The 1,143,345-nt window shown below is 45.4% G+C and overlaps 29 protein-coding genes, 1 non-coding gene and 3 pseudogenes across 62 annotated transcripts; 15 read left to right on the plus strand and 18 right to left on the minus strand.

Moving 5' to 3' along the window:
- Positions 1-2,020: 2,020 nt before the first annotated feature.
- On the minus strand, positions 2,021-98,391 carry Rad54l2 (RAD54 like 2). The gene is made up of 22 exons (XM_057768740.1): positions 98,213-98,391; positions 56,004-56,193; positions 30,353-30,551; positions 27,750-27,889; positions 27,000-27,116; positions 26,371-26,597; positions 25,287-25,469; positions 24,879-25,012; positions 23,126-23,322; positions 20,514-20,856; positions 19,589-19,766; positions 18,494-18,745; positions 18,171-18,289; positions 16,432-16,550; positions 13,951-14,050; positions 12,849-13,054; positions 12,289-12,461; positions 10,774-10,970; positions 8,255-8,454; positions 6,671-6,760; positions 5,535-5,627; positions 2,021-3,586 (listed from the first exon to the last, which is right to left on the minus strand). Exons 2-22 carry the CDS (start codon positions 56,137-56,139, stop codon positions 2,592-2,594), a joined length of 4,398 nt encoding a protein of 1,465 aa, XP_057624723.1. The 5' UTR covers positions 56,140-56,193; positions 98,213-98,391; the 3' UTR covers positions 2,021-2,591.
- A 55,182-nt stretch (positions 98,392-153,573) lies between these two features.
- Positions 153,574-222,106, plus strand: Dcaf1 (DDB1 and CUL4 associated factor 1). Of its 2 annotated transcripts, none has more exons than XM_057768710.1 (24): positions 153,574-153,713; positions 160,011-160,128; positions 163,891-163,967; positions 168,363-168,436; positions 169,651-169,764; positions 170,659-170,796; positions 173,062-173,571; positions 174,278-174,379; positions 178,242-178,400; positions 179,876-180,055; positions 181,556-181,765; positions 188,279-188,448; positions 190,176-190,300; positions 196,065-197,328; positions 197,830-198,028; positions 198,812-198,894; positions 199,432-199,516; positions 203,424-203,657; positions 204,067-204,160; positions 204,830-204,934; positions 205,364-205,437; positions 205,925-206,026; positions 216,099-216,351; positions 221,147-222,106. In XM_057768710.1, the coding sequence occupies exons 2-24, from the start codon at positions 160,019-160,021 to the stop codon at positions 221,203-221,205; spliced, it is 4,521 nt and encodes a 1,506-aa protein (XP_057624693.1). In that variant the 5' UTR covers positions 153,574-153,713; positions 160,011-160,018; the 3' UTR covers positions 221,206-222,106. The 2 variants fall into 2 exon arrangements, with proteins under 2 accessions (XP_057624693.1, XP_057624694.1); XM_057768711.1 differs by having other exon boundaries at positions 221,150-222,106.
- Positions 222,087-228,875, minus strand: Rbm15b (RNA binding motif protein 15B). Its single transcript, XM_057768712.1, has one exon. It carries the CDS (start codon positions 227,999-228,001, stop codon positions 225,335-225,337), a length of 2,667 nt encoding a protein of 888 aa, XP_057624695.1. The 5' UTR covers positions 228,002-228,875; the 3' UTR covers positions 222,087-225,334.
- A 754-nt stretch (positions 228,876-229,629) lies between these two features.
- On the minus strand, positions 229,630-232,756 carry Manf (mesencephalic astrocyte derived neurotrophic factor). The gene is made up of 4 exons (XM_057768713.1): positions 232,635-232,756; positions 231,870-231,997; positions 230,985-231,126; positions 229,630-230,070 (listed from the first exon to the last, which is right to left on the minus strand). The coding sequence occupies exons 1-4, from the start codon at positions 232,717-232,719 to the stop codon at positions 229,886-229,888; spliced, it is 540 nt and encodes a 179-aa protein (XP_057624696.1). The 5' UTR covers positions 232,720-232,756; the 3' UTR covers positions 229,630-229,885.
- A 920-nt stretch (positions 232,757-233,676) lies between these two features.
- Positions 233,677-634,858, minus strand: Dock3 (dedicator of cytokinesis 3). Of its 5 annotated transcripts, none has more exons than XM_057766540.1 (54): positions 634,500-634,858; positions 574,856-574,939; positions 550,624-550,664; positions 516,610-516,665; positions 472,175-472,271; positions 444,556-444,704; positions 429,990-430,074; positions 415,782-415,823; positions 414,226-414,380; positions 404,478-404,559; positions 399,048-399,108; positions 397,683-397,830; positions 374,639-374,727; positions 373,928-374,053; positions 362,200-362,324; positions 360,527-360,689; positions 359,792-359,898; positions 359,061-359,232; positions 358,592-358,689; positions 357,111-357,194; positions 355,475-355,575; positions 351,748-351,829; positions 339,850-340,020; positions 335,607-335,799; positions 329,787-329,914; positions 326,873-327,019; positions 323,879-323,977; positions 309,822-309,916; positions 307,626-307,701; positions 307,145-307,245; positions 306,829-306,887; positions 303,482-303,630; positions 296,443-296,528; positions 293,938-293,964; positions 293,725-293,820; positions 290,125-290,185; positions 289,899-289,992; positions 280,899-281,047; positions 279,432-279,518; positions 277,446-277,550; positions 259,403-259,544; positions 257,945-258,111; positions 257,729-257,815; positions 257,119-257,298; positions 256,051-256,134; positions 255,812-255,928; positions 252,707-252,828; positions 251,275-251,398; positions 250,605-250,686; positions 242,629-242,729; positions 241,569-241,656; positions 238,083-238,205; positions 237,496-237,578; positions 233,677-236,716 (listed from the first exon to the last, which is right to left on the minus strand). In XM_057766540.1, the coding sequence occupies exons 1-54, from the start codon at positions 634,534-634,536 to the stop codon at positions 236,207-236,209; spliced, it is 6,117 nt and encodes a 2,038-aa protein (XP_057622523.1). In that variant the 5' UTR covers positions 634,537-634,858; the 3' UTR covers positions 233,677-236,206. The 5 variants fall into 5 exon arrangements, with proteins under 5 accessions (XP_057622523.1, XP_057622522.1, XP_057622521.1 ...); XM_057766539.1 differs by having other exon boundaries at positions 242,629-242,747; XM_057766538.1 differs by having other exon boundaries at positions 250,605-250,752; positions 634,500-634,857.
- Positions 262,844-263,216, minus strand: LOC130872510 (ubiquitin-conjugating enzyme E2 variant 1-like). The gene has a single exon (XM_057766543.1). The coding sequence runs from the start codon at positions 263,207-263,209 to the stop codon at positions 262,844-262,846; it is 366 nt and encodes a 121-aa protein (XP_057622526.1). The 5' UTR covers positions 263,210-263,216.
- Positions 381,439-382,094, plus strand: LOC130872507 (translationally-controlled tumor protein-like). Its single transcript, XM_057766542.1, has one exon. It carries the CDS (start codon positions 381,439-381,441, stop codon positions 381,940-381,942), a length of 504 nt encoding a protein of 167 aa, XP_057622525.1. The 3' UTR covers positions 381,943-382,094.
- LOC130872511 (RING finger protein 11-like) lies at positions 481,386-481,833 on the minus strand (annotated as a pseudogene).
- LOC130874076 (U6 spliceosomal RNA) lies at positions 513,463-513,568 on the minus strand. The gene has a single exon (XR_009057114.1). It is a non-coding gene; the product is annotated as a U6 spliceosomal RNA (small nuclear RNA).
- LOC130872508 (40S ribosomal protein S12-like) lies at positions 562,578-562,971 on the minus strand (annotated as a pseudogene).
- Positions 634,859-657,264: 22,406 nt separating the features above from the next.
- On the minus strand, positions 657,265-690,644 carry Mapkapk3 (MAPK activated protein kinase 3). The gene is made up of 11 exons (XM_057768928.1): positions 690,461-690,644; positions 689,925-690,201; positions 665,698-665,837; positions 664,506-664,570; positions 663,968-664,047; positions 662,165-662,288; positions 660,937-661,012; positions 660,504-660,628; positions 659,583-659,668; positions 659,231-659,311; positions 657,265-658,551 (listed from the first exon to the last, which is right to left on the minus strand). Exons 2-11 carry the CDS (start codon positions 690,147-690,149, stop codon positions 658,399-658,401), a joined length of 1,155 nt encoding a protein of 384 aa, XP_057624911.1. The 5' UTR covers positions 690,150-690,201; positions 690,461-690,644; the 3' UTR covers positions 657,265-658,398.
- A 5,182-nt stretch (positions 690,645-695,826) lies between these two features.
- Positions 695,827-696,648, minus strand: LOC130873581 (40S ribosomal protein SA-like; annotated as a pseudogene).
- A 3,430-nt stretch (positions 696,649-700,078) lies between these two features.
- Positions 700,079-705,236, plus strand: Cish (cytokine inducible SH2 containing protein). The gene is made up of 3 exons (XM_057767849.1): positions 700,079-700,393; positions 703,220-703,440; positions 703,664-705,236. Exons 1-3 carry the CDS (start codon positions 700,374-700,376, stop codon positions 704,194-704,196), a joined length of 774 nt encoding a protein of 257 aa, XP_057623832.1. The 5' UTR covers positions 700,079-700,373; the 3' UTR covers positions 704,197-705,236.
- Positions 705,237-728,564: 23,328 nt separating this feature from the next.
- Positions 728,565-743,593, minus strand: Hemk1 (HemK methyltransferase family member 1). 6 transcript variants are annotated; one of them, XR_009057016.1, is made up of 12 exons: positions 743,560-743,582; positions 742,251-742,635; positions 741,865-741,956; positions 741,460-741,553; positions 733,462-733,596; positions 732,857-732,921; positions 732,523-732,740; positions 731,197-731,305; positions 730,382-730,477; positions 730,127-730,240; positions 729,076-730,014; positions 728,565-728,952 (listed from the first exon to the last, which is right to left on the minus strand). XR_009057016.1 is itself a non-coding variant. In XM_057767992.1 (11 exons), the coding sequence occupies exons 2-11, from the start codon at positions 742,479-742,481 to the stop codon at positions 729,978-729,980; spliced, it is 1,191 nt and encodes a 396-aa protein (XP_057623975.1). In that variant the 5' UTR covers positions 742,482-742,635; positions 743,556-743,593; the 3' UTR covers positions 728,565-729,977. The 6 variants fall into 6 exon arrangements, 5 of the variants coding, with proteins under 5 accessions (XP_057623975.1, XP_057623976.1, XP_057623973.1 ...); XM_057767992.1 differs by having other exon boundaries at positions 728,565-730,014; positions 743,556-743,593; XM_057767993.1 differs by having other exon boundaries at positions 728,565-730,014; positions 732,523-732,572.
- A 3,022-nt stretch (positions 743,594-746,615) lies between these two features.
- C4H3orf18 (chromosome 4 C3orf18 homolog) lies at positions 746,616-756,910 on the plus strand. Its single transcript, XM_057766205.1, has 5 exons — positions 746,616-746,830; positions 748,304-748,680; positions 751,781-751,806; positions 752,393-752,540; positions 753,470-756,910. Exons 2-5 carry the CDS (start codon positions 748,447-748,449, stop codon positions 753,548-753,550), a joined length of 489 nt encoding a protein of 162 aa, XP_057622188.1. The 5' UTR covers positions 746,616-746,830; positions 748,304-748,446; the 3' UTR covers positions 753,551-756,910.
- A 47,819-nt stretch (positions 756,911-804,729) lies between these two features.
- On the plus strand, positions 804,730-932,205 carry Cacna2d2 (calcium voltage-gated channel auxiliary subunit alpha2delta 2). 10 transcript variants are annotated; one of them, XR_009056978.1, is made up of 39 exons: positions 804,730-805,196; positions 829,230-829,311; positions 868,454-868,570; positions 901,053-901,112; positions 908,901-908,945; positions 911,983-912,124; positions 914,895-915,026; positions 915,189-915,246; positions 915,902-915,952; positions 916,060-916,159; positions 916,297-916,455; positions 916,694-916,801; positions 916,901-916,979; positions 917,497-917,546; positions 917,717-917,806; positions 918,009-918,080; positions 918,297-918,371; positions 919,611-919,685; positions 919,766-919,837; positions 920,053-920,124; positions 920,231-920,292; positions 920,994-921,070; positions 922,183-922,203; positions 925,136-925,196; positions 927,084-927,181; positions 927,394-927,484; positions 927,601-927,663; positions 927,811-927,914; positions 928,115-928,213; positions 928,302-928,390; positions 928,588-928,638; positions 928,854-928,925; positions 929,027-929,179; positions 929,330-929,382; positions 929,470-929,525; positions 929,646-929,809; positions 929,933-930,042; positions 930,138-930,220; positions 930,307-930,445. XR_009056978.1 is itself a non-coding variant. In XM_057766529.1 (39 exons), exons 1-39 carry the CDS (start codon positions 804,982-804,984, stop codon positions 930,448-930,450), a joined length of 3,474 nt encoding a protein of 1,157 aa, XP_057622512.1. In that variant the 5' UTR covers positions 804,731-804,981; the 3' UTR covers positions 930,451-932,205. The 10 variants fall into 10 exon arrangements, 8 of the variants coding, with proteins under 8 accessions (XP_057622512.1, XP_057622514.1, XP_057622513.1 ...); XR_009056977.1 differs by having other exon boundaries at positions 929,933-930,041; positions 930,131-930,220; XM_057766529.1 differs by having other exon boundaries at positions 804,731-805,196; positions 929,683-929,809; positions 929,933-930,041; positions 930,131-930,220; positions 930,307-932,205.
- A 4,879-nt stretch (positions 932,206-937,084) lies between these two features.
- Positions 937,085-941,634, plus strand: Tmem115 (transmembrane protein 115). The gene is made up of 2 exons (XM_057767415.1): positions 937,085-938,431; positions 940,778-941,634. Exons 1-2 carry the CDS (start codon positions 937,581-937,583, stop codon positions 940,980-940,982), a joined length of 1,056 nt encoding a protein of 351 aa, XP_057623398.1. The 5' UTR covers positions 937,085-937,580; the 3' UTR covers positions 940,983-941,634.
- Positions 941,635-942,576: 942 nt separating this feature from the next.
- LOC130873882 (transmembrane reductase CYB561D2) lies at positions 942,577-945,149 on the minus strand. Its single transcript, XM_057768906.1, has 4 exons — positions 945,038-945,149; positions 944,486-944,639; positions 944,007-944,044; positions 942,577-943,361 (listed from the first exon to the last, which is right to left on the minus strand). The coding sequence occupies exons 2-4, from the start codon at positions 944,610-944,612 to the stop codon at positions 942,858-942,860; spliced, it is 669 nt and encodes a 222-aa protein (XP_057624889.1). The 5' UTR covers positions 944,613-944,639; positions 945,038-945,149; the 3' UTR covers positions 942,577-942,857.
- Nprl2 (NPR2 like, GATOR1 complex subunit) lies at positions 945,038-948,870 on the plus strand. The gene is made up of 12 exons (XM_057768905.1): positions 945,038-945,139; positions 945,315-945,462; positions 945,945-946,036; positions 946,114-946,282; positions 946,428-946,536; positions 946,916-947,052; positions 947,152-947,249; positions 947,354-947,390; positions 947,502-947,595; positions 947,670-947,787; positions 948,025-948,167; positions 948,252-948,870. Exons 2-12 carry the CDS (start codon positions 945,385-945,387, stop codon positions 948,317-948,319), a joined length of 1,143 nt encoding a protein of 380 aa, XP_057624888.1. The 5' UTR covers positions 945,038-945,139; positions 945,315-945,384; the 3' UTR covers positions 948,320-948,870.
- A 2,294-nt stretch (positions 948,871-951,164) lies between these two features.
- On the plus strand, positions 951,165-956,118 carry Zmynd10 (zinc finger MYND-type containing 10). Its single transcript, XM_057767017.1, has 12 exons — positions 951,165-951,359; positions 951,619-951,727; positions 953,336-953,452; positions 953,543-953,596; positions 953,714-953,851; positions 953,947-954,035; positions 954,127-954,227; positions 954,512-954,684; positions 954,916-955,041; positions 955,124-955,245; positions 955,366-955,491; positions 955,586-956,118. The coding sequence occupies exons 1-12, from the start codon at positions 951,268-951,270 to the stop codon at positions 955,659-955,661; spliced, it is 1,323 nt and encodes a 440-aa protein (XP_057623000.1). The 5' UTR covers positions 951,165-951,267; the 3' UTR covers positions 955,662-956,118.
- Positions 956,119-956,143: 25 nt separating this feature from the next.
- Positions 956,144-966,261, plus strand: Rassf1 (Ras association domain family member 1). Of its 3 annotated transcripts, XM_057767019.1 has the most exons (6): positions 956,144-956,508; positions 958,393-958,499; positions 961,753-961,857; positions 962,077-962,374; positions 962,497-962,612; positions 965,408-966,261. In XM_057767019.1, the coding sequence occupies exons 1-6, from the start codon at positions 956,259-956,261 to the stop codon at positions 965,552-965,554; spliced, it is 1,023 nt and encodes a 340-aa protein (XP_057623002.1). In that variant the 5' UTR covers positions 956,144-956,258; the 3' UTR covers positions 965,555-966,261. The 3 variants fall into 3 exon arrangements, with proteins under 3 accessions (XP_057623002.1, XP_057623001.1, XP_057623003.1); XM_057767018.1 differs by lacking the exons at positions 956,144-956,508; positions 958,393-958,499 and adding an exon at positions 958,741-959,195; XM_057767020.1 differs by lacking the exons at positions 956,144-956,508; positions 958,393-958,499 and adding an exon at positions 961,070-961,089.
- Positions 966,262-967,232: 971 nt separating this feature from the next.
- Positions 967,233-970,005, plus strand: Tusc2 (tumor suppressor 2, mitochondrial calcium regulator). The gene is made up of 3 exons (XM_057767893.1): positions 967,233-967,513; positions 968,536-968,656; positions 968,783-970,005. Exons 1-3 carry the CDS (start codon positions 967,368-967,370, stop codon positions 968,846-968,848), a joined length of 333 nt encoding a protein of 110 aa, XP_057623876.1. The 5' UTR covers positions 967,233-967,367; the 3' UTR covers positions 968,849-970,005.
- A 1,998-nt stretch (positions 970,006-972,003) lies between these two features.
- Hyal2 (hyaluronidase 2) lies at positions 972,004-976,853 on the plus strand. 2 transcript variants are annotated; one of them, XM_057766222.1, is made up of 5 exons: positions 972,004-972,114; positions 973,083-973,333; positions 974,181-975,147; positions 975,577-975,666; positions 976,138-976,853. In XM_057766222.1, exons 3-5 carry the CDS (start codon positions 974,227-974,229, stop codon positions 976,537-976,539), a joined length of 1,413 nt encoding a protein of 470 aa, XP_057622205.1. In that variant the 5' UTR covers positions 972,004-972,114; positions 973,083-973,333; positions 974,181-974,226; the 3' UTR covers positions 976,540-976,853. The 2 variants fall into 2 exon arrangements, with proteins under 2 accessions (XP_057622205.1, XP_057622206.1); XM_057766223.1 differs by lacking the exon at positions 973,083-973,333.
- Positions 976,854-980,625: 3,772 nt separating this feature from the next.
- Hyal1 (hyaluronidase 1) lies at positions 980,626-984,743 on the plus strand. Of its 3 annotated transcripts, none has more exons than XM_057767703.1 (5): positions 980,626-980,753; positions 981,215-982,138; positions 982,559-982,648; positions 982,810-983,116; positions 984,565-984,743. In XM_057767703.1, exons 1-5 carry the CDS (start codon positions 980,694-980,696, stop codon positions 984,741-984,743), a joined length of 1,560 nt encoding a protein of 519 aa, XP_057623686.1. In that variant the 5' UTR covers positions 980,626-980,693. The 3 variants fall into 3 exon arrangements, with proteins under 3 accessions (XP_057623686.1, XP_057623687.1, XP_057623689.1); XM_057767704.1 differs by having other exon boundaries at positions 981,572-982,138; XM_057767706.1 differs by lacking the exon at positions 980,626-980,753 and having other exon boundaries at positions 981,781-981,811; positions 981,894-982,138.
- Naa80 (N-alpha-acetyltransferase 80, NatH catalytic subunit) lies at positions 984,686-987,667 on the plus strand. The gene is made up of 2 exons (XM_057767709.1): positions 984,686-984,746; positions 986,483-987,667. Coding segments are annotated over exons 1-2 (1,002 nt in total). The 5' UTR covers positions 984,686-984,744; the 3' UTR covers positions 987,483-987,667.
- A 663-nt stretch (positions 987,668-988,330) lies between these two features.
- Hyal3 (hyaluronidase 3) lies at positions 988,331-990,695 on the plus strand. 2 transcript variants are annotated; one of them, XM_057767707.1, is made up of 3 exons: positions 988,331-989,221; positions 989,759-989,848; positions 989,968-990,695. In XM_057767707.1, exons 1-3 carry the CDS (start codon positions 988,331-988,333, stop codon positions 990,235-990,237), a joined length of 1,251 nt encoding a protein of 416 aa, XP_057623690.1. In that variant the 3' UTR covers positions 990,238-990,695. The 2 variants fall into 2 exon arrangements, with proteins under 2 accessions (XP_057623690.1, XP_057623691.1); XM_057767708.1 differs by lacking the exon at positions 989,759-989,848.
- Positions 990,696-991,070: 375 nt separating this feature from the next.
- Ifrd2 (interferon related developmental regulator 2) lies at positions 991,071-996,037 on the plus strand. The gene is made up of 12 exons (XM_057767561.1): positions 991,071-991,309; positions 993,043-993,162; positions 993,250-993,334; positions 993,461-993,585; positions 993,668-993,825; positions 993,976-994,026; positions 994,115-994,293; positions 994,376-994,481; positions 994,721-994,858; positions 995,098-995,226; positions 995,301-995,396; positions 995,521-996,037. Exons 1-12 carry the CDS (start codon positions 991,252-991,254, stop codon positions 995,599-995,601), a joined length of 1,326 nt encoding a protein of 441 aa, XP_057623544.1. The 5' UTR covers positions 991,071-991,251; the 3' UTR covers positions 995,602-996,037.
- A 62-nt stretch (positions 996,038-996,099) lies between these two features.
- On the minus strand, positions 996,100-1,000,340 carry Lsmem2 (leucine rich single-pass membrane protein 2). Of its 2 annotated transcripts, XM_057768697.1 has the most exons (4): positions 1,000,241-1,000,340; positions 997,086-997,196; positions 996,829-997,014; positions 996,100-996,676 (listed from the first exon to the last, which is right to left on the minus strand). In XM_057768697.1, exons 1-4 carry the CDS (start codon positions 1,000,260-1,000,262, stop codon positions 996,543-996,545), a joined length of 453 nt encoding a protein of 150 aa, XP_057624680.1. In that variant the 5' UTR covers positions 1,000,263-1,000,340; the 3' UTR covers positions 996,100-996,542. The 2 variants fall into 2 exon arrangements, with proteins under 2 accessions (XP_057624680.1, XP_057624679.1); XM_057768696.1 differs by having other exon boundaries at positions 996,612-997,014.
- Positions 1,000,341-1,001,324: 984 nt separating this feature from the next.
- Positions 1,001,325-1,013,591, minus strand: Sema3b (semaphorin 3B). 5 transcript variants are annotated; one of them, XM_057768652.1, is made up of 20 exons: positions 1,013,377-1,013,591; positions 1,011,388-1,011,449; positions 1,011,106-1,011,230; positions 1,009,454-1,009,640; positions 1,008,541-1,008,698; positions 1,008,319-1,008,381; positions 1,007,821-1,007,940; positions 1,007,647-1,007,740; positions 1,007,340-1,007,459; positions 1,006,442-1,006,587; positions 1,006,234-1,006,345; positions 1,006,059-1,006,128; positions 1,005,833-1,005,977; positions 1,005,317-1,005,536; positions 1,004,267-1,004,358; positions 1,004,144-1,004,185; positions 1,003,768-1,003,925; positions 1,003,610-1,003,665; positions 1,003,383-1,003,522; positions 1,001,325-1,003,014 (listed from the first exon to the last, which is right to left on the minus strand). In XM_057768652.1, the coding sequence occupies exons 4-20, from the start codon at positions 1,009,560-1,009,562 to the stop codon at positions 1,002,592-1,002,594; spliced, it is 2,268 nt and encodes a 755-aa protein (XP_057624635.1). In that variant the 5' UTR covers positions 1,009,563-1,009,640; positions 1,011,106-1,011,230; positions 1,011,388-1,011,449; positions 1,013,377-1,013,591; the 3' UTR covers positions 1,001,325-1,002,591. The 5 variants fall into 5 exon arrangements, with proteins under 5 accessions (XP_057624635.1, XP_057624632.1, XP_057624634.1 ...); XM_057768649.1 differs by lacking the exon at positions 1,011,106-1,011,230; XM_057768651.1 differs by lacking the exons at positions 1,011,106-1,011,230; positions 1,013,377-1,013,591 and adding an exon at positions 1,011,527-1,011,605.
- An 8,122-nt stretch (positions 1,013,592-1,021,713) lies between these two features.
- Positions 1,021,714-1,042,628, minus strand: Gnai2 (G protein subunit alpha i2). The gene is made up of 9 exons (XM_057767026.1): positions 1,042,372-1,042,628; positions 1,027,632-1,027,674; positions 1,027,311-1,027,452; positions 1,026,962-1,027,122; positions 1,024,480-1,024,608; positions 1,023,996-1,024,125; positions 1,023,753-1,023,906; positions 1,023,208-1,023,421; positions 1,021,714-1,022,713 (listed from the first exon to the last, which is right to left on the minus strand). The coding sequence occupies exons 1-8, from the start codon at positions 1,042,487-1,042,489 to the stop codon at positions 1,023,231-1,023,233; spliced, it is 1,068 nt and encodes a 355-aa protein (XP_057623009.1). The 5' UTR covers positions 1,042,490-1,042,628; the 3' UTR covers positions 1,021,714-1,022,713; positions 1,023,208-1,023,230.
- A 16,787-nt stretch (positions 1,042,629-1,059,415) lies between these two features.
- Positions 1,059,416-1,074,675, minus strand: Slc38a3 (solute carrier family 38 member 3). Of its 2 annotated transcripts, none has more exons than XM_057767182.1 (16): positions 1,074,581-1,074,675; positions 1,066,883-1,067,034; positions 1,066,701-1,066,779; positions 1,066,447-1,066,562; positions 1,065,834-1,065,907; positions 1,065,650-1,065,742; positions 1,065,481-1,065,562; positions 1,064,420-1,064,502; positions 1,064,281-1,064,339; positions 1,063,927-1,064,091; positions 1,063,763-1,063,842; positions 1,063,087-1,063,187; positions 1,062,750-1,062,874; positions 1,062,520-1,062,664; positions 1,060,382-1,060,485; positions 1,059,416-1,060,292 (listed from the first exon to the last, which is right to left on the minus strand). In XM_057767182.1, the coding sequence occupies exons 2-16, from the start codon at positions 1,066,981-1,066,983 to the stop codon at positions 1,060,188-1,060,190; spliced, it is 1,512 nt and encodes a 503-aa protein (XP_057623165.1). In that variant the 5' UTR covers positions 1,066,984-1,067,034; positions 1,074,581-1,074,675; the 3' UTR covers positions 1,059,416-1,060,187. The 2 variants fall into 2 exon arrangements, with proteins under 2 accessions (XP_057623165.1, XP_057623166.1); XM_057767183.1 differs by having other exon boundaries at positions 1,066,883-1,067,006; positions 1,074,581-1,074,648.
- Positions 1,074,676-1,083,892: 9,217 nt separating this feature from the next.
- On the minus strand, positions 1,083,893-1,087,046 carry Gnat1 (G protein subunit alpha transducin 1). Its single transcript, XM_057767259.1, has 8 exons — positions 1,086,941-1,087,046; positions 1,085,654-1,085,696; positions 1,085,426-1,085,567; positions 1,085,183-1,085,340; positions 1,084,873-1,085,001; positions 1,084,532-1,084,661; positions 1,084,195-1,084,348; positions 1,083,893-1,084,083 (listed from the first exon to the last, which is right to left on the minus strand). The coding sequence occupies exons 1-8, from the start codon at positions 1,087,044-1,087,046 to the stop codon at positions 1,083,893-1,083,895; spliced, it is 1,053 nt and encodes a 350-aa protein (XP_057623242.1).
- A 2,027-nt stretch (positions 1,087,047-1,089,073) lies between these two features.
- On the minus strand, positions 1,089,074-1,117,462 carry Sema3f (semaphorin 3F). Of its 2 annotated transcripts, XM_057768039.1 has the most exons (19): positions 1,116,904-1,117,462; positions 1,112,943-1,113,102; positions 1,100,545-1,100,705; positions 1,100,378-1,100,440; positions 1,100,156-1,100,275; positions 1,099,311-1,099,403; positions 1,097,512-1,097,605; positions 1,096,155-1,096,274; positions 1,095,826-1,095,965; positions 1,095,607-1,095,721; positions 1,095,402-1,095,471; positions 1,095,117-1,095,261; positions 1,093,041-1,093,263; positions 1,092,398-1,092,486; positions 1,092,226-1,092,267; positions 1,091,886-1,092,043; positions 1,091,631-1,091,698; positions 1,091,202-1,091,335; positions 1,089,074-1,090,376 (listed from the first exon to the last, which is right to left on the minus strand). In XM_057768039.1, exons 2-19 carry the CDS (start codon positions 1,113,055-1,113,057, stop codon positions 1,089,966-1,089,968), a joined length of 2,361 nt encoding a protein of 786 aa, XP_057624022.1. In that variant the 5' UTR covers positions 1,113,058-1,113,102; positions 1,116,904-1,117,462; the 3' UTR covers positions 1,089,074-1,089,965. The 2 variants fall into 2 exon arrangements, with proteins under 2 accessions (XP_057624022.1, XP_057624023.1); XM_057768040.1 differs by lacking the exon at positions 1,099,311-1,099,403.
- Between the last annotated feature and the right edge of the window lie 25,883 nt (positions 1,117,463-1,143,345).

Here is a 1,143,345-nt window from a genome sequence, read left to right on the forward strand (position 1 = left end):
GATTTCTAGTGATTTCCTATTTGTGAACACAGAAACACCCACTTCCCTGGCTGGCAAGGAATACACACAGACATACAAGTCTGGGAGCTCAGTGTTCCAAGGTTTGAGAGGCACCCATGTAATAAACACAGACACACTTGACACAGACACATGCAACCTCTGGGAGCTCAATGTTCCAAGGTCTGAGAGGCATCCATGTACCCACACACAAAGACATAAACACAGACACACTTGGCACACACACACACACAGCCCCTCTGGGAGCTCAGTGTTCCAAGGTCTGAGAGGCATCTATGTAATACACACACAGACATAAACACAGACACAGTTAACACACACAACTCTGGGAGCTCAGTGTTCCAGAGGCATTGATGTAACCCAAGTTCTATGTGTGTTCTTCAAATTATAGAGATCAGGACTAGCTCGCTCCCACTGCACCAGCTTCAACCTAAGAGCCCACTCCAATTAAAATGCCTCAACTATCTATTTTTGGGCTACATTTCAGAGAAAGCACTGATTGGAACTGCTATTTTAAGTTATTAAAATAATTTGCATAGCTAAATTGTAGATCTAAGGCTTCTATGAGTAGAAGAGTTCAGTGTCTGACAGGGTGCGTATGAAAACAGAAAGGTCCACTTTTGGTGTTCTGGACAGTACATACACAACATACAACATACCCCATCATCATCTCCCTGTCTCTCTGAGAAAACCCCAGTATCTGACTTAAAGCTCCCTCCTCCCCCAACAATGGAAGCCACTACTCAAGAGTTGCAGGTTAAGATGCATATTGGACTAAGAGGCAGATTTAGCAGTTGCCCAATCAGGTTGGAGCCAAGGAAAGGTGGGAAAGTCGGGCACCACCATGTGTGCTATTTATCACAAAGAACTGCCTGGAAATATTCGGGGGCAGGGGAGCTATAGGACACAGTACACACCAAGAAACAGCCAGTGTTTATGTTTAAGCACTAGAAACTCCTGCCCTCACATTTAGAACAGAGAGGGAGACCAGAATAAGTCATGTGTTCTTTAAAAACAAAAGCAAGACAATGGAAGGGCTTCCCCATGACCCTTCAGAGATGGAGACGACAGAAGCCAGGCCCACACTGACCACCTGATATGCTGGGGAAGCCAAGACAATTCCCAACTGGAAATCAATAGTCCATTACCTCAACCCGGCAGCTACCTATCCAGTTTCACTATTCAGCAGAGAGAACTGGCCTGTAAAATCATCATAGAAGATAACAGTTCAAACGTGGAGGTTACTTACTTCCCAGTAGCAAAGTCCATGATCCCAAGTTTCAATTTCTGTGGAATGAGTCTCACCACCCCCAATTAGCCAGTCTCAGGGCACCCTGATTTTCCTGAGAGGCTACTTCCCCACAATACAGTTGCTTTAACTCTTGGTTAATTCTAATTCTCATCCCCTGCTTAATTAATTCACCATCCATCTGAAACTCTCTCTTTTTTTTTTTTTCCCACCAGCAGCTAGGGGGTCTGGAATATCTTAGAACTTCCTTTACTATCGCCTATCTTTCTTATAGCCTCCCCCTACCACCCTTGCCCCCAAATGAAAATAATAAATAATTGCCCATAAGAAATAAATTAACATGGAGCTCTCTAACAGGGAGGGAGAGAGAAGGGCTTGGATCTGCCCTGGTGAAGCATGTCTTTTCTAACCACGACATAACTCAACCTCACTGCAGTGCGTGTCTAGCCTGTATAGAAAGAGACATCTACTCAGAGATGACCACCGGGGAGAGTAGGAGACTGGAAATGCTCCCTTTCTCATGATTGCCCCTCAACTTAAACACATGTGACTCTGAAAACTAGGGCCTTGAGTTAGCGTGGCCTTCTTTGCCTGTCTGGAAGGAAATGATGCCCACGGCTCTTCTCCCGGACTCAAGTGATGTTCAAGTGAGTAGCCTAAACCACCACACTCTGATCTACACTTTAAAAAAGAAAAAGTTCATTTCTTTACCTTACTTTTCCCCTCCCTCCCCTCCCACCTTGATCCATTCTGCTACATACATATGTGTGTAGTCTCTCTCTCTCTCTCTCACATACACACACACACACACACACACACACACACACCTGTTCTGCTTCCTTCCTACCCCCTAAAACGATACCACTTCACATGGAATCTCAGTCTGTTTCCCATGCCCGCCCTCATCTTCCTCATTCTCCCACCCCCAGGCCAAACTAAGACACTCAGTAAGGCAGCTAGCTCTCTTGGGAGAGATGTTCCCAAAGGCAAAAAGGGATATGAGCTCTTCTACACTCAGATGGGCAAATGAGCAGACAGCATAAGCAAGGCAGGAAGGAAGAGGCAGGTTGCTCTACCCCTCCATCCCTGTTTTCGGTCCCTGATTTCCCACTATTGCAGCTCTGCTGGGGTTTCTGGGTTTTTTCTTTTCTTTTTCATCTTCTAATAAACAGCAATAGAGCCCTGCCATAATGGCCAACCACTCTTCTTTGTCTTCTTTTCCCTCCTGCCAAGTACCCTATTTTTAGAAAGACCAGGTTCCCTGCCTTCCAGTTTGGTGGGCAACCTGCTAGGGCCCCAAGTGAGGTGGGAAAGGGCTTCCTAGCTATTTCCCAGTGACCTCTATCACATCATCATCTTTATCCTCATCATCATTGGAGCTGAACCCCACCTCGGCAACCTCATGGGAGTCAAATGGAGGCACCTGGGACCGGAGAAGGCCACCAGCTGGGTAGCCTGCATGTGGGGACATATATCCTGGGTAGACAGACATGCCCCGAGAAAGGTTGCTGGGCAAGACAGGGGAAGGAAAAGGCGCAAACATCCTCGGCTCGGACAGGAGTGGCTGTGAGAATGGGAGTGAATAGCTGGGTAGTATCCCTGGCACAGAGGGGTTGAGCATGAAGGAGGGGTTGCTGGCAGTGACTGAGGTAGCCGTGGAAGAGGAACTGACAGGGCCTGCTGGCACCAGAGGGTCAGTAGTCACTGGAAACACCAGGCGGGCATCTGCCAGCAAATTGGACAGCTGGTAGTAGGAGGGGGTATTGCCCATAAATAGGGAATTCTCCCCAGCCTGGGAGGTGAAGGGGGTGGTGAGGTTATGATTTAAGGAGACGGGTGGCATGGCAAACCCGCCAGAGACTGGATACCCGTGTTCATAGGGCTGCACGGGGGCTGGCAGATGGCCCTTCCTGGACCGCCGACGGACTGACTCCTGGGTGGCAGATGGAGTGGCCAACTTTCGCTTGTGGCCCCTTAAGTCCAGCACTGGGTGCCTGCCACCACTGGGCTGGCCAGTCACCAAGAGGGAACTATTGAGGCAATGACCCCCAAGGCATGGCTCAGTTCCAAGAGCTGTCCCAGGAATGGTGCTACTGTCCATAAGTTGGGCTGGGGGGCCAGGCAGGGCGGTACTGATGTTGGGGGAGTTCTGGCGGGATTCCCGAGCAGCGGCCACATCTGCATACTGCTGAAGCTCACTGATGATTTCTGGGCTGTCAGGAGAGACGGGCCTGGCCAGCCCCTCAGGGTCAGGGGCTTTGGGTGATGAGGCACTGTGTCTGCCATTGCTTGTGGATGCAAGAGAAGGCCCCTGGGAACCTGGAGAGAAAACACAGGTAAATGAAACCAGAATGGAAAGGGAAAAACAATTCTATGAAGAATAAATCTTGTAATGTGGTCCCCAAATTCTCACTGTTTGATATTTAAATGTCATCCAGTCAACTTTCTCTAGTCTCAAAGACAGAAATCTTTTGATTCCAGAAACAAGTTGTGATGGTTAATACTGACGATCAACTTGACCACGATCAAGAAAAAACCTAGGAGACAGACTTCTGGGCATGTCTGTGCGAGTTTCTAGATTAAGCTAACTGAGTCAGGGAGACCCATCTTAAGTGAGCAGCAGCGTCACTCCATGGGAAGGAGAAGGAAGTGAGCTGAGCACTCCTGTTTGTTATTGTGTCCTCACTGTGCACGTAGGTGAGAAGCTGCCTCAACTTCTGTGGCCATGACTTCCTTCTGAACTGTATTCCCTTGAACTTTAGCCAAACTAAACCTTTCCTCCTTTAAGTTTCTTCTTGCCAAGTATTCTCTCATAGCAACAACAACAACAACAACAAAATTAATGTGCAAGTCTACCCAGGAAAGGACATGTAACCTTCCTGCACCTTCCTCTGTCTGAACAACTCTACAAATGAATCCTATGAAATACTGGGAAAATCTTCCCCTTTCTGGAGACAAGGTCTCATTGTGTATAGCTGCCTGACCTGTAACTTACTATGTAGACCAGGCTGGTCTCAAACTCACAGAGATCTGCCTGCCTCTGCTTCTGAATGTTGGGTTTAAAGATGTGAACCACCATTCCCAGCTACAAATTTCTCTTAAAACTAACTAGTCAGATTTTTTCTGGGAGCAACAGTTATTGACCAAGGGATAAAAAGATATAAATGAAGTTAAAATACAGCCTATCCAATTTAAGACAGAACAAAAATCTAGCCATGAAGAGCAATTTGGAAAACTAGGAAACTTGGATAAAAGTTGAATGTTATATAAGATTATGAATTAGTGTTAATTTTTTAGTTCTTTTATTTTAGTTCTTTTATGATGTTGTAGCTAGGATGTAAATGCTTTTTTTTTTTTTTTTTTTTTTTTTTTTTTTTTAATTTTGAGACAGGGTTTCTCTGTGTAACAGCCTGGCTGTCCTGGAACTCACTTTGTAGATCAGGCTAGCCTCAAACTCATAGAGATCCACCTGCCTCTACCTCCCACGTGCTGGGATTAAAGGTGTGCAACACCACCACCCAGAGAATGTCCTTAATCTTAAGAGATGTATATTGAAGTGTTTATGGATAAAATAGCATGGTATATTCAACTTACAAATAATTCATATAATAGGAAGGCAAGGAAAGACAGGAGATTAATGGGAAATTAATAATCCTTGGATCTTGGTGCAGGGAATATAGACGCTCCCTTCTTCTAGTCCACAAGTGAAGAACAGAAGCTAGGGACAGTCTAGCTCTCCTATCTCAGTGGTAGGATGATACAAGAAAACCACTTCTGTTGAGGTGAACTTGGCAATGTTGAGAGTCCTCAACATTGTTCATGTGCCATGGATACACCCTTGACCAAAAATTCTACTTCTAGGAGTGTGTCCCATAAATACACTCACAAGCCAGTACTAATAACCTAAGTGTAAATCAGCAGTAAACTTTCACCAAGGCATGTCTAGAACAAAAGATAAGAAGTGAGCTATCACTGGTGAGTGAAAGCAATAAAGTATGGTATATTAACATTTGTTTTTAAAATGCAAAGAAAAACTATCCACTTAAAATGCACACAATTATGTTTGTATGCACACACAAAAAATTTTACCATGTATCGAAAAGGAGGATTGGGAAGAGGAAAGAAAAACTTATTTTTCATCACCTATCCCTTTTTTCATGCTCTAAATTACAAATCTTATATACGTTATTTATTTAGGAAGTACATTAATTATAAATAAACCAAATAAATGTTGTATAGGTCAATAGAAAGTAAAAGGCAACCACACCTGAGGCAGCCATCCGACCATCTTCAGGGGCCTTTGGTTTGCCAGTTGCCCGGACAGCAAAGATCCGTCCGTCACTGGTGCGAATGTATGTCCCTAAGAGATATGAGACAAACTGTTAGGATCCTGCATTAACTATAGCCAACCCTGAGAAACTCCAGGCATCATGGGCTGGGAAGTGCCTATAAAATTAGATCTCATTCCTGTCCCACAAGACACCCACAATAAGGACAGGATAACTGAAGTCTAGATTCAAAACGACTCATTTTTTTTTCTGTAAATATTGATTGCTAAATCTACCACATTAACATCTAGAGAAGAATACAGGTAATCACTCCAGAAAGTAACAATCAATGGGAGACGTGCACAGGACCTGTGAAAAGCAAGCTTTGTGCTCTCGGGCACTCTAGCCCAGAGTCTCTTCTTGGTCTGGAGAATGGACTGTTAGGCTTCAGTGTCCTCTATTGCTTGGCTGGGTTATTCAAGACCTGTAGTCTATTTCTACAAGGCACTAAACCACCTTGATTGGTTTTTGTTTTGTTTTTTTGACATAAGGTCTCACTACATAGCTCTGGCTTTCCTTGAATTCATTATATATAGACCAGGCTGGTCTCGAACTCACAGAGATCTGCCTGCCTCTGCCTCCAGGGTGCTGGGATTAAAGGTGTGCGCCCATCATCATATTGGACTTTTAAAAATTATCACACTAAAAATTCTGTTGTGCAATACACAATTAGTATCTGCACTAATTCATGTGCAGCATATATTTCCTAGCTTGGAACCACCACCCTGGCTCAAAGAAATTGTATATAAATGACACAGCGGCACACGCTGCCTACAACCTGCTCTACAACTCTTTCCCTCAGTTTTGCTCTCTTTATAGCTATGCACATTCACTCCAAGATTTCCCATAAAAACAAAAGATACAGAAACATGGGAACCCCAATTTCTTCTTTTAAGTTACTGACAGAAACCCTCCAAGTTCAATGTCAGCTCATAGAAATGCCATGTTCTCACGTTTCTCCCAACTGTGACGCTCTTATGGGATGATTCCTATGCCCTCTCTAGATTAAACCTAAGTGTTAATTCTGATTCTCAGCTTAGTACTCTCAGAAAAAGGCCCTTGACTAGGCTCTCACCTTTCGTCCCCCGGATGATATGGATGCTCTCACCAGCATTGATTCTTGCTTGAACATCTGTGGAGCTGTTGAGTCCAGGAATAACAATATCTAATGAAAAACAGACCCTGCATTTAGAGGACACGGGGCTTGACTGAAGAAAAGAAAGGAAACTAAAGTCTCACATCCATCCCACGTCCAAACTAGCAGTGCCCTACAGCCTTTCTACAGCGCCAGACCCAGGAAGTCAAGCACGTAGAGCCTTTCACAACCACCCATCAAAGAACACTACTGAAAACCAAAGCTCCTTAGAAAGCTGCTTGTCCTTCCGATAAATTTCCTTCGTTTTAACTAAAAATTCATAGGATTTTTAGTTTAGAAAAAAAATCAGTTTGAACGGCTGTTTCTATTTTTCTTGATTCTGAAATATTTGTGTGTATTTGTCCCACTTCATTTTTAGGCTCCAAAAGCGCTCTGTCTGATCTTTCTTGCTGGCATGCATTACCCACAACTGGAAAAGAGTATTTTCAAGATTCAATTGAGAAGTAAGATTGACAGGGATTTTATTCAGTTTATTTCACAATTGTTAATAAATGTCATATATTGGTTTTATTCTCAGAAAAACCAAAATGTTTTCATCAAAATGTGTATAACATGGATACTTCTAAATAATAAGTGAAGAGGAAAATCATGCTTTCCTTCCCAGTCACTATGAATCTCAGAACTGACATTGGGGCTTGGCTGAAACACACAGTTCCCTCCATTGCTCCTTGTCCCACCATGCCCAATCTACAGCAAACTGACACAGAAAAGAAGCATCCTAACAGTTCAGTTCTCCTAACACTGTAAGCTGTGCCCTTTATACCCATTTGGCCCTGTGTTTAGGCAGGGCTCAGCACACTCATATCTCTGAAAGCCTTTGAAACCCAAAATGATATTCCAGTAACATTTCAAGAGTCCCTGTGGTATCCATAGAATTTTACTCACTACCATTCTAAAACAACAAAGCAACAACAACAAAAACCCAAACCTTATATTAAGATATTTAACCAGAATACAAAATCTTCAAGATCAGGGACCTTCATTTTTACCTATAATGCCAAATATGGTAAGGTCTATACAAAAGGTGTTTATTGAATACCTCCTGGATAACAGCATCAAGTTACAAAAGACAACACTGAGCCAGTAGATTGCTCAATGAATAAAAGTGCTTTATCGTTAAACCTGACAACCTGAGCTTGACTGTTACCCACATGAGCATTCTGGCACTCACATGAACACAAAATAAATGGCTAGGAGCACCTGCTGCTATTGTAGAGGACCCAGATTTGATTCCTAGCCACCCACACAGCAACTCATAACTGTCTGTAATCTCAGTTCCAGGGGATTCAACATTCTCTTCTGATCTCTGCAGGCACCAGGTGCACATGGGTACATTTACATACACACAAGCAAAACACCCATACACATAAATAAAACTTTAATATTCAGAAAAAAAAAGAAGAGCTAATTTAAAAAGACATGATAGATAGACAGACAGACAGACAGACAGACAGACAGACAGACAGAAACAATATCCCAGAACAGAAAGTAGAAATTCCCAACCTGTCGTGGTAACCACTTTCTGCACAAGGACTCCTGCCCGCTGCAAGTAGTTGATGGGAAAGTTCATAGATGGATTTGTGCTGGAGGCAGAGCTTACACTGCCACCGAGTGGGACATGCCGGGGCATCATGGGGATGGGGGTGGACTGTACAGGACGAACACTGGCCACAGGCTTTTCATCACCCTTCAGTGTTGGTTGCCTGCAGGGTAAAAAAAAAAAAAAAGGCACATTTTCAGAGTTGGACAGAACAGCCACTGAGCTACTATAAACTGCCATGCCCTTCACCCTTAACTATTGCTGAGAACAGCATCAGAAGAACATGCAGACTCTAATTAATTCTAAAGAAGCCTAGAGGTCATTTCCAGAGATAAGTAGTCAGATGTTAGTGGAGTGAAGCCTTTCAGAAATAGAAGGTATATCTGCTTCTCTAGAAATTGGACTATCTACATCAGGAACTAGATCTAAAGGGAAGATTAGATGTTACAAAAATATAAAAAGGAAAGGCAGGCTCATGGTACCATTTAAGTTGAAATCTGAATGGCAAAATTTATCCTGACTCAACTCACCTATGTGATGCTGTATGTGCAGGTGATCATCAGGGATCACCTATCCCCACTTCATGCATCATTTCTCACTCTCTGATTCTCTCTCAAACCTCAAACTTCAGTAAGTTATGCAGATGCCCCTCTCTACTCCAAATTACTTTCCATGATGCTCCTCCTGGCTCCTAGCTGTGTCAGTCTCCATAATGTCTCTCTGGTTATGACCACCACACAAAAGCAGTAGCAACCAAAGCCCTTGCCCAAAGCCAGACTTCTTTATGATGGTACTATAGCCAGAGAGAGAGCTGGCTGTGCATCTCTTTCTAACAAAATATCACCTAGGGTCACTAGTGCATTCTTCCTAGTTCACCTTTCTGTTGGTGTGAGGAGCTGCGGTGGGCTGTGTTTTTGTCGGCCCAGCTTAGCGGCGGGCCACTTTCTGCCACCCGGCTCCCGGACGGCTAGTTTTTACCCGAAATAATTACACGAAACTATATTCTTTTGAACACTGTCTGGTCCATTAGTTTTAGCCTCTTATTGGCTAGCTCTTACATATTGATCTAACCCACTTTTAATATTTTGTGTAGCACCATGAGCTGGCTTACCAGGAAAGATCTTAACCTGTGTCTGTCTGGAGTGGGAGAATCATGGCGACTGTCTGACTCGGCTTTTTTTTTCCCCAGCATTTTGTTCTGTTTACTCCACCCACCTAAGGGTTGGCCTATCAAATGGGCCTAGGCAGTTTCTTTATTAATTAACCAATGAAAGCAACAGATTAGAAAGAAATCACTCCCACATCACCTTTCACCTGGATGGTACATGACAAAGATATTACTCCTGATTTGAGATCAAGATTTCCCTCTCTACACCTGCATGTATGCCTGTTGCCCCTGCTGTCGTGTACCCCACCCCTTGTCTTCTTCCCATCGTCACTACTTAATATACTCCTGGCTAGCCTTAAACTCACCAAGGATAACCTTAAATTTCTCCTCCTGCCTCTACATTCTGAGTGCTGGGATTACAGGCATGCACCTCCGTATTTGCTTTTCTGATAGCATGTGAAGAAATTTCCTTTTGCTAAGCTTTTAAAAATTCATTATACTGCCCTTCCTTCTTTTGTTTCTTCAGTGTGCGCACGCGTTTCTTCTCTTCCCCTCTTTCTCTCTTTCTCTTCTCCCTCTCTCTCTCACTCTCTGCCTCTCTCCCCCAATAAAATGTTTTATGCCAAAAAAAAAAAAGAAAAAAAAAATTCATTATACTTGTTGACATTCCTATCTAAAGACATTTGATCATCCTGTACTTTTTCCTACACTTGATTTGGAATGGGTCTATTGATTCTTTGAACTTAAATGCACTCTGCCAGGCCATGTGTGAATGCTTTGCACATAGTAAATTGTCAATAAACAATGAAGGAAAAAATTATTCAGCATGCATGTATTTGGTGTGTGTGGATGCATGCTTGCCAAGGCATGTGTGTGGAAGTAAGAGGACAGCTCTATGTAGAATCAATTTTCTCCTTCCTCTTACGTGTAGGTTCTAGGAATTGAACTCAGGTCCTCAGGCTTGCAAAGAGAGTATTCTCTCTGCTGAACATCTCATCAACCCTACTTGTCAATAAGCTTCCTGAAGTCTTTATCTTTGGTCTTGATGCATGAGGAAGACACCCTCTGGGGTTGGCATATACATTCCCATGTGACTTAAAGTTTGCCCCATAAAACAACCGTTTTATACCATTCTACCAGAAGGGTTCTGCTGAGTGGCAAAATCAGTAGCTCATTTCTCCAGCCAAGGTCATCAAAACGAGAGCCATTTAGAACATGTGGGCTGCTGAGTGGCTTTGACACCTGACACTAGAGCAGGACCTTCTTTGCATAGCAGCCCAAGAGCAGGCTGTATGTTCTCCCTTTAGGCGAACAGGAACTGAATGAAAGGAATTGGGTCTAGACCAGCCAGACTCTCTTCCTTCAGCAACTCACCAGTTCCTCTGACTGAAGGCAGGGATGCTGGTCAGGCTCTGGTCACTGGCAGGGTAATACTGCGCATACGATGGGCGAGTATACGGTACTGATGTACGCTTGTCCTCCTCATAGCTTTTCTTTGCTGCTTTCTTCTCAGCTTTGGTCAGCTTGTGATCCTTTCGGTTGAGGAGCAATGATTCGTGCTCAAAAGGCTCCTGGAGACATAGAACGTTTGGGTTTAATTACCAGTCTTTGTTTTTTTTTTAAAAAAAATATTTATTTATTTATTTATTATGTATACAATATTCTGTCTGTGTGTCTGCCTATAGGCCAGAAGAGGGCATCAGATCTCATTTCAGATGGTTGTGAGCCACCATGTGGTTGCTGGGAATTGAACTCAGGACCTTTGGAAGAGCAGTCAATCCTCTTAACCGCTGAGCCGTCTCTCCAGCCCTCCAATTACCAGCCTTTGTGCAAATACAACTGATGTACAGTGAGTCTTATTTTGGAACCAAAAAGAGGTTGGCTGTCTCCAACACTGGCAAAAAGCGTTATAGGCAAGCAGGTTCTGTCAAGAGTCTAGTTCATGGACTAGTGAGCTATATCCTGGTGACATGATTTCAATTTCCAGAATACACATACAGGGAGAAAGAGAATCAACTCTACAAAATTTACAAAATTGTTCTTACTTCCACACGCATATGTAAACACACACACACACTTTCCAAAATTCAAAAGGAGGCTGGAGAGATGACTTGTGGTTAAGAGTAAGAGTACACAGTACTCTTGCAGAGAACCCAAATTCAGTACCCAGTACCCATGTTGGGTAGCTCACAACCTCCTCTAACTCCAGCTCTATCCAGGAGATTCAACACCTCTGGTCTCCACAGGCACCTGCACTCACATGCATATACTCACGAAGATATACACATATACACAACTAAAGTAAAAATAAATCTTAAAAAAATAAATAAATAGGGGCTGGAGAGAAGGCTCAGCAGTTAAGAACATTAACTGCTCTTCCAGAGGACCCAGGTTTAATTCCCAGCACCTACATGGCAGCTCACAATTGTCTGTAACTCCAGTTCCAGGGAACCCAATACCCTCACACAGACATACATGTAGACAAAACACCAATACACATGGAATAAAATCAATAAATAATTTAAAGATAAATACACATTACATAAATAAAAAATAAGTATAGTCCACAGCTCTAACCTAGTATCAGTTGCAAATGCCCAAGTTCATACTCCCTACCAAAAGAATAGAGAGTTCAGAGAATTCATCTGCATTCAGAACTTCCTCCTCCTTCTGTCAGGGAGATTCACAGTGATCAGATTATTGGAATGACTGACTAAGCTCAACACTCCAAAGACTAGACAAGGTGTGGAGGTAAGTAGGGTCAGCAAAAGAATCACTTTAGTACAGTGTGTGCATGAACCACTGCTTCAGAAGGAAGCAGGTTTGCCAAACAAGTCTTCACTGACTGAGTCCGCCATACCAAGGACGTCATGTATATCAGGTACTTACCTTGGTGATGAGGTGAGGGTACTTCAGACAGGCAAGCTGCAAGACTGACTCCTTGATCCCCTTTATATCCAAAGACGTCTGGGGAGCTGGCTCCTTCTCAACAAAGTGCAGCAGGTTTTCCACTTCCTTCCTGGTGAAGTTCAGCATTGGGTTTAGGTCATCCACTACCCGGTCTAGAAGAAAAAGATAAGAACAAAGTCAGCACACGTCAAAGAAGACTGAACACACCACTAGCTACATAGGTCTGCAGAGAGAAAGTGGCTCAACTGACAATAAGGAAGTCTTTCACACACAAAAGTCAAACAGGCTGAGGGCCCTGGTGCAATGGACAAATCACAGAAGAGAAAACTACTGACTCCCCTTATTAAACTTACTTTTCCCAATATGAGGACAATCTCCTTCGTGACCTGAACTAGAATGATACGGGAGGATCTTCTGGCATTCTATGATCTAAAGTCTATTTGTATTCCCATGCCCTGACCCTCCCCCACACCCTTGATCGCTTATAGGATAGCAGCTAGTATAGAAACATATCTGGAATAGCCTGGAAAATCGCCCACCTGACATGCCCTGCTTGGAAATCTGCCGGTCATAGATCTTCTTTTCAAGAGTATAATCAGCCACAAGGCGATAGATGTGACAGGGCTTTTTCTGGCCATAACGGTATACCCGACATACTGCCTGAGCATCGTGGCAAGGGTTCCAGGAAGCATCAAATACCACCACTCTGTTGGCACCAATCAGATTCACACCCAAGCATCCGGCCCTTGAAGACATAAACCAACAACCATAGTCTTAAAGGTGGTTTTCTAGTAAGCTTTGCCTTCTGTGACTCCTACCCCAACATTCCTCTTAAGCAAAATAAATTCAAGAATTTTGTTGACCTGACAAACACTATGCTTGTTCCTCAAGCGTTGAAAAGTGTGCCCTTCAGTCCAATACAACAGTGTCTACAGCTCCATCCCTCTGTAAAAGGTAAAGCACCACACAGCAGCTCCAGAGCGCTGTCCCTTATTAAGAAGAAATGTCTGTACACAAAATGTTTCCAGTGTTTTTACTTTAATACCCAAGGGGGATGAAAGACTCATATCGACTGGGAATTCCAATACATGGCATCACAGGCAGGAAGATCAGGAGCTAAAGAAAACCAGCAGGGCTACATGAGATCTTATTTCAAATGAAAAAGAATCTATACGCTGTTAAACACTGTTAGTAGAAATCAACAGAACCATTAGCATACTAGTCGTGAACCAAAAACATCAACCTTTTACAGTCACACTACACTTTCAAGTTATTTTGGTTTGTTTTGTTTTGAGGCAGCACTCACTGACAGAAGTCAGGCTGGCCTGACTAATAATCCTTCTGTTTCCTGGTTGCTGAGATTGGGCACTTTTAAAAGCATCTTTATTTACATTATATTACATTATCTAATGTAACAAAGAACTCCTTACCATAAAACGCTCCTGAGAGAAAATCAAATCACGACAACCACTTGTGAAGATCTCAGAGAGCTGTACAACCCCCTCACGACACCTTCACAACAACTTTTCCTGGGGTCCCCAATTAAAGACCAAGCAGATCTCTTCTCTTACTTAGATGAGACTTTGAGGTACCTGCCCAGGTGGCAAATTACACAATCACCCCCTTACAGACTCCACTTACCTTGTGGAAAGAAGAAACAGCCAGGTGGTGAGGTTGCTGGGATCATTGAACTGATTAATGAGCCGCTCTCTCTCAAAGGCAGGGGTGCTACCATCTAGCCCTAGGAAGAAAAACAAACAAACAAAAATGAATAGATGAGGGCAGAGAAATTCAGCAAAACCACTGCACGAATGTTTGTTTTTTAATTATGTATTTTAAATTATATATGTTTCTGTGTGTAGGTATGCTTGTGTGCCCGCGTGCGCGCGCGTGCATGCACACAGGTACAGGTGCCTGAAGAGGCCACAGGCATTAGATTCCCTAGGAGCTGGAGCTATAGATATTTGTGACCTGCTTAACATGGACGGTAAGATCTGAATTCTGGTCCTCTGTAAGAGCAAGCAGCATGAGCTCTTAGCCACTCAGCCATCTCTGCAACCCTGCAAATGTTTTTTAAAACAAAACAAAACATCTACCCACTGGGCAAACCATGGGTCTATGATGAAGCCTAGACATCAGCACTGTGAAAGTATAATCAAGTAACCCTCACATGTAACACAAAACTATAAAATACAGCTGGGTGGTGGTGGCGCGTGCCTTTAATCCCAGTATTTGGGAGATGGAAGCACGTGGATCTGTGAGTTTAAGGTCAGCCTGCCTGTCTACATAGAGAAACCCTATCTCAAAAACAAACAAACAAAAAAACCAACCAAACAAAATCAACAAACCAAAACAACAACAACAAGAAACCTATAAAGCATGTTTTTCTCCTCTAGTGAATTCTAAGGACAGTATCTCCAGACTTAAGCGTGCACAAGACTCATCTAGGAACTTAGAAAAGACTGACTCACCCAGTGTGTGCAGGAACACCAAGGATTTCTTATTTTAATAAGGACAACATTCTTCCACCACTCCTCTTCCTTGAGAGTTTTGTTCTTTTTAAACACTTTTTAAATAGTCCAGGCTAGCTTTCATCTCACAATCATCTTACCTCAGCCTCTAAATGCTGTGTTTATAGGTTATATGCTACCAGACACAACAAGACACCAGCTTTTCATTTTCTTATTTTTTAATTTATTTATTATGTATACAATATTCTGTCTACATGTATGCCTGCAGGCCAGAAGAGGGCACCAGACCTCATTACAGATGGTTGTGAGCCACCATGTGGTTGCTGGGAATTGAACTCAGGACCTTTGGAAGAACAGGCAATGCTCTTAACCACTGAGCCATCTCTCCAGCCCTCATTTTCTTATTTTTAAGCTCTTGATGTTAAGAACTTGCAAACGGAAGGAAGGAAGGAAGGAAAGAAGGAAGGAAGGAAGGAAGGAAGGAAGGAAGGAAGGAAGGAAGGAAGGAAGGAAGGAAGGAAGGAAGGAGAAAGAAAAAGACTTGAAGCAATGCCACTCATTAAGAATAAAAAGACAAAAGTTCACAAGTGGAAGAAATCACTGTCACTTAGAAAGCAGCATAAGAGAAAAGGTGGCAACATTTGTTAAATTGGGGAAAGGACAAATCAAGGATATCAGATACCAGCCAGGGAACTGAATTACTACTGTTATAGGAAACAGACATTTTAGTTGCCTAGTATTAGTGTCTTCAATCAGGACCCCAACTTACTTTCCAACCTGAGTTTTGTAATACTGAAGCACAGCTGACCACTGTCTCATTGGACAATCCTATAGAAAACACAAGCTATGAACCTTCATTTCTCTAAATCATTTCTTAGGCCAGTGGTTCTCAAAGGGTTATTCCTCCACTCTCCTACCCCCAGGGAACAGTCTGGCAATGACTGGAGGCATTTTTAGTTCTCAAAATTGAAGATGCTACTGACATCTAGTTGGAAAAAAATACAGATATTACTGAATATCCTACAACACACAGGTTAGACACCTATAGCCAAAGTCTAGGTCAAATGCTAACAAGGTAGATCAATATTTCTCAACTTTCATTTTTTATTACTACTTACTTTTAGACACTTTTTCTCAACCATACCATATCTTTCATGAAATATTAAAATTACAGATAGAAGGTATACATGATTATGTGTACCTATAAATTACACATCTGAAAAAAGTTTTTTTCTCCCACATACAAACTCCCAAACTTTTCATCTCCTTGGGGGTATTTAGCTCCCCCACAGAGAAAGTGTGATCTAGGTTTGTGCTCACTCTGACCTGGATAGTCACTAGGTCAAGTAGTTCTAAACTTTCAAACTCTTCCCATTTTCCACCTAAGGCTCCTCTAGCCACCCCCACACAGTGACTCTGCCCTTTTTAGAACCCAGTTTTGAGACAGGCATGGTCACACATGTCTGTAATCCAGCCCAGTAGTGGTTCTTTCTTAGAAGCTACCTTTCAGTAACGCCCCATTTCTTGGCTAATCACATATTTCTATACACTTGAAAAAGAATGGAGTTGGACAAGAGAAAAAAAGAGAGAAAGAGGAAGCCCTTAAATAGATCTTGGTAAGACTCCAGAAACAATGCAACAGTAAACTCACGGAAGTAGCTGACATTTCGAACCCACTTCTGTGTTCCTTGCCCTTCAGCACCAGGCAGACAGGGCACGTCTCGTTTCCCTAGGAACTCCTCGATGAGAGCCAAGGTAGAAAGGCTCTGGCTGAAAGAGAAAAAGTCATTCAGATGGCTCCCAAAACCAAGGACTCTTGCCCTTAACACTCGCTTGCAACCTTCTAAGTGGAGCTCCCACAACCTACTCTCTGTAAGATGAAGCTGCACCAAGAACAACCAAGGATACTATCCTTAACTCATAACGGGAGCCATTATCTATATACTTATTACCACCAACCCATAAAAACAAAACAAAACAGAAAACCAACCAACCAACCAACCAAACAAACAAAACCATTATTTCTATGATTTCTTAATCTCTCCATTGAAAATTCTGGGGTTCAGCCGTATTTGATAGTGCAAATCCAACACTACATGAGATGCAAATTAGTCTAACTGTGGGTCACAGGCAATCTTAAGCATCTTACTATGAAGATGGATCCATTTGACTGTTTTCAAAACCTTCAGAGAGCTGGGTTCTTGAAATGCAGTATGTAAAAATCAGGGAACAAGTCTGAAACCGATTGTCACAGTGGAAGCCCTCAACTGGCTCCCAAATCAGGTCCTAGGGTCACAATGTGGTCAGAAACAATCCACTGTATGCCTGTTTCCTTGTATATGGTCAGGTTTTGATGAGACTCAAAGCCTCAGCCAAACCTAGAGTGTGACTATAGTGCATATCACATCACTTACTTGGCCTTATAGTAAAAACCTTATTTTAAAAAGGAGGAAGGGGAATAAAAGGGTCAGCAAGTGTGCTCTATAAAAGGCAAAACAGCAAACATTTTAGGTTTTGTAGACACATCTAGCCTTTTAGCAGGTTTGCCTTTTGTTTTGTTTTGTTTGAGACAGGGTTTCTCGCATAGCCCTGGTTGTCCTGGAACTCACAGAGATCCACCTAGCTCTTGTCTCCTAGGTGCTGGGATTAAAAACCACCACACCCGACTAACCAAATATACTCGTTATTTTTTGTATTTCTTTCTATAGACTGAAGTGTAAAAATTAGTTGGGCTTGGTAATTTCATCTTCAAGGAAGGAACACAAATTCAAGGCCAGCCTAGGCTTTGGAGTAAATTCCAGCCCAGTCCAGGGACCTCAGTAAAAAGACTCTGTATCAAAATTTTAAAAAGTAATGTCAGGGGTGGTGGCACAACCCTATAGCTCCACCATTCAGCAAGGAATCAAACACTCAAACCAGCCTGGCTTTATGAACCCTGTCTCAAAAACCTAAACAGAGCTGATAAGACAGTTCAGCAGGTAAAGGCATTTGTTGTCAAGTCTAATCTCAATGCTAGAGTGCTTGCCTAATATGCATGAGGTCCCATGTTCAACTCCCAGCACCACAAATTTAAAGTAAAATAAAAATTTTAAACATAAATGAATAAACAAATACACAAATAAATGTTAAAAAAATAAATAAAAACTAGCCAGGTTTGGTCTGGGCCACAGTCTGAAGGACTAGAATATCCAGAATATGATTTCTAATGTTAACGTAAAACAAACAAACAAACAAAAACCTGGGTGCTGAGATGCAAGAAAGCTCTACCTCCAAGTGCTTGGTTACAGAGCACTGGAAAAGGCAAGGTGCAGCTATGAGGCTAGATGGTTTCACTGCATAGATGCTGTATTCATCCTTCCTGTAGACACCAAGCCTCAATTCTCTTCTTACCTAAACACAAGGATCTTGTCCCCAAGTTTCACACTTTCTTCAATCAGATGGAAAAGCAGTACCATCTTGGGAGAGTTTTCTAAGACTCCAGTCTGGTAGTTAGTCAGAAGATCCTTGGCCTGCAAAAAAGAGAATTGGAGCAGGTCCGAGGCTGGATGAGTAGAATAAAGTCCCCCTGTAAGGCAGTGGCCACTGACTACCTTCAGCATTTTCTGCACAGGACAGCAGTGTAGTGTGCTGTGCACACTATTCTTTCCCCAGATTGGTCATGACCGTCCCTCCTCAAAAGCAGTTTATGGCTATGAAGACTCTGCTTGACTCACCCATTCATATGTAACAATGTTATTGCCTCGCTCCTGAAAAGGGTTAAAGCCAACTCCCTGTAGGAACTTGCTATTGGTTGTTTCTCCCATGGAGGAAGCCAGGGTGCTATCTTCTCCCTTGACTTTTGTGCCCTGTGGTGGGCAACGGGCACTGGTCCCTGCTGAGCCAAGCTCTTCCACATCTAGGTCCTGCTCATTGGCTAGGTTTTCCTTCTGAAGGGCTTCATATAGAACATCAGGATGGTTCCAGATCTAAAGTTAAACAAAGGAAGAAAGAGTAGACCAGAGAACATTCCAAGGGTATCCCAAGGAGTATGGAAACATGCTCAAATAAACAGCTGCTACAACTCACATTACATACCCAAAATTAATGTACCCCCAAATCATTCATAGTCAAAGAACTTGCAATTTCACTGCTGGCTCTGATGACCATGACACGTGAATAGGAAATGCCAGTGTGCTTGGTGTATAATCAAAAAGTCTGTGTCACGAGTATTTCATTTTTAAACAGGGAAAGAATGTTTTGTTTTCATTGTATGGCTACATTCAATTACTTTACAAAACAAAATTAACCCTCCCTATGAAAAAAAAGGTATCTGACTAATATGTGATTTCAGGAACAGTTCCCAGAAAAAGTTCAGAATTCCTGGCAAAGGAGAAAGAATGCCATAACCCATGGCACTATCACAAGAGCACTTTCACTTTTGTTTTTTGGCTTTGGTCAGGACAGCGGCTACAAAAGCAGTATTTTTAAAGCCATGTGTCATGATACTTGCTTATAATCCACACACTTGGAAGCCTGAGGCAAGAGGATTGCCAAGAGTTTAAGGTCAATCAGATAATATGGCAAGACCCTGTCTCAAAAAACAAACAAAAGAGATACTCTGAAATCCCCTCCATTGCCAGGTATGGTGGCACATACCAGTAATCCCCACATTCAGGAGGCTGAGTCAGAAGATATTCATAGATAACCTTAACTATGTAGTGATACTCCAAATAAGATTGAAAAACATCACCTGACCTCAGAGAAACATCTTCAGCATCATGTGTACCCTTACTTAGCTCTGATCCATCTTCCCTGAGGCCTCCACTCACCTTGCAGCACACACAGAAAGCCTTCAGAGGATTCAGCCCCAACCAGCCACTGCTACCACAGTCCCGGAAACGGTCCATGAATTGTGTGTACAAATCTCGCTGGATCTGAGAAAGCCGCACCAGGATCACATTCTCTTCTTTGGCAGGGAGGTGAATCTTCAATACAGTATGGCCTCTCCTACAGAGGCACAAAGATCAGAAGTGGCCTATAGGAGGCACAGCCAAGAACTGTGGCCGGGATGGGTCAGCACAGGATAAAAACAAAGTCTTACACTCTTGCCACCCATCTTCTAGAAATCTCTCAACATGCAATGCATCCCTGTGTTAGAGAAGGGTGGTTCAGACAAAGTAACCTGTCCCAAGTCATAACTAACTGGGTAATTAAGGCCAAAGGAACTCTAGATTCACGCCCCAACTCAAGGACGCCTCTCTGACCTTTTTCCATATCTGTCATCCTACCAGGAGGAAATGAAGAGCTAGCTGTTTTAGGGCTGCCCTACCCATCATAGACTTGTGAGGCTGAAACAGGTAAAGCAATACCCTAGAATCATATTTATCCTTTTATCAAAGTCAGCAGAATGCTGGTTCATTTTTATTTATTTGTTATTTAAAAGGTTAAAAAAGGTATTTTTAGCAACTTTAGATAACAATGGCATGAGCTTGCTATGTAGCCCAGGCTGGCCTCAAACTCACCTACCTCATCTTCCTGAGTGCCAGGAAGATATTCATTCAACAAAGGCAACTTTTGAGTGAAGTACTTATAGGCCAAACTTTCACAGACTAGAAACGGCACATCCATCATCTGTCAGTTATTTAGTTTTATTGCTGGTCCACTACGAAGGGCCCTCCAGTGGTAACATTTCCCCTTCATAATAGCTTTGGCATGTCCTCTATCCCTCTAAAGATTCAGAAAACAAACTCTTACCTCTGCACAAAGCCCTCCAGGAGGCTGTGCAAAACATGGCTCCGGTAGCGCATGAGGCGGACATCCTGAGGTGTGCTGTCAATACATTGCCCGTTCAGGATAGGGCGTTCAAACATGTTGCTGAACTCCTGACGAGTACCAAGGAAATCTGGGCGCACAAAGTCCACCATGCACCAGTACTCAATGAGGTTGTTCTGTAGAGGGTACCCAGTCAGCACTACCCGCCGACGAGAACGTATATTCTTCAGAGCCTGTGAGGTGCTGGCTTGGCAATTTTTGATGCGGTGGCCCTCGTCACAGATCACCACATCAGGACCAGGGCGGCATAAGGCCTTCTCAAACTCTAAGGAGGGAAGAGGATCCGGAATCAGAGGGTGAGAGGGTCTGCTCTTAGTCAATAATATGAGAAGTAGGGGAGAACCCTGGAAGAGACAGAAGAAATGAAGGAAGCAGGGAAGCAAGAGTCAGCCCCCATTGGTAAAAGGGAACCAGCCGGACAAGCTCCTACGTGTTTAATGTGATGCTAACCTGGCCACTGACTCTTGCATTTATATCTTCTTATCCTCATTCTTCACTTTATTTTACTTATTCACTTTAAATCTTTTTTTCAAGCTAAAAGTAAAAATTACTTGCAATCCTGGGTCTCAAATCTACTGGACAACAGAGAGGGGGTTGTCACAAATTGTGAGCCTAGGATTAAAAATATGTCATGGGCTCTCACCATCCAACATTTTGGATCCTTCTAAAGGCTAGATGACAGGAGCTAGGGCAAAGTCTTCTCACAGTTATTCACCAGTCCCTGCTAAATGGCATATTCACCCCAGCTCTATCTACCACAGAAGGAAACCTAGATCAGACATAATCTCACAGAATGAAGACTTATAAAATAAATGGCTTCAAAATCCTTAAAATTTTTCAATGGGCAAAGACTCCTTAAAAAATAGAATAGATCCAGGACAGGCTCCAAAGGTACAGAGAAACCCTGTCTCAAAAAAACAAAACAGCTGGGCGGTAGTGGCGCACGCCTTTAATCCCAGCACTCGGGAGGCAGAGGCAGGCGGATCTCTGTGAGTTCGAGGCCAGCCTGGTCTACAAGAGCTAGTTCCAGGACAGGCTCCAAAGCTACAGAGAAACCTTGTCTCGAAAAACTAAAAAAACAAACAAACAAAAAAAAAAGCAAAAACAAACAAAGAAAAACAAAAAAATTGAATAGATATCCATCTATCAGTACATCACTCATCCTCATCAGAGATGCTTCTCCTCATAGAGGGCAATTAACATGAGGACCCACAATGGGTTAGCACAAAGAGAATAAGAAACTGTAGTGTGCTCATCCATAATTAGAATGCACATATTGCATGCACACACAAAGGTCTTTGTGGAAGAGAGGGCAGAAGGACTGTAAGAGGCAGAGGTAGTGGACAACTTCAAAGAGTCAGTGTCTTCTGGACACAAGAGTGCAGCTGGACACAGGACTCCTGGTTATCGCAGCAGCACGCACAAAACCTGAGCAAGTTCATGCCAGGAACAATCCCAGCATAGAGAGGAATGTTGGGCAGGAATCCCAACACTAGCTGAGGAGCTATTGGTATTCAGTAGCTGCTGAGCAACATAAACTGAATTTGAGTTTCTGGGATAGAAAACTCAAAGTAGGCCGGGTAGGGATGTGAGGGCTGAGAAGGCAGGTCTGGGAGGAGTTAAAGGAGGCTGAATATGACCAAAATACATTGTATAAAATTCTCAAAGAATTAGCAAAAAATTATTTTTTAAGGTTTAATTTTATTAGATGTATTCATTTTATTTTATTTATGTGTGTTTGTATGGATGCCTGTCTGTGTACCATGTGCACACTTGGGGCCTGTAGAGGTCAGAAGAGGGCATCTGATCCCCTAGAACTAGAGTTGAAGATGGCTGTGAACCACCATATAGGTGCTGGGAACAACCCGGATCCTCTGCTCTTAACCACTGAAACATCTCTACAGATGATGATGATGATGATAATAATAATAATAATAATAATAATAATAATAATAATAATAATAATAATTAGTCAAAGATAGAACTATGAGTAGCAACAAAGATCATTACTTTTTATAAATTCACAAATATTACTCTTCTGCCTTTATATTAGCCTTAGAGGATTTTTTGTTTGTTTCTTTTGTTTTATTTGTTTTGAGACAGGGTCTCAATGTGTAGCTTCAGCTGGCTTGGAACTCACTATGTAGAAAGGACAGCCTCAAACTCACAGAGATGTGCCTGTCCCTGCTTCTCAAGGGCTGGGATTTAAAGATGTACACCATCATGTCCCACCCTTAAATGAATAATATAAACCATTTAGGTTTTCTTAATACTTTCCTATAACATCTCTATGAAGTGGTAACAGCAGTAGTTACTTTCCCAACTGTCTTGCAAGTCAAATAGAGACACAAAGACGGGAGAGTCCCCTGAGCCTGAGTGTGGCTTGCAGAAATATAGCTCTTTCTGAAAGGTGCTGGAGGTGGGCCCACCCAGCTTCCTGGTTTATGCTAACAACTCACTTCACACCTAACTGGTACTTTCGGCCAATTCTGCCCTGACATACCAGAGGAGTGTTTCCAGGAAAAGCCACCCACCTCTGCGGAACTCCTGCTGTCGATCTTCTTCATCCAGATCAATAATGACAGGGTGAGAGCGTTTCTTGGTTTTCTTGGGTCTACCTGTGGCAAAGGACTTCTTCAGAGTGAGCAGCCTGTACATTTCATACCCCATCAGCAGCACTCCACCCTCTGAAACCCAATCAGCCGTCACTTTAGCACGGGATGCCACCGTCCTGTAGAAGTGAGAAGAGAGAACTCTGAGCTATGAATTGTCCCATAAAGTGGCTTTTAGTTTTCAAGAAAGGTGAACAGGAAGAACGCACTGCTATTTCTGTTGTTATTCAGAAAGAATTCTTTAACCAAAGCTGAACTAACTTATATCTGGAATGCTTTATTGCCAAAGATTTCATCGGGCAGCAAGCACAAGTTGGACTAGCTACTCAAGGACTTTCCTAGTATCCCAGAAATACTAATTCATACTGGAATGGATTGTTGATGATAGCTAAACAGCGAGAATCAATAATTTAATGGAAGAAAGCAAAAGAACATGCTAAGTCCCTGCATATATACCTACTATCACAAAGCAACATTCTAGAGAGCATTTCAAGTAATTATCATGGCAAGCACAAGTCACAGGAAGAAGGGCAACACTTCACTTAATCTGACCAGGCTCCATTGATTAAAAATGAGAGAAGTACAAAGTACAAAGGCAAAGGCAATGGAAAACCAAAGGCCCTTGCCAGTAACCCCACTCAAACACCTGAGCCCTCTCAGTGATGCACTAATTACATTGAACTAATAGTTCTGAAATCCAAGGAAGCAGAGCGGGAGACCAAGCACCTGTTGGCTCATTCAGAGTCTCCTCATTCACTTGGGTATGTCCAAATCACAAAAAACAGGGAAGTCTGCCTATTTAAATTGTCTGTGCCAGTGAGACGAAAGGAAAGCATGAATAGCTGACTTGGACCAAAAAGTCACTTTAGAATTTTGGAAATCAAGTTAACTTCAGATAATAGAAATAGTAATTCTATTTAAATGTAAAACAAAGCCGGGCGGTGGTGGCGCACGCCTTTAATCCCAGCACTTGGGAGGCAGAGGCAGGCGGATCTCTGTGAGTTCGAGACCAGCCTGGTCTACAGAGCTAGTTCCAGGACAAGCTCCAAAACCACAGAGAAACCCTGTCTCGAAAAACCAAAAAAAAAAAAAAAAAAAATGTAAAACAAAACCAAAGTGTGAGCTTTTTAAAGTTTTGGAAGTTGTACTATTATAGGTCAACTATAAACCAGTGCTTCAAAGCATTCGAAGTTCACTGTGTCATGTTGAATATAACTACAATACACACCAGAAAATGTGACTAGGCTGCAGATATTTTATGTCAGAAAAGCGTTCCAGAGCAAAACAAAAAAATTTCAAACTTCCCAGGCAATATAACTCTGAGTTTACAGAAAAGCTCTGTGTGTGTGTTAGCGGTAAGGAGGTATGCAAGAACAGAAAAGGTAAACATCAAGAATCAAAAAGAATGTGCACCCAGGCGGTGGTGGTGCACACCTTTAATTCCAGCACTAGGGAGGCAGAGGCAGGTAGATCTCTGTAAGTTTGAGTCCAGTCTGGTCTACAGAGCAAGCTTCAGGACAGCTAGGACTACACAGAGAAACCCCGTCTCAATGAATGATTGAATGAACGAACAAACGAATGAAAATAAAGAATGTGGGGAGACAAGAGACATATTTTAGTAGTCCCAGAGAAGTGTAAAAGGAATAAGACAGAGAAGACAGGATAGGCCACCTACTTGTGCTCATCATTCAAGATATGAACCTTGAAGAACCGTGGCTGGACTTCTTCAGGCTTGTTGTCAGCTGGGAGAGCTTCAGGAGCTGGGAGCCACATGTTGAACTCTGCCAGCCAATTCTGAAGAGTATTAACCTATGACAAGCCCAAAAGAGTTGGCTTTTATCTTTTACACTTTTATTTATTTATTGTATGTACATGTGGAGGCCAGAGGGCAGCCTGCAGGAGTTAATCCTCTCTTGCCACTATGTAAATACCCAGAATTAAACTCAGGTCATCTTCACTTTCACCCACTAAACAAAGATGCTTCCTCACCCCCCACCACACACACACTATGCACAAGCACACAAGTTTTAAGGAATAAGTTGAAAGGCGAGTTCAACAAGCATGTTAGTACCCAGAGACGTACCGGCACAATGGCAAGGACTGTTTTGGCTGGCGTGTGACGGAAGAGGACATCAATGAAGGAGATCACTTGCAGAGTTTTCCCAAGACCCATGCTATGGGCCAGGATACAGCCAAAGCCACTACTGGTCTTAAACCTCTCTAAAGACTCTACTAGGTTATCATATAGGAACCGGATCCCACCAATCTGACAAGAGACAAACCAGATGAATGTCAGAAACATTACCAGAGACCATGGCTATATATACAATCTTCCTCACTTAGGAATAGTCACTAAATAAACATGCAAGTGTACCCTGACTGGTCTATAGAAATTTCTCTGTCACCTTGACTGGAAAACACACAAAACTGCATTAACCTTGTATAATGTTCTGTATGAGTTAAAGAGTCTTCAATATCAAGTACTGACAAGGTCTTTCATTCAACCTGGCTGCTCTGAGCTTGAGAGGGTGCCTCCTCTACGTACCCCAATAATTCCTGCTGTGGGAAGTCCTGAAAATGAGTCAGTCTCAGACTGTGTGGATGTTCACTCACTGGTACTAATTGCAGGCACTAGATCAATACAAACAATAATGCTCTCAATTTTCAGAAATTCCCTGATATCTTACTTTTATGTGTCTTCTGAATCTATACCTCCCAAGCTTCTCTTTGCTGCTCCAAGAGAAGCAAGATGGTGGTCAAGTAACTTTTTGAGTATTTATTCCATTTTGTGTGTATGTGTGTACCTGGGTACATGTATGTGTACCATATGCATACAGGATCCCATGGATGTCAAGAGGCATCAGATCCCTTGGAACAGGAGTTATAGAACCTGTATGAGAGTGTTGGGAACCAAACTAGAGTTCTTTGCAAGAGCAATGCATGTTCCTAACAGCTGACCATCCCTCGGGCCCCCAGTGATTTCTACACGACAGGTCAACCTGAGACATGTCTCTTTCCTCTCCCCACTGTACTCATATTCAAAGATCAAGGGCTTTCAACAGCTACTCTAGGGATCCAACAAGTATTTTACAGCCTATAACACTAATAACCAACAGCAGGCAATGTTTGCAGCAAAGAAAAGAGAGCAGGATCAACACTGGCTGTACCTGATGAGGTTTCACTGCCCGTGCCAACTGTGGGGCCAGGAAGACATTCTCCTCCTCTGGAGGGTGATTTAGGTTGACAAGGACCCGCCCAAGAGCATCATGCTGGTTTAAGGCATCATTCACATGGGTGCCACCCTTCTCCTCTTCCTCATCCTCCTCGCTGACAGACTCACTGCTGTCCACGATGTGCAGAGTATCCTCCTCTCCAGAACTCAGTTCAATCACCTCTGAGACAGAAAAATGACATAAAAATTCAAGGAACAGGGTACTGCTGGTTGTCAGAGCAAAAGGTCAAAGACTTAGCTAAAACTTGTTAGCACTTACAAAACAAATGTTCTTAAAGCTTTTTTCTTTCAGGACAAGTTAGGCTAAGGTGACACGCTAAAGGTAAAGCCAAACCAAATGAATAAAGACTGAATTTTTCAAAAGTATAGTCAAAGTCAGGCATAGTGGTACACTTAATCCCAGCACTCAGAAGGCTAAGAGACACGAGGATTACTATGAGCTTCAGATCAGGCTACAGTGTAAGACCTGGTCTCACATGCCCACACACATCAAGAAAAAGAAAAAGTAAAGATGAACATTGGCCAGAAGGAAGTGGACAAGATGCCCCTCTGGCCTGATCTTACCATCTCGACTGCTTTTTTCATCCTCACTGCCACTGCTACTGTCCAAACAAATAACTTCCTGGGCCAAGACCCGAGGAGGGAGTTGTGGACCATCATTTGCTCGTAAGACAATTTCCTCTAGAAAAGAAATATGGAAGGAAATACATTTAGGGCCACTGAGATGGTTCAGCAGGTAAAGGTGCTTGCTGCCAAGCCTGTAGACTTGTAATCACCAGGACCCACCCAACAGATGGAGAAGACTGATTTTTCAAGTTGTCCTCTAGCTTCTACACATGTGCCATGACTCACAAATGTGCCTCTAGACACACAGACAGACAGACACCCCCCATTTAGCTCAAACATATTTCCCTGAGTCATCATCAGTAAGCACCCTCCTCTGCTGCTGTAATGGGGATTGGCCATTGACAATAGCAGAGAAAGCTTAAAAAAAAAAAAAAATTCGCAGTCTTATTTCCAAGTTCCCTTCTCTGTTGGGTGTCATGATGTGCCATCTATCCATGTGACCAATCCTCATCTCTTGGCATGCTAAAATCTAAAGCTATAGGGAAAACAAGAAGCCTACATAAAATTAATTTGAGTATGTTTTAATCTATTTTCACTTTCTAAATGATAGCTCTTCTTACTGTGTACTCTCAAGAGGCAAAGGGGCTGCAGAATTCCTGAGAGACCACAATCCAGGCCTGGCCACTCTGCAAGCTGAGGCCTTTTCTCCCAGAACGCATGGTCATTTCTAGCACAAAGCTTGCTTACCAGGTAGGAACTCCAAAGGGACAGTAGGAATGGGGGCTGCGTATTCTTTCCTCTGTTGCTCCAGGCGCTTTCTTCTTTCCAATTCCTCCTGTTGTGCTGCTTTGGTAACGGGCTCCAATTGATCCTCCCGGAGAAGCTTTCTAAACATGAAAAAGAGACGACCCTAGGGTTATCTTACAATTTGGACAAAGTAGTGGCAAACTAAAGAAGGAAATACCATTCCTGATTTCCCTTCAAACAAGAGAACTGAGGAAAAGGGAAGCAAAGTCTCACCTATGCACTTTTTATACAAGGAGCAAGTTTATACAAGGAGTTTTTTAAAGGTGAAGGAGGGTAGGACGGGTGCCAGAGAGACTTTAAGTTCAAATGGCCCTGTGCTAACATATGTTACTTATTATTTGACTTCTTCACAGAGGACACTGCACACGAAAGACCGAGAGTAGGGGACTAGGGAGCTGACTCAGCAGGTAAGAACACTTATTGTGCAAACATGAGGACCTGAGTTAGGGTACCCAGCAGCCACCTAAAAAGCTGGTTTAGCCATAGGTACAAAAAGGCATAGAACATACAAGAAGGTGGGATAGGACTGCCTGGGCTTGCTGGACAATTGTCTGGGATTTCTTCTGCACTGTTTGAAAAACATCAAGCACCAGGTGTAGTGAGAGACTCTGTTTCAAGGGTATAAAATAGAGAGTAACAGAGGAAGCTAATGAATGTCCTCCTCTGCCCCCCATACACACTCTCACACACAGGTACATACACACATACAAAACACACACATACACACACACACAAATAAATGAAAAGACCAAGAGTAATAAAAATACTATTTTTAGTATGGCTGACAAAGTTGAACCAGCATTAAAAATAAAGTTACGTCAACAATGGTGGCACATGCCTTTAATTCTGGCCCTTAGGAGGCAGAGGCAGGTGGATCTTCTGTGAGGAGCTAATCTGGCCCACACCAGGTTAGACAGAGAAAACTGTGTGTGTGTGTGCGCGCGCGCCTAGTAATTAGGAGAGCTTGCTCTGTAAACATAAAGACTTGAGTTCAAGGCTGGGCAGTGGTGGCACACGTCTTTAATCCCAGCACTGGGGAGGCAGAGGCAAGTGGATCTCTGTGAGTTAGCCTGGCCTACAAAGTGAATTGTGGGACAGTCGGAGCTGTTATACAGAGAAACCCTGTCTTGTGAGAAAAAGATTTGAGTTCAAATTCTCAGCATGTATGTAAAAGACCAGGTAAGGCTGAATATGCTTATAATTCTACTACTGGGGGGCAGTGACAGGGTAATCCCAAGAGCTTCTGGACAAAATGAGCTTCCAATTCAGTGAAAAACCCTGTCTTAAGACATAAGGTAGAAAGCAAGAAGAAAACACTTTGATGTCCTGCTGTGGCCTCCACACATTCAAGTGCATGCACTGTGCCATAAACATACAACACATGGGGTGTACACGCATGCACACGTGTGCGCACACATAAACACTCAAATTTAAAGTTGTCAGACAAGTGGGTTAATAGGGATTCTGTATTATTATTTTCTGAGCTTAGAATAATACTTTCAAGTTTCCATTATGTGCTTTGAAAACTGTGGAGCTATGCCAGGCATGGTGGCTCACACTTGTAATTCCAGCACTTGACAGGCTTCTGTACAAAGATTACCAAAAGTTCAAAGCTAGGGACCACTCAGTGTGTTCCAGGGCAGCCTGAGCTATTTATTGAGTTAGAACTTGTCTCAAACAAACAAGTGAAGAACAACAAAAAAACTAACAAAAGAGGGGAAATGTTATTTATCTCCTTTAGTAGAACAAGTTGTTATTTGGCAGAAGGAAAGGTTGTTGAGATTGGCACAGTTAAGAAAGTTCATTTTTGGTTATCTTTTAGGTCAAGGAAAAAGTCCCATTCTTGGTCAGTCCCCTATCACCTGAAATTGAATTCTAAAAAGACAATAGCTCAGTTTTGTTGAGAGTTTTATATTGTTGATATCTGTTTATTGATTTTTTTTTTTTTTGGTTTTTCGAGACAGGGTTTCTCTGTGGTTTTGGAGCCTGTCCTGGAACTAGCTCTTGTAGACCAGGCTGGTCTCGAACTCACAGAGATCCACCTGCCTCTGCCTCCCAAGTGCTGGGATTAAAGGCGTGCGCCACCACCGCCCGGCTCTGTTTATTGATTTGTTTTAAACTTCATGTTTTGAGGCATAGGAAACATAAAGACAAGTCTAAGTAAGATGATCCTACCATCATTGAGCTACCACCCAAGCCCTCTCAATGGTCTAGGCACCTATCTTCCCGACATTCTGTGCAGTTCAACACAGTGGGTTCTAAACTTCACCTTCATTACTGGGTTTTTGTGGTAGTGGTGGTTGTTTTGAGACAGGGTCTCCTTATATAATCTATGCTGGTCTGGAATGCATGATTCTCTTGCTTCAACCTTTTGAGAGCTGGTATGACAGGCATGTGTCACCAGATATGCCATCTTTACTATTAATGAAGGTTCCCAGTTGGACTCTTGTCTCTGCTGGAGAGAGGACATTCTTGCCCAAGTTAGTCTTTCTGCTATTTCTAGTCTATTCCCTTCCATTTTCCTTACCCAGAACACAGCTCACCGTATGTTTCTTCTCATATGAGAGGGCTTCTGAGCTCTCTTCTTTTTGGGGTCTTCGGATGCTAGGATCTTGCCTTGGTGCCTAAGCTGCTCTGAAGGCTCAGACTGAGATGAGGTAGTTGAAGTGCACCGCGGCGGCCGCTGCCCATCTTCCCCCAGCTGGGCATGCTCAGTGCCACACATGCCTTCCAGGGATGGGTCTGGAAAAAAAAAGGGGGGGGGGAATAGTTTATTGGGGGTTGAGGTGGAGGGAGAGTGGATGATTTCGATGCCAGCCATCCCCAGGTTCGAATTTCAACCCAGCAACTTATTAGAAGATAACCCAAAGCAGAATTTCTCTGAATGTCTGTAGATGTACCTATAAAATGAAGACAGTGATATGCATTTCCAGGGCTATATGAGAACTAGATACTATGTGCACTTAGACCTAATCCTGACCAGAGAGGAGCACATAACAAATGACAACATCCATTTAGCAATGTAATAGAGTTAGGAGACCTCCTAGTCTGAAAATGCTCAGAGCATGTTGGGTATGACAGTGCAGGCCTATACTCCCAGAATTTGAAAGTTTGAGGCAACTCATACTTACTACTCTTTCAGTGCTTGTTCAACTTGTCAGCCACGTAGTTAAGATTTACAAATAGCAAGCTCTGTGCTAAATATACAAGAGATAGTTTTAAGACTCTCTTCAAATGATATTGTGTTCTATTAAGAGATGGGTCATGCTGGGCGGTGGTGGCGCACACCTTTAATCCCAGCACTCGGTGGCAGAGGCAGGCGGATCTCTGTGAGTTCAAGGCCAGCCTGGTCTACAAGAGCTAGTTCCGGGACAGGCACCAAAGCTACAGAGAAACCCTGTCTCGAAAACAAAACAAAACAACAACAACAACAAAAAAGAGATGGGTCATATATACCAAGTCACAACACAGTACCATGTACCGAATATTACAGAAGGGATAAGTCACCAAGTGGGTGCTAGGAACTGAACTAGGTTCAATGTAAGGGCAGCAAATGTTCTCTCCAGCCCTAAAATAAGTTTTGTTTTTTGTTTTGAAAGACACTTATGCGGCGTTTCTCAGACTGATTCTTGACCTCCTGGTGAAAGTAATAAAACAGAATGAAAAGTAGTTTACACAGAAAAACTGTGTCAATTTGCCCTGCTGTTCTATATAGAACAGCTTAGGAGGTTAGATTTATCAAAGAAGATCATATGTGTCCCTTCATGCTTGAAACTGTGTCCTTGGACCCATGACACTGTATCTCAAAGTAAACCCTGTGCCAATTTACCATCTTACATGTTAACAATAAGCAGAATTATCTCAGAGGAGGAATGCAGTCAAAGCAGACCACCAAGCCTTTAGCTGCTCTCCCAAATCTGTACTCTCCAGCCTCTATTTCAAACAGCACAGGAGAAAAGCCAGGCAATTGTTTGCTACTAGAAGAACCAACTATCTTTCAGCCAAGAATAGTGGTGCACACATTTAATCCCAGCACTCAGAAGACATAAGTAGACAAATCTCTTAAGTTCGAAGCCAGCCTGGTCTACATTGTACATTCAAGGATAGCCAGAGCTAGAGAGAGAGAGACACTGTCTACAAACAAACAAACAAACAAACAAACTTTTCTTTAGCACCCTTCCTCTCAAAAACAGATGCACAGCATTTTCAAATTTGCCCAACTTGCTGCCCTAAATTCTTATCTGCTAAAAGAGAGTGCCATCAACTTCACCTCTTTCCCCAACCCCCAAATAAACAGCTGCTTAGATAGCAGATCCTCTAGAAGGAGGATAGCCATTGCAGAGAGGCTACAGAGGTGGCTTACTGGGACAGAGTAGATAGAAACAGCTTAGCCTACTACACTTGCAGATGAGCTGGGATACTTCAACTTAGTGTTTTTGCTAGTTCTCTGGCCCTGCTTGTACAATGGCCTTGTTGTTTTCTCACTGAGCTATACCGCAAGCCTGGATAATGACCTTTGTTGCTCTTCAAATCTTACATGTTTTGTTTCTATTTCACAAGCAAATTTATTGAGTAACTACTTGGAGGAACAATTGGAAGCAAGGTTAAAAAGTAGGCAGTCAGGACAGAGTCCGCACAGAGGGCAGGTCTGCAAGGTCAAGCCCAGGAGCTGAAATTGATCTGCTTGCTGGGCAGTGAGAACTTAGTGCCAACTGTTGTTATTTCCTTGTTCTAGCTGTCTTGCTTCCTCACAGAGTGGGCTGTTCTGGGAAGGAGAAAGCACAAACTGCTAGTCTTTCAGAATTAGAAACAAATTTACTATCAGATATCCATTCCAAGTTATGAGGCCTATTACTACTGTCTGGCAGGGGACTGAGTGTAACAATAGCAATTTTGAAAGTATCAGACATTAGTCAGTTGTGAGAGACCTATAATCAAACAAGAAGGTAAAGAGCCTTTTGTTCTGTCACATAACAAATGCAATTATTATCTGCATAGCTTAAAAGTCAATGGCTATTATCACCTTGAGTAAGATCATAGGTTCAGACCTGGGCATAAATACCCATGAACTTTCTGCTTCACCTGAATGCCCTTGAACTTTCCCTTTCACACCAGCCAGCTATGAGTAGCAATCACAAGTTATATAAACAAAGAACACTTGCATAAGCTTGGGAATGAGTTATAAATACCACCACCACAAATTTTAATTGGCAAGCCTATGGCTTGGGCGGGGAGGGCAAAACAGGACACACCACATTTCGTTGGGTGAGTGCACAATTACATATACTTCCAGGGCCCACCCTTTAGCTGATCTAGCTCTTCTTCTGCACCAGAGAGGTCAGTGGCCTCTAAGTCTCAGCATGTTTCTATAATCTCCTATGATAAAATGCACATACCAGGGCCTGGTGTGGGAGCACACACTATGTAATTCCGGCACTTGGAAGGTTGAGTCATGACGACAGAGAGAAAGTGAAGACATCCTGGGCTACATAGATCCTTCCTCAAGAAACAAACAAAAATTCTACATATAGTTCTGATGGAAGCTCCACCCCAGCCCTGGCATCCATATACCCAAAGAGCCTGGAATGTTCTGGTGGAAGCTCCACCTCAATCCCCCTCCAAACCCTGCTTCATCTCAGAAAGTCTGCCATAGGCGGCTCCTCCTGGGAGAGGCCCAGGACCACACATCCCTGCTACTTCAGACTATTTAAGACCCAGTTCATAGATCTGCTAAGTGTGCTCTCATGTTCTCTTTTCCTGCCTTCCTGAGAGTCACCTGGGGTACACTGCTTTGCATTGCCCTGATTATTAAATCTGGATTTATTAATTCGATTTGATTTGGCTTATTGTGGCGGCGGCAGTGGAGGAACCCAGCACCCGGGGATCCAATACTTAACAGTAAGAAACTAAAATTTCCTTACTTTATTTTACTTTTAACCCCGTGTTTATGTGTGTGAGGGTGTGCTATATTCATGTGGGTGCCTGCAGAGGCTAGGTGTCAGTTCCCTAGGGTGGCAGGCAGTTGTGAGCCACCTGATGTGTGTGATGGGAACAAAACCCAGGTCTTCTGCAAGAGAGTTAGTGCTCCCAACTAATGCATCTCCCCAGCCCCAGGAGCTACGATTTAAAAAAAAAAAATTGAAAGCTGGAATTATATATATGTAATCCCAGCAGTGGAAGGCAGAAGAGGCTTGCATGGTACCAAATCTCAGGCCAATCTGGTCCACGTGGTGAATTCCAAGTCAGTCAGAGGAATATAGTCAGCCCTTGTCAACAGGGTAAAAAACAAGAAAAGTTATAATGTTAAGGATGGAAGATTTGAAGATAAATGCCAGAGTGGCTGGATACTCAAAGAGATGGAAGCAGAATTCTTATCACTGTGTTTACTGTCTCTTTCTAAATTCCATAGATTAAAAAATAATTTTTATTTTAAATTTTATATTTAACTTTTGCAGTGCCAGGAGTTGAAATTACAATCCTAGGCATGTTAGGCAAGTACTCTGTTGCTGACCTATAAGCAGGTGTTGATTTTAAAGTCTTAAGAAGAAATACAATTAAATGAACACTAAATTCTAAACAACTTATGTGTCAATTTCCCCCACCTTTTTGTGTTGGGTTAGCTGTCTATAAATATTTCTTTTTGTGTTGTGTTTTGTTTTTCGAGACAGGATTTCTCTGTGTATCAGCCCTGGCTGTCCTGGAACTAGCTCTTAGACCAGGCAGGCCTCTGATCTCTCAGAGAGATCAGTCTGCCTCTGCCTCCTGAGTGCTGGGACTAAAGGTGTTCGCCACCACGCCCAGCAATATTTCTTTTTAAAATTTTGGAGTGAGTGGGTGAGTGAGTGTGTGTGTGTGTGTGTGTGTGTGTGTGTGTGTGTGTGTGTATACACTCATGCACAAGCACACATGTATGTGTGGAGGTTGCAGGGCAATTTGTGGGAGTTTGCTCTCTTCTTCCAACATATGGATTCTGGAAATCAAATTGGCTGTCAAGCTTAACAGTAAGTACATTCCTCTACTGACCACCTCACTGGCCCGATATATAAACACTTTGTTGACAGAGAGCATGCAGTTGCCATTTGCATGGCACATTGTAAGCAAATAACAGAATGCTATTTTCCTGCTGCTGGGCATAGTCTAACTTTTTACTTGCATCTACAGTAGTGTAAGTGTCTGTGTATGGTTTCCCTTTTCCATCTATTTATTTTTATCATAATCCATTACTACTGGAGTAATAAGCAGTGCTTTAATGTTCAGGGATCTGCAAATATTTTCAGTAGTCAATCAGACAATAAACACTTTAGATTTTTACAAGCAATAAGGTCTCTATCACAGATATTTAACTTTATCATTGCATCTCAAAAAAAACCCACACATAAACAAAGGAGGGAAAGAGTTCCAGTAAAACTTTACTTAAAAAATTTAAGCAAAGCCAGGCGGTGGTGGCGCACGCCTTTAATCCCAGCACTCGGGAGGCAGAGGCAGGCGGATCTCTGGGAGTTTGAGGCCAGCCTGGTCTACAAGAGCTAGTTCCGGGACAGGCACCAAAGCTACAGAGAAACCCTGTCTCGAAACCCCCCCCCCCAAAAAAAAAATTTAAGCAAAAACATTTGGAAAAGAAGCAAAGTTGGAGATTTATACCTTCTCAAAACTTAGCACAAGGCTGCAACAGTCAAACCATGAGGTACTAGCAACAAAGTGCACATGTAGAATAATGGAATAAAAAGTGAAGTAACCTCTCATAAAATATGATCAAGTTGCTTTTTTTTTTTTTGCAAAGCTTCTGCTGCTTTATTTAATTTCATTTTAGAGAGCAATCATAGGCAATTTTAAGCAAGATAGCACACAAAAATATGTCCATTTAAAATTATCTACATTGGGTCACAGTTACTAAAACAAGTAGATAATACTCATATCATCCAGATAAATGTATATATTTCCTTAAAAACTATTTTGTGTGTAAAGAGATTATGTACATCTCATTGATTCATGAATGCATTGAATGAGTCAACTCATTTCTAAGTCAACTATAACTTTTTTGTCCTGGTTAGAATGCCACAATAGAGGATTATTATTGCAGCAAAAATCCAGATACCCAGAGCTACACAAAGAAACCCTCTCTTGAAAAAAACTAAACAAAAGAACTTGGAGTGTTAAAAAATAAAAAGAACACAAAGTTAGGAGAACGTGGCAGTATGGGGGTAGATCTAGGAAGAGTTAGAAGTAGGAGCAGGGGGCCAATTCCTTCCTGTTGAATGGGCCTTAAAGAGTCTAATTAGACAGCTGTTGGTTACCTCAAGATAAAAGTGCCACTATTACATCATTGTGGCTATTGTGCTCGTCCAGTTATTGTTGTGGGTTATAGGCTTTTGCAGCTGGGCAAGACAACAGATTGACCATTTGTCTCGGCAGCTTGCATAGCACTATCTGATACTCTGAGACCTGCTTCTCGGGGAGCAGGTTTCCAGGTCATTTCCAGCTCAACTCCTCTAAAGTTTGTGGTCTTTCTTACCCATTGACTTTCCATCATGAATGAAGAAGAGGCTTATAAGGCTCCACCACTCCCTGTAGAATTATAGATAGTTCATTGTTGCTGAGGGTTGGGAGGGGGTATATTTCTTAGTGACATAGCCACTAACTAATAAGTTATCCTTGCTAAGTAAAAAATTCCAACCATGCTTATGCAATCAACTCTACTTAAATGTAGTGGGACATACACCAAACAAGGCATGAAAAGATGAGGGAGTAATGTAGGGAAGAAGGGACTTGGTAGTGGCAGGGTGAGAAGATTTAAGAGAATAATGTGAGGAATAGGATCAAAGTATATTATATACATAAGAAATTGTGGAAACATAAACAAAAAAGAGAGATCTAGAGAGATGGTTCAATGTTTAAGAGCATGTGCCCTAGAAGAACTGGATTCAATTACCAGAACCCACAGAGTGGCATACAACCATCCATAACTCCAGTTTTCAGAAGGATGCTCTCTTCTGACCTCTGTAGGCACCAGGCACACTCATGATACATACACATAAAACTCACGCACATGAAATTAATAAATCTTGAAAAAAATCTAAAAGAGAAAGGCAGACAAGGGCAGGGAAGAGACCACAACATGGTGGTGAACACGTTTATAAGCCCAGTATTTGAGGGGTGAACTCATTAATATATCAGGAATTCAAGACCAACATCAGGTCCATAGTGAGTTGGGGACCCACCTGAGCTATGAGACATCCTCCACAAAAGAAATAGAAAAGACCTACTAATTTTCTCTCCTTAACCAGAAAGTCCAGTACAAGAATATGTATTCACCTTGATTTCTTCCTTTCCATCTACAAGGCCACACATAACAACCCTCATCACACATGACAAAAGGGGAATTACACAGCCCAGAGAACACTGTAGTGCCAGGTCATCCCTAAAAGGGGCACCCACTTATTCAGAACCAAGAGAAGCACCTGCTGAATGAGCAATGCTAACTTGCTGACATAGCAACAACAGGATGGTTTCCTTAGCAATTTTACTTCTATGGGTCACTTGTCTCTTTGATAGGTTTGTAGAAAGGAATGGGCTAGGACTCTGAATAGGAAGTCAAAGGCAGTAGAATATTTTTGATTACTTCTACAAGTATGAACAATCTAAACATAGAGGGGAAAAAATGGAAGATGTTGGAGTTTGAATCAGAATGGCCCACATAGGATCATATATTTGAATGCTTAGTCAGCAGGAAGTGGAACTGTTTGAAAAGATTAGAAGGATTAGAAGATGTTGGAAAAGGTGTGGCCTTATTGGAAGAGGTATATCATTGGGCTGGGCTTTGAGGTTTCAAAAGCCCATGCCAGCATCAGTCTCTCCCTCTCCCCTCATTCTCTGCCAGCCTGTGGATCAGGATTCAAATCTCTCAACTACTTCACTAGAGTCACATTCATGCTGTCATACTCCCTGCCATGATGATAATGAACTAATCTCGAAAACTGTAAGCAAGCCCCCAATTAAATGCTTTCTTTTATAAGAGTTGCCTTGGTTATGATGTCTGTTCACAGCAATACAACAGTGACTAAGACAGAAGACTTACATACATTATTCCTAGAAATTTTATAATCACGAAAGAGTCAATATATGTCTACCTACCATTAAATACCATAATTAATAAAATAGTTCCCTACCCTGTAGTTGCCTGTTGTTTTAAAGCCAGAGAGAAGTATCAGGGTTAGATCTGGGGCAAAGCCATGTCAATTCTCAATCCACTCAGGCTGCCTGCTTTTGAAAACTCTAGTTGGTAGCCTCCTTGGGGTGGGGGTGGGGGGACATACGGAGGACAGACCTCCTCCCGGCACCTCAAGTGAACTCTGGAGCCAACAATGAGAGGGTCAAATGTGACCAGGGCACAAAGGGTACAAATCTTTGCATGATACAAACACCACTAAATCCCATACAATGGTGGTCACAACACACCAGAAAAAACTGCCCTTTCAAGAGAGAAGGGACAAGGAGAAACCCAAACAGCTCACCTGCTTCCTTTAAAAGATGATCAGATACTTCCTTTTAAAGTGTTAAACTTCTAAATCTGTTCTGTGTGCTTGTTTAACCAGCACAGCAAGAGTAAAACTATCTATCCTAATGTCTTAGTCAGGGTTTCTATTGCTGTGAAGAGACACCATGACCATGACAACTCATATAAAGGAAAACGTTTACTTGAGGAGGTTCACTTACAGTTTCAGAGGTTCAGTCCATTATCATTATGATAGGAAGCTTGGTGGCATATAAGCAGAAGTGGTGCTGCAGGAGTAGCTAAGACCTACATCTTGCAGGCAGCAGGAAGTCGACTGAGACACTGAGCAGTATCCCGAGCATAGGAAACCTCAAAGCCCGCCCCTACAGTGACACACTTCTTCCAACATGGATATACCTACTCCAACAGAACCACACCTCCTAACAGTACCACTCCCTGTGAGTTTATGGGGCCAATTACATTCAAACTACTACAACTAGTAACCTGAAGTGATGGAGAAAAAGCCAACAGAAGTCCCATTTACTTCCCCTCTTACTGGTGAACATACTGGAGCACAAAGCTACAAAGTGCACAAAAGCTCTCACAAAACTTCCAGAAGAACTTTGTAGTCCAGAAAAGGCAGAGGACAAAGCCTGGAGTTCCAGGAGCAGATGTGGGGACAGACACAGATTCTGGGAAAGCAAAGGAGGCCAGTAAGAGGAAAAGAGCTCTGTAAAACCCCAGATTAACATGTACAGTACAAGGTGTAAATTCTTATATGAAAATTATTCAAGTGTAATTAAAAAGTTTAAATGATTCTTTCACATCCTTAATCATACTAAGAATTTCTGATTTAGGAACAGAAAATAAGGCAGATTGAAAAGGAAATGCTTTGAAAGGCAAAACTAAATAATTAGCCTCTATACTCTAGCCTAAAGAGAGCAATATCTGAAGTTATAAGCCTTAACAAAATGATAAACTCATTATCATGAGCTTTTTCAACTATTTCATTACTTAAAAGCCTAAATGTTGACTCTGTTAATGGAAAGAGCTACAGAGTTAAATTTTAATCAGAGAAAGACAGGAGAAGTTCTTTCAGACTGGTCATATTAAAAAGAAAATAAGTCTTAGATACAGGCCTGTTGCCCCAGTATTTGGAAAGTGGCTGAAGGATTAGAAGAGTTCAAGGTCATTTTGGTGGTTTGAATGAGAATGGACCCTATAGGCTCACCTGTTTGAATGCTTGGTTCCCAGTTAGTGTAACTGTTTGGGAAGGATTAGGAGGTATGGCCTTTTTAAATAAGTGTGACCTTGTTGGAGGAAATGTGTCACTAGCTATAGGCCTTGAAGCCAGGCTCAGTCTCTCTGCCTGCCTGAAGATGAGGATATAAACTTTCCGTGCCATGCCCACCACGCCTGCTGTCATGGTTTCTGCCATGATGATCATGGACTAAATGTCTGAAACTGAAAGCAATCCCCAATTAAATGCTGCTTTTTTGAAGAGCATGGTGTCTCTTTACAGCAATAGAACAGTAACAAAGGCAATCATCTTCTGTTAGTTCAAAGCCAACCTCAACTACATGGAACTCTAAAAGGAGGAGAGGAGAAAAACGTCAGGAAGGAGGAAGAGGAATTGCAGCAGCTACTAACTTGGGCTACACAGCAAGACTGTCTCAAAAACATAAAAAAAAAAGATACCAAGACTGACAGTATATGCCTGGAGTTCCAGCACTTGCAGGGGCAGGGGAGCACAGGAGATCAAGGCTAACCTCTCTGCTCCATATCAAGTTTAAGGCCAACCTGGGCCACATGAGACACTACCTATAAAAAGAAGAAAAAGAAAAAGAAAAAAAAAGGAAGGAAGGAAAACAGAAAAGGGTGGAGCAGGTAGCTTTGTGTTTGGGGGGAATCAAGTGGTAGAGAATATTTATATTATGTATAAAGAAAAGACATATAGCTACATATAAAAAATATCTACAAATCAATAGGAAACGTGGGAAAAAAAGTTCTCAAAAGTCAAAATGGTCATAGCATGTAAGGAGCTCAACATCTTAAATAATTTGAGAAATGTAAATACAGTTCACAATCTAAAACTTCCTCTCCCTAATTATTGGGAAAGAGTGTTAAATGTCCTACTAAGTCATTCTAAACAATGGGGTCAATGTCTGGCATACTTTTCTGATGCAACTTTGAAAAACAATCTTTTGCCCCTGGCATCCCCAAACACTTTGCCACTTTGTGTCTCCAGCCTGGCAGAGGAAGGGAAGACAGGAACTGGTATCTAAATTGGCACTGCTTCATCTCAAACAGGGAGGCTGCCATAAATTCTGACTTTTGCTATTTTATATTTGATCTAAACCAAAAGGCTAAGAAGTTATGACTAATGCTATTCTGAAAAATAAGTCCAACAATAAATAGTCAAGCATTCCCAGGAAAAAGTGGTACAGCTTCCTAGTGAGTGGGAAGTGGGTGCAGGACAAACTCAGAAGAGTATGAAACTGTAATTTAGCTGGGAGCGGTTAGGCTAGCCACTAATCCCTTCACTAAAGGAGCGGAGGCGGGTAGATCTTTATCTCTAGGGTCAAGGCCAGCCTGGTCTTCATAGATAGTTCCAGACCAAAAAGAGCTACAGAGACCCTATTGCAAAACAAACAAAAATAGAAACTGTAATTTAATGAATGCTACTGGCCATCTACTGAGATGCCAATATGCTGAAACTCACGTAGCAAAAAAAGCAATGAGGAAGTTGATGACACCTTCCATTTGGTCATAGTACCTAACTGCTTCCCCAGGCTCACCTACATCACCTTTTGTGGTTCTTTTCTTCCTAAAACAATGCTCATCCTTCCCGATCTTCATACACAAAAACAAAAGATTCAGAGTTTGGGTTCCAGAGTTTTCATTTTGTGGTCTGGAACTAAAAAGTTTATCAAGGACTTGCCCAAGATCACAGGAACTTAGAACATGGTTGTCTTGCAGAAGCATGTTCCTGCTACTATTCAGCCTCTGTATTCTACAGTGAAGGCAATTCAAGGCCATAGACACAGCCGGGATCAAGGCAGCACATGCCACTGTCCCAGTCATTGCTGAATCATCAGGTTTTTTCCCACCCCGATCATTTCTATTGTCATAAAGCTAAAGACTAAAACTTAACTAACTGAAAAGGACAAAAACAACAGCAAACTAACCTTCCTTGTTGGGAATGGTGGCCCATACACTACACTAGCACTACAGAGGCAGGGAGTTTCGGGCCAATTTAAGTACTAGCAATAATATAAATAAAACATTAAACCAGAAAAAAATCTGTTAGTCATAACTCTCCCTTCATTACTGACTTGTTTTTTGTGCTTTTATATAGTAAAAGTTCCTAGCTATCCAGTCTTAGTTGGGACTGGTAGCATAAGCCTGTAATCCTAGCTAATCAGGGAAGCTAAGGATTCAAAGTTCAAGACCAGCCTGGGTAACTGTGAGATGTTGTCACTGGTTTTTTAAAAAAAAAAAGAAGAAGAAAGAAAAATTAATTAATTTCTTAAAAGTAAGGAAAGTATTAGGTGTAATGATTCAGCCACACAACATGGCTGACACTTCTGGGTTCCAGGACCATTCTTCTGCGGACAAGTTCACATGCATGAGCTCCGTCATCTGTGTATGATGTAGCCATGTCAACCATGCACTAGGTAGCTTTTAAAAAACATGCCATCCCCCCCATTTGTGCACACCAACCTTCACCAGGCCTGTACACCCCCTGCCAATAAACTCCTAACGGGTTTATTGCGTGTTCTGTGTTTCCTTCTCACTAGCGCCAGGTAATTTCATTAGTGCCGTGAGACTTGGGAGGCTCTCCCGCCCTGAGCCCCTCTCCTGGGACTGGGATCCATAACCAGGTATTTTTTTCCACAACAACCACATGTTCCATCTGCCTGAGGGCAACCTCTACGCACACCACCGGCTTCAATTGATGAGTTTCCCCATTCCAAGGAATTGACTGACCATTGGGCTCCTGGAAATCGTCTGGTGTTCCTAGAAACGAGGGAACAGCCCCCAACCATGGCCTTCATGGCTACGGTTGAGCCCTTTGATGACATTCATCTCTGGATTGCTTCCCTTAGCTGAAATCGTGTTTGAACGACCCGGGGTCAGTCCTCCCATGACTGGGGGCCCAGGGTTCCTTGGATTTTTCTTTCTCTTTTGTTTCTTTTTCTTTTCTTTTCCTTTGGACCACTCATCAGTGGTCCCTGAGAGACCGCTCGGTCTCTAGCCTCTCTGGCTTCCCAGCGCCTGGACTGGAGCCAATCAGACTTTAACACCACACCTGTAGATAGAAGATGCTCTTCTACAAGCCCTGCGGTGTTCGCCGCTGTCATACTCTGCCTGTAAAGGGGAGACGCCCCCCTATAAGCCTTCTAGTGCCACCATTTTCACAATTTCAGCTATGGGTAGCAAGCCATCCAAGATCATCAATCCAACCTCCCCCTTGGGATGCCTTTTAGAGGCCCTAAAATCCCAGGCCTTAATGCCCTATTTAGAGATTCTCACACTTGTTCATCTAATGCTACCTTTAGTCCCGATGTTCTACAGGAAATTTCTAACTACTACTGTCAGCGCACAGGCAGATGGAAGGAGTTTCCTCATATCCAAGTCTTTTACTGTCTACGCTCTAAGTCCCAGTCTTACAATTTCACCTTTAAAAAAAAAAAAAAAACAATTTCACCTTTCATGATATCCATATGATCCTATCTAATAACCTACTTCCTGAAGAACACAGGCGAGTTTGGGAGCAGGCCAGACTACATGCAGACGAGGTTCACCAAACACATGCATCGCCCACTCTCCCACCTCCTGAGGCAGAGGTGGTCCCAAAGCGGGAACCACGCTGGGATTATAACACCCCAAGTAGAATTTTAGTTAGTGACCAGATTTTGACTTGCCTTTTGGCAGGTCTCCGTAAGGCTGCCCTCAAGCCAGTCAACTATAGTAAGCTCTCAGAGCTCATTCAAGATACAAAGGAAAATCCTTCTGCATTTTTGGAATGCCTCACTAAAGCTCTGTTACAATATACTAACTTAGATCCAGAAACCATGGAAGGCAGACAGTTACGACTCATTTTTTTTTCTCAGTGCTACCCTGACATTAAGGCTAAACTTAGACATTTGGAGAAAAGAACCTTGACCCTGCAGGCAGAAGTCTTAGAGTTGGCTTTTAAGGTGTACCATGCAAGAAATGAGAAGGCCCGCAATCATCACTGTCATGTGCTAGCCATGACCATCTGACCCAATCAGTGCTGTCCATGCTGCTCCCTTGCCCCTGGGGCTCAAGAACCATCAGGCCCATGTTTCAAATGTGGTAGAACTGGTCACTGGGCCCAAGCATGCCCTAATCCTCATCTTGGTCCTGCAAGACCTTGTGCAAGATGCCATAGGGAAAGACACTGGGCAGTCGATTGTCCTCATGTACATCATGGCATGGAAACAGCAAATCCAGAAAATTCCCAAGTTGACCTAGGTCTGGCCATGGATGAGTGAGGCTGCCTGGGCTCCTTTGACCCGATCACAACTGTCATCTGTAACAGGGAACCACGGGTAAACATCACTGTATCAGGATGGCCCACCCATCTCCTTTCTCTTGGACACCAGAGTAACATACTCGGTACTGAGGAAATTCTGGGGGTCTACCTCTCCTTCTAGTTTCCCTATTGTTGGGGTAGGGAGACAGCCTTATCTACCTCAGCAGACCCCACCACTTAACTGTGTTTTTAGGGATATTTATCTCACTCATTCATTTTTAGTCATGTCGACTTTCCCAGTACCTCTTATGGGAAGACATTTTTTAGGAAAAGTAGGAGCTTCCATTTCATTTGCTCCATCCATTCACCTTACCCCAGACTTGCCAACAGCTCCCCTCCTCCTCTTTCTAGGCTCCCAACCTCCCAGCTCCAATGTGTCTTTTCCTCTACCAGCCTCTCAGGTGAACCCCCAGTCTGGGACACCCAAAACCCCTCTGTTGCTAAACACCATTTCCCCATCATTATCCAATTACAAGATCCTACTAAGTACATTACCCAAGCTCAGTACCCCCTCTCTCTCCAGAGCCTTAGGGGACTTAAGTCTAATCTCTGACCTTCTAAGAAAAAAGCTACTTTGCCTCACCTTTTCTCCCTTTAACACCCCTATACTTGCTGTTAAAAAACCTAATGAGCCTGGTTCAAGACTCATTAACTCCACAGTGGTTCCTCTTCATCCTGTAGTCCCTAATCCTTATTTACTTCTTTCCACTATTCCCCCCAGGAACCTCCCACTTCTCAGTTCTGGATCTTTTTTTAAAAAAAAATCATTTATTTAATCTTATTTTATGTTCATTGGTGTGAAGGTATCATATCAGATCCCCTGAAACTGGAGTTACAGACAGGTTCAATCTGCCAAGTGGGTGCTGGGAATTGAATCCTGGTCTTCTCAAAGAGCAGCCAGTAATCTTAACCACTAAAGCCATCTCTCCAGCCCCCTCAGTTCGAAATCTTAAGGATGATTTTTTTTTTCTCTATCCTCTCAGCTCCCAATCTCAAAATATCTTTGCCTTCACCGAGCTGACCAAGCAGCTAGAACAGCAGCATTCCGGAGCCCAAACCTATCTCAGTCACCTCAGGGGGTTCATACAGTACAACACACATTCTCACAGACACCCCGACACTTGGCAAATTCTGTCCTATCTACATTAGCTCTTTCGTCCTAATAGCAAAGCTCTGTTTCATTTTGTCAAGACTCACCTCCAACGCACCCCTGAAGACTTACAGTTCTTAAAAGCTATCACTGCCTCTTGTAAAATCTGTCAAAAGTCAGATCCCAAGACCACATATCGTAGCTTCCCTTTTCCCACCCATCAGGCCAGGGCTCCCTTCCAGGAACTGACTGGCAGCTGGATTTTACTCATATGCCCACAGTCAGATGAGAATATCTCCTGGTTTTGGTGGACATCATGTCTGGGTGGACTGAAGCATTTCCCACCACTAACAAGAGGGCCCAGATGGTTTCCAATGTTCTTCTCTGAGAAATCAGCCCCCAAGTTTGGAATCCCAACCTCTCTTCAGTCGGATAATGGCTCAGAATTTACCTCCCAGATCTCTCAATTTTTTTTTTTTTTTTTTGGTTTTTCGAGACAGGGTTTCTCTGTGGCTTTGGAGCCTGTCCTGGAACTAGCTCTGTAGACCAGGCTGGTCTCGAACTCACAGAGATCCGCCTGCCTCTGCCTCCCGAGTGCTGGGATTAAAGGCGTGCGCCACCATCGCCCGGCAGATCTCTCAAATTTTATCTAAGGCTTTTAACATTCCCTGGCATTTTCATATCCCATACCATCCTCAGTCTTCAGGGAAGGTAGAATGAACTAACCATTCCTTTAAAAATGTTCTTGTCGAGATGTCACAGGAACTTCACCTTGACTGGGTAAAACTTTTGCCTCTGGCCCTTCTTAGGCTTAGGACTCTCCCCAAAAGCCCCCCTTTCCATCTTGCCCTTTGAACTCATGTGTGGGCGGCCAACTTTAACCCCCTCTCACCCCAAACCTCTCCCCTTCCTGATCCCCTGCTTACTCCGCTGTTATCCCATCTTCACTCCCTATTATGGGATTTTACCGACCACTGGTTACCTCAACCGTGTGCCAATTCATGTCCACTGCCAATTAAAATAGGAGATCAGGTACTATTCTCTCCCCTAGACCAATGCCCCTCATCCCTTTCCCCTAAATGGCAGGGCCCTTTTAAAGTAATTCTTGTAACTCCCACAGTTGCCAAGCTCGAGGGGCTCTCTCATTGGATCCACCTGTCTCACCCTTAACTGTTTACTCATCCAGCTCAAGATACCCCTAGTATATATACAGTTACTCAAACAGGGCTCTGCTCCCTGTTCTCTTAAGTCCCAGACAAATAATTTCATCACCATCCTCAACCCTCCTGTGCCAAAAACTTCATATATTCTCCCTCTTCCTCTTTCTCCTATCTGCTTTACCAACTTCTCTATATCTCCACAATGTCATATTTAAATTTCCAGATTAACCACCCAGTTGTTATTACAGGGACCATCATTAAATAAAGAGCTAGAGGTATAAGGATTGCCAAGAGCCCAGGTGGTAAGAAATAATGAGCTTGGGGACATTTACAGCCCCAGACTCCAAAAACTCACAAAACAGACTTTAACATAACAGGTTTATCACTGACTGCAGCAGTGTCTTCTGGATATTAAGGTAATATACCATGATGCTAAAGAGAAGAAATGCCTTAAGATTTGCTTCAAGAGCCGGGCGATGGTGGCGCATGCCTTTAATCCCAGCACTCGGGAGGCAGAGGCAGGCGGATCTCTGTGAGTTCAAGACCAGCCTGGTCTACAGAGCTAGTTCCAGGACAGGCTCCAAAGCCACAGAGAAACCCTGTCTCGAAAAGCCAAAAAAAAAAAAAAGAAAAAGAAAAAGAAAGAAAGAAAGAAAGAAAGAAAGAAAGAAAGAAAGAAAGAAAGAAAGAAGATTTGCTTCAGGTAAAACATCAAGGGGTCTAATAATTCCCCTTTCTAATAATTCCTCCTTCTTTTCCTCCCTCTTCCCACCGTCTTCCATTCCAACACTTATCATCATAATCATAAGCTTTTAATATGTCTAAAATTTATTTCTTTTCAAACATTTTTTCATAAGCTCCAAGGAGCCAATTGGACCTATCTAAATGGACCACCAGACTCGCCTAGAATAAGTATCACTTAATTCTTTCCTCATCATTCCTGGTCTTGGGAACCCCTGGGAAATTTCCTCCTCCACCCCCGTCCAAAAAACAAAAACAAAAGCAAACAAACAAAAAACCCAAAAAACTCTATCTACCATCTTGGGACTCTCCTCCCTTAATCACCAGGATCTAAAATTTTTTCCAGGCATAATTTTCTGCCTTTCCAGCATCTTGTGAGGTCTAAGCTGCCAGGCAGCCAGTTCCACAGAGCCCAGAAAAAAATCACAAAAGTAATCAGCCACCCCAGGACGAGGTCAAGCATCTCAACTCTCCGACAGCCCACAAAATCAGCAAAAAGCAGTCTCAAGAGACCTGACGACGCCCACAAAATCAGCAGGAAGCAGTCACAAGAGACCTTATGATGTCCCATTCCCATCCATTAAAAACCCCAAACTCTCCAGATTTTTGCCCCATTTCCACCCATTAAAGACCCCAAACTCCCAAATTTTTATAATAAACAAAAGGGCAGAATGTAATGATTCAGCCACACAACATGGCTGACACTTCCGGGTTCCAGGGCCATGCATGTGCAGACAAGCCCTCAAGCAGAAGTATCTAGTGGCCCCGGGAATCTTAAAAGACCCCACATGACCCACGTATAGCATGGTTGCATCATCTATGTATGATAAAGCTGCGTGAGCCCTTGTGTACATGTGTGAACTCTGTCATCTGCGTATGATGTAGTCATGTCAACCCCCTGTGCTCATGTGCTAGGCAGCTTTTAAAAGCTGGACGTGCTATCTCCCCCCCCCACCCTCTCTGCACACCGACCTTTATCAAGCCTGCACCCACCCCCCCATAAATCCATAAGCGGGTTTGTTGCATGTTCCGTGTTCTACTAGGGATGTAGCTCAGTGGTAGAGTTCTTGCCTAGTGTTAAAGATGCCCTGGATCCAATCCTCAATAACACACAAAGATATGGACACACAGAAAGTTCTTTAGGGGGTCTCCAATTCCTATCCACCTGGTATCTATGCATCTATCACTGCCCTAGACTGTTTATCAAGACATTAAGGGTCATCTCAGCACTTGGGAAGTCAAACCAGAAGGATTTTTCAAGGCCATCTTTAGGCTAGCTACCATAGTGGGTTCTAGGCTAGCAAGGCTACGAAGTGAGACCCTGACTTTAAAGTGGGGGTGGGGGGGTGGGGAGGATTGGAGACATGGCTTGGTGGTTAAGAGAACTGGCTGCTCTTCCAGAGGACTGGGGTTCAATTCCTAGCACTCACACAGTGGATTATAACTGTAACTCCGGCTCCAGGGTATCTGGTGCCCTCTTCTGGCTACAAACTCTCTTCTCTGAAAGGATTTGTTACTTGGCTTCCACAGCACTTTTCTGTGGATTCCTTTACCTTAGTAGTCATTTCTTCCTGCTGTTCTTTCTCTAGCCTCCTCTAAAGGTTGATGTACCAAAGCTTGATTTTTCACACTATTTCTCTTATTCTTCAGATGAACTCATCTTAAAAATGTAATCTAAACTCAGCTACTACTCATGCTTTAATCTCTAGAGTTCCCCCAACTTCAACCATCTAACTGCTTTCCAGACATCTCAACTGAGAGGTGCAAGCCACATTAAATTTAACGTTTATAAAAGTAACCTCCTTTGTGCCCTCATTTGTTTCTGCCCCTACCAACACTCCAAACTTTCCAAAGACCACACATGGAATCTTCCAGCAGTTTTTCAGTCAAGATTTTTGGAATTCATCTTAATTTCATACACAAAATCTACACCCATTGGATAAAAAAAGAGAGAGGAAGGAAGGAAGGAAGGAAGGAAGGAAGGAAGGAAGGAAGGAAGGAAGGAAGGAAGGAAGGAAGGAAGGAAGGAAGGAAGGAAGGAAGATTAAGAATCCTGGGTGCTCTTCCTGAGGACCTGCGTTTGATTCCCAGCACCCACGTGGCAGCTCACATTAGTCTGTGGCTCCAGTTCTGGGGCATCTGGTGCCCTCTTCTGGCCTTCTAGGGTACCAGGAAAGTACATGGTACACAGATACACACGCACCCCCCTAGGGTGAAGGTAGGAGTTCACAGGGTCTCACTATCTAGTCAAGCTGGCCTCCAGATTCTTGAGGCTCAACCTCCTTGGTGATGTGGGAGTCCCCTCTGAATGCTGTGGATGTTTTCTTACCATTGGTTAATAAAGAAGCTACTTGGGGCCCATGTCAGGGCAGAATAAAGCCAGACAGAAAATCTGAACAGAGATACAGAGAGAAAGTAGGTGGAGTCCAGGAGATGTCAAGTAGCTGCCGAAGGAGACAGATGTCTTGAACCTTACCAGTAAACCACAAGCCTCATGGTAAAATATAAAATAATAGGAATGTGTTAATTTAAGAGGAAGGTTAGCTAGAAATATGCATAAGCTATTGGCCAAACAGTGTTGTAATTAATATAGTTTTTGTGTGATTATTCCACTCAGGGCGGCCAGAAAAGAGCAGTCTCCACTTACACCTTAGTATTGGAAGGAATTACGTGTAATAAAACCAAACCCACTCATCCTGATTTTGGTTAAAACTCTTGAAGTCCCCTATATCTTTTATGCTCTCAGCTACTTGGAGAGCATGACCTTTCCTGTAGACTGCTGGTGTAAATTGACATGGTGAAAATTCAGTTAAAAGTCTAATATTACTAACCCATGAGACCAAACAAACTGTGAGTGTTGAAGGAGAGAGGGCCTGCTTTTGGTCCCGGCCGCCCAGCTAGCTTACACCCAAAATAATCACACAGAAACTGTATTCATTTAAACACTGCCTGACCCATTATCTCTAGCCTCTTATTGGCTAACTCTCACATCTTGATTTAACCCATTTCTGTTCATCTGTGTATCACCACGAGGTCGTGGCTTACCGGGAAAGATTCAGCACGTCTGATTCTGGCAGCTCCATGGAGGTTCTCTGACTCTGCTTTCTTCCTCCCAGAATTTAGTTCTGTCTTCTCTACCTACCTAAGTTCTGCCCTATCAAGCCAAGCAGTTTCTTTATTGATTAACCAGTGAAAGCAACACATAAATAGTAGGACCTCCTACACCATTTCTGCTTTGCTGTTTAAAAAGGAAAGGAAGGCTTTAAGATAGTAAAATTACATATAACAAAACAGTTAATTAATTCAAGCAAGAATTAGTTACAATATTTATATCTATTTTATCTTTTATCATAACAAAGGAAAACTATAACTATCTATTCTTCAACTCCATCAAAGACTCCAGAAGGATATAATATTACCTAAGTAAATGAGAAGTAAGCAACTTACAAAACTCTAGAAATGATAAAGACATCTCACTGCCTGTACAGTCACCCAAAGTTCTTCTCTACTATTGGGGCATCCATCTTCAGCCTACAGGCCAATAGTATCCAGCAGACTTTTCCATGAAGCAGGCAATTTCAAAGACAGTTCAGTCACTTTCTTCTGTATCCTGCAGAAAGTCTCACAGACTCTTTCATGAAGCAGGAACCCCAAAGGATCTCACCTTTAGGCAAGTTCAGCAGTCAGCTCTCTGTGGGTACTGCATGTCCAGTGAACCAGTCCAGGCAAGAGCAGTTTCTTGCCCAAATGGCTAGCAAACTCCATAAGGAGTCTCTTCAATGCCCATTTTCCTCTTGAAGTAGCTGGTACTCCCAGGAGCAGATGTGTCTCATTGTCATAAAAGTCCTAAGTTATTAAAACATTTTAAATGCCACATTCTGTAGTCTTTGAAAGATATGAAGAATGCCTGCCTATCTAACTGAAATATATCTCTATATATCTAGAAAATCTAACATGACTAAAAGCTTGACTATTAGCAATGATTATCCATTAACAACCTATATTTCTTAATTATACATTACATTTTTAAATGAACTACACAATCACAATACCTTAATCAAGAGCAGAAATATACATATAGCAAGATTGACCTTAAATTTATATCAATAAAGCTAAATCCATACCAATGCAAATTATTCATATCTATATCATGTGGGGGCTAGCAAGATGGCTCAGCTGATAAAGGTGCTTGCTACCAAAACTGACCACCTGAATCCAATCCCTGGGACACACATAGTAGAAAAAGAGAACCAACTCTTACAAGCAGTACTCTGGCCTGTACACATATCTGTAGCACAAGTATACACACACACACACACACAAAATGGGAGCAGGAGGATAAATTCAATTAACCCAGGATTCTAGCTCTTGTGTGATGACGAATCTTAGTGACCAACTTGATACACCTAGGAAGAGAGAACCTCAATTTGAGGAATTGCCTCCATTAGACTGGCCTCTGGATATGTCTAAGGGACATTTTCTTCTTCTTTCTTGTTTTATATTTTTGTTTTGGTTTGGGTTTTTTGGAGACAGGGTTTCTCTGTGTAGGACTAGCTGTCCAGAAACTCGCTTTGTAGACCAGGCTGGCTTCAAACTCACTGAGATCTGACTGCCTCTGCCTCCTGATTGCTGGGGAAAAGTCATGTGCCACCACTGTCCGGCTGAAACATTTTCTGGTTACTAAATAATATAAGTAGGCCATCCCCAGGCAGGTGCACCCGGGCTGTATAACAAAAGTAGGCAAACTTAAGCCTGGGAGAAAGCCAGCATTTCTCCATAAAGCACCTGCCTGGCTTCCCTCACGGATGGACTGTGAATTGGAAGTTTAAGCCAAATAAACCCTTCACTGCCTTTTTGGTTGCTATGGTCATGGTGTTTTATCACAGCAGCCAGAGCACCTTGCCCATCTCATCTCAGGCTATTCTGTCCTCTGATGTGTAACTGTCTCACTACACTCCAGCCACAATGGACTCTTTGTTATTGATTCTAAATCAAATTTATTCCTGAGGCCTTTCCTTGATTTTCTGGCCTAGAACACTCCATACCTGAAGTTTCCAATTTCAAAGAGAACAAACAGAAGGAGCCATAGGAAAAGCAAAACACAAACTTCCTAAAAAGGATCAGAAGCCCAAAGGCTGAGGAGATTAACTTTCTCTATTCAGTAATCTAAAATGAAGAGGCTCAGCCTCAGGCCAAAGTTAAAAGACTATTTTGACTATGAGGCAGCTCCCAGAAGGAACTAAGCATGCTATATCTAGGTTCAATGATAGAACTTCAATATCTTAGCAGGGCGGGTGGTGGTGCAAGCCTTTAGTCCCAGGCAGAGAGGAAGGCGGATCTCTCAGTTCAAGGCCAGTCTGGTCTACTGAGCAAGTACCAGGACAGTCAAGGCCACACTAAGAAACTCTGCCTCTAAATAAATAAATAAATTCCGGTATCTTGATATGTCATGTAAAATAGATAAGAATAAAATAAAAGGCTAAAGATATGGTTTAGTTAGTACTTGCCTAGTATTGCCACAGTCCTGAGTTCAAACTCTAGCACCCCATTCTCTCCCCAAAAAACCAGAACAAAATATTCTAAAAAGATGCATCCCAGATTTCTCAAATTTTTCTAAGTGAATCCTAAAAAAATACTAAATATTCTCTTCTGTAAGAGATCATAGGGCAACATAAAAAGCACATAAGCCCTGATGCAAAATTTTATAGAAATGTATTATTTTATATTTTTAGAAATAGGTTTTCATAATGTAGCCCTAGCTAGCCTTTAATTCAGATCATTCTGCCTCTGCCTCCTGAGTGCTGGAATTAAAGATATATTTAAAAAATTAAAGATAAAATTTTTTTTTCATTTTGTGTACATGTGTTGCATACAGTGCTCACACCAGCCAGAAGAGGGTGAAACATTCCACAGGAACTAGAATTAGATAGTTGTGAGCTGTCATGTGGATGCTGGGAACCAAGCAAGCTCAGGTTCTCTGAAAAAGTAGCCAGCTAAGAGAAGGTAGAGTCAGGCAGATGCCAGGGGCTCAATACCCAGTCTATACAAAATGATGGATGGCAGACACATGCCTAGAAGATACAAGGCCTGATTCCATCCCTAGTACAAGAAAAACGGAGCAAGAAAAAAGGAAAAATCATAACATTAAAATTACACCACCCTTAAACAAAGCATAGTAAAATTCTTGCCACTTCTAAATAAATAACTGTACTGTCTTCAAAGGCATGCAATTTTTTTAGTAAAAAATGTGATATCTTTGGGAAATTGGTTCCAAGACCCTCTGCAGGTAACAGAACCAGCAGGTACTCAAGCCCCATGTGTAAAATGCCATAGTAAAGCTATGTACAACGGAAAACAGCTATAATCCAGTCCCTCAAGAAGTTGAAGCAGGAGGATATCAAGTTGGAGGCCAGACTGAAATTCATAGAGACCTTGCCTCAAAAGGAAGAGAGGGAAGAGAGGGAAGAGGAGGGGAGGGGAGGGGAGGGGAGGGGAGGGGAGGAGGAGGAGAGGAGAAGGAGAAGGAGGAGGAGGAGGAGGAGGAGGGGAGGAGGAGGAGAAGGAGGAGGAGGAGGAGGAGAAGGAGAGAGGAAGGGAAAGGGAAGGAGGGAGGGAGGGGGACCTTGCAATATACCATGAAGCTAGTAGGGAAAACATGTGTATATATGCATGGCACTATTAGCAGCATCTGAAGTCCATCCATCTAAACTTGACAGGATTTCTAAGGATGATTAAAAATATCAGGAACCCAGATGATAAAAATCAGAAAATGATGCAGATACCTAGGGATTCTAAGGTTAAATTGGAGCAAAAGATTTGGACTGTATAAAGAAGGGAAAATGGATTCTGAACCACACAGCAGGAGTTAGGACAGATGAGAATGAGGCTGGGAAAATGTGACTGGTGCAGAAAGAGGACTGCTGTTCATGATCCTAGAATCTGAATGACGAGCACACTTCCCTAGACACCTTCAAAACCTAGTGAAGGTTGAATGTACCATTCAGTTTCATGAAGTAGTGAATTAGTAATCACCAAAAGCTCTTCCTCCATGGGTGTTACAGGTCACAAAAGGCCAGAAATAATTGAGAAGGCCTAGGACTGGCTAGATAACCTAACCTTAGACAACCATTTGTGGAAGGCTAGAAAAGATGAGACAGTGCTTGCTTATCAAGCATGAGGAGTTGGATTTGAAGCCCAGGACCCATGAAAAAACCACACCTGGCAATATTCACCTGTAATTTCAGGGCAGGGGAGGCAGAGACAGTAGGATCCAAGGGCTTACGGGCCAGTTTGTCTGGCTCAATCAATGAGAGATCTGTCTCAGAAAGAAGGTGGAGAGAACTAAAGATATCCAATATCAACTTCTAGCCTCCACGTGCACACACATGAGTACACACAAACACATACATACAGGTGTACACGCACATTGAAAAAGTTTCACCAGCTGTTGTGGTACCTTTAATTCCATTCAGGAGGCGAGCCTGGTCTACAAAGTGAGTTCTAGAACTGCAAAGGTTATATATCTTAAAGAATGAATAAAGAAAGAGAGAGAGGGAGGGAGGGAGGGAGGGAGGGAGGGAGGGAGGGAGGGAGGGAGGGAGGGAGGGAGGGAGGGAGGGAGAGTTTGAGATTCATTCACTGGTCCAGTGGCACAGTCCTGTTATTCCATGTACTTGGGAGAATTTAAGTTTAAGGTCTGCCTGGGCTATAGACCAAGTTCTGTGTGAGCCTAGCAACTTAATGAGACCTTGTCTGGAAACATAAAATACAGAAAACGGTAGGTATATAGCTCAGTGATTGAATACTTTCTACCAGGCACAATTGGGTTCAATTTTCAGTGCCACAAAAGAAAAGGAAAGAAAAGTTTCTATGCTATTTCAAAAAACAGATGTTAGCTTGGTGCACCTGAGGATTGCCAGTTTGAGGCCAGCCTGAGCTAAAAAGTAAGACTGTCAAAAAAAAAAAAAAAAAAAAGAAAGAAAGAAAGAAAGAAAGAAAGAAAGAAAGAAAGAAAGAAAGAGAAAGAGAGAGAGAGAGATAAGAGTCAAAGGAAGCAGGGCACTAGGGAACTTAACAACAGGAGGAATCTAGAGAGAGCCTATCAGCTTTGGAGATAAAGTCATCTTTTAGTTGAAGCAATTTACAGTTGCAAGTGAACAGTGCTGCAGATGATCGACCTTCTGGGGATGTCAACCTATTTTGAGAATCTCTATCCTGACAATTTCCTTCATGTACGAACATGCAAGTAGAATTTTAATTGTGGTTTCAGGTCATCAGTGGTTATCACTACACCTAAGAGTTTACACTTCAGGTTGCAGACTCACACAAGGACTCTACCATGACCTCCATCACTTGGGCAAGTATACTCACTCTAAAATCTCGGGATTTGAGTCTACCTTTCTGTCAAGATGGGCAGTGATAGCACACATCTTTAATCTCAGTACTTGGGAGCCAGAGGCAGCCTGGTCTACTTAGTGAGTTCTGGGACAGCCAAGGCTACACAGAGAAATCCTACCTCAAAAAACAAACAACAACAACAAAAAAAAAACCAAAGCAAACAAACAAAAAAAAAACAAACAAAAATGACAAACTAAATTCTCATCTTTCCACCATTAAATAAGGTTTACTTTGAAGAACAATCATCCATTTCCTGAGAATGAATACAGAAGTTCTGTGGCTGGGATCTCAGCCATGTCTTCTAGAACAAAGGCATAATAGCATATTCCTACGATCTCAGCACTTGGAAGACTGAGACAAGAAGATTACAGTACATTCATGGTTAGCCTGGCTTACAGTGAGTTCCAGGCCAGCCTCAGTTATACAGAGCAAGATCTTGTTTCAACAGCTCCCACTCTCTCCCTGCCAAAAAAAAAAACCAACTAGAAATACCACATTCTTCCATTAAAAATGTCACAGAAGCCAGGCGGTGTTGGCACACGCCTTTAATCCCAGCACTTGGGAGGCAGAGGCAGGCGGATCTCCATGAGTTCGAGGCAATTCTCGTCTATAAGAGCTAGCTCCAGGACAGGCTCCAAAAAGCTAGAGAAACCCTGTCTCGAAAAACCAAAAAAAAAAAAAAAAAAAGAAAAAAAAGTCACAGAAAAGGGTAAAGGGTATGGTAATCCTTGTTATCAATAGAGGTACTCACCATCCAGCAGGTCTTCCTCGTCATCCCTGTCATGCTCCTCCACTGCCACTTCCTCCTCCTCCTCCTCTTCCGCATCCTCCAGCTCCACGTCCGGGTCCAGGTCTGGATCGCTCCCTGAGGCGGATTCGTCTGACATGGCTCCCAGAAGTCCTCAGTGGGCATTACCGACTCATGGTCCACTGTAGGGGTCCTAAGAGGAGAACAAGAGGCATCAATCAAAATCACAAGGTCTCATTCATAAGTACAAATCATCCCAAAGAAAAGACACTGAGGGTGAATTCCCCTGGGCTTGTTAAAGCAAGGCAAACTAACCAAATCTGAATCTGAATCTTCTCTATGAGTATATTTTGATACTCATAGATACATATATAGATGTGTATATATATACATATATATATACACACACACACACATATAGATACTTGATACATATTTTGCTGCTTTTGCCCAGTTCAAGCACATCAGGGGCTGCTTTGACAAGAAAGTAACAGCCACAAGATAAAAACTGAATGTCTTAAAATTCCCTTGATCACTCCTTCCTTTTACCCCTTTCAGTTTCCTGAAAGCCGTCTCCTGTGCTTACACCTGCACATCTACACATACGTGTGTATTTATTTCTAATCCCAGGCACTACTCTAGGTACAGCAGGAGGAAAAAGAATATAGGGAGTGTGCAGAGCAGGGGTGTGCCAGGAGGAGCTGTTACTTCACACTGGGTGTCAAGGCAGTTCTCACTAAGCAGAGACTAAAAGATTCACAGAAGCCACGCAGACACCTGGAAGAGTGAATTTCAGGCAGAGTAAGCATCAGAGGCCAAACCCTGAATCAAAGGAACTGAGTATTCTTAGAGGATAAGGAAAGGGCCCTGTGTGGAATAGGGCAGGACACAGCCATGCAACACCACACGAAAGACATTTGACTCTCCAACTGAATCAAGATCTGGACCTAGTGAGAAGTTGACTGTTTATACTGTCGCTTTACCCAAGCTTGTAGGAAGCCTCATGTGTAAGGTCTCAGGGGCCATGCCCGCTTTTAGGCTCTTCTCTACATATTGGCCTAGTTTCAACCACATCTTTCAAAAGCTTTGCAAAGTGCCCTCAACTTCTGGAATCACACTTCTCTTCTGAATTCCATTAGCCATACTAAACACTGTGAGCCTCCACTGAAGGGTTCATACAGGCTACCTCATGATGCACAGTAAACCTCCAGGCAGGCATGCAAATAGGTCTATGGGAACCATCTACATTGTGGGAATTCATCTGTGCACACTTCCTGCCTCACTGTCAGTCTGCTATATCATATACATACAGCAGACCTATTCCTCTCTTCTCCACTTCCCTCTCCTCCTCCTCCTCCTCCTCCTCCTCCTCCTCCTCCTCCTCCTCCTCCTCCTCCTCCTCCTCATGTTTTCATTTCGCTTTGTTTTTTGTTTGTTTTTTGTTTTTGTTTTTCGAGACAGGGTTTCTCTGTGTAGTCCTGGCTGTCCTGGAACAGGATGGCTTCAAACTCACAGAGATCCACCTACCTCTGCCTCTGGAATGCTGGGATTAAAGGCATGCTCCACTACTGCCCGGCTTCTCTTCCTTTTTTGTTTAGGGTGGCTAGTGGCTTTTTTGAATTAGGGTCTTTGGTAGCACAGGCTGGCCTTCAACTGGCTATGTAGCCAAAGCTATCCTTGAACTCCAGATCCTCACCTCTTCACTTCCCAAATCCAAGGATTATAAGAATGAACCACCACAACTGGCTTTAGAGAAAATTTCTAATTAGTATGCATCTTTAGGTACCCAGATGCCTGTTATTCTAGGAAGTAAGATTTATACACTAGAGTAACAATCACAGTAACAAGGAATAGACTTCTACACATCCTCAGATAACAAACCTGCTTCAAAACCTCAGTTTAAAAAAAAAGAAAAAGAAAAAGAAAAGGCTGGGTGTGTTAGTGCATGCCTTTTATCCCAGCACTCATGCAAAGGCAGGTGGACCTAGGCAAGTTCCAGGAAAGCCTGGAATAGAGTGACTGTCTAAATACAAAAACAAAAACAAAACACCACAACCTCAGCCCTCAAGGTCCTGACAGAAACAATATTCTACTACGACAAACGCTCTTAGACATGAGACACCAATCCAGACCCTACTTAGATGATTTTCAAACAGGAGACTGCCAGCCATGGTGGCATATAACTGCAATCCTGGCAGAGACAGGGGGATCACTGCAAATTTGAGTCCAGCTGATCTACATAGCAAGTTCCAGAAAAGTAAAAGTTTTGTGGCAAGACCCTGTGTCACCACTGTCATTATCCTCGTCATCACGAGCAACAGAACAGCAACAGCAAAAGAACAGAGGACACTTTAAAACAGAGCCAAGGTGGAGGAGCAGAGAGGAAAGATGGATAACGAGTATCACAGATCAGTAGGCTAATTAAAGTTCACAATTCAGCATAGGTTTTATTTCAAAAAAATAAATAAGTAAGTAAAGGGATTTCAAAGGTTCCCAATACAAAAGAGATAATTTTTAAAGAATGGGAAAAGCTAACTCCCATATTTGATCATCACATATCGTATAATACATTAAATTATCACACTGCCCATAAGTATGTACAATTATTATGTGTAGCTCTTTTAAAATTAAAAATGGTACTCAGACCATCAGATGGATAGATGAATAAAAAGTGACTGAATTCTCAGAGAATACCAAGTTTTTCTTTTATCCATTCTTCCATAGCCCACTAAATTTATGTTAGTGATAACACGATAAACATTATTCCTAGCTCTTTAGAACCACATCACTGTGGGGCTATGTTGGCTCACATCTTTAATCCCAGCACTCGGGAGGCAGAGGCAGGTGGATCTCTGTGAGTTTGAGGCCAGCCTGGTCTACAGAGTGAGTTCCAGGACAGTCTACAAAGATACAGAGAAATCCTGTCTTGAAAAAATGAAAAAAGGGCCACATCAACTACTAAAGAAGTACTATTACGGATTTTCAAAAAGGCCCAAACAGGGAACTGAGCAATGGCTCAGTTAGTCACAAGTACCCGAGTTTGAGTGCCAGAACCCTTGATTTTAAACAAACCAAACAAACAACAATGCCAAACATGGTGGTACACCATGTTTGTAATCTCTGTGCTGAGGAGGCCAAGACAGACAGGTCCCTGCTCTAGTCAGCTCAGCCTATTGGTGAGTTTCATTCCAGTGAGAGACATTGTCTCAAAACAAAAAGTGGATAATACTTGAGAAACAACACCCAAGGTTGATCCTCTGGCCTACAATAGTGTGCACACCACACGTATACAACACACACACACACACACGTACACACATAGGCGCACACAAGTGCACACATGCATGCTCTTATGGTCTTTGTTCACAGAGCAGAGCATTCTTAGAAGCCCACATTGAAATCCAAGGACTAAATACAGATGTATATACGATCACTGTAGTAGCCCATACAATTTAAAAAATGGACAGTAATGGTAGCACATGATCCTGTCTTTTTTTGTTTGTTTGTTTTTTGTTTTGTTTTTCGAGACAGGATTTCTCTGTAGCTTTGATGCCTGTCCTGGAACTAGCTCTTGTAGACCAGGCTGGCCTCGAACTCCCAGAGATCCACCTGCCTCTGCCTCCCGAGTGCTGGGATTAAAGGTGTGCACCACCACCGCCTGGTATGATCCTGTCTTTAAGTGAAAGAAATCCTTCTACTAGACAGGAGTAATACCAGAATTTAGGAAGATGAGACAAAAGAATTGCTAATTCAAAACCAGCTAGGATACACAACAAAATCCTGAGTTAGAAAGCGCATCCTTTTCACTGCATGACCTTATTAACTCTGGAGATTTTTTTTTTTTTTTTTTTTTTTTTTTTGGTTTTTCGAGACAGGGTTTCTCTGTAGCTTTGATGCCTGTCCCGGAACTAGCTCTTGTAGACCAGGCTGGCCTCGAACTCCCAGAGATTCACCTGCCTCTGCCTCCCGAGTGCTGGGATTAAAGGCGTGCGCCACCACCGCCCGGCAACTCTGGAGATTTTTGAATAATTAAATTTTCGCAAATGACCTCATAGCAATTTCATAACAAGTGCATCTGACTTCATTAAAAATATAAATACTACATACACACACATACAATACATATACACACAAAATATAAATATAATCCTGAATTTAATAACTCACAAGGGAGCATGAAAACATTCAGTTTATAGAGCAATACCCTCTGAAAACCCGTTAGCCAAAGAATTTATATAATTCAAAGATAAGAGTTTAGTGCATGTAATCTGTCCAATCGGCTGGAAATCCACTAGAGATCACTGAAGTTACTTCAAAACCTTTCCATACAGAATAATGACACTGATCACTCCAAATGTGGACTTCAAACTCCGACTAAGCTTAAATGCCTTTTGAGAGAACGTCAGTTACTTAAGAGTACACTAAGATACAATCAAAGCAGCAACAGAACTAAACTGATACACCTGACATATTTTACTTGGATATAGAATGAGACTTTTGGGCAATTTGGGACTTAAGACAACATAAGAAAGAAGAGCAAATAACCTCATTCAAGACTCCCAGCAGTGGGGCCATGGCAGACAGCTAACTCTCTAAAGGCCCTGCAGTGAAACAGGACCTGAGGAATTGGCACCACACGCAGCAGAAACACGTCAGTCAAGAATTCTGCACTCCAGTAGCCACAGCTCTGCAGGTAAGTAGCTGCATGACATCATGGAGGTCAGTTTTCCTTTGGTTTTAACCATCCTTCTTATTCCAGCCAAGGAAAGAGATGAACCTCAGTCAGTTTTCAAGATCTTTTCCTAATTCAAAACAGCAGTTCCTAAAGAGGCTTTAGAGTCTCCTTTGAGTCAGCCACAAGGTCAAAATCATAGTTTATAAAGTCATTCAGAGTGTAAAACACACCAGTGAATTTTTACATGATAGAATACAAAAAATTCCTTGACCCCTTCAAATTCCATACTGTAGCTAACTTTTTTTTCCAAACAACTTTATTTTACATTTCAACTCCAGTTCCCTCTCCCTCCCATCCTCCTGCTTCCCCTACCTTATCCCCACCCCACTCCCCATCCACACCTCAAGAGAGGGTGGGGCCTCCTATGGGGAGTCAACAAAGTCTGTCACATCACTTGAAGGAGGATCAAGGCCCTCACCCCTGTATCTAGACTGAGCAAGGTATCCCTTCATAGGGAATGGGCTCCAAAGAGCCAGTTCATGCACTAGGGATAAACACGGGTTCTACTGACAGGGGCCCCACAAACTGCCCATGTCACACAACTGTCACCCACATTCAGTGGGCCCAGTTCAGGCTTATGCAGGTTCTCCCACTGTCAGTCCGGAGTCAGTGAGCTCCCACTTGCTCGTAAACTGTTTCTGTGGGTTTCCCCATCACGGTCTTGGTCCCTTTGCTCATAATATCGCTCCTCCCTCTCTATGACTGGACTCCAGGAGTTCAGCCCAGTGCTTAGCTGTGGATCTCTGCATCTGTTTCTATCCTTTACTGGATGAAGGTTCTTTGATGATAATTAAGGTAGTGGTCAATCTGATTACAGGGGAAGGGCAGTTTAGGTGCCCTCTTCACTACTGCTTAGATTCTGAGCTGGGGTCATCCTTGTGGATTCCCTAGTGCCTGGTTTCTCGCTAACCCCATAATGGCTCCCTCTTTCAAGGTATCTTTCATTGTTTACCCTCTCATTCACCCAATTGAACCTTCCTGATACCTCATGTTCTCCTTCCCACTCCCCTTTTCCAGAGCCTTTTCTACTCCCCTGCAAGTCCCCTCCCCCTACACTGCCATTTTACTAAGGAGATCTTGCCTACTTCCCCTTCCAGGGGACAGGGGATCCATGTATGTCCCTCTTAGGGTTCTCTTTGTTTCTTGTCTTCTCTGGGGTTGTGGACTGGAGGCCGATTATCCTATGTTTTATGTGTAATACTCACTTATGAGTGAGTACATAATAGATCTGCATCTATCCCCATGTACAAAACACAAGTCTAAATGAATCAAAGACCTCAACATAAATCCAGCCACACTAACCTCATAGAAGAGAAAGTGGGAAATAACCTTGAACACATCGGCACAGGAGGCCACTTCCTGAATAGAACACCAGTAGCACAGACACTGAGAGGAACAATTAATAAATGGAACCTCCTAAAACTGAGAAGCTTTTGTAAGGCAAAGGACACGGTCAATAAAACAAAACGGCAGCCTAAAGAATGGGAAAAGAGCCGGGCAGTGGTGGAGCACGCCTTTAATCCCAGCACTTGGGAGGCAGAGGCAGGCGGATCTCTGTGAGTTCGAGACCAGCCTGGTCTACAAGAGCTAGTTCCAGAACAGACTCCAAAACCACAGAGAAACCCTGTCTCGAAAAAACCAAAAAAGAAAAAAAAAAAAAAAAAGAATGGGAAAAGATTTTCACCAAGCCCACATTGGACAGAGGGTTGATCTCCAAAATATACAAAGAACACAAAAAACTAGATATCAAAATATCAATCCAGTTTTAAAATGGAGTACAGATCTAAACAGAATTCTCAACAGAGGAACCTCAAATGGCTGAAAGGCACTTAAGGAACTGCTCAACATCCTTAGTCATCAGGGAAATGCAAATCAAAACAACTCTGAGATACCATCTTACACCTGTCAGAATGGATAAGATCAAAAACACTTATGACAACTTATGCTGGAGAGGTTGTGGTGGGACTGTAAATACCCACCGTGGAAATCAGTATTGGTGTGGGACAATGGTCTGTATTCTGTCAATTATATTTTAAGAAAACGAAGATTGGTCAGTAGCCAGGCAGGAAGTATAGGTGGGTCAATGAGAACTTCTGGGAAAAAGGAAGCAGATTCTGCAGTTCTGACCTGGCCACAAAAGAAGCAAGATGTAACTGCCTCACTGAAAAAGGTACTGAGCCATGTGGCTAACACAGACAAAAACAATGGGCTAATATACATTATAAGAGTTAATACAAAGCCTGAGCTAATGGGCCAATCAGTTTATAGTTAATGTAGACCTCTGTGTGACTTCTTTGGGACCTAACGACTGTGGGAACCAGGCAGGACAGAAATCCCAAAAACAAGTATGGTGGTTTCTCTGAAAATTGGGAATCACTCTACCCCAAGATTCAGCAATACCACTCTTGGGCAATAACCCAAAGGATGCTCAATCACACCACAAGGACATGTGCTCAACTATGTTCATAGCAGCATTATTTGTAATAGCCAGAACTTGGAAACAACCTAGAAGCCCCTCACTCAAAAAAACAGATAAAGAAAATGTGGTACATTTTACACGATGGAGTACTACTCAGTAGTAAAAAACAACAACATTTTGAAATTTGCAGGCAAATGGCTGTAACTAGGAAAACCCATGTTGTAGTTATTCTTTAAGAAACCACTACTTGCAAGCTGGTACAGCCCCTTTGGATGTCAGTGTGGCAATTTCTCAGAAAATTAGGAAACAACCTTCCTCAAGACCCAGTAATACAACATTTGGATATATATCCAAAGGATGCTCAATTGTGCCACAAGGACATGTGCTCAACTATGTTCATAGCAGCATTGTTTGTCATAGCCAGAACCTGGAAATAACCTAAGTGCCCCTCGACCGAAGAATGGATAAGGAAAATGTGGTATATTTGCAAAATGGAGTACTACACAACAGAAATAATGACATCTTGAATTTTGCTGGAAAATGGATAGAGCTAGAAAACATTATTTTGAGTAAGGTAACCAGACACAGAAAGACAATTATCATATGTACTCACACATAAGTTGTTTTTAAACATAAAGCAAAGAAAACCAGCCTACAAACCACAATCCCAGAGAACTTAGATAACAATGAGGACACTAAGAGAGACTTACAAAGATCTAATCTACATGGGAAGTAGAAAAAGACAAGATCTCCTGAGTAAATTGGGAGCTTGGGGACCTTGGGGGAGGGCTGAAGGGGAGGGGAGAAGCAAGGAGGGGAGCAGAGAAAAATGTAGAGCTCAATAAAAATCAATAAAAAAAAAGAAACCACTACTTGTCAGAATTGTGGCAAAGTATCAAAAAATAAACATAATGATGTGAGAAGTCTATTAAAAAAAACTCCTCCCTCTCCAAGTTTGTTTCCATGGAGCCTAGACTTCACCGAGGTCAAATGTCAACAACAAAGCATTAGACACAGAAGAACTAGGAATTCAGTGGTCTCTATTTAGTCAGGCACTTTCAAATGTATAAAATGATTATACTCTAATTTTTTGTTTGTTTGGTTTCTGAAAAGTAACTTTTCACTTAAACTGTTATTTATGGGTTGGAAGTATTTTTGAATGAACAGCAGCATAAAACTCTGGAAAGCCACTAGGATAACCAATCGAAGACGCATTTTGTTCTCCACAGAATCGTGGCCACAGGGAAAGTGTGAGTGCACAAGCATGAGGAGGTGTGTGTGTGAAGACTGAAATCTTCTCACACTGGGGGTGTGGTGACACACACCTTGAGCTCTAGCACTCTGGAGGCAGAGGCAGACAGATCTTCATGAGTTGAAGCCAGCCTGGTCTACAGAGTGAGTTCCACAACAGTCATGGCTACATAGTGAGACACTGTCTCAAAACAAAATCTTAATACCTATATACACATTAAAACACCAGGTCAGCCAGGCATAGATCTCACACTCATAACCTCTGCTCTTGGCAGGCTGACACAGGAAGATGGCTTAGAATACACATGAGTTTGAAGCCAGCCTAAGTTATGGAGGAAGTCTCCATCTTAAAAACCTCAACCCCCTGTGACTCCAGTTTCAGGAGGTCTAACGCTATCTTTTGGCTTTCATGGGCATCCTACATGCATATGGTGCACATAGATACACACAGGCCAGGTAATAATTCCCATATGTTGTAGAATATTAATTTATGATATGTTACATTTGTTTATGCTGTAGAATATTTGTTTAATGGTGCAAAGATGTGCTGCATTCTTTTATGTTGCATTTGTTTAACTCTGTGAAGCTGTGCTACTGTGCCTATCTAAACCACCTGATTGGTCTAATAAAGAGCTAAATGGCCAATAGCAAGGCAGGAAAAAGGATAGGAGGGGCTGACAGGCAAAGAGACTAAATAGGAGGAGAAAAAGAGGGACTGGGAAAGCAAGAGAGATCAAGGAGCAAGAAAATCAGGACACTAGGGGCCAGTCGCCCAGCCGCACAGCCAGTCACAGAGTTAGAGTGAAAGTAAGATACAGAAGTAAGAAAAGAAAAAAGGCCAGAGGCAAAAGAAAGATGGGATAATTTAAATTAAAAAAAAAAAAGCGCTCTAGGAAAAAGCCAAGCTAAGGCCAGGCATTTATAAGAAAAAATAAGCCTCCGTGTGATTTATTTGGGAGCTGGGTGGCGGACCCCCCAAAGAACAAAGAGTTAAGAAAAAATTACCAACTACACCCATAAAATAAAATAAATCTAAAAATGACTGCCAATAGGGAGTCTATACAAATCCTTTAGTAACAAATGAAAATCATTGATTTCTGATTGATGCTAATCACATAAAACATTAATTAAAAATTACTGTATGGATATATGTGAGTCTGGATGTACGTATGCGCACTACTTGAGTGCTTGGTTACAATAGAAGCCAGAAGAGGGTGTTGGATGCCCTGGAACTGAAGTTACAGATATGAGCTGCAATATGAGTTTTGAGAACTAACTAAACTCGGGTCCTTTACAAGAACAGCAAATGCTTTTAACAACTAAGCCATCTTTCCAGCCTCTTCATAAATTTTTGTATTTGCTTTTTGTTTTGTTTGTTTGTTTTTTGAGACAAGGTTTCACTCTGCAGCCCTGGCTGTCCCAGAACTCACTCTGTAGACCAGGCTGTCCTGGAACTCACAGAATTCCGCCCACCTCTTCCTCCCAAGTGCTAGGATTAAAGGCATGTGTCACTACCTTCCAGCTTTATAATTTCTTTAAACAGTCTCACTGTGCTGCCCTGGAGCTCCTGAAACTTACTTTATAGACCAGGCTGGCTTTGAACTCAGATCACTTGGTCTGCCTTCCAAGTGCTGGGATTAAAGGCAGGTGTCACCATACAATCCCCCACCTCCCTGCTCAGAATAATTATTTTTAATAATCACTACATCTGTATAGTATACAAGTTGTTTCTGTTAATATTTTTTTATTGTGATACAGTTTCAAGTACTCCAGGCTAATCTCAGGATTACTATATAGCTGAGGACGGCCTTGAATTACTGATTCTCTTGCCCCTACGTCCTAAAAGCTGGGAATACAGACATGTGCCACCATTCCAGCTAAATTGTTATATACTGCTTAATTTTTGTTTTCTTAGTTGATCTACCACACATTTTCTTCTTCAAATTTGTTTTAAGACAAGGTATCACTCTGTAGTCCAGCATAGCCTACAATTCACTATGTACCCCATTCTATCCTTAAATTTACAGCAATCCTCCTGCTTCAGCCTCCAGACTCCCAAGTGCTGGGATTAAAGGAGTAAGTTCTATTCTAACATAAACCCTTTCCTCCCAAAGGAAAGGGACTTGTATGTCAAGAGAAAGTCAAGATCGGAATGCATTACTGAAAGACAAGGGTCCAGGGACTAACTGCAAACACATCACCATGTATGGCACTCCCTCAAGAACTATTTCAAACTAGAGGAAACAAGTATGGTATGGAATCTAGGGTTAGATACTGGACCTAGAAGAAATAGTTACAAAATATCAATATGGAGGCTTTTGAGATGGCTCAGTAGGTAAAAGCAATTGTTTTACAAGTCTTAACACCCGAGTTCCATCCCTACAACCTATAAATAAAGAGTCAGATGTGGTGGTGCACATCGTAATCTAGCACTCCTCAGTGAGATGGGAAGAAGAGACAGGAGAATCACCTAGAAGCTTGGTGGCCAGCTAGCTAGGCTACAGAAGACAATGAGACCCCACCTCAACAAGGTAAGGGAACCAACTCCCAGTAGTTGTCTTCTGACTTCTACATATGTGTTGTGATATGTGTGTGTGTGTGCGCGCACACACACATACACCTAACAAGCTTTTTAAAGCATCAGTATAGGGGAAACTAATGCAACTGAGTAAAAGCTGCGAGTTAGTTAACAGCATTATATCAATATTAAACTTCTGGACTTTTGGGAATAGACCTCAATAAAACAGTGACCTTAAAGCTGAGTGTGGTTCACACACCTTTAATCTCCAGTGCAGGGGAGGCAGAAGTAGGTGAATCTCTGAGTTCAAGGCCAGTCTTATCTACGAGCAAGTTCCAGGACCTCCAGAGCTACACAATGAAACCCTGCCTCAAGAGAAACCAAAACAAAAAAACAAACCTTAGGAAACAAGGGATAGGAGTAGTTAGTAGTAAAACAAACAGCCCCCACTCCTTTTTTAAGACAGGTTCTCACTATGTAGTCCAGGCTGATCTCAAACAGGCAATCCTCCTGCCTCAGTGTCCCAAGTGCTAAAATCATCACCCACCACAAGCAAAACAATGTCTCAAAGAAATTGAACATTGTGATTCACAGCTGCAGTCCCAGCACTCAGGAGGCTAAGACAAGTGAACTGCTACTCTGATGCTAGACTAAGCTAGTCAGGAAGTTTCAGGCCAGCAAGACCCTGTCTCAAAAACAAATCAACAAAAAATTGAAAATGAAGGCAGTAAGGAAGTATTTTTCTGTTTTCTTAGTTTTCCAAAGGTTTAAATAGTTAAACAAGCATAAATATATCTTATGTCAAGGTACAGATCTGAAATATCACCTAGTCTCCATTGTTGAGTATAACAATCGGAAGCACTTCCTTTCCTTCAGACTTTCATCATTTGGGGGTTAAAAAGGTTAATTAAGTCTCCCAGTGTCCCCAAACATGAACAGGCTATCCTCTGGCTAAGAGATGGGTCTATTTCTCTTCCCCTGAGCCCAGCAGGAATTAGACAAGAGTCTCACTTGGGCTGTCTCCGAAAGGCTCTAGGCATGATCATCAACATAAACAAATGGCTTCCCACAAGCAGACAGAAATTGGATTTATCAGCTTCCTCTCTTCTCTGTATAGATGTGACCCAGATCTAAGCAGTCTTCTAAAGAGACTTACATAATTTACCTAGATTACAAAATTCCACTATTATTTTATGGCCAAAGTTTATCTAATCCATGCTCTCCTTCGCTCTCTTACATGCATTAACCTAGTCTCTTTCTTCTTAATGCCTACCCCCAGCAACATACAACCAAAATCACAGAAACCTGCCCTGTAAGCCTATCTCTGATCTAATAATAGACATAAATACTGAAGAAACCAGTGAGAGACTATCTATAAAATGTTTGAAAGAAAATGACTCTGCCTAATGTTAACATAACAAAGAAGGAAGAAGGCTGCGGGGAAAGTACTGCAGGATGAACAAAACCTTCTCTGTAAATCTCAGAAGGAAAAGGAGCTGCAGACTCAGTTTGGAGACAGGCCACAGGTCTAGTGAGATAGCTCAGTGGATAAAAGGCTAAGCCCAACAGCCTGACTTTGATGCTTGGGATTCACATTGCCGAAAGAGATAACTAACTCCCACAAGTTGTCTTCCAACCTTCACTAACAGGCACACACACTTGGGTATGCACATACTAAATAAATAAATAATGTGATCCTTAAAAAAAAAAGGTTTATTTTAAAGAGTCATTCATTGCCAGGTGTTGTGACAAACACCTTTAACCTTAACACTCAGGAGGCAGAGGCAGGTAGATCTTTGTGGCTCTTTGAGATCTTTGAGGCTAGTCTGATCTAAATAGCTCCAGGATAGTAAGAGCTACACAAGAAGACCCTGTCTCAGAGAGAGACGCAGTGCGGGAAATGCTGTGCGATAATGCTCTTGTACACCGTAAAGATTTGTCACTCGTATTGGCTTAATAAAAGGCCGACTGGTCAGTAGCCAGGCAGGAAATATAGGCAGGGTAAAGGAGAATTCTGAGAAGAGGAAAGGCAGAGACACAGTCGCCAGCCAGAGGCAGAGGAAGCAAAATGAGAATGCTTACTGAGAAAAGGTACCAAGGCATGTGGCTAAACACAGATAAGAATTATGGGTTAATTTAAGTTGTAAGAGCTAGTTAGTAACAAGCCTGAGCAATAGGCCAACCAGTTTATAATTAATATAAGCCTCTGTGTGTTTATTTGAGACTGAACAGCTGCAGGACTGGGCGGGACAGAAATTTACAGGGAAATTTATCAAAAAATCATCTTTTGTATGTAGCCACATAGCAAGTCATGTGAATCCCATCTCTCTTTGGGTAGAGAACATAGAGATAAAGTCAAACTTAATTGGGTCAAATGAGAAGAATAAAGTTCAAAAAAGTTCACAAAAGACAGTTGTAAGAAGAACAAAAGTTGAAATAAAATATTTTGAGGTGTGTGTGTGTGTATATGTATATATTATATATATATATTATATATAATATATATAATATAATATATACATACATATATATATATATATATCGTACACATATTGGTTTTTCAAGACAGTGTTTGTGTAACAGCCCTAGCTGCCCTAGAACTAGCTCTGTAGACCAGGCTGACCTTGAACTCACAGAAATTTCCGTGCCTCTGCCTCCCAAGAGCAGGGACCACTGCCTGGCTTAGAAAATATTTTGAAGAAAAGGGTATCTGGTAGCTGGGGCTAGTAATGTAGCTAAATTGGCAAAATGCTGGCTTAGCACACACAAGGCTCTGGGTTTAATCTTAGCACCACATAAAACGGGGGACAGTAGCACACACCTGCAGGTCATCTTCAGCAACAGAGAATTCAAGGCCAGCCTATGCTACATGAAAGCCTGCCTCAAAAAAATAAAAACTAAAAATCTTGGTACTAACTGTAAACCTGACCAAAAAAAATCTAATGATTGAGTCACTTCCCTGAAAAAACCAAAACAAAAAGAACATGGCTAGGGAAGCTGTACGGGTGATAATCTACTACTGTTGTTTTGCTAAACAGACATGTCAAACTGCTTCTAAATATTTATATTTATAGCCATAAAAAAGTGCTGCTCTCAGGCTTTGCAGTAGGCATCAGGCAATGCAGAGGCCAACACCTGGCCAACACTGAAAAGGTGAATGTTGAATGCTCAGCTCTTAAAAGAATATCTGTCACCCTCTCCACGGCTCAGGGGACACAGAAGAAGAAACAGAAATATGTGAGCTGGAGAGGAGAGCTGTGCAATGCTGGCTTCTGGAAATGCCCTGACCATCGCACTCAGGAACCCACAGCAACTGTGGCCACCTGCACAAGATGAGGGCCTGTCAACACTCCATCACAAATAAGAAAGGAGATCAGGAGGCCCCACCCTCCCTGGGAAGCTACTGGCGACAGTTAATGGTTTTGGGGAAGGGAGGATCATTTTCTTCAGTGGTCTAACCACTGGTGAGGTGCCCATGCTCCAGCAAATAACCTCAACCAATGCTCATGGAAGCAATCCTAAACCCACCAAATCACAAAATCCAAAGAAAACAAAAAAATCATGAAATACGAGCGGGGGAGGGGGGCAGCTGGAATAGGGAAGGGAGAAGAGAGGGCATGGGCCATGAATATGATCAAAATACATTGTATTAAAAAGGGGGATAGCATGGGATCAGTCAGTACTGTACTTGTCTGTCACACAAGCGCCAGAGACTGCAGTCTGACCCCTTAGCACCCTCATAAAAAGCCAGGTGCAGCAGTACACACCTGCAATCCCAGTACTGGGGAAGCAGAGACAGGACAATCTCTAGAGATTGCTTGGCAGCCAATCTAGCCAAATGGTCAGGTTCCAGTTTCATTGAGAAACTATGTCAATATCTAAGATGAATATTAACCTTCATCAGGCGATGAAAGGAGACAGAGACAGAGACCCACATTGGAGCACCGGACTGAAATCTCAAGGTCCAAATCAGGAGAAGAAAGAGAGAGAGCACAAGCAAGGAACTCAGGAACGCGAGGGGTGCACCCACACACTGAGACAATGGGGATGTTCTATCGGGAACTCACCAAGGCCAGCTGGCTCGGGTCTGAAAAAGCATGGGATAAAACCGGACTCGCTGAACACAGGGGACAATGAGGACTACTGAGAACTCAAGCACAATGGCAATGGGTTTTTGATCCTACTGCACACACTGGCTTTGTGGGAGCCTAGGCAGTTTGGATGATCACCTTACTAGACCTGGATGGAAGTGGGTGGTCCTTGGACTTCCCACAGGGCAGGGAACCCTGATTACTCTTTGGGCTGACGAGGGAGGGGGAGTTGATTGGGGGAGGGGGAGGGAAATGGGCGGTGGCGGGGAGGAGGCAGAAATCAGAAAGAAAGAAAGAAAGAAAGAAAGAAAGAAAGAAAGAAAGAAAGAAAAAGAAAGAAAGAAAGAAAGAAAGAAAGAGCGAGCAACTGATTGAGGGAGACACCCAATGTCTATCTCCATCATATGCACTGACGACCCCACATACATTAACACACATGAACCCATGCAACACATACACACCAAAAGAAAAAGGAAGGACGAAGGGCTAAGTGGCTGACAGTTATTTTGGAAAAAGAATGATGAAAAGGGAAGAAAAAAAGGCTATCAATTTATTCAGTTCAGTGTGTCGGGCACTAGGAGACAGGTACAGATACTTGCTTGTAGAACAAGAAGCAAAGAATCTGCGTCTCCAAAGCAGAAGGAATCAACAAAAATGTCATTGGGGCCATAAAGCAGCCAACATCATTATAATAAGGACTCTCTGAATGTGGCGGACAATGAGAGCTGACGAGAGGCCAAGGAGAATGGCACGGGAACTTTCATCTGGCGATGGATCGAGAGAGAGACAGAGACCCAATTTGGAGCAACGGTCTGAGCTCTTAAGGTCCAAATGAGGAGCAGAAGGAGGGAGAACATGAGCAAGGAAATCAGGACCACGAGGCGTGCATCCACCCACTGTGACAGTGGAACTGATCTATTGGGAGCTCTCCAAGGCCAGCTGGACTGGGACTGAATAAGCATGGGTTGAAACTGGACTCTCTGAACATGGCGGACAATGAAGGCTGATGAGAAGCCAAGGACAATGGCACTAGGTTTTGATCCTAATACATGAACTGGCTTTGTGGGAGCTTAGCCTGTTTGGATGCTCACCTTCCTGGACCTAGATAGAAGTGGGAGGACCTTGGTCTTCCTGTAGGGCAGGGAATTTGGACTGCTCTTCAGTATCGAGAGGGAGGGGGAATGGACTGGGGGGAGGAGAAGAGGAGTGGGGATAGGGGGAGGGGAGCGGGGGGAGGGGGCAATATGTGGGAGGAGGGGGAGGGAAATGGGAAACGGGGAGCAGTTGGAAATTTTAATTAAAAAAGAATAAAAAAAAGAGAAAAAAAAATATCACATCTAATCATAATATAAAATCATATCCTTAACAGAAAAATGAAAGACAATACTATTGCTTCACTAGGGGACTTATAATTGACTCTCTTCCCTCTTAGACTAAACAACCTGCCCAAATATGCTCACACTCTCATCTGGTGCCTGGTACCCAAGGATACACATCCATCCTCGTACAGTTTAAAACGCCATCTAGCAGGGCATGGTGGCACAAAGCTGCAATCTGAGCATTTAGGAGGGTAAGGCAGTAGAATCAAGTTTAAGTTTAGCCTAGACTACATAGCAAGACCGTATCTTTAAAAAAAAAAAAAGTTCTAGTTCCTCGATACAGTGTGTGCCCTTTGAAGCCCTAGATTCAACTCCTAGCCTACCACAGTAAAATCTGGTTGAGAGTAAAGGCACGTGCCTACAATTCTAGCATGGGGATGACTGAAACAGGAGGATGGACAGCCTAAGATACACAAAAAGATGATGTCAAGTAAAACAGCAACAACACAGAAAGAGTACCCTGAAGCTTCGGGTGAATTGAATTGAAACTGACTGAAATCCCAGACTTATCAGTGTTCACTGTACCAGCCTACAACAATTAGCAACATATATGCGACAACAGTCCGGGCTAAGAACACTGGCTGCTCTTCCAGGACTGGGTCTCAGCTCCCAGGATCCACGTGGCAGCTCACAACTGTCTGTAACTCCAATTCCAGGGGACCTGACACCCATGGCAAAAGATCAATGCACATTAAAAAAGAAAAAAGTAAAACTTCCCTTTCCAAAAGCAATAACTATAGCTCTTTAAGATTATGTATATATATATATGTATATATATATATACACACACAAATAGATAGATAGATAGATAGATAGATAGATAGATAGATAGATAGATAGATAGATAGATAGATAGATAGAGATATATGATTTAGAAAGATGTTCAGGGAGCTGGAGAGATGTCTCAATGTTTAAGAGCACTGGGTACTCTTCTAGAGGACCTGGGTTCAATTCCCAGTACCTGTGTGGCAGCTAACTACCATCAGGTAGAAACCTCCATACCAGTGCACATGAAATAAAGTTAAAAAAGTAATTTAAAAAAAAAAAAAGATGCTTAAAAAAAAAAGACAATGAAGTTTAAGAATCAAGAGTAAGGCCAGAGAGATGGCTCCGTGAGTGAAGGCACCTGCCACCATGTTTGAAGACCTGAGTTTGACCCCCAAGACCCAAACAGTAGGAAAGAGCCAACTCCTAAGAGGTCTTCTGACTTCCACATGTATGTAGGCACACATGCACCCACAAACAACCACACACACAATGTAATTTTTTTAAGTCAAGAGTATAAATGAAACACTAGATACAACTTCCAAATCCTAAGGACAGACTCCAGGTCTGCTTTGGAACAAGAAGCTAACGAGGTACCATCTCTGGTCCTCAGCCAGCAAACCGTCATCAAACATTCTTGTGACCTCTTCTCAAGTATACGTTTTCCCAGCACTGCAGTCAAATTGAAAATGTTTATCCAAAACTTAGAAGGGGACTGGAGAAGGCAGGGTGACTCCCGCTCTCCGCAGCACGCAAGAATGAGGAGTTACTCTAACTCGCAGTTACAACAGCGAGGCTGAACAAAAGGTCTGGCTAAGTCAACAGTGACAGCTAACAGCAGAAACCCAGGGATAGTGACCAGCAAAATGGCTAGGTAGGAAAAGGTCAGGCTGGCTAACCAGAGAGCCCAAAGGACACACCTGGCTGCACCTCCCCAGCACTTCAACTACAAGAGAATGCCACCAGGCCCAATTCTTCAACAAGGGTGCAAGGGACTCAATTCACAACCTCATACTTGCACAGTAAACACTTCGCCACATGAACTACCTCCCTAGCTTCTGAACTTCACCATTTTTGTAGTAAATAAAACATAGGCATCATAAAAATAGGCATGTTAAGAATTATTATAGACAGTCTGATAGCATGTAACTGTAATCTCTGCATCTGAGGGCAGAATAGAGACAAGAGAATCAGGTGTTCAAGGTCAACTGGTTCCTCTGCTGAGAACGTCTCGGTGGAAGGACATGGTGAACCACAACTGTCCATGGCAGCCTGAAAACAGCAAAAGTACAAACAGGAAAAGGACAAGCAAGATACAATCTCCTGCAATCCACTCCTTGCACCTAAGTCCTAATAATCAGTGGGGGTTCACACCTTTAGTCCCAGCCCTCAAGAGGCAGAAGCAGGCAAATCTCCAAGTTAAAGGACAGCCTGGTCTACAGAGCAAGTTCCAGGAAAAACCCTGACTTGAAAAACAAAACAAGCCGGGCGGTGGTGGCGCACGCCTTTAATCCCAGCACTCGGGAGGCAGAGGCAGGCGGATCTCTGTGAGTTCTAGGCCAGCCTGGTCTACAAAGGAGTTCCAGGACAGGCTCCAAAGCTACAGAGAAACCCTGTCTCGAAAAACCACAAAAAAAAAAAAAAAAAAAAAGAACACAGCGCCTGTGTATACTTCACAAAGCATTCATTGCAGATCATTTAAGGAATAGTAACAGAACCAAAACTGGGCTACATGAAACTGCCCTAAAGTGAGAAAACGGCCAGCAACACGGCTGTCTTAGCTATTTTCCACAATGTTGTGATAAACTCCTCTGACAAAAGCAACTGAAGCGAGGATGGGCTGATTTTAGCTCCCAGTTCTAGGGTACAGCCCATCATTGCTGGAAATCCTAGCAGCAGGCTCCAAGCTCCTGGCTACAATGCTTTCCCTGGCAGAAAGCAGAAAATAATGAATGCATGAATGCATTTTTCCTGTTTTCACCTCTTACATGGTCTGGATCCTCTATCTTGAGCATGGCACCATCCACAGTTGGCATACCTTGCCACCTCAGTTAACAGAACCAAGCTAATTTTCTATAAGCACATCCAGAGATCCTTCTCCCAGGTGATCTGATAAAGATTCTGTCAAGTTGACATTTAAAAGTAATCATCACAATGGCTCAGCCAGTAAAGGTACTCACCCACCTGGCACCCTGAGTTCGATCCCCTGAAGCCAAGAATCTGTGTCGTGTGTATTATGTCCATATACACACATGCATGTGCACACACACGCGCTTTTAAAAAATTAAATAATAAAAAGAATTTGGTATGGCTCATTCAATTAGGTTATTCAGTGACTCGTACTTCACTTTAACTTCAGCAGGCAAGACAAACCTCATGAGGCACACAAAGAAAACTACCAATATCTAAAACAGATCACTCTACCAAAAAGGCATTTGACTTATTTAGGAAAAGTATATCTGACTATACAAAATACAATAGTACAAACTTTAAGGTTTTCAAGACTATTTTTAACATATAACATATATGAGGATCGGCAGAAAATAAGAATTAATACTTAAAATCAAACTTAAATAAAAAAAATACATATGAACAGGGAGTAAAGATATGAAGGAAATGCATCCAAAAATAAATCATTTTTTATCTCTGGTTGGTAGTTTTACCTAAAAAAAGTTAGTATCTTCTTTATTCTTTTGTTAGATGTCTTCAATCCCAGCACTAGAGGAGTAGAGAGAGGCAGGATGACCATTAGCAGAAATAAAGAGTTCAGAGCCCCTACCCCAGGGCTAAGGAGAGAGACACTATCTCCAAAAACAACTTTGGGGTGGTTAGATCTCTTTGTCTCTTCACCGTGTCCACAGAGAATAAATTACCTTCTTTTTCCTTTTACTAAAAAAGCCAACAATCAAGAAACAAAAAATTTTAGAGGTGTTGCAGAAATGGTGCAATGGTTAAGAGCACTGGCTGAGGAGCCTCAGGTTTGGCTCGCAGCTCCCACATGACAGCACACAACACCTGTGACTCCAGTCCCAGGGAGGCCTCTTCTGGCCTCCAACGGCACCAGGAACACACATATACACATAAATTTTTTAATATTAAAGAAAAAATCCAGTTGGGCAGTGGTGGCCTTGTTGGAGGAAATGTGTCACTGTGGAGGTGAGCTCTGAGGTCTCATATATGATCAAGCCACGCCCAGTGTCTCTGACCACTTCCTGTTGCCTGTGAGTCATGATGTAAGAACTCTCAGCTCCTTCTCTAGCATCGTGTCTGCCCGTAGGCTGCCTTGCTTCCCACCATGACGATAAGGGACTAAATCTCTGAACTGTAAGAGAATCACCACAATGAAAAGTTTTCCTTTCTAAGAGTTTGCTGTGGTCATGATGTCTCTTCACAGCAATAGAAACCCTAAGACAATTATAGTTTTATATAAACATTCTTCTAGATACATAAAGAGAAAGTAATTCCAGAAGAATTTAGTATTCAAAAATTAAACTGGTATTGTTTGCTGCTTGGATCAATACAGTAATTTTACGAACATTCCAATCTGTAAACTGTTCCTACTGATTCTCCCCTTCATCATTTCTAGTAGGTCAATATTTCTCTATGAGTCAGTAATTCTCTATAGCCCTCAATTATTTTATTTTTTTCCTATAGAATAATAACCAATCACACCATGAACTAGCCATATAAACAATTTCCAGTCAGTACCAAAGAATTTATTATATTTACCTATAATCTTAACACTTGGGAGGTATAGACAAGAGATTCAAGAGCTTAAGGCCAGACAAAGCTATATATTGAATTGGCATCCAGCCTCAGCTACACTAGACCCTGTCTCAAGAAAATAGCCAGGATTGTGGCCAACACTTTTAATCTCAGCACTTGAGAAGCAGAGGCAGGAAGATCTCTGTAAATTCAAGGCCAGCACAGTCTACATAGCAAGGCCACCAAAGACTACATAGAGACCCTGTCTCAATAAATAAATAATCTCAATATTTAAATTATTTCTGTCTGTCCATTCCTCTTTTCTTTGGTCAAATACATACTAAACCTAAGTAAACTGAAATGTGAGATGTAATGTGATATAATCAGAGCATACAGTGGCGGCGCATGCCTACAACCTCTATTCTCAAAAGCAGAGGCAAGTGGATCATTTAGAGTCTGAAGCCAGCCTAGTCTACAATGGGAGGTCCAAGCCAGCCAGAACTACATAGAAAAGCTATCCCTCCTTCCCCCACCCAAAAAGTTACCGGCACTTCTGTACTGTGGGGTACAAAAAGGAAGTCTTGGTATCCATGGGTTTAATGATAATCTGGTTCAGGAAACAATACAAGGCTGTATTTATTAAGTACTTAAATGAATGATAGAGATCCCATCTGCACCGGAGTTCAGTGAAAGAAGCATCAGAATCTGAGGTTTTGATACTGGTTAGCATTCCTGCAAGAGATAGACTTGGAGACAACCTTTAAAGCATGGAAAAATTAAATTATACAAGTGGGCTGGGCGGTGGTGGCGCACGCCTTTAATCCCAGCACTAGGGAGGCAGAGGCAGGCGGATCTCTGTGAGTTCGAGGCCAGCCTGGTCTACAAGAGCTAGTTCCAGGACAGGAACCAAAAGCTACGGAGAAAGCCTGTCTCAAAAATCTAAATAAATAAATAAATAAATAAATAAATAAATAAATAAATAAATAAATAAATAAATATACAAGTGACAGGAAAAGAGAAAACTCCATATAGAAACCATCACTTAGATATAAAATTGCTGGAAATACAAAGTTTTCTGGAATGGCAGATAAAATTACTCAAGAATATAAATATTACACATCTATTATTAACTAGTAATGGTTAACACAGAAAATATACCGATGAGTGGATCCTGGCCACAGAATGACTGGAGCCCTCCCAAGAATGGCCCAGTCAGCTGATACAGATATGAAAGCGTAAGCTATGTAAGTACAGCAGTAACAGAAAATACTACAGTTCTTCTGTCAACTGATGGGATAGAGGAATAAAATGCAGATTATCTACAGAAAATATTGCATTCTTCAGGGATAAAAAGAATAAAGTGCCAGGCATCATGGAGGCTTAGCCTGTAATCCCAGCACTCAGCAGAAGATTCTGACTGTACATATCCTGTGCAGTTGCTAAGGAGTCTGAGCTTTGTCTTGAACAAGGACTGGCAAATGTGCAGCACTTAGTTCCACCTGTCTGTCTCTGGCAGATTCAACCACTATGCACTGAGCTCTGAAGCTCAGAGTATCCTCCCATAACTGTATACACAAAATCCTCCCTACGATTTGCTCCTTCTGAAATCACAGAAGGATCTCAAACAGGCAAGTGGCTTCACGTGAATTTTCAATTAAAAACAAAACTGATGGCTGTGCAAAAGCAGGGAAATTAGGCAGAAAGCTGTGTGGCCATCTGGGCACTAAGTGATGAGACCTTGAACTACAATAATGGTAATGAGAAGGGCAAAAAGAGTATCAAAGATTAAGGAAGTGAAACCAGAAGATCTAAATGGTAAGGGGCCCTACGAGTCTTGCTCATCACTAAATTCCAGCATCCACATTCCTGGAATATAGCAAGGGTTCCATAAATACTCATCAAAATGTCAAGAGCCTTATCATACATTCTTCCACTGACTGTTCACAATGCCAGCATGGAAGTACTATTGTCATTCCACAGAAAAAGAATCTATGGTTTAAAGAGGTTAAGTGACTTGCCCCAAACATAGACAGATAGGGCAGAGTAGAATGTAATTCTGATAGACTTCCAACTCCCAAACCTAAACTTTTTCTGTGACCCTGGCTTCCAACTTGAACAATCTGGTAACAATATTGCTGACACTGAAATGACAATAAAAGCAACTAAAAATAGACCAGGGTCAGAGATTTGGGTGTTCTCACTGTATAAGGGGTGGTATATGGTGAAAAGAAGAGTCAGGAGCGAGCTAACCCAGGAAGAGTGAAGAAATGGAGTCTGCACGGAAAGTCACAGAGCAAAGCAGAGAATGAGGCCAGAGTGTGTTTACAAGGAAGGTGTCAGCAAGCTGAGCATGCACAAAAGGGTCAAACTCCACAGAAATGAGCACGTCAGATGGGAGAGTCACTGGAAGTGGCAACATGCAGGAATGGGGTTCACTGAAAACATAGATCCCATTACTACTAATAATGAATGTTATATCTATTGTTTTTGTATCCTTCAACCCTCAAAAATTTTTATATGTATAAGTATAGGTGCCTATAGGAGTTTAAGTGTACTCCCTCTATGAAGGCATCCAAAGAAGCGAGAGGGCATTAGATACTCATGGAATTGGAAGTTACAGGAGGTTGTGGACCACCTGATAAAGGTGCTGGACAATGAACCCAGGTCCTCTGCAAGAGTACCAAGTATTTTTGTTTTTGTTTTTTTTTTTCGAGACAGGGTTTCTCTGTAGCTTTCGAGCCTATCCTGGAACTAGCTCTTGTTGACCAGGCTGGCCTCGAACTCACAGAGATCCGCCTGCCTCTGCCTCCCAAGTGCTGGAATTAAAGGTGTGCACCACCACCACCTGGCCCAACACTCACACTTTTACACTGAACCTTTAATATCTAAATGTGTATGGAGATGGAACATTTGGGAGGTAACTGGATCACAAAGGTACAAGCCTTCATTAAACGAAGTGGTACTTTAAAAGAAACATGGAGGGATGATCTCTCTTCTACTGCTCAAGGGTACAGTAAGAAGGGAGCACCTGAACATCAGAGTGAGAACAGATACCAGGGACCAAATCACCCAGCATTCCCACTCTGGAAAACCACCCTCCAGAGTTTGAGAATAAATGTGTTTAACTAACTGATGGCATTTTGTTTGACCAGCCAGAACTAAGATACTGACATCTCCCAAGTAACTAAAAACTGTTTTGTGCTTATTTCCTCATCTCTGACACAGAAATAAGCCAGGGATGGTGACACATGCCTATAGTCCTAACACCTAGGAGGCTGAGAAAGGAAGATAGTCTGGCTAGCCTGGATTTGTAAAGCAAAACCTTATCTCAAAAGACCAAAATAATTTTTTAAAGGAAAGGAAGGAAGAAGGATGGGGGCGGGGAGGACTACTATCATGGCCATCTTCTATTAGTTACTGTGAGGACCTCTTTCAGTTTGAAGATGCTCACCACGTGTGGTGGCCATTCGGTTGTCAACTTGACTACATCTGGAATGAACTAAAGCCCAAGCAGCCAGACACACCTGTGAGAGATTTTTTTTAAATTAAATCACTTGACATTCAAAGACCCACTTTTAATCCTCATCTTCTGAGGTGGGAAAATCCACTTTTAATCCAGGCCACACACTCTGCTGGCAGCCTATATAAAGGTCCCAGAAGAAGGAAATGTGCCCTCTCTCTGCCTGCTTGTTCTCAATCTCACTGGCAAGTCCATTCCTTCACTGACATTACAGCTACTTCTTTGGGATTCCAGTGTTATATACTAAAGACCAGCTGAGACATCCAGCCTCATGAACTGAACAACTACTGGATTCTTTGAACTTCTGTTAGTTTACAATCATCGTTGGACTAGCTGGACCACACTAAGCCTTTCTAGTAAGCCCCTTTTCTTCCTCCACCCCATGAGGATCCCACAGAAACCTCCTGTCCACAATATTTGGGCATAGTATTATATATGTTCCTGTTAGGTATTGTTATGTTTATCTACATGCCCTGTCTGAGGAGTTTTCATGTGGCCTAGGATGCCCTGAACTTCATAGGCAATGGAAAATAAACCTGAATTCCTGATCCTCCTGCCTTCAACTCCCAAGCTTCATATCCAATCTTACATTCCATGTTTTCTCTTACCTAATGTTGTAATAAGAGCAGTGGGCTAAGTTCCTAGCACCTGGCCGCCCGCATGCCTAGCTTTATACCCGAAATATTTACACGGAAACTATATTCTTTTAATCATTGCCTGGCCCATTAGTTCCAGCCTCTTATTGGCTAGCTCTTACATATTGATCTAACCCATTTCTAATATTCTGTGTAATACCACGAGCTGGCTTACCAGGAAAGATCTTAACCTGCGTCTGTCTGGAGTGGGAGAATCATGGCGACTCACTGACTCGACTTCTTTCTCCCAGCACTCTGTTCTGTTCACTCCACCCACCTAACGGTTGGCCTATCAAATGGGCCTAGGCAGTTTATTAATTAACCAATAAAAGCAACAGATTAATACAAGACCCACCTCCATTAACCTAAGAACTTTTCTATTGCTTCCTCTTTTGCACTTGTACATTCTAGAGCTCTTTGCTTAGTCCCTTTCTGATATAAGAGAACAGAAGGATGCCACTGTGTGGGCATCTGTCTGGTAAAAGCTCCTATTAGACACTCCTGCTGAAGACACTTTGTGTCATATGACTAGAGTCCTCATTGCCAGCCATTAAAGGCTCTCACACTAAGTTACCTTCAGTGGCTCTGGACTAATAAAACAGAAGGGAAAGCTTCAGAAAATGCAAAGGAGTCAGTCAGGGCTGAAGAGATGACTCAGAGATTAAAAGCACTGACTGGTTCTCCCAGAGGCTCTGAGTTTAATTCTCAGCAACCACATGGTGGCCCACAGCCGTCTGTAATGAGACCTGGTGCCCTCTTCTGGCATTCAGCGATACCTGCGGGCAGAACACTGTATACATAATAAATAAATCTTAAAAGAAAATGCAAGAGTCTTCCTGAGGTTGGGTGAACACAGAAAGTATTCTTTTCCCTCATCACTGAAGGGCACTATCTGATATATAACTTATAAAAAAATATTATCTTAAGAAGTTTCCAAAGCACAGCTGACATTTGCTTAGAAATTTCCAGTTGTAAGAGCTGGAGAGGGGTGGAGCACGCCTCTAATCCCAGCACTCAGGAGGCAGAGGCAGACAAATCTCTGAGAGTTTGAAGCAAATCTGGTCTACAGCATGAGTTGTAGATTATCTCACAAAAATAAAAGACAAGGGGCTAGAGAGATGGCTCAGCAGTTAAGAGCACTGGATGTTCTTCCAGAGGAACAGGGTTCAATTCCCAACACCCACACGGCAGCTCACTGCTGTCTTTAAGCCCAGTTCCAGGGGACCTAGTACCATCATACAGACATATATGCAGGCAAAACATCAATGTACATAAAATTAAAAAAAAAATAATCAGGCAGTGGTAGTGTAAACCTTTAAAACCAGTACTAGGGCCAGGCAGTGGCGGCACTCGCCTTTAATCCCAGCACTTGAGAGGCAGAAACAGGTGGATCTCTGTAAATTCAAGGCCAACCTGGTCTACAAATCGAGTTCCAGGACAGCCAGAGTTGTTACACAGAGAAACCCTATCTCAAAAAACCAAAAGGAAAAAAAATGGTTAAGAAGTTGAAAAAGGCCAGGTGGTGGTGGCGCACGCCTTTAATCCCAGCACTCGGGAGGCAGAGGCAGGCGGATCTCTGGGAGTTTGAGGCCAGCCTGGTCTACAAAGAGCTAGTTCCGGGACAGGCACCAAAGCTACAGAGAAGCCCTGTCTCAAAAAACCCAAAAAAAAAAAAAAGTTGAAAAAGGAGATGCTTTGGGTGAGATATAATTCATTCAATTTTGTTTTATGTGCATTGGTGAGGGTGTCAGATCCCCTTGAACTGGAGTTTCAGACACTTGTGAGCTGTTAGGTGGGTGCTGGGAATTGAACTCTGCTCCTCTAAAGAACAGTCGGTGCTCTTAACCACTGAATCATCTCTCCAGCCCCCAATTAATGATTTCTTAGGAAGGATATGTTGTAATAATATATTGTTTTAATTTAAAGACTTGTTCCAAAAGAAAATCTGATACAAGCTAAAGTATGTCACAAAAAGGGTTGTGAGCTGGATGGTGGTGGTGCACACCATTAATCCCAGCAGTTGGGAGGCAGAGGTAGGCGAATTTCTGTGAGTTCAAGGCCAGCCTGGTCTACAAGAGCTAGTTCCAGGACAAACAAGGCTGTCTTGATAAACCAAAGAGAGAGAGAGAGACAGAGAGAGAGAGAGAGACAGACAGACAGACAGACAGACAGACAGACAGACAGACAGACTGGGGGCGGGGGGTATGAAGAGGGCTAGGGAGATGGCTCAGAAGAGCACTTGTTGCTTTTGTAGAGGACCCATGTTTGATTCCCAGAACCCATGTGGAAGGCTGCAATTATCTTTGGGGATCTGACTGCCTCTTCTGTATTCCTAGGGCACCAGGCATACACACGGCACACAGACATACATGCAAGCAAAAAACCCATACAAATAAAAAGTATGTTTTTTAAAAGATTTATAGAGGATGAAATTTAAAAATTGGTGTATGATTACATTGACGGTATGTTTTTGGTGTTTGTTTGTTTGGGGGTTTTGTGTTTATTTTTTGAGATAAGGTCCCACTATGTAGCTGTGATGGCTAACCTTGGTTGTCAACTTGACAACAACTGTAATCAGCTAAACCCAAGCAGCTGGGCACAGGAAGAAAGGATTTTATTGACTGGATCATTTGAAATCATGGCCCTAATCTGGGTCATGCCTTCCAGTAGCAATCTACATAAAAGGCCAGGGAAGAAGGATTTTGTTTGCTCTTGCTGGCAAGTACATCTACACTTTTCTGGAGGCATTCCTTCCCTGGGATTAGAACCAGCAGTTCTCTAGGACTTCCCTGGGATTCCAGCACCAGACTTGCTAAACCATCCAGTCTTATAGACTGGACAACTATGGAATCCTTAGCTTTTCCTTCCATCACTGTTGGACTACTGGGACCACAGCCTATAAGCCACTCATACAAATGCTCTTTTAATTTATACATACACAGACATATATAAACACACACGCTCATTCTTATCAGCTCTCTTCTTTCAGAGAACCCCGACTAATACAACAGTGTTGGAACTTACTATGTGTTCCAGAGAAAAGGACTGGATCAGGAACATATGGTTAGAAATAGAGACGACTTATTGAGAAAGGGTCTCTGAGCTAAGAGAGGTGTCACGTGATTTTAATTCCAGCACTTGGAAGGCAGAGGCAGGTGGATTTCTGTGAATTCAAGGCCAGCCTGGTTTATAGAACAAGTTCCAGGACAGCCAGCTCTGTTACATAGAGAAGTCGTGTCTTGAAAAACCACAAAATAAACTTTAAAAAATAATTTAAAGAAGTAAAAAAATCTACTTCATCTTTCTCTTGCTTCATCTGTAAAGTGGGAATGTCTGCCTCTGGGTTATTGGGAGAAGATAGAGTAAAAACATAAAATATATGAACAAAAATTGTTTTTTGTAGTAAGAAGACTGCTTGTTCGCATGTTATTTTCCCAGCTGTCCAGACTCCCAAAATAATCACACAGAAACCATATCATTTAAATCACTGCTTGGCCCACTAGCTCTAGCTTCTTATTTGCTAACTCTTACATCTTGAATTAACCCATCTCCATTATTTTATATTTTACCATGAGACTCATGGCCTACCGGCAAGGTTTCACCATGTCTGTCTCTGATGGCTCCATGGCTTCTCTCTGACTCTACCTCCTTTCTCCCAGCATTCAGTTTGGTTTTCCCTGCCTATCTCTATTCTGCTCTGTGCAGGCCCAAGACAGTTTCCCTTTTTTTTTTTTTTTTTGGATTTTCGAGACAGGGTTTCTCCATAGCTTTTTGGTTCCTGTCCTGGAACTAGCTCTTGTAGACCAGGCTGGCCTCAAATTCACAGAGATCCGCCTGCCTCTGCCTCCTGAGTGCTGGGATTAAAGGCATGCGCCACCACCGCCCAGCTTGACAGTTTCCTTATTAAACAGTGATATTCACAGCATACAGAGGGGAATCCTACATCACCTCCCACTTTTTTTTTTTTTTTTTTTTTTTTTTTTGGTTTTTCGAGACAGGGTTTCTCTGTGGCTTTGGAGCCTGTCCTGGAACTAGCTCTGTAGACCAGGCTGGTCTCGAACTCACAGAGATCCGCCTGCCTCTGCCTCCCGAGTGCTGGGATTAAAGGCGTGCGCCACCACCGCCCGGCTTCCCACTTTCTTTTTAAATAAAAAGCAAGGTTTTAATTTTAACATAGCAAAATTACATATAACAAGACAGGTATCAAGCAAGAATTATAGTTACAATATTTATATCTATTTTATCTTTTATCATAATTCACAAAAACTACATATAATTTCTATCTATCCTTCAACTCCATCAAAGACTCCAGAAGGATATAATATTACCTAAGTAAACAGGAAGTACATTGTAAGCAACTTCCAAAACTCTAGAATTAACAGAGACATCTTGCTGCCTGGACAGTCACCCAAAGTTCTTCTATATCGTTGGGACATCTATCTTCAGCCTACAGGCTCATAGTATCCAATAGACTTTTCCATGAAGCAGGAAATGTCAAAGACAGTTTGCCTACATTGGCAGTTGTCAGACACTTTTTTCTGTCTCCTGCAGAATGTCTGGCAGACTCTTTCATGAAACAAGAACCCTGAAGGATGGTCTCACCTTTAGGCTAGTTCGGCAGTCATCTCTCTGCGGGTCCTGCATGCCCAGTTCACACAGCAGTTTTTTACGTATTTTTTGTTTTGGTTCTAACTCTGAATGCCACAATCCCTTGCTATACAATTTTTCCGTATTTATTTATTTATCTATTTATTTATTTCAGCATACACTTATTCATTCATTCATTATTTATTTGTTTATTTATTTGTTGGGGCATGCATATATGGTCAGATCATGTAGGTTTCAGGGATCAAATTCAAGTCATCAGACTCAGTGGCAAACAACCCTTACCAGCCAAGCCATCTCACTGGCCCATAAAGTATAACATAGTTGGATGTGGTAGTTCATGCCTATAATCTCAGTTCTTAGGAGGTATCTTGTTAGGGTTTCTATTGCTGTGAAGGGACACCATGACCATAGTAACTCCTATAAGGAAAACATTTAATTGGGGATGGTTTACAGTTTCAGAGGTTTAATCCATTATTATCATGGTAGGGAGCACTACAGCATGCACGAAGACATGGCACTGACTACATATTGATCAGAAGGCAGCAGGAAGCGAACTATCTGTCACACTGAGCAAAGCTTGAGCAAAAGAGACCTCACAGCCTGCCCCCACAGTAACACACTTCCTCCAACAAGGCCACAACTTCTTCAACAAGGCCACACTTCCTAATAATGCCATTCCCTTTGAGATTATGGGGCCGATTACATTCAAACTACCACAAAGGTTAAGGCCAGAGGATTTCCAGGATAGCCTTGGCTATAGAATGAGACAACACATAACAAACGAAAAGGACACATATATGAGCCATACTTAACATAGGAAAGCAAGGACTTTCTGTAATTACTTATCAGGGCTTCCATGAAACCATGAGTGAGTGTCAGCACTGTCAGTGTGTTTGTGAGAGCTGAACTCTTCTATGTTTTTATTGCTTCCAACTTAGACTAAAACAGCTTCTCAAAACTGCAACGTAACTCAAACACCTTCAGTTTAACAGCTGCTGTCGAGTTGGAGTACCTTCTCCTCTGCCTCACTTTTCCTCTGTATATCATATCCATTTCTTTTTTTTTTTTTTTTTTTGGTTTTTCGAGACAGGGTTTCTCTGTAGCTTTGGAGACTGTCCTGGAACTCCCTTTGTAGACCAGGCTGGCCTCGAACTCACAGAGATCCGCCTGCCTCTGCCTCCCAAGTGCTGGGATTAAAGGCGTGCGCCACCACCGCCCGGCTTATCATATCCATTTCTGCGCTAATGCTAACTGCAGTTATTTTTTTTCATGTTTTCTTTTTCTTCAGTCTGGTATGCTTATTACCTGCATGAAAACAGTAGCTGCATTACTGAAGCTTCAATACGTTTAGTAACACCTTTCTGAAGGATTTCTATATGATATGATCACCCACAAAAAAGCCGGGCGGTGGTGGCGCACGCCTTTAATCCCAGCACTTGGGAGGCAGAGGCAGGCGGATCTCTGTGAGTTCGAGACCAGCCTGGTCTACAAGAGCTAGTTCCAGGACAGGCTCCAAAGCTACAGAGAAACCCTGTCTCGAAAAACCAAAAAAAAAAAAAAAAAAAAAAAATTACATCACAGTCATTTCTTTGGGGGAGGGGTTCTTTGAGACAGGGCTTCTCTGTGTAGCCCTGGCTGTCCTAGAACTCTCTATATAGACCAGGCTGGCCCTGAACTCAGAAATCTGTCTGCCTCTGCTGGGATTAAAAACATGCCACCACACCCAGCAAATCACAGTAATTTAAGTGCTATTGTGTATTTCACTACTGAGAACTAAGAGTATCTTATAGTAAGACATGCTTTTAATCTCAACATTCAGAAAGTATTTGGAGCCGGGCGGTGGTGGTGCACACCTTTAATCCCAGCACTCGGGAGGCAGAGACAGGCGGATCTTTGTGAGTTCGAGGCCAGCCTGGTCTACAAGAGCTAGTTCCAGGACAGGCTCCATAGCTACAGAGAAACCCTGTCTCGAAAAACCAAAAAAAAAAAAAAAAAAAAAACAGAAAGTATTTGGAAGGTGGAGGTAGGCAGATTTCTGTGAGTTTAAGGGCTAGCCTAGTTAACCTAGAGAAAGATTCCTGGCCAGCTCAAGGCTACAAATGAGAGCCTGTCTCCAAAAACAAACAAACCAAACAACCAAACAACAAACAAACTAGTGAGGCTAGGGCCATGGGTCAGCTGGTAAAGTTTCTATTGCTAAGCCTGACAACTTGAGTTTGATTCCCAGAAAACACATGCTGGAACACAGTGGAAGAAGAAATTAACTCCCTTGAGTTTTCCTCATCTCCACACATGACAGACAGACAGACAGACAGGTAGATAAGTAGATAGATAGATAGATAGATAGATAGATAGATAGATAGATAGATAGATAGATAGACAGAGAGACAGATAAGCAGACAGACAGATGATAGGGAAACAGAGACAGATAACTTTTTTAATAATCAAGAGAGTAGAGGCACAATATACTTTTGTATCTTGTAGGTACTAAGACATCTTAAACAGAACATATCAGTTTCAGCACTGATCTGAGCAAAGAACTGGTACAAATAGTTCCAAAGTCACTGAATCCAAAACCCCAAATAAAGCTTAGTAAAATAATCATCTTTCCTGAGTGTAGAGTCAAAGAGCCTATCGAGGCCTCCAGAAAGCCCACCAGCTAGCACAAGTCACAACATCCTGCTGTTGAATTCATTTCCCACTCCCAAGTAGGTGGCAACTTCAGCTTCATAGCAGGTGCCTGGAGCTGGTGTACAAACTAAAGAGTCACTTTTTACACATGAGGGCAAAATGCCTAGAGCAATAAAGAGCCAGTGGAAGAGCTAAACAATACCAATGAAGAACTGCCGCATTTGCTACCAAAGAAATCTAAGATCCAAAAAGAGCAAGTAACAGTCCCCAGCTGCCAAACCCACGAACGCTGTCAGGTTTGATAGCACATGCCATTATTTCCAGCACCTGTAAGGCTGAAGCAGCGGGGACCGCAAAAAAAAAAAAAAAAAAAAAAAAAAAAAAAAAAAAAGTTCAAACACAGCCTGGGCTGCACAGCAAGACTCTGTCTTAAAGAAGAAGGTATGGAATAAACACTATTTTCCTAGCAAAGCGATACCTTTAGTAACCTAGAATGAAAAAGCAAAGCACTGCTGCAGTCCATGAAGATCAGGTACATCCTCAAAGTCAGGACCTTCATCATACCGCTACATAAAATAATGTCAGATCAGTCATAAGCACAGGTCGTTAACTCCTCACTCAACAAACATTTGCTAAGTAGCTACTCTTTGCCAGTAATGGTTAGGTACTGGGAAATAAAGGTAAACAAAACTAGGTGTTGTGACACTCATCTGCAATCCCAGCACTAGGGAGACTAAGGTAGGAAAATCACAAGTTCCCTACAAGTTGTCCACTGACTTCCACATGTCAATTGACCTATATGTGCGCATACACACACACAGAGAAAATAATAAACATATTTTTAAAAAGATAAAAAGGAAATAAAAGTTAAAAATCTTGTCCTTGGGCTAAAGAGATGGCTCAGTGATTAATACCACCTGCTACTCCCGAAGAGGACCCAGTTTTGGTTCCCAACACTTACATCAGATGGCTCACAACCACCTGTTAAATCCCAGTTACAGGGGATCTGATGCCGCCGTCCAGCCTCTGAGGGCAACAGCCATACATGTGGTATACACACATATATGCAAATATACACACATGTATATAAATTTTAAAAACATATTAAATCTCTTTTATAAGTCCTATCCTTGAGTAGTTTGAAATCTAGTTCAATAATTCATAAACACCAAAACTGAACAAATCAGTATGGCTATTAGTCAAGCACCCCAAATTGCAACGCATCCAAAGGAGGGATAGCCATCTATTGGGAGCTTTCATTAGGTGCAGATAATAGGAAAATAAATAACAAATGAAAATGAAAACAGGGCTGGGAATGAAATCCAGGGGTAGAATATTTGTCCTGACATGCAAGAGAACCTGAGTTCAACTCCTCAGAAGTTGTGGGTATATGGAAAGAGGCCACACACTAAAATGAAGCACGTTGGGGTATTCACAGGGTTACCTATAACTTAAAATATTTCAGCATTTGTACAATATTAGGTCAAGCAGAGAACTGGTATGAATAGCTTCATAATTACTGAATTCAAGTTCTCAATAAAGTTTGGTCAAATAATCTTATTTCCTGAATATGGTGAGAATGAATTCAGGCAGGCCTCTAAAAAGTCTGTCAGACCCAAAACCATTTATAACCTTATAACTTGGCCTCATGTATAAAGCAATTACAGAAGAAAAGATATAAAAAGGTAAGGGGGCAAGTAGAAATCTTTTAAAAGGCTGCATCTGAGACATGTGAGATGCTTACAATATTTCCAGGCCACTAAGACATTATTTTCTCTTAATTGGAACTGAAGACTTCTCCAAAATGAAGGGAAGATTTCACTAATGTAAGTCTGCAAAGGATTTAAGGGTTGCTTATTTCAAATCACTCTGGTCATGCCTTAATTTTCCCTTGAATATTAGTGGAATTTTGTTTTTCACTAGGGAGGTAGAGGTATGCAGATCTTTGAGTTTAAGGCCAGTTTGGTGTACAGAGTGAGTTCCAGAACAGCCAACTACACAAAGAAACCCTGTCTTGTAAAACCAAAAATAAATAAATAAACTGAATAATTCTCTAGCAAGCCTTTGTTGTATGTCTGAGACTGGGTGGTGGTGGCACACACCTTTAATCCCAGCACTTGGGAGGCAGAGGCAGGCAGTGAGTTCAAAGCCAGCCTAATCTACAGAGTTCCAGGACAGCCAAAGCTAAAAAAATGACCAAGGGCTGGGAAGAAGCTAGGTGGTTAAGAGCATATGCTGAGCACTCACATCAGGTAGCTCACAACTGCCTGTAACTCCAGCCCCAGATGACCTGATACCCCTCTGTCCTTCTACACACACACACACACACACACACACACACACACACAAATGACGAAAATTAAACAAAATAAAATGTCTGAACAGAGTGCTAGATTCTATCAAAGGCGCCCCAATTAGATGACAAATCTCTCCAGCATGTGGAGGCTTCCACACAGAAAGACAGAAGCCAGGTTCCCTGAGGCCAACAAAAGAAAGTGTTTTGTCAATGGGAATGTTCACTGTTCCCAAACAAAGACATGCCACAGAAATTGCGAGAGAAAAAAAACCTATGGATGTTGATAATGACCTTGGACTTTCTATATGCATTCTTACTTACCAGTACTAGAAATAGATAATCTCAACAGTTCCTCTCACCTGAGCACCAGCAGATGCACACTGGACAGATATTGCCTTCCACACCAGACCAGGCAAGTGAACCCCTCACTTCTACACAGCACCTAGCTACTTAGAATAGCAGTTCCTGAGTCAAGGTGCAGGGGCTCACACTTGCAACTCAATATTCAAGAAGCTGAAACAAGTGAACTGTTACAAGTTCAAAGGCAGTCTAGGCTATAGTGTGAACCTGCCTCAAAAAGAAGAGGAGGAAGAGGAAGGAGGGGTGAGATGGAAGCAGCCCCTATATAGTAATACACACTAACTTTTATTAATAGCCAGCACTGATCGTCTATAAAGTACTTATGCAACATCTCCACTTCTCACTACAACCTCTAAAGGTCAAGAGTAAAGTGATAGATGTACAAACATGAAGACATGATTTTTATCACCAGAACCCACATATAAAGCCTAGGTATGGTATCGTGTGATTATAATCCCAAAACTGGGGAGGCAGAAAAAAGTGGATCCCCAAGACTTTCTAGCCACCAACTTATCCTACTTAAGGAAGGTCAAGGTCAGTGAAAGACCCTTTCTCCAAAAACAAGGTGGACCTCTGACTTCCACACCCACACATACACACATGAACATGCATACATATATAGATGTACACACACAACTTGCCCAGGGTCAAAGGCAAGAAATAGTCTGGTGGTGCATACATGTAATCCCAACACTTAGAAGGCTAAAGCAGGAGAATGGCAAGTTCAAGGTCAGCCAGGGTTACATAGTAAGACCTATCTCAAGAACAAATGAACAAAAAAGCAAGCAAGAAGCAAAAGAAAGGCTGAAAGTTCATAGGATAAAAAGGTAGATTATTGAATCTACTTTCAAACTAAGCAACTATAGTCTTAAATATTTTATGTTGGTATGGATTTTTGTATATTGATACAAATCTAAAGTTATTTTGTTAAACTGTATGTTTCTACTTTTAAGATATTTTGTATATTTATACAAATTTAAGGTTATTGTCCTTATACTGCACATTTGTTTCTGTTTTTACTTCAGGTATTAGCTATACATCTCATACATATATAGCTTGTCTACTTACGCAATGTTAAGTTTTAGTCCTTAAAAGCTATGCTGGATAATAAAGAAATACCAGTTAATAGTCACCTGTATCTATCAAACTTATAGTCATGTTAATTAGATTTTCTAGGTATACAGAGATATATTTCAGATAGATAATCTTCAAACACTTAAAGATCTACAAAATATGGAATGTAAAATGTTTTAATAACTTAGACTTTTCTCAACATAAGATGTGTCTGCTCTTGACAGCACTAATCTACTTCTAAAGAGGATGATGGGCATCAAAGAAACTCCATATAAAGTTTTCTTTCTTTGTGGCATAAGCTAGCCATTACGGAAAGAAACTGCTCTTGCGTCGATGGCTGACAGCATGTTACCCAAACTGGACAAGCAGGACACAAAGAAAGGCAACTATTGAACTTTGCCACAGCAAGGTAGGACAGTCCTTCAAAATCCTGCTTCTGAAAAAAAATAAAAATCTATCAGATATTCTAGGCTTGTGGGCCAAGTATGGATGCCCCAATGCTTCAGAGGAACCCTGGATGACTGTCCAGGCAGTCAGCTATTTCTGTCATTTCTCACATTTTTTGGAAGTCACTTGCTTGCACTTCCTGCATACTCAAGTAATATTATTTCCTTCCTTCTCAGGTCTTTGATGGGGTTGAAGATGAGACAGTTACAATTACATTTCTCCTGAATCTTGGCAAAAACCATATTAGGTACAAAACTCTGACCTCTTTGGGAGAGGACAACTAATGGAGTATCTCTATAAATTTGCCAATTACTTATGGGTTGGACATTGAGAATGTATTTCTTACTTGATAATTGTTCTTGTTGTGGTTTCATTTTTGTTATTACCTTTCCTTTCTACTTGGACAAAACTTAATAATAATTCTTATCGTATACAGCTTTACAATGTTAGAGTTAAAATCTTTTCTTCTTAAGAGACAAAAAAGGGCCTGGCGGTGGTGGCACATGCCTTTAATCCCAGCACTCGGGAGGCAGAGGCAGGAGGATTTCTGTGAGTTCGAGGCCAACTTGGCCTACAAGAGCTAGTTCCAGAACAGGCTCCAAAGCTACAGAGAAACCCTGGAAACCCTGTCTCGAAAAACAAAACAAAAAAACGAGAGAGAGAGAGAGAGAGGGAGAGAGAGAGAGAGAAATGTTACAGGAATTGTCACCAGTCCGCTAACCAACTGAGAGGACCATTTTGGTCTAAGATTCAGGGTTTTCATTGGTGATGGACGAACCTAGGACATGGCAGCCCTTTTTGAGTGAGGACTGAGCAGCAAGGGGAGGTGGGGGGGGGGCTGGAGAGTAAGGGTTGGGGGATGAATGAGCAGTAGCTTGTGGCTCAGTTCAGGTTCCCTATTCTTTAATATTTGTCCACGGATTTTTGTTTGTTAATAAACAGTAAAGAAATGATTTTACAGGGAATGCAACCTGGTTTTGTAGTGTACTGCTTGCCATATATAATGCTCTGGGTTTGATCCCCAGTACAACATAAACCAGGTATGGTATCTTAGCACTCAAAAAAAAAAAAAAAATATTAGCACTCAAGAGGTGAAGGTAGGAAGATCAGTAGTATAAGGTCATAGTAACTACACAAGAGTTCAAAACAACAAAAGCAACAAAGGAGAATGACTCTAAAGACTATGTTCTTTCCACTGTAAGAGGCAATCTAAAGAAACTGAAAAGTCTACATGTGGCACATGCCTCATATTCCAGCATTTGTGGAGACAGAAGCATCAGAGTTACAGGCAGTCCTGGGTTACATTGGACCCTGTCTCAAAAGCAACAAAAAAGAAAGAAATATCTCTAAACTTAAATGAAGTTGAGTCACTCAAGTAGTCAAAAATACTTCAAGTATTCATCTTGCCTTCAAAGCAATGTATGAACCAGTTTCACTTTCTTTGACCAAGTAAGCCCAGACAAAAAGAAAATCTCAGTGCTATCTAAAATAATTTATAATCTAAGTATCTTGATTTTAAATTTATTTTTCTTTTATTTTCTTTTTTTATTTCTTTTTTTGGTTTTTCAAGACAAGGTTTCTCTGTAGTGTTGAAGCCTGTCCTGGAACTAGCTCTAGGAGACCAGACAGGCCTTGACCTCACAGATATATGCCTGCCTCCCGAGTGCTGGGATTAAAGGCGTGCACCACCACTGCCCGGCCTACAATTTATTTTTCAACAAGACACAAAAACAGAAGACAGTAAAGAAAGAATTTTTAGTAGAATGAATGTTATCTAAGGAAAAACTTGTGTTTACTCTATACTTTATACAAGAAAAGTTAAGAGATGGGGCCTTACCTCCATCTTATTTCTGTTACTACAGGGGACAGCACTCCAAGCCATTAATATAGAGAATAAGCAAAGCCTTAATTCTCCCAAAACCAGAGTATAAAGGAGAGAGTGATGATTTCTTCAAAAACCTAGACATATATATTATTTGTAAATCATTGCTCACTCAAGCACGCAGAAACAAAATATTTTACCCTGTGTTTTCCCCCTTAACAGGTATATTTAAATAAAATAGCACAATCCCATACCAGTATGAACATATGCTAATCTTTTTGCATGAAGACAAGCAATTATTATTACTTAAAATCAATGTACTAAAAATACTTAAGCCGCACCGTAGTGGTACACAACTTTAATCATCGCACTTGGGAGGCAGAGGCAGGAAGATCTCTGAGTTCAAGGCCAGCCTGGTCTACAGAGTGAGTTTCAGGACGGCCAGGTCTACATAAAGATACTCTATCTGGGGGGACTAGGAAGACTTAACTGTTCTACTTAATAAAACCTTGCTATACCTGAGTCACTTCTTCGTAACTATAAACTAGCACTATTAGAATGTCAAAAGATACCACTTTAAGAGCTGCCTAACACAATTAACTGGCATAGGGAAGCAAATCATAGTTTATACATTAAACTTACAGAGTGTGAACCTATCAACACAACACTGGGAGGCTGAGGACTGCCTGAGTTCATGGTTGGGCTGAAGTCTGGGCTACACAGTGAGTTCTAGGCTGAGCTAGAGTTTGAGATTCTGTCTCAAAAACAACCCATGGCTGGGCATAGTGGCACAGCACATGCCTTTAATCCCAGCACATAGAGGCAGAGGCAGGTGGACTTTTATGAATTTGAGATTACCTTGATATACATAATGAATTCCAAGCCAGTCAGAGTTACATAGTGAGACACTGTCTCAAAAAGGAATTTTAAAAGGAATTCTGAGCTAGGCAGTGGTGGCACACACCTTTAATCCCAGCACCTGGGAGGCAAAGGCCAGCCTGGTCTACAGAGTGTTACAGGATAGCCGGGGCTACACAGAGAAACCTTGTCCAAAACAAAACAAAAACAACAACTACAAAAGAATTCCAGGTTGGAAAGATAGCTCAGGAATTAAGAGTATTGCACCTGCAGAGGACCTAAGTTTGATTCCTAGCATCCACATTACAATTCACACCTGCCTATAACTCTAGCTGCTGGAAGACTAACACCTCTCAACCTCCACAGACACCTTGACATACATACATGTGCATACCCACATATACATAAAATACAATAATAGTAACAAATATTTTTTAAAAAAACTTGCCAGACAGTGGTGGCACGTGACTTTAATCCCAGCACTTGAGAGACAGAGGCAAGAAAAAGAGAAAAAAAACTTTTAGAATCTCTGAGTTCAAGGCCAGCCTGGTCTACAGAGCAAGTTCCAGAACAGCCAGGGCTACACAGCAAAACCCAGCCGAGAGAGAGAGAGAGAGAGAGAGAGAGAGAGAGAGAGAGAGAGAGAGAGAGAGAGAGAGAGAGAGAGAGAGAAACATTTTTAAATTGATATTTATTGAGCTTTACTCCTGAGTAAATTGGGAGTATGGGGACCTTGCAGGAGAATTAAAGGGGGGGGAGGGGAGAGACAAGGAGGGGAGCAGAGAGAAAAAGCTTTTTTAACAGAAATTCTTTTTTTTTCCAAGACAGGATTTCTCTGTGTAGCCTGGCTGTCCTGGAACTCACTCTGTAATCAAGCTGCCCTCAAACTCAGAGATCTGCCTGCCTCTGCCTTCCAAGTTCTGGGATTGAAGGCATGTGCTACCACAATGGAGCAACAGAAATTATTCAACAAAAGTTATTAGGAAAAAACTAAGAAATTACTTAAGTGGTTTTTTGTTTGTTTTTTGTTTTTGGCAGAGAGGTTCAAGACAGGGTTTCTGTGTGTAGCTTTGGTGCCAGTCCTGTAACTAGTTCTTGTAAATCATGCTGGCCTTGAACTCACAAGATCAGCCAGCCTCGGTCTCTGGAGTGCTGGGATTAAAGGCTTACACCACCACTCCCAGGCCAAAAAAAAAAAAAAAAAATCTTAAAGAAAAAAAAGTCCCTAGAATTAGAACTATCAGTATAGGTACACAACTACTTCACTTATCACTTGACAATACTAGCCTGCAAATAGGCAATACATCCTATATACTTTAGATAAATTGAGATGGCATGTTGATTCTGATATGGCTTTGTTCATATTGCTTTCCCTTTTTCGAGACAGGGTTTCTCTGTGGTTTTGGAGCCTGTCCTGGAACTAGCTCTTGTAGACCAGGCTGGTCTCGAACTCACAGAGATCCGCCTGCCTCTGCCTCCCGAGTGCTGGGATTAAAGGCGTGCGCCACCACCGCCCGGCTTCCCTTTAAAATATATAGACAACACTCCAACTTTTACCTGAAGAGTACATACAAAGTTCTAGTGCACAGCTGGAAGACTCAGCTGGGGTTTACACAGACATAGACTGTAACATGGAAACAGAACGCACAGATCAAAAGCACGAAGACAGCATTTTAGTGAAGATAATGTCCTGTGAGAGTTAGCAAGGATGCTGAAATGGTGATGGCAAAGATTTAACAGATTGAAAAAAATTTTAACAGATTGAATGTAATCACTTCATGGCAGTAAGAGATAATAAAATTTCTAAAGAGCTTTGAACAGCAGAAACGATAAGACTTTTTCACATCCTTCTCTTTAGTTACATATACTAAATAATGGAAAATAAATCAGTGAAGTCTTTTAAATTATCTTGGATTTATAAGAGTGGTACCAAAAGCTCTAAGACTTACAATATTATTATTGGGTTTAAGTTTCTCTGTCATTACAAACAATAGCCACAGTGCTAAAAACAAAATATGAGTCACAATTCAAAACAGAGGGGAAAGGGGGAAAAATGAACAGAGAAAGCTTTGGGCTCAAATACCACTAAGAAATTCCTTACTTTAATGACTGCCAGCGACAGCCACCACTTTGACTTTGGAGTAAGAAGGAAAGGTCCACACTGTCCTCTCCTCTGGAACAAATTCATTAACCACCCCCCCCAACACCCACTCTAGCCTCAAAGTCCAGGCACCAATACAGTCAGCCACATCCGCCTGCGAGAGCAGGATTCTAACAGATCTGAGTCACCCACTCCCCCGCAGTAAGAGGTCATCCTCTCTATCAGAAAGCCCACTCTGCAAAGTGCTCTTGTTCTACACCCAGATCGCCATGACCCACATAAGGCCAAGTCCTCCACCCCAGCAGTTACCGGCTGTATTCTTCCCTCCCCAGCTCACAACACAACTCATATCGGCCTCATCCTAACCCAAGGCAGCCAACACTACTCCTATGACAAGTTTCCTATCAGAGAACCACTTTTAACTCGGGTACATCTGAGTCGCGAAGGACCCCATCCAGCTCTTTGCTCAACTCTTTTGTGCGCAACTAAGCTCCAGCCTTTCCAGGAACTAGTCACCAATGACTTCAGAGAAGCTAAACTCTCCAAGCCCAGTCTAATAAATTCCCACACCTCCCGAGGGGGTATGGAGGAGACGCGCCCCTATGTGCTTTAGGGACCAAGCCACAGAGGCCCCTAAAATTCGAATTGCAACCACTCTCCTCAAACCACGCCACGATATGGTCAGCTTCTAGGGAGCCGGTATCAAGCATCAAAAGCGCACAGCAACTGTAGTTAAGTCCCGGTAAATACGACTCCCTTCATTGACTACGAAATCCCCAAATATCAAGCCACTGAAGCCCCGGGTGGATGCCAAGACCCCCGCCAAGCGTTCAGTCACTGGAGTTTCCCAGGTCGGACTCAGCTCCTCCAAGGCCCAAGCCGCCAGGAGTAGCTGGCTGCCCCAGGCTTCTGCACGCCGGGGACCCTAGCCGCGTCCCCATTGTTGCGGGTCCCCAGCGGCCCCGGCAGGGAGTAAGCGGACCGTAGGGACTCTCACCTCCCGTGCCACGGATCCGGGCCGCACCGGACCGGGCTGGGCCGAAGGACCTCGCGTTCCGCCGCGCTCGCCTGGACGGTGTCTGCGGTGGGGGGGGAGCCGGAGCTGCGGCTGAGGCGGGAAGCAGCCAGCCAGGCCCGGGCGCCGCGGGCTGGCTCTGGCCGAGGGTCGGTCTTCTCCGGCGGCGGCGCTCTCAGTCTCCGCTCGCGGTCCGCACCAGAAAGCTTCCCCTCCCGTCCCTCTCACCCAGACACCCGGACGGGAACACGAGCCACCCGCAGCAAAGTTCCGCTGTGAGTCCTGTTGTTCTTTCCCTGCGGCGAAGGGATACTAAACAGCCCTTCTTGCCTGAACAAGGTGCCTGAATAAGGTGCGTTTGCTACAGAGGACCTGTTCGGGAATAAGTTAGATGCAGAAAAATCCCAGGCCAGAACCTGTTTGGAAGTGCTAGGTTCAACTGAATGGATTTGCATTCATTAGCCACCAAAACCACACATTAATCAGTACAATTGAGCCTGAGCTACTTTCCTCAATTTTGGGATAATGTCAAAACTTACCGGGGATGAGATGAGGCGGATCTAAGACTACATTGGCGATAAGCTCGTTACTGTCGAGAGTCAATGCTACCACGATTGTCGCCTCCAAAAGAAGTTAAATTGATGTAAGCCATGTAATACTTGTTCTTTCGCCCTTCATCCCTACTTACCTCCTCATCTCAGATTTTCTGTTGGCCAAAGCTGTCTACGAATTATCTAGAAGAGTAGCAGAGTCGGGGGTTAGGGGACTGGCTGCGGATGGGGGCTTTTTGTTGTTGTTGTTGTTGTTTTAAATCACTGACTCCAACACAGATTAAAATGACTGGATTTTCTCCCTGGATTTGGAGATCGTTAGATTGTACTCCACCACTTTCCTAAGAGCTGTATTGTTGTCTTTCTCACTACATTCCCTTGTCTCTTTCTTCTCCCCTCAAGAAGTGAATATGGGTGAGAGATGAAGATATTGGGTAAATGGGAGTAATTTTTTTTTTAGTTTTATTTTGTTTTCCTCATGAAATTAATAGTATAAAAATTCTCATCTCAACTGCATCTCCCTTCTGGACTTTCACACCTCTACATATCAGATATGGCTATTTTCAGAACATATTAAGTTATCAAAATTCAAGTGTGCTTTCCCAAACTATCTTTGGGAATTTAGATATGCCGCAGATACTCCCAAAAAAGGTAACACAAATTTGACATAGTCTCTATTTTCCATTCTTACTCAACAGCTTGACTTCTGAAACTGATACTCTTCGCCTTGTCAATTCTTCAGAAAGCCTCTAAGTGTCAGTCATTTGCACCTGAAGTTTTTTAATCACTGTGTAATACACATAAATTTCCATTTGGATTATCTTTCTGAAAATTGAAAATGTGTTCTGATGTCTAAAGTTCAACCCGGGCAGTGGTGGTGTACGCCTTTAATCACACCACTCAGGGGGCAGAGGCAGATGGATCTCTGCGAGTTTGAGACCAGCATGATCTGCAAGAGCTAGATCCAGGACAGATAGGGCTGGTACACAGAGAAATCCTGTCTTGAAAAACAAAAAGAGTTGAAAAGGCTTAAAAACTGAGCATATTACACACCTGAACGAGGTAGGGAGATTGTCACAAGTTTGAGACCAACCTAGTTTACACAGTAAGTACTAGACCAGTCAGGGCTACATGGTAAGACTATCTCCTTTCTTTCTTTCTTTTCTTTCTTTCTTTCTTTCTTTCTTTCTTTCTTTCTTTCTTCCTTCCTTCCTTCCTTCCTTTCTTCCTTCCTTCCTTCCTTCGTTCCTCTCTCTCTCTCTCTCTCTCTCTCTCTCTATTTATTTATTTATTTGTGTTTTGTTTGTCTGTTTTGATTTTGGTTTCTCAAGGCAGGGTTTCTCTGTGCAGCTCTGCGGCCTGTCCTGGAACTCGCTCTGTGCTCTTCTTTTGCGTTTTCGCTGTTTTCCCCCATTGTGCTTTTAAATCTCAACCAGGACATAAACGGCTTCACAGGACTACTGCCAGTCCCCCCTCTCTCTCATAAAATACAAAGAAGAAGAAAATGGAAACAGGTGTCATATTATTTGTAGTTCTGATTAAAAAATAAGCAAGGGTATTCCCTAAGGTGACCATGGTTGAACCTGAGTCAAAAGAGTAGAAGTATCAATTGAATTTTTAGAAGTAGACTTTAGAAAAAAGAAGAGGCAAGCAAGATGGCTTCATGGTTAAAGTGCTTGCCGTGCAAGCCTGATGACCTAGTTCATCCCCAGAACACACAAAGCAGACTCCAATCCACGGCATCTGACTACCACATGTACATGCATGCCCTCCACATCACACATATTCATATAATAATAATACATAATAAAAGAGAAATTGTGTTTGTTAGGTATATTTCTTAAGATGAGCCTCTCCGCAGATGCAAATAATTCCAATTAGACCAAATTAGACCAAATAAAAGATGCCCACATTTAATGCAGCAAAGGGGAGAGAGAAGGGGAGACTATGCAAAACCCGGAAACACATGCTCCTTTTCTGGAAATAGCCTGTGGGAGTGGTCCTGACCCTCCCTGGGGAGGAATTACTGCTTGATGGGCTTTCCCAGAGGTGGAGTCCAGACCAAGGCAACTCCCAGGGGAGGGGGCTGGGGTAACTCTTCAAACCAAATAATGTTGTCAATGACTTTAAAAGTTATTTACTGGTGCCAGGCGGTGGTGGCTCACACCTTTAATCCCAGCACTTGGGAGGCAGAGGCAGGCGGATCTCTTGTGAGTTCGAGACCAGCCTGGTCTACAAGAGCTAGTTCCAGGACAGGCTCCAAAACCACAGAGAAACCCTGTCTTGAAAAACCAAAAAAAAAAAAAAAAAAAAAAAAAAAAGTTATTTACTGGAGATGTACACAAGTGGGGTCCAAAGGACTGTGAACTCTTGTGGGAGTGGGTTTTCTCTTTTTTGCCATGTGGGTGCTAGGGTTCAAACTCAGGTCATTAGGCTCTGGGTGGTGGTGGCACATGCCTTTAATCCCAGCGCTCTTGGGAGGCAGAGGCAGGCTGATCTCTCTGACTTTGAGGTCAGCCTGGTCTACAAAGAGAGTTCCAGGTCAGACTCTAAAGCTACACAGAGAAACCCTGTTTCAAACACCCCCCTCCAAAAAAGATCAAATTACAGTAAACCCATCTTTCCTTAATGAAAATTCCCAAAGTTTGCAACCAGTCTATTGGTGTGCAAATTATCTTGTAGCTTTGATTAAAAAATGGTGATGAGGTTTTAAGTAGTTTCTAACAACATTTTTTTGTTTAATATATACAAATTTTCTTTTGTTAAAAAATATTTTTATTTGCAGGTTTATAGCCAGGTGGTGGTGGTGCACGCCTTTAATCCCAGCAACTCTTGGAAGGCAGAAGCAGGCAGATCTTTGTAAGTTCAAGGCCAGCATGTTCTAAAAGAGCTAGTTCCAGAATAGGCTCCAAAGCTACAGAGAAACCCTGTCTCGAAAAAACAAAAAAAAATTATTTTTATTTGCAGGTTTATGTTTGGGATATTATATATCTTGTGTGTTACAGTGTATGTAGAAACTAGAGGAAGGTGTTGGATTTGCAGGTGGCTGTGAGTCATCTGACATGGGTGCTAGGATTCAAACTCAGTCCTCAACAAGATCAGCATATGCTCTTAACCACGGTGTCATCTCTATAACCCCAAAGATTTCAAATCTAGAGGAAGAAATGTACATTCAAATCTGGGAGGACACTCTCTCCAAGGGGAAAGCCGGACATAGCAGTGCATGTTGTAATCCCAGCACATGAAAGATGGAAGAAGTAGGATAATGAGCACAAAGTCATTCTTGGCTCTATGACCAGAGAAGAACCTCTAAGCATCATATTATAGCTAATATGCCAAGGGCACAGGACAACGAAAGAATGTTGAGACGTAAGAGAAGTCTGAAGTTACTTACAAAGCATTACATACAAGGAAAGCATGAACTGATGTATTTCAAGCCCCCAAACAAATCAGCTGTCATCCAAATTATTATATGCAGCAGAGAGATATCTTTTAAAACTAAAAGAGGAAGGCTATAGAGGTGGCTCAGTGGTTAAAAGCACTTGCTGTTTCTCTAGAGGACTAGAGTTCGGATCTTAGCACCCACATTGGGTGGCTCACTACTATCTATAACTCTAGGTCTGGAGGACCCAACTCTTTTTTCTAGCAAAGCATTGTGACTCCTTTCTTTAATCCCAGCACTTGGGAGGCAGAGGCAGGCAGATCTCTGTGAGTTTGGCCTGGTCTACCAAATGAGTTCCAGGACAGGTTCCAAAGCTACAAAGAAACTCTGTCTTGAAGACAAACAAACAAACAAAAAGATGGGGAACACTTTTAATTTCAGCACTCAGGAGGCAGAGGCAGGCAGATTTCTGTGAGTTCAAGGCCAACCTGATCTACAAAGTGAGTTCCAGGATAGCCAGGGCTAGCTATATAGGGAAACCCTATTTTGACAAAACAAATAAATAAGTAAATAAACAAATTAATAACAACAACAACAACAACAATAATAATATCTGTGCTGGCCGGGTGGTGGTGGCGCACACCTTTAATCCCAGCACTTGGGAGGCAGAGGCAGGCGGATCTCTGTGAGTTCGAGACCAGCCTAATCTACAAGAGCTAGTTCCAGGACAGGCTCCAAAACCACAGAGAAACCCTGTCTCGAAAAACCAAAAATAATAATAATAATATCTGTACTGGGAATGGTGGTACTTGCATGAAATCCCAGCACTTGGTAAACAAAGACAGGAGGACTGAGAATTCAAAATGGTCATCAGTAGCATCCTGAGTTCCAGGCCAGTTACATGAGACCTGTCATAAACAACAATGCTACTACCGACAATTTAAGAGAAAACATATAGCAACCATAAATAAATTCACACCAAATTCTAACCTCCTAGAACGAATATTGCTATACATAAAGGGGGAAAGTCAATTCAGGTACAGGAATTGAAGGTGATTTCAACAACCAATCATCAGGACACCGTCCAAACACTGCGCCTTAAACATCAACACAGAAACTTCAGGACCTGAGCAAGTGCCTCTATTTCATCTTCTCAGGAGTTCAGAGGCTGAGATCGGAGGACTATTCCAAGTTCAAAACTAAGAAGGAAACAGATTTCAAAGTTAAACACTGTCTTGAAAAAAAATGAGTTGACATTACAGAACTGTGAAAAGAGACCACAGAAGAAAAACTTAACATTGGATTTAGCAATCTAATAAGGAAAGCACAAGCAATAAAAGGAAAAAAAGATAAGTTGGATTTCATCAAAATTAAAAACTTGTGTATATCAAATGGCTCTATTAATAAAGAAATGTCAACCTATGGGATGGGAAAGATTTTTGCAAATCTTATATCATGATAAGGCATTGATTGATCCTTATCCTAGCACCTGGTGGGTAGAGGCAGTGTTAATCCCACCAGTGAGAATAAGACCACTACCCCAGTTTTTGAGCCAATTTAGAAGCAGGTTTTATTCAGTACTAGCCAAGACAATGGACACTGGACAGAACAATGGACACTGGACAGGTCCATACCTGGGATTCTCAGAGAATGGCCATGAACTTTCCTACTTTTACAACTGAATTTCAGTTTCAGTTCTCTGAGAGGAGCAGACAGCTGTCTCTCCCAACAAAGGGCCATTCATCAAAGATCACCCTTGCATTCAGGGACAAGGGAGAGTATACAAACAAAGCCTGAGTCAGCCTTACACTATCTCAAGGACAGTTCCTGAAACCCCTTGAAACTTACCCAAGGATGTCCAAAGATAAAACCCTAGCAAATTAAAAGTATACTAAGGTAACTGCTGCTTGCTTAACCAATTAGGTTCGAGATAACCCAACTGTCCCTGAAATTCTCCTAGCTGTGCTTTGTAACTGAAGGTTTCTCTCCTGCCTGCTGGTTCACTAATGACCACTCTGAGACTTAATATTAATTACAAACTGTTTGGCCTATTATCTCAGGCTTATTATTAATTAACTCTTACATCTTAAATTAACCCATCCTATTAATCTATGTGTTGTCACACAGCTGTGGCATTAACCCACATTTTCCTTCCCTGGAGGCTGCTGGCATCTCCCAGACTCCACTTTCCTTTTCCCTTTATCTTTGCTTGGATTTCCCACCTGGTTCTATTGTGCCTAGCTATTGGCCAAATCAGCTTCTTTATTAACCAATGATAATAAAACATATTCACGGCATACAGAAATGCATCCCACATTATCTCCCCTTTTCTGTCTAATTAAAAAGGAAGGGTTTAACTTTAACATCGAAAAATTGCATATAACAAAACAGCTATCAAGCAAGAATTGCATTTATAATATTTAGTCTAAGCTGGACAGTGGTCACACACACCTTTAATATCAGCATTTGGGAGGCAGAGGCAGGTGGATCACTGTGAGTTCAAGACCAGCCTGGTCTACAAAGCAAGTTCCAGAACAGCCAGGACTGTTACAAAGAGAAACCCTGTCTCAAAAAAAAAATTAGTCTATATGTGTTTGACAAAATTAAAGAAAATAACCTATCATCTATTCTATATTTGTGAGTCTAGAGTTTCATATTTAATTAATTTTAATCATAACTTATAGGAAGAGTGCCCGCTTGTTCTTCCCGGCTGCCTGGCTAGCTTAGCCCCGAAATAACCACACAGAAACTGCTTGGCCCATTAGCTCTAGTTTCTTGTTGGCTAACTCTTACATCTTAATTTAATTCATTTCTATTAATCTGTATATCACCACGAGGTTGTGGCCTACCAGCAAAGTTCCAGCATGTCTGACTTTGGCGGCAGCTCCATGGTGTCTCTCTGACTCTGCCTCCTTTCTCCCAGCATGCCACTTAGTTTTCCCCACCTAGCTCTGTTCCCCTACAGCTCTGCTATAGGCCCAAAGCAGTTCCTTTATTAACCAATGAAAACAACTCTTAACAGAGAAACCCTGTCTCGAAAAACCAAAAAAAAAAAAAACAAAACAAAAAAAAACGAAAACAACTCTTAGACAGAAGGACCTCCTACACCAATAACTAAGGAAAATTATACTTATAATTTAATTATTATACTATAATATAAATATAATTATTAATTATAACTATCTCGTCTTCAACTCCATCAAAGACCCGAGAAGGATATACTATTACCTAAGTAAACAGAAAGTGCATTGTAAGCAACTTCCAAAACTCTAGAAATGGCATAGATATCTGGCTATCTATGTTCATCTGGCTATATATGTTCAGTTTATACAGCATACAAGCAAGAGCACTTTCTCCTCCAACTGGCTAGCCTTGTCACATTGAAAGTAAACTCCATAAGGAGTTTCTTCCATGTCTGTCATCCTCTTGAAGTAATTGATGATACCAGGAGCAGATATGTCTCACTGTTGAAAAAAGTCTAAGTTCGTAAAGCATTTTAAATGCCATATTCTGTAGGTCTTTGAAGTGTTTGAAGATTACCTATCCCTCTAATATGTCTATGCATATCTACAAAACCTGACTAACGTGTCTACAAGTGTTACTATTATAGATGACTATTAATTTTTATCTTTAACTATACATTACATTTTTAAATGTGTTGCATAAACATAATACCTTAAACAAGAGTAAAAATAATGCATAACAAAATAAAAATCACCTCAACTTTGTATTAATAGACTAAAATCCATACCTATGTGTAGGCCCATATTCTACATGGTATGGAGGCCAGAATATCAGGCCATAGTTTGCACCTGCCACACAGGAGGGGGTCACCTCCCTAACAAAGGGTGAGGATGTTGTTCTGCTCCTTCTTTGTAATTTGGAGGATGCCTGAAAAGAGATGTTAATTCAGCCCATGTGACAGAGCTAGCATACAGAGCAGGAAGATAGGGAAATGTGAAAAAATGGGCATTGAAAGATGTGGTCAAAGGTGTGGACGTGACCAGAGACATTTGCCTGTTTACCTAGGAAACAGAATGCTAATGAATTTCCCCCTCAGTTTATGTTTTGGTATATAAGGCTGATCAGAGAATAAATGAGGAATTTCAGGATGTGAACTCAGGATTTCATGAGGGATCATTGTGAATCTCCCTTTTGATAAAGCTATGTGAGTTGTGTCTTTATTCCCATGCCTCCCTTCTGGTCTGGAGAAATAATTTAGGGTCCAGGCTGGCACTGGACCCTGACACCTATGCAAAGTATTTTGAGATAAACATTTTTGGGGGTTAAAGGAGATTCAATAGTCTACCTTTTTTTTCATCATTTCTACAACCCATCCCCCTTTTTCTTTAGAAAGAGATTGACTATGACCTTTAATCATTTATAATCAACCCCCTTTAAATAAAAACAAACATTTGTAAACAGTATTTTGGGAATTTGGGTGTAGTTTTTTTATACTGCTTCCTGCTGTTTGGAGGCACTGGTAATGTTATGGGGATTCTGAGAAAATTTGGAATTATTGTTAAATCTTGGCTGTAGTAGTCTGTGAGGCTGTATCATTGCCTTGAAGTTGTTTGGAATGTTGGATCACCTGGGAATCATTGGAGGCCTCTCAGGGAGTCTTGCTGAATCAAACCATATTAGACTCCAAATCCACAGTTTTTCATCTTCTGTGAAAACAAAATCATAACCTCTTTTCCAAAGCATCATATCCTTAGACCAAAAATTTGAAGTCATGATACCTCTATGTTGGTTTAACTTAGCAGCCCCTACAATCAAATGTCTCTCTGTAGTTAGCTCATTAACAGTCAAAAAATTCAAAGAAAACACAATAGTATACATAATCCATACTTTCTGTGTATTTCCCATTTTACGTGGCTTATTATATTACTCTTTTATATTACTCTATTTTCCTTTTAAGACTCTCAGTTATTATCTTTAAATTATTCTTGTAATCCATGACTCTGTCTATCCTTTATCCTCTCTCTCCCAAGTTATGCATATTTATCAAACACATTATGACCCACTTAGAGGGCTTTTTGTCTGAATCTGTCTTTATGGTGTGTCTGTAATCATTTTCTGACCAGGAGAGTTTTTAAAATGCTAAGTGGGCACGAATAGGACAAAGCCTAAGCTTTAGTTGCTGACTCCACCCCATTGGCTTTTCAACATGGAAGAGGTACGCAGGAGAGTCGAGCATTCCTCCCCAACTCTGCGAAGCAGCACTAAACAGCTTGCAGCTGTGCTGTGGCTCTCGAGCTCACACCTGTACTCTCAAGTCTACATGCACTGACTGGGAGCCTCTTACCACAACCTTGTAAGAGACTGCTGAAACTTGCCATACAGCTCAGCCCATGGCATTTGGTGGTCAGCTCCATCTCTTGGGCAGTTGTCTGGAGATGCCTCTATGTGATATGGCCAGCATGAGAGACTAGGAAGCCCAGTGTGTCTTGTTTCTTTGTGCTTAGAACCTTTTAAAAGCTTCTTTAGGTTTTTTATGGATCCATGCCAGTCAGTGGGCACCATTTGTAACTGTAAGTTTCTCTCCTGCTCACTAGTTCATGAATAACCAGTCTGAAGCTTAATATTAATTTCAAACTGTTTGACCTATTATCTCAGGCTTATTATTAACTAGCTCTTTTTTTAAAAAATTTATTTATTTATTATGTATGCAATATTTTGTCTGTGTGTATGCCTGCAGGCCAGCAGAGGGCACCAGACCCCCTTACAGATGGTTGTGAGCCATCATGTGGTTGCTGGGAATTGAACTCAGGACCTTTGGAAGAGCAGGCAATGCTCTTAACCTCTGAGCCATTTCTCCAGCCCTATTAACTAGCTCTTATAGCTTAAATTAACCCATCCTATTAATCTATGTGTTGCCACATAGCTGTGGCACATCTTGCTTCCCTAGTGGCTGGGGCATCTTCAAGACTCTGCCTTCCATTTTTCTTTATCTTTGCTTAGATTTCCCACCTAGTTCTAGTCTTCCTGGTTATTGGCCAAATAAGCTTCTGAATTAACCAGAGGTAATACAGGGCATCTCACATCAGTGCTTAAAAGGAGCCTACAAGTTCCTCTCAGGGCCGTTGCCACTTCATACAGGTGTTCAACACCTGCATGCTGGTATGGTAATAAACATTGTTTGTTCTTGCATAATATTTGAATCTGGGGTCTTCTTTCAGAGTTTTCTTTTTTTAAATTTATTTATTATGTATACAATATTCTGTCTGTGTGTACGCCTACAGGCCAGAAGAGGGCACCAGACTCCATTACAGATGGTTGTGAGCCACCATGTGGTTGCTGGGAATTGAACTCAGGACCTTTGGAAGAGTAGGCAATGCTCTTAACCTCTGAGCCATCTCTCCAGCCCCCAGAGTTTTCTTGGACCCTTTACAGAACCACATTACTCAAGTCCTTATAAAGACAAACTCCACAAGACTATGCACTTCCTTTGTCCAGTGAAGGACAGCATACATCCTGATGTATTTCCCGCCCATGTACCTCCTACCTATGTGTGATCAAGCATACTCTGTGCAGTTGGGGCAACCAACTTGTATATAGAGGTGAAACCATGTGGCTTGTTATCTTTTTCTGTTTTTCAAGACACGGTTTCTCTGTATAACAGCTGACTGTCCTGAAACTTGCTTTGTAGACCAGGCTGGCTTCAAACCCACAGAGATCACCTGCCTCTGCCTCCTGAGGGCTGGGATTAAAGGTGTGTGTCTGTGTCACCAGATGCTGCTTCTTATCTAACGTGAACAGCCCCCAGCATTCCAGGAAGTTATCTGTCCTTGGGTAAGTGATAATTACAGGTTAGAGGCATTTTTGTTTTATAGATCTCTTATGCACAGTAATTTAAATTTAAAAAGATAACTTTAGGCCTCACACAGGAGAATCCTAAATTCAAGGTCATCTTTAGGTATATCACAAGTTGGAGGACAGCCAGGGATACTGTGATAGCCTGTTTCAAACAAATAAACAAGCAAGCAAGCAAACAAACAAACATAGCATTAGCAAGGCAAGGCATGGTGACATACACCTGACACCTAGAGTCTTAGCATGTAAGAGGCTCAGGCAGGAGGATGCTAAGATTTTGAGGCCAGCCTGGTCTACATAACAAGTTGAAGAGCTAAACTATATTAGAACACAGAGTGAGACCCAGTCTCAAACAACAGTAAATTAAATCAAAAGAAAACCTTCTTGAGCTCAAACCTGAAATTTTAACTAGTTTATTGTTATAAGTAAAATTAACCTTTCGAATACTTTTTAGTTATACTTCTAAATATCTTATTCCATACCTAAAAGTGTATGAAATCTATCGATGGCAGGTTTATAGCATCTAATATTGAAATTAAAAGAGTACTTAATGTGAAGTTTAGGTTGCTAAATGTATTTGCAGGTCTATTTAGTTCACATAAAATGTAGCCAACCTCTGCACTCTTAAGACAATTGCACAATCTGTGTAGGGCTGGCTGGACCGCCCCAGACTCAGCTGCATGTCTGCAATTATTTTGCTTACAACACCTTATTCTTAGTAGAATTTTTTCTGCTCTGGATGGGACCAGCTGGGTCAATCTCAATACCCTGAAAGTCTGGTACAGGATTGTTTCCAATCAGCATGTATTGCAGGGGATCTTTAGGTTCCTCAACCTACCCATATTCTTTAAGGGATTCCATTTCAGTCAACAGACTCTGGGGATTTGTTATACAAAGAAGAAGTCACATAGCCCCTAAGGCTCCTGGATGAGACAAGCATATAAGTATAATTATATATATTTAAAAAAAAAACCTTAACTATTATGAGCACAGAACTATCAGCGGGAATTCAAGGGAGGAAATACTTCACTCATATCAAGTCTGGGCATGCTGGCATATACCTGCAATCGTAGCACTCAGGATGCTAAGACAGGAGGATTGAAATTTTAAGGACAGCCCTAGCTACACAGTGTAAGAAATATCAAGCAGATGTCTTTTCTACCAAATACTATATAACTTGGGTTTAGGACAAGGAAGTATGATCTTTTTATCTTCTCCACCTTGTAAGATGTTTATGCAGATGTTTAAAGGTGCTTGGCCTTTGTTTACACAAAGACCCACTTTTCCATTCCAGGAATTTGATGGTCTCCTGGAAGCAATGATCCCTTCTCCATTCTCCCTTTGGTGTAGTGGACCAATTATTTTCTGACAATCAAATAAGATTGTGAAGTTGGATTCCAGCCCATGAGGAAAAGACACAGCCACCACCTCCTGTGTTGGCGTGTTTGCTCTTCTTTATTCCTTTTTTTGTCTGTTTGATACAGGGTCTTACTATACAGTCCAGACTAGCCTAGAACGCATCATGATACCCCTGCCTTTGTCTCCAGACTTCTGAAATTACAGTTTTAGATCCCTGTGTCTGGCTCCATCCTCCTCTATATAAACCAATCCACCCATTCAGGGGTAAGGCAGCGAGAGCGTGATAGAGCAATGTGTCTTTAGTTCAGTCTCTGGTAAGGATGCGTACAAGCAACTATGAGGTTACCTCATATTCAAGCCATAACACTGCATATGGGATGGCGTAAAAATGGTATGTGAAATGGATTTGCTGCGAGTCCCCAGCAGTGGACAGTGGGAGCAGCCAGTCCTAAGCAGGGACTGTGCACATGAGACTACACGGCAGGAAGGTGGCTGGTCCCCGGCAAGCCATGTGAGCGGTGGTGGATGGGAAACACAGAGATAGACACACCATTCAGAGTAAAGTTAGATATTTATTAGGAGAGAGAGAGAGAGAGAGAGAGAGAGAGAGAGGAGAGAGGAGAGAGGAGAGAGAGGAGAGAGAGGAAAGAGAGGAGAGAGAGGAGAGAGATAGAAGTGGAGGAAGCGGAGAAGTGGGGAGAGAGGCAGAAGCTACCTCTCCGAGAGGAAAGTGGAAATGAGAGCTAGCTCAGGCTGGAAGCTGAAGATCAGCCTGCCTCAGCGGATGGGGGAGGGAGTGGGCGTGGCTAGTCTCTTAAAGAGGCAGAACAATCATTACAGTATGTACCCAATGCCTTTCAGATGTCTGAGTACAGAACCTTGATCCTGACAGAGATCAGTGGTTGTTTCCAGAGGCCTGGTTTGCAATATCGCCGGTTAAGCCCTGACGCTGAGCTAGTGACAAAGCCTCTGATGCTTCAGCATACTGAGATAAAGGCCTGATTTTCTGGATTCCCCTCCCATGGGTAGCAGCTGAGAGGAAACATGGGTCAGAGAGTACAACAAAACAAAAGCCAGCTAGGTGCAGTGGTACATACCAGTAATCCTAGGTACTTGGCAGGCTGAGATAGGATTGCTTGAGCCTAAGGGTTCTAGACCAGCCTAGGCAAGAACTCTCTCTCTCTCTCTCTCCTTTGAAAGGGGTTCTTACTATATAGTCCCAGCTGGCAGCAAACTCATCCTCCTGCATATCTCAGTCTCCTGAGGGCTGAAATTATGGATGAAACAATGTCTGATGTTATCTTGTTTCATGTTTTTGTTTGAGACAGGGATTCTCTACATTATCCTGGCTGTCCTGGAACTCACTATGTAGAGCAGACCCATCTCAGACTCACAGAGATCCACCCATGTCTCCCTCTCAAGTGCTGAGATTAAAAGCACACACCACCACTCCATCCTGTTTTTTTTTTAAGATTTATTTATCTATTATGTATTCAGTGTTCTGTCTGCGTGTATGCATGTGTGCCAGAAAAGTACACCAGATCTCATCATAGAGGGTAGTGAGTCACCACCATGTGGGTGCTGAGAGTTGAACTCAGGACCTCTGGAAAAGGAGCCAGTGCTCTTAACCTCTGAGCCATCTCTCCAGTGGATTTGCTTTTTGAGACACGGTATCAGGTATCTCAGCCTGGCATCTAACTGACAAACTCTTGAGGGTGACCTTGGGTTTCTGATCCTCCTTGCCTCCACGTCCTGGGCCTGAGACTGTAGTTGTTAGCATTCAGGCATTAAGCTTACCTGCCCTTGGGACCTAACAGAATATATCACCAATGACAACCAAACCTACTCCCCACGGTGCAGGAGCTTACTAACATTTCAGGCGTTGTGCTATCCTACCCCCAGGGTCATCAGCTGTAACCATGAAAAGCACCCCCTGGGCATACATGTTACCAATTTTCAGGCAGATACCTGGCCAGTCCAGAGTCCTCTGGCTGCTTTGTGACATGTTAATCTGCGTGCTTGCGCTAAACCCACTTTAAAAGCAAAGTCTATCCGGTCCCCCTTCTCTTTCCCACTGCTCTTTTGAAGAGCCAGGCAGGCAGGTAGGCCTTTGTGTCTCTCCAGCTCCCCCTTCTCCCCCCCCACCCACAAAACCTCCAGTGTGAGAGCTTGCTGTATGGTGCGATTCATCCTCACAGTTGCTAGACTCCAACAGGCATATACCACCACACAGCATACAGTTTATGCAGGGCTGGGGATCAGACCCAGGGCCTTGCACGGAATATGAATGCCTTCATCCCAAGATAAAGTATCTTTCGTTTTTTTTCTAAAACAAAACAACAACAACAAAATCCTCATCTGGCCCAAATTAGGCACTTCCTATCTGTTATTTCTAGGGGCCCAGGTCCCCACAGATTCAGTAAGTCCATAGCCCTAGCACAACTCCCAAGCAGCCTAGCTCTGGGTTCAGAGTCAGGGAGAGACACACCCTGAAAATGGGACCAGAGCCATGAAGAGACACTTTGTCCCCAAACCTAGAGTCAGAGAAATGACCCCATACCCAGAAACTAGGACCAAAAGAACACACAAAGCCCCTGGATTCATGACATACCAAAGATATTTGTCTTGGCCCCAAAATTAGGGCTAAAAAGGTAAAAAGAATGAGAAAAAGAAAAACACTTTGGCCCCAGAAAAGGAGACATCTCTGCCTCCCCCCCCCCCACACTCAAAACCAGCCAATTCCCGAGCAGAGAAAATGGACCAATCAGAGCCTCAGGCAGTTATTGGCAGTTGGGAATTTCCCTCAGGAAAGCCCATTACATCATCAGAGGGCTACCAATCCCAAGCCTGGGAGTATGCAATTCCCCCTCACACCACTAGGGGAGCAGTCAATCACAAGTCCTGAGGCTTGGGATCCCCTGAGCCTCTGCCCTATATAAACCTCCGATTTTTCCTCTGCTCTGGGTCTCTCGTGGGGCTGCAGCTGCTGTCCTCATCACTGCTGCTGTTGTCGTTGCTGCTGGCTTTTGGCTGATGGAGGGACCCGAGTTAACTCGTGAATAAAGACTGTTTTTGCATCGGGGTCAGTCTTGTGGTGGTGGCTTAGGTTCTGGAATTTGGGTATAAAAGTTTCATATGATCTATGAAAATTCATGGGTTGGGGTCTTATCACTGTATTTATTCATATAAATAGCTGTTTTAATTTCATAGCAGAATTCAACAGAGTGTATCATTCTTTGCTCTCACACATACGATGCCTCTCCCTTTTTTTATTTATTTATTTATTTATTTATTTATTTATTTATTTATTTATTTTTTTTGTTTTTCGAGACAGGGTTTCTCTGTGGTTTTGGAGCCTGTCCTGGAACTAGCTCTTGTAGACCAGGCTGGTCTCGAACTCACAGAGATCCACCTGCCTCTGCCTTCCGAGTGCTGGGATTAAAGGCGTGCGCCACCACCGCCCGGCACCTCTCCCATTTTTAACATCCTGGACAATAATAGTACATTTGTATCAACTTATATTTTGTTTTCTATAGTTCTAGATCAAACATTGGGAATCAAGCTTGATAAGCAAGCATCCTACCACTGAACTCCTAGCCTTTGTATTATTGGGGGAAATTTTAATTACAATCTTCAGTTTTTATTTTGTATGTATACTTCTCTACACATGCTTGAGAGCCAAAGTTACATTTTAAGTTTTCATTTCTATGCCATAGATATCAATGAAACAAAAATACCTTTGATCTGCAAGCTCCTTGCCCAAAGATGGGTAGTTCCTGAAATGCTGGAGGCTATAATTTATATGAGATAGCAAGCCATGGGTTTTTTACTCCCCTAAACAAGTTTGTCTGACCCATCTGCACCAGATGTGCTGACCACAGGTGGGCAGGAGGTCCACCAGCAGGAAACATGTCAGAATATAGGATTGCCCCGAATGGATGTAGGCTGGAGGTACGTCAGGATATATGTTTGCCCATGATTGGACCTGATGGAAAATCCAATGACTTACATAGGTTTTCTTTCTTAAGCTGCGGCAAACTGTGACTTGGGACCATTTCCTGAGAACCTGGGTATAGACCTGGTAAGAGCGATCCACCTGTCTAGTATTTGATTAAAGCTTCCTTCAAATTTAGCTTTAAACTGTGGTAGTGGTATTATTATCGACTGATGGGATTAACATTTTCTGGAGGCCCCAGCGAGATTCAAACTACCCACCCAAATTCTAAAGCTGGACCTTCACTCTGGAATTCCAGGCCTGAGGAGCTGCTTCAAGAGGCATGTACCTTGAGATGTTAACGACTCCAAGACTGCCTTTAGTTCACAGACTATTGGAGTGAACTTCCAGGCTGAGAAATGCAGCAAGCATCTACAGAGGCCTCCTGGTGAATCATAGTCTGATTTTGTTTTGTGGGATCCCTGTCTGGGATATGGTGGAGGTTTGACAGGGCCCAAATATTCTCCTGCCCAGAACATATGACAAGATGTTGTCCACCGTCTGATTCTGGTACTGGTTCTGGTTGGAAAGTTTTGTTTCCCCAAGGAAAGTTTTGTTTGTCTTGTTGGAAAGTTTTGTCTGTTTCTCGGGAGAGGTGTGTCTCCCTGTTTAGTTGGAAAGCTTTGCCCTTTCACAAAATGCCAGTGCCATGTGACCGTCACCAGAAGCACCAGCCACAGTGAAATGGAGCAGGCTGATACCTAAAAGGCAGCCTATGTGTATCCTGCCGAGAGTGGACCCAAAGAGGATCTAAAACTCTTGAGAAAACCAAAAGGATTGTGACTGAATCCCATATATTAAGCTTTGAATTCTTTTCACTGTTGGAGCTTGGTTTTGCCTTATGCAGATTGTGGCTGTGCCCTGTTTTTCTTTCTTTCTTTTTTTTTTTTTTTTTTTTTTTTTTTTTTGGTTTTTCGAGACAGGGTTTCTCTGTGGCTTTGGAGCCTGTCCTGGAACTAGCTCTGTAGACCAGGCTGATCTCGAACTCACAGAGATCCGCCTGCCTCTGCCTCCCAAGCTGGGATTAAAGGCGTGTGCCACCACCGCCTGGCTCTGTTTTCTCTTTCTTTTTTTTTTTCTTTTTTTTTTTTTTTTTTTATTTTTCGAGACAGTGTTTCTCTGTAGCTTTGGAGCCTGTCCTGGAACTCCCTTTGTAGACCAGGCTGGCCTCGAACTCACAGAGATCCGCCTGCCTCTGCCTCCCGAGTGCTGGGATTAAAGGCGTGCGCCACAAAAGGTACTTTACTTTTGTTATTGCAGGTGCCCACAGTTGACTAATTTTAAACTTTTTTAAGAGGAAATTTTAGAGTATTACAAAAAATTTTAAAAATAGATATTTTAAGGGGCAAGTTTTAAAATATAAATATATTTCAATATAAAATAAATATATTTAAAAGATAAAAATATTTTTAAGGCTATGGGGCACTTTATGTTTTATATTAATATTTGAACTTAAAGATAGCTAAAAGGCTAAAAATTAAGATCTCATCTATGAGTACCAAGTACTAAACACTAGAAATTGGGATATTCTTATTTTGTGATGCAGCAAGACAAATGCCTAAGCAGTCTGGCAAAGGCCTTGAAGTACCTTCTCAAGATTTAACTCTCATCCCTTTGGGGGTTGAAAGACCTTTTTACAGGGGTAGCCTAGGACCACCTGCCTGTTTGATTAAAATTAAGATTCATAACAGTGGCAAAATTGCAGCTGCGAAATAGCAACAGGAAAGATTTTGTGGTTGGGTGTGTCGCCACAACATGGGAACTATATCGAAGGGTTGAAGCATTGGGAAAGTTGGGAACCACTGGTGTCTATTAACTTGTCTAGGGCAATGCTAGTCTCTAGGCTTTCCCAGTCCCTGTTCACAAGTCCTACCCCAGCAAGTCCTAGTCTTATGAAAGCTAATAAGTTATTGTAAACAGCCGGTTGGTGGTGCACACCTTTAATCCCAGCATTCGGGAGACAGAGGCAGAGGCAGGCAGATATCGGTGAGTTCGAGGCCAGCCTGGTCTACAAGAGCTAGTTCCAGGACAGGCACCAAAGCTACAGAGAAACCTTGTCTCGGAAAAAACCAAAAAAAAAAAAAAAAAGAAAAAGAAAAAGAAAAAAGTTATTGTAAACTGTTAAGGATAATTAAGGAAAACCCGACTATATCCAGCACGTGGCCTGACAACATGACTGGAGAAGTCACACAGTCAACATCACTGCAGTTGACTCCTGGGCTGCTTCTCAGGCTCTCACAACTGTCAGCTGTCGCTTGTGCTCGTGGCGACTCCATAAAGTGGGTTCAACAAATTCCCTGAGCTGGAGTGGTAAATGTGGCTCCCACCCATCCCCACTAGCACGAGGCTAGATTCTCAGGGAACCTAGGGGGACAGAGCCAGTGACCAGAGTGTAGGAGCCCACTCCTGGATATAGGGGATCCTTAAGGCCAACGAAAAGTCAGAAGAAACAGAAGACAGGATAGAATCGGGAGGTCTGTCTGATCATGCTGAAGCAGCCAAACGGCCCAGAGTTTATTTCAGGACTTGCTTATATACAAAAACAGAACAAAGCACAACACAGACCATCAGTATCTAACCACAAGGCCATTCCTGTCCTTGAGTGAGCAACCTCCTCTCCAACACGTGCTTGCTGCTTGGAAGCAGCCTCACTTTCTATCTTGATGCTCCTGAGGTTTGTTGTCAGCAGAATACTGTCTACTAGATAGAGTGTTCTTTTATCATGGGCTAAATCAGAAGTCTCTCATAGCCTTCAAGGTTATAAAAAAAATTAGAGCAGGCAAACTTGAACTCAAATGACATCTTTAAGCCAGAAATTACTCCGGATGGAAACTGAGTCACACGTGGGCTCCCACATCAGAGACACACAGCAGAGGGCCTAGCTGCCACCTAACAGTTTATGTTTTGGCTTACATTGTCAGAGAACACTAGAGACTTGGAAGAGAGAGAAAGAGAGAGAGAGAGAGAGAGAGAGAGAGAGAGAGAGAGAGAGAGAGAGAGAGAGAGAGAAACAAGATCCAGGCAGAGAAAACCTCTGAACAGGTTACAATGTGCTTTGAAATGTGCTTAGGTACTAAAGAAAGAAAAAGATTTTAGACAGTCATAAAAATCAACCAATCAATGGTTTAAAAATAGTAAAATAAATTCTTTAAATAGTAAAGTAATTAAAAAACCAAGCCACATAAGGATGTGAAATACACAGGCACCTGGATCCTGTGTGTTGCTTTGTTGACTGAAATGTTTTTTAAATGTTGATGAGCAAATGGCAGTTGCTGAGAGACACTGGATTGTGGAAGAAACTGCTGAAATAAACCAGCCCATATACTTTAGGGATACCTTGGCTTCAGAATGGAAGTCAGGAAATGGGTTGCATTAGAAGAGATGTTGTACTTTGTTTCCACAGGAAATTAAAAGCTATGGATTCCTTCAAAATTAATAAAGATCAGACTGATTTGACCAGGGGAGACCTCCTGAGGATCTTGGGTACAGACTTAAGGGAGAAATGCAGGAAAGACTACAGGACAGGTGACATGTATGCTGATCTCTCTGCAAGGGAACAGCTCTGAGACTGAATAAGACATAGTAAATCTTGTTGGCTAGAGAGTCCTCATAATAGTTTGGTTATACAGTCCAAACAGACTTATAAAGTGGTCATATGTCTTTTACCTACTCAAACATCAAACAAATCATCATCAGCCGACTTATGCACACCACACATTCCATACTTGTATCAATATGGATATATATGTTACCTTTAAAAGTTTATATGCTTTTGGAACAAAAGAAACAGACATGAATAAAGACAAGTAGTTCAAGTGATCCAGCTTCTCTGAATGCCTCGATGACAGTTTCCTCAAAAACCTACATCCAGAGCAATCTCAAAGTTGCTGCTATCCGAGATGATCCTGCCTCACAAACTACTCCAGCCAACACTTCAGATAAGCTCTACACTTTCCCATCACACAGAGACTAAATTAAAAAATTATACAGCTAGCTCTCCAGGACTTGACCATCATCCCAATTTTCTAAGGGTCCCCTAGAGATGTGGTTGCCCCCAGACAATAAGAAGCAGTCTAGAGAATGTGATGCCCACATTTCCAAGAGGTGGAGTGGTGGGTTTCTGCTCATTTGGTGGATGTTTGTCATTGTTTAGGGGGCTTGGTTGAAAGTTGTTAATGGTCATGGTCAGGGCGGAAACTAAACAAAGGAGGTGAGATCCAGGGATCTTTTTTATTTAAAGCAGGGGGTGGGATATAGCAAATAGTAGATTAAGGAATCTAGTTTTAAAATAAAAATGATATAATAAAAGGATAGATTATTGAATATACCTTTAAACTAAAAGAATAATTACTAGTCTCAAATATTTCATACTGGTATGAATTTTTGTATAGTGATACACATTTAAGATTCTTTTTGTTATACTGTATATATGTTTCTACTCTTGTTTAAGGTATTATACCTATGCAGCTCACTTAATGACGTTGTTTGTTTGGTTTGGTTTTTCAAGACAGGGTTTCTCTGTGTATTTTTGATTGTCCTGGAACTCACTTGGTAGATCAGGTAGACTCCAACTCACAGAGACTCATCTGCCTCTGCCTCCCAAGTGCTGGGATTAGAGGTGTGCACCACCACACTGGCGATGCAGCTTATTTAAATCTATAATGTATAATTAAGAAAAACAGGTTTGTTGTTAGTCATATATAATATTCTATAATAATAAAGCATATGTTAGGTATGTTTTCAAGGGTAAGACTAGATTTGTTTAGCTTAGATATACTTAAATAATGGCTCTCAAACTTGTCAGAGATCTGATGAATATGCCATTTAAAATGTCTAATGAGAAAAGCTTACTACAACAGAGACTCCCATCTTCTCCTATCTTCTAGCGTTGATCCCAAGGTCTCCAAAGAAGATGACAGGGCACCATGTCTTCACCTGGATTGTGGTAATGCTAACCACTGGACAAGAATGCCCCCATGCAGCACCTGCTGCCAGGACACTGACCAAATGTGGATAAGCAGGACACTGAAGAGTTGATTGCCCCATTTTGCCTAGACAAAGTAAGGTCAGTCTCTCCCAGGTTCCTCCTCTACAGGAAAGTCGCTCACCTTCTGGGTCTGGTAGCTGAAGATTGATGCTGTCCTGGCAATTCTGTTCCCAAATGCCACAGCCTGGGATGACTGTCTAGGTAATGGACTAGTCTCTGTCATTTGAATTGACACTTAGACCATTTGGGTTATAGTTTGTTGCTACACTTTATCTTTCTCAGATCTTTGATGGTATTGACTGGCTAGGATAGCTATAACTTTGTCAGCTTAGCAACAGCAGGCAACCAAATTCTTCGCCAAGGCTGCAGTCGGCTTCTTAGCTCACTTCATATGTAAAAATTTGGCATACTTTTTCTAGAACTACTAGGTATCCTGTTGAAAAAATGCAGACAGGTTTGCGTTGCTAACAGGTTCATATTAAAAGATAAAGAGGGGGGCTGGAGAGATGGCTCAGAGGATAAGAGCACTGGCTGCTCTTCCAGAGGTCCTGAGTTCAATTCCCAGCAACCACATGGTGGCTCACAACCATCTGTAATAAGATTTGGTGCCCTCTTCTGGCCCACAGGGATACATGCAGGCAGAATATTGTATAAATAATAAATAAATAAATAAACCTTTTTTTAAAAAAATAAAGATAAAAGATAAAGAGGTTCTAGCTGTAACTTCCCACTAAAAGAACATGATGCTTCTGGTAAATGATTGAATGGAAAGAAAAGGGTTAAAGTCTATGTAAGTTCTACAGGGCTAAGATACATGAAGGCCTGAGCATGTGAAAGCTTAAGGAAGTTTTCAGGGTCTCAGAAAATAATTGAAGATATAAATGCAAGTTTTAAAGGTATAAGTAAGTGATTTAGAATATGTGAAAGTGGAAAATGTTTCAGATTTCTTTCCCCTTCTATGCTATTGCTACACTAAGATTTCAAAAGTTCAGAGTTCTAACATTGCTCAATGGAGTTCTGATAAGCTGGTAGAGCAGTGACTGCTCACTGTCTATAGATCTAGTTCCAGGACAGCGAGGGCTGTTACAGAGAAGCCCTGTCTAGGAAAACAAAACAAAACAAAACAAAAATTCCTTTCAGTTCCTAAATTTTAGCTCTGTCCCTAGTCTTAGCAGACTTCTACTTGACTGACAGACACATCGAAGCATTAGCTATTTTCTACTTGCTCCAACCAACTGCAAGCCCTTGACCTGCTGAAAGCTGATGTGGAGCAGTCCAGCCGATGTGAATACTCCTGGACTCTTCAGCTGGGTCCATGAGCCAGATGCTTCTGATGAACGCCCCATTGCCTGAATTCCCTCTTTGTCTTTGACTACCATTCCAACCTTCCTGGATCCTGACAACAATGTCCTAGTTTTTGTAAGAAGTTGTTACTGAAAAGAGTACATTGCCCCTTGTCCCCCAACAGGCTGGAATGTTAGATCAAAAGGAAACTCCCTGGCATAGGGGACAAAATAGCCACCTTTAGTGCCTATTGGCATACCAGGAAAGGTTCCTGTTAAAACCAAATAGACCCAGATCTAACAACAGGTAGATTCATTAGCTGAAACAGTTCCATAGTATGATAGGGCACGCAACCTTCTCTATTTAAAACAGAGAGGTTACTGTATAGCTTTAAGAGAAAATTGTTATTTGTACACAAACTACTCAGGAATCATTATAAATAATCTGGCTGTACCTATAAAATTATTACAAAAAAGGGGATTTATATGAAGTGAATAACTGGTCCCCCTTCTCATTTCCAGGTTCCTTCTAAATAGTAACTTTGCTGTCAGCCATCACAGGGCCTTTGGCCATTCTGCTTCTGCTGATTACTGTTGACTTTTGCATCACTGATGCATTAACTAAACGGTAATTCCTGTCCAGGTACCATTAAGCTGATGTTTATTAGATCCCAGTATAAATGGATACCATCCGAGAGCCAAAGATTTGACTCAGGATATATGAGAGTCAAAGTTACATTTTAAGTTTTAATTTCTATGCCTTAGAGTTCCATGAAACAAAAATGCCCTGATTTGTAAACTCCTTGCCCAAGGACAGACAGTTCCTGAAATGCTGGAGGCTATTGTTTATGTGAGATAACCAGTCACATGTTTTTCACTCCCCTAAAGTTTGTTTGACCCATCTGCACCAGATGTGCTTAATCACATCTGGGCAAGAGGTTCACAAGCTGAAAACACATCCGGATAAAGGATTGCTGCTGACTGGATGCAGACTGGGGGTACGTCAGGATGTATGCTTGCCCCCGACTGGACCTGTGAGAAATTCAATGAATTATGAGTTTTCCTTCTTGAGCTGCTGCAAACTGTGACTCTGGGCCATTTCCTGAGAACCTGGGTATGGACCTGGCCAGAGCGGTCCACCTGTCCAGTATTTAATTAAAGCGTGCTTCAAATTTAGCTTTAAATTGTGGTAGTGGTCTCATTCTCTATCAGTGGGATTAACATGTGACAGAGCAAGCTGGTGAAGATAAGAGGACAAATTGTAGATCAGTTGGTTGTGGTGATGCACACTTTGATGCCAGCACTCAGAAGGCAGAAGGATGCAGATCGCGGACTTCTAGGCCAGTCTGGTCTACAAAGTAAGAGAACTGTTATACAGGAAAAAAAAACCTGTCTAGAAAAACAAAACAAAGAGGACAAATTGTGGGGATTGTTTCTGTCATTCCCACATTAGGGTTCCAGGGATCAAAATCAGGTCACTGGGCTTAGCCAAATGTACTGTTGTGTTGGATCCTCTGGCTTGCCCCTGCACGATCCAGGAAGCCTGCTCCTACTCTCTTTCTCCAAGCCCAGCCTGCTCAGAGAGTCTCTAAACAAAGGAAAGGCACCAGAAGTCCCATTCTGCATTTTTGGTGGTTATTGCCACTTCCGTGTCTATCATGGCAAGATTTGACAGTCCTGCTTATCCATTTTTGGATACCATATACCTTGTCAGTGATTGAAGCATGGGACGTTCCTTGACCAAAGGCCAGTTTTGCCAAGAAGAAAACAAGCTCCAAGTGGAGTGTCTTTGGTGCTCAACATTCTCTCAGGAATAGATTGGTGATGCCAGGAGCAATTGTGTCTCACTTCAACAGAACCCTAAGTTATTTAAATTCCATATTCTACAGCTCTTTGTATTGGTTGAAGATTGCCTATCTATGCAGAATATAATCTATATGTATCTAAAGAACCTAATTAATCTAATTATAAGTATGATAAACATAGATGACTATTGATATATAATTCTTAATATCTATATAACTTAAAGACTAAGATGTCATATTAGAATATTATACAATAAACAACTGTCAGTAAATGAGGACGATGACCTCAAAATGTAAACAATGTATAATTATCTTGATCAGAGGTAGAAATGTACATTGCAATATGATAAATATGTCCTAAAATTGTATCAATATACAAAAATGTTTTAAACAGATGTAGAAGCATGTACAAATACAATATGACAAAATAACTTTGCCTAGGTATATAAATATAGTGGACAAAAATAGGAACATATTCAATATAATTTAAGTTTGTATCAATATGCAAGAATCTATACCAATGGAAATTGCTTATAAATAATAGCTCACAAGTATTCAGTCTATTACTCACTATTATTATTAATGTGAATAAGCTCACACTGATCTATTACCCCATCTAATTCCCCCCCCTTTTTTTTCAAAGAGATCCCTGAACCTACAAAATTTTCCCCCAACCCCCCAACCCTATACCAATTATAATCAACCCCTAAATGAATGTCCCTAGCCCTGAGGACAAACTTTGTTGGGAGAGGGGACGTCATCTTCTAGAATTACTTCCAACTGTCACAGGGGCGATGCTCTTTCTATGGGATCCTGTGAAAGTAGAATGATGGTTAAGTTCCAAGATTACTGTCTGGTATAATTGCAAATAATCTCTGAGTATTCGGTAGGGTTTTTCTGAGGTTCCTATTTGAAGTTCTAGCCAGATGGTTGTAAAAAAGTGCACCATTTCAGATAACCAAGTTGGAACCATCTTGAGCAGCTGGTAGCCAAAATAGGTCTTATAGTAACACTATCAGCATCATGACGTCATATCAACCAGGTAGAGTTGTTGTGGGGCCCCATCTTCTTCCTGGAAACTTCAAAGATTACTGCAGGAAATTTTGTTGTTCATTGTGGAAAACTTAAACATTACTTATATCAACATATATATATATACTCAATAAAAGGTATAATAGAGACAAAATAGATATGAAGAAAAGTAAAATATTTTCTAAGTTCCTTTTTCTTTCTGTCCCATACCAGACAGCTCAACACGAGACAGAAACTCTGAATTTTTCTTTTAACAAATTCTTGGATGTAAAGAAGAACAGAGAGCCATTGTCCAACTTCAAAATCAGCTCTATATATTCATATATATATAAATATATATGTTTAAATGTATGTGTATAAGTTACCTGATGTCATAAATCGTATTCTTTTTTCTTGATGATCTTTAGAGGATAGTTGTTTTTCCATCTGTTAGCATTCAAACATCCAGGGTCTCTTGAATTTTTGAAGATGAGTATTTTCCTCGAAGACAAGAACAGAACCCTGCCCCAACCCTATGTGCTTTCCTTACCACCTGTATGCTTGTCACCATTGTGGATGGGCTGTCATTTTTCTTTTTCAAGAGGTTTCTCCTTTTCAAGCCAAATCTTTATTAAATTTGATGGTATCCATACTTTTTATTCTCTTGTGGAAACAAGAGCAAAACCCCTTCCCCAATGCAGCACATCTCCTGGCTTCCATTGTGAGGTAAACACATCCTTGAAATAAACTGACTGATTTAACTCAGAAGACTTTTCTATTATCCAGTGTCTCTATGCTGTTGTTGTCCCTTTCTCGTTAGCGTTAAGAAAATTCAAGGTTAATATAGCATTATGTAATCTATTTCTGGGGGTATTTTCCACCCCTTTCTGTTTGTTTAACATATCCTTTATAGTTCGATTTGATCTTTCTATAACTGCCTGTCCTGTAGGATTGTGTGGTATATCTGTAATGTGTTTAATATTATAGTAAGCAAAAAACTGTTTCATTTTCTTAGAGACATATGCTGGACCATTATCTGTTTTTATTTGTGCAGATATACCCAAGATGACCGTAACTTATAATAAATGTGTGATTACTGAATGAGCTTTTTCTGAACTTAAAGCAGTTGCCCATTAAAAACCTGAATAAGTGTCAATGGTGTGGTATATATATTTTAATTTTCCAAATTCTTCAAAGTGGAACACATCCATCTGCCAGATTTCATTCCTTTGAGTACCCTTTAGGTTAGTTTCTACAAGTAGTGGTGTTTGGTTATAGAAAGAGCAAGTAGGACATCTTTTTATAATATCCTTAGCTTATTGTCATGTAATAGAAAACTCTTTCTTTAAACCTTTGCTATTGACATGATGTTTTCTATGAAATTCTGAGGCCTGCAACACACTTCCAATGAATAATTGATCAATTTCTGCATTACCTTGTGCTAGAGGACCCTGCAGACCCGTATGGGATCAGATGTGTGTTATGTATATGGGACAAAGCCTATTCCTGATTATGTCTTGTACCTGGATAAATAATGAAGTCAATTCTGTATCATCTGGTATAAATTCAGCAGTTTCAATATGCAAGACAACTCTTTCTGCATATTGTGAATCAGTAACTATATTAAGAGGTTCTTTAAAATCCCTTAGCACCAGGGCTGGAGAGATGGCTCAGAGGTTAAGAGCATTGCCTGCTCTTCCAAAGGTCCTGAGTTCAATTCCCAGCAACCACATGGTGGCTCACAACCATCTGTAATGGGGTCTGGTGCCCTCTGCTGGCCTGCAGGCACACATGCAGACAGAATATTGTATACATAATAAATAAATATAAAAAAAAAATCCCTTAGCACCATGAGAATAGCATATAAATTCTGCCTTCTGGACAAAATTATAAGGGCTTTGTTCCACCTTACATAATTTGTCTGATTTGTAACCTGCTTTCCCATTTATTTGCATCAGTATTAATGTACAGGCTCTAGTTATTGGAGCATCACATACAATTCGGGAAAGAACTCAAGAAGTTCTCTTTATAAGGTTAAGTCTATCACTTTGTGGATAATTGCTATTAATTTCTCCCAAAACATTAGCACAGGCTCTTTGCCATGGTTCATTGTCTTTACATAATTTTTTTATTTCATCAGTAGTGAAAGGCACTATATTCTCTGCTAATTGATGAAGTCTCAATTTACTTTTTATAATTAATTCAGAGATTTTTTCACATAAGTTTTTAATTTTTACTTGGTTTATGTGGCAAAAAGATCCATTATAAGATAACATCATCCCTCTGCATTAAAATTTCTGTAGGAGAAATTCTAGAAGGCAATATGACTAGAATACAATTAAGATTTGGATTCACCTTATCCACATGTGCCTCCTGTAATTTCTCCTCAACAATTGTCAATTCCTTTTCTGCTTCAGCTGTTAATTCTCTGGGACTATTCAAATCTTTATCACCGTCTAAGATTTTGTTTAAATGAATTTTTAGATCGGATGTTATCCCAACAGCCTGTCTGTGGCCCGCCAAGACTCGACCAGCGATGAATTGAAGACCACCGACACAGGATCCTTCTCTATCGCGCTTTATTGAAGTGCACTCGGTTACAGTTGACTGGTGGAAGTAGGGGGCCCCGAATGGCGGAAAGCGGCTGAATATATACAGGGAGAATGGGCGTGTTCAGAACCAAAGAGACGTGGCCGCATGGGATTGGAAGCAGCTGTTGCTGGGCAGATCAGGAGCAAGATCAGGCGGTAGAGACGTTGGTCTAACACGCCAAAACACACTTGTTCATCAGGCTCTCGGCGCCATCTTGTAATGGCGGCGATAGTTCGCCACATCTCCCCCTTTTTTGTTTGATTAGAGAAAGAGACCTCCAGTCATGGCTGAAATTAGAGGGTTCCCCCCTGGGCAAAAATGATAATCTCTGTTTTTCCAGGGACGGGAAAATTAGTCAGAGGAAACCCGTCTGCACGGAACCATGATTTCCAGGGTGGCTCACCCTGTGCACTCTATGGTGCAAGCCACCCGGGTAAGGCAAGCCGTTCTTCCGAGTGCAATGGGCAACAGGACCCGTCGGGTGCAAAGACACGGCTTAAGTCTCTTTAAACATAGTGAGCCAAGCTTGGGGGGATGTGCCAGCCTCAAGTGCAGTGAGTGCTCGGACAATTGCTATCTTCTCCCTTTTGCGTGCTCTCATCATCTTTATAATCAAGAACAGTGCCACCATCAACCCTGCACACATCAGCACACCAATCACACCAACCCCAGCCCACTCTTTAATATAAGAGAAGGTAGTAACCAGCCAGTCCGTAAACTCTCCAAGTGTAATCACTTCTGCTTTGGTAGCATTTAAACTTAAAATTTTCAAGCTTAAATTGGATTGTAATTGCTCAAACTCCAAGCTCCAATTACCTTTCAAGTAATTGGATAATCATTTTGATTCATTAAATGATGCAAAATAAGGAGTAACACATAAGTATTCTTTGCGTAAAACACAACTCATAGCCATAACATCAAACATCTTATATAAATTTTCTTCCACTAAATCTATCCTCTTATTAAGTAATAAAATTCCTGAAGCCAAATGCTTATTTATAGCTTCTTGTTGTATCAGGGCTTCTGAGGTTTTCTGCACTACTTCATTAATGGTATTTGCTACATGTACCTGGTTGGCCATAGCTACCCCAGCTGTAACAGCCGCAGCTGCGGAAACAGCAATAGCTGCTACGATAGCTGCTGTGATACCGAAATCTCGCTTTTGCCGAATCAGGGACAAAACAGAAAATTCATTTGGGTCTGCCTTCACTGGTACCCACACAAAGGTAGGCACCTTCGCTAGCAGGCCGGTTGTGTGCCGAAAGGACCAGCATTGAGATAATACACAAGAAGTCTTTGAGCAGTTAAGCTGCTTGTCGGTAGAGTGATTGCTTAAAATCCATAAAAACGGGGCATCCACACAAACTGGATTTTTTGATTTGGAAATATTAGCCACCCCTTCACTCTCTTGGATTAACAACTTGGACCCATTTAACACTCCTGAACTATTTGTTAATATCCACTTGGAAGTGTTAAATAAAATAAAAGGTGACAGATCCACAAAACCTCCATAATTATTGGAATAAATCCAAGGTGAGGTAAGCAGACCCCTTTTTAATCCTTGTTTCGTTGACTTTGGTAGCTCTTTCCAAAGCCACCAGCCCGGAGAAGATGGTTTGGGCTTGTCAAAGCGAGGGACACAATTTAAAAATGTAGGTGGCCATTGAAAATTTACCCTACGCTCACAGCGAGGTAAGGGTAGGCTGTAATTATGGGTATTGTCTTTTGTCCCGTCGGAATTACCTGTCTGAACAACAAATGGAAGGGCAGCGGTAACATTTAACGTATAGGTGGTAACATTAAAAACAGTCTGGTTGCTTATATCACCTGAGCCACTTGACTTGCCCCCATTCGCCTGCTTAAGAGTCTGAAATATGGCATCAAGCATCCACGATTCGTGAATGCCATTTAAAGGATCTAAATAACTAGCAAACATCTTAAAGTCTAACATCAAACAAGAGGGAAGGGAGGCGCTACTATTACTAGTCAGGCAAAGGGTTCCCTGTAAATCATAGCTGGTTGCATTATAAGCTTCTTCTCTATAATCTACTTGTTGGCAGGACAAATCAAAAAGGCAATCTTTTATATACAAATGGGGCAAGATTCTAGAAACATTAGTAACCGGCATGGGAATGGGCCAGGTGCGGGTAACTGCCCAAAAATAATTGTCTTGGCTATTAACAGTCATCAGAAGGGGAGCAAGGGCGAGTATGATGTTCAGGGTCAGACGGTGCTTCCTCGAGAGTTGGCTCGTCATCCTGGGGCTGTCCGGCGTCTTCTTTGTCTGCCACTGTTCTGGTTAACCTCGAAGGCACCCACACCGGATCGGGCCGCTCCTGAGGAAAAACACAAACAGCTCCCCTGGATCTCTGTATTACAGGATCCGGTCCATGCCATTTGTTATCTAACACATCTTTCCATTTTACATATTCTGTGAATGTTATAATGTGGCCAGCATGTCTATCTGCCGGTGAACGGCCATGATTATCCAAGATTAAAAAATTCAAGGTAAAGAGGGCTAGTGATAAACGATCCTTGGGAGAGGCAGAGCCCTCAATACCCCCCTTTTGTTTTTGTAGCATCTCTTTGAGGGTTCGATTTGCACGTTCAACAATCCCTTGCCCTTGAGGGTTGTAGGGCAGCCCAGTGAGATGAGCTACTTGCATTTGAGCGCAAAAGGATCTGAAGCCCTGGGCCACATAGGCAGGACCATTATCTGTTTTTAAGGTCATAGGCTTTCCCCAAGCTGCCCAGGCCTCTAGACAGTGGGTTTTTACATTTCTCACTTTCTCACCCGTTAAGGCGGAAGCATGAATGACACCTGAATAGGTGTCCACAGAAACATGCACCCATTTCTGTTTGCCAAACTCAGGAACGTGGGTTACGTCCATTTGCCACAAGGTTAGGGGTTTCAATCCCCGAGGGTTAACCCCGGTGTGAGGCGGGTGATGAAACATCACACATGTCTGGCAGGATTTGACTATGTCTCTGGCTTGGTTCCTAGTGATATTAAAGCGGAGGCGTAACATCTCGGCAGGTACATGAAAATTGTGATGGAAGGATTGGGCTTGGAGTACTGGGTCGTATAATAGCAGTCCAAGCTGTTCTCTTGTAAGAGCATCCACCGTGGCATTAGCACCAGCGAGTGGTCCAGGCAAGCCTGAATGTGCCCTTATGTGACCAATATAGAACGGCGTGTCTCTTTTATAAATACACTGTTGTACTTGATAAAGGACTGCCGCAATCATACTTTGTTCTTTAATATGTGATGTAGCCTCCAAGTGTCGAACCGCATTAACAACATAGGAGGAATCTGATAACAAATTAAATGAGCATGAATGAAAAGCCTTGAAAACTTCCAAAACGACCAAACATTCAGTCACCTGGGGGGCTCCAGGGCGAAATTGTAACTGCACTGGCTCGCTCCCCATAACTTGATAAACTCCTAATCCTGTTTTTGATCCATCTGTAAAAATATGCAGTGCACCTGAAATCGGTGTTTGAGAGGTAATAATAGGAAAATATATAATATTATGGCACAAAAATTGTAACAATTTGTCTTGGGGATAATGATTATCTATCAAATTTGAATAAGCTGTAACAAGAATGGCCCAACTATCTATTGTACCAGCAAGGACCTCTACCTGCTCTTTTGTATAGGGTATGATCAATTTATCTGGCGCATACCCAAAGGTAGAAATTGAAAACTTCAGCCCCAATAAGGCCAGAGAGGCAACAGCTTCAGGGTAATAAGTTAAAGTTTTTTGGCCTTGAGAATGGCTATGTATCCACCATACCGGAGCATCTTGCCAAAACACCCCCGTGGGGCTACCAGAAGTGTGAAGTATACAAAACGTTAATGGGCGCAAAGGATCAATGCGCATCACTTGTACTTTCTGAATTGCGGCCTCAACCAATTTGAGGGCTTCGCGTCCTTCTGCCGTTAAACTCCTTGGTGAATTAAGATCAGGATTACCTTCCAAAATCCTAAATAATGGTTTTAATTCTTCCCTCGTCATAGGGAGATATCCGCGCAACCAATTAATATCTCCTAAAAGCTTTTGAAAATCATTAAGGGTCTTTAGGTGTTGTGTGCCTATCTTAATTTTTTGTGGCCTGATTGTCTGTAATTCAATCTTAGATCCTAAAAATTCCACCGTTTCAGTCTTTTGCACCTTTTCTGGAGCTATATAAAGTCCTTTCTCTCCCAGGGCTGCCTCCAAGGCAATTAAGGCCTGATCTAACTTAACCTTCTCTGGGCTCGCCAGTAAGATATCATCCATGTAATGAATTATTCTTACATCAGGAAAACTCCTCCTAACAGGGGTAAGGGCCGCATCCACAAAGAGCTGGCACATAGTAGGACTATTTGCCATGCCCTGAGGCAGGACCCGCCATTGGTATCGTTTGTCGGGTTCCTCATGATTTAATGAAGGAATAGTAAAGGCAAAGCGCTCTTTATCAACTGGATGCAAGGGGATGGAGAAAAAACAATCAACAATATCGATGGCATATACGTGCCATCCTTTAGGTAAAGCTGAAAGCACAGGAAGGCCTCTTTGAATCGGGCCCATTAAGGACATTTGTGCATTAATGGCTCTCAAATCATGCAATAAGCGCCATTTTCCTGATTTCTTCTTTATAACAAATATGGGAGCATTCCATGGCGACGTGGACGGCTCTATATGTCCTAGTTGTAATTGTTCTCTCACCAACTGCCATGCCGCATGGAGTTTTTCCTGAGAGAGGGGCCACTGGGGTATCCATACGGGCTTATCAGTCTTCCATGGAATTTTTATATAATCTTCAGTGGCCCCTAAGAAAAACCCAAACCCTTTCTATCATGTTTTCCCTCTGGGATAACAGGCTCAGGCCTACCTTGTAAATTACAGCCTAAACCTGCTCTGGGCATATATCCCTGCTTACTCATAAGTTCTTGGCTAGTACTTGAGTAACTTCCCTCATTGGTTAACATAAGTTTTAGTTGCTTTTGTACATCTCTTCCCCACAAGTTTAATGGCAGATCTAGTACGAAAGGTTGAAAAAATCCTTCTTGGCCATCCACATTCCATTTTAAGCTCTTCGCACTCATGTCAGGTGTGTTCTGATATCCTAGCCCTGGGAGTGTTTGTGAAGCCTTTTGCAATGGCCAGCTCTTAGGCCAAAACTGACGGCTCATAACGCTCCTATCTGCCCCTGTATCTATCAGCCCTGTAAAGGACTTCCCTTCTATTTTTAATGTACACATCGGCCGATCGTTCAACTCCAAGGAAAGGCAGGCCATATCTACTCCGGAAGACCCGAACCCTCTGTCTCCTCTCTCCGCGGTATGGGCCGGAAAGCGCTCATGCATGGATGGCACGACTATCATCTGAGCTATTCGATCTCCCGGAGCTATAGAGACAATTCCAAAAGGAGAGTGACACATGATCTTAATGGTCCCTTGATAATCTGGGTCAATAACTCCTGGGAGTACCAGCAGCCCTCTCATTGTACTAGAGGATCTACCGATAACAATTCCCACTGAATCTTTTGGAAGCGGTCCCTTCATGTCAGTGGGGATCGCTTGTACTCCCATACTTTGAGTTAAAACCAACCCGGAGGTGGCACGGAGGTCCATCCCTGCGGAGCCTGATGTGGCTCGTCGGGCGATTTGGGAGGATCCATGTTCCCCTCCTGTATTGCCCCATAGATTTTGGGGCCCTGGGGTCGAGGGCCCCTCTGCATGTCTTTTGACCTGGGAACATATGGGTTGTTTATGGGTTGACCATTAATATCTTTTGTTGACCTGCATTCATTGGCCCAGTGTTTCCCTTTCTTACACCTAGGACAGGTGCCCGGTTGTCTGCCCGCCGGTGGGCCATTGCTTGAGCTCCCTTTGTTTGGACAATCACGTTTCAAATGTCCCTGCCTACCACAGGCAAAACAGCCATTCTGGCGGCTCTTTTGTTTTGTGGCGGCTATCATGGCACGGGCTAGCCCTTCGTTTGTCAATGGGCCTCCAATCTCACGACAGGCCTTTAGCCAGGCATCTAGCCCTTTTCCCTTCCAGGGAGTAATGGCCCTTTGGCAATCTTTTGTACATTGTTCATACACTAACTGCTGCACCAGCGGCATGGCTTCCTGGGCGTCACCAAAAATTTTTCCCGCTGCTTCCACCATTCTAGCTACAAAATCTGAGAATGGCTCATTTGGGCCTTGTATTATCTTAGTCAGATTTCCTGACACTTCTCCTCTTTTTGGGATCATTTTCCATGCCCTTTTATAAATATCATGGATTTGTTGATAAACCTGAACTGGATAAGCTGTCTGGTTCACGGCCCATTGGCCTTGACCCAGAAGCATGTCAGCATTCCATGGCGCTGTATTTTGTGCTTGAGCGTTGACTCTAGCCTGCGCATGGGCTGCCTCTGTCACCACAGATCTATAATCTAGGTATTGCCCGGTGGTCAAGCAAGCTCGCGCTATCTCCCACCAATCATTGGGTGTTAATGCTGAATTCAATATCCTGTCCAATAAGGTTATGGTATACTGTGCGTTGGGTCCCCAAGTCCGGGAGGCCTCGACTAAGTCTTTCAGCTGTTTATATGGAATTGGTTCATGATACCTCCGCTGGTCCTGATCCTCAAAAACAGGAAACGCCATAGACGGGATTGGGGTAAGTTCAGCTAGATATCGAAGAGTATTTCGAGAGAGTCTATGAGCTCCCCCTGCCGTACCACGCTTGTTCCGACCTGGGTATGGCGGTGGAGCATAGCTAGGCTGTGGTTCATATCGGCCCTCCTCATATCTAGCTGCCTCTTCCTCCAGCTCCTCCTCCTCCCACTCAGTTAGTTCCTCATCTCCCTCTAGTCCTTCATCCTCATGTAAGTTCATGGTGGCAAATTCATCTAAAAATTCATCGAGGGGTGGGTAGAGGGGTGCACTTGGCACAGGTCTCTCACCCTCCTCCCCTTTTGCTCCCTGATCGGGATTTCCTTTTTTCTCTATCCCATGATCGGGGTCCCTTTTTTTTCTTACTGGGTTTCTCCTTCTCTCCCAGTTTGGATCCATTTCTTTTGCTATCCTCATCTCCCTTCATTGAGCTTAACTCTGAGAGGCTATCCTGATGCTCTGTCAACGCGCGTCGCCCTCTTTTCACATGCTCCATATGCTTGCCTTCTTTTAAACAAGCACGAATTAATTTCCAGAGCGGGATTGTACCTGCTCTAAGTTGATGTCTTTCCTCTGCCTTGTCGAGGTCCTTCCCCAGTTTCTCCCAACAAGGGATATTTAAGTCCCCTGACACTACGAACCACGGCGCCTGTTGGTCAATGTCTTTTAATATGGTTTTTATAGTGCCATCAGAGACCTTCAATCCCCGTTCTTTCAATAAAGCTTGTATTGGGCTGACAAAGTCAGGCGTCCGACCCTTGCTGCTGTCCGAGCCCATCACCTTCCTTCTTTACGAGAGTCTTACGATGGGACTGAAATACCGCGTTGTCTACCCCGGATTTTACTTTCAGTTTGACAGGCAGCAGAGGCACTCCTCTCCGGGACGATCACACCGCAAGCACAGGCAGCAGAAAAAAATTACCAACCCAAAGACTACCGCAGCGATGCCAAACCACACAGGCTCAACCCCCCCCACCAGCAAGCTCGACATACCTGAGGATACTTTACCGACGTCGACCACTTCGCGTGTAGAGTTCTGAATCCTCTTCGGCCCCCTACGGTGTCCGCCGAAGTTCCCGGGTTTCGGCACCAGCTGTGGCCCGCCAAGACTTGACCAGCGATGAATTGAAGACCACCGACACAGGATCCTTCTCTATCGCGCTTTATTGAAGTGCACTCGGTTACAGTTGACTGGTGGAAGTAGGGGGCCCCGAATGGCGGAAAGCGGCTGAATATATACAGGGAGAATGGGCGTGTTCAGAACCAAAGAGACGTGGCCGCATGGGATTGGAAGCAGCTGTTGCTGGGCAGATCAGGAGCAAGATCAGGCGGTAGAGACGTTGGTCTAACACGCCAAAACACACTTGTTCATCAGGCTCTCGGCGCCATCTTGTAATGGCGGCGATAGTTCGCCACACCAGTCATAGACTGGAAATGTCTCCTAACAATCTTGAAAGTCATTAAGAGTCTGCAACCATTCTCTTCTAATTTGTGCCTTTTGTGTCCTAATTTTCTGCAAACCTATTTTATAACCTAGATAATTGACAGAATCTCCTCTTCATATTTTTTCAGGAGCAATTTGTAATCCCCATTTTGCAAAACTTTCTTTACTTCTTTAAACGTTCTTTCTAAAGTGTCTATGTTTGAATCAGATACCAAAATGTCATCCATGTAATGGTAAATTATAGACTTAGGAAATTGCTAACGTATTATTTCCAATAGCTGGCTTACAAAGTATTGAATCAGAGTGGGGCTATTGAGCTTTTTTTTCTTTGTGGGAGGACAGTCCATTGATATCTCCTAGTAGACTGAGAATTATTATAAGTAGGCACTGTGAAGGCAAATTTTTGTCTATCCTTTTCTTGTAAAGGTATAGTGAAGAAACAATCTTTCAAACCAATAACTGTAAGAGGCTAATCTTGTGGTAATAGAGAGGAATTCCAGATTGTAGATGGCCCATAGGTTGAATTACCTTATTGACAGCTCTTAGATCTGTCACCATTTTACCAGATTTCATTTTTACAACAAACACAGGAGAATTCCAAGGGCTTGTCGATTCTTCAATATGGTGAGCATCTAGTTGCTCTTGTACCAGCTGTACTAAAGCCTGCAACTTTTCTTTAGCTAGAGACCACTATTGGTTTTTCAGTTAATCAGTTTAAATGTAGGGCTGATGGTATCTCTAAAGGTTTGCTAGTTGCTTTATGTTCTTGTACAGCCTGAATAGCTGGTGACCTTTGCGTACAGTACTTTATAATATCCTTCCCAGAATTATGAGTTCCTGGGTCTGCAGGAATGTTAATCTGGGTATTCCATTGCTGCCGTAGGTCATGAACCCATACATTTACTGCAATATTAGCAACATATGGCCTCAGCTACCCTCTTTGACCTTCTAGTCCAATGCAGTCAACCCATCTCATGTTTTGTTTAACTTGAGATATGGTTCCAATTCCTAGTAATTGAACATCTGCCTCTTGAAAAGGCCAATTTGGATGCCAACATTCTGGAGTAATGATACTCACATCCACACCTGTGTCTATCAAGCCAATAATTACAATGCCATTTATACACACTCTTAGCTTTGGCGTTTGATCATTTATAGAAGTCTGCCAGAATATACGTTTCCTATTTCTTATTATAATTTTTTTACTTATCCTCCATGTTTATGCCATCATTTAGAACAGTATGGTCTTTTACAGAAGGCTCTGGATTTTTTAATTTTCCTGGTGAAACATGTCCTCTGCAGTGACTAGGAATGACTGGGCCACTTTTGGCTTGGGGACCTACAAGAGGCCCCTCAAGGAATTCCCCTATGGTATCAGGTTGCCTTGTCTGTCTTTTGTTGATCTGCATTCATTGGTCCAATGTCAGCTTTTGCCACGCCTTTTAAATATACCTGAAGCCTGAGTCCTCCTATTCTTGCCATTCCCAGAGGAGATATTATTCCTAGGAATTCCTTATCTATAATCCCTTCTCAGATGTACTATTCTACCACAATTAAAACATTTGGCATGTTGATGTCTCCTCATTCCTTTGGAAGTTGTTTCTTTTACCCAAGATTCATTATTATAATCAAATGTCTCAGTGTCCATTTTATACAGGATCCATTCATCCACTGGTGCTGACCTAACCTTTAAAGGCCCAAGTATCTTTTTGCATTCTAAGTCAGCATTTTCAAAAGCCAGAGATTCAATAAGTACTCATCTAGCATCTGGGTCTGTTACTCCTATTTGTACAGCCTTAGTTAATCTTTGTAAAAAAGTCATTAAAGGGCCGGGTGGTGGTGGCACACCCCTTTAATCCCAGCACTCGGGAGGCAGAGGCAGGTGGATCTCTGTGAGTTCGAGACCAGCCTGGTCTAAAAGAGCTAGTTCCAGGACAGGCTCCAAAACCACAGAGAAACCCTGTCTCGAAAAACAAAACAAAAAACAAACAAACAAAAAAGGAGCTTGAACTTGTAGGTCAGCATAAATGCCAAGAATTTGATCTTGGGATGTCTCAAGGCCTTTTGCTTTTCCCTGTTGTTTCAATTTTTTGCCCCTTCCCTAAAATAACATTTACACAACTGGGGCCCATCATCCAGGACTGCTGAAACTAACTGAATCCAGTCATGTGATGTTGCCTTGATGATAGAAGCTCAAATCTTTATCATCTCCCTAACAAATGTGGAATGTAAGCCATAAGTTATTACTGCCTGCTTAATTTCTTTTAGATCATTCCTTCTTATAGGTATCCTTCTATCTTCTTTGGATCCTTTTGGGTCTTTGGAACTTGATGCTGTGTCAGAGTAGATTACATAAATAGTATAAGACGCCATGCCCCAGTGGGTGGTTTACTTAAAGGCTATTAACTGTAGGGTTCCTACAGCACCCTCTCCCTTTCCCTCCCACCTCTCCTTGCACGGCTCAGGGTCAAGTTCACTCTGGACTCTCCCAGTTGTCTCTGCCTCTGGCTATGCTTTCCCTTTTGTATACAAAGAACTTTCTCCTTCACCACACCTAGGAGCAGTTGTGTCATTTTCCTTTTGATTTCCTTTTTTCCATTTAGGTTATATAATATATTTGAGGTCAGCTTGGATACATGAGACCTTATCTAAATTTTTTTTCTTTAAAAATCAATGAACTTGCAGTCAGGTAGTGGTGGCACATGCCTTCAATCCCAGCACTTATAGGCATTAGAATTCTGTGAGTTCTAAACTGGCCTGGTCAGTGCTAGTTTCAGGATAGCTATGGCCGTTACAAAGAGAAACTCTGTCTCAAAAAAAAAAATGAACTTGCATTTCTTCCTTTCTTCTTCCTTCCTTCCTTCCTTCCTTTCTTCCTTTCCATCCTTCCTTTCTCTCTTTCCTTCTTTCTTCTTTTTTATTTATTTCAAGAGAGGGTCTCGTCATGTAGTTCTGGCTGTCCTGGAACTCATTATGTAGAGCTGACTAGCGTTGAACTCACAGGAGATCCACCTGCTTCTACCATTGTCTCACAAGTGCTGGGATTAAAGGCTTACACCACTACATCTGGCTAGCCCTCTGTTTAAAGGAAGGTGTCTTTCCTTTGGAAAGGAGTTTCAGTTCCTGGATTGTGGACCTTTGGAGGTGAGGCCAGTAGTGTACACAATGTGCTACATCCTTCCTACCTCAAGGTACAAAGGGTATGTGCTGACCCTGAGAATCATGAGAGAGAGAACAGTTCCACTATTTTTGAGCCAAATTTGAAACAAGCTTTAAGTCAGGAAGATGGACTCTAGCCAGGGTCATTCCAGAGTTCCCAGGAATGGTGACTAGTTAGATTTTGTAGATGCTTATAAAGCCATGCTATAAATCTACTGTCTTTCCCATCAGGTTCATTCAGGGGCAAGCTTACATCTCAACATATTTCCTACCCACCTACCTCCCACCCACATGTCATCAAACATATCCGGTGCAGATTGTAGACAGAAGTTTCTGCCCACTTGGTCTCATAGCTGTTCAGTCCCAAAGAAACACAGAGGTTTATATTAATTATAAAATGTGTGGCCTATTAATTCAGGCTTATTATTAACTAGCTCTTACAACTTAAATTAACCCAAAATTCTTGTCTATGTTTAACCACATGGCTTGGTACCTTTTCTCAGTAAGGCATTCTCATCTTGCTTCCTCTGTATCTGGCTGGTGATTGACTCTGCCTTTTCTCTTCCCAGAATTCTTTTTATTTTATTTTATTTATTTATTTTGGTTTTTTAAGACAGGGTTTCTCTGTGGCTTTGGAGCCTGTCCTGGAACTAGCTCTGTAGACCAGGCTGGTCTCAAACTCACAGAGATCCGCCTGCCTCTGCCTCCCAAGTGCTGGGATTAAAGGCGTGCGCCACCACCGCCCGGCCCCAGAATTCTTTTAGTCTTATCACCCCTCCTATACTTTCTGCCTGGCTACTGGCCAATCAGCATTTTGTTAAACCAATACAAGTCACAAATATTTACAGTATACAAAAGTTTTATCCCATAGCATTTCCCCCTTTTCTTTTCAAAACAAGAACCCTGAATCTTTTTTGTTTAGCTTTTTTCCTGAAAATTATTCATAACAACTTGCAACCAATATTCCTAAACAAAGATAAACACCCATAATCCATTTTTGGGAATATGGGCATAGTTTTCTTGGCTACTTCCTGCTGATTGGGGGCACTGATAATTTATGGACCAAAGAAATTTTAGGATTATAGTCAAATCCTGACTGGAGTATTCTGTGAGGCTGGATCATCTCAGCCAGCAATATTGAAACTGTTCTGAATGTAGCACTCAGAGGAAACTGCAATAGAGGTCCTCTGAAATGTTGGATCATCTGGGCCATTTGCTCCTATCAGAGATTTTTTTCAGGGGGTCTTCCTTGATTAAACCTTATTTTTCTTATCCAATAATGAATCCACAGCCTCTCATTTCCTGTGGAAACAAAAGCAAAACCTCTTTTCCAAAGCTACATAACTTTTGACTTAAATATTGAATTCAAGGTGTTTTCAAAATATATAAATTGGATTAATCCAGCAGTATTCATAATAAAATGTCTTTTAGCAGATGTTGCTCCTTCCTCAGCAGTCAAACAATTTATTATGCATAGACTGGACCAAAAAAGATAAAACTTCCTCTCCCAGGACTTGACAATTAACCTAAATTTTTTTCATGATTCCCTAAAGATATCTTCACCCCCTCCTCCAGACAGCAGAAAGTAAATTTAAGAATATGATGCCCATATTCCCAAGAGATGGGGTGGGTAGATTTTGGTCGTTTAATGGATTATGAATATTTGTCATTGTTTAGAGGGGTTGGTTACAAGTTATTATTGGTAATGGTCAGCAAAAAAAAAAACTAAAAAATGAAATTAGATTCAAGGTTTTTGTGTTGACAAAAAAGGGGATATAAATATGATAGGATAAAAGGATAGATTATTGATAAACAGAGGATATAGATATAACAAGATAAAAAGGTAGATTATTGAATCTACTTTTAGAAAGCAACTACTAGGAGCTGGAGTCTAGACTAGATATTGTTGGTGTATTTATTGCCTGTATATATTGTATATAGCCATTGTACTTATTGTATATAGTTTTTCTTTTATTAGTCATAGCCTTTTTTATTTTAGACAAAAAGGGGAAATGTAGTGATGTTTCATTTTTATTTTAATAAATAAAGCTTGTCTGAAGATCAGAGAGTAAAACAGCCATCCTTGTGAGCCTTACAGACCAGGCAGTGGTGACACACACCTTTAATCCCAGTAGATTAATTTGCCATAGAAATCAGGTGGGCTATAATAGTGCAAACCTTTAATTCCAGCACTAGAGAGGAAAATACTCTCAGACATAGTCTCATTCTGAGATTCCTAGAGGCAGGATCGCCATTTCAGACTGAGGTCGAAGTAGGAGCCAGTCCTGGCTGTTTAGCTTTTCTGACCTTCAGGTTAAACCCCAATATCTGTCTCTGGGTTTTTATTAATCATGCTACATTTGGCTTTTATTAATCACGTTACATTTTATTAATCATGCTACAGATGGCCCCAGTCCTTAACTTGGTCTTGTTCTTAATTGTCTTAACTGCAAGCAAAACTCTCAACCTGTAAGTTATGTATTTTCCTATTTTTGTCTACCATTAACTTGTAAGGCATATTGTTCTTGTTCCTGCTTTGTTCTTACAGATGGTGCTAGGTATAGAGCAGTGGCTCCTAAACCCTAAATTCAAACATACTTTTATTCACTTAAATTTTTATTTTATTTTTATTTATGTTTATGCATCAGTCTTGTCTATGGGTACCAATGGAGACCAGAAGGCGGCACAGGGTCCCCTGGGACTTTGTTTCAATTGGTTGTGAACTGCCTGGTGTGAGTTTCTCTATCCTCTATCATTTTGTTGTTATTGTTGTTGTTTTGAGACAGGGTTTCTCTGCGTTTCTGTGTAGTCCTAGCTGTCTTGGAACTCACTCTGTAGACCAGGTTGGCCTTGAGATCTACCTGACTCTGTCTGCCTCCCAAGTGCTGGGATTAAAGGCTTATAGCACCGCTGCCCAGTTTATCAGTTTATTTTTAAAGCATGGTTTTTTATCAGTGACTCTCAACATGACCTACATATAAACTGTGACCTCCACAGCAGTGACTGCCTTTTTCACACTTTAGAGAATTGAGTGTTCTCTTTCATCTTTTTTTTTTTTTTTTTTTTTTTTTGGTTTTTCAAGATAGGTTTCCTCTGTAGCTTTGCAGACTGTTCTAGAACTCGCTCTGTAGACCAGGTTGGCCTCGAACTCACGGAGATCCACCTGCCTCTGCCTCCTGAGTGCTGGGATTAAATGCGTGCACCACCACCACCTGGCAAGTGTTCTCTTCCATCCTTGTTTTCTCCTCTGATTGACTCTTCAGGAAGTGAGTATATTTAGGAGTCAGTGGGCACCATTTCTACTGCCATTCTTTTCCTTTAGTAGTCTAGAATGCAGCAAAAGAACTCCAAGTCTATTCAGGTTTCTTCATCTTTCTTCCCTTCTTTCATTCCCAGGGTCTCATGTAGTTCAGACTGTCCTCCCTTTTATTTCTTTCATTCAAGCCTGAACTTGAACTTCTGATTCTACTGCCTACATCTTCTAAGTGCTGGGATTATAAGCATATGCTATCAACTCCAGCAGGGATGTTTTTCAGTGTAGCTGAACATGGCAGCCCATGCTTGCCCAGGAAGCAGACAAAACAAATTGATGATCGTGATGGATTTTTGTTTTTGTAGACAGGGTTTCTCTGTGTAACAGCCCTAGCTGTCCTAGAACTAGCTCTGTAGACCAGCTGGCCTCGAACTCACAGAGATCTGCCTGCCTCTGCCTCCTGAGTGCTGGGATTAGAGGCATGAACCAACACTGCCAGGCTGTAGATGGTTTTCATTAAAGGGATAATGTGGTTCTGGGTCAAAGGTTTAAACTCCCCTTTCCCATGGAATTAAATACCAGTAATCAGGACCCTCATATGTATTCAGTCGAAGAAAGAGTCCCCCAAAGGATTCTGAAGTGACAGCCTCACAGATAAGGACCCAAACCCCAAGCTCCCAGAAGTTACCGTTAAATCTGAGAAATTGTCTTCAACCCAGGTCTCCTCTGACAGATCCCTCACCCACTTCAAACTGAGGTTGGTCCAGTGAGTTCTTTCAGGTGCTACACTCTCTTTGGTCAAAGGCTGTTTTCCAAATCCTCCCTTTCTTTAAGCCATACCTAATTAGTTCCTGTTTGTCCTGGTCCTTGGCCACATATAGAGGGAGTCAGCTTTGTGACTTCACAAGAATCTCTTGTGACAAATCTGAACCTAGAGAATCAGGAGCTGGGCAGAAGGAGCTTCCCTCAGGAACATCATGTGACTTTTCATAGCACTACACCCCCACCTACTAGGGAATGAAGACGAGCTGTCCCTACGGTAAGAGCCCAGGATACCCTCTAGCAATGTCTCTCCTCAATGGTTTTGGCTTCCAGACCCAAGCTGTATTTGGCAATATATCAGGAATCTAGGTTCATAATCCAGACTTATGGAGAGACAGGAGGTGATTCTTCTGGGTGATGGTGGTGTCCAAATGGGGCAGAGGAGGAAGGGGGAGAGCAGGTAAGACTGGGTTCTTCTCATCAGACGTTGCTATTCTTCTGAAATGAAAGAACTAAGCTCTGCCTAACTAGTTCCCAGAGTATTTCCCAATGAGTCAGACCAAGGAGTCTGCATTCTGTAGAAATCTTATAGCTATAAACTAATAGGCTTTCTGCTCCCCTCCACACACAAATAATAAGTTTCTCGGCCAACACAGTAAGCCAGATCGAGTTGAATTGAAAAAGTATAATTGCAGTATATTTGAACAGAGCAACTCCTGGGCAGCTTCTCTGGTCCCAGAGACAAAGAGCAAAGAAGTCACACCCTTGAACCAAAGCAGGGAGACTTTATAGGTCATATGTTGTAATAGGAGCGGCGGGCTATGCTCCTGGCACCCGGCCGCCCGCATGACTAGCTTTATACCCGAAATAATTACACGGAAACTGTATTCTTTTGAACACTGCCTGGCCCATTAGTTCCAGCCTCTTATTGGCTAGCTCTTACATATTGATCTAACCCATTTCTAATATTCTGTGTAGCACCACGAGCTGGCTTACCAGGAAAGATCTTAACCTGCGTCTGTCTGGAGTGGGAGAATCATGGCGACTGCCTGACTCGGCTTCTTTCTCCCAACATTCTGTTCTGTTTACTCCACCCACCTAAGGGTTGGCCTATCAAATGGGCCTAGGCAGTTTCTTTATTAATTAACCAATGAAAGCAATAGATTAGAAAGAAATCACTCCCACATCAGTCATAGGCAAGGGATGATGACTTATTCATCACAAACTGGTTTTGTGCCCAAGTATGGTCAAAATCTGATCAATTGGGTGATTAGACGGGGATTAGGTGGGGATCAGGGGAGGATGCTGAAAATTGTCTCCAAGTATGCAGACTGGGCTTTTTGGCACCTTCCCTTTGTTCAGAGACTCTCTGAACAGGTGGGGTTTGGAGAGGGGGGGGGCAGGGAATGGAGCTTTACAGATCTTGCAGTAGCGAGCTGGAGATTCCAACAGAACATAAAACATATTTGTCAATAATCCAAAGTCTTCTGGGATCTTGAAGGCAAGACTAGTGTTGGCTGTTTGATGTCAATTCTACTTCTAGTTCCTCTAAAAGAAACCCGAGTCTGAAGAAGCTGGGAATGCCAGGCAATGGTGGCGCATGCCTTTAATCCCAACACTTGGGAGGCAGAGGCAGGGGGAATCTCTGAGTGCAAGGCCAGCCTGGACTACAGAGCAAATTACAGGACAGCCAGGGCTGCACAGAGAAACCTTGTCTCAAAAAAACAAAACAAAACAAAACAAAATAAACCAAAAACCACTCTCCCAAACCTGCACTTGTAGCATGGCCTCTGGGATGGGCAAAGCTCTTGCAGTCAGAAGTGATAGACCCATTGGGGGATCAAATGAGATGGAATGGGGATGGGAGGAGGGCCTGGAGGACATTTGGCCCCCTTCATGCTTAAGTTCCTGTCTTGTGTTGGGCAACCACACTGTGAAAAATGGTGCATGTTATATTATCTCTGACCACCTATTTGGCCTCTTTTCTGATTACATCAGCACTGTTCTGCCAGCAAATCCCAGAGAGGTGGTAAGTGTGCTCTGGGCAAGGGTTTGAAAAATAGACAGCTCAACAGGAAGGTAGTATGAATGGGTTGGTTTGTGAAAAGAGTGAACATGTCTAGTTTCACATCCAAGAGACCCCTTGGCCTTTACTATATCCTTCAACTTAGATTAGATGTATGACTTTGAATGGTGAGAAAGACTGGAGAAAGTCTTTTTTCTTCTGCTGAATCTATGACTTTCAGCTCTCTGCTGGGACAAAGAATGGAGAAACAGATCAGGTGTGATTTCTCGGTTTTTTTTTTTTTTTTTTTTCGAGACAGGTTTTTCTTTAGCTTTGGAGCCTGTCCTGGGACTTGCTCTGTAGACCAGGCTGGCCTTAAACTCAAAGAAATCTGCCTGCCTCTGTCTCACAGGTGCTAGGGTTAAAGGCGTGTGCCGTCACTGCCTGGATATTTATTTTGTTTTTCGAGACAGGGTTTCTCAGTAGTTATGGAGCCAGTCCTGGAACTGACTCTGTAGACCAATGAAGCTGAATGCGTCCATTGAAGGAAATCATGAGTCAAATAATCCCAAGATAACTCCAAAAGAATATTCTAAGATTATTCTTTATTGTAAAGGGAAAACTCACAGAACAGGAATGGGGATCCAGCCTCAAGGTGTGGAACATGAGAGAGAGAAAAAGAGAGAGAGAGAGAGAGAGAGAGAGAGAGAGAGAGAGAGAGAGAGAGAGAGAGAGACCACTTTCCACTTTCTCTGGGTACCCAAAAGTCATGCCCCAACCTTGTCCAGCCTCAAAGGTCATTGGCTGAAGGAGGTTCCCCATCACCTCCCCTTTTGTCTAAATAAGAGAGTTCCAAATCCAATACAAAATTATATACACTAGGAACAGATATCAATGATAAAATTAGAATTATAACCAGCATAAAGAATATTAAGCAAGGAACATATGCTAAATGTTTTAATAAACATTCTATTTTAAGGAGTCTATGTCTTGTATGGGAAATGGCTTGGCTAGACCTTAAGAGGAAGGTAACTACGACTATCTAATCTTTAACCCCATCAAAGAGCTGAGAAGGGAGATATTACTTGAATAGGCAGGAAGCGCAATCAAGCAGCTTCTTAAATGTGCAGTAAAAGACAGAGACAACTGGCTACCTGAGCAATCACCCAAAGTCTCATTTCAATGTTGAAGCAGCCAACTTTGGCTAAGGCCTAGAGTAACTGAGAGACCATTTTCAGAGGCAGGAAAATTTTTAGAACCATCTTATCCTGTCTTGGCAAGGTTTGGCATCTTTTTTCTTGTATCCTGCTTGTCCAGTCTGGACACCATGGACTTTGTCAGTGTTGAGGCATGGGAAGTTTCTTGCCCAAAGGCCAGTTATACCCAAAAGAAAACAAACTCCAAGTGGAGTGTCTTTGGTGCTCAACATTCTCTCAGGAATAGATCGGTGCTGCCAGGAGCAATCGTTTCTTATGTCAATAGAACCCTAAATTATTTAAATGTCATGTTCTACAGATCTTTGAAGTGGTTGGAGATTACATATCTATGTAGAATACAATCTCTATGTATCCAAATAACATAATTACTCTGACTGTAAGTGTAACAAACATGAATGACTATTGACCTATTATACTTAATATCTTTATAACTTAAAGACTAAGACTTCATATCAGATTTAAACAATCTTTAAACAACTGTGCAGTAAATGAGGACAATGACCTCAAAATGTAAACAATGTATATGTATCTTGATCAGAGGTAGAAATATATAATGCAATATGATAAATATATCTGAAAAATTGTATCAATATACAAAATGTCTTAAACAGAGGAAGAAAGATACATACATACAATCTGACAAAATAGCCTTGCATAGGTGTATAAATATTGTCAACAGAAATAGGAGCATATTCAATATAACAGACAAAACTTGAACTTATATCAATATATAAAAATCTATACCAATGCAAATTGTCCATAAATAGTAGCTCACAAGTATTTACTCTATTTCTCACCATTATTATTATTAGTGTAAGTAAGTTCACACTAATCTACCTATTATGCCATTCAATTTTCCCTCCTATTTTTTTTAGTGAGATCTCTGGGCCTACATAATTTCCACCCCAACCCCCAATTAATAATCAACCCCTAAAAGGTGTCCCTAACCCTGGGGACAAACCCTTTTGGGAGAGAGGACGTCATCTTCTAGAATTGCTTCCAGCTGTCATGGGGGCAATGTTCTTTCTATGGGATTTTGTAAAAGTAAAATGATGGTTAAGTTTCAAGATTACTGTCTTTTATAATTGCAAATGGTCTCTGAGTATTCTGTAGGGTTTTTCTAAAGTTCTTTTTTGGAGTTCTGGTTAGAACATTGTAATAAGGTGCACCATTTCAGAAGTTGGCACCCAAAACCGGTCTTACAGCAGCGCTATCAGCATCATGACATCATTATCAACCAAGTGGAATCATTGTTGTGGGGCCCCATCTTCTTCCTGGAAAGCTCAAAGATTAGTGCAGGAAAATCTACTGTTCATTGTGGAAAACTTAAACATTATAATATAGACATATATTCAACAAAAGATATAATAAAGACAAAAAAGGGAATGGTGAAAAGGAAATTTTTTCCTAAATTCTTTCTTCTTTCTGTCCTATACCAGATGGCTCCTGACATGAGAGAGAATCTGATTTTTTCTTTTAACAACATGCTTGGATTTAGAGAAGGATAGCCATTGTCCAACTCCAAAGCCAGCTCTCTCTCTCTCTCTCTCTCTCTCTCTCTCTCTCTCTCTCTTTCTCTCCATATATATATATATATATATATATATATATATATATATATATATGATTTTTTAGATCATCTGTCCTCATAAGCCGTATTCCATTTTGCTTGGTGATTCTTTGTGGATAGTTAATTTTTCCTCTTTAGGCATCCAAACATTCAAGGTCTCTTGACTTTTTGAAGATGTGTACTTTTCTGTGAAGACAAGAATAGAACCCTGCCCCAACCCTTATGAGGTTTCCTTCCCACCTTTATGTGTGTCACCTCTGTGGATGAGCTGTCATTTCTCTCTCAGGAGGTTTTTCTTTATCAAACTGAATCTTTACTAATTTTGATGGTATCCATAGTTTTTCTTCTCCTGTGAAAACAAGAGCAAAACCCCTTTCACAACACAGTACATCTTCTGGTTTCCATTGTGAGGTCAACACATTCTTGAAATACACTGGCTGATTTAATTCAGAAGTTTTCTTCCTATTATCCAATGTCTCTATGCTGCCATTATTCTTTTCTTGCTAGCATTAAGAAAATTCAAGGTTCGTAAAGCATTATGCAATCTATTTCTGGGGGTATTTTCCATCCCTTTCTGTTTGTTTAGCATATTCTTTATAGTTCAATTTGATCTTTCTATAACTGCCTGACCTATAGGATTGTTTGGTATACCTGTAATATGCTTTATATTATAATAAGCAAAAAACTGTTTCATTTTCTTAGATACATATGCTAGACCATTGTCTGTCTTTATTTGTGGAGAAATACCCATGATGGCCATAACTTCTAATAAATGCGTGTTTACTGAATCAGCCTTTTCCAATCTCAAGGCTGTTGCCCATTATAAAGTCAAGTGTCAATGGTGTGGTATACATATTTTAATTTTCCAAATTCTTTAAAGTGGAATACATCCATCTGCTAGATTTTGTTCCTTTGTGTACCCTTTGGGTTACTCCCTGCAGGTAACTATATTTGGTTATAGAAAGAGCAAGTGGAACATCTCTTTATAATCTCCTTAGCTTGTTGCCAAATAATAGGAAACTCTTTCTTTAAACCTTTGCTATTAACATGATGTTTTCTATGAAATTCTGAGGCCTTCAGCACATTTCCGATGAAAAGGAAATTTTTTTCCTAAATCTTTCTTCTTTCTGTCCCATACCAGATGGCTCCTGACATGAGACAGAATCTGCTAGGTCTATACCTGCTAGTTTATGAAATCTCAATTTTCCTTTTATAATAATTCAGAGACCTTTTCCACATAAGTTTTTAATTTCTTACTTGGTTTATGTGGTAAAAAAAATCCATTTTAAGATAATATTTTCCCTCTGCATTAAAGTTCCTGTAGGGGAAATTCTGGAAGACAATATGACTAGACTATAATTAAGATTTGGATTCACCCTATCCACATGTGCCTCCTGTAATTTTTCTTCAATGATCAACAATTCCTTTCCTGCCTCAGCTGCTAATTCTCTGGGACTATTTAAGTCTTTGTCACCATCTAAAGTTTTGTTTAAATGAACTATTAAGTCAGGTGTTAATTTCCTGGTGGGACATGTCTTCCACAGAGACTGGGAATGACTGGACCATGTTTGACCTGGGGGCCTGCAAGAGGCCCCCAAGGAGTTTCTCATTGTTATCAGGTTGTCTTGTCTATCTTTTGTCAATCTACATTCATCAGTCCAATGTCAGCCTTTGCCATGCTTCCTATATATACCAGAAGTCTGAGTCCTCCTATTCTTGCCAATCTAGAGGTGACATTATTCCTAGGAATTTCTTGTCTACAATCTCTTCTCAGATGTCCTATTCTACCACAATTAAAACATTTTGCATTTTGGTGTCTCCCCACACCACTGGAAATTGCTTCTCCTACTCAAGCCCCAGTACTACAGTCAAATGTCTCAACATTCATTGTATGCAGGATCCATTCATCAGTTGGTGCTGATTTGACCTTTAAAGGCCCAATGATCTTTTTGCATTCTAAGTTGGCATTTTCAAAAGTCAAAGATTCAATAAGTACACATCTAGCTCCTGGGTCTGTTACTCCTACTTTTATGGCCTTGGTTAATCTTAATAAAAAGTCCTTAAAGGGTCCTCTCTGGCTCTGTTTAACCCTAATATATGATTCAGTTCTCTTTCTTAGTTCCTGAATCCTGTCCCAAGCTGCTTGCTATATAGGCACCAGGTGCATGCATCTTAGAGAGCCTGGTCCTGAGGATCGTTGTAATGACCCTCACTAAGAATTTGATGTTGGGAAGCCTCAAATCCTTTTGCTTTTCCCTGTTCTAAAATTTTTGCCTCTTCTTGTAATGGGAGCTGCTGGCTGCGTTTCTGCCGCCCCAGCTCCTGGTCCGCCTGGCTAGCTTATGCCCCAAAATAACAACACACAAACTGTATTCTTTTAAACACTGCTTGACCCATTAGCTCTAGCCCCTACTGGCTAATTCTCATATCCCGATCAACCCATCTCTAATAATCTGTGTAGCACCAGTCTTACCGGGAAAGATTCAGCATGTCTGACTGGTGGCTTGCTTCATAGCATCTGGCTCTGGAGAGGAGAGCATGGCGTCGGTCTCTCAGAGGAGCTGCCCTGCATCTGAGCTCACTTCCTCTTCCTCCTAGCATTCTGTTCTGCCTACTCCACCCACCTATGTTCTAACCTATGAGGGCCAAGCAGTTTCTTTATTTTTTAACCAATGACCTTCCTCCATCATCTTCTCTCCAATAACACTTCCAGAACTGCTGAGGTCTATCTTCTAGGATCACTGAGATTAATTGAAGCCAAGCATGTGGGGTTGCCTTATTGCTTGAAGCCCATGTTTTCACCATTTCCCTAACAAATGGCGAATGTAGCCATAAGCTACGATTGCTTGTTTAATTTCTTTTAGAGTGCTCATACATATCGGTTTCCATGTATATTCTTTGACTACTTTAGGGTGCTTTGTGCCACATGGTCTTTCTGAGGAAATTACTGGATAAGCAGTTAAACCTCTGGGTAAGTCGTCCCAGGGTCTGGCACTTACTGATGAGGCTGAATCCTGTCCTTGTACCTTCTGTCCCTGCTCATCAGTTTCAACAAATTCCTCAATCTTTTTAAATCTTCTTACTACTGCCTTTTGTAAAGTCTGAATCTCCTGTCCAGTGTTCTGTTTTAATGCTCTCATTGATAATTCTAAACTATGAAATTTCTCCAGTAAAGATAACATCTCATCCTTGGACATAATTTTGATGGTATGCATATTACCTTCCTGGAAGTGATATCTTATTCATTCATCTATCATAACTTTTCAATAGATTCCAATTATTAAATTCAACAGCATGAATTCTTTCAGATGTCTCTGCACCCTTAGACATTGACTGGATTTTGTCTGTCAAATTGATGTTATCCCCCTCCAAAGTGTTAATTTTTCCTACTAGCTGTTCATTATTAGTCTGTAAAGACTGTATCATTTCTAAAAGTGCCTCATTCTTGGCTCTGTTATCAAACCATTTTCTTAACGACATAATATGAAAAACAAAACTAATCATAGAACCAAATAAAGGGATGCATAAGTAAAATCACATAAGCCTTGCTGAATACCATTTATAGTATAGGCAAAATAATTATTGAACTCTTGGATAGTTATGTTATCAGTGATTTTTGTGGTTTTTCACATCTTTCCTGTCGTAAAGCAATTACAGTGAATTGGAATAGGTGCAAGAATCATTATCAGCCACAGGTGTCGCAGTTGCAGCCACATGGCCAAGAGATGCAAGCAATGGCAGACAATCCAGGTTTGGTTTTTTGCATGTTAGATAATGAAAAATACACTTTGTTTAACAAATCAAGAGCAGTTATTAAGGTGATCGAAGCGATTCCAATAGTTGGTCACCAGGATAAAGAGTAAACCCAAAGCTTTCTGTCAGTGCCAGTCATGGACTGTGCGCGCTGCAGGGATCACTGGCTGGAGAGGCAGTGGCATCTTCGAGATGGGATCGATTAAAAGGGACAAATCAGAGGAGTGGCATGTGCATTGCCTGCCACCAGCGGGGAACGTGCACTGAGCAGGGCGTCCAGGAGAGAGTGAGTGTGGACTGGGCCCCACATTGGGTTGCCAGATAAAGCTGAACACGTCCAATGAGGGAAATTGCGAGTCAAATAATCCTGAGATACTGAGATAATTCCAAGAGTATTCTAAGATTATTCTTTATTGTAAGGGAAAAGTTCACGGAACAGGAACCGGGGTTCAGCCTCAAGGTGTGGATCGCGGGGGGGGGGGGGGGGAGGAGAGAAAGAGAACTGGGAGGGCCAACAGCTTTCTCTGGGTACCCAAAAGTCATTACCTAACCTGGTGCTGGGACTAAAGGCATGCACCCCACCACCTGACTCTGCTTCGAATTCTTGATCCTCTTGCCTTAGCCTCAGTGTTCAGATTACTGGCAGGTGCCACCATGCTAGTTTTCACTTGTTTCTTACCATTTTTCAGAAAACTAAAGTGAGGCTCGAGGAAGAATCAAAATGGGAGTCCTTGGAGGTCTGTGGTTGAGTAATGGTTCTGACACAGGACTGTCAGATAAAATGTAAGATGATCAGCTCAATTTGAATTTCAGGAAAACTAATTATTTGCTATTATTATTCTCCTCAATAACTATGTAGGGCCTTCCTCTCTGGCTGAGGCCTAGGGAGCTGGGAGCTGGGTAGAGATGGAGGTCACTGTCTTGTTTCCTTCTGACCTCTACGAAACTGTTTTGAACTCATCAGATAAGGTAGGGGATTAAACGATTATCTTTGCAGGTCTTCAGTTTATTTCTCTGTAAAATGAGGTGGTGCACACAGATGTGATTAGGCAGGAGTTAGAACTCTGCACACATTTTTTTTTTGGTGGGGGGCGGATAGGGTAGTGATCATCCTATTTATTTTTTGGAGGAGTGTTGGAGCTTGCTGGCTAGGTCAATTAGTGAACGACTGAGTTTTCCTTTTTGCTGAGGCGGGGATCCCCAGAGCCTGGTAGTGCTACCGTTCTCAGTAACTTCTGCGACACTCATAGTTTAGTTTTTCCTGTTAACAGGAGAGCATAAGGGGATGTGAGGCTTTTCTTCTAGCCCCAGTGAGTTCTGGAAGAAAGCAGGAGGTAGTGCGTGGCACCAGGGGAGAAACACCTGAGGCACTTGGAGAGAAGTAATTCTAGGAGTTGGAGCTTGAGGCCCAGAGAATTTAATACTGTGGATTTTCCTACAAATAATGAGCATGCTTGGGACAGAGAGAAGTAGATTATGTCTAAGGCTGTGACCCTTGATCCTGGGGACAGAGCTGGGGCTCCTCTTGTCTGTTCTGATTCTGAGGAACTCTGTATGTTTCCTCCCCCTTTCAGTTGGGGGCCTCCTTCTCTTCTTTGATTCTTTCTTTCTTTCTCTTTCTTCCTTTTTTTTTTTTTTTTTTTTTTTTTTTTTTGACAGCTTTGGAGCCTGTTGTGGTGCTAGCTCTGTAGCCCAGGCTGGCCTTGCATTCACAGAAATCTGCTTGCCTCCCTCCCAAGTGTCACCCCATTGCTCCTCTCAGCATGGGAGTCTTGCAGGCATGTATGTGTGTGTTTACATGCTTTTCACAGTGGGGGACGGAGAGCTGCAGGAGTTATAGGGTAGAGATTTTGGTATATTCTTGGAGACAAAGTCTCATGTGTCTTAGGTTTGCCTCAAATTTGCTAGGTAGCCAAGGATGATCTTCACTTCTGATCCCTGTCTCTCCACTCAAAGTACTAGGGTTGTAGGTATGCACTGCCATCACCTGCTTAGAGGGAGTTGCCCCTAACCCAGTGTCCCAGACCTTATCTTCCCCCAAATCTCTCCTTGATACCCCTTAGGACCACCCCCCCCCACTGGATTCCCAAAGTGGAGCAGTGCCATCTGGTGACAGAATGAGGCAGTAACTCCCCCTTTGATAAAGTGGACTTCAGGTTCCCACAAAGGCTCCTATAGAGTTGACCACAGGCAGAGGTAAAGTAGCCAAGCACTTAGGGAAGCTACCTAGAGGATCGATCCCTATACATTTTGGGATCATAGCCCAGAGAGGTACAATGCAGGAAAGCTGTCTGAAGTAGTATTGTAGGTATTGTGAACTCCATTTTTTTTTTTTGTGATAGAAATTTAGCTGAGCAAAGTGGCACATGCCTTTAATCCCAGCACTTGAAAGGCAGAAGCAAATGGATCTGTGTTATTTTGTGATCAGAGCTGGTCTACTTAGGGAGGTCCAATTCAGCCACAGTTACATAGTGAGATCCTGTCATGAAAAAAAAAAGGATACAAAGGAAAAAAAAGAAATTAAAATTTATGTGTATGACTGTTTTGTTCATATGTATGTTGGGTGTACCACACACATGCATAATGCCCAGAGACCAGAAGGCATCTATCTGATCCCCTGGAACTGCCATGTGGTTGCTTGGAAACAATTCCTAGTCTTCTGGAAGAGGAGGCAGTGCTTTTAAGTGCTGAACCATCTCTCCAGCCCCCACATCTCTATATTTTTTGTTTGTTTTGTTATTGCAGACAGGGTCTCTCTATTATGCAGCCCTGGCTGTTCTGGAACTCACTCCGTAGACTAGGCTAGCCTAGAACTCACATGTGTGACCACTACCCGGTGGATAGTGGCCTAACAATTATAGAATATGGTCATAGCAATAGGCTCACAGTGTCTTATAATTTCCATGTGAAAGTATTGGCTGTGAGAACTCTATGGAAACACACAGAACATACTAAGAATTCCAAGAGCAATAATGGGTTGCATCAGGCTTGATGTCTGGGGAGGTCTTGTCAAGATTCTGCTTAACTGTGGAGTTTGTTTCATGCCCTCACATAGGATCTGTGGGACAAAGATTGTTCCTCCTGATGCTTCTTCACTTTGTCTGGTGATATTAGGCAAGTCATTTACTCTGGCTGTCAATTCCTCAACTCTAAAATTAAGAAATTGAATTAGATAGATAATCTCTGTGGTTAGTCCAATTTTCGCTGAAGGGCTTTTAAAAAAATATTCTGCCTCACATATAATACGATGCTTTTTTGATTCTTGCCGAATGTTTGGAACAGAAAGACAAAGGAAAACTCGTTAGTTTTTTCTTATTGAGTGATGTAATTTCTGATAAATTTATGCGAAATGCATTCTTGGACCCTGGCATATTCTACGGCTTATGTGCCAATCATAGTACTAATGAATCTTTTCGATGACACAGTATTGACAAAGTTATCAGGCAGTTGTAGCCAGTCGGGCTTTAGAAAGATCGATTCCTTCCTTCACTTTTCTCTTCCGCTTTTGGAAGCAGCCAATAAATACACAGCAATTCACGTTTACTAGAGAAAACTACGAATCCCAAAAGCCAATGCGCTGGGCAGGCGCTTGCTGGTATTTCTCCCCCCCACCCGCCCCGAAACACGGAACTTCATTTCCCAGGAGCGCTTTGATGTTCCTCAGCTCGCGCCGACGTTCCCCCCCCCCCATTCGCGAGCCTCGCGCCAAGTTTGCGCGCGCGCACAGCACGTAGCATACGAGTGACGCATAATATGTGGGCCGCTCAGGAGCCGTGGTCGCGCTGTGTGTGTGAGTGAGGGAGAGTGAGTGCGGGACCAGAGGCGGCGTGTGTGAACTGTGGCTGCTGGAGGTGTCGGGGGAGAAGCGGCGGAGCCGCCCGCGAAGGTAAGCGGGGTGAGGAAGGAGCCGGCTCTCTGGGAGGGCGCGAGGAGAGCGAGCGCGCGGCCGGCTGGGCGGGAGAGTGGGCGCCTCGCTGGGGGAGGGGCGGCACCTGCTTCGGCTGCCGGCGGCGAGGGGGCGGGCGGGACCACCCGGGAGGCCGGGCCTGGGGCCTGACAGGACTTTCCCGTTTCCGATCCCCGGCCCGGGGGCGGGGCCTCCCGGTTCTTCCTTCAGTCTTCCAAAGAAGCTTCCTTTAGAGTAACTCTTTCGGCCGGAGCGGGGGGCAGGGATGCGCTCGCCTCTACCTGCAGGCGGTGCTCTTTCAATTTCTCTGGCCACCTCCCGCTCTCCGTTCCTCACGGGCCGAGGGGCTCCCTCTTCCCTGCCGCACGATGGACCCCCTTCCCGGACTGTGTCTCCGCCTCCTGCCTCAGTCACCTGGGCGGGCTTTCCCCTGCTTCGGCTTCGTGCCACCTCCCACTGCACCCGCCCGGCACTGGGCCCGGGCTAGGGGGTGGAGCTCTCCGGGAACCCCTCCCACTTCGACGGAGCGGCGGAGTGTGGGGAGGCGGTGGGGGAGGTAGGTGTGCGGGTGCGGGTGCGGGGACGCCTTGAGGATTGCCTGCTGAGCTTCGCGGGAGCTTGTGCCCACGGCCTCTGGTTTTTCTGTCGGGCCTTCAGGGGCGTTTGCCATACTCTCTCCTGTTTCTAGAAGGTGTCGCTCTGTCTCCTCATGCTGCAGTGCTAGCTCTCTGGTTTTTCCATTTTTTGAGGAATTAACTCTTCTAGAGTGTGTAGTAGTAAATGACTTTTGAGTTACTGACTTCGACTCGTTTTTTGTCTTCCTCGTGTTGCTTTTTTTTTGGTCTTTCTGAACTCGCTCTGTAGACCAGGGTGGCCTCAACCTCAGATTCTCCTGCCTCTGCCTCCCGAGAGCTGGAATTAAGGGCGTGCACACTCTTTCCGGCGAAGCCTTTTAACTAGTCTGCATGTTTTAATTATTAATTTATTGTAGCACTATCTTCCTGTTGTTAATGTGTAGCGTGAGAGGTTCATTGGTAGCGTCACCTGAAGGCTTTTTTCCCTCTTGGGTTTCCTGGTGTTTACCTTTAAGGCTTTTATAAGTGTATGCGTTCTCACTTCAGAAGTCGATATAGTATATTTCTTCCAGGTGTCAAGATTTGTGTTTGTATATAGCAGTTTTCCATTAACCATTTTTGAGTGGGGATATATTTTTGAGGAATTTCTTACGTATTTCTTGAGTATAGTACTTTACTGTTACATTATCGTTGTTCAGTTGTTAAATTTGATAAAATATAATAAAACGAACTCCGTATTAAATTGAAGTGATTGGAGTTGGTTTTTTTTTACCACTGCGTTTTTGTAAAGCAGGTAGTAATGGACAGTAATAAAGTTATATATGATCACATGTCATAGTCTTAAGTTTTTGCTTGAAGCTGTAAATTCTGAATTCCCTCCTTTCTCCTTCTGGTGTTGGGGATTGACCCAGGGCCTCTCTTTTTCCTCCCTTAAGGGCTTTGGATTTGATTCTCTATGTAGCCCAGTCTGGCCCCAGACTTGTGAATGCACCTCCTTCATTTTTTTTAAGTGATGTGTGATACAGGTATGTAGCAGAATCTCGGATTGGATAGGCCTGCCTGCTGCCTGCCTGCCCCCCCTCCATCCCCTCCAGCTCCAGCCCCCCCCCCCTTCTTCTTCTAGTAATTGGGCTTTAGGGCATCAGTAACAGGCTCTACCATTTAGTTACACTTCTCCTTTTAAGTAAGGGTTGCAACTTTTCTAAATGAGTGCTCTCTCCCACCTTTTCTCTCTACCCCAGGACCTATTTTATATTTTAACACAGACTTTTATCTTAGATATGGGGACAGTTTTTTGCTGAATCAGCCATTCCGTATAGTGTAGTAGAAGAGGACCTATTTTGTTGTTTAATTTGAAAGTTACAGAATGATGGGGAAATGGCAGAGTGGAGAAAGCATTTACCCTACACACAGTTACTCGCCATGATAACTTATCTATGTCTTGGGTATTCTTTTCATTTCAGAGGTTTATACCTGAACATTTAAATTCACAGCTGGCAATTCTGCACAGTTTTTCACTTTGATTTTTGTATTTAACAATTTATTTGAGCTGGGTGGTAGTGGCACACACCTTTAAACCCAGCTCTCTGGGAGTCAAGGCAGGCGGATCTCTGTAAGTTCAAGAACAGCCTGATCTACAGAGAGAATTCCAGGAGAGCCAGGGTTACACAGAAAAGCCCTATCTCAAAAACAAGCAAAATGGATATTTGAGAATCAGTCAAAATTGGTTTGACCAAAAAGTTAGTTCAGTTCCAACATTTTGTTTTATTTTATTTTTTGATGATGATAGTTTTGGGGATGGATGGAACCCAGGGACACTCCCCCCGCCCCATGTCTTTGTGTAACAGCCCTGCCTGTCCTGGACTTGTCTTTGTAGACTGGTCTGGTCTATAAGGTCATAGAGATCCTCCTGTCTCTGCTTCCTGAATGCATTTGTTTTTTGAGAGAGAATCTTAATCCCCCCCCTCAAAAAAACCCTTTCAGAGGAGAAGCTAAATTGATTACCTTTTGTTTCAACAGTTAACTGCTTTGCTGTGTATGTTCTGTATTCTTTTCCCCTGTCTTTATTTTGTGGAATTACTTGAGGTTGTAGGCACATCACCTCTAAATTTTTTGGCACACATTTTTTTCTTTTTTTTTTTTATCTTCAAGACAGGGTTTCTCTGTTTAGCCCTGGTTGTCCAGGAACTTGCTCTGTACACCAGGCTGACCTTGAACTCAGAGATCAGCCTTCCTCTGCCTAAGGAGTGCAAAAGGCCTGTACTAGCACAGTTGGCTGGCTATTCTTATGACTCAGGAATTTCCACGTGCGTAAATACATACTTTAAGCATATTTATTTATATTCTCTAATAGAGGTAGAATTATCTTTCGCCCCTCACAACTGTTTTTATTTAATAGAAAGGAAATTGAGCGTTTTTTTTTTTGTTTTTTTGTTTTTTTTTTTTTAAATTTGATGTTTAGAGAAGCTAAGTAACGGGAATTCACAGACTGTCACGGAATGTCAGCAGTGCTGGGATTTGGGTCCTTTTAAACTGTAAATCTGTTTCTGACATGTGCCAGTTTCGTGGTCATGGGGAATCTCTCCAGCATGTAAGTATATTACTTAGCTCAATATGTTAGGCTGGATATTCCTTCTTTGGTGACCATTGGTTGTACCATCATTAGATGTGTCATAGTTTTTGCATGATATTTAGAAAAAACTTTGTGGTGGCTTATGTTTTTAAGTACTTGGTAGGCAGAGGAAGGGGGATCTTTTTATGAGTTCAAGGCCAATGTGATCTATATAGAGAGTTCTGGGCTAGCTAGGGCTGCAAAGACTCCCTCGAAAACACAGAAAAACAGGGTGAATTAAATGATCCATTCTCAGTCTATTATGTCAAAATAAATGGTAATACCGTGTAAATTTTACATTAATAAAGCCTCTTTGTTCCTGGCTGTCCTGGAACTCACTCTGTAGACCAGACTGGCCTTCAACTCAGATCTGCCTGCCTCTGCTGGAATTTAAGACATGCACCACCGCTAGGCTGGCTTTTTAAATATATACTACAGTTCAGTCCCAGGATTTTATAATGACATGCAAATGCTCTAGCCACTGTCCTGGATCTGCATCCCTTGTGTGTGTTTTTAAGTTGAATTCTAAAATTTTATTGTTTTAATGTCCTTGAATTCCCCTTCATTACAATTCCTTTTTTTTTTTCTTCTCTCAAGACAGGGTTTCTCTGTGTAGCCTTAGCTGTCCTGGAACTCGCTCTGTAGACCAGGCTCAAACTCAAGAGATCTGCTTGCCTCTCCTTCTCAAGTGCTGGGATTAAAGGCATGTGCCATGACTACCTACCTACATTTTACTTTTTATATTTTTGGTTTTTCGAGACAGGGTTTCTCTGTGTAGCTTTGGAGCCTGTCTTGGCATTTGTTCTGTAGACCATGCTGGTCTTGAACTCACAGAGATCCGCCTGCCTATGTCTCCCGACTGCTGGGATTAAAGGCATGTGCTACCACTGCCTGTGTTACTTTCTTGTTCTTTTTTTTTTTTTTTTTTTTTTTTTTTCCGAGACAGGGTTTCTCTATGGCTTTGGAGCCTGTCCTGGAACTAGCTCTGTAGACCAGGCTGGTCTCGAACTCACAAAGATCCATCTGCCTCTGCCTCCCGAGTGCTGGGATTAAAGGCGTGCGCCACCACCGCCCGGCTACTTTCTTGTTCTTTAAAAACATTTTTTTCTTTAAATTGTACTAATATGTGGAGGAAACTTAAAAATAGAATGTTAATGTGGTAGGTGTGGTGGTGCACACTTTTAATCCCAGTACTCAGATGACTGAAGCTAATAGTCATGAATTTGAGTTCAAGCCCAGTAACACTCTGTCTGGAAAGAAAGGAAGAAAGGAAGAAAGAAGAAAGAAAGGAAAGAAAGAAAGAAAAAAGAAAGAAAGAAAGAAAGAAAGAAAGAAAAGAAAGAAAGAAGAAAGAAACAAAGAAAGGAAGAAGAAAGAAACATGGACAACATGGGTGTCTTAGGGTCTCCATTGCCGTGAAGGGACACTATGACCACGACAACTTGTTTAAAGGAAAGCATTTAATTGGGATGACTTATAGTTTCATAGGTTTAGTTCATTATTATCATTGAAGTATGGAAGCGTGCTGCCAGACATGGTGCTGGAGAAGAAACAGAGTTTTACATCTTGATCCCTGGGCAGCGGAAGAAGTAGTCTGTGTTCACATTGGATGTAGCTTGAGGATAGGAGACCTCCACAGTGACAAACTTCCTCCAACAAGGGCACACCTCCTAATAGTGCCACTCCCTATGATCTTATGTGGGCCAATTACATTCAGATTACCACAATGGGTTGTCCTAGTGTGGCAGGCCTAAAGACCCAGGACTCAAAGCCAAACTAGGAATATCCAAGGTTCAGGGTTTACCTGGATGATGGTGAGTTTAAGGACAATTTGGGCCACTAGACCACTCAAAAAAAAAAAAAAAAAAAACCCAAAAAACTAACAAAACAAAACAAGAAAACCCACAAAAAGTTCCAACTAAAAGTAAGTGAAAGTAACTGTATGTTCTAGAAGGTTGATTGCTTAAGGGTATTCCTCATTCCTTCATAAGTTTTGGTTTGGTTTGGTTTGTTTTTTTGAGTTTTTGAGACACTTTTTTTTTTAAAATGTAGCCCTAACTGTCCTGGACTCGCTCTGTAGACCAGGCTGGCCTCGTACTCACAGAGACCTGCCTGTCTCTGCCTTCCGAATGCTGGGATTAAAGGTGTGCACCACCACCACCCAGCAGCTTGTTCTTTTTGAGACAGGGTTCCCCCCCACCCCCCCAGTTCTGATTGTCCTGGAACTCAAACTCACAGAGATGTTCTTGAATTTGCCTTTCAAGTACTAGGATAAAAGGCATAGTGAGGTTTTTTAATTATTTTTTTTTTATTTTTAACCTCTATTGAAAATATGGAAAAAAACCAAAAGGGGCTAGACTGTTCTCATGTGGTAGAGCACTTGTCTAAGATGCATGAAGCTCAGTTCAATCCTCAGTACTATTAAACCTCTGTGGTTGTTATATATCTCTAATCCTAGCTCTTGGGATGGAGAAGCAGAAGGATCAGAAAATCAAAGTCATTCTTGGGTATGAAGTGAATTCAAAACTAGTCTAGGGCCTGGTGGTGCTGGCATATGCCTTTAATTCCAGCACTCAGGAGGCTGAGGCAGGTGAATCTCTAAATTCGATGCCAGCCTAGTCTACAAAGCGTGTTCCAGGACAGGCTCCAAAGCTATAGAGAAACCCTGTCTTGAAAAAAAAACAAACAGATCTAGCCTAAGATACATACCCTGCCTATAAAAAAAAAATTGTAAGCCTGGTGTGATGGCTACATAGTGAGTTCTAAATCAGTAGAGCTACTAGTGAGAGCCGCCCCATACCCGAAGATTGTAAATTTATAACCCAGTGGTATTTAGTAGATTCACTATTGATTGTAGCTATCACCTATTTAATTTTAGTCCCCCCCCCCCCATTTTGGAGACAGGGTCTCTCTGTATTGCATTAGCTGGAGTAAAACTCAATGTGTAGACCAGGCTGGCCTCAGACTAACAAGTGAGCCGTCTCCCCAGTCCAATTTATCCCTTACGTTGACACTTTTCTTCTTTGTGGGAACTTTCAGGTATGTTTGTTTTGTTCATTTCTTACTTTCTTACTGTTTTGACTTCTTTAGGCCAAACCATGACTACAGTAGTGGTTCATGTGGACTCCAAAGCTGAGCTCACTACCCTGCTGGAGCAGTGGGAAAAGGACCATGGCAGTGGGCAGGATATGGTACCTATCCTTACCAGGTAAGAATAATTTGTTATTTTCTACACAAAACTTACCTTTCAAAAAAATAGGTGTGTTGGTGTTAGCATTATGACTGAGCAGTTAAGAACATTTGTTATTCTTATAGAGTTTGGTTCCCTTCTTATAGAGTTTGGTTCCCAACACCCATATTGGGTTGCTCACAACCACCAATAATCCTGGGGATTCAGCTTCTTTTTCTGGCCTCATGTGCACATATCCTCACACAGACACACATAATTTTTTTTTTGTTTGTTTTTTTGAGACAGGGTTTCTCTGTGGCTTTGGTGCCCGTCCCGGAACTAGCTCTTGTAGACCAGGCTGGCCTCGAACTCCCAGAGATCCACCTGCCTCTGCCTCCCGAGTGCTGGGATTAAAGGCGTGCACCACCACCGCCCGGCTACACACGTAATTTTTCAAAAGTGGGAAATTTAGCTGGACTTGGTGGCACATGTGTTAGACGGGTGGAACTCTATTAATTGAGGTTAGCCTGGTCTACATCTTGTTTCTAGGATATCCAAGAGACCCATATCGTGGAAGGAAGAGAACTCACTCTTGGTGGTTGCTCTTTGACTTCTACATATGCTCTGTCATGGTGTGTTTGTACATATATGCATGCATACACATGTACAAAGGGAAAACTAAGAAAAGGTGAGGAATTTGCTTTTATATAGCTAATCTATGTAGGCAAGTTTGACTTGGGAGATGTATAGCATACTGTTAGAGTTATCATTATAATAAAGGATTAATAAACTCCATCTTATAATCTATATAAAAAATGTCTTTAAACTGTGATAGTGGCGCATGCCTGTAATGCTAGCACTTGGCAGGCAGAGTTAGGCAGATCTCAGTGAGTTCAAGGCTAGCCTGGTCTACAAAGCCAGTTCCGGGACAGCCAGGATTGTTACACAGAGATACCCTGTCTCGTCTCAAAAAACCAAAAAAAACTAAAAGAAAAAAAAGAAAAAGAAAAACAAAAAAGACCAGAATGTCAGACTTGTTTTAGGATGCTCAAATAATTTTCTTGTTTTCATCAGGTTTGTATGAATAGTAAGGCATAGTGGCATATACTTTTGATGTTATTGTTTGGCAAGCAGAGATTAGTATCATGAGTTTGAGGTCATTCTCGGCTTCATAAGGAGTTAGAGCCTACCCTGAACTAAATCAGATTTTGCCACAAAAGAATAAGTAAAAGGGAGGAGGGCTAGGGAAGACAGCTTAGTTACTAAAGTACTTGTTTTTGCAAGTGTGAGTTTGATACTCAGAACCAAGTGTTTAAAACAAAAAAAAGTTAGACATGGATTATGCACATTTGTAATCCCAGATCTGGGAAGGATGAGCAAGGAATTTCTCTGAGACTTGCTGATCTGCCTTCCTATCCTGTTTGGTGAGTTCCAGTCTGTAGGGATATAGCCCCACCCATTGGGGGCGTGTTCGCCTTGGGCTAATGTTTACTGATAAATCTGCCGGGCGTGATCCCAGCAGCCCCTTTTTCTCTGCTTTTCCTGTTCTCCGCGGAAACCTGTGGTCCTGTAAGTCTATTTCCTTATTAAAGCTGTATATATTTTTATAATCTGTCTATATTCATTTACGTCGCCACATTTGGCGCCCAACGTGGGGCTATTTTGCCCCCGACCCGGCACAGGGGGGGCGCAAGCTCCATCTTTCCCAGCTTTTGCGAGCAAGTTAGTTACCGGAGCTCAGGAAGTGCGATTGGGCGAGCATAGCCTGCTAGCTTTTACAGTGCGCTCCCTGCTCGCTTTCCCTTCCCCCATTCCAGGCCACGATACAGTCACAGAGCAGCCACCCCCACGGAGCAGTTAATCGCTCCCTGATTCTTCCAAACCCTCACCGCCTAAATTAACAAAAGCACCTACGGTTTTAAAGCAAAAGCCGCCAACCCCTTCCCTTGTCAGGCAGTACAATAATTTTTGTTTTGAGTTAATTGTTTCAGACCGCCTCTGGCTTAGACCACATGGACTCAGGTACATTTCTTTCGCCACCACTGATGGAGGAAGGTCATTTGTCAATAAACAAACTGCCTTGGCCCATTTGATAGGCCATCCCTTAGGTGGGTGGAGTAGACAAAATAAAATGGTGGGAGGAAGAGGAAGTGAGCTCAGATGCAGGGCAGCTCCTCTGAGAGACAGATGCCATGCTCTCCTCTCCAGAGCAGACATGATGGACGTAGGCTAGAATCTTCCCGGTAAGCACACCTTGGGGTGCTACACACATGAATAAAAATGGGCCAAGCAGTGTTTAAAAGAATACAGTTTATGTGTCATTATTTTGGGACATAAGCTAGCCAGGCGACCATGAGCTGGGGCGGCAAGAACACAGCCCACAGCCCCCACTACACCAGTCTAGTGAGAGACCTTGCCTCAAAGAAAAACCTTATGGACTGCATTCCTGAGGAATGATACTTGGGATTGTCTTTTGGCCTCCGCATACATGTACATGTACACAAAAGAACCAAAAAGAGTTCATGAATAAAAAGAAGTTTGTTATTACAACATGGATGCTTTTCTAGAAGGATCCTGGCATAATAAGACTTTATATAATTTTTATGTAAAATTCTATAGAGTAGGTGAAACTAATCGCTAGTAATCAAAAGCAGAAGAGTGGCTACTAGGGCTGTGGTGGAGGCCTAGATGGTGGAAGGCTAACAAAACAGAATGTGAAATGGCCCTGAAGTAGGAGCTTGGGTTCTGTGAGTAGCATTGAGGGTCAAATGTTGGAACTTTAATAAAAGAAAGTAGAAGAAGCATTCAAAATTGGTAGAAGCTATATAATTGCAGGCCATAGTAGTATTGAATTAATTCAAGGAATATAGTTAGTCCCTGGAGCCGGAGACTGAAATGTGTTAAATAAAGCAGAGAAGTCGGAACCAAGAACTGCAAAATGGGTATTAGAAGTAGTTCCCATAGTTAATGGTAGGGGTCTTTTTAAGGATAACAGTTGTCAAGATTTCGAGATGATTGGAATCAGAAGATGTATGGTAGGGTTACAGGAATTACTGGATGAGGAGAAGGAATTTTTTTAAAGCCCAGATGCTTTGAACTTTGTGTATATCTCAGGGTGGCTTCAAACTTGAAATTCAACCTTCTGATTGCTATGAGAACAGGCGTGTGCTAGACCGTGTCTATCTGAAAATGAAGATTTTAATGGTGATTTGTTGACTTTAGATTTCTGAGGTGGTAGTAGTGTTGTTTTGTGATGCACAGAAGTTTGGAGAAGATTGAGAGTAGAAATTATGTTATGAGGTGATTAGATTTTGTTATTCCTCAGAAAAATCATGTTTTCCTAACTGTTTCGCACCATGACTATTGATTGATTAATGCACATTTTTTTGAATTTTACTTTTGCTTTTTTTTCTAACGTGGTCTGACTATGTGGCCCTGATTGGCCTGATGATGCTCATTGAATGATTGCCCTTGGATTTAAAAGAAGGCCTTCTGCCTAAGCCTCCTGAGTGTTGGGATTTTGTTTGTGTACTATTATGCCTGACATTTTTAAAAAATATTTACTTATTTACTTATGTATACAATATTCTATCTGCATGTATGCCTGCAGGTAAGAGGAGGGCACCAGACCTCATTGCAGATGGTTGCGAGCCATGTGGTTGCTGGGAATTGGTTCCTGCAAAGGAATCAGGACCTTTGGAAGAGCAGGCAATGCTCTTAACCTCTGAGCCATCTCTCCAGCCCCTATGCCTGACATTTTTTGTATGCTTGTTCAGAGTTGACTCTTTCCTTTTTTGCTAGGATGTCAGAATTAATTGAAAAAGAAACTGAAGAATATCGTAAAGGAGATCCAGACCCATTTGATGATCGACATCCTGGTAAGATGTATATACTCTTATGTCTTAGACTTTTTTATTTTGTATTTCTTTTGAAAAAGGGTCTTGTTGTGCTGTTCAGACAGGTCCAAAATTCATGAGTAGCTGAGATAACAGTCATGCTCCACTGTGCCCATGTGTTTTTTTTTTTTTTTTTACATAAGAAAATTATTGGGCTTTGCAGATGACTTGGCAGGTAAAAGTGCCTGCTGTAGCCTGACAGGCTGTGTTCTGTTTGATGTTGGAGCTCATGGATAGGTAAAGGAGGGAACCTCTCAAGACTGTTATCTAACTTCTGTACATTTGCAGTGGTCTACTATGGCATGTTCATATATACGTAGACATCACACATCATACCCCACCAACACATAGGTAGTAGTAAAACACAATGAAGAAGAAAATTGCTTATAGTATCTTTCAATTGAAATAACATCCTCTGAGGTAAATTCCCCGCACCCCCCTGAAAGGATTTTCTGTGTAGCCTGGCTATCCTGGAACTTACTCTATAGACCAGGTTCTCCTTGAACTCACAGGAATCTGCCTGTTTCTTCCTTCCTGAGTGCTGGGATTCAAGGTATATGCTACCACTGCCTGGCTCTCTGTTGTAAATTTTAAGTTTTTATGTTTTTGCCGGGCATGGTAGCACAAATTTTAATCCCAGGCACTTGGGAAGCAGAAGCCATGGATTTCTGTGAGTTTGAGACCAGCCCGACTTTAATGTAGTGAGTTCCAGGATAGCCAGGAGCCAGGGTTACATAGTGAGACCCTCTCCCCCCCAAATTATTTGTTACTCTGTTTCTTTTTTTTTTCTTTTTTTCTTTTTTCTTTTTTCTTTTTTTTTTCTTTTTTTGGTTTTTTCGAGTCAGGGTTTCTCTGTGGTTTTGGAGCCTGACCTGGAACTAGCTCTTGTAGACCAGGCTGGTCTCAAACTCACAGAGATCTACCTGCCTCTGCCTCCCGAGTGCTGGGATTAAAGGCGTGCGCCACCACCGCCTGGCTTGTTACTCTGTTTCTCAAGGTGAGATAAGGAAAAACATTCTAGTAAAATTGTAGTATTTGTGATAAGTCAGGCATGGTGGCACACTCCTTTAATTCTAGTATTCCGGGGGGTGGAGGCAGACAGATCTTTGTGAGTTCAAGGCCAGTCTAGTCTATAAAGCAAGTTCCAGGACAGCCAGGACTCTGTTATACAGAGAAATCCTGTCTTGACAAAAAAACCACAAAAAGAGAAAAGAATATTTTTAATGGTTGTAGATCAGTTTCAGGATCTGAGTGCTGGACTGAAAGGTGTGTTGTGACAACGTAAATGAATGCAGACAGATTATAAAAATATATACAGCTTTAATAGGGAAATAGACTTACAGGACCACAGGTTCCCAGGAAGAACAGGAAAAGCAGAGAAAAAAGGGTTGCTGGGATCACGCCCGGCAGATTTATCAGTAAACATTAGCCCAAGGCGAACACGCCCCCAATGGGTGGGGCTTATCCCTACATCTCCCCCTTTTGTTTAAATAAGATAGAACTAAACCAAATACAACTATATACAATAATAACAAATAATAAATATAGCAAACAATATTGAGAACAAAAGTTTTGCTAAACATTTTATCTCAAGGAGTCTAAATAACAGAGAGTAACTACAATTATATAATCTTTAACTCCGTCAAAGATCTGAGAAGGGAATAAATATTACTTAACAAACGAGAGATATCCAAAATGTGCAACAATTGACAGAGACAACTGACTACCTGGGCAATCACCCAAAGTCTCGTTTGCAATGTTGAGTCAACCAACTTTGGCTAAGGCCTAACATAACTGACATACCATTCTTAGAACTATCCTACCCTGTCTTGGCAGGATAAGACAATCCTGTTTCATCCACTTAGGGATATTCTGTATCTTTGTCAGAAGTTGAGGTATGGGCTTTTCTTAACCCAAAGGCCAGTTCTGCGAAGAAGACAAGCTCCCAGTGGAGTGTCTTTGGTGCTCAACGTTCTCTCGGGAGTAGAGTGGCGTTGCCAGGAGTAATTGTGTCTCGTTGGCACAGAAATTTTAGGTTAGATTAAAGGCCATTTTTTACAGCTCTTCGAAGAGGCTGAAGATCATACTATCTATACTAAATATAATCTCTATGTAACTAAAAGACCTGATTAACCTAAAAATAAATATGACAAACATATAATTCTCAATACCTATCTAACTTGAAGACTAAAAGAATAAACAACTGTGCAATATATGAAGACAATGATCTTCAACTGTAAACAATGTCATAGTATCAGAGGTAGAAATGTACATTGTAATATGGTAGATGTATCAATACAATATAGACAAAGTTATAAGCATACTCATACAAAAATAGAGGTAGGAACACTCACATTTAATATTCAATATATCAATATACAAGAAACAGTACCAATACAATTTTCTATAAATAGTAATTCACAAATACCAATTATCCCATAAAACCAGTTAATCCCCTTTTTTTTTTTTTTTGGTTTTTCGAGACAGGGTTTCTCTGTGGTTTTGGAGCCTGTCCTGGAACTAGCTCTTGTAGACCAGGCTGTGGTCTCGAACTCACAGAGATCCGCCTGCCTCTGCCTCCCAAGTGCTGGGATTAAAGGCATGCGCCACCACCGCCCGGCTCTTTTTTTTTTTTTTTGAAAATACCCCTAAGTCCATAAAAATATCACCCCATCCCCTCAACCCTAAACCAACCACTAAAAGATGTCCCTATTCTGTTGGGAGAGGGGATGTCGTCCTCTAAGATTGCTTCTAGCTGACATGGGGGCGACGTTCTTTGTAGGGGGTCCTGTGAAAGCAAATGATGGTAAAATTTCCAATTTAACCTTTGACCTAAGAAAATTGTAACCAGTCTCAGAGCGTTTTGAGAAGGTCCGGCCAGAGTGTTGTCAAAAATGTGCACCATTCGAAATTGTCTCGTGTAGTTGGTACCAGAAAACAGGTGTAATATTAGCACTTTAAAAAAAAAAAAATTCATGACGTCATAAAAACCAGATTGAGTTGATGTCATGGGGCCCCATCTTCATTCTGGAAACTTTAACGATTACTGTAGGAAAATCTGTTGGTTGTTATGGGAAATTTAAACATTAACAACAAGGACATATACTGACATATAAAGAAAGACACAGATATGAGGAAAGGCAAAGAAAGTTTAAGACATATATATATAAAAAAATTAATACTTACAGAACATGTCCCTCCATCAGTTTGCTATATTAAAGTTAAAGCCTTCCTTTTTTTTTGTTTAAACAAAAAAAAGGGAAATGATGGAAGAAGGTCATTGGTTAAAAATAAAGAAACTGCTTGGCCCTCATAGGTTAGAACATAGGTGGGTGGAGTAAACAACAGAATGCTGGGAGGAAGAGGAAGTGAGCTCAGACTCGACAGCTCTGCTCTCTGGAGCAGACGCCATGCTCCCCTCTCCCGGGCAGATACAGGGCAGCTTGGTACCTTTTCTCAGTATGGCATGCCCATCTTATTCTCTCTGCACCTGTTGCTAATTTTCTCACTCTGCCTTTCTTCATCCCAGTCTCCTAAGTTTGATCGTCCTGCCTAACTTTTTCCTGCTTTGCTGTAGGCCATTCAGCTTCTTTTTTAACCACTGAGACTATTACATACTCAGTGTACAGTATGTATGTTCACATATATGTTAGTATGTGAGTGCACTTTTTTGTATGTGTGCATGTGGAGGTCTCCGAGTCACCTTAAGATGTTGTTCTCAGGAGCCATCCATCTGGTTCTTAGACAGGGTCTTTCGCTGGGGACCTGGGACTCCCAGTTTGGCTAGGATGACTGATGTAGGAACCATTCTGTCTCTACCTTCCAATTGCTGGATTTCAAGTGTGCACCATCATGCTTGGTTTTATATGTGAATTTTAGGGATCAAATTCAGGTTCTCATGTTTGCATGGTAAGTACTTTAGTGACTAATCTGTCTACCCAGCCCCTAGAGAATGATCTTTTTTTCTTTTTGTTGTTGTTGTTGTTTTTGTTTTTTTTGTTTTTTGTTTTTTCAGTGCGGGGTTTCTCTAGCTTTGGAGCCTGTCCTGGAACTAGCTCTTGTAGACCAGGCTGGCCTTGAACTCACAGAGATCTACCTTCCTCTGCCTCCCGAGCGCTAGGTGTAAATCAAGGGTAACCTCATAGAGCTCTGCCTGCCTCTGCCTACCAAGTGCTGGTATTAAAGGTGTGTGCCGCCATGTCTAACCCTAAAAAAATATTTCTTATTAAATTTGCTCACAGAAATCTTCTCTTTATTTCTGTTTATTTTTGCTGACAGTTTACTAGTCATATTTATAAGAACCCAGATGTTATTTTGTAGGTCTAATTTATTTGACAGGATTACCTAATCTGTTGTGTCTCTCTCTTCCTGTGGTAGGTCGAGCCGATCCAGAGTGTATGCTGGGCCACTTGCTGAGAATACTTTTCAAGAATGACGACTTCATGAATGCAGTACGTTTGCCTTTGCTTTCATCCAGAAGTTATCATCAGAAGATAGATAATCATATACTTGTTTATTTAATAGTTTCCTGTCACCTAAAACTTTGTTAAAATTGAGAGAAGAGTGGTTAGAATTTTCTTTTAAATTTGGTTATCGAAAAAGTAATCAAACTGCTTTTTCAACAAAGTTCTGTTTGTGATGAAATTGTTTTCTGTTTGGTTGTACTTTGGTTAGTGTGAACTATTGGTAAACGCTCTCAAGGCATCACTGCTTATTCTTTGGCAGGACTCTTTTGATTTAGGAATGTAAAATGTTCTTTTGGATTCCTCAATGGAAAAGTAAAGGTGATATACATAGTATAATTCTGCACTAAAGCTGTTTGTGCTTTGGTATGTGAGTGGCTAGGAAGGTGCCTTTTGTCTGTTGTGAAGAGTAAATGAGAGTGAGAGAGACAGTGTGTGTGTGTATACACACATATCCATACTTCTCTCACAGTCACTGAAAGCAGCAGTAGCTCAGGAAATCATGGATGTTAGTAGTTAGAGGTAGAAAATGAGGGGACCAGTGTGATGGTTTATGTATGTAAGCAATCCTAGCACTTGGCAGGCTGAGGGAGGAGAAAGATTTGAGTTTGAGGTCAGATTGAGCTACGTTAAGACCCTTTTTCAAAATAACCCTCTCCCCCAAAAGCTATGGGGATATATACAATCCAATCCAATCAAATAAAGGAAGTTGTTAAACTTATTATAAAGGAAGTTTAATAAATAAGTTTAATAAACTTATTATAAAGGAAGTTTAATAAATAAGTTTAATAAACTTATTAAACTTTTTAAATTTGATTGTATTGATTCCAGAACAAATAGTATTCCTTTATAGCTGTCTTAAAAATTGCAGTTATTGCTGGGCGGTGGTGACGCACACCTTTAAATCCTAGCACTTGGGAGGCAGACAGGTAGAGTTCGAGATCTTTGTGAGTTTGAGGCCAGCTTGGTCTACAGAGTGAGTTCCAGAGTTCTATGATAGGCAGAGAAACCCTGTCTCAAAAAAAAAAAGACTGCAATTATTAATACTTGTGGATTATACAAGTTGATGAGATTCATTTTAATACACACACACACACACACACATATATATATATACCCACACATATATAGTACATTGATCCTGTCTACCCACCTTTTACTCCTCATCCCTCCCTTTGTTTTCCTTTCCTCTTTGTTTCCAGCTGGTGAATGCATATGTGATGACAAGTAGAGAGCCCCCTTTAAATACTGCAGCTTGCAGACTGCTGCTGGACATCATGCCAGGTCTAGAAACTGCGGTTGTCTTTCAAGAAAAGGTACTTGATAGAAGAAAATCATTGTGTTTTTGAATCAAGTGGATCGAATTATTGTATTTGTACTTGTTACTACAGTAATTGTTAATTTTTTCCTATTCAAGTATCAATGTATACTCTAGATAAACAAAAAAAATTCTAAAAACAGTTATTTGCATTGGGGTATACAACTGTTACCTCAGCATGGGGATGGTTGAGATAGGAGGATCAAGAGCTCAAAGTCGTATGTTTGCTAATTTGGTGTTCAAGGCCACCCTGGTCTACATAAAATTCTATCTCCCAAAACAAAAAAAAAGTATTCTATTTGGATAGCTACCTGCTATATCGGTGAAATAGTATTTTTCAGAATCTTAAGGTCATGTTTTAAACAGTATATTATAGTCTCATTTAAATTTTTGCTCTTTTTCCTTCTTTGTGGTAATGGAGAGTAAACCTAGTTATTTTTATTAACAACACTGGAATATAGTTTTTAAAGGTGTGTGTGTGTGTGTTTACATGTGGAGGCATAGGCCTGTACATACACTTAGAGACCTGAAGAGAGTATCAGGTGGTCTGCTATATTACTGTCCACCTGTTCCTTTGAGGCAATCTTTCCTTAAATTAGAGGTTCACATTTTCTCTGCTGGACTGGAAGCCAGGGTGCCCCAGTAGTATTCTTTTTCTTTACTCCTTTGGAGTTAGTTATTTGTGGGATACTGGTTCTGTGGGTGCTGGGATCTGAACCTGGGTCTTCATGATTGTGCAACAAGCTCCCTCTAATGACTGAACCATCTCTAGTCCATCACTGAAATATTCATTAGCTTTTTTTTTTGTCATGGTATAGAAACCTTGGCTTTTAATTTAAGTTATGAAAATAGGTCTTTTATGAATTATACTCTTTCTCATCCTTTGCTATAGGAAGGAATTGTTGAAAATCTTTTCAAATGGGCCCGAGAGGCTGATCAGCCACTGAGGACATACTCTACTGGACTGTTAGGAGGTGCTATGGAAAATCAAGATATTGCTGCCAACTACAGAGATGAAAATTCACAACTGGTAAAGACCATCTTAGAATTGTTGCACACTTGCTGCCTGAATCTGAATAGGTGTATTCTATCAAAACATATACTAGAACATAGTTATAGCAGTACATTAAGATTTCTTTCCATAGTAAAGAGTTTTGATTTTACTTTTCTTTTTTTACATTTAAACTTTTTAAAAAATCTTGTCAAGGATCATGACATATAAATCATTCCCTATGTCTTGTTCTCATTTTTCTTCTTAAATTTTATGCTTTGAAGATTTTGAAACATGTAGCAAATTGGAAAGAATTTTAGTGAATATATGAATCTGTACCAGTTGAATGGATTATTAACATTTTTATTGGACTCATTATTGTTTGTTTACTTATCTACCTTCCATTTACCCACTATTCTAAATTTTAAAAGAAATGCAATTCAGATTGAAATCCAGATACACCCTCCCTTTTATTTTTATTGTTGTTTTTATTTTTGCTTTTTGAGAAAAGGTTTTTTGTAACTTTGTAACCTATTCTGGAATTTGCTCTGTAGACCAAGCTGGCCTTGGACTCACAGAGATCCTCCTGCATCTGCCTTTCCAGTGCTGGAATTAAAGGTGTGCACTATCACCACCTGGACACAAACTCTTTTTAGCGTAGTTTCATTCTTTATTGCTTTACTATTCCTTCCTCTTTATTTTTTGTTTTTTTTGTTGTTTGTTTGTTTGTATATTTTCTTTCTGCTTGCTTCAGACTTATAGCAGTTCTTTTCCTTCAGTACCCCAAGTGATGAAGTTATAGGCATGTACCACTGCACTCAAGTAAACATAGAACCAGGTTTTAGTATTGGCTCTAAAAATAAGTACTAGAAGGTTTAAAAAGGCAGACTTGGAAATTAGATTATGTAGTTGCTAGTGATATACAATGTATAGTCAGTCAGTTTTTGAAATCTTTAGTTTTGATTTTCAAAGTTAATTAAAAGTTTAGCTTCTGCTTTTTTAAGTGTGATGCATAGCCTAGTCTACCTTGGCCCAAAATGGTATGTTTTATGTGCAGATCTTCTGGTTTGGGTTTTCTAGGAAAAAACCTCAGACATACATTTTTTTTTTTTTTTTTTTTGGTTTTTCGAGACAGGGTTTCTCTGTGGTTTTGGAGCCTGTCCTGGAACTAGCTCTTGTAGACCAGGATGGTCTCGAACTCACAGAGATTCGCCTGCCTCTGCCTCCCAAGTGCTGGGATTAAAGGCGTGCGCCACCACCGCCCGGCTCAGACATACATTTTAAAATACACCTTTTTATTGTTTGTTTGTTTTTTTGAAACAGGGTTTCTCTGTGTAACAGCTCTGGCTGTCCTGTAGTGTTCTCTATAGATCAGGCTGGCCTCGAATTCAGAGATCCACCTGCCTCCTGAGTGCTGGCATTAAAGGCGTGGTCCACTATACCCAGCTTAAAATAGACTTTTAGTCCTAACTTCTTTCACCAAATTTTAGCAATCAAATCAATATATTTATCAAATCTTTACTATTCCCCGGCGTTGGGTTAACTGCATGAGTATTGAGTTCTCTCTCCTTTTTTAAAAAAGGTTTATTTATTTATTATGTATACAGTGTTCTGTCTGCTTGTGTGCCTGTAGGCCAGAAGAGGGCACCAGATCTCGTTACAGATGGTTGTGAGCAGGGAATTGAACTCAGTACCTTTGGAAGAGCAGCCAATGCTCTTAACCACTGAGCCATCTCTCCAGTCCCACGTATTGAGTTTTAACAGGAAATAGTAATATATTAATGAGCTGTTTGTGGTGGTATATGCCTATAAATCTTAGCATTTGAAAGGCAAAGAAAGAGTGAAACTCTACCTCATAAAATAAGCCAAAAGAAAAGAATTATTTAATAAGAATCATGAGTCGGGGGCTGGAGAGATGGCTCAGCGGTTAAGAGCATGGCCTGCTCTTCCAAAGGTCCTGAGTTCAATTCCCAGCAACCACATGGTGGCTCACAACCATCTGTAAAGAGGTCTGGCGCCCTCTTCTGGCCTGCAGGCATACACTCAGACAGAATATTGTATACATAATAAATAAATAAATATAAAAAAAAAAAAAAAGAATCATGAGTCGGGCGATGGTGGCACACACCTCTAAACCTCAGAGGCAGAGGCAGGTGGATCTCTTGTGAGTTTGAGGCTAGCCTGGTCTATAGAGTGACAGCCAGAGATACACAGAGAAACCCTCTCCTGAAAAACCAAAAGAAAAATATCATGTTCATAAAATTCAGAATAAATAACTTCTTTTACTCAAATATTTGTTGCTAGGTGGCAATAGTGCTTCGAAGACTGAGAGAGCTACAACTTCAGGAAGTGGCTTTGCGGCAGGAAAATAAGCGTCCTAGTCCACGAAAGCTTTCATCCGAACCACTTTTGCCTCTAGATGAGGAAGCTGTAGATATGGACTATGGTGACATGGCTGTAGATGTTGTGGATGGAGAGCAAGAAACTTCTAGAGATATGGAGATCTCCTTCCGTCTTGATTCAAGTCACAAGACCAGTAGTAGAGTGAACTCAGCAACTAAGCCTGAGGAAGGAGGATTGAAGAAGAACAAGTCTGCAAAGCATGGTGACAGGGAGAACTTTAGGAAGGCCAAGCAGAAGTTGGGTTTCTCATCTTCTGACCCAGATCGTGTGTTTGTTGAGCTGTCTAATAGCAGCTGGTCAGAAATGTCTCCCTGGGTGATTGGCACCAATTACACCCTCTATCCTATGACTCCTGCTATTGAGCAGCGACTTATTCTCCAGTATCTGACCCCTCTAGGAGAGTATCAGGAGGTAAGTTAATAGGATAAGTTATTATTTTGGGACTATTATGTGGCTATTATATTTGTCTAGGACATTTTATGGGTGTATCTTACCCACTGATACACTCTTAACTCCATTCCAGAAAGGTCTTTATCTCATTAAGGTCTTAATGCAGGTCATTCCTGATAAAGGTTAGCTTGATATAAGTTTATTCATGTAAACATATGGTATGTGAATATATGTCTTAGGGTTTCTGTTGCCACAGCAACTCATATAAAAGAAAACATTTAATTGAGGCTGGCTTACAGTTTCAGAGGTTTAGTATATTATCCTCATGACAGGAAGCATGGTGGCATGCAGGCAGACATGGTGCTAGAGAAGAAGTTCAGAGTTCTACATCTGGGTTGACAGGCAGAATGATGCGAACTGGTTTGAGATTCTGAGACCTCAGAGCACCCCCACCCCCAGTGACACATTTTTATAACAAAGTCACACCTCCTAAGTGTCACTCCCTATGGACCAAGTATTCAAACACATGGGTCTGGGCCCATTTCTATTCAAACCACCACCACATATGAACATATTCTTCATGAGGGGTGTGTGATTGTTTTCTTTTTTTTAAATTTTCTCTTAATTTTCTTTTTATATATTCATTTCTTTAATAGTCTTCATTCATAAAATACAGGGAATGTGAAAAAGCCACAATTTAATTCTTATTTTTTGGTTCTCATTTCAGTTACTTCCTATATTCATGCAACTTGGATCACGAGAATTGATGATGTTTTATATTGATCTGAAACAGACTAATGATGTCTTGCTTACTTTTGAGGCACTCAAGGTAAAGTTTGCAAAAATACTAGTTTTTGTTATTACTTGATGTTTATGAAGCTCATGTTAAAGGCCGTTAGTACAGCAGTACTGGCCAGCCCTAAATGATCTCTCAGTACTTGAAAATAGAGTGTCTCCGAAGAACTGAAGTCTCATTTATTTACTTTTGAGACAGGGTCTCAGTCTGTGGCACAGGTTAGCATGGAACTCATTATGTCTAGACCAAGTTGGCCTCAAACTTACAGCAGTTGCTTGTCTCAGCCTCTTTGGTGTTGGGATTACATTTGCCTGGCTTTACATTTTAAATTTTAGTTATTTTGATTAAGTTAACCTTCATGTCACCAGTGTGCACCAAACAGTAGTACAGCCATATATTGTTGAAGTAGAATTGAAATGAATAAGTTTTTCTTTTAGTCCCTAGACATTTTAAGTTTGGAAGAGATCAGACAGAATTGGAGTAATATATAGGAGTGGGGTTTGTGTTTGTGTGTTTCTGTCTGTCATTCTGTCTGTTTCTATCTGTGTCTGTTTAAAGAGTGTACTGAGTACCTTGAACAGTGAAATGGGACTGGAGGTTGGAGCTGTGTCCAGTGGCCCAGAAATACTACATTCAGTTACAACACTGGTTTTGAACAAGATGCTATTGGATAGTGACTTTGGATGGATGATTGCTTACTCTCTTTGGAATTGCAATGGGTATTATCATCCATCTGTTCCTTTAAAAAGTTATAAAAGGGACAAAAGAATGAAATATCTATGAACAAGGAAAAACTTAAAAATCCTTCTTTAGAAACAAAATTGGAGCTGGAGAGATGGCTCAGCAGTTAAAATACCAAGTTTGGTTTCCAGAACCCCTATTTGACAACTTATAACTGCTTGTAACTCCAGCTCCAGGATATCTGTTGGGCACCTACATACTATTTTACGTACATATCCCCTCCCCCCGTCCCCGCCCGACACACACAAAGAAATTCTGGTGTATCATTTTGTCCTAAAGGATGATTCAAGTTATGTAAGAGAAAGAACAGAAAGGAACATTCTGATAGAAACAAAATGGGCTAAAAGACAATTGTGGCTGGTTATAGTGGTGCATACCCTTAATCTCAGTACTCAGGAGGCAGAGGCTGGCAAATCTCTGAGTTTGAGGCCAGTCTGGTCTACAGAGCAAGTTCCAGGCCCAGACTATTAAAACAGAAAGAAAATAGACTGCTGACAGGGTGAGGTGAAGAGGATTTGTAGGTGGTGAGGACTCAAGTAAAACTAGGTTTCTTGATACATATTAAGCTTGCTTATTCTGTTTTACCACCTTTTGTGATGGCGAATTATCATGGTATGATAGCGGCATTATGAGAAAACCATCCATGTGGCATGAGTTACTGGGAATGGGTATCTAGTTTAGCTGCTTCTTGAGGGAAGAATTGGGGGAAGAATAGTAGAGGTCTCTATGAGAAGCAAAGGATAATGAAGGAAAGGAATTGGATTTTAGTAAGGGTTAGTTGAGCTCTAGGTGTTAAGAACTTCTGAATGCTGGGCGGTGGTGGCGCATGCCTTTAATCCCAGCACTCAAGAGGCGGAGGCAGGAGGATCTCTGTGAGTTCGAGGCCAGCTTGGTCTACAAGAGCTAGTTCCAGGACAGGCACCCAAAACTACAGAGAAACCTTGTCTCGAAAATCCAAAAAAAAACAAAAAAAACAAAAAAAAAAACTTCTGAATGGGGTAGATAGATACCTGTTAAGGTGCCATTGACTTTTATCTCTTTAAGTATGTAATTGCAAACTTGTATTGTCTGTTGTGGAAACAGGAGGGGGAGCTCTAGCCCTCCTGAGGCCCTGTCGTTGAGGCTCCTGGGTTCAGAAATATGAAGAACATCCCACTTTTGTTGGATACTTTGTCCTTAAAATTGTGCAGGTCATCCCACCCTGGGAGACTAGTAGGATTCGAGCAGGAAATTAACAAAACTTAAACGTTAGAATTTTAACTGGGTGTTGTGCTGCATTATTGTAACCCCAGATGTGAGGAGGTGGTGGGTTCATGGCTAGTAGGATACCCTATCTAGGGCCAGTGAGATGGCTCAGCAAGTTAGGGCCAAGCCTGATGACCAGAGTTTGATCTCTGGAAACCACATGGTGGAAGGAGAAAACCAGTTCTTGCAAGTCAAGTTGTTCTCTGACCTCCACATGTAGCACCATAGCTACTCATAGAATAAATAAATCTAATAAAATGTTTAATTCTGAGACAGGGTTTCTTTGTGTAACTGGTTGTCCTGGAACTTGCTTTGTAGACCAGACTGGACTCAAACTCATAGAGATCCACCTGCCTCTGCCTCCCGAGGGCTGGTATTAAAAGCATGTGCCACCACAGATTGGCCAAAGATTTAATTTTTAAAATTGCATTCTGATACATCAGAACAACAAAAACTCTGCCACTTTTGATTCTTTGCTTAAGGTTCTTTGGGATTCTGTAATGCCAGCACTTGAGAAGTGGAGACCAGCTTGGGATACAGAGTGAAACCTTGTCTCAGGAAGTTTTTTTTTTTTTTTTTTTTTAATTGGGGATATATTGAAAATAAATGTAAAAGAAAAATTTCTGGACTTCATAAAGTCAGTGACTGAACTTGAATTAGAATACTGAGCTGATTATATATGAAGAATTAAATTGTCAAGGTTAGCAAAAGTCTACTCAGGAAACATATGAAAAAATGATTGTAAAATTGTGCCATTGCTTTCAGCCAGGTTTATTATTTTCACCCTTTGTGTTTGTGGGTACTAGGAATTAATTTAGGGCCTTGAGAATGCTATGCAAACACTCTACAGTAATCTGCTTCCTCCAGCTCTTTTAACTTTCTGTTTTGAGACATGGTCTCACAACTTCTTGGCCTCGAAGTTGTAGTTCTCCTGTCTTAGCCCACTAAGGTACTAAGATTATAGGCATACCTGCTTCATGTATCTTGCTTTTTGTTTGTTTGTTTGTTTGTTTGTTTGTTTGTTTTTTTTTTTTTTTAGTGGAAGAAGGACTTATTTTGGCTTACAGTTTGAAGGGATAAAATATAATCAGTCCATCATGTAGGGAAGGCAAAACAGCTCCATGGTAGCAGAAATGTATAGCTGGTCTTTTCATCTCCTCACATCTTTTTTTTTTGTTTTGTTTTTTCGAGACAGGGTTTCTCTGTGGCTTTGGAGTCTGTCCTGGAACTAGCTCTGTAGACCAGGCTGGCCTTGAACTCACAGAGATCCGCCTGCCTCCTGAGTGCTGGAATTAAAGGGTGCGCCACCACCACTCGGCATCATCTCCTCACATCTTGGCAAAAGAAGAAGTAGAGGGTCTTTTTTTTTTTTTTTGGTAGAAAAAGAAAACAGGTTTATTTATTTCGTATCTTATAAGGGTGGGCAATAACAATAGTACTGCAGATAGCCCATTTCATGTTTTTAACCTGTTGCAAAGGGTATAGCTCACTGGTATAGCTCATGTTTAGAAGGTACCCAGGTTCTATTCCTACCCTGCTTCCCTCTCCCATGGGTCCTGGAAAGTTGAATACCTTTCTGTATTAGGAAGGAAAAGTGGATGCTGTAGAATTTTAAGCCATTCTTTTTCTTTCCCTTCTGTTTCTTTTCTTTTCTTTTTTTTTTTTTTTGAGACAGGGTTTCTGCCTCTCTAGTTCTGGGATTAAAGGTGTGTGCCACCACTGCCTGACCCGGCCTCCTTTCTGTTTCCTTTCTCCTATCTTTTCTTTTTCCCTTCTCCTTTCTCTTTACTCTTTTTTTTTTTTTTGAGATGGTGGTTTTGTACTTATGACTTTATAGAAGCTAATATTATGTTAAGAGATTTGTGATGTTTTTGGTTATTCTACTGTAACATGTGTCCTTACTGTTTAGCACCTAGCATCTCTCCTGCTCCATAACAAATTTGCCACAGAATTTGTTGCACATGGTGGAGTACAGAAATTATTGGAAATTCCTCGTCCTTCTATGGCTGCAACTGGTGTATCCATGTGCTTGTATTACCTGTCCTACAACCAGGATGCTATGGAAAGAGTAAGTCTAGTCCATTCAGGTGATGAGAATGGGTTTGATGGGGACCATCTCTTTAAAACAGCACATTCACAGATGAACGTTTGGATAAGAAGAAAGGAACAGTTGAAAAAATGAAATTTTTATGAAAGACTTGAGGAATGTGAATGTATACCTTCATAAAGCATTCTAATGTAAAATGTAAAATTATTTAGGTAATTTTGACTCTGCTGAGAAAGTACAGGACAGATGTTCCACAAGCTTTATTTGCTTTCTTTGATTTCTATGGCGTCATGACTAGTAGCCAGGTACTTTTCATTTGTGTCTCAGTAGAATTGTATTATATTTTAAAGTCAGTTTATTATATAAACAGGTGATGCTTTATGTATGTTAAATAATTTGTGATGGAGATAGTAAACTAATTTCAGCTGTTCTCATTCTTAGTTTGAGTCTTGTTTTTCCATTAAGTCTTTCATGTTAGTGATCGTTTTTAAAAGTGAGTGGGTTGTACATTTGAAAAGTGATAGTTTCTCAGGGTATCTCTAGGAGGTGGCTTACCGTTTCTGTACAAGGATCATTTTTTTTTTTTTTTGAGACAGGGTTTTTCTGTGTAATAGTCCTAGCTGTCCTGGAACTAGCTCTTGTAGACCAGGCTGGCCTCGAACTTACAGAGATCTGCCTGCCTCTGCTTCTTGAGTGCTGGGATTGAAGGCATGTGCCACCATCACCCGACTCCGGTTGACTTTTTAAGTTAAGCTGATGATTGTCTTGAGTGTTGTCTTTGTCTTTGTTCATTTATTAAGATAACTGTAATAATTAAAATTTTACGTTTTGTGAATATTAAACTATTTGTATGCACAAAGCTAATTATGGCTAAAATATAGAAAAAAGTACCAAGCAAACCTTGGGGATGTTTTATAATTTGTTGTTTAATTCATAGACGGTATAGACCTGTATGCGTCAGTGGAGCAGCAGACACTACATTTGTACACTCAGACATTTATAAGAATGTCTTTGCTGGGCATGGTGGCACATGACTTTGATCCTTGTACTTGGGAGACAGAGGCAGGTGGATCTCTGTGAGTTTGAGGCCATCCTGGCCTATGTAGTGAGTTCCAGGCCAGCTAGGGCCACAAAGTGAGACTATTTCAAAAGAAAACAAAACAAAAACAAAACAAAAGAAAAAAAAAACAGTCCTTAACTTCTGTGTCTTCATGATTGTTAAGCAAGATGTTAATACTTCATGCCCCGAGTCATTTAGAAGCATTAAATGATAAATTTTTTTTGGCTCTTGGTAAAATATAGGTTGTACTTAATTTAGGTAGTTTTCTGGTTTGGAATGGATTATGTTCTAGACCTGACTTAGAATGATCACTGTTTTCTATAAACATCTCTACCTACACTGGTGAATTTTTCATCCCTTTTAAAGAAACCTTTGCTTCAAATGTTAAAAAATAGATTTTATTTATTTATTTACTTTTTTTTTTTTTTTTTTGCAGGTTTGCATGCATCCCCACAATGTTCTATCTGATGTGGTGAATTATACCCTGTGGTTAATGGAATGTTCTCATGCTTCAGGATGCTGCCATGCTACAATGTTTTTCTCAATTTGCTTCTCGTTTCGGGCTGTCTTGGAGCTCTTTGACCGTTATGATGGTCTTCGTCGCCTGGTGAACTTGGTGAGGTTCTTCCACTAGCTTTTCAGTTAGCTATAGGGGTCCTCTTTGTTTTGGCTATCCTGAAAGGCATCATGTAGAAGAGAGAAAATTTCCTTCTGGTAGTTTGAATCAAGGTTTCATGTAGCCCAATCTGTCCTTAACTTGCTGTATAGCCAAGAAGGACTTTGAATTACCATCTCTCCTGTCTCTTATTTCTCAGTGCTGGAATCAAAGATATGTATCATTGCACCTAGTTGGGTGCATTTCTGATTGGCATTTTGGGCTTTGATTGTATGTATATATATTTATGAGTTTTTTCTTTCTGTCTTTTCTCTGGTTTTTTTTTTTTTTTTTTTGGTACTGAGGATTGAACCCAAGGTGCCATACATATTTACTATACCGTTAAACTGCAGCACCCAGCCCTGTTCTCTGTCTCTGGTGGTTGGAGTTTACTATGCCATTGTAGCCTTTATGTATGTATGTATTTACCCAGTAATTTTGTAGGAGGGTTGCTGTGATAACCTTAATTTTTCCTCTTTTTTTTTTTCTTTTTGCTTTTTTTTTTTTTTTTTTTTTTTGCTTTTGTGAGAAAAGGTCTCACTATGTAGCCTTGTTTGGAACCAGGCTAAGCTTACTATACCATTGTAGCCTACCTGCCTTTCTGTATGTATGTATATATGTATGTATGTATGTATGTATGTATGTATGTATGTATTTTTATATTTATGTATGTATTTATTTACCCAGTAATTTTGTAGGAGCGTTGCTATGATAACCTTAATTTTTTTCTTACCTTTTTTTTTTTTTTTTTGCTTTTGTGAGAAAAGGTCTCCCTATGTAGCCTTGTTTGGAACTCCTTTTGTAACCATGCTGACATTGAACTTCTATTGATTTTTCTGGCTCTGCTTCTCAAGTGCTGGGAGCTGGATTGCTATTGTGGTTAATTTTGACCTTTTCAAATGACAACAACTTTAGACTGGTATATCTTTGTTTTCCTTTTTTTGTTAATTTTTAAAAAGATTTTATTTCATGTGCGTTTGTGTTTTGTTTGCATTCATGTCTGCGTGAGGGTGTTGGATTCCCTGGAACTGATGTCACAGACAGTTGTGAGCTGCCATGTGGTACTAGGAATTGAACCCAGCTCCACTGGAAGATTAGCCAGTGTTCTTAACCACTGAGCCATCTCTCCAACCTCTCTTTTTTTAAAATTTTAAGGCAATTTCTCTGTAGTTCAAGTTAGCTTTGAATATTCTTTGGAACTTAGTATTTTCATGCCTCAGTCTCTCAAGTGTTGTAGTACAAGAATACACTACCATACTGCATCTTCTCTGTATATTTTAATATGATTAGAAGCTCCCATTTTTCTTTCATATGATTGTTAGCATGTTGTATATATGGATAGACTTGTCAGTATTGTTGAATGTAAATATTTACCAAAATCTCTTTTGTTATCTTTTTACTTTTCTCTTCTGTGTGCTCTTTCCCCATCTCCTTTGCAATCTTATACCTGTTTACTAATAGATCAGTACTTTGGAGATTTTAAATTTGGAAGACCAGGGTGCACTTTTGAGTGATGATGAAATATTTGCTAGCCGCCAAACAGGCAAACATACCTGCATGGCTCTGCGCAAGTATTTTGAGGCTCACCTGGCCATTAAATTGGAACAAGTCAAGCAGTCACTGCAGAGGACTGAGGGTGGTATTCTTGTTCACCCTCAACCTCCATACAAGGTAAGAGAATAGTCATTTATTTGTTTAATTTTATTTTTGAGGCATTATGTTTTAGAGTTATTATTGCTATGATGAAAAAGTATGACCAACACAACTTTGGGAAGAGAGTTTTATTGGCTTACGGTTCATATCACTGTTCATCATCAAAGGAAGTCAGGGCAGCAACTCAAATGGCAGGAACCTGAAGGCAGGAGCTGATGCAGAGACTATTGAAGAATGCTGCTTACTGGCTAATGTCTGGAAATTGGTTCGTGGACAAAGATTCTCTTTTGCTACAATATAATTGTAGTTTTTATCTATTTGAGAAATTTTCTGCTTATACAGATGAGACATATGGTAGACTTCTGTTTTATGCCTGGAAACACCATGAATGATTAGCCAGTACCAAAGGTCCATATGAGTCATGCCACCATAAAAATCAGTTTGCCTTTGCTGCCTGTTACAGGTTAGGCCATTATGGACATTGCTTTATCTTTGTTGCCCATTATGATAACTATAGTCACCTTACTTTTGGCACTTCAGTGCTGCCACCTGGCCCCTGCTACTTTGAGGCTCAATTTAACCTGCATTTAATTCATCCAGCTGAGTAACAGCATCTCCAACCCTAAGGTGTGGTATAAGGAAAAGAGTGACAACAGAGCTCTACAAATGGAGTAGTGCCCCCTCACTATTTTGCATCTCTTAGTATTAGTGAAGAGCATGTCTTCTGGGCCTTCCAATATGGAGGATTAGGTTTTAGACAGTGTATCTACTCTAGCATTGCAATTTTCTTGAGCCTTTAAATCTCTTCATATGTTGGAAGAGGCCACTTTTTGGTTCCCGGCTGTTCAGCCCCAAAATAATCTCACAGAAACTGTGTTATTTAAATCACTGCTTCACCCATTAGTTAACTCTTACATATTAATTTAACCCATCTCCATTAATCTGTGTATCTCCATGTGGCTGTGGCTTACTGGGTAAAGTTACCAGCATCTGTGTCTGGCAGTGCTATATGGCTTCCCTCTGACCTGTCTCCTTTCTCCCAGCATTCAGTTTATCTACGCCTATCTACCCTATCAGGCCAAACCAGTTTCTTTATTAACCAATGTTTAGATGAAAAGGAAGGTTTTAACTTTAACATAGTATATCAAGCAAGAATTACAGTTACAATATTTATATCTACTTTATCTTTTATCATATCTAAGGAAAACTATAAGTATAACCATTTATTCTTCAACTCCATCAGAGACTCCAGAAGGATATAATATTACCTAAATAAACAGGAAATGCATTGTAAGCAACTTCCAAAACTCTAGAAATGATAGAGACATTCTGCTGCCTGGATGGTCACTCAAAGTTCTTCTGTATTGTTGGGGCATCCATCTTTAGCCTATGGGCCCATAGTATCCAGCAGACTTTTCCATGAAACGGGAAATTTTAAAGACAGTTCCGTCTATATTGGCAGTTTGTCAGTCACTTTCTTCTGTGTACTACAGAATGTCTGGCAGACTCTTTCATGAAGCAGGAACCCCAAAGGACCATGTCACCTTTAGGCAAGTTCAGCAGTCATTTCTCTGTGGGTCCTGCATGTCCAGTTCATCAAGCAGTACAGGCAAGAGCTGTCTCCTGCCCAAATGACCAATAAACTCCATAAGGAGCCTCTTCAGTGCCTATCTTCCTCTTGAAGTAATTGGTGCTGCCAGGAACTGATGTGTCTCATTGTCATGAAAAGTTTGAAATGCTTAAAACATTTTAAATGCCATATTCTATAGTCTTGGAAAGGTTTGAAGAATGCCTATCCATCTGAAATACATGTCTGTCCATCTAGAAAATCTAACATGACTACAAGCTTGACTATTATAGATGATTATCTATTAACCTATATTTCTTAATTATACATTATATTTTTAAATGAGCTGCACACACAATACCTTAATCAAGCAGAAACATAATAAAACTGACCTTAAATTTGTATCAGTAAACCAAAATCCATATCAATGCAAATCTCTATAGCATATCCCCCTTTAAATGTAAACAAACATTTACAGACAATATTTGGGGATATGGGCATAGTTGTCTCCAAACTACTTCCTGCTTTTTGTTGGCCGAAGTAATTTTTGGGGGTGTTCATAGCAACCTTTTGGGGTGTCTTAGTACATCAAACCACATTAGTCTGGAAGAGATCCACAGGTTCTCATCCTCTGGAAACAAAAGAACAACCTCTTTACCAAAGCAACATATCCTTTGACTCAAATTTTGAAATCAAGATACCTTTAAAGTATATATGTTGGTTTTGCTTAGGAGCTCATACAATGAAATGTCTCTCTGTACTTAGCTCCTTCAGAGTCAAAAAATTCATAGAAAACACAATATACATAATCTAGACTCTGTGCTTATTATTTTTTACTCTATTACTTTTTAATTATTTTATTATCTTTATACCCCTTTTAATCTATGACTGTCTATACTCTTTAAAGTCTTTACCTTTTTTTTTTTTTTTTAAAACCATTTACTTCTCTTTTTCTTTTCTCTCCCAAGCCTACATACATTTATCCAACAATGTGGCTCATTTAGAGGTCTTTTTTTTTTTATCTGAATCTGTCTTTATTGTGTATCTGTAATTATTTTCTGACCAGAAGTGCTTCTTAAAATGCTAAGTCCTTCTTACAAACTTTAGTGGCACCATTGCTAGGGGAAATACCGCACTGCCTCCTTGCCCTGCCAAGTCCAGCATGGTAGAGCTGTTTGCTACCTCTGAGAGCCTTGCTCACAGCCCCATTTTTATGCACACAGCCAGTCTATATTGCCATTAGGCAAGTTGTAGCACTCTGTTCACAAACCTCATTTAAATGCTTGTCCTCCTGAAAGAGCCAGAGGTTGCATTGGCAGCATGACCCAGAAAGCTGGCATTTCAAAATGTCACGGCTTTTTTTCTGCTACCACTGAATCAGGAAGACCCCTCTTAAAGGAGCTGCTACTTACTCTGTTCTCTTGTGTCTAGGATTCCTTTTTAAACTTTCTCAGATTTTAAGTGGATTTAATTAGCCACGTTGGTGCCAGTTTGTTGTTATGAGGCCATTAGTTTGTTTCCCTACTGCCCAGCTCAGACTAGAAATAACCACACAGAAACTGTATTATTTAAATCACTGCATAGCCCATTAGCTCTAGCTACTTATTGGCTAATTCTTACATATTAATTTAACCCATCTTCATTAATCTGTGTATCTCCATGTAGCTGTTACTTACCAGGTAAAGTTCCCAGCATCTGTCTCTGGCAAGACTATATGGTTTCTCTCTGACCTGTCTCCTTTCTCCTAGCATTCAGTTTGGTTTTCCCCGCCTATCTACCCTGTCAGGCCAAACCAGTTTCTCTATTAACCAATGGCATTCACAGCATACAGAGGGCAATCTTACACTTCATAGTCACTAAGCCAGGGGATATTAGGCATCACCAACTCCTTTTTAATAGGCTATCTTTGGACTGATGCTTCAGCCAACCATTTAAATATACTTTTGTTATCTTTTGTTCGTTTTGTTATGTTTTTGTTTTTTTAACACAGGATTTCTTTGTGTGACTGTCCTGGAACTAGCTCTATAGATCAGGCTGACCTTGAACTCACAAAGCTTTGCCTGCTTCTGCCTCGTTGGTGCTGAGATTGAAGGCGTGCTTCACCACTGCCCAGCATTTTGTCACCTTTTTAAACTTTGAACTTTTCATATTAAACCCACACAAGTAAACTCAGCCCAATTTAGTTTTATGTTCATTCCACAACTTTAAAATCTATTTACACACATACTCCCCAGACTTCTACTTGAACGAATTAGCAAACTCATTGAGCTCTTTAGTAGTTTAGTGTACTTCCTCATGGACTATACTTTCTGTCTCCAGTCTACGAGCTTGCTTAGCTTTTAGTCTGGGTATAGTCTAGAGGCAACTATTGGTGGACTCTGAGGGACATCAGTACTGGCATCTTCTTCAGGGTAAGTCACTGCTGGTTTAGCAGACAACAAAGTGTTAATTTCCTTAGTAAAAGTAGGAAATGGCAAGTAGGGTTCAAAGTTTTCAGCTTCAATAGGGTCCTCCTGTATTAATTTTCAGGGAATTAATTCTCTTTGTAATTCAGCCAGTCAAATAATAAGTGCTTTTGTTTGACTTTCTAAACTTAAGCTTTGTAGCTTCTGGAGAGATTTCCTTCCAGGGCACACTAGAAACCTTTAGTGTGTACATCTGGAGCTGGTCAGTTTCATCATATTGCTGTCCTTCACTGTATTCTTTCATGCTAGAAGTTAGTTATTATTACCATGGAGCTTATTCTTATCCTTTGCCAGTTTATCCAGAGATGCTAGGAACAACCAGCTTTTATCATCATTTTTCTTATTTTTCCACAAACTGTCAAAAGTCTTGTTTTTGTTTTTGTCTTCTCTGTGTTGTCCTGGCTGTTCTGGAACTAGCTCTGTGAACCAGTCTGGCCTTGAACTCACAGATCTACTTGCCTCTGCTTCCAGAATATTGGAACTAAAGACATGCCCCACCACTGCCCAACTTCAACGGTTTACTTACGTAGAGTCACCAAATCCATTGCTTCTCAGAATAGGTGAATAATTAAATGCATTTGTCTCCTTAAGTTTGTAAACTAGGTCACACTATGGGCTTTTAATACACTCCAAGCTGCCGGGCGGTGGTGGCGCACGCCTTTAATCCCAGCACTCGGGAGGCAGAGGCAGGCGGATCTCTGGGAGTTCGAGGCCAGCCTGGTCCACAAGAGCTAGTTCCAGGACAGGCACCAAAGCTACAGAGAAACCCTGTCTCGAAAAACCAAAAACAACAACAACAAAAAAACCAAATAATACTCTCCAAGCTTCTAGGAGAGGCTTCAGTAACTGGAGGGGCTACAATAACAGTAGGCAATGGCAAATTGGAAAGCCTGTTCCAGATTCTTAAAAAAATCATCCTTGGGGAAAAAAAATCATCCTTGGCTGGGCGGTGGTGGTGCACACCCATAATCCCAGCACTCAGGAGGCATAGGGAGATGGATTGCTTTGCTCTGCTCTATTGAGTTTCAGGACAGCCAGGGATATACAAGGGAAATCCTGTCTCGGAAAACTAAAACCCAAACAAAAACAACATAAAACCCCATCATTTTACTTCTGTTGCTCTGGAACCACTTCTGGTACCAAATCTTTGATCAGGGTTCTCAGGAAGAATAGAATTTATAGAATGAACTCACACACACTCACACACGCGCACAAACTTATTAGACTGGCTTAACAGTCTGGTCCAGCTCATCCAACAATGTCTATATACCAATATAATTTCAAAAATTCCAGTAGTCCATGAAGTTGGATGTCTCAGGTGGTCTTCAGTATATGACAGATTCCTGAAGAAGTAGACTATAATGCTAGTAAGGAATGGTCTTGGCCAGAGAGAGCAAGAGCTAGCAGGCAAAGAGCAAAAGCTTCCTTTTTCCATGTACTTTATATAGGCTGCCAGCAGAAAGTGTGGCCTAGATTAAAGGTGGATCTTATCATCCTAACTGAACTAAAGGTGTATCTTCCAACCTTAAAAGATCTGTATTAAAAGTGGGTCTTCCCACTTAATTGTTTTAATGAAGAAAAAAAATCTCTCATAGGTTTGCTAGGCTGATTGGATTTTTGTTAATTCCAGATGTAGTTAAGTTGACAACCAAGAAAGACTACACAAGGTCTCTGTTAGTAAACCAGACTGGCCTAGAACTCAGAGAACTATTAGCCTCTGCCTTCTACGCACTGGGCCATTTCTGAGTGCCTTCTAAGTGTACCACCATAGCCAGTTTCTATTCTTTTATTTCTTGTTTCTGTGTTGGGGATCAAAAACGGGGTCTCATACATGTCAGATTAGTGTTGTAAAACTTAACTACATCCTGACCTAGAACACAGTCTTAAAAATTAATACAACTTGCAGCAGTTCCAGGTTTGAAATCACATCTGAGACCAATGCCATGTCTGTAGGACATACAGTTTTGCATTTTACCTTCCCTATAAGAAAGCAGAACAATTAAAAGTGGAGGTAATAGACGAATTTCAAAGACCTTTTTGTTCCCACTTATAAGTCACTGCTATTTTGGCGCTAAACTAGAACTAAAGGCACTCAAGAGTAAAACTGCTTGCTTTCGTGAAAACTGCAGAATTCTGTTTGGGAAAGGATGTGTCCGTAACTAGCTAGCTCTCTGTCATTTTGGAACTTATTTGATCAATTTGGGATCAAGATGAATGTCTGCATGTTTCAAAAATTGCAAGTTGAAGAGATACCTGTTTCTTGATGCTACTTTCTTAGCTTTCTTAAGTATGCATAAATCAACCTTGTGTTATTTTTTTTTAATATGTGTGCCAATCACAAATAAAGTATTAATCGTTATGTAGCATTGTTTTACATATGGACTGGTGACTCAGGAATTGTGGAAATTGAAAGCTTTTATTAAAATCTTTGGGCAAACATTGAGAAAGTAGTAGATAGATGATGCAATTTTGTATTGTAATACATACCTCTCCTTATAGGCATGCTCATACACTCATGAGCAGATTGTGGAAATGATGGAGTTTTTGATAGAATATGGCCCAGCTCAGCTGTATTGGGAACCTGCTGAAGTCTTCCTCAAGCTTTCGTGTGTGCAGCTCTTGCTACAGCTTATTTCCATTGCCTGCAATTGGAAGACCTATTACGCAAGGTGGGACTAGAAATTTCGCATGAAGTTCAGTATTTACATAGTACATGTTTAACAAGTTTTTGTTGAGGTGAAGTTTTAAACTAGACTCTGTGACAGAAGTATATTAAGTATGAAAGTGTTTTTTGTTGTTGTTGTGTGGTGGTGGCACATGTCTTTGGTTCCGTCACTTGAAAGGCAGAGGCAGGCAGATCTCTCAGTTCCAGGCAAGCCTACTGTACAGAGTGAGTTCCAGGACAGCTAGGGCTACACAGAGAACCCCCCCCCCAAAAAAAAACAACCAAAAGTAATAGCCCCAAGTATGATTTTTATTATTTAATTTTTTATACTTTACCGCCTTTTCTTTTTATGTGTGTATGTGGTTGTGTGAGCTTATGTATCTCACATATAGGATCTTGAGCAGAAGAGGGCATCAAAACCCCTGGAATTTGGAGTCAGACGGTTGTGAAATGCCTTGTAGGTGCTGGGAATTTAACCCATGTCTTCTGAAAGAACAACCAGTGCTTTTATCTCCTGGTCTATCTTCCAGCCTCATTATTTTATATTTTGAGACAGAATCTCACTATGCAGCCCTGCCTGGCCTGGAACTCAGTGAGGTCCGTCTGCCTCTGCTTCCCGAGTGATGGGAATAAAAGGTGTGTGCTATGATGCCCAACTATAATGTGATTTTTTTCAAAAAATATTTTTTACTTATGTAGACACCCCCCCCCCCCCCCCCCCCCCGGTGTGTGTGTGCTAGTTAGAGACAGCATACAGGTATTGATTCTCTCCTTTCACCATGTGAGTCCCAGGGATAATACTGTGAGTCAGGTTTGATAGCAAGTGACTATCTGCTGATCTGTCTCCATGGCTTCAAAGGTGTGATTTTGGCTTTAAAAGTATTTATTTACTTAATAACCCAGGACTCCAGCACCAAATCGGGAATGCAGAGACATTGGACCTTTTGCTTGCTTCCATGCTTCCTTCATCCATCGATCGATCGATCGATCGATCTATCTATCTATCTATCTATCTATCTATCTATCTATCTATCTATCTATGTATCTATGTATCTATGTATCTATCATCTGTCTATCATCTATCCATCTATCATTTATCAATCTGTCCATCTATCTATCTATCTATCTATCTATCTATCTATCTATCTATCTATCTATCTATCTATCATCTATCTCCTGAGGCAGGGTTTCTCTGTGCAGCCCTGCCTGTCCTGGAACTCATTCTGTAGACCAGGTTGGCATTGAACCCAGAGATCTGCCTGCATCCCAAAGATTTGCCTGCATTTGTTTCCTGAGTGCTGGGATTAAAGGCATGTTTCACCGTTGCCTGACCTGAAATCTTAAACAAACAAACAGACAAAACAAAAAAAACCCAAAACCTGTTTTGGGCAAGGGAGATGGCTCAGTGGGAAAAGAAATTGCCTCCAAGCCTTGTGACCTATGTTTGATCTCTGGGACCAACATGATAGAACGAGAAATCCAAGTTGTCTTCTGACTATACACACTATGACACACACGAATCAGTAAATGTAATTACAATCATATCTCATTTCCATATTTTTAGTGTCTAGTATATTCTCTGTCTTAAATATTTTTTTAAAAAATAAGTATTTTAGAACATTTCAAAATATCTCGTTTTTTTTAAATTCTTTTTTTAGTAATTATATTGTAGTTCCCCTTTGACTAGTTCTTTATTTATTTATTTATTTGTTTATTTATTTATTTGACTAGGAATGACACTGTGCGCTTTGCTTTGGATGTCTTGGCTATTCTCACTGTGGTGCCAAAAATCCAGCTCCAATTGGCAGAGTCAGTGGATGTACTGGACGAGGCTGGCTCTACTGTGTCCACTGTAGGTAGGTTGGACCATGTTACTACGCTAGTCTTCATGAGTGTATGCAGGTGCATGCATGCATGTGAAGGCCAAGAGACAGCATAAGGTGTTATTCTTTAGGGAATCATGATGTTTCTTTTTGATATCTGGAATTCACCAGGTAGGTTAGGCTGGATGGCCAGTGAGCCTTGGGGATGTATTTTCTTCTTTTTTCCCAGTACTAGGATATAAGTATATACTACTATTCCTGATTGTTATATTAGTTTTTGGTAGGTTCTAGGGTTTATACTTAAGCCCTGTGATGGTAAGACAGACATTTTACAGACTACGCTATCTCTCAAGCCTGCGCCTTACCAATTTTCTTGTGTGATAATTTGTCTTTGCTCTTTCTGTCAAATTTGTAACCTAATTTTAGGGTGTTAGAATATAACAATAATTTTTAATGTGTGGGTCAAACGACCCTTTCATAGGAGTTGCATATCAGATATCCTGCATATCAGATAATTTACATTATGGTTCACAGCAGTAGCAAAATTAGTTACGAAGTAGCAACAAAAATAATTTTATGGTTGGGGTTACTACAATATGAAGAATTGTTTTTAAGGGTCGCAGCATTTGGAAGGTTGAGAACCACTAGAATAGAAGGTTGTGGAAGAAGGTTTCTTGTCTGTCAGCTGTAATTGATACCACACAGTTCATATAGTGAGAGTCATGTTAATACACTTAGGATTTCTGGATGGGTCAGATATTTCTATACTAGGATGTGCACTTCCCAGAACTTTACCTTTACAATGATTAATAAGTTAGGACAAACAATAAAAAGTTTGGTCTTTGATCGTTAATAGAAGTCTGCCAAAATATACGTTTACTCTGTCCTGCTGGGTTTTTTGACTTATCCTCCATGTGTAATTCATCATTTAGACCAGTAATATTTTTTACAGCAGAAATTGGAGCTTTTAATTTTCTTGGTGAGGCACGTTCTCCACTGTGACTGGGAATGACTGGGCCACTGTTGGCTTGGGGGCCTGCGAGAGGCCCCTCAAGGAGTTTCCCAACGGTATCGGGTTGCCTTGTCTGTCTGTTGTGGACCTGCATTCGTTGGACCAATGTCGGCCTTTACCGCATCTCCTACATATACCTGAAGGCCGAGGTCCTATTTTTGTCATTCCCAGAAGGGATATTAGTCCTAGAAATCCTTTGCCTGCAATCCCTTTTCAGATGTCCTAATTTACCACAATTAAAACACCTGGCATTTTGATGTCTCCTCATTGCTTTGGAAATCGCTTCTCCTACCCAAGATTCATCATTATAGCTAAACGTCTCAACATTCATTGTATGCTGAATCCATTCATCCGTAGGTGCTGATCTAAACTTTAAAGGCCCAATTATCTTTTTGCATTCTATGTTTGCATTCTCAAAAGCTAGAGATTCAAAAAGTAGTCGTCTAGCTTCTGGGTTGGTTACCCCTATGTCCAGAGCCTTAATTAATCTTTGCAAAAAGTCAATAAAGGATTCTCTCTGTCCCTGCCTAATTCTGGTATATGATTCAACCCTTTTTGCTGGATCTTGTAGCCTATTCCAAGCATTTAAAGCTGCTTGGTGACATAGACACAGTACTTCATCATCATAAAGAGCTTGGACCTGTGGATCAGCATATTCTCCTGCACCAAGAATTTGATCTTGGGAAACCTCCACACCTTTTGCTCTTCCTTGCTGTTCCATATGTTTGGATTCTTCTCTAAAATAGATTCCAAACATCAAGGAAGGTCCATTATCTAAAACTGCAGACACTAACTGATGGAAATCGTGGGGGGTAGCTCTAGCATTAGAAGCCCAAGTCCTTATCATTTCCTTAACATATGCGGAGTGCAAGCCAAAGGTAACAATAGCTTGCTTAATTTCTTTTAGATCATTCATTGCTGTTGGCATCCATCTAGCTTCTCTGACTCCCTTTGAGTCTTTAGAAGTTGACGCTTTGTCAGAATGAATTACAGGATATGTTGCTAAAACCCTGGGTAAGCCAGTTCTAATAGCTGGTGGTGGCATCGTATCCTGTCCTTGTGCCTTCTTACTCTGTTCACCAGCTCCAATAATTTCTTCAATCATTTCAAGTCTTTTTATTATTGTCTCTTTTGAATCCTGAATCTCCTGACCTGCATGAGTTTCTAGTAAAGATTGTATGGTTCTTAGGAGTGCCATATTCTTCCTAAATGATAGAATATTCAAAAGAATACTGAAACCTAGTAACCAGTAAATTAAGTTATCCCCATAGTCATATAAACCTTGCATGATATAACCCATTGTTTTGGTAACCAAAACAGTAAAATTCGTGTTGGAAACGAAAACTGCCATATTACCTATTATCCAGCAGGTAGCGCTGTTGCCAAGTCGCGACGAAAACGGGGTCCTGTTTCAGTGTCCACCTAGTATTTGTTAAAAACTGGGAAATGCAAGTTGCTCAACAAAGTAAATGTAATTAAATCAATTCTGTACACGGAACCATAAACCCAGAATCCAGGGGTAGAGAAGATTAACCCGGAAGCCGTGTATGCCTCCATGTGACAGAGTTGTTCCAAGGGCTTGCAGTTTTCGGCAACTGGTAACCGTGTACTCTGGTTCGCGCCGCTTAAGAGCTGCGCTTGCAAGGGAGATTTGAAAACGACTCAGAAAAGAGCAAACCACGCGGGCAGAGACTACGCGGGCTTGTGTAGTTTAAATCCACGTAGGGAGGCAAATGATAGGCTGCGTGGGGACTTGAAGTCAATCTTAGGTGTCTAAAGGGAAAATATAAAGAACTGCAGCAAGAAAAGCCACTGCGGAATGATTTATGTTAAACTGCTGGCTCCATGCACAAGGCACAGGCCGCAAGGCACAGGCCGCGGCCGAACTGGCGGCAGGCAGCCGAGCGGGGGGAAAGGAGGGGTCCTAAAACCAAACGTTGGGTGCCAGATGAAGGCGTAAGTCATAAACAATCCCACACCAGTCTGGAATTATGATTAATAGGGTGGTATTTATTTAAAGGGGAAAAAACTTACAGATCACCGTCCCAGACAACAGCCCTCTGCTCAATTAGGAAGAAGTCTAGTCGCCAGAACCAGAGCAGGAAGTAAAGAGAGAGTGAGGAGGGAAGCAGCCACTTTTTTAAAGGGAAAGAGACTACGCCCCAATGGGCTGGTATCTCAGCGGCTATTGGCTGGAGGAGTGGAAGGACCTCCCACAACACTTGAGTACTTAGAATCATAAGGAGAAAGCTTGTGTTTGGAAAAACGTTGTTGCTGGGTGGTGGTGGTGCATACTATTGTTTCCTGCCCTAGAGGCAGTCTAGTCTATAACAGCAAGATCTAGGACAGAAGGGCTACACAAAGAAACGGTATCTCGAAAAATAACAATAGAAAACTCATAATATTAAGAGCAGGCTGTTGAGGTGAATGATGACAGACTGTGGTTCTTCAGGTATAGTACTCTGGGAAAGAAGAACACGCGTGCACGCGTGCGTGCGTATGTACACACACACACACACACACACACACACACACACACACACACACACAGTTTTTGGGTTTTTGAGACATGGTTTCTCTGTCTAGCCCTGGCTGTCCTGTAACTCACTCTAGACCAGGTAGCCTAGGACTCAGAGATCTGCCTGCCCCTGCCTCCCGAGGACTGGGATTAAAGGTATGTGCCACCACCACCTGGTTTAATAGTGAATAATGTTCCTATTGCTGTGAGACTTGCTCAGCTAAGGGCTTTTTGCTTTCCTGCAAAGGTTTTAGTTCATTTCCACTATTTTTGTCCCTTTTACCTTGGAAACACTGTACACAAACTTTGATAGCTTTCACACTTCATATAACCCCTCTAATAACTATACAAGAGATATCGTACATGAGATATTCAGGTACAGAACATGTAGCAAACCAATTGTGCTTTTTTGTTGTTTTGGAGGATGTGTGTGTTAGAGACAGGGTTTCAGGTATCCCAGACTAGTCTCTTAATTTACTATGTACCCGGGGATGACCCTGAACTCCTGATCTTTCTACCTCCACCTGATAAGTATTTTTAAGCAAGTATGTAGGTTTGGGGTGTTAGCTCTCTCCTTTGCTCCTGTTGAGACATGACCTATCTTGTTGCTTTGAGTACATGATCTTCCAACCAGTCTGTTCTCTCGTCTTTGTCTTGTTATCTTGTTGTGGAAATGCTAAATACTGCTATTACAGATTTATTTTTTTTTGGGGGGGGGGGGGGCTGTATGTTTCTCTGTGTAGCAGCCCAGCTGCCCTGGAACTCACTTTGTAGTTCAGGCTTGCCTCCAGCTCACTGAAATCTACCTGAGTCTGCCTCCCAAGTTCTGGGATTACAGGCATGTGTCCCCACCACTTGGTAACATTCAGTTTTTTTTTTTTGTTTTTTTTTTTTTAACATGGGTTCTGGGGATCAAATTCAGATCATCAGGCTTATACAGCAGCCTTCTTACCCTCTGAGTCATCTTCTTGGCTCTTAAAGCTCTATAGAATGGATTTCTTCATGGTGTTTTATATTGTATATTGTAGTCCCTTTCTTATATATGCCTTCCACTTTCCTACTTCCAATCTTCCTGTTCCCTGTTCTTCTTTCATGTCACACTTACACATAGTTAAATTTAGATTCTCCATGTGGGACAAAATTTTTTTTTCTTGCTCCTATCACCCTCATCTGCTCCCTTTTTAAGACCTCTTCCTTCTCTGGGCATGATTGGGTAGGTACACTGTCAGAGCACTTGGGAGACAGAAGCGGGTCAGTCTTTTAGTTTGAGGGTAATGTGGTCTATGTAGTGAGTTCCAGAATAGCCTGGGCTAGGAAGAGAGAGAGAGACTGCCTCAAAGAAAACAAACCCAGAAGACAACCAGTAGGAAAACAAAAGAAAACAGTCATCTCTATTCTCTTTCTTAGGCCTGTTCTAGTCCCTTGCCTTTTTTTGGTGGTGGTTTGTTTTTGAGACAGATTCTCACTCTGTAGCCCAGCCTGGCCTGGAATTTACTGTGTACTCCAGGCTTGCCTTGACTTTGTTTTGTATCTTCCTGCCTCAGCCTTCTGAATATTGGCATCCTAGCACGTGCGGATTTCTTTATTAATTCTAGGGCTGGAGAGATGGCTCAGTGGTTAAGAGCATTGCCTGCTCTTCCAAAGGTCCTGAGTTCAATTCCCAGCAACAACATGGTGGCTCACAACCATCTGTAATGAGGTTTGGTACCCTCTTCTTGTCTGCAGACACACACACAGACAGAATATTAATATTTAATAATAAATATTAAAAAAAACTAAAAAAAAATTTTAATTCTACATTCTGCTTATGGGCTAGTGTATTTAATATGATCTTAAGCTCTACCATTTTCTTTTTTTCTATTAATGTTTTGTATGTGTTCATGCACACAATGTATATGTCCAGTGGAGGTTAGAGGGCAACTTGCTGTAATAAATTTTCTCCTGCAAATGGAGTTCTGAGGATCAAAGTCTGGTCAGCAGGCTTGATGCCAAGCCTTTACCCAATGTCATCTTGCCATCCCTGTCTATTTTCTGCTATATGACATAATTTCATTCTTTTTTATGACTGAGTAAGATTATATTGTGCATAATACCATGTCTTCTTTGTCCATTTGTCTGTTGAGGGACACTTAGACTGATTCCAAAACTTGACTGCTGTTAATAGTTCATAATAAAGATGAATATGTAAAGTGCCCCAATGATATGCCATTTTAGTTCTTCTAGCAATAAGTTTTATGAAGAATAATAAGTTTTTTTTTATGTTATAGGTATCAGCATTATTTTAGGAGTGGCTGAGGGTGAGTTCTTTATCCATGATGCTGAAATTCAGAAGTCAGCACTTCAAATTATCATCAATTGTGTATGTGGCCCAGATAACCGAATATCCAGTATTGGTAAATTTATTTCTGGAACGCCTCGGAGAAAACTGTCTCAGACCCCCAAGAGCAGTGAACATACCCTGGCCAAGATGTGGAATGTGGTTCAGTCCAACAATGGCATCAAGGTGCTTCTGTCCCTATTGTCCATCAAGATGCCCATCACAGATGCAGACCAGATCCGGGCCCTGGCCTGTAAGGCCCTGGTGGGCTTGTCTCGAAGTAGCACTGTTCGACAGATTATCAGCAAATTGCCCCTTTTTAGTAGCTGCCAGATTCAACAGCTGATGAAGGAGCCAGTGCTGCAGGACAAGCGGAGTGACCATGTCAAGTTCTGCAAATATGCTGCTGAGCTCATCGAGCGAGTATCAGGAAAGCCTCTTCTCATTGGCACTGATGTGTCCCTGGCACGACTACAGAAAGCAGATGTTGTTGCCCAGTCAAGGATCTCCTTCCCTGAGAAAGAGCTGCTCCTGTTGATACGAAACCATCTCATTTCTAAAGGGCTTGGAGAGACAGCGACTGTGCTCACGAGAGAGGCTGACTTGCCCATGACTGCTGCCTCACATTCTTCTGCCTTCACCCCAGTAACTGCTGCTGCTTCTCCTGTCTCTCTTCCCCGGACCCCTCGGATTGCCAATGGCATTGCAAGTCGACTGGGCGGCCATGCTGCTGTGGGTGCTTCCGCCCCTTCTGCCCCCCCTGCCCATCCTCCACCACGCCCCCCCCAGGGTTCATTGGCTTTGCCTGGACCATCATATGCAGGCAACTCCCCTTTGATTGGTAGGATCAGTTTTATCAGAGAGAGGCCATCACCGTGCAATGGCAGGAAAATTCGAGTGTTGCGGCAGAAGTCGGACCATGGTGCATACAGTCAGAGCCCCGCCATAAAAAAACAATTGGATAGACATCTTCCTTCCCCACCTACGCTGGACAGTATCATCACAGAGTATCTTAGAGAGCAACATGCTCGCTGCAAGAACCCCGTTGCCACCTGTCCACCCTTTTCTCTCTTTACTCCTCACCAGTGTCCTGAGCCAAAACAGAGGCGACAAGCGCCAATAAACTTTACCTCAAGGCTAAACCGCAGGGCATCATTTCCAAAGTATGGAGGGGTAGATGGCGGATGCTTTGATAGGCACCTTATCTTTAGCAGGTAAGGAGAGGTTCCCCCATGGTCCTTGGAATGATTCTTTTATTTAAATCAGTGTTTGGTCAGTATCATCACTGAGTGATTAGTTAAAATTATTTGTTGGCCTGAATTATCACTGAATGTCATTTTAAATGTGTTTTGTGAAATAATTAAGTCAATTATGGATTTGTTTTAGATTTCTTGGCAGTATTTTGATTTCTTTGCTGTCATCACAACCAGTATGTTTGCTGCTTAACTCACTGTTTCTAGCCGGTACTCAGACTTGCCTTTTGTGCTGGCCAGGTTGTCTTCTGTCTGCTTCTTTACAAATCTTATGTACGCATCATGGGACTTTTTTCATTGAAAATTTTAACTATTGAAGGTCACACTATAATGTTTTTTTGTTAATAAGACTTCACATTTTGAAACAATACTCTTCTCTCATACTGTCTAACACAGTTTGTGTTTGCAGAGTTCCTGGATATTCTTTGTTCTGATTTATGCACTCTTTCTGTTTCTGCTTAGATTTCGTCCTATTTCAGTGTTCCGGGAAGCTAATGAAGATGAAAGTGGCTTTACCTGCTGTGCATTCTCCGCTCGGGAGCGATTTCTGATGCTTGGTACCTGTACAGGGCAGCTGAAGCTCTACAATGTATTTAGTGGACAGGAAGAGGCCAGCTATAACTGTCACAACTCAGCCATCACACACCTTGAACCTTCCAGGGTGAGGGTTCCTTTTTGTTTGCTTTCAATTTGATATGGATTGGGGCACCAGAGTTAAAGGAGTGTCCTCCTCCTCCCTGCCCCTCCAGACAGGGTTTCTCTGTAGCTTTGGTGCCTGTCCTGGAACTCGCTCTGTAGACCCGACTGCCCTTGACCTCACAGACATTGCTTGCCTCTGCCTCCCAAGTGCTGGGAATAAAGGTGTGCGCTACCACTGTCTGACTAAGGAGTCTTATCTTTTATTGGACTTTATTTGAAATGAGCCATTAACTAGAAAGTCTAGTTAATACTGACTCATATCTCAGATTCTTAGATATTTGACCAGCTATTGATAGGAGAGTTTTAGCTGTGTGTAGTGGTCATGGGAAAACTGAGGCAGGATGATCATGAGTTCAGAGCTTAACTTGGGTTACAGAGTAAGTTCTAGGCCATTCCAAGTACATAGACCCTATTTCAACAAAAGAAAAACAAACAATAAAAAAACCCAGGGCAGAAAGATAGGTTAGTGGGTAAAAGTGCTCACCATGCAAATTCTGACTACCTGTTTGTTCCTTGGAACCCATGTAAAGGTAGAAGGAGAAAGCAACTCTACAAAGTTGTCCTCTGACTTCTACATGTATGTCACATGTGCCACCATACCTACATATCATACACACATGCACAATAAATAAACCATAAAAAAGAACCATCTTTAGGCCCCTGGGAATAAATATATTTTTTTTTCTAGTCTGCTGAAGGCACATGTAATTAAGACCTAGTGATTTCTAATTTTGTCCTCTTTTAGGATGGTTCCTTACTTCTGACGTCTGCAACTTGGAGCCAACCTTTGTCTGCACTTTGGGGGATGAAGTCAGTATTTGATATGAAGTATGTATTTATTCGCTTTTACAGCATAGTATCTTGTATTTTGTGTCTTATTTAGCCACTTTGTTTCCCTTGATCAGATATTAAATTACAAGCCTTTTGGGGAAAAGAGTAATAATGTCAAACTGTTGGTACTTTTTTCTTTCTCATTTGAGACTCACATTTAATAAGAATTTGTCTTAGTTTATAACTAATCTTATGATATCTTTATATTCCCATTAAACAGTGGACTGTTTACTTACCCAAAATGGACGTTTATGTACTAGGTTCACATGACAATTGTATTGATTTCTGCAATATTTCAAAAGCATATATCCTGTATTAGCCATTTCTCTAACCAACAAATTCTCATTATTTGGGATCTGTTCAGTGGACTTATAGAGGAATTTTTCTTTTTAATCAATGTATACAATTATTTCTTCTTTGGAAACCAAGGAAAATTAGGTAAGTGTGATTTGTAAGAGGCTGAGAATTTCCTGTTCTTTCAGGTGACTGGAATATGTCCTGACAGTCTTACCTCAGTAATTCTGTTGTTTGTAGGCATTCCTTCACAGAAGATCATTATGTTGAGTTCAGTAAGCACTCTCAGGATCGGGTGATAGGCACAAAAGGAGACATTGCCCATGTAAGTATTTAAGAACCTATTTCTACCAAGCTGATTTTACTCATTTGTTCACACTGAAATCTTCTGGAGGTAATGTGGGAATGTGTGTCCTGTTGGCAGCTAGAAATCACTCAGTTATGTGGGTGTGGTAGTCAATGTCTGTAGTCCCAGTTATTCTAGAGACCAAGACACAGAGATTGCAGATTCAGAGCTGGCCTGAACAATTAGTGAGCCTCTCAAAATAAAATTTAAAGGGCTGGGAGTTGTGTTTGGATTGTACTGATAACTCTTGCCTAACGTGATCTAGAATCAGTCTGTAGAATTCCAAACAACAAAATACCAAAGAACCAAAACACCAAAACAGACCCTCCAGTTAGAATCCAGAAGTAAATGAAGTAGTTGTAAATTATGCAAAGAGCCAGACATGGTTGTGAATACCTGTGCTTTCTCACTTCAGAGGCAAGAGAATGAAGAGTTCAAGTGCAAGGGCAAGCAGTGGTGGCCATACCTTTAATTACTCAGGAGGCAGCCAGGAAGATCTCTGTGAATTCAAGGCCAGCATGGTCTACAACTTGAGTTAACAGGACAGCCAGGGCCACACAGAGAAACCCTGTCTTGGGAGAAAAAAAGGAGTTCAAGGCTAGTACTGACTAGTGAGACTGTGTCCTAAATAGTGAGCTACATGGGGAAAATGTGAAAGGATTGAGTATGAATCTGGAAGCTTGAAAAGATTTTTTTAGTATAGCAGTCTGTCCTTTTTTCTCCTCCCTCCCTCTCTTTCTTTCTTCCTTTTTTTTCCTTTTTCTCAATAGAGCATTTCTTTATGTAGACTTTCCTAGTCTTGAATTTAGAATCCTTCTGCCTCAGCCTACTGAGTTGTAGGTTTATAGGTGTCGGCTAACCACACCCAGCTAAGAACAGATGTTTATTGATTTCTTACCTTGTGTTAGATGAAATATAACCTCTGACTTTAGGGAGCCTTGTTGCAGAGACAATAAATAAAATAAATGTGTTAGGTAGTTAAGAGTTACAGAGCAGGACAGGATAGTGTTTAAGTAGAACCCTAAAGGAAGTGTGACTGTCATGCAGGTAATTGGAGAACTAGGAGATTGGGGAGGTTATAAGGCAGTAAATCACAGAGGATTTCTCCCTTTGGAAACATAAAAGTATATGGAAAATTGTAAAAAAGAAAAAAACATACGTTCGTTACCTGGATTCGTCATTTTAATATTTTGCAGTATTTTCCATGTAAATTACTTTTTAAAAAATCATTTGAAAGGGGGTTATAGACACATTATGAAATTTTTATCTTTTATATTTATCTTCTCACAATAAAGATGCTTTGTTGTATAATAAATTTTAAAATAATTCCCACATAGCTACTATTCGGTTCACACTCAGTTTTCTTAATTGTCCTTGATGAACTTGTTTTCACAGGGGTTTTGTATTTGTTTATTTTTTTAATTTTGGAGTAAGCAGGTTTTTTATTAATTTTTTTCATTTATTTTACATACCAACCGCAGTTTCCCCTACTGCCTCTCTTCCCATTCCCTCCTTCCATCTCCCATCTATCCTCCCATTCATTCCTCCTCTGTTCAGAAAAGGGCAGGCCTCCCATAGTAGTCAACAAAGCATGCCATATTACGGTGAGGCAGAACCAAGCTCCTCCCCCTGCATCAAGGCTGGGCGAGGCATCTCTGCATGGAGAATAGGTTCCAAAAAGACAGCTCATGCCCCAGGGTCAGATCCCACTGCTAAGGGTCATACAAACAGACCAAGTTACCCAACTGTCATCCACATGCAGAGGGCCTAAGTCAGTCCCATGCAGGCTCCCTAACTGCCGGTCTAGAGTCTTATCAGCTTCCCCCAGTTTGGGTCAGCTGTCTCTGGGTTTCTCTGTTGTGATCTTGACACCCCGCCTCCCTTACTCATATAATCCTTAATCCTTCCTCCCTCTTGTCAGCTGTACTCCAGGACCTAGGTCCAGTCTTGGCTATGAATCTCTGCATCTGCTTCCATCAGTTTCTGAATGAATGCTCTCTGTTGACAATTAGGGTAGTCTCCAGTCAGATTATAGGAGAAAGTCTGTTCAGGTACCCTCTCCACTATTGCTAGGAGTCTTAGCTGGGGGTAGATTCCTGGGAGTTTTCCTGGCACTAGTTTTCTCCCTAACCCCAATATGGCCCCCTCTATCAAGATATCTCTTTCATTACTCTCCCCTCCACCCCGCTCCCCACTTGACTAACCTGATCCCTCATTTTCCTCTCTCTCCTCTCCCCCTCCCCACCCCAGTTTTCCCCAACACCCAATTACCCAGGAGCTCTCATCTATTTCCCCTTCCCAGGGATATTCATGTGTCCCTCTTAGGGTCCTCTTTATTACCTAGCTCTTCTTGGGCTGTGAATTATAGCCTGGTTATCTTTTGCTTTACATGGGTTTTTGTTTTTAAACCAGGACCTAGTCAGGATTCATGTAATGCATTTGGGTTATGTCTTACTAATGTTTAAAGCCAAGAATCTTTCCTCCAACTTTCCTGATTTTGAAGAGAGCAGGATGGATATCTTGTCCATGATCTGGGCTTGCTAATGGTGTCAGAGAGGGATCTTTTTGTTTGTTTTTTCGTTTTTTTTTTTTTGAGACAGGGTTTCTCCGTAGCTTTGGAGTCTGTCCTGGAACTCACTCTATAGATCAGGCTGCCTTGAACTCACAGAGATCAACCTGTCTCTGCCTCCTAAAGGTGTGTGCCACCACCACAGGCTGAGGAAGATCTATCTTTTTAAAACTGGAAATATTACAATGTTGGGAAATAGAAAAAGACAAGATCTCCTGAGTAAATTGGGAGCATGGGAGTAAATTGATCAAGATCTCCTGAGTAAATTGAGGCAGGGAGGGAAGCAGAGAAAAATGTAGAGCTCAATATGTGTGTGTGTGTGAGTGTGAGAGTGTGTGTGTGTGTGAGAGTGTGTGTGTGTGAGTGTGAGAGTGTGTGTGTGTGTGTGTGAGAGAGAGAGAGAGAGAGAGAGAGAGAGAGAGAGAGAGAGAGATGTTCCAGGCTAGAGAGAGAGAGAGAGAGAGAGAGAGAGAGAGAGAGATGTTCCAGGCTAGCTAGGGCTCTATAATGAGACCCTCCCTCAAAAAACAGTAGTAATAAAGTAAAAATGAATAAAAAGACAGAACACATCAACTACAGTCAGGAAGTATATTCTATGTTCTGTAAGTTGTATAAGGGTCAAAGCCAGGCAGAATTAATCAATGGAAGAGGAATTGGGGTGTGTTTACTATTGTGGGAAGGTGCTGGAAGGGACCAACAGGGAAACTTGTAGAAAACAAGTAACTTTAGTGTTTGAGGGGTATGTGGGATGTATGTATATTTCTGTATATGTGCATGTATATGTGATTTCTGCTTCTGAATGGGTATATTCAGTATGCGAAAAGTATTGAACAGTTCACTTAAAAAATACTACAATGTCTTAGTTGATTGGAAAAGATCTCATCTGTGCATTGGTTGCAAATTGTAGACTTTAGAACTTTTTGGTGTGATGGAGCTAAAATATACTCTGAAATTTTAAGAAAAAACCAAAAAACTTGAAGTATCTAACTTTGGGTAGTATTTTTGGTTAGTCATTGATCTTTGATGATAACTTCTCAAGTTTAACTTTGGAAACATTTTCTGTTTCTTCAAAACTGAAGAAAAAGTTTTTTTGTTATCTTACATCCTTAATTTGGTTGACTTTTCATTTTCTTGTGGGAAAGGGATTTTTCGAAGCTCAGATGACAGCTGGTGTGCTTTCGAGCATTTCAGTCCAACAGTGTCAGGGCCTTTGTAATTGGGTGTGGGAGCATGGAGAGGCACTTCACAGTCTCTCTTTAAACCTGTCACTGCGTAGATTGGTCTGATTTTTCTCTTCCCGCCCCTTCTTCTCTAAAGATTTATGATATTCAGACTGGCAACAAGCTGTTGACTCTGTTTAACCCAGATCTTGCCAACAACTACAAGAGGAATTGTGCCACCTTTAATCCTACAGATGATCTTGTCTTAAATGATGGCGTCCTCTGGGATGTCCGTTCTGCACAGGCCATCCACAAGTTTGACAAGTTCAACATGAATATCAGTGGTGTTTTCCATCCAAATGGGCTGGAGGTCATCATCAATACAGAGATTGTATCCTTACAAGAGATTGTATATCTTTCCATTTATCACCTGATTTGTTATACAGAACTATTTTGGGCTACTTTACAGAAATCAGTTGCTAGAAGGGGTGAACGAACTGTTACTTTTGGGAGGAAGGGAGTTCATGTAGTTTATATATATGGAATTATTTGTTTATGTATATGGGATTATTTGCAGGAATATCAGTCAGAAATATGTGTTGGCATTGAAGTCTCAGTACTTCACATTTAACTGGAAGAAGTGATACTTGAGAGAATGCATCACGTTAGAGAAGAGCCTTTGGACTAGGGTGCAGCTTAGCTGGCAGAGTGCTTGCTAAGCATGGTGCAGTCCTATTCTAGTAATACAAGATCTCTCAAATTTTGTATAAAATAGTTTCCCTTAACCAGACTCCTCCTAGTGGGACCTTCGAACTTTCCATCTTTTACACACTGTTCCTGCTCTGGATCAATGTCGTGTGGTGTTTAACCATACTGGGACAGTGATGTATGGAGGTAATAAGCCTTTTACTTCATCCTCTTTCTCATATTGTATACTCTCACATAATTTGGTATAATTTTAGAAATACTTTTCACTTTTGAAAATCAATTGAAAATTAAAAGTTAAAAGAAATAGAACAAATGGTCACAAAAGAGAAGATAAAAAATTTGTTGATTAGGATAAAAGGCAACTAATTTTGAAGATAATAAATTTGTATAGAAAGAAATATGTGAGCCCTGCATGGTGGCCCACATCTTTAATCCCAGCACTCAGGAGGTAGAAGCAGGCGGATTTCTGAGTTCCAGGCCAGCTTGGTCTACAAAGTGAGTTTCAGGATAGCCAGGACTTCACAGAGAAACCCTGTCTTGAAAAACAACAACAACAACAACAAAAAGAAATATGCAGAAATTTCCATAATGTTAAATTAAAAGCCATTATATTTGTTTTCTTGGGACATTATAAAACTTCAGCCTCAATACTTACTGAGGGATTGAGAGTATTGTTTGCTGCAGTGGGTTAGATATGGAATGAGGATAGCTGGAGAAGAACTAAGTAGATGGAGAATAAGTTTCTTTGCAATTATACTCACTAAATTTTTGGTTGATCTTTGTAATTTTCTGCACTTGTGGTTCAGTAGTGTCTCTGATTCTTAATGTTTGTTTATTCTCCCTCCCCTCAATCAGCAATGTTGCAGGCAGATGATGAAGATGACTTACTGGAAGAGAGGATGAAAAGCCCTTTTGGGTCGTCCTTCCGAACATTTAATGCAACTGATTATAAGCCTATAGGTAAGCTTGAAAGGGCAGACATTTGATCATTGTTTCCTTCCTGTCTTGGTATCTTTCCTTAAGATCATTCATTTTCCAGGATGGCTTCTTATTGGCAAGTACAAAAATCATAGAAATATCTATGAATATTGACCTTTAAATATTTATTTGTGTGTGTGTGTGTCTGTCTGTCTGTCTATGTGCAGGTATATACATGTGAGTGCAGGTGCCCATAGTGGCCAGAGTCATCAGATCCCCTGGAGTTAGTTATGGGTGGTTGTGAACCATCTAACACGGATGCTGAGGTTTGAATTTGGGTCCTCTGCAAGGATGCACTCCACTGAGCCATCTACTTAGTCCTAAATATTAGCCTTTAATTAATTCCTGGGAACAAAAAGTTTTTTTAGGCCATAGCAGTAACTTAAGTTTCAGTCTCATTCTATTTTTCAGCAACTATTGATGTGAAACGGAATATATTTGACTTGTGTACGGACACCAAAGATTGCTATCTTGCTGTTATTGAGGTAAGGGAGGCTCACAGAGACTCTTTTTTATTGTTCTGGTATTTAAGATAATTTCCAAGTTATATTCAAATATCTTATTTGACCTCAGATGCATCCTAAGGAAAGTAATATTCTTGATGGTATATTACCAATAATGTACTCAATTAATAGGACTTGGGAGATGTACCATCTAAGAGAAACAGTGAAAAAAAAAACCTTTATAAATTCCTAACTTCTGGACTCAAACTGTCCTTCCTTTCTTAGAGTAATCTTTGTGTCTCACAGAGTAAGATAAACCTGTTTTAGGGTAGTGGCTCACAGCTACCACTGCCTCAGCTTTCCCATCCCATCTCTTGTCCTAGGTTTACCATTTTCGGAGTCCTCCAAATAATTGTAGACATTGGAAGCTTTGATATTACAAGGTCAAGGAAAAGGGCACCTGTCAGCTGAGGTATGGATAGTGGCTCTCTGACTCATTGCTTATTTTAGGACGGTTTTTCCATTCCAGAATCAAGGCAGTATGGATGCCCTGAACATGGATACGGTCTGTAGGCTTTATGAAGTGGGCAGGCAGCGACTGGCTGAGGATGAGGATGAAGAGGAGGACCAGGTCAGTGATCTTCAAAATTTCTGTTGAAGCTTTGAGGAGTACATGCTCTGTTTTTTGTTGGAGGGGATTTTAAGATAAATCTTCTACATGTTGCCATATTTGGAACATCTGTTAATGTGTCTGAAACTTACAGAGAATGAAATTTTGTTATTATAAAACATTTTTTAATTTGAATGGATGAATTAAAGCACGCATCTTTACTGAAGACTTTTAAAACAAAAAGGGGATAGGAAGCTACTCTGTCATTAGTACAGGGTTTTTAAACAAGCAAACAAAGGGTGGTATTGTCTGCCTGGTATCTCAATACTCAAGCAGAAAGATTGAGTTCAAGGCCAACCTGAGCTACCTGGTAAGATCACGTCTCCAAAGCACCAGTCTTAAGCCAGAACAACAACAACATAACCTCGTACCTAATGACTGTGTTCCATTTACAATGTACAGCCTAGTGGTCTCTGATTTTACTTCCATGCTTGTTATAGTGTCCATTTTGGGCTTCACAGTAAGCAGCTTCCATAGGGCCAGTGAGATGGCTTATTGGTTAAAACTGCCTGTTGCCAAGTCTGATGATCTGAATTCAATTTCCTGGATTCATGTGGTAGAAGAAAACCAATTTTTTAAAGTTGTCCTCTGACCTCTTCTTGTGCATGGTGGCATGCACACTACCCCTTCGGTAAGTAGGGCAATACAGGAGACAAGCACCTCTCCTAGCCCAGTGCCAGTGTGATCAGGTGGCACTCCTGCTGGAGACGGTGATAGTGAGAGTGGGTGGAGTGAATACGTAAAGATCATTTTGATGGTTTGGAGAAATTTAAACATAAATACAACACAAGTAGGTCGTATTATACCCCACAGTCTTACCTTTACCTTTCTCTTGAGGTGGGGGATTTATGTTGTAGATGTTTGTATGGATTTCTGTTCTGAAGAGCATCTCAAACTTGAGAGCATCAACAGATTTTCCTGATTGCTGGGTTCACAGCCTTCTTTTTACAAGAGTACCCTTTAGTCTACCTCCTTGGTCCTGTCTTTTACAGTATTTGCCTCCGAGTTGAAGGACTAGTGTTTGACTTCCTCTCTCTACAGATGAGAGCCAGTAAAATGACATTTTTCCAGATCTTGAGTTAATTTCTTTTAGTTTTGGTCCTCTGGGACTTTCCAGTCCCCTGGCTGAGCTAAGCCACAGGACGAGAAGAACTGTGCCCTCTCTGTACTCCTGTAGCCCTTGCCCTCCCCACTCGTGTGTTTTGATCATCAGTCTCTGGTCAGGGCTTTTTTTAGTGTCCATTCTAAATAGTGGACTTGACTTTTACAAGAATATTTAAGTCAGTGTTTTTTCTTTCTTCTTCATTCTCTTTTGTGCATGCTGTTTGGAAGGTGGTACTAGAAATTGATTAAACACTAGGCCTTTTATATGCTAAGCACATCCCAGCCCCTCCCCCTTAAACTTGACATAGGATCTAACCAAGTTGCCCATATCTTGTTAAAAAATAATAAAAACCAGCAAAACCAAACCCGAAAGAAAATTTACAAAACAAACAAAAAACAAAATCTGTTTTCTGAGTATAGTGGGCTAAGGACTCATTTTTCTCTAACAGACCTTAGTTCTGACTAAACAAAGGCATTTTGTTGTGCTGCTTTGAAATGCAGGTCTGTATATTACTGTTAGGCTGTATAGGTAGCTCATCCTATGCACATTTGACCCCACTGAGCTGTGCCTTAACTCAGAGTCTGTTTTTGAATACTGTCTGAACTTGAAGGATGATTCAGGACACCTGAGTGAGATACACTGTGTTGAGAAATCTAAAACACACTTCTAGAACCCCATTTGTGTGTTCTTCTTTTCTGCTGCTTTGGGTAGTGTATACTCCAGCATTCTCAGGGGTGATTGGTAGTCCTCAGGAGTTTTTGAATGAAGAAAAAGGGTGCTTGTGAAGTGTAGGGCTGAGATCACTGGGAACAGTCATCATCAGGATCTAGCAGCAGCTTGACCCTGAGGCTTTTTATTTATTTATTTAGTTTTTTGTAGGATGTTCTCCTAGGGAGGGCCAAGTGTCAGTTCTGACTCCCCTTTCCTCTGTCACATAGGTGAATAGTATTTTCTTGAGTGCTATGTTCTGATTTATATACGCTGCTGCTCTTTCTTCAGAACACAGCCTGAAAGTGAAACTCAATTCTCTACGCTTGACTGAATTATTTCTTCTTCTTTCTTTCTCTTCTTTCTTCTTCTTTTTGAGATAGGGTCTTTCTCTGTAGCCTTGGCCAGCTTAGAACTTACTATGTTGACTAGGATGGCCTTGAACTCACAGAGATATACCTGCCTCTGCCTTGACTGCTGGAGTTGAAGACTTGTGGTATATCTGGTGTTTTTCTTTCTTTTTCTTTGTGTGTTTACTTTTTCTTAATTTTGAGATTGAGTCTCTGTAACTCAAGCTGGCTTTTAACCTGTGGCAGTTCTTTGGCAAACTCCTGAATACTAAGATTATAAGTATAAGCTATCATGTCTTGGTTTGGTTTGAGTGGGTTTCATTTTTTCTTTCAATATTATTTATTTATTTATATTTTGACTTTAGATTTTAGGCAGGATCTTAAGTAGCTCAGACTGGTACCAAATTTACTACATAGCCAGGGATCGCCTTGACCTCTTACTGTTTCTTTCCACTTTCCCTTCAGAGTCCCAGGATTATAAGCATTCACTACCAGGCCTGATAAGTTGCTTCCTTTTTTCCTCCTTCCCTTCTTTTGGCCTTGAACTTGACATAGAGCACGACTGATTCTCCTGGCTCTACCCCTGTGCCAGTAATACAGTATAGGTATGAGCTACTGTTGTAGGAGCCTGCTTGTTCATTCCCAGCTGCTCAGCCCAGAAATAACCACACAGAAACTGTATTAATTAAATCACTGTTTGGCCCATTAGCTCTAGCTCTATTGGTTAGCTCTTATACCTTAATTTAACCCATTTTTATTAATCTATATCTCAACCTGGTTGTGGCTTCCCAGCAAGGTTCCAGCATGTCTATTTCTGATGGCAGCTACTATGTTCAGTTTCTTGAAAAGTTTTTCTTAACTTATAAAAATCATTTATTATTGGGCTGGAGAGATGGATCAGAGGTTAAGAGCATTGCCTGCTCTTCCAAAGGTCCTGAGTTCAATTCCCAGCAACTACATGGTGGCTCACAACCATCTGTAATGGGGTCTGTTGCCCTCTTCTGGCCAGCAGGCATACACACAGACAGAATATTGTATACATAATAAATAAATATTTTAAAAAAATAATTTATTATTAATATGTGTGTATTGAGGTAGAGACAGGTATGGTATATATGGGTGTATGTGTGCCACGGGGTGCATATGGAGGTCAGAAAACAACTTTGTGGAATGGTTCTTTCCTTCCACCTTTATCTAGGTTCTGGGGATTGAACTCAGGTCTTTAGGCTTGTATGGACAGTGTCTTCAATTACTGAGTTATCTTGCTGGCTTAGTGCAAGTTTCTTTTTTTTTTCTTATGGTTTTTTAAGACAGGGTTTCTCTATGTAACAGCTCTAGCTGTCCTGGACTTTGCTCTGTAGACCAGGAGGCCTTGAACTCACAGAGATCTACCTCTCTCTGCTTCCTGAGTGTTGGGATTAAAGGTGTGCGCCACCACCATCTGGCAATGCAAGTTTCTTAATAGTGCCATTCTTTTATTCCTGCTTCAGTTTGTTGCTTTAGACACTTTTCATGCTGCCTGTCATGAAATAAGATGAGATTTAGTGGGAGAGAATGGTGGTTCATGCCTGTAATTCTGGCACTTGGGAGGTTGTGGTAGGACAATTGTGTTTGAGACTGGCTTGGTTGTATATTGAGACCCTATCTCCAAAAGCAGTTGAGTGAATGAATTATAAATATTTTATTCTTGCTGAGTAAATAGAGAAGGTGCGATTGTCAAACCATTTATCTGTATATAGTGTAGGTATGCATAGACTTTCTTACTCCCCTATGAGTTTAGTCATTAAAACCATTTATTAGGTCTATCTCAGACTTTCTTTGAGACAGGGTTTCTGTGTAGCCCAGTTGTCCTGGAACTAGTTCTTGTGGACCAGGCTGGCCTCAGACTCCCAGAGATCCACCTGCCTCTGCCTCCTGAGTGCTAGGGTTAAAGGCGTGCGCCATCCCTGCCTGATTTGTCTCAGACTTTTTGGTTGGGATATGTGCCAAATTGAGGTGTATTTTAAATTTCTCATCTAACACCATTATCCCTACCCTCCATATTTTTGAAGTTTAAGGTTGTGGTAGTAAGTAGTCTTCTCTAGGTATCTTCACTTGGCATCAGTAAGGCCTGGTGTTTTGTCCTTTTTTTTTAGATTTATTATGTATACAGTTTTCTGTCTGCATGTATGCCCGTACACCAGAAGAGGGTGCCAGATCTCATTATAGATGATTGTGAGCCACCTTGTGGTTGCTGGGAATTGAACTCAGGACCCTTGGAAGAGTAGCTAGTGCTGGGCCGGGCGGTGGTGGCGCACGCCTTTAATCCCAGCACTTGGGAGGCAGAGGCAGGTGAATCTCTGTGAGTTCGAGACCAGCCTGGTCTACAAGAGCTAGTTCCAGGACAGGCTCCAAAACCACAGAGAAACCCTGTCTCGAAAAATCAAAAAAAAAAAAAAAAAAGAGTAGCTAGTGCTCTTAGCCATTGAACCACTTTCTCCAGCCCTCTGGTGTTTGTCTTTTAAGGTGGAGCTTGAAAGGCAGCTAGGATTGCTCAAGACCCTGTGGGACGTAAAGGGCTCTTCATTGTGTTGTTTTCATTCATGAGTATAGAGGGTAGTGAGAGAGGTAAAGGCACTAAGGATAGGTTGCAGGCTTTGGAAGCAAGGGACCATCATGAAGTAGCACCTTAACCTAAGGTGCTGCATTCCTCTCCCACTCTCCAGGCAGTCTATGTTACAAAAAAGACCAATTCTCTTTCTGTGATTCTGCTTAACTTGTGAATAATTGAGAAAGATACTGGGATGAGCATAGGTTGTTGGTAAGGGCTTCTGAGTTTCTGATTCTGAAGGAAAATAGAGGCTGTCTCTGCAGGGATGCCAGTAGTTAAGTGTCCAGTAGTTAGGTGGACCTTAGCAAGTACCTCTGGTACCTAGTGCAAAAGCTTTCTAGCTTGGAGGGTCTTTGTTGTCGATGCATAGGTGTGTGTCATGGGTCAGTTAGTACTGCTTTCAGATTTCTCAGGATCTAGGCTAATTTCATTGCACACGACTCCCACACTCTGGTTATCCACCACTTGCTGGATTCCAAGTTTGAAAGACATCCATTACTGGATGAATGCTTTGATGTAGAGATGTTTGGGATGGGATAGTATCCTAAGTGCAATATTATTGTGTTGGTTGACATTATTTCTAGACTCTTGTGATAGTCTGATAAATTTACTGTTCTCATTGGATCTCTCCTCACTTCCTTTCTTTATGCCTCCTTGAATTTTTTAAATGCACACATTGGTTTATATGCTTCACCTGATTTTTAAAACTAGACTTTTCATTTTCATATGAATTATTTGCTATTCAAAATTTTGTCCTGGTCTTGCTACCTGCTCTTTGGTCTTCTCAGATGGTTTGGGTGTGTCATGTGGCTTAGAAATGCAAGCACCTGTGACCAACACCTTTGAATTTGCCTTTTCACCTTAGCAAAACAAGCTCAGGGTAATGAGTGGTCAGTTGTCATTTACTAAAATAGTCTGCCATAAAGTACCTATTATATAAGATGGTAGTTATTGGGAAATGAACGATGACCTGAATTCAATCCCCAAAACCATGTGGCAGAAGGAGAGAACAGACTCCCACAGACTCATATATACAAGTAATATGTGAATGAAAAAGTTGCCCTTTACCCTTAGACTTAAATAAGTGTGGATACTTAACAGAAAGAGATGAATTTGTACATAATGTTGATGAATGAAATGTACAGAAGATTTAACCTTGCATGGTTGGTACTGAGGAAGCTACTCTGATAGCAGCAGTGAGCCTGCGAGAGTTAGTACCATTCATTCAAAGCTTGATATCTGTGTTTTTAAAAAATTTAGTCAACTTTGTTGTTGGCTTTTTAGGAAAATTATGAAACCAAAGATTAATAATTGTTCATTATTCCTAGATTTTGAAAAGTCAGTAGTTGAGTTAATTACTGTTAACCTTAAATTTATAAAGAGCACTCTGAACAAGGGAATATATTTTCTTTTTTCCACTGTTTGACTCTGGGACACACTGTCTGCTGTGCTTCCTGTGTGTTCTCTACTGCCCAGCAGCGGATGGTTAGTTTCCAGCATCTGTACCCCTGGCCAGATTAGTTACTCCTGAAAGGGTCTTTCTTTTCTTTCCTTAAAAAGAAAAAAATTGTACTTGAGTTAAATTCTGCTTGTAAGGAAAGACCATGTATTTGACACTGAAGAAACCTGTCGTCTTTTAGGTGTTAAAGAAGTAGAAGTGTGAGGTACGTAGATATGACACATTAAGTGTCGGACAGTAGGATTGCATCTGAATTCATTACATCTTTAACACTATCCTTGTTTTTAGATTAACTGCTCTTAAAGGATGGCCAGAAATTTGGTTTTCTGACTAATTTATTTTGGAAGGAAATAAAGGCTAACAGCCATTTCTCTTGAAAAACAGATATTCAGGAAGAATATTTGAATTATCTATGAACAAATGCTACACACTAAATAAGTACACATGTGAAAATTTTGCACGAATCCTGAAGAACCAGGCAGTTTGGTATATAGCACAGGTGACTAATGGGATTGCCTGGACTCACTTCCATGATTCTGTCCTTGGGAAAGTGAGGTGGGCAGAAAAGTGGAGCTTGAGAGCTGTGAGTCCTTTAGCTGGCATCTTTACATGGTTCTTAATTAGGTGTTCACATCACAATTCTACTTGTGTAAACTTCGTCTAGTAAAAATCTCCTTCCCAGATGTGGCGGTACACGCGTTTAGTCCCAGCACTCAGTTGGATCTCTTGAGTTCCATTGAACTATAGTGACTTCCAGCTCAGCCAGGGCTAGGGCTACATAGTGAGACCTGCCTCAAAAAACAGCAGAAAAACTGACTTACCATTCTGCATCCTTGCTGGAAGTTGGGCAGTGTGTGTTTTGCAAAATTATTTCTCAGATGATTCTGATGGTCACAACGTCATGTAGACCTGATTTAATCTGAACATTTCATTTAATTAGAAATTGAGATTCAGAAAAATTGGCATTTGATAGTTTGCAGTAAATGGCCATTGCTGGTTTTTGCAGTTCTGTATTGTGGGATGTGTCGCAGAGCGTTTGGGATGTTTAGCTTATGAAAGGGAATAGAGCATACAGAGCTGGAGCCCAGTGGGTAGCGGGACGGTGCAGCAGTTGAGGGCAGTACATGGGGAGGGGGAGGTGTTGGAGACCCCAGTTTTTGAGAAATAAGTCAACTAGAAGTAGAGCCAAGGAAGCGAGAGAATTTTAAGTAAATTTCAGATTTTGACCTGTAACTGAGAGAAGAAGGACGAAGGTTGTTAGAAGCAGCCAGAATTTGGTTGTAAAACTATATGAGTTTTTAATTTCTTTATGTGTGAGATGATATATGCAGGCAGAAATAATAAAAAATATGATTAGGGGAACAAAAAACAAGGATCAGGCTAATAATACAGTTTGGAAGCTAACATTTGGCTAGTGACATTTACTGCGAATTTAAATGCCAGTATTACCTGGTGACATTTACTACAGAGGCGCTTGATGGTGACTGTTTAGGTTTTGATACTCTGCACAGTGTTCTGTGCTTATAAAAAGAACAGCACACTCACTTACTGAACATTGTATGAACATTAAGCACTTACCAACAGCTTAAATACATGACTCATACATTAAACAAAGGAAACAAACAGATGTACACTTAAATTTGCCAGGTATGGTGGTGCAGAACTTTAGTTCCAGCATTGGAGAGGCAGAGGCAGGCAGATTTTTGTGAGTTTAAGGTCAGGCTAGTTTACATAGTAAGTTCCAGTACTGCCAGAGCTACATAATGAGACCTTGTCTCAAAAAACCAAAAACAAATACCACTTAAAAACCACCCCACAGTTGCTCTTCATGAGCTTAGTGGAGGCAGCCTCATTCCAGAGACACTGTACACTGTGGAGTGGTACCGGCAGAAGAAGCCAGTTGTCCCTGTGTGAGGTGAAGATTAAGCGAGCAAGTGTTGTAGTGACAGCTGAGTGTCAGGGCAGAGACGGCTTTATTACCTCTTTAGCAGTAGATAGGCAAAAGGCACATGGAACTTGAGTACTAATGAGAAATTGTTAGGTGTGGGGAGCTCAATCTCTTTGCATAAGAAGTGAGCAGCAGTGGAGGAAGTGTGAAGGTATCTGAGGCAGGGATGTGAAAAATACGTCTGTAGGAACAGGCTTTCAATGTGGATTCAGGCCCACAGCAGGAAGCTTGCCAAAGTCACATTTAAGGTCAGAGGCCAAAGGAGAGAGTTTTTGCCTTTGATCTGTCAGGAAGCATTGGGACTTTAGATCATCATGAAATTGACTTGAGATGAATTCAGAGAGAAAAGAGTTTACTTCATCTTGTTCTAAAACTTATTAGTAGCCTTTAAAATGGCCTTGTTCTCAGTTCCTCTAAAGTGTCTTAAATCCTCAGTGAAGACTTAGAACAACAATGGCCAACACTTTACAGTAGATCCAGTGGAAACCTTATTTACATAGACAAGAGAGGGGCTTTCTGAGGGCTTTGACTCCCAGTGATTGCTCTAAATGTTGCTTCCTTAGACTCTGCTTTTGGGTTCAGCACAGGCTTAGATTCTGCTGTAACATTTGGATAGGTCTGTGAGCCTTTGCTCCATGATCCAGGTTTCAAATTTGAATTTTAGACTGGTAAGCTGGGCATACCGACCTGTGTGACACAGCATGTGTCTCACGCACACACGCACACACACACACACACACACACACACACACACACACACACACACTACATCCAGCAGCTTATCAGCGAGTCTCTATGGGTTGGTAAATGGCTGAGTGAGTAATGTGCTTGCCACACAAGTATGAACTTGAGCTTGAACCCCCAGAACCCACACAAAGCTGGTTATGGTAGCAAGCAGTTGTAATCCCAAAAACTTCTATAGTGACGGCGAGGTGAGACAGGAGAATTCCCCAGAAACTTGGAGACCATGCTAGATACTGTGGCTGAAGAACAAGATCCTGACTTAAAAACAAGATGGAAGAGAGGGATCAACACTGGAAGTTATTTTCTGACCTCCACATGTGTACTGTTGTATGTGTGCCCACCTGTACTGACAGCAAAGAACACACACACATCTATGTGTGTTAAAAAGTCTTTAATGGTTGTTCCAAATGATCAGGTCTAGAAGCAAGTTGTTGACAAGTCTGGCTTATATTGTAGCTGTGGTTTTTTATTTTATTTTATTTATTTATTTTTTGAATCCAGGGCCTGTCAACAGTGTGCTTATTTTTTATGTGAGCAGCAGGATATTTATTCTGGGATACCTAGAGGAAATATTTCACTGTTTTTCTGGCACATTATTGATTGATTGATTGCTTTGTAACAGGAAAGAGTAGTTATTTGTATAGTCTTGTGTGCCTCATTTATTGAAACGTTCACATTGAGTGCTTAATAGCTCTACAAGGGATGTGCCCGTTATGTAGGATGGAATACATGAGCGCAGGGCTTTAGGAGCTGGCACTTCAGCAGCTGTGTTCTTTGTTTACTAGAACATGGGACTTCAGATTTCCGTGCACCCTTTTGTTGCAGTGTCTGAGTTAAATTCCCTCACTTTGGTTGATGGAGGAGGCAGAAGAAGGTTATTGGTAGTTTTAGACAGGTTTTCTTTTTCTTTGCATGAGGGCTGTATGACCAGTATTCCCTTGTAGAGGGACCTGTAATCCTTGCTGAGGGGGCTTTCAAATGTCTTGAACATGTGTGCCTGTCCCAGTCGCCATGGATAACAGTTTATTCCTCTGTACACCCCATATTCTCCAGGATAGGAATCACCACATGGCCCATAAGGGTTTAAGCCTTTGTGTTTGTCCTTATGGACTTGATGCTCTCTCACCAGGAAGAGGAAGAGCAGGAGGAAGAGGATGATGATGAAGATGATGACGACACCGATGATCTGGATGAACTCGACACTGACCAGTTGCTGGAGGCAGAACTGGAGGAGGACGACAACAATGAGAACGCAGGAGAGGATGGAGACAACGACTTCTCTCCCTCGGATGAGGAGTTAGCGAACCTTCTAGAGGAGGGAGAGGAGGGGGAAGATGAAGACTCTGATGCAGATGAGGAAGTGGAACTGATCCTGGGCGACAGTAAGTATAGGGCAGAGTTTGGGATGAGCGGGCCAGGACCCTCTTCTTGTATCAACCCAGGCCAGAAGATAGCTGTGCTTGGGTTCTGCTGATTCAGCAGTCTGGTCCCTTGAGGAGCAGCAGTATGGCGTCAGTAACCCCTGTTCTCCTGTTCGACTTTGTACACCATTCCAGCTGGCTCCCACCTCTTTCCTTTTAACCAAAGGCATGTAAACTTTTTCTGTCAGAGCAAACTTACTGCTTTTTTCGCCTCCTGGGTCTTATGGTCTCTAAAGAAACTCAGCTCTGCTGTAATAAGGAGAAAGCAGTCACAGGTCAAACGTATGTTTATGACTGTGTTCTAATAAAACTTATTTACAAAATAGGTATGAGCTTATAGCTTTTGAATTTCTTCTTTAAATGATTGATTGGCCTTAGGAAGGCCAATAGCTGTCAGTAGAGGCTCAGGCTGGAATCAGTGAGAAGCAGTTCCTCCCAGGCTGCTGTGCCTTTGCGCCTGTTGCATACACACTGAGGGCCTTTTGTGGGAGTCCTTTCCAGTCTTCTTTTGGCCTAGTCCCTCTAAAGGCTGAGGTACAAATGCATCTGTTTCGTTCATTCCTACCCATTTCTTGTTCCAAAGTTTGAAGAACAAGCTCTAGCTTGTGTAGTGACCCCACTAGTGGAGTTCTGAAACTGTCTTCTGCCATTGCTAATGAATCCCAAATAAACCAACCAGCAGCTTTAAGACGGGGCAGACGCCACCACCACACTCTGACATATCTCAGCCTTGCTGAGAGTGTCACTGTTGGCAGACTTCTGCCAGCTGTGGTCCTGGTTCTTTGTATTGCTGCCCTGCCTGAGTGAGGAGTGATTCCTGTCTCCTTTAGCCAACATACCCACCATTCTCACAGGCGTGATAGGTATTGTGTCTAATAATGACAGGCACTAATCACAGAGGGATGTTCACATTTAATTAAAATAAAAATTAGCTCTCATTTTCATATGCTCTGCAGCCATATGCTGTTACTGCTGAGCAGCAAGAACACACACATCACTTACTCTGCTGACAGAAGTGTTGTGATGGCCCAGGCCAAGCAAATGCCAAGCTTCTTCCTCAGAGGACCTTATGTTTATGATCATGTTTCCTGGTAGAAGAGGTGGGTGGCAGATTTTAAAGCATACAATAAGATACCCCTGTCATGTGTGCTGTGCCTTCACCATTGATGGAAGTCCATTTTCTTTGGGATAGATCTTTCTCATGTGCTGGTGGTACTGAAGGCAGACAGCTGATTGCCTTAGCAGAGACTTTCAGCAAGTGCTCTTAAGAGTCATTTGAGGAAGTTCTTGGTGGGGTTATCTTCTGTTTATCATATTTAAAGGTGATTCTGTGGGTTAGCTCCCGACCAAGACCTGAGAGCTAGGTAAGAAGGATCCAGAGACATTTTAGGAAAATATCAATAGTGAGATCTTAGAGACAAATCATTCCTCCCTTCAGTTAATGATGCAGGAGGCGGGATCAGTCCACATGTAAGAAAGGGTCACTTCATTTGTTTTTTGTTTTTAAATAAAAAATACTTTAGCAGAACACTTCCAGACAGATTAATCAAAAACTGGTCTTGAAGGAGGGGCTTACTAAGAAGGGCTACAGTACTGTTATTGCTAGTGTCCCATTTTTACTCAAGCCTGTTCTTCCAGGGCCTGCTTTATGTCAAGAGGTGGCTAGATTGCATATTCTAAAGAACTGAATCCCTGTTTTTAACCAGTACAATATCTCCATAGAAAGGGAGGAATATAATCCAGGTAGTGAAAATAAAACTTCTTCCGATCACAGATAAAATAGAGAAACCTTCCCACCCCTACTCTAACCCTGACAACTGCCTTCATTCACAGGGCTGTGTACTTAATCCATGATGGGGGCAGTGAATGAAAGCAGAGAGCCGCTACCAGTGACCGTGTCCCAACAATCCAGATGACACTTCCAGCTTCTGCTCATGCTTTACAACAGTAAATGACACATAGATGTGCTAATGTGCATTTAATCACCAGAGGAGTGAAGATATCTGGGCTTTTTTATTCTGTGATGTTTCTAAACCTCTACCCATTAAATGCAAAGAAAAATGGAAGGAGTCTTGACAGAGCAGCAGGGACACCACATGGTGACAGACGGGTTTAAGTGTTACTTGCGACAAGGAGCCTGTTCCATGCTCCGACTTTTTCTAGGGCTTGGACTTTGCTGTTTTGATAGAACTGTGCACATCCCCACTTCTGGGGACTACTTGCCTTCTAGATACCTTAGCATAGTCCTTGCTTGCTTGCTTGCTTGTATTGAGATGATACATTTTGGTTATGAAAAACACTTTAAGTTCTATATTGGGTCTTAATTCTGACAGGGATAGTTAAAGTTTTAAGTGTTTCTCTGGAAGTGGGCGGTGGGGAGGCGCGTCCTGGGCAGCAGTGACATAGTTAATAATGCACATTGCCCTCAGCTTCTACACTGTGACACCAGGTGCTGGTTCAGCTAAGGATGCCTGGTTTTATGTGGGGCAGCGTGGTCATCCCCAGATCCCCAGTTGGTCCTAGTCACCTAACATAGTGGTACTGTGTGGCTAAGATTGGCCCCAAGTTCCCAGTCCTTTTGCCTTCATCATCCGAGTGCTGGCTTTACAGGCTGTGCCACCACACCCAGCTTCAGGTTTTCCATTCTTAATTTGAATATAAACCCTCTCAATTTGTATTTGGTAACAGTATACCCTCCTTTTGCCATTCTGAAAATTTCTTCTCTCAAAGCAAAGTAATCTGGAAAGTTTTAATTCTGTATGTTATAATAATATTGTCACTATAACCTAGGTATAAATATTGACATATACATGACAAAGTGTGGCTTTTTCTGCTTGGACTCTGGGTTAAGAGACAGAGGTGGCACCTGAAAGCTACCCTGTATTGTTTTAAGGTTGTCCATCGTGGATGTTGCTATTCGTAGTGGCTGTCTGTGGAGCAGACTGATTGTACTAAACTCCTCATAGTATTATTGTTACAAGCTTTATTCTGATTGCCTGGGGGAACTCTTCCTGAACTTATGGAGTCTTTTTAGGGTATAGTAAAAACCATAGAGACCCACACTCTGTGGGCTGACATGTGACTTTGCATAGGCCCTGGGTCCTGCAGGGATACAGCTCCAGATAGAGAACCCTAGTCCATGAGAGAGAGGCATGTTGTCGTCAGGGTCTTTGTGTCTTTGCTTCTGGAGACCCCTTGCTCCCAAGCCTGGATGTTGTAAGGCAACAACAGGTCAAAACACTGGAAAGATTGCCTTTGCCACATACAGTATTCAGAATGGGAGCTCCTGACCAGAGGCTGCGGATTGGGTCACTGCAACATCTGGGGCTGAGAAAAGGCGAAGGCAGGTAGATAAAAGGTGTCCTGTCACCTGACCATTGGCTGCTGTGATCCTCGGGGAGCAGTCCTTAGATGTGATGCGGAGTTAATTATTGGGTTCTTTTTTTTTTTTTTTTTTTTTTTTGCAGTGAGGTAGAGGGATTGAAGCTTCCTAGGGAGGTTCTCAGGGAAGTGGGCCTGGCATTGTTGGCATGCCTATAATGCAAGCCCTGGAGGAGATTCAGTAGGTGTCTGCAGGAGTCTGGTAGAGTCTGGCTCTGAAGGGCTCTTTTCCTATCATTTAGTTTCATTCCTCAATGGATCGTTCTAGAAGTGTTAATAAGTTCATTCCTTGTCTGCACATTAGGGTAGAGCCCTTGGTCTCCATGCTCCTTGTGGCCTTCTTGTTGGTGGATGGTTGGCTCTTCTGTATCTGCATTCCAAGGATTGAGTCTTAGGATCATCTTGTCTTTGTAGGCTCCTGAGGCTTAGAGAAAGGGATTCAGCCTGTTTTTAAAAATAAATTTTAGTGCCAGATGGTGGTGGTGCACGCCTTTAATCCCAGCACTTGTGAATGAGAGGCAGACAGATTTCTGTGGGTTCTAGGGCAACCTGGTCTACAAAGCAAGTTCTGGGACAGCCAGGGCTGCACAGAGAAACGCTGTCTTGAAAAACCAAAACCAAACCTCCCCTGGTAAAAAAACTAATGTGTACATTTAAGGTATCCATCATGAAAGTATAGGATTTATGTGAAAAGGTTACTATAGTGAAGAATGGACATGCCCACCTCCAACCATCACCTGCTTCCTATGGCAAGAACAGCTAAAAAAGAAAAAAAAAATCTTATTAGTCTGATCTATAATGTAATTTCATTGATATGGTCTTTATGTGGTTTGTTAGGTATGGTATTGTTTATCCTTTGTATTTGCTACTTTGAACTGTTGACGTCATTCTTCCTGTCCCCTACTTCCATTCCCCTGGTAACATTTTGTTTTAAAGACTCTTAACTCAGGCTGGCCTAGAACTCACTATAGCTGGTGAGCCTCTTTAGTGCTTCCTCGGGGTAAGGCCAATGATCCTGCCATAAGGAGACAATAGGCCTGGAGCTGAGACCTCTTTGCTCCCCTTAGTCCTGTCCCTTTGCAGCCCAGAGCCCCAGGTGAAGGCTTGAGGACACTTGATCCCTCTGGGGTGTCCCGGGCAGGAAGCAGGGCCTCCAGGTTCAGGTCTTTTGAAAGGCAAGAGGACCAGAGGTCCCAAGGGTGTCCATTGTTGCCAGCAACAGGCATATTCTCTGGAGCCAAGCTCCAAGGAGTTAATTGATGTGTTTTCTACTTTCTGGAAAGTGGTAATTAACCCTGCTCAGGCATAAGTGTGTTGAATGCAGGGTCTCCTACAACCCTAGCACATAATTCTCTCTCCCTTCTCTACCTTTCAGCAGACAGCTCGGACAACTCTGATTTGGAAGATGACATCATCATATCTCTGAATGAGTGATGTGCCATCCCCACTTGGAAGAGAATCTTGGCAGGCGAGAGAAACTGAGTGAATGAATTCAGAACACCTGCCTTTGCTGTCTACCAGGGCTGTCCGTTAAGGAACTGTAGCCCTGCATTCAGAGGACTGGTTTAGACTCTCCCTGACTCTGAGGGCCCTTCTAAAAAACAATAACAACCACAAAAAAAGACTACAGGGACTAGGCCCTAGTTTGCGTCCCCTCCTCCTAGGACGGACATAGCTTTCCTCAAGGGAAAAACAAACACGTCTCTGGGTATTTCACAATATATTTTCTTTGTATAATGTTCTTTACTTAAAGAACAAGAAATAGTTTTTTATAAAACTTTAAAAAGAAAAAAAAAAGCAACAGGCATTTATAACCGAGGGTCTGAACTTATATCCACCAGTCTCCTATCCTGCACTTCATTTTCTTTGGAAGAAAATGATGTCTAAAGAACAATATAGAGGCATTTTTACATACGTATTTAAATGAAGAGGAAAATCGTGGTTTCTTAAATTGATAAGGATTAAGAATATTTTATTATAAATATAATATATGATTTTTTAACCTGTTTTGTTGCCTCATACGCTGTCAAGTTAATTTGTTTTCCTTTGTGCCAGAGCGGGAGTGGAAGGCATGGCCTGCTACTGGGAAAACGCCTAACTCCTACCTTGGTGGCCAGGCAGGCAGTTGTGTAGACCTTGTTTTTGTGGAGTTGAGAGAACTTTAGGGGTATAAATTCACTCCCTCTCTTTCTCTTTGTGATTCAGTTTTTTGAAAGTCTTTTTTTCCTTCCCTTTCTCCCCAATGTGGAAATTACAAATCAAAGGTCTTTTTCTTTAATGTAAAGTGTATTTATTTAAAAAAAAATACAAAATAAACTACAAGTCTGTCTTTGTTTATGGCCTTTCCTTGTTTTCTTTTACTGAGGTGGGGTGTCCTTCACCTCCTCACAGTTCTGGCCAGACCAGGGGACCTAAGGAAGGCAGAGCCCCTCCCACAGCAAGTCTCCCAGGGCAGATAGTAGTTTAGTCACTTGAGCCTGGCCTGAAGTTGCTGGAGGCCTTGTGAGGATAAGGGGCGGGGGGAGGCAGAGGGGATAAGGGAGTGGGGCTGCATCTCTATCACTATGTGTGGGACCTTTAAGGAGCAGTCTGGCCACCCCTAGGTCTTTTTCAGTCCTAGAAGTTGAGGGGTACTTGAGGCTTGGTCACGTTGGGTATGGAGGAAAAACTTCACGGGTCTGAAAGTATCAGGGGCTCATGCTTTGTTTATCCCACCATTTCTTTTCCCACAATAAATATAAAACATTAATTTCTCTCTCTGATTTTGCCAAAATGGTAGCTTCGGTTTCTGTTACATAGGCATTAATTACATAGCCACAGAGACACCTCTCCCTCTACTGAGAGAAGGGTGTATTGGGTATAAAGTAAACAAGCAACAAAAGATGGCAAAAACTCTCCAGGGGTAGGTAGAACCTGCTACACTCAGGAACACAACCTGTCACACTGAAATGGCCTGGACCACAGAGGCACATCCATCCTGTTCCTGTAAAAGCCGAGGCCTCGGCTCCTCGTCTGCTTCATGCCTTGGCATTAACTGGTTAGCTGACAACATCGGTACAAGTCTGATGGCGGCACTGAATGCAGCTGAAGAGAAAGCAGCGAAACTCTGCATCATCACTAATTCAGCTCATCTGCCAGAAGCTCTTGGGAGTACCCACAGGCCTCCCAAGGTGGAGACGGGCACATTTAATAGGAAAGCACAATTCTGGTTGACTTGACAACACTCCCTTAGGAATGTGTTTCACGAGACTAAAAGAAAACATCTACCTTCCTTGTTCTACTAGGGTTCAAAACCTGAGTCACTTAGGAAGACACAGGGTATAAAAACACTACCCATTAAGGGGTTTTGTCTGCTCTGGTTTTTTGCCTTCATGAAACGTCAGCCGCTGGGTACCTGCTGTTGGCTTTCTCTCTGGAGACAATGTCATGACCAGAAAAGGCCTTGGTTACCTGACCCACACCTTCTTTAGTGCTGGCAGGGCTGGCTAGGAGGCCACAGAGGGTTGTGGGTCTTACCAAGAAAATAGTGGTTATCACTGGAGCCAAAGGGTGACCCTTTCCAAACGGGTTGATTAAAGCTGGGGCCGGGGTGTCTTGGTTCTGCCTGGGAAGGGTGCACTTGGGTGATGAAACTTGCTTTGTAGCTAGCTGTTCTATGACATTGTTCAAGATTTCCAAGAAAAACTGCAACAGGCCTTCAAGATGAGGCTTGCTCTGGTTTCTGGCGGTATGACAATTCTGAAGTAGTTTGGGACACCAGGCCTACTGACTTGCTCCAATGAAGGCAGTGACCACAGCTCAAGGATACATTAACACTCTCATTAATGCTTCAGAGCAGTGGTCCTCAACCTTCCTATGCTGTGATCCCTTAGCACAGTTCCTCTTGTGTTGGTGACCCCAACCATAAAATTATTTTCATTGCTACTTCATAACTGTAATTCTGCTACTGTTATGAATTGTAACGTAAATATTTTCTGGTGACACAAGTTTGTCAAAGGGGTTGCGACCCTCTGTTTTAGAGACATGTTTGGTCTCATGAATACCAGCCAAGATCTGGTGAGAAGAAAGTCCCTATTTTACCCAATTTCCAGAGTTTCTGTCCTTGTAGACATACATGAACTCCATAAAACCGCCAAGGTCTATCTCAGAGCCCAGAGGTTACAGGTGGGCCAGAACCAACCCCTAACCAGGACTCCCATTCTCCTAGGCCTGACTGGTTGGGACTTCTCAAGCTGGCACATCCTCAGCCTAGCTGTGATCTGTGGTGACAACTGTTGCCTGATCTAACGTCCTACTTGAGACAGCAAAGGCAGAGCCTAAAACTCCTTGGGCCACTTTCCCCTCCCAGCCTGAGGATGCCTCAATCTGTTTCCTTCTAAGCCCAGCTGATGAGGCTCTGGGCTCTAGCCTATCATTTAGCAACTGTGACTTCTTTCCCACAGAGAATGATCTGTTTCCTTACCTCATTTCTGTGGCTCATCACGGAAAGCTATGTCACTCACCAAGGACACTGTATTCCCTTGCAGCACTGAGTACTGTAGCTGGGAAGTTTGCTGTTGGCCATAAACCTCTAGATTTGACTGTGGCACAGGCTCACTCTACTGACAACCCTGAAAGACCAAAGAAAGCCCCAAATCACAAGCACATTGAAGGGTTAACCAAGCTAGGCTGCTTCTCACCCTGCATCCCACCATTTCCCTCCAGGACCCCTGGGAACCAGGCAGCTGACTGATACTGGAGACCCTAAACTACATAAAGACTAAAGACTGATCCAGAGGGAGCCTGGACAGGTTAAGCACAAGGCTCCTCAGCATCAATATTGCACTGTTCCTCCCCCCAATGCAAGACCACAAAACTGAAAACTACCCTCTCTGTCCAACAAGCTTTAGAATTAGGTACCTTGTCTAACGGCCATAGCTCAAACTGAAGCACTTAAGACAGGGAAAAAACAATAATAAAAACTACCTGTAGTGGTTGGTACAGATCTTAGGCCCAGGCCCTTCCTCTAACTGGCTCTGCTCAGGGTGGTGTAACGGCCCACGTCACACAAGCCTGTTGGCCATTAGGGACCAATGAGTGTGAGCAGGGTCCTGACAGACGAAGAGCTGGGCACCACGAACGTAGCACACTGCTAGAAGCAGTGGTACCAAAAATTGGACATAGGTCATGCACTGAGGGCAGTTTTCCATTTTTTAAGAAAAAACCTGATTAAACCAGGACTATGGTCAGATTAAAAAAAATTCATCCTCTGACAAAGGCTTTACTGACAACTTTCCATACAGTTAGTCAAAAAAATAAAAATAAAAAAGAATAAAAAAATACAGAATACAGCAGATAATAGCTCATACATGGGAAACACAACAGGAGTTTTTTTCTTGTAAAAAAACAACAAAAAAAAGCCCCAGACCCATGAGCTTAGTTTTAGCAGTGGACAGGATGCCACCAAATGAACCAGAACAACCCAGCAGAGAATTCAAACCAAGGGGGTAAGGTAGGTAGAGAAGGGAGCAGATTTTAACATGACTGCTCTGTGACACAAACACAGCGGAAGAGCAGGTGCGGGCTAGGCAGCGTCTCTGACTATAACTATCACCATATGTTCTTCCTCTAGCTTGCCCAGGGTCCGCAGTGCCGACTGCAGGTACTGCTGTGAGAAGTCGCAGGGTGGGAAAGCATAGAGCATGCCCGTGCTGTCTCTGCCCTTAGACCCACCCACTGGCAGGCTGATCACCCCTGCAGCCTGCTTCTGTTTCAAGTAGGAGACCAGGTTCCTGAGAAGCCGCCTCTGTAGGCCTGGTTCCACGGCGGGCACCCCTTCAGTGCCAGGTCCACTGGGGGCTGACTGGATGGCTAGGAGCACTGCGTAGCCGTTGGGGCTCCCCTGCTTGATGCGACGGGTGACCTCGTCCAGCTTGGGCTGGTCCAGTCGAAGGCGCTGGGCAATCTTTAGCTGGGTCAGCTTGCTGCCAGAAGTGTGGTCTTTGAGGAGACCGCTGATAACTCCCTGGTCCCCCTCTAGGATGTGCATAGATGTTGGAAAACAGCTGTTTTTCAAAACTAGAAGCCCATTCCAACCCAGCTGCAGTGTCTGAGCGTACTCGGAAAGAGTCTTTAGCTTTTTGGTCTCGTGTTTTGGCTCTTCAAGAGTCTTGGGCTCTGCCTCAGTGGTCCGATGATTGCGTTCACTCTCTCGAGTCTTTTTTCCATGGGAGGAGTCTGGAGTCTCGTGGTGGTGGTGATGGTGGCCCCTGTCCTCCGCACCATGTCTGCTGTTGCTGAGGGAGTTGCTGCCTGACTCCTTGGTCCCTTCACTGGAGTGGTTTTCCTTTCGGCTACGCTCAGGGGTGCGGTCCGAGCCTCGCTCAGACTGCTGCCCCCCACCCTTGGTCCTGTTCCGTTCCTCATAAGGGGAATGAGTTGCCCTCCCACGGTCACTGGAAAGGCTCCTTCGCTTGCGTCTCTCTTCCCAGGGCTTGGCTATACTCCGGTCCCCATCTCCTCCCCAGCGCTCACCACTCCGGCTGCGCACTGAGCGGCTATAGCCCTCCAGGCTGTTTCTGCGGTCGGAACTTTTACTGAGGCTGGTCCAGTCCCCTTCCAAAAAGGTCCGGTCCCGGTCTGAATAGAGGAGGTGTGGAGGGGTCCTATCCCGCACCCTTAGGTCCGCATCCAGGTTTCGATGCCGGGTATATCCATCAGTGAGCAGCTCATAATGCACAGGGAGAGGGGAGGGCTGGTACTGCTGGGGATAGCGAGTCTCCTCTGCTTTGGCAAAATCCACCCTGAGCCTGCGATCCGGCCCACCCAAGGGAAAGCCCCTCATTTTAGCGCAGGCGGCTTGGGCTGCGTCCAGGCTCTCGTACTGGATGTAGGCAAAGCTATCTCCTTTGACGTGATCGATGGTCCGAATGCTCCCAAAGCGATCAAATTCCCTGGCCAGGGCTGCCAGCGAGGTGTTAGGTCCCAGACCACCCACCCAGAGGCGGGTGGTGGGGTTAGCCTTGCCGTAGCCTATCTTTATGGGGTTTCTGCCAATCACCCGGCCGGACATAGCCACCTTGGCCCTGTGTGCCATGTCCAGGTTCTGAAACTTGAGGAAGGCATAGGCACCACCTTGGCCACGGGCAGGCCTCTTGATGACCACCTCCTCAATGATGCCGTACTTCTCGAAGGCCCGTCGGAGCTCCACCTCAGATACACTGTGGTCCAGGTTCCCGATGAAGAGGTTGCGCGTGGCTCTCTGGTCATCCTCCGGCATCAGGTCCTCCTCGCACACGGCCGGGTAGCCGTAGGGGCGCCCGCGGTCGTCGTACAGCCCGTAGTAGTCCAAAGCCCGCTCCCGAGACAGTCCCACGGCGGCCGCGGCCGCAGCATCCAGGGCGAAGGCTGCCGCGGCGTGCCGAGCGCGGGGCTCCCGCAGGGGCGGGGCGGCTACCGGTGACAGCGAGCGCTGCTTGTACTGGTAGCCTCCGTGCAGCGGCAGGTAGCCCAGGGGGTCGGCGGGCGTGGGGGGCCCCGGGGGCGGCGTGGAGGCGGCGGCGCTGCTGCTGCTACTGCGCCGGCTGCTCCCGCCGCCGCCGCCGCGCAGGTAGACCGGCTCTACCTTGAGCGGCCGGTCGTAGAGCAGCAGCTGCCGGGCCAGGGCGTGCTGCCGGGCCTCGCGCGCGTCCTGTGGGTGCCGGAAGTTCACGTAGGCCACGCGGCCCAGCTCCGGAGTGTGCGACAGGCGCAGGCTGATCTCACCGAAACGCTTGAACTGGTGGAAGAGCCGGTCCTCCAGGTGCTCGGCCGGCAGCGCGGGGCTCAGGCTGCTGATGAGGAGCGTCTTGTATTCCGGAGCCGCCGTGGAGCCGGGACCCGCTGGTTCCGCCCCGGGGGGCGGCGGGGGCGGTGGCAGCGGAGAGGCGCGGGGCGACGAGCCGCCGGCACCGGGGTCCCCCGAGGCCTTGCCGGTGCGTCCTCCGCCTCCGGGCGCGCCCGAGGAGCGCCCGCTGCTCGCTCGGTGATTCGCATCCCCGGCAGCGCGACCGTCGCGATGCCCGCCGCCGCCACTGCCGCGGGGCTTGTCACGAGCCCGCGCTGGAACCGGGTGCTTGGTGCCGCCGGAGGCCTTGTGCACTGCTCGCCGCCCGCCCGCCTCTGCCTCCCGTTCGCGCTCCCGCGGCCGCTTGGCGGACGATGACGAGCCACGCCCGCTCGGGCTGGAGTCTCGCTCGTTCTGCCGCTTCATGGCGCCGGCGCGGCGGGCGGGCGGCCCGCAGGTCCCTCACAGCAGCAGCGGCGGCAGCCCAGGAGGCAGCGCCCCCGGCGCCGCCATCTTGGACAAAAGGACTCGGCGCGGCGGCGGCGGCGGGGCGGGGCGGGAGCGGCGCCGAGGGGCCGGGAGCTGCGTTATCAAGCTGCGCCGGCCGCACCACGTGACTCGGGTGGGCGGGACGAGAGTTTCGCTCGGCGCCTATCACCCGGCTCCGCGGTCCTGCACCACGTGACACCTCGGCAACCGGAGGAGCTGGCCCGACTGCGAGCTCTGGCGCCACTGTGTGGCTGGCTGGGGTTAGGCACCGGCTACTGCGTTGTGCGCGGAGTTCCTCAGGAGCAGGCAGGCCCCACGGGGACTTGGGCTTTGTGCTCTGGGGGGGCTACCCGCGCCGGTGGGTCTGCCAGCTCAGGGCCGTGCCCACTAGAACAGGAATGGCCACTTGACCGGCGGCCTCGGTCCGTGAAGTATCCCCCTCAAACCTGTCACTAGCTTGAAATCCCATTCCCCTCCATGGCGTTTTCTGACTGGGACCAGAGGTGATGTCCTTGTAGGATCCTACACCCTGTCCAGGACCCACATCCCAGGATCTTCTGCATTCAGATTCTTCAGGCACTGTCCTGGCCAGACCCTGAAAACAAAGACTACAGATGCTGGTGAGACCTCCCTGGGTCCAGTGCTGCATTTGCATCCTATAGACAGGAATCTTGGTGCCCCTGGGTCCAACTTTCTGCTGTAGGTTTCTGGGCAGACAGGAGGCTGGAAAGGTAGGTCTGTAGAGCAGGTAATGCCAGAAGTTATCATATCTCGCCATGTTAACATCTTGCTGGTTAATGCTCTGTCTACATCCAGGTGAAATACAGGCAAGAGTACCCAAAGGCCTTTAGGGCTTTATGCTCTCCACGGATGGCTGCTGTTTCCAGGTTAGTTCCTGTAGGATGACAAAGGGTGCACCCAGCTCTCCCCTCCTCCCCCAGGCACAAAGCAATTGGCAGGAAGACAGGTGCAGTGGGCTCCATGGCAGGATGTAAGGCCCGGTGGATGCAAACTGAACTTAGGAACCACACAAGTGAGCTAAGACCAACTCTTTGGAAAACACAACTTCTTTCACACGATGCTTGGGGGCAGCAGGAGCGGTGTCCCCAGTGAGGCACAGTCACAGAGCAACTGAAAACCATACTGCACATAGCTCTCTGGCCCTCTGAACCAATTCCTGCCAAACCTGCCAAACCACAAGTAAGCAAGGGGCCTTGTTCACACCAGACCCAGACCGGAACCCCAGCGAACGGACAGCCAAGTACCAGATGAAGAAATGGAAATGCCAACTCTGACTACCCGCACTAGCGCAGAAAATTCTCTGCTTGTTCTGTATATGCTGACCTAAGACCAGTAATAGGTCCACCTTCAGCTCAGGTGTCAAGCCTAAGTCTTCACCAGGCCGAACGAAGTACACAATACTCTGAAGCCCAGAACTGCCCCCACCCCCAACTTTGGCTGCTCCAAGCTCCCAAGTCCTGTTATGGGTGATTCTGGCACTGGCAGACCAAGGGACCTTTGCAGACTGGAGAGACAAACCAGTAGATTATAGGACTGAATCCTGTTTCAGTTCAACTCTCCAAAGACAGATTTGTTTTTTCCCTTTAATAAAAAATTCCCAGACAAACTTTGAAGTCCTAGAGTAAACCAGCAAAAGAAGGAAGTAAACTCCTCCCCCTGGGAGGAGGGGGCACCACGGAGCCAGCATCATCATTAGGAAAGCTCCAGGCTTCACATCTCATTGTCAGGAGCCTGCTTAAAAAATAAATTACAAAATGTTGTTTGGGGAAGAGACAGGTGAACTGTTTTTCCCTCCGGTGACTATAAATCAGTCCGTGCGCTGGCTGCCTTGGGGGCGTATTTAGGCATCAGTTCGTTTATCTTCCGGATATAGTCAGACTTTTCTGCGCAGCCTTTGCACATCTCCCCCCAGTCGTCCAGGATCTTCTTCAGCTCTTTCACCCGGAGCTTCTTCAGGTCCACTGTGCTCAGGTCGATCTGCTTGTCTGCAGGGAGAGCAGGACAGTAAATGGCGGGGTAGGATGCTGCTCCGTCCTTAGGACGGAGATGTGCGTATACTGTGCCAAGAGGGGACTGGCATTCTTCCCCAGGAGGGTCACCTCAGGCTGTCAGTATCCACTACATGCACTGCCGAGAACCCACATGGTTCCAGTTCCCCTAGGACCTTCTACAAGTCGGCACAGAATGAGTTCCAGGCTGATGACAGAGCAGACACACCCTCTTTCTCCCCATCAAGGTACCAAAGTCAAAGCTTACTCCATAACCCATGACCCAGACAGATCTATGCTAGAACCAACCAGGGTACCAAATTACCACAAGCATAAACCACAAACACAAGGCCCTTGGACACATGAGTTATAATTAACACTGGCATTGTTTAAGCTTCATGGGAGAGGCCTGGCTCGTCTCAAGACTGGGGTTACGTGCAATGAGATGGGCTCGGCCACGGTGATGCTGCGACCCCTATCACTCCTGGGCTGCCGGTCTTAGGGCCATCAGAAGTACAGCCATGACGAGTCTGTTAAACTCAAGTCTCATTACAGCGCTTCTCTGCTCAAAACCTTCTGATGCTTCCAACTTCAGACTGAAAGCCAAATTCCTTACCAAACCCAAGGCCCTACCCCATCTTGTACACCTTATGTATTATATCTTTATATTCTCTGTCTGCACTGTCCCGCTATTAGCTGGCCTCCTTCAAATCCTCCCTCTTTTAAAGTATGCTAACAAGTCACCTTCCCAACTCCTGACCACCACCCAGCTTTGATGTGGAAGTCTCTGAGCCCCGCACAGAGTATCACCCATCATGCTTCAAACCCTCACGATGACGCTTCTGGCTAGAAAGCAAGCCCAGGCGGGCACACAGACATCGCAGGAGGCGCACAGTCCTGGCCACACTCACCGTATTTCAGCTCGCAGATCTGGCTGTCTTTCTTCTTCAGCTTCTCACAGATCTTCTCCACGGGGATATGGTGGGCCAGGGGTTTCGACACCTCATTGATGATCTTGGTGGCTGCATCATCTGTGGCCCCAATGTAGTAGCACTGTAGCAGAAAGGAAAAAGGAACAAAAGTTTTATGTGCATGATGAAGTGCACATGTATGCAGGTGCTGGGGAGGCCAGAAGGCATCGGATTCCCCGGAGCTGGAGTTAGGACTGTTGTGGGTAATGGAGACTAAACGCAGGTCCTCTGCAAGAGCAGGACACTTGCAGAACCACCTCTCCAGCTCAGGTCATTTTGAAAACTCTTGGCCAGGCCGCACGTTTTTCGTGCTTGCCCAGATCTAGTAGTTGTACAGTCTAGGCCTTGATATTTGCTCAGTGCCAGAGTTTCCAAATGAACTGAAGAACCATCAAAGTTCCAATGAGAGACTGCCAGAGAAATTAAAGCTACAAAGGCCAATGCTTTACATTAGGGCTCTTGCCCTTGACTTGGCCCTGGCCACCTTGGGGCACCTAGTTAACTATTCCTGATCCCAAACACACCAAACTCTCTCTGGCCTTTGGGCAGTCACACTGTTTGGATACGCTCTCTCCGCTTCACCGATCCAACCCCTCTCTAACAGCCCTCCCACTCCCCAAACTACCCTAGTCTATTTTCTTCATGGATATACCGCTCACTGCTTTCCATTTGCCTGGCATTTTTCTTTCCGGGCTGTACCAATACTCAGCTCATAGGAGATATTTTATAAGTACAGGCTAAAAATACTTCAGTCTCGCATTAGTTTACAGACATGGCCCATACACGCGAACCAGGGAGAGCCTGGGTGGGTCACCTGAGACTTACCAACCGATTCTCTTTGCCTCTTGCTTCACGACAGAACTTTATAAGTTCTTCTTCAATAGTGGCTGGTGAAAATGTGACATCTCTGTCTTTGAGGTCCTGGTAAAATCTTCCCAGATAAGAAATACAAACTGCAAAAGAGGAAAGAGAGATGCTAAGCAATTACTAGTCCTCATTTCACCAGGGGTAGAAGGAAGAAATGATCATTACTTTCCCATCATTGGTTTTTCTCACGTACTCATAGGTGCAAAGAACTCTTAGGTTGCTGGGGTCCTACTACCCAATGCATGCCGAGAATGAACATTATCCCAGTGACCCACACACAATCTTCCCAGCTCTTTTCAAGTTTAAGCCGAGAGTGGACACGTGTCCTTGAGAGGGAACTCACTGTGACCTCATAAGGGACACACTAAAAGCTGAAGCAAACAATCAAAATGTTCCTTATTCCAAATACAACACCGAACCCGTAAGTGCAGCTTGGCAATCCCAAGAGGCCGTTGCGGCCCACGGAGGTCCCTTCCCGGAACCTCTAAACAGTGATGGGAAAGGACAAAAACTCCTGTGTTGTAGGCTTCCGGCCAAGTTTTCAACGCGACTGAGCCGACGCTTTCCCCTAAACGAGTTGATGTTTCTAGGTCCGGGTAATAATTCCAAGGCCCTTCCTCCAGCGGACCGCGCCAGGATGGGCCCCCGCCCCCGCCCTCTCGGTTCCGTTGGGTTCAGCGCCATCTGCCCTCCCCCCCCGCCCCGCACCTTCTCCCCACGCACCTTCGCAGTCGCCTGGCCGCAGCGCCCGGCTGTCAGGCAGCACGCTCAGGGCCAGCGCTACCGCCAGCCCGCGCGTAGCCCACATCTCCACTGCCTCCTCCACCACCGCCACCACCGCCGCCGCCGCCGCCGCCGCGCGAATGAACCGCACCCGGCGCGGTGCACCGCCTAGGGGGCTGGGACACAAACCGGAGCTTCCCATTGGCGGGTAGTCCCCGCGTCCACCCATATGCCGCATTCTCATTGGTCCACGTGCCCCGGAGCCCAGGACGGCGGCTCCACGCTACCCTTCCTCATTGGCTGGCGGCGTCGGGCCCTAGACAGTTGTCGGTTGCTGATTGAGCCTGGGCGGTCCATAGGAAGCGGCTGGGCGGAAGCTGCACGAGCCACCATATTGGGTAGGGGCAGCGGCTTTGCCTCTTGCGGGGCAGCCTCTGAATCTGGTGACTCGTCCCGAGTACTTCTTGGCTCCACATCCAGTCCCCTCCTGGGCCCCGGACTCGTAGCGCAGGACTTCTGGCGTCAGCAGACACCCAGCAGGACAAGCGGTGCGAGCAAGTATCAAAAGCGGTTCCTTGTTTTGAGCCACCACGTGGATTGGCGGACCAATGAGAGCGTCCACCTTCTTGTGCCGGCTGCCCACACCCCTCCTTATCCTGGGTCGGAACGCAGAACCTCTTAGACGAAAGTCTAGAGGCCTATCAAAAGTCGGCTGCTGTCCTGGACATTTGAGGGCCTTGTCTGCGGTAAAACGAGCCGAGATTTTGGGATAGCCTCCCAGTGGAGGCCATGGATCTCGGGAGATTTTGTGTCCCACTCTTGGAGACGCGCAAATGGGAACTGGAGATGTTACCGCCTGGACTGCCCTGATGCTAAGTGCAAGGTCTTGGCCACTTGCCCTCGAAGGCAGAATATGAAGAGAGGACGGCAAGTACAGAAAGTATCTGGAGCTAAAAGGGCTTGGAGCCCGGCGACAGGGGTTTGAGAGGGGCACTTACGCTCCCATTCAGTGAAATCAGTGGATCAATATCAGGTATTCATCTTTAATTCACATCACAGCAGTCAAGGGAGGGGGGATTCAATTGGCAGGTATTTACATCTAAAATTCACATTACTCGTTGGATGTATAACATGCTACCACAATATATACAGTAAAATACCTTTTGGGACACCGGCACAATTTTTTTCTTTAACTTTTCTGGTACAGGTAAGATCATTTTTAAATCAATTTTTCTTTAGACACGAGTACACAAAGGAAATGGTTAGAAGTTTTCTTGTTTTAAATAAGCACAGAATGCCAGAGGTTAAAAACACATTTATAGGGCTTATTACCAATTAGACATCACACTCTATACATTTTTTGCTCAAATTCCTGTACAAATACACAGCATTCAAATAGGTATTTACAAATATGCTTATAAGAATGAAAATCAGTATTTCACAATCTTTTCAAATGATTCTGATCTCTGGCCTCCCATTTCCCTCACACTGGCTGGTTTTTCAATACAAAGTATTCAGAATAGGTCCATTTCATCCAGTTAGGGAAAATGGAGAGGGACGACACAAATATATTTCATCTTGCATAAAGCAAGGCCAAGGAACTTAACCTTACATTCCCCTCCCTACTTCCTGTGCCACCAAGTGGAGAAGGCAGATGTCTGCACTGGATAGCAGGCTGCCTTCATGGACTGCTGCCTTCCCTAAGAGTCACAACAAAGCTAGACTTTGACCCTCATACCTATGAACCAGATGGTCCAGAAACAAGCTTACCAATGAATCTAGGTTCAGGAGCAGGTGTCAAGGCTACCTGGATTGGCCTACATCCTCCATAGTCTCTGCTCTGCTCTGCCTGAATGATCCTGAGGTATCAGAAAGCCCTATACTCTTGTACCTGGACCCCAACATACTCTGGAGTAAAATGGGCCTTCTATCTTTTCCCTTAGGTTATTTGCTGGCAATTCTATTGAACTTGTTTATAAGAGAAAAAGACCCTGACCATGGATTTTTCGGTTTGGGAAAGAATTGTGGGAAAGGGATGAGTAACTAGGCCCAGAACTTGGCCACCGGAGGCCAGAAGGCCAACAAGATAAAGGGAGTGGGGCAACATACCTGCTCACCAAGGAGAAGGCAGTCTTATGGCCATCACTGATGAGAATGTAAGCAAATGAAAGGAAAACAACTGTCTTGAGATAAGTTATTTTTAAAAGTAACTTAGAAGCACCCTGGTGAAATATACTATACCCCCACCATAATACCAAGAGAAAGATCAGTGCCCTGACACGAAAGAATTTCCTATAAAGTCACCACTGTGCCCTTCCTAACAGACTGGGGAGGTCTGAAAAACTGCCCTTCTGCCCGTCCTGAACCCTGAATGGCGGTCCCTATGGGTTTGGAGTGGAGGGTTCTGTACTTGGCTACTTGGAAGATAACAGTTTTACCTGTGTGGCTCTCTGCTTCCAAAATTAATTTCCTCCCATCAGTTAAAAAAAATTATTTTAATGTTTTATACCCAGGAGCTTGCTGAACCTGACTACACATCCTCAGGGCCTGGAAGCCAGGCTGGGCAGCCAACCCCAAGGCTCAGAGGTAGTGCTGAAAATCCCTGATTCAGGTGCTAAATGGCAGGCATTGGAGCCACCTGTGAAAGCTTATGAGGCATTCTGGCTCCTGCCACACTGGATTTAGCCTCATTCTTACACCAGCTCTTTCTAACACAAGGGAAGGGGCTAACTCCCTGCAGGAGTGATAGCCCTCCTAGCTTCATTTAATTCAAGCCCCAGGGCTGAAGAGATAACCCTTGCAAGTCCATTCGAGCAGGGAGGCTTCTGCAGATCATGAGGTGTTTTGAGTGGAAAGTCCAAAATAAAAGTGATGTATAGTGTCCAAAGTGGGGTAAGAGACAAGGCTGGCCCATGGAATAATGTCCAAAGTGGGGTAAGAGACAAGGCTGGCCCATGGAAGCCTGTCAGTGTGCCCTGGGCATGCAGTTAGGCCAGTCATGTGCCTGACCAGCCCCTCAGTTGCACACTCCTAGATGAAGAGTGGGCACGTGGGCAAGCATTTGTGCAAAACGGCTTGTGGCCCCTTTGTCCACCTGTGACATGTCCATGTGGTCCTTGCAATCCCTGAATGCAACCATGAATTTTTCTGTCCATACAGCAAAGGAAGAGGTCCCTAGTGCAATTTCCATTCTTCGCCATCTCTACCCTGGAAGGAGGGCCTGGGCTCCTCCTCCTGGACTCTGCAATGCTGCAAAGCAATTCTGTCTGTGCAATATCTCCATATAGCTCCATGTGGTCTGGAACTGCAGGAGGAAGAAAGCAACTACTGCATAAAGGAAAACCCAGAAAAATGGGGGGGGGGGGAAGAAATAAAAGAGAAACCACAACCCTTCATGCTGCTGTGGCCTCTGGACATGGCAATACATGAGTTCACGGCAGTAGAACAGAGACTCTGGTGGTTTTCTCCTGAGTGCCAAGCCTCTAGCTCCCTGGGAGGGACTTGCTTTTCAGACCTGGAGTGCCTGGGCAAGCTGCTCATTGAAGATGGTGGTGCAGCTGCCTCTCCGCTCCTCACTGTTCCCCTCGGCCGTGCTCCCAGGCCATGCGGGCCTGTTCCTCCTTGGTGCTCCCAGGAGGCAGTGAGGCCTTTCGGTGCAGGCCCCTTGGCCTCTCAGCCTCCTCCCGCAGTAGCACACCCTCATCATGTTCTAGGGCTGGCAGGCGGGGGTGGTAGGGCTTGGGTGGAAGCGCAGGGGGGTCCATGGGGTCCTGAGGGATGACACACCCTGGGGCTGAGTGGCTTCTGCACGGCTGGGACTTGATGGAGTCAAGGACAGCAGACTCAGAGAGGCTGTAGTGGACAGGGAGGTAGGGCGGCTCAAGGTCGTCATCACCATTCCAGGCCTGGCTTGGCATGGAGTCCATGGTATCTGTTCGAGGTGGGGCCTCTGAGGAGTGCCCAAAGTTACTCTCACTCAAGGAGGACACACCGCTGCTGGCACTGCCAGACAGCGTAGAGTTGCTGCCATCCAGGCCCGATTGGGGGCTTGTAGGGGAGGCTGGGATGGGGTGGAGAGGAGACTGTGCGAAGGAAAGGGTGGGTAAGTTAGAATCCCCCTAGACAGGTGGACTGGCCTGCCATGTGGAGACCTAGAGTCTGCTTATCAACGAATGTTAAAATCTTATCAGCTTCATGTCTGTGTCCTCAGCAATGATTCCCCTTAAGAATCTTCCCCCCAAACCAAGCTAGTGGAGCCCAGAATCACTATTATTTCTGCCCTGCCCTGGCTGCTGGGCACTGATACACCTGGGACCAATTCCCAGGTTGGGTATGGTCTGGGTCATCAGGCAGAAGGAACCCTGCTGGGCCACAGATGAGGTGAGTGTTACTCTGTTGTTAAAATCTGTCACAGACTTGGTCTATTCCCATTTGCAGAAAAATGAAGCTAAGAAGAAGAGTCAAATTTTACTTCTTGAATTTTTTGTAGAACTTTAGTTCCTGATATTTCTCATTTTCAGTTGACACTAATTTTAAAAACTCTTATAAGCCACCACAGGGACATTTAATCAGCTATTGGACTAGTGTGTTGAGAGCCTGTGGTACTGGCAGAGAGCCCCAAGCTTCTCCTACACACACTTGTTGTCATGTGCTGTCCATGAGACCCCTGATCTCCCTGTCCTCATGTTCATTGCAGGATTCATGGGTCACCTGCTGCTCTAGTGTGGCTCTAGTCACCCCCAGCTTCTGCCAGCTTAGGCTCTCAGGACAGAGGAGAGGAGAGGAGAGGCAGGTTCCTCTTGTAGGCCCTCAGGGTGTCTACAGCAGATGAGGCGGTGGGACAGGTGCTTCAGTACATTACCTTGCGCAGGGTCCGGGCAGGGAGGGCTGGGGGGGCATCACCCAGTGGGTGGTGGAAGGCGTCAAAGTGTAGGGAGTAATGACCTGCAAAGAGAACAGAACCGTAGCCTCAGCTGGGGACCCCCTGCACAAGCTGCAGAGCAGCATCACCTTGCTGGGCACTGGGCAGGTGTGGAAAAGTCCCCCAAGAACACCTCAGCATTGAAAGTCATTTTTCTTTACACTGACAGTCTGTAAAATACAGGTCACTGAGGTAAAAGAATCCCATTCTACACAGGAGGTCAGGAGTTTGAGTGCTTCAGAGCCCATGAAGCAGGCTTCAGGCAGAAGTTCTGGTCCACTGGCAGATGATGGCCGACTGGTGAGTGGTACATCTGGCACAGCTGGTTTTGTCGTCTTCAGCCTCCCTGCCTGGGATGGCCTTACTGAGCTAGCTTGCAGGACTCAAAAACCTTATTGGCCCCAATATTCAGCAGGCTCCTTTCTGTGGTGTGGATGTTTTATCCTTGGCTGAGACGACCTAGAAAGCTGCTGATCTAGCCCTTGGTCAGAGTTTGAGACGAGAAACTATTTGGGGGACCCGCTTACCATGCAGCAGGCTTCGGGGAGGCACTGGGGGAGCCAGGATGTGCCCCATGAGGGCAGACAGGAAGGGCTGGGCCTCTTGGGCTCCGCTATCCAGGCTCCAGCTGCTGGGGGCTGCTGGCACCGCTGAAGGGTGGAAAGAGATGGAGTGAACGGAGGTTACTTCTTGAGCTTCCCGCTCGGAGAAGCTGCCCTACAGCCTGAGGCTTCTCTATGTCTGCTCTGTGTAGCCAGCATACAAGAGGCATGTCAGGCCCTACAGCTGAAAATACTAGCCAAGCAAGACACTGTGGCCCAGAGAGATAACTGGCCAGTGATTGAAGCTGCCTCTGAAGAGTAAGCCGATTTCTGAAGAGTGTTCAGGATAAAGCAGATTGAGAGAACATGCAATCAGGAGTAAACACCTGCAGTCTCTGGGATCTGTCAGAAGCAAAACCAGAAGACCACAGGAGAGAACAGGAAAGGCTGAAGAGATCAAGAACATAGCACAGGACACAGAACTCTTCACAAGTCAAGAATTAGGTCAAGGCTCTTGAACTGCCCATGCCCTGTGTGAAAAGCAGGGAGCAGGATAGGAGATGGAGACCGTGTCCTTTGAAAGGCAGCTCCGCTGGTTCTACAGGGAGCCTGTGGTAACATTTACAACACTGACCCATCCCTGTTCTTATGCCTACTGACTGGGTTTAAGAGCAAGACATTTTCTGAGCAAGAAGAGGTATTTAAGGAACCCACTGAAGTCTCAGCCTGGACCCAGGGGAACACACTGCTTCCTGAGAAAGGGAGAGGCTAGAAAGTCCTTGATGCAGAATAGAGCAGGGCCCAGACAAAGCAGCGGTGCCTCAGCGCTGGCTCTTTGGCTGGGGTGACAGTCCTTTGTTAAAGGGGAGAGAAGAGCAGTGGCTAGACCTTCACAATTTGGGGTTTGACTACTCTGCAGGTGCAGGAAAGGAAATGTGAAGCTTGTTTAAAATGGTTCTTTTCAGAGAACCAACGCTAGCAAGAGAAAACATGCCTTTTCTCTGCTGGAGTCTTTTGGAAGGGCAGCCTAGCAGAGTACAGGTGTCTAATATGGTTTTAAACTGTTTTTAAACAGTGGTAGCTAAGGGAGCTCGAGGTATCCAAGGTTTGGGCTTTCATGGCCCAGATACTCAATGGAAAATTCCAAGGCCTGATAGGAGCTGGGATCCTCCAGAAAAAGCTGGAATCTGGCCTTTGAGTAGGAGATGGTCCAAAGTGCTGGGCCCAAGGCATTCCATGGATAGAGGGATGACATCATTTTTCTTCTCTTTGCTCAAGGTCTAGCATGGGCTTACAACACAGCAAGGTAAAACTCCAGCTATAAGGATGCTTAATCTCATGATATATTGATGGCTAATAGCAGGAAGAAGGGGCATCTGAATCTGATGAGTAGCAACTGAGCTGTTACCTGCAGAAAAGAATTCTGAATCTGATAAGCATCAGATGGTTTCCTCAGAAATTCTAAGACCAAGAATAGGCATATCTTCCTCCAGGTTCTCCAAGGTGCAGCAAGGGCTTCTTGGTTCTAAGCATCCAAGTTCTCGTCTCCCAAACAAAAATAACATTTATGATGAAAGCCACAGGTCTCGGAAGTGGCAGCTTAGAGATGATCCTGTGAAGCTTCTTCTCTAAAAAGACCTGACAACCCAAGATCTCAGACATGTCCTTAACTCCCTAAAGAACTGAAGGGGCTGCTAAAATTTACCCCAAAGGTCCAAAGGAAATTGAGGTCAGGGACACTATAGGGGAAGAATGCTAGGAAGGCTGTCATGGCGTACTTAGGATGGTGTCTGAGTGAGTCATTCCATGTCAACCAGAAACCACAAATCTGCAGTGAGGCCAGTGGACCTTTGCCATGTAGTGTGGCCAAGGGAATGATTTATTCTAGGAGAAGAGCAATAACCCTCTGTGTCCTGTCATCTGTCAGCATTAAAAGCTCTACAGAATTGGCCTGAGGGTCCCCAGTGCACAGTCCCTGTCCTGAGGGCAGCCTTGTCTTGCCCAGGTGTGACTGGCAAAAAAAAAAAAAAAAAAAAAAAAAAAGAACCTACAGGTGAGAGGTAAGTTTCTAGGGGGACCTAGGAGTTAGTCTGGCCTGTGTATTACCAATGGAAAATTGCCTAATTTGTTGCCACTAAGCGTTGACCTTGTGGTTTGGATATGGTAGCTCTGGGCTCAGTTTTTGTTCTGAGACACCTGTCCTTCCCCCAGACACCTAGGGTGAGCGTGCCCAGCTCTTTGCTGCAGTGTAGCTTGTGAGGCCTGAGGTTCTTCTGTGACCAGCTGATGTAGCATCCTGGTCTGACCACCAATACTGATTTGAGCTCTGAGCTGTGTGATTTTTGGCTAGTTTTGAGATTGCTCTGCATCTTAGGTGAAGAAAACCATTGTGGATTCTAGCCTTCCAGGCCAAAAAGGCCCATTGTTTTGGGGTCACAGGTACAGGAATCCAAGGAGTCACTTTTTCGGGATGTGCAGCCTTGAGGTTAGGAAGGTATCTTCAGTAGGCCTTTTGTGGTGGAGCATCTGGCACTAATGCCCACTAGGAACCAAGGTTTGGACCCAGTGTTTGAACTCCTTAAAAAGGACACAGAGTTTGTCCTTTACAACAACCAACAGGGGTAACAATGACAGTGGGGACAGCAGACAGCACTTGGTAAGCAGGTGCAATGACAACACAATGAAAGCTTTGAAGGGACATGGTCTGATGGGCTAAGGGGCCATAGCCCATTGGTGGGAAGTGAATATGTACTAAGCACAGCAGATGGAGGCGAGGAGAGAACCATGGGACCAGGTTCTGCTTGACAGACAAGCTCAGCATGGTCCCCATTTAGGTGCTGCTGTGCTAATATTAACTTAGGTGTCTAGGGCTTCAGTCAAGGTTATAGAGGTTGGACACAAGTTCTTACATCAGCTTGCAGAACACAGGGTAACGTGTCACATCCATGCAGCTGCAGCTCTAGGGCGAGTTTCTCAGTGGTATGGTGTAGTACAGGTGGACGTGACTGGACTTCACTGAAGCACACAGAGCTTTCTCTGCACAAACTTAATGTTGGAAATTCGCTGAAGTATATATGTTCTACTCCTTTGGAGCTTTCATTGACCACAGTCCATTCTGAGCTCCAAGAAGTTTCTGAAGCCCCAGATGGACCATCAGGCATACTAAATTCTAGAAGTTATTAGGAAGAACCTAGGAGAGCAGACGCCCACAGCAGCCTGAGTTATAACGAATTACTCAAGGCAGATGGGCCTCTCTGAGGGTGCGCCCTAGAGAGAGGGAAATACAGACAAACAGGATCCAGGCCAGCTGTGGTCTAAACAGTGACCTGAGAAATTGGTCAGCACTACGTCTAGGGAGACAGACATGAACATTTTGGTTGTGGCTCAGACCTGGACAGTGGTACTCAGGAACAAGAGTTAGACACTCAAGATGGGACAAACATGAGAGAGCTCCTAGAGAGAGGAAAATACCTTTTTCAGCCATAGACAGATTGGGATCACTGCAGGGTTTACAGGCTCCAACTACTTGCTGGAACAGGGCCCGCTGGAAGTTTGGTGGCTGAGGGAAGGAGAAAAATATCAAAGAGTGTAAGAGCAGCCAGCTACATCTGGGAGGCAGTGTTATGGACTACAGGTGCCAGGATGTTCTAAGCTCAGATGAGGATATCAAAGCAGTAAGATAGCTCATGCTTGAGATGTGCTGAGAGCTTCACGCAGCCCTGGGAAGGCTGCTACAACAGTCCAGGTGTATTTGGATCTGAGCACTTCATGGACATTTGAGACATCACCCAGGTTGTCATGTGAAGGACATAGGTACTGTCCATTATTCAACTGTCACATGTTTCTGTTTGCCAGGGAGACCACTGACAGAAAGGATTTAAAAACCCTGTTTGCTCCATGAGCGCTGATAGGTCTTAATTCTTGGAAGTCCCCACCCAGATCCAGGTTAGCACTGAGGGGAGAGAAAGGCAGCACCTATACCTGGAGTCTGGCAGGTCCCATTGCTCTTCTGAGCAGCACCCATCAGATCTGCTCCCTGCCTGACAGAGGGGTGCCATTGAGAAACTCCTGGCACTTCGGGTCTAGGACAGTTACTTGGAAGTGACTTTTATGGCTCTGGATAGAAATTCTGGGGCAAACTGCACAGGGCCAACTGTTATTTGTTGGTTCAAGCATGGTGTCTGGAAAACTAAGTGCGGAGGTCAACCCTAGCAGGACACACAGACATCCTCCTACCTGTGTTTACTACAGCCTCCTCAGGATGCAGAGGAATGGGTCTGTGCAGGTCAGAAAGCTGGCTAGAGGTTTAGGAAGCCACCCAAGCAGGTATAGTCCCAGTCGCCAGTCTACTCAAACCTACACTGGATTTCTGGCCCTCAGATTTACTGTCTTGAGGAGTTCAACAGCTTTCTTACAACAGAATGAGGGAGGCATGCAAGACTGTGCATGCAAAGGTTTAGCAGATGCAATGAGGGAGCCCAAGCCAACACACTTGTAGCAGAGGACAGTTAGTCAAGGCGAGGCCTGCTACCTGTCCATTCTCTAGGATGGCTGCTGGATACATGGCACTGCTTGGGCGGTCCCGATGTGCGGGCAACAGCAACATCATTTCCCGGGCATGTCGGTACTTATCTGGCAGAGAGGGAGAGCCTGTAACCAAGTGAGAACAATCACGAACAGATGACAAACCACAGATGGAGGGCTCAGTGGCCAAGCATCCTTAGGACTGGGGACCAGGGTAGGTGTCCCTTGCAGCTAGGGTGAACTCAGCATAACACAGAATGAAGGAGATCTAGTGAACAGACGGTGAAGACTGAATCTGCTATCTTGGCTGAGGAACATTCATTGACAGAGGCCGCCACCATACCCAGAGGCAGAAGGTAAGGAGAGTTGAGGCCTGGTGCGGGGTGCTTAGGGTTTTTGAACCTTGTGTTCTCAGGAAGAAATGTGGTCTGAACAATGGGCTCTTCCAGAGGACCCGGGAGTGGGCCAAGGTCAGCTTGTGATGGAGCCATCACACAAAGACAAGAGACACTTGGAATAACAACCACATAGTTCTGACTTGACATACTGGGTCTACACACACTTACCTTCTCGAAACACCAGTGTTTCTGTTTTCAACTGGCTTCCCACTACCCTTTTGGCATATCCCTTCCAGAAGGTAAGTTCCCACTGACTTGATACTGCCTACCTGTCAGACCTATTACAGCTTTACAGCTAGGATAGCTGGAAGCCTTGGACCCTGTATACAGGTGGTTTGATACTTGCTGGCCCTTGAATGCTCTGGGAGAATGCTCTTGTACTCTGTAAAGATTTGTCACTCATATTGGTTTAATAAAATGCTGATTGACCAGCAGCCAGGCAGGAAGTATGGGGGGGGGCAACCAGACTAGGAGAATTACGGGAAAAGGAAAGGCAGAGACGCAGTTGTCATCCAGAAGCAGAGGAAGTAAGATGAGAATGTGTTACTAAGATAAGGTACCAAGCCACATGGCTAAACATAGATAAAAATTATGGGTTAATTTAAATTGTAAAAGCTAGGTAGTAATATGCCTGAGCAATAGGCCAAACACTTTATAATTAATATAAGCCTATGTATGTTTATTTGGGACCGAATGGATGTGGAACCAGGTGAGTTCAGGGACATGGAACTAACCGAGAAAGCAAGGGACGTAGACCCAGGCGTTTTCCTCCCTTACTGTGTAGCCCTGGCTGTTCTGGAACTTGCTCTGTAGACCAGGCTGGCTTTGAACTCAGAGATCTGCCTGCCTCTGCCTCCCATTGTCCATCTAGACACAGGTTCTTGAGTTGACTTATTTCATGTTATTTTCCTTTTGTTACTTTTCATGTCCTTTTTCTATGAAGCCAGTGCAGTGACTACTGGCTGAGGTGCTATTAAAGCATTGAGGAACTTCCCTCTGTGGTTCTTAAGAGAACTTTTTATAGAAACAGTAAGATACTGCTGGCTTTCCCGTGGTAGGGTAATAGGAACACTTCTGCAAATACACACTATTCATTGTATCAGACAACTGACTAGCCACAGTGCCTCCATGGCAGAGTCATCTCGACTTCAATGTTTCTGGCTGACTCAGCTCTGAGGAGCTGAACAGTAGAGACTAGCTATGGGCTCCAGCTGAGAGGCGAGTCTGCAGATCCCAGAGGGCATCTGAGTCTCTGAAACCCACTGTTTCTGGGGCTCTCCTCTGGGCCTGTGGTACTGGTACTAGAAAAAAAATCTAACAAATCAAAGCAAAACCAGGTCTTCATTCAGCTTACTGCAGGGGTCCTTGAGAAGTCCAGGTGTTCATTTTAGTCCAAAAAGAACATAAATACCAACAATGTAATTTTTCTGCTGTTATTTTTGTAACTTTTTCTACAGCTGTTCTGAGAGAACCTCTGGGCTGGCTTTAGGACTTTTGTAACATCCTTCAATAATAAGGGAATGTGTAAAGTATGGTTACTTAAAAATTTTGAATTTCTTTGTTTTGTAGATATTTATGTTCTATTTTAAAATTTGTGCTTTAAGGCAATCTCAAGAAGATGGCTATGTAGAGAAAAGAAATTTTAAAAAAGCTCCAAATCCCACTGATTTGTCTGTCTTCCCAGATGAGAGACTGTGAATGCCCCTAAGACCTGTGGGCAACCTCTAGACATGACTATCTGCACAGGACAAAAAGAAACATCACTTGGAGATCAGCGCACCTAGAAAACCTGTCTATTCAATACCTATTCCACAGTAGGCATAGGCTGGAATTGCTTCCCTCAGGCCATGTTCTCTCACCTCAGAAAGCATCCTTATGTGCTGGGGCTGCATGAGGAGCGTCATCCTGAAGGTCTGGGGGTTCTGGTGAGGGCTTACATTCAAGTTGTGGCGGTCGCTCGTGTGTCACAACAAAAGAGTAGGTGTACGAATTTCCTTCAATTCAGCTGCCTCACTTCCCTATGCCCTAGGCGTCAGTCCTTGGTGGGACAGAGTGGTGTTAACTTTCACGAATACATTTAAATACTATGAGGGCTTGTCTGTTCATGGAGCTTCTGAACTACTTCAGCTACCTCCAATAATCAATCCGGAAGTTGGGTCCTAGTGCCACTATTTCCCGGGTCTTATCAGCCTTTTGACCGGCAGGGGGAGCCATGGACATAACAAGAATTTCAACTGTTCTTTGTTATTCTCCCTGTTCTCACAGACTTCTAGTTACAAGAACCATAGCAGAGGTTGTCAATGGGTATGCAAAAGAAGAACAATGGTCTGATGACCTAGGAGTGCAGAACGGGATTCTATTCCAGACCATATTCAAAGAAACTTTTCCCTCACTGGTAACAAGGGACATTAAAGAATGAACAGACCCCTCACTGCCTTGTTTATCAAGAGTGCATCCATTGCCACATCTACTTGAAAACATTGGACTTACCCTATGATGTTGTACAGTCCTTTTCAAAACTATTTATTTGGCCGGGTGGTGGTGGCGCACGCCTTTAATCCTAGCACTTGGGAAGCAGAGGCAGGCGGATCTCTTTGAGTTCAAGACCAGCCTGGTCTACAAGAGCTAGTTCCAGGACAGGCTCCAAAACCACAGAGAAACCCTGTCTCGAAAAACCAAAAAAAAAAAAAAAAAAAAAAAAAAAAAACCTATTTATTTTTAAAGCTATTCAACTTCAGTGTGGTGAGTGACAGCATACACATGCCCGGGTGTGAGTGGAGGTCAGAAAGCGACTTCTGGGAGTCAATTCTTTCCTTCTTCCGTGGGTACTGGGGAGTGAACTCAGGCAATGCAGGCCTATGTGACAAATGCTTTTAGCTACTGAGCCATATCACTGGTCCCACGCAGTTTGTCTTCCCCCACATGTTCGGCACTGCCTGACAGGCATCTGGGTGTGCAGCTCTCCAGATGGCTGGTGTAGAGACCACATGAATGATGTACTTGAAAGTGGCTTCCTTTCTTTCAACTGCTTCTGCCCTTCCTATTAGTTCCCTGCTTTGGGCCAAGTTCTATTTAACTATTTTGTTTATTTATACACTTAAAGCCTCAGAGAGGGAAGAGGCTTTTTTCAACTTTCCTCTGTGTAATAGCCTGGAGTTCAGCCATTGTCAGAGTTTGTCTCTAAAATGGCAATCATCAGTGACTTCCGTTCTCAACTCTATGCTCTGCTCCTCGTGAAACATCTTGTTAATTCAGAATTCTAAGACAACTGTTTTAAGATATCTAAGTTTTGAGAACACTTTATACTATGCCACAACAGATAACAAAGACATTAGAAAGAAATAAAGAGATAACCAGGAGAACTTTTTTCCTGTTTCACTCATTAGACAAGAGCCATGCAGTTTCTCCACTGAGCACTCAATAAAAGCTTATGGGGGACCAAATCAGTTACTAGTCACTGTGGCCCGCAGGAATCATGCAGTGAGATTTCAGCTGATAGAGTAGAAGGCTGACCTACTAGAGCAAATGAGTTCTGATGGAGATAAACACAGTTCTCAAGGCGCTGGGCCCGCCACCTTTTGTATATCAGCTAATTCTCACAGGGGATCTCTTGTGAAGCCATCCCTTGGTACAAGATTCAGCAGAGTATGGATTATTGGGCACAATTCTTTCCCATGTACTATTTGGTATATTGGGTCACTCCACCCCGCTCCCATGGAACCTCCGGTGGGAAATTCAGTCACACAGTCAATAACCTTGGTTCTCACAGTCTAATCTCCGCTTTGTTCCCTGAGATATGTTAGAAGCCACCTCCCTGCAGCTATCTTCCATTTGGCAGGACATGCAGTCAGGAAAGGAGTCTCTCATATAGATCACATTTGGGACCTTCAAAGATAAAGGGACGTCCAGGCTCAGAGAATTGCCTTTGGTTTGCGTGTATATAAGCTGGAAACTTTACAGAACAGGAGGACAGCAGGAGAAGAATAAAGAAACTGATGCAGAAAAGTACATAGTGGAGAATTCATTTCGCCCTCCAATCTAAGTCCCGTGTTTGCTAAGTCTTCTTCTGAACCCTGAAGGGGGCACCGAGGCTGGCACTCTGAGGTCCCTGAGAAGTCTGCTACAAGGACAAATGATGGTGTCATGGTTAATCTTATTGTTATTGGATTTAAGATCACCTGAGACAGGATTCTGGGTGCAGAAAGGTGTAAGTGAGAAGGGAAGACCCACTCCATGGACCAGAGACCTAAGTTGCATAAAACAGGGGGAAACCAGTGAGTGTACCAGCTGCCTTATACACCTGCTGCAATACCTTCATACTGTGAGCCAAAACAAACCCTTCCTCGAGTTGCATGCCACGTATTTAGTCATAGCAATGAGAAGAGTAACCAATACAGGCAGTAACAGCTAGCCTGAAATGTCTCTAATAGCAGCCACAGCAGAGAAGAATATCAAGCAGTATCAGTGCTGGAGAGATGGCTCAGTGGTTAATAGCCTGCTACTCTCCAGAAACACTTGAATTTGGTGCCTAGCGCCTCCATCAGACAGCTCACCACAGTCTGTAACTACAGTCCCAGGGAATCTGACACACACATACACACACATTTTAAAAAAGTACCAGAGTAATACTGAATTAAAATATCCATCATTTGTTTATCAATAATCATGAATCTGCAAGAATAACCAGATAAGGTTGGGAGGTGATGAAGTGTGTCTTTAAGGCCAGCCTGTCTAAAGAGTGAATTCCAGTCCTGGATAGGACTACACAAAGAAATATTGTCTTGAAAAAGCAAGAACAAACAAAAAATCAGAAAAAAAGAATAGCCAGAATAAGCCTTAGATATGGTTGAGCACACCTCAGAGACTTCAGGTTAAAGAATACAGCAACGCCTAGATGATATATGGAATCTGTATCTGCAGCTCTAACCAGGACACTTACACAAGATTGGAAATACCAATGTTTAGACATACACAGCTATTTTGTGGACTTTCCTTCCTTTCTATTCCCAGAGCCATCTTTTAGTAGGTCCTTTCATAATACATGGTCCTGTCTCTGTTTGCAGCCTTCATAGATTGTGTTCCCTAAAGTTGGCCCCTCTTGTCTGAATCCCATAGTTCATGTTAGGAAAGTAATATGGGTAGCAGAATGGGCAGACTTTGGGCTGCTGACTGGAAAGACCTGCACCCCACATTCAGCATTCACTTCTTCACTGGACTTACGAACCGTCAAACAGTGCTTTAAATTGAAATCTGTGACTGCTCTGCTGTTACCTTGCTCACTTTCCTCCACTTTACCAGTGTTTTCCCCTAGCTGGCCATTGCATCCATCAGGACACACTTCATTGGTTCTTTCCATCTTGCCTACTGTGGGCCTTACAGGTTTGTATATTTTAGAGAGAATCCTTAAGAATACTGCTTGTTCTTCCAAAGGCCCTGAGTTCAATTCCCAGCAACCACATGGTGGCTCACTGATGAGGGATGTCCTTCTGTATATGTGTTACTTTTATTGGTTAATGAATAAAGCTGTTTATGGCAGGGCAGAATATAGCCAGGCTGGAAGAGATATATAGAGTAGGCAGAGTCAGGAAGATGCCATGTAGCTGTCAAAGGAGAGAAAGATGCCAGCCACCAGCCATAACCTTACTAGTAGGCCACAGCTTCATGGTGATACACAGAATAATAGAAATGGGTTAATTTATGATGTAAGAATTAGCTAGAAATATGCTTAAGCTATTGGCCAAACAGTGTTGTAATTAATGTAGTTTCTGTTTTATTACTCAGGTCTGGACGGCCCTGAAACGAACGAGCAGCCTCCACCTACCGCTCACAGCCATCTACAAGATCTGGTGCCCTCTTGAGGAACAGACCTGGTCAGTCTTCCTCATCAACATAGACCAGGAAACCCAATATGGAAAAGTTCAACGGAACTGCCATACACGGGCTGCCCATGCATGCTTCAGCAATGCCAGGGCGTAAATTTTATTTGTTTTCTTAGTGTTATAAAGCTTGTGTTGTTTTTCTTTGTATATAAAATAATCAGAACAAAAAGAACCTATCCTTCTGAAGCCTAAAATCAACAGTCAGTGATGGGTTGACAGGCTCAGACCACTAAGCATGATAAATATTTCAGAGGGGAATAACTGAGTTTTCTCCTGGGTCATGTCCTTTTACTGAAGGAGAGATGCAATACTAGCTACCAAGTAGCAGCACAGCAGCAAATACTGCCAGAGCACGAATTAAAGTCAGCTGGTGAGCCAAACCCTTAAATATGGGTGCTGAAAAAACAAGCATTCTCTAACACAATGATGGATGGGGTTGCTAGGCAGGGAGACAGTTAACCAACAGCTCCTCAGCAGCCGTCATTTAAGGCATGCAAATATCAATGTTGGAGTCGTCTTTGACAAATGTCATCATCAGTGGCAGGTAATACTCTGGGAGATAGGGAATTAAAAGGAGACAGATTCTTACACGCTATATGGAAAATCTCTATGATGCTTATGACCATTTCCAAGTGCTGGCCTTCCTTCCATGGACAGATTAAAAATAAACAGTACTGGTCCTTCAGTACGTGATGACGATCCACCAACTGGTTGTAACTAAGGTTAGAGCTAAATCAGTGACAAGGGCTCCAAACTGGCCTCAAACAAAGCCAAAAGGAAAATTAACAGCAATATATGCTGTTGTTTATTTATTATTGGCCTAAAGCTAAGAAATCCAGAAGGTAAAATCACTAACAGTAAAATTCAGGTAGTTATTACATCTATCTTGGGTGTGCCCTAAATTCTAGGCTACTCAGAACAACTTTGAGCTAACCACAAGGCTAAACCAAACTCAAACATTTCCTCCTTAGTCCCAAAGGTGGAGCACTGCTTGCGCACTCTAGGCCCAAGTCACTCCCATCAATAAAAACTACACAAGCAGGTCAAGCATGGACACACCTTTAACTCCAGCTTTTGGGAGGCAGAGGCAGGTAGATCTCTGTGATTTTTGAGACAACCAGGTCTACATATTGACTTCCAGGCTAGCTAGGGGTATATAATGAGAATCTATCTCAAAATAAAATCCAAAACAAAAAACATCCCACAACCAAAAAGGCTCTGGATTCTCAGTTTCTCTCTTGTCCTCACCTTGTTTTCCAATGCATTTTTTTACTTTTCGTTCTATTAAAGATATAACTTTCTTTTTCTCTTCTCTTTCCATCTCACTTTTCTGGACAGCTACTCAATCCTAGGTGTATTTCTCCGACACTCTGGGCATGCTCTCTCCCAGTAATCCTACCCCAAGGATTCCCACTCCTCACTGCAGCTTCTATAGATTTACAGTGCTGACCCAACCTGCTTTTTGACTTTCAGGCAGCTGGGGGGAACTCTAGCTTGCTTGCCTGTTATTTTCTCAAACTCCAATAAAATTGCTTTTGATTTTTAAGTCTCCTTTTAAATTCTGTTATCCATCTACGAAAGGGATTCAGTGTCCCTTGGTGACAGCAAGGCCACTCTCAAAGATACAGGCACAGATGAAATGAAGACAAGTGGGATTCATTAAGCTTTCTGTTCTCCTTCAACAAACAGTATCCTGTCATCCTTACCTCGGGTGCTAGAAGGGGCAGAGGTGATCATCTGGGATGGTGCTGAATGAGTGGAACTCAGGCTGGAGGAAGAAGGGCTTGCCTGGGATGAGGACAGAACAGAGACGTTGGTGACTGAGCCCTGGTACCTGGGGTTGTGATATGCAAGCTGTAAAGAAAAAAAAAATCAGCATTCTGAATGATCAGTACTGTAAAGCTGGTACAGAGAGAGCTGGTTTATGCACCCATGACCTGAAGTACCCTAACCAAGTAACTGATACTGTATTCTGGACCCTGCTGGAGGCTGGACTAATTAATGGTAAGCACTATGGACTACCCATAAAACCCACATGGAACAAGACAGTTGTGATGGCTCTATTGTGCTACATATGGAAAAGAATTTGGGACTTAGCCATCAGAACTACCAAGCAGGAGGCTAATTTGGCAGAAGATCTTTGCCATTTTAATCTCTAATATCAGCTAGGTCTGAAGCTAGATTTCCTGCTTGTGAAATAAGGTATGGAAACTAAGACGGGGTGGTATGTAGAAATAAGGCTGCCTGGCTAGCTATTGAAAGGTGTGTTCTGAATCCAGGAACTAGAGAACTTGGTAGAGCTTCCAGACATCAGACCAGACTCCAGAAGGGTGAGTCCTCCAGCCATGCTACCCTGTTCATTCTCACGCTCAGTACCTGCATGTGGTGGTAGAGGTCTTCAGGAGCTTCGCCCATCATCACCATGTTCCCTGTTTCACTAGACGCATGTGAGGACAGAGACGAGGATGAATGGCGGCCTGTGCCCATTAAGTTCATGGGGCTGTGAACAAGAGTAGGAGACAGGGAGGAGTCAGGTAGCAGCTAGGAAAGCATGCTAGGCAGTAGGGACAGTGGACAGATTTGTGAAACAGTGATAGCCAGCCTAAGCCAGCACTGGTTTGGAGGGTTCTATAATCAATGTTCACATCTGTATGAGGCCTGGAGGAATCCTGAGCCCCACTTTGCCACTGGCCTGGAAAGGCTTATGCTAGTACAATCTCTCCTTACAGTTAAATGGATCAGAGCCATTCAGTACGAAGGCACTAGCAGTATATCAGGAGAAATGAGAGAGAGAGAGAGAGAGAGAGAGAGAGAGAGAGAGAGAGAGAGAGAGAGAGAGAGAGAGAGAGAGAGAGAGGATAAATCAGGTCAGGAATCTTACATCCTTCTTCCTATGGAATATCAGTCTGAACAGTGCTAATCTAGCATACACGATTATGAGATCTGCTCTGAGCTCAGGAGTCTTATAGAAACGAAGACACTATCAAAAGAGAGCTGTCAACTCTCTGGGGTTTTTGCCTGTATCTGTGGCTACAAGTTTCCCAATAACTTTCCTCTATCAATACCAGGAGGCCGTTTGTTCAGTTGTTTCTGTTCTCATTTGCTGAGTGGCCACTCTTCTGGGTTGCTGAACATGTTGGAAAAGAAATCTTAGTGAGAGACTCCTTGTACTGGCTTCCTTTCCTAAACCTGGCTTTCCTGTCCTAAAGGCTTTGAGCACTCCCACTTATGCCTGCTCAGGTCAGAACTCTTGAATTTTGAGCAGTCATTACTTGAATGCCCATACCACCAATATTATTAGCTTCCTTAAAAACAATCAACGATTTTCATTCTCTTTAGGCTCATGTCCAAAGGCACATATGAACACTACCGAGCTGGCCCTGCCCCCTTCCATGCTGGAGTCCTGTACCCTGCCTCTTACCTCTATTCACAGGACTGGCTAGGTTTTCTTGTTCACATCATACATGTGCAAGTTCTTTGCCCAGATCTTGTCCCATCACTCTTCTAATGTGGACTCTTTACTGCCTAGCAAACCTTTGTCTGTCCTTCAAGACTTATCCCAATATCCCCTCCCCTGTGTACTCAGAATACCATGTGTGTGCTTCTGTTACATAGGACAGTGATTAATTAGATGCAGGTGAAATGCCACTGACTGACCAGTGTAGGAGCTGCTTGAGGCAAGGCTGGGGCCTAGGTGATAAAAGGGAATGTGAGCACACACAAGTACTCTCTGCAGGTCTTTTTCTCTCATGTTTATCCTTCAGACCTATCTCTCTGGAGGAAACCTTCCACAGCCCTAATGCCATACCTGTGCCTGTGGGTCATCTTGATGTTCTCAGGGCTCATGGGGCTATGGGATGCCAGAACATTTCCCCGTGGGGTGCTGGTGCCTGAACATGCAGGACTTAGCTTATCCAAACCTGGAAACTCCTGTTGAGAAATGAATACTTGTTCATAGAGAGCAACGAACAGACAAGGGGTAGGAGAGATGAGTTGACGGTAAAAATGTAAAACAAATGAACAAACAAAAAAACAGAACCATGTGATATACTTCTGGTTTCTTCTAGACAATCACGTCTTCATTACTAAATATTCCTGCAAGCATACTGCAACCTAGACCAGATGCTATGGAGTCCCAGGTAAAATTCCACTGAGAGACACATCTGGAATAGGCTGAAGTGAATCTGAGTTCATAGGAGAGTGTTAACAGGCTTCCTGACTTCACAGTAAGCAGAACAGAGACTGGGAAGGAGGAGAGGAAGACTTATCAGCTGTCAGTCAGTGCAAACTCTCACATAAAAACTGGTGCTGGGTTTTATTGGATCGCTGAATGGCTCAGCTCTTAGTGACCTGAGTTAAGTTGCCTGTGACACAGCCTCTAGGGAAATAGGAAACAATGTCCTGATGTAAGTAACTGAAAACAGCAGTTCTACCTTTAGCATAATTAAATTCTTACTAAGTATGTAGACTTCTTAGCAGAAACTACTAATCTAATTTCCCACTGGGTGATAGAAAGCATACTGATCTTTGTATCTGTGACAGTGAGGAAATTTTGTTGTTGCTTTTTTTTTTCTTTTTTTGAGATAGGGTTTCTCTGTGTAGCCCTGGCTGTCTGAGAACTCACTATGTAGACCAGGCTGGCCTCAAACTCAGAGATCAGCTTGCCTCTGCCTCTCACGTGCTGGGATTAAAGGTGTGAGTCACCACTACCCTACGACAATGAGGAATTTTTAGAGCATAACTTTATCCAGGTTTTCTCAAGATTTTCATAATATATGATGGACAAAAACTCTTGTCTACAGAATACGTTTCTGAGCTAGACTTAAAGTGGCAGGCACATTTTCCAGGTTCTTCTTCCCAAGCAGGTATAATGTTACAGTGTGTTTCTACAATGTGCACAATAGGGGCCTTCAAGTTTAAGGGCAAGCACTTGGTGCTTTTGTTGCAGTGATCTGACTGCAGAGATGTGGCAGGAAACCCCCTGGTGCCAGGTTCTACACTGTCTGGGCTATGAGATGGTATGGGAACTCTGCATAGAGCAGAGACTACCTATGCTAATAAGGTGGAATCCCCATCAGATTCAGTGATGCTACTCAAGTTCTTTACTAGCCAGTGATCTTAGTTTTAAAGGAAAAATATTTATGTTCTACATAAATTCCATGGAAGGCCATGGGAGAACCCTACAAAGAAGAAGAAATTTTGTAAGTTATAGAAATTTCTCTGCAAAGTGGGCCAGTCTTTAAAACCATAATGAGGGGCTTTTTCTATTTTGCTTTTCATGCTGTCTACTTTTTTTGTTTTTCAAGACAGGGTTTCTCTGTACCTTTGGAGGCTGTCCTGGAACTAGCTCTTGTAGACTGGGCTGGCCTTGAACTCACAGAGATCCACCCGCCTCTGCCTCCCAAGTGGTGGGATTAAAGGCGTGCGCCATCACCCCATGCTGTCCACTCCTGCAATGAATTGGCTGAGGCCTGCACTGGGAATCTGGAGAGACTAGGAGAACTACAACCTGTAGCGCACAAGAACAAAGCAGGCCAGTTCCAAGTGGGACACTCACTGAGTCTTGCCTTTATGTCATCTCTAAAGAGGAAACTTCTCTATGACAGCTATATTTCTTTGTTTCCCTAATACTTATACCTGGTGGCCCTCAGGAAAATAAGAGAGCCTCACAAGTAGCTTGGTGGGTATTTTGGCTCATGGCCACTGAGGTCTGGGAGCCAAGACATTTAACAGAAAGTCAGAAATAATTTAGAGTCAGCCTTGTAATTAAAATTGGATAAGGGTATGTGATATGAATAGGGGTCTGGGCACTCAGTGCTACCTGAATCTCATCTCCAACCAGCCATCATTCTATGCCAAGGAAAACTGATCCTGGAATACAGGTCCTGCCCATGTGCATTAGTTCTTGGGCCAAATCTGCTATGGAAGGTGAAGAGCCAGGTCAAACTTAAGTAGATAATCTGGGGATTGGTATGATACCTGCCTGACACCTTTAACAGAAGTCAGAATGAAAGTACTTGGTGCCAACTACTTTCTTAGATGTGATCCTGGATCATAAGACATTACAAAGGAAATTGAGAAGGGAAAAATAAAGTTAGAGGGGAAGAAAAGGCAAGAAGGAGGGAAGGTAGACAGGGAGAAGGAATGAGAGAAAGGGGGAAGAAAATGGGTAAGGAAAGAAAAGAACAGAGACGACAGGAGGACCAGTTCAGGCCACACATCTATTCTTGAGGTCCTTGGCAAGAAAAATATCTCCAAAGAAATTCCTGTCTATGAGCCCTTTCTGCATGTGGAAAGCTCTAGTAGCACAGAGCCTAGAAAAATGTTCTTTGCCGTGAATCTGACTCTTTCTTTGGGAGTGAACCAATGAGAAGATATTGAGCACCTGGCTTTGGATAAAGTACCCACCACCCCCACCTCCCACCCCTTGTGCCAGGAACAGCTTCTCTCCCACCTTTCCCCACTTCCTTCCTACTTTTTAAAAATTAATTAATTAATTTATTAATTATGCATACAATATTCTGTCTGTGTGTATGTCTGCAGGCCAGAAGAGGGCACCAGACCTCACTACAGATGGTTGTGAGCCACCATGTGGTTGCCGGGAATTGAACTCAGGACCTTTGTTTTTTTTGGTTTTTTTTTTTTGGTTTTTTGAGACAGGGTTTCTCTGTGGCTTTGGAGCCTGTCCTGGAACTAGCTCTTGTAGACCAGGCTGGCCTCGAACTCACAGAGATCCACCTGCCTCTGCCTCCCAAGTGCTGGGATTAAAGGAACTCAGGACCTTTGGAAGAGCAGGCAATGTTCTTAACCACTGAGCCATCTCTCCAGCCCCCTTCCTACTTTTTTTTTTGACTGTGGTATAGGTGTAGAGAAAGTGAAAGTTGCTCTTGTGGGCAGGCATGGACCAGCTTACATGGCACAGACTGGCCCTTGTCATCTGGAACTGATCGATCAGCTTCTTGTGCAGAGGCCGCATTTCTGGATGCACAAACTTCTCGTGGACTGCCAGCCCAACTCCAAGAACATGGACCTATGAGAATTGTCAAATAAGGCCTCTATGTTTATCAGAAAGCAACCTCTGAGAACTGTGTCATTTTGTAGTATGTAACTTTTCCCACTGGTTTTGGACATTCTAAGTCCTACAAGCCATACCTGTTCCTGCATTAGCTCTTTGAGCTGGGCAATCTTCTCAGCATCTCCTGGGTGCTTGGAGATGTAATCTTTATCGAAGAAGGCCTGTAAAAAGAAAGTTCAGGTAATAAAGACCTGTCCCCGTCCTTAAAAGGCAGCCAGGTTGCTTCCTCATAGGTGTCCTTCAGCACCTCCAGCTTGACCTGGTTGAACACCTAACAGTCAGGAATTGTGTATTTTCTGTGCCTGGAAAAGACTAGAGGTGGCCTAATCTGAGGCTGGATGCTAACTCTGCTTTCTCACAAAGCTTGGATGGCATGACTATGCCGGGCAGAGCCGGTATCCTGAGACTGTGCACCTGTGGTGATATTTTATTTGCATTTTAATAAGTAAAGCTTGCCTGAAGATCAGAGAGTAAAACAGTCACACTGATCAGCTGTACAGACTGGACATTGGTGGCACACACCTTTAATCCTAGTAGCCACACTAGTTCGCCATAGAAACCAGGTGGTAGTGACACACGCCTTTAATCCCAGCAGTAGAGAGGAATATAAACTGGGGTGAGACAGGAACTCATTTCTGATCTTCAGGTTGAAGCTCAATATCTGTCTCTGGGTTTTTATTATTTGTGCTACGTGCACCAGTTTCTTAGGTAGCCTGTCTCCATGAAAGACTGGGTTTCTTTTTTTTTCCCTTTGGTTTTCCAAGACAGGGTTTCTCTGTAGCTTTTGGAGCCTGTCCCGAAAATAGCTCTTGTAGACCAGGCTGGCCTCGAACTCATAGAGATCTGCCTGCCTCTGCCTCCCAAGTGCTGGGATTAAAGGTGTGTGCCACCACTGCTCAGCAAGACTGGGTTTCTTAAGGACCCCAGGAAGCTACTTTATAATCAAATGAGTTATCCATCTGACAGAAACTGTGGTGGGGGGAGCCAGAGATATGTGCTACAGAAATAGAGAGTGGCTAAGAGTTTACAACTTTTATCTCAGAACCACCTCGTCCAGAAGAGGGAATAACTTTGGGGAGAGGAGCCTGTGAACTGTATTCTTAGCCAGGCTGACTGGCTGAGTTTGGTCAAGGCCTCCATCTTACCTCCTGGTAGCGTGCAATGCCTCCATTGACAGCTGCATCAATGACACCATTCAGGCACATGCTGAGCAGATTGATGTTGCCATGCACTTGTTTGTGTTGATACTGGCTGATCAGAGCTCGCAGCTCCTGATTCTTATTCTCGACTACTTGGATGGCATTCTCCAGAGGACTCACCTCTACCTGTGGGCACACACACAGAGTCCTCTCAGGCATGAGAACTGCTCCTCATACCCTGAGAACAGAGCGATGATAACCTGTGATGCCAATCCTCCTTCCTGTGGACAAAAGACTTCATAGTGTTTTCGCTTTTCTGAGTTAAGGAAGTACAGAGAATAGTCAAGAGAGTTAGTTCTGCAGTCATGGATTTCTGGCTTCTAGAATATCAGAATTTATTTATTTTTTTCATTTGTAAACTGAAAAATACCTGATGTTTAGGAGTGTCCTGTGGTCTGGATGAGAAGCTGTCAAAGCTTCTGGCATAGGATTGGCCTTAGGGAACTGAGGCCAGGTAGGTGCTAAAGTTTGTTCTTTCTTTAGTCCTTAGAGAAAGCTCCCTACAGATGGGCTGAGGAGTAGCAAGAAAGTTTAAACCTTCTGAGGCATAACTTACCAGTTCCCTCCTTTCCACTTCAAACCACCGAGAAATGCCAGGCAAGCTGTGGGTCAGTGTCAGTGTGGTGCGCTCAATCCACAGGCTCTGCAGGGAGGGCACAGACAAGGGCACAGAGTTAGTCCTGATGGGAGGGTGCAAAGGCGATCGTTCATGAGAAGCAGGGCTTGCCCCAGATTTGCCATATGCACTGCATCCACTTCCTGTACTGTTTACCTTGAATTCATTCTCTTTGTCCTTGGGGCCTTTGTGGAAAGGTCTGTCATACCGGAATTTCCTCACATTGTTGACACGGTAAAAGCTCTTGACACGATCAGGTACTCTATCCATGTGTAGAACATCCACATAATCTGGAATAGGTGTCACTGCATAGATCTGTAAATCTGGACACGAAGTGAAGGAGAAATCTAGACTTGGCAGAGAAAATGACTGAAGTGGCAGCCTCTTGTCCTCTCCTTGATGAAGTGCACACTGCCTTTGTTCCTTCCTGGAAGTTGTGGTGGAGGCAGCAGGATCCGTCAGACCTAAGCAGTTAGACAGACCTCCCTACCTACCCCTTCCCTCCTGCTACAACAGAGAATGTCATGAGCATTCAGCCAAGGTGAGGTAGCAAGTGTCCTGCACTGCCCCTTTAAGAGAGTGATTAAACAAGCAGGATGTGCAATATCCACACCACAGAAATAAGTATCTGGGTCTGCCCATAGTATCTAAATGGATTTTATATAAAACAGTCTTTTGGTTTCCTTTATTTTTGTTTTTTCAGTTATTTCCCTTTTGTTCTTTCATTTATTTATTTATTTATTTATTTATTTTTTGTGGCATTAGGGCTTATGACCAAGGCTTTGGGATGGGAATGATAAGCTTATCCAATAGGCTGTATCTCTAGTCCCTTTTGCATTCTGACCCAGGGTCTCACTAAACTACCCAGGTTAATGTTAAATTCACCCTGTAGCTTTGACATGTCTTAAACTTGGTATCTTACTGGATTACAGGCCTATGTCAACAGGCCTAGTTAAAACAACCTTTCAATTAAAATTATGCTTGAGGTCTTTGTGAAGAGAACACGAATGGTTGTCTACTTGCCGTTTACTCTCTGGAACAAGTTTGCCTCATGATGACGAGCATATAACTTCCAACAAATCTGTGTAAAGTGGACAGTGAGGGGCAGACCAGTGTTTGCACTGAAACTTCCAAATGCCATCAAGTCATAGGCATTCTTTACTTCCTTCTCCTCCATGGCACTCTGCTACGGGCAACTTAACAAAGACAAGGGACAAAAACTGCACAGGAAAGTAGAGCAGGTTGCATCATAGGTGGTAAGCCCATGCCAAGAGCCCTGTTGGGACCATAATTGCCTTATTCAGTGATTGGCTCTGGCCCTGTAGAGTCCAGGGTAGAGACTAAACTCATGAGAGTAACTAGCCTGACTATCAGTCCCTGAAGCTCAGCTTATAACTTATGAGGTCATCCATGGTTAATGGCATGCGACTGCTTCTTAGGAGGACTGAGTGTCTTGCTAAATGTGGGTTTAATGGTAAAGCTACACCTAGATTTGGGATGACAGGTAACCTAAATAAAAATAGAAGGCCAGCCACAAGGTAGAGGAATGGTTGGTGGTGGGACTTACATCTCAGGATCCCGGCCTTTCCCACTCTACCAAGTTTCAAAAGATACACTGAGCATCACACTGTAGGATGGCATCATCAGGATGGTTGGGGTGCTGCATAGCAACGGCCTGTGGGAACTCACTGAGCATCCTCTGCTGGAAGGCTTCCAGCCTCTCGTAGTCATGACCACGGCACACATATTCTTTGTTCTGCCAAAAACATGAAAGTACATTCTATGCCTTGCATGTGCCTGACTCCATTTCTACATAGCAGCAGTTTTCATGCATAAATATACCCTAGGAACCTCCTTTGTTCCTAGGGACAGGTACAGGGCACAGTACTCAGTTCCTGTCTTAAGAGAAATTACAGTTGAGAAGGGACAGGGACAGATGAGGAGATGGTTGTTCTGTGGTGTTGCAGTCCTAGGGAGAATGTATAGGCAGGCATTCAGGAACTTGGGGGAAGGAGGGATACTCTACTTGGGAAAGGTAAAATTTTTTAAAAGCCCTGAAAGGCCCACTTGGTTGGTCTGCTATACAAGAGTGGGAACAAGCAAACTGCATATGGTAACAGCCAAACTACGAGAAAGCACAGATTGAAATAATGTATGTTTGCAGAACTCGTGAGAAGGTGGCTGGGGAGACTAGCAAGTGTGTGTTAAAAAATGAATGCCACGAGTGCTGAAAATTTTAAATTAGGAGTGATCGTGTGTAGCTAAACATTGTTCTACTGATATCTATTACTTATTAAACTTGATAAATCCTTTTGGCAGCAAATTTCTTTGCAAACATGTCAGCAGAAAAAATTTATATCATTCTCTCTATAAGTAGAACAAATGCCAATCTTTCTCTTATTCCTTACCTTTCTTATTCTCAATATACAGTCCAGATTAGCTTTGAACTATAGGTGATCCTCCTGCCCCAGCCTCCTGAATTCAGGGGTTACAGACATGCACACATTTGGTTTGGGTTAGGTCTTAGTTTTTCTCTTTATGGGCTAAAGTTTCCTTGTAAACAAGACACTCTTAACTCCTGTTGCTCTATCTACCTCACAGCTGGTCATGTATGAATAGCCAGAAGCCCCAATCAAATCTACTAGGAGGAGGGCTGGAAAGATGGTTCAATGGTTTAAGAGCTCTCGCTCCACAACCTCAAGGAACAGAGCTCAGATTCTAGTGATGGGGAACTTTAGCCAATCACATTTTGTTTAGGGTGTGTCCCCCTGGAGCCACAGAAAAGCAGATAAAACATCCAGGTGTGTTTGCCTCTTTTTCTTTTGTTTTCTGTGCTCCTGGATCGCTGGAACCCTGGGTTTGTAAGTTTTTTTCTTCTGTTTATTAAAAGCTGAATCTATAATATTAAAAAAGGGGGATTAATTGGTGATGGAATATTGGTATTTGTGAGTTATTGTTTTTAGAAAATTATATTGGTATTGATTCTTGTATATTGATACAAAAGTTAAAGTATATTAAATATTGTATGTGAGTATGCGTTTACCTCTGTTTAAAACATTTGTTATGTATTAATATACATGTTGTATTGATATATATATATACATATATTTACCATGTTACAGTGTACATTTCTACCTCTGATATTATTTATGTAATAATATACATTGTTTACATTTGAAGGTCATTGTCCTCATTTATTGCACAGTTGTTTATTCTCTTAGTCTTCAAGTTAGATAGGTATTGAAAATTACATTATTTATATGTTTGTCATATTTTTTTAAAGATTTATTTATTATGTATACAACATTCTGCCTCCACATGCCAGAGGAGGGCACCAGATCTCTTTACAGATGGTTTGGAACCATCATGTGGTTGCTGGGAATTGAACTCAGGACCTCTGGAAGAGCAGACAGTGCTCTTAACCACTGAGCCATCTCTCCAGCCCTATGTTTGTCATATTTATATTTAGGCTAATAAGGTTCTTTAGATACATAGAGATTATATTTAATATAGATAGTATAATCTTCAACTTCTTTGAAGAGCTGTAAAAAATGGCCTTTAATCTAACCTAGAGTTCCGTGCTAATAAGACACGATCACTCCTGGCAACACTGCTCTACTCCCGAGAGAACGTTGAGCACCAAAGACACTCCACTTGGAGCTTGTCTTCTTCTTCTTCTATTTATTTATTTATTTATTTATTTATTTATTTATTTATTTATTTATATTTTTTTTTACCCTTGCAACACAACAAATTGCCTTCATTTCGGTATGCATCCAATTTTCAACATTTAGTGGTCCTGAACAGAGTGGGGAACATGGCAACGAGCCAGGAGGCCAGGCTCACTGAAAACTTGTGACACGGAGCTCCTCCAGGTCCCTGCCGAGGGTCTGAGGAGCAGCAACACTGAAACCTGAGTCCACAGGGTCAGGGCCTCTGTTCCAGCTGTCAGGCTCTACATTAGACCGGATGGGTGGCCAGGGAGCCCTGTCCAAACCTCTTCAGTTTGTAAAAGCAAAGTGATTATGAGAAAAGGAAGCGACACAGAACCCCATGCGCTTAGGACTCTCCCCATGGCCTTTCTCTAGGTGGAATCACCAAGGACCCTGAGCGCCGGCAGCTTTGTTGCCTTATGACTGCTCTGTTCACCTCGAGACCTGAGCTCAAAGTGCATTGGCTGATGGTGGCAGCAGGGCTGAGGACCCAGCACCCCTTCCCAGGCTGGTGGCAAGTGAATGTGTGGTCCAGAGCTAAGTGAGGGAGGCCAGGCTCTTCCAACCTCATCTGATGGCTTCTGGCCACAGTAAGTGTTGGGTGGTGATGGGCAACAAGGGAATTGAGGAGGGGGAAAGCAGCACCCCTTGATAAAGGTGGGGATACGCAAAGCCCTGAATTCCTCACCCATGGCCAATTTCAGAGGGAGGGGAGGGTTACAATCTAAGCCTTGGCCAAGGGCGGGAGTGGAGGAATGGGGAGATGATGGCTTGGACGGGGCATCACTTAAGACTTAAGGAAGCAGGGGTACAACCAAAGCACCCCAAGCCCAGCAGTAGTCCCACGGCTGCTACCTGAAGCCTTCTCATCTAGTCTAAGGGCCACCACACAGCTGTGGCAGGAGGGTGGGGCAGGCAAAGGCAGACCCAGGCCATGTGTCAGCAGCAGGTGATTGTGTGACGTGTCTGTTCACAGTTGCGTTAGCTGTGCTCACCGCTCTCAAAGGAAATTGATTTCAACACACCTTCTTGATCCCAGAAGTTCAACTAGGCAGCCAGTGGTTACACTTGTCAGAAGATGTTATACAGCACAACTCAGGTATTTCAAATGGACAGAAATTAGTATCAGAACAGTGTCTCAGGATGAAGTCTCAGTGGAGCTTCGTCTCCAGGACTTTGAGGTCTACAAGATGAATCTAGAAAATTCACTCCTGTGGAAAATGAAGACTTAGGTTGGATTGGGGGGGGAGGCCTGGCCTGGTGACTAATTGCTGTAACACTGTCCTTCTGGCGGCTGTGGCAGCTTCATGTTCTCTTTTGACATCATCAGGCGTCAAAGCTCCTACAGGATGACTTTGATGCTGTGGGAATTCTGCCACTTTGCCAGCACTGCTGTGGCCCTTGGGTTCACCACGCCATTTGAACTACTCACGCAGCTCATATTGACTTTTGTTACAAATCTTACAGATGGGGGTGCTTCTGGGTATTTAGGCCCACATTTTATTTTAAGGCCGTATATTCGGTTTTCATAAATTGTTCTTGGAGGCCTAGGCATCATCCCTGTCCATCTTGTAAGTGTCGTGTCTTCGTCGTCCTCTAGACCCCAGCTAACTGTGCCGTCGCCTACTCCTTTCTGGCCTTCTTCCAGCTCTTCCAACAGTCGGAAATTTCGAGGGACTTTTACTCCCGAGCCTGTGGTGGCTGCCATCTTGCGTCGCTGTTGCTCTGCTTGTCTTCTTCTTGACAGAACTGGCCTTTGGGCAAAAAAAAGCCCATACCAACACTACTGACAGAGATACAGAGTGTCCATAAATGGGTAAAAACAGGATTGTCTTATCTTGCCAAGACAGGGTAAGATAGTTCTAAAAGGTTCCTTGCCTTTAAAAATGGTATGTCAGTTATGTTACGCCTTAGCCAAAGTTGGTTGCCTCAACATTGCAAACGAGACTTTGGGTGATTGCCCAGGTAGTCAGTTGTCTCTGTCATTTGTTGCACATTTTGGTAGTTTCTCATTTGTACTTCCTGGTTGCTCAAGTAATATTACTTCCCTTCTCAGATTTTTGATGGAGTTAAAGATTAGATAATTGTAGTTACCCTCTACATTATTTAGACTCCTTGAAAAAAAATGCTTAGTAAAACTTTTGTTATATTTCTTGCTTAATATTGTTTGTTGTTTGTAATTTTATATTTGGTATCTGTTCCTACTGTATATAGTTATATTGGGTTTGGTTTGATCTTGTTTAGACAAAGGGGGAGATGATGGGGAACTTCAGCCAATCACATTCTGTTTAGGGTGTGTCCCCCTGGGGCCACAGAAAAACAGATAAAACATCCAGGTGCGCTTGCCTCTTTCTCTTTTGTTCCCTGCGCTCCTGGACAGGTGGAACCTAGGGTTTGTAAGTTTCCTTTCTTCTGTTTATTAAAAGCTGAATCTATTATATTAAACTGGTCTGGTTAATTCTAAATACCAATCGACCATGCCCCTTCATTCTAGCACTAATGTAACATTTGGGTCCCAAACATAGCTGTAACCGCAGCTCTGAGGTAAGCAGAGACAGGGTAACTACTGGGGTTTGTTGTCTTCCAACCTAGTGGAAAACATGTAAGACCCAGGTTCAGGAGAGATCCTACCTCAAAGGAATAGGGAAAGAGGGATTAAGGAGGACACCTGACATACCTTTTTGGCCTCTATGTGTGTGCACGCATACCAACACACTTACACAGATGCAGACACTCACACAAATAAAAATTTAAAAACCTACGAGTCACACTGCCCACCTAGCTGGCTCACCAGGCCATTTCAGCAAGTCACATCTGACATCAGGATCCCTTTTTGACATGTCTTTGTGAAAAGGGGGGAGATTTAAGGGGAGGTAAAGAAGAAAAGAGAGACAGAAGAAGCGGCATAGCATCCTAAGGATAGCTATTCACTTTGTGGGGCAGAGCTGATCACAGGTAAGGCTTTGGAGGACCTCAACCTATCTTATTCTTATCTCGAGTAAGACTGAGTTACATATGTGGGTGAATCAGAATGGAAAACTATTACCAGTAAAGACTCCAAAGACTGCAGAGCTCAAGTCTTTATATAAAGGTATAACTTCATATATAAGCAGAACATATTTTCCTGTATACTTCACATCATCTTTAGGGTACTTAAAATACCAGGATGTAAGTTTGTTTTTTTTTTTTTTTTTTTTTTTTTGAGACAGGGATTCTCTGTAGCTTTGGGGCCCGTCCTGGAACTAGCTCTTGTAGACCATGCTGGCCTCGAACTCACAGAGATCTGCCTGCCTCTGCCTCCCAAGTGCTGGGATTAAAGGCGTGTACTACCAACACCCGGCCTCAGGATGTAAGTCCTATAAAACTGTTGTTTTACTGTATTATTTAGGGAATGACAACATGGAAAACAAGTTTGTATACATTTGGTACAGGTGACCCCCCCCCAAGTATGTTCTGTCCTTGGTTGGTGGAATCTGCAGAAGTGGAACCCATGGACATAGAGGGCTAACTACATCTTTAAAGCACTGGCTTTGTCATACATATAATCCCCACAAGCACCTGTTCATAAATCAAGTGAAGAGAAACAGGAATTCTCCTAAGAAAGGAGGGCTGGATGTTTTCCTTTCTCCTTGAAGATTAGTAGATAATCATAATTGTGAGGTGGGGGAGGCAAACAACCCAGAGAAACCAAGCTAAGTGAGCTGAAGGGGTGGTGAGGAGTAGCTAAACCTTAGGGGAAGGACCAGGAAGAGGAAGGTACACAAGTGCTGACCTTGAGGCTGGCTGTTGGTTTCTGTCACTTGTACACAAATGCAAGCATCCCAACAAAAAGATCTAGCTGCCACTACTTTGCAGTGTGTCATCTACTTCCACTTGTCACAGAACTGAGCAGCTTAAGGAAGGGAAGATATGAGGTTAAGCCAGGGAACTCTGTATGCTTCAACCAGCTAACAGGTACTACTCTCTATAAGCAGGAGGGATGGGCTGACAAGTGTTACTTCCTAACATTCTTTGTTTTTCTCCCATTACTGCAGACCTTTGCAACCACAGTGAAGAGTCCGAATGAATCTGAGACGTTGTATGTTCTGTGACATGTACATGAGGAGGTGAAAATGAGCCTAAACCTGATAGGGTATTCTTGCTTGGGAGACAGAAACATGAGACAACAGATATGGTTTATTGCCTGCCTCTGCTTCCCGAGTGCTGGGACTAAAGATGTGCACCACCACTGCCTGGCTCCTTTCACCTCTTTTATTGACCTGTAGTTCAACTATTATTTTTTTCTGTTTTTGGAGACAGAGTCTCAAGTAGCTCACATGGGCCTCACAGTCACTATGTACCTAAGGATGACCTTGAACTTTTGATTCTCCTGCCTCCACCTCCCAAGTGCTAGGATTACAAGAGTGCACCATTACATTTGGCTTACCCTGTTACTTATTTTGACAGGGTCTCCCTGTCGAAGAGCCTAGACTGCTCTAGAACTTACTATGTAGCTCAGGTTGGCCTTGCACTTACAATTTGCCTGCCTGAGGTTCCAAGTAAGCATAAATCACCACACCAGATTAGAGGATCTTCTGAAATGCCTGCCCTGAATGGTCATTATATGTTAAGGAAGCCTAGTCAGTCCTCAAAAAATTTCTCTTTGGAACAGACTTGGAACCTTCATATTAAGCAGAAAGAGTTTGGGTTAGGGTTAGGGTTAAGGGTTTAGGGTTAGGGGTTAGGGTTTAGGGTTAGGGTTAGGGGTTAGGGTTAGGGTTTAGGGTTAGGGATTGGGGTTAGGGTTAGGGGTTAGGGTTAGGTGGTTAGGGTTTAGGTTTGTTGGGTGTTGTGGTTAGGGGTTATCATTAGGTATTCGGGTTAGGGTTTGCATTAAGGTTAGGATTAGTAGTTGGGGTTCGGGTTGTGTGTTTAGATTCTGGTTAGGATTAGTGGTTGGGGTTACAGTTACTGTTCAGGTTAGGATTTGAGTTTTTGGTTCGGGTAACTTCTGGTTAGGGGTTAGGGTTCTACTTAGGGTTTAGGGTTATGGTTTATCGTTCATGCTAGGGTTTAGGGGTTTGGGTCAGGGTTTAGGGTTATGGATAAGTTTTTAGGGTTAGCGTTATAATCAGGGATTAGGGTCATGGTCAGGGTTTAGGGGTTATGGTTTATGGTTCAGGTTGTGGTTTAGGGTTAGTGTCTAGTGCTTAGGGTTTAGGGGTTGGGTTAGGGTTGTGTGTATGTGTATGTATATATATATATATACACATATATGTACATATGTACATATATTTACTTTTATCTAAGAATGAGTACTTCCTAGAAAAAGTGAAAGCTGACCTGTTTTACATCTGAAGTATAGATGTCCTGGAATCTGTTAGTATGATGGGTCGCTTCCTGTCTCCAACTCTTAGGGAACCAGCAGACTCTCTTGTTTAATTATATTAAACTTGTTAGTGCTCACTGGTTAAAGCAATTTTCCCAAGGAGATCTTAAATATTTTAAAGGAGTTTAGTGATCTTTCCCATCTGTTGGCTGAAGTGTGTGGATATAGAAATTTACTAAGATACTGGAACTGGGGGCAATCAGAGCAGTTTTAGTGCATTACAGCGCCAGTGCTCATTCAAAGGGACAGCTTTACTTAAGTCATTTGAGAAACACAGCCTAGAGACAGGATAACTACTGGATCATATGGTTTGCACTTGAATAAATAAATAGTCACATACCCACTTTGGCCACAGCCTGACTTCTACACCACTTCCCATGGAAGGTTCAACCCCTTACGCATTCCTCACTTTGTCCCTCATTCCCAGAATTACCAAAGTGAATGCGGATTCCCCAGAAAATGACAGTACGGAATGGAATGGAACTGGACAGAAGTTACTATGGAGAAGAGAAAGCTAGGGAAGAAAACCAGGTGCTGTAAAGGAGACTATAAGCTTGTTTCCTGATGTTGGCATTTTTTTCCCCTGAAGGAAAACTACAGCAGTCTGGACTCTGTGAATTGCTCTGCTGATGACACTATCAAAGATATAAACAGCAACAATTTGGAAAGTCTGCTCTAAGATACTGAAGGTGCTAGGAAATTGCTTTCTAGGGAAAAGTCCCCATGGCAACATAATCTAGGAAGGGTTGATTTCAAAATTTGTATCCTTCTTGAGCAGAACTGATTACAGTCCCTTTCTGTTTGAATCTGTTTGGGTGCTAACACTGCTTATGGGAAATCAGAAGAGACCAATGCTGTGGTTAACTCTGTTGGCATTTTTCCAGGCTCACATTAGTAAGCAGCTATATATGGACTGTAGAAAATGTTGCAGGTGGTGGTTTGGTTCTCTTAGACATGCTTACCAATTGTGCTTGATCCACTATTAGTTTGCTGCAGTTCCTGATACACTGTATTTAGTCTGTGGGACTGGTATAATCCTACCTGGACACCTTCAAATATTTGTCCCTTTAAGAATCCTTTACACCCATTAGATGTTATTGAACACATTTTTCCTACTTTTACTTCATCTCCTGCATCATGAAAAACCAGAAGCAGAAGCCTTTGCTGGGATGTTTCCTGCCTTGCTTATGATCCAAACAATGAAATGGCCATGTACACAGGAGTTGTGTTTTCTCTTAGGAAGCTTCTAGGATTTGTTGAATTTCAAACTCTAACTCTCATGCTAAAAGCTATGAAACCATTGTTTCTGGAACAGATGAGCAGACTTAAGTTATGGTAGATGCAGGACTACCTGCCATATTTCTCAGCTTGCTAACCCTAAACCAATAACATTCAGAAGGAAGCGACAGGAACAATGTTGAGTATCACAGATGGCTGTCAGGACCAGGAACAAGATTTATACATTATGGATTAGTCTCATATTTCATTGGTATTCTCTATAAAGCAGAGTTTAAGATACAAAAGGAAACTGTCTAGGCTGTGACCATATGAGTGGTGGAAGGGTTGCACAGATTGGATGCTCCACTTACTGTGCCTCAATAGACCAACTAAGGAATTTTTTTAACTGTGAAAGATTCTCAAAACATACTAGCTATTCTGAACTATTCCAATTATCTTTCAGCCTACAGAGAAACTTGGTATAGTGATTTAAAAATATATGGAGGCGCTTTCCTACACACGTGCCCCCCCCCCCCCCCAAGCCTGCCTTGTCTGCAAGGTCCTTTGCTGTGGAACAGCTTCCTGCCCTTTCACTAAGGCTACCAACCCAGAGCAGTGAGTCCCTGACTAGAGGGCAGGCCTCAAGGTCCCCGCCAGGGAACGCGGGCCCCTGCTGCTGGGGCTGCAGGGTCTGCTGTGCTCTCCTGGACCCGCTCTGCCTGCCTCCTACTTCCCTTGGTCCCTGGCTCATTGGGGCTACCAGGAGTCCCTGTGTAGGTGCTGAGAAGTTCCATCTGGATGGGTGAGTGTGTGCTATCCTGGGGCGGACTGTCCCGGTAGAGAGCACAAACCCCCATTCACTAAGGCTACCCAACCAGAGCAGTGAGTGCCTGCCTAGCAGGCAGGCCTCAACAAACCCCGAAAGGGAGCGCAGGCACCTCCAGCTTGTTCTGCAGTGTCACCTGTGTTCTACACTACGCCGCCCTACCCCTGCATTCGCCCTTTTTTCCGTGGGTCATTGGACTAGCAGTCATCCCTGTTTTGTTGTTGAGGAGTTCATCTGGAAGGGAACGGTTCCTGCCCCTACACTGAGGAGATACGCCCAGAGAGTTAGTCACAGCAAAGACTGGTCCAAGACACCAGGCCTCTCCTGGCTCCATTTGAAGGAAGAGATGGGCAGGCGCCAATGCAAGAATTCCCCCAACAATTGAAAGGCAATGTGACATCACCAGAATCCAGGAATCCCGAAATAAGAAGTGTACACCCTAATCCAGAAGAATTAGAAGAATTCGACTCAAAAGTGAATTATATGAAAATAATAGAAGACCTTAAACAGGAGGTGAAAAACTGCCATAATCAATTAGAGATTACAAACAAAAAGGTAGAGGAAATGAATAAATCTCTCAAAGATACCCAAGAAAACCAAGAGAAACAAGAAAAAGTAATCAAACAGGTAAGGAAAATGCTTCAAGACTTGAAGAATGAAGTAGAAGTAATAAAGAAAACACAAACCGAGGGAAGGATGGAGATGGAAAATTTGGATAAATGAACAGGAACTACAGAGACAAGTACTACCAACAGATTACAAGAGATAGAAGAAAGAATCTCAGACACTGAAGATACCATAGAGAAAATAAAAACTCTGATAAAAGAAAACAGCATAACCAACAAATTCTCATCACAAAACATTCAGGAAATCTGGGGATATAATAAAAAGACCAAACCTAAGAATAATAGGGATAGAAGAAGGAGAAGAAGTACAGCTCAATGGTCCAGAAAATATATTTAATAAAATTATAGAAGAAAACTTTCCCAACCTTAAGAAAGATATTCCTTTGAAGGTCCAAGAAGCATACAGAACACCAAATCGACTGGATCAAAAAAAAAAAAACATCTCCTCGTCATATAATAATCAAAACACAAAACATACAGAATAAAGAAAGAATATTAAGAGCTGCAAAGGAAAAAGGTCAAGTTACCTATAAAGGTAAACCTATCAGACTTACACCTGATTTCTCTATGGAAACCATGAAAGCCAGAAGGTCCTGGATAGATGTACTGCAGAAACTAAGAGACCATGGATGCAAGCCCAGACTACTATACCCAGTCAAGCTTTCGTTCACTATAAATGGAGAAAACAAAATTTTCCAGGATAAAAACAAATTTAAACAATATGTAGCTACAAATCCAGCCTTACAGAAAGTAATAGAAGGAAAATCACAAACCAAGGAGTCCAACAATGCCCTCAATAACTCAGACATCTAATGACCCTTCACCAGTACAACTTGAAGAAGGAAAACACACAAACTCTACTACAGAAAGAAAGAAAGAAAGAAAGAAAGAAAGAAAGAAAGAAAGAAAGAAAGGAAAAATGACCAGAGTTAACAACCACTGGTCATTAATATCACTTAATATCAATGGACTCAACTCACCTATAAAGAGGCACAGGCTAAGAGATTGGATACGAAAACAGGATCCAACATTCTGCTGCTTACAAGAAACACACCTCAACCACAAAGACAGACATCTACTCAGAGTAAAGGGCTGGGAAAAGGTTTATCAAGCAAATGGACCTATGAAACAAGCAGGTGTGGCCATAATAATTTCTAAGAAAGTTGACTTCAAACTAAAATCAATCAAAAGAGATGGAGAGGGACATTTTTTACTCATAACAGGAACAATTCATCAGGATGAAGTCTCAATCCTGAATATATATGCCCCTAATATAAAAGCACCCACTTATGTAAAAGAAACGTTACTAAAACTCAAGGCAGTCATCAAACCACACACACTAATAGTAGGAGATTTCAATACTCCTCTCTCACCAATGGACAGGTCAATCAGACAGAAACCTAACAGAGAAATAAGAGGATTAAGGGAGGTAATGAATCAAATGGACTTAACAGACATCTATAGAACATTCCACTCAAATAGGAAAGAATATACCTTCTCTGCAGCTCATGGAACCTTCTCGAAAATAGACCACATACTCGGTAACAAAGCAAACTTACACAGTTACAAAAAAATATCGGTAACCACCTGTGTCTTATCAGATCACCATGGATTAAAGTTAGAATTCAACAACAATGCTATCCCCAGAAAGCCTACGAACTCATGGAAACTGGACAGTCAACTACTGAACCACAACTGGATCAAGGAAGAAATAAAGAAAGAAATTAAAGTCTTTCTTGAATTCAATGAAAATGAAGACTCAACATACTCAAACCTATGGGACACTATGAAAGCAGTGCTAAGAGGAAAGTTCATAGCATTAAGTGCCCACTTAAAGAAAACGGAGAAAGAACACATTGGAGACTTAATAGCCCACCTGAAAGCTTTAGAAAAAAAAGAAGCAGACTCACCTAGGAGAAGTAGAAGACTGGAAATAATCAAATTGAGGGCTGAAATCAACAAAATAGAAACACAGAAAACAATCCAAAGAATCAATGAAACAAAAAGCTGGTTCTTGGAGAAAATCAATAAGATTGATAAACCCCTATCCAAACTAATCAAATGGCGGAGAGAGAATATGCAAATTAACAAAATCAGAAACGAAAAGGGAGACATAACCACAGACACAGAGGAAATTCAGAGAATCATTAGATCTTACTACAAAAACCTGTATGCCACAAAATTGGAAAATGTAAAAGAAATGGACACTTTTTTAGATAAGTACCATATACCAAAGTTAAACCAGGACCAGGTGAACAATCTAAATAGACCTGTTAGTCGCGAAGAATTAGAAGATGTTATAAAAAACCTCCCCACCAAAAAAAGCCCAGGTCCAGACGGCTTCAATGCAGAATTCTACCAGAACTTCCAAGAAGACCTAATACCTATACTCCTTAATGCATTTCACAATATAGAAACAGAGAAGTCATTGCCAAATTCCTTTTATGAAGCTGCAGTTACTCTGATACCAAAACCACACAAAGACACAACCAAGAAAGAGAACTACAGGCCAATCTCACTCATGAACATCGACGCAAAAATACTCAATAAAATACTGGCAAACCGAATCCAAGAACACATTAGAAAAATTATCCATTATGATCAAGTAGGCTTCATCCCAGAGATGCAGGGCTGGTTCAACATACGAAAATCTATCAATGTAATCCATCATATAAATAAACTGAAAGAAAAAAACCATATGATCATTTCATTAGATGCTGAAAAAGCATTTGACAAAATTCAACATCCCTTTATGATAAAGGTCTTAGAGAGATTAGGGATACAAGGGTCGTACCTAAGTATAATAAAAGCTATTTATAGCAAGCCGACAGCTAACATCAAATTAAATGGAGAGAAACTCAAAGCTATTCCACTAAAATCAGGAACACGACAAGGTTGTCCACTCTCTCCATACCTCTTTAATATAGTGCTTGAAATTCTAGCAATAGCAATAAGACAACATAAAGGGATCAAAGGGATTCAAATTGGAAAGGAAGAAGTTAAACTTTCATTATTTGCAGCTGATATGATAGTGTACATAAGCGACCCCAAAAACTCCAGCAAAGAACTCCTCCAGCTGATAAACACCTTTAGTAGCGTTGCAGGATACAAGATCAATTCCAAAAAATCAGTTGCCCTCCTATACACAAAGGATAAGGAAACAGAGAGGGAAATCAGAGAAGCATCACCCTTCACGATAGCCACAAATAGCATAAAATACCTTGGGGTAACTCTAACCAAGGAAGTGAAGGATCTATTTGACAAGAACTTTAAGTCTTTGAAGAAAGAAATTGAGGAGGATACCAGAAAATGGAAGGATCTCCCTTGCTCTTGGATTGGGAGGATCAACATAGTAAAAATGGCAATTCTACCAAAGGCAATTTATAGATTCAATGCAATCCCCATTAAAATCCCATCAAAATTCTTCACAGATCTTGAGAGGACAATAATCAACTTTATATGGAGAAACAAAAAACCCAGGATAGCCAAAACAATCTTATATAATAAAGGATCATCTGGAGGCATTACCATTCCTGACTTCAAACTCTATTACAGAGCTTCAGTATTGAAAACAGCTTGGTATTGGCATAAAAACAGAGAAGTCGATCAATGGAACCGAGTAGAAGACCCTGATTTTAACCCACAAACATATGAACACCTGATTTTTGATAAAGGAGCTAAAAGTATTCAATGGAAAAAAGAGAGCATCTTCAACAAATGGTGCTGGCAGAACTGGTTGGCAACCTGTAGAAGAATGAAAATAGATCCATATCTATCGCCATGCACAAAACTCAAGTCCAAATGGATTAAAGACCTCAATATTAGTCTGAACACACTGAACCTGATAGAAGAAAAAGTGGGAAGTACTCTACAACATATGGGTACAGGAGATCACTTCCTACGTTTATCCCCAGCAACACAGACATTAAGGACAACATTGAATAAATGGGACCTCCTGAAACTGAGTAGCTTCTGTAAAGCAAAGGACACTGTCACTAAGACAAAAAGGCAACCCACTGACTGGGAGAAGATCTTCACCAACCCTGCAACAGACAAAGGTCTGAAATCCAAAATATATAAAGAACTCAAGAAACTAGACTTTAAAATGCTAATTAACCCAATAAAAAAATGGGGCACTGAACTGAACAGAGAATTCTCAACAAAAGAAATTCAAATGGCCAAAAGACACTTAAGGTCATGCTCAACCTCCTTGGCGATAAGGGAAATGCAAATTAAAACAAATTTGAGATACCATCTTACACCTGTCAGAATGGCTAAAATCAAAAACACCAATGATAGCCTTTGCTGGAGAAGTTGTAGAGAAAGGGGCACACTCATTCATTGCTGGTGGGAATGCAAACTTGTGCAACCACTTTGGAAATCAGTGTGGCGATTTCTCAGGAAATTTGGGATCAACCTACCCCAAGATCCAGTAATACCACTCTTGGGAATATACCCAAGACATGCCCTATCATATGACAAAAGTATCTGTTCAACTATGTTCATAGCAGCATTGTTTGTAATAGCCAGAACCTGGAAACAACCTAGATGCCCTTCAATGGAGGAATGGATGAAGAAAGTGTGGAATATATACATATTAGAGTACTACTTAGCGGTAAAAAACAATGACTTCTCGAATTTTGCGTGCAAATGGATGGAAATAGAAAACACTATCCTGAGTGAGGTATCCCAGACCCAAAAAGAGGAACATGGGATGTACTCACTCATAATCGGCTTCTAGCCATAAATAAAGGACATTGAGCATATAATTTGTGATCCTAGAGAAGCTAAATAAGAAAGTGAACCCAAAGAAAATCGTATAGTCATCCGCCTGGAGAGGGGAAGTAGACAAGATTGCAGGGCAAAAACTGGTAACTTGCGGGTGAGGTGCATGGGGCAAAGGGGAAATGGGATGAGAAATGTGAGAAGGGGAGGATGGGAGGAGCTTGGGGGATTTGGATGGTTGGGATATAGGAAGGGTGGATACGGGAGCAGCGAAGTATATATCCTAAGGGAGACATCTTAGGGTTGGCAAGAGACTTGACTCTAGAGGGGTTCGCAGGTGTCCAGGGAGATGTCCCCAGCTGGTACCTTGGGCAACTGAGGAGATGGAACCTGAAATGACCCTATCCTATACTGATGAATATCTTACATATCACCTTAGAACCTTCATCTGGCGAGGGATCGAGGTAGAGACAGAGACTCAATTTGGAGCAACGGTCTGAGCTCTTAAGGTCCAAATGAGGAGCAGAAGGAAGGAGAACATGAGCAAGGAAATCAGGACCACGAGGGATGCACCCATCCACTGCGACAGTGGAACTGATTTATTGGGAGCCCACCAAGGCCAGCTGGTCTGGGACTGAATAAGCATGGGTTGAAACTGGACTCTCTGAGCATGGCGGACAATGAAGGCTGATGAGAAGCCAAGGACAATGGCACTAGGTTTCGATCCTAATACATGAACTGGCTTTGTGGGAGCTTAGCTTGTTTAGATGCTCACCTTCCTGGACATAGATAGAAGACCTTCGTCTTCCCGCAGGGCAGGGAATTTGGACTGCTCTTCAGTATCGAGAGGGAGGGGGAATGGTGTGGGGGGAGGAGAAGAGGAGTGAGGATAGGGGGAGGGGAGTGGGGGGAGGGGGCAATATTTGGGAGGAGGGGAGGGAAATGGGAAACGGGGAGCAGGTGGAAATTTTAATAAAAAAGAATAAAAATAAAAATAAAAAAATATATATGGAGGCTTAGACAAGACTGAGGCTCTTTAAAGCCATAAAAATAAGTTTATAAACAAGATGTTATCAAGCTTAATTGAGAAATATTTTTTGAGTAGAATAAGTTCAAGATCTGGGGATACAGCTCAGTTAATAGAGCACTTGCCTCACATGAACAAAGTCTTGGGTTTGGTTTGCATTGCGCAATGTCAGGTTCTCAGCACTCAGGAGGTAGAAGCAGGATGACCAGGAGGAGTTCAAAGGCAGTCTCAGCTACATAACTAGTTCAAAGCCAGGTTGGATATGTGAGACCCTATCTCAAAAATCAAAACCAAACAAAAAGAGGATCAAAGTGTGTCAGAAACTACTTCTGAATGCTGTACTTTCCAAATTCAGGATAGTACTACTAACACCTTAAACTTAAATATTACAGCTGAGATATTAAGTTGCCTGCTGTATTATATATGATATTTAACATAAGTTTTTCCTATTATTCCTTTAACACAACATTTTTTTTCTTTTTTCTTTCTTTTTTTTTTTTTTTGGAGATGAGGTCTGTGTAGTGCAGGCTGGCCTGAAACTTACGATCTTCATGCCTCCATTTTCAAAATGCTGGGTTTACAGTTGTGCGTTATGATTCCTGCCTTAACAATTCTCTTATAATGTGGTTTGTTACTGTAGCATTAAAAAAATTAAACTATATTTGAACAGTAGTTCCAAACTATACATAGCATATGAAGCCTGACCTTGAATGAGTTTCTTATTTATATGCATAACATCATATACTTCAGTGAACTGTAAATAAAGATGAAATTCTGCCTTTTACTTCACAATGGCTTACCTACTATCACCAGATGTATGCACAAGTTATCCTTCTGCACTGTGAGTGTACATTCTAGATCATTAATTTGGACATTTTTCTCCCATTGAAAGAGAGAAGTTGCTGTTGTTATCTTGTGTCATGGAAATGGTTTCTTAGTCTTTTGTAGCTAAATTTAGATCTTAGAACTCTCACAGGGACCTGAGAACTAAGTGTCTGTCAACGACAATTCTTCATCCTGCCTATATGGATTACAGTGCATTCAAAGGAAAAAAAACACACCATTTTAGACAAACACCCAAGAGATTTGCCTACTGTTAAGATCAGGGCTACACTAATGCTATTGGCTAAGATGAGTTACAGTGAAGGTTCCAGGCACTAGAGGCAGAAGTTGGAAAGTACCTATATAGGAGTTTTTAGGCACTAGTCACTTCCTGACACGTTCCTAGTAAACATAGAATAATACTGAGGATTAAGATAGAATTGAAGGTGACCATACTGTTAAATAAGGCAAATATTTTTGATTAACTGATCAGTTCTTTGGAAAGAAGTAGTCAGTAAAATACAGGAAATTGAAAGGCGAATATACAGGTGTTAAGTGAATTACATGTATAATATAAATGTTCTTGTGGGCTATGGAGATAGTTTAGTTGGTACCTGTAGTGCAAGAATGAGGACCTAAGCTTGGATCCCCAGAATCTATGTAAAAAGCTGGTCATGGAGGTATGCACATCTAACCTTAGCACCAGTAATGTGAAGGTTGATAGATTCATGAAGCTCACTGGCCACACAGCCTAATGGGATTAATGAGCTTCAGGCTTTCGAAAGTAAGGTGAAGAAGGTAGAGAAATATCTTAGCAGTTAAGAGCACCTACTGCTTTTGCAGAGGATCTGAGTTAATTTTCTAGCACACACATCAGAAGGTTCACAACTCTCTGTAACTCCAGTCACACAGGGATATAATGACCTCTTCTAGGCTCTGCAGGCACGTGCACTCTTATATATATATACTCTCTCTTTCTCTCCCTCCCCCTCTCTCTTTCTTAAAAATAATACATATATTAACCCCAGTACTCCGGAAGCAGAGACAGGCTGTGAGTTTGAGGCCAGCCTGGTCTACAAGAGCTTCCTTCAGGACAGGCTCCAAAACTACAGAGAAATCCTGTCTTGAAAAACTAAAATAATAATAATAATAATACATATAAAACAATAAAGTGGAAGGTGATAGAGGAAAGACACCTGACATCTACCTCTCACCTTAGTATGCATGTGTGAACATGTGTATATACCAACAAAGGATACACTACCTACCCACCATCAGCACTACCCCCATCACACACACTTAAAATTATTGTGACCACTTGAATGGACTTACCCGAAGAAAGAAAGGAAACTTCCTGCCATAAAAGCCAACCCGGAAGAACTCAGGCTCTAGGCGTTGCTGCTCTATAATATTGTCATAGTAGCTGGCCTCCATTTTCTGTTAACAATAAAGGTGTGGTTGTTATCCAAAGCAAGTTCTCCTAGGCTCAACTAGACATTGTCTGCTAGAGACAGATCATGGTAATTCAATCTAGGAAACAAAGAAGTAAACCCCTAGATACTAGCAGCCTCTCTCCAGAGAACTGCATCATCGGGGAGGAAAGCCCTCCGTCCTTCTTCACTGTCATCTACAAGCCTGCCTATTGCACCCCTGTGAGGTTGCTCTCAATAGTTTCCCTGGGCATGGACCCAGATCCATAGAGATCTGAGGCCTGAACTTGAGAGGTAAATATTTAACATGATTTGACTGACACTTGCTACACCATCTGATCCTTGACTAGGGCTGCTGGGAGCTGTCAACCAGCAACTCTCACTACCACTGCATGCCAGTCCATCTGCATCCACTCTTTTTTTTTTTTTTTAACATACTCGACTTATTGAATTTTTTCCTTTGAATAGCTTCAATCAAGAAAAGATTTCATAAAGTTATTTACAAGTCTAAATTACAATTATGAATATCTACCTTTTTGACAACAGGGTATCATTCTTGAACAACAATACAATTTTAAGAAAATACAAAGATGTGATGTTATTTCTGATATATAAAGTTACTTTTTAAAAAAATCCATGGTCTTAGGGAATTCACAGATCTTAACAGGAAGTAACTTCTATTAATTTCATGTGCACATAATTACTAAATTGTAATACATTAAAAATACATGTAAATGCCCAGATAGTAAAAAGTTAACACCCTATCTTGTTAAAAAGTTCCGAGTAAGTTCTCACTATATTAAACCCTTTTCTTTGATTCATCAAAGCTGCATCTGCATCCACTCTTATTCACTGGAATTAAGATAATATTAACCACAGTTAGGAAGCCTTAATTGCGAACATCACTGATGTTGGTTCCAATTTATGAGATTTTAAATTTGAAAAGATAACTAATATTCATGTCTAACATTACAAAGTCAGCAAGTTTTTCAGTATGGCTATTCTAGCTTCAAATTTAAGCATCTTTAGTCAGTAGCCCTCAAACATCAGCCAAAAAGCTACTTTAGAGAATCCTGTCCAAATTCAAATCTAGACCAGAGATTCTGGTCTTAGCTCAAATGCCTTAGCCAGAGACAGGGGTGTAGTAGATGATACTCTGAAACCACTATTTCTTCTCTGATGATGAAATAAGAACATATTGTGATTTAGAAGATAGCACTGGTAATAATAAAAGACTTTACAAAGACTTTCAAAATCCATGGGACATTTCATGTAATTTTAAATATTTTGCTCTAAAGAGGGGAGCAAGGACAAAGTGCTTAAATAATTACAAGATGTAGTGGGGAAAGTTCTTACAGTATTAGGTGCTGGTGAGCTATAAAAGCATTTGCTGGCAGCACAAGCCTGGTGATCTGGGTGTGCACTCCAGAACCCATGTGAAGATGAAAGGAAAGAATGAACCCCACAAAGCAGTCATCTCACTCCACACATCAAGCATGCCTACCTTATATCATGCACACTCACAAATAATAAATTAAAAATTTTTATATATCACTGAACAAAACAAGTTCATGAAAAACTTCTTCATGAAACTAGGTTGTACACATGCACATATGCATGCACGTGCACTGCGCGCACACACACACACAGAAATCACTATTCTATCATGCCTTCTTTCTCTGAATACAAGTAGCTTTTAGGGTTCAGATAATAAAGCTACCTATCAGGTATGTGTTTTTGTTCTCCAGTCAGACAGTAAGTATCTTAAGGGCAGAAATCTAGTCTCTGTCCATGGTAATAAGCTAAGAGCCTTGGGCATCACTTAAAAATTGATGCCAGAAGCCCAGGAGTCTTTGGTCAGTCATACAGTGGAAGAGACAAAGCTTACCCGAATCCAGCTGAGGCTCTGATAATCATAGAGGCTCTCATACTGACATGCCAGCTCTCTACACAGAGGGATTCCAAACTCCCAGCTCTGGATAAAAGAGAGGAACAGGGCTTCAGCACTTCAAGCATTCTAGGAATGGTTAAATCCACACTGAACATATGAAAGACTAAAATAAAAGGCTAGCTCCAACTCATGTATTAAAAGGAACACGATCTTCAAAACCAATTTATATAGAGTAACACACAACACTGTTGTTTTCTAGCTCATGCAGAGCTTTCTAGTTTTTGCTCAAATGTCTTATCTTCTTGATGTGGGATTCCCCTCTGTATGCTGTGAATACCATTAGTTAATAAAAAATCTGCTTTGGGCCAATTGCAGCACAGAATAGGGCAAGGTGGGCATTCCAAGCAGATAGAGGAGGAGAGAGTAGGCAGAGTCAGGGAGATGCCATGTAGCTGCCGCAAGAGACAGATGCCAGATGCCAGACAGAACCTTACCAGTAGGCCACAACCACGTGGTGATACACAGATTAATAGAAATGGTTAATTTAAGATATAAGAGCTAGCCAGTAGGAAGCATGAGCTAATAGGCCAAACAGTATTATAATAATACAGTTTCTGTGTGGTTACTTCAGGTCTGAGCATCTAGGAAATGAACAAGCAGCCGCTGTCAATAGCTTCTATGCCTCTCTTGACTGCTTTTAGAAGAGGTACTTCTTAGTATATTTTGGTCTGCTGTTTTATGTTATCTCTTAAAAATATATTTACTTTTTTGTTGTATTTATTAGTCTATATTAGAAGATAAACTACATAAGGGAGAAAGCTATGCTTATGTACTTTATTTTCAGATGCTAGAACAATAGCAGGTATGACAGCTATTCAGTACTTCTTTAATAAGTTAATAAAGGGATTATGAACCTTTGAATAGGGATCAATTGAGTTAAGAAAAATTATGGCAATCCGGCAGAAAGGAGCTGGCAAAGATCTGGCAGTAGGCCCAACACTTTTCTTTTATGAAAAGACTATAACTTTAGGCTTCAGATGATCTTTGCCTACTTGGAGAATATATATTGTTCCTGTGATGCAGTTCCTGTTACAGCAAGAGGCCCATCTAACAGGTGCCTGAAGAAGGTTGTAGTGAACTTCATTCTAAGCAACTGTTCATTGTCTTCCTTTTTTTCTTTTTGTGGTGCTGAGGACTGAACCCACCAGGACCCTGTGAAAGCTGGGTAAGTTCTTTACCACTGAACTATACTTTCATCTTCCTCTCAATTATTACTATATTTTCTTTCTCTTTGGTACTTAGAAACATTACTTTACATGATATTTAATTCAGTTTATTCTTCCCAGATTCCAAATACTAATTCAAACTTATACATGATACCTATCACCAACCTCAGCTATTACAAAGATGTCACACAGTACAGCAGAAGTTGAGGGGCTGAAGGTCTTGCTTTCTGACAATTACCTTGCCTTTGTTGAAGTAGTGGATGATCTTCCTACACAGTCCCTCTTTCCGCTGCCACTCAGTCTGGGATGGGTAGTGTAGGAACTCCCGTAGTGGCCTATCTTCCCATTGCAGTAGCTCACAGTAAAGAAGCAGGGTGAATGCAGCCTCTGTAGGGATAGACAGCATAGGGCTCAGGGTTTCCTCTGTGGGCCCAGGAAGAGCTGAGCAAGAGTATCAGAGCAAGGCATGGGTAGCACAAATTAGGAATACTAGATACCAAAGATCAGACTAATGGACTGTCTAAGCTAATAACTCTTGTTTACAGAATGAAGGAGCCAATAATGCTACCAGTACCTGGCTACCTGTTTTGAGTTCCAGATAAAGAATAAAGAAAGGTTCACATATAGAAACCCACTAGTTTAGAAGTTTCTTAAAATATATACAAATATGACAGGAATTTAAATGGAGTAATTATATAATTGGGGAGATGATGCTCCAATTAGACATCTTATGCCACCAAGTAAAACCTCCAGGGCCACAAATGAGTTATATCTTGTTGACTAGTTGGTCAAAGGAGTCCCATAAGACCCCCTAAACATCACAGGCTATTCCCAAGGCTATTGGTTATTTTCCACAACCTGACAGTGAGGCTCTATTGCTGAAGATACTACTTACATCATCAAACGTTGCAGAAATGGAGCTGGAGCCCAACTAGAAGCATCACCCCCTACTGACTAGAATTTGCGTTGCTGGAAGGTATTCTACATATTACCAGAGACAAAAAGTAATCATCAATACCATCCAGTTACAAACCCTGTGCCCAACAATAGCAACCTGCCTGTAAGATATACTGGCGCAATAGTGGCAAGAATTTTAGGGAAGTAACCAACTATTTTTTGATTGGATTTAAGGCCCAGTCCAGGAGACAGAATCCATACCTGATACTACTTAAGTGGCCAAGTATTGAGACTAGACCTGGGAGAAAATCTACAATATTTTTTTCTTCTAAAGAAACATAGCAATAAAATGACTCCTAATGACATTGCAACATCCACAGATCACTCAGTCCTCATTAGAGAAGCTTTTTCTTTCAGTGGATAGTAATTAACACAAACCAACAACTGAACAATATACAGAGAGTGAGATACTTTGGAGGACTCAGCCTTAAACGGGATGTCTTCATCAAACCCCTCCCCTCAAGGCTCAGGGATCCATGTTGAAGAAGAGGTGGAAAGATTATAAGGCCAGAAGTGATGAATGACTTCAAGGAAGCAGGATCTTCCAGACCCAACAGCACTGATGCACATATGAACTTAAGAGACTGTGACAGCAGGCACAGGATATCAATAGGTTCAAACCAGACAAAGTCCCAACTCTCAGAAGGGAAGGTGGACACAAAAGTTCCGTGCCTAACCAAGAAGCATTTGCAATTGATACCTACTGGGAAATGGGAAATTAGTTTTCTAAAATGGCACCTCACTGGGTATATCAACTACACTCCAGCATAGGTCTGATGCCTAGAAGTAGTTGTCCGTGCAAAACAGACTCCATGTTTGGTTTTTAGTGGGGGAGCTTTTTGTTTTGCTAATTTTTGTCTTAAGTTTTTTTGTTTGTACTTTCATTGTTTTTGAGAGGGAGAGATGGAGAGGGAGAAGGAAAGGAGATGGAGAGTGAAGAGAGAGGGATAGAGGGAGAGACAGAGACAGAGAGAGCATGAGTGCATAAATTTGAGTGGGTAGGGAGGTAGGAAGGATCTGGGAGGAATTGGGAGGGGAAAGAATATGATCAAAATATATTTATATGATAGTGTACATAAGCGACCCCAAAAACTCCAGCAAAGAACTTCTTCAGCTGATAAACACCTTTAGTAGCGTTGCAGGATACAAGATCAATTCCAAAAAATCAGTTGCCCTCCTATACACAAAGGATAAGGAAGCAGAGATGGAAATCAGAGAAGCATCACCCTTCACGATAGCCACAAATAGCATAAAATATCTTGGGGTAACCCTAACCAAGGAAGTAAAGGATCTATTTGACAAGAACTTTAAGTCTTTGAAGAAAGAAATTGAGGAGGATACCAGAAAATGGAAGGATCTCCCTTGCTCTTGGATTGGGAGGATCAACATAGTAAAAATGGCAATTCTACCAAGGGCAATTTATAGATTCAATGCAATCCCCATCAAAATCCCATCAAAATTCTTCACAGATCTTGAGAGGACAATAATCAACTTTATATGGAGAAACAAAAAACCCAGGATAGCCAAAACAATCTTATATAATAAAGGATCGTCTGGAGGCATTACCATCCCTGACCTCAAACTCTATTACAGAGCCTCAGTATTGAAAACAGTTTGGTATTGGCATAAAAACAGAGAAGTCGACCAATGGAACCGAGTAGAAGACCCTGATTTTAACCCACAAACTTATGAACACCTAATTTTTGATAAAGGAGCTAAAAGTATTCAATGGAAAAAAGAGAGCATCTTCAACAAATGGTGCTGGCAGAACTGGTTGTCAACGTGTAGAAGAATGAAAATAGATCCATATCTATCACCATGCACAAAACTCAAGTCCAAATGGATTAAAGACCTCAATATTAGTCTGAACACACTGAACCTGATAGAAGAAAAAGTTGGAAGTACTCTACAACATATGGGTACAGGAGATCACTTCCTACGTTTATCCCCAGCAGCACAGACATTAAGGGCAACATTGAATAAATGGGACCTCCTGAAACTGAGTAGCTTCTGTAAAGCAAAGGACACTGTCACTAAGACAAAAAGGCAACCCACTGACTGGGAGAAGATCTTCACCAACCCTGCAACAGACAAAGGTCTGATCACCAAAATATATAAAGAACTCAAGAAACTAAACTTTAAAATGCTAATGAACCCAATAAAAAAAATGGGGCACTGATCTGAACAGAGAATTCTCAACAGAAGAAATTCAAATGGCCAAAAGACACCTAAGGTCATGCTCAACCTCCTTAGCGATAAGGGAAATGCAAATTAAAACAACTTTGAGATACCATCTTACACCTGTCAGAATGGCTAAAACCAAGAACACCAATGATAGCCTTTGCTGGAGAGGTTGTGGAGAAAGAGGCACACTCATTCATTGCTGGTGGGAATGCAAACTTGTGCAACCACTTTGGAAATCAGTGTGGCGATTTCTCAGGAAATTTGGGATCAACCTACCCCAAGATCCAGTAATACCTCTATTGGGAATATACCCAAGAGATGCCCCATCAAATGACAAAAGTATCTGTTCAACTATGTTCATAGCAGCATTGTTTGTAATAGCCAAAACCTGGAAACAACCTAGATGCCCTTCAATGGAGGAATGGATGAAGAAAGTGTGGAATATATACATATTAGAGTACTACTCAGCAGTAAAAAACAATGACTTCTCGAATTTTGCGTGCAAATGGATGGAAATAGAAAACACTATCCTGAGTGAGGTATCCCAGACTCAAAAAGAGGAACATGGGATGTACTCACTCATAATCGGTTTCTAGCCATAAAATAAAAGACATTAAGCATATAATGTGTGATCCTATAGAAGCTAAATAAGAAAGTGAACCCAAAGAAAATCATATAGTCATCCGCATGGAGAGGGGGAAGTAGACAAGATTGCAGGGCAAAAACTGGGAACTTGCGGGTGAGGTGGCATGGGGCAAAGGGGAAATGGGATGAGAAATATGAGAAGGGGAGGATGGGAGGAGCTCGGAGGATTGGGATGGTTGGGATATAGGAAGGATGGATACGGGAGCAGCGAAGTATATATCCTATCTAAGGGAGCCATCTTAGGGTTGGCAAGAGACTTGACTCTTGAGGGGTTCGCAGGTGTCCAGGAATATGTCCCCAGCTGGTACCTTGGGCAACTAAGGAGAGGGAACCTGAAATGACCCTATCCTATACTGATGAATATCTTGCATATCACCTTAGAACCTTCATCTGGCGATGGATCGAGGTAGAGACAGAGTCTCAATTTGGAGCAACGGTCTGAGCTCTTAAGGTCCAAATGAGGAGCAGAAGGAGGGAGAACATGAGCAAAAAATCAGGACCACGAGGGATGCACCCACCCACTGTGACAGTGGAACTGATTTATTGGGAGCCCACCAAGGCCAGCTGGTCTGGGACTGAATAAGCATGGGTTGATTCCGGACTCTCTGAGCATGGCGGTCAATGAAGACTGATGAGAAGCCAAGGACAATGGCACTAGGTTTCGATCCTAATACATGAACTGGCTTTGTGGGAGCTTAGCCTGTTTGGACGCTCACCTTTCTGGACGTAGATAGAAGGACCTTGGTCTTCCCGCAGGGCAGGGAATTTGGACTGCTCTTCAGTATCGAGAGGGAGGGGGAATGGAGTGGGGGGAGGAGAAGAGGAGTGGGGATAGGGGGAGGGAAGTGGGGGGAGGGCAATATTTGGGAGGAGGGGAGGGAAATGGGAAATGGGGAGCAGGTGGAAATTTTAATTAAAAAAGAATAAAAATAAACAAATAAGTAAAAAAAAAATAAAAAAAAATATATATTTATGAAAAAAAGCTTTTTTTTTTATTTAAAAAAAAAAAGAATGGCCCAGCTACTTTAAGGCTATGCACAGTTGTCTTGCTTTGGGTAACACAGACACTTGAGAGTTTTTAGGTTCCTTTCTGTTCATTTTGCTCTGGCTTTCTTTCTAACCTTCTTAGAATTGGTTCTTTTTGGTGAGTACCAAGTCATCAAGACTTCCCCTAACACTCCTTAATCTACTCTTGCCTACTGCTCCAGGAAGTATTCTTTCCTCTTTTATTGTCACTGTTTCTAAAAGGACGAAAGTTATGGAATGTGAGCAGGTATTGACTCTGGGATGAGTTTGGAGCCAGAGACTCTATTCTGGAGGAATTTGCTGATACTGGTCTCAGACTGTAGGCCTAGCAATATTTTATATGTGGAACAGTTAGTGATAGTTGCATAAAAACATAGCATTCTTTGATGTTTAGTGTAAATTACAAGCAATAAGTCATGCTGAATTTCAACCATAGTCCAGAGCCCTGTTAAAGAATTCTTTTTCTTCTTCTGTTTGGTAATTTTAATGGCATTTCCCCACCAGCAAGTTAATAATTCTAGCTTCTGCCCAGATTCCTAGGTCATCCTAAAAAGTGCCCACATGATTATAATTAATCTCATTTCTAATCATCTTGTGATCCATTTCGAGTTTTCACTGATCCACTCTCTGAACTTCTCATTCTTCTCTCTCTATTTGTGCCGTGACACTGGCATCTCCTACCAGGCCCTCTTTATGAAACCTGGAGAACTGCATGAAACCTTCCTCATCCTAATTGTGACAGGTGGTCCCGGATTCTACAAGGAAGCAGGCTGAGTAAGCTAGGGCAAGCAAGCCCACAAGCAGCATCCCATACATGGTCTTTACATCAGCTCCTGCCTCCAAGTTCCTGCCTTGTTTCAGCTCCTGTCCTGACTTCCTTCAAATATGAACAGAAATATGGAAGTGTAAGCCAAATAAACACTTTCCTTCCCAACCTGCTTTTTGATCATGGCGTTTTGTGGCAGTGACAGAAACCCTAAGATCCTTGTCTATATTATTTTTACATGTAACACCTACAGCTACAAAATACCAAGTATAGCACTTCTCTGTTCACATCCATGACTCAGTCTCTTATGTAATAGCCTAGCCCTTGAGTTTAGCAAATGTCTATACTAATACATGGAATTTATTTTTATATTTTAATTAATTATTTATTTTTATGTATATGGATTTAACTTTTTTCTTTATTCTTTGTGTCTTTCACATCATGCATTTCCACCTTATTCATCTCTCTGTCTCTTTGTACCCATCCTCTGCCCCTGCAACCTCGCCCCACAATAAAATAAAATTTAAGAGAACAAAAAAAAGAATCTCATCATGGAATCTGTAGTGTGACACACTGAGTCACAAAGTAAATCCTTTTATCCATACAGCTTTATTTGCTAGTGTTCATTGAAAAGTCATTGGTCTGGTTCGAGGCCTCTGGTTTCTGCTACACTATCAATGCTGGACCCTCATTGGAACTCCTTTTGGCTATTCTGCTGTTGCTTGTGTTGTGGAGGTTCTGTAGTTTTGAGTCTGCAGGACCAGTCCTTTCACATGCCAGCAGATCACAGATGGGGTGATGTTGGAGACCTAGTTCTGTGCCTGGGTGGTTGCAGCTCTGGTCAGTACACCAACTCTCCCTTGTCCTTACCTTGTCCTGCACTGCATGGCTAGTTCACCCTTTGCAGTAATGATCAAGGGGCAGGGCCAGTTCTCCTGCTTTCACCCTTGGGGTTGGTTCTCCCACACCTACATCTTCAGGGTCAGTTCAACTGTGCTGCCCAGGAATAGCTAGGAGTCACTCTCATAAGTGCTGCAGGACCAGGTCTCCCCTTCTTATGACCTCAGTACCAGCATGCATGGATGTTTTCTCTGCATGTGTGTTTGTGAATCACATGTGTGCAGTGCCTGCAGAAGACCAAAGAGTGAGCTAGTGCCCCTGGGGCTGGAGTTACAGATGGTTGTAAGCTATCAAATGAGGGATGGAACCAAACCTGGGTCCTCTGGAAGACCAGGCAGTGCTCTTAACCACTGAGCCATCTCTCCAGCCCAATACAAGGATCTGAAGAAACTCTTTCCTTTCACTATGCTTTTAGAGTTGTTCACAGCATGATTAGTGGGTATAAAACACAGTAGATTTAGTCATGTTATTCAAAGTAATATAATTTCTCTTAAAATATTCACTCACTCATTCATTCATCATCCATCATTCATTCATCTATTTATTTGGTTTTTTGAGACAAGGTTTTTCTGCGTAACAGTCCTGGCTGTCCTGGAACTAGCTCTTGTATACTAGGCTGGCTGCAAACTCACAGAGATCCACCTGCCTCTGCCTCCTGAGGGGTTTGATGAAGACATCCAATTTAAGTCTGAGTCCTCTAAAGCAATATACAGCAAACCGACAGCCAACATCAAATTAAATGGAGAGAAACTCAATGCAATTTCACTAAAATCAGAAACAAGACAAGGGTGTCCACTCTCTCCATATCTATTCAACATAGTTCTTAAAGTTCTGGCTAGAGCAGTAAGACAGCAAAAGTAGATCAAGGGGATTCAAATTGGAAAGGAAGAAGTCAAACTTTTGCTATTTGCAGATGATATGATAGTATACATAAGTGACCCCAAAAACTCTACCAGGGAACTCTTACAACTGATAGAATGGCAGAATACAAGATCAACCAAAAAAAAAAAATCAGTAGTCCTCCTACATACAAATGATAAAGAAGCTGAGAAAGAAATCAGAGAAACATCGCCCTTCACAATAGCCATAAATAACCATCCTGAATGAGGTAACCCAGACCCAGAAAGATGAACATGGTATGTACTCACTCATAAGTGGATACTAGCTGTAAAGCAAAGAATATTGAGCCTATAGTCTATGATCCTAGAGAAGCCAAGTAACAAGGTGAACCCTAAGAAAAACATACATAGATCCACCTGGAAAGGGGAAATAGACAAGACTGCCTGAAAAAAATTAGGAGCATTGGGGTTGAGGGGGGGAGAAGAGAGGGTGGAAGGGGAACAGGAGTGGAAAAGGGGAAGGGAGAGGAGAACTTGAGGGAACGGGATAGTCGAGATGGAGGAAGGACAGAGATGAGAGCAAGGAAAGAGATATCTTGATTGAGGGAACCATTATGGGGTTAGCAAGAAACCTGACTCTAGAAAAATGCCCAGGAATCCACAGGAATGATCCCAGCTAAGACCCTAAGCAATAGAGGAGAGGGTGTCTGAACTGGCCTTGCCCTGTAGTCAGACTGATGATTATCTTAAATATCACCATAGAACCTTCATCCAACAACAGATGGAAACAGAGACAGAGACCCACATCGGAGCACTGGACTGAGCTCCCAAGGTCCAGTTGAAGAGTGGAAGGAGTGAGAATATGAGCAAAGGGGTCAAGACCATGAGGGGTTCATCCACTGAGACAGTTTGCCTGAGCTAATGGGAGCTCACCAACTCCAACTGGACTAGGAATGAATAAACATAGCATCAAACTAGTCCCTCTGAATGTGGTTGACAGTTGTATGGCTGGGGTAGACTGAGGGGCCATTGGCAGTGGCACTGGGATTTGCCTCTACTACATGTACTGGCTTTTTGGAATCCTATTCTCTTTGGATGTATACCTTGCTCAGCATAAATATTGTGGGGGAGGGCCTTGGACTTTCCACAAGGCAAAGTGCCTTACCCTCTCTTAGGATTAGAGGGGGTGGGGTGGGAGGGTGTGTGGAGGGAATGGGAGGAGGGGAGGGAGTGGGAATTTGGATTGGTATTTTTTTAAAGTAATAAAAAAAAAGAAAGAAAAAAACAGCAACAACAAAAAGAACAGAGCTTGGTCACAGGAGAAAAGATGGTTCTTTAGGGGACTATGGTACAAGGGAATCACACAGAACATCCATGCATGCATCCTTCCTCTTCATTCAGAGATGATCTCAGTAAACACATCATGACAGGCACTTTGCATAGACTGTAGACATAAAGGAAAGGCTCACATCTGTCCTGTCAAGAAGATTAATGCTGTCCACACTCTGTATTGGAAGCTCAGTGTAAGAGCTGGCGTGCAGTTGCAGAGGAGTCTGATCTACCAGTGAGCTCTAGAAATTCCAGGATTAAGGAGGTATTCCTTTGCTACGGTCTTGGTTACTTTCAGCTTTGTTAAGACATAAGCAAAGTTATATTTCTGAGGAGTGACAGAACTTCAAATGTTCTGAACCTGCTGCGCAAGCATTTGGAAGTTACTCTTAAGTCCTCAGAGACATGGAGAGGAACAGAGGTGAGTGGAACAGTCCCAGACAGTAGAGGACATGTATGGAGCACATGTCAAGAAGGAGTGAGGGACCCGGCACTGCTGAGATCTGGCAGATGTCATTCTGAAGTCTTTCTCTGTATAGTCCCCATGTCTGTCCTAATGGGAAGACACAGTTCTTTCCTTTCTCTGACTCACCTGTGTAGTTTTCAGCCTGTAAGTGCATGTCACAAAGCTTATGGATGTATCGAATATACATTTCCTCTTTGTTAATCTCAGATTTGTAAAAGTTCTGTAAGAGAATGAAATATATTTAAGATGCAAGAGTCTATCCCCTTTGAAGGTCATTTCCAAGCTCCAGTCAGCCAGCAAAAACCCTGGCTTTGTCATCAGGAGGGAAGGAGGAAGAACTTTGTCCTCTCACCATTAGGTTAACAGTGCAGCCAATCTTCTTGTTCTCTGTTTCTTCTCCTTTCATGCAGTCCCTGAAAGAGAGAACATAGATGTGACCCTGATATGAAGTGATATCTCCTGGGACAATACATAAAACAGCAGCATTACTGGACTATCAGCATGATCAGTTCTGAAAGTAGAATGCCTTTGAACAAGAAGTCCTTCAACAGAAGAAGATTGTATTGTGAGACCGTTCTCAGCTTTGTACCCAATCCTGGGGTTAAAAGATCTCCGTTGAGCTCCTTGTTCTGGTTGCAGAGTATATAGTCCAGATGTATCCTCAAGGTATTAAATGCCCCTTACCAATCTCCTTAGTACAGAGGGATGTGTCTGTAAGGCAGATGGCCAAATTCTCAAGTTCCCAGGGAGGCAGAGAGTTATTCTTAGGGGGCAAGTTTCATATTATGGGAAAATGTGAACTAGAAGCCACACTCTAGTCTAGAATTCATATAAAGTTAAGATATTACTGTCAAAGCTGAGGAGGACTTCTTAGAAGTTTGGCCAGTCTAAAAATAGGACTCACACCAAAGGTTCAAGTCATGCAGGACCACAACTTACTAGAAAAAAATTAAGATTTTATATATAGCTCCTATCTAAATGTCATATATATATTACACACACATATACTGTCAATAACTGTTTAAGTTCTTGGATAAAGGAAAAGATTTTCTTGATTTTGGCATAGTCTCTCCTGCAAGTTCATTTGATTGATCATTATTTACTGTGTACCTGTCAGAGATAAGCAGAGTACCAGAAGAAAGTTTAAGTATCCTGATTCAAGGAGTTGGCTCTTTTCTGTCAAACTGAGTCAGAGAGATGGCAAATGAAGCATACCCAGAAAGCCGGGTGAGCTCTTGGCTTGGGAAAGCCTCTCTGATGGTTTGGAATGGGGAGTTATTCTAAGTAAATGACACAGTGTAAAGAAACCTGAAGGGAAAAGATCAATGAAGAAGAAAATGGATGGTGATCTAGAGCACAACCTTTGAATCAGCTACAACTTGGCTCAACTTTGGCAACAGAACTTTTCACGTGTACTTTTTCATTGATAACTGCAAAAGTACTCCTTCAGGGATGCAAATGAGATTAGAGGCAATGCATACATAACACTAACATGGTAGTTTTTCTTTTTCCTTCCTCCCTTCCTCCCTTCCTCCCTTCCTCCCTTCCTCCCTTCCTTCCTTCCTTCCTCCTCCTCCTCCTCCTCCTCTTCTTCCTCTTTTTTAGTAGATAGAACCACCACAAAAATCATGGTGTTTTTCTTCACGTTCACTAGGAGCAATACTTGGGAGCTGGAAAGCAGTGTGTGAACACTGGGGACTGGAAGGACATGAAAGGGCAAAGACCCGTTCATGTTTGAAGACATGTAAAAGATTGTGTACTTGTTTTACAGAAACCATACTGAGACAAGACATGAAATTAGTTCTGGCCATGAGTTTCATTTGTTTATAGAAGAAAGAAAGAAAGAAAATCAGTCAGTTAAAAGAAGGTCTTTAAGTCTAAGGGACTGATTTTGGGTCTTTCAGATAGATGGTGAATATTAACAACCTTCAGTAAATACTGCAATAAGAGAAAGATATAGCTGAGTGGTAGTGGTGCACACCTTTAATTCCAGCACTCAGGAGGCAGAGGCAGGCAGATCTCTGTGAGTTCCAGGACAGCCTGTTCTACAGAGGGAGTGCCAGGACAAGCTCTCAAGCTACACAGAGAAACCTTGTCTCAAAAACCCCGAGACAGAGGGGGCAGGAGGGAAGAAAGAGAGCAAGCTTTAGCCCACATCTCTTTTCTGTCTGACGGCAGGTACAGGAGAAGGCTGGGACCTGATATGTAAGAAGCCTTTTAGTTTAAAAATGGCTGACAAGGGCTATCTTTGACCTTTTAAGGTGCTAGTAAAATAGGCAGAAGCTTGCACAAACCCTGTGCTACAAAAAAAGAGGGGATGTTTGGGATAGAAATTCCATTTCCATGGTCAAGTCAATGTACTGACATCTGAGTATTCTGAATGGCAGTGCTTTCTTCTTCAGAAGCAACTGGAGAAAGTCTGAGCATCCTATTTCTTAATTCAGGGGTTTGTACATCTGTGGCATTATGGCTTGAGATTGGTTTTATGCCTTTATCATCCTATTTATTCTCATCTTTTTGACTTCCAGAAAATATTCTTAGCAACTATCTAAGTCCTACTGAGATCATAATTAAGACTTTAGAGCAATTCAGCAGTCATGACAGGACTAGAAAAGTAGGCTTTCACAAAACAATTCTAATTCCACATGAATTCTCAGGCTGAACATAACAGAGATCCCAGAATTCACAAACCATTTCCTCTAATCTGTTCCCATGGCTAGGATTAGGGGACAGGAATAGATTTTAACAAGAGAATATAGGTATGAGAAAAAGGGTGTCCCCAGTCCATGGAGAAGCAAATGAAAATTGTCCTTGGTCATATTTTGGTACCAGGTGACATTTCCTCGTTTATCTCCCAATGGCTAAGGAACTACAGCGGCTCCCCAGCTTGCTCTGGAGACAATTTTCTTCCCTTCTTGCTGTGTCTGCTACTCTGAGCTCTGACTTTTCTAGATGGAAGGGCATATGGCAGTTGACTCTGGGATGCCTTTTGGGTACATTCAATCTTGGGGGGGATCTCAAGAAGCTCTAACTTATACCTGAGGAGAGGTATTCTGCTACTGGTCAGACGATCCCTAACAACAACCCATGACACCAGAACAGTTTCCCTATGCTATGACATAGTATAGTGGTTTTTGTTTTTGTTTTGTTTTTTAAAAACATGGTCTTGCTATGCAGGCCAGGGTAGCTTTAAATTCATGCTCTTTCTGCCTCTGCCTCCCCAGTGCTGTGACTATAGCTGTGCACCACCATGCCTAGTTCTCACATTTGTTTATTTTTAAAGACGAGGTCTCACTATATAGGCCTGCCTTGCCTGAAACTCCAATGTAGACCAGACTGGCCTGGAATTCAGAGATTTATCTGCCTCTGCCTCTTGAGTGTTGGGGCGAAAGGCATGTTCCACCATACCTAGCAGGGTTTTATTTTGTTCTTTTGTTTTTGTTTGCTTGTTTTGTTATGTTTTGCTTTTTCAGGGCAGGATTTCTCTGTGTAACAGCCCTAGCTGCCCTGGAACTCATTCTGTAGATCAAGCTGTAGATCCTCCTGCCTCTGCCTCCTGAGTGCTGGGATTAAAGGGGTGCAGTAGCACCACCTGGCTGGCAGTTGCTGTTTTAATACTTATGTATTTTTATGTGTCTGAATGTTTTGCCTGCCTATATGTACATGTATCATGCATATAGCTGGTACTCACAGAAGGCAGAAGTGGGCATTGGATATTGTTTACCTGGAGTTAGAGCTAGGTATAAGTTGTCATGTGGGTGCTGGGAACTGAAAGCAGGCCTTCTGCAAGAGCACCAAGTACTCTTAACTCCTGAGCCATTTTTCCAGTCCCCGGTACACTCTTAAGTTTTCAAGTCAAGTGAATATAAGTTTTCAAGTCAAGTGAATATCCGTGTAGAAGAGAATACTTTATTAGAGGAGAGTTTACAAAGGTTTCAAACTAAGAAAATACCTGTAGTCCAGAAGGCGTTCCATGAGGCGGGTGACTGAGGTAACAAAGGAAATGCCAGTCTCACGCCATGTTTCCTGTTCAACCTTCTCCAGAAGGCTGTTGGAAGAAGAGAACATAATTCATGAGCCTTCCCTGGTGACAACAGTGAGGGCCAAGAACCTGTGGAGGCTGTGAACATCTGGAGACAGGAGACTTGCCACACTGTAGTCTTACCTGGGGTAGGGCCCAAACAGCTGGGTTCTACTCCATGCAGCAGAAAGCAAAGACAAGGATATTATTGAACCGGCAGCAACAAATAAACATATCTCCCATTTCCCTGTTCATGTTCTTAAAGATACCACTGAGGTGGAGGTGAGAGGCATATGCTGTAAGGTCTGTTCTAAGGAACACATGAGCTAAGAGACATGGTGAGATGCATAACTGTGTCTATTGCTCAGAGTCATCTTCAGCAAACACACAAAACTACCTCTTCTCATAAATCAAAGATTCCCACAAGCCTCAGGGACCCAGTATGAGGGACAGAGAACAAATCCAGGAGCTATTCTCTGTCATCACCTTGGTCAAGGGAAGCTTCCAAAAAACACGTGATAAAGACAAAAGCTTAATGGACAGGTCATTTAAAAAATCGGATAGCATCATACTTCTGTCACTCTGAGGCAGCTTTTGGTTTGTCCAAGAATACTCAAACTACCTGGCTTTAAGATAGGCTGACATCCCATATGCGTCTTCCAGGAGGGGATGACCTGCATTGTTTCCTCTTGCTCTAGTAAGGAGCTTAGGTCTGGATCTCACCCCACACAACTCTATCTATGATTCCTTAAGAGCACGTTTCTCTTTCTGCCTTCTGAAGAGTTATCTTGAGTTGGCTGACCAAGGACTGGGGACCAGCCCTGGGGATGCAAACAGCTTGACTGCTGTTACATCTTTTGTCTACATTCACTGCTCCCTGTACAGAACAGATACCTGGGCCAGAGGCTCAGGGAAAGAGAGGCTTTCTGTGATCACGTTGCTCTAGCATTAACTTTTGTGGACTGGAACACTGCACTACTTCCTAACTGTTCCCTGGACAGTGGGAAGAGGAGCTCTATGAGCACACAAGCATGGGAAGTGCTGATTACTACCTTGCTCCTTTAACTGAATCTTTTCTAAATTAGTCTACACACATTTTTATCACCCCAAAACCTACAAACATCACCCCAAGTTAAAACTATGAAAGGCTGCTCCATGGTATCAGTAGGTCTCAGGTCTCAAACTGACTTTAAAAGGGTTTACAAACACAATTTGGAGAGGTAATTGGTTAATTGTGAGCTATTTTTATACTTTTTTCTGTGTAATAAAGTCATTTGCTAGTAGCCAACAAAGAGAATTCAATGTCTTTCTTCCACAACTGGAAACACTTGTTAAAAGAGATATACTGGAAGATGAATACATTTCATCAGACATTTCAAATAAAATCCTTATGACTCATCAAGGAACAAAGCAGACATAGTGACCAGAAAGAATTCCCCTCTTGAAACTGTAGCTGTTGGTCCTCCCTTCAGAAGTGCCTTTTGCTGGTCAGCTGTGCCAGCATTTCCTTGAGCCCAGTCTCACAACTTCTAAGAAGAAGGGGAGGACAATCCCCACGCTGTAGCCCTTGCAAGTGTGTCTTGCATCAAGTCTACAAGTCAACTTGTGAAGTTTTTGAAGTTTAAAATGTTTAAAATTACTGGTAATGCCTATAAATTTTGTTAAATTTGACATTTTGATATGATAAGATTAACAGACTACACACAGAAATTATGTTATGAAACAATTATATTTTAATTAAACGTACTAATTTCCTATGATTAAGTCTATATTATGGATCTGACATAGCCAATGGTACTTTTGCAGTAACTGCTAATATAAATAACTCAGAATCTTAAATAAAAATATCAATACATTTTATACACTGCAAAATTCTAAGTAATGTCTCCTGATGGCCTTTATCAACTTAAAAAAGAAGTTATTAAAATGATAGGTCTGAGAGAATTTTGGTATCATTTGGTATAGCCAGATCATTTTATAAAAAGGAAAATGGCCTAGAGAGTTGTGCGGCTTATTCAATAACCTGGGCAGTGTTTATCAAGCTGCAATATTTCCTAGAAGAGAATGCATGATTTGCCTCCCAGAAATTCCAGAACTGAACCCTAAACTGAATAGTCCCTAGGGCTATTCGTCCGCCAGGATGTAGGGAATGCTATGAAGCTATACAATGGCGTCTTGTAGCAAACCCAGGAGCTGAAATTATTCATGGCTTCATCCATCTTCAGTTAACCGTGACAATCCCTAAGAGTGCTTTCTTTCTTCTTTTTTTGGTTTTGTGTTTTTCGAGACAAGGTTTCTCTGTGTGTAGCCTTGGCTGTCCTGAAACTTGGTCTGCAGACCAGGCTTGACCTCAAACTCACAGAGACCTCTGCCTTCCATGTGCTGGGATTAAAGCCACCAACACCAGGTTAACACCACACCCACACACCCAGAGTGGAGGACTGAACCCAGTACCACTGAGCTAAACCCCCAACCCCACTTGATTTCTTATAGATAGAAAGTGACTACTGCCACCACCAGAGAAAATAACTGGGTCTCTTCTGGCACCCAGCCTCTGAAGTCTATCCAGTGAAGGCCTCGTCTCTACCCTTCACTGGCCTACACTGCCCCTTCTCCCAACATGGGGCTTTTGGGGAAGGAGCAGCTTACAGCAGGCTGAAGAGTTCCCTGTAGCTCTCATCACCTTTCCCTTCTGACACCATGCTGTCCAGCTTGTCAATCAGCTCAGCCTCAACCTAGAAGGAAGCAGAGACTTCATAAGCTCAAATAAGCTCAGAGAGAGAAGGAAAATTTCCAGTCTCATGGCTATGTAAGGAGCATGGAAAACTATTTTTTTATATATATTTTATCATAGTTGCAAGTAAATCCCAGCAAAGACAGGGTCTGGCCCATGTATTAGGAAAAACCTTGTCTTCTGAACCAGAGACTAGACGGCCCAGGGACCTATAGTAAAGCTGTTCTAGCAATAAAATGACTCCTAATGGCATTCTGCTACACTCATAGGTCAGGGTCTTGCTCAGCATCAGTGAAGCTTCCTCCTGTAGCAGACAGGAACAAATATGGAGACCACAGTCAGACATTATACAGAGAGTGAGAGATCTTTGAATCCTCAGCCCTAAATGGATATCTCCATCAAATCCTTCCCCTTGGAGACCAGGGAACTTCTGGAAGAGGATGGAGGACACCAAGAAAACAAGGCTCTCTATCTAAATCAACAGGATCCACGCACATATGAACTCACAGAGACTGAGGCAGCAAGTAGAGCGCCTGCATTGGTCTGTACCATGTTCTCTGCATATATTTTATGGCTTCCAGTTTAGTGTTTTAATGGGACTCCTGATGTGTGAACGAGTGGGTCTCTGATTCTTCTGCCTTCTCTTGGTCTCTCTTTTTCTTCTGTTTGCTTGTCTTGTCCAACTGTAATGTGTTAGTTTTTGTTTTACCTTATTATAGCTTATTTCACCTTATTTTATTGATAAACCTTAGAAACCTATTATTTACTAATAAGAGACAGAATTGGAGTGGGTCCAGATGGGAAGGTAAACCATCGTCAGGATATAGTATGTGAGAAAAAAAAAATCTATTAGCAACAAAAGGAAAATAAACAAACAAACAAACTTGGCACCCTTGCTTAGGAAGGCTTTTCATTCTGACTTATGTATGTAAATGTTTCAGATAACCATTTCCTATCTAAGAGCTAAAGATGAAGACTCAGAAAAAAATATTTCAGATCTAAAAGAGAGAGGCCTTTATAAAATGTTCCTTTTTAAGATACAGTATTTTTATTAATCTTCTGAGAATTTTATATTCACATACAATTTATTTTGATCATAGTCACCTTTCCACTCTGCCCCCTAAGAACTTCTGGATCCATCCCTTAGGTCCCTCCCTTAAATAACCCATTGAACCCAATGTGCTACTCATATATGTATGGATGTGGGGTCATTCTCTGGAGCACAGGTGACCTATCAGGCTACATTTTTTTGTTTTTTGAGGCAGGGTTTCTCTGTGTAGCCTTGGCTGTCCTGCAACTCACTCTGTAGACCAGGATGGCCTCAAACTCAGAATATGCCTGCCCCAGTGCAACATGAATTCTAATTGTTCTTAATAAAAACTCAGAATCAGATAGAGAGGTGAAAACTGAGAGATCAGAGAAGCAGAGTGGCCAGACACTAGAGTTCTTACCTCTACCAATGCTCAGACCAAAAGGACAATCCTGTCCTCAGACTGCATACTCAGACTGACTGCTGCTCAGACTGCAATGAGCTCCTGTCTCTTCTGCCTTATTTTCTTCTCTCCATCCAGTCATGTCACTCCTATCTCCACCTCCCTACTGCTGGGATTAAAGGCATGTGACTCCCAAGTATTGGGATTACAGGTATGAGCCACCACTGCCTGGCCCTGTTTCTCTTTGAGACTGGATCAATCTAGTGTAGCCCAGAGTGGCCTTGAACTCATAAAGATCCAGCAGCCTCTGTCTCCTGAGTGCTGGGATTGAAGGTGTGTGCTACCACTTCTGGCCCCTAGTGGCTTAGCTCTGCACTCTGATCTTCAAGCAAACTTTATTTGTTAAAACACAAACAAAATATCACTACACCTCTGCCTCTGGAATTACAGGAGAATGTGCCCTTCAACCCCACCAGGGCTCTAGGCTACACCCTTAAAGTAAACAGACTCTCCCTTTTCTAGCAGCCATCAACCAATAGTTCCTCAGCTAGGGAGTGCGACTCATAAGCCACTTCCCCTTCCATGTTGGAAAATTGACAGGCTTGATCTTATATTATATAGGTCTTGTGTAGACAACCATTGATGCTGTGAGTTCATGAATGTATCAGGCCTATCATGCCCAGAAGACACTGTTTCATCCCAGTCTTCCCTCATACCGGACTCTTACAATTTTTCTGCAATGCTCCCAAACCTACCTCTCTCTCTCTCTCTCTCTCTCTCTCTCTCTCTCTCTCTCTCTCTCTCTCTCTCTTTCTCTCTCTCAAGACAGAGTTTCTTTGTGTAGCCTTGGTTGTCATAGATCTACTCTGTAGACCAGGGTGGTCTAGAATTCACAGAGATCCATTTGCTTCTGCCTCCTGAGTGCTGGGATTAAAAGTGTGTGCCACCACCACCCAGCTGTTTATATATTTATTAATATTTATAATTTTGTGTGCGATTGGAATTTATAGGTGGAGGTTAGAGAACAACCTGCAAGGAGTCAGTTCTCTCCTTCTACTGTGTAGGGTCCTGGAGACCTTTAGGCTATCTGAGCCATTCTACTGGCTTCAAATATTTCTTGGTTTTAAATATCCATTCAAGCTTTAGTTCCAGCACTTGGGAGTCAGAAGCAGTAATATTTTTGTGAGAGTTCCAGTCCAGCTTGTTCTACAGAGCAAATTCCAGGATAGCCAGGGCTATACAAAGAAACCCTGTCTCGAAAAAGCAGGCAAGCAAGCAAACAAACCAAAATTCACTCAAAGTAATTTACATAGACTATATCTACAGATCAAGAGAATAGGAACACAATTTAGGAATCTAGTAACCCAGTGCAGGGCCCAGTCACGGGGCACTGACAAAAAGTGAAGCTTTTTATCCTGAAAGTTTTTGAAGGAAATATAGCTCATTCAAACTCAAGTAATGTCAACCTCAGTAGAACAAGGGTGAATCATGCAACAAGCTTCTTTCCTTGACTGGAAGACCATAGGATTGAATTATAACTAAAAATAGTCTGATGAGTCTAGAAGCCAACACTTCTCACTCCTAATCCAGAGCCATGTTTAACCCTACTTTAGTGAGGTGGCTACAAACTCCCTATGAAAATGGCCGGATACTAACAATGAATCTCTTTTCATATACAGAGGTAGTTAGTATGGGCTAGAACAGAGCAAAAGCAGGGAGGAAGCCTGCAGCAGTAGAGAAACAAAGGGTACCAATATGCTTCAGTGGTCCATTGGGGTCCAAAATGTTTGTAGACTGGGTCCTAGGTCAGTAGCCTTAATTTCACCGCAGATCTTGTTAAAAATCCAGTATTTAGATCTCTCTAAATCCAAAGGTCTAGAAACTCAGGGTGGGGGTGAAAGTCCACAAATTTGTTATAAGAAGCCTTAGATGTACATTTACCTATTAAAACTTCTGTATCAGGCAACAAAACTAATGACACAAGGCTATGGAGACATTATTTCCGCAGAACTGATAGGGACACTTTGCTCTCCATTTGACAATCATCCTGCGACATAACAAGCTACAGAGTTCTGGATATATACCTTTCCAAATTCAGATCTCCTTATCTGTGACATAGTTGTCATGGTAACATTCCTTTATAGTGTCACTATGTCCTGGCTTTTGGGAAATGCTCAATAATATTAGTTTTTATTGTTATCCTCACAACCCACCATGTGCCAAGAGCCACAGTGAGCTCTGAGAAATAAAATGCACAATCATTCTGGTTCCTGGGGCCCTATCATTTAGTAAGTGGGACAGAGGCAATGGCAACCAGAGTTCAGCATAGTAAGGTTCAGATACAGCTCACACAGAAACACTAGTCTGAATTTTGAGATCTCAACACAGAGCCAAGTTTCAAGAAATAGTGCTATAAAAACTTAATTGTTTTTACTCTTTGTGCTGGTTATATTTCTGCCAACTTTACATGAACTAGAATTATTTGGGAAGTGGGACCTCAAATGAGAAAATGACTCCATCAGATTGGCCTGTAGGCAAATCTTGGGGCCATTTTCTTAAGACTGATGTGGGAAAGTTCACTATATGCAGTGTCATCCCTGATTATCCTAGGCTGTGTAAGAAAGCAAGCTGAGGTCCTTGGTTGTGTAAGAAAGCAAACTGAGCAAGTCCTGGGGGGAAAGCCAGTAAGCAGGACCCCTCCATGATCTCTGATTCAGTTCCTGCCTTGTTTCATTGAGTTCCTACCTTGGCTTCCTCCAGTGATGGACTATGATTAGAATGTGTAAACCAAAACCACTCTTTCCAAGATGCCTCTGATCAATGTATCTTTAGTGCAGCAATAGGAAGCAAACTAAGATACTCTTTGACACAGTGATCCTAGGTTGAGAAATCTACCTAAGAAAATAACAGAGGAGGAGTAAAGTGGTAAAGTGCTTGCTGTGCAAGCATGATGCTCTGAGATCCACTCCAGAACTATGTAAAGAGCTGGGTGAGGTAGAGAACAATGGCAGTTACCGGGGCTTCTTTGCTGGCCAGCTGAGACTATTCAGTGAGCTCCAGGTCAGTGAGATTTCTTACTCTGTCTCTAATCAACCAACCAACCAACCAACCAACTAACCAACCAACCAACCAACCAACCAACCAACCAACCAACCAACCAACCAAGGTATATGGGCTCCTGAAAAATCACATTTGAAATTGACCTCTGGTTTCCACATGGATGTGTGCCCACCTGACATGCATTTACATATACTCACACAAAGGAAAAATGGAATAGATGCTTTTGACAATTTTAACCATAAAAAATTGAAATAAATCTAAGTTATTAAGAACTTGACTAAATACACTATAGTGGAAGAACTCTAAAGATATAGCAGGGTATAGAGGAGCAGTAAGTGACACAGAGGCAGCCATGGCAAGTTGTTGCCAACACTGGAAATTACACAACAATATATTCAACCATTCCCTTTTTGAAAATAGAAATCTATGTGTAGGGTGTAGTCCTAATGGGGACCATTGCTACTCATCTCATATGCTTTTGGTTTTGTTCTAACTCTCTAAAACTTCAGCTAAGGTATAAATCTTACCTTGAGATCTGTAAAAATATTGGGTAAGGTTACAAATCTGAAAAATCTATAACACTGGGGTTGATAGTTAAAAATCTGTACTCAGGTAATCTTAAAGGAACCATATAGTTTGATGCCATTTTGGGATAATCAACCAAGGAGGAAACAACTCCTCCAAGCCATGAAGCCTACACCGATGGCTCCTCCACTATTTTCTATCATAGTATGAACCTCCCACTTGTCAACTTCAACCAGCAGTCCCTTCTCTTTCTTTCCCTCTCTGGTTTCCCTTTCTCCTCAGCGTCAGGCTGCCCACCAAATCAGGGTTGAGTATGTGGTGTTAAAGCAGAGTACTCAACCTTCATGTATAAGGCCTTGCTCTATGCTAACCAACGGGGTATCTAATTTATTACCCAATCATATAACGTTTCTTTTCATGATGTTTATATGATTCTTGCCAACAATCTTCTCACAGAGGAGTGCAGGCTAGTCTGGGACCAGCCTAGGACCCATGTAGAAGAAATCAACCAAGCTGATGACACCCACCCAGAATTACAATACTCCAGGGATCCTAGCTAGGAATAGATTTTTAACTTTCCTCCTGACTGATCTCCAAAAGGCTGCCCTTAAGGGAGTAAATTATAAAAAAAAAAAAATCTAAGAGGTAAAAATAAAAATCTAAGAGGTCATACAGGACAAACACAAAGCCCACCTTACAAAGATCTCTTACAATATACCAATCTGGATCCTGAGACCCCTGATGGGAAGCAATTCTTTATGCCCTACTTCTTATCCCAAAGGTAGGGTCAAACTTAAAAATCTAGAGAGGACCCCTGATTCCACAGACCAAAGATTCTGCCCTGGAAGAGATGAAAAAGTCCAAAACCAAAAATACCTGGTGCTAGCAAAGTCCTTTTGCCTGGCCACAGCAACTGCCGAGGCTTTCTGGTCTCTTTAAAGCCTGCGTGATGTGGGATTCCCCTCTGTATGTTGTGAATATCATTGGTTAATAAAGAAACTGCCTTGGGCCTGCACAGAGAAGAATAGCGGTAGGTGGGGAAAACAAAACTGAAAGCTGATTCTGTTTGCTATAACTCCTTTGTTCATCTCTCCTTCACTGGGGCTTACCACTTATGCCTATTTTCTCTATTTTTGTATGATAATTCCTTCCCTGAAAACAAAAATCATAAAAAACCAGGGTTTATGGTAGAACTTTAAAAACAGTAATTGCTTAATAAGGTATTACAGCTGTACCTCCATGTACTCATTTAGGAATGTACCCCGTGCTGGTGGCTGAACTTTTTTTAATACTTCAACCAGACCATTCTCATAATGGAACAGCTCACAAGCAGGTTGTCAAAAGGAGATCCTCATCCCTGTAACACCAATCAACTTCTAAGACAACTGTCCCCTATGCTTGTCTTTCCTATGATCAAACTAGAGATTACTGCCAATGCTGGCCAGAAACTTAGGGAGGCTCTGAAAAGTCATCTGGTCTGGCTCCAGTCTTACAAATCCCTGGGCCACATGGTAGAGGAAGGACAGCATGATCCCAGGACTCTTTTCTTAGGGAAACTAGGAGAGTTCAGTCTCTATTGTTCTTTTCAACAAGATGTTTATCCCTTTCCTCTAATTCTATTGTTTGCTTATTTGTCTTTGAAAAAAGTTACTGCTATGTAGTCCAGGCATTAGTACTTGCTATGTAGTTCAGGCTGGCCTCAAACTCATAGCAATTTTCCTGTCTCAGTTTCCTGAATGTTAGGATCTGGTCTCTAACTTGATGATGAAAATTTGCATATCAATTGCTACCAGTGAGTCATATATAAACTCTAAAGCAGGATTTAAGATAGTTACTTCCCTATTAGAACCAAGGCCAAGCCATTTGGACTACCTGCCTGATACAACTAGGTTAATTTCAGAGGAGAGGACAACAAACACTGAAGTTATCATTTTACCTGCTTGAAGTTGCCATTTTTCCTCTGTTCCCAGTCCATCATGTCATGAAAGATAGGAATCATGATATTCCGAACTTCTGGCTGTGGGACCAGTGTCACACCCAGAAAAGGACCGATCATTCCCGGAATAAAGTGGATCTTATGTTCACCTGATCAATAAAACCCAACAAATATTACTTCTTTCCTGCTTTGTTTCTTACATGGAAAATACGTAAGTGGGGTCAAGCACATATTACAATTTATAGTGGGGTTAGGAATCTAGGTGCAGTGTTTGCCTAGCATGTGTGAGGTTCTGAGATAGATCTGAATTTCTCAGTACTGAAAAAGTCAAACTAACATATTCCATCTTCAATTGCTCATTTATACTAGAAATTTACAAGGGTAAAAGGTGATTTATTCTATGGTTTTTGAGATACTCCCTCTGCTTTTTAAATTTTTATTTTTAAAATCATTTATCATTTTATTTGATGTATATGAGTGTCTTACTTGAATGTATGTCTGTGTGCCATGTGGGCACCTGGTACCAGATACCAGATGGTATCACCTGGTATCAGGTGCCAGAAAAAGGCATCTGATCCCCTGGGAAACAGAGTTAAAGATGGTTGTGAACCATAATGTTGGTGCTTCGAGTCAAACCTGGGTCCTCTGGAAGAGTAGTCAGTGCTCTTAAGTGCTGTGCCATCCCTCTAGCTCACTCCCTCATCTTTTTAGAGTTTTAAATGAACTGGTCTAGTCAATTTGAAACATGTTCAAAGAGCACAAAATTGCTTTTCAAAAAATTTCCTGTAAAGTTTTATTAACTACCCTAAAGCCTTCAGAGCAAGGAAACAGCTTACATTCTACAGATGAGTGATGTGCTAAGAGTTTCTGTTTAGTAAGGGAGGTCGGCATGTTTCTGCTTCAACACTTTACTTCTAGAAGGCATTTCAATGATCAGGAAGCCCAGTCCAAGGATTAAGCTACCAAATGCCTGAAGTACATGGATCCCTTAAAGGGCCACACCCATGTATGCTAAAAACCCTCTACCTAAGCTGCTAAGAGCTTACTGCATAGCTTCACCACAACAGGCTGGCCTCCTGCCCCTTCTTCACATTGTATTCTTTTGGTAGGAATACATCCACTCTGATCAGATCTGCTCACCTCACAACTTCCTTTATGAAGCCTTCTTATGGGAAGTGAAGTGAGTGATATAGCTTTTCCTCTGGTTGGTCTGTTCTCTAGGGAGTATCCTAGAACCTAGGGCCAGTCCTGAGGACTTTTGTTTGCAGTGGTGGAACAGAAAGAACCAACTTCAGATTTCCGTTTTTAGCCCCCCAGAGACTACAGAGGGAACTGTTTGCTGGTGTAGTAACTGCTACAGTCAAGGAAAGCTAGTTTTGGGGGACCAGAGAGAGACTGTTACTTCCTTCAAAAGCAATGAATGGCTTTGTAAGACAAATTCAACATTTAAAAATATTTGGCAGTATTGGGGGTTGAAACCAGGCTACTATCTTTGTTTCTTTCATTTTGGAAGCTTGTCTATGAAGTAAATGTTAGCTCTAAGATGCACTCTGCATACTCTGATCTTGGTACCTGGTATAGTTGTCAGTCTCTTCTGTTCCTAGGAATTTCAAAGTCAAGTTCAGTATTGAAATATATATCCAAATTCTGTTGTGGGCAGGTATTAAGATGGATAAAGCTAGAAGGACTATTTGGAAACACAACTCTACTGAGGGATGAAGAATCCTATTGCTGTCTTTTTTTTTATTTTATATGCATGGGTGCTTTGTCTGTATGTATGTTAAGAGTACCATATACATGCTTAGTGCCTGCAGTGGTAAGAAGAGGGCATCAAATTCACTGGAAATGAAATTACAGGCGGTTGTGAGTCAACGTGTGGGAGATGGGAATTGAACCCTGGTCCTCAAGAAGAGTAGCCAGTGCTTTTAACCGCGGAGTCATCTCTTTAGTGCCTCCTATTGCTCTTTTACACATTACTTTTTATCTCTAGATCAGGGTGAGGAAAGTTCACAGATGACCTTAAGATTCTATGACCGTCATTCCTATGGCTTAAGAGGCACAAGCTTAGCTTATATTAAATTTCATTGGAAATAACTACTTTTTAAAAAATCTTCCTGACAGAAGACTCATATCTCTCTAGAATTCCGTGTGGCGCAGCTACTCATCTAGGCAACTTGAAGACTCTACCAGAAACACTGATATGACCATTTTAGATTCAAAGTAGTATCTATTAAAGGTGTTCAAAAAAAAAAAAAAAAGCCAAAAGTCAATCTCATCCAAAGGCTCTAACTTTCATCTTTCATGATCTTTCACGTAGGTGGTATCAGACACATGATCTGGATGGATATGTAAATACCCATGGTCCAAAATTTATTTTGATCTTATATTAAAATCAATACTTGTTCTTGTTTTCATTTTTTTTTTGTTTGTTTGGTTTTTTTTTTTTTTTTTTTTTTTTTTTTTTCCGAGACAGGGTTTCTCTGTAGCTTTGGTGCCTGTCCCGGAACTAGCTCTTGTAGACCAGGCTGGCCTCAAACTCCCAGAGATCCGCCTGCCTCTGCCTCCCGAGTGCTGGGATTAAAGGCGTGCGTCACCACCGCCTGGCACTTGTCCTTGTTTTCATGTTGTGCTGTGGGATAATGCTTTTGAACCCTGTAAAGAATTGTCACTCACATTGGTTTAATAAAATGTTGATTGGCCAGGCAGGAATACAGGTGGGGCGACCAGACTAGGAGAATTCTGGGAAGAGGAAAGGCTCAGTCTGCAGTTGCCACCCAGACCCAAAGGAAGCAAGATGAGAATGCTGCACTGATAAAAGGTACCAAGCTATGTAGCTAACATAGACAAAAATTATGGTTTAAGTTTTAAGAGCTAGTTAATAATAAGCCTGAACAATAGGTCAAACAGTTTGTAACTAATATAAGCCTCTGTGCGTTTCTTAGGAACTGAATGGCTGTGGGACTGGGTGGGACAGAAACTTCTGTTGACAAGGCTGTCTCCATGATCTACACTTCTAAGCCTGTAACATGAGTAGTATAGAGGCTCTAACAGCATGGATTCCCAAACTGGAAAAAACGACTGCATCTTCCTTTTACTCCTTAAACTTCTGTTCTTAAAATGGAGTGCACATGTCATACTAGGATCTCTTAGCCAAATTCTCCCTGCCAAGAAGGGCTTTATACACATATGCTACATTACATTATTCATCTGAGGTGCTGTGTTAAAGCTGTGTGAGGATCTTTGGGGTATGAAGTGATATTCAGAAAGCTGTGGAGAATTATTAGTTCTTGTACTTTTTTATTTACCTATGCAGTATATGAAAGAAAGAATCAGTAGAAAAGACCTACCAAGATTCTGCCACATGCTGAACAGTTCATATGCCATCATCACACGCATGTCTCCATACCTGAAAATAGTAACACAGAGCCAACTGTTAATGGAGAGAGACAGGCCTGAAGATTGAATGAGGTCAGAACATCAGCACTGTTATTTCTAATGCTCTTAAAATGTTAAGCCATTTGGTTATTGACTGAACTTTTCATACTTGGCTCCTTGGAAAATCACCCATATGAGAAACTTCTGGACTTCTGAAAGAATCTTTTATAGGAAAATAGTTCCATCTGGGCAAGTAGTAGAGAGACGAACATAAGACATCTGTCTTACTTATCTAGAATCTTCTTCCTCTTGGCTGAAGTAATGATTTCTAGCTGAAGACTTGGCTGGTTTATGAACAGAACTGCCAGGCTAAAATAAGAATTCCACACCTAGAGAGACAGAAAAAGAATTATGTGATTGCCTAAGTCCTTAACCTTGCAGGGGGAAGTAACTAAATACATGCGTGTATCACAGAGTCCATTTTACAATCTTAAATTCTTTTCTTAAGAATTTTTTCCCTTTTAACTATCTGTAAAAATAGGCTTTTCCCAATTTTTGCTTTCTTGATTCTTTCTGAAGCCAACAACAGGCATCTTTATAGATGCCTGGCTCCCAATATTTCTACCAGGGGGGCTCTCAGATCACATTACAATAACCATCAGCCTAGGAATCTATGGTACTATGAATATATTACTAAAGCAAAAAGGGTGAGTATGGACTTTAGTTTTCTAGGGTTATTGTGACAGTGATCCATTTTAGGGGCTCCTACCTTGAAGTCAAAGTCTGTCTCTGTGAAATTCTTGTGCAGGGCAGAGGACAGGTACTGGACAGTAGTGACTATAATACTGCAGTGAGGAAACAAGGCATTGGTAGAATTAAAAGACTAACAGTGGCAGAGCCTAGCATCTGTTGTCTGCTTGTAGGCAAATGTCTTGAAGACAATGTGCTCTTATGTAAGATGTGGCTTTAGAGGAAAGAGAAAATGGATCAACTCTACAGAAAACCAGTTTCAGAGAAATTCCTCTCAGAAGGTAAGATAGCAAAGAATGTCAGTGGGTCACTGGTAACTCTTCTAAGTCTTGTTGTTCTTTAAGATTTCTTCTAGCTCAAAAAGTATTTTTTTTTAAACTGGAGATCTTTGGATAACAACACAGATTATAATCACTTTGTAGGATTTAGAGCATAAGTTTATTATTTTACCAGAGAATAGGAGTTAACAGTGATTAAATAGTTCCTTTTGTCTTGTACTGTCTCACTGGGCTTCAGCCTTTACAATAGAATATCACTAGAACATCAGGCTTAATCTTAGCCTGGAACATGCCAAGAGTAGAAATAGGAAGTTAGTCTGTGAGAATTAAGACCATGAGTTGAGGTGTAAATGAAGGGGAATGTTCTGTTAAGGGAAGGGAAGTTAAAGGCTTTTCTTAAGGAGGCCTTGGCTATGTGCCAAAGAAATTATGCTTAAGAGTGGCCACCTGATCTACCAGATAAGTATAGATGAAAAGAGTGCAAGAATGTAAGGGCATGGGGGACACCCAGAAAACAAGACTCTTTAAACCAACATTTTCAAAGCTCACACATTAACTCACAGAGACTGAGGCAGCATGCACAGGGCCTCCATGGCCTGTAGACCTTACATGGGTCTACACCAGGTCCTGTGCATATATATTATGGATTCCAGTTTAGTGTTTTTAATGGGATTCCTGAGTGTGTGAACAAGTGAGTCTCTGATTCCTGTGCCTTCTTTTGGGCTTTTTTTCTTTTTGATGGTTTTCCTTCTGTTCATCATATTTGACCAACTCTAGTGTAATAGTTTTGTTTTATCTTATTATATTTTATTATTATCTCCTAGAAGCCTGTTCTTTTCAAATGAGAGGCAGAAAGAGAATGAATCGGCATGGGAGGGGAAGTGGGGAGGAACCGAGAGGAGTAGAGGGAGGGGAAAACATAATCATGACACATTATGTGAAAATAACAATCTATTTTCAATAAAAAGAAAAAAGTGACCATATGGGTCTTTATACAGAAGCAAAATAGTATATAAAAGAGACTAGATTTCCAGCAGAGCAGGTGCAAGGGTACGGGTGAAAGAAAGACTACCCCTGCAGGACAGGTTGCAAAAGATAAAGTTTTCTAAGTGTAACTAAGAGATATAAATAAGAAGGATCTAGATAGAAAAACCACTATTTGAGGAAATATATGCCACTTCCTTTCATTCTTTTGTTTTGGAGAAAACATTTGCAGGTTTTACGGAAAAAAGGCCCTATGAAGAGCTCATTTTGAAAAAAAACTCACATTGCTTTGCTAATATACATAACAAGTAAGTTGACTGCATTCTATACAATGCCAACATAAAAGACAGAGCAGTGAAAGAAGGCAGTAGGCTAAATAGTGAAGACCAAGTAATCTACAGTAGACACAGAGAGAATCAACAAACGTCTTACTACACGTATCACTTGTCTAGTTTACCAAGAGGAAGTACAGGTTAGAAATATGAGTGGGGCAGACATGTTAAAACAGTTTTAGCATCCCATCTATATTGCCAAAGCTCTACAGTGCTAAGAGCTTTACAGCCAAAGCTTAGGCGGAGAGTTAGCATTAGGAGGCAAGTACTGTCTGGCAGACAATACAACTCAGATCAGGAGGGGATCTTGGAATGCTGCCTAAAGCTGCAGAGCAACAGAGGCTAATGGCTCTTTCTCAGTATTATATTTCCCATCTTTAACATGTCTTTTTTCTATCCACACTTCTGTAGATTCTGCTTTTTGAATTATCTTTGATTCTTTTCTTTCATTGTCTTTATGGCCAGTGGGCAAATCTTGTGGATTCTATCTCCAAACATATTTCATATTTGTCAACTTCTCTCTTCCTCGTCTTGGTCTTAATCTTCCTCTCACTTACATATACATATTAACCCCCAGCTTGACTTAAAGCTCTATGGATGCCAGTACAGGCCTTTCCTTACTTGCTTGTCAAGAGTCTCATCACCATCCAGTCTCGAGGGAAGACACTCATCTTCATTAGGTTTCTGAACACACAGAAAATCTTCAGCAGAAATTCCTAACCACAGAAGAGAAACAATATAAGAGAATGCTACTCCTGCTGCCCCAGTTCCTCAGGTGGCCCTTTCTGAAATTTCTGCTAGGAGAACATATGGTACTAGGGGGTTAGATTTGGTTCCCTCTCTGAGTTGCTTGTCTCTTACAGGTTATGTGAGAATGAATTCAGGACATTCTTCCAGACTATATGGGAAGAGAGTCAAATTTGGCAGACTCAAGACAGCTTTACATCAACTCTAGATCCACACCTAAATCTTAAAGCAAGCCCAGGGCAGACTAGCACCCTGAGTCCACAGATATCACTCTGCAAGCAAAAGTAGAGTCTCAATCAAGCATTTGATAGTAAGAACATGTTTTTTTGAATATTAGGAACACTTTGATTGTTAAGAAAAACACTTTATGAATGGGAGTGTAAAAATCCAAAAATTCCTGGGGCTGAAGTCGATGGTAGAAGGTATACTTAGCATACCCAACAGCCCGTGTTTAACTCCCAATACCACCCCCAAACAAAACCCTAAAACAAAACAAAGCAAAAACCTGTAATAAATCTGTGTCCATGAAAATAATGAGGTGAATAAGACTAATTAAACAATTCAGTATTACATAATCCAAGGAGAATGTACTATCTAGCTTTGTGAACATGACAGAGTCAGCTGGAAAGAAAGAACCTTAACGTAAGTATTGCTTCCATCAGACTGTCATGTGGGGAGTTTTTTTTTTTAAATTAATGTTTGATGTGGGAGGGGACTATTCAGTTGTGGGTTGTGCCATCTCTGGGCTGGTCTTGGGTTGCTTAAGAAAGCAAACTGAGTAGGCCATGCAGAGTAAGCCATTAAGTGGCGCTTTTCCATGGTCTCCACTTTTAGTTCCTGCCTCCAGATTCCTGTCTCTAGTTTCTGCCTTTGCTTCCCAATGATGGGAATAATGGGAATTAATGTAACCTGTAAGCTAAATAAACTCCCTCCTCTCCTAAGCTGGTTTTAGTTAGAATTTTATCACAGTAACAAAAGCAAACAAGGACAAAAAGTTTAGTAAGGAAAAATGGATTATTCTCAGAAATTACTGAATTTTGTTACATTTCACGTTTCCCGATTTATATTTTCTGTAATGATTGTTCTGTTTCTTTAAGAGACAAGCCATGCCCACTCCCTTCCTACTTTCAGCCTCAGAGCTTTCTCTCTTCCTATCCCCTTTTCCTTTCCCCCTTCTCTCTCTCTCTCTCTCTCTCTCTCTCTCTCTCTCTCTCTCTCTCTCTCTCTCTCTCTCTCTCTCCTCTTCTCCCTTGTTTCCTTCCCCTCCATAATCCACCTAATAAATGTCTAACTTTACTTTGTATGGTATGTTTATCCTTCTCTCTTGCCTGCTGGCAGCAGTCACATAGTCACATGGAGAGCTGCCGCGTGGTCTTGTGTGCTGCCCTGCTCGGGACTGGCTGCTTTTGGGACCCTCGCAGCTTGCAGCAAACCCATCTGCATGGTGTGCCTATCTGTCTGCCCCTTGCCTGCCTGCCGCCCACATGGCTAGCTGCTGGGGACGCCCAGGGGACCAGTCACCTTTGGAGACCTGCTGAGTGGTGTGCCTGGGCCCTGCCTGGGACTGGCTGCTCTCGGGACCGGCAGCAAATCCATTTTATTTTCTCTATTTACTTTAACACTCAACTATAGAACTATAGCATCCACAAAAAACAAAGACACTAGAAGCCACGGGGATAAAATAGTTTTAGAGCCTCTAAATAGCTCATTCTCTAGAGAATTGTTATTATTTGACCTGTTTGGCAGCTCTTTGAACAAGCCTATTGTCCAGGGCTTGTCTTTATTTAATTTAACTCAGAGCTTATCTAGCGATCCCCAGGACATCTGTTGAAAAAAAGTCACATAATTTAACATTCTAGATACATAACACATTCACACTAGTTGGAACAAAAGAGATCTGCCAAAAAGCTTCAAGGAAAATCTGATAATGAAGTATCTATAGGGACCTGTGAAAAGATTTGATATATTCCTTAGATTCTAGAAGGCCACACATGTGCTGGGCTGCTCATACTGCCAGAAAAAAACTCAAGAAGCTCAAATCTCTCCTCTCTGACTGAACATGAGGTTCTGTTCAAACAGAACTCCAAAAACACAGAGCTAAAAAACATGCTGAATTACTAAAGGTGAGCCCAGGATACACACAGAGCCCTTAGCAAAACAGAGAGATCTATTGATTTTGAGAATCTAAGAAAATATCTTTGTATTTGTTACATGATCATCAATTTAACTAATTGGAAACATCTGTGGACATTAGCAATCTAAAATATAGACATTAAAGAATTAGTTCAGGAAAAATAAGTCAGTAATGAAACATTACGGCTGCTGGTGGTTCATGCCTTTAATCCCAGCACTCAAGAGGCAGAGGCAGGTGAATCTCTAAGTTGGAGGCCAGCCTGGTCTACACAGAGAGTTTCAGGATAGCCAGGGTCACACAGAAAAACTCTGCCTCGAAAAAAAAAAAAAAAAAAAAAAACAAAACCAACCAACTACATAAACAAAAAAACAGCAGCAGCAGCAACAAAAACAACAAAAACCCACAACGAACCCTGGGGTGGAAGTAATCTGATTGGCAGAGTTGTCACATTAGATAAAAGTCTAGTTTCTTCCCAGACATGTGGGATGGCACGACGAGAAACAAATCTAAGGTCACAGACAGAAAAGGTAAAGAAAGAATTTCATTCTGATGGCATAGAAAACATTTTCGAAATAATAGTAGCAGAAAAACTGACAGATTTTAGTGATAGAGATGCTAGCCCAGACACAGAACAGACAAGACCAGAAAAGAATGTTCTCTTGTCATATCATAATTAAACTATGAAATATATAGAACAAAGAATACACATTTAACGTAGAGGAGAAACACTGAGCCATCTAGAAAGAAGCATAGTTCTCTTGCTTTAGTATGAAAGTATCAAATCATTTCATCACTGTTTGTTGAGAACTCCTCTTTCTTCATTAAACTGTCTTAGCTTCACCACTAGAAATTAATAGTGTAAATATAAAGATTTATCCCTAAACTCTTTAGCTTAGTTTTACTGATTTATGTAACTATCTTTTTGCACGTATCAATTCTTTCTAAAGACAAAGTCTTACTGTGTGGCCCTGACTGACTCAGCCTTGAACTCACAGAGATCTGCCTGCATCTGCCTCAAGTGCTGGGATTAAAGGACTGTGCCATCATGCCCCAGCTTGCCAGTGTCAATCTTGATTACTTGTTTCTTTGTAGGAAGTTCTGGAGTGGGTAAATGTTAATCTTCTGATATTGTACTTTTTCAGCAATCCCTTTCAATAAAAATTGCATCAGTCTCTGCAAAATGGAAGTGGAATTTTGATAGGGTTTGCATCAAAACTGAAGATTAATTTAGAAAGTATTCCCATGCTAATGTAAAAATTTCTAATCCATAAAAACATACATGAATTACCTTTCCATCTATTTGAGTTTTAATTTCTTTTCCTAATTATTTTATTCATCTTTATATAATACATACATATTTTTATATGTGTGGTATACATATGTGCACACCGGCCTTCTATTTTATAAGATGGGGTCTTTGACTGACTCAGAGAGATTGGCTGGGCAGTGAGTTCTGGGAATGCTTTGTCTCCACTTTCTTACCACCTGGACTATTGGCATAAACCTATACCCAGCTTTATATGTGGGTGTTGGGAATCCAAATTCAGGTTCTCATACTGTGCAATAAGTATTTTGACTGAGCCACTATCTCAGCCCAGAATTATTTTTTCTACTTCAATTTTATCACTCTTCTTAAAATAAAACTAATGAAATACATAAAGTGAACTCTTGTACTTGACACTCATGACAGCTATCATTTGTTGTGGAATAAAATATTTGTTTAACTATGTAAAGATGTGTTGCTGTTCTACCTTGTCTGTATAAGGCACCTGATTGGTCTAATAAACAGCTGAATGGCAAACAGCTAGCAGAGGAGGGATACGCAAGTTGGCAGGCAGAGAAAAAAAGGGGACCAGCTAGCCAGACTAGAGAAAGGAGGAAAGCAGGATGGACAGTATGCAAATGAGGTAAACGAGACTCAGCTGCACACAGACTAATGGAAATGGTTTAAATTTAAAAAGGGGTAGCTAGAAACAAGCCTAAGTTAAGGTTAAGAATTCATAATTAATAGTAAGTCGCTGTGTCATGATTTGGGCTGGCAGTCCAAGAAAGCCTGTTCATCAGCACCAAGATCTCTATATTGTCTTTCCTAAGCATTGTCTAAGAAAACTGTTGGCCTACCTCAATGTTGTTCACATGAGGTACCAAATTGAAAAGGGCGCCTGACACACTGGGGCTAGTATTAGGAAGAAAGATCAAAAAGCATGATATTGGCTGGGCGTGGTGGCACACTCCTTTAATACCAGCACTCAGAGGCAGATGAAGCTCTGTGAGTTTGAGGCCAGCCTGGTGTACAAAGCAGATGCTAGGACAGCCAGGATAGTTACACAGAAAAATCCTGCCTCAAAAAACCACACACACACACACACACGAAGGCGGCTATTCCTTGTCTGTGTTTCGAATGAAGAGTCACCTATTTGTATGCTACTCAGAAAGACTCCCACAGTGAGTTCCCAAAATCCAGAAAACAAGACAATCTTCCTACAAATAATCCTCATCTTTGCTCCTCTTCCTGGAACACACTCTCCTTTCTCTCACACACTTGATAAAGGCCATTCACAGAGGCACTGAAGATGATGACATAGAGTTCCGGGTCCAGTCTTAGTGAGGCTCACAAGGCAATCTGCAGATTAGGGTTCTTGGGTCCCCTTTGCAGTCTCTGACCCTGTCCCCTTATTCCTTCATGGGGTCACAGAGATACGGACTCTGGGAATGGACCCTCTTCTCTAGCACCCCCTCCTTTTTTTTTTTTTTTTTGTCTTCCAAGGCACCTTTTGCTTCTTGGATGCACTTGGCAGGAAATGAGGATGCAGGAATGCCCTGCAAGCCTGGATCAAGGGCTAGCACTTTAGAGGAGGTTGATATCTCCCCATGTTCCTGTTGTGGTCTCCTTCTCAGAATTATTTTTATAAGCAGTTTTCATATTATTTAGTGCTAGTAAATAGAATATGACTGTGTTTTGAAACTCTGCTGAATTTATTTATTCTATTTTTTTATGAAGCAGAGTTGGGACTTATTTTATTACTATTATTACTGCTTTTTTTTTTTTTTTTTTTTTTTTTTTGAGACAAGGTTTCTCTATGGAGCCCTGACTGTCCTGGAATTCACTTTGTAGACTACACTGGCCATGGACTCAGAGATCCCTATGCCTCTGCCTGACAAGTTCTGGGATTAAAGATTTGTGCAACTATGCCTAGTTGGGGCTTATCACAGATATTTTAAGATGGATTTTAAGCATAAAGGTTAATAGAGAGGGGCCCCACGGAAGAAAGCATAAAGTGGGCTTCTCCAAGGAAGGGTCATTGTTTACTTTCGTTAAATGTTGTTGTCATTGGCTACCTTAGAGTTTACAGAATGTAAAGTCATGCTATCTGTAGGTAGACACTTTTACTTTCTTTCTAATTCACATACCCTTTACTGTTTTCCTCACCCCTAGCTACTTCAGGCACGTTCTTCAGCATTAACAACGAATATCAATGACTAAAGCAGTTACTCTTCTGTTATTGAGTATGACACTACCTATGGATTTTTTACGGGTACTCTTTACCAGATCAAACATTGTTTTTTTATTTCTAGTTTGTTGAATAATTTGTTACAGAAAATGGACGTTTATTTTACAAATTTATTTTCTGTCATTAATAGGAAAATCATGTGGGGTTTTTTTTTGCCCTTGATATATCCTTGGATAATGGGATGTTACACTGTTTGACTTCTATGTGTTATGCTAGTCTGACATTCGATCAATGTATTTACTCATATTATGTTGGAGGATTTAGATGTTATACACACACACATGCACATTATGTGTGGGTATGTGTGTGCACATGCAGGTGTGGTGGTATAATGCATTGGGGATTGAACCCAGGACCTCTATACCCCTGAAATAGATGATACCTACCCCTGCTGTCATTTAGCTGAAGACTGTTTTTTGCTTATATTCACAATGGGACATTTCTGATTTTTAACAATGATTTCATAAAATGACCTGGAAAATGTTCTCTTTTTGTGAAAGATTTTGGCATTCAATCTTCTTAAAATTTTTGGTAGAATTATCAAATTATTTAACATTCCTCGTGTATTTTCTTCTTTATATATTGATACCTGTCCAAAAATCTTACCTATTTTTACTTTACTCAAATAGCACTACTCCTGATGAATTGTTCCTGTTATGAGTAAAAAATGTCCCTTTCCATCTCTTCTGATTGATTTTAGTTTGAAGTCAACTTTGTTAGAAATTAGTATGGCCACACCTGCTTGTTTCTTAGGTCCATTTGCTTGATAAACCTTTTCCCAGCCCTTTACTCTGACTAGATGTCTGTCTTTGTGGTTGAGGTGTGTTTCTTGTAAACAGCAGAATGTTGGATCCTGTTTTCGTATCCAATCTCTTAGCCTGTGCCTCTTTATAGGTGAGTTGAGTCCATTGATATTAAGTGATATTAATGACCAGTGGTTGTTAACTCTGGTCATTTTTATTTTCTTTCTTTCTTTTTTTTTTGGTAGTAGAGTTTGTGTGTTTCCCTTCTTCAAGTTGTGCTGGTGAAGGGTCATTAGATGTCTGAGTTATTGTGGGCATTGTTGGACTCCATGGGTTGTGATTTTCCTTCAATTACTTTCTGTAAGGCTGGATTTGTGGCTACGTATTGTTTAAATTTGTTTTTATCCTGGAAAATTTTGTTTTCTCCATTTATAGTGAACGAAAGCTTGGCTGGGTATAGTAGTCTCATAAAGTACTCATAAAACAATACCTAGTGTGCAAAATCTGTGCTTTGGGACCTGCTGTGGGTTACGTTAATAAAAACCTGATTGGCTGATAGCATGGTGAGAAGAGATTGGACAAGACAGCCAGACAGAGGAATGATGGGAGGAGGAAGGGGAGTGAGGAAAGAAAAGCCAGCCAGCCGCTGAGCAAATAAAACATGTAAAGATGAGTCAGCAAGCCATGAGCCACAAGGCAAAGTACACACAGAAATATGGATTAATTTAAATGAAAGGGTTAACTAATAACAAGCCTATGCTATCAACCGAGCATTTATAATTATTATAAGCCTCTGAGTGTTTGAGAGCAGCTGTGGGACAGGAAAACTTGCATCTACAGAGACCTGATGTAATATTAGAAATCTTGAGGACTAGCAAATGAATTATGATGGCTCTTATACTGTATTCAGCTCTGTCATTCAAGTCAATGGAAGGATGTTTATGTAAAGATAAGGAAAGTAGCAATAGAATTCAAGTTGTGAGCCAATCACTACGCTAAATGCATCCACACACATATATTCCTTCAACCCTTACAACACTCTATCGTACAGTGTTTTCATTTTACAGACATAGACAGTAAAACTAAACAAAGTCCAATAGATCTGACCTTTTCTTTTTTTCTATTTTGTTTTTCGAAACAGGGTTTCTCTGTGTAACAGCTCTGGCTGTCCTGGAACTCACTCTGTAGACCAGGCTGACCCGAAACTCACAGAGATCTTTCTGCCTCTGCTTCCTGAGTGCTGGGATTAAAAGTGTGCACCACCACCGCCCTGCTGATCTGCCTTTAAAAAAATATTTATTTGTATATGGGGGAGTGTATGTACCACAGCATGCATGTGAGGGTCAGAGGACAACTTTCTGTAGCTTAAGTCTCTTTGCTCTGAGTCAGGGCCTCTCATTTTTGCTGCTTTGCTATGTACACATATTTCTGACTGATTTTTTCCATCTCCACATCCAATCTCACCATGGGAGTACTAAGATTACGAGTCAGTGCTGCTACATCTGGCTCTTCATATAGGGTTCTACAGATAGAACTAAAGCTATCGTGTGTATATGTGAGTGTGTGTGTGTGTGTGTGTGTGTGTGAGAGAGAGAGAGAGAGAGAGAGAGAGAGAGAGAGAGAGAGAGAGAGATCCCTGCATTCTTACATTGAAAGTGAGATGGCAAGATAGGAGAATCCCTGGAAGGTCATGCGTCAGATACCACAGTGTACACAATGAAAATCAAGGATCGACACTGAAGTTTTCCTATAGTCCACAGGCATACCATGATACATGCATGCTTCCTCCCCACACATATACATATATCTCTTACACACACACATACACACAAATATAAAAAGTATATAAATGATACATAAATAATGCTGTCATAAAAAGCACATGAACAGATTCCTTCCATATTTAATGTGGTACACTGAACATGTTCTCTTAATTATGTATCTCTTCAAATTTTAAAAGTGACAGTCAAGAAAATGAAATACAGGGATTCACAGAGACAAAACAGGAGAGAATACAATAATCAAATGAGCTGAACAAATATGGAAAACTTTAAAAGGAAGAAATCGGGGTTGAAGAGATGGTTTTCTAGTTAAGAGCACTTACTACTCTTCCATAGGATCCAATTCTGTTCCCAGCATCCATGTAGGGCAGCTCACAAAAACCTTCAGTGCCAGCTCCAGGGAATCTAATACCTCTAGTCTTGGAGGGCACCTGTATGCATATGCAAATACTTCCCCTAACACATAATTCAAAATAAAACAAATCTGTCAGGAGATCTTATCTGCTTCCAATTTCCAGGTGGATCTATATATGTTTTTCTTTAGGTTCACCTTATTATTTAGCTTCTCTGGGATAATGAACTATAGGCTCAATGTCCTTTGTTTATGGCTAGTATCCATTAATGAGTGAGTATATACCATATTCATCTTTTTGGGTCTGGGTTATCTCACTCAGGATAGTGTTTTCTAATTCCATCCATTCACATGCAAAATTCAAGATGTCATTGTTTCTTTACCACTGAGTAGTACTCTAAAGTATAGATGTGCCACACTTTCTTTATCCATTCTTCCATTAAGCGACATCTAGGTTGTTTCCAGGTTCTGGTTATTACAAATAATGCTGCTATGAACATAGTTGAACAAATGCTTTTGTAGTATGATTGAGCATCTTTTAAGTATATTCCCAAGAGTGGTATTGCTGGATCCTGAGGTAGGTTTACTCCCAATTTTCTGAGAAACCGCCACACTGATTTCCAAAGTGGTTGCACAAGTTTGCATTCCCACCAGCAACGGATGAGTGTTCCCCTTACTCCACATCCTCTCCAGCATAAGCTATCACTAGTGTTTTTGATCTTAGCTGTGCTGACAGGTGTAAGATAGTATATCAAAGTTATTTTGATTTGCATTTCCCTGATAGCTAAGGAAGATGAACATGTCCTTAAGTATCTTTTGACCATTTGAAATTCTTCTGTTGAGAATTCTCTGTTTAGTTCAGTACCCCCTTTTTAAATTGGGTTATTTATAATTTTAATGTCTAATTTCTTGAATACTTTATATATTTTGGAGATCAGTACTTTATCTGATATGGGGTTGGTGAAGATCTTCTCCCATTCAGTATGTTGCCCTTTTGTCTTACTGTGTCCTTTGCTTTACAGGAGCTTCTCAGTTTCAGGAGGTCCCATTTATTCATTGTTGCCCTTATTGTCTGTGCTATTGGGGTTATACTTAGGAAGTGGTCTCCTGTGCCCATGCATTGAAGGCTACTTCCCACTTTCTCCTCTATCAGGTTCAGTGTGGTCAGATTTATATTGAGGTCTTTGATCCATTTGAACTTGAGTTTTGGGCATGGTGATAGATATGGATCTATTTTCATTCTTCTATAGGTTGACATCCAGATATGTGGGGGGGGGAGAGAAGGAAGCAGAAAAGGGGAAGAGAAGAGGAGAAGGGGAGGGTTGGGGAGAGCTTGAGGGAATGGGACAGTTGAGATGGAGGAAGGACAGATATGAGAGCAAGGAAAGAGATATCTTGATTGAGGGAGCCATTATGGGGTTAGCAAGAAACCTGGCTCTAGAAAAATTCCCAGGAATCCACAAGGATGACCCCAGCTAAGACCCTAAGAAATAGAGGAGAGGGTGTCTGAACTGATCTTACCCTGTAGTCAGACTGATGATTATCTTAAATATCACCATAGAACCTTCATCCAACAACAGATGGGAACTGAGGCAATGATCCACATCGGAGCACTGGACTGAGCTCCTAAGGTCCAGTTAAGAGTGGAAGGAGTGAGAGTATGGGCAAGAAATTCAAGACCATGAGGGGGTCATCCACTGAGACAGTTTTCTTGAGCTAATGGGAGCTAACCAACTCCAACTGGACTGGGAATGAACCAGCATGGGAACAACCAAGCCCCTCTGAAGGGGGTTAACAGCTGGGGCAGACTGAGGGGCCACTGACAGTGACACTGAGATGTGTCTCTACTGCAGATACCGGCTTCATGGGATCCTATTCTCTTTGGATGTAAACCTTGCTCAACCTAGATGTAGTAGGGAGGGCCTTGGACTTTCCACAGGGTGAGGTGCATGGCACTTCCTTAGGGTTAGAGGGGTGGGGGGAGGGTATGTGGAGGGAGAGGGAGGGGACTAGGAGGAGGGGAGGGAGTGGGAATTTGGATTGGTATTTTTTAAGTAATAATACAAAAGAAAGAAAAAAAAAACCAGTAGCCACACTAGTTTGAAATAGAAACCGGGCAGTACACGCCTTTAATCCAGTGTTATGCACCTTTAATCCCAGCACTAGAGAAGAATATGATACATAAGAAGGCAGCTGTCAGACACAGTCTCATTCTGAGATTCATGGAGGCAGGATCACCATTTCAAACTGGGGTACAGTTAAGAGCCCGTGGCTGGCTGTTTTGATTTTCATACCTTAGGTTGAACCCCAATTTCTGTGTCTGGGTTTTTATTAATCGTGTTATGACTAGACACTTTTGTGGGACTTGGGAATGAAGGATAAAAATAGCAAACTAGTTTCAAGTCTCTCTGAATCCCCTCTGCTATCTCACTCATGTCATTAGGTAATTAGTCTTTTCCTATCCCATCAGAAAACCGAGAAATGTTTTCTGGAGTTGGGTGATCACTCAGTATTTGTTTTCAATACAGCAAAAGTCGAAATCTGAGATACCAAAATAAAAACAGGACTTTTTTTGTATAAGCTGATGGCTTATGCCAAAGCAAATTTATTAAGAAGTAATGTGTATTATAGACAGTTTGCAGCAGGGGTGGGGCAGAGTCTGTAGAAAGCTATTATACAATGGGATGGAGCTAATCAAGCAATATTACACAGAAGAAACACAGTATAGCCCAAGGGTGTCATAGGTCAAGCATACAGTGGCCTGGAGACTAATAATTCCAATTTCTTCAGGGGAAAATCCAGGGTCCCAGGAACCCAAACCTTAAGTCCTTTGAGGCCCTGGGCCCAGGCCCAGACTAGGACTTGTCATGCACACACCTGAGCAAGGACACAGAACTCACGTCCTTCCTGTCCCCTCATCAGGGCCTCTAAGAAGCCTTGGGTCAGCCTGGCGCCCAGTGGCACTGTTTGGGAGGGTTAGGAGGTGTGACTGGTTGGAGGAGTATGAAAGTGTGGGCAGGCTCTGAGGTCTCAAAAGCCACATGCTTTTCCCTGCCTACAGTTTGAGATATGAGCTCTCCGCTCACTGCGCCTGTCTTATGTCTGCAGCCTGCTGTCCCCACCAGCAGGATCCTAACCCTTTGCAACTTCAAGCCCAGAGCACACTCTATTCTGTAAGCTGCCTTGGTCATGCTGTAAAAACAGGAATTTAAAGAAAGTTTATATGTTAAACTGGAACACTCGTGGATTCTATTTTTACATATTAATGTCTTTTACTTATCATACAAAATAATGGGTTTCATTATGACATTTTTAAAGATATAGAATACTGAACGTATTCATCACCCTATTACCCCCCCCCATCATTTCCTTCTGGTCATTGTCCCCATTCCAAATTTTATATATATATATATTTTTTAACATTTGTTTCATCATTTATGAGAGACACAATATTTTCGAGTTCAAGAGAACAAATCTACATATTCACAAGTAAGACAAACCCTGTTCATAACTAAGATTTCAAAACAGCAGCACCAGACTTTACTTTTAGATACAAACTGACATTGAGGAATCTTCTCCCTATAGGAAGAAAGTCTTTAATACAAAAGACAGAAAATGTGCCAGGCATGGTGGTAGAATTCCTGTAATCTCAGCTTTCAGGAGGTAGAGATATGAAGATTGCTAGTTTGAAACTAGCCTGCCAGTTTGAGTTCAAGGCCAGCCTCAGCCACATATCAAGATCCCATTCCTTGCAAAAATAAGGCCATGATATAACTCATTGGTAAGGGCAAGCCAAGGAAGGTCTGAGGTTCAATCCCAGAACTACAAAACAAAATAAGCCAGACTGAAACAAAGAAGAGGACATCTTTAAGGAAAAAGAATGACCTCATAGCATCAGAATGCTGTGACAATGAGTCAGGCTGAGAGGAGTGGTGTACTAAGTGACAGCCAGAGTGCAGAAGCCAGAACACAAACAAATATAAACATATTAGAAATGAGGCAATCAAGTTTTGGACAAACAACATGTACAAGAAAGGAAATATAATACATCTCTTGGCTCACCACCAACTCAAACAAAACTAACCAATAATAAATAAAACTGTATAAAGTCTACATCGGAAGAATAGAAGGAAAGGTTGGGCATGTGAGAGAGGAATAATTGAAGAGAAGAAAATAGATAATTAACAATCGCTAAACATTTTCAGTAGAAGCTCCACAAAGAACAGTAAATTAAAAACTAGCGGTTCTTGAAGAGTAGGGATGACTTGCCAAGCTAAATCAAGGAACCATATTTAATATATTATAAACTGTGTGGATAGATATAGTGTTTATAATCGTATAAATATGTTTTTGTAATAAAAATAAACAGTTATAAATGGGAAACGGGGAGCAGTTGGAAATTTTAATTAAAAAAGAATAAAAAAAGAAAAAGAAAAAAAAACAGTTATAAGTGAATGATGTTGGTCTGGTTGAGACTCAGTATCACACATAGGATGAAAACAATCTAGAAGAGGCAAGTCTGTATGTTCTAGCTCTACACCTCAGCTTGAGCATTGCTTGGCCTCTGTTTGGGTTCTGATTGTCTTTTGATTCATTTGACAGGTTATATATGATACCAACCTGCAGAGATCTGTCTGTGGATAGGAGGCAGAATCAGATACCAAAAGGTGATAACTAATATTAAGTGACACAACAGAGTTAGTAAAACTAAGATAAGCAGAAAAATAGTAGGATGGGATGCACTGCTATAAAGTGCAAGTGACTGTTTTGAATAAAAGCAGAACACAGACCTAAAGTCTGCAATAGTCCTTAGCCCAGGTAGGCAGCAGCATGCTATGATGTAGACATAACCCCAGCAGTCGGCGAGCAGCCCGTCCTATGCTCAGCAAGGGTAATGTTCTGTTGTCTGGACTCCAGGCTAATTTCTTTGTGCCATCTCCCCTCAGTACTTCAAATTCAAAGCCTGGCAGCTCAAGGGAGAAGGGGTATACCCTGGCTCTCAGACGTATTTTCCAGAGCTACATTCAAATAAAGAATTGTTGTCAGCATCATCATTAATATTATAGTTATTAAAGCAGTAAACCCTGTCTGTGAAGAACTATGCATAAGAAAGGGAGTATTTTAGATTTCCTGACCCCAGTGTGTTTCAGGTTATTCTCTAATAGAGGCACATGTTCACAAGGCTGCTCTCAGCTAGATAAAAAACTTCAAATGTCAGCCTGGGGTTTAGGGAATGTAGAGGGCACTGCCAGATTTCAGCTTCTGGAGGCCATGTACTTGCTTTAAACTACTGAATCCTATACCCCAGGCGGTAATGGCCACTTGAACACAACCCCCAGACAAGGAGAAGTCTATTGGTAGCTGTGGATGCCGACTTCCTGTGTATAAAGCCAGCACTCTGTTGCCTACCTTGAGTTCATCTTTGCTCTGGAAGTTGTCTAAAAGGTGTTGGTAATGGGTGTCACACATCTGACGGAGCAATGAGAGGAGGCAGGACACATATTCACCCTGGGAACCAATTCAAAACAAAAACAAAAACAAAAACACTTAGCACAGTCAGTCACAGGGGCTTTGCTCTCCAAATCACAGAGGGTAGGAAGAGAAGGGAGGGTTTGAGATGGCCCCAAATGTTCATGGAGAAAGGTGACAATTAAGTTCTTGAAAATACACTTTTTTTTCTAGGAGTGCTTTGGAATTCTAATGAAGCTTCTGCAGCACAGGGTTATTAAAAAGCCTTCACTTATAACATATAGTACTGCAAAGTGAAGTATTATCATTTTTCTACAGCAAAGCCTAGCTAAATAGTCTTTAATCTCCAGATATGGGAGGAGACAGTTCATAGACACAGTCTTATTCTGAGATTCCTGGAGGCAGGATCACCATTTTGGACTGAGGTAGAGGTAAGATCCAGGGGCTGGCTGTTTTGCTTTTCTGGCCTTCAGGTTGAACCCCAACTTTTGTCTCTGGGTTTTTATTATTTGTGCTACATTTGGTGCCCAACATGGGGCTCAAACCAGTGACCCTGGGATTAAGAACCCCATGTTCTACATGTTCTACTGACTGAGCTGGCCAGGCGGGCTAGGGCCCCATGTGCAGCCCTGGTGGGAGTCCCACATGCAGCCCCGGTCTGTGTTGGTGGCTAAAAAGTCTCAGGAAAATGGCTTTTTCGTGAATTTTTACCCCCAAATAAAATCCTAGAGGAGAATATAAGATGGGAGGAGACATCTCATAGACACAGTCTCATTCTGAGATTCCTGGAGACAGATTTGCCATTTTGGGCTGAGGTAGAGGTAAGAGTCAGTGGCTGTTTTGCTTTTCTGACCTTTAGGTTGAACGCCAATTTCTGTCTCTGGGTTTTTATTATTCAAGCTACACATCAGAATACAGTAATCTGTACAGGCTACTTGGAAAAGGAACCTTTCTTTCTCTGAGTTTGGATCATCTGCAGGGAGAGGGCAGACATCCAACAAAGACATTCTGGGGAAGGGCAATTCAGCTGGGAAAATGGGATATAGGTGATCAAAGGAAAGGCAAAAGAATCAAAATTGATCTTTGGGAGGGAACAAGCAATGAACTTCAATGCATGTTTAAGTATGATGTTGAGTCTTTTAAGCCAACCAGGATACATTAAAACAGCACCACCACCAAAACCCCAATGTTTTAAGGTTTCCAAAGACAATGATATGTCAATTACTGGCATGGTTCTTAAAAGGCTGTCTCTTCAGAAAGGAAAAACTATTTTACCTAGATAATTTTCAAGTATTTCTAAATTCATGGACATTTTCAGTAGCCTTTAAACTTATCAAATTCTTTTTAGAGTCCTGAAACTACACATAAATCCATATATGTATATGAACTTCAGTTTTATCTGAAAATGAGCATAAGACATCATAATTAATTTGCTGTAGGGGCCAGATGAGTTTGTGTGGGGGGGACAGCATTGAAGCACAAAATCAAATATATAAAAGGTACCCAACAAATCACAGTTATCATAATCTATAGAAATGGATGGATTCATTAGTAACATCTGTTAAAGACTTAAAGTAGGATCAGATCACCTAGTAAGGGTTGTGTAAGTGTTGATTAAAAGACTGGGCTACCAAGACATGTCAGGGGACAGTTTACCTATAATGAGAGTGCCCTCAACAGGGGCTTCAAACAAAAATCTCATTAAATTTTTCTTATGGGATTTTACATGCTATGATTCTTTCACTGCTCATTTAGGTCACTATTGTTCTAAGCTGAAGTTCTAAATTTCTCTTCAAGACAGCCCATTTAAAAAGAACTGCTTAATACAGTTATCATGTCAGCCCATAAATCTCAAGCTTCTTTCATTGCCACTTGAGTCATGGACATACCCATGACAAATTAAAAGTTCCTCATCTGAAATCTTCAGCATCTAAATTGTTGAAGCTTACTTCAGGTTCCGCTTTAGAACAGATGGACGGTCTGATGTTCAATCCAGACATCTTACTTCTTATAACACAAATGAGTTCCTGATTATGTCTATTCCTAGGAATACTACAGACCTGTTCAATAGACAATGACTATAGTAAAAAAAAAAAAAAAAAGAAGACCAAGTCTTATGTTTTCAACAGGTGCTCGTAATGAAGGAGACACCTTTTCCAGAATGAATGGCCCAAAAACACATGCTCACCATGGCATGCTAGAGTTTGGCTTGTTCCCAGAGATGACTTTTTCAAAGAGAGTTCTGTAATCTCTCATCTGTCAAGTGAAAGAGTTTGTAGAAACTGTTTATCATGTTATCACACAAGGGCTTGAAAATTCACTCTGGATATGGAACTGGGATTGGGTGCCAAGGGTTCTGCCTCTATCCCATCTGAGATGCTTTCCTAGTTTATTTGTCTCCTAATTGTGTTATGTAAAATCACTATTTAGCAATACCATTGATAGTCTACCATATTATAATTTCCTTGATATTATCAATTTAGATACAGATACTATGGACTAAATCAACTAATCTGTAGACCCAAGATAATTATTCTGTCCTATATACTATTATTTAGGAGAACTATAAGTGAGGTTTCCTACAGGGCATGGCCTGCCTATCTTTTATCTTTTATCTTTATTCTTTCCCTACAGTTTTACTGTATCCTACTTCAATCAAAATTTATAGAAAGTGACTTAGCTTAACGGCAAAGACCAACTGAAACTATGGTAAGGAAACCATACAAGAAGCATTCCTTGAATCTTCCTTATGGAAGTATGAAACTAGAGCTTTCAGAGAGGAGGGGAGTAAGACTCAAGAAAGAAGAGGGTGGCATGCTGACAACCATGCAGGGAGGAAACGGAGATGAAAATGGTGAGATGGTGGGACAGGAGTGATGGGAGGAGCCCCAGGTTAGAAAAGAAAGCAAGAACACCTCAGTGTTAGTTACTAACAGTGATCTCGGCTGTGCACTGCGGGCACCGTTGCCCTCTTACCGCCTCCTGAGCATGTGATTTACTCATGATGGTGAGCAGAGTCTGTAAAAGCACATCCAGGAGGCTTTCCACCATCATCTCTACCTCCTCCATGACATCTGCCTCCTGGAGTGAGCAGGGAGAGAGCACACTGTTAGCATTAGGCCAAACAGATGTTCGGGTAGCAGCACTTACTAAGCCACATCAGGAGTGAGCTTTTGACTAGATCTCCAACACTGATCTCTCAGACTCACCAAGATGAAGTGTACAAGGAACCCAGGTTTTGGGAGGAAATGAGGTATGCCTGCCTCTGCTGTCTAGGCATGGTAGCTGAGGTCTTGCCTTTCCTAATGCCACCCACAAATTTCAATCTCAGGCAGACAAATGTTAACATACATGACAGAGATGGATGCCCTGAGTTAAAAGTTCTCTTTGGTTTCCTTAGAAAGCAAGCAAGCCTCTATCAGCACTGTGAGGATGGTAAAGCTGCACCCATGAGTGTGGCAGGGACTTTTTCACTAGTACAGGCATCTTTTTTTTTTTTTTTTAAATGAAGTTCTTTCCTTTCGTTTCTTTTTTCCCCACTGCTCTCAATTTTTGCAAACCTCTTCTATGGCCATTTCTAGCTCCTCAGTCTGTTGCTGTTCCCAGCTCATCTGAAAGTCTCTATTCTCAATCTATCTTTCTCTAACAGCTTTATAAAATAGAACATGCCTTCTCATTACAGGCTACTTTTCAGTTACTAGAATTTTAGAAGAGTTTTTATTACCCTTTCATAAACATCACACATTCATTTCAATTTTTTTAGAATTTGTCTTTCAAAGATATTCCTATTGACCCTTTCTTCAAAATATATTTTAAACTTATTTTGTGTCTGTGTGATGCACATGTATGCACCATTACCACCTCCACCACCACCACCTCCTTCATCATGAGACCAAGTTTTCAACTGAACCTAGAGTTTGCCATTTCATCCAGAATGGCTGACCATCAAGCCTCCTAGATCTTCCTTCCTGTTCCCCCATTCATTCCCTCCCCACAGTGCTGGGTTTATGGACATATGCACCATTATACCAGTTTTTTTTTTTTTCTGTTTTTTTTTTTTTTTTTTTTTGGTTTTTCGAGACAGGGTTTCTCTGTGGTTTTGGAGCCTGTCCTGGAACTAGCTCTTGTAGACCAGGCTGGTCTCGAACTCACAGAGATCCGCCTGTCTCTGCCTCCCGAGTGCTGGGATTAAAGGCGTGCGCCACCACCGCCCGGCTCATTATACCAGTTTTTATGTGGTGCTAGAGATCCAACTTCATGCCTTTGTGCCAGCAAAGCAAGCACTTTAAACATTGAGCCATCTTCCTAGACCTTCAAAAATATTTGTATTACTACTGATCATAATACTTACCTTCTAACCAGTTACCACCATTACACATTTACTGTGTGCCATTCACTGTTTGAGAACCTGACTATACTGAGATGAACTAGAGAGAGAATGTCTCTGACCTCACAGAACTTAAATTTACCTATTCATCAAATATAATTATATTCTGTCCCATTTCACATGAGGAATTAGTTCTGGGGGATAAAGTAACCTTTCCCTTTATCAAAGTGCTTATAACCCCTTTTCCTGTGATAAAGGTTTGAGCAGTTGTAGTCAACTAATTATACTCAGCTCTATATTCCTCCAAATACAACCAAACTACATCTTTCTGGTTTTTCACCGAATTCCATTCTTTCCTTTAAAAAAATCCTTCAATTTATCCCCCCTTTTGTTTTATCAATAAGCTACCTCATACGTGACTTTGGTCTACTGTAGATATTATGTACTTGGTATAGCTTCTGTGAGATCTGGTGGGAAAGAGAGTTGTCAGGTCTTGTCTGGAGCAAAAAGCAAACAACTGGGTCACTACAAGCAGAATAGTCACTTTCTGGTAAGTTGGCCCTCTGTCATTAGATGGTACTTTAATTCAGGACAGTAGAGCTCCTTTTTGGGTTTTTGTCTTTTGCTCCAACAAGGAATGCCTTTGTTTTAGGTGCCTCTTTTGCTCTACCTCAGTAGTCTAGCTTTGTATGTTATCACCTGGACCATGTTCTTTAATTTAAATGCTCTTTGAATTTTATTCTAGGAGCATTGACTTTAAAACACCATATAACAAAATCCATGCTTATTCGCCATTCTATTTATAGTTTTCCCGTCCCCTAATTTTCTATAATATCTATTTCTTCTATTATAAGTATACAAAATAGTATGAAAATAATTCTACTCTCACCCATGCCTTTACTTTTCTCCTACCTCCATCTCTTTCCTTTTACTACATATTTTCTCAAAAAAAAAAAAAAACAGAGAAAAGAAGATGAAAACATTACTAGTTGAAACCTGACTTCTAAAGAATGATTATACATCCCACAGGACTTAGCACTCTGTGGGTAGCATACAGCTATAGCATATCCTGATCTCATCTGGCAAGATGTAAAGGTGCCATGGGTAGAATCAAGCTGTCTGAAAGCTGAAAGAAAAGTCTGAATAAGCAAGCTTCCTCTGCCCTCTAGACTAGGTTTTTCTCCTGATATTTGTACTTATAATTCTAAGAAAACTCACAAGAATCCAGAATTAATAACTGTTGATAGAAACAGAAGATGGAACATGACTGGGCTTTCTGATACAAGGGAAATTATATATCTGTGTTCATTTATAGTAGTATAGCAATTAATAGACCAAGAGTGCATCATATTGAGAATCCCGTGGGCATACACAGACTTCCATTCATTTGGGTACTTTCTTTTCACCAATAAAAGCATGTCTGACTGAGAAGTGAACAAAGTGATCAGTGTGGGTCAGCTCCTGACTACAGTATCATAAGATAAGGGCAGAGACAAGTGTAGACGAGTGTGGGGTCACTACCAGAGAGCTGGTCTTGACGATGGAGAAGATACTGCCCAGAATTCCTGAGCAGATTAGCAGCTCTTTCTGCTGCCTCAGGTGAAGATGAATGTGATGAAGAACCACAGGAAGCAGGATGCGGCGGGATTCTAGGAAAGAAAACAGAGATGAGGTTGTCCGTTGGAGGACAGCTAACTATTGCTAGAAGAAAGCGGCATTGTGGGACTTAAAGGAGATGAGATTAGGAACAGAGTCATAGTAGAGGCTACCCCCTTCTAAAAGTCTAAACATCCTGTGACTAGAAATTATAAGCAATCTTATGGTTCTCTATCTTTTTCTCCTGCATCATTGTTTTAGATTCCTACACTATAGCATTTGATATAAGTAGACGTTTGCTTCCAAATAATATCTTTTTAATGTTAAAGCACCAAATTAAAAGTAGTTAGTTTTAGCTGGGTGGTGGTGGTACTCTCCTTTAATCCCAGCACTCAGGAGGCAGAGGCAGGAGGATCCCTTTGATGTCAGCTTGGTCTATGAAGAGAGTTCTAGGACAGCTAGAGCTGTTACAGAGAAGCCCTGTTTCAAAAAACAAACAAAGAAACAAACAAAAAAATCCCAAACCCCAAACAAACAAAAACCAAAACCTCAAAACAAACAAAAAAGTAGTTTATAGTAAAAAATCCATGTCAATATCACACTTACCATGAACTACAATGACTAGATTTGTAGGCTTACTAGAAATTTCTAACTGCTCCTCTTCATGCCATGACTAAGCAGTCTATCATTCCTGTTCTGGTATGCATTCACCTTGTCAAACGATCTGGCTTGTTAGACTGCTATTGACAATGTTCACAACAACGAATGGAAAAGAAATGTAACCTTAGCCTGCCACAACCTTTGAACTCTTAATGTCTATCCTACTGTACACATTTAAATATCTTCCTTTTTCTTCTTCATGTTACCGGAATAGCACACCATGAAGAGGAAACCATGTTTGGAACCCCTAATTCAGACAGGCTGAATGATATTTAAGCTCCCACAGGCTTGATTTTCCCCTATGTAGAATGGGATGTTAAAGGCCTTTCCTACTAAATAAAATACAAGTGTGAGTATGTTTCTGTTACCCCAAACTTTTGTGTGGCAGTAACTGTGCACCCCTGCACATACTGTCCTACCTGTCCATAATTATTCAGTTGGATTAACAGAACACAAGCTATGGAAAATATAACTTATTATTTACATTAGACCATAGTTCCAATTGAACTTCAGAAATAATTTATTTCATTTTTATTTTATGCATATGGGTGGTTTTTTCTGCATTCCACATATATGCAGTGCCTACAGAGACCAGAAAAGGAGACTTTTCTTTCATTTCCCAGCTGCCCAGATCTGAAATAATCACACAAAACTATATTAATTGCAACACTGCTTGGCCTATTATTAAGGCTTCTTATTAACTAACTCTTACATCTTAAATTAACTCATTTATATTACTCTGTGTATCGTCATGTGGCTGTGGCCTACTGGTTAAGATTCTGTCTGGTGTCTATCTCCTTCGGCAGCTACATGGCATCTCTCTGATTCGACCCCCTCTTTTCTCCTCTATCTCTGCTTGGAATTCCCTCCTTGCTCTATTCTGCACTGTCATAGGCCCAAAGCAGCTTCTTTATTAACCAATGGTAATAAAACATATTCACAGCATACAAAGGGGAATCCTACACCACAGGATACTGGATTTGGTGGGATTGGAATTACAGATGGTTGATGCTGGAAACTGAACCCAGGTCATCTGGAAAAGCTGTCAGAAAACCATCTCTCCAGAAATAAAAAATTAAGTCAAAGATAAATTATATGATATATGACATTTTTATATTGTTTTATCAAATATTTATGATGTATTTAAAAAGAACAGGGTGATAGCTGTTCTACATTTAAAAGGATGTGTGGATAAAAAAGTTAATAGTATATTTTAGATCAAAAGAGAAAAACAGCTGGATTTATAACAAGCAATAGTTGCCTTCAATAAATTATCAGTTTGTTGTTAGAACATGCCAAAGATACCAGATTGGTATGCTCAGAGAATATAAGGATTGGTTATATGACATCACTGGTAAAGAGCATCTATAGCTTAACACTGAATTAGAATAAAATACAATTGAAAATTTGGTGGTGAATTATAAAATCTAATTATATAGTCCAACATTACATGAGTTTTAAGAAACAAATTCTTAAGTGATTGTGTACAGCAGCTGAACACACACAAAAATAACAAATAAAAGATGTCAGTGAGAGCAGTTGGCTGTTTCATTTTCTGTATTTTTGAAAGCCCTTTTTTCAGAAAACACATAAAACAAGAGTTATAAGCAGTGGATTTTAGGAACAGTGTCCAAATCACTGACAAAAGTTTTCAGTCTGGGGCAGAAGAAAGGAGTCCGTCAACGACAGCTACTGGAGAGGTCTGACTTCTTCAATGGCACTGTCGCCGTCACTGCTCTGCACTGGAAGAGCTGGGCTGTAGGCACACCTCCTTAGCTTTCCAAGCATATACAGCATTGAACTAGGAGTTGTTCTTATACTTTGAAGTCAAACTTTAAAAATTAACATGTAAAATTCCAATGATGAAGATCCAGATAGATGTTTTGCTGATGCTTCAGATTTATTCTTGTGCTTGGAGGTTTATTCTAAAACACTGGTATCCTACTTACATGATCAGGCTTATATTCGAATCAGCTGAAAGGTTGAACTTGACCACAAGCAATATAGTTTCAAGGATAAATCCAAAATCTCTTTCTGAAAGGTATCCTAGACTCCTGATTTATCAGTCAGGTTGTGAGGACCTCTAGGGAGTATGAAACACTTTCTGTACACTTCTATCTTTTTAAAAAAAATGGAAAAAAATCTGACTGCTGAGTCAAAGAAATAAGCAAGCACAGGGTTTCCCAGGTTCCCTTTCAGGGTCTTTTTAACTTTCTTGGCTCGTCCTTATATTCTTGGACTGGACCCTTTTCTTTTGTTTTCTCTCCTTCCCCTTTGTACTTCCATCTGACTGCTGCTTTGATAGGATCCCATAGCCAGCACACCGGAGGCCTGGAGACAAAAGGCCTCCTGCTACAAACCTAGTGTTCATGTCTCTATCAAATTCATACATTGAAACCTAATCTCCAATGTAACAGCACAAGAAGTGAGGTATTTTCTAGTGATAAGGTCATGAGGGCCTTATCCTTATGAATTAAATTAGTGCCTCATCTCCCCTTTGAGACAGGGTCTCATTATACAATCTGCCTGGCCTAGAACTTGATATGTAGACCAGAGTGGCTTTCAACGCACAGAGATCTGTTGGTCTCTATGTCCCAACTACTGAGATTAAAAGCATGTACTCCTTAAAACGAGATCTCAGAAAGTGTTCTTGCTCCTCCTGCAAGGTGATAAAACGGAGAAGAGAGATTCCTATGAAACAGGAAGTAGGTTTAACTAGACATCAAGTCTACTGGAACCTTGATCCTGGACTTTCTAATCTTTAAAACTACAAAAATTAAGTATTTGTGCCTCTTTTCTTTTTTGAGACAGCTTTCCATTTAACCCGGGCTGACTTCAAACTTGCTATGGAGTTAAAGATAATCTTTATTTCTTTTTTTAACTTTTTTTTTAATTTAATTTTTATTTAATATTTTAGGATTATTTAACATTTTTTTTTATTGAAAAAAAAATTTTCCGCTTCCTCCCCGCCTCCCATTTCCCTCCCCCTCCTCCCGCCCCTCTTCCCCTCCCCCCACTCCTCTTCTCCTCCCTCTCCAGTCCCAAGAGCAGTCAGGGTTCCCTGCCCTGTGGAAAGTTCAAGGTCCTCCCCCTCCATCCAGGTCTAGGAAGGTGAACATCCAAACTGTCTAGGCTCCCACAAAGCCAGAACATGAAGTAGGATCAAAACCCCGTGCCAACCTCATTAGTGATCAGAGAAATGCAAATCAAAACAACTTTGAGATATCATCTTACACCTGTCAGAATGGCTAAAATCAAAAACACCAAGGATAGCCTTTGCTGGAGAGGTTGTGGAGAAAGGGGTATCCTCATCCATTGCTGGTGGGACTGCAAACTTGTGTAACCACTTTGGGTGAAATCAGTGTGGCGGTTTCTCAGAAAAATGGGATCAACCTACCCCTGGACCCAGCAATACCACTCTTGGGAATATACCCAAGACATGCCCTATCATATGACAAAAGCATTTGTTCAACTATGTTCATAGCAGCATTATTTGTAATAGCCAGAACCTGGAAGCAACCTAGATGTCCTTCAATGGAAGAATGGATGAAGAAAGTGTGGAATATATACACATTAGAGTACTACTCTGCGGTAAAAAACAATGACTTCTCGAATTTTGCATGCAAATGGATGGAAATAGAAAACACTATCCTGAGTGAGGTAACCCAGACCCAAAAAGAAAATCATGGGATGTACTCACTCATAATTGGTTTCTAGCCATGGATAGGGGCCACGGAGTCTATAATTTGTGATCCTAAAGAAGCTAAACAAGAGGGTAAACCCAAGGAAAAACATATAGTTATCCTCCTGGCTATGTGAAATAGACAAGATTGCCGGGCAAAATTTTTTTTTAACTTTTTAAATTTATTCTTTAACTATTTATTTATTCATTCATTTTTTTTGTCATGCATCTCCATCCCATTCATTTCCCCATCCCTTTGAATCCACCCTCTGCCCCTGCAGCCTTCTCCCCACCAAAATAAAATGAAATTTGACAGAAAATTAAAGAAGTAAAAAGAAAAAAAAAAAGAGAAGGAAAAAACAATCTCATCATGGAAGCTGCAGTGTGATCCAGTGAGTCACACAGTAAACGCTTTTATACATCTGTCTTTACTTGCCAGTATATATTGCAAAGAGTCTCGAGACCTCTGGTTTCTTCTACACTATTGATGCTGGGCCCTCACTGAAGCCCCTCTTGTTTATCCTGCTGCTGCCCTGTGCTCGGGAGATCCCGTAGCTTTGGGTCTGCAGAACCATTCCTTTGACTGCTCCAGCAGATCACAGATGGTGATGTTGGGATGGGCCGACTCATGACCCTGACTCTGGACCTGGGTAGCTGCAGCGTTGGTCATCCCACCAGCTTTCCCTTGTCCCCACCACCAAGGTGAGCTCTTATGCACTGCCCTGGCTATTTTACCCCTTGTAGTAATGAACAAGGATGGGGCCAGTTCTCCTTCTTTCAGGTCCCCAGGGTTGGTTCTTCTACACCTACACCTTCTAGACCAGCTCTCCTGTATTGCTCAGGCATGGCTAGGGGCCACTCTCATACGTGCTGCAGCTGATGAGGGTCAGGGCCAGCTCTCCCACTCTTTATGACCTCAGAGCCAGTTTTCCCAAATGCCTCAGGTGTTGATGGGGGGCATGTTTCCCCTGTCTATGCTGCCACATGACAGATAAGAAATGGGACAGTTCTCCCACGCACACAACTTTGGGGCTGCCTCACCTACAACCTTTATTTTCATGTTCTGAAAATAAAGCAAGTGTCCTCATGTCCAGATTTACACACACACACACACACACACACACACACACACACACACACGTATAACATTTTACTGTCACAGCATGAACAGACTAACACAACACCCTAGGAACACGCCCTAAGGTATGGGCTCTTCAAAGCAAATTGTGAAAGAAGCAGTGGGTCTAGGTCTTCGTTGAATTTCTCACCTAGTTTACTAAAATATCTACACTTTAAGGCTCACTGGCTTCTTACATAATGATTGTTAAACTGTTACTTTCATCAATTTTAAACTTGGCTACCACCCTGGAAGGGAAGAAATAAAATATGACTCTTGAATTTACCGGAGAAAGAAAACAGGCGACTGTCCACTGTCCTGGCAATGGACTGCAGCTTCACCACATCCATTGACTGTCCGATGTGCACAGTGCTAGGCATGCTTCCCAGGGTTCCTCTCACAAACTCTGCTACCTCTTGCACGGTAAACATTTGCAGCAACTCGTCAAAGATAGTGGGGAAAGAATTAAGTAGTGCAGCCTGTGGGAGCAAGTAAAGCTGTGGTTAGTTTAAAGTTAGGTTTGTGCTTATCTGGTATGTTCAAAGGTATGTGCTGAAAGAGTTTCAGAAGGCCCTACAGCATCCCTGACTTGAGAGGGTTCTTCCCTGGCCTTTGACTCTACTCTTCCCTATAGCACTCTTGGAGCATAGGGAAAGAAAATCCAAAAATTAAACCAAGAAATTTTACTAGGGCTCAGGCCATTTGAGGCTTTCAAAATTTGCCAAGTATCTGAAGATGAGAGAAGGAAGGACGAAGAGAATTTTGCACAATGTAGCATAAGACAAACAGTTATTTTTCCTCATAGCATAGATTTAAACTTTTAATATTTATGATTAAGCTCTTGACTTCTCAAGTTTAGTTTCCAACTCAAGCCAGAAACCTCTAAGAAAGGGAAAAGTAACTGAAAGTTGAGTGCTTTTAAGCTGTGCCTGCTGGACTCCATCAATAGCAGTAACCCAGCTTTAAGAACTAGACCATTTTCCAGGGATAGTGATGTTCGTATGTAATCATGTCATCTGAAGAATACATAATTTTTTCTCACATGTGATCTCTGGCAGTCTCAAGTATAAATTCAAAAGTATGGGAACATATGTATTCATTTAGTTATAAACTCTCGAGGGCTATTGATAACATTGACTTAGAATTCAGTGACTCTGTTGGCCCAGGAAGCGAGAAAACACATGTGCACATGGATCTGAGCTCTGGAAACAAGATGTGGTCTCTTAAGAAAAATGTAATAACTTATTTTATTGAGGTGGGGAAAGCATGATGGCATTAGTAGTTTTATTTGTTCATTCATTTGAATCACACTTATTTATTTAGTGGGGAGCACATGCTCATATGGAGGGCAGAGGACAGCTTATGGGAGTTGGTTATCTTATTTCAGCATGTGGGACCTGGAGATCAAACTCAGGTCGTCAGGGTTGGCATCATGAGCCTTTACCTGCGGAGCCATCTTGCTGCCTCAATCTGATAATACTGATCCATAATTTTTGAGAGGCAGAACACTATAGGAGAAAAATAATAGATTTTTAAATTAGACACATATGAGTTCAAATTCCAGCTTTAAGCCAGGTGTGGTGTTTCATGTCTGTAATTTTAGCTATTGAAATTTAGGCAGGAGGTTGCAAGTTTAAGACCAGCATGGATAACACAATAAGACTCAATAAAAATAAATAATTAGTTTTATCATTTGTCTGCTATATGCTTGATGAATTGCCATAATCCTTGGTTTTTTCATTTATAAAATGGGTATGACGCTATTATTGGCATATGGAAAAATTGGGTGCATTGTTTTCATCAGAGTTCTAGAACACAACAGGTCTTCAATAAGTGCTATGTGCTTTGTATGCTAATTATCAATTTGTCAAAGTCTAGGATCACCTGGGAGATGGATGCCTTTGAGAGATTATCTTGATTATGTAAACTGATGTGGGAAAACCATCTTTATTGTATGCAGGACTATTCCTTGGGCAGGGGATCCCGAACTGCATAAACAAAGGGGACTGAGCCACAGTATGCATGCACTACTCTCTGCTTCCTGACTAGGGACGGAACGAGGAGCTGTTTTAAGTTCCTGCTGCCTTGACCTCCACTGCGATGAACTGTATGCTGAACTGTGAGCAGAACAAAACACCTTCTTCCTTAAGTTGCTTTTGTGACAATACTTTACCACAGCAGCAAGAAAAGAAGCAAAAATGAGATGGCTCCTATTTTCTTCCTGTATTTATTAAAAGAGCCATGAAGGAAGCTTTTTGTGCTCCTTAGTCTTCTTATACCACTAATCCAAACAAGATTTATGAAGAAAAATAGAAGCGACACTTTAAGAACAGAAGGTAACAGACTACGTTTAACAAGTGAGGTGGAGTTGGGGGAAGACCTTTTTCTTAACTGATTCCTCAAGCAGTAGATAATGGCATAGAGTGAATTTACACCATGGGAAAGCCGGCATTACTGTCTTTTATGTTAAGGCCAGATTAAAGTGTGAAATTCATATGAAATCTGTCTTCAGACTAATAAATATCAAGAAAATAGTTTTACAGCAGTTGAAACTAGTATACACGCATATAGGCAATTCAGATAAAAAGAACAAAATGGGGGGGGGTTAATTATGTCATACTCAGTAAGAACACTGTAGCTGATTTCTTTCCTTAAATGGTGAAATTTCCTACAATTATGCACCAGAACAGAAAGACACACTCTGACAACTTCTGATAGTCATGATTAATGATAAAAGTCTGATTCAACAGCAAATTTTCCAAGAGTTCTGGAATTCATCAAACATATGCTTGGTAGCATAGAACCAAATTTGAACCCTAAACATAATTGAATTGATACTAGGACTACCAGGTCTAAGCTATCTATCCTTATATTTTTCCCAATAACCCAAGGGTACAGCAGATGAAACACACAGTGTTTGACCAGGAACAAAAGCTGGTTCTTCAAGAACAATTTGATAAGTGCATGTATCCATGCCAGGATCACCACTGTTTGTACAAAGCATTGACAAGTACCCAGAAAGCATGTCTACCCTGCTCTGTTAGCTACCTTCAATCACCCTGTAACTCTTTTTGGAGAGAGAAGCTGCATGTATCCTTGGCCCCTATTAGAAAAAACAGATAAACTGGGGAAAGCCAGAGAGAAAAAGCAGTTTCTTATGGCACTTTTAAAGTGAGCTCATAGAAGGAGTTTCCTTAGAGAGACTCTTGAAACCTTGAGGATTCCTTTATAGCATGTAGCTTCCAGATGATCACCTGTTCTTTGGCCAAGAAACCTACAGACAATTAATTGGCATATAGAGACAACATAGAAACAAGACAAATAATAGATTAAAAAACTAAGTTTAGAATAAAGTAGGACAAGGCTTAAACATACAGGCTGACTAATAGCACATGCAGTCATTGAGGGGAGGCATAAAGAAGCTATCTGATCTTTGTTGACAGCTTTTGGCATAACTGGCTTCAAGGAGTCAAAAAACTATAATCCACTAGGTAAGAGCTTACTAATTTGATAAGAGAAAACCACAACCCTTATGTGTATGGAATAATGAATGTTTTATTTATTATAGCACAGGTCTGCCTGGTAAAGGTAACAGATTAGCTGGTTAGGAAATTTTCAAAGGAGAAAGGAAATTTCTTTCTAACACTGATATTTCTGATAGAATCTAGCTCTAATTCTTAGTGCATTCAGTTATTCCTATTAGGTTTCAATTTATCTCATTCTTAACATTTGTAATAGAAAGTTATAATAAAAATTAACTATGAAATAAAATTCCCTATATATTTTAAATATCCTCCATGAATATAATGTTCATAACAATTATAGTATGGTAATTAGCAAACTTGGTCTAAAGAGAGTTCATAATAACAAAGTTCTGCTGCTTTTCTAGTATAAAGACACTAAGCTCTTTCAGACCTCATAGCTGAGGCAAAGTTGGCTTTCCTTTGTTCTACTAAGTATTTACTTGTAATTCACTTCTTTCCCAACACAGAGACTCTTGTCACAGTTTCATCAACTCTAGAAATCAAAGAAACCACCTGCTAAAATGAAGAACCCTAGCAGCAGCAACACCTCCCTCCACAGGAGCTATAGTCCCAGAATGGGACTCTCAATAGTAAGGCATGGATGGAGGAGGCTTTTTTTGGGGGGGGGGGTTCTACCTCTCACGACTAAACTACTTGCTACTAATGAGCGGTTCAGAGAAGAGCGGAAGCCACTGCGTTCAGTTATGTATCCACTGGACACATCCCCAGGCTCTGCTGGTTCCAATCCAACAGTTACACAGATGGCCATGACTAAACTGAATGGGCTACAAAACCAAGCCAAGAGTCAGGAATCTCAGAAAGGGACTGGCCGAGAAGAGCAGAAAGTTAATGAGGGAAAGGAGATCAAAAGGCTTGGGGAAAGAGTAATCAGACGTTATTATACATGAAATTATCAAAGAAGTAATTTAACTCAGGAAATTCCCCAAATAACACAACAACAATAGCATCAAGAAATCCCACACTATTTCCCCACAGTCCACAGACCTGAGTGAAGAGGAGTGTTTCCGAGTTTCTGCTGTCCAGACTCAGCACAAACCGAATGGACTGAAAAAGTTCTTGGATGCTAGACCGGAACTGTTCCTCTTCCATCCCACAGGTGGCTCTTGAATACAGGATTCGTGACTGCACAATGAACTTGAAAAGGTATTCCAGGGCCTAAAAATGTAGGAGGAAAAGGAATGGTGAGACACTGCAGATGGCTAGGAACTCAAGTAACAAGAATGTAAGGACAAAGAAACAGAAAAAAAAAAAATCAGGTGACAGGTGATTCCAGCTATGGATGGGCATTTTATTCCTAAAAATCTTTTCTCAAAATTCCAAACTGTCGCTTTCACTAAGGCTACCAGCCCAGAGCAGTGAGTGCCTGACTAGAGGGCAGGCCTCAAGGTCCCCGCCAGGGAAAGCGGGCCCCTGCTGCTGGGGCTGCAGTCTCTGCTGTGATCTCCTGGACCTGCTCTGCCTGTGCCCTACTTCCCTTTGTCCCTGGCTCATTGGGGCATCCAGGAGTTCCTGTGTAGGTGCCGAGAAGTTTCATCTGGACGGGTCATTGGAATACCACGCATCCATGTTTTGGTGTTGAGGAGTTCATCTGGAAGGGAACGGTTCCTGCCCCTACACTGAGGAGATACACCTAGAGAGTTAGTCACAGCAAAGTCTGGTCCAAGACATCAGGCCTCTCCTGGCTCCATTTGAAGGAAAAGATGGGCAGGCGCCAATGCAAGAATTCCCCCAACAACTTGAAAGGCAACGTGACATCACCAGGATCCAGGAATCCCGAAATGAGAAGTGTACACCCTAATCCAGAAGAATTAGAAGAATTCGACTCAAAAGTGAATTTTATGAAAATAATAGAGGACCTTAAACAGGAGGTGAAAAACTGCCACAACCAATTAGAGATTACAAACAAAAAGGTAGAGGAAATGAATAAATCTCTCAAAGATACCCAAGAAAACCAAGAGAAACAAGAAAAGGTAATCAAACAGGTAAGGGAAACGGTTCAAGACTTGAAGAACGAAGTGGAAGTAATAAAGAAAACACAAACCGAGGGAAGGATGGAGATGGAAAATTTGAATAAACGAACAGGAACTACAGAGACAAGTACCACCAACAGATTACAAGAGATAGAAGAAAGAATCTCAGACACTGAAGATACCATAGAGAAAATAAACACTATCATCAAAGAAAACAGCATAACCAACAAATTCTCATCACAAAACATTCAGGAAATCTGGGACACAATAAAAAGACCAAACCTAAGAATAATAGGGATAGAAGAAGAAGAAGATCTACAGCTCAATGGTCCAGAAAATATATTTAATAAAATTATAGAAGAAAACTTTCCCAACCTTAAGAAAGATATTCCTTTGAAGGTCCAAGAAGCATACAGAACACCAAATCGACTGGATCAAAAAAAAACATCTCCTCGTCATATAATAATCAAAACACAAAACATACAGAATAAAGAAAGAATATTAAGAGCTGCAAAGGAAAAAGGTCAAGTTACCTATAAAGGTAAACCTATCAGACTTACACCTGATTTCTCTATGGAAACCATGAAAGCCAGAAGGTCCTGGATAGATATACTGCAGAAACTACGAGACCATGGATGCAAGCCCAGACTACTATACCCAGCCAAGCTTTCATTCACTATAAATGGAGAAAACAAAATTTTCCAGGATAAAAACAAATTTAAACAATACGTAGCCACAAATCCAGCCCTTCAGAAAGTAATTGAAGGAAAATCACAAACCAAGGAGTCCAACAATGCCCACAATAACTCAGACATCTAATGACCCTTCACCAGCACAACTTGAAGAAGGGAAACACACAAACTCTACTACCAAAAGAAGGAAAGAAAGAAAGAAAGGAAAAATGACCGGAGTTAACAACCACTGGTCATTAATATCACTTAATATCAATGGACTCAACTCACCTATAAAGAGGCACAGGCTAAGAGATTGGATACGAAAACAGGATCCAACATTCTGTTGCTTACAAGAAACACACCTCAACCACAAAGACAGACATCTACTCAAAGTAAAGGGCTGGGAAAAGGTTTATCAAGCAAATGGACCTAAGAAACAAGCAGGTGTGGCCATACTAATTTCTAAGAAAGTTGACTTCAAACTAAAATCAATCAAAAGAGATGGAGATGGACATTTTTTACTCATAACAGGAACAATTCACCAGGATGAAGTCTCAATCCTGAATATCTATGCCCCTAATATAAAAGCACCCACTTATGTAAAAGAAACGTTACTAAAACTCAAGGCAGTCATCAAACCACACACACTAATAGTAGGAGATTTCAACACTCCTCTCTCACCAATGGACAGGTCAATCAGACAGAAACCTAACAGAGAAATAAGAGGATTAAGGGAGGTAATGAATCAAATGGACTTAACAGACATCTATAGAACATTCCACTCAAATAAGAAAGAATATACCTTCTTCTCTGCAGCTCATGGAACCTTCTCGAAAATAGACCACATACTCGGTAACAAAGCAAACTTACACAGTTACAAAAAAATATCGGTAACCACCTGTGTCTTATCAGATCACCATGGATTAAAGTTAGAATTCAACAACAATGCTATCCCCAGAAAGCCTATGAACTCATGGAAATTGGACAGTCAACTACTGAACCACACCTGGATCAAGGAAGAAATAAAGAAAGAAATTAAAGTCTTTCTTGAATTCAATGAAAACGAAGACTCAACATACTCAAACCTATGGGACACTATGAAAGCAGTGCTAAGAGGAAAGTTCATAGCATTAAGTGCCCACATAAAGAAAATGGAGAAAGCACACATTGGAGACCTAATAGCCCACCTTAAAGCTTTAGAAAGAAAAGAAGCAGACTCACCTAGGAGAAGTAGAAGACTGGAAATAATCAAATTGAGGGCTGAAATCAACAAAATAGAAACACAGAAAACAATCCAAAGAATCAATGAAACAAAAAGCTGGTTCTTGGAGAAAATCAATAAGATTGATAAACCCCTATCCAAACTAACCAAACGGCGGAGAGAGAATACGCAAATTAACAAAATCAGAAACGAAAAGGGAGACATAACCACAGACACAGACGAAATTCAGAGAATCATTAGATCTTACTACAAAAACCTGTATGCCACAAAATTGGAAAATGTAAAAGAAATGGACACTTTCTTAGATAAGTACCATATACCAAAGTTAAACCAGGACCAGGTGAACAATCTAAATAGACCTGTTAGTCGCGAAGAATTAGAAGTTGTTATAAAAAACCTTCCCACCAAAAAAAGCCCAGGTCCAGACGGCTTTAATGCAGAATTCTACCAGAACTTCCAAGAAGACCTAATACCTATACTCCTTAATGTATTTCACAATATTGAAACAGAGAAGTCATTGCCAAATTCCTTTTATGAAGCTGAAGTTACTCTGATACCAAAACCACACAAAGACACAACCAAGAAAGAGAACTACAGGCCAATCTCACTCATGAACATCGACGCAAAAATACTCAATAAAATACTGGCAAACCGAATCCAAGAACACATTAGAAAAATTATCCATTATGATCAAGTAGGCTTCATCCCAGAGATGCAGGGCTGGTTCAACATACGAAAATCTATCAATGTAATCCATCATATAAATAATCTGAAAGAAAAAAACCATATGATCATTTCATTAGATGCGGAAAAAGCATTTGACAAAATTCAACATCCCTTTATGATAAAGGTCTTAGAGAGATTAGGAATACAAGGGTCGTTCCTAAATATAATAAAAGCTATTTATAGCAAGCCGTCAGCTAACATCAAATTAAATGGAGAGAAACTCAAAGCTATTCCACTAAAATCAGGAACACGACAAGGTTGTCCACTCTCTCCATACCTCTTTAATATAGTGCTTGAAATTCTAGCAATAGCAATAAGACAACATAAGGGGATCAAAGGGATTCAAATCGGAAAGGAAGAAGTTAAACTTTCATTATTTGCAGACGATATGATAGTGTACATAAGCGACCCCAAAAACTCCAGCAAAGAACTCCTTCAGCTGATAAACACCTTTAGTAGCGTTGCAGGATACAAGATCAATTCCAAAAAATCAGTTGCCCTCCTATACACAAAGGATAAGGAAGCAGAGATGGAAATCAGAGAAGCATCACCCTTCACAATAGCCACAAATAACATAAAATATCTTGGGGTAACCCTAACCAAGGAAGTAAAGGATCTATTTGACAAGAACTTTAAGTCAATGAAGAAAGAAATTGAGGAGGATACCAGAAAATGGAAGGATCTCCCTTGCTCTTGGATAGGGAGGATCAACATAGTAAAAATGGCAATTCTACCAAGGGCAATTTATAGATTCAATGCAATCCCCATTAAAATCCCATCAAAATTCTTCACAGATCTTGAGAGGACAATAATCAACTTTATATGGAAAAACAAAAAACCCAGGATAGCCAAAACAATCTTATATAATAAAGGATCGTCTGGAGGCATTACCATCCCTGACCTCAAACTCTATTACAGAGCCTCAGTATTGAAAACAGCTTGGTATTGGCATAAAAACAGAGAAGTTGATCAATGGAACCGAGTAGAAGACCCTGATTTCAACCCACAAACTTATGAACACCTAATTTTTGATAAAGGAGCTAAAAGTATTCAATGGAAAAAAGAGAGCATCTTCAACAAATGGTGCTGGCAGAACTGGTTGTCAACGTGTAGAAGAATGAAAATAGATCCATATCTATCACCATGCACAAAACTCAAGTCCAAATGGATTAAAGACCTCAATATTAGTCTGAACACACTGAACCTGATAGAAGAAAAAGTTGGAAGTACTCTACAACATATGGGTACAGGAGATCACTTCCTACGTTTATCCCCAGCAGCACAGACATTAAGGGCAACATTGAATAAATGGGACCTCCTGAAACTGAGTAGCTTCTGTAAAGCAAAGGACACTGTCACTAAGACAAAAAGGCAACCCACTGACTGGGAGAAGATCTTCACCAACCCTGCAACAGACAAAGGTCTGATCACCAAAATATATAAAGAACTCAAGAAACTAAACTTTAAAATGCTAATGAACCCAATAAAAAAATGGGGCACTGATCTGAACAGAGAATTCTCAACAGAAGAAATTCAAATGGCCAAAAGACACCTAAGGTCATGCTCAACCTCCTTAGCGATAAGGGAAATGCAAATTAAAACAACTTTGAGATACCATCTTACACCTGTCAGAATGGCTAAAATCAAAAACACCAATGATAGCCTTTGCTGGAGAGGTTGTGGAGAAAGAGGCACACTCATTCATTGCTGGTGGGAATGCAAACTGGTGCAACCACTTTGGAAATCAGTGTGGCGATTTCTCAGGAAATTTGGGATCAACCTACCCCAAGATCCAGTAATACCACTATTGGGAATATACCCAAGAGATGCCACATCAAATGACAAAAGTATCTGTTCAACTATGTTCATAGCAGCATTGTTTGTAATAGCCAAAACCTGGAAACAACCTAGATGCCCTTCAATGGAGGAATGGATGAAGAAAGTGTGGAATATATACATATTAGAGTACTACTCAGCAGTAAAAAACAATGACTTCTCGAATTTTGCGTGCAAATGGATGGAAATAGAAAACACTATCCTGAGTGAGGTATCCCAGACCCAAAAAGAGGAACATGGGATGTACTCACTCATAATCGGTTTCTAGCCATAAATAAAAGACATTAAGCATATAATGTGTGATCCTGTAGAAGTTAAATAAGAAAGTGAACCCAAAGAAAATCATATAGTCATCCGCATGGAGGGGGGGAAGTAGACAAGATTGCAGGGCAAAATCTGGGAACTTGCGGGTGAGGTGGCAGGGGGCAAAGGGGAAATGGGATGAGAAATATGAGAAGGGGAGGATGGGAGGAGCTCGGGGGATTGGGATGGTTGGGATATAGGAAGGATGGATACGGGAGCAGCGAAGTATATATCCTATCTAAGGGAGCCATCTTAGGGTTGGCAAGAGACTTGACTCTAGAGGGGTTCGCAGGTGTCCAGGAATATGTCCCCAGCTGGTACCTTAGGCAACTAAGGAGAGGGAACCTGAAATGACCCTATCCTATACTGATGAATATCTTGCATATCACCTTAGAACCTTCATCTGGCGATGGATCGAGGTAGAGACAGATTCTCAATTTGGAGCAACGGTCTGAGCTCTTAAGGTCCAAATGAGGAGCAGAAGGAGGGAGAACAAGAGCAAAAAATCAGGACCACGAGGGATGCACCCACCCACTGTGACAGTGGAACTGATTTATTAGGAGCCCACCAAGGCCAGCTGGTCTGGGACTGAATAAGCATGGGTTGATTCCGGACTCTCTGAGCATGGCGGTCAATGAAGACTGATGAGAAGCCAAGGACAATGGCACTAGGTTTCAATCCTAATACATGAACTGGCTCTGTGGGAGCTTAGCCTGTTTAGAAGCTCACCTTCCTGGACATAGATAGAAGACCTTCGTCTTCCCGCAGGGCAGAGAATTTGGACTGCTCTTCAGTATCGAGAGGGAGGGGGAATGGTGTGGGGGGAGGAGAAGAGGAGTGGGGATAGGGGGAGGGAAGTGGGGGGAGGGGGCAATATATGGGAGGAGGGGAGGGAAATGGGAAACGGGGAGCAGGTGGAAATTTTAATTAAAAAAGAATAAAAAAAAAAAAAGAAAAAAAAAATTCCAAACTGTCACTAAGCAGAAGCTGTCTGTTTACTGACAGAATTATCAAATATTTTTATAACCATTTTCTAGGATCTGGAATGAAGAGATCGCAGACAGTTATTCAAAGAGTTAAAGAACATTCACAATTTAAAGAAAATTTAGCTGCTGCTTCTTCTTCTTCTTCTTCTTCTTCTTCTTCTTCTTCTTCTTCTTCTTCTTCTTCTTCTTCTTCTTCCTTCTTCTTCGTCTTCTTCTTCGTCCTCTTCTTCTTCCTCCTCCTCCGTTTAAGGACAGAAAATGCAAAACCTCAAAGGCAAGGATATAAGCTTAGCTATTCTTCTTCTTTTTTTTTGGAGGCAGGGTCTTGCTGTGGCCCAGGCTGACCTCAAACTCACTGTCCACCTGCACATCCTCTGGAGTGCTAGGATTAAAGGTATATGCCACCACACCTGATGATTCTACTCTTGAGTTTACTTTAAGAAGGAAAGGGTTTTTAAGGAGTGTCCTGAAACTTTACATTACAGGTGGGGTCTGGGTCTGGGATAGGGACTTCTGCCTTCTTACTGAAGGACAAAGAAGTCTGGAAAAGTAGTCGTAGGTTACACAGCAGTTTGTGTACCTGACACATCTCCTCTCCAGTTCCTTACAGCCATGACATCTGCCATTAACAGTTCAGGAGCAACATAGAAGACAATGTCCTCAAAAATGACTCGAGAGCAGAATGTGATTCTGATGGATCTTTGCAATTTGTGTGATACTTATCAACACAATAATTCTTCTTTAAGAGAATAGATTCAAGCCTCAAGACTGTTTCCTAATTAATTATATTATCTCAGATAATGGAAAGGCAAAAACATTGGATTAAAAAAAATTCATTATTTGCAGATGATATGATAGTGTACACAAGTGACCCCAAAAACTCCAGCAAAGAACTCCTACAGCTGATAAACACCTTTAGTAGCGTGGCAGGATACAAGATCAATTCCAAAAAATCAGTTGCCCTCCTATACACAAAGGATAAGGAAGCAGAGAGGGAAATCAGAGAAGCATCACCCTTCACGATAGCCACAAATAGCATAAAATATCTTGGGGTAACTCTAACCAAGGAAGTGAAGGATCTATTTGACAAGAACTTTAAGTCTTTGAAGAAAGAAATTGAGGAGGATACCAGAAAATGGAAGGATCTCCCTTGCTCTTGAATTGGGAGGATCAACATAGTAAAAATGGCAATTCTACCAAGGGCAATTTATAGATTCAAGAAAATATTTTCTTATCAGCACTGCTCAAATGTTTAGCTATTTGATTTTCAGTCAGAAATGACTATAAGAGATGTTCTAAGAAATATTCACTGGTTTCAGAAGGACAGAATCTAATAGCAAAGTTGCTCACATTTTTCACACATGATGGCTTAGTTCTCTTAAAACAGTGTGCAAGAAACACAGGATTGTGTCAATGAAAGTCCTGTGCAACCTGGACAGAGGAGAGAAAAACAAGCCCACTTTACCATTACCACCTGTTTTTCCCCTTCTCACTCCTGAAAACCAGCTTGCTACCTCTGAGACCCCAAGACAGATTGCAGCAGAAGTAAACGGTACATCTTAGGGAATTTGTTCAAGATTCAAGGAGTTGCTCCTTGAATCTTTTTGGAGAATGTTTGGAGAAAATGAAACATTTAACTGAGGCTAAAGCAGCTACCCTGTCCTTTTCTACTCAACAAATTTGAAAGGAGACTGTGAAAGTTCTTGTAAATTCTGTCTGTCTGTCTGTCTGTCTCTCGTATATACGTGTATGCATACACATCTGTGTGCATGTATAGAGGCTAGAGGAAGACTTCAGGTGTCTGAATTATTATTTTGAGACAATGTCTCTCATAGAATATGAAGGTGGACTGGCAGCAGGCAAGTCCCAGTGGTACTCATCTCTGCCTCCTATAGAGTTGGGGTTACAGGCATGCCTGTGGCCATGCCAGGCTTCTTAGGTACCAGGATTCAAACTCAGGTCCTCATGCTTGCACAGAAGGTGCTCTTGTTTCTCCATTCCCTATTACAACTTTTCTATCACCAAGAAGATACACTGTACCCTTTGCTAAGTGAGTGATATGGCTCAGCAGTGAAAGCATGCTATGTTTATGGAACACTTTGTCAGAGTCATTCTCATATCCCAGTCCACAGATACTTGCTCAGCCATGTTTGTTGCCACTTCTATTCACAATAATTATGGAAGAGAAACAACTTAAAGGTCAGTTAGCTGAAGAATGGATACGAAATGTGGTACAATACACATGGATTCTATTCAGCTGTAAAGAAAAATGAAATAATGAAATTTGCAGGACACACGGATGGAACTAGAAAATCACAGAGTGAGGTAATCCAGACTCAGAAAGACAAACACCACATAATATCTCTCATCTGTGGGATCCCAGTTCTGAGTCATTAGATGTCAGTATGTAACTTAGGAGTAACCACAGAAACCAGGAAAATAAAAAGGAACCATGAGGAGGGATGGCTCAAGAAAAGGAAAAGGTAGCAGGACATGGTGCTAAGGGGGGGAATGGGGAAAAATAGGGAGGGACAGGGAGGAAAGAGAAAAGGTATTTGAGAAAGTCAAACACATTATTTTGTGTTGGCTTAAATATACACACACACACATATGCATGCATGTGAGTATGTGATTGTGTGTATGTTTAATGAAGTTATGCCACGTGGTGGTTTGAATAAGAATGGTCCCCACAGGCTTATATATTTGAATGCTTAGTCATCAGAGAGGGGTACTAATTGAAAGGATCAGAAGGATTAGAAGGTGTGTGTGGCCTTTTTAAAGGAAATATGTAACTGGGGTGGACACTGAGGTTTCAAAAACCCCATGCCATTTCTATCTGGGATGTAATCAACAGCTGTCCATCTGTCTTTCTGTCTCTTTTCTGTAGATCAGGATATAGCTCTCAACTGCTTCTCTAGCACAATGCTTGCCATGCCTGTTTGCCATGCTTCTCACCATGATGATAGTGGACTGTAAATAACCCTCCAATAAATGTTTTCTTTTGAAAGAATTGCCTTGGTCATGGCATCTTCTCATAGCAATAGAAGAGTGACTGCAATATGCCACATAGGGTAATAATGCTTCCCCAACAGTCATAGACTAGCTAATAAAACCTTCAGTACCAAGCATGGGAAATTTCTTTATTATTATTATTATTATTAAAAATTTGCACCTCCTCTCCTCCTCCCATGTCCCTCCCCCATCCCCCCCACTTCCCCTCTCTCTCCCTCTCCAGTCCAAAGAGCAGTCAGGGTTCCCTGCCCTGTGGGAAGTCCAAGGTCCTCCCCCTCCATCCAGGTCCAGGAAGGTGAGCATCCAAACAGAGTAGGCTCCCACAAAGCCAGTACATGAAGTAGGATCAAAACCCAGTGTCATTGTCCTTGGCTTCTCAGTCAGCACCCATTGTCTGCCACGTTCAGAGAGTTCAGTTTGATCACATGCTCCATCAGTCCCAGTTCAGCTGGCCTTGGTGAGCTCCAAGCACGGGAAATTTCCCTTCAAGTTGTTGGTAAAGGAGTCCAAGAGACTCCCAAAACAATATAGGCTATTACTGTTGACCTTGGCTGCCTCTCAGAACTTGAAGATAAGACTCTATTGTTAGAGACAATAGACTTGAAGGAGCCCAGTGCCTTAAATCCCAGTACTTGCAGAGGCAGGCACTATACACTAAATACTTATTCTTACAGTACGTGTAGCTCCCGCCCCTCATAAAAGAAGCTTATTTTGCAACAGATAGAACTATTACCGAAATAATTACATAGTAAAAATGCAAAGAACAACTGTGGGGTGCCCAACTCCAAGTGATACATCTACAATGCAGTCCTTACACCTAAGACTCAGGGAATATCACAGAAGAGGGCAGAAAAATTATAAGAGCCAGAGAATGAGGTGCATGTTGTGAGATAGTGTCTTCTATTGTAGACAGGAAAGATGCAACCATGAAATCTTAGCAATATGGCTTTCTAAACAAGACCTGCATAATGACATGCCAATATGGACGGGTAAATCTTCCAAACTTTCTATAGTACCCTTAAGTAATTAATTAATGAGCTCACACAGAATCTTTTGTATTTAAGTTTTAGGAGATGGGCTAGTCTTATGTATGCTTCTTAGCACCCGGAACAGACAGTAACCATTTAGTGAACATTTGTATGAAGGAGGGAAAAAACCCTTAGATCCTCAGGTATTTAAAGTATGTTCAGAGAGTAAAGGAAAAGTAAAAAGAGAACTGTGACTTAATTCTACCCAGGCTATCTGACACATTGTACTATGTAAGAAAGAAGAACAATACATGACACAGGGCCTATAGTTAGTATAGATGATGTGATATTAAAAGAAGACAGAAAAAGAACAACTTTGATGCTATTCTCTTTTTAATTACTATGTAGAAAGTGTGGAAAACATAATTAAAAGGCAGCTTTTAGGAAAGATAACCCAAGTACAAGATAAGATAGGGACAGATACAGAAAGTCTGGTCTTGCTTTAAGGGTGTTTCCAGAAGACATGAAAGCTTTCTTGAAAACATTTGAAAAAAAAAAGAGGATTTAATTGTTCTTATATGACTCTCTACTGTATGAGAAGAAGTGAATATACTGAAGTTAAATTACAGTGAGGGGAGCTCTCACCATTTGGAGCTACCCAGCAATGAAAAGGAAGCTACATTGTCAGGGAATCTACTCAGGCCAACATTTTGAGGATCGGCCCACAGAAGATTCCAGATTCTTATTAATGTACAGGTTTTAATGTTAGCTTCTTCAAATATCATCATATGATATATCTATCTACTTCTTTCTTATTTACCACAGTCCCAAAACACAATGTTTGGTATCCATCAGTGATTTAATCTTAATTCTAATCAATGTTCTTACCAGTATTAGCTTAGAAGTAGAATCAATATTTGAGTCAGTAGGAAGGCAAACCAATACTATTGGTAAAAATAAGACAGAGGAGGATGGCTAGAATCCATGTTCACTTCTTGCTTCAAGGTAAAATGATCAGGTATAAAGCATAACTGAGGTAGGGAAAGGAGATTACATGGATCACGGCATTCATTCCTGAAAGTAGGTCAGCATACTACAGTTGTCTTGAGCACCATACCAATGACATTACACACAAATGACTGTAGGAATGGCCCCTTCTGGAAGTATGGCAGTTCAGGACATTACCCGCATGGCTTCCTGAATGTGGTCCTGCCGGATCAGTTCTGCTGAGCAGTCCATGTACCACTTCAAACAGCGGATGAGCTCCCTGGAGAAAGAACATTTACAGAATTCCATTTTAATCAAAAGGCAATGAGTCTCAAATTTATATTTAGTCAAATGGAAAATAGCAAAGAACTGTCAAATACGAAATAATATTCTGCTGATGAGCTAAAGTGATGGATCCATCACAGCTGTGGAATTTTCACATTATCTGAGAGCAGACATTCTCTGTCCATAAGGAGCTACAGAATTTTTATCAGTAGTCATAAGCACTCTTTCCCACTCTAGTTTCCCCCCAAACTTAGATTGTATTATGTATTTTTATTTTCTTAAGTTGTAGTATCTCCCGAACATACAACACTAACTAGCACACTGAGTAAAAGTATACTAATGCCACTCCATTCCACACCTCATTTCCCAAGGACCAAGCCACCTCAGAGCAATGAGTTTACTGAGTTAGAAGTATTGCAATGTAAAAGAGCACAGGCTGGTTCGAACTTGTGATCCTCTGTCTCTGCCTCCTTCAGCAAATTCTACCAGCGTGTACCACCACAACCGGCATTATGACACACAATGATGCCTATGCCTTGCCTTTTAGTCTCTAATAGGATGTATCCATGAAATTGTTTTTCTTAACACAACAATTGTACATGAGTGAGCTTGCCCTGAGGTCGTGGCTGTAGGAGAGCTGGCTCTACCCCTTGTCTTCCATGTGGTGATGAGGGTGAGGGAGAGATGCCCCTTCCCCCGTACCCCTTGTCCCCTGTGGCAGGCAAGAAAACTGCCCCTGCCAACTGCAGCACTTAGGACAGCAGGCCCTGTACTTCATCTGGGCAACACAGTAGAGCTGACCCCGATGATGGGTGTGTGGGTGAGCTGGCCCAGAGGACATGAGCATGAGAAATCTGGCCCTGCTCCTTATCTGTCATATGGTGGCATGGGCAAGGGAGAGATGTGCCCCCATTCACACTCCCTAAGGCAGGTGGCAGGTGGGAAAGCTGTCCCTAAGGTCATGAGAGTGAGAGAGCTGGTCCTGCCTCTCACCAGCTATAGCACTCGGTAACACCCTACAACTCACCTAGGCAACATAGGAGATCTGGCCTTAGGGTGTACATATTGGCCAGCCAGACTTGGAAAATGAGAGCAGGAGAACCAGGTTTCCTTTGGCTGCTTAGTTCATAGGGTGAACTGGCTGGGGCAGTGCTGGAGAGTTCACCCTGGTATTGAGGATGCAGGAGAGCCATCTGCTGACCAACCCAGCAACCACCAAGACCCAGGACCAGAGTTATGACCAGAGTTATCCTAGCATCCACCCCATCTGTGATATGCTAGAACACATTGAAGGGGCTGGTCCTGAAGACCCAAAGTTGCAGAATCCCTACAAAGCAATAACAGGATATCCAAGAGGAGCCCCAGGGAGGGCCTAATATCAATGGTGGAGCAGAAACCAGAGACCTCAGAACCAGACCAATGACTCAATGCAATGAACATTTGCAAGTAATGATATGTGGACTAAAGGGTATATTCTGTGACTCACTGAGACACACTACGGCTTCCACAACGAGACTTTTCCTTTTTTTTTTTTTTAAACCTCTTTTCTTTTAAATTTTATTTATTTTTCCTGGTGGTGGGTTACAAAGGTAGAGGGCAGATGGGAAGGGAAAGGGAGATGATTGGTATCAAGATGAATGATGTGAAATGATGTGGGAGTGTCATATATCAATCTGTTGATTTCATTGGTTAAGTAATAAAGAAACTGCTTGGCCCTCATAGGTTAAAACATAGGTGGGTGGAGTAAACAGAAAGGATGCTGGGAGGAAGAGGAAGTGAGCTCAGACTCGACAGCTCTGCTCTCTGGAGCAGACGCCATGCTTGCCTCTCCCCAGCAGATGCGATAAAGCTCCGACCCAGGATGGACGTAGGCTAGAATCTTCCTGGTAAGCGCACCTTGGGGTGCTACACACATGAATAGAAATGGGCCAGGCAGTGTTTAAAAGAATACCGTTTTTGTGTCATTATTTTGGGGCATAAGCTAGCCAGGCAGCCATGAGCCGGGCTGTGGGAAGAGGCCTGTAGCTCCTACTACAGTGAAATACACAAAGAATCAAAAAAGAGTTAAATTGGAAAAGAGAAATTATATGGATACCTACTATTCCATAAGCTAATTAAAAAATAAATTTTAAAAATGAATTTGAATGGAAATGGAAACCTATACAAATGGATGGCAATCCCAGAAGTCATAGGCAATCAAACAAATATCCCACTGATGGATACGACATACCCCCTGTAAGTTGTTGGCCAGGAAGGTACAGAGACCCCAAACAACACAGGCTATAGCCACTGCTCTGTAAACTGGTAAGACCTTATTTCTGAAAATACCACACACCTTGGCTGCAGGACATCAAGCTGGAGCTGAAATGGAAACTCCCTCCCTGCTGACTGTCATGCACAGTGCCAGAAGATGCTATGCAAGTTGCAGAAGTTGGGGACACAAGTCATCAACTGTTTTACCCAGCAGAGGACTTGAAGTGCTATAATGCTAAACTGCCAAACAAGATGTATGCCCACCAGTGTAACAGCATTTTGAGGTTAACCAAGTGCACTCTAATTGAATTGGAGGCCTGTTCCACAAGAAGGAGTTCAATGACTACTACTGTAAGCCTGATTAAAACAGAACCAAAACAAAAACATGGGTGGAGAGGTATTATTATGGCTGTTTTGCTAAAAGGACATGATATCAAACTGCCTCTAAGTATTTACATTTATACCCATACACAAGAGCTACTCTCAATCTTAACCACACAAGCTTCTTTTTGTAAGTGGATGGCACTGAATGCAAAAACTCGCGGCTACTCAAAGTGCTGAGAATAAGTGACTGTTGAGTTCTCATCCCTACACAGGACATCTATATCACCCTCTTTGAGGATCAAGGAACATAAAGGAAGAAAGGGTAAAAAGAATATAAGAGTCAGATGACAACAAGAAGGGCTGTAAAATGTTATCTTCTGGGCATGCCATGACCATTACAATAGTGAACTAATAGCCTCTGCAGTTGCCTGCACTGGGTATGCACAAGACTGGGGCTGTCAACAGTCAGTCAAAGATAGGGGAGGGGTTCATGGGGCCCTACGCCTCCTGGGAAACTACTAGCATTGATGGATGCTGGGCAAAGGGAAGCTATGGGGGTGCTTGGAATCGAGCCTTAGTTCTCTGGCAGAGCACCGAGTGCTCTTAACCAATGAGTCTTCTCTCCAGCTTCCTATTGTTCATTCTTAAAAAGAAAATTCTGATATATGCTACAACATGGTGACTTTGATGACATGGTAAGAGAAACAAGCTACTCTTTTGAGGTACTTAAGAGCAATTGAAATTCAAAGACCAAAGTACAATGTTTTTCAGTAGCTGTGGAGACTGACAAGTATAACTGTTAGATGTTACAGAGTTTTGGTTTGTGAGATAAAAAGAATTTTGGAGATGGATGGAATTCTTGTGATAACTCTATAACAATATGAGTAAATTATTTTAAATCTGAAAATGGTATGATAGCAAATTTTATATTATATATTTTTTAACCACAATTATAAAAGTAACATTTAAAAAGTCAGCTAAATGAATGCTGGCTACAACTGAACTTTTTAAATTTTTGATTTTCTATTCAAATCATATTGTAATAATAACAAATTAAACTTACTTATATGCCAGGGCTCCAGCAAAGTGCTTTTGGATATATGTGTCCATCACAGGTCGGAAGTGGAAATATTTTATGTCTCGAAGCAGGTTAATGATGAACACCTGAGAAGACAGAAAGATGGCCACCATGGTTTAATTAGAGGCCTCAGGAAGATCCCTAGGAGGGAACAGACTCTTGTTCTTCGAGAGCAAACTGTTAGTGTTCCCTATGGGAATTAAACATGAGATTTCCATTATCTATTTTTATGTCTTATTTTTTTCTTTCATTGACTTTCCAATTCACAGCTGTACCTTATCAGCTTGTGCCTATGTTACCTGGAGCCTCTCCATTCACCACAATGATAGAGTCATCAGAGACAGATAATACAATACCCGTGTAAGTGACATAAACACTCAGGTGTTCTACAAAACTTAGAAAAGTGGGCAATTAAAGCCTGTGGAAGGCTGTGCTCTTCCAAAAATGGTCTCATGACTAGGAAGCAATGAAGAAAAGCAAAGCCAGAGAATCATTCTAGCTTTAGCTTCAGTTCTCTATCACTGAGACTGGAGCACCAATTCATCTTGAATAAACAACTCTCCTGTGGGACTGTAGATATTAAACAAAGTGTGCCAAACACTGTTAGCACTCTCAGTTGAGATCAAAGTAAGAGCTGTATGTGCTCTAACTGCTGAGCCTTCTCTCCAGCCCTCAAATCCAATTCTTCAAATTGATCTCAGAGGGATCTGATGGGTAGGCTGGCTGGTTAGTCTTCCTTGGGTAATAATCCTCAGAGCCTTTTTTTTTTTTTTAAATTGAAAACAAGTTTTTGCTAATTCAGTCTAGTAAGTTGATTCCTTTAGATATTTTTGAAGCAAGTAATGGTAATAATTAATGAAGAGCACATGCCCGGCACTTCCTGAATGACCAGGAACTGGAGCTGGATATCCCAGTGCCTAGGGTAGACCCAAACATGACTGGCAAAATAAATAAATGAAATTTTTCCTAATGATGCTCTGCTATATTCATAGATCAGGGTCTAATCCAGTCAACATCAGAGAGGCTGCCTCTATCAGTTGATGGGAATAGATGTAGAGACCTACAGCCAAACATGAGGAGGAGAGAGAACATAGGTCAGAGGTCTCTATCATGTCCCTCCCCTCAGAGCTCAGGGAACCCCCTAAAAGAGGGGGAGGAGGAATTGTGGGAGTCAGAGGGGTTGAGGACACTGGGAGAGCACACCTTCATAATCAACCAAGCAGGGTTCATGAGGCTCAGAGACTGATTTGACAATTGTAAAACCTGTGTGGGTCTGCACTAGGTCCTCTGCATGTATGTTATGGTCGTTGGCCTGGTGTTTTTGGGGGGGGGGACTCTTGACACTGGGAATGGAGGTTTCTCTGACTGTTTTGCCTGCTCTTGGGACCCTTTTCCTCCTACTGGGGTGCCTTTCCCAGTCTTGATGAGAAGGTTTGTGCTTAGTCTTATTGTATCTTCTTGTGCGGTGGTCTGCTGTTTTCTTGGGGAAAACAAGGGAGGGAGAGTGGGTCTGAGGGGGACTGTAGGTAGGGGATTGGGAGAAGTGGAGGGGGGACTGCAATGTATTGTGTGAGACAAGAATAAAAATTTTTTAAAAATCAAAATTTAGGAAATGACTTACCAGAGACTGAAAAACCAAAAGGCCATATTTCTCTGTATTATCGTCCAAAATCACAAAAAGTGTATCTAATATATCCTGCAGAAACTGAAACAATACAAGAACAAAGGGTTCATGAAACTTAAGATTGTTGATACATGGTCAAATTTTCATATAACAATGATTTTTAGCTCCCAGTAAACAACAAAAATCTTGAAAGCATGGCAAAAACCCTCTAGTGGCTGGGCGGTGGTGGTGCACGTCTTTAATCCCAGCACTCAGGAGGCAGAGGTAGGCAGATCTCTGTGAGTTTGAGGCCAGCCTGGTCTAGAAGAGCTAGTTCCAGGACAGGAACCAAAAGTTACGGAGAAACCCTGTCTTGAACCCTCCCCCCAAAAAAAAACCCCAAAAAAATCCTCTAGTACCTGTCTCTACCTAGATAAGGGATAACTAGGTGGACTACTGGGGTTATATATAGCTTAAGGATCTTGCAGAAGACCTATCTAAAGTAGCTCTTCCAATCTGGCAAATGCCAAACTTCTAAGGAAAGAGTGATCACCAAAATATCTCAGGAGAAAGGAAAATGCAGTCAATGAGGACTCTCAATGTGGATAAAAATCTGGCAGTATTATTTGTTGTTAGTTTTATTTTGTTAAGCACATGCCTGTTTTTGAAGTTGCAAAACTAAGGTAGATAACAATGGATGCTTGGAGCATTGAAAAATGAAATCTAATATCTTGTCAATCAAAGCATGTAAATGATACATTTATAACTTATTTCAAAACAATATGAGGTAACTTAGGGTTGTTCCTCCACTTTCTTCAGGAGAGCTTGGTCTACTGTGTAGTATTTCCTGCTGGACTTCTGCATCCGGAAGTGCCTGGTACAATCTCAAGCTAAAACCAACAGGGCAAAGTGCTGCCCAGAAAATTCCTTAAAATACAACTGGAAAAGACTGTGTTTCATTAACTGAGAAATAGCACAAAGATACACAGAGAAAGGATCTATGCTAGAGGGTAAGAAAGAGTTCCTAATATGGACCCCAGGTAAGAAGAAGGTCCACAGGTAACAGCTACATGCGTTAATGGATAGTACTCGAGTGTTTATAATCAAGAGCCCAGGCTCGTGCGTTAGAGAGCTATAAAGTTTGGAAAACGAGAAGGACCTGAAGAAAGAAGAAAACAAAGACAGTCAGACAGCACAGCCACTGGGATTCACTCTGAGAAGATACTTTTTACCACTATTCTTTAATATTATTTCTGTGGGAAGTAAAACAAATCATTAAAATATGGTTTAAATTTAAATGCAATAAACCTTTCCTTGAAAAAAAATAAAGTAGCTAGCAAAGAAACTGGAGAAAACAAAATAAAACAAAAAACCTTAACACTCATCTATTTTGTACTTGGAGAAATGGTCTTAGAGGCTTGCTCGCAGAAATAGCAGGGAAGGTGTTTTGCCCATAGTTTTTCTTCAGACAGTGTGCTTAGACTGAGTGAGAGATATACCTTAACAATTTCTTCCCCACTGACATGCCGCAAGCGCCCGAGGATGTCCATGATCCTATCTGGGAAAGCTTTCCATTTCAGCAGAGCAAGAAGGTCCACTAGAAGACAAACCCAGAAGACAGTGAACCTCATAAAGTTGAGCAAGGCTCAGATTCTTTCAAAGACAAATGAAATCTAGGAAAATAGAACTAGTTGTGACTATAACATATTTAAGTGCCAACAAAAAAAAGCGGGGGGGGGGGGAGCAAAGATGTAACTGTGCACAGTGGATGTGAACCCTAGGAATTACAAAAGCCATGGATAACTTTGTGGGCTATTACTGTTGAGTGATTCTTTCAATTGCAAAAGGAAAAAGAAAAGGTCTTTACTTTGTCATTAAGAAGCAGTCTTGATCTCAACACAGACAAGCAATGTGGAACCAACAACAAAAAACAAAGGAGAGAAGCAATTTGCAGGTACCATTACTTACCGTTCTGTGTGAGTTTGGTAGAAGAAAGTTGTGTAGAAATGAAGAAAGACTCTTTGGTGCTACGCTGGAAGATGAGGCTGGAGGGAATATTAGGACAGCCATTGTAGTCTTCTTTGCAGCAGGGCAGGCCAAGGTACAGGGCATGGTTGTTAAATGTGCTATTCTCATCACACTGTAGGTAAACAGAGAACAGAGAATGTTTCCTAAGCAACTCAATATGCAAAAACCAAGTCCCAGGGAACTTGAGTTCATATTTATAACTTTCTTCCTAAGGTTGGACCTTGGGTTGCAGGTTCTCTTAGAGGACTGCTTTCTGTTCATGATTTTCCTAGAACATGATAGGATGGATCTGTGACCTCTATCTGATATATAAGCAACTTTAGTTAGCAGCTGTGTTGTGGCAACTAACAATACCATGATCTCAAATAGCAAGGCTTAGAACATTTTAGTTAAATTAATAATGGCACAGAAGAGCTGGTAATGGATTTCTCTTTACTGAAGTGAGAGGTGGGAAACAAAGGGCCTACTGGTATTAGCTGTGGGAGAAGGGCCACTAGAAGGGTATTTAGAAAACTAAAGCCTGACCATAGCTGTCCTATTGTCACACACCAGTGTGCTACCTAGAATCCTCTGGCCTGACCAATGAAAACCACTTAAACAAGATTCATACTTGAGAATGGTCAGAGTAGGGTAAAGGAAGGAATGGAGACAAAAGAAAGACAGGTCCATACCTTATACACATAAAGCTCATGAATATCATCTGAGAGTGTGGTGCCATCATCACGCATCAGGGGAGAGAATGCAAAGCCAAAGAGTTTCTTTTCCCCTTTGTCCTTTGCTGCAAGCAGAGCCAATTATTAGAAGTACCCCCGTATTTGTCACCCACACTCTTTTGAACTTAACTTCATTAACTAGGTAGCAACCTGACTACAGGATGATGAGAAACATGCTCGTCTGAATTGCCATGGCTACCATGACCACTGGAGACGCTAACATTTCTGGACTCGATAAAATAGGGAAGGGGGTTTTATATGAGTAGTTCAGTAAGTACAAAAGAAAACATTCCAAATAACAATGGGCATTTCAGGTACCAGGAAAAGCAATATCATATACCAAAGATTTTTTTAAAATTATTTTCATTTGTGTGTGTTTGTACACAAAACCAGAAAAGGGCATCAGATCCCCTGGAGCTGGAGTTACAGATGGTTGTGAGTCATCTGATGTCAGTGCTGGGAAGTGAACTTAGGTCCTCTAAAAGAGTAGGTGGCTCTTAACTGCTGAGCCATCTCTCCAGCCCCAAACCCCATGATTTTGAACCACTGCTTTTACAGTCTAAGACATTGCCTCTGATGACATCCTATTTATATTTATTTCTAGTTCCTAATAACAAGAATCTTCACAAGTTTCCTTCAAGAGCAGAGTTATGTTTTTATCCTCAAGGGAATCGAAAGGAAAGTCTCACTCACTGGAACAATGCCTGAATTCAAAACGTAGATGGGAGCCCCGAAATCTGTCAATGGGAATAGGTAATTTGATAATTTCTCCCCAACGAGGACTATTACTGTGGTAGAGAACAAAGGAGTGATAGGAACTCCTATTTGGTTCTCCAGAACCCAAGCTGATACAGTCCTGGAAAAGAAAAGAAAAGCAAAATAAGAAGTTATTTTCATGGAAGAACTTTAGTTTCTGTCATTAGAATGCTTTATTTTATTCTGTATCAAGATCTTATTTTTGTACCAGATCAAATGATAATACATTTGACTTAAATTCATTATTTTTGGAAGTAATTATATAGACAGTGTAATTATTCCAGGAATGCCCAATCTGAGGTCCATGGATCACATACATCCTAGGATAGCTATGAATGTTTCCCAAAACATTTGTAAAGGACAACATGCCAAAATGTCAAAAGATTAGGCATTCCTGGCAGCAGTCATAATGTTCCTTGTCTTCCTAGGGTCAGAAGTAACCACATAACTGTGACAAGCTGAAAGAAGCTGGTTGGTGCACCTGCATCACCAAGGTAAGTTTTACGTACTTTCTGAGAAAGGAAATAAGAAGTTCCATGAGAGAAGTCAATTATACACAGTATTTTATCAGACCAAAAAGAAATTCTAAATTTTCCTTAATGCTATGTTGAACTATTTTAGGCTACTTTCATTAACTTTTCATAAACAAGATATATCAGATTTAATCTGACTCCAGCTTTGAAACATTACCATGAAGACTTAGCACTGTTCCGACCCTTACCCTGGAAGATGGAATTTTGGGTAACAAAATTAAGAACAGTTCTCTTTCCACACACATTGAAGTGGCTGATAGCTCTGCCTCTCTGGTGCTTCCTTGCATAAGCAATGAGCATGACTACCCAGGGTATTTATTTAATGTTTTACAGTGATACACAAACCACCATTTCATCCCTGTTTAAACATTTTCTTCTATTTCCATCTGCTTTGGGAGACTATTTTAAGTAATTTTGCCTTTTTCCTCTGTACAGTAGAGCTAATGATTCCTGTTCTGACTTCCTCGTGAGGCCTGTAAAAGGCTGATCTGCCAAGTGCACTGGAAATGGAGACTAGCTATTGTTCACCAGGGTCCTCACCATGACAGAACTGAGGAAAACACAGACAAGCTTAAAAAAAAATCAGTTCTCTAGGTCTCCATTTTCAATGAAGAATGACAAAAAATCCTTGTACTACATTGCTAGAAATAATTTCCTAGGTTAAATCTGTTCTTCTCTGTTCTAAAACTTGGTGCTAGCAAGGTGTCTAAATCCTACCCTATTTCAAAGAGCAAAAAGACAAAGGAGGACCTAGTAATCACTACAAAAACCAGGCAGTTTTGTGCTTGGTGGAATAGAAAACAGGTAACATGCAGGGCAGAATTGAAGGAATAGGTATAAATTGGAGTAAGAGGCGTGCAGGTTAGACACTAGGAAGAATGAATGCAAGGGCTATATATGACATTAGGAATCCTTTTCAAACCACACTGTAGTGTTTCCTGGATGAAAAAAGAAGACGGGGGACGACAACACATATGGGGCCATTTGAATTGGGTCCTGCCTAAAGGGAATGATCTTCTGGGCAGACAGGCCATGAAAATACATTAGCTTTCATTCTAAATTACTAACAAGCCTTACCTTTAAGATTTCTCCATCTGCATAGAGTACATACATGGTCACTTCAATATTCTTTTGTACACTCTTTCCCCCTCTTTCAAAATCCCCCTTCTCCAGGGTTAGGTACAAATCATTACGGATATCACCTGTTGAGGGGGAAAAATGGAATGTGTTCATGACCACAGACACCACAAGGCCCTGTTTGCATGGAGGATCAGGCTAGCATTTGAATCCTCAGGGCATTCCAAGCTTGGTTAATAACAATGGACTTTCCGCCAACAAGAGTGCAGCACTATCAGAGGGTTAGTTACATATTCTCTAAGTGTACTCTAAAGGTGTTCACTACAGCTTTCTTAGAGAATCTGATTTGGGCTATTGGTGTTCAGACTGCCCAGTCTCTCTCCCCTCCAAGATGGCTACAGTATAAGACCCTTAAAGAAGGAAGATTTTAAAAATGATTTTAATCATGTCTGTCTTACTATTAGTCTTTTCTCTTTTCCCTAAGAAATTGCTCCTTTTTTTTTCTTCATAGTTTTCTTTTTACAACTCTCAAAACTTTAGAGTCTGAATAAAGGACACATTGCTTCTTTCTGGAAGCTGATGAAAATATGTTTACTACCTAGAGTCATAATGAGAGAAACAACATTTGGTTTTGGTTAGCAAGTAAGCTTCCTGGTTTGGTCAGATATATGTGCATTGCTATCTTTCTTGTATCAATGGTCTCTCCTCTCTAACCCTGAAAGTGTCTTAGGCATCAACTCTGAAGAGGTCTGGCCTGTATGTCAAGGTTTCTTATGAGGTCTTCATGACTCTTCTTTTTCTTCCTCAGGCCACCACCATCCTAGCCCAGGAGCACAGCCTAACAATCATAATTATATGGATACACAGAGTTTTAAATAACTTGGCTCAAATAGAGAAAAGCAGTCCACTGCAAATGTTTTTCAGGAGCCTAGAGAACTTTCTCTAATACTGAAATCCATCCTGTTTCCTTAGACTCTCATGAAGGGAAAAAGAAAATGTGTTCTAAAGATCATACATGATTTTTATCCTATTGCTTATGTGGGCAGGTCGGAAGCTGTCCATTTCTTTTCTTTTTTCTTTTTTTTTTTCCCCCTTTGGTTTTTCGAGACAGGGTTTCTTTGTAGCTTTGGAGCCTGTCCTGGAACTAGCACTTGTAGACCAGGCTGGTCTCGAACTCACAGAGATTCACCTGCCTCTGCCTCCCAAGTGCTGGGATTAAAGGTGTGCGCCACCACCGCCCGGCGAAAGCTGTCCATTTCTGTAGTTGTCTGTGCTTCAAAGTCTGGCCAATTTAGAACCTTCATCTGCTTCCTTTGTTTGGCCTTCCTCACATACGTTAATAGTACTGATATGTACAGGTGTGGTGGGGAAAGGCAGACAGAAAAAGGAAATTCAAATTCACCAGCTTGTCATTGTCTAGTAACAGGCTGAACAAAATTTTCATGAATGTACTGAAAGCCCCTAAAGTCTAAAATTCAAACTTAACTGGGACATTTCCTATTGAATATAGTCATTATAATGGGATGAACCAGAATAGATGAAATGTGAAATATTTAACAACTGAAACTGCCTCTTCTAATAAAAGCATTTTAGTTGCATGTTAGCTTTCCTGTGAAATTGTAATATTTCAGTTTCTAAAATGAATTTTAGCATTAAGTGAATAAATGAACTAAGATAATTTAATGTCTATTTTATTTTATATGTGTGGCATTTTGTCTGCATATCACATGTGTGCCTGCTAGAAGATGGTGTCAAAGCTCTTGGAATTGGAATTTCAGATGGTTGTGAACCATCACGAAGGTGCTAGGAACTGAATACAGATCCTCTGCAAGAACAGCAAGTGCTCTTAACTTCTGAGCTGTCTCTCCAGTCCAATTTTAACATTTAATCTAAAGACTAGGTACTTGGTTTACCCTGGTTTTCATTTTCTGGGAGTTATTTTAGAGATAGTCCATGCAGCTTTTAAAAGCAGCTTTTTTTTGGCTACTTGAAATATTATTCTAATGTATACAAACTTGTCATTTCTATGGATTTATGTGTATGTCAGTAATAAACATACCCTTGAAATGGAATGCTTTCAAACTGTTCTAAGCAATAACATTACAGAATATTGACACAAAACTGGGTATTTTTCTTGTAGACTGTTTATACAAAATTTCATCTGTGTTGCTTTATTAGTGAGCTCATGGTTTTTGAGCAGGATTATTTTAAGGGAAAACACCAGTTTTAAGATAAGCTAGGCATTCCGTTAGTTTTTACTCTTTTTGAAACAGAGTGTCTTAGTGATACCCTTGAAAAGTTTTAACACAATTACTACCCTCCAAGGTACAGACAGAAGCAGCTTGATTTCATCACGTCCCTGGTTGCTATTTATTTAGAGAATAGATCTGCCTAGACCAGAGATAATCTCAGAACAGGTATTAGACTGCCTTATGGGTTGTAATTTTGCAAATTATGTTTCATTTTAAAAACGACACTTTGTGAAGGTTAATGTTACTTGAGGTGATGCCAGGCTTCTTGTCAAAAGGTCCCAGTGGTATCACTAAAATTGCACTGTTCACTAATTGTCCTAGAATTAGGAGAAAAACCTAAAAATCAGTGTGACTAGCCTCAGTGCACCTTATAGTAGTCTCCCAGGGCTCCCCCACTCTTCAATTGTACACATTATATGTTCCCCAAACCCATCACTGGAATCATGCCTCAAGGCTAAGGCACTGTGTTCAGGAATAAATTAACATTTATTGCCAGAAACTACTTTCCATTGAGGGAAGATGACAGGCACTTTGTGATGACGATGGACAAGAGAGAGCTTAAGTACTAGCTTTGAATGCTTGTATAATAGTGTTTGGCTGATTATATTTTAATGACCCAGAAAACATGTTAAAAATGAATTTCTATGGGTGGTAGTGGAGCACACCTTTAATCCCAGAACTTGGGAGGCAGAGGCAGGTGGATCTCTGTGAGTTCGAGGCCAGCCTGGTCTACAAGAGCTAGTTCCAGGACAGTCAATGTTACACAGAAATCCTATCTCGAAAACAACAAAAAGAGTATAAAATAATTGAAAAAAAATGGATTTTTATCATTTACCCATTGGGATTATAGTAGGTCTTATGTACATATATTTACAAAAAGATCATAGGTGATACTGGCATTCTTCCTAGTGATATCGTGGGGGCTTGCTGCCAGGGCAGTGAGAAAGTCTACTTGAGAGTAAAAGCCTGGGCAGCCCTTATGCAGGCAGTCTGGAGAAGTGCTGGGAGGGTGAGGTTTATATACAGAATGTGGTATTGTTGAGAGTTGTCCTGCTAATGAGTTGCCATAATTTAGGAAGGGAGCTGGGAATTCTATACTGCCTCTCTTTGTTGGGTACTCTCAGTTTTCTAATGATAGCAGAGGACTTAATATTTCATATCTCTTAGTGCCTGTATGCCACGCAACAGTGTTTCTTTCCTGGAGATAAACTAACTGGGTTCATTCTTATAAAAATGCCTCAGAATAAACTGTCTCCTCCTCTTTCACAGCTTTTATAAGAACTAGTGCCAGCTGTTGGTATAGCAGCAGGTAATGGGACTAGATACTTAACAGAAGGCAGAGGTAGAGACATTTCCTGTATAGATCTGTCAGTATTTTAGGTATTGTGGGTCAGTTGCATATTATGCTTTCACAATTCTTTATTATGTTAAAAATTCTGGGATAGAAGAATCTAAGTTCAAGACCTATGTATATTACATAGAGAGATACTGTCTCAAAAGACAAAAACAATTTTGACTGGTAATTAGTACAAAAACAGATTTCTGTCTGGATTTTGCTCAGGAGATTATAATTTTTATAGACCTTCACATACACACACATATATACATACACATATATATGAACTTTACACACATATATATATGTGAATACATAAAATTTCTACTAAGTGTTAAAAAAAAATCCAGACTCCTGTGAGTCTACAGAAAGAACTGCTGGAAACAAAGTTTTGAACCTGAAGCCACATTATCTTAAGAACTGGCCTGAATACTTCTTTAGGGTACTACAAAAGAAGAGCTCTGAGAAGGTAACAGTGCTCTTCAGCCACCAGAAACCTTAGCAGGCTGGGGAGCACGCTGACAGTCTAGTCTTCCAAAATGTGTATCTTAGTGACTGAAGAAACACTGCACGCAACACAATAGTTTCATCTAGGAGTAGTCTCTTTATAGATATCAAAACCTCTGAGGTCTAATTTAGATATCAATATTCTGCTAGCAAGATTATCTCTTGTTAGATACTCTAGACTTGCTTGGGAGTTTTGGGTTATATGTTTCCATGGTTCTTTGAATGTGACTGGTCCCATAATCTCATAGGGAGTGGCACTATTAGGAGATGTAGCTTTGTTGGAGTGAGTATGACCTTGCTGGAAGAAGTGTGCAACTGTAGGGGTGGACTTGGAGGTTTCCTATGCTCAGAAAAGGATGTTTGAGGGGCTGGAGAGATGGCTCAGAGGTTAAGAGCATTGCCTGCTCTTCCAAAGGTCCTGAGTTCAATTCCCAGCAACCACATGGTGGCTCACAACCATCTGTAATGGGGTCTGGTGCCCTCTTCTGGCCTGCAGGCATACACACAGACAGAATATTGTAATAAATAAATAAATAAATAAATAAATAAATAAATAAATAAATAAATATTTTTTTAAAAAAGAAAAGGATATTTGACTTCCTGTTGTCGGTCTATCAAGAGGTAAGGAGTCTCAACTCCAGTGCCATGTTTCTTGCCATGATAATAATGGAACTCTGAAACTGTAAGCCAGCCCCCCTCAATTAAATGTTTTCTTTATAGAGTTGTTGTGGTCATGGTGTCTCTTCACAGCAATATAAGGCCTAAGGCAGTATCATATTATTCTGGCCTATCTAGCATTCTATCCTGTAAAAAGTTCTACACATATTTGGGTATACAGTCTGGCTTGTCTTATTTTTACATCCATTCTACATAGATTATTTGAGTTAAAGTAAAGTGGTATTTAATACTCTATCGTTTATACTTTGTTCTAGACAGGACTAGCAAAGGTGTTTGTGGAAATACTTTCTTTCCCTTGAGACTGTGGAAAACAAAAACCGACTTTCTCCTAGAAGACATAGTTGCCTACTTGAGGTGGTGCCAAGTCTTTTTTTTTTGGCAGAAAAAAAGAAGACATATCTTTGTAGCAGCATTTATCAAAACATGGAGATGCCATTCCACATGGCGTTTTGGCATAGGAGTCCAAATTGTATTTGTGGTAGTTCTTACTTTCTTAAGGTAGTGAAGGAAGAAGACTCTTGGACAGACTGCACTAGATTACCCAAAAATGATAGGATCTTTATTATTCTCACATTGTCTTCAGCTATACACTTCTGGATTCTAGCATTACAAAGTCATAAATACCCTCTGTTCTAACAGGATAATAGTATGGGAGAAAAGTGATGTAGTTCTATCTAATGAATCCATTCTTGGGTCAGGAATGTGATGACCTTCTAACTAAGATAGCTTTATTAGTCCTTTCAGAATTTTATACAGTCTGTTTTGACCATATCTACCCCCTTCCCTATCCACCCAATCTTCTGTCTTCTTTTTCCCCCCCTACACCACCTATCAAGTCCAATGTATGCCACCCATAAATTCTTGAATGTGTGGCCCTCTACTGGAGCATGATTTGCCCAAAAGGGACTACATTCTTAAGAAAAAAAAAACTGACTTATATCCCATTCTTTAGAGGTATGGTCGAAGCTTTATTTCCCCACTTAAAGCCCATAAGGCCAAGCATGCCTTGGTCAAGGACTCATTTGATAAAGATTGACTACAGGAACACATTTGTAGTAAATCATTCTATCACTGGTCTTGTGAAAAGCTTTCCCACCAAAGTTCTGTTTCTATGTCCTTGCCCTTCTTATGAGCTATGTCCTAACATAACTAAAGAGAGAACTCTTTGCTTTTCTGATTCTGTGGCTCAGAATGATAACTACCCATTTTTATTTGTTTCGTTTTCTGAGACAGGGTTTCCCTGTGTAGCCCTGGCTGTCCTGGAACTTTCTCTGTAGTCCAGGCTACCCTCAAACTCATGGAAATCCACCTGCCTTTTCCTCCCGAGTACTGGGATTAAAAGCATGCACCACCACCGCCTGGCTATTATTTTTTTATAACTCGAGTAATACAAAATATCTCATTTAAAAGTCCTTTTCTCTATTTACACTTCAAACTTGTGAAGATATTTTTAAAATATTGCAGTATGTACTCAGATTTTAATGAACACCCAAAGAAACATGGTATTTAAGATTAGGCTGGTAGCTTTTCCTTTAGCTTTTGTCAATTACCCAGAAAGGCGAGACTGATGAAGGATTAATAATGTACATGACACCCCACCCAGTATTGCAACATTCCATGAAACAAATGGGGATGAGAACAAAGCAGGCAATAAGCAGTCAGGACACACAAAATCAAGAACTTACACCCAACTATCTTCATCTCTGCATCAGAAAGAAAGGGACGAGAATGAGGGGGACAGCACAGAGAAAAACAAGAACAATTAAGACAAACAGGAAAAGAGAAGAAACATCACTTGTAGGTCAGTGATGAAGCATGCACTTTTTTTTATTAAGGATCAAAGAAAATGACAAGAGTGTATTTACAAGCACAAAGGCAAAACTCAGAGGCCCCATAAGAGGGGTGGCATGCCTGCATAGCATGTGCAAGTCCAGAGCAACCTAGGGATAAACACTGTTTGCCCGAGCTATGACTCAGCAGGGACAAACCACCCATACACAAAGCAGAGTTCTTTTTAAGTCATGGCTCACTCAATCTCCTAAATCTCTCTCTTTTTTTTATTTTGAATTTAGATTTTATTTACTGTTATTATGATTCTGTACACATGTATGATTGTGTATGTGAGTGTGGGTTTATGTATGTGTAGAGGGCAGAGGACAACTTTCAGGAGCCAGTTCCATAGTGGGTTCTGGGGATCAAATTCAGACTTGTACAGCAAGTACTTTTACTTACTATGTCACTTTGCCAGTCCTAAGACATGGCTTTATCATAACATATATTTTAAAATGTGTGTGTGTGTGTGTGTGTGCACATGCACTCATATACTTGTGTCTATGAAACCCAGGTGAGAGAATCAGATCCCCTGAAGCTGGAGTTACAAGTAGTGAGTCATACAATATAGGTGCTGGGAACTGAACCCAGGCTTTCTGCAAGGCAGTGCATGCTCTTACCACTGAGCCATCCCTCAGTCCTAACACATGGTTCTTAAAGGGGTTCCCAGACTAGCACCATTCTTCATAACCTAAGAGTTGGTGAGAAAACCAAACTGTTGGGCCCAAACTCAACTTAGAAACTCTTTGAGGTGGGCACAATAATCTGTTTTTCTATGTCTTGCAAGTAATTCTGATTCATATTAACATTAGAAAACCACTGCTTCAGGGGGAGACATGTTCTAATTAGAACAGCACACTAAGTCATAGGTGGATTTTTATATTAGGATAGAAGATCATTTAACGATTTTAAATACCCTTAGAAATCCAAGACTTTGAAAACAGAATAAAATACTGTACTTGTCACAGAATCACAAAAGAATTCTCTGTATTTCCATTAACCCCAGGAAACAGGCTTTCCAGGAAAGAAATAAAATAAGAAGATATAGGTACTATCACATCACTGCTGGCTTAAGAATGGTGTCTAGAAGGCTATAGTACCTTCGTGAACAGATATTTCAAGCATGTTACACTCTGCTGGCTTCCAGCATTCTTGGGATATCACTGTGGCTAACACTGACCTGTGAGTCACTTGTCCCCTGGAACAGCTGTCCTAATCCAGTCTTTCCCACTCATCATCTTTTAAAATACAGGGAAGGGCTAAGGGTGTGCTTTGGAGTTATTAGCTTTTGTACTGAATAAAAATAATCTTGAAGGATGGAGAAAATAGAGAAATATTGTGAGTAACCAATAAAAAGTTTTAGGAGCTCAGTTTAAAAAATGAAGAGAAAGCTTAGCTGGTAAAGTGCCTGCTGCACAAGCATAAGGACCTAGGTTCAGATCCCTATCATCACATAAAATACCAAGCACAGTGGATGACGTCCCTAACTCCAGCATTAGAGCACAGAGACATGTTTCCCAAAGGTTTGCTTGCCAGCTAATCTAGTCAATTGGTGAGTTCCAGGTTCAATGAGAAGCCTGTCTCAAAAAAAAAAAAAAAAAAAAAAAAGAAAAGAAAAAGAAAGAAAGAAAAAAGATAGTGACAGAAGACACCTGGTGTCAACCTTTGTCTTCTACACACACACACACACGCACACACGCACACACACGCACAAATATAAACCCACAAACACATATAACACCACATACTTACACAAGACAAAGAACAACTATTAGCTAGGTGTGGTAGGGCCAATGTAGTAGCAGCATTTCGGAAGTAGAAGCAAAAGGATCAAGAGTTCAAGGCCAGTCTCATTTATACTCATTTATATAAGGAATTCAAAGCCAACCTATCTCAATCAAGGCTTAAATTCCTGTATCTATTTGTTCTTTTATAATATAACATGGCACTTTCTGTTAGGCATGCCTTTTCATGGTGCCTTAAGGGCAATAGTTCTCAGAATTCCTGTAGTATCACTGTTGCCTTCTGCTCATTACTAATGGCCATGAGTAGAACTAAGTGGCTTAATTAAGGACTCAGCTGTGGCACACAGGCAGTTGTCTCTTGCTTACAGCATACACCTTGTGTGTATATAAACTCTCATAAAAACAATGAAAAGAAGTCAGAAAGACCTTTCTAGAAGTGACATGCTAGATATCTGTGCCTAGAGTCCAGCTTAACTCCTCTATGGTGCTCTAGCAACATGTTTTGACAGAGATCTATCTGGGACAGCCTGACAAAAATAGACCACTCCATATGAGTATCTGGTAGTTTCTGCCAAATGCTGGATCACAGCTTGTGAGTAATTCTAATTTTTCATCATTTACTATAACTCCTCAGACTTAAGTGTTGGTGTGCTCACAATTACCGGCACAGTTTCTTTTCTTGTTCTTGCTTCATGTGTCCATGTGTCAAGAAAATAAAGTTGCAGCTTCTTCTAAGTTGGCCAGCACTGTGAAGCTGAGGAACTGTTACAATCCAGGGGCAATTGTTCTCTTAGAAGAAGGGTGCCCCAGCTTCAGAAGGAGAAATGGCTGTGACTTACCAGACTCTCCAAGGCTTTTGTTCCTACAGTTCCCAAACCAGACTGACCACATGTATGCATGCACACACTCATGAGCTCGCTCTCTCCCTCCCTCCTACCTTCCCTCCACACCTCTCTCTCAAACACACACACACACACACATACACACACACACACACACACACTTTAGCAGAACCTGTAGGTGCAGGATTAACACCCTCTCTGAGGATTGTGAAACCCATTCTGATTATATATTGGAGCACAATATAAGAAGACGATAGTTGTAATGTCAAGGGTTGCCATTTATGTAAAAGGCTCTTTCCTAAGGAAGAGAAAGGATAGAGTATGGGACAGAATATATACAAAATACTGCTTACTTTTAGCTATAATACTCATCACTGCAAAGGCAGACAACCCAGAAGCAGCACTTGTATGTCCTGGCCTCAGGTCTCCAAGAAATGCCCAATGTCATGCCTTGTAGAGAAAATCATCTGGTGATGCTTTAGCTTCTCAGGAAACAGAATACTTCCTTAACCTCAGCTCATCTCACTAATGCCTGACATCACACACTTCTAGTCATTTTCAGTGCAGATAAAAATCTGTTCTAAACCTGTGTGTCAATGCTACAAAGTAAGGGAGAGTACTTGAGCAGAAGGTATTTTCCATACATGAAAGTTTTTTTAAATGTATCTTGCTAATACAATTGTACAAATATATGCATGTGTGGAGGTTAAAGGAAAGTCAGATGTTATTTCTCAGAAGCTGTCCACCTTGGATTTTTTTGAGACAGGGTTTTTCACTGGCATGGAGCTCTGCCAATTCTGCTAGGCTGGTTGGCCAGCAAGCCTCAGAAATCTATTCGTCTTTGCCTCCAAGTGGAGTGCTGAGATTATACCATACACCACTCTACCCAGCTTTTTAAAATGGGTTCTACTTATTGAGCTCAGGTCCTCATGCTTGCAAAGGAAGCACTCAATTGACCAAGCTGTTTTCCAAGACGTTATGTACAATTTTGACTGACCTTTACTTCTTTCTAGATTTTATTTAGTTAGTTCCAATTCCATGAGCTATTACGAAGTTAATGTCCAGATATTATACAAATAATAAACTTAAGAAAAAAGGGATCAAAGGACATATATTATTCCACCACAGTCAGCCCCTAGACATCTAATTTTGAAAAGGTCATTAGATTCATTAGATCAATTTCAGTTAGCCTATATTCTCTTTCTAAAGTCGCATCGCTGCAAAGCTGAGACTGTTGTTTGGGATTTCCTTTCCCTGGTTATAGGGTACAGACAGGGCTGAAGAATGTCATCAGCAAAGTATAGGAGCAGCTTCCAATGGAACACTCACCTGTATGACAGCCAGATGGAGGCCCTTCATAAGCATGAAGTCTCTTAGCACTTAGCAATAAACATAATTGATCTAGTTGGCCTAAATTTGCCATCCAAAGAGCCTCCTGTGTTCATAAGTAGGAAATAAAAGCAGGGCACAGCAGTTTTCTCTGAATACACAGTGTCCACAGGGAGGGACTGAAGGTGACAGAAAATAAATCTGGGCAAACAGAGTAGCTGGAACCCATTGTGTGGGCCTTCTTTATGCTCAAGTCACATTCCCCTTTGGGTGTGTATTGGCAAATATTTCCAATAAGAAGATTTAGTGAAGAACCAGGAAGAACTAAAAAATGATATATAAGGTAGTCACATTTAATCCATCCTGGCCTGGCTCTTCTCAACAAAACAAGCCTTGCTTAGGGGATTAAAACTCAACTGAGAGGGTAGGTCCACCTCTCCTAGAGTCAATTTATCCAGACAACCAGGTATTGCCTGTTCTGAGCTTCCTATCCTTCGTGTCTTCTTGGTTATCCAACTGCCTACCACCAATCTCTACCCAGCCCTTTCACTTCTGAAGCTCTTTCAGCTCCACCCGCAGTTAAGGTACACTTTTCCAGCTCTTCCTCAGCCCACCTAACAGACTAGTATTGGCATAGGAAAACCATACTTGAGAGGCTGCTCATCCCTCCTCTCTGCCCTGGAACTCCACTGAGACAACTGCTGAGAAAATGGCCAGGCAGTACTATTTAGAATGCCTAAATTTATACCATTTGTATGATCTATTTTCTGTTACATTAAAATGTACCTGTCATTCCTATACAAACTGGAGTCTTTGATAGTGAAGAATTTTGATAAATTCTTCCCCTTAAGTGGGAAATCCTTGTGAGGAAATCTTCAGCAAGGGAATGTGATGAAAGAGGTTACAAAAACACATCTCTAGGAAGAAATTTCATGTTGGTTCTCTTATTGCCAGAACTCCACAAAGCCCATACACTGAGCTGTCATACTGCACTGGGGAACATGGTACTGGGGCTTCTGGTGAAGAACAAATGCTTACAAGACTCAAAGGGCTACTGCTGAAAACTACAGTCAGTCACCTGACTTGGGAGGCAGAGACTTTAATAGCTGTATAGCTCACCTGAATAGCTTACCACCTGCTCAAGCAAGGAGCACTAAACTCCATTCCGCTAAGCTATCTCCTTCCCCATCCCCAAGTAGTTCTTCCTACCTGGCATGATAACATCAGGAAATCCCAATTTTCTTGTAATTGCTAATCCTCTATTAAATATCATGGGATTTTCTCTCCGAATTTGTTCCATGTCACCACGAAAAAGCTGTAGGGAAATAATAAGACCTACAAAAAAATAAAACATTTTTTTTTATTCAGAATCACGTAACGACTCTGTGCATTTTACCAGGAAAGACACCAAGTGTGTCTCTTTTCCATTTCTCCTGCCACAGTGCTAGGGATAGAATCTAGAGCTACATGTTGAGCAAACATTTTATCACTAACCTACACCACTGCCCTGATAGTTTTCTTAGAAAACTAATCATTAGTGTCAGGCTTTCTTCAAGATGCAGACATTCACTAGGAGTAGAAAGAGAACTGATACTAATGCTTGTCTTTTTGCTCAAGAAAACAGACTTGACAATGTAACGAACCTTGAAACATTTTGCTCACTGGACTGGAGTTCAAGTTACTTAGCAAAGTGTATAGAGTTCATTATTAAAAAGACCAAATGTATTTTAGTCAGCAAATACTAAAATGGTCTTAAATGACTAGATGTAGAACTAGTACTAGAAAACTCTGAGGAAGGAAACAAATATGAGCAGGAAATTAAACTTTACAAAGCAGTCAATCCACACCAGCCACTGAAGTGCTACCTGACTAGCACATACAAATGCAACACAAAAGTTTCTAGTCAAATAAATACATCACCATGGCTGGCACTGGGGGCGGAGTACTTGGTGCTTGACTTTCGGATGATGTTCTCATGAATCTGGGTCCACTCACTCTCATTGTTACATCTGTAACAGAAGGACAGGTATTATGGCTCACCAGAATTTACAACATTTGGTCTGGTGGCTCAGTGTTGAGCAATGAGTTGGAAGGGAAAAGGATTTCCTACAGAAATGAGTATATGCTTTATAATTAGATAAGGTTCTTCTGCTGTTAAGTATAGAAGACTGATACTGGGAGAAAGAGTAGATATTAAAATGAATCCTTACATATACACATATAACAATGTGAATATTAATACAACACAAATATAACTTTGAAACTTTAAAATTAATCCTTGCTCGTATGCACACACATTGCACATATACCCATGTGTCTATAGCTTTTGGGGGGTGCTAAGGATTAAACCCAAGGCCTTGTTATAAAAACACATTTTCTGCTACTAAGTTACATTACCAGGAATACATATCTCTGAAGTAGAGTTCTTTCTTTTCTAGCGCTGCATGTACATGCATGTGAACACACACACGGGGGGGGGGGGGGGGGGATGTTTCCTGATAGAGAAATGTTTCTCACAACAAATACTACTGTTTAGAAACTGCCATGACATTAGCTTTTTTCTTTACCATATTAATCTTTAATGAGGTATATTTAAGAGTTGAGGTAAAAATCAGCACAGGTATTCAGTAAATGAAATTTCAAACCTGACTGATTAACACTTCAGCTTTTCTGCCATAAACCGTTTATCTGTTTAGTATTACATTTTTTAATTAATTAATTTATTTTACATCCTGACCACAGATTCCTTTCCCCCTTCTCTTCCCAGTCCCCCCCCCTTTCCACTACTCCTCTGTTTCCATTCAGAAAAGGGCAGACCACCCACGGATATCAACAAAACATGGAATATCAAGTTTCAGTAAGACTAAGCACCTCCCCTCATATTAAGGCTGGGTGAGGCAACCCAGCATGAGGAATAGAGTCCCAAAAGCCAGTAAAGGAGTCAGGGACAGGCCCTGTTCCCACTGTAAGGAGTCCTACAAGAAGACCAAGGTACACAACTGCCACCCATATACAGAGGACATAGGTTAGTACCACAAAGTCTCTGAGAGCGCTTATGAGCTCCGGTTAGTTGATTCTGTGGGTTTTCTTGTGGAGTCCATGACCCCACTGGCTCCTATAATGTTTCATCCCGCTCTTCAGCAGGATTCCCAGAGTTTAGCCGAATGTGTGATTGTGGGTCTCTGCATCTGTTTCCAGCAGTTGCTGTCAGTGCTATATTCTTATTACACTTTATTATCAGATGGCTTAGATGTCATTGCCTCCTGAAATGTTAAAAAATATGCTAATAGGTATCCCTTTCTAGCTTGTATTTAAGCTGCAAATATGTCTACTTAAGAAAAAAGGAACCAATGATGTTCTAGTAATTAACATGGAATTTAAGAGCTTATATATGGATCCACACAAATTAGAGGAGTCTCCTCTGAGCAAGTCAAGTCAGAAGCAGCAGCAAGTCCAAGGAACTCAGTAAAACTGATAAAAGAGCAATAACAATGTCACGTTTTACTCTTAATAAAATGAGAATTTAAATAATATTTAGGTTTTTTTAAAGGTCAATCCCACTCCTGCCCTCTTGCCTATAAAGAATTTCCTGTAATTGGAGGTTTCTCTCCCACCCGCCAATTCCTGAACAACCTCTCAGAGGCTTAATACTAATTATCAGTGTTTGGCCAATGGCTCAGGTCTATTATTAGCTAGCTCTTACATTTAAATTAACTCCTTCTTTCTTATCTATGCTTTGTCACGTAGTTTATGACTTGCTACCTTAATTTTTACATGTTTACATGTCTTGTTTCCTTAGCAGATGACTGGCAACCCCACCTTCTTTTCCTGTATCTCTGCTTGGATTTCCCACCTGGTTCTATCCTGCCTTGCCATAGGCCAAAACAGCTTTACTTATCAACTAGTGAGAGTAACACATATTCACAGAAAGACCACCCTACAGCATTTAATGGCACCAACATCCACACAACACCTGAGAAAACTGAATGCATAGAAATGGAGCCACAACTGGGCTTTTGAGTCTCACAGTCTCATTCCAGCAGCAGCACAGAGACATGCCTCCCAACAGCTGCCTGCAAGACAAAGCTGGCCACTAGACACTATTGGTGTGGGAGAATTGTCTGTATTCTGTCAATTGTATTTTAAATAAACGTTGATTGGCTGATAGCCAGGCAGGAAGTGTAGGCGGGAAAACCAGACAGGAAGTAGAAGTGGGGCAATGAGAATAGGAGTATTCTGGGAAGAAGGAAGCTCATCCCGCAGTCCTGTCCAGATCACCAAAGAAGCAGGATGTGACCTGCCCCGCTGAAAAAGGTACTGAGCCATGTGGCTAACATAGATAAGAATAATGGGTCAATATAAGAAGCCCGAACTAATGGGACAATCAATTTATAACTTATGGAGACCTCTGTGTGATTTTCTTCGGGTACTTATTGGCTGTGGGAACTGGGCAGGATAGAAATCTTGACAAGCAGGCCCTCATGTTACACACTATGAGCTAAGATGCATGGCAGGTTTCTGCAGTCTCACATAGGCCTCGGTACAGAGAAGCTAATCAGCTGCACACTGTGTGGCAGATTTAGCTTTGGCTCATATACACAAAAAAGGCTAAAAGATACACAGTAAAAGAGGTCCAGACAGAAAAACCTCTAAACAGGTTCCAAAGCCGGGTGGTGGTGGCACATGCCTTTAATCCCGCACTCGGGAGGCAGAGGCAGGTGAATCTCTGTGAGTTCGAGGCCAGCCTGGTCTACAAGAGCTAGTTCCAGGACAGGAACCAAAAGCTATAGAGAAACCCTGTCTCGAAAATTAAAAAAAAAAAAAGTTCTAATATTTTTAGTGTGCACAGACTTAAGAAAAAATAAAAAGGTTATCAATATTTACAGAATAATTTAAAAAATATAATAAAGCCTTTAAAGAGAGAAATAAGGGCTGTAGAGATGGTTCAATGGTTAAGAACACTAGCTGCTCTTTTAGAGGACCCAGATTCAATTCCCAGCAACTTCATGGCCGCTCACAGCCTCTGTAACTCCAGTTCCAGGGCTTCTGACACTCCCACACAGACACACATGCAGGCAAAACACCAATGGACATAGATAATTATTTAAAGAGAGAGAAATAAAATAAAAAATAAGCCACATAGAGATGGAAAAAATTCAGGGAGTTGGATCCTGCATAGTATTGTATTAATTTTGAATGTTTGAATGCTGACAAGCCAATAACAGCTGCTAAGAGACATGGAATTGAAAGAGAGACTGATAAAATATACCAAACTAAATATTTTTTTAAAATTCTTAACTTGAAACTGCTTGGCCTCATAGGTTAAAACATAGGTGGGAGGAGTAAACAGAACAGAATGCTGGGAGGAAGAAGAAGTGAGCTCAGACGCCATGCTCCCCTCTCCCGGGCAGACGCGATGAAGCAAGCCGCCAGGTCAGACATGCTGAATCTTTCCCGGTAAGACTGGTGCTACACAGATTACTAAAAATGGGTTAGGCAAAATATGAGAATTAGCCCGTAAGAGGCTAGGGCTAGTGGGCCAAGCAGTGTTTAAATGAAAAAAAAAATCTTTAACTTTAAAATAGAAGTCAAAAGACATTTTTGTAAAATGAAATTTAAAAGATGCATTGCTGGGGGAGCAGGAGGAGGGGAGTGGGAACTGGGATTGGTATGTAAAATGAGAAATTATTGGTTTTTTTTTTTAAACGATGCATTGCTTTGGAGAAGCAGTTTTGCTTTTTGCTTTTGTTTCCATAGGAAACAGAGGCTATGGATTCATTACAGGTTATGATGGACCAGGTTTGATAAAGGGAGACCCTCCTAAACACAGGTGATATCTATTAACAAAGGTTATAAGTGGTCCTCCCAGCACTTGGCCACTAGCTCAGATTTTCTCAGGGTCCCCACACAGCACTACCAATCAGCAGGAAGTAGTCTAGAGAACTACGTCCAAAACCCAAAATACTGTTTATAAATGTTTGATTTCATTTAAAGAGAGTTGATTATAAATTGTTGTTAGTCACATCAACCTCTTTCTAAAAAAGGAAAGGGGGATATGATGTAGAAATATGATATAGAAATGTAAGATATAGAAATGATGGAAAAAGGGTAGATTATTGAATCTACTTTTACTCAAAAAATACAACTGTCAATCTCAAAATATTCTACATTGGTATGGATTTTAGTTTACTGATATAAATTTAAGGTCAATTTTGTTATACGGTATGTATATTTCTACTCTTGTTTAAGGTATTATGCTCATGCAGCTCATTTAAATTTGTAATATATAATTAAAAATACAAATTAATAGCTCATCTATAATAGTCAAAATTATAGTCATAATAGTTATGTTTTTTAAGTATACAAAGATATAGATAGGTAATCTTCAAATACTTCAAAGACCTACAGAATATGGCATTTAAAATGTTTTATGAACTTAAGACTTTTCTCTATGGTGAGACGTATCTGTTCCTGGCAGCACCAATTACTTCAAAGACAATAATGGGCATCAAAGAAACTCATTATGGAGTTTGTTTTCAATGTGGCAAGGCTAGTCATTTGGGCAAGAAACTGTTCTTGCCAGGATTGGTTCACAGTATGCTGTATAAACAAGGCATTAAGGAACCAGAGGAAAATGAGCACTAAGCTTTGCCAAAACAAGGCAGAATCTGCAGGACACAAAGGAAAGTAACTGACAAACTTTGCCAATCTAGGTGGGACAGTTTTCAAATTTTCTGCTTCACTAAAAGGTCTGCCAGATACTCTAGGCCTGTAGGGTGAAGATGAATGTCCCGCATTACAGAAGAACTTTGGGTGACTATCCAGGCAGCTAGATGTCTCTGTCATTTCTAGAGTTTTGGAAGTTGCTTGTAATGCACTTCCTGTTTACTAAGAAAACATTATATCCTTTTAGGGTCTTCGATGGACTTGAAGACTAGATATAATTTTCCTTAGTTATGGTAAAAGATAAATCAGATATGAAATTTTATACTCACAAAGATAGGAAAGATGATAGAGTATTTTCTTCAATTTTGCCAAATACAAATAGACTAGCTATTTTAACTGTGAATCTTTTTTCAATTTGGTTTTTTCAAGACAGAATTTCTCTGTAGCTTTGAAGCCTATCTTGAAACTAGCTCTTATAATTGGCCTTGAAATCACAGACAGAGATCTGCCTGCCTCTGCTTCCTGAGTACTGAGATTAAAGGCATGTGCCACCACCACCTAGTTTGTAACTGTAATTCTTACTTTATAACTGTTTGGTTTCATGTAATTTTACTATGTTAAAGTTAAAACCTTCATTTTTGAATAAACAGAAGAAGAAAATGTTGTGGGATGGTCTTTCTGTATGTTATGAGTATGTGTTGCTCTCATTGGTTGATAAAGCTGCTTTGACCTATGGCAAGGCAGAATAGAGCCAGGTGGGAAGTTAAAACAGAGATACAAGTGAAGAATGGCAGAGTTGAGGAGATGCCAGCCAGCTGCTGAGTAAGCAAGAATGTAAAAATTAAGGTAACAAGCTATGAACCATGTGACAAAGCATAGATAAGAAATATGAGTTAAATTAAATATAAGAGCTAACTAATAAGCCTGAGCCATTGGCCAAACATTTATAATAAATATTAAGCTTCTGAGTGGTTATTTGGGAACTGGCAGGTGGGACAGAAACCTTTGATTAGTTTCTTGGTAATCATATAATTCTAGCAAAAGTAAAGAAATTTAGGCTTCAGTTATTTAGAAAAATATGCTATTGTGCAATTCATCTACCAGCTCTGAACAGTAATCTTCCCTGTTCTGTGTGGCTTCCCCCACAACACTTATTATTCTTCTTGAGTTGAAAACCTTAAGCATTTGTTGTCATACAATTGTTATACTAGCCCTAGAGGAAAGTCTGACTAAGCTTATTAAATGTAAATGAGAATATGAAAAGCTTCTAAAGATAGCAGTTGAAGTGCTCTGTGGCTTAGGGGATGGAAAGCTTAATAGGTATGGCTGGATTCTTGACTATATAAAACCTAAAAGTTCCTTCCAAGGGACTTAAGGATTGGGACAAAAGAGACAATAGAGGAAGAGCATAATTCTGTTATATTCTGATGTTTAGTGACTCTGTAAAGGGTAATTCAAAAAGAACTACTACAAATAAATCTCTCAACCTAATAAACATTCCAATAAAACATAGAGATTTGAGTCATCTCCTGAAATTTCCATTTTACACTCTATAATCCTGCCCCAAGTCTTTGTTCATAGTCTTACCAAGTGTAGAAAATAGAATCTGTGAACAAAGAAAAATGCACAGGATCTCAGGATCTTTTACTCATCACCCAGAAGTGGTCATGTGCAGAAGAAAACACCAGTATAAGTGTAATAAAGCAACATCCCATCTAGAAGTATGATGTATCACGTTTTTTTTTTTTTGCATCACAAGTTTTTAAACAAAAAGGATTGTTTAGAGCAATTCACATAAAGTAGTTAAGTAACTAGATTGAATTTTGCTAATGAAATCAGTGCCCTTTGGAATTACTAGCCAAATCAATAAACTTCATGGACTCCCAACTTATAGACTAGCTCAATGAAAAAGTCCCCTAGCCACATAATAACCAAAACACTAAACATGCAAAATAAGGATTAAGAGCTGCCTCCCCCCGCCCCCCAGCACCACTCTGGCTGCACCGCGCTCACTCCACGCTGTCAGGCTAGCGCCACTGTCCCCAGCCGCCACCATGATCATCTACCCGGACATCATGTTCTCCGTTATCTACAAGATCTGGGAGATCGCGGACGGGCTGTGCCTGGAGGTAGAGGGCAATATGGTCAATAGAACAGAGGGTAACATTGATGACTTGCTCATTGGTGGGAATGCTTCCGCTGAAGGCCCAGAGGGCGAAGGTACCGAAAGCACAGTAGTCACTGGTGTTGACATTGTCATGAACCACCACTTACAAGAAACCAGCTTCACAAAAGAGGCCTACAAAAAGTACATCAAAGATTACATGAAATCACTCAAAGGCAAACTTGAAGAACAGAAACCAGAAAGAGTAAAGACTTTTATGACTGGGGCTGCAGAGCAAATTAAGCACATCCTTGCTAATTTCAATAACTACCAGTTTTTTATTGGTGAGAACATGAATCCAGATGGCATGGTTGCTCTCCTGAACTACCGTGAAGATGGCGTGACTCCATACATGATTTTCTTCAAGGATGGCTTAGAGATGGAGAAATGTTAACAAATTGGATCTATCACCTGTCACCATAACCGGCTGCTGCTTCCCATCCATACAATACCAGGACTTAGGACAAATGGAACTGATGTCACCTTGAGCTCTTATTTTGACCATGATTTATCTGGAGTGGAGACATTGTTTTTTTTTATTTTTTCCTTTTTTTTCTTTAAAGAAAAAACATGTCATATAGGTTGTCTAAAAATAAAGTGCATTTAAATTAAAAAAAAAAGATTAAGAGCTGCAATGAAAAAAGGCCAAGTAACATACTAAGAAGGACTTATCAGAATTACACCTGAATTCTCAATGGAAACAATGAAAACCAGAAGGTCCTGGTCAAGCGTTATGCAGACATTAAGACACCACAGATTACTATACCCAGCAAAACTCAATCACCATAGAAGGACAAAACAAGATTTCCATGACAGAACCATATTTAACTAATACCTAATCAAAAAAACCCAGTCCTATACTAAGTGCTAGAAGGAAAACTCCAACCCAAGGAAGTTAGCTATATGGACAAAAACACAAACAATAGAAGATCTCTCAACAGCAAATCCCAAAGAAGAGAAAAACATACACGATAATGTCACCAACATCAAAAACTAAAATAACAGGAACTAGCAAACACTGGTCATTAACATCCCTTAATATAAACAGACTCAACTTACCAATAAAAAAACACAGGTTAACAGATTGGATACAAAAACAGAATCCATCCTTCTGCTGCATATAAGAAACACACCTCAACCTCAAAGGCAGACATCAAGTCAGAGTAAAGGGTTGGAAAAAAATTTCCAATCAAATGGAACTAAGAAACAAGTGGGTATAGCTATCCTAATATCTAACAAAATAGACTTTAAGCTAAAATTATTCAAAAGAGACAAAGAAGGACATTTCATATTTGTCACAGGAAAAACCCATCAAGAGGAAATCTCAATATTGAACATCTCTGCATAAAAGGGCACCATCATATGTAAAAGATTACACTATTTACCACTATTAAAGTTTAAATAACACATTAAAACACACACACTAATAATGGGAGACTTCAATACCCCATTCTCATCACTGGACAGGTCTGCCAGACAGAAATTTAAAAGAGAAATAAGGGAACTAACAGATCTTATGACTCAAATGGACTTAGACATCTATAGAACATTCCATCCAAACATAAAAGAATATACCTTCTCAGCACCTCAAGGAACCTTCTAAAAAAATTGACCATATATTAGGTAACAAAGAAAACCTCAACAGATACAAAACAAAAACAAAACAAAACAAAAACCAACAAAACCTGGAATAACCCCATATATCTTATTGGATCACCATGGCTTAAAAATAGATTTCAACAGCAACCCAATTTCAGAAAGCCCACGAACACATGGAAATTAAACAATGCTCACCTGAATTACGAATGGGTCAAGGAACAAATAAAGAAAGAAATTAAAGACCTCTTAAAATTCAATGAAAATGACCACACAACTTTTCAAATTTATGGGACACAATGAAAGCAGTGTTAAGGGGAGAGTTCATAGCACTAAATGAGTACATAAAGAAGCTAGAAAAAAATCCCACGCTAGTTAGTTAACAGAACACCTGAAAACCCTGGAACAAAAAGAAGCAAACTCATTCAGGAGGACTAGATGGCAGGAAATAATCAAATTGAGAACTGAAATCAACAAAATAGAAAGAAAAAAAACAATATAAAGAATCAATGAGACAAACATTTGGCTCATTGAGAAAATCAACAAAACAGACAAACCTTTAATCTAAACTAACCAAAAGGCAGAGAGAGAATATCCAAATTAACAAATCAGAAATGAAAAGGGGGACATAATAACAGACATGGAAAAAATACAGAATTATGAGGTCATACTTCAAAAACCTGTACTCCACAAAATTAGAAAACTTAAAGGAAATGGACAACTTTCTGGATAAATATCAATTACCAAAAATAAATCAAGACCAGATAAGCAAATTAAATAGACCTATAAATAAATGCTGAAGAAATAGAAATAGTCATCAAAAGTCTTCCCCCACAAAAAGCAGAACCAGATGGTTTCAGCTCAGAATTCTACAGGATTTTCAATAAAGAACTAATACCAATACTCCTCAAATTGTTCCAGAAGGAACATTGCCAAACACTTTTTACAAGGCTACAATTACCCTGATACCCAAAGCACACAAAGACACAACTAACAAAAAGAATTAAAGACCAATCTCCCTCACGAACATTGACACAAAAATGATCAATAAAATACTGGCAAAGTGAATCCAAGAACATATCAGAAACATCATCCACCATGTCATCCCAGAGATGCAGGGATCATTCAACAAATGAAAATCTGTCAATGTAATCCACCAAATAAACAAACTGGAAAAAAAACCCACATGATTATCCCATTAGATGCTAAAAAAGCTTTTGACAAAATACAACACCCTTTCATGATAAAGGTTTAAGAAAGAGCAGGGATACAAGGAATGTATCTAAACATAATAAAAGCAACATACAGCAAGTAAACAGCCAACATCAACCTAAATGGAGAGAAAAATCAAAGTAATCCCACTGAAATTAGGAACAAGACAAGGTTGTCCACTCTCTCCATATCAATTCAATATAGCACTTGACGTTCTAGCTAGAGCAATAAGACAACAAAAAGAGATCAAGGGGATACAAATCAGAAAAAAAGAAGTCAAACTCTCACTATTTCCTCAAGATACAATAGTTTACATAAGTGACTCCAAAAATTCTACCAAGAAACATCTACAACTCATAAACACCTTCAATAATGTAGAAGGATACAAGATTAACTGAGAAAACTCAGTAGCCTTTACACAGATGAGAAATTTGCTGAGAAAGAAATAAGAGAAACATCACCCTTCTAAATGCCACAAATAACATAAAATATCTTGGAGTAACTCTAACCAAACAAGTGGAAAACCTGTATGACAAAAACATTAAGTCTTTGATGAAAGAAATTGAGGAAGACACCAGAAAATGGGAAAGATCTCCCGGGCTCTTGAGTAGGTAGAAGTAACATAGTAAAAACAGCAATCTTAACAAAAGCAATTTACAGATTCAATGCAATGCCCAGAAAAATCCAAGGAAAATTCTTCCCAGACCTCGAAAGGATAATACTAAACTTCTTATGGAAAAACAAAAAAACAGTCTCTTGCCAACCCTCAAATGGTTCCCTTAATTAAGATATATACTTCCCTGCCCCCATAGCCACTCCTCCTCCATCCCAACTGTCCCATTCCCCCAAGCTCTCCCCATCCTCCCCTTCTCACTTCTCTCTCCCCATCCGCCCTTACCCCCAAGCTCTCAATTTTTGCCTGGAAATCTTGTATACTTTCAATATCCAGGAGGATAACTACATGTGTTTTTTTTTTGGGGGGGGGGGTTTCACCTTCCTATTTAGCTTTTCTGGGATCATGAATTATAGGCTCAATGTCCTTTATTTATGGCTAGAATCCACTAATGAGTGAGTACATACCATATTCATCTTTTTGGGTCTGGGTTACCTCACTCAGGATAGTGTTCTCTATTTCCATCCATTTGCATGCAAAATTCAAGATGTCACTGTTTTTTACCGCTGAATAGTACTCTAATGCATATATATTCCACACTTTCTTTATCCATTCTTCCATTGAGGAGCATCTAGGTTGTTTCCAGGTTCTGGCAATTACAAATAATGCTGCTATGGTGTCCAAGGAGATATCCCCAGCTTGTTCCTTGAGCAGCTGAGGAGAGGGCACCTGAACTGGCCCTATGCTATAGCCACTCTGATGAATATCTTGCGTATCACCATAGAACCTTCATCTGGCAATGGATGGAGATAGAGACAGAGACCCACATTGGAGCACTGGACTGAGCTATCAAGGTCCAAATGAGGGGCAAAAGGAAAGAGAACATGAGCAAGGAAGTCAGGGCCACGAGGGGTGCACCCATCCACTGTGACGGTGGGGCCGATCTAATGGGAACTCACCAAGGCCAGCTAGACTGGGACTGATGGAGGATGTGATTAAACCGGACTATCTGAACGTGGCTGACATGGAGGGAGCCAAGGACAATGAGCACTGGGTTTTGATTCTACTCCATGTACTGGCTTTGTGGGATGATGGAGGTGGGTCTTGTGTCTATCTGTTGCTTTCATTGGTTAATTAATAAAGAAAATTGCTTGGCCTGATAGGACAAAAAATTAGGTAGGCGGAGTAGACAGAACAGAATGCTGGGAGAAAGAAGCAGATTCAAGCAGTCGCCATGCCTCTCCTCTCCAAGATGGACACAGGTTAGGATCCTTCCTGGTGGGCCACCACCTCGTGGTGCTACAGAGATTGTTGGAGGTGGGTTAATCAAGATGTGAGAGTTAGCCAGTAAGAGGCTAGAGCTAATGGGCCAAGCAGTGTTTAAAAGAATACAGTTTCTGTGTAATTATTTTGGGCAAAGCTAGCTGGGTGGCGGGAAGCAGCCCGCTGCTCCTCCTCACTACAGTGGGAACCTAGTCTGTTGGGATCCTCACCTTCTTAGACCTGGATGGAGAGGGGAGGACTTGGACTTCCCACAGGGCAGGGAACCCTGATTGCTCTTTGGACTGGAGTGGGAGGGGGAGGGGGAGTGGGGGAAGGGGGAGGGGGTGAAAATTTATAGCATTATCTGTGATAGCCAGAACCTGGAAATAACCTAGATGCTCCTCCCCCGAAGAATGGAAAAAGAAAATATGGCACATTTACACATTAAGTACTACTTAGCATTAAAAAACAATAACATCTTGAATTTTGCATGTAAATGGAGTGAATTAGAAAACACTATCCTGAGGTAACCCAGACCAAAAAGATGAATATGGTATGTACTCACTCATAAGTGGATACTAGCTATAAACTAGATGAAAGCAAGGAGAGAGATATCATGATTGATGGAGTCATTATAGGGTTAGCAGAAACCTGGCTCTAGAGAAATTCACAGGAATCCAAAAGGATGACCCCCAGCTAAGACCCTAACCAATAGAGGAGAGGGTGCCTGAACTGGCCTTGCTCTGTAGTCAGACTGATGAATATCTTAAATATCACCATATAGCCTTCCTCCAGCAAATGATGGAGGCAGAGGCAGAGACCCACATCGGAGCACTGGACTGAGCTCCAAAAGTCCAATTGAGGAGTAGAAGGAAAGAGAATATGAGCAAGGAGGTCAAGACCATGATGGGTTCACCCACCGAAACAGTTTGCCTGGACTAACGAGAGCTCATCAACTCCAGCCAGACTGGGAAGAAACAAACATAGGACCAAACTAGTTCCTCTGAATGTGGTTGACAGTTGCATGGCTGGGGCAGACTGAGGGGTCACTGACAGTGGCACCAGGATTTATCCCTACTGCATGTACTGGCTTTTTGGGATCCTGTTCTCTTTAGATGTATACCTTGCTCAGCCTAGATATAGTAGGGACCTTCCACAAGGTGCCTTAGTCTCTCTGAGGATTAGATGGGGTTGGGGTAGGAGGGTGTGTGAAGGAAATGGGAGGAGGGGAAGGAGTGGGAACTTAGATTTTTTTTAAAAAAAATCTAATAAATAAATAAAAAAGTACTTGCGTAACATTTTATCAACATTAAAATATAAGCTCTTTTCTTAACTAGAAAACTATTGTCTTTAGCATAATCTACTTAAATAAGCAATTTTGTTTTAGCTTTAAAGAACTTAGCATAATTAATGAACTTCATTTGCTCTTAGAATTATATAATTTTCTGCTTTAAAAATATTTTTGAAGGCAGGCAGTGGTGGCACGTGCCTTTAATCCCAACATTCGGAAGGCAGAGGCAGGCAGATCTCTGTGAGTTCAAGGCCACCTTGCTACACAAGATCATCCCCAAAACAAACCCAAGTGGTGGAGCCTCATACCATTAATCCCAGTACTAGGAAGTCACACACCTTTAATTGTAGCACTAGAGGGAATATAAAAATGAGAGGAGAGAGAAATTCTGGCTGCTTAGTCTGCTTAGTATGTAGTAGCCCAGGCTTGGTAAATGTAGGACTTCTCTAGTGACTTGGCTGCTTTGCTTTTCTGGTTTTCAGGTTAAACCCCAATATTCGCCTTTGGGTTTTTATTATTTGTGCTAAATCCCAGACATTTAAAAAATTTCTGAAGCTGGACGTTGATGCTATATGCCCTTAATTCCAGCATCTAGGATGCAGAGGCAGGTAGATCTCTGAGTTCAAGGCCTAGTCTACAGAGTGAGTTCCAGTACAGCCAGGGCTACACAAAGAAATGCTATCTCAAAAAACCAAAACGAACAAAGAACAACAAAAACACCTCAAAACAAAGAACCTCAAAAACTCTGAGCATATTTTTACTTTGCTTTAGAATTATTTTATATATTTACTATTCTAGCTTTTGGTTCATCTACACATCCAAAGATCCCTGATTCCTCTAATTAGAGACTGGTTCTCTATATGTGATCATTGTTATTGGGATATTGTTGCTTCTGGGTCCCTTCAGCTGACAGAACAAGAAAATAAATATGTATACAGATCTGTGTATACAGAGATATTTACAAATATGTCTATATGCAACCATCTGTCTGTGTGTTAAGATAGACAACCTGATGCCTCCAACCTCATTTCCATAACTACATGGATCATTCTAGCCTATATTTTATTGTTATGATTTTGTTTTTTGCGACAGGATCTCATAATGTAGCCCAGGCTGATATATAGCTCAAGATCTTCCTTCCTTTCTTATGCTCTTAAAAGATTACAGGTATGTACCACCATATCTAGTTCAATGAGTTTTGAAAAGAAAATGACTTTAAAATAAAAAGGAAGTCGAGCAGTGGTGGGGCACACCTTTAGTTCCAGCAGAGGCAGGTGGATCTCCATGAGTTCAAGGCTAGCCCGATCTACAAGAGCTAGTTCCAGGGCAGATTCCAAAGCTACAGAGTAACCCTATCTCAAAAAACAAAACAAAACAAACAAACAAGAAAACAAAAAGAAGGGAAAGAGAATACGCACCAAGAATATATTCAGCATTTTAAGCCTCAGAAATATGAGAAGAGACATAAGGAGTAAGTGGTAGGCAGAAAAAAAGGAGTTAAAATGAAAGAGCATCAAATTTGGCAGAAAAAAAAAGAACAAAACTCAAGAACAGACTAACACACTGTGATTAATATCAAAGATATGGGTCTAGAGAAAAGTGAAACAAATTACCAGATTGAAAAAAAAATTTCTACAGACTAGCAACTATGGCTCTCAGTGGGGGCTGATCTTGTTCTAAGGGACATTTGTAATATCTGAAGACAAGTTTCATTGTTATGACTTATACACAAAGACTAACTTCATGAGGACCTACAAGGCAAGTGACAGGTAATAAATATGCTCACTGTGTATTTGAGGATGAGGATATGAGTGACGTTAAGTACAAGCTAAGGATAGAGAAGCTACTCAAATCATTTTACTTAGAGGCTGTAGCTTCATCAGCATATTTTATCCAACCACTAGAATATTTTGTAGGAAAAATTTAAATGTAAGCATTTATTAAATAATCAAATGATTCATGATTATAATGAAACATGATTATGTTATACCCAATCAAATTAATATGTAGAGTATAATTAATGATGTCAGTAGTTTATCTTCACTTATAAGATGCATGAAGAATTTCAGCATCTGCGTACTGCCATGGCAGCCCATTTTATTCATTTACAGGGACAAGCATAGACAATTGGGTAGCACTTCAGCCACTGCATGTTCAGGGGTTAGAGGGATGGAAAACTTTTATTTCTCCACATGAGTGTTCTCCAAGCATTAAGAAGCAACAGGGCATATATGTAGGTTCAACAGGTCATAACATTTTTGGGGTAGCAGCAACCAAAGAAGTAAAATGATGTGGGAAGTCCTTCTGTATATATGTTGCTTTTATTGGTTAATGAATAAAGAAACTGCTTTGAGCCTATAGCAGGACAGAACAGAGCTAGGTGGGGAAAACTAAACTGAATGTTGGGAGAAAGAAGGTGGAGTCAGGAGAAGCCATGTATCCCTCCTAGAGATAGATGCCGGACAGAACCTTGCCAGTAAGCCACAGCCAAGTGCAATACACAGATTAATAGAAATGGGTTAAACTAAGATGTAAGAGCTAGACAATAAAAAGCTAGAGCTAACAGACCAAGCAGTGATTAAATTAATACAGTTTCTGTGTGGTTATTTTGGGACTGAGCAGCTGGGAACAAACAAGCAGCCTTCTACAACAGTGAAAGACCTGTATAACAAGAACTTTAAGTTTTTAAAGAAAGAAATTGAAGAAGATACCAGAAAATGAAAAGATCTCCCATGCTCTTGGATAGGTAGGATCAACATAATAAAAATGGCAATCTTACCAAAAGCAATCTACAGATTTAATACAAACCCCATCAAAAATCCCAACACAATTCTTCACAGACCTTGAAAGAACTATATTCAACTTCATATGAAAAAACAAAAAACCCAGGATGGCCAAAACAACAAAGGAGCCTCCATACGCAACACCATTCCTGACTTAAAGATCTACTATAGAGCTATAATAATGAAAACAGCTTGGTATTGGTGTTAAAACAGACAGATAGACCAATGGAATCAAATCAAAGACCCTGATGTTAATCTACACACCTATGGACACCTGATTTTTGACAAAGAAGTTAAATTATACAATGGAAAAAAGGAAGCATCTTCAACAAATAGTGCCGACATAACTGGATGTTGACATGTAGAAGAATGCAAATAGATTCCTGTCTATCCCCATGCACAAAACTCAAGTCCAAATGGATCAAAGACCTCAAGTAAATCCGACCACACTGAACCTCATGGAAGAGAAAATGGGAAGTGGTTTTCAACACATGGGCACAGGAGAACACTTCCTAAATATAATAGTAACACAGACACTGGGAGCAACAATAAATAAATGAAACCTCCTGAAACTGAGAAGCTTCTGTAAAGCAAAGGACACAGTCAATAAGACAAAAAGGCAGCCTACAGAATGGGAAAATACCTTCGCCAATCTCATATGTGGCAGAGGATTGATCTCCAAAATATACAATGAACTCAAGAAACTATCAAAAATATCAAAATAACTAATAATCCAATTAAAAATGGATTATTATTATCTAAACAGAGAATTCTCAACATAAGAATTGCAAATGGCTGGAAGATACTTAAGGAATTGTTCAACATCTCTTGCCATCAGAAAAATGCAAATCAAAACCACTAATGATAGCTTATGTTAGAGAGAATTGAGAAGTAAGGAGAGCACTTTTTCATTGCTGGCAGGAGTGCAAACTTGTACAACCACTTTGGAAATCAGTATGTCAGTTTCTCAGAAAATTGGGAATCAATCTACCTCAAGATCCAGCAATACCACTTTTGGGCATATACCCAAAAGATGCACAGTCATACCATAAGGACATCTGCTCAACTGTGTTCATAGCAGCATTATTTATAGTAGCCAGAACCTGGACACAACCTAAGTGCCCCTTATCTGAAAAATGAATAAAGAAAATGTGGTACATTTGCACAATGGAGTACTGTTCAGCAGTAAAAAAACAACTGACATCTTGAAATCTGTAGGCAAATGGGTAGAACTAGAAAAAAAAAACCCAACAAAACCTGAGTGAGGTAACCTGGACCTAGAAAGACAAACATGGTCTGTACTCATTCTTTTTGTTTTGTTTTGTTTGTTTGTTTGTTTTGTTTTTTGAGACAGGGTTTCTCTGTAGCCTTGGTGTCTGTCCTGGAACTCACTTAGTAGACCAGCTGGCCTCAAACTCATGGAGATCTGCCTGTCTCTGCCTCCCAAATTCTGGGATTAAAGGCATGCACCACCACAGCCCGGCTGCTTTTTTGTTTTTGTTTTTGTTTTTGTGTTTTGTACTCACTCATAAGTGAATACTAGATGTAAAGCAAAGGGTAACCAGATGTAGTGATATTTCATTTGTATTTAAATAAATAAAGATTGTCTGAAGTTCAGAGTGTAAAACAGATACTCTAATTGCCTTACAGACCAGGCACTGGTGACACACATCTTTAATCCCAGGAACCATGGTCATTTGCCATAGAAACTGGGTGGTAGTGGTGCAGGCCTTTATTCCTAGCACTAAAGAAGAATATAATACAGGAGGAGACAGCTCTCACACAGTCTCATTGTGAGATTCCTGGAGGCAGGATTGCTATTTTGGACTGAGGCAGAGGTAAGAGCCAGTGGCTGGCTATTTTGCCTTTCTAATCTTCAGATTGAACCCCAATTTCTGTCTCGGGGTTTTCAATAATCGTGCTACAACTAGCATATAGTCCATTACCCTGGAGAAGCTAGGTGACAAGGAGGACCCTAAGAGAGACATACATGGATTCCCTTGGGAAGGGGAATTAGACAAGATATCCTGAGAAAATTGGGGGGGAGTTTTGAAGAGGAAGGAGAAGAGAGAAGTGGAGGGAAGAGGAGAATATGAGGGAACAGGATGGTTAAGATGGAAAAAAGACAGAGAGGGAGAACAAGGAAAGAAATATTTTGATCAAGGGAGCCATACTGGAGCTAGCAAGAAAACTGACACTGGGAAAATTCTCAGGAATCCACAAGAATGACCCCAGCTAAGACCCTAAGCAAAAGTGGGGAGTGTGCCTGAACTGGCCTTCCCCTATAATCAGGTTGATGACTACCTTAATTGTCATCATAAAACCAGCAACTGATGGAAGCAGATGCAGAGAGCCAGTTAAGCACTGGGCTGAGCTTCTGGAGACCAGACCAAGAGAGGAGGAGCGATAATATTAGCAAAGGGGTCATGACCATAATGGGAATACCCGCAAAACAGCTGACTTGAGCTGATGAGAGCTCACTGACTCTGGATTGATAGTGGGAGAATCTTCATAGACCTCTGAATGTACATGAGAATTATGTGGCTTGAGGCCATTGGCAATGGGACCAAGATTTATCCCTAGTGCTTGAACTGGATTTTTGGAGCCCATTCATTCTGGAGGGATACCTTGCTCAGCCTAAATAGAGGCAAGGGCCTTAGTCCTGCCTTAAAGTGATATATCAGACTTTGTTGACTCCCCATGGGAAGCCTTACCCTCTCTGAGGAGTGGATGGGAGGACTGGGATCAGGGAAAGGTGGAAGGAACAGGAAGAGGAGAAGAGCCAAAGGAGTGGGAACTGGGATAGGTATGTAAAATAAAAAGATTGTTTTAAAAATGAATTTAATAATAATAATAAAAAGATCTATAAGTTTGCATTTAAAAAAGAAGTACCTATGAAAGGTCAATAACTGCTGCGGTAATTTCCAAAATTAAGAGAATAATATGGTATATATTACCATGCCCATGTTTTTTCAGATAGGGAGAAAAAGAACACGAGTTCAAACATAAGTCTGGGCAGTCCCAAAGGCAGACTAGGAAGAGAGCAGAACAGGCTTACAGAGCCCCACTCTCACATTAGGCTTCAAGGTGATTGTCTGCCCGATGTAAGTCCGTATTCTTATTTTGCCTGCCTCTTTTAATTGTAACTATTAAATTTTGGTCAAGGTTTGACTTAATTGCTTTTAACACTGACTAAAATTTTATGTATTTATCTCTAGGGTGTACTTAATTTTGTTTATTTAGTTGAAGATTTTATGTTAGAAAATAGGCAGTAACCTACATATTTAGGAACATCATCAATACTGCTCATTAGCTCATGATGACTTTTCCTTTAGTGCAAAAGAAGAAAGAGAAAATTATAAGGATAAAAACAAACCAAACCACAAATTCCTGTAAAATTCCCTGAGTAATCATATACAGATTGACCAATCTAATTGATTTTAGATGAGATCTCATGAGACATATCTGTCCTCTATTGTCCAGATGGGAACTGTTTAGACCACAAACACATTTCTATGTCTCAAATAAAAATATATGTTTAAAATCTCATAAGGAATAAACTGTGCAACATAAATATACTGAAACATGAAGATATACAGAATTGTATGAGGCAGGAAAACATTAGTTCTATTTTAAAACTCATAAATGGAGGCTCAGAGAACTTAAGTAATTAAGTCAAGATCATAAAGGATAAAACAGTATCAACAATATTCTCTATGAAATAATACTTATAACCTATTTTTAAACGTATAGGTAGTCTCAGTATAAAAAAATACAATAGTTTGTAGAATTTCAGTTTAAATTCTTCTTTTGGAAGCGCATCTATAACACGAGGAAACTACACATGAACATAATTAATGCATTTTCCATCCTTAAGCTGTTTTCTGTCATTATAGTACGGGGAGATAAGCAGAAGCATAAATAAGAGGAAAAATTACGTGTGTGTGTGTGTGTGTGTATTAGAAATGAATCAATATAAATTCGTGTACTTCTAGGATAACAAGGGGCATAGAAGAACATGGAGAAAGGTTGGAAGTAAGGGTACAAAGATTACAGGAGGCATCTAGGCTTTGCTTTGGTCTGGCAGATTGAGAGGCTCAGTGCACGCATCTAAACAAGGTCCTTAAGAGTAGCTGATAGAAGATACATGGAAGATTACCTCCCCACTTATATTGTGGAGGTGGGAATTAAACCCAAGTCCTTATGCATGAAAGACACGCACCCTATCAACTAAGCTACATCCCAAGCCTTGAAATAAACTTTTTACGAAAAATTTAAACTATTTTACATATTATTCAGGGTTTTTTTTAAATATAGAAACTCTCAGTTCCTTCATCTGTTCTCTTTCTTTCTGTAAAAGAAAGATAACAAAGGCCATAGTGTGTGTCTGATGATGCCACTATTATCTGTTATATCAAACTTATTCATATCTTCTTAAATATAAAATTCTCTCCATACAGATTATCTTCTCTGTTAAGAGATACAAAATAATCTTTGCATTGTTTTAGTAGTCTTTCTGCTTCTAGTAAGTTGACTTTAGGTAAACATTATGTGCATATAAGTCAATGCAATGAGAACTTCATTATGTATTTCACTACAGACTATATGAAATATGAGTATAATTACAACCATGTCTATCAGTAACTCATACCTAGAGTTACTGTAGGTGTTCCTGTAGAGAAAGTAAAAATGTGGTTTTCTTTAACAGTGGAGAAATGGAAGCAGAGGTGATACCCAGTACACTGTCTCTGCCTTTTCCCCAGATAACATGTTCACTTCCTATTGCCTTTGGATCAAGATGGAAATATTCTAGCTCTGGCACCACATCTGTGTGCATGCTGCCTTGCTTTCTGCCATGATGAAAATGGACTAAACCTCTGAACTATAAGTGAGCCACTCCAACTAAATATTTTCCTAAAGAGTTCCCCTGATAATGGTGTCTCTTCACAGCAATACAAACTCCAAGACTACTGTCTTTACAAAAAATATGCATAAAAATTACATGTATTAATAGGGTTCTGTGTAACATATCCATACATGTATACATTGTGTAATGACTAAATAAGGTTAAATATCTATATAGCCAAACTTTAATTTTTGGAAGAGTTGTGGTACTGGAATCAATTACTGATTAAGTCTGTAGGACAGGTTTTCATACTTAGAAAATTCTTTCCTAGCAAAAGTTAAAGCACTATTAGTAGAAACTAATAGTTTTAAGGTTTACAATTTAATTGAACTGACAAACACATCACCTGAAAGGTACTGAAAAATATGGCTTCTGACAGCTGGGTTCAATGAGATGCTATGGATTTAAGTTACTAATCCTGGAAGAAGTCCAAACTGCATGAAAAAAGCAACTTCACAAACCTACATTTGAGAATTTGTTTGAAAGTCTTGTAGCCTAGTCAAGTAGAAAAGCCATCTTACATTTAAACTTTGTCACTCCTTCCAAAGGAAAAACAGCTCTTCTATTCTATAAACACAAACTAACTTTCTTTGGCATTTTAGAACTGACACAGCCTGTAGGAAGGAGCTAAGAAAATACTATGCATGGATCCCACTTCTTGCAAAGTGGAAAACTGGTACTAAAAGCTGTTGTTTTAGAGGCAATTAGGCAAATAAGATGCCTAGCAAGATTTCAGAACTGAAGCAGTGCAAGAAGTTCCTTATCTGCAATGAGATTTTGCACTAAGGCAAGGACTAGCTGCTACACACAGATATACCATCTTTTGTACTATCCTTCATCCCTTTGCCATTGGATAGAATATAATGGAGTAAGATGATGAGAACTATGATCTTGGATTTCTGTTTACGCCTTTTGAAAGGAAAGCATATGAAGACGTAGGTTCTACCACTCATCCAAAAAGAAACTCAGTATTTTTAGAAACTCTGACTCATGTACTAAGGAGGAAGCAAGATAATCTTTTCGCTGTAAATGACTACTTTAAGAAATATCTTCATCCCATCAATTCCACAACTTAACCAAACAGAGGTGAAGAAAAATATTTAATAAATATGTTTGGACTTTTATTTTGAAATTCATTAAATGTACTTGATTAGAGAAAGTCTTGAGTTAAGTGTAATTATAAATTGAATTAATTCCATATTGGAGCCCGACAGAACACATAATGCAGGAAAATATAATACAATATTATGGTAAAACTATATTAACAAAATGATTGACAGTATTTGACTTAATTTGGGAAAATGATACTATGTTAAAGTTAACAGAGAACTTGTTTCTTTAGAAAATTATCAGAAATAGGGCTTTCAGTTAAGAGCACTGGGTATTCTTGCAGAGGACCTGGGTTTGATTCTCAGCACCCATATGGTGGCTTACAAACATTCATAACTCCAATTTCAGGGGCTTCAAAGACCTCTCCTGACTTCTGGAAACACTCAGGCATACTATGGTATACTTATATACACTTAGATAAAACATTAATACATATAATATAAGATAAATATTAACTTTCTTATCAGATATACATTTATTTTAAAAACTCATTAAAGCTGGGCACGGTCACTCATGATTGCAGTCCCAGCGTACAGAAAGCTTAAACAGGAGGATCATCATGAGCTAGAGGCCAGCATGCGACACACAGTGAGTTCTAGGCCAGTTGGGATTACTGACTGTCTCAAAAACTTCTTTATTATTAAAAAAAGCAAAAGCTTGCTAAATTCACCACTAATAATTTTTAAGAACTCTAAATATTTCTGGATTCCCCATAAGCAAAGAGAGATTATACACCAATGTTCTAGTTTCCTTTTTTAATTCCTTTTCTCTTTACTACTGTTGAGTAAGGGCCATGAGGAGATGGAATGAATCTATAAGGCATATCCCCTGGTTGAAGAATACCAAAAATAGCTCCATGCCATGCCATATGTGGTAGCAGAAAAGAACAAGATCTTGGATCCTCAAAACTTTTGGCTTTTCTTCAAATACATTATAACCTGACTCATAATTCTTTTAAGTAAACTGCATTCTTGGCTAGCTTAGCAGCAGTAATTGTTGGATATATACTAAATGTAGAATTTTGTATTTAGGATAAATGAGAAATTATATTGTTAGTTTTTCTGAAAATATCGAATTGGCTTATTCTACAGAGAAAATGACTATTATAGGTATCAACAAGAAATGTCTACTATCAGACTTTACTTTAGGTTAGAAGGTTCCAAATTCAGATATTTTAGTACCTAAGAAATTTATTAAAAATAAAAATTCCTGAGACTTTAAAGCCTTAGATCAAAATCTGCATTTCTACTAACCCTCCTTATACTGAATTATGGTTACTCTATGTTGATAAGGCTTGAGAACCGCTGCTCTCAGGGCATGTTACAAACTATCATTATTCCTGACATGTATTATTACTCACGTGTAAACTTTAAGAACAAAATCTTTTTCTTCTTTTAATTCTGTAAGTGACTGCAGAACATCCAAAATGCTTAGAACCGCACAGCCATACGGCCGCCTGTAGTGCAGGTGAGCAGGACCCTTTTTGGAGTCATTTAGGAGCATTCGACCTTGGGGATCGCAGAAAACACCAATTAGGCAGAGAACATCAACACTCTTCTCTAGTACCTTCTAATTATCAGCCAGTGACACCAGAGCTACAGGTACTAAAAGATTCCCAAAGACGAATAAAGAGCTAAAGTGAGTCATCTAAGGATATCTGTAAGGAAGAACACCAAATCAGTCTCTGGCCAAAGTCCTTTTTCTGTGTCACATTTGGTCAATTAATCCCAACAGTATATTTATTAATCAAATGAAAATAAGAATGACTTGATGAATTTCTTTAAAAAAAAAAAAGTCAGTGAACTGGTAAGATTTGAACTTGATGGCTATACTACTAAGAAAAGTTCAGTATTTTTTACCATATATTCATAGGTATAAAGGTTCTCAACTAGAAGTTCTTCCTCTAACCAAATTCTAATGCCAGAGATGCTGATGAACCATTGTGGGAGTGAGAGAAATCACGAGCTATGGATTGCTGCTTATTCCTCAGAGAGAGCAAGGCTGTGCCAACAGTGATAAAGCTCTTGCAAAAAAATGTGATTTCAACAAATGCTTTATGAAGTAAGGCAAAACAGCTGTTATATTATCAAAGGATTAAACATATTTTTGACAAAATTATACACCATATTCTAGAATTTAAACTATGAAAGAAGACTTATTTCTATCACCCAAACTTGAAATATGTATGGCCAATAAAACAATGGAACAGCAGTGCAAGGTCACTTTCTTCCATCTCAGTTTGAGTAGAAATGAGAAGCTACTTATCTTCTGCACTGGCAACATTAACTCTAATTTTGTGGGAAATGGCACGATTGCATAGTTTTGGAAAGAAACTAAAGCAAAGGACATGTAACACTTGTTCAATTGGCATTCTAGTAACTCTGTAAGAACTCTGGAGGAAAAAAACACATACAGAAGCAGGCAATGTTACAGGAAGAATATTAAAAAAAAAATCAGACCACTTAAAATACAAAATTTGGGCCCGAATTCAAAGAGGGAACAGAAGATCTGAAATGGGGAAAACATGTATTTATTTGCATCAAACCCAGCTACTGCAGCAGCTGAGATTAAAGGCAAAACAAACCAAACCACAGCAAACCAAAAAAAAAAAAGAGGCTAGACTCTAATCCTGAGACAAGAGATAGCAGGAAAGACAAAGTTCAGATGTATACTTTTCCTAAGTTTGACCAGTGTTAATCATGAGAACAGCTAAAGTGAACAGTACCTATTCGGATCACATGGGCCACTATGTATAAATCTCTCTTCATGTCTTTGCTGCTCAGATCCTAAGAAAAGAAAAAGAATAAATAAATCTAGACAAATAATGCACAGAAAATGATGATAAATTTCATTTCATTCAAACTTCATAGCAGTTTGCTTTTAATATATATTAAAGGGGAGAAGGGAGATTAGAGAACATAACATTTAATACATACAATAAGATTTATACAGTGGAGAGGCCCTATTACTGAAAATACTACTTTGTCATTCAACAATGAAAGCCTGAACTGGTGCTCAGCTAGAAGTTTAACCCCTACTGACTACCTCATGATGCTGGAGGAAAAAAGTAATCACCAATATCAACCAGGTACAAAACCTATGACATAAAACAGCAAGAGACAGAATATATCTGCCTGCAAGATATATTGGTACAATAGGGGCACAAATGTTAGGAGTAATAAACTACTTTATGATTGAATTTAAGACACATTTCATGAGATAGATTTCACACCAGACAGTGTTCAAATGACCAGGACCCTGAGACTAGAAAAGTCGTGGACTCTAGGGGGAAAACCTACTATTATTCTACTAAAGGAACACAGCAGTAAAATTATTCCTAATGACATACTGCTATGCGCATAGATCAATGCCTTTCTCAACCCTCATCAGAGAAGTTTCTTCTTGCAGAAGATGGGAACTGACACAGAGACCCACAACTGGACAGTATGCAAAGAATGAGATACTTTGGAGGACTCAGTCCTAACTGGGATGTCTTCATCAAGCCCTTCACCTCAAGGCTCAGGGATCTACGCCAAAGAGAAGAAGGAAAGATTGTAAGAGTCAGGCATGGTAGATGACTCCAAGGAAACAGTATTTTCTAAACACAATAGAAATGACAAAGGCTACAACAATACCTACAAAACCTGCACAGGTTCAAACCATACAAAATCACAGAAGGGGAAGTGGACATGAAGTTTCACTTCGAACTAAGAAACTATTTGTAACTGAAAACTGCTAGAGAAGAGAAAATCAGTTTACTTCAATGGAGTATCCCTGTGTATACAACCACCCTCCAGAGCAGGTCCCATGTCCAGTAGTAGCTGGCCAACACAAAATAGACTCTGTGTGTGTGTAGAGAGAGGATTTTTTTTTGAGAGGGAAAGAATGTGAGTTGGGTAGGTAGCAAGGTTGGGAGGATCTCGAGGATGCCTAGGGGAGGGAAAATATATTAAAAAAAATACATTGCATTAAGACTTTTATTAAAATAAAAACTGTTGAAATATATAATGAAAACTTGAATGTTATATTCCTTTGAAATTTTATTTTATTGATAGTATTCTTCTAGCTCTCATTTAGATCACCTAATAAATCAAGTATCTACAAAAGTTTCAGAATAGAATTCATATTGTTTTCACCCATGGTTATTCTGTCAGCATGCAAAGACATTTTATAATGCAAGAAATAAATGTTCAGTGCAATAAAATGTAGCAAAACATTAAAATCTCATTAATGATGAATACACTAAAATTTTATTCTGTATTAACTTTATATTCATCCCACTGTCCACAAATCATTATTACACACTTGCCACATTTCCTACAAATGAGATTAATTTGGTCTTAGTGAAATCTTGATAAAAGATTTGGTTCTAAATTTAGATGTTTATTGTTATTATCTGTACCAAGTTATAAGACTGAAAATGTTTTATCTTGTTTTTCCATTATTTATGAAAGGGTGCCCGTGTGTTATGTCATGCATATGGAGGTCAGAGGACAACTTTCACAAATCAGTTTTCTCCACCATGTGGGAACTAGAATCAAACTCAGGTCATCAGGCTTGGCAACATAGAGCCATCTTACTGGCCCTAAAATAATTTTATTGGAAAATTTAAAAAGGTTCTTTTAAGTAAACAAATATAACCCCAAATCACAAACTTTCAAGCTGAAAAGTTACAAAAATCTGTTTTAACATATTTACATTTAGAATCCATTGTAAAGTAACACACTTGCTATTTTTTTATTTAGAACATTACACCAGGAATAGTAAAACTTCCATATATATTTCATATATACTATCTATCTATCCATCCATCCATCCATCCATCCATCCATCCATCCGTCTATGAAGTTTCAGACTTGTCATGAGGTTATCCACTTGCAGGTTGCTCTGTCATTACGGTGATTTAGTGGTGCCTGATAGTGTGACCTTTTTTTCATGAGACAGGTTTTCCTATTTTCACTTCTATGAAAGAGTCCATCAGCTCCATTTTCTGTTCATCTTTCATATTTTGCTTGGTTTCACATGCAAGTCTCTTTTAATAAGGACAGAAAAAAAGAGTGGCTATGATTTTGAGTTAGCTCTTAAATGCAGAGTCACCATGTTCCTTGATTTATACCCTTTTATTGGACTACAATTAAGGGGAAGCAAGGAAGTAACCTAAGGTACAAAATGTAAGGAGGCTCTCACTTTTGACATCCTGTGTGTTGCTTATCTTACTCTAGTCCCAGCTCTGTCCTGCTGAGTAACTCTGAAAAAAAAAAAAAAAAAAAAAAAAAAAAAAAAAAAAAAAACCAGGGAAACATTAAAAGGTAATACAGAAAGGTGAAACTATAGTTCTGGATCCTAAATGGTCACAATATATTGCCAGGTTCTTAGAAAATAGCAACAATGAAATAAGTTACAAAAGTTTATTTAAAAAAATAGTATCTCTGGCATCACAAAGATAAACTTTTACATAAAAGTTATCTTTTAATATTGAATGGATGTATTGAACTCCATTTTGTACATTTCTCTAATTTTAAAATGGAATTTTAGGGGATGGAGAGATGGCTCAGTGGAATTTGTAGTTAAGAACTCTGTTCTTTCTAAGAACAGAGTTAAGTTCCCAGCATCTACACAGTGACTTATAAACATAAGAAACTCCAGTTCCAGGGAATTGAATGCTCTCTTCTAATCTCCACAGGCACTAGGCTCACACATGGTGCACATATGTATTGTGTAAAACACCCACACACATAATATAAATCTAAAAGAAGTTTAATAAAAATAAAAATGAAATTTTAAATATTTTCAAGTTAACACTGTAATAAGTTATACAATAGCCAAGTGGTGGTGGTGCATGCGTTTAATCCCAGCACTTGGGAGGCAGAGGCAAATAGATCTCTATGAGTTTGAGGCCAGCTTGGTCTATAGAGTGAGTTTCAAGTTAGCCAGGACTGTTACACATAAAAATCCTGTCTTGGAAAGACAAAAAAAAAAAAAAAAAAAAAAAAAGAAAAAAAAAAGAAAAAAAAAGATATAAATAATAGAAATTGAAAACAAAACATTTTCAAGTATTTTATGCTCATTCTTAAAGTTTATATATTTCCTGAAGGTTTGGTACATTTTCAAATGATATAGTTCCATCTACATAGCTAAACTAGTGTTAGTTAACCTGCACATCAAAATGTCTAGCATCATTATCAACAGTGCTCCAGTGGACTGCCACATAACCAAGAGTATATTAGGCAGTACAAATTGGACTTAATTTTTTAAATGAGGAACAAAGTTGGGAGAGGATGGGAAGGGCATGAATATGGAGGAGTTCAAGAAAGGGGATAAGTATGATAAAAAAATGTACAAAATTCCCAAGGAATTAATAAAAATTTTTATTTAAAACTTTGTAGATACTCCTCCAATAAAGCTGGGAAACTTTAAAAAGTCCAGGGCTGTAGTACAAAGGGAACCACCCAGTAGTACACTAACAGCTTGTGCCTTCCCACTGTGGCAGAAGAGGGGCTCACCATGAGTATTACATACACTTTTATTTACACAGGTGATGCTTCAGCTTTGGCCTCTGGACTCAAATATATAAATAAAGTGCTAAATAAAATTTTGACTTACTATAATTACATTCAAATGTCTTCATAATTAGGTTTATTTTTCAAGAGCATTCATATCTAAGAATTCAATAACTTACTTATACACTTAGCTCTTTCAAATCTAAACAACAGTCACTAACAATTTCTCTTGTTTTAGTAGAAAATAAGGAGGATATCAAGATCTAGAAAAGCCTCTTTCTAACTAAGACATCCTCTTTCTGCTTTAGAAATGACGTCGGTCAGGCACTCTCACTTCAAAGCTCTCTGCTCACATAAATCCCCTTCCCTATAATCTCGATTCTTTCTTCTGTTTGGTGTTGAATAGAGTACACTGTCCCTTCTAGATTAGCCATTTTAATTTAATTCCCTAAATAATTGCCACGGGGCTGTGTTTCCTATTCTTTCTTCTTACATTATCTCCCGAGGTTTCAATGATGAGCTCAGTCATGGACAAAATATTATTTGAGCTTAGCTAGGTTTGAAAACCTTCCTATACAGCTGAAGCATTCTTTTCTACATAGAGAACATTTTCAGTGAGAGCTATTCCACTGAGAGCAGTTTCTTATTCTGTAGTACCATCATCTGACATTTTGACAGATTAAGTTGTAGTAAATGATCTGAAGTCAGGTGAAGAAACATAATTTTAGTTCTCCAATAAAGTCACATATTAGATCTTCAGATAAATACTATTTTCTCTTAAGAGGCATCAAATCAACTTTAAGATAGCTCTCCACCTATCAGCCACGGGCCACATGCAAGGCCAAGAACATTGTGAAACTATCACACCTTCGTAAGCTCACGAGGATTTCTGTTTTGCTCTATTTTGTTTTGCTAGCATCTTGCTTAATCCTCCAGCATCTGCCTCCTAACTAGCTAGTTATAACAGACATAAGCAAACTATGCCTAGCCAATGAATTTGATATATCTTAACTACCACTGAAATAGGTCAAAGCATTCACAAGGATCCAAGAGCTTTAAATTGTGATATATTCTTGTTTTCTTCTTCAATAAATTAATTAAATAAAGGTGGATAGTTGTTACTTAGTAAAAATAAATAAAGCTGATTTGGATAACACAAGGGAATTGTAGAATTATGAGATCTAAGTTTTAATAAGCAGATTTGCCAAGCCTTCTGAGATGAGATGATGGCTTCATGAGTGGAGACCAAGAGCAATAACATAGTTATTTGGAAAAGTGTAAAGTACAGACGAGAGTAGAAAAATTCCTCCATTTGGTATTATAAAGAGGACAGGTTAGTTTACATGAACTTACTAGATGGCTCCTAAACTATAGGTCTGGTGGGTGCCTTGGACATCAGAGATTTTATATGAAATAGCATATAAAATCTACATTAGGTACCTGATTTTTTAAATAAAATTTCAATTAAAGACCACTGCTAACTAAAGGTCTCTACAAGTATTTCATTAAAACTTGATGGAAACATAAATCAGTTCCTATTCTCACCAGTGGAGGTGCGAGATAAGAATAGATGTTTGTTTCCAGAGTGACAATATTCACACAGTAGGCCCTTGATTGAAGTTGGCACACAAAGGGGAAAGAGAATTTGCACATACTGTAAAAAGGGCACACATTCGTTCTATCTTCTCTGGGTTCCTTGGTCCACCATTCTTGTTCAGTCTCACCAGAAACCGTTCACTGAAATGTAGGAGAGAGAGATACAGAAAATGTAATGAAACAAATTAAAAAGACATATACAGAAAAATCCCTAAAAGCTTATGAAACAGCTTATTGTGATAGGCAAGGATTAAAACCACACACACTGGTAAAATACCTTATTTGTTGTGCCAAACAATTTGCAATGCATATATGTTGTTGTTTATTGATTAGTTGTGGCTGTGTTTAGTCTCTCTCAAGTGTGAGTTCCTTGAAAGTAGCAATGAGCTTATACTCCTCCATAAGTCTCCTTGAAGTTGGAGTCCAACTCTACACCTATTGTAGCAAATATAATCTCTAATATGAGCAGATAATTGTAAAAATATGTATAATACTAGACCTAAAAGAAGCTATATTATTCAGTTTATATCTTTCTACATATATAACTCCAGGGAATTATTTGAGGACTTTAACTACTATATACTGTTTTTCAAACTTTACCAAAGTCTTTATAAGAATTTTCCTTCTTGCTGCAATGAGAATTTAACAGACACTAAATATTTTATTCTCAATTCATACAGACCATTCTTGTAGGAAATTACAGACTAAAACACGTCAGAAACAGTATTTGAAATATTTGGAAAAATACTCCCTTGCTCTCTAATCTTCCTATCCCAGCTCAACATCTCCTTCCTGCCCCCCCCCCCCGGGCTCCTTGCCAACTGTAACAGTAACACTAAGCCACAGTGAAAAATCTATGTTATCATAAAGGAAATGTTCTTTATATGCCCAGTTACACTCATTAAATGTCTGTGAGATTAACAAAAGAATGGTATGAAAATATTACACTTAGGATAATAAGATGCACCCTAGCTTTTAATATATTTGTTTGTTCACCAAGTAAATAGAATTTTCTGTGATGCTCTATGTGCTAAACAAACATTGGAATACAAATGTGAACAAGATATATACAAGATACTTTTTAGTCCTTGTAGATACTGAGATGTGCATAACCAAATCTCAAAAGATTTCGGTCAGATATAAAGTTGAGATTCTTCATTTGAAGGAGTAAATGAGAATAAGAACGAGAAGAAGCTTTGATCAGAATCCTAAAGGTACTGAGATTTAAGAAATAGGCAAAAGAAAAACTAAAAACAGAGAAACATAGGGACAAACAACAACACAGAAGAAAAATAAGTACAATGGGATACTGTTTCAGTCAAGGCCATAGGGAATCACCTTAGCTAAGGACAAATTTTAGAATAGCAAGATGAGTCTGGGAGAGCTGCCTCAGTGAAATGGTAGAGAAGAACAGCTGTGTGAGAAGAATGAGGAAGTTCAAACAGCAAATCTGTAACTCTGAAAGGCATGGTGTGAAACAGAAGCGATGTACTTTTAGTTACATGGAGATAAGGAAGGTCTTTGTTAAATGAGAAAATAAATCACATGGGTAAAGTCAAATTACTTTCAATAAAGATATCGAGGTAAAAGTTGAGTGGTGGTAGTGCATGCCTTTAATCCCAGCACTCGGGACACAGAGGCAGGTGGATCTCTGTGAGAGTTCGAGGCCAGCCTGGTCTACAAGAGCTAGTTCCAGTACAAACTCCAAAGCTACAGAGAAACCCTGTCTCAAAAAAACCCAACCAACCAACCAACCAACCAACCAACCAACCAACCAACCAACCAACCAACAAGTCATCAAGGTAATTCAGAGAGATAAGCAGGGAGCTGGACAGGTACTTCAGTGTTTAAGGGCACATGCTGTTTTTTCAGAGGACCTGACTTTGGTTCCCAGCTCTCAGCTCTGCAGGCCAGAAGAGGGCACCAGACCTCATTACAGATGGTTGTGAGCCACCATGTGGTTGCTGGGAATTGAACTCAGGACCTTTGGAAGAGCAGGCAGTGCTCCTAAACGCTGAGCCATCTCTCCAGCCCTGGGCAAGGGTATTTTGAATGCTTAGTAAATGCCAGAAGAATAAGAGGATGTTGTAGCTTGCTTTACGCAGCATCCATATAAAGATGGCTGGCCTAAGGGTTTATATGTGATAATCAAAACAGATAAGTTTCTGAGAACAAGGACATACTCTTAAGACCCAACTAAATAAAAGAGACTATCTATATAGGAAATGTCAGGTGAGTGATGGAATCAAACACTGGCACTCTGGGACTTCTGAAGACTGCTAAATTTGCAGTGGTCCAGTAAAAATACCTGGGTATTGTAACACCACACACACACACACACAAACACATGCACGCATGCACACACACACGCCCCTAGTGGTGTAGAGAAAATACACCAAACAATGATACTCTTTTGTTGTTGCATCGAACCACTTGTTCATCCTGGCTGCCTAGAACCGAAATAATCACACAAAAACTATATTAATTAAATCACTGCTTGGCCCATTAGTTCTAGTTTCTTATTGGCTAACTCTTATATCTTAATTTAACCCATTTCTATCAATCTGTATATCACCACAAGGTCGTGGCTTACCAGCAAAGCTCTGGCTGTCTGACTCTGGCAGCAGCTCCATAGCATCTCCCGACTCTGCCCTTCTTTCTCCCAGCATTCAACCGAAGTTTCCCTGGCTACCTAAGTTCTGCCCTATCAACAAGCCAAGGCAATTTCTTTATTCATTAATGGTAATTGCAGCACATAGAGGGAAATCCCACATCATTTTGTGAATAAGGAAATTCACATACAAGGCAGATGCTTGTTTAACAAGCTTACGGGGGGGGGGGGTGATGGTAAGCAGAAAGTAGAGTGTGGAAATAAGAATTATGTGTAACCTTTAAGATTTCATGAAGTTTGTATTTGGGGGGTTTTTGTGGGTTCTATCACGCATCCTTCACTGTTTTTCCCTTTTGAAATGGGAATGTCTATCCCACCATTGTACTTGAAAGTACGTAACTTTTTCTTAAGTTTATGGCTGGAGAGGCATTTTGTCACAGGATGAATTCTTTTTCAAGTACCACCATATTCTGGTTTACATATTTAGATTATATTTTGGATTTTAGAATTGATGCTGGAACGAAGCAGGATTCTAATGGGACAAAGTAGCTGTATTATATATGTCAGAAAGACACTCATTTGGGGTGACAGGACAAAAGATTATGAACCATATGCTTGTGTCACTCTCAAATTGCATTGAAATTCTAAACCCTAATATATTGGGAGTTCAGAGGTAGTTATTTCATGAAGGTAGAACCCTTAAGAGTGAGGGCTGGAGAGACAGAGGAGTGGTTAAGAACAAAAAGGACCTGAATTCACTTGGCAGCACCCATATGGGGTATCTCACAACTGCCCATGCCCACAATCATACATATATACATAACTAAAATAAATATTTTAAAAATAAATGAGAGTAGTGAGAGGAGAAAGAGGGTAGGTTTCTCTTCCAGTCATATCAAAATATAGAAAGAAGACAGCTAAATATAAACTTGAAAGACTGCTATCACTAAGCACTGGGTCAGCTACCATTTTTACTTGAAATTCTAACTTTTAGAATTGTGAGAAATATAAGCATTTCAGTCTATGACTTTATGTCTGAATTAAGACATAACACTCATCCAATTACTAATAAATAAAGTGCCCATCTTAGAGGTGTGGGAAGCCCTTCTGTCAATGTGTTGCTTTTATTGGTTAAGGAATAAGAAACTGTTTTGGGCCTGCACAGGGAATATAGGTAGGCAGGGAAAGCTAGATTGAATTCTGGGAGAAAAGGGCAGAGTAGAGAGACGCGATGTAGCCCCGCCAAAGACCAGATGCTGGAACTTTAGCCAGTAAGCCACAACCACTTGGTGATACACAGATTAATAGAAATAGGTTAAATTAATATGTAAAAGTTAGCCAATAAAAAGCTAGAGGTAATGGGCCAAGCAGTGATTTGATTAATACAGTTTCCATGTAATTATTTTTTGTTTGCCTTTTGATTTTTAATTTTTTTTGATATTTATTGAGCTTTACATTTTTCTCTGTTCCCCTCTCTGTCTCTCCCACCTCCCTTTTAACCCTAACCCTAGGTCCCCATGCTCCCAATTTACTCAGAAGATCTTGACTTTTTCTGCTTTCTACTTTCCATGGAGATTAAATCTATGCAAGTCTCTCTTAGTGTCCTCAATGTTGTCTAAGTTCTCTGGGATTGTGATTTGTAGGCTGGTTTTCTTTGCTTTATGTTTAAAAATCACATAGGAGTGAGTACATATGATAATTGTCTTTCTGTGTCTGGCTTACCTCACTCAAAATAATGTTTTCTAGCTCCATCCATTTTCCTGCAAAATTCAAGATGTCACTATTTTTTTCTGCTGTGTAGTATTCCATTGTATAAATGTACCACATTTTCCTTACCCATTCTTCAGTTGAGGGGCATTTAGGTTGTTTCCAGGTTCTTGCTATGACAAAAAAAAATGCTGCTATGAACATAGTTGAGCACATGTCCGTGTGGCATGATTGAGCATCCTTTAGATATATGCCCAAAAGTGGTATTACTGAGTCTTGAGGAAGGTTGTTTCCTAATTTTCTGAGAAATCACCACACTGACATCAAAGGGCTTGTACCAGCTTGCATTCCCACCAGCAATGCAGAAGTGTTCCCTTTTTCCCACAACCCCTCCAGCATAAGTTGTCATCAGTGTTTTTGATCTTGGCCATTCTTATGGGTGTAAGATAGAATCTCAGAGTTGTATTGATTTGTATTTCTCTGATGATTAAGGATGTTGAACATTTCCTTAAATTTCTTTCAGCCATTTTAAATTCCTCTCTTGACAGTTCTCTGTTTAGGTCTATCCTCAATTTTTTTATTAGATTATGTGTTCTTTTGGTATCAAATTTCTTGAGTTTTTTTGTATATTTTGGAGATCAGACCTCTGTCTGATGTGGGGTTAATGAAGATCTTTTCCCATTGTATAGGTTGTCATTTTGTCTTATTGACTGTGTCTTTTGTTTTACAGAAGATTTTCAGTTTCAGGAGGTCCCATTTATTAATTGTTTCTCTCAGTGTCTGTGCTGCTGGGGTTATATTTAGGAAGTGGTTCCCTGTGCCAATGCGTTCAAGTGTATTTCCCACTTTCACTTCTGTAAGGTTTAGTGTGGCTGGCTTATGTTTAGGTCTTTGATCCATTTGGACTTGAGTTTTGTGCATAGTGATAGATATGGGTCTATTTTCATTCTTCTACATGTTGATATCCAGTTATGCCAGCACCACTGTGCTTTCTTTTTTCCATCTGATGTTTTTTGCTTCCTTGTCAAAGATCAGGTGTTCAAAGATGTGTGGATTGATATCTGGGTCTTCTATTCATTTCCATTGGTCCTCCTGTCTGTTCTTATGCCAATACCAGGCTGTTTTCAATACTGTAGCTCTGTAGTAGAGTTTGATGTCAGGGATTGTAATGCCTCCATAAGTTCTTTTATTGGACAGGATTGTTATGGCTATCTTGGGGTTTCTGCTTTTCCATATGAAGTTGAGTACCATTCATTCAAGGTCTTTGAAGAATTCTGCTGGGATTTTGTTGGGCATTGTATTGAATCTGTAGATTGCCTTTGCTAAGATTGCCATTTTAACTATGTTAATTTTACCTACCCAAGAGCATGGGAGAGCTTTCTACTTTCTGGTGTCTTCTTCAATTTCTTTCTTCAAAGATTTAAAGTTCTTGCCATACAAGTCTTCCAATTGTTTGGTTAGAGTTACTCCAAGATATTTTAAACTATTTGTGGTTATTGTGAAGGGTGTTGATTCTCTGATTTCTTACCCAGCCCTTTTATCATCTATGTATAGGAGGGCTACTGATTTTTTTTTTTGAGTTAATCTTGTATCCTGCTACATTGCTGAAAGTGTTTATGAGTTGTAGAAGTTCCTTGGTAGAATTTTTGGGATCACTTATGCAACATACGTCATAACATCAACAACATATCATCATATCATCAACAAACAGTGAGAGTTTGACTTCTTTTCTAATTTGTATCTCCTTGATCTCCTTTTGGTGTCTTATTGCTCTAGCTAGGACCTCAAGAACTATATTAAATAGATATGGAGAAAGTGGACAACCTTGTCTTGTTCTTGATTTCAGTGGAATCGCTGGGAGTTTCTATCTAGTTAGGTTGACCTTGGCTGTTGGCTTGCTGTATATTGCCTATATTATGTTTAGGTATGTTCATTGTATCCCTGCTCTCTCCAAGACCTTTATCATGAAGGGATGTTGTATTTTGTCAAAAGTTTTTTTGGCATCTAATGAGATGATCATATGATTTTTATTTTTCAGCTTGCTTATATGGTGGATTACATTGACAGATTGTCATATGCTGAACCATCCCTGCACTTGTGGGATGAAGCCGACTTGATCATGTTGGATGATGGTTCTGATGTGTTCTTGGATTTGATTTACTAGTATTTTATTTAGTATTTTTGCATCAATGTTCATGAGTGAGACTGGTCTGTTATTCTCTTTCTTAATAATGTCTTTCTGTGGTTTGGGTATCAGGGTAATTGTAGCCTCATAAAGAGTTTGGCAATGTTCCTTCTGTTTCTATTGTGTGGAATAATTTGAGGAGGATTGGTATTAGTTCTTCTTTGAAAGTCTTGTAGAATTCTGAGCTGAAACCATCTGATCCTGGGCTTTTTTTGGTGGGGAGACTTTTGATGACTGTTTCTATTTCTTCAGCAGTTATAGGTCTGTTTGATTTGCTTGTCTGGTCTTGATTTAATTTTGTTAAGTGATATTTATCCAGAAAGTTGTCCATTTCCTTTAAGCTTTCCAATTTTGTGGAGTACAGGTTTTCGAAATATGACCTGATAATTCTCTGTATTTCCTTTGTGTCTGTTGTTATGTCGCCCTTTTCATTTCTGATTTTGTTAATTTGTATATTTTCTCTCTGCCTTTTGGTTAGTTTGGATAAAAGTTTGTATATTTTGTTGATTTTTTCGAAGAACCAGCTCTTTGTCTCACTGATTCTTTGTATTGTTTCCTTTGTTTCTATTTTGTTGATTTCAGCTCTCACTTTGATTATTTCCTGCCGTCTAGTTTTCTGAGGTGAATTTGCTTCTTTTGTTTGTAAAGTTTTCAAATGTTCTGTTAATTCACTAGTGTGGGATTTTTCCAGCTTCTTTATGTAGGCATTTAGTGCTATGAACTTTCCTCTTAACACTGCTTTCACTGTGTCCCATAAATTTGGGTATGTTGTGTGGTCATTTTCATTGAATTTTAGGAAGTCTTTAATTTCTTTATTTCTTCCTTGACCCATTGATGATTCAGGTGAGCATTGTTTAATTTCCATGTGTTTGTGGGTTTTCTGGAATTAGTATTTCTGTTGACTTCTAGTTTTATACCATGGTTATCTGATAAGGTACACTGAGTTATTCCAATTTTTTATATTTGTTGAGGTTTATATTTGTTGAGTATGTGGTCAACTTTGAGAAGGTTCCATGAGGTGCCAAGAAGAAGGTATATTCTTTTCTGTTTGGATGGAATATTCTATAGATGTCTGTTAAGTCCATTTGAGTCATAACATCTGTTAGTTCTCATCTCTGTTCATTTTTTGTCTGACTTACCTGTCCAGTGGTGAGAGGGGAGTGTTGAAGTTTCCAACTATTAGTGTGTGGGGTTTAATGTATTATTTAAGCTTTAGAAGTGCTTCTTTCACATATGAAGGTGCCCTTGTATTTGGGGTATAGATGTTCAGTATTGAAATTTCCCCTTGATGGATTTTTCCTGTGACTAATATGAAATGACCTTCTTTGTCTCTTTTGACTGATTTTAGCTTGAAGTCTATTTTGTTGAATATTAGGATAGCTACACCCACTTGTTTCTTAGGTCCATTTGATTGGTATATTTTTCCCCAACCGTTTACTCTGAGACAATGTCTGTCTTTGAGATTGAGATGTGTTTACTGCATGCAGAAGAAGGATGAATTCTGTTTTTGTATCCAATCTGTTAGCCTGTACTTTTTTATAGGTGAGTTGAGTCCCTTTACATTAAGGGATATTAATGGCCAGCGACTGCTATCTCTGTTAATTTAGTTTTCATTGTTGGTGATGCTAATTTGTGCATTTTTTCTTATTTGGGGTTCTGTGTAATTATTTCAGGTCTAAGCTGGTCGGGTGGCTGGGAACCAACAAGTGCCCTCCCTCCTGTATCTTAGTAACCATAGATACTATCAATATTCATATGCCTTGATCAGTAGTGTATCTATTTATAGCTAAATGCAAGCAGTGCTTTCATTTATTTTTTGTCAAAATCAGAGCACTGTGGAGCATACAAACTAACTTTTTACTTCTTTTTATTTTATTTTATTTTGTTTTTGTTTCAAGACAAGGTGTCTCTGTATAACAATTTTGGTTTTGTAGATCAGGCTGGCCTCAAACTCACAGAGATCCACCTGCCTCTGCCTCCTGAGTGCTGAGATTAAAGGCATGCACCAAGACCGCCTGCCAAATTAACTTTTTCTTTCATATGGTTTTAACTTTTATGAAAAAATTTTTGTGTAACATATACTTCTAAAAGTAAATTAAAATAAAAGGACAAAAAAGCTCATTAAAGTACTTCAAAGAAAATTCTCAAGTAATATAAAATATCCCAAGATTTTTTTCTCTTGGCTTCATTTAGTAAATGACCACAGAGAAATGTCTGAATTCTCTAAAATAAATCTTGGCTACAAATGTCACCACATACTATCAGATCTTTGTGCCTGCTAGGTCAAAGTAAGCCTAGGGCCTCCTTAATTTTTCTCTACCCATGAAGTGAGAAAGTAATACAGTAGTTATTTAGGCCAAAACAGTCTACTATGTTTCAATTCATTGTGTTGCCCTTTTTTCAAACCAAAGCAAAAGCGAATGACAATGTTAGCCTTCCTTTCTGCTCAGAAGATACACTCCCTCTTGCAGGGCTACTATAGCACTGTGGACTGAAGCTGCCCTCAGATAAAACACTCACAGACTTTTTCTCTATATGCTCTCTCACACAAAACCAAAACAAGCCAAGACCAAGTGACTTCTGTCCTCTGGGGCTGGGCATCTTTGTTACATTCTCTTTGCCCATATGTTTCTCCTCTGTCTTTTCTCTAGCATTAAACACAATGTATTTTTCTGAGGTAGTGATAGTCAAAACTTACTCTGAGCTTCCAATATGGAATTAGGTATAGAAGAAAAAGAAGTTATTTATAGTTAGTTCTTTTCTGGAATATCCTTCCAAGGATCTCTGTTTAAAGCTTTATGCCCACCTGTTGATATTTCTGGAATGTGATAGGAAACTATAGGAGGTCAGATTTAGCTGGAGGAAGTAAGTGAATGAACCATGCCACTTCAGAGCATACTGAGACTCCAGCTCTTTCTCTGTTTCTTTCTGCTTCCTATTGCCATGTAGTGAGCAGTTTTACTTCGTCCTGTGTCCCCGTTGTGGTCTTCTACCTTACAACAAGCCTAAAAGCAATGAAGACAGCCACCCATGGAATGAAACCGTTGAGTCAGTGACTAAAATAAATATTTCTTCCTTGTAACTTGCCCATCTTAGATATGTTGTCAGAGTGATGGAAAGTTAACACAACATGGGGTGATTTGGATGACTTCAAGTGCTACTGGAACTGGAGCCAAAGTCCAAGCTAATAAGACAAAGCTAGTTTATCTTGTTTAATCACTTTGATACATTTACTCTGAAGGCCAGAGTTGCCTTCAGAGTAAATATAAATATATACCTCAGAAGAACCTCCTAGGACTCTTACCTTATCTGTTTGCCTTCCCTCATGTCATACAGAGAAAAGAAGACATCAGTATCTTCCCCAATGGTATTATAGGTGAAACTCTTTAGGCTGAAGAAGAAATGATGTGGTACTGGCATCCGACAGCTTTCCCCATGGCGTGGGCGCATTGTATCTACCTATTGAGGAAAGTAAAATGTTGTGATTTATATTTTAATTACTCATTATATTTATTATTAAGGAACAAAAAATTACTAAGTCTCATTATACTGACAAATGGGATTATTAAATAGGTAAAACTGAATGTTTTCTCTAGCAATATGGACTACTATAGCAGACTTGTACTGTTAGGTGGTAATAGTAACAATTCCAGATATCATTTTTATCTTTTCCCAAATGAATTCTTTTTAGTTCCTCAGTCTACTTTCTTTTAACTGTTCTTATATAAACTTCCACAGAAGAATGGAGATTGGCCAAAGGTCTTGGACGGCCAAAGCACTTCAGAATGAAAGTGTAACACAATCGAGGTTCTAAGGAGTAAATATGAGCTGAGTATGATAATATACATGCTATGAAAATGTCTTAAAGCCGGGCGGTGGTGGCGCACGCCTTTAATCCCAGCACTCGGGAGGCAGAGGGAGGTGGATCTCTGTGAGTTCGAGGCTAGCCTGGTCTAGAAGAGCTAGTTCCAGGACAGGAACCAAAAAAGCTACAGAGAAACCCTGTCTCGAAAATCCAAAAAAAAGAGAAAGAAAGAAAATGTCTTAAAGAAACCCATTATATCGGCCTGGCTATGGTGGTGCACGCCTTTAATCCCAGCACTCAGGAGGCAGATGCAGATGAATCCCTATGAGTTCAAGGCCAGCCTTGTCTAAAAAAAGAAAGAAAAGAAACCCATTATTTAATATATGTCCTAAAATTTTTAATTACAGTCCCAGTCCAGCTGGCCTTGAAGAGCTCCCAATAGATCAGTTCCACTGTCACAGTGGGTGGGTGCACGCCTCGTGGTCCTGATTTCCTTGCTCATGTTCTCCCTCCTTTTGCTCCTCATTTGGACCTTAAGAGCTCAGACCGTTGCTCCAATTTGGGTCTCTGTCTCTCTCTCGATCTGGACTCTCTGAACATGGCGGACAATGAAGGCTGATGAGAAGCCAAGGACAATGGCACTAGGTTTCGATCCTAATACATGAACTGGCTTTGTGGGAGCTTAGCCTGTTTTGATGCTCACCTTCCTGGGCCTGGATGGAAGTGGGAGGACCTTGGTCTTCCTGTAGGGCAGGGAATTTGGACTGCTCTTCAGTATCGAGAGGGAGGGGGAATGGACTGGGGGGAGGAGAAGAGGAGTGGGGATGGGGGAGGGGAGTGGGGGGAGGGGGCAATGTGTGGGAGGAGGGGAGGGAAATGGGAAACGGGGAGCAGTTGGAAATTTTAATTAAAAAAGAATAAAAAAAAAATTTTAATTACAAAGTGCACCTCCCAGAAGAAAATGGTGTTTGTCATTTCTTGGTGTTTCCACATGTATGATCTTATAAAAGAAAGACTTAAAGGACAAAAGTGTGAGGTTTGAGGAAGACACTTACTTGAGATGTGCTCTGCTGTACACTCTGTCGGCTAGATAAATGCTAAGGAAAGAAAGAAATAGAGAAAGATTTACTCTGTGGTGGAGGAAACTAACTCTTATTAAGTACCTCTCTAACCTAGGCAGTCTACTATGCCTATTATAATCATGATCTCACTTAAATCAGTGTTACTCATATTTTATAGAGACAACTAAAGCTCAAGAGTAAAGGACTGGTTTGCTGAAAGTTACATAAGAAGATGGTAAAGCCCGTATGTAAAGCCCTCTGTACGAAGGCCACATATAGGTGGTTGCCTGTTACCAGACTTCTGATTTGGCAGTCTCTCTCACTTTGTATAATTCTCTTTGCTGATGGATGAAGTTCCTTCAGGCTTTGTACAATGCAGCCCTTTAACAAAATCTCCCAAACATCTTTCTATGTTGTTCCTTATCACTGGCTGAAGTTATAAGATAAAGACTACAATTTAAGTTCTATCACATAGGCTGTGAACCTTTTTTTTTTTTTTGAGTACTTTGAAACAATAAATATCTAACAATATCCACAGTACCTGCTAGACAGTGAAATCAGCATTATTTCTTGGATCAGCTATCCAAAGCTCTATTTTTCTTTTGACAGTAAGTGGTAGGAATTCCAAAAGACATGTGAACAACTTCTAATTAAAGGCTGTGCTTGCTAATCCAGCATCATATTTCCTGTCTTGGAACCTCTGAATAGCTGGGAGGAAGATACAGGAAATAAGAAGGCTTCTGGAAATACAAGGGGTGACTCTTAAGCTCTGGCCCCATGTTGTCTCTGAGGCAACACACAGGGTTTGAGGCTGAAGAGGAATACAAAAGCTTTGAGATGAGGCTGTAAAGGAAGAAGCCCCCTCCTCCCCAGGTGGAACCAGTGGATTCAAATGCAATGCTGGGGTAGGCATCAGGAACTAGAATGTTTGTTCTAGGCTTCCAAGTCCTTTTCAAATTCTTAATATCTTTGAGTACTTAGCCAAGCTTAACATGTATGTCACAGTTCTGAGACAGAAACATTCCAACTGCTTTGCTCAAATGGAATCCAAGCAGGAACTGGAATATGATGTCAGTAAGGAGGGTGAGAGTATGTAAAGGGGCTTCAGCTCCTTCACTGTGGGGGCTCTTCCCCAACACCTAGGCTGTGAAATTTTTTAGAAAACTCAATCTTTCCAATAAAAATTTCCCTCCAATATAAAAGGTAAGAACCTGTTTCGCCAGAACGCTGGTTCAGGTGTGCGTGTGTGCATGTATACATAAAAGAGAGAGGTCAATACTGAGTGTCTTCTTCAGTTGTTCTCCACCTTCATCTGAGACAGGTTAGGGTTCTCTGTCAACTTGACACTTCCCAGCTGGCTAGACCTGCTGACCAGTGAACTTCAGGGATCCCCTAGGAAGTTCTTTTGAGGCTCAAATTACATAGTGGGAATTAGTATTCTATTGTAAGTTAGGAATTTAGGAATTTAATTACAGAAGCTAGTTCTGGTTTTGGATCTTAACTCATGTCTACTATATGGGTATTTTCTCATCTATAAAATTTGGGCTTAAATCAACTTCACAGAAATTTATGTGGGTTAACGCAATACAGTACCAATAATATTATAAAAGGATTAACTCAATATAGTACCTATCATATTAGAAATGGATAATTGCAATTATATCTAATATTCCTATTATTCCTTTAACTGATATTATTCTCACAAGTATATTATGGGGACAAGTCAATCATGCTGAAGAGTAAATCCTGTTCAAGAGCATCATGACGGGCCGGGCGGTGGTGGCGCACGCCTTTAATCCCAGCACTTGGGAGGCAGAGGCAGGTGAATCTCTGTGAGTTCGAGACCAGCCTGGTCTACAAGAGCTAGTTCCAGGACAGGCTCCAAAGCCACAGAGAAACCCTGTCTCGAAAAACCAAAAAAAAAAAAAAAAAAAAAAGAGCATCATGACATCACAAAATCACTAACGATTACTATGTGGTACTAGTAAACTCTTAATAATTGTTTCCACTCTAAAGGTATGCAGCAGAACTCATTCAGTGCTTCATATACCAAGATAAAAATTTCAGTTGAATTACTTCATTTCACTCAAATACATTTAACTATAATAACTAGTTAAAATTAAACATTAAATGTCATACATAATAAACTATGTACATTATTAGCAACATTAGATAATTACAATTGTCTATTAATGTCTGTTCCTGAAACTTTATTTTCCTATGATACATATTAAAGTAATAAAATCAAGTATCTAATAACTGGGTAAATTATTCACAGAATCTATATTCACAAAAGAAAACTTTACATACAAATTAGTTTTTAAAAACTTTAAGGGTTGGAAATATAACTCAATGATAGAGCACTTATCTAACATGCACAAAGTTCTTGGCTTAATTTCAATGAAAAAATAAACTTTACAAAACAAACAGGTTTGAAAAAACCTCCCTCAGCGGCAATCATCACTTGTATCAGGACTTTAATTCATTAATGCTTCCATATTTACTACTTAACTTTAGACTATGAGCTTTCAAGGAAGCAAACTATTATTCTATTTATCTTTTCATTCTAATAGTATAAATATGAAAATAACACTAAGAAATTATGAAATTCATAGACTTCATTACTCCTCCTGCCAATTTTTCTCTGGTTGAGATGTTTCCAGACCTTTACAATTTCTAGTCCATTTAGTCTATCAAATATACCAATATGAAAACAAACCTATGCATCTTTGGACACAGTATTAATAATATAACTGTTTGATGTATACACTTGAGACAGTGTTAACAATTGTGACTCTTGGGGCTGGAGAGATGATTCAGGGTCTAAGAGCTACTCGTCCAGAGGAACCAGGTTTAATTCTCAGCGACTCCATGGTAGCTCATAACTGCCTGCATGTAACTCCAGTTTCAGATGATCTGACACCCTCAACACAGACATGCGGGCAAAAAAACAATACACATAAAATAAAAAATAAATTATATATGTATATCTTAATTTTGATAAATAATACAGTCAAATGACTGGCTCCAGAAATGGTAGAACATTTATATATTAAGATATCAATTACATTTTAAATATAAGGGCCTTATTTTGAAATACATTAATTAGTACTAAAAAACAACAGGAAAAAACCAGGCGGTGGTGGCACAGGCCTTTAATCCCAGCACTTGGGAGACAGAGTCTGGGTGGATCTCTGTGAGTTCAAGGTCAGCCCAGTCTACAGGACAGGCTCCCAAACCATAGAGAAATCCTGTCTTGAAAAACCAAAAACCAGCCCGGCGATGGTGGCGCACGCCTTTAATCCCAGCACTTGGGAGGCAGAGGCATCTCTGTGAGTTCGAGACCAGCCTGGTCTACAGAGCTAGTTCCAGGACAGGCTCCAAAGCCACAGAGAAACCTTGTCTCGAAAACCCAAAAAAAAAAAAAAAAAAAAAAAGAAAAGAAAAGAAAAGAAAAGAAAAGAAAAGAAAAAAGAAAAACCAAAAACCAACCAACCAAGCAAGCAAACAAAAAACCAAAAGAAAAACAGAATTTCAAATTAATACAATGCTGTGTGAAAGGGTAAGAATGAAGTACCTATTACAATGCATTGAGCGACATGCAGAGCATGACACAGTTTGTAACTTCCACATGTATCCAGCTCATAAACATTAACACAATACTTTGCTGTTGCTTTAAAAAAAATGCTTTACTATCTTCTGCAGAACTGACTTTCTATTGTTGACAATGGGTTTAAGTTTGCTGGGGAAAGATGGAAAAGGAAGATACATAAGGGATTTCCTCAAACAATAAAAATTTAAATTCTGTGTATTAAAAGAATTTTAAATGATATATTTTTTCTATTGAAAAAGACAATGCACTAAATGCAACATAAATCATATTTATAAAGGTGTTTCTTAAAGAAAATGTTTGACAAGGAGTACTAAAATTAGAAAGTTTCAGGCTTAGAACCTGGAAACAAACTAGATCCCCTCCAATGAAGAAATGATAAAGAAAATGTGGTACATTAACACAATGGAGTATTGCTCAGTTGTAAAAACCAATGACATAATGAAATCTGCAGGCAAATGGATGGAACTAGAAAAAAAAAATCCTGAGTGAGGAAACCCAGACTAAGAAACATAAACACGCTATTTACTCACTCATAAGTGGATATTAGATGTAAAGCAAAGGATAACCAGACTACAATCCACAGCTCCAGAGAAGCACAGGTAACAAGAAAGACACTAAGAAGGACACATGGGAATTCCTGGGAAGGGGAATTAGATAAAATCTCCTGGGTAATATGTGGAGGGCGGTAAAGGAGAGGAGATGGGAGATGAGAACATGAGGGAACTAGATGGTCGAGGGGAGAGAGGGACAGAGTGGGAGAGCAATGAAAACAGTATCTTGATAGAGAGATAGGGAGAAACCTGGTGCTAGGAAAATTTCCAAGATTCCACAAGAGTGACCCCAGCTAAGACTCCTAGCAATAGTGGAGAGGGAGCCTGAACTGTAATCAGATTGGTGAATATCCCAACTATTATCATAGAGCCTTCATCCAGCAACTGATGGAACCAGAAGCAGTAAGAGGCCAAGTTCTGGAAATCCAATAAAAGAGAAAGGAGGGAATATATGAGCATGGGAAGTCAAGATCATGATGGAGAAATCTATAAGATAGCTGAACCAAACTCCTAGAAACTCATGAACTCTAGACCGACCACAGTTGAGTCTCCATGGGATTGAACTAGATCCTCCATATGTGAGAGACAGTAGTGAAGCTGGGATTATCTGCGTGGCCCCTGGCAGTAGGACCAGAATCTATCCCTGGTGCATGAGCTAGCTTGTTGGAGCCCATTCGCTATGGTGGGATGCCATGCTCAGCCTTAATGTAGTGGGGAGGGGTTTAGTCCTGCCCCAGCTTAATTTGCCAGACTTGGTTCACTCCCAGTGGGAGCCCTTATCCAATGGATGGGCTGGGGGAGGTGAGGGAGGAGCTGGAAGAGGGTTGGGAGGGAGAACTGTGTTTAGAATGTAAAATGAAATTTAAAAAAAAAAATAAAATGGAAGTTTCTGGCTTAGATTTTATAATCTCTAATTTTCTTTAAAGTTTAATGTAAAAGGACTTTCTGAACCCCAGTGATCCTTGATAACTTTTAAGATTTAGTAAAAGCCGGGCGGTGGTGGCGCACGCCTTTAATCCCAGCACTTGGGAGGCAGAGGCAGGCGGATCTCTGTGAGTTCGAGACCAGCCTGGTCTACAAGAGCTAGTGCCAGGACAGGCTCCAAAACCACAGAGAAACCCTGTCTCGAAAAACCAAAAAAAAAAAAAAAAAAAAAAAAAGATTTAGTAAAAATGTATGAATTATTGTCCATTTCCTTTGCATAAAAATTTGTTCTTTTAATTTTTATTATTTGTGTGTATACGTACTTTGTCTGCATGTATGTGTATGCCTTGGTACTTACAGTGAGCAGGAAATGGTGTCAGAACCCCTGGGACTAGTGTTACAGATAGTTGTTATTTGCCATGTGGGTGTTGGATTCAAACCCAGGAAGAACAGCCAAGGATCTTAAATGCTGAGTAGTTTCCCCAGCACCACAAAAGATGTATTTCTTGGGGTGGAGAGAGAGGGAGAGAGAGAATATATATGTATCTTATGTGTATCTACATGCTAATGAATCCAGGTGCTCATGTAGGCCAGAGGAAGGCATGAGATCCTTTGTAACTGGAGTTACAAGCATTTGTGTGCTGCCCAACAAGGGGACGGAGAACAACTAGAACTTCAGCAAGTGCAGTAGAGTATGCCCTCTTACACACTCCAGGCCCACATAACTTATATTTCTATATATGAGCTAACATAAATATCTAAAGTAGTAACTTGTAAACTCTCAATCAGTTTTTCTTCCTTATAGCTAGTTCTTTTTTTGTTGGTTTGTGTTTTTAAGACAAGGTCTTGCCAGGCAGTGGTGGCGCACGCCTTTAATCCCAGCACTCGGGAGGCAGAGGCAGGCGGATCAGCCTGGTCTACAAGAGCTAGTTCCAGGATAGGCTCCAAAACCACAGAGAAACCCTGTCTCGAAAAACCAAAAAAAAAAAAAAAAAAAAAAAAAAGACAACGTCTTGTATATATGTATACTCTATATACTCTGCTTGTCCACCATGCTAGCTTAGAACTCACAAAGAACTGCCTGCCTCTGTCTCAGGAGTGTTGGGATTAAAGGTGTGTGCCATCCCCTATGCCCAGTTTATTATATAGCTGCTTCCTTCAATGTAAAAATAAATGTACAACACAAAAGAAAATAGAATAGAAAATAAAAGTCTTGAATTTAAGCTTTTATGATAAATCAGTATTCTGGCAAAAAATAATAAAAGTAATGCATGTATTTTAAAAGCTAAATATCTTTAAGGCTTATAATAAAAATTACTGTTTTTTTCCCATCTGTGCTGCTTCATAGAGATAAGTAGTTTTAATTCCTTACTGTGTTTTTCTCCAGAACTTATCAAATACTTCTAATTGTTATATTTATACTGTTTTTTCTAATTCCAATTTTAAAATTATCTAATGGCTGTTTATTATAACAGTTTATAAGATTTAAATTCTTGAATACATCTTCCATTCATCTATCTTCCCCTCAAAACTTTTGGTTATGACTATTCATAACAGTCAGATTGCCGAATATCTTAAATGTCACCCAGCAACTCCTGGAAACAGAGGCAGAGACCCTCAATGGAGCACTGGGCTGAGCTCCCAAAGTTCAGTTGAAGAGTGGGAAGAGTGAGAATATGAACAAAGAGGTCAAGACCATAATGGGGACACCCACTCAAACAGTGTACCTGAGCTAATGAGAGCTCACCAACTCCAACCAGACAAGGAAGGAGCCACATCGATACAAACTAGTCCCTCTGAATATGAATGACAGTTGTATGACTGGGGAAGACTGTGGAGCCACTGGAAGTAGCACCAGGATTTATCCCTACTGCTTGTACTGGCCTTATTGGGATGGATACCTTGCTCAGCCTAGACAGAGTAGGGAGGGCACTAGACCTTCCCCAAAGCAATGTGCCTTACCCTCTCTGTGGAATGGATGGGGAGTAGGGAAGGGGAAAAGTGGAGGGGATAGGTGGTGGTGGTGGGAGAGAGAGGGAACTGGGTTTGGTATGTGAAATGAAAAAAGATAATTTGTCTCTATCTCCATCCATCGCTAGATGAAGGTTCTATGGTGATATGCAAGATATTCATCAGTATGGTTATAGGATAGGTTCATTTCAGGTTCCCTATCCTCAGGTGCCCCAAGGAACTAACTGGGGACATTGCCCAACATGGCGGACAATGAGAGCTGACGAGAGGCCAAGGAGAATGGCACAGGGTTTTGATCCTACTTCATGTTCTGGCTTTGTGGGAGCCTAGACAGTTTGGATGGTCACCTTCCTAGACCTGGATGGAGGGAGGTGGACCTTGGACTTTCCACAGGGCAGGGAACCCTGACTGCTCTTGGGACTGGAGAGGGAGGAGAAGAGGAGTGGGGGGAGGGGGAGAGGGGTAGGAGGAGGGGGAGGGAAATGGGAGGCGAAGAGGAAGTGGGAAAAAAATTTTTTTTCAATAAAAAAAAGATAATTTGTTTTCTTTTTAAAAAAATAAAATAAAATTTTAAAATGTAAAAAATATAACCTAAACATTGTTCAAGTTAATTCTTTTTTCATATTTTATCATAGATATATAATTATTTTTCTTTAAATTATGGGCATTCTTTTTTAATTGATTATTATTGAGTTCTACATTTTTCTCTGCTCCCCTCCCTGACACTCCCCTCCCCATCAACCCTCCCCCAAGGTCCCCATGCTCCCAATTCACTCAGGAGATCTTGTCTTTTTCTACTTCCCATGTAGATTAGATCTATGTGTGTCTCTCTTAGGGTCCTCATTGTTGTGTAAGTTCTTTGAGATTGTGATTTGTAGGCTGGTTTTCTTTGTTTTATGTTTAAAAACCACCTATGAGTGACTACATGTGATAACTGTCTTTCTATGTCTGGGTTACCTCACTCAAAATAATGTTTTCTAGCTCCATCCATTTTCCTGCAAAATTCAAGATGTCACTATTTTTTTCTGCTGTGTAGTACTCCATTGTGTAAATGTCCCACATTTTCCTTATCCATTTTTTGGTAGAGGGGCATTGAGGTTGTTTCCAGGTTCTGGTTATGACAAAAAATGCTGCTATGAACATAGTTGAGCACATGTCCTTGTGGCACAATTGAGCATCCTTTAAATGTATACCCAAAAGTGGTATTATTGAGTCTTGAGGAAGGTTGTTTCCTAATTTTCTGAGAAATCGCCACACTGACATCAAAGGGCTTGTACCAGCTTGCATTCCCACCAACAATGCAGAAGTGTTCCCTTTTTCCCACAACCTCTCCGGCATAAGTTATTATCATTATTTTTTTATCTTGGCCATTTTTATAGGTGTAAGATGGAATCTCAGAGTTGTTTTGATTTGCAAATTATGGTCATTCCTAGTTATCAGTCAGAAATTTGTTTTAAGCCTCCTCACAGATAGCAAAACTGTATGGTACAGGCAGGATGGTACAGCCTATATACATTCTGCTCTTAAACTCATCTCTCAACTGCTTAAAATATCAGCTACAATATAAATGTTAAATAATGAGTGTCTCTACCATCCTGTTTAGGAATAGCTTCTTAGTTTATTTATTTGTTTGGTTTTTTTTTTTTTTGTGAACTTGACACAAACTAGAGCTATCTGAAAAGAGGAAACCACAAATAAAAAATAGCCTGTAGGCAAGCCTGTGGAACATTCTCTTAATTAGTGATTGAAGTGAGAAGGCCCATCCCTGTGCAGGTCCTGGGGTGTGTAAGAAAGCAGGTTGAGCCTGCCATGAGGAAATGAGCCAGCAAGCAGCATTCCTGCATGGCCTTTGCTTCAGTTTCTGTCTTAAAGTTCTGAAACACCCAGATAAATCCAGACATATCTAGCTGGAAGAGAAGAGTCAAAAATCTAGGTTAGCCAGTTCGGTGACTCTGTTTCAGGTACTAGCTGAAGATAAAGTTAGATTATAATCTTGAGAAACAGGGAGTTACCCCCTTGTGATTATTACTGGTATTTTCGGAATTTTTCAGTGATCACTGGTATTTTCAGAATTTTCCAATGATGCCCTCCCTACCCCCTTTGGATTACTGGGTTGTGGTTTCTTCCCTTAAATACCCCTTCTCCCAGCTACTCAGGGTCTCTACCCCAGCGTGGGAAATCAGTTTCAGCCCCAGTGCACTGGTCCCTGTCCTGTCAATAAACCTCGTGTGATTGCAGCAAGGATGGTCTCTCGCGAGTTCCTGGGGGGGGTCGTGTTATCCCAAGACTTGAGTGAGAGTCTCCCCTCTCTGGAGGTCTTTCAGTTCCTGCCTTGAGTTTTTGCCTTGACTTCCTTTGATGATGGACTGTTATGTGGAAGGGGAAACAAAACAAACTTCTTTGTCTCCAAATTGCATTGGGTCATGGTGCTTTATCACAGCAGTAGAAATCTTAGCTAAGACACGTTGTTTGGAATAATGACATGTTTAAAACAGACATAATCTTTTGAATATTTTCCAAGTTGATAAAATCCTCAGATGTGGAAGCTACAGATAGGGAGCACCAACTGTCAAGGGTCTTTTCCTATGTACTCCATAGTTCTAGAAAATACCTTTCAATTGCAAGCTCTAAAAAATTAAGGTTATCAGATAATTTAGTTTTTCTTCTACAGATAACCTTCCTGGTTACTTTCTTTTCATCTAATGTGGAGCAGTTCTCAGTAGTTTTTCTGTTAAATACTTGTACAAATGCTACATTGGAACTTTCCTGTACTGGTCACATCACAATTCTTTGTCCATTTCATTTGGGTCAGGTTCCATTTGGGTGACACACAGTGCCTTTGATCTCCTCCTTTCCTTCCCTCCTCCACCCCTTGTCTACTCCTTCATTTTGAAGGAATAATTTATTCTTCAGTATTATTTTGAAAAGGGTCTCCCTCTGTCATGTCTGTTTTTTTCCTTCTGAAAGTCCATTAATCATACTGAGATTGAAACGCTCATCTTTGTAACTTCTCTCTTTTACTTATATTGTCTTACAATTTCTTTTCTATGATTTTAAAACATGTAGGCATATGTGTCTTCATGACTGCAGGTTCCTACGGAGGCCAGAGGCATCAAATATCTGGGAGCTGGAGTTACAAATCACTATTAGCCACCCTGGCAGGTGCCAAGAATAAAAACTGAGTCCTCTGGAAGAGTAGTAAATGCTCTTAACCATTAAGCCACCTACCTTATCCTTTTGCATCTTATTTTGATGCTGTTTTCAAATTCATGTCCTTTTCTACTATAATTATAATTGTTTTGTGGGTGTGCATTGTTTATATCCTATTGCGTCTATTATTGTTGCCTATATATACATGGGACTAGAACTGACCACTTGAGTATGGGCAACCTGTTGAGGGCTCAATTCTCATTTCCTCGATGGTTATCAACTGCCTATAGCTTCTAAAATAGGGGCAGAAGTTTTTGTGTTCTATACCCAACCATGCTGGTATGTTGATTTGTACAGTCTTGTGTAAGTCTTTTATAAGTAATCATAGCTATTGAGAGTTTATGGGGCACTATCCTCCTCAGGTCAAAAAGATATCATTTCAAAGCAGTTCTCTCTGTTCTTTGACTCTTTTTTTTCATGTCCCACTTCCTTTTTTTCATTTCCCCTTCCTTCTACACCATATTTTTTCTAATGACCTTTGTTTTCTTTTGGTTTTGTGAGACAGGATTTCTCTGTGTAGCCCTAGATCTCTTGAGACTCACTCTGTCTAGCAGGGTGGCCTTGAACTCCGAGATCTGCCTACCTCTGCTGGGATTAAAGGTGTGCACTACCTCAGGTGATTTACATTTTTAAAAGCTGTGTGGGTTACTGTACTCTGTACTTGTTCTCTCCATTCTTCTTTGTTGACAAGAATCCCTGTTTTCTGCCGAGTCTTCCATATATTACTTGCTCTTTCTCTAACTTTTATGTAGGAATTTTTGTTCGTTCATGTATGGCTATGTAAAAGTTCTATGTGAGCTCTACTATCATTGGGTTTCATTTAGAAATATTTGGAAAAGAAAGCAATCTTCTTGCTGAGCTACAAATATAGATATTTTTCCTGATGTCTCTACTACAGCTAAACTTTACTCCTGAACCACAGACTTTAAATACAAGTTTTTGGGAAGTTTACACCAAATTTTTAAAAATTAAAAAAAAATATCCAGTACTCTTGGTTCCCCATTGGTACCCCCAAATCTGATTCTTCTATATAGTCAGTCCCCCATTGTACTTTTATCATCTGGGCAGATAAAACACAGGAGTCACTGTTCTTTAATCTAGCTCTTCCCTGTACACACGCATACCAATTCATTCTATCAATAACTCTAACTCTAAAACCTAAGTATATTCAATATTCAACAACTTCTTTCTACTTCCACTGTCCTGGCTCTAGGTTGAACTAATGAACTGAAATGACTTCTTTGTAGTTCTAAACTTGCCATGTCACTATCATATTCTATCAAGCCCCTAATTGGAACCTACAAAGCTCTTCACAATTTGACTCCTGACTCCTTCTTAGCCAAAATTATCAAATGTCTTACACTTCCTGAAACTGCTATTTCCATCTGTTGTGTGTCATTTTGGAAGTTCCTTCCTTACCTTTTCTGGTCCCCAGAATACCAATCTTGATTCTAATAACATCAGCATACACCTTATTTATGCCATGCAGCACATGCAATGGTAGTTACTTATGATCTATCCACTAAGACCTTCAAACATATGTTCACAATAGCTGTAATCAGTCTTATGCTCTCTATAAAAATATTTCATTTTCTTGCAGCTTTCATCATACAGTCTGAATCACTATAAACTCTTAAAAATAAATTTCCTTAGTCTGAAGTTCTCACCTTAAATTTCTACTGTATTTTACATCATTTTTTACTTTATTATCCAGCATGTAAAATATAACTGTGTTTATCAGTCAACCCTATTGATATTTTCATTAAAATGGTTACTTAGATCTAGTGATTTTCTACTTTATGTCCAAAGTATTATACATATTTAGTCATATACAATGTCATAATCCTATAATTATTATATGATTTAGGTACTTTACAGAAATACGTGATCTATTGCTAGAAGTGGTTAAATAACTGTCACACAATTACTAAATAATACAACTGGGGTTTAAGCCTCATTAATTTAATTTAGTATCCTTACTTTAGTCTGAGTTTATAATTCAATATTATAACTAGAAGATGACATTAATTGGAGGTCATTTTTATTTGTTCAGAATGTTTTTTAAATAACTAACATACATCTAAGGATCTATCAGATATTTATAGGCTTTGTCATCCTCAATGTTCATCACAAGAATGGAAACCAGTGTAAGTTAAGAGAACTTGAGTTCCATCAATTTTCTAACTGCTTATAGACCACATATACACACTATGAGGATTATGATTGAGAGCAGGACTCTAAATATGCTTCTTAGCAACATCATGTCTCTAGAAAGATAAGTGTATTATTTCCAGGTTCAATCATTTTTTTTTCAGTCACTGTTTGAACTAACAACTGGCTCTTTGCAACATCAATCATCTTTTTATTATAAAAGGCAAGACAGGGATATATATTATTAACTATTGCAAGTGGCAGAAAAAAAAACAGCAGAGTAGAATTAACAGAGAAGTGACCCCTAGAAAGTATAGTGAGCTCAACATTCCTGCTTTGTATTTCCACTTGGAAAGTATGATGCCAGAGTAAAACTAGTTGTTTCTTAAATACAGAGACAGAAGCAAAAGGACAGTTTAAAAATGTTGCAATCTATCTCAAGATCCAGCAATATTACTCTTGTACATATACCCAAAGGATGCGCACTCATACCACAAGGACATTTGCTCAACAATGCTCATAGCAGCACTGTTCATAATAGCCAGAACCTGGAAACAACATACATGCCCCTCGACTGTAGAAAGGATAAAGAAAATGTGCTACATTTACACAATGGAGTATTACTCAGTTGTAAAAAACAATGACATCATGCAATTTGAAGGCAAATGGATGGAACTAGAAAAAAATCATCCTGAGTGAAGTAACCCAGACCCAGAAAGACAAACACAGTATGTACTCACTCATAAATGAATACTAGATGTAAAGCAAAGGACAACTAGGCTACAATCCACAGTCCCAGAGAAGCTGAGGAACAAGAAAGACCCTAAAAGGAACACATGGCTTGCCCTAGGAAGGGGAAATACATAAGGTCACCTGGATAAACTGGGAGAAGGGTAGAGGGAGAGGATGGAAGATGAAAACATAAGGGAACTGGATGGAGTTGGGGGAGGGACAGAGAAGGAGAACAATGAAAGAGATATCTTGATAGAGGGAGCCATTATGGGGTTAGGGAGAAACCTGGTACCTGGGACACTCGCAGGAATTCACAAGGAAGACCCCAGCTAAGACTCCTAGCAATAGTGGAGAGGGTGCCTGAACTGGCCTTCCCCTGTAAACAGATTGATGACTAACCTAATTATCATCGTAGAACCTTTTCCCAATAACTGATGGATGCAGATGCAGAGATCCACGGCCAAGCACTGGGCCAAGCTCCAGGGGTCCAGTTGAGGAGGGGGAAGAGGAATTACATGAGCGAGGGTAGGGGGGTCAAGATCATGATGGGGAAACCCACAGAGACAAGTGTCCTGAGCTTCTGGGAACTCATGATCTTCTGGACTGATAGCTGGGGAGCCTGCATGAGAACAAACTAGGCCCTATGCATGTGTGTGACAGTTGTGTGGCTTGGTCTGTATGTGAGGCCCCTGGCAGTGAGACCAGGATCTATCCCCGGTGCATGAGCTGGTTTTTTGGAACCCATTCCCTATGTGGTATGCCTTGCTCAGCCTTGATGCAGCAGGGAGGGCTTAGTCCTGCCTCAACTGGATGTGCCAGGCTTTGTTGACTCCTCATGGGCCTTACCCTCTCTGAAAGGTGGGTAGGTGGGTAGGGTGGGGAGGAAGTAGGGGGTAGGAGAAGAGGAGGGAGGGAGAGGAACCAAGGGAGGGGGTAACTGTGGTTGGTATATAAAATGAATAAAAAAAATTAAAATGTTTTAAAAACAAAGGAAAACAAAGGAAAAAATAGCTGTAAAGGAACAATCCATCCCTTGTTAAGACTTCTTACCATTTTATAGAGATCCGAGACACTAATCTGGTCTGAGTCCACTACTTCAAAGTCCTTCCGAGGCACCAAATCCAGGCCCAAATGCCTAATAAAGAGAAAGACCACACTCAGTTGCAAATGCTCAGATTACTCATCTCTCTATGTGGAACTGAAAACCTATGTCTTTCATGATTTTGTAGACAGAGCTTCAAGCACTGCCCTAGAAGGGACACGCTTTTATCTAGCAACATCTAATTGTGTTTTCTTAGGGGCAAATGAATGAAGCTAGGGATTTTAAGACAATTCTAGTTACTAAGCAGTTCTACTGGTAATTACAAAAAGCTTCCATTTAATATGGTTATAATAATACTTAATTTCATTAAGAATACTTTTTATTAGACAAATAAGCCACTTTTATTTCTATATTTCTCACACCATACTAGTATATTTAAGGTTCAATTTTGCATTATTTTCATTACAATGAAAAAAATCAACACATGTCCCATCACCTAGCATGGTGGTGCACACCTTTAATCCCAGCACATAAAGGCAGAATCAGGAAGACTTCTGTGAGTTCAAAGCCAGTTCCAAGACAGCCAGAACTATACAGTGAGATTCTGTCTCAACAAAACAAAACAAAAATCACATCCTAGAAAGGATGATCCCAACTAAGACTTAGCAATGGTGGAGAAGGCGTCTGAACTGGCCATCTACTGTAAGTAAATTGGTAACTTCCCTAATTGCCACCAGAGATACTTTAACCAGTAACTGATGGAAGCAGAGGCAGAGATCCACAGACAAACACTGCACTGAGAGGAGAGGAGGGAGGGAAATTAGTTGGTATATAAAGTAAATGAAAAATAATGTTATTTAAAAATTTAAAAAAGAAATGTGTTTTAGTTTACCTGTATACTGTTTCCAATTTAATACTAACATTGGTAAATCTTAAGATATATAAGCTATAATATCTTTAACATTAGATAGAGGTTTAAGAAATACTACTACTTGCCGGGCGGTGGTGGCGCACGCCTTTAATCCCAGCACTCGGGAGGCAGAGGCAGGCGGATCTCTGTGAGTTCGAGGCCAGCCTGGTCTACAAGAGCTAGTTCCAGGACAGGAACCAAAAACTACGGAGAAACCCTGTCTCGAAAAATAAAAAAATAAAAAATAAAATAAAATAAAAACCTACTACTACTACTTGAGCAACAGAATTTAGAAGATATAATTTTGGATGGGGGAAATAAAAGAAGTGATGTGTTGTAGGAGGCTGTTTGTTTGTTCCTGGCTGCTCAGCCCCTAAATAACCACACATAAACTGTATTAATTAAATCACTGCTTGACCCATTAGCTCTAACTTTTTGTTGGCTAACTCTTACATATTAATTAATTAACCCATTTCTATTAATCTGTGTATCACCACGTGGCTGTGGCTTTCTGGGTGAAGTTCCAGCATCTGTCTCTGGCGGTGCTACATGGCTTCTTCTGACTCTGCCTTTTTTCTCCCAGCATTCAGTTTAGTTTTCCCACCTACCTCTGTTCTGTCCTGCTTTAGGCCCAAAAAGCAGTTTCTTTATTAATCAATGGTAATCACAGCAGCATACATAGTGGAATCCCACAGTGATGGTAATTTTCAGTTGATTGTGTGGTAGCATTAGACAGTGGCAAGAACTCTCTAGACCCCAAATTTTTGGGTTCACTTATCTAACACAATTTATAGTCAATTTGATAGTCCCCTTCTTACTAGCTCTAAACCTGAAGATCAGTGAAGTTAGAGGCTTGTGGGCCTATGAAATGGATTGTGATACTAGACTGGGGAAGATCATATATGAATTTCTTTCTAAAGAAGAGAGCTTACTTATCAGGGTTTCAGAGATGGTTCACATGACCTCAATAAGGTTATGAATAACTATGTCTGGCAAAAGTATTCCATGGGATTTTTCAAAAGAAACAACAACTACTCTAACTAAGCTATAAACCTTCTCATAAAATGTTAGCAAAATTAATTCTGTAAGCTCTTTCAGTACACAAACTCATTTAAAATAACATGAGTTGTGCATCCAAAATATAGGCTTATTTTACCAATAATACATAATTTATTTGTACTGTTTGTTTGTTTTTGTCAACTTGACACAAGTTAGAGTCATTTGGGAAGAGGGAACCTCACTGAGAAAAGGTCTCCATTAAATTGGCCTGTGAGCTAGTGTGTTGGACATCTTCTTGATTAAAATTGATGTGGGAGAGCCTACCTACTGTGAACAGTATCACCCCTGGGCAGGTGGTACTGGGTTTTTTGGAGGGCAGGTTGTGCAGGCCATGAAAAGCAACCCTGTAAGCAGTGTTTTTCACTGATCTCTGCTTTATATCTTGCCTAGAGTTCAAATCTTTACTCCCCTTCAGGATGAACTATAAGCTGAAAGAGGAAATGAACACTTTCTTCCCCAAGCTGCTTTTGATCTTGTGATTTTTATCATGGCATCAGAAAACAAACTAAGGTAAGCTTGTTCATAGCAAAGTATCTGATCTAAAAGTATCAAATTACAAGATGATAGTAAAGTAAAAATGGAAAATCAAAACTATGAGGAAGATAGAAGCAAGCATATTAACAGCATGTTAAAAGCAAGCACTAACAGCAAAATGATTACTATAATTTAGAATGAAAAGAGCACACCAGTATTTATGTTAGAAAACTAGAGTTATAAAATTATCTTTAAAAATATTTTCCAAGTCATTTATATTTTCTAAAGAAACAAAACAGACCTACATGAAAGCAGATTGGTCCGTGTCTATAAATCCTAGTACTCACTGAGGCAATAAGATAAATGAGTTGTAAGCTAGCCTAGGTTACATAATAAGATATGTATCCATGAGGAGAGGAGAACAAATGGAAGGGGAAGCATGGTGGGAGAGAACAAAACATACATTTCATATATATTCTTTAACTACTGGAAGTTTAGAGATGTACAGCTGCTGGGAGCCGATTGAGTGGCTGCCATTACAAGATGGTGCCCCTCGGCACCGCCATTAGGTGCACAAGCAGCTGAACCAGGAAGGGGTTGCCATTATATTAGCCAGAGCACTTGGGCACGCTTAGCCTCAGCATACCCGGTGATGGAGGATCCCGTCACCCATGTCAAGACCCCACTGCCTAGAGGCCTGAGCGGCTTGGGGCAAACCCACCCGCCTTAAAACTGACAATGGCCCTGCTTATTCCTCAAAAGGTTTCCGCGCCTTCTGTGCACAGCTTCAGGTGGAACATTCCACTGGCATACCCTACAATCCCCAAGGTCAGGGGATTGTGGAGAGGGCAAATAGAAGCCTTAAAGGACTCCTACAGAAACAGAAAGGGGGAATAGCGGAGACAGCTTCCCCCAGGAACAGAGTTGCACTGGCACTCTTTACTTTTAACTTTTTGATAGTTGACGGCCGGGGCAGGACAGCTGCTGATCGGCATGCTGCAATGACCCTTGAAGATAAAGGAGAGGCCGTCATGTGGAAGGATGTGTTGAATAACAAATGGTATGGCCCGGATCCTGTCATCAGAAGATCCAAGGGAGCTATTTGTGTTTTCCCGCAGGGTCAAGAGGTGCCTCACTGGGTTCCGTGCCGATTGACAAGAACCATTAAGGATGATTCAATTGCTCCCCAGCCAATGGAGGAAGGCCATGATCCAGTCGAAGATGACGCCGCTGCTGTTCCTGATGATGGTGGCGATGACAATCCGGATTCGAGCGGAGCAGAGATGGGGAATACTGTCTGCCTTCCCTAAGCCGATTCCTGTTTGCCACAATGCCGTGGTTTTCCCCTGCTTTTTTTTACCAACAAGGATTTGGGCCTCCCCATGTTACAGGCTTTTTGGTTCAATGGAACCTTCTTAAAATCTGCTAACGCCCTATAATAAATGGCTCCTCTGCAGGGTTAATGGCAGTTGCTCTGATCTCTCCCCTTTTTGTGTTACTTCAGGGAGGGCAGGCTGGACAGAGCAACTTTAGTTGTGCTACCAATACCACTAATAAGTGCAAAGTGAGTAATGGTACAGGCTATTCTGGGCCTCAATGGGCCCCCGCTAATTTCACTAGAGGCTGCAACAAAAGGTTTTCGGATATAAGGATTGTTTTTTGCATGCTGCATGGGAGAATGTATAGTCTGCCTTTGGCTAATATGCCGTCTCCGAGCTCAAACATCTCGAGATAAGGTTGCGGTTCTACAAGCATTAGCCGCTTTGGAGAATGGCGATTCACCCCAAGTATGGTTAAAAGGCCAGTTGATTTGTTCCTTGCATAGCCTTTGCACTCTCAGGGAGAAATTCTCCATTGCACTGAGGAAGGTATGCATTTTTACTCTGAGTACTGCCTTTGCACCTCCCAGGAGTTTATTCCATTGCACGGGAGAAGGAGTACCAGGAGTTTTGGGCCTCCTTTGATCGGTCCTTGCATCATGAGGTGAGGACCTGAACGGGAGTAAGACCTTCTCACTGGCCTACAGAGAAAAACAGAAAGGGGGAGCTGCTGGGAGCCGATTGAGTGGCTGCCATTACAAGATGGCGCTTGGCCCCGGCCTCGCTTGCTGGACAGCTCCATATTAGGCAATGCAGTGGAACCGTGCCTCTCGTATGCAGTGACGATGATGTGCTTAGGGCCAATCCCGTGGCCAGGAGCATCGGCAGGCGCGCATCGGCCAATCCAGGCACGACTCGTTCCCTTACCCCCTATATAAGCAGCCGCCCTTTGGCGCTCAGGGCCCCTCGCTTCCACTCTCCCTTCAACCAAGAGGCTCCAATAAAGCGTGATTTGGGAAGAATCCTCGTCTGGTGGTCGTCCTTTCCTGCTGGTCAGGGAGTTCGCCGCATACAGCTGTCTCTTGATATCTATCCAAGAGGGATTAGTACTAGAAGCCCTCAAGAATGCCCAAATACAATGATGTTCAAATCTATTACATAATAGAGTTACAATTTGTATATAATACATAAGCATATTCAATACAACTTGATATAATACACAATTTTTCCATATACTTTGTCATCTCTACACCTGTAATATATACAATGTAGATGCTATTTAAATAGCTGTTCTATTGTATTGTTTAGGAAATAATAAGAAAATGTGTAATTTAAGAAAGGTAGGGAAAGAGAGACTGCCTGACTCTTGAAGAAGAACTGCTGCTGACTCTACCTTAACCACTGAAGAACCTGAGAAGTCACTGATACTCTGCTGCCTTTATATGTCCTAAAAGGAAAAAAAAAAGACTGTATCTTTAAATCTTTAATCAGGAATCCTAGCTTAAAATTTACTAAGGGGAAATTTATTGAGTGACACATTTTTGTGTATTCCAAATCAAACTACTGCTTATGGCACTTACTCTAACCACAATTATCTAAATAAAGGACATAAACTAAATCAGAGAGAAAAATATGAAGGAATTGTCATAGGTAAAAATCTTATAGTGGAGGTAGAAAAGAGGGGGGAGGGGAAAATTAGTGAGATTAAGAAAGAAGAAAAGGCAGAGTATAATGGCAGGTATGCACAAACCTAGCACTTGGGATACCAAGATAGAATAATTATAAATTCAAAACCAGGCTAAGTGAGACTTGATATAAGACAAAACAATAACTAGAATTATACATTATAAGTGATTCATTTAAAAATTTTTGACTTTGCAATAAAAATACCAATTTCATTTAACAAAATAATGTACAGAAACATTTGTTTTTAAGAAAGAGTTTCACTGTGTAACAGCCTTGGCTGTTCTGGAATTTACTCTGTAGACCAGGCTGACCTCAAACTCACAGAAATTCACCTGCTTCTGCCTTGCAAGTACTGAGATTAAAGCCATACACCACCACATAATTTTAATTCAACAAAAGTTTAAAAATACTTTCAATGTTATTCAAATCTGAACTTGCCACCTAAAGAATGCAACACATAAAATTCTATAATTTTTTAAAAGAGTGTATGTCATTAAGGCACACTTAGGGTTAATCATGCCATTCTGATTGTTCACAGGTATCATAGTTGAGTAGGATGGTTGGTTACTTCCTTCCTCTGGAAGTTCAATGCAAAAGACAAAACCTGTTACGGAAAATTATAACCAATCAAAATGCAGAGTTGTGGAGCCCAGTCTCAATAGATACATCTACCAGAAAAAAAAAAAAAAAACCTCCCACTTCCCACAGGGCAGGGAACCCTGATTGCTCTTAGGGCTGACGAGGGAGGGGGACTTGATTGGGGGAGGGAAATGGGAGGTGGTGGTGGGGAGGAAGCAGAAATCTTTAATAAATAAATTAATTAATTAAAAAATAATTAAAGATATGCACAAATAGAAAAAAATAAAGGAGGAAAGTAAATGGACTTTATGTAAAAAATGAACATAAAATAGTTTTGGAGCTCTGTGCAAATAGTAATTATGGTTTGATGGAATACACAATCTCCTTATGGGAATGACTTTTGGTAGGAAAGGCTAGACAAGAGAAAAATTTAGAAATTCTGTAATGTTATAGAAGTTATGTTCCTTCAATTCATGTAACTCTGTATATACTCAGATAATTTATCTATGATGTTAGAATTCTGATCTTTTTGATTGAAACTTCATAATTAGTCCTCCACAAAAAAACAAACAAACAAACAAACAAAACAACAAAAAAAAACCCCTCCCACACTTAGGGCTCAGGGAACACCGCAGAAGAGGGAGTAAAGGGATTCTAAGAGCCAAAGGAACAGGACATTTGCTGTGAGATTATGTCTTCTAGTAATGTCAGAAGTTACACCCATAAAATATCACAAACATGACTGCCAAACCATGAACCGACCGAGGCAATAACAATAAAAATGCTAAAGTAGATGGGAGAAAGGCCACACGACTCAACCCTATACAATGAAAAACAGGCAACTAAAGAATGCTGAGCGTGGGAAGAATAATCTCCAGGAAAGAGCACACCAATAGGTCAGGCAATACCAAATGGTCAGCTATGAAAACATACATATGAGTAACATCATACACACTGATCAGGGTGTATTTAGAATAAATATGTATATTAATACACGCACATATATTTCATATATATGCATACAATGACAAGTAATGAAAAATGGTCATGAATTTGAAAGACAGCAAGTAGAAATATATGAGAGGGTTTGGGATGAGGAAAGAAAAGGGAAAAATGATGTGACATAATCTCAGAAATAAAAATAAAACTTATTTTTAAATAAGCAATAAAAACTTTTAAAAATATTTCTCCTTTTGAGTATTTTTCTAAGGCAAAATCAGTTTACTTGTGTCAATTCTGGATTACTGCAATTTTAATTTACCTATTTTATATTTTCTACAGTGATGAATCTAAAGACATAGAAAAAAGTGTTTATGGAAGGTATTGAAAAATTAATAAATTGAAATTAATTACTAGGTGTATTATTTTTAACTCGTTGCACTGAATATAATTATTGGATTTATTCTTTATATAGGATACTTTAGAAGGGAGAATGAACAGTTCACTTGAACACAACTTTGTATTACACACTTCCTAATCGTAGATCCTAAAAATATAAAAACACAATACTGTTGGGCATGGTGGCACACACCTTTAATCACAGTCCTCGAGAGTCTGAAGCAGGTGATCTCAAAGCCTACATAGTGAAAGCCTGTCTAGAAATAAGTTCTGCATTTATTTTAAAATTTAAGAAAAGAACATAGGATGAGAGAGGGGAGAAGGATAGGAAGAAAAGAAGGAGAGGCAATACTAGGAGAAAAATAAAATAAAAACCAAACAATATCTAAACTACAAACACTGGTAACAAGTAACCGAATTTTAAGACTAACACAAACAGGTACAGTCCTCTAAAGGTATGGGTTTTAGGAGTTATCCTAGGTACAAATGCCAGTTCCAGCACTTACTACATGATAGAACACTAAGGAAACCGCTTTTTGGTCATAATTGCCTTACCAGGTAAGACAGCTTTTTGTCTTGGAAGGCCATAGGAGTATTTCATTACAGTAAGTGTTAACAATGGGTCCTCGCACTTGCCAAGGTGCTGCATGACATATACTATCAATAGCTATTATTAATAGCTTATGAATTGATTCTAAAACAAGTTATAATATGTCAGAGCTTATAGGAAAGACATTAGAGTTTAGCATATAACTAAAAATTATGTGAAATAAAATATTAAAATGTCCTCATCAGATACTGACCGTGCTCTACTAAATATGCTACGTGCCAATGTTCTATGACACTTAGATTACAATAGAACACAAAGTGTGGAAATATGCTGGTATACACAAGAATGGTGGATATAGTTTTCTGACTCAACTTTGGGATGGAATAATCTCATTTATATAACTTAATGTCAAAAAACACCTTAACAATAAATCATCTCTTCTTTTTAAATCTTAAGAAATAATTAAAGTTCAAGCAAGAACTAGAGGGAACAGTTCTTCAATTTCTGAGCAAACATTTTAGATTTGACTATTTTCTTGTTTAAATAGAGATCCCCAAACTCAATGAAATAATTACTAATGATATCTTGCTCTACTTACAGATTAGTGCCTAGACCAATTGTCATCAGAGATGTTTCATCTAGCAACTGATAGAATCAGATCCAGAGACTCACAGTCAAACAGTAAGCGGAGCTCAGGGAACCCAGTAGAAGAGGGGAAGGGAGGATTGTAGGAGCCAAAGGGGTCACGGATAGATTGTAGGAACCAGAGGGGTTACGGATAGATTGTAGGAGCCAGAGGGGTCACAGGTAGATTGTAGGAAGACAGAGGGGTCACAGATAGATTGTAGGAGTCAGAGGGGTCACAGATAGATTGTAGGAGCCAGAGGATACCAGAGGATACCAGGAGAGTATAGCCCATAGAATCAACTAAGCAAGGCTCATATGGGCTCACATTGACTGAAGCAGCAATCATGGAGCCTACATGGGTCTCTGCTAGGTCCTCTGCATATACATTGTGGTTGTTTAGCTTGAGAATGTTTTGGGACTCCTAACAGTGTAGCTGGCATTTTCTTTGGGCCACCAACTAGTTCCCAAATAAAGACATGGAGACTTCTTTTTAATTATAAATGCTCAGCCTTATCTTATGCCTGTCCCACTAGCTCTTTTTTTTCTTTTTTTTTAAATTTTTTTTATTGAAAAAAAATTTTCTGCCTCCTCCCTGCCTCCCATTTCCCTCCCCCTCCTCCCGCCCCTCTCCCCCTCCCCCCACTCCTCTTCTCCTCCCTCTCCAGTCCCAGGAGCAGTCAGGGTTCCCTGCCCTGTGGAAAGTCCAAGGTCCTCCACCCTCCATCCAGGTCTAGGAAGGTGAACATCCAAACTGTCTAGGCTCCCACAAAGCCAGAACATGAAGTAGGATCAAAACCCCGTGCCATTGTCCTTGGCCTCTCGTCAGTTCTCATTGTCCTAAGTTCAATCCCAGGACCCACATAGTAGAGGGAGAAAACCAATTCCTATCTCTAGATGTCACAGATAACTCAATGTCTCCAGGTAAAGGAGCTGTTGATTCTACATGGCACTGCTGTGTAAGCCCTGTCAAGCATCACTCTGATCTGACATTTACACACGAATGACAGAATCAGTTTGTTCATCTCAACAAAAGCTGAACCTTCATCTAGCTATGGATGGAGATAGAGACAGATACCCACACTGGAGCACCAGACTGAGCTCCCAAGGTCCTAATGAGGAGCAGAAGGAGGGAGAACATGAACAAGGAAGTCAGGACCACGAGGGGTGCACCCACCCACTGAGACAGTGGGGCTGATCTATTGGGAGCTCACCAAGGCCAGCTGGACTGTGACTGAAAAAGCATGGGATAAAACCGGACTCTCTGAACATGGCGGACAATGAGAACCCACTAGCTCTTTTAACTTAATTTAACCTGTTTCTATTTATCTACATTTTCCCTCAGAGCTTTAAACCTTTCTTTCATTCTGTATGTTCTACTTTTCTGCTTCCTCTGTGTGTCTGACTGGCCCCTGGCATCTTCCTGGCATCCCCCTTTCTTTCTTCCCAGAGCATAAATTCCTCCTCCTATTTACTCTTCCTACCCAGAAGTTCTGCCTATACTTCCTCCCTTGCTATTGACAAATCAGCTTTTTATTAGACCAACCAGGTGCCTTAGGTAGACAAGGTAAAACAGTAACACATCTTCACATAATTAAACTAATGGAACACATCTTTACATAGTTAAACAAATAGTCTGCAACATAAACAAATGCAACACATCCTTACATACTTAAACAAATGCAACTTATCTTTGCAAAGTCAAATAAATATTCCACAACATAACAGTGGGAGCGGGGGCATCTCTTACTCTTTTGCCTGCTCTTGGAACCCTTTTCCTCCTACTGGGTTGCCTTGTCCAAACCCTGATATGAGGTTTGTACCTAGTCATATTACATTTTGTTATACTGTGTTCAGTTGATATCCCTGTGAGGCCTCTTATATTCTGAAGGGAAATGGAGGGGCAGTGAAGGGGGAAGGGATGGAGATTGGGAAGAGCAGAGGGAAGGGAGGCTGTGGTCAGGATGTATTGTATGAATGAAGAATAAATAAAACAACAACAAAATAGAGACAGAACTATAAAATTTTCATTTAGGTTTCTACTTTATTTTCTATTGGGAAAAAGAAGAAAACTGGAGGAAAGAAGGGGTGCATGAAGAAGGAAGATGGAGAACAAGGAAAGAAGGGAAAGAAATGGAACTGTAGGTAGAGATACTTTGTTTGTTTTAACAAATAAAGTTTGTCTGAAAATTAGAGCGCCAAGTTAAGCCACTAGAAGGCAGGGAGTGGAGGCACACACCTTTAATTCCAGGACTCCCAGACAGAGGCAGAGGGATCTCTGTTAGTTCAAAGCCACCCTGGGCTACACAAGATAGAATCTATCTAAAAGAGAAACAGAGCTAACACAAAGGTGATCCCAGCACTTTGGGATTCCAGCCCTAGGTGGGGTGGAGACAGGAGTGATATGGCTGGGTGGACAGGGGACTATAAAGCAGAAGGAGACAAGAGCTCTGCAGTCTGAAGTTTGGTGGAGATTAGTCTGGAGAGATGCAATCTGAGGACAGAATCGCCCCTTTGGTCTGAGCACTAGCAGAGGTAAAAGACAACTTTTTAGTGACTGGTCTCTCCGTTTCTTTGATCTTCAGCATTATTCCCTGACATTAATATCTGACTCGGGGTTTTTATTATTATGACCAACTAGAATTCATGCTACAATTATGTTCCTTTTTTGATTTATTTAAAATTGACATATTACCCTCCTATATAAACATACTTCACTGAGGAAAAGTTAAAAAGATGAAATCGTTTGACAGCTACTGAAAGGTATTTCCAGTGTACTTAGTTTTCTTAAAAAATAATTTGTACTTGTTTCTAAGACATCACTTTAAAATTATTCTCATTAACATTATAAAATATGATTGGTTTGTTTCCTAAGTTTTGCAGTAAAATGATGACTGATTTATCTACTGGTCTTATGGTTGTAGTTAATTTGCAACATAATGAATTGTATAACTATTAGTGGCATCAATTCACGTTCATTTATTATTATTGATATTTTGTTTGTTTTTGTTTTTGAAGCAGGGTCTCTCTCTTTAGTTCTGGCTGTCCTGGAACTCACTCTATAGATCAGGCTGATCTCAGACTCAAAGAGATCCTTCTGTCTCTTCCTCCAGTGTACTGGAATTGAAGTTGTACACCACCACTCTTGGCTACTGCTATTGATTCTTAAAGAAAATGCAATATATAATGTAATTTATAATATAATTAGTGTTTGAGATTGAAGAGGCAAAATCATTACTTATACTGTAACTTCATGTATTTTACTTAGTTTTTTATTGTTTCAAGTCATTACTTTAGAGAACATTATTGATCATTGTACTTGAATTCATGTATACTATAGCATATAACTAGTTTAGTTTATAACGAAGATTACAATGTACAGTTGCAAAACTAGCCAGGATAGTATCCTGTGTTTTCAGAAAAAGTACAACCAATTTAAATTGTGTTTCTCTTATTATTAGTAATAACAATTATCACTCTCAGTTAGATCCATTCAGAACTTATTAGAGTTCGTATTTCCTGATTTACTCTTTTTTTGTTTGTTTGCTTTTCAAGACAGGGTTTCTCTCTGTGGCTCTGGGTGTTCTGGAACTCTCTCTATAGACCAAGCAGGCTGGCCTTGTACTCACAGAGATCCACCTGCCCATGGCCCGCCTCCCAAGTGCTAGAATTAAAGGTGTGTGCCACCACCACCACCCACCATTCCTGATTTACTCATATACTTTACAATTTCTTTCCTCAAGTTTCACCAAAAGAAAAGAAATCAGAGAGAGCTATTCTATCTACAAATGGCTTTAACTGGTCTTGACACTATCAGTGTGACCACTTATAAACCCTGGCTAGTTTATCATTTCCCCTATGGAATCCTAAAGCAACTACTTTATTATCTTCCAGTATTTGATATTATTGATAAAATTTTTGAGGCAAGTGTAATTACTTTCTTTTCTAAGAGAAGTTGTTTTTCTATCTAAAGACCTTAATGAATTTCTCTTCATCCCTAGGATAAACAAATATGTACCTTAAAATGGACTCTTTTAAAACTCCATTTGTAACTTTAAATGTATGGTGAGTCCCTTCTATTGGGAAGCTGCTGATTTTGGACTCGAGGAATTTCTGTTTCTTTATAAATACTATTTCATTGTCCTTGCTCTTTTTCTAGGAATTATATCTGATCTCGAACCTCCCAGGAATTACTCTCTAATAGTAAATATAGTCGCTCATCAGTTTTCCACCTTTTTTGTTTTATTCTCAAGAAAATTAAACACAAAATTTATCTGAATGTTTTATTTTAGAAATCATATATTTCTATTCTACACAATGAGGCTTCTTGATTTTTAAATGCAGGGGAATTTGTTTTGTTGTTAAAGTTTGTAAATGAACTTCTATTCCTCTCAAAGGAGAAGTCGTTTCCCCCCAGGTCTAGGTATTTTTTTAATCCTGGTGTCCCTCTTCCCTGAGAGATAATTTATATAAATATCAGTGAAATTAATTGTTCATTTGTATGTAAAATGCACTGGAAGAAATTTAGGAAGTTTTTGTTTCCAATTAGATAACTGGGAGACTTTCCTTTATGGTAAGAGTGCGGGACCTGGTCATGATACTACAAAACCTTTAAATGCCACAAAACATGAGGTCCCAATTCTTACTCCCGTTGCCCAGTTCTCTGAGGCTCTTGGTTTCAATATTTGCTTACATAAAGGGGAAACAAGTGGCTATTAATTTTTCTCAAGTGATGATTATTCTTCATACAGACTTTCAGACCATTAGCATGACCTTTTAAGGTCCTTCTCATAACCCTGGATTCTGGGAGCTTCAGAGCAGACTTTCTCCAACATCACTAAAGTTCTCTCTGCCTATACTAACTTCTTCTGTCAAATAGCCTACTTCCTACCTTTCAGAAATAGGTTCACATATCTCATTTATTGGAGGGTACCCCTTCCCAATCATTTTCTTTTCTATCATTTCAATAATGCCTTGGTTGGGAAAAGTGAACATAAATATTTAAATATATGTATGTACGTACATACATATATCTGAAGTAGGAAACAACATGGTTGCTTCAAAGTTCAATGAACATGAACAATTACTAAATTTAGGAATAACTTTAATCTCTTTCAACTTATAATGACAAAGTCTCAATTTTTTATTTAAAAAAATTATTTTATATTATGTGTATGTGCATTTTGCATGCATGTATGTCTGTGCACCATGTGCATTTATGGTGTCAAAGAAGCCATAAGTGAGCAGTAGATCTCCTGGAATTGGAGTTGTAGATAGTTGTGAGTCACCACATTAGTACTGGTAATAGAACCTGGGTCTTCTGAGAGAGTAGCCTGTGCTCCTAAGCACACAGCCATGTCCCTGGCCCCCAAATTTTATTTTAAGGGCACAGAAAATCATCACATCCACTGCACAAATGCAGGAATCTTTCTGAATGACAAATGAGTTAAGAATACTCTGAAGTATAAATACTCATTTATAATGATATTTAAACAGGTTCATTGTATGGCTAGAAGATATATTTTAAAACCAGTAACAGAGATGCACACACACAGAGAATACATTTATTTGTTGTGTGTGTATGCATGGAGCTGCCCAAGCAAAAGTCAGAGAACTTCACCATGTGGGATCTGGGGTTCAAACTCAGGTAGAATGGTTTAGTATAAGTATCTTTATCTGATGAGCCATCTTTCCTGACTCCCCCGCCTTTTCCCCTTCAGTATCAGAGAATTTTTTAAAGTATATTTTGATTAGTGAGGTTTAAAATAAAGGAGTTTATCTCCTGGAAACAGCTCAGAGGGTAAACTCCAACCAACTCTTTAACTCTTAACAGAAATAAAATACAGGGTAAGAAAACGTCAAGACTAGAACTAGTGAATGCCCTTTGATAACTGGAAGAAACAATGATACCTATAAAAACTGTACAGAAGATATATTATCTTTGAATCATTAAAGAGAAGCTTACTCAAGTTTAAATTCTATGAGGACTGAGTCACAATAAAACTGAGAGATGTCCAAGTAATAGTCATACTTACTCATTACCCCAGTCCAGTCGTACGGTGATGTGCCGCTTAACCTCCCGCACCTGATCCTGTGTCAGGTGACCAGACAGTAGCTGCCTTCGAAGATCAATAAGTTCATTCATCACATGGCGTAGTTTGTAGAAAAGATCTACTTTGTGTTTCTGAAAGGTATTTTGGTGTGGGTGAAATATAAAAGGGATATGGAAAGGGAATGAGAAGAGAAAGAAAAATAGTTAAACTATGAAAAGTGCTCATTTCCCTGAACTATAAAGGCAATGTAAGAAGAATCTTACTTAGAAACAAAGTTTTGAGTTCCTATTTTCTAAAAAATTGTGCACAATGCTATCTAACAAGGCAGTGTAACTAATCTGGATCATGGAAAAAGCACCCTCTCTATTCAGCCCTGGACTGCTCATCTCAAGTAAATCAAAGTTATTACACTTAATCAGAAAAGTAACTTACACAGAAGCCCAAAGCTGATTTCACAACGGAAATAATAATGCACTTAGCAGCAAGACTTCGACCATCTGGCAACACCTCTAGTTTCATCAGGAGGGATAGTCAAGTTAAAAGAAGGAAGGAGAGAATTAATTGCCCTATTTTGAAGCAACTAAGGTTTCATATAAAGCCAGTCTCAGGAGTGAGATTCCTTTCTTGGATTCTAGGCCTCATCTAGCTTTCTAATTAGCTTCTTTTAAACAATGTGGATCCCTAGAGTAATAGATTTCTACTCCTTTCAGCTTAATAAAGATCCTCACGCTTACAAAAGTTAAGGAGAAACATCATAATGAACTTAATTAAGGGCATTATAGTGTTTATTACCTTGCAAGTAAAAAAAAAAAAACAAAAACAAAACTAAGTACTCACAGTTGGTGCTTCAAAAAAGCATTTTTAGGAACTGAAGTCTTATTTCATTGAAGCAAAACCTTAACTTTTGAATACCTTGATTCTATCTCTTTCAAAGAAAAAAATGATTTTTATATGATTAATGAATAACTTGAGATAAAATAAGTCTATAAAGAATGTTTTTATGAATTGGGTTTTTGGAGTCCATTCTCTTGGTGGGATTTCTTACTCATCTTTGATGCATGAGAGAGGAAGCCTGGTCCTACCTTAACTTCATATGCCAGACTTTGTTGGTACCCCAAGAGAGGCCTTGTCCCCTCTAAGGAGTGGATGTGGGGGGATAGGAGGAAGTGGGGAGGATGGGAGAAACGGAGAGGGAACTGGGGCTGGTATGTAAAGAAAAAAAATTTAAAGAATGCTTTTAATGATTAATAAAAAAATTCCCAGATGCAAATTTTCCCCAAATATTTCTTCTCCATAAAACTTGAATCCATGGGTACAAAGGGGCAACCGTATTCTCACAGATAGGAAAAACCCCTAATATGGGTAATGATGCAGAGAGTTGGAAATGTAATGAAATTACTGAAGTCTTTTCCTTTGATTGCTTCATTCTCAGAGAAATAAAAAGGCAAGATCATCCATGAGAGTGATACAAAAGGATGCTGAGGCTCTATAAGACATGAAACAGTTTCTCAGGAAATGGTAACCTTGAATTAGGGGAGAAAGATAGTTTCAGTTGCTAGGTAGCTCTGAGATTTACATACGATATTTAAAAGTGGGGTTTTTTAAGGTCAAGTATAAGAAAGTGTGCTGACATCAATTCATCTCATGTTTGCATATGCACTATGAGTTATTATTTTTAAAGATTTATTTTTTTACTTCAAGTGTAATGGCTTAACGGTTGTAATCTGCCATGTGGGTGCTAAGAATCAAACATAGGTCTTCTGGAAAAGCAGCCAGTGGTCTTAATTACTAAGTCATCTCTGCAGCCTGTGCGCTAAATTTAAATGCTTGTGTCACACTGCCATGGGTCATGCCAGAGGAACAGTGAGTTGTAGTTGAAGTTCTAGGTGTCAGCCCACCAGAAGGGAATCCTCCGATGGGCTCATCTCGTTTAGGCAAGGACACAGGACTACAAACCCCAGAATGCCTTTTGCTTCTGCTGTGTCTTTACATGTTTGCTGCAGTTTTCTTTCTCTAGTACCTAGCATGGTATGAGTGGATGTGGGGAGATCTCCACTGTCTGTGATATAATGTGTTTATCTCTTGGAAACAGCCCATTCTACTGGGTAAATTTTACCTGTGGATTGTTAAGAAGATGACCCCTCCCCTACGCTGTACTGTATAATTTAAATAGCTTAAGTAAAGTTTTGATGAATAAAAATAAGTACAAGGATGTTTCACAGTCAGGGTCTATGAATCTCACCTAAAAAGTTGTACGATGTGGGATTCCCCTCTGCATGCTATGAATATTCATTATTGTCATTGATTAATAAAGAAGCTGCTTCCGCCTATAGCAGGGCAGAATATAGCCAGGCAGGAAGAGATACATAAAGAGAGTAGGCGGAGTCAGAAAGACACTATGTAGCTGCAGAAAAAGGCAGATGCCATGTGGCTGCCCAAGAAGCAATAGGTAACAAACCACAAGCTTTGTGGTAAAATGCAAAATAATAGAAATGGCTTGATTTAAGATATAAGAGCTACCTAGAAATATGCTTGAGTTGCTGGTCAACCAATGTTGTAATTAATACAGTTTTTGTGTGATTATTTGGGTCTGGGCAGCCAGGAAATGAACAAGCAGTCTCCCCTTACAGTTGCATGGATTATAGTTAAGTTAATGACTAACAATTGAGTCCCAATAGCTCAGTTAGTTTAAATTCTTTTAACATTCATGTTGGGAGATGTGTTTACAGGTCTCAGAGCGCATCATAGCTGAAACAAAGCTTTGAAAATAACAAAGTTAGACTAAGATGTTTTTGTTAAACAACTTTGAGGTTAAAAAAAACCAAGAAGACCACTTAAAGTTTTAATAAGACACAAAGTTGAATGCAAAACTCTTTTAAGGTCAGGGAACAAGAACAAAGCAGCCCAATTATTACTAGCTGACATATTCTTATTGCTAGCTTTTGTTGATGACCAAAAGTAATTCCTTTTACTGGGAACCAAACAAGCAGCCTTCTCCAACAAATTGGTGCCCAACATGGGGCCAACTAAATCCACTTAAAACCTGAGAGAGTTTGAAAAGGAATTCTAGACAAAAAACAAAAAAAACAAAAAAACAAACAAAAAAAAAACATACAGAGTTTAACATAGCTTCTTGCTGTTTGCTGGCAGCATGCAGCAGCTCCTTTAAGAAAGGTTTTCCTGATTCAGTTGTAGCAAAAGAAAAAAAAGTCACGCCACTTTGAAATGCCGGCATTCTGGGCCATCTGCCAGTGCAAACTCTGACTCTTTCAGGCAGGAGGTCCAGCTACAAAGCATTTGAGAGGGTTTTGTGAGCAAACTGCTGCAGTTTGCTTAATGGCAACATAGACTTGCTGTGTGCCTGAGAGTAGGGTGGTTTGCATGACACTCAAAAGTGTGAGCAGCTCTGCCATGCTGAACTAGGTGGGGAAAGCAGAAAGTGCCATATATACCATAGTAATGGCGCAGCATTAAGTTTTTAAAAGCACTTAGCATTTTAAAAAGTACTCTTGGACAGTAAAAAATTACAGATATGCAATAAAGACAAATCCAGATGAGTCATAGTGTTGGAAAAAGGTATACAGGCTTAGAAGTGAGAAGAAAAAGATTAAAGAGAGTCATAAAAGGAAGTTAATGGTTAAAAAAAAGGGTAAAGTCTTTAAAGAGAAAGACTACAGATAGTCATAGAAGAAAAGGAGTAAAGAAAAACAAGCCATGTAAAAATGAAAAATTCAGAGAGTATGGATTTTGTATATTATTGTGTTTTCTTTGAATTTTCTGACTGTAAAGGAGCAAAGTACAGAGAGACATTTCATTGTATGGGATACTAAGCTAAACCAACATGTATATTAAAAAGGTATTGTGAATTTCAAATTTGGGTCTAAGGATATGTTGCTTTGGAAAAGAGGTTCTTCTCTTCTTTCCACAGAGGAAGAGAAACTGTGGATTGCTTCCAGAATGCTGTGGTTTGAAGGAGCATGACCTCCTGAATGGTTGCTGTGAACACCCTCAAAAAATTACTTCACCCAACTGCTGACTGAGATGAACCTAGCACACAGGACACACCATGAAAGACCTGATCAATAGCGCCCTCAAACACCAGAAGCAGTATAGAGAGAACTATGCCCATATTCCCAAATATTGTTTATAATTGTTTACTTACATTTAAAGAGGGATATGATATAGATAAGAATAATTTGCATTGGTATGGATCTTGGTGTTTTGATACAAATTTAAAGTCAATTTTGTTATATGTATATGTATTTCTGATCTTGATTAGGGTATTGTATTCATGTAACTCACTTAAAAATGTAATATATAATTAAGAAATATAGGTTAATAGGTAATAATCAAACTTGTATCCATGTTAGTTAGATTTTCTAGATGTATGGAGATATATTTCCATTTCATAGGTATTCTTCTAATCTTTCAGAGACCAACAGAATATGGCATTTAAAATGTTTTAATAATGTAGTACTTTTCATAACAATGAGACATGTCTGCCCCTGGCAGCACCAAGTACTTTGAGAGGAAGATGGGTATCAAAGAGGCTCCTAATGGAGTTTGCTAGCCATTTGGGCAAGAAACTGCTTTTGCCTGAACTGATTAACTGGACATGAAGGACCCACAGAGAAATGATTGCTGAACTAAGGTGAGACAGTCCTTCAGGGTTCCTGCTTCATGAAAGAATTTGCTAGACATTCTGTAGGACACAGAAGAAACTGACTGAAAAACTGCCAATATAGGTGGGGCTGTCTTTGAAATTTCCTGCTTCATGGAAAAGTCTGCTGGATATTATGGGCCTGTGGACTGAAGAGTGGATGTCCCAATTGTACAGAAGAACTTTAGGTGATTGTCCAGGTAGCAAGATGTCTCTGCCCATTTTAGAGTTTTGGAAATTGCTTACAATGCACTTCCTGTTACTTAGATAATATTATATCATTCTGGAGTCTTTGATAGAGTTGAAGAATTTACAACTATAATTATAGTTTTCCTTAGCTATGATAAAAATAAAGTAGATATAAATATTGTAACTATAATTCTCGTTTGATGCCTGTTTTGTTATATGTATGTTAAAGTTAAAACCTTCTTTTTTGTTTAAACAGAAAGGGTGAAATAGTGTGGGAAGTCCTTCTGTCTATGTGTTGCTTTTATTAGATAATGAATAAAGAAACTGGCTTGGCCTGTTGATAGGGCAGAAGTTAGGTAGGTGGGGAAGACAGAACTGAATGCTAGGAGAAAGAAGGGAGATGCCATGGAGCTGCTGCCATATATAAATGTGCTGAAACTTTGCTGTTAGCCCATGACCTCATGGTGATATACAGATGAATAGAAATGGGTTAAATTAATATGTAAGAGCCAATAAGAAGCTAGAGCTAATGGGCCAAGCAGTGGTTTTTAATAATATAGTTTTTGTGTGATTATTTCGGGTCTAAGCTATCTGAGCGGCCTTGAATCAAACAAGTGGCGTTCTCCAACACATTTATGTCCACAATCTCCTGATATAAAAAGTTATTAATGAACAGTTATGTACCCTAAATATTTAAGTAGAGCTGACCCTTTTTCATATCAAAAATTTCTGTTTATGAGTCCTTTAAGATTTTCTATAAAATTACCTTTCAAGATAAGTAATGAAGTAATTGGCCATTTCTTTGTAACTGAAAATGCTGCCTGCCAGTAAAAGACCTGACAAGAACACCTTGCTTTTCACATGGTTAATCTATAACAAGATGCTTGGGTATGAATGTATGTGGGCTCTTGGCATAATTTGTTTTTTACCTGTAATACATAAAATGTTTAATCATATGAGGAAGATTAAAAACATGTTTTTACCTATAATCATTTACTTGAAAAATGGATTGCAACTGTTTTGACTCTGGGATATAAAAGCCATAAAACAGCATAAGATAGAAGAGAGAGAATAAATAAGAATAAGAATAAAGAAGGAAACCATCAAGAGAGTTTGTGAGTGTCTTTTTCCCTAACTCCTCTCAGATAGAAAAGTTTAGCCACTCAGACTCCGTGGATTCCTGTCAAACTCCTGTGCTGCTGCAGGCTGGTCCTCCAGACAAAATTATCACACCAAAATTCACATGTCAAAATCCTAATCCCTAAGGCAATGTTATCAGAAGGCAGTACCTCTGGGGAGATGATTAAAGTCATAAAGGCAGAACCCAAATAGCATTAGTGTGTGTCCTTATAAGCCTCAATGGAGTTTGTTCATTCCAACACAATGTAAGGATGTAATGGGAAGGTGCCAGTTAAGTGGAAATGGGCTCTCCCATGACAGTAATTCTGTAAATCTTAGACTTCTCATATTCCAGAACCATAAAGAATAAATTTCTTCTTTACATTTTATAGTTTGATATATCAGCTTTAATAAAATAAGAGTATATGTGTATATAATTATATAAATGGGGGGCTGGAGAGATGGCTCAGTGGTTAAGAGCTTTGCCTGCTCTTCCAAAGGTCCTGAGTTCAATTCCCAGCAACCACATGTGTTCACAACCATCTGTAATGAGATTATTTAGTGCCCTCTTCTGGCCTGCAGGGATACATGCAGGCAGAACACTGAATACATAATAAATAAATCTTTTAAAAAATTATGTAAATGGGTATATACATATATAAGCATATATGCACATGTAAAAGATATACAAATGTTTATACATACATAATATCTGTACAAGAATATATTGGTATAGTCTTTAAGAAATTATGTTTCAATAATGAGTTTTCATATTAAAATGTCCAGAGATGATAATATCTACCATGCCCTGTTCTTCTATAACAATGACAGTCCTTTAGGGAAGACAAGAGTGTGTTGATTCTGAGACTTCTTTGAGTAACAGAACATGACATCAGTAAACTAAGTCAATTTTTAGCCCTTAATTAGTTCACTTCTTACTGTCTCTTAGCATACATGAATAAATGAATGAATAAAGTAGTCAAGCTTTTAAAAGCACAAGTTATATGTTGAAATCATAAGTAGGCACCCTACTAACAACTCCTCAATGTGACCCATATTGTATACAGAGCCTTGTCTCATCTTCGGGGACCTATTGCCCACCTTGCAACTATCTGACTGCAACAGAGTGAGAAATTCTAAGAAGAAACAGGCCAGCTAAGCTACTGAGACATTTATCAGTTGTTTGAAATTACTAAGCTGTTGATGTTTTGTTATGTAGGTAACTGGAATACTTTTTAAAAGTATAACTGCTAAACTTTTTATCTAGTAGAAAATCCATTCTCATTTAACTATGCAAAGGTGGAAAAACAAGCCCTAGCCTTTTGTGTAAAAACAAAGTAAGAATGAAATGGATCATAAACTAAAAAGCAGCAGAATGATTGCAATCAATACAGCGTCAATTTATTTTCCAATCCTCTACACTCAACTAAGTGGTTCCCTCTCTCTAGGATCTGTTCCTGCTACACAGGTGCTCTCCTAGCTTATTTTCCTTTAAGCTTTCATCGATAATAATGCCCTTCCTAAAATCTTACCCTACCTGATGTCAGTAAAATACATACTTTGGATTCTCAAGGTAAGCACCTAAAACCACTAACTCAGTAGAAGTTCTGTGTAACCAGAGGTCTTCCAGTACTCTAACTCCTGAATTAAACTAGCCCATAACTACATGTGCCAAAAGTAAAGAAAATGAGATCCCATGGAATAACTGGATGTGTAGTCAGCATAATTAACAAAACAAAAGTAAAAAAATGGATGCAATGATGGACATTGTTAAAAATTTCACAATATTGAGGACAAAGAGATGATCCATAAACTTTCAGGAAGACAAACTGTAAACAAGAGGAACCAGAACAGCACTGGCATGGTATGACAGAAACGACAGCATTGGAATATGGGAAATAAGGAAGACAAGCTTTCAAAGCTCTGCAGGGTCTGCTTTTGTTGTTGTTTTGTCTGAAACAGTGTCACTGAATGTTTGTGCCTGGATGTATTCAAAATCTTATCCTCCTGCCTCAATCTTCTGAGTGCTGGCTAGAATAAATATGTATACCCATACCAAGTTAAAATTCTGTATCTTATTTGTAACAATTTTACATTCATCAAGACTATCAAACAAAGGTAATGGTAGGCTAAATACATTTTAAAATGCAAAATGTTAATTTTTACTTTACATTTTTTTTCAGAAAGCTATTGATTGGTAAAGTGTTTTGCCAAAGGAACAAATAAGTCAAAATCAAGGCAAAAGTAATTTAGCCTCAGAGACAAAGACATTTTTAAGGACATATTAATGTAGAAGGTAGCATGGTTCCATACAGGTTATAACTGAGAAAAAGTTATATTAGTTAAATACCTAATGTATTTGAACATACTCAATGGAAATTTTTATTTCAGATAAGAGGTTAGATTTTACAAAACAAAGTAAAGAATACCAAACAGTCATTAACTATGAAAGGAAGCAAAACTTGAATTCCTTATTTATGAAAATAATTACACAGATATCATAACAGCTTACTATTTACTCAAAAGGGGGTCATATGAAATTTATGAAATAGCAACACTGTAACTACTGAATACTGACTCGAAAGACAGAGATATGGGTTTCTGAACACAGTGCAGGGGGGAAGTAGCACATGTGTAGGTGCATGAGCATTCAGTTTAATTATTGTCATTTACATTAAGACAATCATTAAACAATACTTAAATACTTTTTCTAAAGTTTAGAAAAGACATCCACTAAAGGGATATTTCTAGAAATGTAAAACATTAAAGAAATAGCTTAAAGAGCTAGAAAAAATAAGTATGGGCTAAAAATTAGGAGTGGGAAGAATGGCACTAGAACCTAAATTTAATTAAATGATCAGCATTCCATGGTGTATAAATTTAAAACCTAGATTTACAAACATCTTTGATTGTTTTACAACATAAAACAGAATGACCCCAACTATAAAAAGGCCTTTCTCCATATCCCACCCCAAATGAGTTATTGCAGGACACAAAGTTAAGTAGAGTCGAATACAGCTTTCATTGCTTTTTACCAACTTAAATATTGATAAATGGAACTAGCAAACTTGGCTAAGTACAACAACTCCCTGTCAGAATCAACACAAAAGCTAGACTACTTATATTTCTGGAACACATGATAAATGAAGTGCATTCCATAGCAGTACGTGACCATGGAGAAAGCTTTGTCTCTTAACTACAGCATGCCATTTGTCCACTGAGAGTTTTTACCCTCTGGTGACATTATATATAGAGCAGCAGTGATTGCAGCTACCCTGCCAACCAAGCCCATTTAGGATCTCAGTCATCCTGTAGCAGGAAAAAAAGAAATAAAGAAAAAAAGAAAACAGGCAGAAGGTACATATTTACATCTACTTCTCTAGAAATACAGCAACAGCCATTTCAAACCAGGACTTAATACCAAGGAAACCCAGGAGTTTTCTATTAAAAACACAGTGTTATACTAAATCCTACATTTGGTTTCTCTTAAAGGTCTGTCTTTCTTACTAGAGGGGAAAAAAAACCTGAATACTTTAATGTTAAAAAATTCACTCCTGCACATCCAAAGTGAATTCTTAAGTTCACCATTAACAGTAACATGAAAACATTCCGTGCCTTCATATTGCTGATTATCCATCTAGACTTTTAATTCTTTAACAATATGCCATAGTGCATAAGGGATACTAGATATAGGGTCAAGATTGCTTGGTGCTCTATCTTAATTGACAAAGTGATCTGGGAAAAATTAACTAACTACTTCAATGGTATGCCTTGGTATTTTCATTTGGGGGAAGGAAGGAAAGGGAGAAAAAGGGGGGAGATGAGAATGAATCTATCTGCAACTGTAGTTATTATCACACCTCAGTTTTGTTCTCTCTCCAGTAGACTCTGCTCTGGACCTGGCCTCAAAATATCATCTAGTTTGCTAGCTGAACTTCTAAACAATGACCACCAACCCTTGCCCTTGTGTCTTACTTTTAAGTACTGCAACCTAAAAATAATTCTAAAAATAACACCCAACTGCTAATCATAATCTTGATTTGGATCTTATAGTCCTTTTATATTTTAACTACTTATGGACATAATTTCTTTTTAGTATGGCTCATTTTATCTGTTTTTAAAGAACTGTCATATGTAGAAATTCTGTATCTTCCTGATGAAATGAACCTTTACTTCTGAAGAACGTGCCGCTCTGAATAAGGTAAACAAGTCAGTTACAGTTTTTTATCTTTTAAAGTGAGATACTGATAAAATCTTAGACCTGAACTCAAAAGGCTATCAACAGTCGGATGAACTACAAAGTTTAAAACTATAAATTTAATAATAAAGCATTTTCGGTTATTATGAAAAGTACAAATGGTTATATATAACTATATGTTAATGCAAAAGCACAGCTGTCATTTCCAAGTTTATTTATATGATGGATTACATAGATAGATTTCCGTATGTTGAACCAGCCCTAAATCTCTGGAATGAAGCCTACTTGATCATAATGGATGATTTTTTTTATGTGTTCTTGGATTCGGTTTGCCAGTATTTTATTGAAATTTTTTACATCGATGTTCATGATTGAGATTGGTCTGTAATTGTTTTTCTTGGTTAAGTGTTTGTGCGGTTGTGGTATCAGGGTAACTGAAGCCTCATAAAAAGAGTTTGGCAATGATCCTTCTGTTTCTATTATGTGGAACACTTTGAGGAGTATAATCGGGCCCTGGACTTTTTTTTGGGGGGGGGTATTTTTGATGACAGCTTCTTTTTCCTCGAGACTTATAGGTCTATTTAAATTGCTCACCTGGTCTTGATTTAATTTTGGTATATGGTCAGCAATACCACTCTTGGGAATATACCCAAAAGATGCTCAACCATACTACAAAAGCATTTGTTAAACTATGTTCATAGCAGCTTTATTTATAATAGCCAACCTAGATGCCCCTTAATGGAAGAATGGATAAAGAAAATGTGGCACATCTACACATCAGAGTACTACTCAGTGGTTAAAAAAAAATGACATTATGAACTTTGCACACAAATGAATGAAAGTAGAAAACACTATTCTGGGTGAGATAACCCAGATCCCAAAATATGAATATGTTATGTACTCATTCATTAATGGATATTAGCCATAAACAAAGGATATTGAGCCTTTAGTTCATGATCCTAGAGAAGCTAATTAATAAGGTGAACCAAAGAAAAACATATAGATCCACCTGGAAATTGAAAGCAGACAAGATCGCCTGACAAAATTTGGGAGCATAGGGGTGGGGGAAGAAGGAAGGGGAGAAGGGGAAGAGGAGGGGGAAAGAGAAGGGTTGGGAAGAGCTTGAGGAAATGGGATAGTTGAGATGGAGGAAGGACAGATATGAGAGCAAGGAAAGAGATATTGAAAGAGGGAGCCATTTGGGGGTTAGCAAGAAACCTGGCTCTAGAAAAGTTCCCAGGAATCCACAAGGATGATCCCACCTAAGACCTTAAGCAATGAGGAGAGGGTGCCTGAACTGGCCTTGCCCTGTAGTCAGACTGATATTATCTTAAATGTCACCATAAAACACATAGGCAATAGACCCACATCGGAGCACTAGACTGAGCTCCCAAGGTCCAGTTGAAGAGTGGAAGGAGGAATAGTATGAGCAAGAAAGTCAAGACCACGAGGGGTTCACCCACTGAGACAATTTGCCTGAGCCAATGGGAGCTCACCAACTCCAACTGGACTGGGAGTGAACGAGCATGGGATCAAATTAGTCCCTCTGAATGTGGTTGTCAGTTGGGGCAGATTGAGGGGCCAATGACAATGACACTGGGATTTGTCTCTAGTGCATGTATTGGCTTTATGTAATCCTATTCTCTTTGGATGTATATCTTGCTCAACCTGGATGTAGTGGCGAGGGCCTTGGACTTTTCACAGGGCAGGGTACATTGTCCTCTCTTAAGATTGGAGGGAGTAGGGGAGGGTGTATGGAGGGAGTGGGAGGAGAGGAGGAAATGGGAATTTGGTTGGTATTTTTTAAAGTAATATAATAAAATAATAATAATAATAGAAATTGTGGCTATGTTGGCCTTGTAAAATTACTTTAGACGTATTTCTGTAACCAAAATCTAAAATTAATTATTCACTACTTTACCAAATAAACAAAACCCAAATATCAAAAAAAGAACAGCAACAAAAACAGCAAGTGAGAATTATACAAGAAATTACTTCATTTCTGCTTTCCTTCATCCTTTACTTCCTCCCTTCCCTGTCTCACTCCCCATCCCTATCTCCATCCCTCATTCTATCTTTCTCTAGTGTAACCAAAAGTAGAGACATAAAACTCTCCAAATGAATAAGAGAGCACCCAACAGAATGGGGAAAACTCTTTGCCAACTATACATTAGTATCTAGAATACATAAAGAACTTTAAAGACTAAACATCAAGAAAACAGTCAATTTTTAAAAAATAGGCTATGAATAACATAAAATTATCAAAAGAAGAAAGACAAATAGTCAATCGGCACTTTTTAAAGTACTAAACATCCTTAGCTACAAGGGAAAAAGCAGATTAAAATTACTTTAAGTTTCTATCAGACTGAATAGTCATCATCAGGAATACAAATGTCAATAAATGCTGCTATAGGTGTGGCAAAAAAGGAACTCCTACCACTGCTGATAGGAATGTTAACTAGTACAGTCACTCTGGAAACCAGTCTGGAGGTCTACCCAAAAAACATGGCGGACAATGAAGGCTGATGAGAAGCCAAGGACAATGGCACTAGGTTTCGATCCTAATACATGAACTGGCTTTTTGGGAGCTTAGCCTGTTTGGATGCTCACCTTCCTGGACCTAGATAGAAGTGGGAGGACCTTGGTCTTCCTGTAGGGCAGGGAATTTGGACTACTCTTCAGTATGGAGGGGGAGGGGGAATGGACTGGGGGGAGGAGAAGAAGAGTGGGGATGGGGGAGGGGAGCAGGGGGAGGGGGCAATATGTGGGAGGAGGGGGAGGGAAATGGGAAACGGGGAGCAGTTGGAAATTTTAATTAAAAAAGAATAAAAAAAATGAGAAAAAAAAACTAGAAACAGGATTATTATATGACCCAACTATACCATCATAAGCACAGACTCAAAGAACTTCATATTTTATTACAGATATATTTGTACATCCATCTTCATTACTGCTCTATTCACAAAATCTAGGAAATAGAATCAACCCAGATAGCCATTAACTGACAAATGGATAATGAAAATGTAGTACATATACATTGGACCATCACTCAACAGAAAAGAGAAATAAAATTTGCAAGTAAATGGATGTGATTGGAAGAAAGCACACTTAGTGAGGTCACCTATGCCCCAAAGTCAAACACCACATTTTTCTCTTAGATGCAGATACTATATTCTAATTTTATGTTTTGTGTATTATGCATGGAGTACACATGAAAGTTAGGAAACTAATAATGGGCCAGTGGGCAAGGAGATACATCCAGAATAGAGACACAGTAGTTAGGGGTGAGGTGAACATAGAGAAGGGGAAGTACAGTAATATGGAAATGCAGAGACAGGGGAAGAGTTAACAAAAGTGAAGTGTGCATGAAAAATGAGAACCTATGACCTTACAACCTAAGTGAAAATATTATGAAATAGGATACTAGATATATGTGATAGAAAAGAATGGTGCAATGGATACTTGGAGCTAGAAGTGTAAGTAAGGATGGGGAAGTGGGATAGGAAAATAAGGGACACAGGGTGTTAACTAAAACTAAGGAAATATGACGAAGCTATGAAACTCCACCACCACTTGAGCAATTAAGCATAATTTTTAAAGGGGGGAAATGAACAGAGGTATGGGTGAACAGTATTATTCCCATAAGATATGAGTTATTTAATGAAAATCTCAATGTCATGCACAGGTTATCTCTCAATTAGTGACCACAAAGACACCCTGAACAAGATGGACTTTTGCTTTTGCTCCTGGTTGCTTATCATAAATAGACTGTAAGTCCCTGTTGACGGAAAACACATCACATTTCATTTATAGGAATAAAGAAATCAATCTTGAACAGACCACAAGATTCCCATCCTGCTAGCTAGTTTTTATAGTGCAGAAAGTACTATTCAGTCTGCTGGGGAAAGAAAGAAAAGATATCAATGGTCTGATCCAGCACTCTACCCTGCCAGGCAAAATATGGCCACTTATTTTTCCCACCACTCTCCACCCCCATCCCCACCTAACCAACTGATTTCTTAACTAGATTTGATGCCTGATCCATAGGAGGGATAATAAAAACCCATAGCTAGGATGCCACAAGTCCTAGGACAGAGTAGTTACTGCAGAGACTTACGGGCTAAGAATAAGTGGCTTTGAGTGCTCAGCCACAAATGGAACATTTCTGTCAACCGCCTTCCCCAATGCTCAGGGAAAATCACAGAAGACAAGCAGGAAGAATTTAAGAACTAGAGGATAGGAAAGAGTGCTATGAAATGTTGGCCTCTGGTTATGACGTGGCTGTTGTACGACTCAAGAACTCATAGCACCTGAGTTAAAACACAAGATTTAAGTAAGTTTAAAATTAGAACAAGGATTAGAGGAGGCTCCTGATGCACATCTAGCTGGGAGGTCGACAGTTGACAGCTGCTGAGGGGAAACTCACTTTTCTTTGGGAGAGGGGATGGACACTAGGAGACTGCCCATGTTACAGGGAAGGACCACACACACACATACTGGACTTAGTGGCTTTTTCTCTTTTTAATTTATTTAATTCTTTTTTTAAAAAAAGAAAATAAACTATCTTTTTCCATTATACATACCAATATTAGTTCCCACTTCCTCCCCCGTCCATCCCCTTCACATATTCCCCACCCCACCCCCATCCATTCCTCTGAGAGGGCAAGGCACATTGTTTTGGGGAAAGTCCAAGGCCCTCCCTTCTATATCTAGGCTAAGCAAGGTATCCATTCAAAGAGAATAGGTTCCCAAAAAGCCAGTACAAGCAGTAGGGTTAAATCCTGGTACTACTGCCAATGGCCCCTCAGTCTGCCCCAGCTATCCAACTGTCAACCACATTCAGAGGAACTAGTTTGGACCTATGTTGGTTCCTTCCCAGTTCAGTTGGTGTTGGTGAGCTCCCATTAGCTCAGGTAGACTGTTTCAGTGGGTGTACCCATCATGGTCTTGACATCATTGCTCATATTCTCATTCTTCCCACTCTTCAACTGGACTTGGGAGCTCAGTCCAGTGCTCCACTGTGGGTCTCTGCCTCTGTTTCCATCAGTTGCTGGATGAAGGTTCTATGGTGATATTTAAGATATTCATCAGTCTGACTACAGGGCAAGGCCAATTCAGGCACCCTCTCCTCTACTGCTTATGGTCTTCGCTGGGGTCATCTTTGTAGATTCCTGGTAATTGCTCTAGTGCCAGGTTTATTGCTAACTCCACAAAGGCTCCCTCAATCCAGATATCACTTTACTTGCTCTCATCTCTGTTCTTCCTCCATTCCCTCAAGTTCTCCTCACCCTCCCCCTTTTCTCTTCTCTTCCCCTTCCCACCCTCCCTTCTCCCCCTACTCCTATATTCCTGATTTTGTCAGGTGATCTTGTCTATTTCGACTTTCCAGGTAGCTCTCCATATCTTTTTTTTAGGGTTCACCTTGTTACTTAGCTTCTCTAGGATCATGAACTATAGGCTCAATATCCTTTGTTTATGGCTAGTATTCACTTATGAATCAGTACATACCATATTCATCTTTTTGGGTCTGGACTACCTCACTCCAGATGATGTTTTCTAGTTCCATCAATTTGCATGCAAAATTCACAAACAAACAAAAGATATAAAGTTGGGAATAAAGCTGGAAATAAGTTGGGAGAGATGGAAGAAAGGAGTATGGAGATGGATATTATAAAGATAATATATTATGAAATTTTCAAATATATATTTTTCTAAATATGTATGTATATATATTTTTCTTTGAGAAAAGGCAGGAAATAAACACATGTAGATTTGGTTTTGAGATAAACTTTTCCTTAGCAAACTCTTTTCTCCTCCTCTGGAGTTAAAACTTCACACTATTCTCATCCCCAGCATAAGATTTCACTGTTTTTATTTCTTTAATTTTGGGGAGAATTTAAGAAGAACTTGTATTACTTTTACTCTAGAAGTTTGGCAGAATTCACCTATGAAACTTATTTGCTACTATTCTATTCAGTCTTTCTCTTCCTTCATTATTCAGTCTTGGGAGGTTTTATGTTTCTGGGGATTTAGCTACTTCAATTTTGCCAATTCACTAGCACATAATCATATGTTCTTATTTTTTTATCAGTAGCATTAGATGTAATGCATCTTTCATATATGACATTATCTACTCATATTATAATTTCTGAGAGGTTCTTACTATGGAGTCATAAAGCTGACCTCAGACTCAAGATGATCCTGCCTCAGAGCCCATGTGCTGGATTCCATATAGCAGCATTATGCATGGTCCTGGATTTATTTATATTTATATAGAGACTTCTCTCCTTAGGGTAAATGGCTCATTTTGCCTTTTCAGAATACATCAGTTTCTTGACATGGTTTTTAATTTCCTTTTTGTCTTTTTTTTTCTTTCTGAAGCTGAGGACCGAACCCAGGGCCTACCACTGAACTAAATCCCCAACCCCTTAATTTCCTTTTTGCATATGTTTAAAAACTTTATCAAATTTCATCAATTTTTTTTTTTACAGTCTTGTTTGTTTTAGGCAGGATCACACTAAACAGCCCTTGCTGGCCTGGAACTCCCTACATAGAACAACAGTCTGGCACTGAACTCACAGAAATCCTTCTACGTCTGCCTCCTGAGTGATTAAAGACATATATTATAATGTTCAGCTATTTTTTTCCTGTTGGTTTTCTAATGTCTTTGTTCTACTGCCTCTATATCTGGATTTCATAAACTATGCATATCTAAGATCATGACTATCCCAGATAAAAATGAAAAATGAAAAAAAAACTATGAAAAATACTAAATCACACAGGGAATGACTAAACTGATCTAGCTCAAAGATAAGACAAGCCTAGCTGACATATTAGTTAGAAATCTGTTAGTGCAGAATCTCAACATGAGCCAGACTATGATGAACTAGAAGAGGTGGCAGCTCCTGCAGCTTCTGCCATATCTGATTAGCAGAATATCAGAAAACAGCAAACACTAGAAAACAAGACACCTGGCCACATATGATACATGAACATACATGCTTCAACATGGATTTTTATTCCTTCATTGTGAGGAGTCAAGTGGCCAACATTGAATAATGATTATACACAACGATGGTCAAATGCCACTATGCTGATTTTTTAATCTTTAAAAATTTTATATTTTTAATTTTTAATTATGTATATACAGGAAGGTGTGCACATGAGTGCAGTCCCCAAGGAGGCCAAAAAAAGGCTGCATATCAGATGTCCCTAGAGCTGAAGTTATAGGCGATTGTTAGTAGTCCTGTGTAGACACTGAGAACCAAGTTCTTCTCTGTAAAATCAGTACATGCTCTTAACTGCTGAGCCTTTTCTTTAGCCCTCAAATGCCATTTTTAAACAAGTCTTTTTGGAGTCATTAACAACTTTACCCTCCAAAAAAGAAGAGAACAGCTTTTTGAAATGATTCCATTACATAGTTCAGGCTGCCTTCAACTTCTTGTATAGCTTAGATGGCCTCAAAGTCCTGATTCTCTACAGTGCTGGGGTAATGGGCATGTGCCATCATTCTTTTGGGGGGGGGGATGTTTTGTTTTCTTTTTTCTTTGCAGCTTTAATTGTCCTGGAACTTACTCTGTAGACCAGGCTAGCCTCAAACTCAGAGATTCACCTGCCTCTGCCTCCTGAGTTTTGGGGTTAAAGACATGTACTACCACCATCAGGCTGTGTAATTATTCTTTAAAAATTCTTGGAAATTATTCAAATAAGGCAGCTTGTGTGGTTGATAAAATTAAGAATATTTAGAATTGTAACTGAGGTAAAAATTATTCAATGACCCAAATGCTGTTTCACAAAAGAAACATTACAAATGGTCAATAAAACCAAATCACACAGTAACAAAAGTTTTGAATTTAGAGAAAATGTAACAGAAGGGACACTAGAAATATAGAATACAATTTCACAATAGAGAAATATATTGTAAAAGTGCTGTACTGTATAGAATACCTTTCACATTTCACTCTCCTAACCCTCAGGATTACAAATACATTTGTTTATCAAACAAGTGATAGCTGAATTAGAAGCCACAAGTCATATCATGACATATTTTGAGGGTAACCAAGTACTTCAAAAAATAGATCAAAGAATGCATTTGGTAAAATGGTCAATTTTACTATGTTAATCCTACCTACCATTCCATAAGCATGGGAGATCTTTTTATCTTCTGATATTTCTTCAATTTCTTTCCTCAAAGACTTCAAGTTGTTTTCTTTTCTTTTTTTAAAATTCATCTATCGATTTTACATCCTAGCCTCAGCCTCCCCCATCCTCCCCTTCCAGGCTTCCTTCACATGCCCTATGTAGTTGGTTTTTTTTCTTTTACTCTTGCTCTTTTTGGGGGTTCAGAATCCAGTTTCCAAATAAATACACAGAGACTTATTCTTACTTATGAATGAATGCCCAGCCTTACTTTGGTTGTTTCCAGCCAGCTTTTCTTTAAATTATCCTATCTACCTTTTGCCTCTGGGCTTTTACCTTTCTCTGTTTCCGTATATCTTTCCTTTTTATTCTGTGTCCTCCCCTCCTCCTTCTCCTCCTCTTCTTCTCCTTCCTTTCTCTCTCTGTCTGTCTCTGTCTCTGTCTCTTTCTCTTTGTTCTCTTTGCCTGGCAGCCCCACTTATCTCTCTCCTGCTTAGCTATTAGCCATTCAGCTCTTTATTAGACCAATCAGGTGTTTTAGGCAGGCAAAGTAACACAACGTCACAGAGTTAAACAAATGCAACATAAAAGAATGCCACACGGGGCTGGAGAGATGGCTCAGAGGTTTGAGGTCCTGAGTTCAATTCCCAGCAACCACATGGTGGCTCACAGCCATCTGTAATGAGATCTGGTTGCCTCTTCTGGCATGTGGGCAGACAGAACACTGTATACATAATGAATAAATAAATAAATAAATAAATAAACAAATAAATAAATATATTAAAAAAAGAATGCCACACATATTTGCATCATTAAACAAATATTCCATAGCATACACAGATGTAACACATCTTCAACTAATATTCCATGACACACCCCTATTCCCATCCCCAACCTCCTCCTATTCTGTCTCCATCCAAGAAATGACAGGTTTTCCATGAGTATAAATAAAACATTGGGCATATCAAGTTGCAGTAGAACTAAGCATTTCCCCTTGTATTACAGTTAGGTAGGCAAGGTGACTCAGTATGAGGCATAGGGTCCCAAAAGTCAGTAAAAGAGTCGCAATGAGAAGGCTCACAGAAGCAACTAACCAGAGCCATAGGGGCTTGCAGAGACTGAACTGACAGTCAGGGAGCACACATGGGACTGACCTAGGTCCTCTGCATATATGTTACAGTTTTGTAACTTGGTCCTCTTGTGGGACTCCTAACAGCAGGAACAGAGGTTGTCTCTGACTTGAGATTTTTGGTCAAACAAATAGTTCACTTCCTTGGTTAGTGTTCCCCCAATATATTTTATATTATTTGTGGCTACTATAAAGGGTGTTGTTTCCTTGACTGCTTTCTCAGCCCATTTGTCATTTGCATATAGGAGGGATACTAATTTTTTTTTTTTTTTAGTTTATCTTGTATCCAGCCACTTCACTGAAGGTGTTTATCAGTTGTAGGAATTCCCTGAGAGAATTTTTGGGAACTTCTGGAGGTATCACCACCCCTGATTTCAAGCTGTATTGCAGAGCTATAGTAATAAAAATAAACACATGGTATTGACATAAAAACAGACACATTGATCAATGGAATTAAACCAAAAACCTAAATGTAAATCCACACACCTATGAATACCTGGGTTTTTTTTATAAAGAAGCCAGAAATATGTAATGAAAAAAATAAATCATCTTTAACAAATAGCACTGGTCAAACTGGATAACTGCATGTAGAAGAATATAAGGGGATCCATGTCAATCACCCTATACAAGTACATCCTACTCAAGTCCAAGTGTATCAAAGATTTCAACACAAAACTAGATCCACTGAATCTGAAAGGAAAAAAAAACGGGGAAACAGCCTTGAATGTGTTGGCACAGGAGACAACTTCCTGAATAGAACACTAGTAGCACAGGCACTAACATCAACAATTAGTAAATGGGACTTGGACCTCATGAAACTGAAAAGCTTCTGTAGGACAAAGGACACTTTACATAAGACAAAATGACAGCCTACAAAATGGGAAAAGATATTCACCAACTCCACATCTAACAGAGGGCTAATACCCAAAATATACTAAGAACTCAAGAAACTAGACATCCACAAATCATATATTCCAATCTCAAAATGGGATACAGATCTAAACAGAGAATCCTCAAAAGAGGAATCTCAAATGGCTGAGAAACAAAGAAATGCTCAACATCCTTAGCCAACAAGGAAATGCAAATCAAAACAACTTTGAGATTCCATCTTATGCCTGTCAGAATGGCTAAGATCAATAACACAACTGACAGCTCGTGCTAGCAAAGATGCGGAACAAATGCTATTGTGGAATATTACTTTACCTGGGCAAAGATGTGTTACATTTATTTATACTGTAGAATATCATCTTAACTATGTAAAGGTATGTTATATTTGCTTATGCTGCATTTGTTTAATTATGTAAAAAATGTATTTTTTTTAAACCTTGTCTGCCTAAAGGCATGTGATTGGTCTAATAAGGGAGAGGAGGGATAGACAAGGCTGGCAGGCAGCGAGAATAAGTAGGAAGGGAAATCTAGGCTAGGGAGGAGAGAGAAAAAGAAGAGAGAAAGGGAAGAGGATGAGGGGATAAGAAAGGGAGATGCCTGGAGCCTGCCAAGAAGCTGCCACCCAGTCAGACACAGAATAGGGCATATAGAATGAAAGAAAGGTAAAAAGCCCTGAGGTAAAATGTAGATGAAGAAAAACAGTTTAAGTTATAAGAAGTAGTGGGACAAGTTAAAGCCAAACATTCATAACTAATATTAAGTCTCCATATCTTTATTTGGAAGCTTGTTGGTGCCCAAAAGAAAGCCTGATACAAAGGGAAACACTCCTCCCTTGCTAGTGAGAGTGCAAACTTATATAGCCTCATATGAAAATCAATATGGTGGTTTCTCCTAAAATTGAGTATCATAAAAAACCTCAAGACTCAGCTATCCCATTCCTGGGCATATACCCAAAGACACTCCATCCTAGCACAAGGACATTTGCTCAACTATGTTCACAGCAGCTTTATTCATAATAACCAGAAACTGGAAACAACCTAGATGTCCCTCAACTGAAGACTGGATAAAGAAAATGTGCTACATTTACATAATGGAGTATTACTCACTTGTTAAAATGGTATCATGAAATTTGCAGGCAGATGGATGGAACTAGAAAAAAAAAACTCATCCTGACTGACCCAGACTCAGAAAGACAAACATAGTATGTACTCACTTATAAGTGGATATTAGCTATTAAGTAACTGATAATTATGCTGGAAACCACAGACCCAGAGAGCTAAGTAACAAAGAGGCCTTAAGGGGAGTGGGAATGACACCTGTATCTCCTTGAGAAGAATAGATTTTATGGGGGACTGGGAGCAGGTGGTAATGGGAACAGGAAGAATCAGGCGTGTGGGAGTACTGGAAAAGAAAATTGGAATTCAGGGGCATTGTTGGTGAGGGGGACAATGCGGAAATCTAGTATAATAGAACCCCCCCTGGAATCTTCAATAGTGATCCTAGTGAAGATTCCTAGTAATGGGAGATATGGAACTTGAACTGGTCATCTTTTGTAACAAAGTTTCCGGTGGTGGGGCTGTCAAAGAGAGGGAGGAGGGGTTATATGGGATGGGGGAAGGTGAAGATCATGATGGAGAAGCCCACAGAAGACAGCTGACCCAAGCTAATGGGAACTCATGGACTCTGGACTGACAGCTGAGGAGCCTGCATGGGACAGAACTATACCTCTTCATGCAGGTGACATGTGTGACTTGGTCTGTTTGTGGTGCCCCTGGCAGTGGGACCAGAATTTATCCCTGGTGCAGGAACTGGTTTTTTGGAACCCACTCCCTATAGTGGGATACCTTGCTCAACCTTAATGCAGAGAGGAAGGCTTGGTCCTGCCTCAACTTAATGTGTCAGTCTTTGTTGAGGACCCATGGGAGGCCTTACCTTCCTCTTTGAGGAGTGGATGGTGTGTGGGAGATGGGGAGCAAGAGGAGGGGAGGGAGAAAAGGGAAGGGAGAAAGGGGGAACTGTGGTTGATAAATACAATGAATAAAAATTTTAAAAACCTATCTTCTTCACTACTATATTTCCATTATTTAATGTGCAATTTTAATTTACTGGGTAACTTAGTCCTGCCCCATTCTCATGTCTCCCCATTTGTGGGATTTTGTAAAGTACACAGATTATCCTTTATTGGCAGTCTTCCTGCTATCTTAGATTGTTTGACTGTATTCTTTGCCTTAATCAGAATCAAAATCAGATAATCAGAAATACACCAGTTTTTCTGGGTGGTAAGGAGACTAGAAAGATAAATGAAGACCAGTAAAGGAAATACAGGGTAAAAGGGATGTGCATGGCTTTCTCTGTAAAGCAACATTAACATGAAGATATTTAAAGTCCTACTAAGATAGTTACCACAATACTGGTTTAAAAAAAAAGATGATCTTATGAGTACGAAGAATCCTTCTCTCCGTAGCTATCCTAGTGCTTGCTCAATAAGACCACAGCAAGGTGGTCAGGGAGGCAGGGACATAAACCACCTATAACTTCAGCAACACTGATTTCTCTTTATTGAAGGTGGTATGGCTAATGTTACTGAGTGTTGAATCTAACATCAAAAGCCAGTACTGAAAACTTAGTAAAACATTATTTCTCTTGGGAATCTAGTGAAAGGCAGATTAAATAGAACTTTTTATGATAAGGGAATACAGATCCAATTTTACTGAGTAGGCATATATTCTAGATATAGATTTGTCTTCTTCAATAATCATTCTTCCAGTATCACTATCCATGGACTCACATAATACCTTATCCCCACACTCATGGAATGCATGAATGATTACAACTGATGAAGTAACTGTAGAAGTAAGATTATGTGTGCTGAATTGACTGGTCATTAACTGATCATGAAAGTACATTCTGTTCCACAGAAAAACATAGTATTGGAAAATCAAGGCATCAAGTAGGAATTGACCCAGTCAACATCATTCCAATTGCCTATTTATAGACTTTCAAAATTCTCACCTTAGAAACTTTGAAATTTGTTAGCTTATAGACATTAGTACTGATGAGAAGCCCATGTTTTAAACAAGGGATACAAGAGTTGTTCTTATATCCCAACATTTACAAAGCAGAGGCAGGAAGATCATAAGCTTAGAGTCAAGCAGCACTACTAGTAAGTTCCAGGACAGACTGGGCTAGATAGCAAGACCCTAACTAAATACACACACACACACACACACACACACACACACACACACACACACACATCAACAAAGGATCATATCTTATTAGTCAGAAAAATCCATATAAAATATATAAACACAGCCGGGTGATGGTGGCCACATGGCTTTAATCTCAGCACTTGGGAGGCAGAGGCAGAGGCAGGCAGATCTTTGTGAGTTCAAGGCCAGCCTGGTCTACAAGAGTTAGTTCCAGGACAGGCTCCAAAGCTACAGAGAACCCCTGTCTCAAAATAAAAGAAACAAAAAAATGTATAAACATGATATAACTACATTTCATGAAATTTTTTTTAATTTTTTTAAATTTATTTATTTATTTTCCTTTTTATTCTTTTTTAATTAAAATTTCCACCTGCTCCCCGTTTCCCATTTCCCTCCCCTCCTCCCAAATATTGCCCCCTCCCCCCACTCCTCTCCCCCTATCCCCACTCCTCTTCTCCTCCCCCCACACCATTCCCCCTCCCTCTCGATACTGAAGAGCAGTCCAAATTCTCTGCCCTGCGGGAAGACGAAGGTCTTCTATCTACGTCCAGGAAGGTGAGCGTCTAAACAGGCTAAGCTCCCACAAAGCCAGTTCATGTATTAGGATCGAAACCTAGTGCCATTGTCCTTGGCTTCTCATCTGCCTTCATTGTCTGCCATGCTCAGAGAGTCCAGAATCAACCCATGCTTATTCAGTCCCAGACCAGCTGGCCTTGGTGGGCTCCCAATAAATCAGTTCCACTGTCACAGTGGGTGGGTGCATCCCTCGTGGTCCTGATTTCCTTGCTCATGTTCTCCCTCCTTCTGCTCCTCATTTGGACCTTAAGAGCTCAGACCGTTGCTCCAAATTGAGTCTCTGTCTCTACCTCGATCCATCACCAGATGAAGGTTCTAAGGTGATAGGTAAGCACTGAATTTTACTTAACTGATTTAACAGTAGTCAGAAATACTTCAGCTTCTTAGCATATCTTGCATCGAAATAGTGATGGAAGTAGTTTCAAATTCTAGCATGGACAATGGTGACTCTTTACAATTAAGAATAAAAGTAGTTCTGGGAAACAAAGGCCTTTTCTAGAAATACTGACAATCAGTCATGATTAGATTGTTTTAGGAAAAAAAGGAAAAAAGATAACTTTTGTGTGGCTTCAAATAAGCTCACAGTTTTTAGGGTGTTTGTTTTCAAGACAGGGTTTCGCCATATAGCTCTAGCTGTCCTGGAGCCTAATATGTAGACCAGACTGACCTCAAACTCACAGAGATTCACCTGACTCTGCCTCCAGGATGTCGGAATTAAAGGCGTGTGCCATCACAATTGGCTGACAATTCTGTTCTGACAGAAAAACATAATCATGCATTTTCTACAAGCAAAAGTTCTCAAATAACTTTTTATGTATATATTCTCCAAATAAGCTCCTTACATGAATGAAACTCATTTTATTATGTCCTTGAGATCAGTTCAGATTGCTGAATAGTACCATTCATTAATTTCTTTTATTTTTCTATTGTATCAAAATAAACAAACAAAAAGCTATAAACTCATTTGAAATCACACATAAAGTTATCTTTCTCCTCTTTCAAAAACAACCTAATTATGACTGATCATAAATATTTCTAGACAAGACATTTATTTCTCATTATAAAATATTTGGTGTTGGCTGGGCGGTGGTGGCGCACGCCTTTAATCCCAGGACTTGGGAGGCAGAGGCAGGCAGAACTCTGTGAGTTCGAGACCAGCCTAGTCTACAAGAGCTAGTTCCAGGACAGGCTCCAAAACCACAGAGAAACCCTGTCTCGAAAAGCCAAAAAATATATATATAAAATAAAATTTGGTGTTTTACCAGTTTTGTGCCTAAAAAATATTTTATGAGCATTCACGAATTGGTTTTTATGTAAATTAAATTTTCAATTCTTAGGGCAAATATACAAACCTGGGTCATTTATTAAATCTATGTTTGAAGTTATAAGAAAATATAAAAGTTTTCCAAATCCCTGCATCATTTTACATTTTCATCAGCAATACAGAAGAGAACCTGAGCCACATCTATGCCAAGACTTGGTATTAGCAGTATTTTTTATTTCACTATTCAAAAATAGTTGTGTATTTTACTACAGCCTAGTTTTACATTATTTTAATGGTTAATGACAAAGAAAATATTCGATTACTGGCTATCCACATACACTTCTTAATAAAGTCTCTTTTGTATTTTTTGGTAGTCATACCATTGAATAATTGTATTATTTTCAGCTTAGAGAATGTTTTTAAATACATCTCTTTTTATGGATGTGTGCTTTGAAATTTTTTTCTGGCCTACAGTTTTATCTTTTCCATTTACCATGGTGGTTCACAAAGCAAACATTTTAGGGTTATTGTCCATTCTGTCAAGTTGTTCTTTGTGAGTTACAATTTTGATAACCCTAGCAAGTCCCTTCCCTTCTTTACTCTATCTTCTGGAGTCTTCTGGTACATGATTTATTTGTTCTGTCCAGGAGTCTCTGTTGTAATGCTATTATCAGGAAACAACAACAGAAATATTAGCAAGGATATGGAGAAAAGGTAACTACAGCCAAAACAGTGCTAAAGACAAATGTGCTTACTCCATCTTGCTAGAATTCAAACCTAAAATGGGTTGTGTTCAGCTCATCTTGCTCATAATTCATATTATGCTGCTTATTTCTAATGTATAACTATGCCCATCTTCTTCTCTACTCAGTGTCTAAATGGTTTCACTATTGTTTTTATTTATTTTGAATTTTGTTATCCTTAAAGGCCAAGGTACTGAAAGCCTGGTTCCTTACTGGTGATTCCACTCATTGAGAGTAAAGAGGATCATGAGAAGCTCTGGTTCACTTAATAGATTACCCACTGATTAATAATAGCTAGAGAAATGGGCCTGACTGAAGGAGTAAGTCATGAAAGGAGTGCCTTTGGGTAGTGTATCTTGTTTTCGACACCTTCCAATCTGCTTCTTTTTACCTGTAATCTGCCATTTTCTTCCATTATATTCTTCCTGACAGGATGTATTACTATGCTCAGGCCCAGATGCAATGGAGCAAAGGGGACCATGAACTGAAAGTGCTACAATCTCCCTTTACCAAAATCTGTCTTTCTTTTAAGTTGTCTTGTCACAGAGATGCCAAGCAACTAAGGTAAGTTTCTAATAAATTTTCAGTTAATTGCCAGACTAACAAAGTGCTACATACGATACATTCTACTAAGTAGTGCAAGAAACCATTAATACAATGTCTTGACCTAAACCACTATTAGGATGATAAACAATAAAAGGACATTCTCAAGGTTTTTTAATCATTCAGTAAATACTTGTTTATAAAAGTATATACGAACATGCAACTGATGAAACAGATAAGACTCATGGTTATGGAACTTAAATTCTAATGATCATATCAGGGTAAAGGTGCCACATGTCTTAATATATGAAAAATGTGTTCTGTTTAGGCTCAAAAAAATCAATTTACTACATTCTAACTGATAATCAGAACATTCATTTAGAAACTGGTAGTATTTTTTATTACTTTGAAAAAAATACCAATTCAAATTCCTACTCCCTCCTCTCCTCCCATCCCCTCTACACACCCTCCCACCCAACCCCCCTCTAATCCTAAGAGAGGGTAAGGCACTTTGCCTTGTGGAAAGCCCAAGGCCCTCCCCACTACATCTAGGCTGAGCAAGGCATACATCCAAACAGAATAGGATCCCAAAAAGCCAGTACAAGCAGTAGAGACAAATCCCAGTGCCTCTCAGTGGCTCCTCAGCCTTCCCCAACTGTCAACCACATTCAGAGGGACTAGTTTGATCCTATGCTTGTTCATTCCCAGTCCAGTTGGAGTTGGAGAGCTCCCATTAACTCAGGCAAAGTCCCTCAGTGGATGAACCAACTGGTAATACTTTAAAATTTCAAACTGAGAGACTAGTACCAAGGGCAGACTTTCTCTCTTGGTAAACAGAACTAAAAACTTTACTATTCATTAAATTCACATGAACTACATACCACATACAGCTGTTTCTATAGATAGATTGGCCCATTCCTGTAGAGTTGTGAACTACATACCACATAAAGCTGTTTCCATAGACTGGCCCATTCCTGTAGAGTTGCTGTAACTTCTGTCACAATAGAATCTTCAAGTGGCACCACAGTTTCATACTGCCTAGAAACCAAAATCACCATAGTCACATTATCTTAGATAAAATTTTAGATGGCATCTGAAATTTTTCAATGTCCTAAACTCAAAATTTATAATGATGACAGTATACAATGGTGTAACTGGAATAAATTAATGTAAAAATATTTGGTTTTGTTCTATAATTTCCAATAGCTTTTATAAAAGCTACCTAGAAAACATTGAAGTTTTTGTTTGTTTGTTTTTAGCATCATCTTAAAACATTGTTTTTTTTCTTTAGAAAAACCATAACTCTACAAAACTCTTGCTTAGTGTTGTAGCTTGAATGTAATTAGCCCCCATAATCTCATAAGGAGTGGCATTATTAGGAGGTATGGCTTTGTTGGTGTGGGAATGGCCTTGTTGAAGTGTATCACACTTGGGGTGGGCTTTGAGGTTTCCTATGCTCAGGATAACATCCAGTGCTATTGACTTCCTGATGCCTGCAAGATGTAGGCCTCTCAGATATTGCTCCAGTACCACATCTACTGCCTGCCACCATGTTCCTTACCATGATGATGATGGACTGAATCTCTGAAACTGTAAGCTGTCACCTCAATTAAATGTTTTCCTTATGAGAGTTGCCATGGTCATGGTGTATCTTCACAGCAACAGAAACCTACTAAGATACTACATAATTAAAAAAGAATTTCTGTAATGCAAAGTAGCTCATACCCTATGCTAAAAGATCTGAAAGTATTCAAAGTCCCTAGCACAGTGCTTAGTGATGGCATTCCTCTAATTGAACTAGGCAGATAAGACTGAAGAAGGTGACTTTGCATTCAAATGGGAAGACAGAAATGTAAAGTTTCAAGGAATACACACACAAAATTAAAATGATACAACTGAAGTAATAAAATAACATGCTAATAATCAATACCAAATAAATGAAGTTTTATGAATTTCAGAAAAATAATTTAAAATGATTATGCTAAGAAATTTCAATTACCTAAAATAGAAAACAAGAGTTGGATTTGTGTGGGTGATCCAAATGCCATAAGAGAAGAAGTGAAAGGGTAGACCCATTCACATGAAGGTTACATGCCATCAGATATGTATCTTGCTGAATAGAGGACATTTTCTTACTAGTATAATAGTAGCTTCCTATTATATCTAAAGCTAAAGGACCACGGAGATTATATGATTGTAGTGGGAGCTGTGGGCCTCTTCCCACAGCCCAGCTCATGGCTGCCTGGCTAGCTTTATCCGAAATAACAACACACAAACTGTATTCTTTTAAACACTGCTTGGCCCATTAGCTCTAGCCCTTACTGGCTAATTCTCATATCCTGATCAACCCATCTCTAATAAACTGTGTAGCACCAGTCTTACCGGGAAAGATTCAGCATGTCTGACCTGGCGGCTTGCTTCATCACGTCTGCCCTGGCGATGAGCTGCATGGCGTCTGTCTCTGAGAGGAGCTGCCCTGCATCTGAGCTCACTTCCTCTTCCTCCCAGCATTCTGTTCTGTTTACTCCACCCACCTATGTTCTAACCTATGAGGGCCAAGCAGTTTTTTTATTTTTTAACCAATGACCTTCCTCCATCATATGATCCTGATTGAATGTTGTACCAGGTTATGACATTAATGAATTAAGTTCAAAACTATAGGATGTATTTATCTGACATTTGAGCAAATAATCTTAATTAGAGATTAGGTCCCAAAACTTCTTCTGCAGGAAATGTAAATTAACAGCACTGTGTTCATTCAGGACCTGCAAGGAAGACCTAAATAAGTCAAGCATGGTATGTGCCTGTTAATTCTACTATATATAGGCAATAAGGAAAGTCTGTTTTATTTCAAATTTTAATGATAACTGTAACATAGATTAAAAAAACAAGCAAGTCAATGAAATAAGGGAGCTGATACACAAATGAGAAACTGAGGGACTAGAAGTGTGACTCAGTGGCAGAGTGCTTGTTTAGCACATAAATGGGCCTAAATTTGATCTTCAACACATAAAAAATTAAAATAAGCTCTAGAAGACATGGGAAGGAGAATTAGACAAGATCTCCTGAGAAATTTGGGAGTGTGGGGGAGAGGGACAGAAGGAAGGGCATGAGGGAAGGGGAGAAAGAGGAGGAGAGTATGAGGGAACAGGATGGTTGAGATGGGGGAAGCACAGAGAGGGGAAGCAAGGAAAGTGATATCTTGATTGAAGGAGCTATTATGGGGCTAGCGAGAAACCTGACACTAGGGAAATTCCACAAGAATGACCCCAGCTAAGACCCTAAGCAAAAATGGGGAGTGTAACTGAACTGACCTTCCCCTGCAATCAAGTTAATGACTACCTTAATTGTCATCATAGAACCTTCATCCAGCAACTGATGGAAGCAGATACAGAGATCCACAGTTAAGCACTGGGTTGAGCTTCGGGAGAAAAGTCCAAGAGAGGGAGGAGCAATAATATGAGCAAAGGGGTCATGACCATAATGACCCGCAGAAACAGCTGACCTGAGCTAATGAGAGCAAACTGACTCTTGACTGATAGCAGGGGAACCTGCATAGGGTCAAACTAGGCCCACTGAATGTGGGTGACAGTTGTGTGGGGGCAGTCTGTGGGACCACTGGGAGTGGGACCAGGATTTATCCCTAGTGCTTGAACTGGCATTTTGGAGCCCACTCCTTTTGGAGAGATACCTTGTTCAGCCTCCATATAGGGGGGAGGGCCTTGGTCATGCCTCAAAGCGATGTATCAAAAGACTTTGTTGATTCCCCTTGGGAAGGAAAGCCTTACCCTCTCTGAGGAATGGATGGGGGCTGGGGTGGGGAAAAGTTGAGGGGAGCGGGAGGAGGGGAGGATATGGGAACTGGAATTGGTATGTAAAATGAGAAAATATTTTTTTTTTAAGTTAAGTTTAATAGGCCGGGTGGTGGTGGCGCACACCTTTAATCCTCACACTCAAGAGGCAGAGGCAGGTGGATCTCTGTGAGTTTGAGGCCAGTCTGGTCTACAAGAGCTAGTTCCAGGACAGGCTCCAAAGCTACAGAGAAATCCTGTCTTGAAAAAAAAAATCATAAAAAAGATACACAAAAGACTTGAAGAGAAAGGAAAGACTACCATTAGTCCCTAAATTAAAGAAACTCTAGATCCACCAAAATAAACCTGTTAGAATTAATAAATTAATTTGGAAAGCTTCAAGAGACAAAACCAGCATACCAGTACCATTTTTATAATCAGCATTTAACTGTGCAAAAATAAATTTTGAAAATATCACTTAGACTGGTTGAGAATATAACTTGATGATACAGTATTTTCATAGAGTATGTGAGAGATCTAATGCTTACTAACACAAAATTATATTTTAGTAGCATCAAAAAAAGATATTTAATGAAAATGAACACATTTCTCAAAAAAATACATGAGACAGATAAACAGATACATTCAAAGATATCTAATTCAATAATACAAAAACTTCAATCAAAACCACAATGAGATATCATCTTACACCTTTTAGGAAGTTATATCAAATAGTCAAAAGGTAAGAAGTAATAATAAAGATGTGGAAAAAATAGTGTCCTTTTATACTTACTGGTAGAAATGTAATTAGTTATAGCAATTATGGAAAACAATAGAGAAGTTCTTTAAAAAATAAAAATGAATCACCAGATGACTTAACAATTTGCCTTCTGATATAATCTAAAGGAAATTATATCACTATCTCAAAAAAATATTTAGTCTTCTCAGTCCAGTGACACATTTTTCATAACAGGAAAGATAAAAAATAATGGAAAGTTTGTCAAGTGGCTAATGAAATGGCTCAGTCAGTAAAGTACTTGCCACACAGCATGAAAACCTAAGCTTGATCATAGAACTCAAAAAGCTAGGTGTGGAGTCGTGTGCTTACAATTCCAGCACTGGGGAAGCAGACACAGGTGGATCCAGAGCATGCTGTCCTGTTGGCTTTGCCTAATTGGTGAACCCTTGGTCTCAATGAGAGACCTTGCCTTAAAAAATAAGGTAGACAGCTGCATTGGAATATTCAGGTCTTGCTGTTATAGGAGACCTGGGATAATTCCTAATGATAGTCTGCTATACTCACAGATTGGAGCCTAACCCAACTGTCATCAAAGAGGTTTCATCCAGCAACTAATAGAAACAGATGCAGAGAACCACAGCCACACATTAAGCAGAGCTCTGGGAATCCTATGGAAGAAGGGGAAGAAGGATTATAGGAGCCAATGGTCAAGGACACCACAAGAAAATCTACAGATTCAACTAACCTGGGCTCATAAAGGTTCACAGAGACTAAACCAACAACCAGGGAGCCTGCATGGAACTGACCTAGGCCCTCTGCATATATGTTACAGTAGTTTAACTTGGTCTTCTTGTGGGACTCCTAACAATGGGAGTATGGGCTCTGTTTGCCTGCTTTTAAGATCCTTTTCTCCTACTGGATTGCCTCATGCAGCCTTAATAAAAGAGGAGATGCCTAGGCTCACTGCAATGTGATATACCACGGATGACTGATATCCATGGAAGGCCTGTACTTTTCTACAGAGAAACAGGAGGAAGAGTAGATGGAGGGAGGAAGAGTGGAAGGGGAAGCAACTGGGAGGAAAGAAGAAAGGGAAACTGTGGCTGGGATGTAAAAACAAAATAAATTAATGAATGAGTGAATGAAAGAGTTTGATCTCTAGTCCCACAGTCACACACATGCACATGCATTTTTATATACACAAACACCCACCCCACTCACATACACACACACAGAGAGAGGGGGGGGGGTCAAGAAATGAATAAAGAGAATGTAGTGTATACATATTAACAGAATTTTACTCAGCCATAAAAATAATAATATCCTAACATTTGTGACAACATGCAGGACCTGGAAAATATTGCTAAAAGAATTAAGTCAGAGAAAGATAGACATTACATATACTCATGGCACCAATAAAAGACAAATTAACAAAAGCAAGCACAAAGTTGGTTTACCAAGAATGAAGAAAATGGGGATCTTCGATTATAGGATGAATCCAGAGACATAATGGCTGGCATGGTTACTACAGTTGAAAATAATACTTTATAAACTTCAACTTTGCTGAAAGATTTTTTTAAGTATTCTTTCTTTCTTAGCCACACACAAAGAAATTAATGATGTGATGTGACAGAAATATTATCTTGGTTCTGATAATCATTTCACAATGTACACTTTAAATATACACAGTTACTAGCCATGTGGTGGTGGTGCACACATTTAATCCCACCACTTGTGAGGCAGAGGCAAACCAATCTCTGAGTTCGAGGCCAGCCTGGGCTACAGAGCAAGTTCCAGGACAGGTTTCAAAGTTACACAGAGAAACCCTGTCTCAAAAATAAAAATAAACAAATTAATTAATTAAAAATATATACAGCTATAAATTAATAAAACCTCAAGAAAAATGTCATAGGTTTCATACTAAAGAAAAAAATAATAAAACATAATAAATCTACTTTTCCTGTCAGCACCCAAGCTAGTAAATCCCACATAGCAATCAATCCAACTGTGACTATAGAAGTTCTAAAATTAGAATGTTTTAAGGGTGCTGTGGAAACTGCTTCAGTCAATAGCCTTTAAGATAGCAGCCCACTTTGGGTGTGGTCTCATGTATCATAAAAGCAGACAGGGTCTCATGACTACTGGATTAGGTTCCAGTTCCCTGTGCATGCAGAGGATTGAGGATCGCTACCCTTTCTGTGAGTTTATCCCCTAATAAATAAACCTTTGTTATACTCCATTCCAGGCTACTGTATAACTCTTTTGTATGCCAACAAATTGGCACCCACATGGTCTGAGTCCACACCATTGCCGGGCCGGGCCAAGCCAGGCCAACTCCCCGGGCCCCTGTCAGCAGCCTTCTCCGACCCTAGGTAGCTGAACTACCCCTCTGGTATGCAGAGCTGAGCATGGTTTGGCTCTGCCTAGTCCAACATGGTGGGGTTTTGTTTACCATCAGCTCTGAGAGCCATGTTCTCCTTCCCAGTTACAGGGATGCACCTGTCTCTGTAAGCAATTTGTAACATGCTGTTCACAGACCCCATTTAAGTGCTACATAGCATACCTCCCCCTAAAGAGTAAGAACCATTCATATGTCTCAGCAAGAACCAGTAAGCTGCCTTTTAAAGAAGTCATGCAGCTTTTGTTCCTATGCTGAGTCAGGAAGTCTCCTCTTAAAAGGAGCCACACATCGTCTGGCTGCCAGCGAACAGTCCACCCAAGAAAATGCATCTACCAAGAAGCCATGCTTAACTCTATTCTTTTGTGTCTAGAATTCCTTCCCAAGCTCTCTCAGGTTTTATGTGGATGTAGCTGGCCCACATTGGCACCATTTTGTAATCAGAGACTGCTCATTCATTTCCCGGCTTCCTAGACCCAAATAAACACGCAGAAACTAACAGCACTGCTTGGCCAATGACTTAGGCATATTTCCAGCTCTTATATCTTGAATCAACCCATTTCTATTAATCTGAGTATCACCACGAGCTATTTATTGTCTACTGGCTTATTTTTTTTTTTTTTGTCAGCAAGACATAGTGCTTTCTGATAATAAAAATCAAGGATAAATGTCATACTTAAGAAAATCACTTGATGAAAATGAATAACTAAATGACAATTATGGAAGCTAATTCTATAGACTGTCTTAAGAATGTTGTAGAGATGCATGTGACAGTTGCGTAGCTTGGTCTGTTTGTGGGGCTCCCAGCAGTGGGATCAGGACCTGTCCCTGGCACTTGAGCTGGCTTTTGGGAACTTATTCCCCATGCTGGATTGCCTCACACAGCCTTGATGCAGGGGGAGGAACTTGGTCATGCCTCAACTTGGTGTGCCATGCTTTGTTGACAACCACGGAAGGCTGCCCCCTTTCTGAAGGAGACAGAGAAGTGAATGACGATGGTAGATGGGAGAGAATGGAAGGGTAGAAGGGAGGGGAAACTGTGATTGGTATGTAAAATAAATTTTAAAATTATTAATAAAAAAGGATGTTGCAGTGATAAATAGAGGATTTAAAGAAAAAAGGAGATATTTTTCATCTAAATTTACCTTATAATTAGGTAGATATAAATTAATAAACAGAAATTAAGCAAGATATATGTAACAATTTAACAGAACCTGATAATCTAATTTCAGTATTTTTCAAGTTAATCTCTAAGTCTTTCCATCATAGGGTTCATCAGGAAATTAAGCAACATATGAATGCTTCAAGATGGATGTCAATTAACTACTTATGACATAATTTCTTCTATAAAGCAATTATGAAGAACCTTCAAGAAACTTTTCAATGTAAAAAAGTGTTAGTCAAATACTCAACACAATATAAAAGAATCATTTCTGATTTGTTAGGTGAAGAGCGCTGCTGCACATCATTTTTAACTACAATATCACGGAGCTGAAGGAACAAATCACCTTGAGAACAGAAGGAGAAATAAACACATTTTAAATGGATAAAAAAATTATATCTTTACTAGACCATCTCTACCTCTAAAACTTCAGAAGTTTAGAGACTTGGAGTATTCTTACATTAACTGCAAGAAAAAGGAAAGAAGTTCCTTTGAGATCACAACTATGAAGTCATATGGTTATACAAATCCTGATGCATTGGTGTGCAAAACATGAAACACATTTACTTTTCTTGTCAGTAACCTAGCAAGACTTAACAGACACCTAACAGACTGGATGTGTTTCTGTAACTTCAATAACCTCAGCACTACAGTAACAAGAGATGGAGTATCCTTATTTATGGTTCCAGACAGCGGGGAAAGAAGTTACAGGTAAGAGAATCAAAACTGTTACAGCTGAAAAACTACTTGTTAAGTTTCACATGTTGCCACCTTCATTTTTACATAAGCACGGTGGCATAGTTCAAAGCTCAATTCATCAGAAATATTCGTATTTAAATAAACTTGACTTTCAGTTATTACCATATTAACAACCAAAACAGTAAGACACACAAGGAAGGAGATATCAAATCCACTTTGCTAGCACTGGTTTCCTGACACATTAACTCATTTTTAATAGAAAAGGAATAGTGTATCTCAGTTTGCTTAGGAGCTAGGAGATCACTTTGAATTTTGCATTTCCTAACTGCAAACAGAATACAGCATTTACAACAGGTTATAAATAAGCTGATTTTCAATCATAGAGCCAGCCCCAATGATAATAATACATTATTTTAAAAGACCTAAGTCAATGAATTCGATTTCCAATGGGAAAAAAAAAAGAACCGTGTATACAAGCTTAAAACTTAAGCACAATTAATAAAACTCAAGAGAGAGAAATTGAGGTTCAACCTGAAGATCCAAAAAGCAAAAAAACAGCCAGCCACTGGGTCTTACCTTGACCTCAGTTTTAAATGGTGATCCTGTCTCCCAAAATCTCAGAATGACACTGTGTGTTGAGAGTTGAGAGTTTCCTCCCGTTCTATAATCCTCTGTAGGGCTGGGATTAAAGGTGTGCACCACCATGATTAAAGGCATGCACCTCCTGGTTTCTATGGCAACTAGTGTGGCTACTGAGATTAAAGGTGTGTGTCATGGCTACTGGGATTAAAGATGTGTGTTACCATAATCTGGTGTGTAAGGCTGACCAGTGGGACTGTTTTACTCTCGGCTCTTCAGGCAGTCTTTATTTATTAAAATACAGTTGAAATGCCACTACATAAAACTACCATTTTTTGTGCCAGTGTTATAAAATGTAGCTTTTAATAGAACCTTGACCCAAATGCCAGTAACTTCAGAAAAGAATTTGGATGGAAGAAGAAACATATCTCCTTTAGGAAAAATAACAACTATCTTTTTTTCCAATCTTCAACACACACAATTTAAACATGTACATTTGTTGTAACACTTTACGTAATTCCTATGTAGTGGAGTAAGAACAAGGTCTAATAACAACTATAAACACTGGGTCAAGGCTTTACATAAAAATACCAACCATTCTACTTTCCCCCATAAGTGTCTAAAATATCACATAATTTCCTCAACATCTACAGCCATGCAGGAATTTTTAGGAAACTTCTGTGCATGATCTTAATTCCTAATCCCTGGCCCTCGGGGTTCAGTGAAAAAAGATCAAAACCATTAAAAGTGATGGTTCACTTGAAGTCAAATGTGAGACCCTGGCTCAATTAGTAGCTAAGGATGAAAGCAGTGCTGCATCAACTGGCTCTATCAGGAGGGGCAGGTGAAGGCTCTCATCGACCAGTCATCTATACAGTCCAGCTGATAGATGTGTATGCATGGCAGAAATCGAATTAGGTCCCCATAAACAAAGTCCATCATATAGATCAAACACTCTTGGATCCTTTTTTCTGATCCATCTCTTCCAGGGTCATAAACTCCTTTAGGCAGATGTTGTATAAGCCTATTCTTTGAGCTACTCTAATTTGTTCCTCTTCAAGCACCTGAGTTGATAACCAAATCTGGCTAGGTGTTGGATGAACTTGTTCCTGATTTGGCTCCGTCCCCTCACCAAAGCTAGCCCTGTCGGACTGAGACTCGTGAAGGGGAGAGATGACATCTGAGGTCGGGGATCTGAGGCAGTTCCCCATCTTCCGGGGCTGGGATGTGTGCCTGAGATCTGGGGGAAGAAGAAAGCTGTGACTCAGTCTCTTGCACACTCAGAGGTGAGCTTGCTCAGCACTGCATGGTTGGAGACAGCAGGTCTGGAGCTCAGGAGGTGGCTCCCTGCCGAGGGGCCATTCATAACAGCCCGGGGAAGGGGGAGTAAGGCAAGGATTTTGAAGCATTCTGGTTTTGCTAACAATGGCATAGTCAGCAGCATACCAAAAAAAAAAAATTTTTTTAATAAAGCAAATTTTAGGGTGGGCACAGATCAGAAAAGCACAGGCCCCAAAATGTTTATGTAGTTTTATAATGTCTCACTGTGTCACTCATGGGAACTACCATGCTAAGTATGTCAACCTATAGAAGAATGAAAATAGATCCATATCTATCACCATGCACAAAACTCAAGTCTAAATGGATTAAAGACCTCAATATTAATCTGACCACACTGAACCTGGTAGAAAAGAAAGTGGGAAGTAGTCTACAACACATGGGCACAGGAGACCACTTCCTATGTTGAACCCCAGCAGCACAGACAATAAGAGTAACAATGAATAAATGGGACCTCCTGAAACTGAGAAGCTTCTGTAAAGCAAAGGACACTGTCACTAAGACAAAAAGGCAACCCACTGACTGGGAGAAGATCTTCATCAACCCTGCAACAAACAAAGGTCTGATCTCCAAAATATATAAAGAACTCAAGAAACTAGACTTTAAAATGCTAATTAACCCAATTAAAAAATGGGGCACTGTACTGAACAGAGAATTCTCAACAGAAGAAGTTCAAATGGCCAAAAGACACTTAAGGTCATGCTCAACCTCCTTAGCAATCAGGGAAATGCAAATCAAAACAACTTTGAGATACCATCTTACACCTGTCAGAATGGCTAAAATCAAAAACACCAATGATAGCCTTTGCTGGTGAGGTTGTGGAGAAAGGGGTACACTCATCCATTGCTGGTGGGAATGCAAACTTGTGCAACCACTTGGAAATCAGTGTGGCGGTTTCTCTGAAAATTTGGGATCAACCTACCCCAAGATCCAGCAATACCACTCTTGGGAATATACCCAAGAAATGCCCTATCATACTACAAAAGCATTTGTTCAACTATGTTCACGCAGCATTATTTGTAATAGCCAGAACCTGGGAACAACTTAGATGCCCCTAAATGGAAGAATGGATAAAGAAAGTGTGGAATATATACACATTAGAGTACTACTCAGTGGTAAAAATGACATCTTGAATTTTGTATGCAAATGGATGGAAATAGAAAACACTATCCTGAGTGAGGTAACCCAGACACAAAAAGATGAATATGGTATGTACTCACTCATAAGTGGATTCTAGTCATAAAAAAGGACATTGAGCCTATAATTCGTGATCCTAGAGAAACTAAATAAGAAGGTGAACCCAAAGAAAAACATATAGTTATCCTCCTGGATATTGGAAGTAGACAAGATTGCCAGGCAAAAATTGGGAGCTTGGGGGTAGGGGAGGGATGGGGTAAGGGGAGAGAGAAGGGAGAAGGAGAGGATGGGGTGAGCTTGGGGGAATGGGATGGTTGGGATGGAGGAAGGTGGATATGGGAGCAGGGAAGTAGATATCTTAATTAAAGGAGCCATTTTAGGGTTGGCAATGTTTTCCATTTACTGTGCATGAGTATGTGTGTTCTAAGTGACAGTATATTACCACATGTATATTAGGGTGTCCAAAAGTAGATGGAGGCTTAAGGACAATGTGAAGGGTCCTGCTTTCGCTCTCTACCTTATGCCTTTGAAACAGGGCCTCTTACTGAACCTGTAGCTAGGCTAGCCATCAGAAAACCCAAACAATCCTCGTACCTCTGACTGCCACAGCACTTGGATGACAGACTCACAAAACCACACCCGAAATTTTTACTGGATTCTGGGGATTTGACCTCGAATTTTCATTCATTTAGCAAGCTCTCTTACTCACTGAGTCAAACTTTGCAAATAAACTTCTAAATTAAGCTTTTGGTGATTTTAATAACAAAAATAAAGCAGAGAAAGTCCAAAAGGCCCCGGGTAAATTGCCGTGGACTATGCCAGAGGAGCAGCGAGTTGCAGCTGAAGTTCCAGGTGTCAGCCCAGCAGAAGAGAATCCTCCGCTGGGTCAATCTCGTTTAGGCAAGAACACAGTACTAAAGACCCCCGGATGCCTTTCACTTCTCCTGTGCCTTTTTGTTGCAGCTCTCTTTCTCTGGTATCCAGCATGGTGTGAATGGACAGGGCCGGGGGGGGGGGGGGGATGGAGATCTCCACTGCCTGTAATAGATAGTGTGTTTATCTCTTGGAAACAGCCTGTTCTACTGGGCATTTTTACCTGCAGACTGTCAAGAAGATGACCTCTCCCTAAGATGTACTATCTAATTTGATAATAATGATGATAGAGTTTTGACAAATAAAAATAAATACAAGATTATGTTTCACATCCAGGGTCTATGAGTCTCACCTAAGGGCTGCAAGGATTGCAGCTCAAATTAATGACAAACAATTGAGTCCCAGTAGCCCAGCTAGTTTAAATTTTTTTAACCTTAATATTGGGAAATGTGTTCACAGGTCCTGGACTACAACACAGCTGAAACAATGTTTTGAAAATAATGAAGTTATACTAAGATGTCTTTGTTAAATAACTTTGGGGTGAAAAACTCCAGGAGATAATCTAAAGTTTTAGAAAGGCACATAGTTGAATGTGTGGTATTGAAGGTCCTTCTGTCTATGTGTTGCTTTTATTGTTTAATGAATAAAGAAACTGCTTTGGACCTATACCAGGGCAGAACAGAGTTAGGCATGGAAAACTAAACTGAATGCTGGGAGAAAGAGAACGAAGTGGTGAGATGCCATGGTCCACCAGTTGGAACACTGACAGTAGGTCACGAGCCTCATGGTAAAATATAAAATAATAGAAATGGGTTAATTTAATATGTAAGAGCTTGCTAGGAATACGCTAGAGTCATTGGCAAAGCAGTGTATTAAATAATGTAGTTTCTGTGTGATTATTTTGGGTCTGAGTGGCCGGGAACAAACAAGTGACCTCCGTACTACAAATGTGAAACCCTTTAAGGTCAGGGAACAAGAACAAAGCAGCCCAATTATTACTGGCTGACATACTCTCCTTGCTAGATTTGGTTGATTACCAAAGGTGATGATTAAATGCTTATACCCATTTCGCCCTCAATCTCCTGATACAAAAGAAACTATTAATGAATGGATGTGTACCCTAAAGATTTAAGTAGAGCTGATTCTTTTTCCTATATAAAAGTTTAGGTTTGTAATTCCTTTAAGATTCCTTATAGCATTACCTTTCAAGATAAGTAATAAAGTAATTGGCCCTTTCTTTGTAACTGCAAATGGCTGCCTGACAGTAAAAGATCTGACAAGAACACCTTACTGCCCACATGTTTAATCTGTAACAAGTTGCTTGGATATGAATGTATATGGGTTCTTGGGATAATTTGTTTTTCACCTGTAATACATAAAATTTTTAATCATGTGAGGGAGATAAAAAACATGTTTTTACCTATAATCATTTACTTGAAAAATGGAATGCAACTATTTTGACTCTTATACTGCCAGAAAGATTCTGTAGGGGTATAAAAGTTGTGGAAAAACACAGGAGAGAAGGGGGGAGGAAATAAAGAGAAAGAAAATATAGAAAGGGAGAATAAATAAGGAAACCATCAAGAGAGTTTGTGAGTGCCTTTTTCACTAACCTACCTCAGCTAGAAGAGTTTAGCCTCCTGGATTCCATGAATTCCTATCAAAGCTCTGTGTTGCTGGAGGCTGCCCCCCCCCCCCGACAGCAGTAGTAAATAGTTATAGATAAAAGGACAAGCCTAACAGATAGCCTTCAGTGAACTACTGTGTTACCCAGGGAATTTGCACAACTCAAAATATGCTATGGGATAGTGACATTTAATCAAGTACCATGGAGCAAACCACCAACTAACTACTCAAATGTCTCATTACACTAATGATACATAAACCTTTCTCCTCCAAATATAAGTCTGGTTTGGGAAGCTTTCTAGCTCACCAGGTACAAGACATAATCAGGAACAGGCTTTGTCCGATGTACATAACACACATCCGGTCCCATACAGGTCTGCCTGGTCCTCTAGCACAAGGCAACGCTGAGATTGATCAATTATTGATTGGAAGCGTGTTGCAGGCCTCAGAATTTCATAAAAAGCATCATGTCAATAGTAAAGGCCTAAAGGAAGAATTTTCCATTACATGGCAACAAGCTAAGGACATTATAAAGAGATGTCCTACTTGTTCTTTCTATAATCAAACACCGTTGCCTGCAGGGAGTAACCCAAAGGGTACTAAGAGAAATGAAATCTGGCAGATGGGTGTGTTCCACTTTATGGAATTTGGTAAATTAAAATATGTACACCACACCATGGACACGTATTCAGGTTTTCAATGGGCTACTGCCCTGAGCTCAGAAAAGGCTGATTCAGTAATCACACATCTATTGGAAGTTATGGCCATCATGGGAATACCTGCACAAATAAAGACAGACAATGGTCCAGCATATGTATCTAAGAAAATGAAACGCTTTTTTGCTTATTATAATATAAAACACATTACAGGTATACCACATAATCCCACAGGTCAGGCAGTTATAGAAAGATCAAATCGTACTATAAAGGATATGCTGAACAAACAGAAAGGGACCGAAAATACCTCCAGAAATAGATTACATAATGCTTTATTAACCTTGAATTTTCTTAACGCTAACGAGAAAGGAACGACAGCAGCAGAAAGACACTGGATAATGGAAAAGTCTAATCAGGTTCTTTAGATACATAGATATTATACTCAGTATAGATAGATAATCTTCAACCTCTTCAAAGAGCTGTAGAAAATGGCCTTTAATCTAACTCAGAGTTTTGTGGTAGTGAGACACAATTGCTCCTGGCGACACCGCTCTATTCCCGAGAGAATGTTGAGCACCAAAGACACTCCACCTGGAGCCTTTCTTCTTGGCTGAACTGGCCTTTGGGTAAAGAAATGCCCATACCTCAACCACTGACAGAAATACAGAGTATCTGTGAATGGAAAAAACAGGACTGTCATATCCTGCCAAGACAGGGTAAGATAGTTTTGACAAGGTTCTTGCCTTTGAAAATGGTGTGTCAGTTATGTTAGGCCTTAGCCAAAGTTGGTTGCTTCAATGCTGCAAACGTGACCTTGGGTGATTGCCCAGGTAGCTAGTTGCCTCTGTGATTTGTTGCATGTTTTAGAAGTTGTTTGATTGCACTTCCTAATTACTCAAGTAACATTATTTCCCTTATCAGATCTTCGATGGGGTTGAAGACTATATAAATGTAGTTACTTTCGACTCATGATTTAGCCAAGCTATTTATTATATAAGACCTAAGCTAGTTAGAATAGGATATTTGTACTTATTGTATATAATTTCATAGTAGGATTAGAACTCTCTTACTTAAATAAAAGGGGGAGGTGTTGCAGGAGGTCCTTCTGCTCCTCCAGCCAATAGCCGCAGAGATACCAGCCCATTGGGGCGTGGTATCTTTCCTTTTAAAAAAAGCAGCTACTTCCCTCCTCTCTCTCTTTACTTCCTGCTCCAGTTCCGGCGACTAGACTTCTTCCTAATTGCCTGCGCAGAGGGCTGTTGTCTGGGACGGTGATCTGTAAGTTTATTCCCTTTTAAATAAATACCACCCTATTAATCACAATTACAAACTGGTGTGGGATTGTTTATGACTTGCACCTTCATAGGATAGAGTCATTTCAGGTTCCCTCTCCTCAGTTGCCCAAGGTACCAGCTGGGGACATCTCCCTGGACACCTGCGAACCCCTCTAGAGTCAAGTCTCTTGCCAACCCTAAGATGGCTCCCTTAGTTAGGATATATACTTCGCTGCTCCCATATCCACCCTTCCTATATCCCAACCATCCCAATACCCCGAGCTCCTCCCATCCTCCCCTTCTCACGTTTCTCATCCCATTTCCCCTTTGCCCCATGCCACCTCACCCGCAAGTTCCCAGTTTTTGCCCTGCAATCTTGTCTACTTCCCCTCTCCAGGCGGATGTCTATACGATTTTCTTTGGGTTCACTTTCTTATTTATCTTCTCTAGGATCACAAATTATATGCTCAATGTCCTTTATTTATGGCTAGAAACCGATTATGAGTGAGTACATCCCATGTTCCTCTTTTTGGGTCTGGGATACCTCACTCAGGATAGTGTTTTCTATTTCCATCCATTTGCACGCAAAATTCGAGAAGTCATTGTTTTTTACCGCTGAGTAGTACTCTAATATGTATATATTCCACACTTTCTTCATCCATTCCTCCATTGAAGGACATCTAGGTTGTTTCCAGGTTTTGGCTATTACAAACAATGCTGCTATGAACATAGTTGAACAGATACTTTTGTCATTTGATGGGGCATCTCTTGGGTATATTCCCAATAGTGGTATTACTGGATCTTGGGGTAGGTTGATCCCAAATTTCCTGAGAAATCGCCACACTGATTTCCAAAGTGGTTGCACAAGTTTGCATTCCCACCAGCAATGAATGAGTGTGCCCCTTTCTCCACAACCTCTCCAGCAAAGGCTATCATTGCTGTTTTTGATTTTAGCCATTCTGACAGGTGTAAGATGGTATCTCAAAGTTGTTTTAATTTGCATTTCCCTTATGGCTAAGGAGGTTGAGCATGACCTTAAGTGTCTTTTGGCCATTTGAATTTCTTCTGTTGAGAATTCTCTGTTCAGTTCAGTGCCCCATTTTTTTATTGGGTTAATTAGCATTTTAAAGTCTAGTTTCTTGAGTTCTTTATATATTTTGGAGATCAGACCTTTGTCTGTTGCAGGGTTGGTGAAGATCTTCTCCCAGTCAGTGGGTTGCCTTTTTGTCTTAGTGACAGTGTCCTTTGCTTTACAGAAGCTACTCAGTTTCAGGAGGTCCCATTTATTCAATGTTGTCCTTAATGTCTGTGCTGCTGGGGATAAACGTAGGAAGTGATCTCCTGTACCCATATGTTGTAGAGTACTTCCCACTTTTTCTTCTATCAGGTTCAGTGTGTTCAGACTAATGTTGAGGTCTTTAATCCATTTGGACTTGAGTTTTGTGCATGGTGATAGATATGGATCTATTTTCATTCTTCTACACGTTGACAACCAGTTCTGCCAGCACCATTTGTTGAAGATGCTCTCTTTTTTCCATTGAATACTTTTAGCTCCTTTATCAAAAATCAGGTGTTCATATGTTTGTGGGTTAAAATCAGGGTCTTCTACTCGGTTCCATTGATCGACTTCTCTGTTTTTATGCCAATACCAAGCTGTTTTCAATACTGAGGCTCTGTAATAGAGTTTGAGGTCAGGGATGGTAATGCCTCCAGACGATCCTTTATTATATAAGATTGTTTTGGCTATCCTGGGTTTTTTGTTTCTCCATATAAAGTTGATTAATGTCCTCTCAAGATCTGTGAAGAATTTTGATGGGATTTTAATGGGGATTGCATTGAATCTATAAATTGCCCTTGGTAGAATTGCCATTTTTACTATGTTGATCCTCCCAATACAAGTTTATCCTCACTCTTGCTCCCAAGTTCATCTACCTTGTTGCTTTGGCATTCTTTTGCTTGTATCAGAATCTACTTCTTGAGGATTCCAACACAGAGTGAAGACTCACAGGTCTCTAGAAATTCCCTAGGACTCCAACACCAGATTGGGAACGATGAACATCTAGTCTATATTTTTGTTTTGTTTTTCTGAGACAGGGTTTCTGTGAGTAGCCCTGGCTGTACTGGAACTCACTAGATAGAACAGGCTTGCCTCAAACTCACACATCTGTCTGCTTCTGCCTCCCAAGTGCTGGGATTCAACGTGTGTGCCACCAACTGCCCTTTTACATACTGAACAACTACAACATTGTTTTCCTTTCCCACAGTAAATAGTCATTGTTGAACCACAGATTGTAAGCCACTCTAATAAACCACATATTTTTTTTCATTGCATCAATTCTGTTCCTTTAGAAAACCCCTAACTAGCATGTGTCATGCATTAGTCATGTGCTAGCTAACCCACAAGCATCCAGTGATTCTCCTGTCTTCACCTCTAATCTTCCTAGAGAGGCAAAGGGATTATATATAGATGCTGATGCTGTATTTACAGATTTTACATAGATTCTGGATAGTTTGAACTCAGGTCCTCCTGTTTATATAACAAGTTCTTTTACCCACTATACCTTCTCAATAAATTTGCTATATTACATTTATATAATTCCACAAGTTATATAAAATATAAAATTATAATACTAAAAGCAGTTTTGATATACAATGATTGTTTTAAAAGAAACAAAAAAACTCAACCTTTTAATGAAAAATAAGTTGTTTTAGGGGTGCAAAAATGTTGCTCAGAATTAGTTCCTTGTTAGCACCTACATTTAAAAACCTCTCTCTGGCAAAACAATATAATCCATTAAAGGGATCTTAATACCAAAAAAGGGCCAGCTGTGCCATAGGGGCATAAAGATTGTTTAGAGATGTAGACATCTGAGACTCAACCAGTGCAGGAAGACGTTTTCTCTTAACTATGTTAATTTAGATCCTTTAAAAAAAAAATCACAAATTTCCTATTGCTGTAACATAAGAAACCAGGCAAGACTGACACAATACACAAGATAAACATTTTTGCAAACTGTCATATCTCCCTACTGTTCTTCTCAAAGCCTATTTACCTTTCAGATGTTATTTGTGCTTCCATACATGTTTCTTCCCCCACCCCATGCTCCTCTAAAAAGCCACTTATTCTTCCAGAAGTATCTCTCTGCCCCTTCTGTTCCCCTAATAAAACAGTGTAATGAGCTCTCAAATCTCACTGCTGCTTTGGTTATTCATTTCTTCCATGATGCTCTTGTGCACATAAAATTAAAAATAAATCTCTAAGCTTTTTCTTCTGTTAAAAAAAAAAACACAACTCAGTTGAAATCTTCAAATAGATTAAGAAGAAAGATAGTAAGTAGGTCTTATGGTTGATGAATTATAACATCCAAACGATGATGTAATTTCTATGTGAAATGTCTCCCACAAGCTCATGTATTTATACAGATGCTCTTTAGCTGGTGGCTGTTTCTGAAGGTTGAGGACTCTTTAGAAGATAAAGGAGGAAGTCAGACACTGGAAGCAGGACTTGAGGTTCTATAGTCCAGCTCAATACATATCCTTTTCTCTATTTTCTGACTGTTGAAAAAAAAAATGTGACCAACCACCTCATATTCCTGCAACTAAATAGTTCCCACCACGATGACAGTATCTCTTCTTAAAACTACACATCAAAATAAATCCTTCATTCCTTAAATTGATTCTTGTCAAGTATTTGGTCATAGCAACAAAAGTAACTGATGTATACAAAGGAAAAAACAAGAAATTATGGACAGAACATGTGTTTGGACAAGAAGAATAGACCAAACTTAAGATTAGTAGGCAAAGAAAACACATTTAGTAGAATAAACAGAAAATTCTCTGATCTTGGTAAAGAAAAGAATCTATAGTAGGTACAGAAGGGATGTAAAACTTAAAAATGTATATGCCATAAAAAAAAAAGACTCCATGTGCTCTCCTCTAATCTCAACACCCCGAAGGCAGAGACAGGCAGATCTCTGTGACAGCTTGAGACCAGCCTGGTCTACAAAGGGAGTTCTAGGACAGGCAGGGCTACATAGAGAAGCACTGTCTGGAAAACCCGATAATGACACCAACAATAATAATAAGTAAAAATAAAAGACTCCATTTCACAAAATACTTAAATATTTCCCAGAGTACAAAACAAAGATTAGTGAGGCCCCTCTAAAGAAGAATCAAGGTTCATAAAGACAAGCCCATCAGAAAAACAGCCAACTTCTCAACAGAAATTTTAAAGGCTAAGATGGCATGGATTTTTTTTTTCAGGTTCTACAAGCAAATAACTGCCAATCTAGATGACATCATCTAATTAACTTGTAAAGATAGTACAAAACTACAGGGTAAAAAAAAAAACAAAAAACTAAGTCAGTACTGGGGGAAATACTTAAAAGATCCCACACATAGAAAAGACATAGATATACAGTCACAAAAGCAGGAAGTCAGGACGAGGGGTGCACCCACCCACTGTGACAGTGGAACTGATCTATTGGGAGCCCACCAAGGCCAGCTGGACTGGGACTGAATAAGCATGGGTTGAAACTGGACTCTCTGAACATGGTGGACAATGAAGGCTGATGAGAAGCCAAGGACAATGGCACTAGGTTTCCATCCTAATACATGAACTGGCTTTCTGGGAGCTTAGCCTGTTTGGATGCTCACCTTCCTGGACCTAGATAGAAGTGGGAGGACCTTGTCTTCCCGCAGGGCAGGGAATTTGGACTGCTCTTCAGTATTGAGAGGGAGGGGGAATGGAGTGGGGGGAGGAGAAGAGGAGTGGGGATAGGGGGAGGGGAGTGGTGGGAGGGGGCAATATGTGGGAGGAGGGGGAGGGAAATGGGAAACGGGGAGCATGTGGAAATTTTAATTAAAAAAGAATAAAAATAAATAAATAAACAAAAAATATTAAAAAATAGTCAAATATTCTGTAAAAAAAAAAAGAAAAAAATAAGCCTCATAGGGATATTTAGAGAAGCAAATGTAATTAGAAAAGTATCAAACACTAATAACTCAATAAATTATCCAAACTTATTATAGAAATAAGGGAAGGAAAGAACATGGAATATTTAAAACAATTGGAAGAAAATAAACTAACAAGAATTAATACACATCTTTCAACAATAACCCTGAATGGAAATGGTGTTAATTCTCCAACTAAAAGACACAAGCTTACCAATTAGATTAAAACATAAAAACCGACTGTGTCTGTCAAGATACTGATTTCACCAGCCAAGCCAGGGTAAAAGGGTAGAAAATTATATTCCAAGAAAATGGAATCTGAAAGCAACCAGTAATTGATCCTTGCATCCTTTGAAGCATGTTTCAAGCAAAACCTGGATAACTGAGACAAAGAAGGTCACTACACAGGGATCACAGATTATTTATATTGATCATATAAAAATTCTAAATACACATGCATGAAACAAAACTGCACCTAATTTTATAAAAGAAAAACTGTTGGATATAAAGAAACAGTTGGACCTCCAAGAGACAACAGCCAAAGGAGTGAAGGGAGTAAGAATTGTAGTTGGGATGTAATTGTATGAGAGAATAAAAAAACGTAAAAATAAATTTTAAGATAATTTTTTAAAATTAAAAATAAATAAATGAGTTATTTTTTTAGAAAACACAACTAACCAAACATTAAAAAAGAAAAGGAAATAGATGAGCGTCAATATAAAAATAGATTCATTATCCACTCTCACTGATAAAGTGATCCAAGAAAAAAGTTTTGATTTAGGTCTATTCTATAGACCAAATGGACTTAACAAACATTAACAAACTATCCCATCCAATCATAAAAACAACCAGAAACCTGAAACTTCATTCAAAACAGATGTTTCAGGCCATAAAGCAAATACTAAACTCAAAAACACTAAAATAATTCTGTGTATCTTAACAGATCATAATATATAAAAACCATAAATCAACAACAAGGAAAAATACAGAAAATATGAAAGCATACAACAATTTAAAAATAACTCTGGTAGTTGTTAAAAGTTCCTGCTGTTAGAGGACAGGAACTTAGTTCCCAACATCCAACATTGTACATATCATAGGAGCCTATAACTACAGTTCCAGAGTATCTGACACCCTTTTCTGCCTTCTAAGAGCAGTATACTCACATGCACAACACACACACGTAATTAAAGTTACACAATTGAATGAATAGTAAGTCATTAAAAAAATCAAAGATGAAAAATTTAAATGTATAGAATCCACAATGTCCCAGAATCTATGGGATACAGCTAAAGCAGGTTCTAAAAGGGAATTCTAGCGTTATGGGTACTCAAACACTCACAGATATCAAAAACATCAAAAATAAGCCAAACCAAAAGCCAAAAGAAAGAAAAAATTCAAGGTTATGGGAGAAATTAATAAAATTAGGACTAAAACGATGATATAAAATATTAATGAAATAATTGGTTTTTAAGAAGATAAAAAATTGATAGCCCTTGGTCAAAATAATTAAAAGAATAAAATTACAAATGAAATGGGAGATATTACAACATATACCCCTAAAATCCAAAGGATAGTTAGGGACTATATAGCAAACTTATATCCTACTATAATGGAAAATATAACAGAAATGGATAAATAGCTACAAACATAGGGTCTACCAAAAGACAAACAACTAAGAACCTAAATGAACCAATAATAAGCAATGAAATTAATTAAATAAATAATAATTAAAAGTTTGCTAATAATTAAAATTCATCAAAGAACTAATTAGATACTTTTAAGATAATTTATTTTATGTGTACCGATGTTTTGCCTGCATGTATGCTTGTGCACTGTGGGTGCACAGTGCCTTCAGAATCCAGAAGGCAACACTGGATCCTTTGGAACTGGAGTTAGACATGATGTAACTGTTGGGAATCAAACCTACTCCTCAGGAAAAGCAGCCAGTGCTTTTAACCACTGATAGATCTCTCCAGCTCATAATTTATCAGACTTTAGATAAGAAATAATATCCCCCAAGATCTAGTCCTACTAGGAAAAGGTTAGTAGAAAATGAAAGGGGGGAGGACGTGATTTTCTGTTTCTATAACAAAATATACGCAGGAATGCTATCCAAATGTTAAGACGTGCTTTCCTCAGCAAGAGAAAGATTTGGGATCTTATCATAGCAGGGAATGAGCCTATAGAAAAAGCTTCCCAACTAATGAACATGCACTGAGTTTCGGCCACACATTTGCACTTCACTGATGTCCATTTGTGTGAGAGCATGACCTGACTGTCAGTGTCCTAGAGTATGCAAGGTGCCTTTTGGAATTGTACTGCTTGTGCTGAAAAGCATGTTTCAATTTGGTAAATAAGTTATTTAAATAGGCTATATGAGAATTTTCCTAGGAGAAACTATAAGTTGCCATATTTTTAGTTTGCTTTTAAAATGTTTCTTTTTGTTGCTGTTGTTTTTAATGTTACTAGACCATTAAGCAAACTTTTATCAAAGTCTACATTGTACAGAAATGCATTTCAACTGATTAAAAGTTCAAAATCATTAAAGAGAAATTATAGCACCAAAACTTGCCCTCCTGTAATCACACTAGGATCACTATTCAAACTAGTTTTCTAGGCATTATTCCACAAAATCCTATGCAAATTTCAACATTGGAATTCTTTTTTTATTTACTTATTTCATTTTTTAAAAAAAAACTTTATTTAAAAGGTTTTTTTTTTTCATTTTACATACCAATCACAGTTCCCCCTCTCTCTCCTCATATTGACCCCTTTACACTGTTCCCCTATCCAACACCCCATCCACTCCAGAAAAGGTAAGGCCTCCCATGGGAGTCAACAAAATCTGGCATATCAAGTTGAGTTAGGACCAAGTTCCTCCCCCCTGTATCAAGGCTGAGCAAGGTATCCTTACATAGGGAATGGGCTCCAAAAAGTCAATCCATGGACTGAGGTGATGTGGGATTCTTCTCTGTTATGTTGTGAATACCATTGGTTAATAAAGAAACTGCTTTGGCCCATTGATAGGGCAGAGTAGAACTAGGCGGGAAAAACTAAACTGAATGCTGGGAGAAAGAACACAGAGTCAAGAGAAGCCATGTAGCCTCGCCAGAAACAGACACCAGAATTTTGCCCGGTAAACCACAGCCCTGGGGAAATACACAGATTAATGGAGATGGGTTAACTTAAGGTATGAGTTAGCCAGAAATACCAGAAATACGCTTAAGATATTGGTCAAACAGTACTGCAAATAATATAGTTTCTGTGTGGCTATTTTGGGTCTGAGCAGCTGGGAAAAACAAGCGGCCTCCTACTACACTGTGGATAAATTCTGGTCCCACTGCCAATGGCCCCACAAACTGCCCAAGACACAGAACTATCACCCACATTCAGAGGGCCTAGTTTGGTCCTATGCAGGTTTCCTGATTGTCAGTCCAGAGTCTGTGAACTCCTGCTAGCTTGGGTCAGTTGTCTCTGTGGGTTTCCCCATCATGATCTTAACCCCTTTGCTCGTATAATCCCTCCTTCCTTTCTTCGACTGGACTCTGGGAGCTTAGCCTAGTGCTTAGCTGTGCATCTCTGCATTTGCTTCCATCAGGTACTGGATGAAGGTTCTATGATGACAATTAGGATGGTCATCAATCTGATTACAGGGAAGGCCAGTTAAGACATCCTCTCCACTATTGCTAGGAATCCTTTTAGATTCCTGGGAGTTTCCCTAGCACCAGATTTCTCCATAATCCTATAATGGCTCAATCAAGGTATCTCTTTCCTTGCTCTCCTTCATTTCTTTCCCTCCCTTTGTACAGTCACTTTGGAAACCAGTATGGAAATTTCTCAGAAAACTGGGAACTACTCTACCTCAAGACCTAGCAATACCACTCTTGGGCATATACTCAAAGGATGCACATTCATACCACAAGGACATTTGCTCAACTATGTTCATGCCAACATTACTCATAATAGCCAGAACCTGGAAACAACCCAGAAGCCCCTCACTCAAAGAATAAATAAAGAAAATGTGGTACATTTACGAAATGGAGTATTACTCAGTTGAAAAAAAAAAAAACAAAAAACAAAAAACACCACCACTCTGAGTGAGGTACCACAGACCCATTAGATGTAAAGACAAGGATAACCAGGCTACAATCTTCAACCCCAAGAAGCTAGATAACAAGGAGGATGCTAAGAGAGACATGTATGGATGCCACTCAGAAAGGGAAATAGGTAAGATCTCCTAAGAAAATTGGGAGAAGAGAGGGAAGAGAGGAATTAAGGGGAGGGGAGAAGAGAACATGAACAAACAGAACATTAGGACTCTTAATTCTATAGTTCAAGGCCAGCCTGATCTAAAGAGTTAGTTCCAGGACAGACAAAAAAAAAAATTAATTCTACAAATTTGGAACTTAAGCCAAGAAAATCTACTGGGTTACAAAGTCCAGCTTAAACAAGCACTAGTCCTTCCAATAGCACTTGAAAACATTATGTGCTTTGCTCAGTGCAGAATCAGACTGAAAACGCTGTCTGGAAGCTTCCCTAATGAAGCATTCAATCAACAACAGCATGTTTAAAGTAAAAATATCTTATTTTCTTCTTTTTAAAAATAATTCAGGGCGGTGGCTAGTATATTTGTTAGTATTTAAGCTGCTGCCATCATGGAAACGCAGCAGTACTGTTAGCACAGCCACCAGTCACATCTCCTTGCCCTGCACCTACAATGGTGACACCTGCTGGTTATTATTACACCTATAGCAATTTTCTCAAAAACTGTAACAGAGGTAAGTACACTTGATTAATAAATAAATAAATTTGAATATTGTAAACAAACCCCAAGATAATAGCAGACAATATCACCATCCATGAATTTAATAACCTTTTGTTTCTACTTAGGATGAGATTCTACAAGGCTTATATGGAGTTCCTACTATACCCATTTTTGTGATCATAGGACTTAGCTTTGTTTTTCATATTACAACCTTTAAAAATGGTTTGATAACAGTCAAGAATGAGACACTTTTAGAAATGATAGTCTTTACAGACTAATGAGAAATTAGCTGAAAAATAATACCATTGAAAAGGATAATCTTAATTTGACAGACAAAATTTAATCCATGTCAGAGGGTTATGAAGCCTTACAGAAGGGTACAGAGAGATTATCTGAACAGATTCATACTGTTGAAAGTGACAATCAAAATCTGTTAAAAAGTTATGATAAGTTAACAGATAAAGTATCTCTCCAGGAAAGCAATCTGCACATCATCCAAATAATATATTCAAGGATGGAAAGTATCATTAATGGAAAAATAAAAAATGGAATCACATGTGTAGAATGAGTACCAGAAATTATTTGATTCGATGAAATCATTAGAAATATTCACAGGCCAGGAGATTCAGGCTTTACAAAAGACAGTGGTAAAAAGATTTGAATTGATTGAGGTAAGTATCGGAACTGGTAAGAAAGGAGAGTAGGTAAAAGCAAAGGATTTAGCATCACCGGTACCTCTCAAAGTCAGAGATGACTTACCAAGAGTTTTAGTGACTTATCCTGTTACTATCTCTGGCAAGCCAACAAATATTCAATATCCAAATTGATAAAAGAATGTAAATGAAAACCTATAGGTATGAAAGATCTAAAAGATATTAAGAAGCAGGCAGGCAGGCCCGGGTGGCGGAGGCACCGGCAGTCAGGCCCAGGCGGCGGAGGCACCGGCGGGCAGGCCTAGGCGGCGGAAGCACCGGCGCGCAGGCAGGCCCGGGTGGCAGAGGCCCCGGCAGGCAGGCCCGGGTGGCGGAGGCACCGGCAGGCAGGCCTAGGCGGTGGAAGCACCGGCGCACAGACAGTTCCGGGCGGCGGAGGCACCGGCAGGCAGGCCCTGGTGGCGGAGGCACCAGCAGGCACGCCTAGGCGGCGGAAGCACCGGCGCACAGGCAGGCCCGGGCGGCGGAGGCATCGGCAGGCAGGCCTAGGCGGAAGCACTGGCGCGCAGGCAGGCCCGGGAGGCAGAGGCACCGGCAGGCAGGCCCGGGTGGCGGAGGCACCGACAGGCAGGCCTAGGCGGCTGAAGCACCGGCGCGCAAGCAGGCCCGGGCGGTGGAGGCACCAGCACACAGGCAAGTCCGGGCAGCGGAGGCAACGGCGTGCAGGCAGGCCCGGGTGGCGGAGGCACCGGCAGTCAGGCCCGGCAGGCAGGCCTAGGCGGCGGAAGCACCGGCGCGCAGGCAGGCCCAGGTGGCAGAGGCACCGGCAGGCAGGCCTAGGCGGCGGAAGCACCGGCGCACAGACAGTTCCGGGCGGCGGAGGCACCGGCAGGCAGGCCCGGGCGGCGGAGGCACTGGATGCAGGATAGTGCGGGCAAGAAACAGTGAAGCCTGCACTGAGAGCAAATTGCCCCGCTACAATTAAATCAAACCCAATAGATAGCATCAGTAAGAGGAGATGGGCAGACGCCAAGGCAAGAATTCACCCAACAATCTGAAAAACAACATGAAAACACCAGAACCCAATGATCTTACAACACAAGGACTTGAACACCCTAACACAGGAGAAGAGGAAAAAACTGACTTTTTGAAAGCAATAGAGTCCCTTAAACAACATGTAAAAAACGCCCTCATAGAAATGGATGAGAAGTATAACAAAAAGTTTGAAGAAATGAGTAAATACGTAAATGATACCCTGGAAAGCCAATAAAAAACGATCAAACAGGTAATGGAAACAGTCCAAGAATTGAAAACTGAAATGGAAGCAAGGAAGAAAACACAAACTGAGGACCAGCTGGATATGGCAAATATAGGTCAACGAGCAGAGACTACAGAAACAAGCATAATCAATAGAATACAAGAGATAGAAGAAAGAATCTCAGATTCTGAAGACAACATAGAGAAAATAAACGGACTGATCAAAGAAAACACCAAAACCAACAAATTCTCATCACAAAACATTCAGGAAATATGGGACACAATAAAAAGACCAAACCTAAGAATAATAGGGATAGAAGAAGGAGAAGAGGCACAGCTCAAAGGTCCAGAAAACATTTTTAACAAAATTATGGAAGAAAACTTCCCCAACATAAAGAAAGATATTCCTTTGAATATTAAAGAAGCATACAGAACACCAAACAGACTGGATCAAAAAAAAACGTCCCCTCGCCATATAATAATCAAAACACAAAATATACAGATTAAAGAAAGAATATTAAGAGCTGCAAAGGAAAAAGGCCAAGTAACTTATAAAGGTAAACCGATCAGACTTACACCTGACTTCTCTATGGAAACCATGAAAGCCAGAAGGTCCTGGATAGAGGTACTACAGAAACTAAGAGACCATGGATGCAAACCCAAACTACTATACCCAGCCAAGCTATCGTTCACTATCAATGGAGAAAACAAGACATTCCAGGATAAGAACAAATTTAAACAATACGTTGCCACAATCCAGCCCTACAGAAAGTAATAGAAGGAAAATCACAACCCAAGGAATCCAACATTGCCAACACTGCCTACAATAACCCAGGCATCTAGCGGCCCTTCAACAGCACAACTCAAAGAAGGGAGACACACAAACTCTTCTACCAAAAGCAGTAAGAATAACCGGAGTTAACAACCACTGGTCATTAATATCACTTAATATTAATGGTCTCAATTCACCAATAAAAAGGCACAGGCTAAGAGATTGGATACGAAAACAGGATCCAACAGTCTGCTGTTTGCAAGAAACTCATCTCAACCACAAAGACAGGCATCTACTCAGAGTAAAGGGTTGGGAAAAGGTTTTTCAAGCAAATGGTCCTAAGAAAAAAGCAGGTGTGGCCATACTAATTTCTAACAAAACTGACTTCAAACTAAAATCAATCAGAAGAGATCGACAGGGACACTTTATACTCATAACAGGAACGATTCAGCAGGATGAAATCTCAATCCTGAATATCTATGTCCCTAATATAAAAGCACCCACTTATGTAAAAGAAATATTGCTAAAACTCAAGGCAGACATCAAATCACACACACTAGTAGTAGGAGACTTCAACACACCTCTCTCACCAATGGACAGGTCAATCAGACAGAAAACTAATAGAGAATTAAGAGAATTGTTGGAGGTAATAAATCAAATGGACTTAACAGACATCTATAGAACACTCCACCCAAATAGGAAAGAATACACCTTCTTCTCTGCAGCTCATGGAACCTTCTCGAAAATTGACCACATACTTGGAAACAAAGGAAACCTCCACAGATACAAAAAAATATCAGTGTCCACCTGTGTCTTATCAGATCACCACGGATTAAAGTTAGAAGCCACCAACAAAGCTACCCCCAGAAAGCTGACAAACTCATGGAAACTGAACAGTCAACTACTGAACCACACCTGGGTCAAGGAAGAAATTAAGAAAGAAATTAAAGTCTTCCTTGAATTTAATGAAAACAAAGAGACAACATACTCAAACCTATGGGACACGATGAAAGCAGTGCTAGGAGGAAAGTTCATAGCACTAAGTGCCCACTTAAAGAAAATGGAGAAAGCATACATTGGGGACTTAACAGCACACCTGAAAGCTCTAGAAAAAAAAGAAGCAGACGCGCCCAGGAGGAGTAGAAGACTGGAAATAATCAAACTGAGGGCAGAAATCAAAATAGAAACACAGAAAACAGTCCAAAGAATCAATGAAACAAAAAGTTGGTTCTTGGAGAAAATCAACAAGATTGACAAACCCCTATCCAAACTAATTAAACGACAGAGAGAGAACACGCAAATAAATAAGATCAGAAATGAAAAGGGGGACATAACCACAGACACAGAGGAAATTCAGAGAATCATTAGATCTTACTACAAAAGCCTGTATGCCACAAAACTGGAAAATGCAAAAGAAATGGACACTTTTTTAGATAAGTACCATATACCAAACCTAAACCAAGACCAGGTGAACGATCTAAATAGACCTGTTAGTCGCGAAGAATTAGAAACAGTTATCAAAAATCTCCCTTCCAAAAAAAGCCCAGGGCCAGATGGTTTCAATGCAGAATTCTACCAGAACTTCCAAGAAGAGCTAATACCTATACTCCTTAAGGTATTTCACAATATAGAAACAGAAGAGTCATTGCCAAATTCCTTTTATGAAGCTAAAGTTACCCTGATACCAAAACCACACAAAGACCCAACCAAGAAAGAGAATTACAGGCCTATCTCACTCATGAACATCCACGCAAAAATTCTCAATAAAATACTGGCAAACCGAATCCAAGAACACATTAGAAAAGTTATCCATTATGATCAAGTAGGCTTCATTCCAGAGATGCAGGGCTGGTTCAACATACGCAAATCTATCAATGTAATCAACCATATAAATAAACTGAAAGAAAAAAAACATATGATCATTTCATTAGATGCTGAAAAAGCATTCGACAAAATTCAACACTCCTTTATGATAAAGGTCTTGGAGAGATTAGGGATACAAGGGTCATACCTAAATATAATAAAAGCTATTTACAGCAAGCCGACAGCTAACATTAAATTAAATGGAGAAAAACTCAAAGCCATCCCACTAAAATCAGGAACACGACAAGGATGTCCACTCTCTCCATACCTCTTCAATATAGTGCTTGAAGTTCTAGCAATAGCAATAAGACAACATAAGGGGATCCATATTGGAAAGGAAGAAGTTAAGCTTTCATTATTTGCAGATGATATGATAGTATACATAACCGACCCCAAAAACTCTACCAAAGAACTCCTACAGCTGATAAACACCTTTGGTAATGTGGCAGGATACAAAATCAACTCCAAAAAATCAGTTGCCTTCCTATACACTAAGGATAAGGAAGCAGAGAGGGAAATCAGAGAAGCATCACCTTTCACGATAGCCACAAATAGCATAAAATACCTTGGGGTAACTCTGACCAAGGAAGTGAAAGATCTATTTGGCAAGAACTTTAAGTCTTTGAAGAAAGAAATTGAAGAGGACACCAGAAAATGGAAGGACCTCCCTTGCTCTTGGATTGGGAGGATCAACATAGTAAAAATGGCAATTCTACCAAAAGCAATCTATAGATTCAACGCAATCCCCATCAAAATCCCATCAAAATTCTTCACAGATCTGGAGAAGACAATAATCAACTTTATATGGAAAAACAAAAAACCCAGGATAGTCAAAACAATCTTATACAATAAAGGATTGTCTGGAGGCATTACCATCCCTGACTTCAAACTCTATTACAGAGCTACAGTACTGAAAACGGCTTGGTACTGGCATAAAAACAGAGAAGTCGACCAATGGAATAGAATAGAAGACCCTGACTTTAGCCCACAAACCTATGAACACCTGATTTTCGATAAAGGAGCTAAAAGTATACAATGGAAAAAAGAGAGCATCTTCAACAAATTGTGCTGGCAAAACTGGAAGTCAATCTGTAGAAGAATGAAAATAGATCCATATCTATCACCATGCACAAAACTCAAGTCCAAATGGATTAAAGACCTCAATATCAGTTCAAACACACTGAGCCTGATAGAAGAGAAAGTGGGAAGTACTCTACAACACATGGGCACAGGAGAACACTTCCTACGTATAACCCCAGCAGCACAAACACTAAGGACATCATTGAATAAATGGGACCTCCTGAGACTGAGAAGCTTCTGTAAAGCAAAGGACACTGTCACTAAGACAGAAAGGCAACCCACTGACTGGGAGAAGATCTTCACCAACCCCGCAACTGACAAAGGTCTGATATCCAAAATATACAAAGAACTCAAGAAATTAGACCGTAAAAGGTTAATCAATCCAATTATAAAATGGGGCACTGAGCTGAACAGAGACTTTTCAACAGAAGAAGTTCAAATGGCCAAAAGACACTTAAGATCGTGCTCAACTTCCTTAGCAATCAGGGAAATGCAAATCAAGACAACATTAAGATACCATCTTACACCGGTCAGAATGGCTAAAATCAAAAACACCAATGATAGCCTCTGCTGGAGAGGTTGTGGAGAAAGGGGCACTCTCATCCATTGCTGGTGGGAATGCAAACTTGTGCAACCACTTTGGAAAGCAGTGTGGCGGTTTCTCAGGAAAGTCGGGTTCAACCTACCTCTCGACCCAGCAATACCACTATTGGGAATATACCCAAGAGATGCCCAAACATACAACAAAAGTATATGCTCAACTATGTTCATAGCAGCATTGTTTGTAATAGCCAAAACCTGGAAACAACCTAGATGTCCTTCAATGGAAGAATGGATGAAGAAAGTATGGAATATATACATATTAGAGTACTACTCAGCAGTAAAAAACAATAACTTCTTGAATTTTGCATAGAAATGGATGGAAATTGAAAACACTATCCTGAGTGAGGTAAGCCAGACCCAAAAAGAGGAACATGGGATGTACTCACTCATATTTGGTTTCTAGACATAAATAAAGGACATTGAGACTATAATTCGTGATTCTAGAGAAGCTAAATAAGAAGGTGAACCCAAAGAAATACATATAAGCATCCCCCTGAATATTAACCTTCATCAGGCGATGAAAGAAGACAGAGACAGAGACCAACATTGGAGCACTGGACTGAAGTCTCACGATCCAAAGGAGGAACAGAAGGAGAGTGAGCACGAGCAAGGAACTCAGGACTGCGAGGGGTGCACCCACACACTGAGGCAATGGGGATGTTCTATCGGGAACTCACCAAGGCCAGCTGGCCGGGGACTGAAAAAGCATGGGACAAAACCGGTCTCGCTGAACATAATGGACAATGAGGACTACTGAGAACTGAAGAACAATGGCAATGGGTTCTTGATCCTATTGCACGTAATGGCTTTGTGGGAGCCCAGGTAGTTTGGATGCTCACCTTAATAGACCTGGATGGAGGTGGGTGGTCCTTGGACCTCCCACAGGGCAGAGAAACCTGCTTGCTCTTTGGGCTGAGGAGGAAGGAAGACTTGATTGGGGGAGGGGGAGGGAATGGGAGGTGGTGGCGGGGAAGAGGCAGAAATCTTTAATAATTAAATAAATTAATTAATAATAATAATAAAAAAAGATATTAAGAAGCAATGATATCTTCTGGCATGTATTCACCATTTATAGGGAAACAGTAAAGACATAGGCTTCTAGCAATAAGGCTACTCCACATGACTGACTTCAATTAATCTCAGCGGTTATGGAAGATGAGCAGCAGTTACAATGAAAGTACTATTAAGAGAGAGAAGGCTAAAGCCCTAGAACAGCAAGGAAGGGTCAAAAAATTTGAGGCTTCCCAAGAGCAAATTCTTGGTAAGAGCTATTATGCTGATCCGCAGAGTCAAGATCTTTATAATGAACACATCTTGTCTCTATGCCATACAGCAGACTTAAATGCTTGGGATAGGATTCAAGAAATAGGCAGAATTGTGAATCACATATTAAATTTAAATAAGGCCCTAGAGAACCCTTTAGTGACTTTTTATAAAGATAAACTAAAGCTGAACAAATAGGAGTAACAAATCCATAAGCTAGATGACTACTTATTAAATCTCTGGCTTTTGAAAATGCCAATTTAGAATGCAAAAAGATACTTGGGCAGAGATTATAGTACCTTTTACTAATGATGAAATTTAAAAATTATGGGAATTCAATGAACCCTGACAAAGAGCTTGTACTTTTTAGGAAAGATTAATAACAACTGTTTCAAAAGCGACAAAATTAACCTTATGAAGAGAGTAACTTAGATCCTTCTCTGCACTGTACATGACACACCAATAACTGGAGCCTGCACATTCTATGCTGATGCAAATAAATCAAGAAAGTGAGGTTACAAATCAGAATATTTAGCTGAAGTGGAACAAAGCACTTATAATTCTGTTCAAAAGTCATAATTATATGTTATTCTCAAGGTACTAAGGGATTTTCAAAAACCTCTCAATATCGTTACTGATTCTCAATATGCAGAAAGAGTTGTTTTGCACACTGAAACCTCTGAATTTATACCAGATGATACAGAATTGACTTCATTGTTTATCCAGGTATAAGACATAGGAATAGGCTTTGTCCCATATACATAACACACATCTGATCCCATATGCGTCTTTCAGGTCCTCTAGCAGAAGGTAGTGCAGAAATTGATCAATTATTAATTGGAAATATGCTGAAGGCCTCAGAATTTCATTTAAAAAATCATGTCAATAACAAAGGTTTAAAGAATAAGTTTTCTATTACATGGCAACAAGTTAATAAGATTATAAGGAAATTTTCTACTTGTTCTCTATATAACCAAACACTGTTACCTACAGGGAGTAACTCAAAGGGTACCAAAGAAATAAAATCTGGCAGATGAACGTGTTCCATTTTGTAGAATTTAAAAAATTAATATATGTACAGCACACCACTGACACCTATTCAAGTTTTCAATGGGCAACTGCTTTGAGCTTGGAAAAGGCTGATTCAGTAATCACGCATTTGCTAAAAGTTATGTCTAACATGAGTATACCTACACAAATACAGACAGACAATGGTCCAGCATATGTCTCTAATAAAATGAAACAATTTCTTGCTTATTATAATATAAAGCATATTACAGGTATACAAAATAGTCCTGCAGGTCAGGCAGTTATAGAAAGATCAAGTCTAACTACAAAGGGTATGTTACACAAATAGAAAGGGATGGAAAATACCCCCAGAAATAGACTGCATAATGCTTTATTATATTAACCTTGGATTTTCTTAATGCTAGTAAGAAATGAACAATGGTAGCAGAGAGACATTGGGTAATAGAAAAAAACTTCTGAATTAGATCAGTCAGTGTATTTCATGGATGCATTAACCTCAGAATGGAAACCAGGGGATGTGCTATGTTGGAGAAGGGGTTTCACTCTTGTTTCCACAGGAAAAGAAAAGCTATGGATACCATCAAAATTAATAAAGATTCAGTTTGAATAAAAAGAAACCTCTTGAGAAAGAGAAATAATAGTCATCCACAGAGCTGACAATCATACAGGTGGTAAGGAAACTTATAAGGGTTGGGGCAGGGTTCTGATCTTGTCTTTGCAGGAAAGTACTTATCTTCAAAAAGTCGAGAGACCTTGGATATCTAAATGCCTAAAGAAAAAAAGATAAGTTTTCCAGAAAGAGTAACCAAGAAAAGAGAGATCTGATTTATGGTACCAAATCCTCTGCAGAGTAAAATTTTATTACCTGAACACACACACACACACACACACACACACACACACACACACACACACACACACACATCCATATACTTCTCAGTATAATAATGAGCCTAAATCACCTAAAAAATTAAAGCTGCCTTTGGAGTTGAACAATGGCTATCCTTCTAGAAATTCAAGCATGTTTCTAAAAGAAAACTTCAAGAGTTTCTGTCTCATATCAGGAGCCATCTGGTATGGGACAGAAAGAAGAAAGAATTTAGGAAAAATGTTACTTCCTCCCATTCCTATTTTTGTCTCTATAGTATCTTTCATTGAATATATGCCTATATGAATAATGTTTAAGTTTTCCACAATGAACAATAAATTTTCCTGCAGTAATCTTTAAAGTTTCCAGGAAAAAGATAGGGCCCCACAGCAATGATTCTACCTAGTTGATATGACATCATGATGCTGATAGCACCACTTTAACATCAGTTTTGGGTTACAAGCTGTTCAAGATGATGCACCTTCTTACAAAGTTCTGGCCAGAAGTTAAAATAAAAACTTCAAAAAAAACCCTACTAACTATTCAGAGATGATTTGCAATTATAGCTGACAGTAATCTTGAAACTTAACCATCATTTTAGTTTTTACAGGATACTGTGAAAATAACATTGCCCCCATGACAGCTGGAAGTAATTCTAAAAGATGATGTTCTCTCTCCCAACAAAGTTTTCCTCAGGGTCAGGGACATCTATTAGGGGTTGATTAAAAGAGTAATATAAAGTTGGGGATAGGGGTAGAAACTAAATAGGCTCAGGGATCTTTCCTTTTGAAAAAAGAAAAGAAAGGAATTGGATGGGATAATAGGTAGATTAGTATGAGCTTACTCACACTAATAATAATAGTGAGTAATTGACTAAATACTTGTGAGCTATAATTTATTTATAGACAATTTACATTGGTATAGATTCTTGAATATTGAAACAAATTTAAATTATATTTGTTATATTGAATATAATCCTATTTCTGCTTAAAATATTTGTGCACCTATGCAAAATTATTTTGTCATATTGTATAGATGTTTCTACCTCTGATCAAAATATCAAAAAAGATATTTGTATATTGATGCAATTTGGGGATATATTTATTATATTGCACTATATATTTCTACCTCTGATCAAGATACTTATAACTGTTTACATTTTGAGGTCATTGTCCTCATTTGCTGCACAGTTATTAAAAGATTATTTAATATTTTAATATGAAGCCTTAGTCTTTAAGCTATACAGATATTAAAAATTATAGGTCAATAGTCATCCATGTTTGTCATAATTATGGTTAGACTAATAAGGTTCTTTAAATGCATAGAGACTATATACTGCATAGATAGATAATCTTCAACAACTTCAAAAAACTGTAGAATAGAGCATTCAATTAACTTTGGATTCTGTTGACATGAGACACGATTGTTTCTGGCAGCACCAATCTACTGCTGAAAGAATATTGGGCACTGAAGATGCTCCACTTGGAGCTTGTTTTCTTCTTAACAAAACTGGCCTTTGGGCAAAAAACTGCCCCTGCCTCAACCACTGACAAAATGCATGATGTCTAGACTGGACAAGCAGGATACAAGAAAAGAACTGCCAAACCTTGCCAAAACAGGGTAAAATGGTTTTGAAATTTTTCCTGCCTCTGAAAATGGTCTGTCAATTACTATAGGACTTAGCCAGAGTTGATTGCCCCAAAATTGAAAATGAGGCTTTTGGTGATTGCCCAGGTAGCCAATTGTCTCTGTCATTTATTGCACCTTTTAGAAGTTGCTTGATTGTGCTTCCTGTTTGCACAAGTAATATTATTTCCCTTCTCAGGTCTTTGATGGGGTTGATAGTCATAGTTATTTTCCTCTCTTGACTTAGTCAAGCCATTTCTAATACAAGACTTAGGTACCTTAGGATAGGATAACTATTGAAACATTTAGCATGTGTATATATATATACACACACATATACCCTTTAACTCCCAAATTTACCCTTATCTCCCCGACCCCCAATTTTGTATATTCTTTTAAATTTTTCAATAACCCGTTGACTTCAATTTCTGCTGTTCATATCACTCTGAGTATGGAATTGAAATGCTAGAATCTCTCTTCACTTCCTCTCTAGATACATTAACTCTTTGATTTCAACTAGATCCTTAGCTTTAAATGAACAGAAAACTAGTGACTTCTAACTTTACACAACTTCACACCCAGACAGACAAAGGTCTAATTTACAACTCCATTTAAATATGTAACTCTTCAAATTTAATATATTCAAGACTGCAGTATGTTATATCTTCTTAAAAACATATCCCTTTCCAAACTGCACATTTCCCTGAATGGCGACTACATCCTTAGTTGAAATAGTCACATATTCTTTTTATCTATAATATGTGTGCATGTGCACGCTATTGGGAAATTAGCCAGGAGTGGTGGCAAACACCTTTAATCCCAGCACTCAGAAGGCACAGGCAGGTGGATGTCTGAGAGTGTGAGGCTAGTCTGGTCTACAAAGCAAATTCCAGAACAGTTAACAGTTAGGCTGTTACATGGAGAAACCCTGTCTCAAAAAAAGAAAGAAAGAAAGAAAGAAAGAAAGAGAGAGAGAGAGAGAGAGAGAGAGAGAGAGAGAGAGAGAGAGAGAGAGAAGAATAAGTAAAAGAAAAGAAAAAGAAAATTTCATCAGCTCAAATGACAAAACTGACACAGCACCTTAACACTTTCTATCACCCTGATGAACATCTGCATCTAAGCCAGAGTAGTGTCCTCCAAAACTATTATAATCTTCCTCTATCTTTTTCTCCGATATTTTCCAGTGGTGGGGACTGAACAAGTGATTTTTGCATGCCAAGAAGCCACTTTACTACAAAGTTATATTTAGCCTAGACCAATTCTAAATTTCTATACATATTTTCTTTGTGGTTTCCATGACACTTACATAAGGCATCTTATAAATCTATGCTAAGTTGATATGATGTGCGTGTGTGTGTGAAAGAGAATAGATCATATACATATGTGGGGGGAGTAATGAGCACTTATGAAGGCCAGAAGAAGACCCCAAGTGTCCTCCTCTATCAAGCTCCACCTTTTTCTCTTAAGTCAAGGTTTCTATAAGATTACCAGGCTCCAGCCGGGCGGTGGTGGCACACGCCTTTAATCCCAGCACTCGGGAGGCAGAGGCAGGCGGATCTCTGTGAGTTCGAGACCAGCCTGGTCTACAAGAGCTAGTTCCAGGACAGGCTCCAAAACCACAGAGAAACCCTGTCTCGAAAAACCAAAACCAAAACCAAAAAAAAAAAAAAAAAAAAAAAAAAAAAAAGATTACCAGGCTCCAGAGATCCTCCTGTCTATCCCAGGCAGCATAGGGCTTATAGGTGAATATAACCATGCCAGCTTTTTATATAGGTGCCAGGGATTTGAAGCCAGGGATTCTCATGCTATCTGATGAGCCTTTTCCTCAGTCTGTAAGTTTATAGTTTTAATTGCATAGAAAAATTCTAAAATTGCTTCCCCAATTTTTTCATTGACATCACAACTAGCATCAATCAGCATGTATTCACTGATTCTGCAACTATAATTACTCTTAATAATTGTCTTTTAATTTTATATTAAAACTACAAGTGATTTATATACTACCTTGATAATATTCATGTCATCATATTTATATCTTTGGCTTTACCCATGAATTCTATATTTTCATTTTCTTTTCTGCCATATAGCAAGCACCTTTTTTTGCTACAACTTAAAGAATTCTTCCCTTGTATTTCTTGCTAGGCAAGCCTACTTGTGATAAATTACCTCTGCTACTATTTGTATGGGAAAATATTTCTCTCTATCTTTAAAGGGTCTGTTGAGTGAGGGGAGCAGGCCTGCTTTTCATCCCGCCCGGCTCCCCGCACAACTAGCATTACACCCGAAATAACAACACACAAATTGTATTCATTTAAACACTGCTTGACTCATTAGTTCTAGCCTCTTAATGGCTAATTCTCACATTTTGCCTAACTATATTTAGTAATCTGTGTAGCACCAGTCTTACCGGGAAAGATTCAGCACATCTGGCCTGGCGGCTTTGCTTTATCGCATCTGCCCTGGAGAGGAGAGGCATGAGGACTGCCTCATTTCCTCTTCCTCCCAGCATTCTGTTCTGTTTACTCCACCCACCTATGTTCTAACCTATCAGGCCAAGCAGTTTCTTTATTAATTAACCAATGAAATCGACAGATTGATATATGACACTCCCACATCAAGAGTCATTTTACTGGACACAATATTTTTGCTAAGGAGTTTGTTCCTATTGGTATATGGAACTCATCATTCCATTCCCTTCTGTTCTGAAAAGTCTCTACTGAGAAATCTGCCATATTATATAAAGCTTCTTTGTATACAAGTTCTTTTTTCTTTTGTTGCTTTCAAAATGTTTGTGTATGACTTGTGACAATCAGGTTATAACATGCATTTTTAATTTTTCTCAACAGTGTGCTTTGGGCTCTAATAATTGATGTCCATTTCCCTCCTTAGATTTGGAAAGTCTTCAGTCATTATTTCTTTCAAATTCTTGTCCATCTCTCTCACTTCTCTTTCTGGTAATTCCAGATAGCAATATAATGTCCCCAAAACTTCAAAGGCTCTCTTCTCTTACGCTCTTTGTACCATGCATGGATCATTTCAGGTGATCTACCTCTGAATTCACCAATTATTTCTCTTACTATATCAAGAATGTTATTCTATTGAATATTTCAATTCAGGTGATATTTGTGTTAAGTCCAGAATTTGTGTTAGGTTCCCTTTTACTTTTCCCTTGTTGCTGTGGGATAATGTCCTTAGACATTGTAAAGATTTGTCACTCATATTGGTTTAATAAAATGCTGACTGGCCAGTAGCCAGGCAGGAAGTATAGGTGGGGCAACAAGACTACAAGAATTCCGGGAAGAAGAAAGACAGAGACACAGTCACCAGCCAGACTCAGAAGAAGTAAGATTGAGAATGCCTTACTGAAAAAAGGTACCAAGATGCGTCGCTAAACATAGATAAGAATTATTGGTTAATTTAAGTTCTAAGAGCTAGTTAATAATAAGCCTATGCAATAATCCAAATAGTTTGTAATTAATATAAGCCTCTGTGTGTTTATTTGGGACTGAGCAGCTGTGGCACCAAGCAGGACAAAAATTTTCCATCTACACCTTGTGGTTTCTATTTACTTGTTGATTATGCTGTTGAGACATACTTTAACTTATCTGTATCTATTTTCTTATATTTCACTGTTTTTAAGACATTATTTTAGATTTGTTATCAGGTAATTTACAGAATTTCATTTTTTAGCATCAGTTATAAGATGCCTTATTACCTGACTCTTCATGTTCCTTTTAAATTTGACTTTTTCTATTAGCAAAATGAAAAAAAGCACTGCCTCCCTTGGTGTTTATGGACTGGCTTAAACAGAGAAAGGCTCTCACTAATCAATCCATCCGACAATCTGGGAACCTCTCAAAACTTTTCTATGGGTATGTATTATTCCCCCATTCTTCCTAAGAGTCTCCTTCTAATTGTTCATACCCATAAATAGCCACTGTAAATCATCATCTCTTTTCCTTAGGGCAGTGTATTGAAAAGACCAAGGCACAAGATATATACTCTGCTCTTCTCCCCCACTTTGAGAAAAAAACTCTGATTATATATCCTTCCTCAAACTTGCAGACCTATACTGATCACTGGGAACTGCCCATGCCTTTCTTCTAAAATAGTATAATGCAAGGGTGGGACACTAGATGCCTGTTACACTGCTCTTTACCCCATCTGAAAAGAAGTCTTGATTTTGCACGATTCTTAGTCTTATAGAGCTGTGCAAACTTCAGTATGCTGCCACTCCTTTTTTTTAAGTTGCCTCTGAAAGTTTAAACTATGCAAGTAACTTCAGCAGTTGCAGTAAAATGGGTTAAAATATGTCTCTTGGGCAGTGCCCAGAAATACTAAAGATATTTAGTTTATTCCACTCATTTTACGTTGCTTTAGTGGAACAGATCAACTGATGCAAATTCTGTCTTAGCTATTATGGAGAAAAGGGTGATTCAGAAAAATGAGACTGTTCTCTTTTTTTAATCAAAATATCAGATATATTTATTTTGAAAAGTTCACTATTTACATATGCTTAGACAGTTTGAATAAAAATTAAAGTGTTTGAGATTATATGGCAACATTAAAATCTTGACATACACCAAAAGTTAAATAAATACAGAAATTTTGGAAATTTTTTCTAAGTTCCTTTTGTATCTTTGAGGCAAAATTTTATTATGAGAATATTTTGGGTTTTTTTCTTTTAACTAATTTGCAATTTAGTTTAATTAATGAATTTGTTTGGTTGTCATATAAGTAAGTACTTTTCTATAGTTCCTTCTTACTTATTATTTCTTCTTAATGAAATATTGCCATAGAATACAACCTTCATAGTCCCTGATAAATGGAAAATACCTGAATATCAATAAACAGATTAATAGGTAAGAACTGGGTTTCTGTTGTTGTTGTTTTTTTCTTGGTTTGTTTGTTTGTTTTTTGATTTTTCGAAACAGGGTTTCTCTTTAGCTTTGGAGCCTGTCCTGGAACTAACTCTTGTAGAGTAGGCTGGCCTCGAACTCACAGAGATCTGTCTGCCTCTGCCTCCCGAGTACTAAGATTAAAGGTGTGCACCCCTACCACTGGGCTGAGTGGCTATTTCCTGTTTTGTACTGTATGGGGATCTGCATCATTTTACTGGATTATGTATTACTCATGAAAATCTATTGATGTGTACATGATTGTTAAATCAATGTTTCTGCAAAGGATGAGAGATGGGGTTTATTTTCAAGCTTTTATCTCTTTTAAAATATGAACACTTCATGAATTTGTGTGTCATCCTTGCACAGCAACCATGCTTATCTTTGCATTGTCCAAATTTTACTATTGTGCTGCCAAAGTTATCCACCATCTTGCTGATGCAGGAAAAAACAAAAAACAAAAACAGCCTACCATTGTCTTCCTGGGCTCTGTTCCACCACATGATGACAAAATGAAAATTTCTGAGGAAAAAAAGCCAAAATAAACATAAAGTTCTTCCCATGTACATCTGTTCCTTTGTGGACCATCACCTTTAGAGATCCTTGCCAGAAGAAAACAGAGCCAGCCAGGGCTAGAGAGACCCCATCTCAAAAAAATAAAAAAGCAAAGGAACCTTTAAAGATCCTGTCTATGTCAGCTGTTCTCCAGTGCCTGCAGGCAGTGTTTTTTCCATACTTTATCTCGGTTTTATAACTTCTATTCTTTATAATGACCCTGCTAGATGTCTAGATACAACAGTTAATTCTATGTAGCTTTCTATGATTTATATCCAAAGACCTTTGTGCTATGCTCCCACAGAGAAAGAGTATATCTAACAAATATGACTGTTTCTAGCAAACAGCCCTTCTGCTTTCCCTAAGCAAACAGAATTCAGGTGTGGATTTTTCCGCAGCCAAGTTGACTCCCAAGCCTTCACAGTTATTAAGAATAAGACACAAGGTTCCTGAACTCAAGGTAGGTCACTTATCATGAGGATAGTCTTGCTAGTCTACTCTGAGACACTCTATTTCTGTCACTACATATTCTTTGTAAGTCCTTCCATAACTCACTCCCATGGTCCTTCTGCACAATCTCAGCTCTGTTATAAATTATAATGCTATAGATCAAGAATAACAATTTTATGTTTTGCAACAGACCATTTGAACTTGGAAAATATATTTTTGTAACTTCTAAGATCTATACTTTACCCATTGTAAGTCTAGACACACCTTGTCCTTATATAACTTTTAAATAGTGTTTATATTTTGATAGTCTTTACTTAAAAGTTTGAAGTGTCAGGTTATGTCTTGTAACAGTTGTGTAAATTAGGATTTTCAAGTTTACACACATACATACTAGTGTATGTTCACTTCATTAAAAAGAGGGAAGAATAAAAACTATGACACAGACTCTGGATGTAGCTCAATGGTACAATATTTATCACACCCTAGGATCTGGGTTTACTTCCCAATACACAAAGAAAAATGGAGGGGGCGATAAAGAATTATTTTAATAGTATATTTATACAATATTGTAATTCTTATAATTCCCCAATAACGAATTTTACCTTGGAAGTCAGTCCAGTAACTTACTAATAATTACTACTTCCAAGCCTAACTTCCTGAGCACTAATCTTAAGGCTGAGTACATGAACTTTGATACACAACCCCCTTTGCCAGTTGCAGACATTAGAGAGATAAAGGAAAAAATATGTTTCTTGCTGTTCCTATAAATAATTCTCTACCAATGAAAATTAGGTTTAGCACCCAGTTGTCCTTGGCACTGACAGTCTGTCCTATTGCCACATTACTCATAAACACCACCAGCAGCCCCATTACCTCCCTTTCTCATTGAGCTCCAATGTCTCAAGACCCATTCCCTACAGTTCCTAGGATCCAGTATCCCCATCCTATTGTACTTATCTCAGCCATTTGAGTAGACTAATAGCTGCTGTTATTATTATTTGGTTGATATCAGTATTTCCTCTTTTGTTTTTCACCCTTTATACAAGAGCACAAATAATTTCCTGCATCAGCTTCCACGTCACACGTTCACAATGTATCTATGTCTCCATGACTGCGGACTCCAATGCCTACGCACTCTCCAGTTCAAATCTTTCTTAGTTAAGAAGCAAATACTAACCAAATTTTATAATTTAAATTGAATTTTTAAAAATTAAATAACTTTGTAAGAGGACATGACAACAACAGATACCTTAAAAAACACTCTCAACATGTACAACAACCAGTGTTAGCATTTGCTATGTTTATTTCTCATCCCTTTTCTGTGAAGATTAATTTTTTCTTTTGTTGTTATTATATAAATGTCTTTTAAGATTCCATTCAAATTTATTTTATTTTTTTAAAATAGATGTTTTTTTTTCTCACATTCTGATTACAGTTTTTTCTTCCTTGTACTCTTCCCAATTCTTCACCACCTCCCTCCCATCCAGATTCATACCCTTTCATTCAAAAACAAACAGGCTTTCATTTGTTTGTTTTTTGAGACAAGGCTCTTCTGTAACTTTGGAGCCTGTCCTGGAACTTGGGCTGTAGACTAGGCTGGCCTTGAACTCCCATAGATCTGCTGGACCCTAACTCCTGAATGCTGGGATTAAAGGCCTGTGCCCCCACCGCCCAGTACAAACAGGCTTTTCGTGGAAAACAATAAAATAAAATATAGTAAAACAAGATATAATAAGATAAAACAAAACACATCAGATCTGGACAACACAAACAGAAGAAAATGAGTCCAAGATACAGCACAAGAATCAGAGTGCCACTCATTCATACATTCAGGAATTCCATAAAAACACTTAACTGTGGTAATGCATGTATTTAATTCCAGCACTCTGAGGCAAAAACAGGCAGGTCCTGTGGGTTGAGACTACCCTGGTTTACATAGCAAATTCCAGGCCAGTGACATAGAGAGATATTGTCTCAAAAACAAACAAAAACAAAAATTTTTCTTTTTCAAATGTGTGCTTAATGTGTTCATTTGGCAGAATAATGTTTTTTGTCCACAAGGTATACCTTAAATTTTTAAATCTCTACTTATGAAGATTTTAAGTTTCCTTCACTTTGAGATGAACAGTGAAATGACAAATTCATCTCTAATACCTAGTCTATAAATAATTAATTCTCAAAATCTTACCTAATGTATTTATAAAAGACAATATATTAAACTGCTCTGATAAAATTTAGTTAAAGGTATTTATCCAGAATATGGTTAAAAAATAGAATTTGGGATTCTATATAATAATAAATGAAGATTTATTTTTATATAGAATTATTAGAATTTATATTAGAATTATATAGAAACAGATTTTAAAAATAAAATCCTGTCAATAGTAATTTTTAAACTATGAACCAAGTCACACTTCTGCTGCAACCTCTAATAATTATAAATTAACATTTAGGCTAATTACTCACCCCCTATTACTGACAATTGCCTTCTTCAAATGAATGTAATTTGCAGGAAAAATCCCCTGTAAAACAAACAAAAAGTTCAGTTAACAAAACATAAATTGTAATTAAAAAAGAAAGAGAATGGAAATGTAGTAAATAGTCTATTAAAACAACCACTTTGCCCATGAAGAATACAGAATTGAAGGAAGAGCATTAGGTTGGGATTTGATGACCATATATAACTAGATTGTATCCTCACAAGAAAACTACAGCCATAAACACTTCATAAATAAAATGTTCAATACTTACAAAGTAGGAATAGCCTATCAAGTGACCCACAAGCTACAGTATTATTTACAGGTCATTTGTGTTCAAAATTTACATCAATATCTTATCAATAACTTAGAATTATTCAGCATTGAGTTACAGAAACAATTTTAATACATTCACTAAAATTTAGGTTCATTTAAGAATGCATCAGCTTGGAAGATTTTATAAATAGTTCTTCTTGTACTCCTTTTAAAACTATTTTCATTTAGTAAGAAATACATTTTTATTTTTAAATTATATTTTAAATAACTATGTATGTGTGTGTGCATGCATAACATGCATGGAGGCCAGAGGACAACTTGTGGGAGTCCCTTCTCTCCTTCTGCTATGTGGCTTGAATTCAGGTGGTCAGGTTTGGTGACAGGTATCCTTACCAACACAAAAATATATTATGTTTAAAAAGCCACTTCAGTTTTCGAATCATTTCATTTTATCCTAATAAAATCGCTTCAAATAAAACATGAATGGCCTAAATACTCTCATCCTTTAACCCAGAGTATAATAAATTATAAAGTCCATCAATAACATATAAGGCCATCAGCAACTTAACTATAGTAATTCATTTTATATAATGGCTCATAATAAAAGATAATCTGTACAGTGACGAGGAATATTAAACATGAGAGAATATAAAGACTTACACTACAGAACTACATGCAGAAATAACTAAATGAAGCTCACATATATGATATTTATTATTCAAGAAAAGCTAGGTAGAAAAAATAAAGGCAACTACGTATTAATAAAAAGAAGAATTCATCAGGATGTTATAATGATTGTGAAAAATTCCAATAAATGTAAGGGTTTCCCAATAGCATAAAATAAACACTAAAGCACATTATAAGACAGTGGAAGGCTTCACTGCCTTACTCTGAGCGTTAGGTAGATCCTTGCAACTCAAAACAGTAAAGAAACATCAGCATTAAATAATCATACAATCAATAGATATTATTTACCACATCTAACATAAAAAATACACATTCATCTATGTGGCCTAGGGAACCTTCTCTGATATCTATTTTTGTCTAGATAACAAAAAACTAAATACCCAGTATCTTTAATGAACATAGATTTAAAAATTCTCAACAAAATATTCACAAAGCAAATTTAAGAACATAATATCTTACATCACTGTCAAGCTGGCTTCATCTCTGAGAAGCAAGGTTGGGTTCGACATATGTGAAGTAACAAATGAATTACACCATACAAAAAAGACTTAAGGACAGAAATAACATAATCATCTCAATAGACACAGAAAAGCTAAAGCTGGGCAGTGGTGGTGTGTGCCTTTAATTCCGGCACTCCGGAGGCAGAGGCGGATCTCTATGAGTTCTAGGTCAGCCTGGTCTACAAGAGCAAGTTCCAGGACAGGCTCCAAAGCTACAGAGAAATCCTGTCTCAAAAAACAAAAAACAAGGGGGCTGGAGAGATGGCTCAGTGGTTAAGAGTACTGACTGCTCTTCCAGAGGACCTGGGTTCAATTCCCAGCACCCACATGGCAGCTCACAACTGTCTGAAGATCCAGTTGCAGGGGATCTAACACCTTTGTACCAATGCACATAAAAAATAAAAGTTAAATAAACCATAAAATATTTTAAAAAAACAAAAACAAAAAAAAGATAAAGTCTTTTGACAAAATTCCAGTACCATTTCATGATAAAATCCTCAAAAATGGGACTAGAAGGAAATACCTCAATATAATAATGGCTACATTTGAAAAGCCTATAAGCTAACATTATACTAAATGAAGAAACTGAGAGCATTTCCTCCAAAATGTGAAATAACACAAAGTGGTCCACTCTTAATGTAATGCTCAGAACTTTAGTTAGAGAAATAACAGAAAAAATAAAAGGGATATAAGAAGGACAGGAAGAGGTTAAATCATTCCATCTGTAGATGGCATAATCTAATACTTAAGGGATGCTATGGACACCACCAGAAAACTCATAGCATAAGAAGACAAAAAGCAACATCAAAATCAGTAGTTTTTCTATATATCAATAATAAAGTGGCCAATAAAGAAATTAGGAAAGATAATTCATTTCAATAGCTTTATAAAAAAATAAGGGGACTAGAGCAAAGACTCCTTACTTAAGAGTGCTTTTGCAGATAAATGAAGTTTGGTTCTCTTCATGTCAAGGGACTTATAACCTCCTATAATTTTAGCTTGAGGGAATCTGATGTCCTCCTCTAGGTTCTATGAGCACATAGGCATGTACACATACATAGGCACACAAACATAAATAAAAAGATAAATCTTTATTAAAGGTCAGAATAAACCTCATTGTAAGATTTTAAAAACCTCTACAATGAAAACCTTAAAACATTTAATAATGATATTGATACAGTCACTAGAAAATAAAGGCATGTCATGCTTAGAGACTGACTCAATACCATGAAAAAAATTACTAAAAGAATTCTAAAGATTCAATTCAATCCCCATCAAAATATAAATGAAATTCCTCACTGAATTATATTTTAAAAAGCCTAGACTCATAGAGAACAACAATGACCTCAAAAAGACACAGCATTTCTAAAATAAAAATAAAAAAAACGGAATTTAACAACAACTGATCTCAAGTTAACCAAGAACTACTGGAAAAGAAAGAAAATGCAGAAATAAACCCACACAGCTATGGCCACCTAAGTTTTGACAAGGGTGTTAAAAGCATACATTGGAGTTGGAGAGGGAAGATAGTTTCTTCAACAAACGAGTGTTAGGAAAACCAGATCTCTATATACAGAAGAATGAAGTTAAACCTCCACTATGCATACTGAATATATATATATAGTATATTATAGATATTCAAAATTTAAAAATAGCTTATTATAAAACCTGAAATGCTGAAACTTTTGGAAGAAAATCTAGGGAAATGACTTCAAGATATATTGGTTTTATTTTAAATTCTGGAATGCACAATAGTGGGAAATAAACAACGTGACAAAAGGGATTACATGAAATCTAAAGGCTTCTTCATATTAAATGAAGCCATCTAGAGTGAAGGGCCTGGCTACAGAACAGGAGAAAAATATTTTTCCATTATATCTCAGAAAAGGAGTTAATGTAATATCTAGATATGTATTTTTTAAAAACTACAAAAATCAAGCACCAAAACTAAATCTTCTGATCAATAAATGGACGAATGAACCAAAAAGATAGTTCTCAAAAGAAGAAAATGTGTGGCCAACAGATATTTGAAAAGTGCTTTACTTTACAGCTTTATGCATTATAGAAATACAAACTAAAACTCTTTAAGACTGCATTTTATCCCAGTTAGAATAACTATCACCAAGAAAACAAGAGGCAACAAATGGTGCTGAGGACATAGGAAAATAGAAACCCATATTTACTACTGGCAAAATGTAGACTTGTGCAGTCATTATGAAAATCAGTATTTATGTCTTTCCAAAAACTAAAAATGAAACTAACATATGGTCAAACTATACTACTCCTAGGAATATGCACAAAGGATTATTGAGTCCTACTACAGAGATACTTACACATCTATGTTTACTGATGTACTACTCACTTACTGCTTTGAAGAGGCACCATGACCATGAAAACTCTTATAAAAGAAAACATTTCAATAGGGCTAACAGTTCAGAGGTTTAGTCCATTATCATCATGGTGGGACATGGTGGTATGCAGGCAGACATGGTGTTGGAAATGGAGCTAAGAGTTCTATATCTTTGATCCATAGGCAATAGGAAATAAACTGAAACATGGCGTGGCTTGAGCATATATAAGAACTCAAAGTCCACCCCCACAGCGACACACTTCCTCCAACAACGACACACTAACTCCAACAAAGTCTCTAATAAGTATTGGATCCTGCTTTTTGGGTATCCTCTGCTGATGCAATAAGCCAAACCAAACCAAATTAATAAGATCAGACTTAATTAGCAGAGCAAAGCAACTCCCGGGTAACTCTTGAAAAGGCAGGAGAGAAATCACATGGTAGGCCTAGCAACCAGATTTTAAGTATCCAGTAGGTGTGTCTTGAGCAGCTCTGGGGAAGAGCTGACCCTTGGTGGGCTTTCTGAGGGGCAGGGTCTGGAATGGAAGGAGACCAGAACAGAGATTCCCAACAGCCACACCTCCTAATAGTGCCGATCCCTATGAGTGTATGGAGACCAATTTCATTCAAACTATTACAATCCACTCCCTGGGCCTCATAAACTTTGTAACAATACAATAATGCAAAATGCATTTAGCTCAACTTCAAAAGCCCCTATAGTTTATCATAGTCTCAAAAATGTTTTAAGTACAAAGTTCAAAGTCTCTTCTGAGATTCATGCAATCTCTTAACCATCATTTTATTTAAGATTAAAATCAAAAACAGATCACCTATTTCTAACTTATAATGGCACAGGATATATATTAACATCTTAAAATGTAGGGAAGAGGGCACAGAGAGGAAATACTGGACCAAAGCAAGACCAAAACCCATGTAGGCAAACTCTATACTCTGCATCTCTATATATTATATCAAGACGCTCTTCCAGTCTCCAACCTGATTCAGCTTTATTGACTGCAACATACTTCTTTCTCTTGGACTGTTTTCACTCACTGTTAGCAGTTTTCCTTGGCAGGTACCCCACAGCTCTGGCATCTACAACATTTTGGAGTTTCCAAGGCAATCCAGGCTTCAACTTCACAGCTTCACAAAATAACCTGTCTAGACCTCCATGGACACCCAACACATTCCTGGCCTCGGTGGCTTCCCTTAGTCATAGGGGCAAATTCCGTAACCCCTTTCTTTTATTTCTTAACTCTAAAGCCAGAACAATGTGGTCAAAGCTACCACCATCTCTTGCTTGCTGGGGCTTGAACATGCTCCCCTTGTCCAATTACATCTTCACCAGCTCTCTAGTTTTGATGGTTACCTTCACTGCCTAAGTTTGGCTGTTCTTGAACTTGCTCTGTAGACCAGGCTGGCCTCAAACTGAGAGATCTGCCAGCCTCTACCTTCCAAGTGTTGGGATTAAAGGAGTATAACACCACACCTGCCTCTGAGCTTTTCTTTAATTCTTTTTCACAGGGTGGAAACTTAGCTGGGTGAAATCTTGTCCTGGGATCATCACTCCCTTTAGTCCATTTCTTAATCTGTTTATCTCCTTGAACACAAGATTTGGTTTCATTCCCCTTCCTGGTGCTCCTTTTCACCTCAGCTTGCTCCTTTTCATTATAAATCTTCATTAGACTTAACACTAATAACCACATGACAGAGTCTATACTAGGATATTTTGAGAGTTCCTCTGCCGGCAGAATTAATCCAAAACTCTTTATTTGACCTTAGGCAGACTCTTCAGACAAGGACAAAAAGTGGCCACTGTCTTCATCAAACTATCACAAGAATGATCTCTTGGCAACATACTAAAATATTCTCCTCTGAAACCTCTTGAGCCAGTCCCCAAAAGTTCAAATCATTCTCAGAACCATCTTCCATGTTCCTACTAGTATGGCCCATTAAGCAGTGCTTAAAGTTTTCCACTGTTTTCTAAATCCAAAGTACCAAAGTCCAAATTCCTCCAAACAAAAACATGGTCAGGCCCATCACAGCAACACCCCAGGTCCTGGTACCAAGTTCTGTCTCAGGTTTTCCATTGTTAAGAGACACCATGACCATGGCAACTCTTATAAAGGAAAACATTTAACTGGATGGCTTACAGTTTAGATGTTCAATCCATTATCATCATGGTGAGACATGTTGGTGTGCAGGCAGACATGGTGCTAGAGATGGAGCTAAGAATTCTATATCTTTGATCCATAGTGAACTGAGACACCGTGTGGCTTGAGCACGTATGAGACCTCAAAACCCACCCTCACAGTGGCCTTCCTCTGGCAAGGCCATACCTACTCTAACAAAGCCACACCTCCTAATAGTGTCACTCCCTATGAGCTTATGGGAGCAAAGTACATTCAAACTACTGAAATATCCATAAAAGATGACCAGATAATGAAAATGTGACATATATACGCAATTAAATTTTATTGAGACATAAAGGAAAATGAAATCATGACATGCACAGAAAATAGATGGACCGGGAAATTATATCTTAGTGAAGTATTCTAGAAAGAGAAATATCCTGTTTTTTTATCTCATATGCATAAGACCTGCACAAGCTCAAGCCAGCCAACATTCAGGCATGAATGGGTGTTATAAGGTAGAGGGCCACTTATTCGTCCCAGTCACCCAGCTAGCTTAGAACCAAAATAACCACACAGAAACTGTGTTCATTAAATCACTGCTTGGCCTATTAGCTCTAACATCTTATTGGCTAACTCTTACACCTTGATTTAGCCCATTTCTATTAATCAATGTATCGCCAGACGGCAGTAGCTTACCAGAAAAGATTTGGCATGTCTGATTCTGGTGGATTATGGTGTCTCTCTGACTCTGCTTTCTTCCTCCCAACATTCAGTTTTGTTTTCCACACCTACCTAAGTTCTGCCCTATCAAAAGGCCAAGGCAGTTTCTCTATTCATTAACCAATGAAAGCAAAACATAAACAGAAGGACCTCCTACACCAAGTGGGAGAAGAACTCATGAGGCCCCATTGTTAGCAAAAGAGCTATTGGGAGGGTCATATTTCTTTGGGGTTGTGACTCTGGTAGATTGTCCATATTCTGGTGAGTGGTCTCACATCTATTTGAATGCAAGCAGCAATAACTGGTTCAATGAGTTATTGATCAAAAGAAAAAGAGGAGGAGGAGATGAAGAAGATGGGAAGGTCCAAGAGAGGGGGAAGGGCCAGCTAAGCTGATACTATCAAGATACATAGTACACAGGTAAGAAATTGTCCAAGAATAAATAAAATATTCAAAAAAGTATGTATGAGGAGCCCACAGTGAAGTTCCATTACTTTGTATATTAATCTTTTTTTAAAAAAAAAAAAAAAAAAAGACTAATACAAATAGCCAGGTGTTATGGTACACACCCTTAGTCCCAGCACTTGAAAGGCAGAGGAAGGTGGATATCTGTGAGTTTGAGGCCAGTCTGGTCCACATAGTGAGTTCCAAAACAGCCAGGACTATACAGAAAGATCCTGTCAGAAAGAAAGAAAGAGAGAGAGGGAGAGAGGGAGGGAGGGAGGGAGGGAGGGAGGAGGAGGAGGAGGAGGAAGAGGAGGAGGAGGAGGAGGAGGAGGAGGAGGAGGAGGAGGAGGAGGAGAAGGAGAAGGAGAAGGAGAAGGAGAAGGAGAAGAAGAAGAAGAAGAAGAAGAAGAAGAAGAAGAAGAAGAAGAAGAAGAAGAAGAAGAAGAAGAAGAAGAAGAAAGAAGAAAAACCTAATAAAATAAAAAATAAAGTTAAAAGCCTCTATTCAACAAAGGAAACAGTTACCAGTGAAGAAAGAGGCCACATAATGGAGAAAATCCTTACCAGATAGTCATCTCATATGAGATTAGTAGCAAGAATACATCAAGAACAAAAAACAAAAAACACACATACAAAAAAACAAACCTCAATTTAATCAATAAAGAGGTAAGTAAATTGAGTAAACAGTTCTCAAAAGAAGAAAAACCAAGTACTAGGTGGTGGTGGTATACACCTTTAATCCCAGCACTCTGGGGGCAAAAGCAAGCAGATTTCTGTGAGTTCAGGGCCATCCTGGTCTACAGAGCAAATTCCAAGACAGTGAGGGCTGTTTTATGGAGAAATCAAAAAAAGAAAAAGAAAAGGAGCAGGAGAAAGAGAAAAAGAAGAGGAAGGGCCTGGAAAGATGACTCAACAGTCAAGAACACTTGCTGCTCTTCTAGAGAACCTGGATTCAGTTCCTAACACCCACGTGGCAGATAACAACCATCTGTAACTCCAGTTCAAGGAGATTTGATACTTTCTTCTGACGTCCATGAAGACCAGTCATGCACACAGTGCACATAAATACATGCAAGTACTCATATACACACATAAAAGTAAAATTTTTTCATAAAAAAGAAAAATGGATGAACAATAAAAACATGGAAAAAATGTTTAATATTCTTAGCTATTATTGTGGCTGGTTTTAATGTCAATTGGCCACAAATCAGAATCACCTGAGTAGGGAGTCTCACCTGAAGAACTGTCCTGATTATTTCAGGAAGACTCAACCCAATTGTGAGTTGCAACTTCTGTTAGGTGTCCACCTGACAATGGGTACTTTAGAGAAAGTTCATTCTCTTGCCTTTTGTTCTCTTGGCCTGCCACTGAGTTGATTTGCTCTGTTGTTGTTGTTGCTGCTGCTGCTGCTGCTGCTGCTGCTGCTGCTGCTGCTGCTGCTGCTGCTGCTGCTGCTGCTGCTTCCTTTGCTGAGAGCAGAACCAGCATTTCCAAACTTTCATTATGTAATAGAGATCAGCAGCTTTCTAGGGAATTACCAGAGTCCTAGCACTAGATTAGACTACAGGCATCCCACCTTGTAGACTGAGTGACTACTAGTTGTCATCCCCTTTTTAAAGGGGGTTATTCTGGAACTACTCCAACTACTATGGCACACAGCCTCAAGGACCCAATTCCAGGGTATCAGCATCTGAGGTGTGATTTGGCTGTTGTTACTATTTTAAAGCTTGTTTAATAGATTCCCCATGGGGAAATGCAAATCAAACTTTGGAGCCTCCCTGACTAATAACTTGTGAGGTGGTACCACACACCTGGCACAGAAATTTTCATTTAATAATCCATGTCTTCTGAGGGAAGGGTAATGGGACATACACAGCACTAGGGATCAAGAGCTTTTCTTGCCTAATTTTAATAGAGAAGGCTGAGATGAATCACAAAGAAAGCAACATCAGCAGAGATGGTGGGAAAGCAGCTGTGGAGCTGCTAGCTGCTTTAATAGCCACTTAAGAGGTTGAACCACGAGAGATGCAGGCAACAGCAAAACCTGAATCTCAACACCTAGGTTTACTAACTACAACATCAGCAAAGGCTAAGGATTCCAACTTCCCAGACCTCTGTAAGAGATGTAACCATTGTAAGCTATGCCTGAACAAAGGTTGTAATACTTATTACCATATAGTTAATGGTCCTAGTACCTTAAACAAGAGCTACAAAATTAGGAGAGAGAACCTTCTTGTCTGCTGCTACCGCTCACTACTGACAAATACCAAGGTATATAAAAGTTGCCAGAGGCCATCAAAAGAACTCCTCACCTAAACACAATTTCTACTCAGAGAAAAAGAACCCCAACAAAATGATTCACAGAAAGCACAAAAAGGGTGCTTACAATACAGGCTTAAGGAAATCTTAACAACAAACTACCAATTCCAACAGTGTTTAACTGTAGTCGTGCAGGGATTCTAAATTTTGAGTTCAGTGTGGGTTACATACTGAATCTGAGGCCTGCTTGAGCTAAACAGAAAGACCCTGTCTCAGGAAAGTACAACAATGTACCTCCCACCCCGTACTTTACAGTAGTTAACAATGATAAACTGTTCCACACAATCTTGATTCATTATTCCCCAGTTACACTCACTGTAGTACTGCAGAGTACACTTCAGAAAGCATCTACAAATTCATCAATATGTATCTTTAGTAACAGTTTCTCTTAGAAGTTTTATACTGTGTAATATATGGTTTATGTCCCCTAAGGTTCTTGTGACGAAGGACCTCAGAGTGGCACTACTAGGAGGTAACCAGTTCTTTAGAAAGTAGACCCCCTGACCTGCACAGATCCAAACTAGGCCCACTGAATGTGGGTGACAGTTGTGTGGTTTAGGAAATCTGTGGGGTCACTGGAAGTGGGATCAGGATTTATCCCTAGTGCTTGAACTGGCTTTTTGGAACCCATTCTTTTTGGATGGATACCTTGCTCAGCCTAGATATATATACCCCAACATCTACCCCATCTATGACATGCTGGAACTTGTTAAGGGACTGGTCCTGCAGAACCATAGCAGCAGGATCTCTATGACTTGGGACAACTCCACGATATCTGAGAGGAGTTTTGATGGTGGTCCAGTATTGATGGTGTACCAGAAGTCAGAGGCCTTGAACCTGACAAACAACTCATTACACAATGAACATTTGCAAGTAAAGTTGTTTGGACAAATGGTTCTGCTACATGACACACCACACTTCTCAATGCCACTAAGATGAATGAATAGGTAGGTGATAGAGACTCAGGAAAGACGGAAGAGCAAAGTGAGTTGTTTTGTTTTGTTTGTTTTTTGTTTTGCTTGTTGTTTTCTTTGTCTGTGTTTTGTTTTTGTAGGGCTTTTGTTTTTGCTGTTTGTTTTTTAATTAATATTTTACCTGTATTTTTATTTTTTAATTTTTATTTCCTCTTATATTCTTCTTGGGAGGGACGCTACAATGGTGAAGGGTGATATAGAGGGACTGGGAAGTAGGTGGGATTGGGAGGCATGATGTGAAATTCCAAAAGAATCAACAAAAAATTATGTTCTAAATAAATAAAGAAATAAAAGGAGAGCAACTGTTGGCCAAGAAATCCTTCACTGCCAACTGGTGAAACTGTCCTCTTAGAAGCCTGGCTGTTTCAGACACAATCATTATTGGCTATTCATACCGACTCTACCAGGTGGCAGAGTGGCTTTCCCTGCCCCTGTGGAGCTCCAACAACCAGGCCCTGCCCCCATACTTCTCTAATGGCTGTAATAGCCATTCCCAACACTCTCAGGCCCTACAGAAAAAAATCCCAACAATCTCTGAGTTTGCCCCAAAATCAGGCCACATAACCTCTCTATTTCCAGGTCATTCTGGAAAGCTCTACCCCCAAGAAATGCCATATAAACACTGTCTTCTGTTTAGTTCTCCGCTGCCTCCCACCTGAGCAGAGGCAACCACCCTGCTGGGTTCCTTGCCACCCATAAATATCTTGTGTGAGTGTGATAATGTTGTATGGTATGACTTCTGTAGAATTTTAACTACAACTGCCAGGATACCTTTCCCATCTGAGCAGCTGTACTCACAGTCACTCTGAGGACACTGCAACAAATACAGGGGGCAATACACCCGTAACACACCTCAAGAGTAACCCCTCCAACAGATGCAGGGGTCAGTACACCCATAACACGGATCCAACAGATTCAGGGGCCAGTACACCCATAACACAGATCAAGAATAACCCCTCCAACAGATTCAGGGGCCAGTACACCCATAACACGGATCAAGAATAACCCCTCCAACAGATGCAGGGGGACAGTACACCCATAACACAGATCAAGAATAACCCCTCCAACAGATGCAGGGGGACAGTACACCCATAACACAGATCAAGAGTAACCACTCCAGAGCCCTTGCTTAGAAAGCATTACTCCAGAAGACTTTACAGTCATTTTCGTCATACCATACCAGAGGGAGCACTTCTCTTCGTGGTCCAGCTAAAGGATTCTGATTAGTGTAAATATAATGCTTCATTTACATGAATGGTTACCTTCTCCTGACAATATAAACATACTACCTGGAAGACATCCTCTTGTACTGGCCGTTGTGTTACAAAATTAAGCACATGATAGAAGAGAAAGTGGGAAGTATTCTACAACACATGGGCACAGGAGACCACTTCCTATGTATAACCCCAGCAGCACAGACATTAAGGGCAACACTGAATAAATGGGACCTCCTGAAACTGAGAAGCTTCTGTAAAGCAAAGGACACTGTCACTAAGACAGAAAGGCAACCCACTGACTGGGAGAAGATCTTCACCAACCCCGCAACTGACAAAGGTCTGATCTCCAAAATATATAAAGAACTCAAGAAACTAGACTGTAAAAAACTAATCAACCCAATTATAAAATGGGGCACTGAGCTGAACAGAAAATTCTCAACAGAAGAAGTTCAAATGGCCAAAAGACACTTAAGGTCATGCTCAACTTCCTTAGCGATCAGGGAAATGCAAATCAAGACAACTTTAAGATACCATCTTACACCTGTCAGAATGGCTAAAATCAAAAACACCAATGATAGCCTTTGCTGGAGAGGATGTGGAGTAAGGGGTACACTCATCCATTGCTGGTGGGAATGCAAACTTGTGCAACCACTTTGGAAAGCAGTGTGGCGGTTTCTCAGGAAATTCAGGATCAACCTACCCCAGGATCCAGCAATACCACTCTTGGGAATATACCCAAGAGATGCCCTATCATATGACAAAAGTATCTGTTCAACTATGTTCATAGCAGCATTGACTGTAATAGCCAGAACCTGGAAACAACCTAGATGTCCTTCAATGGAGGAATGGATGAAGAAAGTATGGAATATATACATATTAGAGTACTACTCAGCAGTAAAAAACAATGACTTCTCGAATTTTGCATGCAAATGGATGGAAATAGAAAACACTATCCTGAGTGAGGTAAGCCAGACCCAAAAAGAGGAACATGGGATGTACTCACTCATAATTGGTTTCTAGCCATAAATAAAGGACATTGAGCCTATAATTTGTGATCCTAGAGAAGCTAAATAAGAAGGTAAACCCAAAGAAAAACATATAGTCATCCTCCTAGATATTAACCTTCATCAGGTGATGAAAGGAGACAGAGACAGTGACCCACATTGGAGCAACGGACTGAAATCCCAAGGTCCAAATCAGGAGGAGAGAGAGAACGAGCAAGGAACTCAGGACCGCAAGGGGTGCACTCACATACTGAGACAATGGGGATGATCTATCGGGAACTCACTAAGGCCAGCTGGACTGGGTCTAAAAAAAGCATGGGATAAAACCGGACTCGCTGAACATAGCGGACAATGAGGGCTGCTGAGAAGTCAAGAACAATGGCACTGGGTTTTGATCCTACTGCACGTACTGGCTTTGTGGGAGTCTCGGCAGTTTGGATGCTCACCTTACTAGACCTGGAAGGAGGTGGGAGGTCCTTGGACTTCCCACAGGGCAGGGAACCCTGACTGCTCTTCAGGCTGATGAGGGAGGGGGAGTTGATTGGGGGACAGGGAGGGAAATGGGAGGTGGTGGCGGGGAGGAGGCAGAAATCTTTAATAAATAAATAGATAGATAGATAGATAGATAGATAGATAGATAGATAGATAGATAGATAGATAGATAGATAAAATAAAAGTTTAAATTACAAAAAAAACAAAAACAAAATTAAGCACAGTAAAAAGCTTCTTTCTGATGGAAATTAGATTTTTATCATAAAATGAAGAAAGCCGAACTGTTTAGAGAGAGACAGAGAGAGAAATGGGGTGGTAGCATTGGTGGTGGCAGCAACAATAGCCATAGTAGTGGTGACAGAAATAGAATTCTGGCAAGAAAGTGGCTAAAGAGTTTCAAAGAAAGGTCAGTGGCAGAAATGGTGGTAAACAGGTATCCAGAAGGATAAAGCATAGTAGAAGTGTAGAAATGGTTGTGCAGAGCCAAAGAAGGGATTATGGGCAATGATTACTGGGATACTTCCAGGAACTGCCAGACTCTAGGATGTTGACACCCAATGCCCAAGAGATACAGACTAGCTGCTGTTAGAAGTCATAGGTCTATCACCGAAGACTTTGGGAACTATGACAGCAGCTGATACTGAGTGCTGCTACCACTACCTACTGCTAAAAGCTGAAGACTAGACAGATGGCTCAGTGGTACAGGCATTTGACACCAAGTCTGACAGATAATCTGAGTTCTTTCTAGGACCCATATGGTGGAAGGAGAAAACTGACTCCTACATGTTGTCCTTTGCCCTCCGCATGTGTGACACTGCATGCCTACACACATGCCTTTACACACACACACACACACACACACACACACGCAAATATTTTTTTAAGATGAGGCTTATACTAGCTACCAATTAAGGATCTCTTGTAATCAAAGCCTAGAAAAGCTTGCAACTTTAGCAAAAGACACTGGCCTATAACCTAGCACCATAAGCTACTAGTTCTCAGAATATTGAGATATAAGCATGTCAACTAAGTCCATAAGCCTTTGGCACCCAAAGATTCAGTTGTGTAACTCTAGAAGAGCTACTCATCACATATTAGTGATGTGTGTGTATGTGTGTGTGTGTGTGTATGACTATGTCACAGCACATATAGATGTCAGATGACACAACAGGTATCAGGGGTGTCAGCTTCCACGGTCTGAGACAGGAACTCTCTTGTTCACTGTTGTGTATGTCGATCTTCCAGAAACACTCTTCTTTCACCTCCCATCCCCAGGAGGACCATACGGAGATTACGGACAATGTGTACTACTGCATTTGCTTTTTACGTGGCTTCAGGGATCTAAATTCAGGTCATCAGGCTTGCACAATAAGCACTCTAGCACTTTACCAATGAGCTATATCTCTAGCCACCATTTAAAATCTCTGTATGACTAACAGCCAACTGACAGGCACTACTATCAGTCTTTTACTGTATCTAAGAGAATGTACACTTGAAGAAAAATCTATTAAAGTGCCAAAGCGTTTCGCTTTCATTCAAACTTTATTCAATAATAGAGAATTCAAATGTTGAAATATTAAAGGTCCTTTGTCCAAAATATATACCTTGGAAAACACCATAGAATTCAAAGTGAAAAAATTCTTGATGGAATAAATATGGAAAAATAAACAAAAAGCAAGTCTATATACATATATATGAATATACTTATTTATAACAATAATGATTAAAGAAAAAAGGCCATGAATTTGAGAGGAGGCAGCAAGGACATGGAAGGGGCTGGAAGAAAGGAAGGGAAGTGATGTAATTATGTTTTAATTAAAGATAACAATTTTTAATCTAGGTGTCGTGGTATACTAGCACATACCTTTTAATTTCAGCACTCAGGAGACAGAGGCAAGAAGATCTCTGTGAATTCAAGGTCAGTTTGGTCTATAGAATGAGTTCCAGGACAGCCAGAGCTACACACAAGATACCCTGTCTCAAAAAAAAAAGTCTAAATGAGTCAGACAGTGGTGGCGCATGCCTTTAATCCCATCATGCAGGAGTAAGAGGCAGGCAAATCTCTGCGTTCGAGACCAGCCTGGCCTACAAAGTGAGTTCCAGTACAGCTAAGACTACACAGAGTAACCTTGTCTAGAAAAACTGAAATAATAATAATAATAAAAACAAGTGTAAATGAAAATAAGAGAAAATATAGCTCAATAAAAACAATTTAAAAGTTTAACTTTTTTAAAAAAAAATTTAACTCAAAAAGTTAAACAACTCAAAAACAAAAAGAAGAAAACTCAGAGTAGAAACTACTAAGACATTTACTCTTTAAGTAATTTCTTTATGCACACATTTAAGCCAGGAAGAGATTAATTTTTGAAGGTTATAATTATATTCAATGTACACTCCTGCATTCAAAATTTTGATATTTATCTATTCGTTATTTATTTATAAAAAGTATATTATTAGGAGCTGGAAAAATAACTCAGAGGAAAAATAAAATAAATAAATAAATAACTCAGAGGTTAAGAGCACTGGCTTTTCTAGAGGACCTGGGTTCAATTTGAAAAACCCATATGGCAATTTACAACCATCTGTTTCTCCAATCTCAGGGGATCTAATGCCCTTTTATGGCCTTCACAGGTACCAGGTATGCAAAAGCAAAGACAAAAATGCAATAAAAACATACCTATAAAATATTTTTTTAATTTTAAAGCAGTTACGGATATAATTCAACCCTAAAATCACTTATTCCTAGTGTTTATATGACAGCACGCGGATGGTCAAGAGTGGCTAATTCAGATGTACACAAGATCTTTATACCTTAAGTAAGTATTCATATCAACTTTCTGTAGCAGACTAAAGGTAATGAAATGAAAGATGCATAAACAATGTCTAAATGGAGAAGATTTTGTGGATGATACAATAATGCTGTAAGTCCTACATAAATTTCAGGAACATGTGAAATTTTCTACTCAATATTTCAGCAAATAAAACCAAAGTTGTCTTCTGTCCTACACACACACACACACACACACACACACATTAAAGGAAGGTTAGTACTAGCTTCTTAATACCCTGATTAAATTTGTATTAATCAGCAGTTAAGAATCTTGGGCTGAAGTTGGATACTTGCCTAGCCTGTCTGAGGCCCTAAATTCAATCCCAAGTACCACAAAACAGGAGAAGTCTTGAATTTTATTTGATATGACAGAAATGAAATGTTTACATAATTCGGAGGAATTTTCAGATAATCCCTTTCAAAAGAAATAAATATATAAATCTACATAGAAAACAATGAATGCACAACTCTCACATGCATCATTATATCAGAAGACAAGAAACTGCTTATTGAATGTTTCTAATGTACATTTTAACCACTGAGCATATTACAGGCATGATTCCATGTTTCATTCAGATTGTATATGAACTTTGTTGAAAAACAAAACTGTTTTTAATGTGTTTTGAAAAGGCCTACCAATTCAAACTTAAGATGTGAATATCTATTGCTAGTAAATGCTGTAGCCACCTAACATCTAGAAGAAAGTGGAAATTACCAAAATACACAATCGCAGAAGTACATCTGCATAAAGAAAACAATAAAATCTAATTAGACGCAAAAAAAAAAACTCCTAACACTGCTTAGTGTAATTCCTGCTCCACTAACTGTCAAACTATTTCAAAAACTGAACACAAAGTAGTTCTCTCACAAAATCCAAATAACTATACATAATGAAAAGAATTTAGAAACAGGTGTAAGATTCTGAGCACTTTTTTGTAATTCTAAAATAAATATAGTTACCTTTCTGGAGAAGTCAGTTAAAAAGCTAGAAGACGACTATGCAGAGAAACCTAATTACCATAATTCAATGGTTCAAATGAGAATAGCTAATTCAGGAAGTTTCTATTTGTACATTACATAAAATCATGACCAAATTTCCAAAAGCCAAAATATGAATAAGAACTACTAGAAAACAATGGAAGACTGTAATTTATATGCTATTTATCTTGATATTTGTGGTCTGGGCCACCTTTCTACCTTGATTCCTACTAGTATTTTAATATCAGAGTGAAGCAAGTAGCCATTTAATTAACTGCTTTGTGACTAAAGTTTCAAATTAATAATGCACAATGTATCATTTCAAAAAATTTTTTTAAATTTTTATTGATTCTTTGTGGATTTCACATCATGCATCATCCTGATTCCACTCATCTCCCTGTCCCCTGGCTGCTGCCCTCTGCCCTTGCACCCCCCTCCCCCAAAACAAAATTTAAAAGTAAAACCAAAAACAAATGAATAAACAAACAAAAACCTTGGTATGAAAGCTATAGTGTGGCACAGTGAGTCACACAGTACACCATTTAGTCCATACATGTTAACTTGTAAAGCGTTTATTGAAATAAGTCACTGATTGGTCTGGTTGGAGGCCTCTGGCTTCTACTACACCCTCGATAGTGGGCCCTCACTGGGACTCTTCTTGGACATCCTATTGCTGCCTATATCATGGAGATCCTGTAGTTTTGGATCTGCAGGTCTGGCCCCTTCACATGCTCTAGCAGTCCATAGATGAGGTGGGTGTTAGGAAGGGCTACCTCTTAGTCCTGGTTGTGAACCTGGGTGGTAACTGGGTTGGTCAGCCTGGCAGATTTCCCTCATAGTAACCACCCAGGTGAGCTCTCCAGCACCGCCCTGGCTAGAACATCCAATGTAGCACACAGCAAGGATCAGGGCCATTTCTCTAGCTCTCACACCCACAGGTCCAGTTCACCCACACTCACACCACCAGGTCCAGCTCTATTGCTTTGCCCAGGTGAGGTGCAGGGCCAGCTCTTCCATTCTAAGGCCCCCAAGTCAGCTCTCCTGCCTGTCACAGGTAGCAAGGGATTTGGCGGGGGGGGGGGGGGAGCACATATTTCCTTACTCTTGCCATCCCATGGTGTATGAGGGAGGGAGCAGGGACAGCTCTCCTGCTCTCCCACATACAGGCCCAACTCAACTGAGTCCCCACGAACAGGATCAGTTCTAGAAGGTAGTAACCATCTGCCAAGATGACCAAATGGGTCCCTAGACAACTACAGCTACAGGTAATCTTACAAACATCAAAATAATAATGACCGCACCCCATCAAATCACAGTATCATGACAGATAAAATGGTTATTCATTTAGTTCATGGAATTTTGAAGCATTTTAATATCAATGAACAAATAATTTAAAAAATTATGTTTAGGCCTGGGGAGAAAGCTCAGTAGGTATAAAGTGCTTTACTTGCAAATACAGAGACCTAACTTTGAGCCTTCAAACACACATTAAAAACAGCCCGGTACAGTGGCACATTTGTAATCTCAGAGCTGAAGAGGCTGAACCAAGTGGGTTCTTGGGGTTCTCTTGGCAGTCATCCTCATAGCTAGTTGGAATTTCAGCCAGTTAAAGACTAGGGTAAAGGGCCACCCAGGCCCTGAAACCAGACCTAATGAAAGAAACCCACCCTGGCCCTGAAACCAGAGACAGTGAAAAAAACACTTTAGCTCTGAACCCAGAACCTAAGAAACACACTCTTACTATGAAACCAGAGCCAAAGAAGTATACTTTGGCCCTGGAAAAAGAGCCAGTGAAAGAAATAGGTGCTGCCCCCAAAACTAGAGACAAAAAGCTAAAAAATGCCAGTGAAAGAAAAAGTTTGGCCCTGAAACCAACTCTGCCACCAGCCAACTGAACATGAAACCAACCAATCCCTGAGCAGGAAACCAACCAATCTGACCCTGAACCCAGAGCTAGTGAAAGAAATATAACCTGAATCTGAAACCCAAACCAGTGAAAGAAACACTTTAGCCAAAAACACACACCCTGACCTTGATATCAGAGCAAAGAAACACAATTTTGTCCTAGAACCAGAGCCAGTAAAATAAGTACATATTAGCCTTGAAAATAGAGCATAAAGGTTAAAAAGGGCCAGTGAATGAAACACAGTTTGGCCCTGAAACCACAGCCAACTCTACCCCTGACCAACCAGACCAACCAATCCCGAAGCAGGAAAGCTAATCAATCCTTGAGCAGAAAAATCTCCTTCCTGGGAAGACTCTGCCCCTAAGAAGTCCTAAATAAGCCCCTCTGCCTTTTCAGTTGTGGGCTGTCCTTCACCACTCTGACAGAGGCAGCCACTCTCTCCTGGACTCCTTCCCAAATAAATCATGGGTTTTTTTTTTTCTTTTCTTTTTGGATTTCTCGAGCCAGGGTTTCTCCGTAGCTTTTGGTTCCTGTCCTGGAACTAGCTCTTGTAGACCAGGCTGGACTCGAACTCACAGAGATCCGCCTGCCTCTGCCTCCCAAGTGCTGGCATTAAAGGCGTGCGCCACCACCGCCCGGCATAAATCATGTTCTTAAAACAGTTTAAGGTAAAGTTCTTGGCTGGCATGGAGTGAAAAAAAACCTTTTCTGAGACTTTCCTTGAGGGAACCTGAGCAAAAAATAAAAATAAAAAATAAAATAAAATAACCAGAAGAAACAGTTACATCTGCTGGGAAAATCCCTTAGGGGTGAAGCAGAAAAACTAACTTTTTGCTAGAGCTACATTTCTGCAGGGGTTTCCCCTTTAGCAGAGTGAAGCAGAAAAAGCAACATGTTGGGCCTGAGCGGAGCTGAGCTGAACAGAGTAGAAGAAAAGGATAGCTCTGCTAGGACATTCCCTTAGGGGAACAGAGCAGAGCACAACTGTACTAGCTCTCTCTAGGAGAGGAGCAGGATTGCTACATCCTGTGGGGAGACCATCCCCCACCACACCCCAGCTTCAGGTACCCCCAGACTTTCTGATGAGTCAGGATAGCTTTCCCATCAAAGCTGTCCCTTCCAAGCTCCAGAGCTGTCCCTTCCCAGCTCCAGGTATCACCTGACTTCCCAACAAGTCAGGATCCCTTCCCTCTAGAGCTGTAACACTGGCAAAGACACTATCTCAAAATAAAATAAAAGGTAGACCTAAGAAACAAACCCAAGTTGTTCCTCTGTCATCCAAACAAATGCACACAGAAAAAAAAATGTGTATTTAACATTTTAAAGGTGTCATTATTCACAAGGTGCACAATCATCAAGTAGTAGTGCTGGCAGATGATAAACGGGCTGAGAAAGAAATCATAAAAGCATCACCCTTCACAATAGCCACAAATAGCATAAAATATCTCGGAGTAACTCTAACCAAACAAGTGGAAGACCTGTATGACAACAACTTTAAATCTTTGAAGAAAGAAATTGAAGAAGACACCAGAAAATGGAAAGATCTCCCATGCTCTTGGGTAGGTAGAATTAACATAGAAAAAACTACAATCTTACCAAAAGCAATCTACAGATTCGATGCAATGCCCATCAAAATCCCAGAAAAATTCTTCATAGAGTTCGAAAGAACAATACTCAAGTTCATATGGAAAAGCAAAAAACCCAGGATAGCCAAAACAATCCTGTTCAATAAAGGAACTTCTGGAGGCATCACAATCCCTGACTTCAAACTCTACTACAGAGCTACAGTACTGAAAACAGTCTGGTATTATCATAAAAAACAGACAGGAAGACCAATAGAACTGAATTGAAAACCCAGATATCAATTCACACACCTCAAACACCTGATTTTTGACAGAAAATTAGGAAACAACCTACCTCAAGACCCAGCAATACCACTTTTGAATATATACTCAAAGGATACTCGATCATACCACAAGGACACATGCTCAATTATGTTCATAGCAGCATTTTCCATCACAGCCAGAACCTGGAAACAACCTAAATGCCCCTCAACCAAAAAATGGATAAGAAAAATGTGGTACATTTACACAATGGAGTACTACACAGCAGGCAAATGGAGCTAGAAAACGTCATAACGAGTGAGGTAACCCAGACCAAGAAAGACAAATATCAAAAATATTCATAAATGACTTTTAGACATAAAACAAAGAAAAACCAGCCTACAATTCACAATCCCAGGGAACCTAGACAACAATGAGGACACTAAGAAAGACATACATAGATCTAATCTACATGGGAAGTAAAAAAAGATCTCATGAGTAAATTGGGAGCATAAGGATCATATGAGAGTACAGAAAGAGAGAGGAGAAGAAGGGAGGAAAGGAGAGAAAAATATACAGCTCAATAAAAACAAAAAATTCAAAGAAAACACAATAATAAACATAATTCAGAAAAAAAAGTAGTAGTGCTGGAAGCAAGGCAAAGGGGTTGTAAAGTCTACAAATAATAAGCACAAATAAAAAGCATGTAATATCACTAATTATTGCTTTCCTTTTTTTTTCTGGAGACCGGGTTTTTCTGTAGCTCTGGAGCCTGTCCTAGAACCAGGCTGGCCCTGAACTCACAGAGATTCACTTGTCTCTGCCTCCTAAGTGCTGGGATTAAAGGCATGCACCACTACCACCCAGCTGCCTTCCATTAATATTTAAGATTGCACATTTTTCCAAGTTCTAACTTTGTCAAAATTTAATCAAATCCTTAAATATAGAAGCTATTCTTATATAAGCATTCTTGAGAAAAAAATAAAACCTGTAGTGTTGCAAGTTTAGAAATACATAGGGATATTTGAGAAGTGGTTCTCAATTAAAGACAGTTTGGCCCCATAACATACGTAATTGTACATAGTTTCTGTCCCACCTGGTTTCACAGCCATTCAGTCCCAAAGAAACACACAGAGGCTTATATTAATTATAAACTGCTTGGCATACGAGTTCAGGCTTATGATTAACAAGCTCTTAAAACTTAAATTATTTCAAGACTGCTGGCTGAGATGATCCAGCCAAAAGAATATGCTAGTCAGGACTTGACCATAATCCTAAATGTTCTTTGGGTCCCCATAAGAACATCAGCACCCACAATCGAAAAAACTACACCCACATTTCAAAAAATTGATTATGAATATTTGTCTTTGTTTAGTGCTGGTTACAAGTTGTTATGGACAATGGTCAGGAAAAAGGCTAAACAAAGGAGATTAGATTCAGGGTTTTGTTTTGAAAAGAAAAAAAGAGAACTGCTATGGGATAATGCTCTTGTACACTGTAAAGATTTGTCACTCAATCTGGTTTAATAAAACACTGATTTGCCAGTAGCCAGGAAGAAGTATAGGAGGTGCAACCAGACAAAGAGAATTGTAGGAAGAGAAAAGGCAGAAATGGAGTCACTAGCCAGACAGAGGAGGAAGATGAAATGTCTACTGAGAAAAGGGATCAAGTCACATGGCTAAATATAGACAAATATTATCAGTTAATTTAAGTTGTAAGAGCTAGTTAATAATAAGCCTGAGCTAACAGGTCAAACAGGGACTGAATAGCTGTAGAACCGAATGGGACAGAAACTCCCAGCTCCAGGTAATGTCTTGCATTCTTTTTCAGTCTTTCAACAAGGGGGGAAACAGACAGGGTGGAAGTAATAAGGCTTCTTAAGGAGAAAAGTCATATGTGATGCTAAATATCTCACATTGCATAAGATGGGTTTCTTACTGCAAACAACTGCCCAGACCAAAATGTTATACAGCAAAAATGAAAAAGCCTAGCAGTGCTGAATTAAAATTTGAAGGTACTGTTTTTCCTCTAATAATTACCTTAAAATGTAGTAAAATAAATAAGTCCACTGGCAAACTAATGCCTATCAATAATTTTTTAAACTTCTTTATTGAATCTTTGGGGGGTTCACATCATACACTCCAGTTCTGTTCACCTAGTGGTCTCCCATGAGCCCCTACTCCCATTAGGCTTCCCATGAAAGAAAACAAAACAAGGTAAGCAAGCAGACAAAAGCGAATAAAATAAAATAAAATAAACCAAAACAGAACCACACCAGAAGCAGAAAAATCTCTGCTTCTCCTTCTCTCCTGCCTCTGCATGACTTCATATGTCCTGGTGGAATTGGGGGCTTCAGTGTGTCATGTAGTATACCCCTTTGTCCCATCACCTTGACTAGTAACTTTTTACTTCAAAGACTAACTGGTCTGGTTCAATGCCTCTGGTTTTTTTTTATTATTCTTTTTTAATTAAAATTTCCACCTGCTCCCCGTTTCCCATTTCCCTCCCCTCCTCCCAAATATTGACCCCTCCCCCCACTCCCCTCCCCCTATCCCCACTCCTCTTCTCCTCCCCCTCTCGATACTGAAGAGCAGTCCAAATTCCCTGCCCTGCAGGAAGACGAAGGTCTTCTATCTAGGTCCAGGAAGGTGAGCTTCCAAACAGGCTAAGCTCCCACAAAGCCAGTTCATGTATTAGAATCGAAACCTAGTGCCATTGTCCTTGACTTCTCATCAGCCTTCATTGTCTGCCATGTTCAGAGAGTCCAGTATCAACCCATGCTTATTCAGTCCCAGTCCAGCTGGCCTTGGTGGGCTCCCAATAAATCAGTTCCTGTGTCACAGTGGGTAGGTGCACCCCTCGTGGTCCTGACTTCCTTGCTCATGTTCTCCCTCCTTCTGCTCCTCATTTGGACCTTAAGAGCTCAGACCGTTGCTCCAAATTGAGTCTCTGTCTCTACCTCGATCCATCGACAGATGAAGGTTCTAAGGTGATATGTAAGATATTCATCAGTATAGGATAGGGTCATTTCAGGTTCCCTCTCCTCAGTTGCCCAAGGTACCAGCTGGGGACATCTCCCTGGACACCTGCGAGCCCCTCTAGAGTCAAGTCTCTTGCCAACCCTAAAATGGCTCCCTTAGTTAGGATATATACTTCGCTGCTCCCGTATCCACCCTTCCTATATCCCAACCATCCCAATACCCCGAGCTCCTCCCATCCTCCCCTTCTCACGTTTCTCATCCCATTTCCCCTTTGCCCCATGCCACCTCACCCGCAAGTTCCCAGTTTTTGCCTGGCAATCTTGTCTACTTCCCCTATCCAGGCGGATGACTATACGATTTTCTTTGGGTTCACGTTCTTATTTATCTTCTCTAGGATCACAAGTTATATGCTCAATGTCCTTTATTTATGGCTAGAAACCGATTATGAGTGAGTACATCCCATGTTCCTCTTTTTGGGTCTGGGATACCTCACTCAGGATAGTGTTTTCTATTTCCATCCATTTGCATGCAAAATTCGAGAAGTCATTGTCTTTTACAGCTGAGTAGTACTCTAATATGTATATATTCCACACTTTCTTCATCCATTCCTCCATTGAAGGACATCTAGGTTGTTTCCAGGTTTTGGCTATTACAAACAATGCTGCTATGAACATAGTTGAACAGATACTTTTGTCATATGATAGGGCATCTCTTGGGTATATTCCCAAGAGTGGTATTACTGGATCTTGGGGTAGGTTGATCCCAAATTTCCTGAGAAATCACCACACTGATTTCCAAAGTGGTTGCACAAGTTTACATTCCCACCAGCAATGGATGAGTGTGCCCCTTTCTCCAGAACCCCTCCAGCAAAGGCTATCATTGGTGTTTTTGATTTTAGCCATTCTGACAGGTGTAAGATGGTATCTCAAAGTTGTTTTAATTTGTATTTCCCTTATCACTAAGGAGGTTGAGGATGACCTTAAGTGTCTTTTGGCCATTTGAATTTCTTCTGTTGAGAATTCTCTGTTCAGTTCAGTGCCCCATTTTTTTATTGGGTTAATTAGCATTTTAAAGTCTAGTTTCTTGAGTTCTTTATATATTTTGGAGATCAGACCTTTGTCTGTTGCAGGGTTGGTGAAGATCTTCTCCCAGTCAGTGGGTTGCCTTTTTGTCTTAGTGACAGTGTCCTTTGCTTTACAGAAGCTACTCAGTTTCAGGAGGTCCCATTTATTCAATGTTGTCCTTAATGTCTGTGCTGCTGGGGATAAACGTAGGAAGTGATCTCCTGTACCCATATGTTGTAGAGTACTTCCCACTTTTTCTTCTATCAGGTTCAGTGTGTTCAGACTAATGTTGAGGTCTTTAATCCATTTGGACTTGAGTTTTGTGCATGGCGATAGATATGGATCTATTTTCATTCTTCTACAGGTTGCCAACCAGTTCTGCCAGCACCATTTATTGAAGATGCTCTCTTTTTTCCATTGAATACTTTTAGCTCCTTTATCAAAAATCAGGTGTTCATATGTTTGTGGGTTAAAATCAGGGTCTTCTACTCGGTTCCATTGATCGACTTCTCTGTTTTTATGCCAATACCAAGCTGTTTTCAATACTGAAGCTCTGTAATAGAGTTTGAGGTCAGGGATGGTAGTGCCTCCAGACGATCCTTTATTATATAAGATTGTTTTGGCTATCCTGGGTTTTTTGTTTTTCCATATAAAGTTGATTATTGTCCTCTCAAGATCTGTGAAGAATTTTGATGGGATTTTAATGGGGATTGCATTGAATCTATAAATTGCCCTTGGTAGAATTGCCATTTTTACTATGTTGATCCTCCCAATCCAAGAGCAAGGGAGATCCTTCCATTTTCTGGTATCCTCCTCAATTTCTTTCTTCATAGACTTAAAGTTCTTGTCAAATAGATCCTTCACTTCCTTGGTTAGAGTTACCCCAAGATATTTTATGCTATTTGTGGCTTTCGTGAAGGGTGATGCTTCTCTGATTTCCCTCTCTGCTTCCTTAACCTTTGTGTATAGGAGGGCAACTGATTTTTTGGAATTGATCTTGTATCCTGCCATGCTACTAAAGGTGTTTATCAGCTGTAGGAGTTGTTTGCTGGAGTTGTTGGGGTCGCTTATGTACACTATCATGTCGTCTGCAAATAATGAAAGTTTAACTTCTTCCTTTCCAATTTGAATCCCTTTGATCCCTTTATGTTGTCTTATTGCTATTGCTAGAATTTCAAGCACTATATGAAAGAGGTATGGAGAGAGTGGACAACCTTGTCGTGTTCCTGATTTTAGTGGAATAGCTTTGAGTTTCTCTCCATTTAATTTGATGTTAGCTGTCGGCTTGCTATAAATAGCTTTTATTATACTTAGGTACGACCCTTGTATCCCTAATCTCTCTAAGACCTTTATCATAAAGGGATGTTGAATTTTGTCAAATGCTTTTTCAGCATCTAATGAAATGATCATTTTTCCTTTCTTCCTTCCTTTCTTTCTTTCTTTCTTTCTTTCTTTCTTTCTTTCTTTCTTTTGGTAGTAGAGTTTGTGTGTTTCCCTTCTTCAAGTTGTACTGGTGAAGGGTCATTAGATGTCTGAGTTATTGAGGGCATTGTTGGACTCCTTGGTTTGTGATTTTCCTTCTATTACTTTCTGTAAGGCTGGATTTGTGGCTACGTATTGTTTAAATTTGTTTTTATCCTGGAAAATTTTGTTTTCTCCATTTATAGTGAACGAAAGCTTGACTGGGTATAGTAGTCTGGGCTTGCATCCATGGTCTCTTAGTTTCTGCAGTACATCTATCCAGGACCTTCTGGCTTTCATGGTTTCCATAAAGAAATCAGGTGTAAGTCTGATAGGTTTACCTTTATAGGTAACTTGACCTTTTTCCTTTGCAGCTCTTAATATTCTTTCTTTATTCTGTATGTTTTGTGTTTTGATTATTATATGACGAGGAGATTTTTTTTTTTTTGATCCAGCCGATTCGGTGTTCTGTATGCTTCTTGGACCTTCAAAGGAATATCTTTCTTAAGGTTGGGAAAGTTTTCTTCTATAATTTTATTAAATATATTTTCTGGACCATTGAGCTGTACTTCTTCTCCTTCTTCTATCCCTATTATTCTTAGGTTTGGTCTTTTTATTGTGTCCCAGATTTCCTGAATGTTTTGTGATGACAATTTGTTGGTTATGCTGTTTTCTTTGATCAGTGTTTATTTTCTCTATGGTATCTTCAGTGTCTGAGATTCTTTCTTCTATCTCTTGTAATCTGTTGGTAGTACTTGTCTCTGTAGTTCCTGTTCATTTATCCAGATTTTCCATCTCCATCCTTCCCTCGGTTTGTGTTTTCTTTATTACTTCCACTTCATTCTTCAAGTCTTGAACCGTTTCCCTTACCTGTTTGATTACTTTTTCTTGTTTCTCTTGGTTTTCTTGGGTATCTTTGAGAGATTTATTCATTTCCTCTACCTTATTGTTTGTAATCTCTAATTGATTATGGCAGTTTTTCACCTCCTGTTTAAGGTCCTCTATTATTTTTATATAATTCACTTTTGAGTCGAATTCTTCTAATTCTTCTGGATAAGGGTGTACAATTGTTCTTATTTCGGGATTCCTGGATTCTGGTGATGTCACGTTGCCTTTCAAGTTGTTGGGGGAATTCTTGCATTGGCGCCTGCCCATCTCTTCCTTCAAATGGAGCCAGGAGAGGCCTGGTGTCTTGGACCAGTCTTTGCTGTGACTAACTCTCTGGGTGTATCTCCTCAGTGTAGGGGCAGGAACCGTTCCCTTCCAGATGAACTCCTCAACAACAAAACAGGGACGCCTGATATTCCAATGACCCACGGAAAAAAGGGCGAATGCAGGGGTAGTACGGGGTCGAGTAGAACACAGGCGACACTGCAGTACAAGCTGGAGGTGCCTGTGCTCCCTTTCGGGGGTTGTTGAGGCCTGCCCACTAGGCAGGCACTCACTACTCTGGTTGGGTAGCCTTAGTGTAGGGGGGTTTGTGCTCTCTACCGTGACAGTCCGCCCCAGGATAGCACACACTCACCCGTCCAGATGGAACTTCTCAGCACCTACACAGGGACTCCTGGTAGGCCAATGAGCCAGGGACCAAGGGAAGTAGGAGGCAGGCAGAGCGGGTCCAGGAGAGCACAGCAGACCCTGCAGCCCCAGCAGCAGGGGCCCGCGTTCCCTGGCGGGGACCTTGAGGCCTGCCTCTAGTCAGGGACTCACTGCTCTGGGTTGGTAGCCTTAGTGAAAGGGCAGGAAGCTGTTCCACAGCAAAGGACCTTGCAGACAAGGCAGGCTTGGGGGTGCCTATGGTTTTTTGTATATAATGCTCATTGGGTCTTCCCCAGAGCTCCTCTGGGATCTCCTGTAGCCATCCTGAGTATCATTCCACAGGATGAGTCACTTCGAGAGCTTCAGAAGGTCCCAGATGGAGTAGATGCTAGGGTGGGTCAACCCAAGGCCCAGATGCAGGCCTAGGTGTTAGCCAGACTGGTCAGATCAAGCCACTGGAGTCACCTGCCTTGTGTGCTGGGGAAGAGTAAGCTCCCCTACATACATGCCCTCAGAGTAGGTTCATCCTTGCCTGTGCTGAGGGGTGGGAGCCCTCTCTCCTGGTAGTGGCCAGCAAGAAGCAAAGTCAGTTTTCCCAGAGCAGTGAAGGGCAGGGCCAGGTCAGCATAGTCCTTTGATTTTAAATAAATTTTAATGAAAATAATAATATAATATTATATATGATACTTTTTCAATATAAGAAAAGCATAATACTTCTAATATTAAGCTACCAAAAGGTAAGAAATGTGAACAAAGCCAGACAGTGGTGGCACACACCTTTAATCCCAGCACTTAGAAGGCAGAGGCAGGTGGATCTCTATGAGTTCGAGGCCAGCCTGGTCTAGAAGAGCTAGTTCCAGGACAGGCTCCAAAACTAAAGAGCAACCCTGCCTCAAAAAACCAAAAAGAAAAAGAAATGTAGACAATATTAATTATGAAAGAGTAAGCAGGAATAGGAATATAGCTCAGGAGCTGGGTACTTATCTAGCATATACAATAATACCCTGGCATTCAAATCCCACCCAGTACCATATCCCAATCCACATCTCTGTTAGAAGACTTCTAACCCATCAGAGCCCAGGTCAGCTCCCTGAAAACCAGGTAAGCCGACACCTCACCCTACACTTGCCCTGCCTGTACCTGCACAGCCTGATACCAACCATTTCTCTTCTCCTCCTTACAAAACCCTGGCCCACACTTCTGGTCAAAACCTCCTACCTTGCCGGGCAGTGGTGGCGCACGCCTTTAATCCCAGCACTTGGGAGGCAGAGGCAGGCGGATCTCTGTGAGTTCGAGACCAGCCTGGTCTACAAGAGCTAGGTCCAGGACAGGCTCCAAAACCACAGCAAAACCCTGTCTCAAAAAAAAAAAAAAAAAAAAAAAAAAAAAAAAAAAACCTCCTACCTTACTACAGGTCAGGCCAGCATCCTGAACCCCAAAGGACCCCTGGCCAGATCAGAGACCATGCACATTGCCAGAATTCCAGCACCCAACTTGTGCAGCAATACCCATGCTGGAACAGAGGCCATCCAGGTCATGAGAAGTCAAGACCTAGTGCGGGCAGAAACCCTCTATTCAACAACTGGTCACTCCAACCAAAGGACCAGAGAGGAAATAGAAACCAAGTAACAAAACATCCATTCAACAAAGACAATCCCAAAAATCAGCACCTAGACCTATAATTGCTCCAAATTCAGATGCCTAAATGTCAGTGTAAGAACATAATCAACAGCAGCCAGAGTCCAGCGATCCCACTACAGCAAGCCCTAAATATTCCAACACAGCTGAAGCACAAGAAAACAACCTTAAAACCAAATTTAGAAGATGATAGAGGTCCTTAAAGAGGAAATTAATAAATCCCTTAGAGTTATGAAGAAAAAGACAATCAAAACATTGGAGGAAAATGGGAGCTCACCAACTCCAGCCAAGCTAGGAAGGAACAAGCATAGGACCAAACTTGTTCCTCTGAATGTGGTTGACAATTGCATGGCTGGGGCAGACTAAGGGACCACTAGCAGTGGCACCAGGATTTATCCCTACTGCATGTACCGGCTTTCTGAGATCCTATTCTCTTTGGAGGTATACTTTGCTTGGCCTAGATATAGAAGGGAGGGCCTTGGACCTTCCACAAGACAATGTGCCTTACCCTCTCTGAGGATTGGATGGGAGTTGGGTAGGAGCCTTTGTGGAGGGAATGGGAGGAGAGGAGGGAGTGGGAACTTGGATTCGTATTTTTTTAAAAATCTAATAAATTAAAAATAAAAAAGAATGTCAAGAAAGTTAAGAAAAAAAGCAGTTGAAGGAAACATTAAAACTGTTCAAGGTCTGAAAATGGAAATAAAAGCAATAAAGAAAACACAAACTGGCCAGGCAGTGGTGGTGCACACCTTTAATCCCAGCACTCAAGAGGCAGAGGCAGGCAGATCTCTGTGAGTTCAAGGCCAGCCTGACCTACAAGAGCTAGATCCAGAATAGGTACCAAAGGAGAAATCTTTTCTCAAAAAACAAACAAAAAAGGAAAAGAAATCACAAACTGAAGGAATTCTAGATATGTATAATCTAGGTAAGAGAATAGGAACTACAGCCCAAGCAGAATACAAGGGATGGAAGAGAGAATCTCAGGCATCAAATACACGATAGAAGAAACAGATACTTTGGTCAATAAAAATGTTAAATCTAAAAGATACCTAACACAAAACATCCAGGAAATCTGGGAAACTACAAAAAGATCAAACCTAAGAATGCTAGAAATAGAAGAAGGTTCCAGATTCAAAAGATCAGAAAATAATTTTTAACAAAATCATAAAAGAAATTTTTCCTAGCGTGAAGAAGGAGATGCCTATAAAGGTACAAGAAGCTTACTGAAAATGAAATAGATTGCAGCAGAAAATAAAGTCCCATCACCACGTAATAATCAAAACACTAAACACACAGAACAAAAAAGAGGATATTAAAAGCTGCAAGGGGAAAAGAGAAAGTAACATAAGAAAGTAGACCTATTAGAATTGCACTTGACTTCTCAATGGAGACTCTAAAAGCCAGAGGACCTGTACAGATGTGCTACAGACTCTAAGCAATCACAAATGACAGTTCAGACTACTATACCCAGCAAAACTTTCAATCACCAGAGCTGGAGAAAACAAGACATACCATGATAAAGTTGAATTTGAACAATATCTATCCACAAATCCAGCCCTACAAAAGGTAACAGAAGGAAAACTACAACCCACGTGATTGTAGAAAGTCCTTCTGAATATGTGTTGCTTTTATTGGTTAATAAATAAAGAAGCTCCTTGGGCTTATCACAGGGTAGAACAGAGCTAGGTGGGGAAAACTAAGCTGAATGCTGGGAGAGAGAAGGCAGAGTAAGAGAGGCCATGGAACTGCAGCAGGAGACAAGACACCAGATGCCAGATGAAAATTTACTGGTAGGCCACAGCCACGTGGCGATACACAGATTAATAAAAATGGGTTAATTTAAGATATAAGAGCTAACTAGTAATATGCCTAAGTGATGGGCCAAGCAGTGTTTTAATTAATACAGACTTCTATGTGATTACTTTGGGATCTGGGTGGTCAGGAAACAAATGAACAGCCTCTGACTACACACAGGGAAGTTAACTAACACCCATGAAAACACAGGCAATAAGTAATCTCACGCTAGCATAACCCAAAGAAGAAAACACACACATCACCAACACCAATACCACCTACAAAAAAATACCAGAAAGTAATAATCATTGGTCATAGATATCTCTCAATATCAATGGATTCAGTTCCCCAATAAAAAGACACAGATTAATAGAATGGATGCAAAAACAAGACCTATCCTTCTACATACAAGAAACACATCTCAACATCAAAGACAGACATTACCTCAAACTAAAAGGTTGGAAAAAGATTTTCCAAGCATATGCCCCAAGAAGCAAGTTGGCGTAACTACTATAATATCTAAATGAACTTCAAAAAAATTAATGAAATGAGATAGGGAAGGACATTTCATACTCATCAAAGGAAAAATCCTTAATCATCAGGGAAATACAAATTAAAACAACTTTGAGACTCCATTTTATACCTGTCAGAATGGCTAAGATAAAAAACAGAAGTGATAGATAACTCATGCTAGAGAGGAAAATACTCCTCCATCACTGGTGGGAGTGTAAACTTGTATAGTCACTTTGGATAACAATATGGTAGTTTCTCAGAAAATTGGGAATCAATATACCTCAAAACCCAGCTATCACACTCCTAGGCATACACCCAAAAGACACTATATCCTGTCACAAGGGCACTTGCTCAACTACATTTATAGCCACTTTATTCATATTAGCCAGAAACTAGAAACAATCTAGAAGTCTCTTAACTGAAGATTGGACAAAGAAAATGTGGTACATTTTACATTTTAGTCAGCTGTTAATATGACATAATGAAATTTGCAGGCAAATAAATAGAACTTGAAAAAAAATCCTAAGTGAGGTAGCCCCAACCAAGAAAGACAAAAATGGTATGAACTCACTAATAAGTAGAAATTAACTATAAAGTAAAAGATAATCATGATAAAATCCACAGACCAAGAAAAGGTAAGCAACAAGCAGGGCTTGAGGATGTGGGGGTGGGGTGGAGAGCAAGGATTTCCCTGAGAAGTGGAAATAAAATAGATTTTGAGGGTATACTAGGGTAGGTGGGAATGGGAACAGGAGGATCAAGTTGGGGGTGGATAGAGAAGGAAGAGTACTGGAAGAGACAACTACAAAATGGGGGCATTTCAGGATGAGGTAGGAACCTAGTGCAATGCAAATTCCCAGAAATCTACAAGGGTAATTCTAGCTAAGACTCCTAGCAATAGGGGATATGTAGCCTAAACCGGCCATCTCCTGTAACCAGGCAAGACTGCCAGTGGAGGGACTGGGACACCAACCCAGCCATATAACCTTTGACCTACAATTTGTCCTTCCTACAAGATGTGCTAGGCTAAAAGTGGCACAAAAATTGTGGGAGTGGCCAACCAATGACCAGTACAGCCTGGAACCCATGCCACAAGAAGGAGCCCACCCTGACACTGCCTGAAGTGCCAGGACCCAGAGGATGGATAGCCCAGAGATCTAGGATAAAACAAAACATGACTGTCAAAAAAAAAAGTCAATGTAATGATGCCTAATGATAATCTGCTATACTCATAGATTGGTGCCTAGCCTGTCATCAGAGAGGCTTCACTCAGGAACTGATAGAAATAGCTGATGCAGATACCCACAGTCAAACATTAGGCATTGCTCAGGCAATCCTTCGGAAGAGGAAGAAGGACTGTAGGAGTCAGAGGGTCAAGGACATCGCATGAAAACTCACAGAATCAACTAACCTGGACTCACAGGGGCTCACAGAGAATGAACTGGCAACCAGGGAGTCTGCATGGGACTGACATAGGCCCTCTGCATATATGTGACAGTTGTGTAGCTTGGTCCTCTTGTGGAACTCATAACAGTGGAAACAGGGCTTGTCTCTGACTTCTTTGTGGATTTGGGGGACCCTATTCCTCATACTGGATTTGCCTTGCCTAGCCTTTATACAAGGGGAGGTGCCTAGTCTTACTATAACTTGATATGCCATGTTTGGTTAATATCCCTGGAAGGATTAACCTTTTCTGAATAAAAACTAGGAAAAAAGGGGAGTGAAAAGGGAAAGTTGTATAGAGGGACTGGGAGGAGAGAAGGGAAGGGAAACTGTGGTCAGGATATAACAACAACAGTAACAATAATAATAACAACAAACATTAATAATGTTCCTAATTATAACTGCTAATTAAAATATATCTTATTTCAGTAAGCTAACATTAATTAAAACTGAACACATAAAATCTAATATATAACATCAGTATTCTAAGCATTCTTATTTAAGTTTACATTTAAATGAAATTTTTAATAGCAACCGAAAATGCTTAGTTAAGCATTATTTTCATCTTCCCATTTTGCATCTTAGCAATAAATTCATCTAACTAGACATGCGGTTCCACAGCACTAAAACTATAAATAAATCAATTTAGTTTTTGTCAAATCTTGAAGACAAATGACTTAAAAGTATGAACAGGCTTATATAGCTATAACCACATTTGCACTTTCTGTGATTTTTCTGAAAAATCATTTTAATACTGCTTGAGCATTAGAATATTCTTATACAATTCTGCCAAAAAGATGACTGTAGCTACTATAAAGTATTAAAGATGAACTAGAAAACAGTTGCTATGACTGTTACTAATATACAAGGCAAAATACACACTGAGGAACACAATGATAAATTCTCTATTACCTTCACATTAGGCTTCTTTGTTGAAACTCCTCTGTACCAACCTAAAAAGATATTAAAAATAATATTATTGTCATTCTATAAGAGCTATAATATAGTAATTTTAGAAAAGGCAGATGAAAGTGAAATTTTCCTTACTATGCTTTGGCTTCATTAGGATCTACAATGAAATGCTAGTAGTTTACTCAGAAAGGTTTTTATTTTTATTCAGTTTTGTTTTTATGGCAGGTAAGAAATACAGTGCAGACTGTTTCCTGATTCATTCATTCTCTCATGCAGCATAGACTGTATTATTCACTTGTGTGTTGGTGGTTGTTGTTTCTGTTCAGTCACTAGAGTCAGTATTGCTACTAGTACAGAGATCACTCTTTCCTTTCGGCATTCATATGCAGCAATACAAACAGAAGGTTCAATTACACAACAGAAGTAGAATTTTCAAGCAAGGGAAATTTTATAGCCATCCTTTCTCAATTCTATTATTTTCAGAGTTTTGCTAAAGTTCACTTGCGTCTGATAGGAAACAGCATGTAAAAATATAAACCAAGAAAAGTACTTACAAAAGGAAAATAAAAGTGAGAGTATAAATGACAGCCAATATTAACTGAGAACTTTTGTTATTAATTTTACATATTGCAATTGAGGGCAATTTCCATGTACTAATCTTCATATCTCACGACAGTGCTATGAAAGGGGGAAACCTAATTTTCACACATGAAAACAACAGATTACAAAAGAAGAGAAAATCGGCTTTTGTCAGTAACAACAGCTCAGACAATAAATTTCAATAACTAGTTTCACAAACTGAGTCTCAATTTCTTCATTGATCATTTTAGATAATCTTCAGCACTTGGGAAACAGAGGAAGGCAGATCTCAGTTCCAGGACATCCAAGGCTACACAAAGAAACCTTGTTTCAAAAAACTTTAAAAAAATAAAATAATAATCTTACTATACCTAAGATGAATATATTAAGACATCACATGGCAGAATGAGTCTTTTAAAACCTTGAGAATGAATGAATGAATGAATGAATGAATGAATGAATGAATGAATAAATAAATAAAGGCATGAGAATGCTCTAAAGCTACAGTATTCAAAGCTATGGGGTACTGGGGAAAATAGGCAAACAATCTACTAAACAAAAGATAAAATCCATAAACAGACCCACACAAACTGCAACTGACCCTTGACAAAGAAGCAACGGCAATACAATAGGAAAAAGATATTTTTTCACAAATGGTGCAAAAACAACTGGTATCAACTTGGAAAATAAATATATACATACACACTCAGCCCAGTCCCCAACTCGGGCAGTGACCCCCCCCCTCCTCCACCAGAGGCCAACCCAGTTGTCAGAGGTCTAGGTAGACCATTGATCAGCAGACCTCCCCCACTCTCTCAGTGCCCCTCCCTACCCTATTCCCAATCCATCCTCCCTTCTTTGTCACTAATTCCCAGGCCCCAATTCAGGCAGAGACCTCCTACTCAACCAGAGGCCACACCAGCCACCAAAAGCCCAGGTAGGCCATCCACCCACAAACTCCCTACTCTCTTGGTGTCCCCCACCTTATCCCCAATCCTCCCACTCCTTCTTGTTGCTATGTCCCAGATCCCAACTCAGGCAGAGAGCTCCTGATCCACCAGAGCCCACACTTCTCTGGTCTCAAAAGACCAGAGAAGATACAGAAACTAAGGAATAAAACACCCATCCAACAAAGACAAACCCAGAAATCAGCAACTAGACCTATAATCACTCAAAATCCAGATGCCTAAACGTCAGTGTAAGAACACAATCAACAATAGCCAAGTCATTAGTCAACACCAGAGTCCAGCCATCCCACTACAGCAAGCCCTGAATATTCCAACACAGCTGAAGCACAAGAAAACAACCTTAAAGTCCACCTTTATGTAGATGACAGAGGTTCTTAAAGAGAAAAATTTAAATTCCCTTAAAGATATTGAGGAAAAGACAATCAAAAAATTAGAGGAAATCAATAAATTCCTTAAAGAATGCAAAGAATAAACAAAAAGTTGAAGGAAATGAATAAAACTGTTCAAGACCTGAAAACTAAATACAGGCAATAAAGAAAAGACAAACTGAAGGAATTCTGGAAATGAAAATCTAGGCAAGAGAACAGGAACTACAGAGGCAAGTTTCACCAACAGAATACAAGAGATGGAAGAGAGAATCTCAGGCATTGAAGACACAATAGAAGAAAATGTCAAAGAAAATGTTAAATCTAAAAAACTCCTGTTACAAAACATCCAGAAAGTCTAGGACTCTATGAAAAGACCAAATCTAAGAATAACAGGAATAGAAGAAGAAGTGTCCCAGCACAAGGGCCAAGAAAATATTTTAACACTCGGGAGGCAGAGACAGGCGGATCTTTGTGAGTTCGAGGCCAGCCTGGTCTACAAGAGATAGTTCCAGGACAGGCTCCGTAGCTACAGAGAAACCTTGTCTCGAAAACAAAAAACAAAAACAAACAAACAAACAAAAAAAAAAGGTGATACCTATAAAGGTACAAGCAACTTAAAGAACATCAAATAAATTGGACCAGAAAAGAAATCCCCCTCGCCACATAACAATCAAAACATTTAACATAAAGAACAAAGAAAGAATATTAAAAGTTGCAAGGGGAAAAGAGCAAATAATGTATAAAGGCAAACACGGCTCTGGTAGGCCTTGTCCTTCCCCCATTCCCTCTGCCTTGCTAAACTCCATTAGGTCACATTCCTAAAGGTCTGTTCCCTTATTTGGTCACTTCCTACCCCTAAGGCTGACTACCAAGGTCCAACTATCAAAATACTGAAGTCTAGTAATAAAAAGCCCCCTTTTGGTAACCCTAAATAACCTGTCCAATTAAATACCTCATCCTGACACAGGGTTTCCCCATTTATCTTTATAAACTTATTAGTATTCATGAGAAATAATTGGAATCACATTCTGGGAGAGACATTGGTACTCCATGCTTCTTGACATCACATTACTGACAATAGCTAAGATGAGGAAGCAACTTAAACATCCATCCAAATGACTGCATGCAAAAAAAAAAAAAAGATAAACACATATAATGGAAGATTATTTATCCTTTAAAAGAAAAACCCTTGATCGTAAAACAATACAGATTAATTTTATGGATAATACACTATGCAAAAATAAGTCAGTCACAGAATGACAAATGTTCAATGGTTCTGTTTATATGAGATTCAAAACAGCCAAACTCATAAAAGTAAAAATTAGAAGAGTAGGTATCAAGACAGGGTGGAAAAGGAAGTTGAAGAATTGCTAGTTAACAAGTGTAGTGGTTTAAACAAGAAACATCCCCCATAGGCTTATGTATTTGAACACCTGGTCCACAGTTGGTGGTGGTATTTGGGGAGGTAGTATAGCTTTAATGAAGGTACTATATCACTGTCTCCTCTCTATCCAGAGGCACTCATTTGTCCTTTGAGGGCAAATATCCCTTCCCCCTCCCTGTTCCTTTTCCCTTTTCCCTCATTCTCTATCTCCTGTCTTTGTCTCTTGTTCCCTGCTCTCTGTCCCTCGGGGACAAATAAATCTCTGAGAACTTGGTCTTGGGGTGTTTTGTGCCAATACTGTTCCTTTCATTGATTCCATGACTCATATTTGACCTACAGGATTACCCCTAGCCCAGTTCTTCCATATTCAGACCTTCAGGTACTGGCTTTATCATTCCAATAATGGCTAATCGGCATGTTTTCCCCTGAACGCCTACATTCCTACACTCCTGATTAGCATATTCAATTAAGTTTGCTGTGGTTCACAAGCTTTCCTTTAACTTTTGGTGACTGTACCACTGGAATTCAGAGCATCCCCCTCCAAAAAAAAAAAAAATACCTGCCGACAGTCCTGGATTTCTCCTCAGATAACTGTGTCCTTTCTCTTGATGACAAGTCTGGGTAATAGCCTTTCCTTCCTAAAGGAACTCCTTATTGGCCTATGGAGATTCATGCAGACACCCTGACTCTAGACCTACACTCACCAGAAAACTTACACCCAAATATTAATGGTAGACTTCAGCACCCAACAATAATTCTGGTACCTGAATGTGTATCTGTTTTCTCTTTTGTCTGCTCCAAGCCCTCTATATAACTCCTACATGCTCTGAACTTTCCTACAGTCCACCATTTCATGTCCTATTTAAACCTCCACATAATATAGAAATATTAACTGCCCAGTACTCTATGCCCACCAGCGATGCACCTGCACCCTGGCATAGTTCAGAGTCACAACAGCAAAACAGCAAGAAATTGGAAACAACCTGGATGTCCCTCAACCAAAGAATGGATAAAAAAAAAAATGTAGCACATTTACACAATTAAATATTACTCAGTAGTTTAAAAAATGGCATCATGAAATTTACAGGCAAATGGATGGAACTAGAAAAAAAAATCATTCTGAATGAAGTAACCCAGACCCAGAAAGACAAACATGATATGTACTCACTAAATAATAATCATGCTACAATCCATAGACCCAGAGAGGCTAAGTAACGAGGAGGGCTCTAGGGAGGACACATGAATCTACCTTGGAAGGAGAAATAGAACAGATTTTGTGGCTAGACTGAGGGAGGGACCAGGTATTGGGGAATGGATGGAGGGAGAGAGTACAGGGAGAGAGGACTGGAACTGGAGGACATATGCAGGGCAATGGAAACTCCCTGGAATCTACGAGAATGATCCTAGTGAGGTTCCTAGTAATGGAACATATGGAGCCTTGAACCATCCATCTTCTGTAACCAGGCAAGGCTTTCTAGTGAAGAAACTGGGACTCCAACCTAGCCACAAAACCTTTGACCTACAAGATGTGGTAAGGCCAGCCAGAACTTGTGGGAGTGGCCAACCAATGACTAGTATAATTTGAAGGCCATGTCAACCAATGATGGGTCTAATTTCAGGGCCACAACACAAAAGGCAGTCCATGCCCAGCACTGCCTGCATGACCAAGAACCAGAGGCTAGATAGCCCAGAGACCTACGACAGAACCAAACACAACTGGCAAAAAAAATAAATAAATTTTAAAATAAATAAATAAGATCAATGAAATGATTCCTAATGATATTCAGCTATACTCACTGATCAGTGCCTAGTTCAGACATAAGAAAGGCTGCTTCTGGCAGCTGATGGGAGCAGATGCCGAGATCCACAGCCACACAACAGGCAGAGAGCAAGCCCAGGTTGGAGGTCTCCATCAGGCCCCTCCCCTCAGAACAATGGAAAGGCCACAGATTCAAATAAGCAGGGCTCATGCGAGCTCACAGAGACTTAAGTGGCAATTACGGAACCTGCATGGGTCTTTGCTAATATATATTAGGGTTGTTAATTTGGTGTTTTGAGGGGATTCCTGATAGTGGAATCAGGTGTCTCTGGTTCTTTTGCCTGCTCTCCTTTTCCTCCTAACTGGTTGCCTTGCCCAGCCTTGATGTGAGCGTTTATGCATAGTCTTGCTGTATCTTGTTGTGCCACATTTGGTTGATGTCCCTGGGAGGTTTGCTCTTTTCTGGGGAGAGACAAGAACGGGGTGAATCTGTAGGGAGACTGGAAGTGGGGAGTAGGTAGAAAGAAGTGGAGAGAGTGGAAATTGCATTCAGGATGTACTGTACAAGAGAATAAATTATGAATATATGGATACACACACACACACATGAGAGAAAGACATTCTACCTTCACAAAAATTAACTCAGCTGGATCATACATCTAAACGTAAAGTGCTAACTATAAACTCTCAGACGACATCACAGGAGAAAACTTCAGTAATATTAGGTATGGTGATGATTTTTAGGTGCAAAACCAAAAACATGATTCATGAAATAATAAGTGAACTACACAAAAATCTAAAGTTTCTGCCCTATGAAAGATAATGACAAGAAAGTAATATGGGCCACTGAGTAGGAGGAAATCTTTACAATGATAAAATATCTGATAAAATATCATTACCTCAATTATATATAAAGAATACATACAACTCAACATGAAGAAAATAAATAGCCAACCAGGTGTGGGAAAAGAAAGAGGGAGAGAAGGGGAGGGAGGAAGAAGAAATGATAGTAGCAGAATAAAGGTGAAGAGAGGAAATCAAATTTAAAGATAGGTAAAAAGAGCTAAACATCTTACCAAATAAGATGATAAATGGTAAAATAAAAAGACAGTCATCATCAACTGACTAAGGAGCTGCAAATGAAAACAATAGGATACAACTACACACAGAACCACCTAAAACTGGAATACTGGTAACATAAAACGCTAGGAAGAACATAGTGTTTGTTCATTTATTTATACTACATGAGGAAAACATAAAATACCATGTCCCCTTGCAGTCAAACCTTTTCCCAAAGCCCTGGAAAATACCGATCTAAGTAGCTTTAAAAAAAAAAGTATTATCAGCTGGGGAAGGGGAGGCAAACCTTGGGAGACAGTTAGAGGCCAACCTGGTTTACACAAAGAAACTCTGTTTTAAAAAACAAAAAAGGGGGGGGGGAGTATTATCATCTTCTCAGATTTGACCTCCATGAGGATCATAAGCATCATACTCACTGAACTTCAGTTATCATATTTTCATTTTATTTTATTTATTGGCATGAATTACCTAAAATACTACTGAGGCAGAGTGTACTATTTCCATATATATATATATATATATATATATATATATATATAATATGGTGTGCAGTGATAAAATCTAACCTTTTTTCTCAATTTTTACCTCAATGAATACATTTCAGACCCTTGCAATAACTTTAATTTTCAGATTAACTTTTTTTAAACTTCTAAATATGAGAAAGAATGAACAGTAACTGTCTTTCTGTGTCTAGACTGCTGCATGTAACATGATGTCCTTCCTCCAGCTCTACTCAGTGTATTACCAATGACAGGACTTTGATCCTGCTATTGTAATAATACTCTATCATGTATACAAAACACATTTTCTGTCTCAAATTCATTTTTTGATAGATATCCAGGTTGAATCCTTATTTTAGCTATTATGAATAGTGCAGCAATAAATATGTGTACACATGTACCTCTTTGTTACACTGACTTCATCTCCTTTGGATAGCAACCAAATACAGGAATAAATGAATCATATGGTAATTCTAATTTTATAGCTTTCTGAGGACTCTCCAAACTGTTCTCCATAATAGATGTACTAATTTACACTTCTACCAACAGTACATAAGAGTTGTTTCTTTCTCCATAACATTACCATTTTCTGTTATTTTTGATCTGTTTATAATATCTTCTAATTGGAGTAACACGGCATCTCATTTGTAGTTTTGATCTCGATTTATCTAACAATAATACCGAGCATTTTTCAAATACTTGAGGGCCAATTTTATTTATTTGTTACACCTGTCACCACAACCACAAGTCACATCAAAATTACAACTAAACACACACACCAAAATAAATTTAAAAAAAAACTAAAGATTTCACTTGGAGAAATAACTGTTCTTGTTTCAAGTATTGTTTCTGGTAACTGAACAACCTCTTATATGTAGGTCTTCTTGGCTCAGGTGCTTTACTACATATATGTCATAACATCACTCACAGTCTCCTTCCTCAAAACACTGAAAGAATGAAACATATATAGGGTTCCCACCAGCACAAAGCTCAAAGATTCTACAGGCTGAGGACTTCATGGTGAAATACAGCCTCGGTTGGTCTACATTAGCAGACCTGTCCACTTACATTTTTCCTTTTTAGTAATAGCCATTTTAACAGAGGTATGGTAGCACACTAAAGATCTGATTTCCACTTCCCTGATGATTTGTGATGCTGAGCATTTTTCACATGCTAATATGCCTGGCATCTTTAGTTTTCCTTTGAGAAATTGATATAAGATTCTCCTCTGTATGCTGTGAATATGTTTTATTACCATTGGTTAAACAAGAAAGCTGCTTCAGCCTATGGCAGAACAGAATAAAGTCAGGCAGGAAATTTGAGCAGAGATATACAGAAAGAGTAACTACAGTCAACAAGATACCATGTAGCTACCGAAGGAGACAGACACTGGAATCTTACCAGTAGGTCACAGCCTCGTGGTGATACATAGATTAAACAAAATGGGTTAATTTAAGAGGTAAGAGTTAATAAGAAGCCTGAGCTAATGGGCCATGCAGTGTTGTATTAATATAGTTTTCGTGTGATTATTCAGGTTTAGGCACCCAGGAAATGAATGGGCAGTCTCCCCTTTCAAAATGATGCCCACTGTCTGGGGCATGGATCCACAGAAGACCTTAAAAAAAAAAAGAGGGCTACTAGATCCACAAAAACAGGAGCCAAGCACAGTTTTTTTGGTAACTGCATTTTTTTTCTGCAGATGTTTTTTTAAGAAAAGGATTCCTGACTCAGCATTAGCAGCAAAACTTGCATGTCTTCTTTAAGAGATGGTAGCTCTGGCTCTTTGGGGAAGTCCTGCACTTAAATGGAGTTTGTGGGTAGAGTGCTACAAGTTGCTTAATGGTGACATAGATCTGCTGCGTCCCTGAAGCTAGGGTAATGAGCATGGATTGCAGAGTTGGCAGCAAACATACCTCCGCCATATTGAGAAGGCCAAGAGAGGCAGAGTCAGCATGCAAGGCCCCTGTGACGAAGCTGATTACCATTTTTAAAGCACTCCTGGTCATAAAATGATTATATATACACATTAAGACAGATTCGGATGAAAAAAACCTCTGAATGGGTCACAGTATTGGATAAATATGCATGGGCTTATGTGAGAGAAGAAAGAGTACAGAAAGTTGTAGATTAAAGGAATAAAGATGATTAAATATTAAAAAGTAGTAGAGAAAAATAAGCCACATAAAGCTAAAATATACAGAGAGTTTGGATTATGTATATTATGGTGTTTTCTTTGAATTTTTGACTATGAATAAGCTAAGTATAGAGAGACATTTCACTATACAGTCTGCAAAGCTAAACCAAGATATATATTTTAAAGGCATCTTGACTTCAAAATTTGAGTCTAAGGATATGTTTACTTTGGAAAAGAGGTTCTACTTTTGTTTCCACAGAGGATGGGAACCTGTGGATTTCTTCCAGGCTAATGTGGTTTGATAGAACAAGTTCCCCAAAAAAAACTTTCCATGAACCCTAAAAATACTTTACCCAACAAATAGCAAGAAACAGTTTGAGGAAAACTATGCTTAAATTCCAAAAATGATTGTTAATAAATGTTTATTTTCATTTAAAGGGGGTTGATTGTAAGTGATTAATGGTCACAGTCAATTTGTATAAAAAAAATAAGGGAAATATGATACATACATGAATACTTTGCATCGGTATATATTCCTGCTCTTGTTTAAGGTATTGTGTTTGTATAGCTCACTTTTAAAAAGTAATGTATAATTTAAAATCACAGATTAATATAGTCACCTATAATAGTCAAACTGTAGTCATGTTAGTTAGGTTTTCCAAATGTATAAAGATACATTTCAGATAGATAGGTATTCTTTCTAGATGTATAGAGATATATTTCAAGTGAATAGGTATTCTTCAAAGCTTTCAAAGACATACAGAATACGCCATTTAAACTGTTTTGTTAACTTAGTACTTTTCATGTCAATGAGACACATCTGCTCTTAGCAGCACCAATCTACTTCAAGAGGATGATGGGCATTGAAGAGGCTCCTTATGAAGTTTTTTAGCTATTTAGGCAAGAAACTGCTCTTGCCTGGACTGTTTGATGGCATGCTATATAAACTGGACACACAGGACCCATAGGAAAATGACTGTTGAGCTTGCCTAAAGAAGATGAGACAGTCCTTCAGGGCTCCTGCTCCATAAAAGACTGTGCCAGACATTCTGCAGGACACAGAAGAAAGCAACTGATGAACTTTGTCATTACAAGGCAGAACAGATCTTCAAATTTCCTGCTTCATGGAAAAGTTTGATGGATACTATGGGCCTATAGGCTGAAGATGGATACTCCAACATTAAGAAGAACTTTGGGTGACTGTCTCTGTCAATTCTAAAACTTTGGAAGTTGCTTGCAATGCATTTCCTGTTTACTTAGATAATATATCATTCTGGGATCTTTGAAGACAGATTACCATAGTTTTCTTTAGTTATGATAAAAAATAAATTAGATATGAAAATTGAGACTCACAAAGACAGAATAAATGACAAAGTATTTTTCTTATTTTGCCAAATGTAAATGGAATATTGTAACTGTAATTCTTGCTGGATATGTTTTGTTTTATGTAATTTTACCATATTAAAGTTAAAATCTTCCTTTTTATTTAGACAGAAAAGGGGAGAGAATATGGGATGTCCTTGTGTATGCTGTGAATATATTTTATTATCATTGGTTAATAAAGAAGCTGCTTTGGCCTATCGCAGAGCAAAATATAGCCAGGCTGGTAGAGATAGAGAGAGAGAGTAGTAAGAGTCAAAGAGATACCATGTAGCTGCTGAAGAAGAAAGACACCTAACTGTAGGCCACAGCCTCGTGGTGATACACAGATTAATATAAATAGGTTAATTTAAGATGTAAGAGTTAGTTAGGAATACACTGAATATACTGGCCAAACAGTGTTGCAGTTAATATGGTTTCTGTGTGATTACTCATGTCTGGGTGGCTGGGAAATGAACGAGCAGTCTCCATTTACAATTAAGATATATCACTGCAACAAAATGACAATCACTAGATGTGAAACCAGAAGAGATGAGTATGAAGAGTTTCCATACCTACAAAAAGCAAATGACTCTTTCAATATTAATCAGGAAAGATTTCTTCTCCATAAAACCTGTCCACAACTATCAATAAAGCTTGCACTATTCATATGAATCCCCATATTTGGGTATATTATCTGTATGTATGAACATGTGTGCATGCATGTGTGTGTGTATATGCAATGTGTATTGCACCAATGCATGTGGTCAACCAAAGTGGACACTGGGTGTCTTCTCCAATAACTTTCCACTTACTTTTTTTGAGACAGGGTACCTCACTGAACCTAGAGCTCACCAACTCATCTGAACTGGCTGGCTAGTAAGCTCCACTGATCTATCTATCTCCACCTCTCCAATGATAGGATTACAAGAATGCAGTCCTGTACCCAGATTTAGTTGTGGATTCTAGGGATCCAAGCTCAGGTCTTTATGCTTGCATAGCAAGGGCTTTATTGACTAAGCCATCTCTGAAGCCACACGGTCCCATTTTCACCAGTGAAATATCTTATAATTCTAACCACAGCTCTCATTCGGCTAACTTTTACTTATAACTCATTTTCACATAAAATACTATCTAAAGCTACCCATCTGTTGGCTGTCTTTTTATCAAGGCTTAAAAAGAAACCAGCTAAAACCAAAATGCAAAAAGTAAATCAGAGATATAAGAGACTAAAATAAGCTGAAATGTCTCTTTTGATTTGGTGCCCCAAGCACACACTGGGCTAGTAGGGGGAATAAAATGTTCTTAGTCTATACTGTTTATTATTAAGGGTAGAATTTTTATAAAAAGGCAAAACTAGGTGTCCTCTAAACCAGGTATACAAAAAAATCTTACAACTCCTTCACTGATATAAGAAATAAATAAAACATTTTATGCTGAAAAGAGCCAAGCAAAGAGCTACCACAAAGTAAATGAAAAAAACAAAACAACAACAAAAAAAAAAAACAAAGAAACAAAACCCTAAGGTTGAAATTCCATTTTGAAGGCATAATATCAATGATAATCAGAATGACCCTTAAAATGATTTTAAAGCCTCTCAAATAAATAAAATAACATAACAATGAAAAAAAGGTAGAAGAGGTAACAATAAAGCCAAAAGCTCTAATGTATTAACTGGACCTGTTTTGACTCTTCTATCATTAGTCTAATTTGGAATAGAAACAGCCCTATGCTGTATAAATTTATTCACTCAAATATTATAATTCTAGTAAGAATGGCTGAAAAGTGAAGCATTTTTTTAATGAGCAAAAATATTTATTTATTCATTTCTTGCATTTGAAGTAGTCTTTGATGACATACTTGGCCAGAGATTCTTCACCATAGTCCTTAACTACTACACAACTGTAATTAACCACTTTCCATGGCTTCCCTTTCAATCAATTTTATAGAGGCTTACCCGTTCCCCTAGTCTGTTGCTGTCATCAACTTCAATTAGATTGATTTGGTGCTCACCACAAAGTGCCTCCACCAACCTGACATATGTAGGCTCATCACAATTGGATGTAAGTACACAAAGATGGACTTGGTTCTTGTCTAAGGCTTTAGCAGATTCACAAATGCCATGTGCTAGTCCATTGTGGTAGGGGCGATCTTCAGCACTTCTAGAACAACATTGGCGTCCATTACACTACCAGCAGCAATGCCTTCCTCTGTCATGGTGGTGGATTATGGGTGAGGATAAATCTTGAAGGCATTGAGACTTCACTTCCATGCAATTCAACAGCAGCAGGGGAAGAGCCAAGTGAAGCATTTCTATTTCACTATAAATATTACTAGTTACATTCACTAAAAAAATAATAAATTTAAATACATTTAATAAAACTAAAATTTAATATGTATATTTTAAAAATCTACATTAAATACTAAAAACATAAACTCTTTAAAAAGACTCTACACATGCACTGTGGCACATGTGACCATACACAAATACCACACTATGTTCAAGCACACACAGAGGTACGCACAATAATAAATAATATGAATGTTATGGGTAACCAAACATGATTAAACAGTAAGGTATGAAATCAAACTAAATTTCTGAATATAGACATTAATTCTTTTATACTAGGGGTTTTAAAATTTAATAGTGCAATGGTCACTTTCACTCCACTGTGAAAGAATACCTGACAAAGTAACTTAAGGGTGGATTTATTTTGGCTCATGATTTGAACAGATACAGTCTATTCTAGCAGGCATAAGACAATTGGTCACACTACCTCCAAAGTAAGGTAACAAAGAAAGATGTATGCCAGCATCCAGCTAGTTTCCTCCTTTTTCCCTTTTTAATCCCAGACCCCAACCCATTTAGGCTGAATTTTCTCTCCTCAGCTAAATTGCAGCACTTAAATGCCTTCAAATGCATACCTAGGAATTTCCTAAGTGATAAGATTAACCATCACAAAAAGTTATTTACAGCACACTCTACTTAAGGAATTGGGTCACAAAGAAAAAGAATATTATAGGAAGCTGTTTTAAGTAGAAATAACCATGTTAGGCTAATGAGCAAGAAGCAAACAAAGGGTTTTAGAAGACCTGGACTGACAATACTTTCAAATATAATAAATTCATAGAAATATTCTGAACTGGTCAAATGTCACTAAAGTACAAAAGCAGAAGAACCTGAAAACACTAGGCAATCACCATAGAAGAAAGAAGCATGACAGAGTACAACTGTGATTGCCATCAGTAAATACTCAGGGATTACTAGATGTGGAAAGAGAGAGTTGTGTGGTTTACACTTGTCCTCTTAACTGTGGATTATATTTTACTTCGTTAGTCACACCAAATACTTCAGATATAAATTAAAAGTCACTTCAAATCAAGTTGTAAAAATAAACAGGGTTTGTTTGGTTTATTTCATTTTAACTCTGTTATATTTAAACAAGCAAATAAATAAGAGAAATACAAATAAAGAAGAAAATCTATTTGAAAAAAATGTTCTGAGACTTGGTGTAAATATGAGATTAATTTGTGTGAAAGACATAATTACTTTAAAAACATGCATGAAAAGTAGTAGTGACTTAGCCTTGTGCCACATTCTGTGCTAAAAGTTTTAACATCTATAATCTCAAACATTGATGAATATCACTTGCCTAAATATACATTATTGTTTAGATTGTGAAATGGACTTGCTAGTCACCCAATGCAGGTGAAGCCATATTATGCCAAAGAGGCAAAAAGTACCACTACAATTGCTACTGACAGAGAGATTGCAGAACAATGTGAGCAGTGTTAACTCAAAGAATAAAGCCTCTATACAGACCAGGCCATGTAACAGTCAACAATTAGCAGTCAAACCAGGTGCAAACCAAGCAAGTCATATCAAAAGTACCAAATGTAGCCCAGGGATAGTACCCCTTTGAGAAGTTTCAAGACTTTTATTTCAAAGGTGTAGCATATATTTTTCACTGACAAAGTAAAACAATCCAAACTTATTGATCCTTAACTACTGTAACAAATATCCATGTAGACAGAGATTACAGACAAGCACGTGATATTTACAAAACAAATACAATCTCTTCTTCATCCCATAATTTAAAAGTCTGATTTAAATTTTTGAGAAACTGTCAGGGCTGATAAGATAGCTCAGCAGGTAAAACATTTGCTGCACAAATCTGGTGATCTGAGCTCAATCCTCAGCAGAAGAAAAGAACCAATTCCACATGTTGTCTTCTGACCTCCACCCAGGCACCACGGCACATATGCCTACACATACAGTAATAATAAAAAGGATTTTAGTTTTTTGTCTTTGTTTTTGGGGGGTTTTCTTTTTGTTGTTGTTGTTTCTTTGTGTTTTCAAGACAAGGTTTCTCTGTATAACAGGCCTGGCTGTCCTGAACTCATTTTAATAGACCAGATGGGCCTTGAACTCACAGAGATCTGCCTGCCTCTGCCTCCCAAGTGCTGGGATTAAAGGCCTGTACCACCATGCCCAGCTTAGTTGTTCCTTTGTGAAGGACAGACTGGAGTGACTGCACATTCTTAAAAAAAAAAAAAAAATCATGTAAGAAGCCAACTGTGGATTTGAGGTCAAAAACAAAACCTACAACCTTTAAAAATATATTTTCTTACTTTGGTACATCAATAAAAATATGCATAGCCTTCAAATTCATGGTCTCTTTTCCAATTATATAACTAATAATAGGCAAGAAAGTAAGTGTCAATCACTTATAAAACTAAGCAACTTCTAGCAGAATCCAGTCCCCAAAAGTGGGAACATAATTATTCAAAAGGCTGACTTTGAAAATTATCTTTCCATTATTTTCACTGAAAAGCCTAAAGAATAATCTTGTATATTTATTCACATAATCTAATGCTATTTTAAGTCTTCATTTATGACCTATTACTATAAAAGATGATAATCAGCAAAAACTAAATATGCATTCAAAAACTGAGATTTTTTTTTTTCCAAATGAGTCATTTTCTCTTGAAATTATTCTGGAGAGCCCTAAACAAATTTGAATAATACTGCCGCTGATCAAAGAAGACATTTACAAAATTCAACAATAAAAATGTCTTTAAAAATACATTGTAAGAGCTGGGTAGATGGCTCAGTAGGTAAAGTATTTACCATGCAATCATGAAGTTTACATCCCTGGCACCTAGTAAAATGTTAGGTACAGAAGCATTCATCTGTAATATAAGTGCTGGGGAGGCAGAGACAAGATCTCTGAGCCAGCAAGCTTACCCAAAGTCAGTGGGCTCAGGGTCAGTAAGAGACTATTTCAAAAACAGGTGGAGGAACAACTGAGGAAGATGCCAGATGTCTACTTCTGGCCTCCACATGTATACAATAAATACAAATAAATTTGTGAAATTTCTGGTTCCTTCTCTAATAAACTCCTTTGAAAAAATACAAAAACTTTTAAAAGTACATGAAAAATATGAAAGAACACAAGCACAAATACCACAGAGAGGACTTGAGGCACTACAGTCCATAAGAAAGGAAACTGTATAGGAATGAGCTCCTCCATTCACCCGATATTTTTCTCTGAGGATATCACATTAGAAAATGGTAATCCCACTAATATAATAAGGTTGAAATTTAAGAATACCAAAATAACACAGTCTTCAAGGATAAATTCCTTGAAGAAAGTGAATTACAGTCAATCCAAATTTTTGAATATAATCTATTCCTATGACTACCAGTTTTATAAACTGGTAGCCATGGAAGGGCTCCAGGAAAGCAGCAGATCTGAGGTTTAAGGGCTGGGTAGATCCACTTTAAGAGAAAACAATAACCCAGTGACTTTTCAACAGAAACTGTGCAAATCAAGTATTAATTAAGTAAAATTTATTTTTTATTATTGTTTCTATGGATATGATGTGTGGGTGGATAGATGCATGTGTTTCACAGCATGTGCATGGAGATCAGAGGGCAACTCTGTGCGGTTGGTTCTTTCCTTCTCCCTTTACACGGCTTCCAAGGATTGAATGCAGGTCCTTAGGCTGGCATAAGATGCACTTTTATCCTCTGACCCATCTTGCCAGCCCAATTATGTAAAATCTCTAGAATGTTCAAATATCTATCAAACTAAAATTCTCCACCTAGGGAAAACAATAACAAATTGAAAGGAAGATCACAAAAGCAGAGGCTAAAAAAGAAAGCAGTCAACCTGCACTAAGAAAATGTTTAAGGTAGAAAGAAAATGAGCCTGATAGACTTAGCAAATGAGAAAATAAAGGAAAAGCACTGGATAGGGTTAATGAATGTGAAAACACAAACAGAAGGAAAATATCTGATGAGAGGACTGAGAAGATGGCTCAGTCAGTAAAGCTCTCGCCTCACAAGTGTGAGGACCTGAGTTCAGATACCCAGAACCTATTCAAAAAGTCGTATGTAGTAGTTTGCATCTGCTGTAGTGTAAAAAGGGCCAGTGGAAGAAAATCCTGGCCTGAGAATAGAGCCAAAGAAACACACCCTGCCCCTAATCAATTCACAAATTGAAAACCAAGCAATCCCAGACCACAAAACCAATCAATTCCTAAATACAAAATCCAACTAATCTCTGAGTTTGTCACAAGCTCAGGAACTGAGAACCTACCAATCCTCAACCCTGCAAATCTTCACCTTGTAAAGCTCCACCCCTAAGAAATCCTATATAAGCCCTGTTCAGTTTAGGGCTGCCCTTTTCCACACTGCCAGAGGTAGCCACTCTCCTGGATTCCTCCCTCCCAATAAATCTCCTGAGGTCTATGGTAACAACTTTCTTTTGCTGGAAACAACTTTCTTTGGCTGGAGTGGAGCAGAGTAGAGATGTAACAACTTTCAATGGAGCAGAGCCAGGCTGCAACAGTTCTTGCCATTGCTGAAGCAAAAGGTTACACTCCAGGGAAGCTGAGCAGAGCTGTAACATGTCTCTGGAGCAGAGCAGAGCTGTGACAACCTCATGGGGGAAATCCTCCTCTGCTCATGCAGATCTGTTACACTTGCACTACGGAAACCTTTCTCAGAGCAAGGACTTTAACACTTTGCTGGGTCATCAGAACAGAGTTGTAACACTTCTGTTGCAGCTATCCCTTCAGATACCTATCCCTTCAAAGCTGTAAGTAATTCTTGGCTTCCAGCTACCAGGATACCTTTCCCTTCGGAAATGTAACACTTACTGGTATTCCTTGGCTTCTGACTGCCAGAATGCCTTCCCCTTTGAAGCTGTAGGTAATCCTTGGACTCTGACTACCAGGATACCTTTTCCTTTAGAGATATTAACACTTACAACACTGGCAAGATGTGAAGCAGAGAAAGATGGATACCTGAGAGCTTAAGTCCTGGTTATATAACAAAGCTCTGGATACCAAAGAACCAATACCAGAGGTTGTTCTCTGACACCCACATGTATGCCACATACATGTAAGTAAGCAAATACATAAATAAGAGCAATATAAAATATGGGGGCAATTTAATTTAATCACTATAACTGTTATATATTGTTTGACAGTATAAAAGCATAAAGTACATGTTTTACACTCTAAAGCCAACATACATATTTTACATTCTAAGGCAAATGTTCCAAACTTTTGGCAGTGTTACATAGTGTTGTCATCAACAAATGTATTGGGCCATATTCATTAGACATTCTGAGTGACAAGTACAGGACACAGGCTGCAGGTTGGATATACCTGCAAAGGTTGCTGGAGGAGAGGAGTCACTTTCTTCAGTTGTATAACTACCCACTAATAAAATACTCAAGTAAATAACCTTCACTCATGTTTGTGCAAGGTAGGAGACTCAGTAGACTGATAAACCACACACACATACACACACACACACACACACACACACGGGCGGACAGACGGACATACAGGCAGATGGACGGATGAATAGATGTGAAAGTAGAAGGGGTTTTGCTGGGAAGCGGATTTTCAGCAAAAGGAGAGGAGAAAAAAGAGGAAAGGAGTTGAAAGTGACTAAAATTCATAGGAATGTGTAAAACTGCCAAAGGATAAAAACTTAAAATTAAAAAAAAATCTCAAAACTTCTATCACAGCAAGAGAAAGACAGCCACAAAATGAGATACATTTCATCCTCAATCCCAGTACTTGTGACAAAAATTTCCTATGCCTTTTGAGGATATGCTGCATAAAGGAGATTAGTACTCAGCTATTTTTATTAGCACCTTGGGTCTCAAGTATGGTATGCTTCCACTCTTTCAATTCCTTACAAATTTTCCATATCCTGTGGATACATTTTTAATACCTGTGTTTCATTTTTATTGCTTTCAAGAGAAAAAAGTAGATGTAGCTATTCAGTACTCCACTATAAGCCAGGTGTGGTGGTGCACATCTTTAGTCATGGCACTAAAGAGGCAGTGGGAAGCCGATCCCTAAATTTAAGGACAACCTGATCTATAAACTGAGTTCCAGGACAGCCAGGACTATACAGAGAAACTGTCTTAAAAAACAAAACCTGCCTAACCCAAAAGTTTCCAAACATTCTTTTCAACATAGTAACAAATTTGCATACTTTAATAAGAAGACTTTTACTTGCTCAGAGAATTCCAAATACATTTTGATTAAATCTCAATGTTATTTTAAAAATAATAATGATAGCTGGGGAGATGGCTTGGAGATTAAGAGTACTGGCTGTTCTTCCAGAGGTCCTGAGTTCAGTTCCCAGCAACCACATGGTGGCTCACAACCATCTGTAGTGAGATCTAGTGCCCTCTTCTGGCTTGCAGGCACACATGCAGGCAGAACACTGTATACATAATAAATAAATAAACCTTTAAATAATAATAATAATGATACACCAAGGTCCCTAATAACAATATTCATCTAGGTGGTATAAGCTAAAACCTGTTCTTACAATGCCTATTAACTTAAGGCCCCAAATTGCTAAATGAACTAAAGATCTGATGTAAAATCCTTACATTCTTTTCTGAGTTTTAATAGTAACATCCAAGGAACTATAACAGAAAACTTCCTTGAAATGCCAACTATGGCTTGTCTGCAAGATCCTTTGCTGAGGATCAGCTTCCTGCTCCTTCACTAAGGTTACCCACCCAGAGCAGTGAGTGCCTGACTAGCAGGCAGGCCTCAAGGTCCCCACAAGGGAGCGCGAGCCCCTGCTGCTGGGGCTGCAGGATCTGCTATGCTCTCCTGGACCCGCCCTGCCTGCCTCCTTCTTCCATTGGTCCCTGGCTCATTGGGCTACCAGGTGTCCCTGTGTAGGTGCTGAGAAGTTCCATCTGGACGGGTCATTGGACTACCAGGTGTTGAGGAGTCCATCTGGAAGGGAACGGTTCCTGCCCCTACACTGAGGAGATACACCCAGAGAGTTAGTCACAGCAAAGACTGGACCAAGACACCAGGCCTCTCCTTGCTCCATTTGAAGGAAGAGATGGGCAGACACCAATGCAAGAATTCCTCCAACAACCTGAAAGGCAACGTGACATCACCAGAATCCAGGAATCCCGAAATAAGAACAATTGTACACCCTATTCCAGAAGAATTAGAAGAATTCGACTCAAAAGTGAATTATATGAAAATAATAGAGGACCTTAAACAGGAGGTGAAAAACTGCCATAATCAATTACATTACAAACAAAAAGGTAGAGGAAATGAATAAATCTCTCAAAGATACCCAAGAAAACCAAGAGAAACAAGAAAAAGCAATCAAACAAGTGAGGGAAACGGTCCAAGACTTGAAGAATGAAGTGGAGGTAATAAAGAAAACACAAACCGAGGGAAGGATAGAGATGGAATATTTGGATAAACAAACAGGAAGTACAGAGACAAGTACCGCCAACAGATTACAAGACATAGAAGAAAGAATCTCAGACACTGAAGATACCATAGAGAAAATAAACACACTGAATAAAGAAAACGGCAAAACCAACAAATTCTCATCACAAAACATTCAGGAAATCTGGGACACAATAAAAAGACCAAACCTAAGAATAATAGGGATAGAAGAAGGAGAAGAAGTACAGCTCAATGGTCCAGAAAATATATTTAATAAAATTATAGAAGAAAACTTTCCTAACCTTAAGAAAGATATTCCTTTGAAGGTACAAGAAGCATAAAGAACACCGAATCGGCTGGATCAAAAAAAAAAAAATCTCCTTGTCATATAATAATCAAAACACAAAACATACAGCATAAAGAAAGAATATTAAGAGCTGCAAAGGAAAAAGGTCAAGTTACCTATAAAGGTAAACCTATCAGACTTACACCTGATTTCTCTATGGAAACCATGAAAGCCAGAAGGTCCTGGATAGATGTACTGCAGAAACTAAGAGACCATGGATGCAAGCCCAGACTACTATACCCAGCCCAGCTTTCATTCACTATAAATGGAGAAAACAAAATTTTCCAGGATAGAAACAAATTTAAACAATATGTAGCCACAAATCCAGCCTTACAGAAAGTAATTGAAGGAAAATCACAACCCAAGGAGTCCAACAATGCCCACAATAACTCAGACATCTAATGACCCTTCACCAGCACAACTTGAAGAAGGGAAACACACAAACCCTACTACAGAAAGAAAGAAAGAAAGAAAGAAAGAAAGAAAGAAAGAAAGAAAAAATGAAAGAAAGAAAGAAAGAAAGAAAGAAAGAAAGAAAGAAAGAAAGAAAGAAAGAAAGAAAGAAAGGAAGGACTGGAGTTAACAACTACTGGTCATTAATATCACTTAATATCAATGGACTCAACTCACCTATAAAGAGGGACAGGCTAAGAGATTGGATACGAAAACAGGATCCAACATTCTGCTGTTTACAAGAAACACACCTCAACCACAAAGACAGACATCTACTCAGAGTAAAGGGCTGGGAAAAGGTTTATCAAGCAAACGGACCTATGAAACAAGCAGGTGTGGCCATACTAATTTCTAAGAAAGTTGACTTCAAACTAAAATCAATCAGAAGAGATGGAGAGGGACATTTTTTACTCATAACAGGAACAATTCATCAGGATGAAGTCTCAATCCTGAATATCTATGCCCTTAATATAAAAGCACCCACTTATGTAAAAGAAACATTACTAAACCTCAAGGCAGTCATCAAACCACACACACTAATAGTAGGAGATTTGAACACTCCTCTCTCACCAATGGACAGGTCAATCAGACAGAAACCTAACAGAGAAATAAGAGGATTAAGGGAGGGCCAGGCGGTGGTGGCGCACGCCTTTAATCCCAGCACTTGGGAGGCAGAGGCAGGCGGATCTCTGTGAGTTCGAGACCAGCCTGGTCTACAAGAACTAGTTCCAGGACAGGCTCCAAAACCACAGAGAAACCCTGTCTTGAAAAACCAAAAAAAAAAAAAAAGAAAAAAAAAGAAAAGAAAAAAAAGAAACATCACCTTTACAATAGTTACAAATAACATAAAATATCTTGGGGTAACTCTAACCAAACAAGTAAAAAACCTGTATGACAAGAACTTTAAATCTGCCGGGCGGTGGTGGCGCACGCCTTTAATCCCAGCACTCGGGAGGCAGAGGCAGGCGGATCTCTGTGAGTTCGAGACCAGCCTGGTCTACAAGAGCTAGTTCCAGGACAGGCTCCAAAACCACAGAGAAACCCTGTCTCTAAAAACCAAGAAAAAAAAAAAAGAACTTTAAATCTTTGAAGAAAGAAATTGAAGAAGACATTACAAAATGAAAAGATTTCCCATGCTCTTGGAGGTAGGATTAACATAATGAAAATGGCAATCTTACCAAAAGCAATTTACAGATTCAATGCAATCCTCATCAAAATCCCAATATCACAGACAAGCAAAAAACAATACTCAACTTCATATGGAAAAACAAAAAATCCAGGATAGCTACAACAATCCTGTACAAGAAAGGAACTTATGGAGGTATCACCATCCCTGACTTCAAGCTCTACTATAGAGCTACAGTAATAAGAGAAGTTTGGTATTGACATAAAAACAGACACATGGACTAATGGAATAGAATCAAAGACCCTGACATAAATCTGCACACCTATCAACACCTGATTTTTTACAAAGATGTCAAAAATATACAATAGAAAAAAGAAAGTATCATCAACAAATGGTGTTGGCATAACTAGATGTCACCATGTAGAAGAATGCAAACTGATCATATCCATTGCCCTGTACAAAACTCAAGTCCAAGTGGATCAAAGACCTCAACATAAAACCAGTTACACTGAAGCTGACAGAAGAGAAAGCAGAAAGTAGCCTTGACATTGGCACAGACTACTTCTTGAATATAACACCAGTAGCATAGACACTGAGAGCAACAATTAATAAATGGGACCTCCGGAAACTGAAAAGCTTCTGTAAGACAAAGAACACTGTCAATAAGACAAAAAGGCAGCCCACGTAATGGGAAAAGATCTTCACTAATCCCACATCTGACAGAAGACTGATATCCAAAATCTATAAAGAGCTTAAGAAACTATACATGAAAATACCAAATAGCCCCATTAAAAAATGGGGTACAGATTTAAATAGAATTCTTAACAGAAATATCTTGAATGCCCAAAAGACATTTAAAGAACTGTTCAACATCCTTAGCTATCAGGAAAATACAAATCAAAACAACTATGAGATACCATCTTACACCTGTCAGAATGGCTAAGATCAAAAATGCTAATGAAAGCTTATGCTGGAGAGGATGCAGAGTAAGGGGAACACTCCCCATTGCTAGTGGGAGTAAAAACTTATACAGCCACTTTGGAAATCAATATGGCATTTCTCAGAAAATTGGGAATCATTCTACTTCAGGACCCAGAAATACCACACTTGGGCATATATCCAAAGGATGCTCAATCATACCTCATTATTTATTTTACCCTTTCTTTGCTATTCTTAATGGTGCTGTAGGAGTTTTTATTTTAAATTAGCTATTAGTCTATTTTCATATCTTGTTTGTTCTTACAATGTGGATGTCACTGTTTATTTTCTTCTGAATAGTGCTAGGGATGAAACCCAAATGCCTAGAATGTGTTAGGCAGGGACACTGCCACTAAATCACATTCTGAATCTAACTGAGAAAATACATCTAAATCGGGGCAAGTTTCATCTTGCATGAATCTTATCATATACTGTCATATAGAGAGAGACATAGAAAAAGAAATTTAACTTAGATCTTCTGCAATTTAACTAAGATCTTCTCTTAACTACAGACCCAGCTCTTCAGCCCTCTATTTTTTTTTTCTTGTGCTTATTCCAGGTTCTTGTTTAAGACCTTGAGAATACATTTAGTTAATGTCTTGTTTCTTTGTTAATGTGGACATTTTAATAACTACAAAGTTCCCTCTTATAACTTTCTCTACTCTTGGAGTCCATACATCTTGGAGTGCTGCATTTAATTTAGATCTAATATTTTTCTTTTCTTATTTTTTTCAAAAACTATATTTTGTTTTTTTGGTTTTTTTATTTACCTTTTCAAAAACACCAGAGAGAGAGAGAGGGAGGGAGGGAGGGAGGGAGGGAGGGAGGGAGGGAGAGAGAGAGAGAAAAGAACAAAAAAGAAAACCTGGGTTTCTCCCATGCTCAGGATACCACCCAGTGTCTCAGTTGACTTCCTATTGTCCTCAAGATACAGTACTCTCAGCTACTACTCCAGCACCATGTCTGCCTGCATGCCACCATGCTCCCTATGATGATAATGGACTAAACCTCTGAAACTAATAGTTTCAGAGTGAATTTCTGAAAACTATTAAATGTTTTCCTTACAAGAGTTACCATGGTCATGGTGTCTCTTCACAGCAATAAAAACCCTAAGTAAGAAAAGCATGTATTTAGACCTTTTACAGCTAAAAATATCTAGTCTATTTGACAGAAAAACAAAAATGAACCAATTTACAATTCACTCAAATACAGTTAAGTATATTTGTAATAAATCTAAAATAATCATTGGACATTATATGTAATATTAGTATTCTTATGGCCAGAAATGTCTGTTACTTCATTAAAACTAAAAACTTAACCTTTAGGGAAGATTTCATAACAGTATTTAATATGGTTAATAATAATTTCACAAAGAGTTCTAAAAAATCTATCAGCATAATTGCAACATTTCCATAATTGATCACTATTTATGTGTTTTATAGGACCATACTTACCTTCACACTTTTCAAGAATTTGAACTGTTTCTCCTATTTCTAAGACCAGTCCTTGAGGGACAGAACCTCGAAAGCTGCATATCACTAGAAAAGCAAAGATAAATATATCAGTTAGTATTATTAAAATACTTATGGTCAGAGTCACTGAATTAAGCACTGAATGTTCAATATAAATGCTCCATTATTCAATAATTCCTGTTTAATGTGTAATGGTCAATATATTGCAAAAGGTAGTATCATTAAACAATAATTGTGGCAAAATTATTATTCCTGAGTGGTGTGCATGTGCTCTTAAATAAAAACATTTCATGCATAAAGACTCTTCCTGTCCCCCAGCTTGACCTAAGTTCAAATACCCTCTCAGAGCAAACATGTTGGTAATCCTGGTTAACAGAATGGCCAACCTGAAGACCAAGAATTCAGGCCCAGTATCAGAACAGACTCTATGGATGGAATTCAAGATCTACAATGACAGGTTAGCTGCTGAACAATATTGTAGACGACAAGCTAAGCCAACTTCCATACCAGCCCTCACGACCCTCCAAACCCTAAAAATAAAAAAATAAATAAAAATCTACCACCCACATGCTAGCCAAAGCAAAGACCAGGCCATTTAAGAACTCTGTCATTAAGGCCACCAGCAGAACATGCTAGGTGATCCACCTAAACAAAGCCTGGCCCAGCCAAATTTTTCTTTCACAAAATAGAAGACGATGAGTGGCTCTTAATTCTTGTTGGTGGGAGAATTTGGAAATGGACTCAGAAGGAAACTCAAGAACCATGTTAGAATTTGAGAAAGAGAAATAAACTGGCTCATTGGTCTAGGAATATGGTTCTTGCTTAAGTCCAAGAAAGAAAGGTAAATGGAGCAGACAGACTAAATATGTTGGCAGCTGTTGGGAAAAAAAAAGAGAAAAACCAATGTAATTCACAAAAAGATACTGAACTTAGGGATTCTGGTTGCTGCACTATTAAACTCAGTATTTACATTTGTAGACAGAATGGTCTTATGATACAGACATAGATACACTATGTAATTCTGACAGATGTAATATGAAGAAAATGCTACTGGAGATTTTGTTCACATTTTGGTTTTACATATGCATATTTACTGCAATCAGCAGCATATAACACCTTCAATATCAATTCAAGAGCTTGTTTTTTCCTGTCTGCTTTTTGATAAAAGACTGATGATTATCTCGAATATCACCATAGAATCTTCGTCCAGCGACGGATGGAGATAGAGACAGAGACCCTCATCAGAGCAACAGACTGAGCTCCCAAGATCCAGTTAAAGGGCAGAAGGAGGGAGAAGATGATGAAGGAAGTCAGGGCCGCGAGGGGTTGGTCCACCCACTGAGACAGTGTGCCTGTTCTAATGGGAGCTCACCAAATCCAGCTGGACCGGGTCTGAACGAGCATGTGATCAAACTGGACTCTCTGATTGTGGCTGACAATGGGAGCTGACTGAGAAGTCAGCTGTATGTAAAATCTTTCTAAAAATGAACCTAATTTTTTAAATGATAAAACACTTCTAGAATAAATATGTATCTTAATTAACCTGTGTCCTTTAATTTCAAAGTCTGTCTCTGCGGTTCACACTACCTACCTTTCAATTACTCTTCCCTAAGAGTCAACATCTTAGTGTTTTGACCTGATTTTTGGTTTGTAAATGTGGCTGTACGTGTGTATCTTGAATTATCATCTCAATGTAGGTATGATTTAGGAGATTTCATTAGAAATTACAAGGTGGCAATTCAATTGTTCAAGTTTTTATTTTTCCAAACTACTTAAAAATATCGCTTAATTAGAAACTTCATCTGGTCATTGTTACAGGAAAAAAACAAAATGTTTTCTAACATTTTGATATTTGTAAAAGTCTTAAAAATAGTCATGAGTTTAAAAATTTGGCGTCATTCAAGCTTTCAAGATTCAAAATGTAAGTAACAGATGCCCAAAATATACTCCAAAACTCAGCGTTTTTTCCTAGTCATAAACTAATCACACTATCAACAACTGAGAATTATAAGAATGTTAAAAAAGCCAGGCGGTGGTGGCACACGCCTTTAATCCCAGCACTTGGGAGGCAGAGGCAGGCGGATCTCTGTGAGTTCGAGACCAGCCTGGTCTACAAGAGCTAGTTCCAGGACAGGCTCCAAAACCACAGAGAAACCCTGTCTCGGAAAAGAAAAAAAAAAGAATGTTAAAAAAAAACAAAAAGTTGACTGGTCAGTTTCTTGGATCTGAAAATTGCCGCAGGAGGACCTTCCGCTCCTTCAGCCAATAGCCGCTGAAGTACGAGACCACTGTGCTTCGGGAGCGCCTTCCACTCCTTCAGGTAATAGCTGCTAAAATACCAGTCCACTGAAGTGTGGTCTATTTATCTTTAAAAAAGAGAGGCAAGCCTTGGCCGGCCTGCTCTCTTGGTTCCGGCTCTTGGTTCCTGCTCCTGCTCCGGCTCCTGCTCCAGCCACTAGGCTCCTTTCCTGACGGTTGGTGTATTGTGAGTTTTACCCCACAAAATAAATACCCCTTTAAATCCTAACTGGTGTGGGATTGTTTGGTGCTTTAGAAAATATAGATGATTATTTTACAATTGTTTCAGATGTGGGTTACTTAGGAATATACCTTAGCAAACATGAAATCCATTTAAGTATCTGTGTTAAAGTCTTTTAAAGAACTGCTTGTAGTGATATTTCATTTGTATTTTAATAAAAAAAAAAGCTTGTCTGAAAATCAGAATGGAAAACAGCCACAATAGTCAGCCATAAAGGCCAAGCAGTGGTGGCACACACCTTTAATCCCAGCAGGCACACTAGCTAGACACAGAGGCCGGGCAATGGTGGTGGATGCCTTTAAGCCCAGCACTAGAAAGAAATATAAGGCAGTTTAAGACAGGAACTTACTTTCTTTCAGGCTGAAGATTTCACAGAGGTAAGAGCTCTCTAGTGGCTTGGCTGCTTTGCTTTTCTGACCTCAGGTTGAACCCCAATATCTGTCTCTGGGTTTTTATAATTCGTGCTAATTTTGGTGACCAACATTTGGGGTACAAATTCAAGAAAAAGCCGTTTCCCTGAGGCTTTTTAGTCACTGGCTGTTGACGGAGACTGCTTGTTCGTTTCCTGGCTGCTCAGACCAAAATAATCACTCAGAAACTATACTAATTACAACACTGTTTGGCCAATGACTCAGGCATATTTCTAGTTAGCTCTTACATCTTGAATTAATCCATTTCTTTTAATCTATTACCATGAGGGTGTGGCCTGCAGGCAAGGTTCCAGCATGTACTTCTTATGCATCTTCATGGCATCTCTCTGACTCCACCAACTCTCTCTCTCTCTGTTCAGATTTCCCACCCGGTTTTGCTCTAAGTCACTGGACAAAAAAAGCTTTACTCATCAACCAGTAAAAAGCAACACATATACAGAAAGACACACCACAGCAACAGACACAGGCTAGAGCTGCATGTGGGGCTCCCCCAACCTGGCAAGGCTTTCTCTTCTTTTTTTCCCAAGCCTCTGGGTGAGTTTAGAATTTTCCTCTTGATGCCTCTCTGAAACAGTCTCCAGCTGTTATTCAAACTCCTGAAGCACCTGGGTTCCAAATGTCACAGGATTCACCTGCCCTAGACTGGCTGGTTCTGCCTTCAGGCAACCCCCACCAGAAGTGTCCTGTCCCCGCTTCAACCCCTCCACAACAATACCCTGTGCTTGTTCGCTCCTGCGCTCACATGCTTCTCCCTCTCCTCCCTCTCCCTCTCCCTCTCCCTCTCCCTCTCCCTCTCCCTCTCCCTCTCCCTCTCCCTCTTTCCTTCTCTACCACAGACTGTGGTCTCTCCCTGAACCCCTGTCTCAGGCTGCTGCCAAAGTAGGTAGCAGCCTTGAAACCCAGTCAGGCTTTTGCTGTTCTAAGCAGCAGCAATAACCCTCACATCTTCATCAACATCGATGTTTGATTGGAAGCATCACCCCAGCCCCTGGCACCCCTATACCCAAACAGTCTGGAATATTTGGTTGGAAGTGTCACCCTAGCCCCTGGCATCCATATACCCAAAGAGTCCATAATGTTTGGGTAGAAAGTTCCATTTCAAGCCCTCTCCTGAGAGTTGTTTTCAGTCCAGACTCTGAGAAAGCCCGCCAAATGAAGGCCCCTCCCCAGAGATGCTCAAGACCACTCCCACAGGGTATTTAAACTGCCCCCAGAAAACAAACGTGGTTTTCTGGTCTCCTTCCCTGGCTCTTCTCTGGGGGTCTAGAAGGTCACCCAGGAGCGTTGGTATCCATTAAACCTGGGTTTTTCTAATTAGGGTTGATTTAGTTGATTTGGATTATTGCATTAGTGGAGAGGTTTACTGGGGTGCAAAAACTTTTCATTTAGTAGATTTGGTAAGACAATTGGGAATTCTTAAAGGGAAAAATTAGTTAAAAGAGAGGTCTTTTTTCCCCACATTAAAAAATGGAGAAAACCATTACAATGGAGGGATTTGGGCCTCTGTATGATGTGCTAGACAGTCTGAAAATGGAGTGATTAAATGAGAGGATATCTAATTTAAATGAGATTTATGTAATGTCAATTATAAACATCAGAATTATCATTTTTGTCTTATTACTAAAACAGCTGCTTAATCTGAGTGCTAAGATACAGGCCTTAGAAAAACCTAATAAAACATATCACAGAGATATTCAAATCCAGACAGAGTATTGTAATTATAATTACAGCAATGCGTTAAAAGAATAGAGAAGAACAGCATGTTTTCAGACGACCAACCTTAATATATCCAGTAACCTTACAGGAATTTCCAAATGGCAGAGGCTCTGTTACAGCTAACTGGACTCCTGTGCCAATATTAAATCTAAGAAGAGTCAAGGAAGCAATAGTCTCATATGGCATGCATTCACATTTTGTGAAGTAAATGTTAAACTCGTGGTCAGTTTGTAACAGAATTATCCATAAAAACTGGATAGAAAGGTGTGCATCCAAACAGACTAGGCTCCCAAAAAGCCAGTACATGCAGTAGAATCAAAACCCTGTGCCATTATCATTGGCTTCTCAGTCAGCTCCCACTGTCAGCCATATTCAGAGAATCCAGTCTGATCATATGCTTATTCAGTCCCAGTCCAGCTGGCCTTGGTGAGCTCCAATTATATCAGTCACACCATCTCAGTGGGTGGGCGCACCCCTCGCAGTCTGACTTCCTTGCTTATATTCTCCCTCATTCTGCTCTTCATCTGGACCTTGGGAGCTCAGTCCAGTGCTCCAATGTGGGTCTCTCTCTATCTCCATCCATTAAAGGATGAAGGTTCTATGTGGACTTCCCACAGGGCAGGGCACCCTGACTTCTCTTAGGACTGGAGAGGGAGGGGGTGGGGGAGTGGGAGGGAAATGGGAGGAGAGGAGGAGGTGGAAATTTTTAATAAATAAATAAATTGGAAAAAAAGAAAAAAACAAAACAAAACAAAAAATAGAAGAAAAAACTGGATAGAATTGGTTAATGGTGTTTTAGAGCCTGATCCACAATTACAATGGATTACCTGGTTCAAAGAACAGGCTAAGATTATTGAACAATGGAGTAAAGTTAAAGGTAGGGAAATCCCACAAAATCAAATTCTTGGAGAAGGAATTTATGCTACTATAGATTATGCTATTATAGAAAGGCAAGCTGTATATGATGACCACACCCAGGATTTTTGCACCTCAGCAGCTATGAATGTTTGGGACAGAACTGGAGAAATACAAAAGAAAATTGAGTCATTTACTAAAGCTATACAGGGCCCAAAAGAAGTCTTTATAGATTTCTTACAAAGACTAACTTCAGTAGTAAACAGAATGATACCAAATTCAGAAGCTAGACAAATAATAATTGAATCTCTAGCTTTTGAAAATGCCAATTCTCTATGCAAAAGGTTAATTAGGCCACTAAAGGAAAGGTCAGCACCTTTGGAGGAATGGATTCGTGATACAATTATCATTGACTCTCCTGATCATGATGATACATGGATAGGAGAGGTGATTTCCAGAGGCTTGAGAAAAATCAAAACGTCAAATGTTATAAATATGGCCAAAAAAAAAGTCACCTTAAAAGAGACTGTAGACAGGGCATTCCTAGAAACAATGTTTTTTCTAAGAACAATCCATTCACAACATCCCTCTCTTCTGGATTATGTAGAAGGTGTGTCAAAGGCAGGCAATGGACTAATAATGTAGGTCAAGGAATCCTTTGCTGTCAGGAAACTCCATGAGCGGCCTCTCACAGGCCCCTATGCCAAATGCAGTTCAGTCATTTCCTGCCATTGTAGAGGAAACTCCTTCCCAGAGCAATTAAAGAACCTAATGCCTACAGTAAGAAACCATGCTGCTCTGGATAATAGAACAGATATAGACAAGAGAACAAAAAATTCAGAGAAACCATAAAGCGAGTATTTTGGCAAAGTCCTATAAACGAACAAAAATCAAAGTTAATAATAAATGAATTTTTCGTTGAAGGTCTATACATACAGGTGCAGATGTAGCAATAATTTCATCAGAATCTTGACACCAAAATTGGCCTCTTCAGAATGTACATGTTCAGTTTATAGGGATCAGAACTGTATCTCAAGTGAAGCAGAATGTGAGAGGAGTTAAATGTATAGAGCCAGAAGGACAGAGAGGAATATTAAAACTATATGTAGCTAACATAGCAATGAATTTGTGGGACATGATTTGTTACAGCAATGGAATATTCAGATTAACATTTCCCCAATCTTAGAAAGGAGCCATAAATTATATTAGAAGATATTATAAAGAACAGTTACCGACCATTCAGACTGTACAAGAAGAGGGCACAATAGCTGTTGATATTTCACAGGAACCAAGAGTCCTGACTTTACAATGTTTGTCAGACAAACATGTATGGGTTGCAACAATGTCCTTTAACAACAGAGAAACTGCAGGGCTTAGAACAGCTGATATAGAAGCAGTTAAATGCTCAGCATATTGAAGAATCAATCAGCCCTATATTTGTTGCTCAATTTTCCCGTTTTTGTTATTAAAAAGAAATCTTGAGAAATGGAGAATGGTTACAGAGCTAAGAGCTGTTAACAAGGTGATGCAGCCAATGGGCTCTCTATAGTCTGGAATTCCCCTTAGCCTTCCTTATCGCCTAAAGAATGGACTCCTATAATTACTGTTTCTCTGTTTAATTTATTGTTTCTTCACTATAACTTTACAAGAAATAGACAGGAAAAAATATGCCTTCCCAGTGCCTACTTACAATAATTCTCAGCCTGATAACAGATATCAATGGAAGATTCTCCCACATAAAATATTAAATAGCCCCACCCTGTGCCAATATTTTGTAAGGCAGCCATTGGAAATGATATGTAAGCAATTTACTAAATCTATAATTTACCATTACATGGACAACATTTTGATATCTGATTCAAATGTAGATACTTTAGAAAAAATATTTAAAGAAGTAAAGAAAATTTTGCCTTTTGGGGGATTACAAATTGCTCCTGAAAAAATACAAAGAAGAGGTTCCATTAATTATTTAGGCTATAAAATAGGTTTACAAAAAATAAGACCCCAGCCGGGCGGTGGTGGCGCACACCTTTAATCCCAGCACTCAGGAGGCAGAGGCAGGCGGATCTCTGTGAGTTCGGGGCCAGCCTGGTCTATCAGAGCTAGTTCCAGGACAGGAACCCAAAAAAGCCAAAGAGAAACCCTGTCTCGAAAATAAAAAATAAATAAAAAATTAGACCCCAAAAGGTGCAAATTAGGAAAAATGGATTGCAGACTCTTAATGACTTCCAAAGATTGCTAGGAGACATTTCCCATCTACAGCAAACTATTGGGATAAGTCCTGATGACCTGATTAATTTAAACAAAACCTTAGATAGTAATCCCAGGGAATTATCAGCTGAAGTTGAGAGAGACTTGGTTTTGATCAAAGAGAAATTATAGAAGGTACATGTGGATCACGTAGATCTGAATCTTAACTGCAGTCTGGTCATCTTACCCTCCAAGCATTACCCTACAGTAATTTTAATACAGAGAGAAGATATTATCTTAGAATGGATCGTTTTATCACATAAACAGGGTAAAAAATCAAAAACTTATGTGGAAAGGTTTCTGAGTTAATTCGAAAAAAATGAGACTTCTTAAATTAACAGGAATAGACCCATTAGAAATTATAGTCCCTTTTTAATAATAATGAAACTGACAAATTATGGGAAGGAAGAAAATCCTGGCAAAGAGTTTGTAGTAATTTCTTGGGAGAGATTAACAACAACTACCCCAAAAGCAAAAGAATTTGATTTAGAACTAACTGGATCCTTCCTCACACTATACAGGACACACCAATAATTGGAGCCTTACATTCTATACTGATGCAAATAAATCAGGAAAGGCAGGTTACAAATCAGAAAATTTAAGTAAAATAGATCAAAGCCCTTATGATTCTATCCAAATGTCAGAATTATATGCTATTCTCATGGTAGTAAGGGATTTTAAACAAACTCTCAACATATTTACCAAGTCGCAATAGCCAAAAGAGTTGTTTTGCATATTGGAACCACTTAATTTATACAAGATGATACAGAATTGACTTTATTATTTATTCAGTTACAAGACACAATCAGGAATAGGAATTATCCCATATATATAATATACATTTGATCCCATATGGGTCTGCCAGGTCCTCTAGCACAAGGTAATGCAGAAATTGATCAATTATTGATTGGTAATGTGCTGAAGGCCCCAAAATTTCATAAAAACAATCATGTCAATAGCCAAAGTTTTAAAAAAAACTTCTCCATTACACGGCAACAAGCCAAGGAAATCATTTTTAAAAAATGTCCAACTTGTTGTTTATACAAACACCACTACCTGAAGGAAATAACCCACGGGTACTCAAAGGAATAAAATCTGACAGATGGATGTGTTCCATTTTGTAAAATTTGGAAAACTAAAATATGTACAGCACAATATTATACCTATTCAGGTTTTCGATGTGCAACTGCTTTGTGTTTGGAAAAGGTTGATTCGGTAAGGTTTGCTAGAAGTATGATCATCATGGGTATACCTGTACAACTAAAGACTGACAGTGTTCCAGCATACGTCTCTAAGAAAATGAAACAGTTTTTGCTTATTATAATATTAAAAAATATTACAGGTATACCACACAATCCTACAGGCCAGGCAGATATAAAAAGATCAAACTCTAAAGAATATGTTTAATAGAAAGGGATAGTAAATAACCCCAGAAATAGATTGCATAATGCTTTATTAACTTTGAATTTTCTAAATGCTAATGAGATAGGAACAACAGCTGCAGAGAGACATTGGATAATAGAAAAACTACAGAATTAAAGGTATAAAGATGTACTGACCTCAGACATGTGCTACATTAGTGAAGACACTTTGCCTTTGTTTCCACAGAAGAAAAAAGCTATAGATACCATCAAAATTCATAAATATTGGATTTGAACAAAAGACACCTCTTAATTAGAAGAGATAATATTTCATCAAATATTATGGCCGTTTAATCTAAACTAACCTCTAACACTAACAAATGATTTTCATTTGATCAGATATAACTTGCCAAAAGAGAAATCTCCTCAAAATTGGGGCTGGGGAAGGGTATTGTTTCTGTCTTTTCAGGAGAATAAAGGTATCCACCTAAGGAATCTAGAGACCACTGGACAAATAAGGCATCTGAAGAAAAAGGACAAATCATAAAGAAAAAAAAGTCTCAAGAAAAAAAAAAGTAAATTATCTATTGGTATGATAGAGGAGGGTCATCTTTCTGTTGCTTTCATTGGTTAATTAATAAAGAAACTGCTTGGCCTCTGATAGGACAGAAAATTAGGTAGGCGGAGTAGACAGAATGCTGAGAGAAAGAAGCAGATTCAGTCAGTCGCCATGATTCTCCTGCCGGACACAGACGCAGGTTAAGATCCTCCTTGGTAAGCCACCAGCTCATTGTGCTACACAGAAAATGGGTCAGATCAATATGTAGGAGCTAGCCAATAAGAGGCTGGAATTAATGGGCCAAGCAGTGTTTAAAAGAATACAGTTTCCGTGTAATTATTCCGGGTAAAGCTAGCCGGGTGGTGGGACACAGCCCCGCTAGCCATGCAGGAGCCGGGTGGCGGGAAGCGGCCCACTGCTCCTATTACTACAGAGTTGGTATATCACATTTCCAAAAAAATAAAATTCCATAAATCTTTCCAAATGTTTGTTTCTGCTGTTCTCTATAGACATATAACGCAAATAGGCTTTTTGTAGTCCCAGTCTAATTAAAAATCAAAACTGGCTTTGAAGTTGGAGTGTGGCTCTCTCCTTCTCTAAATCCAAGCTTGCTCATTAAAGTGAAATCCAAAATCTCTGTCTCATATCAGAAGAGACATCTAATATGGGACAGAAGAAAAACAAATATTTAAGAATTACATTATTGCCACTAATCTCTGTTGACTGAGGTTTCTGTCCTGCCTGGTCCCGCAGTCGTTAAGTCCCAAAGAAATCACACAGAGGTCTACGTTAGTTATAAACTGATTGGCCCAGTATCTCAGGCTTCTTATTAACTCTTACAACTTATATTAGCCCATTATTCTTTTTATTAAATTTTTTTAATTAAAAATTTCCGCCTCCTCCCTGCCTCCTTTTTCCCTCCCACTCCCCATGCCCCACTCCTCTCCCCCCTCCCTCTCCAGTCCAAAGAGCAGTCAGGGTTCCCTGCCCTGTGGGCAGTCCAAGGTCCTCCCCCCTCCATCCAGGTCTAGGAAGGTGAGCATCCAAACCGGTTAGGCTCCCACAAAGCCAGTACATGCAGTAGGATCAAAACTCAGTGCCATTGTCCTTGGCTTCTCAGCAGCTGAGGAGAGAGAGCCTGAAATTAGCCCATTATTCTTATCTGTGTTAGCCACGTGGCTTGGTACCTTATTCAGCAGGGCAGTCACAGCTTGCTTCTTCTGTACCTTGGATAGGATTGCAGAGGAATAGGCTTTCTTCTTCCCAGAATTTTGTTCTCAGTGACCCACCTCTACTTCCTGTCTGATTGTCCTGCCTATACTTCCTGCCTGGCTACTGGCCAATCAGTGTTTATTTAAAATATAATTGACAGAATACAGACCATTGTCCTACACCAAATCTCATAATCCTTTGGTTTTATATTGATTAACAGCTTTTCTTAAGGTATAAGATTTACAAGATTAATATATTTTTTTCTCTGCTCCCCTCCCTTCCTCCTCCTCCTCTATACCCTCTGTGACCTCAATGCTCCTAATTTACTCAGAAGATTTTGTCTTTTTCTCCTTCCTATGTAGATCCATGCATGTCTCTCTTAGGGTCCTCTTTGTTGTCTAGGTTCTCTGGGGTTATGAACTGTAGGCTGGTTTTTCTTTGCTTTATGTCTAAAAGTCACTTCTGAGTGAGTACATATTATATTTGGCTTTCTGGGTCTGGTTACCTCACGCAATATGTTTTTTTCTAGATCCATCCATTTGCCTGCAATTTTCAAGATATCATTATTTTTTAAACTGTGTAGTACATTTTCCTTATCCAATCTTTGGTTGAGGAGCTTCTAGGTTGCTGCCAGGTTCTGGCTATTACAAATAATGCTGCCATGAACATAGTTGAGCACATGTCCTTGTGGTATGATTGAGCATCCTGTGGGTATATGCCCAAAAGTGGTATTGCTGGGTCTTGAGATAGAGTGTTTCCTAATTTTCTGAAAAATCGCCATATTGATTTCCAAAGTGGCTGGACCAGTTTGTACTCCCACAAGCAATTCAGGAGTGTTTCCTTTATCCCACATCCTCTCCAACATGAGCTGTCATCAGTCTTTTTGATCTTGGCCATTCTTACAGGTGTAATATGGAATGTCAGAGTTGTTTTGATCTACACTTCTCTGATGGCTAAGGGTGCTGAACAATTCAGACTGGACAACAAGTGATACATCTACATCTCCCAGGACTTGACAATTAACCCAAATTTTTCTTTTCAGGATCCCTTAAAGGTGCCATTGCCGCTAGGCAGCAGATAGCAGGAAGCAAATTTAAGAATATATTGCCCACATTCTCAAAAGGAGGGATGAGTAGTTTTTGGTCGTTCAATGGGTTATGGATATTTGTCATTGTTTAGGTGGATTAGTTACAAGTTGTTATTGGTAATGGTCAGGAAAAAAGCAAACCAAGAAAAATTAGATTCAGGGTTTTTGTTTTGAAAAGAAAAGAGGGGGGTATAGATATGATAAGATAAAAAGATAGATTATTGGATCTACTTTTAGAAAGCAACTACTAGTTTTAAAAATTTTACACTGGATTAGATTTTGTACATTGGTACAAATTTGGGATTAATTTTGTTAGAACATACTGTGCATACATTTTTACTCTTGGTCGAGGCATTGTACCTATATAACTCATTTAACAATGTAATGCAAATTTCTAGTCCTTGAAAATTATTATTACCAACTGTTTAGAATAATAAGGAAATGCTGATCAGTTGTTAATCACCTATTATAATCAAACTTGTAGTCACATCAGGTATGTTTTCAAGGTAAAACAAAGATAAAGTTTAGATAGGTTATCTTCAAATACTTCAGAGACCTACAAAATATGGCATTTAAGATGTTTTAATAGCACAGACTTTTTTCGGACAATGAGATGCGTCTGCTCCTGGCAGCACCAATCTACTTCAGAGAAGATAATGGGCACTGAAGAAACTCCACATGGAGTTTACTTTTTTGTGGCAAAAGTAAGTCACTGGGCAAGAAAATGTTCTTGTTTTAAATGCTGACAGAAAGTGATTGTCGAACACTGTCAAGACAAAAAGTGACAGTCCTTCAGAATATCCTGATTCACAGAAAAGTCTGCCAGATATGCTAGGCCTGTAGGTCAAAGATGGATGCCCCAACACCACAGAGGAGCTTTGAGTGACTGTTCAGGCAGCCAGCTGTTTCTGTCATTTCTCACAATTTTTGGAAGTCCCTTGCTTGCACTTTCTGCTTGCTCAGTTAATATTTTCTTCTTGGGTATCTGAGAGAGTTGAAGACTAGTTATAGTTTTCCCTGTTTACCAGATGCAAAAATCAAGTTACAATAGTAAATTAGGTACAAGACTTTGGACTCATAGGCTAGATAATGAAGTATTTTCTCTGAATTTGCCAAAAACAAATGGACAAGACATTGCTGATGTATTTATTGCCTGTATATATTATATATAGTTATTGTACTTATTGAATATAGTTTTTCTTATATTAATTATAGCCTTTTTATTTTAGACAAGAAAGGGGAAATGTAGTGATATTTCATTTGTAGTTTAATAAATAAAGTTTGCCTGAAAATCAGAATGGAAAACAGCCATACTAGTTAACCATATGGGCCATGCAGTGGTGGCACACACCTTTAATCCCAGCAGCCACACTAGTTAGCCCTAGAGGCTGGGCAGTTGTGGTACATGCCTTTAATCCCAGCACTAGAGAGAAATACAAAGCGGGATGAGACAGGAACTTGCTCTCTTTCAGTTTGAAGATTTAATAGAGGTAAGAGATCTCTAGTGGATTGGCTGCTTTGCTTTTCTGATCTTCAGGTTAAACCCCAATATCTGTCTCTGGTTTTTATTATTCATGCTACAACTGCTTATAAGCAATTATCTTAAAAATGATACCCTGTGTATCTATATGATTTTCAGAAGTATATTAGCTATGTATCTGAACTTTATATATTATTTTAAAAATTCCCAACATCCAAGGCATACAAAGTTAATGCATTCAAAGTAACCAATAACTACTACTGCTCAATCCAGAGCCTTCTCAGCAGTCAAGTATGGCTGACAATATCAGCAGCTGCAACCAGAGCCTGTCTGAGCAATGGGCACAGCAAGACAGAGCATAGCCCTGCTTTCTCTTGACCCTGGGGCAAGCTAAATAGCTTGAGTTAAAGCCCCTGGACATACAGAAATGCAAGACAGCCCTTTACCGTACCCTGGATGAGAACAAGGAACAACTCATGGAGATTGTGAATTATGGAAGGCTAACAAGGAAACCCCTTGTTGCAGGAGCTCCTTCTGCTCCTTCAGCCAATAGCCACTGAGATATCAGCCCATTGGGGCGTGGTCTCTCTCCCTTTAAAAAAGCGGCCACTTCCCTCCGCTTGCTCTCTCTGGCTTCCAGCTCTGCTTCCGACAACTAGGCTCCCTTCCTGATTGCGCAAAAGGCTGTTGTCTGGGATGGTGATCTTTAAGTTTTTCCCCCTCAAATAATAACCATTCTATTAATCAAAATTCCAAACTGATGTGGGATTGTTTGTGACTTACGCCTTCAATCCCTCCCATCCATGCAACTGTAACTAATCAGCTCTTAAAACTTTTTAACTGCCACAAATGATAGACTCTTTTCATGCTGCACTGGACTTGTTAATATTTTTCTTTAGTCCACTTAGATACTAACCAAATGGAACCTGCTTAAAATGGATAAGGATGGGCCTTTGGAGCTCTTACCTAGCTAATGTAAAAATGAATGGCAAGATGACTCAGTGATTAAGAGCACTGGCTGTTGTTCTAAAAGACCAGAAATGAGTCCCAGCACCCACATGGTGGCTCACAACCATCTATAACTCCATTTCCAGGGGATCCAACATCCTCTTCTGGTGTTCAAGGGCACTGCATGGTCTTACATGCAGGTAAAACATCCATATACATAAAATATTTTTTTAACTTTTTTAAAGTTTCATTACATATGCTATAATGTTGACCTCTTTGTATCTTATAGACAAAGGCATGGGGGGGATAGGGGAGAATCTGTCATCTGAACAATTGTGCTATTTGAAACTCATATGTGTGTGCATGTTTGTGTATGTGTATATATGATTTGTCCTGACAAAATATAATAAAATCTTATTGTACATATGACATACACTTGTACATAACCTGCCTGTAATAACTAATACTGTTCTGTGAATATTTTAAGTGTAATTTTAAAAAACTTCTTTGTAATTTTTCTATGAATAAGACTGTGATGCTCAAGCCACAGTACACATATACATGCAGTAGCCCTTCCCCTATCACAGATACCAACAGGCACCTTACTGAGACACTGTGACTTTCTAGCAGACTTCCAAGTACCAGGATTATCTCACCTGGGGAAGTGAATTTACATCAAAGTGGGTATCAGCAGCCACACGTCCTGCTCCTCATCCTCTTTCCTACCTCTTACCTGAGAATCAGGGAGCATGGCTACAGGCTTGTACAATGAAATAACTCCCATCCTCAGAAAGATGTGAGGAGAGACTCCCATTTCTGCCACATGGAGTCTCTGACATGCTTTATTGTTGGGACCTAAACTTTCCTCAAAGTCCCAGTCATACTGTTACCTACCTGTTTGACCATGGCATTATTAACTCTTCTAATAAATTCCTTATCCCCAACAATCAGTCTCAGTGTCTCTCTTGAACTCAATGGTGTTAACTGTCACTAGCTGTTTTACATGTATATTAAAACTCCTTTTGTGATACAAAACTTTAAGGAAACACTTTACAGAGGTAGTAACTTCTGATCTTCACCAGGATATGTATCTGTGCATTCCTACTTATAACTACTTACCTCAGCAAAGGCAATTAAGCAGGTTCTAAGACTGGGAACTCCAAGCAGTACCTTTTGATACAAAAGGCATTGGACATTGGTAAATCTATAAATGAGTACTTAATTTTAAAAGCAGGTTTATTCTTGTTGGTTGTTTGTCATAAAGCTTTGTAACTATTGAATGCTAATTCTGAAAAAGTACTCGATCATAAGAGTTGTGTTCTATAAAGCTTTTAGACTGTTAACATGCTGTAGAAGTACTGCTCTGACAAAGAAACTGGACAATATTTTTGAGATACCACTGCATTATCCACAGGACAAACAGAATGGACTTCAGGTTTGCCTGACATAAGAACCATTTCTTCTACACTTCTAGTTGCTTTTAATTGTCTGTAAAGGGCTAACTGGCACTAACTCCTTAATATCTATAATTTATTCCTCCAATGTGGGATCAAATCATATCAACCTTGACTAACTTCGTTATACCAACTAGAGACAGAAGAGAACAAACTACTAAATGGTTCATGCTTTCAGACACACAACACGAAGTTATCAGAACAGAAATCAAGTCACACTGAATGTAGTAATACTGTCCCTTAATTCCTGCGCTTTAATCCCAGCGAAGCCAAGACCCTGAAAGAGGTTTACAACTTGTTACACCATTTTACAAAAGAGAAAGTGACCAGTCAGTGGTGGGTGGGACTTCTCAGCTATGCATAAAACCCTGGCCCTCTCCTAACACCTCTACCTCATGTCAGGACCCAGAAGATGGGTCACTGGAGGTTTTGTGGGGTTTTTTCCCTCTTCTTCTTTTTCTGCTTTTCATCATTAATTTGGCTATTCTAATTGACAGACTGAAAACAGGAGGCTGAACCTGGTTTCTTGGGGCAAACCGTGACCCTAAGTCTGATAACAGAAGCAGAAAGATTGTTGAATTCAAACCAGTCTGGGAAACACAGCCAAACCTTATCAAAAAGAAAAAGAAGAAAATCAAAAAAAAAAAAATTGAGACCTACAAACTGACTTACTGATCCAAAATAATCATTCCAAGTTCATACCTGTAATTCCAGCATGAGGAAGGTGAAACACAGTTAAAGACTATTGCAGACTACAGAGTGATCTCCTGTCTCAAACAAACACAAACCTTTTTTTTGTGTGCGACAGGGTCTCACCGTGTAGTCCTGGCTTTCACTATGTAAACCAGGCACTCTGGCCTCAAATTCATAGCAATCTACTCCCCTCTGCTGGGATAGGCACCTTCCTCTACAGCAGATGGGAACAAATACAGAGACTCAAACGCAGCTGTACATTATACAGAGAATGAGAGACTTTGGAACACACAGCCCTAAATAGTCTCCATCAAAACCCTCCCCTCCGGGTTCAGGGAGCTTTGTAGAAGAGAAAACAGAAAAGAGTATAAGAACCAGAGGGGATGGAAGACAACAAGGAAACAAGGCCCTCTAAATCAACAGGGCTTTGCACATATGAACTCACACGTCTCTGTGAGCCAGCATGCACAGGGCCTGTAGGGGTCTGCACCAGATGGGGACACATGTTCCCATCCCTAATACAAATGCTATCTCCAATTGATAATCATTTGCAAATTCCCTAAGAAACTCTTACTGGGGAAACAAACTACTCTTGGGGTAGGTAGGCTACGTGCCCAGTAGTAGACGGTCAACAGAAAACGAATTTAAAGGCATCTTTGGAGGTTCATGGTCTCATAATGTCATATCTCCTTTCCCCTAAATCCACTGCTTCTGTTTCTCTTCAGAAAAGAACAGACCTCCTAGTGATATCAACCCAACACCAAACACAGCATAACAAGATACAATAAGACTAGGCATAAACCCTCATATCAAGACTGGATGAGGCAACCCAGTAGAAGAAATTATTTCTATTTGTTCTCTTCTTTTACCCTACAGGTCCTTTGTGTTTATGACTTCCAGTTTAGTGTTTCTATGGGATTCCTGAGTGTGTGTAAAAGTGGGTCTCTATGTCTTTATGTGTTTCTTGTATCTTTTAGGAGGCTCTTTTACTTCTGTTTGTGTTATCCTACTCCAATGTGTTAGTTTTTCTTTATAATAGCATATAGTATCATATCATATTATATATTAATTATCCCTTAGAAGTCTGTCTGTTTTCTAGGCAGAGACCCGCATCAAAGCACTGGACTGAGCTCCCAAAGTCCAGTTGAAGAGTGGGAGGAATAAGAATATCAGCAAAGAGGTCAAGACCAGGATGGGTAAACCAACTGAAACAGTCTACCTGAGCTAATGGGAGCTCACTAACTCCAGCTGTACTGGGAAGGAACAAGCTTAGGACCAAACTAGTCCCTCTGAACGTGGTTGACAATTACATGGCTGGGGCAGACTGGGGGTGGGGAAGCACTGGCAGTGGCACCAGGATTTATCCCTACTGCTTGTACTGGCTTTTTGGGAACCTATTCTCTTTGGATGAAACCTTGATTGATATATATATATAGGACCTTCCCCAAAGCAATGTGCCTTACCATAGCTGAGGAGTGGATGGGGGTGGGGTGGGAGGGTATGTGAAGGGAATCGGAGGAGAGGAGGGAGTGCGAACTTGGATTGGTATGTATAATGAAAAAAAATAGTTTGTTTTCCTTTTAAAAAATAAAAATAAAGAAGTGTTTTATTTTTTTTTTTATTTTTTTTTTGTTGTTGTTTTTTGGTTTTTTTCGAGACAGGGTTTCTCTGTGGTTTTGGAGCCTGTCCTGAAACTAGCTCTTGTAGACCAGGCTGGTCTCGAACTCACAGAGATCCGCCTGCCTCTGCCTCCCAAGTGCTGGGATTAAAGGCGTGTGCCACCACCGCCCGGCAAGAAGAAGTGTTTTCTAATGAGAGACAGAAAGGGGGTGGATCTAGATGGAAAGGGAGGTGGGGGAAAAACTGAGGAGTACAGGGAGAAAAAAAAATCAGAAAATATTATGGAGGAAAAACGCTATTTTCAATAAAAGTGGAAAAAAGAAATTTTAATAAGTTAACTTGAATATTTGATTTAAAAATATAAATATAGGCACCACCATGCCTGGCCACAAACAAAGCATCTTAAAGAAGCAGAGTAAGCTATGAGGACACAGATAACTAAGTGCTATCAGGAAGAGCTAAGTGTACAAGATGAGAACATCAACAACCATAGACCACTAAGAAAAGTAATCTAACCCTGAAGAAAACAATGACTAAGCTGAAAAACTTCACAAGAACTTTAACAGTACATTCATCTAATAAAAAAAAAGTAAACCAATATGTATCTCTATAGAAATTTCAAAAGGAGGGAAAGAGGAAGGGAGTGGGGGAAGAAAGCTTTTTAAAGAATGAATGAAATTGAGTATAATATGGGTTGTGCCTATAATTCCAGCACGTGAAAAGTAAAGACATCAGGATTGCAAGTTTGAAGTCAACTCGAAATAGTCAGCAAGTTCTGGCAAGCCTTGGGTTCATGGTGAGATCTTATCTCAAAAAAGAAAACAAAGACCTAAACTAACAGAGCTGGAGGTATAATTCAGTTAGCAGAGTGCTTTCCCAGAATGCTCAAGGTCCTGAGTTTGACCACCATAACAAGCAAAGATCACCCACAGCCGTGAAACACAGTTGACTAAAAAGTAAACAGTTCTTAACTAAGACACATTATAATCAAATTTTAAAATGTAAAATACAGAATTTTAGAAGCACCAAAAGCAAGTTATCATATGTTAAGAGTTTTTATCATCCATAAGACCAGGAGTAAATTTTTCAGCAAAAACCTTCCAGGCAGGAGACAGTGGAATGAAACATTCAAACTAATGAAAGAAAAGAAAAAATTGCTACAAAAACACATTACTCAGAAAAGCTGTCTTTCAGAAATATAAGAGATAAAAGTTTCTATTCACAAACAAAATGCTGAAACATTTCATTACCACTGGACTTACCTCATAAGGAATATTGAAAGAAGATTTTTCAATGTGAAAAATAATCACTCTAAAGGTGAGAGAATATGGCCAAATTAAGAAGAAAATGTATCACTCTAGTATAAAAAAAGACAAGAACAGGAGAATTCTGGAAAGAAGGAAGCTCCCTCTGCAGTCCTGCCCAGACACAGAAGAAGCAAGATGTGACTACGCTGCTGAAAAAGTTACTGAGCCATGTGGCTAACACAGATAAGAATAAAGGGCTAATGTAAGTTATAAGAGTTAATAAGAAGCCTGAGCTAATGGGCCAATCAGTTTATGATTAATGTAAACCTCTGTGTGATTTCTTTGGGACTTAACGACTGTGGAACTGGGCAGGACAGAAACCTCAGACAACAAATTGTACCCAACGTGTGGACACTGCATCCACATAAAGTCTGACAGAGCTTGGGAAGTAATTCTAGACAGGAAAGAATAGAGTTAAGCATGGCTTATTGATAGCAGCATTTTCTAAGGTGGGCTCTGCTTGCTAGAGGCAAATGCTCTCATTTAAGAGAGGCTCCCTGACTCAGCTTTAGCTGCAAAACCTTGCAGCTCTTTAAAGAGGTCCTGCCATGAAACACTGAAACACTTAAATGGTGTTGATGAAAAGCTGACCACATACTTTCTGTTGATTGAAGGCGAAGGCGTAAGTCACAAACAATCCCACGCTAATTTGGAATTATGATTAATATAATGGTTATTTATTTAAAGGGGAAAAACTTACAGATCACTGTCCCAGACAACAGCCATCTGCACAATCAGGAAGGGAGTCTAGTCGCCAGAAGCGGAGCAGGAAGTAAGAGAGCACGAGGAGGGAAGTGGCCGCTTTTTTAAAGGGAGAGAGACCACGCCCCAATGGGCTGGTATCTCAGCAGCTATTGGCTGGAGGAGCGGAAGGACCTCCCACAACACCTCCCCCTTTTGTTTAAGTAAGAGAGTTCTAAATCTACTACGAAATTATATACAATAAGTATAAATATCCCATTTTAACTAGCTTAAGTCTTATATAATAAAATAGCTTGGCCAAGTCATGAGTGGAAAGTAACTATATTTATATAGTCTTCAACCCCATTGAAGAACTGAGAAGGGAAATAATGTTACCTGAGTAATTAGGAAGTGCAATCAAACAACTTCCAAAACATGTAACAAATCACAGAGACAACTAGCTACCTGGGCAATCACCCAAGGTCACGTTTGCAGCATTGAAGCAACCAACTTTGGCTAAGGCCTAACATAACTGACATACCATTTTCAAAGGCAAGCAACTTTTCAAAACTATCTTACCCTGTCTTGGCAGGATATGACAGTCCTGTTTTATCCATTGATGCACGCTCTGTATCTCTGTCAGTGGTTGAGGTATGGGCATTTCTTTGCCCAAAGGTCAGTTCTGCCAAAAAGAAATGCTCCAGGTGGAGTGTCTTTGGTGCTCAACATTCTCTCGGGAATAGAGCGGTGTCGCCAGGAGCAATTGTGTCTCACTACCACAAAACTATGAGTTAGATAAAAGGCCATTTTCTACAGCTCTTTGAAGAGGTTGAAGATTATCTATCTATACTGAGTATAATATCTATGTATCTAAAGAACCTGATTAGTCTAATTATAAATGACAAACTCAGAATACTATTGATCTATATAATTCTCAATACCTATCTAACTTAAAGACTAAGACAATAAACGACTGTGAAACAAATGAGGACAATGACCTCCAAATATGAACAATGTACAAATATACATTGCAGTATGGTAAATATGTATCAATACACAATATATAAGTATCTTAATCAGAGGTAGAAATGTACACTGCAATATGGTAAATACATACAATATATGTAAATACATAAAAAATGTTTTAAACAGAGGTAGAAACATGCATGCATACAATAGTCAATATAATTTAACTTTGTATCAATATATAAGAATCAATACCAATATATTTGTCTCAAAACAATAACTCACAAGTACCAATCTATTATCCCATCATCAAATTAGCCCTCTTTTTTTTTTCAAAAGATCCCTGAGCTTATAAAATTCCTCCCCCAACCCTCAACCTTATACCAATTATAATCAACCCCTAAATGATGTCCCTAAACCCAAGGGCAAACTTTACTGGGAGAGGGGACGTCGTCCTCTAGAGTTACTTCCAGCTGTCATGGGGGCGACGTTCTTTCTGAGGTATCCTGTGAAAGTAAAATAATGGTTAAATTTCAAGATCAATGTCTTTTAAAATTGCAAATAGTCTCTGAGTATTTTGTGCAGGTCTGGCCAGAATGTTGTATAAGATATGCACCGTTTCAGCTAACCAAGTTGGAACTGTCTTGTGCAGCTGGTACTCAAAACAGGTCTTGTAGTAGCGCTATCATTATCATGACGTCATATCAACCAGGTGGAGTTGCTATGGGGCCCCATTTTCTTCCTGGAAACTTCAAATGTCACTTCAGGAAAAACTCATTGTTCATTGTGAAAAACTTAAACATTAATCATATAGAAATATATATATATATATATATACAATGAAAGGCACACATACACACATGCCTTTCATTGTATATATATATATATATATATATATATATATTTCTATATGATTAATGTTTAAGTTTTTCACAATGAACAATGAGTTTTACCCTAAGAAAACATTTAGGCGATGAAAGGAGACAGAGACAAAGACCCACATTGGAGCACCGGACTGAAATCTCAAGGTCCAAATCAAGAGCAGGAGACAGAGCACGAGCAAGGAACTCAGGACCGTGAGGGGTGCACCCACACACTGAGACAATGGGGTTGTTCTATCAGGAACTCACCAAGGCCAGCTGGCCTGGGTCTGAAAAAGCATGGGATAAAACCGGACTTGCTGAACATAATGGACAATGAGGACTACTGAGAACTCAAGAACAATGGCAATGGGTTTTTGATCCTACTGCACGTACTGGCTTTGTGGGAGCCTAGGCAGTTTGGATGCTCACCTTACTAGACCTGGATGGAGGTGGGTGGTCCTTGGACTTCCCACAGGGCAGGAAACCCGGATTACTCTTAGAGATGATGAGGGAGGGGAACTTGTTGGGGGAGGGGGAGGGAAATGGGAGGTGGTGGCAGGGAGAAGGCAGAAATCTTTAATAAATAAATAAAAAAAGTGATAAAAAAAGAAAAGTATGATAGATATGAAGAAAAGCAAAGATGTTTTCTAAACTCATATTTCTTTCTGTCCCCTATCATGGCTCTTGACATGAGACAGAAACTCCAGAAACTCTGGGTTTTTCTCTTACCAACAGGCTTGGAATTGGAGAGGGACTGAGCCAGAGTCCAACTTCAAAACCAGCTCTATAAATTTAGAAATATGGTTTAGTATATTTTACCTACATAACCTATTCAGTTTTCTTGATAGTTCCTATTGGGCAGGTATTTTTCCATCTGTCAGTATCCAAACATCCAGGATCCCTTGAATTTTTCAAAGATGAGTGTTTTCCTGTGGAGATAAGAACAGAACCCTACCCCCATTCTATATGTTTTTCTTACCACCTGTATGAATATCATCATTGTGGATGAGTTGTCATTTTTCCTTTCCAAGAGGTTTCTCCTCTTCAAATTGAACCTTTATTAATTTTGATGGTATCCACAATTTTTCTTCTCCTCTGGAAACAAGAGCAAAACCCCTTCCCCAATGTAGCACATCTCCTGGCTTCCATTGAGAGGTCAGCACATCTTTGAAATAAATTGGTTGATTTAGTTCAGCAGACTTTTCCATTATCCAATGTCTTTCTGCTGCTGTCGTTCCTTTCTCGTTAGCGTTAAGAAAATTCAAGGTTAATAAAGCATTATGTAATCTATTTCTGGGGGTATTTTCGGTCCCTTTCTGTTTGTTCAGCATATCCTTTATAGTACGATTTGATCTTTCTATAACTGCCTGACCTGTGGGATTATGTGGTATACCTGTAATGTGTTTTATATTATAATAAGCAAAAAAGCATTTCATTTTCTTAGATACATATGCTGGACCATTGTCTGTCTTTATTTGTGCAGGTATTCCCATGATGGCCATAACTTCCAATAGATGTGTGATTACTGAATCAGCCTTTTCTGAGCTCAGGGCAGTAGCCCATTGAAAACCTGAATACGTGTCCATGGTGTTGTGTACATATTTTAATTTACCAAATTCCATAAAGTGGAACACACCCATCTGCCAGATTTCATTTCTCTTAGTACCCTTTGGGTTACTCCCTGCAGGCAACGGTGTTTGATTATAGAAAGAACAAGTAGGACATCTCTTTATAATGTCCTTAGCTTGTTGCCATGTAATGGAAAATTCTTCCTTTAGGCCTTTACTATTGACATGATGCTTTTTATGAAATTCTGAGGCCTGCAACACGCTTCCAATCAATAATTGATCAATCTCAGCGTTGCCTTGTGCTAGAGGACCAGGCAAACCTGTATGGGACCGGATGTGTGTTATGTACATCGGACAAAGCCTGTTCCTGATTATGTCTTGTACCTGGATAAACAATGAAGTCAACTCTGTGTCATCTGGTATAAATTCAGCGGTTTCAATATGCAAGATAACTCTTTCTGCATATTGTGAATCTGTAACTATATTAAGAGGTTCTTTAAAATCCCATAGCACCATAAGAATGGCATATAATTCTGGTTTCTGGACAGAATTATAAGGGCTTTGTTCCACCTTACTCAATTCATCTGACTTATAACCCGCTTTCCCTGATTTATTTGCATCAGTATAGAATGTATGGGCTCCAGTTATTGGAGCATCACGTACAATTCTAGGAAGAATCCAAGAAGTTCTCTTTATGAGGTTAAGCCTACCACTTTTGGGGTAGTTGCTATTAATTTCTCCCAAAAAATTAGCACAAGCTCTTTGCCATCGTTCATTGTCTTCCCATAACTTTTTTATTTCTTCAGTAGTAAAAGGCACTATAATTTCTGCTGGGTCTATACCTGCTAGTTGACGAAGTCTCAGCTTACCTTTTATAATTAATTCAGAAACTTTTTCCACATGAGTTTTTAATTTTTTACTTGGTTTATTAGGTATAAATATCCACTCTAAAATAATATCTTCCCTCTGCATTAGAATCCCTGTAGGAGAAATTCTGGAAGGCAATATGACTAGGATGCAGCTAAGATTTGGGTTCACCCTATCCACATGTGCCTCCTGTAATTTTTCCTCAATCATTGTCAGTTCCTTTTCTGCTTCAGCTATCAGTTTTCTTGGACTATTCAAATCTTTATCACCATCTAAGGTTTTGTTTAAATGAACTATTAGATCAGGTGTTATCCCAACAGCTGGTCATAGACTGGAAATGTCTCCTAACAATCTTTGAAAGTCATTAAGAGTCTTTAACCGGTCTCTCCTAATTTGTGCCTTTTGCGTTTTAATTTTCTCTAACCCTATTCTGTAACCAAGGTAATTAATAGAATTTCCTCTTTGAATCTTTTCAGGGACAATTTGTAATCCCCACCTAGGCAAGACTTTCTTTACTTCTTCAAACATCCTTTCTAAAGTATCTTTATTTGAATCAGATAACAAGATGTCATCCATGTAATGATAAATTATGGACTTGGGGAATTGTTTGCGAATTATTTTCAATGGCTTACTTACAAAATATTGGCACAATGTAGGACTATTGAGCATACCCTGTGGGAGGACAGTCCATTGATATCTCCTATTAGGCTGAGAATTATTATAAGTAGGCACTGTGAAGGCAAATTTTTCTCTATCCTTTTCTTGTAACGGTATAGTGAAAAAACAATCTTTCAAATCAATTACTATAAGAGGTCATCCTTTTGGTAATAGAGAAGGCAAAGGAATTCCAGATTGTAGTGGGCCCATAGGTTGAATTACCTTGTTGACAGCTCTTAAATCTGTCACCATTCTCCATTTACCGGATTTCTTTTTTACAACAAACACAGGAGAATTCCAAGGGCTGGTTGATTCTTCAATATGGTGAGCATCTGGTTGCTCCTGCACCAGCTGTTCCAATGCCTGTAATTTATCTTCAGCTAGAGGCCACTGTTTGATCCATATTGGCTTCTCAAGTTAGCCATTTTAAAGATAGGGCTGTTGGTACCTCTAAAGGTTTGGTATTTGCTGTATGTTCTTGTACAGCCTGAATGGCTGGTGACCTTTTTCCATAATACCTCATCATATCCTTCCCAGAATTATGAGTTCCTGGAACTACAGGAATGTTAATCTGGGTATTCCATTGCTGTAGCAGGTCACGGCCCCATAAATTTATTGCAATATTGGCTATATATGGCCTTAGTCTTCCTATTTGCCCTTCAGGCCCTATGCATTCAACCCATCTTGTGCTTTGTTTTACACGAGATAGGGTTCCAATTCCCAGGAACTGAACATCTACCTCTTGAAGAGGCCAATTTGGATGCCAAGATTCTGGAGTAATGATACTTATATCCACACCTGTGTCTAATAAGCCTTCAATAAAAGTGTCATTTATACAGACTCTTAGCTTTGGTCTTTGATCATTAATAGAAGTCTGCCAAAATATACGTTTACTCTGTCCTACTGGTTTTTTTGACTCATCCTCCACACATAATTCATCATTTAGACCAGTATTACTTTTTACAGCAGAAATTGGAGCTTTTAATTTTCTTGGTAAGGCACGTTCTCCACTGTGACTGGGAATGACTGGGCCACTGTTGGCTTGGGGGCCTGCGAGAGGCCCCTCAAGGAGTTTCCCGATGATATCGGGTTGCCCTGTCTGTCTGTTGTCGACCTGCATTCGCTGGACCAATGCCGGCCTTTACCGCATCTCCTACATATACCTGAGGGCCAAGGTCTCCTATTTTTGTCATTCCCAGAAGAGATATTATTCCTAGAAATTCTTTGCCTGCAATCCCTTTTCAGATGTCCTAATTTACCACAATTAAAACACCTGGCAGTTTGATGTCTCCTTATTGCTTTGGAAATCGCTTCTCCTACCCAAGATTCATCATTATAGCTAAACGTCTCAATATTCATTGTATGCTGAATCCATTCATCCATAGGTGCTGATCTAAACTTTAAAGGCCCAATTATCTTTTTGTATTCTATGTTTGCATTCTCAAAAGCTAGAGATTCAAGAAGTAGACATCTAGCTTCTGGGTTGGTTACCCCTATGTCCAGAGCCTTAATTAATCTTTGCAAAAAGTCAATAAAGGGTTCTCTCTGTCCCTGCCTAATTTTGGTATATGATTCAACCCTTTTTGCTGGATCTTGTAGCCTATTCCAAGCATTTAAAGCTGCTTGGTGACATAGACACAGTACTTCATCATCATAAAGAGCTTGGACCTGTGGATCAGCATATTCTCCTGCACCAAAAATAGGATCTTGGGAAACCTCCACACCTTTTGCTCTTCCTTGCTGTTCAATATGTTTGGATTCTTCTCTGAAATAGATTCCAAACATCAAGGAAGGTCCATTATCTAAAACTGCAGACACTAACTGATGGAAATCGTGGGGGGTAGCTCTAGCATTAGAAGCCCAAGTCCTTATCATTTCCTTAACATATGCAGAGTGCAAGCCAAAAGTAACAATAGCTTGCTTAATTTCTTTTAGATTATTCATTGCTATTGGCATCCATCTAGCTTCTCTGACTCCCTTTGAGCCTTTAGAAGTTGACGCTTTGTCAGAATGAATTACAGGGTATGTCGCTAAAACCCTGGGTAAGCCAGTTCTAATAGCTGGTGGTGGCATTGTATCCTGTCCTTGTGCCTTCTTATTCTGTTCACCAGCTCCAATAATTTCTTCAATCATTTCAAGTCTTTTTATTATTGTCTCTCTTAAATCCTGAATCTCCTGACATGCATGTGTTTCTAGTGATTTCACTGAGGTATCAATTTTTTGGTCCCCATTCTGCACCTGTGATTCCAAAGCTTTTGAATTCTGAATCTCCTGACCTGCATGAGTTTCTAGTAAAGATTGTATGGTTCTTAGGAGTGCCATATTCTTCCTAAATGATAGAATATGCAAAAGAATACTGAAACCTAGTAACCAGTAAATTAAGTTATCCCCATAGTCATATAAATCTTGCATGATATAACCCATTGTTTTGGTAACCAAAACAGTAAAATTCGTGTTGGAAACGAAAACTGCCATATTAGCTATTATCCAGCAGGTGGCGCTGTTGCCAAGTCGTGACAAAAACGGGGTCCTGTTTCAGTGTCCACCTAGTATTTGTTAAAAACTGGGAAATGCAAGTTGCTCAACAAAGTAAATGTAATTAAATCAATTCCATACACGGAACCATAAACCCAGAATCCAGGGGTAGAGAAGAGTAACCCGGAAGCCGTGTATGCCTCCACGTGACAGAGTCGTCCCGAGGGGTTGCAGCTTTCGGCAACCGGTAACTGTGTGCTCTAGTTCGCACCGCTTAAGAGCTGCGCTTGCAAGGGAGATTTGAAAACAACTCAGAAAAGAGCAAACCACGCGGGCAGAGACTACACGGGCGTGTGGGGTTTAAACCCACGTGGGGAGACAAACGATAGGCTGCGTGGGGACTTGAAGTCAATCTGAGGTGTCTAAAGGGAAAATATAAAGAACTGCAGCAAGAAAAGCCACTGCATGATGATTTATGTTAAACTGCTGGCTCCACGCACAAGGCACAGGCCGCGGCCAAACTGGCAACAGGTGATGGAGGAAGGTCATTGGTTAAAAAATAAAGAAACTGCTTGGCCCTCATAGGTTAGAACATAGGTGGGTGGAGTAAACAGAACAGAACGCTGGGAGGAAGAGGAAGTAAGCTCAGACTCGATAGCTCTCCTCTCTGTGGCAGATGTGATGAAGCTCCGACCCAGGATGAACGTAGGCTAGAATCTTCCCGGTAAGTGCACCTTGGGGTGCTACACACATTATTAGAAATGGGCTAGTCCAGGTGCGAGAGTTAGCCGAGAAGTGTTTAAAAGAATAGTTTGTGTGTTGTTATTTCGGGTCATAAGCTAGCCAGGCGACCAGGAGCTGGGGCAGCAGGAACACAGCCCACAGCTCCTACTACAGGCAGGCAGCCGAGCGGGGGAAGGAGGGGTCCTAAAACCAAACATTGGGCACCAGATGAAGGCGAAGGCGTAAGTCACAAACAATCCCACGCTAGTTTGGAATTATGATTAATATAATGGTTATTTATTTAAAGGGGAAAAACTTACAGATCACTGTCCCAGACAACAGCCCTCTGCACAATCAGGAAGGGAGTCTAGTCGCCAGAAGCAAAGCAGGAAGTAAGAGAGCACAAGGAGGGAAGTGGCCGCTTTTTTAAAGGGAGAGAGACCACGCCCCAATGGGCTGGTATCTCAGCGGCTATTGGCTGGAGGAGCGAAAGGACCTCCCACAACAGTTGATGGCAGGGACCTTGGAACGCCATAGAGTTGTGGCAATAAACATGGCTCCAGCCAGTACCTCAGCCATGAGGCTGGAATCTCAAGAAGCTAAAAAAATGGGTTGGATCTAGCTGTCAAAGCCACGGCTTTAATCCTATCCATATTGATTAGCAAATTAAAGATTCATGTGGTCAGAGAAAAGGAGAGATATACAGTAAAGAGAGATTCAAAGAAAAGAAAACCTCTAAATGTTTTACAGTGTGTTAAAAATATGTGCAACCTTGGGAGAGTAAAGAAAGAGGTTAAAGTCCTTAAAATAAAAAAGAGAGTAGTTGTCTCCCAACACTTGGGAGACAAGAGGCAGGCAGACCTCTGTAAGTTCAAGGCATGGTGGCACATGCCCTTAATCCCAATGCCTGGAAGGCAGAGGCAGACAGACCTCTGTGAGTTCAAGGTGTGGTACTGTACACCTTTAACCCCATCACCTGGGAGGCAGAGGCAAGTGGATTTCTGTGAGTTCAAAGACAGCCTGGTCTACAGAGGAAGTTCCAGGACAGCCAAAGATAATATAGATGGCTGAGATGGGGGAAGGACAGAGAGGGAGATCAAGGAAAGAGATATCTTGATTGAGGGAGCCATTATGGGGCTAGCGAGAAACCTGGCACTAGGGAAATTTTCAGGTATCCACAGGGATAACCCCATATAAGTCCCTAAAAATAGTGGAGAGGGGGCCTGAACTGGCCTTCCCCTGTAATCGGATTGATTTTTACCTTAACTGTCATTATAGAACCTTCATCCAACAACCGATGGAATCAGATGCAGAGATCCATAGCTAAGCACTAGGCTGAGCTCCCAGAGTCTAGTCGAAGAAAGAGAGTAGCAATAATATGAGTGATGGGGTCTAGACCATAATGGGATACTCACTGAAACAGTTAACCTGAGCTAGAGGGAGCTCACTGACTCCAGACTGACAGAGAACCTGCACAGGTTCAAACTAGGCCCACTGAATGTGGGTGATAGTTGTGTGGCTTGGGCAATCTGTGGGGCCACTGGCAGTGGGACCAGGATTTATCCCTAGTGCCTGAACTGGCTTTCTGGAGCCCATTCTCTTTGGAGGGATACCTCGCTCAGCCTAGATATAGGGGGGAGGGCCTCAGGTCTAGCCTCAAAGTGATGTGTCAGACTTTGCTGACTCCCCATGGGAAGTCTTACCCTCTCTGAGGACCCTCTCTGAGGAGTGGATGGGGGTCAGGGGGAAGGTGTGGGGAACAGGAGGAGGGGAGGGAGTGGGAACTGGAATTGGTATGTAAAATGAGAAAACATTGTTAAATAAATAATTAGGAATTCATGCTATGTTTTACCAATGCAGACTGGGTGACTGCATTAAAGCCAAGATCCAACTGTTATCAAGAAACATGCTTCACTGGAGTTACAGTTTGAGTGAGAATGGCCCTATTGTGTTTGAATGCTTGGTCCCTAGTTGATGGAACTGTTTGGCCTTATTGGAGAAGGTATGTCCCTGGGAGTGAGTTTTGAGGTTTCAAAAGCCCATATTAGACCCATTGTGACTATGAGTGGGAAAGAGAGAATGTGAGTATGTGTGTGTTTGAAAGAGTGTGTGCGTCTCTCTCTCTCTCTCTCTCTCTCTCTCTCTCTCTCTCTCTCTCTCTCTCTCTCTGCCTGCAGATCATGATGTAAGTTCTCAGCTACTCCTCTAGTGCAATGACTGCCTGCTTCCTGCCATGATGATAGATAAACACTCTGAAATTGTAAGCAGGTCACCAATTAAATGTTTGTTTTTATAAGAGCTGGTTTGGCAATAGTGCCTCTTCATAGCAAAAAATAAATAAGACATCCACTCTGTACAGAACACACATTTCAGAAGTCCATGATAATTTCCTTAAAGTAGACTTCATTTTAGTCCATAAATCTAGCCTTTAACTCACAGAGATCTTCCTACTTCTTCCTTTAGAGTGCTGGGTTAATCTTACTAGGTATGCACTACCTGGCAAATAAATAAAATTTATATTTATTTTATGTATGCGTGTTTTACTTGCATCTTTATATGTGAACCATATATATGTAGGGCCCAGAGACCACAAGAAGGCAACAGAATCCCTGGAACTAGAGTTGTAGATGGTAGTGAAACACCATGTAGGTCCTGGGAACCAAACTGAGTTCCTCTGTAAGAGCAACAAGTGCTCTTATCCATGGAACCATCTCTGCGCTCCTTTAAAATATTATCTTAACAAATAGAAAACATTCAAAATTATGTTTAATCAGATAATTGGAGAAAACTAGAAACCAAACCAATAGTAAGAAAAATTATAGAAAGCAAACAAATATTTGGAGACTGAACAACATGCTCTTGAATGGCCAGTAGGTCACTGAAGAAATCAAGAAAATTATTTAAAATTCCTGGAATTGGAGACTGGAGAGATGATTCAGTAGTTAGGAGTATGTACTGCTCTTACAATGGACCCAAATTTGGTTGCTAGCATCTACTTCTGGCAGCTCAAAATCACCTTTAGCTCCAACATATCTGGGCATTAAACACACACACACACACACACACACACACTTTAAAAACAAAACCAAGTTTTTTTTAATTCCTATATGAAATAAGACAACTCAGCAAGAACAGTTGCCTATCATCAAGCCTGACAGCCTGGGTTTGATTCCTGGAATGCTCACTTTAAAGGGAGAACCAACTCCATTAACCAATCTTCTGACTTCCACATTTGCACCATGGCAAATGCATGTGCACAAACATATACACACAAAAGTAAGTAAATAAAATGTAAAATACTTTACTAATAATTATAGGAACCAAAAAGCTTCTATACAAATATAAGATATGAGAGTAAATTTCAATAAAGAGGTAGAAATGCTAGAAAAATCTTATTGGCATAATTTAAAAGTTCAGAAAGACAAAAAAAATAACTCAGTGAAAGCCTTCCAAGAGAATGGATCAAGTAGGAAACAGTATCAAGTATCAGGGCTTGAATACAAGTAAGAATTAGAACATTCAAACATCAGCAAATATTAAAATTAATAACAAAGTATAAACCAGACAGGCAAGATCTATAGGACACTATTAAAAGGCTAAATGCATCATAGGCATTGAAGGAGAATGCACATAAACATACTAAATAAAGTCATTTGTAGAAAACTTTCCAAACTTAGGAAAATAGACATCCAGACCTAGGAGGCGTTTAGTGAGAACAGAGATTGCATGTTGGTTTCCCAGCTGTCCAGACCCAAATAATCACACAAAAACTGTACTAATTACCACACTGTTTGGCCAATGGCTCAGGCATATTTTTAGCTAGCTCTTACATCTTATATTAACCCATTTCTATTGATCTGTGTATCACCACGAGGCTGTGGCTTACCAGTAAGTCTCTGGCATCTTTATCCTTCAACAGCTATATAGCATCTCCCTGACTTTGCCTTCTTTCCTCCTCTATCTCTTCTTGGATTTTCCACCTTGCTATATTCTGCCCTGGCCAAAGGCCAAAGCAGCTTCTTTATTAACCAATGGTAATAAAACATATTCATAGCATACAGAGGGGAATACCACAACATCTATCCAGACCTAGGAGGCATATTTAGAACACCAAACAAGACTAGAAAATAATTTCCCCACGAATATTGCTACTAAAACAGTTTTCTATTTGCTGTGACAAAATGCCTCACAAAACCAAATATGGTTAACTTTGTTAACTTGACACAATATAGAATCACCTGGTAAGAAATTCTCACTGAGAGGCTGTCTACATTGGATTGGCTGTGGGTATGTCTGTGGTGGATTGTTTTAATTAATTTCATGTGGGAAGATCCAGGCTACTATGGGTGGCATCATTACCTCAGTAGGGGTTCCCAAACTGTGTAAGAGTCGAGAAACTGAGCTAAGCATAAACAAGCAGCAGCATTCATGCAGCCATTTCTCTCTGTTCTGTACTAGAGGTGTTATGTGAATTTCTGCCAGTTTGACTTCTCCAAAATAATGGACCATAATCCAAATTACAAGCTAAAATAAACCCTTTCTACCTTAAGATGCTTTTTCTCAAAGCATTTTAGTATAACAACAGAAATAAAACTAGAACATTAACTTAAGGAAGAGCTACTCTAGATTAGTCTGAGAATGCAGCCCATCAGGTCATAAAAGTCATGATCATGAGGCAGCTGACACATTGTATCTGCAGTCAGGAAGTAGACACACATCAAAGCCAGTACTCACCTCATTTCCCTCTTTTTATTTGGTCTAAGAACACAGCCCATTAAATGGCACTACACACTATTAAGGATGTGTCTTCCCACCTCAAGTTAACCCAATCTAGGAACTCCCTCACAGGCAACTCAGAATTTTGTCTCCAAGGTAATTCTGGGTACTGTCAAAATATCATTAACCATCAAAACTAAATATACAAAACAAAGTTTATTGGATCAAAACTGCAAAAGAGAGGCACCAATTCAGATATAAAAGCGAACAATTAAAGTAATAGCATATTTCTCAACAGAAACCTAAAAACCAAGAGGGTATAGGACGACATATTTCAACCACTGAATGACTAACAATAACTGTCAACCCAGATTACTATACCCAGTGAAGCTATTCTTTATCACTGAAAGGAGAAAAACAAAACTTTTCATAATAATTATAGACTAAAGAAATTCATGACAACTAAGCTGTCTGAAGGAATCTTATACACAAAAGAGAAAGGTAAACACATCTATGAGACTATGGGAGTGGAAAGGATGCACTAGAATCATAAATACGTCAATTAAGACAATAAAAGTAGTAAATAGCATTAAAACAACAAAATGGTAGGAATGAATATATATCTTTCTATAAAAACCCTGAATGTTAATGTTCTTAACTCTTCAATCAAAAGGCACAGACTAACAGAATGATTAAATTAAAAAAAACCTGTTCCACTGGGCAGGGTGGCACAGACCTTCAATCCCAGTCTTTGGGAGGGAAAGAGAAGTGGGTCTCTTGAGTTCAAGGCCAGCTGGTCTACAAACGGTTTCAGGCCAGTCAGGAGCACAAGCAAGACACAAATGTATAAACAAACAAACAAACTGAGATCTACCTAAGTGTTATTTGCAAGAGATATCTAGCAAAAACAAACACAGTCTTGGGGTAAAAGAATGAAAAAAATATTCTAAACTAACAGCAAAAAGTTAGCAGGCATAGCAATTCTAATATCTAACAAAATTGATTTCAAACTAAAATTAGTTTATTTAAAATAATTTCAAAATAAAATTAATTTTTTTCAGGAAAAAAATTGGAAAATTAGGGATTTTTTAAAGTCCCTTTATACTGATTCAGAGAATCAAGAGAACATTACAATTTTAAACACATACATACTGAATATTGTTACACCCAATTTTATAAAACAAGCACTACTCGATGTAAAGTCACAGATTAATCCCAACACACTAATAGTGTGTGATGTTAATAAATCATTCTAACAGACAGACAGATCAGCCTGATAAAAATAATCATCTTAGTTAAGTGATATCGTAGGTCAAATAGACCTAACAGACATCTTTACAAAACATTCCATCCAAACACTACAGAATACACATTCATTTCATAAACTTTCTAACATCCCATAGAACTTTCTCTAAAATAGATTATAATATGACACAAAGCAAATCTTAACAAATAAAATTTTTTTAAAAAATCTTGTAATTTACCTAACCACAACAGAATGAAACTAGAATCAAAGGCAAAAAAAAAAAAAAAAAAAAAAAAAAAAAAAAAAAAAAAAAAAACAGAACACTCAGAAACCCAGAGATTAAATGACACTAAAAAAGTCAAGAAGAAACCAAGGGCTAGGGAAATGACTAAATTGGCAAAGTGTCTGCATTCAAGCACAAAGACCTGAGTTAGGTACTCAAAGTATATGTAAAAAGTTGGACATGGAGGTATGTATAATCCCAGCTTTGGGGGAAAGAGACAGAAATAGGCAGAACCCTAAAACGTACTATCTAGCCAGTCTATCTGAACTAATGAACTTCAGGGTCAGTAAACCCTTTCTCAAAGGAGAGACTGATTAAAGAGGAGATTGTGATGGGAGGCAAGACTAACTCCACAAGTTATCCTTTGACCTCAATGTGTGTGTGTGTGTGTGTGTGTGTAAAACAATACAGTCCTAAAGTTATTTTAAATGCCTATTTACATGTATATATAGAAAGAAGACTAGAAACATGTCAATGTCAGGAAGAGTTTTATCTGTGTAAAAAAATGTTTAAGTTGTGTATGTATGTTTTTCCATATCTTCTGATAGTTCCATAATGAATATGTATCTTATATAATCAGAAAAAATTAATACAGATAAATATTCAATAAATGAATTCAACATACTGAATTCACACTATAGAGAAGACTGTAATACATTACATTTTGGAGAATTATCAACCAAAATAGACAAAAATCTCTTCATTATGCTTTTAAAGGCTGAAAGCCTCATCCAAAACACAGAATTCCCTAAAGATGCTGAACAAAAGGTAATGGGGGAAAGTCAAATTATATTACAATTACCTGATGTAAGATTTCTGACTCACTGTTGTGATAACTGCAATTCAAGGTGAGATGAATTCTTACTGGAATCCTCAGGCTCCCACCCAAAATCAGTCATTTGAACTCAGCCATAAGCAGTAAATCCCTAACAGGCTCAGGAAAGAAAATGGTCCAGCACGAACACGTATTCATGTCATACGCCTAACAACCATATATTACATTCACAGCCTGCCTTGTAAATCAGCCTCAATTAGCAAAAAATAAACTCCTTACTAGTTCAGATTCCCGGTGGAGTACATATTAGATCCTGATGGTACAAACATGAACAAAGTTCTTTGTCCAAAAACTGCTAAGTCTTCTGGAGCAAAGAAATGCAATTAAGCCTGTTATAAAGGAGTAAAGGATGCATCAGAAGCAGTACTTCTTTACATCAGGCAGAGCTGTGGAAAAACACCAAAGAGATAACATTTGAGTTTTTTGCAGTTGGCATTCCCTAAGCGGAAGAAGGTAGTTGTAGAATCTTGGTAGCATTATAGCCTGAACAAAGCTAAAAGGTGGAAATTTAAGATCTTTAGGAATAGGGGTATATTAAGAACATAGGTACATCTCAGTCAATAAGTACCTGAGATAAACTATCCTCTAAAGAGAAAAGGCTTCCTTTAGCTCACAAGTTTAGACAGTCCATGGTTGGGCAGATGGAACTAGGACTCTCAGAAAGCAGGAGTACAGAGCACAGCAAATTTATCTCAAAGCCAGGAAACAAGAAATGAAAAGGAGGCAGCAGTGGATCCTCACCAATCTTTCCAAAGACGCACCCCCATTAACCAGAGGACTATTCATAAAGTCTTACATCTACCACTTCCCAGTAGCCCAAGCTAGGGGCCATCTTCAACACATGACATGAGCCTTGGGAACAGGAACATTCCAAGTTCAAAATATAGCAATGTGGAATTTGGAAAGGAAGTCAGGAAAAAAGGCCCAGAAAATTTTAGCATTATATTTCCTCCTATGTATGAAGACGAAAATGGGACAAACCTCTTTTAAATATAAAATTTATTTGACATGCCCCATAACTAAAAATGGATCCACACACTCTTCTCAATCACATCTTTCTTCCTCACTAATACACCTTGGCTACAGACCATAATCTGGAACCTGCCATAATCCCAAGCACTATCAGATTCACAAAGGTGATGTAGCTGGCACTGTTATGAAATGTTCATTCAGATAATTTGCATTCAAAATAGAGCACAGTAAAAATACAATTTTATACACTAAATACCTCCCTCTAGTGTTTATTGAAAATTAAATACTCTTTTTAGTATTTTTATTAGCTATCAGCAAAAAGACAAGCCACTTGAATAACAAAGTCTTATTAATTCTATAAATAAATGATTAAAGAACGATGAGTAAAATCACAAACTTAACCTTCAAGAATATTTGAGAAGCTGTACTGATAAAGCCAAGTAGGGTAACTTAAATGTGATGATGATAAAAATAAAACATTTTAAAAGAATATTTAGGGCTAGGCAGTGGTGGCACACACCTTTAATGTTAGCACTCAGGAGGCAGAAGCAGGCAGATTCTGAGTTCGAGGCCACTCTGGTCTAAAGAGTTCCAGGACAGCCAGGGCTACATAGAGAAACCCTGTCTTGAAAAGAAAAAGAAAATTTAACATCTTTTGTTTGGTATTATGTATAAGCTCAGAATACATCATTTGATTTTGGTTCAAATGAAATAAGTTCTAGTGCTTTGTTGGTTACACGTTCCATATAAACAATTAAATATGGAATAACATCTCAAAAGTCACCAAAAAAAATCAAACAATACCACACTAACAAAAGTGTTCAATTTAATTCACAAGCACATGTATGAAGCTCTCTATGAGTCTCACACTAAGCTCTGTCTTTCAAGAACGAGGTAACTGTAGCACAATCCCTACTTTTAAGAGTTTATAAAATAAGGAAATTGAATTAAATGGAAAGAAATTCAAAGCAATTCCACTAAAATCAGGACCAAGACAAGGCTGTCTTCTCTCCCCATATTTATTCAATATAGTACTTGAAGTTCTAGCTAGACAACTAAAAGAGATCAAGGGGATACACCACAGAAAGGAAGAAGTCGAAGTATCACTATTTGCAGATGATATGACAATATACATTCCTATTTTCAAAAATTCTACCAGGCAACTCCTATAGCTGATAAACACCTTCAGCAAAGTGGCTGGATACAAGAATAACTCAAAAAAATTAGTGGTGGCCCTTCTATGTTTCATGAACCCACAAGAGTCTGTTAAAGGGCCTCAAGAATTTATTTAGCTATACGACAGGAATAAACACTAACTGATACAGAACAGATTAGCTACTGCCATGATTCAGCTGCTGTCTTGCTGTTCTGCCCAGTGACCAACTGCTCCTTGTTCTGGCTCCAACCACCTGAGAGCGGGAATGGAGGGAGGGAAGAGGAGGAGAGGGATGAGGGAGAAAGAGAGAGACTCCTCTCCCTCAACTCTAAGCAATCATGTACACAGACAAGACCACACACTAGAGCTTGCTGCCCCAAAAGTCACAGGCTAACCAGATTAAAATCCCACACTTCCCACTTTTTTCTAAAAGAAGAAAGTTCTAATTCTAACATAAAACTACAATAAGAAGAACTATCAAGAATTGTGCAGAAGAAAGAAAAGGTAATAACACAAACAAAATAAAATTACAACCAACAAAAACAACATCAAGCAAGAAACACATACTAAATGTCCAGGTCATACATAATTGGCAAATTACAGAGCTTATTTCGATAGCTGTCCTATCCTGGAAAATCTAGGTCTTGTACCTAATATGCCCTAAGATAGGAGATGATGGTAACTGTAACTAGCTAAGCTTCAACCCCATCAAAGACCTGAGAAGGAAAATAATATTACCTGAGTAAGCAGGAAATGCAAATAGGTGACCTCCAAAAGATGCAAGAAATGACAGAAACACCTGGCTGCCCCGAAAGTCACCTAATGTTTCTCTGTAACACTGGGGCAACCAATTTTGGCTATAAGCCTAGAATATCCAACAGACCATTTTCAGAAGGAGGAAAATTTGAAAGACTGTCATACCCTATCTTGGCAAAGTTCAGCAGTCGCTTTTCCTTGTATCCTGTTTGTCCAGATTGGACAGCGTCAAGACAAGGGCAGTTCTTTGCCCAATAGGCCACTTTGCCAAGAAGAAAACAAGTTCCATATGGCATGTCTTTGGCACCCTTAATTCTCTCAGGAGAAGATCAGTACTGTCAGGAGCAGTTGTGTCTCACAACAACAGAATTCGAAGTTATTAAAACATTTAAATGTCATATTTTATAGATCTTTGGGGTGTTTGAAGATTACCTATCTATACAAAATATATCTTTGTGCATCTAGAAAGCCTACCATAACTATAACAGATATGGATGACTATTAACGTGTAATTCTTAATAACCTGTACATCTTAAAGACTAAAGCTTTACATTAAAAAAATAAACAATCTGTAAACAGATTTATAAAACATATATTTATAAGGATAATGACCTCAAAACTTTGACAATATACAAAAATATCTTAATCAGAGGTAAAAATGTATAGTGCGGTATGACAAAAATATCCTTAATTTGCATCAATATATGAAATATCCTAAACAGAAGTAGAAATGTATATACAACATGACAAAAATAACCTTACAAAAATACTTTAAACAGAAGTAAAAACATATATATGATATGACAAATATAATTTTGAATTTGTAACAATATACAATTTATCTTAAACAGGAACAAGAAAATAATTTTACATTTGTTCAATATACATGAATCCATACCATTGCAAATTATCTAAAACTGATACTTGCTATTTTAACTTACAAATAGATACAATAATCTACCTTATTGTCCTATCCTATTTATCCCTCTTTTTAATATTTTAAACAAGATTAAACACAAATAAAAAATAGGCAGAGAAGGAACTCAAGAAAACAAACCCCCTAACAATAGCCACTAGTAATATAAAATATCTTAGGGTAATTCGAACTAAACAAATGAAAGACCTGTATGATAAAAACTTGAAGTCTTTGAAGAAGGAGACTGAAAAAGATATCAGAAGATGGAAAGATCTCCTATGCTAAAGGATTGGTAGGATTAATACATCCTACCAAAGCAAACTATGAACTCAATTCAATCCCATCAAAATCCCAACACTATTCTTTACAGACCTTCAAAGTACAACACTCGACTTCATATGGAAAAACAAAAAAATCAGATAGCTAAAACAATTCTATACAATAAAAGAACTTCTGGAGATATCAACATCCCTGACTTCAAGCTATAGTAATAAAAACCACATGGTACTGGTGCAAAAACAAACAGATCACTCTGAATTGAATTGGAGACCCAGATATAAATCCACATACTTATGGACACCTGATTTTTGACAGAGGAGCGAAATTATACAATGGAAGAAAGAAAGCATCTTCAACAAATGGTGCTGGTCTAACTGGATGTCAGCATGTGAAGGAATGCAAATAGATCCATATCTATCATCCTGCACAAAACTCAAGTCCAAGTGGATCAAAGACCTCAACATAAATCAGATACACTGAACTGGATAGAAGAGAAAGTGAAAATAGCCTTGAGTGTATTGGCACAGGAGACAACTTCCTGAGTAGAAAACCAACAGCACAGGCTCTAAGATTGACAATAAATGGGACATCATGAAACAAGGCTAAGGACACTGTCAATAGGACAAAAAAGGCAGTCTATAGAATAGAAAAAAATTTTCACCAAATCCACGTCTGACAGAGGGCTAATAGCCAAAATTATATATTTGTTTGCATCAAGAAACTAGACACCAACAAACTAAACGATTCAATTAAAAAGTGGGGTACAAATCTAAATAGAGAATTCTCAACAGAGGAAACACATATGGCCAAGAAACATTTAAAAAAATGTTCAACATCCTTAGCTATTAGGGAAATGGAAATCAAAACAACTTTGCAATTCCATCTTATACCTGTCAGATCAAAAACACAAGCTCATGCTGGTGAGGATGTAGAGCAAGAGAAACACTCCTCCATTACTGGTGAGAGTGCAAATTTGTATAGCCAATATGGAAATCAATATGGCAGTTTCTCAGAAAATTGAGAATCGATATACCTGAAGACCCAGCTATCACACTCTTGGGCATATACCCAAAGGACACTCCACCCTACCACAAGGATGCTTGCTGAACTACGTTCATAGCAGCTTTATTCATAATAGCAGAAACAAGAGACAACCTAAATGTCCCTCAACCAAAGAATGAATAAACAAAATGTGTTATATTTACACAGCAGTGTTACCCAGCTGTTAAAAATAATGACATCGACACTAAGGTTTCCCACCCAGAGCAGTGAGTGCCTGACTAGCAGGCAGGCCTCAAGGTCCCCGCCAGGGAGTGCGGGCCCCTGCTGCTGGGGCTGCAGGGTCTGCTGTGATCTCCTGGACCTGGCCTGCCTGTCTCCTTCTTCCCTTGGTCCCCGGCTCTTTGGGCTACCAGGTGTCCCTGTGTAGATGCTGAGAAGTTCCATCTGGACGGGTGAGTGTGTGCTATCCTGGGGCGGACTGTCCCGGAAGAGAGCACAAACCCCCTTCCCCCAGCTCCTGCTGCAGGGCTCTCTTTCCTACACTCGTGCCCCCCCTCCCCGCAAGCCTGCCTTGTCTGCAAGGTCCTTTGCTGAGGAACAGCTTCCTGCTCCTACTCTAAGGCTACCCACCCAGAGCAGTGAGTGCCTGCCAACCAGGCAGGCCTCAACAACCCCCAAAAGGGAGCACAGGCACCTCCAGCCTGTGCTGCAGGGTCGCCTGTGTTCTATTCGACATTGACCTACCCCCTGGATTCGCTCTTTTGTCCACGGGTCATTGGACTACCAGACGTTCATGTTTTGGTGTTGAGGAGTCCATCTGGAAGTGAACGGTTCCTGCCCCTACACTGAGGAGATGAGAGTTAGTCACAGCAAAGACTGGACCAAGACACCAGGCCTCTCCTGGCTACATTTGAAGGAAAAGATGGGCAGGCGCCAATGCAAGAATTCCTCCAACAGCCTGAAAGGCAACGTGACATCACCAGAATCCAGGAATCCCGAAATAAGAACAATTGTACACCCTATTCCAGAAGAATTAGAAGAATTCGACTCAAAAGTGAATTATATGAAAATAATAGAGGACCTTAAACAGGAGGTGAAAAACTGCCATATTCAATTAGAGATTACAAACAAAAAGGTAGAGGAAATGAATAAATCTCTCAAAGATACCCAAGAAAACCAAGAGAAACAAGAAAAAGTAATCAAACAGGTAAGGGAAACGGTTCAAGACTTGAAGAATGAAGTGGAAGTAATAAAGAAAACACAAACCGAGGGAAGGATGGAGATGGAAAATCTGGATAAACAAACAGGAACTACAGAGACAAGTACTACCAACAGCTTACAAGACATAGAAGAAAGAATCTCAGACACTGAAGATACCATAGAGAAAATAAACACATTGATCAAAGAAAACGGCAAAACCAAAAAATTCTCATCACAAAACATTCAGGAAATCTGGGACACAATAAAAAGACCAAACCTAAGAATAATAGGGATAGAAGAAGGAGAAGAAGTACAGCTCAATGGTCCAGAAAATATACTTAATAAAATTATAGAAGAAAACTTTCCCAACCTTAAGAAAGATATTCCTTTGAAGGTCCAAGAAGGATACAGAATACCGAATCGACTGGATCAAAAAAAAAATCTCCTCTTCATATAATAATCAAAACACAAAACATACAGAATAAAGAAAGAATATTAAGAGCTGCAAAGGAAAAAGGTCAAGTTACCTATAAAGGTAAACCTATCAGACTTACACCTGACTTCTCTATGGAAACCATGAAAGCCAGAAGGTCCTGGATAGATGTACTGCAGAAACTAAGAGACCATGGATGCAAGCCCAGACTACTATACCCAGCCCAGCTTTCATTCACTATAAATGGAGAAAACAAAATTTTCCAGGATAGAAACAAATTTAAACAATATGTAGCCACAAATCCAGTCTTACAGAAAGTAATTGAAGGAAAATCACAACCCAAGGAGTCCAACAATGCCCACAATAACTCAGACATCTAATGACCCTTCACCAGCACAACTTGAAGAAGGGAAACACACAAACCCTACTACAGAAAGAAAGAAAGAAAGAAAGAAAGAAAGAAAGAAAGAAAGAAAGAAAGAAAGAAAGAAAGAAAGAAAGAAAGAAAGAAAAAATGAAATGACCGGAGTTAACAACCACTGGTCATTAATATCACTTAATATCAATGGACTCAACTCACCTATAAAGAGGCACAGGCTAAGAGACTGGATACGAAAACAGGATCCAACATTCTGCTGTTTACAAGAAACACACCTCAACCACAAAGACAGACATCTACTCAGAGTAAAGGGCTGGGAAAAGGTTTATCAAGCAAACGGACCTAAGAAACAAGCAGGTGTGGCCACACTAATTTCTAACAAAGTTGACTTCAAACTAAAATCAATCAGAAGAGATGGAGAGGGACATTTTTTACTCATAACAGGAACAATTCATCAGGATGAAGTCTCAATCCTGAATATATATGCCCCTAATATAAAAGCACCCACTTATGTAAAAGAAACATTACTAAAACTCAAGGCAGTCATCAAACCACACACACTAATAGTAGGAGATTTGAACACTCCTCTCTCATCAATGGACAGGTCAATCAGACAGAAACCTAACAGAGAAATAAGAGAATTAAGGAAGGTAATGAATCAAATGGACTTGACAGACATCTATAGAACATTCCACTCAAATAGGAAAGAATATACCTTCTTCTCTGCAGCGCATGGAACCTTCTCGAAAATAGACCACATACTCGGTAACAAAGCAAACTTATACAGTTACAAAAAAATATCAGTAACCACCTGTGTCTTATCAGATCACCACGGATTAAAGTTAGAATTCAACAACAATGCTATCTCCAGAAAGCCTACGAACTCATGGAAACTGGACAGTCAACTACTTAACCACAACTGGATCAAGGAAGAAATAAAGAAAGAAATTAAAGTCTTTCTTGAATTCAATGAAAACGAAGACTCAACATACTCAAACCTATGGGACACTATGAAAGCACTGCTAAGAGGAAAGTTCATAGCATTAAGCGCCAACTTAAAGAAAACGGAGAAAGAACACATTGGAGAATTAATAGCCCACCTGAAATCTCTAGAAAAAAAAGAAGCAGACTCACCTAGGAGAAGTAGAAGACTGGAAATAATCAAACTGAGGGCTGAAATCAACAAAATAGAAACACAGAAAACAATCCAAAGAATCAATGAAACAAAAAGCTGGTTCTTGGAGAAAATCAATAAGATTGATAAACCCCTATCCAAATTAATCAAACGGCGGAGAGAGAATACGCAAATTAACAAAATCAGAAACGAAAAGGGAGACATAACCACAGACACAGAGGAAATTCAGAGAATCATTAGATCTTACTACAAAAGCCTGTATGCCACAAAATTGGAAAATGTAAAAGAAATGGACACTTTTTTAGATAAGTACCATATACCAAAGTTAAACCAGGACCAGGTGAACAACCTAAATAGACCTGTTAGTCGCGAAGAATTAGAAGTTGTTATAAAAAACCTCCCCACCAAAAAAAGCCCAGGTCCAGACGGCTTCAATGCAGAATTCTACCAGAACTTCCAAGAAGACCTAATACCTATACTCCTTAAGGTATTTCACAATATAGAAACAGAGAAGTCATTGCCAAATTCCTTTTATGAAGCTGCAGTTACTCTGATACCAAAACCACACAAAGATACAACAAAGAAAGAGAACTACAGGCCAATCTCACTCATGAACATCGACGCAAAGATACTCAATAAAATACTGGCAAACCGAATCCAAGAACACATTAGAAAAATTATCCATTATGATCAAGTAGGCTTCATCCCAGAGATGCAGGGCTGGTTCAACATACGAAAATCTATCAATGTAATCCATCATATAAATAAACTGAAAGAAAAAAACCATATGATCATTTCATTAGATGCTGAAAAAGAGTTGACAAAATTCAACATCCCTTTATGATAAAGGTCTTAGAGAGATTAGGGATACAAGGGTCGTACCTAAGTATAATAAAAGCTATTCATAGCAAGCCGACAGCTAACATCAAATTAAATGGAGAGAAACTCAAAGCTATTCCACTAAAATCAGGAACACGACAAGGATGTCCACTCTCTCCATACCTCTTTCATATAGTGCTTGAAATTCCCCTGACAAGCCGAAATAGAATAAATTTTGAGGATGAACTAGGGGCAGGAGGGGACAGAATCAGTAAGAATCAATAATGAGGAGGGAGAAAATACTGGGAGAAACAACTGAAATGGGAGGCATTTTGGGAGCAAGGTGGAAACCTAGTACAATGGAAACTCCATGGAATTTATGAGAGTGACCCTAACAAAGATGCATAGTAATGGAGGATATGGAGTCTGAACTGGCTTTCTCCCATAACTAAGCAAGGCCTCAAGTGGAGGGATTGGGACAGCAACCCAGCCACGAAAATTTTGACCTACAGTTTGTCCTTCCTGCAGTGTCCTGGGACCAGAGCCTAGCAGAATCCTCATCAAAAGACCAAAGAGGCTTCATCCAGCAACCAATTGGAGCAGATTGGAGCCCCACAGCCAAACATTAGGCAGAGCTCAGGGAGTCCTGTAGATGAGGGGGAGGAAGGATCAGAGGAATCAGAGGGATCAGGGATACCATAAGAATATGGCCCACAGGGCTGGAGAAATGGCTCAGAGGTTAAGAACATGGCCTGCTCTTCCAAAGGTCCTGAGTTCAATTCCCAGCAACCACATGGTGGCTCACAACCATCTGTAATGGGGTCTGCTGCCCTCTTCTGGCCTGCAAGCATACACACAGACAGAATATTGTATACAAAATAAATAAATAAATAAATAAATAAATAAATAAATTGAAAAAACAATATGGCCCATACAATCAATTGTCCAGGACTCATGGTAGCTCACAGGGATCAGGGAACCTGTAGGGGTCTGACCTAGGTCCCCTGCATATATGCTATGGCTGAGTAGCTTGGTATTCTTGTGGGAATCCTAACAGTGGGTGCAGGGGCAGTTGCTGACTCTTTTACCTACTTACGGGACCCCTTTCCTCCTACTAAAATGCATCTTACAGCTTTGATTTGATAGTATGTGACTGGTCTTATAGTAGCATATCATGCCATATTTGGTTGATGTCCCTGGGGGGGGGCTTCTCTTTTCTCAAGGGAGATGGAGGAGGCATGGATCTGGAAGAGAAGGAAGGTCAGGCCAGGAGAGACTGGGGAGAGGAGGAAGGGGAAACTGTGGTCAGGATGTAATAAATGAGAGAAGAATTAAAAAAAAGAAAATTGTTTTTTAAGATTTAATTTTTCTTAAGACTTAACCAAGGCCGGGCGATGATGGCGCACGCCTGTAATCCCAGCACTCGGGAGGCAGAGGCAGGCAGATCTCTGTGAGTTCGAGGCCAGCCTGGTCTAGAAGAGTTAGTTCCAGGACAGGAACCAAAAGCTACGGAGAAACCCTGTCTCAAAAATCAAAAAAATAAATAAATAAATAAATAAATAAATAAATAAATAAATAAATAAAGGCTTAACCAAGAAAGAGAATTACAGACCAATCTCACTCATGAACATCGATGCAAAAATTCTCAATAAAATACTGGCAAACCGAATCCAAGAACACATCCAAAAAATTATACATTATGATCAAATAGGCTTCATCCCAGAGAGGCAGGGCTGGTTCAACATATGAAAAACTACCAATGTAATTCATCATATAAACTGAAGGGAAAAAAAACCATATGATCATTTCATTAGATGCTGAAAAAGCATTTGACAAACTTCAACACCCCTTTATGATAAAGGTTTTGGAGAGATTAGGGATACAAGGTTCATTCCTAAATATAATAAAAGCAATATACATCAAGCCGACAGCTAACATTAAATTAAATGGAGAGAAAATCAAAGTCATCCCACTAAAATCAGGAACAAGACAAGGCTGTCCACTCTCTCCATACCTCTTCAATATAGTGCTTGAAGTTCTGGGCAATAGCAATAAGACAGCATAAGGAGATCAAGAGGATTCGAACTGGAAAGGGAGAAGTCAAACTTTCGTTATTTGAAGATGATATGATAGTGTACATAAGCGACCCCAAGAACTCTACCAAAGAACTCCTACAGCTGATAAACACCTTTAATAATGTGGCAGGATACAAGATCAACTCCAAAAAATCAGTCGCCCTCTTATACACAAAGAACAAAGAAGCAAAGGGGGAAATCAGAGAAACATCACCTATTACAATAGCCACAAATAGCATAAAGTATCTTGGGGTAACTCTAACCAAGGAAGTGAAAGATCTATTTGACAAGAACTTTAAGTCGTTGAAGAAAGAAATTGAAGAGGATACCAGAAAATGGAAGGATCTCCCATGCTCTTGGATTGGGAGGATCAACATGGTAAAAATGGCAATTCTATCAAAAGCAATCTATAGATTCAATGTAATCCCCATCAAAATCCCAACAAAATTTTTCACAGACCTTGAGAGAACAATAATCAACTTTATATGGAGAAACAAAAATCCAGGATAGCCAAAACAATCCTATACAATAAAAGTACTTCCGGAGGCATTACCATCCCTGACTTCAAACTCTATTACAGAGCTACAGTAATGAAAACAGCTTGGTATTGGCATAAAAACAGAGATGTTGACCAATGTAATCGAATCGAAGACCCATATATTAATCCACAAACCCATGAACACCTGATTTTCGACAAAGGAGCTAAAATTATACAATGAAAGAAAGAAAGCATCTTTAACCAATGGTGCTAGCATAACTGGATGTCAACCTATACAAGAATGAAAATAGATCCATATCTATCACCATGCACAAAACTCAATTCTAAACGGATTAAAGACCTCAATATTAATCTGACCACACTGAACCTGGTAGAAAAGAAAGTGGGAAGTAGTCTACAACACATGGGCACAGGAGACCACTTCCTATGTAGAACCCCAGTAGCACAGACAATAAGAGCAACAATGAATAAATGGGACCTCCTGAAACTGAGAAGCTTCTGTAAAGCAAAGGACACTGTCATTAAGACAAAAAGGCAACCTACTGATTGGGAGAAGATCTTCACCAACCCCGCAACAGACAAAAGTCTGATCTCCAAAATATATAAAGAACTCAAGAAACTAGACTTTAAAACTCTAATTAACCCAATTTAAAAATGGGGTACTGAACTGAACAGAGAATTCTCAACAGAAGAAGTTCAAATGGCCAAAAGACACTTAAGGTCATGCTCAACCTCCTTAGCAATCAGAGAAATGCAAATCAAAACAACTCTGAGATACCATCTTACACCTGTCAGAATAGCTAAAATCAAAAACACCAATGATAGCCTTTGCTGGAAAGGATGTGGAGTAAGGGGAACACTCATCCATTGTTGGTAGGAATGCAAACTTGTGCAGCCACTTTGGAAATCAGTGTGGTGGTTTCTCAGGAAACTAGGAGTTAACCTACCTCAGGACCCAGTAATTCCACTCTTGGGAATATACCCAAGAGATGCCCAATCATACTACAAAAGCATTTGTTCAACTATGTTCATAGCAGCACTATTTGTAATAGCCAGAACCTGGAAACAACCTAGGAGCCCCTCAATAGAAGAATGGATAAAGAAGGTGTGCCACATATACACTTTAGAGTTTTACTCAGCGGTAAAAAAAACAATGACATCTTGAATTTTTAATGCAAATGGATAGAAATAGAAAACACTTTACTGAGTGAGATAACTCAGACCCAAAAAGATGAATATGGTATGTACTCACTCATAAGTGGATTCTAGCCATAAATAAAGGACATTGAGCTTATAATTCGTGATCCTAGAGAAGCTAAATAAGAAGGTGAACCCAAAGAAAAACATATAGTTATCCTCCTGGATGTTGGAAGTGAACAAGATTGTCAGGCAGGGGTTGGGAGCATGGGGGTGGGGTGGGGTAAGGGTAAGGGGAAATGGGGAGAGAGAAGGGAGAAGGTGGGGATGGGGAGAGCTGGGGGGAATGGGATAGTTGGGATGGAGGAGGGGTGGAGGTGGGAGCAGGGAAGTAGATATCTTAATAAAGGGAGCCATTTTAGGGTTGGCAAGAGACTTGACTCTAGAGGGGTTCCCAGGTGTCCAAGGAGATGTCCCCAGCTTGTTCCCTGGGAAGCAGAGTAGAGGGTACCTGAACTGGCCTTATCCTATAGCCATACATGAATATCTTGCATATCACCATAGAGCCTTCATCTGGCGATGGATGGAGATAGAAACAGAGACCCACATTGGAGCACTGGACTGAGCTCCCAAGGTCCAAATGAGGAGCAGAAGGAGGGAGAACACGAGCAAGGAAGTCAGGACCACTAGGGGTGCGTCCACCCACTGAGACGGTGGGACTGATCTAATGGGAGCTCACCAAGACCAGTTGGACTGGGACTGATGGAGCACGTGATCAAACTGGACTCTCTGAATGCGGCTGACGGTGGAGGCTGACAGAGAAGTCAAGGACAATGGCACTGGGTTTTGATCCTATTGCATACACTGGCTTTGTGGGAGCCTAATCTGTTTGGATGCTCACCTTCCTGGACCTGGGGTGGGGGAGGACCTTAGACTTCCCATAGGGTAGGGAACCCTGACTGCTCTTTGAACTAGAGAGGGAGGGGGAGGGGAGGGTAGTGGAGGGAGGGGAGGGAAGGGAAGTGGGAGGAGGGGAAGAGGTGGAAATTTTTAATAAAAAGGGAAAAAAAAGAAAAAAAGGATTTAATTTTTATTTCATGTGTATGGGTATTTTGTCTGCATGTATGTCTGTATACTTGGCACATATGCATTGCCTAAGGAAATCAGCATCCATTAAACTGGAGTTATAGATGGTGGTTAGCCACCATGTGGGTTGTGGGAGTTGAACCTGGGTCCTCTAGAAGAGCACACAGTATTCTAAGCTGCTGAACCATCTCTCAAACCACAAGGAAATATCAGTTTTGTTTTGTTTTTTTTAACTATAAGTTACAAAAACCAATAAACTGCCACCAATACTCTTAAAATTTTTTATTACATTATTTATTATGTGCACATGTGTGTCTATATATGAGCACATGTGTGCCATAGGCTGTGTGTGAAAGTCAGAGGACAACTTTCAGAAGTTGGTTTTCTCCTTCCGTCACGTGGGTTCTTCCTAGGGATCAAACTACAGAACCTTAAACTGTATTTTCTCTAAGTTCTCTTAAAGGCCAAAAATTGAACTGTGGGACTGGAGAGATAGGTCAGTGGTTAAGAGCACTAGCTATTCTCACATGGCAGCTGACATTCATCTATAACTCCAGTCCCAAGGGATCCAACACCCTATTGTGGCCTTCCTGGCAACAGGCATACACATGGTACACAGACATAAATGCAGTTAAAACACCCATATACGTATTTTTTTATTTGAAATTGAATTAGTGAAGGGTATAATGCAAGCAATTTATATAGAAATAAGGAACAAAAATGGATATTAAGTCATCAATTCTACTCATCAATAAGAATATTCTAGCAACCACTGTCTACTAATAAAATGGGCTCCGCTTAAATATTAGTGAAGGTCAAACACACACTTGTTAAACTAAATCCACTCTGAGTTCTATATTTATCATGCTTTAATTATTCCACAAATGTTGGTTCTCATTCATTAGCAAGAGCACATAAATGAGTTTTGAAAGAAGAGGGAAAAAATATATGGAAGTAGGTTGAGATTTTATACCACTGTAGACAAACAGGAAAACAGAAAGATGTTTCTGAAAGACAATTCACAACAAAGTCATTGTCTTCACTAAAGTATCCTAACATGTAATATAGCAAGTGCCTGAACCACCACTAAAATATGTGGTGATGAATTTATGAATATTTTAAAAATTTAAAAAGTCGGGCTGGAGAGATGGCTCAGAGGTTAAGAGCATTGCCTGCTCTTCCAAAGGTCCTGAGTTCAATTCCCAGCAACCACATGGTGGCTCACAACCCTCTGTAATGGGGTCTAGTGCCCTCTTCTGGCCTGCAGGCATACACACAGACAGAATATTGTATACATAATAAACAAATAAATAAATATTTAAAAAAAAAAAATTTAAAAAGTCTCAGAGACTATGTGCAAAAACTTTACAAAATCTTGTTTCTCTATACAAAATTTGTTGGAGACGGGGCAATATACAAGAGACTTGAAAGCAAAATCCTAAACAGGTTTGTTCACTACAGTAAAAGCATAACATTGAAAATATATCCCTAATATAGCAGGCCAACTGCTGTTTACATACTAGGAATAATTTTAAACATTCTTATTATCAAAAATACAAAATTCAAAAGAATATCCAAAAGCTATTAAAATTCAACACCAAGTATAAAATATAAGGTACTTCCAACCTCAATGACCATTCTTTTCAGACTGTTATGTTTTAGGATGTCTGAAAATGCTACACATTGAGCTGGAGAGATGGCTCAGGGGTTAAGAGCATGTGCTATTCCTCCAGGGAGCCCAAGCTCGAATTTCCACACCCCATGTCCAGTAGCTCACAACTGCCTGGAACTCGAGCTCTAGAGAAGCACCCTCTTCTGGCCTGTCAACCCTGGAACTCAAGTGGTAGAAAAAAAGCATACACATAAATAAAACCTTTTAAATCCTGCACTGAAAACACTGCTATGTTTATAATGCACTTTAATGCTTCTAAAGTATATTCTAATACTGCATGATAAAATGATCTGTAAATCTGAAGTCTACAGAATGTTGTTATATATTAAATCTATTAAATGTTAAGCTGACTAGGGGCTCATGCACACCTGTTGCCTAATTACAGGGGAGTTGAAGGTGGGAGCCCAGAAACTAGAGACTAACCTGGATAACACAGCAAGATACCTGTCTCTATAGAAAGGGGAGGCTCAATCTATGAAATGTTTGTTCCACAAGCCTGGGAAAATGAATTTAGATCCTTAACACCCATGTAAAAGCCAGACACATCTGTAACTCCAGTGCTGAGGTGGAGGATGCAGACAGGGAGATCTCTGGAGATGTCTGGTCAGTTAGTCAATCTAGCTAAATCCCTGAATTCCAAGTTCAAGGATAGACCCGCCTCAAAAACTAAGGTGGAGAACAATTGAGAAACACCTCAGTCAATCTCCACTTACATGCACATAGATAACATATACCACACACAAACACAAACTTTGAATTGATAATTCCCTGTTTGTTTCAGAGAACAGAGGTCAAGACAACTCCTTTTGGTTTAAAGAGCCACTCAATAAATGTATGCTAAATTCATTTTCTTTCCTCTGTTCTAGGTGTCTTTCTAAAAATGAACAAAATGCTGGACATGATCAGCCTGGATTATAAAGTGAGCTCCAGGCCAGTTAAGAAGTGAGACCCAGCCAGGTGGTGGTAACACACACCTTTAATCCCAGAACTTGGGAGGCAGAGGCAAGTGGATCTCTGTGAGTTCGAGGTCAGCATGGTCTACAAGAGCAAGTTCCAGGACAAGCTCCAAGGCTACAGAGAAACCCTGTCTCTAAAAACCAAAAAAAAAAAAAAAAGAAAAAGAAAAAGAAAAAAAAGAGAGAGAGACCCTCTTTCAATAATTAATAATAATAATACTTAATACAGTCCTCAATTATTGAAAACTTGCTTTCTGAACTCATACCCTGTATTTATACCCACTATCAAATCATTATATTCAAAAATGAACAATAATATTATGTAGCCTTATACAATGTCCAAGGTGGAAAAAATTCCTTAAATATATTTATCTAGTTTAAAATGAAAAGACTCTATACCACTGGTTGTCAAAATGTGGATCTCAATCCGTTAGGGAGTCAAATAACTCTTTCACAGGGGTTTCCTAAAACCATTGGAAAACACAGATGTTTACATTATGATTCATAACAGTGACAAAATTACAACTATGAAGTAGTAATAAAAATAGTTTTATGGCTGGGGTCATCACAACATGAGGAACTACATGGGGTCACAGCATTAGGAAGGTTGAGAACCACTGCTCTAGACTTCCTCGACTTTCAAACTAGACATACAGTACTGACAAATTCCATTCAACGGCAAGGGGTATAATAATACAGTACTGACAAATTCCATTCAAAGGCAAGGGGTATAATAAAAGAATCTGTAGAACTGGAAAGATGACTTGGCAGGTAAAACAGCACTGCTACTGCCCAAGACTAACACCCTGAGTTTGGTCCCTGAAACCCATGGTGGAAGAAGAAAACCAACTCCCAAAATCATCTCCTACCACAATGGGACCTCATGTCAACACTCAGACACAATACACACACACACACACACACACACACACACAAATAATAATAACAATAATAAAAAATTTTATAAAGGAGCAAAATCTGTAGCACAGAATTCTGAAATCATGGGTTCAAATGTCAACTCAGCCCTTAGTAGCCCAGGCATCTTATTAGATCTGTCACTTAGTAGCCTAGGCACCTTACTAGATCTGTCACTTAGTAGCCTAGGCATCTTAGATTTGTCACTTAGTAGCCTAGGTACCTTAGACCAATCACCTTCTTCCTGCTGTTAATGCTCCCTGTAAAGACTAAACGTCTGATTATAAAATGCAGATTATATCCTTGTCTCTCAGAACAAAATAAATTTCTGGATATGTAACCATGTCTTCCCCTGGTGGGTATCTTTATCTCAAAAAGAGGTATTAGTTTTCTGTCAGAGGCTTCAGAAACTGGGCTTCCTTCCTAGGACAAATGAGCCATAAAAATAACTAAAGCCACCATGTTTTCAAGCTAGTCTAATGACCAGTGAATTTCCTCAAATGCTGTGGACAACGGTTCTTTCCCATACAGTTCCTGCTCCACCTCTGTACTACAGATCTTTTTTTTCTTTCCTTCATTCTCATCCTTTCTTTCTCCATCTCTCCTCCTTCCCCCTGCCTCCCTCTTTCTCTCTCCTCAAACTACTGATCCTCAAGTCTCTAGAATTCAAGGACATATAAACCACACCAGGCTCTACTACAGACCTTTAGAAGTTAAATTTTCATTAAACTTAGTGATTTATTTAATGATGGAGGTGGGTCTTGTATTAATCTGTTGCTTTCATTGGTTAATTAATAAAGAAACTGCCTAGGCCCATTTGATAGGCCAACCCTTAGGTGGGTGGAGTAAACAGAATAGAATGCTGGGAGAAAGAAGCTGAGTCAGGGAGTAGCCATGATTCTCCCACTCCAGACAGACACAGGTTAAGATCTTTCCTGGTAAGCCAGCTTGTGGTACTACACAGAATATTAGAAATGGGTTAGATCAATATGTAAGAGCTAGCCAATAAGAGGCTGGAACTAATGGGCCAGACAATGATTAAAAGAACACAGTTTCTGTGTAATTATTTCGGGGCATAAGCTAGCCATGCGGGCGACTGGGTGCCGGGGACGCAGCCCCGCCGCTCTTATTTCAACAATTTAAATAAAAATAAAAGACTGTATACACATACCCTGGTCTTGAGAAAACAACTAAGGCTTAGAAAAGTAAAGCAAAAAAGATTTTTTAATTAAGAAAAAATAAATATAGCATCGCAAAACTATTGTTAAAAATGTTAAATATCCCCCAGCAGCACAGACATTAAGGGCAACATTGAATAAATGGGACCTTCTGAACTGAGAAGCTTCTGTAAAGCAAAGGACACTGTGGGATCTTCACCAAACCCACAACAGACAAAAGTCTGATCTCCAAAATATATAAAGAACTCGAGAAACTAGACTTTAAAATGCTAATTAACCCAATTAAAAAATGGGGCACTGAACTGAACAGAGAATTCTCAACAGAAGAAGTTCAAATGGTCAAAAGACACTTAAGGTCATGCTCAACCTCCTTAGTGATCAGGGAAAAGCAAATCAAAACAACTTTGAGATACCATCTTACACCTATCAGAATGGCTAAAATCAAAAACACCAATGATAGCCTTTGCTGGAGAGGATGTGGAGTAAGGGGTACACTCATCCATTGCTGGTGGGAATGCAAACTTGTGCAACCACTATGGAAAGCAAAGTGGTGGTTTCTCAGGAAATTTGGGATCAACCTACCCCAGGACCCAGCAATACCACTCTTGGGAATATACCCAAGAGATGCCCTATCATACTACAAAAGTATATGCTCAACTATGTTCATAGCAGCATTGTTTGTAATAGCCAGAACCTGGAAACAACCTAGATGTCCTTCAATGGAAGAATGGATGAAGAAAGTATGGAATATATACATATTAGAGTACTACTCAGCAGTAAAAAACAATGACTTCTTGAATTTTGCATGCAAATGGATGGAAATAGAAAACACTATCCTGAGTGAGGTAAGCCAGACCCAAAAAGAGGAACATGGGATGTACTCACTCATAATGGGTTTCTAGCCATAAATAAAGAACATTGAGCCTATAATTTGTGATCCTAGAGAAGCTAAATAAGAAGGTGAACCCAAAGAAAAACATACAGTCATCCTCCTGGATATTAACCTTCATCAGGTGATGAAAGGAGACAGAGACAGAGACCCATATTGGAGCACCGGACTGAAATCCCAAGGCCCAAATGAGGAGCAGAAGGAGAGAGAGCACGAGCAAGAAACTCAGGACCACGAGGGGTGCACCCACACACTGAGACAATGGGGATGATCTATCGGGAACTCACCAAGGCCAGCTGGACTGGGTCTAAAAAAAGCATGGGATAAAACCGAACTCACTGAACATAGCGGACAATGAGGGCTGCTGAGAAGTCAAGAACAATGGCACTGGGATTTGATCCTACTGCACGTACTGGCTTTGTGGGAGCCTTGGCTGTTTGGATGCTCACCTTACTAGACCTGGAAGGAGGTGGGAGATCCTTGGACTTCCCACAGGGCAGGGAACCCTGACTGCTCTTTGGGCTGCTGAGAGAGGGGGAGTTGATTGGGGGAGGGGGAGGGAAATGGGAGGCGGTGGTGGGGAGGAGGCAGAAATCTTTAATAAATAAATAAATAAATAAATGTTAAATATTCTGGAGGGTAATGAGGGAAATATTTCATGGTATAAGAATTGAAAAATAGCAAAAAATAAGAATCAATACTCTGAATTATTAAAAAGTTTACCATGGAGCCAGGGATGTAGCTTGCTGGCAAAGTACCTGCCTAAAATACACATGCAGTTTTGTTTGTTTGATTTTTAATATAATGACAGCAGTGGAATAAACAAGATGGCTTTTTGAGGTAGTTTCCACATTCTCTTAGTTACATTTTCTATTGCTATGATAAAGACCATGAGCAAAAGCAATTTAGGAAAGAAATGGTTTAATTTGGTTTACATGTTATAGTCCCTCACCAGAGGAAGCCAGGGCAGAAATGGAAACTGAGACCACAGAAAAATGCTGCTTATAGGCTTCACCTCTGTGGCTTACCCAGCCTGTTTTCTGATATGACCCAGGACCACCTGACCAAGGGTGGCACCACTGCCCTCTTCCCAGAGGTTTTCGCCAAGTTGACAAAAACTAACCAGCATATACATCTAGGACATCAAAACAATGCATACACATTCACACCTTTGCTGTTTATCTACTGAATGAATTTAATTACATTTTTATTTGCTGTGGATATTTCCTGTTTTTGTTACTAAAGGGTGAGAAAAGTGCTGTTTTTAGTTTTGGTTTCCCTGTTTGTTCGTTTGAGTATAATCTGTAAAAAGAAGGACAAGTTTTTTCTTATCTACTGCACTGTAGAGCAGGAAGTTCCGTGGAAAGACAACCTAAAAAACAAAACATATGGAATTTTCCAAGCAATTATGGTTTCAGGCTAGCCTGAATTATAGAATGAAACCTGCTGCAAAAAACACAAAAGAAATGAAAAAAAATCCCCTAAAAATATTAAAGAAGATGAGCAAAAACAATCAAGTATGTCATAAAATACCTCCCATTGCAATAATAATAATTATTATTATTAAAGGGACTATACAACTGTTAAATGACCAAAGAAAGGAAGGAAAGAAAAGCAACCTCTGAGATTCTTTTCTTCATTTGTGTAATAGAGGTCCTATTAAGACCTCTCTAGGAATCTACGTAAGGCAACACAAGTTGGTATCTCAGCAAACTGATGGGCACATTTATCTTCACAAAAGGTCAGTGCCCTCCCTAGCCTCTCAAGCCAATCACAGAATATAACAAAAAGGGAGTTTGGGTACCAGTGTCTTAAGTAAAAAAAGAATAAAAGAAATGTTGCAACCTCTACAGAGATCCTCTACTGTAAAAATAAAGATAAGAAGGTAGTAAGAAGTTAATTACAGACCAAACTTGGTGACACATGCCTCAGGAGACTGAGGCAAGGGGATCTCTGAGTACTAGGGCAGCCAAGGGGCTACATAGTGAGAAACTGTCTTGAAAGAAACCATTAATTACCACTAGATTTCAAAGCCTTAAAAATGTGAAAACACAAAGGAACAACTACATAAAGGTGGAGAAGGGAAGACTTTGCAACAGGGGCTCATTTCCCCACCGATATCAGGAGCTCTTTCTCACAATTCTCCAAATTGGATGAAAAGTGTGTTTTCTTCCTTGCTGTAGGATTACAAATTGCTGAACAGAAACAGAAATCTGTACTCCAGCTTAGTCAAATATTCAAATCTTGGACCAATGAGATGGCTCAGTGGGCTAAGGCACCTGCCACTAAGTCAGATGACCTGAGTTCAATTCCCAAAATCCAGAGTAGAGAAAAAAAAACAGACTCCCCAAGATGTTCTACGACCTCCTCGTGCATGTCATAGCATGGGTACGCCCAATCCCCACACAAATGAAAATAAATGTTTTAAAAAGGATCAAAGTTGGGCTGGAGAGATGGATCAGCAGTTAAGAGCACTGACTGCTCTTGCAGAGGACCCGGGTTCGATTCCCAGCACCCACATGGCAGCTCACAACTGTCTGAAAATGCAGTTCCACAAGATCTGACACCTTCACATCAATGCACATAAAATGAAGTTAAATAAATCGTTAAAAATTATTTTAAAAAAAGGATCAAAATTGATCTCAAAATATTTTTCTTAAACAATGGTAATAGTTACTTTCAAGCTAGTCCTTAAAGCAATTAAACAAGGGGATAAATAAAAAATCATTTGAATTGACATTTTTCCTCATTAATAAGTACAATATTGAAGATACCTTACAGACTGAATTAGATTTTAAGAAAATGCCTAAAAGTGCAGTCCCTGATATGTTTGTTCATGGGGAGGAGGGTAAATCTCCTGAGTTTTAAACACACACACACACAAAAAAAAAAAAAAAAAAAAAAAACCTTTTAGACCACTGAAAAAACAGTGAGAGAAATATTAAGTAGTTACCTTTTTTTTTAAAGAAGAAAAAGCACCATAATTATACCAGACCACAGCTGCAATGCAACTGTCTTCAGAATGACAACAACCCTGTGCCCCTCTACAGGGCATAGCAATTTTTCTAAAGCTAAGCACACAGTTCGAAGAATCCAAGGCTCTCCTTTCATCTTTCGTCTTGGTAAATCACACATCAATCTCAGTACTCTAAACGAGTCACATACACCTGTCCTGGTTGGCTTGAACTGCCAGTCTCCGAACCACCACCCCTAGTATTTATTATCACTAAGTACTAATGGGGGAATTAACATGTACTAACCACTTAGCAAGTGTACTTGTTTGCTTTTCACATCCCTTTAAGATATGTAAACATGAGCCCTCAATTTACACATTAGGAAAATGATTTGAGTAACCTGCCCCCAAAGCACCAGTAAAAAGAAGCCAGCACTCTGAACTCCACTATCTGCACCACTTGGGAGTTCCTTCCCAAAGGAAAGAAATTAGTCAAGTACCACTGGACAGCCCACCACTTTAACACCCATTGCTTGTTATTCTAATTAAGAAGTTCTGGTAGCAAGATATGAAGAAGAAAAACCATCAGCCCCTCATTTCACAGTATCAACTTAGTATTCAAGGAATGCTTTAAATAGAAAAGGTAAAAGAGTCTCTAGGGGTGAATCCAGCATGTGCATCATTTCCCAATTCTTTTTCAACAGACTCTAGGACCAGGAGTCTTTTTTACCAGTTCCACTATGACATAGCTAATTACAAACTTTGGAATGTTACTTTTCAGAACAAGATAGACGACTTCTCTGATATAAAACCTATTTTGACATACTTTGCCTGATGGTATTCCAAAACAATTGTTACCACTGCAGAGTTACTTTGTAATGAATTATGAACGAAATACTGATAGAATTGTTGCACTAGTGGAAATAATAACTTCCCCTTAAGCAACACATTTCCCTATTAAGTTTTCTAAATTTTTCCATTACATGCTAAGAAAGAAAGAACACTGCACACTCAACATTTTAAATATTTCTAAGTAAATCCAAATTGCAAATCCAGTTTACAATAAGGTAGCGTGCTGAACACTCTTCTCATACAATGACTACGAAATACTAACATTATAAAACACTCGGTCCCTTAAATAACTAAATATTCTTTTTAAAGAGCTGGAATGTTAAAAGAAATCGTTAGCCTCTGGAGTTTCACATAACACTTTAAAGGAAACTAAGGAATAACATTCTCATTTGAAATAGATTTTTTTTAAAACAAAACCATGTCAACAAAATACACTAAACTTTAACAGTGATGTATGTCCAAAACACGTCCCACGGTAGTAAGGTCACTATTTCTAATACTCATAGCAAAACAAATAGCTGCAGCATTTGAACTGAGAAAATGATGTCAACGAATTCATCCTTTTTTGTAAGATTCCAATTGGAAAATAAACCGCCATCGGGCTCATTAACTTTTGTGCAGAAACTCATTAAAATCGAGGTTCTGACTGCTGGAAAAAGCAGGTCCTCAGAATGCATCTTCTTGGGGAAATTGTCCTGCGCCCCACACCACAAACCTCCCGCAACTGCCCCGGCCTTGCGGCCCCTCCCGCCGGCCGCACCTGCTGAGGCCGCCCCGCCAGCGCCCCCTGCCGCTCTCCCGCACCCAGAGCCCCGGGCCCAGCCCCGCGCCTGGAGCGCACCCGCCCCGCGCCGCGCCGAGGCCGCACAGTCTGCGGGCAGGGGCGGAGGAGCCCGGGCAACCATCGAGGCGGGGCCGGGAAGTCGGGCACGTGCCCCTCCATCCCCGCCGCTGTCAGGCCCGAGCCTCACCTACCTACGCCGTATTTCTCCTCCTCCGTGGGGGTCCACATGGCCGGGCCGGGTGCAGCCCCGCAGGCGCGGCGGCTGGGGGACAGCGCGGAGGAGACGACCGCAGGGACGGCCGCGGGCCCGGCTGTGGCGCACCGCGAGGCAAGGCGGGGGCGGTCAGGCGGCGCGGGGCAGTAGGCGGCGCATCCCTCGCAGGCCGTCCGGGATGCCACCGCCACCGCCGGACGCCACGTCCTGACAGCGGGACTCGGCGGGCGGCCCAACTGCCCCGGGCGGGCGACGCGGGCGAGGGCTCACCACCTGTCCGTCGCCACCGTCCCCGCGCCGCCGTTCGGCTCCTCGCAGCTCCGTCGCTGGCTTCCCGGCGCTGCCGCGGCTCGGCTTGCCTCAGCGGGCTCGCAGGATGCCCGCGCATGCGCCGCTCCCTGGCGCGCGGGGGCTCGCAGGACCCGGGCTCGCGCCGCCCGAGCCCGCGCGCGAATCCACGAGATGCCGCTGCGGGCCAGCGGAGGGAAATCTGCGAGAGGCTATTGGACAGCCCGGCCCGGGAGGCCAGGTCCCTCCGCCCACCCAGAGCCTTGGGCTGCAGCTGGCACCGAAGGGGGTCGCGGTCGTGTGTGTGGAAGGCCACAGTGCCTCCGACCAGCCGTACCGAGATGGCCGCTCGCCCTCTGGTCAGAGAGAGGAGAACCAGTAAAGGGCAGGGGGGAGCATCGCTATTAAACTCATCTCATTGTCACAGTGCTGTCACAGCCACATCCCCTGAGAGATCCTCTTCTGTCACCCCGAGGGGGCTGGCAGAATGGGATCTTCTCAAAGGAACCAAGTGAAGTGCACGGGTTCCTGGACTCCTAGGGTGCTGTATCTAGGCCAAGGCCGCCAACATCTCCTGAGTTCTTTTGTTGAGTTGGCTGCTGTGGTGAGTGTGTGGGGCCTGAACAAGCTTAGCAGCCTTTCTAGTAAAGAAGCCTTTTCCCTCAGAACTCTGTTTAGTTGTGTACACCAGACCCATGCCTCTGCGGGGCATAGGTCTCTGCCTAGCCATCCTGACTGAGTTCCAGCTCCCTCCCAGAACTTTCTTCCTCCTCCTCCTCCTAAGAATCCCTTCACTCTGGTGGCTACCAACATTACCTTATGACTCCCTACTGCTCAGGAACTGCTCGGGACTCTACATTTGGACCCAGCATATAGCCAAATCGCGGCTTGTCACCAGCGCTGTAAGTTCGAAACCTGGGAGGCATGCCTCACTATCACCCTTGGATGCCCTGTTCTTCAAAACCCATCTCAGTAACTCTCTTCCAGGAACCCTAAATTAGTACTACAGTCAGCACAATGACAGCTTTCTTCTCTTTTGTTTTAAGATTTTATTTTGAAGTGTGTGTGTGTGTGTGTGTGTGTGTGTGTGTGTGTGTAAAAATAATGTCCTTTGGAAAAGCAGAATACCAAAGCTATTTCTCCAGCCTCCTCCTTACATCTTTTGTCTGGGATTTCGGTATTCATTTTTATCTAACAACCCTAACCTTTCTGCCCTAGGACTATCAGCTTACCAGCTTGTAGGCAAGCTTTAGGCTAAAATCATCTTTCTGGCCTCTCAGACCCCACCCAACTCAACATTGAGTGTTTGGTCATTAACTGAGGAGCAAGACTAGAATAAGAATACTCTGGTGCTACTGGCATGGTGGCACTCACCTCTGAGTACCGCACTCTGAAAGGGAAGGCAGACAAATCCTGTTTGCGACTAGCCTGAGCTACGTACAGAGACCTTGTTTTTCATCTTTTTTAAATTTAAAAGTAAGTATCTTAATAATGGCCAGACCTTGTTGAATACTTCTTCAAAGTGCCCTGGCTGTCCTCACTATCACCAGGATTATTGCCACTACTACCTCATCTATGGACTCGTCCCTCTACCAATGAAAGCTGCCTGCCACTCCTGCCCAGAAAATGTCTGTTCTGTGAACAATTGAATTTCTCAATAGCCGGATACACGTTGAGAGTAGAAGGTTGATTAGGAACCAAAAGCAAAACAACAGAGATGCCCTTATCTATTTGGCTAGCTCTTCCAGGAATATAGACCCCAGGACAATGTCAGTGATGGAGGGCATACCCCAGAATGGAGCCACATTCATAGAATGGACCAAACAGTGGGTCCAAGCAGCACAGGTCTTCTGAATAGCCACGAAGCTCTTATTTCATCCTCTACTTCTATCCCCTCGACAGATGAACGTAGTGACAGCTGCAGAGCCTAAGGTCCAGTTTCCCCAAAGGTTACTCCCATTTCCAAACAAAGGCTATCCACTCTACTACTGCACAGCTCAGCGCTGGGGTCGGAGATTGTTAATTCCAACTGGTGAAAGGGAAGGAAAGGGGGGAGGAAAAGGACATTTGGTTAAGTCCTGGACTCCTCTAGTCTTGCTGTTTGCACTAAATTTAGATTGTTTTCTTGAAATAAAGCAAAGGACACAGCATACATTGTGGAGAATCAGACCTCAGCAGGACCACGCACCTGCCCTTCTGTCCCCATAGCATCTGGTCCGAGCCTTCCCCTCCTCGGGCTCTCAGTCCACTTGACAACCCCCTACACACAACCCTCCCAGCCGTAAGCTGATTTCCAGCTTGCATCTGAAATTCAGAATCCTCACTGACCTCCCCCTCCTCTTTATCCAGCTTTCTTGTGTTCCTGCCAGGACCCAGCCTCTTGCTCTTTCTTCAGAAGCCTGTCTTCCATTTTCACCCAGGCTTGCTGCACAGGCTTCTACCACCCCAGGAAGGCCAACTTGTCTGTAGCCTCACCACTCCCCAGCCACCCATTCTTCCTGCTCTCTCACCTAACTTCAGGAGAGAGCTGTTTACTCCAGGTCCTTTTATATCGGTGTAACTTATTCGATTCTCAGCCCAAGATCTGTTTTCTAAGCTTACCACCTAAAAACTGTTCTCCCAGAATTCTCATAATTCCAAACACTGGCATCTGCCATTTCTTGATCTGATGGGGCTTTTGTGAACAATATCTCCCAGCCCACATCCTCTTTCACTTGAAACTCGTGGGTCATCCTCACCCTCCAAAGATTGCCTCGGGACCACTTTCTCCAGGACGACTCCCAGCTGCCCTCCATGTCGCAAGTTTTTCTCTGTCATTGGCATTTCTTCCCAATAGCCCTTAATCCTCCACTTTACCCTAAAATATGGAGTGTGTGTGTTTGGCACATTAACAGCCGTCCATTTTATTTTTTAGTGACAAGGATTTCATTATTTTAGCCCCACACAGAGGCTACCATAGTCCCTGACACCTAACACATCTACTCTTTTGTGATGTTCTACCTATATGTCTACTGACACCATAACAAAATTAGGCTGAAAAAGAGAACTTGGAGACTTTAGCAAATTACAGATTTCCCAATCAGAAGCTCATATTAATCAAAATAAATCTCCCCATTATAAGAGCATCAGTTTTAATTAAGAGACATCTTACTGAACAGCTATATAAAAGATAAACATAGTAGAACAATTTGAGAAACAAAGAAATCTGCAAACAGTCTTATTGTGTCCCCGCTACTTTTAGTTTTACTTCATTACCTTAAATGATAAATTGCAACTTGATGACTGAGGAAGGAATCAAATTTTCAGCAGGAAATCCCTTAATACTAGTGACTATTAAGAGTAGCTATAATGGGGCTGGAGAGATGGCTCAGCACTTAAGAGTATTGCCTGCTATTCCAGAGGTCCCGAGTTCAATTCCCAGCAACCACATGGTGGCTCACAACCATCTGTAATGAGGTCTGGTGCCTTCTTCTCGCCTGTAGGCATATTCACAGACAGAATATTGTATACATAATAAATAAATAGATATTTTTTAAAAGTAGCTATAATTAAACAGATTTCCTAAATAATGTATAAAATACAGAAAAGCGTCATATTTCCTCTCAAATAAAATGAAAGTTGATCAATAATCCTTTTATCATGAGCAAACTCCATAAAGGCAAATCCCTCATCACCTCTGGCAAATGAGACTGCCCTCTATAAAGTTCTGTCAGATTGCACTTCAAGCCTTCCTGTTTTCTTCTGCCTGAAGATTCAGACAGCAGCATTTAAGGAGCCAGCCAGGCTGATGACTCAGCTCATAAAACAATGTGTGGCCACAAAGATGATGTTTATCCAAGAGCATTCTGGAGGCTCTCGCTACTGAAGTCGGCAAGCTGTGGGCATGTGGCACACAATGCTCATTCTCCTCCCAGGAGTCTCTGGGAGCAGTGACAAAGCAGCACTCCCTTTTCTCTCCCAGCAGTTAATCTCATATGATGCTCTGTCTAAACAGAATGGTAAAACTTCAGAGAAATGCATTTGGCATAGAAGCAAATCCAAACAGAATGCTGGTGACAGAAGTGGCACCCTGCCTTCCCTTGACCAGGAGGCACTGTAGTCAGAGCTTCTACACAAAGTCCCAGAAGCAAATGGATGAGACTTACACAGTTAACCTCTACTCTGCTGGCCCTCAGGGTGTGAGCCTCCTCTGGTTGGTAAAACACCTGCAGAGCTAGTTTTCTTTAAGGAAAGACACCCCTAAGGCAGTGTCACTTTCCCGCCACTTTTAAATGCCCCAAACTGACCCCTTGTAGGAAGCTTCCTCTGAGGCAGCCCAGGAACAAAAGGCTAACCCAGTCACACAGAGATAACTGCCCAAGTTAGTGTCCTTTTAGGTAAGGACACCTAAATGACAAAAAGAAAGAAAGAAACATTATTAGCATTTTGCTTTAAGGGTTCTTTTTTTTTTTTTTTTTTGCAATGAATATCTAAGCAGTGGGGAGGGAATGGGGAAGAGTGTGAAAGAGAAACAGATTAAGCAGTGCAATATTTCATTATTTTTCCTAAAATGACAAACTTTAACCATCTGTTCCTATTTAATCAACCCATTCAAAATATTATTAAAATGCAGATTTTTTTGCAGTTAGCCAATGTCTTCAAATGAGGAAAAAAAAACAAGGTTTTTCTGATTTCAATCCCTAAAGATCATTTCTGGATAGGATGTTGTTTATCTAGTCCCATCATTATGAGTACCACAAGATGTGTCCAAATGTGCCTGAGAATCTACAGCATGTCTTACCTCACCCAACACTGAGCTACTTGGAGACAGTAACATGATGTCCTTATGTTTTCTCATCTTCAGTGCCTGACACAGAGGATGTCACACATAGTAGGCACTCAGTAAATATTCTTTGAATGAATACATTAGTAAAAGAGGGTTTTTTAAAATGATTTGTTTATTTGCATTGATGTTTGCCTACATGTGTAAAGGTGTTGGATTCCCTGGAACTGGAATTACAAACAGTTGTGAGCTGCCATGTGGGTGCTGGGAATTGAACCCAGGTCCTCTGGAAAAGCAGCTAGTGCTCTTAACTGCTGAGCCACCTCTCTATGCCCAAAAGGGTTTTTTTTTTTTTTATCTCAGCAATGTGTATCTTTGTTTCAATAAAGCTTTCATTTGCTTATTGTTTTATTTTTTTGGCCAAGGAAATGAGCAAAAGCAGGATACAAAGTGAGGTACCCCAGAAGTAGGGGCAGCAAAAGCAGAATACATAGTGAGGCACCCCAGAAGGAAGGGCAGCAAAAGCAGAATACAAAGTGAGGTACCCCAGAAGGAAGGGCAGCAAAAGCAGGATACAAAGTGAGGCACCCCAGAAGGAAGAACGAACAGATAGAAACTTGGCATTGCTTAGTTCTTCTTTCTCTTGGGGGAAATAACTTTGCCCTTGAATTTCCACACTAAGTCACCAAGGAGGGATTGAAATTAAAAACCTTGGAGAGTAATTAGCAACAAAACGTTCTAATGTCAAGAAGTGAATTTTATGGGACCATATTTGTAATATTAATTGAGCCTCTGTGTAGCCAAATGGTGAAATTATTGCTCTAATATAAATAGGCCCAAAAGAGAAAAACAGCCCAAAATAGCACAGATATTGCAAATCAGGACAGAGGTAATTTCTCTATACATAAAAAGCAACCAATTGCAATGCATTCACCAACTCACTGAAGTGCAAAACAAAGCCTGTTTGCTTGATACAGCCCTATCTACCCGGTATCTGAATTGCTGTGGGACTGGTTCTAAGAAGGGAACTGAGACTTTGTTCCTTTGTTGCTTTTCACGTGGAATGTGAAATGTTTGCAGCGTTCCTCCACCAAAAATTTATTGAGAACCTGTTACGGGCTAGGGTCGAGACAGAAGATGTTCATAATCTTTTTCATCATAGGGTTTATGTTCTAATTATGGGAAAGAAACTGAATCAGTTACCACATAAGCAAATCTCTAATCAGAGACACGAGACTACTGTATAAAGGAAGCATCAGTCAGGTGGCCTGACCTAGTTTGTAAATCAGGGAAGACTTCCTGGAGGAAATGATACTTATGTTGGAACCCGGTGAGACAGATGAATCAGCCAAGTAAAGGAGGAACTATTCTAGACAGAAGGAGCATTGGGGAGGTAGATCAAATAGAAAAGTTGCTTAATGCACCTAGGATGTGGTCTGTAAGTAGGCAAGTGGAGAATGGGAAAAGACATGTCTATAGTAAGAGGTAGAGCCAGGTCTTGGGACGCTGGTAGGTCTTGTGACATTGTCAGGCCCTAAAGAACCAGTAACACATGAGTAAGATAGGGTCCTAAGACAAAGCTTTTAGAAGAAATCCTGAGTATGTTTAGGACGAGCCTAGAAAAAGACTCTCCCAATTGAGTATTGGGCTCAGAGCTTACCTTTGCACCTTTCCCAGGTACAGACTTAACAATTTGCTTGTTTTCCTACAACTTTGCACAAGCTAAGGGCCTGAGGAAAGAATAGCACCAAGCATGCTGGGAAACAACTGGACCTGAGTCTGATCAAGGACATTGCTAATTTTTCTCCTTAAGAAATATTCTGTAGAGAGCAAAAACAAAACAAAACAAAACTCGAAAGACTCTTTTATGAGAACAGACCTTGAATCTGTGCTTAGAAAATGTAAGGTTCTGACCCAGAAAGCAACAGGAACAGTATTCACCCTGTTTCCACTGAGGAAGAGAAACTTGAAGAAATAGAGACTATTCTTCAATTAATATTGAGGGTGATGGATCATGATTTATTATACACAGTCATGAATAATAAAACAATCAGAGAAGTAATATTGGTCTACCAACCTGCCATGCCAGGACCCTCTGAAAATTTTTATGAGAACTCATCATTGAATGGCCTTGCTAGGACCACTTCTGCACACAACCCCCACCCCTGACCCCAATCACCCCCCACCCCTGACCCCAGTCATTCTAGCCCACTCCGAGCCTTGTTTCAAAATTTTCAGTTAACATTGCAATAAAGAATAGAGCTTAAGAATCAGAACTGGGCTCACATTCAGTCCTGGACACATTCAAGCTATGTAATCCTAGGTAAGTAACTGAACCTCTCTGAACCCGGTTTCCTCTAGCAGGTAAAAATTACAATGCCATCAATACCAGAAATATCTATGAGGATAATGCCTATAAAAGTCCCAACATAGAGCATAGCACAGGGAAAAGTTCATTCAACATTAAAATCTTGCTCCTCTCCCCATGATACACCTAGAAACACCGGGTCTCCTCAAAATCTGTAGGACTTGCCTTTCTTCCAAGCCAGGCTGAAACTGGTTTGGTCACTTCTGCCCAGCTGGGCTGTCAGTGTCTACCTTTTATCAGACCCCACTTAGCTGAGCAGCAGCCTCCTCTCTCTATTTAACACCAAAAGTATTGATTTCCCCGTTCTGTTTTCATGATACAACACCCTCGAGATCTATAAATGCCATTCGTTCTCCTCCACGACCATCAAATCCCCTGCTCCTAGTCACTCTCCCTACAGCCAGGGTCCTCAGCTGCTGAGGCATAGATATGTTTCATTGTGCACTTGCTTAAAGGTCAAACATGAATTTCTCCCCATTATTGTACTGTGTCTTGTCACACAGACGCTCTGTTTCATGGATTAGTCACAGTCTTGCTATCAAATTAAATATTCCTCGGTGGTTATTTTTAGAGAGATCTTTTTCTAACTCTACATGGTGCAATGATGTGTGTGCACCCACAGCTCTGGAATCCAGGCATTAGCAGGTGGGCTCCAAACCCTGTGAGGGTTCAGAGTCCTCTAGAAAGCAGCAGACAATGGAGCAGTGGAATCTGTAACCTGTCTCTGTCCGTGAATTCATGATAAGTGAAAATATGTCATTTTCCCCCGCTCCCCGGGCCTTGGGTGATTGGTCATTCATCACGAGATCCAATAAAGACTCGGGGAAGCTCTTAACACAATTGTGAGTTAGGGCACCTCTCATTTGGGTGCCCCCCTATTCTAGTGCAAGGACAGCAGTGTCCTCATTTCCTGCACCCTCATGGAAGCTTCCTAACCTATTCCCATGGTGCTGCTTGCATAACTAGGCCGTCATCGATAGAGAAATGAGGCCCTCAAAACCAAACCGAATCTCAGATTTGGCTGGAGTGGGTGTGCTTGCTAAGTGAGTCTTTTCAGCTGCCTACAAGCATGGTGTAGATAAGAAGCTCTGCAGACTTTGGGCCTTATGGTGATCAATGCATAGCTGGGACATGTGCCCCCACTGACTGTGGCATATGAGCCCCCTCGGTGCACTTGAGACTTTCGGGGAGATAGGAAAAATAATTCTGGGGTCAGTTTACAGTTGTGTTCACACTAAGCTGCTTCCTCCACAAAACCTGTATCATCAAAAGAAAAAAATGATGCTTTGACCTCTACCTGAACTACCTTTCTCAACTTATTCAAAGTTGAATGATGGGGGGAAAACTACTTCTTGGGGTACTGAAGGCTTTCTTAGAGATCCCCTACATACCGCAAATGCTTCAGGCACTGGGAGGCAAGCTGGAGGCTGAGTGGACTGGAAGAAAATCCAGGAGAGCTTGGCTTAGGAGGTTATGTCTCGGAGAATATTTGTCTTGACATAGCCAAAGAGTAAACAGAGGCAATCTAGGAAGAGGGTATCACAAACCAAAATACAAAGGGAGGAAAAAATAAAGGTATATAGAAGGAAACAAAACAAGTCAAACTAAGGCCCAGGATTTCCTCTGGAGAAGTGGCAAGGGAGAGACTAAAGAATTCCAAGCAGTCAGTAGAGACAAGACTAATAAATTAGTCAAGAAGTGTTTCTTGAAGTTTCTCTGAGGTCCATGGGAAACGGCTAAAGAGAAAGCCAATAATTTTTTAGAGGAGAGTCCGTAAAAGGCTGCTATGGGGTCTTCAACAGGAAGACTGACCATGGAGAGTGGCAGGAAGTAGGGGGACATGCAGAAGGGCACAATCATTTGGCTTGGTTTACTTCAGTAGGTGAAAACTGCCCCAGCAGAGCTCGGGGAGTCATTTAGAGGCCTCGCTGAGAAAGACACTAATGTGTATCACTCTTTGGGAGTTGCTTGCTCCCATGGAGAGAAATAGAATCGGTAAATGAACAGATGGGGAAATGAGCATCTTATTTAACCACCAAAGACAAATTGAAACTATGAGGAGACCCCTCTCTGATGCATCATTTTTTTAAAAAAAATAAGCGACAAATGTGCAGGCAGTTGGGAGTGTTGGCTGTGTATTCTAAATAGATTGGGTCCAGCTGACTTCCCACCAACAAAATAACTACAAAATACCAAAAATGTTACAATTATTAGCTTGTGGAAAAGGATCAAGAGTAAATTCTAAGCCGGCGGTGGTCGCGCCCACCTTTGATCCCAGCACTTGGGAGGCAGAGGCGCGTGATCTCTGAGTTCAAGACCAGCCTGGTCTACAAGAGCTAGTTCTAGGACAGGCACCAAAGCTACACAGAGAAACCCTATCTCAACACCACCCCCAAAAAAAACTTAAATAATTTCTTAGTTTTTCTTAAGAATAATTTCTGTTGCTTGATTGTGGTTGTGCACACCTTTAATCCCAGCACCCGGGAGGCAGAGGCAGAGGCAGGTGGATCTCTGTGAGCTCAAGGCCAACCTGGTCTACAGAGCTAGTTCCAGGACAGGCCCCAAAACTACAGAGAAACCCTATCCCAAAAAACCAAAAATGAAAAAAAGAGTAAATTCTATTTCTATAGATATTCAGTGTGATATGACCAAAATGACCATTCATAGGAAAAAAAACTGCTTAAACAAGAAGAATTACACCAAGCAACTTTACTATGAATGCCATATATCAACATGGAAAAGATGTATTATATAACATTCAATGAAAATAATAAATTTCATGCAAGAACAAATGCATGTGGATACAAGCTACAGTAAAATTTGTCAAAAGAGCCTTCATTTTTCTGTAATTTCCCAACAAGTCTGTATACAGTTTCCATCTTAAACTCAACTGTATAAAGCATTATCACTTTCTCAGGATAGCACACATAGGAAGAACGTGGCATTAGACAACACTGGAGCCCACCCTTCCACCTTTCTTGGAGCTCATGTCTGCTGGAAATGAACAGAACTGTCTGTCACAATCAAGGTCTTGTGATAGGGGACCAGTGCAATGCTGAGAAGGGATTCCTGCACTTGCTTCATCCTCCATAGTCTGACTGCTCTATAGTGCCTGGCATCCCCAAGCCTTGTCTTTGTGGCCAGTGAGGGCTTTGGCCACCAAAAGTTCCTCAAAACTTCTTGGGAGGGTAATGGAGAAAGGGTCCCCTGTGCTGTGCTACACACCTCTCCTCCGCATCAGCAGCCCTCACTTCAGCCCAGTAGGTCCCTAGCTCTACTGCACCACAGAAATGAATGCCCTCCCTGACTCTACAGAGGATGTCTATAAGATTGCTTCTCTGTCCTTGTCCTACTTTCCCGGCTCAGAAGCATCTAACACATTACCCAGCCCTTTCTGGGAACACTTGCATTTTAGAGTCTTATAATAAACTATACAGTCAGATCTGTGGATTTCCACATCCATGGTTTAAACCAGCACTGGAAAATAGATTTTAAAAAAAAAAATTACATCTGTACTGAACACAAAATTTTTCTCATCATTATTCCCTAAACAAAACAACATAACAGCTATTAGCACAGCAGTTACATTGTACTAAGCATTATAACTGAGCTAGGAATGATTTAAAGCACTCATGAGAATATGCATAGGTTATATGCAAATAGTATGTCATATTATGTAAGAGACTGGAGCATGTACTGACTTTCGTAAATATGGGGATCATTGATATCAAGGAACAATTGTTCTCTCTTGTTTTTTCTCCTTCCTGGCTGCTCCCTGTCTGTTTACTTTCCCAGTACCGTCTCATCTCCTGTGATGGTTGAATGTCAACTTGAGCAGGTTAAGAGACACAACTAGGCCGGGCAGTGGTGCTGCACACCTTTAATTCCAGCACTCAGGAAGGCAGAGGCAGGTGGATCTCTGTGAGTTCGAGGCCAGCCTGGTCTATAGAGTGAGTTCCCAGACAACCAGGGCTACATAGAGAAACCCTGTCTCAAAAACACAAAAGCAAGAGAGAGAGATCTAGGGCATTAGGGAAACACACCTTTTGTTGTGTCTGTGAGAGTGCCGGCTGAGCAGCAGTGTTTCCTCTTCTTTGCTCACTGAGAACGACATGGGCTTTTGAAACTTCAGGCCCTGGCCCCAGTGACATACCTAGTCCAACGAGGCCGCACCACACCTCCTACTCCTTCCCAAGCAGTTCTACCAACTGGGGACCAAGCATTCAAATATATAAGCCTGTCTGGATCAGTCTCATTCAAACCACCACAGGCTCTTTTTATCCCTCACCTCAATTCTCTTCTCTGCTCTGCTTCTCTCTTCTCCTGCGTTCTTTTATAGCTTTGAACCAAAGTCATGCTGTCTCCCAGTGTCTTAAACTGGATTATTACAGCAGCCTCCCAAAGATCAAGAGCATCTAATAGTATTCTGAAAAGGGGTGGAAAACTACCATCCCAATATTCTTGCCCCAACAGGAAGCTTTTTCACCTCTCCAAATGACTAGTGGTTATCCCTAGTGCCCTCACTCCCCCATACCCATAGTCATCCACCATGAGTTCTAGGAGTCCAGCTCTAAATTCATCCGTTCTCTCAAGCCAGACCATCTCCTTTTCACCTGGAATTCTCAGGCTCTTGTTCTGCTTTCTTCTTCACTTGTCCTCTATGATCCTTCCCAGGCAATCAGAGGGATTAAGTATAAATCATAGCATGGACTAATGACTTCTTGAGAGCTTAAGTCTCAACCTGTTTATTGTATTGAATTGAAGTCACCACCAATGCAAACAAGACAAGGATAACAGAGCCATTCAAACTGGAAAAGAAGTTCCAGGAATGGCAGTGCATACCTGTAATACCAGCACCCAGGAGGTGAAGTAAAAAAGACTATGAGATCAAGGCCAGTCTGGGCTATGATGCATAAGACAGAGAAAGAATGGAGAGGGAAAATGAGACTGTAAAGGAAGAAATAAAGCTGTCTTCACTCACAGAAAGCATAATTATGTGTGGAGAATAGAAGAGAAAGTAAGTAATTATAGTAATATCATAGAATACAAGATCAACGTGAGAAAAACAATAAAACTTCCATCATCCAGCAATAAACTACCAAGGAATTAAAACACTCTTAAATTTTACTTAAAATAGCATCCAAAAACTAAAAATACTAGGAACAATAAAAGAGAAAGGACTGCTAACGCAACATGGATAAATCTCCAAGAAAAGTCAAATACAAAAATTATGTACTGTAAAATTCCCTTTGTATAAACTTCTAGAATAGGCAAATCTTGTCTGTGATAATAGAAATCAGACCCTATTTTCTGAACCTGGGAAAAGAAGTGACTAGAAACTAAGATAAAGGAGATGTTCTATATCCTGCTTGATAAACTGGTTCATGGTCATATGAGTTAGGTCAAAATTATCTGTCTTTTCACTTCAGATTTCATTCTATGCAAATTTTATCTAAAAAATAAACTTCAGAAGCTGCTTGTTTGAGCAAAACAGACCCAAACAGTGAAATATGCCCTCATGAGAACCAGGACACGAACATATGGTAACTCCTTCTTGGATATGGTCTGGAGGGAAATCAGGCCTGGAAATATACAACATGTGCTTGATCTACACTTGATGAGATGAGCCAGGGTTACCAGAGCATGAGGGACAGGCAGTTGAAGGCCATGGACTTGGAATCTTTGAAACTGTCTTTGTCTTGAAAGGCTTTGTCACCCTGTCAACCAGACCATCTTGTGGGCAGGGATGGGACCCCACCCCCCACCCCTGATACACAAGACCTGAAGGTTATTCAAGTTCATGAACACAGGTGTGGCTTTTGAAAAACAGAACTCCATCTTCTGATCAGTCTACTGGCTCTCCAGGGTAGCTAATAGCCTCACTGCAGTGTGTACCCATTGATCCTTTCAGCATCTTACGGTAGAGACCTCTGCAGAACTCCAGAACCTTACACTCTCGAATGCACTGGCTCTCCTGCCCTGTCAGTTGCTACTTTCCATCTAACCTCTTTTCCCCTCCCCCCCTCTGAAGCTACCTCCTAACTCCCCCATCCTGGAGTAACCTCCAGTATTAGACTTTCAATTCAGATCAAAACTGGGGGGGGGGGGAGTTCTCATATGTTTCCATACTGAATTCTTCCAAGAACCCTGGGAACATTGTTGTGACCATTTACAGGCAATGAAATAGAGACTCCAAAGAAGGAGAGAGGCTTGTCTAAGAGGACAGCTGATCCTAGAGCTCCAGCATTTCCTGGCAGGGGCCAGTCTTCAAGGAATTGAACCAGAAATTCTGCAGAACCTAGAGGGCAAAGTGCCAGATCTAGAACTGTGATATCTCAGCTGTGGAACATACTTTAAGAAAAAGAAAAGTGGGAGAGGCATTCTCTTCCCCCTTACCTGTGCAGCACACAGCCTAGATGCTTGAATTCATGTCTAGATGCAGAGAATCCCAAAGGCTCGTGAGTGGTGAGGAAAGCAAAAGTGGGTCCTGTCATTGGCTATCACTAGCCAGGCAGACCACAAGGGTTGGCATCTGGACCCAAGGTCCCCAGAGCCAACTGTAGATTGGTATCACGCACTACATTTGTTACTTTCCTTGTTACTGTGACAAAATACCTGGCAAAGACAACTCGAGGAAGGAAGCATTTATTTTGTCTCCCAGTTGGAGGCTGCAGTCTACGTGGCTGGAAGGCATGGGAGCAGGAACATCCACGGTCACGAAGCAGAAGCGATTAGTGCCGGGGGTCAGCTCATTTTCTCCTTTGTATTCCATATAGCAACACTTCCCACCCCAATTAACTAATCTAGAAACTCCAAACAGGCATGCCCCTGTTTCCATGGTGATATTAAATCCCACAGAACTGATAGCCAAGGCAAGCCATCACACCCTTAAAGCCTCCTAAACTCTCGAATTCACTGTGTCCTTACTTCCTCCAGACAACTTCAGATGGGGAGGGTTTACTCTGTGAAGCTGACTCTCAGAGGTAAACCACCTGAGCTGGTGAGCAACAGGACAAAAGCCTTCGAAAGGAGCTCTGAAAGGCAGAGTAGGGGGGTGGCTGTCCTGTGGGAACATTTTGTTGTCCCTTGACAGTATTCTCATCCCCTTAAGGTCGTACCTCTTAATAGCCAGGTTCAGCAGTCCCTTCCCAGAGCAAAGCTGCAACCTTTCCCAAGTCCCCTCATTCTTCTAAGTCGGCCTCAAGCCCTGAGATGAAGCAAAGCAACCATTCTGTTCCCAGGATCTCCATGGCCCTGATTCTAGGAATGCATCCTGGGACTTCCTGTAGGGGCTGGCCATATCTCCATCCAGAGAGCGGGGTTCCACTAGAAACAGGCTATGACTTTCAACATCTCTACAGCTTCAGGTACAGTCAGAAGGTCCTGATTACAAGCTGGTTGAGATTATGATATATGAGTATTACTGAGAACTTCTGCTTTCTCCAACCTCAGCATCTCCAACCAAGCATCCCTATAACTCCAGTAAAATGAAATGCCAATTCTGAGAGCTCACCAAGAGGAATCTGCCTCTGCCCTCTTTCTGTGGCATAGTAGATAGAGCACACTCTATCTTTACAGACTCTCATCTCCAGGATTGCAGAGGATGACTCAGTATGTAAAACATTTTCTGTGCAAGTCTGGGGACCCAAGTTCGATCCCTAGCACCTATGTAAAAGCTAGGCCTGATTGTTCATGCCTATAATCCCCAGGCTGGGGAGGCAGACTGGAAGATTCCTGAGGCTCGTTGGCCAGCCAGACTAATTTGAATTGACAAGCTTCACTTTAGTGAGAGACTTTGCCTCAAAAAATAAGTTGGAGAAGCAATTGAGGAATGACACGCAGTGTTGACCTCTAACCCCCATACACATACACAAACAGGCACACACATGCCCATGAATAATACACACACTCAAGTCTATATTCAGATGTGAATTATATCTCTTTTAGGATTTATTATTTTTGTAATTATATGTATGGGGGTGCATGTTGAATGCAGATGGCCTGAGTCCAGAGAAATCAGATCCTACTGTAGCTGAAGTTACAGGCTATTGTGAGCCACCCAACTTGGGAGTTGGGAACAAATTTCAGGGCCTCTGGAAGAGCAATACATGCTCCTAACTGCTAAGCCATCTCTCTCTTCAGCACAGTGAATTATATCTTTTTGTATCTTGGTATAAAAAGATATAGCCATTGGGTTTGCTGATACCAACAGCCCCAGAAAACTGTATATCCACAGGTTAGTGGGTTCAATTTATTACTGACAATAACATAGTAAAACCATCTCAGAAGCCATCTCTGTAGAGTCAAAGGCTAGAGGAGGGCTGATATACATTTAGCCAAGCTACCCTAAGCCCTGGGCCTGACCTGCGCTGTGCAGTCAGTGCAGAACTTAGTAAAAGAGGCCTCCAAAAGGCCATTTCCAGCCAAGGACATCGCCCCACATCCTTAACCCCAGCACCTGGGAGGCAAAGCAGGTAGATCTCTGTGAATCCGTGGCCAACTTGGTCTAACATAGCAAGTTCCAGGCCAGCCAAAATTGCGTGAGGAAAACCTGTCTCAACTCCACCCCTACTCCCAAAAAAGAGGGGGAGGGGGCTGTTTTCTGAATCCCAGTAGGCAGCCCACATATTCCCTCCTCCTTAGGAGAGGCTGCTGGGAAACAACTTCTAGGAGCAACACACACACTTTACCCTTCTGCTGCCCCAAGAGCTTTCGAGCCTCTGCGCTTGCTCTTCTTTCTCTCTGGGATGTCCTTCTTCCTCTTCTTATAGCCAACTTTTTGCCATTTGTCCCTAGCGAGATAGCTCTGACTCAGTCTTCTCTGACCCTTCTGTCTGTATCTGTGACCCGCCCCTTCAGCTGTGCACTCCAACTTTGGACATGGAATCCCATCTGCTTAGCCAGCACACAGAAACCTGCCCATTGCAGGCCCCCAGAGCCAATCCACTCCATTGCCCATCTGACGCAGGGTGCAAGCCTGTGCCCCACAGATCCCTCTCCCTTTACAGTCCTGTGGGAGAGGGTCTCTGCACCTGCCTAGCGTAGACTCCACTACCTTTCTTGTCTCCTTAGCGGCCTTGGCAGCCTCATCACACAGCCTACTCAGCCTGGCAAGGGACCTTCACAAAGAGGCCCAAAAGATGTGGGCAGCTCCATTAGACAGGAGCTCCTTCCAGGAAGACTGCCTCCTTTCAGAGGCTCTACCCCGTGACTCAACACTTTCTGAATGCTATCATGCCCCCACACAGAGGCCTGAGTGAGGTGGAATTTTTCAGGACCTGTAACAAGCTGAGAGCTCTACAGAAATGTCATGTTTTACCCTCTCTTGTCTCATAGTATAGGCACAACCATTGTTACCCATATACCCTAACGAGGCATGGACTCTGAGTGACTGACAGATTATGGGAATTTCAAAGCAGAGTCGAAAAGAACCCCTGGGGTACTTGTTTACAGATACATATTTTGGCTTTAAATATCCATGCCCAGGGTCAGCATCCAAAGCCATAAATGATCGCCTCAAGAGTCCTTTTTCTGGTAACCAGTAGTAACCAAAATCAGGGGAGAGGAAGTACAGATGAGTGATGGGAAGGGATGGGGCATCGGCCCTCTTTGGTTACAGACTCCTTCTTAGTGAGGAGACGATGGAGATCTGTGCCCCTGGCCATGACATAGCTGCTCATGCTCCAGGGACTTGGATTGTAACATGGGTATAACTTCTGTTGCAGAAGCCGTTGGAAGAACAGAAGCATAAGGGAGGCCATGTGAGATATATCTAGCACGCATGAGGTACTCAAAACTTGAGCTAAAAACTGTGTTTGCAATGGGCTCAATAGATTGGCCTTCTTCGTGGCTATTCCCTTCTTGTCCCTGCAGAATCTGGATTCCGAGATTCTGAGGGAAGGCGCAGTAGGAGAAAGGGTAACCTAGAGGTCATTGTGCCATGGCAGAGCTCCACCTCCTGTCCTTTCCAGCTTTGGACCTTAGCAAGCCACTCAGCTACCCTGAGTCCGGGTTTTTCCATATGTAAACTGGGGATCTCGTAGTACTTGCCTCGCAGGATTCAAGACGTATTTTGATAATGTCTAGTTCAGTGGTCCATAAACTTTTTTTAGAGCACATAAATTCATGCTCAATTTAAATCTCAAGAGAAATCTCAGTATATAAAATAGCTCTGTTGGCAGCAGAGGTGTGAGGCAGGGAGTTAGGACACCTCCACCAAATGCTGGGAGTTCAGGGAGTCCAACACAGACGAGACCGGGTTCCAACTCTGACAGCCAGCTCAGGAGTGAACTGGAAATGCCACAGCAGCAAGAGGAGGTGGATGGATTGTTTGACAAACTGGCATCGAAGGTGGGTGTATCTCCAGGAGAGACAGGGGTGAGGGGTAGGGGCGGGAAAGGTGGCACACGAGAGTGCCCTAGGAGCATGAAGAGGGGGAAGCTGCCTCTAGGTGTCCCCTAACACTGAGGGCCCCACCCTAATTTCCTACGGGCAGATGAAGAAATGAGAGCCTCCTTGCCTCACAACTGTTCAACGGACACAGTCTCTGTTCTCCCCTTAAAGAGCCCTGCCTCAGCCCGCATCTGCCAGCTGAAGTGCCCTTTCCCTAATTTCTCCATCCAAATCTGGCTTGTCCTTTGAGTTCACGTGGTCACTACATCTCAGAGGCCTTCTGTGATTGTCTCCAGCCAAGACCAAGGGTAGCATTTTCTTCCTCTGGCACGGAGCTGGGGCGTGTACACAGTGGCTAAGAACGTGGGACTCGGTTTCTCCATCTATCAGATAAGAATATGAGAATTAAATTAAGTGACCCAGGTAAAGCCCAGCACACAATAGGTACACAGCAAACAAACTGTTCATCATGATGTGGTTACACCCTCTTCCGAGTGCTGGCACATAATAGGTATCAACAAAATGCTTACCTGGGTGACCAGTAGATGGCCTCACACCTCCAATAAACATGTCTTGCTGGCCACTGGCCATTAACTCTCTGAACCCCCCAAAATTGGCTCCCTTGAGTTAGCCTATATTTGGGGGGGCAAAGGAAATAGAGGAAGAATTAGCAGAATGCCAGGCAGCTGGACTCACCCAGCAACAGATGCTGGGGATGAAGGTCTTTGGGAGTTCATCTACCCATCGTCCTCCTCCAGCTGTGTGAAGGTATTCTCCCATTTAACAGGTAGGAAAACTAAGACCTAGCAAAGCTCATGGCCTGCTTGAGCCCACAGAGCATTCTTCCCAGTCTATTAGCCGCTGGCAGCATGTCTGCCAAGCTGCTGGGATAATCTGGTCCTGCTTACTCAACATCTTAGTTTACTGACAGGGAACCTCAAAAATGAGTATATTCTTGACCAAGGCATCTGGCAAATTAAAGTTCAGGGCTGGTTCTAACCCCATCCTACACATAGGGGATGAGGTGGGCTTCCTGCCTACTGATTTTTACTCCGAAGTGTAAGCAGGCTGACTGCTCAATGGGACAAAAGGAGGGATTTTTACCCTGCTGAGCTTAAAGGCAGCTGTGAGAATCCATGGGAGCTACAGGGGCTCAACCTAAGGCAACCAGGGCTGGAGACAGCTACACAGTTCCCACTGTGCCCTCATGCCTTCCAGGGGGAGTTTAAGAGGCCAAAATACATTGAGACCCTTACAGAGGTTATAGCAAGCTGCACTTTGAGGCTCAATTCTGATGCTGCAGTGGAGGGGCTGGATTGAGGGCGAGGGCGGAGAGGGGCTGGTATAGAATAGCAATGAGCCAGACTGCTGGAAGCCAGCCAGCCTCAGGTTCTGAGGACAGTCAGCGCTCCCCCCACCCAACCCCTCTGAGCGCTCTCTCTCTCTCTCTCTCTCTCTCTCTCTCTCTCTCTCTCTCTCTCTCTCTCTCACACACACACACACACACACACCTCTCACACACATACATATACATCTCTCTCACATGCACACACATACACAGAGACCTCTCACACACATACATATATGTATCTCTCTGTCTTTCTGTCTCTCTCTCTCCCTCTCTCACACACACATGCATCTCTCTCACGTGCACACACACACCTCTCTCACACACATGCATCTCTCACGTGCACACACACGCCTCTCACACACACATGCATCTCTCACGTGCACACACACCTCTCACACACACATGCATCTTTCACATGTACACACACCTCTCACACACACATGCATCTTTCACATGCACACACACCTCTCACACACACATGCATCTCTCACATGCACACACACACCTCTCACACACATGCATCTCTCACGTGCACACACACACGCCTCTCTCACACACATGCATCTCTCACATGCACACACACACCTCTCACACACATGCATCTCTCACGTGCACACACACACGCCTCTCTCACACACATGCATCTCTCACATGCACACACACACCTCTCACACACATGCATCTCTCACATGCATACACACACGCCTCTCACACACAAATGCATCTCTCACATGCACACACACCTCTCTCTCACACACATGCATCTCTCACGTGCACACACACCTCTCACACACATGCTTCTCTCACGTGCACACACACGCCTCTCTCACACATATGCATCTCTCACGTGCACATACACCTCTCTCTCACACACATGCATCTCTCACGTGCACACGCACACCTCTCACACACATGCATCTCTCACGTGCACACACACACCTCTCACACACATGCATCTCTCACGTGCACACACACACCTCTCACACACATGCATCTCTCACGTGCACACACACCTCTCTCTCACACACATGCATCTCTCACGTGCACACACACACCTCTCACACACATGCATCTCTCGCGTGCACACACACACCTCTCACACACATGCATCTCTCACATGCACACACACACGCCTCTCTCACACACATGCATCTCTCACGTGCACACACACCTCTCTCTCACACACATGCATCTCTCACATGCACACACACACCTCTCACACACATGCATCTCTCACGTGCACACACACACCTCTCACACACATGCATCTCTCACGTGCACACACACACCTCTCACACACATGCATCTCTCACGTGCACACACACACCTCTCACACACATGCATCTCTTGCATGCACACACACACCTCTCACACACATGCATCTCTCATGTGCATACACACACGCCTCTCTCACACACATGCATCTCTCACGTGCACACACACACAGACCTCTCACATACACATATGTATCTCTCTCTCACACACACATATGCATTACACAGACACACACCCCTCATGAAATTCTTTCACTAACAGCTCCTAAAGAAGCTATCACAGTAACTATGTATAATAAATGTTTGTGTTTAGCTCGTGTGCATGTGTGGCCAGCTGGCTTCTTAGCTCATCTAATATCTACCATCGGATTGTCACTTTCCATCATTCATTTCACAGGGAGCCACCTGAGGCCCAGCCTCCCAGTCCTGGCTTGTGGGAACTGCACCGAATGCCAGAGATCAGGGGGCCGAGCCCTGGGCTTGTCACTGAGTCAGACTTTCTCATGGGATTGAGCAAGTGTCCAAGGAGACAGGTGAGAGAATAAGCCTTCCACCCTCTTCTTTAACTTAACGGCCCTACAGCACCTCTTCCCTAAGAGTCACATGAGAGGCAAGCTCCCTCCCTTGTGACAGTGATGGGCCAAGTGTGCCTAATCGCAACCCTTCCTTGGGGCTGGAGGAAGACACTGGGTCTGATGAGAACCTCATCCAAGATGTCTGCAGCTGCGGTCTCACCTGTGGAGAAGGTGGGTACAGCAGATGATCAAGGCCAGCCCCAGGGAGATGACAGAGCCCTAGGGCATTCTACCTGTCCCTGAGTGTCCCAGCTGCTGTACTCTTAAACCTATGAGGTGCCCTTTCTCTAGGTTGCTTCAACTCTCTCTTTGGCTTAATCTGCCTTTCCTCCTAGACCACATGAACCATGATTCCATGGTACACATTTGTGTAGTACTTAAGGTGAGTGCCTGACGGGTGTCCACCAGCGGATGTTTAGCCCCTATTAGTCACTCAGTATCCTCTGCCTCCTCCCCAGTGCAAACTCCATGAGGTGAGAACCCCGCCTGAAGCCCTGCTATCTGCCCCATACCTACAAGTCTCAGGCATAGTGGGGACTCAGCAGCCAAGAGAAAGAATCCATCTATACCTCGTGCGCTATATGTACCTTCCTACATGACCAGCATGCCCCAGCCTCAGCACACTAGGAATGTTAACCTGAACCACAGGCTCTATGAGGACCCTCAAAGTCATCTGATCACCCGCCTTTGAAGTCCAGAGCGGCAATAAAGGCCCCAAAAGCACATGTTGCTAACCTGAAGAGCAAGTCCTTGGAAGTGAAACCCCATAAATATGGAAGATCTGATTTCTGGATGCAGAGTCCCAAAGGTAGAAATGGCCTGGACTGAGCTCCCCTCCTCACTCTAGATCCTCTCCTTCTAAATGGATGTGGATACCGGGGTAGCTAATGGGGTGAGGTTTGCACCATGTACCAGGCACCCTCTTAAAAGTATTGCACAAATGGCATCTACCCCAACCCCCAAGCTCACACCGTGAGATGAGTACCCTCATCTTCAGTTCTCAGTTGAGGATCTAGAAGTCAGAAAAGCTGAGAGACCTGTCCAAGGCCAGCAGGTTAGGAAGCAGCAGAATATCTCTGGAGGGCTTGCCTTCTAACATCCCTGCACCCTCCCCCAGGCCCCAAGGAAAGAGGGGCAGCTGAGGAGGAGTGAGCCCTTCCTGAGCCAGATGAGTTCTTGGGAAACTGGGAGGTTTCAAGATTGAAGCTGGAGGTTGAAATGTCACAGTGAGGGCCCCTTGAGGCTGCCCTCAAGGGCTCCCAAGGGGTGAGGGTGCTCTCTTGCTGGAGTAGTGAAAAGACAGTCTTCCACCCCTCCCCTCTCCAATATTCTCACTGCCAAATGAAACCTGGCAGCTTCTGAAAATAGCTCCGCGCTGCAGCAGGCACTCTGCCCGCCCTTCAGCAGGCTGGCACGCAGCTGGGGGTGGCCACTGTGGGCAGACTCTGGCACACACAGGGCTGGGGGTGGGTGTCACACATACAGTGCACAGGGGCGGCACAGAGCTGGAGGCATGTGGCAGCTGCCACCCCTCAGTCCTTCTGACCTTTCTGCAATGAATGAGGCAGAGGTGCTGGAGTCAGCCTGGTGTGTTTACCAGGCCGGAGGCGCCCTCTCCAGCCAGAATATGGTCACTAGTAGGGGTGTGGAGCTGCCTTTGACCACTTGTGTCCACTCAAGTACACAAAAAGAAACCCAGAATTCACTGAAAAAATGTTAAAAAGATGTTTATTAATATCTGGATAGAAAGTCCAGCAGTATTGTCCTAGCTGTTATGAGCTAGGTTTCCCAGCCTGTGAGAAAGACCGGGATCTAGGAACAAGGCTGAATGCCAGGCACTTGTCAGGTCATCTATCAAACACTCAGCACCTGGAGGCTACCCTGGCACATGGCAGGGCAGAGCTGGCTAAGTCTGGGGTCAGCCAAGAAGGACCCTCTCTGATCTGACTCATGCTAGAGTCGGGATCAGACCTCGTGAGCGTAGCTCGTCAGCCCATCATCATTTCGGGTCTGATCTCCAGTAGAAAACGAGGTCTCGGAAAACAGGGAGCCAAGTATCCCCAGAATAGCCCTGGCAATCAGCAGAGAGGGACTTCTTCCTACCTGAGATCTGGTGAGCGGGAAGAGACGGGGGCTTTCGTCACAGTGATGTTTTCCAAAATGGAAAAAGGTTAAGGATACCCACCTCCCCAACATGCATACGCACACCTTCAATTGAGATGAGAAGCTACCTTTGGGATTAGGGGGCAGTGACGGGATTCTTAGCCTCAGGGACTCTAGCGGACTGTCTGTGGGCTGGTGCTACCGAGAAATAAGCAAGCTGGACTATACAGCCTCTGGCAGACCAAACAGAAGTGAGGCTGGGGAGGGGCATCCAGTGTGAGAGAAAAAAACCTCCCCAAGAAGGTAGGTTCCTGATTTCCCTCCTTCCTCCTTTGTTCAGTATTCATAGACAGCAACATGGCCTCTGGTCACCATAGCAACCAATGGTCAGATATGTTTCTCAAGGCCAGACCCATCTGCCCACACAGCAGGATGTGTCTCTGTAGAAATAAGGTAGGTCTGCCACAACTCCCAGTGGCCTAGAAGTAAGACCAATTGCTAAAGTAGAAGACCCGTGGCCTCACTCAAAGCCACAGTGGCCAAAGTTGCTTCTGCTGTAGCAGAGGGCTCCCCATCCCGGGGGCCCAGACGCTTTCTAGGGTCTGAGCTTAGGCTGGGACCCTTGGGCCAAGCTCTTTATCCTCAAGTTCAATGTGACACATTAAGACAACAAAATTATCTTTTTGTTATAAAAATGACTCTGGCCCTTCCTGGCCAGAGCCTCCTCGGAACACCACAGTCTGTCACTCTGGCTCCCCGTGAGCTACTGGTTGTTACATCCTTGTGAGGCTGAGGAGCTGCCTGCTTGTTTTTTCCTCCGCTTGTTGAGGAGCCGATTGTTAGAGGTCTTCAGGTCCTTGATCTTCACCTGGTCATAGTCCACCCGCATGGTGGCCAGGGCACTGGTCATCTCCTCCTGTGTACCATTAGCATGGGGGACAGAAGAGGTCAGGATAGCCTAACATTAAAAGTCATCACTTTCGTGCCTGGGAAGCACCCTCCAAGACATCACTGCTCCAGTACCCACTCTGTGCTCGGCCTTAGACACATAACCCTCCCTACAACTGTTTTCTGGTGGACACTGAGCTTATTCACAAAGACAAAAGAAACAGATGACTCCCTGGGTCCATACCAAGGCTACTTGGACAGAGAACTGAACCAATGCCATTTGCACAGAACCATAAGACCTGCAGACAATGGCATCTCCCTAGGTCCTCAAGAGCCTGAAGCTTTGTGACTGTACCCTGGATACCCCAATACTCTACAATGCTATCTCATAGGGACAAACCTGACCCTCCCTCACTACATCTGAAACAAGGCTAGTTCCTATCACAAATGTCATAAGAAAGTTTCTGGCCAATGTTTGGGTCCCAAATCCTTTCATGGAGGCCCTGATCTAAAATCTCCTCACTAAGAGTGCCCCATGAGCACCACCCTAAATAGGAAAGTGTAGCGGTCCATTGCTCAGTGGCCTGCCCTGGCTGGATCACTGAGGCAGTCACTGACATCCTCTAGGCACAGGGGAAGAGCCAAACTCCAGATGCTAAGGAGATGCCGTCCAGAAATGTCTAGAGACTGAGAAAGAATCTACCCACCTTGACATCATCCCAGTGATCTTTGTCTTCCTGTAGTACCCGAGCTGTGTGGAGTGGGGTCTGTGGGACCACCATTGATTGCTAGAAGGAAGCCCAAACCCATGGATCAGAGCCTGGAACTGTGTGGTACAGCACAGGTTACCACCACCATATACCCTTCTCCCCTTCTCAGGTGGGGAAATGGAGGTTCAGAGGGGGGAAGGAGCCTAACTGCAACAGTGGCAAAGCCAGGCTATAGGTGGGGTGTTACCAGACATCACTGTGCAAGGCTCCAGTCCAGCCCTATACCCAGGCCTCCAGGGCTACCACCGTCCAGCCTGGCAGCCCTACTCCAGGCCAAGACCATGCTCACATTGATCCAAGGATGGTTCATAAACTGCATGATGGTCAGCCTCTCTGTGGGGTCTGTCTTCAGGAGCAGGCGGATTAGCTGCTTGGCTAGGGGACCCAGAAAAGAGGGGAGCAGTGAATGGCAGTCCCTCAACCTTCCACATGAATCAAAAGCTCTGTCCGACAGGGCTATAAGTACTCCTACATTCTTCATGATCAGAAATGGTGAGCTAGCAATTGTGTCTCATTTGAGGTCACTAAGCACTCAGAATAATTTGTTAAGTAACAACAGATAACTACAAGGCAGAATTGTTTGTGTTACCTAGGAAGGAAAGTATGAACAAGGAATATATGGAAGAGGGGGTCCTGGAGAAGCATTTTTTTCCCTTAAGACAGGATCTCTCTAAATATAGCCCTGGCTGTTCTGGAACTCTACATGAATTTATAGAGATCTACCTGCCTCTGCTTCCCAAATGCTGGATTTAAAGGTGTGTGTCACCACACCTGGCTGGGGAGACAAATTTTGATCCCACTTGACAGATATAGAAACTGAGACTTGAGCTGGGCAGTGGTGGCACAAGCCTTTAATCCCAGCACTTGGGAGGCAGAGGTAGGTGAATCTCTGTGAGTTCAAGGCCAGCCTTGAACTAGTTCCAGGACAGGCTCCAAAGCTACAGAGAAACCTTGTCTCAAAAAACCAGAGAAAAAGAAAGGAAGGAAAGAAGGAAGGAAGGAAGGAAGGAAGGAAGGAAGGAAGGAAGGAAGGAAGGAAGGAAGGAGAAAGAGAGAAAGAAAGAGAGAGAGAGAAAGGCTGAACTTTAAAAGTTCAGATGGCTTGTCTAGGTTCACATAGCTAGGTTCACACAGGTCAGTTTGACAGCCAAAGGGATATTTCCCAAAACGGAGGCTGAAGGGACCAGGTTAGACAGAGAATCTCACTCACCATCTTCAGAGACCTCTGACCACTCAGGCTTAGGGAAGCCATATTGGCCCAAGCGAATCCTTCTCTTCATTCCTGGAGAGATGGCCTGGCCGGTGTTGGAGTAGAAGGGTGGGAATCCACACAAACTGGGAAAGAGAAGAGGCCATTTGGTACAAGGGTTGGGCACACAAGGGTCAGGCAGAACTGTCCTCTCCTTTCGCAGGGAGACAGGCAGCCAGACACCACAGCAATAACACCAGCCCCTGCGGCCTCTTGAACACATCCCAGGAAGACCATCAGCCTTGACATGAGAATGTCTCATGACACAAAAAACAAAAGACAGCCTGACCAAAGGGTGACATGTCCCAAAGAACACAAGGGGTGAGAAGCTGAATGGCACTAAACGGGCATGAAAAAGTAGAGTAGGGTGGGTCAGGGGAGGACAGGTACTCACAGAATGTACATGATGACGCCCAGGGACCACATATCACATGACTTGTCGTATTTCTCGGGACCCAGGACCTCAGGAGCTACCAGAACGGAGAGCATAGGAGATCTCTCAGTCCCCAGGGTCTTGGGAACTAGGAAGGAATCTTAAGCCTGGGTAAGGTGAGAAACAGGTACCCAAGCTGGGAGGTAGGACAGAGCAGACTGGCGTCTGGCACCTTCTGGGAAGGCAGCATGTGTGTGAAGTAGGGGGAGGAGAGACAGCTCCCAGAAAAAAAGAAACTGCTCTCTGACAGCCCCCTAGCTACTTAAGGGCCCCTCTGTCAGTCTCAACTTGGTAAGAGAGAGGAGGAAAGAAAGACAGCCCCAAGTTTGGTGAGACCCTGCGGTGGACAAGAGGGTCTCACTCAGTCTGTCAGAGGCATTGTGTTATGTCTCTAGTCTCCCTGAATGCACAGTCTAGATCACAGACTTCTACATTCCATTGTCAGCTCGGACACCCATCCATTGTCAGCGTGGATACCCATCCATTGGCCTGGGTTTTCCAACCAGTGCAGTGAGGTCAGCAGGTCAGACTTAATATTAAAGTCCTGCAGAATACCCCCTGATAAAGAGGGGGCCATTTCTGGAGTTTCCTACCCCTTAGCTGTCCTCCCAAAAGAGATAAAGCTTCAGTTACTGCCCTACTCTCAGGGAAGGGGCATTTGTTAAGGGGGCTTTTGGCAATTGGAGGCTGCCTGGAGCTTTCCCAGGAATCATAAGTATGCAGACACCCCCAAGCCCCACCCAATTCCTGGCTCAAGGGACCCTTTCCCACAAGGCAGGTGACTAGTACCCCGTATCCCTCTAATGTAGGCGAAAAAGCCTGCCCACTTTCTGAATATGAAGATGAAAACCGGAGAAAAACAACCACGGTTGGGCTCCATCCCGAGCTGATGGCAGCCTTTTATCACATATATATTTAGAGCTGCTGTGATGTCATTCAGCTCACAGACCACAGCCAGAATTTTCCTGGATCTATTTTCAAAAGCAGAAGCTGAAGTTTGGAAGAATATTTTTGCAGCCTCCGGCCCCCCACATCACCCGCCTCCATGCAGACAAGAGTGCTCCCTCCTCCCTCCTCCCTCCTCCCTCCTCATCAGGCTTTAACACTTTGGTTTCCACAACCCACTGGCTGCCCCGGTCTACAGCAGAATACAGCAAGGGGGATGCGAGCCACATGCTACAAGACTCACCCACGTAATAGGGAGTGTAACAGGGTGTCTGCAGGGCATTTTGGGTGGTTTCCTTGGCAAAGCCAAAATCAGTGAGCTTAAGCACAGCATCTCTCTCCTTGGATGTATAGAGGAGGTTTTCAGGCTGCATCAGGAAGAGAAAGAAAGCATTGGTATAGAGGAAGGTACCATGGGGGGGCAGAGCCCCAAAGTAACCTTTAATCCCTGCCTCCATCCCAATACATGATGAGCCATTTCTGCTTTTATGAAAACATCTGAACCTTGGTCACCATGGTCACGTGGATTGGAAGTGATACCTTCATTCACAGAGAGAAAAGTGAGGCAGGTGTTCAGCCAAGATCATAAATGACCAGGTACCATAGAAAGCTGCTAGGCAGAAACTTGTGTTCCGGAGTTGGTGTGAATACCAGGAAATGCCAGAAAAGATGCCGAGGTAGGAAGCAAACAGCTCATGAGCCAGCATCATCGCCAAGCACAGTCCCACACCCAACCCAGAAGGAAGCCCACAAAGCCAGCAGGCTAGGTCCACTGGAGGTAGCTTAGGGGAGCAGGAGCCACATGGAAGAAATCTTCCTAGATGCAAAGCACAGGTGGGCCTGGAAGATGGGGACAGCCAGCAGGGCTCCGTGGAGGAGGCAGCCCTTTAGTGACCAGGTAGGATCCAGGCCTATGCCGAGGAGCAGGAGGGATGACACCCAAGCAAAACTCGGGTGGAAGAACAGCAGGAGCTGTTTCCTAGGTTCTGCTTGAGACGATCTGACCTTGGATTGAAATAACAGAGAAGCGATTTAGCATATTCTGCTCTGCAGATTTTTCTTCCCTTAAGAAAAAGGGAACTCAGGGGCTAAAATAAAGCAAGGATTTAGAAGGTGGATCTGCTTTGGCTGCGCGTGTATCCTGAATCAAAGGGTAACTGTACGGATTGGCAGTCCTCACCAGAGAGGCACGTCAGCTAGCCTCTCCACACTCCAAGGTTCAGCCTTAGGAGGAAATAAGCCAAGCAAAGGCGAGGAGGAACAGGCTGTGCTAATAGTGGCTCACACACAAATGCTTATGTGTGTGTAAGCATATAGCTATGTGTATGGAGAGCTGCCCAGAAGACCTTAGTTTTCCCAGAAAAGAAAATTTGGAGCGTTGTGCTTCCTATGTTTCAAGCCTGATCACTAGGAAAGCCAGCGGGCCCAGCCCTGGAACCACCTGGAGTCCTTCCTCAAACAGTCAGAAAATGGCTTCTTGCTAAATGCTGTTGTTTGGTAGCCTAATTTGTTCAAACTCTATCTGTGACTTCACCAAAGACCCTATAAGACACTATAAGGCAGCCCCCTCTCAAAGGTCCGGCACATTGATGGTCATTAAATTTCTTGCTGAACAAGTGAACAAAAGAATGACTCCCCATGCAGCAACTAAGCCTAAGGCAAGCCTAAGGCAAGACAGTTAATGCTCAAAGAGCCTCAGTTTGCTTGTCTGTGAAATGGGTAATGGCCCCATCCCACAGAGCCAGGTGAGCATTAAAAGAGATGAGGGAGGGGGAACTGGGATTGGCATGTAAAAAAATAAAATAAAATGCCTATATATACAGAGAACCTTGCTGGGGCCCACTGGCTGGAAGTAGGCAGTTATTCTCATTACTATTGGGATTACCCAGTGTTTGAAGAAAACAAGGAGGTCCATCTGGCAAGAGCAGAATGAGTGTGCTTGCTGTACTATGGGAGAGAGAAGAGCAGTCGAGCGAGCAGGGAAGCTGAGGCAAGGAATTCAGTGAGTGCTGGGAGCCATCCTGCGGGCTGAGTTCTGGCCACTCACCTTGACATCTCGGTGGGCGATGTTCTGGCTGTGCAAGAACTGGATGGCACTGCCAATGTCCCGCATAATCTCTGCAGCCTCTGTGGGCACCGCAGGAAGACAGTTAAAGGTCACCTACCCATAATCTCTCTTCAGCATGGTCTGGTAAACCAGCACTAGATGGCAGTCCTGTAAGCCAGGTAGGTCTTCCATCCTAGCTACCCACCCAGACAAATTTCCTCCAAGGGTGTTCTGAGCCCACCCAGGCCTCTTTCCTCAGGCCTACACTAATTCATAGCAGTTCCACGGGGGGGGGGGGGGGGGACAAGCACCAAAAGCCTCTGAGTTCTCCACCTCAAGACCGTAGGTAGTCTATCTACAAAGTTAACAGATTCAAAGAACGAACCCTTTCAGAGGACGGGACATTCAGTCCCATTGTCTTTAGTTCTTCTGTGAATCCTGAGGCTCAGCGAGGGGCAGGCCTTGCCCAGTTATCTCATAGCAACTCCAGTATGGCTTCCCACACTAGCTCCTCACCGGTCCCAGGGCCCACACAAACCTCTCTCAGTGAAAGCCTGGTCACCACGCTCCTGAATCCGGCTGAACAGCTCACCACCTTCCATGCTGCAAAACAGAAAGGTGGAGAAGTGAGTACCTGTTCTCTCTGCCTGTCTTGTTCAACTCACTCTGCTCTGGATCAGAGGCCTAAGCCCATGTGCCCTGGAGATAGTGGGCTGTCAACTTGGGTGGGTTGATCTGAACTTTTGGAACTAAGAAAAGGTGGGATCCTTGCCAGGAAATTCCCATGCTTCCTGTGGTGCTGGCGCTGTTTGGCTGTGAGACCTTGGACACCCGCAACCCTATCCAAAGGTATTTCCCCAGATGCATGAGACATCAGTTGTCATCGTCACGGCCCATTGTTCTCCGCGTGCTCGGTGTGTGCTATGCCCTGAGCTCCACCCTCTGTGCACATCGCTACAGAAACCTGGTCGCCTTCTTTCCCTCAGCTACCTCTTTTGTTAAAAGAGAATAATAACACCAACCTCCAGGAGTCATGAAGATTGACTGGGAGAGGTTGGAACAGAGTCAAGCTTGAGGTGAACACCTCATGACGCTCTTCCTCCACATTTACTGTCTGAGTTACAGAGATCCAGAAAGCTTAGCGGGTACCCACAATCCCACCACTAGTGGGTGGCTGAGCCAGGGTCTAAACCCCAAATCTGAACAGCTAGCTAACTTGTGAAGGGAAGAGAGGCTTGAAAGGCAGACAAAAAGAACCCAGGCAGGGGGCACAGGGTCTGAGGAAGGCTAAGGTTGTACCCTAGTGCTGATGGCACAAGTCCAGGATGGAGGAGGCCATGGCTCCTGTCCCCACGCCTCATCACCCACCATCCAATAGGACAAGTCTCATAGAAAGGAGAAAGTCAAGGAGCTGTGTGTGTCCTGCTCCTTTCCAAAGCTCCCTGCCCACACAGTCAGGGCTTGGCAGTCTTCTTGACAACCCCTCGCAGAGTGGAAGTCCTGTGCAGGAAAGCAACAGAGAACTGAGGATGTATTTTTCCTGCCCTTGTGGAAATGCCCTGGCGGCCAGCTCTACAAATCCAAGACCTGTGACTGTCTACTCCACGACTCCTCAAGAGCTGGAGTGCCACTCAGAGCTGCTATCTAAAGAAGAAGGTCCTTGGATTGTGGTGACCCTGGGGGCACAAGAACACCAGAGGGGTTCAAAGGTAAGGAGGGCACCTGCCTACCATTCCATGACGATGAGGAGGCAGCGCTTGCCATGATGCATGTTCTCATACACGTCCAGGATGCGCACGATGTGGGGGCCGCCCGAGGCCTGCCAGTGGTGGTCCACCTCCTGCCGGGCCTTGGGGCTGTCATACAGGAGCTGTGGAAAGCAGACACCAAGGGCATCAGGCTCATATCCCCCAACCTCCCTTTGCTCAAAGAGGCCTGGAACCTGCTAAAGCACCAGGTATTTAGCTGTGAGGGGCAGAGTGAAAATTCAAATTCAGCTTTCCCTGCTTTATGGTCCAGTGAGCCTCTGAACTTAAGGGGCACAAGCAGCGCTGCCAATGGGTCTAGAGCGCCCTGGGAGGTGGGTGACAGGCTAGAGTTCAGAGGTCAGAAAAGTCCCTACTTCTCTCTTCAGGGGAAGCAAATGAAGTAGAGATTGAGCAAGGTTTGTGGTAAAACATGTGAGACATGGGGCCGCAGGCCACCGACCACATAGTTTTTGAGCCTCAGTTTTACAATTGATGACAGGGTTGCCCAGTTATCCAGGCTGATCGGAATCTGCACATGCCAGGCCCTTGGTGACTCCTCATGTCCCTCATCCAGCATCTCTATGGGGACGTGGGGGTGCTAGAGAAAGACAGAAGGGAAAACTCAGCATACAGAGAAGGTGCTGGAACCATATATTCAGAGACTGAAGAGGCATGGAGGCCTGTGTCCATCCGTCTATCCCCTGGGACCTGACCCTGAGTGGAGGCCGTATTCCCCTAGGAGCAAAGGTAAGTAATTAAGACATCACATTCTCCAGGAGTGGGTGCAGGAGGAAAACTGTCACTACCAAGAAAAGTGCTTCTAAAATGAGTTGCTTGGAGCTGGTGAAATGACTGTGGGTAAAAGTGCCTGTTACCAAGCCTGGTGACCTAAGTTTGATCCCTGGGACCCACGTGGTGGAAGGAAAGAACCAGCTCCTGTAAACTGACCTCTAAGTACACACACACACACACACACACACACACATGCACTCACTAAAATTAAATAAATAAGATACAGTTAGCTGTTTGGCCATGACCTCTGGCTTTCAACATAACTCTGTAGCCTCCCTGCGATCTGTGCAGAGCAAGGGGCTGATGCTAGAGACCTGGAGCCAGGTCAAGGCGAGCTCACCCTCATCCCAAGCCTACAGACCCCAGGTTATAATGCAGGGATCGACTGGGGCAGAACGGACTCTAACTGAGGAAAGTGACAACTGCATGGGGTTGGATGTAGTTTTAGGATTGAATTCATCCAGTACTCACTGCGGCCTTAAATAAGTATGCACAGCTCCAAGCCACAGCCCACAGCCCTGTAAAATGTAGTAATGACAGAGTCACCCCACCAGACTCCACTCAGTAAAGCGGGCGTGAGTGTCAGGAATCTTGCTCAGGTTAACAGCCTCGGGCTATGGCTGCCTTCCAGAAGACTGATCAACGGAAATGAGCAAATCCTGGGAGTGAGAGAGCCTGGGGGAGTTGGGAAAGAAGTCAGCTTACAAGTGGAAAGGGCCCAGAATAGGGACAATAGTGACAAGCCACCCCCAGCAACCTTGCTCATCCAACGACCAGTTATATTTTCTTATTTGAGGAAGGCTGAGGATCCGCGCTCCGATCGTCTCTGCCCTGCTCAGCACCTAGAGGAACCTAGGACAGACTGGACTCAGTCTCCCCCAAACAGGAGAGTGGGGGCACTTTACAAAGGGCGCAGTTAAGACAGCTGTAGAACCAAGTTCTCCAGATAAAGATAGGGCAGTGTCCCCGGGAAGGAAAGGAAAGCAGTAGTTTCTGGAATCTTCTGCCCTTTGGCTGTTCCTCCAGCTCTGGAAGGGTTTATTTCTGTTTCACACTGGGAATACAGGCAACACAAGAAATACAGGGATCCAGGGCTTAGTAAGCCCCTCTGTCAGTTCTGAGTTCCCTCCTCTGTTACCCTGCCAGGGTAGGTATGTTTGGAACAGTTGTGGGCCAAGGCCACTTCTGGATACCATGGAGCCTGGCCTCTCAGGATACCTTTGAGGTCCATGTTGGAGCACTGGCTTCTTGCTGTCAGAGCTGAGGGCTTTTGTCTCAGAGGCCCAACTCCACTGTGTCCGGGCTGGTTCCAGCTACAATGCCCTCATTCTCAGTCACAGGCCCCCAGGTGAGCCAGCCTTCCCACTCCACAGGCTGACTTGTCTGACCTGTCTGTCAGGCCTCCCAGACTGGCTCTAGACCCCCTCCTCACTCTGCCTCCCTGTCATTCATTCCCACCCAAGTCCTCTCCTCAGAAACCCCACACTTGCTCGCCCACGCTCGCCCAGCAGGGTCAGCTGCCCTTCCTCTTCTCCATCCATAGACACAGATCTCCTTTCCACAGGCCCTCTAGATAAACACCCTCTGCCCCAGCACCCAGACTTGTCTTCACCCAACTCATGATCTGCTACCTCCAGACCCTTAAACAGTTTGTCCAGGCCAGCAGACTGCACTCGCTACTCCCAAACAACCCCTCCCTCTGTTTTACCAGTCAGGTTGGGAGCAAGTGCAGAACAAAAACAAGGCATATGAACTGGGGTTTCCTGACTGGTCCTCAAAAGAAACACTGGGCTCCTGAGCAAAGGAAGGGAGGAAGGCAAAGTTTGGAAGAAGAGAGGGATGAGAGAAGAAAGAGGCCACAGAAGAGCCACAGAATCTCAGAGCTGGGCCTGACAGGGAGGAGCAGGTGGAGTAGATCAGAGAGGAAGCCATGTGAGGCTCCTACCCTACTTCCCACATAGACTAAATAGCCATTCAGTACCAAGGCCCTGAGAATAGGCACAGTCATGAGACAATGGCTGTTCCCAGTAGAGCAACGAATATTTCCTCTGTTCTCTCTGCAGGTCAGAATCCTGAACCTGGACTTAGGTCCAGCTGCCAAGAAATCTCCTGGACTGTCACTTCTGCCACCTTGATTTGTCCCGCAGCATAGCCTCCAATCTGTGTGTGTGTGTGTTGTACGTAAGCATGTGTGTGTGTATGGGTGCACTCGCCTGCTCATGAACATATGAAGGCCAGAGCTCTACAATGAGTGTCTTTTTCTATTCCTCTTCACCTCCTCCCCCCTTCCCAAGACAGGTCTTGGCTGTCCTCAAACTCACTCTGTAGACCAGGCTGGTTTCAAACTCAGAGATCCGCCTGCCTCTACCTCCCAAGTGCTGGGATTAAAGGCGTGCACCACCACCGCCCGGCAGCATCACACTTCTTCTTCACTTTAAAAAATATATATTTTTATTTTATGTGTAAGAGTGTTTGCTTGCATACATGTGTGTGTGTACCACATGCGAGCCTGGTACCCAAGGAAACCGGAAGATGGTGTCGGATTCCCTGGGGCTGGAGTTACCGACAGTGAGTTGCCACATGGGCGCTCTTAACCACTGAGTCATCTTTCCAGTCCTATCACCTAATTTTTTTTAATTTTTTTTTTTTTGAGATAAGGTCTCTCATTAAATCTGGTGTTCCCTGTTTCAGGTAGATTGATTGGCTGGCCAGGGAGTCCCTAGGGTCTGCAATCTCAGTCCCACTCAGACTGCGGTTACGGACATGCTCTGCCATATCCACCTTTGACATGAGTGCCGGGGGTTCCCAACTCAAGTACCCACACTGTGCAGGAAGTGGTTCAAACTCACTGAGCCATCTCTCTGACCCATAAATCTGTTTTTGGTTTTGTTTCTGTTTTTGTTTTTCACCAGGGTTTCTCTGTGTGGCCCTGGCTGTCCTGGAACTCTGTAGACTAGGGTGGCCTCGAACTCAGAGATCCACCTGCTTTTGCCTCCTGAATGCTGGGATTAAAGGTGTGTGCCACCACTGTCAGGCTTTTGTTTCTTTCTTTCTTTTCCTTTTTTTTTTCTTTGAGACAAGGTCTCATAGAGCCCAGGCTGGATTTTTTTTTTTTTTCGGTCTTTCGAGACAGGGTTTCTCTGTAGGTTTGGTGCCAGGCTGGTTTTGAACTCACTGTTTAGCCAAGAATGACCTTGATCTCCTGACCCTCCTGCCTCTACCTCTTGAGAGTTGGAATCACAGACACGTGCCACTATGAAGTATTGGGAATCAAGCGCTCTACCAACTGAACTACGTTGTCAGCCTCCAAATCTTAGAAAGCAGTTTCCTCACCTTCTTCTCCCACAGCTGGAGCCTTCTCCTCCTCCAAGATGCCCCTGGATGTCACCTCCATCCAGAAGCCCTCCTGTCCATCCTTCCTAAAAAACACCTCCTTTTGCCCTTTATTTTTCTCTTTCTGTCTATACCGTTTCTGTTTGTTTATTTACAGAGCATAATTTACAGTCACTAAAATGTACAGGTCTCACAGGTCTGGTTCAATGAGTTTAGACAATCCCACACACCCTGACAACCACACCCCTATTGAGATAGAAAACATTCCCAGCTCCCCAGAGAGCTCCCACGTCATAGCCCTTTTTACCTCCCATGCCACAATGCTCACAGCCTACAATTAGCTTGTTCCTTTGATCACCCCTTAAACAAATATACACAGACACTGTACTTTCAGCGTGCCTGGCTTGGTTCAGAACACGTTACAAATATTAGGAGAATACATCGTCATCATTATTTCTTAGATAAGAAACTGAAGCACAAAGAGAGGAAGTAACTAGTCCCTGATCACAAGACTGTTCTCGCAATCTCTCCCAAGGTCAACATCCTGCTGCCTCCCTCATCAAACTGTGAGCCCACAGAGCAGGGTCTGTGTGATTGGTCCTGTCTCTGTTATTACTTGTAAATTAGGTGATTACTCCACAAAGGAGGGAGGACAAGAGGAAACTCTGGCAGTGTATCATGGGAACAAGATAAGAACAAGAGGCAGGCTCCACAAAGGACAGGCATGACATCCTCAAACCTTCGGTACATACCTTCTCCACTCTCCCCAGTGAACCAGACTTTACTTCCTCTTCCAGGGACCCAGGAGAACTTACACTAGTCCCCACAGCAAGTTGACTTCATTCATGCAGGTACATGACTCTTTTTCTTAAAGATTTATTTATTATGTATGCAGTGATCTGCCTGCATGTATGCCTGCACACCAGAAGAGGGCGCCAGATCTCATTACAAATGGTTGTGAGCCACCATGTGGTTGCTGGAAATGGAAATCAGAACCTCTGGAAGAATAGCCAGTGCTCAACCTCTGAGCCATCTCTCCAGCCCTACATGATGCTTTTTTAAACAGTTTCCCAAGCATGAGAATAACACAGACTCAGAGATAGGAGGCCCAGAATCTACTTTTAGTATGTGCTTAATGTTAGTATCCAGGTACACTTTGGCCCTGCACCTTGGGCACAGGCATCCCTCTGCCATGGCACTGTGTGCAGTTGCAAAAGCCCCTTTAAGAAGAGCTCCTCCCACTCCCAATCTCTCTCTCTCTCTTTCCCTCTCCCTCTCTCCCTCTCCCTCTCCCCCCATCTCTCCCTTCCTCCCCCTACCCTCCCAATGCCCTCCCTTTAAATAAACTCCATACTCAAACTCTCTTTGCATGGCATATTCTATTTCCCACCCATGCTCCTCCCCCGCCACGGGACCTGCTAAGATCTCTCTCGCACCGTATCTGGGCTTCTGTTTCCCCAGTTTTCCTGCAAGCCTTAGTAACAAAGGGAGCCTTTGGACAAGACCTATTTGCAAAGTATTTATTGTTGTCACTGCTACAGCCCCCAAGGAGGGGCCCCATAACCACACACTGGAGTCCACTCAGGTCTACTCATAATGGGCAAGTCACAGATGTGGTAGGAACAAAAAGATTAGGGAATGAGTTTATGACAAACCAACAGGAACCCCTGCCCCATTTCAGTCCTATGCCTCCTGCTTCCCGGGTTCCTCAGGGATCCATCAAAGCTGGGGAGGGGGTGCCAGCAATGACATCTGGGCAGTGCCACGACTGTAGCTAGTCCCCAAAAGACACACACAAACATCTACACACAGCGGGACATCTGTGTACATACACTATAAGGTTTTCTTCTGAAGAGTCAGGGGTCTGGACCCCAGTGAAGCTCAGCAAAGCACTGAATTTGAGGTGACATGTCCTTGAACATTTCTCTAGCCTAAGCCTTTCAAGCAGTGGTTGCCACCTTGCCTTCTCCTTTACCAAATTCTCCCTCCTGCCTTCTGAACTGGCAGCCAGATGGCCAGACCCTAGCAAGCCAGTGACTTGCTGGTGCCCTTCTGGCAGCCCCAGGTAAAACTGGGTCTCAGGAAAGCACGCTTCTCCACCTCCAAATTCTACCCACTCCCATCCAAACACAGTGATGGTGGATTCTTGAGTTTCAGGGCTAAGAACACAACAGTAGCATTTGTTTGTTTGGAAAACAATTTGCAGTTTACAAAACACACTGCTGTCCTTTATCTCCTGGGAATGCTTGGTGCCGCCCTATGAGGCAAGCAGGGTGGGAACCATTAGCCTCAATTTGCAGGTGAGGAAGACAGAGGCTCAGGAAGATGAAGTCATTGCCCTGGGGCCTCCAGTCTCACTGTGGAGGCTGGGAGAGGAAGGGAACTGAGTTTTGAGAGGGCATCTAAGGGAAGATGAGAGGAAGGCTACAAGTTGGAAAGTCACGGCTTACACTAGACTCAGGAAATTAAATTCGAAATAAATCTGTGAACAGGCGAATAAGCACTTGGAGGTATATGTATGTATAGACATGTAGGTGTGTGCATGCATGACAAAGTGCATGTGAGGGGGTATATGCATGGTATGCAGAAAGTATGGGGTAGGGTGGGGACTGGGTATTTGGGTATGCGTGCATCTCCAGTCTCTATGATGCTGACTTTGAACTCTCAGAGAGTGAGATTCATCCATCTGTCCATTAATTCTTCCAACAGCTTAGGTTTCTCCACAGTGACTTGAAGAGAACTGGCCACAAGGAGGGTCTCAAGAAAGAATGATGGTCTTGCCGGCACAACTCAATCTATGACAGCCTTGCCCAAGACAGAGCCTGAAAACTTCTATTAGATGCCTTCTATTTAGACCACTGAGGTCCCAGCTCCATGGGGGGATAACACAGAACATAAGGGGTTTCCACAGAGGAACCACAGAGACAGCAACCCTGTTATCTCCATATACCTCCTCCATGGCACAAGATTTCAGGCATTATATAATTCCAAAGCACAAGAGAAGTCAAGTAAAACAAAAGCCTTTGGTTGTCTCTAGAATGAAAAGACAAAATTACCAGAAACCTATTTAAGTTTTTAAGTATAAACAAAGACAAATTTTAATTCTGAGCTTTCTGGTAGTCTTGGCAAAGAAACAAACCACGTAAGCACTACAGCTTTTACAAGAGACCAAACTCCAAAAGCAATTTATATGAAAGGCAACAGGCAAAACGTTCCAGCAAATCTTCAGCAATAGTTCTGCAGAAGACACAGATGACACAAATGGACATGTTCAATATGGATTCCCCCATAAAGACTGAATTAGGTTGGTGAACCTTGCACCAAGTACCAAGATAACCAGCCCCTTTACTTTCTTGGGATCCGAGCTTTGTTTGCCAGAGGGCAGAGAGGAGACAATGCCAAGGACTAGTACATCCCCTCAACACCTCACTCACCTAAGAGGGTTCATCCTGGCCTCAGGCCGGGGCAGACAGGAAGCTGAAGCACTGCATTCTCTACTGTTGACGAACTTGGGTTGCACATGCTCAGTGTCAAGCAGGACTGTGCTCCCTGTAGGAGTCCCATGCTCTCCCAGAGGAGCCTATGGACAAGCAAAGCACTACAACTGGAAAGTGGTCCATGGGAGGGGGAAAGGGACAGGCATTTTAGGGGAGAGGAGGTCTCCGAGGGTAAAAGAACTCATGTGACGTGGAAGAGGTTACTGGATGTGGCAGGGGGAAGGGAAGAATGTAGAAAAAGAGGGAGAAAGAGGAGCAATGAAAACAAATTATGTTTGAACATGCCATCATGATGCCAAATGGTGGTGGCACATGCCTTTAATCTTAGCAGCTAGCAAACAGATCTCTGAGTTTAAGGCCAGTCTGGTCTACAGAGTGAGTTCCAGAACAGCTAGGGCTACACAGAGAAACCTTGTCTTAGAAGGAAAAAAAAATACAAAGAAAGAGAACATCATAATGAACTGGACATAGTGGTGCACACCTTTAATCCTGGCACTCAGAAGGTAGAGGCAGGCGGATCTCTGTGGGTTCAAAGCCAGCATGGTCTATAGAGTGAGTTCCAGCGCAGCCAAGGCTACAGAGAAACCCTGTCTCAGAAAAACCAAACACCAAAAAGAAAGAGAGAGAGAGAGAGAGAGAGAGAGAGAGAGAGAGAGAATGCCATAATGAATTTAATACTGTGTTACTTTAAAAAAATAAAAGACAACAAATTAAGCCCCGACGCACATCCTCCCTGACAAGAGTTGGTAAACTCAGCCATCCGCAGGGTCTCTTATGACTCCTAATTCCACAGTGATTGGGGACTGTGACTCCCACAGGCGCTACTGTCTCTTTATAAAAGACACCATTGGCTGGGCGGTGGTGGCGCACGCCTTTAATCCCAGCACTTGGGAGGCAGAGGCAGGCGGATCTCTGTGAGTTTGAGACCAGCCTGGTCTACAAGAGCTAGTTCCAGGACAGGCTCCAAAAACCACAGAGAAACCCTGTCTCGAAAAACCAAAAAAATAAATAAAATAAAATAAAAGACACCATTGGAATAGTGGAACTCTTTTTTTAGCCTTTTTGTTTGTGTATAGGAGCTCACTGTGAAGCCCAGGCTGGCCTTGAACTCAGCCTGGATCCTGCATTTGTGCTGACATTACAGGTGTGCACTACTGCATCTGGTTCCAACCTATGTATGAGACCACCCTGCCTTGCACTCTGTGGGGTTGTGAATGCACTCGCCCTCGGCCCCCACCTGCCAGTGTGCCCGTCTGGCTGTTTCTGTCTGCTGAAAGCATGAAGCAAAGCCTCCGCCTCTGATCTGAGTACAAACATCATTGCAGTCAGTTCAAGGTACAGAGGCAAGGGTTTCTTACTCTTTAATACTTTTAATACTAATTTACTTTATCTTGTGTGCATGTGTGTGCTTGTGTGTGCCACAGAAGGCGTGTGGAAGAGGTCAGAGGACACCTAGCTGGAGTTAATTCTCTCCTTCCATCATGTGGGTACTGGGGAATCAAAAAGTGCTTGATGGCAAGAACTTTTACGTGTTGAGTCACCTCACTGGCGTGACAAGAGCTTCTTTAAAAGCTTTTGGACCTTATAAAACCAAAGTCATTACAACTTCCCTATCCCCCCCCCCACACACACACACACGCTCTCCACGGCCGTATCCTCAAGAGTACCAGTGCTATTTAGGGAGCTGGTAGTGATGTCAAATCTAACTTCTTAGTCACAGTTTCAAATTAGAGCCACAGACATGTGCCATTATTTTCTCACACTCATTTCCCCAGCTTTTGTAGCTCATTAAGAGAGCTAATGGAACCAATTCCGCAACCATGGATTAGCTGGCCTCACGCCAGATCAGGCTGCACTTCATTAAGTTCCGACCACAGCTTGTCCTCTGTCGCACCCTGGTCATTTACCTTCTCCTCCTCAGATGCAAAGTTCCAGGGAGGTCAGCTGATACCAATGACCCCCGAATGCCCAGGCCCAAGCTGGATGCCCAGGGAAGGATGGTTTCAGGTCAATATGAGTCCGCCTTTCAAAGCAATTGTTCTTCCCTGGTACACAGCCCATGCTTATGCTGACACAGCCCACACTTTGTACACGCATCCGGAGAAGAACTAGCAACACCCTCTCACCTATGGGGAAACGGGCTCTCTCTGAGGTTAAGTGACCTACCCAAAGTCACACCATCAAATAATGAGGAAACACTTGAACCCAGAGTTATTGGCTTCTAAATATACACAAACATAGGGAGAGAGAAATAAAGAGAGGTTTTACCTTCTTTCCATAGCTGTGAGGTTGGGGGGCAATACTCCCGCAACATCAACTAGGGAAAAATAAGCTGGAAGGGCTAGCCAGTCCATCCTCGACCTGGGCCCCACACTCCTGGGTCCAGACCAGGCTTGGGTGGCAGAGGTTTTCAGATCCCGTGGCCTGTCCTGTGTATGTTGTACCCAGGGGCTCTTACTCTTCAACAGCTGCACTGTTACCCCCCATTTTCAGCTGAGGAGACTGTGACTCGGAGGTTCTGTGGCTTCCCATAGTCATGTGATTTGCATCAGGCCCCCTCCGTGTCTGAGAAGTCCCTGGGATCCCAGATTCAGCTCTCTTCCCTAGCAAGGCCTGTCCATTCCCAGATCCCACAAACATTTACTGGCCCTACCTCGGCACCAGGCCCAAAACTTGGCAGGGAACGCTGTCACAGACACTCTGTCCTCCAGGATTTGGGGGCTGCATGAGTCACTGCAATGTATGAGGAGGAGGTCAGCTCTGAGAAACTGCCCTGGGCTCCATCTCTTCTCCCTTCTTCCAGGGACTGTACCCTTGCAGAGCAGATGGGGAAGGCTACCCCGCAAGGGAACACAGGAGCGCAGAGGGCTCCCAGATGACTGCTCCCCTTCCAGATCAAGGCCAGGATCCGGCAAGTTAGAACCTCCCTGTCCACTATTCATCAGAGTTCTGGGAGAAGGGGAGCAGCTGCAGCGCCAAACCCCAGCCTCCCCAAGATGCCCGGCAGACAGCGGAGCCAAGGCACATTTTGATGTCAGCAAGTCTCAGAACACAGACTCCTCCAATTTATTAAACTTTGATGGCCTCAGTTTGTCTCCTTCCTGCCAGTTCCAGACAACCTAGAAATAAAGGCAGAAGGGCCAGATCTGGTGGACTGGGGATGGGAGAAAAATGCAGCCAGAAAAAGAGAAAAAAACTGACGGGGTTGTGATGGCACATGCCTTTAATCTCAGCACTGGGGGGGGGGCGGAGAACAGAGGAAGGTGGGTCTATGAGTTCAAGGCCAGCCTGGTCTATTCAGTGAGTTCCAGGACAACCAGGACTATATAGAGAAAGACTGTCTTGAAAAACCAAAAGGGAGAGAAAAAGAGAAAGGAGAGGAGAGGAGAGGAGAGGAGAGGAGAGGAGAGGAGAGGAGAGGAGAGGAGAGGAGAGGAGAGGAGAGGAGAGGAGAGGAGAGGAGAGGTCGAGCAAACTGGTCTCATAGGCAAGGAGAGTGGGGACATGAGTGTTAGTTGGGGTAAATCAGGGACCCAGTGCCTCAGGTCATGCATGGCAAGCCTGCTGTAACCACAGACAGGCACAGTTTCAGGTGAGGTACACCTGAACACTAGTGGCTAATTCATTCCCCCTGCTCACCCAGGGGAAGGTCATTCCATACCTCTGAATCGCTGGCCCAATCTGAAAAGTGGGAACAATGACAGTACTCATTCCCCAGGGATCCTCGAGGATAGACTGAGAACACACACAGAGTTCAGGTTAGCACAAGGACACGCACACATTGAATGCACTGGGGAACACTACTTCATGGGTGGAAATGGCTTTCCGAGTTTGCTTGAAAATGCCTGGCTTCATCTAGGCCTTGCCCTGATATAAACTCACGCTCTTCTCCCTGTTTCCCAGAATTTAAAGACAGCCTTCAAGTGCAATCTGGAGGGTCAGGAAATAGTCTGAGTTCTTCAAAGGGACAAGTAAAACCATGGGGCCTGCAAGAGCACTCACAAGTGTGGCCTGCTGCCTACCTCTTCTCAGAGGAAAAATAACTTCTTCTCCTTCCTTCCTTCCTTTCTTCTTTCTTTCTTTCTCTTTCTTTTTTTTTTTTTTCTGTCAAATCAACTACATTGGGGCTGGAGAGATGGCTTAGCAGTAAAGAGCACTGGCTGCTCTTCCAGAGGACCGGGGTCTGATCCCAGAACCCACGTGTGTCTGTATCTGTTCCAGGCACCAGGTAGTGCACAGACATACATGCAGACGAAACACTCATACACATACAATTAAATGAAAAATAAAAAGTAAACACAAAAAATAATCAGCAAGGAGAAACATCACAGGATCCCTTAGAACTACAGGCAACTAATGTCTGTTGGGGGAAGAATTAGTCTCTCCCAGGGGTGAACACCCTGATTGGTTGTCCAATGCAGAGTGGTCAACCCTGAACCCATATGTACACAAACAACAAAAACAGACTCGGCAGGTTGTATTTATATGTATTTGTGCATAGATAGAAAGAGAGAAGAGAAAGTAATGTACTTTTATTTCAATAAAAATGTATATTTTAAGACAGGCAGTGATGGCGCACACCTTTAATCCCAGCACTCAGGAGGCAGAAGCAGATGGATCTCCGAGTTCGAGGTCAGCCTGGTCTACAGATCAAGTTTCAGGATAGTCAGGGCTACACAGAGAAACTGTATCTCGAAAAACCAATCCAACATATATATATTTTAAAATTTTTAAACTATACAAAAAAGCTCTACATACTCTGAAACATCATCCCAGTACTATTTCTTCCACAATAGTATAAAACGGGAGTATTTTCATCGTACAAACAGAGACTTTAGTAAACACTGTGCTTTGTTTTGCTCTCAGAAATAATCTCCCTTTGGTGGTTTGTCTTCACTAGCGGATCTGAGCCTGGCCACAAATATATGTCTCAACTGGCCAGCTGTGCCGCAATGATGCTACATAGCCGGCACAGAACAGGAGACGGAAGCTGCTCTGTGTGCATGGGTGACCAGGACAGGCGAAGTCATACGCAGATGACCGCTGCTGAGGCATTCACCTTCCAGCCAGTTCTAAAGAAAAGGTCCAGGACATCTGTAGCTCCCAGGAGGCTGGCAGATAGTATCTCTTACCCTGGTTGTCACAGAAAGAAGACGGGGTGAGGAGGCTGGAGAGATGACTCGATGTTTGCAAGTACTGGCTGCTCTTCTAGAGGACCTGGGTTCAATTCCCAACACCACATTAGGCATCTCACCACTGTCTGTAACTCGACGACTCCCAGGGCCTCTGAGGGCACCAGGCATGCATGTGGTGCACACATGCACAAGGACACAAAACACCCATACACATAAAAAAATAAAAATTTTAAAAACAAAGTGAGTACAGGGAAGATGGCCTAGATCCCAGGTGTGGCAAGAGCCCCTAGGGAACCTTCTGATCCTGTCCCTGCCCTGCAGTTCCCGAAGCCTGTACCAGCTCAACTCAGCATCTCTTCTGATCCTGTCCCTGCCCTGCAGTTCCCGAAGCCTGCACCAGCTCAACTCAGCATCTCTTCTGATCCTGTCCCTGCCCTGCAGTTCCCGAAGCCTGCACCAGCTCAACTCAGCATCTCTTCTGATCCTGTCCCTGCCCTGCAGTTCCCGAAGCCTGTACCAGCATCTTTCCCTCTTCCTTAGCTTCATCCACGTCTCTCCAGCTCCCCACACAGGTCTGCATGGGTGTAGGCAGACATCCTTTCACTCAGATTCCTCCAGAAGTACCGGTGATGCGTGCAGGCTTCCGGTTTTCCTTGACCAATCCCACCCCAGGTCCTCTCTACTCCTGTCCCTGTCCACCCAGAGTAGGCCCAAGTCCCCAATGCCTAGCCAGATTCCAGGAGAATTTTCCTAAGTTTAAAAGCCATGCCATAGAGCCATGGACATGAGCAGGAGAAGGGGCGAGATCTTGCCCTCTTGGGGCCAGGATGATGACTTGGCACTGCCAAGGGACACCCCTGTGAAGGAGATGGGCTACAATGAGTCATTTCTGCTCTCTTGGGCTTTTTGAGGATACTCCCTGGCACTGGGTTAGCCTGTCTCAAACATTTAACTGAGCCATGGAGGAGAATGGAGAGGAGTTCCCAAACCTGAGTCATAACCCCAGTTTCCTGTCCGTAATTGACCATAGACCCTGCTAGCGGCATCATGCAGCTAGCACTTTCCCCAGCTGCGCCATTCACTGAGTGGCGAGGGGACAGGCATCCTGGGGCAGCCTCTGGCTAACCTCCATCCTGCAGCTCAACACTTGTAAGACCAACCCCAATAGCGAGTAGGACCCCCCTCCTGCCCACTTCCCTGGCACTGTTCATGATCACTGCCCACCCAAAGTGTCACGGTCAGAAGGAAGACCCTTTGCCAAGGAAAGCACCCAGCCCCTCATTTTACAGATTGGGCTGACTATGGCACACAGGGAGGGATGGCAGAGAGCCAGGAACTAGCTGCCTGCCAAGCCTGGCACCCAGCCCAGCATGGACACAACCCTGCTCTGTGAACATGGGTGAGTTACTCTGCCTTTTTGAACCTCGGTGGCAGCAGCTATGTCCGGGGGGTGGTGACCAGTTCTCAGACTCTGCTGACTGCATTTAGCATGTAGACACTCAGCAAGTGAGGCTCTCATCTCTACCCTTCAGATCCTGGTTAGCGGCCTACCAGAGATCATGGAGAATACTTGCCAGGCCCCCTTTCACATCCTGAGAAGAGGGCTGTTCATGTAGAGAAAATCTGTAGGACAAGTTCTGGATCCCCTGTGGAGGCCGAATGGAGTAATGGGTGTGGCTGAGCAGGCCCTGGCCACTCACACTCTGGAAATAGCCTCTGAGATTACTGGAATGACAGAGTTAAGTACAGTCTAGAAAGTCTCTTGGGGATCGTCCCAGAGAGTGCAGGGGCAGCTCAAATTCTGCCCCACCCTACAGAAAGAGAATCAGGTTGCACCTCGCCTTCCAAGTCCTCCCAGCCTCTCCCAGGCTCCTCTGCTAGGCTCAAGGCTCTGTTAAGACCCTGGTCCTTTCCTTTTCTGACTTTGGCCGGGTAACCTCGGGAGTCATAATGCACCTCGTCACACTGCCGTCCAAGCAATAGTCTCGGGCCATTGGGCCAGTAAGAGATCCAGTAAGGAGAGACTGCAGCTAAAGCTGGTTTCCCCCCTCCACTCTCAAGTTACAGCTCAGCCCAAGTGCGCCTGACCCCACTATTTGCCAGCACCTGGTCAAAGCTGACAACAGGAGGGGACATTGGGAGTGGCGTGGGTACAGCCAGGCGCTCTTTGCTCTTGTCTCACCCCAACCCTCCCCTGAGTATGGGGGAGTGATAGGCTAACTAGAATGAATCCCCAGCACCTGCTCTTCCCTGTGCTGGGTCAGGAGGGCTCATCCCAGATGGAAACACTTGAAACCAGCAGTGGCAAGGCCTGGGAGAGGGGAGGGGGAACCACAGCAGGAGAAACCGGCGGGAAAGGAAAAATGGGAGGGACAAAGAGGTAAAGAAACTGTCATTGCAGACTAAGGCTTTGTCTACAGAAAATGGTAACATTAACACCAAACTTGCACTGAAAGCACTCCTGTGCTGAAACGGCTTCCAGGGAGTCCTGGTTCCCAAAGCAGGTGCCTTGTAGTCCTGCTCAAGGCCAAGCCTCTGGAGCTCCCACACAGCAGGCTTTCAATCACAACTGAAACCCACAATCTTTTTTTTGTGTGTGTGAAACTAAGATGTTTATTTGACTTTTCCTATTAAATGAAATAGGACTCCTCAGGGCATTGGTTGATCCGTCTCACAATCTAATCCACTTACTTCCAAAAGGGCAAGAGGGTGGGGAGGAGCGCAGCTACCCCAGCTTCCTTCCACCCAACAGGGCTGCTTCCTCCAGATACAGAGGAAACTTAGGAGAGCCCTTATAGAGCCAAAAATGTACAAGCAAAATCGGTATGTGAGCCACCAAAAGGAGAGACCCCACCCTCTAAGAGTGTGTGTTAACTTGTGCTGTCTCCTCAAGAATGCAAAGATAGGCTGGGTGGTCGTGGCACATGCCTTTAATCCCAGCACTTGGGAGGCAGAGGCAGGTGGATCTCAGTAAATTCAAGGACAGCCAGGACTGTTACACAGAGAAATCCTGTCTTTAAAAAAAAAAAAAAATGCAAGCCGGGCGGTGGTGGCACACGCCTTTAATCCCAGCACTTGGGAGGCAGAGGCAGGCGAATCTCTGTGAGTTCAAGACCAGCCTGGTCTACAAGAGCTAGTTCCAGGACAGGCTCCAAAACCACAGAGAAACCCTGTCTCGAAAAACCAAAACAGCAAAAAAAAAAAAAAAAAAAAAAATGCAGACATAGTTACAGCCACCAAGACTGAATCCTGCTCCCTGATATATACACAAATCCAAGTTCAACCACAAAGACAGTTTGACAAAAAGATTCCCAAACTGACTTTTGTCCAAGGTTACTTAGGAAGAGCAGGAAAGATTTTTAAGCTTGGAGCCCCTGTTTTCTCAGAACCCTATATAACCTCTCATTTAGGGTCACACAAGAGCTCAAATGGAACAAGAGGAGCAGAGCCAGTGTTCTGTGAAAACAGTGGTGCTCCTGAGCCATTGTGGGATATTTAACTATGTAAAGATGTGCTGCATTTGTCTAGTTATATAAAGATGTATTGCTGTTTGCCTTGGCTGCCTAAGACACATGATTGATCTAATAAAAAGCTGACCAGCTAGGCAGAAGAGAGATGGGCAGGGCTAGCAGGCAGACATAATGAGTAGGAGGGGCAATGTAGGCAAAGGAGAGAGAAGGAGAACAGGGAGAAAAAGAAGGACAGGACAGGTAGCTGCCAGCCAGACACAAGAAGTGAAAATAAGCTATACAAAAGGAAAGAAAGGTAAAAAGCCCCAAAGCAAAATGCAGATGAAGAAAAATAGGTTAAGTTATAAGAACTAGCAAGAAACAAGCCTAAGCTAAGGCCAAGCATTCATAACTAATAAGTCACGAGTTGGGAGCTGGTTGGTGGCCCAAAATAAAAAGCATGCTACAAGGAGCCACAGTCTCCCTAACTGGAAGAGTCCAGCCAGCCCTCCAGCAAGGCTCTGCATACTGTTAGAGCACAGGTTTGTTTGAAATCACTCTTCACACGGAGCTCAGCTCTTGCGAAATGGCCGTCACACTTGGACATCTGCTGCCAGGCACAAGGTTGGGACCACAGGAGGCTAAAGAGCAACAAAACCAAGGTTTTTCCAACTTCCATTATAACGCAAGGAGGAAAACTGCTATTCCAAATTTGAAACTCAGGAGAGATAAAGAGACATCTGTTGTCATGGACACTAGATGCTGGACAATAGCCCAAGTGACCTAGACATCTCTACTGCACTCCCAGCAGGGGTGCTTTTCCAGTTACCCTCCTCCCTAAAGCTCTCAGCTCCTCCTGTTTCCCAAGCCTGTGATGTTGGCCCCCTGAAATCAGCCACATCCTGCCAGAAGCTGATCTGCAAGTGAGGAAGTGGTATCCTATCATAGGTGCTAAGGTTCTAAACCAGACATATTGTCACCCACACCAGACCATTCTTCTCAGACCAGAGGTCTGAATTAAAGAGGGAAACACCTTCCAGAAACTCCCCCACACCCACTGTACCCCAGTACGGATAGTTCTTGCACACTCAGCAGCCAGACTTCCTGTCTGTGGTATACTGACTGGGCTCTGGCACACTGGCTCAGTTTCATGAGGCCAGAGACAAGCTACACAGCCCGAGGAGCTCCACATCCATCATAACCTTTGTATACTGACCTCATGGAATCACACCTGAGAATTCACAGGTAAAAACTTCCACCTAGTGAGTGAACTGGGTAGATGTAGGCAAACACCAGCAATATCACACAGGGCTAAGCTGGGATTGCAAAGAACCCAGATAAAATTATAGAGGGCAATGCTAGCGTCCTTCTAGAGGTCAGGTCTCAAAGACTTCCCCTTGTCTTCAAGAACTTGCACAACATAGGGGTGACATGGATGCTAAGGCTGGCACCAAATTTCCTAGATTTTACCCCAGTCCTGCCATCTACCAGATATGTGTATCTTGGGCAAGTCTCTCTGAACCCCAGTGTTCTCATCCATAAAAGGAGAATGATGATAATTCATTAAAGCAATGCATGCTGGGGATTAGAGACAGGCCTGCCAGACAGACTTCTCCAGAAAATTGTCAGCTGTTCATGGGCGTGTTAGAATCTACAGAACCAGGGCTGGAGAGATGTCTCAGAGGTTAAGAAAGCTTACTGCTTTTCCAGAGAACTTGAGTTTACTTCCCAGCACCCACATCAGGCCCAGGGGAATCTGACACCCCTCTTCTGGTCTCTGTTGGCACCTGCATTCTCATGCACACATCAACATAATATACATATATACATAGAATTTTTTAAATAAAATAAATCTAGTTTTTAAAAAAATCTGCAGAACCAGGGTTGACAAGATGACTTAGCAGGTAAAGACTATTGCCACCAAGCTGACAACCTGATTTCAGTCCCAACCCCACAAGGAAGAAGGAGAGAACTGGTTCCGCCGTTCTCCTGACGTCCACATGTAGGCCATGGCATGCACTACCCAAGTGTATGAATATACACACAAATGAGTAAATGTTAAAAAAAATACAATACCAAGGAATGTTGTGGAATATTACATTAACTATGTAAAGATGTGTTACATTTGTTTATGTTGTGGAATATCACATTAACTATGTAAAGATGTGTTACATTTGTTTATGTTGTGGAATATCACATTAACTATGTAAAGATGTGTTACATTTGTTTATGTTGTGGACTATTATATTAACTATATAAAGATGTGCTGCAATTGTTTAACTATGTAAAGATGTGTTACATTTGTTTATGTTGTGGACGATTACATTAACTATGTAACGATGTGTTACATTTGTTTCACCTTGCCTGTCTAAGGCACCTGAGAAAAAGCTAAACAGCCAATAGCTAGGCAGTAAAGGCAGGTATAGGAGGGGCTGGCAGGCCAAGAGAATAAGAGGAGGAATCTAGGCTCGAGAAATGAGTGCGAATGAAGGAGAAAGACAGAGAGGCACCCCAGCGTCAGTCACGCAGCCATCAGCGAGACACGGAGTAGGACGTACAGAAGGAAAAAAAAGTTAAAAAGCCTCAGGCGAAATGTAGATGAAGAGAAACAGATTAAATTAAGTTATAAGAGCTAGTGGGACAAGCATAAGATAAGGCCAAGCATCCATCATTAATAATAAGTCTCCATGTCAAGGTTTGGGAGCTGGTTGGTGGTCCAAAAGAAAAAGTTGCAGGATGGTAGTGGCGCACGCCTTTAATCTCAGCACTAGAGAGGCAGAGGCAGGCGGATCTTTGAGTTCTAGGCCAGTTTGGTCTACAGAGCAAGTTCCAGGACAGGCTTCAAAGGGGGCAGCGGGGAGAAAATCCTGAAAGACTAGCAGAGGAAATCCCAAAGTAGGTTGGCAGAACACTTTTCAACCGGGCATGGTATGAAGTATGGTTTCTTTTTTGTTTGTTTGTTTGTTTTGTTTTTCAAGACAGGGTTTCTCTGTGCAGCTTTTGGACCCTTTCCTGGAACTCGCTTTATAAACCAGGCTGGCCTCAACTCAAAAGATCCGCCTGCCTCTGCCTCCCGAGCGCTGGGATTAAAGGCGTGCACCACCACTGCCTGGTGAAACACAGCTTCTTAAACAGTGGCTCGAGCCCCGATATGGGCTTGCCTAACTTAATGTGGGAGCTGTCAAAAATTCAGCGAGTAAAAGGTTTCTGACTATACAACAACCAAAAATTTCAAAACCAAACACAGAATGGATTCAAGGTGGGGGCCGCAGTACTGATCATATGCCTTCCCTGCAGCCTTGGTTCTTAACACACGACATGTGCCCTTTGCACCGTGCATGCCATCACGACATGCAACTAGGAAGCTGCCTGTCTGAACCATCTTAGCTGAGAGTTAATACAACTGTATATTATGGCAGTGGCTTTTTTAAACCATGTTTATGAACTTGTCTGCTCTTACAGAAACAAATTAAACAATGGTTTAATTACAGAAAACAAGACCTTTAATATTTTTCTACATCATTCCTCAGTATGTTTTACACTAGCATATCTTTGGATTATATTGTTAGAATATTTGACTTTTAAAATTGCTGTTTGAGCAACTGACGAGTTCCATTTAAAAAAATCATTAAAATGGATTTTGACTTGAGACCAGAATTTCCAACAATTTCTGGAAAGGCCCTAAACATACTTCTGCCACTTTCTTTTCTTAAAAGATTTATTTATTTTTATTTTATGCATGTGACTGTTTTGTCTGCATGTATGTATTGTACCCCATGTGTGTCTGAAGCCCACAGAGCCCAGAGGGAGGCAATTGATCACCTAGAATTGGAGTTCCAGACAGTTGTGAGCCACCATGTGGATGCTGGGACTGAACCCCTACTCTTCTGCAAAAACAACAAGTGTTCTTGACTGTTCAGCCATCTCTCCAGTCCAGTCTTCTTTGTTAGAGAAGGATCTCACAGTGTAGCCCTGGCTGGCCTGGAACTCACAGAGATCCACCTGCCTCTTCCTCTCAAGAGCTAGGATTAAAGGCATGCCCGCTTCATTTTGTAATATTTATGGAAAAAAGCATTAACAATTAGAAAATCACAATATTGATCAATTCTGAAAAACACTCTTAAATTCAGTGATGTCAAATATTTGGCCAAGATATCTTTATGTCAAAAAATAAACAAAAGTAACCCCAGCACTCCAGAGGCAGAGACAGGCAGATCTCTGTGAGTTCGAGGTCAGCTTGGTCTATGGAGTGAATTCTAAGACAGCCAGCCTGCACAGAGAAACCCTGTCTGGAAAAAAACAAAATAAATAAGTAGATAAATAAACAAGTACATTCATCTCATCCATATGGAATTTTGCTTTCATTTTAACAGTCACATTGTACCTATAACAAAGAAATGTCTTGATGATCTGTTATTAGTAAATGTATGATTTGTATACCTATTTTATAATTCTATAAACTCAGAGTCATGTAAAACTTTTCTAACAAAGTGGCAAAATTTTGAGAAGCCCTGGTATAACAATCTCAGAACATTCAAGCCTAGATCTAAACCCCACTTTTGCTGTATAATTTAATGCTGTCCTGAAACCTGCTTAACCAAGTTGATTGCCCCTGGCAGTTCAGAAACCTCCAGGCTCCTCAGATTTTTTTTTTCTTTCTAAGTGAGGGGTCGCCTGGTAAGAATCTTTGGCCAGTGAAACCCTTTCATTTCCAGGGACTCTGCTGTGCAGGGCCACTGGCCCATTCATGTGCCTCTGGCCTGTTGATTAAGTAACAAGGATCAGAGGTTCATCTGACAGGACTGGAGATGGCAGGTGAGGGGGTAGTGGCTGCCAAATGAGAAAAGGCCTGCCCTGCCTGGCAGCCCCACCTAACCTCAAATCCAGCTCTACCGCACCAGCCCCAACAGGTCGTCCCCACCCATGGAGCAACAGGGTGGAGCAACCTGGGGCTGGTCTGTCTCTCTCTCTCTCTCTCTCTCTCTCTCTCTCTCTCTCTCTCTCTCTCTCTCTCTCTCTCTCTCTCTGCCTCTCATTCAGACTTCTTCCTCCTTCTTCCTGGCGTCCTGGGTGGAGAAAGGCCTGTGCTCACAGGTGTGGCCCAGTGGCAGATAAGTGGCAGAAAGGACCTCACTGAAGGATAAACTTCCTTCCTCCACTGGCCTCTCAGGGGCCTCTATCTGGGACAGTGAAGCTGCTGTATTCCTTTGTGACATTCCAGGCCTTTAGACTGGGAAACAGCATTTTCCTGTCATTAATCTCGGCGAGACTGTGGGAGAGATTAGAAAAAGTCCAGGTCCTTGAGTTTGGTTATGTCAATAAGCGTTGAGAAGCCACTACCATATGCCAGGCCCTGGGCCCAGGTGCTGCTGGGAGCTTTAAGAAATAGCTTTAGGGGCAAAGAAGGTTCCATTGCTCCAAAATGCAGAGTCGGAACAGCTTTCTGGAAGGGTAGCAGTGGAACTGAGCCTCCACAGGGGCATGACACCTTCACAGAAGCAAAGACCAGAGGACTGAACTGCAAGAGCCTTGTATGCCATACTCAGAGACTCAAAGTGTACAGAGTCAAGTCCAAGACCCTGGTGATGTCAAGACTCTGGTGACGCCAACCAATATCTCCTGGTCTGGAGGATGTTTTTCCAATCTCTCCTCTGCAGCGCTGTGCTTCAGGACATCACAGGGGCCTACACAGCAGGCGTCGGGAGCGGCCTAGCTTACCTCAGCCATCAACATCAATGAGCAAGAACTGTTCGGGCTGAGGCAGCCAGTCAACTCCCTGATCTTGATTCTGGGAGGAGGATGTTCACCATAGAGACCCAACCTGGAAGACTCTACAGGAGATACCCCACCCCACCTCCGTTCTCTTTAACAAAGAAGAGAAAAGGAGGCACTGGGAGTCCAGGGAGCACTCCAGCAGGCTGTGGTGATTGGAAAGGAAGGGTCCCAGGCCTGTCATCTAGCAGAAGGAACAGAGAAAGGGGCTCCTACCCGTGTGGACTCCCCATGTCTCCCCCAGGGCCTTCAATTTTTATTTTCACTTGAAGACACTAAGGACCGGGACCACATCTGCTTTTACTCAGTTAGGCCTGGGAGGAGCACAAGATGTCAGCAGGGATACAAAGCCTGCATGCCCCCATATTCCCCTGAGGCACCCCATCCCCCAGTTCCAACAGCACAGCATAAGTGCTTGGGGTGCCAGGAAAGCTCTGCTGGTCACAGAAGCTGGCCTGGGGAGAGAGGCCTTGCTGTGCATGAGGGCAAAGCAGAATAAGCCAGTGGTCAGCGCAGAGAGAAAGGGGAAGAGGGCAAGGGCCTGCTCCTTTAGGGCCCTACTGAATGCTAGAAGCCACTGGAACAATGACCAGAGTTGGTATGCCTGTTGCATTTAGGTTTCCTGCTAGGTACTTTCTGACCTCTCAGGCAACAAAGCCTAAAGATGGGCATAAAAAGGCATGGCTTGACCAAGTCAGACTACAAGGTCAGAACAGAACAGCCTAACAAACTTTGTGCCTCTAGGAGGCACAAAGGCACAGAGTCCATGACCTTCTCCTAGGCTGAGCTAGAGCAGCCAGGGAAAGGGTCAGGACCTATTCCAGGCCAGCTGAGTTCCCTGGGCCCAGGTCTGCTGCTATGCTGAGGTCCCCAATGTATCCTTGCTCTTCTGGGCAGAGGACAGAAATTATGAGTGAGAAGATGCCATCCTCCCCATCCCCCGCAAGGTGAAGCCACTGAAACATTATGTTCACAGTCACTGAGTCAGAGGTTGTGCTGGCCCCTTCTGATACACCAGAGAAAGACAAAGAATGGGGCCCGAGGCCTCACTCGAACCCTTGCAGCTCCTGTGTCTTACGAAAGTCCGGACGCCTCTCGAGGCCGGTTCCAGGCCTATAACAGGTTCTCATTTCAGGTTCACACCAACTCCTGTTCTTTCCCCCTAAACAAAGTCAGAGACTTAACTACAACCGCCCAAGGTATCACCCAAGGTCACAGAGCTGGCACACACACACACTTGGTAGAGATTACAGCCACTTCTATAGGACTCTGCACCCTGGCTGCTGCTGGCAACTTGTAAACAGACTTTTACTAAACTCACTTCCGAGAGTCACTCTCCGCCATGCTGTGCCATCCAGGTGCCAATGGCATGACCTCCAATTGGGTCAGCTTCCCAATGACAGACGATTTGAGGGATTCTGAAGGAATAGGATAGGAGTGGGGTGGGGACACGAGTAGGGGTGGGGGCTCTTGGACTGGAACTGGGTGCCTAGAGCCAGATTCAGATAGTGAGGTCAGCTCCTCCAAGCCACACCCCCATTCCAGAAACATCAATGTGCCAGGCTTTTAGGGAACCTTGGGTATGGTATGACTCTAAATGGCTGCTCATCATTTGTCCAGGGTGGGTCAGCCTAGGGCAGAGCTTTCCCCTTTCCACAAAGGGCAAACAATTCATCAAGAGCCCAGTAGTCAAAGAGCATCCTAAGGTGTGATGGGAATTAGTCTTTGCCTCACTCACTAGCTCCAAAAGGCTCACAGTAAAGCCTAAAGCAGGCAGGGGCAATGAGGAAGCGGCAGGCCACTCTGATCCTTGGGGGCTCAGCCTCCGGTAGAGTGATGCTTAGACCCATCTCCATAGCAGGAGGTACTTTTGTGGTGGTGGGGGGATATAGCCAAGCAGTAAGAGCCCCACTTGGGCCTGAACACAAAGCCCAAGCTAGAAACCAGTGAGGACAGCCACTCCCTCCCACCTTCCGGGTACAGCCGCTCTACTCACACTGACTCCTCCCTCTAGCTCTCTGGGACACACCCGGAGCTTGGGTAGGTTGAGCCTCTTATTTCCCCATGTGTGAGGCTGGGAGGACCATGAGTCCGATCTTAGAGGAAGAGTATAAAAATAAAATATAATGCCAAGTGTAGATGGTTAATAGAGACCCTGGACATAACCCCCACAAGTATCTGCTGTTGGACACTCCAGGTCACCCCGGCCCTCAGAGAGAAGGGTCACTAACCTTCAAGGCACACTTCTGCCCAGTGCGCCGATGGTAGCACTCCAGCACCTTGCCGTTCACACCCAGGCCCAGCACCTGCTTGGAGAGCTGGTAGTCGTCGGTCACCGCGTACTTCTTGGGCTCTCGTCGTACACCTAGCGCCTGAGCACCGCCCGAGGTGGGTCCACCGAGGGCACCCTGCGGGGGCACAAGACTCCCCTTCTCCCCTGCTGTCTCGCCATCCATGGCCCCCACGGGGCGCTCGGAGGTAGCCCCAGCCTGGCGCGTCCAGAGGCACCTGAGGGAAAGGGAAAGAGTCACTCGGCACAGGGACTTTTTGGACACACCCCAGCCTTGGTTTCTCCACAACTAGATTGACTGGGCTGCTGGCCCAAGACAAGCTGGAAACTGCCTGAGAGTACCTACGTGCTGGGGGGGGGGGGGGGTGTGAGAGGAGATCCCTCAGTCCAGGCACGTGTCTAGACGGGAAGGAATCCGGCGCTGTGTAGCCACCAGATCCTGACAGCTGGCCATACCGGGGCCCAGGGAAAGCGTACCTGGCGAAGGCGCACTTGGAGGCAATGCACTAGACGGAAGCCATGCAGCACGCGAGAGGGGCAAGGGATAGCGATCCCGGGAGCCAGCAGCCGAGGGGCGCCCTGGGCCGGAGTCTCGCCGCCCGTGGGCCACGTGACCCCCACCCCCCTTCCCGGCACGTCATCCGGACTTGGGGCCCCGCTAGGTCAGCCTTAAAGGGCCAGGCGGGTCTGGGCTGGGCAAGACAGGGCACACAGTCCCTGGCAGGCTCCGCCCTGAGCCCGGGCAAGATGGGGGCGTGGCCTCCTGAAGTGGCTGAGACGCTGGCAGAAACTCCTCCAACTGCTTTAAGAGTCTCGGATTTTATCCGCGACCTGGAAAAATGACAGCGCAAGACGTTTTGTCTAAGGGCTCTTGCACACTGTCAGGGGGCTTGCTAGACTCCCGACTTTTCAGGTAGCTAAGCGCTCTAGAATTCAACTTATTTTTTGCCAACCTGCCCTGCGAAGTGGTATGTTGTTTGATTCGCCACTCTTCAGTCCCTGGTGGTTTAGAGTACCTCTCTAGCACTAGGCAGCTTTTCTTTCTGTGTACTTTCTGACCAGCATTTTGGCGTTGCGATTTACTTGTCAGCTATAAATGGTTTGGGGCCACATTCATGCTGTCCTGCAGCAGCCGCAGGGTGAACATGCCTGGGATATACTTGAATCAGAAATTTTGATTTTTCCACTTGGTCGGGTGCATCGATAAATAAATAAAGAAGGCTTTTCACCTTATTATGGTTTGCGCTTTTGGTTCTGTTTTAAGTCTCCGGTCATTGAGTTCGAGGTTAACCTAGGCTACATCGTGAGGCTATGTTTTTTTTTTTTTAATAATAATAAAAAAAACAGCCGGACATAGTCGTGCACGCCTTTAATTCCAGCACTGACGAAGGTGGCTCTCTATGTTGGAGGCCAGCCTGATCTACAAAACAAGTTCTAGGCTATTACACAGAGAAATCCTGTCTTGATAAACCAAATAAATAAATAAATAAATATAGATTAATTTATTATTAAACTCCCTTTCTCCCACCCCAGAGACAGATTCTCTATGAGCCTTGAAATTTCCCTTCTGCGTTTAGATCTCAACTTCATTCTTAGTCCATCTTAGCCTGTCATGGATATCTTGAGTTAGCTTTCCCAGTAGTCTCTTATTTTACAGAAGAATCAGAGGCACCCATGAAGGAAAAAAAAAAAAACTCGACGAGAGCCACAGAAATCGAGATTGTGGCCGGGCGGTGGTGGCGCACGCCTTTAACCCCAGCACTTGGGAGGCAGAGGCAGACGGATCTCTGTGAGTTCGAGACCAGCCTGGTCTACAGAGCTAGTTCCAGGAAAGGCTCCAAAGCTACAGAGAAACCCTGTCTCGAAAAACCAAAAAAAAAAAAAGAAAGAAAGAAAGAAAGAAAGAAATCGAGATTGTGTCTCTTGTGGCAAATCATCCCAACCATATCCACAAACCACAAGCTGAGGAACCCAACGAGAGATTTGAGACTTTTGGAAAGTGGACGGCACGATAGGCAGGCCCTCTGAGCCGGTCTCTGCTGCCCTCTATAGGTTATATTCAGAACTTCAGTCACCAGGACCTCTGTCCCACCCAAAGGTATCTACCTCCAAGGTGTATAAATCTCCTGGCCCAGGAATTGGTGACTTTGAAGACCTCCTCTATAACCTTCCACCACAACACATACAAGGATGCATGGGCTTCACGTCCCCAACTGTCAGAGAATTAGTTCCTAGCTAGCAGGAACTTGGTGCCCTTCTATCTATATAACTGCACCCCGTTGCAGATAACCACTTTCTGAAGAGTACAGCAACTATTTGTGGGTACTCTCTGTGTGCTGAAGGTTCAGCCCATCTCCTCCAGAATTGGCGACTCTGTCATCTCCAGGTAACTTTTAAGTTAGCAACAATCAGTGACGCAGAGGTCCCAAGATAACAATCAGTTGCAGAGGTCCCAAGATAAGAGCCTTCGCTGATCATAAGAAGCTCTTCCTGTAGACCAGGAAATGCTCTACATAAACAACATGGCCTCACTGAGACAGGGAAGGAAGAAATGACCATTCCTTCAGACACACAGTGAAAACACACAAGAGAAACAAGCCCAGAGAGGGCATGTGACCTACTTGAAGCCTGCAACTAGCAAAAGAGCCCCCATTTCAACCCCAAAGCACAACCTCAAAGTTGGGGTCTCTCAAATAATGGCCTCCTCGCATGGTGTGTCCTTCTTTGTTCTACTCATTCACATGTGCAAGTGTACCTTTACACAGGCACTCACACTGTTGCGGAATATTATTTTAACCAAGCAAATATGTGTTACATTTGTTTATGCTGCAGAATATTACTATAACTGTTAAGGGTGTGTTACATCCATTTATGCTGCATTTGTTTAACAATATAAGGATTGTGTTTATCTATGTAAAAACATGTTAAATTTGTTTCACCTTACCTACCTAAGGTACCTGACCGATCTAATAAAGAGCTAAACAGCCAATAGCTAGGCAGAGAAAGGATAGGTGGGCTCGTGGACAGAGAATAAATAGGAGAATAACAAGAGAGGGAGAAAGAACGAGAGAAGGAGTGGGAAAGCAAAGGAGATGCCAGCCAGTCGGGCAGACATGGAGAAGCAGCGGAAGTAAGATATTCAGAAGAAAGGTAATAAACCCCGAGGCAAAAGGTAGACATACAGGTTAATTTAGCCAGGAGGAGGTAGCACACGCATTTAATCCTAGTACTCGAGAGGCAGAGGCACGCGGATCTCTGACTTCGAGGCCAACATGGTCTTCAGAATTAGTTCCAGGACAACTAGGTGTAGCATGATTAATAAAAACTTAGAGACAGATATTAGGGTTCAACCTGAAGGTCAGAAAAGCAAAAAAAGCCAGCCACTGGCTCTTATTTCTACCTCAGTCCGAAATGACAATCCTGCCTGCAGGAATTCTCAGAATGAGACTGTCTGAGAGTCGTCTCCTCCCGTTTTATAATTAACTCTAGTGCCTGGTTTCTATGGCAAACTAGTGTGGTTACTGGATTAAAGATGTGTGTCATCATTGTCATCAAAGCTGACCACAGTGACTGTTTACTCTCTGATCTTCAGGCAAGCTTTATTTATTAAAATACAAATGAATTATCACTACAACGAGGGCTACTCAGGGAAATCCTGTCTCAAAAAACCAAAAAAAAAAAAAAATCAGGTTAATTTAAGTTAAAAGAGCTATCCAGAAACATGCCTAAACTAGGCTGAGCTTTCAAAACTAAGAGTAAATCTCTGTGTCATGACATAGGAACTGGTTGGTGACCTAAAAGAAAAAGTCTGGTGCACACATTGTGCACACAAGACACACACAGATATTCATAAATATAAATGTGCACAACATACGTATGCACAGATATGTATAGGCGTGCGCAGGTACACACCCATATACATTTGCCTACTTGCACCTGGGATCAGGTGGGATCATATTCCCACCTAATAATCAGACCCCAGATCTGAGAGCTTGAAGGAAGCCATGCAATCTGGAAGGTTTTGCTGCTAGGAGGCCGAGGTAGGCACTGCTTCCTGTAGGTAACCAGTTTGAAGCTGGTAAAGCCAAGGTTCTCATTCTCTATGAGCAGGGTTCCATAAGGAACAGAAAGTTAGGCAGCTAAGGGTAGGGGCTGGGGCTGGGCATCTCAGTGTGTCCCTGTAAAGATACTTCTTTCTTTAAAAAGAAAAGTCAGGGGGCTCAGCTGTGAAGAACATATATTGTGGTTGCCGTCTTGATTTTTTTAAAAAAATATTTATTTATTATGCATACAATATTTTGTCTGTGTGTATATCTCCTCTGGTGCCAGAAGAGGACACCAGACCTCATTACAGATGGTTGTGAGCCACCATGCAGTTGCTGAGAATTGAACTCAGGACCTTTGGAAGAGCAGGCAATGCTCTTAACCACTGAGCCATCTCTCCAGCCCCCTGCCATCTTGACTTTAAAGCAGAGCAGGCACCAGTGGATTGCTTTCTATGCTGTTAGTGCTACTGCAGGGTGTGGTGAAGAGAGCACAGGTGAGTCTGGAATCCACAGCTTTGTTGAATCCTTCTCAGAAGAGTCTCTACAAAGATGCGATGCTGGAGACATACACAAACCTCACTTCTATAGGCTACAGTTGGGAAAACCATAATTTTGAAGAACATTGTCAAAGTGCTAGAAGACATGGAAGGTATGAAAGAAGCCATACTGGAAAGAAACCCTCTGAATATACTCAATGTGTTACAGCCTTTTCATGTTACAGTCATCTTCAAGGACGTGAAAAAATCCTGCAGGAGAGAAACCGTATGATGGTATTCAATATGATGAGGGTCTACACGTCCCAGTCATCCCCAGATACTTAAAAGAACACATGCTAAAGTGAAACCCCATGAATGTAATCAGTGCAGTAAAGAGTAAAGCTCTTATCAGTCATGTTCAGCTTCAAAAACATAAAAGAAGACATACTGAAGAGAAAAAAAAGAACATATGTTGTTTTATTAGAGGACCCAAATTACATTCTCCCTATCCAGATGGGTCACAACCACCTGTAACGTCAGTTCCAAGGCTACACCTTGGCCTCTTTGGGCATCCACACTCATGTACAGATACCCATACATAAATGCATGCACATAATTACAAATAAAATTAATATTTTTTAAAAAGGTTAGGCTGGGCAGTGGTGGCACATACCTTTAATCTCAGCAATTAGGAGGCAGAGACAGGCGGATATCTGAGTTTGAGGCTAGCCTGATCTGCAGATTAAGTTCCAGGACAATTAGAGAAACCCTGACTTAAAAAAAAAAAAATCCAAAGCCAGGTGGTGGTGGTGCACACCTTTAATCCCAGCACTCAGGAGGCAGAGGCAGGCAGATCTGTGTGAGTTCAAAGCCAGCCTGGTCTACAAGAGCTAATTCCAAGACAGACTCCAAAGCCACAGAAAAACCCTGTCTCAAAATAAAGAAAAAAAAATCAGGGCTAGATTTTTTTAAGTACCCTAAAAATTTTGTAATTGTGTTTTCTAGTCTGATTGTTTTATTTATTTATTCATTCATTCATTCATTCATCCATTTATTTATTTATTTATTATTGGTTGGCTTTTAAATACTTTATTTTCCTTCCACTGGGCGGTGGTGGCACACGCCTTTAATCCCAGCACTCGGGAGGCAGAGGCAGGTGGATCTCTGTGAGTTCGAGGCCAGCCTGGTCTACAAGAGCTAGTGCCAGGACAGGCTCCAAAACTACAGAGAAACCCTGTCTCGAAAAAACCAAAAAATAAAATAAAATAATTTTATCTTCCTTCCATCATATTTACCTTTGCTCAGGTGTCTGCAGAGTTGCTCAGGACCACTCAGTGGTGACTCCATCCACTCAGGGGCCTGCACTGTGAGAGCTACTGACCACTTCTCAGTGGCTGCCTGGGCACTCCAGCCTTCAGGAGAGAACTTCTGTATGGGTACAGAGGGCACCTGCATACCCTCAGACTAGCCTACCACCTCTGGGTAGTGACAGTGACCTCAGGAGCTGGCACAGTCCATTCACCCTGGAATTCCTCCTTGGTCACAGTCTTCTCGGCAGCAGCCTGCTTCTCCTCGGTCTCACCGGTCTCTGTAGAAGATCAGGCATAACCTCCCAAAGGTGCTCACTGGAGATAGTGTCAGGCATGCACAGTACTTCCGGGGCCAACATCCACCACATCAACCCCACTGAGTGAGCTCCCTTGTGGTTGCCTGGGATGATAATGTCCGCAGAGTCTGTGTTACACAAAGCAGTGGTGGGCAGGTTGACATAAGACATCTCTGTGAGGGACTGATGGTCAGCTCCAAGATCAGTCGCCACCTAGAAGCCAAGGCTCCCTGAAGGCTGGTTGGATCTGGTTAGTGAGATGGCAGCAATTGGAGTGCTCCCGTGGCCGCAGCAAACTTCAGCAGAGCTCGCTGGCCAGTGTTGCCGGAGGAGATGATGCTGACATCAGCAGGGTTCTCAAAGGCAACAATAGCCTGAGCTGCAAGCGACAGCTTCTCCCAGGTCCTCTTCAGATTTCTGATGCAGGTACCACACTTTTCCTTCCATAAATGTACTGCTCCATCTGAAGGTCAAGGTTGGGCCCCCTAAGTGGGTCCCAGCCTCAAGGAATTTGAGGACATTGAGGGCTCCCGACATTGTTTAAGCTTTCCTTTAAGTAATGATGGGAACCAAGAACACCACCATATGAACCCATCTCTGGGCATTTCAGAAAGAATTAAATTTATTTTTTTTTTTGAGACAGGGTCTTGTGTAGCCCAAGCTGACCTCAAACTTACTAAGCAGACAAAGGATGACCTTCAACCTCGCAAGTTTTAGAATTACAGATGTGAGCCACCATAGGCTGCATTTTTGTTAAAATTTATCTTCATAGAAGTCAAACTTGCTTGCTACAGAGTATATGCACTGAAGTATATAAAGTAAGTAGTCTAATAAAAAAATGCCCTTTCTGTGCTAGTGTGATGGCTCAGTGGGTAAGTGTGTACTTCTTACATAAGCCCAGACTTAGGTTCAATCCCTAGGACCTATGCAAAGATGTAAGGAGAGAATAGACTCCACAAAGTTGCCTTCTAACCTTTACACTCACCGTGTGGCATGTTTACCTATGTGCGTGTGTGTGCACACACACACATATGAACACTAATAAAATCTAAATGTAAATGTCTATGATTACATAAACACGGATTTCCCATATCAATCATAAACGGAGGTTTTCCAGCTGTTCATTTAACCCAGGTAAATCAGACTATGTAGCTTCTTCTCGATGCTTGTGCTGCTACAGCCGCCCGGAACCATGTCCCGTTCACACTGATAGAAAGATTCAAAACATAGGATGGGTGTGGGCAGGTTGGCTTCATAGCAACAGACTCTGCCACTTAGCCCTTTGTAATAGTTGTGGTCAAGGTAACAGAGACTGGGACCTTTGAAATAGCTTACAGTGACCAATAGACCATCAGTAAGTGCCTGGTGGAGGCCAGTCCCTGCTCCCCACCACAGCTGCCTTTTGATGAAAGGAAACCTTCATGGTGAGAGGATAGAAGCAGATATTGAGGGACTATTGATGTGTATTCTTGTGATCCATATTGTGATTTTTCTGGGAGGGGGGGAAGACAAAAGTGTCCTGCAGCGACCGGAATCCATACAGTGCTTGGGGCAGAATACACTAGAAAGAACGATCTCTGGCTATTTGGCTAGTGAAGTCTTAAGAAGGCGCGCCACTAGATGGCAGTGTGGGCCCAGAAGTCAGGGAGGGGTCCGGTCAAGGGGCACAGTCGGACTCGAGAGGTAATAAGGAAATGGCCAAAGTTACTCGCAAAGCTTGAATGAAACAAGTAGGTGGGCAGTTTGTCGTTCGGCCCCGCCACGGTTCCCAGCACACAAGTGGATACATAACACTGTCAAATCCACAAAAGACTATTGGGGAGCCAAACCGCTTGGGGTTTCTAACCCCTGACCTCTATAGGAGATGCTTTCTAGAGGATAGCCAGGTGCTCTGATACAGACTAGAGTGAGGACAGAGAAGGATGCCAAGGAGTTTGCAGGCTACCTTGACCTAGAAGAGAAGTCTGTGGAAGGTTGTAGGGCTTTGGTTGCAACCCACTACTTGGTAGTCATACGACCAAAGGCACACTGTAGCCTGTGCCTTGGCTTCCTCACATAAAAGATGGCATTATCTTGGTAGTTGTGACTGCAGAATAAACCTGGAATTTGCTGAGTGTCTAGCACACGGTGCGTGTTCAGTAGTCACAGTGAACAGGCAGGGACACCGTCTTAGGGTAGAGCACTTGAAATGTACATCAAAAAGATCCAAGTTCAAAATCACAGTTCTGGGGGCCAGTGAAACAGACCAGCACATCAAGATGATTGCCACCAAGCCTGACAACCTTAGTTTGAACCCTGAGACTCACATGGCTGTGTCCTCTGACTTCACGTGAGTGCCATGGCACTTGAAAACATGAACACACACACACCACATTTTGAAAAGGAAAATTACAGCTTGGTTGCATGACACCTTTGAAATCCCCTTATCTTCATAGCAATGTGGCAATAGATAGCTCCTATTGAAGAGTTAGCAGCCATCCAGGGAGGGATTACCTGCTCTCTAGATACCCCAGCTCCACGCCCACTATATTCCAAGAAACTGGCTTCTTTCTCTGGGAGCCCTGATTGGGTTAACCTGAAGCCTAGCTTCCCCTTCAAGGCAGATACAGAGAATTGGGTCCCTTGGAGTCATTTCTGATCCTCACTAAGTACTCTTCCCTTTCACAGAGTTTTATCTTCAGCTCCCTATCTTGGGTGGGGCACCCAGAGCCTTATCTGTGCTGGGGAAAACCCAGACATTATTATTCAAGATTCTACACACTACCAGAAACCTGTCATCCCTGCCAAAGATCTTGTAGCCACCCTTTCTGAGGAAGCTGGGTGGAGTGACTTGTGTGGAGGGAAGAGACAAACGTACTGGACTGTGATGGGTGTAGAAGTAGTGGATGCTACTGGTTCTCCAGATCTCATCTCCCCATATCCCGGACCAAGGTTTGGGAGGAGGTTCTCAATAGACCCTACAGTCCTTTAATATGCTCCTTGGTAAACTGGACATGATGGCTTAGCCTGTAATTCCACAATGGAAGCCTGTACTCGGAAGTTTGGGGATAGCCTGGTCTACCTACTGAGTTCCAGGCCAGTCTGGATCTTTTTTTTTTTCTTTTCTCTCTCTCTCTCTCTCTCTCTCTCTCTCTCTCTCTCTCTCTCTCTCTCTCTCTCTCTCTCTCTTAAAATTCTCCCTAGTGAGTTATTGGGAATAAAACATAGCAAGTTCTCTTGTTTTACAAGAGAGCAGTGTCACTGTTCTGTCCCCTACCTCTTTGATCCTATCCCCAAACTATCTTTGTTTGACTCTGTTCTCACAGCATTTGGTTGTGCCTCACTAAGCCATAGACTGGAGCTATCTGGGAGCTGATTGTCTCCGTTTACCTCTCAGGGAGATAATTTCCGTGACTGGAGGTCCACTCAGAGATCAGGCACGGGTGGGACGGACTCATTTGATACAAAAGATTAACCTGAATCCTTTTAGGCCCCCTTATGCACTCCGCGCCTCTCCCTAAGTCTCCAGATCTCACATCACGCCACCTACCTCCCGGCAACTCCACATACAGTGTCCTGCTGTGAGCGAGACCCCATAGGGAGTCCTAATACAACGTCCGATCAGCTAGGAACGGCTAGCTAGGAGGACCGGCCCAGACCCTGCCCCGCGCTGTAGTTCCACGGGGAGATAAGCGCACCCATCCTCAAAGAAGCAGAGGAAACGAAGGCAATCTGGCTTCGAGTTGCCAGAGTCGCACCCTTCTTCTTTCTAACTTGCCCCCAAACCAGTCTTCTCTCTACCGGTCTCTAGGTCCCGCCTCACTCAATTACGTCAGTCCAAGGTCGACGCACTTCAATTGGTCCGCCCAGCTGCTCAGCTCCACCTCCAGCTCTGCTATTGGTCAAGTCATGGGGCTCCCGCCCAGTTTTCCTGGAAAGTTCTTGGAAATCTGTCAAAGGTATTTCCTTTCGCGGTCCAAAGCCTTAGAAGCCAGCGCCCCTGTTCCCCTCCCGGCCACCGCAAAACCTGCGGTTCTAGGAAGATGCGGCTTCCGGGAAGGGCTGGGACACAGCGGACAAAAGATTAGGAGGCGCCTGGCCCCGCCCCGCCCTCCCAGCCCGTCCCCCTCGTCCCTCCAGCCTGCTAGCTCCAGAATCTTTCAGTCCGTGCTCGTCGCCCGTGCGCCCCGGGACCTTGACCTTCGCGCCCTCGACACCCACTGGCTCCCTTCTGCTTCCGTCCTGCCGAGCCCCGACTCTCGAGCCGCCGTTGCCTCTGGGACATGGTCCTTTGCGTACAAGGGTAAGCGCAGCTTCTCTCCCTGCCCATGCCCCGTGCGGGAAGCGCAGGAGATCACAGGCCTCCAGCTAGCTGCAGGATTTGGGAGGGCTTGACCGGCTGGAGGTGATGAAGTACGAGAGGACCTCGAGTGCTACGCCTAGGATCCCCCCCCACACACACACACACACACTTAGTAGTATGGATAGGGAAACGGGGCCGGCGAGCGGTGGGAGGAGCCCCCATTTCTGAGATCTCACGGGCAACAACTGTAAGAGGTCCTCCGGAATGGAGTTTACCAGTCTAGACCTTTTTTTAACCCGGAGTTTACCTAGCCTTCCGGTTTCCTACCTATCAGCCCTAAGATCCCTCTGTGTTCAGGTGTCCATTGCTCTGTTCTAGGTTAGTGTTTAGGCTCTTGGGGAAACCAGCCTGTCTTTGACTCTCCAAGGCTAATAACCAACACCGTTAGGAGCACCCCACACACCTCTTTTTAGCCCAGATATCGAGGTTTCAGTGTGACAAAGACTTTCGCCTGCCTTCTCCAAGGTTTCCCAAAGGCAGGGAATATGGGACTGTACTGGCAGTGGGATTTTGATAAGACAAAGTCTTGGCCTCAGCTGAGAGGTCTTGGCACACCTGTTTACTGTTTCAGGGTCCCCTTAGGTCATCTATCAGTCAGGAATTCAGGAATCACTAGGAGAGGAAATACATATGCATGTGTATTACAAAGTCAGGGAGAGCTGGGTGGTGGTCTGGTGGCGGTTTTTTAACTGGCGTGGGTATGGTGCCAAGTGAGGGAGAGTGGAAGGTGGGGCCGGGCTGAAGAGCCCTTGCTCTAAGCAGTCCTGGGTCTCCAGGAGAGACATGGAGGTGGACTTTCCTACCATGTTTCTTCATTCTTTGACCTGAAGTTTGGACTCCCCAGCAGACCCACACCCTGTCTTCCTTCTTGGATGGCCCCCTCCTCCATTCTTGGTCCCCACAGCCTCTTTGACTTTGCCTTCACTGAAGACCCCTGGGAACCTCAGGGGCAGTGTTGAGTATTAGGGAAACAACATCTTTAACAGATTTTGTGTGTGTATCCCACCTCCTTGGGCTTGGTTCATCTCACTGGCATGTGTCCTCAGGCAGACTTAATGGCTAGATTCCAAGACATGCACACACAGGTTCTTGGAACACACCAGTCCTTGGCCCCACCATGATGACACAGTGGTAGACACTCCCATGCCTAGATATATAGTCTCTCCCCAGCCACCTGCAGGGAGGAACAGTCATTCTACACCTAGACATGATATTAAGCCCAGAACTGCCTACTACATACACATGTGGGACTGTGCAAGAGGCCTCACTACGTTGTCTGGCCATGCTTATCACAGAGCCTGTGGAATGACTGGCTAGCTGCCCACATTCTCTCAGATGGTACCTTGATCGGCTATGAGCCACAGCAGGCCGGTCACCTCAAAATTCTGCCTCTCGCTCCCTAAGTGGGACGCCAGAGCTCTCCCAGCACAGTCAGACTGATTGAGTGTGGAAAAACCCTTGGCAGGCAGAGCCAGTCACCCCTTCTCATGAGTGGTCACAGGACCATGACCTTCTAAACACCACTTACACTGTCAGGTTTGGCTTCTGTCCCTGCTGACTGCCACCAGCTCCTAACCACCCCTTGTTTACAAGCAATACCCGATACAGATGGCCTTCCCACAGCAAGTGTGGCAGAGCCTAGGGTTTCATTATCTCGAGGTCCTAAGATCCAACAGGGGCCTAGACACAGAACTGAGGCCTGGGCACATATCTTATTAGAAATAAGAGAAAGCCAACATTCCTTCCTCAGGAAGCAGAGCCCCTGGATCGCCACCCGGGTGGGCTTCCCTTGAATTTGAGTCATTTTAGTTCCCCTAACCCCAGCTCTCTAAATTGCCAAACCCCTCAGGGCAAATAGATGCTCATCTGGAAGGAGGGGAAATGACAGCCGAGACAAGAGCAAACTGTACACAAAACCACACAGCATAGCAGGGCTGACTTGACAGGGTGGAGTCTGGAATGTAGGTTGAGTGTTCTGTCCTTTGGTGGGTGCTCATATTTATGAGAGATGAGAGCCATCAGTGCCTTTAGAGGAGCAGAGTCCAAGATGGAAATCTGGCAGGTATGGGTAAAAGCTTGTTGAAGTCTTGAAGTCCTAGCCAGTGTGGACTAGGGTCCCCCCAACAGATACTTCCCTTGACAGGAAGCTACCGTGTAACCTTGCTTAGGCTTTCTCCTGTAATCTCGAGATTCCCTGAAGATCCCACCCTCCTTTGTCCTGTGACTCCGCGAGTTACAGTGGTATTTGACAGGCTACCTCAGTCAGAGCTCAACTGAGAGATAGCTTTTGCTTGGACAGAGCCCCCGTTCTTGTGGTAGGAAGGCTGAAAATGCTCATGGGGAGTGGCCTGTGATTTCGGTGATACCAGATGAGGGTTAGTTTGTATGCAGTAAATGCAGGAGAGTGGGGTCTAGGAAACCAGGGTTATGGGTCTGTATAGTTCAGTGGTGGAGCATGTGTAAGCCTCTGAGGTCAATTCCCAGTACCCCAAAAAACAAGAAGGAAAGACCTGTATACACGAGCTGGATGTGGTAGCGCACCCCTTTAATCCCAGCATTTGGGAGACAGAAGCAGGTGGATCTCTGTGAATGTGAAGGCATCCTGGTCTAAATAACAAGTTCCAGGCCAACCAGAGCTACATAGTGAGACCCTGTTCTTTGTTTTTTGTTTGTTTGTTTTAAATCTATATATTTGGGGGAAGCAATCAAAGGATTTTTTTAAATGAAGAATATGTGAGACCTCTGTCACCTCTCTGCCCACTTTAGATCTTGTCCTTTGCTGGCTGTGGAGAGAACTGGGCAGCGGCCTCTGTGGGCCCAGTCTCTGGAGCTGCCTGGGTCAGCCATGCAGCCCTTGCCCACTGGGGCATTCCCAGAGGAGGTGGCAGAGGAGACTCCTGTCCAGTCAGAGAGCGAACCAAAGGTGCTAGACCCTGAGGAGGACCTGCTGTGTATAGCCAAGACGTTCTCCTACCTTCGGGAATCTGGTAAGTCTCAGGGGAAAGACAGACCTTGTTCTGGGAAGTCTATGGAGGAACTATGCTCTTGGGATTTTGACTCTGATCTGGGAAGGCCCTGCCCCTAAGTCTGATGGGAGAACTACATCCCTGTCCAGGGAACCATGAAGGGACTCTCCATCTTGGCCTACCCTGGGTTGGTACCTTTAGGTAATTTCTGATCAGTCCCTTGGCCTCCTCTCTGCTTGTCTAGGATGGTATTGGGGTTCCATTACGGCCAGCGAGGCCCGGCAACACCTACAGAAGATGCCAGAGGGTACATTCCTAGTACGAGATAGTACCCACCCCAGCTACCTGTTCACGCTGTCCGTCAAAACTACCCGTGGGCCCACCAATGTACGCATCGAGTATGCTGATTCCAGCTTCCGACTGGACTCCAACTGCTTGTCCAGACCTCGAATCTTGGCCTTCCCAGATGTGGTCAGCCTTGTGCAGCACTATGTGGCCTCCTGTGCTGCTGACACCCGGAGTGACAGCCCCGATCCCGTTCCCACCCCAGCCCTGCCTGCGCCTAAACAAGATGCACCTGGTGACTCAACCCTACCCCTCCCCACGGCGACCGCTGTGCATCTAAAACTGGTGCAGCCCTTTGTGCGCAGGAGCAGTGCCCGCAGCTTACAACATCTGTGTCGCCTCGTCATCAACCGTCTAGTGGCCGACGTGGACTGCCTACCGCTGCCCCGGCGCATGGCCGACTACCTCCGACAGTACCCCTTCCAACTCTGATGGGGCCAGGCACCCTGCTCTGCCTCACATCATTATAGCCTGGAGGGGACACAAACCCCAGCTGGACTGGGTTCCTGCTGTCCCTTCTTCGGTCACCTTGGTGCCTGCATACATAGAGCTGGATCAGAAAGTGCCAGCAAGAACAAGGCAGGTGGAAGAGGGGTTGTCACACAACTCTGAGGTCAGTGCCTCCAGGTCCCATGTGGCTGTTTGTGGTGAGCCATGTGTCAGAGCAGAGAGAGACAGGCAGGACCTCATCTCACCCTGGAGGCTGGACCCAGGCCTCCATTCACTGGCGTGCCCTAACCACCTGAACTCTATATATTCTCCCAGCCCTGGTTTCTCCATCTGCTGGGTAGGGCAGGCCTCCTACCCATCTGGAGAGCAGCCAGTCTGTTTCTGGGAGAGAATCAGCCAGAGGAACTGAGGTTGATGGTGCCAGCCCCTCGTGGGGAAGTAGGCCAGGCTGGTGGGGAGGGGGCTACACAGTTAAACAGTATTTATTTATTTATTTTCCTTGTGAGATGGGGGTGGATTAGTGGCGTGAGCCATCCCATTTCTCTGCCCTAAGGCCTGAGTCAGCCAAAGATCCCCAGCCCTGGTTCTTCCCTGTGGAGACCCCCATCCGCAGACTTCTTGATGGGCCCAAAGTATTCCTGAATGCCCTGGCCCTGGCCACCTGCGTATGAATGTGCCCACTCCCTTTTTCCCCTAGCCTCTTTGGGAGGCTGAGTAACCAGACAAACGGAGCCAGAAACACAGAGCTCACACTCATCTCCTCTGGGACAATGCCATGGCTTCACGGAGCTGGCTTCTCTGTGGTGCAGCCCCTGCGGAGGGCACGCTCTGGGTCAGGAAGGGGATGCTGGCTAGGGCTGCTGCTGCAGCTCTCCTGTGTCTGCTTCCTGTCCAGGAGGTTGCCCGCATGTGAGAGAGGGAGAAATGCATACCTAACGAGACTTTATAAAACAATTATTATAGCACAAAAACCAGTTTGGTAGTTTCTCTTCCACTGATTTTTCTGTAACGATAATAAAATTATGCCTTCCATTTACAAAGCCTTCCGCGGGTCATCTGGTATAGCAGGTAGTTTGTCTCTTTCTTCCTGTTATCGCGATCCAGTTCCACATCAGGAAAAGCCGAAGCTTAGAACCTTACAGGACTGAGCGGTCTCTGCCCGGGGCCTAGGGGTGCAGGTAACAGGGAGCTGCCTTTCTTGTTCCCCTTGGGAAATGAGAGATAGGAGGCATGCCTTATAGGGTGCTATCCACTGCCCTGCTGGCTATGTGGGAAGTGGGTTGCAGAAGAGCTCCAAGCCCAAGAGGTACATGAAGAGGAAGTATCCATTCAGTGTGTAAGTGGGCACGGAGGGAGGGGGTAACTTGAGAAGGAGTCACAGAGCTCAGGCTGCCAGTCCTTGCAAGGAGAAAGCAGAGTGGAAACAAAGGCACGAGGTATGGATCCCCAACATGATGTCTGAGAGAGAGCGCCTCCCAGGCATGGGGCAGATCAGCTGACACAGATAGTGACCCATGAGCTGGTAGAGTCTGGTCTGGGGGAAGGGTGTCAGAATTCTTGCTCAGGCTGTTTGGGGTGAGAGGACCCTCTCCTCTGAGTCAAGATCTTGTACATCAGAAATATAATTAAGGTGGAGACGCTGTCCAGGGTTGGTGGTCTGACTTGGGAATACTTAGACTGCCGGGATTCTGCTACGCCTGATCTTTTCTCTGGTGTGTGAGGGCTCCCAGGAAAGCTCCTCTCAGCTATGCTCATGGCCCTTTAAGCCTTATTTTGGAAACAATTTGGGATGTGTTCTTAGTCCTGAGACCATTAGAAGTTGCAAATTACAGGAGGCCAGGAATGGTGGATTGTGAGCAGAAAGCTATGAGAAACAGCATCTTGATATCGAAGATGAAAAGGAAAAAACAATCAGGGAGGCCCAGGACTGAGGACAAGGAGACAGTCACGACAAAGAAGAGGAATGGCATTGTGGGGCCTGGGAAGATGGCTCAGAGGTCAAGAATGTTCGCTACTCTTTCAAAGGCCCGGAGCTTCCAGCTCCAGTGTGGCTGATGCTGTCTTCTGGCCTCTGTGCACCGATAGACACACCCAGAAACACACACATAAGAAATAATACTTTTTAAAGGAATAGACTAGAATTGGACTAGAATAAACAAGAGGTAGATAAAGGAGGGACGATATTTAAAAGCCGGGAGTAGTTCCCAAGTCCATCTCTTTGGTCTGACACCTTCTCCGTTGCTGGTGGGAGCTGATAAAACTTTTGCTGACTGTAGGGCTGACAGTGCACCTCTTCCAAGTGTCGCCATGGCCCTTGTAGCACCTTTTCTTCAACTTTGATCTCAACCTCTTTTTCATTCCCAAAATGTGTGAGGTAAACCCTGTTGCCCTCCACCCCCAGATCTGAGTCATCTAGTGGGAAAGTAGTGGGCACATGGGGGCCAGAGTTAGGCTTTCCATGTCTGGTGCTTCAACCTGGACATTCGGCTGCTATAACAAGAGGAAGCAGAGAAAACCCTATTCTTCCCACTAGGGACTGCCTAACAATGCCTGCCAGGTGCAAGTCTGCGTGAGGACTCTGTACTCCCTGAGAGTGGGGTCCAAATGCTACTCCGGATTCAAATACCAGGAGCAGGGGCTGGCTGAGGCCATGCAGAGAGTTCAGGACAGAACAACACTCACCGAACTGCGCCTCTACCCCCGCAGCTCTGTGAGACGAGACTAGGCAACCGGGTGGCAGCCTGGACAATGGTTTCTCTCCACCTGTCTCTGCCTTCTGAAAGCACTGGAGCCGTCCTGGCAATGGACCACGCCTGGCTCACCGCAAGCCAGAGTCTACCTCTTTCCTGAGAAGGGGCTGCCAGCGACTGACATTTCAGTCTTTATATGAGAGGAATAGCAATGCCTGCTTGGGCATAGGGACAGCAGAAAACATGTCATTGGACCCCAGACCCAAGTCAATGGCCCAAGCCTAACAGAAAGAGAAAAGCAGCTGGCCAGTGCGATCACCCCTGGATGGTCCTGGGTTACTCTAAAGGGCAACCCTGTTGGCACTAGCTAGGGGGGAAGGGTGAACCATGAGGTAGGCATGCTCGACCCTGCACAATATCCAAATAGTAACTCTTTATTGACTGGGTCCCTTCACATATGCTCTTTGGTTACTGAGCCAGCCTCCATCAAGGCCCCAGGGACAGAGCAGGGACCGTGACAGACGCGGCCTCCATCCTCATGGGGCTTGTCAGTAGTGCAAGAGAGGCTGTAAACAAGGAACAAATGGGCAAGTTTTGAGTGGGTGAAGAAAGACACGGCAGGAAGTGGGGGCGGAGAATGGCCTTAGGCATGGGGTCACCCACAGCAAAGGGGGCCTGGGTCATGTCTGAGTAGCACGGCAGTGAACCTGGCTACTAGAGTGAAGAGCAGGGGGCAAGGACTGTGCCAGATCCTGGGAACAATCAGTGCAATGGCTTTAAGGCAGAAACAAGTTTATAATCCAGGATGGAGTAGGAAGGACAAAGGGGCCATGACTGAATTTATTCTAACTGGCGGACCGCCTTGGGGTCTAGCAGGCTGTATTGAGCTCTGATGCTTGTTTCTAAAGGACTCTAGGGGAATGGCTCCGTGATGGCCAGTGAGACGGTTCACAGGGGATGCCATAGGAAACCAGAGGAGGCAAGGGTGGCAACTTTGGATGTGGCTCATTCCCCCCTCCCCGTTTTTTTTTTTTTTTTCCGTTTTTTTGAGACAGGGTTTCTCTGCAGCTTTGAAGCCTGTCCTGGAACTAGCTCTTGTAGACCACACTGGCCTCAAACTCACAGAGATCCGCCTACCTCTGCCTCTGCTGGGATTAAAGGCGTGCGCCACCACCGCCCGGCATCCCCATCAATCCTCATTCTAGCCCTGCACACTCTCAGAGGTTGTTCCTGTTTCCAGATGAAGGAGTACGGCTTAGAGCAGCGGTTCTCAACCCGTGAGTTCATCAGAACTAAGATCATCAGAAAACACAGATATTTACACTACGATTTGTAACAGTAGCTGATTACAGTTATAAAGTAGCAGCGAACATAATTATATGGTTGGGGGTCATCACGATGTGAGGAACTGTATGAAGGGTCGCAGCTTTAGGAAGGTTGGGAACTGCTACCTTAGAGAGAGATATGGCTAGCTCAGGGTCACAAGCCTTGACCCTAGACCTTATTCAAGTAACTACTACTCTACCCATCTCTGAAGACTCGCCTGCCAAAGCCTTGATCTCTGGGCTTGGCCGGAGGGGTGGGGGGCAGTGCTGGAGCTAGGCCCAGGAAGATTCTGCCCTGGCAGAGGAAGATGGGTTTGGAGAGCCAGCCTATGTGGAGTCCCTCTCTAGACTCAGTGCCTCTGGAATGGTTGGGGGCCGGTACCAAAGCCACCCAGGTATTTCTTGTCAGCAGATCTAACTCGCTAAGATGTTTCATTCAAGATTACTGAGTCACCCAGCATTCCCTTGGTCCCATGGGCCCCTGAACCTAAGTTCAGCATTTAACTTGCTGTCTGAGCAGATCCTGCTAGAATGGAGTTGAAGCCATGATCTTCACTTTTAGATGGAAACCCTCCTACCCTAGGTGTCTGCGGTGAAGTGAAGGGCCAGGGGTCTGGGGCCTGAAATCAAGTGCTATCCAGCGCCAAGGGTCTGCGTATCAGGCATCTGGTCGCTGAGGATTTCCTCCTTTACAAAGGAGCCTGGGCAGGCCAGAGCAGCCCTTTTCACAGCAACCTGTTAGACCAGTTTTAATCTGGAGCAGGCTGACACTTGGCCTCCCCACCCCTCTCTGGCTCAGTGGGGAAGTACAGCCAGCCAACTAGGGGGCACCCCAGTGGTCACTGCAGGGCAGCTGGATTGGGATCCGTGTCTGGGACATGAGCTAGAGGAGGTCCCTGGAGGGTTAATGCTGGCCAGACAGCAGACCAGAGGGTAAGTGGAGAGTGACTGGGCCTGACTTTGGGGAAAAGCCAAGCACATGGAAGCCGATACTAATCTCTGGGCAGGAGATGCTGCAGGCTGAGTGCAGAAGGAGGCCAAAAGCTGCCCGCTCAGTGGAAAGACAATGGTTTCCATGACCCAGGCCTGGTCAAAGCAAGCAGAGTCCAGGGCACAGCAAGTAGCCTCTGAAGGCTGGGAAGACTTAGGGCTACTACAAGCCCTCCAGAACTGTTCCACCCACACAGGAACTTATTGTCCCCAGAGATATCCCGATGGTATGGTTGAAGGGGGCATGGCATCTAACAAATGCTTTCCAGGGCCAGAGTCAGAACCTTGCTCTGGGGACTTTCCCCAGCCCTAGCACCAATAAACCAGACCAGATACTTCCTGTCACCATAGGTGGGCTCTTTCTACCTGAGATCCAGAGTTCAGTTCCAGCCTGTGTTAGGCCAAAGCTATGTTCTAAGTGCCTCTTGGCTCTCAGCCTCCCCCAAGAAGCACATCAGTGTGTGCATTCACGCGTGTGTGTGCGCGTGTGTGCTCGCGTGTGTGCTGACCTTTCCCCTTGGCCAACATTCCTTTGTTTTCTTCAGCTCCTTTCAGGGGACAATTTGGTAGGGAGAGCCACAGAAGAGAGAGGTCCTCGGAAAACATTTCCTCCAAGCTCAGACACATGAAGTCCTATCCAGGCGGAAATGGTTCCCGTGGTAGCCTGAAAAGATGGGGAGGGCCGGGCGGTGGTGGCGCACGCCTTTAATCCCAGCACTCGGGAGGCAGAGGCAGGCGGATCTCTGTGAGTTCGAGACCAGCCTGGTCTACAAGAGCTAGTTCCAGGACAGGCTCCAAAACCACAGAGAAACCCTGTCTCAAAAAACCAAAAAAAAAAAAAAAAAGATGGGGAGGGCGGGGGTCTGCAGGAAGAGACCTCCTGGGAGGGTGTACTGTTAACAATGGCACTTGGGTGTCTGCACCCCTGGGACCTTGCCATCATCAGTCTGGCATTGAGAGGGTAGTCTCAGCTTTAACAGGCGAAGCTGGGTGGCTCTTAACCAGGCTGTTTTTAATTTCATGAGATACACATTCTCATCACAGGCCAAAATTCTGGGTTTATTGTCTGTGGGATCCATTTGCTCTGTGACCTACCCAAAAGGTGCCCAGGCTGGGTCTGCATAGTCCTGTACCTTTTCACTTGGACTCGGCCAGTCAGTACCAGGGTTGAGAGATGTGGGCTTTGGGGACACCGGCACCCTCTTTCAAGCAACTTGATTGTCCCCAGTTTCTCTCCTGGGTCTCAGCCGTTTACCTGTGGAGGGCAGAGAAGGCACGGTGTGGGCAGCTCCGCCCCCACCCTGGGTGAGGTGTTTTCGCCAGAACCATAGCAGCTGTGGCTAGAGGCCTCTTCCCAGGAAGAGCAGAGCGCCTCTTCCAAGAACTCTGAGGAGGGCGGGCAGGAGGGTGCGCGGGGGAGTTAATTTTAAACCAAACAGCTTTCCACGCTTCTCAGGAACTGGTTGCTCAATGTGCTCGGGCAGGTCCCAGGCGAGTGGGCAGGCCCGGTGCCAGCTCAGAGGTGGAGTGGGTGGAAGACACCCAGAGGAGAGGCCCAACTGACCTTGAGGGAATTTGGACTGCCTCTGCACACCCATCAGGGCCTGTCTCTCCCTGACCCCAGTCAGCCACCCAACTTGCTGGGGGACTTAGAGGGGGGTGATTTACTCAGTTCCAAGAAGGCAAAGATACATTATAAAAAGATTCATAATGAAGGTGTCATGTTCTTTCCAGGCCCTTGAAAGTCCTGCTCCCATCCCCCTCACTGTTGAGAACTTGCCATACTGTCCCCTGGCCTGCCCCTCTCTGGAAGTTTTCTGATGAAGGCCTCCTCTGAGGGCCAATTTCTTGTGGAACAGAATGCTAGGGACCAGTTTAGTGGGATGTCAAATGGAGTATGGAAAACTGGAGGAAGTGATGGACCCCCCAGGAAATCATTTTCCTCTTTTGTAGGGAGAACTCCAAGGCCTGGGCACATGGCAGACCAGGAAATAGGGCGTTTCACTTCATTGACCTCCTAGGCCCAACCATAGTGTGTTTATCCCCTCCTGTCTGACAGTCTAGGGCCACCTCCCAATGTCTAGCTCATGAGGGTCTTCTCTGTCGAGAGTCATCTATCTCTTTCTGTTCTCCACTTCCAACTCTCCCTGTCCTCAGATTCTAGAAACCTAAGTAGGCTCTAAGAAAGAATGCCAGGCAAATGCTGCCAGGAGCTGTGGTTCCTGGAACCAGCAATGCAGAGACGGGACACTTCTTGGAACCTGACGGCCATTCAAGGGAAAGAAAGACTCAGAGGACATCCAGTGGCCTGGGGAGGAGACACTCTGTCAAAGTCAAAGCTTCAGCTTAGGTCCCCACCTCCAGGAAGCCCTCCTTGACTGAAGTTAGTCCCTTCAACTCTGTCATCATACTAAGGGCTCTCCCAGGGAGGGCTCAGGTCTGGTGTGGCGTCTAAGGTATCTAGTGTCCAACCTGGAGCACAGCAAACAACTAAAGATAGGCGTGGACAGCAGAAAAAGGGGGTGCATGTGCACAGGTAAAGGAGGGTGTCAGACATGAGCACACCACCAGGTCAGAGGAAAGAGGAATGTAAGGGAAAGGAGGCCTTCAAGGCGAGGTCAGCAATGCCAGGTCTTGCTGAGGAAGCCTCCAGGTCGGCGTTGGCCCGATCTTCAGATCCCTGCATCTTAGAGCAGGCCCAGCTTCAGGGTCAAGCCATCCAGGGCTCTCCTGGCATCTCTGGGCAGCCTTGAGCAAGCACCTACTTTCTGGTACCTCAGTTTTCAGTTGTGAACAGGGAACTAACTGCCTCTTCACTCACATCTACACATCGCTCTCCTTCCCCACCCCAGCACCAACCTGTAACGTACCCATGAGTATATTTCAGAGAAAACCGTGCCTCCCCTCCAGGGCTGGTCCTGGGATTGAAGGCCAGGGCAGGGGCTGGGCAGCTATGAGGTGGTGTATAAGGAAGAGATCCCCAAGCCCTTGTAGAAAGGCAGTGCGGGTGACCCAGGACACAGTTCCCCATTGCGTCCTCGCCTTGGAGCTGCTGGGTGCCTAGTGCAGCAGACAAAAGTGGGAGTTGCTGCATTCTCTGCCACTCGGAGCCCTGCTTCCTGTCCCTGGGCAGGCTGGCCATGGCCAGAGAGAGCTTGCTGTGGAGAACCTGACCTGAGGCCGACTCCATGTGGGTGACAAAGCTGCTGGGCTTGATAGGTGGTTCTAGAGCCAGATCACCATCAAGTCTGGACATCCTTGAAACTCAGTCTCCCCTCCTCCCCCAACTCCCCACCCCCACCCTGTAAAGTGAGGGCAGTGCCATCATCTGCCTTACGGAATCCCCGTAAGGCGTCCTAAATAAATTGTAAATCGGATCACTTCATTCTTCTCTGAGATCTACTCTCTGGGCCCCGTGCCACCTCTTCAGCTTCCCCTTCATCAGGAACCCAAGAGCACTTGCTCGTTTTCCCTTTGCAGCACGAAGGACTTGCACACACATCTCCCTCCTTCCCTCTGTACCACAGGCCCTGGCGTATGCTGTGCTCTGGGCAAAGGGACATGCAGCGGTCCTAATATACAAATCTAAATATTGAAAAATCATAAACTACAAACTGCTAATAAAAATGTGCTAGCCTCTTACTTAACAAACATGTTTGCATGGCAATAAAAATATTTATCAATGGACAGCTTTTATAGATCTGAAAGTCAAGCAATATCAAGGGTTTTTGAACTTTGTGATAATTATTCGTGTCTAGGTGTTCTCTGATAGGTCTGAGGTTTAAGTAAGGAAACAGAGATTTGCTTATCTCACAATGCGTTCTCTATTTACCCTGTAGTTGTTCTTGTTTTTATAATCATTTACAACATCAGTTATTACAAGATTTGCATGTAATTACCGTTTTTGACAGTGATAGTTTACAAGGTTAAAACAACATAGTATACTGGGCAATAGTGGCACACACCTTTAATCCCAGCACTCAGGAGGCAGAGGCAGACGGATCTCTGTGAATTCGGGCCAGCCTGGTCTACAGAGCTAGTTTCAGGACAGCCAGGGCTACACAGAAAAACACTGTCTCAAAAAAACAAAGCAAAATAAACAAATGGACAAGCAAACAACCCATAATATAACCAAATGGTATAAAAAAGTAAAGTCAGGTGGTGGTGGCACACATCTTTAATCCCAGCACTCAGGAGGCAGAGGCAGGCAGATCGCTCTGAGTTTAAAGCCAGCCTGATATACAGGAACTAATTCCAGGACAGACTCCAAAGCTACAGAGAAACCCTGTCTCAAAAAAACAAACAAACAAAAAAAGTTAGGTTAAATGAAAAATATAGGTGCTGGAGAGATGGCTCAGCAGTTAAGAGCACTGGCTGTTATTACAGGGGACCAGGGTTCAATTCCCAGCACTCACATGGCAGCTCACAACTGTCTGTAACTCCATCCAGTTCCAGGGGACCTGACACTTTCACACAGACATATACCAATGTACATGAAATAAAAATAAAAAAATTACTTTAAAAAAGGAAAAAGAAAAATACCAAAATTAAAAGTATTTTAAACGTAGGATCAATATTTATCTATCTATTTATGTGTTTGTTTGTTTGTTTAATTTAAACTTCTGATTCTCCTGCCCCCATCTCCCACATGTTGGGAGTATTATAGGCATGTGCCACCACGCATGGCTTTATACACTCCTGGGTATCAAACAGGCATACTTGACAAACATTCCACCAAGTGAGCTACATCCCTAACCCCAAAAAAGTAATTTTAAAAGAAACGGCATTGAGGCTGGGAAGATGATTCAGCAGTTAAGAGCACATTCTGGTCTTTAGAGGACCCAGGTTCAGTTCCCAGTATCCACATGTAGACTCAAAGCCACTTGGAACTCCAGTTCCAGGGATGCCCTCTTCTGGCCTCTGTGGAGCACGCATAGAGCCCACAGGTGCATGCAGGCACTCACACACACGCATAAATAGTTTTGCTTTTTTTTTAAAAAGGTTATTAGAAGTGAAGTAACAGTAACAGGTTGGGACAGTGACTCAGCAGGGAAAGTACCTAAGACTGCAGTTCCATGAGCTCAGAACCCACTGACGTGCCCACGGGGCAAAGTGACCTGCCTGTGAGTCCCGTCCGGTGTTAGGAGGTAGAGACAGGAGAGTCTCAGAGCCTCAACAAACAAGGCAGAGAAACCAATGAAGACCCCTGATGTTAGCCTCAGTGCCCCCACAGGCACAGGCATCCACCCACATGTGGATCCCCACGCACATGTAAAAACATGTGAAGTTAATAATTAGTTAGTTAAAAGGAAATAACTTGGGAGGCTGAGGCGAGAGGATTGCCATGAGTATAAATAAGGCCAGCCTGGGATATAGAGTGAGTTCCAGGAAGCCTGGCATACTGTTGCTATCTCAAAAAACAGCAATGGTAGCAACAAAAACTGAAGCAATAAGTTACATATTACATAATAATGTCAAATGATAGGATGTTTTAAAATTAAAATTTTGCTTTCTTATTTAATTTTCTTTTTTAGAGATTGAACCCAGGGTCTCCTATATGCCAGGCCAGTGCATTACCAGTGAGGCCCGCCTGAAGTTTTTATTAAGTTGTGTTATAAGTCCTGAAGTTTTTAATGTCGTGTTAAATGTTTTCATAGAAAAGAATCTTCTCAGAATGCAGTTCAAGCCCTCCATGACAGCTGCAGGGGAATTTTTTTTTTTTTTTTTTTTTTGGTCTTTTGAGACAGGGTTTCTCTGTAGCTTTGGTGCCTGTCCTGGAACTAGCTCTTGTAGACCAGGCTGGCCTCAAACTCCCAGAGATCCACCTACCTCTGCCTCCCGAGTCCTGGGATTAAAGGCGTGCGCCACCACCGCCCGGCTTGCAGGGGAGTTTCTGCTGCCTCAGAGCAGACCCTGCCTGTGTTTCCCTGGGGTTCAAACTGTTACCATGGGAGTAAATTATGGGATGTCTCACTGCACCAGGCACAGGGCATTGAGTCCCTGGTACTGGTAATGCCCTGCAATCTTTGTAAACCTATCAGAAATCTATTTTTATAAGTTTAGACTGTACTTCAAACGACAGGTTTCAGGCAGGTTAGGAGAGAATGGTAACCGAACAGATGTAATTTCCAACAAGTAATACCAGAATAATTTTGGGAAAAAATTCAATGTCCCCCTTACCATAAATTCTTAGACAGATCAAATATTTCAAAATTAAAGTGAAACAATGTTTAAAATGTCCTCTGCAGCCCTCCTGGGACACAGAACAGTGGCCGGGAGGCAAAGCCTCCTCCTAGGCTTGTCTTCCCTGCATCTCCCAGCACAGAGTCAAGGACCCTAATGCATGTAGCTTTTTGGGAAGTGATGCTAAGGAGCCCCAGCAGGAAGTTGGAAGACTAAGCTCCACAGTTCTTTTCCACTTCTGTACCTTTGTCGGGTCAGTGAGCACCGACAGCCCTTGTTTCCAGTAAAATAGAGGTGATCCCTCTTTTGTTTCCAAACCAGAAGCTTTATGCCTCCTGCCAGCCTCTTTGAGAACATAGTAGGCTAACTCATTTGCTTACACAGTGGATAAAAAGCTCAGCTTTCATTGTACGCGTGTGTGTGTGTGTGTGTGTGTGTGTGTGTAAACATGCATGTGGAGACCAGAGTCAACTTTGGGAGTCGTTCCTCGGGCACTCTCCTCTTCTGATTAGCAGCTCTCACTGGTCTGGATCTCATCAAGTAGGCTATACTAGCTGACCAGTGAGTTCCAGGAATCCTCCTGTCTCCACCTCCCCAGCCATTGAGATTATAAATGGGCACAGCTACGCTTGGCTTTTATAGGGATCCAGTCCTCATGCCTGAACAGCAAGCATTTCGCTCACTGAGCTACCTACCCCAGCCCAACACAATTCTTATATAAAGGACAGGAAAAAGTGGTACATGGGCCAATTTTAGCCTTAGTGGGTGGACATAAAGGGGACAAAGGCTAGAAGGAAGGAGTCTTGAGTCACAGGAACATCCCAGGGGATGAGCAAGGTGGGGAGCATGCAGGACACTAGCCAGGACAGTCCTAGCAAAGGTGTAGAAAGCAGGAAGTCCTAGAGAAGCCAATGAAGCTTCGAGAGATCTGAACTTGGTCCTCAGCTGGACTCCAAAAGTGTCAGAGATCTGGGTAGTCACCTTCACAGACCTATCCCCCCAAAACACTGTGTGACACCAGGCAAGCCAAGAAAGGGGACCGACCCTCAGTTTCAACTTTCTTTTCCATGAAAGGAGGTGATGTGCTGGGGCTTCCAAGGCTACCATGACACAGAAGTAGTGGTTGGGCCTCTGAGACAGGATAACGCGCACACACACACAGCTCTGACCCAGTTTCCACCCGACGGAGGTTCTCTAAGGACACCTATGATCATGAATTCCAGCTGGCGTTCAAGTTCCACACCCATGCTTATGTGTGTTCATGTGCATTCCTGTGCAGAGGTATATATGCAGTTCTGATAAGCATTGTGATATGGCCAGCTCTCCCTAGAGGGAAAAATCTGTGTGGGTCCCTGTTGCTGACAAGAGAAATCTTAAACACCCAGAGTTCCTCACTGGGGGACAATCAGGAAGAATCTATGTCTCCATCCATGAGCTCTCTAAAGACAAGGAACCTAAGGGCCACCTACCTTCCTGTATCCAGCACACATACAGTTGACACTTAGTAAAAGTTTGAGGGGCAAACATGTGACAAGGAAACAGAAAGGACAGGACATAAAGCATCTCAGCTCCCCCTCCCCTAAGCTGAGGTGGTCTCAGCCCTCAGCTGCCCCAGAACCACTCACAGAGAATGCTGGCAGGAAAGAGAGCTTGTCTCAGATGCTATGTCCTCACCTGACCCTGAATTCTGCCCCAGCCAGTGGCCCTAGGGAGGCTGAGATGCCTGGCTCTTGACTGTGACTCAGCGGAAGAAGATTGAAAAGGGGGGGTATGCTGGGGCCCAAAAGGGTTTGCTTCTCATTTCTCTCTTTCCAAAGCACAGCCAGTTCCCAGAAATGAAGGTACCCAGAACCAGAAAAACCTGAGACTTTGTGGGGCCCTGGGTTCCCCAGTCTGCCCACCTTAAAGACACGATCAAGCCTGGGGAAGCCCCTAGACCACGCCTCCCGTTTAGGCCTTCTTTTCACTGCCTTAGAACCCTGGCACGTGTACTGTATAGCCAGGTCGGGGCTGTGTACTCCAGGGGCCTTTCAGAAACATGTAACCCAGATGCAGTTGCTGTGACAGATGCTGGGTGGGAGAAGATGCTTCCAGGACACGAGAAGTGGATGGTCTGGAGGCTTCAGGAACATAACAATCAGCACAGAAAAAAAACTGATGCCTCATGCCCCTCCCACAAGTTCCTTCCTTCTCCTTCTCTCCCCCCTTCTAATGTAAAAACTTTTAACATTTATTTGTTGTGTGTATGTGTTAGTACACACACACACATGTATGTGAATGTCATGGTGCTCATGTGAATGTCATATGCATTTTTTTCCTTTCACAGGTAACAGATTATTAGGCATCAAATACCTTGACACTCTTCTAATTTTCTTTCCTTTCTCTTTTTCTTTCTCCCTCTTTTCTTCTCTTTTTTCTCATCCCCCTTTTCTTTTTTTCATATTGAAAAATACAGTGTAGGGAGATGGATGGAACAAAGGTCATCATGCTAAGAGAAATAAACCAGACTCAGACACATGTCCAGTGTTTTTTCTCATAAGCAAAATACACACACAGACACACACACACACATACACACATACACACACATACGCACACACACACATACACACATACACACATATACGCACACACACATACACACACATACACACACATACACACATACACACACATACGCACACACACACATACACACATACACACACATATACGCACACACACATACACACACACATACACACACATACACACATACACACACATACGCACACACACACATACACACATACACACACATATACGCACACACACATACACACACATATACACACACACACACACACACACACACAGCCCAGAAGGACACAGAAGAGGGACTATGTAAGGGGAAGAAGAGGGTAATGAGGGGCAGAATATCAAATGTTTTCTCTCATATGCAGAATCTATGCCCAATACACACTCATATATGACAGGAAAAGAGAGGGGAACATTGGGGAGGAAAAGTACAAGCAAAAGAGGGGGAGGGTGGGAATGAATTAGAAACAAGATACAATGTAACCAGGCATGGTGGCTCATGCTTTAAGTGTCAGCATGGAGGAGGCAGGTGGCTCTCTGAGTTCCAGGCCAGACTGATCTACAAAGCGAGTTCCAGGACAGCCAAAGCTACATGGAGAAACCCTGTAAGCACCCCCCCCAAAAAAAGAAAAAAAAAACAATGTATAAACACACATATACAAAAATCTAACAATGAAAACTCATTACTTTGTATGTTAACTAAAAAAATTAATTAAAAATAAATACACAATTTTAGGAACAGTGATATGGCTCAGCAAGTAAAGCACTCATGGTGACCTGGGTTCAATCCCTGGAACCCATGTGAAAGTGGAAGGAGAGAATGGGCTCCACAAAATTGTACTCTGATCTCTACAAGTCCACCGTGGCATGCGCGCACACACACACACACACACACACACAAATAATTAATAATGATGATTATATCTAAACACCACAGACTCAAACAAGCTCAGCCCACAATTATCACACGTCAGAATCTTCTCCATGACCTGAACTGAGCCTTCTGTGGCAGTTGGAGACTGTCAGGGAGGCTGAGAAGCACACCACTGTTCCTAACCACGTACCTGTGAGACGAGTCCCTCAGTCCTGTCTGATGAAAATGCAACACTGAAAGAAAGTGAAAGCTTAGACCACCGTAAGACTTCACTCCCTGGGGCTGGAGGGATGGCTCAGCAGCCAAGAGCGCTGGCTGTTCGTCCAGAGGCCCCAGGTTTGGTTCCCAGCACCCACCTCAGACAGCGTAACTTCAGCTCTTGCAGAGGACTGGCGCTTGAACCCTAGTACCCATGTCCAGCTGCCTATAACTCCAGTTCCAGGAGATCTGAAGCCTCCCTTCTGGGCTCTATAAGTCCTGCATGTCTGTGGTGCACAGATATACATATAGGCAAAATACTCATACATATAAAATAAAAATAAATACATCTTTAAAATAAAAAACAATTCCCATCCTAGGCCCTGGTGCAGGCTTTTGTGGTTTTGTTTTTGTTTTGTTTTTTTACTGTTTACCTTGATGGACTTTATGCTAAGAAAGAATTTCAACTTTTAAACATTATGTTATTAAAATGCTGCTTTTAACTTTTACAAACGTACTTGAATGCCATGTGAGACTTAGTTTGAAGGAATAAACAGCTGTAAGGGGCTGGGATAAAGTGAAGGAGAGTTTTGCTAGGAATGGTGGCACATGCCTTTAGTCCCATCAATCAAGAATCAGAAGCAAGCAGACCTCTGCTGAATCTGAGGTCAGTCTGGGCTATGCAGCAAGTTCCAGACCAACCAGGGCTACATAGTGAGACCTTGGGGCCTGAAATTCTTCTTCCTCCCAATGCGATGGGGACTTACCTCCTTAACTCACCTGCCAGTCAAGAGCCGGAGCATGGTATCTGCCAGCCCCACCTCACATCCAGAGTACAGGAGTCCTATTTCAGCACCGGTTACTTGTCCTGCCTCCTCCACAAAACCCAGGGCTTCTTGTCTGGTTCCTCTGCAGCGGGATGTGAAAGCTGGGTAGCCAAGAGGAAGCTCACCAGAGTCTGGTGCTGTTTGCTTTGGCCATTTTCCCCTTTGCCTAGGGACCTGTGTTGGCTCTGGGCCTCTAACCAGCTGCCAAACCTGTGAGGTAAGGCCCTAGGATGCAGGTGGCCTCTGTAGCCTGCTCACTTTCTCTCCTGCCCAGATGTTCGAGGACTAGGTACAAACCCCAGCAAGGGCACTTACTGTGTGCCTTTGGACAGGTCAGGCCTCACTCTTTATCCTGATGTGCTGTTGTCTGACTTATAACCAAAAGTCTGTGGCACTCATCACTGCTTACACACGGCAGATGTTATTACTGCTGTTGCCAGCCCCAAGGCCTGGAAGCATTTTCCCAATTGGATGCTGTTCCCCCATGTGGTCACATCTGGATCTCTGGATGCCCAATACTGCCTCTAGGATGTCCTAAGAGTACCCTTTACTCTTAGACTCACTGTCTCTAAATCCCCACCCTCCAGCTCAGAGCAGTCCCAAGCTCCTCTGGTGCCAATCAGAGCCATGGACCACACATCATGGTTCTGACTGCTCCATCCTCATCCCCATTCGGCTTCTCAGTAATGTCTGTGAGTCAACTGATTCAGAATGTTTTTTGCCTCCACTGAAGCTCCAGTCACCTCCAGATTGGACAATTGCAGCACTTGCCTGAACCCCCTTTTTCTGTGACCATGGAAGAGCATGTCAATGCCTACATGATGACCCTGTAACTCAGCTCAAAAAACTTGCTTTTAGGGCCCTCATCCAGGGCTAGAGAGATGGCTTTTTGGTTAAACATATTAGCTATTCTTCCAGAGGATCCAAATTCAATTCCTACCACCCACATAACGCTAACGATCGTCTGTATCTCTAGTCCTAGGGGATCTGATGCCCTCTTCTTGCCTTCATGGGTGCCAGGCATGCACTGGATACATAAGCAAAGATGCAGGCAAAGCACTCATAATATACAAAACCAAGTAATAGATGAGTTAGCCCTGGTCCCTAGTTGTGCATTTAGAGCCCAACCAGGCCATTGCACTCCCACTCACTTGGCACCACACAGCCCTGCTCATGTGCTTTCCAGCCCCTAGGCATTTCCCCAGGCTCTCCCCAGTGCCTGCTATATCTTTAGATTGTGTTCAGGTTTCTTATCTGTAAAATGAGGGCCTCACAGCTTCCACCTTACAGGCCAGCCTGAAGGCTGATTAGGGTAATCCGATGCTCTTATCCTGGTGTGCACCCTTCAAGTTCCGTGTTTTCTAGCCCTCTGCTTGGGTGTGAGCTGACTTTCGGGAGCCTAACGCCTAGTAGGACTTGGGAGACTGAGGTCCTGGCTCTGACCTGCACATCCCTTAGGAGAGGAATTCATCAAGCTTCTGCCTTTCTGAAAAGCTCTGTGGAGACAGCTCCTGGCAATCTCTGCCCCTGCTCTGAGAGGTGGACCTTAGCGCTGAGCTCTGCAGGGTGCACCCCAAGATCCATCTCCACCCATCTCTGGTCAGATGGACATTGGGGTAGTCTCATCCTCTCTCCCAGTTTGCTGTACAGCCTCATCTGGGGTGTTCTCAGCTACAAGGCCTGTAGGGTTTCCTGAGATTTATAGCTAATAATGCAGATCAGCTCTTTGGGATCCAGCGCCTAGGTGGACACTAGACACTTAGCTACAAGGTCGGTGACCAGGCAAAAGGCTCAGGCAGCACTAGCCTGAATCTGCTCTGCATACTCACAAAACTCAGCTTCTCACTGACTTCCAGGAAGGACAGAGGGACTTAACTACCTCTTCTAGCAAGTGATACTGTTTCTGGAAAGCAAGATGAGATAGGAGCCTTTGGTGGGTGGAGGAAGTGGTGGTTACTGGGATCCCCAAAAGAACTGTCCTGCCCCCTGCCCTACTGGGCCTTAACTTCACCTACACAGGGACATCTGTAGGCATATTGAGCCTCAACAATGGCACCTGCTGCTGGGACCCAGAGCAGGCACATCTGGCCTGTCTGCTCTTCCAGATGCAGCCCTCGGAGCAGAACTGAGAGAACAGGGTCACTTCAGTGGCTGCCTCTTCTCTGAGAAGCAGAAGTCCTGGGGAGACCCAGGCCCTGGGAAAGGGGCCACCTGGTCAGAGCTTCTCCAAGTTGTTCCAGCTGGGCCCTAGAGAAAGTTAGCTCAGGTTAGCTCAGTTCAGTCTCCCAGCAAGACTAAGGTAACCTCTTTTTGTTTGTCTTACTCTCTGAACTATAAGACTAGCTTTTGCTGACTGCCTACAAGGCTGGTAGGAGGTTATCTGGAAAAAAAGAGGACCTTGGGGATAGAAACTGTTCCACTTCGCATTCCTGACTGTAACCCGGTGGCCATTTAGAAAACTGTGCTGGGTAGTTTTATGTCAACTTGACACAAGCCAGAGTCAATTGGGAAGAAAGAACCTCAATTGAGAAAATGCCCCAAGACTGGCCTGTGGGCAAGCCTGTGGTGTATTTTCTTGATTGACAGTGTGAGAAGGCCCAGATCACTGCGGGCAACGCCTCCCCAGGGCTGGTGGTTGTGGGTGCAAGAAGAATGACGGCCAAGCAAGATGTGGAACAAGCCAGTGAGCAGCGTTCCCCATGACCTCGCATTGGCTTCTGCTTCCAGGTTCCTGTCCCGTTTAAGTTCCCGCCCTGCCCTTCCCTCAATGGTGGACTAGGAAGTGAAACTGTAAGCTGAAATAAACCCTTTCCTCCCCAGGTTGACTTTGATCAAGGTGTTTTACCACAACTCTAAGACAGCACCTCAGGAGGCCCAAGAGAGTCAGGGTAGATGCACAGGTAGTTCATCAGAGGTGGCAGGGCTCACTTATTCAACCGAGGGAACGTTACTCACCTCACAACTGCCAGGGCTTGAGGTGGGACCACAATGTGGGTGTCCATATATGCGAGGGCCACGGTTGAGCTAATGCAGCTCATGCTGGTCCACGAACCCAGCCCAAAGGGTTTTATACACTAGAGTCCCTAGTTAGAAGAGCTATCAGTGGTTCTCAATCTTCCTAATGCTGTGACCCTTTAAGACAGTTCCTCCTGCTGTGGTGACCCCAGCCATAAAGTGATCTTCATTTTTACTTCATAATAGTAATACTGCTACTGATCTGTTATAAATATCTGTGTTTTCTGATGGTCTCAGGAGCCTCCTGTGAAAGGATCGTTTGAAAGACCAGGGGGTCACGACCCACAGGTTGAGAACCACTGAGCTAAATAGAACCACATATAAGCACCATTTATTGACCACAGGACTTTGGAGACAACAGAGGCTGGAAGCCCTGAGCTAGGAGTCAGGAGGCAAGTGCTATGTGAATGCAATTAAGATCCCTGAGTGTGGCAGTCCCTCTGGAGCCTGGCTTGAGAGACTGAGATGCTGACTCTGCATTGTATGTGCCAGGATTAAGGCAGCTGCTGTGGCTGTGGGAAGCCCTGTGGGACAGTTCTGGCAACTTCTGCTCCTGTTCCGACAGGTGGATCTCAGCTCTGAGCTCTGTAAGACAGCTCAGGACCTAGCTATGACAATTGCAGTGTCGCTGACGGTCAGGCGGGCATCAGTGATGGCCTTGTCCTCTTTCAGCCTGCTGTGCAGACTTCTGCTTGAGAAGAGTGAAAATCAGGAGTTAAATATAAGTCTTGTTACAGTACCAAATCCTCTAGGCTTCATACAAAGTATATCCAGGGGATTCATGTCCCAGCTCCCCCTTAATCCCAGGCATCTGAACTATTCCAGGTATCTGAACTATTATCTGTCCTCAACTTTTCTTAAGCCCACTGGGGTTCCAGAAGCTCTCCACGAGACACCTGGTTTAGGACTGTAGCTTCAGGAGGGGCTGCACCTTGTCCAGGTGGGATAACTTCTCCACAGTTCCTTGTTCCTCATCCAGAGTAGTCACAACCTTACACTGGCCAGGGACAGGGTCCAAAGGTAACAGCTGGCAACTCCAGCTTTGAGAACCAGAACACTAAGATCCTCAGGGACAACCAGATCCAGTTCCAGGATAGAATGGTGACGGAGGACTGCCTGGTGATTGGCAAGAGCCCAGCTATCCACTGACACGGAGGGGCAGACTTTCTTCTAGACACAGGTTGCTGTACTCAGCTCACGGACATGGCATGCATATAGTGTGGGCCTTCCTCCCGCTCCAGGGCTGCTAGGCCAACCACATGACTCCATGGGAATCCAGGACCAGGACCTGGGTAGACCTCATATAATCAAAAATAGTTGAAGGAGGCCAACCTTGCACTCTCTCTAATCCCAGACCACTCTCCCCATTGCTCCTAGGGTCTCGGCCAGCCACTCTGTTCTGAGAGATGGCCCACTCTCTCTAAAGACTATAAAGTGTTGCATACCTCAGGCTGGCAGACTGAGGGGGGCTCACCACCACCCACCCTGGCCACATCCCCTCTGAGGAGAAGTATCCAAGGCAATGTATCATGTGTCTCTAAACTCTTCCAGCCTCCGCCCATTTCCACATTCCAATTCCAGAAATACTTCCATTTTTAAGTGTTTGCCATCACGGAACTGTTACAGTGTGGACCTGGGTTGTCCTTCAAAGACTTCTGTGCTGGAGGCCTGGTCCCCAGCTAGCGGCGTGACGAGATGTGGTGGGAGCTTTAAGAGGCCGGTTCTAGTTGGAGGCAGTAAGAAACTGGAACCTATAGAAAAGTGTGTGCTCTCATTTGGTTCCAGTTGCTGTGATAAAAACACCTACGGAAACCTCCCCCTTCCAGCTGTGGAGGGCGGGTGTATTTCAGCTCACAGGCTACAGACCAGCACCGAGGAACTCAAGCACTGAGAACCTGGGGGCAGAAGTGACACACAGACCGAGGAGGAACACTGCTCACTTTCTAACACAGCCCAGGCCCACCTGCCTAGGGAAGGTACTTCCCACAGTGGGCAGGCCCTCCAGCATAAATTAGCACTAAGAAACTAGCCCACAGATGTGAAAACAGGCCAGTCTGACGAGACAATGCTTCACGTGAGGCTCCTCTTCCCAGGTGCATCAAGTTGACAGCCCAGGCTGCCATGAAAGCACTACTGTCTCAGGAGCCTTCTCTCTTTTTCCTCCACCTTCTTTCTGCTTTGTCACGTGCCCAGCAGAGCTTGCCAATCCTGAGCTGAAACAACGAACCAAACGAATCTTTCCTCCTTGTAAGAGATTTTGTCACAAGAATATAAATTAAGTGATAGGCAGGCCAGGGTAACTCTGGGTAAAGGTACTCAAGGCCAAGCCTGAAGAATGGAGTTTAAGCCCCAGGACACACACAGTGGAAACCTACAAGTTTCCCTCTGACATCCACTAGCATGCTGTGGCATGGATGGACACACACACATACACACACAATAAGTAAATGAGTGTAATTTAAAAAAACATTTTTAAAAAGAATACAAAGTGACTGACCAAGCTCCATGGAGCATCAAGATCTGTATTAGTTTTCTATAGTTGCTGTAAAAGATTACCATAGATTTTGTAACTTAATATGCACAACTACACTGTATAATTCTAGAGGTTAGAAATCCAAAATCAATTCCACTGAGCTGAGTGAAGATGTAGGCAGGATTGCATACTTCTCTGAGGCTCTAGGGAAGAAGCTGTTTGCATTCCTTGGCTCTTGGCTGGTTCCTCCTGCAATCACACAACACTGACCTCTGCTTCCGCTCACTTTTGACACCCGTCTCCTTTCTATAGACACCTGTGAATCATGTGTTTACCTGAACAACTCACAACTTTCCCTTCTCCAGATCTTCAGCCACAAGTCTGGGAAGAAGCATCTGTTGGTAAGCTACCTGCTGCACAAACTCGAGCGCCTGAGTTAGCATCCCCAGCACCATGCAAAAGCTAGGCATGGTGGCACACATCTGTAACCCCAGCGTGGGAGGATGGAGGCAGGAGTCCTGGCATTTGTGTAATTCGTGAGATCCAGATCAGTGAAAGGCCCTGTCTCAAAACACGGTGGTGACTGAGGCCTTTGCTCCCCCATGCATGTATTCACACCTGCATACTCGTGTGAACACATACATACCACACACAGGCATACACACATAATCTTTATTCATATCTGGCAACGTCCTTTGTACCATATAAGGCAACAGTCATGGGTTGGGGAAAGAGGACACAGGTGTCTTTAATCACCATTATATTGCCTATCTTGTGTACAGAGTTGCTTTGTTTTGTCTCAAACCCAGGGTCTTGTTCAGGGCAGAGAGTTCACAAAGAGAGACCAGACCACCATCCTAGCCACCACCTCGACTGCTTAAGGCCTAGAGCTCCAGAAAGCCTGGCGCCTGCGCCTGCTGCCACCAAGAACAGCCTGTTCTCCTGGCATGCTGTGGGGCGGGGATCAGGTGCATTGGAGCCCTCAAAGAGATTATGGCTCAGCTTGAGCAGCTGCCTGGCTCAGGCAAGAAGCCAGAGCTCACGGTTTCCTCTCCCTGCTGACTAGAATATGTGAGTGCTATTGTCAGGTCAGATTTGGGCCACTCGGGAAGTTCTAGCCTCGTGTAGAAAATGGATATGGGGTCAGTTTATCGATGGACTTTCACTAAACCTGCAAGTCCCACTCTCACAGGGCTCCCAGAAAGAGACCAGAAGGTTTCCAAATTCAGGAGCCAGATATATGAGTAGGGGAAGGCACAAAGTCAGGGCAAGTGTGCTAGGATTTAGCAGGTATGACCTGGATTGGCACTGATGGGCAAGGGAACTCCAGAAGGATGCATTACTGGGGAAAGGGGAAGTATTTGGAGGAAGGTACCGCAGGGTAGCTGAGGTCCAGGCAGTAAAGAATCTGAAGGTGGATGGGGAAAGATGGGGCTGGGCTGCAGAGACTGAAGGGTTTCCCACTTGGGCCCAGCAGTTCTCAGGCCCTTCAGTGGTGAAACTCTTTATCCTGATAGAAGCTTACTTATGGGGCCCCTGATAGAAGCTTACTTATGGGGCCAGGGAGCGGTATCCTGGGGCTTTTCTCAGAGATGTCTTCCCCCACCTCTTCAGACAGCACTCTGCAAGGCAGAGACCATGCTCAGGTACTGCAGATCCAGTTAAAGTTTAGAACAGAGATTGGGAACAGATGCCCAGGGTCCATGGAAGCGGGCCTGCAGGAAAGGGTGCACTTCTTGTAGCTGGGGACACATTTTAATAAGGCAGCTGAATAGGCCACAAGGAATAAGCCATAGGAAGTTACACAAATTATCCGACTGTGAGGCAAGACCATAGCTTCTCCCCCTGCTCTAGCAGGGGACAGACTTCTCTCCCAGGATCTGGCCTCAAGACCTCAGGGCCTGTAGAACCTGCAGAGCCTGGGTGGTACCATTTGTACCACATCCTCCTGCACTGTCCCCAAAGGACTCCCTGTGTCAAGCTTCTGGCACTAGCATTAGGAGAAAGAGGAGGATAGGGCATGTGAGTCTGGCTTTTCCAGAGTGGAGCCACTGGCTGCCACGGCCCTGATGGAGAGAACTGATGAGGAGAGGAAGAGGCTGCTCCTGACAGCTCCGTCTCCAGTGGGTGGAGTCACCAAGGGTCCAGGACTAAAATCCTGTCATCTTTCCTTTGCTGACTGCCATATCTCTGCCTGCCTCATATTGGTGCTGAGCTGACCCAGCAGGGTACAGGACCTTCCCTGTCTGACCTCAAGGCAACAGAAACACCCACAATGTACCAAGAAAATCCCACAACCATCCTTGCGGTAAAGCACTTTGGCCCCGTTTCCCAAGGTTTGAAGGCCAAAGCTAAATAAGGCACAGTCATCTGCCCAAGGTCACATGCTGGTAAGGGGCAGCCTCTAGAATCCAAACCTGGGTCCATATGGCTCCAGCAAGGCAACTCAGTGTCTAGCCCAACTAAGCTAGCAGCTACAGTCTGGAGGCTCTGCCTTGCCACTCTACTTGGCTTGGACTTTTACCCCAGTGGAGTCAAGCCCTACATTCTTCTGGGAAGGAAGTTGTCCCAAGGGTGGCTCCTGCTCCAGTGACCCCAACTGCCCCTCCACTGCCATTCTCCACCACTGTCTCTTTGGGTGCCATACTGGCAGGCTCTCCAGGCCTTACCTCAGAAATAGGACTGAGGCCAGGAGGGAAAACTGTCAGAAAACTCAGCACTGAGTATAACCCAAGCTGTGAGATGAGAGGGCAACAGACGGCTGTGAGGTCACGGCAGCCTGATGTCTGAAAAGAGACAGAGCCAAAGGGCAGAGGCAAGAGAGAGAAGGCGATTTTCATACAGGCTTTGGCAAGCAAAGGGCAAACGGCATAGGAGGCTCAGGAGGTGAGGAGCCTTGCTCTGGTTGTACCCCTGTTACCTCCCAGGTTCTTTCTGAAACAGTCATGAGGGAAAGCCCAGGCTCTCTACTTCAAGGGAAGCCAGACACAGCTTGAGGGCCACATATCTAGTGCTAGACATCAGATAGGTCACCAGGGCCAGATGCTGGGGCTCTGAGACCTGCGGTACAGCCTCTGCCAACACAAATAAACCCTTTAACCACAGCAGCAGGCATCGTTTAAACAGGATATAAGTCTGGAAATACAAACTCCCAGAAAGCGAGAGCCTGACTTCCTTTCTCAGCCTAGCTACCTTGTATCATGGGACTTCAGGCAGGCCTTCTCTTAGCAGTCTGACCCTCCTGCCTGGACTGTGGGCATTTAGATGCCAGCATGCATGTTCTATCTTGGTGATCTAGATGCCAGCATGCACGTTCTACCTTGGTGATCTAGATGCCAGCATGCACGTTCTACCTTGGTGATCTAGATGCCAGCATGCATGTTCTACCTTGGTGATCTAGAACAGAATAAAGCAACGCTACTTCCTGTACCACGCTTGGACTGAGAAGAGTCCATACCTCGGAGAAAGGCGGTAACTGGGTCCAACTCCAAGACTGGACCTGGTACCCAGCTGTCTTGGCTTTGGTGGTGCTGTTTGTTGCCTATCAGCGCACACTGTCTCTGGCTGTTGCACCTTAGGTAAGGCCCTGGGGGCAGGGAAGAGTCAGGTAGAATGGACGTGTTTAGTCTTCAACACTTGACGAACTACCCAGATGCAATCTTGCATCAACACTCAGCACTGAGAAGCTTCCTGTTGCTGTTGACAGTACCTGATCTTTGGGCCTCCTGGTAGCCGTGAATCTGCCCAGAGCTGGAGCAAAGGTCATGATTCAGTGACCACACTTGGTTGGGTGCATCAGCCGGGGAGATATATTGTGGGTTATTTGAACTCCAAATTTGAATTTCCACATTTGGAAAGGAAGTTCAATAAAAGCAAACAAAAGTCCTGTGGGGTTTTTTCCACCTTACTGTCTCAAACCTTCACTGACATCAGTGTGGGCATGCAACCCCAGGATCATGTGTCAAAAAACCCTCAACTCCACCCTCATCCTCAGATATGGCCCCCATGCTCAGTCTGGGCCCAGTCAAGGAAGGGTACATAGGCATACCCGGGCTGGAGGTAAACGATGTTAACCCAAAGAATGAGCTCTTCTGTGCAGCCCCTACAGTGTCTAAGGGCAGGATTAAGCCTCATACCCCTACCCCCATCATGTGCTCTCCTTACACTGGGCCCCACCCCTATCACACAGTCTGCTCGACTTACTGGAGTAGGAGGCTCTAAGGCCTAATCCTATACAGAGGACAAGGGCCAACAGATACTGCTAACAAACGCTGGTCTACCATTTATTGTTCTCTCGGTACCTAACTGGCCACATTTCCCAGTATCTTCTCAGCGGTTTCACCACAGGACACCAAGTAGACCGCGACACTGAGGAGAAAGAGCTGGGCCTGAAACCCAGCTCTCGAGTCTCTGTTCTTTGCTGCCCCAGGAAGAACACTCCATCCTTATTTCCAAGTCTCCTAGCAACATCCATCTTGGGGAATCGCAGAACCATGGGCCATGCCTGTGGTTCTGGACAGCATTACTGCCTCCCTCTGAGCAGTATTCCATGCAGGGCCAGCCAGGCCCCCAGCAGACTGGAATCCTGGCCAGCTGTTCAGAGTAGCCACACTATGCTGCAGACTTCCGGACATGCAGGAACCGGGACCTGGGGAGACAGGATGAGTATCTGGGTACCATCTATGCTCTAAGGAATGCACGAGTGGTGGGGACTGCTAGAGAACACGGAAGGAGTACAGCGACGGGAGCTGTAGCCTTACCTCCCACAGAAGTCTTTCCGTACAGCCACAAGACTAAGACGCAGGTGGGGCCGGCTCTGAAGCCAGCTGCTGACAAGCTCTGGGTGTCTTGGGTCCACTTCTAAGAAGATACTTCTACATGGTGGAAAGAGAGGTCAGCCCAGCTAGACAGGGCCAGGACCTGTGCTTCTACATCATCTGGACTGCAAGAGGCAGGGGAACAATGATTGCCAAGACGTGTCAATCACACAGTGGAAGTGGAGGTGGTGTCCATACCCAGAGGCATTCAATAGCCGGGGAGCCAAGGTTAAGATGCGGGTAATGATGTTCATGCCTTCCTCACCACCATCCAGGGCCACCAGGTCTTCATAGCTGAATGGGAAAACAGTGGCAGGTGAGAGACTGGGGTAGGGTAGGTGAAAGGGTTGACAGGCCAGGGGGCATCCACAAAGGGCCTGGGACTTAGACCCTGGGCGGAGAGGTAAGCTGAGAATCCATTAGCAAGTGGTTCCTAAATGGACAGCAGGCTTTACCTTCCTGCTCGCTCTTGCAGACCTACCCCCCAGAGCAGGGCCAGATGGACATGGGAGTCCCACTGACAGACAGCCCTTAGGGCATGAGGCTCTCTCAGAACCCAGCTGTTCCTGCTCTTGATCTGACTACTTCTATGGGCCTAGAAAAGAGGAGCCAGCATCCACCCAGTGTCACTAGGCTATGGAGGGACATGTGGTTACACTGGGTTTCCCGTCCTTGTAAATGCAGGATGGCTGTAAATCATCATGGGGCAGCCGCCCTCTCTGGTGTACAATGGCACATTCCTCCATAAGTGCCTTCTATCACGATGCCTGATGTCCTTCCCATGGTCCTGCAAGCACTACCACTTTTCAAAGCAGAAATGGAGGCTTAGAGAGGCTAGGGACCTCCAGGAGTCAGAAGTGCGAAGGCAAAAACTGTCCCAGTAAGGCTGTGGTGCTAACGTGCGCCTCTCGACACTGCTGTCCCTCCGGGCCACACCTGTTTTCTCCAGACAGAAGTCCTCCAGCACAGAAGGATCCCAGTAGAGCTTCTCCAACGTTCCACCCACCCTGTACCTGCAGATCTCTGGGGCCAGCTGTTCCATGTCCTTGTGGAAGACGTAGGGAGGGTTACTGACCACCAAGTCTATGGGACCCCAGGGCAAAAGGTGTGTCCAGCACCCTTCTGTGGACAAAGAAATGGACACACAGAATGGAGTGGTCCACTGAGAAGGGAAAGTTGGTAGCCCCACTTGCCATCTTGTCCCTTGGGCAGTCCCTCTTCCCAAGTCATACTGTGGGCCTGTCTCTAGACCTGGCCAAACTTGAAGATTAGTAGCCAGAGTCACTACTTAGCAGGCTGGCCAGAAGTGGACATGCTCTGACAGGCAGCCTTTCACCTAGCATGTCCGCATTCTCTCTGCTCCCTGTCAAGGCCTCCTCAGTAAGCAATATTCAAATGCCACTTCCAGAAACCCCTCCCTGATTACACAGGCAGAGGAAGGGCTTCTCGCTCTGCAGCCCTCTGGCCTTGCTACTCTCTGCTTTATAAACAGTATGTTCTGAAAGCATAGGGAGGGCAGACCGGCCCTCAGCCAACCCCTTATGGCTGTGTCCAGGTCCCACTTGTACCAGATACTAAACCAGGCAGATCACACTCCCACAAAACTAGGGGACCCTATGGGTAACAGAAGAATCAGAACTGGAGCTAGAAACCCGAGGCCCCTGCAAAGCAGCCCACAAGCCAGGCTCGGCTGACCACCTCTTCCAGCCCAGGTGGAGACAGAGAGGCTCACAGTATCTTGGTCCTAAAATTTTCTTTCTTAGTTGTTGCTGTTTTGTTTGATTTTTTTTTGTGTGTGTGTGTGTGTGTGTGTGTGAGATGTTTTACTTTGTATCCCAAGCTAGTCTAGACTTCACTCTGCTCCTTAGACAGGCCTTGAATTCATAGGAATCCTCTTGCCTACCCCACTGCTAAGATAACAGGTTCCTGGCTCTGAACTGCTTTCCTTTGAAAATCTCTTTATGGGTTGCCAGTAAACACACCTTAGTTAAACTTATCAGTTATAGCGATCCAAAGATAAAGAAAGGCCCTGTTTCTGGGTGGTGGGGGCTCACACCTTTATTCTCACCACTCATGAGGCAGAGGCCAACAGACAGCCAGGGCTACACAAAGAAACCCTGTCTCAACCCCGCCCACCCCCCAAAAGACCTTCATGGGTCAGGTCAGCTAAGGAGACAGCAACAGTTCCTTGTCTGTCCTCGGCAAGGGCTAATCTGAGATGGCCCACTAGTCCACAGAGATGCTTACTGGGAAACCCTCACCCCATTTCTGCAGTGCCTCACCCACCAGATTCCTCTATCCAGGATCCCCACCCCAAAAACATGGGCAGGGGGGATTACCTGAAGTTATATCAAGGGGAACGATCCGTATCCTGTCCTGCAACTGCAGCCTGGAGAGATGGGGAGGTGGCGGTGAGCATAGGATGTGAGCCGTTACCCTTGGCTGCAAGGACCAGTAGGGAAAATGAGCCCTTCTTGGACCAGCAATACAGCCACTGCTCACAGTCCGTCCATCCATAAAGCCATGGGACCAACGCCAGACAACCCTCATTGCACCTCTCCCTCAAGAGCAGAAGGCAGACAGAAGTGGGTTTGATACTAGAATAAAGGTGAAGTCCAGGCCCCCAAGTCCAACTCCCCAGTGCTGGCCCTCTGGACCTCCCGGTCCATATACCTCTGAGCATTCTTATGGGTCAGACGAACAGCAGCTTCTCCCTTATCCACAGCAATGACTTGACTCTGCCCCAAGAACAAAGGAAGAGAGGTGGAATTCTGGGAGATGCCTGTCTGAGAACTCACCCCTAGTGCCTCAAAAGAAAGAAACATGGGCCGGGCGGTGGTGGCGCACACCTTTAATCCCAGCACTTGGGAGGCAGAGGCAGGCGGATCTCTGTGAGTTTGAGGGCAGCCTGGTCTAGAAGAGCTAGCTAGTTCCAGGACAGGAAACAAAAAGCTACAGAGAAACCCTGTCTCGAAAAATAAAAATAAAAAAAAAGAAAGAAAGAAAGAAAGAAAGAAAGAAAGAAAGAAAGAAAGAAAGGAAGGAAGAAAGATGGAACAAAATTTTCCTATAGTTAGGCTCCAGCCGGACAGACAGGGGTGGAAGGCAGAGGTGATCGCCATGCTGGGCTGGGCACACCTTCCTTTTCTGGCCACTTTCCCTCAGTGCTTCTAGAAGAAGGATGTGGGTGAAGGGTCAATGGAAGGGACAGTGAGTGACTATCTCAATCTATCTCAATGTCCGATAAAGGCAGGGCAGAGGAGAGCCAGGGGGCTTACCTCAGGGAGCTGACTCAGCAGGCTGAGGGCAATGGCTCCTGATCCACAGCCCACCTCCAGAATGAGGGGACCACCCTGGGCTCCCACTGCAGAGGGTCTCTGGGCCACTTCCTCTAAAATCCATTCAACCAGTTCCTGGAAGGCAGAGGGTCTGGATTAGACTGGGTGCCATCTTGCTCCTGGGGAGCCTTAAAAAGAGGTTCAAGCAGTTGGTTCCTGGTGAAGACAGAAAGGTGGGGACTGCCAAGGCCAAAATGATCCTGACATCAGCAAGGACCCTGAGTGGATCACTTTGTCCCTGCATGCCTTAGTTTACTCATCTGCAAAACTGTGCACTGCCCTCAAGAACACAGTAAAAATTAGAGTAATACACCTGACCCCTTATCTGCCTACGTGCACTTAATCAACCCCAGTTATGCCTGTCAGGACATTTTCCAATTTTATACTCACAGCAATGCTGAGAACCATATTTGATGGCCAATCCCTCTGTTCCTGGTCCCTATCTATCCTTCTAGAGACTGTACTAATTTGTTGATCATCACCACTGGCTCATAAAGAAACACCCACGGGTCAAGGCCCTACCTAGAGCCTGAACTGTAGCTCGTAGTGGTCAAGAATCAAAGGCTTCGGGTTGAGGATATAGCTCAAAGGAAGAGCACTTGCCTAGCATATGTAAAGTTCTGGGTTCCACCCCTAGTACCATGGGGAGAAAATAAATAAATCAGGGGTGGCTGGTGTACCCTCAGAGTTGTGTTTGGGAATTCCCAGAGACTCCTAGACCAAAGGGACAAGCAGTTACCTTCACGGGGCAGGGACACACCTCTGTCCACATCTCATACCTGCAGGTGGCTGTGGCACACACAGAACATGGTAAAGGGGCACAGGTGTGGTGAGAGCCTGTCTGGACGGTACCCACTTCTGCAGCAAAAGTATACTTTCAGCAAACATCAGCAGGAACGCAAGAGGGTTTAGGGTCCTGCCCACCATCTGATGCCCACTGGGACTGTACATGGTAATCAGCACATGGTGAGCTAGGAGTGAAGGGTGAAGGATGTTGTTGTCCAGAGCTGAAATGTTTCTACCCAGAGGAGAGTGGGGGATCCAAGCATACAGCAGGTTGTCTTCTCAAAGATAACCCCCTTGGGTATGGGCAGAGGTGTAGCGAGCTGCGTGAAGCCACACCTGATGGCAATGTAGAGAGCTGCGTGGAGTCGCACCTGATGGTGCTGGCTCCCGCCCTCCGCGATCCCGAAAGCGAGTGCTCTCTGTGATGAGCTCCTATGGCTAAAGCCTGACTTATGCTATTATCACGCAATGACTGTCAGCTGCTTGCATATGCGTGAACCTATGGGCAGTGCCCACCTGGCAATCTGAGGTTGGCGGCCCAGGCCTACTTAAGGGCTGGGAGAGGTTTGCCCGGAGAGAGAGAGAGAGAGAGATTTTACAACTGTCAAAAGGTTCTGAATAAAACTGCAGTGAGAAGAGCTCTGGTGTTGCGCGTCCTCCTTGCTGGACGAGGGGGGCCGCGACAGTTGGTGGCCCGTACGGGGATCCTCCAAACCTCTCTCCGTGGAGCCCAGAACTTGCTGCAGTCAGGGGGTGCACCGGATAATCCTCAGGTAAAGGCTGGGGATCCGCGAAAAAAGCGGGTTTTCCGCTCTCGCCAGTAGAAGGGAGAGTGGGGGTAATGAGATCTGCGACTATAGCAGACGGATCAAAATGAGAGCCACGACCAAAGTGGACGGTTTAAAATGAAAATAAAAGAATGGGATTTTAGAATGGGTGCTTCAACATCACACCTGATTTTTCTGGCTCTTAACGAGCTGTTAAGGAGCGCACTGGAAAGATTTTTGACTGAATGTGACACAATTGCTCCTTGGTTTGTCGTCTCTGGCAATCTTAATGTGTCATCCTGGGACAAGCTTGGTAGAGATCTGAATTTTGCTGCAGAACAAGGTACGCTAAGGAAGGGAGTTAGATTCATGTGGTTTGAATTACCGAGACCTCCTGAGTTTGCAGTGGAGAGTGAGCAGCTGCGGCTCCAAGGCCAAGCAGGGCTGAGGGTCTGCGAACCTACAAACACCCAGGACCTGCCTTGAGGACCAACAAGGCCAGAACGCTAGGCCACTCCCAGCGTGTGCCTCAGGGCATAGAAGCGCAGCACAACCAGGGCTGTTCTGCGCTGCCACGCCTCCACCTTCCAGCTCGGTGGGGAGGTAGAGTCTCTGCCTCTCCCCAGTCGCTGCCGTGACCTGCGTCCAAACGAGGCTGAAAATGGCAGTAAAAATGCAACGTCCCCGCTCAGCAGGAAGTAGCCAGATTGACAACGCCCAAATTCCCTAAAACGTGTAAGTGGGGACCCTTCAATGGTTGCAGAGCAGCAAGCCTGCTTTCCTGAGTTCCGCTCCACTCCGTGCACCAGTCTGGACCCAGAACGAATGCAGCTGGGGCAGAAAGGCAGCTGGAGCAGAGCTTTGCTAGGTGGCTGTGGTGGAAGGCACATTGCCTCAGCAGCCGGTACCTAGCCTGGCGGATGCCACAGCAGTGCTAAGAGTATCAGCAAAGCAACAAGTGCTGGAGCTGAGACAAGCTGGAGCACAGACCCCACAGGGCTGCCCGAGAACGCAGTGTAGCTGCAGGGCAAGGAAAAGGCAATGGCAGTTTCAGGTTCTGCACGCTGCTGAAGAGTCTGCGACAGAGCGAATTTAAATCAAGAGACTGCCCTATTGTAAGAGCAGGTACCTGTGTGTACTGTTTTAGCCAAAGGGTTGGTAGAATACCATAGCCCAAATGGGAGGTTGGGTCTAATGGTGATTAGGAACCCTACTGCTGGCAATCTCAACACCTGTTGTCATGGGCATTTATCTTTAAATCCTGTGTAAGATCAGACAACTCATGAGAATGCAGCATATGGTCACTTAGCAGAAGCAGGATCAGCTGAGCTGCTAGGGAAGCCAAAGAGGTGCACGAGAAGGTGTCTTCCATGCACTCAGCTGACAAGAATGAATGTGCCACGGGGGTATGGCAGCTGGGGTATGTTAAGAGACGCAAGTCCATACCCTAGTCTGTCAGACATTTCTATCCATCCAGGGCTGTGTGTGACCAGCATTCAGTATGAAACATTAACCCATGCAGCTAATCTGTCTAAAGAATTGTCTAGATATCTTTTAGGTAATTGGTCTAGTGAATTCGAAAACAACTGGAAAAGCTGCGGATGACGATTGCGACTGCAGATTCCACACGCATGGATGCCAGCCTGGCAGAAGGACTATCCTCCTGGATCATCTGAAGGAGTGGGCGGGAGTAGGAGCCCTAACAGGCTTAATGGTGCTTGCCTCCCTGGTATGCCTGTGGTGCGTCTGTCACATAAGGGTTTCACAGCATCGCAATGCAGTTATGATCATTCAGGCCTTCACGGCCATTGAAGCAGGACAGTCTCCCCAAGTTTGGCTATCTAAAAAGAGATAGAAGCGAGCACAGGATGCGAGGCTTGCGCACTGCACTTGAGGTAAGCATACATCAACCTCAAGAAGAGCAAGTCTGATTGCATGTGGGTTGGTGTCTAACTCCCACCTCTGTAAAAAGACACCAGCAGGTCTAGTGTTCTCTGGGTGAATGACACCTGGACGGACACTAGCACATGTTCCATTTTTAACAGATCAGACCTCTACTCTTGCCTGTAGCTTTACAAAACAAAAAGGGGGAACTGTAGCGAGCTGCGTGAAGCCACACCTGATGGCAATGTAGAGAGCTGCGTGGAGTCGCACCTGATGGTGCTGGCTCCCGCCCTCCGCGATCCCGAAAGCGAGTGCTCTCTGTGATGAACTCCTATGGCTAACGCCTGACTTATGCTATTATCACGCAATGACTGTCAGCTGCTTGCATATGCGTGAACCTATGGGCAGTGCCCACCTGGCAATCTGAGGTTGGCGGCCCAGGCCTACTTAAGGGCTGGGAGAGGTTTGCCCGGAGAGAGAGAGAGAGAGAGATTTTACAACTGTCAAAAGGTTCTGAATAAAACTGCAGTGAGAAGAGCTCTGGTGTTGCGCGTCCTCCTTGCTGGACGAGGGGGGCCGCGACACAGAGGGACCCTTCAAGGCTCAGGAAACTGGGAGGAAAGCAGTAGGTGAAAGCCCTTTGAAAGAAGCCTTCCTTGGCTCCTCTAAAGTGTCTCTGTTATCAGACTTGGAGGTTACAAACTGTGCCCCAAATCAGACCTGGCCACCCATCCTCAATAAGCCAATAAAAAGAGCCAAATTAAAAGTAGAAGGCAGAAAGGAGGGGAGGTTATGGAAGCGAAGAAGAAGGGAGGGGAGGAGAGGTTATGGGAGGAGAAGAAACGAGAAGGAAGGGGAGGGGAATGGAGAGGAGGGAAGGGGAGGAGAAGGGAGGGGAGGAGAAGTTATGGGAGGGAAGAGGAAAGGAGGGAAGAGGAAGTAAGGAGAGGAGGAAGAGGGGAAGGGAAAGGAAAGGAAGGAGAACTGAAGGGGAAGGGGAGGGGAGGGGAGGGGAGGGAAGGGAAGAGATTTATTCAATGGGGCCACACTGGGAGGAGGGACAAAGAAATCCAGAAAACCCTTCAAGTCCATCTCAGATTCCTGAAGTGAGATCAAAATTTAAACAGCGGGCCAAGGATATGCAAGTCTAGGCAGTCGGGTCAAGGTGTGGTCCTGCCCACCACTAAGTCATCATTGCCTAGGCTTCAGTCTGACAAGTTGTTAGGACTGTGAGATCCCTTTGTGGGAGACAAGCTCCCTGCTGACTAGTGCATGAGATTTCTCAGGAAATCCCTACTTCTTTGGGGTCTGATAGATTGAGGGACACAGTTACCTCTTTAGAACATCTTCATTCTGCAGACCGGTTGCATCTCTACAACCCAAAGATCTTCAGCCTGACTTGAAGATCTAGGACAGGGGTTGCCTCTCTTGTGATATTAAATTATGAGAAGACTAGGCCCAGTGGAGCAAACAGCATCGGATCATCCAAACCCCCTTTCCTTTTAAGTTTGTCCTGCTGAGTCTCAAAAGCATTTTGTCCTTCCTAGGGCCCCAATCCCAGTGGCAATGTTCATTCATACCAAAGGTAACAAGTCCAAAGCAGACAGAGAGGAGAGCTGGACCAGCCTGCCCTGATCCAAGCCCATTGTGCACTACTGCCTATAGATGAGGAGCTTGATTCAGTCCTGTGCCAGGGATGAATGGAGAACACTGGGTGTGTGCACCAGACTGGGCTTATAGCTCACAATCTAGGACTGTGACTGAGAGGCTGTGGTAAAGGCTGAAAGGCTGGCAAAATGACAGCCTATGTTAGGGGTGTGAGTTTCTCTGGGTTTCCTGGCCACAAACAGCCCACTCTGGCTGGAGGATGACCCCTCAGCCAGCCCACACTGGCTAGCCACCTCACAGAGTCATTCCTGACCTCAGACACACACACCATCCATGCAAATGGCCACTTGGGGCAGGGCTGAGAGACTGAGCCCTCATTGACACCAGTGGCCTCTTACCTTCCTTTCTACCACAGACCATGGAAAGCTCATCTTGATCAGACCATCTGGGGACTATCTATGTTGAGATTACATTCAGAAAGTCTAGATAATTCTTTCCGAGGCAGTAAAGACCTTCCCTCTACCTAACACTCTTGGCTCTTTGAGAAGGATCTGAGCCACGCTGGTCACAGATCCAGATCATCTGTTCCAACTGAATCCAGGAAGAATTCAAAACATGGGGTGACAGATAAGAGAAATAGGAATCAGAGGCAGGGAAAGGGCTGCATAAGCCTTACAGAGGCAAAAGAGAAATAGGAGTCAGAGGCAGGGAAAGGGCTGCATAAGCCTTACAGAGGCAACCGAGGGCTCAGAAGGCTTCCCATGAGCACCCTGTAGAAGGATCATCTCCCTGGTGGGCCAACACTAGTCAGGTGTACGGCCTCCCTAAAACAGTGCCGGCACTAGGCTCCCACAGCCGATACAGTCATACCACACAGATGGGGATTAATGGCTCACACCCCAGACTTCAGTTTCCCACTGTACAGACTGCCATACAGGAGACTCAGCCACCCTCTCACCACCCCCCAGGGAAAATAAAACTCATCAGGCCACAAGCCACTTGCAACTTTGCATTTCAGACTTTCACACCCACCAGCAAAAACCGCCCTTTGATGGATAGAGAATACAGACTCCGTGACCCCTCCCCTGCACCCAATCTCTCTACTCTCTGCCACAGGCCACGTCCTCTTGATTTCTTAGTAAAGCACCCCTGCCTGATGTGGCTTCACATTGGGGCGAACCTGGTGAGTTCTCAGAAATGTCTGTACAGTGAGGCAGACCTGGCCCCCCAACCACAGCATCCTCACTCTTCCCCTCCTCAAGCAGCAAAGGTGCCTTCCTGGCCCAGACACCCCGAGAGTGGGTGGGGCACACGGGAGCCAAAAGCTCACACCCAACACCCAGAATCCAAACACACAAACCAGATACCACCATGATAGCTGCCCTTCTATGTCTGAGCCTTGACAGTCTCCATGCATAGCGAGTAATCTCCTGGCCCGAAGTCAGGTATTTGGAGAAAGCTACAGGGCAATCTTCCAAAAGCCTGAAGATGACAGGTCACATCCTGCTTTTGAGTGTACCCCGTCCCAGGTTATGTCAGTACTAAACAGAAGAGAGTCAGGAAGTTCAGGTGCAGCCCATGGGTCCCTTCCTTGATAGCTCTTTGACTTCTCAAGGCCTAAGACTTCCTTGCAGTTCTGCTCCAATTTTGGGGAATGAGGTGAAGTTCAGTCTTTCAACCACATGATAAGGGGGTACTCCAGGTGATCAGCGAATTTTTTTAATATGCATATTATTTTGCTGGTATGTATGTCCATGTCCAGTGTGCATGCAGTGCCCACAGGGGTCAGAAGAAGATGTTAGATCCCATGGGATTGTAGTTACAGATGGTTATAAGCCACTGTGTAGGAATTGAACCTGGAACCTCCAGAAGAGCAGCCAGTGCTCCTAACCACTGAGCCATCTCTCCAGAAAGATCAGAAGATGTTTAGATGTGAAGTGAAACTTTAATTGTCGAAGAAGGCAAATAATAAGGAAGGTTGATCCGATGATTACGTGAAGACCATGGAATCCGATCAAGGGACAGAGATTGAAAGGGTGAAGGACAGACAGCTCAGAGGCCCTGGCTAGCAAAAGTGGAAGAGGATGGACTTTTCCCAAAAATGTTTATTTGCCAAGAAATCTTTCCAGAAACAATCTTTTCCAAAATCTAGCGCCCTCTGATTTTGCTCAGCATCCCCTCTGCAGCCCCATACCACGCCAGAGTCCACTTCTAGCTCCCAGTTCTGCCATCAACAAAATAAGGGAGCAGTGTAAGAAGGACAGAGAAACATCGCTCCTAGATCAGGGTGTGTCCCCAAGGGACAGCATGCATGAGCCATACAATCCCCAGCTCTGGCCATCTGAGGGACTGACATAGACAATCACCTGACCAGACAACAGACCTATGCAGGTCACCCAGTCACAGATACCCTGGCCTGGCAGGCCAACACTCTCATCATCTGAGCCGGCAGCAACAGCCTCTAAAATCACACTGCTCATTCCGGGCCCCCGAGTGCCCAGCCAGAGCCCTCTCTACTTCTCCCTGCTCTCTAAGTTGCTGGAGGCCATTTATTTTCTAAGGGTCGAGTCGGCCATGGGCCTACAGGACAGCTCCTAAGGAATGGTCACCATGATGAAGCGCTGGGAGAACACTTGGAGCATTCTATGTCACTTCCAGTCCTTGGAGCTGGGTGGAGGCTTGGAATGTGAAGAGAGTCAAAGGAAGAAGGCAAGAGGAGTCTTCTACCGTGGCTCAGCCAACCTAGCCAGCAAGAAGGAAGTGTGGAAGGGCACACTGCCCCTGTGAATGGCAGTCATGGGGCCCCAGCACCCCCTGGAGGAAGTCTGGAGCAACACAGGTACCTTCCCCATTTTCTCATCTCCATCCTGACTTATTTCAGTGATACACTCACTTCCGTCTCTGGCCGAGGAATGAACACTGGGGGTTCCATTTTCAGATTGAGTCCCTGGAAGTCCCACTCCCCAAGGATATACTGCACCGGCATCCTGCAAGAGGAGCATTCAGGGAGGTCATCAGTACCAGAACCAGGACTAACAAGGCCAGAGCTGAAGTGACGATGACTGTGGCCAAGACTATCAGGCAGGTTCCCATCTGCAATACCTAGGACACAGTCAGGCCTCCCCTTTTCCCTTCTTTAAACTTACTATACCAGTCCCTCTCTTGCCACTTCCTCACCCCAATAGATCTCTAGTCCTTAGACATTTCATGCCTCCATGACCATAACTTGGCGGGACTAGGGAAGGATGATTCTCTGTTCCTAACCTAAGAGTTCTCAGATCTGTCCATGGCTGCTTACCTCTGTAATCGATGACTGCACAGTTCCTGGATGTACTGCAGTTGTTTAGGGGTCAGTGGCTTGGTCCAAAGTACTGGTCTCAGGCTCTGAAACTGTCCCCATGGAGAATGTGAGTGGCTGGCTCCCTTGGTTTCTTGTGTGGACAATGGACTCAAGACTCTGGACTCAACACTAGCCACTTAGTCCTCCCTGGGCCTGCAGAGCCTGGAATGCACTGTAACTGTTTGTTGGGTGAACGAATATCTGCCTGAAACATCTGTTCAGCCAAATTCCACCAGTCTCTGCTAAGCACCCTGAGGCAAACAAAATAAAATAGCAACCCCCCCTGGATATCTGTTCCCCAGTTCTCCCTCCTCCCTCTTTTTATCCCCAACACGGCACTTAACTGTTTTGGCTCCAAGAACATGGGCCACGATGTACTCACTGGACTCCCGGGCCTCTGGGATACCCCTTTGCTCAAAGACCTGTGTCCAGTGGCTGACCACCTCTGTGGCACTCAACAGCCCAGACAGAGATGAACGAGGCTTCCATGAGTTGAGGGCCCAGCCTTGGGGGGCTCCCCTCCTTCCCCTGGAACCAGATAGGAGGGTCCAAAGTATTCGCCCCCAAAGTTTCATGTCGTAGAGAAAGGTTTGCAAGTTCCTAAGTCTCCCTTGTGATACCAGTCACTGAGGGAGGTGCCGGGGTGACCCCTAGGCTGGACTGGCTGCAGAAGGATCAGTCATGAGCTCTGGTTCTCTGGTGTTTTATTTCTCAGATGCTGTTGTCATCCTAAAGGAGATGAGGAAAGACTCAAAAGCTGCCTGAAAAGAGTGTGCTTTTTAGTCTGTCACTCCTGGACTCTATTCACACCCTCAACCACCTACTTGATTTCTTCTTGTCTTGGCCAGTTATTATTATTATTATTAATTATTATTATTTTTACATGAAGTAGGTTGAACTGGTAGAGCTTGGTTCCTGTTAATAGCCAGGGTGTGGGCTTGGGAGTAGGGCTAATGTCAGACCCCAGTGTATGTGAGCTCAGCCAAATCATTGTTTCTGACTTCCAGTTTGAGCATCCATAATGTGGGGGAAATAACACCAGCTCTGTGGTGACTGGTGCCTTAACCAATGGATGTCAAGGGCCTGTACAACAGTTCACCACACACCAGAACTCATTAATGAAGGGCAGGAGACTGACATGCTCGGAGCTTTGCTTCACATCCTGTATGCACCATCATTGCTTGGAAGTTGAATTTTTCCCTCCAATTTAACCCATAACTCTAGACATTAGCATGAATTGAAGGCTGAAAAATTGTTACACTCAAGTTAACATAAATAAGTTATCTGAAAACTTAAACTCGGTGGTCCCCTCTACTTCCAAGCAAACTAAGTAAGTTCCAAACTAACATCTGCTGAGCACTTGCTAACAACCACAGCCTCAAAGACAGGGCTTCAGAAGAAAGAAGCAACTTGTTCCCAGGTACGGAAGGAAGCAAAGCTCCAAGTCTCAACAACACAACCCATCCCAAATACGCAAGGATACTATCAACGACACTGGTAAGCGTGCCCTCTCTCCGAGCCTGTTTGCCCTGACTGTGAGGGATAGGCCGGCCTGGTCTCAAAACGCAACATTGCGGCCATGCACTCCCATCCCGATCTCTACTGCTAGTGCATACCCAGTTGAGGGAATGAACGCTTGCCCTACTTACACACCAGCAGCAGGAACCGGCACCAGGGTCGGCCCCCGGATATGCGTATTCTGCAGTGCACTCCCTCGGCACCTTGCTTCCGCCTCAGTGTTGTTGAGAAAGTGCTCGGGTGCACCACGTTCCCCTAGACTAGGGTTCCTACAGCGGTAACTTCCGCCTTTAAAGACTACGAGAGGGCGGGCGGGGAGGCTGAGCTGACTGGCACCCACCCGCTGCCCCTCTAAGAGGAAAGTGCAGGGGTGTGTGAGGTGCTTTGTAGGGTCCCAGCCCCACTAGTCTTCCTTAAGGTCGCAGCAGAGCTGTGGCTCCAGCCTGCAGTGATTGCTTCAAGCACACGGTTTTTCCTTTACAGTAGGGGCAGTGTATGGGCAGAAACAAACAGCGAGGATTTCACCCATGTGCGCTGGGTTTGAGAACCAGACTAGATGGGGAGAAAGGGTGCTGTTCTAACACCTTGTAAGCTAAGTCTAGCAGCGTGTGGTTGGGTTCCAGTGTTTGAGGGCAGTCTCTGTTTTCGGGAAGGGACTAGACAGATAAAGACCCTCTTGACCTCACATGCACAAAAGATATGAACCAGAAAAGCGAATACTGAGAAACTGGATTTGAATCCTGATTTTGTTGGCAACTCGTTGATTAACTTTAAGTGCCCAGACCTTTCTAGGCTTTAGTTGCACCTTTTATAGAATTCATAGCGGTTGCAGGACCTGCCCCCACACACACATAATTTTAAGAAATAAAAATTTAAATTTTTGAAAATAAAAAATAGCTCATTGGGGGTAGCTCAGTTGTTGGCGTGCTCACCTAACATGCACAAAATTCTGAGTTTGGTGCCCATCAATGGGATATGGTGATACGCACTTATAAACCCCAGCTCTCAAAAGGTGGAGGCATAGAGACCAGAAGCTCATCTTTCAAGGCTTGACTGGGCTACAGAAAACCCTGTTTCAAAAAAGTAAAAAATAAAAAATCGGGGGGAAAAAGGGAGGGGGCTGTGTTGTAGAATAGAATATTTGTTTAAGATGTGTTACATTTGCTTGTGCTGCAGAATAATTGTTTAACTATGTAAAGATGTGTTGAATTTTTTTTTTTTTTTTTTTTTTTTTTTTTTTTTTTTTCTTCGAGACAGGGTTTCTCTGTAGCTTTGGAGCCTGTCCTGGAACTAGCTCTTGTAGACCAGGCTGGTCTCGAACTCACAGAGATCCACCTGCCTCTGCCTCCCAAGTGCTGGGATTAAAGGCGTGCGCCACCACCGCCCGGCTGAATTTGTTTTTTTAAGATTTATTTATTATGTATACAATATTCTTAGTATTCTGCATGTATGCCTTCAGACCAGAAGAGGGCACCAGATCTCATTACAGATGGTTGTGAGCCACTACGTGGTTGATGGGAATTGAACTCAGGACCTTTGGAAGAGCAAGCAGCACTTTTAACCACTGAGCCATCTCTCCAGCCCCGAATTTGTTTAATTATGTAAAGATGTTTTGCTTTTGTTTATGCTGCATTTGTTTAACTATGTAAAGATGTTTTGCTGTTTTGCCTTGCCTTCCTAAGGCACCTGACTGATCTAATAGAAATCTGAACAGCCAATAGCAGTAGAGGAATAGGTGAGGCTGGTGAGCAGAGAGAATAAGTAGGAAAAGGAGTCTAGACTTAAGGGAGAAAGAGAGGGAGGTGTCCAGGGCCAGCCAACCAAGCAGCCACTTGCCTGACACAGACACAGAGAAGGACATACAAAAGGAAAGAAAGGTTAAAAAAAAAAAGGCTTAGGCAAAATGTAGACGAAGAGACACAGGTTAATATAAGTTATAAGAGCTAGTGGGACAAGCCTAAACTAAAGCCAAGATTCATAACTAATAATAAGTCTCCAAGACATGATGGGGGAGTTGGTGGTCCTAGAAAGTCTGCTACAGGGTTGGGTACTGGGTGTACTGGTGCACACCTATGAATCCCAGTAAAAGGGGTTCTGGGGAGATGGCTCAGTGGTTAAGAGCACTGGCTGTTTTTCCAGATGACCTAGGTTTAATTCTCAGCACCCACACAGAGGCTAACAACAGTCTGTAACTCCAGTACCAAAGGATTCAATGCCCTCTTCTGGCTTCCTCAAGTACCACACACACACACACATGCACACGCGCGCTCATGTCACATGGTGTACAGATATACATGGTGACAAAACATTCTTACATATAAAAATCAATTAAAATTCAAAATCCCAGCACCCAGGGAGTGAAGGGTTGCTTGTTTTAAGGCCAGCCTGGGCTACATAGTGAGTATCAGGCCATCCTGGACAACACAACAGTCTAGAGGACCATAGTTGGGAGGGGGCGTTAAAGGGTTGGGGAGTCTAACTCTGGAGTAGCGGGAATTAGTGCCTCAGTCCTGAGATGAATTTTACTGTGGATGGAAGCTGTTATGAGGGGTATAGGCTTGCTCGGGTCAGGGTACACAATTATAGTATAATGTCACTCCGTTATAATGCCATTCTGCTCCCAACATCTCCGGACTGAAGACTCGCCATTTATAGCCCTATAGTTGGAGTCATTTACCAAAAATTTACCAAAAAGTCATTTCATCAGGATTCCTATCTAAGCAGGAAGTGGAAGCAAAAGGAAGAGAAGCAGTTTGCTGTTCAAGGACATAAACTCAGCAGAGGATCAAGCCGGAGTTCAATTTAGGCTTCAAAGATCGAGTCTACTGCTCTCGTCAAATCTCTGTACCTAAGCATTTTCTGCTTACAAGACTGTCCCAGTGCTCGTGGAGCTGCCAGGAGCCCGAATTCCGGCCCAGAAAGGATCTGGCCACCTACGGTCCACTGCCCAACTTCCGGCAGGCCACCAGGGTCAGAGGTAGTCTCCGAGAATCTCTTCTCACTGTCGGATTTCAGCTCCCAGCTCCCGCTGGGGGCGGAACTATATCCGAACGACAGGCGAGTAGGCCAATGTTGGTCGGGTTTTAGGCCTGTCAACCAATCAGAGCCAGGAGGCGCGGAGGGGGCGGGAGGCAAGGCTCTCCGGCTCCTGGGGATCCCCCCGAGGCTGCTCATCCTAACCCCACCCCCTCTATGGTCCGGACCCAGCCCACCCCAGCTCAGGCTGTCAGCCGGCGCAGGCTAATACTAGCTGATCCCTGCGTTCAGGGAAGGCGGACCTTGGGTCGGATCTGTCGCCTCCAAAGCCGGGGCCTGGGTGTTCCCCCCGCCCACGCCTCCCTCCCGCCTGCCGGTCGCTACCACCCTTAGCTTCTCAGACTGAGCTCCTCGTCCCGGAGAGGATTAAGTAAGTGCTTGAGCTCGGCTGCTTCTGAGCAAGAATGGAGGAATCAGGGTCGTGGAGGCGGGCGTGGGGACTGAGGCAGGGAGGATTGAGAGACCTGAGTGGAGAATGGCATGCAGCTTCTTGGAGGTCGCGGTGCCCACCACTTTCACCCCAATGTTCTTCCTTCCCTTTTGGCCAAGAAAATAGTCAGCAGGATGCCTTCTCTCCTTTCGGCTCATAATAAACCGAGACTCAAAGCAAGTAAAGGGTCTGATCCAAGGTCATGGCTGGGATCAGTGGCAGAGCTCAGAAGTGAACCTGAGACTTCTCGTTGAGTTAAGCTGGAGAGGTCAGAAAGGAATAAGTCTGCTCCATGCATGACCTTCTGCCAGTTTTGCTCCTCCCTAGGGGACCATGATGGGCATGTGCTCACTTTCACACATAATCTTGCACCTGCAGGAGGAGGTATCCCATGCACGCCTATGAGCCACCCAGAGAAACGTGTGTAGCCATAAGCTAAGGATCCTTTCTTTTTCTAGGTCTGCCCCTCTGCGCCACTGCTAGGACTCCTTCCCACCCTGCTTTACCTAAGACCCATGGGGCTCAGTGATCTCCCACTCTCTGGTTCCAAAATAGGAGAGAAACAGGAGAAGGTGGTTCAAAGTGGGTATTCCCTTACTGCCTTTGCAGATGTAACTCCTTGCCTTACTTCTAGGAATGACAGGAGTTGGTCAAGTGACCACGCCTGCCAACTGCCCCCCTGCCAGAGGACCTAGCTCAGTCTGTCCTTCCTGCCTCTTGGTGTCTCAGCTCCAGCTCCACCTCAGCCCCAACCACAGCCTGGGTCACACAGGTCCAGTGACTCCTGTGCCCTCCTCCTCCTGGCTTGTGGGTGGTAGTGATGGAGAGATTCGTGTGGACAGACCTTGTGCTCAGCTAAGTTCTCTCCCTACTGGGAACGTCCCCCCTGAAGGACTTGTTCATTCTAACTAGCCCTATCACAGCATGGGATTGCTCTTACCATTTCCACTTCGGGGAAGAAAAACTAGACACAGAGAAAAGTGGGAACTTGCCTGGGATTATATGTGAGCCCAGGATTCAAAATCAGGTCTTTCTGAATCTTAGGCAAGTGTTTCCCTTCACGCAAGGTAAAGGCTGCAGGTTTTTTCCCAAGCAGGATGAGAGGTGTATGGGGTGTAGGGATTGAAGAGATAGGAAGAGGAGAAATAAAGAGTGCAGAGATATTTGTGCAAGGGTGGACTTTTCCTTTCAGGCCTTCTGCATCTTCTATCTTCCATATATGATCAATATAATCATGTTTTCATGTCCCTGCATCCATATAGGAACCATAGGCAAAGCCTCCATCCTAATACTCCCTAGACTTGACTTACTCCATCTTGAAACCTTTACTGCCTCAGCACCTCCAGACTCTAGAGGGATTTATCTCTGGCCATGCCCCTGCTGTAACTCCTGCTTTTATTCTTTCCTTTCTAGAGCCCAGGAAGGCAGGGGTCTTCTGCTAAGGATTTGGCTGTGCTGGTGGTCATCACATTGGTGGGAGCTACAGCCTTGGACACCCCTAACATCAGAAGTCAGTGGGCAGGTTGACTGAGCACTGGCAGACTCCCAGCATCAGCATGAACTCCAGGGTCTCAGCTACTCAGAACTGGTTCAGCAGCCACCCACCCACCACAGAGCCTGACTTGGAACCTGCCACTGAAGGGTCTACCACAGAGACTAACACCCTCAGCCCAGAAACCACAAGCTTCAATGGCACCAGAATCCCTGATATGGCAGGTGGTGCAGCTGGTGTTGGTACCATGCTTCTGTCTTTTGGGATCATCACAGTGATTGGCCTGGCTGTGGCCATGGTGAGAGCTGGGGCGAGCTGGAGAAGGCCCAGAGGCTGTCCTTTGGGGGAGGGTGATTAGTGTTTAGACTTACAGCCACCCTAATTAGAAGACAATGGTCCATTAATGATAATGCAATTCCGTCCCACCTACTCCCAAGATTTATTTACTGGGGCCCAGATAAGCAATTCTAATTGGAAGAGCCAGAAACAAGTCTGAATAATACATGGTGTTTTGAGCTGAGGCATATAAGATTGACACTGGGGAGGGGTAAAGACACCTGGTCTTGTTAGGCAGATTTTGAAGCAGATAGGAGTTTCTGTGAGCAACAAGCAGGGCAGTAAGCAAAGGAGTGTGGGAGTTTCAAAAGCAGTAGAGACCAGAAGGTGGTTGAGCTATTTTGTGGGCAACAGAGTCTGGGCGGGATGCTTTAGCATGGCAGGCTGTTAGCAGTTCTTTTATGTATTCGTTTGGTAATTATTTACTGACTGTCTTCCTTTACCCTTGGGACACAACAGAGCCAGAAGTGATAAGAGAGGTCCTGACTTGTGTTTCTTATGAAGAATGGGTTAATATGCAAGGCATTTTATGTAGGCTAGGTGGTCGTAGACAGCTGGGAAGAAACATTCGAGTTCTGACTCCAGGTAGAAGCCTGACCTCATTGTCACAGGAAGGGCCAGGGCAGGTAGCCATCAGAACAGAGGTGAGCTAGAAGAACACTGTAAGTATCCTTCAACAGTGACAGACCAAAGAATGTCACTGAAGGGCCACCAGCGATTGTACAAGTTAAGACGAAGGACAGTGGGGTGCTTTAATGGCATTCTGCCCGTTGTTCTTTACAGGCAATGAGTGGCTAGCCTTAAGCTCAGGAACATGTGGATATAACTACAGGGCTGGACAGGGCCACGGGGATGTAAATCAGTTAGTCAAGTATATAGCAGGTGCAAAGTCCTAGGTTCAGTCTTCAGCAGTGGGATAAAAACAAATAAACAATGCACGTACTCACACACACAACACACAGGCTCACACACACAAAAGGCAAGGCTAGTCATCCAAGGCCTGACTAGAGCTAGGGTTAAACTAGGGTTGCCATATGGGCCCTGCAGGCTTCAGATGGATGCCAGGGAACAACTGTTGGCCAGCCAGGGCCAGGATGCATCACACGCAGAGAGAGGCCAGGAAGGAGAGCTTTCCTGGGATAGGAATGAGGGAGTATGGCAGTGCTGCCCCTTGGCACCTGTGGTGGTTAAAACAGCCTGAGACACCCTAACCTCAGGGGCAAATGGCTTAGAGTCTGTCTCAGTTCTAAGCGGAAGATTTTGACATGGAAATTTGATAAGGCTGCCTTACTCTTTGTCCCTAAGGGACATTCAGGCCAGAATGGATGATCTTCCCACCAAAGGTAGAGGGGCAGAAGGTAGTAAGACAAAGACAGAGGAGGGCAGGGAAGAGCTCCAAGGCACACTGGGGAAGACTTCTAGAAATGTTTCCCATGCCTCTTCCTTCCCCTTGTGCTAGCCTTGAGCCATTCCATGAATGCATGGAGGAGTCAGTGCCAGCCTCATGCTTTGCATGAGGAGTATGAAAAGAGCGTGGTGCAGGCAGCCGCAGAACTCCCAGGAGATCCCTGGGAGACGTGCGGCTGGGCAGACAGTCAGAGGCAGTGAGATTGGGAAAGGAAGAGGAAGCTGTCCTCAGGTGGGGCGGAGGGCCTGCAGGGCAAAGGCCTGCAAGCTGGATGGAGTTTCCGTCTCTTGAGTCACAGACCACAGAAGAGGGGGGAGATTTGGATCAGAAGTCATGAGGTCAAGGAGCAAGACCAGGGTCCTGTGGCTGGAGCTCAGGGTGGAAGGGGGCTGGGGAGACTTAGACCTGAGTTTCTCTTCCATCTACCCATAGGACAGCAAAGAGTCACTCCCTGGAGCAGGTGGATGAGCAAGGGACATTTTAGCTTTTTCCACTTGAGATCGGATGAGAAAGCTCTCAGCCAGATTGAGAATTAAACAGATTCAAGCTATTGAGTTGATTACAAAGATTGTGCGAGCCACAGGGGCTTAGGACAAACTCGAAGATGTGGTTTTCCCCAAGCAGAAGCTGTCATATTCTTTTTGTTGATTTGTTTTTTTTTTGTTTTTGTTTTTCTGAAGGAAGATCTCACTATGTAGCACTAGACCTTGAACTCATAGAGATCTGCCTGCCTCTGCCTCCTAAGTGCTGGGATCAAAGGTATTCATGACAATACCTGGCTGTCATATTCTTGATATTTGAAACTTGTCGGTTTGGAGAAGAGCAGATGATGTCAGTGGGCCTTGGAGTCCCTACCCAGGCATGGTCTCCCAAACATCCCCACCTTCTTCTCTCTCTTTGGCGCTTGATACCAAGGTTTCTCACTCCTGCTGGTGAATTCTAGTTAGTATCTGGTTGTCAACTTTTGTGTCTGGACAAGGGAGGGAGGGACCCAGGGACTTCTTTAGGATCCCGTAGCTTCAGAGTTCTGATCTGCACAGCTGAGTTCCAAGGCTCAGCTGTGCCGAGCATTGCCTGGAGCTACTGCTCTGCAGCCGGGCTGTGATTAATCTGTCCTGCATTTTACTTAGAGGTGGCTTCAGTGGGAATTGAGGGGAAGGGACACACCGAGTCCTCCCTTTCCCCTTCAGCACTAAGGAGTCCCAGGCAGATGCTGAGTGGGAGGTCAGTCAGGATTTGGAGAGCTGGAAGCAGTCAATTCCAGACAGGCCTAACTAGTTTTTCTATGCCTGGTCCCCATCTCCAAATCTGCAGACTCAGTCTGGGATCAGTTGACATCTGAAGATATCAAAGGAGCCAGGTGTGGGTGTGCAGGCCTGCAATTCTAGCTCTCAGAGACTGAATTAGAAGGATGGAGAGTTCAAGGCTGGCGCAGACTATATAGGGAATTCCAGGCAAGCCTGGGCTACACAGCAAGACCTTATTGAGACAGGGGACAAATATGAAGCATACATGTAAGATATACATGTCTGAATGGGATGGGGACCCACAAGTGTTCCACTCTTTATCCTCTACGGCTCTCCCATCGTGAGGACATGCTGCGTTGGTGGGGATCTCCGTTTCTCACTATCTGACGCTGTTCCTTCTCTTGCAGGTTTTATACATCAGGAAGAAGAAGAGGTAATTCCCCAGATGGTTCCTGAAACTTTAGCCTACAGGAAGGGCTGGGCTAGGGTCCAGGGGATGTGAGTGGGAAAGGAGAAAGAGGCCCAGCACTAAGGCTCCTGTCCCTGGGTGTGGGGGTGGAGATCAAGGCCTCTTCAGCCTACTCATGATTGGGGGTGGCCGCTTTCACACGCAGGCAGGCATATGATTCTGAGAAAACAGGTGTAACCCTGGGATCGGGGTGTGGGGAAAGGAAAGAAGAGTAGGGGGTCATCAATAGCCAGCTACCTTTGCCCTAACGGCTTACGTTGGCTGCCACCAATTCCCTCCTCGACTTCAGTCCATAGAGACTGAGATGCAGTAGATTCCTGGCCTAGGCAGTCCCCATAGATCCTACAGCCAGACCCTGGGATGGCTAGTTGTTCGTGCTGGGGCTGCCCATCTGAGAGTCAGCTTGATCCTTCAGGTTCAAAGATGTCTCTCAGTGAATCCTGAGGAAAGATTTAGGGTACCTTAAACTTGGTGTGTGGCTCTCTTGGCCACCAGGACTGAGGGAGGAAGGCTCTGTCCCACCCTCAAACAGCCTCTGTCCTCCCCCAAGGCTGGAGAAGCTACGCCACCAGCTCATGCCTATGTACAACTTTGACCCCACGGAGGAGCAAGACGAACTGGAGCAGGAGCTCCTGGAACATGGGCGAGATGCAGCCTCCATGCAGGCCGCTGCCTCCCTGCAGGCCACACAGGGCAAGGTAGGCACTGGCCAGTTTTCCCACCCACCCCTGGAGCTGTCCCGTCTCCTACAACCCACCCTCCATCCTTCCCATGCATTTGCCAGCCCCTGCCAGGTGGGGTGGCAACTTTGTGTATGTGGGTCTCCTCAGATATTTTTAGAAAGTGCTGGAATTGTTCTCCGGCCCTCATGGACTCACCACGCAAAGCCAGGCTTTGTGGGCTCTGCCTGGCTGAGCTCTGACAGCCTGTAGATCTTGGAGGCCCAGCTGGGATCCCTGAGCCTAGTTTTCTCATGGACTTATGGAAATCCTAATTCTTGCCCTATGAACCCCCATGTACTACCTGAGAAAGCGTAAAACAAACAAAAACTAAAGGCAAGACTGAGACGGGCAAGGAGTCTTAGGCTTCTCTAGTCCGTGAGGATCCGTGACCTGCATGAGTGGTGAGTGGGCTTAGACTCTTCAGCAGAGACAGCTCTGAGTAGGCTGGTGAATCCTAATGTCTGCCAGTCCGGGGCTGTGGAGACCCAAGCCAAACACTCCTCAGCCCTGCCCTTATCTTCTCAGAGTCATCAGGTAACCTGGCCACTTGCTACCACTTTCCCACTCCTTAAAGCTCGAGGACCATGAAGGGCTGGTGGGAGGAGGGGCTGTCCTTGATGGAGGGTGAGAAGGCCAGAGGTGAGATCTTCCTGCTGGCAGAAAGAACACATGCTGAATTAATTCAATATTAAGCCCATAGTAATTGCTGCCAAGGTCCAGGGCAAGCTGGGAATGGCTTGGGAGAGGGAGGAGCCGTTGGAGCCAGGTTACATTTCTAGACTGAACTTGGCAGAAGGGCATTCTAGGCAGAAGGCATAGCAGGCACCAGGAAGTGAGGGTGGAAGCGACTGGACCAGAGACTGGCTTTGGTCAAAGTTTTGATGCCCCTGCCTGTCTCCCTACAGGGCACTCTCTCTTCCCAAGGCCCACTGCAGAGGCCTAGCAGGCTGGTGTTTACTGATGTAGCCAATGCCATCCACGCGTGAGTGGCCTGAGAACAGGCCTGGACCTCTGACAAAGACACCTGCCACAGTGCCAGCAGCATTGCCCACTTCCTGGCTGTCGAGACCTATTCTCAGGACCTGCACCATCGCTACCACAAGACAGGAAAGGGCTGCGAGAGACCCCAGCTGTGCTGAGGCCCTATCCACTGACTCTCAGGCTTTGAAGAGAGAGCTCTGACCAGGCTAGCCATCTGGCCACTGACTTCTCCTGAACCGATGGCCCTGACGTGGAAGGCAGCCCTCATGCAGGAAGGCTAAAAGCCACTGATGGCTTCCTGGTCTCCTGTACATAAACCTCGCATCAAGGTCTGCTTCTCTGATGGGGAGGAAGGGCACAAGCTTGAAGGGCAAGAGAGAAGAGATATGCTCCCCCTCTCTAGGATTGCCTTTTTCTTTCTTTCTTTCTTCCTTTATTCTGGAGCCTCCTCTAGGGTAGAGAGAGGCAAATCCCCAGATGATAGGGACAGGGCAGGGCAGTACCTTTTGGGGAAGGTTGTTTGGTTGTTTGTTTTTTGAGGCAGGTTCTTGGCTGGCTTGGAACTTGCTGTGTAGACAAGGCTGGTCTCCAGCTCATAGAGATCTACCTGCCTCTGCTTCCTGAGTGCTGGGATGAAAGGAGTACCCCACCACATCCAGCTAACGCAGCACCATTTATAGGCCCAGGAGACCCAGGGACAGAGCTGGAAATGCCCAGTAGAAAGGGCTGCAGAAACCCAGGGACTGTCCATAGTTAGGGTATTGGATATTTTGGTAAGTGGGTGAGCACAAAGTCTCTCAGCCACCTATCACTGGCAGCCAAGGCAGCTGAGAGAGATGCGATTGGGAGCCTGGGTTTGGAAAGATGCAACTCCCCCAGATGTGGAGAAAGGTTTTTCACATGTACACAGACATGTACCTGTTCCAGAATAAGAGTAAGATGGAGGCCCTCCGCATCAGCTCCACTTTGCAAGCTGACCCCCACCCCGTGGTATGGAGTGGAGCATCACCATAGGCTGCTTCCTCTCCTTCAGTGCTCAGGGCTGCACGGAAGAAGGAAAGAGGGCTGGGTTCCTCTGTCCACTGTGTTTCTTCAGTGGGCTCCAAAAGCTGGGCTGGGCTGCTCCTGGAAATGGCTCCCCTTCCAATATGGGGTTCTGGGAGAGGCCTTTGGTCTAAGGGCAGTCACAGGTCAGACTAGTAGGAAAAGTTACGGTTGCCTAGAGGGGAGTGTTCTTTGAGGAAAAGACCTAAGAAAGCAAGTCTGGTTTTAGTTTTGCCCTTCCGCCCTCTGTTCAGGAAGGGCCACTCAGTGTCGTGGACCGTGGAGGGGGGTTTCTGCCATTGGTCTCACTCTAGTCTTGGACGCAGGAGGCTGACACCAGGGACATCTGGGCAGAGTAATCACAAAGATGGGGGGCAGTTTTCTCCACTGGGACTCACACATGAGCATGCACAGAGGCGTGTCCCCAGCTTCGTCACCATGGCTGTCCTCTGCTGGCTAGAGGGGATGCGGGGGTGGTACATGCTGTTGGGCTGACCCACATGTCAGGAGGTGAGAGGCTAGGAGGGTCCCATGGGGCCGGCTCCTGCCCGGAGATGCTATAAATACGTTAGCGCTTGAGCAACTGGAGGGCTCTGCATAATTTAGGATGCACAACGCTGTAATTTAACTCGCAGCATCTCCATGTGGGAGAGCATTAGGTGTAATTAAGATGTTTACACAAAGAGAATGGAGTCTTTGACACTTGGGGTGCAAAACCCCAGGAGGGGACACAATGGGTGAGGTGAGGCTCTGTGGGAGGCCTGGGGACAGTTACTTGGATCCCAGTTATGAGGTGGCAGGCAGCCCAGCTGTTTTTCTTGATCTGTCCATGGAAATGCTTCAACTGGGAGATGGGGTGACAAGGCCTGCAGTTGTGGAGAGGTCAAGAGGACAGAATCCTGTGAGATCAGGTCTAGAAGAGGGCTTGATCTCCAAAGATTGTGGAGTGCCATATGGTGTCTCAGGATCCGCAGGACTTAGGCTTGAAATACAAAAGTAAAATGGTTTTCTATGGAACACAAAGTAAAGGATATTTAGCATGGGATGGGAGTCGATCAGGTTTTATGTATGGGACCCACCTGCGAGGCTAACAGAGATGTAGGGGAAAAAGACACTGTGGTGACCAGTTTGCCAGAAATGCCCCAGTGATAATGCTGAAAGCCCCTTAAGAGAGCTAATGTTCAGACTAGCATGATGGAAATATGGAGGGAGTTAGCTTCCAAGTTCCCTGATGAGGGCTGGGCTGAAGGTGGGGGCGGTGGGTCATGGGATAGATCTTCAGCAAGGCTGAGAACCATGTACTCCATGGGTCACGCAAATGAGTTATGGATGAACCTGTCAGTGATAGATTGGCTGTTAGGAAAGCCTCCTCGCAGAAGACTGGCCGTGCGTGGGATGAGCAAGCGGGCTGTGTGTTCCCACATTATTAGTCAACCCTTGGTTCAGGGATGGGGGAGCCGCAGAGCCCTTGGTATCCTGAAGAAATAAGGGTGACACCCAGGGACCAGAGATGCTGACTGAAGTAGGAGAACCCCTGTGCCCTTTCCTTCTGCCGCATGACCAGGCCCCTTTCCTGAAGGGTGGGCCTGGCTAAGAGACAGACACAGGCTGCTTTCTGTGAGTGGCAGGCCGCCTATTTATAGACTGTACCCTCACAGTAAATTGTCCCTTCTACTCACCTTGTTCTGTTTTCTAGATCTTTCTCCTACTCTCAGAAGAAATCCAAATTCCCGAATCTCTCACAGAGTGTAGGGTTCATAAACATTGAGGTGAAAGGGTCTGGTGGATGTGTTCTCCTTGTTGCCTAAGGAGACTCTCCTTGCCTCTCTCAGTGGTGAATGGGGTAAGGCTGATTGCCCACCATTGCTGCTTCTAAAATTGGCAATTAGGCCCCTCTGAGGAAGGCCCTCCCCCTCCCTATAATCAATCAGACTCTCTGTATGTCTCTCTGTCTCTCTGTTCTCTCTCTCTCTCTCTCTCTCTCTCTCTCTCTCTCTCTCTCCCATGCATGAAATCTCTCTTTATGAATAGCAGCCAGGGCTTCAGGTCAGAAGCAGCGGTGGCTGGCAGCGGGCGGTGTCAGGGTAGATGTGGATGGGCGCCTTCAAAGGAGGCTGTCTCTTGTTTAATATAGTGAAGTGTCACCTTGGAGCCGAAGTGAATAGAGTAATCCCATTGCTCGGCTGCAGGCAGACAGTGGGGATGCCTTCAGAATGTAAAGGGAAGCTCCTGTTGGAGAGAGCTCAGAAACTCCTGCAGTGCTCCGACCTTCCTGGAGATTCTTAGAAACATTCCCTCCAGCCCAGTAGCCCATCGGTGAGCCAACCCACACTGTACTTTGTTCTACACGGAACAGAAGGGTGCCAAGTAGAAAAAAAAAAAGATGAGCAGTGTTATGAGTGCCCTGTGTGTCCATATCTTTATATTTACAGCTAAACATAAAGAAAGGCAGAAGGTTAGGTCAGGGAATGCCTGGAATGTTCTGAGGCTCAGACATCCCTACGCTGTCCTGTGAAGCTGTACCCCTTTGGTAGGCCTCAGTGTGTGTCAGGGTGGGGCTTGTCTAAGAATGTCTGAGGGAAATCCCAGGGCATCCTGGCCTCCAAGGGCTTAGGACATGGGGACAACTGCAGATGGGACAGCTGTGACTTCCCAGAGAACACGCTTGAAAGGCCATGCTGAGAAACAAACATGAAATCTGTGAGCACCAGGTACAGGGAAAGGAAGAGGATGGGGAAGAGCAGGGGCCCTTTAGGTGTCACCAAGTAGGATTAGGACACGTGCCATCCTGCCTGGGACAAGGTTTGCCCATTGCATGCCACCTCACTTCACCTTCAGAGTTAGTTGGCAATGGTCACTGGCTCTTACTTCTCAGCTTGGGTCCTGCAGAGGCAGATCAGGGTAGGGGACAGGACTCCTTAGGGACATCCTGATCACCCCCACCCCAAGGCCCCAAGAAAGCTAGCTGAAGCAAGCAAGCATGCAGAGTAAGGATAAGAATCTCAGAGAAGGACTGGAGAGACTGATCAGTGATTACAGCATGTACTGCTGTTGCAGAAGACCTCAGTTCTGCTCCCAACATCCATGTCAGATGGATCACACCCCCTGTGACTTCAGCTCCCAGCATCCATGTCAGCTGGATCACACCCCCTGTGACTTCAGCTCCCAGCATCCATGTCAGATGGATCACACCCCCTGTGTCTCCAGCTCAGAGCATCCATGTCAGATGGATCACACCCCTGTGACTCCAGCTCCCAGCATCCATGTCAGATGGATCACACCCCCTGTGACTCCAGCTCCCAGCATCCATGTCAGATGGATCACACCCCCTGTGTCTCCAGCTCAGAGCATCCATGTCAGATGGATCACACCCCCTGTGACTCCAGCTCCCAGCATCCATGTCAGATGGATCACACCTCCTGTGACTCCAGCTCCCGGCATCCATGTCAGATGGATCACACCCCCTGTGACTCCAGCTCCCAGCATCCATGTCAGATGGCTCACACCCCCTGTGACTCCAGCTCCCAGCATCCATGTCAGATGGATCACACCCCCTGTGACTCCAACTCCCAGCATCCATGTCAGATGGATCACACCTCCTGTGACTCCAGCTTCCAACATCCATATTAGATGGATCACACCTCCTGTGACTCCAACTCCCAAAATCCATGTCAGATGGATCACACCCCCTGTGACTCTAGCTTCAGAGGCCCCCTCTTCGGGTTTCCATAGGCACCTGCACTCAGGTACACAAACCTATGCATACAGATAATTTTACAAAATACAAATAAATCTTTTTTTTATTTTTTTTTTCAAGAATCCCAGAGCAAAGCCCAGTGATAGAGCCTTCATTCAGGAGAGGGACTGCCAAGGAGGTAGAGGAGCCGAGTTCTGAGACATGAAGGCGGTTTCCTTCCCTCGCCCCTGCCCTGGTACAGGGGTGTGTGTTAGAAAGTCCACCTCTCTGAGAATCCCAGTTTGCAGGACACTTCCCAATTCTCGCAATTCATCTGCGAAGGTGACTCCCTTGGAATTTGGTCGGATCCATGATGGACAGGCCTGAGATCCCTGTATGATGGACAGGAAGAAGGCTGGAACACTGCGAGATCCCTCAGAGTCAGGGTTTCTGTACCTAGTGGAGAAGTACTGGAACCTGCAGGCAGGGTAGGGGGTGACCAAGAGAGGTAGCCTTTCTCTGAGGCCAGGGATCCTATCTCTGATCAGTGGGTCACAGCCTGCACTAGTGCCTTAGGGTTCTATTGCTATGATAAAACACCAGGACCACAAACAACTTGGTGAGGACATCAGTTTACAGTTCCAAGTTGCCATCCATCACTGAGGGAAGTCAGGGCAGGAGCCTGGAGGCAGCAGCTGGAACACAGGCCATGGTGGGAGAGGGCGCTGCCCACTGACTGCTCTTCATGGCTTGCTCAACTTGCTTTCTTATACACCCCTAGGCCACCTGTCCAGGAGTGGCACCACCCACAGTGAGCTGGGTCCTCCCACATCAATCATTAATCAAGAAAATGAACCACAGATTTATCCACAGGCCAATTAGGGTGTGTGTGTGTGATGGGGAGGGATTTTCCCAGTTGAGGCTTTTTCTTCAAAATGACTTTAGCTTGTGTTGAGTTGACATAAAACTAGCCAGCCCAGCACAGTCCTCAGTTAGAGGAAAGCCCCAGGCAGCTTGGAAGCAGAATCGATCACAGGAGGGCCTCCTTCCAAGTGTCCCCCATAGTGTGAGTGTTTAGAATGTGTAGGGAGCTAGAAGGGCAGGAGGAGGGCTGGGACACAGCTGAAGTCAAAGTGAGTACAAGAGCCCCGTTAAATTTCTCACTGGCCTTTGGAGTCCGGGCTCCACTCACAAGAGAACGTTCTGAGTAACAGTTGCTGGTAGCCAACACAGGAGTGACATGGATCCTCACAGTGGCCTAGAAGGCGACAGCAGCAAACCTTGCCCAAAGTGGTCAAAAACATAAATAGGTCAGTTCTTGAGTATGGAGGGTTAAGAAGAGGCTGAGAATCTGCCAGATGGGTGGGGTGAGCTTGGAGAGAACTGAGACTCTCTCTTGCCTCCTGGAACACCCCCTGAGGAGAATGGGTACCAGGCCCTCTGTTTCTGGGACACTGAACTCTGTGTCTGAGGCTTCCGGACACATTGCCACATGATCTCCAGTCTAGACCTCCCCATCAGAGGCTTGGCCTGGTCCAGAGCAAGACAGGAGGATCCCTGAGCCAAGTACCCACTGCTTCTTCCATTTTGCCTGGTCACTAGACCCATTGGTGCCCTGCTCCATCAGGTGACTGGCAGGCCTGAAGATCCCTCTGGGAGTCCAGGTCTGACCTCACCTCACCCCAGCCATCTCTCTCACCACCCCACTCGCCTGTCCCAGATGGAATCCAGGCCGGTCCCCAGGGACGGAAGTTTTGGCAGAAGCCACAGTTTGGCCTGGATTCCACTTGGCAAGAGAACTCACGCTCCTCCCTATTTCCCTCAGTCCAGCTGGATGCTCCTACAAACACCTCTGCAGCTCACATGTTTATAACACAATGGGGTGGGTGGGTGGGGACTCCCAGACTCCGACACAGGAGTCTTTGACATGTGGCTTCCTTTCTTCCCCGGGCCCCTCAAAGTACACAGGACTAAGCAAGCATTTTGAATGTGGCTAACAACATGTGAGGGGCTTCCTGACTTCCAGGATCGACTTTGCTGAATTAGGGGTACTGAGCAGAGCTGCTCCCAGGCCCCAAAGTTTTAGTCAGGGAAGGCTACCTGGAGGAGGCACAGGGCCATGCCCAAACACTTTCTCCTTCAGCTGTCCAGGACATGGCTGTGGCTGTGGCTATGACTCACCTATGACTTCCCCCAAGAAATCCTGTGGAAGTCAGCACTCTCTCTCCCAGCAAGCACCGTGCATCCAGAGGAGATGCCACACTCTGGGCAGATTTCCTTGTATTGACCATACAGGCTTCCTAGCTCTGAGCCAGCTGGAAGCCCAGTACAATAGGTCATCCATAGCCTGGTGATGAGCTTCTCTACTAAAATAAACTAAAGCTTCTTCCCAGGTCTTAGAGCCCTTTGGGTCTAAAGCAGGGGTTGAGGGTTTATCCCTCATGAGGAGTGCTAGAGGGAGGACTTGGGTAAAGTCATCTTAGAGGCCTGGTACATATGAGCCTAGAACGGGACAGATGGCAGGTAGGCGCAGAAGGAAACCTGCCTGCCTGGCACCCAGGCACCCATCTGGTCAGATGGCAGAAGACATGCTTAGCCAGAGGCTGGAGGTTACGTGAAGGCCTGGAATCCAGCTGCCTGCATTGCTTAGCCAGAGGCTGGAGGTTACGTGAAGGCCTGGAATCCAGCTGCCTGCATTGCTTAGCCAGAGGCTAGAGGTTGGGTGAAGGCCTGGAGTCCAGCTGCCGGCACTGGCAGGAATGGGACCTGGAACACCCTCCTGCCGCGAACACGTTCCTGCTGGATGTGACAGCTCACGGGGAGCTGCCTTGTGAACTGGGGCCACTGTCAGAGGAGGCAACAACACCCAATCCTGGCGCAGCTCACCCTCATAGGCACTTCCCTCTGGTCACCCCCCACCTGGGGGCTCTTCTGGACCCTTCAGGGTGGTCACCCTTTCTCTTCTACTCACTTGCCCTTTGACCCAGCCAATGGGTTCTCTATTTTGCCTAAAACAGGGCAGAGTAAAGCTGAACACGGCGGTGTCTATTGGCCTTCTAGAGGTCAAGACAGTAGGATTGTGAGTTTGATACCCAGCCGGGCTACATCACAGGAAGAGGACAAAAATGAGGAGGGGAAGGAGGCGGAAGAAGAAACTGCCAGACATAGATCCTGAAAGTAACAGCCTCCTGTGTGCTACATAGTACCTGCTGCAAGCCAGGTACTTCCACCCATCCCCCTCCAGGGCCTTTATCAGAGAAAGCACAGGCGTGTTCAGAGAGCCATGGGGACTAGTTCAGGATCCTATGGCCAGGAAGCAGAACGGCAGGGGGATAGCTTGAGAGAACATGCCTGACTCTTTGCCGAGCTGATACCCAAAAAGGCTACTGATTTCTCAGCTCGCCCCCCGACCCAGTATATTTTCTGCAGACTGACTTGCTTATGGAGACCCCATCAAAGAGATAGCCCACTCCCCTTTGTCCAGAGGAGAAAGAAAAGGTACTGAGCAGCAGTCTGAATGGAGAGGCAGAACTTACACCTGGAAAAGCTGGCTCAGAGGAGGCCCCTCACCTACGTTCACTACAGTGGGGAAACCCGTGAATATTCACCGCACCCCTCAACTCAAGTGCATGGAGTAGGCATTGGCAGTGGCTTCAGGTGCCAAGTCTGGCTCCAGGCTACTCAATCCAGACACAGCGAAGGGTGTGGTGATCTCAGACACCCTTAATTGTCGCAATTCTGCATGATTGGCCCCTCCAGCAGGCAGAGGGCCACCTACATAGCACAGGAGGTCTAAACTCACAGACTGGGAGCATCAGACTTTCAGCTGGGCCAGGGCGTCTACACACTTCCAGACCAGAGCTTCAGATAAGGTCTAGAAGGAGGTGGGGGTGGGGTGTTTCTGGAGCCTGACAGGTCACCAGTCACACTCCATCCCATTCGGCCTTGCAGCCTCTCAAAGCAACTATGATGCCACCTGCTGGCAACTCTATGCACTGACAGCCTCAGCCAAGTACTACTGGATAGCCTTAAGAGCTGTCCTCTGACCCCATTCTTTGACCCCTCTCCTGTCCCCTCCCGTCTTCTCACCTCTTCTCCTCTTGTCCCCTCCTCTCCCCATTTCCTCTCCCCTCCTCTATCCAGAAACCCTGGTCATGCACTCTCGCCAAGGAGAACACTCACTCCTTACCTCCGCACCCTGGCTGCCCCTCTCACTTCACCCTGGCACCCATGCTGCTACCCAGACTTCTGTTGGTCAGGATCCACAGGGCCCACCCTACTCTCCTACCATTAGACTGCAGGACCCAGAGAGCCACAAAATGGGCCTAACCTTCTTTGCCTGGCATTCAGTGAAAGACTCATTCACCAAAGGAAGTCAAGAACACAAGATTATCAGAGATTTAAGAGATTTACCAGCAGCTCAACAATAAATCAATAAAATGACACTCTGAAGCCTGGTGGAAGTGTGTGAAGCTCCTGGGTCCTCACAGACAGAACCAGAGCTGTCCAATCTCCCGGCAACCTAGTGAGCATCCTTTGTGTGGCCAGATTACAGGAAACAAAGGCACAGGACAATAGGGGAGCCTAGTACACAGCAGAGCCTGAACTTGGCCCCAGGGAAGATAGCCCTGGATCTCACTGCCAAAATTCAGAAAGAAGGAAAGAATATTCTCTGAACCTGAAGCTCCTTCTTGGCTAGTTATTTGTTCTTTTGGGCCACTCTCAGCTTTTCTACACCAGGTCCTCTGCTGGGCTCTGGTGCTGATGGGCACAGATGGGGCTAGCCTTAGAAGAACCCCAGCTGTTGAGAGTCAGGGCAACGGGGTCATGAGCAATGACATCCCTTACCAGGAAGTGAGGGAAGGCACAGGTGAGGTCACAGGAAGATAGAGAGGAGGATCCATAGGCCAGGGTGCGTTGTGCTGGGTCTCGCAGTGGGTTGAGTTAGGTTTGATATAAAGCTATAGGGGTATGTTTTCAAATGGGATGCGTGTCTTCAGAGGCAGGCCATTAACAATGGCAATATCACCGCAACCCTGCAAACATGCACTTGGTTGTGTGGAGTCCGCACCACGCGACACACCCATTCTGCTTCCCTTTATAAATTGCCTTTCCTGGGACTAGTGCTGGTTGCGATGACTCTATTGGACGCTGCTCTGAGACCACACCTGTGTCTCCAGCTCCTGCCCTCTCAGTGATGATTTTTCCCAGTCTGGATAATGAGATGAAATCAAGTCCCCCTGACCAGAGGAAGGAGCGGCATTGTTGGGAGTATTCCCTCTGTGACCACCAGGTGACAGTACAGGTCCGAATATTGGGTTGAATGGTGGCATAGTGGGTGAGGAGTGGGAATGGGGCTGAAACTGGGAGTGGTGTCCAAAGGGCGGCCCAGGGGATGTTGGGACTTTCGTAGGCTTCTGCAGGGGTGAAGCTTCTGAGCCACATTCATGCTCAGTCTTTGGAAAGTCTTGCAGTCCACTGGGCCGCAGGGTCCCCTAGTTCTAGGTCACACTCCAGGTTCACCTTCCACTCTGACTCTCCCAAGTGGCTCAAGTTTCAGAGTGGCCTCCCACTCCCAGCACTTAGGAGACTATGAAAGGCTAGCCTGAGCTACAGAGTAAGACCCTGTCTCAAAATGAGAGAAGGGGACTGAAGCTACCCGTTAGTGGTAGAGCGCCTGCCTACCACGGACAGAGCCCTGACTTTGATCACCTGCACTATAAAAAGGAAAGTGGCCCCTGACCTCCCCTCAAGTTTCTCAGAGCCAAGCGAGGAAGTCCCCTGCTTCAGACGCAACTGACCTTGTACTTCTTGGATCCAGCCTGGGAATGGTCTGGCCTGGGAACTCTGGGACAGGGCCTGAGCTCTAGAGCCAGGGAACCCCTCTGACAAGGCTTCAAGCCGCAGCCTTGGGTCACAAGACCATGGGGGTACATTTTACACAGGAAAAGGTGAGGTTCCTAAGATTCGTGGAAACACAAATGGCAGGGGCTGCTTCCCTGCTCCATCCTGAGATGACATTTCCAGAAGGGCATTTTGCTACAGCTTCTGTCTTAGGACACCCACTCCCTCCCTAGTGCCCAGGTCAGACACCATGCTCTATCCAGCCCCAGAGGCCAGTTACTCTCTCCCCTCCAGTTTTCTGAGCACGTGTGTATGTACTTACTGGCCCCCCTTCCCTGAGCCTCGCGGTCTCCCCCACCATGCTCCCTTTGTACCATCTTCACCCAGAGACTTTAGTTCATGAAGAGCCCAGTCTGGTGCCAGGGTCCTCCATGCGCGGCTTCTCATTGTGTCCCAGCCATTTGATCCTAGACCATCCGGTCACTGCTGCTGCCCCCTCACCCTCTGCTTGGGCTGTGGTCACCCCTCATTCTGCCCCTGGCCAGGCCTTCCCCTGGTGGGCAGTGGCCTCTTCCCTGTCCTCCACCCAGTTCTCTGGCAATTACCTGGGTGATTAATTTGGCAATTAATTTAGTAATTAATCATGTTCTGGCTTTTCAAGATGCTCTTTTTAGCTAACCTGGCCTGGAATATAGATCTGCTTGGCTCTACTTTCCTGGGAAGGGGGAGGGGACCAGGTCTATCCAGGTCTATTCTGAATGCTCTTAAGCAGCTATGGGGGGGGGGGGGCATTCAGGCTGTAATTTCACAGGTAGAGAGACCCAGTCCCACCTCCAGAAGCCCAGAGGGAGCTCCCAGCTATAGTTCGGCACTCTCTCAGCCTGTATCCAGGTATGAGGACTTGTTACTCCTGAAGCAGTTGTCCCACCTCCTGCCTAGCCTCCCTCCCTACAGCCTCCTGGAAACTTCTTTCAGGGTCCCAGAAGAGCCAGTCACTCTTGGATCAATGAAGAACTGTGAGCCTGTTCCTGAATGGGTCCCCAGTCCTCTGAAGGCTACTGTCTGCCTGGAAGAGGTGCCGTTCAGATTAGCTTTGGTCAATACCAGGACTTGGCAGTAGTGGGGAAAGTGAGTCTTGCTAAGTGGTGAGGTTTGGGAGCTAGGCTCAACCTTGGTGACCCTGACCTTGCTGTGAGCTCCTCTGGGGCCAGCCACCAGATGGTGGGCCACACTTATAGTCACCAGATGTACTGCCAAGATGGGGTCCCTATGGAGCCAGCCCTGTGGCATTGATTGAAATGCCCCCCTGCCAATTATGATTTTTAAAGAAATGCATAATGATCCTTAATTGGCACCCTCATTAGGTGCCAATTAAACACTTAAGTATTTCTTACAAGTTTAACACATTAATAAGGCAGCTCATTACATGGTAACAAGATTTATTTCTCATATTTAGTATATTGTTTCGCCATCATTGGCAGCAGAGTCATTTTGAAAAACATGGCATCTTAATGATTGTACACATATGCTTTCCCACCTTGCCTCAGCCACTGGATGGTCCTGCCAGACACCAGATTCTTGATCCCTGGCGGGCCAGGTGCAGTCCCTGGGTCCCCTGGATTCTTTTGGACTGGCCTCCCAAGTGAGTCAAGCAGGGTCACTTTCTTCCCGAGTCTGGAAGGCCCAGAGCTGGCCTCTGCAGCAGGGTACAATATGCCGGGCCTCAGGGACGAGGAGCCCAGTACAACTCCTGTCCATTTAGCCCGCTTTGCCTGCATGGGCACTGGAGTCAGGGTGCAGACTTTCTGCTTTCAGTCACCTGGCAGAGCCCAGGGGGGAGACAGAGACTAGACTCGTGGCTGACATTGTAAGGGCAGGAGATCAGAAGCCAGACGAGGATGGAGAGGTTCTTCGAGGTTGCACCTTGGAGTGGGTAGAGGATTGCAGAGAGAACTATGCAGAGGCCAGAGACCTGGGGAAAGGTAGAGACGCTAGACCAGTGGTTCTCAACCTATGGGTCGCAACCCCTTTGGGGGATCCCATATCAGACATTGCACATATCAGATATTTACATTACGATTCATAACAGTAGCAAAACTAGTTAGGAAGTAGCAACAAAATAGTTTTGTGGTTGGGGTCACCACATGAGGAACTGTATTAAGGGTTTGAAGCATTAGAAAGGTTGACAATCAGTGTTATGGAGTCTAGAGGATGGACTTCTGACTGGAATTGACCCTCTAATGCCTTACAGAGTTCTGACCTCCATCCAAAGGGCAATGGGGAATCAGTGCTTTGAACATACACCCACACAGAGAGGAGAGAGAGAGAGAGAGAGAGAGAGAGAGAGAGAGAGAGAGAGAGAGAGAGAGAGAGAGAGGTGACCTGATGACTGACTGGCTTAGAAAACTCAAGTGGAGGAGCCCAGGGTAATACATACAGCCTCTGTCTCCTACCTGCTTAACTCCTAGGTACCAATCACCAGGCTGTAGAGCCAGATGCAGTTTAATTGTTTGGAAAAGGACAGTAGGGATGGAAACGGAGAGAGGTCTGGAGAACACTGTAAGCTTTGGGCTGTCATTTTTTATTATTTGTTTATGTGTGTACCTGTCTTGTATGCACATGTGTGTGCTGTTGTGTGTCTTGTATGCACATGTGTGTGTGTGCTATTGCACTCACAGGAAGATGTTGAGCATCTCCTAATGCTCCCTTACTCCCCTGAGACAGGGTCTTTCACTGAATCTAGAGGTCAACCTTTTCCAGCTGGACTGGTGGCTAGCAAGCCTCACCAGCCTTCTCATAGGAGGTCACAGATGTGTGCGGAGAAAGCCCAGCTGTTTACGTAACTGCTGAAGAGCAGAACTCAGACCCTCATTCTTGCACAACAGGCACCCAGCAAGTCATCTATCTTCCCAGGCCTCGCTGTCTTCTTAAAAACAAACAAAACAAAACAGGTTAGCATCCTACAGATTCAGGACTCCCCGTGTTTCTGTCGCTGCATGTGGCCCCCAGCCTTTGCCCATTCTAGTAGCTGCAGAATATACATGATACAACCCCTCCCTGTTTACCCAGACACACTCCCCAGGCTCGCTGTTTCCAATTACTCTTCCAAACACTGCATAGTGAGCATCATTTCACACGTGTGTGAGTTCGTCTGTAGGATATTCCCTAGAAGTGGGTTGTGGTGGGTCAAGGGGGTTGTGCATCTTAAATTTTGACAGACGTTGTGAAATTGCTTTCAGGGAAGTTGAACAATTTCCTCCCAGCAAACAGTTTTAATTTCTGCTTCCCTCACCGTGGGATGCTTCCAATATTTGCCTATTTAACTGCTTCTCTTAGAGGAAGGCAGTTGTGTCTTCAAGGGTATATCTTTGAATTTCCTTTGATATAAACAATTTGTTCATCTCCTTCATCCATATTTCTCTTCTTTCCTTTCTTCCCTCCTTTCTTCTTTTTTCTGTTTGTTTTTGAGACACCGTCTCACGCATGTAGCCTAGGCTATCCTTAAACTCACTACGTAGTCCAGGGTGACCATGAGGTGATCTTGTATAGGAGGGTTCCAGAATGAGTTAGGAACAGCAAAAGCAAGGGTCCAGAATCTTAATGGAGAAACATGAGGCGGAGAGTGGCAGTGTGTTATAGTAATTGGGGTGTGGGTGTGTGTGCTATACATGTTCATTTAGGTGTGTTTCTGTATGAATGAAAATGCATGTGCCCATGTGTGTGTGTGCTTGTGGAAACCAGTTGGTCTCTGGTGTCTTCGTAGATCATCTTCTACTTTGTTATTGTTTGAGACCTGTGTAACTTTCATGGCTGTCCTGGAACTCTCTCTGTAGACCAGACTGGCCTCGAACTCACAGAGATCTTCCTGTCTCTGCCTCCTGAGTGCTGAGACAGGAAAGGTACATGCCACCACTGCCCAGCCATTTTATACTTTTTAATATGTATTCACACACACATATATATTAATAATCTATTTAACTTTATTTTATGTGCATTGGTGTGAAGTACCAGATCCCCTGGAACTGGTGCTACAGACAGTTGTAAGCTGTCATGTGGGTGCTGGGAACTGAACCCAGATCCTCTGGAAGAACAGTCAGTGCTCCTAACTGCTGAGCCATCTCTCCAGCCCTTGAAAAGTATTTTGATTAATTTTTTTATACAATATATTTTGATCTTGTTATCCTTTCCTCCAACTCCCTGATGTACGTGGGTCTTCTATCTATCTGTTGCTTTCATTGGTTAATTAATAAAGAAAACTGCTTGGCCTGATAGGGCAGAACCTAGATAGGTGGAGTAGACAGAACAGAATGCTGGGAGAAAGAAAGCTGAGTCAAGACGCTATAGCTCTCCTCTCCAAGATGGACGCAGGTTAAGATCCTTTCCGGTAAGCCACTACCTCGTGGTGCTACGCAGATTATTAGAAATGGGTTAATCAAGTTGTGAGAGTTAGCCAATAAGAGGCTAGAGCTAATGGGCCAAGCAGTGTTTAAAAGAATACAATTTGTGTGTTGTTATTTCGGGTATAAAGCTAGCCGTGTGGAAGCCGGGCGGGAGTGCAGCCCATGGCTCCTACAACAGCTCCCCCCAGGTCCTCCCACTCCGTACTCACCCAGCTTCATGCAGTCTCTAAAACAAACAAAACCAACATAAAAAACTCACAAAAATGAAAATCAAAACAAAGAAGAAAAAGACAAAAAAAAAAAAAAGCAAAGCCAAAGGTGAACAAAAATAGCACTGAGTTTATTTTGTGTTGGCCAACTACTTCTGGGCACAGGGCCTGCCCTCGAGTGTGGTTGATATCGCCAGTGACAGTCAGTGGGGAAAACCGATTTTGTCTTTGCCAATTGGGGCATCTTGATTAGGGATGGGATGCGGTGTCTACTTCTCTCTCTCGGAGCTGAGCACATCTAGCTTGAACCTGAGCGAGTCCAGCATGTGCCTGTGGGTTCGTATGTATGTCAGTCATGCTATGTCTTAAGATATTGTTCCCTTGGAGTCACCTAGAGGCAATGGACGGACGGCTATTAGCCATCTGGCTCATACAATGTGTCTTTTTTCTCTTCTGCATAGAGGATGGGGAAGGCTTTTTTTAAATCAGTTTTTTATGTTTATTTATTTATTTATTAAGTATACAGTATTCTGCCTGTGTGTCTGCCTGTAGGCCAGAAGAGGGCACTAGACCCCATTACAGATGTTTGTGAGCTACCATGTAGTTGGGAATTGAACTCAGGACCTTTGGAAGAGCAGGCAATGCTCTTAACCTCTGAGCCATCTCTCCAGCCCCGAGGGGAAGGCTTTGATGAAGACATCCCATTCAGGACTGAATTCTCCAAAGTCTCTCACTCTCTGCACACTGTCCAGCTGTGGTCTTTGTGTCAGTTCCCATCTACTGCAAGAGGAAGCTTCTCTGCTGTGGATTGAGTGAGTCATCTATCTCCGTCTCAGCTCAGTGTGGGCACTGAGGGTCCCTGATGGAGCTTTCCTGCTGGTCAGCTGACACAGAAGAATGGAGGTGTGCAAAAGGGAGGCTGAAAACATTCTTGAAAAAGATCGTGGGGGATCCTGGATCTGCAAAAAAAAAAAATGGTGGAGTTCCCAGGGAGTGGAGGCAGGGTGGAAGGAGGGGTTCCAGGAAAGGCTGCAGAAGGACTAAGTGTAAGTCTGGAAAGACCAGAATGGAAGAACTCTGTGATGGTTTGAGTAGAAATGGCTTCCTAGATTCATATATTTGAATGCTTGGTCATTAGGTAGTGATATTACTTGAGAGGAATTAGGAGATGTGGCCTTGTTGGTGTAGGTGTGACCTTGTTGGAGGAAGTGTGACACTGGGGATGGACTTTGAGGTTTTCAAGCACCCAAGCCAGAGACACTCCCTCTTCCTGTTGCCTTCGGATCCAGATGTAAAATTCTCTACTACCAAGTCTGCCTTCTGCCTTCCTGCCATCACGTTCCGCGCCATGACAAGCTCTCTACCGCTTTTTTTTTTTTTTTTTTTTTGTCTAGGATTTGTCATTAACCCTTGAGCTTATTGATTTGCCGAGGCTGGCTGGCCAATGAGTTCCAGGAATCCCTCTGTCTCCACATTCCCTGCCCAGGGTTACAGACACATCATGATACCTCATGATACCTGGCTTTTACATGTGCACTGGGGATCCCGTGCTTGTGTGTAGGGTGCCTTACAGACTGAGACACCTCCCCAGTTCATGATAGTTCATCTTGATTGACAGCTAGGCGAGATATAGAATCCCCCGAGAGACAAGTCTCTGGAGTGCCCATGAGGATGATCAGCTGCGATTAGAAGACCCATCGAATGCAGGGGATACCCCTCCATGGGCTGGGGACCTGAACTGAGTGTAGAGCAGAAAGCAAGGAGGATAATGGCATTCATCTGCCTCCTGGCTGCAAATGTAATGTGACCAGCCCTGTCACGCTCCTGCCACCATGCCTCCCCATCGTGATGAACTGCATTACTTTTAAACCCATGAGCCAAAAAGAACTCTTCTTAAGTTGCCCTTATCAGGTCCCTGGTCACAGAAACAAGAAAACACAACTATGCACAAGACAGTTGTGACACCATTGGGTGACAGCCAAGTGCTGAACAGAGCCTGTGGGACTCACACCAGGTCCTTTGGAGAGAGGACCAGTTGTGACAAAGATGGGATAATAGAGGAAGGGCCTGGCTGGTCTGCACCCCCTTCCCAGTGGTTTTTTGTTTTTCAAGACAGGGTTTCTCTGTGTAACAGTCCTAGCTGTCCTGGAACTAGCTCTTGTAGACCAACCATGCTGGCCTTGAACTCACAGAGATCCGCCTGCCTCTGCCTCCTGAGAGCTGGGTTTAAAGGGGTGTGCCACCACTGCCCGGTCCCTGTGGCTCTTTCTGCCTCTTCTTGCCATTCTTCTCTGTCACCAGGACTGGTAGGATGTAACTCTTGGTGTCGTTGGAGCTCTATAGTGTAGGCAGGATAAGCTGCCTCTGATCCTAGTCAAGTCATTTATTATAACTTTCTGCAAGCTTCTGGTGGTACTTAGACCAAGAAAAGTGAAGTCCCAGGATAGTGGCCTGGAAGAGGCAACCCCACCCCCACTTCTACCCCGTATCTTTGCCTCAATTCTATGCTATTTCTTTCACCCGTCTTATTTCCTGGAATTTCAACAGCACACTTTATATATATATATAGTCTCCTTCAACCACCAGGTGGCGGCAGTGAAATCCGTAGGCTGTTTTGCTTGATCCCTGTGGACTTGACCTCCAAAGAGATCTGAGGTTTCTCTGGTGGGTCTGGACCAGACAGAGTTGAAGAAAGATGAGGCCTATCCTCTAAAGCAAAGGGTCTAAAAGGAAGTTGGGCTAGAGGAGCTGCAGCTTGGCTACGTGAGACACCGCATCTACCAAGCCTACCCTCAGTGAACCATAAAGGACCTTTCCTGGAGCTGAAGGAGGTTAGGAGGGTGGAAGGAGAGAGAAGAGGGCAGGGCAGATGGGAATAAGAACCAGGAGTCATGGGTGAAGCCTCTCCATTGACGCCTGCCAGTGCCTACCAGGGTCAGCATCATGTGACCCCCCATGGCTGAGGCTGAGCCAGACCCTAGACTTACACCATCATATATCTTCAGGACTACCCCCTCCATCAAAACCTGTTTTGAAGGGTTTGTGGATTCTCACATCTCGTCATGTCCCGTCCCCGCTTCCTGCACACCTTACCTTGGCCACCTCACAAAGCCCTACATCACTCAGGCTGCAGTAACCTTCTTGTCATTTGTTAAAGATCCAGACACCTCTCGTTTGTCACCGTCATGTTGGGGGTGGAGATGCCCTGACTTTATGTCAACATCCATTCTAGGCTCTGGTCACGGGGTCTAGCCCAGGCAGGGTTCCAAGAATGTACTTTCTGGCTCTACAGTACCCTTGTAGTCCTGATCATATAGACGGCCCCTCCTACAGCCTGGACCCCAAAGCCATATAAGCCTTTGCAGAGTTCCTCGGAGACGGACAACAACCCTCTGACCACTGCTCCACGAGTTGAGCCTGCTTTGCCCTGTCTTGACTGCCCTGGGGACCTGATGGGGAAGGTAGCTAGGACCTCACATTTTAGGGAGGGCTTGATGAGGGACTTGTTTCTCTTCGGGGCTCCCCAATTCTAGTAGAGACAGCTGATAAACTGATAAACTAAGTAAAATAAAAAAAAAAATAAGGTATTTTGAGGTTCCAAAAGGAAACAAGCAAGGCCTGCATGGATGAGGAGACCAAGGAGGGAAGGGTGGGGGGACCTGGATGTCAAAGCTAATCCCAGGGGACATTGCAAAGGGGTGTTGCAGGCTAGGTTGTAGATGTTCAAAGGCAAAGGTCCAGAAGCTTCTTAGAGAAACAGCCAGGAGGCCAGTGTGGTGGGAGGGGCGCGCAGGTGACCAGGCAAGGGGACATGGGTGACCTTACCTCTCCAATGGAGACAGTTCATAGTGGGCAGGAAATCCAGCAGGGGCAGACATGAGAGTGGATGAGCAACCAGGCTTTTGCAGCAGCTTAGCTCTCACCCTAAAGCTGTGAGCAGCGGGTCCCTCCTATCTGAGCAGATCTCCTACGGGAGACCTCCTTTTCTTCCTGGCCCAGCAGTGAGTCATCCATCAGGCCCAAAACTACCTTCCCCAGTCCCGACCCCAGCCTTGGACAGGAGCCATTTATCTCCATCAGCTGCTCGCAGGAGTCAGCCTCTCAGCCTACAGGTCCTGTCTCCACACTTTGGAGCTGATGCAGCTGGTCCTCTCTGATCTCTCAACGCATTGGTTGGACTCCCTCAAGGAAGACACTACAGCAGTTGGGCACCTTGCTTAGTTCTGAGGGACCTATATAGGAAAGGCCTCATCCACTAAGTCTCAGGAGCTCCAGCTTCTAATATCTTAGCATTACCTGCCCACCGCCATGATGGTATTGGGCATACTTAGAGAGCGAAGCCAGTCCTACCCCATCCACACAGAATTATGTTAACACTGGTCAAGACAGTTTCCTGGGCACAGTACCCTGAGCAAGGCAGGCTCTGGGAGCCTCAGGCTAGGCTCACCACATCCAAAGCTCAGGGTCCATGGACCTCCTGTCTTGGAGAGTGAGGGGTGGTAGTCTTCAGATTTGAATCCGAAGAATACCATCAGGCAACACGGGGTTTCCCTCACCCAGCACCCAGCCCAACTCCAACTGACTGGGGCTCATCTTTATCTACTGCGGATAAGAGCCTCAGCACCAGGTTGAGTGTAGGAATCAATGACATACAATGAGGGGCTGTAGGACATAAGCTATACAAAGACGCAATGGTAGCTAAACTCCACTGGGGCAGGGGCAGCTATGGTGACTAGAATGGGTTGCCATGCCTGCCAGGTGTCAGGCTGACCACAGTTACTGCTTGTCTTTGGTTAGGAGGCATCTCTGCACACAGGGAAGAATAGTCCATACTGCCCTATTCCTCTGAAACCTGACTGGGTCTAGTCACCTGGGCCTGAATAGATAGTCCCTGCTTCCTGCTTCTAGTCTGCTAGGCTGCAAGGATGGGGCCGGTGGCATGGGGGGGTCGTGAGGGGGGCTTTCTTATTCATCCCAAGGGCAGAGGGTTCCCTTAAATAGGGGCTTTCTCTTCTTTCCTCCAGCCTTCATCTTCCTGGGTTTCCACTCGCAAGACAAGCCCTTGGAGCCCCTAATCCCCATGCTCCCATCAGCTACTGTGTGACTATGAGTCTTTCTCCCCAACCTTATCTGTCTCCTGCAGCCACGGTTGACTCCCCTGCGGCCCAGGCTCCCCCTCCCTCCAGCCCCTGCAGGTCAGGCAGTTATGTCCTCCCCCTTCCTCTTCCCCTCCTCCTCTCACCTTCCTCCTCCTTCTCCTCTCCCCCCCCTTCTTGACAGTCTCCCCCTCCTTCCTGTCTTCCCCTCCCTTTTCCCTACTCCTTTCTCCTCATCCCCCCATTCCCTCCTCCTTTCTTCCTCATTCCTTCATTCACCCCCCCCCAACCTCTTAGGGAGGAGAATTGAGGGACAGTGGGCAGCAGCCACCACACTCACTCCAAGGTCAGTCTTACAGCACCGCACCGGCTGACAAAGACCCCTGGGCCACTTTCTTAACAAACCCCAATCTAATCTGGCCAAGTGAGGGAAGAGCAGCTAATGACACCCGACAAAGAGAGGGCCTGGGGCTGTTTTTTTATGGAGATAAGGAAGCAAGGGTGGGGGCACACTTACCGCTGCAAATGTGGGCTGCCTGCCCTAGAAGGACTTGGATCCCACCCCACAGAACATAATCTTCAGGAAATCTGGCAGGAGCCTTGTCACACAGCTCCAGAAAGAAAAGCAAAGAAAGAAACGTCCTGTGATTGCTTTACCTCTCATAAGGGTTGTAGCCCATGTCCCTCTAACAAAAGCTGGATTAGCAGGAATAAACCAGGACTTTCTTTAGCCAGTATTACAGGCCACGGGAATCTTGGGAGGGGCTCAAGGACTAGGAAAGACAGAATTTCTATGCTAATTTTTATTTGTATATTTATTTTTTGTGTGCAGAGCTGTGGAGAAATACAAATAGAGAGAAAGGGGTGTGGTATCAGGGTAATAAACTCGAGTCATGCTCCTGCCTTCTTGTGTCCCATGTGAGGTGAGGCGTCCTTTCCTCTCACCCCTTTTGATTAAGGGGCAAGACACCAGTTTTTTAAGGCACCTGTCTTTAAGGGGAAAGGGAATCGAGCAGAGTAGCCTCTCTAAGCTTTATGATTAGCATTGGGAAAACAAAAAATTGGCTTATGACCCTTTCTGGAGGAGAGAGATGGCAACAGAAGGAAGAATGCTCTAGAAGGTCAGAATGACCTCCAAGGTGCCATATTTGGGTATGTTATTATTTTTCTGAGCTCTGACAACAGCATGTTTGAATGTCATGCATCCCACACCCAGAGGGTTCTATGTGCGGCTCTGCTTGAGGCCACCACATGCTTTTTTCCTTAACCTTCCATCTATGTGGAGTGGGGTGTCAGACTAGCCCAGCTGGTGACCTAGCTCAAGGTCAGTTCCTGCCTCTGCTATTCCCAACAAGTCATCTTCAACTCCCAGAGTCTTACTTCCCTCCCCTGGGAGTATCACTGCCACAGAGCAGGTGAGGGCCGTGGCAGTGGCCTGGCATAGGACAGTCCACAGGAGGCAAAACCGCAGTGTTACAACCTCTCAATGAATCCTTTAGTGGTAAGCAGGAAGGACGAGTCCCCCTCTCCAAAAAGGTGGCTTCAGATACACCCCTGACCTTGCAGAAACAACCAGAGGACACTGGAGAGGAGGTTTCAGGCCTCTGTGAGGAGCAGGGATGTCCTGAGGAGCTGCTTCCTGATCTCTAAGGAGAGGACAATGTGGGGTGGGAGAGCAGGTCAGGACAGTTGGAAGTGTTGTGGGAAGAGGCAAGGACAGCAATGGGCTCCAGGGGCCAGTAGTCCCTCGGGAAGGGGCCACTTTCCTCCGAGTCCTGCCTTCTTCTGTCCACACTCTCCTCTGATGCCCAAGATCAGCCCAGGGCGAGCCAGAATCCAGGTACCACCTAGTTCAGGGTGGGAAGCCTTCTGCTACTTTATACCCTATCAGGCTCAGAGAGAAGATGCTAAAGACAGAAACTGTGAGAGCTTCCCTAAAGCAGCCAACATATATTCCCCCAGCCATACAGACAGTCTGATGGTCAGAAATGGAGACCTTCCCGTCTCTGGGCAGTCTGTCAGCTGCCCAGCTCCTGACCTCGCACCTCCAGCCCCATCCTTAAGCTGTCCCATGTCCCCTGTGTCAAGGGATCCCTCAAGGAGAGTGGCTGGAGCGGTCTGTTGAGATTTGATTAGAAAGGCCTCTAACGCCAGGCCTAGGATGGCGATGGCTAATAATAGCTGCTAGCTGCAGCTGGAGGCACATCAGCAGGTATGGATGTGGGTGGGGTTCTGTGGGAGATAATGTGTGCATGCGCGCACATGTGCATGCGTGGCTTACTATGTGGGATATGGTTGTGCAAGTACCATACGTGTGGAAACACAAGGAGCGCGGGGGTGGGGAGGGGGTGGCTGGGTGTGTGTGCGGGTGGATGTGCACACATTCTGCCCACTCTGAGAAACCTGCCTGCTCTGCAGCACTCCTGCACGAACAGGTAAGGACTCACCGAGATACTAAGGTCCCCAGCTGCCTTTCTGCCCACAGCCTTACCTGCCTCTGCTAACAGGCTGTGTGGGCAATGTACACATAGGGCAATGACACAGCAGATTGAGTCAACTTAGCTTCTTGGAGGAAGAAAGCAGCTACACTGTGTGTACTATGGAGACCTGAGTGTGAGGAACTGAGGCTGAATGAAGCAGGGAACCCTCAGCAGGGGGTGAGGGGGTGAGGAATGAAATGGGTGAGGGGTGGGGATGTGTGGGAAAAGGTGATTGGCTAAGATGCTACACTATAGAAATCCTCCATAGAGGAAAAGCACTGTGACCAAGGGACTAGGATGGGACTGGGTGTGGACAGAGCAGGAAGGACATAGCCAGCAGGAGGAGGGGCTACAGCTTCTCAACTTGCTGAGGCCCCTCCTATTGTATGAAGCAAAATGAAATACAGACATAGTACCCAGCTTCCTTCTAGAATGGCTCACTATTGGCTCTACTACGGTGTCTGAGTCTGCCTGCTGGCTCTGTGGGAGAAGAGGAGTCCTGGGATGCACACGAGAGGACTTGCTGGCCCCATCACTGGGAGGTCATCACTCACTGTAAGACCATGCACTGAGCATTAGGCTCCGAGCTGTGCACAGTCAGATGACATGAGGAGTCATGGCTGCCCTTCAGAGGGCCATGTGTCCCTGGGGAAAAAGATCTCACACAGACAAGTCTTCCACAGCAGTGGAGGACAGGGAGCCATGCCAGGCGAAGGGACCACAGGATATTTTCCCACTACAGTTGGTGATCTCTGGGCTAAAAGCTTGAAGAATAAGAGAGTTAGCTAGAGGAGAGTTTGGAGAAAGAGGCCACTCAGGCATTGGGGACAGCAAAGCCACAGAACAGGGCAGATGAGAACACCCTGCAGAGATACGGCCAAGATCAGAACGTGTGGTAGGAGATGGTGCAGTCAGCATGGGGTGGGGCAGGACGCTGTTGGGCTAGTACTAAGAGCAATAAGGAGCCAGGAGTGGTTTTTGTAGGGGAAGGCTAGGAAGGAGCCCGTCCAGTCTAGAGTGTTAAAACCCGCTGTCTGCAGGAGATGCAAGGCTCCGAATGGAATGAGTGGGTGGGGAAGGTAGCATGCCTAAGAACAGACCTTGAACTGCTGGGTTAGAGGCCTGCTGGTTTCCGCGTGTTCAGGAACATCCAGGGAAGCACCCCACAGGGAGAATGGAGACAGAGATCAGGGGCTGGCAAAACAATATGTGTATCAGGACCCTTGTCTGAGAGTGAGGTCACAGGCAAGGGTGGCCATAAAGGTCACACTCTAGTAAATGTATTAACAAAGAAGCTAGCTGAAGGTAGTGGAGGATGTCTGTAATCTCAGCCTCAGAGAGGGTGAGGCAGGAGGTTCGCAAGTGAGGATAGCTTGGACTACACAACAAAACCTATCTCAAAAACAAAGCTTTTGCCGGGCGGTGGTGGCACACGCCTTTAATCCCAGGACCCGGGAGGCAGAGGCAGGCGGATCTCTGCAAGTTCGGGGCCAGCCTGGTCTACAAGAGCTAGTTCCGGGACGGGCACCAAAGCTACAGAGAAACCCTGTCTTGAAAAACCAAAAAAAAAAAAAAACAAAAAACAAAGCTTTTTTATTTTAGACCACAGGCTGGAGAGATGGCTCAGTGGTTAAGGGAACATATAGGACCTGTATTGGGCAGCTCACGGCTTTCTGTAACTTCAGCCCCAGGGCAATCAAGAAGCTCCCACACATATCTATGACTATCACACAATGCATATGTGTGTGCGCGCACACACACACAGATATAAATCTTTTTAAAAGAAAAAAAAAGCTGGGTGGTGGTGGCACATGCCTTTAATCCCAGTACTCGGGAGGCAGAGGCAGGTGGATCTCTATGAGTTAGAGACCAGCCTGGTCTACAAGAGCTAGTTCCAGGACAGGTCCCAAAGCTACAGCAAAACTTGCCTCAAATAAATAAATAAATAAATAAATAAATAAATAAAAGATTGAGTGAGTATGTTTGAACACCTGTATCCAACCATGCCTAAAATGCATAGATCTGGGCTAGCTTTTTCTCAGTTGCTTATTTCACTTTTTTGTTTGTTTGTTTTGTTTTTTGAAACATATAGGTTTCTCTGTGGCGCTTTGGAGCCTGTCCTGTACTCGCTCTGTAGACCAGGCTGGCCTCGAACTCACAAGGATCTGTCTGCCTCTGTCTTCCAAGTGCTGGGATTAAAGGCGTGCTCCACCACTGCCCAGCTAGTATATTTCACTTTTGACTGAAGTAACTTGAGCCAGGGTCTGAGGTGTGAACTGCACTACAAGCTTGGTCAGGCTGAGCAGAGAGGATGGGAAAGGCAAGGGCACCTGAGGCTTCTGAAGAAAGAAGCTGCAGAGGCAGGGAACTGGAATGCGCTAGACCAGTGGCTCTGGAGACTCACGAGAGTTCTGTGGAGTGAAGGGATTGGGTTAAACTGAGCAAGGGAGTTGGGTAAAATGGGGTATGGGCAGGGACAGCTAATGGTTCAGAGGTCCATTAGTATGGCTCCATATGGGACTCAGGAAGAAATATGGTTGGTTCTGGGGAGCTGGTGGAGTTAGCCTCACATAAGGGGAGGGAATACAAGAATGGATCTGCTCTGAGTGGTGCCAAATGCTGCACAAGGGACTTCCGAGTCTGGGGTGAACCTTGTCCAATGTGTGACCTCCCAAGCGTGGTCTTCACCAGAACCATTTCTGGGGGTGCAGAAAGGACAAAGTCAAACAACAGAGAGAATGGGGATCCAAGTGCAGGTGAGGCTGCAGATCCCAGGTCGGCAGGAGGCGCTGTGGAGCTCAGGCAGCCCTCTTAGACATCAGGTACTTGAACTGGGGACCACCCCCATTTCCCCCACAACCCAGGGAAGAAAGAAAGCCCTTCCAGGAGTGTTGAGCTCCTCTCTGACCTCTGTGCAAGGCAAGGGAAGGAGAGGCTGGAACAGGTAGGAGGAGGCAGGAAATGTGGAAAGTCAGGTGGTTTGGGGACATGAGGCAGCTCAGGATCAGATGGGGCTCATCTCAGACAGGCAGTAAAGATCCTTCGAGAAGGGAGCAAGAGCTGGCAAGGTGTGGGGCTGAGTAAGGGGACTGACCAGCGAGAACATGGGAGTCAGCTGAAGATCCGAAGACACGGTGGCATTTGCATAGGTTTGCCACGGTTGCAGACTCAGCTGAGGTTCTGCTCTCTGCTCCCTTCCCTGAAATGGGGGTACCGTATGGCTACCAAGAGGAGGGGCAGGAAACAGGAGCCCCACCCTAAACTAACCCTTCCCCACCCCACTGAGTGGCTAAAAATAAAAGCAACAATAATTTCCCTAAATGAAACCTCCACTTAAACACTTAAAAAGCAATAAAAACTCAATTTTCTTTCTCTCAATTATTTTACTTATTCCATTTTCCAAAAGGTTCACCCTGTTATGAAGATGTATTTTTCCCCATCAGCGGCAGCGTTCTCCGCCATTACTCAAACTGACTCAGCCTCCCTCTGCCAGGAGGGTCGCCTGGTCTCCGCGGCAACCAAGTGCGTAGGACTGTGACACCAGCACTACTGCCGTTGTTGATAGGGACACTAAAGGGGGGTATGTCTTCCCCACTTTGGCCCTTGCTCGGTTTCCCAGCCTATCATCTCTGCCCCTTGGCGCCATCACTGAATCTCCCCGCCTCCACGACCCTACCGCCAGCCACCCCCCTCTACCCCGCGACCTCTTCACTCAGGTCTCTCTGGGGGTGGGGGTTGCATGGAGGAGACAAAGTCCTACCACCCTCAGACAAGCACGCGGCTTGTTTCAGAGAAGTAGGCCTGGTACTTCAATCACACAGGCCTGACACTGTAAAAATTAGGTTTCCCGATGTCATTAGTGCTCTGTGATTGGCTCCATTTGTATCGCACTTGCTCTGTTGCCTCGTCTCTGCTAATTGTTTTTACTTGTTCTTTCCATTTTTAAACTGCTGTCGTGTTGACTTTTAATTTTTAATTATTGCTACCTCCCTTTTCTTCCTAATTGGTCCAGACCTCTCTCGGGTGAGGCTCCCTGTGTCTATAGCTATAGCCAGCTCTCTTTTGATGGCTGGGACCTATTACCACCAGCACTCTGTCCTTACTAGTCACCATATACCGGCCCCCTAGTACGGAACCTGATCCTAGTCTATCCCCCAAACATACACTGGACACCCAGCATTCAGTCTTAGAAATGATCTTGGGGATCCTAAGAGGCACACCAAGGGGCTCCCCTGGGTACAGGGTACAGTGAGAACTGCTTTTGTTCTTTTGTGGAGAGGCAGAGGGGACACAGTCATATCCCACCCATCTGCCACCTGACCCTCCTTTCTTGGGGCCTTGGTCCTCTGAGACTTTCTATGATAGGACAGCCGCCTTCTCCTCGGTCTTCAACCCCCAAGTTGTTCTCAGCTTTCCTCTGGACAATCTGTATCCAGTCCCCTACTCTAATTTGTTTGTTTGTTTGTTTTTATTGCCTTGGTTTGCCCAAACCCTCTATGCCTTGGCTCTGAACTAAGTCCTTCTTCTGATGTCTGCCCTGGGACTCTGGTTTTCCTCTGCCATGTGCAGGACACTCCTGCATTTCATTTGCCTGACTTAATTCTTTCCACTCTGGAGGCTTTACTGGGTGGCAGATGCTGAGTTCTACAATGCCATTTGATTCCTGCCCACTCTTATAAAGTAGGAACTACCCACTAGCCCCAGAAAGGAGAGATAAGATTTGCTCAAAGCCCATTGCCAAGAAAGGCAGAGTGGAATTTGAAACCAGGATTGTGGTAGCCTTTTTGGGGCTGTTCAGTGGATACTGGTGAGTGTGGATATTCCTGAGAGCTGGGATGGGCAACCCTAGCATCAGTCAGAAATGTCAACACTTTATCCAGACACACTCTGGGGTTCAAAGAATGAATGACATCAGATCTAATAGGGGTTCATCTGTGAGACCTCCTTACTGTTGGCAAGATGGGCCAGGGCATATCAGTGGCCAGCTGAGGAGCAGGAATCGGGAATGGCTGTGTCACGGGTGACTGAGGTTAGGTTCACCTTACTTGATCTGCACTGCTACAGAAAGACAAGGAGGGGCAGAATGGAAAGAAAATTTTGTTGATGTTGTTTGGATGGTTAGTTTTATTTGTTTGCTTTGAGACAGAATTTCATACTGTAGCCTAGGCTGTCCTCAAGACTGAAGCAATCCTCCTGCCTCAGCTTCCTGAGTACTGGATTTGGAGGAGTAAGCCACCATGCCCAGCATGGAAAGGAGCTTTTACTGAGCATGGACAAGGCCACATTTAATCCCTAAAGCCCGTCTTGTTTCAGGGCAACTGACTCAGGCTCAGTTAGAGGCAGCTAGAGGCAATGACTAGCCCTGGCCCATTCCTGGCAATCCCAGGCTTCTCTGGCACCCACCGGAAATGTTCCTCTCCAACTAAGGACTTTAGCAGGTGTCCCGGCCATCATCTCCACCTCAACACTTTGTGAGAGGAAAAGTGTAAGGGGTCTGTGGCTAGAGTCCTTGGAGCGGAAACATCGCCTACCTTGTTAGCTCTCCTCCATGCCAAGCCCTCAGGGTGGTGGCGAGGGAAGCTCCCAGTTTGGAGCCCCGTGGTTTGACAATTTACTAACTGCATCTAGGAAGAAAGAAATTCACATCTGGGCCCAACTTGGCCTCTGCTAAACGCATTCGGGGTGCTCATGCACTCTTCATCCTAAACATGTGGACTTCAAAGGCAGCGCTGGAGGAGCAGAGGCCTCACTTAATGGCCTCGCAAGCAGAACTGAAGAGTTCAGAGACTACTGATGTAGTTGGCTTACTAGTATACCTGCTACCGGCTCCCACAGCAAATCCCAGACGACTGGAGGATCCCGGTCCTACCGCCCTGTTAACCTAAGGTTGTATGCCTCACTATTCCGGTGTCCCAGACTTTGGCCGCCTGCGGGTAACAGTCAACGATGCTGGAGTTCGCCGCTGCGGAGGGCAGCACCACCTGGACCGACGCACATGCGCGGAGCAGGCGCCCGGCCCTGCCGCAGCAGCCCGTGCCCCCCGCCGCCTGTGCACGGAACGCGCGAGCAAAGCAAACAAAGACGTATTGGTTTCTGCTCTATTAGAGGCGCAGGAGGGGGGAAATCAATGTTTAGTAAATGGGAAAAGAGAAAATCGTTCAGGAAAGACAGTCTATTTCCAAGCCGGGGAGAGGTTCGTAAACAGCACAGGCCATTGCGGAGGAAGCACGGCGAGCCATAAAACTCCCCCGAGCGGAGGAATGTTCACTTAGAGAGGCAGGGCAGGGTGCAAGCGCTAAGCCGGGTGCGGTGACACTGGATGCCCGGAACTCCTCCCCAGGCAGAAATGGAGGAAAGGGCCTGGCTTATTAATGCATAGCCCCACCTGGGCACCTTGCATGGCTTCCTCTGAGCCCCTTTCATGTCCCACCATTGTTCACTATGTATCCCCTATTAATGGAGAAGCGATACACTTTCTCTGGCCTCCTTTACCAGCCTCACCTAAAAGCTCTAGGCATCCTGACTTCTTGAACTTGGCTCTACTCGGGAAGGTCAAGATTGCTTCCCAGAAAGGGGCGTTTGAACTGGACCTTAACCCTGAGGCGTTCTCCAGACTAAGCAGAAAAGGAATGGTGACCTACAGTCAGGCAATAGCCTATACAAATGCCAAGGGTCTTTGGAAAGTGACCACAGGCTGAGACCTTGGGTAGTCAGAGGTCCCTCAGCCCACCCTTGGCCATCCTTCAGTAACTCCAAAGTGCCCAGAAAAGCATGCAGCACCAGAGAGGGTGATGTGTATGTAAGGGAGGCTGCAGAGATGAGGGTGAAGCCAGAGCACGTCCCGTTGGAACCTCTGAGGACAGGATGGATGTTGACCTCCTACAATAGCTAGGACTCTGTTCTTTCCATCCCTGTGGGACCTTGTGGCTGGCATTCCCTTGCTCTAGAGAAGGAGGCTCAGCAGTAAGCATGAGACAGAGCCTTTGTCCTCTCCATTCATCAAGGAGCAGCAGGCCGCGCCGAGAAGTATTGAATTTTAGCTTAAGATGGATAGCATGACTAGCGTCTCCTTTACAAATGAATTATATTGTGTTTACCATTTGTGTGTGTGTATTTGTGTGTGTGCGCACCACGTGGGGGAATGGGTTTCTGCTCTATTCTGGTGAGGGGCATGATCCTACAGGCAGACACAAGTGCTTAGGGATAGGAACTTAGAACAAAGTAGCAGTAAGAATCTGGGCAGCTTTAGCAAAAAAAAAAAAGAAAAAAAAAGATTGATAAGGAAAATATCCTCACGGTGGGTATTGAGGAGGATTTAGAGGAAGACAGCCATTTTACTGTCATTGTTGCCACTACTGCCATATTGTCACAGGACCCTTCCAAGTGAGCTGCTCAGAGCACCTTGTAAGACCAGGACTGCTATTATCCCATTTCCTGAGGAAAAGGAGATTCAGAGAGGTGAGGTGGCTTGCCTGAGGTCACACAGCAGGAGTCTGGAGCACAGTGGGAGCTGAAATGATTCTTCTATGGGAAGATGGTCGGAAGTGGTCGAGGAAAAGCAGAGGAGAGAGCCAGGGATAAAAAGGAAGTTGAGGGATTATGGGAGACTGATACTCCCCAAAACAGACTATTGAGGTCTTGTTTTGCTCTGGGCAAGAACAGAGACTGGAACCAGGAGTGATGGCACACACCTTTAATCCCAGCACTCTGGAAACAGAGGCAGCAGGTGGATTTTGAAGTCAGCCTATTCCAGGACAGTCAAGGCTACAAAGAGAGACCCTGGGGAGGGACAGGAAGAAGCTGAAGAGGAAATGGAATGGGCAAGTGATCAAGGTAGGAGGTTCACCTCCAAAGAAGTAGGAGACTCCTATCTCTCTCTAGTTCTTTTCAACCCTTCTCCCACCAAGGCACCTGCTTGCGTGCTTTTCACTCCTGTGGGCCCCCCTCTTTATTTGCACACCATTGCATCTATTCTGGGTTACAAGGAACTGGTGGACATTGGGGCATCTCTGGGCTTTGGCCTTCTTTTGGCAATATAGATGAGTTTGTGGGTACAAGGAATTTTTAGGGGGTCTATGGGAATCACAAGAACAAAATAGGGTTCTAAAAACTGAGTCCATGGGGTGGAAAGTGCATACTGGGTAAGGCAGGTGATGTATCTCGAGAGTCTGCTAGGTTGGCCAGGATCTAGATGATAGATTGGGTGGAGACATGAGCAGCTTATTGGGGTATGGCCCCTCTGCTTGGAAGAGGCATAAAGAAAAGGACTTTACATCAGCCTGGGCAAGCAGAGATGGAGAAGATGATGAGGAAGCCTCGGGATGAAAACCAGCAGCATGGGCCCTGGACAGGGGAGGGCTCAGAGCAAGCATGGATTTTGAGGTATAGGCTGAGCGGAGGAAAACTGAGGAAAGAGAACAAAGGGTCAGGCCACCCTGGGGTCAAACCTTAGAGAACTCAAGAACACGAGAGTATCCATATATCTGGAGGGGACTTTCTTGCCCAGTGCCTGTGGAGCCCTTGAGGAACCACCCACCCTAAGAAGTTCCTGGGTTCCCAAACTGTCCTCTAGCAGGGACATCCAGAGAATGTGAGCATGAAGTGCAAGGTCAGGAAGACACGAGGGCTGAGAGGAGGCCATGGTAAAAACTCAGGCAAGCGCATTGCTTTGTGGAAAGTCAAAGAGGACCAGTCACAGGGCAACTGCACAGGAAGGAAATGGGAATCAGAGTGCCAGAGATTGTTTCTCTCACCAGTACCTTCAGCAAAAGATGTGCTCCCCGTCCCAGGCAAGGGGATCAGGTCACAGCAGTCCTGAGCCTACTTGAAGATGGGTGAGCAGGTGTGAAAGCCTGGACCACACCAAGGCCCTTCTAGTCAACCTACATCAGGGACTCATCTTGCCATGGTTTAAGGTCAATAAGAACTGCTCAGTGGACTGCGGAGGTGAGAGTTGTTAGGTGAGCAAGACAAGGGGGTGCAGGTTAGATGGGGGGATGATGTGTGATATTCAGGCAGGTCTCCTGGACCTTATCATAAGGTGTTCTTGCCTCTAGGGATCTTACTTCTCTGACAAGAACCAGCTCAGGCCCTGTCCAGCTACACAGCTATTGCAGTGCCCAGTTCATCTGCCAATCATGGGAAGCTCTTACAGATACCTCTGTTGTGACCACCTTCAAAACCAGAAGGGAGACAAGGTTAGTCTGGAGCCCCTGCATCCTCCATGACTGTGGAGATTGATTGAAGGACCCTGAGTTTCTAGCTAAAGGTAGGGTGTCTTTTTAGTGCATTTTCCTCATAGAAGAAATATGAGTCTCCTATCCTGAGCCTCAGAAATCTCTAGAACAGTGGTTCTCAGCATGAGGCTCATGACCCCTTTGCCAAAACTCCATCCCCCAAAATAATTACATTACAATTCGTAACAGCAGTGAAATTATAGTTAAGAAGTAGCAATTAAAATAATTGTATGGTTGGGGGTCACCACAACATGAGGGGCTGTATTAAAGGGTCACAGCATTAGGAAGGTTGAGAACCACTGCTCTAGAAAGACAGGTGTAACCTCAAATTTGCCTTGTCCCTCCAAGGGAGCCCAGGCTATATGTGATGATGGGGATGCTTTCTGCCACTCTGGGTGTTACCAAAGCAACCCATTCGGTGACTCTACAAGTCCACTGGATGTAATACCCTCATGTTTTCAAGCATAGGTCCGGGTACATGTTTGCTTATTAGCTGGCCTTGACCTTAAGGTGCTGCAGGTCTGACGACAGCATTTCCTATTTGGAAATGACGCCTGCAAAGGGCATGTCCTATTTGCTCTGCAGTCAAAGCTTCAATGTATCAGTTTGTTTCATCATCCTTTGTGCCTTACTGTACCCACCGTCTGGGTGGAATCCCCATCTCAGTGGGAGAGGACACAGAGGATGGAGAAGAACCCAAAGAGGAGTGATTGCAAAGGGTCCCTCTATGAGGGAAACCAGGTTATATTGGGGGCCTCACTCTGGAACAGATCCAGGCAGAGAAGAAGGGACAGAGTCCTTCTGGTTGTGAGGTGGGGGTGGAGGGGAAGAAACCAGACGGGCTTCTCACTTGGGCAATAACCATCAGCACCACGGAGAGCTCCCACAGCTCGCCTGCCTGACCGAATCCAGAGGCTCTCTCCTGCTTATGAGCCAATGCCTACTTCTCCTGGTGAGTTTCAAAATGCTGTCCCTCACCTTATCTGTGCTCTCCTCACTCTGGCCTAGATAGATCAGGATCTCCTGGCTCACGTGAGTACTAAATGATGCTCTCCCCAGAAATCCTCCACCATGCCCCAGGCTGCTCTTGGATCTTAGGGACCATCTTCCTATACTCGATTTCCTCTCAAAGTTTTAATTTAACCAAACCATCGTTTCTTCTCCCTGAAGAATCAATATTTTCTCTGTCTTTTGACACTTATTTTATTTTATTTTTACATGCGGCCTCCCAAAGGCTGTAATTTACAACTAATACCATACAATCAGAGACAATGGCTAGGCGCCCATGAGCAGGAGCAGGCAGGCTCCCTGCCAGGTGCCCTCACCCCCTCTTGTGGGGTGCTCATAGTTGTAAGGCCTCTGGGTGCAAGGTCCATCGGCAGCCAGAGGGAGAGACAAGCCAAGATCTCAACTCTTATCTAGAAGACATAGAGGATGAATTGTGTATGTGTGTGTGGGGGAGGGGGGTCTGGAGAAACTCAGGGGCATATGGGTTCCTGTGGGGGTCTGATCTTGGTGGAGAGACAGGTGGGGGTGCTCAGATCCCCTTACTGGGCTGGCTTTACCTGCAGAGAATTCACCACTCGGGTGCCAGGGCAATAACTCTGGCCTGTATCTCCTTAATCCCCTCCTATCCCTCCTCCGCCTCTGCTGTGCGGAGCCCTCGTGGCTCCCGCACTATAATCTACAGCGCTGTTACTCTGTGTCAGTGATTTAAATCCTCTGATGGAGCTGGTGACAGCTTAAATGGCTGCCATCTCCTCCCCATATCCACCAGGCCCTGACGAGGCCCCATGGGGGGAAGGAGGGTTTGCTAAGGTGGGGTTCAGACAGTATTTTCCAAGCTCCAGGGTGGCCAGGCTGCTATTCTTTGCTCCTCTGGAGGGGAGGGAGCCCAGCTTGCCCTCTCTTTCCCCTCACCAGTGATCAAGGAAGGAAGATAAAACCCTCCATAAATCCCGAGGAAAAAGAGTATCTGGAACCTGGGACATGTGCAACTCTACCTGCCCGCAGGTGAGAGGTGAGGCGAGGGGTCAGGAGCCTGGCACCCAGGTGTAGGGCTCTGCAGCCTATGGTCTAGGAAAGCAGAAAACAAGACAGGCCTGGAACTCATCTGAGCTCAGGCCCAGTTCCAGTTCCTCCCATCACCCCCAGTGCTCCCAATGCTTGATCACAAGTCTCTCCGGTCCTCTGCCTTCCTCTGGAGTCTTTGCCACCGCTCAGATTTCTCATCTCCACCTCATTTTCATTCAGAAATTGGGGGAAATGTACATATATTGGGATGCTAAGGTGCACAAAGGCAGGGCTTGCTAAGTTTGTCAAGAGACAGACATCTTGAGAGTGAGACTCTTTTCTTTCTGAATTCCTCTCTGGCACTGGGCTAAAGGTAGGGAACAGAGACAGAAAATCCAGTTGTCTGGTCCTCTGGTTTTAATGTCCTTAAACCAGTAGACAATATACCTGCAGTGCACCTGTAGAAAGGCCAATCTGCCCCACCTAGGAGGTCCAAGGCTGAGTTGGAGAGAAGCGGGTCCTTAATGGAGGGTGAACATAGTCTCTATACTGCTTGAAGGGTATCAGGGACAAAGCTCTGCCTTTCTGTGACCCAAGACAAATAGGAGAAGATGAGGCCCTTGTTAGCACCATGAGATGGAAAAATGCCACCCACGGGTTACAGGAATACCAAGAGGCCCCTACTCCAGTCTTAAGGGAGATGAGCGAAACAGAGGTCTAAAGGAAGGGCAGGTGGAAAGGGCAGGTGTTTTAGCCTCAGAGAACAGAACAAATGAAGCAGTCCCTTAAAGAAACCGGGCTTCAAGAGACTTGGGAGCAGCACATGAGGCATGACAGAGCTCCCGCTAAGGACAGACAAACAAGACAAATATGATCACATGACCTCTCCTTGCCTTGGGTGAAGAGTTAGGCAAAAGCACCCTCTTCTTCCAGAAGTGGAAACCAAAATTCAGTAGGGGCAAGAATTCTTGAGTGGCCAAGCTGTGACATATGCCCGGGTCCTATTGCCATCCCTCAGCTCTGACCTGAGCCAGGACTTAGGCTAAGCTCAGCTTGCAGCTTGCCAGTCTCCTAAACCCTTGAAAATCCCTCCTGGGAGTACGGAGTGTCAGAGGAGTAATTAAATGATTGAATGACCAGAGTCAGCAACTGGAACGAGGCACCCGGCCACACCAGGTGTCCTTCCAAATCGTCACATGTCCCCACGTGGGGCCTCCAAGTGTCGGTGCTGCAGGAGGGCCTGTTTCCCTGCCACAGTGAAAGTCAGGCTGACTCAGCCCTCAGTGCCGAACTGTGGAAGAGTGGGCTCAGGGCTCAGTTGTGCAAACTGTTTCCTATGGGTAGCTTGTTCCTGCCACCACAGTGTTCCATACAGTTCATAGCCCGGAGGGTAGACTCAGAACAGGCAGGTTAGTGGGGCAGCTGAGTTGGGGCTGGGGGGTGACTTATCCAGGTCCATCTTCAGCTTGAACAGGTTCCTTGAATTGAGGAGAGCTTAGGGAGAAGACCTACCTGGGTTTTCTTCCCAATGCAGAACTCTGACTCAGTGTCTTAGTCCAGCTCCCCCCTCCTCCTACCATCCCAACCGCGTTAATGACTTTTTAATAAATTGAAAAATTGTTTCAATACCAGATGCGATCCTGGGACATTGTTCGTGACTGTATTGAGCTTAAGTCAAATGCTTTGCGTCCCCAAATCCAACTGATTAATAATTACGAGGAGCAAGTCTGTCTTTACTGTAATGTGTTTAGGAAAACTGATGGATTTAATTTTTTTATCGGCCAAAGTAAGAAAATGTAATCTTTCTGAAAGTATCTAAGACAACAATGCGCCATAATTAGTTTCTCTGGAAACAGGCATAATGGAATAGAATAATAAATCACTTCTCTCGTTCCTTCCCTCTGATGGAGGAGATTTCCCCTCTGTGGGGCTGGGAATACAGCGGGGGAAGAGTTGGTGGGAATGAGGTGGCCATGGCCGTGTGGCTCCGGGCTCCTCTCGACTGACTCCGCAGATGCTGGTTCTACTTCTCCAGGGCCGCAGGGAACAAGCTTCCTTATCCCCAGACCAGACCCCAAGCATCTTTCAGGAGCCAAGACCCAGGTTTTAGGGTGACAGCAACTCCTGTTCATCTCTCTAGCTAGACGCATATGCACTGCCTTTAATACCTCCCCTGTCTAGGCAGCCAAGATAAAGTGCCCTGAGAGAGCAGTGAAATATCATTTCGGCTGAGTGTTTAGGGATCCTGGGGTGAGGGAGTTGAGCTGGCCAATAAGCTGGTCCCTCGGTGACCACTTTGCTTATCCTCCTTTGTCTTGACCTCTCCTTTCAGGCTCTCTCCTCATCTAGCCCATGAACTTCCCTCTTGAATTCTCTACACTCTTCCAGCTGGGCTTTTTCTCAGCCTACATCCCATTCTCGACCAGTGCACTGCTTGAGTCCAAGCGAAGCTGCCCCCTCCCCAGTTCCATTTCCAGGAGACTCCTTGGGAACAGGACAGGTGCTCACGTGCTGTCCCCAGAGAGACCTCTTCTCTAGGAATACCTCAGCTTCCTTGTCTGAGTACCTGAGTGAGTGACTTTTACATCTGGGAGCCAGAAGAGAGCAACAGGCCCCTACAGGAAGAGTATGGACCTCTCGTCTCAGTCCTCATAACCCTGCTGGACCAGCAGGCTGGAGAGCGTGGCTGTGTAGGACTGGGAGGGAAGGAGAGAAGGAAGGAGGAGAATTTGATGCCCTTGTCACTTATTCTATCACCTTCTTCAGGCTAAAAACAGGTGTGCACCGTTGTCCCGCTGGTGGTCAGGTGGGGCTGTACCTCTGGTTCTAGCCAATGAGAGTGGAAAGCAAAATCCATCCTGTTTCCAAGCAGTCCAAGGAATTCTTCAGCTAGTGCGAGTCCTTTAGCGGCTCTGTCTTCATCTGCCAAGACAACAGTCAATCTTCCCGGCTTAGCGGTTTGGTCAGCCTGCTCTCCGTGTGAAGACGGCATGGAGCAGAGCCTCAGGTGACCCATGAAGGACATGGAGCAGGGAAAAGAAATAAGACTTTATTATTTTGCGTCACTAAGATTTAGATGACTGTTATTGCAGCCTGACTGTGTCCATCCTGACTGATGTAAGAGGGAGGATGGGCCCTCCTCTAGCAACCAGCTTAAGTTCAGGGAGACCGGGTCCTCACTCTGCTTTAACAAGCACATCTCCCTGTGCCTTCACCTCCCTACCAGTGATCTGCCTGTTTTTTGGGACAGTGAGGAGAATTGAATAAGGGGACAGTGTGAAATCTTTGAGTCGTGGAAGGGTGAACACAGTGCAGGTGAGGAGGATGGCAGTGAATTGTGAGTCCTGGTTGAGAGGTGCTGTTGCACTGTGAGGGACTGTCACGGTGACAGCGGCTATGACAATAACAGCAACACTGAGCTGTTAGCTGTAGTGTTAGCGATACTATTTGGGCTGGCAAAAGGGACACAGATGGCAGTTGAGTCCATTCCTGTTAGCTTAGCAGGCCCTGATTTTAATGAGGGTCCAGGCAGAGCGGTGTGCACATAGCCTTGGATGGATGGAAGGCCTGGAACATTGATTAATTACCTCCACTGGACTGGCTAATTGTCCACTGATCTCTGCTGTTCAAACGCCCTGCCTGTCTGGTCGTGGCAAGCCTTCTGGAGCAGGAATGCATGGTGTCAGGGCAGAGGTTGCCAGATCTGCCAGACCCAAGACCTCTTTATTTGCCTTAGAGGAGCCTGTCCCAGTAGGCCCAGGGCAGGCTTTTCCTGGGGAGCTGGGTGCTACCCGACTGGGCCACTGTACAAAGCATCAGATGGTGTTTTCTTAAAAGCTGATGGGTACAATATGGAGTTGCCATGTGCCAATGGTGTGCTCTGTATGCAGGCTGAAGAGTTGGGGGTGGGGTGGCTACGGGATGGCCGACTCTCCGCTGCTTACAGTGCTCAGAAACAGCCTTGGCTCCATCAGCACCTTTATCCTTTCCACTCAGGACCTCTTACCAGCCTCGGTGGTGGAGGGGGTGGAGGGGCCCCCTGGATTCAGAGATGATTGCCCTGGCTTGCTTTCGAGGAGTCTCTGGCTACTAGAGAAGCTCTGATCCAGACACACAGGGTGATGCATATAACGTGGCTATCTGAGCAAGCAGGGCAGAGCAGGTCTCTGGCTATAAGTACTTCCATCTCCATATAACGTGGCTATCTGAGCGAGTACTTCCATCTCCACATAACGTGACTATCTGAGCGAGCAGGGCAGAGCAGGTCTCTGGCTATAAGTACTTCCATCTCCACCCTACTTCCCAGATACTGACGGGCAGACTACGGTCAAAAATGGGTGAGGCAGGTCCCAGGTCGCACAGGGAAGAGCTGGACCAGAGCCTCCCTCTCAGGATTCCTCCCTCAGCCCCTTGGGACTTCTCACATCAAACCCAAGTGCTTCACTCCCAGCTCTATTTTTTGCTGGAAGACACAGATGAAAATGGCAGGGCAGGGGGGAGGGTTGCCATAAAACAAAACAAAAACTTACATTTTTATTTTTGCTGAATTGGCATTTCTGTCATCCCAATTTGAGGGGCTTGGCTTGTCTGCTCTGAGGGGGCGGGGGAATGCCTCCATTTAAAAGCAGAACTAAAAGAAAAACATCCACGGGCCCCATTTCACTGCGCCAGACATGATGAGCAAACCATGGTCGTTAACATGATAAAAGTCACTTTGTCTGGGTGTAAAATTCATTTTTCCCCATTTAGCACATGGTGCATTTGCCTCCCGCTGCAGTTCCTAGGCTGCAGTCTCTTGCCAAGGATGTCCCAAAATTGTCCCCATTCCCTAGGCAGGGTGCCTAAGATCTGGACCCAGAATGACAGGGACCCCAACTCCAAGAGGAGCCCATTAGGCAGCTTCCCTACCCCCCTAGCCCTCCAGCTCTGCCAGGCCTGGAAGACACCTGGCAGGATAATAAGTGGGGCCTCCGAGGACTCCACTGAGCTCCAACTGGCAGGATCTATGACTTGGTTCTGTCATAGTAGCATCTATAGGAGTCTTTCCTGCTTACCACTTGCCCCCCAACCTTTGCCTGCACTTTATCAGCCCTGGGGTCCTGCCCTTACCCCATTCCTGATTCTCAGGACAACTGAGGCAGGGCTCATACTTACCACACCAGGCTGAGTTCATATCCCAACATTGCCTGTGCTGGCACCCACCAGGAGAAATGCCTGGGCTGAGACTGACAGCCTTATTGGATAGCATAGGCATTTCCTCACACTTAAACTACATAGTGACATGGCCAGACTTTGAAATTCCTTCCAACTCCATCCATCCCAAAGGTTCCTCAAACCTTCTTCATTCTTCAGCCTGAAGTTTTAAAGAGACCCAGCACTGTGAACATCGTGGCCATGTGTCAAGGGGCAAGTAAGCAGGAATGTAAATAATGCCCTCCCGTCTCTCTGTGCAGAAAGTCAAAGAGGACCTAGGACTTTGCCGAGGCTCTCACCCCGGTTCCTTATTGCTCTATTGCCCTAAGTGGCCCAGAAAAGCCCGGGAACTGACAGTGGACCCATGGGTCAGATACAGCCCAGGGTTTCTTTGTGTAGCCTTGGCTGTCCTAGAACTCGCTCTGTAGATCAGGGTAGCCTCAAACTCACAGAGATCTGCCTGCCTCTGCCTCCCAAGTGCTGGGATTAAAGGCGTACAGTCCAGAGTTCTGCAAAGATCTGATAGTATAATGTAAAGCGGACAAGTCAGGATCTCCAGGCCCCTACGCCTCAGCTACCTACTGATGAAGCTTCCTATGGGCAAAGCATCAGACACAGTGCCCCTTCTGGAGAAATGACTCAGCAGGCCCATAGAAGGTGTGGGTTCCAAAGAAGGGGTGTTTGGTTTTTTACCCCAGAAAGGACTGGGAATGGAGCCCTTAGGTTGCCAGGCAATGCCCTGCCTCTTTGACTGGAGCTCTAGGAAAGCAAGGGAAGCCTGGACATTGGATAGGAGTCCTGACATCAATAGGGAGCACCAGCAGGTCACAGGGGCAAAGGGACTTGCTGGATGTCCTTTATTTTATTTATTTATTTAGTGGTGCTAGGGATGAAAAGTATGGCCCTGCACATGCTAGGCCCTTTAAAGAGAGTGTTGATGTCTCCACATGGACTCTTCTGGAAGAAAACAGGACTCCAGCAATGCTATGATCCAAACTCAGGGAAAGCTATAAATCGTTCCCTCCCATCAGTCTGGGACAAGGGGGTCCCTGTTCCTCATGTACAGTGATTTACATGTGACTACCGGAAGAAATACTCCTGGACTGTGAGCCAGAGTGCAGCACTCAGTGCATGCCTACAGAGCTGCTGGGGCCCTAGCCTTGGTGTCAGAGCGCGGGAGGGAGGGAGGCGCAGTGCGCATGGCGGGCGGGGCCGGCAACAGCTGTTCACTTACTGAAGCTATTTTATAATATTGCCGGAGCTTTTAAAATAATCCCATTTCTGCGGAATATTCCCAGCTAATTGGAGCTGTCTCTTTCTTATTAAACAGAAAGGTTATAAAAATGTGTGTTGAGGGTTTAAGAGCAGTACCTCTCGGCTGCTCTGATTGTTATGACAAGGATCGCATACCGGAAGCCTGTGCGTGGCTGGCTAGGCCAAGCAGGGTCTGGTGGCTGGGCCGGTGTGCAGCAGGGGCAGGGCCCGGGGCAGGGGCAAGGACAGGGCCTGGCAGACTCTCCCTGTGGTACCTTGCACAGCACCAGCTTGAGGAATAGCAGCCCTCCACAGAACAATTGCTCTCTAAACACTTAGGCTGCTGTGACAGGGCTGTCCATCACGCGGGCCTCTGACTGGGGGAATTCGAATAATTTACTGAGAGTCAGAGGGAAAAAAGGGAAAAGTGATTCCAATTAGCTGAGCTAGGAAGCAGATGAGCTCGTCAGGGCCTCAGCTCTGGGAAGATGAATAAACAGTCTCTGCTACATGATGGGGTTCAGCCCCACGTCAGCTCCAGCAACTGAGAGACAAGCAGGCCCCCAGGGAACCAAGATCCCCTCCCATTCTTCAGATAGGGGTGTGCAGCCTGCAGCTGCAAAAAGTTTATCCCAAGGTCACCATGTGAAGGGTAAAATGACAATTCAGATTCCTCAGGCTGAGGCCTGCCCAGTACTTACCTTTCCTTGTTCCCCAGTCTGGTACGGGGTGTTCAACTTGACTCTGTTCTGGAAACCTTGGGACCCCTTCACTTCCTTCTTCAGAGCAACCCCATTTCAATCTGTCATACACTGTGGGCCTGCATCAATTTTATTCTAAAATAACTTTCCTGTTGCTTAAAAGGCTGGGTGTTTGAAGAGGTCAAGCTGACCTTTGTAGATGCCCTTACTGCTTGGCTATTGCTCTACCTGACCACATTCCCAGCAGAATGAATATATATATGTATATGTATATGTATATGTATATGTATATGTATATGTATATGTATAAGAGACTCTCCCAGGACCTCCTGTTAGTGTTCTAGACTGACCTGAACCCCACCTCCTGTTCCCATTTTCATATTTCTCTCTAGGAAACCTCTTGGTCCAGCTTCCTTTCCCTGTGCACCCCGGCAGCAGGAAAGGCTTTGCCACCACTTCGCCTTCACCAGTTAGGTCACTCTGCAGTGTACCCCGGTTCTGGTCCTGCCTCTGGCTTGGGGCTCAGTTCCACATTGTCTGGTATATGCCAGGCATGGCTCACCACCTCTGATGGGCAGTGTGTGCAGGAGTGGGGACAGTGTTCATGCCCATCATGAACTTGGGGGGGTGGTCACGAGTATGCACTTTCCATGAGTGCTTCCAAACTCAGCAGTAGCTCAAACTCCCAGTAATCTACCAGCAGCTCTGAGAGGAAGACCAGGAGGCATGGTGTGAGCCCATTTTCCCTCCACAGAGACTGAGGTACAGTGATGTTAGGCGACAAGCTCAAGGTTACTGGGCCCAGTAAGATGCTTGCCTGACTATGAATCAGACCAAGGCACTAGCTTGACTGTCCTTTCCACCCTGTGCCCATGGGACATTTCTCTCATGATTTGCGGCTGCAGCTTGGTTGCAGTCCTGCCACCTGCCTACCAGCCTCCTGACTTGCGTGCTTCGGTGCAGTGGGCTCCTTCATCACAGGGACGATGCTTCGCTCCTCTCAACAGACTTCAGATGCTTCGCTGGCTTTCTCCGGGCAGATCTACTACCTGTCCAAGGTTCCTGAACCGTCTGTCCTTTCTTCCACCTCCAGGAAGCTTCTCCACATTCCAGTCACAGCAGGAATCCTAAGCTCAAGCTCTCTCCTCTGAGTGCAGACGTCCAATGCTGCAGTGCTGGGGTCCAAGGAAGGGCAGGGGAAGGAAGTTCGAAAGGCCCTTGACTCATCCCTAGAATCTATGACCTGCTCACCAACCACATGGCATCAAATCCCCAACTTTCTTCTGTGAAGCCCAGACTTCAGGTACTTTGGTAGAGCAGGCAGAGCAGAGATGCTTCCAAGAGGCAGGACATGGGGGGAAGGCAGACTGTTGGATCACTGGTAAAACCCAAAGGTTGCACTGACATCCTGGGAGCGGGCAGGAAATGCTAATTTGCATGCCACATGCATAGTTTTGCATATGGAGATAAGATGAGCTTATTAAAAAAAAAAAAAAAAGATTACAGCATGCCCCTCTCGCATTAATGCAGGAGGAGCTGAATCGAAAGTCTGAGCCTATGTATCTACTGCCTTCCGGCCAGCCTAAACAGTCACTCAGGACTGCTGGTGCCTCAGTTTACTGATCTGCCCCATCGGCTAATGTTACCCACTCAGAAGGTTCTTTTGAGACTTAGAGATCTTCTGGTTTGGTCTTGGTAGGTAGTGAAGATGGAGGGGTTGAGCAGAGGGGAGGAATGGTGATTGGATTACTCTTATCTTTAGGACGTAATATCTAAGATTCATTTTTTTAATGTGCCTGTGTGACAAGGAACCTCCAAAGATGTCACTGATCTTGTTTTCTCTTGGCCATCTGCTGCTGGGCATGTGGCCTGACTTTAAGTATAGTTTCCCCAGTAAGACTCCTTTGGAGAACACTAAATTTTCATTTGCATGTGGTTATCAATCGGAGACAGGGGCCTGTGTCCACTTTTTCCTTTCAGCTCCAGGACCCCATCTGTTGCAGCAGACCCGTGCAGGCCCTGTGTGAGGTCAGATGCTGTGTTTAGAAGGCCTCCATGGCCTCTTTCTCTCACACTCTTAAACTCAGTGAGATGAAGGCAAGGTCTCAAGACACTGCCAAGAGCAGATCTAGAGGAGGCAGTCACATGGGCTTCTTAGAGCAGTGTCCAACCTTCCCTCCAGGGATCAGATCTGTAGGCCTGCCAGGCCTGACTCTAGGCAGTAGCAAGCAGAGGTGATTATTATCACAGTTATTTGTTCATTTATCCATACTTGCTAATGCCCTATCTTCTGAGGGACCTGGGCATGCCTGGCAGACCTATTGTCCCTTGGATGCAATCCCAGCCCCTTTCTTGTCTTCTGTCTAAATAACCACTAGTGAACCCTGTCTAGAGTCTGCTCTCAGCCACCCTACGGCAACCGGCTTAGATCTTTAGGTAAGCTCTCAGTAGCTTACTGCAAACTTCCGAGTCCAGATCCTGGTTCTCCTCTCCAAGGCCTCTCTTCCAGCGAGTCTCTGTCTTCACCTCTGCCTCCCTAAAACTTCTTCCTTTCTCATTTAGTGATCAAGCCCTCAGCAAGACAGTGCTGAGCTGCCAGACAGGGCCAGAGAGAACTTCCCAACAAGCTAGTGGGAGTCTATAGGTAGAAGCCTCCTTATTCTCCCTGTTCCCATCTTCCTCCTCAGTAAGGCCTCCCAGTCACCCATTCCACCTTCCTAAAGCCTAGAGAAGCGTCCTGATAGCCTTACTTAGACATAGCCGTCTCTGACCACATGATAGAGCCATGGTTGGCCCACATCAGGATCCACGTATAGGCTGTGGTCTTAGAGGTGTCGTTATTTATTGTGTGACTTATGGTAGCACCCAGAGAGCTCTGAGGCTCATCTGCCCAGTTATGGAAAGAGCGAAAGTCCACAGAGGCACTGCTGTTCTTGAAGGGATTCTGAGGCTTGGTCATCTCTAGAGTTGCGTTTGCTCTCTGCCCACATTCTGGACACAGTTAAGGTGGGACCAGAATTCTTGCAAGCCATGATTATTCCTGGACTGGTACCCTGGACAATCTCCTCTTCTGAGAATCATGCCTTCTGAAGTAGATATGTGTTGTGATCACACTGCCCTCTGTCAGCCAGGCTACTCCAGGGAAGATGCTAAGATAAGGCCCTGACCCTTCCCCTTTTCCCAGCCCGGCTATTCTCATCCTCCTGTTTCCCGCCACACGTGCCGCAGGGCGCGTCCGTTTCCTGAACAGCACTACTGTCAGCCAGTAGAGAAGGTGGGAAGTGTGTTTCCACACTGACTGGGAGAGCACCAGCCCTATTGCTTTACCCCTTTGTGTAGCCTGAAGAATCAGAACTCCTGGGTGTCATACCTGCCCTAACAGAGCCCATTCTCTTGAGTGCTGCTTCTCTGCAGAGTCCCCTAGGTAACAGAGCAGCCTCCAACGTGGCATGACCTTCCCCTGCAGACTCTGTTCAAACCATCCTTTCTTGGATCAGCCTCACTGAAGAATTCATGGTTAGCGGGGGTAGCTCACTGATAGAGCCTTCACCTAATATGCACAAGGCCCTTGTCCAATGCCTGGTACAGAACAGCAACAGAAACAATGTTTCACTAGAGCTGGGGCTGGAAAATACTTTCTTCTTAAGAGGGCTTGAGGAAGTACTAAATAACAAGACTCCTAAGTTCACTTGGAGTGTCTGTGAAGTTGATGGCTTCTGGGACAACAGACCTGGACTAAGAGGGCACTCCAGCCACTCGGGAGGAGGCACATGCCTCCTCCTTCCTCTATCTTATGTCTCCTCCCTTTAGCTAGCCCCAGGGATAGGTGTGGGGTCTGCAAGTGTAACTGTGGCTCCAGCAGGGGAAACTGCACCTGACCTACCTAAAGAAACATGCATAGCTACCGGCTGAAAATGTCCCTTCCTTGACTTGGCCCGGGTTCAAAAGGAGACAGTACCACCCCCAGGAAGTAGGGACCTCACAAAATGGGGCACGGCTGGCCACAACCTTCACAACACAGAGCTCCCACTAGCTATGCTACCTCTTGCACAGCCTCAGCTTCCCCTCCAGAGCCAAAAGAGGAGCCTCTAGCCACATCCGTCTCCAAGGCTCGACAGATGGAACGCTGCCTGCCTCCCTCCGCATCACAGTTAAATGAAGTCATGATGGATTTGGGTGCTGTCCTCCTGCTACCTGTCTTTCAGAGGTCAGTTCACTAAGGGGCTGATGAACAAAAGTCAGCGATCACTTGGTCACTTCCAGCAGGGGAGGCAGTTTTAGGAATTTCCCCAGGGCACTTTCCCAGCCTGTTGCTGGAGATTGTACTTCCTCGGGTTCAATCTCAGTTCGTTGGTATCTAGAGCCGGCATATTGAAGCCTTTCTTTTCTGTTCTATTTTTCCTTATTCCCACCTACCCTGGCGGGTTCTCCTACAGCCCTGGCTGTCCTGGAACTGAAAAACCCACCTGCCTCTGCTTCCTGAGTACTGGGTTAAAAGCATGCACCACCACCTTGCTCCATACTCAGGTGCCTTTCTCTAGTGCCAAGAGAAGGGTGATTGGTGTGAGGTGTGGTTCTGCCTCAGAAAGGCCCCTTTTAGGAAGGGGCTCTCTCACTCCTGACATGCTATGCGGAGGTGACTCATTCGGGAGAAGCATCCCTGGCCTGTTGACTTTATTGACCAATTGATCAAGGTCCTCAATGCCTCAATCTCTACACTTGCAAAATGACCAAGTTAGAAACAAACCATTTCCAAAATCACTAACTGGGTTCCAGCAGCCTGGGCAGGACACAATTCTGCCCAGAACTATCTTTCCTACCCTCGATGGGGACAGTATCTGGCCCTCACCCTCTTCTGGTTGGATGGAAGGGCAGCTAGCAGAGGGGGCAATTTGCTGTGGCCACCAGGCAAAGGTGCTGAAGGGACATTAGGCGGTGATGAAAGGCTGCGCTGCCAAAGCCTGACTTAGCCTACCATCGACACCCTTCCCTTTCACCCGGAGGCAGAAAAACACATCTCGTGGAGAAGTTAGAGCTGCTGTCAACCCTGGCCAGGGGCTCTGAGGAGACTTTTATTTATTCGAAAACCGTTCAGACACCTAATGCTCTGCTGAGGGGACAATTTCTCTCTTTTATTTGTTCTCATTTTCTCCTGCCAGAGTGGGATGAAGGTCTGAGGAAAGCGAGCAAGACCAGCATCTGGGCATTTCTGCCACAGCAGTGGGAAGGAGGCATAGAGGACAGAACCCCAACACCAGCCTGGGCTCTCCCTCCCTCCCTCCCTCCCTCCCTCCCTCCCTCCCTCCCTCCCTCCCCTCCCTCCCTCCCTCCCTCCCTCCCTCTCTGTCTGTCTTTGTCTCTCTGTGGTGGAGGGGGTTTGAACCCAGGGCTTTGTGTTTGACAGGTAGAGAAACACTGTATCACTGAGCCACATCCACATCTAGTCCGGGCCTTGGATCTTTCTGTTTACTGAGCCCCTGGATGAGCTCACCTTTTCCCGAGCCTCAGTTTCCACATCTGTAACATGAGCAGGTTGGTCCAGATCTCACCGAGGAACACTAGCTGTAGGACTACACAGATGGCAGTGTAACCATGTCTGTCTGTACAGAACCTGAGCTAGAAGGAAGTCTGTTACAAGCAACAGAAGCAGTGTAGACTGCTTCCCTAAGCTCACAAGGTGATTGACATATTTTTACTTTCCTTCTTTATGGATGAGGTTACCCAGGGTCCTAGAGCCCTGGGTACAACGGTAAACAGCATGCCTTGACATCTTATCATACGCACCTCATGCTGTCCCGGAGACCACACTGTCCATCTTCCTGCCTCTGCTGGGAGCTCATTCTTGGTTACTCAAGCACACTTTCCCTGGAGAAAGGTCCCAGCCTGCTCCTACCTCAGGCCTTTATGCAGTCTGTCTGCCAGCGATGCTCCTTTGTCCCCCCATAACACAGCCACTCAAGTTCTTGTCTGCCCTTTTGTGCCACTCCCAGGGTCCTCCCCTTTCCTGACTGCCTGGGTCTCACAGAACACAGTAATTCTATGTCCTGTTTGATTATGTGCTTTAAAAGAAAATCAGCATGCATGTTTGAGGTACTTATCATATCTTTCCTGTGTGTTGTGTTCCCCTACTAAGTAGGGGGTTCCCAGGAACCATGGACCAAGCCTCTTCTAGAAGCTCGGACCTATCTAATTAACCAGAGTTCTCCACTCGAGCAGGTGATCTGAGTTCAGTGACCTCTGTGATAATGGCCATCTAAGTAGGCAGCTACTGTTGCAGTATGAAAAGTTCTTGCTCTCCCACCGGCCCCATACTGGGACTGTAGCTTTTTCTGCTTCCAGGGGCCAGGATGAGCATGTCAAAGTCAGGTCTGAGGCTATGACCAGCCCCCATCTTCATCGTGGGAGACAGATCTGGGATAATAACGCCATCTCCAGAGTCAAAGCCCAAAGTCCAGACCTTCACTAACATATTAGTGGCCTTAGTTAAGTTTTGTCCCATCTCTGGACCTCAGTTTCCCCTTAAGTCTAAGAAGATACTGGAGGTTCTGCCAGTCTGAGCCCACAATTTTGCAGGTGAAAAGCTTAAACTCCACCTCCCTCTATCACAGTGAAAGTTAGCAATTTCACTAAGGAGATTTAAAGACTTTTTTGTTCTTGTCTTTAATCAAATTTGTTTATTTTTTTGGTACGGGATCTTACTATGTTGTCCAGTTTGGCCCTGAACTCCTGGGCTCAAATCCATCCTTCAAGCCTCGGATGATCCAATCTGAGCTGGAAGTATTCTCTATGCGGTCAGAGGTGGAGCCCTCTTCTGGTTATATATGGAGGTTACAGTTCATTTGCACCATGTTTAGACTAGGGCATTTGTGGGAGCACACCCCTGCTAGTCTTGCAAGGCTGAGCTGGAATCTTTCCTCCTTTCCAGGAAGCTCCCACTTGCTTCAGTGTAGGGCCTGCCCTTCCTAGGGGATGTGTGACTCTTCTGTCTTCCCTCACTAAGCACTTGCTAAATGCTGAGTCCTGCCCTAAGAATATCACATGCTTTGGGTTTTGGCACTAGGTGGATGAAGACACAGGCAGAATAGATTTGCCTACGTAATCCGTAATGCCTGTTGCCAGAGTTGATCCACCTCACTTCCAGATCAGGCTACACTTCCTGGGCATAACTCTCGGGCTCCTTAACGGGCCACCTGTGGGCTTCTTTATGCCAAGATTTCTTTGCTCTTTCTAATGACCACAACCTATATAGCACCTGGAGAGTGTGAGAAGGACTGGAGAACTTTAGGTGCCAACTTGACGAAAGGAGGGAGTGTGGGCGTCTTTCAGACCCCCAGGCAGAAGCCATGACTTGTGTGTGTCTGAAGAGGAAGCAGGAGAAATGGGGGGAGGCCCATCCGATTGTGGAGGGGCTGTTCTAGTACTTCCTGGCATAAGTAGTTTGATGGTCTCTTGAATATCCTGTGCCCAAATGGTAAAGGTACAAGAGTATGCCCCCAGGGAGAAGAAACTAAGGCCTCAGGGCAAGGGTTTTCACTCAAAGGGTTGCTGGACAGCCTGTAGGCTTGAGGGGAAAGTGGGGTTGTTGAAGGTGGGGTAGTTTGGGGTAGAAATCTTGCTGCCCTGGCATAGTAAATATTCCTGCTTGGCTTCCTTTTCCCTTGGTGGTATGGCTGAGCATAGGGCCTCCTTGGCACATAGTAGGTTCTCTTTGGCACATAGTAGGTTCTCCATAAAGCTCCGTCAATCTCTCTGGCTACAGATCTGACCTCCTGTAAGTCATAGAAACAGCTCCTGCCAGGTCCTGTCAAAAATTGGTTTCCTTCTGCTGGCTGCAATATTACATGCCCCTGGCACCCAACACCTTCCAAGACAGTCACCTTGGTCAGATGGGTGGGGCTAGGCTTTTCCTGTTGAACCCATCTGCCTGCTGTGGACATCTTATTCTCTGGTAAGTCACAATTGCTCCTCCCCAGATCTTAACCTGTGACTGGAGCCACTGCCAGGAGGCTGAGGAAATTGTAAGTCTCCCAAGTCGGAATGTGTAAACTCTTACTACCCATTTACTCTTAATTACCTCCCCTCCTTATTTGTCTTCCTTTAACGGCCTGTCAACCAAAATCTCCCGCCTGTCCCTCGGCGCCAGCGGCCTCAATTAGGTGCACATCTGCGGAGGCTGAGACTGAAATGCCCAACTGCCAGCACTCCCTGCCGAACTGGCTGGCCCCAGGTGCTTGACGGCCTGGGTTCTCTCCGAGGACAGCACTGCCATCTTTGTGTCAAAGGTCAAGTGGGCTGTCCCTGACATGTGTCAGGACATTGCAGAGTCTGCCTTGGGAAAGTGCCACCCTTTAGAAGAAACCAAAAAGGGATTACATCCCTTGGGCTGAACAGTTATTTGTCCAGACAATGAGCAAGGGAAGGCATCTCAGGCCAGGCCTCCCTGCATGTGAGGGATACAGATGTTAGAGACAGGAGTCAGCAGGCTAGGAGGGGGTGCTTAGCCCAGGCTGACTGACTCCAGTGCAGGACTCTGTCTTTATTCAACTTGGTGGTGGAACTGCCCTGTCCAAAGCCAGGGACAGGGAGCAGTGGGTATTTGACTCAGCCACACATCTGGCTCAGGGAGGCCCCTGCATGTGTCTCCTTATAGAACTGGCCTGATGCAGCCTCCCATAGTTCACTAGGCCCTTCCTTTCCTGTCTGTCAGGTCCCAGGAACTAGTGGCACCCCAGGACCTCTGAACCCCTTTGATATCATTGATGGGGCCTCTTGATTTTCAGTATATTGCCAACCTGGCCCTGAAATGTCCCTCAGAAAAGAAGCCATTCCTTTGTCACGTCCTAACTGATAGGAGCGGGGAAAGGATGGGAAGCCCACAGCAGAGCTGAAAATCAAGGAAAGGTGGCCCTGCGTCTCTACAGCCTCTGTAGCCCTCAGTCCAGAGGCCACTGTTCTCTCCTCTCTCTCTCTGAAACTTCTCCTACACGTGGATGATAGGTGACCTACCCAGGTGTGAGACAAGAGTCCCTGGGCATCTCTGAACTGAACCCAGCAATTAAGAACCCCTTAGCTTCATGTTCGGCAGGATCTGTGAGCAGCTCCCGCAGAGGGGCTCATCCCTGTGCCAGGCTGTCAGAGAGCATTCTCATCAGTGGGGGAGGGGACAACGTGGGACTCAAGGGCCAACTTCAGCAGTCCCAGCTGCGAGGGCTTCCACTACCAGGCCGTTTACCCCCTTCTCATCCTTTCCTGGCAATGACACTGAGGACCTAGAGCGTATTCCTAAGAAAAAGGTGGATTCTGAGAAGGTGGCCCACAAGCTGAAAGTTACACAAGCCTTATCCTTGTAACTATAGCAGGGAACTGCCAGGGGTCACTAGAATAGAAACGAATGGATTGTGCTGGGGTGAGCTCCCTGACCCTCGACTAGAGGCTGTGCAAGTCCAGGGAGCTGAGGCTTGGGCTCCCTGCACACGTTGCTTTGGCGGTAAAGAAGAGCAAAGCAAAAACGGAGGTCTCCAACCACCCAAACTCCCAAGGAGCTAGAATCAAAATCCTCTCTCTCTTTTTCTCTTTTTTTCTACCAAGGGCTGGAAGTGCAAGCCCCCTATTCCCCGCAGGAAGAAATCTTGAGGTAGCTGGAGCTACTGTGGGTGGGACAGTACTGGCACCCTCCTCTCTGGTCTGCCGAAGCCTGCCATTTCACCATTAAACCTGTGACTTCAGGCCTTAAGCCTGTTGAAGGTCGAGCCCCTTAAGAGTCGGATGTGCATCCGCCTAGGAGAGTTCTCACTCACAGGGCTGAGGGATGTTTCCAGGTCTAAATTGGGGGGTGGAGGTGGGGACGTCAGGACAGAGGCTGGGACGTAGGACTCAGATCGGTTGCACGAGCCAATAGGGCAGGCTCGGGGGTGAACGGGGACGAGGGGAGCGCGGGCACAGGCGGGCGCGTGGCCGCGGCGGGGGCGCGCGGAGGCGGGCCGGCCGAGGAGAGAGAGGGAGGGAGGGAAGGAGCGACAGGGGAGGGCGGCGCCGGCAGGTTGGCGGCGGCCGCTATTTGAGCGCAGGTCCCGGGCCAGGCGCTCAAAGCGCTTGGAGCCAGCGCGGCGGGGAGATCGTAGCGCGCAGCCCGCAGAGGCGCTGCGGCCAGTGCAGCCCCGGAGGCCCCACGCGGAAGAAGGAGGTGGAAAAGAGGCCGGCTTGCCTCCCGCAGCCCGCGCCCCCCCACCAGCCCGCCGCCGCCGCCGTCTCCCCCCGCCCCCCCCGCGGCGCCGCATCTTGAATGGAAACATGGCGGTGCCGGCTCGGACCTGCGGCGCTTCTTGGCCCGGCCCGGTGCGGACCGCGCGCCCCTGGCCCGGTCGCGGCCCCCGGCCCTTTCCTGACCCCCGGGACCCAGCGTCCGGGCCCGCACGCCCGCTCTTGCTATTGCTGCCGCCGCTGCTGCTTTTACCGCTGCTCACCGCCCCCGGCGCCTCTGCCTACAGCTTCCCCCAGCAGCACACGTAAGTGGCCTCGGCCAGCCGCGGGACTCCGCGGAGCCCCGCGCTCCCCTGCGCCCCTCAGCCAGCGTCTGCCCCTCCTCGCGCCGGGTGTCAGGACGGGGGCTCTGGGTCCCGTAGCATGCTGCAACTGAGGGTGGCGGCTACAAACCCCGTGGGCTAGCAGCCAGGGTCCCGGAGCTTCTGGCTGCGTTGCGAAACTTCCTTGCGGTGCCCCTGCTTCCCACAGACTGCCCCCACCTCCAAGGGGACAGAGCAAAAAAATCTTCAATCCCAGGGATGGGGCGAGGGGTTCGAGTCTGTCAGCTGATACTCCAGCCACTGTCCTAGTAATAGAGGGTCTTGGGGTTGGTTGAGAGAATGGCCAGAGACCCCTGTCCGCCAGACTTGAAACAACGCATCTGCCCTGTGTTCTATCCCGGCTGGGAACCTAGAGCTTTAGAGTCAGACGTGGGGTCAGACATCCACAATTCGTCTTCTTGGGCCTTTTCCTTTGGTTGGGCGGGGGGGAAGGGTACTGGATGCAGAAGATACCAGCACCTTCTTGCTGTGGTCAATGTCACCTGTTCTTGGCCGCCCACCTGAGGGGGCGTCCCTGGAGAGCTCAATAAGGAGAAAGTGCTGGGGTTGGGCCAGAAGGTGAATGATGGGAAGGACCCCTGCCTGCCCCTGATGCTGACCCTGTCGGCTCCTGCTCCTAACAGGGTAATAGCATTTCCAGGTTCGTTCTACCAGTCTCCTCACCTTCCCCAGGAGCTGGCAAAGTCAGGCAGATGTGTCTAGATAGGAAGTGGGTATTCTGTATGTGCCCCGTTAGGACAACATCTGTTTCTTGACACCATGCCCCAACCATATGCCATTGTCCAGACACCCCTTTGGGGCATGACAAGGACCGTGCTTCTGTTTTCTGTCCTCGGCTTTGAGGAGCCACCTGTCCCCTGGACTCCTTCATGAGTGTCCTGGCCCAGGTTTGGGCATGAGAGGAAGGGTCTGGTCGGGCTAGTCTGCGTCATAAGAGCGGTTCTGCCCTTGGGTAGGAGCCCCTGGTTCTGCCACAGAACCTGCCTAAAACAAACTCGGATGGAGCCCTGCTCGGAGTCTGTCTCCTGTCCTCACTGCCATCCGTCGCTCTCCTCACACAGCCTGGCCGTGCTCAGGCGGGTGATCAGTAGGCAAATTACAGGTGCCGCACGACGTGTCCTCTGTCAGCTGTCTGGGTTTTCACGAGCGCAGGGAAGTTCAAGGGTTGGTGGGTTGTGTTATTGTCTTTCATGTGCTGCGATGAAACTGGATTGGAACTACGGCGTCTAAAAAGAGCAAAAGCATTTTTTATTGTTCTTTTTTTCCTCAAAGGCAAGCCACAGTTTTTCCCCCCTTTCCTAGCTGTTTCTTTCCCAGCTCCTCAAGAGAAGGTTTAAGTAGTCGTCTCTTTCTGCCTCTTCTGACCTCTGTCCCCTTCCCTGCAGCGTGCTTGCCATGGCTGCTGGGCCTTCCTGAGTCTCCCCTAGGACAATGTAAAACCCTGAGCAAGGGTGCACCTGTCCCCCGTCCCCAGAAGATGTTGAGGAGGGTGTGACTACAGCCACACACCATTCCCAGCTGGACACTCTTCTCCTTTTGATGTAGTTGGAGTTAATTCGAGGGTTCGGGACGTGTCTTACAAGCCATAATTAGGGGATGAAGCAGGGGGAGGGATAGGGGCTTTGGGGTCTAGTGGGGGGTGATGAACATGTGGCATCGAAGCAGATCTGCCATGACAGGCAGCGCCCTTCAGCTGCCCTGGTCCCGTGGATGTGGATTTTATTGATCCTTGGAGGAGGAAGGGGACTCTTGTGGACCCCTCCTAGTGACTGCGTGGTTCCTAGTTAGGGCTTTTGTTAAATGACATAAAAGGCTGATGCTGCCGCTGGGGGTCCAGGACTCCGTGGGGATGCTCAGGGATGGGTGGTATCTTGAACCTTCTCCCAGGTCGGAGTGCCCAGCCTCAGAGGACGCTGATACAGGTGGATTCTCAAGCTGAAAAGTAGGACTATCATTCCCATGGTACCGGGATGACATGGAACAAGCCTTCTGTGGGGAAGGCCCTCAGTGATTAAGAATACCCTTCGGGGTGTGGAGCTGTGGGAAGGGGCCCAGCTTTTCAAACTGCTTGGTTTTAATCAAATGCGGGCTTAGGATCTGGTAACCGTTATCTCTCTGGCAGTGTGGCCGTCTGCCATCGGGTGAAATGAACCGAGCCGTTAGATTATAGAGGGCAGAGGAGTTGCCACTGGAGGGAGGACGGGACTTTGGTTTTAGGAAGAGGGGCCTCTGTTGCCCACCTGGATCTGAATCAGGGTTTCAGATACATGTGTCATGCATGGGTGTGTATATACTCTCGTGTCTAGGAGGATGGAGTCCTAGAACAGTACATGCTCCCTTTTACCTGCTTCCTTCTGTTCCCGTTTACGCCCACCCCAATGGTCAGGCCAGCCAGTGCTGCTGGCGGAGAGTCAGTCCTGGCTGCTAACAGCCTTGATGTATTTATGTATTTTCTGTCCCTCTTTGTTGCCCCTACACTCCAGTTTTGGGGCTTAGGGTCTCTCTCTCTCCTCACCTCCTTATTTATCCTGTCATCAATCTGTGCCCACCCTGACTTGCCTGCCTTTTTGTCCTTTCTGTTGGGTCCCTGTACCCTGCCCTATGGTACCCCTGGTTTTCACGCTTCCCTGCTCAGTGGAGTTCTGGTTAAGTGCTACGTGGAGTGCCCATCTGAACTGCCCACCTGCCCGCCTGCACCTCTTAATACAGCTCTGCTCTAGCGATGGGTAGGTTTGGTGCCTTCCTTACTCTGGCATGGGTGAGGAGCAGTGAGGGGCCCTGAAGGGTTTGTACCCCCAACAAATTAATGCCTGTCAGAGTATATACATGCTTCTCTTCCGAGCGGACAAATGGGGAGCAGTGCCCATGATGGGGCATGCGTCAGTCTAGCTATGGTTAATGGTGGGTGACGTGTGTCTGTCTGGGCCTGGAGTAGGTCTCTCTACCTCTCTGTGGCTCTCCCTATTGGTGGGAGGCAACATTACATGTGTGGGTCCCCCCTCTTTCCAACAACCTGCGCAGCTTTCGCAGGAGGGAGGGGTGAGGCTTCCAGGCCTGCTGCTGCTGTCAATAGAATGCAGCACTGCCAGGTGCCTACACCCCTCCTGGTGTTGAGGTTCTGGGGGAGATCTTTGGGTGCTGTGCCCCCCATACCCGACTTTTATTAGACCATTCCTTCTGGAAAGATAGATCAGGCTAACCTCCTGAAAAGGGAAGAAGGCCACTTTAAAATGGGTACCTTAGGGGCTAGTCTCCCAGATTCCACACCACACCTATGTCCCCAGAAGAGACTGATCCAAAAGTGACAAAGTAAAACTGACTCTCAAGTAAATCAAATGAACCCTTCAGCTTCCGATGTCTCCTTCTCCCCTCTGCTTGAGTGTAGATAGACACCACCAGCTCTTAGCCTCTTGGAGGACACAGTTTGTAGGCATGCTGGGTATCGGTGTGAGCCTTGTATGCTCCATTTTGGTCTCTAGATTGGACCCTCTCTTTTGAGATGACCTTGCCTTGATTTCCCCTACTGAAATAATATAATCTTAAGAGGCTAGTGGGGAGAATCAATGGGAGAAGGGCAGCAACCAGTGAGCAGGAACCAGGGCAGCGACTGTTAATATCTGTATCAAGTTCACAAGCCGTGGCTGTGGGACCTCAACTGACTGTCATTTCACAGTGCCCCACCACCATTTGGTTGACCGTATTCTTTTTTTTTTTTTTTAAATTATTTATGAGTAGTCCTACTGAGAACTCAAGAACAATGGCAATGGGTTTTTGATCCTACTGCACGTACTGGCTTTGTGGGAGCCTAGGCTGTTTGGATGCTCACCTTACTAGACCTGGATGGAGGTGGGTGGTCCTTGGACTTCCCACAGGGCAGGGAACCCGGATTACTCTTAGGGATGATGAGGGAGGGGAACTTGATGGGGGAGGGGGAGGGAAATGGGAGGTGGTGGCAGGGAGAAGGCAGAAATCTTTAATAAATAAATAAATAAATAAATAAATAAATAAATAAATTATTTATGTATTTATTGAGGTAAGGTCTTGTTATGGTAGACCAGTGTGACCTCTGAGCGCTGGGACGAAAGTGTGCTACCATGCCCGACACAAACTTCCTTCTTGTCTCTCCTTTGCTCCCCTTGTCCAACCATTTGTCATTGGTGATTGGTGGTGGAAGCTGTTGCCGGGGTGATGGTGGACTCCTCTCACTGAGCCCAGGATGAGCTGCTCACCTCTGTTACCAGCTTGTCCTCAGAACCCTTTTCAAGGCCTCCCCCAGACTGGGATACTGAGACCCAAAACCCACATTTCCTGTAAGGACCAAGAGGATCTCTGTCAGAGAGGTACCCTCCCTGCCAGGGCCCTGGAGACATCTGGAAGGGGGTCCTGGAAGTAGGGAGAGGAGCTAAAAACTCAAGTCTTTAGGAAGGAAATGAAAAGGCCGGCGACATGGGAGGTAGGTGTGAGCCCCCTTCCCCTCTGTGACCCTGCCTGCTTGTCCCTCTTTTCTCTTTTTGGTCTTCTGCAAGCCGAAGGGACATCCTTGGCCAAGACTGGCCTGCCAGTCCTCCTTCTTGTGTGCACGCTGGCCATCATAGAATGTCCCCGCAACCCAGAATTGCCCTTGCCCTACTGCTTTAATTGTGGCAAAGCCTGCCGGGCAGGGTAGTAAGCAGCAATGTGTGTGTAGACTCCATTTCCACATTCTATTATGGTTCTCGAAAGAAAGGTCAGAGGTCGGGGTAGAGCCTGGGTTTTAATGCATGTGTGAAGTTGGAGCCTCTCAGCTAATTTGCTAGGCCCCTAGAACGTCACAAGACTCCGAGCTTCCAGATGCTTGAGACCAGGTAGGGTTAGGGCAGAAGGCTCTAGGTTCCTGAGGTTGCCTGCAGGTTTAGGATTCAAAGCCTTCAGGCCTGGGCCCTGCAGGGTAGCATTGCCTATGGGATCGGAATGCTCTCTTTCTGAGAAAGGTCCTTTCTCACCTCAAGCCACCAACCCATTCCAAAATTGCCTGGGGACCCTTGATCTGTGTCTTCTGGTGATTGGGTCCTAGGCCTGGGAGGGGCACTGGTTCCTGAAGTCCCCAAGTTGATGGTGAGGAGGTTCCTATCACAGACACGGGCCTGAAACTTGCTGAGGAGATTCTCTTCATGTCACGTTTGTTTTTCCTGGCGCCACTGTCTAAATAAGAAGCTACAGAATCAATACGTGTGTTCTCGAAGGAAAGTATATGTATGGTTTGTACTTCTTTTTTCTTTTTAAATTTGTTTTTCACATTCCCTTTTGCTCTCGTTCTTTGTGACCTAAAGAGTCTTCTGCATTATTGTCACTAAGGACTTCAGGGTGTGGAGAGTGTCAGTTCAGATGACCACTGAGCTTGAAATGCCCCTAAAGGTTCTGAAGTCCCTAGAGGTTTCTCGGGATGCCCTTAAGGAATCAAGAATTCTGTCCTTTGGATGCACACAGCTTCAGCATGGCTTTATGTAGACAGGTCCTACCCTGCCCCTGTGAGACTCAGGCGGTTGGTGTGGTTGTCCGCACCACTGATCCTGTCTCCTCTTCCAGTCCTGCTGTTTTCCACATGCACTTCCTTACCTGTCTGGTCTTGTCTGATTCTCTTTGCCCCCCCCCCGCCCCCCGCTGCTACTGGTGACTGAGCCTGGTGGTACTAGGAGACCCTGCTTAGCTGTGTGTGTATGGGGCAAATGCTTTACTTGGGTTGGGGTGCCTCTGTCAAGAGCAAACCCAGATCAGCCTTCTCTGGTGACCTTGGACAGAGATGTCCCCCCCCCAGCCCCCACACCTAGCCTCAGTCTCCTCTCTTCTCAGATCTTTCGATGCTGATCATTCCAGCCCTCTAAGAAGACAAGTGTGGGGATCTTCCTTCCAGCTCCTCTCCATTCTAGCAGGAGTGGGGCAGGACCCACCCCCACCGCCAGCCTGCCTGCTCTCTGTGTGCATGAGGTTGTCTGGGCCTAGTACCTTGGGTGCCTTGATGCCTCTTGGCTTCTGACTGACCCACTTTGGGCTCTGATTAGCCTAATTGTTTAGCAGAAAAGGAGGAGGAGAGGAAGTTTTTCCTGCTGGTCTTTAACCATCTCTTCCCACCTTAAAAGTGATGCTCACCAAACAGAGGGAACAGGGAAGGAGATGCCCCTCCATCATTCTCCCTTCCATTCCCTTAGATCCTAGGCTTCTTGCTTCCTTCCCCAATAGAGGGCCAGTCCTTTCTGAGCAATGCCCTCTTAATATGCCCCTAAGAGCGTCACCCCCCCACACACACAGCCTCATGACCTTGGGTGCTTACTAGGCTTCTTTGGAGTTGGGGACCTCTGTGGTACCCCATAGGTTGAGATGGTGCAGATCATGAAGAATAGATGTATTTCTAGGCTCTGGATCTAGGAGGGTGCTCAGGTAGAGCTGTGCCTACACTGAGTGACCTGTCCCTTTACCTATAGCATCCAGTATTCAGTAAGAGCCTGTAGGTACCTGGGCCCAGTTAGGGTTTCTGGGGCTTTCCTGTTGTACTGGGCCCTTACCTTGGCCTTAGTGCAAATGTAAACCTATAGGTAGGATGGTCTACAGCTGTGTGTTTGTGTATGATTTTGCACATGTATTGGACGCGCATCATACTTGTTTACACACCTGATTGTGTGCCTGTGAGTAGGTGTGTGCTTAGGTGTATTTGTACTAGCACAGTACTTGTATGCCCACGTGTAGGTGTATACGTGCAGACATGTTTGTATGCATGGAGTAGTGCAGGTATATGCACACAGGCACATATGAGCTCAAATGTGGGTGTGTGCTCATGTGCCTCTGTGTGTGTGTGTGCAGGCACACGCCAGTTTATCTCTGCAGCCAGAATGTGCTTGCCGTACCCACCTTCTGTACCTGCCTTTGATGTGAATGCCAGAAGTTGGTGGGCGAATGCTGGCAGTGGGAAACAAAGCCTCCTGCTTGTGAAGACCTGTGTTTTGCAAACTCCTGTGTCAGGGACAGCCTGAGTTGAGGCTGAGCTACAAAGTTTGATCATCTACCAACTGGCAGGATGACAGTCTGAGAAGAAAATACACGGAGGCTGTGTCCTCGTAATTCAGATTTCTGCAAACTAAATGGTATTTAGATTCACTGGAGGACTTGGGACTCTGAGGAGCTCTGGGAGGCCTTGAAGAAGCAGAGTGTCTTTGCAAGTAGCCCTCGTGTGGAGAAAGTCTGTAGGGGTCACATGGAGGAGGTCAGGGTGCTGGCAAACGGGAAGACTTTTGCTGTGTGACCTTGGGCTGCTGGGTTTCCCTCTCTGCACACTTCTCATTTGCACAGTGAAGGGCAAGGAGCACCTGCAGCAGGTTTTGGAGTTCCTGCCCAAGGCAAGATGCCCTGCAGTCCGTAGTCACTATGCAGCATCTGACCTGTCTACCCTGAGTGCTCTATTCGGTGTCTCTAGTAAGATTCAAGGATGAATTTTCGTGTCCTGAATCTTTATGAGATTGGCTGTCCTGGTCCCCCTCATTAGGGCACTGGCGCTTAGGGCTGTGCAGGTTCTGATGTCTGAGAGAACCGTAAGTTTGACTTTATTGGTGTTCTTAATGTCTGTGTGTTGGGAGGCAGGATGGCCTAAGGTTCTGGGCAATTTGAGAAGGGATGCCATCTTTATACTAGGTGGAAGGCAGTATCTGGTACCCTAGTAGGCAGAGATCCTCTCCGGTGCTACCCCCAGCCCACCCCTGTGCCTACAAGAAGATAGTGGGCACCAGTGAACACCCGCTTACAGGGCAGGACACAGATCAACAGATGGGGTGGCAGAGGAGTATCTTCACCAGCTGCAGGATTATCTCTCTGAAAGGGCCTGGGAATGATGAGGCCCCTGAGGCTCAGGGAGGAAGATGGGGGGGTTGAGAGAGGCTTGTCCCACCGTCAGCTGGGCAGGGCTGATGCTAAAGCAGAACAGGAGTGGTCTGGAGAAAAAAGGCAGAAGGGATTCCTGAGGTGCTCATGTACAAGACCTTGGTGTTTCTGGGCCTTCCTGACTAATTTAAATAATTGGATGGGCTGCCTCCCTCCCTGCAAGTCTCCCTGCCTGCCTGATGCTGGCTGCAACCCGGGCAGGAAGACTACAGGTAGAGGTGCAGGGAGTGTTTTTGAAGGATCAAGGAACCTATGCAAAACCAGCTGGTCACTATGAGCCTTGTGTGTTCCCTGGACTTAGGAGGGACCCAGCCACAGAAGCTCCAGGAGAGCCACATGGCCTGATTTCATATGCAAGGAAACCGAGGCCCAAGGAGAGGGAAGGGAGCCTTCAGACGCCACATTTATGTTGTGGGCTAGGGCTCAATGCATGCAGCTTGAAGGGTGATTTCCCATGCAGCCATCTGCACACTGGGACACGCAATCATTTGTCTTAAATAGCCATATCTGTGGCCTGGGGTAAGGGAGCATTCGGGGTTCCTTGGGTGAACTTAAAGCAGACTGTCTTTGTAGTGTGGTACTCCAGTCCTATGGGGGGTGGGGTAGAACTCGATGCCGATGTCCCCGTGCTGTTTCAGAGTGACCTAAGCTTTCTGGTTCTCCTTGGGAAAAGCATCTTTACCACTAGGCAGGAGGGTGGGTACCAAGGGATGGGTGTGCTCCTCAGACAGGTAGAAGCCCCTGCTTTGCCTCTAGTTTCCAGCCTGACGTGGCATTTCAGTCTTGATAGCTTCCTTCCGCAACCGCGTTCTCCTGCTGGCGCTGCCTGAAATGCTGCATTTGAAGCCTTAAAGGTCAGGCTCGGTGCTGCCATCAGCTCCAACAAACAAACAACAAAGCACCCCACTCCGGCCCTGCCCCCCCCCCGCTTCAGTTATTAGAAATGTGAAGGCACTGACAGAATTACTAACCTCCGCACGGAGCCTTTACAGAGGGACCTTTCTCTGTCCTCTCTGGGACCCGTCCCCGCCATGTCCCTTTATGGGAATTAACTGTGACCTACACTCCAGCCTGGAATTCAGATCTTTGCCTGGGCTGCCACTAGCCCTGGGAATACCTCTTCTCCAGCCAGCTAGAGCCACGTGCAGGTCCTGTAGGCTCTCTGGCCTCCCTGACTCCTGGCTTCATCCAGACTTCTCTGTCAGGTTGGTCTTCTGAGCCCCAGTGATAAGGTGAGGAGCCTTCCTGAATGATGCCCTGTGTTCCCTCCATTCTGTGTCTCTCCTCTAGTCCCGCACCTGGGCCAGTGCTAGGCTACTCTGTGGGGCCTGGGGGAGGAGAGGTTGTGCTGTCACACGGAGGACACTGAGTCCGTGGGACGTGTTTGGCTTTGGCAATGAGGAATCAAGGCTGCTCCGGTGTACACCTTGGCAACCCCAGTAGGAGGTTTCCCCCTGTGGGTAGGCCTTTCCTTCTCTGAGGAGTCAGAGGTTGATAAGTATAAGCTGTCAATGAGAACCAGTTCTTCTGTGCTTTGCCTGGCTGGCCTTACTTTAGGTATGGCCGAGTATTTTGGTCAACTTCCCTAATGGCAACAAGATGGCTGCCACAGCTCCAGGCATCATAATCAGACCTGGACTTTACGGACAGAACATGAGATAGTTCTTATGGGTTTCAGTTAAGAGGAAAAGAAACCTTGCCTAAAAGCCCCTTGCCTACTTCCCCTTACACTTCATTGGCTAGCACTGGGTCACATGCCCACTCTAAACCAATCGCTGGCGATGGAGAAGGCACATTGTGATTGGTTCAGGCTAATCAGGATATACCCTTGAGCTGAGGATGGGGTCACCTTGGGGCTGGAGGTGGAGATTCTGCAGGCTTGGGTTCTGTTTGCAAGAAAGCTGGCTTGATGGAGGGTAGGGAGACTGTGGCTGCTCCAGGGTTGGACAAGAGGGGCGGAGAGGAGCTAAGGAAGCAGGAGAGGAGGGAGAAAGATGAGAGGAAAGGGGAGACATAGTCAAGAAAGCAAGAAAGTAGCTATTTGACCCACAATATCAGTTTCTGAGAGCTGGGCTCTGGTAGTGTGTTTTGTACATGGTGTCCAAGGAGGCCAGTTCACACACACCCAGTTTCACACTCAAGACAAAAGGAGGCTCCTGGCAAGGCTAAGTGATGCTGTTGTCTCGCATATAGCAAGTGGTGGCTCAGGGTTCCCACTCCGCACTCAGACGCTGTCCATGTAGCTCCAGGCAGCCTCTAACCGCATGGTATTTGGGGTGTCACTGTAACATGCGTGTGTCTCATCATACATGGCCATCTGCAAGGACTGGCCCTCTCTGATGGAAACCTATGTGGGTTTGTCATGGGCGCTTTCTCTCTGAGCCTGGAGTAGCCCTGGAGATGGAGGCATCTCAGAGATTTGGGGACCCGGTAGGACAGCGCCGCTTCCCCCTACAGCAGAGCTGTGGCTCAGTGCTTTTGCTGTGTCAGCTCCTGCGAGGTACAGATGGACAGGGGTGGGCTGGGGGTAGCACCAGAGAGGATCTCTGCCTACTAAGGTACCAGATACTGCCTTCCTCCTACTATGAAGATGGGGACAATTGAGAAGAACTTCAGAGGGTCCAATCAGCCCAAAGCAAACCCACCTGTGGTCCAGCTAATGTTTGCTTGTTTCATGTGCTTGGCGAGGAGTCACTGTCCTCTTAAACCTCCTACATCTTCCTAGGAGGGTCATGGGCATTCTAGGATACTTCAGTACCCACTTCTCCAGTATGTGTCTGTCAGGGCTGTGTGCCCAGGGCTACTGTCTTCAGCTCCTGGATTGTGCCTCTCAAGTGCTCGGTAAATGTTTGCAGAGCAAGGAGCTCACGATGTGCACAGTGTTCCCAGGGCTGGACTGGTCAACTCCGGAAGCTGAAGCAGACTTAGTCATGGTTTGGGATGGGGCTCCCTGTGGGCCTACTTTGGCTGCTGCTAGAGTGCAATCTGCACCCCGTCTTCCAGCAGTCTTGCAGCACTGGTTTCCCTGAGGGTGAAAAGGGGATCAGAGACCCATAAGACTGTAGCATTTAATGTGGAGGTAGGGGTCAGCATTTTCCTTTTCTGTTTGTTTGTCTGTTTAGAGATGAGGCAGCCTAGGCTGGCTTCAGGCTTCAGAATCACTGCATAGCTAAGAATGACCTTGAACTTCAGCTTCTCTTGCTTCCAGGTCCAAGTTCTGGGATTACAGGCATGTACCATGACACCAGGCTTATGTGGCAATGGAGACTAAACCTCCTGGGCCTCATACATGCTAGACAAACACACTGCCAAATGGGCCTCATCCCCAGACCAGAACCCGTATTTTTCTAGAGCCCTCCGGGTTAGCCAAGGTGGAGAACTGTGGCCAGTGGGAGAAATGGGAAAATAAATACCCATTCTGCTTGACAAGGGGGAGGGGAATGGTGGACTGGCTCCAAGGAGTTTTCCCGACCAGAGTAAGAGGTCATGCTGTTCCCCAAACCCTGCACATTTCCTAGGTGTGTGGAGTGGGATGTCCTGGTCTCCTGGGGAGGCTGTCCCACTCCCTCCAATCGGTTCTGCAGTGATGTTTGCCCAAGCCTCACCTCCCTGTTGAACACTTCGTAGGCTGCTTGTCTGTCCAAACCCATCTCCCAACTGCCTTCCCTAGTTAAGTCCACTCCCCACACCTTCAACGTGCGGTTAGCTCAGTGCTCTCAGGAGCTCGCAGTCTGTGGGGAAGGTGGACAGCAAAGAAGACATGTGTGTAGCTGAACAAATGATACTCCTGAATGACCCAGGCATCATGGAATATCCAGGGAATGTGGAGACATCATACTCCAGGCCATCGATTGTCTCTAAACCTTCCTCGGTTGGGGTTATGGAGGTTCTGATGGGTCACATGGACCCACCTTCCACTGAAGATAAAGCTACTGTTGCTGCAGGGCCAGGCAGAAAACAGGTAGAATCTGAAAGAGGCTGCTGCCTAGTACCTGGCTCCAGCTCCAGGTGCTGAACCTCTCGTTACCCGTTCCTCCTTCCTTGCTCGTTGACACTGTTGCCCCTTTGGGCAGTGCCTTCTGTTGCCCAGAACGTCTTGAGAAGCCAGACCATGCAACTGGGGCCAGCCAGCCCCAGTTTCCTCGCACAGAGCTTCTGGGAAGTGGGTGGCAAGGAGCAATCCCAGAGGCCATTAAATCGAGTGATTTACATGGTTCCTGAGCTAGTGCCGGGAGAAATATATTTCACAGGTGATTTCCAGACTGGTGGCGTACAGATGAGGCCATTACTCTAAAATGAAGCAGGATGGAGACTCCATGTGCCCATCTGGAGGGACCTGTGGCTTTGGGGTTTTTGTTGTATGGTGTGCATACCTACTGTGTGCTAGAAACTCTGCAGGGAGAGGAGCTGAGGAATCACAATGCCTCCTAGTTACAGAGTTTCAGGCATTCAGTGCTTTAGTTACTTCATCTTTAAAGGGAATTGGATGTGTTTTTTATCAGTCATTTAGCCCTGTTCTGAACAATTGATGTTGTAATGGCATGTAGCTCCTTTGTGCCTGGCCGCCCTTCTGGAGGTGCCTTTCAAAGTGGGGCTTCTGGGTGGCCCATAAGCCCCTTCTTTTTTTTTTTTTTTTTTTTTTTTTTGGTTTTTCGAGACAGGGTTTCTCTGTGGTTTTGGAGTCTGTCCTGGAACTAGCTCTTGTAGACCAGGCTGGTCTCGAACTCACAGAGATCCGCCTGTCTCTGCCTCCCGAGTGCTGGGATTAAAGGCGTGCGCCACCACCGCCCGGCCCATAAGCCCCTTCTTGATATAGGTGTGGATGCCTAGGAGCCCACAGAGGTGTTTTGCATAGAGTACCAGAGAGCAAGAAAAAATACCGAAAATGGTAAAAAGCCTTGTAGGCCTTTCTTGTCAGTAAGAGGGTCTAGTGTTGGGGCAGCAGGGTAAAGAGTTAGAGGATAATGATGCTCCAGCCTTGGGCTGAGAATGTAGCTCAGTTGGTCGAGTGCTTATCTAGCACGTGCAAGGCTCTGAGTTCAAGTCCCAGAACCACCTAAACTGGGCACAGTGGCATAGGCTTGTAACCCTAGTATTCTGGAGGTAGAGTCAGGAGCCTCTAAAGTTCAAGGTCACCCTCAACTATGTACACAATTTGAAGCCAGCCTTTGCTACCTGGACTGAGTCTCTGTACCTACTACTCCCACCTCAGGAATAAGGATACTAGTTACAGAGTATAAGCTATAATGTTGAAACGCATGAGTCGGGAGGGTGGTGATGGTACTGACCTTCAATCCCAGCACTTGGGAAGCAGAGACAGGTGGATCTCTGTGCATTTGAGACCAGCTTGGTTTACAAAGCGGGGTCTAGGACAGTCGGGGCTACACAGAGAAACCCTATCTTGAAAACAAAAGCAAGCAAGCAAACGCAAAACATGGGCCAACAGGCTCAGCAGCAGGGCCCAGTTTTGATGGGCACAGGTTTGTGTCCTGTGGTTGATTGATTAGAGTGGAGTCCTTAGACGTGTGGTCCTTAGCTGCCAGCCTGTTCTCCCTTCCTCCCAACTCAGAGGGCCGAGCTTCCTGGTATATACAGAGGAGATCCTGCCTAGGCTATTACCTGCCTAGGTTGGGTACCAGGAATTGAGTAGTGTCCTGCTTCATGACTCCTGCGTTTCCCACCCTCTGTTTGTGTCTATTTTCCTAATACCTCATTGTTGGGAGCCTGCCACCTTTACCGCCCAGTACAGTCTTGGGCAAGTCGCCCCACATTTCCATGCCTCAGTGTCTGTGTCTGTGAAGTGGGCATAAATTGGTTTGTACCTGGTAGTTTATCTTGATAGCAGTCACAAAGAACACCTAGCACACAATGGGTGCTTTACCCCCTATTTTCTGTGTGTTTGGGTGTTTGCTGAGGGTGAAGCCTCTCTCCCAGCCCCCCATTGCATCCTCTTTCACACTGCAGAGAGAGAAGGTCAGACCAGGTGTCAGTCTGGGGAAAAAAATCTGTCCTCAAATCTTCCCAGAAGATTTCTTTCCCTGGCTCCAAACAAGAAGGATGGTTATGGACCCAGGCTCCAGTCTCAACTTAAGGTGAGGCTTGCTAAAATACGGTGAGAACTGTAGGTTTGTGGGGGTTGGTGAGGGAAATCCAGGAGGGCTTTCTGTCGGAGGTGACTGGGCCAGATGAGGAGGGACAAGGCCAGAGAACAGAGCTATCCCTGATGGGCTGGCCTTTGAAGTCTTGGCCTGGATTCTCCTGGGTCTCTGAAGGCCTAGGAACTAAGGAGGAACAAGAGATCTTGAGGGGGTCTCTGTCCTCCTCAAGGCATGAAACCACATTGAGGACAAGCAGAGGACAGCTATTTGTAGCTCAGTGAGGAATTGACTCATACTGGGGGAGGGGGAGGACTGCAGGAGGGGAGATGGGGACTGGTGAATCACGGAATCTGACCAGAACGTGTGGCGCCATGTGGACGGGGTCTGTCTGGACACCCCCACGGGGGCTTTAGGTATTGGTTGGGGCAGCGATGGGAGGATGTCACACATGAGCTGCCCCTGAGTTATTTGGTGACTTCTACAGGTGTCCCAAACCTGCTCTTACCTTCTGAGACCAGCAAGGCTACTCACTCCGTCATAGCACCTGGCTAGGCACACAGGATGGTGGCCATATGGCCACCTCCTGTGAGCCAATTTGAGGGACCTTCGCTTATCGGCTTGGGAAATGGGTCTGGGTGGGGCCTGACTATAAGGAATGCACCAGAAGAGGAGGCATGCTGTGTGTGGTGCGGGTGACTGAGGACCTAGGAAGTCTACGACAGAAAACCTGCCTCCTGTAACTATGGCTGAAGCCGTTTGCCCTGCCCCGGGGCCTCGGTTACTCTATGAGTGGTTCTCACTCACTGGTGAATCCCAGTTTAGGATTGGGAACTTCACAAACAGTGACACCTGGGTGCTGGCATTCATGAGCCTCTGCTGCCAGGGAAGTTGTTGGCATTTTCCAGACCTCAGGAAAGGATTCCAGACCCTACCCTTCTGCGATGAGCTATAAATCACACACACACACACACACACACACACACACACACCAGGACTTTCTCAGCATAGTGTAGGGAAACTAAAGTTGTGCTAAACAAGACTCTGGGGCTCGCATAGAATTTAGCTGGAAAATAAAAGGTCTCACTGCTGGGGCTGTTGAAAACCACTCATATGGCCCAAACTTATCAGCCTATAGATGGGAAACTGAGGCACAGACAGAAGATTATGTGTGCTTGCACGGTGTCCATATCCTTCAGTTCAGGGCACCAGAACCCAAGTGGACATGAGAAAGCACCTTGAGCCAAAGGGTGGGTGAAGGTACCTGGTGGCCTTCATTGCGGGCAGGGTGACAGGGTGGCGGACAGTCCTCATTCGGGCTATTCCTCTGCGCTTTCTTCTTGCTTCCTGGAAGAAGTGTCTGTGCCAGCACACCACCCTTCTGAGAGGGCCATGAATTATGCAGAGAAGCCACAGGCCTGGGCAGGCCCATCATAAATGAGCCTTAATAATTCATACCGAGAGGAGCCAGGGGAAGGGGGGCCTCCTGGGCTAGTTCTGGGACAGCCTTCATTGGTGAGTGCCTAGAGCTGGCCACTCACAGGCTGGAGCAGCATTCCTGGGAGGTCAGCTGGTCTCAGGTGAAGTGTATTTGCTCAGTCAAGGACCTGTTCCTCAAGGCCAGAAATCTGGAACGTGAGCTTTGGGGCTCACAGCCCAAGGCAGAAGCATTTGCTGAGGAGAAAATGGCTAGTTAAAACAGTGACCCTCCAGGAGGAATAGAGACCAGTGACTGCTAGAGGAGAGATTGCATTTTAAAATGGAGTGGGAGGGGGGCTTGACTGAGCTGGCAGCATGTATACAGAGGCCTTGGGGCTTCACTGAGCTGGCGGCATGTATGCAGAGGCCTGGAGAGAGGGAGAGGACTGTGGACCACTGAAGAGAGACTGTCCTAGGCTGAGGAAACCGTGTGTTCTAAGATGTGTACTGTGAGCTCAAGGCTATGTTCAGCCACACTGAGCAAGGCCACTGAAGGATATGGCTACTGGTAGGCTTTGGCTTTTCCTCGGGACCCAGGACCTAAGTTTGCCGCATATAAGAGGAACATCATCCCAAAGGGATACCCTGGCTAGGTATGATCAAGAAACTGGAGAGATGAGCTGCTGAAGCAAAAACTAGCAACCAGTGAGCTAGCTGCAGCCAGTCCAGGGGAGATGATGGCCGCCCAGGCCAGACTGGGGGCAGGGGTTGGGAGTGGGAGCGGAAAAGTGATTAGTGGGGTGGGAAGGGCACATTGTGAAGGTGCAGCCAGTAGGATTTGCACAATAAGTTGGATGTGGGTGTGAGAAAAAAAATAGGCTCCTACTCACCCCAAAAACAGGGCTGACCATCAGCAGTGGTAAAAGGTTGAGGGAGGGGAGTGGCCCCAGAGGGAAGGCTAGGATCTTAACTTCATACACATTCAGACACCTGCTAGACACCCAAGTGGCCATATTACATCAGTAACTAGACTGGTGTCCTCAGGAAAGAGATAAGCCATCCTGATTGGCCTTCATGAGCCGTGCAACCTCAGGGACTTCACTCAGTTGCTCTCTGCCTCAGTTTCCCCCCTGAGGATTGGAGATAGTGATTGGGCTGCTGAGACGGTTAATTAAGAGAATACATTGTAGTCCCTGGGACCCTAGGCAAGAGGGCTCCAGTCATACCTCTTGAGGCATGAATCCTGGAGTGGTCTCGGGGACCTTGGGACAGCCCTGTTTGATTAGGAAAACTGAGATTTGTATGTGGCTCATAGAGAATGAATGGCCTGGTACATGGAAGACAGAAGAAAGATGGCCCTAGGGTCTCTGCCCACGAAGGCCAGGACCCTGATCAGTTCTGACCCACTCCTCCACACTTCCCTGCTGCCGGTCTTCTGCCCTCTCCCTGTTCCATCTGCCTTCCCCAGCCCCTCTCCCACCAAGGCACTGTTACTGAGTAGAACTTATCCCCTGGGTGCTAGAGCAATCTACTTTAGGGGTTTCTCGGTGTAACTAGAATGCTCCATTGAGACCTGAAGGAGGAGGAGGTCATACCTATGTAGCAAAACCTGAGGGAAACAGAAGTGAGACTCAGAACTTCACCGCCGTTCCTAACTGCCGCCAGGAACCCTCTTTCTAAAGCCTGACCCAAGCGCACAGCCCTCCTTGCTCACGCACCAGCTTCCTCGCCCTTGGTGGTGAGATAGGTGGTTGTGGTCATTTGTTCTGTGACCCTGGATCTCCTCCATGTCTCTCTCAGCCAAGTGGGCTACCTGGACTCTCCTGGTCCCGAGTGACAAGACTCCCTGGCTCCCGTCCGTGTTCCTTTGTTTCTTTCCCAATCCCCAGCAGGCTGTTTTGAGTAAATATTGGGTGGACCCAGTGCCCTAATTAAAGCCAAAAGACCATTAGTGTGTAGAGGGGTGGGGGTGGGGCCAGGGTACAAGTTTGCTGCCTCCTAGCCAAGCACCAATTAGAAGGAAAAGTTCTTTTTCAGCAAAGAAAAGAAGGGACAGCCCCATAATTAATAACCTCATTAAGAAGCAGTATTTGGGCAGGGTCCCAAGACACACGTAGATGAGTAGACGAGGCGGTGGATTTGTACTAATTCAAGCATCGGCGGTTACTAGCCTCTGCCAACTTCCCAGAGTCCCCGGGTCCCTAGTGACAATTGGGATGCATGAGATGGGGAGGGACTCTGGGAAGCTTCGTGTTTCTCACTCTGAAGGTCCCCTTGAGTCACAAATAGTTGGATGATGTCTAGTCCCCTCTGGATCCTGTGCCTCAGTTTCTCTGCTTGTGAATCTGGAGGGAGGGTGTAAGACGAGAAGCCTTACACCACCAGGAATCAGCCCAGCATGCACACCCAGCCCCGCCTCACTCTGGCCTCCTTCCCACCATGACCTGACACAGGTAGTGTGAAGCCGGTGTTGTGTCTTTGATCTTACCATCTTTGATGGCCTGGCCCACCTGACCTCTGGCTGGAGAACAAGTCACTTTGACTAGACTGTTCCCTCTGCCAGCTTTGTCATCCATGATCAAATTGAGGTGGGGTCCTTCCGGACGCCAGTGCTGAACTTTGAAAAATGCTGGGGCTCGGCAGAAGGAAGGACTCAGTGGACTTGGCGGTCCCTTCTCTTTCCCAAGGCTTTCAGAAATAGGACACAGGGAGGGTGTGGCCATCCTGGAGGCCCATCTGAGGGAGACTGGATGGCGGGAAGATAGCCCTACAGCCTAGACTGGTTGTATACGTGAGCGTGTGGGATACAGTCCTTGTTAGCTTTCCGTATAAGAGACAAACTTCCACCTGCCTCCTCTTTGGGCCTGGGAGCTGGACATTATAGTCAGCTTAGTCTTCATTTTCTGGGTGGGAAAATCTGAGAGCACACATCTGGCTCAAGAGTTTGGAATGGCAAGGGCTGGACCTAGGCATTTGGGTGTGACATATCATCTGCACACATGGTCTGGAAGGATGCCCTAGGGAGGTAGCCCCAAGGATGCCACGATTCTCGAGGATAGCCTTGAACTTTCTGCCACCTGTAGTTGGTGAGAGCCTAAGAGAGGGGAGACTGCTCACAGCTGCCATTAGGGGAAGCACACCTCTCCTGGGCCAGCATGCGGTAGTGGACTCTGTGATTGCCACCAGCCTGTCTACCCCAGGCCAAATCAGCCTGGCCGGGGCTCTCCAGAAATCTTTGGTCTGTCTTTCCATCCCCTGCTCCCCCTCTTGTTCTGTCTTTCTTCCTCCCAGAAGCCTGTGAAGGAGATGAGGTGGAGGTGGCAGGCCAATTGAAATATAATCAGAATAATTGAATAGCACTTTATTTTAAATTGTTGCCTCCCCCAAAGCGGGGAGAATAATTGGCCAGCCTGTCACAAGAGAAGCAAGAGACCTGGGGCCTTTACCAGTGCCAAGCTTGGTTCTCTGTGCCCTTGGCAGCCAGAAGGTTCAGCTGTGCCTTCTCCCTGACACCCTTGCCTGCTCCAGCTGAGCCCCGTCCTCACACCTGCCTTCCTGCTCCACCCCCAGTGTGCACCCCTGCCCTTACAAACGATGGCTGCTCTGCTGAGCTCAATTCCCTGGTGAAAGACGATGCCTGGCAGGGGCAGCAGGGTTTTGATGACGAAAAACAAAAGCTTCCAATGCGGTGAGAAAGGCCTGCAGAGGCAGGACTCAGGGGTCTGAGTCCCCCGCTCCCATCAGGCCTTGGCCTCTTCTGGGCATGTCTGCTGTTGCACACTGTGCCTCCCTTCCTTTCTGGTCCCGCTGCGGGGTCCAAGCTGCCCACGCTGTCCATGCCCTCTGAGGGTGAACCAGCAGTGTCACCTGTCTCTGGTTTTTTGATTTGTTTAATTATAGATGAGTTTTCTGCATAATTTATTCCAAAAGCCTGGATTATACTGTACAATTAAATCACATTCTGATCAACAACTTCACATATAAAATTAACAACCAACAACAGTTTATGCCACTGCATCTGCGCCTGGGCTCTTTCTCTTTTTCCCCTGTCCCTTCCCTGCCCCCTCTCCTCCTCCGTGTCCTCCTCTTTCTTTCCCTGTCCTCAGGGTGAGCATTTATAGCCGGTCTCAAGGCTGGATGGTCCCACCTGAGGTTGGACCTAGAGACTCCCAGCCTTCTAAAGGGCTTCTAGATGGTTCTGTCTACTAAATGGCTTCTCAGCACAGCTCTTCCCCTCACATATGGTTGATTTTTCTCTCTTGCCTAATGGTGACACCTCGCCCCCCCCACCCCCCGCCCCGCCTCACTGGCATCTTGGCTTTAGAGACTGAGACCCTACAGTTTCTAGTAGTAGTTTCTTTCCTACTAGGCTGACTCAGTGTGCTGCACCCCACTCTCCCTTTGTGGTCTGTCCCCCGATGCCCTCAGTAGGTCTTTTGATCCTGAAGATAAAGGCCATACTGTATGATTGTCTAGTCGCTAGGAGACTGTACAACATGATAGCAGCTTATCAAGGTTTCCTTGTGGATGTGTTCTAGACTGGTCTTGAACTTTTGATTCTTTTGCTCCCACCTCCTGAGTTCTGCTACTGCAAGCGTGTGCCATCAAAGCTGGTTGACATGGTACTAGGCAAGCACTCTACCAGCTGAGTTATGTCCCCCAGGCCCCCCGTTCCACATTCAGACAATTATTATCCTTGTTGACAGGTGGGAAAGCTGAGGTTCCAACAGGGACAGAACTCCACAGCTGGCAGTCTCCCCTGAGGCTTCTCGGAGCTGCCTTGTCCTGCAAAGAGGATGGACCTAATGGAGCCAACATCTCTTTTTTTTTTTCTTTGAGACAGGGTTTCGCTTTTGGGATTAAAGGCATGCACCACCACCGCCCGGCCAAGCCAACATCTTTTTAAGTGTATAACCGGGTACCCATCTCGATCTCGCCAGGTGACTTGGCTTTGCTATCTGTAAATCAGGGCTGCAACGCCTTTGCTTCCCCCTGTTCAGGCTCGTGGGAAGACAGGGCACAGTCTCCATCCTGTCCCCACAGCAGTCATGAAGTGAGGCAGCCCCCGGCTGCACCACCTCCTCCTCTAGAGTTCTCTCCCTCACCGTCCTGCTAATTTGGCACTTACAGGCACTTAGAGATAAGCAGTGTCATTTCAGCGAAGAGGATGGAAAATCCCCAGGATCTAAGGATAGAGCAGGTAGACAGCTTTGTTGGAATATGACCTGTGGGCAGCACTATCTGGCCAGGGGGCTTTGGCATGGGCTTATGGGTCCAAGACCACAGGAGCATGGGCAGGATTTGATCCATTTACCTTTGAGTGAGTGAGACTCTGGATTCTGATGCATCTCTCATTCTCCCAAAGCGCCCACACCTTTCTGTGGGATTAAGCCCAGGTATGCCTCTGTCAGGGTTGAGCTTGCTTTGGTGTGTGGTTTTTCTAGGAATGCTGCAGGCATACTCACTTCATCAGCTTCTCAGTATGTACATCCCCCCTCCCAGCTAGCACCGGCCACTGGCCAAACCCTCGAACCCACAAAGTCATATCTGTGTGACAATGAGATGGATTATCTGTCAAGTCCTTTTTAGCTCCAGGACACAGATACTGCCTTCCTAATTTGGTTTGGTTTAGGTGAAGAATCATAGTAACTTGTTTTCCTTAGCACTGTACTGATAGGCTGCAAGCTGCGGGCCTGCAGTTGGCCTATACAGCTCAGGATAGCAGACTAAGCCAGGCTGAGGACTAGAGCTGCTCCTAAACCCTAGAGGGAGGGAGGGAGAGAGAGAGACAGAGAGAGACAGACATACAAAGACAGAGAGGGAATGTATATGTATGTCCTATGGAAGAATTTGAATTTGTCCAAAGATTTGGTTTTTCTAAAAATTATTTTAGTGTTGAAATAGCCTCTTTACATGAAATGATGGTGACTATATTAATAATGTGTTGTCTGAGCAAAGTAAAAACTTGCTGTCCATGCCTAGTTTTCCAATTTAGTGCCTTTTACTTGTCTGTGAGATTCCAGAAGCAAAGGTCTATATGCATACTAGCAAAGAGGCCATACCCAGGTGGAATCATTGGTGAATTGGTAAATATTACCAGCTATTAGCAACTGATAGCTTCTGGGGGAGGGAGAAGTGGTTTTCTTTAGCAGTGTGATCACACTGCAGTGGATAGGCCCCCACCTGTGGGTATGTGGGCAGCACATACGGGACTCAGTGGGTTATTTACAAATACATGAAGAAAAGAAAAGAGGACCTAGGCGTGGTGGGACACAACTTAAATTCCAATCCTGGGAAAGTAGAAGCAGGTGAGTCGGGGCCAGCCTGGTCTACACAGAGAGCTGACTAAAGCGACATAGAAAGAACTGATCTATAAATAAATAATAAGCAAATAAATAGAAGTCATAAAGTTGGGAGGTAAGGATAGATCTGGAAAAAGGTGGAGGGCGTAAATATGACCAGAATATGTTGTATGAAATTGTCGAAGCATTTTAAAATGCTTATCAGTTTGCTGCTGGGGGTGATAGTGGTGCTGTGATTTCTAACATCTGCCCATTTCTGTGGTGTAAATGTTCCCGCTCTGACTGGTTCAAGCACTGAAGGTGGTGTACTGAGTTGGAAGGAGACGCACATGGTTGACCCTTGAGGGTCAGTTCTTGTGATTGTGGCAAGTTCTGCAGTAAGTCCTGTGTCCTCCCATTCCTGGATGAGTGACCTTAGATAGGTCACTAACCCCCCCCCCCCTTTTAAACCCTCAACTTCCTCATCTGTGGCTTGGGGATTTTGTTTGCCTCTGAAGATTGAAGCCAGAAAACACATGACACGCTGGTACTGTACTTAGTAGATAGTGGGTGTCCTTCTGTATATTCACGCAGGAAGGGTTATGACTGGTATCTTGTCCCCTAAACCAATGAAAGCTGAAGTCAGGTTTAGGGTCAGGGTAGAGCCAATGGATGTCTTCGAAAATTGGGTCCTTGACTCTGCCCATTCGGTCCAGATACAGGACGGAGTGAGACTCTCTCCATTGTTAGTCCCCAGGTTCTGTAGTCGCAGGATCACAAAAGAGCCACCTGCTACGGTGTCCTTGTGCCATCAGGCCCAGAGCCTCGGTGCTGGTGGATGGGGTCAGGCAGAGAGCAGTACTCTTCCCTTTGCAGCCTGGCCGCTGAGGCTTACAGCCTGGCCTCTGCCCAGACTCGAGGTTAGACTTTGTTCTATGGTGGGGAACAGAGATGGGGAGTCAGGCAGTAGCTCAGCCCACAACTAGCTGAAGCTAATACCTCTTTCTTTTGATGTTGATTTTTTTTTTCCATCACGGTCCTGACATTCAGCTTGGCAAATTGCAATTAGTGATCTGCCCGCCTCCTGCTCTGAGTTCCCATGCCAACCGACCCGGGCACACACAATGGCATGAGCCCAACCCCCTAGCACAGGCCTGAGGAGGAATGTGGGACAAGGAGCCAGAAGAGAGACCTGGCCCTAAATGACACCAGGGGATGTTATTGGCCCTGTGAAGGGTGTTGGGGGCCCTGAGAAGTTTCCTGACATTTCCTTACTCCATTGTGCTCTCTGAACCCCTGGCCTCTTACATATCTGTGGTGGGTCCCTTATGGGCTGTCTTGGAAGAGCCTTGTCTACAGCTTGCTTAAATGGCTACAGGGCTGAGAATACAGGATGTCATGGACACCTGTTCATCTTGTCCACTCATGGAGGATATAGCATCCTTGGCTCATCTACTCTTATGTTTTCTTGTGCCATTCTAAGAGATGACCCCGAATTATCTCCACATTCCAGAAGAGGAAGCTGAGAGAGAGAGAGAGAGAGAGAGAGAGAGAGAGAGAGAGAGAGAGAGATGGTTTTAAATGACCATATGGTGGTACTAGCATACAGGCAGCCTGTTATGTAGGCTTGCAGTTCAGGGGTTCGCCAGACCTCCAGAAAGGAGTTGAATGTTCTATACTGGAGCCCTGGTTGGGCTCATAATCGATATCCAACCTTGGGTCTCTATAAGCGTCTCTGACAGGAAACTAGGAAGACAAGGGCCTCTGAGTTGGAAGCTCTCTGTGTCTCATGCTCAGATGAAGCCCAGGGAAGTGGGTTCCTCCACCTCCTCCTGTTTACATGATGGATTGGGGATGACAGCAGGTCCCATCCCTTTCCTCAAACCTCAGCTGGCTTTCTCAGGTCGCTGACCTCCCTGGTGTCCAGAAGTCCCCATGTTCAGAACCGCTACATCAAGGACTGGTCTTTCTAGTGAACAATAGTTTCTCTGCAGGCTTCTTCCAAACTGCTGAACTCCCTCAGCGCATCCACAATGCCCTCTTCTCTCCTCCCTGGTGCCAGTCAGTGTGAGGAAAGCCTAGGCCACCAGGCCAGACATCAAAGGGAAAAATCACAGGCTCACTCTGGCTCCTTGTGTCTGCTCCTTCTCTGGTGAAAATTGAGTTGAGTGAGTAGCTGCCCCGGTTCCCCTGGGTGGCCAGGAATGGGCTGTTGCAGCTGCAGCTCCTGACACCTCTTTCTCTCCTGGATGCAGGATGCAGCACTGGGCCCGGCGCCTGGAGCAGGAGATTGATGGTGTAATGCGGATTTTTGGAGGCGTGCAACAGCTCCGAGAGGTAAGCTGGTGTACTTGCTTTTCATCCGGGACCTTCTTCCCAGCAGGAATGAGGAAATGAGGGAGAAATGAAGGGGTGAGGAGGAGGTGACATTGTTGAAGTCCTGGTATAGGGAGCCATGGTGGATCTCAAGTAGTGATTCCATGAGGTCTCAGTCTGACCTTTTTCAGGAACCTGTTGGAATCATGGCCCATCCTGATGAACCTCGTGCCTGGGAGGGTGTTGGGACTTGTCAGTTTTCAATGTCGGTGAGCTCTTCAAGGCATTTGAGGCAGTGCCTTGGGTGGGAGTCCAGGCCCTTTAGGGGCCATAGCTACAGGGAGTGCAGAAGCCAAGAATCTCATCAGCAAGTAAATAGTATGGCCAAGCCAAGCAGGTCCCAGAGAAGAGGGTGGGAGGCTGGTATTCCAGGCACTCTAGTCTGTATGAAGTGGCAAACCTACGTTAAGTGTCGTGTCGGAATGAGGGATCAAGGTGCGGGAGGGGTGATTGATTAGGCGCCAGCGACCACATTCATCCTGGGAGATTATGTTAATGTTTGAAATAGTGATGTGAAGAGCTGGCCATCCGTCACCCCCAGAAGGCTGCAAAATGTGCTGCCATCAGGCCACAGGCTTGAGCTCTCTATGAGGAATGTGGAGGCTCTGGGAACGGAGCTCTTACAGCAATGGGTGTGAGGCTCTAATGGGAGGGTGTCTCTTCAGTGGGGTCTGTACAGGGAGGTCCTGGCCAGAATCAAGCAGAGGAATAACGGGGCTCTCCTTTCCATCGTTGGCCTGGGGACAGCAGAGAAAACAGTTACTATTGGGGGTTGAGTCTAGGCCTGGGGCTCAGTAACTAGTGTCTCTGTCATCCCTCTTGGCCAGTGCCAGGGCTAGGAGATGTAGGCAAGGACTGTAGGATCATCCTCAGCCCCTTTTCAGGCTCAGTTAACTTGGAGTGAGTATATTTACATTCTTATGGATGTAGGACCCCTGGTACAAATGATGTTAAGCAGAGGTGGCTAATGAGTGGGTGGCATGGTGAGGAGGGCATCCAGGTCTGAAGGTCTGAGCTACTAGCTTGCTCAGCATTCTTCCCGAGATTGCGCAGGCCTGTAGAACTCCCTTTTCTGGTGCTGGGCTTGAACTGCAGTAGCCCCCATCCTACTCTTCCTGTGAACTCTCAATGACTCAGCTGCACTTGGAAGCCGCCAGCGCTTCCAGAGAAAGCACTATGGGAAAAGCTGTTCCGGAACGGGAGTCAATTTAGGCTCAGGAATAGCATTCTGCACTAACCAGGCTATAAGTGGGCACTGCCAAGTGCAACCGTGTAGGTTAATGGAGGAATGGTAGCCCCTGGAATCTGTAGCGCATGCTTTTCCAAGTTTTCTATGGGGCATTAGTACATCCGCGTATATCTAATGCCAGTTAAGAGCCCTCCAGGATTTCATATTTATGAGCGACTCAGAACGAACATTTATCTATGAGAAAATAATGTACGCTATGTGCATGAGATGTGGATCTGTCTGGATGAGTGAGCTTTCTTGATGGGGAGGACCAGACATGGAATTTGACAGCAAGCCTGTCATATGCACCTTGGGGAGACCTGGATCCCCCTGTTAGCCCTTTTTCACTGGGGGGTTGCTTGGAAGATGAGGAGTAAGGTGGCAGTGGACAAGCCAATTTTACCCTGTCACCCTGTCCAGAAATCATTAAGATTTTCTTCATTTTCTCTCCTAGGAAATTTTCTCTCCCTTTGGGTGGCGTGTGGGTAATTCCAGGCCCTTTTACCAGTGAACAAAGCTGCCACAACTGGCTTGTGGCAGACCTGGGGCTTCTGCCTCCTGCTGTAGCCCAGCCTCTGGCTGTTTTTCTCCTCCTGGGCACAGAGAGGATGCCTGCGGCTGTGGGAACCTGGGCAGGGCTGTGCTTCGTATGGCAGGTGGGCAAGGAAATGCTGACCCAGCGTCCCTTACTCTTGGCAGCCCCTCTGCTGCCCACGGCTGCCGGCTCTCAGAGGCTCTGTCCTAGTCCAGTCTTTCTCACCTGCGTCCTCGCCTCTTCCTGCTGACAGCTCTGGAACTGCTTCTTGGCACTGACTATTTGGCCGAGATGTGTCCACGGGGGAGGGGACAGGTGTACGGGTCTAGCGGAAGGAGCTAGAATGATCTAGCCAGTGGACTCCCTACCTGGCCACTCTTCACATTTGACCCCGACCCTTACACCCTCTCCCTCCCTCCAAAGCATGTGCCAGGACTGGTGTGCCCTCCATGTGTTTGGTCCTGGTGGGTCAGGAGGATGGTTGGTGCAGAGCTGTGACCAGTGCTATCACTGGCCCTCTCACTAATGCTGCCACGCTGCCAGCCTAGGCCCCCAGTGGGGCTGCCCCTCCTCAGGCTTCTGAGCCTCTTTCATGGCTCCACTCCTTGCCTGCCCTACTCCTAGAGGCTGCCCCACCCCCAGTAGCTTGGAGCCTCGAGGGCTGGCAGCTGCAGGAGAGCAGAAACTGCAGACAGTGGCATTTGGGAGAGTTTTCCTTGCCTTGGCATTTTCCTCCTCCCGACCTTATCACAACCCCATGGGGCATAACTGGGGGCAGACTGTGGCCCATTTATAAGTTAGAAACCATGGCAGACCATGGCAAGGAAGCTGTGTATGAAGACCCTGTCTCATCCCCAGGTCTGCTGCTAACATGTCATCTCTTCCTCCGTAGGTTAACCAGATAGCCCTGAGCTACACTTCCTTGGACGCTATAGCCCCACCCCAGCCCTTGCCAATTTTTCCTTGTGTAGTTCATGAAAGTGTGGACCCTAAACATTCCGACTCCTCTACAGCCCATGGTGCTGAGGGAGGTCTCCTAAGCCCCTTCTCTACCCTCCCCCATCAGCACCATATTGTCCCCATGCTAGGGGGGGAGTAGAGAACATATGCTTGGGCTCAGAGCTCATTTGCATAATGAGGATATCAAGATGAATAATTCATCAGTTGCTTAGGGGTGCAAGGGGAGGATGAGGAGAAGGGCAGATCCTCTCCTCTTTGAAGCCTAGGTCAGGTACATTCCCACTTCCGAATGGGTGGCAGGGTACGAGGCGAACAGCTCAAGGCAGAGACTGTCCTCAGGCGTGGGACAGTCATCGGGTGTACCAGCCCTGGGATAGGTAAGATGCTCGCTTATAGGGGAGAGGACCTTCTGGTAAGAGTGGGAGGAAACTGTTGACAAGGCTGGCTGGGAGCAGGGACCTAAGATGCCGTGAGGATCACAGCCTATCTTCTGGAATCATACTGCCCATGTCAAACTCCATGGACCTCACTTGCTGGTCAGGGCGGAAATGCCTGTTGCCCTGGTTCTATCTCAAATGCCTCCTCCTTCATGACAGTCTTCGCCGACCTACGTGCAGATGGGTATCCTCACAGACCTGTTGTGAAGGAGGGAAACCCAAGGTCCTGGTCAATCATCTCCAACAGCCAGTCCCGGAGCTCAGACAGGCCAACCACGAGCAGGTGTCCAGGCAACGGAACCGCACAGTCAGCACCTCCCCAAGCTATGTCCACAGAAGCAGGTTCAGAAATTCCCAGTCCCAGTCTCTTCTGGGTCGCCCCAACTGACATCCTCCAGTCAGGATGATTCAGGTCCACAGAGTCTGTGGCTCCTCAACGTTTTATGAGGACCAAAAATAGTATTTCTAAACCAGCGCCACTACCAGTCCTGCCCGTCTTGTCTGCCCCACGCTATTCCTCCTGCTCGTCAGCTCAGCACTCAGGAATGTGTACGTAATATTTGCAGCACGCCACATCTGGAGCTGGCTATCAGCATGGACCAAAGTCCGGAAACATCTACCGTTCTCTGTAGGTGCCTTTGAGAAATGTCTCTGTCCCACCACCTCCTCCCCAGCTCACCTCTGCAAACTTACACACTGGCTTTAGTATTTGCTGAAAATGCTTCTGTTCCCGTTTGAGGAAAGTGTGTGTTGGGCATCCAAGGCAAGGTTAACAGTGCCCTAAAGTGGCATGGAGCACCAGAACCATAGAGGGGCAGAAGAAGAGGCTTGGGTGAGGGGACATGCCAGGGGTTAGAAGTGGTCCCAAAAGGACCAAGCAAAGGCAGCAGTTGTGACCCCTGGTCCACACACTGATTTGTGTGTGCCTTTGAAAGACAGGCGGCAAGCAGCTCTTTAGGGATGCAGTGCACTGAGAGTCTGCTGGGGGATGATGAGAGAACCCCACCAACTCCCTCCCAGATCCTTCCAGGCTTACTGCACCCCCACCTCAGACTGGCTTCACTGCACTTGCTTATCACGCCGGGCCCCACCCCTCCATCCAGCTGCCTCCCTCCTTTGGGGGCCCAGCGACACCCTCCTCTCCCCGGGTGCAGATGATGGTGATGCGGGGCGCCTTGTAGTGGGGGAGGTGGCAAGGGGCTCGGGTGTGAAATATGCCGCTGGGTAGGGATTGCTGTCGCTTGCCTCCCTAAAAACCCACATATATTATTCTTTAATGGAAAGTTAATTGTCTTATTATTCCCTCCATATGGTCCTCTTGCTCGGCACCCAGCGGGGATGCACGGGGCTGAGGGGGGGCTCCTGGGAGGGCGTCTGAAACGTGATGAGGCCGCTGCTTGAACATAATTGGTTACAGAGAGGCGGGTGCATCAGAGCCTGGCCGAGCCCTGTCTGGACCCCCTTTTTGTACCCTGTTCTCAGCCTAGCCTACTCCCTACCTTTTCCCTTTCCTTGCCTGTCTTTGAGTGACAACACACGCCCCCCACAGACACCACGACGTCTGGAGCACGCTTTCCTGAGTGAGGTTACGCAGTGTTGGTGGGAGGTGGTTGCTGCTCTTTTGCTCCGCCCTGAGATACACACTCTCCAATGAGACTTAATAGGAAAATTTTCCATTTTTTGAGTTTTTCTAAAAGCTGTTTCATCTATGGAAGGAGCTGTTGCCTATGGGCCAGCCAGGCTAGTCTCCCACCCTTTCACACAGCACATCAGAGAGACATTGCAGGAAGTACAGTGGAGGGTGACTGCCCCAGGACACCTTCCCTAGGTAGTATCCATGCCTCGAGCACCAACAGCCTTAGTCGCCCCAACGCTGGCAGCTCCTGCCAGGCTGCTGCGGTTGACTGGCGCTAGAGCCTTTCTCAGCCCCAACCCTCCCCTCTTCCTTCCGTCTGGGAGCATGAGAGTGTTGTTTCCGAACGACTTCAGCGGGTGGAGATACAGTGATAGAAAAACCCAGAAGGGGCCTGGGCACAAACACATGCCTGCTCTTTACCTCTGGAGTCTCAGCTGAGAAAGGCTGAGGCAGAGGTCCTTGCTAGATGGCTTCTGGGATTTTGGAATCTCCTCAGTAGGTGCTGCTAAGGTTTCTGGGAGTCCACAGACATAGAAGGGTCTAGAAGAATATCCATAGATAGGACCCACTACCAGACACAAGCATAGGGAGAGAGGCCTCTGGCTTCTAACTTGACAAGAGGTCACTATGGGGCGCATCCAAGGTCATCTCTAGGACATGTGGAATAGCTTGGAATAGGAACAACATGTTTGTGGTCTGTGTTTTCTGAAGACAAAATCTGCCCTGGCTCACACTGAGGTGGAGCTGGGGTCTTAGAGCTTATGCCTTGAGCAGCAATTGAAAGATGATGTGGGTGGGAATGACAGGGCTGGACTTTCAGCGTTGGACCTGGGGCACGCCCTCCTGCCTGTTTGAGCTTCTACCCCCATTTGTGATATGGAGATCCAAGCAGTTCTGTCTTCATGGGAAATGTAGGAGCCTCAGGGGAGCAAAAGAAGAAAGGTGTTGTCTACAGAGGCATGCACACCAGAGGAAAAAGGAGCCCTGTAAGCATGGGTGTCTCCATTCCATATCTCCAGAACAAATTGATTGCAGTTCTAAGGGTTGGTCACAGGTTTTTTAAAAATTCAAATATCAGGGTGTCGTCTCTGCTTAGCTCAACCTGGGATTTTGAAAATTGGTTTTCTCATCCCGGGTGATCATGACATATTTTGGAGACATTTTACTGAGAAAGGCATAAAGGCCACCAAGCTTGGGCAGGGCTGGAATAAATAGCATCTATGAATCTAAGATCAAATGAGGGTAGTGCTTTTCTTGGCCAGAAGTCCAGGGAGCCAAATGCAGAGACACCATGGGGAGGAGGTGGCAGAGGTTAAGAGAAGAGACCTTGATTTATCCTCTTAGCCAACAAGTCACATGCTTGCCCCTCAGGCCCTTTAAGAAGAGTGAAGAGTATGGCAGCTTGCCTAGCATAAACTCGGGGACAGAAAAAAGCCACCAAGCTCTGGACTGTTCCCAGGTATTGGCCCCAGGAATGGGCAGGTTGGTGGGTCAGGCCACAGCTGGAATCGGGGGTTCTTAAGTAGAAGCTCTAGGGATCTCAGGGTCTTTGACTGGGGGTTCCTTGCCTTAAGGAAGAGGCAGTGTTGGAGGACATGAGCAAAACTTTTCCAGGCAGACAGCACTTCCCTGAAGTGAAGGCCGCTTAGGTCTGTTGTCTCAGGAATTTGGAGATGCCTGTCCAATAAAGAATGCTAATCCAATGCCTATCCATAAAGCAAGTCACCTCTCAATGCACACGTACATGGAAAAGATGTTCTAGTGAACACATGGACTCTCCTCTGAGATCCCCAGAGAAGCTGACTTTGTGGCAGGACAGCAGAGTCCAGTTTCTGTGAAGAGCCAGTCCTTATGGAAGTAGCTGGGGCCTCTGCTCTCCTTCTCCAGCTTCCACACCCATCTCTGAAGAGTGGTGGGATTGCTGAGTCTGCAGCCAGGGGCTGGTCTGATGATCCAGGGTGGGGGACGGGGGAATGGGATAGAGAGCCTAGTGGGTTTCCATCTTGGGCCATGGGGGACAGCTGAGCCACTCTGTATTCCTCCCCATCCCCATTCTTATCCATTGCTGAATCGGTGGCAGCCATGGGGACACTTGACTCAGATTCATGGAGCCCCAAGCGCTTGGCAGAGGCAGAGAAGTAATTGGTTTTGACAAACCACAGCCGGCCCCAGGGGCGGCAGCACAGGCAGCGTTTTCCACTACCAGGCTGAAAATGGTGGTGTCCTCTCCCCGCCTTTCCTGAGTACAGCTGTCCTCTCTGTATGGACAAAGATGCCGTGTTTGGAGAAAGCAGAAGAGCCACAGCCTTGGTCTTACCTCTCTCCCAGCCTTGGGACCTGTTGATTCTGAAGGCTAGCCGACCTATTCCACATAGGGGAGGAGACTGAGTAGCTAGATCCTGAGTAGTCCCTAAGGCCCTGTCCTTGTCTCTCCTTGGCTGGATATCCACATGACAGACACTTAGGCTTGGGTGCCTAGCCTCAGGGTGCACAGCGGGACAAGAAACAGGCTGTGCACATCCATGGTTGTAGTATATGCTATGCATGTAAGCACCACATGGCTGTGACAAAAGATGACCAGCTAGTGACTATTCTGTGGATGGATAACCAAAGATAGACATCTAAAGATTGAGAAGGAGGCACTGGGGCTCTGACTGTCCCACAAGGCCTTGGGTACCATCCAGCCAGCCCCCTTGGGGGAAGTGAGGTCAGTGCTAGCTGCCCTGGCAGAGATAGGCCTGTATGGGGCTGCGGGAATGAAATCTACATACAGGAGCCCCTGGTTGCTTTCTATGAGGAAGTAGAGGACACGGGCTGGGGAGAGGTGCTCTGGAAAAGAGCTGGCTGCACGGATACACTGGCACTTGGCTGAAGCTAGGGAGTACGGGCCATTCTGGGGTGATGCAAAATCTCAGCTAAGGTGGAAGTGCTGAGTAGCTATAAGCTTAGCCTAGGCATTTGGGCCTCCCCGCTGCCCTGTGCCCCTCCCTCACTAGACTTCTTCCAAATCCACTTGCTCTTCTTCCTCATTCACCTTCTCCTCCTCTGCTGATTTAAACCAAGATCACAGTTCTCCTCTTCCAGGAAGCCCTCTAGGTCAATGCCAGGGCTCTCGGTGTCTAAGACCACTCCCGTCAGCTTTTGCATCCTTACTGTGCACATAGGCTTCCAGGAACCTCTGGAAGGTCCAATATTGTGATTTCATTATGTGGAATACAGAAACTGTGACCAGAAGGCAGGATCGTGCCCAGGCCTGTCAGAATCCACCGGAATAACCAGGAAGGCCATTAGCCTTGGTGACTCACTGCGTGTCAGTGGCTTCATGCTGAGACTGATATGAAATGATACCTGGCTGACCGTTGTGTATGGGAGAGAGGATAAAGTATGTGTGATGCTGCGTGGGAGTGCGAGTATGCGTGTTCACACTGAAGGCACACCTGTGCCCGAGTGCTGCAGGGTAGGCGTGAACAACTGAGTGTATGTTCATGGAAGTGAGTGCTCGTGGCAAGTGTGGCCAGGCAAGAGGGCACACATGGATCAGCGTGTGGCTCTGAGAGCTGCCTGCGGAAGTGTGTGCAGACGTACATAGGACAGGGTGGGACTGAAGGAGGCAGATGCCAAGAGTTCTGTCACCTAAGCAGGTGAGAACTACTTAACCGATTCATTATCCAAGCTGAGAAATCTCAGTTGTGAATGAGAAGCACACATTACACACATGCTTTCCCCCAAGTCATTTGCCGATACTGTGTGCAGCTTTCCTGCGATGGGGCAGATAGCATCAGTTGTGTGTCATGCTCAGGATGAAGTGACCACCCCGTGGAGATCGTGGACCTTGTGCAGGGCAGTTCTTGATGTCCTTAATTCAGTACAAAGGCCAGGCTGTAATGCCACCTTGTCCCTATGGAGCGGTGGCTGGTCCGAGGGCACAGATTCTTCTTTAATCCACAGGCAGTGCTGGGCTCTTCTTCAGGCAGTTCTCAGAGTCACACACTGATATTCTCTGCATTAATGCCTACGCTATCCTACAAAATGAGAGCCCTCACATTTCCCAGTAACCACAGCCCCACACTCCTTCCTATTAGCAGCATCACTGTGGTTTGATCTGCTCTGCATCTTCCATTCAGACACAGCTCCTGAGACACTGATGAGCTCTGCACCAGACTCCTACAATCTGGGCTCAGTGCTAACTCCAGCCCTCACTCCTCAAAGACCCCCCCCCAGCCCCACCTCGGTACTCTGCTGCATCATTGCGCAGTCAGACTGGGTAGCTGGGTCAAGAGGCAACACTTGCCTCCTGATCAGGTGTTGACGGAAGAGCTTTCATTATGCTCCATCTATAGGCGTGGAATAAATCGGTGTGCAGTGAATTTATTCTTTTTAAAGAGGGACTTTACCACTGGGGAAAACTTTTAAAAGGAACATTTATATAAAAAGCAATTACCATGCCAGTAATTTTTATGTATTCTCCCCCTTCCTTCATTGCCTTTGTGTTTGAACGTGACCGCCTCCTGGGCAGCTGCAGCCTGGCTCCATGGCAGCCTAGCTAAAGCTTCCTGCCTGTAGGAGCGGCCTCTTCTAGGATCAGCGTGCAGGGCCTGGGCCCAGCAGGGGTGTGGACTCCAGGAGCACGGCTGGGTGGATTTGTGTTCCAAACTTGAGTACTTTGGAAATTTCCTCCAGTGTGTAGCTTTGTCCTGAGGTTGCTCCAGAACATGTCTCAAGTCAGGGACGTCCTTTCCAGACTCTTATTGGCAGCTGCTGAGCACTTAAAGGCTCTGCTTCGCAGCAGCTTTACAGGCCAACTCCAGGAGGAAGGAGGTAGCCGTGTAGGAACGGGAAGGAGCCGGTATTTCCCCTAAGGGACCCACTAACGGGCACCCCGCTTCCCCAGCCATTGTTGTGCCCACATCCCATGCATTATGTAAACCGGCTCCATTGCTAAGTGGTGGAGGAACCACTCAGTGAGGAGGAGGCAGCGAGATCTGGAGCCTGCTTGGGGGGGCGGACAGGAAACTGGTTCCTGAAAACTCACTGCTTTGCATCATGGATGGTCTGGCAGCTTCTGTTTCTGGTTGGGGCCCCTGGGAGCCTGCACAACATTTACACCTCCGACCACAGCTTGTTGGGGGACAGATGGGGAGTTCCCAGGAAGTTGAATGAGCTGCCTCAGATTGGCTTCTGCTCCCCGACATCCGCAGGGCCTCTATAGACACCCTGTGGTGGAGCCACGGAAGTTCCAGGGCTGGGAAGATGGCTCAGTGGGTAAAGACAAACACGAAGAGTGAGTTTGAATTCTCGGAGCCCACACAAAGCCTGGTACAGTAGTGTGGGTATGTGATCTCAGATTGAATGCAGGAGCTGGAGAATCCTGGGGAGACCACTGGCCAACTAGCCTGGCATACCCATCAGTAAAAACAAGAGACTATGGCTTGGATAAGCTGTGAGGTGAGGACCGATGCCTGGGCTTTTCCTCTTGGTTCCACACATATGTCATGGCGTATAAGCACTTGCACTCCCTTACATGAATGAACACACACACAAAGGCACACATCATAATCAATTAATTTTTTGAAAGGTCCTATCTGACCTCAAGGAGATGACTCAGGGGCACTCACCAGTGAACATGTAGTGTGAAAGGGTTACTGTTTGGGGCAATGTCAACGTTCTGGGACACCAGCCCTTGTGGAGGGTCCGTGGAGGGGCTGTGGTGCTACCAAAGCATCCGAGAGGGCATGGAAGTCCCCAGGCCTTATAAAGGCTAGGACAGTGATGAGGCTCTGGAGGAGTCACGAGTCCTGTCTGTCATCTTGCCTTTGACAAACATGGTTTGCTGGGAGAACTGAGCCCACCCAGAGGGCTTGGGTCCAGCATGTCACTGTCTGAAGAACTCAGTGCTCTGCGTTTTTCCAAACCACTCATCTGAGGCTGCACTTGACCTGAGGCCGAACAGTACAGACCGCATACTGGTCCTCCTGTCCCAGGACCTGGGCTCCACTCTGTCCCTTGAGCAGGAGGCTGTGGAGTTGAGGCACCCCTGTACATTTGTGAGTTTGTATTCCACAAAGGCTGTGAGAGTTAACAAATGACAGCCCTATGCAGTCCCACACTCCAGACAGCCGCTCTCATTCCCAAGCCCCTCCCAGGCAGGCAACAATTGTGAAAGACCCAGAGTGTCTCCAGCCTTCCTTGGCACTGTCCCTCAGCCCCTGGCATGGGTGGCTTTATCTGTCAGATCACTCCAGTGGTTCCTATCTCTTTCTGAGTCTCACTTTGGAACAGCGTAAGGAAGGGACCTCAGAACAGAGGTCACAAACATCAAATTGGTCTTTTGATCACCTGTACCTGTGATCAGAGAATTAAAACCTCGAGTTGCCTTCACTTTCAGACCGAGTAAAATGGTAGGCTCTACCGCTTCATCGTCCATGTCCTGCGGCTAGAGCCGGGGTCAAACAATCTCCAGTCTGATACCTCTGCCTCTGCTGTTTGTCCTCCTTCCTTCCTTCGCTTCTCTGCCTTCTCAATCTCCCTTATATTTCTAGATGGATTTCAAAATTCAGGGTTTTTAAGTCTGCATTACAAGGCACCTGGTGTAAAGTAACAGTTACACCAGCAAGCTTTGTAAGCGGAGGAGCCCCCTCTGCATTCTCAACTCCCCAGAGGCTGGTACTTCTCTTCTCCGAGCTCCGTATCTCAGAATGACATACTTATGTCGCCTCTGCGTGGTTGTTCAGGTTTAGGCATTATCCACAGGCGCCCCGCTGTGAGAGATGAGAACGTGCCTCCCACCGCAGGCAGTCCTGGCCCTGCTCCTCCAATATCATCATGTTGTGATGCAGTTAGATTCGAACTCACTGCTGACCTTGTCCTGACCTGACAAGTGCTGTTGAGAACCATACATCATAGCACATACAATTCTTGAACTCGTTTCCTAAAGGTGACAACTGTCAGGGTTTTGTTTGTTAATTTATTTGCTGAGTGTCCTGTGACCTGTACCACCTCTGCCTCAGACTTGCGCCTGCCATTTTACCTGACCCTCCTCATTCAAGCTGACACTTCAGGTTCTATTCCTTGCAGCTTGCTCCGGTGAAGACTGGCTGTTCCGGGGCTTGGGTGTCGTCCCTGGGACTGTCTCCACTTCTCTGGGATGTGTCCCCTCTTTCCTGGGTCCTGTAGCTGCTTCTTTCTTGATATCTTGATTTTTTTTTCCTTTGTCTGGCACAGAATGTTTTCATTTGCCTTCCTGAGAAAGGTTCATGGGAACCTGGCTCTTGGCTTGCTGGTCTCAGCCTTCCCGCCCCTGCACACATCACAGGAACAGAGGTGGGCTGAAGTCCACTGGAAACCACCTACCGCCCATGTTTTAAAGCAGTTCCTTCCATTCTCCTGACACAGACAGTTTCAAAGCAGCCAGAGTCTTGAGCCATTGGCTATGACCTGTTTTGTTATTTTAACCAGAAACATAAAACTTTCCCTCCCTGCCCAGTGTTTTAACAATTCCACACTTAACTCTTACAGTATTTACTTCTATTTCAGCCCGCAGTGGACCCTGCCACTCCATGCTCAGGGCCTTCACTTCGGGAAGTTTCTTCAATGCTTTCTTTTTCTGCTTTCTCTCGTTCCTTTTCTTTATTCTTTTATTATTTTGTTTTTGAGAACTCTCAACTCCGATACCTCTCCTTCCTCTCCTTTTCTCCCCCCACTTCCTATTCCTCCTCCTCTCTGGTTTTCCATGTCTGTACTTTTGTCTGGCGATTTCTCGGTTTTATATTCTAATCTTTCTATCAAGTCTTACATTTTACCACCATATTTTGTTTCTAAGATGTCTTTTTGCACCTTTTTAAAAATAACATCTTGTTCTTGTTTCACTGTTGCCACGGTGTCTGCTAACTCTCAGTAGTATCCCTCTTTAGAAAACCTTTTTATTTTGAAAAAAAAAGAACACACAGAGAAGTTGGAAAGAAGTACAGAATGAAGAAGTACAGAAATGCCCCAATCCCTTACCCGGTTTCTTCTAGGTGCCTTGCAGAACTGCACTGCACATGTCAACTGAGAAACCAGTGTAGCACTGCTCTCCGAAGTGAGATGCAATGCAAAGTTTTACTACATTTTGCACCCATGTCCTCTTTCTCTTCCAGGATCAAATTTAAGATAGTCCATTATATTTGGCCGCCATATTTCTTTAATCTCCTCTAGTCTGTGGCGGATTGTATCTTTGCTTTTGCTTGTCCTTCCTTATCTTTTTTGTTTTTAGTTTTATATATTTTTATTTTATGTGCTTTGGTGTTTTGCCTGCATGTATGTCTGTGTGAAGGTGTCAGATCCCTGGGAACTGGAGTTACAGCCAGTTGTGAGCTGCCATGTAAGTGCTGGAAACTGAACCTAGGTCCTCTGGAAGAGCAGCCAGTGCTCTTAATCACTGAGCCATCTCCTCAGCTCATCCTTCCTTAACACTTAAAATTACGTGCATGAGGATTCATGTACATGTATGTATATGGTCTATGTGTGTCCCTGGTGCCTGTGCAGAAGAGGGCATGGGATCCCCTAGAACAGGAGTTATAAATGGTTGTGAGCCATTTGGTTGCTGGGAACTAAATCCAAGTCCTCTGGAAGAGTGGTGAGTACTCTTAACTGCTATGCTAGCTGTCTAGCCCCTGTCTTAACATGTTTAAAAGTACTAGTCAAGAGGCTGGAGAGATGTCTCAGTGGTTAACAGCACTGGCTGCTATTCCAGAGGACCCAGGCTCAATTCCCAGCACTTACATGGCAGCTCACACCTGTCTGTAATTACAGTTCTGGGGGACCCAACACCCAAGGCAGAACACCTATACACATGAAACTGAAAAATAATTTTTTTTTAAAGTACCAGCCAGGGCTGGAGAGATGGCTCAGTGGTTAAGAGCACTTCCTGCTCTTCCAAAGGTTCTGAGTTCAATTCCCGGCAACCACATGGTGGCTCACAACCATCTGTAATGATGTCTGGTGCCCTCTTCTGGCCTGAAGACATACACATAGACAGAATATTGTATACATGATCAATTAATTAATTAATTTTAAAAAGTACCAGCCAAAGCTAAGTGTGGTGGCTCACACCTGCAGTCTCAATAGTTGACAGGCTGAGGCAGAAGGATGGAGAGTTGGAGGCCAACATAGGCTACATAGCAAAACCCGTCATTGAGTTAAAACTCAATAATATCATTATCATTTATGAAAAACATAAAACAAAAAAGTATTCCTCAGTTGTTTTGTCTAGTGCCCCTCCCCCTAATTTTTCCCCTTGAAGATTCCTCATGATTAGACTGAGGGTTTACACCTTTAAAGAAGGACATAGATGTATGTCCATTTCAGCGTGTTGTATTAGGGCTACATGATGTCAATATGTCTTGGTCTTGGTCACTTGGCTAAGGGGCTATTTGCCTGCTTCCTCCATAGTAAACTTGCTGTTTTCTCCATTTATAATTTTAAAAACCTTTCTTGGAGGAGATACTTTGAGGCTGTGCAAACATCCCATTTCTCTCAAACTTCTGGCTGTCAGCTTTAGCATCCTATTGCTGGAGCTTGCCTGCAGCGATTATTACTGGAATGTTCAAATGGTGCTTTTCTATTTCTCTCATTCCTTCTGCATGTATTAACTGGAATTCTTCTGTAAGGAAGAGCTGTCTTTTTTCCTCTGTTTATTTTTTCAATTATTTATTTCAGGGTGGACTCACGGATGCTCTTTGTAGTCTATAGATATAATTCAGTAGTATTGTTATCAGTTCTGTTGTGCAGATTGCTCCAGCTCTGGAGCAGGTCGCCTCCTGCACTCTTTGGGCATGCCCTCAGTCTTGCATGAGCCCTTATTTTAATTTCTGTCATCATGAGATGCTCAGACACATCTTGTATTTTTCCTGTCCCACTCTTGGACTCTAAACTGCTCCTAGGAATGCTAGCTCCATTCATTGGAGACTATTTAGACATCAAGATCTGGGTGTTGTGTGTGCTTGCTGCTACTGCGTGTTATTACTGCCTCCAGGCCCTAGGAGTAGGAAATATGCGTGTGGGGTGTGTACGCTCACCCAGGTAAGCAGAACATCTATAAGTGCACCTGTATCTGTCCTTAATACGTTTTCAGTGTGAAACCACAGAGGGCAGGCTCCAGTACAGCAACCCAGAGGCTCATTCAATTCTTCTTCCTTTCCTTCTAGAGACTTCTTTCTCCAACAGCAAGAACCCAGTTCTCATTATATGTAGAAGACACACTAGTTCGTCTAGCCCCAGTGTTTATAGCACAGATTACATTTTCTCCCTGTGCCAGTTGGTCTCAGTTTCTGAGGTGCGTGTTCCCCTCCCTGCTCCATGTTGGGATTTCCCTTGCTCTGTACATCTTTAAACAGACATAGAAGAGCATGTGATAGGACTATGGACCATGGCACTGACCCAACTCTGGAGATCCCAAGTCGGTGTGCCACCAAATAGTGTGTGTAGAAGCTCCGGGTGTGGTCAAGGGACGTGCAGATTATGATGTTCATTGTGTAAGATCTGGCCAGATTGTCTTCCTGGGCTGCAGGTCCCCCCAAGAGAAGAGTCTTTCAATATCCCATTTGGGCCTTGGGATTCCCAAATATTGGCACTTCCCCCACTACTGGCAGAAGTGAGATTTCTGAGATCCAAGGAGTTAGAGAGAACAAAGAGAGGCAAAGGGCACTACCAACCTCAGAGGGACAATTAGACAACTTGGTTCTCCCCTTGCCTATGGTCCGGCACCCCCTCAATCTGAGTCTCAGGTCTTCTACTTGCAGGGAAGACCCTGGCAGGCTTAGTTCATGCATTCAGTGGTTGTGGGAGGTCTTTGCGGAAGGAGAATGTCCTGCCTTGATGACAGGGCATCAGCTGTTCTGGGAAGCCCCGGTGCCCAACACTTTGTAACTGTAATCTAGCAAGTAAGACCCCCGTGGCCAGGAGGCCTTTCCCCCATGGGGACGTTCCCCAAGCCTCAGCTGGTTCTGAGTCATCCAGAACAGGTTTTCTTTTCACTGCTGCCCCAGGTCTCTGAGCTCCACCCAGGACCGTGCCCTTATCTTAACAGTTCTGTCCTCCTGGGAGCCTTCTCCAGTTACCAACTCCAGCTATTGAACCTGAGCTCACCTGAAGGCTGAAGAAGTGAGGCTGGGTAGGGTTTTAAGGGAGGTCAGACCAATAAATTACCCAAATCAGATGACACAGATCTCAGCATCCTCATCTCTAAAAGGGAGGGTTGCCTCAGTCCTGAACCATGCTAAGATGGTGAAGGAAGTAGAGTTACTGAAGCTAACAGAACAAGCTTCAAGTATGTAGAGGCAGCAACAGAGGAGCATGGTGCTACAGAGGCAGGAGCTGGAGGTCGGGCAAGACCTGGGATATAGGTAAATTGGAGCACCCAGGACCCAAGGGCAACTGGGAGTGAGGTTGAGGGTTCCAGGGGCTGATAGGAGACATTCCTCACTCTTGCAGTTAGACCTAGGCAGACTAGGTGAGCCACAGGCCGTTCTTGAAAAGCTCAGAGCTAAGATAATGGAACGGCTTTTTGCGGGCAACTGCTGGTTACAGGGAAAGATGCTCAGAAGGAAAAGAGACTTCACTTCCAATTTCTCGGATGGCATTTCCAGAGGCTAGGCTGGCTGGACTACCTGCCAGAGTCTACTTTATTGCTCTTTGTACTTGCTTCACTCAGTAAAGGATGGAAGAAGGGACAGAAGGCATTCAAGAACTCTAAGGAGGCAGTGGTGGTTTGTTTGTTTGTTTGTTGAGGGCGTGTGTGTGTGTGTGTGTGTGTGTGTGTGTGTGTCACTAGTGATGGAGCCCAGAGCCTCCACTAGATAAGTACTCTACCACTAAGTGACCTCCCCAGCTCAACAGTGGTATTCCAGGGGAGGCTATCCTGAGGAGGCCAGGGCTGGAATGAGAGGCCAGGCTCTACTCTGACCTCTTCAGGGAAGATTTGGGTATCTGGGCTTTCCCTTCCTGTTTTTGGTTTTTCTTCTGCAAACTTGGGTGGTGATACAGAACCCACTGCCACGCCCTGATCTCCTGGTCTAGAGTGGTTAGCCATGGAGGAAGGGCAGGTGGACAAAGTCAAAACAGGTGGGACTGAATGAGGTGGGGCAGATAAGGGCTCCTGATGAGTCCTGAGCGGGCATGACATGGGGAACTGAGGTCAAGAGAGGGCCACGGCAGACAGGCTCTCAGTCATACAGCAAACAGGGGCCAGAACACTAGATGCAAATTTCATCCTGGGTCCGTGGGTGAAAATGATGACGTCGATCTGTTGTGCTGGTTGCAGTAGGTAAGACACACCTGTGTGACAGATGCACTCAGCCGTGAAGGGAGCTGGCCCCATCATGTGAGCCTCTCCCCTCCCCCGCCCAATAAGCCCTCGTCTTTTCTTGCCCTTTATTTTGTGGGAACTAGCCATAGAGACTGGTTCGGTGCTAATTCAAAGCCGCCAGCCTCCTTCCCCCCCGGGGCCCTTCCCCTTGGCACGTGGCCCTCTCTAGTGAGTATACTTCTCTGTGCCTCAGTTTCTCCACCTAGAAAGCGGGGTAAACACTACATGTCCTGGTCCTTTCCTGGGGTGTCTCCAAATTTAAGCCACACATAACATGCTGGGCTGGTGACAAGAAGAGGTACTGGGCCTGGTCTACAAGAGCTAGTTCCAGGACAGGCTCCAAAACCACAGAGAAACCCTGTCTCAAAAAACCAAAAAAAAAAAAAAGAAGAAGAAGAAGAGGTACTGGATGGTGTCTGATGGACATCCTCCATGGTTGTGGCGGTGAGAGGGTGAATAGCCATTGAAACCCTGCCCTCCTGTAATCTGTCAAAGGTTGACAATGCTTGGCACTGGGGACAGGCTGGGATGGATGGAGCAGAGCATGCAGAGGAGTGGGCATGCAGGCCCGAGTGTCTGTTTTGCTGATTGCTCCTTTTGCTTTCAAGGAGATTAAACTATTTTTAGTCCGTGCCTACTGCTGGTGAGACGCCGGAGGAGCCTTTCCACCGCCGAGATTTTCTGGAAGCTGCCAAGTGTGGTCTTCAGCTCAATTCTGGGAGCCTCCCAGAGCGGGTGGGAGGAGTGTCTCTCCACCTGGGGGCTTTGGGGACAGGCTAAGATCTTCCCTGAGGTCCTTGCTACATTGGCCTCCTCAAACCGCGCTGCCTCGCCTGCATAAAGCAGTAATCTGATGCGCCCAATGTTTGTAACGCTGTGTTTAAAAAAAGTAATTTATTTTCTAATTATTCCTTGTCTTGCATAACCGTGCATTGCCAAAGTGTCGCTATTTAAAATATTTATCTCTCCACGCCGCAGGAGCAGCTCTGGAGCGTGGAGGGGGAAGAAATAAAAGTCCGCGTGCCAGTCGCAGGCATATTACTTTGACTCGTCCTGGCGGCTTTGACGTCTCCCTGTAAATACATTTATTTTTCATTAGGACGTTTCTGAGCTTGTGGCCCCCGGAGAGCGGAGTGATTACGCTGCTCATCCACGAGAGATGTAATAGAGAGTGCTCGCAGAACGGGTTCCGCCGAGAGCATCCTATGCCTGCCTGTGTTGGAAGGGCTTGGGTGTGGGCTTGGAGTATGTTGGGGCAGACAGTATCCAGTCCTGAACTTTGTGTGCACACTATAAACATGTGGCCAGGGACTTTGAACTTTGATTTAATGGGGAAACTGAGGCCCAAAGAGGGTCTGCTTTGGAGTGGAATCAACTTCATCAGTAAAACAAGCAGCAGGTCACTGGCCTGTCCTAGCCCTGGCGCCAAAGCCTATCTTTACGGCTGGAAAGGCTTCCTGGTTGGCGTCAGGTAGATCCTGGGTAGCTTCAAAGGCGGCACATGCAGAGCTCAAGCAGAGGGCCTGAGGGTCCTGTTGGCAGGCTTCCATATGCAGGTCTCCCAACTAACTCTTTTCCCGTTATCCCTCTGCGGCTGCAGATTTGAGCCTCGGTGGAAAGGCTGGTCCAAGGGTTCCAAAAGCATCGTCTTCCCACTGGAGCCCGTTGCTAGCGGAAGCTGGACCTGGCTCCTCCCTCGCTAACAGGCTATTTTCCAATCAGAAAAAAGAAAAGTCTTTTTTTTTTTTCTTAGCTCACTGAGTCTAAGAGAGAGTTTTATGTTGAATTTTAAAATACCTTATTTTTTCCAGTCTCTAAACTGCTAATCTCCCAGGCTAAGGGATTCTGGGACAAAGGCAAAGCCTGGAAGTGGAAATCTGTAAAATTAGCTTCAGCGGTATTAGTGTTTGCAGTTGAAGATTGAAAAATTGCTTTCCCAGGGCCTGATTGGAGGCTCCGGGCTCCTCAGGGAAGAGGCAGGGACTCTGATCTTGGGAGGCTGCTGTGGGGCTGGGAGCCAGGCTGCCTGTGCCCGCCTAGGGAGTGTCTTCTCCCAGGTTGCCCCCAGCAGCTAACAGCTTTTCTAGCTCTCCGTTCACAGCAGGTGCCAAGTTCCTGCTCCAGAGTCCAGCTGGGCCCCTTCCTCATCTTTCCTTGAGACCTCCTGAGCACAGTTCCTTCCAGCCCCCCACCCTAGTTCTCAAACCCACGAGGGTGGGAGGAAGGTTCCACAGCCAGGCAGAGGGGCCAGCTCTGATGCACGTGGGTGCGCCCGTATGGCCCATCAGGCCTCTTGTGTGCTTGATTGCCTCTGATTGGCTGCAGCTGAATTCAGCAAAAGCTATTATTTGCCCTTGATGAGCCAATCAGATGGCCTCATTGGCCATTCAGAGCAGGCACCGGAACCTGGGGGTGGGGGGAGGGAATAGGACTCAGTAAAGGGGGAGGCTATGAAACAGATGCAGGACCCAAGCCTGGTCTGTGTCCACCACGACCTTCACACAGGTCACACCCTCATTCTCTGACTCATCACCCCAAACCAGGACTCCTTACCCACCGCTACCTTCCCTGCTACCTGTCAGCCTTTGTCCCACAATTCCCTTTTCTGCAGAACCTTTCCACGTGCCTCTTCTTGTCTAAACCCAAGACTTGCTCCATGAAACCCATCCCCAAGAGGACCTAGCTTTTCTAAGGTGCCACAGCTCCGTGCCGGCACTCTAGCCACTCCACCAGCCATGACAGGAACCGTGGAGCTAACATCAGAAAGCTACAGACAGAGAAGCCTGGCGGTTCAGGCCTATAATCCCAATTACTTAGGAAGCTGAGACAAGATAGTCACAAGTTCAAGACCAGCCTGGGAAATTAGTGAGACTGAGTCTTATAAAGAGAGGAGCCAAGTGGGGTGGCACACACCTTTAGTCCCAGCACCAAAGAGACAGACATAGGTGGATCCCTGAGTTCAAAACCAGCCTAGTCTACAGGTTGAATTCCAGGACAGCTAGAACTACACAGAGAAACCCTGTCTCAGGGGAAAAAAAAAAGGTAAAGAGAGGGCTAAGGCAATATAGCTCAGTGGTAGAATCTTTTTTTTTGTATTTTTTTTAAATTTTATTGATTTTTTTTTTTTTAGCTCTACATTTTTCTCTGCTCCCCTCCCTGCCTCTCCCCACCCCTTCAACCCTCTCCTGTAGTCCCCATGCTCCCAATTTACTCAGGATATCTTGTCTTTTTCTACTTCCCATGTAGATTAGATCCATGTATGTCTCTCTTAAGGTCCTCATTGTTGTCTAGGTTCTCTGGGATTGTGAATTGTAGGCTGGTTTTTTTCTTTGCTTTATGTTTTAAGACAGTGGCAGAATCTTTGTCTGCATGCGCAAGGCCATAGGTGTCCCAGCATGGAGGGGGCAGACTGTTGTCATCGTCACCATCAGAATTTCCCTTTGACCTTGGGCGAGTGATGTACATTCTTAGTTTTGTTTTCCTTGCCTGCAAAAGGGCCTAATAATTGAACCTCTCTGAACAGAGTGTGACCTTAGTTTGGGGCTGCGAGATGTGAGGCCCAGAACTAGGGTAGGGGTGTAGCGGTCCTACAGCCCCCATGATTGGCCTTCTTGAGCCTCTGTAAACTGGCTGAGAGTTTGGCAGACAGACTGGGCAGTCCGGTGACTCTGCCCTGTTCAGATGATATCTGAATGTCAAGATACCAAAGCAAGTACATGCTATAGACTCTGTGTGTGTGTGTGTGTGTAGACAGACACATGTATATGTTGCTAAGGTTAAGAGGACCTGATGGGATAGACAGACTATTAGGGGGGTTAGCAAAGGCTCCGGAGGAAGGTAGGGCAGAGAGAAGAGCATTTCCGGTGAAGCACGTTCAAAGGTCTGATAGGATGAGAGGGAGAGCTTGGTGCTGGGGTGCAGTGATGTGTAGAGAGGGTCAGAGTGAGAGAGCAGAGCCTTTGTCTTGAGTCATATCCTTGGAAATGCACTCTTAGACATGAACACAAGAGACCTTTCAACAAGTCCATCATGGGAAATCAGCTTTTAGTGGAATGGGGGGGTCTCTTCTATAGGCCGAGTTAATGGGACCTCAAGGTTCCCAAGTGAATTGACCTAGATGTCCCATTCCGTGACTCAGGACTCCAGTCAGGGTCCTGGATGTTGTGTAACCAGCCTGCTGGGATTGTGATGCCCCCCCCCACATCCAGGGTCCTTGACACTTATAATTAAGCCCTGTGCCTGACCCTCAGCTTCTCTGCCTCTGGCTGTAAGAGATGAGAGAGTCTTTTTATATCCAGCCGAAGGGGCTTCTGAGTTATACATTTCACCTTAAATTTGTGATTAATCGCACTCCGTCTTTGATTGTCTCTCCAAAGTGCTGATCGCCCCTAGCAACAGCCATCCCATTCCACAGTCCTTATAATCACACTTCCCTGGGCCTCTCATGCCTGAAATATTGCACCCATTTGTGAGTGTTCCACCTCAGTTCGTGATGAGGGGACATCTGATCAGCTGTGCCTGTCACATGCCAGAGTAGTTAGTACCCTACCTACCTCCACAGTGAAGTTCTCTTTGGCAGTGGGACAGCGCCCACCATAGAATCTGCTTTCTTGAACCTTTCCTGCTACCAGCTATGATGGGCTGGTACCCTGGGCTGGTACCCTGGCGCCAGGTGGAGCTGACATGCAGGGTTTACAGGACCACATGTGGGTGGCAGACAAAGCAGAGTTGATTGTGTCGCTGAAGAAGTTTGCCTGTGATGCGCTCTTGACCAAAGCCTGAGTTGGTTCCACCTAGTATGGACTAGCTCCTCAGAGATGTCCCCAGCTGAGGACAGGGGACCAAGCCTCTCCTATGTTACCCTGAGCACAAGAGGGCTGCTCCCTACTACTCATGCATGGCCTAGGGAAGGACTCAAAGGCAAATGATCAGCAGCCATGCTCCTGGCACATGTGGGGAGAGACAGGGACGAGAACTTGACTGTAACTCCTGCCCGGGTTCTGAATGGTTTCTTTCCAGCCCTGAGGCCTCAGGTGAGCCTCAAGGACCCTCTCAGCCAGTGTCATACGTCTCAACAGGGCACTGCCAGGCCTCCAGTTAGGATACAAAGGGATCTGAGAGGGGCACTGAGCTTGTTGTGAGCTCTGAGCTGCACACACATGGGTCAGGGTCAAGCGTCATTGTCTTTCCAGCTGGGAGTCTCACTGTACAGGCAAACCACGGCCAAGGGCAGCGTGGATCTGAGGAAATGGGAGCCATGGGTCAAGTCTGCCCTGCCAATGAAGCCCCACTGAAGCTGTCTGAGCACCTGGCTTAGTGACCCAGGCCAGTAACCCCCAAAACTGGGAGGCAGAGGCAGAATGGTGAGTTCCAAGCCAGCCTGAGCTACAAAGACCCTGACACAAAGAATAAAACGTTTTCTGAGTATTTCAGGGAAGGAATCGGGGAAGGAAATAGTGTTCTGTAGAGGCAAGCTGGGCAGGGGTCTATTCAGCCTGCCTCAATGGGTTAATTAATTAATGACAGGTGGGGCAGACTGGTCTCTGGACGGCACCAGTGACGTTTGTTCAGCAAAGCGACTGAAGAGTAGAAGTCCGTTAGGCAGCTTGGGCATAGAGCTTAGAGCCCCTGGTCAGAGAAGAACAATGACGATGGGGCTTCCTCAGGCTGGTGACGGTCTGTGGTAGCAACAATGGGGACCTCCAGAGATCAGCCAAAGAACCCTTGCCAAGGTCATGGACAGGCTCCCTTTGTTGAGGTCTTGCAAATAAGGCAGAGATGAGCACACTACACACATTCCACATTCCTTATTTGAAAGAGCCCTGTGCAGGACTGAAGATGGCTCGTAAGTAGATTCCGTGTCCAAATTTGCCACACTGGCCACATACTCCTGCGGCTCCGCCTGTGGCTGGTGTGGAAGGGCAGGAACTAAGGGCTAGTGTCTTCTGGGTGTGACTGCTTAGGGAAGCATTGGCATGCAAGCGAAAACGAAGGCTCTGAGCCGGGCATGCGCAAGCTGGCATGCCAGTTAAAAACCATCATCAGCCTTAGTGTTCCAACAGCCTCTTTCACTTTGTAAAAGCCTTTTCTTTCAAAAATAAAAGAAGATTGGAGGCAAGTACAATATTTGGCTGTGGCGGCTGTTAATTTGGCACTGGATGTCACCTCCGCCTTTCTCTTCTCGGGTGCCAAGTGTGACTTTCCTAGCTCTGGGTGGGTGGGTGAGGTGATGGGGGTGCAGGGCGGGCTCCCCAAGCCTCTTAAGATTCGAGATTCATTTCCTTAAACACACATTGTCTCACTCCAATTTCACGTCCGAGCAGTTCTGGCGAGGAATTAGCAGCCCCTGGGAGCGAGCGGGCGGGTTCTGTTTACACGGGGAGGGCGGGCGGGCATGTGGGTGGTGAGGGTGCAGGCGGGGCGGGGGGGGGGTTGGGGCTGTTTGCACAAGGAGCCCACAGACATACTGGGTCCTGGGTTGAGGGTGTCTCCCCTGGCCAGAGGCTCTCAAAAGGACCCATTCAGTCTCCTATCACAGAATGTGTTAAGTCCCGCCCTGTTTCAGGTACATGGAAGAAAGAGGACTCTGTAATGATTTAGGGACAAATGGAGGACACTGGGCCCTCAGCTCAGAAGTGACCATTCAGCACAATTTCCAATCAGAGAAGTCTAGCTGAGACCAAAAGAGACTTCCCCATCTCCTTATGCATGTGGACTTAGTATCTCTGGAAGCTGTTCTTTCTCCTGTGTGCAGCCTGTCCAACTATATGTCTCCTCCACGGTCCATGCTCTTGAGCCGCTATAACCCTGTTGTTGTGTAGGAGAAGAAGCTCCAGTGCATGAGTAGACCCCCCAAGGCCCAGAATCAGGGCTTTTGCCGTGTTCATCAACCCCCAAGTCCAAGGTGTCATGTAGGAGGCGTGGGGATCGTGACTCGGGATAGGGTTCCCACTTGCCTGCTCTCCTTTTCAAGACAATAAAGGCACAGTGTGTAGGAAGCAGTTCAGAAGGGTCTGAGGAGGACAATGTTTTCCCCCACCCCACCTTCTTAAAGGTGCCTTCCAGACAGCGGAACCACAGTCCACAGATAGAACCTTCCTCCAGCTCAGCAGGTCCATGCCCTGAGCTGCGCTTCCCTTTCTGTCTTCTACCTGCCCATGGCATGTAGTCAGCATCTATCCCCAACTCATATCTCTTCCAGCATGGCAGAGCTGGGCATCCCAGAGAGACCAGACAGAAACTGAGCCCAGGGCATGCTGTGGGGGAGGGGGCCCATCCTCCAGCTCTCCTGGCCTGCTGCTCGTTCATCACATTTTAGAGGGGAGACCTGCTAATTTGTTAGCCCATTAGCTGGGTGCTCGCAGCATATGGACCTGATTCCTGCTGCTCTCGTCCTGCCTGCCTCCTTGCCTATCTGCCTACCTGCCTCAGAGGGCTTCATCCGAGCACACTGCCTGGTGTAAGGTCCAGGCTCATCATGAGTTGGTGGGGGCTTTATCTTAATTAGAAACTGAGCCCATTGGTGAGACATCCATTGGAATCTTTAAAAGTGCACTCTGGGCTTCAACAAGTCTACATATGGAGTTCAGTCACATCCACAGTTGAGACAGAGCCTCAGCTAAGCTGTGGACTTGAGGAGGTGTTCAGGAAAAGGTGCTTTTCTCTAGCAAGGGGGTCCTGCAAGAGTACCTAGAAATAGCATGGGAATGGGGGTAGGTAGAGAGGATGCTTTGTCTGATGGTCCTTTACTGTGTCCCCACCCCTGAATTTCTGTGATGGGGCCCTTTGCAGCCTGGCATCCCTAGTGGGAGGTCCTGAGTTGCCTGGGGCTGACCATGTGGCAGACGCAGAGCTCTAGTCTCTAAGATGGTGGACAGAAGAGAAAGAGATCTACCGGGCTTAAGCAGAAAGACTCCTGGAACTTGAGGCTTCATTCCTGGAATTGACGTTTTCCCCCAGCATGCACATCAGGACACAAGTGTACCTAGAGACATGCATCACAGTGTTCCAAATACCTGAGGACACACAGTCATTGGGACATTTGTTTGACATGTGTTGTCCATGGGAATAGCATCTTTCTAATGTGCACATCAGTGTACACACGTAGCTGTGTACCACCCACATGGGCGTGCCCTTCAACACATGTGTAACAGGCATACTTAAATTTCTGCATGTGCGCATGCACACACACACTGGCTCCTCTATTATCTGGGTTTATGGAGGAGATAAATTTGCAGTTTAGCAGCCCTAAACCTGCCAGGCTTATAACCATAAAGAGCCAATAGCCTGGGCTCCATTGAGCCTTGCTGAGAATGTACTGTACAGGAGGGGTTTCCCAGCCTACTTTGCAAGACAGTCCTCCAAGGGCCTATGCAGGAACTGCCTAGGTTATGCTGGGAGAGGTTAAGAGTCAGGACTGTGGTCATCACCTTGGGACCTGAGCTTGGGACATCTCTAGTCCTAGGATGGAAGGTAACGGCTGTAGCTCAGGGTTGAAAGCAGGACAGTCTGTAGGCCATGCAGAGGACACAGCTGGTCTATTTCCTACCCTAACTCTAGGCACTAAATGGGAGTGGCGCTGAGAACAGCTCTGGGGAGCACTCCTGTGGGGGAGAGTGTGTGGCATGGGCTGGCTACAGCTAGATTCTGGAGGAGCTTGGGGTTCTTTGGTGGCGGAGGCAAGAGGATAGGGTGCAGCCCAGCTCAGAGTACAGGCAGAATCACAACTGATAACCTGAGTCTGACCCTGAGCCTTCCCGAGCACTCCCAGGAAGCCCAGGCCACAGTGGAGTGAGGTAAGAAGGAACACAGCTGTCCACTCTCCTGTCCGTGTGAAGGGGGAATAGGGCTACCTTACATAATCAGGGCAATTTGTTCCACTCTTGTCCTCCTGGCGTCATTGCCATCGCCACCTTCTTGCTCAGGGAGTCCTTGACAGAGCTAGCAGCTCAGGCCTTCCTCCCTCCAGCTGGCGGCTGCTAAACAGGATGTGGGAGCCCTAGGCTTCGTCCCTGCTAAGACCTGCCAGACGGCTAGTCTGTGAGAAAACGGAGGGGATCGGTCACAGCATGATAGCTCCTAGTCCCCAGAGAATCTGTGCTGGCAGACACCCCCATTCCAGATCTAACAAGGGGTAGGAGACAAAAATGTCCCTCCCCAACCTGGGTCCCCTCCAGAAGCTCTGATTTGGCCTTGTCTAAGAATGGGGTTTTCCCCGTACCACAATCCCTCTGGGTAAAGGGAACTTCTTGGATAGTCACAACCTCAGGGCCTCAGCCTAGAGAATATGTAATATTCCCCTGAGGCCCATGGGAGGAGCCACTGAGCAGACCAGGGCTTCAACTGATGCCCTGAATAGATCTAAATGGACAACCTCAGGCAGATGAACGAGGACCCCTTACTGTAAGGAGATTGGCTTCCTGCTGATCATTCATTCAGTAGTCTCGGAGGAACAATTCTTCATAGGATGTTCAAAACAGGGTAGACTTGCCAACTCAGAACGCAGCTGTCCCCCTGACTTCCATAGCCCTGGGACAAATGGCCCAAGACCTATGGCTGGGGTGGGGGGCAGTAGAATGGTTTCCTGAAGACCAGTTGCTGGGGACATAGGACTGGCCCTGGACCAGGGTCTTTGTTTATACACATGGTTAGGCCTCATAGTCATGGAGGCAATGTACTTCAGTTGGCCCAGCTAGGAAGCAGGGACAGCCACAGGGGCTCGTGAGGACTCCATACAGCAAATGACTGGAATGGAGAACTGTTTCTGCTCTGCTAGTATTCCTGCACCCCATTCAGTAGTGTCCGCAAAGCTGGGTGAGGAGGTAGCCCACATGGGATGGGGCCCCAAGCAGAGCCTCTGCTTTCCTGAGTGCAGCACACTTATTTAGAAGTTCATGACCATTCAGGCTAAGGGCCTGCCAGTGTTTGCCAGCATGTCGGGCTACCAGTCCTGTTTGCATAGTTGGTTTGCATGGCAAACACTGCTCAGGCCCACAGAAGGTAAATGCTGGCTCTTGTGGTTGCTGGAGTTCTTACATTCATAGAGAGGGAACCTGGAGCTTCAGGTGCCAGGCGTTCTTCTCCCTGAACAGTGAAATAAGGGGAGACTGGGGTACAGAGAAGGGCCAGAGCCTGCATGAGAGCACCTGCCAGATACCGGGTCTGCAGTTCACTGACCCCAGCTCAGAAAATCCTTGAGGGACGACCGCCAGCATTTTTCACATTCAAGGTTGGGAGCTTTTCCATGAAGATTTAGGAAAGGCTATGAGTGATGAAGATCTCCTCTGGGGTTGTGCCCCCAGTGTGTGTGCTTCCTGGGTGCACCCATACCCCAATGTATATCTGTTCTCATCATATTTTTAGTGTGTGCAAAAGGCCCCAGTGTCTGGGTCCTGTCTGTTTGTTTACGCTTTCAACTTGTTCTGTGGAAGATGGAAAGGCACTTACAAGGATACATAAAACTCAAGAAGGGCTATAAACTGAGAGGGGGAAAGAAAGAAAAATGAAGAGCTAGGGGAGGGAGTGAGATGGAGCTGAGAGATACTGACAGAGGAAGTAAACAAGATGGCTCAGGCCTGAGTGCTCCTCACATACTCATTCGTACCCTTCACGTGGGCAGATCCAGCTTGGCACCCATGCCCATTGCCTTCTTGCTGCCTCAGACTCGGGCCTTCTGGTCAACCTGCTTCAAGCCCAGGGTCTCCTGGGACCTGGCTCAGAGGCCACTGTTGACCATGCCATGTCCTTACTCCTACCGGGTCCCCCACATCCTTAAGAGCCTCTCCAGCAGTGTGCTCCACAAGATGGGCTAGGGCTGTGACCTTCAGGGCACCCTAGCCTTCCAGAAGCTGCAGAGCCCCACTGCTTAAAACATCGCGCATGATTTAAGGTGACTTGGGAACTCCTCTTGAGGTGCTTGGGAGACCCACAGAGCCTGACCCAGGCCTGGGGCTGCCAGTGACAGGCATCCTCCATGAGTCTTAAGGGAATATATAAGTGGAATCTGTACGTCTCTACTTGGTGCTGGGTGTGAATGAGGTAAAGTCGGTGTGTGTGACAAGGTCAGTGCTTTTTTTTTCTCCCTTTATTTTTATTTCTTTTTATTATTTTTTATGTGTATAGGTGTTTTGCTTGCGTGAATGTCTGTGTACCCCCTGAATACCTTGTGCCTGTGGAGGCCAGAAGAGGTGGATTTCCTGGAATTGGAGTTACAGACAGTTGTGAGTTGCCATATGAGTGCTAGGACTTGAGTCTGGGTCCTCTGAAAGAGCAGCAAACGCTCTTAACCACTCAGAAACCTCTCCAGCCCCAACAGGTGTGCTTGAAGCTGTCTGTGAAGAAAGGTGTGGGGCAAGCATGCTGGGATGGCCTTACCCCTAGAGGGGTCTCTTTCTTTTTGAAGATTTATTTATTTATGCATGTGAGTATTCTGTTTGCATGTCTGCCTGCATGACAGAACAGGGCATCAGATCCCGTTATACATGGTTGTGAGCCACCATAAGGTTGCTGGGAGTTGAACTCAGGACCTCTGGAAGAGCAGCCAGGGCTCTCAACCGCCAGGCCATCTCTCCAGCCCCACCAGAGGAGGGGGTCTCTTGACACAGTGTGGGAGGCTGCAGCCACCACCGAGGCTTGGTGCCATCCTCGCCTTTATGTCCTGCTGTTCTCGTGTGAAGATCTCATGTTTTTATGATCAGCTAGCCCAAGGGCCCTGGCAGCCTCTCTCGTGATCAAGAGCTGTTACTGATGCTGTCATTGTTTGTTGACACTGTTGGCAGCAAGTCTTAATAGAAAAGGATAGCCCCTCAGACCAGAAAGTTGCCCCGTGGAGGACAGGTTGTGCAAAGAAGGTACCCAGGGCCTTGAAAGCAACCCTAGAAGGAGACCCCACAAGAGGCCTCCAGCTCCCTACATTATAACCACCAGTCTTTGAGGAATGTTCATAACAGCCAGGCTAAGGGGAAAGGGTTATGTCTCATAAAGAGCAGGGCTGGAATTCGAATTCAAATTCATGTATCTAAACATTCTAACGCATAGGTATAAGACATGAGAAATTTTACCTTTGGACAGGTTCTGACCCGAATGGCACCTCTAAGATGACAAACCAGCCAGCCTTGTCAGCTAGTTATGATGGAATATATAAAAGGAAGCCTAACTAGGGGACTCTTGGAGCAAGGTCTGTTTCTAACCACTCTAGAGTCCCTGAGGAACCTTCCCCAGCCCCTGTTCCAGTAAACCCTCTGTGCTGGGTTATACCAGTAAAATGGATGTCATGCAGGCAGAGGAAGCAAGTTCTGTCCTTTGCTCCCTGGCCTCTAGAACCAGGCTTCAGGCCAAGCCTCCACCCCCATCTCATGAGAGAGTTTACAGGGGTGAATTGCTACTCCCTTTAGGGGATGAGAAATGGACTTCTCTGATAAGATCTGGATAGCCAGGGCACTTCTCAGAGCCATCATTTTGGATGAGGTCACAGTCTGGATCTGTGAAATAATTAGAAATCTCCCTGGCTCACTAGGACCACACTGGGCCTCTGCCTGCCTGGATCCCAGACCCCTTCCAGCCCTCCCAGCACTGTGCTCCTAAGAGGTCATAGAGAGACCTTACTCCAGTCCTTTGTACAGACCCCTCAAGAATGAGGTAGAGACAAAAAGGGATTAAAGAGACTAGGCAGCAAGGCAGTCATGAGGCCCAGTCCCTCCGGTTGGGCTGTCAGTGGAAGAGAGAAAGCTGATTGCTTCCTCTGAAGGCAAGGTCGCCACTCAAGGAGGTGAATGAGGGTGTACCAAGCAGACCAGACATGTCTGGCAGGCCTGAGAATGGTGATGTACCCAGAGCCTGGCAAGGATGATGGTTCCGAGAAGACCCGTGCCACAGAGGCATACTTTCATGGTTGCTAGAGAGTTTCTCTGGCTCCCAGACCCTTGATTTCTTCAGCAGTAATATGGGAATAGTAAACGTGGGATTATTAAGGGGACTGGGGGTTATACACCAAGCCCTGTCTGCATGCACAGAGGGCCTTGTCATCACTATCATTGTCCTTCTGTGCCTGCTAGAATTCCCATGGGAAGAAAATATGAGCCAACTGGGTGGGAGGCAACGGGAGAGAGTGCAGCCAGGGTGGGTGGCAAGGGGCCGCAGATGCCGACACAAACAATCTGTTTCCCATAAACATGGGCACCCACACCAGCCGGCCGCCACCCGCGACTTCTATGAGTTGGGAAAGTGCGGGTATGTTTACTCGCACTCCCCCGTGCCAGCTGGTATGCTGGGCACAGCTTCCCTCCCAGCTGCCTCGACAGCCGGCAGCTCCCAGCTCAGGGAGGGGAGTGTGAGCAGGGGCCCCTGGAGCTTGCCTACAGTTTGGCTCACCTCGGGCTTGCATCACTGATGCTTTCCCAAGTCAGATGTGGAAGACAGGGGGTGTTGAGAGTGTCCATGGCAGTTGGTCATGTGACTGGACTGGTTTTCCTGCTCTTCAAGCTCCATCTCTCCAGGGACCCTTGTCTTGAGTTTAGACAACATGTGTCCCTCCACTGGGGTCCGAGTCCTTTCCTCCTACACCCCAGCTGCCTTGTTGGTATCTCAGCACACTCCAAACAGAAACATGCACATTGTAAGTAGAGGCAGCTGCATGGGCTCTGTGGTTGGGCCGATGTTCTAAGGGTGCTGAAATGTGTGTGTTTCAGGTTCTCTGCTCTGTGAACATGTAGATCTAGGCATAGCAGAAGGGAGACACATCTTCCTCTTGAGATTAAGATAGATGCCCACTGTAAGGGCATTCCCATGCCATGACATCTTCCCCATGAGGTTAAGGTAGATGCCCACTGTGAGGGCATTCCCATGTCATGGCATCTTCCTCTTGAGGTTAAGGTAGATGCCCACTGTGAGGGCATTCCCATGCCATGACATCTTCCCCATGAGGTTAAGGTAGATGCCCACTGTGAGGGCATTCCCATGTCATGGCATCTTCCCCATGAGGTTAAGGTAGATGCCCACTGTAAGGGCATCACTCACCTCCAGGCCCAGTGGAGAATGTGAGCCAAAGAATGGGGGGATCTTAGAGGTAAAGGCTCAGGGGTGCTACCCAGGTTTTCGTTAGCAGACACTTAATGGTCCATGCTGGAGCTGTAGCTTGTGACCTTGGATATAGGTCATGAGTGGTTTTGACCATTAGAATTCGATATTGAAATACACTAAAGTATAATCTCTCCCCACTCTTCATGGGCTGTTTGGGAGAGATTACTATCTTTTTGTAGTAGGGAAAACCATAAAGTTTCTCTCTTAGGGCCTGAGAGACAGCTCAGTGGTTAAGAGTATTTATTGCTTTATTAGAGGACCTGGGTTCAATTCCCAGCACCCACATGACAGCCCACAACCATCTGCAACTCTAGTTCCAAGGGATCATTCTCTTCTGGCCTTTGTGGGCACCAGGAACACACATGGCACACAGACGTGCGTGCAAATAAAACACCATACACATAAAAAAAAAATTCAAATTTCTCTCCTCTCTTGCCTGTTCCCAGAACATCCCCTCAGTACTAAGAGAGCCAGAATGTAGGTAAAATATAGTCATACACTGAGTGTCACCTAGGCGTAAGGCCATGGGAATACTGTCATCTAATTAGGGCAGCCTGGAGCCAAGCCACTGTGCTGGGTAACTGTAGGTGATTCCCTTAGCCTCCTTGACAGCTAGGCTCACAATAGTTCCCATGACAGAGAACTTGTTACTTGCCAAGCAATGCTTCCAGGGTTGGGGAATCCTGGATGTAAGAATGTTCCTTTAATTTTCTTGAGGTGGGATATGTTCCTCTGTTCACAGTACCCCTAGGAACCCTGGAGAAAGGACCTCTGATTTTGGAACTGGGTGGTGGAAGCCAAGACTGTTCCCATATGGGATACAGGCTTCTGTAGACAGTCAAGTTTACCAAGGGTTTATAGTTAGTGTGCGACGGGTGTGGCGGTAAATGCCTGTGATTAGGACAGGATCATGAGTTAGAGGCAGTGTGTGCTACAAAGTAGCAAGGACCCTATCTCTAAGAATAAACTGAATAAATCAATAAGTCCATTTAGAAACCAAATCCACAGTTCAAAGGAACAAAGGCAGGGCCGCACCCAGGAATGGTCTCTGCTTCCTCTGCCCAGAGTAGGGTGGGACTTACAGGGAGAGGGACCTTCCTAGAGCCGCCCTGGGGGAGTTGTCTCGGGCTGGTCCCATCCCGGCTAGGAAGATTTTTTGGTTTATTGTTTTGTGTTGGGTTTTGTGTCTTTTGAAAAACAAGAGATTGAGCCTTTTTATGACATGGATTTTACAGCGTAACGAGGCAGCGTAATTTCCCATTCTCAGCGGCAAGTGCACTTTTTACACTAATTGCATAATTAGACATAATGTACTAATTGCAGTAATGGATGACAGTCAACTAAACTTTAACTTTAAAAACAGGGAGGCGTTGCTGGGGGTGGTTGGGGACTTTATCCCCCCTCCCTGGGTTTTGTGAAGGGGATGGGGAAGCCTGCCTTCTAAAGCTCTTAGAAGCTTCCTCTTAGAGCCCAAACCAAGGAGCCACTGGGTCTTTCTGTCTTGCCCAAGCTCAAGCAGTATATGTCACAAATGTGGGGAGTGTGGGCTGTGAAGGTAGGGCAGGGCCAAGAAAGGTAGTGCTCTCAACACAAGAGGGCCATGTCCTCACCTTTGAAGAAAGTCCTTCCCTGTACCTCATGCAAGACTGGCTACATCTGTCTTTGATCCCCTCTAGACAGGGTGTTCCCCAGGCAATCTATTCAATATGAAGGTGAATTATTAACAGTGTGTCACACAGCGTCACAGTATACAGACCCTGATTGTGACAAAGTATGCCATGTATAGCTGACCCATCATGGAATGATGGCAGTTGACAGATGTGAGCAGGTAAGGAATTCTGGAACTGAGTGGCACAGGCCAGTGCCCGAGCACTAACTGTGTTCTGAGTGGCACACACTCTAGTGCCCAAGCACTATGTTCTGAGTGGCACATACTAGTGCCCAAGCACTATGTTCTGAGTGGCACATACTAGTGCCCAAGCACTATGTTCTGAGTGGCACACACCGGTGCCCAAGCACTATGTTCTGAGTGGCACACGCCGGTGCCTAAGCACTATGTTCTGAGTGGCACACGCCGGTGCCCAAGCACAAATTGTGTTCTAAGTGGCACACGCTGGTGCCCAAGCACTATGTTCTGAGTGGCACACGCTGGTACCCAAGCACAAATTGTGTTCTGAGTGGCACATGCTGGTGCCCAGTGGTCCTTTACCCTTGCCCTGTTCATGGCAAGTGAAGCTGCCTGGGGAGTTCCCAGTCATAAACACAACCTAGTGTAGAACAGCCTGCATTAGGGTTTTTGTGTACCTAACGTGGGACACCCTCTACGTCCCAACAAGGCAGGGCCTGTGCCAGATCTATCCTGGGTATTTAATTTTTACTTCTTTTTATGGTGTTTTGCCTGTATGTATGTCTGTGTGAGAGTGTTAAATCATCTGGAACTGGAGTTACAGACAGGTGTGAGCTGCCATGTGTGTGCTGGGAATTGAACCTGGGTCCTCTGGAAGAGCAGCCAATGTTCTTAAATGCTGAGCCATCTCTCCAGCCCCATATCCTAGGTGCTTAAGTGGGAAAGAATTCCAGGTGCCTGGCCTTGCATCACTCTTCCCATGTTCAAGGATGGTTTATGGTATGTTATAAACCTTGATGAAGATAGGATCCTGGTTAAGCAGCCTCCTAGACGTGAGGCCAGGGCCCTCACTCTGTCTCTGCTCTGCCTAGCTGGTCGCACCTGTCTTCCACTCTTTTTACCTCCTTGCTGGCCTTGAGCTAACTATGACTCTCATTTGTGGCTTCCCTAATCTCTGGCATAGCCCCATCTATCAGTGGATACCCACCATCAGTGCCAGACCCCAGGACCTCTTCCCTCAGAGGTCTAATCTGCCCTCTGTGGTCCTCTTGTTGCCCTCCCCATTAGGAGCCTGGTGGCATGAAAGATGGGGCAGTTAAGACACCCACCTCGGCTGTTCTTTGTCAGACAAAAGAGCAGCCATCAAGAGGTGTGGCAGAAGAGGGTTTAGCGGAGATACCAGGCTCAGAATGGGGGCTGGGATACCGGAGCACCTAGCTGGGCCCCACGCTGAGCCTGGGCCTTTGAGGAGACAAACAGGAGCGAGGCAAGCCAGCATCAAATCTTTCTTGTTCCATTTTCTTTCTGATTTAATTTTCCAGAGATTAGGGCCCGTTCACCTTCACTGCGGAGAGTAGCCTCAAGGGTGTGCCTGTTTTTACTCCCAGGGTTATGTGGCTGGTTAGGGGATCTAACTGGTCCTGCCAGGCCTCCGCTCCTGGCCCCAAGCTCTTCAGCATCATCGGCTGCCCCAAGCTCCTTTCTGGTTGGCCAAACTCCCAGCTCATCCCTTTAAAGCCTTATGCCCCCTTTTTCGAAAGCCTTACCTTCAAGTTTAGAGAGAGATAGATACACAGGACAGAGCTACAAAGTACCCTAAGGCAAGGGCTTTGAATCAGACGGGCCCTGTGCAGACTCCAGCTCTGCTGTGGGACTTCACCTCTCTAGCCCACAGCGTCTTTGCCTGTTAGAAAGGGATCACAGGGATACATGGTCTTCCTGGGCCAGCATGGATCAGTGAGGTCAAGAATGAAAGCACCTGCCCCGGGTAAGCCAATGTCCCTCCCACCTTCCCTCCTCCCTCTCCCTTCTCAATTTCTCACCCTGGCTCAGGTCTGGGCCCCACTGTTGCTGGCTTTCTGGGACTTTATAAAATGCCTTTGATGGAGTCTGTCCACGCTACTTGTCCTGGGATTTCTTTTCTCCTATGGTAGCTTTTTGAATTTGCGTATGAGGGTGCCATTTGCGTATGAGGCTGCCAGGCTCCATCTACCTTGCAAGTGTTCACGTTTCCCATCCAAGGTTGCTGTTCCACAGGCATCCTTCATGCTCACTTCTCATTTATGTTAGGCTGCCCCCAGGAGGCGGGAGGCTGGGTCTGGGGCCTCCAAATGGACCACAGACCTAGTATGAGCACCCTAAAGGGGAAAAGGCACCCCTACTGAGTCACCACCCTAGGCAGGGCCTGGGAAATGCAGTTGGTAAAAAGCCTCCCACATGAGCATGAGGATCCAAGGTTAAACTCTGGCACCTCTGTAAACACGGGGACACTATAGAGACAGAAGGGTCCCTGGGGCTCACGGGTATCCAGTCTAGCCAGATCAGTGAGTTCCAGACTCAGTGAGACCCCTCACAAATAAGGTGGAGAAAAACTGAAGATGTTACCTGGTGTTGACCTCTGACCTCCACCTGTACCTACTTGCACATCATACAAACACATTTTTAAAAATGGTGACTAGAAATACACTATAGAGGTCCATGATCTGTAGCATGAGGGACTCCATTATATCCTCCTAAATTGTCCCTCCTCCTTAGCCACCCCTGCAGTCCGTGTTCCTCTGGCCCTCTGCCACTGTCCCTTTCCCTCAGCCATGGCTCTGTCTGCGTCCGCATCCCAGCACCTTCCTTCCACTCCCTGTGGGATGAAGCCCCTGCCTCTTGCCCCGCTACCATGGATGGCTTAGCGTTGCAGCGCCTGTGTGTGCACTGGCTCTATTGTTCACCTCAATCCAGCCCTCTGGTTAAAGGTGAGGACCACTGTAATGGCATTGCTCTGGGGACTCTTTGGTTTTTCCAAATAACTCTCTGGGCCAAGGAAACCAGAAGATGTGTGGTCCTGCTGGTTGAGGCTGTGTTCCCTGTGTCCCGGCCTTCCTGCCATGCCCTGGCTGGTCCCAAGGCTTGGGGTTACAGCTGGTAAGGAGCTAGCCTTTGGCAGGGTGCAAGCACTATGCTTTCCCTGGGATCCTTCCTGGGTCCATGCTGGAAAGCAGCTTCCTAGCCCACATCAATGTGGGGATGACTTACCCCCTGAGGAGGGGCACCTCTGAACTGTGCCATTCAGATCTCCCTTGGGCTCAGGGCTGAGCTCAGGGCCCTTCCAGGGAACAGAACAGCTGGAACAGATCCAAAGAAATGTTGAAAGGATGAGACTCCAGAGGTCTGACATTCAGGAACTGCTGCATATCAGGGGTTCATTTAGGCTGGGGACTGGCTGGCCCCGCAGCTTGAACAGCCACTAGGATTTTATCTTTATTACATCAGAACCCCTTACAATCCCTTTCCTCTTTCTCGACAGAATTTAGAGCACATGGGAAGACAGGGTGGCAGGGACAGCATGGGCAAGGTCTGCTAGCAGTAGTCCAAAGAGGCCTCAAATGCAGGCACCGGGGAGTCAGCAGAAGGACACCGCCATAGGCCCTTCGATAGAAGGAGAGCAGGACAAAGGCCTGGCAGAGGCATGCGGGGCTCAGGAGCTCACACAGCTGCAGCAGAGGTGAAGGGATGACCCAGGTCCCAACACTCTGCCCTTGAACACGGAGTTGGGCACATGCCTTTGTTCAGTGTCCTCTTCACACAGACACGGTGCTTGGGGGGACAGCAAAAGAGCTAGCTGTCGCTGTGCCCTATCAGTGGCTCCCTGGTGTCTGGACTCCTCTGTTATCACCTCCAGGGCTGAGACTGAGGTGTTAGGGAAAAAGACAGGGTGGCTGAGGGAGGGACTCAGGGGCAAAACTCAGGAGACGGAGGTTGGCTCCGTGGAATGAAAGCTGATGGCAGTCTCAGCGGGCATACCTAGCAGAAGAGTGGGGTCGGGGAGGGGACTGAGATTACTTCCTCTGGCATGGCGATCTCAGATCTCAGACAGTAGCCGTGGTGGCCACAGTACAGAGCTCCGAGGACATGAACTGTGCTGTAGTTCATTGGCTGTTGTTCATTGTGCCGTTGTTCAATTGGGAATTGGAAGGACTCCCATTCTCGCAGATATATCGAACCCTGGAAATCCAGAGACTTCTTGAAGACCCTCAGCCTCCAAGCTTTGTGTCACCTGTTGGGACACCAGACTGCTTCCCTCTGCTGACCCCACCCAGTAGCCACATAGGCTTCAAAGTATATCGTAAGCCTGGGAAAGGGGTTCCCAGACATTTCAGGAAAACCAGCATGGCCCAGCCTCAGAGCCTGGAAATGACCTTGACAAGCGAATCTAATGTGTAGAACTTCATCCCTTGGCCCTGGTGAAGCCAGGCAGCTGCGCCCCCTGCTGGCACAAATAGGCTGGGTGCTGCTTCAACTGTGTGTGTGGCCCAGATCATGGCTGCTACACAATCAGACTATGGTCCAAAGCTGAGGTGGCAGGATGTTTTAAACCTCCAAACCTGAGAAGGATGGGTCAGAGAAGATGGAGCCTGGCTTTGCCACTCCGTCCTATGTCCAGAATTGTGCTCTCCTGTCTGATTCTTGGTTCCCCTAATGTAGGATACCGGCTCCCTGCATTTCTCTGCAGCCCTTGGGTTGTGATTCTTCCTTTTCTTTGCCTCCATCACAGAGGACCATCAGAGGACCTTGGTCCAGAGCTGAGCATGGGTTCTATGGCACAACCTGCCCTGGTGTCTGCTCAGAGCCTCGGTCCTCTCTGGCTATACAAACAGGCCCTGCCGCTCACCCCCTAATTGCCACAGCTCTGGAGGAAGGAACAACTTCACCACAAATTATTTTGTTCTAAGAGGAGGACAAAAAGAAAAGAGAAGCCGAGAGCAATGGGGGATGGCAGGAGGAGAAGATTGCCTGAGCCTGCTTCGCTTACTGCTTTAACCCTTGAGATGCCAGGCACTGGGCAGGCAGCAAGGCTGAGGCTCTGGCAGCCTCCAGCCCCCAGCCCATCCCCTTGTCAGATGACAGAGTCCTTACCTCTGCACCTCTTCTGTCATTCTCTGACCTTATCACGCCTTGCTTGTCTGTCTCTCACCAGGTGCCTCTGTTGCCTCCTTATTGCCTGCCCCTTACCACCAATCCTTTCTGTCTCTGCATGCCCCCACCTCTGCACAGCCTGGTGGCAAGGCTCTGCCATGGTAGCCGGGCTTAAGACCTCTAGTGGTGAGGAGCCAACTTGGGGTACAGACTTCCTGCAGTCATTTGAATGGATGCACGAACTGGTCTGGGTCAGGCTTGGAGACACTCACAGGTGTTTAATGCATACATATGCGTGCACATAACCAAGACCCAAGCATGAACAAAGATGCCTGCTGAAATCTGCCTCTGAGACTCACAAGCTATATTCAGAGAACCTAGCCTCACCCATCCTAAAGCCCACATGCTGGCATGTGCACACAGATGGCAGTGTCAAGCCACCACATCCTAACCACCAGTTTACACGCATGTGTACTCAGACTCCACCTCCTAAAGAGGGGGAATGGGCAGAGTAATTCTTCCTACCTGGTCTCCCTCAATATTCTATGCCTTGAATAGCAGAGCTCTCCATAGCTTCTGCAAATGGCCTAGGGCAGCATCCATAAAAGGAGCACATTGCCTGAGGCTACATGGAGGAGTAGCTATGCATCTGCACACATAGGAGATTCGTTTGTGGCTATGCACATATATGTACGTGTGTGGGTGTGCGAACATCTTCATGTCGGGATGTGGTTTGTGATGTATGCTTTTTAGCTCCATCTCTCTCACCACATAACCTGCCTTCTGCTTCCCATCCAGCCTACCCTTCCCCCTCTGCTGCTCATAGGCACTTTGAACTAACAGTCAAGACAACTCATAACCCCTGAAAAGGGATCCCTGAGGCCCAGACAAGACAGACCTGGACCCATGAACCACCAACACTGTCCACCAACTAGCCCACCTTCATTCCAGATGCAAGCTACAGAACTCCAGCCCTGTGATCATGAAGGTCCAGGACTCTGCTTGTTTGGGCCAAAGCCAGGTCCTATAGGAACAAGGATGAACTGAGCTGTGTTTGCAGCAACAGTATGTGAGGCCGTAGCATGGGAGTTATGGACCGCTCTGGCCTCACCCTTAACCTCTACTTCCTTCTAGATCTACAAGGACAATCGGAACCTGTTTGAAGTACAAGAGAATGAACCCCAGAAATTGGTGGAGAAGGTGGCAGGGGACATCGAGAGCCTGCTAGACAGGAAGGTGCAGGCCCTGAAGGTAGGCCAGTGTGTTGGGAGCATGAGAACATTAAGGGAAGGTGGGGTGGCCTTGACTGAAGGCAGTGTTCTTACCCTCATTGTAACAGGACGCTTGGCTCCTGGAATTTCGGCAGGAGAAACAGGTACAGGACTGGGCAGCTGTGGCAGTTGTCACTGGGTTTGGCTGCATGCGTGGTGACCTGGCAGACCTAGGCAGTCCTGCCTCTCCCTCCTGCAGGGCCTTGGAGCTTTCTCATTCCTCTCAGCCCCCTGGTCTGTCTGTGGGTGGTAGAGTGTGCTCCTCCCAGGTGGGCTGCAGGAGCTGGTGGGGAGGGGGATGGCGTGGAGGCAGCCACAGGTGGGGAAGGCTGGAGTCCCTGCTCTGCCCAGATCTAAATATTTCTCTGCCTGCTCCAGGTCTCAGCCCCCCATTTATACTCTAGTGTACTCCAGCAGCTAGTAGTAAGACCTGCCAGGCTAGCCTGACAAAGCAGCCAGACTCCTACTCGCTCCAAGGACAGCAGGTGGGAGGAGCCTTCAGGAGCTATGGAGTCATTCCTAAATGGGCAAGAAGCATCCATTCTGACCCTAGATCAGCGGCACCATTGTAGTTGCCCCCAGCCTATGTAGAAGATAGCAACATCTGTTTTTATAAGGAAGGAAGAAATTTTGGTATGTCCTACAACATGGATGAGCTGAAACTCATCGTGCCAAGGGAAAGAAGCCAGTGACAAGAGCCACGTGTGTGATCCTATTTCTATGAAATGTCAGTAAAGGCAAATTCACAGACATGGAAAGCTAGCTTACTGGTTGCCAGGGGCTAGTGGAGAGAAGATAGGGCCAGTTGAATTCAAGGTTTCTTTTTGGTAGTGATGAAAATATTCTAAATTTAGATTATGGTGGTAGTTGCACGACTCTAATTATACTAAGAACCACTGAAATGCATGTTTAATGTGACTGAATTTGCTATGCCAATTATATCTCAATAAAGCAATTTTTAAAAAATTAGCACATCCACAGCTATGGCCAGGGTCAAGTCAAGACAGCTAGCCTAGATCCTCCATATCCAGACCCCAATAAAGAATGAGTCCCCTTTTTCCAGTAGCTGGACCCCACTGTCCCTCACAGGACCCTGCCTTGTGTGACCTAGGTGCATGCAAGAGGGTGGGGATGGCCTTCTGATTAAAGGAAAAATGGGTTCTAAGGACCTCCCAACAATTAGGAACCCAGAAAACCCAGAGCTGTACCTAGAGAACCTAGTCTCGCCTGATTTGGGGGATCTCCTGGTCACAGATAAGGAAAGTCAATTGGAAGACGGGCTGCTACTGAAGAGGAAAAGCCAGGTACCAGCTGTAGGGGTCAAATGCCTCTCCCTACTAGTATTACACCATGTGCTCACCTACCCAGCTAGCACACCGCACCTGTCCACTTCCCCTCCCAAATGTGTCCCTTTTCGTCTTGTTCTCTGTCTCCTCGCCCCTCCCTCATCCCAGACCCTTAGGGCCCAGACTAGTCTCACACCCCCAGTCTTCTTACCCATGCCTCCTGAGCTGGGATTACAAACACATACTACCCATATCTGGCTGGCCAGCCCAAATTAGTGCCGACATCAGGTATGTGTGGGAAAGGTCATGTTCAGGTCTTAGGGGGAGTCGCGCACAGACTTCAGAACAGGTTTTCCTTGGTAGAGGCTAGACTGTGCCGAAGGATGACCCTGCCAGCTTCCCAGAACCCAGGCCCCACCATCCTCCTCAGAAACCACAGTCTTGATTCCTGCCCCCCTTAACCCAATACTACAAGAACAACCAACCCTAATAGCAGAGGGGGTTGGGGCATAGCCACAGGCTTGGAGTCCTGTTTAACTCTCCTCCTGTACCCCTGAGAGTCAGGACAGATATCTGCCTCCTTCCCACTGAGTTTTCAGCATCAGCCTGTTCCCTGGTACACAGTCAGAGCCAAATACAGAATGACTTTCAATGGAAGAATGATGGGAAAAGGCCCTCACCATGTGGTCAGTGGATCACGAGTCATTCTGATAACAACCCAAAAGGAAGTCTTTGCCCCTTCCTCCTACAGAAGGGGACACAGAAGGCTTGGAGGTGTTAGGACAGGACACAAGAGAGCCAGAACTTGAACACAGGTCTTCCTGACCCAGATCCCAGCCCATGGTCCCCAAAGTCCCGAGGCATGCACTAAGGCTACAGCCCTTGCCATCCCAGCACTTCCTTCTGTTGCAGTCTGATTCCAGGCTCACCCTACATCCCCCCAAGACAGGACTGCCTACCCCTTAGTTCTAATTGTTCAAAGTAAGCTTTGAACCTCATTGTTTTAAGTTTGCTTTTAATCAAGTTCCGCTCCTTTTCTGCTTTCCCACATTTGTGTGCAGTCTGCTTGCAAATGAGGGGAAGGACCTGGGGGGCTTGAATCCCACCCCCAGTAATCCAATTTAAAACCCTTGATCTGGTCTTGAATCTTAATTTGGGGCTTGCGAAGAGGGAGCCAAGAACTGCAAGACACAAGGTCACTATATTGTCCAATCAGCGTCCATCAGACGTTTCTTGACCGAAGTCAAGAGTCAGAAGAGGCCAGCTCAGGGCCTTGCAATCACAAGCAACCAGTGTTCCCAGGTTCAGAAACCATGATAGTTTCTCTGTTTTGGGCATATAGAGGGAACCAGAAACTTCAACCACTCAGGGAGGCAAGGCCTTTCAGTCAAGACTTTTTAGGGCCTTGAGCCCCAGAAGGGACAAGAAGGTGCCTGAGTCCTGTGGTTCATCATGAGGACTCAGGCAGATTTGAAGCACAATTGTTATCACCCCGTCCTCTCAGCTGAGGCCTCTGCACACTGCCTCCCTCTCAGAAAGGTCATTTATCCATTTCTGTTCCCTACTCAGTGTTGTAGCCTACCGTGTGATAATCCCTGTGCTGCTGCAGAAGGTGCAGGGAAGGACAGGCATTTTCCTAGCTTCATATACCAAGTCCATTCCATCTCAGGCCCTAACTTCCTTCTCTGTGCCTGTGTGCCAGTTACTCAGGAGGCCAGGGGAAGAGGACTGCTCGAGTTCAAGAGTTCAAAACCACCTGTCAACATCAAGGGGCCATATCTTAGCAGCACAGACTAAACTAAGGACCTGAGCACCCTCCCTGCCCAGTACCTCCAGTTTCACAACCCCAGGAACTGTCATTCATAAAGGACAGTGTCCTTGAAGGCTATGTTGCTTGCTGCCCATCCCTGGCACCTTTGCCATGTGGCTTAGAGAAGAGGTCGTGGATAAAGTAAGAGATAAGCACATCGGCAAGGTTAAGGGCATGATGGCTTAGTGAACTAACTGCCAGAGAATGGGAATGCCAGGGCCACGGCACTCAGAACATGGTACCGAGGCCAAAGCAGACTACTGAGAACGTCAGTGTGGATACTGGCAGCCTGCTCCAGGAAGTTCTTTTGCCTTCCAACTCAGACAAGCTGGGGGCAGTGGCAAGGCCTGGCTGAGACTTCAGAATCTAGAAACTCAGGACATACAAACTGACAGCGCCTTCATATTTGCCACCATTACGACCATGTAGCATTAGCTGTCTACAGTAGAACAGGCCTTGGGAAAAAGAAGATGAGGATTGGCTTCCTCTGACAGGACCTTGATCTGTGATGACCTAGTGACCTTGGACAAATCTCTGATCCCTCACTTTCTTTGGTAGACAATGAGTGTCCCTCCCAAAGGCCCCCACAAGACTCCCATGGGTGGGCAGGGGGAAGTGCAGCCCTAGCCTCGGATCTAGGGGTTCCAGTGGGCAGCACCCCCACCACCAGTGTCCTCTGGGGAATTAGCATCATTTAAAGAGTAAAATTAAAAACCCTTCTGAGCGCGGTCGCCCTGCTTTTGCTGCTAATGGCCACTTAACCCAATTAGCTGACGCATGTTGGCAGCGTGGCTGGGTCTGTTCAGGAATGGAGCTCTGAGTGGGTGTTCAAAGGGACAGGAGGTAAGGCTGGGGGCTTGAGGACAGGCTACTCGGTTAGGAAGAGAAGGTTCCTCCCAGTTCAACTGCTGCTTCCTTTCCAAAGCTTCAACCCCAGGGGCACTTTGAACTGGATCAGCCTTTGTGGGGCCTGCTCTGAGCACTGGGGCATGTTTGGTAGCACCCTTGCCCTCTCTCTACCCGCTAGATGCCAGTAGCACCCCACTCTCACAGTGTGTCTCCACGTACGGCCTAGCGTTTCCTGGTCAGGTGGCATAAGCGATGTGACAGTAATGAATAGAAGTCCCACAGGCAGCGGGGCATTGGGGACCTGAGAGGTGTGCAGATGGAACAAGGCAGCCTGAGAGAGAGAAAAAATCCTTTCTTCCAAAGGGGCTGGAGGAAAGGCTGCCCGGAAGAGGCAGCAAGGGGAATAGTTGGGTCCGGAGGCAGCTTGAGGCCAGTTCAGCTGGGTCCAGTGTGAATTCATTGATGAGTGTTCAACAGATAGCTTGATCCTGAGCAATCCAGGCCGTGAGTCATGTGCCAAGGCCCGGCCTGCAGTAGGAGCTTTGTAAGCATTTGCGGAACAGATGCTGAGTTGTGGCTCTGGATTCTGCGGGAACTCAGCTTCGGGGGTCGGACTCCAGTTCCGGGAAGCTCAGAACAGGCACAGTAATGGCGGGCTGACAGACAAGGGAGTCTGTAGCACCCATTGCCTCTGCCCACCCTTCTCTGAGCAATTAAAAGGTGTTTATGTGGGGCTGGCGGTGGCTTCTGCCTCCCTTCCATTACGAACATTAAGAGATCTTGACCCTTCCACTTTCCCACTCTTGAAAAGAACTGAGACATGTGGAGCCAATTAGGCGCACGCGTGGGCGCCAAGGGCCTGAGCAGCTTTTTCTCCCTGATTGCGGCGTTTACAGCTGATTGTTCTCCCCCTCACCCAAACAGTGCTGCTTCCTGGCAAGGTGCCACCCAGAGGAGCCTGCTGGGGGTCCCTGGGGACGAGGATGCATTGGATTAGTGAATGGGCATCTATCGAACACCTTTTACGTGTGTGGCCAGAAAGAAGGGTGGGGTAGGAATGGCAGAGCCCAGGTAGCCATGAGGTTTCTCTTAAGTTGCCATAGAAGGATGGAGTTCAGGGAAAGGTTCTCAGAGGAGGTGGCCTGAATGTGTGTAGAAACTGATGACCACTCTCCACACACCCGAGCGTCCTTGTCCTTGGAGTCAGTCAGCATGAGCAAGAGAAAGACACTGTTCCCAGTTCCCAGTGGACATGAGTATGGAGCCCTCCTCCCCTACTTTCATCCCTGTTGGATGGCCCAGAGATCCCAAGATCCTCTGGAGGACCAGGCTGTGCTGGTGGGGCCAAGAGCTAGTCTCCCTGGGTCATTAGGGGGACTGTGCAGGTATAGTATGGCTGGGGCGTAGCCAAGGGGTTCCAGGGTCTCATCAATCCTTCATCTTTACCCACTCAGCTGACTCAGACCTACTGGGCCTCCAGAAATGTCACCATGTCTGTTTGGAGCTGGCCTCTAGTCTCAAGTTGCCTGTGTGCAATAGGGTCTTCGCCTGGGATCTCCAGAGAAAAGGGTCCGGAAGAGCCACTGACATTCCCCAGCATCTGCCAATCAAAGGGAGGGGTTGATGGTTGGGGTGCAACATCCCTAAGCTCTAGGAGATGAAATACACACTGTAGCTGAGTTCTCCCAGTGGCGGAAGGTTAAAGGGAAGGGTTTGACGGCTTGAATGTATTAGGCCAGGAAACAACATTGCCCTGACTCAGGGGCAGGGTCAGCTAGATGGAGGAAATGACCCCTGAGTCCACGGAGGAACACTGAACTCCACTCCCCAGACAAGGCCTAAACTCAGGGGGAGAATCCCCTCTACTTAGCCTACTCTTCTGGGACGGTGGGGGTAGGGAGTCCTTGCTGGAAAATGGAGAGATCTTAGGAGGCAGAGGGAAAGGGCCTACAGGTGCCACAGGGACAAGCCAGACTAATTTAGGATCATAGAAGTGAGAAATTTAATTGAGTTTTAATAGCATGTGGCCCTTTGTTCTGAAATCCTTGTGTGTGAGGGCTGGGGAGGGTAGCAGTGTGCCAGCCAGGCTGATCCTGACCCTGTGGGTCCCAGATTTCAAGGAGACATGGGGTGTCGGTGTGCAAACTAGCCACCATGGAACTGAGAAATCTAAGGTGGCGGCCTGGAGGAGGTGGCAATTTAAACCGAGTCTTAGGAGACAGGAGGAATTGTCAAGGGCGAAAAAGAAGGGCTATCTCAGCAATGTCTAGTCCAACACCAGCCTAGTAAGGAGCGTGAGCAGGAAGTGCAGCCTGTGCCTCAGTTTCCACTGCAGGGAAAAGGCAATATGGCAGAGGTGACGCTAGAGACAACTCACTGCCTGATCTATGGGGTGCTTAGTGCACATCCTCAAGCATGGTCCGCTCTCAAAGCGCGCTCTAGGAGCAGACTCTCACCCGGTTTTCTGAGCTTCAAGCTATGCAACAGACAGCAGCTCCCTGGTGACAGTGGATGCCTATGGGAGAAAGTACTGGCTCAGCAGTTGGTGTCACTGCTCTAAGGGTGGTAGACACCACACAGGGGTAGTGAGAAGGCCAGGTGATTGGTTATCAAGTCACAGGATTCTGGGAGCTTCAGGTGCCCTGCTTCAGCTTCTGATAGTGAGTACCGAGTACTTGCCTGTCACGTGCAGGCACTGTACTGTGTCACCAGGGACAGGGACAGTGTGCATAGACCTCAGGGGGTACCGTCTGCTGAAGGGGGACAAAGCCTGGGGGGCCTGGGAAGAGGAGGACTTAGCTAGGGAAAGGAGAGTACTGGAGGAATATAGAGGGAACACGGAAGTTCGGGGACCAGCAGTAGCCCTTCAGCCCCACCCAGTCAGCCCTCCCTCTTCTGGGGACTTGACAAGGAACCCCATTCCCGACTTGCACCTCCAAGGCTCCCAGTGTTCAGGCTGCACAATGCTTCCTGTGTTCTGGCCCAGACCCTGAAACTGGTGTTTGGGAGGCTAGTCACGGTTGCTGGCCCTTTGTTGCAGCCTCCCTGTGTTTGCCCACTCTACTTCTCAGCGAATAGGAGTTGTCCCATGTTTACTGTGTCAACACCAGCTGGAGCCCCACTATGGAGATGACTGAAGACATGAGGCCACATCGTCCAGCGGCCCAGGGACCTGGTGTTCAGCCCTTACCTGGCAAGATCGGGGTCAGTGAACTATTGGATATCTCCTCACCCACATCCCATGCATTTGTCCATAAGAGCACCAAGTACCATGAGACAGACAGCTGGAACCAGGAAAAGCAAGTTCCCCCGCACACAACCAGGTCTTCCAGGCAGAGGCAATCTTCAAGGCTTTGAGGCTAAGTACAGGGTCCTCCAGCCCTTTGTTCAGAGTCCTCTGACCTCCCGTCACCCCAGGCCCCCTCCTCCTGTGTGTTCCCAGTCACCAGGTCCAGCAGCTTAAAAGAGGCCTAAGCATCAGGCAGGTGGCCAGATGAATAGACAGGCAGTAAGGCAGAAACAGGGCAAGGGACAGAGACTCCATGACTCCGGGGGGCCTTAAACCAGGGAAGCTGATATCCATACAGGAGCTGTATAATCCTGAAACAGTGGGAATGAGCCACTGCGTGGGGGAGGGTGCTGAGACTCGCTCTCAAAAACTTGGAAACAGAGGACCAGAGAGCAATGAAGGAGCAGGTTTTCCAGAAACGCCTTAGAGAATGACTCTCTGGGAACACAGTCCTCCAGGGCAGGACAAGGCCACTGGGTGGAGACAGGTAAGGTCACAGCCACAACACTGCCACATCAGCCTCAGAACCTTCTGCGAGGCTAGCCAGTTCCTTTCTCTGCTCGGCTGCCTTCCCTGTGAGACAGGTGCTAAGATCCATCCAGTGGGTTTACTGTGTGGTTCCCTCTGAGTGAGACAAAACTGTCAACGTGCAGACTCCTGGATGTAACGCAAATTCTAATTGGTCTTACTAATAGAAACCTGGAGTCAGATACTGGGGTAAATGCTGAAAGATCAGAGAAGTAAAGGAGCCAGCCACTAAGGAAACTTTCTAAGTCTGCCAAATCCTCAGACCAAAAGGGGCAAGATCCTGTCTCCATGAATCTTCAGACTGAATCCTCAGACCGAAAGCAGTGAGGTCCTGTCTCCTCCCACCATATATTCCTTTCTCTGCCCAGCCATATCCCTTCCTGTCTCCACCTCCCTAGTGCTGTAATTAAAGACGTGTGACTCCCAAATACTGGGATCAAAGGTGTGAGCTGCCACCACCACCTGGCTTTGTTTCTCTTGTATGGTCCAGGGTGGCCTTGAATTCACCGAGACCCACCCACCTCTGCTTCCCCAGGGCTGGGTTTAAAGGCGTGCTCGCCACCACAGCCTGGCCTCTACGGCTGACTTGTGGCTAGCTCCGCACTCTGATCTTCAGGCAAGCTTTATTTGTTAGATTACAAACAAAATATCACCACATCTGGAGGAAGGGCTTGGCTTTTTCTGGACTGCGAACTCCGAGATGGGGCCTGACAAGGTAAATCTCTCTCTGCTGCAGTTTTCTTTTAGATTCTTTGGAAAGGGATCCCAGTTGCTTGGAAACACAGAAAGGTGACCCAAAGGTCAAGGCCGGAGAAAAGGAGGCAGTTTGCCCCTCAGATAGCAGGAAGTGGGGGTACTCAAGGAAAAGGAGAGGCCATTCTGGGTGTCAGGAGAGGCGCTGAGGGCCTGGAGCCTTTTGTGGAAGAGTGGAGGGATCTCAGGATCAGGAGAGGCAGCAAGGGTGGGTTGGCTGCATTGGTTAAGGAGGTGGGAGCCCGGGACACTTCCTAGTGCTCACATGTTTGAAGCGGGAAATGGGAGTGGGCTGCAGAGTGAAGACCAACCCCAAGAATCCAAAGGAATTGTCAGGAAGTGGGCAGCACTTGCTACCTTTCTCTTACCCACCGTCTTGGCACGGTCACTTGCCACAAGCCTGGAGTGTGTGGACTGTAACAGTAGGAAGCTTCCAGGCAAGGGTGGTAAAAGCATGGACTCTGTCAAATCGCAGGGTCCTGGGTAACGTCACTGTGGATACACGCTCTCCAGCCTGCAGTTTAGCAGGGCCGTCAGATCTACTGCGCTTACAGATTGAAGCCCTGGCTCCCTGAGCTGGGGACCTGCTTCTAGCCAGCTTTTAGACAGACTCCAGGGACCCAGCCACTTAGAAGAGTTGGGGCCAAGGGGTAAGCCATAGTCTATGGACAGTAGTGACAACCCAGATTTGTGACTAATTCACTAATTCAGGGGACCACTGCCCCTGTTGTCCCACACTCAGCAGGAGTACCAAGTTCCATCGTCTCCAAATAACCCTGGCCTTTGCCTGCCACTCATGTGCACATCCCGGCTTCCTTTTATCAAATATTCCTCTGCTAATCTCATCTCCCTGTGTGACTACCGTGTAATTAGTTCATTTTGCAAACTATTGCATCTGTCAGAGTGTCCCCTTCACTTTTTCCTCTCCCAGTAAAGGGTGGAAGGGGTAGAGAGAGACCTCTGGGGGTGGGGACATCTCATAGGTTAGCTTTGTCCCCCATTTCCTCCACACAGGGCCCCAGAAGCAATGACCCCTCTCAATACATCACAGCCCAGCCTGGTAAGTAGAAGAAAAACAGTGGGTTAGGCCTAAAGATGTCAGAGCCTTCCTGTGACAGGAGAAAAGGACTGCACAGACCTCACCCGATCCCTTCCCAAGAGTATCCACCATTTTATACACCCCCAGCCCTGCCCAGTCTCAGGACTCACACTAATAAAATACATGGTGTTGTTCCCGCCCACAGCCCAACTTGTGATAGACAAGTGTATAGTAGCCAAACTGGAGGTAAGTGGGTAAAGGTGATGGATGAGCCCTCAGGCAGGGGCTCCTTGGGGCCATCGCCTGTGGACAAGATACATGCAGAACTTTACAGTGGGTTGCATGTCCCTAGGCCTTGACTAGGCATGACAGCTCCCGACTAAGCCTCAAGCCTCATCTTCCTGGAATCAGAAATGGCTGGGGCTAGGCAGAGGGAGCAGTCCCTCGTTTAAGCTGATTGGTTGATTTTTGTGGTGATACTGCTTTAAAACAGGGTCTTACTAGATAGCCCAGGCTGGCCTTCAATTAAAGCAATTCCGTGTCAGTATCCTGAGTGTTAGTAATATTAACGTGTGCTTTCATGCCCAGCTTTAAGCTTTTATTCAGGACGGTCCCAGGTTGGCCACCAGTGCTGAGCTCTGCGTCCCCATTCCCCGATGGAGAACTGAGGCTGCATTGCGTCCCCATCCTCCTGATGGAGAACTGAGGCTGCATTGCACAGGACCCAGCCCACTAATGCTGTGCAGTATGCAAGGCAACTGGAAGAACTGGGCTTGGAGCCTTAGCTGGCATGGCCTACTTTTCTGCTCCCCCGCCCCTTGTCTCCCCGCCTTTTCTTGCTGTGATTCCCTCGGGATGTGAATTCTCTTAAACTTTTAATTAAAAACATTCTCCTTTCTCCCTTCAAGGTTTACTTTCCTGTGATTTTCCTCTTAGAAGGCAGGATAGGCGAAGCCAACGAGTGCAGGTCAGGCCTGTCTGGGTCTCGGTGGTGGATTCTGGGAACCAGGCCCTAGCCCCAAAGAGGATACCCCCATGTGTGGCTTCCCAACTCTGCCAGGGCAATAATTTCTAAGGATCTGAATGTCGTGTTCAAACTGGAGCTTTGGGGGCCTTGTGTGTGGACAACCACATCCTACATAGTCACTCAGGGACGCAGCATGTGCCCATTAAACAGGCCAGGACTTCCCTGAGTAAAGGGCTTCCTCTTCTCTGTGAGGGTGCTGTTAGTTGTGGTGGCCTCAAGGTCATATGTGAATTCATGGGTTGCAAGCTAAGGAAGTATCTACCAAGCAAGTTACAGCCCAGGGCTGGTATCATGGGTCTCAAGGTCACCACTTAGGTCACTGAAGCATCACATGTCAAATTCCCAGCTCAGATTCAGGGGCACATTGTCAGATCTTGGCTCAGAAGATCAAGGCCCCAGGGATGCTGGAGATACAGGTCCTTGACGTGGGGGAACCAAATCGGAATCTGTAATTATAGAACCGGAGGGGGCGAGTTCAGCTCTTTCTTCTAGCTGACCTGTCAGTCTGTGCCGACCCTGGAGAGAGATGCCACCGCGTCTCCAGCTCCCTGCTTCACAATTAGAAGTGTTCAAACGTTCTTCATTGGGTCAGACCATGTTTGTGCTTGCTGAACCCTAGGCAGTTCCTGGGCTGTATCTCTAGAAAATTTTGGTGTAGATACTCTCCATCAAAAGCTCTCCCTATCACAGGAAACAGAATTGAGGCTCCACCACCCATATCCCTAGTATTTCTCCACACCTCCACAAGGTGTCGTAAACTCACAGATTTACCCTGGGATATCCATGTATTGCCCTGAGATGCTCCCTGTGGGTTATATTTCTCCACCCTCAAGGCAGAGGCCATCCCCATGTAAACCCCTGCATGCGTAGAAACTCAGAATTCAAGCCAGGCAGGCCCCAGCCACAAGGAGAACAGAGGCATTACCAAAGGATTGCTTGCCTATAGGTGATCTCTTCCCTCCACCTCTCCTTCCTCCTCCAGCCTGAAGCAGTGGCAATAGATATCGCCAGGAGGCACCAGGGAAGGAACTATAATGGAGGTGCAGCCCTATGGAGCTAGATTCACACACACACACACCACACACACACACACACACGTCTTCTAGACTGCCCTCGCCATCCCTCCTGAGAAACCCTGCATGCCCCTGCTTAATAGACCCTAAGACCACCCCAGTAACCTTGTAATGAGTGCTAAGGGAGATACCGCCACAGGAATAGTGAGTAAAAGAAACCTGTGGGCCACTTAGGGAAGGCAGAAACCAAGCATGGCAGTACCAGAACTTGAAAGGTAGAAGCAGGACAATTAGAAGTTCGGGGTCATCCTTGGCTATATGGTGAATTTGAGGATAGCCCGGGCTGTTTATTTGTCAATAAATAAATGAACAGGAGCTGAGGAGATAGCTCGGTTGGTCAGATGCTTGCTGTGCAAGTGTGAGAACTGAAGTTCAGGTCCCTGGCACCCCTGTAAAAGGCCAAGCATGATGGCACATACCTGTAATCCCAGCATTAGGAAGGTGGAGACAGAAGGATCATTGGAGCTTGATAACCAACCAATTGGTCAGCTCAGGGTTCAATAAGAGATCTTGTCTCAAAAAAGCAAGGTAAAGAAAGGATTGAGAAAGATAGACTTGCCCTCATACCTACCCCCGACACACAAATATAAACACACAAAAGAAAATAAGCAAACGATAAAGGTAGGGAGGGGCACACAGAAGGGATTGTGGAGGAAGAGGTAGGGCAGGAAGAGATGATAGACGGCGACAGGAGCCCTGAACCTCAGACTCAGAGTTGAGGTCAGGCCGCGGAATCCTGCAGCCTCTTGGGAAAGGCGAAGGTTACTGTTGAAGACCTGTTGAGCACCCGCTGTGTGCCTTTGCCAGTGGTCCAGCCCTGAGGAGCTCAGGCAGTACCTGCTTCCTATCCAGGTAAGCTGTGGCTCTAGAGATGGCAGAGTCTTAGGAAAGGAGCCTCTGTGTCCCGTCCCCCCCTGCTGGCCTTGCCTCTTGCAGCACTGCCCTCTTCTCACTCCTCTAAGGGAACCAACAAGGATGGCGGTGTTCTTCTTCACACTGTGGCATATGTCTGCCTTCTCTGAACCCCGTTATGCCAAACTCTACTCATTTACTAATCCCCCAAGCATGCTAGGAAAGTCCAGAGAGCCGGGAGAGGTGAGAAAAGGCACAGCTGTGTCCCTTCAGGGTTCCTGCTGCAGCAGTGTGGCATTGCACAAGTTTCTAGGTGGACCTGGTTTGGGTACCACCTAGACATACAGATAAAACCCGTGCCTACAGCCTCCATTTCCAGTAGGCCCCAGGCCCCACCATCAGCCCCAGCATTCCTTCTGCCTTCCCAGACACCGTTTCTCTTATGGCACGTCCCTTTAACCCTGTCCTGTCTTCTTGTCCTCCACAAGCCCCTCTGCCTTCTAGGTTTGTTTAAATAGCTCATGACATTTCTAGCCAGGAAGCTCTCAAAGGTAGATCAAGCCCTCGACCTCAAGAGGCTCAACCATGGCCAAGGAAGGGCAAAGAAGAACCAGGTCCCAGCTGACTTAAGAAAACCTGGCCGAAGGCTGGGGCTGTAGCACAGTGGTGAAAGGTGTGTCTAGCATGAGTGAGATTCTGAGTTCAGTCTCCAGCACTGGAGTCGGGGTGTGGGTACTGGTTCAAAGTGGGCTGTAGCCATAGAGTTACAGGTGTACAAAATGAGGGGACTAAGCTGAAGAGGCTCAGGTAGTGACTGGGGAGGAATGAGAGGAATAACGTTTTGGGCAGTAGGAATGGTCCGTGCAGAAGGATAAGGATATGAAAATGTATCATGATAAACAGACATTCAGTGTCCCCTATCTCATACATGTCTAGGCAGCCAAACCCCTATATCCACCCATTCATTTGTTTATTTAAAAAATAGTTACTAGGCCCTGAGATCACTGTGATTGAAAAGAAAAAAAATACCCCTGCCTTCCACAGTAGGGTGTTGTGTATTTTTAAAGTGAAGTCCTGTGAGAGCCTGAAAGAGGGACCCAATGTTAATGTGCAGGCACTTCATTAGTCCAAAGGGGAATATGATGGAGCCCTAAGGAGGGTCTGGCAAGGTCTGGAGCCTGTTACCAGCAGTATGCTTTTATTTGGTATTTCATAGTTGGCCTTCAGAAGTTCTCATACATGAGAGGACCCATGACAATCCAATTGTAAAAATGGCCAAACTGCAGCTCTGGGCATGGAGCGCAAGTCTCTGGAGCTCCTGTAACAGGAGTATAATTATACTGGCAAAGTTCTTCCATATCTAAATCCAACCTTGAGGTCACACAAGACTCCCGCCTTTCTGCATAGCACCTCCTACAGCCCGACGGTTGAATTGCAGGCATTGGAGGCTCCTTTTGGGGTAGAGCCAGCCCTGGCTAGGCATGGTCAGAGTGATTAATGCCTGTGTCCTTTTCAAGCTAAAAATACAACTAGGGACCCAGGGCATTTGCTGGCCCTCAGTGTACCCCCTTAGAATGGCAGCATGATTCCTAGCTTGTCTACCTTACTGAGCAGCTGTGAAACGGAGAGTACTGGCTCCTAAGCCCTGCGTTCCCTGGAAGACCTTTCTGCTCGGGGTACATAGAGCTGCCTACCTTGTGTGGTAACGAGACCAATGGCTGGCTTTCCCTGCTCCTCAGTGGCCCTGCAGCCATCCGTCACTTACAAATTCTCTTCATTTCTAAATAAAATGATTTGTTAATTTGAGTGAGTGATCGCCACTCGTCCGAGCCTCTTTGCAGGCCCAGGAACAGCTTGTGGGCTCCCGGAGCCCCTCGCCGCAGGCCTGGCGCAGACTTGCAGGGGTTGTTTTCGATTTAAATGTGAATTGAATGAGGAGAAAAATGTTTCTCTTGGCAATTCCATAGGAGCTCGCTCTTCTGACAGATGTTGGAGTTTATTATCCCATCAGGCCTGTGTTTTGTTGAGCAGAATTGCTAATTATTTCAGAGGCCCGGCCACAGCCAAGGAAGAAAAGGAGGTGGCAGGCGTGGCTTTGGGTGGCGGCGTCTGGTGACTGTGTTTGTGCTGCAAGGGCCTTTGCAGTATACCGCTTCTACCTCACTTCTGCCACCAACTGCAAGGGGCAGAGGCCTTGAAAGATGTGTGCCCATAGGCGTCTAGACCGCTGAAGGGATAGGCCAGTACTGGCCATGGTGCCATTCAGATGCTGGCGAGCACCCCAGATTTCAGTGGGCTCTGTGGTAAATTGAGTTAGGTAGGGGGTGGGTTTTAAGGTAGAAACTCTGACCTCTGGTCTATTCTTCCCTGGCCTAAACTTCACTATGAGTGCACGCAGCCCGAGTCTGAATCCACTGAATTATCTCTGACACTGGTGGCACGGAGACTTGGCATTTCCCCTTAGTATCTACCATGAACAGCCCCTTCCTTGTCCCACCTCCCCGTCCTAAGGCTCCAGACAATAGGCTGGGTGTGCTGACTATCCCAGCCCTGCCAGCCAGGGATTCAACCCGGCCCCTCCCACTCCTTACCGGCTTCCCACCCCCTGCCCTAAAGCTCAGGCCAACTGAAGCTCAGCTTCCTGGGTTTACCATAAAGGCGACAGCAGCTGGGCAGGATTTTATAACCTTAATTAACACAAGATCCCCTGGGGTCTCAGCTCCTGAATCCTGATGCAGAGACCAGCGGAGCACAAAGCAAGAAGGGTCCTTTGTGGAGCCAGGTAAGGTGGGGCAGAAGCTCAGCCTTTCCCTGCCCCACATCTAGGCCCCTAGGAACCCCCAAGTGGGAGACACTAGAGAATGGGGAGGGGTTCCCAGTCACCCTGAAGCTGAAATCGTGCCCGGCATCTCTGATTGACCGTGAGTCCCTGGGAACACATGGTCTCTCCTCCATATAAAACTCCACCTTGACATCCTTCCATTAAATAGGGCATGTTCAGAAGAGAAAATTGCTACTATTTTCCCCTTTTACTTCACTGTCATCAAAAATTGATCCCATATTGCATCCTTATTTCAAAGAACGAGCTAAAAAAAAAAATAAAATAAAAATTCCCACTCCTTAGAGCAGCAGCTGCATCAAGCTTTCCACCCCCACCCCAAAAAAAGAAAGGAAGAAAAGAAAACGTGACCCATTGGGGGGGCCTGCTGGCCTGGCTGAGGCTGTTGACCTACAGTGGCTTTGGGATGCGCATGACCTGGCCTTGGGGAGGGCTGGGCACTGTGCAGGCAGAAGGGGTTTCGATCTGGTGAAATGTGGTAGAGAATGGGGTAATTGGGGGAGGTTAATTTGGATCTAAATGAAGCGATTCGTTATCTCAATAAGAAGCATCTCGTTTTCCAAGGAGACGGCTGCGCCTGCCAGATGCTGGCCTGCCTGTCTAGTCAAGGTGGTGGCTCGGCACAGGGCCCCACAGTCAGTCCAACTTCACCAAGCAGCCTCTCCTGCCTGGCTGCTGGAGGAAAGACAGTTTAATTGGGTTTATTCCTCAGTTCATTTGGCAACATGTAGAATGGTTTTTTGTATACAATATGAATAATAAAGACAGGGCAAAAGGGATAAGATAAAAAGCTGGGGCCAGGATTGGGCACCTGGCCTAACTGAGTAGACAGGTTGACTCTGGGCCCCCTGAAAGCTAAGGGAGAGATTCAGCATTTTGTATTTTAACCAGAGGAGATAAGGCATTCAGGTCATTTCTTCTAGGAACCTAGTCTAGCTTGCCCAGGTGGTATTTGGGACTCAGAGGATGGTGTCCTCAGCTCTGTCCACCTTTACTAGAGTAGGGGTTAGGGGCTGGCACCTTGGCTTCAGTGTGATCCCAGGCTCCACCAGGTGCCGCAGGCCGTCATGAATGCTGCTCACCCTGGTGTAACCATCACAGGCTATGGAGCTGCAGGCCTGGGTTCGGCAGAGACCCTTCTCCTGCCAACTCTGTGGACTTTAAGCACTGTGCATTGTCTGGATCTTCTTTTTTCTGAGAAATGAACAAATAGCTCTGCGCTTGCCACCCGCCCCACACCCCATCTGACCTTTGGCTGTGAAGGTCATATGTGAGGATTCCAGAGGCACCTGAGGTTAGCACACTAGGTTTCTTTGGTCTAGCCTGGTGTTGGCTGTATTATGCCTGGCTAGGGTGAGGGGTGGTATTGAGACAAGTGGAGGCCCCTCCCCTGTACCGTGAGTTCTTCAAGGTTGGGGACAGATCCCACTCACCCTTCCTGTGTCTCTAGCACCCACTGTGCACCACAAATAATGTTAGTTGGTAGAAGAAAGAAGAGAAGCCCTCAGGGTCACCTTTTCATTTATTCTGCATTGTGATGTTTGCTGTGATGAGATAACAGAAAACAGAATGATCAGAGGCTAGGACGAAGGCCAGGAGGGAGGAAAAGCAGTGGACAGATTGAGGTCACCTTGAAGGAGGGGACCTCTGGGTGGGAACCAAGCCGGCCCAAGCCAGGACAATCCACTCGGCCAGGCCTCAGTGGCAAGGTCTGAGACCTGAGTGTCTAGGAGTGACTCCTTCACCTCCATCCCCAGGAGAAAGCCCTATCTACCAGCATGTCAGAAACAGTCAAGGACACAAAGGTGTTTGGCCAAATGTTAAGACCCAGATACTATGTGGGCATGTGCGCATGCATGTATGCTCTCCCGTACTCATAGGTCTGCACACATTCACATATGCTCACATGCACACACTCCCTCTTTAACTCAAAGCACACCACCCCCAGGATGGCAAAGCTGATGGTCACAAAGTCAGGATAAAGCCCCCCACCCACTTCCAACTAGCCACAAACCCAGCATTCCCTTGTAAACATCAATGGAGAGCCAGAGACCATAGTCACAGACATCCTGCTTCCTGTGGCGATGGCCTTGACTGTACAGTAGCAGCATAGGGCCCCAGAGTGCTGGGACAGATGCTATCCTAGGAGTGGGCTGGTAGAGCCCTAGCAGAGCACTGGGCGCCGAATGAAGTTGCCTGGAGCCCTCCCTCAGTACATTTTAATAACTTTAGAGGGCTGAGGTTGGGTTGATGTGGGGAGCCTCATGACTACCAACAACTGTCTGTAACTCCAGTTTCAGGAAATCTAAGACTCTCTTCTCACTCCAGTGGGCGCTATACCCATATGATAAGCAGAAGACACATAAAATAAAGATGTAAAAAGACAGAGCCACTGCAGCTTCTTCCAAATGTCAGTGACCATCACATCAACAACTCAACTATAGCAGTGCACCCCCAGTCCCAGTCCCCTGTGCCATGCGGGTTCCAAACCGTGCCCATCAACAGTACCAGAGGGAGAGAGCACTGGTGGGTAGGTCTCCTGGTTTCCAAAAATAGCTTCATGTCCTGTCTCTATTTTGTTTGTTTGTTTGTTTGTTGGTTTTTAAGGCAAGGTCTCACTATGTAGCTGTGGCTGTCCTGGAACTCTCTTTGTAGAACAGGCTGGCCTTGAATTCGTGGAGCTCCACCTGCCTCTGCCTCCCAAATACTGGGATTAAGAGCATTCACCACTATGTTAGACCTTCAGGGACCCTCTTGCAACCTCTCGCTTTGGTCTGTGTCCTGGGAAAGAACTCGGGCCCACCAAGATCTCCTCCTGTCCCCTGGGTCTGTTCCCAGATTCATAGTGTTTCCCTATGCATATTCCTGATTCACAGTCAGCTGAAGGTCTTCCTCAGAGAGCTTCAGAGTATCTCTTGAATTAATCGGTGAGAGGGGGATGAGGGACACACCAGAACAGCCCCTGGGTCAACCCCTACTCTGCCCACGTGAGCTACAACTGAAAACTGAGTACTTCTTAAAAAAATGTACATTGGTGTTTTCGCCGTTGGGTTCCCTGAAACTGGAGTCAGACAGTTGGGAGCTACCATGTGGGTGCTGGGAATGGAACCCAGGTCCTCTGGAAGAGCAGCCAGTGCTCTTAACCGCTGAGCCATCTCCTCAGCCCCAAAAGCTGAATTCTCCTAAGCCTCAGTTTCGTCTGTACAATGGAACAAGGATAGATCTGCTTTATGGGACTGGCGAGCAGCCGGGGCTCAGCATGTGCTCAGAGCTGTAACCCGGGGAGCACCAGTGTTGGTGACGGGTCCAACAGATGTTCTTCCAGATACAGGACTCCCAGGCCCACAGATCCCTCACTATGGACCCCAAGTTCTGGGATTATAGACGTGTGACACTTCGCCCAGCTTCCTCTGTGTTTTCTTGTCAACACAATCAAAAATGGATGGTTCTATTTTCCCATTTCACAGGGAGGGAAACTGAGGCTCCTAAAGCTGAAATTGCTCAGTTAGGATGGATCTGAGTGCAGTGTGGGCCCTTCTCCTGCAGAATCTGTCTCTCACAAAGTCCAACCTAAAAGGCTGAGGAGACAGAAGCTCAGCCAACTGGGTCCTAGGAGTCCCTTCCTTGGGCATGGCATAATGGAGAACAGACTCCCAGTCCCTCGTCCCAATGGGTATGGAAGCTGAGGCCTGATTGGAGGTGGAGACGGCAAAAATACCCGAAATAGGCAGGCATGTGCTGCATAGCTACCGCCCCACCCTCTCCAGCTGGTGCCACGGCTATGTGGCCGTTGCTAGGCATCTGTAAGGCCCAGGTGGGCCCTACCTGTCGTGGAGCGGCCACGCAGCATGAGGTAGGCACGAGGCCCAGGCAGGAGCAAGGCCGCCTCCGCCTGCCCACCCTCCTCTCACTTGGCAGCAGCACACAGAAGCCATTAGCGCCTGGCAGTCCGTGTCCCACAGCTCTGACAAACGCCTTAAATGTTGTCGCCACGGCTCCAGCTGTCCCGCCGGCCGCCTTTACTCCTCATAATAACCAAGTGTCGAGGCTGATTGCAGCAGCAGGACGCAGCCAGCGTTCAGAGCAGCTTTTACACTGGGCGTTTCCACCTGGCAACCGGGCTGCGCCCACCCTGCCTTCCACCTCCAGGCCTTTGTCTGCTTGTCACTTTTGCCAAGGCTCCCAGCATGACCTCTGGGCCAGCTGGTGCCCAGCCTTATGTCCAGGGTAGTACCCATGCTGCTGCCACCAAAGCTAGTGGGCAGTCTCAGGAATCTGCTCACAGCCGTATCCTGGGTGGAAATTCATGGCTTCGATTCCCACTCTTCTGGATGGCCTCTGTGGGGAGCCCCAAGTTCACCTTGGTCCAGCTTCATCTCTTAGTCTTGTTGCCAGGGAGGGTAGAGTGGTCAGAGGCCAGCACTGGTGTGGCTAATGGCATATTCTGTTTTGAACTCTGCCGTGGCGTCACTGTGTAGTCTTGGGCAAGTGACTCACACTCTCTGAACCCTGGAACCCTTGTCTATAGAATGAACATACTGACTGGAGTTCGTAGGGCTGAGAGGACGGATTGGGTGGCGTGAGGAGAAATGAAGAGTCTGTGCAAGAGGCTTGACCATGCTAGTCAGCACCTAGCACCCTGGGCATAAGCCCTTGGATGGAGAGAGGCTAGGGGAGAGCAAAGGCCTCGCTAAGCTGCCCAACCTCACCTGCCCTGCCCCCCCCCAAAAGATGACCATGCATTCTCCACATCCTTGTCCCGCAGAGGCTCCCACTTGGAACCCCTTTCCTTCTCCCTTCGTTCTGACCTTGTCCCTCGGGTTGTGTCTGCTGCCCCGTTTCCAAAGCCATCTTAGCTGAGACTAACCACACCCCCCCGCATGGAGACTCCTGGGGGTGTTTAGCCTTGTCTCCTCAGTGCCTCCCTCAGTCTCTCATCCAACTTATAGGAACCCCATTTTAGAGGTGAGGTAATCCAGACTCAGCTGCATCAGCCATCCAGGCCACAGGTAACCATCCTGGTGGTCTCTTACCAGAGTTCCAGGCTCTGCTGGGACCCGGGGTGTAGACTAAGCTCCATTCGATCACCCGACCTGAGTTGAAGATGAGGTCTCTGGTCACTGGGTCATGTATTCACGGGTACCCTAACCCTCTGCATGAAGAACAGGGAAGAGGAAAGCATGAGTGTATTTATTATACCGTTCTCAGAGTTGCATGGGCGATAGCGCAGGAAGCAGCAGCGGGGTCAGTAGCAGTGGTGCTGGTCACCAGGAGACCGGAAGTGATAGCAAAGGCAGCCACAGGGGTGTGGTGGTGGCAGTGATGAAGGTGATGTTGGCAGTAAAGAGTAATGGAGATGATGGTGATGGACGATCATGGTGGCAGACGAGTGAAATTCGCGATGAAGAGGCTTGTGATCCTGATGGGGAGGATACTAAAATGATGATGGAAGAAATGGTTGTGGCGGTCACAGAGTAATGTTGGCTGAACATGGTGATGTTGGTGTAGGAGTGGAAAGCCACTGTGGTTGATGACGCACGTGGGAGGGATGGTGGGGTGACAATAACATTGTAGAGGTAGCGGGGCTCCTTGTGGAGACACCTCTTGGGTCAATCCTGAGCAACTTGACCCACTGGCTGACTGTGCCCTGGATGAAGGCAGAACACGGTAGGGCTTGCTTGGTTCCCTTTTTCTTTTAACCTCCAGTGAGCAGAGCCTTGTGGGTAATGAGATGCAAATTGACGGGAAAGACAATGAGCCAGCCTGCGGCCGGTGGGGCAGCTTTTAGAGTCAGACTGATTGCCTTTGTGCCAATTTGCATGGCATTAGCTGTACACATCTCTTCCAATAGGCTCATGGGTTTTACCAGGTCACCTGTATGGTTACAGTCCACAAGAGGCAGCGATCCCAGACCACAGAGTGCACGGCCACCTTGACCCTAACTTAAACAGGGGTCCAGTATGTAGTTCCAAAGGGTCTGGGGTTGTGGGGAAGTGCAGTGAATTGAAGGGCTTCATGGTCAGTCAGGGACAGGCCTCACAAGGCCAGGCCCAGAGGGATTGCTTTGGTCAATACTTTTGTGTCCGTCTGAGCATGAGGCAAAGAAAAGCAGCAGAGGCCAGAGCTAGAGAAAACTGGCCCTGGCCTAGTATGCCTCAGTGTATACCCATGTTCTGTCCCTAAGTGGCATGATGGCTGGCGGTCCTTCCAGGCCTTGGCTCCTCCAATATGCTGTGGAGCCAGTAGGCCCCAACTTCATAGCCTTCACATTAAAAGTGATGATCATCCAACCAGGCCCTCTCTGTGGTGTTCTCAGGAAAGTGGCCCGGGTCCATATCACATGTCGCAGCCCTCTGAACACTCATTGTCACTCCACTCAAGTCTCTGCCTGGGATCTGCTTGGATTGTGAACTCAGACGGACGTAGGTGCATTGGAAACCAGGTCGTTATCCAAGCCCGACCCTGTTGTCCACCTGCCAAACTTCTGTCTCTATCCAGGGTACTGAAAGTTTGGGCCTAACCTGTGCTTGCTCTCTGAGCCCTCAGTCCCTCTGACCCAGCATCTATCAACCAACCTCACTCTGCCTCTTCCCCATAATAGGTAGCCCTCTGCCCTCCACCCTCAGCCCAGCCAGTGCCTCCTTAGGCACCTCCCGATGCCTGTCCAGCCCCGCCTCCCTCCTCACTGTCCCACTCCCTCTCCCGAGGTTGGGCCTAATCAGAGCTAATCAGAAAATTATGAGCTGCCTGATTACTGATTAGATTTCTAATGTTAATAGAGTTGAGAAGGGCCTGCTCAGGCTATGTTTTAGGGAAAAGTATAAAAATAACATCGTGAGATGAGAGCATAGTGGCTGGGTGAGGGCTTGGGCTTTCGTTGGGGTTGGTGGCCCAGGCCCAGCTTCCTGATGGGAATACTTCCTATAGCAGTGGGTCTTCCTAACACCCTACATTCTGTCAGTGAATTTTCAAACCCTAGCAGTTTTTACTGTAAGAGTCCTCCGGCAAGTTCTGTGTTCAGGTCAGTGAAACTGAATTGCAGTTGGGAACAGTTAGATGGACTATAATGGAAACCGTATTGGTGACGTGCCACACAACAGAAGAGCCATGCTCACTGACCCACACATGCCTAGCAAAGGCCAAGCATACGGAAGGTGCTCGGTAAACATTTAATGTCAAGGAGGACACAGAGTCCCATTAATGCCTTCCCTCAGGAGCCACCACTCTTCACCCTCAATCCAGCCAATGAGCCCTCAGGCACAGCCCAGTACTTTGAGCCACAGGGAATGTTAGAGACATCTGAGTAGATATGGAGGTTGGGGCTGCCAGGAGAACATACTGGTCCAGGGCGAGGGTGTCGCTTCTCCCCAAGGACTCTGCTCCTGAGCTGATGAGGTGTGTGTGACCACATGCTCAGCTTCATAGTCAACAGACCCCAGTGGCTTTCCTTCCTGTTTCATCCCTGACTCGACAGCAGCAAGATGGGGCTGGCAGGCGACACTGTCATGTCTAGAGCAGGGTTGAGATCCTAGAAAGACAATGTCAGTAATCCTCTCTGCATGGGTGCCAGGTGACACTGGAGCTTAGAGTCAGCCTCATCCTGCCCACATCTCCCCTTCTCTGACCTCATTTACCACCATAGAAGCCTGAGATCACGCAGTGCTTTTGGTTAATCTGGGCCTGTGTCCAATACTGAGACTGCACAGATCCGTAAATCAAGTCCCTTCCCAGAGGGATAACATCTGGAATAGAGTCAGACACAGTATGGGAGCCCCAAAGGATTCTGGATCCTAGCCTAGCCGAGAACCAAGCTTCCTGAAGCACGTTGGTAAACACCAATTTCAAAGGATGAGGGGAAAGATAAGGGACAATCCAGGCTCAGGGAAGAACAAAAACAAGGGTTTGTAACCTGAGTGTAGAGGACAGCATTCAAAGTCAGCACGGAGGGAGAGTGACAAGGTTAAGACAGCCCTATTAAAAATGGCAACCAGAAGCCAGGTGTGGTGGTGCACACCTTTAATCCCAGCACTCAGAGGCAGAGGCAGGTGGGTCTCTGTAAGTTCGAGGCCAGCCTGATCTACCTATCAAGTTCTGGGGTAGTCAGAGCTACACAGAGAAAGCTTGTTTGGGGGGAGGTACTATGACAACAAGAGCTGAGACTGGTGCCACACACCTGCCTGTAATCTCAGTACTCAGAGGCAGAGGCAGAAAGCTTGCCTAGTTTATACGGTGACTTCAGCTAGCCAGGCTACATAGTAAGCCCTGTCTCAGAGACTACACATTAATTAATTTAAAGAAAAATGCAACAGGGAGGAAGCATGATCAGAGTACCCAGAAAACACTGGCAGAGATATAGGAACCAACATGGTGGCATAGGCCAGTAGAGACCCAGATGGTTGACTTCATGTCAGACACTTTGGGTCTGGAGGCTGAAGTTGGTGTTGGGGGCTCTGGAAGAGTCTGATCAGGAAGATGAGGGGTCATCGTTGGGATGACCATCATAAGGGATGGGACAGCTTGGTAGGCTTGGATGAGGACACTCTTTTGGGAGCTTGATCCTTGCTGTGGTTGCACCAGGTTAGAGATCAGGCCAAAATGCTGGGAAGAATAAGCAACTCTCAACCAAAGAGCAGGACAGTCCATTGACACGAGTTGTGGGAGTCAGGTCAAGCCAAGGTTAGACGGTCAAGTGCACTGAGGAATAGGAAGGGAACAATCATCAGAGACAAAGGAAAGGGAAACCCAGGACCTGGGGTTGTGTGTCCAAAACGAGACCATGCTTTGCCCTCCATCTAGACCCATTCTGTCCATGTCCCCACAGCCCTGAAGGGCTCTAGTTCCCATTATACAGGTGAGAAACTCAAGCCAGAGAAGTGAAGGCAATGGCTGAGCCTCAGGAGCTCAGGCCTCCAGCTTGGGAGGTGTGAGAGGGGAAGCATTGTCACCCACAAGCACTTACACACAGGCCTATGTTTGTCTCAGAAATGTAGCCTGATGAGGGGGCAAAGGTACCAGTGTGCTCCATGGGGAACTCAGATAATGCCATGCTGATGCTGTCTGTGTGTCTGGGTAAAGGCTGAGAGAAACTTTGATGACTGTACTAGGTCAGAACTCAAAGGAAGCAAATCTGGTTAAATTATTGGAAAAGTTCCCCTGGCTCACCAGGGACTAATTCACCTGCAGAGATATATAGGTTTCGTGCTGCGGTTCAAGCAGGGTGGGGAATACAAAGTTAGAGGTTCTCAGTCACTGGCACCCTCAAGGAGTTAGGCAGGGCCAGACAGCACCTCAGACTGAGCCCCTTCAGTCTTGGCGTCCACGAGGCATACCCCTATCTCAGTGCCCCTTGGTGGAAAATACTTACCTACAGCCTGGCTCTGCAGTCCGTACCCAAATGCCAACCTAAAGCTGTTTATTGGAAATACTGGTTTGTTTCTTACCAGGCGCCCTCTAACTGATGTCAACAGGAGTGCCTAGAGGTTGCAGAATGGCTAGGTGGACCTGTGACCCCCCGCCCCAGCCCTGTGTGGCGATTCAGGTCTAAACTCAGCCCTCCTAAAAAGCAGCCCATTGCAAGAATCAAACTCTTCAGAGGGTTCACTTCTCCCTGGGACCTCGGAACTGCTTTGGAAATTCAAGCTGACCCCAACAATGTATGCCAAGCCACAGAGTTCCCTTTCCTAGTCCCTCACCTGGTTAATATATATTTGGCTGCCATCCAGTGATAAAACCCGCTCTTTCTATACAGACTGGAGTTCCCATTAAAGCTGAAGCAGTCAAGCCAGTGGGACTGATAGCCACCTGTGGATGCATTTGCCCGCCTTGTTCCCTGGGAAGAAGTGTCTCCAAGCTAATAACTTTCCTCTTCTTAGTGTTAAAATGTACCCCACCCCCCTTTTTGGGGGGTCACATACCGGTTACAAGAGAATGTGGCTTTTTGCATGGGTGTCTTCCTTAGGGACCCAGTCCTTAAAGACCCAGTATTTTCTGAGGAATCTTGTGTGGTCTGAAAATCACACCCTGGAGACACCAGATGGGGCCATGGTCTTGCTGCCCCCTCCTCCATCCCAGACCATGCTCTATGTCTTCCTATTTGTCCTGAGAAATTGAAACATAAACCATCTCTCCCAGGTGGCATGGAGTGGTTCAGAAATCAATAGCCAAACTGATGTGGTCCACAGGGAGTTGGGGGGCCCAGGCCCAGAAGTGGAGAAGCAGCTCTGCACCTGCAGAGAGAGACCACTGCTCCGATGAGGTTTTCTCTGTTACATGTGTTCTGACCTTTTTATAAGAAAACAAATCCATTTTTTTAAAGCAACTCATGTAGTGTGTATGTGACCTGTGAGGGAAAAGGTCAGGAATCCTGTTGCTGTCAACAAATGCAAGGCACTTTCCTTGCAGGACTGGCCGTTCCAGGGGCTGTTTGCTATTTGGCTGTTTCGGTTGCTAGAATTTGGGTGAGGGGTTGGGGTTTTCCATTGTTCCGGTGGGGAGTTTATCTTTATGTTGGAAGCAGCATTGGATGGATGGAGGAAGGAACCTTACAGAATGGGCCAAGGCTGAGTGCCTGCCCTGCTTCCCAGGAAAGCAAGCCACTGATGTGTGTGTCCCCATCATAGGGCACGTAAGGCACGGGTCTGGCTGACCTGCTGTGCCAAAACTGGCACGCTTTCCCTCATCCTTTAGAATTCCAGAAAGTGGGGGACTAGCACAAGGCCTTCCCTCAGAAGGTCATGGTCAAGGTTGTATGTACAAAGCTCTGAGTTCCTCGTGTGCTGAAGATGGTGTCAGGAAAATGCCTGGGCCACTAAGGAATCAGCAGTCCATGGACTGAACACTGTCTGTTTGTACATGCACAGACTCAAACCACAAGACGCACAGAGATGGGTCTGAGCTGGGGTGCTCCTGCTCCCTGGCTGGGGTGCTTGGGTGGACACACCATTGCCTATTCAAGGCCAAGGTGACAGGGAGGGGAAATTCCCAGGGCCAGGACCCCCCAACACAGCCTTCACTACTGCTCCCATTGTCAGACCTGGGCCTCCAGCTCCGTCTTTGCCGAGCTGCTTCTTGCTTCGTTATTATGCAGATATTTTAATTATGCAGATATGTTTTTAGACAGTTTTAAATATGTATATTATTTACTCATTAGACCATAACAGCTCTGGAAATTGGAAATCTGTATTTAGTATCTATCAGTGCACAATATGGATCTAATGTGGGGGCCCTCGGGGAAGGAGAGAAGGTGACAACAGGAGAGGGCTGAACTAGGTGAGGCTACTGGGTAGGACTGCTGGGCTTGCCTCCCCCAGGACTGGACCCCGTGGTACCAGGGTTAGTTGGTAAGCTCTGGATACTTCTGGGAGACCACTTTACTGATCGTCTCTGTTGGGTAAAGAACAAAGGAACCACAGGGCAAAGCTGCTAAGTCTCGCCAGCCAGGCATAGCTGACCTGATTAGCTCCTGCCCTGAGAAGTTTGTCGCCCAACCCTCCTGGGTTTGGGCACTAGGTAGACTGAAGATGTCTCTTTAACCACTTCCTGACCAGGTGGCTGTGGCCGTGCACTAATCCTCTGTGCCTCATTCCCCTCAGCTACAAAAAGACCCTCTTCAGCATCCCACAGTCTTCTCTCTGGCATTGAGCTACCTGCCTTAGAGTGTGGGGCCTTGGCCTAGGTAGGAGCTGGGCACATCTGATGCTAGCTAGCCTGATGCTAACCTTCTGACAGCCCTCCTGCAGTTTCTCAGGGCATCTATCTGGTGCTGCCACTCTGCTCTGGATTTACTGGCCCTGGCATCTACCTCCCCACTCCCCACCCCATCACAGCTCCCTCCTGACTCGTCCTTCCTACCCCCCTGTACCCCAGATCTCAACCATCCTGCACATACATTCCCATTTCAGGGCCTCTTGCTCTAAACCTCTCATATCCTCTTGAAAGCAAGAGTAGCTACAACTAATTAAAACCAAAAAAAAAAAAAAAATCTCTAAAACCTTCCCCTCTGAGCTGTGTGGTTGAACAAGTAACAAGTCCTATTTGATGGGCAGTTGTCTCCAGAACCTTCTGCCACCAGTGCTGGGCTAAGGGGTTCCCAGGTGAAAAAAAGATTTTAAAAAAAATTTTTTTTAAAAAAAGGCAAGAAGTGTGGAGCGCTCAGCCTGGTGTGAGAGAAAGCAGGCTTTTTAAGAGGGTGACCCACATGAGGGCTCTTGCCTCCCCCACCATCCCCAAGCCCATCCCAGGCCAGGATATAGGGACTCCTACCCTCCAGGGACTGTCCATGGCCCAGGCCCCCTATCTCACATCATTGTCTGTCTCAGTTCCCCTAAGCTAAAGATGTTTAACTTAGTGAAATTTGAAGGTACTGGTGGCTGTACTGCTCCCCAGGAGAGTATTGTCCCCAGCCCAGCGCACAGCCGGTCTCCTTCTTTCTTGCCTTTTCTTGTAAGAAAGGCTCCTGGAGCTGAGGGAAATTGATTGTTAAGTGAAACTCTCTGATAATTGCCTCTGAAATGCCTGCTGTTATCGTGATGGACTTGGCTGGGAACAACCATACTCAGAATCCCACTGCAGCCCCTCCAATGATGACCATGGTGGGGACATCACAGGCCAGGCCAGACTCCATCGGTAACTTCATGGCAGCGGCAGCAGCACACCCTGCGGGGTGGTCCCAAGAGGCCAAGCCACACACCTGCGATCACACACCTGCCTGGACAGGCGCAGCTCAAGCCCCAGACCTCTGTACAGGCCCAGAGACACGCCGACCTTGATTTAACAATTTTTTTTTTTTCGGTTTTTCGAGACAGGGTTTCTCTGTGGTTTTGGAGCCTGTCCTGGAACTAGCTCTTGTAGACCAGGCTGGCCTCGAACTCACAGAGATCCGCCTGCCTCTGCCTCCCGAGTGCTGGGATTAAAGGCGTGCACCACCACCGCCGGGCTTAACAAATTTTTTATATGCTAGGATCCAAGTTACCCTAAACCTAATAGCAACCAGGCACTTCCCCCTTGAGCTCCAAGATCAAGGAGATGGCAGACACACAGAAGGTTCCCTAGGTGTCATAATGGAAACGGGTGCCTGGCAGGAGTCAGGGATTTGTCACGAGCGAGGGGGTGAATGGAGCTAGAGGAATCTAGTCAGAAGTGCATGGAGAGGGAACAGCATGTACAGGGGCCTGGTAGCAGGAGGCCAAGGACTAAGGCTGGCTCCAAGAGCAGAGCCCAGATTCTGAGCAAGGAGTCAGTCCCAGGGGACAGTCACTCAGAGTCCAGGCTAAGAACAGAATGTCTCTCCCTTATCAGCAGACACCCTGGGGCCGGGACCAAACTGTAACTCCAGCTCGACCCAGAGTAGCCTTTAGGTTCTCCCCCTTATATCTCCACCTGTTTCCTTCCCTACTCATCCTGCCTGCCCCCAGCCCATCGCAAGGGTACTAAAGAGATGGAAGGAAAATGCCGGGAACATAAATCTTGGGGGAGAGTGAGGACCCCTTGGCCAACCCAAAGCAGGCCTGATTGTTAATGGGCTTTGTAAAGATAAAAACCCAAGGCTCTCAGTACCCAGCCTGGGCCAGGCAGATGGTATTAAACTTAGAGCCCCCACATAAACCCGAGGACGTGCACTGCCTGGTAGAGGCAAAGGAAAGCCCACCGGCTGGGCAAGGGTGAAAGGAAACTTCCAGAGAAGGTGGGTAACGAGGCACCAAAGCAGATGAGAGAAGGAGGCCCTCAAGTGGGCAAGAACCTGAAGGAAAACTCTGGCTGACAGCTACCTATGAAAACTGCTAAGCTCGGAGAAAGGGGTGCCAAGAGCCTAACCACGCTCTGTGTGGGTCAGTTACCACCTCCAGTTCACAGAAAGATCTGGAGTGCCAGAGAGGTAAAGCCACTTCTTAAAAAAACCATATTGAAGCAGACCAGAGCTTCAGGGGTGGTCCCATGACCACTCACCCTCCCACTCCCAGGTCTGATGGGACCTTAAACAGCAGTGGCCTGCCCACCTCACCGGATCCCACCGACCGGCCCTTCCTTCCCACACCACTGGACCTTCCTATTTAGCAGTTCCCACACGTCCAGTGCCTGGGGATGGACTGATTGATCTGTAACACCGAAAAAATAATAATGGCTTGATCGTTACTGAGGATTAAAAGTAATCCTTTTGCTGTGGCTATTGCAACTCCGTTATTCACGAGTCAGCGGGCTGACCCAGGCCTTTGAGCCCATGGGACTCTGAGAGCTTAAGGAGACCAAGGACTGGGGCCCTCCCTCCCGGGTGCTGCCTTACTTTGTCTGCTAGGTTATAGAGCCTGAGATCCTCATATTCTCAGGGCCCATGAATTCCAGGGTCAAAGCTGTGTGCTGAGGAGTGAAGGAGCGTACACACACACACACACACACACACACACGCCAGTAGTTGAAAGTAACAGATTCTCTAGCCATGGTTCAGTTTGGTGTCTACAGCCCATCTCCTCTCTCCATCTTCTGTATACTAAGAGGCCTTAATCTGGCTCCTACATTGCCTTACATGACACTTATAAAAGGCAGTGGCCTCTGCAGAGCCCCAAGTAGCCTCAAGTCCCACTTCAAAGTACATCTGGGGTCCCAGGAAAGACAGGGATCCACTAGATAAGAGAAGGGGAGATGCACTGATTGTCCAAGGCCCCTGCTTTGAGGTATGCCTTGGGGCTACTTCCCTGGACTTGCTGGATCTTTTAGCCCAAGTAGCTTTGTACCTGGTGTAGAGTGGTATCCACTTAAAATGGCACAGAAAGGTACTGCAGGATTGTGAAAGTTGAGGTCTCATTCATTCATCCTAGGGGTTTTAGGCCAAGGAAGGATCCCAAGATTTAAAAAAAAAAAAAAGGATGAGTTTTGCAGAGTCTCAAGAAAGCTTTTACATGAAAGCATTTGGATGCCTGCTGAGCTTCGGGGCAAGTGACAGTCACATGATCAGATCTGCACTCTGAGATAAGGCTCCAGGTCTTGAGTGTGGAATGGATGCAGAAAGATGTGATTTGGAGGGCAGGACCACCTGAGAAGAACAGTGACTAGCAGGCAGGGAGTTAGTGATGACAGATTGGAAGGAAGGAGACAGAGGTCTCAAGAGAAGAGGGTTAGCCTGGGAGTGGTGGCGCACTCCTTTAATCCCAGCACTCGGGAGGCAGAGGCAAATGAATCTCTGAGTTCAAGCCCAGCCTGATCTACAGAGTAAAGTCCAGGACAGCCAAGACAACACAGAGAAACCCTATCTCAGAAAACATCAAATGAGAGAGAGAGAGAGAGAGAGAGAGAGAGAGAGAGGAGGGAGGGGGGGGAGGGAGGGAGGGAGGGAGGGAGGGAGGGAGGGAGGGAGGGAGGGAGGGAGGGAGGGAGGGAGGGAGGGAGAAGATGGTTAATACCAGGACTGAGATGACTTGCCATACAAGCTTAAGGAACAGAATTCAGATCCCCAGAATCCACATAAAAAATGGGTGGGTGTGGCAGCCTGCCTATAATCCCAGCACTCAGAAGGTAAAGACAGGATCCCTAGACAAGCTAACAAGGCTGGTCAAATCAACAAACCCTGTATTCAGCAAGAAGCCCTACCACATTAAATAAAGAAGACATTTGACACACTCTGACCTTGACATGCACACCCACAAACACACATGTGTACACACCCATACCCCACGTGTGTGTGTGTGTGTACACCCACATACAATGACAAGAGAACTGTTCCAGGAGGGCATGTATGTTCTTATCACTTCAACCCAGGTAGGCTGACGATCACCCCCAGGAGTGTCCAGGAGCTCCAAGGCCTTGGTTAGGCTTTATTAGACCCTCTTCTCTGGGGCCTACGTGCATGATGGATGGTGATGCAGTGTCCTGAATACCAAGAGACTGGGGTCTTCTGATTCAAGTTGGAAACCTAGAGTCGGAATATGGAATGGGTGGGGCCAAAATGAGGAACACTAGGTATAGGGGGCCCTGTGGAGGAGTGGTCTTTGGACCTCGTGGACTAAGCAAGGTAAATGTAATAGTAGGGGATGGGCTAGGACTCCAAATTGACCCAGACTCACTATGCATCACTATGTTCCAAGCCTTGGACATCCTCATCTGAGAATCACAATGTTACCACACATAGTGGGCAGTAATGGGTATACATATGGCACTGGTCAGGGGAGGGCTTGGCATGCGGTGTCCTCCCCACAAACTGACACCAGTTGCTAGTGGTGGTTATCACCAGATTCGTTTTTCAAGAAAGTCTAGAGGACCATACTCAGTTTTATCCTTGGAGCCTTGGCCCTTCCTGAAGGACAGAATCCGTGGGAGTCCTAGGTTCAAGCCCAGAGGGTGGCCATGTGCCAGTGCCATCACCATAAACCTCTGGGATGTGTCCAGTACCGGTAGTACTGAGCCTCATCCCCCTCGGCTCTAACCAACTCCCTGGTGACTATACCTGGTTATGCTCTAGTTTACTGTTCCCCACCGTGAGGAGCAGGGCTGGCTGAGTCTGCTACGTCACCCCATCTCAGAGTAGTCTAGCACTAAGCCTGCTTCATGACAAGCACTATATGGACAGATACAGGGGCGCTCTGCCCTCAGGACTGGGCTCCATTGTCAACGACCACTGAAGCTAGCCTTCAAGGCTGGGAAAGGCTCGTGTGGGAGGAGGCCTGGGAGCCCTGTGGGGGCCTCAGGAAGCCTGGGAGAGGACAGCGAGTCTGAGTGACTGGAAATGGACTGTAGATATGTCCTGCTAAGCCTGGCCAAGGCAAAGTTACACGATGAGACACACAACAATGTGTGGGTTTCACGCCCTAGCTTATAGAGGGTAGAGGGTAGGTACCACTGGAGCTTGGCCGGGAGCTGCCTGTGCCGTTGTCCGAGCAGGTAGCACTGCGGACCTGTGGAAAAGCCACTTAGACTGCCTGTGCTGGCAGGCGTCCTCTCTCCTGCGCGATCCAGTGTGCTTGATAAGGTGTCCTTTCCTACAAGCTGGGCACTATCTGGGCTAATGGCAAAGGGAGGTCCTGAGTCATCATAGTCCTCAGGAGTACTGGACATGGAGAGGGTTTTGGGCTGACATGGAGCAGGCATCCTGCCTCAGCCTCTGACTCCCATGTATGTGCTCTGTCCCTCAGAGACTGGCTGACGCAGCAGAGAATTTCCAGAAAGCTCACCGCTGGCAGGACAATATCAAGGTAAGAACTACAGCATATGTTGGACCAGAAAGATGACTCAGCGGTTAAAGGTGCTTATCTCTGGCCTGGCAACGTCAGTCCTCAGGGCCCTCTAGTGGAAGGAGAGAACCCACTCCCATGTGTGGCTCTCTGACCTCCATACATGCACTGTGGCGTGTGTGCATGCAGACACACACAATAAACAAAAAATAAATGTAATTTTAAAAACTCATACCACCCTCCAGCGTTCAGGATATGACACCTTGAACTTGGGTGACATGCAGAGGAGGAGTGTGTGCTGCACAGACCCCCTGGAGGGGCACTGTTGGAGCACAAAATCCTTTGTCCAACATAGATATAAGCCCTCTGTCACCCCAGAGGAGTCTTGGGGTGACCCATGAGCAGACAACTTTGTTAAAATGGCCCTTCCAAAAGAAGATACCATGAGTCTTAGAGAGTCCCAGGGTCATAAGTGCCTCTTGACCCCAGGACTCATCTGAGAATTTAATGTCATGACCGCGAAGAGGCCCTGAAAAAAGGACATTGTCTGTCCTCCTAGGAGATCCCCAGGCTGGGTCCCAGGGACTGGCCTGCCAAAGTCACAGAAGTCTTTCCTTCCACCATGCAAACACAGACGGTTCAAACACCTTGGGCACAGGGTGTAAAGAGCCCCAAGGGTCAGAGGGGACAGAGCCGCCACACCAGCCTATCCTGGCTGGAGCTGTACACTCCTGACCTGTCTTTTTGGGCCAGTGTCTGACTAAGGCAAGGCTCAGGGAAGCCTTTGAACCAGGGGCCATGGCACCTCAGTAACCAGACCAGGGAACAGGGCTCCATGGGTCTGGGCCGTGGTTCCTCGTAGTCTCCTTGCTGAACATAGAGAGGCACCAAGAGCTAGCCCCAGGATCCAGGGACTACTATATAGGATGAGGGTGGGACATACATTGCCTCCTTCGGCTCTGAGCCAATCTGATCTAGACCCCTGTGCCCCAGACATCAGGTAGGGTTGTGACCCATACTCGCTGGTGTCATTTGTTGGCAGTAGAGATTTATAGCTGCTGTCAGTTCCCAAGCATTCAGATCTGTGGCCCGGATCTCAAAACAGGCTGCTCACATTCTCCTCAGACTGCCCTCCCCTGTCTTGCCTTGCCCTCGTGGGAGCTTCTTCCACTACTTGGTGGATATCAGGTACAAGGAGTTCACATGTTACATGGAGTTGGGGGCAACAGCTGATCTTTCTTTCTTTCTTTCTTTCTTTCTTTCTTTCTTTCTTTCTTTCTTTCTTATCTCATTCTCTGTCTTTCACGGGAACCAGGATCTTGAGCATGCTGGACAAACACTCTACCATGAACTATACATAGCCTAAAATGATATTTCCAATGACTGCATAAGTTAGTGACTCACCCCTAAACTAACTGGGCTCCCTGGAACCCAGGAGAAACCCTTCTCTTACCCGACTCCATCACAGCCCCGTCTCCTCTCAGCCAGGCATCACTATACATGCCTGTTGTCACAGCACTCAGGAAATGGAAGCAAGAAAATAAGGAGTCTGCTTCAGCTACATAGCAAGTTCAAGGCTAGCCTGAGCTATGAGACTCTTATCTCAAAGATGGGAATGGTGGGTAGAGAGATATCTCATTGGGTAAAGGCACTTGCCGTGCAAACCTGGCAACCTCAGTTTGATACCAAGAACCCACATTAAAGTAGAAAGGAGAGCTGACTCTACAAAGTTGTCCTCTGACCCCTCCACCCGCATCATAGCATGTGAATGCTACACACGCACACACACACACACACGTGTACACACATATGTGTTTCTCTCTCTCCACTTCTAGGAGATCCAGTGCTCTCTTCCAGCCTCTATGGGCATCAGGCATGCATATGGTACACAGACATACCTGTAACCAAAGCACTCATACATATGAAATTAAAAAGTAAAAAGATAGGAAGATAGACAGACAGACAGTGCCTCTTATCTGATATTCAGACCATGCTGCTACATCCAGATAACCCCTGCTTCACAGTTCCACCTGCCCCGCCCAGCCCTGAGCCTGCACTTGAACCAGCTGTCTGGCTCCTCCTGCATCCTTCCATAGCTTTGTTTCTCGGCCCTTCCTTTCTATCACTCGTTTTACCGTACTGAATACCTCTGGAGGCCCCTTCCGGTCCCTGGGTCTTTGTTTCTGCTGGTCTCCGCCTTGAATCCCCTTCATTCCCCCTAGGATGCCCATCCTAAGCTATTATCTCTCCTCAGACCATTATTTCCTCCACCCTCTGAGTATCCAGGACCCCCACACACACTTCTCCTCTTCCTCATTTTTTTTTCTGATGATCAGCTTCTTTTCTCCAGTGAGTACTTATGCTGAGCAGGGCAGGAGTCAAGAAATAAAGGCTCAAGAAGCCTGTCCTCCTCTTGGTTTTCTTTCCTTTCCAGTCCAAGCCCCAGAGAGGGAGACAAAGAGGCTTCCACAGCTTCAGACCTGTTCTTCTTCCAGGTTCTTCAAAACAAACCATGTGTTTTCCAGTGCTGTCCTGCCAAGTCCCTGATCCGTGGATTTCAGTGGATAAGTGGATAAGCAATTCCACTTATTCTGGACCAGGGTGGGCACTAAGGATGCCTGAGAGAATGTGGGAGCTCAGGGGTACCCAAGAGCACTGAGAGATGCTGTTCAAAACCCCTCCTAACCAGGTGGTGGTGGTGCAAGCCTTTAATCTCGGTGCTTGGGAGGCAGAGGCAAGCAGATCTCTGTGTTCAAGGCCAATCTGGTCTGCAGAGCAAGTTCCAGGACAGCTAGGAATACACAGAGAAACCCCATCTTGAAAAACAAAAACATGAACAAACAAAAAAGCATTCCTATATCACTGCATCAGTTTCTGTGAGACACAAGCAAGGGCTTCATTTTCCCCATTGGCTAGCTGATGTTGGTGTTGTCTATCAACTCAGCATGGCCTCCAAGGGGTGAAGATGTTCACCAAGCTGCATGGATGCCAAGCCAATGATATATGGAACATCTTTGTCGCTTGCAACTGCCCTGGGCTGAAGCAGAAGTGGGCTCTGACTAACTATCCTCCTGCTTGATCTGAGCTGCTACAGATGTGGTTGTGGCCACAGACAGCACTGGCCACAGCCTTGTTTGCCCAATGCCCGCTTCCCTGTGACTCCCAGCCCATCAGTGCACCTGCCTGAGATCCTCAGGTGCAAGGGCTATAGTGACCTGTTTCCAGGCTGCAAGGTCACTGCTGTTCCCATGAAGATCTGCTGCTGCTGCCGCCACTGCCACTGCAATTGCTGTCTGAGAGGCATTAGTTCTAATGGTGGCCCATTAGCCCACCCGCCAGCCAGCGCGGCTACAGAAAGCTGGCAGGGACTGTTCATGACAGGGCTTACAGCGACTGTGGCTGGGGAAAGGGTGTAGTTTGTCCCTTGCAAGCATAAAATCCACTCTGAAACCCAGTGACCTTGAGAAGGTGACCAACAGGGAATGGAGTAATATTCCTCCTCCATGCTCAGGAGAGATAACCAACCCATGTCACAATCCCAGCCTTTAGCTCAGGTCCCTTCCCAGGCTCAGCCTTCTTGCAGGAACTTTCTTGTCCCCTAATTCATAGGGCAAAGCCCAAGATTCCTCTCTCAAGCCCCCAAGCAGTGCTCACAGCACCTCTATATTACAGACAGTACCCAGGCGAGTGTCCCGTCTGTCTGCCTCGCTCGTGACTCCTTCAGATCAGGGATAGACAGACAGACCTGTGTCAGTGCCAACTCTCACCTGTCCTCCTGCCCAGCCCAATGCTCTGGTGGCAAAGTGACCAGGAATGGTCTTTTTACTTCTGAATGGGGAACATGGTGGCATCCAGAAGTTGTGGGCACAGAACAGATACTGGACTCACGGAGCTAGACTAAAATTCACTGTACAATTAGTGGGTTGTGGACCTCCCAGTGTGGACAGCACAGAGCAGGGAACAGGCAGCTGTGGTATGCTTATATATATGCACACACGCCTACCCTATGACGCTAGCCAGGAACTTGGAGGATCCTGGAGTTCACAGGACCAGAGCTGAGATACACTCAAGGGGCCAATGAATGGAGGATAAAACAAAACACATTTGATCCTGGCAGGGTCAAGGAACCGGTAACCACAGCCCAGACTTCGGACTACTAGAGAGACCGTTGCCCTGACTTGCAGGCAGCAGGTGACTCCGCACAGACAGGCAGCAGGTGGTCTGGTACCCATAATACTTAACGGTAGATGAAGATGGGCCACCTGCTAGACTGTGCCTGGTGCCAGCATCACACTCTGCCAACATTGTTTGCCTCCTAAGCCACCACCAAGGAGGATCTGGGCCAGGGCATGGGTCGAGGAGGGGTGAGAGAGGACAGGCCATTGGCCTCAACCTACAATAGAAGATAAATCATTCCCTGGGAGTCTGGTGGAGGCAATGGCCCTGCCTGTCTGATGGGGGAGGTAACTCTACCTCGGGAATCTAAAGAGAGACCTGTGAAGTCAGGACTAAGGCCTGAAGAGCCAGCTGGACAAGACAGGTGGCCCCCCCTGGCCTAAGGGTCCAACCCAGCCATAGTGCTCACCACCTGTCTCTACTAAGCCAGCAACAGACGGCCCTCAAAAAATAAGTCCTTTTTGGTCTAGCTGAGCTGGCAGTAGAAGACCACATGACCTCACTGGCAAGGCTGGGTGACTGCCTGGGCTCTGCACAGGGGACTGGTAGGCAGGTGACAGTCATGTCTGGGCAGCCTTGGCAGCAGCCCTACAAAACACCAACTCTGCAAGACAGCCCTCTATCCCACTCATCCAAGACCGTCTTCTTCACCCTGCCCCACAGCTGCCAACACCCTGTGTCCTCTCAGGCTTGGCTCCCACTAAGAAGCAAACGTGTCATGCACACACAGGCACACTGAGTCCCGCCCCTCACTGCCACCTTCATATGCAGATTCCTAATGGGGATCATGTGTGTGAGTTGGGGAGGTGATTTCTCCACCCTTTGCCAAGCTTGAGCAAAACAACCCCCAAAAGGAGGGAACAGAGGAAAGTCGTTGAGACATACACTCAATCCTGATGTTTCACATCTTCCAAGGGTCCTTCTCCACACTCAGCCCCTCATGTGGGCTGTGGGTTGGTTGTCCTCCTGGAGAGGCCTCTGATATTCTCTGTCCTCTTCCAGATTCTGGATTTTATGGTGGGTGATGGACACCCGGATGCCAAGCTCAGTGAGGCTGCATGATCTTATCAGGCGTTATTAACAACATGGGGGTGGATCCTGAAAATCATCATGGGCTCCTGGAGCAAATCTCTCCAGCTGTTGCCTTTGCTTTTGTTTTTGTTTTGAGACAAGATTTCACTATCCTCCAGCTGTCCTAGAACTCACTATGTAGACCAGGATGGCCTCAAACTCACAGAGTTCCTTGGGCCTCTGCCTCCCAAGTGCTGAGATTAAAGGCATGCGCCAGCACACCCAGCCTACTCAGCCTGTGTTTCCTCACTGATGGTCAGAGTTTGACCCACAGACCGTTCTCCCAGGCCCCTGCACTCACGTACTAGTCTGCCTCCTTGCTGTGTAACCCAGGACATGAGTCTCCAAAACCAGCATTCTGATGCTGCTCTGGTAAGGCAGATGCAAACTTCCCAAGGACCTGCTCCCGCACACTGCGAAAGCTCGTCCTGCCGCACCAGCTCCGTATTGCACCACAAATAGCAGTCATAGCTGTGTTTACCATGTATCACACATTTAACCTTGCCAAGGCTACCAGCCAAGGCGAGGGGCAGGAAGACCGGTAACCTGGGCCCCCACTTGTAGTCTACAGGAACCTGACAATCCTGGATGCCATTTTCCCTTTATCTCGGATGCTACCAGCATTCCGTCTTCCCCTGTGAAATAGCAGGACAAATAAACAGAACCATGGGAATTGCTGAAGAGACGGCCAAGTGAGTGCCAGGGCATCTCAAGGATGACTGGGGCACAGATGGACCCCCTTCCACAGCCTGGCAATGGCTGGCCCACACCCACACCCTTTCCTATCCTTGCAGGAGGTTTGCCTAAAAAGTTGGCAAGTGAAGCCCCAGGTTGTAATCTGCAGTCCTCCCACTGCGCCCGCCTGTTTTCATTACGGAGGGAAAGAGCATCAGAACCGTGTTTATAACCCCCTTTTAGATAACAAATCACATTTTCTTTTCGCCTGCGAGTGTGTTGAATTGATATTTTTTCCCCCTCAGTTTAATGGGTTTGTGTGTTCAGGAATGATCTTCATCAACCGAAACTCCTTATTGTGTTTGATGTAATGTCAGCTTTCATTACGTGCTTCTGTGTGAGCCAAGCACAGGGAAAGGCCGAGCCCCCTGGAGCCTGCGCCCTGTCCCAGCCCCCACCCAGGCCTGGCTTCAAGGATGGGTGGGTGGGTGGCAAGTTTGGATGAGGCTGGAGAGGAGTCGGGAGGGCAGGTTGAGGCCTGGGTACAAGGCCCTCTTTGTCCCTGCCCTGATGTCTCTCTATGTGTCTGTCACCAGAAGTGCCGCACATAGTAGATACCTCTTGAGTTACCTTTGGCCCAGTATTCATGTTCAGGCATTGTGCCAGGCATTCAGTCACAGATCCAGAATGCTTGACCTAAGTCACTATGTCCGGCCAATAACCTGTACGTAACCCCAAAACCCCTAAAGAAGACAGCCTGAGACGGTTGCCTTAAACACTTTCAAATACCAACCATCTATAACCATTAGCCACAGACATAGCATCTGGCCAAACCTGCCCCTGGAGGCATAAGGAGACTCAGAGAAAGGGTGATTCAACCCTCGGGTCACACAGTCTGCCCTCGCCTTGGTTGGGCAGGGTAGCCTATGCGTCTTCCATCCATCATGGAGCGAGAGCTGGCTCTGTGCATGCTGCTTCACAGGCAGGTCCTTGGGAACAGCCCCAGATGCGTAAGGAACCCCCGGGACGACGCTAAAGGATTTTGTCGTATAAAAACCACTGAGGCACCTGGGGAGAGTGACTTGGACAATGGCCCTGGCCCTAGAGCCCACCAGGGCAAAGTAGGATGGCCCCTTCTGTGCGAGTGGCACTTGCTGACACTAGGCTCACCTTCTGGCGGCCTCTGTCAGCTGCACTCAGTTCTGATTAAAGATCATTAAACATGAAATTAGCCCGTTTGTGTTACGGGTCCCCGGGGCGGCGGATGATTATGACATGCAGATGGCCGAGAACCCAGGCAGCAGACAGGCAGGCACGGGCCAGGATGGGCAGGCAGGCACATGTGAGTGAGGGCCACGGGCAGGCATACGGGCCCAGCTTTGTTTATTCCTACTCCTGTTGTGTAAACCCCTTTGCATTTCACAACAAATCACAGATAATTAATAAGTACATGCTCGTAATGAGCAGCCTTTTTAATAGAAGAAATTGGAAGATGCAGTGTGAAGTCATTATTTCGCTGTTGCCCAGGCTCAGCTTGGAGTCTCTGTCTCCCTCACTCCCTGGTCCTGCCTCAGCCAGTCTCTCAGCAGCCAAGCTGGCTCTGACCCTGCCCTCAACCTGCATGCAGGGCAAGGTTCTAGCACCCTGTGTGTGGGGAGCCTGGGGTGCAGCAGCTTCTAGAGTGCGAAGGATGAACCTTGGGGTGGGGGCAGGGCATCAGCAGCACTGACTCATCCCACTTTTCCTGGCGTGGCTTTGGGTGGAGGAGGGGACTGTCTCGGTCCTAGAGAGATCCAGAGAACTGGTTTAAGCCTTGTACTAAAGGGTCCAGACTGCATCTTGGGAGCCCCTGAGCTATGAGTGCTGAGGCTTCTCTCTCATCACCAGGAGGAAGACATCATATACTATGACGCCAAGGCTGATGCTGAGCTGGTGAGTGCCCCACCTTCGCTGAAGAGGACAGGAAGCTGCCAGAGCCACACCCCCACTGCTGGGTCACCATTCTGACTCAACCTTTCTGAGTTGTGTTGGGTCAGGTCTCTCACCTTCCGTAACTCCCTAGAGGTCCTTGGCACTCCAGGACTGTGACTTCATCGCCACTATGGGCTAAGCTTCCCTGCACAGTGTGGAACAGGCTGGGTCTCCCTCTCTGGGCAGGGTGGTAAGGTGTTGGACATCAGGACAGTTCAGTCCTAACATGAGGGGCTCTCTGAGCACCATGGGAGTACAGGGGGAGGGGAATAGATCAAAGGGCCTTCTTGGAGTGAGACATAGTGACATCTAGGCCCCTCCCCAGGACAGTGGAGGCTCCCTTCCCTGGGATTCAGAACATCAGGCCCTTGAGAGCCCTATGGCCTGGCCTCCCCTGGCTTCACCCTGCGTCACTGGGTGGCCTCAGACACAGAAGCAGCTGAGTTCCTACGTATGTTTTCAGAAGAGGCCACTATGATAATCTCCCAGAAGTGGCAACAGTGGGCCTGCACCATCCTGTTCCCTGAGCTTAGGTCTACTTGGGCTGGCTTATAAGGTAGTGAGGTCCCCATCATTAAAGGCCTCAGCGAGGATGACTGTGGGGTGAGAAAAACCAGTGCCTGTGGGTTCAAGCGCTCGAGAGTAGACAGTGTTCAGTGAACTCATCAATGTCTCCCTCCAAAACGCAGTGGTTGAACCCAACTGTGAACAGAGGTGGGACAGTGGAATGGAGTCTAGTACTGACTTGTGCTTGCTGATACAGAAAACCCAAGCAAGGTCCAGCGTTCCCTTTTCGGACCTGTCGGCCCAGAGACTTCCCCAGCCTGAGCAGAAGTAGCCCATGACACCAGGAGGTGGGAGGGTTGGTTGGCCAGGTTGGCCTGGGAAACCTTCAGGAGGGCAGGGGCCCGAGGAGGGGTGGGCTCAAGCAGGTGCGCTTCCCCTTGGCTGAGCTCTGTGGCTCCCGGAGAAGTTGCTAAAATTAAAGCTGGAATCTGAAATTCAAATGAAGAGCGAACCTTTAATTAGACCCTGAATCTAATTCCTTACCCCCCTCGGCAGCGGGCTGTAATTTTAGCAATCAGTGCATTAAATATAAAGCAGGAGACTGTGGTTGCCCACTGCACCGAGCTCCTGGGCTTCGGGTGGCAGGGAAAGACTCCCTGGACAGCCTCGTACCCAAACCCTGACCGAACACTTTTCCCTGCTCCCAGCAGTCCCCAGCTCTATCCAGGACCCCAACTCTGGCTCCAAATGCCTGACTCTTTCCCCCCAGCCCTTTCAGGGGGATTGGAACTACCCAGTCAGGAAGTACTGCTCTAGGCAGGGCTGGACTAGGGGCAGTGAGGCCAGAAGCCCCCAGGCCCAGCCTAAATAACAGCACACACTCACCAAGTCCCCAGCTTTTTGTGTTGTGTTGTTCTGTTTTGTTTTTTTTAATCTTTGCCAGAGGTACAGTTAGAGATCTTTCTAGACCATTTACTTTTAAATTACCAGGCAGAAGGTGGGGGTGAGGAGAGAGAAGGAAGGAAAAAGTTCGCCAGCTGAAGGCTTATCAGAATGGAATCCAAATGTCACATTAGTTGGGAAAGTTGGAAGATTAAATTTTCCAGCGCCCTTCATCTGCCGCTGACATTTGGGGGGCTTTCTTCTCCCACACCTCGGCCTCTAAGTGGAGCGTACGTGGCTTATGCCTCTCAGACGGCTGACTGCCTACTCCAGCCTGTATGTTCAGCTGCTGCTGACTCTGGCTTCACCTAGCACATTCACAGGCTTCCCAGAGTGAGCAGGAGGTGGGTGTACCCAGTGAAGGGCATGAAGGACAGTAGCCTGAATTCTGTTTTCCAGAACCTTCCCTGGGAAGAAGGGAAGGGGATTGTCTCAGAGCACTTCAGAGCCATGTCCTCGGATACGGCCTGGTGAAAGGAAACAGCCTGGGCGGTAATCTAGAGCTTGGAACACAGAAAGAGGGTGTGCCTGGGCCACAGGGAGCAGCGGAGGAGCAGCAAGAGGATGAATGGTGCCTGAGCTGAGCATAGTCAAAGGGTCTTGGGTGGGGGGACGGGGTGAGGGAGTGTGTGGAGCGTTCCATGTCTCCCTTGCCTCCCTGTCTGGCTTTTTCTTCCCACCCTATGCTCTCTCCACCATCTTCCTTCCATGCTTGCACACCTGCACCGGAGCCTGCTCCCCCACGGGTTGCAGCGTTGACTCTGTAACCGCAGCCCCACTCCTGACAGCCTGTGGTAGTAGGCGGTTGGGAGGGGGGTTGCACAGCGCATGCCCAGCCTGCCTGGCCGAGAGATACTGTAATTGGCACCTGTCAGGCGGCTGCAGCTCGTTTTAGAAAATCAACGGGGGCCTTTACAATCCTGCTGCTAGCAGGCATGGTGGACCCACCCTCTGTAGGTCACCTGGTCTCTGTGCTAACCCCCACTCGGCTCTAGAGCTACCCTACTATAGGGGATGGTGCCCCACATGGGGCTAGGTCTATCTATCTATCTATCTATCTATCTATCTATCTATCTATCTATCTATCTATCTACCTATCTCTTCATGCAAGGACTGGGTGGGACTCAGTGGGCAGTATGGGGGTGCAGAGCTGCTGAGGCCCCACTGTGATTGCACAAGGCGTGTCCTTGGAAGTAGAAGTCTGCACCCCACTCCTAACTGGCTCCCCCATTTGCCTCCTTCACTGACAGTTGCTTTTCAAGGATGTGGAAAGGGGTCATTTTGGCTTTGGTTTTAGCCGGGGTTTGGCAAATGGATGGTGGATGTGGTGGGCAAGGGCAGGTTAATCCACGAGCCTTCTGGGTGAGGGGTTCATGTGCCATGCCCGTGTTTTCTCATTGTCTCTCCATCCTGTCTCTTGTCTCTGCAATACCTCTGTCCCTAAGATGACCCTGTCTCCTGGACTCTGGCCCTCCCCAGCTCACCAGTAAACCTAACAGACCTACTCACCATTTTCCAAACCTGACACGGGCGGGGGTGCTTTCTGCAGGATGATCCTGAGAGTGAAGACGTGGAGAGGGGATCCAAGACCAGCACATTAAGGCTGGACTTCATGGAGGACCCAAACTTCAAGAACAAAGTCAACTATTCATACACGGCAGTGCAGATCCCCACGGACATCTACAAAGGCTGTGAGTGTGAGGGGGGTGGGAACAGTCCTTCCCCCGACCTGGGGGCCAGCCCACTTCCCAAGCATTCCCTGAGATGGGAGCCAGTGCCACCCACCTCCAGCCAGCCCCCTGCAACAAGGTCATACGTGTTCATTTCTCTGGCTTCCCCACATATAGGCTTCCAGCCACTCTCAGCAGAGCTTAAACAGCCTCTTTCTTTTGCTGGCGTGGGCTCAAGCCCATGTGTACACAGTTTACACACACACATGCACATACGCCTTGCTTCTCACTGCTGGGCTGAACCCTCAAAGCCGTTCCTTGTCACCCCTGCCCTTCTCTGACTCTATTAGGAGGGGCTAGGAAGCCCCAGCATAAGACGGACCCAGAGATTAAGGACAGCAAGCCGCCTGCCATAAACAACAGCCCAGACCTGATTAGCCCACTCTGCTCTGTGGCACAGAGCTGGAAGAGTGGGAAATGGTTCTAGCCTGGAGCAGCCGAAGGTGTGGTGAAGCGGGACCAAGAAAATGTAGTTGAGATTCCAAGTCCCAGGGACAGGGCAGCCTTGCACGGTGGGGAGATGAGGTCGCTATAGCGTCCGTCTTTCGCCGTAGCTCCTCATCCAGTGTTCAGCTTTTGGCATCTTCTCCCTACAGCACTCAAATCCTCAGAAATGTCCTCTAGAAGTTGACTGAAGGCCCTGGTTCTAACACAACTATTTGAGCACCTACCTATAGGACAGCCTCAGAATCTGCTGGACTAGGAGGCTGGGAGGCTGGGGGCTGGGGAGCTGAGGGCAAAGGTAGGTTCAGAAAGCAGGGACTCCTAGGGTCTCCCAGGAAGCCCCTGCCACCCACAACGTCAGCCAAGTCTTCTGGGTGACCTCAGGTTGGGTGTGGGGGGAAATACTTCCCTACCTGCACGCTGCCCAGAGACCACCTGCTTGAGCCAGTCGAGGGGCACTATCACAAGCAGGCACGCTAATTAAAACAGGAGCCACACCTCCCTCCCCAGTCACCCCTCGCTACCCACACAAATTACATTTTATATGTTTTTTATTTACTGTGTCACTTTTAATTAAATCTGTAATCGCCTGCCTGAGGGGGCATGGTCCCCATTTCCCAACTCAGTGTGATCTGAGAGTGTGTGTACACGGGTGTGATATAGGACTGTGTGCATGTGGAGGTATCTGCATCAGTGTGTCCTACAGGACAGCCCACCTGGAGCGGAGGTCACCCCTCTGCTGGCAGCCTGAGGGACTTCCAAGTTTCTCAGGCAGAAAGACTAAAGGCCCAGTGATAGGCAGGCATCCCGGCAGGCTCACAAGACAAATGGCATTATGTGAAACATTTGGGGGTCTCGCTTCATTTTTCCTTAAAAAGAAAAATAGAAAGTGTTCAACTCACTAGGTTTCTAAATCAGAAACAGGACCATAACATAGTGTTCAATAGGCAGAGCCAATGATAGAAATAGGTTTTGTGTTCATATTGTGGTCAGCTAAGAGGAACCACAAAGCCAAGAAGGAGCTAGATGGCAGAGGGACACAGCACACAAAGGAAGGACGGAGGGGTGGGTGAGGGTGTGTCAGGCCCCTGGCAGGGCCACCGGCAGAGCCTTTGGAGGCTGTGAAGCTCAGCTTATCTGTTCGGAGGGAATCAAAACCTTCAGGGCGTCTTCTCTGGCTGTCACTTGAGATCTCTGATGGGGATCATGGAGGGTTGAGTGCCAGGGCTCCCCCTGGGAAGACAGAAGGAAACTAGGAAGAAATACAGAAGTCAGAGGCCTAGCAGAAGCAGGTGTCGCATTCCTGGTTTGTTTCTGTTCAGGGACTGGTACAGTTTATACATAAAAACATATGCCCACACACACATCAGGTAGACTTAAGGACACCCTGAGTTCTAGAACAGGAATGCCACCCAGGTTGGTCAGCAGGATAGAGAGCAACCTTACTTTGTGAGGGTGTGCAGGGGTGAGTCTGGCAGGAGGGAAGGGGTCACTCATGTGTAACTCCAGGGGTTAGGGAATGGAAGGTATGGGTAATTGGTGGTAGCATGTAAAACCTCCTGTGTGCCCCTTACCCATGGCAGCAATCGTGTTGCTTGGAAGAAAGGGGATAGGGTTTCTACATTTGCCTGGAAACGCAGAGATTAGAGCCAGGAATACCTGCCGAGGATGCGGGCTGCGTGGACATGTGCATGTGTGTGCAAGTACACGTGCCTGTGTTGGAGTAGGATCCTGGCCCCACCCCTACCCCTCCACAGCCCCCACCTCTGCCCCTGCTTGCTCCTGGCCCCAGTTGATTAATCATGAAGCTGAGTGGCTTCCAGCTTATCAGGTACCTTAATAGCTGAATAATTCCAGCCCCATCAGCAGGCCCTTAATTGCTTTCTTGTGGCTGCAGCCTGGAGTGCATGCTGAGTGGGTGAGCTCCCTGGGGACCAGCCTCGCTCCAGGCAGCATGCTGGATGGGGGCCCAGCTCACAGTTCCCTGCCACCTAGGCGGCCCTTCTCCATGGGCCACAAGCCACATCAGCCTTGCTTGCTCATTGAGGCCTGGTGGAGGGGTAGGCTGAGAAATTGCTTTGATGATTTGGAGGAAGGAGGGCAAGAAAATCTTCCTGGGGGAGCTGGTATGGTCCCTAGTGAGATCCTGGAAAACCAAAGAAAGTCTGGGCAGGCCACGAGCAGGGGAGGCCATTGAGGGGGGAGGTTTCGGCATCAGTGCCGTGGAGGTGGGTTTAGCAGGGGCAACCTAGAGCTCTCCAGCCCAGCCTTCTGCCCTGCTCCCCAGCTACTGTCATCCTCAATGAGCTTAACTGGACTGAGGCCCTGGAGAATGTCTTCATCGAGAACCGTAGGCAAGACCCTACCCTGCTGTGGCAGGTCTTCGGCAGTGCCACGGGAGTCACCCGCTATTACCCAGGTAGGTGCCAGCCTGTCTCCTTGGCCCATCCAGCATCCATCTTGCTCCATCTCTAAGCCCACCCATCCTGAGGTGCAATGAGTAAACCAAGTCGTTCTCGTGACTCCGAGCTGCTCTGGCCAGGCCCTTCCACCAGGTTCCTTCACCATCTCTTTCCCACAGCCACACCATGGCGAGCCCCCAAGAAGATTGACCTGTATGACGTCCGAAGACGACCCTGGTGAGTGAGCAAGGGGGGGCTGAAGAGAGATACCCCCTCAGTTCCCCATCTCTTGCCTGCTCCCCTCCCTCTCAATATCCAGACCTCCGAGCAGGGCGCAGCCAGCTCTATCCAATTTTCATTTCACACATCACTGCCACTGGAAAATGGATCCCATCACCCAGGCAGGCCGCCCAGCTGCCTCTGCCCCCACACATACCGTCCACTACCCAGTCCCCTCCACCCACTCAGGACTGAGAGACGTTCCCAAGGGTAGATACAGCCTCCGCCAGGCTAGAGAGCCCCACCCTACTCCTTTGATCCCTAGACACCCCTGCCCTCTGCTGTCCCCCTCTCTCCCTATGTCATAACCTTCCCTCCCTCCCATCCTGTGGAGCCTCTATCTGGGGCAGAGGACACAAGCCACTGAAGCTCTCTGCCCCTCTGTAGATTACCTGCCCCCCACACCTCTTGTTCACTTCATAAGGGACCAAATCACTCATGCCAGGAGCAAGAGCTGTCTTCTTTTATAGAGCATGGTCTCCCCAGTGCCCAGACCCATTTCGACCCATGTAGTACATGGCCAATAGAAATACATGAACCAATAAACGGGTAGAGGGAGGAAGAAGCCACAGGTCCCGAGGTGCTGTCCCTAACTGAGTCTTCTCACCGGCAGGTATATACAGGGGGCCTCATCCCCCAAAGACATGGTCATCATCGTGGATGTGTAAGTGAGCATTGTAGGCTGCTGGGGCTGGGGTGGGGCCAGGCTGGAGGGGGAGGGCGGGAGCAGCCTGAGAGCCCACACACACATAGCCCCTGCCCCGTTCGCAGGAGTGGCAGCGTGAGCGGCCTGACTCTGAAGCTGATGAAGACATCCGTCTGTGAGATGCTGGACACACTCTCTGATGACGACTACGTGAACGTGGCCTCAGTGAGTGCCAAGGTGGCAGGCGGGCTGGGAACCTACTCACCCCCATCCAGCTTGCTCCCGTGACAACCATCAGCCTTGTGCGACAGCTGTCCACCGTGGCCAGACTGAAGCCTCTCACCCTCCCACTGCCCCCACAGTTCAACGAGAAGGCACAGCCTGTGTCTTGCTTCACACACCTGGTGCAGGCCAATGTGCGTAACAAGAAGGTCTTCAAGGAAGCCGTGCAGGGCATGGTGGCCAAGGGCACCACAGGCTACAAGGCCGGCTTTGAGTATGCCTTTGACCAGCTACAGAATGTGAGCCTCATGGGTGGGCAAATGGTGGTCAGGGGTGGGCAAGGGACCAGGCATAGTGACGTGGGAAGATAAAGGTGGATGGCCTTGTTAACACTAAACAGGCAGCTTAAGACAGATAGCCCACCTTCTCTGAGAGCAGAGGGCCAGAGGGCCAAGCTTACCTACCAGAGGAGGGAGGCTCTTCCCTGGGCCTGTGAGAGACCAAGGACTGCCTAACTCTGTGTTCACCCTTGACTAGTCCAACATCACTCGGGCTAACTGCAATAAGATGATCATGATGTTCACGGATGGGGGCGAAGACCGTGTGCAAGATGTCTTCGAGAAGTATAATTGGCCCAACCGGACGGTGAGGCTCAACCCTGATGGGTGGCTGCCCTGAGCTAGGCCCAGGACAGGAGAGGGCTGTCCTCGAGTGGCCACAGGAATAACCTCATTGCTCCGACAGGTGCGCGTGTTCACATTCTCTGTAGGGCAGCATAACTATGACGTCACACCTCTGCAGTGGATGGCCTGCACTAACAAAGGTACCTTGCTGGATCTCACTACCAAGACATCTGCCTGCTATGTCCTGCTGCCAGCTGTCCATCCATATGTCCAGCTGTTTGTTCACTCACTGTCTGTCTGTCCTTCCATACAGATGGCTGTCCATTGCTTTGTCTGTTTGGTGGGCTGTCTTACTTGTCTATCTGACAAAGCATGTTCCTGCCCATCTGGCTGTATGTCCACTGTCCATCTGTCCAGCTTTTCTGCTCCTACATCTGTTTGCTGATCAATCCATCTCTCTGTGCACTTGGGTAAACTCTGAATGTTAACTGATATCCTAGAATGAAACTCCTTCCTCCACCTCCACTGCTTCCTTAGACCCGCCCCCTACAATCTATCCTCTTCTGTAGCCAGTGCCTGGGCAATGCCAGGGAGCACGAAGAAGTTTGGGGGGTGTAACTAAATACACAGAAGGCTGCAGATATGCCCTAGGAGGCAGTGCCCCCTGCAATGTGGGTCTCTCTGTGCCAGACAAACCCACCTCTCCTCCCTTTACAGGTTACTATTTTGAGATCCCTTCCATCGGAGCCATCCGCATCAACACACAGGTGAGGTGGGAGGCCGCCCCTCCCAGTTCTTTGCTTCCCTCTGGTTGCTGCTGAGTGCCTTCCACTGCCATGGGCCAAAAGCGACCCCTGGTGGCTGCTGAGGCACATGGCAGCAGATGAGAGAAAGTGAGTTGGGAAGGACATTTAAGTGCCTTTCTCTCCGTACCCAGGAATACCTAGATGTGTTGGGCAGGCCCATGGTACTGGCAGGCAAGGAAGCCAAGCAGGTGCAATGGACAAACGTGTATGAAGACGCACTGGTAAGGCCTTTGGGCAAAGGAAGGGGACTGGAGGCCTTCCCTCAGGGATATGCCCACAGGGTCAAGACCCTTGGGCACCCCCTTATTGGTGTTGACCAAGTAAAGGAAAATGACAGATGGCCTATGCCTGAGCCCCTTCTCTGAACACTCAGTGGGGACAGAACTGGCCACAGGAGACCTCATCCTCTTCCTTTCCCCTTAGGGACTGGGGTTGGTGGTAACTGGGACTCTCCCTGTTTTCAACCTGACACAGGATGGCCCTGGGGAAAAGAAGGTGAGGTGACCCGTGAGGTGCCCAGTGGGCTGTCTGGGGGAGGGACTGGCATGCTTTTAGCAGGTCTGGGAATGGAGGAGGGATAGGACATCCTACAAACTGGCCAAAGCAACTGTCTGTGTCAGTAGCTTAAGGCCTTTAGTATGAGGCCTGGGCCAGGGGTTCCCCCATGGACTTGACTCCTTACAGCATACCATCCCACTCCTTTGTGCCCAGAACCAGCTAATCCTGGGTGTGATGGGCATCGATGTGGCCCTGAATGACATCAAGAGGCTGACTCCCAACTACACTGTAAGTGTCCACCTGCCCCACTATCCTGCTTCTCGTGGTGAGACAAGCCAGACTCAGCAGAGGAGATCCAGGGATTGAAGGGTCTTCATAGGGGCCTCTGAATCCAGAGGATCACGAAAGACTTCCCAGGGGGCTGGAGAGATTGCTCAGAGGTGAAGAGCACTGGCTGCTCTTCCAGAGGACCTGAGTTCAATTCCCAACAACCATATGGTAGCTCACAACCATCTGTAATGAGAGATTTGGTGCCCTCTTCTAGTGTGTAAGCATACATGCCAAGAGACTCTATACATAATAAATAAATAAATAAAATCTTTTAAAAACAAACAAACATAAAACCCAGCTGGGTAGTGGTGGGGCACACCTTTAACCCTAGGACTCAGGAGGAAGAGGCAGAGGCAGACATATCTCTGTGAGTTCGAGGCTAGCCTGCTCTACAGTGTGAGTTCCAGAATAGCCAGGACTGTTAAACAGAGAAACCCTATCTTGGGGGAAGAAAACAAAAACATAAAACCCATATGAGACTCACATCAAATTATTGTGACAGGTGGCAAGCCAGATTCAGCCCCCAGACGTGTGCTGGGTAGAGAAATGGGGAGGGGAGCAGAGGGAACTCTTCCAGACAGCAGCGTGAAAGCAAAAGGCAGAAGCTGGAGCTAGGAAAGGGATGGCATGCCGGTTTGGCTAGAGAACTTAGGTCTCAGCTATGAAAGCAAGGGGAAGAAGGACACGCGTGACAGCTTCAAGTCCGAACCATATGGAACCCTTGCTTGACCTGAGAGATTCCATGTAGAATAGGAAGACAATCCGAAGCAAGGGCTGGTCCCTGGGTTCCACCCCCTCCTGCTTGCCTTCCACCAGGCCTGCAGGGTTCCCAGGCGTCTCTCCCTCCTGTACAATGACACTGAAATGGGGACAAGAAAGCATAATTTGAGAACTCAGTAGGTCCAAGAGGGCCATGGTGGTACAAAGGCAGCAGCCTTGTGGGCCTCGTGCAGGTGCAGAGGTAGCCTGGCTGGTACCTCCACGGGAAATGAAGGATGCCTGCCTACAGGGCCAGTCACTCTTGGTGGGGGCTGGTGTATGAGGGGCACCCAGCCTGGCTTCAGAGGCAGACTTAGGGCCATATGCCAGGAGAGGGCCTTTGGCCAAAAGCAAGCAGCATGGGAAACAGAATAGAGAGAAGCTCATAGTGTAAGAAATCCCTGTACATCCTCTGAGCTCCCAATCTGTACCTCACAGCTTGGCGCCAATGGCTATGTGTTTGCTATTGACCTGAACGGCTACGTGTTGCTACATCCCAACCTCAAGCCCCAGGTAAGCCAGGTGAGTGGCCATGGAAGGCAGGTAAACCCTCCAAAATGAGAACTCCTGACTTCCTACCTGGCTTCCTGCAGACTACCAACTTCCGGGAGCCTGTGACCCTGGACTTCCTGGATGCAGAGCTGGAAGATGAGAACAAGGAGGAGGTGAGGTGAAGGCTAGCACAGGAGCAGGGGTGAAGGCAGGAAGGCAGGGAAGAGGTAGCTAGCACAGGAGCAGGGGTAAAGGCAGGGAGGAGGCTAGCAAAGGAGCAGGGGTGAAGGCAGGGAGGCAGGGAGGAGGTGGCTAGCACAGGAGTAGGGGTGAAGGCAGGGAGGAGGCTAGCACAGGAGCAGGGGGTTCACACCGTTGGCCCTTGCAGATCCGTCGCAGCATGATTGATGGCAACAAGGGCCACAAGCAGATCAGGACATTGGTCAAGTCCCTGGATGAGGTATGAAGGCAAAGAATGGGAAAGAAGGGCATCAGAATGGGCACCCATCCCTACCCACCCACCCTAGCCTGCTCACCCAAGAACCTGACGCAGCCTCCTCTCCCAGAGGTACATAGATGAGGTGATTCGGAACTACACCTGGGTGCCTATAAGGAGCACCAACTACAGGTAAGTGAGCCAGAGCTGGGTAGACAGAGAAGGGCGAGAGTGACCCCTAAATCTGAACCTAGCTGCTTCTCCCTCTTGCACCCCGTCCTTACTATTTATTTAACCTGAGATGTTTGGTCCCTCAGGGCCTCCCCTGGCCCTGTGGAGCAAGCAGCAGGTCCTGGTAGAATGGGATTGAGGACAGGACAGTACTCCTGGCATCCCCCTTTCTGGGGGATCTCCTGGGTACCACACCCCAGGGATCATCTCAACGCTCCCTGACTGCTCACAGTCAGCATCGCAGCCACAGCCAGTCTTGACCCCGAGGGCTGTCGTCACGCGCCCCACTCAATTGCTCCGTAGTCCATTCTGAAATGATAGGAGCATTGTCACACCCTAGGACCAACCCGCATTGCCTCTGGGCTCTCCTGGGGTTCATGTCTGCCCCTCAAAAGCTTCCTTTTGGTCAGGACATTGTGGGGCAGGTGGGTGCTGAGGTGGGCAGTAGGGTGGGAAATCACTTTGGGGCTAGTAGTTTCGAGGCCTCCAGGAAGGTTTGGGGAGAAGGTTCAGGCCTCCAAGGTGCTAACTTGAAGTTGTGCAGGGGACTTGTGGCTGCCACAGCTTGGGCCTCTGTGGCTCTAAGGCCCTAGGAAGGAAGTGTTAGTGTGGCCCGCCAATCCTCATCAGTGACCTGTGCTCTCCCCTCCCCTCCTCCCCAGCCTGGGGCTGGTGCTCCCACCCTACAGCACCTTCTACCTCCAAGCCAACCTCAGCGACCAGATCCTGCAGGTCAAGTGTAAGTGGCCTGGCCCCTGCCTGCGCCCTGCACCCCTGCCTCTGCCCTTGTACCCTTGGCCGGCCCCAGGCAGCATAGCCAGCCGCGCAAGGCAGCCCCTCCTGCCAAGTCTGCCCAGCCTCAGGCGTGCCCACAGGCTGGGGAACCAGCCTTCGAAAGTCTGGAAATCTGCATGTTTGCCTTTTCTCAGATTTGGTTCTAGACCATTCTCTCATGGTTTCCGTTGAGGATTGTTTTTGGTTTTTCCTAGCCCGTGTCTTCCCTTTTAGCCTGCCTGCCCTAAACACTCCTGGGGGCTACATTCCTAGAAAGCACCCCTGCCCCTCCCTTCTCTTCTGATTTCCTTCCCCTGTTCTTCCTATGGTGCCTCCTTTGTCCCAAGATCTCTTTTTCTCTGTTCCTCCCCCATCCGCTCTTCCCCTCCTCCTCCAGGTCACCTTCCCCCACCATCTCTTCCCTCATCCCCCCCCCTTCCTCCCCATCCAGTCTTCCTCTCCCTCCTGCTCAGTCCCTCTCACTTTCCCACCATCCCTTCTCCCCAACCCAGAACCCCTGCCCTCCCCCTCTCCCTTTGTCTGTGTTCTTCCCTCTCTCCTCCTTCCCTTCCTCTTTTCTCCCTCACTTCTGGCTTCACCCTTCTCTTCTCCACCTCCCTGCTCCTCCCTATTTCACCCCTACACTCCATCTCTCTCATCCTTTCTCTCTCCTTCCCTCTCCCTCCTCGGCTCTCCCACTCCTCTGCCTGTGGCTCCCCATGCATGCCTGCTCACCATGGGCCTCTCTGGAAAGGCCTGGATCTCAGGCCTGGCCCTGCCTGCCCAATGCCAGAGGTCACTGGGAGGGAGGCTGGGGCTCCGGCCCCACCGGGCGCCCCCGCACCTGCCTGGCCGACTGGGGCTCATCTCCTTTGAGTTTCTCGCTCTCTCTTTCTCTCTCATGTCGTTTTTTGCAAGAAGTTTCCTTTCGGTATGATGATGAGACACAATATTTTCATTCAAACAGCCATTGAATAAAATATTGTTTGTGCCCCTCCCCTTCCCCTCCCCCTTTTCGTTTGTTTTTGTGTTTGTGTTTTTGTTTTCCTCGCTTTCTCTCTTGGTGGACTGTCCCAGTGCCAATCAGCAAACTGAAGGGCAAGTATATTCAGAACCAGTGCACCCTCCTCTCCCCACCCCACCTGCCCTCACGCCCCTGCTTGCCCCCCTTCCTGCCCAGGACCAGCCACACCCCTGCCCTCTGGGGCTCCCTCCCAGCATCCCTTGGCTCCTCGGTTCTTGCCTTTCCTCTGATCCTGACACCCCTCTTAGAGCCAGTAGCCCACTTCTGGGGCTGTCTGTGGAGAGTTCTCCAGCGTGTCCTGTGGGCCCAGACCCCTTCCTCCTATTCCCTAGTCTTTGTGGGACCCCATGGGAAGCCCCCTACCTCTCCAATTTCTCTGCCCCTCTAAGACAACTCAACAGTGGGAACAGAGCTGGATGCTTCTCCACCACCACCTTCCCAGTAGGGCAGGAAGCTTGAGATACAGTTGATAGGTCAGCCCTCAGCGGGGCTCATGTAAGATTGTGGAAGAGGGAAATCCCAGCAGGCACCCTCAATGGCACTTAGGCCTCTGTTCTGTTGTGGCCCCAGAGCTCACAGCCCTCCTAGAAGAGAGGTGGCAAGGCTCAGAAGCCTTAGTGGGGGGTCACACAAGCCACCAGGCCACAGGAGGGCAAGGCTAACCAGCCATCCTGGGTTCCCATTGCTTTGCTAAGGACCCTTGGGTAATCCCTGATCTTAGGTGCTCGCTGTTCCTAAGAAGGGCACATAGGTGTGAGAAAGCTATTCCCCTGGGGAAAGAAAGGCAGATTCAGAAACCATAGGCTTCACCAGGCATGGATCCCCAGAGCCAACCAGAGGAGACCAGGCTATTGACAAAGGAAAGGATCCCAAATCAGGTCACAGAACAGTAGATGGTGAACGCCAGGCCTTGGCAGAGGACGACGGGAGTTAGAAAAGGTGACACGTGAACATGTCTGCCATTAGTGCACGGAGAGCTGCCTTCCCAGGGAACATTTGACCCTGTGGGGCATGGAGAACCACGTGGGGATGTCCCCAACCTGGAAGCAGAGGACTCCCCAAGAAACCTAGAGGACTTGTCTAGCCTAGTCCAACAAAGGGAATAAGCTGTCCTTGCTGGCCTGGGTCAGAGTGGGTTGCATAGTTCCACTGGCTTGAGTTGTCTTTTCTCCCATCTCATACCCAACATACTGACCCTAGAACTTCAAGACCCTGGAAACATAACAAGCATAGTATAGTCTCCCTCCTTGTCCCTCATCCCTCCTTTTTCTTTCTCCTCCTCCTCCTTTCCCCACCCCAACTCCCTCCCCTTTGGCTTGTGTCCAAACCCTGCCTCACAGTCCTATCAGAAAGGAACAGTCCAACCAGTGACTGCCCAGCCCCCCAAAGCACCTCAAGTTTCCTCTGTCCAGAACTTTGCAGTGCATCGTGGGAGTATTTGGGAACCGTGAGAATCCCTCTTCTGGGATGACTAAAGCGCCGGGGTGAAAGAGAGTTCGGGATGTGGGTGAGGGTAGGATAGGGAAAGCCAAGTGTGGTGGCCTAGGCCTAAATCCTAGCATTCAAGAGGCTCAGGCAGGAGGATTTCCATGAACTGGAGACTAGTCAAGACAACAGAGACCATCTTTTTAAAAATCTAGGGAGTTGAACTGCCAGAATTATACTAGCCAAGGGCCCTCACAGATACACATAACAGGGCTGGGGATGTAGTTCAGTTGCAACAACGCTTGTCATTGCCTGGCAATTATCAAAAGTCCTGGCTTCAATCCCCACCATTACATAGTCCAGATGTGATGACTCCTGCCCATATCCCAGCCCTCTGAAGGTGTATGCATGAGAATCAGAAGTCCAAAGTCATTCTCAGCTGTGTAAGCAAGTTCTAAGTCAACCTGGACTGCAGGAGACCCTGTCTCAAAAAAACTAAAATAAAATAGGCACACAGCAGAGTAACCCAATCCAGCTGGGCAGAAAGAGAGGCCACAGTAGAGCCCTGAGTCATATTCTCAGGCCTGTGAATACACACCCATATAAAGACGAGTGTGCACACTCTCGTGCATCCATGCATATAAAGACAAGTGTGCACACACTCGTGCATCCATGCCACCTACATGCACAGCTCCTAAGCCTGAGGCACAGGCACAGTTGCTAGACCACCCACCTAGGCACTCCCAGTGTTCCCCGCAGGCTCCTCCTTCCCCATGTGCCCTGTGCCCCCAGCTGGGAAAGCAAGTGTGCAGAGTCCACCAGCATCCCTGTCTCGCCACACACTGTGGAACAGTCCTTGCCCCCTGGGTTTCCCTTCACCCAGCATCCTGTTCCAGGAAGGACACCCCACCCTCAGACCTCCACGGTGCACTGCCATAGCCGCCACCACCAGCTGTTCACGCCCGTCTCTGGTTGGACTGTCTGTGCCTGTGAGAAACCCTTTCGGTTTGGCCATGTTGATGCCTGACACAGAACAAAAGCAAGACCTACCAAAATGCAAAGAGCTGCGGCAAAGAGAGCTAAAAATCCGCAGCAAAAAGCCAATTCCCTTCCTCAAAGTCTCTTTGGAGGCAAAGGAAGCTCAGCATGCGGTTTTTCCATTATGGATGTGATAAGAACAAGACTGGCGCCTCCCCCAGACCATGCATATATATAGCAGTGTGTGTATATATATATGTGTGTGTGTGTGTGTCCGTGTATATGTGCTATACAGCAGTATGGAAGCATATACAGCCACGCCAAGGGACTCACTACCGACAGAGGACCAGGCCCGGGCAACATATTGGCTATAACTGCCCTTCTCCTGCGATGCTGTAGTTTCCACAGGCCCTACACCCTCCTCGCCCTCCCTTCTCTTTGGCTCAAACCTGAACGTGGAAGTGGCGGGTTCCCTCTTTGCTGGTGTCTTCCCCCTCCCTTAAGCCACCTGTCCCTACCTGCCCCTCCAGCCCCAACAGCTCGGAGCCCCCTGGCCTCCTGCCTCCCCAGCCCCCGCCGGATAACCCCCCGTTTCTGTTGCAGATTTTGAGTTCCTGCTCCCCAGCAGCTTTGAGTCTGAAGGACATGTTTTCATTGCTCCCAGGTAGCTTGCGTGTGGCCTTGCTAAGGCGTCCTCCCCTCCCCTGACTGCCCTGCCCTATCTCCTGCACTGCTGCCTGGAGCTCTGTGTGTCTATGTCCTGTGCAGTGATGCTCCTAACCCCGTGCATAGCCCGTATGTGCAGACGTGTGCATACCCAGGCCATGTAGCCGCACCAGACAGCAGTAGCCAGTACCCACAGCCTGTGTCCCACCAGGCCTGGAGCAGGCGAGCTTTGGATTCTCTACAACCTTCTGTGCCCTCCCAGGCAACCAGGAAAGAGCCCTTTCTACCTTGGGCTGGCCTGTCCCCTAACACGCCCTCCGTGGGCAGCTGCTGCTCTGGTTTGTGGTGTCCTGTCCATACCTCCACCCAACCCCTGCCCCCATGGTTGTCCTGTGTCAGTGTTCATGTGGGTCTGAGGGCTGAGCCACCCAGAGCCCCTGTGGGTAGTGCCAGCAGTGCCGGTCCTGAGGAGTGGGAAGGAGGGCAAAGGCTTTGAGGATCTTCTCTGGCGAGTGAGGGCTCCGGGCCCCGAGCCAACCCTGCAGTCACTCAGTGTGAACACACACATGACAGTATACACACAATCTGCCATGGACTACCTCTGAGGAGGCCTTCTGGTGCTGAAGCCCTCTCTTGTGACCTGAGTTTTGAATGAGAGCACTCCCCGGCATCACTTGGGGCTCTGGACACCCCTAACCTCTGTGTGTATGCACGTTGTGTGCATGCACCCACAAGTCTCTGTAGATGTTTGTACTTGTGAGTCATTGTGTACATGTGCAAGATGCCACGGGTGAATGTGGGGTGGGCTGTATGCAGTAGTGACTGGGAACGGCCTGTGAGACACATGCAGAAACTGAGGGAAGAGATCTGTGTGTCATGTTAATAACTGGCTCGGGAGTGTGAATAAGTGTGCATAAAATGAGCAAATGAAGTGCCCTACAATGTGACCACACATATCACGTGTGTGGTATGTCTTGTGCACAGCTGTGTGGGTGTCACTGGGTACATCCATACAGAGGGTACACTTCACATAGGCACCAAGGGACGGTGAAGCAGTGGGGGCTGAGGATCCAGTCCCAGGTGCCCACACTCATGGGTCCTGGCACAGCATGGGGAAGTAGCACATTTTTAAAATTACCCACAGAGTTGCTGTCATATAGGCCACTGGAGAGGTCCCTGGTGGCAGGGGAGTGGATAAGGGATTGAGCAAGAAAGATGGTTCCACCAATCAGGAGAGAGAGAAACATTGTTCTCCAAGAGCCTTCTTGAGGTTCTGCCGTACCCATGTTTGCTGGACCCAGAGCCTGCACCTCGTGAGGGCCTGCTCACCTTGAGGGAAGGAACAGCCAGTCCAGGACCTACACATTCCTACTGACTTCCCAACTGTGGCATGATGAAAATAGCGAGCCCCAGGAAACCAGGATGCATTGCCCAAAGGCACAAGGCCAAGAAGAGGAAAGATGAGGCCTTAGACTGGCAGTAGCAAGTGCTGGCACTCAACCCCACCGTGCCCACCGTGCCCACTGGAACACTGTAGGGCTTCAGGCAGATGAGCCAGACACTGACATTTGTATTTCCTGAGGCCTCTTGGTTGCACCATTTGGGTTCAGCTATGCAGGAGAGATGGCAGGTTCTGCAGGGCCAAGACCAGGAAAGAGAAAACCCACCAGGGCAGAGGAAGCAGACCCCCATCCTCTGTCCACTCTGCCTACCTTAAGTCCAAGCAGCCTACAGGCCCACAGCGACCACAGCTTGTGAGAACATTCATGCCCCGCCCCCAACCTGGACCTCTCAGCCTTTGTCCAGGCCAACCCGTCGGGAAGCCTGGAACCCTCTGCCCTGTGCGGTCCCCCAAGCCCACTCTTCTTGCCCCTCCCTACCCTAGAGAGTATTGCAAGGACCTGAATGTCTCAGACAACAACACTGAATTCCTGAAAAACTTCATTGAGCTCATGGAGAAAGTGACTCCAGACTCGAAGCAGTGTGAGTATACGGCAGGGCGTCTAGATCTGGGCAGCACCTGGGGTTGGGGCATAGCGAGGGGAGGGAGGGGCCATACCCACAGAAGCCTGAAGACAAGCAGGCAAGGTCTGACCAGGGCATAGAGAAGGCTTTCACCAGAGCCCTGGAAACTAGGGGAAGCAATGATTGGGAGCTACAATAAGACATCCTTCCAAGTTATCCTTCTGTTCCAGGCAATAACTTCCTTCTGCATAACTTGATTTTGGACACGGGCATTACACAGCAGTTAGTAGAACGTGTGTGGCGGGACCAAGATCTCAACACGTATGCACCACCACCCTGGCTGTGACTGTGTGTGACAGGAGGCTGGGGTTGACCAGAGGCCCTGGCCTTGCACAGTAGAAGGCAGGCCTGTGACCCCACCTCCCTGTTGTCCCCAGGTACAGCCTGCTAGCCGTATTTGCTGCCACAGATGGCGGCATCACACGTGTATTCCCCAACAAGTAAGTGACCAACCCCACTCACCAATAGCCCTCCCTGTCTGGGACCTAACCATTAGCCTCTGCACTGCTAAGACCATTGTATACCACAAGCTGCCCCTGGTATCCAGTCATATACCCACTGAGCTCTGCCTGTCATGGGCGCTCTAGGGCAGCCGAAGACTGGACAGAGAACCCTGAACCCTTCAATGCCAGCTTCTACCGCCGCAGCCTGGATAACCACGGTTATGTCTTCAAGCCCCCACACCAGGACTGTGAGTGTCTGTCCACGGTGCCCATCAGCAGGTGGGAGGCCTTAGCTGAGACCAGGGACATGTGAAGAGAAAGGCCATGCCAAACACTGTCTGGGGTGCTGGAGGCTTAGACTGGGTCTAGTCCCGGGTTGGTAGGACCCAGTTTGGAGTGGCCAGTATGGGCAGCCTTCCCTTCTGACGGCTCCACCCATCCATCCCAGCCCTCTTAAGGCCACTGGAGCTGGAAAATGACACGGTGGGTGTCCTCGTCAGCACAGCTGTGGAGCTGAGTCTAGGTCGTCGCACACTGAGGCCAGCAGGTGAATATGAAGACGGAGGTGGGGCAAGAGACAGTAGTCAGGAAACCAACTAGGTAGGCAGCATACAGTCCACTGCTCTCTCTCACAGTGGTGGGTGTCAAACTGGACCTAGAGGCTTGGGCCGAAAAGTTCAAGGTGCTTGCCAGCAACCGCACCCATCAAGACCAACCTCAGAAGGTATTTGGGCAGGGGAAGGGAAGTAAGCCCAGCAGTGTCCTCTCTGGAGTCCCCAAGGACCCCTAATGAGCCTGCCACTCGGAGTGGCTCCGGCACCTGTGGGAAGCCGGGGTACTGCAGATAGGCTGCAGAACAAGCATATATAGCAGAAACGAGGAAAACTGGTTGGCACCTCACAGACCCCATTCTCTGCCCAGCAGTGCGGCCCCAGCAGCCACTGTGAGATGGACTGCGAGGTTAACAATGAGGTGAGTGCTGACTCTGCTCTGGACCCCACTTCCTTCATCCCAGAGTCCCCCATGACTCCTAGCCTGCCTTTAGATCTTGACACCCCTACCCTGACTTCAGGCTTGACAAACCTAGAGCAGTGGAGCCCCTCATTCGGAGTAGTTTGGCTGCCAGAGCCTGAAATAGTCTGGGGCGGGGTCCCTCACCGTATTTATCCCCCTTCCCTGCCTCTTAGGACCTACTCTGTGTCCTCATCGATGATGGAGGATTCCTGGTACTGTCAAACCAGAACCATCAGTGGGACCAGGTGAGGGTCCGGAAGAAAGTGGAAGGAAGGGATAGGGCAGAGCCGTCTAGAGGTACAGCACCGCCAGCCCTGTGACTATTGCTCCCTCCCTGCATCACCAGGTTGGCAGATTCTTCAGTGAGGTGGATGCCAACCTGATGCTGGCCCTCTATAATAACTCCTTCTACACCCGAAAGGAATCCTATGACTATCAGGCAGCCTGTGCCCCACAGCCTCCTGGAAACCTGGGTGCTGCACCCCGGGGTGTCTTTGTGGTGAGCTCCCAGAAATGCCTGGAGATGGGGGGGGGGGGTTGGAAGACCCGCCTACAGCGAACCCTCCCCCACCTCTAACATTTGAGAGAGCTGGGGTTGACCTAGAGCCAGAGGCAACAGTAGAAGCCCGTGCTCCTCTCTCCACTACAGCCAACCATTGCAGACTTCCTTAACTTGGCCTGGTGGACCTCTGCTGCCGCCTGGTGAGTCCTGGAGTAGTGGTTGGTAAAGGTGGCCAGGAAGGCACTGGCCTCTCCTAACAGCCAGTACTTGGTGTCCATGCTCTACAGGTCCTTATTCCAGCAGCTACTCTACGGCCTCATCTACCACAGCTGGTTCCAGGCAGGTAGGTAGGACTTGGGAGGCTCGGCCTCAAATCTACACACGGGTGGGAATTGCCGCCCGCCCACTTTCCTGGGAGGGCGGGGCTTAGGGCTGAGCCAAGCTGAGGCCGACACCGTGTCAGGGTCTGTGGGCGGGGCTGAGGCGTCTGGGCCCCGCAGACCCGGCAGAAGCCGAGGGCAGCCCCGAGACGCGCGAGAGCAGCTGCGTCATGAAGCAGACCCAGTACTACTTCGGCTCGGTGAACGCGTCCTACAACGCCATCATCGACTGCGGAAACTGCAGCAGGTACTTGCAGGGCGAGAGGCGGGGCGTGTTGGAGGGGTGTGGTCTGTTTGGTGGGCGTGGCCAGGGCAGCGGCTCCGGGGAGGAGCGAACCTCCAAAATGACCCTCTCCGATCGTCCCTCCAGGCTGTTCCACGCGCAGAGACTGACCAACACCAACCTTCTGTTCGTGGTGGCGGAGAAGCCGCTGTGCAGCCAGTGCGAGGCGGGACGGCTGCTGCAGAAGGAGACACACTGTATCCTGCCCCCGCCCTCCCCGCGCCCCTTCTGCCCTATGCTCCCCTCCGTGTCGCTGCTGCCGCCTCCTCCTTGACTCCCCACCCATGCCCAGCGGACGGCCCGGAGCAATGTGAATTGGTGCAGAGACCGCGGTACCGAAGAGGCCCTCACATCTGTTTTGACTACAACGCCACGGTGAGTCGGGGGAGCGGCGCTGCTGATGCCCACGATCCTGCGCCGGCTGGGGGACGACCGCCTGCTTGTTTCCTTCCCCGCTGCAGGAAGATACCTCAGACTGTGGCCGCGGAGCCTCCTTCCCGCCGTCGCTGGGCGTCCTGGTTTCCCTGCAGCTGCTGCTCCTCCTGGGCCTGCCGCCTCGGCCACAGCCTCAAGTCCACTCCTTTGCTGCCTCTCGCCGCCTCTGAGCGACTCCCCCAACACACAGACACACACCATACCCCCGCCTTGGCCTCCTACTCTTTCGCTCACCCTCCCATCCTCCTCATCCCACAGTCCCCAACCTAGCGCCTGGGCCACTCCCTCACTGAAGGACCTGGGCCCCTCCCCCCAGAGCCTGTGCCTTGGGGCAGGGGAGCCCCAAAGTAGGGTGTCATGGTGTTTGGCACTCAAGATTTATCTTACCCCTGAACTGTCCAAGTGCCCACAGACCCCGGACTCATCTCCGTGGGCTGGGACAAGGAGGCCACAAGTACTGGTGCCAAACCAGGCCTCCACCGACCAACCTGCCTGGAGACTTCCTCTGTGTAGGCCACCCTGCCTCTGCTGGGTGCCCCTAACCTGACCCTTTGGCCCCACCCACGCTCAAACTCACCTTGTCCGGGGAAAGTGATGGAAGAAGAGAGGTGGCAGCGGTGAGAGAGATTCTGGGGCCGCCCCCATAGGCTCCTGCTCCTTTCAGACCTACAACCACAAACCCACGCCCCAGCCTTGCAGGTGTCACCAGTTCGGACACACCCCATACACACCTGGACCCCTGAAAGCAGAAACTGGACTCTCATTAGACACACCCCAGAGGGAGCACACCAACGGACATGGGCACACACCATGGGGGGCCCACAAAGCCTTACACGGAGCAGAGGTCAGGGAGAGGGTAGGCCTGTGCCTTCCGTCTCTGCTCCCCTCTGCCTCTGTTCGGAGATGATGCGGCCCGGCTGGCCCTCCCATCTCTAAAGCTGAATGTCAGACAGTGCCAAATGCTGGGGAAGGCCTCTTTGTTTCACCCCTAGCCATCAGTGTCCATCCAGTGCCCCTCTCCCTGCCAGGTGCTCATTATGTCCATTCCTCACTAGTGTCAGGACCCTAGTAGGACCACGCATCACTGCCTGAACCCCTTTAGCAGAAGAACCCCTCCAGACATTGCTCTTTGCCTTAGCAGGGGTGACTTGGTCTCTCCTGGCTGGGCCATCCCACTCCCAATCTGGTTCTTACACACCCAGGCCCAACTCTTTGTTCTTTGTACACACGTGCACACACACACACACACACACACACACAAGCCTGGGTCTGGACACATCTCTCACACGATTCATCCTTGTCATCTCCCAAAGGCATCCCAACCTGGGGCCAGTAGGGGACTGAGGGCCGGGGGGTGTAGCCATGAGGCTCAGCTGGACCGGGAGGAGGGGGGAGGGTGATGCATTAATTAATGGCTTCGTTAATTAATGTCACGTTGCTTGTTGCTTTCTCAGTGTGTGTATGGTCCATGCCCAATGCTGGTGACAGGGTGGGCGTCCATGATGCGTGCCCAGCCTGGATGTCCGCTGTGTCCTGTGGGGGCGCGTGTGTAACTGTAGTGTAGTCAGGTGCTCAATGGAGAATATAAACAAAAAAGAAACAAGCGTATACAGAAAAAATAAGTATATATTTTAAGTTTAAAAACAACAGTCCCCATCAAGTAGTTGTCCGTCCCCCGGCTGGGTCCATTCCTCTCATCCACCGCCTGACCTGGCTGTCCTCTCACCTCGGGCTGAGGGACTTGGGGGGCCATTTCCTTTACTTTGCCCTTTTTTTCGTTGTTATTCTATTTTGTACAGACAAGTTGGAAAAACAACAGCAACAAAAAAAGTCGAGAAACTTTGTAAAATATCGTGTGTGTGATTCCTTGTAAAATATTTTCAAATGGTTTATTACAGAAGATCAGTTATTAAATAATGTTCATATTTTCACTTCAAACAGTTTTCATCCACTGTGTGGGCCTTGGGTTGAGGACTGGGTAGCTATGGTGACAGGTGGCTGTGACCGCTGAGTATCACCCTGCTCTGTCAGAGGAGAAGCCAAGGCCGTCCTGTTTCTCAGAGGTCAAAGAGCGTTATAGGACTCCTACCCTTGACATGGCTTTGTTTCATATCACAAACCTCCAGGAAACTATCAGGAGGGGGGCAAAACAGCACCGCCCAGAGCCTCAAGGCCAGGCCAGGACTCTGAGAGAGAGAGCAATGGAGATGATCAATAGGCTGAGGTCTGTCCTCTGTCTGCCCTTGTGATCAGACCAGGACCTAACAATAGACCCTCTGCTTGGAGAGACACAACACAAGTTAGTTCCCACACCCATCCATTGCCCTGAGGATGCCAGGATCTGGTCCAGCCACGAATAAATGGGGACTCCATCATGAGTCAGGGCGGTCAGAGGCCAGGACAGTTCCTGTACACACACAGTCCCTTCTGTGTGAGAGAGACAGAGAGAGAGATGAGAGAGAGAGAGAGAGAGAGAGAGAGAGAGAGAGAGAGAGAGAGAGAGAGAGCGATATGAGAGAGAGGCAGACAGATGGGATCTCCCTGCGGAGAGAGAGAGAGAGAGAGAGACAGAGAGAGAGAGACAGAGAGAGAGAGAGAGCGATATGAGAGAGAGGCAGACAGATGGGATCTCCCTGCGTAGGCCCGGCTGGCCTGGTTGCCAGGAGACTGAGGGGGCACAGGCCACCTGATGTCACAGGACTCCTTCCAGGTTGGTGTCCACCTCATTGATAGACATCTTGCCGGATCATCTGTCCTCTGGGTTTGTGTGGTTACCATTCCACACTGGTTCACCAGGTATATTTTAATACTAACTTTAGCTTTATGACCTCTACATTAGGTTTGATTTGGTTTGGTTTTTTAGCATGAGCATAGCGGTAAGGCAGCCGACAGCCTGAGGTGTTCGCGCCTTGCCCTGTGTTCTTCCACCTGCCAAGCTTGACAAGTCCTGTACCTTCTGAGTCCTCTGCCTTTTCATGGGGAGAGAACTAAAGCCACCAACATAGATGCTCCTAAATTGGATGCTCACTCTTTTCCTCAAGGAAGCAGGGTCAGGGACTCATTCACTCTGGGCCCCTGCAGGTTAGCCAGCTAAGTTCTCACCGTGATCTCAAGCACAGTTACCAGCATATCATCCCCACAGCACAGACGAGCAAGGGAGGGAAGGGTTGAAGAAAACCAGTGAAAGCTGGGTATGGTGGTACTAGCCTGTAACCCACACTGGGGAAGTGGAGACAGGAGACTCAAGAGTTCAAGGCTATCCTTAGCTACACAGGGAGTTACAAGCCTGAACTGGGCTCCATGAGACCCCTCAAAATTGAAAAAAAAAAAAATCAGCTAAGGTCTCAAGTGGCAGGGCTTGTAAGATGGCTCAGTTGGCAACGTGCCTGCTGTGCAGACACGAGGACCTGAGTTCAGGGTCTCAGCTCCCATGAACAAAGCCCGGTGCAGTGGTCTATAACCCCAGCACTGGGGTCGGTGGCCTGAAGAGTTGGGACAGGAGGCAGAACCCCAGAGTTCATGGAACCAGCTAGCCTAACTGGACTGATGAGTTCCCGGTTCAGTGAGAGGCCCTGTCTCAAAACATAAATATAAATATAATTCCAGCACTGGAGAGGCCAAGGCAGGTGGACCTGTTTGTTTGAGGCCAGACTGGTCTGTGTAGTGAGTTCCAGGCCACCCATGGCTGCACAGTGAGATCCTGTCTCAAAAATAAATAAGGTAGGAAGTGATAGATGCCATACACACATGCTCACACAAGAGCATGAGTGCCTGTGTCCGTACACACACACACACACACACACACACACACACACGGACTAGCTAGAGGAAACATTTGGATTCTAAACATTTTTTAGATTTATTTATTTGCATAGAGTGTCTGTCTGCACGCCTGCCTGCAGCCAGAGGGCGCCAGATCTCATCTCACTATGGGTGGTTGTGAGCCACCATGTGGTTGCCTGGAATAGAATTCAGGTCCTCTGGAAGAGCAACCAGTGCTCTTGATCACTGAGCCATCTCTCAACATGTTAAAGGACATTCTAGGCCTCAGCCAAGATGCGGTTTCTCTTACTGCTGTAGGAGCTGTCCTCATACCTCAAAACAGCTCCCATGCTTTGAAACAACACACATGATTTGGGGCAGGGGCAGGGTTGTCAGATCAAGTCCAGTCAGTTCTGATTTGCAGATAATTTTTTGATGTTTCTTTTTTTGTTTTTGTTTTGTTGTTGTTGTTTTGTTTGTTGGTTGGTTTTTCTTTTTCACATTTTTTTTTTTTTTTGGTTTTTTTCGAGACAAGGTTTCTCTGTAGCTTTGGAGCCAGTCCTGGAACTAGCTATTGTAGACCAGGCTGGCATTGAACTCACAGAGATCCACCTGCCTCTGCCTCCCAAGTGCTGGGATTCAAAGTGTGCACCACCACCACCCGGCTTTTGTTGTTTCTTTTGAGACAGAGTCTCGCATTACCCAGTGTGACTTCAAACTACAGGTGGCCTTGAACTCCTCCTCTGATCATCCTGCCTCAGTCACCCAACTGCTGGGAATACTGGCATGCACCACCACCACACAGACTCTGATAAATTTTTAATAAATTAATAATAAATAGGTCTTTTGACCAGGCAGTGGTGATACGTGGAGGCAAATGGATCTCTGAGTTCTGAGTTTGGGGCCAGCCTAGGCTAGAGAATTGAGTTCCAAGACAGTCGGGGATACACAGAGAAACCCTGTCTTGAAAAAACAAAAACAAAAAGGGGGATTGAGCTGGGCGGTGGTGGCGCACGCCTTTAATCCAAGCACTTGAGAGGCAGAGGCAGGCGGATCTCTGTGAGTTCAAGACCAGCCTGGTCTACAAGAGCTAGTTCCAGGACAGGCTCCAAAACCACAGAGAAACCCTGTCTCGAAAAAAAGAAAGAAAAAAAAGGGGGGGGGGGATTGGCCCTTGATTCCTGTCACTCACGTGGGCTGCTGTCAATATTGACGGTGTGTCATCACTGTAGAATCTTTGCTGTCACTTTGCTCTGAGTAAACTTATTCTTTCTTTGAGGGAAAGTGGGTTGTTAGTTGTTTTAGTTAGGGAGGTGTATATTTGTGCATGCACATGTGTGTGTGTGTTTAATATTGCATGGGACATCGTCCCTACCTTGAAAATTATTTGTTCAAATCTGACTGAATTGTTGACTCTGAATTTTGTTTTGGTTGGTTTTCCTTCTTATTGTTGTTTGGTTTGGTTTTTTTCTTTGTTTTATTTTTTCAAGACGGAATTTCTCTGTGTAGCCTTGGCTGTCCTGGAACTAACTCTGTAAACCAGATTGGCCTTGAACCCACAGAGATCTGCCTGCCTCTGCCTCCCAAGCACCAGGATTAAAGGTGTGTGCCACCACCACCCAGGAACTCTGTATTTTAATTTGCTAAACCAAACTTAACAAACACTGGTATGTGGCATACAGTAGGAACCCTGACCCCAGACAAAAATAAAGGATGGAAGGCAGCTTTAGACACACAGGCAATTGTGCTGAGATGGAAGAATTCTGCATTTTATAATAAAGTCCCTCATCATAGAATTCATCACATTTCTTAAACTATGCACTTTTTAAAAAGCAACAATATGTAACAAAAAATCTCAGGACTGGAGAGATGGCTTGGTGGTTAGAAGTGCTTGCTGTTTTTACAGAGGACCTGAGTTCTGCCCTCAGCACCCACGTCTGCTAGCTCACAACCTAACTCCAGCTCCAGGGATCCATCATCCTCTTGTGGACTCTGTGAACTGCACACATAACGGCAGATACACGCATACACGTAAACAAAAATATTTTAAAATAAACCTCAAGAAACACCCTGCTGGCAGCCACCATAATGTGAAGTTGAGCCCAGACCAACCTGGATGGTACCTGTAGGAAGAGCTCTCTCAGCTGCAGTGGAATCAAGTCTCTGGTGGGAGAAAAGTCACTGAAGTAACAAAGCCTCACCCCTTGTTACCCCTCAGGTGAAAAACCTCAGTTCATGAGGCACTGGAACAAGAGCAACGTGAATACCCAAATGACCCGGCACTTACATTTCTGCCTTCTTTGATCCTTAAGGTAAGAAGAGCCGGGAGGTGGTGGCGCACACCTTTAATCCCAGCACTCGGGAGGCAGAGGCAGGCGGATTTCTGTGAGTTCGAGACCAGCCTGGACTGCAAAGTGAGTTCCAGGACAGTCAGGGCTACACAGAGAGGATTTGTCTTGAAAACAAAGTGTGTGTGTGTGTGGGGGGGGGAGCCTGAAATCCTCACCATTTTTGAGGTCTGTGAAATTGCACTTCAAAAATGTTCAGTCAATATCACATTGACTCCAAATAATGGAACAAGGGTTCTAGCCCGCCTTTGGCTCTTATTTGCCAGACCACGGAGTTTCTCATTAGTTCACACACATTGGTACAACACACCAGAACCGTTCAACATCCTTTATGTACCCGCTTACAAAAACACTGCTGCACCTGTACAAATCACAAATAGTCACTCCCCTCCAGAGAACTCAACAAGCGTGTGGTCCAATGCTATGCTGCCTCCTGATCCCGCGCACTCAACACCTTGTTTGCCTTCCCAGATCAGCGATCCTATCCTGACCCCGACTTCCCTAACTGGCTCCCCCGCCCTCCTCTAGAACTGGAGGAGTCAGCCCTGAGAACTACAACTCCCAAGCCCCCGCCTAACCCTCTACGGGCCCAGTCGGGCGCACGGCTTCTGGGACTTGTGGTTCTATGCGGAAACCGGTCCGTTCTGTACACGGACTCCGTATCCCAGCATGCCGAGGAGCCGGAAGGCAAGCGCCCAGAGGGCACACAGGGCCGAGGCGGCCGCCGGGGGCGCGCAGGCGCGGCGTCCCTGTTTGTCGGCCCAGGAGAAGGGAGGAGGTACCTTCAAGTCAAAACCCTATCCCAGAAGGAGCTAAACGGTCTTGACTTGGGCCGGAACAAGACACCAGTACCCCGCAGAGCCTCACAGTGGATGGAGGACGCCCAGCCTTGAGATCAACGCTAGCCCGGCCAGCCTGGCCGCTGGGTTTACGGAACCGGCCGGCAGGCGTGCCCAAGCCGCTCAGGGCCTAACCTCAGGTCCTCGGCCAGGGGCATAGGCTCTGGCCTGGCAGCAAGGCTTTCTCTTCCTCTTGGAGCTACAGCCGGACCAGACCGGAACCAGAGCCTTCCCAGAGAGCAGTGAGTAGCCGGGCCTGGGCCTCCCGTCGGGGCCGGACTGGGACGAGGCCCCGGGGAGGCCCCTAGGCCACCTTCCTCACCTTCCCTCAAGTCGACGTCCGCCGGGAAAATGCAACGCGCCCTCCCCGGTGCCCGCCAGCATCTGGGGGCCATCCTGGCCAGCGCCAGCGTGGTGGTGAAGGCGCTGTGCGCCGTGGTACTGTTCCTCTATCTCCTTTCCTTCGCCGTGGACACGGACTGCCTGGCGGTCACCCCGGGCTACCTTTTCCCACCCAACTTCTGGATCTGGACCCTGGCCACCCATGGGCTGATGGAACAGCACGTGTGGGACGTGGCCATCAGTCTGGCCACAGTAGTGGTGGCCGGGCGATTACTGGAGCCCCTCTGGGGAGCCTTGGAGCTGCTCATCTTCTTCTCGGTGGTGAATGTGTCCGTGGGGCTTCTGGGGGCCTTCGCCTACCTCCTCACCTACATGGCTTCCTTCAACTTGGTCTACCTGTTCACTATTCGTATCCATGGCGCCCTGGGTTTCCTAGGTGGTGTCCTGGTGGCACTCAAGCAAACTATGGGAGACTGTGTGGTCCTGCGAGTGCCCCAGGTTCGCGTCAGCGTAGTTCCCATGCTGTTGCTGGCTTTGCTGCTGCTGCTCCGGCTGGCCACGCTGCTCCAGAGCCCGGCCTTGGCTTCCTACGGCTTTGGACTGCTGTCCAGTTGGGTGTATCTCCGCTTCTATCAGCGCCATAGCCGGGGCCGAGGGGACATGGCTGACCATTTTGCTTTTGCCACCTTCTTCCCGGAGATCCTGCAACCTGTGGTAGGGCTGCTAGCGAACCTGGTGCATGGCCTCCTGGTGAAAGTCAAGATATGCCAGAAGACGGTGAAGCGCTATGATGTGGGAGCCCCATCATCCATCACTATCAGCCTCCCAGGCACAGACCCTCAAGACGCCGAGAGGAGAAGGTAACTGGGAATCTTCCAGAATCTTGGCTAGCTAGACTGTGGTCACAGGCCATCCACTGAGGAGCTTGCTCTACACAGGCAGGAGAACTACAGCCTGGAGTTGGGGGCAGCCTCGGAGCGGATTTGGGATGGGCCTTGAGGAAGGGCTCTAGTGCGTGTTTCTCACCACTTGGCCACTTAACCAGTTTACAAACTGCCCAGTCACCTTTGGTCTGGCCTCAGAATTTCCAGATTCTAGACACTGGTCCTGTAGGAGACAGAGACTCCTGAGATGGGGAGGGGAGCAATGTCTGTGTCCTCAAGGGTTTCCTTCCACTTACTGTAGGATGATTGGGTATTACTAAACTTGCTCCTCTTTCAGGCATGTGTCACCAAACATGGGGACAGGCTGAATGACCACTGTGGGAACCTGCTGACCACAGCAGGCGGGGCTGAGCCCTCCAACCCAGGGTGTCTGCAGCATCAGTAATTTCATGGCGTTATTCACTGGACACTGTAGTCAAAGCAGGAGAAAGCTTTTATTCCCTCAGACCTATGGACTCTTTATAGTGTCCAGTGTTATTTTTGAGACTTTTCAGGCCGTCTCTCCCAAGCCTGCTGCTCAGCCTTTGTCAGAGGTTCCTGCCTTTGCTCAGCTGCGAAGCGGGTTCCTGACTTCAGTGGAGGAATGCTCTCGGGCTTATTCACTCCTGCTGCTGCTGTGTAGTCGAGTGTAGACCGCGACTTCCTTGAGGGAGTTACCAGCGGTAGGTGAGGGAACACACCCGGGCATGCTGCAAGCCTAATTCTGGGCCTTACAGCTTGAGGGTTTTTGGGGGTGTCCTAACGACAATTCCATTTTGACCTCATTTAGCAGAGAAAGAGTAAGCTTTCGAGCTGTTTGGACGGGACTGGACCAGAGGTTACCCTTGCCCTAGGGAGACGTCTTGAATTGCTGTGATTGACTGGTCATTCAAGAAAACACTATCTAGGATCAAGAAAATGGACAGAAAAGGAAGAGTGGGGATTGGGGCAAGAGGCAGGTTCCTGGCATAGTCTGATGGTTCTTGGCTTACATGGAGTGGGTATTACTCTTACAATTTGTCCTCTGACTGTATGCCACTCTCAGACCCGAAGGACTACAAGCAGGAAGTAGGAAATTGAATACTGGCAAGGACACCTCCAAGAGCAGTCTGGGGAGTGACAGAGAAGGGGTGTTACGGGGCCAGGTGGAGTGTGTTGGGTTTTTAATGCCCTTGTCCCTGTTGCTTTTCCTATCTTTTTCCTTGGCATGGTAGACTCTTTGGTCTTGGAAGCCATAGAATGGCTGCCTTTAGTGGTAAATAGGCTGAACCACCAGGATCCATAGTGACCAGCTACAAGTGGCCACTAGACCTTCTATGGGCCAGACTGCGGAAGACTTGGGACCTTGTTCTTCACTGAGGCTGTGTTGCTCAGTGAGTAGGGCACATCCTCCTTGAAGGAGTTCCCTGCTGGTGTCCAAGGTGTGGAAAAGCACCCAAAGCATGCTGCAGGCTAGTTCTGGGCCCTACAGCTTGAGTCTTTCTGGGTGTCTACATAAAATTCCCAGGTGTATTTTCTCACCATGTCTGCCCCCTGAGAACAATAGGGTGTGCCCTGTACATGCCCATGTGGGCTGTTTCTCTTCTACGTGGGCTCTGCTAAGACTTGGGTGGCTTTGGGAAACTTCTAGAAAGATTATCATAGTTAGGAAGGGTGAAATGATTGAAGTGGATGCTGCTTCATTAACCCTAGCTGAGCCTGGTGAGACAGGCCCATAGTCCCCTCTGCTCAGAAGGCTGAGACAGGAGGATCATGAGTTCAAGGTCTGCCTGGGCTATAAGAGCTAGCTTGAAGCCAGCATGGAGGATTTCATTAACAAGACCTGCCTTAAAAAAAAAAAAAAAAGATTCGTTTGTTCTAAGTGCCAGGAATATAGCTCTGTGGTAGAGTGCTAGCCCTGGGTGTAATCCTTAATAGCACACAAGTAAAGGCCCTGTCCCTGGGTGTGACACTTGTGCACAGGCAGGAGCTCATCCCTAGGGACCGGAACATTCCACCTGTCTGCCCTGAGGCATTAGATCCATCTCTAGCCAACAGACTCAGAAACAGACCTGTGAGGTGGGCTGTACTCTTCGCCTGGAGGTCTGACAATGATGAGGAAGCTCCACATTCTAATGGGCAAAGCAGATCCTGGACCAGTCTCCTGGACCCTGCATGGGGAAGGGAAACCATGGGGTTCTGGGGACCAGTCTCTGGTGGGAGGAGTTGGCCTTCTGAGGAAGGTTGCAGAGCACATGCCTCTCCCAAGCCCAATGTGACCTGTTTTCTCTTTTCTGGCTTTAGGCAACTGGCCCTAAAGGCTCTCAATGAGCGGCTGAAGAGAGTGGAGGATCAGTCTGTCTGGCCCAGCATGGATGATGATGAAGAGGAGGCTGGGGCAAAAAAGGACAGTCCTCTGCCTTCAGAAAAAGCTTCCACACCCCCAGGGAAGGGGACTGCCCCAGAATCCAGTCTCATTACCTTTGAGGCAGCTCCTCCAAAACTGTAACTCCAGACCGCTGAGTGTAGTCCTCTGCCCCCATGCCCTCCCTGATGCGTCTCAGCTACTCCAGGGCACTGACTGCCCTGAGGATGGGGAGGAGGGCCTTCTGGGGGTCTCTTTGGCCTTCTGCTGTTTCTCAGCAACACTACATGGGACCCTTGCTACCTGGTTCCAACTCCAGACAACCACAATGCCAGGTATGGGGCCTCTGAGCATCAGCCAGTCCAGACCCCCATTTGTGGTAAGACTGTACCTCAACAGGTGCAGTTCCTCACCAAGGAAGTGGCTGCAGGGACACTGGTGTCGCAGCTTCTGGGCCAGCGTCACATTCGAAACTGGTTGCCAACAGCCCTGAGCCAAGGCAAGGATTTGAAATTGCCAAAAATGTCCTGGGGGCCCAACCAGTATGGGTCTGTACATCTCTGCCCGCCCCCAGACTGCATTCATGTCAGGGTTTCTTGTGCCCTTCTGCTGTGGCAGTGACTGTCTAGCCAGAGCCACCACAGCTCCCAGGTATTTTCTACAGGACCACCTGAGTGGGCAGCCAAGCCCAGCCTCACAGTATCAATAAAGCGGTTCTTTGAGGTGTGGCTCCCTGGCTCCGTTAAGCCACTTTGTGCAGCCCTCTCGTCCTTACCAAATGCAAAATTAAATGTGTTTTCTCGGTCCTAGGGCTCAGTTCCATGGCAACTCCACCTCACTAAGAATTCCATTGCCCCCACCTCTTCTCTACTACATGCCTGCTACTAAGCAATCTGGTCAGAGCTATTACCTCAGTCCCTTACTCCTTTTTTATCTCCTCAGTCTATTAGGAAGGCCCTGTGCAAGAGGACTTGGCAGCTGAAGTCCTCTCCATCTTAAGTTGTCTTAGGCAGGGCATGGTGGCAAACACCTATAATCCCTATCTCAAAGAAAAACCTGAGGCTGAAGGTGGCGCTCAGTCGGTAGGAGCACTTGTTTAGTGCTTACAGAGCTATGGTTTGAGTCCCAGCACTGTATAAGAGGGGCATGGTACATATACACATGGTATGTATGCTCACGCTGTTATCCCAGTGCTCAGAAGTGGAGGCAGGAGGATCTGAGGTTGAGCTATCATCCTTGGCCATACAGCAGGTTCAAAGCCCACATGGGAGATGGGAAACTTTGTCTGAAATCAAAAGGAAAGTTTTTCTTGTTTATGATTCAACTTTCTTTTTCGAGAAAGGGTCTTACTATTATTATAGCTTTGGCTTCATTGACCAGGCTGGTCTTGAACTCACAGAGATCCACCTGCCACCATAACTAACCTTGGTTCAACTCTAAGTTGTGCCCTGTGCAGGAAACCTGTGGAAACAGTCTCCCTCCCGCCACTGAGCTAACCATGTTCCCAGACTCCAGGACTTCGCTGGAAACAGCTGTGCTGTCCACCTGCCGCCTACTAATGCACTGGGTGTTGCAGGAAGCTTAGAGGCAGGGTCTGGGAGAATGCCACCATTTGCAGGGGTCCCCGCCTCACCTGCTGCCCATAGTCTCACGTTGGCATCAGCGAGAACCATCCCAGTGCCACCGCTCCTCCCATAGTCTTTCCAGTTTGTTTTTCTTTATTTTCAGTTTTCTCTTTATTTTACTTTTTTCATCCGTGATTCTGGACATACCAATACAAATCTAAGCTGTATGGCTGGGGAGACAATGTTGCAACCCCAACTTCATCAGACACATGATTCGGGCTCCCCTGAGCTGATAGCAAGAAAAGGGAGGGCACTCCAGCACAAGGAGCAGAAACATCACCGATCTACCCGAGTGCCCTAGTACCTGAATGTTCCCTGACAGAGGGTCAAGCAGGTTTCTAGCCCCAGGTCCTATGCTGAGGTGCAAATCCAGGCTTCTTGGTATCTGGGAAGCTCATGGTTGGATCCTCTTGCGGTATAGGTAGGCATTGCTCACTTGGTTCATGATTACCAAGCTGGTGAGGACAGGACACAGCAGAGCCAGGTACCAAGCACCACCAGTGACAGCAGCAATAAACCAGGATGAGCACATGCCCAGCAGGAGGCTGGCACTACCCAGCAGGTAGCCCACCAACCCAGAAGTGGCATGGTAGAGTTTCAGCTTTGCCAGGGGCCATCGGGGCAGCAACTTGGGGTAGAGCAGCCCCACGCCCCCTGAACACTGCAAACCTGCCCACAGCACAGCTAACAGCCCTGCCTGCCCATGTCGGGTGGCCAGGTGTGCTTTGCCAAGTTGCTCTTTGTGGAGGATGACAAGCCCTAGACCCAACAGAGCACAGAGTAGAGCTAGCAGCTGAAGCACCCAGTGGCAGCGTGCTCGGACCTTCCGTGAGAGGGAACGCAGCAGTGAACTCTCCGGAGAAAACATCAGGAGTGCCTCGGTCATCAGGAAGGAGAACTAAGGAGACAGAGACTCAAATGAGAGTGCTGTATGCACTTTAGATAACCCTCCACGCAGGTGCACTTTGCCCCATCCATCCTTCATTCCCTTCCCCAAGGACAAGATGCTGCATTTGGTGAGCCGGTGGAAGACCCTGTGTGTGGGGCAAGATGTCTGTCCTGAGTAGTTAGGGATGGCTGCCTCTCCAGACTTCTCTCTAGGTACTTTTCTGAAATGTCAACTCTGCTCAGTTACCCAGCAAACAAGGTTTGAGACGTGGCAGTAATAAATGATTCACAAGCTTTGCTTGCCTCCCATGAGGCTGGATACAATTTCTTGGCAAGAGCTGTCCACATGGGTGCACTGTTTCAGGGAAAATTAGATGCATCACCATCTAATTAGGTTTTTAGGGACAGAGCAATCTCCAAATGTAATTTTTTAGCTTCCCGGCTGGAGGTGAGAGAAGCCTAATTTTGTGCTTGGGTGAGCGTCCCCCATTTGTCCTGGTCTTGAATACCATCTTTCAATCCTTAGATATATGTCAGAGGCAATAGTTGGAACACGCAACTCCTCTAAGCTGGCACTAGATGCCTTCAAGGATTCCGAGGGTCACCACCTATGCCCACACTCTACCCCTAAAAGTTACCCAGATCCACTACTTACAGCCAGAGACATAAGAACAGGGTGCCAGGAGAACAGACCTGGAATGAGAAGAGGAAGCCTCATGGAGCCGAGGGAAAAAGAAACCAGTATGTCCAACCCTACAGCCTGAACGTGAACAGCCCACATTCACCTAAAGAGGTGCCAAAATGTGAATCCCTTCGTAACAAGCTCATCTTAGCCACCCACCCCTACTCACTTCCTGGGGTAGAGAGCATGCTCTGCCACTCCTCCGGCAGCTCCTTCCTCCAGCAGCTCCATGAGTCAGGAAAGAAATGCCAAGTCAAAAAGAAACCATGTACTCTGAAGCTTAGCCAGGCTGGCAGAGCCACCACACCGATCTACTCTCCCCGGGATGTAATATTCCTCAGCCAGCCAAGCCTGTTCCCACGAGTTAAGCCCTTTCACTTCCTACTGCCCCTATTCCCCAAGAAAAGTGGCTTTTCACTCCCATAAGTCAACTATGAGTTCTATCTACTTACTGGAGCCAGGTCTGGCAAGTACAGTCACAAAGATGGTAAAGCCCAAGGCCACAAGGTGGGCTGCAGCCCCAGAGGCAGTGCGCAGAGCTCGGTAGATGTGCGACTCCGTCTCCACAGAAAGGGCCATGGTCAGCCCAGCTGATAGCTGTACAGCCTGAAAGCATCGTAGGCGTTGGCAAGGGTGCCCACTGTCCACGCCTCACTGAGGACAGTAATTTAGGGCAGGAATGCCACCTTTTTTCCGGAAAAGTTAGGACAGGAGCAGAACAAAGTAGGCACCAAGAACAGTCCCCAACTTAAAAAGTCTACCTGTCAAACACCTGTATTTGAAGTGGTACTGATCGCACCGGCCAGGTGGAAATGCATGAGGACAAGTAAAACTACAAATCCCAAAATGCAGCACGTCATCACTAGCTGGACGGAAGGCATGGAGCACTACGGGAATTGTAGTTCCCAGCTGCTTTCCTAGCTAAGCGTGAGTCTCTTTGCACATTGCCTCCCCACGTGCACCTAGCACGCTGTACCTCCACGGTAGGAATTTTCCTTTCTCACCTGCTTCTCAGATTCGACGCAGTGACTTCCTCCAAAATAAATTGGATCCCCTGGACCCGCCAGCCGCGCCACCGCGCCTTTACGGAGGCGCTTCACTTCCGGGTGCGTTGTCCACCCACCCAAGACTTCCTGGGACAAGCCCCCTCCCATCCCATCCCATCCAGCGCCAGCCACGCCTCCGAGGCACGCTGCGCAGGCGCTGTTGAGTTGACGGAGCTTTTGGTTTGTGTTCACGAACCTGTGTGACCTAGCTCGGGCCTCTTTCTCTTTTTGACAGGTGTTCCCAGGGGTGGAAGCGACCACCGCACCAAAGACAAGGGACTACAGACTCAGGACCGGTCAGCGCCATGGGCAGCAGCTGCCGCATCGAATGCATATTCTTCAGCGAATTCCATCCAACGCTAGGACCCAAAATTACCTATCAGGTGCCTTTCACACTCCCGGGACCTGACGAGGAGAGGGATGCTCTCCGGAACTCAGCTGCCTGCCTGGGTCCCTGTGCTGCCTCCAGGCTTATCTCTCCATTCCTTGAATGGAGAGGATACACAGACCCAGGTCTCTGGTTCCTAGTAGGGGAGGGAGATTTGCCACACAAGCTGTTTTTGTGGCAAATCAGGCTATAGGATTCAGGGAGGTGATCGGTCTCATGGAGGGTTAAATGACCCAAGAGAGTCACTGAACTGAGACAAAAATGATGTCTAAAAGTTAGGTGAGAGCAGAGTATTCCAGGCAGAGGGAATAATGAATGCAAAAGCCAGGAAGCTTTCCAAAACATAGCTTGTGTTTGGAAACACAAAAGAGTACTGGGCAGAGGAGGGAAAGAAAACAGTAGCGGACTTGTGCCTGAGTGGGATGTACAAGTACCCAGTCCCAGTGTCTGAGGGAATCTCATCTCTTCCCTCCGCAGGTCCCTGAGGATTTCATCTCCCGAGAGCTGTTTGACACTGTCCAAGTGTACATCATCACCAAGCCTGAGTTACAGAACAAGCTTATCACTGTGTGAGGTCCTGGTGGGGTGGGAGCAGAGGGGTCCCAGACTGGCTTGTGGGCGGGCTGACTCTCCTCTACCCATCCAGCACGGCCATGGAGAAGAAGCTGATTGGCTGCCCTGTGTGCATTGAACATAAGAAGTACAGCCGCAATGCCCTCCTCTTCAACTTGGGCTTCGTGTGTGATGCTCAGGCCAAGACTTGTGCCCTTGAACCCATTGTTAAAAAGCTGGCTGGCTACTTGACCACACTGGAGGTCTGCAACATGATGGGCGTGGGTGCGTGGCAGGCACAGTTGGGGGAAACTGTTCCCATGTCTCCAATTCCTAGCCTCCAACAGCTAGCTCAGAATGCAGCCAGCTCTGAGGTCTACTCAACCATGTTGTCCATGTTCTGTCCAGCTCGAAAGCAGCTTTGTGTCCACAGAGGAGAGCAAGCAGAAGTTGGTGCCTATCATGGCCATCTTACTGGAAGAACTAAATGCCTCTGGCCGGTGCACTCTACCCATTGGTATGGGCGGCCTCTACCGGGACAGTATATGAATGGAGGAAGGATGGGAGAGCACAGAAATGAGCATAGCCCCTACAGGAAGACAGGATTCTTGGACAAGTTGGTGGGCAAGAAATAGCCGTGGGTTGAAACAGTGATGTCTGAGGGTTCAGTGTCTAATGGGGGTGGAGGAGCAGGCAGCAGAATTCTCCAGCACTACTGAAGAAGTATCTTGGCAACATTCTTCCCCTTCTCTGGGCCTTAGTTTCTTGCTCGATAAAAGAGGAAGAATGATCCTCCCAGGACCCGTCTGCCTGCCTCAGTTAATGCTAGGAGAGTTAAAGTGGTGACTGAGGGCGCCTTGGGAAAGATGACATAGGATGTGGTGGGGTCCCCGCAGATGAATCCAACACCATCCACTTGAAGGTGATTGAGCAGCGGCCTGACCCTCCTGTGGCTCAGGAGTATGATGTGCCTGTCTTTACCAAAGACAAAGAGGATTTCTTCAACTCGCAGTGGGACCTCACCACACAGCAGGTATACGCTATACAGGCCCTCTCTCAAGTATTACCACCTTGGGCCTCCCACAACCTTAGCTTCAGCTCACCCTTGCCGACCCTGCTTTCCTCTTTTCAGATCCTGCCCTACATTGATGGCTTCCGCCATGTCCAAAAGATCTCTGCTGAGGCGGATGTGGAGCTCAACCTGGTGCGCATTGCCATTCAGAACCTGCTGTGAGTGCAGATACAGCTGTGCCCACTAGACGGCCACCAGACAGACCCCAAGTGTGGTGGTGGGAAGGCATGGTTTGGAAGCTAAGCGCATCTGTTTCCCACAGGTACTATGGTGTTGTGACACTGGTCTCCATCCTCCAGGTAGGTGGGGCTGGGATATAGCTAAGTAAATGGGAACCATTTGGCCTGGACCAGATCAAGCCAGACCCCCAAGCACATCATCCAGGTCCTTATGCCCCTGCTGTGTTCTAGTACTCCAATGTGTACTGCCCGACTCCAAAAGTCCAGGACCTGGTAGATGACAAGTCCCTGCAGGAGGCATGTCTCTCCTACGTCACCAAACAAGGTAGTGGCAAACCCTGTGGGAGACCCATTTGGGGAGGGTAAGGCCACCTAGGAGGCTGACCGTGGCACCCACAGGGCACAAAAGGGCCAGTCTCCGAGACGTATTCCAGCTGTACTGCAGTCTGAGCCCCGGCACCACTGTACGAGACCTCATCGGCCGCCACCCACAGCAGTTGCAGCACGTCGATGAGAGGTCAGAGGGCATTCTCAGGCTTGCACACTGGGTTCAACCGTCTTGATTCTCTCTGGAGGAGCCTAGAGCCAAATAGGAAGCAGGGGGTTCCCAATGCGTATAAGTATGTGGCCCACTAGTCCTGGCAGCCTTCCTGGAGATGGTGACCTTGGAGGCCACCCTAGCCTGTAAGGCACTGAAGGAAAGGTGGCTAGGCTAGGCTAGGGTACTAACGCTCTTCCCCAACCATCACTTCAGGAAGCTGATCCAGTTTGGGCTTATGAAGAACCTCATCCGGAGACTACAGAAGTATCCAGTTCGAGTGTCTCGGGAGGAACGGAGCCACCCTGCCCGCCTTTACACGGGCTGCCACAGCTATGATGAGATCTGCTGCAAGACAGGTGGAGGCAGGCGGAGCAGGCTGGGGGAGGTGAGGGCTGACCGACCCTGCACGGCGGCTGACCTTGCCTCCCTCATACCACCAGGCATGAGCTACCACGAACTGGATGAGCGACTAGAAAACGACCCCAACATCATCATTTGCTGGAAGTGAGGCTGACTGGAGCATATTGCTAAAGCCACTTGCCCCTGCTATGCCCTCATTGGTCCACGGGGGCCAGACAAGTAGGCTCGTGCATATGGTCTGGAGGTGATCCTCGGTTCTGTGAATCAAGTCATCTCTTTCGTCCTGTGGAGTTTTGAATACTGGCTCAGCCAATCACTAAAGACGTGAATGTGCTAGTCATGCCAACTAGCCTGGCCCGGCTGGAGTGCCATCTAGTGGACAGAAGTGGCAATGGCCAAGTAAACAGCATGGTTTTGGTTTGGTCTGCTTTGGTTTTTTGATTCATTGGGAGGGGGGTCATTTTTTTTTGAGACAGGATCTCACTATGTAGCTTTGGCTGTCCTGGGATTCACTATGTAGCCCAGGCTGGCCCTCAACTCATAGAGCTCTGACTGCCGGGTTTAAAGGTATGCACCACTTCACCTAGGCACACATAGGTTTCTAATATGTTTGTTGTTGTTTTTTTTATTTTCGCGGTGAGTGGGGGAAGGAGCGTGTTTTTTGAGACAAGCTCTTATGTAGCACAGACTGTCCTGGAATCGGCTGTGTAAAAGATGAGCTTGAACTTCTGAGTCTCATGTCTCTGGTTCCTGTGTTACACTTAAGCCCCCCCGTTCCCCCCCCACACCCCCTTGTGTGTACAGTGCTGGGGCTAAGGCTTTGTGCATGCTAGGCAAGTCCTCTACCAACTCAGCTATGACACCACAGCTCTGGACCTGCAAACCAAAAGAGCCAGACTCAGAAGGGACCAAGAGATGCTCCGGATTAGATTGCCAAGAAAGACCTCACTTGGGAGACGTAAGCTGGACCTTGCAGGAGTAAGAAGAGTATTCCAGAAGAAATAAGTTCAAAACCCTTAAGCAAGGGCCAAATGTAGTAGTGCATTCTTGTAATAACCAACACTCAGGAGACTGACGTAGGAGAGCTGCTTCAAGTTCAAGGACAGCTTGGATGTGTGTGTTCAAAGCCAGCCTGGGTGACATAGTGACACCTTCCTCAAAAAGCCAAAGTAGTGTATGAGGAGCTAAAGGGAAGCCCATGAGGCTAGGACAGGGAAGCAAGCATGGGGTACACACCTGAAACCCCAACATTTGGGAAGTTGACCAAGAAGGGGGAAAATTTGGATCAGCCCTGGCTCTACAGTGAGCTCCAGCTTGGTCTTAGCTGTATAAGGAGACCCTGTCTCAAAGAAAGAGGATGGGGTGCTGGAAAGATGACTCAGAGGCTAAGATCACTGCTGCTCCTGCAGAAGACTGGAGTTTAGTTCCCAATGTGGGACAGCTCACAGTTGCCTCTGACTCCAACTCCAAGGGTCTCAATGCCTCTGGCCTCTGTGTGTAAGCATTATAGCATGTATGGAAAGGTGTCCTGGCAGCTGAGAGCCAAGGAATACCGCAAAGTCACACCACACAACAAACCTCACACGAGATTTATTGGGAGGAAAAAAAAACAGGATGTACGATGTTTTACTCTTGCTCTTTGCTCTTTTGGGGACCTGCTGCCCAGCTTCAAGTAAACCCACACGGAGGCTTTTCCTTCCTTGTGAATGCCTGGCCTTGGCTTGTTTTGTGCCAGCTTTTCTTAAATTATCCCGTCTACCCTTTGCCTCCAGGCTTTTTCCTCCTTTTCTTACTTTCACTCTTACCCCATGGCTGGCTGGCCCGCCCCTGGGGTACTCCCCTTGTTCTCTCCTTGCTCCTCTTCTTCCTCAGTTTTCCTTCTATTTATACTGTCTGCCTGCCGGCCCTTCCTATCCTTGCTCCTGCCTCGCTATTGGCCGTTCAGCTCTTTATTAGACCATCAGGTATTTTAGACAGGCAAAGAATCACAGATTCACAGAGTTAAACAAATGCAGCATAAACAAAAGCAACACACCTTAAAATAATATTCCCCAGCACCAGGAGGGCGGCTGCCTCTGTTGGAGCGAGAAACAGCAGCAAACTGAACAGGACACAGGGCTTATATAGAGCTTCTTGGGAAGGGGGTAGAACTTTCCAGGATGGAGACTGGTGGGAATTCATGTTCAGAGATTGAGCTTTTCCTCTGTAGGGTGGAGCAGGGTCCAGCAGTTAGAGTACTAAGAGAATTCTATGGGTGGAACCTGGCAGTTAGAGCTCCTCGGGGTAGTGGCCTGGCCACTCCTGTGACTCAAGGGGCTTACACCGTGGGCACCTGCACACACGTGCGCTTGTGCACAGACACAAACATAATTTAAAAATAAACTTAGGAGGGGGATGGGACAAAAACTGAAGCTGGGAGGTAGGAGAAGGGGTGAGAGATAGGTCCTTCAGAGCTGGTAAGTGCTGTGGTCTAGCATTTTGGGTGCCAGCGGTAGGCACAGGGCCATCCGGAGGAAAGGATGTTAGGTATGCATCCTTAGGACTCCTGGCTGCTGGACTGAATCTGGGGACGCAGGCCTTTGATTTCAGCACAAAGAGATTGAGCAGAGGCGGATCTCTATGGCTTGGAGGCCAATCTAATATGCATAGGGAGTTCCAAGCCAGCCTGGATCACAAAGTAAGACCCTTTCTCCAAAAAAATAAAAGACAGCTTCCGGGGAGAGTCTAGAGTGCAGTTACGTCGGTCTCATGAGAGACCGCTATAGTTACCCCATGAGAGGCTCAGACAGTGAGGCTGCAGGAGCTGTAAGGATCCAAGTTATCCATAACTGCTCCGGCCCTGGAGAGGTGTGGCCAGTCTCCGGCTGCTTATTGGCAGGGAGGTGGGCGTGGCAAGCGGGGCATCAGAAGGCGCCAAGCTTCTCTACGCAGGCGCCAAGCTCACTCGTTTCCATGGCGACGAAATCGACGCGCCTCAACGGCTTAGCAACTGTTCTGTGCCAGACTTTGGTCCCGTCACTGAAGTCTGTCAGTTTCCCCTATTCCGACTCCTGCATTACAACCGCCCAAAAGCCAAACTAATCCTGGTCCCCCGACATGGGCGACCTAGAGCTGCTGCTGCCTGGGGAGGCTGATGTGTTGGTGCAGGGCCTGCGCAGCTTCCAGCTAAGGGAGATGGGATCCGAAGGGTGAGGCAGCTGCAACAGGTGGGGTCACCTGGTCCTTTAGTGGAGAAGCTTGGCACCAACATTGGAGAAGGGGTGGCCCAGTGTGGAGGGGGCTCCAGGTGGGAGGCAAAGCCCTTTGAGATAGAAGTGTGTGGCTTCTGATGCACCTCCAGCCTCAGGACAGGATTACACTGTCTCCAGTAGATCCAGCCCCCACCCGCACTGTGCATTCCCCTTGCACATTTGTACACCCAATATACACACATCCCTTCGGGGGCAGGTGGAACAAGCAGCATGAGAACCTGGAGAAGCTGAACATGCAAGCCATCCTTGATGCCACTGTCAGCCAGGGTGAGCCCATCCAGGAACTGCTGGTCACCCATGGGAAGGTATGTCAAGGTAGCTCAAATAATAAAAACCCAGAGACAGATATTGGGGTTCAAGCTGAAGATCAGAAAAGCAAAATGGCCAGCCTCTGGCACTTACCTCTACCTCAGACCAAAATGGGTGATCCTACCTCCAGGAAACCTCAGACTGAGACTGAGGAGACCTGCCTCCTCCATTTTATATTCCTCTCTAGTGCTGGGGGAAAAGGCATGCACCACGCCATCAGGCCTCTGTGGCTAACTAGCGTAGCTGCTGGGATTAAAGTGTCTACTAATGTGGCTGCTTTGCACTTTGATCTCCAGTCAAGCTTTATTTATTAAAACACAAATAATGTGCCATTATAATTTCTGCCTTTCTACTCTTCCTCTTGGGGACACTGGGTACCTGTTCTTCCTTCTGGCCTGGTATGCCTGTCATTCCTAAGTGGGGGAAAATGTGTTAGGTTTCTTCCATTTATTTCGAGATAAGGTGTTGATCCGCGACCTAGGCTGCTGTTAGCTCCCAAACTTCCTGTTTCTGACTCCCAAGTGCTGGGACTGCAGGCCTGCCCATCACTATACTTGGCTCCATTTCCTATTGTACCCTAGGTGGATACAAAGGCTAATTAGGGAGACAGCCGTGGGTCCTAGACTTGCCTGGGCTGTAGGAGGAGCACCCAAGTACTCACATCACCCCAAAATGACTGAGGTCAAAGGAGACCCTCACTAAAGAGGAAGTGGGGCTTTCAAAGTGGGAAGAACAGTCTTTCTTATGTAAGAGGAGAAAGTAGAGACCAGGAAGATCCCTGATGAGAGGAGGGGCCAGGGTGACCCTAGTGTGTATAAAGGGGTTCCCCTGCGAGAAAAAGGCAGAGCTGGGCACTGGGAGATGTGTAGACAGAGACTGTTCATTTGTTTCCCAGCTGCCCAGGCCCAAATTAATCACACAGAAACTATATTAAAATACTGCTTGGCCTATTAGCTTAAGCATACTACTAGCTAGCTCTTATATCTTAAATTAACCCATTTCCATTGTTTTATGTATTGCCACGAGGCTCGTGGTTTACCAGGAAGATTCAGGGCATCTGTCTCCTTCAGCAGCTACACAGCATCTCTCTGACTCTGCTTACACACTTTCTCTCTCTACATCTCTGTACTTTCTGCCTGGCTTTACTCTGTTAAAGCAAAAACACTGGCCAAAAAGCAGCTTCTTTATTAACCAATGGCAATAAAACATATTCCCAGCATACAGAGGGGAATCCCACATCAGGGATGGTCTAGGAATAGGGCACAGTAAAGGGCCTAAGACAGCACACAGCCTGGCAGACCAGGTGACAAAGACCAGAGTAAGGACATAAAAAGGAGGGCTGACCTAAAAGAGAGGCCTAGCTGGAGAGGATGGGGAAGGTACAATAGGGACAGTAAAGTTTATCCACAGGTAAGAAGGCTGCTATCCTATCAGAGATATGGAAACACGGAAACAAAGGCTTTACAGTACAGCAGGGACTCTCGGGTGCTTACGGAACCTGAGGGGCGGGTCTAGGAGCCCAGGAGAGTTGGAGGGCTAAGCTGGGCTGAAGCAAGCGCAGGAGAGCTGTGATGCCATCTCTCTTCCTCCCCTACCCTTTGCAGATCCCCACACTGGTGGAAGAGCTGATCGCGGTGGAGGTGTGGAAACAGAAGGTGTTCCCGGTGCTGTGCAGGCTAGAGGACTTCAAGCCCCAGAATACCTTCCCCATATACATGGTGGTGAGTTGGGCCTTCACAGGGTCCTGAAGACAAAAGCTAGCTAACAGCCCCTGCCCCTCCCTCACAGCCCAGCCCTGTTCTCTTTGGCAGGTACACCATGAGGCCTCCATCATCAATCTTCTAGAAACAGTGTTCTTCCACAAGGTGAAGCACCATCCTTGTCAAGAGGCCATTTCTGCAGGCCCGAGCCTGGTGGGATGGATCTGTGGAGAAGGGTATCATCAATATCGAATACTGAAGTATCCCCTCCCTGCCCCCCAGGAGGTGTGTGAGTCAGCAGATGACAGGATACTGGACTTAGTGGACTATTGCCACCGCAAGCTGACACTGCTGGTGGCCCGGACTGGCTGTGGTGACCCATCTGAGGAAGAACGGTCCCAGGATAATACCCCTATGCAAGTAAGTTAAGGTTTCCTGGAGGGGGCCAAACCTCGAAGTGAGGCCTCCAGAGGCAGGGGTGAGTGAACGCTGTGTGCCCGTGCTCCCCACACCAGGAGCTGCAGAAACAGGCGGAGACAATGGAGTTTGAGATCTCACTAAAAGCACTCTCGGTGCTTCGCTACATCACAGACTGCGTGGACAGGTGGGCCACCCTCCAGTGCCTGGGGCACGCAGTAAAGGGCTGCAGTATTGGGCTTGTAACTTCTGCTAACCCCCCTTACTCCTACCCCTAGCCTTTCCCTGAGTACCTTGAACCGCATGCTCAGTACGCACAACTTGCCCTGCCTCCTGGTGGAGCTACTGGAGCACAGCCCCTGGAGCCGGCGGGAAGGAGGTAAGGCCTCTCCCACCTGCCAGGACTTAACTGGCTGCTTCCAGAAGATCCTCGGGGTTAATGGAAGCAGACAGCCGGACAACCCGCACACTGAGAACACCAGGATGCCTCACCCAAAATGGGGCTAGAGTTTTGACTCTGAGGCAGACAAGTCCCATGGACTTACCTTGTTCGGACAAATCTGGTGGCCGGGGTCTTCTAACCGTGCCAGGCAGTTCTCAATCCTCCTGTCCACACACTCCGGAGAATACGCCTGCATCCAGTGAGCTAGTTCTCCTCCCCAGGCAAGCTGCAGCAATTTGAGAATGGCCGCTGGCAGACAGTGGCCCCCTCAGAGCAGCAGAGACTAAACAAGCTGGACGGGCAGGTGTGGATCGCCCTGTACAATCTGCTACTCAGCCCTGAGGCCCGAGCCCGATACTGCCTTACAAGCTTCGCGAAGGGGCAGCTGCTTAAGGTGGGGAGCTCAGCTACCCTACCCATCCCTTCTGCCACCAGCCCCACCCTGCCCCGCCCCCACTGCATCCCTGCCTCACCCTGTCCTTTTTCTACTACGTCTGCTCCAGGTGACATGGAACTGGTGTGACTAAACCCTCCAAGTACCTCCAACCCAGCTTAGGGACTCCCTGTTTCTTGCCCCTCCGGCAGGGACCTGTTTCACAATGGCTTTCCCTGGATACCATTGCAGCTTCAGGCCTTCCTCACGGATATACTACTGGACCAGCTGCCCAACCTTGCTGACCTGAAGGCTTTCCTGGCTCACCTGGCCCTGGCTGAAACCCAGCCCCCTAAGAAAGACCTGGTGTTGGAACAGGTAGGCACCCAGACCGTTAGTTGCTCAGGGCCATGATCCACTCTGCCAATTCCTTCCTCTCCTCTCACTTACTCTCTCTTAGATCCCAGAAATTTGGGACCGGCTGGAGCGAGAGAACAAAGGCAAATGGCAGGCCATTGCCAAGCACCAACTGCAGCATGTCTTCAGCCCCTCAGACCGGGATCTGCGCCAGCAGGCACAGAGGTAAGGCCTGCTGCGTGGCTGAAGACAGGTGCATGGGACATAGCGGGCATGGCCATAACGGGAGGGTTTCTGTGCCCCTACCTGTCAGGTCCAGTCACATCTTCTTGGCCCCTCCCCCAGGTGGGCTGAAACCTACAGGCTGGACGTCCTAGAGGCCATAGCCCCAGAGAAGCCCCGCTGTGCTTACTGCAACGCGGAGGCCTCCAAGCGCTGCTCCAGATGCCAGAGTGTGTGGTATTGCTGCAGGTAAGGGGACCCCAGGACCTCCGTCCCCCTAAGCTCCAACCCTGGATCCTCCCACAAGCACTGTCACCCTCACACAACCCACCCACCCCCGCAGGGAGTGCCAAGTCAAACACTGGGAGAAACACGGAAAGACATGTGTTCTAGCAGCCCAAGGTGACAGAGCCAAGTGAAGGCTGCAGGTTCTGAGGGCCGATGGAAGAGCTCACCCAGAATGTGACTCTGAGCCTCAGGAACTCTGCCTGGCCCTTGTCAGACCTCAATTTCCCTGACGGTGAGCACAGCTGAGTCAAGTAGAGCTGCAAACCACCACCAGTCGACGTACAGACAAGCAAAGGCTCTTCACTTCCTGCCCCACGCCGCGAATACGTAGAGAAGAGAACCAGGCCGCAGCATCAGCAAGCGGACAGACAGGGTTGGGGGGCGTTAAGCAAGGACCGGATGTGGAGACCCTCTTCCTTTATCACAGTAAAGCGGACCTCATGAAACACATCAGTGTGGCGCTTTGCCCTCGTCGCTGGGGGCGGGGGAGGGGACATGGGGCGAAGACTAGACGCAAAGCCTGGGAAGGGGCTCTTTGAAAGCGTCCACCCCTGTGCCGTGCCCCGCCCACAAGTCCGCACTGTCAGCTCGCCTCGGTTTCCATTGCGTTCTCCGGCGCTCTTTCCCGCCGCCCTGCCTTGATCCTGGGGGCGGTGCCGAAGTGGCGGCCCGCCCTGCGGCCTCGCCCGCTAGCGCCTAGTCCTCTGGATCCCGGGTCTGACCGGGCCATGTCGGCGGAGCCAGAACTCATTGAACTACGGGAGCTGATACCGTCTGGACGCATCGGCCCTGGCCGTACCCGGCTGGAGCGTGCCAACGCTCTGCGCATCGCGCCGTGCACAGCTCGCAATCCGTCACAGCAACACGTCCCGGGTCGCGGCCACCGCTTCCAGCCTGCGGGTCCCGCCACGCACACGTGGTGCGACCTCTGTGGAGACTTCATCTGGGGCGTCGTGCGCAAGGGCCTACAGTGCGCGCGTGAGTAGCAGCCCCACGCAGCCTGCGATCACCGAACGGGAGGTCAAAGGCAGCACCATGGCTGCGGGTCAAGTCTCAGCGGAGGGGGTCAGCAGTGATGATCCTGCAGACCAGGTCCCCGTTACCTTGCCCCAATCAGGGAGCGTGTTTAAGAAAATGGTATATCACTTGTCACACTTCGTCCGTGCCTGGCGCACAGAAGGTGCTGGTTTCAAGATCGTCTTTAAAGCGCCTGGGCTCTTGAAAAGCCTTTGTGCCTACTGTGCCCTGAGCCTGCATTCCGAGGTCCGCCTCCTCCCAATGATTGGCTCACTGTGTTCCCCTCCAGATTCTTGGGTGACCACCCACATATGATAGGGGGGCAGAAAAAAAGTTAGAACCTTGGTTGGGCTCCTTGTAAGTAGGAATTTTGTTGAGTCTTTAGTCAAGTTTTGTCTCGACTCAGGGATCCAGAGGCTAAAACATGGAATACAAGCACAAACACAGTAGTCCTTCTGGGGATTGCCAGCAAACAGAAGTTCGACTTGCCCGGGACACTTTATACCCTCCCATCTCCTTGTGTCTAGACCTTCTTCCAGACTTGTTGAGTCCATTGTTGAAAGTGGACCTTAGGCATTGAGGGTTTTTGTTGTTTTGTTGGTTGTTGTTGTTTTGAAATAGGGTCTCACTATGCAGCCCTGCCTGGCCTGGAACTCTCTATTCAGATCAGGGTGTGACAGAGATCCACCTGCTTCTGCTTCCCACACTCTGATATGTAGATGGAGTTGTCAATGCTTTGAGCCATAAAGGTAGGAACTTCAGGATGGAACTGTAGGCCTGTGCGTGCCTAGAGCTCATCTCATTCACTGCATGAGTATGCCACAAATGCAGCTAGTGGAGACAACAGCTTGTGAGAGAATGCCACACGGAAGCAAGGGCTGTGGTATTAACATTCTCAAAGAGAAATAAAGTCGCTCTGGAGATGAGAAACGGGACCACTTGGGTGTTTGACAAGAGGTTGATAAGCAAATCAGACAAGTGTAGGGTTTTGCTTCAGACAACTGGACAGTCAGTGGTAACTTTTGCATCAGCAAATAGAACCCTGGGGTGGCTTCAAGAGGAAGAAAAGGGAAATTTTGACCATGTGCATTTGAAATCTTTAGTAGATGTTAAAGTGAAGGTACTACATGTAGGATTTGTTCTAAAAGAGGGAAATCAGCGCCACCTTGGGTCTGGAACAGGTGAGTTGTAGACAGAGCTGGGACAGTACCCAGGTGAGAAACCTGGACATCAACTCTTAGACCTAGGAGTTGAGACAGAGCTGAGGAAGGGGCTACGGAGAAGGAAACCTGGCTAGTGAGTGCTGTCCCTGGGAGCCAAAGGAAGTAAGCAACCAACGTTAAGGATATAGTAATCCCGGTAATGTGGACAGAGGCCAAACATTAGATGTGACATTGGGCATTGGCACATAACTGTTAATCCTGGCACTGGAGAAGTTGGTAGAGGCAGGAGGATCACCGAGTTCAAGGTTACCATTTGAGGCTAACCTAATCTACAGGAGACCCTTTCTCAAAAATCAAAATAGGCTTGTGTAAACAAATGAAGAGGTAGCCGGCAAACAGAGGAAGTCGTAAATTAAGCGCTTTTGTTTTCAAACTAATGGCCAAGTGAAGTAGTAGCTCGGCGGTGTTAGCACAGTGTTAGCAGGGTTAGATCTCTAACCGCCTAAGGCCTTCCAGTCGGTTTCCAGAGGTGCTTCGGATCGACGACTCTAGAATCTGTGTTGCGTGGGCGGTAACCGAGCTTGAGAAAAAGCCAGTCAAGCCCAAATCTGTGGGGCGGAGGCCCCCTGTCAGTGGGTCACTTCGCCGAGCTCCTCCGCCTCACGGCCAGCCCTTTCTGCAGACTGCAAGTTCACCTGCCATTACCGTTGTCGTGCCCTCGTCTGCCTGGACTGCTGCGGGCCCCGAGACCTGGGCTGGGACCCCGCATTGGAAAGGGACACGAACGTGGTGAGCTCGGGGTCCGGGGAGTGTGGGCAGGGAGGGGCCCCGGGGCTTAGTCCCGGCGCCGTACACAACGAACATCCCAATTACCGACTTCCCGGCATCAGAGAGGCTAGTTCTGCCTGTGGGTTTGTCAGGAGCCTACCCCACGTAAAAACTACGGCCCGCAAACCAGTAGCCGCGCACGGTGCACGCGCACTTTTCACACCCCGCTTCCGGCCCTGGGGCAACGTCGGTTGCGCATGCGCATACGCCCTGCCACCTCCCCCGGGGACGTGGGGCCCGAGAGGCGGAGCGGAGTTGAGATGCCTCAGCAATGAGGTCACTCCTCGAGTAGTAACGTGGTGTCCCCGCCCCTCGGCGTTCCCCCGCCCGTCGTCCCCCAAACGACTCCAGCACTAGATTTTTAGTCGTCTACGTTTGCAGTCCTAACGGTCGCCGCGCGGCGCAGTCCTCAGCGCAAGCGCGTACTGACTCGCTCACACGCACGCACGCGCCCGGGGCGGTGGTTGGAAGCTCCCCACGCAGTGGACTAGGGATCGGGCGGGCAGGGCGATGAGCGAGGCCGAGACGCCTTCCTTCGAAATGACCTGGAGCAGCACGACGAGCAGTGGCTACTGCAGCCAGGAGGACTCGGACTCGGAGCTCGAGCAGTACTTCACGGCGCGGACCTCGCTGGTCCGCAGGCCGCGCCGGGATCAGGTGGGAAGCCGGGTGGGTGCTGTCGCCGGCGGGCGAGGGGCGGTCGCTCCAACCCTGCCCGTCCCCCCTAAGTTGCGGCCTGGGGAGTTAGTTGATAGGCAGCCTCCCGGCGGGTCCACACAAAAGCCGGCCGGGATGTGTATTGGGCTCTCTCTGCTCCGGGTAGAAAGAAGCTCGATTCCAGCGCGCCGGTACTGAGTCCCCACGCTTCCCTGGCTTGCGGTCAGAGACCGGTTGAGCCAGGGGAAGAAGCAGCTCTGAAGCTTGGGTGGACCAGAGGCGGCCGTATTCACCCATGATTAAAGCCAGCCTCAGCCCAAACCGGCGTCTTGATTTCGCATTTGGGCTCTCCTACTCCCTCCCTGGGGGAAATAAGGAAGTGGAGGAGGAGTCCGCCGGGAAGTGAGAAGTTTGTTTCGGAGGTGACTCTGGCCCTTCCACTTGCAGTCTTGGATCAGCCAGAAGACTTCGCAGCCATTGCTGGGCCAACTCTGACACCAGCTGCTGGAATGTAGACGATTTTCCGATCTTCCTTCCCGAGTGAAACTTTGGTGGGGGTTTGGCGAGTCTAGTAAGAGGGCCCTTGCTGTGGACCCTAATAGGAGCATTCCTAGTCCCATAGGGAGCAGGAAGACTATAAAATGCCCCGAGAAGGGTGTCTACCTAAGATTTAAAGTGTGTGTGTACCAGGGCAGCTGAACGTTCCTAAAGTCTCCTAGATGTGCCAAATTACCAGAGATTTTTCTGGGAGTATCGTGGTTGTGACCACCAAGCTCAGATAACTTGTTCTTGAGCTATAATACCTCAGAAGAGCGCAGAGGCTGGGGCATCAGGAGAGTGTGGTGAAGACTTAGTAAAGTGAAGGTTAGTAAACTTAGCAGTAGCGAAGTAGAATTCCTTATCCGAGCCAAAAAAAAAAAATTGTCTGTGGTGTTGTAGGAGAGAGTTGATACAAATTTTTCTTTCTTTTCTTTCTTTGTTTCCGAGTCAGTGTTTCTCTGTAGCTTTGGAGCCTGTCCTGGAACTAGCTCTTGTAGACCACTGGCCTCGAACTCACAGAGATCCGCCTGTCTCTGCCTCCCGAGTGCTGGGATTAAAGGTGTGAGTCACCACTGCTCAGCAATACAAAATTCTTAAAGATGGGCTGCTACTTGACACCCCAAAAATCTCAGTCCAGACTGCAGATTCAGTGTGGACCCCTGAGGTTGTCTCCATGTCTCTCAGCCTGAGTCATCTTCTATTATGGAAAGGTGGAAAAAAAACAAAACAAAACACAAGGTGCTAGCCGGTTGAAAGGTATATAAAGAAAATAATTGTTTAAAAGCAGCTGAAGTTTGTAGCAGGCTCAGTTTGGAGAATACTTACCTTGTATGGTGGCCTGGCTTCCATCCACAACACCATTAATGAACCAAATAGATAGGTGGGTAGGTGGATAGATGGAAGTAAAGTAAAATCATGAGGGCTGGGGTTAGAGTTCAGTGACTGAGTTCAGTGCCCAGCATGTGTGAGGCTGTGGGTTCATCTCTAGCTGACACCTTGTGAGAACTCCTGGGGTGAGGCGTTGGTCAGTAGCTGTCCTAGCTGTGTTTGTTCCAATCGCATTCCCCAGGACCTCTCTGATGTCAACAGGAAGTTAGACTGAGGCAGTGAGGCCAAGTGAGTTTGGTAGAGGAAAACTAATTCAAGTCCTAACCGCTGTAACCCACACTCCACCTTTCCAGCTAAAACCCAGTCCCTAAAGAGCTAGTCTTCGGGCTAAGTTTCCAGACAGCAAGGGAAGGACAGCCTACCTGCTTGGCACTGGTAGGACAGCCGCTAACGGAAAGTTGCCTATACACCTCTGGCAGGATTGGAGCATGGCCTGAAGCTGCCTTTTGTGCAGCCTGAGTCAAAGGTAAATCAATGGTAGTCGCAGTGATTTCTTCCCTACATGGAATGTGCCCAAGAAACCTCCTAAGGCATGTTAACCCAATGGAGATCACCTTTCCCCTCCTGACTACTGATGTTTATCGGCTCCCCTGCTTCCGACCCTGTGGTGCTCATGTTCTGTGCTGGTGCAAAGTGGAAGAGTGGCCTGCCTTCTCCAGAACAAACTCTGACCCAACTAGTGTTCTGGGACCAGCTATGCAGTTGAGATGTGGTTTTAATTTTATTTGGGTGGGGGTAATACTGGGGATTGAAGGGTCTCTCTTATATTAGGCAAGTACTCCCCCAAAAGTGTTTTTACTTTAAACAGTTCTCCCTAATAGTCCTTCATGTTTTCCTGGCCCTTTGCCATGCACCTTTATTTGTCTTTGTTTCTGTAATGTTGTTAGGGGCCACACACAATCAGTGCTGAGGTGACTCCCATCCCAGATAGCAGGAAGCCAAATGATCCTCCCTTTCTTTGCCGTCTCCATCTATAGCATGCAAAACAGAGCAGTGATGGGGTCAGGGTGTATGGATTTAGTGACAGGACCAAAATCAAGATCCAAGGAATGTTCTGGCTGTTTTCTTCAGCTCCAAAAAAGCCTTGCACTTTTCAAGGGCCCTGTATCCATGCTGACCTGTCTTTTAGGATGAGCCTGCACAGCGGGAGACACCTGATCTTTCCCAGGCTGAGACTGAGCAGAAGATCAAGGATTACAATGGCCAGATCAACAGCAACCTCTTCATGAGCCTGGTGAGTTGGCTGCTCAGGTGAGGAGTGTGGGGCAGAACAGAACCTAGTTTTGTGCCAGATGGCCAGAGTCATAGCCAAAGTATTCTTGGTTGACTCAAGCAGTGATCTGTGCACACCTGGCCGCACACCTGGCCCCACCCCAGGTAATCTCAACCCTGCCCTCTTCCTTCTCTACTAGAACTTCTGTCATGGTGTGGATTTTCTTTTTCTCTTTTTTAGAACAAGGATGGCTCCTACACAGGCTTCATCAAGGTTCAGCTGAAACTGGTACGTCCTGTCTCAGTGCCTTCCAGCAAGAAACCACCTTCTTTACAGGACGCCCGGCGGGGCACAGGGCGGAGCACAGCTGTGAAGCGCCGCACCTCCTTTTACTTGCCTAAGGATGCTATTAAGCACTTGCATGTTCTGTCACGAACACGGGCACGTGAGGTCATTGAGGCCTTGCTGCGAAAATTCATGGTAGTGGATGATCCTCGCAAGTTTGCACTCTTTGAACGAACCGAACGTCATGGCCAAGGTAGGTTTCTATCCCAGCTCTTCCTGTGTAAGGGATCTGTATCACATGCCTGTACATTCAGAGGCTGGGGCATCTGAGCCTGTTTCTAATTCTTTATCCTTTTTACTCTGCCTGATCTCCAGTGTACTTCCGGAAACTATCAGATGATGAGCAGCCCTTGAAGCTACGGCTTCTTGCAGGGCCTAGTGAGAAGGCCCTGAGCTTTGTCCTGAAAGAGAATGATTCTGGAGAGGTGAATGTGAGTACATCGTCTTATTTTCTTATCACTAGACAAAGCTAGTAGGTTGTAGCTATAGTGAGGGTTTCAGGAGAAACTGGAGCTACAGAACAAACCCTGCACAATGTCTCCAAGAATATACGGGACCTGGAATGAAAGTATAGGCTTCCAGGACACTGGAACCAAGGTCTAGATCCCTAGGAAGAAGCTGAATCTAGTGGTTCATGTTTGTAATGGAGGTACTTGGGAGGCTGAGACAGGAGGATTGCTAGGAGTTTGGGGTCAGTCTGGGTCACAAAAACAAGCTAGAAGAACTGTTCTGGTTCTTTGTTTCCTGGTGTGGGATTTGATTGACTCATGGTGAGCCAAGAACAAGTTCAGAGCTACACAGGTGCAGTTAAGAGTGCCTGCTGCTTTTCCAGAGGACTCCCGTTCTGTTTGAAGCACCCATGTTAGGTGGCCCACTTTCACCTACAACTCCAGCTCCAAAGGATTTGACTTCCTCCTCTGGCTTCAGAGGGTACCTGTCCTTATGTGCACATAACCTCTACACAGACCCAGACATACACAGAATTAAAACAGTGGGGCTGGAAAGATGGATCAGTAATTAAAAGCACTTATTGATCATGCAGAGGATCTACATTAGGTTCTTAGCATCCACATAGACCATGCACACAGTGCACATATGTGCCTACAGGCAAAACACTTATACACATAAAACAAATTTTTTTTAATATTTATTTATTTATTATGTATACAATATTCTGTCTGTATGCCTGAAGGCCAGAAGAGGGCGCCAGACCTCTTTGCAGATGGTTGTGAGCCACCATGTGGTTTCTGGGAATTGAACTCAGGACCTTTGGAAGAGTAGGCAATGCTCTTATCCACTGAGCCATCTCTCCAGCCCACATAAAACAATTTTTTTATGTGTATGAACAACAAAAAAACCACTCTTCTAGCAAGGCCTACTACTACCAGCCTGTAATCTCAACTACTTGGAATGCTGAAGCAGAAGGCTCACGAGTTCAAAACCATCCTGGGCTACAGAGTAACTTAAAGACCTGCCTGGGAAGCTGGGCGATGGTGGCGCACGCCTTTAATCCCAGCACTCGGGAGGCAGAGGCAGGCGGATCTCTGTGAGTTCAAGACCAGCCTGGTCTACAGAGCTAGTTCCAGGACAGGCTCCAAAGCCACAGAGAAACCCTGTCTCAAAAAACAAAACAAAACAAAACAAAAACAAAACAAAAAAAAAAAAAAAAAAGACCTGCCTGGGTTAACTTAGTGAGATACTATCTCAAAAAGTAAAGACTTGGGGCTATAGTTCAACGGTAAGATGCTTAACATGTTGGATGCCCTTGGTTCATGTCTTAGTTAGGGTTTCTGTTGCTGTGATCAAACACCGTGACCAAAAGCAAGTTGGGAAGGAAAGGATTTATTTGGCTTACACTTCTACATCATAATCCTATCATTGAAGGAAGTCAGGGCAGGAATCTAAAGGCAGGAGTTGATGCAGAGGCCATTGAGGGAGTGCTGCTTACTGGCTTGCTCTTCATGATTTCCTCAGCCTGCTTTCTTATAGAACCCATCCATGATCACCAGCCCAGGGATGGCACCAGCCACAATGGGCTGAACCCTGCCCTGTCAATCACTAATTAAGAATATGCCTTAAAGTTGGATATTATGAAGGCTTTTTCTCAAGGTTTCCTCCTTTCAGGTTAACTCTAGTTTGTGTCAAATTGACCTAAAACTAGCCAGCACAATTCAATTCCTAGTAATGCAAAAGAAAAGACTTTTTAGCCGGGCGGTGGTGGCGCACGCCTTTAATCCCAGCACTCGGGAGGCAGAGGCAGGCGGATCTCTGTGAGTTCGAGACCAGCCTGGTCTACAAGAGCTAGTTCCAGGACAGGCTCCAAAGCCACAGAGAAACCCTGTCTCAAAAAACCAAAAAAAAAAAAAAAAGAAAGAAAAGACTTTTTACCTAGGGGTTAGTGTGTGGCCCAGTGGTTAAGATTATATGCTTAGTATGCATAAAACCCAGCAGCAGAAGAAGAGAAAAGAAGCAGGGGGTGAGAATGTTGCCTGGGAATGTAGCTTTGGAGTAAAGAAAATGTAGTTTGTTTACATTTATGAGACCCTGGGTTTGTATTGGAGGGGGCCCGCACAATAGCAGCTATTTGGGAACATTCTGATTTGCTGTCTCTCTATGAGGTGACTGTTGTGTAGGATCTGTCTTCCATGCAGACTGCTCATGAGGATTCTAGCACAGACTACTTAGCCTAGCATTATGATCCAGACTTATAATCATGGCATTCAGGAAACAGAGACAGGAGGATCACAACTTTGAGACTAACCTGAGCTACATAGCATGTCAGGGCCAGCTTTTCATAGGCAGCAAGTCTGTGACTCAAAAAACAGCAAAATAGGGGGCTGAAGATTTGGCTTAATGGTTAAGAGCACGTGTTGCTCCTGTAGAGGACCTGGGTTTGATTCCAGCACCCAGGTGACGACAGCTCACAGCCATCTGTAACTCCAGTCCCCAGAGATCTGATGCCTTCTTCTGACTTCCATGTGGCATCAGGCATACACATGATGCACATACATACATATGCAGACAAAACACTCATACATATAAAATAATTAAAAACAATAACAACAAAACCAAAACAGGTAAGGTTGGGGAATGAAAAGGGAGGTGGTACCATCTAGAAGCCCAGTCCTAAGGTGTGTGACCGTGAGGCACTAGTCTTTGAGAAGGGTTTGCTAACTTAGCCATTTCCTGTCGTAGCCCAGTATCTTTCTCCTCTGTCCCTTTGCAGTGGGATGCCTTCAGCATGCCTGAGCTGCACAATTTCCTACGTATCCTGCAGCGGGAAGAAGAGGAACACCTTCGACAGATTCTGCAGAAGTATTCTCGTTGCCGCCAGAAGATCCAGGAAGCCTTGCATGCTTGCCCTTTGGGGTGACCTTTAGTTTCCCTGGGTAGCAGGAGGAAAATAGGCAATGCGAAGATCGTGCCGTGTGAGTGTGACAGGGCCCGTGGGGCCTGCGGAATGAGTGTGCGTGGAAGCCCTCCTCTGCTAAAGGGAGTGAGCCCAGAGAACAGTGCCGCAGCCCGCCCTCTACCAGTGGATACAGTGGGGCGTGGCTTGCAGCCCTCTGCCCATTGTATACTGGGTCCTACTCTGGGTAGCTGCTCCAGTCTTTGATCAGGGTCTCAGCCGTGAGAATCTTAGAGACTCTACAAACACAACGGGGTTATATTTGTAGGGGTGGGGGCCCGAGTCTATGGAGAAAGATTGTTTTGGGTTGTGAATAAGTCTCAGGATAGCCCAATCAGAGCCAAGGTTAACTGCTCAGAATAATACAGACATTCAGATGGAGTCTGTGTTTCCCTCTTCCAGTGCCTTATGACTTTGATACATAACCCTGAGGTCAGGGAGTGCTGGCAAGTATAGCTCCTATGCCTCAGTGCATCCTCTAAGGACGATGCTGCTGGACCAGACCCGCTTCTTGTTTGCCAAAGCCAGAGTCTCCCTCAGATACTTTTGATGGAAGTGTATGAATGTATGCAATGCTTTGTGGCCTCAACTGAATGCCTCCTGTGGGGAAAGGGATGGGGGTGTGACAGTCATCATCAGGGCCTGATGCCTGAGAGAATTGGCTAAATAAAGATTGAAGAATTTTTCTGGTTTTGGACTCTATGGATGTGGGCCCCCAGTCAGGAAGCACCTAATGGGAATGACTGCCAACAGTGATTGGCACATAGAGTACATCTTTCCCAGCTCGCAGTGGGACCAGTATGTTGAGGAGATGTGAGCCTCTGGATTCGGGTGTCTTTCAACACTCTGAGGTGAGGCCCAGGTCATGGTGGAGTCAAGAATAAGCTACAGTTAGAGCACAGGGAAACCATTTTCTCACACACCACCTCAGAGGGCAATAACCCCTTCATCAAATAACCACTTTTGGGTATGGACACATTTCACAGGGTACAGTTTGGAACAAGTCTTGGTCTCCTAAAGGCTGTTACCTGGTCAATTTATCTGGTGAATGACTATATTTACTCAAATATAGTCATAAGAAATTTGTTCACAAAGTTTTTGAAGATATCTGGCCCCCTGCATAATTGCTCCCTCCTTTAATCCCAGCCCTTAGGCAGAAGCAGGTGGACATGACTTTGAGGCGAGCCTGTTACACAGAAGTTCCAGGCCAGCTGAGGCTACATAGTGAGACACTGTCTCAATAAAAGAAAATACAAGACACTGAGCAAGCTCCTTAATTTATGTGCAAAGGTGACGACTAAAAAAAGTTATGAAAACAAGCTAAATATCCTAGCCTGAGGCAGGCCTAAGATCTCTTCGGGGGTTGGAGAACTGACCTAATTGAGTATTGCCACTGGGCGGCAGGGACTTTGGAACGGTCATACCCGACCCGACCTTAAAGTCCATAACAACACATTACCTACGCTTTTCAGGGAGGGAGCTGACCCTAGGGACCCATTGCCTTCTGGGACCTAGAAGGCAGCGCATCCTGGGTTGTTCGGTCTCTGAGGGTGGTCATTGGTTCTAGTCTACAGACTGACGAGATCTTGAGCCACTCAGAGGAGGCAGCGTGCGGGGTGTGCGGAAGCGGAAGTGAGGTTTCCGTGGAGACAGCAGAGCCTGCGGAAGGCGGCGGCGGCGGCACCTGCGAGTGGAGGCTGGGGCAGGGCATGGTCGCGCTCGCCGTACTGTGAGAGCGGAGCGGCCGCTGGGTCCGCCATGCGCCGACGGCGCTGACATGGGCGCCAGCGGCTCCAAAGCCCGGGGCCTCTGGCCCTTTGCCTCCGCTACGGGGGGCGGCGGCCCTGAGGCGGCAGGCGCTGAACAATCTTTGGTGCGGTCTCGAGCCCGAGCGGTGCCCCCCTTCGTATTCACGCGCCGTGGGTAAGGGCATGGGTATCTGCCTTAGGGAGGAAATCCGGGAACGAGGAACGCCCCCCCCCCCACGTTTGAATCAGGAGGACTGTCATGTTTTGGATCCCCATCAGAGCAAGGGGTGGGGAAAACCAAGTGGCATTCAGCTCCTGTCTGCCCAGGATTTTTTTTAGAGAAGGGTTGGCTGAGTCTTGTCCCTTGGGTAAAAGCTCCCCCATAATCCCGCAAAGACGGTGTCCGAGAGTCTTAAGATCTTCGTTTCATCCAACTCAACCTACAAATTAAAGGCATTTATGTACCTCCTATTCTTCCAAGCCTTAGAACGGAAAATGATCTTCTGCTTAGGTGTCTTGCCCTCCCCACAGTGAAGGTGGACCTCTGAGAGTAGTGTCTGTAAATCTGCTAGGTCTCAGTGCTGAAGGTGAGGCCACCCAAAAAGAGGCCCTCGCCCAGTTGGGTTCTCTAGACCTGGAGCACTAACCATCTTTCCCCAGGGACTCACACAAAACGGTCTGGACTTCGAGAGCTCCTAGGGACCGACACTCCCTGGGATGGGAATTTGCCAGTAAACACCAGAAAGACCCAACCAGCAGTGCTGATGAGGCTGTACCAACCACTTGGGAATGAGTGGGAGGGCAGCCTTCCTGGCTCAGACATCTACCGTCTTGGTCTTTACCCTGAACTAGCAGTGTCTTTAGAAGTGAGATTAGTGTGCCCAGGCCAGTTCCCACCCACTTTATAAGCTCTAGGTGAAGGGCCTGCGGCTGGCTAGTTTCCCCTTGTGGATCAGACCGCTGATGAGACTGTGCTCTGCTGTGACCTCTTGTTGGTGTGACATTATCAGTGGCATTGATGCACTTTCTGCGTCCTTCTAATGACTCCAAGCAGAGAGTTTTTCATGCCTACTATTCTTCCACCAAGGTTAAGATTGTGTCTCTTCATCTGGGGTTCAGCACACTTCCCTGTGGTCTGGGGCATTTGCCATGACCAGGTGTGAGGCTCCAACCCAGCCTGTTCCCTTCTCTACACAGCTCCATGTTCTATGATGAAGACGGGGATCTGGCTCACGAGTTCTATGAGGAGACAATCGTCACCAAGAATGGGCAGAAGCGAGCCAAGCTGAGGCGGGTACATAAGAATCTGATTCCTCAGGTGAGGGGCTGGGCATGTCAACATAGATACAGCTGGAACTTCCTGGGGGAGGAGCTGGGAATATCGGGAAGGCTCCTAGCACAGAGGCTCTGAGCTCATCTTCACTCGCCTCTGTTTCCACGTCAGGGCATCGTGAAGCTGGATCCCCCCCGAATCCACGTGGATTTCCCCGTGATCCTCTATGAAGTGTGAGCCTGTGGCATGGCAGACACAAGCACCCACTGCCCCAGCAAGAAACTCCCAGGCTCAAGGTGTAGCTTCCGTTCAGGAGTCCAGGCTGGTGCCACAACCCTGAATAAACTCAACTCCATTGGCCCAGAACCTTCAGTTGTTAAGGGGCAGTCCCTCAGTGTTAACTGGTATTGGTTTATGTCTGAACAATAAGTGGTTGGTGGCTGGTGGGGGCTAATGGCAGAATTACCAGCCCATCTCCCCCAGCCGCTTCTTCAAGAAGCATGGCAGGACACATGCTGGTCAGGAATGCTTGGTTCCTAGTTCCTTGCCTGACCTGCTTTCTTCCAAGCTTGCCTAGGGCCCAGCACTTTACAAGCAGAGTCTGCCTTCTTCCGGCCCCTGGGCTGTGGGGGCTGGACCCGCGTGGGAGCGACCTTCCCCTCACTTCCCTTCCCCTAGTCAGAGCATTCAGCCGTTTGCTACCTCGATTCCTCCTGTGTCGGACAGAGACTGGGGATAGTGCTAGCCTCGTTCTTCCTGCCTCCCTGCCACTCGTTCCCGCTCTAAGATCAACAGTTCGCTGGCCATTAAGTAAGAATGGGGACTAGTGTGGGAGGCTCCTTTCACCCAGGGCTGGACTGATCTCTCTTGATTTCTCCCAGGTGCCCTCCCCCAAGTTGAAAGGGTGCAGGCCAGGGTCAGGACAGGCTACGGACGCCTGTGCCTGTGGGGACTTGCCCCGAACCACGTATTCTGTCTAATCTCCCTTGTCTTTGCGCCAGCAGTCCCACCCATCCCCAACTGTCGGGGAGGGGCTATTCACCACCCAGTGGTAAGAAGCAGCCAGTAGCTATGAGGAGCCCATCACCCCTTCTCCTATAGTATCTTCACTACTTCAGGGTCAGTTAAGGGAAAATACTGGAGCTCCTTGGTAAGGATCAAAAGAAGGGAAAAACACATAAAAGAAGTAATTCAAATGTGAAGGTTTGTAAATAGACTATGATGATGTTGGGACAGAGTTTGATTATTATATAGAGATGGCTTTTAAAAAAAAATCATTGTAGAAGCTCTGGGTGTCTAGAGTATGGGAAATGGCTTGGGGAGGATGGTCCCCAGCATAGGAAGACTGTTGTGTTATTTGTTCAATTTCAATAAAATTATTTGTAGACCCTGCACATGAGCGTGGCTTCCAGTGAGGCTTTAAGACCCGATTTCTAGACTACCACTTGAGCTGATCAGGTAGGCCTCTGGCCCTGGACTCTGCCAGGCTGGCAAGCCCCCTCTAAGAGCCAGTAAGTCTGAACATTACCTCTAGCAATACCAGCCATGGCCAACAGGTGGCTGTGTTCACACACCATCTCCAGCCCTGGGAGCGGCTCACCTGCCTCACCTTGTTTTGGGACTGGGGGAAATAGATCTTTTTTTTTTTTTTGGTTTTTCGAGACAGGGTGTCTCTGTAGCTTTGGAGCCTGTCCTGGAGCTAGCTCTTGTAGACCAGGCTGGTCTCGAATTCACAGAGATCACAGAGATCCACCTGCCTCTGCCTCCCGAGTGCTGCGATTAAAGGCATGCGCCACCACCGCCCAGCTGGAAATAGGTCTTAAAACTCTTCAGATTTGCCTAGCTGCCTTGCCTAAGGGGTGAATGTGACCATACATAGCTGTGGGATAGTTCTGGTCCCAGCAGTAATATATTATCTCAAGTGAGGTTACAGCTTAAGCCCCATGGCCCTCAAAGTTTCCCACCATGCCTTTGGCCTCCTACCAGGCTCTGGAGTCCACACACACCTGACTCTTCCCAGGTCTGTTGCAGCTTCTCTCACTAGGCTCTGTCCATAGTGCACCATCAGCTCTCTGCTGCCAGGGGACATTCTGCCTCTCTGCTAGGCCTGGCCTGTCGCCATTAAGCTCAAGAACTTTAGGAAGGAGGAATTCATCAACCCAGAGTCAGGGCAGTTGGTCTTCGAGTTGCTCGGGGGCTGGAACTTGTCAAGTCTTGAGTAGGATCACCCTGTGTAGCCTAGACTTCCAGTTCTGTAGAATGACTTCCATCCCCTGCAGGACGCCTCCTGTTCAGAGGCCAAGGCTGACCATATCAGACAGTATCCTATCTCCCACCGCCACCATCCTGCCTGGGGGAACTCCCTGTTCTGGACCTGCTTCGCTGACCCCAAAGCTATAAACAATAGATGCATCAGGGCAGTGTTTCCCCACTCCATCCGGCTGGGCTGTGCTCACTTCCTTCCTGCTGGCTGCCTAAGGAAGTGTCCCTGCCCTGGGCAGTCTGGCCTGGTCTTTGTTTTCCCAGGAGTCCCACCCTTGGAGCTTCCTAGAAGCTTTGGTCCCTTGTGAAGCCAACACAGGGGTTCAGGGATGCTCCACTAATGTGTAGGACCAAAGCCTGGGCTGGACACTCAGCCCCCATACAACTTTTTATTAGCACGGGAACTCCCTAGCGTTGGGGAGGTGAGCCACTTGGGTTCTGAGGGGTGGCTGGTTCAGGTGATTTGACAGCAGGCAAATCTGCCTGCACCTCCAGAGAGGTCAGAAGGGACCCTGCTGGTCTTCAAGAGTCCCTCTTGTGCGCTCTCTCCCACAGGGACACGCATCTTCACACATCATGTGTGAGAAGCCCCATGCTCCGCACACTCTCCTAGCCCCTGCCCACCCCCCACTCCCATATCACACAGACACAGGCATTAACACATTGTCACATTGTCTCCTTTGTCATACTTCAGATACTTCCGCTGTCAATGGAAAAAAAATTGACTCAGCTACTGGAAGCCCCCACCCCACCCCACCCAAGTCTTCCCCTCACACGAGATAGTTTCCTTCTTTGGCACCTGCTCTAGAGGGCCATTAGCTAAACAATCAAGCAAAATAGTGTGACTCCCATGAATACCGTCACTCGCCTCCCCCCCACTTCTGGATTTGTTTTGAGGATGATTGAAACCTCAAGGAGATGCGCGCCTGACCCTAGGCCTATGTCCTTCCTGTCACCTGGCACAATTCGTGGGCCAAGGGCTGCCAGCCAGCAAGGGAAGCAGGGTCAGGGGGCTCTCCTCCCAGCCCCTGTTCCTGTCCCTTTCCGCCCAGAGGGGCAGCAGGAAGTGAAGAGAAAGGGCAGGGGTGGGAGGCGGGAGTGGGGGGGGAGGGAATGGGGTTTATCAAATCCCCAGCAGGCTGCCCACAGGGCAGCAGCTGGTGCTAGTAGCCTGGCTGGAGAAGCCCACCTCAGGAAGAAGGGAGGCCGCCAACCTACTGGGCGGACAGACTCCCGCACAGGTGAGCCCAGAGACGACCTTTAAGCTGGTCGGGCCGCAGCCTTAGATGCGCTAGCGGCTACGGCGCTCCCTAGCTTTCAGGCGTGCGGGCGGGAAAGGGGCTGGCGGCTTCGGGAAGTTGAGTCGTGCTTTGAAGAGCAGATCTAAGAGGCGAGGGAACAGCTCTAAGCCTACTACTCCCTGCCAGAAGGGGATTGCAAGGCAGAAGGGTTCAAAATGTGGACTAGAGGCACTAGGGAGCCACTGCAGCCTACTTTCCATAATTCCGACCCGAAACTTCTGCGACTTGCACTTTATTCGTGCTTGACTGGGAGTCCCCATCCCACCTCTACCACGTCGCAGAGACTGGACGGGAGAGAATCCAGTGGATTGGCCTACCCTGGTGTGGATCCGGAGAAAGCGAGTAGACCACTTTTCCTTTGGGACCAGGCTGAACTTCAGCCCCTCTAGAAACCCGACGACCTACCCCCTGGTTCCCAGGACAACCGCTGCGTCGGCTTTGCCAGGGGAGGGCTCAGAGGCCGTCCTAGGCCCCCTCCTCTAGACAGGCAAGGGGCGGGGCTTCCCTCTGACCGCAAGCTAGTGTAGGGAGTCTTGGGATCCGAGAAGGCGGGTCGTTAATGTCCCTGGCGGCTCGGGATTCACTCGGGTCAAAATCTCTTATATTACACAAAGGGCCCACACTGCTAGAGTCCGAAGTCAGGAATGTGGGACTGAACCCGCAGCTACCCCCAGTCAAGGCCTCGGCCGTAAGCCTTTATTCCACATACCACCACCTCTGCGCGCCCGCCCGCCCCATCAAGTGTTCTACCCCTTTAAGAGGACGGCTGGAAAGAGTGGACTGTTCCACTGGCGACAGACTGTGGGGGTACTATCTGAGTCTGGATGATTCTCGCGGCTGAGACCCTAGTGGAAATCCCGATTCCAAAAAGTATTAGATCACAGATAGAAGACTATGTTCCTCTGCAGAAGGTCTGGGGGTCCTCGAACTCGAAACGCAGCACTGGAAGAAAGGAAGGCGAACGCACTCTCCCCGCGAGGCCGCAAATCCTGCCACAGGTCCACCACCGAGGCTAGATTCTTAAAGGGCCCGCTGGCCTCGGGGCGGAGCCAGCAGAGGCTCGAGCTGGGGCAGTGCTTGTGCGAAGGGCCGGAGCGGGCTTGGCTGGTACCAGGATGGCGGCGGCCCTGGCGTGGGTCCTGGTGGCGCCTGGTGCGAGGTGAGGGCGGGCGTTGCAAGCTTGGTGACTCTCTCCCTATGAGCTGGGCTCTGAGTCTCTAGGGGCGCCTTCATAAATGACCCATGGACCCCACCCCCACCCGGGTGAACTCTGGCCCCACGTGCGGGGCGGGGGCGGGGTCCCGCACAAAGACCGAGAGGAATACCCTCCACTCGGGATCTCTTGTGCTAGGAGGTGAGGGTGTAGGCCGGTCGCGAGGACTCGCACAGATTTTCGGTGGCTGTGGTGGGAAGGGCAGGTCGGCGAGCACCGCGGTGCGAACTCCGCTGCCCCTTTGTCCCCGGACGCCTACTCCAAGCCAAAGACAGTGTCGGTGCCCGGAACTAAATCCTGGCAGCCTCACTCTTCTGCTTTGGAGCATGTTGTACAGATACCAGCTCCTCTGCCGTGTTCGTAACAGCTTCCCAGCTTCTGTGTGCATTGTGTCCAAATGCTATCCCTTCTCTAAGTCAAGAGTTCTTAGCGGGGGGCTGGGGGGGCCTCTAGGGTGGAGCTTGTGTTCAGGGTGTTCTAAAACCGTTTGCTGTATGGTATTTAGGCATGTAAGTGACTCTGGCCGTGAGTCTGGAGCCTAATTCGTCCCGTTTCCAGAAGGGACAGACCTAAAGTAGATTCTTGCCCAGCCACAGGCAGCTCCAGAAAATTCTGTGGTTTGGTAGAGTCCCTAGGTCTCTTGCCTGCCCTTCAGAATCCATCTCTCAAACTCCTTATGGCCTTGGCAGACACAGTGGGGAGCACAGTGTGGGTTTGGGGAGTGTAGATGGGATTAGGTTGCACGCCTCTGGAACTGTCTAGACTGATTTGTTCTCTCCCACACTTCCTTCAGTTCCTGAGCTGCTACCAGGCAGGTGACACTTCCTGTAGCCCCCAGCATGCGGGCAGGACTGGGTCCCATCATCACACTGGCCCTGGTGCTGGAGGTAGCATGGGCCGTGGAACTTAAGCCCACAGTGCCACCCATCTTCACTGGCCGACCCTTTGTGGTTGCATGGAATGTGCCCACACAAGAATGTGCCCCGCGCCACAAAGTGCCCCTGGACCTCAGGGCCTTCGATGTGGAAGCCTCACCTAATGAGGGCTTTGTCAACCAGAACATCACCACCTTCTACTACGACCGTCTAGGCCTGTATCCACGCTTCGATGCAGCTGGGATGTCTGTGCACGGTGGTGTGCCTCAGAACGGTAGCCTGTGCGCACACCTGCCCATGCTGAAGGAATCTGTGGAGCGCTACATTCACACCCAGGAGCCTGGGGGGCTGGCGGTCATTGACTGGGAGGAATGGAGGCCTGTATGGGTGCGAAACTGGCAGGAGAAGGATGTGTACCGGCAGTCTTCACGCCAGCTGGTGGCCAGTCGACACCCTGACTGGCCGCCAGACCGAATAGTAAAGCAGGCGCAGTATGAGTTTGAGTTTGCTGCTCGGCAGTTCATGTTGAATACACTACGCTATGTCAAGGCAGTCCGACCTCAGCACCTCTGGGGCTTCTACCTCTTTCCTGACTGCTATAATCATGATTATGTCCAGAACTGGGAGAGCTACACAGGCCGCTGTCCTGATGTGGAAGTGGCTCGCAACGACCAGCTGGCCTGGCTCTGGGCGGAGAGCACCGCTCTCTTTCCCTCTGTGTACCTGGATGAGACACTGGCTTCCTCCACACACAGCCGCAACTTTGTGAGTTTCCGTGTTCAGGAGGCCCTTCGTGTGGCTCACACCCACCACGCGAACCATGCCCTCCCAGTGTACGTCTTCACACGCCCCACATACACCCGAGGACTCACAGGACTGAGTCAGGTATGTGTTCCAGGGCCTTGCCTTCTTCCTCCAGGAACCACTGCATGCTTGGGTTTATCGGGGACCAAAAGTACTAGAGTTTACTGTGTGTTCCACATTTTTTTAATCTTGTGGAAGGCCGACGTCTTCCTCATTCTGTAAATAAGACTGAGGCCCAGAGCTGAGAATTAGCCTAGAGCCTCTAGGAAGTCCATGAAAAGTGCACAGAATTAAAGCCAGTCATCCTAACTTAGGAGTCAGAATGTGTGCCCTTGGCTTTGGAGACGAAGGTCCCAGGTAGGCATGGACGTGGACTTAAACCCAGAAAGCAGAACAGCCCCGCCTGGAGGCACACGGGGAAGGCTTGCACTGTGGTCAGCAGGTTAGAACAGGTGTGTCCCTCTCTCCTGTCTGCCGTCAGTTTTCCTCAGTAATCATCCGTTCCCACAGATGGACCTCATCTCTACCATCGGTGAGAGTGCAGCCCTGGGCTCAGCTGGTGTCATTTTCTGGGGCGACTCAGTGTATGCGTCGAGTATGGTAAGGGAGACCTCCCCAGCCAGCCAAACCTGGTGGGGAATTTATACTTTGGCTTCCACCCTCGCCTGGGTATATGAACTGAGTCTAGCTTGGCTCCCTCCTAAGCATGGAGGCTTTGTCCCTGAACCCAACAGAGAAGAAGGGCACCCCCACCCTGTTCCCAGGAAGAGGAAATGCTGTCCCGAACAGCTGGAGTTCCACCCTTCCTCATCCGCACAGCTGGGTTCCAGTCTGTCTCCACCCCACTTCTCACTAGGGACAGGACCGTAAAGGCTCGGAACTGAATATATGATATGTACATATGTACACAAGTAAGTGTGCCCAGGATGAGGTTCAGAGAACACTTGCCTGGGCTAGGATTCCAACTCCACCGCTGCCGAAAGAAAGAGTTGTAGACAGTTTCCATCAGGGCTTTGGGCTGAGGCAGCTGCCATCGGATGCTCACCTGCTAACCTTGGCCTCTTCCTCCAGGAGACCTGCCAGTACCTCAAGAATTACCTGACACAGTGGCTGGTTCCCTACGTCGTCAATGTGTCCTGGGCCACCCAGTACTGCAGTTGGACCCAATGCCATGGCCATGGACGCTGTGTGCGCCGTAATCCCAGCGCCAGTACCTTCCTGCACCTCAGTGCCAGCAGCTTCCGGCTAGTGCCTGGCCATACACCTAATGAACCCCAGCTTCGACCCGAGGGGAAGCTCAGCGATGCTGACCTCAACTACCTGCAGACGCACTTTCGCTGCCAGTGCTACTTAGGCTGGGGTGGCGAGCAATGCCAAAGAGACAATAAGCGGGAAGCGGGAAGTGCCAGAAGAGCCTGGGCTGGGTCCCACCTCATCGCTCTGCTGGCTTTGGTAGCCATGGCCCTTACCTGAACCTTATAAAGGGGTCTCCCTCCCAGGATATCACTCCAGCTGGCCTCTGGCACAAGGATCTGGGCATGAGGAGCCTATTGGGGGTAGACAAATGAATTTGGCATGGGCAGAGCCCCCGGGATGCCTAGCAGGCATCCATAGCAACTGTCACCCCCCTGTTCTAAGGGGGAGAGAAAATAATCCCCCAAGAAGCCCCTCATCTTGCCAGTGAAGAAGGAGGCTATAGCTAAACCAGGGAAGGCCTGACTCTACTTCCCTGCTCCTGGATAGTTTATAGTTCTGGGGTCTCTTTTGTAAATTAAATATAAAACAACTGTGCCTGGTTTTCCTGCTTCTGGGCTAGTGTGTGCAAGAGAGCTCAGGGTTGTTGATGAGGTTAAGCTGAGCTCTTTGAATCCCTCAGCTGAATCCCTCACTGGGGCCTAGGGCGGTGCTTGCTCAGCAGTTGTGGGGGGCAGGACCCACCAGAGTAGGATTCCTGCTCTACCCTAACGTCACTTCCACTTTACCTTGACTGGAATGAGTTGTGCCCACCATTGTGTGACTGATAGAGCTGGCTGTGTATCTGCCACCTGTCCCAGTAGCTCAGGCTGGGCCAACACCAGCTTTCTTCCCTCAGCCACCCATGGAGAAAGGGGAAGTGGTGCCTGATTTTCCCGGATGTTCCTATAGACAAGGGCATTTCTGCTCCCTGATCCAAGAGCAGGGGACTCCTGTCACATGACCCTTTTCACCATCTGAGTCACAGCCTTCTCTTGGGTCTAGGAGGTAGGCTGTCAGGATTGAGATGTCAATCCCTATCACTACATGGATACCTGATGGAACTACCCTGATCCGCGGAGCAGGGTCATCCTCAAAGGTCAGCTTTGGAGCCAGGACATGAATATATATATATATATAAGGTCAGTGATAGAGACTCACCTAGATATATGAAGGTCCTGGGATTGATCACCAGCACTGGGTGTGGGTGTGGTTATAAATACACAAAAACCCTCTCCCGTGCATAGAACAAACTGCCTGCCGGGCGGTGGTGGCGCACGCCTTTAATCCCAGCACTTGGGAGGCAGAGGCAGGCGGATCTCTGTGAGTTCGAGACCAGCCTGGTCTACAAGAGCTAGTTCCAGGACAGGCTCCAAAACCACAGAGAAACCCTGTCTCGAAAAAAGCAAAAAAAAAAAAAAAAAGAACAAACTGCCTAATGGGAGATTCAAAGGAGAGAAGTAGCAGAGCTGGGGTAGTTGGGACAACTCTGACCGGTGTTACCTCCATTGTTCTTCCCTCAGGCCCCCTAGAGTGTCAGTGATGACCCCCTCAGCCCTGTCCTCAAGAAACTTAGTGGCCCTACAAGTGCTCCCACGGTTAGCTTGCACTAAGTCCCGAGTTCACGCACCAGAACCAGAAAGTGCGTAAGGACAGCCAACAACCATGTTGAGATTTGAAAGGGATGTGGAGGAACCAGGTGACGATGCATGCCTATTGTAATCCCTGTAACTTGGGAGATAAAGGCAGGAAGATCGGAAGTTCAAGCCCAGTCCTGGCTTGGAGGCCAGCCTAAGCTCTATAGGTATAGCTCACATATGAGTATATGGCTCATATAGGCCAGTTACATATCTTCAAACAAAAGAGGAGCCTGCTGATGGTGTTGTACACCTTTAATCCCAGCACTCAGGAGGCAGAGGCAGGTGAATCTCTGTGAGCTCCAGGCCAGCCTGGTCTACAGAGTGAGTTTCAGGACAGCCAGGGCTACACAGAGAAACCCTGCCTTGGGGAAAATAAATGAACAAATAAATAAATCAGAAATAGGGCTCTGGGTAAAAGGCACTTGCGATCAAGCCTGATGACCTGAGTACAAAACTGACCAGCTCCCTAATTGTCCTCTGACCTCTGTATGACCTTGTGGCACAAATACAAATACATAAATAAATAAACGTAACTTTAAAAAAATTGTGAGACAAGAGTCTCACTATGCAGCCCTAGTTAGCTTAGCACTCAGTATGTAGATGAGGCTGGTCTTGAACTCACAGAAATCTACCTGTTTCTGCCCCCCATGCACTGGGATTACAGGCACGTGCCACCACACTAGACTTAATTTTAAAATTCGAAAAAAAAAGACCAAAAATAATGGAGTTCAACAAAGGAAAGCAAAGACTAGGGAAACTTCCGTCTCCTCCACACCTGTGATTTCCAACAACACACAGGGATGAGTACTGGGAACTGAATATATATATTTTATATATATATAAAAGCTACAAGACTCATGAATCCCCCTCTCCAAAACTAAAAAGCAGTAAATAGTTGCTAGAGAGAGGAGCTATCTACAAGTTGGCAAGCTGTTCCAAGGAAAACAGCTTTTGCGTATTGTTCCCCATGCTAGGGTGGGCCTTTTGGTGATACAGCTGCCTTTGAGTCATGTGGCTTCTATAAGTAGCCCCTCATGTTCTTCCTGTAATGTAACAAAAAAAAAAAAAAAAAAAAAAAAAAAAAACCTCTTTGATTTACCAGTTAGACTTGGACAGAATAATAGTCTCTTTGGTCTGTCATCAGTACTTTATCTGAAATGAATAGAAATTGTTTACACTTGCTTAAGAAAAAGTCATGCCACACCAGAGATAACCAGAACACCCTAAGGGGTAGAGGAAGGGTCAGGGTAGCAATGTGGGGCTGCTCAAAGATTCTAGGCATGCACAGGCAGTGAAACCAAGCCCATATGGTAGCCCTACTGTGAGCGCCAGTGTTCAGTGGCCACCAAGTACGAGCTTCAGTGGTTCAGGAACAGACAGCATTCCACCTGGGCCGGGCCGTGTCCTCTCCTTTCTTACTTTCCCAGCCCTTGCAGGCAAGCCTGGGCCTGAGCACCTAGCAGATCTCAGTAACCAGCCCATGATTCACAGAGCTAGTAAAACAACAAACGCATGAACACACAGTACTTATGCATGACCCCTGCTCATTTCCATGGTCATGCAAATACAGGGTCTCATGATCGCAAAATAGCAACCTTGCTAGCACATGGTCCCAGGCCCTGAGACCCCACACTTGTATGTATAAACCCCTGGGGATTTGAGCAGTGGCCCAGTTAACAATTCACAAAGACAGTCACAGTCACTGACCAGAATATACAAAGGGTGATGACACACCTCAACTTCACAAACACAGAACCTCCCAGAACCAGGGATAGGTTACCTATTAGGCAGTCAGGCAGGGCTTAGAGCCTCCATACTTCTAGGAACCCACAAAAAAATTTTGTTTGACTTGTGTACATGCATGTGTGTGTGTGTGTGTGTGTGTGTGTGTGTGTTATAAGTATATATATGTGTGGTGTAAAGGTCAAAAGTAAAGTGTATTTCTCTATTGATCTCCATTATTTTTTTAATTAGCATTTTACATTTATTTGTACTTACATGTGGGCATGTGCATGCCATGATGCTTGGTGGCAGTCAGAAAATACCGCTTGTCACAGTGGTGTGGAGAAAGTACTCTATAAGCATATACTCCTCAGGGACCACACACTTAACTGGTTAGTTCTACCAAGTGTGTCCCAGGTATTGAACTCAGGTCATCAAGTTTGGCTGCAGGTGCTTTTACTGGCGAGCTATCTCACCAGGGCTTTTTATGCTTTCAAAATGTCTTTTTGAAGGGCTAGGGATATAGCTTAGTGATGGAGCATTTGGTTAGCAAGCATGAAGCCCTGGGTCCTATTCCCAGCACTGCAAAGAGAGACAGACACAGAAACAGAGACAGACAGACAGACAGACAGACAGACAGAGACACACACAGAGAGAAACTTGTTTTAATGAGGAGGGCACCCACAAAGGCAAAAGTGCCCAGAGGCTGAAATGTCACAGTACTATGAAGAAAGGACTCCCTCTACAAGCATACAGTCCTCAGGGACCACACTGCAGGACCACACATTGCTGGATCTGGTTGGCTATTCTGCCTCCAGCCCCAGTAAGGACACAGCCTCCCCAAGTGCTGTCTGAGTGGGAGGGGCTGTTGTTAGACCAGCCCCAGTCCCACCCTGTGCCAACACCAGCCGCCAGCCCATAAACTGGGTGGTGCGACTGTCTACAAAAGCTCAGAATTTCCCAGAAGTTGCAGCAGCCACAAGCAGCAGCTTCTTGAAGTTGCTGCAACTAAGGCCAGAACTGAGCCAAACCATGTTTGTGCTTACACAGCATGGTCAGGAAGTTTGGAGAATGAAACCCTTCAGTCCTGAGGTCAGCAGGGACAAGTGGGCAGCTGGCGGGTTTCCAGGGCTGGGTTCTTCTTGGTCACTTGAGCATCCCTTTTCCCAACGGTTGCCAGGATTTCTGGTGGGAGAAACGGAATGGCCTCCCTTATTCATCAGATCGGCCTGGAACTGAGGGCTCAGCTCTCAGCTCCTCTTTCAGAACAGATGTGACACTTCCTCTGGTCCTTGGGGGAAAGGGTGGGTAAGATGAGGCCAAGGCAAAGCTTGGGGGAAGCAGATGGCAGAGTCCTGGCCACAGAGGGGACTCACTTGTACCTTTCATGGCAATGCTCCTCTCCAGGCCTCTACTCAGCTCTCTGACCTCGCTGAGTCCTGCAGATTAATGGTCAACTAAAATCACAGCAGGGACAACCTTCTGAGGAAGGGGCTGGGCCCAACTACTTCAAGCAGGGTTCAGAAAGTTTGACATATGCCTCCCTTGGCCAGGTCTCCCCAGACCCACCCCGTGCCACTGCAGCCCACCTGCTTTACGTCTGTACCCTCTTCCTGACCTTGCTCAACTTGGCCCAAGGCTCCAGAGGTTCCATGGTACCCAACAAGCCGTTCATCACTGTTTGGAATGCAGACACTTACTGGTGCCTGGAGAGTTGTGGAGTGGATGTGGATGTCAGTGTGTTTGACGTGATTGCCAACAAGGAGCAGAGCTTTCAAGGCCTTAACATGACAATTTTCTACAGCTGGCAGTTGGGCACCTACCCCTACTATACATCCACCGGGGAAGCCGTATGTGGTGGCCTGCCCCAGAATGCCAGCCTGGTTACCCACCTTGCTCACGCATTCCAGGACATCAAGGCTGTCATGCCTGAACCTGACTTCTCAGGACTGGCAGTCATTGACTGGGAGGCATGGCGCCCACGATGGGCCTTCAACTGGGACAGCAAGGACATTTATCGACAGCGCTCGATGGCACTTGTCCAGGCAGAACACCCTGACTGGCCGGAAACTTTAGTGGAGTCAGTAGCTCAGGACCAGTTCCAGGAAGCTGCACAGGCCTGGATGGCGGGTACCCTCCAGCTGGGGCAGGTACTGCGTCCTCGTGGCCTCTGGGGCTACTATGGCTTCCCTGACTGCTACAACTATGACTTCCTAAGTTCCAATTACACAGGCCAGTGCTCACCAAACATCCGTGACCAGAATGACCAGCTAGAGTGGTTATGGAACCAGAGCTATGCCCTCTATCCCAGTATCTACTTGCCTCCAGCACTGATGGGCACAGGGAAAGCACAGTTGTATGTTCGACACCGTGTACAAGAGGCGTTCCGTGTAGCTAGCGCTTCCAGAGACCCCAGGGTGCCCATACTGCCCTACGTGCAGATCTTCTATGAAATGACAGATCATCTTCTGTCCCTGGTGAGTCCTCTGTCACCTTGTCTTCACTGTCAGCCTTTCTTGGTAGATAATAAAGCAATAGGTCCAACAGCTGAGTCCACATAGCTTCAGGGTACTTCTGTCTTTTTTGGGGGGGGGTGTCATGTAAATCAAACTCAAGGTCTTGTACAAATTCTCTCCTACTGACTTATACCCTAGTACTTTGTCCAATCATTCCCACATACATAGAACATCTATGTATGGGTGATTCATAATTTAATAGAAAAATTAGTTCCTGTCTATTTACAGGCTAGACAGAGAACAGGCTTGCCCCCAGCTATCAGCACTAGAGCAGCCTCAGGTGAAGGCTACATATTATTTGTCCCATCCAGTGACGTTGCAGTAATTCCCACAGGCAGGAAGGACAGTAGGTCCCATAGAACTATGCAATCTCCTTCCCAGGAGGAGCTGGAACAGAGCATTGGGGAGAGCGCAGCTCAGGGAGCAGCAGGTGTGGTGGTCTGGGTGAGCTCAAAAAATACATCTACCAAGGTAAGTCGAGGTCTGGGAGGAGGGGTAGGGATGAAGGGAGACTGGGCTTACTCTTTGTACCCAGGAAGTCCTGGCTGAGTGAAGTATTACTTACCTATAAGAGGAAAGGACTGAGTGGGCCCAGGCAGGCTGCGGTCACTTACACTCTGCTTCCCACTCAGGAATCATGCCAGGTCATTAAAGAGTATATGGATTCCACACTTGGTCCTTTCATCATGAACGTGACCAGTGCAGCTCTCCTCTGCAGTGAAGCTCTGTGTTCCAGCCACGGTCGCTGTGCCCGCCGTCCCAGTTATCCCGAGGCTCTGCTCACCCTCAATCCAGCCAGTTTTTCCATTCAGCTAACAAGTGATGGCAGGCCCCCAAGCCTCAATGGTACCCTCACACTTAACGATCGGACAAAGATGGCTATGAGATTCAAGTGTCGCTGCTACCGTGGATGGCGTGGAAAGTGGTGTGAGAAGCAGGGTACGTAGTGATTAGCTGGACCTGCTCGCACATGCTGAACACCTAACATACCCTGGGCCTACCTATGACTTCCTCTTTTCTTTTCTTTTTTTTATAAATATTTATTTAGTATGTATACAATATTCTGTCTGTGTATATGCCTGCAGGCCAGAAGAGGGCACCAGACCCCATTACAGATGGCTGTGAGCCACCATGTAGTTGCTGGGAATTGAACTCAGGACCTTTGGAAGAGCAGGCAATGCTCTTAACCTCAGAGCCATCTCTCCAGCCCCTCCTATGACTTCCTCAAATACAGTCACAGTCAGGAGTACACTCAACCACTGTTCTAGTCATATGCACATAGGCACACTCATGGGGGTAGTCACATAGTGACTCAGAATTAAGGGCAGGCACTATAAGGACCTACTTGGCAGAATCATAGGCAAGTCCTTCAGAATCTATGAGTCAGCAGTCACAAAAGCTGACATTTGCCATATGTCTGCTCTGTGCCAAGACCTGTGCTAAGTAAGCACTAGAAGTCTTCACAATTCAAGACATGCAGGAGGGGTGAATACTTTTCACTTATTTTTTGCTGTGCTGGAAATTGAAGTTAGGAGTTCACACATGCTAGTGTGTGCTCTACCACTAGGCTGTATTCCTAGCCACTGAGGGGAGTACTTTTTGTCCAGTGTTGCCCAGCAAGAAGAGACAAGCAAGGCCAGGCATGATGGTGCACACCTGTAATCCCAGCACTAGGGAGGCAGAGGCAGGCAGAACTCTGTGAGTTTGAGGCCAGCCTGATCTACAGAATGAGTTCCAGGGCAGTCTCCAAAGCTACAGATAAACCCTGTCTTGAAAAAGAAAAACAGAAAACAAAACAAAACCAAGATGTATATTGAAATCTAGGTTATCTGGCTCCAAAGACGGAAACTTGCACACCTACTGTGTGTTGGTGGTGCCCTAAATGAGCTGGGAAAACACAATAACACCACTCTACAGGATCCCCGTATCTCCAGAGAGATACTAGCACTAATCAACCCAGCCAAGGAAGCTGTTGTATTTTACTTAGCTGTTTACTTAGCTCCTAAAATAGGCAGGTCTCAGAACCCAGAAAGCACTGGGAAGGCTCGTTTCTTTCACCCAAGTGTGTTGTCTAAAGACCACTGCTTTCCATGATCAGGAAGAAGTCCTCTGATGCACTAGGGCTGCTAGACACTATCAAAGAGGAGACAAAACGAAACTCCATTACTGCGAGCCCGGGGCGGAGCGGGGAGAGGTGCAGGCGGAGCCAAACACAAGCAAGCTGCTAGAAGTCAGAGGCAGGGCCTGCAGTGGCCGGGCCAAGAGAAGGCGGAGCCATCGGGAGGAAGTTTTAGGCCTGGCCACCGCCGGAAGGGAAGAAACCGGGGGACCGAATGGGCCTGCACTAGTTCTGTTGTGACGCTCAGAACCAGGGGCGGGGTGTCTAGGTGGTGACATTCCGGGCACGGAGGACTTAGGAGGAGGTACGCCGTCTCCGGGGAAGACTGCTGTGAGTCCTCCGTACGGTTGGGACCAGCGTAGGCAAACCGAGGAATCGGAGCCAGAGACCGCGAGATACCGAATCGTGCGCAGGCTGGACGCGGACCATCCCGGAACTCGGCTTTAACATGTCAGTATCACCCTCACATATCACACATTACTCATCTATCCTCCCCGCGCCTGTGGTCCCCCAAGTGGCCGTGTCGCCCCTCAAGTCTTAACAGTGCTGGCCCTCCCCCCGCCCCCCCAGCATGCTGAGCCACACCCACCCATAATCAAACTTTCAAAACCCCCACTCCCAAAAGATCACTGGCCTGTGTCCCACAAGGGACAGGTGCACACCCTCTCTGAATACCGGGAGCTTTGCTCTACCTACAGTGGTGGGGCCCGCAATGAAGGGGTTAAGCCGGTCTGGGGAACCCTGAGGCTCTGGGTAGGGGCGGACCCTGAGGTTCCTCCTTCCAGTCCTTGCTAAGCAGCCTATGAGCTGGGAGGGAACGCTGCTCCGACTGAGCTGACTGAGGCAGGTAAGGGGCTTAAAGCCCAGGTATGGGATTTGTGTGAGGGGTGAACTCATGCTCAGGGAAAGTTGGGAAGGGGAGTCAGGAGGCACTTTACGTGGGAGCAGATGAGAGAAAGGGACTTAACTGTTCATGCACTCCAAGAAATTCCCCAACATAGCCCCTTCCAGCAAAACCTAAAATAAGGTGGGCAAATAACGAGGATTAGACATTGGGTTTAGGCCTAGGTCCCCAACCTGGTGACCTGGGTCCCCAGTCTGGTGACCGTTGGACACCTTAGATTTAAGGAAGCCATGGTCCTTATCAGGGTAGCTATGAAACTCAGGCCAGAGGCAAGCAGGCTTGCAAAAGCCACATTCTGTGCAATGGGCCAATCTCCATGCTGATGCTGTTAGGACACCATATGTAGCAACAGTTGGGTCTGTACCCAAAGTGTCCTGAACTGGACAGAATCGGAGAGGGGAACCATCAGCTCTGCTCTCCAGGAAGGAAGGCAGGTGGTGGTGATGGGGGCGGACTGGGCCTGTTTGGGTGGGTGCGTGGGTCCCAGCATCCACTTGATAGCAGGTGTGGCTCAGATAGTTGTAAAAGCTTAGAGCTAGTGGAGAGCCGACATGTAGGGAGGAGGGACAGGCAACTGCTGGGAGTGATCTTTCTTCTGAAAAAGAAAACTCAGGTTATAGCGAAGTAGAGAGATATCTGGTTCACCCCTTGCCAGGCTAGCCAGCTACAGTCATGGACTACTACAGATAAGACAGGCTGCTTGGGGTGATGACGGCTGATGCCTGCCATCCTAGGACTTAGGAGGCTGAGGCAGTCGGATCGCTACTTTGAGGCAAGCATAAGCTACATACCTTGAAGAGAGACAGAGGTGGGGGCAACCCGAACCAAAGCAAGAGATAGCCCGCAAGTGGGCGAGGTTGGTTAGCCTGGCACAGTGAGCTGTTGTAATGGTCAACAAATTTGTAGCCAGAACTTCTGGGTTCTACCACAGCCTCCAGCATTTACCATGACCCCCCTCGGCCTCCCTCCAGTGTTGGGGTAGGACACCTGGGTTCATTCATTCATAGGGATGGGTCTCTTCCTGGACACCTGTACTTTCCAGTGTATTCCGCAGTTCCCAGATGCATACCCCCATCCCTCAGTCCTTCCCTGCCTCCACCCTGTCTTCCTGACACAGCCTAGCGTGGCTGTTATCCACAGGAGGTGAATTCGTGTATGAGGCGATGCCACTGCCTGGAGACTGTGGTCTTACCCTCCAGCCTGGCAATGAGCCACCTGAAACCTAATGGGAAGTGACCTTGGCTTCCTGTCTGCCTCAGCTGAGCCTGGATCCTACCTGTAGGCAAGAGCTGACTCTGAGCCCTGGCCCAGCCACACTGACCCCTACCTTAGACCGGATGGAGCTGATCCTGAGTACCAGCCCAGCCAAGCTGACTCTAGATCCTGCATGTCAGCCAGAATTGACCCTGAGAGTCAACCTGACCAAGCTAACCCTGGATCCTGCACGCCAGCCAGAGCTGTCACTGAGTCCTAGGATAGCTGAGCTGACCCTGGATTCCACATGCCACCCAGAGATGACCCTCCGTCCTGGCCCAGCTGAGCTTACCCTGGATCCTGAACGCCAGGCAGAGGAGACCCCAGCCCTCAACCCAGCTGAGTTGACCCTGGAGCCTGTGCACTGTCGACCTGAGCTTCTGGGTGCTTGTGCTGACCTCATCAATGACCAGTGGCCCCGCAGCCGTGCCTCCCGTCTCCACTCCCTGGGCCAGTCCTCAGATGCCTTCCCCCTCTGCCTGATGCTGCTGAGCCCTCATCCCACACCTGGAGCATCCCCTATTGTGGTGGGCCATGCCCGCTTATCACGGGTACTGGACCATCCTCACAGCCTCTTAGTGGAGACAGTGGTGGTAGCCCGGGCTCTGAGAGGCCGTGGCTTTGGCCGCCGCCTCATGGAGGGCTTGGAGGCTTTTGCCCGAGCCCGGGGCTTCCGCCGGCTTCACCTCACTACCCATGATCAGTTATACTTCTATGCCCATCTGGGCTACCACCTAGGTGAGCCTGTGCAGGGTTTGGTCTTCACCAACCGTCGGCTGCCCACTACCTTCCTACGTGCCTTCTCTAAGACACCCTGCCCTCAGCCACCCTGCAAGGGGCCTATCCTAGCTGCCCAAGGTATCCCAAAGAGCTCCAAGGGACCCCCATTGCCACCACCTCCTCCCTTACCCCAATCTCTGACCACATCACCCCCTCCTTCACCAGGGCTTCTCGCTCAAAGCCTGCTAGAGACACGATACCGAGATCTGAAGGGGTGCCCTATATTCTGGATGGAAAAAAACATCTGAAGGCTAGGCACTACCTGTCTGGGACACTGAATTGCCCAGAACAGTCCCAGCCTCAGCCCACTGGCCATACTTTAGCCCCCTAGCCCCTGGGGGCAACCTTAGCCTGTGTATGTTTCCTGGGTACCAATGGGCCAGGAGGTGGCTTAAGAGCTTTTACTCAAAGCTGTTAGTGTGGCTGAATAAAGGCTTCCATTAGGTATGGCTGTGACAATTTATTTGTTAACCCCTCTGCCCAGATCCTCTCCCTAACTTGGCCCAAGAGCCATTGATGAGGTAATATCTGTCCTTTGTTGCTCCTCCTCTGCCAGGCCCAGGGTAACTGTTCCTTTCCCATTTGCTCATTACCAAGTACTTACTATGTGTCAAGCCTGGCACTGGACATTGGCAGTGAAGAATTTGTGTGTGTGGCAGGACTCATGCTGGGAGCCGAAGGGATCTGGGAGATAGGTGATGGTAGAGACCTGAGTGCTGAATATGAATTAAGTCAGGGAAGCGAGAAGGCAAGCGCCGAGTGTTCTTGAGGCAGAGACAACACAGGCATGGGAAAGCCGGGGACTTGTGACAGCCATGAGTTGGGGAGGCCTCAGAGAACATGATGGTGCCGTAACAGAGATGGACAACACTGGAGGGATGGACAAGCACAGGATGCTTGGGGTATGGCCTCTCTGAGAGACCCATGGAACACTTTGGAGCCATGTTTAACCCCCAGCCCTGCCCCTTGAGGGGAGGAACTTGGGAAGCTTTCCCAGCTTTCAGCTTTCCTTGCTGTGCAAAAGGCATGGCCTTGGCTGTGGACTCTAAGCTCATACCCCCTCTCTCCTGCAGGTTTCCATCTTTGTGGCACGACCATGCAGCTAGGGCTAACCCTGGTGGTGGGGGTAGCCCTGTGCTTGGTGTATGGCCAGTCTTTGCTGCAGGTTCCTGAGCGTCCCTTTTCTGTGCTGTGGAATGTACCCTCAGCAAGATGTAAGGCCCACTTTGGTGTGCACCTACCACTCAGTGCCCTCAGCATCATAGCCAACTATGGCCAGCATTTTCATGGCCAAAACATCACCATCTTCTACAAGAACCAGTTTGGTCTTTATCCTTATTTTGGTCCTAGAGGCACAGTCCATAATGGGGGTATCCCTCAGGCTGTGTCTCTAAACCGCCACTTGGCACAAGCTGCCCATCAGATCCTCCACAGCCTCGGGTCTAGCTTTGCTGGCTTGGCAGTGCTGGACTGGGAAGAGTGGTATCCACTCTGGACTGGGAACTGGGGTCCCCATCGCCAAGTCTACCAGGCGGCCTCCTGGGCTTGGGCACAGCAGATGTTCCCCCAGATGGGCCCTCAGAAACAGTTCCACAAAGCCCATACTGGCTTTGAGCAGGCTGCTCGTGCCCTGATGGAGTCCACACTGCAGCTGGGCCGAACACTTCGCCCACGTGGGCTCTGGGGTTTTTATAGATACCCAGTCTGTGGTAATGGCTGGCATAATACGGCTTCCAACTATACAGGCCACTGCCATGCAGCCACTGTTAGCCGAAACAACCAACTACATTGGCTCTGGGCTGCCTCTAGCGCCATCTTCCCTAGCATCTATCTCCCACCCAAAATGCCACCTGCCTACCATCAGGCCTTCGTCCAACACCGCCTAGAGGAGGCCTTCCGTGTAGCCCTTGCTGGGCATGCACATCCTTTACCTGTTCTGGCCTACGCTCGCCTCACACACCGGAACTCCAGGAGATTCTTGTCTCTGGTAAGTAAAAGCTGAGGTTTAAGAGTCTGAGTCCAGAGACACAGCTCTGTTCTAGAAGGACCTGAAGAGAAGACATTGCCTAAAGGACTTGGGAAGGCGGTCATGATCTAGAGGTTTTAAAAAGTTCCTATCCTGCTGGGCGGTGGTGACACATGCCTTTAATCCCAACACTTAGGAGGCAGAAGGAAGCAGATCTCTGAGTTCGAGGCCAGTCTGGTATACAGAGTGAGTTCCATGATGGGCTGGAGCTATATAATGAGATCCTGTCTCAAAAACAAAAAGATCCCAGCCTGCAGTAAGGAGGCATGGATGTGTGCTGGGAGATCTCAGTGGGTTAGATAGAATCCAGCCTTTGGGTATCTGGTCTAAGGACAGTTATTCTCTGGAGGTCCTGGGAAATTACTTAAGAGCTCTGTCAAAAGGGCCCTATCTAGAGGCAGATCAATCATAGCAGTAAATCAAATGGTACCTTCAATGAAGTTGGGCCCTGATGAATCTAGCCAGTCCAGCTTTGTCTTAACAGTTCTTTGCCCCCAGGATGACCTGGTGAGGACTGTTGGCGTGAGTGCAGCACTGGGAGCAACTGGAGTGGTTCTCTGGGGGGACCTGAGCTTCTCCAGCTCTGAGGTGAGCATGGCCCCTCGTGCACACGCTGGAGTCCTAAGTTAAGGGAGAAGCCATGCCGAGTCAGAGAAGGAGCAATGAGAGAAGGAGCAATGATGTATACATATCTCTTCTCTCCTTAGGAGGAGTGCTGGCGTCTCCAAGACTACCTAGTGGGCACTTTAGGCCCCTATGTGATCAATGTGACAAAGGCTGCCATGGCCTGCAGTCACCAACTATGTCATGGCCATGGTCGCTGTGCCCGGAGAGACCCGGGACAAATGGAAGCCTTTCTGCATCTTGAGCCAGATGGCAGTCTTGGAGCTTGGAAGTCCTTCAGATGCCGCTGTTACTTGGGTTGGGCTGGCCCTACTTGCCAGGAGCCTAAACCTGAACCTAAGGAAGCTACATAAAGTCAGGAGTTCCTGCCCTTGGTTCTTGTCCCTGCCACCACTTTCCCAGGCTAGGGAAATTCGCCTTTCTGCTTTGTTTAGCTAATAGAACTTTACCAAGTAAATAGGCTACTTCCACCAATACACCTCCCCTCAGAATTCCTAAGGAATAGATAGGGCATAATTAAAAACATAAAACCTGGTTCAGAGCCCTCAGAGGTCATCTGACTTAAGGCAACAGAGCAGCCTCAGGGAGTCAGCTCCAGACATTTAAGGCTGCCAGCCTGCCTACGGCTTTGTTTCTATACCTTAGTGCAGCTACTGAGAAGTCATAGCTAGGGGCAGAGAGCCAACCCCTACACTCTTACCAAGACACGCGTATATAAACGTGCACGCATGTGCCCTTGCCAAAATAAATAAATAAATAAGCTAAGGCCTGTTAAATGCTAGGCTATTATTTGTACTCTCATCCATAAAGTCACTCTTTCGTTACTTGAGGTTTGTCTGTCCTCTCTATTCTACCAAGTGTCAAACCCTGGCCTCAATGCTGATATCCCATTACAAGGGCCTAGCAAAGCTTCCAGCAAGGAGGGAAACTACTGAGTTAACAATCAACCCAGGCGCCGCGGGGACAAGGGGAGGAGGAGGGGCAAAGGGGGTACGCAGGGCATTGTGGGTACATAGTTTAGCTGGAGCGGCGTCGGCGTGTTTGCCTCCAGAATGGACTACCATTCCCGTCATGCACTGCGCTCAACTCGGGCCGCCCTAATCTGTGTTCGCAGATGCCTGGGGATAGTAGTTTCGGCCGCGTGGATGTGGATCTGAACCGGGTGGCGGGGAACTCACCTTCCCAGCGACCCATTTGACAGGGCGGGGCGCCTCACGAAGATGGTGGCGCGCGCGGCGTGTGGCTCCTGTCGTCTTCCCCAGTCTCAACTCGGTGCACCGGCCAGCGTTTCGCTGGTTTGGAGTCCCCGCCCTCCAGGTCCCTGACCCCGCGCCCCCTTACCGTGTCCCTGACTCCTGGTTCCAGGAATGCCTCGTGCTCGCAAGGGCAATACGCTCCGCAAGGGCGGTCAGCGCCGTGGAGGAGGTGAGCCCGGGGGCTCCGGTAGAATGGTTCAGTAGTGAGCGGGAGGTGTTTCGTGGTTCCCCTTGGATGTCACCGAGGGTCTTGGGTTGGCGAATCTTGCGGGATCAGACCAGTGCAACCTCCCGGAATTCTGCTAAGGCTCGCACGTGCCCCAGCAGGCATTGGCCACGTGTGCGCCCAACTTGAGCTCATTGCCAGCTGTTTTTCGAAATCCCGCGCCCGCAGCGGTGATTTGGCCAACATTTAAGGACCTAGATTTTCCCATCGCTGCTGTGTGTGTGGGGGGCGGTGAACAATTACTCTAGACAAAAGAGTGAAGCCAGCCCCTTTGCCAAATACTAGTGCATTTGGTAGACTGCGCAGGGAAGTTGGTGGAGAGGCCTCGTCTGTTCTGTAAACCGACAGTGTGATTGGGAAAGTACAGAACTGAGGCCTTAGCACTTGGGCTGGAGACTCGGTGGACGTCCAAGAGCATGAGTCCATCTTGAGACTCCTTATCAGCCTCAACCAGAAGCATGTCCTGTTGCGGTAAACATGTTAATTCTGCTAAGATAGAGTGCCTGCCAAGCACAGTTTTGATCCGACTGCCACCTTAATGCTGCTTGGGTAGGTAATGCGGCTTGTCATTAGTAGGGTTACAAGGACTAGTACTGAAACCAGTTACTGAGTGGTTTCCGATGGAATCATGGGGAGGCCCCGTGAGAGGAGCTCCTGGGTGAGACCTGAGAAGGAAAAGCGCCCCAGGCAGAGAGCCTGTTGTGCAAAGGCCTGGCAACCAAAGGACCACTGTACAGCGAAGCAAATAAGGAAGTCTGGGCTGTTTTGATAAGTGACAGTAAGAATAAAGGTGAACAGAAGCCAAGGCATGGGCTCAGCTTCTTCCTTGAGGCAAGTAATGTCAATAGTCCCTTAGAGGTAGGGACTGCCACCAGATCAGAACCTGTCCAGGACTCTGCTGCAGCAAGTAGCTCTGTCTGAAAGCCAGTCCTTGGCCCTGGAGAGAACTCACACACAGGAATGTACCTGCCCTACTGACACTTTGGGAATCCCCTATCTTCTTTTTCAATGCTTAAACAGTCAAGAGCTTCTTCTGGTCTTTCACTGCTAGGAGGAGCCATTATATCTATAACTAAAGTTCATGGCCCGGAATGGACCAAAGGAGGCTCAGGAACACTGAGCGCTCAGCACACGCACTGGGACCTGGGCTTCTCCCAGAGTTGATAGGTAGCTTAGTGAGTGTGGTGGCCTGTAGCAATACCCTTACAAGTCAGTTGTTCAAAACTGGGCACTGGTCAAACTATAGCTCTGCCAAGATTGGGGTGGGACAAGGGATGCTAGGGTATAGCCCAGTGGAGAACATAAGACCCTTGGGTCTGTGTAGTACTGTACCCTGAGCCCTAACTTTTACTTGTTCACTTTTGAGCATAATTGAAACCGGGCCACAGGCCTAGGTGGGACTCATCCAGTCCCTTCTGTCACTGTGTGGTTCCTACTCTCCTTAAAGCAGCTGTACCCTCCAGGAGTCCCCGCTCACCAAGTCTGGCAGGTTGTCCCTGGGTAGGCCTCGCACCTAGCAGCAAGACCTCCTCCCCTTTTTCCTCGCTTCCGAATTCAAGTCCCTGTGTTGCTTAACCTGGCCTTGGTTTGCTCATCTCTACATGAAGTTACACGAGGTACCCTGAGTCAGCCCTCACCCATGCAAGCTGTTCGGATAGCAGTTTCATGTTCCCCAGGTGCCAGGAGCAGTACCCAAGCCGACTCAGGTTCCAGCGAGGATGAAGCGGCCAGTGAGGCCCGGAGTACCACCAGTGACTGTCCCAGCCTGCTCAGTACCACTGCAGAGGACTACTTGGGTGAGAGCGGGTTGAAGTGTGACAGGGATGCAACGAGGGCTCCACTGGGCAAGGACGGGGTTCAGTGGTGCCCGGCTGACTTGGCAGGTGGGGAGGCTGTGGATGAGCAGAGCCAGCAGGACAACCTGGAGGAGAAGCTGAAGGACTCGGTGGACTGCCTCACTGACAAGAGGTACCTCTGGCTGCTGGCCAGCTTCTGCATGCAGGGCCTTTGACACGCTTCTGCACGCTCAGCCTTTGCCAGGTGGAACCAAGGGAGCCATCACCCATGTGAACCCTTTCTCTATCTCCCTCCCAGTGCCAAGACCCGGCAAGGAGCTCTAGAGAGCCTGCGCCTGGCCCTGGCCTCCCACCTGCTTCCTGACTTCTTGCTGGAGCGCAGCCTCACGCTGGCGGATGCCCTGGAAAAGTGCCTTAAGAAAGGTCAAGTCCTGGGCGCTTGGGGAACCCTAGCTAGGCAGGTGTTGATGCTTGCTGCATGCGCTAACTGGAAAGCATCCTGTAGGGAAGGGTGAAGAACAGGCCTTGGCTGCTGCGGTGCTAGGCCTGCTCTGTGTGCAGCTGGGCCCTGGACCCAAGGGCGAGGAGCTGTTCCATAGCCTGCGACCACTGCTAATCTCGGTGCTCAGTGACAGTACTGCAAGCCCCGCTGCCCGACTCCATGTGAGTATGTCCATGCCCCATGGACCCTCATCCCAGAGCAGGATGTCGGGGTCTACCTATCTTGAGAATCCCAACCCTAAAGAGGGTGAGCCTCGTGTGATGTTCCTGTTGTTGAGCCATGGTAGCCTAGCTTTGTCCTCTTCCCAACAGTGCGCTTCTGCTCTTGGCTTGGGCTGTTATGTGGCTGCCACTGATGTCCAGGTAAGTGGACTTTGGGCATGGGTTATGGTGTAGTAGCTGGACTCAGTGGCTCTGTCTGTGAACCTCCCCTGTCTCCCTGTGCTCCTAGGACCTGGTCTCTTGCTTGGCTTGCTTGGAAGGTATTTTCAGCTGGTCCTGTGGCCCTAGTGGCTCCCCTGCTGCTCTGGTCCCTGCCAGCCTACATGGCCTGCTCTGTGCTGCCCTGCAGGCCTGGGCATTGCTGCTCACCATCTGTCCTAGTACCCATATCAACCACATCCTCGACAGGTAGGAACAGCTGCCTGCTGGGAGTGGGGGGATTGCAAAGGGACATCAACCCTACATGAAACTTAGCTCGCTGTTTCCTTAGGCAGCTGCCCCAGCTGCCGCAGCTCTTGTCCAGCGAGAGCGTGAACCTGCGGATTGCTGCTGGCGAAGCCATTGCTCTGCTCTTTGAGCTTGCCCGGGACCTTGAGGTGCGAGGGAAGTACCCGCTGGCATTGCACGCGCACACGCACACACACACACAAATCTTCAGTCTTGGGTCATTTTGTAGGGGAGGTGACTCCAACACTTAACATGCTAGGTGCTCTAGTGGGGATTCAGAGGAGAGGCCAAGGAGGGCTTGAGAGAAGAGGAGCCAGGCAGAGGAGAGCAGCACCATGCCCAGTTCCAGAATTCAAGCTTCTACCAGCACCTCATTGTTCCCACACAGGAGGACTTTGTTTATGAGGACATGGAGGCGCTCTGTGGTTCCCTGCGTACTCTAGCCACTGACAGCAATAAGTACCGTGCCAAGATTGACCGCCGACGCCAGCGCTCCATTTTCCGAGCCGTGCTGCACTTCGTTGAGGTGTGTGTGTGAGAACACGAGTATTCCTTAAAAAAGTGTCCTGAAGGGTTGGGTGTGGTGGTCCACGCCTATAATCCGCGCGCCCCACACACACACACACACACACATAGGGGCAGAGGCATGGTGAATTCCAGAACAGCTAGGGCTATGTAGGCCCTGTCTCAAACTCCCTGCAGCACACAAACACGAGAGTGCTCCAGGCATGCTAGCCAGTCCTGTCTTGGGCCTTCTACCTACAGGGTGGTGACTGTGAGGAGGAGACAATCCGCTTTGGACTGGAAGTGCTCTGCATAGACACCTGGGCTCGCCACCGCATCTACACAGCCTTCAAGGATGTGCTGGGCTCGGGCATGCACTATCACCTCCAGGTGAGGGGCTCTACGGGGAGGTCTGCCTAGCTTGACTGCTTCAGAATGCTTTTAATTAATTGCCTTGTCTTCAGAACAACGAGCTTCTACGGGACATCTTTGGCCTGGGCCCTGTGCTGGTGCTGGATGCCGCTGCCCTGAAGGCCTGCAAGATTTCACGTTTTGAAAAGGTTTGCATCTTGGCACCTTTATCTTGCCTCCTGTTCCCTGGAGGCCTCGAACTGTGAGCTGGCTACGGGAGGAGCCCGAACTTTCCTTCTCGGTTCACCAGGCTCCCTTCTTTGCCTCCCTCAGCACCTGTACAATGCTGCAGCCTTCAAAGCCAGGACCAAGGCCCGGAGTCGTGCGAGAGACAAGCGGGCAGACGTCTTGTGAAGCAGACTGGCCAATGAGAAGGCTACCCATACCCTTACCATATTTTTAACAGAAGACAGAGCAAGAACTGGTCCCCACCAGTGATTGTCACTTTATTATTATTTTTTTTAATGATGAAACCAAAAATAGACAAATGTGGGAGGGCCAAGGGATCAGCAGGACACTTAAGACTCTGGCCCTCTGTATCTGCACTCAGCCCTGGGGCTATGGCCTCATTCTGTCCTGTCTCAGGTGAAACCAAATGTGCACCAGTCCCAGAGCTGAGGGGCAGGTGAGAAAGGACTGACCCTTTCCTTTTTTAAACCTTGAACCCTGGAGCCACTTCCTTTGGGGTCTGGCTCCTGTCCATAATGGCATAAGGTAGACAAAGCTACCTAGAATGAATGTGCTGATTTTTAAAAATGACAGAGTATTAAACCATACTTGTTCCCCGTGACCTTTATCATGAGTTCTTTGCTGGCCTTCCCCCTCCTCTCCCACCCTAGGCTTGGCCCCAGCTAGATCTCTATTTCATCTTTGCCCTCCAAGGCAGTCTGCCTGCATGGTCCCCCACCCCCAACTCAGCCTAGCTTGTCCGAGAACTGAGACTGGACCCCCCACTAGGAGGCCTGGCAGAGTGGGTGGCCAAGCGGGGACAGCTATTTCTAGACTTCTGAATCTCCTATCTGGGGGTGGCCACAGGGTGCTGACAGGCCATAGGAGGAGCCAGGAGGTGGCTGGTGCCCCATCCTCTGACCTTTGGCTATCCAAAGGAGAGCCTTGGCACCAGAAGGCTTGATCAGGCCTAACCTGAAGAGGTCAAGACAGGCAGGAAACTATTGAGTCACGTCAGGCTCTTGTACAGAAATCTCACCAAGGAAATAGTGTAGATGTCGCTAGCCATCAGTGGGAGAACAGACCTGCCAAAGGTCCCTTTATCTCCCCCTCATACAAATGGCATCTCAGCTGGGTGCCCGAGCTTCGCTGGAGTTGAGCCTCCTTAGCTGACTGAGGCTAGCCAGGCGCAATTTGAGCAGCGTCTCCTCTTGTGTGCGCAGTGTGTGTGCCAAGACCCTCAGGGATTCGCTCTGCAGCACTGGGGATGGGAAGACATTTGTGGGACCTTGTCAGGCTTGCCATTCCAAATCTCCAACCAGCCCAGCATCAGGGGTTGCCCACTGACCCCTGCCCCACCCTTTATTGCTGCATTTGCAGGTGCCCTGGGTTTCCAGCCTTGCTTGTCCCTACCACTTAGGTAGACAGCCAGGATGGCTAATGCCAGGCAGGTGAATACTAGCAGTGCCAATAGCAGTAGCAACCCCCCTCGGCCACACATGGGGCTGCAATCAGCTTGGGTACACATTGATGACGGCAGGACACCCAGAAGCTCTTCCCACGTCTGTGCCTCTTCAGCCAGATAGGGCTGGAGTGAACCTGCAGGGAAGATGGTTTATCAGGAAGGTGGTACCCATAGCATCCATCCTCGCCCCCCTTCGCATCCTTACCTCCACTGTGTAGGTCGCTGATGGACTCCACTCGGTGCAGACGTACCTCCTGCACATGGTTAGGAGCCAGTGTTCCCCTGCTCCTCTGGTTCTGCATTGGCAACACAGTGTCTATAGGGGCAGTGGGACTGATTAGAGCAAGCCAAGTCACTCCTTACTGTGTAGGTAAACTCGGGCTGCAGGGACTTGGGACATACAGAAACTACACCAGTGGCCTTTGGTTCCAAATTCCCTACAAGTTCAGGAAGGACTCAGTTTTGATGCAGAGTTCCAAAGGCCTAGTCCGTGTATAGGGGTCTTGACATGCTCCCATGTTCATGGTCAGGCATTCCTCCGCCTGTTCACGGCCAGCGAATAGTTCACCAACCTAAGCCCACGGCAACAGCGAGTTTGCCATCGGTTCTGACCTGATGACATGGCACCTACTCCTAGGCAAAGCAACTGCCTTCCTGACAGACAGTGGTTCGGCTGCTCTTCCTGGAGCCCTGCTGTTTTCACTCAACAGCACTGCGGGAGCCCCCATTTTTTCTTAACAGTTTCATATAAATCTGAGGACTCTTTCTGGCCTCCCTCTGAGGTTATCTGGGCATTTCGGTTGTTTCCAATTCCCTTTGGGAATTAACCCCCAGGACATCGATGCTTAAATATGAAGGTTTTCCCCGCTTTCCTGAAAGTCACTGAGGACAATTCTCAGAAGTGGAGTCACTGGGCTTGAGGACAGACTGTAAAGCTGTCGTTAGCCTGTCTTCTGAAATCCGGTCCAGAGCCCAGCAGTACAGCATCACCACTAGACATCCCGCTGGGGGGAAAATGGATGCGTGTGCACGTGGAAGCCAGGGGTCTCAGACGTGGCACAGGAACTCAACAGGCCAGGCTCACTAACTGCATAGCCCCCCCCCCCCCCTTCTGTCTCCACCTCACCAGAGCTGGGATGACCTGCAGTCCGCCTCCCAGTCATAAGGACTTACAGATGGCAGCTGACTTTAGCTTGTGAGCACGTCATGGGCTCCCGAGAAATGAACTCAGGTCCTCCGTGCTTGCGAGGCAAGTTTTTTCTGAGTTAGACCAGACTCTGGATGCGCACACCTTGACATATTTGCTAACTTGAGAGATGAGAAACAGCTTGACTTTGCCTAGGGGTCCTGACTAATGAGTGTAAATTACCCTTCCACAGGTTCTGCCCATCTAGTCACTGACTCTATGGTTCCCTAATGGTTTTATTCAGATTTTGTTTTTGAGATAGTGTCTCACTATGTGACCTTTGCTGGCTTGGAACTCATCAAGTAGCCTAAGGTAGGATGGGCTTACCCTCGAATTCTCTTGCCTCAGCCTACCCATTATTGGTATTTCATGTGTGTATCACTGTACCCGGCTTTGTGTTGTGTTAGTGGTGTGTGTGTAGTGGATACCCACGTGTGTTTAAACCCTTGTGCAGACCCTTGTGCAGACGTGTAGAGAGCAGAGGAGGACCTTGGATGTCCTTGTCTATTCTCTGCCTTATTCCTTTGAGGCAGGGTCTCTTCATGAGGCTGGAGATCAGGTTTTGCTTTTTTGATTAGGGAAGCTGGCAACCAGGAAGCCCCAACAATCCTCCACTTCCCAGTATACACAGCAGTTATAAGGCACACAAGACCACACCTAGCTTGTTATGTGGGTGGGTACTGAGATTTTGGTTTTGGATTTTAAAGACGGGTTTCTCCAGGCTGGCCTCAAACTCACAGAGATCCTCCTGCCTCTGCCTACTGAGTGCTGTGATTAAAGGGAAGGCGTGAGCCACCACAAACTCCAATCTTCAAGGTTATGCAGCAAATGTTTTTAATCACAGCAAATGTTTTTAATCTCTTCCCTTCCTCCTTCCCCTTTTGTTTGAGATGGGCTCAGAAAGTTCCCAGGCTGGTCTTGAGTTCCTGGTTAACTCAAGTTATCTCTCTGCTTCAGCCTTCCAGTTACTATCAAAATACTTATAATTTCTAAGTAACTATAACTACACTTTCTCCTGGTGTTATGTGACTGGATATTCATTATTATTTTTTTTTTTTTGTGGTTTTTTTCGAGACAGGGTTTCTCTGTGGCTTTGGAGCCTGTCCTGGAACTCCCTTTGTAGACCAGGCTGGTCTCGAACTCACAGAGATCCGCCTGTCTCTGCCTCCCGAGTGCTGGGATTAAAGGCGTGCGCCACCATCGCCCGGCGATATTCATTATTTTGAAACAGGGTGTCACTATGTAGCACTGACTAGCCTAGAACTGGTATGTAGAGCAGGCTGGCCTTGAACTCAGAGGTCCTCCTGCCACTGCCTCCCAAGTGTGCACCGCCAACACCTTGTATTGGGTTTTGTTTTGTTTTAGTTCTGCTCCACCAGAACTCCAGATGCTGGGGGCAGGGAGGGCGCCTAAGTAACAGTGGCAGGACACTGGGTAAGGGAAATTTGGGTCCGCTAATGTGCTTGAAGCTGCCCCTTGACATGCTCACAAGCAATTCAAACAAAAACAGATGCTCTCAGTCCTTAGGCCTGGCTTATAGACTCGGGTCACATTAAGTCCCCCCTTGGCACTTTATATTTGAGCATATTGTATTGCTACAGAAAAAAGTACATGGTAGATGTTACAGTTAAATCATCTCCCCTTAGTAGAGGGCAGGCCCTTTCTCTGCACTATAAAATACGGAGGGGCCACTGAGATGGCTTAGCAGGTGAAGGCACTTGACTGGCAAAGTGTCAGTCTTGACTAGGCTAAGACACTCCAGTTCAGGATATTCAGACCCAAGGTAGGGCAGACCAGAGACCTGGCTACTTACCAGTCCCTGGGCCAGGTGTTGAAATGCTTCCTAGAACCACTTTGCACCCCAGTTCCCGCTTCTTTTGCTGAAGGAAGAGCTAAACAGCTTGGCAGCTCCCCAGATGCCCACACCCACTTGGATACAGCCTATAGTACCCATTCTGAAGTGGAGAGCTGCAAATCCCTCCCCACGGCCCATAGCAGGGGAAACTGAGTCAGGACCTGAGAAAGGAAGGAGCTCTAAGTATGGCGGATCCATTCTTCAATACAAAGGGGTAGGTCCCTAGAACAGGGCGGAAAAACTACTCAAGGCAATGAGGGCTCCTCCATAGGGCACTGGGTCCAGAGCCCTGCCCTCCCTCAGGGCTACCCTCTCCTACCTTCTTGGGTCTCCTCAGGCATGGCGTTGATAGGTAGTCAGGGGCCCGATGAGAGTGCCCAGTAGCAGAACTGGACAAAGACAGCAGTGGCTCCTTTGGGATCCTGGGAAAGGCCTCTCGGCCTCCCAATTTGGTCTTAAAATAGGCCTGAGCTCACTTCCCTGGGCTATATTTAGAGGGGGCATCTCTGAGCCATGAAAAGGGGCAGAGTGACCCAGATGGGTCGGCCTAGACTACCTGCTTGGTGATGGGGCTCAGCCAAGAGCAAGCGTCTGCTAGCACACAGACTCAGGGAACTGAAGGCCATACCAACTCTATACACACGTAGGCCTTGGGTACTTCATCCAGAAGGCCGGCATGCATCGGGTGCCATGTAGCTATGAGGAAAGAAACCCTGCATGTCTCCACTCAGCCGTCCCTCACTCCCACAGCCCAGCCATCTTCCAGCACCCGCCCGTGTGACCAGCTAGGACCAGCTAGTGGGGGTGGGGGACAAAGACGCACAGTGCCACAGGGATCTGGCAGCCCCACGAGTGAGCGCCCATACTGACCAGTGGACAGACTGGGATTGAAGCTGGTATTTCCAGTATTAAACTAGCCTTAGGGAAAGAGAACCTTGAGAGTGTAAAACAGGAGCAAGGGGTCCTAGCCAAGAGTACTGCGAATAAAAAACGCAGAGACGGCCGGGCGGTGGTGGCGCACGCCTTTAATCCCAGCACTCGGGAGGCAGAGGCAGGCGGATCTCTGTGAGTTCGAGGCCAGCCTGGTCTACAAAGGGAGTTCCAGGACAGGCTCCAAAGCTACAGAGAAACCCTGTCTCGAAAAACCAAAAAAAAAAAAAAAAAAAAAAAAAAAAAAAAAACGCAGAGACGGGGCTGGAGAGATGGCTCAGTGGTTAAGAGCATTGCCTGCTCTTCCAAAGGTCCTGAGTTCAATTCCTGGCAACCACATGATGGCTCACAACCATCTGTAATGAGGTCTGGTGCCCTCTTCTGGCCTGCAGACATACACACAGACAGAATATTGTATACATAATAAATAAAAAGAATATATAAAAAACAAACAAACAAAAAAAAAACCGCAGAGACATGACTAAAGGATTTAGCACAAAGTAGTCTTGATCCTCCCTCTCCCTCCATTCCACAAGGGCTTAACAGGCCACATGGGGGCGAGTGAGGATGTACACTGCTCACTCTGGAGGGAAGGAAGCTGGTCCAGTTTCCAGGCCTTAGTCAGTGTGCAAACGAACTCTGTTCTGCTTCTTCTCGACTGTGCAAAGCAAGGCTGGGAGGGGGTCTACCTTCCAAAACATCCTGAATCCATCTCACGTCACACTATCCTATTAGCCTCCTTGACGTTCCTCAGACTTGGCAGGTTTGTTTCCCATGCCAAGGCTTTGGACTGGTTCTTCCATCCTGGAATATTCTGCCACCAGACATCCTGTGACTGGTTCCTTCTTATCTTTCAGCTCAAGTGTCAGCCCTTCAGTGAGTTCTGCACACATTCTTGCCCGCAACATCCAGTACTGTTTGTTTTTCCATCAGAGAGCTTAGCCCTGGTATTAATAGTTGGAGAATGCACTGCGCATGTCAGCACCCCCGGAGGCTCACTGGAGCCAGCTGGATCATCTAATACCACTTTGGATGTTCACTACAGCAATTTTTTTCCCCCTTCAAGACAGGGTTTCTCTGTGTAGCCCTGGCTGTCCTGGAACTAGCTCTATAGACCAGACTGGCCTTGAACTCACAGAGAACTGCCTGCCTCTGCCTTTAGAGTGCTGGGATTAAACGTAAGTGCCACCACCACCCTGCAGAATGGCAATTTAAGATGAGAAAAATTTAGGACTTTGGACTGCTAGGACGACCCCCGTGGCTCCCAGCAAGGTCAAGGACTACCTGTTATCTGCTGGGGCCGTTCCAACGTCAGCTGATAATGTGTTTATTGCATTACTTTAGTACAGTTGGCCTGCCTCACCTGGATCCCAACAGCCTAATCTGTTCATAGCTTTCTGCTCACTGCCCAAGAAAGAATGTTTCCCCCAGGGCAGGCACTCAAGACAGCTCTCTGGCCCTGGTCTACTATGGAGCCCCACTTCTCTGTCCCCTCCCTGCAGGCTAGAACCTGAATTAAGCCTGGACTACTCTTCTGAGGCTACATTCGCGGGTTATCTTGTTAACAACTTAACTGGCTCGGCTACCCTTTGGCCAGGGCCTATGAATTATGAGTTAGGTGTCTCTCTATTGGCCCAAGGACCTCAGTGTGTCCCAGCCACAACGCTTATGTCTTTCTGGCGTTTGCCCCCTCTTCTCAGTGTCATATCCAGCCTGGTACCCGGTGTGGGGACAGCCCAGTCACCAGTGTGCTGCACTACGTGGCCCACGCTCAGCACGCAGCTCAGAGACATGCATCCGCCTGTTGCGACCCTTCCGACGTGACTCTGCTGCCACAGAGTGGGGTCCAGGCTGTGGGCGGGGCCCAGGCTGTGGGCGGCACATTCGCAGGGAGTTCGCCCCTCCACCGCCGCCCGGCTCCACCAGCTGCAGGAAGTCTCGGTACCAGAGTTTAGGGCCTGGGGGTGCAGGGGCTGCTGCCTCCTCAGCCCGTGCCAGTCTTTCGGCCTGCACCGCACTTAGCACGTGTAGCATCAGGCGACACAGTGGCCGTGAAAAACCTTGTTCGACCGCGACGCACAGATACACGCCGGAGTCCTGGCGTCGCAGCCTACGCAGCAGCAGCCCCCGGGCTGTCCGCTCAAGTCGCTCCTCGGCCAGCACCTGCGTGTGGGGGCAGGCACAGAAGCAAAGGGTCATTTGGGGCCAAAGCTGAATGGGAATCATAGATGGTGGCCCATACTCACTTAAGGCTAGGTGCGCAGGGATAGGAAGCCTTAGGATGGGTGAGAGGGGTCACTTGAATACGGGTTGAGGGAGACAGGAAACCTCAGTGGGCTGAGGTAGTGGGTGGGTCAGGAGTCTAGTTGGACACAGTGGGGGCATCACTGGGCTGTGGAGTTCAACTAAGGACTGAACGGGTAAGGAATCTGACTGCAGGGCCTCATTGAAGGTACAAGTCACAGGCCTCGTTGGGCAGGGCATGGCTTCTCTTAGAGGGGCCTGGTTAGGAAGGGTGGAGGGAGGCACACCTGGGTGTGAGCCACCTCCCCTGCACGATGGAAGGTCCACTCCACATGCGCCTGTAGCGAGCGGGGCTCACACTCCAGAAAGGCACTGCCGTTCTCCACGCCTAAGACCTTCCGCTCCAACAGCGCAGGGTGAGAGGAGTCTTGAGACAGGAGGGTAAAATTCAGACAAGGTAGGGCTGGGTGTGGCAATCTCAAGGCCTGAGGGTAGGAGTTGATGAGGTACTCACCCCCAGAGCACAGGGTGCTAGGGTCACCATTCCTTATGTCTTGCCTCCGGAACCGCCTGAGGGAGATATTAAAACCTGTGAACCCTTCTCAGCTGGTGGCGAAGCAGTTAGTGACCCCCACCCCACAGTGGCCCAATCCAGACTCCATAACAGCCCACCTCTTGGCAGTAGGCTGGAAGCGTGTGCAGGCTGATCCATCCCAAGCACAGTAAGGGTCACGGGCCAGGCAGCATTCTGCGCAGGCGCGGCCTAGAGTAGTGCAGCGATGCAATGCAATCTGGGCCACCGCACTCGGCGATGCTACGTAGAGCTGGTGCTAGAGGGCACAAGAACTCCAGTCTGATTGAGGGTAGCCCTTACCTGGCTCCCTTCCGTCAGGCAACCTTCTACCCACTTGACAGATGCGAACACTGAGGTCGCATTGTCTAGCAAAGCACAAGCTATTCCCTGAACTCTGGGCTGTGAAGACTAAGGAGAAGTGAGACAACTGGGGTGCTGGCTGCTGGTGCTCCTCCTCAGAGTTCAATTACTCACCCTTTTAGAGGAGATTTGCATGCTGGTGATGGTGGCAGAGTCCTGAAAGGGAGGCAGGACATGGGATCAGCGTTTAATGAGTTGGGGTGATGTATCCTAGAGTGACTGGGGATGAAGCCTCACCTCGAACACCTGCAGCTCTTCCAGGAGAAGTCCCTCGGAGTTAGGTCGGCTGCCCTTGGGGACTGAGATCACTTTCAGCACTGTGCCCACATCTGTGGAAATGAGAAGAGGGAGGGACTTGCTTTTCCCTGACAAGCAGGTGCAGTGCCCACCTGAGTGCTATGGGTTTTTTTTTTTTTTTTTTTTTTTTGTTTTGTGCGCCACCACCGCCCGGCTTGTGGGTGTTATTTTAACTGGGCAAAGATGTGGTACATTAGTTTCTGCTGCATTTGTTTAATTATGTAAAGATGAGTTTGCTGTTGCACCTTACCAGCCTAAGGCACCTGATTGGGCTGATAAAAAGCTGAATGGGGGCTGGAGAGATGGCTCAGTGGTTAAGAGCACTGACTGCTCTTCCAGAGGTCCTAGGTTCAATTCCCAGCAACCACATGGTGGCTCACAACCATCTGTAATGATGTCTGGAGCCTTCCTATGGTGTGGGGGCATACATGGAGGCAAAATGTTCTATACATAATAAATAAATAAATCTTAAAAAAATAAAAAGCCAGTAGCTAGGCAGGAGAGGAATAGGCAGGACTGGCAGGCAGAGAGAATAAACAGATGAACAAGAGAATGAGGAGAGAGAGAGGGAGATGTCAGTCAACAGAATAGGACACACAGAGAGAAAGGTAAAAAGCCCTGAGACAAAATATAGATTGAGAAAAACCGGTTCATTTAAGAGCTAGTCAGAAACAAATCTAAGCTAGGCTGAGCATTCAAAACTCTAACAAGCCAGGTGATGGTGGCGCACGCCTTTAATCCCAGCACTTGGGAGGCAGAGGCAGGTGGATCTCTGTGAGTTCGAGACCAGCCTGGTCTACAGAGCTAGTTCCAGGACAGGCTCCAAAGCCACAGAGAAACCCTGTCTCGAAAAAAAAAAAAAAAAAAAAAAGTGGGGCCATAGCCCAGACAAAGATGTAGAAATTAGACTAATTGGTACAACCTCCACCTCCAGGCCAAGGAACCTGGAGGGGGCTCTATGGGGGGGGGCTATTGTGATGAAACCCTAACCTGTACCAATGAAGAGAACATCGTAGTGTCCATCGGCAGCTGCTACGCGGTCTGCAGCGATCTGGGTGAAGGTGTACCCAGCTCCCACTTGGAGGAAGAGAGGGCGCCCCCCCACAGGCAGAACTGGGTTGTACATGAGAGGGTGGTTCCGAGCAAACTGGATAACATCATCTGGGAAGTCCTTGGTGGAACTGAAGGTACCAAAGGTCTTGCTGGGGCACTAGGGAAGGCAAGGCACGTCAAGCAGAGATACACACTTAGGATTTTGTGGTCAGCCCCTTCATTCAGAGCCTCCGGGAACAGGAAAGGTGAAAAGGGACAAGAGCCTTTCCCGGTGAACCTTAGGCTGAGAGGGCACATGGTCTCACTCTGCAGTTCTGTCGTATGGGGGCGACATTTCTCCACCCATACCAAAAGGAAAAAATTGGACCCCCGACAAAACCCCCAGGCCAAAGTCAAGTTCTCTACCCTTGAGACTTCGAAGCTGATTGTTGCAAGCAGTCCCTAGCAACGCACCATGCCAGGTCGTGGGTAGGGGACACGACCCTGGTAGGACACCCACTGATGTGTAGGCCCCTCCTTGTGAGCAAAGGGTCCCAAGAAGGCTCGGCGCACGTCATTCATGCTGTACACGCACACAGCGGAGCCCTGGAAGACGCCACTACGAGCGATGAAGAGAACGAATTGAGAGCCCGCAAGCCAAACTGACTGCCCAAGGGAACTACCACTTCCGGCCCCTCACCTGGAGGTGGAGAAGACTGCATAGAGAAGTGGTGTCTGGCGGTCCCGGGAGGTCAAAAGAAACACGTCCTCTGTAAGAAAAGGGAAGGTTGGCAGGGCAGTACACCACCCCCAGGCTCCTGGATTCTGCACCTTCGGCTCCTCCCATGATGCCATCCCTCATTTAAGACACTCACGAAGTTGGTCAAAATGGGTGTCACCCTCAACTCCAGGTACTGAGCACACAAGCCTCGCCTTCAGAAATGTGGTCCATTTGTTGACCAAGCTGCGCTGGCCACCCAGGTCATTCTGTTCACAGGATCGGAAGGGATGAGCACAAGACCATCGCAGACAAAGGGTCTGGGCAAAGGTAGCCAGGGAGCGAAGGGCCCAGTGTCTCCTTACCCTGCAGATCTGGCCAACGCGGGACACAGTCATTCGTCCCATTGCGGGTGCTGCTTCCACCGCAGACTCACGGAAGAAGAAATAGATTTTATCGTCGTCAGGGTTCTCGCTCTCTGGGATCCAAAAGACCTTGACAAACTTGGGTTCTAGACCAAACAGGAGGCATGGTATCAGCGGGTCCTAGTCCTGGCCCCAACATTTAACCCAACAGCAGACTCCTGCAACTCCAAGACCTACCCCTATGATCAGCAGTTGCAAGGCAAGAAGCAGCCACGAGGGGGCAGTAGAGACCATAGCTACAAGCACAAGCGGGCTGTCCCTCTCCCCTTTACAGGGCTTCTGATCATGTCACACTTTCTTAACATGTGCCAGGAAAAGACGGAGATGGGGTATCTGTTTTCACCTTCATTCATAAACTCTTCCTCCCAACCAGATCAAATACTCCCTCCTCCTCCTCTCGTTCCTCCTACTGTCCCACAGTAAAGGACTCCTATGATACTAGTTCCCCGAGCTTGTTTCTCTGCTGGCCCCAGGGCCTTTCTGTTAGTCATTCCCCTTATCTGGAATGCTCTTCCAATTCCGTTAGCTGGTTTTCTTGTGTTCTGGAAGCTGTTAATAACTCGTACCTCCTCCCAGCAAACTACTTCCTTTCCTCAACCCAAACTCCTTTTCCCTTTACTTTCCAGGGGCATCATGGTCACCGGAATTTATGTCATGTGCTTGTTCTGAGACTCATGGGCTCAAAGGTGCTTGCCCGGCTCTGTGACCCTGGCACAGGGCCTGATTATGTACACACTTGGAGAGTCTTCGCCCATCGCTCTCTTACTGTTTCGTTGTGTGCCGCCTTCCCTGTGGAGGATGGCAGTTCCCTCCCAGGGGCTCCCACTAAGCTTCTCACCATTGAGCCAGCGGGAATCATGGGGTTCTGTACGGAGACTCGGATTCTGGCCCAGACTGCGAAAGATGGTAAAGTCCCGGCCCATGAGGTCCGCTGCCACCCCGGAGTACAGTTCTTCCCCTGCAGACAGGGCAAGAGGGTGTTCAGCCAGCTGCAAACTATCAAAGTAAAAGTTGCCTAGGGAGTTCTGGGGGTGCTCAGGGAGTCAAGGCTATAGGGTATCTGAGGGGGTGCCCTTGGGACATATGAAGTTCTAGGATTTCCAAGGGGGTCTAGAGTCGCACTGGGTGCCAGCCCTTGGACTCACCCACCAGCACGGAGGCAGCGCGGTGCCTTGGGTCATAAGGGCTTTTTCCCTTGCCATCCTCAAGTTTCTTCAGGTCCAGTCTGAGCATGGGTTCCTGGGAGGTGACGGTGGGACTGTTAATACCAGGTCCTTCACAGTGACCCCCACTTCCCTGCTGTCAAGTCCTGGTTTTACCTCCAGTCGGTGGCCCACTTCCACAAAGGCACAGGTTGGGTGGAAGGCCCCGGTGCCACAGGCCAGCAGGTGTGTGTGGTTATAGGTGTGCAGCAGCTTTACAAAGTTCATGCACTCGGTCTGGTAGGCAGGTGGGAGAGGGGTGGGGCAGGAGGAGGCAATCAGGCTTTCCCCAGGGAGACAGCCCTCGGGGGTTACAGTTCAGCCCAGGAAGCACTAACAGGGACCTTAGGGACCTCAGGGACCCAGTGCCCTGCTATCTGACAAGTCCTGCCTGTCTTCACAGGGTGGCTACATGAGGAAGTACACATATGCACAGCCCCCCCACCCCGTGACTCAGATGCCCCCAAGAACAACCCTGACTCACCACCTCCAGACCTCATCAGCCTTGACCTCCCTGCCCTTACCCTAGCCAGAACAGGCTAGCCTCTCTCTCAACCCTGGGGTGAGGGCCTCCCCCCCCTCCCGCATGCTCCCTGTTGAGTAGCCCACACTCACACCAATGTCCTTCCCTGCCCAGTTGCACTCTTCGCGCCATTCCACAGGGGCCGGCCAGGCCAGCTATAGGGCGGGAACACAGGTCAGGGGCCTGGGGTGTTCTTTATTTGGGGGATTTCTCCATCCAGTTGCCCACCCCTTTGGCGTTCTCTAGAGTCTAGGGTCCTAAGGCTTTGCCCTGGGGTAGCACTTAAGTTGGGTAAGATGAGGGGTCCCGGGCACCTTCTTGGCTCGCTTGCTGATATTATCGAGGCTGAGGGAAGCCACGTGGTTCTCAGCACCCACAAACAGGCGCCCGCGCTCCTCATCCACCAGTAGGGCTTCATAACAGCAGGTGCGCTCCAGTCTGAAGGTTCGGACACCATGCTGGGCCTGTAACTCTGCAGGATGAGATATCACCGAGTACTTGCCTGCCTGTCATGACAGGAACATCCTTAAGGCCCTGCCTGGTTGTCTGTCTACAGACCAAGGTTATTTGTGTGACCCAAACCACACACATGGACACTTACATGCATGTTAGCTTATGTATATGAAGACTGGCCCACCCAGGTACATGGACAGAGTCACAGGGTGGGTGGTGCAGCGCCCAGTAAGGAGAGAGAAGATTTAGGAAAACATGTACAGACAAGCGGATTGCCATGCTGGGAGGCCAGGCTCAGGGACCCAGGGTCTAGGAGAGGCAGAGTGAGCGGGTAGGAAAAAGGGAAAGGCAGAATTCCATCCCTAACAAGTCAGGCTTCCCAGTCCCCCTGTTACCAGCTTGGATTCAGCAGTTAGCCACCAAATGCCACTGCTCAGAGCCCACCCTCTGTGCAAGGAGGGGCTCTGCTGGCCCCAGAACCTTGACTTCCCTTCAAAGAGGTATGGCTTGCCTTGGGATGGGGAATGAAACAGAGACAAGGACTGTTGCTATGGAGACAGTAGGGGTTCTCCTTGGGAAAACATGAAGAGAATGTAGGCAGAGAGGTTTGGGCCTGAGGCTAGAACAGGGTTAACTGGAGATGGCCTAAGAATGCCCCCAACCCAGCAAGTGTCCAGTGATGGGCATGCATATGCTGGTATCAGCAAGTCTTTCCACACTGGGCCCTTTTCCTGTTCACCTCAAGCCGGCCCTCAATCTGCCAGGTGCACCTACCTTGAAAGGAGAGCCGAAGGCGTGGAAGGTTAGGGGCAGCGTCCCCCAGCCCCGCTGCCCAGAGAAGGGCCAGGCCTGGGATCATGGCGGCGGCCTCGGCCCGCCCCATGCCGGCAGCTCAGGGCGCTCAGGGTTCAGCAGGCGTGTGTGGAGGAGCCTTCAGCTGCCCTGGACTCTGCCCCAGGATCTGGAAAAGAGTCGGCAGCAAGGCAGAGAGGGTAAGGGCGGGAGGGCATGGGGGAGTCCCAAGGGATCAGATTACAGCCCCTAGGGAGAGAGGCTGGGGGGTCGCATACCGTTTCCTCTCCACCAAGGGTGCCCCGCCTGGCCACAATCAGAGACACACCCACACCGGGCACACCCTCAGGGTCACCCTGCATTGGCAGGCACCCGCCCCACCACGTCACCCTCCTCAATAACCTCCTCTCCTCTACACATACTCACAAACATTAATTCACCAACACTACGCACCCACTACATGCCAGCCTGGGGCAGGGACGAGGATACTGACGACACAGACAAGGTCCCCAGGCAGTAAAGGGCAAAGGGCCAACAAGGAGTCAGACCTTGTGGTTATTTCAGAGGGCACCAAGTGCAATGAGCAAAACAGCTGATGAAGGGAGAATGGCAGGAGGGGCTGAGGCCTCTGGAGGTGGCTGTGCACCCACTGACGAGGAGGGAGATGCAGAGGGACTTTAGGGACTGGAGCAAGGCTGTGGCTGCCGACGGGTATGAGTAGGTTTCCGAGGGTCCCTTAGTGAACATGCGTACATGAGCAGTGTGAACGCGTGCATATGTATAAATGTCTATGAGCAAACACATGCCTGTATAGACACGTCAGGTGCGCAAATGTGCATACACATATGTGGCACTGTGTGTGAATCTACTCCATGTGTACCAGCATAAAATATGCCTGTTTGGAACATGAGTCACATCTGTGCATGGGCTGATGTATGGACATGCATAGTGGACATGCAAGGGAATACAAAAGCAGGGTCAATCACTCCCTTTGACTCTAACATACAAGTGGGACCTGTTCTTCCCAGGACCCCCACCCAGACCCATTCAGCAGCCCCTCCCCCCGCCACTATTGTTTCCTCTCTGCAGCCTGAGGGGGGAACCCAAGAGAGGAGTGAGGTGACCCCTCTGGCTCACTTTATACTCCAGGTAGAACAATTATTTGTCCTCCAAGTCCCTTCCAATTCTGGGTCTTAGTTTTCCTGTCTTTGAGCCTCTCCACTGAACCAGACATCTTGCCTGTCACTCTCAGGTGGAGCTAGGTTCTGGCTGCTATGACCACCCTCCTTTATGGGAGCAGGCAGGACAGGTTGGGCACAGGGGCCAAGGTCACAGACCTCTCCTCCCTCTAGTCTCTACCCCCCTCACCAGCTTCTAGACCCCTCCTAGGCCAGGACCCCTATCTCTCCTTTGATTTGCTGACACTTGCCTCTGCCTCTTCTCAGGGTCAGGAAGTCTGTGAAGCTGACGTGGGCTGCCTTTCCGCACTCCTCCAAGAACTCTGCAAAGGGGTCTCCCACCTTAACCCCTCTTTCCTGGAGAAGGGGAGCAGGCCAGGGCCCACAGGGCACCCTCTGACGGCTCCTTTAAGCAGAAGCCCCCGCCTCCACCAGGCCAGCCACCTCCCAGAATACCATAAAGTTTGCAGGGCTACAGGGTGGATCGGGTGACCGGCACAGGCAGCTGGAACTGGCTGGAGATGGTGGCCCCTCACGAGTGGAATGGGAGCAAGGTTCAGGCAGGTAGAGGTGGCCCTCTCCTGCTGGATCACAAGGTGAAGGGTGCCCCAGATAGTAGTCCCAGAAACCTGGCAATCAGCTAAGACAAAGCAGGTAGAACGGGCAGAGACCCTCCCTGACAGACAGTTCTTGTGCAGCCGGCAGAAGGAATGGCAGACCAGGCAGTCCAGTCCTCACCTGTCCCTCCACAGCCGAGGGATGTCTGGACACTCGGCAGCAACCTCAGTTCCGGGAGCTGGCTGTAATAGGTGGGTCAGAGGTCAGGGAAGGCACTCTCCTCCCTTCTCCTGGGCCCCAGCCCCAGTGGCTTCCTTACCAATTGGACCTCTTAAAACTTCAGCTGTCTGGCCCTCAGTGGCGATGACAGCCAGGCAGGAAAAAGAGATATGGGGATGGCGGGGGGGGGGGGGGGGGAGAAGCAGCAAATCTCACTTTTGCCGAGTGTGAGTGTGTGGGCCCATCCTGAGAGCCCAGCTAGGCTGGAGCTAGGGGCAGACTGCTGGGAGGTGGAGTACTATGGACTCCAGCCTCTCTTCCAAGCTGGGAAGACTGCCCTGCCCATCAAGGCCAGAGCCGGGCACCTGAGGGAGGTTTCTGTAGAGTTATTTTTGTTTGTTTGAAGGCAGGGTCTCATGTAGCCTGGGCTGGCTTCCAGTTTGCTAGGTAGTCAAGGATGGCCTTCAGCTCCTGCTCCTCCTACCTCTGCTTCTCGAGTGCTGGGCCAGGGGTAAGGCAGACAGGACAGGACAGACTCCTCCCTACTCTTGACTTTGATGTCCAGGTGGGGAGGTACCTGGGATCTTGTCCTGGAGCCTGCTCTGGAAAGCACTCCCTGTTTGTACTCTTAGGGACACTTTCAAGGTCTGGATATTGTCTCGGTCTCCCCAAGGCTAACAGCAGGATCTCAGTGTCAGAGACCTCCAGCCTCGGCTGTCCGTCACAGGAGCCGGACACTTCAACTGTACAGTTTTGCTACAAACTGCCCGGGTGTCAGCCAGTCAGAGATAAGGGGACACAGACAGAGATAAGGGGAGACTTATCTTCCCAGGAGTCTGCTCTGAGGCCTTGCCTCAGGACCCAGTGTTCCTGGCCTGCCTGTCTAGCGGCAGCGGGAGAAATTAGAGGGGTTCAGGAGGGCGCCTGGAGGAACTCGAGGCTTCTAGGATAAGTCCTTGCCCTGCTCCTGGGCTGGCTGCCTCTCCCCATGGACCAGGGCAGCTTCCTCTGGCCTCATGCAAGCAAACAACATTCTTTGGCTGTTTACAATTTTCCACCCAGCAGCCAAGATCAGCAAGTGCCTTTGAGGCCCCTACCCACCCCTGCTGTGTCCCCAGTCTGCCCAGACTGCCTCCAGTTCAAGGGAATGAGCTGTCACTGACTCATTCAGGGCAGGTGGCTTGTTCCTGCAGAAGAGGAAGGGATGGATGGGCACCAGGTTCTTCCCATGACCCCGGGGTTCATCATGCCAGGCTGGCGGTGGGTGGTCCCTTAGAGGCAGCACTTCAGGTGTTGGTATCCAGGTGTCACAATCAGACTCCTCAAGACTCTGGAATAAGGCCATCTTGGCCTGGGTCTGAAACCCAGAGAGGCAGTTGGGGTCCTGCTTACACCCCTGCCCTGGGACATCCACGAGCACAGGTCTGCCAGGGTTCTTCCTGTGGGTTGCCCACCAACTGCACAGCCTGCCATGGCCGTGGCTTTTCCCTTGGGAAATAACTGGATTGTCGCACCGAGTCGCAGCAGTTGCGCCCCCCCCCCCCACCATTGAACCTACTCCTTTGCACCCCGCTTGGGCTGCCCACAGTACGGCTGCTGCAGCACACCTTCTGATGAAAGCTGCTCACGCATGCACGTGCCAGTGCCCTGGGCTCCTGGGATCCCAGGCTCCTCACTCACACCTGCTTTTGCAATCAAAGCTGGCCGCTCCACGTTAAAAACGTTAAAACCGTCCCCCACTGGCCACGTAGGCACCAGGTCACGTGACTGTGAGGACTGAGGTTTGGTACCAGGAGTGGTAAGGCACAGCCATGAAGAGCCTCCTGAAGCCTAGTTTCCTGACAGAACAACACTTACCCCCAGTCTGTGAAAAGTCAAGGGACTGACAGGATATTCCCCACCCATAAACCCCAAGTCTGGTCTCCATGTCCAGGAGACCCCCCAGCCCACCTTTTGGAAAGATCAGTTCTTCCCTTCCTTGCCTGTTGCCCTTCCCTTCAGTGGGCCACGTCAGAGCTGAGGTGGAGGAGTGGCAGGAGAGGCCACTAAGAGCTTTGGACCTAGCGGGAGGTGGCGCATGCCTTTAATCCCAGCAGTCAGGAGGCAGAGACAGGTGGATCTCTGTGAGTTCGAAGCCAGCCTGGTCTACAAGAGCTAGTTCAAGGACAGGCTCCAAAACTACAAAAAACCAAAGGGGAAAAAAAAAAAGCTTTGGGCCTTTAGCTGTGGCCCTCCCCCTGCTGGCTCCACCCCTGCCTTCCCTCCCTCCCTCGTGCACATTCCTCACAGGCTGAGGTCAACCCCTCTGGGATGGGGAGTCCCCCCCTCAACCAGCCACATCACAGTTCCACACTAACTCCTGTTTTCTTCATTGCCCAGCAGAGTGGAGTGGGGGAGGCTGGGGAGAAGGGGCGGGACCTCCACAGCCTTTGGGGGAGGGGCTACACCAGGAAAGCTGCAAAAGTAGACTGTAGGACACTGTACTTATCATCAGACATTTACATACTTTACATTTACATACATACACATTCCCTAAACTGGACATAGAGAGCCTCCCTGGAAGCCCTGATTTGGGGTGTGTGCTCTGTATGCGCTGGTGGAGTTGAAGGTGCTGGGGGATCCCTGGAGCCTATTTAGGGAATAACTCTCTCTCTCTTTTCCCTAAGACAAGGTGTCTCTGTGAAGGCCTGGTTGTCCTGGAACTCAATTTGTAGACCAGGCTGACCTCAAACTCAGAGATCCGCTGCCTGCCTGTGCCTCCCAAGTGCTGGATTAGAGGTGTGGGCCACCACCTGCCAACTCTTCAGTAGTGCAGAAAGAGACAGGACTAAATTCAGACTCTGCAGCTCTTCAGTTGAGTGTCCCCGAGGTGGAGCTTAGAGAGAGAGCTTATAGCCCACTCTCCCCATCTCCCCATTCCCTTCAATGTCGCCACTGAGCCAGGCAGGCTGGGTGAATGGCAGAGGAACAGCTAGTGTGTGTAGTTGCCAGTGCAGGTCTGGGCGTCTTATGAGGACCCTGAGGGAAACCCTTCTCTGCCCTTCTCCTTCGTGGCTACCATCCCAGCCTCAGGCTCAGCTCATCTCCCACCCATTTCTCCTTGCGCTGGCACTCTCTCCACTCTCAAACCACCCTGCCCAGGGCGCTGTCAGAGCCTCCCTCCTTTCCTTGGGGATTCAGAAGAATTCTCAAAAGTCCCCAACCCACCCTAGCAGTACCCAAGACCATCCCTCCTAGGAATTTTATCATAGATATTGCTGAAGAGGCTGGGCAGTGGTGGTGTACATCTTTAATCCCAACACTCGGGAGGCAGAGACAGGCAGATCTCTGTGAGTTCGAGGCCTAACCTGGTCTACAAGAGCTAGTTCCAGGATGGGCACCAAAGCTACAGAGAAACCCTATCTTGAAAAAAAAAAAAAAAGATATTGCTGAAGATATGGCAAGACTCACCCTACCTGCTTCCTGCCTCTGACAGGATCCCTGGAGTCAACCTTCATCTGCATCTTGGTTTGCAGGAGCTTGTAGAGACTGCAGCTCCTGGCCTGGAGTCCACAGCACATCCCTAGCTCAGCACTGCCATTCTTCTTGTGCTCCAGTGGCCCCATTGCTGGAACGCATAGCGTTTTTGTTGCCAAAATGTTCCCTGGGCTGTGCCTGAGTCCTTTAGAGTCACCTGCTGGATCCTCCTTCACAGTTCATTAGCCACCTCAGTTCTTATTCTTCCTCTGTGGAAGATTCCTGCTGCACCATTTCAAACTTAAGGGCCAGGCCCTAGACTCTCTGCTGTGGGGGCAGCAGCAGGGGCCATCATCATTGGGAACCCTACAATCTGGAGATGCCCAGCAGAGAGAGATGCAGGAGAGAGCATGCCTGTAGGAAACCTCTCTGCTTTCCTGGGCCTCCCGGGTCATCATGAGGCTCAGGGATTAATGCAGACAATACATCTCAGGTCCCCCTTTTACTCTGTTCCAGGCCTCCCAAAACTGACTTTCCCCCAACCCTAATGAAATCAGAAAGCAGAGATGAGAGATGATGCCCAACTATGATTTTTCTCCCAACCAAGATTACCTGCAAGGTTGCATCTCCATTAAGATTAAGGAATTAGCACGGAGGTGGTTGGTAGCATTCGCCTTTAATCCCAGCACTCAGGAGGAGGCAGAGGCAGGAGGATCTCTGAGTTCGAGGCCAGCCTGGTCTACAGAGCAAGTTTCAGGACAGCCAGGTCTACACAGAGAAACCCTGTCTCCAAAAAAAAGGGGGAGCAGGGTTTTGTTGGAGGCCACTTGTTTGTTTTTGGCTGTCCAGACTCTAAATAACCACTTAGAAACTATATATTTAAATTACTGTTTGGCCAATCAAGTTTACTGTTAGCTAGCTTTTATATCTTTGGTTAACCCATTTTTATTAATTTGTGCATTGTCATGTGGCTCTGGCTTACCCCGTAAAGTTTTGTCTGGCATCCAGCATCTGTCTCTGGCTTTTCACTGACTCTACCTACTTTCTCTCTCTCTCTCTCTCTCTCTCTCTCTATATATATATATATATATATATATATATATATATATATATAGATATATAGATATAGATAGATATAGATAGATATAGATAGATATAGATAGATAGATAGATAGATAGATAGATAGATAGATATAGATATAGATATATCTTAGCCTGGCTATATTCTGTTAAGCCATTGGCCAAAAGCAGCTTATTTATTCACTAACCAATAAAAGCAACACATAGACAGAAGGATTCCCATATCAAAGGGGGACTGGAGAGAGGGCTCAGTGGTTAAGAACACTGTCTGCTCTTCCAGAGGACCCAGGTTCAATTCCCAGCACCCACACAGCAGCTCACAACTGTCTGTGATCCATCTCAAGGTGATTTGACACCCTTACACAGACATAAATGCAGGCAAAACACCAATGCATACAAAATGAAAATAAATTATAAAAAACGTGAGAAGTCAAGACAAGAAGAGAGAAGGAACCATGGCCTTCACCTTTGTCTTCCTTGAACCCTGACACCTAGCACTGTGTGACTGAGGCTGAATGTCTGGCAGGCAGGCACTTGCTGTAACACAGCTGTACACATGCCCCAACTGGCTGGAGGCCATCGCTCTGACCACATAATGGGGGTTGCCTTTTATTCCAGTTGCAATGGAGTTGGGGAGATGCAGACCCACACGGTAGTGATGAAAGCCCTAAGATCCGGTTGGTGTCTGGGGATGGGCTTACACACACAGTAGCCAAGAGTCACTGTAGTCTTTTTTCTTTCTTTCTTATTTTTATTTTTATTTATTTATTTTTTATTGATATTTATTGAACTCTACATTTTTCTCTGCTCCCCTCCATGCCTCTCGCCTCCCCTCTTCAATCCTCCCCCAAGGTTCCCATGCTCCCAATTTACTCAGGAGATCTTGTCTTTTTCTACTTTCTACTTCCCATGTATTAGATCTATGTAAGTCTCTCTTAGTGTCTGCATTGTTGTCTAAGTTCTCTGTGATTGTGGTTTGTAGGCGCTTTCTTTGTTTTATGTTTAAAAATCACCTTTGAGTGAGTACATGTGATAATTGTCTTTCTGTGTCTGCTGTGTCTGGGTTACCTCACTCAAAATAATGTTTTCTAGCTCCATCCATTTTCCTGCAAAATTCAAGCTGTCGTTATTTTTTTCTGCTGTGTAGTACTCCATTGTGTAAATGTACCACATTTTTCTTATCCATTATTTGGTCAAGGGGCATTTAGGTTATTTCCAGGTTCTGGCTATGACAAACAAAACTACTATGAACATAGTTGAGCACCTGTCCTTGTGGCAAAATTGAGTATCCTTTGGATATATACCATTTTTGGGTATATATCCAAAGGGTATATATCCAATAGGGTCTTGAGGAAGGTTGTTTCTTAATTTTCTGAGAAAGCGCCACACTGACATCCAAAGGGGGTGTACCAGCTGCACTCCTGCCAGCAAGTGTTCCCTGAGACACTGTGGTCTTACTGTCACCCCTTTCTGTCTCCCAAGGCCACTGAGAACCTGGCTGGCCATGCCATTGAAGTCAGGGCTGTTCTGCTTTTGCCTGAAGCTAGCCTGGTGATCTTGGTCTAAGGATGTGTGTGTAATGATTTTTTTTAAAGATTTATTTATTTATTATGTATACAGCATTCTGTCTGCATGGATGTCTGCAGGTCAGAAGAGGGCACCAGATCTCATTACAGATGGTTGTGAGCCACCATGTGGTTGCTGGGAATTGAACTCAGGACCTTTGGAAGAGCAGCCAGTGCTCTTAACCTCTGAGCCATTTCTCCATCCCAGTATGTAATGATTTTTTGAGGGACATCAGAAGTTAAGACTCTGGGGCTGTTGAGACGGCTCAGCAGGTAAAGGCAATTGCCACCAAACCTGATACTCTGAGTTCAATGCCCAAAACATACATCGTGAAAGGAGAGGACTGAATCCCACAAGCTGTCCTTTGACCTCCACAAGCATGCTATGGCACACATGTGGGGGGATTTACATAAAGTATTAATATAAAAAAGTCTTGGGACAGGGTTGGGGATTTAGCTCAGTGGTAGAGCACTCGCCTAGCTATGCCTGCTTTGAAACATGGTAAGAGATTCCACCAGGGCTAGGCAGTTCCTGCAGTCACAGAAGCCCTGGCTGCAATCCCAGGAAAGGCCCCTTTCCCATTCTGCACAGGACATCTGTCTCCACCTGCCTGCTGGGCCTGCCTCTTCCCCACAAAGTGTCCCATAAGCTCCCTTCTCTGGGCCTCTGACTCTTAGGGGTTGTTCCTTCCTTCCTCCTCTCTTCCCAGCTGTTCCGCTGCCCTACAAATAGGTTAAAAATACCGAGGCCACCACCAACCACATCAGTAGCTCCAGCAACTATTTCAAGTGAGCCAGGCTCTTTTGGAAGCAGACCAGCCACGTGGCAGCCTTCACAGTCTGGAGACTGCCCACCCTACACTGAAAACAGGAGCTCGGGTCTCTACTTGCCTTTGGACATCCTGCTAAGAGTCTTGGACCTCAGACTGCAGCTGCCCATGGGTGTGGACATTGGGAGAGTTCTAGAGAAAGAACTCAATTTCTCTTTCCTCACTCAGCTGTTTTCCAAGAAAGGAGGAACTGCTGAGGCCCAGCCAAGAGAACAGCTCCAAATGGTAGGGGTGCCTATCTCACTGGGTACCTCCAGATAGGGTTCAGGATACCTGGGCGGTCCTTCGTGCCTCTCCATTACCCCCTACGCATGGCTGGGAATTTCCCACCAGCTAAAGAAAGGCTGGATTGAGAAGCCGCCCCCACCAGTCCTGGGACAATGGAGCCTTATGCCCTCCAAATCAGAGCTGGAATAGAAGGAAGGGTCAAGGGCAGGTGGGGGCTTAACTGTCTGTACCAGGGCAAGCTCTGTTCGCCAGAACCACACCCAGACCCAGTGCTAAGTGAGATCCCAGGGGATCCTGGTCAAAGCCATAGATGGCCCACCCAGGCAGGGAGGCACCGGGTGCCTCAGACAGACAATGCCAGTCCCTCAAAGGCCCTCTGTGCAGGGTTCCCCTCAGGACAGAAGGAAGGAACCATCTCCGGTGCTTGCTTCCTGCTGGGCGGGCTTGGTGGCCCTGGAATAGCTCCAGCCTGCCTGTGCACGTTGGGGTTCAGGCCTGAGCCTCAGAAGAAAGACAGGGATTTGGGGATGGCGCAGGATCCTGTTCTTGTCTGTTGTACCCCATGGCAGAGACAGCCGGAATGGCCTGAGGAACTGGGGCGGAGGAGAGGCCTAGGAAACGGGCGTTCCTTCCGACCCGCCACCACAGCCTTTCATCTCCTGCCAGCATCAGAAACCCGGTGGCCTGTGGCCACTGACAGGTGTAAGGAGGCGAAGTCCCAGGTCCCGGGTCCAATCCCTCCCTCCCCCGCCTCCGCGGCGCCGACTCTCGCTCGCTCCAGAACCCAGCCGATTTGTCAGGCCGCGGGCGCGGAGCCTCCAATGCCACACAAAGCTGCTTTTGTGTCCAGCGTCCTCCACGGGACCCGGTGACGTCAGCCTCCGTGACCAGCTCAGCAGCAGAGTACGGGCTGTGGCGCCCCCTGGCGGCCGGTGGCAGAGGTCTCGGAGGTTCGCCCAGTTGGGGCCGGCCTTTCGCCTACTGCTCCCTGTAGCAAGCTCAGCCCGCTACTGCCTTTGCTGTTCCTGGAAGAAAACCCAGGCATTTAGCACGGAACTGTGCCCACAACCATTCCACGGGCACCCAGCACCATTTTCCACATTCAACCTTTCAATGAAGCCAATGACAGACATCCTCCATAAACCCTGCCACGACAGCCTGTCCCTATCCCTCTGATTTGGCGAGGTGGTATTCTAACCTTTACTTTTAAAAAGTGTTTATTAGTATATGTTAATTAACATAATAATGAGTTTCATGAAGATGTTTCAACATGTATAACATGCATTTTTACCCTACTAACCCCCATTACTCTCGCCTTCCTCTTGCTCTTCCACTGATCTGATCCTCTTCTCTTCCCAACTAGTCCCTTTTCAATTTTTTTAAAAAAAACTCATGCCGGGCGGTGGTGGCACACGCCTTTAATCCCAGCACTCGGGAGGCAGAGGCAGGCTGATCTCTGTGAGTTCGAGGCCAGCCTGGTCTACAAATGGAGTTCCAGGACAGGCTCCAAAGCTACAGAGAAACCCTGTCTCAAAAAACCAAAAAAATAAAAAATAAAAAAAATTCATTTACTTTTATATACATTGGTGTATTGCCTGCATGTGTGTCTGTGTGAAGGTGTCCTCAGGTCCTCTGGAGCAGGAGTTACAGACTGTTCTGAGCTGCCATGTGGGTGCTGGGAATTGAACCCCGGGTCCTTTGGAAGAATAGTCAGTGCTCTTAACCCCTGAGCCATCTCTCCAGCCTCCCTCAATTTTTTTTTTTTTAAGTGACGCACGAGTTTCAGCAGGATTACTTCCAGGAGTTATGCTACAACACGGAAGAAAATGTCTCTCCTTTCTTCCATCAACCAGTTAGCGACTGCAAACACTAGGGGGCGAGTCACCACCTGGTTAGCCACCTCCCAGGATGTTCATTTTCAAGACAGGATTTCCCTATGTAACAGTGTTAACAGTCCTAGCTGTCCTGGAACTAGCTCTTGTAGACAGGCTGGCCTCGAACTCACAGGGATTCACCTGCCTGTCTCCCCAGTGCTGGGACTAAAGGTATGCGCCACCACCACCTGGCTTGGCTTCTTCTTGCAATTCTTTTTTTTTTTTATTAAATATTTATTTATTTATTTATTTATTTATTTATTTATTTATTTATTTATTTATGTGTACAGCATTCCTTCCATGTTTGCCCACAAGCCAGAAGGGGGCGCCAGGTCTCATTATAGATGGCTGTGAGCCACCATGTGGTTGCTGGGAATTGAACTCAGGACCTCTAGAAGAGCAGTCAGTGCTCTTAACCACTGAGCCATCTCTCCAGCCCTCTTCTTGCAATTCTTATATTCTCTGTCTCACTTTTACAATGTTCCCTGAGCGTTGGAGTTGATTCAGTTTCTTGAGTCCCACTCAGTATGTAGCCCAAGCTGGTCTGAAACTCTTGGTCAGTCTTCTGCTTCAGCATCCCCTGTGCTAGAATTACAAGCATGTGCCACCATTCTTGGCTTCTTCTGAGTTTTTTTTTTTTTTTAATTTATTTAAAGGCAGGATGAGTTTTTTTTTGTTGTTGTTGTTTTTTTTTGGTTTTACGAGACAGGGTTTCTCTGTGGTTTTGGAGCCTGTCCTGGAACTAGCTCTTGTAGACCAGGCTGGTCTCGAACTCACAGAGATCCGCCTGCCTCTGCCTCCTGAGTGCTGGGATTAAAGGCATGCGCCACCACCGCCCGGCAGCTTCTTCTGAGTTTGTCAAGTCAAGAGGTGCAGCCCATTCATCTGTGTGACCTCAGCCCCTTAAACTGCCTTTGGGCTTCTGGGGCAGCAGGTCATTATCACTTGCATTCAATGCTGCTAGATACCCTGCTACTCCCAACTTGCATGAACTCTCTAGAAGAGCTCTCAAGTCTGCTCAGTTCTGCAGGACTGAAGGATGACCCTGACCCCAAACTGCAGAGTTGAGAAGTTAGTCTCTGTCATGCAGGTTGTCCAGTCCAGAGGTCAAACTGAAGCTCAGTGCATTATGACTAAGTTCTGCCTAGAAAGCAGAATGTCCAGGGTCCCAGCCCAGGTGAGTCACTGAGCTGTGATCCACCCTCTTGTGCAGTTCAATACCTGGGAGAAAAGAACAACCAGCAAATCTTGGTGTTTTGTTTCTACATTTTATTATTTCAAATCATGTGAACAATTCCATAAAACATGTGAAAAAAGCGAGGAAGTGTTCAACGCTGAAGGACCCGGGCTGGGGCGAGGGCATGAGGGGCCTGGCCCTCAGCAGGCAGCGGCGGTTCCTAGATTAGCGCTAAGGAGCTACATTTAGGTTAATTGGAGCCTGGACCCAGGGCTTCAGGGCAGGGCCCTCAGGGACATTGGCAGTTGTCTGGAACAGCCCTTGGAATCCAATTCCGTAGAGGGCAGGGCAGGGGGCCGCCCGAAGAGGGATGGGTGTAAACACGCAGACACACTCAAGGCACGGAATCACTGGAAAGGGGGTTGGGGAGGAGGGTGCTGGTCAGGACCTGACAGTTTTAAATAGGTTTCTCTAAAAAGTCTTCTAGGTTTGCAGTTTTCCTTTTTTTTTCTTTCCTTTTTCTTTTTCTTTTTTTCTTTCTTTCTTTTTTTTTTTAAAGCTACGAGAATGAGCAGGTGGATTGTGTCTCCAGGAATGGTGGTCTCTCTTGCTTCTTGTGCTTTTTCCTTTGGGGCCTCCGAGCGGCAAAGGGTAGGGTAGGCAGGAGGCTCCCTGTAAACATTTGGACTTGGGTCAGGGCTGGTGTTGGACAAAGCCAGGGGTCTAGGCTGGAGAAGTGGGTACCTCTCCAGACACGGGCCTTGGGAAATTCCGCATGCGCTCTCCTCACCCCAGAACAGATGCCCAAGAAGGGTGTACCATGGCCACTCCCGGCCCCTCAGACAAGGGTGGGCTTCAAACAGAGAGGCCTGTGGCAACCCCTCCCCCAAGTCTAGAGTCAAGGGAGGGAACAGGGGAGCTGAGAACAGAGAGAAAAGATGGGAGAAGCAGCTGGGGTGGGCGGGGGAACAGGCAGGGAGCATGGTCTTCTTGCCCCCGGCAGGGGAACAGGCAGGGAGCATGGTCTTCTTGCCCTCATCTTCCTCAGGGGAGCAGGGAGCAGAGTCGGCGGTGGCCCTGGAGGTGGAGGACAGACACAGCTGAGTTACATGTGGCTCTTCTTGCCTCTCTAGACAATGACCTTCTTTGCCCCCCACCTACTTGTTACCAGGGACACAGCTGTGCCCAGGGGCCAGCTTCTGTTGCTGGGTTACGGGGTGTATGTATCAGTAACGCTGGCGGTCACTGCATATACACCAGGGCCAGTGGGGCTGGCCTGGGCCAGGACTGTCATCTGAGAGACAGATGGCTAAGAACAGCGTCTAACTAGGCTAGTATAACATGCTGGTAAGGAGGCAGTTTCTTCCGAGGAATGCGAAATAGTCCTCTAGCCCTGTCCAGGGCAAAGTCAGGTCCTTCTGCTTCCCTCCCTCGTCTCTGGTCCCCGACTGCCCTGCCCACCCTTGCTCCTTCAGGCTGACTACCCCCAAGGGACCTCCCATAAGCCCCCAGCCCCACTGAGTCTCACTACGTTGTTTCCCAATACCTTGCCTTGATGCCTTCTGACTTACCATCCTGCCAGGCCTGCTGCCCCTCAGAAGAGGCCACAGTCCTTCAGGTTATTCTTGATGATGACGTCGGTGACGGCATCAAACACAAACTGCACGTTCTTGGTGTCGGTGGCGCATGTGAAGTGCGTGTATATCTCCTTGGTGTCTTTGCGCTTATTCAGGTCCTCAAACTTGCTCTGGATGTAGCTGGCGGCCTCGTCATACTTGTTGGCCCCTAAGGAAGACAGTGAAGACTTGTAATTGAAGGCAGGTGAGCTCCTTCCTGCATGTATAGGAAGGATCTGTGCACATGACAGACAAGCATAGAATGTGTGCACAGCATGTTCACTTGTCAGTGTGCGTGCTTCAGGAAGATGTTTCACACATGCACATGCTCAGGCATAGAGGCCCGCATGTGGTAACAAGCCTTCTGTGTGTACAGTACGTATCCTGAGTGCGGTACCACATATCCCAGTGGTTTTCCTTCTGTCCAGACAGAGGCATCCATGAGTCCCCAGGTCCCCAGTGGTACCTCCTGGGATGGTCAACACCTCATCTGTCCCCACCTGTGTACTCGGGGAAACAGATGGTCAGAGGGCTCTGTGTGATCTTCTCTTCAAACAGGTCCTTCTTGTTGAGGAAGAGGATGATGGAGGTGTCTGTGAACCACTTGTTGTTGCAGATGCTGTCAAACAGCTTCATACTCTCATGCATGCGATTCTAAGGGAAGGGCAATGAAGTTGGTATTGCTTCCCTTCGCACTCCTCCCCATCTCTGTCCCCGCCACCAGGGCTCTCTTGGGTTCTCACCATCTCCTCATCCTCAGCCAGCACCAGATCATAGGCGCTCAAGGCGACGCAGAAGATGATGGCCGTGACGCCCTCAAAGCAATGGATCCACTTCTTCCGCTCGGACCGCTGCCCGCCCACATCGAACATCCTGCGGACATCGGGCCAGCTTAGCTCCAGGGAGCAGAAGCCCAGGAGAGACACCCCGCCACTGCATTTCACCAGCTAGCAGGAAGAGGACAGAGACCTGGCCAGAGTGGGACCATCCGCGTCCACTCACGGCAACCAGGGTTTTGAGTCTGGTCAGACAGGCTGGAGCCAGGCGCGACAGGGGCAGGAGAGGCTATTAGCAGGAGTGTCTACTGATAAGCTAGGTGGTGAAACGTAAGGATGCATTTTCCCAGTACAGGCCCGAGGACCCCCAGAGGGACTGCGGAATTACGCCCAATGGCTACCTCAGTGGCTAGCACGTATTACCCCTAGCCCTGTCCAGACACCGACTCACTTGAAGTGTAAGTCCTTGAAGGTGAAGTGTGTTTCCACAATGCCCGTGGTTTTCACACGGGTCCGCAGTACATCCTGCTGCGTAGGGATGTAGTCACTCTGTGCAATGCGCTCCAGGTCGTTCAGGTAACTGCAGGGAGGAAGGAGAGGGTCAGGCGGACCTCAGACAGACAAAACCCTGCTTCTTTCTTCTTTTCTCCCTTCCTCCTCAGCCTTCTGCTCCAGGAAGGGATTGTGGGTAGCCCACAATCCTCCTTCCCTCAAGCCCCAAGTGCTGCGGTTACAGGTGTGCCCCACTGTGCCTGCCGTTCCTGCTTTTTAACCCTTGCCTGCTTCACAACTGTTAATGAAACAAGCAAACATGGGCTCGACCCCCTTGTTTACCACCTTCAGAATGGGACTGGGAGAAGGGTTATGGCTCTGTGACCCTAGCAGTCAGGGTCTCAACTTGACTTGCATTCAAAAGGACTCAGAATATTGGACCTACAAGCAAAAGGTGGAAGGGGCAAATTAGTCCTCTGGAGAGAGATTCACGATGCTAATCGGTATAATTAAAGTACCCACTGCAGAGCAACCTGGTGTGGTCCTTTCATAGGGGACTAAACATGTTAGGGCCTGCCAGGCCCAATGGGTCTTTTGCCTAACACCCAATAAAATTTGAGCCGAGGTGGGAACACAGACACCTGCTTGGCAGAGGCCCCTGGGGCTCCTCATCATAAGCTCCTTTAATTAGTATCCATGCCTCTTGTGCAGGGTCCAGGGCCCAGCTATCTGTCTGCCTAGATATATCCAAGCTGTGCCGTCAGGCTGGGTCAGGCCTTGAAGCGGCTGCCCTCTACTGGTCTTTTGTTCTTGGGGCAGGGGTGCTGGGGCCAGCAGCCAGCCAAACCAGGCCAAAGGGAAATGATCTCAGAGAAGCAGGGATAGAACAGAATAACAGGAAGGGCCACGGGGGACCATGACGCACTTGCTGTGACCTGCGTACCACGTTCCATCCCCTGCAGATGGAGTCCCTAGCCTAGAAGCCTGGGGGTGGGGGGATAGGGGACAGGGGACAGGGGCTTCATAGTAGTCGCTCATCTGAACAGGCAGGTTTACCCTAGGGACCCTTTACTGTACCGTGGTTTTACCAGACTGTGGTCAAGTTTGGTGTACCCATTCCCCATGATGCTCCATCCCATACCCTTCTTTTAAATGATCCCTGACAAGGCAAAAAGTACCCTGGTAGAGCAGGGCCTGTGGTGACTACCAAACCCCAACTTCTTTAAAACAACATGCAGTAATATCTGGGGAATAAAGACACAAGAAAACACAGGAAGTGGGAAGTGGCCCAGAGATGGCTCCTCACCCTACCCTCGAGTATTGGGGACACTGAAGTAGTTTTGATTGTCAACCATTAAGTTGATGGGGTTCACCCCTCCCTGCCTATATAGCCCACAAGTTGAGTTGGTGGCTAAGCCTGTGATTTCAGGGTGGGGCAGTGCTGAAGCCTGGAGATTTGGCTATGATCCCGAAACTACTAGGGGGTGGGTGACCCTAGGGCAGCAAGGTCATGCAAGGATGGCAGAGGAAGCCTGTTAATGTGACTGAACAGGAGTTGGGAACTCTAACCAGGGAGATCTCCTGCCTATCCTTGTGAGGTCTAGCCCTGTTGAGTGGGCTCAGGACTGGATGGGCAGTAGGGACCGGGTGGGGGTGGTGCTGGCTGCCTAGCTGAAGCAGGAGGAGGGAGACCTTAGCTAGCATTTATCTGGTGACACTGTCCAGTACCTATGGATGTCTCCTACCACCTACCAGGATATCTCAGCAGCCTGCCTCAGTTCTGACACACGGCTGAACACACACACGCAGGGGAATTTGGAACTACGTACAGGCCTAAAGGATCCAAGCCTGCTGGGCCTCTGGGATTCCTGGGACACTGATTCTCCAGCTAAATCTTGGCCTTGGCTTGGATCCAGAAAAGGTCAGAAGCAAGGTCCAGACTCTAGCTTGTATACATCTGTCACCTCAAAGACAGTCTCTTCTTCCTCTGTGAGCCTTTGGGAAGCAGGCTTGAACTCCTGTGTCCTCAGTGACAGTCTGGAGTTTGCATGTGCTATGCCCCTGTCTCAAATCCCCTCTCACTCCTCCCTTCCCTACCTCTGGCTCACAGTTCTGCCGAGGCCGTCCTCCCTCTGGGCTTTCCCCCCAATGGTACTGACACCTTCCGCTGTCATTGCTTAAGGACCTGTCTTTTCCACTCATCACTGTGTCCCTGACGCTCTGCACAGAGCAGGTGGTGCAAATGTTCTTCAGAACAATTGTGTGTAAAGACAGATAAGCTAAAGTAGCCTGAAAGCCACAGTGGCTGTCAACCCTCCGGGCCTTTTGATACCATTCTATCAGAATGCTCCCACCCAACCCACCACCAAAGCCTCTGTGGACAGTCATCAGCTTCAGCACCCTGCGACCCCTTACCATGTCTGGTCCCTTGCAGTACTTACTAAGCGGCTGAATCATTGAGCTGGTATTCCCGTGAGCGACCAAAGCAGGCTTGCACACCATGGTCAGCCCAGAGCCTCCGGATGACGCCAGACAGATCTTCAGGAAGCATACCTTGCTCCTCAGCAGCACAGGACAGTGCAAACAGCTGCCTGGCATCATCCTGGCACAGAAGTGGAGGGCAGTCAGCCGGGTAAAGGAATGTACCTCTACCCGACTAGTAGAGGGAAGGGACTCCCCCCCAGAATGGAGCCCAGGTTTGGGGTACTCTCAGGTTCCCCAGGACGAGACTTGCCCCGAAGGCTTCTGGGAGACAGGTGGAGGGGGGGAAGAGTGGAGGAGTGCACATACCGCACGCTGGGGGTCGGCAAAGTCAATCTGCAGGTTGCCCATGGCCTTGACAATGGCCATGATGGACTGGATGGTGTTGCTGTAGACAACCGCACGATACTGCCGACATTCTTCCTCTGAATAGCCATCTTCATGGATGATCCTAGCAGAGAGGTCAAGAGTTATGGTCCATAAACCACAAGAAAACACATGGCTGCCAGGGGCTACTGGGGACTGCAGGGATCTGCTCCAAAGATGGGGACCCCTGGCCTGTGAAGCCTAATTAATATAAATAGCTACAAGGCACCAAGAGACAAGTAGAGACCACTGCAGAGCACTTACTTCATCTGCTTGACGATGGTGCTCTTCCCTGACTCCCCAGCACCTGCAATAGAGGGTACAGATGTCAGGGACAGGCCCAGCGGGCTCTGGGAGCAGACTAATGGCCTTGTCGCCGTTATCCCTAATGGTACTTCTTACCTTCCACAAATCAGTGGCACAGTGAGACAGGTGTCACCAGTAGTGGCCACAGTGGCTAAGGAAACCTATAATATCCGCCCTGTGATGGGCTCCCGCAGGCCTCTGCTTCCCTAAGCTCCTGTCTACCAGGGCTCGGCACCCGTGCCCTGCATGAGTTCAGGGATTTGGCTAAAGACTCAAAGCTGCATTCTCTGTTCTCACACATGCAGGCTTGCCACCCTGTGCGCTTCAGGCAGAGCTGGCTAGAAGGTACCTTGCATATTGCAAGAAGAGCAGAACCACCCCCCACAAACCCTGAGATTTAGCTGCTAAGCAACTTACAAGGGCCACAAAGTCACATTCCTGTCCTCTGGATGTGGCCCAAGGCCCAGCCCTCTGCTTTCTGGACCAGCTCTGTCCTAAACAGATGGAAAATAGAATTTCTCTCCTCTCTCTCACACAAAGTTCTGACTCAAGCGTCTCAGCCTGGCAGAGCCTCTGTCCTCATTTCTCCGGGACGGGCTCTGAGGTTTGCTAGGCCCTCCCATGTTTGCCACAGCAACTCCATCAAGCAAGCATCTTTTCTGGTCTCCTTTTACAGAGGACACTGAAGTTCAAAGGTTACATTCTTGGTGTAGGATCATGCAAACAACATTCCAGATGGCACCACAATGCCAAGCTAAGGCCCCCTCCTCCTTCACAGCCTTGGCCCAGGTTCCTTCTGCTCCTACCCCTTCACCAGCTGTCACTCCTGTCCTGCCAGGTACTGCCTGCCTCTTGCTTCCTTCAGGGCCCTGCTCACACTGCTCCTTTTACTGGGTAAAGCTGCCCGTGTTCTGTTCACGGTATCCCATGTCTATGTCTCCAAGCAGTTCACAGGGTTGGCAGCAGCGTCTATGGAGAGGTCAAACTTGGAAACTCTACTTCATTCATTTATTCATTCATTCATTCCTGAGACAGGGTTTCTCTTTGTAGCTTTGGAGCCTGTCCTGGAACTCGCTCTGTAGATCAGGCTGGCCTAGAACTCAGAGATCCACCTGCATCTGCCTCCCAAGCGCTGGGATTAAATACGTGCGCCACCACCGCCCAGCAACTCTATCCTTTCTATTAGGATCCCTTAGGGATAGTCAACTTATAATGGGCTAACACACTAACAATAACATCATCTGTAATAATGATGGCAAAGCTGTGGTGACCACCCACTGTGTGCCAGGGGATGTTTTATACTGATTGTTTTGGTTTTTTTTGAGAGACAGGGTTTCATGTAGACCAGGCTGGCTTCAAATTTGCCATGAATCCAGAGATGACCTCAAATTTCTGAGCTTCCTGCCTGGAATTACAATTGTGTATCAACATGGCCAGTTTGTTGTTTGGTCCCCCCATTATTATTATTTTAAGGCAGGGTCTCACTATGTAGCCCTGGCTGGCCTCAAACTCACAAATACACCTCCCTCTACTGGCCTCCCAAGTGCTAGGTTTGGAGGCATGCACCACCATCCCCAGCCCTTTGTTACAGCTTTTAAAGTACTTTATTTTGGGCCAGAGAGATGAATCAGTGGATAAGAGCGCTTAGTGCTTCTTCAGAGGACCTCGGTTTGGTTCCCAGCACCCACGTGGTGCCTCACGACAGCATGTAACCTGGTTCCAGCGGCTTCGATGCCTTCTTCTGGCCTCTGTGGGCACCCTACACATGATGGGTTTAGACATTAACAGGCAAACACTCATACACACAAAAATTTAAATAGATCTCTTTATGTGTATGGTTGTTTCGCTTGCATGTATTTCTATGTCACATGAGTGCCTGGTGCCCAGAGACAGACAAGGCTGCTGGACTTCTTGGAACTACAGTTATAGATGGTTATGAGCTATCACGTGGGCACTGGGACTGAACCTGGGTCCTCGGGAAGAGCAGCCAGTGCTCTCAACTGCTGAGTCATTGCTCCAGCCTCCAATTATTTTATTTTAAATTATGTAAGAAGAGCAAAGACTCTTAACTACTGAGCCATCTCTTCAGCCAACAACATTTAAAAAATGTGTGTGCACGCAGAATTCGCCTTGCAGCAATCAGTTCTTCCCTCCCACCATGTGGATCTCAGGGATCAAACCCCAGGTGCCCAGCTGGGTGGCAAGTGCCTTCACTGGCTGAGCCATCCCACTACCCTGTTGCCCAGTTGTTGTTGCTTTTAACTTTAAATTTTATTTTTATATTTTCAGTTACGTGTATCTACTTGTATGTTGGGGGTGGGTAGGTGCACGTGCATGCAGGTACCCACAAAGGCCAAAAGAAGGTGCTAGGTCCCTTAGAGATGGAGTTACAGACTGTGAACCACCTGATGTGTGTGCTGGCATTGAACTGGGTCCTCTGCAAGAACAAGAAGCACCCTTAACTGCTGAGCCATCTTTTCAGCCAGGCCATGCCCAGTTTTTATGTGGTGCTGGATTCGGCTGAGCCCAGGGCTTCATGCACACTCGGTAAGCACATCACCTACTGTATTTACTGGGAACTTTCACCTTCACAGCAGCCTGAGGGAGGTTCTATTCCCACCTCCATCTCTAAGGAAACCGAGGCACACACTGGCAGTCCACCTTGCTCTGCACAGTTCCTCCTGGAGATCCAATGTCCCTTGGCCCAGCTGTCCTTGTCACTGTGTTCTCTCTGGCCCAGTCTCCGAGGTACTTAAGAAGCAACAGGGACCAAACAAGCAGTAGCAGGATAGGCTGACAGACCTTATCAGGACTCAGTAAGTCTCAGTTTCCCCTACCCAAACCCATATCTCAGTGGGGAAACTGAGGCACAGCTGTGCCCCTCACAAGAGTAGATCTGGGTACATTCCCAATCCAGCAGTTACTCTGAAGGGAAGGTTTGCGGGCTTACAAATGTGGCCAAGTGCTTATAATCACTGAGTATCCAATTGTCCAAAGCCTGCTTCTGAGAATGGTGTGGGAACTGTTAGGGCACAGACCTTCCCGCCTCGGATAGTGTTCTCTCTGGCTTTTAGCCCTGGGCACTAGGGGTACCAGGTTTGCATACTGCCTGGGTATGAGCTATGATCATATGGGTACACGGAAGTGGAATGAGGTTTCTTCACATTCTACAAGCCCACAGGGATGTTCAGAAGGCCTGCAAAGCCAGCCCACACTATCCAACCACTGAGTGCTGGGCCCACAGAACCTCAGTATCCGCCAAGAGAAGAAAGGGCACAGTGGCCACCTAGCTAGACTTCCCACTTGTTCCCACACAGGAGAGGGAAGGGGAGCCATCTGGAGCATAGGAAGAAGAACCAGTTTCAGCCAGGATTGAAGCCTCGTTCAGAGAGCAGAGGTTAAAGATGTGAAAATGTGGGTCAGATGGGTCATGCTGTCCCGAGTCCAGGAAAGGATCACTGAGCAGAGTCCAGGACACATGGGAAGGGTAATGGTGGCAGATGTCCAGGCCTCTGGAGACCTCAAGTTGTCCCCTCTTACGTGACTTCAGAACGCCTGGCTATGTGAGGCACTGGTTTCTCTACTGACTACTGTAGGTAAAGAGGGCATCTAATCCTCCGACCACTCTCTCCAGAGGAATTGTGGGCTACCCGTGACCCTGCCCAGAGCCAAGGATGATGGTACTTGCTTTGCATTTGATTTCCTTAGCAAACCTGGCAGACACCAAAGGGCCACACCTGAGCAAGTCAGGCCAGGAACCAGGTCCATATTCTTACCGCTGCCAGCTGAGGGCCTCCTTCCACACTGCCCTAATGCCTCAGTTTCTCTTTTTCAGGCCTCTCAAATTCTGATTTAGGGCAGTCTCTGTATCTAGCAGGGGTCACTGCAAGCACAGCCCCCTTTGACAGGTGGATAAAACAAGGCTATGGAGCTTCCATCCCTGGGACTCAGGGAGGTCCTTTTGTCATCGCAGCAACTGTGACTCAGGCAGGAAGTAGTGAGAGGCAGGACAAGGGTGCGGTCAAGAAGACTGGCAACCAAGAAGGAAGTAGGGAGACATCAGGACTGAGTGGGGGGAGGCAAGGCGCTGGAAGCAGGTCATCCAGTGAAAGGTGTGAGGTAAAACCCTGGTTCTTACACAGACTTGGTGCTCCAGGAGCTGTGGGGCCATTGTGTCATTCGTCACTGTCCCGATGCCTTTTCTCTATCACAGCCTGACACACCACTCCTACCATCTGGCCTGTGTGGCTGTACTCACTCGGCTTCCCTGCCAGCCCTGTGCCTACTCTGGGGAGAGCTTCCCCAGCAGCCGGTGCCAGCCTCTCCCGCCCCCACCAGGTGCTCCATCTCCAGCTGGATGAGGTCAGAGGGGACCTGCAGAGCTCCCCTAGGGTGGCCATGATATTCCCACTAGGCTCCACCTCTTCCCACAAAGGAAAACATCACTGTGGCATTTGTCCTAAATCCAGCTGCTGGGCCCACTGCAGGAGGGCAGTGATCTCAGAGGCTACTCTGCAGAGAGCATCTACTTCTACATGGAGGCCTGAGCTCCTATGGCGAGAACAGACCAGAGAAAGACAGTACCACTCCATCTGCCTGGCAAGACCCGCAAAGCCTTGCCACAGACAGGCCTGTAAGTTCAAACATTCATGCTCATCTAGGCCCCAGCGTCTAGGACTCTGCTACACATTCATCTTGGACCCTCCACCTCCTACGTTAGGGTTAGAGCTGCTGGGACTCTGGGACCTACTGCCGTCCTTTCTGGCCTCAGTTCCTTTAACTTTTGGATCTTCTCCCGTCCCAGGAGCAGAGGGGAGGGGAATAGAGATCTGCTCCGCCCTGCTGCCCATACTGCTCCTTCCTGAGGTTTTCAATATGTTCAAATCTTCCAGGTCTCTGGTACCTCATCTGTGAATCAGAACAATGCATTTTCTTCTTTTGTCTGTGTAATAGCTCTGGCTATCATGGAACTCCCATTGTAGACCAGGCTGGTCTCGAACTCACAGAGATCCACCTGCCTCTGCCTCCCAAGAGCTGAGACTAAAGGTGCGCGCGCCACCACCTCCCAGCCGTGCATTATCTTCTAACAGAAGAGTGATGAGAAAGGAATGCAAAGCTGCTCTTGAGCACCTCACCTGAGGTTGGTGTGGAGACACAAGTTACTGCTGGGGCTGGAGAGGCGACTCGAAGGCTGCTCTTCCTCTGACCCTAGTTTGACTCCCAGCATCCAAATGGCAGCTCACAACCCTCAGTAACCACAATTCCAGGAAATGTGACACCCTCTTCAGAGAGCCTGTCCAGGTACTATGGCAAGCATGTAGCACACAGACATACATGTAGGCAGTCATTTAATTATTTAATAGCAAAATAATCAAAAAATACATTATATGAAATTCTCTAAGAATTAAAAAAAATTGAAGTCTTGGAGAATTTAATGAGTAAATAAAATATGTATGTAGATTTTTTTTTTTTTTTTGAGACAGGGTTCCTCTGTATAACAGAACTGGGGAACTGGCTGTTCCCCAGAACTTGCTTTGTAGACCAGACTGGCCTTGAACTTACAGAGATCCACTTGCCTCTGCCTCCCAAGCACTGGGAACAATATGCACCACCACACCCGGTAATTATATATATATATGTCTGTATGAGGGTGTCAGATCCCCTGGAACTGGACAGTTGTGAGCTGCCATGTGGGTGCTGGGAATTGAACCTGGGTCCTCTGGAAGAGCCATCTCTCCAGTCCATAAAAACATACTTTTTAAAAAAGCTGTTACTACTAGTGTCTGGGCACGGTGGCACATGTCTGCAATCCCAGCATCTAAAAGGCTGAGAAAGGGGATGTTGAGTTCAAAGTAAGACTCGGTTCCACAGTGAGAGCCTTACCAGAAGGAAGAAGGTCAGTTGTCACGATTTCCTACTTGATGGAAGAGTACAGGTTTCCCCAAACATCACTTCCTATAGCTCACACAATGGCCGGCGGCTCTGGTCACAGTAACACAGGCAGAGTGGGGTACTACGGTTTTTCTCATTTGAAGTAGAACTTCTGAAGACTCGGGGAGAAAGAGCATCAGCTGACAGACTGATATAGAGCGGGGAGGGTGGCCTGCTGGGACAGCCTGGGGCAGAGCGAGACTCGCTCACTTCTCTTCCACACTCCAGGGACTTTGACACAGCGCCTTCCTCTTGCCCAGAGGCTTCCCAGCTAACTCTCTTCACCCACTCCACACACTCAGAGGCTGGAAAAGGGCCTCCCTGGAGGCAGCTCCTGAGCTGGTGGGCTCTCCTGGAATTCATGGGCTAAGGAGAACAGGCAGCTGACGTGGCAGCCCGAGGGCAGAGATTCTCGTATGTAGCTGGGACCACAGGGTAGGCTTGGACAGCAGCCCAGCTCAAAGCCACAGCGCCAGGCACACCCATTCTGCCACAATCGCAGTGGGTCAAAGAAGACATGGGTCTGAGCCCTGGGATGGCCACCCTAAAGGTAACCCAGATAGCAGCAAGGAGCTGAGTCTTGGGTGCTGTGCCGCCTCGACCATTCTCGGTCCCATTGCCTCCCTGCCCCAGAGTCCTGGGTCTCGGGCTAAGCGGCCACCAGGGGGAGCCCAGCAGCCAGAGACAAAGCAGAGGCGGTGGGGGCTGGGCAGCGCAGGGAGTGTTTTGTTTCAGCCAAGCAGCCTCCCCAGCTAGGGGTGGCTGGGGGAGGTGCCAAGACCCTCAGCGACAACCTCCTCCCTGGGAAGCCCCCAGCCAGCTCCAGTCTGAATACACAGAGACAATGGAAACAGGAGGGAAGAGAGGAGGGGGTGCCCAGCCAGACAAAGGCTCCAACCCCACCCCAGGCCTCTCTTCCTTCCTCCAGGTGCTGTTCTTTGACCCCCTTAAGCCCTCTAAGGAGGCTCAGCATAGTCTCACACAGGGGGGAGAAGGAGGTGGGGTTTTGGAAGGAACCCACAACACTTCCACCGGAGTCTGTGGACCAGCGCTCCACCAGAAGACCCAGCAAATCAGTCCCCCAGGTGTAAGTCTCACCACCTGTAAGAGCCTGGAGACACCCTACAGAGACCCAGGTCATTGGTCGTCTCTCTTCCCAGCAGCTTTTCTCTGGACTCCTTTACCTATTCTTCAGCGACCTCTTCTGAGTAACTGCGGCAGGCCCTAGGTGAGAGGCCTGCAGCCTGGGCCTCAGTGTTCCCGTCAGTGAAATGTAGCCCCTCATGGGAATGTGCCAAGCCCAAGGCCCGCCCTGGGCAGCTTTCTTACAATCTTCGGTCACTCCAAACTGCCTTCGGGCCCAACTCAAGCCAGCAGCGGTTCACGCAAAATCCCAGTACTGAGCACAGCCTGAGATCACACAATGAGGAATGTGGCTGGATTGGATCCCTTTGTCCCCAGGCCTCGGTGACAAGGGGGAATGTGGTCTAGCTAAGCTTTCTAGCTAGCACAGCCTCCTAGGCAAGAGGGCCTGTTCTGGCAGCATGACAGAATCCCTTGGAACCTCCATGAGGAGGATTACCCTCACCTGAGACCCAGAGGTCAAGAAGCAGGGCATCTGGAGTAATTGCGACCGGCCCACAGCAGCCACCTTCAGTCACCACACAGTGCACACACAGAGGCCACCATTGAGCTAATATTCACGATAGAAGCCTTGTAGGAACATTCTGCCGTTCCCCATCTGTCTAATTCCCACCCTAGGCAACCAGCAGAGACTTCAGAGTCTTTCAACATTCCTCTAGCCCAGTCTGTTTGTCTCAGACTGGAGGTTAGGGGAGGAGGGGGAACAGGGGAAGCACAATGCTAAGTTAATGAGTACGATGTGAGCGCTGTGAGGAATAGGGGCTGAGAGGAAAGGCTCCCAGTGACAGGAGGAGCCACAGGTAGAATGAAGCCATAGCCACAGGCAGATTTCTATGTGGACAGCAGAAAGGCTCAAGGAATCATGTGTTTCACCTTTCAGGGCAAAAGAGGACTTAAGACTCCTCAAGGCAGGATCCCCAATACCCACAGATCGTGTGTGCACCTGTAACAGGTGTCGAGCACCCGCCTGTCATCTTAACACCAATCCTGGCAGGGTGCAGACACCAAGGGCTGCAGTGGTTGGACAAGCGCACAAGGACCGCTTGAGTCACCTCCTAGCATGCATCTGTCTCTGCTTGTTTGTCCTCAGTTTCTCCACTGGTGAGAAAGGTACCGGTGCAACACCTATCTAGGCCTCCCAAGATCAAATAGACTGCGCAGAGTGTGAGGTCACATAGCCGGGGTTCAATCAGAGGCAGCTGCTGTTACGAGCAGAAAGGAAACCAAGGTACGGTGAAGGTGCCCAGCTTCAGCAAGTAGTGAGTGATGGGAGAGCCTCAGGCTGGGTTGAAGGCCCCTCATCAGCCCCAAAGCAGGGAAAAACCCAGAGTGAGATAACAGGGGGCTGCTGCTCCACTTCCAGGCATTCATCTCTGCCCGTAGCTGGCCTTCCTGCTTGGAGGGCAATGGCCACTCAGGAATCTAGGAACAGCTTTTGGTCTTCCTGCTGGGCCTCCCACTGGTGTCGCTCTCCCAGCCACCACTTCCTGTGGCTAAAGGAGGGGCTTAGAATCCTTCTCAGAAGCATGGCCTCTGACATCCTGGCCCCAGCAGTGGCTAGGATAGGACAAGGACAAGGCCCTAACCTAGTGACGGAGTGCAGGAGACCTGCAGGAACCCACAGGTGAGCCTGGGCAGGTGCGAACTTTCTAGGCCTTCTGGCTGGCAAAGTCTTAGGTGACTCAGGACCCACACTTCTGCACCAGCATCCAGGCGGCCCTCTGGCCTCTTCCTCTTTTGGGCTCCTCCCCACCAGCTGCTTCCTTTTTCTCTGATGTGGACACCATTTCCCTGAGAGGCCCAGCTACATGACTTCTTGCCCCCGCTCCTGCCTAGGCACACTAGGGATGGCCATCAACGTCCTATCTACACTCTGAAGCAGCTGGGGTGGGAAAAGTATCCTCCACGGCTTATAGCCAGCTTCTCCCCACCAAGCCTTTGAAGACCCCACTTTTACTCAAACTAGCCTAACACTCCCTCAGAACCTTGCATGCAAATTCTGAAGGCCAACCCTGAAGGGTGGCCCAGCAATCATTGCTTGGTCCTGGAAGATGATCCTCCACAAACCACCAAGAGTAGCTTCAGACCCGTGAAACACCAACAGGGTGAGGGTGGGGTTGGGTTTAGTAAGAACAAGAGCTCTAGGCAAAAGACAGGGTGTGGCTAGACAGAAGAGGCCCCACCCTGCACCTGTAGCCGAGGCAGGGGCTTCCTGAGAGCACCAGGTACCAGGGCACACTAAAGGGGTCCAATCCTTTGCTCACCCCAGGGCACACTGCAGAACAGAGGACCCATGGCCTGGCAACAACCTACTGACTCTCTTTCTTCTCAATGAAATCCCAGCTTGCACCCACGGAACTGAGGGCTGCCAAGCCTATGCCCTCTTCCACTGACCCACTCCTACCTGTCCAGGACCAAGGTGAGTGAAGGCTATAGCGCTCAGGGTCCAGGTGACACCTCTCATCCTTGACTGGTGGTAGGGATGGGGTGCCCTGGTCCCTCAGTAGCTAAAAGATTTCTGGGTAAACAAAGTTGTTTGCACCATCTTCCTGCCAAGTGAACCAGTGACTTTTAGAAACAATTTGAGAGAGACGCAATGGAGGGTGCAGACTGAGGGCAGGATACACAAGACCAGAGTGCTTTCCAGTGTCCCAGGTACCAGCCCCAGCCACCAGTGCTAAGGAGGCCTGGAGGCATCACTGGGATTGATCACTGCGGTCGCAGCCCCACACCCACCCCCAGCTGCCATTTAGAGGACAAATCAGTGTTCGCCTTACTTCTCAGATCAGCCCAGGGCCAACCCTACAACTTCCACAGACCCAAATGAGCCCTGACTGTGCCCACTCCAGATCTGGCAGCCTAGACTCTGACTTGACAACAGTAGGGGCTGGTGGCTTGATGCTCGCCTGAGAGCTTCTTGTGTGGAAACCTGTGCCCCTCAGCTGGCTGGCCCGCAACCTTCAGTCACAGCAGGTCATTCTCAGTAATGACCACCTGTTTGACTCCGTTCAAAGGTTCCCCCCCGACCCCACCAGGGATGGCCCTGGCTGAGCTGTCCTGATTCACCAGTTCAGGAATATCCCTTAAAATACGTAGTCTCCACGGACTCCTATCCTACCCAGAGCACTGTGCAGCTTTTAATGTTGGCTGTACCAGTACCAAAGTGATGGGCTGGGCTGAGCATAGCAGGGCTAGGCATGATGCAGACAGAGGAATGGCTCGGACCCCCCACTCCCTCCCTAGCGTGGGAGCTCAGCCAGCTTGCCTGGGTAGACAAAGCCTTGCCCAGCTTGGGGGAGGGGTGGGAAGAGACTTTGAGGCCCAAGCAGACCAGCCCCCCATTCAAGTGCTAATGAGCTCCAGCAGGGAAGAAGTGGGTTAGGGGAGGGAGCTGGCCTGAGTACCAGCCCACCTGGCTAGCAGAGCTCTGCCACACCCCCAAGGCTAGGCCCCCAGAGATTAGGCCTTAAATCCCTGGAACAGCCAGTCACTTCATCCCACATCAATTCCTAGCAAACCCTGGCCTCCCACTTGCTGTGAACTTCCTGGGGGCAGGGAAGGGAGTTCCCCAGGGTCCCCATACTGTACCCAGGCAGCTCTGTCAGAGATAGCAGAGAATCCCTCATCTGTTTTTGTTTTTCTGCCTCCAGGCTCTGGAGCACTGTGCGCACAGCCCGAGTGGTACCTGATAGACAGGCAGCTCTCTTGGAAGAACTTTTCCACCTGAAGCAGTGCAGAAAGTGGAACCAGGACCCTGTTTTTAAATTTTTATTTTATGTGTATTAGTGTTTTGCCTACATGTATGTCTGTATGAAGGTATCAGATACCCTATACACAGTTGTGAGCTGCCAAGTGGGTGCTGGGAATTGAACTCAGGTCCTCAGCCAGTACTTTTAACCACTGAGCCATCTCTCTAGTCCCAGGATCCTAACTCACATCTACATGACCCCCAGAGTGGTCCAGCCAGGGCGAGCCTCCAGCCTGAGGCCAGGAGACATCCACTAAAGTCTTGGGACTCTTGGCCACATGTCCTGTCTCAGTGCCTTTGTTGAATTGGTTCTCTCTGTCCTGGTGTCTGGCACTGGCCAATCACCATTGGCAATCATCTCATGGGCTAATGATGTTCATTTTGTAAGCTACCTAGGAACTCCTCCAGAAAGCCTCGCTAGTCAGGGTCCTAGGCCAGCCCGCCATCCATCTCCTAGCCGGCAGCCCCTGGATTCTGTTTTCACTCTCTCATTCCCGTACACTGTCCCTCACCCCCAAGGGCTGTGGCCTCTTCCAGGATGTGTTCAAGAGCCTCATGGTTCACACACATACTTAATATGCACCAATGCAGTATGCCTGTGTTTTGCTAGACACACAGACAGGACACAGGCTACAAAACTGCCTTCCTGGTCCTGTAAATCTACTGAAGCCTGGCTTTGGGCAGTACCTGCGCTAACAAGCCTGGAGCTCTGGCGACGCTGACCGCTCTTAGGCAGCGCTGGGGCCGCTGAGCTGTCACTGGTCCCAACACAGGTGAGGTGAGACTGCAGGTCAGCCACTCTCTCACGGAGAGTCCCTACTGTGTGTGTGCCCTGAGATAGGCTGCAGGTTGGGCTGCAGGAGATCTGCGATGGGCAGGGTGCACCTGTCTCTGAAGCACCTGCGCCATCTGTGATGGGGTCACGAAGAACCTAAGAACTTTGCTTTCAGCATCCAGATACTCGTGGTCCTTGGAATCGCAACGAGCACTTGTCACCTGCTCACAGTGTGCCAAATTGTGACTCAGTGACCTCCACCCACCCATCCCCAAACCAAGTGCACTAAATACGTCCTTCATTCAACATACAAGTGAAAAGGACACAACTCTGCCTGCTGGCCTCAAGGGCCAATACCATGTTCTAGTAGGGAAAAGCAGAAACTCAGGGAACTGAGATGCTGCCAACAGCCTTGGTGGGACTTCAGGGAGGATTCTGGGAGATCTATGGAATATTAAAGAGCAATCAAGTAGAGAAGATACAAATTCCCGTGACGAGACAGAGCACACAGCATCTATGGAGCCCACAGTGGACACTGCTTCTCCCAGTGTGTCCAGCTCAGGTTGTCACCAGAGCAGCAAAGTCCACCTGGGCCTAGCTGGTCAGTCAGGTTGAACTGGGGGGGCCGTCGAGGGTTCCCCTACAGTGAGACCAGTATCAGCTTCTCTGCTTGCCCCACCAAACTGCCAAGGGAAACTATCTTGCTCGTATGAACCACATCTGCTCTGCCCTGGTGACAGTGACTGTGCCCGCCTTCTGGCAGGGATGCAGGGTACGGAGGGAGACAGTGTGCGGGTGGGGCAGCAGGCGTGGTTCTGGCTGGGAGAGAAGATTGGCACTTGCCCAGCCTAAGTCCCCGTTGCCTGGACAGAGTCTCTGGCTACACATAACTGGTGCCCAGAATTCTGAACCTGCTACAGCTAGGATCCTATTGTCACCTTATTCCTTCCTGAGGAAATGAGTAACTCAGGCTGGGACCCCTTCCCAGGTAGCAGTGACAGAGTGGTCATGCAGACCGGGTTGTCCAAATTTCAGGCAGAGCTCTCTGTCCTTGGCTGCACAACCTTTGGAGGGTCTTAGTCTCACAGTGGGTACCCCTCTAACACAAGCCAGGAATTCCACGTTGAAGGAAGGAACAGTCAGAGGGGTAGGATCCTGGGATAGGCTGTTCCGTGATAAAGTGCTAAAAGCCAGCTCCTATACCACTGGCCGGTGCCAGCCTAGTCGTAGGAGGAGATCCTGGGTCCCACCTAGCCTGTCCGGAATGCTCAGATGGGCTCTACGAGGCAAGTCTGTCAGGACAGAGGAAGCCTTGTGCGGTACAGAACAGGCCATAAGTCCTGTGCAACCCCTGCCCCCGGCTCTCTGGTCCAGACTCACATCTCCTTAGCTACCACAATAACTGTAATAAACCCGGGAGGGGCTGGTAAGGGGCTCCAGGCTGGGCACTGGGAGGCAGCTTTCCCGGAAGTGCCCTCCGTAGGCCCAGCAGCAACGGACATTCCGCCGCCGCCGCGTCGACACCCACTCACGGCTTGCCGCACTCGCAGCAGAGACAGGAAGAGGCAAGCGCCCAACGCAAAGCAGCCCAGGAGGCTGGGCCGCCGCCCCTTCCCGCCCCTTCTCTTCCTCCCCGCGGTAGCAGTGGAGCGGATGCCATTTTGAAACCTCCGGGGCTGTGCCCCCAGGCCGGGTCCGCCGGGACAGTCAACAGATGGATCCATAAAGACAGACATGTTGTTCCTCGGCCACAGGCCTGGCAAAAAATGCCAGGCTTTTCATAGCCTGCAGGCCCCAAGGCGGCCCTGGGACTGAGGGGCCACACCCCCACCACATACTACCCAGCCGATTACGCTGCTACGACGCTGCTGCTGCTGCTAGGGCCTTCCTCCCCACAATCCAGGGGACCCCATCTTTCCAAGTGAGGCTTCCACAAGGAACCACTCTGACTCCCAGTGGGAGACTGGACACAACCACCAGGCCCACTGCCTTTGCCAAAGCCTAGCTTGGATGCTTCTGAGCACACGGGCTACCAGTAGCTGATTCCTCCAACCCCTCATTCGGCTTGCCCACTCCTCCCCATCAAAGGATTCCACTGGGAACCAGCAGTATCCTAGGCCATCTCCAGGCCTTTCAGCCCCGGGTGTGAGAACCCCAGCGCCCGTCAGCAGATCTCTTCAGAGCGCAGGGGCAGCAATATGTCGGTTGTCTCACAACTTCCACTTCGCCCCAATCCCAGCAGCCACCATCTTCCTTGGCCTTGGAAGTAGCAACAACCCTAAACTCCTCCATGTTCCCTTCTATTTGCCCAGACTCCCCTGGCCCTGGCCCAGACAAGCCTTGGAAACTAGGAAACACATTCCCAGGGAATGGAACTTCCCACAGATGCTTGAGGCCTGGTCCCTCTTCCCCCAATGTGACTCAGTCCAGCCTCTTGGGGGAGGAGGGGTCTGCCCAACCCAGCCTCTGGTTCCCTTCCTCCCATCACAGCCCACCTGGAACAGGAGGGTGCAGAACCAAGCGAAGGCTGCAGTGTGAGAGACGACTTAAAAGAGAGGCAGATGACTTGGGGGTTGATGCCTGCGGAGAGAGATCTGGTGACCTGGCCCAGAGGCTCCACGGGGATTCGAGCTGGAGAGGACTCGAGAGTCAGTCTCCCTCTTAGGAGGGTCTCAAGGGGTCAGAGTGCACAGGCAGAGGATACAGGTTCCAGAGTAAGGCTAGGGAAAGAGGGAGTGGGTTGGGGCTTGACAAGGGTGCCAAGGAATGCCAATAGAAACAGAGCAGGTGGAGCTTGGAGGTTCTAAGGGTTTAAGAAAGTGTGGGAATACACGGCAGGGGCTGAGTTCTCTGAGACTGGATAGTAAGGGGGGGATAGTCAAGCAGGGTTTGGGGGTTTGGGATCTGGGATGAGTTGAGGGTCTGAACTAGAGTCTGGACGAGGATTAAAAGTCTAGACCAATCCAGAGTTTCCAGTCTTCAAGGGTGGTCCAAGGGGTTTCAAGCTCAGGTGGAGGCACTACACACGCCAGGTAGTTTCAGGTCCTTGTTTGGGGATTAGCTCTGAGAGTCAAGGGTCCCAGAACCAGGCGCTGCCTCACCTAACAGAAGCAACTTCACCTCCCGCGCTGCCTTCTCGCCGTCCTCCCGCAGGTTCTTGTCGATCATCTTAGAGCGCTCGGCTGCCGCCTTGTCCTCGGCGCTCACGGTGCAGCCCATCGTGCCGTCCGCCGGCCCGGCCTGGCCCCCACACGGCCCACGGCCCGGCTCGGCCCCGCCCGACCCACTCCACTCCCTCCGACGGCCCTCTGCGGGAAGCTCTCAGGTCCGCAGTTCCGAGCGACTGCGGGAGGCGCCTTCCCGGCCGCCGCGCACCGACGGCGGGGCGGGCCAGGGGTGGGGCCCGGGCGAACCAAGCCCGAGACTGGGCCGGGGCGGGTCTGGAGGTGGGGCTAAAGGAAATTTGGGGAAGGTGATTGGTTAGAGGGCGGAGCAAAGGGAGAAGTTAGGCGCAGTCCAAGCCTGGGTGAAGGCTGAAAGCGGGCCGCAACGAGGGAAGGCGTTAGGGGTAGAGCTATTGCAGGCTCAGGCCTCTGGGCGGGCTGCAGGCGGAGCTCGGCTCCGATTGGGTGCTGAGAGCCTGGGGCTCTGTTTCAAGACTGTAGGACCCGTTGATCTGGTAGCCCAAGGGTTGGGACTGGCTGCCTTCGCTACAGGGCAGGACTCTGAAAAGAAACCAGGACTCTCTGAGCTTTTTTGAATTAAAAGAGTAAGATGGAGGAAGTGTGTCTTCACTTGCTAGAAGTGAACTCATAAACTTGTTCTGGGGATCTATTAAACTCGGCCCTGCGGAGGGCAAATGATGTTTTTCTAGATTTTGGTTTTCTTTAAGGCAGCTTTCCTCTAAGTTGCACCAAGGCAATAAAAAGCAAAAACAGTTGATTGCTGTCTTTACACCTTTGCCTGAACTATCTTCTCCTGCCATCTACACCTTAGTCCCTTTGCCTAATATGTTGGGAAGCATTCTCCTGCAGGCGGTAATCCCAGGCCTCAGCGAGGGACCAGCCAAACTGGACTCTAACAGGAGAGCTAGAAGGAAGACAACAACAACTTGCTACAGGACTTCTGGAACAAACGTGGTGATCTCATAATTTGTCCCTTTCTTCCTCTGCCAGCCTCGAGGGGTTTCCTCAGTTTCATGGCTCTTTTGGGTAGTGCCTGCAACCCTATGGCAGAGCAAAGGTGGAAGTGGAGATGTTTCAAATATTTTTGATCTGCTTTTTTTGTTTGTTTGTTTGTTTTTTGTTTTTCGAGACAGGGTTTCTCTGTGGCTTTTGGAGCTCTTGTAGACCAGGCTGGCCTCCAACTCACAGAGATCTGCCTGCTTCTGCCTCCTGAGTGCTGGGATTAAAGGCATTCACCAGGCGCAGCATTTGGTCTGCTTTTTAAGAGGAACCTGTGTCCCCCAACTTGGATTGGACATTTGAAGCATTTTCCAAACATTATACAGCTAAGGTGTTCTGTATGGCCCCAGACAGAAGCCTGCTCTTTCTCTCCCGAGTGTCCATGTGTCCCAACCATCTGAACGTCTTCAAAGGAGTCAGTAGCCTGCAATCATCCAGCGGTTCCCTCAGGGATCTTTCTGCCTGAAGCCCAAGCTCAAGCAGGCCCTGCTCCAGGCGTGCATTATTTAGCATGAAAACACAAAATACTACCCATCGAGAGAGGTATGTTCCATATGTCCACCTGTAGGATTTACCTCCAACATGACAGAGCCACAGAACACATCATGAATACGAGCATGGTCTACTCCACACAGATGACAGACAAATCTCTCTCCAAGCCAACCCCTTCCCCCCCCCCTGCCTGCCCCGCCCTGTGCTTCAGAGCTGTGCTCCTCTGGCCTCCCTAGCTTGCTCCTAGCAACAGCCAACAGCTCTCTCAGTTGCCAGGCAACAAACGAACCTGTCAGCCCCTTGGAGGCCCCACTCTAAGGAGGTGGGCAGCACACAGACCCCAGTCTGTGGAGGTGGAGCAAGAAGACATGGCCTTCTCCAGGCCCGGGCCAGATCCCACAGCTCTTGCGCCCTTCCCGGCAGCCAGCCATTCCTCTCCAGCTCCATGTTCTTCCTTGGGAGTCTGGCAGCTCCTACTTCCAATGCTCTGGCTGCTCTTTCTTCATTTCCATGTGCAGCTATGACCAGGCTTCGGCTTGCCACTCCTGTTACTTCCCTCCGTTCCCATCAATTCAGAACTCACGTGGTTATCTCATCTGATTTCGTCCTGATTGTCAGTCCCGTGTTTGAGCCTCTGCCAGATAGCTCTGACTTCCACAAACCCATTTTGCCCAGAACTGTGTATATACATCCCACCCTACTTGTACCTGTTCCTGGACAATCACTTCATGTCCTTCCCACTAGCCAGAACCAGGACCCTTCACTTCCACCAAATACACATGCTGTTAGCTTCTCCTGTCTGTTCTCTGCCCCCACTAGAGCCCATTCTAGGAAGACACCGTCCTCTCCAGCTCTGCTGCTGCTCCAGTGCATCTTCCACGGGTGACCAGCAGGACAACGGAAGGAAATCACATCGCTCCCTTTGTGCAAATCTCTAGCTCCCTAGTACCATGGGGATAAACCTTGCAAACAGTGGTTTAAACTTTGCTAGAAGTCTGGAGTAGTAGGGCACACCTTCAACCCCAACACTCGGGAGGCAGAGAGAGGTGGATCACTGTGAGTTCAAGGCCAGCCTGGTCTACCAAAATTGTCCAGGACAGGCAGGGGAGACTCTGTCTCAAATAAATAAATAAATAAATAAATTTTGCTAGAGGTAAAATTTATTGCCTGAAAGGACTCTGGGAAAGTTGCTGGCTGTGACTTACTTGGACGAGGATCAGATGCCTTCTATGTCCGTGTTTCCTTACCAGTAAAGGGATCTGTTTATACCTAAAGCACAGGACCAAGGGAGGAAACAGGTAAAATGTTCAAAATGTCTGTGGCAAACAGAATGCTTCAGTGTAGATAAATTGTCAAAATAGTGATTTATTTATTTATTTAATTTTTTTTGAGACAGGATTTCTCTATGTAACAGTCCTGGTTGTCCTTGAACTCACTTTTTAGACCAAACTGGCCTCAAACTCACTGACATCCACCTATCTCTACTTCCCAAGGACTAAAGGTATGTGCCACCACCACCCAACTCTACAAATAGTGACTTTTCTAGACCTTATAGCAGCTGACGCACTCAGAAGATGACTTCCCATATAAATCAGGCTGACCGGCCGGGCGGTGGTGGCGCACGCCTTTAATCCCAGCACTCGGGAGGCAGAGGCAGGCGGATCTCTGTGAGTTCGAGACCAGCCTGGTCTACAGAGCTAGTTCCAGGACAGGCTCCAAAGCCACAGAGAAACCCTGTCTCGAAAAACCAAAAAAATAAATAAAAATAAATAAATAAATAAGGCGGATCTCTGTGAGTTCGAGACCAGCCTGGTCTACAAGAGCTAGTTCCAGGACAGGCTCCAAAGCCACAGAGAAACCCTGTCTCGAAAAACCAAAAAAAAATAAAATAAAATAAAAATAAAAAAATAATAAATAAATAAATAAATCAGGCTGACCTGAAGCTGTGACTGTCCTGCTTCCGGAGAGCAGGGATTATAGAATTCTCTATCTCATTAATCACTGCTATTAAAGCCATTTGGTTTTTTCTTTTAAGATTTTATTTATTTATTGTGTATACAGTATTCTGCCTACATGCATGCCTGCAGGCCAGAAGAGGGCATCAGATCTCATTACAGATGGTGGTGAGCCACCATGTGGTTGCTGGGAATTGAACTCAGGACCTCTGGAAGAACAGTCAATGCTCTTAACCTCTGAGCCATCTCTCCAGCCCCCCAGCCATTTGTTTTATCTCCAGGCTGTGGAATAGGTCCTCCGGCCTCCACTGTCTTGTTGTCTTCAGCTATATCCCACTGGAGCGGGAGCAGTGGTTTTCAGCCTGTGGGGGTGAAACAACCTTTTCACAGAGGTTGCGTATTTACATTATAATTCGTAAGAGTAGCAAAGAAAATAATTTTATGGCTGGGGGTCACCATAGCATGAGGCACTGTATTAAAGGGTCACAGCACTGGGGAGGCTGAGAACCGTGTCACTGAAGAGAGTCTCATGGGGGGTTTCCCCAACCCAGGTTCTGGTTCCAGGTTGATAGGGCAGCAGGTAAGTGTTTGTCAAATGACACTAATAAGTTACCCCAAATGTGCTTTACCCTTGTGAGGTCTCCTCATCTTAGAGATGAATAGAGACCACCTGTAACCCCAGCAAGGCAGAGGTGGAGGCTGGAAGAGCCGAAGTTAAAGGTCACCTTCCATTCTGTAACAAATCTGAAACTAGTCTGGGCTGTCCAGTGGGTCAGACCCAGTCCCAGACCTTCCCCCAGCCATAAGCAAGAAAAGAACCGCCACAATGGTACATGCAGAGAAGGGAAACTAGTGCTGCCTGGGAAGTCCAGGGAACTTTCTGGGTGGAAGAGATATTCTGAGCAGAACAGTGAGAGAGAACATTCCAGTAAGAGGCCTGGCGAGCTGTAGCGGCTCAGCAGTTAGGAACCTTGCAACTCTAGCAGGGGACAGGGGTTTGGTTCTCAGCACCCACATAGTGGCTCACAACCATCCTTAACTTCAGTTCCAGGAGATCTGATGTCCTCTCTTGACCTCTTCAGGCACTGCACAGATGTGGTGCCCAAATATATACGCAGACAAAACACTCAGCCATTAAATAAAATGAACCGGGCAGTGATGGCACATGTCTTTCTTCAATCCCAGCACTCGGAAGGCAGAGACAGGCGGATCTCAGAGTTCCAGGCCAGCCTGGTCCACAGAGAGAGCTTCAGAAAGGTCAGGGCTACACAGCGAAACCCTGTCTCAAAAAACCCAAAATAAATAAATCTTAAAAAATAAATTATAATCCCAGCACTCGGGAGGCAGAGGCAGGCGGATCTCTGTGAGTTCGAGACCAGCCTGGTCTACAGAGCTAGTTCCAGGACAGGCTCCAAAGCCACAGAGAAACCCTGTCTCGAAAAAACCAAAAAAAAAAAAAAAATAAATAAATAAATTAGAAAATGTTTAGAGGAGGAGGCAGGGACCACACATGAAAAGGAGAAAGGTAGGACTGAAAAGTGGGGCTCAGGGAGGGGGGAACCCCTTGCTTATAACTCGATCAGCTGAGGACCAGGTGACTTGTCTCTGTCCAGCCCCCATGAAGACAGCAAAAGTCAGTCAGGTTTCTCCACTCTTAGGAACCCAGGAGTGCTTTGGGGGTGGTCACTTTGGGGGCAGAGGGTAGTTTAGCAAGAACCTGAGACCAGAAGAAACCTGGATTGTGGCAAGCTCAGCACCGCGGAGGCCTGACTGTAAAACATGATGATGAGAAGGAGAGTGGCACCAGCTGGAAGGCTGAAGGGAACGCTGTCTCCCCCCACGGGGCCAGGACAGCCCTGTGGCTCACCACAGGCCACAGAGCGTGTCCAGCTTGTCCTGAGTTCCTGTCAAGCCACAGGCCTGAGCAGGGTGAGGAACAGAGACCCCTTTAGTGGGCTGTGACACCCTAGCCTACAGGCGCCAGGAAGAGGAAGCTGCCAACACTTCCCCAAAGGCAGTTTCAGAGTGGGTGTGTCTGCTGCCCTGGCCCTGAGTCCGGGACTGGTCAGGGCCCCGAGGGAGGGCCAAGACTCTAGGTACCCCACCTCCATGGAGATTAGGAGGCCTGGAGTCCCCAGACAAAGAAAGACCCATGACCACAAATCACTACCTTGGAGACAAGGCATTGCCAACTTCTGCTTGAAGCTTTCAGTGGTTCAGTGGCCAGAACTCCTGTCCTGGCTGTTACCCCCACCACCCTCCTGCAGCCATGAACCAAGCTCCACCTTTTGCTCTGTTCCCTGTACTTCCCCCTTTGTGCTTGGCCCAGCAGTGATTCTGAAATTGGAGTGGGCGATCTTCCCCTCTCTGCCCTGTCAGGGTGCTTTTTTTCCCAAAAGGAAGAGACCAATCCTGGAGCCCTAGAGCCTAAGTTTTCCCTTTCTGACCATCTCTTCACAATCATTGACTTCCGTTTAGAGAAGACCTGAACTCTTTGCCCAGAAGTTTCTGTATTAGACAAGATCTGTCGTGTGTGTGCCCCCACCCCACCCCCACCCCACCCACCCACCCCACCCCCGCCACCGCATCCCAGTGTGTGGGAAACTATTGGGTGCGAAGGCTGGGACCACTAGGGCAGGGAAGGCGGGCTGACTCCGCTCACCAAGTAGACAGAGGAGATCTACAGGGTGTTACCAGAGTCACTGGGAGATTTGTGCAGGGATGCCAGCTTGAGGAAGAGAGCTCTGTCTCATGGAAAGGGACCATTTTGTGACAAGCACAGAGGGGAACAGCTCAGCCAACAGCAAACACAGATCTTGGGGCAGGAAGGAGCTTGCTGTTCCTGGACCAGAAGAAAGCCTGGCTAGTAACGTGAGCTATGACTTAGGACGGTAATGTGACAGAATCCACTGAGGAGGAAGGACACCTAGCATCTCCAAATGAGGGAGGGACCCAGACCTATCCTTGTAAGTCCTACTTGTCCTGGCATTTAGGGACACTTCTGTTATAGATAACAGAATGGCCCTGGAACCTTGCAATAGAACAAGAGGACACTCAGAGCTTTGGGGCCAAGAACCGAGCTTCCCTTCTCTTAGGCTACCTCCTGGGGGACACTCAGGGTCCTGGGAGGACGTAGGAAATGGTAATCAGTTTTATCCCAGGAGCCACAGTTTTGCTCAGGTTGTTACCTAGTCCTCCTTCTCATGCCGTCCAGAGGCTGGGGCTGGTAGCCTCTCCCGTGACTCGTTAGCACTGTCATTAGTACTGCTTCCTGGAATTTAATTTAATGAAGAGGCAAAAACAGCTCTAATGAAGGTGATGTAACAGCAGCGATTGAGCAGGGTGCACCTTGCCATGGGGGAATGAGAGCTCTCTGTAGACAGTGGCCCGGAATAGAGAAGGGAGGAAGACAGAGCGCTCGTTCTGGGGGGATAGCAGGTAATTGCGTCAACCAAAAGTGATCAGACACTTAGAGGGGCGCCTGGTGAGGAGTAACACAGGCTGCGAGAGAAGCCGCAGAAGCTGCCAGCCAGGAAGAAGACCCTAAGATGAGGACCAGCATGTGTCATTGCAGCAGGCCAGGTGTAATGTAGCACCAGAAAGGAGGGCAGAGCACAAAGGCCACGCACGGGCAAGAAAGAGTCAAACCTATGGCTCTCAGATGTGAGGAAAAAGAACAGTCAAACTGTATTCTAAGATGAAATCATTTGAGGGCTTTTTTTTTTGCTTTTTTTAGGCAGAGTGACAAGATTTGACGTTTCATTTTTAAAGATTTGTTTTTTAAATTAACTAATTAATCAATTATTTACACAGTGTCTCACTATGTAGCTCTGGCTGGCCTGGTGCTCACAAGTTGGCCAGGCTGACCTTGAACTCACAGAGACCCTTCAGTCTCTGCCTCCCAAACAGTATTGAAGGTGTGTCCCACCACACTAAGTCGTTCTTAATTTTTGTTTTATTATTTTTAAGTGTGTATTATGTTTTGTCTGCATGTATATAAGTATGTGCATCATATGTGTGCCTGGTGTCCATGGAGGCCAGAAGAGGATGATACATCTCCTCGGATTAGAATTATGGTTGTGAGCTGCCAGGTGGGTGCTGGGAACTGAACCTGGGTCCTCTGTAAGAACAACTACTCTCAGCTAGTAAGCCATCTCTCAAGACCCAGTTTTAATTTTTGTTGTTTTGTCTTTGTTTTTGGAGACAGGGTCTCTTTGTGGAACAGCTCTGGCTGTCCTGGAACTCGCTTTTTGTTGACCAGAATGGCTTGGAACTCAGAGATCTGCCTGCCTCTGCCTCCCAAGTGGTGGGATTAAAGGCCTGTGCCATCACCACCCTGCTCCAGTTTAAGTTTTTTAAAAAAGACTTAAGGCCGGGCGGTGGTGGCGCACGCCTTTAATCCCAGCACTTGGGAGGCAGAGGCAGGCGGATCTCTGTGAGTTCGAGACCAGCCTGGTCTACAAGAGCTAGTTCCAGGACAGGCTCCAAAACCACAGAGAAACCCTGTCTCAAAAAACAAAAAAAAAAAAAAAAAAAAAAAAAATTTAAAAAAGACTTAAGTCAGGCATGGTGGCATAAACCTTTAATCTGTGAGTTTGAGGCCACCGTAGTCTACATTGTGAGTTCCACGACATAGTAAGAGTAAGACCCTTAAAAAAAAAAGGAATTTACTTACATGACTGTTTCGTCTACACACATGTATTTGAAGGTGCTGGAAGACAGTTATGAGTTACCATGTATGCTGGCAGACAAATACCAGTCCTCTGGAAGAGCGTCCAGTGCTCTTAACTGCTGAGCTGTCTCTCCTGCCCCTCCTTCTTCCATTTTTAAATTACATGTATTTGTGTGTGAGAGCGTGCATGCGAATGCAGTGCCCTTGGAGGTCAGAAGAGGGTGTCGGATCCCAGGAGCTGAAGTTACACACATTCGAGTTGCCCAACACGGGTGCTAGGAACTGAATTCTGTCCTCACCAAGAGCAGCAAGTAGTCTTAACTGCTGAGCCAGCTCTCTAGCCCCAAGATCTGATATTCTAATGATCCCTCTGGCCCCTAGGAGAAACACAGCCTAAGGAAAAGAGGGAAGGCTGGGAAGCAGGGAGTAGTCATCATGTGAGGTGGAGTGAAGCCTGTCCCACAGGACTGTCCTCTCTCCTAGGAGACGAGATCTTAGGTGTGTGTATACAAATACAAAAAGGGGCTGTCTTTTGCTTCCTCCAGCAGGCCTGGGACTGGTTGGTCTCCTTTTAGCCTTCCCTGAAGGCTTAGCCTTTCCTCCAGATAAAGGTGGCTCTTTCTATATAAAAAGACCTTTTAAGGCTGAGTGTGGTGGCCCTTTCCTTGAGCCCCAGCATTCAGGAGGCAGAGGCAGGTCTCTGTGAGGTCGAGGCCAGGCTGGTCTGCATGAGTTCCAGGCCAGCTGGGACTACATGGTGAGATCCGATCTTAAAATAAATAAATACATTATTGTTGTGCGTGAGTGTGTGTGGTAGGGCACATGTATGGAGAACAAAAGAGAACTCTGTGGGGTCGGTTGTCCCTCTACTTTTAAGTAGGTTTCCGGGATTTAACTCAGATTGTCAGGCTTACACCCGCTGAGGCATCTAGCTGCCCCAAAAACACTTCTGAAGTCCCCATAATGGTTTCTTCACCTTTCTGCACCGCTCCATCTTCAGAAAGCCTTCTTGGCCCTGCCCCAGGGTCTTGACCAGTGACCAGAGTCCACAGAGGACTATTTCACAGGGTAAAAAACTTGGGGCTGGCTGCTCAGGCGTAAATCTTAGAGCTGTGCAGGGCGCATCCTCGTGGGGTACCGCTTGTCTCGGACTCTGTCTAGTACCCTTCAGTTATAGACATCCCGTCCTAAATGCTCTCACCGCCTCCCCACAAAATTCTACCTCCGGCCGAGTAGAAGGCGGAAGTGGTCTCCTGGAGAGTTGCCCCGCCTCTTCCGGGATCTCTAGGCCAGAGCGCGCGATTTTAGCGGCCTCTTTCATGGAGGAGCGGCGCCCCCTGGCGGGCAGAGAGAGCATGCGGCTCAGGAACTGTGGCGGACCACGCTCTTCATCCATCTTCCTCTCTCTCTAGTCCTCGCTTGGCCTTGGGCCAACACTTCTGGTTGCTACCGCCTTCCAGGTCTTCTTGTTTCCTGCCCTGGGCTTTAGTTTCGCTTCCGCCGAAGCGTCAGTACATGGCCATCGAGGCCTAGTTCCTCAAAGCAGTTCCTGTTTAACATCTTGTTTGCCCCGTGCCCTCTGTGGTACCCTGTTGCTCTTCCCTTGCCCGGCAGCAGAATCCATCCCATCCAAACCCTCTTCCCTTGTAGCCATTATCAGCTGGTTCTTGATATGTCTCCAGTGACGACAACTGTCTCTCCTGGTGCGTCATCCGTTCTGTTCAGGATTCTCCCACCCTCTCGGCTTTCATGGCACAGCTGAGATTGGAGATTTAGAAAGTGGACGTCTTGCCTGCTTCCTGAAGGCTTAGGCTCGATGTCGGTTGCTGTGCCCAGCCGGAGATATGCACTGTGGGAACTGGAATGCTCTGTGGAGTTTGGCCCCGAAAGTCAAGGGTAGGATAAGGAGAGAAACTGAGTAATACCTGGAGGGGCTCTGAGACCCCTTAGGACCTGGGGAACATGGCTCAGCGGCTATGCCTGCCTGTCATGTGCACAGCCCTGGGTTCCGCCCCCAGCGGGTGAGAGAGGGGATCTGGGTATGGGTTGGGAATGTAGCTGAATCTCTCAGTTTAGGTAGAGTGCTCTACCACGCAAGAAGCCCTGAGTCCATATCCGGCCCCACCTAAACTGGACATGATGCATGCATGCGATCTGAGAGATGGAGGCAGGGGAAAAGGGTCCATTCTGAGGTCTTCCCCAAGGCAAGGTAGCAAATGGGCCTAGACTAGATCTCTGTGGTATTCACCAGCCCACAATACCCCTATGGAGATCTGGGATCCGCTCTCCCTGCCTCTTTTCTGCCACCTCCGTATAATCAAGGGTCCCTGCACAACTCAGACCACCAGAGGGCAGCAGAGGCCGCCTGCTGTAAATTCGGGGCTTGGCGCCCAGGGCTCAGGCTGTTCAGGCTCACTAACCTGGCTGTGCTCAGGCTTTCAGGCCTTAGATTTTGTTGTTGTTGCTGTTTGTTTGTTTGTTTGCTTGGGGTTGTTAGTTTTGTTTTCTTGGAACAGAACCTTTTCTCGTAGTCCCGGTCTGCCTGCAATTCCCTATGTAGACTAAACTAGCCTTGAATTTGTGGCTTATCCACTGTAGGCTTCCCATGCCTCACCTAGACCTTGTGAAGTTTTGAAAGCAGGTTTCTTGTTATTTCCTTTTCTTTTTTTCTTCCCTCCCTCCCTCCCTTCCTCCCCCCTCCCTCCTTCTTTCCTGTCTTTCTTTATAGAGATTTTTTAAAAATATTTTATTTATTTATTATGTATACAATATTCTGTCTGTGTCTATGTCTGCAGGCCAGAAGAGGGCGCCAGACCCCATTACAGATGGTTGTGAGCCACCATGTGGTTGCTGGGAATTGAACTCAGGACCTTTGGAAGAGCAGGCAATGCTCTTAACCTCTGAGCCATCTCTCCAGCCCTAGAGATTTATTTTATGTTTATTTGTGCACATGTGCACAGGTTCTTATGGAGGTCAGAAGAAAGTGTCAATTGCCTAGAGTCAGAGCTTCAAAGTAGCTGTGAGTCACCAAATGTGGGTGCTGGGAACCGAACTCAGGTCCTCTGGGAGAGCAGCAAGTGTTCTTAACTGCTGAGCCTTCTCCAACTCCCTGAAAGCAGTTTTGTTCTTTCAGACTTTCTTTTGGGGCTAGTCTTTCTAAGTCACTTGCTCATCATCAAGTGTCTCTGTTACAAGCTATCCGAAGGAAAGTCATTTGCTTAGCTTTTACACTGGGGTCAAGGCAGACTCCTGCACATGTCCCCAGGTCTTCCCACATGCTTGTTACTGTAACGGCTCATCTGGGACTCAGTGCGTGCTAACTACCTCACTTGGTCAGGTTTCCAGCCACATTGTGCTCTCTGGTTTCCAGGTATCACTGTAGATGCCCTCTTCATCACTGTCTTCTTGCTCAGTTTCCCCAGCATCCTTTTTACCAGCTCCAGCTCGTCAGCCAGCTAAACTCTTCTATTTCCATTCTTTTCAGCATTAATTTCCAGTCTGTCTGCCTTCATTTCTTTCTTCCCTATTTTTTTATTTCATTTCGTTTTTTAAACTTAAAAAAATATGTGTATACAGGACTGGGAGATGGCTCAGAGGTTAAGAGGACCGGCTGTTCTTCTAGAGGTCCCAGCACCCGCATGGTGGCTCACAGCCATCCGTAATGAGATACGATGTCCTCTTCTATTATGCAGGCATACTTGCAGACAGAACACTGTGTGTAAAATAGATAAACACATCTTTAAAAAAATATGTGTATGAACACATAAATGCAAGTGCCCAAGAGGGGCAGAGACTTTGGAAGCCCTGGAACTGGAGTTACAGGCAGTTGTGAGCCCTCTGATGTGGATGCTGGCACTCAAACTTGGGTCTTTTAGAATAACTGTACAGAATCTAAACCTCTAAGTCATCTCTCAATTCAGCAACTAGAGCAATCCATATAACACTTAGACTTGCTAGCGGGTGTGGTGGCACGTGCCTTTAATCCTAGCGTTCTATTGGCAGAGGCAGGTGGATGTCTGTGAGTGCAGGGCCAGCCTGGTCTACAGAGGGAGCTCCAGTCTAATCTAGGTGACATATCCAGATCTTGTCACAAAACATGAGGGCTGGAGAGACCTGTCAGTGACTAAGAGCACTGGCTGCTCTTGTAGAGGGGCCTGACTTGATTCCCAGCACCCATATGGCGGCTCACAACCATCTGTTAACTCCAGTTCCAGGCAATCTGATGCCCTCTTCTGACCTCCTCAGGTCAGACAACATGCGTGTGGTACTCATCTTCACAGGCAGACAAAACACTTATGTACATTAAAAGTAAACAGATAAATAAAAAGTATTGTCTGCTTTTAAAAAAAACCCAACCAGTCAGGCATGGTGGCACACAAAGCAACACAAAGGAAAAAAAAAGCAAAGCAAAACAAAACTAAAAATCGTTGAGTTGCCATTTACCACTTAATCTGAATCAGACCTCACTCTTTCATTTAGGGGCCTCTTCTGGACACTTTTGTTTCACCCAGGCCCAGCCTCAGTGACCTCCTGGCTGTTCCTCCTATGTTAGGGCATATGAGGGCCTCAGGGCTTCCCATTGTCCGGTCCTGCTGACTGGAACAATCTCCCGAGTTTCCCCTGCATGTCCCCCTGAACATTCCTGTATGGTTTCTTCTGAGTTTCTGAAGGAAAGTCCATCTTCTGTGAGGTCCGCCCTGGCCCACCTCATGACCCCTCTCCATTGCATCTTTTGATGCTTTTGCTCTGTCCAGTACTAAGCATTTTCTTTATCTACTTGTTTTTTTGAGAAAGAATTTCTCTGTGTAGCCCTGGCTGTCCTGAAACTCACTCTGTAGACCAGGCTAGCCTCAAGCTTAGAGATCTACCTACCTCTGCCTCCTGAGTGCTGGGATTAAAGCATGTGCCGCCGCCACTGGCACATCTTCTATTGTTGTTGTTGTTGTTATTTAATGTGTACTGGTATTTTGCCATGGGTGTCAGGTCCCCTCAAACTGGAGTTACAGACAGTTGTGAGCTGCCACGTGGGTGTGGGGCATTGAACACAGGTCGTTTGGAAGAGCAACCACACTGCTCTCAACTGCTGAGCCATCTCTCCAATCCCATCTTTTTTTTATTTTTATTAATTTTGTTTGTTTGTTTTTTGAGACAGGGTCTCACTATGTAGCCTGGTTGTCCTGGAACTCACTCTGTAGACCAGGCTGGCCTCAAACTCAGAGATCCACTTGCCTCTGCCTCCCAAAGGCTGGAATTAAAAGTATGTGCCACTGTGCCCGGCTAGTACAAAGTATCTTCTATTTTTTTTTTTTCTTTTTTGGTTTTTCGAGACAGGGTTTCTCTGTGGTTTTGGAGCCTGTCCTGGAACTAGCTCTTGTAGACCAGGCTGGTCTCGAACTCACAAAGATCCACCTGCCTCTGCCTCCCAAGTGCTGGGATTAAAGGCGTGCGCCACCACCGCCCGGCTACAAAGTATCTTCTAATGAGTGAGATAACTTAGTGGTCATGTTTAATGCCTGTGTGCTAAACGTCCCTTCCCCTTGTTCGTTGTCATTTAAGGAGTGTTTGGCAGCTGGGTGGCGGCGGCACATGCTTTAATCCCAGCACTTAGGAGGCAGAGGCAGGTAGACCTCTGTGATTTTGAGGTCAGCCTGGTCTATAAAATGAGTTCCAGGCCAGCCAGAACTATGCAGAGGGACCCTCTTAAAAACAAAACAAAACAAAAAAACCAAAAACCAAAACAAAACTAAATGTTTCCATAAATATTTTTGGGATGGCTTCGATATTTCTTGAGAGATGAGCCTGTGCCTACTATGTGTGAGTCTCTAGGTCTGATCCCCACCACCCTACACGGAAATAGGACTGTACCCTGGGTTTTTTTGTTTGTTTGTTTGTTTTTTGTTTTTTGTTTTTCGAGACAGGGTTTCTCTGTGGCTTAGGAGCCTGTCCTGGAACTAGCTCTTGTAGACCAGGCTGGTCTCGAACTCACAGAGATCCACTTGCCTCTGCCTCCCAAGTGCTGGGATTAAAGGCGTGCGCCACCACCGCCCGGCTTGTACCCTGGGTTTAATATTCAACAGCACAATAACAAAACAACAAAACAAAACAAAGCAAAAAATGGATGACTTATTTTTCATATAAAAGAAGATTGTACACTTGGTGCAGAGATGTGGGCAAGGTCAGCTGCTGGGCAGTGAGGGACCAATATATTTTCCTGGTCTATATTATCTTTTTGGTCTTTCTGTCTCTCTGTCTCTCTGTCTCTGTCTCTGTCTCTCTTTTTCTTTTTGTTTTTTCAAGACAGGGTTTCTCTGTAATTTTGGGGTCTGTCCTGGAACTAGCTCTGTAGACCAGGCTGGTCTCGAACTCACAGAGATCTGCCTGCCTCTGCCTCCCGAGTGTTGGGATTAAAGGCATGTACCACCACCGCCCAGCTCTCTGTCTCTTTTTTATTTATTATTATTATTATTATTATTATTATTATTATTATTTAGTTTTGGTTTTTTTGAGACAGGGTTTCTCTGTGGTTTTGGAGCCTGTCCTGGAACTAGCTCTGTAGACCAGGCTGGTCTTGAACTCACAGAGATCCGCCTGCCTCTGCCTCCCGAGTGCTGGGATTAAAGGCGTGCGCCACCATCGCCCGGCTTCTGTCTCTTTTTTAAAAGATTCATTTATTTATTCTATATACAGTGTTCTGTCTGTATGTATGCCTGCAGGCCAGAAGAGAACACCAGATCTCATTATAGATGGTTGTGAGCCACCATGCGGGTGCTGGGAATTGAACTCAGGAGCTCTGGAAGAGCAGCCAGTGCTCTTAACCACTGAGCTATTTCTCCAGCTCCTTTTTGGACTCACTATGTAGCCTGGGCTGGCCTTAGACTTGGAGTCTTCTTAGTCTAGCCAGTGCTAAGTACATTATCTTATTTTTCTATGATGAGCAGTCCTTAGAAAACAATGAACAGCAATGAGAGTTGGGTATGGTGGCACACCCTGCAATCCCACCTCTGAGGAGAACTGAAAGTTTGAGTCTAGCATGAGCTACATGATGAGGTCTCACCAGGAAAAGAAAGAGTGTGCTAGACTTTTGGGGTGCTCCTACAGCAATATTTCAAATAAAACAAATTTTCCCCAGTGTCTCTGAGTGTGTGCATGTGTGTGCGTTACCATTAAGTGTGTGCATGTGTGTGCGTTACCATGAGTGTGTGCATGTGTGTGCGTTACCACGAGTGTGTGCATGTGTGTGCATTACCATGAGTGTGTGCATGTGTGTGCGTTACCATGAGTTGTGCTCGGCCTCATACTTCCTAGATGAGCACTGTACCCTGTGCTTCCAAGTCTAGAACATAGTTTTCCTGAAAAGCATAAAGAAGGAAAAGATCTAGGAAGCTATTCAAAACATATGCTAATCCTCAATCGTGTTCAAAGAGCTGTGGACCTGTCCTTGTGAAGGCTGGATCCTTGTGTCCCTGGACTGGCAGCCAGTGTGGGAATATTCCCTTCACAGGCACGTGGGTACATGGTTCTTGAATCTACAGTGCCGACATCACTTGTCCCGTTCCTCCTGGAGCCTGCCACCCATGTTCAGGCTGAACATGCAGAGAAGAGCTCTGCAGTAAAGGCCCCTCCACACCCTGGCTCTGTGTGGGGCTACTGTCGTCACATCTGGACAGAGAAGCCTGCAGCTTTGGCTGCTGTCCCATTTCTGTGCTGTCCTGCATCCTTGTTTGGATAGAGGATGCAAAAGGCTCTAAGATCTGCCCATGGGATAGACTCTGCCCTTGATTATCCCTCACTGTCCACGAGCCAGGATTCTAGACAAGACTGGTGCCCCACCTAACAGAGAAGAGACTGGGGAACCCCGGGGGACAGTCCCTCCTGTACCTTAGGTTGCATCTACCGCGAGGTCAGTGTCCAGATGTTTCTTGTGGCCACGGGGCTCCTGGCTGAAGTCAGGTACCTAGAACCCATGGGACTCAGGAAGCCCCCTCTGCTAGCTGGCACAGCTATGGGCCAAGCAGCCAGCAGCTTGAAGAAGTTCTTTCTTCAGGTCTTTCCCAAGCTGGCAGTTGCTTTTCAAGTTCAAACTGGATTTTTCTTGCTGTCCTTTTGCTGGTGGCCTAGCCTGGTGCAGGGTCTTTCCTAATGAGGGTTTAGTGCCAAGGCCTGGGCACTTCCATCTCTCTGGACTGTAGCTGATTCAGGCCTGAAAGTTGCAGTGGGCAGCTTCCCAGTCCCACTTGGGCCAGGATACCTGGGGCTGCCCTGGCTCCTTGAAGTCCCTGCCTCGCCTTGAACTTCACTCTCCCTTAGTCACTCAGGACTACCCCGACTCCCCTGAGACTCACTAACCTACCTTTATTCATAGAGGTGCTTATTATCAATAAAAAGAACAGTCCTACAAAGGGAAGGATCCAGCTTCCAGGCATTAACACGGGGTTGACAAACAGCCTAGGAGCGGGAGGATGGCAGGGCCCTTTCCTGAGGCTTCTGCAAGGCTCAGTTGCCCCCAGCTCAGACCCTCTGTGCAGCTGCTGGAGATGCACCTCACGTTGCCTCCTTCCGCAGGCTTCTCTCTGTCCCATTTCCTAGGGCCTCATTAATTCCTCCCCACCTCACCCCGTGAGAAAGCAGGTCTGTGCTGAACTTGGCCCGGGCCCAGAGCTGGGTCTGAACATGCCACTGGTTGGTCGGAGAGGCAGGAGGTGGGGTGGGGGTGGGGGGTCTTACTCAGTCCCCACTCATGTATGCAAGCAGACAGGAGAACCCCAGTGCCATCCATACCCTATTTTCCGGAACCCCGAAGATATAGAGACCGAGAATATAAAACACAATCGGTCTTATGTATAATATTTATAAAAGACCAGTCTCCCCAGCTCTGTGCCAGTCTGGCTCCTGGGTTTTGACTCCCAAGGGCAGGATACTTGGGGCCCAGCCTCTCTTCTCCCAGCACTGGAATGTAAGTCATGGCCCCGGCTTGAGGTGTGGGAGTCCCAGCCTCCCCAGGACTGGTGAGGGTGCATACCAACCCCATCCTCAGCAGAACCTGCAGACCCCAGATATGGGGTAGGATAGGGTCTCCCTCCAGGAAGGAGATGCAAGAAGAGAACAAGAGTATCCTAGATTTGGGGCCCAGTTGTTGGAAAAGGGGCTGGGAGATCAGCAGGTGGGACGGGTTGGGTGAGGGAGGGGGACGATGAGCCCTCTGGGTGCAGACTGTAGCTTCCCAGCAGGGCTGGGGGGGGGATGCCTTCAGGCCTGGGTTCTGGCTCTGTGTGGCTCAGGAGGTGGCTGCTGGGTCTCGGTGTACACAGCTGTGGAAGGGGGAGGAGGGTGGAGGGTTTTGGTGGGATCTGAGGCAGCAGCCCCACCCTGTTCCGAGCTCAGGAAGCCCCTACAGCCCTGGAGCCCAGCAGGGGGTGGTCCAAGGGCCTTGGTCCTGGCTCTTCAACAAAAAACCTTCCAACGGGAGAGGATATGGGTGGAGCCAAATGCCATAGTATTTACAGTGTCTCTCTCCCCTGTCTTTCTCCTCTTACTGAGCCCCTGGCTGGGAGCAGGGGCTGGAGAGGGAGGGCAGGGGTACTAGGATGAATACACAGAACAAGATGGGAGTCCTCCTAATGGTTTCCTCCGTGATGGCTGGTCCCAGAGACCCAGTCAGTGATGATGAAACTCAAACTCATGGTCATCAGCAAGAAGCCAACCGCAGCAAAGCAAAGGGCCTGTTGAGTGTCGGAGATGAATGAAAGAACTGAGATACGAACATTCCCTCAACCCCGCCCCAGCCCACCGGCTTCCAGGCCCCTCCTACCAGGATTTTAGGGGTAGATCTTGCAGGCTCCTTCTCAGTGGGCATGATTCGGAAGTAGAAGATGGCAGGGAAGATGAAGATGAGGCACGGAGCGGATGTGGCCCCTGCAAAGAGCAGAGCTGAGCAACAGCTGGCTCACAGGTCTGAGGTGGACTCCCAGTGAGATCAGCTGCACTCTGTGGTGGGAGAGCCCTGACTGATTCCAGGAGAGTCCACCAGCCTTCTCCTGCCTTCTCATCCACCAGGCTGCAAGGCCGATGGTGTTGGTGGGTCAGGAAAATGTCAGTGAACAAAGCGAACAACGAAGAAGAGAAACTTATTACAGAATAAAGCCTTAAGGATCCTGGGTTCCTAACACAATTTGTTATAATTTGGATCTCGAATGCCCTTAGAAGGCCCGAGTGTTTGGTGGTGGGGTCTCTAGGAGGTTCAAGTTGAGGCTGTCAGGTTGGTGTTGTTTGGAAGCGCAAGACCTTTAGGAGGTGAAGCCTTGAGGGAGGTCCTCAGGCATTGGCATGAGCCCCTTAGGGACTGTGAGGCTTTGATCTGCTCCTCTTTCCCTTTTAGTTCTTGGCCGTGGGGTAAGCAGTTTTGTTCTGTCACACACTTCTGTCATGATGGATTATCCCACTACAGCCCTCAAATCACTGGCACCAGTCAATCACGACTGGAACCTGTAAAAATATGAGCCCAATAAGTCTTTTTGTTTATATGGACACAAGGCTATCCCAGGATAGCCTCAATCTGTATAGTCAAGAATGACCCTGGGCCGGGCAGTAGTGGCATTTGCCTTTAATACCAGTACTCAGGAACCAGAGGCAGGTAGATCTCTGTGAGTCTGAGGCCAGCCTGGTCTACAGCGTGAGTTCTCTCTCTCTCTCAGAGGGGGGTGGGGGAGAAGGAAAGGAGAAAAAAAAAAGAATGATCTTGTGCTCCTGGTTTTCCTGCCTCCACCTTCTCAATGCTGGGATACAGGCTTGTGCCACACACAACGCGCTGCTGGGCTCTAACCCAGGGATGGCACCATGCACGCGCAGCCAGGCAAACACTCCACTAAGCTGCTAAGCTATGTCCTCAGCCCCTGAACCTTTCCTCTCTTTTTATTTAATCTAAACTTTTCTGTTTATTGTTTTTTCTGTGTGTACATGTGTAAGGGCACGTGTGCCACTGTACACGTGTGGAGGTCAGAGGACAACCCAGAGGACTCATTTCTCTTCTTCTACGTGAGTCCTGGGGTCCAAACTCAAGCTGTCATTGTTTGGTGGCAGGCGCCCTCATTCACGGCCATCTCACCGGCCCTGCGTGTTCCTTTTATAGGTTTATAACTGCCTCATGGGCTCTGTTATAGCGGCACAGAGCTGGCTCGACAGGCACAAAGGTTCCCAAGATTTTTCCGTCACTTCAACAACGCATTTCTGTCGGTGGGCTTCAGCTTGATGCAGATTTGGAACTATGGAAGCAAGAGTCTTTCTAAGATAGTCACAAGTCTCAGCGCCCAGACCAGTGAGGTGGACTGAAAAGGAGGGTGAAGAGGTCAGACTTGGGTCATCCCAAAGATGTTTCAGAACTGTCTAATTTTCGAGCCTGGAACCTCAGCTGGGATGGGACAGCGGACAGAGACTCAAGCTTGGAGTCTGATAGTCCAGTAGCTGGATCGAGACCCTGGGCTCCCCAACTGCAGCTCTCCTGTTCCTTCAGTCACTCTGGACTTTGGTCCCCCGATATGTAAAATGGGGGTAAAATTTTCTGAGACCTTTTGCTGTTGCTAGAGCATCTCGCTATGCTGCCTGGGCTGGTCTTGAACACCTGGGCTCAAGTCATTCTTGTGTTTCATCCTTTCCAGCTAAGATAACTACCATCCCCAATCCAGGGAGGTCCTTCGTGAAGACTTGGTCCTAGAGACTGTCCTGTCATCTAGTGAAGAGGACTTACTCAGTGGTTTTGAGCCTTCAGAATGGACTGCAATAGTTTTAAGGACAAGAGTTCATTCAAGTTGGAGCCTAGACCATGTACACGGGGGGGGGGGGGGGGGGCAACTATCACTTAAATGTAGGGTATGTGCTGAGGGGGTCTGTTGGATGTATAGAGATGAGAGTCTCTGGGACACTATCCCATTCATACAGCAAGGCCAGACTCACCAATGATCCCAAAGATGCCCAGGATGTTGGGGGCAAAGATAACCAGCAGGTTGATGCAAGTAAGCAGGCCAGTGGCGATGAGCACGTGCCGCAACCAGCTGAACTCCTGGTTCTGAAACAGCATCTGCTGGATGGCGCGTCGTACCTGGGCAGGTGGAAAGTGCCATCAGTCCGGGGGCCCCCAGTAGACCTTCCCTTCTGCTGGCCCCGTAACCTGTCTGCTGGCTCACCGGGAATAGAACGATTGGAACCGTAAGTGTGACTGCTATCAGCACGGCCACGCGCACACATAAGATCAGCACATCAAACGGGTCCACCTTGCTGTAGGTGTGTAGCAGCTCCGACTCCACCCCGTCTGTGGCAGGCAGGGAGGGTGGTCAGCAGGCCAGGGGGCGGTGGACCCTGACACTGTGGGGAGTGGCACTCAGACTCACCTCCACAGCTGCAGGACACAGTCAGGCATCACACATCTAGTGAGTGCCTATAGTAATCAGGACACTATGGCCACTGACCAGCCCTTGCCTCCCAGCCTGGCCTCTGATCCCACCCGTGCTGATCAAGCCATACCATAGAAGGTGAGGTAGCCGAAGAGGGCAGCCAGGAAGTACATGACATACATGACAGCAATGGACAGGTTGGAAATGTGCTGCATCTTCTTCTTGGAGGGGCTGCAGACAGTAAGAGAGGGGCTTGGTGACACTCAAGGGTCCCCCTGGCACCACATCCTGCTATTCAGCAGTGAGAAAGCCTCCTTCTTGCCCCTAATTTCTATTCTTTTGTTTTGTTTTGTTTTTTTGAGACAGGGTTTCTCTGTAGCTTTTGGTTCCTGTCCTGGAACTAGCTCTTATAGACCAGGCTGGCCTCGAACTTATAGAGATCTGCCTGCCTTTGCCTCACAAGTGCTGGAATTAAAGGTGTGCGCCACCACCGCTTGGCTCTGTTTTTGTTTTTATTGAGACAGGGTTTCTCTGTGTAATAGCTCTGGCTATCCTGGAACTCCCATTATAGACCAGCCTGGCCTCGAACTTACAGGGATCCACCTGCCTCTGCCTCCCTGAGTGCTGGGATCAAGGGTGTGCACCACCACTGCCCAGCTCCTAATTCCCACTCTTATGGAACATGAATATCTTTGGTCTGGTGACATAGGTCTTATCCTCTCTCCCTCTAGACACATATCTAAGAGCACATCATTCTCTCAGACCGTCAAGGCAGCCACCATCCCTCCCCAGCCACAGATACCTACTCCTTGAGTTCTGTGTATATGGGCAGCACCTCGGGGTGGCAGACGAAGGCGAAGGCCATGATGGGTATGGTGTATGCTGTCTGGAGACACACAGAACTATGTCAAGGCAGCTGTCCCCCCAGGCCCTCTCCCCACTTCCCTGACCTGGCTTGGCCTGTTGGAACCTGTGAGTTGAGTGTGAAGTAGCTTGGGGTGCAGAAGGCTGCAGCCTCGGGCTCTCCCTGTTGTTGTGCCTTCTCCTCCAGTACCACCGTGTGGCTGAAGTTGCCTGTGGCATTGGCCAAGTCGTGTGCCAATGAGCAGGGAACTTGGAACTTCTTGTAGATGACCTGGGATGAGGATGGGTGAGAGTTGTCAGTGTCAGGCTAAGCTGCTGGCAAAGTCGCCGTGAAGCCATGTTCAAGCTTAGAAGAGCTGCCTTCTCACACTCTGGCTTCCCAGGAGGTCCTCCCACCCTCCACCCCAGAGGACTCCCTTGGGCCACTGCTCTCTCCTGACCAACATGGAAGGTGGCTCACTGCGATCAAGAAGAACACCATGCAGCTGAGAGAGAAGCCACTGGAGTAGCCCAGGTAACCTGCCGAGGAGAGGACTGTGAGACTCATGCTTCCCTTGCGTGTCCCCTCACGACCCTCCAGGCTGACCCTGGTGACTCACCCAGCTGCCGCATTAGTGCTAGGGGCAGAATGATGGTGACAGACACCAGGATCACAAGGTAGTTGCCATCCATGTACCACGCCCTGAAGGGAGAAGAGTGGGGACCACAGTCAGAACCTCCTCAACCTGGGGTGGGGTCCCCTGCTTCTCCCTGTTAGGGCACCAGTAATGCCACCTTGTGTCCTCTGACCAACATTTAACTATAACTCCAAGTCTTCCTGAGCTTGATCTGGGAAAGGGGGTGGGGCTCATCTCACACTCCTGAGTGTGAGCTGGCCGGGGACACAGCTCGTGTGGGTCCCCTCCTGACTGCAGGTGCTGGCAGTGTTTCCTAAGCACACATAGGCCTGGGCCCATCCTGATGCTGGTGTCAGGATGAAAGGACATGGCTCAGGAAGGGTCTGTGTTTTTCTCGGGGGTCTCAGGGACTTGCCAATAACTGTGGCCCTTGTGATCTTTCTTAGGCACCTTCATCTTGTATTATTCAGGCCTTCCTCTGTCCTGGAAATGAACGCGGGGCACAGATAAGGGTAGAAGGCCCAGGACCATCCATTCTTCTAGATTCCTTGGGAAAGGTCCCTGGGACCCTAGGTGCAGAATCCTAATTCTTTCTCTCAGCATTTTCACAGTCATGTGGCCCCTTTGCTTACAGACACTGGGTGGTCAGGAGCAGGGTCAGCCTCTCCTCCCTTCCTCTCAAACACAAAGCAAGGCTGATGCCCAGCCGGTGCTGGCTAAGTAGTAGGCACCCCCACACATGCCCTGGGCTTAATCTCTTGGTAGTGGCGGCGGGGGTGGGGGTGACCCCATGGTCAGGAATAGCAGGTGCTTAGAGCTAAGCCGGAGGCCCTTCTGCTCATGAGCAGGGTCCTGGGTCACATGGACCCTAGCTTTCTAGTTCTAAAAGTCCCTTCTGGGGGCTTTCCCTGGATGTTCCGCACACAGACAGGAACCAAATGTGGCTCTATTTGCAGTCCTCTGCTCTCCACAGCCACACTTCTGTCCTGTCTAGCAGGCTGGCCGGGCACCCATTGCTTCCCACCCTCCTTCCCCAGGCTCACGAGGTCGGCTTCTCCAGATTCAGGAAGGTCTGTATGACAAGAGGCAACTCAGATTTGATGATGTACAGGTAGCTGGACATGGCTGGGGGAGAAGGCAGGGGACAGCTGCTGAGGTTGGCTGAACCAGCCAGATCATCCTGCACCCCACTGCCCCCACCACCAGCCTCACCTCCAATGTTCTGCAGCGTGATAGCCAAAGCTGCTGCCAGCTTCCCTGGGGTCCCAAAGGCACGGTAGCCCAGCTGCTCATAGGCGCGAATGCCTATAGAAACCAGATGTCAGGATAGCCAGGGGAGCTTGCCCTGGTTCACCTTAGCCCCACCCCACCCCCCGCAGGCCTGCTCAAGGCTCACCCACAATCCCCGAAGACTTGAGGAGCAGGTGGATGGAGTAGCTAGATAGCAGGGCAACAGCTGTCAGAAGGAACCTGGAGAACATGAAGGAAAGAGGCCCCTGGAGGTTGGCTGGCAGGGAGTGATGAGTTCAAAGAGGCTGCGAGGAGTCTGTGACATAAATGTCTGAGGAGCGGGTACAAGTCAGGAGACTCCAGAGATATGAACACTACTCTCTTTGACCCAGGGTGCAACATGACACAGGTAGGGGCCCTCTGGGTCAAGAGTGCCCTGTGCCTGCGCTCTGAGCCCCTTCCTTTCTGGAGTCGTTGGGACAAACATGTTTTCCATTCAGGCTTCAGGGCAGGGCCACCAAATCAAGGACACGTGTGGCCACACAAGGCCTGGCCACAAGGGTTCAGCCATCGTGTGTAAACGTAGCAGAACAGACTCAGGCCTGTCGAGCTGGCCTTGTGGGTTTGAGGAGCAGTGAGGTATATTTGTCTGGCTGGGGATGTTTTTGTAGCCGTGGACTGGTGCAGAGTAAGAAGTGCCCACCCACTGGATAGCGAACTGGAAGGTCCTGGGAGGTCATGGTTGGCAGCTGTTCAGGACCGTTTGCAGAGGCACTCACAGGAAAAGGATGATGCCAGTATTGGCCATGGCGTAGGCGAGACCCAGGATGCCACTGCCCATGATGGCATTGCTGAGATTGAACACGGACATCCCAAACGATGTCTTCCCCTCGAACTGCAGGTACCAGAGTGGGATGGGGAACAATGGGGCATTGTAGCATCCTCCCTCATTGTCCCTCAGTCTCCCAGAGCACCTCATCACCATGCCCAACTTCCCCCCAGTCTCCCAAGTCCCTCAGGTTGCCCAGCTCACGTCGGTGAAGTGTGGCGCCATGCTGGAGCTTTTCTCAAGGAAGCCCTTGCCTTCTGTACAATGTTGGGGGTCTTCGGCCCTGCAGGAGACCAGCACAAGTGACTCAGCTCCATCCCTGTGTCCTGTGCCTCTGCCCAGTGCTTCCCTTCCCTGAGCTACCACCAGGTCCCTCTTCTATTTACCTCTGTGTATCTGTTGCAGACACGCCCACCGGTAGAAGCCCCTCCAAGTGCTTGCCATTGGGCACCAGTTCCACCATCTCTGTCTGTCGGGGTATCTCCATGGCTCAGAGACTCCCTAGGAGCACTGCTGGCACACCAACACAGTCAGACGGCTGTGGAACAGTCAGCCCCTCTGGTTATCTTTGGGATCATGGTCTCGTTTCCCGCTTGAAGTCAGTGGCCATAGTACATCTCTGAGAGGGTCACTTAGGACAGCCAGGGGCATAGAGGATCACTGGGGCCCATCTCTTCCTTGGGCTCTGCCTTTGGGGTATGGAGTAGAACTTGGACACCTGAGCTCCTAGGACACCCTGATGGGACAACTCATAAGTACAAGTCCCCTCTGTAGACCAGTCCAAGCAAGCTGTTAGGGCCTCAGTTTCTCTACCTGCGGAGCTTGGACCATTTGGGTGATCTGAGTCCATAGCTGAGTGGCACCAGAAACCCTGAATGCTAAGTGCTAGGTCCTGACCCCTCTCTGCATGTGCGTCTTGGAGTGAATCCCCTTCCTCACAGTAGCCCTGGGACAGTTTCCTGAACTGGTCCTGTGTGCCAGGGGCCTCCTGGCCAACCTAGAATGGCACTGCCTGATGGCTGGAGGCCTTGGGAGAGGGTGAGGGCTGTGGGCCCTGTTCCCAGATGCCCGGCGGGCTCTGTTGGCAGTCAGAACAAAGGGCCCTCTGTGGGCTGAGAGCTGGCGCTGTGGATAGCAGGCGCAGAAGATGCCCCCTCCAGAGCCAGGAGGCCTGAGGCGGTGCTGGGGCTGGACACCTGGGCCTGTCCAGCCTGGTTGTGGTGAAAGGCCCTCAGGGGCCCTTCCAGGAAATGGATGTCCTAGGGCACAGTTCTCTGGGCCACTTGGTCTTTATGCTCCTCACAGTCCTGGCCTCAGGACCATGCTTTCCTTCTAGCATTGCCTCTCTTGCCAGGGAGCCCCTGATCCAGGGCCTGCCATTCAAGCCACCCTCTAAGCAGAACCCTCGTTTCCCTGGGCCAGGAGCTCAGGGCTTGGCTGGCTGAAGAGGAGCCCAGGTCATTGCTGGGTGCCCCCTCTCTCTCTGGGCCTGGCTCAGCTGAACTGCAGAAGATCCCGTTTCCTCACTTCCCACTGAGCACAGCCCAGACAACAACTCACTGGCCCCTCTCCCATCTCTGGGGCTAGGGGTTGGATGTCTGGGCAAAGTGAACCCAGGCCTTTTCAGGACATCCTAAAGGCCAGAGTAGTCATCAGGGGGGCTGAACCAGAGTGGAGACCAGAAAGGGGTGTCTGTGCCAGGCAGGATAGCCAGAGCCTGGGCCTGAGGCAGAACAGGGCATCCCAAACCCAGCACTGACTTCTGTCTCTACTCCAGCCCCTAGGGGTCTCAGGTCGGCTTTGAGGTGGGAAGCTACAAGAAGCCCAAGCAAACACTCAGGATTGACCTTGATGCTCTAGGGAGTTAGGCTCAGGCCTTAGGCCCCCACACCCTGTAGACATCTGTCTCACTACGCCCATCAGAGTACCTACCCACTATTCTGGCCCAGAGCTCAGCGTCTGAATACCTCAGCCCTGGGGACTCCCCACCTGGCACCATTACCTGCCTCTGTCTTCCTGGTTGCCAGTTTTGAACTCCTCGTCCTCCCAGCTCACCCACGGAGGACCCTGAGAGTGTGGGCTTCAATTTGTGGACTCTTCCCCCCGTCACCCATCACTCCATAGGCTGTCCTCACACTGCCCCTCTGATGAGCCCTGACATCAGCACCCCTCCCAGAATCTCACCTAGGTGGAAGGTTGCACTGCCAGGTCTCCGAAATCCCTCCAGAGTACCCCCTGGCACTCAGTAGGTTGCCCTTGCTCAGTCCCCACCCTGGGCAAGCTGGGACAAGCCCTTGGAGTGTGCCGTGTCAGCAGTCTAGGCCAAGCAACCTCTCTGCTGTAATGACAGAGGCCCCCAGGCTTGCCTGGGCTGGTGTGTGCAGGGCTTCGTTCTGTTATGGCATCAGGGTACCAAGCAGCCTGGCACGGCCTCCAGGGAGACTAAGTCCATGGAATGGCTATGGGAGGTGCCAGCTCTAGGCTCCCTGTCCCCTTCCAGTGGGGCTGAAGTCTTTGGGGCCTGGTGGCTATTATTCATAACCAGTCATTACTAGGTCTCAGGCTGCCCCGAGATCCCAGGAAGGACATAGAATCTTTGTCCTTAAGTGATCTCCAGTCTGGTAGAGGTGACGATACTCTTCTATGTCCCATTACTCCTCCTCCCAGCCACCGCTCTAAAGTTCCTACCACAACTGAATGTGACACACATTCTTCTGGGTCTAAAAAAGTTAGGGGGGGAGGGAGTTATCAAGGGAGGCTTCCTGGAGGAGGTGGTGTAGCCAGGTCTAAATTTCCAACAGAAGCTCCAAGGCATGAAGCAAGGAAGAGAGCCTTGGGCAGAGGGCACAGCGTGGACATAGGCTCTGAGGTGTAGTATCAGCAGGAGGTGAGGGTAGAATGAAAATCCCATGGCTACTGACAAACCTTCCAGAGCCTTAACGGCTAAGTGAGTGTCTTTACTCAGTGAAGGCAGTTCCAGGACTAGAGCCCCAGAGCGGAGACGAGTTTTGACGCTATGAAGGAGACCTCAGACATCTCCCAAGGCTGCCAGCTCACCTCCTCCAGGCCGTACCCTCCTTCGCTATCTCCTGCCCTCCTATGTGTCAGGGAGTCAGGGTACTCAGAAGAGGAGCCTGATTAAGGAGAGCTGGCACCGGAGCCAGTCCTGCAGAGGCGAAGGCCCAGACCATGCCCTGGACTGGACCAGCCTCACAGTGCGACATGAACAGAGCACTCTCCCCCGGGACCTCGTGGTCCTCTGATACCAGGGGTCCTGTGAGGCAAGACCAAAGCTGGCGACAGAATGAGGGAGCTCTAGGAGGCTTCACCTTCACGAGCAGGTCATGGGTGTCTAAAGAATGGTCAAGTCTTAGGGTAGAGAGAGCACCAAGCCCTTGGGCAGGTCATCAGGATGGCCTTGGTCATGAGTGCCATATGAACCTGGACGGTGAACTGATGGCTGTCCCAGGCCATTGCTCTGAGGCTTGTTTGTTCATGGGGAGATGGGGAGGGGCTGCAGCATCATCAGGATGGTGCATCAAGTAACGCCTGCCCACGCGGGCTTCACAGAGCGAGAATTCATCAGGCACACCTCAGCAGGTGTTGACTTTGGCTAATTAAAGACTTGTAGGCCTAGGAATCCAGGCCAGGATGGGTTGGCTGCTTGCATCAGCCACTATGGGAACCACAGCTTTCTATCCTACAGCACAGTCCCTAGGTCCTGCTAACCTCCATTCTCAGGAACATACGTGGGCTTGCAGGGTAGGCTGGCTGCACGGTGGACTGCACCTCTCCTAGTCCTGTAGCCATATGTTTCGATGCGGGGTGGGTGTCATGTGAAGTTCATTTTTATAGCTCAGGCTACTTGGACCTGGGCAGCCTTGTGACCTTGTGCCTATCACAGGGGGCCTAGTTTAGCCATTATGACAGAGTACCTCTAGATAGTGAACCTCTCTGCTGGCCTGCTTCTCCTGATTTCAGAGAGAAGGACTCCATCCAGGGACAAAGCGTACATGACTGGGGAATCAGTGCACAGCCGGCATGTTTGAACTTTAAGTCCCTAACACACAGCCCCAGAGACTGCTGGGAGAAGCTGCTGCCCTAAGAGACTGAGGTGCAGGGCCAGGAGGAGCCTATCAAAACTGTCAGTCACCCCCGGCCCCTCCCCCAGGCCACAGCTTCACAGTAGTGGTAGAAGACTCCAGTCCTGTACCTCCCACTATCCCATCATCGCCACACAGCAGAACAGGAGAGGGCAGCATGTGGCCAGTGTGTGGCTGGCACAGATGACCTGACGAGGTGCATGTGCAGGACTGGGCAAAGCCACTCTTTGGTGGCCTGGCGCATTGATAAGCTAGCCACCCCAAAGACTCAGGCTCTGCTCCTTGGCCCAGGGATCTGTAGCCTGTGTCTTGGTATTCTGGCTATCCGGAAGTACCTAGGAAGATCTGAGAAGCCCAGCTGGGGCCGGAAGGTAGACTTTCCTGTGACAGGGTACGTTTCCTAGACAACCAGCAGATGCTTACGAGCCACCTTGGCCTCATCTCCCACCTCGTCTTGGACCCTCTCTGCTCAGGCTGGTTCTAAGAGAAACTGCAGCCAGAAGCTCCTGGCCCAAGCTGGCCAGAGCCAGCAGCAGTCCCTCCTCCAGCTCCATTGCCAGCTTGTTCAGAGGGACGTGCGGCCAGAGGTCCTGCTGAGGCAGAGGACAGGACATCACGTGACTGTGGCCCCCCAGGGGCAGGGGAGACCCTGTGCCAGCCAGCCCATCTTCCTCCCTGCCGACCCGGAATCCCCTGGAGGTGGCCAAATATTTGGACAGCCGGACTCCTGGCCCCAAGGAAAACTGGAACACAGGCCTGGGGCAGTTTGGGACTCATTGTAGACCCTGATGGGGGGCTAAAGCAAGGTCAGCTTGGAGGAGGGGAGACATTAGGTCAGGAGGATTGAGGTAGAGGGAGGAGAGTGGGGAGAGATCTGAGGGGAGAGAGTCCAAGAGAAAACATACACATTTCACATTTCAAACACGAGCTCATGCGTACTGATCTAGACAGACAACCAGATAGACAGACAGGGGCCCAGGGAGATAGAGAAACTTGGTTGGATATTCAGAGGCACAGACAAAAGAAAACAGAGAAACAAATACCATACAAAGTAGATGATTTGATATTCAGGCAAGGAGAAAGAGAGAGTGAGGGAGGTCAGAAACAAAGATGACCATTCGAAGGTAGAGGTGGAGAAAGATGGTGGTAGGGACAGCCAGAGCCCCACGTGTGGTGGCACAAACCTTAAGGCCCAGCACTTGGGAGGCAGAGATAGAAGGATCTCTATGAATTAGAGGCCAGCCTGGTCTAAACAGTAAGTTCCAGAGTTCCAGACCAGGCACAGCTATGTAGTACGACTCTGTCTTTTTTGTTGTTGTTGTTGTTCTTTTTGTTGTTGGTTTTTTTTTTTTTCAAGATAGGTTTTCTCTGTAGCTTTAGAGCCTGTCTGTCCTGGAACTAGCTCTTGTAGACTAGGTTGGCTTTGAAAAACTCAGAGACCGGCCTGCCTCTGCCTCCCAAGTGTTGAGACTAAAGGCATGCACCACCACTGCCCGGCTACAACTCTGTCTAAAAAAACATAAAGACAGAGAGCCCTGGAAGGAGCCCAAACGGCCGTGAGTGGAGGAGGAGGCAGGTGTCTCAGCACATCAGGTACCATAGGGTGTCCAGGGGGAACTCAAGAGGGACTCCATAAGGCCTCCCTGCATCTTCAGCTCTCCGTGAATTCAGACTCTATCCCAATGAGATGCAGTGGTATCCAGTGGAGCCAAGCCCAGGAGGGTCATAAGGCCAGATTCTACTAGAAAACTTGGAGACCTCAAGGCTGGTTCCTGAGACTTATTTACCTGAATAATGGAAAAGACAAACAGAAGTGATGGCCAGCTGGGGTGACCCCTATTGTCAGTGGCCGCACACAGGTGCAGACGTGCTGGCTGAGGGGCTGTGTACAGGACGTGGCCCGCAGAGCGGAAATCCAAAACCAAGCAACTCTAGGCTGCTGGCAGGAAAGCCCCTCCTGCCCCAGCAGCTGGTCCTTCCCTTTGGCCCCCAGAAGTGCTGCCTGGTCCTTTAGAGTTCCCACCCTACCGTCCTGTATCTGTCTTCCCATCCAGAGTCAAAGGCCTGCCTCTTCAGTACCCTTCCAGACACCACACTGTGAGCAAGGCACATAGTAGGTGCTTAATCAACATCACTGAATGAAGGGAATGGGTTCAAAGCCCTCTGAAGGTTCTCAGTCCATTTTACCTACTCTGGGGCGCCTGGTCCCTGGCGATGTCTAAAATAGAACTCTTCCCTCAGGGCCCCTTCCTGCTACAGCCTAGCCTACACATCACACCCCAGCCTTCTGTGCACACAGAAGCCAAAACTGCATCCCCCTAGCAGGTACTACCTTGCAGACATGCTTTGTTCTCGACCCACACCCAGCCCAGACTTCCAGGGCTTGCTGCATTAACTTCATATCTTTTCCGGGTCCAGTCTAGAGTTCATGATCTACCCGCCTTTATTGAGCCTGTTTCTCCATTTGTGTGGGACTCTAAGGCCACTCTCCAGGCCAGTGACACAGCTACAGGAATAACCAGCTCTTTTCAGCTGGCTATCTGGAGCCTTGGACTGTGGTGGACAGCAAGCTTGAGACAAGAATCGGCACTCAGCAGGATGGCTTGAGAGGGCAGTGAGAAGACAGGTTTCATGGATTCAGGCAGGAGAAAGCTCTGAGACACGGTCTCATCCTTCCTGGAGACACAGTCCCCTACTCAAACCCAAGAAGTCAGAAATCGCCATTCCTGGTTTCAGTCATCCCAGCCTCTCCAAAATATATCAAAATATATCCTCATGCACTCAGGATCCTTCCACCTTGGGGCTTCCCACGAAGGGTTTCCACAGCTGTGCAGAAGTTCCCTACTTCCAAACAGAACAATCCTTGGGTTTATCTAGTTTTCTATCCCCACCCCCTGACACGCAATGAGTGCATCAAGGGACTGGCTTCCCTTCCAAAAATAAGTCCCCATCACAGACTATGTGCCAGGCATTTCTTCTATGGACGATATAATGGCGGGAAGTGGATGAAATAGTAAAGGTAAGAACAGGGCTGGCGGGCTAAAGGAAGAAAGCACATGGAGGTGTCCTCCGTGGTACTCCTTAGGGAACAAGAACCTTTGACGTAGGTCTCCTTAGCATTGTGCAGAAGGCAGACCTGGATTCAGGTCTCGGGGTCACGGGAGTGGGATAGGGGGGTGCAGATTCTCACATGCCCCACCCTTGGCTCCCTTCTCTAGTGTAAACAAACCTTAAGCATTCACTGTAGCCAATGAAAGGGGCCAACCCAGCAGGGGCGGGCTCCTGAAAACTAAGTCTTGGGCCCCTGGCTAGTTCTCACACTCGGGCCAGCCAGGTCCACAGGTGGAGAGGAACGCCCATTGTGCCCCGCCCTCAGGCCAAAGAGCCAAAGGAACCCAGAGCAGGCGGTGCCCACTGGCCCCACTGCAAATGACACTGGTTCTGGGGCTAACATGGATCCCGCGGGTCCTCAGGCGTCCCGCCCGATCTGCCCTCAGACTCTGCCCAGCGAGGCCGGAATAAATATACCCGGACTGCCCGCGTGCCAGCCGGCGGATCTGTCTCTCAAGCGCCCGTCGGGGCAGAGCTCCAGCGTCTGCTCCCCGCCACTCTCTAGCTGGTGCTGGTGGGTCCTGACTCAGGAAGTCAGTCCACTGTCTCCTGAGCCTCAAACTAGGTGTCCTGTGGACTTAAACCCGGGGCTGCTGTCCCCTTGCTGTCCAGCTTGGCCCTGCCAAGAAAAGGAGTAGAGGAGGTGTCCCTCCCAGCACCCTGGCGCAAGCTTGGAGCTGGGGTGCCTACCGGCAGTCTCGCAGACCTGTGCCCTGGAGCGCGCAGGGCTCTGACTCTTAGAAAATTGGGACGCCTGCCCGGGTCTCACGGTATGAGAGAGCTGCCCAAGCCCACTAGGAACCGGAGAAAGTATAATGGCTCGACTCGCACAGCGTCCCTGGGCTGGTGGCTCTTTAACCCCGGCAGTACCTGGCCTCGTGGTGGGCACTTTCGGCGCTCCGCCCCGAAGAGTGAGGTCCGCTCCACTCCAGGCTGAGCGCTGGGCTGCAGCAGCAACGACAGCCGCAGGGGATGAAGGGTGGCCGGCCCCGCCCCTGGCCCGCCCCCGGCCCGCCAATCCCTGGCGGCCCGAGGGAGGAGGGGCTGGTCCGGGGAGGAGCGGGGGCCTGGCCGGCTTGCCTCAAAGGGGCAGTCGGTGCCCTCGGTGCCCTCGGAGCCTATAGGTGGGAGAGCCTGGATGGGGAGGGGTCGCTTGAGCCCTGAAGAATCGGGGCGATGGTTCAGGTCAAAGCAGAGATCTTTGTGGGAATTGTAGGTGCCCTGAACCCCTGAAAGACTCTGCCTATAACTTTCTAAACCTCATGGGATCTTCAGCCGAAAGCAGTGGGAACACCGTAAGATTTAAGTTCAGTGAGGGGCTTTAAAAGGACGACTTTCAGACTTGACGTCTTTTCTACCTTGCCTGGTCCTCTTTGCTTGTCGGTGGTGGATGGAGCGGGGAGAAGGGCTGTCTGAACCAGTTTTTTCTTCACCCCAGAGAGTCGGTATCCTTGAGGCTGAAGCAGAGGTGGGCTGGGAGTGCTGCGACGTGAGGGCGGCAAGGCGAGATTGCGGTGTTTTTTTTCTGGCCTTGCATGTCTATGCCCTCTATTCCGTTTCTAAGATTAAGCGACTGCTGTCAGCCTGCCTGTCAGAAGTAGGGGCAGGACTTTGAGGCAGGGACTTTCGGGAGCACTCATTCTTGACTAGCTATCAGGGCCATCTCTTCCTGCTTCCCACCTGAAGCTCTGGTGAGGAAAGTGGTATGGTAGGGAGCTGGGGAGGGGTGTTGGCTTTCAGGATGGGGAGGGTGGAACAGCTGTGCCCCTTGCTTCTCAGCCACTGGCTCTGATCCGATTAATGCCATGGCCTCTGCTGTTTGTTCCTTTCCAAGCTGGACTTCTCGGTCATATCTACCTCCTGATGTCATCTCTCCTTCCTGATGCTGTGGAGACCTTCAGAGACCAGGTCTCACTCCCTTTCTGCCCCAGGCTGGGAGTCAGGACTCCTCAAATCTAGCAGGCCTGGATTCTCTTCTTGCTGACTCATAGCACCACCACAGTCAAGCCCAAGCGTGCCTCAGTTTCCCTCTGGCCAGGGAGAGGTGGGTGAAGAGAAAGCCGTAAGCTACGAATTTAGGACTAGACGCTGGCTGTGAAGGCCAGTGAGCTGGGAAACTAAGCAAAACAGCCCTGGGATGGTGATAGCTTCCGGAAAGTGAAGCCTACATTTCTGGTAGCTAGATGACAGAAAGGACAGCTTTTCATCCTTAGCTGATGTTGATATGACTTCCAGACCCAGCCTTCCCATGTCGTGATAGCCACTAGACTCCCACCCTCCCAAACAGCAGAAGAAGCTAGAGAGGGCGGCACATGCCGGCAATCCCAGCCCTCCAGAGGGAAGGGGGAGAACAAAACGGCATGAGCCAGAACCACCTTGGATACTCACACGGGAGATATTTATCAAGGGGCAATGGCACCAAAGCAGTTCCTGAGGATCCAGGCCAGGCTCTAGGTTCTCAGCATATGAGGATTGGGGTTCTGGGTCCTAACTGAACGGGAGCAGAAACCGGCTGGGCTGGGCTGCTGTGGCAGGATTGGAGGCTAGTGAGATGAGGGGTCCCTGGGTAAGGCCAATCATGGCTAAGCTGGGGGAAGGGTGCCTGTTTGTCATTCCTGGGCCTGGACCCCTGCCAGGGTAAATAGAGCTCTGAGGCCTTTCTCACCACCTGTGGAATCTCCCAGGCCAGCCTGCCTTAGCTGCAGAGCCAGGATAGGATGGATAGGACACGCTGATGACTGCCAGGCACCTTCCCCCAGAGGTCTGAGGAAATGCCCATCCGTGTAACCGCCACATCGGGGTAACTTCCAAGAGTGGGAGAGCTTCATCTGTGGCATCAGGCTAGCCCTTGCCTCCGTTCCCTCATCTCCACATTTCAAACACAGGCCTAAAAGACTGTCTGACGTATGGGATGGATCTTAGGGTCCTAGGATCTTACAAACTCTCCTTCCAAGACCATGTTAGCCCTTTGCTCTTCTCAGCCCTTGTCTAGCCAACCTCCAGTGGGGCAGCCTCTCTCACCATATCCCACCCTACATTGTTCCTCGAGACCCTTTCCAACAGCTGTGTCCTGTCTTCACCACTAACCTCGTCCTTGGGTCCACGGTTTGCCTAAATACTTACAGGCTCCTCCCTTACATAGCCTACATCAACCTACTTCCGGTCAGCCGTTCCTCCCCACATAGCGTGTCTGACCACACATGGCCCTACTGTTTCTAGAAATGTCAGATTTCATGCGTCCGTGCCTCTGCCCTTGCGTTTCCCCTGATCTTGAGATCCTCACAGTCCTATCTCCTTGGCAACCTTTGGTTTGTCCTTTAGAACCCAAAGGTGATCACCTCTGATAGCCCAAACTGACAAAGAAGCAGCTGTTCCAGAGTTTGCAGTGGCCACCCAATCAGCACCTCTCACCCCTTGCCCCCTCCTGCCCGCCAGGCCCAGCCTCAGAATCTACACATACTCTCCATAGGGCATCCAGACGAGAAGTGCCTGCCAGAATCAGTGCATGAACAAATGAGAGCCTTGTGGAGGAGCAGCCTGTGGGCCAGACTCAGCCCAGGGGAGGGAAGGGACATGCCAGGGAGCGAAGAGAAAGAAAACTCCAGGGAGAGACTGGTACACGACAGGATCTGCGTCAGTAAGGTCCAGGCTATGGGCAGGGCTGGGATACTTGTTAAGCAGATGTGTTGGGGACTCCACGGGTTTCCGGGAGAGGAGAATTTTATTTTACACTGGTTCAATGTTTGGTGCCCAGGAGGCTACTCTTTGGGCACAAGCAGAATTGAATGTCACATTATAGGACCTAGAAGTATGGAAGCGACCCATGGGCAACCCTCCTATCTAGCTTTCCCTAGCTTGGGCCCCTAGAGCTGGTGGCCTCCCAGCCAAGCCTGCTTCTGCAGGTCTGGCATGGCTGCCCTCTCTCCCCTTAGATCTGGCCCCTAGCTTCTCTGGCCACTGAAGGAGCCTAATGAGCCCAGGTCACATGGACTGTGCTGCTGCCCACGGGAGGGCCCAAACTCCCAGTGGTCATCCAGCCAGGCCTTGACGTCAGTGGTATTAACCATCCACTTGTCTAATCTCTGGTCAGTGGCCTGGCCAGGCTAGACCTGTCAGAGCCAGAGCTGAAGATCATGAGGGCACCTCAGGGACACTGTGAAGTTGCAGGGCAGATAAGGTGGCTGGAGTGCTCATAATAAATTCTGCTACTTGACAGAGGTGACCATGGTGCTCTCTCAAATGCTCGGCCCTGGACTGTGAGCAGGTGACAGGCGCTCACTGAGCTTCCTTCTCAGAGTGCATTTGCACTGGTGTGGCCAGTGGAGCTAAGGATTTCCGCCGAGGAGACTCCCCTCATACACAGGGTGGCTTGAGGCCAGGCAGTGCCCCCATCACACAGGGCTCAGGAATGTTATTATGTCTCAGAATCTGTGCTCAGGACCTCATTGGAGGGTGGAGTCCAGTTCACGCATAGAGTCAAGGCTCTTCTCTACCTCCTACTCAAGGCTTTTCCCAACGGGGCAGCTATGAGGGAGATGCCATTAGTCTGCCTTTCTCGTTCATATACCCTCCTCCCAACATCTCAACTCCTCAAACTTCCTGACCTCTGCCCACTAAATCCTTGTCACTACCCACTACCCATTTCATCTTAATAAACGGCTCAGGGAGAGGGTCTCGGGAGAGGTAAACAGCTTCACCTCAGCCAGCCCTAGATCACCCAGCAGTTCACCCTTCCCTTTCCTGGGCTCCTGGACGGAACCCTCAGCTGACCACTCGTGTTCTGTGGGCTCCCTGTGCCATGTCGCATCTCATGCACAGATCCCAGGGCCCTCCCTCCCCATCGCATCCCATGCACAGACCCCAGGGCCCTCCCTCCCTGTAGTCTCCACAGACTCACTGCCCCATGCTAGCTTCTGGACTCTGCCTTTCCTCTAGTCACAAGGACCATATGTTTCCTAGACTCCTTCCTCAAGGGGCCACAGGTACAGACTCGACACATCCTTACGTCTTTGTGGTTGAGGTACATGCCTTGCCAACTCTGCATGAATCCAGAGCCCTGCCACTGAGCACCTGGCCTCAGAGGCCTGGGCTCTGCTGGGTACTGAAGACATGCCTATTCTTCCTGTGTCTCCCAGCTGATCCTATTCCTCCATGCTCAGGAAAAAATGTGTGCCCATGTGTGTGTGTGTGTGTGTTTTCTTAATACAAATTTTCTAATTTTCTCTTAAAAGCTTTGCCAGACTAGGCAGTGGTGACGCCTTTAATTCCAGCACTCAGGAGTGTTTTACAAACAAACAAATAAAACAAACAACAACAACAAAAAGACAACTTATTACCTTTCTTTTCTCTCCCCACCCGTCTCTCTTTTTCTCTTTTTGAGACAGGGTCTCACTATATAGAGCTCTCTACATGGACCAGGCTGGCCTCGAACTCAGAGATTTGCCCACCTCTGCCTGCAGAGTGCTGGGATTAAGGGTGTTGTACTGTCATCCCGGGCTTTCCCTGTTTCCTTCTCCAGGGCTTCCTGTCGTCTAGACTAGACTGGAACTTGCTTTGCTCTCCTTGTTTTGATCTTTTTTGGAGGCAGAGTCTCCCTGTCAGTCTTTAGGCTGACCTCAAACTCCCCGTGGATCTGAGGTAGTCCTTGAACTCCTGATCTTCCCAAATACTAGCTCCAAGACAACCTAGGCCACATGGTACATCCTGTCTCAAAAACAAAATAAATCACCGTGGTGACACATACCCAGCACTCTAGAGGTAGAGGCAAGTGGATCTCTATGAGTTCAAGGCCAGTCTGGTCTACAAAGCAAGTTCCAGGATAGCCAGGGCTGTTACACAGAGAAACCCTGTCTTAAAAACAAACAAACAAACAAACAAACATTAAATCTTTAAAAATAAAATTCAGGCTGGTTGGTGGTGGCACATGTCTTTAATCCTAGCACTTGGGAGGCAGAGGCAAGCGGATTTCTGAGTTTGAGGACAGCCTGGTCTACAGAGTGAGTCCCAGGACAGCAGAACTACACAGAGAAACCCTGTCTCAGAAATCAAAAGTGAAAATAGCAACAAAACCCCAAACCAAACCAAAATAAATAAATAAAAAATCAGGAACCAGGGGGCTGGAGAGATGGCTCAGAGGTTAAGAGCATTGCCTGCTCTTCCAAAGGTCCTGAGTTCAATTCCTGGCAACCACATGGTGGCTCACAACCATCTGTAATGATGTCTGGAGCCCTCTTCTGGCCTGCAGACATACACACACAGAATATTGTATACATAATAAATAAATATTAAAAAAAAATCAGGAACCAAGCAAGCATGGTGGCATATGTCTTTAATCACAGCAGGCTGGCTGACCAAGGCTACATAAAGAGAGCCTGTCTTCAAAAAGTTTTTACAAGTCACAGTCCAGTGTGGTGTCATACATCTTTAAAATCACAGCAAGATGGCTCAGTGGGCAAAGCACTGGCTGAGCAAGCCAGAGTTCCGTCCCCAGAACCCACATAAAGATGGAAGAAGAGACCACAGAGTTGTCCTCTGGCCTCTACGTTTGCACTGTGGTACACGCATGTACCTACACACCCCGGTATACACAGTAATAAATAAATAAATAAAACTTTAAGAGTAAAAATTAATGCAAAAATTCACTGTGAATACAATTATAAAAATCCAAGAAAGGTATGCTAATATTTATTGGAGCCTGAACCATATAGGAAAATATCTGGCCGGGCGGTGATGGCGCACGCCTTTAATCCCAGCACTCGGGAGGCAGAGGCAGGCGGATCTCTGTGAGTTTGAGGCCAGCCTGGTCTATAAGACCTAGTTTCAGGACAGGCACCAAAAAAAGCTACAGAGAAATCTTGTCTTGAAAAAAAAAAAACAAAACTGTTTCTATATATGTTTTCTTTTTCTATTTTTAATTCTTTCTTTCTTGCTTTTTTTTTTTTTTTTTTTTTTTGAGACAAGGTTTCTCTGTAACAGTTCTGGCTGTCCTGGAACTCTTTGTAGACCAGGATGGCCTCAAACTCACAGAGATGCACCTGCCTCTCCCTCTTGAGTGCTAGAATTAAAGGCGCGCACCACCACCGCCTGGCATTTTTGCTCATTTTTGGTGGTGGTAGTGAAATACATCTACCATAGAATTTACAGTCTTAACTATTAAAATTTTTATGGGTTATTAATGTGTGTGTGTGTGTGAGAGAGAGAGAGAGAGAGAGAGAGTGAGAGTGAGAGAGAGAGAGAGAGAGAGAGAGAGAGAGAGAGAGAGAGAGAGAGAGAGAGAGAGCTTGACAGACAGACAGACAGGGAAAGAGAGAATGTGTGCACACATGTGGCCTGTATGGGAGGGTGGGAGACACCTTTGGGGAGTCAGTTTTGCCCGCCCCACCTTGATTTTCAGGCAGAGTCTCTCAGTTTTTTCCATGCTGAGCCTCAATGAGTTTCCAGGCAGCTCTCCTATCTTCCGCCTCGCTGTAGAAGTCCTGAGATTACAGACGGGAACTACGGCATTCGTCTTTCTCCCTGGCTTCCAGCTCTGCTTGTCAGGCCTGGGCAGCAAGTGTTCTCAAGCACGAAAACACCTAGCTAGCTCCATCTTAGCTATTTTGTTGATTTATTTGTTTATTTTGTCTTTTGAGATGGTATTTCTCTCCACGTAGCCCTGGCTGTCCTGTTCAGAGATCCCCTCACCAGTGCTGGGGTTACCGGTGTGCTGGCAGCCAGTGCTCATAAGTGCCGAGCCAGCTGTCTCCAGTCCCGATTTCTTTTCAAGATTTGTTTTGTTATTTATTATGGTGTGTGTGTGTGTGTGTGTGTGTGTGTGTGTGTCTGTCTGTCTGTGTAGGGGTTTGTGGATATGAGTCAGAAGAAAGCATCAGATCCCCTGGAGCTGGAGTTACAGGTGGTTGTGAACAGCCTGATGTGAGAACTCCAATCCTCTGTAAGAGCAATATATGCTCTTAACATTTCTCCAGTTCCCCTAATTCTGATTTTAAAGGCGGGGGGCGGGGGGAATCTCACTATGTATCCCTGATTGACCTGGAACTTGCTATACAGACCAAGATAGTCTCACACAGAAACCTGCCTGCCTCTGCTTCTTAAGTCCTGGATTAAAAACCTGCACTATCACGCCAGCCCTTGGCTGCCCCTGTTACTGTGGAGATGAGAGTCTCGCCCTAATCCTAGTCACAATCCTGTTTCAGCTCTGAGGGCTTCAGTAAGTCTTCATTACCTCCACCTGGCATTTGGTCCTCCCCACCGTCTCCCCACCCGTCTTCCCCTTCCATGCTCCTGCTTCCCTGAGTACCTGGGCTTACAAGTCCAAGTGCTCAGCTGCTCTTATGATGCTCTACCGTCTCTGTCAGAGGAACTTCTGCCTCAGCTCTCCTTGTCACTAGGTGCCTTCGAAGAAGCATGCCTGTAATTCCAGCACTCAGAGTCTGAGGCAGGAGGATAGTGAATGTGTAGCTAGCCTAGGCTACCCAGTAAGACCCTGTCTCATAAAACAAACAAACAAAAAAACTCCCTGATGACCTGAGACTGTCCCAGTAACATTTCCCATATCCCCCAGCCTCTGCCAAGAGTCATGAGTTGGACCCATTATCCTCCTCCAAGATCTCTTGAGCCCAAGTCAGGCCACACACTTGCGCTTTACTTCGGAAGGGATCCTCTTCCTAGATCACACATGCCTACTACTGGGAACTTAATAAATGTCTTGGACACATGGTAACTAAGATTCCCCCACTGACCCAAGGAAGAACAGCAGACCTGGTGCAAAGGTTTATTGCTGAGTCTGGGCACGTAGCTAGGGGAAGTACAGATTACATACACCCTAGCCTTGCTGGACAGAATCACTGTGTCTCAGACCGTAGCTCTGCCTCTGGTCCACAAGCTTAAGCAAAGACTTGCTGCTTGATGAAGAAAGCAGAAGTGGATGGAAGACGTGGGACATTGTCTCTAATGGTTCAGGCATGGTTTTCACTTCTCTCTCCCAAGGACTGCGCCCTGAATTAGGAGGGAGAACAGGGTCACATGGGATTGCCTGCAAACTCACATGGGATATTCTTTGCCCGTGGTTGATCAATAGGCGTTGGACTCTGCCCTCAGCCACCCCTCAACATAGCTTGGTTATTGGTCATAGCGGATGTCAATGTACTCTCCTTCAATACACCATACCTTGACCAGAAAACCCTGAGTATTGTGTGTGGGTGAACAAGGTGGGGTGTGGAAGTGTCCAAGGATAGAGAGGGAAGACCCAGAGGGACAAGGGACTGGGAGATACCCCGAGCCTGGTATTTGGGAATAGGTTTGACTTGTGTCTCTCCCTGGCACCCCTCTCAAAGTCACTAATTTATCTATGTGAGGCTACAAAAGACCAGAGCTTGAACTTTGGATCCCTTGGGTTGCTGGAAGGGACAGTCACTGACCACTGGGTGGACAGATGTTGGACTTGTCATACGCAGGTAGCAGGCTGGAATGATCTGCTGGCAAGCGGCAGGCCTGCTTGAGGGAGGGATACCTCAAGCCCTTCGTGAAAGCTGGGGAGGGAGGGCGGGCTGTTTGCTGAACCGAGATCCACCAGGTGAGCTGCTGCTGGTGGGGGTGGCAGAAGGGAGTCAGGAGACCCGGGTCACTCGGGCATTGCTGAGTCACTGTGAGCTCCAGCTGTCCCAAGTCCTGCCTTGTCCTAGCTGAGGCTAGTTGCTGTGGGTCCAAGAGGCCAGTGCAGCCAGGCGGTGAAGGGCGGGGTTGGGGACCTAGGGGAGGGTCCGCACTTCAAGCCTCAGGGCTTTGGATGTCTGGCAGCAGGTTGAGGCACAGGAGTTATTGGAGGGGACTACAGGGCAGCTGGGCTACAGAGTCTCAGAGCAAGGGACACACATGAATTCTGGCATCTGTGAAGAGAAAAGGAAATGGAACTTTAGCATCCTTGAGCAGCAAAATAAATGGGATTAGGCGTTGTAGGGGCAGCCCCTTGCACCTAGAGGTTGGGGAGGGATGAACAAATGTTGAGCATAATAGTAAGGGAGGGACCTCTCCTAATGAGTGAAGCCTGAAAGGGGCTTAGGGGTGGGCAGCAGTAAATGGGGCAGTCTGGAGCAGTGAGGACCCTGAGGAACGAGGGGCAGGGTTTGGGTCCTGAGATTACCGAGAAGGACGGTGGAAGGTCTGGCTAGCTAGGATCCCACCTCAGAAGAGCCCGCAGTCTTTGAGGTTCTCCTTGATGATAATGTCGGTGACAGCGTCAAAGACGAACTTGACGTTCTGTGTGTCGGTGGCGCATGTCATGTGAGAGTAGATCTCCTTCACATCACGTCGCATGTTAAGCTCGAGGAACTGCACTTTGATGTAGTTGCCGGCATCCTCGTAAGTGTTAGGTCCTGCGGCAGAGGGCAGCACTCACTCTGCGCGGGAAGCCCTCCTCGGAAGGCGCACGGCCGAGATCCGTGGGACTGGGGCACCGCCTGGCGGTCGGGACTAGGGAATCTCACCATCGTAATCGGGAAAGCAGATGCTGAGGTGTGCCTTTTTTATCTTCTCAGAGAAAACGTCTTTCTTGTTGAGGAAGAGCACGATGGATGTCGTGGCGAAGTAGCGATGATTGCAGATGCTGTTGAACAGGTGCAGGCTCTCGTGCATTCGGTTCTGAGGAAGGCAGAGGCTGTTGGACACCAGGCTGTGCAGGCCGCGGCCCCTTGGTCTCTGGGCTCCTGGGATGTAGGCTACTCCTCACTCTAAGCGCTCCCAGACAGCCTCTGCTTTGTGGGTCTCAGTGGCTACCCCGGTTCCACCTCCCTTCTCAAATACTCAGGCCCACTTGGCACTTACCACTTCGTCGTCCTCCACCAGCACCATGTCGTAAGCGCTCAGGGCCGCGATGAAAATGATGCAGGTGACGCCCTCAAAGCAGTGGATCCACTTTTTGCGCTCGGACCGCTGCCCGCCCACATCGAACATCCTGTAGGACCGAGCCAAATCCGGATTTGGACCTGTGTATCAGGTCACTCGGATATGCCCACTGGCACCCCTTGTCTTCCTAATCTGGCTGGAGAGCTCTCATATGGATTGGCATCTGAGGTGACCAGCTTTTCTCCCGGCAAGGGTAAGGCCTTCACTCGGGACAGTGAAGTTCCGGTCAAGTCAGCTGAACATGCGTGCAGGGGTCTTACCTGAAGTTGAGGTCCTTGAAGGAGAACTGTGTCTCGATGATGCCAGTAGTTTTGACACGAGAACGCAACACGTCCTGCTCAGTGGGCACATACCCTGGAGCCACCAGACGCTCTAGGTCTGAAAGGTAGCTGAGGAAGACCACTGGGCGTGAGTGGGTGAGTGGTGTGGGTGAGTAGCAGCTGGGTCCTGCCCACACACCACCTCTGCTCCCTGGATCCCCGCCCACCTCGCTCCCTGCATCTCCGCCCACCTCTGCTCCCTGCATCCCCGCCCACCTCCTCCGCGCCCTGCATCCATCTGGGCACTCACTAGCCAGCAGAGTCATTGAGCTGGTACTCTGAGGCACGTTCAAAGCAGGCTTGGATACCCGAGTCTTTCCACAAACGCTGAATGATGTCGGACATCTCCTTGGGCATCGTGCCTTCTTCAATAGTATCCGCCATGTGCATCAACTTCCGGGCATCATCCTGGTGGTAGGATAATGTAGTGGTTGTGAAACTGAGCCTAGTCAGATGCCTCGAGCCCCCAGGGACAGATATAAGCCTGCCCCACCTGTCGTGCGGAGTCTCCATACTGAATGTTGAGCGTAGTCATAGCCCGAACAATGGCCAGGATGGACTGCAGAGTGTTGCCATAAATGATGGCAATGAACTCGAGGCATTCTTCCAGCGAATAACCATCCTGGTGGATAATCCTACGACCCAAACCGCAGTCAGAGCTTCCTAGGCCATCAGGGAAGGACTATCACTAAGGGCTTTAGGATGGGCAGGGAACACTCACTTCATCTGCTTGACAATGGTGCTCTTCCCGGACTCACCAGCACCTGGAAGGGAAGCTGTGCCTCAGAGCCGCACTGACCAGCACTAATCACCTCCTTTGGATCAGTGCTCTGGGGTGCCAGTTAGAACTCTAGTTACACTTGCCCTCATTTCTATCCAAAGTAAAGTCTTGAAGACCCCTAGGGGAAAATGGTTGCAAATGACAAAAGGGACCTACATCAGTTAAGTGGCCTTAACTGTGCCCATTCAAGTGGGGATTCCCCAAGATCCTTGTATATAGAGCCTTTATTATGCTGCGAGACCAAAATAAGGAAGTCCTCTAGGGCCACCTTGTGGGTATTTCTGGCACTGCATGTACAGGATTATCTGAATAGGACCAACCTCTGCTTCTCACCTAAAGGCTAAAGAGATGTCTCTGAGAGGCTCAGAGGGAATTAGCACCCTTAGATGGGGGAGAGGACAGAGTTGACATCCTTTCTGAGTCTGCCCTCCTCAAGGGTATTGGATACAATTAATGGGATTTCCGGCTTAGCTTCTCGGCCTTTCTCCTGGGGGCCCTGGCGGCCCCCCTAAACCAGCAACTTTTCCTTGGGGGTTAAGCAATGGCAGCACCCCCATCTCTCTTCACCACCCATGGGATCACGGGCTTGGCTTTATTCATACAGACGTCAATATCTTTTCACTTTGTCCCCCCACTCCACCCCTATACAGGGTTTCTCTGTATAGCTCTGGCTAGTCTAGAATCCGAAGACCAGGTTGGCCTCAGACTCAGGGACCTGCCTGCCTCTGCCTCCCAAGTGCTGGGATTAAAGGCGTGCACCATCACTGGCATCTTTCCACTTTCTTAGCTGTTTCACAGGTCTACTGATGATAAAGTTATGGTACTCATGACCTTTGTAGACATGGGCGACCCTAGAGCCTTATTCCAGAAGGAGAAAGAGCCACAAAGAAGACCCAAGCCTTGTTGAGCAGGCTTTGGAAAACCAAAGGCTTGAGCTTGAGGGCCACAGTGTGCCTGAATGCACACCTTTATACAAAGATGTGTTTGGCACACACTTCTGCAGCATGTCTCTGGGAAATTGTCATGGGATACCTAACCTTGGGGGACTGGGACATCACCACTTGTCAGACCTTGCTGGGGAACGGCTCCCACTCTGTACCCTGCCCCACCACATTGTCACACACACCCCCACCCTGCAAGGAAGTCTTGCATCTTAGAAAGGCTGCTTGCCGGGCCCCAGGCTGCTGACCCACAGCAGCCCCTCCCCAACACTGGCCGCACCCCTACCCAGCAGCAGCAGCTTCACGGTGCGAGCATCCTTCTCAGCATCCTCTTTCAACTTCTTTTCTAGCTCTCTGGAATGCTTCTCCTCAGCGCTGGCCCCGGCCCCCATGGTCCCAGGAGCAGGCAAAGGGACAGGGTAGGTAGCTTCTGACCTCCTCAGACCTTTTGGCCCTAAGGCTGGCAATCAACTGGCTCTCCACAGACCCGTGCAGGCCCTGGCAGGATTGCTTAGTGGGATTTGGGAGCTAGGAACGCTCCGGGGCCAATCAGAGACAAGGACAGGTGAAGCTCAGTCTCCTAGCTTTTTAATCAGGCTGGCAAAGTCCCAATCCTACGGCTGCTGACTCTGCACCCCTCAGCCCCCTCCAATTTTCCAGAGGAGACCCTAGCAAGTCCTTCCCCCGTCCTATAGGAGTTTGCTCGGTATAGTTGAGGGAACTGGGGTAGGGACTGGCTGAGAATACTGACGGAGAAGCAGGCATGAGGACGTACTGCTTGCCCAGCTGGATTCACGACCACTCTTTTGTGAGCTTACATGGAACTTGGGGGAAGGTGGTGCCCAAACCACAGCCCCATTTTACAGGTTGGGAGAGATGGGGTCACATGATTAGCAGTGGTTCACAAGTGGGGTGTCTCCGGATCAGGGGGTTCTGTGCCTGCTGGAAGCCACAAGGGGATAGATGACTTTATATTTGCCTCATATTCAGGGCTAAATATGACCTGAACATGTTCCCTACATGCCTTCTGCAGGGTGAGTCTGCTGTGCATGCCTGCATGTGTCTTTCTGCTCCTTACTAGGACCAAGTAATGACCTGACACACTTGAGCCTATATGTGTGCTAGTAGCTTGACGGCATGCACTTACATACCTGTTTATGTGACTATGCATGCAATGTGTGTGTGTGTGTGCGCGCGCGCATTGGTGCTGTGTATATGCTGGAGATCAAATTTAGGGATTCCTGCATGTTGGCATATACTTTACTCCTGAGCTGCACCCCAGCATCCTATGCATGTCTGTACTAGCACAGGTGGTCGTATGTTTATTTTGCTGTGTTTGTGTGGGTTCACAGCTGTTCACATGTGCCTGAATGTGCAAATGTGTTAACTGTGACACACTCTTCAGCCCACTTGCCTATGTATTTAGATGCACACCTGTGTCCATGTGTGTGTGCGCAGAGCTTGCCTGTGCCAGTCCATGTGCATATATTTGTCTATATATACATGTGTATTTAGGTGCAACAAAATCACTATAGAGGTGGTTAAACTGAGTAAATCTTTGGCAGGCTGATTGTCAGAGATGGATGCTGAGGCTTGGTCTGCTCCAGAGTATGGGAGAGTGGGGACTCACCTGCCCTGCTCCTATTCAGTCCACTCACAATGTGGGACCTGCACGGGGTAGCACTAAAATCTGACAGCCTCTACCGGGTCTGGAGACCAGCTCAGGTGTAGCAGTTGGTGAAAGCATGGCACCTGCTGAGCTTGTCTGCACACAACTGAAAACCTGTATCCTGACTCTCAAGGCTATCTAGACTGGTCTGGCGCCTCCTCATTGGACCCCTTCCCTGAAACCAGACCTGACTCTACCACAGACTACTAAGAGGGTGCCAGGGCCACAGGCACTGCATGAAGTTATCCCTGATCAGGCGGTGCAGGAAGCAGATAGCCTAAACTGTCACTGGGGCATTCATCCTCTACTCAGGAGCCACTTAGACCTTCCCTTCCACACTGCAGGCGCCGCAGGGGTCTCTAAGGCAGTACAGGAGCACTAACTAAATCTAGCCTGTTTTTCTACATATGGATTTTTAAAAAATATTTATTTTATTGGTGCTTTGCCTGCACATCTATCTACCTATGTGAAGGTGTCTGATCCCTTCAAAGACAGCCAGTGCTCCTAACTGCTGAGCAATCTCATCTCTCCAGCCCCAAAATGGGGGAGTGTTTTTTTTTGGGGGGGGGGGCTTGAGACAGGGTCTCTGTGTAGCCTTGGCTGTCCTGGAACTTGCCCTGTAGACCAGGCTGGCCTCAAAGGCACAGAGATTAGCCTGCCTCTGGCTCTCTAGTGCTGAGACGTGTGGGCCTAACCCACCTCCATTCCCACTCCAACCACCAAGGAGAGAAGGCAAAGTCTAGTCCCAGAGCCAGTGTTTATTAGCAAGATGGAACCCAAGAGCGGCTGTGGCCTGGGGAGCAGAGGGCTGCAGAAGCCCCCCCATCTACCCAACTGCCCCCCAGAGCTATTTACACCCATCACCAGAAGCGGTGGGCAGAAGGGAACCTTGGGGATGCCCTGCAGACCCTGGGCCTCCACCATGGCCCATCTACCCTCAGGGCGGAGGGCTCTTTTGAGCCACACCTGCACCCAGCCTGCTGCTTCTCTCCCCACAGGTCAAGGTGGCAAGGAGGTAGAGTGGGGTGGACCTGTCAGGACAGGCAAGGAAAGGAGAAGAGAAAGACCTGCCCCACCCAGGCAGACTTCTCTTCTGCTCCCAATAAATAGAGAATAAATACCTGGGAAAGGTTGGCCTTGACTGAGCACCCCTGACCCAGGCAGGGGCCTGAATCCTGTGATGGCCCCGTCCTCCCTTCTGAGTGCTCTCAGGCCCCACCCCCAGACACCACAGCAGTCCTGGTATCCATGTCTACACCACGGAACAGCTGACAACACTCATCAGCAAAGGTATATGGTCCATGCCCTGGCAAATAGGGCTCGCTCCCTCCCTGTGTTCCGTAGATCTTGACAGCTGTTGAGCAAGATTTCCGCAGTCTAGGGACTGTGTGGTCTTGGCCTGGCCCTGGCAACTTCCTGGGCCAGGCTGGGCATGCTCAGTCATGTGCCATTGCTGACCAACATGGGTCTAAGTTCTGAATAATGCTGCCACTAAGGCAGGCTATATACAACCCACCAATAAATACTGTCTTTGCAGGGGTAGGGTATGTATAGAATATAGATATTTTATATATATATATATCTTTTATATTAAAAGGGATGAGGGGCTAGGCTGGTCCTATGTAGGCCTCCAGCAGTTGCCTCATGTGTCCGGAGGGTGATGGCGACGGTTCCGGGGCTTTTTCTGGTCCTGGGATTCAGGAGGTCTAAGTGCTCCTGGAGCCTCCCTGGGGTTGGGGGGCACATGACGCCAGTAACCCTGGCAGTACTGATGGATGAGGCCCACTTCCGGCTGGGCAAGGAGCTGGGCCAGCTCCTGATAAGGAGGTGTGGGGAGGCCTGTGCCAGGAGGCGGAGGGACGCTCACAGCCAGTGGGGGGAAGAGGGCAGCATGAACGGCGTCCTGGCCCAGTACATGCAGCTGCACCCGAGTGACGATGTGCTTGAAGTTGTTCTCAGTGGCCGTGCAGGAGTAGAGGCCGCGGTCACCAAGCTGCAGGGCGCGAAGCAGCAGCCCCTGCTCTGTACGCAGGAAGCGGTCCTCTGCACGAATCTGCAGGGGTAGGGGTGGGGGCTCAGGGGCTGGGTCACCACTCCACGGCCCTAGCCAGCTTCCAGATGAGACCACCTTCGTGGCCATTCCAAGCAGAGACACCCACGTGGTATTTCCACATACTGCTTGCACATGAGAGGGATCTGAACAAGGAACCCACACATATTCCCAGTTCAGGAGGTGGATGATGACCCTGGGGGTTAGGGGTTCTGAACAATGAATGAGAAAATTTTGGAGCACACACAGAATTTCCATTTAATGAGAATACCCAGTTGTGGCACCCACATACCATCTCCACATAAAGAGGGACACCGGAAAGGTTTTTCCAGAAAATATCCACAGAATTTCCATATACTGGAGCTCACCCACGTGATGTTCCATACAAGGATACCCCAACAGAGTACAGATATGGAATAGTTTGTTCTTTTGGTTTTTCAAGACAGGGTTTCTCTGTGTAGCCCTGGCTGTCCTGGAACTTGTTCTGTAGACCAGGCTGGTCTCGAGCTCAAAGATCCGCCTGTCTCTACCTCTTGAGTGCTGAGATTAAAGGCGAGCGCCACCATGCCCGGCTCAGATATGGAATTTTTATTAAATGAAGCCAGCCTATGAATGGTTCCATATACTGAAGCCTATCCCACAGCTGCTATGTAACTCATTTCACTCCAGTGATTTCGGTGTAAGGGTGGGCACTTAGAAGGGGTTCACAGAGTGAAGGCTGCCCCAGGCTGGCTGCCATGCTCTTTCCCCCACACGGGCTCCCACTGCAAACAGGAATTCCCACACCCACAGTGCAGAATTTGCCCCTCGTGGGACATAGGAACTCACCTCACGGCGCCGGTCACTGGGATCTCGCTGGAACAACCACTTAACAGTGGCTTGGGGTGAGCGAGGCTGGCACTCAAGGAAAGCCGCGCTGCCGGCCACTCCATACTGCACAGACTCTATGGCATTCTTGTTTGCTGTGGATCAAGAGGGCCTTGAGTGGAAGCAGCATTGCTCCTAGGTAGTCAGTCTGTTCAGTAGGGAGAGGCAGGCATCAAGGGGCACCCACACACAAAGACAGGACAACATCACGGGGTATCTATCCACATCCTGATCCCATGCCTAAGGTTCCCACCACCCAGGGAGTCATCTGCATCTTCACGGTGTGTGTGGGTGTCTGTGGGCATAGCTGAGAAGCACCCTTCACGGTGTGTGTGTGTCTGTGGGCATAGTTGAGAAGCACCCTACAGGAAGGGCAACATGCTCACTCACCATTGGAATTGAACCCACGGCACTGCCTGATGGGGTTCCCGTGGCGGACATCTTGCCGGCGACTCCGCCTGGATGAGGATAACTCCTGAAGGAGTGTTCTTGGGAGGCTTGCTCCCAGGTTCCTGCACCCCAAGAATCTAGAGCAGGGCCCTGTACCCCAGGGCAGTTATGTCTTCTTATCCATGCTCCACTCTGCTCCCACCCCTCTGAGCTCCCAGAGCTGTGGATAACACCCAAAGTTTTGGCGGTCTATACCTCTTGGAGGATGCTGTGTAGCGGGAGCAGGCCTGGCCATCCCAGGCACAGTAGGGATCGCGGGCGAGGCAGCAGTCAGCACAGGCAGCTCCATATGCCTGGCAGCGGTGCAGGCTCAGGTGTGTGACACCCACGGCTGAGGCCACATAGAGTTGTTGCTGGGGGCGGAAGCGGGACAGTGTCAGCTCTCTTCCCACAGACAGCCCTAGGGTAGCCAGTCGGGCTGGACTCCTTCTCTCCCTGTTTCATGTTTCACTTTCCCCATCCTTGTGCCAAGAGTGTGACCCCACTGGGACACAGGCTCCAACCTCACTCCCAGTCCACACTGCCAAAAACTCACCCTCTTGGAAGAGATGGTCATAGTCCTCACGGCTGCTGGTTCCTGGAAGAAAACAGGGGTCAGTTTGGGACCCTGAGGAACCCTACCGGCTCTGACTTAGGTCTAAGGTTAGAGGCTGGGGGCCAGAGAGGGGCAAGGTGCTGTGGGCAGGACTGGGCAGTACTTCACCTACCTTGAAGACCTCCACTTCCTCCAGCATGAGCTCCTCCACCTCCTGGGTATCCTTGGGCAGCACGATGACCTTCTGCACTGTCCCGCGGTCTGGAACGGGCCGGGCAGGACCTCAGTGGGGCTGAGGATGCTGGGGAAGGGGCAAAGCCTCAGCCCCATCCCCGCCAAAGCCCCATCTCCTCTAGGGCAGTGGAGTAGGGCTTCCATGCTGAGGTTCAGGGCCCTCCCTTGGATGAAGGGGAGAATTGCAGAGGGGGAGAGACTAGAACAGGACAAAGGGGGTCATTGCCAGGGTCTGCCCCCAACACCCAGACTTTCATTTTGGGCCCTGCTGAGAACAGAAAATGGGCAACTGAGTTGGAAGCTGTCATAACTGTGACAAGTATAATTACATGTGTGTTATGTGTGTGTGTGTATACATGCATGGGCAAGCAGTTAGAGCCATGCATCCTAAGTTCTTTTCAAGTCATACAAGGGCCCTTAGGTGCCTGATGTTCCTACTTTTCTGGCTATTCTGGTCAAGGAGAGAAGGTTCCCATAGATGAGTTTGAAGCAACCCCTAGCTGGGCAGAATCTGGCCCCAGGATCAGTTCCTCCCATCCAGTGGGCCCAGTGTGGGAGGGTCTGAGAGCAGCTGTGGGTACCTGTGCCCAGGAAAAGCACCTCATAGCGCCCATCAGCTGCATCCACCTGGTCCACAGCAACAGTGGTGAGGCGGTAGGGTGCACCTGTACGGACCACCAGGGGTCGCCGCTGCAGCGGGTATACAGCCTGGTACATGAGCGGATGGCTGCGCATGAAGTTGATGACTTCATCAGGATAATCCTTAGTGGACTTCATTGACGGCGTAAAGGTTCCACCAGGGCACTGCGGGCAAACAGCAAGCATCAGTCCTAGGCTGTCCAGGTGGGACACGCGGACCCATGAGCACAAGAGATGCTTCCAGACTGACTCCACATCTACCTGTTTCCCTCTATGGATCCTTTCCTGACTTCTCCCTCAAGCCAGATCATGTGTCATGACCTTGTGGCAGCTTCTGGCTGAACTGACCACTCCCTTCCCGTGTCCTCATCCCTGTCCAGCTGTCTCCTTCCTCTCTGGCTGTCCCTCTGGCTTCACTGCTCTTTCCTGTGCAGCTGGGCTGCTGGCCTCAAGAAGATGACACACACTAGACCTGTTTCCCCCTCCCCAATGCTGTTGCTTCTGCCTTGGGCTCAAGTCTGTCCTCCTTCCAACTCCAGCTTACTTCTGGTAGGAAGCCTTCCCAGACCCCTTCTGAGACCAGCTTCCCCAGGCCAGTCCTGATGACTCCACAGACACACCTGCCACGCTCCCACACAGTCTCCTGGTGCACGCCTACCCAGGACACCCAGATAAAGTGGAATAGTTACCAACAACACAGAGCGCAGATCCTGCCTATTCCTCATCACTGTCCCTGCTGGCAGCCAGTCAGCCAGACTGACTTCTGCCCCTCTAAACTTCACCTCTCACAAAGGTTCCTAGAGTACCCTCCAAGGGGCAGCCCACCACAGTAGTCCCCATCTGCCTCAGAACCCTTTCCTTACAGCCTGATGCATATTGTATGAATAGTAATTTTTTTTTTTTTTTTTTTTGAGACAGGGTCTCTCAGTCCTGGCTGTCCCAGAACTCACTCTGTAGACCAGGCTGGCTGCGAACTCACAGAGATCCACCTGTCTGCCTCCCAAGTGCTGGGATTAAAGGTGTGCGCTACCATGCCTGGCTGTGACTAGAAGTTTCTAAGTGTGCTGTGTCTCACTGCCTTGTTGACTGGGAGCTTCATTAGAGTGGAGTCCATGTCTACATGGGGTGGGGGAGGCCTCTTAAAAACAAAGCAGAGGGCTGGGCGGTGGTGGCGCACGCCTTTAATCCTAGCACTCGGGAAGCAGAGGCAGGCGGATCTCTGTGAGTTCGAGGCCAGCCTGGTCTAGAAGAGCTAGTTCCAGGACAGGAACCAAAAGCTATGGAGAAACCCTGTCTCGAAAATCAAAAAAAAAAAAAAAAAATTCTGGCAAAAAAACAAAGCAGAGAAGCTAGGAAGATGGCTCAGAAGATACGAGCACTGGCTGCTCTTTTAGAAGTTCAAGGTTGGGCTGGAGAGATAGCTCAGAGGTTAAGAGTACTGGCTGCTCTTCCAGAGGTCCTGAGTTCAATTCCCAGCAACCACATGGTGGCTCACAGCCATCTGTAATGAGATCTGGTGCCCTCTTCTGGCCAGCAAGCATACAGACAGACAGAACACTGTATACATAATAAATAAATCTTTAAAAAAAAAAAAAAAAGAAGTTCAAGGTTAATTCCCAGAACCCACATTGAAGTTACAACCATCTGTAAGTTCAGGGGATCCGATGTCCTCTCCTGGCCTCTGTAAGAATCAGGCATGCATGTGGTGCAGACATACATGCAGGCCAAGCATCCATACACATACAATAACAAAAACCAGAGGACACGCCTTCAATCCCAGCACTTGGGAGGTAGAGGCAGGCAGAACTTTGTGAGTTTGAGCCAAGCCTGATCCACTTAGTGAGTTCCAGGCCAGCCAGGGATAAACAGTCTCAAGACAGAAAGGTTAAAAAAAAAACTGGGTGGTAATGGCACATGCCTTTAATCCTGGCATTCAGAAGACAGAGGCAGGTAGTCTTCTGAGTTCTGAATTGGAGGTTAGCCTAGTCTACACAAAGAGAAACACATGGGGCACTTACTGTGCCAGGCCGGGGATATGGCATCTTCCCTGAGAAGGGCATCCACTGGTAGTGGGGGCCCTCCTTGTGAGCAAAGGGCCCATTGAAGACCATACGGATGTCAGCCATGGAGTAGACGCACACTGCAGAGCCTCGGAACACGGAGCTGTGTACGAACAAGCAGGTTACTGCTATGGCCCATGGCCCTCCCCAGCCCACATCTACCCAACAGCTCATAACCAGGCTAGGGTCCTCCACAAGCCATAACCCCCAATCCTGCCCCTGCATGGCCTGATCCAACCTCACCCTGAGGAGGTAAAGACAGCATAAATGACGGGGTTCCTGACATCCTGGGTCTGCTGGACAAACACATCCTCTGGGAAAAAAAGAGAGAAGGTACTGGGGACACTGCCTAAGGGAGGGGTCCCCCTAGAGGGACCCTGACCACCACTGATCCATCCCCCATCACCCTCTACAGCTATAGGACCCCGTTAGCTTGTTGAGCACTCACGGAGTTCATCGAAGTGGGTCTCGATGCCATCATCCCCTGGCACCGAGCAGACGAGCCGCGCCTTCAGGAATGTGCTCCACTTGTTGACGAGGCAGCAATGGCCGCCATCATCATTCTGGAGGTGTGGGCAGGGAGCCAGATTAGATCAACTCATTCACCCCCAGACTGGCTGGAGTAGGTCTGGGGAGGGAGAGGCAGCCGAGTTTTACAGACACTTACGAGGCAGATGCGCCCGATGCGGGCATATACAGCGGGGTTCTGTGGAGCCTCTGCAGAGCGCTCTCGGAAGAAGAAGTAGAGTTTGTCATCGTTCCGCTCCGCGCTGTCAGGGATGAGCTCAGCATGGATAAATGAAGGGTCTGTGGGCAGACAGGTGGGCAGGGGTCAGCAGCATGGACACCCTAGCTATGTTTCTTTTTCTCCAATAGAATCCCCAATAGGAAACCAGCCCTGTCCCAGGCTCAAAACTCTACCCCAGGCGTGCGTCTGTAGATTTCCTTGCACAGCACAGCCACACTTCCCACTAAGGGCTTGTGGGTGGTGCTCACCATTGAGCCACCGGGAGTTGTACTGATCGGTGCGCATGGCCGTCTGCTTTCCAAGCGTGCGGAAGATGGCTGCATCAGTGCCCATAAAATCAATGTACACTCCTGCATAGAGCTCCTCATCTGTAGGGGGTCAGACGTTAGTCAGGGAACTGCTCAGACTCGGGGACTCCTAGGCAGAGGCATGCCCCACACACACTTTGAGCTGCCCAGGGCATGATCATATCTTTTGTTAAGTGTTTACAACTTGTTCTCGGAGGAGACCTGTCAGTGGCAATAGCCAATTCCTGGGATCCCCTTATCCCAGCTTGTCTCAAGCTGCTAACCTGTAGTCACCATAGTTGGGAGGACATGCCAGTGTCACCCTGTAAGACTCTACCACACGATCATAACAGGCCTAAAGTGCCTCAAAAGCCAGATTACAATGTGGCAATGTAGTAAAACAATTAGGAAGTAATAAATTTTGAGCATTTATTATATTTTGCAGCCATTACTTCTGTTTTAATACAATTGATTTGGTTATGAGCCTTTATAATTTGATTTTCAATAACAGCCGTATTTAACAACTGGATCACAAAATTCCTGAAAATTCAGCTGCTGAGCTGGCTCCAGCACATCCTATCTTCCTTCGGAGAGTCTCCAGAGTAACCCCCCCCCCCCCCCGTTACAGCCCCTATTCTGGACTCAGCCTTTCAGCCTTCTTATTCACCAAGGGGAAAACACCTGCCCCTCCCCCAGCCCCAGGGACCTTTCCCAGGCTTGCAGGTGGCACAGCACCTGGCAGCTACTGTGTGAGATGCCCTGGGGATGGACATTACGGACAGTCAAAAAGCAGGCAGAGGCCGAGACCAGGGGCAAGCTCCCCACGCTTCAAGCAGGGGCAGCAGCAGCTCCAGTCTCCAATAAATAGGACACTGCCTTAAGAAGAGCCCCAACTCTCCCCAACATCTGCATAGTACAGAAACACATCCTCCCCAGCTGGTCTGGGTGCTCTGTGTGAGCCCCTTCGGGTCTCCTCAACACATGGGACCCCTCACATGACTCTCAGTACAAACCCAGCTTATCTCTCCTCTAGGTAAGCCATGGCTCCCAGGGTTCCAGGCTTTGCAAAGACCCCACTTGGTATCTCGGGGGAAGATCTGGCCTCTTAGTGTCCCATCCAGAAGGCTTATACACCCAGCTCTGCCTCTCAGCTCACCCGGGAATCTGTGCTGTGCCCTCACCCTCTCCAAGTATGCTAATGGGACAGGGTCATGTTCTCTGACAAGGTCAACTCAGAAGTGTTGGTAACCCCCACACCTTCTAGTGGCAAAGGCTACACACTGACACCACAGAACCAGGGTGGGGCGAAGGCACTCACTGATAAGGGCTGAGGCTGTGTCCAGCTTGGGGTCGTATGGACATTTGCCCTTCCCTGACTCCAGTCTCTCAGGTTCCAAGTAGAAGATGTAATCCTGCAGGGTAGAGAGGGGCTCAGCACATCCAGGCCAGTCCCACAGACAAGGATAAATCTCATAAGGGGACACCCTGAGTCCATCCCCCAGGGTCCTTGGGTTTGAACTCCATCCAGCCAGGTCTCCTGGGGCAGGCCCATGGTATTTCCAAGGGAACTAATCTCTGATCTTATTCCTCAGGTAAGGACTAAGAATCAAGTCTCAGAGGTCCAGGTCTTGGGGACCACAGGGTGGGTTTATCTGGGCTAAAGTCCCTCCACGCCAACTAGCTCAGGAAGATGCTTGCTAAACCCCTTTGGGCTACAGAGGCCTGAACTTTGAGCTATAGCTGCCTCTCCTGGGCCAAGGAGGGGTTGCAGACCTGAGTAGGAATGGGGGCATAGTTAGAATAAGAATAAGGCCTGGGGTCTTATTCTCCTAGCATCAGGTCCAAACAGGGAGCTCAAGGTTTGTCACTAGGCTTTTTTTTTTTTTTTTTTTTTTTTTGGTTTTTTGAGACAGGGTTTCTCTGTGGTTTTGGAGTCTGTCCTGGAACTAGCTATTGTAGACCAGGCTGGTCTCGAACTCCCAGAGATCCGCCTGCCTCTGCCTCCCGAGTGCTGGGATTAAAGGCGTGCGCCACCACCGCCCGGCTGTCACTAGGCTTTTTGCTGTACCTGTGGACCTCATGATGGACCCAAAGGTCCATGGTTTTCTGTCCCTCCACATCTCCCCAGAGTGCCAAGTTGGGGGAAGGGGGAGACAGCTGAGATCGTGTGGGATTCACAAAGCTAACAGCCATCTATCCCCATACCACCCACTTCGCCCTGAGAGATGCTAGGAAGGCCTGTGAAGTCTCTGGGACCAGGGAGAGCTCGCAGGCCTGGTGGGGAGGGCAGGGCAAAGGCAGGGCAAGGGAAGAGGAGAAATGCACAGAGGAAGGTGGCAGCGAGTGGCAGGATGGTGATGGGAAGTTCAGTTACACTTCGCACACGTAACCTCCTGTACACACAGGGGCTGCACACAGACCAGCAGGCAACACAACCGGTACATGTAACCCACCGCACACACACAGAATCTAGACAGCCTTAGATCTTCACCACTCCTCACCAGGAAGACAGACAGACAGACACACACAAGCACAAACATGTAATCTCATACGCACTCACATGCTGTCATTCACCGGCAGCCTGTGCCCCCCTGCCCGCCCCTGCCCAGCCCCAGCTTTCCTTACCCAGCCCAGACACCCAGTCTTGACTAATGGACAGACAACCGACACACTGCCTCCTTTGAGAGCCCCCATATGTGAATGTGCAGGATTCCTGTATCTGCTACGTGACCCACAGGAGGCATGGGAACAGACACATAGGAGTCATGTGCCAGACCCTCTGTGGATAAGAAGATGTGCCCAAGCACAGGCTGGCATGTGCTCATGTGTGTCTCCACACACATTCTCAGGACTGAGGCACAACTGTCCCCAGGACTCCTGTCTTCCCCACCTGGTGGCTTCAGGATTTCTTGCCTGCAGGGGTCCCACTGAGGCTGACAGGAGTCCAGCTGGAGCTGCTTTCAGAACCTGAGGGCACTGCAGGGGAAGGGATGGGAATGGGGTGGGGGCATGAGGGAGGAGGGAGATACTGGGGAAGCTGGCTTTGGGGCCAGGCCCAGGGTAAACTGAGCTCAGAAGTCATTTGGCTTGGCAAAAGACTAGAAGGATGAGGCCCACCTGGTGTGGGGCTGTGGGCGTCGGGCGGTTGGCACCATCTGTGGCCCTGCTGCCTCGGCCTCTGACCACCTGCATCTGGGTCCATGGCGGGGCCTGAGAAGATGAGGAATAGAGAGTTAGAGCTGGGGGTGGCAGGGGCTGGGGGAGCGGGCTTGGGCTGCCAGCCTCTCATACCACACAGGCCAGGAACACACACGAACACATGGGCCCCCAGAGAACGTATATGCATGTGTACACACACATACACACAGGCTTGGCACACGCCTGCACACGCATGTGCCCCTTATGTCCAGTCACTCTCACACAAGCCCTACGAGGTTACATCAACTCACATACATGCCCACATGGAAATGGAAAAGGGCAGAAGCAGGCAGGGTGGAGCAGAGCTGGGGAAAGGGCAGCTTCCCCAACCCCTGGGCCAAGGGGAGGAAGGCAGCTCTCCCCTCCCCAGGCCACAGTGGTGGAAGCTGACCCAGGTTTCCAGCCTTCTGATACCAAAGACCCCACCAGGCCCTCTGACTTGGCAGTTGGTGAAGATCCACAGGCATAGCCAAGAGAATTACTGTCCCGTGTGGGGCGAATGCTTACTATGCACCAGGCACAGTGCTAGCTGGAGAGCGCTAACTCACTGCCTCTTCCTCACACCGACCTGTTAGAAGGGAACTGTGAGCCCCATTTCCAGGTCAGGAAACTGAGGCTCAGAGAGCAGAACAACTTACTCACCCAAGGTCACAGGGCTTGGAAGTGATAAGAATGGGTGGGGCTCAAGCCCATCCTCCCATCAGGACCTTGGAGTGAAGCCACCAGAGGGGACAGCAGAGAGCCGGGGCTGGAAGCTCACTCACCTGTGCACGACGGCCACGGTTCACATAGGTGCACATGGGGTTGTAGGCACCGGTCCCGCACACATACAGATGTGTTCGGTTCCAGGGCTGGATGAGCCTGACGAAATTCCCACACTCTCCCTGCGGCCAGACAGAAAGCCGTGTGGATGCTCAGACACCTGCCCAGTTCTGCTCCCTCTCCGAGGTCACGGCCTCACCCTCCGTGGACCCCAAGGCACTCACGTTGCCATCCTTGCCTGACAGTATGCACTCCTCGATGCGCTGTGGCGAGGCTGCCCAGTGGATCTGCCAAAGATGGGGGTTAGAGGATGCAGCCTGCTGGCCAGGCCCCTGACCCTGAGCTTCATGCCCTTCACCCTGCTCTGCCCCACTTCCAGGCCAGCCCTTACAATGAGGGGCTCTCGGTTGATGTCATGCAGGTCCAGGGACAGCACGTAGTCCTTGCTGCCCACGTACATGCGGTCATGGTCCTCGTCCTTGAGCAGGATTCTGTAGTCTGTAGTGTTGAGCAGGAAGTTGAAGAAGTGGGCGGTACCCGTGGCCTTAAGTTCTGTGGGTGAAGAGCAGGACACCAATTAGGGCCTGTAAGAGACACTCTCCCTCTGACAGAGAGGCGCTGGGGCCACTTCCTCTCCCAGCGCCTACTTAGCTCCCCCTCCAGTTGCTGACAGGCATGGAGGAGAAAGTGGGACATGTGGGCAGGCTGGAGAAGGGGCCACACCCAAAGCTAAACCCTTGATTCACAGGCAGCCCAAGCTAATCCCAATGAAAGGGCCATGGGTGCAAGCCAAGGTGTGTGATGGCATCAAAGAGTCTGATCAAGTGGAGGGTGGTAGATGTTTCCTTTCAGGGTGGGGGCCTGAAAGGGTTAATGAGCAGGTGGAAATGGGGGCGGGGTAAGGACAGATGCTGGCACAGAGCCTGGGTACCCTGCCCTCACCCTAGCTGACCACCAGGCAGAGGACACAGCTGGCACACCTCAAGGTCTCCACGTGCCCTGAAACAGGCTAGCCAGACACTAAAAAGCCCTGAAGGAGCAGTAACATCCTACAGATCTTCAGTCCACCAGACCCCACAAGGCTGCGAATGAGACTCTCAGCCTACTCTGAATGAGCCAGGAGGTGTCAGCGTGAGAAAGGAGGCTCCCCCAGCAATGCTATATATAGGAGCCCCATGCCAGGGGCCAAGGGCAGGGTACAGTTGGGCCTTCTGTTTTCCCTTCTGCTTGTTTGCAGCAGCCCTGACTCCCATTCACAGGACACTAAGGCAAAGCCCTTCCTGGGGTGAATGACAGGTAGCTCAGCCAACATCAGGCCAACAATGCACACAGGACTCCTGGAAGTTTGTGAACCTGTTCACTTGGTAAGCCTGTCCCCCATTCAACTCCAGCTATTTTTAGCTCAGGAGAGGTGAAAATTATGATTGAGGGTCATGGATATCCACTAGAAAGGGGGCTTAGGTGGCAACATACAGAACACATACATGCACACACATGAAGCAGGTATGCAAATGTGTCCTGCAACAGATGAGAGACTACTGGAGCATATATGCCCATTCCCTGACCCCACAGCTGGCACCCAACTTCACAGGTGGGGCAACAGAGTGGGAGACCAGGACCAGCACCTGGAGAGAGAACAGCTGAGATCTGAAGCCCAGGACACAGCCGGAAGGGGGCACCAGCAGGTGGCTGTCCCTGATTGGCCTGGCTCTGATTCCAGCTGGTCTGTAGAGACCCTAGGCTAGACCAGCAAGCTGGTCAGGGCACATGAAGGGGCTAGGCTATGGAGGAAGGAGATCTGACCGTCGGCCTCGAGCCCGTGTCCGGTTCAGGTTCTTACTGTTTAGAACTGCAGGGCAAAGAGAAGCCTTGCCCTGCTCAGACCTGATTATGTAGCAACAAGGGAGTGTGGGTGATGACCTTGGCCAGCCCCTAGGACAGAGGGACGCAGGGACGCCGAAAGATCAAAGGGCCGATCCCTGCCTGGCTATGGCTCACCCGCCTGTCCGGCGGCGCCTCTGAAGCCCTGGGCAGGGCAGCCTGGGCACCTGTCCTGCACCTGTTGTTGGGTCACTCGGAGTCTCCTGCCCGGCCACCCAGTCACAGTGACAACAGGAAAGTAAACATTCCCCCACCCCCAGGGCTGCAAAGTGGCCAGAGAGGAAGTGGGGTTGCCAGTGGAGCCCCCCCAGGCTGGGACAGCCTGCCAGGGGTTATTTATACCCTGGCTGGGGGCATGGCCTTGATTGTGCCCTTACTCATCCTGCTACACCAGGGGGCACACCAGGGGCAATGGAAGACAGGAGGGCAGAAGATCAAGTGGACACCTTCTAATAGTACCTAGGCCAGTAGTGGGAGGTTCGGAGAGCTAGCTTCCAGGCACTCAAGCAGACATAATCCCAAAGCCTCATGCTTCCACATCCCTATTCACTTTCGGCCTCCTAACCTAGACCCTACCCTATGCTGACCACCAGGGACCAAGATCCAAGTCCAAACCAGCATTCTGCTCCCAGGGCCCCACCTCCCTGTGAGAAAGACAAGAAAGGCATCACTGGGCAGACGAGGAAAGAAAGTTCTAGAAAGGAAACAGAAGGCTCTCTTTGATGTATGTTGATACACCACCGCTATCTCCTCCAGTCTTTCCCAGGTGGAGGGTGCCTCTCAGGCACCTTGGAGCTTTGTGCTTACATCCAGTTTATCAGTGAGGACGGACATCAGGGTATAGGAAAGGGAAGTGACAGGCAGACTGCATGAAGATTAATGCCTGAAGGTTGGGGGGCTATGGAAACCAGTCCTGGTGATGAGAGACTGCCTGCCAGGAGATGGAGAGCCGGAAGGTGACTCGTCCGTGATTCAGGACCCTAGGGACTCCTCTCAATGGCCTCAGGACATGGCGTCAATGACGGGTACTATAGGACACTCTGGTGTCACAGGACATGATGCTTTAGTCACTGTGGAAATGGTGAAGAGGCGGGGGAGTCCCCAGGAGGCAATGCAGGTTGGAGAAGAGGACAGAGGGAGGTCAGGGATCCTTGGCTCTGGCTTCATTTCCACTATGGCCCTTATTGACACACCCCCTGCCCCCCCTCTGTTGAAATACCCTTGGCTCTGAGCTTCATTTTCCAGTCTAGAATGTTTCATGAGCGTCCTAAATTTCACACTCAAGGTGGCCTGGATGGAGCCTGAGAGCTGTTACGCTTCTTGCCTCCTCAACACATCCTTGAAGGATATCTGTCTCAAGGGGGACCAGAGAATGGACTGGGGTTCCCGGATCTTTTCCTGAGGAAGCAGGCTTCCTTCCAGATGTCACCATCACTGAAGGACGTCTGTCTCCCACTCACATCTCTGCTACCCCATTTCCTAGTGCTGGGGAGACGGGCAAAGAGGGCCATAGGGACGGAAGAGGCTTCCTGTTGACTCAGCCCCAACCTCCGTAACGCCAGCATGTTCCCCCAGCCCCATCCACAGAAGCACAGCTAAATCTCAATTCATCAGAGCCAGTGCACATAAGAGAAAAGTGGAGATAGGTAGTTCTCCAGGGTCTAGAGAAAATCATGTGTAGAGCTCTAGCCTTGCTAACTCAAGACTCAGGTGCTAATGCCACTCATGCTGGATGTCAGGAGAAAACACAAGCCCCACGACGATCCCATATCCTGGGCTGCTTCCTGACCTACCCTACCTAACCTGTGTACCACGGGGCAACCTGACCTACCCTACCAAACCTGTGTACTACGGGGCAACCTGATCTATCCTACCTAACCTGTGTACCACGGGGCAACCTGATCTATCCTGCCTACCTTGTGTACCACGGGCAATCTAACCTACCCTACCTACCCCATGTACCATGGGGCAATCTGACCGACCCTACCTAACCTGTGTACCACAGGACAAAGGATCTGGTGTTTTTTATCTTCTCCCCAAGAAGCCTGGTTCGGAGTGGGAAGGGACGTTCAAGCAGGTACCCTTGGCTGACACCTGCAGTATGAGCAGACCCTACTGGGTTAAATACTCTGTAAGGGACTTGGGCCTGGGGGCCTGAGGGTGTCAGTGTGTGTGGTGCTGATGCTGACCCGGCTAAGTCATGTCTTTAGACAGTCTTGACCTCTGCTCAGTGCATGACAGACTCCAGTCAGAGTGAGTTCTGAGCTTGTCAGGGGAGGGTGGTGGCCTGGGTGCTGTTTCCTGGGAAGAGCCCCACCCCCCGGCTCTCACCCAAGCTGGGCACAGGTTGGGTGGGGTAGCATCCGGGAAGGATTTTCCCGTCATGGGAAGGAAGAGCCTTTTCTGGCATCAGACACCTCATTTCCGCAGCCGTTCCCAGCTTCCAGACCTCTCCCTGTGGCTGTTAAGACACTGGCCTGCCCCAGAATGGCCTGGCCAAGGTCCAGGGGCAGAAACAATCTCAGTGCCTTCGGGCTTGATCCTGGGCTCTCTGCGAGGTTGATGCCTTACTCTAAAGAAGCCAGTAGGCGTGTACACAGCCCTCCCCAGAGACCCCAAGTGGGCAGGCCCCACACCCTGCTGTGTGTCTCTTGGACATCAGACCCGCCACCAGTGAGGCAGGGGCTACTGCAAAAAGAAGAGTCTCATAGTAGAGGTGGGTGCCGCCCCCTTGGTTACAGATCCACAAAGCAATAGGCTCTGACTGACAGCGTGACCTCCCCCCAAAGGGCTGGGGACTAGAGAGTGATAGACAGGTCCCTGTAGCCCAGTTCTGACCTCTGACCTCCTGTGAGTTAGTGGCAGCCCTAATCCCTGAGCTGAAGAGAAATGGGATTGGGTGTGAAGGGGTTGCCAATCTAGATCTTTGTTAGTGCATCCCACCAGGAAGACAGGCCTCGTGACCTGAGGAGGGAAACTGAGGCAAACCAGATAGATCTATATCTTATATATTTAAAATATATAGAGAGATATAAAGCAGTGACAGTGACGCTAAGTGGTAGAGCCCAGGAAATCCCCATTCAGCATTCCCATGGGCTCTAGGGAAGGGTCACCCTTAGCATCTTCCACCCCTCCAAAGCTATGAGGGGCCCCAGAGGAAGGCCCAGGGGCTGGCCTGGCCCCCTGGCTCCCAGCCTAATCCTCTTTTAATGAGCGGCCAGCCGGAAGGCCTCAGCCCCTGGCCACAGCTCTTCAACCCTGGGAGCCCCAGCCAGACTGAGTTGGGGGCAGGGCATCCCAGAAGTCTTCGTATGTTCCACCCACTAGCTCAGGGCACTTACCCCACTCATACCATACCCAAAGCCAAGACTTCAGCCACGGACCAGGTCAGCTCTGGGCCCTATCAACAACAGTAGTACTTGCCATTGCTGCCATGGCCCTCCCTTGGGCACTAATATATAATAACACGTAATATATGCACAGTCAAACTCGAGTTTCACTTGCAAGGGGGCTGCCACTGCTGATCACCTTTTCCCTAAGAAACCCTAGAAGTCAGAATGAGGATTTGGCCTTGGTGATGAGCTGCATCTCCTTGGGGAATAGACCACCCTAAACCACTATGTCCCCAGCCCCTTCCTGACCAGGCATTATAAAAACCAGAAGCCTTCCTAGGATTCACAGGCCCAGCACCCACCACCAAGCAGGTGAGCCAGGTCGATGCCAACAAAACCAATTACAGCCGCTCTCACCCAATTAGCAACTAATTATGGCCTCATAGTCCGTTCAACATAATTAACATGTAAATGACTCCGCGTGTTTATATTCAATAACCACTCTGATTGAATTTAATTTAAATGTCTGAACTGGGAACCCAGTTACCGTAATTCACCTACAGTTGCCACTCCCAGGAAACCTACTCCAGGGGAAGAGGAGAGAGAGGAGTGAGCGTTCCTGGTCCAGGTCCTAAATCCTTGTACTTCTATCCCAGAGGAGTAGGGAGGTAGAAAGGTAGGGAGGAACCCTGATGGGACCCTCCAGATGGGAAATCCTCTAGAACAAGGGGCCGCTTCTTAAGGGCTACTGTAAACATCCCAGCTGCTCAGTAAACACCAAGCTCAAGTAAGAGCCACCCAGATGGACTAAAGCTCTGCCACTCTTTCCTTCCCATCTCGGGCTGGGGGCCGAGGGCCAGGGGCTGGGGGCTGGGGACTGGGGGCCGGGGGCTGGGGCCAGCAGGCCCAGGCCTGCTATTCCCACGGCCGTTCTGCCCCACTGCCCACCTGCTCCGCCCAGGAGAGGGCAGACAAGGGACTAGGAGCCAGCTCATTCTAAAGCCAGGAAGAGCCCAAGGGAAAGAGCAGCGGGGTCATGACACTCCAATCAAGCACACACAAGCCCAGAACCAGAGGGTCCACACCTTGTCCTAGGGATGTCCAATTACTTCTGACCCTCTGTCCCAGCAAAGGAGGGCTCTCCAGACTCAATGCCTTCCCTCAATTCCACCTATCCCATGGCCCCATGGTGTCTGGGCCGTTGGACAGAAGGTCAGGAGGTCCTACTAGTACCACGCACAGCTGCCGTATGAAAGCACACATAGGCATCTGCCAGGTAGGACCCAGCACAGTTCAGAGACTCCCTATATAGGGGAGGGGGGAGAAGGTGACCAGTGTAGGGCAACTAAGGCCAGGCAATCCCAGAATCCCAGAATGTGCAGCAAGCAATGTGAAAGGAACGAAAGGGCCAGCCCGAGGGGAACGGTGATCCGCTTCTCAGGTAGAAAGAGTAAATCAGTCTTCAGAGGTCTCCAGCTCCAAAGGCCTAGGGACTCACCCCTCCTCCCACATTCCAGACCTGGCCCGGAAACCCCTCACTCCTTCCTCCATCACAGCCTCCTCCTCCACCCCCACGACTGCAAAAGACAACAAACTCTCCATGGCTCATTTACTACTATAAATCACCCGGACAGACAGGCCAGGATGGGAAGACAGGCTGTGGGTGTCAAGACCCTCCCCCTGCCCGAGGCCCAGCCACCATCTCTGCTGTCCTCCTCAGACTCAGAGTCCCTGCAGGCCCTTCCCACCACGCTTACAGGATGCCCCAGACAGTTGTAGCCCCTACTCCTTCACATTCTTATGGGGAAACCGAGGCAGAGATGCTCAGAGCCAATCCTGGAGGTTGTAGTGGTGCTGGGTCAGGAAAGGGTTAAAATCACAGCCTCTCTGTTGCAGCCCCCTGGAGAACCACCTACCTCTGATGCTGCAGAAGCCCAGATTCCAGCTGCTACTCTGCCTATTGCATATGATCCCTAGGACCCAGGCCCATAGAGGGTAACAAGGACATCAGCACCAAGTCCCTTGTGGGAAGAAATAAGGCGCTTGGCTAGCTATGGAGACTTCAGAGGAAAGATCGGGTCAAAGTCAAGACAAGGTAGTATTTAGGAGAAGTGGAAGGTGGGGGTGGAGGAAGAAGGGACCTGCTAGAGCCAAGACTAGACTCCCAGCATTCCTGGTCCCGGGAAAGGCCTGATGCTTTGTGTCTGTCCCTGCCATGTAGAGCCAGCCCTAGACAGCCAACGCTTGCAGACAGATGGGTGAGTATGCCAGGGGGCCTAGCTGAGCCCGGACCAGAAGCCACTGCCCACTCAGCTCTGCTCTTTGCTATGTCAGGACCATGGGTCAGGGTCTGGAACCCAGAAGGCCCTCTCTCCCTGGGGCTTGAGCAGCCTGGGTGGGAGTTGCAGGCCTGCCAAGCTCAGGCACCCACGTGAGCGGGGCTTTGGATTCAGGCTGTATGTAGCCTTCTGGCATCCAAGTCTCTGGCAAAGGCCCTCTTGCTATTTCTAAGAAAAATGCAGTCGGAATCCTCTCTGCTTCTCCATGGGCTCCCTTGAGGCAGGACTCACATTCCCAGGATAGCTCTGGGCCAGGCCATCCCAAAACAGGCTGCAAAGTCAGAACAGAACCCACAGGAGGGGTCACTGCAGATGCCCAGGTGCTCAAGTCGGGCTCTGGGAGGCTGGTACCTACTTCCCACAAAGGATTTCTACCACTGAAATTTTCCCACCACTTATATTTAGGACTCGGCCACGAGGAAACAGCTAAAGACGGCAGGGTGCTGGGTAGTTTGAACTCTGACTCTGCCCCTCCTCTTTCCTTACCATTCTTTCCTCTGTTTTCAAGGCTGCCTCACCGATGAAACCTGCCTGCCTTCTACCAGCCCATGGTAGAAGTCTCTCCCTCCTGACCCCTCCCCAGCAGGTCCTTTCCAAGAACCATCTCCCTAACCAAAGGTCAAATTCTGGAAGGGTGAGGAGACCTCGGGGCACCCCCCTATCAATCCTTGCCCATAAGCCACCATCCCAGTCACTAAGATATTCTTCTCTGCTAGGGACAGTGACCGTATCCACATAATTCATCCTCCCAACACCACAATGAAGTCAGAACTATTCCTGGCCCCATTTTCCAGGGAACAGAGGCAAGTTCACTGTTCCAGGTCTATTGATAATCATGATGTAATCAAGGCAGTCCTCGGGATGTTCCTTCCAGGATGAGTCTGGCAGTACAGGCGAATAATCCCAGCCTCCCCAGAGGCTGAGACAGGAGGATCTCAAATTCAAGGCCTGCCCGGCCTACAGTTGATGCTGTTTTCAACAGGTTACCGCCATTCCCACTTAACAAAGGGGGAAACCAGGGCTCAGGGAGCCTAAGCCATTTCATAGAAGTCACAGTCACCAAGGATAGGACTGGGGTTTGATGGCAACAGCGTGACATTCCAACTGAAGGAGGCACTGGAGGTCCCTAGTAGTCAAGGCCCTGAAGCTATCTTCCAAGCTATCACTTCTGGAGAAGGAGAAGGGACGTGCGCATACACACAGGTGTGTAGGCAGCCAAGAACCTTCTTTGGGGTTCGTTGCCTCCCAAGCCACAGGGTAAAAGATGGCCCCGAGTGAGATATGTATCTTGGCAGTTTCTCTTTAAATTCTTTACGATTACGAAGCCGTGAGGGCTGCCAGGGAACATGATTTACTCCTCGAGCATGCACCAGCTCCCCACTCAGTGCCAAGGGAAACCGGAGCCAGCAGGGCGGGGTGGGCGACATGCCAGAGCCTGAGACAAGGCCCGGGCTTCCGAAAGGCCCAGCCAGTGCGTCCCATCCAAAGCTTGGGGTGAGACTGGGTTAAAGGCCAAGGCTCCTGACCTGAGTGAGTTGGGCCTTCTACAATCACAGAGATCCAGACTCCATCTCCTCCAGAGCCAACTGTCATCCTGGCTCATCCTGGAATGCCTACCCCTCCCTAGGATAAGAACTCAAACCCACTGTAGCTGTCAAAGCCACCTGACCTCTGCCTAGCTGCCCGATGCCATCACTGGTCTCAGTTCCTGTACCTCTTCCTCCTTCTAACTTCTCGGCAATTACAAGTTCCTCATAGAGTTTGGGGACTCAGGGAACCCCTAGGGGCCAGAGTGATACTCCAGCTCTCCAGTCCCGCCCTTACCCCTCAGTGAAGCCTGGGCCAAGGCTCTGTCAAGGCTTGCTTCAAGCCTTTACACCTCAACCCCTATTCACCACCCCCAAGGGTGAAGCAAATGACTTGTGAATACTCATTCCCTTCATTTCCAACAAGAAAAAGCAACCTGGTCCACTTATGCCACATGCAATGGAGTGGGCACCGCATCGAGAGGTAGAAGGCAGGGACCAGCTACAGAGTGCTCAGCCTCACTGAGGGGCCAGGTGCGCCTGGGGTCAGAGCCAACCCGGGTTCTCACCTCAGCAAAGGCGTCCACTCTCACCTCCATTATTGGCAGCTTCTTCCCTGCTCTCCATCCACACAGGACCATTTGCTCCCTCTCCTCATTCCTACACCTCAGTTTCTCCAGTAGCCCAGCTGCCTCACGTCACCACGAGATCCGATCCGTCACCACGAGATCCGATCCGTCACCACGAGATCCGTCTCTCCCACCAAACATTTCTCAGCCCCAAATCCTTGCCAAAGCCAGCCAGACAGCAGTGGCATGTTGGGGTGGGGGTTGGCTTCCTGGGAAAAAGTAAACATTCCCCACACAGAACAAAGGACCTGGCAGGGCCTGGCACCTCCCTACTGCTGTTAGGATTTAGGGTGGCCCAGGGTAGGGGAAGGAAAAGTTTTTCCACCCAAACTTGGCTTGGGATTCTGGGCAAAGGGGACTCCAGGCCCCATCAGGGGAAGGAGGAAGGGTTTACTGTCTAGGATCCCAAGCAGGCATCCAGAAGCAGGAAGAAAAGACACATCTGGTGCCCCTGGAAGGTGGTGGTCCCACTTGGCTCCTCTGTGCTGCTAAGAGATGCACACAGAAATCTTCCAGTCTGAATGAACGCAGGGCCCCTTTGCTCTCATGCCCCGCTGGCTCTAGACCTGGGGTGCCTGGCGGATGGGTGGGCTGCAAGCTGGAAGCTGGTCTAATTCCTGCCTTTGTTCTTTTTTATCTTCTCTGGGCAGTGTAGCCCCTCTGCCCAGGAGAGTCTAGCTGAATCCAGTGAAGTGACAAGTTCTGCTACAACACCCAAAGCGTGTCAAGACAGGCATTTTCAGCCAGGTGGTGGTGGCGCACACCTTTAATCCCAACACTCAGGAGGCAGAAGCTCTGTGAGTTCAAGGCCAGCCTGGTCTACAAGAGCTAGTTTCAGGGCAAGGCTCCAAAGCTAGAGAAATTCTGTCTTGAAAAACCAAAAAGAAAAAAAGAATAAAAGGGCCGGGCGGTGGTGGCGCACGCCTTTAATCCCAGCACTCGGGAGGCAGAGGCAGGCGGATCTCTGTGAGTTCGAGACCAGCCTGGTCTACAAGAGTAGTTCTAGGACAGGCTCTAAAACCACAGAGAAACCCTGTCTTGAAAAACAAAAAAAAAAAAAAAAAAAAAAAAAAAAAGAAAAAGAAAAAAGCCAGCATCTTCTCTTGCCTTGGTTTCCAGCTGCTGTGTCCCTCCAAGAAGGAAGGAGAAATAGACTCACAAAGTCTACGTTACCAACAGTGCTTCTGAGAGCAACTCTCTATGAACCCCATATGTGCACACTGGACGGGAAGACCCCCACCCCACTTCTCTCCAGTGAGACCCCAGTCCCTGCTCTCCTCACTGAGCCACTAGCAGCAGAGAAGTCACACAGGGCCTGGGTCCCTCAGTGGGGCCACCTAGCAAGTGTTTTTCAGTTAGTCTCCTCATGGGCACTTCTTGTTTACCGCAGAGTTCCCAGGGCTCAGCAAAGTGGAGCACACAGTAGGTGCTCGAGTACCCGCTAAACTGAGCTCACATCCAGGCACAATACTAGGACCTGAGGTCAGGTGAGAACGGGTGGGGTGGGGGTGTCGTTTTGGCTAATGAACCTGCCTGGGCAAAAGTTCAAAGTCCCAGGATGGGGTAGTCCCAAGCATCCTCCAACCCTACCCAGGCCGCATAGGCACAGCAAACAACACCGTAGGCTGGCTGCCAGGAAGCTGGGCTTTTAGTCACTGTGGGTGTCGGCTTCAGAGCTAATTGAGAGGGAATCGACCCAACTCAAAGTGGGCGCCAGCAAGCCCAGGACACCAGGGTTCTATTTCTGGCCTTGTCTCTGCCTCCTGGCCTGACCTTGGCCCTGCCCTTGCCTGAGCCTCAGTTTCTTCCTCTGGAAAACAGGAGCAAAGCCTTTTCCCCTTTGCCCCTGAGGTTCGACAGGGTTTAAAAGGAGCACCCAGGAGACTGTCCTATGTCTTCTTGCTTTCTGGCATGAATTTTAATAAAAATAATACCAAAAGTGATAGACCCAGGGGTCCTGAGGTGTGGAGTTCAAGCCCCCTCCCATCTCTTGTTGGGGGAGGAAACACTCCAGTGGCCCCAGGCAGGGAGGTGGGGGGGGACTGGCCCCATCAAGATTTATTAATCTACTCCCAGGAATTCCACCAGGGAAAGGTAGAAGTATCAGCCGAATAAATATCTCACCTTCCCAAGCCTGGGAAAGGAAGCCCTTTAGGAACTAGAACCCTTTAACTCTTGTCTGCCCATCAGGACTGGGACCATAAACCAGCTCACTTCCCACTTCCCACTCCCCCATCCCTCCTCCAGGTGTGGGTGGGAGGAGGCCAGGGGCCCTGCCAGGGAGCCATGGTGATGAGCTAGGGGATGGGTTTCAGCCAAGCCTGAGGAAGGAAAGGTCAGTTCAGCCTTTCACCCAATATGGCTGCTGGGAAATCTGGCCAGCCGGGGTTGAACTGGCCCCACCCAGGGCAAGAGGTTGGCCAGCGCTGCTTCTAGCCAGAGGGTGGCCAAGACAGAATTCAGCAGGAACAGCACAGCCTGTGTACCCCAGGGCCTACAGTGTGCACACATCCACACGCACACACACACACTATCCCCTGAGGAAGTGTCCAGCAAACACGTCATTGTGTGTTCATCTGCTGGGTGGGCTGGGTGCAAGGGGACGGAAGTAGACCCAGCCCCCCACTAAAGTCTAGTGACTTCCCAAAAGTATTCACTTCAGCAGCAGCCGATGCCTTCCCCGAGCTCACCAAGCGCTCTATTTCCCCACAATCCTCCCCCACACAACACAGCCAACAGTGCCCTTCCCTCACGGACCCTGGAACACCTGCCTGGGTAGCCACACACCCAGTAGAACTGTGTGCCTGCCCCTCCAGCTGGCAGAGGCTCTGGTCTACCTCACGGTCTGACCCTCAGCCCTAGGAGCTGACAACAGCATCTCCCCACCTATGAGAGTCAGAGCTCAGAGAACCCAGTAATGTCTCCTCTCCGTCATCCTCCGGGTTCCATCTTTCCCAATAGATCCTGCTCTCTCTATCTTTCCCCAAGTGACTGCACAGTTTGCCCTGTGCCCTGATCTCAATCCTGTCCTCAGCAGTGAGAGCCAGTGCTGTAAGGAAGGAGGAGCAAAGCAGTCTCTGACCTTTGAATGACAGACGGACGCGAGGTGTAGCGGGAACCTGGTCCTGGATGGGGGTGGCAGGCCAGGCCCCGATTAGCAGGGAAGCCCACAGGATGAGGCCAGTGCGGAGCATCATGGAGGGGCCTAGGGCCCAGGGCCCAGGCTCCAATTCTCTGGACACCTGGGAAGAGAACAAGTTAGGAAAATGTATGAGCCATTTCTCTTCCTTTTTTTTTTTTTTTTTTTTTGTCAGAGAACTTATAAGGATCCTCCTGTGCTCGGATTACAAGTGAACAGTGCCCTGCCTACCTTCCCTTGTTCAACCTCTTCTGACCAAATTACCTCAGTGTCCCTCCTTCAACAGAGAGTGACGGCATCTCTATACTCACAACTCTAGACTCAGGACAAAGCTCATACGTTTTCCTGCCTTCCTTTGTCTGGGGGCAGATCACTGAAGAGCCTGAAGTCCAAGCCGTAGTGGAGTAGCTGGGAGCAGCAGAACTGAGGGGAGTACTGGAGACGCAGCCTTACCCCCTTCTGTCCCTCAGTTACATGCTGGAACACATGCAGATGATAGAAACCCCTCTGTGGTTCATGGCAGGTTCCCACACTGTGCCCACAACCTGCAGAGAGGCCCTCTCTTTGACTCCTAGGTCTGCTTGAGCCAATGCACTCCTCCCAGGGCAGGAAAATCTGGACTTAATAATAGTGGAGGGGAATCATGGGAGAACGGGGAGCAAGAATGAGACACGCTGATGGTCCAAAGCAGGGGAGAGGACACCAGCCAAAAAAGAAAAGTCAGAGAATAGCAGGACTCACATTTACTAAAGAGCAGAAAACAGGAAGCACCCAGGTTAGACAGGCAGAAGGACTTCCTCCATGAAGAAGTACCAGCTCAGGAATCAGAAAGGGTGCTTGGATGGCCAGTGGACCTGTGATAAACTGTGCACCAGCTACACTGCTCCTTCAAAGTCACCCACATCTCTGGCAGGTCCAAATTTTAATACTGTGTTTTTCAAATATTGTCTCCCCAGGCAGGCTGGCTGTTGGATAAACGCAGCTCAGCACAGTTGTTGAAACATATTGCTCCTCCCGATACAAATCCTTGCCAACTCCCACCCCCCACCCAGGAGCACTGGGGGTGGGGGCATTAAGAATAACAGTCTCATCCCCCCAGATCCGCCCTGTCTATCCCTTTCCCATGGGAAGCAATATGAGACCCCATTTTCAGGCCACCAGGGTGTGTATGTGTTGGGATAGGGCTGGGACACGGTGGCCTGTTACTCCCCCAGCCAGGACTGTGCAGCTCCACTGTGGACTTCTGAACTCCAATGCCCTCCTCAGACCCAGCCCCCAGCCCTGTAGCCCTGCCTCTCCTGCCAAGGCAAACCACTTGGTGGTTCCTCAGACAGGAAGCGCAGCTCCAGCGGTGCTCGCTGAGTGCCTGGCACACCTCTCATTCCTCCAAGATCTCCCCATCCCAGATGCTCTCTCCCAGGGAGGCTGGCTGACTGGGGGAGGGGAGAACCAGCCCCAGCCCCCTCCTCCAGTCTGCTGGGGGCACAAAGCTAGTGCTGACAGAATTCAAGGCAGGCTCTGGCAGGGAGGCCAGGGAGCAAAGGGTTGTGCAGCCTCTACCACCCTAAGGGTGAATTTGGAGGCCCCCATGAGCAGCCCTGCATATCCACACATCCACACCTGCGTGCCCACGCACGTCTTTACAAGCAGGAGTTTGCTCAAGAACTTGACCTGCTAGTGGGGTGGGGCTCAAGGAAGCTAGGAGGGCAAGATGCTGTCTGAGTCCCTGAGAGCTTTGATCAGGGGGTTCATGTCAACTCTCCCATGACCTCCTTTTTCCAGTATCCATTTTCACAGTGACAAGGTCTGGGTCACCAAAGCTAGTGTTGGGCTCACTGAAGGTGTCCAGAAAAGTAGGGGATCTTCCCATGAGGCTCCTACAGGGACCTCCCACAAATTTCTGGCCCTTGAAAGAGGTAAGTGGGGGCGGTGATGAAGTCTCTTGGGACTTCAAGACCAAATTCAGGGTCCCTCTTTGGCAGCCTAGCGGTGAGGACAGAGAAAAGAGAAGGATGAAGAAGGACAGAGGAAAGGGGGAGGGGGCTCCTACAGTGCCTTTCCTTCAGGCAGCCCCCGGCTTCCTTCCATTCAGCCTTAGCCCCCTCAAAACCCCCATGTCAGAATCAGCTCAGGTAGATGGACAGGGGAGAAACTGCCACCGCCACCTGGGAGCCCACCAGGAGGAAAAACCAAAAGGAGGGGAAGAAAGCTGGCGGGAGGGAACAAGGGAGGGAGGCAGCAGGCGGGAGGAGGAGAGAGGGAGGAGAGAGGGAGGGACGGAGAGACGCCTGAACAAAGAAACGAGGAGCTGGGGCTGGCAAGGGGTGCAGGGAAGGGGCGGACAGAGGAAGGGGTCCAGAGGCACCTGGGGGCGGGACAGGGGGCCAGGTGGTCAAATTGTTCAGTCTGATCCAGACCTCCCAAGCTTACAGTGTGTGTGTATATGTGTGTGTCGGGGGGAGCCGGGGGAGCCCGTCTCAGCGAAGGGAGGTTGCTCCTCTAGCTAACAACTGCCTCCATCGAAGAGAGGCAAGAACAGGACTACGGGGGAACACAGGGAGAAAATTACTAACAGCACCCCATCAGCTCCTCAGCTATTCCCCCCATACCCCAAGACTCCTTCCTGGATCCTTAGCTTTCCCCCTCCCCCAACACCTCATGGGTCGGGAAGCAGACCTGCTGGGCCCGAAACCCCCTTTTGCGGCCAGGGTTTCCCAGTCAAGGTCACCTGGGCCAGGCTCCATCCCTACCCCCCCACCAAGGTATGCACAGTAGCAGGGGCTGAGGCCGGGCTTCTGGCCTTCTTGCCAACCCCCACCTTCCCACTTCCGGGCCCTGGCTCCTTTGGAACTAAGGGGGAACAGTGGGGGTGGCTATGGCTGCATCCTTGCCTAGTCCACGGGTCTATCTAGGCACACCCCCTGAGCAGCCGGAGAAGGCCCTGTTCCATCCCACCACCCCTGGGCAGTCCCGTCCTCCCCCCCCCCCCCCCCACCGTCTGTAACTAGGGTAGCAGATACTGGAGAAACCGAGCGAATTCACGGGGACAGGAGTCCTTCCACCTTGCCCTGCTTCAGGGTGGACATGAAGGAGGTTTCAGCTTTCGATTCCCCAGATGTTAATGGACGGGTGGCAAAACGCACCTATTTCAAGAATAAGGACTTAGTGGTCCAGCTGGGCCCCCAGCCCTAGTTCCAAAGGCCTCTTCATCTTGACACTTTCCTTGCCTCACCTACCCTAGGCAACCCCCTCAACCCCGTTGTCCCATGCCCACTTCACCACTAGGGCCCACGGTTCAAACTGGGGCTTGACTGCAGGCTCTTCCAACTTACCAACACCTCACATACAGGGAAACCCCTAAATCCAAGCAGGACCAAGATGCAGTTGGGGGCCAGAGGGTCGGCAAAGGGCTGGAAGAAAAGCCCTTTGGAGGCAGATCTCTTGCCCTGCTGTTCCGGGTGACTCTCCACGTGGGGGCTTCCCATTTAGACCTTCCCTTGAGGCCGACCTGTCTTCAGACTAGGGCCATTGAGGCATTGCATGCGCACCGCCTGGGAAAGAGTGCTACTGCAGGCGTCAGCGGAAGACTAAAACAGAAGGATCCGAACTCCCACTCCGCGAGGGTGAGGGTACCCACCCAAAACCTTGCGGGGGTGGAAAAAGTTAATTCTTCACACACTGGTGACCCGGCAGGCCACATCACCCTGTCACACATCCTTACACAGCCAGGAAGCTGCGGGGTCCCCGCCTCCGGGACAGGTATGAAGCACATCCTCGTCCTGTCGCCTGGTGCCCGCGGACAGTGCGCCACGGCTCGCCAGACCCCGCGCACTGTACACTTCTAAGGAGTTGCAGTGCCGCGGGTCCCAGTGGGGTTGGGGGGTCGCGTTCCCTCTGTACTCACCTCGTCCACGGCGGCGGGGCCTGGGCGCCCGGACAGTGGTAGCCGCCGCAGCAGCGGAGAGGTTCGCGTCGGGCCGGTCCGCTCTAGCGGCCCCCCGGGGCCACGGCCCTGTCCGCGCCCTCTTGCCTCTGAGCCTGAAGCCGGGATCCACACCGCGACCGCGGCTTCACTGGTTCCACTGGCTTCGTGCACGTCAGCAGCCGAGGCCCCGGGCCCCAGCCCGGGCCATGGAAAGGCTCAGGGGCGCTCGGGGCCGCCTCCCCCGGGGCGGGCTGCGGGCGCCCCCTGGCCTGCGCGCCGAGGGCGCATTCCCCAGTGCGGGGCGCGGGCGGCGGCGCGCGTTAGGCTACGGAGCCCTGCGCTGGGCTCGGCCGGATGGCGCTGCGCTCGTCTGGCTGCCTGACTGGAGCCCGGAGACCGCGCGGGGCTGCACGGGTCCTCGAGGCGTGCTTGGTTCTACGCTGCGCTCGGGGCTCCCTGGACCGCTGCGGTTTGTTCCTTAGCTGCTCCGGTCTCGAGGCCGCTGGCGGGACGGGACGCTCGGAGCCGCGCGCGGAGAGCAGGCAATTGGCCGCCCGTGGGCGACATTTGCATAGCACGGCCCCGCCCCGCCGGGCCCGCCCGGCCCCACCCCCGGGGCGGGACCCTCCCAGCCGCCGCCCCGCCCCCCGCTCCACCTGTCCGCGGACTGGGCTCAGGGTTCCCAGGCGGTGGGCGACCCGCGCCATGGGAGGCTGCTCTGCGCCCTGCACCCCCCGCCCTGGCATCACGGGCGGCGCCCCCGCCCCGCCCTGGCTTTGTCTCTCCGTGGATACACCGTGCACATCGCGCCTGGTGTTTACCCGGGCGCTCAACTCCCCAGTGAGAAGGGCTGGAGCGCAGGAGAACAACCAGCCTGCAGTCACCTGCGCGCCCCCTTCCGCGTCCCTCCTTCCTACTTGCAGCGAGCGGCGGCCCCGCTGCGAAGGACCTGGGACGTCCCAGGCCTCACAGCAGGTGGCGGTGCAGCCCCTGGGACGGTTGGCACTTCTGGACCTTCCGACAGATGACTGCCTCCCGAGTATGTCAAGACGGTGCAGCCCAGCCACTAGCTCTGTCCAGCTACCCAAAAGCTCCTCACCTCAACCACTAGTAAGTCCTATTTCGAGCCAGCGTCTCCCACACTTCCCCTTTACAGTGCCATAGTCCAGAGAAACCAGATGATGAGTCGAGACCTCCTGCCCTAAAAGGGGCACTTGCTTTCAAATAGCTTCAACAATTGAGCAAGAGTCTCCTTTGACCCCAGGAAGGGTCCCTCTGAGCAGCCCATCCCCCAAGGTCATGGCCCCATCAGCCAGAACCACTTCTCAGCCCTTCTCCACACACTCTACTGTGATCCCCAGAGGTTTTGGCCCTCTTTGTCCTCCGCGTCCTCCGCGTCCTCCACTGCCTTCCTATGCCCTTCTCCTACTCTCCCCTCCTCTCTCCCTGTTCCTTTCTTCTCCCCTTGGCTTCTGTGTCCCCCTCTTTCATCCCCTTTGCCCTCTTGCTCCCTACTTCCCATGCCTGACCCCATTTGTCCTTCTCTGTTCCCTGCTCCTCTTCCTCTTCCCGTTCTTTGCTTCTGTTTTTCTCCTACTCTTCTGGCTAAGACTCCTGGGAAAGCCACTTTTCCTCAGTCCCATTGACTGGGTGACTGCAAGTATAAGGTAGAGAGGGGTATCTCTCGGGGTACTCAGTGGCGAAGTGGCACCACCCATGTGCTTCCAAGATGGATGGGATATTTGAGGTGAGGAAACATCTACCTGTTTATGGTGACAGTAGTGAGTGACAGCATCTGATCTTTTCCCCTGTGTCATGCTTCATTCAAAACACCGAAAAGAGGCTAGATATGTGGGGGGGACACATGCCTTTAGCCTCTCATCCCAGAACTTCTGAGTTCCAGGCCAGTTTGGTCTACATGGCAAATTCCAGATCAGCCAGCTCTATATAATAAAGTCCTGCCTCAAAAAAAAATAAATAAATAAAAAATAAAAAAAAAAACGGACAAATGAAAGGCACAGACACACTGACAGGGCTAAGGTGCTGCTCAGTCGTAGAACATACATAGGCTTAGCATGTACAAGACTCTAAGTTCTGGCTGCAGCATCAGAGATAAATAAATCACTGTGATAAGCAGCCTGCCTCATCCTCACTGGTCTGTGCGAGGACTACCTGTGACTACCGCCTTTGCACCATCACCGTGGTGGCTTAGGCTACCATGGCTACATACTTACTATGATTAAGTGGCTATCACCAGGGGCCTGAGAGATGGCTCAGAGGTTGAGAGCACTGGCTGCTCTTTCAGAGGTCCTGAGTCCAATTTCCAGCAACTACATGGTGGTTCACAACCATCCTTAATGAGATCTGGTGTCATCTTTTGTCTGATGCCCTCTTCTGTCATGCAGGCATACATGCAAATAAAGTACTCATATACATAAAATACATAAATAGATAATTTTTTTTTTTTTTTTGGTTTTTCGAGACAGGGTTTCTCTGTGGTTTTGGAGCCTGTCCTGGAACTAGCTCTTGTAGACCAGGCTGGTCTCGAACTCCCAGAGATCCGCCTGCCTCTGCCTCCCAAGTGCTGGGATTAAAGGCGTGCGCCACCACCGCCCGGCGATAATTTTTTTATTTATTTATTTATTTATTTATTTATTTATTTATTTATTTTTGGTTTCTCGAGACAGGGTTTCTCTGTGGTTTTGGAGCCTGTCCTGGAACTAGCTCTTGTAGACCAGGCTGGTCTCGAACTCACAGAGATCCACCTGCCTCTGCCTCCCAAGTGCTGGGATTAAAGGCGTGCGCCACCACCGCCCGGCGATAATTTTTTTTAAAGTGGCTGTTGTAGTCAGATGTAGTGGCACACACCTTTAATCCCGGCACTCAGAATATTGCAGAAGTGAGCCGGGCGGTGGTGGCGCACGCCTTTAATCCCAGCACTCGGGAGGCAGAGGCAGGCGGATCTCTGAGTTCGAGGCCAGCCTGGTCTACAAGAGCTAGTTCCAGGACAGGAACCAAAAGCTATGGAGAAACCCTGTCTCAAAAAATCCAAAAAAAAAAAAAAAAAAAAAAAAAAAAAGAGAGAGAATATTGCAGAAGTAAGCAAATATCTGTGAATCTGAGGCCAGCCTGGTCTACAGCTAGAGCTATATAGAGAGACCCTGTCTCGAAAAAAATAAAACAAAGCAAACCAAAAGAAAGTGGTTATTGCCATTGCTATGGCTTCTGGAACCATCTCTTCCATTCTTTCACAGCCTCCACCTGTTGTCTCACAACTTTTCTGTCACCAGTATCCTTGAGGTCATAAGCAGAACCATAAGGGTGTGGCAGAGTTCCTGCTCAGGCTTGGAAAGGGTAGCTCTCAACTATCTGTGCATGTGGAGGACTCTCAGACACACAGAACAACCTGTCACACAAAGGCCTCAGGGGATGGGGAAGACAAGAAGGGGGGCTGAGAAGGGGAGGAACAAGAGTTGAACCTTACTATGCAGAGTGTAAGGCCAAGTTCCCTCTAAACTGTCCAAGAGGGCTGAATAAATTACTTTAAAAATTGAGTATCTGGGGCTGGAGAGATGGCTCAGTGGTTAAAAGCACATTGGCTGCTCTTCCAAAGGTCCTGAGTTCAATTCCCAGCAACCACATGGTGGCTCACAACCATCTATAAGGAGATCTGGCACCCTCCTCTGGCATGCGGGCATACATGGAATGTTGTATACATAATAAATAAATAAATCTTTAAAAAAATTGAGTATCTAAGTATTGATATCGATAAGCATGGTGGCTACTGCATCTACAATCTCGGGAGGTGGAGGCAGGACAATCAAAAATGTGGTCATCCTCAGCTACAAGTTGAAGGCTAGCCTGAGCTACATGAGACACTATTTCAAAAATCCTAAATGAAAAGGAGGAAGAGAAGAAAAGAAATATCCAAGTATTAAGCTAGTCCCAGAAGCGCGTGCCTATAAGCTCAACACTTCAGAGTCTGAGAGAGGGGACTTGAGAGTTAAAAGCTAGCTACTAGCCAGGTGTGGTGGAACAGGCCTTTAATCCCAGCCCTCAGGAGGCTGAGGCTGGCAGATCTCTGAGTTAGAGGCTCAGGCTAGCCTCAAACTTGCTAGTAGCCTAGGATGACGTCAGATGATCCTCCTCCTATCTCCTTCTCCACAGTGCAGGGATTACAGCCATGTATCACCACACCAGGTATGTGGTACCAAGAATCAAACCTGGGGCGTTGTGCATGATTGTTAGCTCTGTCACCTAAGCTGCACCCCCCCACCCTGCAATGTGTGATTATATGATTATATAGTACTATCTGAAGAAGTCCTATGTAGTTTTCTGCAGTTTTGCCTTCAATTTTAAGGACTGAAAGAATCTTTAAGCCAGGTGGTGGTGGCGCACGCCTTTAATCCCAGCACTCAGGAGGCAGAGGCAGGCAGATCTCTGTGAGTTCAAGGCCAGCCTGGTCTACAAGAGTTAGTTCTAGGACAAGCACCAAAGCTACAGAGAAACCGTTTCAAAAAACAAACAAACAAACAAATCTTTAAAACCAGCCTTGTTTTTTTTCCCAGCATTTAGGAAGCAGAGGCAGGAAGATTTATGTGGGCTTGAAGCCAACCTGGTCTACAATGTAAGGTCTAGGCCAAGCAGAGCTACATAGAGAAGTAGGTCCCATTGTCCCTATCATAGAATGGAGACAGAGACTGAGAGAGGTGGGCAAGGCATGTGCCCTCTGGGCTGTGGTGCCTAAGGTGAGCTTCAGTTGAGAGAAAGACTAAGCAGAAGGCCAGGCCTGGTGCCTGCAGGGAACCAAAGGCATGCAGCAGACAGGTGCTCTGGGGTGGCAGAGTGCAGGAGCCCCAAGCCTCACCTACAGAGGTCAATATATCTCTATTGAATGGCTAGCGAGCAAGCCTGTGGAGTGCCAGCTCTAAAGATAACATGAAGGGGCTGGAGAGATGGCTCAGAGGTTAAGAGCATTGCCTGCTCTACCAAAGGTCCTGAGTTCAATTCCCAGCAACCACATGGTGGCTCACAACCATCTGTAATGAGGTCTGGTGCCCTCTTCTGGCCAGCAGGCATACACACAGACAGAATATTGTATACATAATAAATAAATATTTTTAAAAAAATAAATAAAGATAACATGAGTCTAGAAGCCCAGAGGTGAGATAGCCAACATCCTACCCAGCTCAACAGACTGACTGACTTCTCCCTATGCCCTATGCACTCCCTGACCCCAGAGTTCTCTTGTCACCGCCCCCCACACACACACATAAGCCATTCAGGTTCCCCTTGAGGGGATGCCCTAGGGGTTAAGGAATCCCCAACCAGGCCTTTGTCCCTCCTCTGTAAGACCCTCAGCTCCAGGCATCTTCTGTGGCTCCCAGTCCAGTCACAGGATAGGGTCAGGGGAAAGCGGTCAGACAGCTCCTTAGCCTGTACTGATGATTGCTTGTGACTTGACTTTCTGCACCTTCTGGGGGTTCCAGGTAGGCAGGAACTGGCTTAGTCTCCACCCTGGTTGACAGTTCTCTGAAAGCAAGAGAAAAGCTCCTTCCCAGATCTTCCAGCCCTTCAACCTGGCCCAAGCTGGTTTTTGGCAGATTTTATGCCTGTTTCTCTTCCTCTCGCTCTTTCAGGCTGTGCTGTGGGAACTGCACTGCAGACTCTTGGCCTCCTGCTGCCTATACATCCTCTATCTGGCTGCCAGGCCTAGCACGGGCTAGAGAGAAGCCAGAAGATGCATTGCCCCAGCTAACCTGAGATGGACCCTGCCCTCAACCCTCTGCACGTGAAGGCTGGACTTGGAGGACCTCAGAGACCTGCCACGCCCCTTGGCCGAAGGTGGTGTCTACACTCTCCCCCCTGCACCAGTCTCCGGGGAACCTGTTTCCCGGGCCTTGCAGGCAGAGCAGGCCCTGGCCCGCCCAGCATTACTGGCTCAGATTTCCCTACTTTCTGGTTTTCTCATCTCCCCTGCCCCAGGCGCCACTGCCTGCTCTCTCGCCCAGCCCCCACCTCAGGAACTGGAACCAGAGAGGGGGAGAATTGGGAAGGGGCCTAAGAGAGGGTGTGGGGCAGCCGGTTGGGCAGCACCAGGAGGGGGAGGCAGTGAGGAGTCACCCCTGGCCCAGGGCCAGGATGAGGTTTGGTTCAACCTCCTGCCCAGCCTGCCCCAGAGGCTGGCTAGGAGCCGATCAAAAGCTGGAATGACCCACCTCCCTGGCTGCTAACCAGCCTTTCTGCTGCTCTTCCCTCAGCTAGGAATGTTCTTCCCAGGCAGCTATGCCAGTGAAACCCTGCATTTCCTCCAGGACCCAGCCTTTGGTCATCTCTTTCACCCTTAGACTCTGCCCCTTCTGCCCAAGGGACTCAGCTTCCCAGACCCCTCAGGCATCCCTGGTCTCTTCTAGAACTTCTGCACTCTCATTTTGGAGCCTTCCCCCACATGAGGTGCCCTTGTATCTAGAATGCCTTTCCAGTTTCTTTCTGGGCCCCTGGGCAGAGGCCTTATTACCCAGGAAGCCCGTCCTGATGAGGGATGAAACAGCTCCCTGGGGTCCTCAAGGTCCCACACCCATCCAGGCACTAGGAAATCCTGAACTCTATCAGCAACTGCTGCCCATGTATGTTCAGTGTGAATAATAGCGACAGGCACAAGGGACTAAGATCCTTGCTTTCTGTATGTGCATGACAGAGAGAGAGAGAGAGAGAGAGAGAGAGAGAGAGAGAGAGAGAGAGAGAGAGAGAGAAAGAGAGAGAGAGAGTTAGTGAGATAGGTGGGAGGACCTAAGCTCCCTAGCTTTGAAGTGACCCATGACTAAGGCCGTCCTGAGCACATCCTGTTTAGACAGAGGCCATATAAACCCTGCTGCAACCCATCAAGCCTGACTAGCCTGCATGGGGAGCCGCGAGTCAGGCCTAGAACCCCATCCCTATATAGCTCTGCAGACCCACACCCCCAGTAAGAGTTGGGGTGAGAACTCGGGGTTTCTCTGCTTCCTTGGCATAGATCTCTCTTCTGAGAACCTGGTTAATGGTGATTGGGCAGCAAGGCAATGGACCTGGTTGAGAACATCTACCATACTACTAATCCTGGCCTTGCCTGGCTCCGTGGGCAATTCTCCTTACCGGCAGTTCAAGCCCAAAAGCCTAAGTTGGTCTGGATTCTTACATTAGTAAATACTTGCAGCTTCACCTTCGCAGTTTGCCGAATGGCTGGTGACCACAGGTTACCACCAGCTTGCTTAGCAGCCACAGCTACCACCTCCAAGACCATCTTTGCCTCTTATCTGACACTATGAAAGCCCCCACCCTGTTCCCTCAACCCCCACTCTTTCCTCCCACTGTTTAGGCAGGATTCAGAGTGACTCTGTTAAAATGAATGCAGGGTCATATTTCTCTGCATACCCAAAGCTCTCCAGTGCTCCTACTTTGTTGAAAGTCAAATTCAAGTTGGGTATAGTAGCACACACCTATAATCTTAGCACTCTGGAGGCTGAGGGAAGAGGATAGTGAGTTCAAAGCCAACCTAGACCACATAATGAGACCCTCCCTAAAAAAATAAAAAGGAGAAAGAAAGTGAAGGGAAGAAGAGGCCGGGTAAAGGACTTGCCTAAACCCCACAACCTGAATTCTAAGTTTGATCCCCAAGTCCCACATGATGGAAGCAGAGAACTGGCTCCCTCAAGGTGTCCTCTGACTTCCACCCATACTAAACAAAAATGTAATATAACAACAATAAAAGGGAAAAAAAGAGGAGGAGGAGGAAAGCTGTCCTTTGATGGATTGTCCCCCATCCCCACCCTCTGACTCCTGCTGTCTTTAGGTGGATTGTCCCCCATGCCTACCCCTCTGACTCCTGCTGTCTTTAGATGGATTGTCCTCCATTCCTACCCCTCTGACTCCTGCTGTCTTTAGATGGATTGTCCTCCATTCCTACCCCTCTGACTCCTGCTGTCTTTAGGTGGATTGTCCTCCATTCCTACCCCTCTGACTCCTGCTGTCTTTAGGTGGATTGTCCTCCATTCCTACCCCTCTGACTCCTGCTGTCTTTAGGTGGATTGTCTGATTGTCCCCCACCCCCACCCTCTGACTCTTGCCTTTCCTTGCACACCTGAACCATTCCAGCCTGAGGGCCTCTCTTCTGACTGCTCCTGCTGGCAAGTTCTTCCTGCAGACACCTGCATGCATTCTCACATGGACTCTGCTTTGCTAGGATGCTGCCTTCTCTCTTGGTTCATTCTGACCACTGATGCTCCCACTGTCTTCATTTCCCACTTTCCCTGCCTCCTTTTCTCCCCCCACCCCCAGCAAACTCCAGAAGAGACCTATTTTCATGTTCAGTGGTTAATCTGTCCCAAGAGGGCAGGCAGCTCTGTTTTGTGTGTACTTCCCTAGATAGTGAGTGGAAGACCCAGTTGGGGTTGAGGGTGCTGCTGCTGCGCGATCTGACCTTTTCCCCTGAAGTGGGGCCTCTGTTTGCACTGGGGAGGGGAGATGACCATGGGGCCTCTGCTCCCCTGGGTGTGGGGAGCATGGAGGGGAGCTTGTTTAATGCTTCCCCCTTAAGATCTGGCCTCAGGAGACACTCCTGAAAGCGGCAGCTGCAGTAGCAAGGACTGGGCTCTAACTTAAAAGGCAAACAACTTGGACCTTGAGCTTTCTAGGGGCAGACGCAGTCTCTTGGGCAGAGGTGGACCTCAGGGCTAGAAGAGACCCCAGCAGCTCACTGACAAAGCAGACCATGGCAGCTTTGGTCTTGTGAGGTTTCTGGCTCCCTCCCAGGACCGCATCTGCTCTGCACACTCCCTCCATGTGTCTGTGTGGCCCTGTCCTGGGGGAGGGGGGCCCAGAGAGGGTTCTGCAACCAGGCTTGCAAGCCTGGGATCTGGACTTACTTAGTTCCAAATGACTAGGGAATGTCCCTTCCGTGACAGTGGTGGTGGTGGCAGTGGCGGCGTGCCCCCCCCCCAAGTCCCTCTCTCCCAGCAGGGGAGTGGGGCCCAGATGAAGGCAGCCCCCCCCATAGGAGGGGGAAGGGCTAGTATACAGACACTGGGCACCCTGCCATCAGGCCTTCCTCCAGAGGCCTGGCTACAGGTCATCCTAGAAGAGGGGTTGCAATTTAAGGTCACTGTCCCTTCCCACCCTCCAGAGAGCTGAGACCAGAGCATCCCCATTAAATCCCTAGCCTCCTCAATTCAGGAATCTGAGAGTTTTCACTAGCAAGGCCTCTGAGGCATAGCAGCACCCGGATAGGCCAACCAGGAATGCTCCTTCGAGAAAAATCCCCCCTCTGCAGAGTGTAGCCTTGGTGCTCTGGAGGATGGCAGGGACAGCAAGGCTAAGGCCAGGCGTGTGTCAGGAAGCTAACCCAACCCTGGGCTCACTCCGTCCGTCTGTCTGTCTTCATGCTGCTCTGTGGAGTTGCCGAGCCACGTGGGTACCTTTTGTCCTGGTAGAGCTTGATTTCCAAGTATAACTGGGCCTAATGGGCTCATCACCATGTGTGTCTCCACCCATTTGTCCAAGGATGGGGACGGGCCTCCACTGTGTCCTAGAGATCGGTAAAGGCCCAGGTCAGGCCCTGCGCTCACTCTGGCTGTGTATTGTCACTTGTCCACTGAACAAAGACCTTGAGGAATAAGAGCCTACCTGATTTTGTCTGTGGATTCCAGACTGGGGACCTCCCTTGAATCTTGGGGTGCAACCTCTGAAAGGGAAATGACTAGGGCTGTCTTGAGGGTGGTGGGATTTGGCACATTCTGGTTTCAATTTAATTAAATTTATTTACTTGATACAGTATCACAGGTTGACCTTCAACTCTATGTGCCCATGAGGATGACCTTGAACTTCTAACCTTCCCACCTTCACCTCCCAAATGCTGGGGTTACAGGTATGTGCTACCCTACCCTCTCTGATTTTATGTGGAACTGCATCAAATCCAGGGTTCCACATATGTTAAGTAAGTAATATCAACTGAGCTATACCCCTAGCCCTGATTCAGATTTGTAAGCATTCCCCTGGGTAATATGGTCCTAGAGAGAAAGTTGTGGATATCCAGGGGTGAGGCCCCAAATTTGGCTGGAACACTGGACTGTTGTTAGACCTCTTCAGAGGTAACCAGAATCCTCGGCTTTCTATTGAATCCAACCCATTGGGTACGACCTGGATTTTGGACTGGAGATCCAGGCTACCTCCCTGGCTCTCCTACCCTCAGACACAGGGCCAGCTTGGCAAACCTCCCTCCCCTCCTCTCCTACAAGATTGATTTAAACCTTAATGTGAGGACAAGTTTGTACAGAGCTCTAGTTTGTACAGAGGAGTAGGGACCGACCCAGATGGAGGGATAAGAACCGGGAAGGGGTGGGGTCGGAGGGGGAGGGGCAGAATAGCAGAGCAGATCTCACACTCTGCCCTCCTGGCTTGAGAACCCTCAATGCCAGGGACCTTGTTCCTGCCACCCCGTAGAATATCCATGCATCTACAGCCTGCCTTCTACCACCTGCACTGGCTATAGGTAACTAGGCTCTCTGGGGCTCAAGAAGCACCCCTGGCCAGCAATCAAGATATTCCACAACCATCATGCATGCATATGATGCACATACATGTGGGTAAAGCATGCATATGTGTAGAATAAAAATTTAAAAGAAAGAAACACACACATGTGTATAGGCAAATGTGTTTGCGTGTGTGTGCGGTGGCTGATCTGCCTGGTGAGGGTGGTGGGAGAGATCGGCAATTGCTCTTGACCACTGAGCCATCTCTGCAGCCCCTGCTACAGGCTTCCGATGGATCTAGATCAGGTTAGCGAGAGCATAAGACATTCTGCACATCCTTCCTCATGCTGGGATTAGGCAGCTCTACACCCAGCTTTCTCTTAGGAAGAACATTTTTGCTTGCTGTCTTCTAGTCCGTTTTGGCTCCGTTCTCCAGTACCTGCCTCAGCCTCTCGCCAGGCACCCAGCTCCTGTCTGGGTGAGGAATGCACATGACAGCCTGTGGCAGAACCGGGAAACTCTGGCCCTTCTCTCTCTTTTTTTTTTTTTTTTTTTTTTGGTTTTTTCGAGACAGTGTTTCTCTGTGGCTTTGGAGCCTGTCCTGGAACTAGCTCTTGTAGACCAGGCTGGCCTCGAACTCACAGAGATCCGCCTGCCTCTGCCTCCCGAGTGCTGGGATTAAAGGCGTGCGCCACCACCGCCCGGCACTCTGGCCCTTCTCTACCAGCTTTCACCAGTCACAGGACAGCTAGCATGGGAGGGGTCTGTCACTTCAGACCTGGTTATCTGGAGATAATCTCAACGGTTTATCCCCAGTGCCTCCATTTCCCTCCCAGGGAATGAACTGGTCTCAGCATTACCCATGCTCAAGTCATGCACCAAACTTTCAGTGTTTCCAGCAACAAGGGATTCCAGCTGAAGATGGGCCTTTAGATTTTTTTTTTTTTAATTGGAACTGGGGAGATATCTCAGTGGTTAAGAGAACCTAGATTCAATTCCCAGCACCCATATGGTGGCTCGTGAGCCACCATCTGTAACTTCCAGGTACTCACAATGACAGAAATTCATACACATAAAATAAATCTAAAAATATTTTTTGTGTTTTGTTTTCTGGGGACAGGGTCTCTCTATATAGCCCCGCTGTCCTGAAACTCACTATGTAGACCAGGTTGGCCTCAAATTCACAGAGATCCACCTGACTCTGCCTTCTAAGTGCTGAGATTAAAAGTGTGGTACATTACACCCAGACTAAAAACTTTTTTTTTTTAATTGATTGTTAGGTTGAGACCAGGTCTTATGTAGCCCAGGCTTCATGAACTTGTTATGTAGCTGAAACTGGCCTTGAATTCCTGATCATCCGGCCTCTACCTCCCGAGTGCTGGAACCCAGGGCTTCAAACATGCTGGACAACGCTCTACCAACTGAACTACATCTCCAGCCCCTCCAAGACAGGTCTTAATCTCCTTTAGATGGGATGGGTGGGCTCTGTGTTGGCAGAGAACTTCAGGAAATGAATGGTATTTCCCATCATGGGCCGGGTTAGTCTCTGGGGTAGCATTCTTCAGAGAGCGGTTGAGCACGGCTGGCCCCAGAGAGGCCAGTCCTGGGTCATAATCTTGTTCAGGGTCTGGGACCTTAGAGGTAGATACACTGTAGCTCATTCGGCCAGGGCCCTGGTCATCCTGGGACTTTCAGGTGGAGAGGCAAGGACTAGGTAGGGTTGGAGCACAAGGTAAGCAATAAATACCGTTCCCTGTCTCCTAAGAGGTCCCCTGGCCTGGTTCAAATACTCTCCCTAAAAGCTGCCTTTGGCTTGCCCAGTAGCCCTTTGTCCTCTTAGCTTCAAGGCAGTGATTCTGCGCCTGTGAGTCAGGACCCTTTCCCTGTCATGGGAGTTCCCTAAGACCGTAGGAAAACAAGCATTTACACCACGATTCCTAACAGCAGCAAAATTAGTTATGAAGTAACGATGAAATAGTTTTATGGTTGGGGGTCACTATACATGAAGAACTGTATTAGAGGGTCACGGCATTAGGAAGGTTGAGAACCGCTGTCCTAAGAGAATTATAACAGCACCCTAAATCTCCATCAGGCATCATTCATTCATTCTGCAAACATCACATGTGTGACCCTCAGTGCTCTAGGTACACAGTCTGACTTCTCCATTTTAGTCTGGGCTGCTCGCTCATTCTTTTCTTTTCTTTCTTTTGGTTTTGTTTTTTGAGACAGGGTTTCTCTGTAGCCTCGGATCCTGTCCTGGAACTAGCTCTTTTAGACCAAGCTGGCCTCAAACTCATAGAGATCCTCCTGCCTCTGCCTCCCGAGTGCTGGGATTAAAGATGTGTGCCACCACAAATGTCCCTATGGAATAAGTAGGTCAGGCTCTGAGGTGAAGGGCTAAGGACTAGGAACCTAACCATCAACTCTAACTGTAGTTGGAGTTCCCTGAGGGCAAGAGAAAAGCCTAGGCAAGAGGGAGCCTGGTGTTCAGAGAAGCCAGAGTTCACAAGGAAAGAGGCCAGCCAGCACATCTCTGATGTTCTAGAGTTTCTTTGGAGGTGAGATGGTGGACAGACTCAGGAAGGGTCACCTAGATGGCCAGGCAGCCCTGGAGACATGTGACTTCACTGGTTTTCACTCTGCCATCCTGCACAAGTCGGGACAGAGCTGTGTAGAAAGGCTGTTGGTAGGACCAGCTACAGGGGTTCTCATTTTAAAGTGGGGACACACTGGCACATCCGTTCCTCACCAGGTGGTGGAAGAGTCAAATGAACCACTGCGAACAGATTTCTGAGAGCAGCCATTCGTGTGCATGGTACATTCTCTCCGAGTTGTTATAACTTATTGGCCCTCCCCACTAGTGACAGGGACACCAAAATGCTAATGCCAGGGACACAAAGGCCTGTCTGGAGCTGCTCTGCTGGAGCCCCAGAAAGGAAGGAGCAGGTGTCTGCCTTCTCATCTGACACAGGGATGCACTGAGATTGGGGTGGCTCATAGCTGCTGGGCTCTGAGCATCTCCTGCCACTGCCTTTGCTTGTCAGGTGTTCAGGCCCGGAAGCAGCTTACATGACTTACATGATACCCTTTTCCCACCGCTGGAGTCTCCTTAGGGAAAGTAGCCTCATTGTCCCCCTGGGAGATTACCTGTTTGCAGGCTGCCATGGGAACACAATGTTAGAAAGGCAGGCTGCCTGGGACTCATGGGTCCCATACTGCCCCCCTCTTAAACAGGCCCTGGCCGGCCTCAACCCTCCTCAGTGTCCAGCCTACAGTTCCTCCAGACCATAACAGACCAGAAACTACAGGAATCAGCACGACCAGGTCCTGAGGGTCAGCAGGGAGATTTTCCGACCTAGGGGCAGGCATAGGAAGAATGAGGTGACAGCTAGATCCAGTGTCAGGTGAGGAGGCAGCTGGTCAGAAGGGAAGCAGGGTTGGAAAGAACCTGCCAGCTCTCCACTGGGTGCTCTTGGAGGACCCCAGCCTGTAGGACTTTCGCTGCCTCTGTTGGTTGACTGACAACTCTCTCCTGAGGAACAGGACATTGCTTTCACAAATGTTGACAACCTGGGGGCCTCAAGGTTTCTGGGAGGACACAAGGCCACAGTATCCCCATTACCTTCTCTGCCTTCCTTCCTAGTCCTCAAACGTGGGTGCCAATCAAGCACACCCACAGATGATCCCTGGGCAGAGGCAGGGCCCCTGCTTCCAAAGGCTCCTATCTGGTGAAACTGAGGCAGAGAGAGGGCCTTGTCCCAAGTGCCAGGGGGCAGAGAACGTCACCACTTACATCAGCACACTTCACAGCAGGAAGAGTGGGACTCCGGCTGCAGGCTGCATGCATGTCTGGTGTTTCTGCCAGCCTTGGTCCTGCCTCTCTGAGCCCTGCTCTGTCCACTCCCCAGCAGCCCAGGCAGAGTTTCCCACCTGCATGACCTTACTCTCATGCTGCTTTCCCTCTAGTCTTCCCCTCATTGGCCACTCCTGGGCTGGGGGACCCTCTGGTCAGCTCCTGACTGCTTCTCTCCGCATCCTTGGCCATCATCCATGGCTCTTCTAAGTGCTTCTGAGGAGTCAGGTTGGAGAGACCACCTGGGGAAGAGCTGGAGACAGGTGCTAAAGGGCAGGGAACACAGGAGGACAGTCAGCCTCAGTCTCCCCTAGGGGCTGTCTGTGTTCCAGGTGTCAAGCCGGCTCCAGGCTACCCCACCCCCACCAGGTGTGAGGCTTCCGGCACCTCAGAGGCCCCTTTGTCCCTTATCTTCTCTGCCTCTTTGGTGGCAGCAAACAGATAAGCATCCCTTTCTGGGCTGAAATTCCAACCTGGCAGCTACTCCACCCCCGGGAGGTCTGGGACCTGCCAGCTGCACACTCTCGCGGGACCCACCCAACACGTACATCCGTACATCCCACCTACCGTTCTCCTCCCTAGCTTGCTTTCGCTAGTTTTCGCTAACTCCCCCTCCTCTACATTTGAGACCCCACTACTCCCTTGTCCAGGTCCTCATCCCTGACTTTCTACATTTTGTTGACAGAGTCCTCCCTCTTTTGACCCTCATAGCTTGGGGATGGGGTCCCTGACCTATCAGTGGGAGACCGAAGCCCAGGAGCTGACCTCTGTGTGCTCTCAAAGATCCCCCCCACTCCAGGGCAATCCCAGACACACCCCCTAGGCTTCCTGGACCACCCCTTCTCACGGACTTTCTCCGTCTCCATCTCTCAGCCTCTCTTCTTCCCTGTCTCCCCCCTCCCCCCTCATTAAGCCTCCTAAACCCGCCAGCTCCCTGAAGCAGGAAATTGCATTCTGCCAAGATTAAATGGACTTGAACGCCCTGCCTCTGCCCGCAAGGGAGGGGAGCTGAAAGGATCCAAGTTTGTTGGGGGTGGGGGTCAGGTCCCTGAACTAGGGAAAGAAGACCTAGCAGGGTGGAGTATCTCAGGGAGGGATGGGGGCTTCCTGCCGGACAGAGGGGAGAGGACAACAGGTCTGGAGTAAGCGAGGCTCCGAGAATTGTGCCCCCTTCTCACTGCAGTGGGACTCAGGAGACTGAGAGGAAGTCACTCACTCACTCAGTAGGGGCAGTGGCAGGTTCTGATTAGGTGGGGGTGGGGTAGGGGGCAGGAGGAAATGGCGATTGGGTGGTGAGAGAGGATGGCTGTCTAGTTGAGATCCAATCAACAGGAAATGGGAAGTGAACTTTCACGGGTGTAGTCACTGTTTTCTGGAGTACCCAGTGGGAGGAGTTGGCACATCTCACTCTTGCCAGTGGTCCAAGGTCTCACAGCAAGGGCACAGTCAGACCTTCTGGTGTGACCTTGGGTCCTCTGGAACCCTTTACGCAGTCCTGAAAGTTTACAGGACCCCATAGCCTACAGCCAAACAATGCCCAAAAAAGTCAGGACACAAAGCTCCAGGGCTGGTGGCTCAGGCCTGTACTTTCACATGGGATGCTAGCTAAAGCAAGAAGCCAGCACAATCTGCTCTGAATACAGAAGACCCAGAGATCTGCGAATGGACCAAGAGGAGAGATGTGCCAAGGCTAGCCCCTTCCTCCACAGGCTTAGACCCTACGGTTCTCACCAGCCCTGTGTCCCATCAATGAGGACAGTCATCCCCATTTCCCAGATAAGTGTTCTGAGGCCAGACCAGCTGCCTCCCTCTTTGGGTCATAGGGTTCCCCCAAGGCTAATTTCACAAGTGAGGTGAGTAGGAGGTGGGTCAGACCAGTTCCTTCCTGCGGAGAGGACAGCTAGCACCAGACTCCACAGCACCCTGGGTCTAGTCCTACGTCTAAGGCAAGCCTTGAAGAAACAGGGAGGAGTCAGGCCTGTTAAGACTGGTCATATGTCCCCTTAAAGTTGTGACCAGAGACATCAATGCCTAGTAATGCTATCTATGCCAACCTGTCCACACTGGGAAGGACAGCTTGTCCCTTCAATGTGGTTTCAAGAAATGATCATTTGAAGCTGGTCAGTGGTGGCGCACATCTTTAATCCCAGCACTCGGGAGGCAGAAGCAGGCAGATCTCTTGAGTTGGAGGTCAGCCTGGTCTACAGAGTGAGTTCCAGGACAGCCAGGATTACACAGAGAAACCCATCTTAAAAACAAATAAACAACAACAAAAAGAAAAAAAATAAGGAAAGAAGGAAGGAAGACGTGCTTAGCCGCCGGTTGTGGGTTGGAGGTTCGTGAGCAGCTGTGGGAAGTCTGGCGCTCCACAGCAGGGCTGGAGGGCTGTCTTACTGCTGCCTTGACAACACACACACCACCGATGAGGGCCCCAGCCCCACCCACCCACCAGGCTTTGTCTGTTCACATGCCCGTGCCCATTTGAGGGAACCTGAGCTGGGCAGTCACATTCCCGGAGAGGAGGCTGGCTCCATCCTGGCGGCTGCTGAGAAATGGGCTTCTCCTGTCCAGAAGTGGGAGAACTGACCCTTACATCCTGGGAGGGGCTGGTCGGCTGTAGAGCAGGTATATACCTGCCCCGTGCACCTGAGTTTGTCTGGCAGACCCTGGGCAAGGGCACAGTGGATTCCCCCTAAGACTGGGGTTTGAAGGGGCCCCTCCTGCCGCTCTTAGAATGTTGTTGGCCTGGATGCTTCCTAATGACTTCCTGGTAGGTTTTGATCTCCAGGTGGATCACGGAACAGATGCTGAAAGATCTGAGCTGACTTGTCCTTCAGGTCATGAATGGGAAATGACCGAGCCCTAGCCTGCCTTGTTCTGGCTAACATTCCCGGCTGTCAGTTATGAACGAAGAGGTGTCCCTTTCCCCAGCACCTCTTCTCTGACCTCCCTAGCCACTGCCCTCCAGTCATGAGAGAGGTTTTATGTTGGAGACCCTAGTCCCGGCTAATTTATGTCAAGGGCTCTGTCTCCCTCATCCATCTTCCTCAGTAGTTCACATCTCCTGTGGTTCCTAGCACAGGGCAAAGGGCTACATCTGTCCTTTGTTCTTTTCCTTTGTCTTCTGATAATATGGGGACCACACCTGCCTTGGTCACTTTGGTCTAGGGCTAAAGAGGGAAGAGTACACAGGTTTTGACTTGTCAGATGTCACCCTTGGGGACACTGAGTAACAGTTCAGCCAACCAGCCAATAGATCCTAAGATTCAGGCACCTTTAAAATGTTTTAATTAATGAATTTCTTCCCTGCTTTGCATGTGTACAGCCCGTGTGTCCTTTTTCCCAGACCTTGGAAAGGGCAGGTGGTGGACAACAGGGACGGATGGTGGACAACAGGGGCAGGTGTGGGGGAATGGGGCAGGTGGTGGGAAACAGGACAGGAGGAGAGGAACAGGGGCAGGTGGTGGGGAACAGGGCAGGTGGTAGGGAACAGGGGCAGTGTGGGAAACAGGGCAAGTGGTGGGGAACAGGGCAGGTGGTGGGGAACAGGACAGGAGGAGAGGAACAGGGGCAGGTGGTGGGGAACAGGGGCAGGTGTGGGGAATAGGACAGGTAAGGAGGGTGCATGGTGGGGAGGGCTCTAGACATGTGGTTTCTATCTTCAGGAAGCTCAGAATCTTCCCTGAAGACAAAACTGGAATTGAGGAAAGAGGTGCTTCCCTGGAGAAGGCCAGAGAGAGGTGGGCTGGGCAGAAGATCAGGAGATGAGGGTGGGCCATTGAGGACAGTCGTACGTGGTGCTGTGGGATGAGGCTAAGGCACTGGCTCACTGCTACTGAATCTTGGTTGTCTCACAGATTAGAGTGAGGTGGCTGCCCAGAGAACATGACATGCGTTCTCGGCTTGAGCTGGTTCATCCATTAGGCTATAACTGCTTGTTGGCATCGTCTCAACTCTTCTCTTAAATGCCCCCCCATACACACACAGAGGAGAGAGAGAGAGAGAGAGAGAGAGAGAGAGAGAGAGAGAGTTAGTTAGTTAGTTAGTTTTCTGGGCCCTGATACATAATCCTAGAGCCCCAGGGACCTCTCAGAATCTCTAGCTCCCTGAATATGCATAGGTGGGGGAGGGGCGAGGTGTTGGCTCTGACGTTAGAGGAGCCAAGGTGCCAGGAGTCTAGGCCATGCCCAGTGCTGAATGAGCTCCTTACACTGGCACCCAGCTGAGCCTTGTCCTGCCCCAGCAGAGGACCTCAGAGCCGTCCTGATGGTCTCGCAAGTGCGGCCTTCATTAATTCGGAATTGGGCTGCTGCATTAACTGTCCAAGACCAGAGGTCTTTTTTGGACCTGATGGCAAGCTTGAGCAAGTCACACTGTCTCTGTGTGCATCCGCAGGACTTTAGCTATGGAGTCTGAAGTGTGGAGACCTCAACAGAACAGCAGTGTGGCTCAGAGGGAGCACTTTGTTAATTTAGGAGCCCCGAGTTGTTGAGGAGAGAGCGCCCAGCAGCTCCTGGCCTGTATAACTCTGGGAGACTACACTGATTAGAGAAAGGTGAGTGCCTGGGAGGTGGGTTTCTGGACATCCCCAGGAGTTTACTTAAGGGACAGGCTGAGGGACTTCCTCCTCACCTGGGCTCCTCCTCCCCAACCTAGCCTGTGGTTTCTCTGGTCTAGGAGTCTGGGAAAGGCAGGTAGCACTCCTCCATTCAAGCTCATCTCCCCCATCCTCTTTGCCTGAGGTCCTGGTCCAACCCCTCCTCCTCCACACCAGCTGGCAGGAGGACAGAAGAATTAATGATGTCTGCCCTTGAAAACTGTGTGGCTTTGTCTGAGCCAGTGGGGCCTACAAGGCTGGTGGGGATAATAACTCACAAGAAGTGTCAAACAGACTTTATCTTCCTGCAGGCGAGGACAACAGTCCCAGGTGTTCCAGTGGAAAGCACAGTAGGGACTCCCTACCCCAGGTGGAATAGAATCTGTGACCAGGCTACTACCTACTGGAGCCTAGGGAGGGCAATGCCCACCCCTAAACACTGGCCTCTAGGGCAGGGCGTCTCTGCTAGGGAAAGAGGGGCATGATTGACAGGACCTTCAATTTACCTGTAGCACCCCGAAGTTGATTCACCCATCTGGACCTTCAGAAGGACTGCAATACTCAAGGGACAGGGGAGCTAGAAGTGGCTTCCGTTTGTGTCTGACACCCAGCCCAAGTGATGGAAGGGATGCGGGGGACAGGCACAGAGCAGAGCCGGGGGCATGGGCGACTCGCGCCTGCTGCAAAACCACCAGGAACTTCTCCCCTTTCGAAACCTCTTCTGTCTGCCTGCTCCAGAGACAGGCCAAGGTGTGAAAGTGACATGCAGATGAGGCAGTCTCAGCGGAGCAGGTGCTGCTTGTGACCCCGTTGTCTCCCAGACCTAGCCATGAAGTCGAGGATGTCTGTCTGTCTGTCTTGGGCTATTAGAGTCTCTTCATTAGCCAAGAAAGAGGGACGGTATATTGACCCTTATGAATTTGCAATGAGTACACTTAATGAATCAGGTGTCTAGGGACAGAGGGGAGACAGGAAGTTGCTGGACTGTATCTTCGGCCCCTCCCTTTGCTCCTCCTCCTTAGATGCCCTTTGCTCAAATCCAGTCCGCCTCGGGTTCTACTATGCTAAGCTACTTAACACCAGGACACAGCATAAACAACATCTGTCGCCTGGCTCAGGGTCTGAGCGCTGGTATCTTGAGATTCGAGGATGAGCCCTGGGGACATAGAAGGCCTGTCATGGGTCAGGTCACTGTGGACTTTGTATGCTCCTGTGTTCTTCTATAGCCATATATCCAAATGGTTTGCACCCTTACCCAGGCTCCAGGTAGACTGGTCTCTGCCTGTCAAGCCATGTAAAACTCATCTTCCCTTGACCTGGGCCTGGGGAGGCATGGGGAGAGGCTCATCCTTTCTCCAGGATCTCCTCAGGGAAGGACTGGACCAGTCTGACTGTCAGTCCTTCACCCCTCCATCCCTAGCTGGTGGTTATGGGCACCCCCACCCCCCCTCAACATTCTAACAGTCAGAGAAGAAAAGAGAAGAAACAAGGTGTCTGAGGATGAGGATTGAGGGGTGGAAATTACCTCAACTGAATTTTAAAAACCCCTGGCTGGTTGCCATGGTAACAGAAAGGTGCATCCCATCACCATGGCAACAGGCAAACACCGAGGTCTGCTGCTGGTATTGGGGATTTGGGATATGGCCGGAGGGGGTGGGCAGAGGAGGCTATAGCAGTTGGGGGTGGGGGACTGGGAGCCCAGAATTGTTTGCCCATTTTTTCAGGGGACCAGGCTGAATATTTTCTTCCTGGCAGCAGGGTCAGAAGAGAAAGAATGTTGAGGAGTGATCCCCTGGCTCCCACCACCAGCCCTCAACTCATATCATCCCCATCCTGGGAAACTGAAGTGGGATGCTGGGCTTCTACACTAGGCAGAACCCAGAACTTAGAAACTCTTTAGCTGGGCTCCTTGACTTCAGAAAGGACAACCTAGGGAGTCATCAGTTCTGCTCGCAGGTCTTGAGAAGTAATACATGGCAGGGACCAGGCCCAGGATGCCTAGAAGACAGCTTTGCCATATGCTGAGGTGCCGCTGACACACATACCTGGATGATGACGGTGACAGCCACTCACCCGGAGGATGATCTACAGGAAGCAGTCCTCTTACCCACAAACCTGGTCCTCAGAGCCATTTGGTGATGGTCCAGAGAGAGGCAGAAAGAATCCTCTTTTGATATCCCTGAAGATTTCAGTACAAACCCGGCAGCAAGAGACACATGACTTGAGGTGGCCCTGGGGCAGGCACCGTCAGTCCTGACTATGCGTCATCCAGCATAGGCCCTGTGCTAAGAACTGGACGTTTAGGCCCACTGTTCCCCATGGCCTGACTGTCTACCAACAGAATGAGTCTCTTGGGTTACCCAGTGACACCATAAGATGCTTGTTAGACACACCCGGGAGCATCCTGGCTCCTGGAGTAGCCGACTTTTCCATTAACGGCTCAGTGACGCTGGGCTTCAGGGCTGATACAGGCTGCCGGTGGCCTTGGAGACCTGGCTCTGGGGATGGGGGGAGTGGAGTGGGAGACCTTCCCAGATTGCTCACTAGGCCAGTTTTTAGTGGGCTTGCTCCAGTCTAGATGAGTTCCCTCAAATTGAGGGCATGGCGTGGTCACCAGGATTCTGAGATTCTGAGGAGACACAGAAGCACCTGGCAGGCTGCTGAGCCTGGGCTGCCCAGGTAGTAGGCTGGGTAAACCTGCATCAGTGAGAGGAGCAAGTCATGAAGGTTTGGGGAAGAAGGCAGAAGCAGCCCCTGGCAGCTGATGCTGCCTGCTGCATACTGACGAACAAGAAGGGGGCAAAGGCTTTCCTTTCATTCCCCAAGTCCAAGGACTAGTCAGTGTCTGAGCTCCTAGCCCCAGTGCCTTGGGATCCTACCCTCCAGTTCAAGTCAACCAGAATTAGCCACTGACCAACTACTGAGAACAACTGTTCTCTGTTGGTGTTTTTGTAACATTTTTATTACATGTGTGTATCTCTGTGTGCATGCGGGTATGGAGATCAGAGGACAGTTGGTTCTTTCCTATCATGTGGTCCTCGGGAACTGAACTTATCACCAGGCTTGGCAGCGAGATTCTCTTTACCCACTGAGCCATCTCAACAGCCTCCAGGAGCTCTTCTGTTACCACGGAGACCACCCTGCCTGGCTGTGTATGTACCCTGGCTCCACCAGCCCAAGGGGGCAGGACCAATAAGGGTAAGATGGAGTCTTCATCGTTCAGGGTTTTGGACTCGAAACCACTGAGGCAGGGAGGAGTCACTGACCTTGACCCCTGATAGGATTGGGCGTGACAGAACCCAAACCTTGTACCAGGCTTTGAGGCTTTGTCTTTTGGGCCACCAACCAGCTCCCAAATAATGACATGGAGACCCCCCCTTTTTTGTTGTTGTTGTTGTTTTTCAAGACAGGGTTTCTCTATTGCTTTGAAGCCTGTCTTGGAACTCGCTCTGTAGACCAGGCTGGCCTCAAACTCACAGAGATCTGCCTGCCTCTGCCTCCCGAGTGCTAGAATTGAAAGTGTGTACTACCACCGCCCAGCTAACTCTTTTCTTTTTTAAAGATTTATTTATTTATTATTGTTGGGGGGAGCTGCGGGCTGTGTTCTGACCTTCCTCCATCATATTATGTATACAACATTCCTTCCATGTATGCTTGCATGCCAGAAGAGGGCACCAGATCTCATTACAGATGGCTGTGAGCTTCCATGTGGCTGCTGGGAATTGAACTCAGGACCTCTGGAAGAGCAGTCAGTGCTCTTAACCTCTGAGCCATCTCTCCAACCCCGCTAACTTTTATAACTTAACCTGTTTCTCTTCGTCTACATTTTTTTTTTTTTTTTTTTTTTTTTTTTTTTGGTTTTTCAGGACAGGGTTTCTCTGTGGTTTTGGTTCCTGTCCTGGAACTAGTTCTTGTAGACCAGGCTGGTCTCGAACTCACAGAGATCCGCCTGCCTCTGCCTCCTGAGTGCTGGGATTAAAGGCATGCGCCATCACCACCCGGCTCTTCATCTACATTTTGTTTCAGGGTTTTTACCTTTCTTTCCTTCTGTATATCTGACTTTCACTGCTTCTCATGTCTAACTGACTGGTGGCTGCTTGCTTGCTTGCTTCCTGCCCTTGGCAGTCCCTGTCTTTCTCCCTTGTTCACTCCTTTGTCTAGATTTCTCCTCCTACTAATTCTCTCTGCCCATCAGCTCCGCCTAGCCTTTCTCCTACCTGGCTATTGGCTGTTCAGCTCTTTATTAGACCACTCAGGTGCCTTAGGCAGGCAAAGTGGAACAGCAACACATCTTTACAGAATTAAACAAATGCAACACATCTTTACATACGCAAAATAATATTCCACAACATTACCTCTCACACGTGGGCACACACGGGGACTGCATGCACATCCTTGTCCTGAGATGGCTGAGACCCTTCTCCTGATAGACACTTTCGAACTGTCCTTGGCTGACAAGTGCCATCTCCATCCCCACTCAACCTGGCCTGGGTTGGGCCTCGTGGGACACAGCACTGTGTAGTTTAAGTGAGCAACTGGTAACTTTCTGCTGCTGGGGTCCACCGATATGAGCATCTGGGATATTAGGCACCAGGCTGGCCCCAAAGGAGGAAGACTCTAGTCCTAGGCTGGGTCCATCTCTGCATCAGTCTGCACAGGTGCGCCTGGTTCTTCTGCTGGGTGGCTCCCAAGCTTCCATGAGAAAGAGGAAACGGTGGGCAGGAGCCAGAGCGTAGAAGGGTCTTGGTGGTGATGGTCTTCTCTGTAGGTTTACTTGACTGCCTCCTCCCTTAATCCAGGAACCTAGCTAGGGCAGGGCTGGCCTTACTGGAAGTGTACCTTGAGAGCAGGTAGGGAAACCATGGATAGCCAGGTCACTTGGGCCAAAGGCCGTGGGACAGAAATGCCTGCTTTCCACATGGTGCAGCATTTCTACCACTCATGACTCAAGTTCAGGGCTGCTTTGCTGTTACTATTTTGGTTTTGAGACTTAACTTATAATGTTGCCCAGGCTAGCCTCAAACTCCTGCCTCGGCTCAGGGTGCAAGGATTACAGGCATGAGCTACTAGGTCCAGCTAAGTAAGGACTGCATTGAATTCCTTAGCTAAGGACAGTCAGTCACCATGTTGCCAACACAGGAGATAAGCACATTACCCCACCCCCCAGCCCTAACTCTATATGAGATCTGACTTACCACATCCGACACACTTCCATCCTGTGCATGTAACATTCTGTTCCAGGTACCTCATGCACGCCCACAAACGAAAGACGGTATTTATGTCTGGAAATCACCAATATTTACTCACATTTTACGACACCCCCACCCCCACCCCTGCCTGGAGAAGTATGCTTCTCTTCCCCAGTGCTCATGAGCTCAGAACAGTGTTTACCCCAACTCCGGTTGTTTTGTTTCCTAGCAGCCTAAGTATGACAGTCCCTGAGCACAGAGTTTAGCTGCATAGCTTAGCATAGAGAAGATCTGCTCCTGAAGCAGAGACAGTATTCATCAGTACTCAGCATATAGAGTGAGGCTTATTTATTATTTTTGAGACAGGGTCTCCTAAGTAGCCCTAGCTGACCTGGAACTAGATATGTAAACCAGGCTAGCCTCAAACTCACAGAGATCCGCCTGCCTCTGCCTTCCCAGTGCTGGGATGAAAGGCGTGCGAAACCGTTACCCCTGGCCTCTGCCTTCCTTCTTGAACAACCTTTAGCCTTTTCTGCTGTTGGTCGTGGCATTCCCATGGGGAGGCAAATGGAGAGGTCAGAAAGAGAGGACCAGCCTGGAAGAGCGTTCTATAACCTGTGATAGGTTGCTGGGCTGCTTCCCCTAGATTTGTTTCTCAGAAGTGTACTGGGTAGTTCTTTCCTTCCAGCCCTCACTGGGTGACTTGGTTGAGGGTCACTTAAGTCATTAGCCAGGGTGGCGGGTAGCGTCCTGGCAGATGGCTGGTGAAGAGCTGTCTTCCTCCTCCACAGACTCAGCCTGGCAGTGGGAACAAACTGTAGCGGAGAGGTGCAGGGGTGATGGGCCCTGGCTAGTGTGGCATCTTAGAAGAGGTTCCCTCACCACCTGCTCCTGAACCTTGTCCTATGCCAGTAGGTTTTCCTGGAGTCCCACCCACCCCTGTCTAGTAAGAAGCCCCTAAGCCTGCTCTGAGACCAGGCTGCCCCCAGAAACTAAAGACTTGTGGTTTTGAGGCTGCCTCTCTTTCCTGCTTTCAGGACAAAGGTTTGGGCCAGGACCTGGCAGATTCTGCTTATCTCTGCATAAATATTTATCAGGCTCCAGGGGCTAGAGCTTGCAGCTGGCTAGGAGAAGGGTAGGAAGCAGGGGTGGGGGCAGATGCTGTAGAGGATCTCAAAGCCCTTTCCTAATGAGGGTAACTGGGAGGGGAGAGTGCCGCCCTGGATCCTCTGGAGGGAGAAGACAGATGGACAGCGGGACAGTCAGGGAAAGCTTGGGTATAATCCAGCAACCAGACCTTGTGCACCCAAAAAAAATGGGGGGTGCGGCAAACAGTCAAGGCTACTGGAGACATTGTAGCCTTCTTAGGCTACACCAGGAGTGTTTGGGGGGATGGGAACAGGCAAGGCTACTGGAGACACTTTAGCCTTCTTAGGCTACACCAGGGGTGTTTGAGAGCTGTGCTCTCCACACAGTTGGCGCTCACCATCATCATCCCCCTGCTGTGACCTCATTCCCCACACAGTCCTAGAACTGCATTGCCCAAATGTCCTAAGAATGGTACCACTCCCAGCCATGGCGCTCCTCCACAGTAATGCTTTTTCTAGATCTATGTGTCTGTGAGCTTACTGCCCTTGCTGTGGAAGGGCTGTGCCTGGTGCAAGTCTCTTACCTTGTCCCACCATCTTTCCCACCCCACACCCTCCTTCTGGAATTACTCCAGGTCCTTTGTCCCTCCTTGAGCACCCTGCTCCCATCTTTCAAAAATGTCCTCTCAAACTACTCCCTTTCTTCATCTTCAGATCTGTGCTCACCCAGGAGTCCGGGCTCCTTTCGTCCACCGTGAGCCTCTTTCCTCTCTAACCAGAGGCCCTGTGAACCTAGGTGAGTCAAGCAGGCTGGCCACCTGGGGGAGGGGGATCTTCTCAGATCCTCAGCCTAGCTCTCCCCGGTGCCACTGGCACCCTGCCGCTGCCTCTCCTCATTGGCATGCTGGTGAGACCCACAGGTGGAATCAAAAGCTCTCCGCAGCACAGAGCTGAGCGGCACAGCAGGGACCGGGGAGACAAAGGCTCCCCAGTCTGGGGAAGAACGGGAGTAGGGGCAGAGAGGGCATATTTTGGGGCCCAGTGTTTCCTTCTCAAACACTGCTAAAGATAAGGAGGACAGCCAGAGCCAATGAACACCCCAGTAGATAATGAGGGACACAGGGGGGGGAAGGGACAGCCTCAGGCACAGCCTGGGGGGGAAGGCTCCCTCCCAAAGCCCAGAGCGCTCATT

Source organism: Chionomys nivalis, chromosome 4 (assembly GCF_950005125.1).
Source record: "Chionomys nivalis chromosome 4, mChiNiv1.1, whole genome shotgun sequence".
Taxonomy (NCBI): Eukaryota; Metazoa; Chordata; class Mammalia; order Rodentia; family Cricetidae; genus Chionomys; species Chionomys nivalis.

Bases quoted from the DNA above. Each gene is read 5' to 3' on its own strand.
- Rad54l2 (XM_057768740.1), bottom strand. From the start codon at position 56,139: ATGTCAGACGAATCCGCCTCAGGGAGCGATCCAGACCTGGACCCGGAC. The intron at 30,552-56,003 runs GTGAGTACCTCT...TTTTTTTTCCAG, and splicing joins CGAGGAAGACCTGCTGGATG to ACCCATCCCTGGAAGGCATG. The intron at 25,013-25,286 runs GTACGTCTCTGG...GGCTTGTCATAG, and splicing joins CAGTCCTTGCCATTGTGCCG to GTTAATACTCTTCAGAATTG.
- Dcaf1 (XM_057768710.1), top strand. From the start codon at position 160,019: ATGACTACAGTAGTGGTTCATGTGGACTCCAAAGCTGAGCTCACTACC. The intron at 198,895-199,431 runs GTATGTATTTAT...TGTTGTTTGTAG, and splicing joins AAGTCAGTATTTGATATGAA to GCATTCCTTCACAGAAGATC. The intron at 205,438-205,924 runs GTAAGGGAGGCT...TTTCCATTCCAG, and splicing joins GCTATCTTGCTGTTATTGAG to AATCAAGGCAGTATGGATGC.
- Rbm15b (XM_057768712.1), bottom strand. From the start codon at position 228,001: ATGAAGCGGCAGAACGAGCGAGACTCCAGCCCGAGCGGGCGTGGCTCG.
- Manf (XM_057768713.1), bottom strand. From the start codon at position 232,719: ATGTGGGCTACGCGCGGGCTGGCGGTAGCGCTGGCCCTGAGCGTGCTG. The intron at 231,127-231,869 runs GTAAGTCTCAGG...TTTCTGCTACAG, and splicing joins GAGGCAAAGAGAATCGGTTG to TGCTACTACATTGGGGCCAC. The intron at 230,071-230,984 runs GTGAGTGTGGCC...CTCTCCCTGCAG, and splicing joins GATCTGCGAGCTGAAATACG to ACAAGCAGATCGACCTGAGC.
- LOC130872510 (XM_057766543.1), bottom strand. From the start codon at position 263,209: ATGGCAGCCACCACAGGCTCGGGAGTAAAAGTCCCTCGAAATTTCCGA.
- LOC130872507 (XM_057766542.1), top strand. From the start codon at position 381,439: ATGATCATCTACCCGGACATCATGTTCTCCGTTATCTACAAGATCTGG.
- Dock3 (XM_057766537.1), bottom strand. From the start codon at position 634,536: ATGTGGACCCCCACGGAGGAGGAGAAATACGGCGTAG. The intron at 329,915-335,606 runs GTAAATTCAAGA...TTTCTTTCCTAG, and splicing joins TCGCCTGTTTTCTTTCTCCG to AATCCCGCCGCATCCTGCTT. The intron at 296,529-303,481 runs GTAAAATGATAA...GCTTCCTTCTAG, and splicing joins AAAATGGCAACTTCAAGCAG to GTTGAGGCTGAGCTGATTGA.
- Mapkapk3 (XM_057768928.1), bottom strand. From the start codon at position 690,149: ATGGATGGCGAGACAGCAGGGGAGAAGGGGAGTCTTGTGCCCCCGCAG. The intron at 662,289-663,967 runs GTGAGTGGCCAG...TTCCTGATGCAG, and splicing joins TCGCCCACCGAGATGTCAAG to CCTGAAAACCTCCTCTATAC. The intron at 660,629-660,936 runs GTGAGTACCTGT...TCTCTTTCCCAG, and splicing joins GGCGTCATCATGTACATTCT to TTTGTGTGGATTCCCACCCT.
- Cish (XM_057767849.1), top strand. From the start codon at position 700,374: ATGGTCCTTTGCGTACAAGG. The intron at 700,394-703,219 runs GTAAGCGCAGCT...TGCCCACTTTAG, and splicing joins ATGGTCCTTTGCGTACAAGG to ATCTTGTCCTTTGCTGGCTG. The intron at 703,441-703,663 runs GTAAGTCTCAGG...CTGCTTGTCTAG, and splicing joins CTCCTACCTTCGGGAATCTG to GATGGTATTGGGGTTCCATT.
- Hemk1 (XM_057767992.1), bottom strand. From the start codon at position 742,481: ATGAAACTTTGGGGGCGAATACTTTGGACCCTCCTATCTGGTTCCAGG. The intron at 732,741-732,856 runs GTATATGGACCG...CTCTTGAGGGAG, and splicing joins ACCCATAAGAATGCTCAGAG to AGGTGCAATGAGGGTTGTCT. The intron at 730,241-730,381 runs GTATGGACACCA...TCCACCATGTAG, and splicing joins CGGCTATTGAATGCCTCTGG to AAGTATCTTCTTAGAAGTGG.
- C4H3orf18 (XM_057766205.1), top strand. From the start codon at position 748,447: ATGAACTCCAGGGTCTCAGCTACTCAGAACTGGTTCAGCAGCCACCCA. The intron at 748,681-751,780 runs GTGAGAGCTGGG...CTTCTCTTGCAG, and splicing joins TTGGCCTGGCTGTGGCCATG to GTTTTATACATCAGGAAGAA. The intron at 751,807-752,392 runs GTAATTCCCCAG...TCCTCCCCCAAG, and splicing joins TACATCAGGAAGAAGAAGAG to GCTGGAGAAGCTACGCCACC.
- Cacna2d2 (XM_057766529.1), top strand. From the start codon at position 804,982: ATGGCGGTGCCGGCTCGGACCTGCGGCGCTTCTTGGCCCGGCCCGGTG. The intron at 920,125-920,230 runs GTATGAAGGCAA...CTCCTCTCCCAG, and splicing joins TGGTCAAGTCCCTGGATGAG to AGGTACATAGATGAGGTGAT. The intron at 928,391-928,587 runs GTATTTGGGCAG...TTCTCTGCCCAG, and splicing joins ATCAAGACCAACCTCAGAAG to CAGTGCGGCCCCAGCAGCCA.
- Tmem115 (XM_057767415.1), top strand. From the start codon at position 937,581: ATGCAACGCGCCCTCCCCGGTGCCCGCCAGCATCTGGGGGCCATCCTG. The intron at 938,432-940,777 runs GTAACTGGGAAT...TTCTGGCTTTAG, and splicing joins CAAGACGCCGAGAGGAGAAG to GCAACTGGCCCTAAAGGCTC.
- LOC130873882 (XM_057768906.1), bottom strand. From the start codon at position 944,612: ATGGCCCTTTCTGTGGAGACGGAGTCGCACATCTACCGAGCTCTGCGC. The intron at 944,045-944,485 runs GTAAGTAGATAG...TTCTCATTCCAG, and splicing joins ACTTGCCAGACCTGGCTCCA to GTCTGTTCTCCTGGCACCCT. The intron at 943,362-944,006 runs GTAAGTAGTGGA...CTGTCTCCTTAG, and splicing joins CTGTTCTTATGTCTCTGGCT to TTCTCCTTCCTGATGACCGA.
- Nprl2 (XM_057768905.1), top strand. From the start codon at position 945,385: ATGGGCAGCAGCTGCCGCATCGAATGCATATTCTTCAGCGAATTCCAT. The intron at 946,537-946,915 runs GTATGGGCGGCC...GGGTCCCCGCAG, and splicing joins CCGGTGCACTCTACCCATTG to ATGAATCCAACACCATCCAC. The intron at 947,596-947,669 runs GTAGTGGCAAAC...TGGCACCCACAG, and splicing joins CTCCTACGTCACCAAACAAG to GGCACAAAAGGGCCAGTCTC.
- Zmynd10 (XM_057767017.1), top strand. From the start codon at position 951,268: ATGGGCGACCTAGAGCTGCTGCTGCCTGGGGAGGCTGATGTGTTGGTG. The intron at 954,685-954,915 runs GTGGGGAGCTCA...ATACCATTGCAG, and splicing joins CGAAGGGGCAGCTGCTTAAG to CTTCAGGCCTTCCTCACGGA. The intron at 955,042-955,123 runs GTAGGCACCCAG...ACTCTCTCTTAG, and splicing joins AAGACCTGGTGTTGGAACAG to ATCCCAGAAATTTGGGACCG.
- Rassf1 (XM_057767019.1), top strand. From the start codon at position 956,259: ATGTCGGCGGAGCCAGAACTCATTGAACTACGGGAGCTGATACCGTCT. The intron at 958,500-961,752 runs GTGAGCTCGGGG...CCTGTCTTTTAG, and splicing joins TGGAAAGGGACACGAACGTG to GATGAGCCTGCACAGCGGGA. The intron at 961,858-962,076 runs GTGAGTTGGCTG...TCTCTTTTTTAG, and splicing joins GCAACCTCTTCATGAGCCTG to AACAAGGATGGCTCCTACAC.
- Tusc2 (XM_057767893.1), top strand. From the start codon at position 967,368: ATGGGCGCCAGCGGCTCCAAAGCCCGGGGCCTCTGGCCCTTTGCCTCC. The intron at 967,514-968,535 runs GTAAGGGCATGG...TTCTCTACACAG, and splicing joins TTCGTATTCACGCGCCGTGG to CTCCATGTTCTATGATGAAG. The intron at 968,657-968,782 runs GTGAGGGGCTGG...TTTCCACGTCAG, and splicing joins ATAAGAATCTGATTCCTCAG to GGCATCGTGAAGCTGGATCC.
- Hyal2 (XM_057766222.1), top strand. From the start codon at position 974,227: ATGCGGGCAGGACTGGGTCCCATCATCACACTGGCCCTGGTGCTGGAG. The intron at 975,148-975,576 runs GTATGTGTTCCA...CCGTTCCCACAG, and splicing joins GACTCACAGGACTGAGTCAG to ATGGACCTCATCTCTACCAT. The intron at 975,667-976,137 runs GTAAGGGAGACC...CTCTTCCTCCAG, and splicing joins CAGTGTATGCGTCGAGTATG to GAGACCTGCCAGTACCTCAA.
- Hyal1 (XM_057767703.1), top strand. From the start codon at position 980,694: ATGTTTGTGCTTACACAGCATGGTCAGGAAGTTTGGAGAATGAAACCC. The intron at 982,139-982,558 runs GTGAGTCCTCTG...TCTCCTTCCCAG, and splicing joins CAGATCATCTTCTGTCCCTG to GAGGAGCTGGAACAGAGCAT. The intron at 982,649-982,809 runs GTAAGTCGAGGT...CTTCCCACTCAG, and splicing joins CAAAAAATACATCTACCAAG to GAATCATGCCAGGTCATTAA.
- Hyal3 (XM_057767707.1), top strand. From the start codon at position 988,331: ATGCAGCTAGGGCTAACCCTGGTGGTGGGGGTAGCCCTGTGCTTGGTG. The intron at 989,222-989,758 runs GTAAGTAAAAGC...CTTTGCCCCCAG, and splicing joins CCAGGAGATTCTTGTCTCTG to GATGACCTGGTGAGGACTGT. The intron at 989,849-989,967 runs GTGAGCATGGCC...TTCTCTCCTTAG, and splicing joins TGAGCTTCTCCAGCTCTGAG to GAGGAGTGCTGGCGTCTCCA.
- Ifrd2 (XM_057767561.1), top strand. From the start codon at position 991,252: ATGCCTCGTGCTCGCAAGGGCAATACGCTCCGCAAGGGCGGTCAGCGC. The intron at 993,826-993,975 runs GTGAGTATGTCC...TCTTCCCAACAG, and splicing joins GCCCCGCTGCCCGACTCCAT to TGCGCTTCTGCTCTTGGCTT. The intron at 994,027-994,114 runs GTAAGTGGACTT...CTGTGCTCCTAG, and splicing joins TGGCTGCCACTGATGTCCAG to GACCTGGTCTCTTGCTTGGC.
- Lsmem2 (XM_057768696.1), bottom strand. From the start codon at position 1,000,262: ATGCCTGAGGAGACCCAAGAAG. The intron at 997,197-1,000,240 runs GTAGGAGAGGGT...CTGCCCCTATAG, and splicing joins GCCTGAGGAGACCCAAGAAG to ACACTGTGTTGCCAATGCAG. The intron at 997,015-997,085 runs GTAAGGATGCGA...TCTTCCCTGCAG, and splicing joins CAGCGACCTACACAGTGGAG to GTTCACTCCAGCCCTATCTG.
- Sema3b (XM_057768649.1), bottom strand. From the start codon at position 1,009,562: ATGGGGCGGGCCGAGGCCGCCGCCATGATCCCAGGCCTGGCCCTTCTC. The intron at 1,007,941-1,008,318 runs GTGAGTGTGGGC...CCTGCCTACCAG, and splicing joins GGGCAGGGAAGGACATTGGT to ACCGAGTGCATGAACTTTGT. The intron at 1,007,741-1,007,820 runs GTAAAACCAGGA...GTCACCTCCCAG, and splicing joins AAGTGGGCCACCGACTGGAG to GAACCCATGCTCAGACTGGA.
- Gnai2 (XM_057767026.1), bottom strand. From the start codon at position 1,042,489: ATGGGCTGCACCGTGAGCGCCGAGGACAAGGCGGCAGCCGAGCGCTCT. The intron at 1,027,675-1,042,371 runs GTGAGGCAGCGC...CCTCTATTGCAG, and splicing joins GGTGAAGTTGCTTCTGTTAG to GTGCTGGGGAGTCAGGGAAG. The intron at 1,024,126-1,024,479 runs GTGAGTCGGTGT...CGATGTCCGCAG, and splicing joins TTCAAGGACTTACACTTCAA to GATGTTCGATGTGGGCGGGC.
- Slc38a3 (XM_057767182.1), bottom strand. From the start codon at position 1,066,983: ATGGAGATACCCCGACAGACAGAGATGGTGGAACTGGTGCCCAATGGC. The intron at 1,066,780-1,066,882 runs GTAAATAGAAGA...GGTCTCCTGCAG, and splicing joins TCTGCAACAGATACACAGAG to GGCCGAAGACCCCCAACATT. The intron at 1,062,665-1,062,749 runs GTGAGCCAGCAG...CCACCTGCCCAG, and splicing joins TTCCAATCGTTCTATTCCCG to GTACGACGCGCCATCCAGCA.
- Gnat1 (XM_057767259.1), bottom strand. From the start codon at position 1,087,046: ATGGGGGCCGGGGCCAGCGCTGAGGAGAAGCATTCCAGAGAGCTAGAA. The intron at 1,085,341-1,085,425 runs GTGGGGCAGGCT...TCCTACCACCAG, and splicing joins ATGGAGACTCCGCACGACAG to GATGATGCCCGGAAGTTGAT. The intron at 1,084,662-1,084,872 runs GTAAGACCCCTG...TCGGTCCTACAG, and splicing joins TTCAAGGACCTCAACTTCAG to GATGTTCGATGTGGGCGGGC.
- Sema3f (XM_057768039.1), bottom strand. From the start codon at position 1,113,057: ATGATGCTCCGCACTGGCCTCATCCTGTGGGCTTCCCTGCTAATCGGG. The intron at 1,092,487-1,093,040 runs GTACCCACAGCT...GGCCCGTTCCAG, and splicing joins GGTGCTTTTCCTGGGCACAG to ACCGCGGGACAGTGCAGAAG. The intron at 1,090,377-1,091,201 runs GTGAGTTCCTAT...CTACCCCTGCAG, and splicing joins CCAGTGACCGGCGCCGTGAG to ATTCGTGCAGAGGACCGCTT.